Below are 1,137,171 nucleotides of genomic sequence, written 5' to 3'. Positions count from 1 at the left end.
CTGCCACGCGGCCACCCGCTGGGAACCCCGCTGGCAGGGACCTGCCGCCGCCGCCCCCCCCGCGGGGCCACCTCGAGAGGCGCAGCACGGTCACCCAGTAGCCCCGCCTGAGAAGACTACACCTCCCAGCATACCGTGCACGCGAGAAGGGCGGCCCGGAAGCCCAGTGCCGGAAGACTACTGCTCCCGGCATGCCATGCCAAGCAACATGGCCGCCCGGAAGCCCAGTGCCGGAAGACTACCGCTCCCAGCATGCCGCGCTCAGAACAAACATGCCCCACCGGAAGCCCAGTGCCGGAAGACTACTGCTCCCGGCATGCCGCGCCGAAAGCTACGGCTCCCCGCAGTCCCGCACCCCAACTCCCGCCCCCCACCCGCAGCGCTGGGGCACCTTTGACCCTCGGCACATTCCGTTCCTTTCCGTCCCGCCCCCCTTCCCCTTCCCCCCTGTCCCCCCGGAAACGGCCGCAGAGCCCCGAGCGCGGCCCCGCCGGCCCCACCACCGGCCCGGGGCTCCCCCGACACCCCCGCCACCGGCCCCGCCTCAGCTCCGACACTGCCCCCGCCCCTCCACGACCCTCCTCCCCCCGCTCCCCGACACGCTCCCGAGCTGACACAGGAGACCCCCCCCCCCCCCCCCGCGCTCCTCCGACCGCGCAGTAAACCGCACCACAGCCCCGGCGCACCCCCTTCCTCCCCCTGCCTCCGTGGCCCCGGGACGCTCCCAGCCGCCGGGACCCCCGGCACATGCGGGACCCGCAGCCTGCAGTGCGCCTCCCCCGGCCCCGCTCACCTCCTCCGCGGGGCGGCCGCCGGGCTGGTCCCGAAGGGCCGTGCTCCGTGGCAGCTCCACTGCCCAGCTCCTGCCCCAGCGCCAGCTCCCCCCAACTGCAGCCCCAGCCCCCAAATGTGGGCCTGCCCTTGCCATCAGCCCCACCTGGGGCCTGTCCTGCCACCCAGCTCCCCCTGGCATTCATCCCAGCCCCAGGGCCCGCAGCTGTGGGCCTGCAGGAACTGGCCAGGGGGCCTGGCCATCAGCCCCTTCTCAGGGACAGCTGGGGCTGCCAGGGCAGCAGAGGCACCCCCACTCTCCTGACAGCAGCTTGCTGAGAGCTGAAGGGAGAGCCCTGCCTGGGGTGTAGAGTGCGGAAAGGGGAGTATGCGGAGCACAAGAGAACAAATCGAGAGCTCTGGGTGCAACACAAGTCAAGAAAAAAAAAAAAAAAAAAAAAAAAGAACAACGATAGAGCAAACAGAGTGACTCGGGGGGCACCAAAAGGAGGGCCCTGGGGCACACCCAGAAGCACCCAGAAAACTCCAGGACAGGAGAAAAAGCTAAACAGAGACCTCTGCGGCGTGCCGCAAAACACACACGGGGCCACGGGGCGCACCGAAAGGCACGCAGAGGGCTCGGGGGCAACCCAGAATGTGAACTGAGGGGTCCTGAGGGCATCAGAGGGCAAGTGCAGGGCTCTGGGGCAGACCAAAATACAGAGGAAGGGCCTTGGCGCACACCAGAGGGGTCACCAGGCACGCCGCAGGGCTCAACGCGGCTGACAGGATGGCGCCTGCAGGCTGCCCCAGGCACACGAGCGACACTGCGGAGTGCCAAAAGCAAATCCGGGAGCGGTTCGGGGACCTCACGCAGCCCTGGAGGGGCTCTGGCAGCCCTCGCGATGAGGGGAAACACCCCCAAGAGCCCCGAGGGTCCAGGCAACGCAAGGGAAATTCCCCGCAGCTCTGGGAACAGCACCGGGCTCCCTGGCAAGCGCAGGCACTCCCAAGTACATTGGACTCGGGGACCAGCTCCCAGCCCCGGACACAATGCATAACCTCCTGCCTCAGGCATCGTGTTCAGGCAAACCGCCCCGGAGCTCGGCACCAGTGTGCCTCCCCTTACCTACGATATCCAAAGAGTCACCGCCGCACCAGCGTCTGTCCGTACGTCTGTCCGTCGGGGAAGGGTCAGCTCCTGCCCCTGCCCTCGACATGGCAGGTGTCCGAGTAGCCTCCCCCCAGTGCTTTTTCCTTCAGGGCTAGGATTCAGCTCGGAGAGCTGAGAGGAAAATGCCTGATCCCGCCTGCCTGCACTTCTGCCCCAACCCAGGCCAGAGCCCCTCAGGTTACTTAGTCCTCAGCGCTGCCTCGGGGAGGCCAAAATAACTGCTAACGGTCATTAGCCATACTTACCCTAGTTACCCGTGCCAGAACGCCTCCTCCTGTAGCAGTTCCTGGTGATATCGAGGGGCCGCTGCATTCTGGCTTCCTTGTTTCATCCCGTCCCTTCGGTATTAACCGCAAGAAAACGCTCGTCCGTCTCTTCTCTTCGTCAGCATTTGCTGTCCTTGGTTCCACCTCTGTAAGGAAGCGATAAACTCGCGTTTTACTTCCAGTGAAACGCTTAGGTTTATGCATGATCTTTTTCTCTTTACCCTGTTTTCTTTTTCCCCCTTTTTTTTCTTTTTTTCTTCTTCTTTTCCTTAAGGGAAAGGTCTTAATACGGCACTTTGCACCATACGTTGCAGGGTAAACGGTCTGGAAACGTTACACACAGCAATTAGGGCTAGGTTATTAGGCAGGCGGGCACGTCGCCTAATACCTTCCTAACGCCATCTTCCACGAAACCTTATTTTTATTCCGCTTCAGTGTTATTGTTACTGTTCGCAAACCCTCGTATGCATGCGCTTAACCGACAACTCTCTCGGTCTTTAACTACGTGGAGGAACGACAGCCCTCGATTTGCCTGTCTCCCTTTCAGACCTATTACCTTTTTGAGACTGCTCCTAGCTTCCTCTTACTCTTGCATGCTGGCCTCACAGGCGACGACCAAAACGAACAACTGCATCGCTAGGTCTAGCCCCCTCTCTTCAAGATGTGCCCCTTCGCGGCTTACGTTTCTTGGTCTCTTCAACTTCAGCCGTGGCAATTAATCTAAAAAAGTAAGTATGACATCTATTCCTTTCCGTAGCTGCGTGTACGATAACAAAACAAAAGAGAAACAGCCAAAGCAAAGCTAAGGCAGATACAGGGAACAGCAGCCACAGGGCAGGAACGGGTTACTCAGTCCTCAGCGCTGCCTCGGGGAGGCCGAAATAACTGCTAACGGTCATTAGCCATACTTACCCTAGTTACCCGTGCCAGAACGCCTCCTCCTGTAGCAGTTCCTGGTGATATCGAGGGGCCGCTGCATTCTGGCTTCCTTGTTTCATCCCGTCCCTTCGGTATTAACCGCAAGCAAACGCTCGTCCGTCTCTTCTCCTCGTCAGCATTTGCTGTCCTTGGTTCCACCTCTGTAAGGAAGCGATAAACTCGCGTTTTACTTCCAGTGAAACGCTTAGGTTTATGCATGATCTTTTTCTCTTTACCCTGTTTTCTTTTTCCCCCTTTTTTTTTCTTTTTTTCTTTTTCTTTTCCTTAAGGGAAAGGTCTTAATACGGCACTTTGCACCATACGTTGCAGGGTAAACGGTCTGGAAACGTTACACACAGCAATTAGGGCTAGGTTATTAGGCAGGCGGGCACGTCGCCTAATACCTTCCTAACGCCATCTTCCACGAAACCTTATTTTTATTCCGCTTCAGTGTTATTGTTACTGTTCGCAAACCCTCGTATGCATGCGCTTAACCGACAACTCTCTCGGTCTTTAACTACGTGGAGGAACGACAGCCCTCGATTTGCCTGTCTCCCTTTCAGACCTATTACCTTTTTGAGACTGCTCCTAGCTTCCTCTTACTCTTGCATGCTGGCCTCACAGGCGACGACCAAAACGAACAACTGCATCGCTAGGTCTAGCCCCCTCTCTTCAAGATGTGCCCCTTCGCGGCTTACGTTTCTTGGTCTCTTCAACTTCAGCCGTGGCAATTAATCTAAAAAAGTAAGTATGACATCTATTCCTTTCCGTAGCTGCGTGTACGATAACAAAACAAAAGAGAAACAGCCAAAGCAAAGCTAAGGCAGATACAGGGAACAGCAGCCACAGGGCAGGAACGGGTTACTCAGTCCTCAGCGCTGCCTCGGGGAGGCCGAAATAACTGCTAACGGTCATTAGCCATACTTACCCTAGTTACCCGTGCCAGAACGCCTCCTCCTGTAGCAGTTCCTGGTGATATCGAGGGGCCGCTGCATTCTGGCTTCCTTGTTTCATCCCGTCCCTTCGGTATTAACCGCAAGAAAACGCTCGTCCGTCTCTTCTCCTCGTCAGCATTTGCTGTCCTTGGTTCCACCTCTGTAAGGAAGCGATAAACTCGCGTTTTACTTCCAGTGAAACGCTTAGGTTTATGCATGATCTTTTTCTCTTTACCCTGTTTTCTCTTTCCCCCTTTTTTTTCTTTTTTTCTTCTTCTTTTCCTTAAGGGAAAGGTCTTAATACGGCACTTTGCACCATACGTTGCAGGGTAAACGGTCTGGAAACGTTACACACAGCAATTAGGGCTAGGTTATTAGGCAGGCGGGCACGTCGCCTAATACCTTCCTAACGCCATCTTCCACGAAACCTTATTTTTATTCCGCTTCAGTGTTATTGTTACTGTTCGCAAACCCTCGTATGCATGCGCTTAACCGACAACTCTCTCGGTCTTTAACTACGTGGAGGAACGACAGCCCTCGATTTGCCTGTCTCCCTTTCAGACCTATTACCTTTTTGAGACTGCTCCTAGCTTCCTCTTACTCTTGCATGCTGGCCTCACAGGCGACGACCAAAACGAACAACTGCATCGCTAGGTCTAGCCCCCTCTCTTCAAGATGTGCCCCTTCGCGGCTTACGTTTCTTGGTCTCTTCAACTTCAGCCGTGGCAATTAATCTAAAAAAGTAAGTATGACATCTATTCCTTTCCGTAGCTGCGTGTACGATAACAAAACAAAAGAGAAACAGCCAAAGCAAAGCTAAGGCAGATACAGGGAACAGCAGCCACAGGGCAGGAACGGGTTACTCAGTCCTCAGCGCTGCCTCGGGGAGGCCGAAATAACTGCTAACGGTCATTAGCCATACTTACCCTAGTTACCCGTGCCAGAACGCCTCCTCCTGTAGCAGTTCCTGGTGATATCGAGGGGCCGCTGCATTCTGGCTTCCTTGTTTCATCCCGTCCCTTCGGTATTAACCGCAAGCAAACGCTCGTCCGTCTCTTCTCCTCGTCAGCATTTGCTGTCCTTGGTTCCACCTCTGTAAGGAAGCGATAAACTCGCGTTTTACTTCCAGTGAAACGCTTAGGTTTATGCATGATCTTTTTCTCTTTACCCTGTTTTCTCTTTCCCCCTTTTTTTTCTTTTTTTCTTCTTCTTTTCCTTAAGGGAAAGGTCTTAATACGGCACTTTGCACCATACGTTGCAGGGTAAACGGTCTGGAAACGTTACACACAGCAATTAGGGCTAGGTTATTAGGCAGGCGGGCACGTCGCCTAATACCTTCCTAACGCCATCTTCCACGAAACCTTATTTTTATTCCGCTTCAGTGTTATTGTTACTGTTCGCAAACCCTCGTATGCATGCGCTTAACCGACAGCTCTCTCGGTCTTTAACTACGTGGAGGAACGACAGCCCTCGATTTGCCTGTCTCCCTTTCAGACCTATTACCTTTTTGAGACTGCTCCTAGCTTCCTCTTACTCTTGCATGCTGGCCTCACAGGCGACGACCAAAATGAACCACCGGATCCCCAGGTCTTGCTGCTTCTCTTCGAGATGTCCCCCTTCGGTGGGCTACCCTGCCAAACAAACCAAAAAGACTGCCGAGGCCGCGAGGGTACCAGATTTTCAGACCGCTTCTCCGAGGCTTTCGGGGTGACTGACGTCACCGCTTCGCTTCACGTTACTCACAGCTACCTTCGTCTATTACTTAGGGCTAAACCTGTTTCTGTTTGCAGAGGGGCTTGTTGCTTGTTTAAACTTGACATATAGTCCATAACCTGCTCTGCATGCTCCCTAGTCCCTTCTGCTTTTGCAACACTTGTGGTAATTCAAGGCGGTAATTAAGAGTCCCCATTGCCCCATAGGCTGGAGCGAGACATTGCTGCTGCTCTGAGGAGGTGCCTAAAAGCCACGCTGTTTTCGCTAGCATCACTGGGGCTTCCCAGAGCCCATCGGTGTTCTCTTTGGCTCTTCCCGAGCCTTTTAGGTTTTTTAGGCTATTCCTTAGCCCTCCATTTTAGGGCAATGTTCTCCTTAAGCACTGCGCACAGCACGATTATCCCAGATCAGCCACATCGTGCACACACAGAGGCTTCTGAGAGGCGGCTCAGAAGAAAAGAGAGAAAAGTCTCTTTGTCATCCGCACATTCACCCGTCAACACTCTTCACCAGGAAGTGCTGTAAGTTCCTGTTTCTCTAAAGCGGGACTGAGTCGAGGCGGAGACGCAGATCGCACCCCATCTTTGTTAGAACGCCTCACTGCTGCGGGCACTGGGTCTGGCAGCAGTTTGAGGAATGTTTGGGGCCTTGCACAGAGTGCAGGGGAAGGTCTGGAGTCAGTGACAACATTGCGGCAGGGCTCGGAGGCATTTTGGGGCCTGTGGGGGTGTTGGGGCAGGATTTGTGGGTGGTTTAATGGCTCTGGGGGGGCTGGTTGCAGGAAGGGTGGGACTCTGCGGGGCCCTCAGGGCAGGGGTGCCATCCCAGATGCGTAGTGAGCACACAGGGGTGCCCTACGTGGCTCTCAGCTCGGCGGGAGCAGCCACCGGTCTCCCACCCCACCAGACAGGGGAGCGGGGCGGGGGGGGGGGGGGGGGGAGAGGAGGTGGAGGGATCTATGAGCTCGCAGAGAACGCCAGAGGAGGCAGCAGGGAACTCCCCAAGGACCCCGCGTCCCAGACGAGAGGAGGCATCAGGCTGCCGTGCCGCTGCTAGAGACATCCAGACCCCCGCGCAGACACCCCCCACACACTCCTCCAGGCTGCGTCCGCAGGGGCGAGCGCACGCCCCGGCCCGCGCTGGGGAGGAACCGGGGCCCTACAGGCGACACACGCAAAAGGGAGAGTCAGAGCCGCGCTCCGGCAGACCCGGCGCCGCGCAGACCCGGCGCGGCCCCCGGCCCGACTCCCCCCCCCCGCCCCGCCGCCTCCACGCAGCGACGGCCCCGGCTGGCAGGACACAGCCCGACACCCGCGGCCACCCGAAGGCGCACGCTCGCCTCACCTCGCCTCACCGCGGCCCCCACATGCTCGACTCCAGCCCGCCTCTGCCCTCGCCCGCCGCCGTCCAGCCAAAACACCCGCCCTGCTCGCCGCCATCTTGCCCGCCGCCGCACCGCGCGTGCGCCGGCCGCCCAGGGCTCGCGCCGCCGCACCGCGCGTGCGCCGGCCGCCCAGGGCTCGCGCCGCCGCACCGCGCGTGCGCCGGCCGCCCAGGGCTCGCGCCGCCGCACCGCGCGTGCGCCGGCCGCCCAGGGCTCGCGCCGCCGCACCGCGCGTGCGCCGGCCGCCCAGGGCTCGCGCCGCCGCACCGCGCGTGCGCCGGCCGCCCAGGGCTCGCGCCGCCGCACCGCGCGTGCGCCGGCCGCCCAGGGCTCGCGCCGCCGCACCGCGCGTGCGCCGGCCCAGGACCGCGCGCGAGGGGCGGGGGGAGCGCGAGGGGCGGGGGGAGCGGAGCGCGAGGGGCGGGGGGAGCGCGAGGGGCGGGGGGAGCGGAGCGCGAGGGGCGGGGGGAGCGGAGCGCGAGGGGCGGGGGGAGCGGAGCGCGAGGGGCGGGGGGAGCGCAGCGCGAGGGGCGGGGGGAGCGCAGCGCGAGGGGCGGGGGGAGCGCAGCGCGAGGGGCGGGGGGAGCGCAGCGCGAGGGGCGGGGGGAGCGGAGCGCGAGGGGCGGGGGGAGCGCAGCGCGAGGGGCGGGGGGAGCGCAGCGCGAGGGGCGGGGGGAGCGCAGCGCGAGGGGCGGGGGGAGCGGAGCGCGAGGGGCGGGGGGAGCGGAGCGCGAGGGGCGGGGGGAGCGCAGCGCGAGGGGCGGGGGGAGCGCAGCGCGAGGGGCGGGGGGAGCGCAGCGCGAGGCAGCCCAGACCCGCAATGGCCCCACTCTCGCGTGGTCGCAGCGCCGCGCTGCAGCCGGCCGGCTCCCGCGCGCCAACCGCAGCCCGCCGCGCCACCCCGGCGCTCAGGCCGAGCAGCGAGCGCCCCGAGGCTGCTCTGCCCGCGCCCGAGAGAGCGGCGGGCTTCAGCGAGCAGGCGCTGGGGCTGCCCCGGGGAGAGAGCGCCGCGGAGCAGCTCCGAGACGGCACTGCCCGTCCCCGCGCCCCCAGGAAGCACCGAGAAGGAAAAGCCCTCTCGGGAAAAGCGCTCCCGGTCCGTGAGCACCGGGCAGGGGGCACGAGCGCGGCCCCTGCGCTTACCCGTCCCCGAGAGAGCGCAGAGTAGCGGCCAACGCGGCGACCGGCAGCGCGCACGTGTGCGCCGGCTGCCCGCAACGGTCTCCGTACGCAGCGGTGGCCGCCGGCGGCTGCAGTGCTGCCTTGTCGACACGCGAGGGCAGCCGTGAGCGCGCCGGAACGCAATGCGCATGCGCGCCCCCCCTCCCGCGTGCAGTGCCGCCTTTCAGACACGCGAGGGCAGCAAGGAGCAGGGCGCAGCGCTTTCCTGCCCCCCTTGCAAAATACTCGCTAGGCAAAAGTGGCTTGGGCTCCTCCCGAACGCTTACCTGGCTTCATTACTACAGCTATTAGGAACCGAAGTGCATAGCCTTCTAGCAAAGGGAACGACCGTCTTTTCAGAACTTCCCGCGACTCCCCAGAATTGTCACTGCCTTGCATCAGCAGCCAGCTTCTTCCAACCCAGCCGCAAGAAACATTTTGCCTTCCCGGCAGAACTTTCTGCTCCCCGGGGGGTCCAAAGGAAACCCGTCACTCACTACTGTCTGTCAAAACGTACCGGAAGCCCTCAAATACAGGACAAGACGCCTTCTCTAAGGAAGCTGACTACTAGGTCTGCTTCACGGCAGCTTCTCCCCAGTATCAGGGTCCACTCAATAAACAAAATAGGACGAGAAATGTCTTAATCTGCTCCAAGTGCTTTCGTAGAAGAGAACAACATCAAAACGAGGTATTATTGCATTTAGCCTCCACTACACGTGCTACCCCAGCGCCACGGACTTGCTTTAAAGCATCAGTGACGTACGCGGTCTGGCAGTAATTAATATTCACAGAATGAATACGCACTCGATCGAGTACGGGTGTTCATAAAAAGCTTTGCCAGTGCGTCGCTAGGTAACAAACCTAGACAAGCAGCTATTTGCCCTGATCCTTCGGCTTACATTTCTTCTGCCGGATGTAGTCAAACGTACCTGAACGCAGTGGCCTTGCGAGGCAGTGACACGGTGTCCGTGGGGTGGCTGTTCCAGGGTCTCTCAGGCTGTTCCAGGGTCCTCGGACAGCAACGGTGCTGGTCGACTTTCCCTTGCGCTGCACAGCAGGACAGCTCCGCACCGTGCCCTCCCAGCACCGCCACTCCTCCCAGCAGCTGCCTAACCGGCCCCAATCCTGAGCAAAGCTACGACCCCCAGGAGCCCGCAGCACCCCTCCTACTCTTCCCGCCCTCCCCATTTCCAAGAGGGACAGCCCCAGCCCCCGGGGACAACCCTGCCTGGTCACGCTGCTGTCCGAAAAGCGGATTCGTTGCCCGCTGTGCACTAAGCCAATAATGACACGCTCAGGAGAGACATTTGCTTATTTATTTCAGAGTTGTGCAAGCCTGGCTGCTCGGTGTTTTCCCCACAAATCAAGCGCAACTTCCCCCCCCCCCGCCCCGGCTTTCCAAGTAGCATTTATACAAGTTGCAAGGTTTGCAACTTTCCCTCTTACACCGGTTGGTTAGTGATTTACATACAATTCTAATATTGCTTACACACCATTTTAATACTACGCATGCTCAGGGGAGGGGTCTTCACCCGGGCACAGGTCTTTCTGACCTATGGGCGTGATTTTCTTGTATTATAATGAGGACAGTTCAGTTCGGGGATACCTCGAATTCCTTTGCTAAATCGGCAACGTCTACATAGAAAACAAAACATTTTGATTTACTATTTCTTTAAGGCTTTAGCACTTCTAGCATGGCCTTGATTAAAGAATTATTTCCTCCCAGGAAATGGGGGGGGGGGGGGTTCCTCCTCATCTGCCTAGTTTAAACAGCAGGAACACTCTTTCTGAGCTTCCAAGGTTGTCTTGCAACACCATCGGAGATGGAAAACACTTCCTGCCCTGTACCGGGGAAAAACAGGGGCATTCCACTGTCCCCCGTGACCTGTGGGGACTCAGGCGTGAGTGACACATGTCCAGTAAGGAACAGACCCAGCGGGCACTACAGCTCCTGGCCTGCCACGCGGCCACCCGCTGGGAACCCCGCTGGCAGGGACCTGCCGCCGCCGCCCCCCCCGCGGGGCCACCTCGAGAGGCGCAGCACGGTCACCCAGTAGCCCCGCCTGAGAAGACTACACCTCCCAGCATACCGTGCACGCGAGAAGGGCGGCCCGGAAGCCCAGTGCCGGAAGACTACTGCTCCCGGCATGCCATGCCAAGCAACATGGCCGCCCGGAAGCCCAGTGCCGGAAGACTACCGCTCCCAGCATGCCGCGCTCAGAACAAACATGCCCCACCGGAAGCCCAGTGCCGGAAGACTACTGCTCCCGGCATGCCGCGCCGAAAGCTACGGCTCCCCGCAGTCCCGCACCCCAACTCCCGCCCCCCACCCGCAGCGCTGGGGCACCTTTGACCCTCGGCACATTCCGTTCCTTTCCGTCCCGCCCCCCTTCCCCTTCCCCCCTGTCCCCCCGGAAACGGCCGCAGAGCCCCGAGCGCGGCCCCGCCGGCCCCACCACCGGCCCGGGGCTCCCCCGACACCCCCGCCACCGGCCCCGCCTCAGCTCCGACACTGCCCCCGCCCCTCCACGACCCTCCTCCCCCCGCTCCCCGACACGCTCCCGAGCTGACACAGGAGACCCCCCCCCCCCCCCCCCGCGCTCCTCCGACCGCGCAGTAAACCGCACCACAGCCCCGGCGCACCCCCTTCCTCCCCCTGCCTCCGTGGCCCCGGGACGCTCCCAGCCGCCGGGACCCCCGGCACATGCGGGACCCGCAGCCTGCAGTGCGCCTCCCCCGGCCCCGCTCACCTCCTCCGCGGGGCGGCCGCCGGGCTGGTCCCGAAGGGCCGTGCTCCGTGGCAGCTCCACTGCCCAGCTCCTGCCCCAGCGCCAGCTCCCCCCAACTGCAGCCCCAGCCCCCAAATGTGGGCCTGCCCTTGCCATCAGCCCCACCTGGGGCCTGTCCTGCCACCCAGCTCCCCCTGGCATTCATCCCAGCCCCAGGGCCCGCAGCTGTGGGCCTGCAGGAACTGGCCAGGGGGCCTGGCCATCAGCCCCTTCTCAGGGACAGCTGGGGCTGCCAGGGCAGCAGAGGCACCCCCACTCTCCTGACAGCAGCTTGCTGAGAGCTGAAGGGAGAGCCCTGCCTGGGGTGTAGAGTGCGGAAAGGGGAGTATGCGGAGCACAAGAGAACAAATCGAGAGCTCTGGGTGCAACACAAGTCAAGAAAAAAAAAAAAAAAAAAAAAAAAGAACAACGATAGAGCAAACAGAGTGACTCGGGGGGCACCAAAAGGAGGGCCCTGGGGCACACCCAGAAGCACCCAGAAAACTCCAGGACAGGAGAAAAAGCTAAACAGAGACCTCTGCGGCGTGCCGCAAAACACACACGGGGCCACGGGGCGCACCGAAAGGCACGCAGAGGGCTCGGGGGCAACCCAGAATGTGAACTGAGGGGTCCTGAGGGCATCAGAGGGCAAGTGCAGGGCTCTGGGGCAGACCAAAATACAGAGGAAGGGCCTTGGCGCACACCAGAGGGGTCACCAGGCACGCCGCAGGGCTCAACGCGGCTGACAGGATGGCGCCTGCAGGCTGCCCCAGGCACACGAGCGACACTGCGGAGTGCCAAAAGCAAATCCGGGAGCGGTTCGGGGACCTCACGCAGCCCTGGAGGGGCTCTGGCAGCCCTCGCGATGAGGGGAAACACCCCCAAGAGCCCCGAGGGTCCAGGCAACGCAAGGGAAATTCCCCGCAGCTCTGGGAACAGCACCGGGCTCCCTGGCAAGCGCAGGCACTCCCAAGTACATTGGACTCGGGGACCAGCTCCCAGCCCCGGACACAATGCATAACCTCCTGCCTCAGGCATCGTGTTCAGGCAAACCGCCCCGGAGCTCGGCACCAGTGTGCCTCCCCTTACCTACGATATCCAAAGAGTCACCGCCGCACCAGCGTCTGTCCGTACGTCTGTCCGTCGGGGAAGGGTCAGCTCCTGCCCCTGCCCTCGACATGGCAGGTGTCCGAGTAGCCTCCCCCCAGTGCTTTTTCCTTCAGGGCTAGGATTCAGCTCGGAGAGCTGAGAGGAAAATGCCTGATCCCGCCTGCCTGCACTTCTGCCCCAACCCAGGCCAGAGCCCCTCAGGTTACTTAGTCCTCAGCGCTGCCTCGGGGAGGCCAAAATAACTGCTAACGGTCATTAGCCATACTTACCCTAGTTACCCGTGCCAGAACGCCTCCTCCTGTAGCAGTTCCTGGTGATATCGAGGGGCCGCTGCATTCTGGCTTCCTTGTTTCATCCCGTCCCTTCGGTATTAACCGCAAGAAAACGCTCGTCCGTCTCTTCTCCTCGTCAGCATTTGCTGTCCTTGGTTCCACCTCTGTAAGGAAGCGATAAACTCGCGTTTTACTTCCAGTGAAACGCTTAGGTTTATGCATGATCTTTTTCTCTTTACCCTGTTTTCTTTTTCCCCCTTTTTTTTTCTTTTTTTCTTCTTCTTTTCCTTAAGGGAAAGGTCTTAATACGGCACTTTGCACCATACGTTGCAGGGTAAACGGTCTGGAAACGTTACACACAGCAATTAGGGCTAGGTTATTAGGCAGGCGGGCACGTCGCCTAATACCTTCCTAACGCCATCTTCCACGAAACCTTATTTTTATTCCGCTTCAGTGTTATTGTTACTGTTCGCAAACCCTCGTATGCATGCGCTTAACCGACAACTCTCTCGGTCTTTAACTACGTGGAGGAACGACAGCCCTCGATTTGCCTGTCTCCCTTTCAGACCTATTACCTTTTTGAGACTGCTCCTAGCTTCCTCTTACTCTTGCATGCTGGCCTCACAGGCGACGACCAAAACGAACAACTGCATCGCTAGGTCTAGCCCCCTCTCTTCAAGATGTGCCCCTTCGCGGCTTACGTTTCTTGGTCTCTTCAACTTCAGCCGTGGCAATTAATCTAAAAAAGTAAGTATGACATCTATTCCTTTCCGTAGCTGCGTGTACGATAACAAAACAAAAGAGAAACAGCCAAAGCAAAGCTAAGGCAGATACAGGGAACAGCAGCCACAGGGCAGGAACGGGTTACTCAGTCCTCAGCGCTGCCTCGGGGAGGCCGAAATAACTGCTAACGGTCATTAGCCATACTTACCCTAGTTACCCGTGCCAGAACGCCTCCTCCTGTAGCAGTTCCTGGTGATATCGAGGGGCCGCTGCATTCTGGCTTCCTTGTTTCATCCCGTCCCTTCGGTATTAACCGCAAGCAAACGCTCGTCCGTCTCTTCTCCTCGTCAGCATTTGCTGTCCTTGGTTCCACCTCTGTAAGGAAGCGATAAACTCGCGTTTTACTTCCAGTGAAACGCTTAGGTTTATGCATGATCTTTTTCTCTTTACCCTGTTTTCTCTTTCCCCCTTTTTTTTCTTTTTTTCTTCTTCTTTTCCTTAAGGGAAAGGTCTTAATACGGCACTTTGCACCATACGTTGCAGGGTAAACGGTCTGGAAACGTTACACACAGCAATTAGGGCTAGGTTATTAGGCAGGCGGGCACGTCGCCTAATACCTTCCTAACGCCATCTTCCACGAAACCTTATTTTTATTCCGCTTCAGTGTTATTGTTACTGTTCGCAAACCCTCGTATGCATGCGCTTAACCGACAACTCTCTCGGTCTTTAACTACGTGGAGGAACGACAGCCCTCGATTTGCCTGTCTCCCTTTCAGACCTATTACCTTTTTGAGACTGCTCCTAGCTTCCTCTTACTCTTGCATGCTGGCCTCACAGGCGACGACCAAAACGAACAACTGCATCGCTAGGTCTAGCCCCCTCTCTTCAAGATGTGCCCCTTCGCGGCTTACGTTTCTTGGTCTCTTCAACTTCAGCCGTGGCAATTAATCTAAAAAAGTAAGTATGACATCTATTCCTTTCCGTAGCTGCGTGTACGATAACAAAACAAAAGAGAAACAGCCAAAGCAAAGCTAAGGCAGATACAGGGAACAGCAGCCACAGGGCAGGAACGGGTTACTCAGTCCTCAGCGCTGCCTCGGGGAGGCCGAAATAACTGCTAACGGTCATTAGCCATACTTACCCTAGTTACCCGTGCCAGAACGCCTCCTCCTGTAGCAGTTCCTGGTGATATCGAGGGGCCGCTGCATTCTGGCTTCCTTGTTTCATCCCGTCCCTTCGGTATTAACCGCAAGCAAACGCTCGTCCGTCTCTTCTCCTCGTCAGCATTTGCTGTCCTTGGTTCCACCTCTGTAAGGAAGCGATAAACTCGCGTTTTACTTCCAGTGAAACGCTTAGGTTTATGCATGATCTTTTTCTCTTTACCCTGTTTTCTCTTTCCCCCTTTTTTTTCTTTTTTTCTTCTTCTTTTCCTTAAGGGAAAGGTCTTAATACGGCACTTTGCACCATACGTTGCAGGGTAAACGGTCTGGAAACGTTACACACAGCAATTAGGGCTAGGTTATTAGGCAGGCGGGCACGTCGCCTAATACCTTCCTAACGCCATCTTCCACGAAACCTTATTTTTATTCCGCTTCAGTGTTATTGTTACTGTTCGCAAACCCTCGTATGCATGCGCTTAACCGACAGCTCTCTCGGTCTTTAACTACGTGGAGGAACGACAGCCCTCGATTTGCCTGTCTCCCTTTCAGACCTATTACCTTTTTGAGACTGCTCCTAGCTTCCTCTTACTCTTGCATGCTGGCCTCACAGGCGACGACCAAAATGAACCACCGGATCCCCAGGTCTTGCTGCTTCTCTTCGAGATGTCCCCCTTCGGTGGGCTACCCTGCCAAACAAACCAAAAAGACTGCCGAGGCCGCGAGGGTACCAGATTTTCAGACCGCTTCTCCGAGGCTTTCGGGGTGACTGACGTCACCGCTTCGCTTCACGTTACTCACAGCTACCTTCGTCTATTACTTAGGGCTAAACCTGTTTCTGTTTGCAGAGGGGCTTGTTGCTTGTTTAAACTTGACATATAGTCCATAACCTGCTCTGCATGCTCCCTAGTCCCTTCTGCTTTTGCAACACTTGTGGTAATTCAAGGCGGTAATTAAGAGTCCCCATTGCCCCATAGGCTGGAGCGAGACATTGCTGCTGCTCTGAGGAGGTGCCTAAAAGCCACGCTGTTTTCGCTAGCATCACTGGGGCTTCCCAGAGCCCATCGGTGTTCTCTTTGGCTCTTCCCGAGCCTTTTAGGTTTTTTAGGCTATTCCTTAGCCCTCCATTTTAGGGCAATGTTCTCCTTAAGCACTGCGCACAGCACGATTATCCCAGATCAGCCACATCGTGCACACACAGAGGCTTCTGAGAGGCGGCTCAGAAGAAAAGAGAGAAAAGTCTCTTTGTCATCCGCACATTCACCCGTCAACACTCTTCACCAGGAAGTGCTGTAAGTTCCTGTTTCTCTAAAGCGGGACTGAGTCGAGGCGGAGACGCAGATCGCACCCCATCTTTGTTAGAACGCCTCACTGCTGCGGGCACTGGGTCTGGCAGCAGTTTGAGGAATGTTTGGGGCCTTGCACAGAGTGCAGGGGAAGGTCTGGAGTCAGTGACAACATTGCGGCAGGGCTCGGAGGCATTTTGGGGCCTGTGGGGGTGTTGGGGCAGGATTTGTGGGTGGTTTAATGGCTCTGGGGGGGCTGGTTGCAGGAAGGGTGGGACTCTGCGGGGCCCTCAGGGCAGGGGTGCCATCCCAGATGCGTAGTGAGCACACAGGGGTGCCCTACGTGGCTCTCAGCTCGGCGGGAGCAGCCACCGGTCTCCCACCCCACCAGACAGGGGAGCGGGGCGGGGGGGGGGGGGGGGGGGAGAGGAGGTGGAGGGATCTATGAGCTCGCAGAGAACGCCAGAGGAGGCAGCAGGGAACTCCCCAAGGACCCCGCGTCCCAGACGAGAGGAGGCATCAGGCTGCCGTGCCGCTGCTAGAGACATCCAGACCCCCGCGCAGACACCCCCCACACACTCCTCCAGGCTGCGTCCGCAGGGGCGAGCGCACGCCCCGGCCCGCGCTGGGGAGGAACCGGGGCCCTACAGGCGACACACGCAAAAGGGAGAGTCAGAGCCGCGCTCCGGCAGACCCGGCGCCGCGCAGACCCGGCGCGGCCCCCGGCCCGACTCCCCCCCCCCGCCCCGCCGCCTCCACGCAGCGACGGCCCCGGCTGGCAGGACACAGCCCGACACCCGCGGCCACCCGAAGGCGCACGCTCGCCTCACCTCGCCTCACCGCGGCCCCCACATGCTCGACTCCAGCCCGCCTCTGCCCTCGCCCGCCGCCGTCCAGCCAAAACACCCGCCCTGCTCGCCGCCATCTTGCCCGCCGCCGCACCGCGCGTGCGCCGGCCGCCCAGGGCTCGCGCCGCCGCACCGCGCGTGCGCCGGCCGCCCAGGGCTCGCGCCGCCGCACCGCGCGTGCGCCGGCCGCCCAGGGCTCGCGCCGCCGCACCGCGCGTGCGCCGGCCGCCCAGGGCTCGCGCCGCCGCACCGCGCGTGCGCCGGCCGCCCAGGGCTCGCGCCGCCGCACCGCGCGTGCGCCGGCCGCCCAGGGCTCGCGCCGCCGCACCGCGCGTGCGCCGGCCGCCCAGGGCTCGCGCCGCCGCACCGCGCGTGCGCCGGCCGCCCAGGGCTCGCGCCGCCGCACCGCGCGTGCGCCGGCCGCCCAGGGCTCGCGCCGCCGCACCGCGCGTGCGCCGGCCGCCCAGGGCTCGCGCCGCCGCACCGCGCGTGCGCCGGCCGCCCAGGGCTCGCGCCGCCGCACCGCGCGTGCGCCGGCCGCCCAGGGCTCGCGCCGCCGCACCGCGCGTGCGCCGGCCGCCCAGGGCTCGCGCCGCCGCACCGCGCGTGCGCCGGCCCAGGACCGCGCGCGAGGGGCGGGGGGAGCGCGAGGGGCGGGGGGAGCGCAGCGCGAGGGGCGGGGGGAGCGGAGCGCGAGGGGCGGGGGGAGCGGAGCGCGAGGGGCGGGGGGAGCGGAGCGCGAGGGGCGGGGGGAGCGGAGCGCGAGGGGCGGGGGGAGCGCAGCGCGAGCGGCGGGGGGAGCGCAGCGCGAGCGGCGGGGGGAGCGCAGCGCGAGGGGCGGGGGGAGCGCAGCGCGAGGGGCGGGGGGAGCGCAGCGCGAGGGGCGGGGGGAGCGCAGCGCGAGGGGCGGGGGGAGCGCAGCGCGAGGGGCGGGGGGAGCGCAGCGCGAGGGGCGGGGGGAGCGCAGCGCCAGGGGCGGGGGGAGCGCAGCGCCAGGGGCGGGGGGAGCGCAGCGCCAGGGGCGGGGGGAGCGCAGCGCCAGGGGCGGGGGGAGCGCAGCGCGAGGGGCGGGGGGAGCGCAGCGCGAGGGGCGGGGGGAGCGCAGCGCGAGGGGCGGGGGGAGCGCAGCGCGAGGGGCGGGGGGAGCGGAGCGCGAGGGGCGGGGGGAGCGCAGCGCGAGGGGCGGGGGGAGCGCAGCGCGAGGGGCGGGGGGAGCGCAGCGCGAGGGGCGGGGGGAGCGCAGCGCGAGGGGCGGGGGGAGCGCAGCGCGAGGGGCGGGGGGAGCGCAGCGCGAGGCAGCCCAGACCCGCAATGGCCCCACTCTCGCGTGGTCGCAGCGCCGCGCTGCAGCCGGCCGGCTCCCGCGCGCCAACCGCAGCCCGCCGCGCCACCCCGGCGCTCAGGCCGAGCAGCGAGCGCCCCGAGGCTGCTCTGCCCGCGCCCGAGAGAGCGGCGGGCTTCAGCGAGCAGGCGCTGGGGCTGCCCCGGGGAGAGAGCGCCGCGGAGCAGCTCCGAGACGGCACTGCCCGTCCCCGCGCCCCCAGGAAGCACCGAGAAGGAAAAGCCCTCTCGGGAAAAGCGCTCCCGGTCCGTGAGCACCGGGCAGGGGGCACGAGCGCGGCCCCTGCGCTTACCCGTCCCCGAGAGAGCGCAGAATAGCGGCCAACGCGGCGACCGGCAGCGCGCGCGTGTGCGCCGGCTGCCCGCAACGGTCTCCGTACGCAGCGGTGGCCGCCGGCGGCTGCAGTGCTGCCTTGTCGACACGCGAGGGCAGCCGTGAGCGCGCCGGAACGCAATGCGCATGCGCGCCCCCCCTCCCGCGTGCAGTGCCGCCTTTCAGACACGCGAGGGCAGCAAGGAGCAGGGCGCAGCGCTTTCCTGCCCCCCTTGCAAAATACTCGCTAGGCAAAAGTGGCTTGGGCTCCTCCCGAACGCTTACCTGGCTTCATTACTACAGCTATTAGGAACCGAAGTGCATAGCCTTCTAGCAAAGGGAACGACCGTCTTTTCAGAACTTCCCGCGACTCCCCAGAATTGTCACTGCCTTGCATCAGCAGCCAGCTTCTTCCAACCCAGCCGCAAGAAACATTTTGCCTTCCCGGCAGAACTTTCTGCTCCCCGGGGGGTCCAAAGGAAACCCGTCACTCACTACTGTCTGTCAAAACGTACCGGAAGCCCTCAAATACAGGACAAGACGCCTTCTCTAAGGAAGCTGACTACTAGGTCTGCTTCACGGCAGCTTCTCCCCAGTATCAGGGTCCACTCAATAAACAAAATAGGACGAGAAATGTCTTAATCTGCTCCAAGTGCTTTCGTAGAAGAGAACAACATCAAAACGAGGTATTATTGCATTTAGCCTCCACTACACGTGCTACCCCAGCGCCACGGACTTGCTTTAAAGCATCAGTGACGTACGCGGTCTGGCAGTAATTAATATTCACAGAATGAATACGCACTCGATCGAGTACGGGTGTTCATAAAAAGCTTTGCCAGTGCGTCGCTAGGTAACAAACCTAGACAAGCAGCTATTTGCCCTGATCCTTCGGCTTACATTTCTTCTGCCGGATGTAGTCAAACGTACCTGAACGCAGTGGCCTTGCGAGGCAGTGACACGGTGTCCGTGGGGTGGCTGTTCCAGGGTCTCTCGGGCTGTTCCAGGGTCCTCGGACAGCAACGGTGCTGGTCGACTTTCCCTTGCGCTGCACAGCAGGACAGCTCCGCACCGTGCCCTCCCAGCACCGCCACTCCTCCCAGCAGCTGCCTAACCGGCCCCAATCCTGAGCAAAGCTACGACCCCCAGGAGCCCGCAGCACCCCTCCTACTCTTCCCGCCCTCCCCATTTCCAAGAGGGACAGCCCCAGCCCCCGGGGACAACCCTGCCTGGTCACGCTGCTGTCCGAAAAGCGGATTCGTTGCCCGCTGTGCACTAAGCCAATAATGACACGCTCAGGAGAGACATTTGCTTATTTATTTCAGAGTTGTGCAAGCCTGGCTGCTCGGTGTTTTCCCCACAAATCAAGCGCAACTTCCCCCCCCCACCCCGGCTTTCCAAGTAGCATTTATACAAGTTGCAAGGTTTGCAACTTTCCCTCTTACACCGGTTGGTTAGTGATTTACATACAATTCTAATATTGCTTACACACCATTTTAAAACTACGCATGCTCAGGGGAGGGGTCTTCACCCGGGCACAGGTCTTTCTGACCTATGGGCGTGATTTTCTTGTATTATAATGAGGACAGTTCAGTTCGGGGATACCTCGAATTCCTTTGCTAAATCGGCAACGTCTACATAGAAAACAAAACATTTTGATTTACTATTTCTTTAAGGCTTTAGCACTTCTAGCATGGCCTTGATTAAAGAATTATTTCCTCCCAGGAAATGGGGGGGGGGGGGGGGGGTTCCTCCTCATCTGCCTAGTTTAAACAGCAGGAACACTCTTTCTGAGCTTCCAAGGTTGTCTTGCAACACCATCGGAGATGGAAAACACTTCCTGCCCTGTACCGGGGAAAAACAGGGGCATTCCACTGTCCCCCGTGACCTGTGGGGACTCAGGCGTGAGTGACACATGTCCAGTAAGGAACAGACCCAGCGGGCACTACAGCTCCTGGCCTGCCACGCGGCCACCCGCTGGGAACCCCGCTGGCAGGGACCTGCCGCCGCCGCCCCCCCCGCGGGGCCACCTCGAGAGGCGCAGCATGGTCACCCAGTAGCCCCGCCTGAGAAGACTACACCTCCCAGCATACCGTGCACGCGAGAAGGGCGGCCCGGAAGCCCAGTGCCGGAAGACTACTGCTCCCGGCATGCCATGCCAAGCAACATGGCCGCCCGGAAGCCCAGTGCCGGAAGACTACCGCTCCCAGCATGCCGCGCTCAGAACAAACATGCCCCACCGGAAGCCCAGTGCCGGAAGACTACTGCTCCCGGCATGCCGCGCCGAAAGCTACGGCTCCCCGCAGTCCCGCACCCCAACTCCCGCCCCCCACCCGCAGCGCTGGGGCACCTTTGACCCTCGGCACATTCCGTTCCTTTCCGTCCCGCCCCCCTTCCCCTTCCCCCCTGTCCCCCCGGAAACGGCCGCAGAGCCCCGAGCGCGGCCCCGCCGGCCCCACCACCGGCCCGGGGCTCCCCCGACACCCCCGCCACCGGCCCCGCCTCAGCTCCGACACTGCCCCCGCCCCTCCACGACCCTCCTCCCCCCGCTCCCCGACACGCTCCCGAGCTGACACAGGAGACCCCCCCCCGCGCTCCTCCGACCGCGCAGTAAACCGCACCACAGCCCCGGCGCACCCCCTTCCTCCCCCCGCCTCCGTGGCCCCGGGACGCTCCCAGCCGCCGGGACCCCCGGCACATGCGGGACCCGCAGCCTGCAGTGCGCCTCCCCCGGCCCCGCTCACCTCCTCCGCGGGGCGGCCGCCGGGCTGGTCCCGAAGGGCCGTGCTCCGTGGCAGCTCCGCTGCCCAGCTCCTGCCCCAGCGCCAGCTCCCCCCAACTGCAGCCCCAGCCCCCAAATGTGGGCCTGCCCTTGCCATCAGCCCCACCTGGGGCCTGTCCTGCCACCCAGCTCCCCCTGGCATTCATCCCAGCCCCAGGGCCCGCAGCTGTGGGCCTGCAGGAACTGGCCAGGGGGCCTGGCCATCAGCCCCTTCTCAGGGACAGCTGGGGCTGCCAGGGCAGCAGAGGCACCCCCACTCTCCTGACAGCAGCTTGCTGAGAGCTGAAGGGAGAGCCCTGCCTGGGGTGTAGAGTGCGGAAAGGGGAGTATGCGGAGCACAAGAGAACAAATCGAGAGCTCTGGGTGCAACACAAGTCAAGAAAAAAAAAAAAAAAAAAAAAAAAAAGAACAACGATAGAGCAAACAGAGTGACTCGGGGGGCACCAAAAGGAGGGCCCTGGGGCACACCCAGAAGCACCCAGAAAACTCCAGGACAGGAGAAAAAGCTAAACAGAGACCTCTGCGGCGTGCCGCAAAACACACACGGGGCCACGGGGCGCACCGAAAGGCACGCAGAGGGCTCGGGGGCAACCCAGAATGTGAACTGAGGGGTCCTGAGGGCATCAGAGGGCAAGTGCAGGGCTCTGGGGCAGACCAAAATACAGAGGAAGGGCCTTGGCGCACACCAGAGGGGTCACCAGGCACGCCGCAGGGCTCAACGCGGCTGACAGGATGGCGCCTGCAGGCTGCCCCAGGCACACGAGCGACACTGCGGAGTGCCAAAAGCAAATCCGGGAGCGGTTCGGGGACCTCACGCAGCCCTGGAGGGGCTCTGGCAGCCCTCGCGATGAGGGGAAACACCCCCAAGAGCCCCGAGGGTCCAGGCAACGCAAGGGAAATTCCCCGCAGCTCTGGGAACAGCACCGGGCTCCCTGGCAAGCGCAGGCACTCCCAAGTACATTGGACTCGGGGACCAGCTCCCAGCCCCGGACACAATGCATAACCTCCTGCCTCAGGCATCGTGTTCAGGCAAACCGCCCCGGAGCTCGGCACCAGCGTGCCTCCCCTTACCTACGATATCCAAAGAGTCACCGCCGCACCAGCGTCTGTCCGTACGTCTGTCCGTCGGGGAAGGGTCAGCTCCTGCCCCTGCCCTCGACATGGCAGGTGTCCGAGTAGCCTCCCCCCAGTGCTTTTTCCTTCAGGGCTAGGATTCAGCTCGGAGAGCTGAGAGGAAAATGCCTGATCCCGCCTGCCTGCACTTCTGCCCCAACCCAGGCCAGAGCCCCTCAGGTTACTTAGTCCTCAGCGCTGCCTCGGGGAGGCCGAAATAACTGCTAACGGTCATTAGCCATACTTACCCTAGTTACCCGTGCCAGAACGCCTCCTCCTGTAGCAGTTCCTGGTGATATCGAGGGGCCGCTGCATTCTGGCTTCCTTGTTTCATCCCGTCCCTTCGGTATTAACCGCAAGAAAACGCTCGTCCGTCTCTTCTCTTCGTCAGCATTTGCTGTCCTTGGTTCCACCTCTGTAAGGAAGCGATAAACTCGCGTTTTACTTCCAGTGAAACGCTTAGGTTTATGCATGATCTTTTTCTCTTTACCCTGTTTTCTCTTTCCCCCTTTTTTTTCTTTTTTTCTTCTTCTTTTCCTTAAGGGAAAGGTCTTAATACGGCACTTTGCACCATACGTTGCAGGGTAAACGGTCTGGAAACGTTACACACAGCAATTAGGGCTAGGTTATTAGGCAGGCGGGCACGTCGCCTAATACCTTCCTAACGCCATCTTCCACGAAACCTTATTTTTATTCCGCTTCAGTGTTATTGTTACTGTTCGCAAACCCTCGTATGCATGCGCTTAACCGACAACTCTCTCGGTCTTTAACTACGTGGAGGAACGACAGCCCTCGATTTGCCTGTCTCCCTTTCAGACCTATTACCTTTTTGAGACTGCTCCTAGCTTCCTCTTACTCTTGCATGCTGGCCTCACAGGCGACGACCAAAACGAACAACTGCATCGCTAGGTCTAGCCCCCTCTCTACAAGATGTGCCCCTTCGCGGCTTACGTTTCTTGGTCTCTTCAACTTCAGCCGTGGCAATTAATCTAAAAAAGTAAGTATGACATCTATTCCTTTCCGTAGCTGCGTGTACGATAACAAAACAAAAGAGAAACAGCCAAAGCAAAGCTAAGGCAGATACAGGCAACAGCAGCCACAGGGCAGGAACGGGTTACTCAGTCCTCAGCGCTGCCTCGGGGAGGCCGAAATAACTGCTAACGGTCATTAGCCATACTTACCCTAGTTACCCGTGCCAGAACGCCTCCTCCTGTAGCAGTTCCTGGTGATATCGAGGGGCCGCTGCATTCTGGCTTCCTTGTTTCATCCCGTCCCTTCGGTATTAACCGCAAGCAAACGCTCGTCCGTCTCTTCTCCTCGTCAGCATTTGCTGTCCTTGGTTCCACCTCTGTAAGGAAGCGATAAACTCGCGTTTTACTTCCAGTGAAACGCTTAGGTTTATGCATGATCTTTTTCTCTTTACCCTGTTTTCTTTTCCCCCCTTTTTTTTTCTTTTTTTCTTCTTCTTTTCCTTAAGGGAAAGGTCTTAATACGGCACTTTGCACCATACGTTGCAGGGTAAACGGTCTGGAAACGTTACACACAGCAATTAGGGCTAGGTTATTAGGCAGGCGGGCACGTCGCCTAATACCTTCCTAACGCCATCTTCCACGAAACCTTATTTTTATTCCGCTTCAGTGTTATTGTTACTGTTCACAAACCCTCGTATGCATGCGCTTAACCGACAACTCTCTCGGTCTTTAACTACGTGGAGGAACGACAGCCCTCGATTTGCCTGTCTCCCTTTCAGACCTATTACCTTTTTGAGACTGCTCCTAGCTTCCTCTTACTCTTGCATGCTGGCCTCACAGGCGACGACCAAAACGAACAACTGCATCGCTAGGTCTAGCCCCCTCTCTTCAAGATGTGCCCCTTCGCGGCTTACGTTTCTTGGTCTCTTCAACTTCAGCCGTGGCAATTAATCTAAAAAAGTAAGTATGACATCTATTCCTTTCCGTAGCTGCGTGTACGATAACAAAACAAAAGAGAAACAGCCAAAGCAAAGCTAAGGCAGATACAGGCAACAGCAGCCACAGGGCAGGAACGGGTTACTCAGTCCTCAGCGCTGCCTCGGGGAGGCCGAAATAACTGCTAACGGTCATTAGCCATACTTACCCTAGTTACCCGTGCCAGAACGCCTCCTCCTGTAGCAGTTCCTGGTGATATCGAGGGGCCGCTGCATTCTGGCTTCCTTGTTTCATCCCGTCCCTTCGGTATTAACCGCAAGCAAACGCTCGTCCGTCTCTTCTCCTTGTCAGCATTTGCTGTCCTTGGTTCCACCTCTGTAAGGAAGCGATAAACTCGCGTTTTACTTCCAGTGAAACGCTTAGGTTTATGCATGATCTTTTTCTCTTTACCCTGTTTTCTTTTTCCCCCTTTTTTTTCTTTTTTTCTTCTTCTTTTCCTTAAGGGAAAGGTCTTAATACGGCACTTTGCACCATACGTTGCAGGGTAAACGGTCTGGAAACGTTACACACAGCAATTAGGGCTAGGTTATTAGGCAGGCGGGCACGTCGCCTAATACCTTCCTAACGCCATCTTCCACGAAACCTTATTTTTATTCCGCTTCAGTGTTATTGTTACTGTTCGCAAACCCTCGTATGCATGCGCTTAACCGACAACTCTCTCGGTCTTTAACTACGTGGAGGAACGACAGCCCTCGATTTGCCTGTCTCCCTTTCAGACCTATTACCTTTTTGAGACTGCTCCTAGCTTCCTCTTACTCTTGCATGCTGGCCTCACAGGCGACGACCAAAATGAACCACCGGATCCCCAGGTCTTGCTGCTTCTCTTCGAGATGTCCCCCTTCGGTGGGCTACCCTGCCAAACAAACCAAAAAGACTGCCGAGGCCGCGAGGGTACCAGATTTTCAGTCCGCTTCTCCGAGGCTTTCGGGGTGACTGACGTCACCGCTTCGCTTCACGTTACTCACAGCTACCTTCGTCTATTACTTAGGGCTAAACCTGTTTCTGTTTGCAGAGGGGCTTGTTGCTTGTTTAAACTTGACATATAGTCCATAACCTGCTCTGCATGCTCCCTAGTCCCTTCTGCTTTTGCAACACTTGTGGTAATTCAAGGCGGTAATTAAGAGTCCCCATTGCCCCATAGGCTGGAGCGAGACATTGCTGCTGCTCTGAGGAGGTGCCTAAAAGCCACGCTGTTTTCACTAGCATCACTGGGGCTTCCCAGAGCCCATCGGTGTTCTCTTTGGCTCTTCCCGAGCCTTTTAGGTTTTTTAGGCTATTCCTTAGCCCTCCATTTTAGGGCAATGTTCTCCTTAAGCACTGCGCACAGCACAATTATCCCAGATCAGCCACATCGTGCACACACAGAGGCTTCTGAGAGGCGGCTCAGAAGAAAAGAGAGAAAAGTCTCTTTGTCATCCGCACATTCACCCGTCAACACTCTTCACCAGGAAGTGCTGTAAGTTCCTGTTTCTCTAAAGCGGGACTGAGTCGAGGCGGAGACGCAGATCGCACCCCATCTTTGTTAGAACGCCTCACTGCTGCGGGCACTGGGTCTGGCAGCAGTTTGAGGAATGTTTGGGGCCTTGCACAGAGTGCAGGGGAAGGTCTGGAGTCAGTGACAACATTGCGGCAGGGCTCGGAGGCATTTTGGGGCCTGTGGGGGTGTTGGGGCAGGATTTGTGGGTGGTTTAATGGCTCTGGGGGGGCTGGTTGCAGGAAGGGTGGGACTCTGCGGGGCCCTCAGGGCAGGGGTGCCATCCCAGATGCGTAGTGAGCACACAGGGGTGCCCTACGTGGCTCTCAGCTCGGCGGGAGCAGCCACCGGTCTCCCACCCCACCAGACAGGGGAGCGGGGCGGGGGGGGGGGGGGGGGGAGGAGGTGGAGGGATCTATGAGCTCGCAGAGAACGCCAGAGGAGGCAGCAGGGAACTCCCCAAGGACCCCGCGTCCCAGACGAGAGGAGGCATCAGGCTGCCGTGCCGCTGCTAGAGACATCCAGACCCCCGCGCAGACACCCCCCACACACTCCTCCAGGCTGCGTCCGCAGGGGCGAGCGCACGCCCCGGCCCGCGCTGGGGAGGAACCGGGGCCCTACAGGCGACACACGCAAAAGGGAGAGTCAGAGCCGCGCTCCGGCAGACCCGGCGCCGCGCAGACCCGGCGCGGCCCCCGGCCCGACTCCCCCCCCCCGCCCCGCCGCCTCCACGCAGCGACGGCCCCGGCTGGCAGGACACAGCCCGACACCCGCGGCCACCCGAAGGCGCACGCTCGCCTCACCTCGCCTCACCGCGGCCCCCACATGCTCGACTCCAGCCCGCCTCTGCCCTCGCCCGCCGCCGTCCAGCCAAAACACCCGCCCTGCTCGCCGCCATCTTGCCCGCCGCCGCACCGCGCGTGCGCCGGCCGCCCAGGGCTCGCGCCGCCGCACCGCGCGTGCGCCGGCCGCCCAGGGCTCGCGCCGCCGCACCGCGCGTGCGCCGGCCCAGGACCGCGCGCGAGGGGCGGGGGGAGCGCGAGGGGCGGGGGGAGCGCAGCGCGAGGGGCGGGGGGAGCGCAGCGCGAGGGGCGGGGGGAGCGCAGCGCCAGGGGCGGGGGGAGCGCAGCGCCAGGGGCGGGGGGAGCGCAGCGCCAGGGGCGGGGGGAGCGCAGCGCGAGGGGCGGGGGGAGCGCAGCGCGAGGCAGCCCAGACCCGCAATGGCCCCACTCTCGCGTGGTCGCAGCGCCGCGCTGCAGCCGGCCGGCTCCCGCGCGCCAACCGCAGCCCGCCGCGCCACCCCGGCGCTCAGGCCGAGCAGCGAGCGCCCCGAGGCTGCTCTGCCCGCGCCCGAGAGAGCGGCGGGCTTCAGCGAGCAGGCGCTGGGGCTGCCCCGGGGAGAGAGCGCCGCGGAGCAGCTCCGAGACGGCACTGCCCGTCCCCGCGCCCCCAGGAAGCACCGAGAAGGAAAAGCCCTCTCGGGAAAAGCGCTCCCGGTCCGTGAGCACCGGGCAGGGGGCACGAGCGCGGCCCCTGCGCTTACCCGTCCCCGAGAGAGCGCAGAGTAGCGGCCAACGCGGCGACCGGCAGCGCGCACGTGTGCGCCGGCTGCCCGCAACGGTCTCCGTACGCAGCGGTGGCCGCCGGCGGCTGCAGTGCTGCCTTGTCGACACGCGAGGGCAGCCGTGAGCGCGCCGGAACGCAATGCGCATGCGCGCCCCCCCTCCCGCGTGCAGTGCCGCCTTTCAGACACGCGAGGGCAGCAAGGAGCAGGGCGCAGCGCTTTCCTGCCCCCCTCGCAAAATACTCGCTAGGCAAAAGTGGCTTGGGCTCCTCCCGAACGCTTACCTGGCTTCATTACTACAGCTATTAGGAACCGAAGTGCATAGCCTTCTAGCAAAGGGAACGACCGTCTTTTCAGAACTTCCCGCGACTCCCCAGAATTGTCACTGCCTTGCATCAGCAGCCAGCTTCTTCCAACCCAGCCGCAAGAAACATTTTGCCTTCCCGGCAGAACTTTCTGCTCCCCGGGGGGTCCAAAGGAAACCCGTCACTCACTACTGTCTGTCAAAACGTACCGGAAGCCCTCAAATACAGGACAAGACGCCTTCTCTAAGGAAGCTGACTACTAGGTCTGCTTCACGGCAGCTTCTCCCCAGTATCAGGGCGCACTCAATAAACAAAATAGGACGAGAAATGTCTTAATCTGCTCCAAGTGCTTTCGTATAAGAGAACAACATCAAAACGAGGTATTATTGCATTTAGCCTCCACTACACGTGCTACCCCAGCGCCACGGACTTGCTTTAAAGCATCAGTGACGTACGCGGTCTGGCAGTAATTAATATTCACAGAATGAATACGCACTCGATCGAGTACGGGTGTTCATAAAAAGCTTTGCCAGTGCGTCGCTAGGTAACAAACCTAGACAAGCAGCTATTTGCCCTGATCCTTCGGCTTACATTTCTTCTGCCGGATGTAGTCAAACGTACCTGCATGCGGTGGCCTTGCAAGGCAGTGACACAGTGTCCGTGGGGTGGCTGTTCCAGGGTCTCTCGGGCTGTTCCAGGGTCCTCGGACAGCAACGGTGCTGGTCGACTTTCCCTTGCGCTGCACAGCAGGACAGCTCCGCACCGTGCCCTCCCAGCACCGCTACTCCTCCCAGCAGCTGCCTAACCGGCCCCAATCCTGAGCAAAGCTACGACCCCCAGGAGCCCGCAGCACCCCTCCTACTCTTCCCGCCCTCCCCATTTCCAAGAGGGACAGCCCCAGCCCCCGGGGACAACCCTGCCTGGTCACGCTGCTGTCCGAAAAGCGGATTCGTTGCCTGCTGTGCACTAAGCCAATAATGACACGCTCAGGAGAGACATTTGCTTATTTATTTCAGAGTTGTGCAAGCCTGGCTGCTCGGTGTTTTCCCCACAAATCAAGCGCAACTTCCCCCCCCCGTCCCCCCGGCCCCGGCTTTCCAAGTAGCATTTATACAAGTTGCAAGGTTTGCAACTTTCCCTCTTACACCGGTTGGTTAGTGATTTACATACAATTCTAATATTGCTTACACACCATTTTAAAACTACGCATGCTCAGGGGAGGGGTCTTCACCCGGGCACAGGTCTTTCTGACCTATGGGCGTGATTTTCTTGTATTATAATGAGGACAGTTCAGTTCGGGGATACCTCGAATTCCTTTGCTAAATCGGCAACGTCTACATAGAAAACAAAACATTTTGATTTACTATTTCTTTAAGGCTTTAGCACTTCTAGCATGGCCTTGATTAAAGAATTATTTCCTCCCAGGAAATGGGGGGGGGGGGGTTCTCCTCATCTGCCTAGTTTAAACAGCAGGAACACTCTTTCTGAGCTTCCAAGGTTGTCTTGCAACACCATTGGAGATGGAAAACACTTCCTGCCCTGTACCGGGGAAAAACAGGGGCATTCCACTGTCCCCCGTGACCTGTGGGGACTCAGGCGTGAGTGACACATGTCCAGTAAGGAACAGACCCAGCGGGCACTACAGCTCCTGGCCTGCCACGCGGCCACCCGCTGGGAACCCCGCTGGCAGGGACCTGCCGCCGCCGCCCCCCCCGCGGGGCCACCTCGAGAGGCGCAGCATGGTCACCCAGTAGCCCCGCCTGAGAAGACTACACCTCCCAGCATACCGTGCACGCGAAAAGGGCGGCCCGGAAGCCCAGTGCCGGAAGACTACTGCTCCCGGCATGCCATGCCAAGCAACATGGCCGCCCGGAAGCCCAGTGCCGGAAGACTACCGCTCCCGGCATGCCATTGTAGGCAACATGGCCGCCCGGAAGCCCAGTGCCGGAAGACTACCGCTCCCGGCATGCCATGCTAGGCAACATGGCCGCCCGGAAGCCCAGTGCCGGGAGACTACTGCTCCCGGCATGCCATGCTAGGCAACATGGCCGCCCGGAAGCCCAGTGCCGGGAGACTACTGCTCCCGGCATGCCATGCCAAGCAACATGGCCGCCCGGAAGCCCAGTGCCGGAAGACTTCCGCTCCCGGCATGCCATGCTAGGCAACATGGCCGCCCTGAAGCCCAGTGCCGGGAGACTACTGCTCCCGGCATGCCATGCCAGGCAACCTGGCCGCCCGGAAGCCCAGTGCCGGAAGATAGAAGCTTCCTCGACACTCGAATCGGGCAGATAGCGCGGCGGTACGCAATGCGCATGCGCTTCCGGGTTGAGGGGGCACTGTTGGTTTTCCGACACGCGAGCGCAGCAACGAGCGCAGTAGCGAGCGCAGCGGGACGCCGTGCGCATGCGCCTCCCCGTTTCGGGTGCAGCACTGCTTTTCCGACACGCGAGGGTCGGTGGGGGCGGCAGTTTCGCTTCTGCGCGCCCGCTCGCTGCTGCACTGCTTCGGTGACACGGCAGTGCCGCTGTGACCACGGTGAACACCGTGCGCGTGCGCGCTCTCACTGCGTGTAGGACCGCTTTTTGGACAGCCCGGGGAAGCAGTGAGCGCTGTGGCCCCACCACGCGTGAGCGCCTCCTTGGAGCAGTACCCCCATCTCCACACGCGAGTGCAGCAGTGAGCGCGGGGGCGGTGGTGCGGAGGGACCCGGTGCGCGTGCGTCCTCACTGGGTGCCGTTCTGCTCTTTCCGCGTCCGGCGACGGCAGAGCGCTCCGCTACGCCAGTGCGCATGCGCGGATCGCCATGCGCCGTGCTTACCTACTATCGCCTGAGGGCGGCAGTGAACTACTGCGCATGCGCGCGGCCCCTCCGTGGGCACCTAGGCGCGGGGGGGGGGGGCGCGCATGCGCTCTTCGGCCGGCTACCCGCCCCCTGCGCTGGCTCCCACGCGCAGCACCGCCACAGCAGCTGCCCCCGCGACTTCCCGTCCTGTCACCCCGGGCCAGCACGCGACGCCAGCACTGGCCTTTGGAGACATTTCACTGCCCCTGCCCAGTCTGATCTGCAGGTATTTACAGTGCCTGCTGCTAGGCACAGACTCTCTGTATTTCATACTCCAGCCGGTCAGTATTGTACTAGAGGCTTTATTAACAAAGCTTTCATTCTAACACTGCAAAATGCGCTATGGACAAAAAGTACTCAGAGGCTGCTGTTAAAAAAAAAAAAATACACACAAACCACACACACACACTACTTAACGGGACAATTTGCAACCATTAAACAAGCAATGGTTGTCTTTAGGACTTTCAACCTCTCACCTTCATCGATTATTAAGCAAAATAGCCAAAAGCAAGCTGCATTAGTGTCTCAACGGACCGCTCAGTTTTTATTATTAAACAGTAAGAGATGTTTGCACAGCGTATGTCTACCACATTAAAGCAGGAAAACATTAGTATTCTGATCACCTTTTGCGGTACTACAGGAAACAAGCTAACAAGGCTTGTTCAGTTTCTAAAATATCTGGGCTTTTTTTTTTTTTTTTTTTAATAAGAGCCATCACAGCCTAAAGGCTATTACTGTGTGAAAAAGACTAATGGGCTTGACCTCCTACGTATCACTTACGTGGCTTGATTACTACAGGGATCAGTAACGAAAGTGCATCGCCTTCCATAAAAGGTGACGACTCTTTTAAAAACTGCAGTGACTCCACAGAATTGTCATTACTTCTGACTGGTAGCCAGCTTCTTCAAAATCGCCAGAAGAAACATTTTGCCTCCCAGTCAGAACCTTCTGCTGCCCAGGGGTTCAAAGGAGACCGGTCATTCACTGCTGTCAAAATGTACAGGAAGCCCTAAAGTACAGGACAAGACACCTTCTCCAAGGAAGCTGAATACCGTGTCTCCTTCGCTGCAGGTTTTTCCGAGTCTCACGGTCCATTCAATAAACAAAACAGGACGATAAATGTTTTAATCTGCTCCAAGTGCTTTTGTTTAAGAGAACAGCATCAAATTGAGTTGCTCTTGGATTTAATCTTCAGAACACACGCTACCCTACCAGCGCCACAGACTCGCTTTAAAGGATCAGTAACGTACACACTCTTGCAGTAATATTCACGGAATGAATATGCACTTGATCGAGTATGATTGCTCATAAAAAAACTCTGACAATGTGTTGCTAGGTAACAGACCTAGACAAGCAGTCATTTACTCCGATCCTTCGGCCTACATTTCTTTGGCTGGATGCAGTCAAAAGGTGTCTTTTCCACATGCCGCGGTCAGGGCCTCCCCAGCAATTGCTGCAGCAACCCCCCACCCCACCCCGAAGAAACAACTGAAGGGCATCAATAACCTTGTTAAAAGAACGGGGAAACCAGCGCAGGCTGTGCATGGCGCTGAAAGACCCAAGCTCTAGGTCAAAAATAAAACTCTCTGAAGTAGATCTGGTGGGCCAAAGAGGCAACTTCTTTGTGCCTCAACATTCCTTGTGCATACGTAGGCTGCCTCTCTCTGCTATAATGGTATCCAATACCAGCAGGGACACAGTGGAAAATTTAGGAAACTACAGGACTTACCAGAAGCATTTCCAATCCCTTGGGAAAACAGTGGAAGGAGAGGATCACACGGGGCATGAGACTAGAAAGAATACTCTGCACAAAGGCCTAAAGTGACCGGCCCGGAGCATGGATCCCGTGGTCATCAATTACGGAGCCCGCTGCAGAGCAGGAGTTCTCATGTTCTCGTTGAATATATCGCTGCCTGTGAAATGCAATACACCACAGTGATACAGATTGTCGGAGGTAAGCCTGGAATAAGAGCGACAGAAAAGTATATGCTGAAGACAGATATGAAGTTACAAGCCACTTGGAATTCAGACACGCCTCTAGATTTACCGCCTATTTAAAGGCGCACCTTCGGGAACTCTGTACCATTTATTTTCCCAGAAGCCTGATACAAGGATGAAATGCATATCAAAGAACGGTACAGCATAACTGCGCTGGCCTACACATTACCGGTTTCAACCGCTGCATGGTTAAAGCGCTACCATTCCTGCTGAGAAACAACGTCAAAGCAGAATGATGAAGTAGGTCATAATTCTGAAACTGGACAGAAAGGAGCCTCTTTTGCAGTCATGAGTTGAAACGCAGCATTCTCATTCTCTCCGATAACCTGGTGTAGAGACTGGCAGCCGTGCAGTGGCTTCCACACGACACAAAGGAATTAGATACTTGGGCAAATGCCACGTTCCGAATGCGGAACTACAGATTTGAACGCACAGATCTAAACAAATTCCGGTGACGTACCAGAGGTCTAGGGCGTTTACATTTACCGTATATCAGTTCTCCTGTGTCAGCTCTCTCCTATGTGGATAGGCTGTTCCGTCTTCTTTATTTGTTAGCTGACAGATGGGCCCTATGAGAAAGCAAAGGAAGGAAGAGATTCAAAATGAAATTAAACAGAGCAGAGGTAGCCTCAAAGGGTTGGACCGATCTCCCCCCACCCAGCCAAACCACCTTTGGAAAGGCATCTCAAAATACACGTAGTTCTGTGCTCACTGCATTCCTGAGAGCCTAATAGTAGATGGTGCTTGTTAAACAGGAATGAAATGATAAAACAGATGTTTAACAGTCTCAAAGCGCTTCACGGCATGTACATATTATGATAAACCGAAAAGGAAAAAAAAGATACTTGGGGGGGGCGGGAGGAATCCCTAAAGCTTTCAACAATAGCATCTTAACATGGTTTATCTGCACCTTAATTCTGTCCCTTGGGCTGAGGGCAAGGCTGCATTTCGCAAGTTACTGAAATCACGCATTCATTGCTCACGATAACCATGTTAAGAAGAGTCCAGAGAAATACAGCTGTCCACCACCACATGCCCCCTGGCAGAGAGCGCTCTGCGACAGACAGAACCAAGAGCAGCAATTAATAACACCTTTAGTTTACACACACAAAAAACCTGTTTCAGAAACAGCAGGACCTGGAGACGCTGTGCGACAGATTACGGACAAGATACAAAACAAAAACCCACCCATAAAAGAGACAGTTCAGGCTTTTGTAAAAGGTGAACGTAGCTGTAAGTCATCTCAGATGAAATGGTTTCATCGGTCACAATTAAAGCTCAGAAAAAGTCCTCCAAAAATATAACCACCACTAGTGCCTTTTTAAACCGAGTTCCTTGTCTTTTTAAATTAAGTTCCAGGGATGGTGTAAGGATGTCAGAGGAGAGCAACTCAAAGAGAAGCTGCTAGACCTAGCGATAGTATTGTTGCTTGCGATTTTCACATGACCATGTAAGCATAGCTGGAATCTGGGAGGAGTGACTAACAAACAGTAAAATATTATGACTGCACTAGAATAAAAGTCACGTTGATGGAAGACTGCAGAGATGAGTACTGGAGAGCACTTAATACGTTTAACAGACAACGCTTAACCAGTGTGTTTAACGTTTCCAAAAAGTTAACCCTACAGCGCATGAATCTTACTCATGCGTTACACCCAGCACTTCTTTTAAAAGTAACAAAGAAAAAGAGGATAAAAAACCCCCCCAAAACTATGCCTACATGTAGCAATTCTTATTTAAGTTATTAAATCTGTCAGTTTCTTTTAAAGAATGGATGGAATCGATCAGCAATGCACACGCAGGGAGAACTGCCAAATTACTAAGAATAATGAGGTAAGTTGAAAAGCTAAAAAGAAAAGGAAAAATGCTACCAATTGGACCCTTGAAGTCAACAAAAATAGGAGGAGACGTTCTTGCAGGAATCCCAAAGTCACTGTTAATAGCAATTGCTTGTTATTTTTCCTCAGGAGTGGCACGGAAGTAATCCATTCCAACACCATTGACATTGTTAGCTGTTATCCTGCTTTGGCTTGCTTTTGTTGCGGTTTGTGCTATTTTGTCATCACAGATGCATATGTAGAAAGGGAAAGATGCAATACTTTCTCTTAAGATTAATTTCCCTAGCTGAAGTTAAAGAGAAGTGCAAAATGTAAGCAAACTGAGAGCAGAAGCAAGAAATGGATCCAATCTAAAGCCGTCTCCCCCTCCAAATAAGAGAAACTCCACTTCTCTCCCTAAGGACAGGTGTCCCTCCCATTATTGGCTACTGTGATGAACAGATCACCAACACACAAAGCGTGGAATGGAGAATCATATACACACACAGCGAGACAGAACTTATGAAACATCAGATTTCTGAGAGCTATGAGAAGCCCAGGTGAATCTCTCACGCCTAGGAAAGCTTCCCGCAGCACACTGTACTTTAACATAGCATATGCCATTAAAGGCAGCTTTACAACCCTGGGACCGGGAGGACTGCACCTGCATACAAGCCTTGCTCTGTGAGGAGCGGATTTGTTTACACACAGCTATAAATTACTAACGGCAGAAGCCGGGTTCCTTGATTACAGGCGCTGCAAAACCTGCCGAACACGCAGAGCTCTCTGCACGCCAGTGTGCCCAAAGTCCACTTCTGCACCCGCTTGCCTGTTTCCCTACGGCTCCAGGGCATCTGCAAGAGTGTGGCGGACAGATGAATGAATTTTTTGCCTTAAACATTTCTTGGTGCATGGGGTGCAGGCAGGCCATAACCCCGAACAAGCCATCTGTCCCTGGCGGAAACAGGACTGGGCTGCTGCAACCCCCGAGATGGTCTCCCTGCGACCACCCGGAACACACCGAGCCTGCACTGCACGAGACCACAGTCGGGCAGAGACTTTGGGATCCGTTTTTAGCACAACTTCTATAAAACTTGCTTGGCATGAGTGGCTAAATTTGCTGAAGCCTTAGGCCGCACTCCCTAGTTCGGTAAGAAAGGGCCCCAGAGCTGGTGCAGGCGGGAACGATAAGGGAGTTACCAGCAATTTGCATTCCTGTGCACTGCTGAAACAGTGCTAATTGCTGGAGTTACCACCTCTTTGTCAAGACCTTGAGAGATGATGGTGGGACCCAAGGAAGGAAGACACACCTGTCTGCAGAAACTGCAACAGAAAAGATAAGGGAGAAAAGAAACAGCCTGCCTAGGAACAACGATGAGATCCAATAAGGAGCAGGAGACCCCAGACTCAAAAATTACTATTGGTCTGAACTACCACGTGGGGGGGTGGGAAACTTAATTTGAAAAAGCTATAATTGCCCAGGGATCTCTTTGTTCAGGGTCCCTCTTTGGAGGTACCCAACTCGAGCTGTAACCACTGCACGCGTGTCATTCCGAGCTAACCTAGGGTCGGACCCAACTCGAGTTGTAATTACTGCACGCGCACCACCAAAACTTACACCCAGGGTGAAGAGGACCCACCTACCACCAGACGGGAGCCCCCCCCACTGCCGAGACTCCCAAAGGAAGAGGACCAACAGGACACTGCTGGATCCACAGGTGGTGATCTCTCTCTCTCTCTCTCTCTCTCTCTCTCTCTCTCTCTCTCTCTTTCGTTGAATGTTGGTAAGATCTGTTTTGTCTAGCTAGTTGCAGTATTCACCATTGAATTATCCTATTTGACCACATGCCTTATCTTTGTGTTAATAAATCTTAAAACCGGTTGGCTGGTGTCGTTTCACCTTAATTCAGTCCAAGGGCATCACGAACTTGGTCGTTTGGCCCCAAGGGGAGGGAGGTCGTCCTGAACAACTCCTTTCGGGCCGCGACAAAGAGCCAGGGTGCACGCACAGGCCCAGGCTGGGGAGGAACCCTGCGTTCGGTCACGGTATTTTCCTGTTCCTTGTGCATTAGCCCCTTTCAGATGCTTAACCCCAAATGCCCTTAACAACTTCAGTACCTGCGGCACCTAGTTTTTCCACGCTCTCAAATCTTCCTTGCTCTTTCCTGTCTTGTTTGAAAACCCTGCCAGACCCCTTCTGTACTTACGCGCTTCCTCAAAACAGTATCACCGAAACCAACAAAACGGGCTGAGCTGCTCCTCTTCGAGTTGCCGGCCCTCAGAACAGTAACCTGTAAATGAATCAAACCACCAAGGTCACCAGGAGATTCTCGTTTTAGAGCTTTCTTCCCCCAAAGCTTTACAATGGTTCCCTAACCTGGGCAAGTGCAGAGCCTCCCTTAAGTGCTGCAGCGGTTTTTATTCTGGGGTCCCAAACTGCCGTTATGACATTAAGCAGCAAAACAAGGCAAGGCAAAGACAGGTGGGCTCACAGCTTACCCATCTAGCCACGAAAATTCCTATTTTAGGCCTCACTGGTCATTCCAGGTAGACAGGCCAAAATAGGGCTCCAAATAGGCAGGGGAGGCTTCGCGCAGACCTCGTGGCCCTGCCAGCAACAGCAACGCCATAGTGACCAATGGCCAATGGCTATTCCCCCCCTCCTTTGCCATTCCATGAATTGCGGCTTATTACTCACAAGTCCGATAAGGACACGGCCAACCTTCCTACGGCCGAAGGCTCCTCGTCAAGACCAGGCAGAGAACCTTTCCGCCGCCGTTTGGATTCTCCTGGCCGCTCTTGACATGTGACAACTTACGAAGGTCCGAGGGCGGCGGTAGCCTGTAGTTCTTCACGGCAGCATGCAGTCGTTCCCCGAGGTCCTGAATGCCTAGGATTAACACAATTTATAAATACAAAAGTACTACCGCTATAGGGTGTAAAGCCAAGCTAAAATTTCTGCAACCAAAGAAAACCCCTTCACGTCTGACAGAACGAGCCACACACACCAGCGCCTACAGCTTGAGGCTAGCAACCTCTCCCGGGCGACGTTCTTCTGGCTGGCTGCGGATCTCAACTCCTCCATCTCGCCTAAGAGTCTCCATTGGGACACAACAACTTTGCCAGCCAGCGCTCGTTGATGGAGGCATAGTAAAATCCAACCCCCTACAAAAATATAGAGCAAAGAAAGAAAGAAAACAAGGAAAAGAGAGAAAAAAAATCAAAGCTCTGCAGAAAACCGTAAGAATCCAAAGTGGTTTATAAGCACAAAAGCGCATCTAATACGCACACAAGCAAGGTAAATGTGAATATGCGAGCCACAAATACCGCTTCCCCCAACCCCTGCTTTGGGAGCTACGACAACAGCTGGGCTTGCTGCAAAAGGGAAGTTAGACTAAGTAGCCGCTAGAGAGTAATCTTTCAGAAACCTTCTGCGTCTGCACTTTTGGCACAACCGTGCTCTGCCCCTCCATCAATTCAGACACACACAGGAAGATCTACTGCTTGTAACACTTGCACAGCAACCCCCCCCATGCCCCCTCCACTCGTTAAGGTTAGTGCCCACTGTGCCACTTGCTGTCTATTTATTTCCCTGACGTTACCCCTTTGGAGGGAATTGAGCAGATTGGACTGCCTCTGTGTTATCAAGGGTAGAAGTCTCAAAGACAGTGTCAGCCCAGATCACTGCTAAACAGTCTTTCTCACAGCCAGAGAATTTCTGTTCTGGCCCCAAAGGGGACGTAAGGATCACGCTACTGGCACCCACTTTCCCTTACCACCGCTGTTTTCTAACAGTGCTGCTGCCAGGCAGTCAGCAGATGTGGAAAGCAAAGGCTTGCCTTGTCCTGGGAATTTGAGGGCAGGAGGCGTTACAGCCACTTCTCCCGGTTTAGTGAAAGCAGCGTCACGTTCCTTGTTCCAGCTCCGTTCCCAACTGATACCGGCAAAGCCACGTTAACGCTCCTGGAGGAAATTAAATCCTCCTAAAATTGCTCCAAGATGGAACCGACAAGAAGGAGCCTTAATTCCACAAGGCTTTAACCTTTCTTCTATCCACCATCTTCTTGTTTCCCCAAATACCATTGCCAAGTAACTATACCGGCGGTTGCACTAATTGAGACATTCACAAATAATAATAAACAATAATAAATAATAATTATTATTATTGAGACACTTCAGACATTTCTCTCTCTCGTTCTCTCACTCTCACTTCCTCCTCAGTAACTCTGGTCGCCTGACCACCATTCCCCCAAGATAATAATTCGCTGTCTCGTAGCTCTTAAAGTACGATGCTTCACAGACACGTAAAGTCACATGCACAGAAATGAATGTACGCAGCATACTTTTTGTAACGTGTACAGACCTTCCCTTATATGTTGGTGATCTATCATTCGGATCACTATTAACAGCGATCCTTCCTCGGCAGGAGGAACGGGCTTTCCCTTTTGCTGGCAGAGGGAGACAGTTTTCACCCAGTTCCATTCAATTTTATTACTTCCGCTTGCTCACACTTTTTAGTCTCTTCAGCTTCAGCCACAGCAATCAATCTAAAAAAGTAAGCGTTATATCTTTCCCTTTCCACATATGCATGTACGGTAACAAAATAAAATAGCAACAACCAAAGCAAAATTAGGGCAGATACAGTTAACGATAGCCACGGGGTAGGAATGGGCTACTCAGTCCCCGGTGCTGCTTCTGGGAGGCTGAAATAACTAACTGCCCTGCCAAACAAACCAAAAAGACTGATGAGGCCGCGAGGGCATCAGAGTTTTGGACCGCTGCTCTGAGGCTTTCAGGGTGACTGACGTAACCGCTTCTCTCCACGTTACTCAAAGCTACCTTCATCTATTACTTAGGACTAACCTCTTTCTATTTTAAGAGGGGATGGTTGCTTGTTTAAACTTTACGTATAGCCCATGACACGCTACACATCCTCTCTCCCGTCCCTTCTGCTTTCACAACGCTTGTGGTAATTAAAGGTGTTAAACCAATAGTACCCGTTGTCCTGCAGGCTGGAGTAAGACATTTCTCCTGCTCCGAGGAGGTGCCTAAAAGCCATGCTGTTTTCTCTAGCATCACTGGGGCTTCCCAGAGCCCATTGGTGTTAACACTCTTAGGCTTTTCCTGAGCCTTTTATTTTCTTTAGGATAGCCTTTAGCCTGCCATTTTACGGTAACATTCTCCTTCGGCATAGCGCACAGCACGACTATCCCAGATCAGCCACATCGTGCACATACAGAGGCTCCCGAGAGGCGGCTCGGAAGAGAAAAAAATCTCTGTCATCTGTGCATCCACCCATCAACACTCTTCACCAGGAAGTGCTGTTAAGTTCCTGTTTCTCTAAAGCGGGACTGAGTCAAGGGGGAGACACAGATCACACCCCATCTTTATTAGAACACCTCACTGCTGTGGGGACCGCATCTGGGAGTGGTTTTAGGATTGTTTGGGGCTTTGGAACAGAGTCTAGGGGAAGGTCTAGAGTCAGTGACAATGTTGTGGCAGAGCTTAGAGGTGTTTTGGGGTCCGTGGGGGTGTTGGGGCAGGATTTGTGAGTGGCTTAATGGCTTGGGGGGGGGGGGGCCGCGTCGGCAGGAAGGTTGCCACTCTGCAGGGCCCTCAGGGCAGGGGGTGCCATCCCAGATGCACAGTAAGTGCACGGGGTGCCGCACGTGGCTGTCAGCTTTGTGCGGGGAGCCACTGGTCTCCCACCCCACCAGAGGGGAGCAGCAGGAGGAGGGATCTACAAACTCGCACGGAACGCCAGAGGAGGCAGCAAGGAACTCACCAAGGGACCTGCATCCCAGAAGAGCGGCGAAGGACCCTGTGTCCCAGACGAGAGGAGGCATCCGGCTGCTGTGCCGCTGCTGGGACATCCAGGCCCCTGCGCAGCATACGAGTGCCTGGGGAGACGTCAGAGGCAACGGAGGACCCATCGACACAGGCTGCACCAGGGAAGCCCATGGCTTTGGGGCAGCTGTACAGGAGAGAGCAGGGCTCAGCGAGGGGTTCAATCAGTTGGTGCCCGGGTCGGCTGGGGCCCGCAGTCTGTGCCCGGGGGTGGGGCAGGCGTCACATTGCCTGGGAGTGTCTGTCTTCTATCCATCTTCTTCCTCACCTAGCCGCAGTCCTCAAGTAAATAATTTGGGGCTGCACTAATCGTACCCGACTCAAGTTGACCTTAAACCTGTTTGCTCCAGAGATTTTAAATTTCCTCGTGACTTACCGGAACGCCCGAGCACGCCTGCCGCAACAGGAGCCGTCCCCCCGCCGACGCCGTGCCCCAATCCCGCTCCGCGGCCCGCCTGCCCCCCCTCCCTGCCCCGCTCCTCCAGGCTGCGTCCGCAGGGGCGAGCGCACGGCCCGGCCCGCGCTGGGGAGGAACCGGGGCCCTACAGGCGACACACGCAAAAGGGAGAGTCAGAGCCGCGCTCCGGCAGACCCTGCCCCGCACTCCCGGCGCGGCGCGGCGCCAGGCCCAAGCCCCCCTCTCCCCTCCCCGCCCCTCCCCTCGCCACGCAGCGACGGCCCCACCGGCCAGGACACAGCCCCACGCCCGCGGGCACCCGAAAGCACGCGCTCGCCTCACCGGGGGCCCCCCATGCTCCACTCCAGGCGGCCTCGGCCCTCACTCGCCGCTGCCGCTGCCGCCGAGCAAAAACGCCCTTCCCGCTCGCCGCCATCTTGCTCCCTGCCGCGCGCATGCGCCGCCCGCCAAGGGCGCTCGGCCGCAGCGGGGGGGCCGGCGCTCGAGCACCGCGCATGCGCTGCCCAGGACGGCGCGCGAGGGGCGGGGGCCGCAGGGGGAGCGGGAGCGAGGCGAGACCCGCAATGGCGCCCTCGCGTGGTCGCAGCGCCGCGCTGCAGCCGGCCGGCTCCCGCGCGCCAACCGCAGCCCGCCGCGCCACCCCGGCGCTCAGGCCGAGCAGCGAGCGCCCCGAGGCTGCTCTGCCCGCGCCCGAGAGAGCGGCGGGCTTCAGCGAGCAGGCGCTGGGGCTGCCCCGGGGAGAGAGCGCCGCGGAGCAGCTCCGAGACGGCACTGCCCGTCCCCGCGCCCCCAGGAAGCACCGAGAAGGAAAAGCCCTCTCGGGAAAAGCGCTCCCGGTCCGTGAGCACCGGGCAGGGGGCACGAGCGCGGCCCCTGCGCTTACCCGTCCCCGAGAGAGCGCAGAGTAGCGGCCAACGCGGCGACCGGCAGCGCGCACGTGTGCGCCGGCTGCCCGCAACGGTCTCCGTACGCAGCGGTGGCCGCCGGCGGCTGCAGTGCTGCCTTGTCGACACGCGAGGGCAGCCGTGAGCGCGCCGGAACGCAATGCGCATGCGCGTCTCTTTCGGGCGCAGCACTGCCTTTTGGACACCAAGCTGGCCTCCCGGAAGCCCAGTGCCGGAAGACTACCGCTCCCGGCATGCTGCGCGAAACATGATGGCCTCCCGGAAGCCGTGCCGGAAGACTACCGCTCCCGGCATGCCGCGCGAAACATGATGGCCTCCCGGAAGCCCAGTGCCGGAAGACTACCGCTCCCGGCATGCGAGCGCCCTCCCCTCCCCTCCACCCGCAGCGCTGGGGCAGCTTTGACCCTCTGGAGATTCCATTCCTTTCCGTCCCCCCCCGGAAACCGCCGCAGAGCCCCGAGCGCGGCCCCGCGAACCCCAGCACCGGCCCGCGGCTCCCCCGACACCCCCGCGATCGGCCCCGCTCACCTCCTCCGCGGAGCAGCCGCCGTGCCGGTCCCAGCGAGCGGTGCTCCGTGGCAGCTCCATTGTCCAGGACTGGCCCCAGCGCGAGCTTCCCCCAGACGCAGCCCCGGCCCTGGCACGTGCCCGCCCTTGCCATTAGCCCCACCTGGGGCTCGTCCCACCCCCTCAGCCCTAGCTGGGGCTCGTCCCAGCCGCGGGGTCCCACCTGGGGCCTGTCCTGCCACCCAGCTCCCCCTGGCATTCATCCCAGCCCCAGGGCCCGCAGCTGTGGGCCTGCAGGAACTGGGCAGGGGGCCTGGCCATCAGCCCCTTCAGGGACAGCTGGGGCTGCCAGGGCAGCAGAGGCACCCCCACTCTCCTGACAGCAGCTTGCTGAGAGCTGAAGGGAGAGCCCTGCCTGGGGTGTAGAGTGCGGAAAGGGGAGTATGCAGAGGACAAGAGAACAAATGGAGAGCTCTGGGTACAAGACAAGTCAAGAAAAAGGCAATGACAGAGCAAACAGAGTGACTCTGGGGGCACCACCAAGAAGCACCCAGAAAACTCTGGGACAGGAGAGAAAGCTAAACAGAGAACTTTGCAGTGTGCTGCAAAACAACCACAGGGCCCAACAAAAGACACACAGAGCCCTTGGGGGCAACCCAAAATGTGCATTGAGGGCTCCGGAGGGCATCAGAGGGCAAATGCAGGGCTCTGGGGCAAAGCAAAATACAAATGAAGGGGCTTAGGGCACACCAGAGGGGCCATAAGGCATGTCACAGGACTCAGTGCAGCTGACAGGATGGTGCCTGCAGGCTCCCCCCACCCCCATGGAAACTCTATCTCCCCACTCCAGGCACACAGGCCCTGGCACCAGACCCACAAGGGACACTGGGGAGTGCTGAAAGCAAATCCAGAAGCAGTCTGGTGACCTCACACAGCCCTGCAGGGGCCCTGGGTGCCCCCACAATGATGGGAAACACCCCCAAGAGCCCAGGCAATGCAAGGGAAATTCCCCACAGCTCTGTCAACAGCACTGGGTTCCCTGGGAAGCGCAGGCACTCCAAAGTACAAGGGACTCGGGGACCAGCTCCCAGCCCCGGACACAATGTGTAATCTCCTCCCCTGGGCATCATCTTCAGGCAAACCAACAGCAGGAACCACAGAAATGAGTGCAAAGAATAAAGCAACTGTTTATTGTTTTACTGCGCAGAAACAACAGCTGGAAGCAAGTCTGCCATGGAGCTCAGTGTCAGCATGTTTCCCCTTACCTGTGATGCCTGAAGAGTCATCACCACACCAGCGTCCATCCATCCATCAGGGAAGGGTCATCTCCTGCTGCTGCCCTTGATGTGGCAGGTGTCCGAGTAGCTGACAGCCTACTCCTCTGCTTTTTCCTTCAGGGATAGGATTCATCTCAGAGATGAGAGGAAAATGCCTGATCTTGCCTGTCTGCACTTCTGCCCTACCCCAGGCTAGAGCCCTGCAAGACACTTTCACAGCTCTCAGCTCACCCGTCACAGAGCTCCCAGCTGTGACACGGCTCCTTCGACTGCCCGACTGGGCTTCGGCACCTGCAAAGAGGCCAGAGCAGTTAGTTAGGGGCTGGGCAACTGCACGGCCCTCCTGCTAGAACTACTCCCTAGTCCAAGGCCCGTAATTGTTCCCACAGTTATGACTGACCCTCCGTGCTGCTTCAGTCACCCTCTCTGGCTCCATTTCATCACAAAGATGTCACAGCAGCTCTCACGGACAGGCAGGCTCGCTCAGGCACCCGGCCGCCTCCAGCCTTTGCTAGATGGTCCTCTGCAGGGAAACTCTGCCTCTGAGGGACACTCTCAGAAAGCACCGTCCAGCCAAGGCAGGATAAAAACTAAGGCCTCCAAAACCTCCAAACCCTGGAGAGATGGAGCTGATGGGAAACTGACTTGTGCTACCAGTACTGTAGATTACGGCTTTGCTGTGTACTACAGTGCTGTTGCTCATACACATGTAACCCCATTTCTCTGCTATAGCAAAGTTACTGTTGTAGCTGGCTCCTGAAAGAAACAGTAACTTGCGAAAACAAAAATCCCGGGTAAGACAGTTGCAAACTTAAGACATCAGTTGTGAAGGACCTTTACTCTCAAAGTACAAACAATACTGGAACCTCTGGACTTCAAAAAAGGAAGCTCTAGAAGGCTTATGGCCCAACACTAATAATACTAGAAAGAGAAATTGTTTGGATGGGGCCAGAACAGCAAAGAGGAAGGAGTTCCAAGGAAAGAAATGAGCTATGTAAATGAGTTTGCATAAAGGCAGACCTGACAGAAAAGTGGGCTCGATGCCAGCGTCGCGATCGCGAGTCAAGCTGCACCACGTGACAGCCCTGGCTGCGCGCGGGCAGACAAGAGGCCGTAACTGCAGACCGCGCTGACGAGTAGGACAGACAGCAGCAGCAGCTCCAGACCGCCCTACCGCGAGCGCCTGTCCTAACGCCTGAGGACTCGGAGCCTCTGCTGCTCTCTGCCTCCGCAACACCTTTCCCGGGAGCCTCTTCGCTGCCTACTACACACCCCACAGCATCTCTAGCCCACTAGTGCTCCCCCACTGCACACCCACAGCCCCGCGCCTCCACAGCCAGAGCCACCATGGAGGTGTCTGACGTGACCCAAACCAGGCCGACTGACGGCACTCTCTGGGCGCTGCTGATCACCAGCTCTGCTGAGCACCAACTGCCTCTCGACACCCGCCGCACCAGACAAAACACAAAGGAACGACAGACCTCCACCTGGACACGGGGACAGGGAGCAGAACAGAAGAAAAGAGGGGCAGAGAGCTTGGCAGAGGGATGGAGAAAGAAAGAGAAGGATAGAGACCTGGCCCCAGGGTCTGGGCGCTGGACAAAGGAACAGAAAGAGAGGGAGAGAGGGCCGCACAGATGGAGGAAGGGCTGCACAGAGGACCGGGGAGCAGAAGAGAGAAAAAGAGGGAAGGGGAGGCGGGCAGAAGACTAAAGAGAGGCAAGGAGGGAAGGGGAGGCAGGGAGAGGGACAGGGAGCAAAGGAGAAGGGGGGAGAACCGGACAGAGGAACGGGGACGGGAAGAGAGGGACAGGGAGCCGGTCGGAGCGATGGGAAGAGAATGAGAAGGATGACGAGCTGGCCAGAAAGGTGGGGAGAGATAAAGAGGGAGGGGCAGTCAGACAGAGAGATGGGACAGAACAGGGGGAAAGAGGGACAGGGAGGCGAAGAGACGGGTGAGGAGCTGAGCAGAGCTCAGCCCTGCCCTGCCCACCCCGCCATGCTCCCTCACGGAGCGGGCCAGGCCCCGGCCCCGGCCCCGGCCCCGTCCTCCTCGCTCCTCCGCCTCCTCGCCGAGACGGCCCCCGCGGGCAGGGGACACCGCGACGGCCGCAGCCTCCCGACGGGCCACGCCGGTCTCCCCGGCACCGCCGCGCCCGGCGGCCCCGGCCCTCACCCGCTGCCGCCGCCGGGGAAGGCGCCCGACCCGCCGCCATGCCGCTCCGGGCACGGCGCACGCGCGGCCGCCACGCCGCCGCCCCCCGACCACGCATGCGCGCTGCGGCCGGCCCGCTCGCGGCGCGGGGCTCGCCCGGGCCCGGGGGCTGCGGAGGCCCCCGCGGTGGCTCGGGGCGCAGGGGCGGCCTGTCCCTGCAGAACGGTCGGGCGTTGCCTCGTGTCTGAGCTAGCAGAACGTATCAAAGGGCCGCGAGCAAAGCAGGAGAGGGAAGGCATTCGGTGCAGGCCTTGGCGCCTGCTCGTCTGCTGCTACTTGCAGGGCGGGGCTGCTGTGTTTTCCTCTGGGCCCTTCCTGCCCGTCGCTCAGCAGGCGCGCGCCGGAGGAGGCTGCTCCGCAGGGCCGTGTCCAGCAGACCGGGCACAGCGAGAAGGGCCTGCTGAAGGCGAGGGGCAGAGCTCGCCCTGGCTGCAAAATGGGTCATTTCCTGGCTGACAGTGTCCAAGTCGGGTAGAGCGGGAAACGAGGGGGAGGGCAGCCCCTGTCACGCCGCGGTCTGTTAGCGACACGGTCTGGAGGCACTGAGAGGCACTGGGGGTGGGGGGAGGCGGAGAGGGCCAGATAAGGCAAGTGGTTTTACTGAACACAGTCATCATCCGCTTCTCCAGTTAATAAACAACATGAGTGGAAAAAAGGGGAAGCCAAACACATGCAAAATAAGGCCACGTGAAATAGTCTTCCCTTGAGCACCTCAGGTTCTTGGAAGCTCCTTAAACTGAAGTGCTGCATTTCAGTAGAGGGGTCCACAAGCCCACAAGGGAGGATGCTGCATGGGCATCCTCGGCATACCAGCCAACCCTGCCTAGCACGTGCTGGCCAGCGGCCTCCAGGGCTTGTGGGGGATGTGAAGGGGACAGAGCTGAACCAAGACATTTCCAGGAGCTCAGGCAAACCCGTGGCTTGGATCATGTTCTGGGTTGAAGCACGCAACCCCAGTTTATGGATTCAGCCACACAGTGGGAAATCATCACCTTGAAGTCTACACTGCCTGCAAACCAAACCCCTCAAATTCTTCAGTATCAGTGAAGTGCTTTATCACACTGAGGTCTTTCCCTGGGGTGCTGCTCCCAAGGCTGGCATCTGAGCTCAGGAACGTAACTCTGAGGAGCTACTAAATAGTATCTGCTCGTCTCAATCCACCATAGAAAGCTTTTCCTTCTCTGAGCCTCTCTGAGAGGCAAATCTTGCTCTGCTTCTCCACAACTCAGGTTAGGGTAAAAAAAATGGTGGGGATTTTGTGGACATTGTGCAGAGCTGCTCACAGAGAATGCATTCCAGCATTCCCTAAGAGTGGGATGCATTGGAGCAGGCTGTTGAATCTACTAACGTAGGGCCTTATTATGGTTAAAGTGGCTGCAAGGTGCTAGCTAGACACGGCCAAGCCATGAGGGACACCTCTTGGGAGTACTGCTTCGCATATGAACAGGTTTTATCTGTGAAGAGTTATGCTTTCCAAGCTTCTTGCATTTGCATGTAAAGCTTTGATAATCCTCTACACCATCTGTCCAAAGCAGGCACATTTAAAGACAAGACCCTTGTAGGAAATGCAAGCTTTTCCTTACGGGGGCCAGCAGTGTGTACAACTGGTGTTTGGGTAACTACAACATGTTCTCCAATGGCTAAAGCAGAGTCTAAACCCAAACCTAAATCACTGAGAGTCTTTTGAGACTATCCCTCTGTATTCAGTTGCGTGGCTGAACCACAAAGGACGGAGACAAGTCACAACCAAGATAAAGCAGTACATTAAATGAAAGAACAGACTCAAGCTAATAAAGGTAGAGGCAGTAGTAACTGGAAGTGTAAGGCAGCATGACCAAATGGTTAGGTCACCAGTGGGTGGCTCAGCCCTACGAGGGCAGCTGGGACTTCCTAAAGTGTTGGGCTTCCCGCGCTTGCCGTATGCGACAGACCCAAACACACGTGATCGAAAACATCTGCATGTCCTGAATGTACAGAAGCCAGGCTGAGTTCATGATAGAACCCTGCATTTTGGAAAACCTTAGGCAATTATAAAAGATTAAAAAAAAAAATCCCTTCAAATTCACCCAAACAAAATCTCTGAAAAAGGGTAGATGCCAAAGGAAAGTAGCAATCCTGTTTCCATGCATGCTTTCCAACAGAACACCAAACTCTGTGATCCCAAGAAGTGCATTCAGCATACACGAAGTGTTAACTAGGGCTGGTCAGTAGGGATGACTTAGTGATTATAAGAAAACCCTCTGTAGCACATATTACTCCTTTAGTGATGGCATGAGCATTCTGCATTTTTACAGGAATGTTTCTCTACTGGTCACAAACAGTTGCTCATTTCTCTGGTACTCTCTGTGCTGACATTATGGGGCAGGAGGGAACATTATTTGTCATGTGGCTGTGAAAGCATAGTGCAAATGTCCAGGGAAAGAGCTACCTCGTTTTCTTTTGCACATTAGGCTTTTTGCTATTGGACAGGATCTGGGGACTTCACTGTGTGCTGGAAGCTGTGGCCACATGCCGGATTGATAGCAAGGGAACTGAAACTTCCACTGCTGAGATCAAGTTTGCCTAAAGGGGCCCTTAGATTTTAGAAGAAAACTATACAGCACAGTATTTGAAACTGCACCACTGACAGGGGCTGCCTAAGAAATTGCAGTGCTTGGCTCACATATGCACTTTTCTCTCAGCATCAGAAATTCTGTGTGCAGAATGCTCTGCACCAGGTATATTACTCATTCCTTACTTCAAGAAAGGTTTTGTTTTGATTTCAGCAGATGTTTTCCTGAGGAAGGCCAGCAGAGTTAGGGAACGCTTTTTCTGATGAGTTACACCAGGATTGTTTTACTGTAAGATGTGTTCCACTTTCTTCCAAAGCACTCAGTAGTTGTCTTGTCTGGAGCAGTTTGTCATGTCTCCAGAAATATTTGGCCTAGTAAGTTTGTTTGAGTGTGGCAATTCTTATATTTGGATGAATTTAACACGGGAGAATCTATCGGTGTCTGCCTGGCCATACTGTTAAACTGAGAATCAGTTTGTAACCCTTGCAGGATAGGCATTTTACAAAATGTTCACGTAGGATGGGTCAACTTCTAACGGTCTAACACTGGATTGGGAATACCACGTCTAGCTCCAAACAAGCTACCATGCTTACACAGCACAGTGAAGTTGAGCGGAACTACATAAAATGGACTGAATTCCTGGAGAACGGTATGAGATAAATATCTTTCCCTATGCATCATGAAAAATCTTTCACCTCACTGGCAAGGCTGAACAAGAGAAAAAAGTTTGCAGAAAATTCGGTGAATAAAAAAGTAAAAAGATGTTATTTCCAGTGGGCCCAAATCTGTCACGTATTTGATCCTTGTCCTCCTCCATGACTCAGTGATTTCTGTCTGAGATGCTCGCATTCTTCGTGGGTTTTAAACTGATTTGGAAAGTAACTTCTTAGTGATTTAGTTGAGGACAAGGATGATGGCCTTCAAATATAGGCATGTGGATGGCCATGGGCTAGATAATATAGGCAAAATGAATTAAAAAACAGAGGAAGGACCTTTTCTGAACAGGAATTTATATTGGTATCCCTCACAGATCAAGGAAATACAGAACTATTGGGAGCTGTTGTGTTCAGGACAGGGAATAAAGGAGGCAATATTACTTTATTCCCAGCTCCATGGTTTTCCTTACAGCTCCAAAGGTCTGTAAAAATCTCTGTATTTCAGGATGCAGGCCCATAGGCTGGCCAGGTATATGTTGGTAAAAAAAGGTCTCAGTACAATAGGGAGGAGTTAGGAAACCATTTTACTTCCGCAGGGTACTTTTTGATTATGTTAAGCTTAGTCTGAATGTAGCTTGAAGGATAAGGCAGAGGTAAGGGGACAAGCCAGGGAGGACTGAACCAGGGTTGCAGGAGTTCATTCTCCCATCTGATTCTTCAAATGGTGAGGAAAAGAGTTGGGAGGATGTGATGTGACATGGCTCACCAGCTCTTGTTGTGGGAACAACACTTTGCTCACAAAATTGCCACTGACATTCAGCTGTTTGAGCATTCGCCATTCCTTTGGGTGGCCTGAAACAGTGGATCTAGCACACGAATGGCTTGAAAATGGAGGACAGCATTATTTTGGCTCGTCTTTGTAAGCCTAGCCTGCAGCATTTCACAAAGATTTCAGCAACAGCAAGACAATGACTCAGTGGAGAAAACTGCAGAGATGTCCAGATAGAAGGCACACAGCCTTGGACAAAGCTTTTATCATTCAGAACTGACAGGGAAGGAGAGGCTGCAGTGGAAGAATCTGAAGATCTGGGCAACAAACAAGGGGTATGAGGGAGATGGGGGTCAGGTTTGAGCCCAGCTAGTGATGGAGCCAGGTTTTGTGATGGAGAAAGGGGAGATATTAAAGATGTCATTTCAAGCTGTATCGAAATCGATGCATTTCAGTTTTTGGTGAGATGGCCCCACCAAGGACGGGTGACACAGGTCAGCCCAGAACGGGAGAGATCAGAATCATCATCCAAACACTGTAAATATGGAAATGTGTCTTGATATGGACAAGGCCAGAGTGGCAATCACTCTCTTCCCATCTGATGGAGGCTAGTACAGGGTATTTCAGAAACACAGAAGCCCTACCGCATTGCAAGGGGCAGGCGGTGAGTCAGAAATATGAAAGTCCAGCAGCTGTTTTCTCTTCTGTTCCTGCCATTGTGAGCAGTCATGGTGTGGAGGCAGGAAAGTGAGCAGATCACTTGTCCAATACGACGCATTTGACATAGAAAATGAATGCTGGAAAGTGGAAAAGAAAAAGGGAAATCTGTGAACTCCAAAGGTCAGTCAGTTAAACCTCAGCATTGAGCTTTCAGGAAAGACTGGAGGGGGCTAAACTCTTTCTGACATATTCAAATACTTGTCTTACTTACCCATATCAAATCCCTTCCCTCACAGTGATTTCAAAGTTCAGCATTCTTGTTGAGGGAAGACTCAACACAACAGCAATAAAGCAAGTACGGAGGTCCTTCTGAGAGCCTTAGGTTCCTGCTGTTTCTTAGTTCTGTATAAGCACTCTTGATTTCATTTTTGATTTAGTTGTACTAGTGCTGCAACAATATTTCTGCAATGGATGCATCACCGCCCAAGGGGCTGAAGAAAACAGCATGACCCTAAGTGTCTCATGCAACAAACAACCCCCTGCTTCAATTCCACTGGGACTAAGGAACAGGGTTATCCAGTTTATGTTTCAGGTAGTGATAGATTATGCTTTGCACATTTATTGTAAGAAAAATTCCCAAGTTTCTGCTGGTCTGCATAATCGGCCATACTAAATTACCAGAGTGCCAGGAGCCCCCAGCCCTAAACTGCATTAATGCCTGTGCAGTCTGTCAATGTCTCTGTCCATTGCTGTGAATAATTGAGTTTGGTGACAGGCTGGAACTTTGCTAATAGTTAAAATGCTTTTGAATTAAAGGAAGTAATGGGTAGAACAAGGAAAACTGTCTGTACATCATGTCTGTAAGCAAGATATTTTGGGCTTTGCACCTGCTTTTGGAAGTTTTTAAAAGCTCTCCATATATACTGGAGCGAAACTTTCTCTCCCCAGGATGGCTTATGCTTTTTAAAAGTGGTTGGTTAAATCCTGTGCTGATTTCATTGCAGCTTTGCTTTCCTTATGACATGCATTTTGGCACGGAGTTGCTTTCTGGTGACTCTATTCCTATACATTCCTGTATAAGGAAGGTCAGATGAACGAGGGCAGCCACAGAACGCTGATCGTTCAGGTTCTAATTTGGGGGAAATAGCGAAAAGCACTTCCTGCTGAAGAAAAGAGGTCATACATTCAAAACCTGGTGATCTGATCAACATAAGCCCACAGGAAACTCACTTAAAGGATTCCACTTGTAGGATTGCAGCCAACAAGCAAATTCCTGCTTGAACACCACAGGAGTCTGCAAGGGCACACAGTATTTCTCCAGAGATATATAAGGTCTTGCATTCAGAGCTCAGATTACTTTGCTCATCTGGGCAATCATCAGGACAATCCTCCTCCTTACAGGAAAGATGAAGCACGAGGATGTTATTAAATAGGGTTGGTCAACGTTTTTCTACTAAAGCAGGTTTTGAAAGAAAATGTGGTTCTTTGTGGGATTTTTTTTCATTAAAAGAATATCTGGAAGACACTTGGCCAAACATCAACATATTGCAAAAAGAGGTGGCCCTGATCTCCTCCAGGAGTCAAACTGGGATTTCATCTTCCATGACCCTTACATGAAGCCCTGGCTCTATTAGTCAAGAGCAGATTGCAGTTTGGTATGAGATCTGTACAGCAACGTGAGCCTGTGCTATTGACAAGATCGGGAGGATGAAATCATGAATCCCAACTCCCAGAAGCTGCAGCAGTGGCATTCCCAAATATAGTGGTTCAGATTTAAGCAGAAATATTTCAATTTTGTTTTTTCTAGAAGTCAGATTTTTCCTCCCAGTCAATTCTATTGATTTTCACAAGGCCAGATAGTGAGTTAGTGGGAATACTGAGTACAAAGATCCCCCATCTTTCAGTCCTTTAGCTTTCCCACCTCCAGCTTCTAAGCAAGGTGGCCATCACTTGAAGTAACACAGAAAAATAACATGAACAAATATCATTCATTGTTCCATACACTCTACCCTGTGGAAAAAAACTGTGTAAAATGCACCTGTCTGATCCTGATTGGTAGTTGCTGTCCTGTACTCAAAGAAAAGGGATGTAACCACTTTTCTGATGTATATGCAGATCAACTGATGCATTGACCTCTTCTTGTTTAGCCACATAAATCTTCTACAAACCTACTGAGTCACCCCAATACACAGTGTGATCACCTACATTTTGCAGTAAGCAAGAAATGCCTACTCTTGGAGTTAATATAAATTCTGTCATGAACAATAATACAACTGCAACTTGCATATACTGCTTCTGGGAAATTAAAATCTTACCTTGTGACGGCAATATGGAATATGCCCAACTTATACCATGCTTGAAAGAAAGACAGCAAAACCCTCAAAGATTCTTAGAATATGGCTTTGAAATTTCGTTTCCAGCTGCTAGCTTGGGGATAACTTTAGTTGTGGTGACAAGAATCACTATAGCTGAGCATCTCATTACATTACACCCAAGATACCATCAGTATCCACAGGGCATGTGGAATGCTGGAAATGGAACCCATTAGCTCTCAATTAGAAAAGGCAGCAGCTCCAAGGCACAGCTTTACCAGTTGGATGTCCAGATCTCCTCTGATAGCAGATATCTTTATTGTTAAAACTGCAGTTCCCTTTCTGGCTCTTTACATGAGAAATCTCACTTTGTTTTATTGGGATATTCTTAAGTAAAACAAAGAAGTGAAAAATAATGCCTAAGGCATTTCCACCTGTGAAATCCGAGATCTTCCAGCAAGCCTTGAATCTGCACAAACTGCCACAAAGCAATGTGCTAAAAATGCAAAGAAAAAGATGTTATCCACTAATGACATAGGTCTCAGCTGGTAGTTCCCCTGCTGGGTCAAGATGGAATATAGCCCAAACAGCATTTAGCTTGCAAAGGCTTCACTAAATGCTGAAACAAAGGTAGTAGTAGTCAGCAAACGCTTATACAAATCAGACCAAGCCCACGGCTGATCCAGGTGGCCTGTTTCAAATATGACATCAAATATTTGTTCATGTACAAGTGAGGGGAAAATGTGATTCTGAGTAATCTTGTCTTCTGTGAGAAAAGCTGAGAGAATAGCTGAGCACAGAAATCACAAAGAAAACAAACCAGCTGCTCTTGGTGAATGTATTGCTGAATTAATCAAACCTTAGTATTGTAACAGCTGTAGGACGGCTGAGTCACTAGAATGTAACAGGAGAGGAATTTCCAGCAAAGAAAGGAAAAGCGGCCACTGTACATGGTGCTAAGGAAACCTGGTCTGCAGCAGTGTGTACAGAGTGGTCAAGAAAGAGGAGCTACCACTAGAAGGGGTGGAGAGAAGAGCTAGACTGACCACAGTTAAACCGGAGTTACATGAGGCTGAGGTCAGAGATGATAAAACATGGTTGCCAGTGCTAGCAGAGAACTGCTGCAAATGTCACGAGAGGCTCCTCCTGACCTCGTGGCGAGGGAGCTTTCCCTATTATACTGCAGAGCCTCATGTCTGTAAAGAGCCTGTGACCAATGTAAAAGCACAGTAAGAGAAAATGAAAATCTCTCAGAGAACTGAAAAAAGATCCCAGAGGAAGTTACTTGGCCAAACAGCAAAACATCTACCATAAAAATGCCAGGGCAGACACGTGCATCCCTTGACTCTGCCAGCATGTGCTTTGCGATATTTAACCCGACATACCTTGGTGCTTTGGAGTGAATATTCACTTTCCCAATCTGAAAAGCAAGGTGATTAGCAAATATGAGTTACATCATTTGGTTGTAGGTTTTTTTTTTTTTTTTTTTTTTTTTTTTTTTTTACACTGGGTGATGAATCCTGAAGAGTACAGGCTGCAGAGAAGCACAAGGGAGAAAAACAAACAAGTAGAGATTCATCCACAGTGTTTCACCTTAGCCAGTGGGAAATGCCATTCTTGGTCAGCTCTGAAGGAAAGCGCATAGGCATGAAATGTGCAGGGTCTGAGTGAGCCTGGAACACAGAACAGGCTTTCAAAAAAAGGTGAAAGCAGCAAAGGAAAGAGAGGATAATAGCCTGTATAGATAATTCAATATCAGAGAGCATAACAGCATATTCAGTTCTGTGAGTGACAGGTCTCAGGGCCATAAAAAGGGACAGAAGGAAGCTGTGAGAAGAACATTTAAGAGCAATACAAGTGAAAGCTCCTAAACAAAGCTTCATGGCAGCCCTTATATACAGGGGGAGGGGGGCAAATGCCGATGGGGGTGTCAGCACACAAGCACAGCTGATTCTGTCCCCCCCTCCAAGCCTTCAGTGCTGGGTTGCTGCCATGACGATCTCTGAATAGGATTAAGAGGCCCTTCAGAGATGTCCTTAGCCCAGGTGGTGGCCTTTGCTAGTGCCACGATGTGTGTCATCTCCCTGTCTGAAAATGGGAAGAAGAATCTGGCCCACTGTCTCTGCCAAAAAAGGACAGAAAAGAAGCACTATCGGGGCAAAAAGGTGAAGCTTATTTAACTTAAACATAGAGAAAAGCCACACTTGCCATTAGTTTGAAAATGAGTTCCAAAAGTCACCAATTAATGAGATTGCATCTAGTATATTTTGCCAAACTCCCACTTTTAGAGGATGCAGCAGCCTCCAAGAGGCAAATTCAGAGCCACTGCTGGAGAATCACAAAAATCACGATAGCTCATGGGTTTTCTTTAGCCCTACTGACTGAATTTCAGCTTTACACACTCGTTAGAAACACCTGTCTATAATGTCAGCAATATGCTGTGGTTTCCATTCAACACCCCCTCCACACACACAGTCCACATCCTTAGCCTTCAACAGCTGGCTCGATAACAGCCATGCCCTTTCTGAGCTAATGTATATTCTCATGGGGCTTAATCTCTCTCTTCTACCCCCAGACTCACTCTATCAGACTTAGCTGTTAGTAATGGATCAGCACCAATTATACACAGTGAGATTTTCCTTTTCCAGCTGAGTGCCTCTTGGGGGATCCCGTGCACTGTCCATTCCTCTGAGGGGTGGAGGAGTGTTTCCTCGCGCAGCGAGAACATTTTGAAGGAAGTTTCTTTCCTGTGGCTGTCTGGAGGAGCTGAAATTCTCTATTTCTCTCTTTTGCTTCCATTTCGTGGCATACTTTTGGCTGCTGCTTTTAAATGGAGTCTAGCAAGAAGCGAAAGAGCACCATTTATTCTGATGGTTGAAGGCTGGCTGAAGCCAGATAAGATGTCTTTAACATTTAGTATTTTTTTAAATGTGGAGGGCTGGAAGTCAACCATCACCAACCCTGGACAGGAACTCTGTAGTGGCTGCTTTGAGAAAGGAGGAGCAGAGGAAATCAGCAGCCACCTTAGCAACTGAGTGACAAAGCAATTCAAACAATTCAAAAACAAATGTCAACTCCAAGATCTGGGTTTGGGTGCACAGGCTGAAAGTGGCAGGCATTACTACACAGCCAGTTAGCCTCAAATGGGAAACTGAGGCTAAAATGTGACCCGTGGCTCCACGAACACAATCCTGGCATCTGAACCACAGAGCTCTTTCAGACAGTGATAGCAGGCAGTCCCCCAGCTTTCTTTTGAGGCAGCCAGTGGTTTTTCACAAGGTATATTTTTGACCAGATCTGAGCACTGATCCAGCTGAAAACTAATGGGAATTTTAATCTTTTTTCTTGGTTTTGCCAGTTAAATTTGTAGCTCAGATGAGTCCTGTTCCATTTCAGACATGAGGGATGGTGCAAAGGTGGGAAGAGTGGGCAAGCTTGCTGGTTCCAGCTACAGTGCCAGGCTTATGCTGGCCTAAACTGTATGCGAAACAAAGGCATTTAATATAGCATTTTCTCTGGATGGAGAAGGAAATGGCTAAACTCAAGAATATGATTCAAGGGGACACTGATTTTTGAAAACACACACACACACACACGAGATATATACAACAGCCTCAAGTCTAAAACTTCAAAACGTCTTTAAAAAGCTATGTAAGTACTAAATAATATGACCTAGTTTAGTCTCAGAAACTCAGTCTGCTGAGGAAAGAATAATCCTGCTTCATGTAATCATTACCTAATAATGCTGGGAGTGAAGGGAACCCAGCATTGTCTTAGGACATCCGGGACACAGGACAGTGAAACTGTAACTGGGACGTTACACTGATCTATTTTGTTTCCTGTTCCAAGTTACACAAAGACTAAAAGAAAGGAAAATGCTATCAGTGGAGGAAAGGTACCAAGATTTTTTTTTTGTTTGCTCTGTTTACAGGATTCATTTTAAATGCTTCCTAGATTTTTTGCTTCAATCTGTAGGTATGGAATTTGTCCCAAATTACACCCCATCATGTTGTTACTTCTGTATTGACATTGTGCTTTTAATTTGTCCATTTAAAGGTCACTGAAAAAAAGTGAATGATTAGGAGTGGTATAAGTGCATTTCTAAAGAGCAGATGTGTGTGGGGTACAGAGAAGAGATGGCTAACCTGTACTTCCACGCAAGCCCCATCCTCGGGGATACTGACCTCCTCTGTAAAGGTGCTGAACGCTTTCAGTGGCCCAATGGAGACGCTGAGTGCTCAGGACCTTTCAGGAGATGCTCAGCAGAAGCCCTGTCCTAGTGTTTCTAGGAAACACTTCTTTGTTTCAGCAATTCAAGCAGGATACAGGGGCTGAAGCTACCACTGGCAGTTTGTGCCAATTTTATTCTTGGCTTCATCCGATTATTTCCCTGTCATGTGTTGTTAGTATTGGCAGTGCCATAAACTATCCATCAGACTACAAGTTGCACTCCAAGCCATAATTCCCAATTATTATCCAGCTGCTATATACATATCCTGTGTGGACTGACAATACAGATGGTTAAGGGAGTGCAATGTATTAAACCATGGTCTGAAATAGCCTTTTATCCTTTTGTTAATTTTTTCCCACTCTCTCCCCTTTTTAATTCTTTTTGGTCCTCAAGGAGTAAAACAGGGATCTTTAAATAGAGTGAAGGACGCACAAATAAACACCTGCCATGAGAAACATGCTTGTTGGAATGGCACGCATGTACAGCACAAGCTGTAGCAGTAGAGATCATGGATTTAAAGTGCTGACCTTTTAAATGATATTTGCCATCAGTATTGCATGATGGATAGCAGGGCTGTCAGGCCTGCCTCATCATGAAAACGTATTAGGTTATATATATTATTTTGCATTACTACAGTGCAGCTGAGAAAAATTATTAGCCCCATTTCACAGCTACAGAAAATAAACAAAACATTGGTTAAGGTATCACCAAGGTCAAAGTGGAGCCTCAAACCTTGGTTCAGTGGTGATGAGCAGGATGGCAATGCCACTCAAGCAGCACTGGATATGAGCGCTTACCAACGCAGAACCGTCCAAGAGCCTGGACCTCTTTCGTCCTATTTGTCTGCCTTTTGTCCGTCCCTGTCTGTTCGCAGTTCACTCTGAGGTCTCTTTTTCATTTCATCCCATTTGCTGCACTGCCTGACAGATATGCCTGTAAAAACCCTGTGTTTGGGAAAGCACAATGACTGCTTCCTCCACCACTTTCTTCTCCCTCTGTTTCCTGGTTGGGTTGCGACCTCAGGCCCAAGTGATGACAACCGTGCACACGATTGGTTTTTTTTTTTCCACACCTCCTCACACAGTTCCATAGACACAAAAAAGAAGAATCTCCCAGAGCAGTGTGGCCTTTAAGCTGGCAGAGTCTCATGAGCCGAGTGCAGGGGACGACAGAGAGGAATTTGCCGTAACAAATTTGCTGCCCACAAGCAAAGGCAGCTGTACAGCGAGACTCGTGGCTCACTGTAGGTCAGGAGGCACCGTGGTCAGTTTGGGCATTTCACTTGTCAGCATGTGGCACTCGTCTATTAAGCTATTAGTCCGGCTGAGACAGGGACAGGTTCCAGAGTCAGTTGTGCCTGATAAAATGCATCTTGCCTTTATCTGAGAACACCTCATCCTGCAGTGAGGACTGGCGAGCAGACTCCGGGCATGACGGCTGTGCCGGGAGACTGACAACCACACCGCTCAAGGAGAGGAATGCGGTCCAGGGAAATACTGGGCATATGGAGTGCCTATAGATCTTAATAGACATTAACTAGACCCTGAAAAATACACATTTTTTGCCCAAGAGAGGACACCTTAAATGGCCGGGAGCCAAAGTTATGCAGTTTATCCCACCTAGGGCTTGAGGCCATTGGAAAGGAGATCATCAGGCTGAGGTGGATAGCGGTGCCAGTCATCCATTGTATGGGTGGCAAGGATGCAGGCAAGGCTTCTGCCCCGGGCCTCTAGCACCATTGTAGGTCTGTGCTACCTGCACAGAAAAAAACCTTAAAACCCTTCAGCTGTGGAGCTTCCTCACTGTTATTTCCACAGGGGCCTCATTTCCATTTCCCTCAGTCTGGTGCACACAAGACCTTGGTTCCAAAGTGCACTGCCAAACATGTCACCAAGCTCCTACAGCCATGGCAGGGGAGGTGGAGGTGGCAGGGGCAGGAAGAGGGACGTGCTTTCGGAAAGAGGAATGACACCAAGGAAGTCTGAGTTCGCAAACAGAGAGAATGACAGTGAGCAAAGGTCTCTTCTTCAGTCTGCTCTATTCCTGCGCCATTGCAGGAAGTTGAAGGTCACAGAATAAATGATTTCTCAAGCCTTTTCCTATGGGCCAAATTCATCCTCTTGATGCTCCTAAGGGTGATCTCTAATGACTGTTCATACAGACTATTAGTTGTATTTAATACTGAATGTTCTTGGAGCACAGAGATCCTCAGAGAAAAGCCACTACAGAAAAGAAAGTAATCCTATATATATAATGTACATATTCAATAAAGGCAGCATGTCACCCAGATTGTGAGAACAATTATAGCATTCTTCTGCCTGCTCTGGGAGCCTTTTTACCCTTCACCTTTCAACAAAGCTGGCAAAGCATTTAACACGGTAGCTTCATAACAAAGTGCTCTCTGGAGAATGTGATAAATTAATATGGGCCAGAAAATTGCCATCATTAAAACAACATTTTATTGGTGTGGATGTCTAGTTATTCCCCATGCGGACTCATTCTCATTATCTAAGAGATGCTGCATGATTTTACTCAGCTGTATAAATCTGCAAAGGGGGGGGGGAGAAAGAAATCAGGAAGAGATCCTCATGGTCTTCTGAGATCAGGAGAGGACAATCTGTTTTTGTTTGCTAAGAACTTTTCCCCATGACAGCCGGGCACTACGATCACAGCAGGTCACAGAAAAACAACCTCTCTCCTTGCATTGTATATAAAATGCAGGATTTCTGTTAAGCAGCCCTAAGATCTGACCTTGTTAAAGCACTGACTGTGAAGTTAATAGGCCTGAATCCAGAAGTCACCTGTGAGGGAGTGAATAGCTGTAACCCCCGTGACATCAGGACGGTTCTGCAAGGGGAAAAGCCGGTGCAAGAGGACTGCCTCAGATCTGAGCACAACAGCACAAGTATTTATCAAAGGCCTGGTGTCCCAAGGGTAGAAATCTATCGGTTCCCTTTGCAAAGTCCAAGCAGCCAAAAGGAGTTGGTTCTTTGCAGCTCACGTAATTAAACCATGGAGTGCCTTGCCAAGGTGGATGGATGCTAAAAGCTTAAGCAGATCTCAAAGCGATTGGAATATAAATTTGAATAGAAAGAAAACACCTCTGACTTTGGGAAGTCATGCAGCCACACATCTCTGGAGAATGGGAAATTAGCCTGAGGAGTTATAACCACTTGCCTACATTCCTTAGACATCTGTTCTTAGCTACTGTGGGAAACAGGACGCTGGGCTGGCCAGACCTTCGGTCTGACCCGCATCGCACAGTTCCCTCTGTAGGACGAGAGTCTGGCAGACTCCAGGGAGTGACGTACACCAAGACGGAACCGTCCTGCAATGCCACAGGCAGCAACAGCCAGTACGGGCCTTCACCGTGGGAGCGTATTGGGCAGCCACAGCCCAGAGACGCCTCGAGCCTGACAGCCGCCCCAACGACCCCCACCGCTGGCTCATTCACAGAGGGCAGGGTGTCCTCTGGTGCACCACAGGGCATGGGGAAGCCCTCAGTGCACAGGCCACTGCCATGGGATCCAGAGTCTGTCGGTTTGTCGTCTTCGTTTTCCTCTGTTTAGAGGACAGTCCAGCTGGCGCTGGACCTGCTTCCAAGCAGGAAAACTAAACTAAAGGCATCTTTGGCAGCAGCAATGCTGTTCTGGAGAATCCTCTCTCCTGGTGAGAAAAGCTGCCTCTGCCTCTGTAGAGGCTGGTGACAGCATCCTGCAACGCACGGGCCAAAGCAAGGGAGCTCTTAGACCCGCCACAGGCTGCTGCGCAAAGGAATGGACCACGGCAGCTGCAGTGGAGACGCCCTTCACTGCCTCTCCCTAACAGAGATGCTGACAACCTCCGACTCAGGAGCACATTCCCATAGTGGGACCTGATTCCATTTGGAACAACTTACAACCTCAGGAGCCCAAACACACCTGGAACACTTCGTGGCCATATATTCTGCAGGCAGCATGGATTATTTATGCTGAAAATCTTTGCTGTGCAACACATTAAAGCCTCCATTTAGCACAGTGATGTGAAAGTCAATAATATCCTTGCAGAGCTTACTCCATGCCCTGGCAATACGGGAGAACTTGGGCCAGCAGGGTCTGCTGATTACAGCAAGAGATGATGCTCCAAGAGGGCTAAGCCTGGGCTTTCACCCCTGCACTCAGGGCAAACCCATGTGCAGTTACCACGACTGACCAGGAGCTGTACAACTGTGATCAAAAATAGCGCACACCCAGAGTGCTGAAGTGTGCGAGTCCTGGATTAAATCCTCCACCAACAGCACCCTGAGCCAGTCTTGCCAATCTGCCTGGGCCATGATTTCCTGATGAACAAACGGGGCAGGAGAAACCCTCTCTCTCCAGGGAGGCAGGATGAGGGGGCAGCTGCCGACACGGTCACTTCTTTTTCTGAGCACTGATGGCTGCAGATGAGAGGTACCATGAGGATGAAAAGCACCATTCTACTTCTTCTGCAGAGAAAAGCTCCTTTTGATCCAGTCCCCCTGGAGGGATGGCAACCTATGCTCTGCCCCAAGGACCAGGCGGGGTGGGGGGCGGGCAAAGCTCTGAACAGCTCCGGTCCTGAGTGCACGCTCTGTCTTCTTGCACCTATGACGCTCCCCTACCCGCTCTACAGGCCCCGGAGTTAGCGGGAGCGGGCATCCCTCCCAGCACTCCGCCTCTGCAGTGACGTCCGCGCTGTGATGCAGGACATCTCCCTGTGACCCAGTGGAGACTGTCCAAGTGCGCATTCACATGCAGCCTGCTTTGGACAGACATTCTCAGTCCCAGCAAGGCACAGGTTTCCCTAAACCTGCTACGGGTCCGGCCGCAGAGCTGCCTTGCTTCTGCAGGGTGCTCACGCAAAGCCCCAGGGGAGCCAACAGAATCCCAGCAGCCACTGCCACAACATAACAGAGGCTGCAGGAAGCCACCGGTAACAGTCTGGAGGGCAGCAGTGAGCAGGGAAAGGGTAGTGGGGTTTGTACAAGCCGGGATCCTACACAGCCGGAAAAGCTCTGTTAAGAGACCACTGTATGCATTTGCTGTTGAGAGGCTGACACACAGCCATTAAAACTGAGCGAATCTTAGTGTGCAGAACAAAGCAGCATCTTAGAGAGGACTGACCAAAGCCATTCACCTGCGCCGGAGAGAGAAGGGAAGGCTAACAGTAATTCAAGGACAACAGTGCTTAGAAATGTAATGAGCCAGATCTGAGACACGGATCCTGGAAGAGAATGGTGATATCTAGGGAGATTTATCTTGATTTGGAGAATCAGATAGCCAGTGAAAAGAAGGAAAAATAGATGGAAAAGGGAAAAGCAGGTTTACTTAGATACACCAATACAGCAGTAGCATAAAATGGGAAACCGGATTAAAAAAAAGTCCATCCAGATTTACTGGCTGTAATAAGGCTGGGAAAAAATTAATAATGGGCAGTTAAAGAAGATTCATTAATCACAGACACATAGTACACTCAGCAGCAGTGTAGGCAACTACCTATCAGAATTTATAGATCGTGACGTTACCCCAAAGGCCACCGTTGCAATCTGCAGCGTGCGCTTCAGCCGAGATGCCGAAGACCACCCAGGCCATGGAGATGAAACTTCCATTTCACCTTGAGAGGGGCTCTCAGGGAGGAGAGGGGAGGCAGATGGACAAGGGCAGAAGGGGTGGCGATAGGACCTCACTTCTCACCCGAACTAGTGTTCAGCTGCCTGTTAAACCTGAGCAGGATATAAGGCCTGAACTGGCAGGTGTAAAATGTAACGTGCAAACTGCAGCCACTGTCCTGCATATGTCATCCCGGGCCTCAGTGTGACAATACAGTAATGCGATTTTTAGACGCCCTCCCATCCCAGGGAACTGGATCAAAACCACTGCAGCCACATGCCCAGCATGCTGCTTCAACCTGAAACCATGTGCTCTGAACAGCCTTAATGCACCTTCCAGTACTGATTACCTACCAAACTGCAGCTGGAATAAACTCTATGTTGCCTACAAATGTTTCAGTCAATCAGTACCTAAAATCATTTCTCAAGTATACAACTAAAAAGAAATCAACTCTAACTCAAGACTGGGGAAAACACTGTATTCATGCTAATGAAAGCAATTTCAGAATTCTCAACACATGGAATTTTCTAATACTCAGTAAGTAAGGATATAAATCTAATGCAGCAGAAGCAGTTAAGCAGTTTCTTTTTCTTTTAAATTGAACCAAAATAGTTGCTTTTAAACCAGTGTTTATCATCCCTCACTCTGCCTGGACTCCACATTTTTCTGCACCGAGAATCTGAAAGTGAAATTGGCTATAAAGGAAAGTGAAGCTGGCTGCATTGCCTTCCCTTTGCGGAGGCGGGCAAAGAAAACAGCAGGCCCTCATTGTGAACACTAAATTAGATTTTCAAAATTTGTGCAGTTGGTTACATAGGGAAAGACATTTGTTATATGGCTTTTAAATTGACAGTGTTGCTTAAAAAAAAAGGTCAAAACTGAAAAAATAGAACATAAATCTGACATCCCATTTCTATAAACTCTTTAAAGTAATGATCCTGCTAATGAAGGCTGAATTACAGTGTAAATCTAATAGATCGACTCCTGGCACCTAGATTATGATGACAGGGCTTCATCAGGTATAATGAATACACCAGAAGAGTAAACAATGATTATCTCATTAAGTTAAAATGTTACCTATTTTTCTTTATTAAGGAAGCATTCATTTCATTTGTCTGCCCAACAAAACAAACACTTGAGGAGTTCCTTTTAGCTTCGTACAAAGGGGTCTGGGATTTTGGCAGTCACCTCCTCTGTGAGATATCTGAGGAGGTACAAGTTGTCTGACTGCTTATTGGTACAACAACAGCAGCAATGTATTCAAATGATCAAATATCTCATTAAGGAAGCGTTACTGGTTGTGCAGAATAAATTTCACTTTTCTGTTGTGCTTTCCATACCATATTCTTGGCTTTTTCCTCACTGATTTAGCACCGGTGTTTTCCAGGAATGTTGGAAAAAGGGGTTTTGCTGCTTTTTGGAGAGCAGGGACAGCAAAAGTGAGTCCTCGAGAGGTGGCTCTAGTGCACAAAGGAGGCATTTTACTCCTAGGAGGATGAAGGCCAGAACGGACAGGGCCGACTGCTCTGCCCCGGAAATGGGGGCAGCAGGGATGAAGGGCTGGAGTCTAACGGGCGGTCTGGGGAACCGGGCCTGTCTGTGCAGGGACAGAGAGGGTGGAGAAGGTGGCTACTGAGTCTTGAAGGAATGGAGATCTGGGAAGATCAAGGAGCCCAGGGCAGGTCTGACTGTGCTGGGGGGGCTGGGAGGTAGATGCAGCTTTGGAACTAGGCATCGCATTGACTCGTGTCTTCACCATCATGTGGATATGACTCAGTGGCAAGGCTGTGGCTGTGATTTGGAGCAACAGGGTCACCTCACCTGTAGAGACACCTGTATATCAACTAAAAACGTAGTTCTCAGACCCCAAAATAGTTTTTCCCAGAGAACTATTGGCAACTAAATGCTGACAAAGGAAGAGAATGAATGATTCTCCCAGCATGACAGAGGAACACACTGAATTCAATAAAAAAGACAAAAATAGGCTAAAATGGGAGAGATCTCTGGGACCGTTTTCCGTACTCAGTGGTGTGGGATGCGATCTTCATCTGTAATGTTTGGAATGGGAAACAGCCACAGGAAAAAGACCAGAAAGAGATCTCAAGGGCCAGCAATGGCACTACATCCTACTGTCCCTCTTAAACATTTTCCCTGCTCCATTTTAAAACAGTGTGGTGCAGAAAGGTGGAAAAAAGAAGGAGAGAGCAGGAGTCCCGAGGGCCAGGGATGAGACAGGAGCCTCACAAGAAAGAAGGAAGAGTGCTGACCAGGCTGCTGGATGGGTGCTGGTGTTCTTGGTCCATGCTGGAAAAAAACAGCTTGGTTGCTCTCGGTTCTTGCCTTGGTAACTGAGTGATTAATGAAATTTGTGGCTGTTGGCTTGGGTAAATGCACCCGGCAGAAATGTCAGCTCCACTCCCACCATGCTCACTCATGCTGCCATAGAAAAAATTGTCCCCAGAATCTACAGCTTAATCAATGACAACTTCGAGGGATGTATCAGCATCTCACATCCTCCCCCCCCCGGCTGTGGTGACCTGGGGCATTGCACAAAGTACCTGTGACTGGTGCTGCACTGTAAGCAACAACCCTAAACTTCAGGGAAGTGCAGAATACTGCGGCCACAAACTGTTCTGCTGTATTTTAGCAAGGCACAATTTTATCCTGGGAAAGCTTCTCCAGAAAGCTTGTAATTTTAATCTTGATTGCATACAAAGTGTCTGTAGGTACAGGGGTATAGCGTCACATCTGCATGCATAAACTCAGCAGTTTGCAGAGCGAACGCTACAACAACATATTTGTAAGAGATGGTGAGTTTAGAAGAAAGGGCTGGAGCAGCCACAAGTGGCATCTTCTTACTCCATGTTCTTCTCTCTTTTCCTGTCTCCCGGGAAGTTACAGATCATTGCTAAAGAAAAGGACTTGGTATCATTTCTGTGCAGCCAATGCCTTCAAAAGAGCAAATTAGATTTTTGCATTGCCAATAAGAAAGACAATTCAATTCCAACTAAGGAATATTTATTAGTAATTGCAAGGGAAGGACAAAGAGTCTTAGTAGGCTTTTGGGTCCCCTGTGGAGCTTGTGGCGATGACTAGCAGATTAAAATCAGATTTTGACTTGCTAGATAAGCAGTTTTGATCTAGGAAACACTGAGTAAAATATAGATTCTTTGAGTGCCAGGAGACACCGAGAGAGGTAGAGTTCTCCTTCACAGTGAGAAAACAAGTCACCTGTCGTCGCAAATACAAATGAGAACATTCATCTCTTTTCTACAGTTGAAATACTTTTTCTCTCTCTCCTGACTTAAAGTCTCAAATTTCAAACAGAACAAAATGAAATAGCTATATTTCCAGCAGTTAGATCAGCAGGCTCTAATCTCACCTCTGCAACTGCTTTTTTTTGTGTTGAAATGCATCCGATGTGCTACATAAGAGATTCGCAAAGCTTTGCCCATGGCGGGATAGCCAGCACCTGGGACCAGGGTGAGGGCTCTGTGACTAGCTTCACCTATCGTCCAATCCAGCAGTTCAGAAATCATTTCACCGGCTAGGTACAAGGCTACAAGGCCAACTTTAGGAACTGCTAATCTGGTGTTCACCCCAGGAGATTTCTAGTACAGTTTTGCAGATGCAAGTGAGGAAGAAAAACTTTTTTTGGAGAAAAACTTAATGCCTCCATGAGAACAGCGGTTATTCTTCAAAGGCTTTCCTGTCATTATGTCTGAGTTTTGTTTCCCTATGTTTTGACGAGAAGGAAAACCACTATCAGACTATTTTACTCCACTGTCTCCTGATGGCAACGATCCTGCAATACTTGCCTTGCACCCTTTGGGAAGGGGGCCAGCTTTGGACCTGCTCTGTTCTTTGTCTGGTCCATTAGCTGATGGCACAGCTCTCAGTCTGATGCTCACAGAAGTCCCTCCACGCCGTCCCCCACTGCCCGCATGACACTGCAGACTCACACTCACAGACCAGCCTCCGTGCCACCTGCTCTTGGCAGATCTCGAGCTAGCTGTCCCTCTGCTCCCTGAATTTTCCACCCCAGCCGTGGCCTGGCTTATCTGTTATCACAACGGAGACTGAAAGGTTAACTGGAGCCATCAGCTTCATCCCCAGCTATCACAAACAATTGCATTACATCCCTCTCCCAGCCCAGAAGACTTAGCTTCCTTACCCAACCCACCTAAGCATTCTCTTTGCTTTCTTACTCCTAGCAGCCTAACTTTTGCTAAATGTGCAGTCACCGATCCCATCACAAGATCTTTTCAGGTATGTTCAGCTGCATACTCAAGCAAGGGACCAGCTGAATGCAAATAAATTCTGTTCAGACAGACTGCAATGCAAAGAGTTAAAAAAAAGTTTACAGGAGATGAGGGATGGCACCTACAAGCTGTGCTGTTGTTGTGAGGAATTCTGAAAGCTGGTGACAGGCTCCATTTCCAGCTTTTTCTGACTGAGCTCCAGACTCAGCAATATTCCTGTTGCTGTGTGCTGCTCTTACACTGTAAAGCATAATGACAAAATCCATTGAATTGGCAAGTTAAACTGAGTTTATGGCTGGCTAGTGTCTCTGGAGAAGCACAGAAAGCTGGCAGAGCGTTCTGCTCTATCTTCACCATAATCCCTTAGGCATCATAAGGTATCTCCATTTGCCTGCTCTTATGTGTCCCTGCCACTAGCTTTCATGGTACAGAGCACCCACAGTTACTGAGTCTACATGCAAAAGATTTTTTCAGCTGATGAAGATACTGCTACCCAGTAGCTCTGAGTTCACTGAGCCACACGGCACTTAGCACCAAGATCAAAAGCCCTTTTTCTGTATTCCCCTAAGCCTAAAAGTTCTGAGGGCTGCTGTTAGCTAAAGCTAGCAAACACTCCTCAGCAAACCACACATTATAGATATTTCCTTCTAGGACCATCTGCAGCCTGATTCCCACTTGGAGCTGTTTTAAATCCAGCTATAGCTCACCCTGCCAATCATCTGTTAGTGATTAACTATTTCTCCACTCCTCCTCAATGGTACTTGAAAGAAGGTTAGGGTAAGTGTGGTCCTGAGCAGGAACTCAAGGAAATGGTGGTGCTGAGTGCTAGGTTTTATTGTCTGATCAAAGGCAGAGGAGTGGAAAGCAGCTGCAGTTCCACCCAGGTGGAAGGAAGAGGTACCTGTTGACACCACTTTGATTTTGGCTCAATATAGTTTTGTTTGCAGCATGGGCAACATACAAGGATCACCGTCACTTCACACACATCCATGATAAAGTTTCCTTGGACTTGATGGAAGTACAATTAGAGCCCGAAGCACATGCTTTGCTTGCAGTGTGAGCAGGAGACAGGGACCCAGCTGGGTAAGTAATAAATTGACTAAGCAGCATATTGTGCTCTTCTCCGCCTGAAGACATTGGGTGTATTGAAATGCCTTGACTTTCTTACCTAAAAAAAACCCTCAAAAATCTTTTGCATTTATCTCACGTACAAGAGAGTTCTCTTTCTCTGGACACCAGCTAACAGCAGCCAGCACAGCCGAGCTCCTATCCCACAGCCCCTCTACTGGGATGGGAACCTCCACTGTCCCAGGCTCAACAGCTCATGTTCAGTAGTTTGCTACTGGAGAAATTCTGTCATCAATATTGTTTCTTTTTTATTGGGATTTGCTTTAATTCTAAATTATTTATCTCACACAGTTGGAATCAAAACACTGCGAAGGAAACTAATATCTTCAGGGTTTTACTGCAGCACTAGGAGTAAATGCCTGCCATCACCCCCCCTCCCCAACCACATCTAATACAAGTTTTATAGCTCTTGCAAGCACGCTGACTATCTGAAGTGGTAACTCCAATAATCTTCCCTCTCAAGCCTTGGGGACGGTAGAGAAAGGCTAATAAATCTTGTTTTTTATTACAGACTTCACTTCATCCACACTCTGATGAGAGAAAGGCAACGTTTAAAGCCAAGTGAAATTTTACAGCTTGCGGGGGGGGGGGGGGGAGTTCAGTATAAAGAGAAAATTACAGGCTACAGAAACAAGGAGAACAGAATAACAGATGCAACATTTCTAGGTAGGGGGGTGTTGCGTGCTGCCTCCTTCATAAATGGCTGCTAAATGTTTGCATGCTAATATGGGTATCTGCTTTGGCCCAGTGACCACTGCGTTTTCTCCCAGAGAGCTATCACATCATTTCAGATTGAATACTTTAATCTCAAATAGACCAAAGAGCTGTAAAGAAAGCACGTAAAGTCTCCACTGTGTAAAGCTTGCACACATCCTTCATAACAGGCCACAACAGTTCTGTCTTTTGGAACGGCAGCTGTTCCTGCAGAAAGCAAAGCAGGTATATGGTTATTTAAATGTAAGCAGACAGGTAGGAGCATAACATGTGAATATACCTGCCTCCTATACTCATAAATGTTGACATATGCAGATTGGAGACCTATATCATGACATATATGTCATGACAGATATCATAAAATCTAGTCTGTTATTAGATCTAAGTGCTGCTTGGATTTGGGCCTGTTTCTGATTGATTTTTAATGATTCTCTAACTATGTCCATGCCAGAAATAACAGCAGATAGACAAGCATTGATACCAGAAAAACTATGACTCTTCCTCCAAACATCTACCTGATTTATTAATCCATATCTCTACTTATAAAATTTATCCTCCTTTCTTGTTCCTTGATGGGAAGGGCAGGATTTCCTAAGAGTTACACGGGAAGAGATCCGTTGCTGTTGAAATCTGTCGCTGCAAATGCTGCCACAGCCTGTTCTTTTGCTGGGGGAGGATTAGCTCAGCGTTTATGAGGTATTGGGGACCACAGGTCCTAAAACCAGGCCACCACGTGTTGCTCAGCAAATGTCAGCAACAAGCTTTCCCCTCAGTTTGCATCTCTTGTTTGCCTCCTCCCCAGCTCACTGAAATCTTTTAAGCAAAGTACCTCTATGTAGTTACCTATTTCAAGATATCCACTGTGCCTATAGCCTCAGTCAGAGATTATTTTTTTCACTCTACTAATGAAAATGAAGGGTCGCATCCTTTTGGGATTCGAGGACAGTGCAGCTTCTCATGGAGGGGGTGGGAGGCATTCCTGCGAGAAAGGCACATCCCTGCCCGGCGGGGACATGCCTCCTCTTCGGGGCAGGCCTTCTCATCCCCCAGAGCTTGTGTCGGGGACCCAGAGCCCTCTGTCCTCCACTCCCACATGTCTGCATGCTGACCGGGGAAACCGAACCTCACGTGAGCAACACACTTCACCTATTTGTAATTACAGGTTCAAAAACAACTTCAAAACTGCGCGTGACCAGTACAGATTGCTTGGAGATGCACGGGAGAAAGCAGGCTATAAAGGGAAACCAACATCACAAGCATTTCATACATTTAGACTACTCTTTACTACTGTGCCTTGACCTGTCAACCCAGAGTTTGAAAGCTCTGTGCTCCCAGCCAGGCCAGGACTAAGTCTGGAACTTGCAGTCGTCTTTGGTTATCACATTACTGCTACCGACTTCATCGGTTATTTCTGATATAGCCGTAGAAATAAACCATATTCAATTTGCTGGTCTGCTGTATGGATCCTGTAAATGACTGTGAAGCTCACGATCCCATGTGCAACCACTGATAATTTATCACCGTTATTCCTTCTCCGGCAGGAAATCAGTCTAAGTTCATTAAGCTTTCAGTTCATTCAAAACTGTCTTGCTAATGTTTGTAACAGCAAATCAATGGAATCCACGTTGCAATGCATTGTCTCACAGTTCTCCATACCAACAGGAACAGGAAAGTTTGAAACGGCTCTATCGTATTTCATTTTTACAGCCCGGTGGAGATTCATGTCTGGTTTCCAAAAACAATTAACCTTTGTAAGGGACTGCTACAACCCAAATAGTCTTCCTGAACCCAACCAAGCGCATGTAACTATATACACCTGTGGGTGACGGAGATACACATTGCTCAGCAAATAGATTGTACTGGTTGAGCATAAGCTTGAATATAAAGCAGAAATATATGCTGATAGGGGACTAGATGACTCAAGGGTCTGATAACGATATATGGTGCCTTTCACTAGGCTGAAATCCAGCCCAGATCAGGAGCAAGCAATGCCATTACTATCTAATGTCTGTTTGGCAGCCTACAGGATACACGGCATGTCATGAAAAGTGACCACTGTGAACGCATCTCTTCAGACAACAGAGCCATCAAGGACTGCATGGAGTTGGCTCCTCAGCCTCAGGAGAGGCCAAAGGCAGCTGACCTGAGACGCCTTGCCCTGACTACCCATATTGGCCACTGCTGTTAGCCTCGAGCCCTTCCACCAACACCAGGTCCACTAAACAAATGGAAAGGCCTCTGGCAAGTTTGTTTCTGTTGTCTGTGCATGCAGCAGGTGAGAGAAAAATCTGTCACACTTCTGGTTTTCAGATCTGAGTGCAATTTTGTCAGTCTCCTAGACCTGAACAAGAAATTGCTCTGTTTTGCTGCTGTTTATAACGTGCATCGAAGTTAAAAAAGGAAAAAAAAGCTAGGAAGAGAGGTTTTCTGTTACAGGAACCAAACATTCAAAGCACTTATATAAGCTTCATAATATATATTGCAGCCAATATTATTATTATAGCATCATTAAAAAAAAAATGAAAACAACATTAGTTTGAAGTCAGATTCTTTTATTGTGAGGCAGCATTAGTGGATGAAACAATTAATTGTTCCATCTGTCCAACGATAATCACATCAAAGCTCTTCTATTTTTTATCACCCATAAACATTGTAATAAAGGGTGTGGGTTCCTTCCAAGCCTCAGCCACTCTTCTTTCCTAGCAATGTTTTACAGCACATTTCAAAAATTCATACAGTATGTATGATGAGAGGGGAAATTAATCAGTGACACATCTCAGGTTTATGAGTCACTGTGGTTCCTCTCATCATATGGGAAATGTGGAAGAGAGGTGGGGTAGCTCAGATCTGACAAAAGCAATGGTTAATATTCATAACCATCTGGGCAAAATGTATGTTATCTGATTGCTCTGCAGGAAATAATCTTCACACTCTCATTCTTTGATCTGCACTTGGAGTCTTTTTTTCACCCCTCTCTTTTCCCCACCTAAATTACAATGACTATTTGAAAGAAACAGACACAGGCTCAGCTCCATCTTAGAGCATAAGTGCTGAGATCATCCACTACTTCTCCTCCCCTTGGTCTCAGGGAAAGACTATGGACCATCACTCAGACCAGTGCTGATCTGGACGTGTGTCAGGTGTGGAAATGTTAGGGATGATTCCAGCCACTATGTAATGTAAAAAAAAAGTCATCCATTAATGGCTGATTCTGAGTTTTAAGAGCAAAACCTCATCCTCTGTTGAGACTGAAAGCAAAACTGCTTAACAGCTTCAGAGCTTCTCCACATCCATGCGCTTTCCAACATCAAGCCTTGCGATCCTACTGCTTCTAGCGACTGAGACGTTCTTACGTCTATTTCATACATGTAGAAGCAAAAGCACGGAGGTCCAGCCAGTGATCAGGCAGAAAGACTAAGCAGTAAGCTTCAGGGGCTTAATCTCATATTATTCAGGTGAGTAATCTTATTGATAGCTCAGAGGAATTGATCAGAGTAATTGATTTGGTTGGTGATCCACTGCAGCTAAAGGATGCAGAATAGGGCTTCACATGTCCTGCAACTCATCCTTTCAAGGTGACTTGTGATCCTTCTTTCACCTCTCCTGAGCAAGAAATAGTCCTCTGTGAGATGAGCTACCCCCATCCATGATCACCCATGTCCAAGTCAGAGAGACATGTAATGGTGAATGCTGTCCTGCTTCACAGAGATTAGGGCTGCAGTGCCAGCAAGGTGAAAGCACGTCTGGGCAATACGAGAAAGGTTTTGCAATGTGGCTGGACATCTCCTCCGGGAGACCCTCCTTGGATACACCCAAATCTTACTGCCTCTGGCAGTGGAAGCCTTGAACAAAGATACTCATTTTCGGTTGAAGGACCACCATCCTCCTGCAGTCAGTGGATGAAGCTGTTGCAGTGACCGAACCTCCCTGTCTTTGCTTCTCTGAGCTGAGTCTCACAAAAACCTGGGCTAAATTTTTCAGGAAGTGGACTGCTCCCAAAACACAAAACCCGTATTTCCCAGCTATCTATCAGACTTGTGCTCTTTCTTCATAAATGTTGCTTGATTGGTTGGCTAGTTGTGGTGCATGGCAAACAAACACCATAAATATGTTATTTTATACTGGGAACACACCAAACTGTGGGCACAGTGCACTTAATATAAGGAACACTGCGAAGCATTTGGCCCTACAAAGCGCAGTCATCCATCTGCTTGGATAACCAATAAACAGGGTCTAGTGAGCCAAAAACTGGCTTTATCTATAGGGAAGGACGATGGATCATGGAACATTACACCCAGCAGTATCTGCTCATTGTCCTGCAGTCAGGGAATGGCTTATCAGAATTCCCTCGTCCACATGAAAATGGCTAATGGTTAACAGTTAACCTACTGCAATAGTTAATGATCAAACAACACCATTGTGAATTGTATCTGTCTGTGATGGTGGGGACAGCAGAAAGCCACACAGCATGGGTTTACCCACAGGCCAAGCCCACTTGAAAAGTGGATGCTAATTTATCATGTGGAGGAAATCAGGTGCAATTCAGAGCCTTCTTGATGGGAAAAAACCCAAGGTCATTCACCTTTCAAGGTTTAGTCCCTACAGGCTCCATATAGCCACCAGCATTTCAAAACTAACCCAACTGCTCTTCCATGTCCTCATGAGCGGCTTTATCGACTACATCTGTCTGTCATGGTGGCCAAAAACCAGCTCGAGGTAGTTGTGTATATTACCAACAAATGCTTCCCATCCCCCTTTTCAAATCCTGTTGATGCAGACTTTTGGTGCTGTGTCCCGCAGGTGCTAGCCTGAGGAGAAGGTGCAAAGTGATGCTTCGCTGTCTCCTGTCAAGAGAGACAGACAGTGAAATGACTTCCATCGTAGTACAGCCAGCTTCGGCAGTATGCCAAACTGGCAGCTCAGGATTGGATGTAGTCAGAGTCAGACATTTGGGGCTGGGAGACAAAGAGATCTTACAGCCAGGTGATGAAGACTTTGGTGCAGAGTGGAGGAACACAAGGTTGAAATCTTCAGCTAGTTTGAGGAGATTGCAGAAAAACCCCCAAACCCCCCTGTTCTGTATCACGGATTTTAAACTGAGTCTTCTTTCTTCACAGACAGCCTCCTAACGATCCAGCACTGTAGGAGCCCCTCAGCCTAGAACTGCTTGAAAAAATATTTGAAGGAGCTTGTGTTCAAGTGCAGGATGAACAGGCTGCCCACAAAAGACACGCAACTACAGACCCCAAACCATCCCACCCTCATTACACTTGCCAGCAGGCATGAAAAACATGTATTCATAATAAACCCAATATGGGAAAAGCAACAGAGAAAAATTGCCCATCCTTGCAACTAGTACAGAACAACGCTCAGAGAATACAAACTACACAGGGCTGAATTATCCTGTCCAATCTACCAGTACAAATCTATTGGTTTCAGAAGATTAACACCGACATAACAGGAGAGAATTTTAGTGACAGAGCTCCCAGGCAAGTCATTTTGGCTGCTCATTACAAGTTGGATGCACTGTATCAATTTGTTTTTCATGCTTTCTAGTGTGTGTTTTCTATAAACTGGCATCTCTCTCTCATGCACTTAGAGACATGCTGGAGCTTTCACCTTCCTAAACCAAAGATTATTTTGGGGATATTTGTATCGATGGGTATTTTTTTTCTTTTAACCAAGGAGTTTTCCTGAGAAATAAAAATGCCTTCCCAAGGGGATGTCTGTTAAAGCCAGAGAGAGATGAATCCCCTTTGCATACCTGGATAATGTCAATGCTACAATGAGGGGTTATTTCTTAAGGAATCACCATTTGTGGCTGCTTGTATTCACCTGATGCTTCTATGGGGAACAGATTTCTTGAAGCCACAATGTCTGTAAGGTCCCAAGTGTAACTAGAGCATATTGCTTCTCTCTTTGTAATACCTTTCTAGTGCATACACTTCTGATTAGGCAGTATTTCTCCCAGGGAGCGCTAGACAGCATTTTCTTGGGGGTTGTATCTAACCCTTCACCCTTTATAACCCTCATACTTCGCAAAATTACCTGCTATCAAAGACAGAGATGGAAAAGGTCTGTTAGATCACAACTCCTGGCCAAGGAGCATGGAGCTCCTAGTAAAAGATATCAGAGAGTCAAACTGAGTCTTTTAGAAATGAGAGTGACCTCATGATATGGCATCCTGTTTTTTACAGTCTCAAGGACTGGTTTAAATAAAGATGGAGCAGCCACCTGGCTTAGCTGTAAGAGCATGAGCTTGTCTGTGCTCTTTATTGATGTGCACATATGCCTGGGGGACATTCACCAACCCCACATTACATATGACTGAGTACTTCAGACTAGGAACCCTAATTTGTCAGCAGGTAAGGCAGAACATCCTAGTTGGATGAGTGAAGGTGACCATATAAATATGTAGATGCCTCATATGACACAGAGTAATTTCATATAAGCCAATTCTTCAGCAATTTCTGCTAGACAGAAATAAACCAGGTCTTGTATAAGGGATAGCTTGGGGGTTCACCATCTTCAGACTGCTTTGCTGCACAGATGCGACCTCTCTGTGCAGACAGCTCCTGCACCAGGAACACCAGCCCTGCTCCACTCGATGATGCTGAGTAAAGCTCTCATCTTCCTGCTTACTGGTGCCCACACCAGTGAAATGGGGATGGTGGCGTCTGCCCTCACGATGGCTGCAGAGGTTGTCAGATGTTAAAGAGGCGCATGCATGACATTGCTTCTCATTCCTGTCTTTTAGGATGATCAAGAAGCTGAAAGCTGCATCAGGGCAATGGTGGGAGCCATATAAGACTCTCACATAGTAATCCCAAGCTTTCTTTAGTTATACTGTGCCAATAGTTACTGCCATAATAGTTTGGCCACTGGTACAGATGAGGTGTCAAAGAGATTCGGCCTCTAACCCCAGCCAGCTTCTCTCAGCCACTAGTTTGCCCCATTTCTTACTTACAGTATCTTCTGGTACTACACACTACTTAGAAATATGAATGTACTCCATGTCTCAGAGAGTGTCTAAGGCAGATCTCATTTTTATGTGTTTTTTCCCCCTCAGATGAACAGTTCAAAAACACTGTCACAAACTTACAAGATGTTTTGGGAACACCTAACCATCACTTTTTACCAAAACAAATTTCCAACCACAGTATTGCCTTGGGGTTGCTCTGCAAACTTGGTTTCAGATCCCAGCTTGGCCCTAGGCCTGCCTTGCACGTTACATCAGAACATACCACTTCACCCTTGTCACTCTGGTTCCATCTCAGTAAAGTGCAAACAACGTTTATCTCCTTTGTAAAGTGCTTTGCGATCAATGGGTGAGAAGTGCTGTATGAAACTGGGGTATTGCTGCTAGCACCATGTGATTTCCTGGCTCTTGGCATCATCGTCAAGGGTTAGAGACCTCAGCCCTGACTGCAATACATCTGGAGCATTTAAAAAAAGCTAGGTGTCAGCACGTTTTTCTGTTGATAATCACTGCATCTCACCATAGATCAGGCAGTAGGAAATGAAACAGCAGCAGCATACATATAGATACACACACACACACACACACACACGTTGATGATTGAGACCACATGAAATAGCCTGTGAGGTGCCTGTGAGTTTTAATGACTCCTGGTCCTGCTCTCTTTGCACTCCACAAGGCCAAGGCTAGTCCTTTCCTCAGATCTTACTCTGGGACGGGTCTGAGTGGCAAATCATACTCAAATGCATCTTGGCATTGGATGGTTTTGCAGCTTATGAAGATAGCTGGGTGAAGTACGTTGTCAAACGGAATGTGTTACCAGGCTTGGACAATAGTTTAGGCAAGGGTAAAGTGCTTCTGTCTCCTCACCCTGCCTCCCTCTTCTGCCAAATGAGGAAAAAGGTTTTGCTGGGGCAGGGAGGTGCCTCCAGAGAGGATACAGCATGGGAGGGAGCAGGATCAGGCTATTTCCACTAATTTTTTTTGTCCTAGTTTTTCTCTTCCTCAACAATTCCTGCACGTGGTGAAGGGGATGGATCATCCCTCAGTGAGCACAGCTGCTGCATTATCCCCTTTAGGAACAGCAGCTCAGAAATGCTAAAAAAGCTCACAATAGTTGTGCTGAAATGAGAGCATCCTGCAAAGCTGAACAGCCCACAGCAGGGGCCAAAGAAAACATAACCAAGAAACAGAGAGATATAAAAGGTCCCTTAATATTCACAGTGTTTAGCAGGAGTTAGGTTTATCCTTAAGCATGCACAGGTCCAAAGGGTCCGGACTTTCTCTCTGATTCACTTCTGTTTCACACCTCAACTCTTCAGGGAGTGTGAGGACATTAGGTGGAACGCCTAAGGAAAGATGGCCCAAGGAGCAAAACCTGAGCCTCCACAGTGCCCGTCACAAGGCATTCACATGCCGCACAGTCAAGCACTGGAAGAAATACCTGCCTTCATGTAAACCTGCCCCTGATAATACTATCTGATGCCTTTTAATTCCCATAAATTTTTCAGCATCACTCAAGATAGAGCTCCTAAGTCTGAAACTGAGTCTTTTTGGGGTAAGTTGGACAGATTAAAATTGCTATCAATAGACAATTGTTTTGTACCTGCTGTTTGGGACATCTAGGCATCTAAGCTAGGCATCCTGAAGTGAATGTCCCCGTATATTAGGCATCCCATAGGACATAGATTGGGGATCCTAACCTGAAGATATTTCCCAAATAAATACGAATCCTGGGTGACTTTGGAGTTAGTCAGCCATGTCTGTAGAGTGCTGTAAGATCTTCAGTTGTATGGTTGCTGTTCATCTTGGTAGTTGTTATTAATCTGTGATCATAAAACATGTAGCACAGCATACATACAAAACACCTATGTTTTGAAACACTAGGAGAATGAGGACTGGACTGGAATTGCAGATCATCATCAGCATATTGAATTCCTGGGCATAACTGTATGCTTATGAATATGGAAGTCCAAGTAAGGGCAGGACCTTCATATAGTGGGTGAGAAGTCACAAGAGCCATTTTTTTTTAATGTGGACATTTCTACAGTTGTTAGTTAGCTCAGTGCAATTAGAGAAGCCTTCTGTGCCAATAATTTTTCCATATTCATTATCATACCTAAGATCACCACCCTAAGGTTAGAAGACTATTGATTTGAGATCCATTTCTCTGAAAGGCACATCTGCCGTGGCAAAGGCTACAGATAACAGGCAAGAGTGCCCTTGATGCATCATAGATCACCTTGGCAAGAAACAAGCCCTCCCCCAACAAGTTATCATTCCGCACATGTATTCAACACAACCACATTATTTATGCTGGTCCTTGAGAAGCAGTGAACTTAATTTGGCTTCAGGAAGGCATGGAGGGCACAGGACAGACCTGTGAACAGATCTGCAGGAGGAAGGGGGCTCTGTGGGTGTTACTTGATTGCCAGGTTGGATAAAATTTCACCACCCGCTTCCCAACTGCTACTCCTCTTCTGTCCTCTACTCTCTCTGCTGTCTGACTCCTCTCCACTGATCCATCTTCCGAGCATCAAGACATGAGCCGACAGGACGTGGTTCAGTGCCAGGCACCTCAGTGTAAGTTTTCCGTCCTGCCGGCCCGGCCTCCTGGGGAAGCCAAGGAAACTGCTTTCAGCAGCTTCTCCTGAAGTCGTTTTGCATATCTCTTTGTAAGCTTTATTGCTGGATCTCAAAGTTACTAACTAGGGTTGGGATGCACTGTGCTGGGCCTCCTGGAAGTACCAGGCAGGCAACTCATGGCATGTTAAGCAGATTGCTAGACTGTGTGGAAGGGAAGTGGACAACCCATACAGGGGTTGAAGCAGGCTCTTGAGGGTGCTTCAGCGTACTTTGGCGTGCATACTTCATTTAAAACACAGTCCAGAGAATGAGATCATTAGCTGATGCAAGTCAGTATAATTCCCCCAGCAGGCTATCAGCTAAAAAATAATCTCATCTATCCATTCCTCCTCCCTTGCAAGTGTGGTAATGCTGTCTTGGTGCCATGATTTCCCCCAAAGGGAAAATGTCCTCCCAGCCATCCTGCAGGATAGAGAACAGAGAATCCTCTCCATTTTCTATGGCAACACTCCTGAAAATCACTAGGGGTTCTGGCCATCACCTCCACAAAACCATAAATCAATATTCAGTCTTTCTACTCCAGGCCATCACATTTGCTATTTATTCATACTGATAACCTTCTTTCAGCCTGCTCAGGGTACACCATGGACAAAGGGGTAAAAGACACTATTTACCCTTGTCCCTGGGTATGTAGTAAGAAACCCTCATGATCCTAACCCTCTAACACGCGCAGTGTAGCATTTCCTAATCCCAGGCCAGTGGTTCTGGTAGATAGCTTAATGCGTGAACTTCTTCCCGGTCTGAAATCACAGAATCATTCCAATTTTAGCATATGTGCTGCTGAAGCAAACCTTACAATATACATATATCTATCAGCCAGTTTAGTAAATTACTCCTGCCACACTAGAAGATATTGGCCCAAAGACAGTGGCTCCCACTGTGCATGACACCTGTGAACCAGCATCCTCCACTCATGGAGAGACAGCACACACACTATTTATCCCAAGTTTTTAAAACCTTTTTAGAACATAGTATTTCTTACTCCTCCTTCTCTGCCTACAGGCTGACTGGTGCTGTCACAGCACAAGCCAGCTGAGCTGTATTGACATGTACATCTTCTGCTATGGCTGTGGAGGCCTGAATGCTGGGCTTGCCAGTAAACCTACGGCAGGGAGCAGCACTTCTGCATGATGCTAGACAAGTGGCTGCATCTTAGAGCTGATGCGTGCACAGCTGGGGAAGCACACGGAGGACACTGTGTGTTTCAGACTGTATGATGCACTGTTAAGGTCGGTACTGTTCCTGTAAATACGAATATTGAGCATAAGAGCAAGAGAAAGGGATAAGAGAGACAGAGGAAAAAGTGACGAAAGGGAAATGGATGGATGGAACGTCTCTCATCCATGCTCTGAGTCTTCCCCTAAGAGTCTGGATTTGAGTCATGTCCCACCTTGAGTCAAAGGCTCACCAAAATCATTACAGAAACACAGGAGAAATTAATTTAATATGACTCGTAGAACAGATGTCCTCAGGGACATCTCTTTGGCATGGGGAAATAGATCCTCTCCCAAACATCCACTCACCATCAGTATGACTAGGTTTCTTGCCGTCACTACCAGCATACAACTGCAGAACACAAAACAAAAGCAACACAATCAGGAGGGAGCATCCGAGTTTTCCCTCCCACATACACTCGCAGTGGTTCAGCTCATTAAAATTTCATAGGAGGCTTTACATGTTCTGGTTGAAGACAGCATCCTGTCAGCATGGATGTTAGTGGGTGACAAGTGAGGGCTGGTAAAGCACCAGAAGATCCAAAGAAATAAGCATCTATGAAGGAAATGACCTTTCTGGGTAAGGCTCAGAGGGCAGTTAACCAATTCAGCCACTGAATTTTTTTGTGCTTTGCACCAGTATCGGTATGAGGCAGGATTCAAACACAGCAACCCAGCAACAGCATCTAATACAGAAGCTGCCAGCATTCCCCAGGCCCCTTCCACCATGTCCCATCTTCTCCTGTCTTGGCCTAGGATTTGCTGAAATAGCCCCAGCAGGAGACCAGAGGTGGCACAGGGGGCTCCTTTTTCCTGCCTGATGCATTCCCTGAAACAGCACAACTCAATATTTAAAGATAATAATGCCATTTACCTGACGCTAATGTTCGTATCAGTTCTCCCTTCCTGTAAACAGCTCATTCAAACTATTTGTATCTGTTTTACCCTTTCATCACTCAAATATGGTACTTAAAATGCAGAGAAGCATAACATAAAGTATGTCATAAATCCAGCTGGACAGAGAGTTGAGACCGTGAAAAAATGGCTTTGGTAATGCATGAAATATCAACTGTAAAGGAGCTACTGTAGCTTAATGTCAGTACCAGCTTTTACATGGTTGAGGACACGGAAAAATGCCAATACTCTATGTCTCATGGCAGGGCTGGGTGGGCTGTTCTACACAGCAGTGTATTTTGGAAGAGGAATAGGCAGCTTCTGGGAAAAGGATATTACAGAGCCCTGAGTGATTTGGGAAAGTACAGAACTTCATTTCCAAATTAGCTGCTTGTTGTTTTTTAACTCTTGTGATTTACTTGCAGGTTAATCAGAGAGGAGTTGGTTTGAAAAAACAACCAGCGGGTCTATCAGCTCGAACGTCTGTTTTGTCAGATTTCATCATCTCCCTGCATAGACTCTTCTCCTGTTCACCAAAGCGGTCCTGCCACAACGGTAGGAAGCAATGTGCCCTCTCTTGACAGCCTTGCTAGGAAGGGAGCTCCTCTTCACCTGCCATGTGTTTCTAGGATAACAGTTTGTTTGCAATGGAGTAACAATCCCTAACTGGAACAAGGCCAAATTAAACAGTCTGAGAGGCTGGACTTGTACTAACAGTTCACACACAAAATCTACTGTACTCAAGCACATGTGCTGTCCAAAAAAAAAAAAAAAAAAAAAGGATTAGTAGCTGTATTTTAGAAATCCATCTTTATCTTTAGAATGGACCCAGCAACATTTGAGTATGTGGATACCCCACCGGAGTGAAGATTAGAGTTCAGAAGTTTCTAATCCCTGGTCCCATGTGTTGGTCACACCTAATTCAATACCCAACGGCAGAGAGACTTTGTTTTACAGCAAAAGTCAGCACCTGTCATAACAAACAGGATGGTGTTTCCTTTGAATTATGTCACAGCACTACAGAGCTTGTGCCTACCTTGTCTGTATAGTGCATGCCAGGTCAGTATCAAGAGCTATTGCTCCTGAAACCTATATTCTCGTAATGTTGTCACTTTCAAACCCTTGACGAATAATAATCAAATTTGGAGAGTATGTGGAGGGGTTAAAAATCTCATTTTTGTTTTACCGAACTATTACCTAGCAAAGAAAAACACCAGAGCGCTGCCTCCAGGACTACTGGAAACACAGCTCCTACAGTGCTCTTCCGCTGGAGTGACAGTCCAGAGCAATGGGAAACTTTGCTAAACCAGTTTTGACCACTTTGGGAATCTAGGAACCAGAGATCTGTTGCAAAACTTCCAGACACCATTTCCAAAATCACCACCAGCTCCCAGCCATGCCCAGTATTAGCATGCTAATTATTCATCTCTGTCTGACAGCAGAGAAGGTCCACTGAGTAAGATCTTCCATATCCAAATAGCCTTCAAATGTGGTTAGAGGTGACCTTGAAAGGCTGGGCGTTAGGGTGCAGGAGATGCAGAGACAGATCCACCAGCCTGTAGAGCAATCATGTGCAGCTCCTGCCCCTCACTCCTCTCTGATGGGCTCTGCAGCCCTGCTCATTCTAGTGAAGCCATTAGCTGGATCCACTTTTGGGGAATATACGGGGAAAAATATTTCCCCTGCAAACAGCCTGTGTTCGGTCTTGGAGTCCCTCAGTGCACGAAGTCTGTGGCCTCAGGAAGGTCCCAGGCAGCATCTGTGGTGTGTGAGATGTCTACCTTCTGCAAATGTAGGCTCACACACAGAGCCTGCACCCCGTCCACCTCCCTAGGCAGTATGTAACACTGCTTCAGTGCCTGTTCAGCTTATTTCTACTGACCTGCACGAGGGCAGGGCTCAGGACCTAACATAGACAGGTTTGGAGGCCGAACCTCTCTTTCCTCAATGCGTCTGTGCGTGCCATTCATGCCACAATTCACTAGGCACCACGAAGATAAAGCATGACTGGCCAATGCTCTGGGCCAACGCTAGTTTTACATCCAGAGACCTCCCGCTCGACTCCGGCAACACTGCCTATCTCTAGCTCTTAGCAGGACTACAAGAGAACAGGCTAATTAGGATTAAGGAATGTAATTGTTATTTCTAAGCATGAGAATTGCACAGTGATTAAACATTATCCATTCTAGGAAGGTTTCCTTAATAAATGCCAATTAATAGAATATACTGTCCTTCAATAATTTGCAAAGAAAAAAGAATTCATCTGTCCTGTTATGCAAAATGATAGTATTCAGGTGCCCTAACAGTCCTCCTAGAAACACCAAGCAACCTTTACAGCCTGAGTTATGGCAGAGTTTATTTATGATACACAGCGTATCAGACACTCCTCCACAAACTGACTTTGTTAAGTGTTTCTTACGGAAGAAACTGTCAATTAAGGAAGAGCTTTGGTTATTATAGACTGCAAAAAATCATGTGCATGTAGAAAGAAACTTTATGGAAGGAACTTAGCTTAACTGGGGATAATGGGAGAAAAACTGAGGACCAGGAGCACTAATGCTGGAAGGATCATCCGAATCCCCTGGGGTCAAGTGCAGCAGCTGTTTAATGGCAGAACGGTTTAAGACAGGAAGTCAAAAACACCATATCCAATAGGAACAGCCTGAGAAGGGAATTAAAATATAATTACACAGCTGGAAAGTTAGCCAAGAGACTGTGCTTAACATGTTTCTTTCTGCAAAACATGCTGCAAGATCTCCACGGGAATCAACCTGACTGAGCCACTGCTATCATCTTCTCTCATAGTTGGGTCTTCCAGCGATGTTGCTCCCCCTGTTCCAAGGTGTGTGGGGGCGGGTGGGGGGGGCAGTGCCCATTTTTCATTGATATAAAGGAATGTACATCCTTTATGAATCCATCCATACTATGCCAAAAAATTGAGCTCTGCACTGAAGAGGGTTTTTTAATTATTATTTCTGACTGTTTATTTCTTTATTACAGAATCACAGGATCCCAGGCACTCTTCTAGTCCGTTCCTATTGAAAGCTATTTGCCTAGCTGGCTCTCAGAGACCCAGAGTGACGGATACTGCATACTGCAGTACGCCCACTTAACCTACTCCAGCTTTTCCCTGCCCACAGTGATGGTTTTCCCCCATCTCTAAACTGAATCCTCCCATTGCCATTTAAACCCACCGCTTCCATTCCCAGCCACTATGGACACAAATACTAGATCGTTTGCTTATTCTTTGCTTGCTACATCCTTCCACTCTCACACTTCTCTTCCTCAGTTTGAATAACCTCAGCTCCACCAGCCTGCCTCTAGGCCGTACTTTCAAGATCTCTATTCATGCCACCACTCTCCTCCACTTCGGCCACATGTGAACTGTGGCACCCAGACTGAGCGTGGGCTTCCAGCAAAAACCTTGTCAGCAGTCAGAGTGGAAGTATTACTTCATATGTACTTTGCAGAATCAACTTCTGTTTAAACATCCCAGTATGTGTTCACCTTTTCTACAATATCACAACATTGTTGACTCACATTCACCTTGAATTCCACATACACGAGCACAATTTTAGACTGGTTTAGGATGGATTCATATAAAAACAGCTTTGTTACAAGGCCTTCCTTTTGAACCACAGCTCAGTTTTGGTACAGAAAACAGAAATCTTTATTTTACGGGCTCAAGAAACTCGCAGTAACATCCAGCTTTCTGGGCACTTAGTCAAACAGATCTGCTGAACTTCAGGTGGCTTGCCTGTCCCCAGTCTGACTACACAGTGTTGGAGGTATCATTCATAGGTAACAGCTCCTTGTCCCCCAGCATCAGACTGGACATTGAAGAGAATACTCAGGTTTAGATCTGCCATCACATATACAGGCTAGCCTGTCATCACACCTCCTAATTTGCCCTAAAGCCATACACAGAACAAAATCTTGTAGTTTTCCATCTTTTTCCTGTCTTAATTAGGAACTGAAGTAAAATCCTGGATGCAAAATGCCCCTGTCTTACAAGAACCATCAATACAAGGCTGGATTACAAAACTGCAGCTGCGCCTGAACATCCTTCTGCATCTTTAATTTGGGTTTGATTTTGTGTTGCAGAACAAAGCACGACATGAAGTAGTCTATTGAAGCTTGCATATTGCTGTGAATTTTATTAGAACTTTCCTGGTTTCTTTACAATGACCCTGACTAATGGTTGACCACATTTCCTGTTGACCTTTGTGGCTTTCAGTAATTACCTCAAGAACTAAACACAGTCATATGTCAATGCAAAGCCATTACACTATGAAAACAGAGGTCACTGAAAAGGGCGCAATCTGCTCCTGGTCTTGGCCATGACAGCTCTGCCGTTCATCAGTGAGTGTTCAGGGCAAAGTTAACTTTCTTCCCTTTGGAAGTCAGCTGTGAGACCTCTTTCATTCAAGGAAAGGCCAAATGCAAGAAGCTACTGATGAAGTACAGAAGATCCATATCTGTGTACAGAAGAAGCACTTTAAGTCACTGATGAAGAACCTGCAGAGATTTCTTGTGTTTGGAATGAAAAATGCTGTTTGTCTGGAACACTTTCTGAGCAGGGAGTGGGGGATGAGGGACAGGTAGCTTTTATTGACAGCCAGACAATTATTATTAACAGCCAGCCACACTGATCGCTCTCAGCTTGATCCTTAGTACTGAACTGGTGGGAATGAACCAAATTCTTTTGAACCTTGAAATGTTTGAAATCCAGATGCAAGCTCTGATCTGGTGTTTATCAAAGTCAATGGCATGGAAGAACACACTGGAAGCTAAATTCTTCCCACTTTTATACACATAGGCATTGTGCCCCATGCAGGTTAAACTGCTTAACGTGGTAAAGTTGATCCTTTGATAGCTCTTTTGAAAATACAGAGCTGTGTTCAATGCTTGCTATTCTGCTACAGAACAGACATACCTTGGCAGCGGTCAAAAGACGTATCAGTTGCTAGGAATGTTAGAAGAGGAAGAGACAATGAAGCAGAGATGAGTATTCCACCAGAAAAAAAAAAACAAAAAAACAGTGCTATGGTAACACCTTCAATACTATCTGGAGCTCTGGTCTCCCCATTCTGAGAAAGGCTAGAACAGATAAAGAGAAGAGTAAATGGGACAATTAAATCAGTGGAACAACTATGTTCATCTCAGCAATTCTTCTCCAGGCTGAGGAGCCCCGCTCTGTTAAATCATTTCTTAGATAATGTATTCAGCCCTCCTCTAATATCAGAACTGGAAACATCAAATGAAGCTAGGAAGTGTTAGATTTAAAACAGACAAACTTCTCGCAATGCACAATGAAGCCACAGTAGATGAAAATGTTCTATAGATTCAAAAATTGAGTAGGCACATCCATGGAAGAAAAAAATCCAGCAAGGGCTTTAAAACATAAAGATACTATCTCTGGCTACAAATGAACCAGAGGCTGCTGGAGGGTGGCAGTATTCTGGAGGAGGATCGCAACATACTCGTCATGTTCTCATACTCTTCTCATACTCATCCACTCTTGGCCGACCAGAGACAACACAGTGAGCCTTTAACCTGACGTAGTACATTAGCTATTTATCTTCTTACGATGCAAAGCGAACCTGCCCCTATACCTCCCTGGGTCATTACAAACATTCATTATCCTTACCAGGACTGCGAGAGAGAGAGAAAGAGGAAGGAGAGAGAAACCAGCCTGTAGTTTCATCCCACCTCTGGTCATTTCAAAGACCAGTTATGTACGAACTGGCAGTTTGGACTGAAAGGCTCCGAACTTCCTGCCTCTCCACTTTTCCTGCATCCATTGATACCTGCCTATCCAGATCACATGCTGCTCAGTTTCTGCCTTTCCTTTGCTAGTCTGTGTGAAAAACACATGACAGTCTGCAAGTTTAGCCTCACTATAGGCAAGCATTTAGTACAGGTGACTGTACAGCACAGTATAACTGAATAGCTACTCAAATGCCAGCTGTAAACAGTACAACAGCCACTCTTTAGTTTATCAGTTTTATTGGGTTACCCATGTTTGAGAATCAAAATAATCCTCCTCCCTCCCCAACACAGTTTAAAATGTCAACAGATTACGGCAAGTGTTATAGCAGCAAAAAAAAAAGAAAACAAGCTGCTGATAATTTTTATTGGCTCCTCTGTCACATCCGTGCCTAAAATAAATCACCCAAATACAGGCTTTAATTCCATATTAGTGCATGCAGCAGTTTATTGAGTTTATGGCCAATGGTTAAGCTTTACAACAGCTTGGTATTTTAGCACTACCTGGAAGGAAGTGCCGAGCGCAGACGTTTGAAAACAGTGATAATAGAATAATAAATTACTGCAAGGTAAAGACAAACTCTCAACACCATAGACTTATCGCTCTTATTTATGCAGCAAAAATATCTTAATACATTCAGTAATAAGTTGTCAGCAATGCCTGGCTGGTGCTGTGACAGGCAGAGATACAGTGCCTTAGTCGGGGAACTACGGGACGGTTTTGTCATCGTTGCAATCAGCCTGGTAGAGGCATTTCTCATATCTAGTTCTTTGAATTTTCCTTTGCTGACAGGCCCAAATGAAGTCTGCTGACAAAGAAACAAGCTTTGGAGATGGCAGAGGCTGGGACAGGGCTGAAGGAGCTGTGTTCCCTCTCTGAGGGCAGGGCAAAGCAGTTCTCATGTCCCTCCCAACCCGGGGGGGCAAAGGCAGGGAAATAAAAAGGGGAGTTTACAGAAATGGGATGGATGTGTTTAAGTCGAGCACAGGGTCTGAGCTCCTTGAGCTTAATCAGACCCAGAAAATAAATTTAGAGTGGGTCTGAGCCTAATTTTTCCTGCTCTTTCATTATACCACCTGTCCCCAGTGTGTGCTTGGTCTAGCGTATCACAACTAGACACTATGCATCTCCCGGCCCTTCAACAGCTTTTAAGCACCAGAAAATTAGCTGTGACTGTTTTGACATGAAGCAACAGCCAGCGGCACAGCAGTGCTGCTGACTTCAATTTCCAGCATTCACAGTTTTATTCAGAAGAGGTGCAGCTGCCCGATGGATGTGGAGGGGACGGGTGTTGGCTCCTGAAAGCCCTATTCCCTCCTGACAGGGGCTATCCCCCTCAGGGGAAGACTCAGGTCTTCCCTCTCACTGACCTACTCGTACCACGGGTCCGGGGAAGGAGCACGTGTGTGGAGGCTGCTTGCTTCTGCATCCCTTCCTGAGGCCTCGGAGCCTGCCACTGGGGATGTTCTTGGTGCGGAAAGCAGAGCTCTGAAAATTACTGCAAAGTTGGGATCTGATCCTGCCCTCCACCTACATCAATCAGATAAACCTGATGTGGTAGGGGAGCCAGCATCGCTGCCCAAGTCACTGCTTTCCCACAGTCTAGAGAAAATCCACTGAAGCCCACACAAGGGCACAAGGGTAATTAAACTGCCCCTTTCCCTTGGTGGCCTTCAATTCACGTCTCTATACAGCTGGTGGCAAGGCCGGAGGAGTGAGTGAAATATTTACAATGATGCTGGAAATGCTTTTGCTTCCAGTCTTATGAAATACTTTCTAGCATAGCAAAAATAGGCAGAAAGATTAAGAGTTTTCTGGCTCAAATCAGCACTATTTACAAATGAAAATGTGTTCATATCATAAGCCTACAATGCCATCTTAATTAAATTCTATTAATAATGCTGGTCTCCTATAGTAAAGGAGGAGAAAAACAGGAACTATATGCTGAAAAGAGTAGTCTGCATACCTTTGTTTCCCTCCTGCGATGAGGACGGATGAAAATGAGAGCAAATTAAATGCTAGCACAAGCATGAGGTGGTATGTTGCATGGCCGTGTGAACAGCATGCACATGCTGCATTTGAGCAGCACCCTGAGAGTATCGGCCTGAGCGGGACTGGTGTATCAAAAACTGGCGCAGTCCATTGCAGATTTTCCCTATGGTCACTCATCCTGATTTCAGAACTGAGGCTGCACGTCGCCTGCCCTGACAGCGTCTGAGCAACGACATCAGCTTAGGACTCAAGCAGGAGAGCGAAGCACGGCTCAAACCAAGACCAGGGAAAGGCTGAGCAAGCCAAAGGGAATCCTCCAGCTCCGCAGCCAGCTAGGAGCTGAGCAGCCACCAGGAAATAATGAACAGTCACTGCTACCTATTTTAACGGACATGGTCTTTCTCATGCTCAGGAGAGATACTGTCAACTCAGCATTTTGATGTTTCAGGTTTTTTAAGGAAGTTCCTAAGTGAAGTGTTTGTTTTGTGGAAAAGACAAAATTTTAATAATTTCCATCCTTTTCCCTCTTTCCCCAAAACCTCACAGGTTCAGTTAAACTGCCACTTTTCAATACAAACTCCTTTTAACCAAAGTGTCCTAAGCAGCTCTACCTGCGAATAGAGCCCTGAGATGTCAGGCCATAATTACACGAAGCCTTGGCTCAAAGGTGATTAAAATCTTGACTGGAGCTTAATGCCCATCTCAGGCATCAATGTGCAGATGCTGAAGTTGCGGCATTACCTCCCTCTTTAAGTAGTTCAGCTCTGGAACAGAGGTATCCAGGCAGAGCTATTTCTCAGAACATCTTATCAGCATCTTGTTGCAAAAGCAATTAAATAAGGGTCTTACCACTCCCTCTGCAGCTAAGATAATTCATATGTGGGCAATTATGTTCTGTGCATCTTGCAAATATATTGAGAGAAGCCTAAGTGTTCTCTTCAGTTGATACCTCCGTGGTCGAGAAAGAAAGGTTTAACAATGTCTCAGTTTTCACAGTCTAAATTTAATTTTCTTCCTTCCTCCTGGAGACTTTAAAGCCAAATGCATGATTACAGTTCTCCCATCAGGAAAATAATACAGCATCACTGGACTTACTCCCTGTCACAGCTATCAAGCCAGGCTGAATGTCTCATATCGAATACTCAGAGCTAACTCTTAATGGTAACCCATAGATGTTTTTAACATTTAAAAAATTGTTGAGCAGTTTGTAAACTGCTTACAGAGGCTGCTCCAACTTATCTATTTGTTCATTATTAATAGGTGTATAATACTCTCAGGCAGATTGTACATATAATCAAAGAAGCATAAAACAAAGGCAGGAATCAAATGCAATTCTCTTGGCTCTGGTTTACAACTAAAACCTGAAGACAGTTCCTCTGCTTCTGCTACACTCCTCATTATTTAGCTCATAAATGAATGATTTTCACTGTAATCTCACTGGGTCTTGGCACAGGAGTAGAAAAGGCTTGCGCTCAGGCTGGGCAGTAAATAAGTGAAATGGCAGTCATGAAAACTAATGTCAGCACCTCCATGGCCATTTCTTAGTGCTCTGTGTTGAACCAAAGCATGATGCCTCCATTCCTCTATTAGCCATTCTGAGAGCATGGGGGTTTTGAGGCATTGTTAATATTCATCTTCCTCTGATATGATTTGGTTTCAGAGGCTCCATGGGAACCAGTCAGATTAGAATAATAAAATAAGAGCAAATTGCCTGTGGCAGAATTTGTATATGAAGTCTCTCTAATATATCCAGTCTCTGGACAGCAACAAGAACATGATAACTGAATTATACTTTTAACAAGATTTCAACGATTGATGAAGCAAATACAACCTTTTTTAAAAAAAGTTCTCTCCTCCCAGCCACATCCGAGTTGTCAGCGGAGACATCTGGTCCACCCCCTTCATGAATTAGTCATTGTATTTATGTATTGCCTTTCTCAGCGTCCCCATTTGCCACAAAACAGGCCAACCCAGCTTATTTTTCTCTAGCATTATTAAAATCACTATTACCATTGCAAATGCTTCCAGGGGAGATAGTATTAATAAGAGTCTGTTCCATCAGATCCTGTCAGTTCCTGGGGTGATTAATATTCCCGTCTGCAAGAAGCTTTATATCATTTAGCGACAGCATATTGCTTGGCTCATAGGCTATTCTTCATGGGCTGCGATGAGTGCACTGTGATCTCCCGTTATTACACTGCTGTTTACACAGCTTGAGATGCCTCATAAAGCAGTTAGGAACAAGCCCGAGTGCAGACAGATTCAGATCTGGGAGATGAGAAAACCCATCACAAAGATCTTTGGGTGGCTTGGCCTCCCTCGTTCCCCACGTCACGTCCCCACCGAGCACTGCTGCCAGCCTTCCCCTTCCCAGGGTGTGGAAGGCAGCTGTGTTTCTATACGTACGGCCAGCGGACTCATTCTTGCAGGGGCAATCAGAGGCAGCCTGCCAGCTCCGGAGCACCGTGGGCTCCCCACAGTTGTTCTCTACATAAACACTGTGTCGGTGGGGAGCCACTGCTGTATCTTAAGACAAGTCACCCCCATTCAACTCTTTGGCAAGGACCGTCCACGAAGAGTCAAAATCAGTTTTTATTTTCAAGGGAAACAGCCATAATCTAGAATTCCCCAGGAAGCCTGTCAATCGCTCTCATTTGTATAATACAGACTAGACTTGAGCAATCTTTATTTTGAACATAAGGTCATAACTCCTGCACACTCTGTGAAAGGTGCACTTTAATGAAGCACTCAGGCTCCGCAGCAAGCTGCCAGGGCAAGTCTTGCTTACACAAAGTCTGATCTGTGCCATAAGTGATGGCTCTAAGTACCTGATTTTTTCCAATCTGGTCTAAAGCAAATCTCCAGGAACATTTGTCTTCTCAACAAATAACAACAGCTGATGGTTCCTATGCCTTTAGTGCTTAGGTTGTAGATTATGTAGATGGCCCTGCTTCTCAAGTGGTTGCCCTCAAAGATCCTTACGGAAGCAGTCAACCTTGCTGACTTCACGGGGTATAAGGCAAGTGTCCACAGCAGAAGAGAAAAGATAGCACCAGCGGGATGAATCAAATCTAAAGGACTAAAGAACCCGCTAACTGCCTCTCGGACGCATACCCCTGCAGACAAGTAGGAACGCACGTGAGACAACCTCCCCGCTAACCCTGGAGCAGAAAGCAAGCTGCGACCTCTGCGTCTGCAGAATATCCAGCAAAGGGGAGGTGGCAGGGAGGGTACGATGCGGTGTCAGAGAGCAACCGTGACAGAGGACAGGGCAGGTGGCTATGGAGATACTCTCCACAGCTAGGATGGCTGTACAAGGTACGCAGGAACGGCAAATCCACGTCAGACGTGGCTACAGGAGAGGTTTTCAAGCAACAGGCATTTGTTTATTTAGAGTGAGCGATCTCAGGTGTCATTCTCATTGCCAACAACTGGCGCTGGCCATTCATCTGAATTTAGTTTTTTTAACAAAAAGTAAATTCATTAAAAAATAAAGTGAAAGATGGACCAAACTTATTCAGGTCTGATAAATTATTTTCATTTTAAGCTAAATCTAAGAGAATACCTTTCTAAAAAACATGGAAAAATACTTTAACACATTTTAAATAAACCATTTCATCTGGAAAATACAAAAACGTTCCCTCTCAGTATCTCCCCTCCACAAAATCTTTCCAACTCCTCATTTTGAAGGAGCATTTTAATTTAAAATCTGCATTGAAAAAGGGAGGAAGATTTTTGAAAGAAAGATAATCACAGACAGAAAAAGACAAATGAAGCATTTCATTCATGTTAAAATAAACAGTTTGGGTAGATTTTGAGATGAAGTTTTCTGAGCTGGATTTCTGTCCTTGCCCAAATGGTCAGCTTTAGTTCAGCCTGGGCTAAACTGTTCCTCCTCACATCCTCATCCCAGGTTTTTGGATCAGACACTAAATTGAAAAATTAATATTTGCTCACTTTCACCAGCGATCTCACATGGTACCAAAGCTCTCAAATACATTAATTGTATGAATTTATCCAGTACAATCAGATCAAGATAAATGTTTCACCAGGACTGGGGTGGAAAAGATGGGATCCAATCTTGTCTGTCTCTCCAGGACAGCCAAGGTGACTTTCTGAACACACTTTATAGCTTTCCACAACTGAACTAGAAGCACATGGTCAAGCTTTCAGTCTGGAGCACATTTTTATAGCTCGATTGTAAACACTTGTAAAACCAGGTTTTATAACGGAAACACTGGCAGGCCCTAAATGCCCAGCGGATACAAGTCAACACTGTGAGAAGATCTCACTAGGGTCAGGAAATACATGGCCAACAGGTATGAGCTGGTCACAGGTGAAAGGCGTCTATCTTGGGGTGCACAGAGAGGACTTCAAGGGAAGCACCGCAGGAAACAGTCAATGGAGAAACTGCATACCTGGGCTGAGCCTAGAAGGACGCTGAAGGAGGAAAGACTGAGCTGGAGAAGGACCTAATAGCTGAAAGACACTGCGCCCACCTTCAGCTGCCTTACAGGAGATACTGGCTATAATACTTCCTTCGCTAAGTCATTCGGTGTTTTGCACCCCTGTACGGCTCATTTCCACAAACTGGCGTAGAGGAAGAGACCTCCTACCCCTTAGGGAGACCGCGATTAGTCCCGGACATGGAAATGCAGAGCCAGGAAGGTTCACACCCCTTTAATCACTCATGAGGGTTTACGTATAATCTAGCCCTGTCTGTTTGGACAAGTTTAGTCTTTACAGAGATGGTATGCGTGAGGGCTGGGTTTTTTGTCTCCTCTTTTTTTTTAATGGAGCCATGAATAGTTTAGATATTTCCCCAATAAATCATCTTGCTTGCATTCCTCAGGTCAGCTTGCTGATCAGCGCATGACCTGAACGTCTGAGTCAAGCTGGAATGGTCAGTTTTAGTTCAGCCTGAGCTAAATTGTTCCTCCTCACATCCTCATCCCAAGTTTTTGGATCAGACACTAAATTGAAAACAAAAAGGGCTGACAAGCCCTGTCTTCCGAATCAGTGCGAACCTGCAGGAATGACAAACATGTCTCTGGCCTCACTACCACAAAGAGCCTCACTCACAAGGATGTTCATTCACTGCTCCTTCAGGCTGCTAAAATAATGTAGAGCAACCCCCATCTTCAAAATATATATTCCATAATTTGGGAAACTGTTTCTCGCATGAATCCTTCGTTAAAAAAGATACGCGTCACCATCTACTCCAGGCAAAACTATGGGGACACTGAAAGGTGCCCTGTTTCAGCCCCACACCAGGTTTTTCCTTCACAGAGGGATGCAGACGTGGATTTCAGTTAGTGGCACTGCTGTCTCACCCTGCATGCAAGGTGCTCCTAGGGAAGCTAACTTCACCGGAGCCATATGTGAATTCCAACTCGATGGCCTTGCTGTGGCTGGAGCCCTCTCCCCGACAGGGTTGAAATGAGCTTAATCCAGTCGCTGAAAACAGATTCAGCAGCACTGCTCTGTGCCATGCCTGGCCTCAGGGTAGGAAGCAGGCCTTAAGCTCTCTGCCGCCGTTGTGGCTAAGCTCATCCTTCTGGCCATAAAGGCTGGCTATGTTCCTTCTTCAATCGCTGCAAGCTGTAGCTGGGGTACAGCTTTTTGCATCAGGCCCTATTTCCACGCTATGCAGCTAAATCAAAGCCATCAGTCTAAATATCCACACACTTGGGAGGTTCTATATTCTTTTTATATTGAGAGTAGCTGAAAGAGAGTTGTAAAAACATAGTAGTATTGACTTAGTAAATCTTAACTAGTCGTTAAGTTAATCCATGCTGCCAGTGTGTTCTGTTACGCTTCATATTAGCCAGTCCGGAGTGTAAAAGAAAAAAATCATGCAGCTCTGTTTATCCAGCAATCTGTACCTCTGACAGCGTACACTACAGTGGCGCATTGCTTCTCGTGAGAGAGGCATGAAAAACATATAGAAGTATATCTCCCTGAAGATCACCGTGAGCAAAGCACGTGAATAGAGAAGCAGATAGAAACACGAGTCACGCTATGGAAGCAGCAATATCTCAGGATGTGGCACTATGACAAGGTGACATTTAAGTTCTCAGTCACAGTTTAAACCCACTGGTTGTCACCTGGCAGTGCTCCCAGCTCCAGACAGAGAACAAAGGTGTTCCCTTTCACCCCTGAAGTAAAGGCAAAATGGCAAATACTCCCATTTTCCAGTGGGGGCACAGAAAGCAACAGGGGATATAGGATGACCCTTTCTCCTTCCTGAGGATAAGGAAAAGAATTTGATGAACTAGTGGGTACAAAGGGCAATTAGTGAATTTTTAATTCCTAGCTCCTTGGATATCAGTAACATCTACCAGGAAGTATGACATGAAGACTTTGCTTTTACTACAATAGAGACATTTAAATGTTTATATTTACCACTGAATCTATAGCATCACCAGTGCTTATAGTGATCCTCCACCATAAGACACTTCAGAGCTGCCAGCATAAATGTCAGGCACTTAAGAGTGCTCATGTCAGTGCTGTAAGATGGTACCATTCAGAAAAGTCAAATAAAGGGCTTCAGAATTTCTAGTCCGGCTCTGTTTCTGCAGCAGGGATATGTTCAGCCGTGCTTCATTGACTCAACAGAGCTTCACTGACTTCAGCAGAACTACTGCCACATATATTGAGGGACATCTCTCTCCACTATTTGTACATAAATTATCTCTTTGAAATGGATGACTCTAATCATTGGGTTTAACCCTGACCTTCTAGCCAGCATATATATAAACTCTGTACATCGCTTGGTAGTGTGCCTGCATGGGGGCTCATGACATTGAGCACATATTATCTCTTCTCCCCAAGGCACTCTGATGCTTTGAGATTGCTGTCCAGCAGAAAGGCAGATGGTTTGCCCTGCATCGCTGCCTTCGCAATGTCATAGCTGAGACTCTGTGGTTGCTAATATACTTTAATAATAACCTGCCTCATCCCTGGTTTAGGGAAGCAAACCTCCTTAAGGACTATTTGCACAGATTATCTAAGCACAGAGAACAAATAGGGTACAAGGTAGGCCAGCAATGCGGAGTCTTTGTGATTTTTAGAGTGATTCAAATTTTTCCTTGCAAATGTCCATAAAATAACTTTCTTTTTTTTGTTGTTGTTTTTTACAAGCACATTTCTGCAGCAGAGAACTGCTAAAACTGTATGCAATGCATCTACCATATGGAAGGCGGTCACAGAAGTTCCTTGGTTATTGTTAGTGCTAGGTTACTGCTTGTCAGCACTGCTCCCTTTCAGCTTCTTGGAGACCTCAGCACCCTCCGCTGGGTGATAATTATAAAAGCAGCTTTGGAGAAATCAACATGCTGGCTTAATGAGGGAAAAGGCAGAGAGTACAACCGCGATCTCCCTTGCTCCCAGCCAGCAGGAGTCATCAAGTCAACTGCTCACTTGCATCCCCTCAGAGGGTACCCAAGACAACAAAGTCTTGTTGGAAGAAGAAAGGCAAAAGAATCCAGAAAAGGATAAGATTAAACAATGTGAGCATGAACAAGCACAGAATGGACCCAGCTGGTTGCAGACCGAGGCAACAGACTTGCATAAAAGTCTGTATATTTATAAAGAAGGCATCTATACTCTAAGGTCAGCACTGACACCACTCTGCAGGGCCACTCATGGAGGCAGGTAACCCCACTCACCTGCAGTAAGAGTATTTGGCTGCTCTGGTGATCACCTGTGTAAACACTGGAGGGTTTTAGGGGATTCAGTGGTTGAGTTAAGCTTGCCATTGTGGTCTACTGGTGCTTGAAGGGGGAAAAAAAAATAAATAAATAAAAAAAGAACAAGAAGGAGGACCCAGGGAACTACGGGGCAGTCAGCCTCACCTCGATCCCTGGAACTGCTCATCCTGGACTCCACCTCTAAGCACGTGAAGGATAAGAAGGTGATCAGGAATAGTCAGCATGGATTCACGGAGGGAAAATCATGCTTAACCAATCTGATAGCCTTCTGTGATGGGATGACTGGCTGGGTAGATGAAGGGAGAGCAGTGGATGTTGTCTACCTTGACTTCAGCACAAGGCTTTTCACGCTGTCTCCCATAACACCCTCATAGGTAAGCTCAGGAGGTCTGGGTTAGATGAGTGGACAGTGAGGTGGACTGAGAACTGGCTGAACGGCTGAGCTCAGAGGGTTGTGACCAGCAGCGCAGAGTCTAGTTGGAGGCCAATAGCTAGCAGTGTCCCCCCGGGGTCAGTAAGTGGATCCAGTCTTGTTCAACTTCTTCATCAGTGACCTGGGTGAAGGGACAGAGTGCACCCTCCGCAAGTGTGCTGATGATACAAACCTGGGAGGAGCGGCTGACACACCAGAGGGCTGTGCTGCCATTCAGAGGGACCTCGACAGGCTGGAGAGATGGGCAGGGAGGAACCTCATGAAGGTCAACAAAGGCAAGTGCAGGGTCCTGCACCTCGGGAGGAACAGCTTCATGCACCAGCACAGGCTGGGGCTGACAAGCAGCTCCGTGGATAAGGACCTGGGAGTCCTGGTGGACAACAAGCTGACCATGAGCCAGCAATGTGCCCTTGTAGCCAAGAGGCCAATGGCATCCTGGGTTGCATTAGGAAGAGCATTGCCAGCAGGTCGAGGTTGGTGATCCTGCCCCTCTACTCATCCCTCGTGAGGCCGCATCTGGAGTACTGTGCCCAGTTCTGGGCTCCCCAATACAAGAGAGACATGGAGCGAGTCCAGCGAAGGGTTACTAAGGTGATGAAGGAACTGGAGCATGTCTCCATGAGGAAAGGCTGAGAGAGCTGGGATTGTTCAGCCTGGAGAGGAGAAGGCTGAGGGGGGATCTTATCAATGTGTCTAAGTATCTAAAGGGAGAGTGTAAAGATGATGGGGCCAGACTCTTCTCAGCGGTGCCCAGAGATAGGATGAGAGGCATCCGGCACAAATTGAAACACGGGAAGTTCCACCTGAACATAAGGAAAACAACTTTTCTGTGAGGGTGACAGAGCACGGGAGCAGGTTGCCCAGAGAGGTTGCGGAGTCTCCATCCTTGGAGATGTTCAAAAGCCGTCTGGACAGAGTCCTGGGTAATGTGCTCTAGGTGACCCTGCTTGAGCAGGGCTTTGGACTAGATGATCTCCAGAGCTCCCTTCCAGCCTCAACCACTCTGTGATTCTGCGAAAGTCTGTTTCCAAGGCCCCTATTTCTGATGTTCTGCCAAAGTGAATGTGGCTCAGGTATTTTACAGCCTAGCACTTTGAAATACAGAACATATCTAAATATCAGTATTTGTGTATCTAAAGTGCTGCATTTATCCACACAATATCTGACTACTTTGCACAAATCACCAAAAGCATGTCAACTCGTGCCTGAAATGAAAAAAGGCAGAGAAAAATTAGGTTGGAGATTATGATGTTAATTTCATCATCTTCATTATTATTTTTGAATAAAATACTGTGTCTGGTATATTAGTTGCACTTGGATTTCTCCTTAAAATGCTGCTTGTCCAATGATTGTAATGAGGAGGTCAATAAATACAAGCAGTACAGTAGCTGCTTGGTCCAAGACTTGATTTAACTAGCTCCACAGAGCCAGCTTGAGAGTGGAAGTGTAGCAAAATCCTATTCAGGCACTAGTTTGAATAAATCTTTCCAGCCATGGAAGATGAAGATGCCAAAGAATTCCCCACTGCACAATGGAAAATATACACTGTTCTGGTGTACGGAGGCAGTCGCTGTATGCTGAAAAAGCAGCTATTTGGATCACGCAACAGCCTGCATGAATCCTGATTTTACAAGCACTGCTGATCGCAAGCACAGATTTGCTCATTCTAGGTAGAAATCAGCTAACTTTAGCAACCCCCAAATTGTGGCTCTCATGAAAGACAGCTTCAAGAGAGACCAGTTCCTTTGCCACAAAATGTTACACTATGTTTCCAAAGGGTCATCAAAAGAAAAGAGGGTTCAGCAAGCTCAGCTTCCAGATGTAGTGACTAGCTTCGCCTAATGATCTGTTGGACACATGTATCCCACAGTCAAATTTGAGAAGCAAAATATCCACCTCCAGGATGTTTCACGATACTTCATTAGCAACAGCACAATATGGAAAGTCATTTCTGCTTAATTGGAAATAATTATACAGGAGAAAAATCTATTTCCACAAGGTCTTTTTTCTTTCCCTTCTGGTAGAGGCATGCAAACCTTGGCAGCCCTTCCACCAAACCTTCCAGTCTTCTCAGGAAGAACAACTTACGCGGTGAGGAAATCTCCTTCTCATGAAGTCCTCAAATAGTATTCAGAGAAGAGACAAGAAGGAAGAAATGAAAATCAAAAGGCAAAAGTGAGGCTGCACTGGAAGCCACTGAGATCTTTACTCAACCAGAAAAAGAGAGATTTGGTGGTCAGAGAAGACTTAGGAGAGAGGAGTGAACAGACTCCATACAAGGAGGAAAAAAAAAAGAGATTTGCACTACAGAAACTGCTGGGGTAAAAGGAAACCCTCACTGTTTGCAGAGATGGGTGGGAGGTTTGTTTAGCTCCATGGTATCAAACCCTAGAAAAACCTATTTTGCTATGATACTGTTTATCGGCTCGTACCTCATCTAGATGAAATCAGCAAATCCCACTGCTCAGCCTGCGCAGAGGATTTGATCGGCTGTGTTTATATTGATACCATTTCATATCGTGTAGATGAACCTGCTGTGTTTAGAGAGAGAAAAATGTACTCGACCATGCTAAGGAATTTTCAGTGCAGCTTGACAGCTCTGGTGCACAAACTGAAATAAACCAGTTCTCTGTAGAAAATTATACCTCCTTGTCTCCTGCACAACTTCATCTTGTGAAATAAGGTCCCTGTTTTATGACACAGGGCATCCAACTTCAGAACTCGTCTCACATCCAAGAGTTGCAAATGACTCTTCACAAAGGAGCTGGGCTGCGCAAGACTTATTCCAGGTCAAGACTAAAGCAAATTTGGAACTGGATTCTGAAAATGTCTTTGATTGGGAGCCTCATGTCCAGGCTTTGGGTTCAACCCTTCCCGGAGAGAGGGACCAGCTGCAAAATGCAAACCTCTCTACTTTCATTTGTATTAAGACTGAGGACATTTTCTTAGGAAAAGGGGGCATCAGTGTTGTGACAAATAAAATCACAACTATAACCCTGAAAGCTGATGAGAAATTTTCCAGCAAAGGAAGATTTCTGCACAGGAAAAAAAAAATCACAACAGAAGTGTGCAAGGTGCACATTAACAGGGAAAGAAGTCTAAGGAGGAAACTTTTCCAAAAGTTTCTCAGAGCATTTTCCCTGCTTCCTGATCAGCTGGCTCTAGCTTGTCCGTATTTATCTACCTCTCAACAGAGGGGTAGATATTGATCGTCTGGTTTTGCAGTAAGTAAATCCTGCATTTTGTCTGCTGTGTCATCAGCTTACATGTGTACCGTGAGGTTTGAACTATCCAGTGTCTGACTGAATAAACAGGACAGCAAAGGAAAAGAAAGAATAAAGCACGAAATGAGAGAAAAGGGAAAGAAAAGTGACAACAAAATAGGAGGAAATGAAGCAAATGCAAAACCAGACAATGATGTTTTTCTGCATTGGGTTCGGGGCGGAGAGAGAGAGGTGGAGAGACAGAGAGAGAGAGAGATTCATTCTTACGGGCATGTTTTAATCATCTCTTTCACTGGGTTTTGTATTAGCATACAATTTTCCCAAATCAGAGATGGGATCCCTTGACACTGTACACACACATGGCAGAGAGGGTCCATACCTCAAAAGGGCCTGAGTACAACAGAGGAAAAACAGTCTCATGCAGGGAGCCTCGTTCTTCAAAAGCCCGGTGTCCGCAGCACACTATCATGACACGTTGAACAGACATTTGGCAGTATCTGAAAGCTTATAGTGTTTGAAGCAATTTTTGAAGGGAAAATTTGAAACTTGTAGTAGAAAGCAGATATTCCCACAGGAATACTCCTTTTGCTGAAAATGCTTTTTTTCCAGCAAAAAGCTTTTTCAGTCAGTGGATTCTAAGCTGGATTCCATGTGAGGATTCTTGATGTTTTGTGAGGCCACAGAAATGATGCACAGTTATTGACTTTCTAGGGACTCACACTGCCTTCATAACTTTGCCATCACCAAATGATTTCACTAAGCAGTCTTTCTGTCAAAGCTTCAACTGGAAAAGAGGATCCAAAGGAGTTGGGGAATTGTGGGTCTAGAAGCATTTTGAAGCCTCTCAGATGTAGAGGAGCAATGATGTGGCAGTTACTACAATACACTATGAAACAGCAATTTCACCACTGGGAAAAATTCTCTATCCCTCTGCACATTTTGCACAAGAATAGTGCACACACACACACACACCCCGGAAGCCAGGAGAGACTGAATAACTTTTGTCTCTAGATTTAGCCCAGAGGTAGGTGTATGCTTTCCCTGAGTTGCTGGAGAATAAAAATGCATAATGTGAAATCTCTGATGGAAATTGCTAATAGCAAAACTTATTTTAATAAGAAGATGACTTAGAGCAGGAACCCACCCAAAACTATTAGAAATCAATATGGTACCTACACCTTACCAAGCTTGCTCTGAAAGGTCTCAAAGGAGCTAGAATTCCGAAGGCTTTCTTTTATTCTATGGCCTGGCTTAATGACCTCATTATGGAAAATAAGCACTGTTGCGGCCAGCAGCTCTCCTTCCATCCTCAGCCCCCATATTTATCTCCTTTGAAGCAGAGCAGAACGTAGCAATTCCCAGAGACAAGTGTGAGCATCCGGCGCTCTGCCCTGGCTAAACAGTGTGAAGGAGCAGCCTTCCTCCACGCATAACCCTAACCACAAGCCTCACAGCAGACTCCAGCAGCAGGCCACTGAGTCAGCCAAGAAATGCTTGCAACAGAGCAGTCAGGAAGCTAAGAGACCCCAAAACTACTGCTGGGAAAAATACTTTTCAGGCTTTCACATCTGGAACTTGCAGCTGATAGGGTCACCTCATGGGAAGCCAGAAATGCTACCAACATGCCTAGGAAGTTCACTGCTATCTTTAAAATCACACTGCATCCAGTGTGGCCAAATCAAAACAGAAAATACAACTGGAGAATAGTGGTGGAGCACATGGGGAAGAGTCATTACATCTCCTATGTTTACCTTGTCTTTGCAAGGTGTTAAGTTGGAAAGACAGTTCTGAATCTCAGCTGTAAACATTCATATCCCATTTGTGTGTTGTTTTTAAATGGTATTCCACAAAAACGTATGAGTCACATTCTTACATAATATGACAAAAAATATCAAAACATAGCAATATTTATTCCAGGAGAACATTTATGTTCATTTTCATTTTTAAAGTCTGTTTAGAACATTCCTTCCCTGCACATACACATTATTTTCTCTAATTCTTCTTAAAAATGTTATCAGTACATGCATGCACATATGTATGCATATATATATATAAAAATACAATAAACATATGCATTTATATGTGCACAACTATCAGTGCATGCATGTGTGTACATATATACATATATATGTATTTATACATATCTATAAACAATAAACGATTCTTGTATATTTAGGTGGCCAACAGTTTGACTGAGCTCAATGAAAACCTCAATCTTCAAAACTAGGCTGTCAACTAACAGAGCACGGGCAGCGTGAGGGTGTTAGGTGCTAGGTCGTAGCAATATGGTAATATACAACGCGTATCAAATACCATGATCAGTCACTTAAACTCATTTCACCAGTTATTCGTTTAACTGAGTCAACTACATGGCATTCAAAGCTGTACAACTATAGGAGCCCTTCTCTGGGAGGCGACTTGAAGACAAACACAGAGCCAAATTCTCTCCTGGCACAATCCCGGCGAAGCTGTTGGAGACGCACTGAGAATGACCACGTCCTGTTAGGGCACAAGAGTTGTCTACTTCCTTGGCTGCTGTCAGGGGCAGCCAGCCAGCCCTGTGGCGAGCACCAGGAGTTTAACCTCCTCATCTTTCCAGTGCATCCTACCAGTGAAACAGGAGGTTTATAGAAGGATTTCTGCAAAACTCAGAGCAGACATTAACCAATTGCTCAATTACTTCTGAACCCACAGTGGTGAGGGGCAGGTACCATGGCTTTATAACTGCTGTAGCAATCCTTGCATGACTACACAGTTCTGCTAAAGGTGGAGCAGTTCCCTCTCTGTCCCTGGATCCTATTGCAAAGGACACCTTTGGAAGTCAGGCTGCTACAAAGAGCAAGCAGCGTAATTCCCTCCAGGCCATCTTTTTGTTACTCTGCCTTTTAGGCAGAGAGTCCACACTCCAGGAAAGCTGTTCCCTCACACTGTTCAGCCAGGGCAGAACTCAGAGAGCCCCACTGTGTGAGGGTAGTGTGTGTGATACAAGGATGTGGATGGATAAACAGGGACACATTTTTCCATGGAATTGGATGCTCTGCAAAATGCTTTCCTAAATTCTCTTTCCTGTGGTTAAAGAAAATTATTAATTGATTAATCTGTATTTGGCCTCCAAGGATAAAGGAGGCAGTGGAACAGTTCCAGGAGCTTTCTCCTGGTATATGAGAGAGGATGGACGACAGAGCGTGCAAGGCTGGCAAGAAACTCAGCTGGGCAAGGGAGTTTTACAGGTCAATCATATAAAGCAGGAGACTTGCAAGCAGGAGGAGTCCACACCGCGAAGAACTGTGGAGACAGAGATACGAATGCTGAATCAATGAAGTGAAGCAGAAGACACTACATGAATTTGAAGATGACGAGAGGCAAGCAAGGAAGGCGATTAGCAGCTGTATTTTATGCAGAACAGGATGGGGAACATGAGTATCACTAAATCTAAAAGGGAGAAGGTTGCAGTAACCAGGAGAGAAGGTGCTAAACTTTGGAGAAGTTTTTGGATTGTCTGGAAAGAAAAAAATTATTCTGCAAAATCAAGTCATAATTCCCTCGTAGCATTCAGAAATAGCCTAAAGTTTTGTTTACACTTGTAATTTCTATTTGATGCAGTTACGGTCTAAAAGAATAGCAAGTCCTTTCAGTTCAGAGGCATTTAAATTTAGCAGCAGGAAAAAGAAGTTTGTTGAGTGTGGAATCCACCCCTGCTGCTCCAAAACAATCAGAAACAGGAAAAAGTAATCAAAAGGGAGTTTTAATGAGTTATAGAGCCATTGTTTACTGGGGAGGGCTGAAAGCCTGAAGCCCAAGCCTAGAGGACCTCTGTGACCCTGCACTGCCTCTTGGTGGCAAAATATTTGCTTGAAATTACGTCAAAACAACACAATGTGTGTGTTCGAAGGCCAAGGGGGGAAAACGTTGAGAAAAATAGTGGAAATTCCCTGAGTCTCTGAATGTATTGAAGGCTTTTCTAGAAAAACAAGGCGGTAAACAGCAGCTGTATTTACACGCTCAGTGGGCAGTGTCTCCCTCGACAGTGTGGAGGGGCAGGCTGTATCTGCCAGGCAGAGCAAGAAATAGCAACCTTTTGCTCCACAGCCAGGAAGCCCCAGGGAACCGCAGGGCCGGTCCCGGTGGGGCAGCGGCTGGGGGGGCCCGCCCGCGGGAGCGGGGGGCGGCGCAGGCAGCAGTGGCTGTGCGATGCCCACGGTCCTGCCTGGCCAGCGGTCCGGGGGTAAGAAGCCAACCCCGCTACCTGACGGGGCTGTCAAAGTGAAAGCTTCACAGGGGGGTGAGGAAGCTCTTCTGGAGAGGCACTGAGAACAGGAAACTCATTTTTCCAAGGAAATAATTATACAAAAGCTCTAGGTTTTTGTTGGGGGGGGGGGTTGTTGTTGCTTTCCCAGAACTTTCCCTGAGGTAGACAGGCATGACATTAAATCAGTGCTCATGAGCAACAGGACAATTTTACTGTGGTGCTCACCAGCAGCGATTTCATCAGGAACATGTACCTGAAAGCAGCCTCTGGCACCTGCCTGGGAAGGGTAAGACACCATTTCTCTCTGTCCCCCCGGTGACACTTTGGGTGGAAAAGTCTCTGCCAAACTGCTCACTGCATGACTTGCATTCATCCCAAAGAGTGAGGGCAGTTATTTTAGGGCTTAAATGCACAGCCTAGGTGCTTACTCAGGAATTTCCCCACGCCAGGAGTACTGTTAGCTGCCACATCTACTTCTCAAATTTGCTGAAAGGTTTGGCTTGACAATCTCCCGAAGCAGGCTAACAGTGTAATCCTTAGCGGCTGTTTTCTTACAAACTTTCAAACTACATTCTAGTATTAGCTGAGATAGGAACGATTCAATACAAAGCCCTTCCTATGACTTATTTTTTTAAGTTATGCTACTCTGCTTTTGAAGACAAAAAGGCAGATTAGTTCATGTTGATGTTGCTGAAGGACCTGATTCTGCAAGCTTCCTCAGAAGGGCACAGAATAGAAACAAAGGGAGTCACTGGCCCTCATCTTCATCACAGCTGCAAGCCTCCACACAGCTGCTCTGGGGCTCTGCGGAGATCACCCTGAGCTCAAAGAAAAGCTGGTGTCCCAGCTCTCCACTGCAATCTTCTAACTGCACAAAGTTTTCTGTAAAGCTAGGTGGGAGGAAGCAAATGATTCTTCCTCATCACACATTGCTGATGGAGCACAGCAGAGCAGCCGGTTGCACCATCCTGGGTGCCCGGTGCTACACCAGGCTTGCTCCTGGGTACATCATTGCTTCTAAGATACTTCTTTCCATCAGGTCCTTTCACAGATCCTTTTCATCCACCAGTGTAAGGGACGACTCAAGAGTGCATCTTTCTTTTCCTGAGAGGTGTGAGCTGCGCACCAGAGTCTTCCTCCTAAGACAACCCAGCTCTACTACCGCACTGACACTGACCCTGTACTAAGCCAAGTTAGGGTTTCGCTAGCTCAACAGGCTTGGAAGCTCAAATCCAGAAAGTGACAAACATCTATAGAAATGCTTTCTGATCAAAAATTCAAAGATGGGAAAGAACTAATGGATTTGTTGGTATTTGGTTAGTAAGTATGAAATAAACCTGCTGCCCCTGTTAGTCATGCCCAGTACGATGCCAGTTTCCCTCCCGTGTTTGTTGCAGACTTGCTACAAACTCCCTTCGCCCTTGCCTGGAGCACAAAGGTTTGCCAGGGCTGACCCACGCAGCAAAGGCTGCTACGGAGAGTGCACACAGACCCTGCCACACTTCCCGAGGGTGCACAAATATAAAGGCATCCGAGCGGAAGGAAGCGAACAGGTATAAAAATAAGCAAGAAGATGAATGCCTCCTCATGGAAAATGGGCAGGTTAAAAGCAACAGCAGACCTTCCCCTGGAGAAACAGCAGTGAGCTCTGTGGGTGGCACAGACAGCGGAGTCAGTGGTGACGGCGGTGCAACTGGTAGGGGTAAGTCACATAAAGTGACAGATGAGCTGCTCAGCCACACTCTCCATGACCCTGAGAATTCATCTGCTTGTCCATCAAAGCAATAGTCCCATCACACCCATCTCACTCGGGGAACAGCCAGGTCCTCAGCAAAGGTACAATAAATGAGGTGGTCCACAGCTAACTGGTCTCTGCAGGCATGCATTACCTTTCTTTACTCACGCTACTGATCATTGCATTCACTGCGGTTGGCAGCACCACACATGGCTTTGCAGTGCCCCAGCAGACCCCTCTGGCATCTGGGAAGGGACACGTTCTGCACATCGTAGATTTAGACAGGAATCAACTCAGCAGCTTCCAGGCTAACAGTCCTAAAATTCCCCAATCCAGTTTCCACGCAAATTTTGATTCTTTCAGTATCCAGCTAGAAAGCAAGCTTTCATTTTGCACATCACTCACTGGCCTGCATGATGTCACTAACAACCTCTAAATGCTGTCATTATTGCCACAAATAGAGAGTCAGCTGAACGAGACAGATCTTCAAGCTGTCTGTCCATTAAGAGCCTGGGTAAGGGGGGGAATGCATGTACGGGAAAGTCAGCCACCCCAGCGGTAACAGGAAATCCTATCTGACCAAGTACTTAAACATGAAACAAAATTGCTATTGCCTTGTGTATCTGCTTCATCAGACAAACTATCAAGCCAGACCAAATGTTTTTATTTCATCAACAATTATGACACTACTAACAGGTTTGTTAAGCCCTCAGATTTCATTTCATTTCTGCCTCTGTTAAACCTGCAGATACCCATATGTTTCATCTGTACAAGAAGATCACTTTATCAGGCATATAGTCTTCCAGGCAAACTTACATCAATAGTTTTATCCAAAGTGATGTAATTTTCTACGCACTCGTATCACTTCAAGAAGCCAGAAACATTTTAATTAGACAGAATGTGTAGATTCAGGCTGCACGTGAGAATTCAAAAGCCGAGAACACCCATAAAGAGAGTGGCCAAAGTGGTCACCAAAATTCACACTCTTCAGATTTTGGCAAGGCCACTTAGAGATTTTAAGCCAGTTTAACATCCACAGCTCCCGCAGCTGCCACTAGAGCTATAAGCAGTCATCATTTCTGCAGACCAAGTTCAAATGAGCTCAAAGTGCACTACACAAAATTAAAGAACTTGGACTGACTGCATCTAAAAGTTTCAAACCCGCTCAACTACTGCATGTCTGTACACTTGCGTGCACACACCTGATATCCTAGAACATGTGCAGTACTGCTATTCTCACCTCCTAATGCCTTCCACCACTATAATTAGCATCTGTACGTGCAGAACAGTAACAAATAAAGCCTACGTAGTTCCATTTAGTAAATCTATATCATATTAGGGAAAAGCACACCCAGATATCATATATGTGTCTAAATAAGAGCCAAGATGTTTGTTACAAGTACTCTGTTAGAAGTGTATCTGCCATATAAATAAGCTAATACTACACGGAGTCTCAGCTTCTGCATTGCTGGTAGCTTTAGGTCCTTCTCTGAATTTAGAATCAGATTATGGATTTGCAAGAACATACCAGTGCCTATAAGAACATCATGTTTATATATGTAAACAGAAGCCTAATTACAACCATTCTTAATATTTTTTGATACTTATTCTCCAACACCACAAGCCCTCACAAGCATCATTCAGCCTTCAATCTGGAAAATGCCAGCATGTTTCAAAATGTTAGTCGCAAACGAAATGTAGATCATCAAGTTAACCTCTGGAACAGAAGAATATATATTTTTTAAAGCTGGCAGAAAAAAATAGCTATAGTTTCCTTTCTTTATGAAAGAAAACATGTTTGCCTTGTCTTGTATCTGTAAGAAAAACTTGGAAAATCTCAGCAGGAAAAAAAAATACAGTTAAAGGCACAACTACCCCACGCCTTCCTCACCGTTCACTCTCTCTTACAATTGTGTAAAGCAAGGAAGTAAAAGGCTGGTAGAGACTGAAAAACATGTTTTTCTTTGAAGTCCATCCACAGGAATATTTATCAGCTAGTGGCAAAACACACAAAAAAATATTCTTTTTTAAAAAGCCAGGAACAAAAACGTCTCCCTTTTCACTGAAAACTGGAGCATGTTTCAAGTCCCTGCTGTGAAAAATGTATTTTTTATTTGCTGCTTTTAGTCTGTTGCTGCTCACCAGGGGTCATTGAGGTCTTGGGCCACTTACATCTGCAGTGCTATGCAGTGTACTTTTGCCTCCTGGTCAGAAACAGTCTTCCTTCTTCACGGATGAAGGTCACCAAAGCTATCCATGGAGAAGAGAAGAGAAAACCCCACCCATTACACCCTTTCTATAGGTACATGGCTGGTACCAATCAGCCAAGGACGGGTAGATGGGAAGAAACAGGCTGTGTCCACACTGTTCGTAATAGCTGGAGCCACACGGCCTCTGGCAGACTGCCTGCCCGGGAGCTCCTCGCAGGCAGGTGAAAACAGCCGCAAGTGCCTGAAGGTACAGGAGCACCAGTCATGTTAGGTCCCACCGATCCACTGCACGCCCTCCAGCTGGAGACAGGTCACCCTCAAAAGACGGTGCAGATGGGATCTGCACTGTGTGGACATTCAAGGACGGTACATTCACACTGAGCCAGAAGTACCCTGGGACGTGTGTGTGAGAGGCAAGACACGGGAAATAGAGATCACCCCAGCCTCTCCTCACTGCTCAACAAAGACGCTTTTCTCCACACTTGCCTCGGTGTTTTAGACTCCTACCCCAGAAGATACAGGGGCAAACCCTGAACCTACTAGAGCAGCGTGGATACAGAACAGAAGTAAAACCAGGAGCTATCGCTGGACCCTCTTCCTCCCTCCCACATGTAAGCGTCTGCCATACAAAAAAGGAAGAGAGGATTCCTGCTGGGTCACCACAGACCTCTTCCAAAGGCAGGAAATTATCTTGCACCAGCAGGAACATTTTCCAGGAACAACACAGCTGCATGCCTCAGCTGCACCCATGCGACATCTCAGCAGGGAGGAAACGTTGGCACTAGTGCAGGGGGGAGCTGCCTTCAGAAAGGTCCCCGGTTTGGAGGAGGAAGGAGCCACAATGACGTGGTCTCTGAGGAACACGTCAGGTTCACAGTCCAGCCAAAGCCAAAACCCAAACTCTCTCTAGTTAAACACAAGCAGCCTGGCAGCTCTCAGGGTTCAGGATGGTATTGCGGGGGTAGAAGGACATTACAAACTAAGAGCTTTATTCCTCTCACACCTCACAGTAAGAGTCCTACAAACAGCCCTCTTCTTCCCAGCCCTTCTGGCTCCCTTCTCCCTTCAGCTTGCGGCAGGGAAAGTTGCTCCCAAAGAAAATACACATGTAGTATTCTGAGTCCTTCCACACTAGTGCTCACCGGGATCTTCCAAAAACGGACTTAAACACTTCTCCTGAGAGCAGGTGCCTGAGGAAGAAAAAAAGCTTAGAACAAAGTTGTTTCTTTCTTTCTCATTTCCTAAGCATCTATTATGCAAAAATGACAGCAGTTCACAAAGCTTTGAGGAGTGCTTTGCTATGGCACGAAGAAGTACTCTTAGAAAATGAGGAGAGATGCAAAAAACCTCCCAGGGCTGACGTGCCTTGAATTCCAATGACTTCAATAAAGAGGTGTGCAGAGCACTGTAAGAAATAAAAAGAGGCCACTATATCTCTGCTGTAATGATCTGGAGATAATGGGCTAAAACCACTCTGATACACACCAGTTCCTTTGCTATTGCCTTAACTAAGGCACCAAAAAAAAGTTCACAGACTGACCATGAAAAGGCTCTGCTTCAGGGCATTCCCACTCCAGCAAACCGAAGGTGTTCTGCAGTGGTGGAAACCCAGGTAAAATACTGCCTGGCTTCCTGTAGACAAACTCAAAATATCCTGATTTTAGGAATGCAGAGTGCTTTTAATCACACTGAGAATGTATGAGCTAGTGGGTGCCCCACAGCTCTGAAAAACAGCCAATTAAAAGAGAAAAAGCAGTCTATAAAATGGTGGAGGGCAGGAACACTTGGGAACATACTGCTGCCTTCTGGTTACATGTGCTGAGAGGGAATAGGGACAATGATAATACTTTGCCATTATTAGAACCAATTAATTACATTAATGGATATGTGAGAAGAGGGAGTAGGGAGAGCCTGACTGCTTTGTAGGCACATCAATAATGAGGCATTAGTATGTCATATCTCTCCTTGTAGGTTGAAGCACTTAAGCAAATTAAATGGCTTCTAACAATGTCACTTGATTAAATGGTGTCCCTCTTTTTCTCTGCTTGGATCAGGTGTGTACTGCAGGATTTCTGACCCAGCTTTAGAGGGACCATAAATACTACCATCCAGCATAGACGAAGAAGTGCTCCAAAGCAAGCCCGTCAGATGCCTTCCAAGAAATTCTGGTGAAGACTGAACCCGACATAAGAATTAGGAATGAAAGAGGGAGCACGACTTTGCCTGCTGTGGCAGTATTTCTGGCTTTCACCTGGGAGGTGAATTGACCGAGCAGGCACCACGCGTCAGCAGTCCTCTGCGGATGTCCCAGGCTAATCCTGGGCAGCCTTGCCCGTCTCACCCTTTAGTTCACCATGCAAGACACTGATACAATTACTGATTGTAAAACTAAACCAAAGAAAAAAATTGTGTGATCAGTGAAGAAGTTAGGTAAACTTCTGTCAGATGGCTGAGCACAGGGGGATAGCTGGACTGAGCCCCTGGAGATCTTTCCAAGCCCTGTATGTCCCTGATCCTATCATTATTGAGAACAGCTCCTGAACTCCACCGAGAACAAGTGGAATCGTTTCAGCATTGAAGGGCAGAAATGCTTTGGAAAGGTTCTCCAGAGGCAAAGCCGTGCCAGGCAGAAGTGAGAGGTCTGTCTGTGCTGATGCTCCAGAGGAGGAGCGTACCAAGCACACGGCTCCATGAGACAGCTTTCATTCATCCTGCGCCACTGACCCAGCAAACTCCCCTCAGTGTTGGTGGGGCTTCATTACATATCAGTGTCCAAGAACACGCTGCAAAAGATAATTGTCTGCTGCAGTGAGGAGTGAGTCAGCACTGCAGGAATGCCTCACGCCCTTCCTCACATGTGCTTCCACTTGAAGTGCGCTGGCTTACACTGCAGCCAGGCCACATATTAACCCTCTGGCAGCTGGGAAGCACTAAACATGGGAGAACAGAACAAAAGGTCCTGGCAGCCTACAAGAGAGACTTAAGGAACAAGGACAGAGACTGCTCAAGACAAGAGCAACGTGAAATTTTTGGCATTTCAGAGCTTCTTCATCCCCATTTTGGGTCCCAGCAGAGCTGGCTCCAGGGAACAGATCTATCACGTGCAAAGCAGTTCTTCCCATAATTCAGGCCATTGTGAAGCATATTTCTAGAGTCTGTCCACACCACTTTTACATTACCTGTCCTGATGCAGAATGACCTCAACTTCAAGAGCTAGATTTGGGGGTTCCTCCCTAAGAACAAGTTACACAAACAGCGATGAACTGGAAACACGGGAGTAACTATTTAATGTTCCATTAGTTTTTCTTACACTTATAACTAGGTTAAAATAAGAACAAGTACATCCAGCTTGTATTGAGCGTGAAGTCCACTATTTCTTCATGAGAGCTGATGAGGGTACTGAAGGTGAGCTTGTCTGCTTTACCAACCAGATCAGCCAACCTATCAAAATAAATTGCTTCTCTCAGCAGACTTTGCTTCTCCCTTTAAAATAAAAGTCACTTGCAATGAAAGAACATGTTTGCTTCTGTGTGAATGAAAATCTCAGAAAATTTCATGAGAAATCCTTCTGTTGTAAGGCTTCTATCCACTACTGGCAAAGGCATTCAGGTGGTTTGGGTTATAGCAGACATAAGAAGACAGAAACCATGAGCCTTGCACAAGCGTGTAACAGTGATCAGTAACACACAGCAGATCACTGTGGGTTTAGACATACGTGGAACAATTATCCTAGACTGTGAAGGCAGCCATTCTAGGATCAAACACCATAGCTTGCTGGCAGGGAATAGGATAATATGAAGGGATCCTCCCCTGCAGCACTGTACTTTTAGGAATTATTTGGTGAGGAAGGAGCTGAGTGTGGAGGAAGGATTAACTTCTGAATTTTGCTGTATCCTACTGCTCTGTTTCCGTAAGCTTGTACACTGGGAAAAACATCCAGACTTTCAAAAGGCTCAGTTTTACGGGTGGAGCAGATGGACACAGCTCTGTGGTTCTGCATTTGCTGTGAAAAGGTGAGCTGGGAGGCAGACTTCACGTCCAAAACCAAAAACAAGAAAAAGGATTTCTCACTATTTACTGTTTTTACCTATTCCATTTCCTTTATTTCTGTCAGCTGCACTTTACCCCACTTTGAGATATAGCCAGCCTTCATGCTCTTTTAAAAGAACCCTCCAAACTTGAACTTTAAAGCCAAATTTGTGACTGGCTGTGTAAATACAGAATTACCGAAGTTAATATTCATTTCAACTATACTCCGCTAGCAATTGCCTAAATCCTTGGTTCTTCATGGACGCAAGCAATTGCCTAAATCCTTGGTTCTTCACGGACGCAAGCTCCCAATCACAAGCACGTGTGTAATTTTCTCCAGGACTGTAATGGGCAGTGTTTAAAGCTACAATTTTCTGAAAGCTCAACTTCAGACTTCTCAAGAAGGCCTCATCGTAAGAGGGAAACTACTGAATGAGCAAAGCACCTGATGTCAATATTATTTAGTCATGCAATGCTTGTGGGATACAAGAATTTGCCACACACAAAAAGAAAAAAACTAGACTACATAATATTATGATACATCATGCCAAAACATCAGAGGCCGACCATATTGCAATGTTTTGTCACACCTCCCACATGAAGATGGTGACACAGTATTACAAAATTATGTTCCAGAAGTTGCTGACACAGGATCAATATTTAGCCATGCAGCTGAAAAGCATTTGCAAATACTTCGAACAGTGAGGACTATCATCTTCTTATTAACCTCCAAACCATTTAATGGGGAGCAATGTGGGTGCAGAGGGGTGGGAGCAGCGGTGCAGCGAGGGGCACATTCCAGTCTTCGGGGCAGGACTGCGGCTTGAATTATGACCTACCACTTCATCCGTTATGGCACCCCAGTGGTAAACAGGAGCCCTCTTTGTCCAGGGGTTGCTGGGGAGACGGTTCCTGTACCTCAGGAAGCAGGGAGAAGAGAAGTTTCCTGTTTTGAAGAAGTTTTAAGGACTGTTTTCCTCCAATCAGGCAGCAGATGCCTGGGCAGGAAATGGAGAATGCAGCTGCCAGCCCCACTCTGGGTCAGTGACTGCACTAATCAATGCAGTCAAGGCTAACTGTAGTCAGAAAGGCCCCAGTGGTAAGTGGTTTGCAGAGTTAAGCGGAGGACTTGTGGTGGAAGGGGCCTCGATCAAGGCTGACACCGGAGCAAGACCAAAACAAATCCAAATACTAAGAGGAAGTGGGCATTCAGCTTCCTCCGTATACGTACCTCTCACACAGCATATCACACCCAGTATATGGCCCTGGAAAAAATTTCAAGGGAGCCATGAGATGTCTAGTAATTGTCATAGTTCAAAACAACGCTCTGAGATAGCAGCTGTCATCATTTCTGTAACTTTCTCTCTGGCTGATGCTTCACTGCTGAGGGAGACTTGCATATTGGAGACCTGCATATTGGAGACTTGTTGGGGGTCTCCAGTGCGCGGTCCTGCCAAATGCAGGAAACCAGTCAAAATTTCTCCACCTTGATTGTTTTTTCTTTTTTTCAGATCAAATTGAGTGAGAATGTTCACTGACCTCCAAGAGTGAAGTTTAGCTCTGGCCCCAGTGAAGCTAGAGCGCCTGTTGACTTTGTGCCAAGACTCTGCGTTTTTTAATCAGTGCCCAGTTTCTGTTTCACTGGCATCACTTTTACACCTGCCTAACATCTCACCCTCAGTGGCACAGCTCTTCACTTAGACTTGCTTGCTCCGAATGATGCTTGAGGTGCCCGTCTGCAGTCCCTCAGCTCCTAGCCCACAATCTCATTCCCCATGATGTTATTTCCTCTGGTGCTTTATGTAACAGACAGTTTCAGAGACAGGGTGAAAGACTGGAGGAAAACTGAAAGTACAAGGCTGACTGCAGTAGGAAAACCCATGAAGTGTATTATTATCTGCTTCTCAGTTTGTTGTCTGTAGAGCTCATGAGCGCTACTGACAATCTGGCAAATACAGGCACTGACTGCTTTGAAGTGCAGGATCATCACATCGCATCGAGTAAAAAAGCTAAGTGATGTCAAAGGAAGCTTTACCTGGGTGAGATGTTAGCGAAAACTGAGCAAGAACTTGAGAATTAGGCTGCTGGGGACTTGAGAAGGAAAGAAAACCTCTGTGGCACTGAAGAACATGGGAGGATCCAAACGTAGCACTGTGTAGGTTCTCAGACTTTGTGCCATTACCTACAAGTATTTGTTTGGTTTTTAATATTTATATTTTTTAAGAGAAAGCAACACACATCTCAGAAACTTAGTAAATAACCGGAACCTTGACGGCACTGTGAACCGGACTGGAAGCACATAAACATCCTTCCTGAGAGGACTGGTGCTCTCACTAGGGGCCCTTTGCTGAAAATGGCCAGTGAAATAATCAGTATGTGTACAATCAAGCTAGAGTCAGAGACACGTTTGGAGAGTTTCGCAGCTGTATTCCTTTGTAAGGAATACAGAGGTGGGACTGGTCTCCCAGGAACCAACTCTGCTCTCCTTCTAGCCTCCCCTAAAGGTTTACGGGGTCTGTACACATCAGACATCCTTCAAAATCTATCTCCTCCCACCTGTAATGAATACTCTTAAGCAGGTAATTGGCAGCATATTTTCAGTGTTATTCATGAATAACTGGAAATTGTAATGCCCTTTTTCTTTTTGCAAAAATATGTGCTAGAGAAAGATATGCTACAAAGCAAAGTGACAAACTGCCAGATACAGGAGAGAATATTTATCACCTCACAGCTATAACTCTCCTCTTCCTCTCTCCTCTCCTCTCCTCTCCACTCCATGTTTTTCTTCACTTTTCTCTTCTTGCCTTTGTTTAGGATATAAATTCTCCAGGGCCAAGACGGTGACTGATGCCTGTCAGGTTCTTTCCTATCAGTTTGATGTAAAGAAGAGTACATACACAGAGCAAAGGCAGCCAGCAAACTATCATAAAAGGCACACTTGTGCTCAAAAGTAAGAAGAAGGGATGTTTATATGCCAGGAAACATCGCACCAAACTGCCCTGAGCTGAGGGGATAATGCTGTCAACTTCAACACGAGCAAACATCAACTTAGGACTCTTTTGGTCCACTCCAGCTGGCTGGTCAGCTGGGTGCCTGCTGAGTGAAAGATTTCACCTCAGTCCCCAAAAGACTTAGAATAATTGTTTTGACAATATTTGAGTGAATTTCTTTCTCCCCAAGAGAGGTGCACCACTAAACCTGGAGATGACCCAGAGATGACCCTTCAGCCTCCTCCTCTACCCAGAACTCTCAAGGGAGCATTAAGTCCAAACCGCAGGATCCTGTCTAGTGCTGCAGGCCTAAGGCACTTTCCCACCAATGCACCTCAAACCCTAATCTAACGCCTTTCTGGCAATAGCTCTCCTGGCTCCCCAGGCACTTGGCCAGCGATGAGCTGTCATGACCAACAGCACTCCCTGCTTTCTGGCTCCGAGCCTCTCGGTGTTACGCAGGCTTTTGAGCAAAGAGGAAAAAGAAACAGAGGAAGTTACGGAGAGATGACACCAGTTACTGTAGGACAGACAAAATGCCACAGACACAGGAATTTGTCATCATGCAGCACTGACGTCAGTCTACAACTGCCCCAGTGCTACTCCATCACAGCAAAGATAAATATCCAAAAAGTATTTACCAACTGCTGTAGTCACAGATAGCTTTTACCATACCCAGCTCATCAAACCACCATATTTTACATTGTATTTTATCTGCCATTCCAAGGAATGCACCTGGTTATTAACTTGTATTCACTTTTTTCCATCCTACTTTAGTGAATGATTTGGCTTTTTGTGGCTTGCAGCTTACATGCAGCCAATTTATCCCTGAACAACTGCAATGCTCATGTACAAGAGCGTTAAGAAAGACCTGATCAGCATTAATCCATTCCAACATAACCAACTTTCCCCTATGTATTTTGCCTTTCAGATGTCCCAGGCGTCCTTTCAGAGAGGAACATGAGGGATTAGCTACCCTATGTATTCTGCCCTATGGATCTACAGACTTACTCAGGACCTCCTCCCCTGTCCCCCGAGATTTCTCAGGTGACAGATTACCAGCAAGAATGCCCCAGAAAATATCGAAATAGCAGGGAAAGAAGATGGTTTCTCAGGCAACTAAGACCAGATACACGTAAAGATACGTAAGGTGATGTCAGTTTCTGAAATTGTACCCAGAAGAAAGTAGGAAGTTTAGCTCAATGTCATTTGGGGGCAACCCCCTTCCCCCCCAAATAAAACCCACACTGCATTCTTAGTTCAATGCCAGAAGATTGTTTTAGTAAGGCTGTTGACAGCAAAACAGTAAAAATAGTTGGTGCTGCTGAGTATGACCAATGAAGAACAGGCAGCAGGGTGAAAGAATAAGAAAAATGCCCTGAAAGACTGCTCACAGTGAAGTAGACCTCGTCCTGAAGAACTCCCTCTGTAATAGCATAGAGAGGCTTGAAAATAACAATTAGGACGCATAGATAGCGCAGTATGATATACAGAGGCCACAGAATTTCATTAAAATGGCAAGCGGAGTGTTAGTTTAGGTTACAGTGACAAAAAACAAGATTCCAACATGCGACCCAGCTCTGATGTAATAGGGCACTTAAGTGTATGGAGTAGCTCTACTTGGAAAGGATTATCCACTTGCTTAGATCTAAGCAGGTACTTAAATAATCTGCTGGATGGAGACCTTTAAGCCTAGAATAGTCACTTGAGTTTTAAAATTCATTGAACTTATTAAATGGATAGTTGGATTATATTTTGAAGGAACCCGTTGTTAAAAATCATCTCATTATTAAGAGAGAGTAGGATTTAAAATATATGTATATATGCTTCATTCATTTCTGTTAATGAGTAATGGAAAGAGATTTGCTGGTTTCACTTCTAGTAAACTAAGTCATGGATTCTCCCTGAGCTGGACCCTGCCTGCTGCAAGGGGTGTTTTGTATCGTGTGGCCTCTGCCCTGCAACAGTCTTCTTTGCCACATATGTTCGCAAAAAGATATTGTAAAGGATAGTCCTCTTTTGGCTGCAAAAGCTTAATTCGACCCTTCAGAGTCTCCTGAATGCTTTCATGTTCCAATTCTTCCATTTATTTTTAATACAGATCATTCCTCATTATTTGCATTTTGAAGAGGGTCAGAGAATAAACTGACAAATTTCAAGCAAGTCTTTTATGGTTCTTATCTGCATTTAGCTATAAAGCTCCTAAAGCTTCTTCATAATTTCATGACAAGAAATTGTACCCCAGATTGCCTTTTACACTCACAGTAAAGAGACTAAGCCTTCTGCTTACTACATATACTCCATGTTTTTTAAGATAGTGAACACTATACAGATTAGTTTTGTTTTGTTTCGCATTGCACCCAAATTCTCGCTTAATTGCTCATCAAGCACAGTTCTCAGGGTCCAAAACTAGGCTGAACTGCTCAAGAATGTGTGTCTTGGTGAACACTGCAGTCTCTCTTGGCAGTGCAGGTGTTGCATTTTTAACGCAGTACACACCAATTGAAAGCTCACACCCATCAGATGTGACGCAAGAGAGGAGTCAGCGACTGCCGGGGGGACCCGCGCCCCCCGCCCTTCGCGGCAGGAGGCCAGCCAAGCTTCAAGCCACGGGTGCAAGGCCACGAACAGAGTTGTCCCCTCGTGTTAAGTCTAGCGTTGTGCTGGAGTGTTCAGCTCCTTCCGCAAAGCACAGGGGAGTGAGAAAGAGGAGTCTTTTCTTTGCTCCATCAAATTGTCCATGAACCAGTTGTTCAGATCAAAACCCACGAAATATCCTCGTTCTTTCCCCTACTGCAGACCACAAAGGATTCTGAGTGAGGCGAACATCAGAAATAGCTCAGCAGCCGTAAGACCACCTGGTCGAGTACTTGCAGAACTTTTTTTTCCAGTAAGCTTTGTGTTGTTAGTAACATACTTAACCAATATTTTTCCACTATGTATCTAGCTCTAGGTATGAGAAACTTTGCTACTTAGAATATGTTTTTCAGGTTCTTAGGAAAACCCCCCAAATTCTGGGGCCCACATTTTTAGTTCACCTATGAAACATTTTTCTGCCCTTGCTCCCCCCCCCCCCCCCAATCAAGGTGTTTTATTAATTTTAAGCTGTTTAACTGAAAAGCCATTCTCCTGGAAAATGTATTTAAGGGAATTCTTCCAAATCACCTGTATTAAGCTTGACTTAATTTTTAACTTGTGCTTTCTTTTCCACTGTTTCACATAAACTTTTTCCCAAACTTTGAGACACCCTGTATTTGTATTTCTGGAACTGCTCTAAATTATGCTATACTATCTGTTAACCTAAGAGATTCGTATTTACTGACGCAGGCATCAAGGCGGCAGGAGGCAGGGATAAATCAGGGCCAGTACCTGAAGTCAGAGAAGGCCACAGGCGGGCCGGGGAAACCCACTTCATTCCATGCGTCAGGGTACACACCAGGCACGCCGCGCTATCAGGTCATAAAGTCACAGCCCCTTCCATTCCCCATCTATCTCAACCAGGGTAGTGATGTAAGAGCCGTTACTGCGAATTTATGCACCTCTGAAACCACACAGAATCACTCATTCTTGCTTGCTTATGAGCCTAGTGACCCAGCCAGGGTTCCCCAAAGAGTCAGAGCCAGTCATTCCCGGATCGCAGCCTCACTGGGGAGAGACTCAAGCCCACAGAAAGAAGGGCTCCGTTCCCATTTCCCTCACTGCTTGGTCTCCCCGGGGTCTGTGCGCTAATGTGTAAAGCACTCTGTGCCCCATCAGTCACAGTGAGACAGTACTGAAGGAGACCAGAAAAGAGCTCTGGCTACACAAAAGGGCATCTGCCACCAGGATGATGTTAGTCATTAGGTACTTTATAAAAGTAGAGCAAACAGCATCTGAACTCAAGTTGCTCTCAGTGGTGTTAGCAATAGTCCTGGTTCCCGTGGGACCTGGGTGTCGAAGCAGGACGTGGCAGCTTCTCCCCCCCACACACCCCAGCTCGCACCCTCCGGGCAGGCAGAGACGCTCCTTCCTCCCCTGCCCAGCCTGCCCGCGGGCAGGGCTCTGAGATGGCCCCAGGCATCCCTCGGCCCTGGGGAGGAATGGCCCTTCCCCAGCTGCCAAGTGACCCTCTGAATCAGCTCAGCCCCAGGGAGGTTTCCCTACCCAGCGAGGGAAGCTGGAGAACAGATCTGCAAAGTTGCACTTGCTGGTGCGAGCAATGCCTGCTCCCCCGGGAAGGCAGCAGGGCTGCAGCACGCCTCCACTGAGAGCGGGGAGCAACGCAGCCCTGTCTGGGGGCTCCTGGCTGACGACAGCCCAAAACCAGGGAGAAGGACCGGCCACAGAGCGCCTTTTATCTTCACCAAGCCAGAAGCTGTCTTTTAGGCCAAGGGAGCGAGACAGCAGATCCGGGCGGCCTGAGACCGCTGGGAGCAAGCGTGGCTGGTGCGTGAGGGTCTGTCCCCGGCTCCTCGCGCGCAGACCCCGCTTCCAGCGGGAGGGGACATGGGCCCCGGGGATGCCCCTGGCCGGCGGCAAAACCCCCGGGCCGGCCGCGCTGGGGTCGCTTCCCTGAGGTTCCTCCCGGGGTGCACAGGTGGGGGGTCCTGTCTCACGGGGGGGGGGAGGGTGCACTGGGAGGGGGGTGGACGGGGGAGGTGAAGGAGGGGGGTGGATGGAGGGGGGAGAAGGACGGCGGGGTGACGGGGGAGGGGGGAGGCGGGGGGGGCGAAGCAGCGCGCAACCCGCCCGCGCCTCCAGCTCTCCCCGCGCCCCGGCCGAGACTCGCTGCGCGGCGCGGCGCGGGCTGCTGCCGCGCCCGGCCCGGCCCGGCCCGGCCCCGCGCTCCGCCAGCCGAGCGGGGCCCCGGCGCCGGCGGCCGCCGCCACCGCCCCCCCGACGGGCCGCGCGCGGGGCAGGGCGGAGGCGCGCCGCGGCGCTGACCGCCCCCGAGCCGGCACGGCCGCCTGCCCAGCCCCGCCGCGCCGCGCCGCGCCGCGCCGGCTGCCCCCGCCCGCGCTCCCGTGCCCCCAGCGGGGCTCCAGGGCCGGGCGCGTCCGGGAGGGGCGAGGGCGGCGGCGGCCCCGGGACCATGCGCTGAGCGCCCGGCGCAGCCAGCGAGCGAAGTTGCCGTGGAAGATGAACAACGCCGGTGAGTGCGCGGCTCCCCCGCGGCGGCTCTCGCGCGCGGGCATCTCTGCTCCGGGGTGGGCGCAGGCTGCCGGGGCATCTCTGCTCGGGGGTGGGCGAAGGCTGCCGGGGCAGCCCTGCTCCGGGGTGGGCGCAGGCTGCCGGGGCATCTCTGCTCCGGGGTGGGCGCAGGCTGCCGGGGCATCTCTGCTCCGGGGTGGGCGAAGGCTGCCGGGGCATCTCTGCTCCCGGGTGGGCGAAGGCTGCCGGGGCATCTGTGCTCCCGCGTGGGCGAAGGCTGCCGGGGCATCTGTGCTCCGGGGTGGGCGCAGGCTGCCGGGGCATCTGTGCTCCGGGACCGGCGAGGCTGCCGGGGCAGCCCTGCTCCGGGACCGGCGCCCCCCTGCCCCCGGCGCGGCACCGCGGCCGGGCACCTCGTCCCCGGGGCCGCTACCCCCGGCCGGCACCCCGCCGGGCAGCGTCCTCCCGGGCCGGCACCCCGTGGGGCAGCGGTCCGCCCGGGCCGGCACGCCCCGTCCGGGCTCCCCCGCAGGGCACCGCGCCCCGGAGCGGCCCGGGACGAGCAGCCTCCCCGGGGCGAGGCGGGGGCCCCGGGGACACCCGGGCTGGCAGGGCGGGGGGTGAAGGACGCGGCTCTGCACCCACTGGGACGCACTCAGCCCGACACAAAGCCCCTAGGAAATCGGCTGCGACTTCCTTTCGGAAAGTTTCTTTTGGGGGTGGCGGGTTTTGCAGAATTTTCTCTCCAAGGCAAACCCAAACCTTTCCTCTCTCCCCCTGTTAATTTCCCGTCCCGTCCGCCCCCCCCCCCCCCCACTGGAAAGCGGGAGGGGAAAGACACAGGGGGTGAGGAAGGCACAAGAAAGCCAAGGTTTTCAACAATTAAAAAATTTAGATGTCACTGGAAAACTGGGGCAAACTGCAAATTCTCTACCAACCGTATCTGATTTTCAGGGGTGAGGCACGTGTTTAAAAGGCATAATAATCCAGGAAACAATTGCTACTAACTCTGGAATTATTTAGAAAACCTAATGTTGCATCTGGAGGTAAAGAGGAAGCGAAACAGTCGGTCCCTTTGTGCTAGCCCTACGGTCTTCCACCACGTTTTGCTCTTCCATAGGGTGAACGTTGCTGGGCACCTCACTTGCATGGGTATACCCTGAAGCCCAGCGATTTCACTGCTAGCTACAACTGTCATGTGCTGGGAAACTGTGAATCATTGTTTGCCAAAACGCAGGAACATAGGATTGGAAGGATCTTCTGGGTCAAATCCAGCCCTCCGCTGCTGTATCAGGAAGCCATACCACCCCTCTGAGTTCAAAGTAAAAGCTTCTCTCTCCCCTTGGAGGGGCGAGCAGCACACCTTCCTCTCCCACCCAAGAAGTGGTGACATTTCCACTGTGTTTTCGGATCCTGTCCGGACTGGACTCTGTCCCTCCCAGGAGACAAACTCAACTGAAGGTCGAGTGAGCCAGCCAAAGGCTGCTGAAAGCCAAAAACTTTAGCCATGATGCTCCAATCTCTCTTTCTCCATCTCTCCATTATTTAAAACAGAGCAGTTCTAATCTGATCCTGATCTCAGTGGAAGTGCAGTGTAAGGAATATCAGATGCATCCATTCGTACAGTCTGAAACTATTAGCCGTCTTCGTTGTTCGGGAATGTAGGACTGAACGGGACAACTTTCATTACCAAAAGCAGTACCCATTGTCACAGGTCACAAGGTCATATTATACCTCCTATCAATTCATCAAATGGTATCTTAAAACAAAACTTTTTATGTAGCTCTCCTGCCAATCCTCTCAGGTGGCTGAGAACCGCTTACCCTTGCTAGCTCTTCTAGTTTCCAGACCAGATTCATGGCCATTTATTCTTTTGATTACATTGTCCTCTTGCTTAAAAATAGTTCTTTTCCTCTGCTGGTGTTTACCTCCAGGTTGTATTTATAGAGTGCTCATATCCCTTCTCAGCCTTTGTTTTGTACATTCACACAATGCAAGGAATTTCTCTCCCACCAGTGCAAAGCAGAGCTTCCCACTGAATCTGAAGGAGAGGGGCATTTACTAACTGGCACAATTCAGGGACCTGCATTAGTGATTTTTATATTACACTAAATATGTAGCACCACTGAACAGTCATGCGTATGAGACAGCCTCAGAAGTTAAAATACAGACAGAGAGAAAACAGTAAAGAAGATGTGGATTATTCTCAGAGATTCAGGACTGACGTGAAAAGCAAGATTAAGCAGTCCACCTAAGGTCCCAGGAAACCTGTGCTAGAGACAAGTGCCAGACAGCCATCTCCCAGCCTCTACGTACCGATTTGTTTCCCAGGTGCTGAAATGATGCTGGCCAAAGGAAAAATGTACAGCTGATAGACTCCAATTTGTTCAGAGGCGTAAACAGACTACCTATTCCTTCAGTTGCTATGGAAAGTACTATATGAAAAGTTACCATATGCCCCTGTCAAGGAATTTTAACCAACGTCTTCTTTGGCTCCCAGAAAGCAATGTATGAAAGAACAGGCGCATATAAGCTGTCTGCTGCAGTGAGAGCTTCCTGTTGTGAAATCACAGCCAATTTGGAAATATCACAAACATTTACAGTTATGTTAAAAAGAAATACATGCCAGTAGCTTAAAGAAAGGTTATTTAAAGTGTCATGCACATGTGCTTTTTTCTTAGACAACACCCCCAGCCCTTCAGACACCTGTACGCACAGTCCACTAGAGATGGTAAAACTGCTGGAGCATTTACAGCATCAAGATTTTGGTACTGAAATTCATCCGTTCCTTTCACACTAGATTTTCTATTCCTATGATTAGACTGTCTTTAGATTTTACCCTTTCAGCAGTGTTTCTCTGTGGGATGCTGTGCTATTGTATTGTATTTACAGACAGCTGCAATAAAGTTATATAGTAAGAGAAATTTGTAAGCTATTGATCTGACATATCAGAGTCATAGTGCATTGATCTAATCACAGAGGATGGATTCCAATAACTGTAAAGTACAGCATTTTATATCTGCAGAGCATGATGTGCTCTGACAGCCCAGCTGCTAATAATTCAGTTAAGATTTGTAAGGAGACAAAAATCCCACTGGATAGTTACTACTGACTATGGGTCTGACTCCACACCAGGGGAGCCTTCTTGCTGTATACAGAGGGCCTTTGATCACACATTGGAGCACATGCTCTGATAACAGAGGATAGATTTTTTTTTCCCAAAAGTATCAGAATGATGCAGAAGCTGAAGTCGCATCTTCACGAAGGACTGAGGCACTTAGGAGCCCACACCACGCTGGCCTGATCAGGACCTCAGCTCTGAAAAGCCTAAAGCCCCAACTCTCATATGATACTTAAGCATCTAGTTGCTGTTCAAGTCAATGTGGGAGCCGGTACCTAAATCTGGACTGAGGTCCCATTTGAAAGGGAGACTTACAAATACCTTTTCCATTTCAAGTGACTCCCCTGCAACTGTTTTCGTTTCTTATATAACTGCTGCTGCTTTAAACCTTTTAGTTCTCTCTGACAATTTGAAATACGTGATGGATCTACACGCTATAAAACATAAAGATTTTTGCAGTGAGTAGTGTGAAATTCATGACATCTCAGTTATTTACAATGGATCCTGGGGTCCTAGCAGTGACGGCACTGGTGTTATATGAGTAGAACCCCTTAAAGGGATTATACTTTCCTTGTAAATCATTCTACCCCATCTATTTCATCTCCAACATATTGAAGCAGGTTACACAGCATATGTTGTCTACTTACCACAATTCAGAATGGCATTAAAATGGCTTATCTACACAGGCTGATCAACCACTGCCTCACTGGCTGGCTTAGACAGCTGGCAGAATTGTAATTACAGGTTAGAACCTACAGTTCGTGCACTGGAAATGAAATAAATGAGTTTTAGGAAACTCCGTGCTTTGCTTGCTTTACAGTCCTGGCAGCACTGCTGTAGTGGTAGGTGCCACTGTTCTGCCCAGATCCAAAGCCACTTCATCTGCAAAGAGCTGTCTGTTTAATTTACACTGAAGCTCCACATGTTATTTTGATAGGAAGCTGTGTCTACCATTCACTCTCAGAAGAATTTCTTCTTCGAGTAGGCAAGCCATGGTCAAAACATAAAAGCATGTGTTAGCCAAGCTGAAACAGATACAGGTACAGAATTTCCTCTCTGTCCTGCTTTGTAAGAACCCTGAGTCGTTTTGGTAGCTGATATATGGAAACTCCTACCTCTGTACTGCAGTGCAGTCACACTGTTTCCATGTGTTCCCTTGTGCCTGTAGTTATTGTAGTTATTGTCCCTGGCCTAATGCTTCAACCTGTGAGCTCACCTGGGCAGGGAATATCTTTTTGTTCCGCGCTGGTGCAGCACCTAAGCCATGTGGCTTTTGTCCACAGTTGAAGCTCTTAGCACTGTCATTCTCTAATGTGAGAAACATCATGCACACGGAGGCTGTTGGTATAGGATTGGTTCTTTGTTGTTTCATGTTAGTGGCTAGTTGACAAAATAGAAATGCTTCCATGGAATAACTTTTATCATTTTTGGTCCAAATCTCACATGTTTCTACAGCTATAGTAGTGTCTGAGCCAAATGACATGTAAATAAATGAGTTCCCATTTAACTGCTACTCTTGAGGTTGCTTATTTTCATTTCCTCAGTAGTGGGATTTTGCTCACTTCCAAGCGTGGAATTTGATCCTAGTCTTTGGAGGAAGTTACAAATTTGCTTGACAAAGGCAACTGCACAGATGCAAAGACATACATTTATGTCTGTATGGTATTTTAGTACCACATTCTGATTTAAGAGAAAAGCATTTATATAAGAGCAATGAAGTCTGGGTTAATTAGATTGAGGACTGGCTAATTGGCAGTTCCCTGGAAGTAGTTATCTCTGTACACTCATCAAATGATGACATTTATAATGCGGGGACCAGGAACAGGTTGATGCTGTTCAACACTTTCATTGGTAGGCACGCAAATAGAAAAGTATCAGATGACAAAGTTCGTTTAATGATGCAAGGACTGGTAAAAGGGTAATTAATAATGTAGGCAGGGCAGTTATGTGAAGAGGTCTGGATCATTAAGTTGGATCCATTCAAACAAATTACATTTAATGCATAATATAAAGCTATCAGTTCAGAGACAAGGAATACAGAAAATGTAGCCTTGGAAACAGTTTGGAGGTCACAACGGACAAGCAAGTCAACCTGATGCAGTAACAAGCTAAGGGAGAACAGTGAGGACTGGCTCTAAGAGAGCACAGGGCTCTGTAGACAGCATCATCAGAACCACTCTGGAATGCTTCCTACAGGTCTGCCCTCTGTATTTTATAGGACCTATTGGAAAATTGGGGAAAGTTCAGAAAAAAATCCACAAGAGAAGATTTCAGGACAGGAGAAACTGTCCACCTGCAAAGATTGAAAGAGCTCATGCATTCAGTTTACCAAAAGAAGATTATGTAAAAATGTGGTTGTAAGGCAGTATATGTCTTCCCAGGAGAAATACTGAATACTAAAAAGGTCTTTAACCCAGGGGAAGAAATGGTAACAAATGCCAAAGGCTGGAGATAGAAGCCAGACTGCGCTAATCGGAAATAAGGGATTTATTTTATAAATGAGCGATTCATTATGGGAACAAGGTATGGAGGATACAAAGGCAGATTCTTGACTTCTTGCTGTCTTCAGACCAAAGCTCTCTGGAAGACAAGTTTTAACTTTATTCTGGTGCAGCAGATTGAAATTGCACAGCTCCTCATCAGAGATGAACGAGACTTTCTCATGCCCTTGCCTAGATATTCTCCCTCTGCCTCCTGTGTCTTAGGCATCTCCCATCTGTGGATCTGAAGCCCTTCTTCCTGGGCAGGAGCAGCGAGAAACAGGAATTGTGTGCATCTGTTTCCACTGGGCATCTCGGTTTGGTGCCCTCTCATCCCACTGTTGCAATGTGGTCCCTCCATCTGCATGGTCACTTCCATCTAAAAGCTCTGAAACGATGCAGTACATTTCTGTCCTCTGTTCTCAACGTCTCTCCAATTTTAACATATGTCTGAGCTGAATTAATGCCAAAGGAGTGAAGAAACCACAGTCCACCAAGTTCATCGGTCAGAAAAAGCCACTTTCAGCATCCTTAGAGATGCCTGAACTAGACTGTGGCACCATCCAAGGCTGAAACTAGTATCTGCACCACAGAGCCAAGTCATTCCTTGGGCCACCATCAAAGACTATGGGCCTGGGACATGTCTACAAATTTCTCTACAAGTGTGAAAATTCATTGTTCAATTAGGTCTTCAGGCCAAATCCAACTGCTCAGTGGTTTTGTTGTTGTTGTTGTTGATGATGATATGGTCCCTTATAAGCCTTAATCTAGACTAATTCCCAAGTTTGGAGAACATTTGAAAGCGGGTAATTGCCGTCTTTCAGGTGATATCGCATCGTATAATGCATATTATTTAAAAGAAACATTTGAACAGTTAAAGCTGTATGGGTGATTGCCATTTCAGGAGAGGAAACTTGGAGGTGGGGAGGGACAAGAGAAGGACTACAGTGTAATTTTGTGTGGGCCATGGCAGAAACGAAACCTTGTTGAAACACAGGTTTGCCCAGAGGAAGGTGGGTAAGGAGAGGAAGCTATCCTTGTCAGTACAAGGAAACATCGAACAATAAGGGGAGGAGCAGGCTAAAGAAATTCCTATTCCCCAAGAGTTTCCTTTTAAGCACAAGGTGGGTGTGTCTCCCTCCAACATAAAACACATCCTAAAATAAACATGCATATTATTTGTGAACATACACATTCCTTATGGCGCAATGTTAGTTTTGGCCATTCAGAAGTTACAGCCAGATCCTTTTAAATGGCTCACACACCAAAGGAAGCAGAAATTGAAGCAGAGTGGGATTGTCCTGATCAAAGGCAAATGGTAGTCCTTTGTGCTTGACAGATTTGCTTTCATTTCATTAATTGTTTAGGGTATTTTTTTTAAAGAAACACTTGTTTATTTACAAAAAACACAAAGAAGACCAAAAGACCAAAAAAAAAGAAAGAAAACTGTTTAAGGAGATAACTGACAAGCAGTTAGAAAGCAAGTAAGGAAGAAACCAGAAGTGGCCAATAGTTGGCACAGTGGAAAAGAGTAGGACACAATGCCCGTTGTTACCATACTACGAACAGGGTCCACTGCCCTAAGTTCTCTTCCGCTAGCAATGTTTCAGAAAGTAGCAGAAGGAAAAACTCAAGATTATTTGATTCCATTTTGCTGTGGAAGATTTATCACTGGAGGGAAAGCGGGTAACTGTCTTTAAGCTTTATCACTTCTTTTAAAGTGGATGTCTGCATCGTTATTTTATGCACAGGAAATGAGCTCATTAAATTATTTTAAGTCAGTCTTGCTTATGAGCCAGCTTGTGAGATCCAGGTATTCTCCACAGTTCCGATCTTCTTCTCCCTACTCAGTGTTTCAGTACAGAAACTCCCTCTGATGAAAATAAGGGTGAAAATGCAGACTGTGCTCAGGACTTGTCAGATCCCAGGAATGGAGTAGGTAATACTTGTGTCCCACTCTTGGATGGACATTTCTAGGAAAAGCCACACATTGCAGAAAGTGTTATCACACCTCTAGAGCCATGCTGGTTCCTTGGAGTTAGTCCTAGAAGCACCACATTACTCAGGATAAAAGATACTGACCAGTTAAATCACACTGAAGGAGAGTACAGATACTGAATGCTGAGCAACAACTGAGAAATCTGATTTTGCTTTTCTGCAACTGTTGAATATAAACACACTACTGATCTGTGGTGGGACAGATGTAAGGACTCAGTTACAGCTACTAAAATTCTCACACACTTTACTATGCATGAGGCCGATCTGGCAGAGGAGCCAGGGCTACAAGACAGTCAACCCATTTCTACTCCCTCCCTGTTTTTAACTGGCGACGCTTTTCAGCACTCTGCTGTTAGGACTGCTGCAGACTTGCTGCTGGCTGTAAAAGAAGCAACTGCACTTCAGCAACGGTGAAGTATTTGGCACATAACATTTCTCAGGTGATCTGGAGAGAAAGATCAGCTACCCATTCTGTGACTTCAGTAATTAGGGAGATGCCCTTGTCAAAGCAACAGTGGATAGCATGAAGCAAGAGCATACACTACAGTACTGTGGACTGGCAAGCATAAAGTTCTCCCTCCCTCCTTTTCCAAAAGCTTTTTTAAGCTTCCCATTTCTTCTTCTGCACATGAACCGTTCCATTCAAAGCCAGAAAGGCCACATACAACGTGCCAGTTCTGCAGGTTGGCTCAAATAGTGATATCTACAGGACTCGGCTCTGACTGCCACCTTTGAGGTGGCTTCCTTTGAGGAGCAGTCACCCCAAATACAGCAAGGAACTTCATTTATGTTTCTTTTCTTTATCTTGCATCATGATGTCTAGGTCAGCTAATGCTAACCTAGGAGGAAGAATCAAATGAGGAACAGTAGAACATCCTCTGCCTGCTGAGGGTTTGCAGAACACAAGGCCTTCTTTAGGGAACATGCTTCCCTGAAGTGACCTTGGACTAAAAAGGATGTTCTCTGAAAGTCCTTACAGAGCTACAGGTATAACCACGCACTGCAATTAGAAAAATTGGCTAGAATATTCCCAGAAATGAATTTATATTTTGAGTATACTTCTTTCCAGGTTAGAACTATGACGACTTTCATTTCTAGAGCCTAAAGTGGTTGATCAGTACACAGAGACCACAAGCGCTCACTACCAAGCTGAAGAGGGTGCTGAAGGTGTAAGTGGAAATACCAGATGCACAGCCCCCTTGTCCGCAACGCAACCTTGCTGTTTGATATCAATGGTTCTTAACAGATAACAGGTACAGTACTGGAAAATACAAATGGTTCAGCAAATTTCAGTAAAGAGGTCTCGGATTGCCATTTTATGTTGTTCCCACTTCAAAACCTCTTCTAACTCCTCTGTAGCATCTCCCAAGCCAGGCTGTATTTGATGAGTGCATAGTACACTCTTAACACCGGTTTGTCTCATGCTGTGAACAGGTGTTTTTTTATACTCAACAGTTGCAGGTAAACAAAATCAGATTTCTCAGTTGTTGCTTAACATTCAATATCTGTATTGTCCTTCACTGCGATTTAACCAGTCAGTATCTTTTATCTTTGCTCCTATTAAGGACATCGTGATGTGTCGAATGACCTTCCTCCAGCTACCCACTGATGTTTTCCATCTTTCTCTTACTTCATCACTGGAGATCTTTCCCCTCAGTCTGCGAGTCCCCCATCAAAAGTCATTACGAAGAGATGCCCTAGTAAGCTCTCTGCAGTACAACCACCACCACCACCACTAGTTTTATTCATCCTGTAGAAAAACTGTACACTAACAAATGACTGCAGATTGTGCTTTATCTGTTAAGTAAATGCCTGTACACGGGGTTAGCATGTTCCTCAAACACAGTCTACTAGCCAAAATTGATGGCTGTTTATATTCTTTTCTATACATCATCTTCTAGCTAGCATTAGTTAACCAGCATCCTGATTAATATGGTTGTATGGATATTAGTGGTCATATCTGTAGTTCTGTTTTTGCATATGGCACACATGAAACTAGATCTGATAAATCACCAGATACAGAATAATTCTGAATCAGTGTATGTGATAAGGGGCCTGATTAGAACAGCCTTCTCATCCCTTCTGGACTGACTGAGATCGTTCACTCGGTTTTTAACTCAACTGAAATTTCTCTGGTTTCTCGGAATTCTAGAAAGACTGTTTTCCGAGTAAATTACAGAATGTTGAATTGTCAGCATCATTCTGAGTATTGGAAGAAACTGCAGCAAGGGTAGGACATTCAGAGAAAACAGTCTCTTTTATCTCCCAAAGCCTAATAGCACTGATATGCCTTTATGGGTTCAATACAAATTACTTCAGCTGGGCCAAGATAACAGTAAGAAAAGTACCATGACACCAAATATTAGAACAATCGGAGAATCATTTTAAGCAGCCTGCATTCAATATTACTTCATTCTCGGTATGGTGCCCAGCTGAATTTTAACTGTCTTCACTTCCAGATGACAGAAGTCTTCATTCCAGAATACTCAAAAATATAACAGCACGGTAAACACATTTCCAGAAACTTATGCCATGATTTAGAATAGCATTTGGCCCCAGGGACCATGTCCCAAATGGTCTGTCTTGATATACCGTTCCCTTATTCCCCATATGTAGGGCATAAAGATTTTGCACAGAGAATGGTGAAATATCTTGTCCTGTGCTTTTCCTTAAAATGGAGAGCTCCTCTCTCTCCACTAGAATATGTATTAATTCAAAGTATGAGAAGAATAAGAGAGTTCTGACTGATTAACCATGTAATTACCTATTGATGACTAGAAAACATTAGTGAGAGCAAAACCCTTCTCTCTACTTATCACCATCTGCAAACGTTTGGTATTTGGCTCCTTTACACCACATATTTCATCTCATCTAAACTCCCATGAGGGAGGATCTCTATTGTTGCCTATTTATGCAGTCTTTCAGCATTTCATTTAGTTATTCAAAGAAAATTAATTTCAGGCCCAAGATAGCTTGAAATGTCTGTGCCATGTAAACTGTACTGTAAGTAAAATGTCCATAGATGAGTTTTAAGTCCGAAGAACAGTGAAGAAAAGCTAGCTTATTGTCAATCTGTTTAAATTCCCCTGTACAGTTGTCAGCACTTCCAGCATAAAAAGTTTAGAGACCCTGGCTGGCCTATGACCTAGGCCAGCCAGGCGGTCATAGACATAGCTCTTCATTTTGCAAGATCATTCGCTTTTTGAAATATATTTTGATGCTCACAAAATGTACTTGCAAGGGGTCCTGGCACTTACAGAGGGACAGAGTTTCTTTTGATCAGAGAAAGGACTGAAGTTAGGCTCTGAAAACTGAACTTAAATTGAAAACAGTAACTTTCTTCTTATTTTGGGTCATAACTATTTCATTCAGTGCATTATACCTCAGCTGCATAATCAATGTAAAGTATTAGCCAAGCTTTTAGCATACTGTCTTATCCATCGTGATTACTGCTGGTTGACAAATAAAATGTAACTCCATTTTTGTTTCCACAGTAAAGGCAGATGGGAAGATTGTGTGTCTGGCCACCAAGTGTTCATGTCAGTTTGGCTAGGGTGAATTAATTCTAGATCTGTTGATGGAACTAATTTTTTTGACTGTTGAGTAAATCCTGCAAACTACACATTGAGTTAAAAACCACTCCTATAAAATGTTTGTACTGTGTTACGAGAACAGCTACTATGGCTAAAAAGCAATTTTTTTCCTGCAGTAAACCACTTCAGCACTCTTGAATCAAAGTGTTTATACTTAGCCCAGGGTAAACAGATTTCTGGGGCAGGTTCAAAGGGGCTCTACTGCATTAGTCCTGCTGAGTGCCAGAGGTGCTACCCATATCATGTGATAGACCCTTGGCCCTTCAGCTGTACATCTTTATCTCCCCCAGAGTGCATGGGCTACATCTGCTTCAGTCCAATTATGACCTTAAACCATGTTCCCTGGATATAGCTACAGTGCCACAGGGAAGCACAGTGCATACGCTCTGTGCTCATCTCTCCATCAGTTCTCTTTTCAGAGCTGGATCTTCCACTGGCTGGACTCTTTCTGTATTAGATGTTATTGTTGTATGATAAAGTCAATTGTGCTGTATACTCTGGTATAAGAAACTGTGATGGCTAACATGGCTTTTCTCTCTTTTTTCCAGAAATCACAAAGCCACCACTAGCACCGAAACCAAAGATTATTGGTCATCTTTCTCCAGTAGCTGTCTCCAAATTTTCTCCTTCACTGCCAAGGTCTGATACTCTTCATAACCCAAATTCTACGTCTAGGGGTCCCAAACCACCTATTGCTCCCAAGCCAAAACTCTCAGCTGACACTGAGGGCAAATCCAGTGTTTATACCAACAACAACTTAAATAAATTCTCAAATGGGAAACTGGGATGTCCTGATGGAGAGCTGTATGAAGGAAATCAATATAATGATGAGTGCCCAGAATCTGAGGTGGATAATGAATACATTGTAGTTCCTGAAGCTCAGCTGACTAGCAAAGACTATAATGACTTGGAACATGAGCATGACCAGAGCCTAGACTCCTCTGCGGAAAATGTAGTCTTGGAAACTCCAGAAAAGGCGGGGGAGGAAGAGGATAACAACATTGCTAATGACAAGGACACTGGCAATCTAGAAATCGCCGAAGCTGAGCACCACGACCCTTCAGATATTGCTGAATTGATGGAACCAGACTCAGAAGAGTCAACCAGAGACTGTGAGCAGTCCAAAGCACTTTGTGAGGGGTCCCCAGATGCCTCTGATGGGGATAACGATGCTTCCAAGAATGCAGATGAAGATGAAGATGCTGTAAATGACTGCAGTGAAATCAAAAACAATTTGGAGGAAACTTTTAATAGTCTGCAACTTGTTAAGAATTGTAGTGATTGTAAGACTGACAGTGATAACATTTTGAATAGAGATGAGGATGAGGTGGGTGATACTTGTGAAGACATTCTAATGATAAAGTCTCTGCCTGAGACTTCAGAAGAGGGAGACAGGTGTCCAGCAGATGACGGTGATGACAGTGCGCAAGCAGAGCTTGATTTGAACATGGAAGAGGAGTTGGAAAATGATGGCTGTGAGGGCCCTAACGTGCTGCCCAATGAGGCCTATGAAGAAACAGCTCCCAGACTGGAACTGACTGAAAATGAACCCAGCACTGAAGATGGTTTGGGAGACTCCATCCAGCCAGCTGCAGCTGAAGAGGAGGAAGCAGACCCAGACGACCACACTGACACAAACACAGGAAATACTAGTGATGGCTGCCAGATCACTGAGAGGAGAGGCGAGGAGGAGACATCAGAGGCAGCCTGCAAAGCAAATGAAGACTCTGAGAAAGGAGAGGAAGACACTGTGAATGCAGAGAGTACGGATAATGGTTGTCAAATTACTCCTTTTGAGAATGAATGTGGTGAGGAAATACCCCAGGAACACTCAGATGAGAATCTACAAACGCAAGGGACCTCTCTGGACGAAGATGATCAGATCTCGGTTACTCTACCTAGTGGCCCAGGGACGGAGTCAGAGCTGGAAGACGTGCTCATTGAAGAGCACAGTGAAAGTGTTGTGGAAACCTCTGAGTCAGATGAGCTGCTCCTTGAAGACACCAAGGTGGAACCAAACAGCCCCAGCAAAAGTGTCCTAGGTCCACCTGAACAGGTCCCATTTGAGGAGGAGTTAGCAGTCTGTGAGCAAGGCAAAATGAATGCAGAATGTGAGAGCAAACACGTCTCACATGAAAATTTAGCAGTCCCTGAGGTGGTCATTGAGCCTGAACAATCAGAGGAAAGAGAAACAAGCAGTGATTCTCTAGATGACCCTTATGTGCTTCCTGCAGAGAATGAAACCCCTCGTGATGGAGAGACTGATTTAAGAGCTGATCCCAGTAAAAGGGATGACTTAAGTATGGATGGTGAAAACAACTCGCTGCCCATCGATCGGAAAAGCATTGTCACTAGAACCCGGTCGCTCTCTGGGAAAATGCCAGGCTATGTGCCAGAAACAGTTCCAGAAGAAACTGGGCCTGAAACTGATTTGCCGTCTTCCCACAATGGCTCTGGGACTAAAGATTTAAGCAATAACTTGTCAGTGGAAGGAAAACCAATGGAAGTTAATAGGGCACTACCAACCACATCAAGATGTTTTATTTTATATCCTCGGTCTTACTCTGTTGAGGGGAGAGAGATGCCTGTCTCCATTTACAAAGAAAGTGATGTCTGTGTACTGGATGACGGTAGAATAAAAAGGACAGAAGACAACTTGTCTTTGCCTTGTGTCATTGGCTCCTCAGGCAGTTTTTCCCAGAGAAATCACCTTTCTTCAAGCGGTGTATCTACTCCATCCTCAGTTGTCGATATACCACCTCCTTTTGAACTTGCCTGCATCACCAAAAAGCCAATCACTAAAAGTTCCCCTTCACTTTTGATAGAGAATGAGTCACCTGATAAGTATTCCAAGAAAAAGAAATCTTCCTTTAAGAGGTTCCTCACTCTAAAATTCAAGAAGAAAACTGAAAATAAAGTCCACGTGGATGTTAATGTTTCATCTTCAAGGTCCTCATCAGAGTCCAGCTATCACGGACCTTCAAGGCTGATGGAGCTGGACAGGAGGAGCCTGAGTAGCTCACCTCAGCTAAAATCACATGCAGGGAAGCTCCGCATGTCTGAGTCTCCCTCAGCTGTTCTTTTCTATAAGGACGGTAAGAGAAAAGGAACACCCAAGTCCTTCAGCAGGAGTGTGTCAAGAGTGGAGTCCTTCGAGGACCGATCCAGACCTCCTTTCATGCCACTCCCATTAACGAAACCTAGGTCCATTTCTTTCCCCAATGCTGACACTTCTGACTATGAAAACATTCCAGCTATGAGCTCTGACTATGAAAATATACAAATTCCTCCTCGAAGACCCACCAGAGCAGGAACTTTTACTGAGTTTTTTGAAGATCCCAGCAGGGCATTATCTGCTGCTAATGAGAATGATGGCTATGTGGATATGAGCAGCTTCACTGGCTTTGAGAACAAGCAGCAAACCACAGACCAGGAAACAGAAAGGTACTGTAATAAGTTATTATGTAAGACCTGCTAGCCTTGGCCAAACAGGCAAGGCCTCCCCCGCTAGGTATCACAGGCAGATCCTCCATGTTGCTTGGCTTATCCCCCTGTCAGAAAAGGCTTATGAGAAAGATTGGAAGAATATAAGATAAGCCTTTATCAGTGCAAAAAAAAAAAAAAAAAAAAAAAAAAAAAAAGACTCCAGATTAACATATAGAGAAACTCTTTACCTTATAAATGTATACTAACAAGTCCAGTGGAACTGGATCCTATGGTTAGCAGATAGAAGCCAAAGAGCATTTTAAAATATTTGGTTTACCCAAGGGATCTATTTTTTGTGGCTTTTTTTGTTTTCTTTGTTCTTCAGTAAGAAATGTTTCTGACTTTTTAACTGAATGAAAAGAGAGCCCATTTGCCTGAAGAGGTCCTAAAATCTCTGCTTCATTTCATTTCTGTCAATTTCTCTAAGCAACTATATACATATATATATATATATATAATTTTTCCTTCAAAGCACAGCAATTAAGTATAGACCAGAAAATCCCAAACCATGAACTAATCAGACTAGACAATTACTTTTAAAGCTTGCTTTAAAGCCTATCATTATGAACCCTTGACAGAGCTTCTGATTTCTGAATGAATTAAATAGCTCTGTCTGAAATCATATGCATTGCTAACATTAATAATATAATCTCTCATCCGCATTCTATTAGGGTATTCGCAAACAAGAAAATGTTCCAAAACTACTGCTTTTCATAGTTAAATTGGAGCAAGGCACTCAAGAATTTTAAATTAATATTCCATCATTACATTCCTATCGTTGGATTATAGCATACAATCAGTGGAGTGCAAAGATGCAAGTAAGAATGGTGTTTTCCACTAAGTTCATGTTAAACAGGTAATGGAAAAACAAGGTGCAAAGCAAACAAATGGAAAGGGATGTCTTTAATATAGTCAGGTTTTGTTAGAGTGGTGTGAGAGAGAAAAGTCTTCAAAGCAAGGTTTTCGTGTTAATTTTCATACATTCTTCTCCTTATGAAGATTTAACACTCCTGTTTCTTTGCAACATTTATTTTTTCTGGTCCTCTCCCCTGTCAATGTGAATGGAACAAACCATGGGCATTTCACACATCCCTCTTTCGATACTTCAGACTTGGGGAATGAAAGAGCTATTCTTTAATGCCTCTGAATGAGGCTCCAAACTGTCTCTAAGATAAAAGTGACATACAGTGCTCTGTCTTTCTGAGAGAAGCAGGAATCGGGGGCAGCGTGGGGAAAGATGTTGTGTCAGTGCTCAAGCTGTTTATCCGAACGTGCCTGAAACCGAGGTGTCCAGGACATGGGCCTGTGGTTTAGCTCTGTGGAGATGCTGGGCGGGCTGTGATGTTGGGAGCCTGAGTGGTGCTGATGCTGAGACGCGGCAGGTATAGTGCAGCTTCACAACATGCACATCTCCGGAGCAGTGCTCAGCAGAGGTTGTCTTAGTCACTGCTTTCAATGGCTCGCGTTGTGCCCAACACACTGACGTTTGCTCTTGGAAAAACTGGCCAGTTCTTTGTGTCCGTGAAACGCCGCCCATTTTGGGTCATTCTTGAAGAACCAAGTTAAAAATACTAAAACTACGTAAATTGCTGTGACTTGGGCCCATTTATGAACTTCCTGTGGAAGCCTGTTGTTTCAAGGGGAGAGCCAATCCAAACTGGTTCAGGAAGTCTCAAGGTCAAGGCGTGAACATAATTTTTCAGGCTGCTGCTTGTTATGCATGCAGTTCCTGCTGTCAGGGGAGAAATGGAGGCTAGGCTCCCCCGCACAGCCCCTTTACCAAGACAAACGGGGCAGAGGGGAACAGCAGGAGGCAGACAGCAATATACATATGTCTCTACTGAGATAGCTATTATTTGCAGTACTTGTCAGGATGTTTTGGACAAAGACCTGCCTGAAAAGCTTTGATGAAATATAAATGAGTAATACACATCCAATGGCATAATGTACTTAGAGAAATAGTATATGTTCTAATCCTAAAGCAAGCAAATCATACAAGTACGTGTGCATGAACCTATTTACACATACATAGATGATGTATGGACAAGGATGTTTTATTTCCTGTTAAAGCAGTTCTCCCTAAAATATCCCTCAATGGATTTACGCTTTATAATATGAATACATATCAAACACAGCTCTACCACAGCTGCATTGGAATAGTAATGGCTTTGAATTTCAGCCTACTTATATCCTGAGGCTTATTGCAACCATTTGAGAGTAGGAGTGTGTTGGATTAAACTCTTGTAATACATGAGTCTTGAGCCCGTGAACTTCTCTTTGGCACATTCACCTGCAGAGCACCAGTATTTAGCATCTGCTCATACCTCATGGAATTGCTACGTTTTTGATGTATGGCCCAGAATGTAATCTTTTATTACATTTCAGAAAACAGAATCAGAAAGTGCTATAAAAAATTATAATAATCCAGGAAATACCACCAGTATGTGTGACTGGGGAAAAGCATGGCAGGGGAGAGGGAAGGAAACTTACAGAAATTGACAGATGAGAAGATTCACTGTTTAATTTTCTTGCTTAAAAAGAAAGATCATGCGGAGTGGATTTAAACCAATAATTTCTAATTAGAAGCAATCACGTTTATAGAAAAAGTCCAATAATGAAAGTGTGCTAGAAATATATCTCAATTTACATTATCATCCTCAGGATAAAACTGGGAATATTGCCCCCTGAAGGGCAGTTATTGTATATCCCCAAAATTTAGCTATGTAGTATTAATAATTAAACTCTGATTCAGGTATACAACAATATAGGTCATCATTAGCCTTTCTGTACAGCGTAGAACAAATGGGACATAAGTGGAATTGGACAAAATGTCCCTGACCTTTCTCAGTCTAAATAGCCAGAGTCAGTCTTGGCTTTCATTTGCTTTTGAAAAGTCACTTTCTAGCCATTTTTCTCTGAAGAGCAGCACTTTGCTCTTCAAACAACATAAACCAATTGTTCAGGCTGAAAACAACAGGCAGCTGGTCCCCACCTCTTGGACAGTACACTGTAACCTATGGTATCACCTTGACCCTGAACAACTGTAAATCAGAGCAATTCAACCAAAGTTACTGGCTAGACTTTAACCAGATGAAAGTCAGTTAGAATTAATTAAAATATACTGGGATATGTCTCAAAGAATAGCCTTAGTAATCCAGCCCTGGACCTTCAGAGCACCAACTCACGATAGTGTGATAAACATCATGGGCATGGGAAAAGAGATACCTCAAACACACATTGTATTAGTCTACTGTGGTTCCACTCCCAGTGCTTTCAGAAGAGACAGAGAGTGTCTCTTATCAGAGTTCAGATAAGATGGCACAAGCTGTGTGTCTTAAGAATTGCATTTCCCCTTTTTGCTTTCTACTTGGAGCTCGTAATTTGGCTTTACTGTGTTTGCTAAGTCTGAATCCTTCTTTCTGCTAACGTGCGCAAAACTCAGAAAGGAAAGGAGCTAGGGAGAACAGAGGAATAAAAGGAGGATATCTGCAACTCCACAACTGATCCCACTGAGCTGAGCATTCATGAGAAATAGGCTGAAAGCCCATGTTACTGTCCACCCGTACATCCCTATGTGCTCCTTCATAAAATGGTCATCTACAGTAGAAGAATCTTGGTCTGATTACCAGACTTACCACCAACAGGGACTTGCTGCGACTTTTATTCCCAAACAAACTGGGGGCAGGAGTGGGGCAGTGTGCGGATCCTGGTGCTCTGTGCAATTACACCGAGGTTCATGGTACTTCCTAATAGCTCTCTAGGATTGCAATCTCATGCCTGTAATTTACTCCCGAGGCTCCTACTTTCCACTGCTCTTCAAGACATATGGCACCTATCAGATGCCTCTCAGCTTTAGTACAACCAGGAAAGCAGATCACCTTTTCAGTATCCTATTCGTCTGTAAATGTGCTTCATTCCCAAATACCCTCAAGGAAAGGAAGGAGAAAGTGTCCTTAGCAGAAAGCCAAGAAAGTAACATGGCTCATGTGTGCCAAGCAAGTGGAACCTTTCCTTTAATTTGGCCAGTTTCAAGTAGGAACACGCAGGTGCTCGGGGACTGATACAGCAGAGCTAGAATCTAAAGTGCTAGAATTGAAGAAGATGCTTCATGGGTCAGCAGCTACACTAGATGCTTTGCAAGCAAAGTTCTTTGCACACAGCCATAGTCATGCTGGGCTTGTGCCAGGCCTAGGCACAAGACTATGTCAGCTCAGACAGATTCCAAAATCTATTCCAAAATCAGATTATATTTACATAGCAGTACAGCCATAGCCTGCGGCTGATGGGCAGGAGGGAATGCAAACCCCCAACCTTAAAATGGATAAAAAGCAGAGGGTGAGCAGTCACTTCCTCCTCTGACAGGTATTTACCTGTCCCTCTGCCTCAGCACTGGATCCATCAACCTACATTTTATCAAATTATGCCACATAAGTGATTATATCCTCTCTGTTCTCTGCAGGTCATCAAACAGACACTAATTAGCTCCAAGACAGCATTCAGATGCAGCCTGTATGACTGCTTATTCCCTACCCTTCTGTAACAGACACAAAAAAAGCCTAACAAAAGCTGAGAGTAAGAAATATTTTAGAGCATTAATACCCTGCCTAAACAAAGGTCTGAATAACACGCTACTCAGAGCTTCAGATGCCCTTAAGCTTAAGGTGAAATTTAAACCATTAGAGTGAATTTTCCCCCAAATGGTACATGTTTTTAACCAATAAAATCAAGGCACCGTATCCCCGGCTTTCTCTGCCCCTTCAGATGGAAGCACATATGTTATATAAGATAAAATCACCTACTCTTCCGAGGCACAGTGTGGTATCTAAGCACAGCAGATGAAGGATAGGGTGAAAGTCTAGAGATAATAACACACGTAATGGAAGCCTCAGTATAAACAGTCCACACATCAGAATACTGAAGACCAAGAGTCCAAGAATGGATGATAATTTTTTTTCATATTTAAAATAGCATAAGAAATATGCAGGAATATTACAGATCTCTCATCTCATAATAGTGAATCACTTAAATTTATATAGACTCAAGAAAATTCACACTGCTTTAATATATGTAAAAGACTAGCAAGTTTCCAAAAACAAAGAAGGTTCTTAGTAAACCTTTTACAGCAATACCACTAGGATTGTCAAAGTGGCAGCATGTCAGAGTTGCTCAGATACTTTAGGAAGGGACAGACGGGCAAGTAAGCATATATGCTTATTTGGGGAGAAACACATAAGGTTAATAAAGGTATCCAAGATGATTTGAGGAAAAAATTAATGAAAGAATCTATCAGCTCTTTATCGAATGCTTACGCTGAATTCAGCTCTGTTCTTTATCTGCATCTCTAACGTTTAAAAATCAGACAAGTACTTGCTGAACTGAGTGCCAGTAAGGTGCTAATTAACCTACACGGCTCTTATTTAATGATCAGAGTAGGGTGGCACGACTTAGAAGCTTGATGTTTACAAGGGCAGATGCAAATGTTCAGGACTTTGCTTTTATTAATGTCCAGCAGAGTGAGTAAAAATTAATCCTGCATGGAACTGCACCCATTAAAGCAAGGTGAAACTGAGGATGCCTTCTCTGAATTCCTTTACATTAGCTGAATAAATCAGATTTTCTTCATCAGTTTCTTCTCACCACTCTCTCCTCCCTTTTCTTTTTTTCAGTTAGCAAAGACATTTGAAACAACTTCATTTAACTTTTAAAACAGGTCAAATACCCAGAGGACAGAGTTAATCCCCAAGCATGACAGGACTGAAGCCTATGAGAGTGTCTGCTTTCAAATGCATGCAATAGATCACAGGCTTTGTACATGTTCTTCATTGCTGAAAGCTTTCGAGAACAGTATTTGAAAGCTTGTGGCTTGCATGTTCAGTCTGTCATTCAAGAAAACGTAGCTGTAATTGTGGTTCAGAAAACAACTCTCTTCTTCGGTCAGAAAAGAAACCAAAACTGCTTCTAAGAGCATGGCCTGTTTTACTGCTACCTCAAATTCATACACTTAAACTCATTCCAAGAGCATAAGAGAGATGGAAAGATTTCTGTGAAGGATATTAGCAGAGTCTCTTTGTATAGGAAGTCTCTTTGTAATTGGTTAAAGATCCATTACTTTGAATATTAATCAGACAATCAACAGACTTTAAAGGAATTTACATGAGATGTCTGAGCTTATAGTCTGGTCTTGCTGGTCTCTCTTGCTTGTTACCAAAAAGCACTTTTTAATATGTATAATACAAGTCATTACAGTTCTTTTCCTTTAAAAACTTTCATCCTTTAATAAGAGAGTATGTAGGCAAATTTTTCCTTCCCGTAGTGATCACTGGCCTCTTGTGCTGTAGTCACAGATAGGTGTTTGTAAAAGCCTACATAAGAAAATGAGTGAGAAAGAAATAGTGCGTAGAGCAAAAGAGGAGATAGTTTGCATGCTAGGGAATTAACTGCATAGCTCCTGCCAGCCAATGTCTGTGGATGAACTGTGTGGCCATCAAAGTCTTTAAATACACAAGATGGTTTATTTGGGAGGTTTATTATCATTACAAGATGAACAGAGAGATGCTACATTCCCTGCTACACTGAATGCAGTTTTGAGGAGCTGAGCTCAGCCCTCTTGCCATCAAAACCCAATAGGATAAGTCACATGTCAAGGCTTACTCTGGTCATTGTTCCTCAGACACTTCAAGTAAGGACAGTCACTTGGAGCTGATGCTAAGGTGGATATTTTGTCTATGGCTCTGTCAGTGACATTGTGAGCAACTCTCCGGAGCACTGAATCAGTCTTTTTGCCAGGTTTCAGATAATGCATCTTCCCAACTGCAAGAGAACTTCCCTCTACCCTATGTGGTTTGTATTTCATCTTGCAGAGAAGCACAGCCCCAGTTTATGATCTGATTTAGGTAAGGCAAAGGGCAAGACATCTTAACAGCCAGATACAATGGTTTGGCAAAAGGTCAGTGGCCAAACTAGTACACTTGGTCCTAGTTCTCCCTGGCTCTTTTACAGTGGCTTTAGCCAGAGAGCAGGTGGATGTGTCCTCTCCAGGTGACCATGCTGCCTCCCCATGTAGTTCTGGGTGCAGGATGTGTGGAGACATTAACAGTGCGGACCCCAGCACACAACCAAATGCTTGGGGTGCTCGTGGGGGAAAGCGAACAAAGCCCTTCTAACACAGTACCTGTAGATGCACATCAGTTTTACTGCTATGCCTGAACTCCCAGCCCCACAGAAGGAGTAGCTCTTAAATTTATGCGCTCACTGGTCCCACATCACCACTGCCGCAGATCTGAAGCTCCCCAGGAGCAGCCCCTGAGGGCACAGTGCATTACTGTCTCTCGGGGCTTGTTTGCCCCCATTGCCTGCTTTCTGCAGCAGCTCTGCAGTGCAAACCAGCAGTTCTCTGGGACAAAAAAGAAGCAGGTAGGGTGGGTCCAATCATCACTTTGGCGAAGAATGTAATTGGTGATCAGAAAAGGAGCAGTGCTCCTTACTAAAGTCTGAGCAAGTAGCATAAGCAGGCAGAGTAGTGGTTTAGCATTTGAAGGGGATGGTGAGCAGCTGGCAGAAGAATCCTAACAGGAATGACACCATTTTGAGTAGCTACGAGAAACAGAGCTGGCGTAGTGCATCAGACGAGCACGGAGAACGGGCAATAGAAACACCCAGAGGCTTTCACTGCTTGGATAAATGCAACAGCAGCAGCAGTAGGTACATCTGAAGTGCCTAACTGTATTCATCACGGATGCAGCCCGGCCCCTCTGCAAGTAATTGATTCAGTTGAACCGTGGCCCCAAGGAAGCCACAAGGCTACATTTGTTTCTGCCTTGACAAAGAGCAAATGAAAAGGAAGAATTTTAGATGGAGGAGCAGAAGAGCCTCTTACACAAGGAGAACTTGCTAACAGGCAGCACCAAATTTCCAGTTATTTCTCATGTTTTCTAGGAGGTAGAGGCACAAGAAAGCCATGTGACTTACCCAAAGAGCAGTGCTTTGCCCTGTAATATGCTTGCCCCCATGCTGCACACATCAGTACTATTCTCATCCCAAAGAGCAGCCCAGTTACCATAATTTCTTGTTTATGATAAAACTCAATGAGAATTTTGTCAAAAAGACAAAACTGACTCATGCTTTGTTTCTTTTGCTTGTCCCAGCTGGAACACGGCTGCCAGAGGAAATCCAACACAGATCTCTATTTTCAACACTGTTCAAGTTGTCTTTGGGCCTACTGCTGTATATAGTAACAGCATTATTGCCCACATCAGTTCATGCTATTTTACCCCACATATGGAGTGAGAGCAAGTTAACCCCAAATTAGATCTGGAGACAAACTAACACTTAGGCAGAGGAGGTTCTCAAGCTTCTGGATTTGAGAGCAAGGTTAAGTCCTGAGCTATAGATTCAGCCTCAATTCAGGCAGCTGCTTTGGGAGAGAGGTTCCTGTATTTTCCACTTTTTGCTTTCTCAAAGAAACAAATTCTAGCTGCTGATTCTACCCATTTCCTAGTTCTGCACCCCCCAAATCCCTGCTATATGCTTACACCAAGCTAATATGCCCCCATAGTGCTGGTGAAAACCTTTAAAAGAGGAAGAATTCCTCTTCTTATAGGTCAAGCACCTCCCAGGGGTGATAATGATGTTAATTAGGGGCAGGGAGGCAGCACACATGGGGCCTACTAATGGGGCTCAGGCTCCTTGAAGAAAATAGCTTGTGTGGGATTCTGAAGACAGTTGTTAAGTCAAAGAGAAACATCTTGACCATAGGCACAGTTTTTCTTTTTTTCAAATATACGTAATTTTCAAAAATATAAACATAAATCTACATGCCACTTTTCTTCATTTCAATGTGCAGCACCCGTGTGCTGCACTCTGGATATTCTATTACTACAAAATGGCAAGATGTATTGAAGCCCACGCCCTTACAAAACGCAGTCAGGAAAGCTAGTGTAGAGCCTGCAAAGATCCTGCAAGCCTCTAAAGGCACTGCGGTCATCTCTGAAGCTGGAAACAGGAAGATGGGAGAAATCTCCATAAAAATGGGAGAACAGCTTCTGCCGTAACAGGCGGAAGGAGGATTAGGGATTGGGCCTACTGACAAAGGAGAGAGATATTTCCAGTTAGGAATATGATGAAAAAAGAAATCTCAGAAGCTTTCATCAGTTGCTGAACTTTCCAGTGAGAACCTGAAAAAGTTTTGGAGGCTCACTGCGGAATGAGGGCTCCCAATCCTATACCCTGACCCTGGGTTGTGCACAGTCTATTGAAATTCCTGACAATAGCCACAGCCAGCTCCGACATGAGTCATATCTTTATTTCTGTTTATTTTAGAACTGTCTGAATTGCCACAGGGAGTTAGAAGGTGATAGTGGTTAATGCAGGATTTCCAGCTGCTTTGAGACAGGGAACAGTCTGCAGGAGATAACCCCTCATGGCTCAGGTCTGAGCACAAGGCATGCTTCACCTTGTATTAGATGGGTGGGGAATTGTCCTTCAAAGACAGCAAGGACAAAAAGGCAGCTAGCTTTTAAAGGCTCTTGGATGCAGGAGCTTTGCAAGGACATTTGAAAACTCTCTCTGGACAGTGTCAGTAGTATCTTATTGTTACTGGGGGAGGAGAGGTTTTAACACACCATCCCGATTCAGCCATCGAGTTGACAGTAGCTCCGTGCTTCTCTCTTGCTTCTTCACACCCTCGGAGCTGTTTGTCCTGGTTCATGCTGGGATGCAGGTATGGGCGACAGCACATGCAGTCAGCAGGGGAGTGTGCTCCCCCAGCACAGCTTTGCATTGCACTCAGCATCCCGGACATGCAGCAGATGTGTCCCAGCACGGCCTCAGAGGACTACCATTGCTCAGCCACAGCATGCTGGATCCAGTCCCGGCTTTCTTTATGAGAGACTGCAGCCCCATATACCGCCCAGGAAATGGCCCCAAGTTCTCAGTAGTGTTGGTTTTGTTAGCAGCTGGACTTTTTTCTGATGGTTTCCTTTGTGATCAAACAACAGTGCAGAGAAGGAAGACTATGCACACGCGTGCCCTTCGTCTCCTGAGCGCTGACAGGCTTGGGTAGACTTCATGGTGCTCTCTCTTTTCATCATGCAGACCAGAAATCTATTTCAGTGCAGTTACACAAGAGGAGGAAAGAGTCTGCTGTCTACTGCAGATCTGCCCTGGATGATGTTCATAGCGCATAAAGGTGGAATTAGCGTGATTTAAGCCTTCTCAGCACCGCACAGAAAAAACATGTACTGTATACAGGGTGATGAGACTAGAAACTGGCAAGACATGGCCTGTTTGAAATGGTCAGGTCCTTTATTGTCAATGAATGTTCTAGGCACGCATTTCTTCCCTCTCTCCCAAGCCTTACTGAGGGCATTTACTGAATGAGAGACTGCACATTACAGCTCTGCAGCCTCTCCAGAATGCGCTGCTTAATGATACAGGGTATATCTCCTATAGCATTAAAAATGCAATAGTGCTCTGTTTTTGGTGTTACAAATCTAACCCAGTAGTTTATGGTTGTTGTGCAAATTATTTATAATGTACAGTGAATTTTTAATTATCCTGCAAGAACCCTGCTTTTACAGGACCCAAGGGGGTTTAATGTAAAGCTATCTTAATATTGGCTGTTCAGTGGCACACAACAATTAATTTTATCTTAATGGACCAATTAGAGTTAATGGATGGGCGAACATGTTCAAGACACATTGTCTGTTTTGCCAGGACGCCCCTAAAAGAGCTAATAAAAGGACTCTCTCACTTGAGTAATTGGCCGGATTAATTACAAGATACATCTTCAAAGCCCCAGAATAAGCAGATTGAGAACCACCATCGATGAACACTGTTGGGTGCTCTGTCAGTCTCATGCTACGCCAACTTTACCTTTGGGTTATCAGTAACACAGGGATGTCCTCAAACTGGTCCTCTTTCTCAAAAGAAAAACAGCTAGGTACTGAGGCACTGAGACAACTGCTAATTTCTTAGATCTTTGTTCAGCAGTCTTCATCCAACCATTTTCAGCTGTCTCAAAGAGGCCTCTTCAGTCTGTTGGAAGGTTGTCCTTGTGTCATGAATACATATAGCAAAGTTGGGCCCAAAACTCAGGTCTTACCCCACCGCATCTCCCTGATGGGCCCTCTAGGCAGGTGGGCCTATTCGAGAAAAGCTATTTTGGTATCTGTGCTTGAAGTTCCTCAGTCAGGCTTGTTGAACCTCATACATTTCATGTATCAGACTGTATTTTTAGATCTGAGAGTCGGACAGAAGAGCTCAGAAAGGTCTCTTCCTTAGCACACACGCATTCAAAAGTAAGGGACTGCATACAATATAATACATCCTTGAAGTCAGATCTTCTGATCCTTAAATAGGTACGGACAGTATGTGAGCTAGGTTGCAGAACTGAACACCTCAACATCTGTCCTTTAAACTTTCTGCCCTCATATTTTGCAGGCTTTAAGAAAAAACAGATAATGGCAGTGACAGCAGAGGTGAATAGTTCAGGGTGAAGAACAACAGTGAGTGACACATAGTGAGACAAAGAAGCAAAAAAATCTTTCAAGCTGAACTGGACAAACAACTTATCTTGCCATTTCATTGCTGCTCTAAGGAAAAACATTGCTTAGGAGGCTCCAGGTGAAACAGAAAATATATATGTGGCTAACTGAAAAGTCCAAGAAACTTTTTAGAAAGAATAAAGGAATTCTGTAGTTCCCAACATTTTTTCTGATTGTTTCATTTGCAAACTAAAGAAAAAGTTTAAAAGATTGAAGTAAATTTTGAACTAAAACATACTTTTGAATTGCAAAATCAAAATGGTTTCGATTTTTCAGAATTAATCTCAGCCAAATGTCCCAAATTTACAAAATTTTTAACCATGCCAAATATCCTTTTTTCAACTAGAAAAGCCTCAGCCAAGCAAAATTGCAGCCAGCTCTAATTTTAAGCTGAGAACTGAAACAGAGGTCTTAGGAGACAGAGTCACTGAGCCCTTCCATTCAGCCCTGCAGGTCAGCAGGTAGGCTTTGTTTCTCTCCTTCTGGAAACATTTTAGCTCTTCTGACCTAACACCCCTGTGAATCACTGCAGCATAAGAAAATTCATTTCACTTGATGTTTCCCTCAAAATTTCAGGAAAGAAAAGCCAGATGCAATGTTTCGGTTACTTCTGAATTCCATGAGCTCCGTTTGTTTTCTTGGTGAGGCTGCTGGGTAGTTATGTCTCAAGTCTGAGATGTGCTTTCAAGTCCAAAGGGAATCCCTGCTGAAAGGGCAACCATGAAGATAAGAGATTTCTAAGCAGTGCCAGTTCCTTTCACACATCCTCTGATCTCTCTGAAGGCCGATAGGAAAAGTTGCCAAACCTTCCCACCCTTCTGATAGGGAGATACTTTCAGTACACGCACACCCAGCTCGCAGGAGTTCAGGAACATTAAAACCCAAGATTGACATCGCTTGGCCCGGAGTGGCCTGTGTGAGAGGGAACAGGGGAGCATTCCCCACACAGCCTCCCCAACACTACCTGAGCTCACTGAACCGTGCAGCACCAGCACGAAGAAGCACTATCACGCGGATGCAAGAAAAACACAATTGCATTGTTCGATGTTTTCCCACCCCATGACCAAATGTCAGGGCAAACATATGCTGGTCTGAGAGCAATAGAAAGCTCAGTTTGCAGCTCATATTTCAAAGGATCTGCTACCTAAACCTCTTTGGACTCTTTCATAATAGTGAAATGATGGTGGGGATCCTAGCATGGGGCTAAGAAGCATTTAGCACTAACTGCCACTGCTTCAGAAAGTCTCGGTGGCAGCAGGGTGAGGCCAGGGCTGACCATTTACAAAAACAGCCCTAACGAGTGAAGGACGTTTCGGTCAGTAACAAGAAAGGGTGTATAATCTGTACAGGCTCCTTCATGGCTCTGGCAACACAAACAGCTGGAGCAATGTTGGCAGCGATAAGAGAGGAGCTTGCTAAGGTCTCACTCCAGTCAAAAATAGTTTCTTCAGTTTTTTTTAATAGTGAATATTACTGTTGTCATCCTGACAGGTCTCCTCCTGATCCCAGCTTCACTGCATTTTTCCCCGGTTCGTTCCCAGACCTGGCTGTACAGAGTTGATAAAACAGCTGACCCTGCTAGTACAGCGAAATGACAACTCCCCTTCAATCTTAGAGACCTCCAGGGCAGCATGGTATTGATTATGTTGAACTTGCTGTGAATATTTTCCATGGAAAGCATGGAATAAAGAACTGGCAATAAAACCAAAATAGAACATAAAAACTCTGTTCCAAGTTCTAGGGACTAGGTTGCATTGCCAAAAATAAACAAAGCAAGAATAATCAGGAACATGCTGCTGTCTCCCATCTACGATATGTGGCATGTCATCAGACAGTTGCTTTTTGTGGTATGTATCATCTTTTTGTTAATGGATCCACAGCCCATAGACAGAAAAAACACTGAGAAACGTGCCATAGTCATAAAAGTGACTATATACGTTGAATCTGGATGAGAAAATGATACTGTGCCAGATCCTCATCTGTGGTGCATTGGTATACTCTGTTGACCTGTACCTCTGAGGACCTCAACAGCTATTTATCACTTGACTGCCCTGATAATTCATGCTAGCACCTGAAAATAGAGCAAGCTGGAACATTTTCCACATGAGGAAATTCACAAAAGCATTCTGTGTGAACACATATCTGTTTTCACAAAGTTTAAGGGAGACTCCTACATGCTGTAGCCTAAGATATAGAAAACCCAGTCCCTGCTTTGCCCAGGTCTGGTTTTCATCCCAGATCACTTTGAATCAGTCAGCACTGAAAGTTAAATCTGACTTTCTCTCAAACCATTGCCTAAAACACCAGGCCATAGGGAGAAAGAGAAACACACACACATTTTGGTCTCGGGATGACCGAAAATGGACACAGTTCCTCTTTTTTTCTAAAATATCTGAAATAACTTATTTTAAGTTTTCTGAGGCTCAAAAATACATTTCTAAATTTTAGAGGTTGCAGCAAATAAAAACAGTTGTCTCCTGGTAAATTTCCTTAAAAAAACTGAACTAGCAACCCAGATTAGTAATAATCAGTTTACCATTTACCAGCAATAATCGGTTTACCATTCTACACACGGCAGATAAAATCTCTCTTTCAGCACTGCTTTAAGTTGTGAAGGAGTTCAGAGTGTTTGACTTTCATGGTCTCTATAAAATGATGCGTCTCAGATGAAAAGCTAGGTGAATGGAATTACAACTCACTCCAAAAAGCTTCAAGGCATAAAGAGAAACAACAGTGCAGCAGGATGCCATTTAAAAAGGTATCTGAAGACTTTTCCCATAGGTAAATATAGCATCACTTGAACCACAGAATCTGCGTGAAGAGCCAGTTATCAAACCAGGGACTGCAGAAAGCGGGACTCTGATGGGAAGCTGGGGGGATTTGCTGGAAATTCTCAGCACATTCCTAGCTTAAACGTACTGGTGTTCACTCAGTGATAACTAAACAGATGGCCTGGGGCAGAAACCGGTGCATCTGTGCAAAACTTCATGTCACACCATGTGGCAGAGGGACAGGCAAGATCTTTTCATGGTGGTTAGAGTTACTCCTTGACCTGTTGCAAACTTTTTCCCAGTGGCTTCACCACCACAGTTTGTAATTTAGTGCTGATCTGCCAAGGAGCTGTTGTGCAGATCAGCGATTTCCCCACGTCAGCCATGTAGCAAACCAGCTGGGAGTATCTGACTTCCTCATGCAATCGCATCTCTTATTACACTGATGTGCATTCACTCCCAGAGGAGGGAAAGAACTAACAGTCAGGGTTTGATGTGCAGGCAGAGGGCAAGTGCAGAGAACTGCCACATGGGATGGTACCATAGCATACATGGATACTTTCTGAGCTGTAACGAGAGTACGCAGCTTCAGCATATTTTCCAGGGCTCATCTGGATATCACCTTCCCCTGCACAGTTCTCCTTTCTGATCCACTGGATGCCACACTGGTCCGTCTGGCTGCCCACAGTGCGCTCTGAAAAGTCAACAGCACAAAGCGGTTGCAGAACACATTACAGAGATAAAAGCAGGACTGTAAACAGTGTGCACCCAGAACACACCAGCACGTGTAGCCAGCACAGCCCATGACCTTATGCGGCCCATGCTGAAGCCCAGACTGTGGTGCTAAAACAATTTAAGCTGATCTAATTCAACACTGCCTGGTACCATACTCCTCCCAGATGTTGGCCGTAGCCCCCTCCTTTACACTGACTGGTCCAGGGGCTTGTTTGACCCCATTCAGACAGCTAAATCAGAGAAGCCTATTCACTTTTCTGATGCTGAATTAGTTTTAAGTTCCTGACCATCTTGCTCTGGAACCAGACTAGTGACAGTGACAGGGCATGGGAATGGGAGAGGCACATGTGAAGCGCAGAGAGAAGGAATGACTCAGGCCACCTGCATGAGATTCATTTGCTAAACAGCAATGGAGGCACAGCCTGAGCCTCCGTATTACAGATATGCCTCCAGGCCTCTGACTGCAGTATACACATAAAGAGAGAGTTTTGCCCCCTGGAAAGTGAACCAGTAAATATGGAGCAACCTCCAAATCTGTCTGCACACAGATAGATAGAACCAAGGTTAAGCCACAGAAAATCCCTTGACGAGGGCTAGCCTCTTGTCTTTTGTATTTCTGCTTCAAGTAGTCATAACTGGGCCATGGCTTCTGGCCACATCATTGCACAAGCTCCCTGGGCTGACACTCCTGATGCTGCTTATACGGCTGGCTCCTGCTCACGCCCAGAGCAGAAGGCTGGGGCGATGCTTTCCACGCTAGCCTGTTTGCTGAGCTCTCTGCTAAGTCAATGAAGTCAATGAGGGTGTCACTTGAAGAATGACAACAAGAATTGGCACTTGTTGGGGCTGTGTGGGAGGTGTGAGCACAGGGTCATCTGATGTGGGCGACAGAGGAACACTCAAGCTCTCTCAAGGAATTAGCAGTCTGTATTTAAAATGCTTTAGAGGTTTGTTTCTCTTTCCTGCAAGAACCCTATTGCAAGGGACACTGTTTCCTATCACAGCTTGTTCCTCATCTTTGTAATCTACTTGCCATTTGAGTGGCATGAAAAATTCTTCTTCCACTTTCCAATAAAATCTAATGTCAAACAAGCATCCAAATTAAAGTAGGAAGTCTTTTCCTGACCTTCTCACATGGCTGTAAGAACTCTGATGTGCTTGGTTATTTTGTGCCAAATGCAGACTGCTGATCTTGGGACCTGAATTTGTAAGGAGTAAGTTGATAGGTTCCCAATATTTTGTTAAAATGAAAATGTTAAATGTCACTTTGGGGCCCCGTCCAAAACAAAATTCTCGAGTTTAAAACCTACACCTGAACTTTGTCCTACAAATACATTTCATTATGACTTTTTTCCCATAAAGTTTACCTCTGGGATCCATTAATGATTTGGAACCTTAAAATCATTCACTAAGCCTCAAAAACTCTAACAGAGGCTAACCAAATTCTTGTTTTGTTTCTCTGGCAGCAGAAACCAGGCCTGTACACATGTATGCAATCCTGCATGGGAGATGCTGCTTGGTACTTTCGTTTTCTGCAGTTTGACTCCTTATCAGCATCCACTACTCTTATACCTCTCCCTCAACTCCCCTCTAAGCTCTTGGAATCTGGTGCCAAGAATTCAGATTTCTATTAATAAGGAGGTCATTAAAAATTCTCGCTGCAGCAAATGAATTTTGCTTCCAGGTCAGTTTTCCATTTGCTTTCCACCAACACTGTTTCCAAGCTGGCATCCTTCTTGGAGTTTTTATTGTGTTATCTCTCAACAATTATGCCAAGTTGGATCATCTAGGAGGATTATGATAAGTTGGATACATTCCTGGCTTTAAGGATCATGTTTGCCTAATGGATACCTAATCTGTTTTCCCACATCTCAGTCCACACTAAACTCCAGAATCAATAGTTTCAGGACTAATGTACAGGGCATCTGCTGTATTTTACCACCTAAAGACACCAAGAAGTGGGATTTGTTAAGATACTCTAGATCTGTGTAGCTCAGTGCAAGCAAAATTCTCCTTCTGCAGACACCAAATAGATCTAGACCCAGATTCCTACTTATTTTAAACTTAAAAACTCTTTACTGTGCTTGTAAAGGAGTAGAATGTATTTTCAAAGCTGATACTACAAACACCGAGCATCTCCAGGAAAGCCCACTGTGTGCTATGGACATGCCTTTGTTCTGCCTAGTGTCATTTGTGAAGCTTCCACAGAATGATGTATGTATGCAGACCATGTTCTGAAATGTCTAGCTGCACTTTTTTTAATTGCAATTCTTTGAGCAATTAGCACTACCTAAATTTTCCATTGTTGGTGTTCTCCAATGTGTGACTCTGGAGAAATCATGCCAGCTTGCCGCTTGAAAGAAATAGTCTATAACTCACAAAACTCCGCCAGAAAAAGCAGGAACACTAGCAAACATGACTGTTAAATGCTTCCAGATAGACTTCTGCATCTCTGCTTGGCTGCAGGAATGCTATCATTACCCTATACATAATCTTAAATAAGCACGGATATGATCCTGGGGATACCAAGCACTCTGACTTAAGGACTGGACCATAATGGAGAAATCCCTTTTACCTTGCAGTCAACAGGAGGAACAGAAGCAACTCTATAACCCAAGGAAGATGGACAGAGCAGTTCTGTTTTAGATGCTGGTAGGGACCTACAGTGTCTAAACCCTTCAGTCTTGCCGGTATTATAAACACTCCACGGCTCTGGAATTAACCGCTTTATACAGATAACAGCCAAAGCAAAAAGTTGAGTAACATGCCAAAGAAGAATCTGTAGTGCAGCAGGGGTTTCAACCTTGCTCCACAGCTAGAGGTCTTCCCATGGAGGTTTACTTCTCATACTCTGAGATGACACTCAGGTGACTGGCTGAAGATTACTTCTTCCAAGAGATACCTTTCCCATTTCCTTATTAATGCAATTCTGGGTGGCTGGCTTATTCTGTCAATGACTTCTGAGAGGAGTAGGTCTTACAGAGCTGTCAGACTGAAATTGGACAGTCGTATTCTGCTCAAAGATCACAAGAATAAATATAAAGTGACTCTACTGAAGTCAGGGTAAATTCCCCCAAGTTTACACCAGTGTATCCAAGGTCAGACTGTCACCAAAATAAGTCATTTTATACAACAGCACAGGGTAAAAGTGCTGAGCGGTTTCATTGTCAGATGCCATCTATGCTGTGACTAGAAGATATTCAGCAGATTCAGATAAACCTGGCCTGATGATTAGCGGACATCTTCCTTTTTATCTTTTGTCACTTGAAAGACATGCAGGGTTTCAACATGATGCAGATAGATAGCTACACTGTCTGGGAAGGGAGAAAAGTTCCACAGCACGAAATGGAGAAGGCCGTCACTACCAAGCACTCAGGGCTTCATTTCACCCATCTCAGTTCAGGTGTTCAAACAGTGCAGGACTCAGTATAGCAAAAAGTAACTAGAGATGGAGAACAACACGGCATTGGGGAAGCAGAGTTGGGACTTAGCAAGGAAAGAAGAAAAAGAAAAGCATAGGAAGAGCTGCGCTGATACCTTAGAAAAAGCTTTGTCAGTGTTGCTGGGTGGAAAAGCTCTGAGTGCCTGTGGAGCTAATGATTTAATGAAAGTAAAAGCTCTGCAGTGGCTAACATTCAATGTACATAGGTTGCTCTGAGGAGTCTATAAAGGGCAGAGCTGCCTTTAATAACCTATTATGTATTATCGGCTGCACCATTGTACCTTCTGGCATCGTGGGCTGTTGGGTGTGGTGCAGCTGAGCGTCAGCCCTTGCTAGTTCATTGCCAGGTCATCTCTGGGGAGGAAGTGTTCCCTGTTTACAGGAAATGCGGGACAAGGGCCGGAGGGCCAGACCAAGCACAAGCCGAGGCTGCCGCACCTCACCGCCTCCCCAGCGTGCCTGGGAGAGTGGGGAGGGGGTGTGCCACTTGTCCGAGGCCCAAGGACGTAGTGTTTTGTTTTCAGACATGTCCAGCTTTACTGATGCTTTGTTTTCCCTAGTGGTTTGAAGCCCCAGGACCGGGGAGGGGAACAGTGCGTGCAGCTAGCAGTGCACCCCAGGGTCCCCGTGGCTGAGCTTGAAACGCAGCGCTAGCTGTGCAGGTTTCTGCCGGTGGCTCAAAGGAGGGGCAGACTGATGTGTACATCCATCTCAGCACATTCGGGACATGGCTGGTGAAACCTCACTGCCAGGTTTTCCTTTATCCCTCCTCTGCTTACAGTGCCCAAGCTGTGGCAGAAGACGTGCCCTGAGATGGAGCCCACGCCTGCCGCGTGCTCCTTGCTGCCTGCCCTCCCTTTCAGGACTAGAGCTGTACCAGCACTGTGTCTCCCTGAGCACCCCTGGGGGAGGTGTTGAAGGTGGAAGGGTTTTGTCCCTGAAGCCATCCACACCAGGACAAAAGCCCCACGTGCACCTGACCAAAAATGCCCTCTCCCTCTCATATCCTGCACCACACCAGGGCGAGAAAGCGCAAAATGCAACTGGAGAAGCTTGTGGCACGTGAAAAAGTCCTTCCTGACCTCTGCAGGGAAAGAGCTGAGGCCTCAGAGTATGAAATGTGATTATCTCAGTGTTGCCTTGCCTTGTCAGGCTACATAAGTTATTAGCAGGCATCGTTTTTTTCCTGCCCTTTTTAAACTTCAGGTGCAATATCTATTTTGATGGTCTGCCATAACAGGGAATTGACTGGCTAAGAACATGCTGCACTAATGGGCATTTCCTTTTATTGGCTTTAAATGCATTTGGACTTTAATTTCCTTCAGTAATGAGCCTTCCTTTTGCAGACTGTATTCCAAAAAACATTTACAAATAGGGTAAGAATAAGAAAGAAATAAACAGTTTTAATAGAACAGGGTCATTCTGCACCCCATCACCTCTTCTAATTACTGTTAGTGCATTGAGTTTATATCATTTTAATGTTTTGCAATAGAGAAGTCACTGTCTGAGAAAGACACATTTTGAACTAGCAGTACTAACTTCTGGGCACAGGACTTGAGAATAAAGTCAGGGATACTGCATGTAGAAAAGAGTTGAATTCAATCAGTTTGTATCAACGATAGAGGACCAACTGATTTTTTTTGTCACTGGGCTGAGAGAATTTTCTGTGTGCAGGCTTTGCAGAACCCAACTGTGTCCCAGTGAGATTCTGGTCTCCCTCCCACATCCAGAACCTTATTTCCAGTTAAGAGCTAGGACTGCTATGACAGAGCAGGCAGAAAGGGCACAGGCTGGATTTGTGGATATAAGGTTATGGGAGCAAACAATTTACTTGTCATTTGTAAACTGAGCATATCTGGTTCTCCGTTGATGGGTCAAAGCACCACTTGGCTGGTTTCAGGGTGGTTATATTCAGGGGGACTTACCCTAGAGTGAAAGAATAACCATTTGTACCTTCCCAAATAGTTCCACTGAAGTTGCTTTGCTAACTCAGGGCCAATAATTTCAAAGGCTGTCACCAGCAGATCCAGAAAAACATTTAGAGTCATAATTCACATTAAGTAAAGAGTTGTGACACTTTGGTATATCTGGACCTAACTGAACTCAACACCATTATCTCTCTTCAGCAAAGAACTGATGACATTTAGCAATCCAGAACCTTGGTTTGGCTGATGGACAGGTGAAACATGCTAGAATAAAAAGACGTTCTGTTCCCCACTAAAGGCAGAGCAGAAGTCAGCATTTACCCACAAAAATCCAAAGTGTGCACTCACTTCCCATTCTCACTAGGCAGAAAACAGTGGATATGGTGAGAGATGCATTGATAGCTACTGGCAAAATTAACTTTTTAATAGCAGTTATTCCACTGTAGGAATGAGACCAAGGATGCGGTTTCCAACCTCTTACACGACTTTCTTGGTCTTGTGGTGACATTCAAAGCCAAATACAGCTTTGATCTTTACTTCATTGCAGGCACCTTTGTAACCACACGAATTTTTCAGGAAATAAATCAATTTAATCAGGGAATAAATCGATCAAGGGTCAAAGCGTTCTTTGGCCCTTCAAGTATGTTGGCAGTAATAAAGTAGTATCATCCAACTTGCAGTTTTAACAGATTAAAAAAAAAAGAAGAAGAGAGGGATCTCTAGAAAAACAGGTTTTGTCTTTCTTTCTTTCTCTTGGAATCCTACTAAAGATAATGTCAAATAATCCTCTCTGTTTCTCTGCACTGGCAGCAACTAGTGATTTAGAGTGAAAGAGGGCAGGGGGGAATCTGCTGAAAGTTGTAATTAACTGAATGCAACCATAATGGTTAAAAACTGAGCATACCCTGTAGACTGTGTTTCTGGGAATCATTAAGCATGGTATCCTTTGGCTGACCTCTGAGTCTTATTAGCTAGGAGCGTCCCTTTCACTGTATAACCCTCTCAGAGACAAGTTACGGGTTTAGCCAAATACAAACAAAATAAAAGTTTCCTTAAGTGCTGCATCTCTTCACACTGGTCTTTAGACTGAGAGTACATTCAAAGCTACCTCCAAAAAGAACCAATTTACTTCAAAGAGGACAACTGACGCTGGCTGGTGGTGGGTGGTGTGTTATGCTCCTGTGAACCACCCACTCCCTTTCTCCAGAAACTGCCTTTTGTAACACTGAAATGTAATTTTAGGAGAAACCCACAGTCCCTCTGCTGCTGAAGGGGAGTCATGAAAGTGAAGGAGGCGCTCAGGAGCTGGGACGGGGGAGCCGGATGCTATCGCTCGCCATATCACACTCGCTTTGCCTTGGAGACGGGTCCAGTCACAGCAGTCTCCCCGCTCTGCTCCCTTCCATGTAGTTAATGTTGGGGGAACACTGGGCCTAAAACGGCAAAACATCTGAACCCTAGAGAAATGCTCACTGCTTCAGAGGGGTGCTGCATTTTTCTAGCCTGGCCAACAATTTCCAGCACACTTAGAGGGCAGGCTCATTTGCAAGGCAGAAATACACTGCAAATGTGTCCCGACGCACATGAGCACAGCTTGCAGACGCTGTCTGTCATGGACCTACCGCACGGGCATTTGACGGGGCGCTGTCTGCTCTGCACACTCTAACGGCCAGCGTTAACAAAGGTTTATAGATCTTTTCTGCCTTGATAACCAGATGCCTTAGAGATGTCTAAGGAGCCAGTTGATGGAAAAGATACATGCTCCACAGGTATCCTAAAGCGTAACTGAGAGCCCTAGAGATACATTTATATAAATACCTTATAGGAAAGAACACTCCCCTTCTCCCCTCATGATCACTACTGGAGCAAAGACCATGTAGCAGAAGGCAAGCGAGATGAATGAGCCTTTCTTTAGGATGCATCACTTGATGTAAAGATTCATTAAAAGCAAACTGTAGGCAACCTGATCCAGGCTGGTACAGAGAACTTACATCACCTAGTGGAAGTGGCAGGCCTGAAGCTTAGGAACTTAGGTTTCCATCAATTAGGCTCCCCCGCCCCGTGAGGCAGCTGGTGACTCTAAACGAGGAATCAGGGCATCACTTGTGTGTGTGGCCAAGAGATGAACCTATGGCCAGGGACATTTGTGTTGTGTATGCATATAAAAATAAGTGATCTTCCTAGAAGTTGAATCCTGGCCTTTATTATAACTATCTTGATGGGATTTGTTTGCTGCTCTTAAATCCCCCAGTTAAATTTTTACATCTCACTAATGCTGACTGAGTAAGTTTTAAAAATCCTAAAGAATTGATTTACCCATTGCTGAGGAAGGGGGAGGAATTTGCAAGGAGATCATTTAAAGGATAGGTGCAGAAATCATGAAAAAATGCAAGCATCTCTTTGAGAACTGCATGTTCAAGCTAGGCAAAATACAGTATTTGTCAGTCTGTGAACCACATCCTATGAGTTCTCACGCCTGCTGGGTATCTCCACAAGCTCCTTCACTTCCCATGCACACACCATGGGACTCGTTCCAACCTGCACTGTGGAGAGGCCATAGATGTCTCTTGACTTTCTTAGCAAAGTAGCCAGAGCTATTACAGTATCAGTTCAGCTTTCCCTCTGTTGATGGCTTCATCCTCCTCAAACCTGCTCAGTCCACAGATCCTTTTCCCCTGAGGTCAAATATAAACACTCTTATAGAAGCAAAGAAACAGAGACTCTGTAGACTCCAGGAAACTTTTCTCCAGAGGTACCAATACCTGTTCACAGGTGAAGGTACACAGGCAGCTAGTGAGACTGCACCTTCTCCCTACTCTGTAGCTATCAGCAGCCCTGCTAATTACGACCTAAGTGGTGCTAAATAAAATGTCTTTTGTTGCACTTCCTCCTCCCGCATTGATTCAGTCAGTTTAAGGTTAGACTGTCCCAGAAGGCCCATTGCTTCCTCTCCTGTGCTGGCTAACTCTTGGAATGATTACAGGCAATTGCTGGAGGAGCAGCAGAAAATGTGTCTGCAATCTGCTCTCATTCAGCCATATCATTGCTATTAGCAAGAGAATTAGTTGGGGATTACAGTATCTACTGAGACACTATCAGCTGTGAAACTCTCCTCTTCTTCTCCACACCCACACTTTTATTATCATTTTCCACTGCATTAAAGTTTATTGCTTGCAGTAAGTTTTACTTAGCAGTGCTTTTAATGAGCTAAAGCAAAGTATCATTTAGCAGAATAAAGAAGCGCATCTCCTTTTACAGAGGCTTTGATGTTTTATGACTGACATATATTGTTTTATATATATATATATAAAATTATATATGTGATATATATACTTATTATGGGTAACTTCCTAAAAAAATCTTAGCCTTGTGCCAGAGGTAGTTTAAGGTAATTAATTTGGCATAGTGTCATCTTACATGTACTTAGTGGAAATGCTCTGTAAGTCACACTAAGTGTCAGGGTCCATTTGAATTCTGAGAGAAGAGAAAACTGCCGTAGTTGATGAACAACCATGTTTCAACACACACTGATGTTACTGCAGCAGGACTTTAAAGATACTGGGCTTTGAGAAGGAATGACAAGGGAAAGTGAAGGTAAGACATCCTTTTGTGGCATATCTATTTATTTATTAACATTCCCAAACCCATTAGAGGGATATTTATTCCCAGGAGTCTGACAAAAGCTTAAGTGAGAGAATACATAAAACACTGCTGAGGGTTGTTGTGGGTTTTTTCCTTGCACTTCAGCACAAAAAAATAGTGGTCGCTGCTAAAAAATCATCTTACCATCTAGTTAACTTGTGTCCAATCCATGCTTATTATCCACAGCGGTCAGGAAGGATTTTTTATTCACTCTGTGCATTTTTGCTGCCCTCCAAAGTACTACAGTTTTTTTGTGGCACTGGGTTTTTAGGCTCAGTAGATTCACAGGTGAGCCTTACATCCCCATTGCTGTGGGGATGGCAATGCCAGGACAATATATGCCTTTCTTAATTGTGGCCTAGGGAACAATCAGATGGCAGCTGAGCTGAGAAACACTGCAGTGCTGGTAGCTCAAGCTACAGCAGTTTCCATGCAGCAGCTCATACCAGCTTTGAACAGACTGCTCCAGGAAAGACTGAAAGTCAGTTGCTAGTCAGCTGTGAAGTAGTGGCATCGTCCTGTTTGATCAAGATTCCAGGGAAAGAGCAAATGAAACAGGAAGTGACTGAGACAACATCTACCAATTCGTTGTGTTCCAGGTTTATGTAAGCAGCAGAATTTGTAATTCAAAGCACTGAGACTTGCTGGTAAGGTGCTTAACTGCAGTCTCCAGTCTGCAGCTCTAATGTGTTCACACTGCACTCCTCCCAAACTCTTTCACTCTTTCTTGCCCAGTCGAGGTGGGACTCGCTACTAAATCCGTCTTGGATCCCTGGCTGCAATAGCCCAATCAGGCATTCGGAGGTAATTTCCCCTAGTCATTCATGTCTGTGGGTTTTTTTGGTTTTGTTTTGTTTTTAATCCTTTCTAGACCAATTTCTAGACCAATATAAGGAATTGCTTGGGCTTTCTTACCAGGAACTGGTCAAACCTCCTCTATGGAAACCAAAGGGCACTCTCTCTGAAGCTCTGCTTCACTTTATAACTTACAGCTGTTAATGAGTTCTTGGCCTTAACCAGACTTCCTAATAATGACACTGCCCTTTGCAGAAGACACTTGATCATGAAGGTATTACACTGGAGGTATCTCATGGGGCCTGTCCAACTCTTTGACTGAGAGAATTTCACAATCAGCTCTGTCTACATGCCTTCCCAGCAAAGCTGCAGCCCTCACTGCTCACTCTTTCAAGGTGGGGGGAGTCAAGGAAGTGACAGGAGACAGGGGCCCTGAGGAAAGAAAAAAAACAAAACTGGATGCCTGGAAAAACCTACGCCCATTGGCACACAGGCTATATGTGCACTAGTATAGGTCACCCTCCCTTAAAAGCATGTTTAGATTCATGGTGTAATTAAGTGGTATATGATTAGAGGACTTGGGAGCTGTGGAAAAGCTGGTTTTCAGGCACCTGCAGGTCAAATGTTTGTCCACTCAGGCATTCCCCTCAGCTCCTGCCACTCAAACAGGACGTGGTACTTCCAACATTTCTACTGGAATAGCAGGAATGATCAGCTCTGATGTTCTTGAGGGTATTTTCTACTGCCCTACAGAGATCTTTCAAAGCATCTCTCTCGGCAAAGTGTATAGGGGACATAGAACATAGATGTTAATCACTGGGTTAGGGATATATGACCCAAATCCATTACTTTACTTCTCATGCAGAAGGAGGCAGGCCACATTTTGTGCTAAAGAGGTTACAAACACTGCAGTGAGGACAGAGACCTGGTGTAACAGCATGTCTTAACAGTTAAGCATGCTTAGCATCTGGGAATGTAACTACCTGATTCCCAAGTCTGTGAGCATCAGGAAGTGAAAGCCTGAACACAACCCCCTGCCTGTTACAGTCACTTCATGATGCTGTTATCTGATCGAGTTACAAGTAATTAAAGTGTGATGCTTAAACACAGCAAGATGTTTTTGCATCCCAAGGAAGGCTATTTTAAGTGTTTACACCAGCACGCTGGAAGACATCAAGGCAGGCTCCCAGCTGCTTTAGTAAGGTGCCTGAGAGATGTATACACAGATGAGCACGCACAGACAGCAGCAGCATTTGGGCAGTGCTGTCCGGGAGAGTGTTTGATGAGGAGAGCTGGCAGCAGGGAGAATGGACCATGCTAGTTATGTGGGTCTGATTGGGAGCCAGGCTGCAGAAACTTATCTAGGTCTTGATAATTGCAACTCATCAGTGCCGCCGTGTGTAACAAATCATGCGTTAATCCGAGGCTTCACCGATCGTCACAAAGAGCTCAGGGCTTTCATACTTGGGAGTGCAGCCAGACACTCAGTTTAACACCACAACTTTACACTAATGGACTCTAGCGGTGCACCAAAGGAAGTTTCCAGGAGACTGCAGCTACCCAGAGAACCCATGCTCTGCAGGTTCAACAGCTGCCTAAATGCCAATATTGTGAGTAGCGCAGAACTGTAATCAGATTGAGGAAGTGCTCCCTTATTCTACAGCACAGAAAAAACAGCACAGAACTCAAAACAAAGGAAATGCAGAGATATGCAGTATCTTCTCAGAGCGCCTAGGAATAAACAAGGAGTAACTCATTCAGTGCAACTACTTTGATGAAACATGCATGTAGATTGGAAGGAAATAATAAATGCAGAATAAATATTAACGACCTCTGGCTTTGGATGTAGTATTGTCAGTGTTCCCAAATTACGGTAACAAAACATGTAACTAAGAGACATCAGAAGACATTTGGATCCCAACGAAGGGAGATTCCTGCATACTTAAGATAGCTGAGTATTACACTGCATTCAGCTTGAAAAGCTGTGTGAGCCAAAGCTGTTTCAAGAGCAGTTTCAGAGCACAGATGGACAGATCTAGCTGAAGTGGTTTCCAAAGTTTCTGCACCTGAACAACACTAGGATAACATGGCTATCCTTAGCTACCTCTACTTTACACCATAACAGGTGAAATCTCATAACTAACCACAAGAATACTGCTGGGAATTGCAGTGCAAAACTAGCTAAAAACACCTTCAGCAGTAAGCTTGTGCTGCCAAGCATTTAAAGGAACTGGAATTCAACGGGATTTTAGTGCCTAGCTGCCTCAGATAACTTTATAGATCCCATCTGCACTTTGCTATTACCAGTACAGCAGTAGCATCAGCACTACAGTCTTTTGCATGTAGCTATCTTCCCTATTTCCCTGTAACATACTTTTGAAGAGCTGAACAAACTCTGGGAATTCTAACAGGATGTGCGTTGGGCTGACTGATGTTTTTCTAACTATTTAAGTGAGCTTACTTGATTTGCCTGAGAAGACACTGTCCAATTCAGTATGAGACAGACAGAACATAGCTTCTAGATACTTTTCTGGGGTAACTTCATTGAGCTCCGCAGAGAGCTGCCATGAGATAATATAATCTGACACCTCTGATTTCCATTCTTGGTTCATGAGATCATTTGCGCCCATCACTTCACTCTTCTTTCCTAGCCTGTAACATCTTACAGTTTCATAGTCTTTCACTCAAGAGCATGTCAGAAACTCCCAGGCATAGACCACACAATTCCTGAAATGGAGCTCCTTCCAGAATAGAATAGCTGCTGTTTTAATTTGGTGTCTCTGTATCCCTTTACAGAAAGTTGGTGCTTGTCTCAGTTTCTCTGCATTTTTAAGTTTGTGCACTAATAAAATATCAGCAGGAACCAGTGAGTGCCAGCCCTGACTGTGGGGTTTGTGATCTGGACACACATTCTGCAGAAAACAGGCTGACAATCCCTGTCCTGTCCGACAGAGCTCACTACTTCTGCTACCCTGGGTAACAGCTTGCAGTTTAACCCTGTGGATCTGCTGGGCTTTACTGCAGCTTTCCAACGCTGGTTAGTTTGTCCACAGAAGGGTTATTCTTTACAAAATCACACCACAAGGTTTTTCACAGACACCTAAGACCAAGGTGGCCAGAGGATCAACGGAGAGTGAACTGCTTTAGAAGAACTGCAGTGCATAAAGTTGGCTGTGACTAGTTCCTTAGAATTAGAGATGGACTCTTGTCATGATCAGTGATTACATCTCATTAATCTGAGTGACTTTCTTATTTTAATAAGGCAGCTTATTTTTCTGTCCTCAAATATCCAGTCAGAAAGTTCCTCCAGTAGTGGCAGTTTACCAATATCAACAGCAAGCTACGTAGTCTATTGGCAAGTGCTAAGACATGTCAACATGATTTTCAAAGGATGCACAGCAGCTTTTACTAAGATAAACCACTAACAGGCAGTTAAGGTAATTGTTTGGGCATATCAGAAAAGTTTAAGCACTGTGGGTAATACAGGGCACTTGCCCTAGATTAAAATTACTCTCTATACCTTCCCTTTATAAAACTTCCTCAAATCTGCTGTGCCTCAGAAGGCCTCTGCCATCCACCCCAGCATCCTTGGTGTTCTCCTCCCGGCACCTGGCACTGGTATTAGCAAAAACCAAGCTTCCCTGAGGGATTTTCCCATGGTGACCAGTTCCTGGGCACAGTACAAGGCTCCAGAAGAGAGAGCTTTTAGAGGAGCACAAAAGCATATAAGTATAAAACGGATGAAAAGATGTAAATTCAGCAAAGCAAAATGTATGCTAGTATCAGGAAAGCTGTACTACCCAGGCGTTCTACGGCAATACAGAACAGTCTCCCAAAAGTGAAGACCTGAGTGCTACTGGAGTGGCTGGAAAGGACCAGGACAGGATGAGTAGCAGAAACATGCCTGCATCCTTCCCAAGGGCAAATGAGGGAGCCGTATCATCTTGTCTGAGTACCAACTCTGGGCTTCTCTTTAAAAACAAGCCAGTGCCACAGGACTGCAGGCCTCGTGTAAATGAAGCCCATGCAACAGTTAGGCAATATTGCAAGGTTTGCTACTGTACCAGCCTTTAATAGTGCCATGCATAATGATTACCACACCAGTATACTGAGACATTCTTCCCAAATTATAATGTGTTCTTACATTAATGTAATGCAGTCATTCATCTCTGAGAGAGAGCGAGCAAGAAAGGGAAACTTAATTCTGCGTCTGCTGGGACAAACGATTACGAATTGCAGAAAGGCAGAGAGAGAAAGGAGACTGGCTAAGCTGTTAATAAGCCTCCGGGGCTGTTCTGTATCTGCCTTGCACTTGCTTTCACTCGTGCCGAGTTAGCGTCTGAGCCTGAAGCCATGCCACACCACTGGACTTCTGCTGCTTCTAGCTTATCTACATCGATGAGTTTTTAATGGGGAAAGATACTGACTTGCTAAAACGTCATCTGCAACTTAAGGGGGGGGGGGGGGGGAACCTACCAGAGCAACATGTTACTTTGTACCCACCCTCCTGTGCACTGGGGGAATTGTTCTCCTGCAGTCCTGTACTTCTGCCAAAAATGTTCTTTTTTAAGTTTTCTTTTTAAGATCAGTGCCATATTGTCCCAGCAGTCTGACAATGGTAGAAATGGTTCTGAGCTTGAACGGGGATATTAATGCAGATATATCTGTGATACAAGCCTCTTCCATAAACAGCTAGCTGCTAGACTCAAGTCTAAAGTTTGTCGTGTTCAGAGACAAAGGTATGGACTTAAACCTTGAAACCAAGTAACGCTGAATGAGTTTGTTGCCAATTCGATGTCTGCTTTGGCTTTATCAGGATTAGGAATATATTGACAAACTTGGGACTGCAGATCAAGTAAGTAAATTTCAGGTAGATCCAGAACACTTATGTCTTTGGAAGAAAGCAATAAAAAGAGTTTTTCATGATGTGGAGGTAAAATCTTTGATTTAATGTCTTGTAGATCTTAGATGTGGATACATGTGCAGAAAGCTGATGAAAAGCTATGCTTAAAACCTCTGTAGATTTTTACATATTCTGGTCATCTTTGTCCCGGTATATCCTTGAGCTCCTGTCTGATCAACCTTCTATTATAATGGCAATTGCATTTTCTACTGCAAACCAGCGTAACTACATGCCATCTTTATATGACAATTTATTTCATCACATTGACATGAAGACCAGAAGAATGACCACAGTCATCTCTCTATCAGTGTTCAATGCTCAGCTTTTCCAGAGAAAGGATAATGCAAGAAATCATTCATTAGGCAATGAGCACACCATGACTTCACACCACGGCAGCAGCATCCCTATCAAATACAAGATAACTTTAAGTCAGAAGGGAATGACTTAGTATGTGCGTATCTGTGCATATGTGAAAGAAAGAGTGTTGCATCAGACCTTTTATGTCCAGGAAAAAAAAAAAAGTCACTGCTCCTGATTTTCACATCAACTCTCTTACATGTCATATTGTGTATGGTCTAGGAAGCAAGAGACAAGATCCATTATGCAGACAGAAAAGTCCTTCAAAGGGAGATTATTCTCCGGGTCTTAAACCCATCTGTTGTCTGAGCTCTGCCAAATATTAAAAGCACTTATTTCTGTGTTACTGTCCTGTTATCCCCTTCTTTAGCCCAGTTCCTCGGCCTTTTTCATTGTTCTTTACAAGGTTCTTTCTGCTTAAAATTCTTGAGCTATAGCAAATAATCCATCGCAGAAGGAAGAGCTATTGACCATCATAAATAACCAGGGTCAAGTATGAATGGTTGCAGAAGGGATGCACTTGTAATTGTGCAGTTTATGTGCCCAGAATACCTACCAAAACCAGAAAATCATACCTTATCCACACCTCCCTCCCTCCCCATTCAGCAGGTAGTTCTAAATCACTTGTCATTTCAAAAATACATCAGGGAATGATGAGAAAGGGGCTTCATTATTACTTTAATTATACAATTATTGTTATTGTCAGCATCCACACCTTTCAGGAAGCTTCACATTTTCAAGCCTGTCCTCTCCTCAGGATCATTCCAAAATGAATGCACTAAATGGGCAAACCATGAATGCATTAAATGGGTAAATTAGAAACTGACACCGACAGAAGAAGCTGGGGTTTGAGAGACTTTTTCATACTTTATTTTTAACCTGCAGACATTTATAACCATAAATGGCCAAACCAGTTCAGCTAAAATACAGCTGTTCAGTCACAGTCAGATTGCTCTTTTTTGGAGAAGAGGGGGAAAGAAGGGAGTACCTAAAAAGAGGGGTTATCTTTTCATCTTTGCCTGGTGGCCTAGGTAAGCTGAGACCAGCAGCCAAAGCATCAAAATGATATGTCACCTCCACTGTAATAACATGATGTACCTTGGACAGCTGAGTTTGTCATCACAATCTCTTCTGAAGTCTGTGGAACAAGCACTCGACAGCCCTCAGGCCACTGCTTGGAGAGAACTAAGAAAAGCCTCTCTGTGGTCTGAGCCTTACAGTGGACAAACTTTGACAAAGGAAGAGATCTTAGATTTCTGTTTATCACCAGCATCAGGTAAATACAATGTCTGTGTGCTTCTGTCTAGTTGTGCAGTGTGCAGATAGTTCACATGAATTGCTGGTGAATTAAATAGGAACGTGCATCTAGACAACCATAAACCGAAGTATGTGGGATCTGCAAAGATCCTGCAGTACTTTCCCTTACAGTACATTGCATTGCCGTGCACAGTATTTTCTTTGATTCACGGTTTCCTACACCAAAGGAACCTACAAAACTAGAGGAAACGGCTAGAAAAACACCACATTTTGCAGGGATCTTTCCTTACATCTTTATCCTTACACAGGATAAAATTCCTTATCTCTATCCTTGCCACAGCTAATCGGGCAAAATAACTTGTAAGAGGCTCTAGTGCAGGTCATGCATTTTCTGTCATATATATTGTTTTTCCCATGGTCCGATTCCCTGTGTCAGTGGAATAAGACTCAGAGGATGCATACGGGAGGATGGAGAAGCTCGGCATCAGGCAGGCTGTGCTCTGAACGGTTTCTCTGGGAGCTGAGGAACAGTTCTGTTCTTAGTTTAGTCACCTGCGTCTGCCCTTACAGGCTTGTGGCCCCCATGCAGAATATGCCTGTTGACTGCAGATGACGTAGTAAACAGAGCAGGGTGCGCAAACAGGAAAAGCCATGTGTTCATCTGGGGTGGGAGGAAAAACTGCAAAACAGGAGTCACGTGCAGTTTGCTCATCACTCATGTGCCAGTGAGTGAGGGAGCTTTCGGCTACCGGTGTGCTGATACTACGCAAAAGACCCAGGCAGTTATTAGTTGCCATCACTTGCACGGCAGACACCACATACCATACTTCTGCATGCAATAGCGTGTCCGGAGAATAAGCAGGTGTTCTCACCACCATGCAGAGGTGGACCATACAATTACTAAGTCATATATGTAATTTCAGTTTTGGGCCAGTATTGCTCACCATTTCCTTGCTCTACTGACAGCTTACTTTCTTCAGCTCTTGGAGGGAGCAATCTAAAAGACTGCTTGTGATTTGCAAAGGGATTTTCTTTGGTAGACAGCTACAACACTTTCTTTCATCAGAAAAATTTCCACTAGCATTAAGGATCTTCGAGCCATAGAGGAGGGACTGAGGGTGGCTGAGAATAAGGACTAAGCAAAGAGGTCAAAAGAGCAATCAGGAAGAAGTTCAGATGAGTTTTAAGAAAAGTTCTGAAAAGTTCTGAAAGCAGAACTGGAGGAAGGGCTTGAGCTGGCCTGAACCAACGCCTGGTGAATCAGTGGTAATGCCCTCCTCCTACCCGATCTCTGCGAGTTTGGATCTATTAGTGAGGGAAAAGGTTACAAGGTGAAATTCAGGAGAATTATTCCAAAGGCTGGACACAGCCTGAGGACAGACCTGGATGTGGGTACCAGCTGGGAGCTGGTGATCCAATGGAGAACTGTCCCTTAAAGCAAAGCAGTTTTATCTAGATACACCTTCTAAAACAACTCTCTTCTGGAGCGTCTGTCCACAGTATCACCCACACGCACTGCTTTTAAAACGAGCAACCTGTGACACTCCATCATGAGGCTTTTGCTGGCCAATAGGCAGGTTGGCTTTAGAGCCACATATATTTCAGGGTTATGGGAGCAGGACAAGTATCCTCTTTGGGTCCAATAATAAAGTAATTAGCATCAATAAATGTGTGGAAGTGAGGGGTGGAGCTGATCCACAGAGGCCCCTTTGTTGTTGTAGCTAGGCAGGGTTTTGGATGTGCCGTGATGCCGCCCACACTGAAAAACTGTAGACGCTAATGACAAACAGGGGAAGACAACGGCAAGGAACAGCGCGGCCGCTTGGCCCCTTGCCCAGCCATGGCAGCCACGGTGGGTAGCTTGCAGGAGCTCCTCACCTCTGCGCACAAAAGCAAGGGTGGTGGCCACACCTGTGCAGAGACGAAGAGCCCTCTCTGTGGCTTGGAAGCAGAGATGTGGGGAGTTTCCTTTCCAAAAGGAAATGTGAGGCTGGTCACCCGCCTCAGGAGTCTCCGCCTTCACTGCCCTCCTGTTTACATTAACCCCTCTGTGCCCAGCCTCACGTCACTCTGGCATAGGCTTCGAGGCTCTGAATTTGTTGACATTTACGGTCCCCAAGAGGAAGGTTAAAGAAAAATAGAGAGATGAAGCAGAGCTGCAAAAGCAAATTAATAATGTTTCAGAGGAAATGAGGACTAAGGAAATTGTATAGACTGAGGAAGGCAGGTCAGTGTTACAGACCAACTTGGTCAGCCAAGCTGCACAGTGCAACACATGCAGATGTCAGGTTTTGTCTCTCAAAACAACAGACCTGCCTGGCTGGCCGAATGCAGGAACCTATTCCTAGAAATCTGCTAAAGCCTTGAGGCTACTGTCATGAATCAGCTTTATGTAAGTTCCCCGTACGATACTGTGTCTAAAAAAACTAATCTGATCCTTGAATGCAAAAGCAGAGTAAAATCAGGCAGAAATAGATGGGTGTTATCACCTGTGTATCTGGTCCCCCTTGACCAGTGCTGGAAAACTGAGTGTTGTGTTCCAGTACCAAACACAGTACTAAAATTGTTTGGTACTAAAGCTGGTACTAAAATGGTTGATAAACTGAATAATGCTTAGTTTAGAAATTTTTGAATGATTAAATTATAGGAAGCATGGCACATTGTAAGACTCCAAGACCTTGGAATAAGACTCCAAGATGGAGGGATAACCTGAATACAGCCTGTGAGTACCTGCACAGGAACAAAATTTGGAAGACCATCCCCGCTCCAGCAGACAAAAGTTTAACATGATCCAATCTCTGGAATTCGGAGTTAGGAAAATTCAGACCAGCAATAAGACACCTTTCTAACTCAAAAAGCAGCCACCACCTTCAGAACCTATCTCCAGTCAAACCTTGTGGATGATTTGCAATCACTGGCAATTTTAATTAAAAAATAGTTTTTTTCTAAAAGAAAATTAATTCTGTGAAGCCTCTGGCCTGTATCACATACCAGATCCACACCAGATATTATCATCACATTGGTCCCTCTGGCTATTTGGAAGTAAATTCTAATTCCCTAGAAACAATTCAAGAATTCTGAGATCTGGGTTTCTAGTGCTTTAATTGATGCCATTGGTATTATAATTATACTGTTCTCATCCTCCTGATTTTTCCTAGAAAACCCACAGTTAGAATATCTAAGTTGTGCTTTTAATGAACACTGAGATGTTAGTGTGATTTTATCATACTCATTTTGACGGGTTATCTTGGGAAAAACAAACCAGTTCTAGTTGCAACTAAGCATGATCTCAGTCAAACCTTTTGCTCCCAACTGAGCCAGAAGATTACGCTTTTAGGGGAACTTGAACTCTGGGGGAAGTTCAATTAACTTCCCACTGCTCCATTCAAAGCCCCCTTTTATGTTTTACCTAAAAACTTGGTTGCTGCTGAACTTTTGGTTGCCAGTGAACTTGGCAGCAAAAAACAAAGCTCAAGAAATCTTGCTTTCCAAGTCTAGCAGGCTTGCAAGGATCCCCTGCCCCAGACTAGTTATCTCTGGACAATGTGTGGATTTGTCACATCTGAGCAATGGCAAGTGTCAGGGAACGGTGCTCATGAGCTGGTCTCTTCTTTCTCTCTGCAGTGCCTACACTGAGCCCTACAAGGTGTGTCCGGTCTCTGTGATACCTGCGGAGGTCATCACATCAGATGAGGAACAGAAGAGTTCAGAAGATGAGGAGAGCAGCCAGGGCGATGCCAGCCTCATCAACAAGGTAAGAGCGCTGGAAACTGGGAATGTGCCAATCTCTTACAGGGAAGGACAAACAGTTTGCAGAAGAACCTGGAGTCTCAGCTCTGTTTTGAGCATGATGACCTTTTAGAAATGTCTGAGCCATCAGTCCTTGCACTAGCAGTAGTAGCGCAATTCAGTGCACTAGTAACAATTTACCCCAGTAGCATATGGCAGAGCCAAGGAGCTGCAGTCCTAAGAAGGGCAGTGGAGGCAACACAGCCAGCAGGACAGGACTGACTTGACCGTCAGGAAAAAATGTCTCGCTCAAAAGAGGGATCTGGCTCCCATCTTGAGAATTTTAAAACGACTCTATATAAAACATTCACAAGTGCACTATTGGGACCAGTTCTGCACTGGCTGGGAGATGGAGCAAATGTATGTGTGGGTTCATTTTACTGACTCCTGACAAACAAAACATCTCTTAAACAAATTATGCAAAATATCAGGGATATGTGACCACAGTTTAAGACCATACAAGACTATTTTAACCTTCAGTAAATAGTTCAGTTGTTAAAGAAATGGCATCAAGCAGTTTTAAGAATTCATTTAACTTTGTTTTTCACAGATTTGTTTTGGGTTCTTAAAACCTAATATGAGCACATTGTTGCTATATTGCTTTGCAAATTTGGTGGATTTGAGGTCTGACTACAAGCACCTACCAAGCAGCCTACTTGGTGCTCATGCAAGAAAAGGGTATGTTCTTCTGAAGCCTGCCATTTTGAGTTCCTGGAATTAACCTTGCACAGCAAACCTTGATTTTCTACACCTTTCTCTACCATTTCTTTCAGACTGGTCTATCTGGGTCAGCCCAGCCATGTGGCTTCCAGGCTGTACATGGCTTCTGTTTGGGCATGGGCATGGGCATGTGCCAGAGCCTGCAAGAGGCTGCACAGACACCCCTCTAGAACCAGGTCATGTTAGAGCAAGGGTCAACCTGTCAAGGACACACAAAGCATAAGTATATTCATTACAGTAAGATCCGATCAATTTGTGCATTTCCAGGGGGTGAAGCTTTTCTCAGGTGCAAGTATAAAGAAAGGGCTGCAGCATTTTCCCCTTACCAGGACACCAGTGCCTGAGAATCAGAAAAAGAACTCTTTGCTGACTTGAAACAAATGAAATGGTCACAAGCAATCTATTCTTTTTTCCTCTAAGCTGAACGAAATTTCCTTTTTTGGTTGTTTGTTTTGACACTGTTTTGGAAAAGGAAAAGCTTTTAAAGTTGTGACACCTGTTAAATGAAAAATATTTTTCCTTCCAGTTCAATTAGTTATGTAGCAAACCATTAGCATTTAAAGGGCAGACACTACTGTGTTATCTAAGCTGACTGTGTTTCTCTGCACCTCTTAGCTGTGATGCCAGTGAAGAAGTGGCAAGAAAACTGACGTGACTCCAAACAGGCAATACATGGAATTACCATGCACTTGAAAGCAAATTCAAGGCTGCTAAAACCAATTTTATTGCCATTGTTTAGGTTTTTACTGAAGACACTAGGAAATGATATTTTTCTAAATGCCTCCCTTACTGCATCTCATGCCTCTTAATTGCTCTGTTGTGCTGGGGTAACTGCACTGCGTAGCTATTGCAGTGGAAGGCAGCACTTAGAGAGCAAGCACATGTTTCAGAGTCTCACCAGAGGTCTCTCTCCCATCCAAAGGGCAAACACTAACCAAATCTCTGCACCTGCCTGGTACAGAACATCAACACTGCCTGGCCAAGCCAGGTCTGGTTGTCTGAACAATCTTTGCTTCTCAAGCTAATTGTCAGCAAGAATCATAAAACACAGGACCAGATTTCCACAAGCTTCTGGGGAGCTGTCTTAAAACAGCCCCATCTGAGTCTTGGCCATATTTCCAAGCTGGCTGATGAATAAATGCACATGGCTTTTTACCCTGACAAAAAGCAGGCCAGAAGAGTAAAAACATAACCTGATCTGGCTATAATTCTGGCTGAAGGAGGATTAGCGACTCTGAGATCTACTGGGCTCTAGCTATAGACTCTAAAAAAGGTTGGAGCATCAGCAGTTTCACCCTCAGCTAAGCCATTCATTTAGCAATCTAAGACAGGAGGCTTTGCTTGATGCAGGATCAAGAATAGATAGAGAGACGAGAAGCGGCACTGAGGCACCTTTGAGCTCCTTTGTTCTCGTAGTCTCACTAGGAGCCAAACATACTTCAGACCGCACTTGGGACAGACAACGGGGTCCCAGGGACTATCCTGTCTAACCCTGTGTCCCCCAGTTGTCCCCTGGGCCAAGTCTGCTAAAGGAGGCACCTGATCGGGGCAGTCAGAGACACCTTACGTCAGGGCTCTTTCGCCACTCCGTGAGAGCTGTAGCACCACTGCTGCAGGCTGCGTGAAGCGATAATCAAAAGGTGCCCAGGGAAGAACCCAGAACCCACTTCCTAGGGAAAACAGTCAATGCCTATGTCAGCCACAGGATAATCGTGATAAGGGAAACTTCCTAGGCTCCCACACAGCCAAGGTTGCAGAATCTCTGTAAGAAATGAGGGCTGCCGTATCTCTGAAATTAACAGGGAACGGGATAAATGCCATCTCTCCACAGCTCTTGCCTCAGAAAGCACTGGTATCTTTTCAGAGTACCGACAGAGGACTGCGTTTCCTACTCCACAGCTCCCGCCTCCTTTTGTTGTCTTCTCACGCAAATCTTCTGGTGCCAAGGGAACATTAGCTGCCCTGTCAAAAAGTGGCCCTACAGTGCTAAAGTGCAGAGAAGTTGTCTGGCCTCCCCCCACCCCGCCCCAGTGAAGTGATGGATCCCGTGGAGCAAAATCCTCAGGACAACACAGAGTGGCTGTAAAACATGAAAGATTTCAGAAGCACTGTCACTTGGGGAGAACTGGCAGAGGCCTGTTGGTCTGGATGCCAAAAATAGTACCAGAGATTTGGAAATGAGCTAATCTTGTTAAAACAACTGTTCTGGGCTGGCCTACTGAGCGTTGCATTTGGATTTAGAAAAAACACACACAAAAAAGGAACCCTCTGGGATTTGTTGTTTTGATTTCTAGTTTTCCTCTCCTCTGGGAAAACTTAAGTTTGAGTAAAGGTGTGAAATCACCTAGCTGATAAGATCTCCTCCCTGTTTTTAGACATGTGATTCCCATTTGTATCCAGCTGGATTCTACCTTTCACTGTCACCACTACTGAATTCCTGTACCAAAGTGCAGGCAGGATGCTTTGCTTTTTCTCGCCTGCTTTCTCCTAGCCTGCCTGCTGGAGAATCCCAAGACCTCCAGTTTGCAGCAGAATGTTTCCGCTGATGTTTCTTTTTTAAGGCTCATTTTTATAAGTAAAAATAGTTTAAAAGATCATCTTTGTACACACTTTTCCTGGAATTGTTTCAACAGCTCGTCTCCTTTGAATCCCTGCTCTCCTGCAGACCAGATTCACGCAAGTTTGGAGAAACATTTAGGGCCTGCTAGAACCCCTGTTCCATAAGCAACTTGAATCATAGCCAACAACACGTGGTGGGGGTATTTTTGACATTATCAGCTTTAATTTAAAAAGCAAACAAAGAGAGTCTTTCATCTCTACTGTATTACAAGAATTTTTATTAGTAAAAGCACTGGGACTGGTGTAAAAAAGTGAAAAGGGAAGTGAGTTTCCAATTCCTCATTTCACTGAGAGTACTTCAGACGCTGAGAAGCTAAACATTTGTCATCAGAAGTCACTTGGTGGTTTTGATTCTTCTATTTAAAACTAACGGTGAGAATCCACTCTTTCTAGTTAAATGAGCACTTTAATTCCTTCTCCTCAGTCCTTTGGCATGTGGTATCAGCCTAGAGAACTCCCAAGCAGGGAATGCTGCAAGTTTTCTTAACCTTTGTGATTCTGCTTGGTTATATTATAAAATGCAGTGCCCTTCACTTACATTAGTGGTGGAGATTCACTCTTTTTTTACCACCTGCTAAGCTAATTTAAAAGAGCTTCGAGGCCATCCCTCATTCATGTGTCTCTTATATATGCTCATTTAATTAAATCCCTCCCAATTTATCAGAAGGTGACACATGGCTTTTCTGTGCCAGGCTCCCAAGGTTGTTTGATGGGATCTGAGCTGCCTACAGAAAAAAAATCTGAAATTACGGATGCCAGTTAGAAACAAACCAGTTTTATCAAATAAAATAAGGACTTCCTCCATCTCTCCCACTTTGGAACCTTCACTCACTACTAGAAAAATGCTCAAGTTCTAGGATGTAAGACCCCAAATTTTCCCTCTCACCATTGAACTGGATTCACACCTGAACTCTGTGATTGATCTTTGTTGCTAAAAACAGATAAAACTGTCCTGGATCCACCTAGCTGATGAGCTTTAAGGGAATTAAAAAGAAAATGAGCTTAATTGTTCAGATTCCACTAGACACCAAATTCAAACCGAGCTCACTCTGGCTGACCTAAGTTTTTGTAGCCATCTCAGAATTTCCAGTTTTAAAAAGATTAGAAATAGAGACAATATAATCTTGAAAGTCTGCTCTTTCGAGAAACTCACTTCCATGATTTGAAATGGATTAAAATCAACACATGCTGGTAGGCTTCACCCATTGCTGGTTGTGATCTGAGTTTCTGAATTGCCTCGATAGCGTGAGGAGGATGCTGCACACATTGGATCATCAGCTACTCCTCCAGAGCTAGCTTCAGTGCCACCAAGAGCCTTCACGCATCTCCTCTCTTCCAGGTACTTTATAAGACTGGATCTTCTGCCCAGTTAATCCCCTTCCACACTAACCTCCTACATCCTTATTTGTCATGAAACTGAAGAGAGCCCAAAGACAAACCTTCTACCGCACATAAGCCCCCTTATGACTGAAGACAAGGACCCAGCAGGGAAGACTAACTTTTACGCTGGATCTAGAGAAGAGCAAAAAAAAGAGTCTGATGAAGAACAGAAATTACAACTGCTGGCAAAGCAGAAAACTAGATGCTACCTTTTAGGTTCACCATGGGAAAATCAAGCCTTTCAAGGGATTCACTGAGACGGTATTAGGAACCCACCTTCCTTCCTACTGCAGCCACCAGATTAACAGCTCTGCTTCAGCCAAACAGGGTCTTCAGGAAGGACAAACACCTTCAGGACAAACCACACTAGGGAGATGCAGCAGACGCCCCACAGCATTGTACCCAAAAATCCTGCTGAAGGATGTCTGAGGGAATACATAGGGATGCAGCACAGGATTTGGGCTGCGCATGGGAATGGGTAAAGGGCAGGAACCCAGCCACCAAATTAAGAGTTCGTTTCTCCAGCACCTTGCAGAAAAGACAGGCAGAAGGTCCTGTAATAGCACTGTGAAACATGCTGTCTTAGGCTGGGCTTCAAGAGCTATTTCTGTCACGCTTCTTAACCCAGACTGTATGTCACACACATGCTAATGGGATGTGGATCAGACAAAGAAACAGGCTTAAAAATATCCCCAATAGTCAATGGAAGGCATTTAGACTGAGATGGACAAGTTGCACCACAGTGATAAGGGGCTGAGTCTTCCTTTACAGGGTGCCTTTGGAAGGAGAAAACAGTAGCTGGGTAAACAGGGGAATGTTGGAAATATTGTAGCAGCATCAACTATTTTAAGAACTCTGTAATAGTTAAGAATGACATACAGCAAACCCTACATTAAGCCACCAGGCAAGGGAACAATTAAAAAGGCTCTCTTAAACCTGTCTATAAACACAGCAGGGAGTTTGACCTGAAGAATGAAGGGAATCTCAGAAGAAAAACAGGAAAAGAATGTGATTAATTTGGATACCTGTAAGAATTATAAACTATCAAGCACTCAGGAAATAAATTAATATAAATCCTAGTACTTACTAAAGCCATAGCTGGAATATAAAAGACATTTCTTTCATCCAGAACACAGATCTGCCTGACAGTTAACTGTATGGGAAATTTAAAAGTAAACCTGTCTGTATGCAAATACTGCCTAGTGTCAGCCTAGAAAAAAAAAGCCGATACGTTACAAGGAACTGTATTACAGCCACTGTACCAGGAACATGGTATTTTCTCACTCTGGCAGCAAATGAGAGGACCCCCGGTGAGATGAATAGCACACAACCACTGTAAAATAGCATAAAAGAAAGCGAATTCAGAGTAGGTGTGCCTGGATTTTATGGCACTAAAACCCACAGTATTTTGGCTAATCACTCAGGAGTTGAAGTTTATTACATCTAATCCTAGCCAGACTGGATGAGTGCTCATTACCATCATTTGGTGGTGTGTGCAGGGAGAGCTTCATAGAGAAGCAATCCCTAATGCTGGGCTTATAAGAAAGTAGCGCTGGAGGTGAGATGCTCTGCTCTTCTCCCATATACCAAAATAAAAGACAGCAGTAGAAAAAGGGGGCACTGACCCAGCACAGCACATGGAGGGGATCCATGTCATGCACAGAGGGAACACTAGGCTAAGCCATGAAGGTCTTACAAAGACAGCTACTGTCTCATGGCAGCAGCACATAAAACTGCCTTTGCCGCTCCTTATCTTTCCACCGGGTAGGCTTGGTTTCCAGGCTCCATTAATCACTCTGTTTTGCAAACCTTTAACCTTCACATATTAGAACACACACACACACACACACACACACACACACACACCCCAAACACAAGCTGGGGTTGGAAGTGGCAGATTTGTGAGCCTTGAGGAAGTGCCTAATTTAGATGCCTTTTGAGGGACAGATCTTGATTTATAATTGCACAGACTCCTCCGGATGGCTGCAATCTAGCCCTTCAAACAAGGGGACTGGGAGACTGGAGATGTGGGCTCCGTTTCCTGCTCCCTCACTGACTGCCAGAGCCAGCCTGAACAAGTCGCTTGTTCTTGCAATGCCTCAGTTCACTGTTGGCACCACTGTGACATCACTGAACTGCTCATACTCCACCAGAGTGACAAACGGGGCACTATGAAGGCCCCTCAGCTCGGAGGCTGCAGCTTGCAAACTGTCTTCAGCTTCTGAGAGCGGCAGTAACGCTCTTCTGCTGGGTGCCATCCAGCTACAACGTACATGTGCTGCGGAGTGTGAGAAATAAGATGCACTTACAGGAAAAGACACAAGGGATTTAAGTTTGTCTATATGTCAACATGGCCAGCCAGTGGCAGACCCAGGAATGGAGCCACTGCTGCTGTGTCTCGGCTAGCTTTTTGTGCTCTTGAAATGCAAAAGGTTACTCTGTGAGTACTTGAGACAAATGGCTTCCCCAGTGCCAACGCTTCAGTCTTAGAAAATGGTGCTTTGATCTGCCTGTGCTGCTCTGGAGACAACACAACCCTGCTCCAGCTCCGTGGAGGCAGAATCCCCCCCACCCCAGCCCCAGTTTTTTCCAAGCTGGATCAGGACAGTGATCTGGTTCTCAGCACGGTCCTGCAAACAGCTGGGTCAGCACAACTGAGGGGTGGCACTGGGCTCCGCAAGGAGTGACCAGCACTGTCACCAAAGCCCAATCTCATCAAAGCACGGCCTGTTACAGCCCATGTCTGATGCCTTGGCATTGCTCAGAGCAGGGCCAGAGTATATAAATGACTCTGTGTGGAGACCTTATCCCTGCACTAATGGGATCACTGCCACACTGCCAGAAAAGGGAAGCCTGAAAGAGCTGAGTGCCACAATAGTACAGTCAGAATGGACTGTTATCCACCCTTCTCCACAGAAGTACTCGTTCTTGTTTGTCCCTTCTCAACCCAAAGGCTTCTTCTATCAGTATCTAAGACTAGTACGTAACTTCCGCTGTGCTCACAGGTACAACTCTGTAAAGACCTAACCTTCAATGTGCTGACCAAGAGAGATGACCACCGGTTTGGGATCAAGGCCTTTCCAATGGCTTGGTCCATTCCCACTAGGTCTGTCTTGTAGGCCACGAGGGCTCTGAAACCCCTCTCCCCACAGACTCATTTCTAACCAAGTCTAATTTACGAGTATCTGGCTGCAAGTTATTGGGAGAGAAAACTGCACGCTTGGCCACACCAGGAGAACCATGATGGGCCAGGAGCATGTAAACAATAAGCTGCGCGTTGTGCATACCATAATCGTGTTAACACCTTATGAAAACAGAGGTATATTGCAAAGCATTAATGGGCTCTTGACAGACATTAGAGCTTCTGATAGTTTGCAATGCTGAGTGTTGGCCACTAGCCTTCTTTTCCGCGTTATTCATTGTGTTATTCAGCATCTTGGCAGTGATATAATATCAATAATACATGGACATTACACAGAAGGCAGTAAGTTGCTCCTTTTAGCACTGGTGTCTGTGACTCTCCCTGTGTTTATGTAATGCCCCTGGACACACATGTGCACTATCTTTATCAAGTTGAACTGCAGTTTGGGAAAAAAGAGGAAAATAACTAGGGGAAAATGATAAAGGAAAGCTTTTCTGGTGTTTTGGTGAGCTTAGCTAACATGTTCAACTTTGCCAGCCTTCCCATCAGCTTTTCTCTATTGTTCTAAGCCAAAGCTTTCTGCTGGTGTTGTGCCTCCTTACACACTCGGAAACAGACTGGCTGCTGGAAAAGAAGAAATCCTGAACAAATCATGACTCATTCTCTAGGTCTTAGTTTTCCACCAGTTAACTTAACATCCATTTGGAGGAGGGCTGCTGGGCTTAGTTCATTACCCTTTGGAGGGATGACTGCACAGCATCACCTTTGCTTAGCAAGTTATGCTGATCTGCTGTGCTGACTAAGCACAAGCTGTAACCTCATTAAAGTGCTTTTGCATAAGTCACCTTTCTGGTGACAGCATATTTTTCAGAGTGGAGAGGATGGGGAGATACTTCAGTTAGATATGACAGTTGTCTATTGTATATTGTATATTGCAAGCATTTTGTGAGCATTTGATTCTAGGGAGGATGAAGCGATAAGACAAGAAGCCTCACTGAGGCAGAGTCAGGGTCCCCACATGGCTGTATGGCCTCCATCTGCCAAGCAGAGGCATGCAGCAGGGCCCAGAGTGTGGCTCCTGAAGCAGGAGCTGTGAAGGAGCATACTGCAGCACTTGTTGCAGGGTAGGACACAGGGAGTAAAGATCACTAAAAAGGTGGCAGCTTGGCTGTGTTATAATAATCACTTGGGCTTTGTTTTAGAAACTTGATGGTTAAGGGACCTGCACCCCCTGTAGCCCCTATTCCCAGAAGTCTGTCTCCAGGCACTGTCGTCAATCTCAGAGTTCATTTCCTGGTTAAACAAACAGCAATTAAATAACACGAGACAGGCAACGCCTACAGACACTGTCTCAAACTTGCTCTAGACAGGCCATGTGACACTGGGGTCCCAGTGTTTTGTCTTTCAGCTAAGACATATTAATCACAAGAAGAATTACAGACTGTGACAATGTGTGTACGCGAAGGGAGAATGGGCCTGGACCGCTGGGGAAATGCACTCTGCTTCTTGGCAGCGCAGAGCAGGGCTTGCGCAGAGAGGACAGGCAGGGCAGCCAGCACTGGGCTGGGTGATCCAGAAAGACCTCCCCCGTCATTTGCTCTGCTATGCCTGCAAAGGGGAAAGGAGAGAGAACAGAAAACTCCGAGCCTCTGGTGTGCCCCCCCAGCAGTGGGGACAACCGGGAGAGACACACCATGACCTTCAAGAGGTATTCACAAAGTGGAACAGGGATAAGAGGATGATCAAATACTTGCTCCCAAGAGATGAGTGAAATTAAGGAAGAAATGTAAGATGCTTTTTAGGACAACAGATCTTTCTAGTGCACTCTATTGACTGTGGAGTAGTTCTCCAGAAGCAAGTAGTTCAAAGCATGTTCTTTGGCACATGTTAGGGAGAAGGAACAAAGCACTAGGGAACATATCCTCAGACTCCTGGTGCTGGAGGAGAGAGAGATCAGACAGCTGAGACTGATGAACAGTTCACTCCATTTCCTTTGCCTCTTGCAATCTTCAGTTGTGTCCCAGTAACAGTACACAAAAATAAACTAAAGATGAAAAGGTCACTGTGTCACTACATTCATCTTCTATACATGAAGCCTCATTCATCTAACTCATCATCATCAGGGTTCAGTGTCTTTTTTTCCTCCTATTCACCTTGATCTGTTCATAATCCATCTGGAGTTCCATCACCTCCTGGCTGAAAACCCATGGATTGGCAAGCCAAGGCTCCTTATTAGTCTTCTCACAGAAACAGAAGCATTTCCTTCGCTCATGTGTGCAGCCAGTAATGCCATTTATTTACATCGTATTTTGACTGGCCATTGGTTCTTCTGAAATAGGCAGCAGTGAATTCACTTGTTGATGATGAACATTAGGTTTAAATTCCTTGCTTTTTTAATAGATACCAAAAGTTACTAAAACCAGAAGAATCTTTAAAATATTCTTCTAAGCTTCTATTCCATCACATATTCCTTTTTTAATTTATGGATGTTGGACGATATAACTTTATGTTTCAGTTGTCCTTGCAACTGGGTTTTCATGCTCCAAGTATCCATATAGTTGAATCTCAACTTCCAGCACTTTCAGGGAACGTTTCATTCCTCCCCTAGCTATTTTCGGCTTAGGGCAGACAGAATAAACCAGAAGCTTTGGGAAGGGAAGACAATCCTGTAATCCACAAGCTGATCTCTCTGCAGATACGAGTGGTGGCAGAAGGGTTACAGCAGTGATGGGACCTAGAGGAACTCAGACACTGCTCTAGCATATGTCCCAGAGCACATGCATCCCAACGGAGTGTTAAGAGGGAGGAGGGACAGAGAAGAAAAAGTCTATAATGCCTTTAGCTTGAACTGGTTTAGGTATTTTTTACTGCTCAGATCTGCTATTACAATGTCAACCCTGTGTATCTGATCCATCAAGTGTAATTTGTGAAGTCAGCATTTCTTGGAAGCTAATACGTATTTGGGGCCCTATCAATGCCTTTTATGAGGGGCTTCGATTAAAGACTGCACTCCCTGGCTCGCGGCAGCCCCCCTCATGCAGAATTGGTGACAGGTATAGTCACAAACTTCCCATTTGCTGCATCACAGCTTGGCAAGTCCCAGTCTCTCCTTAGTAGCCTTTCGGAAACGTAATATATTAAGTGATGGGTTTCCAGCGTACCTGGTCTGGCACACAATGTCTCTGAGTCCCGCTGCCAAACACATTCCCCACTGTGCTCCCTCTAGATCACTGGAGCCTGCTTCCATTTACTACTGCTGAACTACTGTTTTACTTCCCTACTTACTACTGCTAAATAAGCCAAACTTCCCTCAGCAGATTTCTTTCCGTAAATATTTTCATTCTTTGTTCATTTCTTACGACAAGGCTGAGTCATGAAACAGGAGCAAAATCCCTAATTAGACATTTGTGCCTCAGAGCCATACATTTTGCTTCTTTTGCAGTTTTCTGTCTTCTGAGATGTCTGCCAATTAAGTAGATGCCACTGAGATCTCAAAGGATGCTATTTGCTGGAGTATTGAATAGTTTGGTTTCTGCAGATATTTACTGCAGTTTAATTTAGACATTTTGTTTAGCATGCAATAAAGTCCTCTGCCTCGTTTGCTTCCGCAGATCTCACAGCAGTCAGAAGGAGCTTGGAATATTACCATTTTGATAAAGAAACCCCTTTTCCATGTAATTAAGAGCACTAAACAAATGGTATAAGCCTGGAGAGCCATGAAGTTAGCCTATTCAAAGCTAATTGCTTTCTGCTTCTCTGCCAGATTTTGGCCCTGTGAAAATCAACAGGAATTTTCTCTCCATCTTCAGTAAGAATATGGTTTTCCAATCTTGAGATCTGCCTTAACAGCTGTTCTATTCTATTCTGTTACTAGTATTTGAATTGCTGAAGCACCCTCTGAAGGAAAGGATGCCAGAGGGCCAAACATTGAACAGCACAGAATAAAAAGCTGGTTCCTATCTTTACTAAAGGAATATGTCAGTTCAAAATGCTCTCTAACACTGTTTTTTCCTCCTGGCATGAAACGTCCCTTAATTGTCTCTGGTTTTGCTTTTGACAGAAAGAAGGCCAGTCCAGAGCTTACCTCATTGCCCAGGAGCTGATGTCTACAGAAAAAGTGTGAGTTAATTGTTACACTCTGGCTGTTGCTCTCCTGTAACTGAAGCTACACAATTCACCCTTATTTATTCAGCATTGGTTTGATGGCAATTAATAAAAGTTTGTCTCTTTCCCCAGATATGTGGAGATGCTCCAGCTGTTACAGACTGTAAGTAAATCATTTTCCTCACTGAAACCTAATTGCCCTCTTACTTAGCTGTAATTCAGGAGACAAAAAAGCACTGAAGGGACTAAGGTGAATTCGAGTAGGAATGGCTTACTGTGGAATAATGCTTTTTGAGGCATTGCAAAGGAATCTGTCTGCACATCTGCCCTTGCCACGGATCCAGAAATCTAGCATTTCTCATTCACAGGGAAAAGTGTTGACCAACAGCGCTTGCCAGGGGCTCTGAGACTGGTGTAATATGCAGAATAAGGCTAGTTCAGAGAAGGAGATGGTGATAACTAGGGGTAAAACCTCTTTCAGAAGGGAGCAGAGCTGTGAAGCATGGAGGCTGGGCTTGAATGGATTCATTCTGCTTCCCATTAAGCTTTCTTTTTTTGATAAAGCAAAACTAATAAAATCCAGCATGGCCTAGCCTACGGTAAGGCTGCTGTACAAGCTGGGGCCTGTACTGTGCCACAGGTAGTCACCATGGGCAAAGCTTGGGCTTTGTTCTCAGAAACTCGGGAGGGAACAGACAAAGAGAATCATTTCTGCCCAGTATAGAGCTCTTCCATGCTATAAACCTGCTGGTCTTTGTCCTGGCAGCCTTTGGGTCTCACTAGCAGAGCTGCCATTGCTTCCCTGGACACTGGTCCACAGCCTAGGTAGCCTTGCTCTGAATGTCTGTCTTGGCTCTCCAGTGGAAGGCAGTAGGGAATAATGGTCACCACACAGAGCACACCCACTGCTGTTAGGAAAGAAATTCCCTGACAAGGCAAAAAAATAGCCCCAGGTTGTCCTTGGAGTACTTCCCAAACCTCAGCAATGGGCAGGGTCTCTCAGGGAGGGAATAGTAAAAGTTGAGTAAGAAATGAGCCCAGAACTGCGTTGCTGCCTCCTCATTGCGTCTGTCAGGCAAGCTGCCAAAGCTGAGGAGCCTTCTCGGGCCTGGGCAGCACATGTAGAGGAGCAGCCTTAAATGTGACAAACACCTTGCAGACAATTGCATTTTAACAAATCAGAAACTGCTGAGCTGGTCACATGGGAGCCAAACACTACAAGGGACTTGGCTGCTTAGCAGAAGTCCACCATCATTTTCATAAATCAATGATAACCAGTCTAGCCATTTGCCTCATTGATCCTGGCTTTCCTCTGATTTCTGCACAGCCAAACACATTATCTGCAGAACTCCTGACAAAACTGAGACATTTGCATGCAGTTTCCACATTATTGCAGTTGGAGCTCCATGGTTTAGAAACAGCAGTTCTACAACATGGGCTGCAAAGGTGTTTTCAGGTGGCTTAGTTGACAAGGAGCGCTGTAGGAGGCTTGTTCAGCAGCAGGATGGTCTTCACTTCTCCAGAAGAGCTGTGCCTAGCTTAGACTATAGCTTGGTCCACATAAGATTTGAGGGAGAAGATGGTGAAGGCCTCTTCAGCTCCACTGTGCACTCCTAGGAAGGTGCCAGACACAAGTCCAGCCTTTCACTGGCTGCTCTGCTAAGTCCTTTACAGTGAACATCTAAGCGTGGGGTTGCACCAGAGTGTGCAGTAGACTGTATTTGGTGGAGGTGTCTAAGAGAAGCCTCTCCTTTGTATTATATCCTAGCAGTTTCCATATTAACTCCAGAAGAGAAAAGTGGCTCCCCAATATAGCCGGAAAAAAACTCAGGATATAGATTCAAATCTTGCAATGCACTTTGGTGCCTTCAGCCACAGCATGAGTGGCTGCCCACCCTCATGGCTGTTATAATATGGTACAGCAGCACAGTTGCCTTGCCTATGCTGTGTCTGAGCCAGGAATGGGATGCTTCTGGACTTTTCCAGCCCTCTTCTCCTTCCTCTAGTAAATCCATGCCTGGTGAATGTGGCTCTGGGCTATGCGTGTGCAAATGAATAACTTAGGCATTTTCACAGCAACACTATTTACTGCCTGTAAAAAACATTTGGAAAGAACAGGAAATGTCCGTTTTTGTTCTCACCTCCAAGCTGACAACTGGCACACAGGGCAAGGATTCTGGTTTATGCCTTTGCTAAAAAGTCTCAGTTTAGAAATGTTTACGGATGAGAGTGCATGCTGCTTCCCTCCAGCTGGACGGAGTCCAAACTGTTGGTAATCCCTAATAAAACGAATCCTCATAAAAATTACAGCTCATAGGTTAGTTATGGGAAAACTCTGCTTGAATGTTAATTTTATCTGCTGCAGTGCTATGGAGTTGGCTCAAAGACACAAGTGAATTAAAACAGGGGGTTTTCCTGACTTCATTCAAAAATTCAGCTATTCACTGCTATCCTGTTGGGGAACTCACACACTTTCTGAGCAGCAGTGTTCACTACAGAAAATAAGTAGCATTACCTGGAGCTTGGCCTGGCAATCCTGGAGTTATGATTTTAAGGCATAAGGGGAATTGGCACTGTTTTAGTAGGAGTTAATCATTAGGTTTGGATTGGCTGCTTAATTTACCGTACACTTTGGTAACAGAATAGATATAGATAACTGCAATAGCTCTGTTACAACTGGGCAAGTCCTACTGTTTCTGCTGGTCATTAATTTCATTTGAAAGCACTCGTCTGGGTTTTATATATGTTACAGGCCTGCAACTGACTGCTCCACTCAATCATCTTTTGCAGGGATTTCATTTCTCTGTTCTGCCAATCCCACTGGAGTAGAGGGATGAGTGTTTCGCCTTTGCTCGTTATTACCTTAACTATGAAAAGTCAGAGCACCAAAAGAAGAGTTGACATTTCAAACTAAACCAAACTCCTGCACCAATGCAGTGGTCTGCAAAGTCAAGCCACTCAGTGGTCGGGAAGTATCGAAACCAATGTAACCATGCACTCTTCACCTTCTCTATCCCAGTCTCCATCTGCCCCAGTTAGAAAGCTTAGAAAGATCAGCGTCAATTTCAGCATGAGATTCTGGGTGCGCAATTTGCGTTAATTAATTTTTTCTGCACCGGAAAAGTATCCTTCCTCCCCCATCCCAACTACATACACTGCTTTAGAGGCTACTGGAGACTCTTTCGGCAGAGTCAACAAGCAAGTTTCTCAAATAAGATTTGATTGTTTCTATGAATTGGCTTTCCCATTTGTGAGAATGTGTGAATGGCATCTCCTTGGTTAGAGACCGAGAGAGAAGGGAGAAATGCCTGCTAGTTCAGACACTCCTTACTTCTGAAGAGATCAAAACGCCTTTATGGAAATTAGTGGTTTCATTTCTGTGTTATTCTCAGGTGTCTATAACCCATCTCTACCTTTAGCTGGCATGTACATGACAGCTACCTACTGCAGTGACATTCGGAAATAACCCACAATTTGCTCTGCGGCAATCATGTCCAGTCTAGCAAGACCTAGTCACAGCACTGTTACCTTCCCCCACCAGCTACCATTGGATCTTTATATTCACCTGTTGTCCGACATCGCATTCAGCTGTAAGAACATCTAGAGAAGCCATTACTAATTTTACAACATGTAAATCCCTCAGACTACAGGATTGTTATTGCCTAACTAGGGCTTCCCAATTATCATCACAGTGCAAAAGGTTACAATGAACTAGTTACTCTTCTTTGCATATTTGAATAGCACTAGGAATTGTCACATCAGTATAAGTATCACTTTGCTGTGCACTCCCTGCGGGCACAGGTCTCATTGGCAGACATCACCAGCACCCCACCAGCGACCACAGACTCACCAAACTGCCCCTGAGACGCAGCATCCCATCCGTAGCCAGCGAGGAGCAAAGGCTTCCTCGACAGGAAATCTCACCCTGGGCAAAAATTTCTCTCTGTTCCCCATCACCACCTCTCCCAAGAAAACAGCTCCAGACTGCTCATCTTGAAGTCTCATCTTCCTTCATAAACCCACTTCTCAGTAAGGAAGTAAGAAAACCACACCCTACTTGCTTTGAGAAAGGAAAAAAGGCTTTTCTTATGCCTGCAGCAGGAACAGTTTTCCATCTCATTTCCAGGCTCAGCTGGAGCACCTATTCGTTCAGCGTAACAGAATCTGCTTGGCCTTTCAGCAGAGACTTTAATAGATTGATTGATTGCCAAAACGATGACATTTCCATACGCCCACTCTGCTATTGAACTGAAAGAGTGGAAACATTGTGTTAGCTCACAAACTCGGTATCAGTTGGCCTGGCAGCAGTGATAATAATCTACAGGGTTAGCTGTTATTTGCCCTGCTCAAAGGTAATGCAGTTCTCCGGAGAAGAGAGATAAGAATTCAGGCTGGACTGAGCAGACAGGACTGGCTGGGCCTTGCAGTCCAAAGATGCCCCTGATTCCTTGATACTCGGGCTTTAGTTTTCAGAAATTGATTAGCCTTCAGTTTTCTTCCAGGATCTTTTAATCCTCAAACTTTTTCCTTCTTTTCTCCCGTTCCTCTGCCCTAGGAACAGGAGAATGCACCTCTGCATCCAGAGTGCACTTCTCATCTTTTTCGTAGTGCTGTTCCTGAAACAGAAATGTCTTAGGTTGCATTCTCAGCCTGATGTTTCACCCATCAACCTGGAGGACCAGGAGCCTGATTTATTTGCTTCCCTTCAGTCAAACATCTGTTTCGAATGACTTTACTAAACACAGAGAAATCAAACTTACTGTGACTCAAACTGCCTCAGGTGGGATTAAGCATTTGCCTGATGGTGTGCCATGATGTAACCATGTCCAGATTTATTTTGTCTTTGGCTTTTGTACATAAAATCCTATTTTTTGTGCAGAAACCCTTTAAAAATCATTATCACTGCCCTCTGAGGTATTCAGTGAATTAAGGTACCAAAAGAACAGCTCTACACTGAAAAAAACACCAGCCCCAAACTCCTCACTGTTTAAGGAGAGCTGATCCTGTGTCCTGGTTTGCATTTTCCTCACAACAATGGGCCACGATTCTTACAAACATCACGAGCCAGATTTATGCTTCTTCAGCTTTTGGAGATAGTCTGGAATATGGGCATGAATAAATTTAACACATGCTCGTTCTCCAGCCTTTGGAGCAGTTTGGGGGCCAACCCTGCAGTGAGGCATCCCAAGGCTTCTGACAGCAAAATAACTCTTGGGAAACAAAGAATAAAATCATCTCAGTGCTCAAGTAACTAACTCAAAGGGACCTGAATGCAGATTATCATCAAGTCAGCCGCAGTGGTTAAACTTTACTTTCAGAGTTCTTGTGGGTAGCATATTCTCAAGCACAAAATCCAAACATTATCTGATTTAGGAGCTGTTACTATATATTAGACAAAACAAAACGCCATCTTTCTAAGTATTTACACTCCAATGAATGATTGGCTGTTTTTTTTTTACTGCTGTAAATTTCTTGGATGCTGTTCAAAGTTCTGCTGGACCAATCAAGTGATTATTTTCCTAATGAAATGCTTTAGTGAATGGAGCAGGCTGGCTAAATGAAGAGCTAGTTGGTTGTCAGACTGTCTGAAGCTCTCGATAAAAGCCCAAAAATGCAGTGTCAGAGAACAATAGCCTGCCCTCACTTGCAGTAGCCTGATTTTTTTTCCTCATTTATTTATTCATTAGTGTCTCCACAAACAGTGGGAAAATAACTTTGTATGGACCAGAGAGCTTCTGCAATGGGAATGCTGAGCCAAAATAGCTGTCAGACTGTTTTGTATATCTTTTAAAAGGGGGGGAAAATCACACTAACACACTCAGCATCAAGACAATTTCCTGATAACGAGCTCCACTGATACAGTATTCGAAACATGCACTCCACAGCTTGCCAGTTCTGAAACTCATTTGCAGTGTTTTGGATGAAAGTGTGTATTGGTCTGTGTGTGAGTATATGCTGAGGTCAGGGTCTCTGACTTAGATTGTGCCCTGCAATAGCAGGATAAGAGATTAATTGCATCTGCTGCAATAGTCAGAATTTTCTGCTATTCATCTGGCATTGTTTGTGCTGGGCTCAGTAATGAGAAATTTGGGAAGATCACTGCTCAATGCAGAGGATGGGTCACTCACCCTGCCACAGCAGATATGCCGCTTTTTATTTCAGGGGTGCCACTTTCCCTTTCATCATTAGGAGAGAGGCTGCTGGCAGTGATTAAGATACCTCCAAACGCCACCCATGAGGCAAACTTGGCTCACAGCACACTACACGACATCTCATGGCTGCTTTCAGCTTTAATATGGAGACTCTTTCCTGCCCCTTTGAACTCTTTCTCTTTCCCTCAAACATAATGCCTAGACATCCGAAAGACCCTCGGATCCTTGGATCTCTGTTGGTTACACCTCCATTTTAGAAGTTAGAGTGGCTATAAAAGTCTGATCCACTATATTCAATCAGTGTAGACTTCTACTGTATAAAGTCTGGGTGGCAATAAGATTTCCTATTGTCCTCTCCGGCTGACCCACAAGGGGTCAAATATACTTACTTCCCAATATTCGCAGTTCATTAAAACATCAGCTTGATTTGGGAAGCAATTAAATCTCTAGACAGATATGCAAAGTGATTTTTGGATGCATGTATGTGCCATTATTGATTGAAAAGTATAGAAATCTGGCTGCTAGATGGGAGTTCTGATGTAAGCAAGGTAAGTTGTGTGCAGACATGATTTCTCCTGCCAGTAGCCCCGCCTGGAGACTGAGGCAAAAAAAAGCTGTGGTTTTTCACTAATGTATCTGGTCTGTTCACTCCCTTTTAGAATTTTTTCCTCAGCTCTGTTCTGTTTATGGAAGTTCGCAGATCTCCTGAACCAGAATTCTCCTTGAAAACGGTAGAAATATCCTAGATGAATTTATTCACCCATTGGACCTTTCCAATCTCTCCTGTTCTTTACGGAAGAGGAGAAACAGAAGCAGGGAAGCTGATACGGTTACGATAGCACTAGAGGCCAGATCTTTGGTCGGTATGAATTTAGATAGCTTTCCTCTGGCCCGTGCTTGCAAAAACAGCGGATAATTTGCTTCTTCAGAGTGCTTATTTTGCGCTAAGATTTCCCTTCCTCATCAGCATCATGAAGATTACTTGAAAATCTGGGAAGCAGTTCAGCTCTTTTCTGCTTTGTGCATCACTGCAGGTAGTAGCTTCCTTGTAGCCCTGTTGTGGGGAATATCCTCACAGGTGTAAGTGAGCAGCAGGTGTCTCTGCAAATAGGGGATAGTTAAGAATGCTGCCAGTAGTATGGGAGCCAGGTCGTGCTGGTTCAGTGATGGGTACAACACAGAGGTACACAGTGCTTTGACTACAATGAACCGATGCAATGAGGAGCAGGCAGGGGCTTTGCTTCAGTCCCCAAGATCTGGGACACAGTGCTTAGATTGCTAGAGCTCAGACCTTTTCTAATCCAGCCACAGAGTCCAGCAGTCTAACCCATCTAGCTATAATGCACACTTTCTGGCCACAGAAATGCTTTTCCTTTCACTTAATTCTCTTGAACTATTAAACTGTGGCTTTGCTCTACAACCATCATCTTGTATTATAAATTCCCAATTTCTGGCCCAACGCAGGCCTCATGCTGGGAACACAGTACAGACAGCCTGTGAGAAGGAACCTCCATTCCTGCCTGCAGAGCAACTGGTGGTCAAACCGTAGGACTACTAACTACTATTGGCAAAGCCCCCATGTACTTGCAAGTGCAGGCATGGTGGCAAATTCCTTCTGCCTTGTCCATACTACAAATATCTAGACTATATTATGCAGAGTACTACATACTGCTGCCTTAGAGTGTCCTGTGGAACAGGTCCCACCAGCAAGTGTGTTAAACGTTGGGGAAAGTGGATATTTTATATCAATTTATATGCAAATGTAAAGATGGGTATTGAAAAAAAAAGTCCTGTTTTAATGTAGGCAGCAGGATGAATGAAGTGATCTCTTTTTGTCCCATTTTGCCTGGTTTCCTAAGAAAGACTTACTTAATTTCATTGTTTGTGTTTATTCATGTGTATCTGTCAGCTCAGCAAATAACTTTGAACCCTCTGGCTGATTTCAACCAAATTAGACAGATGGATATTAAGTTCTCACAAATCTGTGAAAATCCTAGGAAGAGAAGCGACTGTGTAATCTCCCCAGGGAAAGAAAAAGTACAACGTGAGCACCACAAACTTTAGACAGTAGAGCATCCACATGGAGGCTTGCGCATAAACTTCAAAACCCTGGGAACTGGGCTCTGTGGTTTCCTTGAGCATATAGCTACCTCTGTGACGCTGTCTCACCCCACTAAATGATTGGAATAGCATCTTATACATCGCTGCTTTAGATGAAAAATAAGTAACAACAGAAAAACAAGAAGGAGATCTAGTGACTGATCAGCATTCCTTGACCAGTTTTGGAAGCTTTTCTTTCAAAAGAAGCTATCTCCTTAGCTACAGCTTTAGGTCAAAATCTTGACTTTCTCTCCTCCAGTTTACTCACCTTTCTCATCTACATAGTTGCTTTCAGCTTCTTTCAGGTGGCAGACTCATCAATGTTTTACAGTGGAGACAGAGACTGATTTTCATCCTATCATTTCCTAGCTACCCGTACCAGACCTGTTGCAGTAGTCTGTGGGTCCCCAGGGATCCATGGACCCCTGGTTGAACATTACTGATCTGATCTGACCTGGCCTATTCTGTTGTACACAGAACAAGCAAACAGATATTCTGGACCCAGACTGAGTTACTGCACCCTGGATTATTTTCAAGTAGAAGTTAAAGGGAAATTATCCATTATAGTAAATAGAATTTACGGGCATATCCATGCAGCTTTGTCTCCATGATGCACTACTTGCCTGAAGCTGTGGTTTAGCTGACAAAAGATTAGTTTTGCTTGTTTTGATTGGGGTCTTGCAAGGTTAAATATTCTCAGTCTGATAAGGCTAACTGGGAGCAGGGCTGAAACACAGAAAGCACTACAAAATGTATGGGATGTATCCAGCTTGCAAAATGGCCTTTGACATGCATACAGGATTGCTACAATTGATTGCTTGCAGCGAGACTATGAAGCAATTCAGTCCATTACTGGAGGGATTTAACGTACAGTCTCACCATTTCTGCATCTGTTCACAAAATCCTGGAAGCAAAACCCAGAACTACCTCAGCTTCCCCTTTTGCCTTTGAATTAGAATATCAGATTTTCCCTCTGGATGTTGTAAAAGGCAGCTGCCAACATTTTTTGCTGACTGCTTTGAAAGAGTACCTGGAGGTATCTACCTTCTAGAAAGGTTCCCAGGTTGCTGAACTCAGGTACCTCAGGTTAACTTTCTGCAGCCCTGAGCCAGCTGCCTAAGTCCCAGAGTGAAGTGGCTTTTCCAAAACACTCCTGTACTCATTGTTTCCTCTTGGAACATCAGCAGACATGGCAGCATCTCTAAAGCATCTCATCTCCCAGCACCCTGTAAGCCTCACCACCTCACAGCGGGTACTGGATTCTTCTCCAAGAGCCAAGCATGCAGAGGTTGGGCAGTGCTCTACCTAAACCGTAAGATCTTGCTGGATAGAATGTTTCATTCCTCCCTGCCCCATGCCTGTTTAACAGGCTCTGGGATTTATTCAGCTTCCACTCCAAGAGAAAAATGGAAGTTCTTCAGAAGTATGCCTCAGAGGCATTCTTGGGGAAAAAAGTAACTGTTGAGTGTAAGTGATGGGTGCAGACAAAAGGGGAAAAACATTTGTTGCTAAGGGTTTTGATCCTCTTTGTTTCCTTTGATTATTTCTAGGGTTTATGCTCAGGGATGTTAGTGATTTGGTCACTGGATGGTTATAAAGGGCTTACTTATGGGTGCCCCAACTGCAAAGCAAAGTTGTTATGCTTCAAAACTGAATTTTTTAAAGCACTACTGCTAGCCGTCTGTATCACCTAGCCAACCTGGGTTGTGCTTTCACATGCACACAGAAGCACTGGTGCAGGGACAGGCACAAGATAGGCGTGAACTCTTTGGACTCACGTACCTCTGGATGAGACTGAGCTCTGTTGCCACTGTACTGGAGCCAGGAACTGAACTGCATCAGTTCATGTTTCTTTTTTAAGAAAGTTTGGCCGATCAGGAAGTTATATGAACTCAGGGTCTGGTGCCTTCTGTGTTTAGATGAGGTTTTCAGGCGACAAACTTGGAGACCTTCAGATGCTATGATTGATTAGAGTTAGTGAGACTGCAAAAGCACTTTGTGTTTGATGAACGGCTTCCCAGACACTCAACACTTTCAGCAGTGACATATTTTTTTGAGAGGGGTGTTTATAGCGATTATTGCTATGCTTCAGTTTTTTTATTAATCATTAGGAGGCTAGCTATCCAGGCAACTGGAATTAAATAATTTGCCTAAGAATTCATTATAATCAAAGGGGCAGGCAATTAATGACTAATTAAATTCACTGAGATGCTGTGGGAAAGGAGGCTTAATCTTGTTGCTCCTCTGTGATGGAAAGTGGACAGATACAGAGCTGTTTGATGTTAATTTGGAATGGATGACATTTCTATAACATAATAGGTTACTTAAGCAGATCGGTAGTGAACTTACTACAGCTATTCACTGCCCCAGGCACAATAAGTTGAAAGAACCCTTTGGATTCTTTCCCTTTCCCTAGTCTGGATTAATTATGATGACTGAGGACTCTGAAAGGTTAGTGGATTCCTTTGAGTTAGGAAAAGCACCCAGAAGAGAGAATGGCTGGCTTAGATGGTTGGAAAGCGTCTGAAATATGTAACTAGATAGGCTCGCTTGCACACCAGGAAAAACAGGAGCTAGAACAGCACAACAGTGGGATCATTGGCGGTACCAGGGCAGGACACCTTGCAGAAATCAGACCCAAACAATTAGGAAACATTCTAACACTCCTCTGGAAATTTTTCTGATCTTGTTTTATCCAGGATATAGTTAGTCAAAAAAAAAAAAAAAAAGGTTGTCATGGTATTTTTTACCTAGTTCCAGTGGCTTTTCAGAAGACAATGTCTGTCACAGAACACACTTCATCTGTCATAGCTGCCGTAAAACTGTAGCATATGTGCAACTTTCTTTTTTGTTAGTATCTACCAGATGAGTGTCATTCCAGCGAACTGGTGTGTGCACTGCAGCTGAGGGTGTTACAACAGAAAAGCCAGGAATGAATGTGAGAAGACTAAAAACTTCTATTGCCCAGAGTCAGCTGCTCTAGGGAAGAGGTCTGCAGCTCTCTGCCCACTCTGTACATGTTTTGCTGACAGACAGGATAGTCCAGGTTCTCCTGCTCTTTATAGCACCTTTCGCCGGGGCCACAGTCACTCCTACCACATCCCCACAATGTTGACATTAACAGAGCTGCCTTGATTTAATCAAACTAAACGAATCAAACTAAAGCAGATTATTTAATGTAAAATATAGATCTCCCGTGAAACATGCACAGAGCTTGTGAGCTGTTCATACCTGGACACTACAAGCTGTCATGGAAATCAAACATCAGACCTCCCTAATTATTCCATGTACTTCTAAGCTTCTTAACTAGACAGCAGTCAGACTCATAATCAATGCCATGATAAATCCCATTACAGCCCAGGGAAGCTCATAAGATTGTCTCTACAAGTTCAGGGGACAGAATCTGACTTTTTGGGAATAGGTTTCATGACCACTAGATCCTGACAGAGGAAGATACTCAACCTATCCCATCCTAGTTCAGGGCTGGACAGAAGAAACTTAGCATCTTTTAATGAGCTGTGAGACCTTAAAGGTTTCTTTTTATTGAGCGCCTGCTTCCTTTCACAGCACATTTGGCTGCACCACATACAGTGGGGCGGGAGGCCAGGAAATGGTCTCCAAGTGGAAAAGCCTAGCTGCCATTTCTACTAACTTACCCAGTAGAATCACCTTCCCAGCAATTGTTAAAACAGTTGCATTTTTTTCTGATGCATTCGCTTCTTTCGGCAGGCAGAGAATGTTTTTAATATACCTTTTAAAAAACGTTGGTTTTAGTAATAACACACTGTTTGTAGAGTAGCATGTGAAAAATACACTCACAGCATAGATCTGGCCAGACTGGTAGACACTGAAGCTTTCCTTCAGGCTAGCTTTCAGATTGAAGCAGAGTTCAGCTGTAAACCTGCTGGAATAACAATTTCTGATGTGATGGCCTTAGCCTGACCGGATGCCATTCATGGCTTTAACACTAGCACTGGCATGACTAGCTGCTTGGGCTTTTTTTGTGGTTATGAGCTACCTGACCCTGCATGCAATCACCAAAAGCCCCTTTTGGATCTTGTTTTTTTCTCAGCATGCAGTGTTATAGTATCCACAGCAAGATGTAGATTCTGTCTTAAATCAAAGTTGGTTTATCTCCTAGGAAAGTTATATTCTGCTAAGTCTTGTGGTCTGGACTACAGAATAGGTCACACTAGATCGTATCATATCAATATGGTCCCTACCGGCTTCAAATTCAGTGAATCTAAGTACATTCAGTTGCTACACCTCTGTTCAAGCTCTTTTAATGCTGAACTTAAACAGAAAATTGTCTGAGGTTTTTCCCTCAGTCTTCTAGAACATTTGTCTCTCTTTAACACAATATGACAGCAGTGCACCACTGATCACATGTTAAACAAAACAACTACAACGTTCTCCAAATAAACCATTTCTCCAAACTATGGCCAGAAAAGAACATTCACTTCAAAAGCCTGACATTAGCTGATACAGCTTGATCCTCAGCTGTCACTGAGAGTCAAAAAGCGCAGACATAGAGCAGTGATGTTAGAGTCTGTGCCTTCATAGGGCCTGATGGGCTGTGTTTCAACTCCCATGTCTGAGCATTTGAGTTCAAACCCTAAATCCAGATCATGGCAGTATCACCCTTGGCAGACCTCTCTTGTATCCAAAATGCACCTGTCGGCATTACATTCACTGCACAGAAGTTTAACACACATCAGAACTAGCAGAAAAATCTAACCAGCATCAGTAACAGAGCTTGGCTTCAGTCAGAAACCTTCAGATAGTTCAGGAGAGTTTTGGATGAAACCCACAGTAGCATATCTGGTGCTTTTTTAAGCATCTCTGTTAATCCTGTCCATGAGTTGATGGAGGGAGTCTTGTGCATAAAGCGTGTAGCAGTACTGACTCTGGTTGAAGAAATTATTTAGACAACATCATCCACTTAATCTAAAGCCGCTCTTATCCAAAGAGTGCCTTCTGGGATGACAAGTTAGCTGAGATGTGGCTGCAACTCCCAAAGTCACTGTGATGATTTCAGGTGACAAATAGCAAACCATCACGGAAAGCATCAACACCGTTAGACGGTTATATGGTTACATGCTGGTAGCATCTGTGGAAAGACACTAACCTGGCTTCTCCACTTGGCCCCCAAGGTTGGCCAGATTTGAGGTATTCACTGGAAAAAACTAGCCTGGGTAGGCCAGCACTGAGATGCTGCAACCTCCTAGCCTTACTGTCACACCCAAAGAGCAAAGGAAGGTCAGATAAGGACAAATAATCTCTTGATGAGGCAGGAAGTGTTGTATCTCAGTCTCTCAGTGACTCTGGTATCTCTATCTAGTATCTCTAGTGTCTCTCAGTCTGTAGCTGCTGCTCCAGAAAGAATCATCAGGAGCTTTCAAATCCTACGCGGCCTCTCTACTGAGCTGGCATTTTGATTATTTACTCTCCTTTCCTCTTTCTCTCTCACCTCTTTTCTCCTCTCCATGTGTAATAAAAACTCCAGACACTTCCTGGCTTTTGGGGATGCACAAAAAGATTGGAAAAGGAACTCAGAGAATGAGTTTCTAAGCAATTCTGTATGACTGTCCAGTTTCTGTTCTCATCACAAGTGAGATGCATCTAGGCTGCTCACTTATTTCCGTAGACAAACTCTGCCCATGAAGACCAGACTAGCAAAAATAGGAAATTCAATTGTAAGAGCCCTATCTGACTCTGTGAAGGAGAAACACATACTTGTCTGCCTCAGAGTCATCTCCTTAAGGGAAATAAAGAGCAGACTTTAAACCTCTAACAGTTCTGCAGAACCGTCCTCAGAGAAGATACAGGATATTATGCTAACACAGTTCTATTACTTGTACTTTGTAGCAGGTGCTGAAATTACAACTTTCTAATTTCACTGAAAGAAGGCTGCCGCTTTCTAACACCAGATAATGCTATGAAGATAAACCATCCAGTTACAGTGTCCTAGCTCCTGACAAAGGCACTCGGCATCCCTGGGTCAGGAACCCATCTCACCCCACTTAGCAGCAAACAGTTAGCTATTCCTCTACACAGCACCAGCGTTCCTGCCGTGCACTGGGCATGGCCTTGCAGCCCACTGCCACAGTTTGCATTCACACCTCCACAGAGCTGTAGCAAAGCCAGGCAGTCTGAAATGCCTGAGCAACTCTAGCTGCTGTCTGTGAAGACAGCATGTGTCTGGCGTGGCTAGCACAAATCCGGAAAAGGCCAGGGCACCAGAGGGGTCAAAGTCTCTTGAAATACTTCCAAGTGCCAGCAAGGCTCCTTCACCAGTCTGAAGCAGAGAAGATGGATTCTGAAGGAATCAGGGTATGACCTGGAAACATTTCAGTGTCCAGAGCTTTGGACGAAGGAGGCTTTAAACAATGTTTTGCACACACAAAAAATGATATCTGTGCTCTTGGGATGATCTTCTAATGACTGGGAATCTCATACAAATTACCTCTGCAGTTTCAGATGGGAGCTTTATTCCTCATTTCCAGGCCTGAGCTAGGGAATCATTTTCCTATGTGCTGTTAAACAGGTGCCCTATTATATACCAGAGGTGGCTACATTTTAATATTGAGGAAATTACTCTTGTGCACAGATAATTTATAAACCACTTCAGGATCAAAGGCATTCTAAAAGCATTTACTGTTGAGAAAAAAAGGTCTCAGATTTTATGTGGAAAATGATTTGTTCCATAGCTTAAATTTATAGCTTCTTCCTCTCCATAAGTTAGGATTTGGGGACTAGTGTTGCCAATTTTAACACAAGACATGCAGAAGTTGATCGTTTTCATATCAAGCTGTTGGACTCATGGGGTAATGGGAGAATCACATCCTTCATTTTCTTAGACTATATTTCTAGTTAAGAAACATTAGAAAAATGAGACCAGCTAAACCCAGAAAAGCAGGAAAAATGGAAGGTAAATAAAAAGATACCAAACTCACTGTGTATGAAAAGGTCTGATGGCTTGGTAAGACGAAATGCTCAAATTGGGGTTGGCAGCACTGTGGAATTCAGCCAAAAATGTGCGTGAAACCAGTGGATGGAGAAAACATACCCTATGTTCTCTTTGCTCTACTGAGCACAATCTACTACTACTGATGGCATATTTTATAATTCCTAGAAAATGTAGTTTAGGAGTTAAGAAAGTGTAATAAAACTTCAGAAAAGAGACTTTAAGACTGGTTGCCTAATTTCTGTGTTGCTGTTCACAGGATTTATATGAAGGTATCTTGAAAGTGCTTGGGGAAGAAGATGAGAATGAACAAGAAGAGGTTAAACTCAAGGAGGGCTTAAGTGAAATCCCTGAAATTTATGAATTACATCAAGAGATCCTGGGAGAACTGGAAGAAAGAGTCTTCAAATGGTAAGAAATGGCATTGTTTGATGGCCTTGACGTACCCTCCATAGCTCAGCATTCCCCTGACCCCACTAGCAGCGAGACTGGGATTCCAGCAAAGATGGAAGAAGAACCTGAACTACTTTGGCAGATTTTGTGTACAGGCAGGCAGGAAGTAAACATACAGACTATCAGGCTGAGAAACCAAATACTGAAACATTTGCACAGCGCTGGTTTATACCCCCACGTCTGAACACAGTACACGCTCCCAGCCTGATGAAGGCAAGCCAGTACGCACGGCCCATGGCTCCAAAGCGGCCCCACCAGCCAGTGTGAGAACAGCCTGCTTCATAGGCATTACCCTTTCTCACCTTTGCCTTGTATGTTCAGTGAAGCCAGTTCGTAATCATCACCAAGAGGCTAAGCATGGCCTGCAGGTCACAGATTCAAACATGAGAGACAGAGAAAAGTCTCAGACATCAGAATGGATCTTAAAAAAGATTCTCTGCTTACAAAAAATCTTCACAGCAACTGTGTAGCTCTCAGATAAGGGTCACCCCCTCACTTCAGTGTCGAGACAAGACTCTGCACAGGCTGAGCTTCCAAGCCAAACAGACACTGTCAGCTGGCTGAGGGACTCCACCTAAGCCAAACATCCTACTGGGGCGAAGACTTTCCATGAAAGAATAAGGCCCTGCCAAAGACAGACAAAGCTCCAAAGCTCTTTTTAATTAAAGAGACCTCTGACTTAATCCAGGCTGCTAGGTCTTAGTCTATCAAACTGTTGGAATATGACTAAGACAAATTACCTCTGCAGTACCAAGCTTACTAAACCTACAGCAGCCAGCACAGCCCATAGCCTAGGCTGAACTACTCTGGCTTGGATAGCTCATGACAGACTGTACAGCCTGGCCCTGCCACTCCACAGGGCTCCACCAAGCAGCTGTCACTGATTGTGGCTGCCTTATCCCAGTGCTTCCACTGAGCAATTAATGAAGTCAATTAAATCGGGAGAACTTTTCAGAAACAATCATAAATGCAGAGCACAGCTCTACTGATCAGCTCTGCAGTTTCAAATCAAAGCATGCAACAGGGAAAGGACAGATTAAAGGGAGCTGTCAATTGGTTTGTGTCCACCAAAGTAATGTTACCAATAGCAGAAAAGCTTAAAAAATTCCATCAGTGGTTGTGATAAATATGCTCTTAACACAAACAGAGTTGGTGTTTCCAGCTGCAGTAGCTGAAATGCAAAATGACTTGTGCTTAAAGAAGTCATAGCTATACTCTAATATAGCAGCATGCTCCCTGTTTCCTGAGGCAACACTGACCCACCTGGAATGCTCTAGGCCCGCTGTCCAGAACAGGGCCCCACAAACACTGCAGAAACAGGGAGGAAAGAGGGCTATACTGCAAACACTGTCTCAACACAACCGAATCACACACTGCATGGGGCAGCACTAATACAGGTTCAGTTCACTGCCACCCTCTGTCCTTCTACTAAGTCCTTCCCCATGCCTGCACTCCCCCAGATGCTCTGTTGCTCTGACATCCCCAGGAACTCAAGTTTCCCTGTTAAGTACAATTACTCTTCTGTAATCTCAGATTTTGTCCTGATCTCTCCTTTTATATGCTTCATAAATATTTGAATACTGTGCTACTTGGTGCTGAGACGGCTGATGGTTGGGCGGTGCTGAGCAGCAGGCAATGAAAGAGAAATTAAGACATATTATAACTGAAAACATAGTATTACCTCCCACAACCAGCACTCAAAGCCCTGCAGCAGCTGCAAGGTCTGTTTAGAGAAGTGGGAGCTGGGTGCACAAAGCAGACATCCTGCCTGCTACCTAGGCACTGCCGTGGCTAGGGATCAGTCAAAGGATCAGCCTCACACTGGGGCCTGTTCTACAGCAGCCTGGTTTGCTGACCAGTACATCAGTGAAGCATTGTTGCTTTCCTGCCATTAACGTAGACTTTAGCTGCACAGTGTCATTAGCCACTGTGGGTGTGATGAATAGAACTTCTGTAATGAGAAGGAATAGGGCTTTTCTTTTTTTCTTTTTTTAATTATTTCTTTGCTTGTTCTTTTTTTTCCGTGGCCTTAGGGAGGAACACCAGAAAGTTGCTGATGTTTTTCTCTCCAGAAAATCAAGATTCAACCACCACACTGCATACATTATGCAGTTTGATAGGAATTTGGCTTTGGTGGATGAAACTTGCCTTAAATACTCCCAACTGGCTACCATCATTCGGGAGTTTGAGGTAAGGCTCCCTTGGCTGTTTAACTGCATTAATATATAGTTGTGCCACATGGCTTACTCAAAGATACTCCTGTCTGCAGCTCCACCAGCATTCACACAGGGTAGAGCAGGAGAACAGCTCTCCTCACATTCTGGTGATAAAACTGAAGCATGATGTTCATGCGTGCACGATGTGTTTCTGGGTCTGTATCTGTTGCCCACACACCGCTATGTGTGTGCATGCAGAATGTATGTTTGTGAGTCTACAGCTCTGTGAGTATCCTTTGCTGAAATACATGCACGTAGTGGAGTAGTTTCCCATACACAAATTAATATATTAAGCTCTCTGAGCATGTATGAAATTCAGTATCTATTATTGTTAACATTTCTTCATATCTCCTTCTTACTGCATTTTCCATCTTTTCTTTACAATTGAATTTCTCTGAATTTTTAAATGGATGTTGTGACAGGCAACAAATCAAACTGCAAAGGGAGGCACAAACTTGACTGGCTAGATAAATACAGGGATCTGTTCATCTAGACTCCCTGAACGGTCTGTAACCGCTGGGTCTGTATCAATAAGAAAGAAATACATTTTCCAGCTGTGTTAGCTCACTCTTCCCTGTTGAATGACTGAAAGAAACCATCAGGATGCAAGTGACAGAAATTCAAGCCATGATGCTTGATTACATTTTGAAGTACCAGCAATGTAGCCAGGTCACATCACTTCATATATGCATATATTCCCATATGTTGATGGGAAGGTTCATCTGGGCTACATTAACTCTGTTGAGTTAAAATAGTTAAAAGTTGTGCTGCTTTGTTGTGGGTCTAGAACCCCTGTTTCTTTTTATCTTCATCTGATATGAGGAATAACAATGTTTACTCAAGTGGCAGAGGGGCTGTGCGGATGAATTAATGATTGCACTTTAAAGGTTATTTAGAATGCCAGCTCTATGGGGTATGGATTGTGTTTTTCTCTGCAACACATGTGAAATATTAATGATAATTCATTTCAAAAGCCATTTAGAGGTCAGCATTTACGAAAAGATACCTTGCAGCCACCACAGTTATTTCTTGTTGGAAACTAAGGAGAGCTCTCATGGCTCACATATCTCTGAACAGCAACTCGGTAAATGCAGGCTTTCTGCTGATGGCCAGTGGTCCCAGAATCCCTCCCAGCTATATGCCTACACACTCCCGGTCTTAACTATCAACCCTGAGGATTAGCTCCCATTTCTAAGTAGATGGAGCTTCTGCTAGGACAAGATCAGCCAGATTTTGCCCTAGAATCACTGAGTTCTGCCATTTTCTTCCCTCTTGCAATACATGCAAAAGCTGGTACATGTACACAAATGCAGGGGAAGCATCTCTCAGACCTTTCGTATTGTATTTTTAAAGCATGAGCACTATTAGCTTCCAAGTTCGTCAACCTAAAACTTAGGGATCCTATTTTGGCACCTTTGACTTGAGTATGGGGGGCTGGGAATGCTGAGTGCAACTGTGAACACACATTTGGTGAGTTCAGTCAGCCACTCACAGGAGTAATACAGTAACATGAAACACCTCTGCTGCCTTGGAAAATGCTGTCTCTTGCCAGCCTTCCTTTATAGAGTTAGCTTCCTAGTCTCCCTTTCACCCTGCCTCTCTTCAGAAGTGGCAAACACTGTGGAAATGTTGGCCAGTGAGCACTGAAGCCCTGTGAAACTCGACTGGGTTTTGGACTCAGACCTTGGAAGGAAGCAGTTGGGTTTTGTACCATTTCTCTCGGGTCCTGGAAGCTTCCGTTTCTCGGTGCCTCTGGACATGTGGAGACTTTTCAGGACTTTATTTTGTGGTTAGCTTTTGGTTTTGCAACAATGTCATGAAACTTAACAGTTACACTGCAAATTTCATATTTTAACTTAGCCCTTATGAGACCACCTGCAATGGGTTGAATCTAAGAGGGTAAAGCAAAGAGAAAACTGCTACTTCTTTTCCATGTGAGTGTTAAATTGGATCACAGCTTCCCTTTATTTTGTTGCAAACAGAGTCTGGACACTCAGTGCCAATTCCATCACAGGGATGCTTTGCTGTATTTTGCTCAGTTCTGTCTTGGAATAAGACACTAAATTGCAGACAGAAGAAAAGACAACAAGCTTCATTGAGATCTGCTCCCTGGCTCTTCAGACACCACCCTAAAATCTTTATCCAACCTTTAACTTCTAATTGGTATTCACTTTCCTTCCTTTTCCCTCCTTCCCTCTGAGTTCAAACTGTTTTGCAAATGATGCCATAGGAAATAAGCTGCCATCAGTAGGTCTTTTTAGTCACAAAGACTATACCCCTAAAGAGGTGGGTAAATTGGGAATGGCTCTGTGAAGTCTGTGCATGCAACTGGTAGCAAGCTTTCAGGGGACACATCAGGTGGAAGAGGGACAGTTTGGTCCTGAGCTCACACATCCCTGATCTTTGTTTCCTTTTCCCTCCCCTGAGGACAGCAGAACTCTGGTGACAGCCCACAGAGTGTGAAACACCAGCTTTTGAAAGTGGTGCAGCGTGTCTTCCAGTATCGTGTGCTGCTGACAGGTCAGTAAAACTAAACTGCTCTCAAAGGTACTACAGTTGAATTCCTCCTGTGATGTCCTGTGCTTCCTTTGTGCTACACGTTGATGCCAAGACAGCTAAAATAGGGCTGCAGAAATGAGATTTCCTGGGAACTTCAATCTGCTTAATACCAGATTCAGGAAATGTCAGGGAGTCTGGAAAGGAACAGGCACTCCTTCAGCATGATCATGCTGAAGGGTCACTGAAAAATGTTAAGTCAAGTGCTTTCAGCCCTTCCTTCCTGACTTTATCCTTCCATGAATTAGGAGAAGCAGAGTTCAGAAACCTCACTGCCAGCAGACAAGTTTGATTTTATTTATGTCAAGGGCAATTATCAGAGGCAGTAAGGGATTGTAGTTCCCAGCAAGGAGAGGGCCTCAAAACTGCATACACTGTCATGCAGTGGCAGAGCACTGTCTCCTCCCACTCTATCAACAAAGCACTTGTATCCAGCACTGCACCCTACACCCCACGTACACGACACCTAAGACTAGTGATGACTTTAAGGCAAAATCACAGACCAATTTCTCTGCAATCTAGGAAGGCCCAAGCAGAGATCCAGATTTGTATCTTGCCTTATAGTAACATCTCCCCTTTACATTCAGCATTGCATATATCACTCCCACCTGGAGTCTCTCCAAGTGTATCTTCTGGGATTTGTGTTCCTTCCTTCCTGTGGCTTATTCCCTCCAAGCCATGGCAAATCTAGCAAGTCTGACCCTGTGAACAGAGCAATCTTTTTGGAGAAGCATGGAGCCCCCAACAAGAATTGTGAAGCTTAGCTTTGTTGCTAATGAGCTGGTTGGAGAAGGAAGTGATGAAATTTAACAATGAACCCCAGTGTTGTCCAGTAAGTTCGGCAGACTGAAACACAAGAAACCAGGACTCCACAGACATAAAGATGGAGAACTGTCTTGGGAGTATGTATATGTGTGGGTAGAGAGAGATGCAAGATGAGTTATGCATGGGACAGTAAAAAGGAAGCCATAAACCATGCCCATATTCAACAGCTGATGAAAGGCACTGCATATTAGAAGCGAATCCTATAAATGCAGAAGAATAAAGGGACCATATGAATTTCTATTCACAGCACAAATTAGCGTCAGTTTCATCTTTCTCCAGACACTTTGATCAAGGATGCAACTCATTTTTCACAGCTGTTTTTGCTTTTTCAGTAACAGCAATACAAATGAACACCGGATGCCAGTAGTAAGATTTTTTTCTGTCTGACTTGCTTCCCTCTCTGGGTGTGTCTACATTAAGGGCAACTTTCCAGGCTGTCAGTTTGCAATACTTAGCTGTCTCACATGGTCCTTACAGTGTTTTTAGTGCACGCACAAAACCACAGCATCTGAGAAAATGGATGTGGCATGTCCCTGTCACAAATACCTCCAGCCACACTCCATTTGAGAGAGAGCCAGAAGAGTCTGCGTGCAGCCCCAGTGACTGGACATCCCCTCCATGCTTGAAGTAGCTTGAGCTACTCCTTGTCCCAGGTACAGGCACTAACCGGGAAGATGAATGCTTTCTAGTCCCCTGGAGTGGTTCTGTGTGCACAAAGGAAGAAGGGGTTGCGTCTGCTGGATCATGATATTCCAGAACTGCTGCTGCAGTTCTCTGTCTGAAAAAACCCCAGCCCTCTGTGGCTGTTAGGACAGGAATAGTGTAGTCCTTCACTTTCTCCAAGTACTATAAAATTATATACATACATGCATACATATACATATATACGTGCTCTTGTGTATTCATAACTGGCTGCTTCTACCAGATAAGGAAGGGTATTCTATCAGGATACTGGTTGCCAGTTACTGCACTATGGTCAAAAGGAGTTGCCTGCTCAGTTAAATGAACCAAGCCAAGGACAGAGCTCGCAGCTGTGAAAGGGAACACTAAATACTGCCTGACAACACCACACAACACCTCCCTGCCTGACTGGGTGCAGGCAGACTCTTTCCTGCACCCAGGTGAAAGGCAGGTAGAATTCAGGGCAGCAGGGGGGGGACAACACTGGAAAATTGCATGCATATGGATAGGACATTCAAAGGTCTCTGTGAGCAGCACCATGCACAGCACACAGGCCTGGTTCTTGGATGCAGAATTTAGGAGCTTGGATTCATGAGAGAGACGAGAATGAAGTATTTCAGGATTGGGCTTTAAACACGGTGGCACTCCCACTACAGTCATTAAAGGCATAAAAAGACCCAGGCAAAGAACAGACAGACAACCTGAGTGCAGTAGCCCAGGTAAGGCTGACAGGATAAAAGTTCATAGACAATGTAAATTAATTCCTATAAATGTAAGTCCTACCGTGTGTTGTTTACAGAACCTGTTTTCAAAATGTGATTGAGTTCTGTAGTAATCACTGAACTCTGCATTTACAGAACCAGAATCCCTTTCCTGTGTCTATACAATTCATTTTCTATTAATATAGAGATTCAGTCATTACTGCCAACACCGTTCATTCAGATGAGAAAACAGAATTCGTGAGAAGAGCAACTATTAGTAAAGTGGTGCTACTGAGCATTTCTCCTGACTGAAAAACAAGGAAATATTTTTGTCCCTCTGTTTGTTGGTTTATACCTGCCAAGTTATGTGATGAGTCCAGACCTGAATCAAAGCAAGATCTCAGAATGCAGTCAAAGATGAGTTTCAATTTGGAAAGAGACAATATATACTTAATTATTCAGATATAAAAGTGATAGGGGACATTCAGATTTTTTGTTTTTGATAATCCAACTACAGATTATGAGGATCTGCATTCTGATTACTGGATGTCTCTGATTATTTTCTACAGATTACTTGAATAATCTTTGCCCTGATTCTACAGAGTATGAAGCTACACAAGGTAAAATGAAATAGGTAGAACAGAAATTCTCCTTCACTAACTCTGCTTCTAACAAAGTGTGGGATCTATATCAAGAGTATATGGAAGAGGCTTATTTTCAAGATCTTGAGTTAACAGGCTAGATATAAGAACTGTAACAACTCATTACTAGTTTAGATAAATTATTTACAGCAGGAACCATATCTTTTTTCCAGTGAAATCTGTGGGCTTTAGTTTTGACATGATGAACATACAGAAGGAGCAATGATTATGCATACAAGCATGGTGCAGATATTGTAGTTCGGCCCCAGACACCGGGAAAATCCTAGTCCTCTTTGGCTCCATCCATACTTGGCCTGGTAACTGTAAAGCCAAGTGGGATGGCTCGATCTGCTTGTCTGTGTATCATTACCCAGGGTATGCCTGCTGCTCTCTGTACTGTTCAACTCTGGAGCCACCCTGGAGGTCTGAACCATGTATCTCTATTTCTGTATTCCTTAAGCTCATGTACACTGGAAAGACAGTGTTTTAAAACCAATTCTGCCTAATCAAGAACAAATCCAGATGTTCAGCTGCTAACACCATCCTTCCCACCACATCAGATGGGTAAAGCAGAAGTTGCTTACTCCCACTGAAGTCGAAGGTAGGATTAGCCTTGGCCTCAGTGAGAGTAGCTTCAGGCCAGGGTAAGCAGGAATAATGTTGTATTAGCAAAACCAGTCCACCTCTCTATTAGCCTGAGTGTGAATTCAAACCAACTCATAGCAAGGAGATCTGCAACTCCATACTCCGTTCTGACAGAGAGCAGAGGCTGGTGCAAAACCTAGTCCAGGCCCTAGTCACTGACAGTGGGATTACAGCTATACCAGTAAATTAAAGAGAGCTAGGGCAGAGGTTTGAGCCATGGGGCCACCCTTGCCCGCTCTGTTGTTAGCACACACCTGGCACATTTCTGCCCACTAAGCGTGCTCCCAGATGATGCCCAGGATGGGTAGGACACCTTGTTTCGCAGGCAGAGAGACTTCAGATAAGGACCTGAGCTGTCTTATACCATTGCCCTCAAGGCCAGTGAATGTGGCCTGGTCCATCTTATTTGCCAGTGGCGGCTCCAGATGTTCATTCATGTCATCACCTCACATACACTCCTGTCAGAAAGGAATGACCTGTCTTCTCCCTTGACAGCAAAAGACCACCATGCTTTTGGATGGCTAAAGCTGGACTACATGATATTTTCCCTGCCACAAACTCCAGCTGTCAAAAATCTGCAACCAGAAAATGGCACAAAATGATTTTGTGCCAATCTAGGCGCTTAAAAAGGACCTCACAAGCTCTCCTGGCCAGCACAATCATGACACAAGGCTTTGCACAAGAGAAGGATGAAGGAGAGGGGAGCAGAAAGCACTGTTTTGTGTCCTAAATTTGCCAGGCAGTTCCATCCTGAAGGTGCCAAAGGAATTTAAGGAGTGGCTTGGGAGTGTGGGGAGTTTAAAGATGTTCTTGTATACAGAAGGGATTGGGGTTATTGTTCCTAATCTCTTACGTGATTCGCGCTCTTTATTTTGCTTCATCCCTCAGCTGCCTTACTCATTGTCTCTGAAATCACGGACCGAGCCAATGACAGCATGCTCCAAGGGGTGAGTCCTACCATGTCATACTCTGTCCTGATCAACAGGGTTTTCTCTGCACATCTGCTGAAGTGAATAGGTAGTATGTCTGTTAAATTCTGAAGCCTCCTCGAGGTGACGCTCAAGGGTTTGTACAGCTCTGCTTTATAGTACTGCAGATACGGAGTAGGTCTAGGCCCATTAATGAAGCTGTACAAGATCTAAGTCACTGTAGCATGCAGCACAGCCTTTTTCCCTTCCAGGGTTGTTGAAATGGTATGTGGAGCAATGAAGCTAGAGATGGGCATTTTCATGGTTCTGTTTCTAGTCTGGGATGTTTTTAGATATGAAATCTTGAAGACATCACAGATGCACTATTAGAGATATATTCCAAGCTCATTCACATGACTTTTCCACAGTCTGGAATCCCATTTTACTTCAGAAGAATAGGTCCTGATTCATAGCCTTAAAGATCAGCTCACAACCAAATGGACTGGCCAAGACTTTCACAGGTTAGAGCTCTTATGTAAATTCAGATTTAGGCATCTAAATAAATTAAATACCTTTCCAAAATACTGAGCAGTTCCTTTAAGGTGAGTGTAACTTAATAATACCTCTCACATGATATTAGAGTCCTAATCAACTGGCAAAGGTAGTCTGCCCATACCTGTTCTTATGATCATGTTTCCAAGAATCTAGGTCCGATTTTTATCTAAGCTGGTAGAAGTTCTGCTACTGACAACAGTAAGAAGCAGTGTTAAGAAGCGCAGAAGGCAATAATCAGACTGTCAGACACTGGATCCAGCAAATTCCTCACAAATTCAACTTGGTGGGCCTCCATGTGATATTATATCTAGAGTCAGTGCCTTTCCTTATGTCATACCAGCCATCCAAACCTGCAGCTAAATTCTCTCCTTGGGTCCATGTTTGCAACACTTGCAGCTTTAGCTCTGCAGACACAGCATTCAGCTCAAGGAGTTCATAAGAAGTGTCTACAGTCCTCATAGCCTATTGAAATGTCAAGAAATGGTCACAGTACAGTCCAAAATCTGAAAAATGCCATTTTTAAAGCCTTCTTCTCAAGGCCTTTAGACCACCAAGGATAACATGCATTACTATGGGAGTTATTAGTGCAGTCGTGTTCTTGCTGATGTTGACCGTTATTGTGGTTTCTTCTCAGCCACATTTATGTCAGAGGACAAAGTACGTCATTCCAGGCATCCTGCATTTCACCCAATAATGAGTGCTTGCACTGAAGTGTTTCCTTCTCAAAAGCTGTCTAATCTCAATAATTTTATCCCTGCATTTAGATACAGTGATTCCAAGTGATGGGCAATGTATCATATCTCTTGGGAAGCGGATCACACTGTACTTCTCACTTGAACATTGGTGACTTTAACATCCTGCCTTGGGATTTGGCTGTGTCTGTGTCTGCTAAATTAAAGATCTGTTTGGCATTGCAAACCTCCCTCCCTATAGTTAATTACAGATGGCAGTCAAGACACTTCTTTATTATTTAATCTACTGAGGAGAGTGTTGCTAATAATCACTCAGCCATCAAAACATGAAATCCAAGAGACATAGCAGAAAAACACCTGGGCATTAATGTGGACAAGGGGAAGAAAGTGACAGGAAATATTAGCCCTTCTGAGTAAGAGTTTGTTTTCAGACAGGATTTTAAAGTTGCAAGAAGGAATGCACAGGAACTGATAGACAGAGAAAGACATCTGCTGGGGCCACCACAGCCACATACCAGCACCGCTAACCCAGCATGTTCCTTTTAACACCTCTGCTCACTGCCTGCAGGGGGGAATAAGGGTGCTTGATGAAGCAGTGAATTCAGACTGGCAAAACCATGTAGATCAGGCTAGATGAAGAATGTTCTTCACAACAGCTTGGGAGGTAAGAAAGAAAGAGTCTCAGAATCCAAGGTGCCCTTCATCTTTCAAAAATGAAGCTTTCGTGCTCTGTTCAGAGGAAAAGTAGAAGCAGCTGCTTTCAGCAGATGAACTTGAGAGCAAAGAACCTCAACTTTTGCTCACATCTGGAAATCTCTGTTGCTCAGGTTTAAAAGCCATGTCTCTGATATGTTTGCCAAGATTACAAACACAGCCTGTGTGTTCATGGGCTGCTTTGCAGCACGAGGTTCAGTGATTATCTCCTCATGGCCAGAGACAGACAAACTCCAAGTCTTTTAATATTTGTATCAGAAAGGGATAATTGGGTAGTTAAAACTATTTACTATTTCCTGAATAGGGAAACCTCTCTTTGCAGATCTGCCTCTTTCCCCTTTTGGTAGCACTAGAAACAAAGACTGAGGCTCTGCACCTGCTTTCCCTGAAGCCAGTGGCAAAATTGCTGCAGATGAATGTGAAGCCCAACTAGTACGTTTCTCTTTTCGTGCAGAGATGATCTCAAACCATAACAACATATCGAGATTTCAAACATCCTGAAGATCAAGGTTTTTAAGGCCAAAACTCAAAATTCAGATCTGCATTCTCACTCAGTGCAAACGCCAAAGAAGTCTGGACCTATTGCTTTTGTTTAAGTCCATCTCTGCTTTTCTGTTCCAAGCTTCTCCTCACTCCTCTGCATCTACTGCAAAACATGTTCCCCCTTTATGCAATAACATCAGCCCAATGGCAATGCTGATGTGGCCCGGTGACAATCTAAAACTTTCCAAAACTTCATCTTAGCCATGTGTAACCAAAGCAACACTCTGTGTTTCAGCAACTAGGCAGCCTGAACACCTTTGCTGAGTGGTGTAAGCTCTTGGCTACATTGATCTCCTTTGTTGTTTACTCTCAGCTTTATTTAAAGACACTTCAGTCTCAATATAAACTATTTCACTGTCAGCCATTAGAGTACATAGGATGCGGACAAAAGTTGGGAGGGAAGCTTTTGTAAAAGAATCAGTAGTTGCACAATGGACAAACACACAATGGTGAAGGAGAAGGAAAGGAGAGAGAAAGGAACATAAGAAGAAAGCAATGATGCATGGAAATCATGATGTTCATACAGACTAATTCTGAGTGATGTTCAGCATTGACAACAATAACCAGTAGTTAATTACTACATGTACTACTACTGTATTGTAACCTAGATGAAAGAATAGATGTAGACTGTGGGTAGGATGTGGTCTAACAAGCCTAGGGTTTTATCATATAAAGAAATGTAAACTGGCTCACCTACAGAATGACTCTGAAACCATGGCTTCATTGAGCAAGGGTTTTAACAGGTTTGATTCTGATTTTCTTTGTTCCCAAGCAAACAATTTATAATCCTACCTTTCCATTACTAAAACTTTCTTTGTGCCAAAATAATAGATATCTCATCATAAACCTGAGATCTCAGGAAAAGTTTCCAAAATAATCTCAGAGCTTTAGAGATACCCATATTAGAGGCTGAGAACTGCAAGAGCTCAGATCACAATCACGCACTTTTTTCTGGCATCTCTGCTTACTTAGATTTCACTCAGATATCTGGAAGATTTGTAGGAATACTTTTCCGAAGTTATAAGTATATATAAGTGGACGAGATCAGACTTCCACTGTATATTGTACTGAAGTCAAAGGAGTTACATTACTAATAAAAAACGATCATAAAAATTCAAACTAGGTCTTTGTTGCACTATAGATTTTGATATAAACCAAATAACTCACATTTGGATTTTACAATGACTGAGTTTTGTACGGTTTAGATTGTGCTGGGATATGAACACTAAATGCAATCCCAGGCTCTGCTTTTTACCTGTATTTTAGGCATCTCACAAACCACGTGTGAATGAAATCCAGACTCAGAATAGCAAGCAATAGTTGTCAAAGGGGCAAAAGGAGACTCCCTGATACCTCTTGCTAAGGAATGAGCAGCTTTTACGCAGCGCTGGCATAGCAATCTGTACAGCAGGACACAAGTAGACTTTCACAATTAGATCTAACCAGTTTGTCATCAAGCAGCTTGGCAGTGGGTAACTTGTAGCTCTTTCATATTTTGAAGGAAAGCTTTGTATTTGCTGTGTTGCATTACCATGCAATTGATTTTTATCTCCACTAAGCCATGCTTTAATTTGAAGAACACTAGCAGATCCTCTGAGTTTTACAGATGCAATAGACTGTATAATAATTGCTATTAACAGTGTCTGTCAAATTCCACATAGATTTTTACACTTCATTTTTTTATCATATCATCAGAGCACATCTGCTCTTTTTGAAATTGTGGCCAGGAAGAGATGAAATAAAATTTCCTTTTTTCCCATCTGCGTGAATGCTGTGGGTTCATGAAGGGGCAATTTTATGGGAATCAAAGTTCAATATGCTGCTAAATCAGAGGTTGTTTTCCTGAATTAATATCTCATTCACAAAACCCATAACCAGCAGTTCTTTTCTTGCTCTCAGAATTTCCATTCAAAGAATTTAACAAGTGACTCTAATTGCAGAACAAACCCAACAATGTCATTCAAGATGGAGAATTAATAACTTGGCATGTACCTGGATGAAGTTCTAAGCAATAATTTAGACTTGGCATGTACCTGGAGGGGGAAAGATTCCTGCTGCCAATTATTAACTCATCAAACTGCACTCCAAAAATCTGACAGGAACACTGAATTACGACCCACATTTTCTGCAGAATGTCAACAACTCATCATTAGGGTTTTTTTGTTTTATGATAATAACACTACAGCGGTTTTTCCCCTGGAAACTATTAGCCCAGGATTTTCAGACACATTATGATATCAACTATCTCCACAGTGTTCTTGTCAAGTAGGAAAATATTATTCACAATTTACAGATATGCAGAGGCACAAGGTATACCATCACCACACAGCATTAAGAGTATCTATAACTCTAGGAGACATTCACTACTTGAACTAAGCAGGGTTTGTACTACTCTGTGAACTTCTACAATCTGTTAGAGGCCCTGAGATGCTAAGAGCTATAAATCATTGCTGCTATTAACAGCTGGTGAATTCCTCAGGGAAGCAGTCCTCCTGCATATACAAAATGATATGTTCCTTGCCTAATGGAAGCTGCAGTTCACTGCTAAGCTGGCTACAGATGGCTTTTGGCCACCCCACATCTGCAATACTAATTGGGTGGAGCTTTGTTTTCATTTTTGAATTGTAGCTTGTAAAGGATTTTGGAAGGAGAATGATAAGAGTTTAAAGTAGAATGAAGAAAATTATATAAACAGGGAGTTTAAGGGAACTGTAGGGAAATTATACCCCCCTCAGCTGCCCACCACAATCCCTCACATCTGATGGCTGCCTGACTTCCTACAGGAAATGAGTCTGATACATCTCTGTCCGCTTCCTGGTGAACATGTGTCCATATTGCAAAGGTCAGCGTTACAACAGGCGCCTCTGCCAGCAGACCTAAGAGAAGCTGACGTGTATCTGAGTTGCAGCAACTGAATTCTTCTCTCACTCTTGGAGAAATCCCGATGACTAGCACTAACATTTGCCAGGAAGGTGCTCACAAGTGGGCACTGCCTTTTCTGCAAATGAAGAAGAGGCTTCTGTTGCAGAAGCTGTCAATTTGACAAGTTTCACTAGGGCTAAAATACCCTTTAGTGATGGAAAAGTCTTTTGCAAATGTCTTTTGCAAATGTCAGCTGTCCCATGATCCCTGGTATTTCCTGTGCTGTTTATACGTTCTGTTTCCATTTTGCTGGCCCACAGTATTTCAGAAGTGACCTGAAAAATTCCATTTGTTACTGACTGCAATGCAAAATAGATACTTGATGGCTGAAAAGGTCTTGAAAATGTGTCAACTGCCAGCTATATTGCAGCATCAAGGTGCAGCCCTGTGCTAGTAAAGCTTGTTGCCATTTCCATACATGTTTGATATGTGGTTACAGATTAGTGACTGAACTTAACAATTAAAGACCTCTTTCTTTGGCAGAATTAACAACAGGACACTAAACAAGTGTAATATTTCACTAAGGTAGTAACATTCAGAGATATTTCAGGCTTATCTTAAAAAGCAAGCAGAGATAGTAACTAATTAATTAATTGTGTTAGCTGAAATTCAGAGTAAATTAGCCTTGACAGACCATCATGCTAACATGGATACACTCTTCTGGTATCTGCGATAGCTTTCTTAATTAGCTGATTTTGCAGACAGCACTGATTTGTATCAGGCAGATATATCCTTGATTGCACTGTACAATCTAATGCTGTCTAACTAAGTCCAGAAATAGCTTAATGCCAGTAAGTGGAGAGCAGGAAAACAGACCATTATCTACCACAGCTGAAAACTGTAATCAAAGGCTGCCAGGTCACAAAGTTGTTTTCTTCTCTGCATCAATGTGGCCCTTAGTATGTAGTTTATCCAGGTGTGTAACTGAGAATTTAGGACAGAATGGCTAATTTGGACAAGAGAGTCCTAAGTTTTAATGTATTCCACTGATGTCTCAATGCTGCTTGTGCAGTCCATTCTGCTGTGCTGACCAGATAAAACCACAGCTGAATCCTACCTACAAACCTGGGTTTTAGCAAAATCATCTTCTATATGGAAGAAGAATTCAAATGATCCTACCGATGTTGTAAAGGTACAGATATCCCCTCTTCCTCCTCTGTATATTCCATCCAATATCATCTCTTTGCTGAGAGCACAGGCTTAGTTAGATTAATGTTTGATACCATCTTCAGGGTATTTTCAGAATCATATCACATGCCAGTGTTCACTGACTCTGCCTGTGCTCTCAGCCCAGGTAGGCAGTTAACAGTACCAGAGTTTGATAATGAGCTTCCTGATCTTTGCAAAGCATCAAAAGAGAGACCCAGCTTCATTGCCAGCTTACTAGTTAACCTTCTAAATCCCCTGGTGCAGAGCCATTAATCCATTAGAACAGGATATAAACCTCCAGATAATCCCAATAACGATCCTACTGTAACAAACATGCTCTAGATTACCTGTGTCATGTCACTAATGCACAGGCCTTTGGAGGAGATACTACACTTTCTCTTTGCTTCCAGTTTACTGGTTCCCAGAGCGAGAAAGTCAGCAAAGAGGCCAATGTCTAAATACTGCAGGAGTTTAGCATGGCCTTTCTGAAGGTGAATTGAGGTGTAAAGGAGGTATTAAAGAGGTATCAAAGATAACAGAGATGTTGAAGGTCACAACAGGTATGAATGCAGGTGATGATGCTTCACAAAACCTGCCAAGCTGGAAGAAGGTTTTCTAGACCTAAATTCCCTGGGCTCGGTTCTCTCTCTCTCTCTCTCTGAAACCTAACTCTATAGTATCACTATAATCTCCTAGTCAGAGAAATAAAATGGTGAGGAGGGATGAGGGAGGGTTTGCCCGCTTGTCTAAAGAACAATCACCATGCAGTCTCCTAAATGCTTTTTCTCTTCCTCAGGAAAACTTGCAGAAGCTGGTACACATTGAGCACAGTGTCAGGGGGCAGAGCAGCCTCCTCCAGCCAGGAAGGGTGAGTGCTGCAGGCAGACCTATGCTGATAAGGGCATTGTTTCTGGCCAGCTTTATTTCTGTCTGTGTGGATGGCGAGATTGCAGATGTCTACAGGTGTTTTTACTGAGTCACTGTGATAAGAGTTGTAGCCCTGGCTTGTGTAAAAAGCCATCACTCTGGCAGTGCTCAGAGAGATATGCCAAGAGTCTCGTGCTGGGAAAGACAAGCATTGCCCCTGCTTTCACACGGAGCAGCCATTTGGCTTTTCATCCAGCCGTCCTCAGACTGCCCCACTGCAGTGTGTTTTGGAGGAGTTGCTGCTTTGCTTTCTATATGTCCATGTTGAAAGGTTTGAAACACTCGAAGGCTGGAAAGGCTCAGTTGTATTTGGCTAGGCAGGAGCCTTAAATCAGGGGAAATTATTTGTTTTCAAATTGTTATTCTTATCATTCCCTAGTGCTGCTTTTAGTGCAAGACATCGTTTTTAAGCAATATATAAATAGAAATGTGGGAGCACGTACAGCTTTGTCTTGCTATCCACATCAAATGCAAACGTCTCCTGGCTATCAAGCCTGTCAGGCTTCCTCAGCTCCCACCTGCCGCTATGCTTCAAAAGATTTCTTCTTGAATTCTGCAACCCTAAATGTCCCCTCAGTCCAACAGTATCTTTAGCAAAATTCATGGAACAATTTTCAAGACATGCATACTCCTAGCATAAGAATCTTCATCAGCCAACAGTGCAGTCACCCTCTATTTTTTCTCTCACATCAGTATTCTCACTTGCCCTTGCCAGACAATGTTTTAATAACTTCCACAAACCCGAGCATGTAGAATTTGGAGGACTGGTCTCTTTGAGTATAAACTGCTCTGGCATGAAAAACTCTCCATCAGAGAAGAATTAATGACTGCAGATCCACTGCTGTAGTTCAGTTATTCTGGACTAATCACATACATAGTCATAATAGGGATGGACAAGGAAAGATACCTATTGTGTTTGCAGACATGTACAGGTTATGTACACAGACATGGTTATTTGGATGTAATATGCTGAAAACCGAGGTTTCAGCTTTTCTGTTCGTTCTTCCTAATTAGAGAATCTTTAAAAGACAAAATTTCTTGTCTGGATCCTATTAAATGTTAGTTTTGCAATCTGTGACAGTGGTGTCTGACAAGTGGGTTTCCAACCCACCTGGTACAGATACAAATGAAAGCCATGAAGAGCACTAGGGCTAACCCTGGCAAACACTAAGACAAACCATGAGGATTCAGGCTAGAAGCAAGTGTAAGGTATTCATCTCTTCCTGTGGTGGTGAAAGCAGTTAGAGTTCCTCTTTTCCTAGTAGGAATATTCTCTATTCTCAATAAACTTCAGAATGAAGCCTCAGGATTATGACCTACTGTTTTCTCCTTCAGATCTTTGTTAAAGAGGGAACGCTGATGAAAGTTTCCGGCAAAAACAGGCACCCTCGGCATTTGTTCTTGGTAAGATTTCTTTTATATGTTTATTGTCTTCCTCACACTTTCTGTTGGGCTTATGCAGCCCTGAACCATGGCAGAAACTTCAGGGTTGCAGGTTGTTTAACCATCAGCAGTGATGTGACAAGTTGGCTTCTGTTGCTAACAGTAGTCCATTTCACACATGTCCCCACTGGCCCTGTTTCCTGGCTACTTATAGCCCCAACTAGGCCATAATTCTGCAAAGGAGCAATACCTTCAGCTTGGCCCAAGCTTCCGAGGTGCTCAGGAGGATGGGAGCACCTGAATACTTTCAGCAATTACGCTGCACACTTGAAAATCTGTCCTAAGGCCTCAGGAGATCTGACTAGTAACAACAGAGAACATCCAACTGTTAAGGTTTATGAAAACAGCCTTTGGACTCAGTTGGGAGAGACTTCTATCCTTGGAGCTCAAGGACTAGGTTTTATTTCCCTTTGTCCGTGTCTGTGTAAATTACCTAGTAACTGTGCGCATTGCCTGGATATAGTCCTTCTGTCTGAACACACACCTCCAGCTCTGTTTTCAATGAGGGAGTGCAAAATACCTCTAAGATAATTAAGAGAAATGAACCATTCATTTCATTTTTCAGAGGTCTACAACCCTACCAAAAAATTGCAAGTATTTGCAAAACAAAACACACAGAAAACCACTGGTTTGGAGATATGCTATTAATGCTCATGTTTTTATGTTGCATGACACTGACTATACTGAGCAGTTAGAGAGGATCTGAGACTCCAGATTGAAGCTATATTCTCAACTTTGCAGGTGGCTTATTGTATAACCACAGGCATTTTTATGCACTTATCTGAATGAAGGGGAAAATAATACTTGCCCACCTCTTAGGAGTTTGTGATGCTTATCTGTTCATGTTGGACTAGTTCTTTAGAGCTCCTTTCCAGAAAACAGCCATAAAGTCCTGAGTGTTATTGCTGGTATTAATATTAAAGTACCCTGTCTGAAGAATTTTTTTTTAAATAAATGGGTTATTGGCCTAGAATATGTATTTTCTGTGGCCTCTGTAAGTCCTGATAGCTTTTCACTCTGGGACCAATGTAAGGAGGAGAGATGGCCGATCACAGAAGTCATACATTTTGCCATTAATTCTTCTTATTTTTCCCTCTGATTATTATTATTTCATACTCATGTATGAGTAGGACCTTCCTCGCTGCTGTTCAGCTTCTCTGTCTCCATGATCACATACTACAGTCATAATCAAAGGTCAGATGAGATGGGACACAGTGATGGCACTTCACTTTTTTGATGGCTTCATTCGTTTCTGTGAAAATCTGGACTTTCATGTACTGAAAGTGATGTATTTCATCAAAATCTTCTAAATATGGGATTGCTGCAGTGCAGTTTTTACTGAGTTTGCATCAATGGACTGTAACAATAGCAAAAATGTCAAAGCCGTGACTCTGTAGAAGGCAAGAGAAAGTGTTCATGCCAGAAACAGTCACTGTGGGACCAGGGGCTGATCCTAAGAAGAACAGAGAACTGTGTTCTCTGCAAGAGTAACACTGAAGCCTATTGATGACCACTTGATAACAGATGATATGTGCTTTCCTTGCTGATCTCTCCACATAAACATTTGCCTCTGCTAGGACTGTAAGAACATTCTGGAATTGAGGCTAAAACTGGGGCAAAATTCCAAAACGTTTTTACCACTTTGTCTTCCAGTGTGGTCATAACTGTCATCATAATCCATCACCATGGTAAATACTGCAATAGCACAAACTTGGCTATTATAACTGAGATACAAAACTTAAAAGGAGGATCAGAAATCAGATCTGTATTAAACATTGGGAGAAAAGTAAAATTCAAAGTAGGGTAAAAGATATACTGAGCTAAAATTCAAAGAATCTGAAATGGTTTTACCAGCTTGGAGGTCACAGAGGCAGAAAGTATTACTGGCATGAAGAAAGCAGAGAAATGAGTGTCTGGCACTTACTAGTCAGGGAACTATTTTTGGTTTCTAGGGAAAGTTCAGCTGCTCAAACCCGGATGTTAACTGCAAGGAGAGAAGTGTCTCTTGGCAGCTGTAGACATTACAGTAGCCAATGTCCAGTGGTTAATAGATGCTCTCAGTATTCAGAAACAGCTTTTTTTTTTATTTTCCTTTGGGTCAGAAAGGCAAATTGTGGCCAGACATGCGCTGTCATGCAAAACATGTGGTGGAGCTAGACTAAAGCACGGTGGTCACTTTCAAGAACCAGAGACACATGAAGCGAGCTTCTTTCCTGCTCTAGCACAGTGAAGCTGCAACTGCTTTAGGCTTCTTGTATTATGTCTCCTGCTGAGGGGGGTGACTGGATATTGGAAACAGTTTGAAACTCACTGGCAATGATCTGCCTTTGGATTCAGTTAACTTCTACTCAGTTTCCTTTACCCCAAGAGTCCCTTAGGTTGTAGAATAATGCTATGTGTGCTATAATTGTAGGATAGAGAATCACTGTGGAACGTGGTAATTCCCTGAATGGTTTTGCATTATCTGCTGCCACTAATACTGCAGAGTCTCTGTTACATCATCACCACTCTTAGGTTGTTTAATGGACTATTTAGCCTGTGAATACATTTAGACAACTCCTGCATAGCTTTACAACATGTTTCTGTCTGCGTAAATTACCTAGTAACTGTGCGCATTGCCTAGATATAGTCCTTCTGTCTGAACACACACCTCCAGCTCTGTTGATTAGAGCAGCCATTTGCAATGAAGGTGTGCAAAATACTTCTAAGATAATTAAGAAAAACGAACCATTCATTCATTCATCGGACCTTCACTGCAGCAGTCTTAAGTCCCTACCACCCATCGCTGGCAACACCCCTTTGCAACAGCCAAGACCTGCATGAATGTATCCTTCCCTCTGCCAGCACATTTAGCCCTGATCCACATGCTGTCTCTTGATTCTGACCTCTGGGACACTCTGTGTATGCCAGGCATGCTTGAAATTTGACTCTGTAGTATTCTATGGGAAAAGAGAAAACCGCAAAACTTGAATAACCTCCTAAATATTGTCTCTTCAAGCCTACACTCATTAAAGCCTTTATAGTCTAAGGACCATATTATAATCCTTTCAAAGCCATTGACAAAACTCCAGTAGTATAAGGATTTACCCTGATATGTTTATCAACAAAAACTTTCAGAACCGGATTTTTTCTATGATGCTTCACATGTCCATTGCTACCCAAAAAGGTCATTGAGAAGCTGATATGTATAGGTGTACTTTGTTTTGATTTTGGATGAAATGAGTAAGTTACCCAAAACAGAATTTTACATGACTAGGATTTTTCAAAGTTCTCTGTAGTGAACTTGCTCTGTCTGAAGCTGAATCAAGCCTAGGGCTTGGAGAAAGTCTCAGGGAAAGAGTATATGCCGAAGGTAAACCTCAGAATTTAACACCTACGCATCCCAGGAGATGAGTCCACCAAACCAAAGCTGTAGTTAGAATATGCTATAAAAGTTGGGCATGTGCCAGAATCTTACTCGGTCTGTGCATTCAGGGTGTGCTTTTGTGGTATGTGTGCACTTGTGCTCTGAGCGCAGACCCTTAAGGAATGTTTTATGTCTGTGCTCAGTTCCTGCAGGCATGAGTGTGTAGCACACACATTCAGGGATTCTCGGGGTACACGTGTTTCTGTGGGTGTATACTGTGTGTATCACAAAGCTACTTGAGCTGGCTGTCTTGTGCAGGCTGATGGTATTGTTGAATCTGGTGTTTCCTGGCAGGATGTTTGGCAAGTTTTGCTGGGCGCCTGTTTCCTGAGTCCAGTCTCTGTTTACAAGGATGTTGGAGCCTTTTTGCAGCACAGTATGGGCTGCTGACGCTGGAAGGCCCCCTAATCGCCCCTCAACTACAGGACTTTGCAACTCAGACACTATCTCTTATCTCACCCTTCCAAGAATTTCTCTACAAAGGCTGCTTGTGTTGGAAGTGGGGTGGGGGAAACTGCCATCAAATAGCAGACTTTGTTTAATGCTCTAACCATCAGGGCTGGAACACAGGAGAATTCTGAGTCTGGAGCCTGGAAAACGCAGCCCCAGTGCACATTCAAGTTGCTCCGCTGACACTCAGAGGATGTTTAGCACTGACTTGAACAACACAGGGTTCATAACAAACTACCCTTTAAAACACTCAAAAAACCAAACACATGGTAGGAGCTTTTAGACAAAATGGGCACTAAACATAGGTGCCAGCAATTCAGCTGGGCACAGATAAACTTACTTGAATCAAAAAATTTGGACAGTGTAGGTTGGAAAATTTGCTCTGACCTCTAACATTACTGGGTTCCCACCACAATAGAAGGGATTATAAAGAAAAGGGGGGGGAGCAGAAGTATCCCTCTCTTTCTCTGCATTATCAGCTGTTCTCTTGGGGACTGCATGTTTCTGTGCATGCAGCAGTGCAGAACAGGAATATCTGTTCCCTCATTGATACCCATGCAGTTTGGGGATCCCAACTATTCAGGAAGTTGTCTGGCAAACAGAAGTGTGTCTGAAACCCTAAGACTGCTGGGAGGTCCCCCAGGGGTTGTGGCAGTCTGAGTTCTTCTACCACAGATTTCTGAGGGTCTGCAAGATCAGCTTTTGTTATGGCTCAGACCTCACTGCTTCAGGAAACAATGTGCCTGTAGTGGTATACAGAAAAGCAGAGTGTAAAACAGGAGAATGCATGAAACCACTGGCACTGATGCTAGTTCTGTACAAACCATTCATATAGCCACCACTCAGTTCTCAAGTACAGATGTGGCTAAGGAGATAGTGGGGAATGCAGATCCTTTTTCTGTGTGCCTTGCTTAGCAAGCTTTGAAATATCTGTCATAATTTCACTGTGATGAGCTGTGGCTGATGGGACCTCAAAAGACATTAGAGTCACAGCCCTCCTCTATATACTGTGCAACAAAACAGAAGGAGGAAAAAAAAAACCTCTAATGGGCAATTATAAAACAAAACCATCATTAATGTTTAATAAAATCTTGGTATATTAATCAGAGCTGCCATGACAACGGAATGCACCAGGGTGTCTTCCTTAATCAACAGTAATAAAAGAATAAGCTGATTTTTAAAGAAATACATACCTTTTAAAATAAAATAAATGGGGTTTGCAGTTCAAGAAACCCAGGAGTGCATGCTGCCAAAATCCTGAAGACCTCTCTTAGGAGCACAATTTCTCTGGCTTAGTGCCCATAATTAGTCACTTTTTCTCATGTTTTGAAACAGGCTTCAAGTAGCGGCACTGATAACTGGCAGAATTACTGTTTTCTCCTATAATTCTTTGAACATTCAGTAGATAGCAGGATCACCAGGCAAACGCGAGAATTCATTAGGGAATCCAGAGCATTCTCTAATGTTAGTACGAAAGCCTGCTTTTCTTTATTTCCTTTTTCCTACCTGGCAGCTCCAGTCCTTGCTGCCACTGACTTAAAAAGAAACCTACACATCTAGTAATATCAAGTGAAAATAGCTTCCATCTGATTTTCACTGAAAGGTTTACATTCACGCAGATTTTCCTACCCAAGCCTCCTAGATGTTAAGCATGCCATTGGTCGTGATCAATTTTCTGGTTATGCACAGCCCTAGTTAAACTGGGAATAATCGTGTGGTCAGTACTGTGCAGGTGTCACTGTGCTGACTGGATTAATGTTAGCATGGAAAGTAATTTATGGAGCCATAAGTAAATGCCATAAAAACTCTGTGACAAGCCATTTGTCACCCTGTTCTATGGAAATTATATTGTGTTGCTGCAAAAGGAGTAAACACTTCACTGAGAAGAATCTAAGACTCTTCTTCTGACTTGGTAGTATGTTTTTATATACTCAGTTGAAAAGTGCTATATTAAAAGAGCTTTAAACTATGCATCAATTAAGACTCACTAGAAAGACTGTGAGAAATGCACAGCACAGTGGTCTATATAGGAGAGCTTACAAATCTTTTTGCTAAACTTAAAAATAATGGGGATAACTTGTCTCTGGCATTGCACTGTATTATCTGTGCCTTGTTTTTTACATTGCCTTGCACGTCTTTGTTCACAGTATCCCATCTTGGTAATCAAGGGGCTGACCGAGTTTATGTATCTCAGTATTGATGTGAGAGGACTAGGCGGAAAAAAAAAAAAAAACCACAGTACATGACCTGTTCTTATAAGCAAAACAGAGTCTGCATGCACACAGGCATCACTTTAGCAATACTGTGGCACACAGACATTGCTATTCCTTCTAGTAGTAAGGAAGCAGGGGCCAGCAAAGACCTACTAGGTCCAGTTCCACTGTTTCATTTACTTGTTTGTTGGCATGGAGGTAAAAGCCCACAGTAACATCTGTCATTAAGCTAAGCAAACTGCACCAGAGAAGATCTGGTCTCATTTTGTCTGAAGATGTTTTATAAACAAACGCATTCTGCAAGGAGCTCTAAGAACTAAGGAAAGATTTGGGGTGTTAAGTTACAGATGTTTTGTTCCTCATAAAATGAAAAAAGTTTCTCATTTTGCTCTCCTACGGGTCTCTGCTGCAGCCCACAGACCTAGCAAAGCTGTCATGTGTCTGGACAAATTCTGCTAGCAGTAAAGTCCAGTTACTCCTCTCAAATATCTAGACCTTGGCAGCTCTCACCTCTACTTCCTTTGTGCCCAGAAAATGGAAGTCCTTGAAGCCAAGACCTACCTGTGGCCTAACCACAGCTTCAGTGTCAGTGGGATCCTGAAAGAGCTAGAGTTGCTGCATTCCAGGCAGTTAGTCAGTATTGCCAGGCAGTAAATGTACAGGCTGCCTTCCCAGCTTGAACACTGCACTGCCCTTAAAACAAGCAGCTGCTTCACCCAAACCGGGGAGAAGGGGGGAACAACAAGTTATCTACTGACTTAGCCATTAGCAACAGTCAAAAATGAGATGGAATCAAAGTCCAGGATCCAAACTCCCTTGAGCTCCGTGGAAATGCAGGTCTTGATCTAACTTGTGTGGCTTAGGCCTGTCTTTAGTAACAGCCCTAGCAGTTCACCAGGTTACTGCTTGTTCTGGGCATCCCCCCAAAGAAATAATGGTCAGGCCGGCAAGCCCTACTGCAAATTATTGATTTTGTCTTTCTCTTCATATAGATGAATGATGTTCTGCTGTACACATATCCCCAGAAGGATGGCAAATACCGACTGAAAAACACCTTGGCTGTGTCAGGCATGAAGGTAATGCTTCATCTGTATTATAGCCAGGAATTCAAGTTGTATAGTGGGTTGTTAGTACTTTGCTGGTTTATGTCTCATTTCCAGCTAAGTGCAAGGGGACAGGGGAATGGTGCTGTTAGCAGGGGATTCCTTTGCCTCTTATAGGAGGTACAAAGAAAAATAATATAAAGTAAACAAATAACAACCTTATCTATAAGGTTGTGACTTAGTATTACAGCCTTATTCAGGCTGATCATGAATAATGCAAGCCAAAACCAGATTTACTATCTGATCATGAAACTGGAGACGGAAAAGATTTATTATCCCATTTTGTCCATTCGCCTCTGTCTCCAGCCCATGTATGATTGTTCCCTACAACATATTCACTAGGGCTTAGGCTGCATGGTTTTAAACTCCTGCCGCTCCGAATTTACATAAGCTTTCATTTGCCTATTTTTTATGTGCCCTTTGACTGTTTTCATCAAATTAATGGATGAAATGGCGTTAATGGATTCAAAAAGTGATTAGCCCACTTCATGGAAAAAGGTGCACTGGGTGCTATTACATGCAATAATATAGACATGGTCTCTTATTCAGTAAATCCCTAAACTGCAGATTGCCAGAAACTGGACACAGTTGCCTTGTTCTTACATTCTTTCCCTAAGCATTTACTGGCCTCTGTGCAACAGGAGGTATTGGGCTGCAGGGGTCTTTGCTTCTGACCCAGCCTGCCATTACATACCTCCCTCCAGGAACTTATTCGTAACTGTTCTACAGCCAATATAACAAGTTGTATTTATACGAAAGAGAACTTGAAGTGGCAAGTCAGAAGCTTGGGGATGTAAGAAATACACAAGATGAGAGTTACTAATTATTAATTCCAGTAGAATGACACAAGGGGCGTCGGTGTGTTATGAAAATGTGGGAGGCTAAGTTTGGACCACCCTGGAGACATCAGGGTCTATAACTATGGGTGCCCAGCTGGGGAAGGAATTGCCAAAATGTTCCACCACTAAGTGGAATGGAGATGCAGAACAGGTACCTGTTAGGGTACATTTGAAATATTGAGTCCTTGGCATGACAGATGCATGTTAATAACAACGTATCAGTACCATGAAGCTTTTTTTCTAAGTGGCTGCTGCTACTAGTAAGTGGCTGGTGCACTATATGGTAGAGAAAATGTTTTAGCTGAGCAGTAGCTCTTAAGTAAGTTTTCACTCTTAAAGAGCCTTGCTGCAGATAGGCAGGCATTCACCTAACCGAAGCATGTTGCTGCATATGGTCTACCTGTTAGGAAGAAAGTTATTTCCACTCCTTCCAGGAATAGCCAAAGCTTTTGCTTGCTTTACCAACATGCTCTGACACCTGTCAGACTAAACGTCCCTGAAGCTCATCATGTTCAAATTCAGCCCTGATTCATACTTTATCCTTATCTTTGCAGTAAGGCTAAATGGACATTTTTTTCCCTTTATTGAAACCCCATACTGAAATACAGAGCACTCCTCATTAAATCAGCAACACAACACCCTGCCTGCCCATCCCTTTGCTTTGAAGTATGAAACACACGGCTGGGATGTCATAGATCACTAGGGATTGAGATATTTATAATGTACTGGTTATAGACAGTTTAACCTATGTCCACCTTCATGTTCATGGTATTTGTTTCTAGGTCAGCCGCCCAGTGACAGAAAAAGCCCAGAACGTCTTGAAGATTGAAAATGATGAATATTGCCTGACCCTGTCAGCAAGGTACTGTCCATCTTAAGTCTCCCACTACAGCATGGCTGAAAACACAGCAGACTTCCCTGAATTACACTGTGCAACAGGTAGATAGGGAGGGCGCTTTCTTATTTGGTCACTGAATTTGGAGCTTTCATCTCTCCAAGAACATTTGCCATCTGTGTGCAGTGCTCAGCCACCTGCCAAAGCCTGTCTGGTTCCTTTTATAACCAGCAAATCAGAAAATATCTGAGGTTTTCCTAGAGCTGCACACTCCTTACAAACCCCAAAATATACACACAGTACTTCTGAATTACTCACTTTCAGTTAAAAAAAAGTTGGATGTGTACAGTACTTCTGTATTGTAGAGGGGAAACAACTGCTGTGCGTGTCCTTCATTCAATGCAATTGCAGTTGGCATCTCTCAGAAGCAGCTCGGGATGCTCTGACGGCATTTTTATATTGTTTCTTTGCCTTTCGTGCTCATATCAAGTCTGTGCTTAGTTAGCAAAGCATGTGAGGCCACTGGGAGCTGTGCTGCTTTGGTAATAGATAGAATCAGGGTCTAAAACTGAGACTGTACTTCTGATAACAGAGCCAGACTGAGCCTGACTCTTATCAGAGCACTGGGATAGAGCCTCCTTCTCTTCTTTGTGCTGCTCATTCTGGGACAACCTGCCACAAGTCACCCAGCAACACAGACCTCTTCTTCCTCTCCTTCCCTGTGCTGCCTAGCAGAACTGATGAGACACCAGTGGGACAGCATGCTCTCCTAACCACACTGCACAACACCCACAGCATATTACACTCTCCAAATGGAGAGCCAAGGACAGAAAAGCACCAGAAGGCTTCAAACTTCCCTAAAGACTATGTCTCGTATTGCTCATACTGAGGTTCTGCAAACCCGCACTGAAGGCCAGTTGTTGACAATCACAACCCAACCCTTAATGCCTTATGCTTGCACAAAATAAGGCGAATGCAGCAAGGAGATACAGCGTGAGTGCTGGGGACTAAAGGCAGTAAAATGAGGATGGCCAAAGCTCACAAATCAGCATGGCTGCATGAGCAAGTGGCACTATAAAGTCCTTACATCTGCCATTGAAAATGGCTTGCTTGCCCACAGAGCCATGTTCTTGGCTTGCAGTCAGCTGGTGATGGATCTGAGCACAGAGCCTTTACTGAGGGGGCCTGATGTTACTGTTACACCTTTATTTGCATTTCAAAATTGTTCTTCTCAGACACAGAGGTAACAGTGTGGTGCCCATATAAAATACCAGAGCACCATGAGAAAGCAGTCAGTGTTACCTCCCTAGCATGCTAATTGAGAGCAACAGTGATGATACTGTAACAAAATCCCATCTCAGTCCAGTTTCTGTGTTGCACAGGTGTCCCCTGCTGTCCAGGAGACTGCAGTGACAATTTGACCCTCTTTTTCTATTTGTCTAAGCACATTGCAAAAGTATATGAGCCAGCACAGGGATAAATAACAGCTCAACCCAGGGGTGCAAGCCCAGAAATCGCACAGGGACTGAATGTGGCAATGGTGAATTGAGGTCTGAGTTTCTCTGAGCCTCCAAAGTTCAGCAAAAATTCCTCTGAGCCTTCACACAACCAATGAAACAGCTAATAGAGAAGAGGCCAGTGACAACCGCTATCATTTATCTTACTCACCAGCAGCCAGGTGTTATTCCCACATTTAGGCACTCTAGTAACCTATGATTACTGCCTAGGGATGTTTAACGGAGTGGAGAAAAGGTTAAAGAGGCCAGTTAGATATCAGGGTTTTAATAGTGGATTGTCCCTGTTATCTGTCTTTGACAAAGTGGCTTTAATTTACATCACTATATAGGCCATGATTTTCTTTGTTTTTTTAAGACACATCTTAATTTTCAAGTGGAGAGAATTTCTAAGTAAGAATTAGCAAGAGGAAGGGTGAAGAACCACTTCAGTTAATGCTTTGCAGGCTGGGAATATGGTTTGACTGGAAGATACAGACATCTTTTTCAGATTTCTTTAGAAAGTAAAATTTGACAGATCTTTTACTAGTGATAAGGACTGACTAGTAGTGTCACTCTTGTCAGAGATAATCTCCTACATCATAGCCCCTTGCCATGCAGAGGTTAACCTCTATGCATTATATACACCTGCTCAGGAATCTCTTTGCTCCAACAGGCTTGTTGAATTTTACAGAGGCTGGTATTTTCCACAGACACAAGGCTTATGCTCAGGGCACAGAGGGATTCTAAGTCAGGGGTCACTGATTAATGCTGGCATTTCCTTTCTCCCTCCCCACTCCTCCTTAAGATCAGAAAGACGAGTTGTTCTCAGGTGTCTTGTTTGGTGGCCTTCCTGAGCTTGGTGTGAGAAAATCACAGCTGAAGAGCAGCTGGCAATGCTGCTGCTGCTAATTTTTACAAGTAAGCTTAGCAGGTAGCTTTAATGTGAATGGCTGGTATGACCTGGGGAGGGGAGACCACACTGAACTTCATTCCCTCCTGTGACTGATGCTGGGAGCAGCTAGAGCTTTGCAGAGTTTCAGATGGACAGTAAGAGCACCGTTTGGAGTCACGGCAGGAAAAACAAGTAACACAGGCAGAACAGCTAAAAGCCCTAACAGAGGGCTGTGTCTGGGAATTAACAGACATTAACAACCCCGCTCCTTTTCTTGGAGAGCTAGACTGGCAGAGAAGTGCATAAGCTCCCTGTTTTGTCTAGGGCAAAGGGGGCATCTAGGGGCCAGTTTGGGGAACTACTGGCCTCCATGCAAAACTGCAACTAGAAGAAATACTGAATTTCTTTCCCAAATTGCTGTCCTGGCCTCCTGCCAGAAGTTTGAAGATAATCTGTGATCCACCTAGAGAAAAACAAAAATACTGAAATCTCTACCTGTGGGCCAGACTTCTGCATGCCCCAACATGGAGATCATCTAAGCATTTCATTGAAGAGATGAGTGCAAACACACTCCGAGCAACCATGCCAATGCTGCATGCTCTAGAATGCCTAAGAGCTAGGACAGACGAGAGACAGAAGAGACATTTCACGTCACCCTATGTGATCTAGGACTGAACAACTTACAGTAAAGTCAGAGACTACCTTGAAATATTTGTGAGCACTTTGCTCATTCCCAGTCACAGTCCTAATCGTAGATCTAAACTAATCATCTCGCTGAATAGGTATGACAGTCAGTTTTGTTCCTGGTCAAAGAAATACCAGTTGCATATCAATGCACTGGTGGGGAAAAGCAAACATTCATAAAGCAAAGCTTTTCTCTTCTGATCCAGAAACTGCTTGGTTCAATCCCTGCTGTGCATGGCATTGACTGCACTGCTGTATTTCATTCCACAGCTCCTGTTCAGAAAGGGATGACTGGTACAGCTGCATCAGCAGACACATCCCAGATGACTGCAAAGCTCAAAACACTTCCACCTTCCACAGCAGCGTAGAGGTAAGAAGAGAATTTCAGAGGTTGAAAGGGGAAGGAAAAAAAAATGGAGAGAGAAAGGAAAGGAGGGGAGGGTATAAAAAAGCAGAGTTCCCAGTGGCAGAGCATTCTTACTATTTTCATTTAAATCAGTATTTCAAGCCTAAATGACAAAGCTCATTCACAGTTCCTGGTTACCACACAATTTTCATAGGCCACCTATGAAATGTTAATCATATGGTATTCTGAGGTCTTTGCCTAAATCTATAGGAGTTTTATTGGAGGAAGACTAGCAGAATTTGGTCCTACAGGGTTACTATCTCGGATGTTCTAAAAACAGCTACAAACTTTGCATGTGATCATAAGAAAACAAAACTACCCATTAGTTATGTTCATATCATATACATAATAAATTCACTGCCAGTGCAAACCCCACCAGCAATATTCTAATGGTACCTTCACAATTAATGTACACTATTGCTATTGCATTAATTTCAATTGTGCTACTCCCAGTTATAAAAGCAAATAACGGATTTGATAAAAAGTAAAAATGCTTTGTAAGGTTAAGCAGAACCCTAGGGTTTCACTAAATAATGCTAACTAGAAAAAAAAATGAGGGGCATTTTATGTTTAAAGACTGTAGGAAATAAAAAATGAAATCCAAAAACAAAGCAGGATACTCTTGCTGGCCTGAAGCTAATCTGCTTTCAAATTTTCAACAGGAAAAAAATAAAAATTCAGATGTATAGCAACATAAAATATACCCTTTTCCAACAAAAAAATATATAATTGCTTATGCAGCTCTGCTTCTGATTTAGATCTGAATGTGTGAAAGGAGAATGTAATTCTTCTGCATCTAAATCCTGTTTGTCTGCAGAGGTCTAATTTCCTCCTAGCAAAGCCTCCTAACAGTCTTTTAAAGGCACAAGAGCTTGCTTTACCTGTGCTAAGCACTAAGCTGCTGTGAACCGGAAGCAGGGTACCCATGATGTAATTTGATGCTGAGCCTGAGCTAATGCACTCAGCTTCTCAGCAAGGGATCATTAAATTGGGTTCAGTTCCACACTGACCACGGCTTCACGGGCTCAGAGCACAGGCAGAGAGGATCTGCACAACACTGCTGCCTGGTGCATGCCAACAAATGGGAACAGTAGATGTATTTGCTTAAAGCTACTTATGTATTCAGATCAGCAATGGAAAGCACGGATCAGATTTGGATTGTGTGGGGATAAATTCATCTCTGTGCAAATCATGGTTTGTATTAGAAGTGAAACAAGTTTTTATTGCTTTCTGTAGCATCTCTCCCCTGACCATAGAATTGCCCCAAGATGCAATGAAATAGTGAGCTCAGTCCTTTTTCAATTGAAAGTTGTGAAGTTTTTTATGGATATTATTTCAAAAGCCATTAATAAAAAGATGGTTTTAACTCATGTTTGTACATGCAACTTGCATATACAATGAATCAGAACCCTGTCTGATGTAGAAGAGTGTCAGTGGATGGAAATGAGAGAAGAACTGTATGTGAAGGAGTGGGGCTGACTGAGTGTACTTAGGAAGTGTGGATGCTTCTTGATTTGTTCTTGTTTGATTTTAAGCTAAGGGAAAGGCTTGGAATACCCTTGGGTGAGAGGCCTCCTACTTTGGTACCTGTGTCCCATGTCATGATGTGCATGAACTGTGGTTGTGACTTTACCCTCACCCTGAGACGCCATCATTGCCATGCTTGTGGGAAGGTAAGAGCTGAACAGGCTCCTGAGAAAGGCTTTAGTCACCCCTCTACTACACCAGCTGTTACTACTCTAACTTCTACAAACTTGTAGAAACATCAAGAACAAAATTTGACTTCTCAAAAAGATTTTTTTGCTTTGTAGGAGAGAAATAAGTATTCGAGTTACTAACAACTCTAGCAGGAAAAATGGTACCCTTCCCTTGAGGACCAAATTAACTCCCAGAGGTCAGAAGCTGGAAGGCCCACAGGATAATCATCGCTTAGCCCAGCTTCTGTATCTGATCTGCAGCTAGAACTAGAGACAATGAAACTATACACTAGAAATACAGGTTCTGTTTCAGACCAGAGCAGTGCATCTAGTCCAGTGTCCTGGCCCGAACAGCAGCTAGTAAAATTATCTTCCAAGAAAGGTGAAGAAACTCAGCAGAAGGGCACAGTTAGATCTGACAAAGGGAAAGCTTCCTCTGTATTTCATTAAAGAGCTGCTAGTATATGCCCTAAAGGCTGAGAGGATCTATAGCCTTTCCAGTGTTGTTGTTCCTTTACCAGTGCCTTCCGCTGACTCTAGAGACTTGCGTTATCCACATAAATCTAAAGTCCTGTTTTAAACCATGGTTACCTTCTTCCTCTGCCAGTCAGCTCAGAGAATTTGCTTTGTAAGTGTACATATATTAATGTAAAATGACATTTACATGTATCTCACCTTTCTGAAATAGATTGTGTGTCGAAATTGTTCGAGAAACAAGTACCCTATGAAGTACCTCAAAGATCAAGCAGCCAAAGTCTGTGATAGCTGCTACATGGAACTGAAAAAAAGGGGTAAGGTTCCTTCATTCTTGGCAAAATCACTGCTTGCCTGTGTAATGAGGAGGGCTTCAGGATCTCCCTGCCATGTTGTGTTTTGTTACAGAGGATTTCTCATTTCAGGCATGAGGCACACGTACTGAGTCCCAGGAGTGCCGGACTACATGGCAGCTAAAACTGTTTTAGCAAGCCAGATTCTCAGAGGGTTCCTTTGGCCTATTGATAAATAAGAATAACAGTAAGGACTGTGTGATGCAACCATTAGAGTTGATAGCTCTTCCCTGTCATTTCTAGCAAATTATCCATTAAAGGAATGGCTTCACTGCTCCTCACTCTGTCCTCATCCAATGCGATAGCTTTTACAACTAGAAATGCTGAGGTAAAATGCAGAGTCACTAAGAGCTTACAGGGAGTTAATCTGGTTACAGATTGATGCATGAATTCAAAGCAGGAGAGCTACTCCTAATGAGAGCTCTCTGTATTTTTTTTGCACAATATGAGTCCCTGTTCTGATTTAAATACATATCCAAATCAAAGATAATTTGGAAAAAAAATGTGTATATATATATTTTATTTGTTTGCTTTTGGAACAAAGAATGAATAGGAAGTAATATTCTGGCACAACTATTCATGTAGACAATCCCTGAAAGTCGGTGCATTCTACTATCAAGACTAAAAAGGTAGGGACAATGCTGTGCTTCAGTGAGAGCTTCCAGAGAACGTGTGTTGCCAGAAATGAGATCATGGAGAGACATACTCAGACAATAACACTGAAGCATTATCCACTGTTGCAGGGAGTAATGAAGCTTGACAGAAACAGTTAACTGTCTCACATGCACAGAGCTCAAAGAGAATGGTTCATATAGAAAGAATGTCCCATTAGTGAATTTATCCTACAGAGGTGGTACAGAACACAATCAAAGGGAATAGATGGCAAAGGCATTTGCTTAATACTGATTTTAAGTTAGAAGGAAACAAGTTGTGTTTTGTGCTTTGTCAGCTTTCTTGCAAGCTGCAGGATATTACCATTACCCTAGGGTGCTATGAAATCCACCAAGCTAACCAGACTTGAGAGAGAAAAGCTAAGATAAAAATTCACCAGCTATGCAGTAGGCACTGCATTTTCCTAGCAGTTTGCGTTAGTCCATCATGTCTCTTACCCTTAGTCTTATATGTACCAATTCATCCATTTCGCCCTTCCTCTTCTCAATTTTCTTAATCTTGCAGAGCGACCACTAAGTGTGAGCTTCCCTCCAACTTCATCCAGGTATTCGAGCAGTGCCTTCTCCTCTGTTTTCCACAATATTCATTATTCATCTTTCAAGAAGCAAAAGAAGATCCCTTCAGCTCTTATGGAGGTAGGACCAAGCTGCCTGAGAAAAGGCAAGGAACTTTAAGAGCTGTGTGCTGACACTACAGCAGCAATGTTTATCATTTATTCTGTGTGCAGCGGGTGCAGCCCATGCCCTAGTCTACTTTCATCAGGTAGTTATATTTCATACTTTTCATAGCAGTGTAGAAAGTTTCAAACACAAAATACTCCAACCTCTGAAGATTCCATAGAAACTTCAGTCTATCAAGAAACCCAGATTAGAGCAGTTTACTTTAATCTCCTCATCAACCCATAAAGTCTTTAGAAGACTAAGATGCCCTCAAGATACTAGGTAGTTCAACAAGGCAGGTCACATAGATGACAACTGTCAACAGAGAATGATTTGCTGTTGACCAGCAACTTTTTATGACAGGACCTTTGCCTTTCAGTTGGCCCTTCTGACTTCAAAAGAATTAAAACATCACTTATTTTGTTAGGGAATAGAATGTAGTCCTTTGCGAGCATTTCATGAATATATATGTTTAATCAGTCAGTCTCCCCACAGCTCAAACCAAACTGTCTAAAATAGGTAAAATCTTGATCTCACAAAGATAAACAAGCAAGTTTCTCATCAATTTCAGTGGGGCCAGGATTTCACCAGCTATATTAGTTTTCTTTCCAGGAACAAGATGCCAATCACGTTAATGTAGTCTAGCTAGCTAAGCTGCCTACTGAACCTGAACACAGCAAGGTGCTCCTGTGTCACTGAGACCAGCAGGCATTAATCACCGTGTTAATGAGAACAGGGTGCAGATGTTTTGCTGAGCTCTTTGTACAGCTGAGTCACGGGAATTCCTTGAGGTTTATTTGTGATGAGCTGAAACTGAGCCAAAGATGCAAGCATGTAGTACAAGGAAAGTATTATACAAATTCAGTACTTCTGCAAGAACTGGCAGAAAAGCAAAATTTCAGCACTGTTAGAAAAAAGGTATTGCCTTTCTATCCACAAGGAGGCAGCACACCTTTATTAATATGAACTGTTTCACAAAAGCCTTAATCCATGAGCTTTTTCTAATTGCTTTGGCTGGGTCCTGGAGCATCGCCTGCTCTGCTACAAAACTCTGCTATGATACCACTCAGTCCTCTATTGCATCAGTGTTATGAAGGCTGGATTTGAATCTCTTCCCTTTGTTTCTAATGCAATATCATCCCAGTTTACAACTGTAATTAATAATGTATACTGTATTATGTGTCTATGTATATATAGTTTCATCCACTCAAAGATCTGGATCTTCAAGATCATTAATGACTTGGATCTCAAAACACTTCTGTGAGAGGGGTAACTTTCTTCAGAAAGAATATTTCACAAATGAAGCCAAGTCGCAGTCAAGTGAATAGCATAAATATAAATCCATTTCAGATATGCCCACATCTTAAAGGTGTTCAGCCACAAGACTAACCTTCTCTTATGAAAGCATGTACTTCGGGGGGGGGGGGGGGGGGGGAAGGAAAAAAAGAAGAACACAGACCTGAAAAAAGGGACAAGTTCAGCTTCTTAGAGCACAACAGCAAACTTGCTCTCCTCAGTAACTTGGCTGCATATTTTCATCAGTGTCACTGAGAACTAAGTTTGGCCAAAAATACTCAAACAGTAAAAAAGAAGAACAGTAATCTAATGCTTATTTTTTTTCTGTCTTCATATTTTTAACTGTCTACTTATGGTTTCATGGGCATAGATCTGGTTTTCTAGTGTTACATGTACACACACATCTCAGAAGGAGAGAAGCCTCTGCCATCACAAATCCTGACTTCTTCCATTCTGCTCCAGGTGGCAGCCTCAGGAGAGGGAGCTACCATCAGTGGTTATCTCAGCAGATGTAAGAGAGGGAAAAGACACTGGAAGAAACGCTGGTTTGTTATCAAGGGCAAAGTCCTCTACACCTACACAGCAAATGAGGTATTACGCAATCTAACCTGGAATATTATTCTGACTGTATTGCTGAGTTCCCTCCTTTACTCCCTATAGGTAGCGCAAGTAAATGTGAGACGTATAAATGGCAGTTCTCATAGCCACCTGCCTCATACAGCGAGAGATACAAAAAAAAAGTCACAGGCTGAGTCCCCAGGGGCTGTCCTTAGCCAAGGGGCTCAGCCACATCCCCAGCTGGACCCTGGCAGCCCTCTTGCACAAAGGGCTCTTCATTACTTGACTTTCTGCAGTTCATGCTATTACATACTGCTAACCTTAGTGTATGTATTTACACATAAAGGCTTCAAGGACCTTTGGACTTCTCTGGTGTGCCAGAGAAAAATCTGCCAGATTTTTTTGTAGATAGATGGTGCTATGATCCATTTCTGGTGGGGGAGGAGAATATTCTAGTTTTGCAAGCACATATTTATCCTACAACTATGAACAGTCAAAGACAGTACACAGATATGATTTATTGGCCTGTAAGCTCCTCCTTACAACCAAGGAGGCTGGGTATCAATTAGAGAATTGTAGGTATTGTATTTCCTACGTTAGCTAGCAATGGTTCTGAGAGGGCTAGGAGATTTATTGAGCAAAAAACACTTCCACATTTGCTAGAAGTAGTTTTTGTCTCTTCCCTGGCCCTTTTCACATTTTAATTTCTTCTCCTGCGAATAGCTACAATGCCAACAGGTTTTAAGCAATTATAATGCAAAAATTGGTTATAATTGACGGATTTCATATGTAGAAGCATAAAATAACTGGTTTTGCTGAACAAAGGACACAGAATGCGAGACCTGTAGTAACAGCAATATTTGGGTTTTTTTGTTTTTTTTTTTTTAATCTTCAGAACACTTTGCAAGCATCAATTATTTAAACTTCTCATAACCACTGTGAGGCAGGGAGCATCATTATTCCCTTTAAATAGATGGGGAGATCAAGGCACAAGAGAATGCATGATTTGGCCATGATCACAAACCAACTTATTGATTGCTTCAGTAATGCTGCTGTATAATCACCTCTTCAATTTATTTTCCTGCTGATTTCCTTTACAGTTAAACCAAATTAACTTGAGCTTGATTTTTTTCCCAAAGTACTGCAGCCGCTGTTGATTTCAGCTGGAACTCAGCAGTTCAGGCCATTAACACCAAATCGTGCGTCCAATGCATTTACCTTATTCCTACTATCCTTGAAAGTCATCACTTCTGGTTCAACGATAGGTTAAAAAAAAAAAAAAAAAAAAAAAAAAAAAAAAAAAAAAAAAAAAAAAAAAAAAGGAAGGCTAATTACACTGTGCATTTCCAGTTTGCATCATAGCTTCTGAGAGCAGAGGCGAAGCCAACACACACATATAGAACACATTACCCAAACAGAGATAGTGACCAAAACTGCAGCTATCAGTAACAGCTAAACTGCAATTCCATTAAGGCTTATTGTTTTCTTTTACTTGTACAAAGCAGTGTCTGGTAAGCAAAATTCATGACTGTTTCTTGGGAATAAATTAACAATGAACTGCATTACCAGCTCATAATTTTTCAAGCTGCACCGTTGACAGCAAGTGTGCTGTTTGAGATGGTGCACATTTCTGAAAATGCTGCTAGGGCTATGAAAGAAAACGACAAAGTAAAAGAACACTACTGGCACTCAGTAAATAAATATGGTCCAAGGGAACATTACCGTGGCTCAAGCCTTCATAACTGCTGCTGTACTGTCCCACTCTCTCAGTAGCGTCTCTCTGGTTTGCCTCCTGGACTGTTACATCAAAGGTGGCCGCCAAAGCAATGGCTAATTTGACTTTGTGGACTGCCATGAAGAACAGGACTTTGAGAGGTGTTGTCCAAGTTCATGTCTAAGGTAGACTAGATAAACATGTGCGGTACACTGGCAGTGCCCCTGTCTAAGTTACATCCAAGTCATTAAGAACCACTGCAGAAGAGCCACTAGAGCAGCAGAAGATTCACATTACTGTTTTAGTGGCCCTACCAGACAGGGGGGTTGTGTCACAATAGGGCTTTCAAAAGAGCTCTCAAACTCTGTTACAAGCCTTCTCTCTAAACTGTTTCACTTCTTGACTACTTTCAGGACAAGGTTGCCACGGAAAGTTTGCCTTTGTTGGGTTTCACCATTGCCTCAGAAAAGGAGGAAGGAAGTATGGATGCAGTTTTCCATCTCTACCACAAGCAAACCCTGTTTTATAGCTTCCGAGCAGAGGATAACAATTCAGCACAGAGGTACGGGAGTAGACTTGCACATTAACAGATGAGTAGGTCAAAAGCTTATGCAGGGCTCTTCCCTCCCCTTCAGTTCAGAATGCCTTCCATTACAGAGGAAACAAACAGCCTTGAGAGTATTAAGCCCAATTAAATGTAACTGACCTGGGTGACATTACAAGTCTACCCGGTGCTTTTCAGCTCCTTCAGGAAGGAGAATTTGCTCCCTTGTATAGGTGAAAATAAGGAGGCTAAGTCTCAAGAGTCATGCCTAGAAGTCTCTCAAATGTGATTATTGTAGAGGAACTTCTCAAACCCATCCATACTATTTATCCATTTCTTTGTTTGCTCTTCAATGAGTAATTGTTTATTGTTATTGCTGCTGCATAATAAAATAATCATGAAATTAGTGAGAAAAATTCCAGAATCTCAAGACATACAGAAAAGTAAATGAGCGTTTTAAGCATACTTCAATGGTTTCATCTTTCCCATCCTAAGAAAGCACAAGTGCTCTCTTTGAGATTACACAATAAAGTACTGGCAAAGGTCACACTAGAATCCTAGAGTCCTACTGCCCAGGTACCTGCCTTAATCACAAAACTATGGTTCCTTATTAGAGCCAGGCTGGAGAATACAGTCCTGTTTAGGCTTTGTGTTCTTAAAAAGCATACTTTAGAAAGAACTGTATAATTTTGAACATACCACTTTTTCTTCCCTGCCCTTTTTTCAGGTGGATTGAAGCCATGGAAGAAGCATCCATATTATAGCAGCAATGGACTTGGAATAAATTCTCAGATTTCTATACATTCCCAGCAATCCTCTTCTGTCTTACAAAATTGACCAGTGTATTTCAGACAAACCAGCTATACACACTGGATCTGAACTGTTTCCAGGTTTCTCTTTTTGCTTCCTTCCTCTTTCATCCACATTTTTGCAAATGGAAGCTAAAATAGGGAATATTTATGGTCATCTTTGTCTGTGCAAGTTCAACTTGTGCTATAAGCATCTCCTCTGATCCCACAGTAAACTAAGTCTAATGCCAAGATGAGAAAATATATGGAAATACAGGCTAAAGTAAGTAAGAGGCTCAGTTTTACTTACCCTAGAGCACTATCATATTTCATTGTGTTGGTTTTCATGTCTACCGTGAAATGAGAAACAACGGAGTAAACAGCAAATACTCATTTAAAGCACTTTATTGGTTTACTGAACTACAGCTTCATATTTCATGTTTCCAAGGAGTTATGTGGACTGATTTACCATTCGTCCATTACCAAGTGCCAGCATGAAATTGTGCCCTGCATATGCTAAACTGCTTCCACAGAAAGGGAACGAACAAATCCATACACTCTACCATGGTCTACCACCACTCTACTGACTATGTTCCAGCATAACTACTTGCCAACAATTTCTAATTTTACACAGATCATTGTATAATTTATTTTAAAGGATTCAATTTCTTAACACTACAGTACTTTGAAACACACTATGGTAGCTTTGGCAATCCAGATGTTGAATATTATCGCGTCTCCCTAAACACTGCATCAGACTCAAACACAAAGTATATTTTTAATTTATTATAAACCTACAGACAGTTTTTATTTAATGCTAGTCTGCTTAGTAGTGTTAGACTTTTATCATCTATTTAAACAGTCTATCTTTATTTTCAAAGTTGCTGTTGTTTCTGCTGTTCTGGTTATGAAAAATATCATCAAAAGTTCAATCGATACAACCAGCATACAGTTTGAAATATGCTGGCAGGCTGAAAAGCACTTGTCTGAACCCACTCTGATAGACTGCTTTGGAACTCCTGGGGCTGAATGTACTTTACATCGGACTGCTGTTGTGCATTACACAGGGCTGGATTATCAGCAGCCAAGTGTCAGCACAGCATCTTTGAAGTCATACTGTTTTACACCAGATTAAGATTTAGCTCTCTGGAGTTTGGGGGTTTTATTTTTTTTAAATAAGGCTGAGAAGTACTAATGTTATAATCATTGCAATAAAATGATTTTGTGTCCTATATTTGTCATGATACTTGACCGAGGACTAGAATGGCATTTATGATTAAAATATATCTTTGTAAAAAATACCATGATCAAGAATTTACTTACATTAAAATACATTGCAGGGGGATTTTTTTTATTATTATTATTATTATTACTTTCGAGTTCCCTTTCTTCCATAAGTTGCATAGAAATCTGAATTTTTGGCTGCAACATGTATTCAAATATAGATAGTTTGTCACCTGGAAAACAAGTTAAAAAAAAAGAAGCCTATCACTAAATAAAAAGTTCTATTGTTTGGGGGTTTTTTTGATACATCTGAGTCTGACAGTTTCATAAAGCGCAGATTATCATACGCATAGAAAAATTAATCATGAGAAAAATAAAACTTTTGATTCTCTTGTTGATGGATGAACACCAATGTTAACTCTTTGTTTCATGTTAGAATTATGGCCTTGCTACCAATAGACTGTAAATGTTTTTTTCCCCTTAAAAATGTTTTGCACTGACAAAAAATAAGGGAATGTTAAACACAGAGTAAGATTTTTAACCATGGTCTCAAACAAAAACTGCACTACAGAACAACAGTATTATGAAGATTCAGGTGCTGACATTTAGTGACTGTTGTATGAAGTTTTGAGTAACAGGTGGGAAATGAATACATGAAAATATTTTGTTGTAAAAAATGAGACACACTGCTATTACACTTTGTTTTAAGTAATATGGAAAAATAAAAGATGAAAATACAACTGCAATTTTACAGGCTTTTCCTTTACATTATTTTTATCTTCTTTAATTTGAGCTCTTCGGTTCCAGTACTGCTATCTTTAACAGACACTCAACTGTTAATTGAGTCTGATACTCAACACAGATCTGTAAACTCAGCCACGCAAAAACCTTAATAATTCCTCAACATTACCAATTCTGAGGACAAGCAGGGGCAGGGGAAACCCAAGACGTTTCACTGATTATACAAGCCTAGAAATCAAGAGATATGAGATCAAGTCACTGAGGTACAGAGTTCCTTTTCTGATCACAGTTAAACCATGAACTCTGCAAATTCCCTATCAGTAACACACATGATAGGTTCCTGTTGCCTCATAGGAGCGCTACAAGGATAAACACAGTGAAAGGACTGAGGCACTCCATTAGCAAATTCTAAGAATCTTCATAAACACCTAAGAGAATAGCTCACTTTTCTGAAAACAATATGCCAAGGAACTAGAAAAGGAAGCCAGCAGCAGTCTTTGATTAAAACAAAATCCGAATTAACTGTCATTTTGGGAGACCCAGTAGAGGCACCATAGCAGCGACTGGTCTTCAAAGGACTCCCTACCTAACATAAAAGTGTCTGATTTCTAAAAATGTATTCTTTATAGAGCAGCATACTTTCAGTGTTATGAAGCAAAAGACAGCCAAGTAATGTTAACTAAAGAATACATCCACCACATTTTAACCATTTTACTACCACTAAGAGAGCTATGTACCTTATGATGCCCTAGTCCATAGACACAGTGTTTTTTCCTCAGATGTGGTGTATACTTCTAAAATGCTGTACCTTTAGGCCTGCTATCCCTTCATAAAGGAGAAAGCAATTGAACATTACTTGTCTCTCACTCTCCTTTCTACTCATTTGATCAAGGATGAAGAATAATCCCACATACTCCCATGTCTGTGTTACAAGGTGAGACCTGGACAAGGAAAAGATGCACATAAAAAAACACAGCAACAATTCAAGTTCCAAAAAGATCTGGTGTTGTGAGGAAATCTGACAGTTAAAAATGTTTCAGAAATGATCCAGAATTCATCTTCAAAATACATTTCAAAAGTCATTCAACCAATAATGCTAAACATTTGTTCTGTCAGATCTGCCAGATGTTACAATGGCTCATTCAAAATGCCTAGTACCACCAACATTAGAGGATGAAGCTGCATCAAACTGATAAAATTTAACATTGTTGGAGGCTGACAAACTAAGGAAGAACATCAAGTCAGAAGCTAGTAGCAGAAGCCTTGCAGTAGAAAGAGGATTTGGACTTAACTGCTGTGATCAAGTGCTTCAGACCACACTGCCTTTGTCCCTGTAGAACCAGCCTACCTGTCAACATCACCTCAGTCACAGGTATATATGGTCTCAATTCAGCACAAAGAGAAAAGAAACTGAAGATGTCCTCATAATTTCAGCCTGACTTTTAATCTAATTTGAGCATACCTAAGCACCAAAAGCAGAAGATATCTGAATTTCAGAGTTAATCCAGTAATCACCTTTTAGAAAGTTTCAACACCTTAGAATAAAGGCATTTAAACGTGCAGTTTTCTGTATGCCTTTTCCTTACAAACAGCTCAGTAACATTTCTTCCTAATCTGTAGCCTGTATTACTCTCTCAAAAATTTTTTTTCTAAATCTTCATAAATGTTTCAAAAAATTCTATAAGGCACAATGTGCTAGCCATTCAGTCAAGAGCTCAGACACAAATTGATCTGTTTTGTCATTCCAGGGGTATTCTATTTTGCTAACTGTTGAAAAGCATCAAAACGATTAACAGTTTTCGGCAACTAATCTTTAGATCTATGTTACAGTATACCTCTACTTAAAACATGATTTTTAAACAGTTCTTTTTATAATCTTTTTCCAAATCATATTATAAGTCATTTAGAGTTGGCGAGTGTTTAAAGATGACAAGATCCTATGCCATTGTACCCAAGCACTGCTGGTCTGGAGACCACTGGGACTACTACCTGTCCCAAGCTGATTCTGGGTTACCTTTATGAAGGAAGAGCAACACAGAGCTATGAACACCAACCTGTCTTTTCCAGTTTGTATGCTACTTTGGTGCAGCAACAGAGATAACTTTGGCTGTAAAACACTCAGTATCATTGCTTGTGAAAATAAAATAGTAAGAGTGCCAATATTCACTGACAGGAAAAGGCATGCCCTTGTCACTTTGTGAGCCTCCTATGCGCTATACTTAAAACACTAGTCTAACTGAACAAGTTGGGAACATTTCTGATAAACTTTTTTGTATTAAAAGAGTGAGATCCTTCAGTTTGGATGACACTGAGATACCTCTTTTGATCAAGGTTTGACTAGAAAGCTTCTAGACTCCAAGAGAGGTTCTATAGTCCTTTTCATGGAGATCCAAGTAAAATATTAAAAAAAAAATTTGATGTTTCCTAACACAATTCTGTTTCACAAGTATTCTGAAGGACTTCCTTTTGCACAGCATAAAAACAAACACCAAAAAATCTTTAAAGTTATTATGAAATAGCATTGTCATTCTTTGTCATGGTTTCCTTATAACATTATCACTAGATGACAGGAGGTGGGGGGGGGGGATTATTTCCAATAGCTTTTTTCCAGAAAAGTGTTGCAGCTTGTTTCTAACCTACACGCTTTGGAAAGGCATGGAATACATGTTAAATAAATATGCTCTGAATTTTTTCATCTTTTTACTTGTAATACTACATTTTTATGTCCTTTTCTCACTCTTCTGTAAGTTAAAAGAAACTACAAGGTCACTTTAAATCGACTAGTAATTGTCTATAAAGTTTTTCTTTTCACATACTTTATACCATCTTATTAATTGTCATACTTGCCAGCAGACAAATATCATTGGATGAAAAGCACCACAGGAACTGGAACTACTTTATAGATTTGTATTTTGGGGAAGGGTTAAGATCTTACACTGCTCTTGCTTTTTACAATCTTCAGTGTACAGTAGTTGCATACTGTTCTTAAAACTACTTTTTACAAGTATTAAATCTGTTAATAAAATGCAAGTTTCACTATTTAATAATTGAATAATAAAATGATAAACTGTATTTCTAGATTACTGTCTGTGGAATTTCACTTCAAAGTATAGTCACTGTATGATAAACACACGATTTCTTAGATCAAAGTTTCATTTCCAGTAATCAGAATAGAAGTCACATGGACAACAGAGAAAGCAACAACAAAGTTGGTAGAGCAAGACTGCATAAACACTAGACTACAGTTCAATCTGAAACACAAGTTTTGCAAGACCTCATTGAGGTGTCAGATACACAATATTTTCGATATTCCTGCATGACATCTAGAATTTCCTGCCTTTCTTCTGATGTCTTAAAAAAAAAAAAAAAAAAAGAAAGCAAGCATGCTGGCAGGCCTAACAGAACCACAGTCACCGTGGAACTTTGTTGCTGAGCATGATCTCAAAATAAATTATCTGTTTGTTATTATTAAACATCGGCAGAAATCAGCAACAATTCAATAGATAGCCTTCATATACAGACTGCTTAATCCATCAGCTTTGATAGCAGCTGGTTCAGATTCCTGACACTTCATTTCACTGCCCAACATTGTATTTTTCCCCACAGTGAAGAGAAAAAGCAATTCTGAAAGTGTTTAATCACTTTAAGGGAAACCTTACTTAAACTTCGGATTGTCAAGAATTTGTATTTTATTTCAGAAGTCATGGGGCGCTGTTCTGCATGTTCCTTAGAATAAAACAAGTTTTTGCTCTACCACATCATTGCCTTTCCTTGTCTCAAATATTTTTAGATGACAAACCTGCTTTAAAAAGGTCAGTCCCCTTGTGCTTTCAGAAAGCTGTAACCCAGTATCAAAGACCATGGGCAGGTATACATCTGAACAAGCACACGGTAAGTATCACCTATGCAACGACTTCAGTACCAAAATGAAGGCCATCAAATGTGGCATGCTGGTGCATGAGACAGCAGGTGAGCTCCGATACTGCCAGTTACATGGCGGAAAACAGAAGCAGCTACTCAAGCTCATGAAAAGTAGGTCTGATGGCACTATAAACATGCCAGTGGTTGCTCTGGCAACCTCCAGCACCAAGGTAGATCATTGTGTTCTCTTAAGGCTGCCTTGATCTCCTTATAGAGTACTCTCACAGTGGACAGTGTGTCCTCTTACTTCAAATTAAACTGGACTGTGCTTATGCTCATAGGTTCACTGGGGAGAAGTTTAGACCAAAGGCAAATGCCACAGACTGCACAGGAAATAGCTTAACTGCATAAGCATTTGTCCTTGCACACTCAGGAGATGAGAGTTAACAAACAGCATAAACATACAGTGCTTTTTTCTAGGATGCACCTGTTAATCACTGGAACAGTCCCACTACACAAGAGTACTTCAAATCAGACCAGCACATGAGTATTGTGAGCCCAAGGAATCACTCCTCCCACTTTCCATCATAAAACTGCATTTCCAAACAAACCAGTCAAACTATTCAAAACCCACATTCGAGTGAGATTTTGCTGCAGTCCACACAGCTCTGAGCAGACAGCAAGTTCACTTTTGCTAAGAGACAACTGAGGAGAAATGAGGGCATGAAAACATAGGATGGAAGTCATTAGCTTCCCCCAGTGCTGGCCAAATATACACAAACCCTATGAATACAAGGCACAAGCGCACGTACATTAAAAATCCTCTACTAACACTTAAAAGAGAAATTTAAATACTATGTGCCATTAACAAGACCAGCTTATGCTACTATAACCTTCTCAGTCATTTATAACTTTGCTGAATTTATATTTAGGCTGAAAACTTCCATGCTAGATATCTGCTGTTGTCACTATATTTTTCTAGAAAAGTTTCAGGATGATTGTGTAAGAATTTTAAGCACCTGAAATGACCATCCCAAATATTTAAGATGCATGAATAACCTTTAAGTCTGCTTTTATTTTGTAGCTTTGTAGTCTTCTCTGACTTCCGACCCCCCTCCTTGTCCATGATGTATTTTTACTGCCAAAGCCACCACCACTGCCGGGAAGAGGGTTTTTTGGCCTGTGGTCTTACAGCCCACATTTGCCCAGCAAGGGCTCTTCTCATCCAAAGCAATGCTTCCCCCCCTGTGGGTGTGCACATCTCCCACCTCACCTCCAGTCCTTGGCAGACCCATGCTCTTCTCTCAGGTGAGGGGCAGCTTCACAAGGTCTCTTCCATCTCCAGCTTGTATGGCATCTCTGAAGGGCTTTTTTTCTCCTGAGGAGGATGTCCTACAAAGCAGAGGCACAAAAGGGCCCTTGCTGTTAGCAGGGGAGCTTGAGGCAGGACACCGCCAAGCTGCCTTCTGCCCACAGCTGGGGATGAAAGGGAAAGGAGAGACCTGAGTGCTCCACAAGCAACCTGACCCTGGGGCAAGCAGCATGAGGTGGGTGCTCCAAAGCCCTCCCTGGCTGGGGCCAAGTAGCCTGGCACTCCGGGAGGCTTCAGCCCCCAGCCTGTACTGGACATAAATGGCGGGGTTCCGGCTGCAGCGGGCACCAGCAGGGAGGGGGCCGCGGACCGCCCTGAACCGGTCCCAGCCGGCTCCGCAAGGGCGGGAGCAGGCCCCCGCGCCGGGCCAGCAGCCCGCTGGGCATCGCTGCTAAAGCTAGTCTGAGAGGAGCGGTAGCCCCACAGCGGGGAAGACGAGGAGAAATAAGGAGGAGACGCAGGCAGAGACACGGAAGGGCACAGCACGTACCTCTGAGGGGGCCGCGCCGGGCGGGGAGAGGCCGGGAGCAGCGAGGAGAGGCCGGCGCGTGCGGCCCCAGCCCCTGCGCCGCTGGCCGCCTCAGCGCGGGGGGGGTAACGTGCGGCGAGTCCACGGGGCAGTGCACCTGGGGGGGGGGGGGTTATTGGGCCAAAGCTGATCCTGGAGGTGGGGAGGGGGGGGAGGCCTTTCCCTCAGTGTTTGTTTAATGTCTTGTTTCTTAATACCCAAATCAATAATTAAAAGTTTGTTAATGGGCAATAAATCAAGTTAATTCAAATTCCCTGAGTCAACGCCGTTCTGCCAGCGACGCGGGCCAAATAGCCTCCCCCACAAACAGTGAAAGGTGCCTTGACTCCCAAAGGTGAGATAGTATGCAAGGAGTTCACTTGTTCCCTGTGGAAATCCCATTCTCACAGTAATAGATGTAAAGGCATCTTAAAATACATGATACAATGAATAGACATAGAAAAAATCAAATTATGTGAGAAAGTTTTATGGTTTACACATAGCAACAATACAGAAGTTTATTACTGATTCATAACTGGTGGGAGAGAAGAAATAAGCATTTGCTTCTCAAGTTTCACTTTAATATGACTAATTATTATAAATTAACTATCATGGAAGAAATCTGAAAGCAGCTACAGAAAGTACAGCTTTCAGAAGCTATTTTAAAGGAGATCTTGTAGCTTGTAAAGATGGAGACCTCCACATTGACATGAGCAAAGAGAAGGAAGAAAATCATGTCAAGACAGTTCTCCTTTTATCACCTTACTTTTAATATGAAGCGCCTCATGTCCACTAAACCTGTCCCAGCCTGCCGAGTAGGAAACAGAGGCGGAAAGTGGCAATTCATCTCTGGCTCTGGCATTTTCCATTCTTCCTTTTAGTCAGTCAGATTTGCTGATAAGCGGAGCAAGGGGAATTTGAGAAAAGGGAGTGAAAGAAGATGGACACAACTAGAAGAGACACCAAAGAATATATAACCATTAGTCATCTTTAATTTGGTGTATCAGGTCAGGTTTTGAGTCACAATATTTTTCAGCTATTATTAACTTTAAATAAGCCTACAGGGAAAATGTCGAGCAGATACTATGTTTGTGTCAGCTACTTCTAGAGGCATCCCTAAATAGTAATGATAATATAAATACCAGCCTGTTACTACCACAACTGATTACTTGTGAGCTGCGGATTTAACGGTTCTGAAATTTCAAGTAATTATGTGGTTTTGCATTAATCTCCGTAACAGAATTCAGAAGGTGTTTACTATTAAAACACACACACACACAAAAAACAAATTAAGTAACACAAGTTATGAGATATATTTTATTTCCATGAAATCATAATGAAGCCCACTATGAAAGCACATACTCTTCAACTTTCCAATCACATTTTTCCTCAAGATCCTCACAACTATCAATGTATATGTGGGATAATACTCAGGAATGAGGATCTTAATATATATTGAAAAACTGAAAGCCTTGTACACTGAAGGCAGCAAGGGTTTATGGCAGTGGTGAGGGGGTGGGAACAGTAATAATCAAATAATTAACATCCAGAATGCATATGCACCATGAGACCAAATTAAATTTGCATCACAGCTGACTCCTGCTTTGTGGCTGTCTAGTAAGCTTACTAATGTGCCTACTAATTCATTATGAACTTCAGAAAGCATATCTTACAGATTTAAGATACCAAATATTTCAGCTAGTTTCAAATTACTAAATGACGTGTGATATATACTACTGAATCATACTGCCTAATTTTAAGCTAAAAATTTTGAAACGTAGCCCTATCTCCACAGAACAGCCAGAGGACAATCAGGGATTTCACATTACGTATAGAGTTCCTGCAAGACAATAATCTCTGCGTGTCTTGATTTATCTGTAATTTCAAATGATAGTACAAAACTGCCAACAGTCCAAAGAGAAACAATATACAGTTCTGGAAAGTATGGATCAGTTCTGACCAAAATAGAAAACTCTGTATTGCATGAGACATTCAACTGAGCAGTTACAGAAAGCCTGTTTTCAGGAGAAAACAGGATGTCCATATACACAGATCAGTCATGAAAATGTAAAATTGCTGTAATTAAGATTTATGAATCTTCCTAATGGTTGGCAACTTCTGAAAAGTTATTTATTCCAAGAAAGTTCCCTTACGTATTGTGTTAAATGGCCACAGATCATTATAAAGCATCCACTTATACAGTTACTTTTCTTTAACCCTTAAATTTTTATTTCAGGTTCAATGTGTTCTCTTCTTGCACACATTTAATTCTCTCTAATAAAAGCATACTTGCATAACTGCTTGAAATGGTCATGGTGGCAGGAGAAAGTGACATTAATGTTAATTTTAAAAAAAATCAGCATGTTGATTGAAGACAAAACTCAGTTCTGGAAGTATAGCCATCTCAGTATAAGAAATCTCCAATTTCACAAGCTCAGTCTGTATTCTTAACAAGTTTTATAATAGAAAATTAAAATTCTGCTTATCTGGAATAGTTTTGCAAGATAACATTAAGTAATTTCTATTTGGCTTATTTTCAAATTACTATGTAGAACATCCTATACAGTATTTGCAGGCCTTGCTTAATAGGGTATACAACTCTCATAACTGCACCTTCATTTCCAATACCACGGAGATATACAGAAGGGCTTTAAAGATGTGTTTTCATCTATGTTGCCTTCCAGCAATATCAGTAACTGATTTTCAGTCATTGTCAGCATTCAAAACTATATAGAATTTTGCTTTCACAGATTAGACAACTGGTGTAACTGCAGTATCTATCCTCAAAGTGTCTCAGACCGTCAGCTTTAACAAATAAATTAAACACATATGCTCAAAAGCACAATGAAGGAAACGGACCAAAAAAAAGAAAAAACCTTTCTCTTGACTACTGCATCGCTTCAGTCCCAAAGTAAGAAATCTTCAGTACAGCCTCCTTTCTCAAAGCAAATTCCTTAGGATGCACAAAACTCTAGAAGAGAGTTCTGCTTAAGCAGGCTGTACACTCAGGTACATATTCAACAGGGGGAAAAAATAACATGCTCAGAAACTACCATCAGTGGGCAGTTGCTTTATGGGCACAGCATCCCAGTGATTCACAGTCTTCTCTCCTCCCTCACAGCAATTCTTCCATAGCACACATGCATTTGGTTACCAATATATACTATATTATTAAGAATATAAATGCAACATTTTTATTTTATAGTATAATATAGTTACCTAAAATTTCAGAAGCACCTGAAGACCCATTACGGCATAGCAACATGTCAGCTGGTGTTGAAATACTCTTCAACTGAATGAAAAAAAAGTAAGGTATACTAGCTAAAAAGAAAAAAAATGTTTCTACCACGTATATCCTCTACTCTGTAAAGTCATATTCTGACTTTTTTTTTTTTTTTTTTTTAAGCTGAGAGACTTTTAAATGTATTACACACAAAGCTCTTCACTCATTCTCATACTAGGGGACACTATTTAGAGATGAGGGAACAAAAAGAGCCTCCATAATCTCCTGAATAGGTAATATTATACTAACACTTTCCAACACATTAAGAGCAATAGTTTTGGGGGGTTTTTTTCTCCTTTCATGTACCATGGCATGACAAAGAAATACTGTTCTTACTTACTTTACTTACTCACTGTACTTATTTTAATTAAACTTGTTCTCTTGTTTTTGTAAAATGTTTATGCTACTGTTCTGTAGCCTTTACTCATTAGCCATGAGCCTTATTAAAATATTACACACTTTGAACCAAGATATAAGGCTTGATAAAATTAATCAAATGCTTGCTTTTTTTTATTATTTTTTTTAACAGCCTTGCTTATTAGTTAAAAAAATTCTCTAGCGAAAATCAATTAGGAGTCTCATTAAAAGACAGTTTAACTATTAATAATGCAACACCAGAGTATTTTAGAAGTGCTACCCAATGTTCCTTCACTAATTATATTATGGTGATCCAAGAATATAGTTTTATTAAATGCTCTGACATGCTAAAGCAATTTTTGTAGCACACCCCCCTTTAGCACGGTCTATAATTGACAATAAATAATCATCACCACCTTCAAAATGGTCTTCAATTGCATTAAAAAGGTCATATTGGGTTTACTGAGAAATACTGAATCTATTTTACAGATACAAATAAAAATCCCTCAAAAACAGAAATATCAGTTTATGTAAGTAAGTGTTTTCATTTTCTCTTGAGTTACCAAAGATTAATACATACTGAAAGGATATTGCAGCTTTTTAATTGCCCCGTTTACATGAGAATCTGTGACAGGATTTGTAGGCCTTCAGAGACGCATGTTCATATTTCCAGCCTTTCCTCAGACAAATCTCAAATTTACTTCAATGAGAATTTTACTCATATCAAAAATGCAGTAACAAGTGAGAAATGCCTTCTTAATCAAAACACTAGGGGTGGAATGCTTTCAAAGGCCAATAGCTGTTATTATACACTTTTGATACAGACAAGAGACGCAATCTGCCTAACTAGGCTACCAGACTGTCATACAGCAAAAGAGCACAGGGCATATAAGGATATTACTGCAGCCCCTATGAGCTTGAGAGAGTTTGTTTTTTTGTACAGAAAAATAGAAGAGAAAGATAAACTGTGTCCAGAGAGGTTAAAACATGACAATAAGAGAGAATAGATAAAGGTGGGCAAATCAGTAAATTAGCTGGACGGTAGAGGCTATCCCTCCAACTTCTCAGTTCTAAGCCAATTATCTAAGATTAGTAAAACTCACTCATGCACTAAAACCACTGATAAAGCTTTATCATGATAGCTAATATAGCTTTGCCCAAGCCAAGTAGAAACAGACCACAAAACACCACTCTTGTACACTTCTGAACATGGAAGAATGAAAAGGGTGGAAAAGACTTGTGGAAAATTAATTTACCTGGTAAGCAATTATAGAACAACTACTACAGAAAAGTGAACAAATGCCAGGGCACATATAATATCTACACAAGTTGTTATAGGGAGGCCTTGAAAAGCCCTGCCAATCTCTCTATACATCAACTGAAAAGCTCAAAACTTCACTCCGAATACTGATCACCAAAGATCAGAAAAAACAGAAAGTAACGGGTTAGCAGTCCAAAGCTACAGAAACGCTGGGTCAGCCTTTTAAGGAATGTGGGCGAGAGGATTTGTTACTGAATAGAAACAAGTGAATTTAACATATGTAGTGTAATCAAGGAAAAATAACACTATTGCCCTGAAGAGTTCAAAATAATCATCACTACAGAAATTGCAACTGAAAGCATCCTTGTCTACTGCATTCCCACTCTATATATTTTGTTGTTGCTGCTTATAAAGATAAAATCAAAAGCTTCTTTATTTACAGTGGGCTTCTCCTCTCTGGTTTACTCAGAAAGTGACAATCCATCACTGAAGACAGAGTGCACAACTGAACATAACTACTGGCAGGAAAACCAGGCCTTGCCAGAAAATGCCCCGACCAGATGATTAGAATGCTTTTCCACCCAGCCATGAATACAGCTGGTGTGAAGAAAAATAAGATGAAAACCTGATTATGACTCTGATAAAAAAAAGAATTTTGCAAGCATCTGAATACTAATAACAAGTCTTTAAGGCTGTTTTTTTCACATTGATCTCAAGTGTCAATGTGGCATGTCTTAAAACCTTAAAGAATTTATACACTTAATCCAGAACTGAAAAAGTCAGCAGACCTCAATATTCCTGTGACTCCTAAAACTGTCAGTTACAAGCAATGAAAAGACGGTATGTTTTCCTGGCTCTGTTCTAAGGCCCTTTGTATTGTAACTGCACACATAATGATATGTATTTTTAAAAGACGTGCGTCTTTTTGCCTATTTCTCCTAAGCTCTGGAGCATGCAAGTTTTCAGAATTTTTGTGGCTTACACTAGACTGAATGCTACTGGCTGCTTAAAGGATACAAGGTCATAAAATCTGTCACATATCTGTGCTTATTATGAAATAGCTATCATAAAATGCAAACTAAAGATTCCTTTTAAATTTGCTTACAACCATGACCCAACACATGCACATTTCATAGTTTAAAGCACTGAAGTGCCAGACTAAGTGATTAAAGTTTCTCTTTAAAAACATTTTTCCATAATTTCATTTTAAAACAGAGACAAGTTCTGCTCATAGATGCTGCTCCATCAGTCACTATCCTTAATTTATAACAAGTGAACACATTCCTGCTCTAACATCTGAGTTCTATAGTAAGTTTACTGTGAGAATTTTGAAAAGTCTCTAAAAATTATAAGAAATATTTACCCTTTAAAGGTATATATTTATCAAAAAAAGCAGCAAATGTGTTTCCAATAACTTGCTTCCGTGTATTTCCAATCATCTGAACATACCTTCCATTTTTTGAGAATTTGAAAATTCTTCATATAGGATATTTAACATTTCAGTAGTGAATAAACATCCATGCCACTTTTGAAACATTTTCCTGTATTTATCTATTGCAAACATGTCTGTACATTGTCTGCCTTAATGTTACTAACTGACATTTTGTGCCATTAAGGGTATAATTCAGAGGCTTAGTTTTTCATTTCTCATATCCTTGCCCAAAATGGCTACCTCTAATCAAAAATATCAAGGCACTAATAGGGGAAGTGCTGGACTATAGCACCTTCCATTTAAGCTGGAGGCAATGCCTGCAGCTGCTCATCTCTTCCACACATTTCCTTACAGGGGTTACTATCACCTCACATCTTCCAGTTTCACTGTTCATCTGAGTATTCCTTAGTCAGCTTCTGTCAAAATGACCAGACTTAGAGGAAACTTATTAAAAGTGCTCTAATTGAACTATATCATTTTGATAGGAATAGATTAAGAAACAACTACACAGGCCAGCACACTGGGACTAGGGGGTGAACGTGCCATAGCCTCAGGATCTCTTAAACCACCTCAGCTGTGTATCCCAAACACGTCTCACCACACCTACGATCACACCTCCTTCATGTGCAGAACAACCCTAACCTAAGGCCAGTGCCAGGAGAGCCCTTACGAGTGAAAGCACCTTTACCAAACGGAACAGGTCAAAACAGTCCGGAGGACTCCTTTGTGGAAGTCAGCATCAGCTCCAAGAAGCCTACCTTTGACTGGTCATCCTTTTAGTAGGAACGAAGGTATATGAGGAACCCTGTCCCGGGGCTGGCTGGCTGGCCGGGCAGGGGCGCCCCCGGGCTGACCCCCCTCCCGCGCGCAGGGCGCCCCTCACGGCTGCGCTACTCCCCCTCCCTCCCGCGCGCAGGGCGCCCCTCACGGCTGCGCTACTCCCCCTCCCTCCCGCGCGCAGGGCGCCCCTCACGGCTGCGCTACTCCCCCTCCCTCCCGCGCGCAGGGCGCCCCTCACGGCTGCGCTACTCCCCCTCCCTCCCGCGCGCAGGGCGCCCCTCGCGGCTGCGCTACTCCCCCTCCCTCCCGCGCGCAGGGCGCCCCTCACGGCTGCGCTACTCCCCCTCCCTCCCGCGCGCAGGGCGCCCCTCACGGCTGCGCTACTCCCCCTCCCTCCCGCGCGCAGGGCGCCCCTCACGGCTGCGCTACTCCCCCTCCCTCCCGCGCGCAGGGCGCCCCTCACGGCTGCGCTACTCCCCCTCCCTCCCGCGCGCAGGGCGCCCCTCACGGCTGCGCTACTCCCCCTCCCTCCCGCGCGCAGGGCGCCCCTCGCGGCTGCGCTACTCCCCCTCCCTCCCGCGCGCAGGGCGCCCCTCACGGCCCGGCTGCCCGCCCCCCTCCCTCCCGCGCGCAGGGCGCCCCTCGCGGCTGCGCTACTCCCCCTCCCTCCCGCGCGCAGGGCGCCCCTCGCGGCCCGGCTGCCCGCCCCCCTCCCTCCCGCGCGCAGGGCGCCCCTCGCGGCCGGGCTGCTCCCGGCCCGGCCCGCCCAGGCCTTGGCGCGCGAACGTTCGGAGCGGCTCAGGTAGCCCCGCCCCCGGCCCCGCCCCGCCCCGCGAGGGGGATGGAGGGGGCCGCGGCCGCCGTGGTGCCGGGAAGAGGAAGCGGGGAAACGCTCGGAGGCGGCGGCAGCGGCGGGCGGGGTCACGAACTCTGACCTTTCATGGGGGCACGGCAAAGAAACAAAACAAAAGGCCCCCCACCCGCCCCCGAACGGCCCCGTAATACAGACCCGGCCCCCCTTTCCCCCCGCGGACCCCGTTAACCCCGTCACCGCCGCCGCCTTCACGGGGGGAGGGAGGGCTGCCGCCGGGCACCGTCGCCCAGCACCGGCCCGGCTGGGCCCGGGTCAGGGTCACCGCCAGGGCACGTTTGGCGCCAATTCCTGAGGTAAAAATCGTTTTTTAAAATTGAAACGGCCCGAAGGGGATTGTTTCGTTGGGGCCAGGAAGGGGGAGGGGGGCAGCAGGAGGTGGCATCGGGACCAGGTCTGGGACAGCACCGCGAGCGGTAAAGGGGAGGGGTAACGTTCCGCTGAAGGGGAGGGGGGATTGTAAGGCTCCGGTAAGTTGCTGGTAAGCGAGAGCCGGCCATAGTCTGGGCTGGCCTGCAGTTCCCGGAGAGAGGGTCGTTGTGAGGAGCTGGACCGATCCGGTGCGGGAGCCCCGTTGCGGAGCCGCTGGGCTGGGATGCGGGCCGCCTGAGGTCGGAACCGGTCCGGTCTCGGTGAGATTAGCTTGCTGTCCGGGGGGTCGCTGGGGGAGCAGGGATCCAGCGGCGGCGATGATGAACTCGGGACACAAACACAGAGAGGGAAGATGGAGTCTGAGCGGGCGGAGGCGGCGGCTTGAACCCGACCCTTTTACCTTTGCCACCGGGAGGGCGGAGGGGAGGGGGCGGCGGGTACTTTGCATACGGGGCTGAGACCGCCGCCATCTTACCGACCGCTTCCTCAATACCAAGCCCGGGCCTCTCAGAGCCTGACATAAGCGTATACCGGAGTGGAGGGGGGAGGGGGGCCTAATGGCGGCAGGAGCAGCCCCGCCTGGGACTTGGCCGCCCGCCAGCGCCGCCATCTTGTGCTTGGTCGCGTCCCTCGGGTGTTTTCCTCTTGCTCGAGAGGCGGAGCCACCGCCCGGATTGGCAGTCCGCTCGGCCAATCGATGGCGAGTGTGGGAGTCCTGCGTCTTCGATGAGGTCATTGGTTGGAACAGGAGGCGGGAAAGAGGGGCGTGGGGGCGCTCCAGTAACGGGCTGCGCGCGGTGTCCGTTGCGCCGAAGGGGCGCGCGAGCGCAGCAGCCAATGGGCGGCGGTGCGCGAGCGCGGCGGGAAGGAGGCTGTTGTGAGGGCGCAGTCGGGCCGGGCGGCGTGGGGCTTAGAGCAGGCCTGAGGTGCCGGCGCTGCTCTTGGAGCTCTGCCTTGTGATTTTCTGTCGTACCCATTGCTGCTGGGGTGTTCCTAGTTCCTTTACATATTTTATGGTTTTATGCATAAGTCTTGTTTCATCGGTGTGAAAACTATATAGGGTGCATCTGTGAATTGTTCAGTGCACTTTATGCTTATTGGAACCTTAAATGTATTTATTAAATTGAAAATATTTTCCTGGTGCTCCAGGCATTCTTATGAGCAAAATATCTCATATTCAGGGCTTCTTTCATCTTAAAGCACTGAGCAAACAATGTGTAATGAGCATACTGTAGTCTGTCTTGTTAACTTAGAAAAAGAGTTTAAAAACAAGAGGAAATAATAACAAGGTATTACTGAATGACTGACAAACTGTCCACAAGCTGCAATATTAAATGGGCCTGGTGGAAATGTTTCATAAACTTACTGGGCAAGTTGAATGCACTAAAGAAATGAAAATTATTGAGAAATTAGTATAAATATGATTTCCACAGAGAATGTGTCTCAACTTTTGTTACACATTATTACAGATAGTTTTCTAGTTTTCCATTGACTTACACAAAATCATTTTCACATTGCATTTACCACAATGTGATTTAAATTTTTTAACCTAATGAATTTGGACATTTTCAACAATGTTTGTTTTGTAAAAGTTGTCTGTGGAGATGGGGATTGGTGCTGGCGACATGCATGCATCTTTCTGATACTTGTTTTGCTGTTGCTGGTAGTATTTTTTTTAATTTGTGTGAAATGGTTGCTTTGTATGTATCAGCAGATTTTCAATGAAATATCAAGTGTACCAGCATTCAGGAATGCATTTTCAATACACGTGGGCCAGGAGCTGAACGCTAGCTCAGTAATGAGGAAGTCACAATTCAAAACTAATCTGCAAATTTGAAATTGTAATTAAGTTTACCCTAGACTTGGGGAAACACAGCCATAATAAGGACCACTAAAAAGATATCGGAAACGTTTCTTCCTGTTTCTTCTTTCTTTCTTTTCTTTACCTCTGAAGAGAGTAAAAAGCTAAAGGTGCAGACACTCATAATAGAAGAAATCAGTTCTGCAGTGTTTTCCCCTCAGAGTGATAATAATATCACATTATAATATAACAGATACTTCAGATAATAAAAAATAAATTTTATGTATGATAGTCTATTTCCCTTATCATGCAGGATTGATGTAAGAATATGAATGATCGTGGCAGCTTGACAAAATGACTCAAGAACTTGTTCAAACACCTTTCTCGGATAGTTATTTCCTTGTCAAGCACAAATTATAGAAGCAGTTTATCGGTAAGGTTTCTTTTCTCCTGAGTTAAGCAATCATCTTTGAAATCTGTGAATTCCAGAAACTGTATTAGTAGTTGAAATTCAAATTAGTCCTTTTTAATTTAGGAAATTCACAGCTCTTATTGCCAACTTTAAATAATAGTGTCAAAATATTAAATGGGAGGTTTTATAAAGAATAAGTACATGCCTGTAGTAGTAGAACTCAGTTTTTTGGAAACCATGCTTCCATATAGGCACATATGGTACATGTAGATGTGTGTATATATACATATATGTGTGTGTGCACAGTAACACATACATGGCTTATTTTCTTATTTGTCAGGTAGTCAAGCAGGATTGTAAATTCTCATAAGGTCATATCAAAGATTTCTTTAATAATAAGAAAAAAATAATTTTTGTGCCTGATGGAAGTTGCTGGCATCTTTTCAAACAGATTCTCTAATGATCTTGCTTCACCATGGCAACCAATATGGAGGTGCTGGCTCAGCAGGTAGTGGAGACACAGCAGGTGGCTGAGGTGAGTGACAGATGATGCCACAATGCTTGGCATACGAGCTTTTGAAAGGAAAAGTATACTGTTACATTCTTGCTGTTTACAATTAATCATAAACGGAGTAGAAAATCTTTATAGAACAGCAATTCCTTTACACTCAGGGAAATAAGAAACCAATGCAACCGATATATGGTTTGTTCACCATACTTCATTCTGGCGGCCTCCATATTAGGGATGTAAGCAGGAAATTCACCCATGAACTGCAAGGAAACTTGTCTGTATTATGGGTTGCTATAATATAAAAAAAACTCATATAACAAAATATCTGATCATTTGATCATTCATTTGATTATTTGGGTTATCAAAGGTTTCTGCTCTTCTCTCAAGTCGTCATGTAAATCCAGAACAATGTTTGAAGCTACCTGTGTTACTTATCAAATATATTGAATTTACAATAGGTTGATTAATTTAAATCAAATTTAATATCTTCTGCCTACACTTATGAGATAAAGAGCACAAAACGTACTTAAAGTGATGTTAAATGATATCTTGATGTATATTCACTGAAGCTTGGATGCTCAAGGCTAAAATGTCTAAATCAACTCATCAGCACTGAAACTGCAGATGATTTTGGCCATAGAAGGTAACCCATTTATCTCCTTCAGTTTGAAAGCGTTAGTCAAAAAAATAAGTTAGGATTTTTGTTTGTTTATTTTAAATTTATATTTCATGTAATATTCTTCAAAGTTGCTATGATTTACCATATGAACATGTGATTAAAGGATTTTTCTAAATGAAGGCCAAGTAGATTATGAGATCTCTGAAGACAATGCCAATTTTCAGACATCAGTTCATGCAATTTTTTGACCTATTTAACTGAGATTACACCTTGTTATCAAAAAATTTGTTGGGTTCATGAAAGAGTTGTATAAGTGAAGTAAATCTTTGTGTTGTTATATTTTCAGAAATGGATTACAAATTCTTTATTTACAGCAATTTATTAATAAAAATGCTAGTTTTAAAATCTATAATTACAATGATTGAACCATAATCTGGACAAATGGGCTACCAGATATGCTGGAAATAGCATCTAAGGAGTAGTTTCAAAAAATAATAACTAAAATTTCACACTGAAAACTGACAAGCAGATTTTCACTCTAATTTGCTAGTTGAGGTATCAATATGGCAAGTTGCATTCTTTTAAAAAACATTTCCAGGAAAGCTTGGAAATAAAAAAATAATAATAATAATGAAAATAGTGGCAGACCTTATACTATTTTGGTAGAACTTGAGTGCTATAATCACATTTAAGGCACATAAAATATGTGACGTTTGTAATTCCTCGTGCAGGAAATGCACCGTGCTAACATAGTGTGATGGTTGTATCTTGCCACTGGAGAGATCGCTCCATCCCAAGAGTGTATGAAGCTCTGTGATTTCTTCCTGGCCGGTGGGTAAATAGAGGGCTTCATCTCTTTATAGTATTCAACTGCTCCTTAAACTATATGCCTCTTTGCTGCATAACACCATGAGAACTTTGCTCATGGAAAAACAGTTGAAAGCAGCATTGTCTTACTAAGAATTAATTGATGTTGTGACAATGTTACCTTTAAACTTTGAACTCTTTCTTAATGAATGGCTGGATGCCTACTACTTGTATTTTTAGTCAGATACAGTTTTTAATACAGCTAGATACATGACTAATTTTCTTGAAGTATGCTAAAATTCTTTATTTGTACTCACTGTTTCTTGGAGAAAATGTAGCATAAAAACTTGTCATTGGCCTTGAAAATGAGAGAATTTTTCAAAATATTTTTCAGCAAGGGAAATTAAATGGAAGGAGAGAAGGAGTCATTAATCATATCCTGAATTTTAAGTTATGACTGTTGAGAGATCAGTTGCAAACAGGATCATTTCGTGTAAATACTGGCATGTTTAGCTACAGCTGCATCAATTTTTCAACATAATTGCCATGTTACGTTGTGCATGGGTTTATTGAGAGCTGCGATACCAAGCACGAACTCAGACTGTCATGCAAGTAGGCCATACATGGTTTTTCTTTCATAAGCAACAGTTTGTCAGGTTTGTTTTCCATGAATGTATCACAAGTGTTACTGAGCATTGTCCAGTGTTACTTTTCTTGTGCTTATTCTTTTTTTAAGGACTTCCTGAAGTTGTCCCTGTAATGGTTTCAGATGGCTTCACTGCTTTTGCTTTTCAGCAAATTTTTGTTGCCTTTCTCCAACTGTATCTTTCTGAGCAGACTGGGTGAGAGAGTTCCATTTTTAGTGTCTGCAGCTGACTTTACTTATGGTTCATGAGACTGGAGAACATATAGCAGCTAGTGGATTAAGAGGGAAGTTCAACAATTCCTCCTCATCCTGAGTAGCTTTCGGAAAGTATAAATAATATTTTAGTCTTCATGCAAAAATTACTGATGTTGCTTTTCTCAAGTATTTTTTTGGTACTATCAATATGCAATGTATCAGTGGTTCAGGTTCAGTTCCAGCACCGATTTAGATTTAATTTGCATATGGTTTAAGAAAGATATATTTGGTTATGAAGCGAAAATGTATTCCCTGTGCTGTGCCCTACAGTTTTTAAAACAAAGTTTTTTAAATAGAGCTGTCGCTATAAGGAGGAATAAAGGGTATTGTCTCCTACCCAGATCAGCTGTGATGTTAGTGGACTAGGAAGAACTTTCAGCAGTTGTTAGTTCCATCCCCTTTCTGTTCCGTGACAGCCACAGAATATTCCCAGTGCAGTCCTCCTCTTTCTCTGTCAGAGGCTACAGGGCGAGAGTCACGGGAGATGACTGTTAGCCCTATGCTTGCTGGGATCTCCCTTGTGCCAGCTGCACCCCTGAGGCATCTTAGTTGCTTTCAGTTCCCTCAGTGCTCTGAAAAGAACCTTGCAAAACCTTGGGCCTTTCTGAAAGTCTGTTTTGCCATGGGCAAAAATATTGGATATCTTTGCCACATACAGTATTTTCTTGACTCTTCAGATGTCTCTGACATGTTATGTCATCCATAAACTAGTACTTCAGGCTGGACAGATCAGCAATATAGGTGTAAGTTCTCATGAAGCACAGTGGGCTGAAAGATGAGAATAGAAACACTGCTGTTCTGACTGAATTAACAGTTTTCACTTTGGTGTAAGAATTAAAAGAAGGGGAAAACAAGGCCATTTATATTCTTCTATTATTATTATCAGTGGCCATTTTCTCATTTCTGGTTGAATTTCAAGATGGAATTTTGATGGTGAGCCTTCTCAAATTAATAATTATATTTGGAATAAAAATAATTAACTATGCTACCTATTGATTTATTCCTTTAATGTATATATTTCCTCAAATAATGCTTTCATATTCAATGTGGTAGTCTAGAAATAAAATATAGAAAATATTGAAGATTCAATTAATAAATACATTTGCTATTAGATATATACATACATTCATGCAAACACACACCTACATACATATAGATGTGTATGTAAATAAAACACTATGGGCAAGTCAGTTTCGTATGCATCTTGGCCATAGGACTATGAAGGAATCTTCTTTATTTTAAAGGATGTAACAATCATAAAGTGTCTAGAGACGATTGGTTTCAAACTACCCGCGTTACACAAGCACATGCACACATATGTATGAGAAACTTGTAACATCATTGTGACTAAAATGTAGAGTTACTTCACTGAAAAAATTGCAAAAAAAGTACAATCATATAATTAATATATATGTAATGATATAAATGAAACAGAAGAAGACAGGTTTAATTGTACCAGCCTTAAAAATGCACTTAATTGCCAACTGCTTATTTTTAGGTTACTGATGCAAAACACAGGCAGTGTTTTGGCAGTAGAGATGTACATTTCCAAGTACATTCATATAATTCCTGAGACTTGTGCAGCTCTTCTGTGACATTTACTGCAAATAATTATGAATGAATTATTCTTATTTTTTTAACTTCAGTGTATGAAATTACTGCTAGTGATAATTGTTGGTTTGAGAGTCCAGGTGAATGAAGTCCTCTGCTGACTGGTCCAAAGCAGGCAGTTTTCCATGCCATAGCATGCCAGTTGTCTTCAGCTTCAACACTATCTTCCAGTGGGATTCCAGAAGTACTTTTGGCATGCCTCATGAAATTGTTTTGTTCTCTCAATCTGCATATTTATAACTAGAGCTTGCACTGTTGGTCCTAAAATGAAAATATCACTTGTGTCCTCGTGGACTTTTAAGGGAATCACACCGTAGTTAAGCAGAAACAGTTTTTAATCAGAACTAGATTGGGTTGGTTATTTCTGTGGATCTAAAAATTACATTGAGAAATATCAGGTTTTCTTAAGTCCTAAAGTTACCTTTTAATATTGATTGCTTTTTCTTTCAGAAGAAAAGTTAATGTTGTCCCCCCACACCCTAGTTGATGCAGACTGAATTCCATAATCTCTATATACATTAGCAAAAATTTCAGTACCAGATATGATCGCAGTCTTCTGCAAAGACATGCAAGAGAGGTCACAGCCATTCTTAAAGTGACATTTTCAATAAGTAATACATACAATTAAAAAAAACATTCTAAGTAGAATAACTGCTTGAACCCATTTCTGAATAGTGTTTTCCTTTGAAAATTACTACAGCTCCAATAATTTCAAAATCTTCTCATTAAGAGGCCCTCTGTCATGTTTAATATAATATATATTCTTGCAAACATTGCTCCCTAAGAATGTTAATATTAGAATATCAGAAACTCTAAGGGTATAAAATGCTAATTCTGCTCCATTACATATGTGATAGTATGCTTGGTATCAAATAAAATTAAGAATGAAAGCCTTTGTAACTGTGCAGCATGTAGTGCTTGAGAAGGTTCCATCAAAAGGAAAATATCAGGACCTAAAAATCTAACATTTCGTTTAGTTAAAGATACATTTTGTATATTTTATATTTCTCACTCATGTATTTGAGATTTTTTTGTGGGAGCTAGGCAGTTGCGACCAAGCTGTTAACTACAATAGACAAGCTACAATATAGTTGATTGGTTTTGTATTTTATTTCAAATTTTGATTTGCAAACTCATCTTTTGGTTCAGAAAACAAGCAACTTCTGGTCTACTTTTTTCTTACTATGTGTCTTTATGTAATTTCTGCTTGAGTCTCCCAAGGACTCCACCTCGTCTTCGCAATACAGCTATTGTCAACTTTACAGGTGGCAAGTTTGCTTTTGAACAGAGGGTTATGTAGTGATAAAGTATTACTATACTCGGGATTCAATTTTTGTTCTGACAAAGACAGCTGGTAATCATATATCATAAACCTAGCTGAATAACTCTTTCCTGAACGAATTAGCCAAACAGAGGCCTAGTGTAGCAAGGTCGTTAATTGTGGTGTCAGATAATAAGCACAATGATAACCCAACTAAAAGTTCATTGGGTTTTCTCGCATGTTTAAGTTTTTAGTTATAATACTTTCCCCAGACTGGATCATAATTAGTTGACTTAACATTTACATTGTACCTGTGCTGTAAATACTCTGCTGTAAGTACAGTAATTATTAATAGATATTATTTTGGGATGGCTACAGAAGGTAATTTTCTTTTCTGTCATGAAAAGAGCTGTACTGCAATAGGGAGCAAACTTCAGTTCTAAGGCTGGGATTCCTTAAAGTTGAAATAAAAGACCAGTGCTCCTTAAAGATACCTAGGTCATGCATTTGTTGCATAAGGCCCACTGCATTCAAGTTCGCTATCTTAAAACTTTTCAAGGATATAGTTATTTTTCCCAAAACTTCAGGTAACGTAACTAAAAAATAACTCCCTCTTTCTAAATATTTCGAAATGTCTCTTGTGTAAAAATTCTGTGGTTTCATCCATTTATCAGCTTTCACTGCAGGCTCATCTGAATATTTTGTCAGGGAATTTAAACTAATGAATCACACATGCATCATGAACTTAATGTATTAATTCTTAAATGTAGTAAGACTGATTACACTACTTCACATGTGACAGGCCCATACTAGTTCAGAGAGGCCCATGTTCCTTTAAATACATTAGCTTAATGAACTGCAAGGCTAAAGATGCTCCACAGGGAACATGGTGGTTTTTCTTATCCATTTTACTGATAGGGAAATAATTCAAGATCTGGGCAAACTCTTTTCTCAGATTTCATTTTGCTGTTTTACAGTTCACAGAGAAAGAGCAGGCTGAGGGGCTTAACGGCAGAGAACAGGGGAAGGGGGGAGCTTTATAACCTAGGTACATCTTCCCCAGATGAAATTAATCATATTATTAGACAAACTCCTTCAGCAGCTGGCAAAACAGCAGGAACACGTCGATTCTGCTTCCTTGGTTACAGGGAATGATAGTGCACTTGACCTTCACAGGAGCAGGGTCACAGAGAGGGCATTTTGAAACAATTCTGGCTGCTTTCTGTGACTGGAATCCTCAGTAATGGAGACTGGATGCAGATATCTGTGATCTGACTAAAAGTGACCTCGACATTCCTCTTGGATTGTTTTGGCCTCAGAGGTTTTCTGAGGAAAAATGTAAATAAGGCCGCAGGAAGGATTTGACACTGTAAGTACTAGAGTCTGTGCAGTGTACAGCTAGGGAACTCAAGGAATCAAACAATGCTAAGTGTATTAAAGCAAATTATTTTTCCCCTCTCTCTTAAAATACGTGTATTTGTTATGTTTTGTGTAGGGAACTGGAGGGGGGATCTTTCTTTTGCATTACATATATTATTTTCTGAGTAACTCCAAGTCACAATATTAGTGGTTACTTTTAAATCATTGTTGATTAAATCTGTGTAAAATGTGGTCCACTGAAGTTTTCTGTGATTTAAGGCCTATTTTGTTTCTTTTATCATCTCTTGAAAGACTTGCAGTAAGTTGACTGATTAAAGTGTATCTGACTCTTTTTTTTTTTTTAATAATTTTTAGAATTGCATAAACTTACTGTAATTCACTTCAGAGGACTAGGTTTTTGCATATAGCATATACAGCTTCCATAGCAGTTGCTTTAAACATGTGATACAGTTTTCATGGTGTGCTGTTTCTTCTGTACAACAAATTAGAATAGTTAATGTTGTATGTAATCCTGTAAGTAAACCAAATATAAAGCTAAAGCGTATTGTCTTCCTGGAATGAGTACTTACAAACCATTTGAGTTCAGAATACTTTGATTCAGTTTATTTGGGAATCTAATTAAGATAGGTTAAATAAATGCTCTAGGAAAAATTAAGCTATCTGAAGTCAAACTGGTAAATCTCTGGTAGAACTTTTAAAAATCTAGTCAGTGTTGTATATTCTCAGACTACTATTTCTTTCCTTTCCTTTTTTTTAAAAAAAAAACTTAAATAGTCAAAATTGGTGCAATTGACTGGGGTAGGACCATAATAAAGCATCATAAGTTTATTCATTCTGATCCTTTGTGGTGTGTGACAGTGTTCGGGGTAGAAATTCAGCTGTAAAACAAAATTACAGCAGATTTTTTCCTCACTTCTGTAAATTGTATATTTCAAAAAAAATGTTTACCCTTTTGCATTTGATTTTCTACCATGCTTGTTATTCTGCCATCAACCAATGGGATGTATATTTTGTCTGGAAAATACACCTCAAATGTTCAGTAGCGGTCAGGAATTTAAAAGTGCTATTATTTCACAGAGTATTCAGTTGACAAGACTGAAAAATAAGGTAAGTCCTGCATTTCAGAATCCTTTGCCATCCTGAGTAAGTATGCATGTGTTAATAAGGGTGTAAAAATAAATTATATAAGATGCATACTGAAACATTCATTAAATAGTCAAAATATTATTTGTTGGTGCACCATATCCTCTTAGCCAAGATTTTTACTAAAATATTTTCTGTTTTTCAGTTTAAGTAATATATGTGCATGAATATTAGAACATGAAAATGACACATCATATATAATGGCAGCAGGTCTCAAACTTACCCAGCTTTCTAGAGTAATCACTGTTGGACTTAAAATAGCTGACTGGTCATATGGTGAGGATGAGAAATGACATGTATATTACAGGAGAATGGAGTTGATGAGTGGAAACAATCTTTATGTGATAATGTATGTCCATACTATAAAAACTGAGAAAACGTCTTACAGCATAAAACATTGGTATTTATATTAACATGGTATCTGGAACCCCAGTTGTACAACAAGACCCCTTTGCAATAGGTACTCCACAAACCCAGGAAAAATAAAAGGCTGTTCAGCCTCAAAATATTTACAGAAGCATTTTGGTGCAGTTACTATTTATATACTGGCATGATTTTTATGTGTTATGTAAATCCTTGAACGACAAGGGAAAGCAGATCTATTTCAAAGCTGTCCCCAGTGCTTTGTGATACAGGGTTTTAAGACACTTCACATAAAGGCCAAGGATTCTATAATTGAAGGGGGAAACAATTGGAAAGCAGTTTTCTAAGATCTTCTTGTTCTAATATAGGCCTTTGAATGGGTAAATAGCTTAGATAATGATTTTGCATTGAAAATAAGAAGGTCATTGTTCAGATGTGTCCTTTATGAAACTCATTGATCAAGTGTGTCCTTTAGGAGCCTCTTGATGTTACGAGTCTCTTTTTTGTTGCCTAGGTATCTTGTTTTCCACTACTGGAAGCCTTGTATCATCCAATAACTAGAAGATACTACTACTTCAATACCTCCGCTGTAAATTTGCCTCATTTATCAGTCCACTTTTGTTACATATGTGAAAGATAATTTCAGATAGCCTGTTGTTCTATTAAAATTTAGATTTTACTTTTACAGTATATGAGACTACTTATGGTACAGGCAATAGGAGCATAGAACAGTATGGCTTCATTAAAAGTGCTCTCTATTTTAACACCTTCACTTCCCCAAAGCTACTGTGCAGTAAGTTTTCCTTGCTATTCAAATTGCTTTTTTTTTCTTTACATCACATATTAACTTTTTTGTACATTAAAAAGAAATGGTTACAAAATTAAGATTTTTTTTTTTTGTGCAAGCTTAAATAATGACTAAATTGACACTAGCCTGTTTTCCAGCTAAACAAGTTTTGATAAATAAGTCATTCCATGACTGTTTGAAAGAAGAGGTTTTAGTAAAAACAACCTGTAAGCTTCATGGTTTGGGCCACATATCACTGCATATATTACAGACTGCATTGTTACTCTCAAGCATATAAAGTAAGTGTTTGACTTTCTTCTTTGAGGTTAATCAGGACAGGGAGTTCAAAGACAAGTTCCAAAACCTTAGAATTGTTATCTTGAGGATTTCCAGGGAGTGCATTTTCATGTAGAATGCAATTATTTTAATCGGTCAGTCACTACACGCAGTTCTGTATATACTGTGGGATGATATAAGTGTGTATTTAGGGCTTGCTTACGAAAACCCAAAGCTTGTATATTTTAATTAGTGCCATGGATTATTTACAATTCTGAACTCATCAAAATGTAAAATCTGTAAAAGAATGTAAATAGTATTCATTTAGCATTAGGCAGACTTGCATAAGAATCTAGGCTGGAATATTTTTTCAAAGAACAGAGTTCTGGCCTATTTGTGTCTTGCTGTTTTTAAGTATATAGTTATGTCTTAAACTGACTATAGAAGAAAATAATGGTACCATATTCTGTTCATTCTTTTTATAGAGTGCGTCATTGCAGTATTTTACTACCATTAAAATGGAATATCTGTACAAACTGGCTTTTTTATTATTGTAGCATTTTAAAATTTGCATATGTAAAATTTGCTGTCAGAAGGCTTCTAAATATTACTGTGTTTTTCCATCTTTTTGTATAATAACTGTCAATAAAAATGTGACTGAAGAAGTGTCCATGTTGCACTGCTGACTGCACGGTAATGTTGCCTCTGGAGTTGGTGCTGTCTAATGTATAAACATTTATTTACCAGTTAGAATTATATTATTTGTCCTTTGTCAGAGTCTGTCAAACTAAGATAGTAGTATCTTGTGTACATGAAACATTGTTCAAAGATTTTTTGACAGGGGAGAAGTATTGGTGAACATATGCAGTGTATGATTTTAGAACTAAATTATTTTTGTTTTGAAGTTTCTCATAAGAGTCAAAGCATGGAGCCATGTCATGGATTATTGACTTGTAAAATACACCAGAAATACAAGCTTTCCCTAAAGAGCCCTGCACAAATAAGTATATGTAATTTTTTCTAATAAGTTCCTGTATTAGAAGTAGCAGAATGGATTAGTTTTTTCCTCTACTTTATGGAAAAGAAAAAAGTTTTTGAACAAGCCATTGTTCTTCAAGCACTTCCACGATAATTCTGACATACCTTGTTTTTATTTTTGTTGGGTTAAATCCTAATTTCTGTGTGGTCAAGTTCAAAACTAAAGGGCAAAAACCCACATACCAATATGAAAAAAAATACACATACACATCTATATCTGCAGCTTTTTCTCCATGTTAAGCACTGACATAATATATTAGCTTCATTTCATGTTTATCTCTGAATAAACAAATAATACTAAATAAGGCACTTTTTGTAAGCATCAGTATATCCTAAGCTTAATAAAAACAGGTGGGGTGGCTGTGGGGAATGACAAGCAGTACCTTTTTACCAATGAGCTGATTGTGATGGCTAGAATACAGGTGTCCTCATCTAATACTGCATTTAAAGTTACTAAGAAGAAGCAATTAATACTAACAGTTGAACAATAAAGCTGAGGATGAACAAGCACAAAGTCTGAATATGCACAAGCACAATCTGTAGAGTTGTATGTATAAATTTAAATTGCCAATGCCATTTCCCTTCTGTAAACAGAAGATAAAGGCTGTCAAGCCAATAGTAACCTTGCATGTTTAATTTAAAATTTAACAGTTATTCTCTGAAAATGGCTATACAAGTGGCATTTTTTAAAGGTTTTCCAGGTATTCAGAACCAAATTTGCATTACAAGTTTGATGCTCTAGAAAGAGATAGAATAGAACAAAGAAACAACAATGGTATTCAGTTGCGGTGCCAAATTTTAGTCTCTGTTGTACTGGTGAAATCCTCACTGAGAATAACAGGGATTGACCACATATACCTGAATGTGTGCTGAATATATTGCCGATCTATTGAAGGATAGGTTCCAGAAAAAATCTGCAGCGTTGTCAGGTAGAAAATAAAACAACAAACATTACTAGTTTAAAAAAAAACTGGGGGGATATGAACACATTGAACAACTGGAATTCTAATTTTATTCTACTATCTAAAACACAAATATCCAGATAACCAGCCATCTTACCAATAACTTTTTACCTTAAGAGTATAATGCAGTTAAAATTGTTTTAACTATTGCTTGCAAAATGAAATTGCCATTTTCTCCAAATAAGCTGTAGAGACACCACACTTCAGGAAGACCTTATAGATCAAATTATGTACAAGACACACAAAGTGAATGCTGGTGTGGTCAGATATGAAAAAATCCGCTGAAAGGGTCCACATACTTCCTATCTCTCATCCCATAAGTGTTTCTGGGGTTAAGGACGTTTTTAGGGTCCTAGAGAAAGCTTAACTAAATTTGGGCCACCTGAAATTGGAAAAGTTGTTCATAAAATATTTTAAAATTAATAAAAGGTGAAATAGTTAACATGATGTGTCATTGTATAAACAGCCTGTTTTGTTTTTACAGAAGCAAAAATATTGAATATATAATTGAAAGTTGAAAAAAGTATATTTTTGCATTTCAATAAACTGAAAGATCGCACAGTTTAATTGCATGTTCTTTGTTTGGGACAAGTAATAATTATCTAGTGGGATTTTTTGCGTTGTTGTTGTCTATCAGATCCATTCTTTTCCTGAAGAAGCCAATGCTCTGATAATTCATTTAAAGTAGATCCCAGTTGGTTTAACAACTGAAATCTTTCCAATAACCTTAGATTCCACGCTAGGGCCATCTGATGTTTACATGTATTTTAAAGTGTGCTCGGATTGTGACAGCAAATCAAAATTCTTTGGGTTATTTACAGGTGCAGACTGTTCAGACTTCATTATCTGAATCTCCAGTGATGACCAGCCCTTCCCAGCATATCCAGATTATTTCCACAGATTCCTCTGTAGCTTCACCACAGCGCATTCAGGTAAAAATGCATTGACTAACTAGTACACTTTTATTTTTCTCTTCTCCTTCCACTTTTATATAAAGCATGCTAAAGTCAGTGGAAGATTTCCTTAAATTTTGTGAGAGCAGATCATTTCTTAGTGCAAGCTAAAATTCTTTTCCTCTCTGAGATTGTATTTGGTGATGACTACTTGGCTGTATATAACAATCATATTGACTATGGAGTCAGTGGGAAATATTCGCAAAAGTTAAACTTACCCTAGGTGTACAAGTCTCCCTTAGTTCTCCCATAGCAAATGGAGAGACACTGTCAACCAGCTCCGTTCTAAGATGGTCTCTAAAGGCATTGCTTTCCTTTGTATTTAGAAGGAGCCAGTGGGAGACTAGCCTACTTAAGCTAATACTAGCGTTTGGGATGCTACATAGTGGGTTGTTATTGCTGATAAATAATATACAGATACCATCAATATATGAGAGTTCTAAATCTTTGCAGTGCCAAATGATATAAAAATTTTCCAGGTATTAATGTTACCATGGTATTGCAGTACCTGCAATACTCATCTTTTGCCCTCCTTGACCTTGTTCTCCACCATCCTACTCTACTCTACTTCCACCAGAGATTGTGCTGGAGACCTTTTACTCCAGGGCATTTGGAACAATCCTTGCAATGCAGCTTCTACCACAGGATGAAGTCTCCCTGGGATACGTCTTGATCAGGTTGGGTTGTTACTTGGGTCATTGAGATAAAAGAGAACCCTGCCTCTATGAACAACCCTGGAAACACTTTTTCAATAATTTTGGTATTACCATTATACTTAATGGAATCATGATATAATTCTTTTCTGTAACATTATTATTAAAGATTCAAATTATAGCATTCATCATTAGTCTTTCTCACAAAGCTAAACATCATTCACTTACTATCCAGCCTTTTTTGTCTATCGTCAGTGTTTACATCTGATATATGAAACATTACAAAGAAGTCTCTGTGATTATTCTTTATAGACAGGACCCAAGGACATATTCTTCAGGTATCAACAACATTTAGCTATGTATTTCATCTAAGATGTATTCCTTTAAGATATCAACAAATGGTAAACTCTGACAGCTGTATTATTTCACTTGCTAATTCTCCAGATTCTGTTGGATGGAAGGTTTAGGTTCCCATTTTTGACTCAGTTGTCTGGTAGCACAATCTCTGTTTTGCTTGGTAGAGTAACTGTATCAATACATACCTGCTATTTCCGTGTAAGGTATTTGTTCTCACAAAATGGATAATTGAAGCTTACTGAGTATTTCAGTATTCATAAGGTAGGTGTTTCCATTGTAACTTTTGCTCAGTTGTGCAAAATAATCTACCTCCTTATAACATGGATGTTTCTGAAAAAAAAAATACCAATCCATGCTGAAGGAGAATATTAGGATGAGAAAAGAATATTCCTGCTTCCTTAAAACAAATGCAGACAATATCATAGTGGTGTCAGTCATAATCCAAGATTAGATTTCAGTGTGAATTATCCCATTAGCTAAGATCTTCCATATGAAACATGGTGGTGGCCAAGGAAGACTCCAGGGAAACCTTTGGGGAGCTTAGCAGCTCTGCATGGGACTGAGGTGAGGATTGTCTTTTAACCTTTGAGCTTCTTTGGAGTTATATGTTTGTAGAAGCAAGCTGCATTAGAATTCATGCACTTAAGTACTGAAACATTTATGCAGATGCAAGACTTTAAAGAATCCCTGGGAGCTGTGTCTTGTCCAAAATTTAGCAGTAGGCAGAAATTAATCTTCACAAGAAATCTGGCTTCATCCCCAGCTTTGAGTACCATTTTCTTCCTACAAGTTTCATGACGTTTGTAATCACAGCAGCTAAGATGAGCCTTTCCTGAGGAGTTTCTGTAGTCTACGAATATCATCATATCTATAATTTAATTCCTGCACCTCTTGAAGCTTGCTACTGTAGAAATATTATGATGCACACAGGATTTTCACAATTTTTAATTTTTGTGGCTAGTTCTAGTCCTTTTTAAGACATTCTGACTTAGTAAAATTATTGGCATACGGTTACACTTCCTATAAGACATGTTTTACAAAAAAACCCACATGACAATTAGATAAAAAGTCTAGGTAATCAAAATTAGGGAAACAAATATACTGTCATTGTGACATTTAGAACACTCAGTTTAACAGAAATACCAATGTGTGTTTAAGTTGACTTCACATTTTTTGTCAATAACGGTTTTAAGTCTTAACTGGTAAGCCAAATACATAAATATGATAATTGCGTATATTCAAAACAAATGCAATTCTCAAGAATCATATTTTAATTTGTGAAGGATGAATTTCCATGAACAAATATTCTCATAAATAAAACCCGTCTACTGAGATGGTAGTAGAATAATTATTCAAAATTCATTAATAGTCCTTTAATTTTTTTTAATCCCTCATTTTTAAAATGTCAGTGATAGTGATATGTATATTTTTGTTCAGGATTAGTCATTAACCTGCCAAATCTTACTTGTCAAGGAAATTTTGTACCAGCATTAACTAACATAACTTTAAATATTGCGCATTTGGTTTTGGCCAGTTACAATGCTCTCAGATGTATGTGGAATACTTTTTTTTTTTTTAAACAGAGATCAATTCATAGTGTGCTAATGTATTTTCAGCTTTTCAGAATGAGTAAGCTTGAGCTCATGAAATCTTTCCCAAGGTATATTTATTATTTTGTTTTTAATTCTTTGTGAGGAAATCTCTATTTTCATTAGATTAGACAGACTATACCTCGCGTATATGCCTGGCATTCATCATCAACTGCAGTATGTTATATATTCCTCATTTAGAGAATTGAGAGAATCAGTGGGGAATACAGGAGTCTTCAACATTATATTTCATTCTTACTTTGTTTTGGATCCACTATACATAACTCCTTTTGAAAGGTAAAATGAGATTACAATAGTTTTCTCCCCCATATCTCCTTATTTTTAACGATACCAGAGCTGCCCTTTTCACAAGCCTTTCTAGTACTTCCTTTCTATGCACTAAGTATGGATATACACATAAATATATACTTAGTTTGATTCTATTGTTTTGCACTTTATGTAGGCAGGTGTAATAACTTTGCACAGTCTAATAACTGTACAAGTAACAAAACAATAAATAACAAGGGCCATTATCAGAGAGTAGCATATAATTCTGAGGCAGAATCAAAGGTCTTAAAAAGTTAAGTTTACTGTGACATAAAAATCTTCAATATGTTTTACAGATTGTGACAGATCAGCAAACAGGGCAAAAAATCCAAATAGTGACAGCAGTGGACTCATCTGTATCTCCAAAGCAACAGTTTATTTTAGCCAGTCCAGATGGAACTGGTGCAGGAAAGGTGATACTGGCAGCACCTGAGACATCTAATGCGAAGCAGCTTATCTTTACCACCACAGACAACATTGTGCCAGGCAGAATTCAGGTAAATGTAATAATTAAGATAAACCATAGATCTTTTTTATTATTATTTCTGTTTTTGATTTATAGATTATTTAAGTATATAATTGCATTAAGACATTAGAAATTGTAATAGTTTTCTGAAGATCTAATGACATGGATTAGGGCATACCTATTAAAGATGTGTAAACCATGCAAATCATAGGCTTCATTATTCAATCTTAAATCCTGTCTTTCTTCTTGTTCCTCGTGCGTTCCTTTGCATTTATCACTCCCTGTTCTGTGTTCTCATTAAAATCCCACGTGTGCAAAGGCATAAATGTATACTTACACTGGTTCCATGAGAAGTGCCAGGATTTCAGATGGTCTGTTAGAGATTCACAGATGTGCAGAGATACAACTCACTGGGCAAGCTTATATTCACAATGCGGTATCAAGACATCCCAGTAGAAGCTCTTCAGAGAAGCAGCTGTGCTTTACTGTATTTCTTTATGGGTCTCGAGCATAATCCAGAACAATGGGAACACTGTGAAACAAATTATGTAAGACGATAATTCATTTCTAGAGAAATTTAAGATTTCTTCCCAGCATTCATGTCTTTTTAAAAAAGATGCCTAACTCCCATTGTTGCTGTTACAGTAGAGAATATTTTACAGGGAGAAGTATGATTTTTACAGAAATATTTGAAAAATTGTACTGACAGTCTTTTTAGAAGAAGTTTAAATTGACATTTTATTTTGCAATGCTAAGTAGTTTAACTGTTGTTAAAAGAGGTCTTTTCTGATTTGTACTTTTATTTGTCTGTGTTGAGTGGAATGTTTTGGACAGATAAAGACTTCAAAGGAAAAAATAATAAAATTTGGGGATCTAAGGCCTTGGGAAGCAGAACTGTTTCTATAACGGATCTCTGCTTCAGGCTATCCCCTCTAAACCTTATACCCCCATTAACAGGAGAAGGGTTAGATGGGAACAGTGTCTGAAATACAGTCCTCTGTGGCTAAAATGCGGTAGCTGCTTGACGGTAATTGCAAGAAGGGAAGGATACTGTTGACTGCACAAATGAGGAAAGTTATTTGTCCTGAACAAAGTTGGGAGTTTAACTTGGAATTCTTGTTTTCTGTGACTGCTTTAAGAATATATCACTGAAATGACTATCAAAAAAAATCTTTCAAAATGTGCATGGCATTTTAACAAAATACATGTATTTTTTAAATGCTATCTCTTTTCAGCCTTTGTTTTCTGAACTGTTCTTTTGTTGTTCTCTCGTAAGCTTGGCATTTAGCCAATCATATCATTCTAGTACCTGTTTAACACATTCTGGTGTGAATTTGGTATTCTTAAGCATGGTTGGTCAGAATTCTGCAGAATATTTATTTTAGATGTGATCTTACTAGTGCCTTATGTTAATAGCAGTAATATTTTTCCTCTCTTTAATGGAAACAACTCACCTGATACATCATTAGATGATGTTTACATATGCTGTGGCTCCTAACACCAGTGGCTTACAATTGTCCCCTGATCAATATGTTCATTTCCTCATTCTCTATCAGTTCTAAATGATGAACAGTAAAAAAGCTAAACAGTAAAAATCTAAACAGTAAAAAATTCTTGTTAACTTGCATTTTATACTACTAAATTTAATTTCACCTCTTTCATTCTTGTCCTCAAATTCAGCCACGTCTTCCCAGCTGATAAACCAATCTCGCTCTATAGGCAAAGCCTCTTACTTTTACGTCACCAGAATATATTGGCTAATTCCCTCTTTTTGGTTTTGAATTTTATTTTAGATAGTGACAGACACTGCTTCAGTGGAACGTTTGCTGGGAAAAGCTGATGTTCAGCGGCCCCAAGTAGTAGAATATTGTGTGGTCTGTGGGGATAAAGCATCAGGTAAGGAAGTATACAATGAAGTATACAAGAAACTTGATTGAAAGGATGGCTGGGATGAAGGGAGGAGATTGTTTATATTTTAACTAATATTAGTCATGCTTAAGCGAGAAATTACTTAAACACTGAACCTTTATGTTCTTATAATGTAACTTTTAGCATGTATACCCTTTGTGTATTTTATATCCTATCATCTGTAACAGCAGATAGAATTGCATCTGTACCTGGCCGGAATTGGAACTACCACTTTGTAGGCCCCTTATTGAAAAATAGACTTATCCTTCCTCCTCTCTTCTTTCACTCTTCCCTCCTGCCGAAATCCCTGACAGTAGGTAAACAAGAAGCATCCTGTAGGACTTTAACAATGCTTTCACAGTTCAAAATGATGACAAGAATAGAAAATAAATTTATACTGTGACTTCTACAGTATGTTTTATTGCCTAAGATAAACATTTTGATGTTAAAATGTAAGTAATAGCCATTTGATAACATAATATGTTTCCTTTCCATATAGGCCGTCACTATGGTGCTGTCAGTTGTGAGGGATGCAAAGGTTTCTTTAAAAGGAGTGTAAGGAAGAATTTGACCTACAGTTGTCGTAGCAACCAGGACTGTATCATCAATAAACATCATCGGAATCGCTGCCAGTTTTGTAGGCTTAAGAAGTGCCTAGAGATGGGCATGAAAATGGAATGTGAGTGTTCATACCCAGTGTCAGACTCTGCCTACCAAGTAATAAATATGTGGACTACCGCTGCTTTTTAGTGTACTTTAGATTCTTTCCATTTCAGTGTATGTTGCTTTGAAGATTAAGAGAAAAAAAACTTTGGCAGCCAAAGAATCTACCTCACCTTTCTTTCATCACCTTTTTATGTCTGAGGTGCAGCAGTGATTTGTTTTGAACTATGTGTTATATTAAGGTAGTACCTGGGGAGCCGAGTTAGAGCTTTACTTAAAATGCATGTTACAGATACAGCATATGTTTGTAATACAAAGTATTTTAACATGGATAGATGTAAATATGGCTCTAGTTTTCCATGTTCAGAATCTGATTTCTTTCTGATTTATTTTCGCTCCTTTTTTGCTCTGCTGATAGAAAGTGTTCGATGTCCTTTGTTTTTACTTTTTATATTAATTTGATCATTTATGAGCAGAATTATATTATAAGAGGCATTGTATAAACTGTCATATTAAACAATATACTTTCATCTTTGTATGCAGTGCTTCCTACAGTTCCAGCGCTAGGGTCCAAATACCTCTTCCAATATATTTTGATTCTGATTTATAGCACCCTCTGCTTCCCCAGTCCAGGACTTCATGAAGCCTATTACCTGGTTGTTGTGTGATGAATTTAAGGAGAATCTAAGATGAAGCAATAAATGCTTTTCTTCTTTTTCCACTCCGATGTAGGCAAGATGTATGCTACTGAGTTACAAAGGAGGCAGAACTTTAAGCTGTAACTATAGAGTTCTTTGTTGCATTTGCACTTCGGAACTCCAGACTTGTAGTGATCTGATTTTTCATGCTTCCACGTATTATGTTGAGTATAAAGGGCAACATTTGTGCAGGAGAAACTGCTGCATTTCTGGAAGTTCAACCTTTTTTAGTTGAAGATTAGTATGATATATGCTAACTAACTTTATTGGGCATTGGATCAAGTTTCTAATTAATGCTTCTGTATCCACCCAGCCAAGAAAATAGATATACCTTCTTACTGATCCCCTAAATTATGCTGCTTTGATCTAACAGTATTATCAAAAATAAAACCAAGAAATAAATAAGCCTTGCTGGTTGAGAGGATAGAGAGAAACATATACGTGTATCTTACTATTACATTCAAAAGGCCTATATGGTAGGATTTGATTATTTGTTTCTTGGGTAACAATGGATTGCATCTCCTCTAGGGCTGCTAACTGTTCGATGATTAATTGGTGTAATGAATGGCACAGTAATAGTCTCTGCATTTATACAATGCCTTACGTTTGCAAAGCGTTGTGAGAATTAATATTTTTACAACACTTTAAAAATTATTTGTATTATCCTCTTATTCTTTTATTCCTTAGTTTTGTTATCCTCATTTTCAGGTGAAAAATTGAGGCATTTGAATGGTGTGCCAAATCGTACAGGAGTCCTGTGCAGTTTAGTGACTTAGATTCCAGGGAGCTGTCTTTCTGTAATCTGTTCAATTATAATATCCTAATATTATAAAGATACACTTTTCACTCTATTTGAAATTACAAAGGCACTGTTTCTTACTATTTTTATTAAAAAATTTACTGCACCTGTTTGGCATATTGGAGACTAAGCTTATTTTCTTCAAGTTTTCAAGTGGAGATATTTTTAATTCTGAAAAGGTTAGTTTTGGAATGCTGCCCCCTTACTGGCTGGAATGAACGAATGAGTGAGTGAATTATGCATCATGCACAAACTCCTCTCACAGGGAATTAAGCTATATCTCTCACATAACAATATGGTCCTGGAACTACCTTGCATATCTTGACTTTCTCTGGGTTTGTATTATTTTGAATCATCCAAGATAAGATTGAGTCCAGCATTTAGATACCAGTTTACCTGTAAAATAAGATTTTGAAAATACATCTTACAGAATGTTCCATTTTATTAAATGCCAATGTAATAGCAGGCTTTGACTCCAGTTTAGCAAAACTTAAAGCAAGTGATCGATCTATTACTTAGTTAAAGTGTACTCAGTCATAGGCATAGTAAAGCTGGAGCAGGTATTTCTGCAATCTTCATGTTTAATTTCCAGTTTTGCACTGAACTGACCCATCACTACAGTTGTGCAAGCTGAACTACTGCGAGAATTTTACTTTCTTTTTGTAATTTTTGGTTGAATTATTTCCTTTCAAATCTGTGTGTTTCTATCTTTATGTAGCGGTTCAAAGTGAAAGAAAACCTTTTGATGTGCAACGTGAAAAACCAACAAACTGTGCAGCTTCCACTGAAAAAATCTATATCAGAAAAGACCTACGAAGTCCTCTAATAGCAACTCCAACATTTGTCGCAGATAAAGATGGGGCACGGTGAGTACCTCAGCATAAAACTGGTCTTGTTGAAGGGTACTTCTGCATGTTGGTTTGCAGGTACACGTATACTCCTTATCCCTGTGCTCTGAACCATTGGCCAGACAACAGCTACAATTCACAAGTCGTTTATTTTCATTATCAAGACCAACCTAGTATGTTCTGCCGTGCATCAGAATTTTTATGTCTGAGTACAGCTAGGTGGCTCCCAGTTCAGAGCTGACTCATGTCCAGCCAGGTCAAAGCATAGGCAGGGCAAATATATGATATGCAAGCAAAAAGCATGTGGACTTACCTTGTGATGCATTCAGGTTAGCACTTTTCTGAAATGAAATCCGCAAATAGCAGGCTCGGCCTTCCTCCTCCTAAAGAGAGTAGCAGAAGGGACTGTAGTGACTGCTGGTTCAGATCCCGAAAGACTGGTCTCAACAACAACTGCAAAGGTAGAGCTGCTTCCTTTTATGGAAGATATTCCTAGATGTTTCCCATGCTCTCTCTTGTCTCCATAGGCAGTGGTGTGGAAATGCATGAGTACTAAAGAGTATTACAATAGAGGCAGGGTTTCTCTTTTTCCAGATAGAATTAAATAGAACTCTAGACTAAATACCACATTTTGAAAACTGTAGGCCACAGTTATAACCACCATAAATAACCACATAAAGATACTGGATCTCAATATTCAGTGTGTATATATATATATTTTTTATACATACACACACGCATGCACACACTTTGAACAAATGACACTGCAGTTTTGAAGGTTGGGCTGGAGATTTCTAGAATTGGTTTTCAGTCTTTTCATTTATGAGTCAAATTGTTTAAAAAATACTGCTGTCTGACACATTTGCTTCATTGATAATTACTTGTGCTACTGCTTCCTTGCAGGCATATAAAAGATACTACGTTCATTAAGCATGACTGTATTATTTATGTAGGATTCAGGTTTGCATCATGCATGATAATTCGCTGCCTGTGGTAGCTGACAATCTGTGTCAGTCCCCTAAACTGTAAATTCCCTGAACTTGTTCATTACTCATTTGTCTTGGGTTGTGCAGACCTGGAGTGTTATAAAAGCAACAAATAATAGTTATATTTACTGACTGCAAAGACTTGCCACTATCTCCCTCAAAAAGTAGCAGAAGTAAAGGCAACAGAGAGTTTAAGCAGACTTGGTTACACAGCTGTTTATGCCTGTTTTATAATGTAAGACTTATTTTTCTTATGGTATTTCTTTTATTCAGTGTTGTCCATGTCTGTCTAATTTGGAATGCACAGTTATGACTTCCTCCAAAGTCTAATGTATAACTCTAGAGCTCTAAAGTGACTCATGAGGACATGAGAAGACAAAACTTTTCTTAAGACAGAAGAAACCAGAGTCAAAAGCAAATGATAGGAGTATCTATTGGGGATGTTGTTGCTGCTTTTGTACAAGAAAGGAAAACATATTGGATGACAGAATTTCCTGTCTTCCTGTCTTGGTGTTTCAGAAACTGTTTCAGAAAGACTAAGTCCAGAAGGATAAATTCTGAGCTTCATTGAATTGTAAATTTAAAAATTGATAATACCTTTTATTCAGACATAGGTTATTACATGTTCTTTTGATAATTGTAAAATATTATTAACCGTTATGCTTTTGAACAGGTCAGCAGGTCTTCTTGATCCAGGAATGCTTGTGAATATTCAGCAGCCTTTGATCAGGGATGATGGTACAGTCCTCCTAGCTGCTGACTCCAAGGTAGTATTTCTTTAAGTTAAGTTCTGAACCTATACTTTTTGCCAAATTACTTTAGCTATGTACATAGACACAAATCATTCTTGGTCTTGAGAAGACAAGGTTGGGGTAAGTCTGAAGATCTGTAAGAATGTCAGTAATAATCTGATCAACAGGGATATTTCTTTTCAAAGGTGTATTGATGCATAAGTTTAGCCATAGCTAGTTCTCTGCACAAAATGTCATTACGGCGAGGATTGATGGTTTCAGTAGAGTTTAGAGATCATCCTCAGACAGATGTGAGCCACTGGTGGTCTTGTAGATATCCAAGAGGAAGGGAAAAGTATGTAAGGGAAAAAGAATACAAAGATTAAAAACAGGAAAAACGTATTTAACCTATAATTTTGATCCACTAATCCAGTTCTTCCTTTTTAGGCTGAGACAAGCCAGGGTGCTTTAGGAACACTAGCAAATGTTGTAACATCTCTTGCTAATCTCAGTGAGTCACTAAATAATGGAGATACTTCTGAAATTCAACAAGAAGAGCAATCTGCAAGTGAGATTACACGGTATGCATTTACATTTGCAGGTTATGTAGCAGACTGTACTTTCTGTTACGTTCGCTTATGCTCATTCAGTGAAGCAATTTGGTGTTGTGCCACCAGCACTGTAGAGATTGCCCCTTACTTTGACACACATCAGTTCTTTAGAAATCCAGGTTTGGTTGTTCTTCTCAGCCTTCACTCCTCTTGTGAAGAGCTGTGTTTCATGTTACATCTGGTTATAAATGTAGTGTTCTAAAGCTGGACCAGATTGGCTTTTTTAAAGAACAAAACAAATTGGCAGTATAGTGAAACAGGAAAAATACTTGGTTTCAAAACTATCCAGTCCTTCTCAAGTAGCCAGCTTTATTAAATACCGTATCACTGACAATTGGTATGAAATAGGAGCATAAAGTTCTTCTCTAAGCTCTGTTTATCATAAGAAGGGAGTTTACGCTGCCTTATTTCTGCAATGGCCCAGCTACAGTTTGGGTATAGAGAAGTCCAGGGACCAGTTTCTCTTAGGTAACTGTCAGGAGTTGTCCAAGGCTCTGTCTATACTGTGAAATCAGGAGTGTCTGATCACACACCAGCTTGAGAGGAAGGCAATTTGGGCAGGTTGTCTCAAAGGGTATCACACTATCCTCTGTTATTCCCATGAACTAGATGTTGAGGACAGGGACTGCATGCTCTGCAGAGTGCACCTGCTCTGTAATCCTCACCTAATCTGTTATGAATTTCCAAGATGAGGAGGAGGGGACAGTGGATGGTAAGTGCAAGAGACCCCTTTACTAGCATAAATGAGAACAATCAAAGCAAGACGATAGTGAAAATTTTCCCCCTTACAGAGGAGTTCTTTTACCAGCCATGTATAGAACAGTAGAAAGGGGCCAGATGGTACTGAAAAATCTAGTCCTGCATAAACAGTTCCTGTACATTAACTTCTGAGTGGAATTGCTTTATAGGGTTTCATTTGACCACTACTATGAAACTTCGGAGGTTGTAAGGAAGCATTCTTTCATTGTTTATTATTCTTTTCTGCAGAGCATTTGATACTTTGGCTAAAGCACTTAATACCACAGATGGCTCAGCAGCTCAGAACTTGGCAGATGGGATGGACCCTACAGGAGGAGGGAATATTCATGTAATTAGCAGAGATCAGTCAACACCAATTATTGAAGTGGAAGGACCCCTACTTACAGATACACATGTCACATTTAAGGTATGTGCTTCTTGAAATATCTTGCTAAGCAAAGTAATTTTCAAGACATAGCCCCAAAATGAGTTTACTATGTTTTCTTTATTGTTATATTTAATTTTGAGAACATCATCTAGTATAACATCTACTGTTACAAAGTGTCTAAACAGTTTTCACTCTTGCATGCTGTATCTGGAAAGTGTAGATAGTATTTCACAGGACCATTTCATAGACAGAATGATGCTTTAAAAATTATTTTACTTTCCATTGCTTTCATTGTTGATAATTGATTTCCATATCAAATAGTATGATATGCATGCTTAATTCATTTATAAATGCATACAGTGTAAAACTTTAATCTAAAAGGCTCCTTCATATAAGGAGAGGTTCCAGTGCCTTTTTAGATGCTTACAGTTAGGCCACTGTAGAAGGTCTTACATTTCAAAGATGCTGCTGCTTCAAGTGAATACGAAGAAATACATGTTGATGAAAAGTGTGGGAGAAACAAAGAGAGCGTTCATATCGCTGTTATCAGATTTCATTGTTTCAAGATACATAAAAATCCTTACTGAGATAAGTAATACTTAATGTAGTCAAACCTTTATCATAACCTACATATTTCCATTAATTCCGTTTTGTGAGCGTAGATATTTATTGTATGATTTTCCTATTTTAGATATTTAGAGTTCAGATTTTATTTTACTTCTTTTTAAATGTTGCAAGAGAAGTCTTATAGTACTCTGACACTAAAAGCACTCTACAAAGCAATGAAATTACAGATTTAATTGTTATTAAATGAATATTTAAAACATTTTAAAAGGAAACATGAGCACCCACATTATTTCTAATTTCTCGTCTCTTACCCCCATTTTGCATTCCTTGCCAGTAGTTATGAAGTATTTACTTGAATTATACTTTGACAGTTTCTTATCAGACAGTTGGCTATGACTTATTATAAGAGTAGTTGGAAAGTTTTTGTTCGTTATTTGGTTGATAATAAACAGGGGTTTTTTTATGCCTGTATAGTACGTACTGTACTGTACTTTTCTTTTTTGCAGCTGACAATGCCCAGTCCAATGCCGGAGTACCTTAATGTTCACTATATCTGTGAGTCAGCGTCACGACTACTTTTCCTCTCTATGCACTGGGCAAGGTCCATACCTGCATTTCAAGCACTTGGGTAAACAGACATTTTTCTGTTGAACAGTTTGTTTTCTACTGAATTTAAGTACTGATCTGAACACTTTTCAACTGTTTTGAATTTTTAATTAATTAAATTGTTTAATTTTTAATTCTTTAAAATGTGTGAAGGCTAGGCAATATTCTTTTTAAAGAACAAAATCGGAGATGGCAGAGAAGGGGATAATTACAATATCTAGTGTTACTGTGTTTACAGGAGTAAAAGCTGAATCAATAGCATTTAATTTGTAGAAATAAATCTTGAAAAAGAACTGGTGAGCACCACTTAATAGATAGACTGATTATAGGAAACCATTTCAGGTTATCACTTCTTTTTGTTGTTTGTAATTCTTGTAATATGCTAATATATGACCTTTAGTAAAGTTGTTTGGAATACATTAATCCTTATTATTAATTTTTAAAATTAGCCTACTTAATGTAGGGTAATACCAACATGAACACTAGCTACAGTTGTTTGATTTTGTGTTGCTTATAGGCAGGACTGTAATACAAGCCTTGTGCGCGCCTGCTGGAACGAGCTGTTCACCTTAGGCCTGGCACAGTGTGCACAGGTGATGAGTTTGTCTACCATCCTAGCAGCTATTGTCAACCACCTCCAGAACAGCATACAGGAAGGTATGTGTTTGGTGTATGGCACTTATAGATGATCTGTCCTGTCAATGGTACAGGGCGAGAAACTGGAATTTAAATAACATTTCTCACAAGGTATTTTCTGATGGGTGACAGTATTGTTCCTCATGATCCAGGGGCAGGAGAATCCTTCACTTGCATGATTACCTCTCCCACGGGGGTCTCTGGACTTTGCACTGACCTCACAGACATCTCAGTGGGACAGAAGTGTCCACAGAAGAAATGGGGATAAGGTTGGAGAAGGCAGAAATTTTCCTCCTCTGTCATCTACACCTGACTAGCAATGTACCAAAAGACTAGTGCATCCTAAAGCCACGGTTCACTCATAGAGCTCTCCTCCTATCCAAATGTAAATTTTCCTTTTCCTGTTAGAATAGTGATGCCTATTTTTCCAAACCACACCTGTTTGTTTGTTTGGTTTTTTCCTCCCAAAACCTTCCTTCTCCGCTTCAAAGTGTAAAACTATAGCATTTGCTGAGTACCACAACAGGAATATTCTTGCGAGTTTAATGGCTTTGGATACTGCTGTATAATACAGTAATGATAACTGTATTTTGACATTTCATCCAAAGCATTAAACAATGTATTTTCCTGACATCCTTAAGAAGATTTAACTTTTTTTTTTTTAATTCAGTGTTGGCCGATTGATAATTATATCAAGAATGGATGATAATCTGTTACAGTTGGGGGTTTTGGTTTCTGTTTTTACTTCGATGCTCCAAATCAAGATGATTGATTAGGGTGAAAATAACATTCCACTTTTAATAGGAGAAAAAACAATTCTAGCAGCTTTGAAGTCCGCAAGCACAGCATATTTTCACTTGCGGAAGTAGAACAAACAAAATTTATACGTAACTGGAAAAGTTACAAGTTTGTGCAGGTAGCCAGAGTTCTCCTCCTAGGAAAAAAGGACTAAGATAAAAACATACTAAAATCTGCGTAAACTTGAGTGACTGTAGAAATGTGAAAATAAAGTATTATTCCAAGAGGAATATAGGAAATAGTCAATAGATGCAGCTAATGATTGATAACCCTCTTTTGACACATCCTTGTAAAATTGTAGTTTATCTTGGGAAACACTGCTGTGCAAGCACAAAGAGCCTTTCAGTACAACACAAATAATGCGACAGTGCTTTTTGTACTTATGTGAATGCAGCAGATAGGAATCAGGCAATCCAAAATAGCCCAGGATTCTGCAGGAATGATAGAGAAGTCGGACCACAGGTCTGATAGATGTCACAGAACAGTTATTTCCTTTCCCCTTTCTTAAATTAGGGAAGCTTAGGGAAGCTCCGAAATGCAGTTGCAAGTATGAAATACCCCTCTCTCTCTCAAGGTTTTATTCAAAGCTGTTCTGTGATGGTCTCATGTGATGTTGTGTACTAGCACTTTAAAATTCAAAACAAAGTGATGAAATTTGAGCACTTTATCCAGGAAACATATTAATGATCAGGCTATTTGGAAAGTCTGGAATTCAAGTTAACTTTTCCTGTGTATTTCTGCACTATCGTTTTCCATTTAATATCAAAATAAAAATCTTGTATCAATTCTCTGCTCAGAACAGTGCATCACTGGAATAACATTGGTGTTGCAGATTATGTTGTACTGGCAAAATTATGCAGAAGAGTTAACATTCTGTTTGCTAGCCTTGTGTCTGACTCAGCTTTATAAACCTTCACTCCCACAATCATTCCGCTGTCCTCATAGTATAGTTAAGTGGTTTTAAGACATCAAATGACATAAAATACTTTAAAATGTCGCTTGGCCTGTTTTATAAAAGATAGGATGTTGGTTAATGTATCAGATGTACTTGAGCTCACTTAAAAAGTAAGCAATGTCTCTTTTTTAGATAAGCTTTCTGGAGACAGAATAAAGCAAGTCATGGAACACATCTGGAAACTTCAGGAGTTCTGTAACAGCATGGCCAAGCTTGATATTGATGGATATGAATATGCATACCTTAAAGCTATAGTCCTCTTTAGCCCTGGTAAGGAATTTAGTAACTGTATCTTTTTAAATAATGAGCTACATATGTTAATTTTCTAGCATTTTTTTAAGAGACTATTACCCTGATATCAGACTATTCTGTTAATCTGTTGATAAAATACCTGATTGTTCCATAATGATTTATCATGAACAGTATGCGTTTTTTAAAAATAACTTTGGAGCAACATGTCCAGGCTGTGTATAGCTCGATTGTATCAGTTATTTTCTGTACACCTACTTTAGAAGACTAGATTCTCAGTCCTCTCCTTCCCTAGTTAGGCTTGCCTACTTAAGCAGCTGAGAAGCGATCAGTAATCAGTTACCAGGCATGTTTATTAGCACTGTTAGTGAATTAAATGGCAAGAAGGATTAGAGAAAATACAAAATACATCAAAGTGGCAAAAGGAAATTGGCTTCAATGTCAGTATTTTTAAAAGACTCGTAAGAGGAATAGAAGATGAAATACAAGCAGAAAATATACCGTATTTTATATAGAGCTTCCACAAAATCTCAAAAAGTAAATGTAAATAGGCTGTCTCCCATTTGTTAAAAAATGACAGCACATTAACCAAAACATAGTCAGCAGTGTTTGAGATATGAGGATTTACTCAAAAATGGGAGAAAAGAAATGGGAGGTAACAGTCTTTTGGGGCAAGGGAGGAGAAATGTTCCTGGAACACGGAAAGTTTACCTTAAAACTGCTGACAGATTGAATGAAAGGGAAGCTCTCATTCAGGAAGGTAAATTATTTACTTTAAGTCAAGTATGTTACCACTTTAACAAATTATCAAGAAAAGGAATATTTTGTAATCTGTTTCTTTTTGCATATATATTATTTTTCTTTATAATAAAACTTAATTTAATTAGAAGATTTTGGTGTCCTGAAACTGCTTTTGGAAATTTCTTGCAGATTGTATCACTAGATTTAGGTTTAACATGGGTTTTATTCTACTCTGCGGAGAGAGAAACTCCAAACTTGGGCTAGCTCCCTGCCCTTTCAAGGGAAGAGCTTCTTGAACAAAACAATGAAGATACTTCAGCATAGTCAGATACGTGGTATTTTCTGGTTTTTTTTCCTTGATTGTGTGACTATTTTTGAGGAGCTGAGTCAGTTAGAGTTAAAACATGGAACAGACCTGAGAAGGTCAGGAAGTTGACTTGTCAAGGGAAAGAAACCTGGAGACTGCTCAATCTGTATAGGTAGTCAAAATCACAGAGCGAAAAATTTGAATAAGCAGGTTTAGAAACATAAATTGGGAGTGTCATTGCCTGGTGTATACCTACAGGATTGATCTTTTCCCGCTTTCCTATGGATGCAGCCAGCCATCGAGAAAAAAGTGTGTATGTTAATTCTGAAGCCAGGAAGTAAATGTTCAATTTAATGGTTTGCTTTATGCAGCTAATGTGTTAAATATCATAACATAAGATAAACATTTAAATGAAAATAAATGTGAGAATCTTGTAACTACATATATTTCATGTATAGGGAAACAATCGATATACAGAAATGTTTTGTTTCTTTAGATCATCCTGGTCTGACCAGTTCAACCCAAATAGAAAAATTCCAGGAGAAGGCGCAGATGGAATTGCAGGACTATGTACAAAAAACCTATCCAGAAGATACTTATAGGTATTTATTGTCTATAGTACCCAAAATAATGTTATGGGCCATAACTGGCAAAAGTACAAAAGAACATCTTGACACGAAAATGTCCTTTTTGACGTCTGTTCTTTTTTGTCAGTTGAGGTAAAAGAACTAGAACCTTGTTCATAAAAGCAAGCAGGTTCATTTAAATAGAGCAAGAAACAAGAAGTTTAGCTTCTTCCATTTAAATTGTGTACTGTGTTCTTTTTTTTCCTTTGAGTTTCATTTCCATGTTTAGAAAAGCAGACGGACATAGTTTAATAGAAGTCTTAAGAATAACTGCCTCACACGTTTGTTTTAATTAAAATGATGCCTCCTTTTTCAAGTTAGAGTTGTCAAAAAGGTTCTGAGATAATAAAAGGCGACTTTAGTCCTTTTAATGTTTGTCAAGTTACATATGTAGAAAGGTATTAAAACTGCCAGTTTATAAACTATTGAAAACTAAGGATTACATGTGGGGAACAGTAACCAAGTCTCTTAAGTTTCTGTTTATAAGAAATTCTCACTTCCTGCCCCCCCCTTTTTTATTTCTAAGGATTTCCCTTTGGAGGTGTCTTAATTATTTCTGGCAAATAATAAACAAGAACAGATGAGAGCTGACCAAAAAAATTATCTCTTTTTTTCCTAATCTCCTCCATCAAAACTCATTATTTTATTTTTAAACTTCACCAATACAATGATTCTCAGTGCCGTGAGGGAAATTCTAACCACTTTATAGTAATCTACCCTTGCATTTATTTCTTTTCCTGTGAAAGTTACCCCCTTGTGGAAGAAGCATGCAATCCCTTACACTGAAACAACGGTTGAGGGTAGCGTAGCTTTTTTTAAGGGGGGGGGGGGGGGGAAGTCAACACTGGGTCAAGAGATGGGGCATCAGGATTCCCAGTTATGTAGCTACAGCCACTCGGGTAGATATGGTGCATCAATACTGTGATCACTTATCCAGTCTTTATACTGGAGTGGACATGGGAATCTCTGCTTCAGAAGTATCCTCAGATACCACATTCTTCTTCCATACGCAATTTAATTATTCTGGCTTTCTGCAAGACAGCAAGAAAATTTCTACCATAAAAAAAAATACAGGATTTGTTCGATATACTTACTGTTCTTAATAATGATTCAAGGAAGAAAATCAGAGTCACAGCCCAAACACTTCTATATTTTAATCAATATTGTTTATTCCCTTATGTTCCCCCATAGATGAATTAAGACTACAATTCTGATTATTTCTGAGCAACTGAATGCTGATGCAATTTGAGATTGAAGCAGAAGTGTTACAGCTTTCACAAAAATGGTGGCATGGCTTGAATCTTTTTGCAGTTTTCCCCTAATGTTTACCAAAGGTTGTATGTTAGCAGAAAGGGCTTACATACTTTCTCCATAGATGCTCAAGCATTCTTCAGAGGTCTGTGTTCAGCATTGCCTAAAGTTTGCTATTACTTGCCTCCAGTTGAGGAAATTCATTCATTTTGGCATTTGTGGTGTATATTTGCCATATAAACACAACAGATATATTTCCAAAATTGTTCTATATTTAAAATGCATTAAAAGCCAAGAAGTGCAATATGATCACTTCTTTATATTGCATGTCTGTTAACATCCTAATACATGAAAACCCACAGTATTTGGAAATGTATAAGAATAACAGCAGGTCCCTCCAAACTCCTTTTCTCATTAGCAGCAGATTCCCTTATTTCCTTTTATACGTACTCAGTCCCCTCTTGCTATCTGGTTTGTCATTAGGTTGCTAGGCAACTGAGAATTATACTTTTTATGATTGAAGTTCTAATTAAGAATTTTACTCTTAAAATTGTGTAAATGTACTTGTTGGTATGAATATTATTAGTCTCAACATGGTCCTGAACTATGAAGTTCTTCCAGAGCTGGGAATTTCAGAAGCAGGCCAGGAGAATTGTATGTTTGTACATACACATTGTTATGTTAATATGTCCTTTTCACTGGAGAGCCACTAAGAAAGATGGAGGCTTTTCATTTCACTTGCCGGATAGAAAATTAAGCATTCTTTTCGTAGTAGCTAAATTAACTTTAATTGCCTCTTTAGTCCCCTTCATGAGTTATGATAATAATAAATGCAGATCCAATTCTTTAGCCACACAGTATTTTAAACTTGTATTATATGTATTTATAATCCACTGAACTTCTTTTTGCAGGCTAGCCCGGATTCTAGTTCGCCTGCCAGCACTTAGGCTGATGAGCTCTAGCATTACTGAGGAACTATTTTTTACTGGTCTCATTGGAAATGTTCCAATTGACAGCATAATCCCCTACATTCTCAAAATGGAAACAGCAGAATATAATGGTCAAATAACTGGCACATCTGCATAGTGGGAACAATACAATTTGATGGATCAAAGTAATTTTCATAAAAACATACAATTAAGAGAGAGAAGTTAAAAGAATAACAGTTCGGTATGTACAGATATTTCCAACTTGTTACTTAGTTTCCTATCAGATTTCTTCTCATCTGTCTGCTGACTTTGACAAAATTTAAGCAGCTTTTAAATGACCTGCTATTAGGACCTTTTCTGCCACAAGGAATGTTTTTGATGCCTTTCATTCAAAAGGCTATAGATTACTGAAAATACTTTTAACACGCTTTGTATTTAGAAATTATCGGTGGTTAAAAATAGAGTTTTATAATATCAGAGATTAGTAATGAAATTACTTTAAAAGTAAAAAGAACAATATGTATATATTTAAAAATGTCCTTGGAATTAATATCTAATAATTGCCAGGGTATAATATTAGCACTTTGTAAGCACTTCTTGTCAAAGCGATAATGTCATCAACATCCTGCTTATGAGTAGGGAAAATGAAAAAATTGTGTATGTCCTTAGTAAAAATGCTAGTGATTTCTGTGAAAATGTAGAATGCTACAGGAGACAATCATTTATTCTGCAAAAAGTCACTTGTTCTTATGTTATGCATTAAATAATGTGGATTCTTAAATCAGATTTCCACATTATATGGCACTATGCTCTATTAAATTAGTGCAGCTGTGATTAAAAGCATGATATAAACATAGTGACTGTAACATGCTACAGAAATTACCCAAACTAGAAGACAGAATTTGAATTTCTTGCCACAGTTACGATGAAATACTCAGATTCCTTTAAGTTTCTACTCAGCCTGACACTGATGTTTACACAGTCCTGACAAATATTCTAATAGGATGCCTTTCAATTGTGGGGAAAATCGGTCATTAGCTGGAAGAACACTCATTTTCAAGTAGAGCTGTGTGATGCTCTTTGAGTACGCTTTGTGTGTTTCCAGATTTGCTGCTTCTCTCTGTACTCATCATCCAGCCAAAGTTACAATTTAAAACCAGAAATGTTTAGAACCTCTAGCTGTCAGCAAGAGTATGTTATAAAGCTTTCCCTCCCCTTCCTTCCCTGGGGACTGAGCACCCCTCCTTTTGCAAAGCTCTCAACCTTCCCATGACTCAGTTTGAAACTGAGGTATAGTCGTGATTTATATTCCGTCACGTACGATTGCAGATAGTGGCTGATATAGCATGGAGCTATAAAATGAACTTCTTTTTAAATCGTATTGAGTAGTGAGCCATCAACACGTTTTCTTTACTGACCATTACCTGCTAGCATTGCTTTCATTTTAGTATAATTTATTAATATTCAAATTAGTGTTTTAAACAATCTTTTTTTAAGTCACAACAATTATACCTTCATCAGATTCTGGCTTATTAGATACATTAATTATTTTAATGATATCTATGGCAGAGGCATTTTTTACTTGTATATTTTTACGTGACAAAGATCTAATGATAAATTCAGCACTTTTGATTTACTTCTGATATTAACATTGATTTAGAAGCACCAATGATGTTTGTATCTGTGTTTTTTAAAGGTCTGAATTGTAGCCAAAAGACCTTAAGCAACTTCTGAGGAGGCTCCTAATGTAGTAATGTCGTTCTCATTAGGAGGCTTACATTTGTAACGCTCATTGTGACATGGAAGGCTATGTAATTTTAGCTTCTGGATGCATTAAAATTTTTTATAATCACCATAGTTATAGCATTCAGAAATTTCTGTTCTCAAGAGGGTGTTACACAGAGTCGAATATAAATGCAGAGATCTGTAATGTTGCACTTTCTTTTCTCTGAGCTTTTGCTATAGCGAGTGAAATTGTCATATTTTTAATGTGAAAAAAAGGCCCGCACACTGAATGTTAAGTCAACTGGAATGCAGAATGTTGTACTAGCTGTTGTATTGCAGTGTCACTACTTGTGTGATTGTGTCAGCACCTCGTATGCAAAGTCCCTGTTTTAAGGGTAAATAACTTAATTGTGGCTTTAACAACAATGAAGTACCTACCTTGGAAAGAGTTGTGGCTGTTTTTGTTAAAAACAAAAATGACATCATGGGTTACATCATTGTTGTTCTAAAAATAGTATACATCAAACCATTGTGGTATTTTTAATTGCAAAAAGTGAGAAGATTATGTTAATTTTCTTTTACGATTTTGTAAAAAATTATTTAAGCAGCTAAGTAAGCGTTGTTAATGAGAAGTGAAGTATTCCTTAACACAAAATATACTAGTCATTGGAATCATTTTTTTCCAAATTTTATTATACCTGATGGCTATTACCTGATAGCTTTTCATGACAAACATCATTTGAGCTTAAATTTTTCAAGTAAAAGGGTCCCAGTTCCTGTGCAAAAAAATTTTCCTGAATTTTTCTTACTTGTGCTGTGAAAATAATTAAGAGAAACAAAGCCCACTGTATTTTGGGGAGGACTGAGGGATTGCATGAAATAAATCTTAACATGTATGCATTGTATTTGTAAATCAGAACGGTAAATTTCATGCAGCTCTGTCAACAAATAAACTGTGCTCCCTACAAATACAAGGCCACATGATAATAACCTTGATAGACATCTGCTAGTCCTTTACTCTGCAAATTGTTCCCTGGAATTCAACATTATTTTACCTAGGGTAAAATGTTACTTTTTGTAAATGAGGTATTGCAAGGCAAACCATATCTAGGATTTATTTTTTTAAATATCATGAATGCATTTAATAGATATGTGTTACCACCTGACATCTATAAAGCCTCTCTCTGTGTAGCATCTTCAGCAAGAATTTCTGGGTTACATTAGTCAGAGACAAGCTAATTTAGTCCTCATGCCAATAGCAAAACAGTACTATTTTGATTCAAAGAGTAACAGTTTGGATTGTAGAAATTTTGACAGCAGATGGTAGATGCCACAGCTTAAGAAACATTCAGAATCGAAAATGTTTTGAGTATTTGAATGTAAGCTACAAATAATAAGATGTGCAGATGTGAATAATAACCTAACACTTCTTTCTCACGTGCTGCTTGAGGGCTGCCATAAAACTGAGTCAAAGATTTGGCATGCTATTGAGAGACACTGAAATCACTTAAAACACTGCCATATTAACATTATAAACCGTATTCTCCAATGCAGTAGGGCTCCTTTGCACTAAATTTCAAGTGCAATCTAGCAGTGAAGCTATTTTAACTGTTTTAAAGAAATCTTTCTTCCTCTCCTCCACCTACCATTAATAAGAGATGGACATCCCAGAGACACAAAACTGATGTAGGGGTTCTTTCTGCCCTCAGTTTAAGTGTTGGTATGATAGCAATGGAAAAGGCATAGCTAAGGAAAATGGGCTTCAGCAAGTTGTTCTTGGCCTATGATGATCTTTGGCATTATTTTCAGCCACTTCTGGTGACTGGGCTTTCAGGCCATCCTAACATAATGAAGGTAGAATCGCCTACACAGTATGGCGGAGGCTCAAGTGAGTTTTAAACTATCTTTGCACACCATTTATCTAGTTTGCAATTTGGCTGCACCATAAATTCTGAATCCATGTGATCTGTCTGTGTTACTAAATAGAAGTGGTTATCATTACTGCAAAAAATACTACATGACTAATGTAGCTCATGTCATTTATGAAGTTCCCCCCACCCTCCGTGACTGGAAAATGGTAATAGACTAATCTCACTAATGTTTCTTTTTATGAGTTTCACTTTATTGCTTTTTTTGCAAGTGCAAAGTTCTGCTTCTGAGCATGGAACAGGATTATTTTTGTTTGTTCCAAAATGATTGAAACAGGTTTTTTTGGTTTTAAGTATGGAAAAAGCTTGTTTTCATAAAGGCCTGTCTTCAAGGCCAGACTTGTGTTTACAGAACTAGGAGCCAAAGAACCATAGTCTGAGGGTGATTCTAAGAAAAGTGACATCTCACTGAAGCTCTACTTAGTGCCTAAAACTTACACTCTCCAGCATTTTCTGTGTCCTGCTTCTGCTGCTCTTAGAATATTCTAACTTGGTAGAAAAATGACAAACCATCTGATAAGATCTACCTGAACTTGAGTACACATGTACATTGGTAATAATTCAAACCAGTGTTAGAATTCTCTACTGGCTGAAGCTGTGGCATGTAGGGGTTGATAATGAGCCAATAGAAGTGCATGATCCATTTGTTTTCCAACTCTTTTGAGAAGGAATTGGATTAGGATCTTGCAGATACGTAGGAATAATGATTGATAACTGTATAGGGGCATTTGGGCTTAGCTTTGTACTGATGCTTTTTATTGCATTTGTGTTGGGGCAAAAAGGCAAACACTTCCTTTAATTTACTCGCATGGGACTTGTAAGACACAGAACTAAGACTACGTGCAAAAGTCATGTTTTTTCTGCTCATTTACATCATTTGTAAGTAAGATCTAATGCTTTTGGTGATGGTGAAATTATTCTCGTGTGAAACTGGTAGGAAAGGAAAGAGAATCAACTCCAAAAGTTTTAAGAAAGCCTGAGAAGAGAACATACAAGCCCATATTTTAGCTGCCTCAAAATGTTAGCTCATTAAGGAGGTTTAGATTTCAGAGCACTCTGAGGCAGAAAACTATTGTTGGTCATGGTTTATTCCTTAGTATCACTTAGTAAAAGTCCATTTTCGCTATCATTTCTGAAACACGTGGGCCACAGAGCAGCCATAAGGTCTCCAGCGAACAGCACTGACTCAGGGAGATTCCTGTCCTGAGAACAGTCGGCCTCTGCGTTGTCTTTATAGCACCCTTTGACAAAGGGCATATTGAGAGGTGCCATAGGGAGAAAAAAAGTTGTAGCTGAGGCTTCCAGGCCAAACCAGTCTCCTGGGGGCTTATTCTAAAATGTATTTCTTCTTTGGCAGTGACTGTAAAACAGTTAAATGTTTTCATTGTTGTGTATAGTACACAGAATTTCTACAGGATTCCCGAATGACGTGCAAGACACTAAATATGTCAGTATATGCTCCTGCCCACTAAAAAGGAAGAGGGTAGTTAGGATCGTACCCTGATCACCTGTCATTTAATTAGTAAGGGATCATTTTAAAAAGCACCCCATAACGTGAGTGGCAATGGTATCAGGGTACAGTTTAGCCAAGAAAGAGGAACTTGGCAGGGTGAGGACACCACCAAACAAGCAGTGATCAGAGGAGCCTTCTGCGAAAACAGCAGCAGTGAGGGGCCCTATCTGAATGGGGTGATGAGAGCAGTAGAAGTGGCAAGTCAATCAAGCATACACTTCTAGCAAACATTTTAACAAGCTGGACTCTATGAGCTCTGGTAGTTTCATTGTCCGGTTCCACAGCGTGTAGTTACTGTGGCTCCAGCTGCTGCTGACTGTAGTTTCCTTGGGATGCCCATACGTTATGGAAGGAACCAGCTATTGGTGGTATGAATGCTGCTTGATGATGAAAGACCAGGTGCATCAGTGAATAGCTGCAGGATCATATCCCCCAGAAAAAAAAAAAACAGATTTTTTTTTATGTTCTTTGTTCTTTTATTTGAAATCCTTCCCCTCTCTTTCCCTTACTAAATAGAGAGCAGAAGCAGGGTAGGTTTCTGTCCCGTCCTGTCCACCCCAAGAAAAAAGCAGAAATGCTAGGAGGAGAGCAACAGGCAGGCTCCCATCTGTCCCAGTAGTTTGCAACACTTGCCATAAACAGCAGAACAGCTGCTGTGATGGTTTGCTCTGATAAACAGGGACCTGCTGTTCTGGCAGCACACAACATCTGCTGTCCCAATACCTCCAGAAGTATCCAGGTAGACTCAACAAAAGGAGGTCACATTCGCTCTACAGAGGAGATGAAGGGGCAGGGAAAGGACAAATTGTCAGCCTCTACTGGATCCTGATGGACAAAAAAGGATAAAAAACAGCTTTATGTGAAAGTTCCCAAGAGGGCATGACAAAAGGGAGCAAAATTAAAACAATTATTTTTTGCTCCTTTTAATTCTGAAGTTACTGGGTCATTTTAACAGTAAACTCCCTTGGTTTAAGTTCAGGCTTAGTGTTTGACTAAAGATGCCATAATTCCTGTTGTTAAATTATGATACAATCCTACTGCAGCTGCGGTTAATGATACCAACATTAAATCCAAAATCTGTGCAAAAAAAATATTATACTGAAGTCGCAAGTCACATTCCTCTTAAAGTTTAAATTCTCTAAGTCTAAACATATTAGACTTGGAAAACACCGAACCTCAGAGTTATCTTATTACAGAGCTTTTTGTTGTGAAGTCATGCTAAGTTTATCATAGATAATACGGTTAAAATGTTCCATAGCTCCCATAGTGTTTTATCATGCAAGTTACAGAAATGCTTTGAAAATATCTTATTATTAAAATCATGCCTTTCTTCCTCTCCTGTTTTTAAAGGCTTTGACAGATTTTTATACATCTTTATTTTGTGCCTCCCACCACTGTGCATTTCTGCGTGTTCAATACTAGAACTCACTTGAGCAGCTAATGCATATGTACATAGTTGTATGTATGTGTGTATGAATGTATATGTGTTTATATCTGTCTAAATATATTATGTACAGTGTATAGAAAGTGTGTAGTGTATGTATATATGTACAGATATGTAGCCATGTATTCATACCGTTCTACATGTTAAAGCTTTTCATTGCTAATCGAGAGCTTCCTAGTTTTCATTTCTTGGCCCAAATTAAGCCCTTGCTTAACAGGTGCATCCCCATGAACATCAGAGCTTTGCACCTTTTTCTAAACCCAACTTGAATTTGGTATTTTGTGTTCAGCACTGACAAATATATTCTAGGATATTTGAGGCTTTTAGGTTATTCCCTTTACCTTTTCTCATTTGATCTGTAGAAGTCAACTGGTGAAGAGCAAACGGAACCTATAATGCCAATGTTAAATAAATACATTTAATACAGTCCACATTCATAAATAGAATGTTACTTGCACATTCTCAATATACACTCATTCTCTTCCAGTCGTCTTAGGTAAGTTTTTTGTAAAGTTTTATTTCACAGTGAAATTTGGTAAGTGGATTGTTTTAAGTCTTCAGCAGTGGCTAATTAGAAGAACAAATTGCCCTGTATTGTTCAACTGTAGCACACAGGACAGAATGCAATGGATGCCATTTTAAAAATCACTAGTCATATTACCACAACAATAACATGAAACCAGACTGTTAATTAAACTAAGACTATATCCTCTGTTTAATGAAACAATTATATTCCTGCTAGAGTGGTAGTTAAATAAGAAGGAGATCATCTTCATAAATAGTTTAATTTATGAGCATCAAGACTTTCTTAGATTTTTCACAGTCCATTTCAATTGTATATTTATTTATCTGATTCAAGTTACATTTATTCTTTAGTTCAAACATCTGAATTTTCTCCCATCTTAAAAGGTTTTTTTCTTTTTTCCAAATTCAGTTTTTTATTTTGATGAAACATCTGAGCCGCTGATACCTATTTCTAATATTATTAAGGCTTCATCCTCTTCCCATTCTTTTTCCAGGTCTAGTTTTTATTTCCTAAATCATGTTATTCCTTTCTCATCAACTTGAAAATTTGCCAGTAGGATTCATTTCCCAAAGTTATCCTCTGTTCTGTAGCTTAAAGTAAACAAAGCTGATTAGTTTGTTCAGTTGTCAGGATAACATCCATTTTCACATTTTCTCCTTTCCTGAAACTGCAGTCTGTGCATGAAGCTTCCTGTATTCACAGTGGGAGCTAGGCACATGGAGCATTCATAAAATTAGACTTGCAGTAAGACAAATTTATACATAGGGAGTATTCAACATGTGAATTATCAAAATACAAGCAGCTTCTCTTCCTTTTCCCTTCTGACCACATGGAGTTACATAGGAAGCCTTCAGTAAAAGTAGTAATATTAACCTCAGAAAAAAAGTATTTTATGGGAGTAGTTCTGCATGTCTTTGTTTCTGTCACGTTAAGAAGGTGATACGGTGTTTTCTGAGCATTTATTTCCACCTGTTGGACTCAATGTGGCAAAGACTTGTGTATGTTTAACTAAGCAGATGAGCAGACATCAATTAAAATAATGTCAGCTTCTTGCATGCTTAAAGGAAGAGCAGAAGTGTCTTACAGAGTTAAGCCGTTTAGTTGTAAAGTCTTTGCTATGAAGAATGCTAAGAACATTCTCTGTTTCTTGCAATATTGTTTAGTAAGCATTTGTAAGCTTTCATTTTAAATACAGAACCTGTAAAACACCCATCTTTGACATCTCAAGCCTTATTTCTGAGATCTTCAGCAGGAAACTCCCTGATTAAATGAAGGGTAGGAATTCCTGGGACAGATGGTCCTTCATTGGTGTCATGACAATCAATACTGTTTGAATAATATTTGTTAAAAGCAGAGTGGAAACCCGAATGTCTTACAATGTTACTGTACTGCAGTAGCATTTTTTGATTGAGAAATGGACTGGGGTAAAGATCAGCATAGAATCTATTTAAAAATTCAACTGTGAACTTAGAAAATGAACATATTTTGAGATTGTGAACTTGTTTATATACACATTTAAATTATTTATATTTGAGTGCATTTTGTGCTTCACAGTACAAGTGGGAATAAAGAGCATGTTGTAATATTCTACAGCGAATGTGGAATGTGAAATCAGCTCTCTCTATTTGATCACAGAAAGATAAAGTCTAAGAACCACGCTTATTGTCAGGTATCTAAGACCTGTGAATAATTGGTTTCTTGTACTTTTTTTAATGATCTTAGATAAATGATAAAGCAGGTACAGGTCCATTTTAAAATGTTTCTGATGATTGTGTGTTAAAAGTAGGACTGAATAAAATTCAAATAAAATGGCTGTTCTTTAGGAAGAAAACATATTACTTGCATAACTTTAATTCCATGTATGATAAAATATATATGCAATATGTGGGAATATTTTTTATAATTCCTCTGTACTCCAAAATACATTGTAAGCCAGTGTTTAAACAGTTCTGTAACTGAAAAACTGCACATTGTGTGAGTGTTGTATGTATTTAGCATACCAGAAAGTTTTGAGCTCCTGCAAAAATATCCCATTTTTTATAAAAGGAATTATCAACCTTAATTCCTTGGGGTATTTTCTGGAAGTCTCTGTTCATCATCATTTAGAAAACTATTGTTTATGTAACTGTATTTTAATTTCAGGTTTAAAACCTCACAGAAGTTATTAATTTCTCACAGCTTCTTTTGTGAAATCAGCATTGTATGTGTGATAGCATTTAAAAATAATAGCATGTTCTTTTTTATCTGAATTTTATATCTAATCAGTGTCTTCAGTCATGAAGAGGAATTTGCATTGTTGTGTTTGTATATAGAGTATTGCAGTGCATGATTTAGCTTATGCATTTTATTAAATGCTGTTTAAATGTGGCATTATATTGTTGTGGCTTAATACTACTACCTAAATGAGGTTTATACTATTAAAGTGAATTACAAATATACATGCATTCTTGATTTTTATTTTTAAGTTCATTTCATTTCTTCTTGAACATTTGGTGTCAAAGCCAAACACATAATTTACTATCTTTCAGGGAGAAACAGTATTTTCCCTTCACTATATTATTAGTGATTTAACTAGCTCTAATAGAAGAAGATAAATCCTCTGAATCCTACTAATGCCAGGGAGCTACTTGTATAAACAGCTGGAGAAGGATTTTTTCCTAAAAGTTTTCACTTGTCTTTTTTAGCCTTCTGTTTTTCCCCTTAAATTTATTTGAGGAGATAGATAGCTCTTAATAAATAATACTTGATGTTTACTTACGTCAGGCAGCCCCTTTCTACCCCCCAGTCTGAAACTAAAGTGTTGCATTGGGTCTTTATTCCCTTTCCATACATGTAACAGAGAGAATGAACATGGACTCTGTATTCAAAACAGTAACTGCAACTTCCATTTTATATATAATGTGGTCGAGCTGAAATGCACTTGTTTATATAGAGAAGGTGGTTAACTTTATCTTTTGTTGCTATTAGAAATTCTACAGTTTAGAAAAGCTTCACTTAAGCAGAAATGAGAGATACAGTGAAGTGACTGCTTTCTCCCAGGAGAATCATGGTTATTCTTTCATGGAAAAGAAGGTAATTTAATTTAGGTGCTGACTCTAAGTTTATTTCTTGACACCCAAGTGCGAAAAGGTTGATCCTCTGCTAAATGAGATTGTGTCCACATAACAGAGCCTTCAGTCTGACTGTTAACAACCAATAAAGTCTCCGGGAAAGAAACAAGAACTGGGAGCTGTGAAGGGTATAACTAATCAAGATGAATGTGCATTGGCCACCGTTGTGAGGGAAACACTTCAGAGCACTTACTTGTCTGCCCGCTGCCGTGAATGCATGCAAGAAGTCAGGCTTTTCCTTCTTGAGCAGAAGATGGATTCTTATGTTTGTCAGAGCGGTATGGTTCATTACAAACAAAAACAGACATTTGTTCGTGTCATGCCAAATAATGCATTAAATTAAGGTGCTTTTTATAGTTCTACAGCAACTTAAATCAGTAGTGAAAAAGTAAAAAAACTGCCAATAGAGTAAAAAAAAATTAACTTTCATGAAAATATGAGGTTACTATAAAAGAAGACAACAAAAGTGAAATGGAAAAAAAAATGCATGCGATCATGTTTTTTTTGCAGGGAGGGGACTTGTTCCTTCTGCCATTAAATTACTAATACCGGTTATTTCTCCCTCTTAGGCTTTCACAATCTGATACCTGTTTGCATTTTTTTTTTTTAATTTCACCCTTTTTAAACTATCTTTGCCGCCAAAATGTAAAGGTTTTCTTTGTTTTGCCTTCCTTTAAAAGACGCATCAGGCACGCGGTCCCTGCAGCCCCATGTGCCGTGCCAGACAACAGCCGAGAGCGCAGGGACAGTGCAAGGACGGCCGTGGCGGTCTTGCAGTCGTGACAGGTTACAGCTTAGCGCCCGCCATAACGAAGGAATACCTCTGTGTGGTTATATGGTGTAACAAACTGTCAATAGACGGTTTTTCTTCCTCACAGAAAACAAACAAAAACAAACAAAAACAAACAAAAACAAAAAACCCTGTGCAGCCCACTGTTGAACAGGCCAACTTCTAATAGCCACCAACCTCGTGCCTCTCTGCAAGGCGCCGCCGCCGGCAGGTGGCGCAGTACCGCGAGCTCCGCGCCCGACGCGGGGCGGGGCCCGGGCTGGGGGGCGGGGCCGGGCGAGGGGCGGGGCTCGGGCTGGGGGGCGGGGCCGGGCTGGGGGCGGGGCCCGGGCTGAGGGAGCGGGGCCGGCGCGACGCCGGGCGGGGGGCGGTGAGCGGAGGGGCCGGCGCGGCGGCGGGAGCAGGGGCGCCTCTCCGTCCCGCGGGTTGCGGCTGCCGGGAGCCGCCCGGCCGCCCCCGCCCGCCGCGGCGGGAACTGCAGGTCCCGCGGCCCCGCGCGGGGCGGTGCCGGCCGCCATTTCCGCGGCGCGCGCGGCGGCCGCCATGCCGATGAAGGGCCGGTTCCCCGTCCGGCGGACGCTGCAGTACCTCAGCCAGGGCGACGTCATCTTCAAGAGCGCGGTGAAGGTGATGACGGTGAACTACAACACGGCGGGGGAGCTCAGCGAGGGGGCGAGGTGAGCGGCGCGGCGCCCGGCGGCGGCCCCGGCGGCCGGCAGCGGTCGCGCCTTGCTCAGCGTTTTCTTTTCCCCCCCCAGGAGGTTTGTGTTCTTCACCATCCCGCAGATCCAGTACAAGAACCCCTGGGTGCAGATCATGCTCTTCAGGAACATGACGCCCTCGCCCTTCCTCCGCTTCTACCTCGGTAGGTGCCGCCGGCCCGGCCCGGCCCGAGCGGCGCGGTCGGGCGGCGGCGTGGTTTGGGCCTCCCCCTCCCCGCGGCGCCGCCGGGGCCCCCGACCCTGTGGGCAGAGAAGCACCGTCCCCTTCGGGAGGCGTCTGTGCCCCCCCCCCGGAGCGCAGCCGGCGGGGAGCTGCGCTGGCCGGAGCCGTTCGGCCGCGCTCCAGCACAGAGGCGTCCTGGGGGATCACTCTGCCTCTGAGGGCTGCACGTTAACGTCAGTTGCGTGCCCCGTGCCCGAGAGCCCCCCCGGCTGCTGCAGAGCGGGAAGGGGCTGCCAGGCACTCACCCTTCCCACACACTGACACATTTTTCTGGCAGACACCGGAGAACAAGTTTTGGTCGACGTAGAAGATAAAACCAACAAGGAGATAACAGAGCACATTAAAAAAATCTTGGGGAAAAGCAAGTAAGTAACACAGTCGAGAGTATGTCATAATACAGGCATGGAGAAGAGAACCTGTAGCTAGCTAAAGTCCATCGTTCCGGTAAATTGGGAGCTGGCAGGAGAAGGACTGCTGCCATTCAGTCTTCTGATAGTAACGAATGGATCTCTTTTGTTTTTTGTTTTGTTTTTTAAAGAGACACACTCGAAAAAGAGGAAAAAGAAAGAAAAAAACTATCACATCCTGGAACTTTTGGTCCCAAGAAATACCATCTGCGCGAGTGTATGTGTGAAATAGAAGGGCAAGTTCCCTGCCCTGCTTTTGTACCACTGCCCAAAGAAATGAGGGGCAAATACAAAGCTGCTATGAAAAATGAAGCATCAGCCTGATACCTCAAGTCAGGCAGTTGTGTTCCTTCACGGTTGGATGATAAAGGTGCTTCAGTGAGAGACAGCAGTATCAGCTCCTGGAAGAAGGAAAAAGTAAGCTTATATAATATAGACATCCTTGCTTCATAATTCTTCACCCAGCTACAACTAGAATAATTCAAGTGAAAAATATTCTTAAATAAATCTAAGTTAAAAAAAATTATTTGTGCTAGTTTTAAAAAGCATTGCAGTCAACTGTGCTGAAAGCAAGAAGGAAAATGGTATGACCAGAGTCCTGTTTCCTACTCATGCCTACTTCCATATGGTCACATCACTTTATAAATTCAAAAACACTGTCATGTTTGCTATGAGATGGAGAAAATAAGCTAAAAAAGTTAATTTAGCCCTAGAATTCCAAAGATTTAAAGGCAGTCTAAACATGTTCCTGCTGCTCTGTCTTGTAATAAAGGAACACAGCTAAATCGTAACATAATCCCAGGCTGAAAGTAAGTGCTGAGTTTTCTTATTAAACTGATGTAGTTACCATGCACAAACAGTTAAAAGTCTCATTTTTAAAAACAGTAAAACCTTTGCAGTTCACACTGCAGCTTTGAGAGGCATTGATAAAATGAAGAATACTGTATCAGCAGTAAAGAGGAATTTTTAAATTTAGTATTTGAAACGTGTGCTCTATAGTTATCTTTATTATCCTCCCGAAATTTTGTTTTAAACTATTCTTTTAAAAATGAAGACAATCTCAGAAACAGACTGATTCTTCAACAATCATGCTTACGGAAACTGTATTTAGAGGTTTTATCAACTTAAGTAAATTCTAGCCAAGTCCATTATGCTTCAGACTCCAATGATGCTGTGTACCTTCCCTCAAATATCCTGCATGTGCGCACACACACACACACACACAGAAACCCCACACGCAAAACTTCAGATCATAACTTCTAAAGTTAGACTTCTACCTCACCAGACTTCTATGTCACCAATTAACCTATACTGATACAGTATAGAACTACTACAGACAGTATTATAGTGCTTGGAATTAGCCTGACTGGGTGGTTTGTGCAACTACCTTATATGCTTGAATTATAGTAAGAATGTTTCAGCATTTCTCAGCTAATAGTTGAATATAAGATTTTGCCCTGATCCAAGCCTGCTTTAAAAATGATCACTGACATAAACAGCACAAAATAAACATGTTATTTTATTTCGTCTCTTACAAAGTTTCCAGAGTAGTGCATGCAATTTTAACAAATGTCAATGCTAGTTACTTAGCTTTATAGTTAAGATGTCTTCATTTTATTGTGCCTTGTAAGTTCCACAGCAGTCCAAATACCAGCATAAGGTTTTCCCTTTGGAGTCTTATGACTTTAATGTTAGATGTCTAGTATATCACTTAACACTGACAAAGATCATGAGGTATGCTAGTCTTTTATCTGCTTGTAAAAATTATTACATATACAATAAGGATAATTTATTAGTGTATTAGACTGTAAAATATAAACAAGGCAGGATATTTGCAACAAGGGGAAAAAAAACAAACACTTTTTAATGTACAAGCTGAAGCCACTGAAATATTCGTTTCATGTTGAGACCAAAAGATGTTCTGAGATATAATGCAGGGAATAATTTTCTTGACTAGCAAACAGATCTGTCTTAAATAACTATTTTATAGTAGTTCTTTTAAAACAAAAAATTCCAGGGATTAAGATTAGCTTTGTTAACACATATTCCTGCTGCCTTCATAAACCTCGTGCCACCGTTCAGTAGTTGAGTTCTCTCTGTTTACAAATCAGAGTCCTCTGTTCTTCATTTCACTTAGTGCAAAATAACACTCAAGGGCTCACTGATCTGTAATTAAAGATATTTCAGTATAAAAGCGTTAGGAATTTGCCTTTAATCAAGACAACCAGTTCTGCATACCTTACAGCTTCAGACTTAGGCTACTAGTATGAAGGTCAGTTGTCCTTAAGTGTCTGCTCTAAGTTATTTTGATCAGTTATTAGTGTCACTAAGTGAGGATATGAATTTTTATGGAAATTCTAGAAGTCCCTACGTCCGCTTATTAACAACAAAATAAAACTACAGTTCCTACTGTTTAGGTAGTACAACTGTTTTGTGTCTAAAATCCTATCCAATGCTTGGACTATAGCTATGCTATTCATGTATTATCAGAGGCATAGTTAAAAGCAATGTCCCATTCCATAAGAGTTTGCACTCCTGAGTAAGCCTAATGGTATTAGTGCTATATAGTGTGATCTGCCCGATTTTCCTCTATTTCAACTTTAAATAAGTACACCCTTTAGGCTAACCCCTCCCCATCACCCTTTCAAACACTGATGTCTGATGATGGGGCTCTGACTTTCAAGGACAAAAATCAAAGCAGCTCAGGCTCAGTGTTTTGCAAAGATGCAGGCTCACCTGTCACTGAAGTGATCCTACATTTTTAGATACTAATCTTCAGATGCCCAGCTCTAAGCCCTTGTGCATCACAGGCACTGACCTTCACCCACAGTCATACCCTGGATCACAAACCATAAGCAAGGCTCTTGATTTGGAGCTGCTTATTTAAGACAGACATGCTTATAGTTTCTTCTAAGAGGAATTAAATATAAAATAGAACTGCCTTTTGGTACTATCACAGCCACAGACTTTGTCCTCCAACTTCCACAGAATTCCAGTTTAGTGGCACTTCAGCTTTCCCTTGTAAACAAGATTTCTTTTCCTTGAATGCTAAGCACAGAGGGTTCCAGTCTCACGGATACTGGAAACATGATCATTCTGTCACCCAGAGAATACGAAGGAATGTGCAGGTTCCATCAGATAACTAGGAATTGGAAGGTTACCCTTGATACTATGTTTTGAAGTGGTACTAGCCTGATGCTCTTTTTGCTGGAAATGAGTGTTTAAATACTCGTTCCCACACAAGCAGGTCTCTGACCATGGCATAGCTTGCTTTATTACCCTGTAACCTGTGCCCAGAGCATCTGGGAAGCTAGAAGCGATGAAAAGGCAGCCTCCAAAGTTTACCTGGGAATTTTTATAAACACAGAAGAGTTACTCATATGAGATCAGTTTTCAAGTTCTTTTTATAGTCTTGAAGTCCCTTTTATGTATTAGCATTGCACAGAATTCATCTGCAGCCTGTAATATCCTGCAGCTCAAAGAATCAGTAGCCTTTTAACGGCTTAACACATTAAGGCAATTAAGTTAGCCTGTAACACCTGCACTGTTGTTATCAGAGGATACCTGAGGCACAGAAACTTCAGAAAAGTTTTGGTCTCCTTTTGAAAGGCCAATACTACAACTACTACAATAATTCTGTGACAGAAAGGAGAAGGAAAGATGACAAGACAACCTTGCGACCATTTCCAAATTGTGATTCCCAATTAGCACTCAACCATTTTGACCGAAATAAGCACATGATAAGACCAGTCAGCATAAAAAAGACTGTAACAAATTATTTTAAAATAATTTCTTACTAAAAGTGTTCAAGACCAGCAGCATGCCAGCATTCCTCAATTTTCATTCCCCAAGACTGAGTAGTAGTGGAAATGCCTAAATGAAAGTGCGTAAAACTCAAGATTCTACAATTCCCTCTCATAACCTATATTCCTCTTTACAATTATCTGCTCCACCTTCACATGTTTAAACAGTGGACTTAAAACAATCATTACATGACCCTGTTGCTGCCTCAGCAGTTTGATTTCTCCTTCTGCTTTGCTAACGTGCGCTTCAATTCCTTCAAGTTCTCTGTCAATACCTCCACCTCATCCATTCGTCCACTATGTTTGGCATCAAATATATAAGCTTTGATATTATCTATCTGTTGGAGAAGCAGTTCTTCCTCAATAACCTCCTCTCCTGAGAGCTCATTGTCATCGTCCACTTCAAAGGGATTGGTAGAGGATCCCTCTTCAAATGGATTCCCAGAATTCCATCTGTCCCCAGGCTTTTGAAATGTATTTCCATCCTCTTCAAAGGGATTTGAAGTACTGACGGCTGCTCCATTAGTTTGTTCATCCTCCTCATCATTTTCAAATGGATTATATTCCTTTTTGTCACTCTGCAAAGCTGTGTTAGAAAAAGAAGCCATTTGAGAAGCGCCTTTGGCAAATAGATTAGCAGGGTCTTCCTCTAATTGAGGAGTATCTGCATCATCTTCAAAGGGGTTTAGAGATGCTGTCTGATTTTGGTCTTTGCCTCTATCACACCGTGGGACATTCTGGGGTCTGACCGGGACGATCAAGTGCTCTTTAGCTGGCAGCTCTTCAACAACAGGAGCTTTAAAACTTGGGTTCCTTTTGATCTGAGTAATATCCAAATCCAATGCATGTGCTATCAAGTTCTGATTCTCTTTTTCGGCTTCATGCTGATGCTGCTTGACTTCTCTGAAGTCTAAGGAGCGTGTCCTTGAGTGCTGAGACATGACTTTGTGGTGTTCTCTTTCCCACTCTTTTTCACGAAGAACCTGAAGTTCCTCCCTCTGCATTTCTTCCTCTTCTGCCTGTTTTTTAGAAAGCTCAATAGCTTTCTGAGTCTGCTGTTGATCATACTCATCCTGAAGCTGTCTCAGGTTCTCTTGCAACATATGGACTTCATCTATCCGATTAGCTGCCTTTGCTTGCTTAATAAAGGATGTGATATTGTCAATCTGCTGAAGAAGTGGGTCTGCTATCTCTCTCTCTCGAGATATGCTAGATGTGGGTAACCAGCCTTCGGATTTCCTTACTGTTCCTTTTTTCGGATGAGTTGCGTCACCATTAACTGCAGCTGCAGATCTGGAGATCAAATCTTTCTGCTTTTCCTCTTGTTTTCTGCACGTTTCAAGAGCCACCTAAGACAGTCAGCATTTAGAACACCATAAGCTTGAAAAATGCCACTTTTATATCTATAGCTACAAAAAGTTAGGATAGCTACATTAGACATTGCTGGCCCCCACTGAAAGGGATCGGTAGCATTTTTGGTTACTTTATGCATTTATGCTTTCCCCAGTCTTTAGAAGAGACCCTAGAGTCACAACAGGTATTTGCAAGGAATTCAGTTAAAGCGATTCTCTTAATTTCAGAAATACATCTCCCTGGTAAGTACCTTAGAGTACACTTCCAGGCCAACATGAAAAAGTGTGCCTCACAACACAAATATACTCAAAGAGAAGTGAGCATCACACTGCAGAAAATGCCTGTTTTCACAGTACTACCTAAATGCTTCTCTTCATTCATCTGTGAAGATACTTATCAAAATCCCATCACATATGCCTATACAAACTTCAGGCCAAGCAGAAGCAGTGATGGTACTGCACATAGAGCAAAAATTGCCTAGGCAACTGTGCCAAAAATGGTTTCAAATTGATTTGGATAGTAACCTAATCACATCTGACTATAGCAGACACTTCTGTAATGGAGCATCACACAATGTTAAAGGTCATTAATATGATTAGATTATGGAATGCAATATATCACCAAGTTTTAGAGAATATAAATGCATCCTGCCTCAAGAAACTGTACCAAAAAATTTAACAAGATTCTTATTTCTCAGCTTCTACCTTAAGATAAAGCTGATTTACTGTATAATTAATGATATCTTCCCTCCTAACTGAAAAACAAACAAAACCCCCACCCTCTCTCTGAAGAGGCATCCTCATTCTAGATGTGTGCTCTTTTATGACCTAATGAAGTCTCCAAACTCTACTTGTGCAAATGGGCTCCACAACACAAACTTCAAACCCACAAACTAACAGAATTGTGTATATAGTTACATCTTTGTAGGAGGCCCCCATAAAAGATGGCATAGATCTTAACTTTTCTTACCATATGCAATCTTTTCTTCTTCAACTCTTCATACTGGTCTTTGGTTGGCAGGGACATCAGACCAAGGAGTTTTTCCTGGCAAAAATTTAAGTATTTATAGTGTTGCTTGCAGGCATTCAGCCAATCTTCAAGTACTCAAAAACAAATACCACTGAGACAAAACCACAGGCAAACAAAACTTCAGTCACTGCTGCAAGTCTTTAGCTGTACCCAAGCACAGCTTTGCTGCCATAACTATATCGCTAGCTAGGTTAAGACCTCAGCAAGAGGCACAAAGCCAAGATGCGAAGCGTGCTTTCTCTTTCATCCCCAAACTTGATAATGCTCTGACTACATTATCTTTATTTGAGCTAGCTCATTTAAAGCTACCTTAAGTCCTTAGAGGACCTGCAGAAAATGTGTAGAGCTAAGCATCCTGTCAAATAGTTTCAAACCGTGGGGATACCTAGCAAAGAGAACACTATATAAAATTCATATTCAGCTCATAACATACGCTCCATTTACCTGAACAAAAAGCGTCGCTGAGTATCTTATCATTCTTTGAAGTTGCAGTATTTTAGGATGGGGTTGGGGCTCTTCATGCAAGCCCAGACTCAAAATCTTCTTACTGAATTAAGACAAACATGCAAGCTCATCAGTTCAAGAACACGCGCCAGGGAAAATTCAACAGAAAGGGGGAGGAATGGAGACAACTTCAGATGAAAATTTTCTGTTGTCCTTTTAGGTAAATCATTCTGAGTGTTACAAGTTCTAATGCTTTTTAGAACTATGCTTCTTTTTTAAAACTTTGCTTCCGCTGTGCTTAGTTATTTTCACTGCAGCGGAATGCAGGATTTTTAAGGCTGGAAAAGAAAGCAGAAAATGATGGCACATAGGAACAGTATCTCCCTTTCAACATTCTCTTTACAATTGAGCAGAAAAGTTCATTATCCTTATGAATAAGTAGGTAGATGCTATAAAAACATGGGGCCCCACAGCTAAGAAAAATTACAGAAGAGTCATAAGAGAAAGAGATACGGCCCAAGCTCTGCTGGAAGAGGAAATTTTCCAAATGTGCTTTATTGTTATGATACGTAGAGTGAGAAAGCGAGCAAGAAATCTTCCTTTACCTTAAAGCATCTATCAACTCATACACTTTTTGAATCTCCACCCTCAAGTCATTAGCATGTTCAAGATTATAGGTCATCTCCCCAGCACTGAGAAGGGAAAAAAAAAAAAAAAAAAAAAAAAAGCAACTTTATTATGTCATGCATCCAACTAACAATACATACCACACTAAAAGTTATCCCAAGACGACTAAAACACCACAGATATAAGAATAGCTAACCCTTTACAATGATTATTTTATTTCAAGCTCATTGTGTTAAAAAACCCTTTCTTTCTGACAGAATGGAAAATTACAAACAACTCGTGAACACTAACATTTCACAGAAGATGGTAAGATTTTATGATTTCATTATTTACAGTTATAGAAGAAACTATTTCAATACAAGAATCTCACCCTGTCAATAATCTAAAATATACACAACTTTACAATTGTATCTGTTTTGTGTGCATCTGTTTTGTGTGTTTGGGGGTTTTTTATTATTTTTTCCCTCCACGGAGAATGAGTGGGAAGGAAAACTGGTTGAATTAAGTAACTATACCATTACATAGTAAAATAGCTATCTCTACTTTTTGTCCGAAAACAAAAGCCTACAACCCTACATGACAACACAATAATACACAGTTTATGGGAATCTCGTATTTATTGATTACAAATTAGGATTTACTAGGGAAGACTCTACCAGCTTTTAATCCTCCCCCTCCTTTTTCATCACATATATACAAAATAATGATCATGCTCTCAAAAGTTACTTCTCTATCCGTATGATCCCAGGATTTCTGAGTACTAGTCAGGAATTTTAATTTTCACCAATAAGATGCTCATTTTGTCCGATACATACTTCCATCATCCAGGACATTTGTACTTTTATTTTGTTTCAGTTGTTAAGCTGCATAACACCAGCTGTCCTGAAGTCATTACAAAGAGCAACCACAGTTTAGCGTTTTTTTTTCCACATTCTAAACTTATTTCTTCCTTTTGGGAAGAGTGCTTAACAAAAAACAGTTTTTGTTAAGAAAAGTGACAGCATAGCAATTATGTAACCATCAGATCTGAAGAACTGGCACAGGAATATTGGTTAAAGTTCATTTCATGATGTCTCAGACCAATGCGTGTAGTTCTCTCCTCTGCAAGCCAGAAGTATAACCTGACATCATCTTGGAGATCTAGCTGGAGAGATTTAAGTTACCCCAGTTACAGAGTACTACCTCAAGAAACGACACACAGCATGTTGCGTGAGTGCTGCTTATCCACGGTAGCACAGCACAAACCAGCCAGATGTGAAACAACTGCCAGATGGAGGTGGCTTGCTTTAGAGAAGAACAGAGGAGAAACAGTCAAATAATCCTTTGCTGTGGCACTACTTGGAGCCACACCATCCAGCTAAGGGCAGTAATATCCTGCTACAGCCGTTTCTAAAAGGCTCATGTGATAATACGCCAAAAATTGTAGCATCATACTTTTTTGCAAAGATGACATGGCAAAGTAGGATGGTGACATCTCACCACGAAGAGGTTAAAACAAAACAAAAAACTTCTCTGCTACTGCTGCTATTAATAATCAATTCAGTATTACTTTGAAAAGCATCCAATAGACATTTCAAGTGCTACTAAACTGCAGTTTAGCAAACACAATCACCCATGTAAGAATAAACAAAGAAAGTGTCACACCAAGGATAGTGTGTTGCTATTTATCTCTTAATTTGCAAAACTAAAATCCATAATGGGTCTGCCTAGTCATCAGTGACCATACCTTATATTCAGTATGTGCCTCTATAGGAATAATATAGAGCTACATAGTAAATCCAACCACAAATACAAATAAGTAAAATCTAAATGAGAGAAGGAGCCCCTGAATTAATTCGTCTGACTTCTTTAATTTTGAAGGTGTGAAGTAGGGAAAACATGTAAGAACACTCGCATTTTTTGAAAGGCTGTACAGAAATGCAAGGTGTGATTGTTGTTACAATCCTTTCAAGAGCAGATTCTAGTGATCTTCATGAGGTGATCAAACACAGCAAGGTGGAGAGGAGTGATGATCTGAGTGATAAGTGCATCCACAATTCATTGACTTACACACACTACTTGTCTTCTGAAGTTTGAGATCATGTTTGAAAATATATTTTAAATACTAAGAATGCAAGACAAAAAGGAAAATTTTCCATAGTACCCTACTTTGCCTCTCCTTTGGAACAGTTTCCTCAAATCCATTCGCTATACAGCTTCTTCTCTGCCTTCAGAAACTCCTCAAAATCCGCCTATTTCAGCAACATCACAAATACTGACTATATATTTTTTTTTATAGCCAAGAAATGTATTACTTTTCTCTCTAGCCTTCATTACTTTTGTACAATTACATCTTTAATATTAGTGACATGTAGCAGGCTTATATTGCTTTTAACCAATATGGTAAGTCTTCTAGCAGGTGATTATAATACCTATGGTAATCACCTCCTAATAACATGCAGGTCTATAATGTGAAATTCTGACCACACTTAAATCAGAGGATGTATTTTTAACGACTGCTAAGACTCACATTTCTCCCACTCTAGAAACTTAGAGCATCACCTTTATCAGTTATCTCCACCTTTGTTACCTGTTTGTGAAAATAAAACATTGCTAATTCAGGCCCCCAAAATATGTACCAAAACTTTGGCATAATCAATTAATAATTCATCACCAGGATAATACTTGCAAGCTTTAAGACTTGCTTTAATGAACAAGGCCATTTATTAGTTTTTGGATAGGTACTTGGCTAGGTAAAAAACACAGAATCTAATACCAGTTTTTCTTATAACCTTGTAGCCTTATCACACTGCTTCCTTACTCCTTCCCCCACTTTGAGGGAGGAAAAGTGCATCATATTCATAAACACAATTAGCAAACGGGTCTTACTTTAGTGATTCTGCCATCCTTATGTATTCAGGGGCTTTCTGGTCAACCTTCTCCATGCACAGTCGGAGTTTCTTGTTTAAAAAAAGTATAAAAAAGAACTTGAATTAAAACACTAATGCAAGAACCTGCCGTCATAAACTTTTCATGTGCTGCCTGTGCACACTCAAAGTTAACAGTGATGAAAGCTGTCTTGCCATTCGAGATCACAAAGCCCTCCAGCTATCCTCAGAACACAAGGAGTCTCTGTACTCCTGCACGATGAACTTCGAATTCAGAAGCTGTTTTAATAGATGACTTGGGAATCTCTTGGTTTTCTGAAATTAAGACTAGAAGCTGTCCAGCAGTACTAGCTTGGGTGTTTTGCAGACTCTGCTGAAGATACCTGACAACTGACAGTAAGTGTTTTCAAAGTATATTTGTATACAAAGTGTTCAATGCTCTTAATTTAGATGGTTCAAAAAAGTATTTTGCCACCAGCATGTGGACAAACGGTACTAAAAACATCAAGTCCTCTATTTCCTGCAGCCCATTAACAAAGTGCACAGCATGCCATTGGTTTAAGTGTTCTGAACAATCTCAGTGAACAAAGTTCACAATTTTGAGAGGCATCTCAGAACTATTATCTCTAGATGATGAGAATGAAGACAGATCCTAAAATGAGGATTTAAGTTAATGGGGGATATAAATACTATATAGCAACTGGCTCCATCATTTCATATGTATCTTTATTAGATGGCATGAACATCCAATAGACTCCATTCTCACACAAATGAATAATAAACAAGCTATAAATTCAGAGGCTGGTATGAGAGGGCAAGCCAGAAGTCAAGTAATAACAACTACAGATGTATTCACCAAGGACGAAAAACAGCAAGGAGTTTGATTTACCTCATAGAGTTTCACAATCTCTGGGGTGTATTCTTTCTCATCAATCTGTTGTTCTCTTTTGAGCAGGGTGTCTTTGCAGTGCTGACAACAACGGATCCTGTCATCATCTTTCTCATCCAGAACTGAGCTCACGCTGCTTATGCTGCTAATGCTGCCACGGCGGGAGCCATGGACACTATTAGGTGAGGAGTTCGGGCTAGTATGAGAACCCAAGGCCTCTTTGCTGGCACTGGTGAGTTTGCCTGAAGGTCACATACAGGTAATTTTACAGTGACTGGAGAAGCCAACAGATTTTACGAACACTAATACAAATGAATTGCACTTTAACAGAAGCTTTACAGCCAGGTAATAGGCGAAAAACAAGTTGAAACAGTTTGCTGGAAGACATGCTGGGAATCTGGACTACAAGTCAGAACTTGGGTCTTTAAATCCTGCTGCAACCCAGAAGCAGCTGGGAACCTCCTACTTTGCTAATACCTAGAAGCAGTCTCATGTTGGAGCTTGCATGGCTATAGAATAAGGCATGAAAGAACAGAAGTAGTAACACTTTCCAGGTTTTGCGCTTCAACTCTCCAAAGAGCCCAATTAACAGCATTTATTTCCACAGAAAATAGTTTCCTCATTAATGCTCAAGAGGAGGAAATTAAAGTTGGTAGGGCTTCTTAAAGGTTTATGGCTGAATTTCCTTAATGTCAGCATTTAGACAACCATGGAAAAGATGGGAAATAGCCACAACAGCCTTAAATGAGAAGAACCTTGGCAGTTACGATTCCAAAAGATAACACCTTCATAGTTATGGTAATTAGTAGAATAAGACAAAGATTAATTATATATTGGATACTACTACTTCTACTGACTCTGTTATGTAACACTTCCAAAAATCTGAAGAAAGAACAAAGAATGGAGAAATCATTCCTCTTATTGTTAACAACATCTGTTGTGCAGACAAGTGCCTGCGTGGAATTAAACAAACCATTAAGGAGGAGTTTTCCACACAAGCAAAATATTTTCATCAGCTTGGTTCTAGTGGCAAAAAGCCAGGATACAGCTAGCATCCCAAGTGAGATAAGGAAAGTAGGAATTAACACCACCCACTGTACTTACTTGCCAAAGGAAGACTGACAAGTTCCATGCATTTCTTGCACATGATAGACCCACAAAGGCGGCAGTGGTGACGTCTGTTTCGAATACTGAACTTATTGCCACAGTCTGGGCAGAATGGAACATCCTGGTCACTGACCCAAGGCACAACAGACTTTTCTATAGCTGTGATCAGGTGGGGAGAGGGAAGACACACAATATAAGATATTCATCAAACGCATTCTTCAGCTGGCAAACGGTTCAGGTAAGCTCATACCTACCTCTTATTTTAGCTGACTCTGTGTTTGCTCTGTCAAACGATGTAAGCTAAAAGAAGATAAATAACACACATTCGAAGAAATTGTATTTTGGGAGGAAAAAAGGCATTTTTTTAAAGCTAGGACTCTCAACCTTGATAATGTCCTGTTAAGTACAATTAAAATAATCTGTGTTTTACATGAGATCCCTATAACTTTTTTTAATTTATTTCTAAAGCACTATTCATGTAAGTAGTGCTGAACAACGACTGCCAAACCTACACAAATCAGAGCATTTTGGACATAATTCTTACAGCATCCATCATTACTGCATCTGAGCAAAAAATCTAAGTAAAACAGATAAGTGGTAAATTAGGAAGAATAAGAAGCTGGAAGAATCATAAGGAAAACATTATAGAGAAACTTAAAGTAAAACAGAGAAAATATACAGAGAGCAGATGGTTCCTGAAGCACATGGAAGCACATCTTCAGCTTCAAAAGAGCGCAAACAAACAAAACCCATATCCCTGGTACAGGGTCAGACAAAGCACAGTGCACAAAGAAAAAAAGGGAAAAAAGTAATGTGTGAAAAGAGAGTCATAGGTCACTGTCCTTTATAAAAAGTGCGTAACTAGATAAATGATACTCCTTATACAAAAAGATGATTTTATACCTAGGAAACATTCAGAAGGCTGGACTGTCAAGAAGAAGCAAGTTTACCTTTTCTAACCTGATTATTAACTTATTAACTTCAACTACATAGTGATCAATCCTGGCTGCTCGGTGTTTCTTGAAATCAGAAAGATGGCTTCTCATAGCACCTGGAGAGGGAGGGAGCGGGAGAGGGAGAGAGAGACACAGTTTTCAGAGTCATCCAGGGGTTCTGTATGGGCATAAATGCACTTAAATGGTCCTTGAAAGACAGCATTCACTTCTTTTCACTGTTTATTTCTCATGTCCAAATGCAATTTTAAAAACACATTAGAATCCCGGTTTTTTGTGGTGCTGCTCTGAATACAAGATGCAGGCTAAAGCATTATCTCTTTGTTAGCAATAAACAGTGTTTTATTTCTATTACAGAACACAACAAGCACTATGTTAAAGAGAACACCTGCAACGAAGAAATTTCCCCCTTCATGCCTAAGTTACATTTGGCAAGCCGTTATCAACTAGTAGTATTTTCAAGACTAACTCCCTATAGTTTCTTGACCACAGCTGGAACAAAGGGAGAAAGCAGATCCAATAAATATTTAAGGACTCTACAACAGCAATTTTTCTTTCAGATTTCTGATCATCTTTCCACCTTTAGGGGCCTGCATCAAAGCCTAGCTGATGGTTCAGATTTACATAAATCTGATTACTGAGCACACAAAAGAACAATACAGAATTCAAAACAATGTTGAGGTAGAGTTTTGATCCTTTTCTGGATAACATGAGCCAGATACTAAAAATCAAAGTTGCAGACAAAATACAAAAATAATTTTTCCTCTGTAATTTGACAGGTAGGACAGAAAAATCAGACGTTACTGTTTGATACTAACTGTTTATAAGAATATAAGATGATCTCACTTCCTCATTCTAATGAAATGTGCAGAAAACCTCCAAAGCCAAATTCACAGGAATGGAGGGGCCCCTCTAGGTAACCGAGTTCACTCTGCTATTGCACACATCACAAGGTCCCTTTCACAAACCCACCAAATCTCATCCTAAAATCAGTAAGGTTCATCTTCCCCACTTCTATCAGGAAACAGTTTTCCTTTCTCTAATGTTTAGAAGCCTTCTGCTAGTTCACAGCCTAAATTTATTCTTAGCTAATATTCATAATTATGATTGCTGAATAGACTGCTGAAATAGTCAAAGTCAGAAGTACCATCACCTACAGAACTCAGACTCTGGCAGACCCACAGGACTAAGTCCCCATCTGGCAGCAGCACAAGGAAAACCTTCCCAGGACTCACCAGTAATGGTACTGCCTCCTCTTCTTCCTCTGCAAATAACTAATAGTTCAGTAATGGTAAAGTGCAATTTCTAGTAGCAGTATTTGTAATTACAGGCTCAGCCAACATATTCTTGAACACCTGCAAAGTTTAGATCTACATCCAGAGTTGAGTTTTTTATTGATTTTTTTAAAATTAATTTTTAATTAATTTTTTATTAAAGAAAACCTCTTTCTGATGAGAGATGATGTACACTTTAAATCCAAGCAAAAAAGTGAAAAAGTTAAAATGAAGGGACAAGCTTTCCATCAGGCACATAAACTAACATCTACTTTAAGTATAACCTAAAAGCCAGAGATTTTATATAGCTATAGTTTAATTACTGATTAGTGGATTATCTGTTTTGTAAAAAGCCAAATGATGGTTGCAGAACATTTCGACAAAGCTAGATCTACAGAAGTAAACACGTGTATCCAGCAGGTCTCAACAGCTCAGGCACAATGATATCACAAACATAGCTATCTTGCTGCAAATGTCAGCTGCGGTCCTTGTGTGGGTTTACGAGGTTTTTTTGCATTACCTGCAGTTTCCCAATCACCCTATATAACATAGGTAGGGTGCAAGAAACCATATCCAAACCATCACCCCATACTGTGGCATTCTTCATGCAGCTTCAGCAAAACTGTAGCATTTTCCCCAATTAAAATTAAAAGAAAAAAGTTATCCACACTGCGTATCACTCGCTAATTCTCTTACCTAGTTCTTGGGGCTCCCACATGTATGGATCTACTCCACCATAGCTAAATGACTCATATCGTTCCTGAGACCCCGAATCAGTTCGATCATCTTCTCGTTTCAGCAATTTCTTCTTTGCTCTTTTGGCCTTCTGGACTAGATCTGGAAAAGACAGACCTGCATATCAAGCACTAGGCAGTTAGTCACTGACTATTTGTCATTTGAAGCCAGTATAGAATACTCCTCTGATCTTTTAGTACAAGTCTTTTTCCTTGATGACAAGTTTATTGTTAACATTTTTGATTTTACACAAACATAACCTGGTCTGTTTGGAACCAGAGCATGGTTCAGAGCCGATATGAAACGCTGTTTGTTGTCTGTTATAAAGTAGCACTAAGCTCCTAATAACAAAGCTGTAGTTTTAGGCACACCATTCAGGGACTTTACTGAAAACCGTAAGCTGTTGACTAAAGCAGCATTAACTTACGGGACCCAAGCCATACCATGCTGGGACATCATACACAACAGCTCTTCATTCCTAATGATTTTCTGAGGATTCAAGGATGCTCAGCACTTTCTTTTCTCTATTTTTGCACTAACTGCAAACTAAGAATTTCAGTGTGCTTGTATATCTAGATAGTTTCCCAAGTACTAATGCAGCCCATTCCATTATCGCGTATGAATGCGAGTGAGAGGAGGACGGCCTACCGGGCCAAAAGAAAGATGGGGAATTGGAAGCTTTAGAGCTTTTATCCCCCTTGCAGCTATGTTCCTCTTTGGAAGCTAGCAGAAGTTGAGGGTGCTAATTTTCTTGCAAAAGACATTCAATATCTCCTAGAATTAAGTCTTTTACACATCAAGATTTCTGACGCGGTGCTGGGAACCATGAGTTATCAAGTCCCTTCAGATCTCTAATTTCCTTATTTAGTATCTAAAACACTAGAACTTCCACCTCAACCACATCAGCGTCTCTGTTCCAGAGTTTCAGTCACTACAGCTGTGCCAGCAGGATCCCCTCCTGCAAGCATCATACTTACTAACGAGTTTTTCGGCTGCCGAAATGATGCTTCCTCACAAAATGACACTCACTGAAATAAAACACTCTTCTCAATAAAGCTGTGTCCATCAGGCTGGCAAGGGCTTTGTCAGCATTGGAACATCATCTCAGAAATAGGATTTCTCCTCCCATCTCTCCCCAAAGTACTCCCAAGCCAACATGACAAATGCCAGCTGAACGCTGCCGTTTCTTTCTTAGGTGAGGCTTACACTATATAAACAGGAAATACATCTGCACTAAGGACTTTGGGAGTGAGACATACACAAAAAGAATTTGTGATGCCTCATGGCTTTGCCACAGACACAAAAGGTTTTCAAGCAGACTTCATAATGTCTTTTGTAACAAAAATCAAACACAAGTACCTCAGTATGAAATGACGAGAAATCACCTTATAGCTCCACAATCAGGATACTCTGAATTCGGCACAAAATCACGTAACTACTTGTGATAAACAGTTTGAACACTAGTCCCTTGTTTAAGGAAAATATATAGTTTTGTTGGCCTTCTGTGTAGGAGAGACTTTATTGGGTAGAGTTTGACACAAATAACTAGGACAGAAAGTAAGCAAATAAAAACAATATCCTTTATTCAAACACACAGAGCAAAGACAGCCTGAGAAGGCACAGTACACTACTTTAAACGAAAAGAACACCACAGAGAGAACAAAATCAAAATGCAGGTGTTCTGTGTTAAATAAGAGAAAGCATTTGGGAAATCTTACCAAGCCTAAGTTGTTGTTGTTTTCTTTCCTCTTAGTGCAATGAAAACCACATTGTTCTGGTTTAAACACTCCACTGAAGCATCTGTGATTCAGGTATTATAGCACTGTGCCCGTGATGAGAACACGCCTGCAGTACTGACCAGTCTACCTTCACCGTCCAAGAAGAGCACAGTGCTAAAAGCCAAGAAGTAGCCAGACTGATGGAAAGCAGCTTAAAGACTTATAAAATATTCAGTTGTGCTACTCTTAAGATAGGTTATTAAAAACAGGAACTTCACTTAGAAGAGAGCCCTTGGAAGTAATCACCATCAATCCCATAGGGAAAAAAGTAAAAATCGAAACTGCCAGGGCACTCTCTCTCTTATAAAGTAAAAATGAAAAGATTTTTGCAAGGAACACAGAAAACTACCCACTTCTCTGCACATTTTTCTCACCAGTTAAAGACACAGCGTAGGTAAAGGAAAAAAACAGGGAAGCAGTATTTTACTTGAAAAGAATCCAAAGGGATTTTCCAAACACCAGTGAAAGTTGCTCTGGGATACTCAGCATCTACTGCCCTCCCTCAGCCAGCACCTCCACCCATGTTCTCGTCCATGTTTTCCTACCACCAACCTTCCTTAACTTTACACTTTGCCTTACCGTCAAAAACAAGGGATTAATGAACTGGTACCTGGCAAGTACCAGAGATTACCCCTACTCTGCAAATTCTTCAGATAACACTTGGAATTTCATCTGGGTTAGAGTATAGATCTGAGAGGGTTCAGGTTAAAAACCAAACCAAGCCCAAAGAGGAGAAAAAAGAAGGCCAATAATAAGACCAGTGCACACAATCAGACATCTGAGAAGTCAGGCCTTTAGAGTGCCTGCTTTCAGCAAGTAAGTTCTAAAACATCAGTAAAGTCGGTGAGTCAAGAATAATGTAATAACTATGCCTTAGCTTAAGCGCTTTGACTAAGAAATGGAATCCTGAGCCTCGCTTGCAGCTCACTTCAGTTAATATTTTTTTATCATAAGACATTTTGAGAGAGTTTGCGGCACAAGCAGGAATTTTACATGGCAAAACAGAAGCACCAAAGCGGCCGTGAGGCCTCTTACTTTTGAGCTGCCCTTTGACGTCTCTGTCCTCACTGGAGTGCTCCTCTTCGTAGTGCGCCTGGAGCTGGTAGAAAGACTGAAGGTCCTTCAGGCACAGGGGGCACAGGAAGCCCTCCCTCATCTCCCCCGGGTCGCCGAAGGGAGGCGGGCAGCCGGATGCCATGACGCCTGGAGTCACTCGCGGGACAGCGGCTTCTTCCTGACCTCCAGCACGGGCCGGGCCGGGCAGCGGGGCGCGGACGAGCAGCGCGGAGGCGCCATGGCCCTTCGTGCGCGCAGCAACCTGGGAGAAACCGGGCGGCAGGCGCAGCTCAGCGAGCGGCTCCCCGGAGCCGCCGGGGCAGGGCCGCAGCACCCGGCGGGGGGGCGCTCTCCCGGCGGCCCGGGGAGGCCGCCCGCAGCAGCGGGAGCGCGCGGCCCTTGCCCGCGCCTCGGCTTGGCGGGGCCGGACAGCGCCGCGCCGGGAGAACCACGGCCCGAGCCGCAGCGCCCGGGCGGGGACGCGACGCCGCAAGGGCCGGGGGGGGGGGGGGGAGAAGGGGGGCGCGGGGCGGCGGCGCAGACGACTCCCCGCGCGGGGCGCGCCAGGGCGGGGCGGCGGCGCAGGCGCAGACGACTCCTCGCGCGGGGCGGGGCGCGCCGGGGCGGCGCAGGCGCAGACGACTCCTCGCGCGGGGCGGGGCGGCGCAGGCGCAGACGACTCCTCGCGCGGGGCGCGCAGGCTCGCGGCCCCCGGCGGCGCGGAGGGGCGGCCGGGAAGGGGCGGGGCGGGGCGGGGCTTCGCGCTGGCGCCGGGCGCGGGGGCGCCCCCTCACCGTAGGGCGCACAGGGGCGCTGCCAGCGCGGGGCGGGCCCAGCCCCGGCCGGGCGCGGCGTCGCCTCGGCTCGCGGACGCGCGTGTCTCCAGCGGCAGGGCGGCCGCCCGGAATCCCGCCTGCGGGAGCGGCGGAGCGCCGAGCTATCAATGGGCGGGGGCGGGGCTCATCCGGGACTGCGGGGAGGGCGGGGCCGCGCCAAGGCGCGTGCTGCCAAGCGCAGAGCTATCGATGGAGGCGGCGAGGGGCCGCGCGGCCTGGTCCGTCCTGTGGCGCGTCTGCCCCTCCCCGAGCGTCGCGGGGGGTCTGCGTGCCCGCCCGCCCGAGCCTCCGTGCCCACGGGCGGGGAGCTGCGGTCCCAGCTCCTCCACCGCGCGGAGGAAGTGAGTGTGCAGTGCTCCCCCTGCCTCCCCTGTCACAGCTACAGGCTGTGGAGGCGCAGACTGTCCCGCGCCGCAGACACCGCTCCTGGTGCCCAGGTCCCCGCCGCCAAGGGCGGAGCGTCCTTGTTGGTGCCCCGCAGCCTCAGGCCTGAAGTTCGGTCACTTAAAACCACCTCCGTTCCCAACGGGGATCACTGGGACTTTCCCAAGGCACAAGTTACCGGATACCCGGCTCCCGAGGTGTTCCCGTCCCAGCCGAAGGACGTTAAATAGCCCGTCTGAGACAGGCGGTTCCCCACGCGTGCGTCGTTAGCCGTCCCAGATTCTGGTCTCGCTCCTGCCGTCTCAGCTTTGCAGGCTGACTGTTGCGTGGCCGTTTTCAGCACCTTTCACATCGCCGGTGAATTTGAGCTGTTCTGCTGTTATCGTTTCATCATCATCCAGCAAAAGCGTAATGAGAAATTAAAGTCCTGTAACTGAGCTGATTTAACCAGAGGAGTAATTGAATGTTATAAATAGCCAAACTCTCTGAGTTTTTAAACATGCAGTTTCCTGCTGAGACCCATTTTGCTTTGCTTTTTAAAACAATCCAGTCTGGATTCAATTATGAACAGAGAAGAAGGCAGCTATGGAAATATGTAGAAAACAAGTTACAATCACCTTCCTGTTTAGCATGCAAAGCACAGACTCAATTCGTCTTTGAATTTAAAAGCTGAAAAGAGGTTTCATCATGCTGTAAAAGCTGCCTTGATCAAATACTCTCCCAGCAGTGCAGTCAGGTAAATTATAAGCTGTTAAGTTTTTTTGAAAGGTATGATTGATTATTACCTTTTTTCTTTAAGTTAAGGGGCTATAGTAACCCCTAGGTCTTAAAAACCTGAATATGTATTTGAAGTGTTACGATTTTCATTTTAAAACTTGCAAAATCCTTAACCTATAGGGATTGGAATTTAAAGGAGCAGTATATGTAAAGAAGGAAGGTACTTAAAGGATGAAAAGGGAAAAACAGAAGTAACCAGCTTACATTTATACTGCTATTGTTGTATAAAAATATATATTTCCGGCCTCTTCCAGCCTTAGTGAGAAGGGTTTAACCGTGTATGGAAGAGGCCTGCCAAGATGTGCTCAGTATACTTGGGTTTGGGCTGGCAAAGCCTTCTACCATACACATGGCGTCAAAGCTCCTGCGGTTTCTCATTGGATAGCCCTGTATTTGGAACTGGGGCTGCAGTTAATAAACATCTTCTCTCACTACTGTCATCCTTTACTCTCCTCTTTTTTTTCCTCTGATGCCTACTCTCTGATCTCTGTCGGTGTGTTCATACCCTAGATAAGCACCTTTTCTTACAAGTACGTGAGTCTTGAATCCAAGCAAGCTTAGTCTCCTGCGATCTGTATCAGTAGGGAATGGCTATCTGGATCACTTTTAGGACTAGGAATTTAAGTCTTGTCTAAGTAAACAGAGAAGACCCTGGAATAGTCATTGTGGAATAGCAGTTACTCTGCATTAGCTCCTGTGTAGACTCTTACCCTTCCTGAGAGCGTTACAGGCAGGCACCCATATCACAGAATAAAAGGAGCAGAGGGTGAACAAATTTGGAGCAGCTGTGGCACTGTGAATTTCTGGTCTCCCAGGTTCATATTGATTTCTGAGTGTGTTCCTTATGTTGACAAATCCTGAGGTGATAAACGTTGAGTACAGGAATTATAGTATTTACTTGTTTCTGTAACACACCTAGCAAATTTTGGGAACTTCAGGTATGTTTTTAATAGTAAATGCATGTGGTTAGGGCTGGAAAATTCTAATGATTATCTCTTTGATAAAGCCAGTGGAGTCATTTCATGCCATTCTTCGGGGCAGGGACACCCTTCCTTCAAGGAGAGTATTAAGGATGTGGATTATGCTCACAGCTTTGAAGTTGTCTTTAGTTCTGTACCCTGTGAGTTGTATTTTATAGTTCTCAGAGAAGTCAAAGGAAGGGCACTGCAGCCAAGCTTTAAGAGAATAGTTCTGTTAATTCCATTGTATTTCCCTTCAATTCGTCAGCTGTGTGTTTGGCCCTCAGCCCCGGTTTTTCCATCCCTTTATGTCAGTGGTGATGCTCACTTGCACAGAAGTATCTCTGTATTACCCGATGTACCTGTTGACATCTTTCAGACCAGAAGCTGAGCTAAGAATCGTGATTAGCTTGTCTGGAAGGCAACGTTTCTTTGCAAAACAGATCAGAAAATCCAGGGCTGAATTGATCTGCAGCGCCTCGAGCCCCAGCCCCTTACCTGGTGACTGGTGCGGCGGGCAGGGGCTGAGGGGCTGCGAGGGTACGATCAAGCGGTACAGAGGCTGCAGCTTCCCTCTTAGCTTAAATACAGAGCTGGGGCTAGGGCCGGAGCCCGTAGGAGGAATGGTCGCAGGTAGCACACCAGGCAGCCAGCCTGAGGAGTGGTGCGGGCGGCTTTGGGGCTACGCGCAGAAATGGGCTGTGGGGCTCTGTGTGTGTCAGCGGGGAGGGGTCTGCCTGTCTGTGCAGCGTTACGGAACAAGGGCGCTGAGGCCGTGCACTCGTCTGATAGCTTTGCAGGGAGCAGGGCGAGAAATGAGCCGCGGGGGAATGTGAAGGGTCCCCAGTGTCACGCTTGAGGGGGGCAGCTGTGGGACAGTGCAGGGGGCTGTTTTTCTCAGCTGTGTTTCTGTCCTTGGAGGAGGAGGGCAGGAACCAGCCTGGGGCTTGGTGGCACCCAGGATTCGCCTGCAGCGATGTGATCTGTCTGGATTTGCTGGAGCTCAGCCGTTTCCTAGCGCTGAGCCACGCTTGTGCTCGGGGCAAGCTGGGTGGAACCACGTTGCCGTCCCTTGGTTGTTACCCTGCTCCTTTTGGCCAGGCCTGTGCTGGGGCCGGTGGTCTGTGACACCCTGAGCCTGGGAAGGAATCCTCCCGCAGGACAAGTGTCTCTGGGGAGCTAGAGAGACTCAGAGATCCAGGTGGGCTGTGAGATCTGTGCTTGGGTGGGAGGAGAACAGTTCAGAAGGGCGGGAGTGGGAAGAAGCCCCCCAAAAGGCAGCCGCAGGGGCAGGCTGGCAGTGGGGGGCCTCCAGGCGTTCCGGTTGCCTGGCGCCTGTCGGGTGGGTGTGCTTGGTCGCTGTGCGTCGGAAGGGCGGCTTCCTGCGGCGGCTGTGCGCGAGGTGACAGGGAGCGGTGGCAGGGAGCGGTGACAGGGAGTGGTGACAGGGAGCGGTGACAGGGAACAGGTGACAGGGAACAGGTGACAGGGAGCAGTGACAGGGAGCAGGTGACAGGGAACAGGTGACAGGGAGCGGTGACAGGGAACAGGTGACAGGGAGCAGTGACAGGGAGCGGTGACAGGGAGCGGTGACAGGGAACAGGTGACAGGGAACAGGTGACAGGGAGCAGTGACAGGGAGCAGTGACAGGGAGCAGTGACAGGGAACAGGTGACAGGAGCAGTGACAGGGAACAGGTGACAGGGAGCAGTGACAGGGAGCAGTGACAGGGAACAGGTGACAGGAGCAGTGACAGGGAGCAGTGACAGGGAGCGGTGACAGGGAGCAGGTGACAGGGAGCAGGTGACAGGGAGCAGTGACAGGGAGCAGTGACAGGGAACAGGTGACAGGAGCAGTGACAGGGAACAGGTGACAGGAGCAGTGACAGGGAGCAGTGACAGGGAACAGGTGACAGGGAGCAGTGACAGGGAGCAGTGACAGGGAGCGGTGACAGGAGCAGTGACAGGGAGCAGTGACAGGGAGCAGTGACAGGGAGCGGTGACAGGGAACAGGTGACAGGGAGCAGTGACAGGGAGCGGTGACAGGGAGCAGTGACAGGGAACAGGTGACAGGGAGCGGTGACAGGGAGCGGTGACAGGGAACAGGTGACAGGGAGCAGTGACAGGGAGCGGTGACAGGGAGCGGTGACAGGGAACAGGTGACAGGGAGCAGTGACAGGGAGCAGTGACAGGGAGCAGTGACAGGGAACAGGTGACAGGAGCAGTGACAGGGAGCAGTGACAGGGAACAGTGACAGGGAACAGGTGACAGGGAGCAGTGACAGGGAGCGGTGACAGGGAGCAGTGACAGGGAACAGGTGACAGGAGCAGTGACAGGGAGCAGTGACAGGGAACAGGTGACAGGGAACAGGTGACAGGGAGCAGTGACAGGGAGCAGTGACAGGGAACAGGTGACAGGGAACAGGTGGCAGGGAGCAGTGACAGGGAGCAGTGACAGGGAACAGGTGACAGGGAGCAGTGACAGGGAACAGTGACAGGGAGCAGTGACAGGGAGCAGGTGACAGGGAGCGGTGGCAGGGAGCAGGTGACAGGGAGCAGTGACAGGGAACAGGTGACAGGGAACAGTGACAGGGAGCAGGTGACAGGGAGCAGTGACAGGGAGCAGTGACAGGGAGCAGTGACAGGGAACAGGTGACAGGGAGCGGTGGCAGGGAGCGGTGACAGGGAACAGGTGACAGGGAACAGGTGACAGGGAGCAGTGACAGGGAGCAGGTGACAGGGAGCGGTGGCAGGGAGCAGGTGACAGGAGCGGTGACAGGGAGCAGTGACAGGGAACAGGTGACAGGGAGCAGTGACAGGGAGCAGTGACAGGGAGCGGTGACAGGGAACAGGTGACAGGGAGCAGTGACAGGGAGCAGTGACAGGGAACAGGTGACAGGAGCAGTGACAGGGAGCGGTGACAGGGAGCAGTGACAGGGAACAGGTGACAGGGAGCAGTGACAGGGAGCAGTGACAGGGAGCAGTGACAGGGAACAGGTGACAGGAGCAGTGACAGGGAGCAGTGACAGGGAACAGGTGACAGGGAACAGGTGACAGGGAGCGGTGACAGGGAGCAGGTGACAGGGAGCAGTGACAGGGAGCAGGTGACAGGGAGCAGTGACAGGGAGCAGTGACAGGGAACAGGTGACAGGAGCAGTGACAGGGAGCAGTGACAGGGAACAGGTGACAGGGAACAGGTGACAGGGAGCGGTGACAGGGAGCAGTGACAGGGAGCAGGTGACAGGGAGCAGTGACAGGGAGCAGTGACAGGGAACAGGTGACAGGGAGCAGTGACAGGGAGCAGGTGACAGGGAGCGGTGGCAGGGAGCAGTGACAGGGAACAGGTGACAGGGAGCAGTGACAGGGAGCAGTGACAGGGAGCAGTGACAGGGAACAGGTGACAGGGAGCAGTGACAGGGAGCAGGTGACAGGGAGCGGTGGCAGGGAGCAGTGACAGGGAACAGGTGACAGGGAGCAGTGGCAGGGAGCAGTGACAGGAGCAGTGACAGGGAGCGGTGGCAGGGAGCAGTGACAGGGAGCAGTGACAGGGAACAGGTGACAGGGAACAGGTGACAGGGAGCAGTGACAGGGAGCAGTGACAGGGAGCAGTGACAGGGAGCGGTGACAGGGAGCAGTGACAGGGAGCAGTGACAGGGAACAGGTGACAGGGAACAGGTGACAGGGAGCGGTGACAGGGAACAGTGACAGGGAGCAGGTGACAGGGAGCAGTGACAGGGAGCAGTGACAGGGAACAGGTGACAGGGAACAGGTGACAGGGAGCAGTGACAGGGAGCAGTGACAGGGAGCAGTGACAGGGAGCGGTGACAGGGAGCAGTGACAGGGAGCAGTGACAGGGAACAGGTGACAGGGAGCAGTGACAGGGAGCAGTGACAGGGAACAGTGACAGGGAGCAGGTGACAGGGAGCAGTGACAGGGAGCAGTGACAGGGAGCAGTGACAGGGAACAGGTGACAGGGAGCGGTGGCAGGGAGCGGTGACAGGGAACAGGTGACAGGGAACAGGTGACAGGGAGCAGTGACAGGGAGCAGGTGACAGGGAGCGGTGGCAGGGAGCAGGTGACAGGAGCGGTGACAGGGAGCAGTGACAGGGAACAGGTGACAGGGAGCAGTGACAGGGAGCAGTGACAGGGAGCGGTGACAGGGAACAGGTGACAGGGAGCAGTGACAGGGAGCAGTGACAGGGAACAGGTGACAGGAGCAGTGACAGGGAGCGGTGACAGGGAGCAGTGACAGGGAACAGGTGACAGGGAGCAGTGACAGGGAGCAGTGACAGGGAGCAGTGACAGGGAACAGGTGACAGGAGCAGTGACAGGGAGCAGTGACAGGGAACAGGTGACAGGGAACAGGTGACAGGGAGCGGTGACAGGGAGCAGGTGACAGGGAGCAGTGACAGGGAGCAGGTGACAGGGAGCAGTGACAGGGAGCAGTGACAGGGAACAGGTGACAGGAGCAGTGACAGGGAGCAGTGACAGGGAACAGGTGACAGGGAACAGGTGACAGGGAGCGGTGACAGGGAGCAGTGACAGGGAGCAGGTGACAGGGAGCAGTGACAGGGAGCAGTGACAGGGAACAGGTGACAGGGAGCAGTGACAGGGAGCAGGTGACAGGGAGCGGTGGCAGGGAGCAGTGACAGGGAACAGGTGACAGGGAGCAGTGACAGGGAGCAGTGACAGGGAGCAGTGACAGGGAACAGGTGACAGGGAGCAGTGACAGGGAGCAGGTGACAGGGAGCGGTGGCAGGGAGCAGTGACAGGGAACAGGTGACAGGGAGCAGTGGCAGGGAGCAGTGACAGGAGCAGTGACAGGGAGCGGTGGCAGGGAGCAGTGACAGGGAGCAGTGACAGGGAACAGGTGACAGGGAACAGGTGACAGGGAGCAGTGACAGGGAGCAGTGACAGGGAGCAGTGACAGGGAGCGGTGACAGGGAGCAGTGACAGGGAGCAGTGACAGGGAGCGGTGACAGGGAGCAGTGACAGGGAACAGGGGGGAGCGGCTGCCGCTAGGCGGCACGACGGGCGCGTCGGAGAACCGCCGAGGCCCCGCGGGGAGGGCTGGGCTGCTGCGGGGGGGGCTCGGCTGCTGCGGGGGGGGGTTCGGCTGCTGCGGGGGCGGTTCGGCTGCTGCGGGGGGGGCTCGGTTGCTGCGGGGGGGGGCTCGGCTGCTGCGGGGGGGGGTTCGGCTGCTGCGGGGGGGGGTTCGGCTGCTGCGGGGGGGCTCGGCTGCTGCGGGGGGGTTCGGCTGCTGCGGGGGGGGGGCTGGGCTGCTGTGGGGGATTGCACGGCACCCGCGGCTGCTCGGGCGTTTGCTTGCTTTAACGGCTGTTCTCTTGCAGCGTGCGGCATCGTCCCCTGCCTAGCTGTGAGGCCGCGGTGACCCCGCAGCTTGCCCCTCTCCTGTACCTCCCTGGTATTTGGGGACCAACTAAACCTTGCAGAAGCGCTACTGATGCTGGGCGCTGGATTTGAATCGGTAATGGTTTGCCGTTGCGAATCAGAGCAAAAGAGGAGCAACGCACGAAAGGAGCGTGTCCCAACACACGAAAGGAGCGTGTCCCAACGCACAAAAGGAGCGTGTCCCAACGCACGAAAGGAGCGTGTCCCAGGGGCTTGCTGGAGTGGCGTGCGCAGGCACGTCTAGTGCCCCATGCCTGCCGTTGGGACGCGCACACTTGGCCTGCGAAACCCCGTTGCCCACATGTAACTCCTCCTGCTCCGCCGCAGGAGCAGTGCGAAAGGGTCCCGTGTGCGATGCTAGCTGACCTGCTTTCATTCAAGGACCTCAAAGCTCTGTGCAGACATTCAGTTAGCAAAGTCGTATAATATCTCGTGAGATGTTATAATACCTCTAACAGTGAATTCTAGGGCCTGGTCTGGTGCTAGCTTGGTCATTGCTGCTGATGTCCAAGATGAGATACTTTAGTGAGGATACGGCTGAGAAGAGGAGGACAGTCAGCTGTAACGCTGGCACGGTGCTCCAGAGAGTATTCCCGTTAGGTCCGCCTGTATTCCTTGCCTTCCTGTGAAAGCTTCAGTGGCATTTGGGATGATAGATAACAGACTCTGATCCCAGCACAGGAGGGGTAAATGCAGACTGGAAGTAGTTCTTGATAAGGCCTGTCTGCTTCTCAAGGAAAGCAGTGGAACATTTTTGCATAAATATGGATTACTCATTGAAAAAAAGTTTAAAATGTCTGAAAATTACCTGTGTTGAATTCATTATGTCCTTTGGGTGGGAGCAAAGACTGCAAAAATCAGAATGTTTTTCCTCGGTATTTTCTAAACTAAACAAATATTTCGTCTAAATGGATGCTGTGTTTTTGGAATTGGACTAAATTTCATGGTAAAATTTTAAAATGTAGTTTTAAACCTCAAAATGGGTTGTGTGAAATATTTCTAATGTTTCCAATAACCTAAAATGATATTTGATTTTCATTTATCTGAGAAAATGGATTTTTCTTTTTTTTTGCTTTGGGTAGATCTGAAACAACATTTTCTGTAATTTTGATTTTGCTCAGAGAACTAAAAAATTTGCATATCTCTGTACCTTTTAATGAAAACTCATATACTGAGTATACTCAGGCTGCCTATAGTAAACATTTTGCTACAAAGCAAACTTGTTTAATTAGTCTACATAGGGAGGATAAGAGAAGCTACATCTCCATGCCAAATCTGTGATTTTTCTGTGTTTGCAGACTCATCAATCAAAACCGACAGCATGATGACTTGGAAGAGCTGGTGCTGGCAACTTGTCGGGCCCTATTTCTGTGATTTGCCTGTTAACTGCTTCGGTGCTGTCTTAGTGCTGAGGTTCTGTGGAGTGAAACCGGGCTGTCTGGCAGGCCAGCCATCAACACAAGTCTGTCTGTTCCCTTGACACAACTGATGAAGCTGGCGTATTTGTCCTGAGTGCTACCGATGTCATGGAATGGCACCACTTTTAAATAGAGTAGGAATCATAAAGAGGAGGACAGGAATATTCAGAATCCCTCTGTGATCACATATTATTTAATGTTCTGACTGTAGGATCCATAGTGCCACAATGCCTAGATTGTGTTCAGGACTCATTTCAGATTTCGAATGCATCCATATTTGGGTGCTATCTCTAGTAGCCTCTCTTGTCTTCTGTTTCCCCTACAAATTTGTACAGCAACCGATTCCAATCTTGAAGGCAGCATGTCTAAAATCAATAAGCAGAATGGCCCCTAGATACTGCCTTGCTGCTTGACAGTAAATGATTTGTGGGTTTTTTGCAGGGCTGTTATTGCTGTCATCCTCAACACAACCCGCTTGTTCGAAGAGCTTGTTCTAATGATGTGCTTGCTTTTTGTCCTGACTGCTTCGTCTCTGAGAACCTTTCATAAAGTCTCATTATATTTTTAATTTCTCTTTGTTTTTCTCTTTCCTCCTCCTCTCTTCTTACAATAGCTTCTTCAGGCACACCACACATCGGTACTGGCTTCAGAATCAAGGGGGGACTGATGTTGGAAACATACGCTTCTGTGTGAAAAAACAGCAATCAGATTCTTCAAAGCAGGTCACTTTCCCTTGTTTCCCCAGTCATAACCTCACATTTTCCCTATAGCTATCAGCTCTTAAAGTGTCCACACTGAATCACATTCAGTTGCATTCAGTTAGTATATACATCCATTATAGAAAGAAGATGGCACTGGTTTACATCCAGTCCATCTTGCAGGAATATTTGCCTGTTTTAAGTCCATATTTTCCCTCTTTCCAGTCCACTTCAACATGAGGAAGGGGTACTCTATCTTGGATATGGGTAAAAGAGGAAGGTGTCCCTTGAGTGGCTACACATTGCCTGCGTCAGCGTGTCTGTGAGATACTGCTTTCTTGTCTGGATCCCTAGCTGTCAGTTCAGACCAAAATGATTGAAATAAACTCAAGAGTTGTCTGTGCCTTTTGGCTACTATCAGTCCATTCGACTAGTATCTGACATGTCCCATCTCTGTCAGGGACCTCTATGTTGCTCCAGCATGGCAGTATAATCTGTGGTCTTGTAATTGTTTTTTTTTTTAACTGCTTTACCCTTCTTCAGCCTGTGCTCCCTCATCTCATGTAAGCAGACAAAGTGAATCAGCAGATAGCTGACAAATGTCCTCTCTTTCATTTCTTTCCTAGGCTGTAGACTTTTAGGCTGTAGTTGTTTCATCATGGAAAACAAAACACAGATGTCTTCACGCAGCTCTAAAAGTAATCTCAAGACAGGTACATAACTCAGAGGAATCCCCCACTTTGTTTTTAGCAGAAGTCTCTGTTCAAACTGAATCCTTCCTCATTACCCTGCAAGTGTGGGGAATTCACACTGGTCTTGATAGGAGGGAAGCGGGACTTCTATGCTCCAGTACATCTCCCATTTCCTAAAAACAGAAGGATTTCCCTCTGTGCATCTTTCCTGTGTCTTGCCTCTGTTTAGACTAGACCTTATCCAGGCTTACCCCTTCTGCTGCGCTTCTCCTCCCCTTGACTGCTTTTAAACGGACAGTTGTGATTCATTGCAGTGTCCTGACTGATGCTTTAAGAGTGCAGCTGGCAGTTTAATGTTAACTGAGTGAGTCACCAGGCAGGCAGCAACTCTACTTCAGCTGTGGTGATGATGTTGTTTTCAAACTTTCACCAACTGATGAATCATTAAAAGTAATAATAAGGGGGGGGTGTTGGGGCCACGTGTCCCTTGGAAACCCTCAGGACATGCTCGTTATAATGGTTTAGCAAGGAGTCCAAGGCTGATGAGTTGTTTGGGGGGAGAGGGGAAGGCAGAGAACAGTAATGATGAGAGGGGTTGAAGATAGTTGTAGGAAATGTTAATTATGCAACTTGTTCACATTGGCTTCCTCCTCTCATTGAAAACAAAGCTCATTTTGAAGGTATTTGTAAAAGTTGCTCTTCAGGAATCAAACTCTTTTATGTCTCAGTAATGGGTAACATGCCAGAAATGTGAAACCTAAGTGGAGTAAACGAAGAGCTCATTTGTGCAGAGTTGTTTTAATCCCAATTAGAGCTGAAAATAAGAATTTGCATCACTGTGGTGCCAGGTTAGGGCCAGTGCACAGCTTTGCTTTGTGGAGCTAATGCAGATTCTGCAGAGGACAAGGGAGGTCTTTCCACGGACTCTAATAACCTTTGGACCAAATCTGTTACTGATTTTTTATCACTCCTCAAGAGCCACAGACTGGCCCACAGACAGACAAATAATGCGCTTCATGGGAGAGCTTTGCAACTTAAGAGCCTTGTTCTGCAGTTACCAGTATGTGTCTCCACATTTACACGTGTGACTGAGCAAAGCTATGAGCAAAGCCTGGAACATGCAAGTGTTTGCACAGATGTTAAATTCTGAGAAAAGATGACAGCAAGGGGGAGGTATACAATAAAAATAAGATGATACGAGAAGTGCAGCTAGCAAATTCTTACTTTAAAAGCAAACAGCATTTATCTGTTTAGTTCATATTGCTAAGGGATTTCACTGTATTTGCTGTTTGAAGAAGCAAAGGATTACAGCATAGAAACTGTCTCTTTTCTGGTTTGATCCTTCACCCAAACCCCAGAGTCAAAAAGCCTTTAAGATCTAGGTACATCTGACAGATGTTTAACTTCAGAAGTTGTGCTTATGTGTGTTTCATAGTCACAAAACCGTCAAATCGCCAATGGCAAGCAGTCTCCCAAGGATCGCCTCTGTATGAGGAAAGAATGCTGTACCTGGACAGCGATACGTGTCTGCAACACTGCAGAAGGCAGGGAGAAATTAGAGATTGGTGAAGTTTTGTGTAGATACTGATAGAGCTGTTATAGTTTCCTTCTGACAGACGTGCTGCCCCTGAGGTGGGGACATCTAGCCCGGGCCTCATCAGCTCTTGATCTGCTGTATACTGTTGCACAGAGTGTGAAGTATTAAACAAACCTGATTTTGCTGGGCTGAAAACTGGTAGATGAGGATTTGGTTCAAGGCAGGATCAGCTGCTATGCATTCGGGGTAGCAGCGTTCATCAGAGGGAAGAGCGCATGGCCAGCAGCGGCTACCACCGCTCAGTTTTAATCCGAAAGTCTCTTGGTAGGGGCTGTGTGCTTCAGCAATTGGGTAATTTACTCTAGGCCATTTGTGTGAAGTGGGTCGCTGGTGGATACTGAAAGGAACGAGAGTTGCCGTGTGGATCAGCCAGGGAAAATGTTCTGTGCAGAGAAGCACCATGGAAACAGTCTTGGAGAGCTGTGGTAGCTGAGCTGGGGTTGTTGGCAGACAGGAGCAGGAAGAAGGGTGACACAGGCAGGTGTTTTCCAGGTCTGCCAAGGGAACTGCTTGGTGCACGTGTAAGAGCTTGTCCCCAAGTAACTGTGAAGTTTTGGCAACGCTGATTGTTTAACCTGGAGCTACATCTATGAACTTTCTACCAGTTACTGAGTTTCTGTTTGTAAAGGCTGTCATTAGTGCATTTCTCCTCATTTTGTTTGTGCGTAAAAGTCCCATGTGGTTTTATTTTCTCTGGTGCCCTTCATACAGCTGCACCAGTTTTACGGACCCAAGCAGCTTTTGAGAACAGTGGAGGGAATAAAGGTTAGATTCCTCCAGGCTGTATCTTGCCCTCCTTGCTATTCCTAGTAATCTACCTCGCTTCCTTGTCGTTGTCCCCTGCCGGAGGTTACTGCTTTGTCAGATCTGTGGACAGATCTGTTCTTCTGCTTCCCAGCTGGGTGCAAGTGCTGGGAAATGTTCTAACCTTCCTGAAAAGCTGAATCTAGTGATTAGTGTTATTCTTTCCTAAGCTGCACTGCAGCGGTATCCTCAAGTCTTTTCAGTGAACCATGTTTAGCATAATCAAAAATAACCATGCAGGCGCGGGAACCCCGGGGTCAAAGAGAACTGCAGGTAGCCCTGATTAGACAAATGCCTGTGGAAGGATTAACAGCATCCTGCTTCTGCCTCCTAGGATCCCTGTCGGGGCTGTCGCTTTCCTGGCTACGTGGTGGTCGTGGTCCTGTCTCTTGCCTGCAGGCTTCAGGGACCGTGCGATTCAGTGATGCATTCTCAAAGGCAAGCCTGAGGACTGAAGTATGATGTTAGAAATTAATATGCAATATGGGGACTTTCCAGGATATAAAGATGTTTTCTATGTAGCTGGCTCTGTATGAATATGAGTTTTTCGGATGAAACTTGAAAAAACACCTCCATCTGCTATGGTTGATTATAAGCACAGGACTGCAGTTTCTCATGATTCTGATCATATATTTTCCATTTTTATGGTGCCTCTCCCCCCCGCCCTTTATCCCCAGGCACCTCGGTAGCAGGTTTGGTGGTTCCTCTGACTGCTATAGACATGGGAAATGTGACGCAGCCTGTGTGCTCCGTCCAGTTGTGTTTCAGATCCCAATCTCTTTGAGGTTCTAGGATTTTAAACCCGTGTCATTGACTGAAGCTCATGACCTTTGGTTCAAGTTTCAGTTTCCAAACTATCCTGCTTTCTGTCCGATGATGTGTCAGGCCAGCATCAGGATCAGCACGTGTGCTGCTTTGAACGGAAATCTGTGACTTGTCCTCCTTTGAACTGGCTACTGGCGCGCAGAACTGAAGGGGACCTTTCCCGTTGGGTCCCACCCCTGCCCGAGAGTCCTCCCCGGGTGCATTCCTCTCGCTTTCCGGAGACCTCCTGATGGAGTCACGAACTTCTGTTGAAAGTGATTGAAATGGGTTGGTATTAGTCTGAGCTCTCCCAGGATCTGCTTACGTTGTGCTTCTTCCAGTCAGGCAAGTGCATTTTCAGCAGCTCCAAACTGAGGCAAATTAAAAAAAAAAAATGCAGGCATGATAATGACATGTGGTAAATCTGATTTACTATAAAACAGTGTCAGCTCAGGCTTGCATTTTGGGAGGTGGGTGGGTGGGGGGGGGGAGCCATCCAAGACCAATAGAAATAATTTTTTACAAACGTTATAATAGTGATACTTTTTTTAAAAAAACAGATGACTAGCCCTTGACAAAACTTGTCGGCTCTCTAAATATTGGAGCACTGAGAATTTAAAATAGAGTTGATGAATAAATTAAAGACCTGCATAAAATCAACTGTGATCTTCTCTCAGTATGGCCAGTGAAAGCTGGCACACCCTTTCCTTTTTAATAAGTGATTGATTTATTGATAATACAGTGCGTCTGGGATTTGCTAAAGAGTGTAGATTTTACAGGCTGCAACCTCTTATCTTGAACCAGCCGTTCATCGTTGCGCATTAACAGCTGTAGCACATGGGGAGTTTCGCGGTAGCCCCATATTCAGAGAAGTGTGAGAACCAGTATTTTGGGCTTCTTGCACTTCCTTGCTTCTCTCCCTTCCCTGCCCTTGCTTTCTTGTAGTGATATTAGCAGGATCCCTGTCTTGCAGGAACTGTGATGCGTTTTTGCTGTTGCCCATATTTGCCCACTTAGGAAAAAACAGGATAAAAAAAGTGATTTACTTTGGACATTTAATGGTGATGGTCTTGTGTAGTACCATCAGGGTTCCCTGAGGTTTAAAAAGCATCATTTGTTAGCAGGAAATGGTATCTGAAATGGCAGGCTTTAGAGAAATCTTTTTTTCCCTTGTAAAATGAAAACTGCTCGTTTAAAAGGGCATCATATACAGAAGCAGAAAAAATGCTGAAGAAATTTGAAGTCTACAGAATGTTCCCAGCTGCCTCCTCTGAGAATTTATTCAGCACTTGTTAGTTAGAAAACCCCTGTCATTGGGAGAGGTCTGCCAGTTGTCATGTATATGAAATACTGCAAATTATCTTCAAAGTTACAAATTGCTTGATTTGATGTTGTGTGTTGATCAGCCCAGGAGCATCTAATATCTAACAAGTAAAACTTGCTGAGATGGTCATTTATTTTTCTCCAGGGTAACGGCAAAACTAACTTCTGTAGCTCAGGAAGTGCTCTGGGTCAGGGAGAGGGGAAACAATCATTTTTAAAAAGAACATTCAAGAAAGTGTCTTGATATTAAGAAAGATGTGATTGAAAAAATACTCACTTGGCTTTAAAAACCCACCATTCTAGCATACACACTGATGTAGCGTAACATGCTGACATGCTGTAACCACTCCGAGTGTATGAGAAGGGATATGAATAACTCCGTGCACTCAATAACTGCATTAATTGCAAAATTCAGTGAATCTAGTGTTTAGACATGTGAATAGGGAATCAGACTTGCAGTTTTTGTTTTGCAGTCTCCCGCTGGTGCGGTGCATGAGGTAAGTACCTCACGTAACGACAGCTGCTTTTTAAAACAGTAGAAACCTTGAACAAAGCACAACAAACACGTCTGTATTTGCAAACCATAGCATGAACACTACAAGCCCACACAGAAGTATTTTAATTTCATATAAATTATTGTTTATACAGTTCTAAGGGTATTTGTGTATGTGTGTGCAAACAGTAATCAGATCCAGTTAAGCTCACCTACAGGAAAGCTGCTTAGCAAGCATACAGCACAAAGATTCTCTGGTGAGATTTTTTGTTGCTCTTCAGTGATTTGTATCTATCTATGTTGCACAAGATTATGGAATTCAGAAGGTTTGGGCTGTATGGATTAATCAACCTTTCTTCTTCTGTGTGAGGCTAGCCTGCCTCAAACTATTTTTTACTCGGATCAGTCTCAGACAATTAAAGGTCCCTTTGAGCTGCGTGACAAGGTTGCTCTGAGTTTCGTCCAGATGCATGTTTTTATTGTATCATACTAGCAGATTTAAAAAGAGAATATCTCTGTGCAAATCACCCTTCCACTTCAGTAGCAAAACAGATTTATATATTTTGCTGACCATGGGCATGCAAGAAGCTTTTGCATTGAAAAATATGCTGTGATGTTGTATTAATTTTTATTTATCTTTGGATGGTTTTATGTTTTTCACTCTATTACATTATGTTTGCACAACCAGTAAGGACACCAAGAGTTGACTATTGATGTTTATTGAATCATTCATAGGAAATGAACACTTCTGGGAATCTGACCACGGAAAGGAAAAGCATTCATTTGAGAGGGGATAGATCAGAAATCTTTATCAGAGGAAAAGGATGTTTGCTTGTTGCAATTTTAAATACCTAAGAAGACAACAGCATGATTTCAGATAGAATGACTGAAATGTGCATGCACCAGGATGGGTGTATAGTAGGGAGCGTATGCCGTTGGGTTCCCAACTGGTGGTTTAGTTGTTCTGGGATGCATTAACCCTTTGTGCTCTGCAGCCTCCTAAGTGAAATGTGTTTTTGTGGCAGTTCCAGCTCAAAGTATGAAACCAAACGTGATCTCTTCAGGTTGGACAGAGTCCCTGTATCTGTTTAGTACTAGTTATCTGGACAGACTGTAGTGCACAGGGGTAGGTGTCTCGTTAATGTATCGTTTGGAAGTGAAAACCTGTTGAGTTTCATTTTGAAATCACTGGCATACGTTGTTCGTTTTTCTCCCTACTATTCATTGACTAATTTCACTGACATAAGGGGAAACCAGATAATTATCCTGCTTTAGTAGCATCTGCACAAATATTAAAGAGTCTGTTTTAGTCCTTTGGGAACAGAACCTTGGACACACATAGCGGGATCATCTCGAGGTCTGGTCCGAAAGTAACTGAGCACTCCTAACTTCCCAAAGCAGGGAAGAAGACCCTCAGCACTTGCCTGGCCCATTCAGATGGGACCTTCAGTTCCTTTCCTTTAAGCGTGTGACAAAGCCATTAACTTCAGTGGGAACACTCATACTTAAAGACAGGTGCAGCAGGTCAGGAGTGGGGAGCTGAAAGGGGGTGAATGGAATTTTTTAGTGCTCTGGCAGTTCACTTCACATGTGCTCAATTACTTTCTCATTCCTCTGCTTCACTCTCCCATGCTAATCTCCCTCCTGGGTGCTGATGTTTTTCTTCTACCCTGCCTTTGCTGACATTTTCTACTAAATCAAGCAATAAGCTGCCTTCGTTACAGCTGAAGGACTCCTGAAAGTCGCAGGGGGCTGCATAATCTGGGCTTCTAGAATCCCAGTACCTTTTCCCAGGGTGCTGGCGTTTCTGCGCATGCTGGTCCCTTAGGTCTCGCTCATCATTCCAGCCTCCGCTGCCAGGATGCTGAAGCTTGTATGTCAGATACCTTTTGCCTGGATGCTGTCTCTTGGATAACTCATTCAAGTAGGTTAGCGGTGCACTAGGAATGTCAGCATGCTGGTCCCACAGTGACCTTCTGCCAGGATGCTGTCGCTTTTTCAGCTCCAGGTAACTGTCAAGGTTGTCTTCTTCCTCTCTTTTCCCTGGATGCTGTCTCTTCTGAATGTCTCCATAAGACAATTCTTCCTCATCCTCTCTCTTCCCAGGATGTTGTCTCTTTTCCAGGTCACTTAGGTACCTCTTTCCAGGGTGTTGTCTTTTGGAAAGCCATTCTGGCAGAGGGGCGTTGGATTCTGTCCAAGGAAAAGAGTAATGTTAATGAACCCACATAATCCTCACTAAGGAAGCTGAAATGTGAATTTGTGGAGTTCTGTGGTGCAGGATCATGTTCTTTTGCTCATCACACCCATTTAATTGCACAACAACTGTGTGGTCTTGAATGTGGTCACTCTGGATATGGAAACAGCTGTGGTAGCCGTTCAGGTGCATTTACAGTAAGGATGGATTGATACATTAGGAACCAGCAGCAAACAAAATGGGAAGAAATCCAATGACAAAGCCTAATGTGGTCAAGCTGACCAACTCTCAGCATTCATGTGGAGGAGGAGGAAGGCTACTTCTACGGGGACTTTGGGGCCAGTTGTGCTTTCTACTCTGAAACTGAGGCTCCAAGGCTCCTGGCAGGCCCCTTTGCACGGCTTCTTACGATCGCCCAGTCTGGCTTGCCTCCACGGCTGTGACGGCGGGAGGAGAGCATGTGCAGGCAGCCAGGAGGGCCTGACACCAGAGCAGCCCCAGCGTTCCCAGCCGTGGCCAAGGCCACCCCTACCAGGGCGCAGGATCCCGTGGGGTGAGGTAGTGGGGCAGTGGGAGCGCTCCCGCCCCCAGTTAACAGTAGGGACAGGGTCCAGGGCTAGAGAATGTCTTCCCTGTGTCCTCTTACAGCTTCCCTAGGGAAGCGCTTTGCAGACAGGCAGGTTTTCTGTGATAGGCTTCTACCTTCTTTCTATGCAGCAGCTGCTCGGTGATGCCACAGCAGTCCCCAAGCTGGGAGGTCTTAGAGAAGAAAGTCCCTTTTGAGAATTATCTGTGATTGCATTACAGCAGACCTCGCACCTTTCCCCTTCCCTCAGTTAGAATAATAAATATATACACTAGAACCTGGGAACTAACTGCGCTGGATCTAATGATCCTCAGCCAAGTACTATTGCCAGCACCATCAGAGGGATGTCCCCAGTGTTATATGTACCTTTGTTGATCTTTTCTTCCTCAGACTTTTTGAGGACAGACTGAAGGATGAGGCTTCCTGCCTGCTGCAGGTTGTCATCCAAGGGGCTTCTTTCCGTGCTGTCGCTTCCCCCTGGAAGGGGCTGCCCCCGGGTGAGGCAGGCCCCACGTAAGGTGAGGCAGAGCAGCAGCAGTGGCAGCTGGACGCAGGGCATAGTGGTGCCGGGGCTGCTGCAGCTTCCCTGGGAGAGAGAAGGACGGTGGAGGCAGGTGGAGAAAACAAACCCAGTAATAACAGCAGTATTGCCAGATACTGAAAAAGCAACGCGGCGCTGCCTGTAGAGATCAAGCTCCCTTAGGAAAGTCCCTCCTGATTTCTGTCACAGTCCTCTCAGTTTATTTCATGTTCTTCGAAGAATCTGTAAATCCTTCCTAACTGAAACCAAGGACTTGTTCATTTTTCTGGTAGAATAATATGAACATTGTAAACACCTAACTTCATGACGTACATATAATTCTGAGAGCCAGTTATTTTGGTTTGCCTTTTACCAGAGGCAGAAATAATTTCCCTCTTGAACTCTGTGTAACCATTGCAGCACATGAGGTGCAAACACACATATACCTTTACAAACCATCTTCACCAGGTGATTCTGTTTGTTAAGGGTTCATATTAAAACTGTATCGGGATTTGCAACACTTTTGTTCCACCTTCAGTTAAAACCCAACTTTAATAAGCCATTAATTTTTAATTAGATGTGTATGCCAATTTAAAGTAGTTCTGTCTGTGTCTCTGTGTGTGTATGTATGTATTTGTCTGTATAATAAGACAGCTATGCTCTGTTGGTCAGGAAGCTTTCCTGCATTGGGAAAGCACCTCAAATTTCTTTTCAGAGACAAATAGTAATAACCATACCCTCTTTTACCATTTACCCAGGTAAAAAGTGGTTTTCAATTTCTTCTGGCTAGCGGTGGAATTTCTAAGTTACTTATCACTGATTTATTTTCCAGTAAGTGGAGTTTACTTCAGCAGAATGGAATACATCTTTAATATTAGTATAACAGTCATTTAGCTTAATTAGATCTCCAACATGTAAAAGAAATGTATGCTGTTATGAAGTTCTACCAATTTTTAAAATAGAGAATGAGTTTATTACCTCTCTTATTGGCAGGTTTCTGTCACCTCTGATAAAGTCCTTGGAAAACAGCCCTAAGAATATCACGCAGGCTATTCGGCTCAGAGCAATCTTTAGAAAAAAAGTTAGAGTAGTCAGCCAAAAAAGAAATGATTTGGTAAATTACCTGGTTTGTAGTTTCAGGTTTTTGCTTGATGCTTCTGCCGAGAGATTGTTCAGTCCTTTAAAGCTGTTTGCACATCTGAGCTTAAAAGTTGCCTTTCTTTGCTACAGACAAACGCAGTATCCAACAGAACCGTTGCTAAGTTCTCTTCGGATGGCTTCTGTCTCTGTACTTATACTGCGCTGCCTCTGGATCCTTCATGCAAATGGCTGTGAGGTAATTTGGGTGATGTGTTGCTTTGTGTGTGGCTTTTTTTTTCTATTGATGTCAGAGATCTGAGTTTTGAATGCACTTTAAAACTCTGGTAGTTATTTGCTGACCTCCTTGTATTCACGCTAGACTCCCAGAGACTGCTGTTTTTCCATTCTCTAAAGAGATTATGTTGAATTTTATGTAACACACAGCATAGAGAAAAGGAGGGTTTTTCTGCTTAAAGTAAGAAGCTCATGCATCTTCTGTTAAGCAAGCACTGTGGAGTAAAGGCAAAGGGATAGGTAATTTATCAAGCCAAAGGAGAAAAACAATGCCAAAAATTGCAATGGATTATATTTAAACAGATTTAGACCCTGGGTTCTCTTTCTGAATGATACTAGACAATTTTTGGTTTACAGTTCCATGTTTTCTTGGCATAGACTGCCATGAAAAATGTGCTGGAATACAGGGTGTGTAGCGTTAGATATTAAAAAGTTAGGTTGTTGCTATGAGCCTTGTAACTGGAAATAAGACTCCTTCTTTCTACCTGTCCATCTATTTAAGATATTCTTCCACACAGTGCTACTCGAAACAGATCACGCAGGGGGTACGGATAGAGGGCTAGTGATTCTTTGATAAGCTTAGTGATCCTGATGACAGTATAGAGGACTAAAACCCGAATAAGGATTGCTCACAGTAATGAAGTGATGCGGGATTCAGCTTATTTCTTTTATTGTTACTACATGGAGGATTTCAACCGAGTGAAGTCAACATTTTTCTGCTTTCCCTCTTACTAGCACATTGTCACAAACACAGACTCACCTGTGTGTGTCCTTCTCATCACTGCCATCAAAGTGTTCAAGTTAAAATTTGTCTTCAGCACTAAGTAGTGACAGATCAACCTGTCAGCATGGCTTGATAACACTTTCCTTGATGCAACGCTGGCGTGTACCTGCTCTCTTTGGTGCTGTGTCGCAGCCTGAGCCAGAAGGCATTTTGGAGATGCACTTAAAAGCATTGCACTTACAAGTGGGTCATTTGTGCTATGGGCCATGTGGATCCTCGTGTGGCCTACAAGATTGCATCTGCTGCTACTCAGTTGTAAATTGGCTCTTCTGCTGCCTTGGGGAGCAAATCCATGCAGGGCATTTTCTATGGTGCATAGAAAAGGAGTGAAAATCTCCAGTGTGATGTTTCCTTTGCTTGGCCCTGGTTTTGTAGCTCAGTTGTGCTATTTCAGCTAGTTTTGGGCGATCAGTGCTGGGCTTGGGTGAAGAGGGGCAGCGTTTTGCATCTGAATAGATGGTGGAAATTAAAAAGGGGTGAAGTCAGTTGTTGTCTATCAAAGTGATTTACTACCAGTTAGAATTTAACAGAAAATGGTCATCTTACAGAGCTTTCTTTTCTTTTTGCACCCCTATTCAACTTTATATGATGAATCAGAAAATCCACTGAAAAAATCCTGTTTTCAGTACTTTAGGAAAGAAAATCTGGCTTCTTTGGGGTGACTTCAGTGGAATCCAGCCTCTCCTCAGTGTTCTTCCTTGAGAGGGTGGTCATCTCTTGAATTTTATCTTAATGCTGCATAAAAGTTTATCGTAAATCATAGAAGTAAATTATGTAATTTATATATAAATTTTATATATTTTGATATTCATTACCCTGATACCACTTGAGACTAGTCATGAACATCAGTGCTCTTATTCCAGATTTGCACTGAGGGTAGAGATTAGGGCTTACTGCATTTGTAACTTTTTATATATATATATATATATATGTATATGTATGTATGTATATGTATATATATAAAATGGAATATATTTTCCTTTTTGTTGGGATTTCTGAGGGACTTTGAGACATCATGTAGCCTATGTGCAAACACATGTATGGCTTAATAAAGACGCTGTCTTTGCCAGTCCTTAGCAGGCAACAGGACTAAAGATCTGCAAGGATCAACAGACGTCTTGCTACAGCTGGCCAGTAAAGAATGAATGGGCAGCCAATAACAGTCCCTCATCCAAAGCAAGGATCCTTGTAAAGATAGTTCCTGTCTTTAGATGTTTTTCGTTTTAAGGAATACATTACAGCTTTTCAGGAATCTAAAGAATGCTGGAAAGTGTTTTAAGTCTTTTCACTAGTATCAGAGTTGCTTGTTTAACAGAGAAGTAGGTGTCTGTGGCTTGGCCCTGATTTTGCCCTAACAAAAGGCCTAATCCAAAATCCACTGAAATCAGTCAGATTTTTCTTTTGATTTAATTGGGGTTAGCCATAGAACTTGTCTCTCTCTGATTTGAAATCATCTGCATGTTGATTTGAAAATAATAATACCAAAAAAATTCTCACTCTTTGAAGCATGGCTCTTGAGAAAGATGAGAAAGAGAAAGCAGCTGAAACCCTTTCACATACACAAAATCATATAAGCCAATTAATATCAAATTCTTAGCTTTTTCTTGAGTTAAAAATAGCCTCCCCTATGAATGTATTTTATCTTAGCATTGAGTGAATGAATCAGATTTCGGTTGCAGTGCAGCAGTTGACATACTGAATTTCTTGGCTGTCTAGAAATGATAGGATAGTTGAGACTTAGCTTTGGAACTTCACAAGACAGCAGCTTAGCAAATCTGCATTTGCCACATATCTTCTATATGAAAATCCTCCTGATATCTAATTATAAGCTGGAAGTAATTCTTAGCACGTAGTTCTCCCTCCGGTCTGAAATTAATCTGGACAGCATAGAAGTCCTGCATGTGCAGCTACTGCTTAGATACAGCAGGAGCTGCTCCCCCTGGAAGCCTCTTGCTGAGTCTCTTAAAGCACATGCTGCAATAAAGCACATGCTGCAATAAAGCACATGCCGCAGTAGTCCAACGCATGAGACGTTTAGGTCCTCTGCACACAGCACTCAGTCTGCCACCTAACCCTAGGTTACTCTCTTTGAAAGAATCTCCACCCATCATTAACCAAACTGTGGCCACTAAATTTCTCTGTACAAACTAACAGGGCTTGTTTGCCATTAAACTATTTCTTGAATCGCCAAATACTAATGTCACAGGTTTGTAAACTGCTGTTGTGCCAGTCACAGTGATCCCTATAGTGGATTGCATTCACTTCACACCAGCTGCCTAGCATTTCCTGGACGTGGTAACTACTTAAGATCTCTTGTGGTACCACACCAGCGTTTAAAAAGTGATTTTACTGGGCTATAAATTAAAGTGGGCATTGATGAAAGGGGAAGGGGATTTGCACTTTTAAACATGACTTTAGAAAATGTCTTTACAAGAACAGTGAAGTCATTAAGAATTCTGTTGCTGGCTCCCTGCAAGGCTTTCTTGATAAGCCGCTGAAGCCAAGCATGCTTTCTAAATTAAAAAAACATGGATGTTTTCATCATGTGTTTGAAGGCTCCAGTAATTCTGAATGGTTTCTTAATCTCACTTTGTTACAGTTTTTCCTTCAGTTCATCACATTTTCTCTATCGTTTTATCCTTTTATATCATATTCTTTTTAACATAAAAGATTTGGAGTGTATTAAGCATCGTGACTAGCATCTGTCACAGAGAGTTTATTCTTTCTGCCTCTTACCCAAGGCGAGAAGTGTGTGAAGTGAGTTGACGTGTTTTGGCGGGACTGCTTTTTAAACTATAGGTTACTATCTGTGTGAAGAGACAAGGTCAAATAAATTTATCTTGCCCATAGAGCACAAGGTGGGGTTTGTGCAGATCCTTATTTTCCAGGGGAGATTATCCACTAATCTTGGGGCAGCTTTTTAATGCCATTTTCAAGTTTTCTCACCTGCACAGACCATCAGGCAACCAGGAGCAATTGGGAAGTTCTAGACTCTCCAGGTCTGAGCGATCTTCTTAATGCTTATGTTCTGGGCTCCTCAACAGCCTTACTAGGAAGCTGATCTCAAACTCTGTTGTTTTGGGCTTTTTTTTTTTTTTTTTTTTTTGTACCTAAAATGTGTTTACAAAACTTTTCAGTTTTCAAAAAGCGTTTTCCAACAGAAACTTGTTTCAATGGTACATCCCCAGTCAGCTCTTGCACATGGGATATTCTTATTAAACTGTCAGCTGCAGCCTTCTAAGTCACAAGCAGAAGCAAAGATTTGCAAGACAGGCAATACCTTCACTCCCGTGACCTGTGGTCAGTTGTACTGATTGTTTGACTTACCAGTATCTCCTTCCCAGGCACAGCTGGTGTCACTCTCTGGTTAAAATGTTGTCCAGCTTTCAGCTGTTCAATGTAGAATGCACATTTTATCAGAGACACATGAGGTGACCTGATTACTGCATTTATTTCCTTGCACATCAAGAAGATAACAAGAGGGTGTGTTCTGTCATGCTGGCAAAAGCATAAGAAGGACCAGTATGTGGAAGCTGAAGTTAAAAAATGTAGTTGAATTCACATTCCCAGCTATGAGGGTGATTAAACAGCCAGGTAACTTTTCATGTATAGCCTTGATGTTGCTTGGAGGTTTAGAAATGAGATTCATTTTCTTTTGGCAGGAGAAATGTTTTCATAAGACATTTGAGGAAAAATGTTTAGGCTGAGGTAAATGTTTTCCTCTGAAAATGCAAGGATCTTGGTGGCAGTGGACAGAGCTTCTGCTCAAACAGCCAGGATCATCAGGGATCTCACCAATCATTTCTCTGTCATTGCAGGGGTACCGAGATCGATGTTTCCTCAGCCTGTAGCAGATCTGAGCTCTAGGGACAGAAACACGTTAGTCTAACCAAAATTTTTGGACCTGATTTAAAGTATCTGGTTGAAACTTAATGACCCATGATTGGATTAAATTTAGCTAATGATCCTTTCTGGCCAAGGACTCTCTGAAGTAGAAAATGCCCAGCAATAAAGAGCTATGTTCTAAGACTGCAATGTAGTCTTATTCATAATACCTGTGCTTAGAAAGAGCAATATTACAGAGAATATTGAAATGGGTCCAGAGAGTGTCTTCTGCCTGCATATCTGGCTATAGCAGCAACTTGATTTCAGATTCGCAAATGAGGAGCCGGGCATCTCCAAAGAAGCCGTTCTTTTTGTCCGGGCAGGACCTCGGGCACCCAGTCAGAACAGGAGCAGTAGCTCCGAACTGGCTTCTGAACGTTCCAGATGAGCTCGTAGTTACTGGTGCAGATGTGTTACATAGCACAAAAATGCATCCCTCATTCCAGTATGTAGGGGCTAGGAATTCTCTTTTTCTTAGGAATACCCTCTGTGGCAGAATAAACACCCTCTGTGCCAGCCCGATGCTAGGACAGACGTCCTACGGTGTTCAGGGATTCCTTTTCCCCAGGAGACAACTCAAGGAGAAGGCTTTCTGGATGTTTTGGATACAAAAATCAGACTCAGTTGAATTCTGCAGGGTGAAATTTGAACCAGAATACAAGCCGGTGTTTGCATTTTATAATCTTAATTTCATAAAAGAAGCTCCCTTATCCATTGATTGAAACTGCATGTCAAAATTATTCAGGGAAGCACATGAAGAGAGGTCAGCTTGTTTTTATGGTTAAATTTATTATTAAAATTTGCTTCTTGACATCTTTTGAGCTGAGGACTCCCTTTAGAGAACACAGGTTTTGAAAAGGATGTGATCCCACATTTCAAGTCCACCCCCATGCAGACCTTCTCAGTAGGTGCAAAGTTAAATCTATAGTGCAAGGCCCAGGACTTCCAGCCAAGCACCTCCCCCTTGGCTCTAACCTTTTAGGTGATTTGTGTCATTTCTGAGTAGTTTAGGAGGCATAGTGAATTTAGCAGAGCTCTAATGCTCTAATACTGTTGTTCAAAGGAAAAAAGTTAAATACCTCAAAGAGTCCCTTGTTTCATGAACAAATGTCACAACTGGAAAACAGTCCCTTTTTAATATGCTATCTTTGTTTTTAGTGTTTTCTGTTGCTTTTTTGGCCAAATTTGTTCTGTTTCATTTTCCCTGCAGGTGATTTTTCTATTTAAAAGATTTCTGGAGGTTTATTTTATAAGTGCTAATGTCCTTTCTTCCCACTCACTGCAGAATTACTCATGATCTCTTTGATCGTGGGTAGGAGGGAGAGTTTCTTTTCTCAAACTCCAGAGCCATTTTCAAACCCGGGCTTTGCTCTCTGCCGTCCCACTGACAACCCAGACATCTGTGTCTGGGGCAAGAGTTGCACACAGATGCCCAGGTGCCACATTTCACACCTAAATACACCATTTCAGCAACGCGGAGATCCTCAAACCCCTTGTCCAATTGCTATCTGTTATCACAGCTACTTCAAGTCTCTTGAACTTCTGTATCCACTCTGTTGATGAAGTCCCTAATTTTTCTACTTACAAGTGCATTCAAAGGGGCACCAGCTTCTGAAGGGGCTTCTATATGGAGAAAACCAGAGACGGACAACTCGTTCAGAAAACCCAGTGTTAGATCCTAACATGCTAGCTGTGAGGGCTGAGGTTTGTGCCTCATCTCTCTCCAGATTGTTCGTTGCTCAGACTGTTTGGCTCAGCTCGCTTCCTCTGTGTGTGCAGGACCCTGGGTCCCCAACTTGTGCTGTGCACTTGCCCCGCTCAGTGTCAGTGTCCCTAACAGGCTTTAAACGTAGGTCTAGCACTTGGCACACAGTGGACTGTAGGTCCATGGAAAGATCTTGAAGGCGAATAATGAGAAAATCTGCTGCTACCTCAGCTCTGATCGCTACTTGAAAGAATATAAATCTAAATCCTCGTGTTTTGTGCTGTCAATCAACTATGACAGCCTAGAGTTAGGCAGAAAGTTCTCCTTGGCAGATTATTGCAAAATGTCTATTTTGGGCATTTTTACATCTTCCCTGGGACATCTTGCTCTGGTCACTATCAGAGATAGATTACTGAAGCAAGTTGGTCTTCTTTAGTATATCCATCCCTTTGGTGATCATGAAATGTAGAAGTTGCTATGGAAACTGCTCTTCTTTTATTGAACTACAGGATAAAAAAATATTGTTGCGTGAAATTAATGTGGAGCTTGCTGGTGTATTTATTACCAGTTTTACTGAGAGGTGCTGAATGTGTAAGTAGTTTGTCCTAGTTCACATAGCCATAGTGGCAAAGTCAGGAAAAGAGTCCGCTCACTTGCTCCAATCACTTAGAGAGCTTTCCCTTATTAAAACAGCATTGGTGGTTTAGATTTTTTTTCACAAGAGGCACATCTTTCTCATTTAAAAGGTTGCCTGCATGACATTACTTATGTGTGTAAATTGGAGAGAAATATCTCCACTGGTTATTTAAAGCACCCCATTAACTTGTATTAAGCGTACATTGTCACCAGGACTGTGGTTTCTAACTTCCCTTCTCTAAACAATTATATCCTCTCGTGTCTACTGAATTGCAGCTCTTGCAGTGACTGCAAGCCTGTGCTGTTTTGTCTGAATCTCCTCTTGTTAACAGCGTTGTAAATTAGGAATAACTTGATTGCTTGCAGAAATGAGAGGCAAATCAGCTCTTTTGTTTTCTCAGAAGAATCTGAAAGCACAACTTCTTTGTATCACTCCTCCCAGTTATTCTTTGAATGGAACTAATCGGGGAGAAAATGAAGGAGAGGGGTATCGGTAGTGGGCGGGCAGCTCTCCCTCTTCCTGTGTGGTTGTTTCTAAAACACAGCTTCTTATGCTTCGGAATATGGAAATGGTTTGTCCTGCAGGAGATCTGTAAGGATACTGTACTTTTGGGACAGACAGGTATAATTCCTGCTTCTCTTCGTCTTGATTTGTGTAACATCAGAATGCCAGGGTGGGTATAGCCACGGTTTCATATGGTCCCTTTTATTAGACCAAATAGTGGAGCTGGATGAGGCAGCCCAGCTTTCAGGAATACAGACCTTCCTTAGAGCTGAGGAAAGGCTTTTGCGTCTGAAGGTTTGTCTCCTTTCTTAGGACTGAAAAAGGGCTTATGATCCCCCAAATTGTCTGCTTTTTCCGACCACAGTAGTCACTATAATAGAAGGTATTACCTCTAACTTACAAATCTTGTATTAAGTATTAGTCATTTCTGGAGACAGGGTTCCAAACCAGGTATATCAATCTAGTCCTCAAAATTCATTTGCTAAATTAATGAGCCTAAGCAAATACTCAGTGGATTTAATGACATCTGAACTAAGTTTTAGAAATGCAGCCCAGGGTCGTCACAGCCAGCACTAACACAACTGAAGTTCTTTGTGGCAGACGTGCCCAGCTAGACAAGCCTCGCAGTGGTCAGCAGGAGAGCGTGTCACACCCCAGCTGCCTTTGCTGCAGACTGATCGAAAAAGAGAGTCAGGAACAATAACATTTTCATTTTCCACCTAAGTGTTGACACCTTTCCTTCTGAAGAAATCGGTCTCTGTTACGAACCTTGTAGAGTTCTTGGTCTCCCCACTCTTCAGGAGGGGCCAAACTAATGCCTTTCATTGCTGAACTCACAGGTTTTCCATTCATCTTCAGTAGCCGAGAGTTAAAGTCTAGGAGAGGAAATGAAGGCAACTCCTCTTCCATGGCCTTTCAGCGTTGAGCCCTGGCCTTGGTGCTGCTGCTCTTCTCAGTTCAAACGTGGGTGGTGGGAAGTGTTTGTTTCTGATGAGAGCTGTGAGGCCTTTTTTGGAGTGGCTGCTAGCTAAAGCTGGGCAGCTGAACTGGCCCAGAGGATCAGGTGAAATCCTTGCAAGCTCTGATGGCTAATGCTGAACGTCACTTGAAGTATGACTTGAGAATGGTGAGGAGCAAAAGTAAAGATCCTGCTTTGAAGCCTCTGGCACTTTCAGTTGCCACCCTCTTCTTCCAGAATCCCAGAAGTGGCAGAACCTTCTTCTCTAACTGTAAGCCCAAGATTTTTGTACTTTTGCAAACACTGGCGTGTTGATGCTTAATCTCTTGAATTCCTTGAAACTAATAGGAACTCCTTTAAGGAAACTTCATATTGGGAGAGATTAGGTATTCTGTCTTAAATAATGAACAGGCTGAGTACTGACTGAGATGAAGACATTAATTTCCATGCAGGGAAGCTCTTAATAGAATTACTGAGTAAATTCCACGTGGAATACACACAAGTCCCCTCACCTATTTAAATCCACAAAGGCCAGGAAGGCTATTATATTAGAGGGAAGGGGGTGTATCCCACATAGCATTAAAACGGTTGCTAAAAGGAGTATAAATAACATGCTGCTTATATCCGCTAAATCATTTTATGGTTTAATGAGGAAGCAAAACCAAAGCATTATGATGTTAATCCTACATATCATTTTACTGACAGACTTCTCAATGCTAAACAGCATATTATGGAGTCAGAACTTGACAGGCTTAATTGTATACTTAAGAGTCAGTCTAACTCACAGTTTGTTCCTTCTGGGATAGTGGCAGTTTGTAATTAAAGATCTCAATGGATTCACTGTAATGTTTCTTTATTTTGTAATTATCTCCGCAGTGTTTATGCAGGGTAATTTCTACAGCTTTCCAGTCAAATGGGAACCCTATTATTTAGGAAGAAAGTGGTCAGCTTCGGAAGAATGTCGCTGTGTCTTGTGTCTTATTCCAGCCACAGAATAAATAGTGTCACCTAATGAAAACAAGCAAGACAGAGCCCTATGGCAGCAAGTACCAAAACCAACAGCTGCCCAGCCTATTGTTTTGTCGCAGTTGCTAATGACAGCACTCAAGAGATCCTCGTTCAGTTCCAAGCAGGGAATTAGTGATTGGACAAAACAAACTTGCCAGAATATTGCCTCTAAGCTGGAGCTGAAGTTGTGATGTAGGAAGAAGAGGTTCAAGGGGATTTGATTTGGTATAATAGAAATGGTGGACATCCAGGTTGCTAATTCTGATTCACTTTGTCTAGCAACTTGTAAGGTCATTTGGAGGTTTCAAAGTAAGAGCTTACTATTTCCCATAAAAGAGTAACATGCTAGTTTGTTTCTTTTATGCTATTCCTTTATACTTGCTGCTAACACATCCTCATTATGTTAGAGGAACCATATTTGGGCATGAAAGGGAGCAAATTTGGGAGCTAGAGAAGAGAAAATAAGAGATTTCGTGTTCGGCATAAAGTATTTGAAAGTGCTGGTTTGGATTTAAAATCTCCCATCCTCAGCTTGCACCTACTTCTTCTTCTTTCAAATTCAACACAGAGCACATTTGAAAATCCCACCTGCCAGTTTCTGCGTGGTCAGATGTCAAAGATGCAAGGCTCAGAAGTTCCTGAAGATTTGACATATGTAATGTGTTCCCGTGATCAGGGATCAGATACCACAGTGAGAGCCCAAATAAGAAAAACACTGAGTAAAAGCAGCATGAAAAGTTGCAGAACTGGCCCTGCATAGCTGACTGCAGAACATCTTTCTCTTGAAATGCAGAGGTTTCTATAACAGCTTTTAAAATTTTATTTCTTGTTGCTGCTTTCAGTTGCTGTAAACAACAGCCATTAATTTGTATAGATTATTCAGTAAAGTGACCTCAAGTCTTGCTTTAAGGATGCAGTGCAAATGTGATTGACCCTCAAGCTGTCTGCGTTGATCTCATAAGAAAGGGAATTGGAGCCAGTGACAGGCCCACATGAGCAAGTCAGCTGCATGTGTACCTTAAAATACATAGCTCCCAGGAGCAGCTATTCTTAAGGGAGGTGCAACCTGAAATCAGAGGTAGAGAGGAGTTTTGAACAGGAAGCTGGTGCTACTAACAAAGTTAATTTCAGGTATCAGTCATGTCGGCTGAGCTGGCTGTACTGGGTAATGGTTCGTATAAGCACTGCCCCCTTCACCTCTATTGTTTCTGTGTGCTTGTGTGTACGTGGATGTATTACATGTATGTATGTTACTAATGGACTGTTTCTGACTTTTTTCAAATAGCTTTATTGTTTTAAGTAGTTACTAAGTTATTTGGTCTGCTCATTTTCTAATGGCTTTATTTTGCTCAGCATTTGTTACTCTTCCTGCAGTAAGACTGTTCCTTTTCTCTTTCAGATTACTGGCTGTTAACGGAATCCTGCAATGTAGCAGCACTGAAGATCAGAATCCCATTATGGTAATTACTATACAGAAGTAGAACTGAGATTGTAGATCCCAAGAGAGTTACAATGGTATGTTGTAGGTGTATGAAATGACTGAGCAAGTGAGAGGATGAAGTAATCAAGTCATCTGAGTTGGTCATAAGTATGATATTTCAAGGGTTTTGATAGTTGTAGATCATCATCAGCTAATCAAAGCTAGGTATAGTTGGTTTGTAAGCTTTCCTAAAGTGTGTCAAAAGGATTTGGAAGAAGGAAGACTGTCATTTTATTGATTATAGCAAGGAATTCTTCCCACTCATAAGGACAGTCATATGAGACAGTTGGTCACTTGGCATTACCAGCAGGATGAAGACATCTGGGTTTTTTTTGTCCTCTGATTCCAGCATGGAGCATTTGTGGGAGATTCTTAGATAGTCAGTGACACAGTTTCCAGTGTCTGTTACTGTCTGTTAGCTCCACTGTGTCTGCAAAGCCTGCAAGCAAAAAGAATAGTTAGGGCCTTTTCTGTTCTGTCAGTTGGACTCATCACTAATGGCATCAGTGAAACTGGAGGCTGTTATTTAAAATCCAAGCCTTTAATGTGCCAAGACTGTGAATTAGTGGCCAGGAAACAGTTGAGAAAAGCTACAGCTTTTACCTGGATAACCACAGAAGCCACCAGAGATCTAACACAGTGCTGAGATTTGCATGTTCCAAGTGCCTATTTAAGGATTGGTCAGAGCACAATAGGTCATTGAGTCCCTTCTTTGGAGGGCTGAGTGAATTTTCTGGTTAATATGAGGGAAGTTCATAGAGTACTTAATTTAGAAGTGTTCCCCTATCAGTCATTCCTAGTCGTTTGAATGAAGCTTGAAGCATATCAGAGAGGCTTGGGGACTTAAAAAACAAAACAAAACAAAACAACAGCAAGAAAAAAACCCACCCAGACTTATAAACCGATTGTTCAAGGAAGATGATTTTCATGTTATACTACTGGTTATGTAACAACAAAGACCTTTGTGCAATTTGTATCTTTATAATAACTTTCCAAGTCATTGTAATAACAACAAACTTCTCCACAGGTGCTTAATGGGTTTGTTTACAAGTAAACAGCATGAAGTGAGAAGTAGTGGGTATTCAGCTGCCATTTTGGGACAGAGATTATAATTAAAGCCCTTCTATAGACCAAATATTGGGCATCATGCTTTATGGGACAATAAAGGTGCATATGTGACCAGTGAGGTATGCTGCTGAGACCAGGAATAGTACTGGCTTTTAGAAATGACTCCTTTGACCTACTTGTGGCTTTCTTTTCACATCTGCCCGGCTGGAACACTCTGTGCATCCCAAGAGAAGGTGAGTGAACCTATAGCACTAGAGTAAAAATTCCTCAAGTCATTTTATCCCTACTTCTGCTTAGAAGTCTGTAAGAGACAAAGTCTATCTCTTTCTCAGCCCTTCTGAGGCCCCTGTCTCCCAGGCCTTTTGGGCTGAGCCCAGACATGGACAAAGATGCACTTAAAAGCAGTTAGAGGATGGCTTGTACATGCAAACTGCTGCGGCTGATACAGTTTTATAAAGCACCAAGCCGGGAGGCCACATGGTCATTTGGTTAGAATGGAGTTTGGGAATTGGGACAGATGTATTCTATTTCTGTCTCTCCCACTGAATTGCTCTGTGACTCTTAGTGATGCATTAAGGCAGAAATCCAATTGTAGTTAAAGTCAGAGTCAGTCTTTCCATTGATCTTAACTGAAACTAGGTTAGGCCCTTAAATCCCTGAGTTTTGTGCTCTCTGTCCTCAAACCAGGAGATAGTGGTACTAGGCAGTGACTCTTGATGCTTGTGACAGGCTTTGAAACTCTCAGATGGTAACAAGAGAAGTCAAAATCATTGTTAATAGTTATTTTTTAGGAAGCAAGTAGAATTCACCAAGCCCAGTGGGCCTGGGATGCAAGTTTAATTCAAGAAAGTGGTAAAGAAAAAAGTTAAATTTGATGGCACTTCAGTGAAGCTTCGGTGTGACCATTTGTGATAGGAACACTTTTCTTGGCCCAGAAATAATGATGTGAGATCCTGTTAGATGAGCAGTTCCACAGGATCTTTTTCTACAGACCAATGATGACTTTTCTCCTCCTTCAGATACTAGTACTCATTTCCACCTTTTCTTATCTATAGCTGCTATCAGATTTGAAATGTTCTGTGTTGGCACCTAAAATCTAGTATGAGGGAACTCTAGAAATGCACTCCTGCAATGGCCAGAAATGGTCTTCGTATCCTTCAGTGTAAAGAGATGGCTGAATTTTATCAGTGCTTTTCATCTGGTGGTACCAGACCGTTCAGTGTTTGGAATGATTTCTAAGGGATCAGTAAAAAGGTCATTAATAAAAGCAACCCTTTTGTTAGTAATTAAAAGTTTGCTTTGTGATGATCTGTACCTCCACTAGAAAATGCTTATACAAGTGTAACTAGAATATGCAACTATAGAATGCAGCTAGAAGTCAAATTTCCTTGAGATCCTTTTTAGACCTATATTTCAATGCCTGCATGATTCAGAGGCCATGAGAGAAGATGCAGAGTTAAAACTTTCATAATTTTACATTTTTGTAGCTATTATTGAAAAATGTGACCCAACAGTTCTGCATTTTGAGAGAAAATGCCTCATCAGGAACAGGAGGCTGATGAACTGTTTCTCAAATACCTTTTGGAAGATCTCAGCAATAATCTGTGATTATTTCTGAGCCTCCCCTGCTCATGTTGAATAAGCAGAGCTCAAATCTTATTGCTTGGAGAAATTATGGAAATACCAAGGATTACCTGATAAACAGGTGGTGCCATTGATCATTAACTCCGCTTTATAGCCATAGTATCTTTTTGTCATTTGAATAACAAATGATCTCTGAGCCAATACCAGAGTAAATCTTATTGACCTTTTACAAGTGCTTGTGCTTCTATCAAAAAACAGTAACTTTATCTTTATTAGAATCACTTTCAGTTCTGTATGGGGCCAGATACTGAGCAAAATCATTCTATATGCGTGTATTTGCATAGGAAGAAAGAAGGCATGTAGCAGTTCTCTGTACTTGAAGGTAAATACCCCTGGTCAATACAGGCTGTAATGGTGAATTGAGAAACACTACTACACTGATATTAAGCTCGTGCTACTGACATCTGTAAGTGTGTCACGTAGATCAGCTGAAATGGGTTAAATTAAGTGGTTCATATCTCCAGCTGAAGTTTGCTTCTATCAGTGGTGGTTCAGCTGCTCTTTAACATGGTTCTGTGCCAAGAAGCTGGAGATTTCAGCCCATCCTACTTTCCTGGCTTCAATTACATAAGCCTTTGTCACCTCTTAGTTGGACAGGAGTAACTCTGATGTAGCTAAGCGTGAGATGTTTACAGAATTCTGCAGGATAAAGAGTTCTGTACGTCCTTCATCATTTCTGCCTACAAGCCCATCACCTCAGATTCATGGTCTGCCAGGTCTTCCAAATCGTGAAAAGATTGTCTGAGACTCCTGGGTAAAGACCAGTATAAGACCCTGTCTAGACTTAAGTGCAGAGAAGAACTTGCAGGGAGCTGCTTAAAGACATCTAGATTTCGCATTTCTGTCTCCTGTCTGTAGTGTGAGATAGGTGCCTGACTTAGAAAAAATTCTTTGCAGGAGTCCCAAGAAAGAATTAAATTTTCCACTTAGACTGCTGGACCCCTCACTGTTGATGTCAGACCATGAGGTTTTTGCCTTTCAGAAACAAAGCTTAACATCCATCTTTTGGGGGGCTGGAGCCACTTAATCCTATCAACTTCTGTTACCCTGGAGAGTAGATCTTAGCTTGGTCTTGCACAGGGAGTTCCGTACAGCATAGATCTGTACATCAGACTTCAGCAAACCGAGGGAGAAGAGGAGTCTTGCATTCGGCACTTTCTGAGCACTTGGACATGGCAGACGGCTTGGTATTTGCATAGTAGATACAAGGGGAATTCCAAAATACTGGTAAAGCTGGCTCTGAGCTAACAGTCCCTTTTCCTGTATAAAGAGGCCAGTTTCAGCAATCAAGCCAGGCATAATATGCTCATTCTGTAGCCGATGTAAGTTGCAAGGTTATTAAATCCTTTCTCCCTCTGGTAACTGCAGACCATTTAATTACAAGGTCAGTGACATGTAACGGTATAGAGCTTAGGGAGTTTATGAGATAAACAGTGTTTGATTACACAGTAAATCATGACTTATTTTGACTTTTGCTTCAGAATACTGGTTACACAGTGTTTATTGTTTGGACCTTCCTAGCGTAGTAATTTAGCTGTCTGCAGGACTACCTCAGTTCCAGTACCACTAAATTCTGGTGTTCAGTTCCGAAGTGCTTGACAGATTGACAGCGTAAGGAATAAAAGATATGAGTGACTATGAATTGACAGTTACATGGTGAAACTTTAGAAGGTTCATCTTTCTCCCTTAGACCAAAATGAAGTAGCAATGTTTGCTGAAGTACTCATCACCTTGGGCACTTTCGTCTTTTGAAGAGCTGACAAGGCATGTAGCAAAGGCAGCTTAAAGGTGCCGAGTCTGTCTGGGAACTGTCACCTCCCTTTGGGTGTGAGAGAGAAAGCAGAGTTGTATTATAACACATGAATCAAATTCAGTCCTTGAAGCAGTGTGGATCTAGAATAAGTCGGTGATTTCAGCAGAACTTAGCTGCTGTCCGGAAACCCAACTGAAAAAAATGAGCCTTTATAACACCAAATCGTAATATTCTACTCCTAGTGAAGTGCCCCTGACCGAGTACTTATAAATTGACTGAAATGAGCAGTGTTATATCATCATGCTTGACATCACTAGAGGTTGCTAAAGGTCTTTGCTTATTTAATATTTTTCTGCTTTGAAATGCATGTTAATTTCCTTGATCGTGTCCGTGCTTCAGAGATACTGAGATAAACCAATGACTCATGAAGTGACTGCCTACATCATTTTAAACAGTATTTTTGCTGCAGTATGAGGGAAAAAAGCAAATGAAGTTCATGTCTAGTGTCAAGAGAAAGTTTCTATATAATGCTGGTAGAAGAAATGACATGTTTTTGTGAAGCTTAGAAGATTCTGCAATAAGTCTGCTCACAAAGAAATCTCACTTAGGCAAGTTCAGTGGAGCCCACAGCAGCTTTTAGCTGCTTCAGGATTTACTAGCTGGTAAATCCTCTCTATTTAAAATTGACACCGGCAGTATTTATTAGCTTAGCAGAATCAAATTTCTGCCTGTCAAAGTTCACTAGACTTCAGGTTCAAGACCGAATCAGGGTTGACATTTAGGCAGTAATTTTGATGGAGTTATATCAGGGATGAATTTACTAAAAAAAAAAATTTAATGTAAGGGCTGAATGGCATGAGTGGGTAATGAATGTGGGGCAGGCTGGAAGTATAGTGTTTTTCTTAAAATGAATATAAAATAGTCTATTAAAAATTTCCGGTCCAGTCAGGAGCAGATTCCCAGTCTGATACCTGACACAGAGCTCCTCTATCCCTCTGGTGGGATTTCTTTCCAGGATTCAGCCTGTGTCACCGCTATGGAGGTTGACAGAGCTGACCGGGTGCTTCTCAGGGGTTACACTTGCCAGTGCTGTCAGCCTGCTTAGAGCCCAGCGAAGCCGATGGCTGCTGTATCCACTGAAGCTGAGGTTTTGGATCGAATTTGGCTTGTGTTCCCTATGACGGGGAGAACACAGGTTTTAGGAGTAAGAGACCAGATCTTCAGCTAGTGTAAATCCGTATTGTCTTGTATCATTTAATTTGCACCTGCTGAAAACCTCTCGTCCAGATGTGCTTTTTCCTCTTGGGGAGCTGTTTTCTATCTCCTCTAAGCAAGACAAGTTTACAAGCTTGTAATAGTGCTTTGAGCTGCATGGAAATGGATGTTCCAGCTCTCCCTGTGAATCTGCTAATAGTCAGCATCTGAAAGAGCAGTAAAATAAACTTCTTTGTAAGAGCTGTAGCAAAAGAGAGGTTGACTAATTACCTTTGGGGATGTACGAGAAATAAAATGCATGCTCTCCAGTGGAACATCCCAAGAGGCAGCTGTGGGCTTCCAAGTGCCAGCAAATTCCACCAAAGCCATGGCTCCCCCCTTCTCTGCGTATCTCCTCCTGCTTCCCTCTTGCCTCCCCTCTCCTTGTATTCTAGCTCTAAACTGAAACTTTGACAGCAAAAGACAATACTCATGAACGACACTGACCTGAGAGCCCAGCTTCCGATCACCCATCTGAGCTCCTTGGGATGAGCGTGTGAACGGGTGCCTGACCCCTCCCCGTTTGCTGCCCCTGCCAGATGAGAGCCGCTCTCTGCCCTCCAGCTGCTGCGGTCGTCCAGCCTGTGCTGCCTGTGCGGGGAGCTGGAGGGCAGCGCGGGGAGTCTGGTTGTACCCAGGAGGACTGGATTTGTCACCCCCCGTCAAACTGCGGAGGAGGGATTCTCACCAGACGAAATACACGTTTACCTTGGTTTCAGTGGGCATCACAGTAATTCCTTGGGGAATGAGAACGCGAAGGCAAACAGGCAGTGCAGGCATGACCGGAGGGAGCATCCTCTCCGCTTAACGAGCTTCCTGGCCAGCAGAACGTGATCACTGGGCGGGCTGATGGGGGAACACACGTCTACGGTGTGAGACCCAGAGGTTTGCAGGTTAATCCCTTTGTAGGAAGGCCTGGTTCTAATTCAGTTGTAACATGAACATACAGAGTAGGCGGCAGGTCACGATCGTCAGGCAAGCCTAATCATTAAGCAGGCGTTAAAAACTAATAATTAAGTTCATCCAGATAGAATTAAATTTGAATCGATCTGTGAGCAATTAATGAAAGGCCAAATAATTAAAGTGGCAGTTAAATGTGAATTTAACCACATTTTGCCATTTAAAACATGTTTCTCACATAGATGTTAAAAGGGCATGAAACGATGCTATATTCTTAATGAGTGTGTGAAGTGTTACACAGTTCTTATTACCAAGCAGAGGGTTTTAGCAGTCCTGCATGGTAAAGTGTAATGCAACTCCTGTCTGGAAGAACAGAGTCAAGTCACACCTCCATTCACACAGGTTCATCCTGAGACTTGCAATGTGTATTTAATATTTGATCAGTGAGCACTTAACACAATATACCGCTTAACAAGTACTATCAAATAAATATATTTACTGTAGCTTTGGGAGTACTGAGACACTTTGCAGTCACTTACAGTTTATCATTTCAAAGTCTCAAAATTCTTTCTAGTCATGTAGAAAAGGAAGCTAAAGATTAATACTTGGTTTACAAATGAGAAGAAGAGGCACAGTAAAACTTCCCTAGGGAGCTTACTGCAGAGTCGAGACTAGACTCCCCATTCCAATGAAAACCGCTGCAGGTGAGTAGCTGGCTTTGCTCTGACACGGGAGCAGAGTGCACAGGTGACTGAAGCAGCAGGTTACGGGAGAAGCAGTAACTTTTAGGGAAGGCAGCAAGCAACTGGGCAGCAGTAACCTCTAACTGTCTGGGAGCATCACAGTCACTCAGGCTGGAAGGGTATTTTTCCATTACTCAAATATAAATAAACGAATTCAATTCCCAGTTTAATGGTAATGTGAAAACCACAGTCCATCTGATACGTGTCTCGAACTGAGCAATTTTGCTGTGTCACCTTTGTAACCCCAGTGAAAGTAATTTAAAACGAGCCACATTCTGGCACCATGTCTTGTCTGAAAGCATGGGTCTGTGACAAAAGGAGAAATCCGCTGGAATCATCTTGATCTCCTGGAAGTTTCAACTATGTGCTGGGATGTAGAGCCTACAAAGTGTAATAGATTATACCCATATGTGTAGTAAGTCTCTCTGCAGCACTATGAAATCAAAAAGTCTTTTTCTGCACCATGACAAACTCCTTTGTTTTCTTTTAAGACAAAAACAGATGCTCGTTATGTTGTTAAGTAACATGTATCGCTTGCTGTGCAATGAATACCTCACTTGTCACATGAATTGACTTACTGTGTGATTGAGTTAATTGACGTTTCATAGACAGCTGACTGCAGTGCATATGCACCTTGAGCTTCGTACTCTCCACTGCTGTTAGGAAGGAGGCTGTGCACGGGAGTAGGCAAAGGATGGGACAAGAATCCCATGAACGTTCAATCAAATAATAGCACATCATCAAATTCTGCTAATGAGCTATGTCTCTGAATTGCATATCAGTCTCCTCATTGGATTTTCACTGTAATTATCATTGCTCAGTGGACTTTTTTGCAACAGATAAGTGCAATGTAGTTTTAGAGAGAGATAAATTTAAACAGAGAGAATTCCCTATTCACTCAACCTTGAATCATCTACTTATTTTGCAAGGTCTTTGCTGCAGGGAGCATCTTTCTTTTACACATATAGAAAGCACAGTGTGCCAGCACTTTGTATGGTGTTGGCATACTTCAGTGTGTGCGTCTTAATAAAATTTAGCATTTAAATAGCTCTTTCCAGCTGTGATCAGATAGTACTTTTATTTTGTAGATGCGCAAACTGAAGCATAGGGAGCTTAATGGCATCCAGACTTCCACAGTAGGATAGGATACAGCCGAGCCAGCAGTAGATGCTGATGTGTTTAGAGCTAAAGTGTTTTATCTTACAACTGGAAAGATCTACAAGAATCTGTAACCATTCCCCAGTCATACTAATTTAATAGCAATCAGTCATGTTTTTGTGTCATACTATCAGACCAATGATCTGTGCTGCCTCATTCTGTCCTTGTAAAGAAATGTTCTCCTAAATTTTAAGTGGCAATGGAAGCAAGAGACCTATTTAGCTGCAACAAAGCATTTCTACCTCTGTATTTTAAGTCATTAGCTAACATTGCTCACAACATCCCACAGCAAGTTCACAAGTCAGTGGGAGAGACCTTTGCAAATTTGCCATTGTGAACCATCATTTTTAGATGGAAGAGCCTAGCGTAGAACTTGTCTGACAGCATTACTCTGTTAAAACAGGTGAAAGAGGGGCTTGGCCATCACTACTTGATTGTCTTAGTGAGAATGGCATGATCCAAATTACGTACCCGTGCGTCGTAGGTGGTGGTCACCTCCAGAAGCCTACCTGTTACCAAACCATGGCTCAGGGTATCTCCGGCAGTGCCCACGTGAGTGCCCATGAGGTGCCTAACTGGAGAAGGCTCAGGTTTGCCAAGGTGCCACTGCCTTCACTTGCTCGTCACCATTTAGCATTCAGGCTCAAGGCACGTAAACTTTTCTTTCTCTTTCCTTCTCCTTTCTTTTTTGTTCAGTGCTTCCTGCCCTTCTTCAAGAAAGAAACCCATGCTATTTCTGATGCATTTCATCTCCTACCTTGCAAGCAGAAGCAAGTGGTGAGAATTTCTTTGACACAATGTTCTTGTCTGCTGGGAACAGGTGACTGGAGTAGATCAGAAACAAGCAGCCTCATGTCCCTTCCCTGGTGATGCCTGACGATAGATGGGACTGGAGCTGTCTGCAGGATGAACTCCAGCTCACTTTGCTGAAGGATAACAGTTTTCAGTGACTTTTCTCCATTGCAGAGAGGAATACTAGGAAAAGGCCATATATAAGGCCCAAGTTTATTTTAACTCTAAAGAGAATAAACAAACTTTCTCCAGTCCCTGTCTTCCCAGAGAAGATGTTTATTAGGTACTCAGGGAAAAAAACTTTGGTATGTTATTAGAAATCAGTGGCTGTCTTGAGCTGTGTATGCCAAATGCTCTTCCAGGCTTATTATCGCACAGAGACAAGACAGGAGGGAACGAAGTAACATCTCCTCCATTTGCGTCAGCTGGAGCAGCAGTCCTCTCATCACCTTCTGAGGCCTGTTAACCCTTGCATGGAAAAGGTGCGATTTCTCAAAAAGTTATGCCTCCTCTTCCATGCAGCTTGTTCCGATTGTCTCTGCAGCAGACGGGGCAAGCAGAAAATCCAAGGGTCGGCTTTCAGCCGCACATGTAGTCTTTTGACCCTTTCTGCCACCCAGAAGTCTGGGTAATTGTATTGATTTGATTCTACTCCCTTGACTCAGGAAAAGGGGTTTGTGGTTTCTTGCAAAACTGTCTAAGCCAATTAGTGATTGCGTGCAGATTTTCTCCGTAATTCTTCCTGCTGGCAGCTTCCCCCCGTGTGGCTGTGCTTCCTATCTGGAGGAGGAGGCATTCGGGTACCGCAGCAATAAGATTCATGCCCCAGTCACCTGTAGTTGCTGAAGTCACCACAGAGGCTCTGGACATGCAGACATCATTCATCACTGTTTTAATCAGGTTAAAGTCGTAGGTTCATAAAGATGATTTAAAGCTGCATCTGCCCATGTAGTAAATTGCCCTAATGGGAGCTCTGGCATGTCACAAAGAATGTAACTTCTTTAGCTTGCTTATAGTTCTGTGCCAAGGAGAATGTAAATCTTCAATCTTATCATGCACTTAGTCTTTCCCTAGAACTAGCAGAGATGTTAGGTCCAAAATAAAAAACCCAGGAGGAAAATGCTTTTGTTTTCTCACAACTTTCCATGTTTGATTGCCCCTGCCTCCAGCCTACTTTGATGACCTGTTTATGGATAAGATCTGCAGGTGGTAGAAGCAAGAACTGTGAATTATCTTCTGCAGCTGAGACATAAGCTAGCTGAGCATGCTCCAACTTTGGTTATCCTGTTCTCCCTTCTCCAAACCGCCCTGACTGCTTTAAGCCTGCGGTGCCTCTTGTCATTAACTAGAGCCAAAGAGACAGTGATGTGAATACATTTCTGATCAGCGACTAACACAGTTGGACCTGGTTATGGCCGTTAGGCTCTGTTGCAGTTATAATTAATTTGATGAAATAATTACACTGAAGTCAGTGATGAAATGAATCCAGAAGCACAGAATTATTTAGCCATGTGCAGATGGAGAATTTGTCTGTAGCAATAATCACAAAATTTCTGGTGCTGCAAAATCAAGGCAACTTGACAAGCCTGTTTACTGAATTTTCTTATAATAATGTTAAACGTTAAAAAAATGTTAAATGTATTTTTAAAAAGTCCAAAACCAGTGCTCCCTAAGGGTAATTGCCTTTAGTTTTAACTTAAGATATGCCATAGATAAACATTTGAATTAAATAACACCTTCCATGTGATAAAGGTCTGAGGACAGATATCTTGTATTTGTATTTATCACTACCTGGTGTGGACCTACATTATACGGCCATGTTCTGATCCCTTTGCCCTACTCGGATAGGCTACTCCCAAAATAACATACTCCTCAATATGAGCAAAGATGGCAAAATTTCACAGACGTGACTTGGGCAGCAGTGGAAGCTGTGTCGCTTGGAGGCATGAATGCAACGCTCAGGGTGGTGCTGGGGAGCAATCTGCCTAAAATCCCAGGAGTGGGAGTAGCAGCTGTATTTAGACCACATGCTTCATTGTCTGAATTCAGGAAGGTAATATGTAATTCAAACCACCAACCATTTAGGACAGCCAGGACACTGACTCCTTTTAGGAGAGAGAAGGAGAAAAAATGGAGAGAAGTAGGTAGGAGTTCAGACTTCTGTTCTGGATTCCTCGCTGAGCTTTCATAGTTCTTCCCTCTTCGCTGGAGACACAGGGCCTCAGGGTCTGGGAGGCTAAGGGTAGTCTGAACAGCTTAACACTGTCTCCTGAAATTAGGCATATTTTTCCCTTAACTGCTCTAACTAACCATGTGCAGGAAGGAGAAGGCTTTTACAATGTCACCCACTGCTAAACGGGTGAGTGACATTTTGCCTACTGCTAAGATATAGCCTCTGGGAAAGCAAAAGCTGTAATTTATGATACTTTTAAACCTCTGGTTTTCCTCCAAGACAATTACCCACACTTTGGCAGTACCTCACAGCAACAGGCTCAGCTGGAGGGCAGGAAACAGATTACCAATTCTAACGCTCACAGGCAAGCAGTTTCTTTGGAAGAGTAGATGAGGACTGAGGAACACGCGCTCTGTTTGGCCTGAAAGCAAAGCCCAGGAGAGACATTCAGTCTGTTGAATTGGGGTTCAGGATATTGTTTGTGGGACCAAAAAGCAGCACGAGAAGTCCTGGCATGTGGATGATTAACGTAAGTCAGAAAAACACAATGATTCCTGCTCCAAAACACAGCAGAATGAGAACAATTCAAAACACATGAGCTGAGATCTTGGGCATGATTTCTGGGCATAAGCTGAGCACACAGGCAGTGGTCCTTGCAAGGCATTTAATCTGATAGCAGCTGTGGATTCAGTTAATGTGGTTTGTCCTGGCTCTCTCGTATGCCACGAAAGCAAGGCTTTTGAAGTGCACGAGGTTTAATTAAGAATGAAAATATGTACTGGAGAAATATTTATTCCCATCACTCTCTTTCTCCGTACTTGTTCTTACAAAAGTTTCTCCTTGTTCAGTACTATTTCTGCTATAACCCCAGCTGTTCAGTGTCCTTCTGTACTGCATGAGGTAGTTGGCAGACACGGAAGCAGCCCTAAGCATGATGCAGGCAAAATGTAGGCTAGTTCCCTAGCTCTGAAGAGGGAATACATTTCAGTGTTGGCTAGCACAGCCTCAGAGGGGACATGGATTGAGAGCAAGGGATTGTGTCCGTCCAGACAGCCAGCTGTTGTTCTGGGCTGTACCCATCCGAGCCAAGCCATCAGAAACACAAGAGCCCTGGGCTATCGCGCTGTCAGACATCTCCTGTGAGCTGGGCATCACTGATGTTGTTCTTTGTGTGAATCCAAATATGACTTGGACTTTGCCCCAGAAAGGATTTACATTCCTCTGTTCTAGTGCCAGATTCTCTAAGGCAGCAGTATCAGCAGACAAGTACAAATACGCACTCTCAGCTTTGCCCTGCCGTAAATCTCAGACTTCCCTAGGAAACGGATTTCAGTGGGCTTCTATTTAACACATGTAAATTGGGTAATTGTAAATGAGGGGATGTGTAAATACTACCTGTGCAAGCAATAGAGACAATCATAAAAAGTGTTCTTTACTATAACTCTAGGCTAGCATCTCATTTTAATATAATTAGAATATATTTCCATGAGCATGCATAGTTGGCTGACTCTGGCTAAATAGAGTTTCCCATTTTTATGGCAGAAGTGGGTTTCATCTCATAGTTACTATTTTAAACTACACCTTTATGAGCATTATTCATAACTTTATTCAAACAGCTCTCTTGCATTTCATTTAATTTAAATAAAGCACAAGTTTAAGAAAAAAAACTTTTTTTTTCTTAGTAACACAGAGTATCTTCATGTGAGTCCTGACATTTTCTGTCTGTTCTTCTTGGAACAATCTTGATTCATTGCAAAAAAGAAAGCAAAAAACAGAAGAAAGCTGGTTTTGCATTATTTCGCACGGTGGCTGATTTCCAGGCAGTCATTCCCAAATGCATAATGACTGTTCCATTTGCTCACGTGCCATTGTCACACTGTGAGAATCAGAATCATTTATTTGGAGAAGCAGAGCATGTAGCCCAAGTACAAGAAGTGCTATATAAAACTCATTTTGATTCTCTTTTTATAAACAGACCTGCATATTCATGACTTTTTTTTAATGTAAGAATAAAAGCAGAAAACATAAGATTTGAGCTAAAGACTGATGACTAGAAGTCCCCCTAATGCAGGGGACTGAACTAGACTGAGGTTGACTACTCTGAGAACAGCAAATCATCAAAACCTAGTGAGACTATTGCTTTCATAATATTAGAAAGCAAGCCAAACTATGGCCTTGAGCGTATACTGGGGATTTGAAGGTATTCAAACCCTGTATTTGATAATCCCCTAAAAGTGTATAGAGAATAATTTTTTTCCTTGAGATTGGTCATTAAGACCAGAAACTTCAGAACAGATTCCAGAGTTTTTAATAATAAGTGTATCACTTCTGAGATGGCCAGAAAGCAAGAACTTACTGAACTGACATAACTGAAAGTGGGTATTTGTCCCCTGGAGCCTCTAATATACTTCATGGATTAATGGATATGAACATTGTCAACCTTAAGGTGAGAGTTTGTGTAAACTACTGTCTCACTCCTGGGCCATGCAGTCAGTTGCAAATCAGCAGAATATTTCTAATATACCAAAAAAGCTGATGAGATGCCAGTCTGATCTCTATAATCAAAAGCTGTGGTTGTGAGAGTGACAGGAATGTTCTGACAGCTACAGGCAGTGCAACTGATGGAGACGTTCACATATGTGTCTTTTTGCAGTGAAGTAGGACGTGTCTTCTTAATAAAGCATATGTGCTTTCAAAGTGGAGGAAGAGGAAATTAAGTAGTGATGACAAGAGACAAGACAAAAGCATCAGGACACAACAGAAAAGGTTTCTCTATTGCCTGCCTCCTTCTCATAGCTTTGGATTCTAAAAACCGAATTATCCAAAAGCTGAGTGCTCTTAAAGGAGTCATGGCTTCCTCTGGAACTGCTTTGGCATTTGTAGCAAAGGTGAGCGCTTTGTACTGCAGGAACTTGAGAACATTTAGTGAGAAGGTTAAACACACCTCAGCGTCTCATGCTGTGTTAGCTGTGGGCTGCTGGCACTGCTTAGTATCGTGTGGGGCATCGCTGCTGAAACTGGAATTGCTCAGGGAATGGGCTGGAAAGGGCTAATCTGTAACTTACAGCAGGTGCTGACTCCCAAGTTGTGAAGTGTGTGAATAGAATTAGTACTTGCTCCCTACCCAGCAAACAGCAGAGATTGCACAAGACAGTATTTCAGTACAAGACAGTAAGATTCTGCCTCTGGCCTCTGCTGAGTTCCTGCTTTGGGGCTCAGGTTGGTTTTGTGTCTTTGGGAGGACTGTATGGTTGAACAGAGAAGCGATGGGAATCATCTGGGCATGCTAGGGAGATACACATGGCCAGGAGGCTGGTTCAGCTATGGACAGCTGTGAGTTACAACTGCTAGTATTATAGTTAGATATAGACAGCTTGAAATGTGCTCGCTAAAGCTTTAGCTTGGGGAAAAACCAAGGGAATCAAGGACTGAAGAAACATCGCATAGGGAGAGAGAAAGCCTTGAAGTAGTGATGATACGGACAGGTGGTGCTGGAATCGTCATCTGTTTCCTGAGGGGTCTTCAGGGCAAAGGGGCCCGGGAGAGTTGCCAGCCGATGTGTGCGACTGAAGGGTAAAAGCCTCCGTTACCAGCGTTCCTGTAAATCGAGCTCGCAGGCTCTGCTCTGCAGCGTTGGGAGTTGGGGGCCGCTGGGTTAAAAATGTTCTTTCTCACAGAGTCTCTTTCCAGGGCTAAGTGGTGTTTAGAAAAACAACCTGGAGTAGGAGTCTGCTGGGACACGTGGTCTGTACGCTGCACACCAACCCTCAGTCCGGGGAATTCAGCACAGCCGCGTGGCAGCAGTCACCTTGCTCTGTGCTCCCTGTCCCGGGGCACAGGGAAGGCTGGCAGCGAAGCGACGGGGAGTGCATTTATACAAACGCTTGTTAGGAATGGGAGGCACAGCTCTGACCCTCCTGTCCTGTTCAGATGGATAATACACTATATTTTAATGTTCTCTCATTTGAGGAGCTAATTACTTTTGTGTAATAAATTCATTTGAGGACTTAATGTGACTTTTAGATGGGAGCAACATTTCTGAAGGTAACTTCCAGAGCGATTTCGGTCTCAACCTTCCCAAGATGTTGGCGTGATTATCTTTTTTTGCCCATAAAAATGGAAGGGGCTTTAAGAGGTCTCTGCAGTTGATCTGTGCAGCTGTTGGGAGACATACATACAAGAGGGGGTGTTTTCTGGGGTGATTATTCCCCAGGGGCCGTGTGAAGGTGCTTCTAACCAAGCAAAGTGACCGGGCCTGAACTTCCTCTTATTTCCACATCTGGAGTCCGTGGCAATCGAGTGTGAGACTTTAGGTTTGACTTGTTCGAACTCATGTTTTTCTATTCCAGTAATGCTGACGCAAGCCCTGTAGCCTGTCTGACAACAGGGACAGAACAGAAATAACAAGCAGTTTCTGCTTTTAAAGAGACTCACACGTCCTACCAAGGAACAGCAATCAATGACCATTTAGATGCTTCTGAATGAACAAGATGTCTTTAAATTAGGTCCCTCTCCTTCTCTTACAGGACTTGAAAATAAGAACACTCCAATTCCCTAACTTAGCCGCTAAACAGACGTCAGGGAAAGGAGAGTTATTGGGTTGTTTGGCCAGGTGACAGACCCTACGCTGCTACCAGGGTCCTTGGTCAGGGAAGCCTTTTTCTTTGGGATATCTGTCACAGTGAACAAACTACCTTTAGGAGAGTCTAAGGACTGGTGAGAAATCTAAAATGCTGGATTGGTGACCTTGTAATTAGTTAGCAGTTGATTCTCAGACTATTATCTTGGTTCAGGGAACTGATTAGGCTGAGAACTAATTGGCGATACAAGGGACAGAGCACAGTCACACAGCTGGAGGCAGGCAGAGGGTGGAATTGGGGCAGCCTTGTTTTAGATCAGTGGCAGCTTGGTCACTGTTAAGCATAATCGGATCTAATTGCAAGTAATTGCTGAAAAAGACAGTCCTGTTCCTCTTTCTTCCCACCCCTACCATTCTTAGTGCCTCTCTTGCAGAAGATGTAGGAACTGCTCAGCTCCAGCTGATTTAATTCAGCATATTGATCATACGCATTGAGAAGGATCAGGACTTCTTGGCACAGAGCTAGACATGACCAGGAGAAAGACTGGGGGTAATAAAACCAGCCTCCCAGTGCAAATAATTCTAGGATTTCAAAAAATTGTACTTTTGCCCTTTGTTTATTTTATTAAGGGCAGGGGTTATTGTTATCTGCTCATTTTGAAAAGAAAGATCCCAAACATTTATTTAATTACTGATTGCCAGAGGTAATTCCAGGGCTTCTGGGAGTGCTCTGTGATATTGTTCTTCACAGGATGCCTCCAGTTAGAATTGGAACATAACTCAATTACATTTAACTATGGCGAGGTAGCGAAGTGTGTAGTAAATATTATTGTTTCATTAGCAGCTCTGCATTTAATTTAGCTAAGTATTTCTGCACAAATGTGAAAATGTTGCGCTCTTTCCTGATAGCACTACCCCATGTAAAAACTGTGGTTTGCACCCCAGGCGAGACACTGTGTGGGTGCAACCCTGCGAAGAACTCAACTCCTAAGCTGAGGAGGGGAGGACTGAATGGAACAGCAGTACAGGACAGTGCATCTCGGACACCCCGAGGTGTTTGCTGGGAGAAGGAAACGGTAAATGTCCTCATCCTTTCTGACTCTCTCTTGAGCGTGGGTCACAGCACCTGCAGGAAGTTTGGAGCCCAGGCTTCTACTGCTCTCCCTTCCTCCTCCTCGTCCACAGGCGACATGATGGCCACGTAAGGCCAGTGACAGTTGAGCCAGAAGTCCATACTGGAAAGAGAAAGCTTCATTTCAAACCGCAGTAGCTTTGCTTTCTTTGTTCTAGACCAGTCTGGGAACTGACTTTTCAGAGCTGATAAACTTCTCCCTTTCAGAGTTGTTGTATCAGACATCTGAAAACATCACCCCAGTCACCTGAGTGATCTATTTTTTTAACTGATCCTTTTATCAGAAGAAAAGCTAAATTCTTTTCATGCATTCTGCTCTCTTTGCTTTGATAACACCCCATTTGCAGTTGCAATATGGTTCAAACAAAGAATTTCTGAGTGCAGAAAGAAAGATTTTTACATACATTTTGTATCTTACAGAAGCTGGACAAAAGAAGCAGCCTAAATCCGTAAATGGGGCAGATCACAGTAATGAGAAATTATTTGTCATGTCATTGCTGCATCCCAGCTATTTCAATTCTGACAACTCCAAAGAACTATTTGTGTTGTTTTCAGGGATGGTCCTAGGATCCCGCAGCACAGCACAACATCAGGAGTAAACTTCATGATGTTTTTTGGGTGAGCTGGTTGGCTTTGAGCTTCCCTAGCGTTGGCATGGCTCCCTGGAAGTCACTGATCACCAGACAGCGCAGGAGGACAATTGCATTAACCACGTGTGGCCTGCTGTCTATCAGAAATGATGACCAGGACTGCCTGCTTAATTTCTCTCTCAGATGTAGCTGTGATTTTCGTTGTGTCTGATTCACGTCCTAGTTTACCAGCTTGTTCTTCTCTCAGTGATGGCTCTTGGACTCAGGAAGAGGAATGCCAGCTTCACAGTAACTGTCTTACATGAAAACCACCACTAAGCAATAAAACAGTATCTTCTGCTTTCTTGTCCAATGGGCCAAGTGCCTGTATCTTTCAGTGTTTAATTAAAAGTTCTCTTATCAATCAAACTGTTAATGTGTACTACTGTGGATAACTGTTGAGCAGAGGATGGTGTGCTTAGAAATTCGCTTGTGTGGAGGGAGATTACAAAACAATTTGTAGGGAAGCCACTGGCAATCTTGGCACCTCATAGCAGTTTGCTGTATAGTATTGTCTTAGACCAGTGGTCCATCAAATCCAATCTCTTTCCTCCAGCTCTGCGCAAGATGTTCTGCTGTACTTCATTTACTTTGTTTAAAAAAAATTAACATCGTTCAAGAAAAATGTCTTCCAAGAGTGAAATGGAAACAGCCATAGTGAAAACATGTGAGAACACATATTTTCTTCCCAATCAGATGGGACTCTCCAGTCAACAGACTTACTAAAAACTCCTGCTCATCCCAGTGTCTGTCCTTCTACCCGTTGTCTTCCCTTGAATGTCTGTTGAAACAGATGTGTCTTGGACCACATCCAGACAGATCGTCAGACTGTGGTCCCAAAGACTGAGCACGTTCCAAAGGTGAACACGCAGTGAATATCCTGTCAGTGGCTTCCCTCTTCCACTCTCCGTCCTGTGAGTGATAATACTTTTAGCAAAATAAGATAGGGAGAGAAGTGACTTCTTAAAGGGGATGGAAAGTGCACAGCAAGGTTGGTCTTCATATATCAAAGTCATAGTCTTACAATACTTCTGTACTCATACATTAAATTGGAAATGATAGGACCATACCCTCTCTACTTACACCACGCGGCGCACATTTTCAGCAGGGCTCCATCCAATCTTTCTTTGCTTGGATATATCTTTATACCTGCTGGGTCTGACCTGAAATGAACCATATGCACCAGTGCTGGGGATTAAAAGTCTATAAAAACCTCTTGGACTTGCTATCCATATGAACAACAAAGGGAAGCTGCAAAGTTATTCTCATAAATATCAACAAGGTAAGTCTTATATGGAAATAAGAAGCAGAGTGATTAAGAATCGATTTGCAAAGCAAGGATTACAAACTTGTTTGTTTTCTCACACCTGCGCTCCACTTTAGCAGTACAATAAAGGCATATCTAGTGTGCCTTTCCCCTAATTGTGTAATGCACTCAAGGGAATATGATCAGCAGCGGCTTTTAAGATCACACCACCATTTGCCAAATTATCATACCTAATGGCAACACGTTGTTCCTGCAACATGTGTCTTTATTCCCTGGTAGGTTACATTTCCTTTCAGCTTTTTACCTATTGATCCAGTCGTACCTCATGTGGAACAGAAACTTCTTTGTTGGCACGTCTTAATTATGGTACCAGAAAAATCTTTTATGTTATCTTTGCAATATGTGACCAGCTCAAGAGAGAAAAAGCTTGTTGTATGGAGCATGACAAATTTTAGCTGACTTTGTAAAACAAAGCAGGAAACAGCATGTCACTGCAGCTTGGGCTATACAGATAATTCGTATCTTGTGTTCACTAGTTCTCTGTACCTGCAGCTTTGATTTCATAAAGCATCTTCGGCAACGTGAAGAAGGTCCATGCACTACTTAGCACTTTGAGAAAGTGACAGTCTTAATCTTGGACTCCAAGTAGGAATATACTCACTCTGTTACAGAAAATGAAACATTTGCTGAGGAAAGCAGCAGCATTGTGAAGCTGGAGACATATTTACTTCCCTAGCGTTTTTTGTGGAGGTGGAAAGGCTTAAAGAAAGTTGCCAAGATGATGCATCCCTTAATCAAACATTTTCCTGTCTGTCTCCTCTGAGTACTCATGACTACAAGTACAAGCTGATGAGTAAGGGCAGTGTTAGATGCTAATTGCTCCCATACATCGTGTTCACTAAATATTTTTACTAGTTGTAAATTGCAACAGAAGAAATATTTTGTTATTGAGTCCAGAATCATCTCACAACGTTACAGTTGTCACACTCACGCTCACTACCACTCTTCAGCACTTTCCAGTGGGGTTATAGCCTGGACCCACTACTCTGGTCTCCAGACTCTTGCCTAAAGGAAAAAAATCAATCCTTGGTCTCTCCAGAAGTAATCCAGATTTTTGCATTTCTCCTGTACATCCGATTTTGTGCTCTTAGAAGTTCTTACAGTAAACTGACTTGAGAGAGTGTGCGCAGGCTTTGCATTTCCCTTGTGAGGCCTGGGAGCGTTGCGCCCCTGAGAAGCGTGACCGAGCGCTCTGTGCTCACCTGCTTGAATCCGTTTTGTCTCAGCACTTCATTTTCTGGGTGCCTCCTCAGAAGGAGGACAAACCTGGCAAATTTTACTTACACCGAAAAATGGAAACATGTTTTGTCTCCCCCAGAGTATGAGAACGGGGAGTTTGGCACACGTCGTCACAAGGGGACAAATCCATTATGCCACCGCATCACTCCTCCCCAGCCGCCCGTCCGAGTATTGATCCCTTGTTCCCGAAGAAGTAAACTCTGCGGTTGCTCGTCATTATTCTGGGACATCTCATTCCAGTGGCTGGATCAATACTGCCTTTCGTGGGCGCCTGCTGCGTGTTCCCGTCGTGCCTCGGCACCTTCCTGTCGCCTCGTTCGTCAAGAGCCCAGTGAGATGATTTGCGGCGGTGGTGAGAATGCTGCCAGCCGCTTCCTACTCATTTAGGTCTCAGCTGGGACCCGGTGTGCTGCGGATTCAGTCTTCATTTGTGATGAGAGTCAGTACTGACTTCACAGCGTCGCACACGCCGAGGCTGGAAGATTTTCCCTCGGTGCCACCCTTCGCCGGGTGTAACCCGGCGGCTGCTTGTCACGGAGCTCCCTTTGAGCGGAAGCAGAGGGGCCTTGGTGTCACCCAGCTTCTGCGACGAGGATAAATGTAGAAGTTCCCCTTTGTTATCCAGAGGTCAGAGTAAACCAAAAACCTAGTCCTCCTGGTTGTGCAGGCTTTGCACTCAGGTTTGTTCAGCGCTGGCAAGGCTTTCGCCCCTGTTCTGGGGTGGGAACGGGATTCTGATGCTGTGCCTGCACGGCAGGCTTCTGCGCGGCTCCGCTTGCGCGGGGCGCGAAGGAGGCTGATACCGGCCCGGCCTCGCGGCACCAGCAGAAACCCCTGGGCTCCAGCAACGTGCCTCGTTTTATTCAGGCCTAGGGTAGCTTTCTGTATAAACTCTAACAAACCAAACCACCAGAAGATTTGTGCCTATACAACAAGTGAGTAGTCTTCCTACAGCAGCAGTACTCCTGATGAAAACAGGGCAAAGAGAAACAGAGTTTCTCCCCCCTACAAGGATCACAAGAGAAGTGACTGGCGGTAAAAGCCATGCATTGCTTCTCATCCTTCAAGCACCTCAGCACCGGTGATTTAACAGTGTAGGTTAATTATCAATCAGGTCAATATGGTTTGATAAGGGGGAGTCCGCTAAGATGCCTCTGTCTGAAAACAGATAAATGCAAAGCCTGCATCTCAGAGCCGAGACCGGGTTGTGTTTACAGGGTGCTGGGCTCTTTTTGCATGCAGCAGATGGAGGGATGTGAGCTCTCAGGGCAGGCGCTGGCTGAGGGAACGAAGATGAGCTCAGGATGCAGAAGGTTTATGAAGCAGAACCAGGAAGGCAGTGCTTTGTACATCATCGCTGAAACCTGTGACTGTTTTTGGTAAGCCCAGCAAATCAGGATGAGCCCAGAAAGCAGCTGTGAAGTTGAGTTGGGGTCCAGGGAACGTGGCTTACAGTTAAACCACTGGATTCAACACTTCTCATCTGGCCAGAAAAATTACTCTCAAGACTCCACTGACCAGATATCCACTGAGTATAGTGGACACTTAGGGGTCCAACTCATATGTAGCCACATGTATTCAGACATGTTGGGTGTCTGTGTCTAAAGTCCAATCCCAGCTAAGCCTTTTCTTCTGCTACTTTTGAATCCAGTTCTCTGAGTTAGCATAAACATTATGCTGTGATTAATTGTTCTGGTATCTTATTCTTTTTTGGACCTTGGCCAAGTTTCTCAGATGTTTCAGTGATGAATCAATCACCATCAATTAGTGATTAATCAATCTAGAAACTGTAATCACAGGTTTTAAGATTTTTAGGTGTTAAGACATTGATAAAATTATAAGTGGATTTATGTTACATGGCTTACCTGTGAGTTGAGAATTAGACTTGACTCAACATGCTGTTTCCATCCTCATGAAGTTATTTTATTGCAAGTTCAGTTCCACAGTGGTAAGTTAATTGGAGCATGTCAAAGGGACTTTTAGGTTAGAGCACTGGGATTGAACTACCTAACGTTAATACCCTTGGTGTAGCAGTCTGAACAGCAGCCTATTAAGTGCTTTAAAACTTGGTGCATCCCTGGATGCTGTAAACTGAGTGAGATTGCAGATGGGCTGGATGGCTTTTTAAGACGAGGATTCTGGGCACTTCTTTATTTAGCCTGGAAGGGGAGCAGTCCCAGCCCTTTTTTATGTTGTTAGGAAGGCCACTGGAGCTTCTCTAAAGCCTGTGAGCATCTTGTTGTCTTTCACAGGAGCAAATTTTACTGTTGCCACCTGGAAACACAAAAACCTGAGTTACAGAAAGGTGCAGTGACCTCAGCCCTGTCTGCAGGCTCTAATTTTGGTTCTGGATTCAGATATCCCAGATTTGGATGTCTGCATCCAGATTTGAACTCTGCTGCCCAAATTCATCACTGATTCCAGTGTCAGTTGCTCCCCTCGGACCATCTCTTAGTTCAGCGATATTCTGTACTCCACGGCACGTTGTGCAGAGCTGCTCTCAAGCCACTCTCCTTGCCTTTCTCTCTCACACACACTTAAAATGGAAAACAGACTTCTTGCGTTCTTACACTTCTTTTTTTCCAGCCCGATTTGTGCTTCTAGGCAGATTCCGAATATTCAGCGCACGTAGCGCAGCCGAAGCAGAGGCCTGCATCTAGCAGTCTCCTGAACGCAAAGAGAACGTGCCCTGCGCAAGCCTGTACTTCACAGTCTGTTCCCTGAACCAGCTCATGTAGCCTGAATAACTCAAAGGCCTGCGGTGGTTGCTACATTTTAGTGGATGAAAGAGTCCTGAGGTATTTCAGCTGATGTTTTTAAAGAACTCTGTGGAGAAAAATGCTGCAGAAATGTATTCATGAATTAATAATAGTCAGTTTTGTTTATCGATTGCCAACTGACCTGAATCTCTCCCTGGTTCCTGAGTCTGTCTTAGCACAAGACGGGTTTGAGTAAGGCCCCATTTTTGCTAACTCAGTCCTGTCCCTGTTTGTAATTCCCAGTGTTACAAGCTCAGCTCCACGTATAGCTGTTTCTGCGCAGCGTTCCTGAAGCGTGAGGCAGGGAAAAGATGCTGTTTAGACGGCGAGAGCGGTAACGCAACGGTGCAAACAGGCAGTGACGCCTCTGTTGTCGCAGACAAGGACAAGCACAATCCGTCTGAATGATGCCGTGTTGTGGGAGGTGCTCGCAGGAGTTCAGACTGATGAGCTACGTGCTGACATTTGGTCAGTTGTCATGTCCCGGGTTGTGGTGTAGCTGAGTGTTGCATCCAAGGAGCAGTGCGAACTCGGGACAGAAGCACAAACAGGACAGAGGGAGGACAGAGAACAACTGTGTTTGCAGAGTGTTTCTGCTTACCGTCTTGATCTGACTGCCTTACCCAGTATTTTGCAGGAGTGGCTAATTTGTTCCCTTACTCCTCTTTCCCTTCTGCGTGAGATCGGTGAAGAACTGCTCCTGCTGCCTCACGCAGCAGGGATCCTGCGCACGTGCGTGGGTGCTGGATCGGATCGAGGAGGAAAACACACCAGCGCAAGGGTCTGGGCAGATCGCAGGTCCCTCTTGAGAGCTCTCGAGCCTCGAGCGGGGAAGCAGCTGACAGTGGAGGCAGTTGAGGGAAATGATGGTGCGTTGCAAACTGTGCAGCCCCCCTTACACACGTCTCACTGCTGATAGCTGCTGTGGCACGTGCAGGACAAGTGCCAAGCCATCGATACGGCCCGTTTGTTTTGCACCGCGGTGGCGGGGGCTTACGGCAGCTGTGACCGGTGCCAAGGAGCCGGAACACGGAGGTGATACTGGCCCAGACGCGTGTCGCAGAGCGGAGACGAAGGTTTGCTTTGCGACACGGAGTGAAATCCGCGATGTTGCTGCCCCCCGGTGCTGGCTGCGCGACTTTCCTCTCCGACTTGTGCCTAAAACTGTCCAGTGACGTTGTTGCCCTGAGGACCTAGTCCGATTGCTGCTGTTGCAACAAAACCGTCAGGCTTTCCTTCTACAAATCAGACTTAAAACTTGGATGTTTAGAGACTTGGATGTTTTTTCCCAGCTACCTTAGGTGATCTCGTAAAATATATAACAATAACCTTTGCCTACACACTCTGCCTTGTTTTCAGCCTAAATACAGCATGCAGCATACGCATGGGCCTATCTGCGCTCCTAATTTAATTATTGTGTGTGTTCTGGATTTATGTAGTAGAAAGGGATTAGGGGTATGCATCCATGCGCCATATGGACATTTTCAGGTCACTGTGACTGTGAGTTGCTGGGTTTGGAGCACCAGAGAGGCACTGGAGAGGTTCGATATTTTAGGAGCACGCACTGAGCTCGCTCTGCCCGAACGCCAGTGGTGTGGGACCAGAACCACAGCCGCGATACGGCGCTCCGAGCTTCCGCTTTCCCGCGTGCGCCGTGGGGCACGAGGAGCATTGGCTCCCGGAGCGCAGGAGCTGTGGACTCCTCCGCCACGGACCACGGCCTGGGGGTACCTCCGAGCCCGCCGCCCATCAGCTCCCGCTGCAGGAGACCCCCAGGCGCGTGAGGGCAGAGCGAGCTGCCGGGCAGCTGTTCTCCCGTGGGAACTGTTCTCCCGTGCGGCTCTCGGTGCTTGGCCAGCCCTCGCCCACCCCGGGCGTACTGGGGAGACCCCCGTGCTCCCGGCTTTTTAAAATCCCCTGCACTTTGGCTTCCCGCTGCTGCTGGGCTCGGTGCCCTTCCCGCAGCTTCCTCTTGTCTTTTCTGGTCACCACCATCTTCTCTGGCTCCCGCAGTGAAGCCCCATCCGGTTGATGTTGAGACTAGGGAAGTTTAGGCAATTCCACTTTTCTGATCTACCAAACATTTCTTCTCCTAAACGTTTCTTCCTCTCTCGTGCAGCCCTTCTGCAGGGCCTCCCGCACCACCCGCAGTGCCCGCGGCCTCGCTCCGCAGACCCGCCCTGCGTCCCACCTCCCCGAGGAAGCCCCGAGAGCCCCCGGCATGCAGCTGCGACCCCGGCACCCGCGGCGGGCCGCTTCCCAGAGCCCTGCCGCGGCCAGCGGCTGGGTCAGCCCGCGCCCGGCGGGGCGGCTGGGGGTCCCGGGGGCTGCAGGGGGGTCCCCGGGGAGCGGGGAGCGGCGGTGCTGCGGGCAGAGCGAGGCGCCCCGCGGTGCCTCCGCCGCGCTGGCCCTGCGCTGCAGCGGCTGCTCCTCACCCGGGGAGACGCGGACGTGGCTGGATGAAGGGCCTTTGAAAAATCAGGTCATCCTGAAATGGTGAGAAGTGTGTGAGATTCAGCGCAGTGTTGCAGGCAGAAGCAGAGCTGGTTAGCAGCGTGCGGGGTGCCCGCGGAGGCCAGCTGAGAGCTTTCACAATTTTAGGTGCAGAAAGAGTGTGATCCTGCGGAGTGCTGAGACTTTTCCGCTTCAACGAGCGGAGCTGGAGCTCCTCTAGAGCTAGACCCAGATCTAGAAAGAGATCTGTTCAGACTACAAAGGCATTTGCCCTGTTCAGCTGACTGTTGTCTGTTGTCAGCCTGTGCTTCGTGCGTGTCAGCCTGGGTCAGGTCAGAAAAAAGGCTCATGATCTCGAACAAAACAGGAGGCAGGACATATTTTTGCCTAGCCACTCAAGACTAACTTCTAATCTTATAGCAATACCATCTTTTGATTAATGTCTAGGAGCAACAGGCAAGATCTCTGTTTTGCAGTTTTAGTGTGAACTAAATGTACCAGCCCCATCTCAGTTTGAGGCAGACCCACCAGAGCTGGAAAAAGTGGTGCTGGCAGATTTGGATGTGTCGGACTTGTTACCTTATGACACCAGGCTGAAAAGGACGGCAAGGCGGGAGCTGTATTGCTTGCGGGTCAGCTGTCCTTGCCGCAGGGAACGAACCGCAGGAAAGGGTAGGCAGCGGTCACCTGTGTGCACTGTTAATGGTCTCAGTCACTCGCTGGGAAAGTCCAGCTACATTTAGCAGCTTCTGCTCTGCTGTGCAGAGACCGTGGCTGGATGCTAAGTGGAAAGTGCAGCATGAGCATTAATTATGCTCAGCTGCATTTTTCAGGCTGAACAGAGCTGATAGCAGCAGGGCTGGGGATTCCCGGTTGAGCAGGCTCCTTTATCTTCTGCCACTTGCTTGCAGGTGTGACGAATTCACCAGGAAGGAGAATTGCTAAGGTGCCAGCATTGCCTCCCCGACATGCCGGTCTGCACAGCTGCCATTGCTCCGGAACGCTGGAAAACGAGGTGATCCGTCTTTAACCAGGCTAAGTTAACAGAAAAACATTCTTGCCCTTTCCCGTGTAGCATCAGATGGAAGCGTGGAGCAGCCTTTCTCCTAGTGCTATCAGCAGAGCCTTCATCCAAAAAACAAAATCAGGAAGAGATATGGTCCATCCCATACGTGCCCTAGCCATCACTGGCTGTCAGGACTGCTAGAAACATGTTCTCTGGAAGTATGCAAGAGAAATACATTTGAGACCCCGTGTCTTAGAGGACATGGGATATTATTCACTTCCATTGTTTTTTATGACTGTAGATGTTAATTCCTTCAGAGCAGCCCTTCCTTGTCCCAGCCTGGCACCTGGGCCTTTCCTGCCTGTGCCCCCAGAGAAACAGCACTGCCTGGGTACTCCAGAGCTACTATCTCTTACCAGACGTGTTTCACTGTCCCCTTCCTTCCCCGTCCCTTGAAATGTGCCGACCCTGTTGCAGACTGCCTGAGCTCCGCTTTGTGGGAAGGTGGTTTGGGACATTTGCAAGCCATCGTTGCCTTGTCAAATGGCCACTCGCATGTCCCTTGTCCATACCTGGTTGATGCCAGTATCTGTGGGAGTTTTGCCTTTGCTTTCATTAGCGACAGAATCCCAAGATGGCCCCAGACAGGGACTTTTGGAGCGGCAAAAGGATTTTTTTTTTTTTAATTGATCAGTAGAGCTTGAGATTTTGCCATTCCAGAAGCAGGAAATTAGTGTTACTGGTGGTTTCATTTGCAGTAGCTACAACATTTGTTCGAAGAGCCTCAGATGCAGAGGGGAATCCATATTTTTAATCATTGATATTAATGATTTTACTTTCAGTGTAGCAACTTTAGTGTAGGTACTGAGTGTTCACAGGAGGCAGAGCACTCTGAAAATCAAAGTGCATTACTTTCATTATATTCTTACATTGCACTGTTATCTAGAGAATGAAGTGAGCCTTCGGAAAACTATTTGTAAAGCTACTGGCGTGACAAAGTTGTGTAGGACTTTATCAGGGTTAAGAAAAGGGGATAAGCATGCACACGTTAAAAGAAAGGTTCCTTTCTCTCCTTCCCTTCCTCTTTCCTCCTGATCTGGCAAAGAGTGTGGTAAGGCAGAAATGAACTGCCCTCCTCATTCTTTGGGGCCAGTAGTGATTCGAGCCTAACAGTCCGCTGGTCTGTTGTAGCTCTTCTGAAGCCGGGGAGACGCACCAGCAGAGAAACTAGTGCAGTGCTCTGCCAGACATCCTCTAATGAAATGGGCACAGAATAACTTTATTCAAAAATTCCACAAGCTTTCTGGGGTGCCTAGCTGGTTATTTGTTTTCCTCTCTGCCTCTTTAATGGATGGGAACTGGCCGATATTTTGCATAGCCATGAACCACAGGCATCAGTCTTTGTGAAAGACTCAGACTTTCCTTCAGCTCACCATCACATCACAACATTTTAACACAGCATCTCCATCCGCAGAGAGTGTTGGTCATGTTTCTGTAGCTCAGGAGCATTGGTGTGTGGCTGACTGCCTTGGAAATGCCAGGTGGAGAGGCCTGTCTTTTTGTTACAATTTGCGTTAACTACTTGTGTTTTATTAACTTCCTTGGCTGGTTTGGAGTGCTTGCACGAGGCAGAGCACTTTGCAAATGAAAGTACATTATTTTTCATCACGTTATTGCATGACACCATCATCTAGAGAGCAAAGTGCACCCTTCCAGGTATAACAAGCTGTAACTTCATTAAAGGCTCCCTAGGATTTCTGGACCACAAGAGCAAAGCTGCAGCAATTTAGTCGCAGGAGCCAGAGAGATCAAATTACAGCCTGTCTAATACCCAACTGGGGAAACGCTACTGCTCTGGAATTAGGTGTTTCTAATATACTGAAACTGGATGGAAACCGAAACTCTGCCTTTTAAAGGCATTTCAGGCCATAGTAGCCATTCAGAGTCATCCCCGGCATCACTGCCCTTTGCTGCTGCTTTGGCACAGAGGTCAGAGGCAGGACTCTGGCAATGAGAGCTGGCTGTTTTCTCCTGCCCCTTGGGGAGGCCGTGCCCTGCTGTGTGAGCCATGCGGAAAAAAGGTGAAGGAGAATCTAGAGAAAAGGTTTTCTGCAGCTTAAGGTGTCTGCTGACTTCGAGAGCTATGGAAGCAGGCCACTTGCTGGCAGGGTGTGTGGGAAGTCTTTTGCTTACAACGCGTTGAAAGAATCTCGCTGCGGTAAAATGAGAGCTTCACATTTCACAGCACAGCTCCGTGCTCTCCTGCGCGTGCTGTAGCTGGAGGCAGCTCGTCCTCACTGTGCTCTGAGGGTGACGTGCACTGGTGGGCGTGAGATGCGGTGCTCAGCCCGCTCCCAAAGGCAGAAGTGCGACAGCCAGAGCTTGGCCCAAACTCACTGCTGGAACATGAACAGCTGGCTCGCTGTGCAGCAATGTGGCGTGCCCTGTCTGAGCATCCGCGTCGGAACGGTTTCAGATCTGGGATTCTGTAAGATGGTCATACAAAACCCTGGTACCAGGGACTAAGGAAGTCCCTGGTCAGGAAACACAACCACGTTCTTGGACTTCTGGGATTTAGCCGGAAAAGATTCCCACTGAAGCACTCTACTGCCTGATGATTCTTCGCCTTAAAATCATTCTCGCCCTTCATGATTTAGAAGTTTTAATAAAATGACTCCATTGTGTTATAAGGGAAATTTCTCTCATTTCAACCACTGGCTTTTGAGAAAAACAAGCTTTAAATTTGACTCCTCTTAAATAGCTTCCGGGGCGACTGTTTTATTATGGCACTCTGTCTTTGGCTCCTGTCTCTGTTGCGCTGCAACTTCCAAGACTTTCATTTTGTTGCAAAGCAACATGACTTTACTGGGGTTTTGCTTAGCTGATGCCTTGCAGGCCTTTTCTGATGGTCCTACCTGGGGCTTTGCTTTCCATGACTGCTGGAGGTTAGCTGTTGCTAAACACGAGAGGGGAAAGAGGATGTGAATCTTTTAAACTGCTGTTTCTGGAAGAGACTTCCATTTGATCGTTAATTACTTTACCACACATGCGGTGCATTTTTCAGAAGTACAATTAACCTGTGATTTCTTCAGACTTCCGTAACCCTTCCTAGGTGAACAGTCTGATGTGACAGTTTCTATCTGGGCCGAACTGCCAGCCAGCATGGAAGGAGCCCCCAGCCTTCTCGTGCGGAGACGGGTCCACGTGGAATCAGTTGTGATGACCAGCTCCTCCCCGTCAACCCAGTATGTAACAGAGCAAGCAGGATACAGAGCGCTTGTTGGGGAGCTCCCATCTTCTTGTGCAGCAAGCTCTTAGTTGCATCTTTCACAAGATGGTTTGCATCTCTCTCAAGTTACTTCTGTTGAAGTAATGAGTGAAGGGTTTAATTGATATCTGTAAAATACCTTGGCTTCATGCTTTGCCAGCGTAAGGGTCTCCACAGCTGCAAAGGCATGGTAAATTGTGAAGGGTTCAGCTGGGTTTTGGGTGGTGAAGGGAGACTGCAGACAGACGCGATGCTCGTTTCGTCCTGGGTCCTGGGAGAGATGTTCCTCCCTGTTCGGCCTTGTTTTTTACTCCTCAGGGGAGGGTCTTCTCGTGAGGCAGTCTGTGCCTCAGAGTGAAATCTAATCGCTGTGTTGGCGATTTACAGGTTGTAAATCTGAGGGGTGATGAAGCAGCTGTCATTACCCACCACAGGGAGAGCATGCAGCACCTCCTAGCAGGACGGATTAGCCAGTGTTTGCAAAGCCTAAATGTTGCATGAAGCCACCCGGTTCAGGGGAATTGCCCTTCCTGGGGCATTCGCCTCTCCCCAGTGCCTTCCACGCATACAAAGACACATGGAAACTGGGCTTCATTTACAGCATTTGCAAGATGCCCTGTGATCTCTGGAGCATAAAAAGCACTTGATGCTGCCCAACTATGCTCCATTCTTTTCTGCAGGATTTCTGCTTCTTGGAGAAAAAGATCCAAAGATGCAAGAGTTCCTAAAGGCTGCCTCATACTGCAAACCCCCAAATGGAGCCATCCAGAATCACTAATGACATCTGGAATTATAGGCCACAAAGTACCTAGAGAAGCAGGTGGACTAACGTGACTCTTGGTGCAATCTAACTGGCACTGCATCCTTGAGAACAACCAAAGCTGCCTTCCCTGGGAGTTCGTGTTGCCTAAGTATGAACTAGAGGTATAAATACTAGCTGCAGAATTCAGACCTCGCTCAGTCTGTGTCCAGTTTGCCCCCAGCATTTGGTGTCTGACGTTTTGGACGAGTCCGCTGTGCAGGTACAAAGTCCACGTGTGAATTATAGTCCGAACGTCCTGGCATTGCCTTCTAGGATCTCGGGCTGCCCCGAACACTCACCTGAGATGACCCAGTCTCTGCGTGAACCGGCGTTTGGATTTTTCGCTGCGTCCTAGCTTCCAGCGCAGCAGTGTAAGAGGACTTGATCTCTTGTGTTATCCAGTCTTTCCAGATTTACCCGATTGACAGGTGTCATTTTGCCATGAAAGCACTGACATCACATGTGTTTGTGAAAATCCTCTTAGTGAACTCTGACCCCTGTCCTCCTGCTTTTTTACTTCCAAGTCAATGGCCTGTTTTCAGTGAAGCCCTGCAGAATAACTCTTTTTTTCCCTTCCTCTTTTTTTTTAATGGGGAACTTTGTAGCTCCGCACTGTTTATTCCTGCCCTGATAACAGAAGCAATGTTGTTATCACTGCTGACATTTTCGTCAGAGCATGCCGGTGGAAGGTTAAAAGACACATCAGAGCAGCTGGCGTCGTGTTTGCGAGCAAGGCTGGATGTTACGCTCTGTTTTCAAAGGCGGATACAGTCTCTTCCTTCTCTTGGGCAAGTGCTGCTGTGGAGAGGATCTGTCAGAGAGCGGTAACTTATTTATCCTGAACGACTTCAAAGCTACCGTCTTGTCTTTCAGTGTACCTTACCTCGCTGTGTATTTCAAATGTCCGTGCCTGATTTTGTGCCTGCGTATGTGAGTTACTGGAATTGTTCATCTCTGCGTGCAGTAGTATGCATGACACTGTATTCCTTGTGTGCATAAATGAGGTGTGTGCCCACCTAACAGTACATACCCACCCCTACGTGACTCCCTGGAGCACAGACACTGCCGTGTGACCAGTCACCTGCCTAATAGCAGAGAAGAAAAATACAAAGCCTGTGGAATCTAGAAAGCACAGTCCAATCAAAATTACAGCAGGAAAACCAGAGAAAAGAACATACCTAGGAGATTTTCAGTGCCTCTTTCTTATCTGTTAGCAAGAGAGACTTTGGTTTTCCTTCTCATGTGAAAGATAGGAATTCGAGCCATAAGTGCTCTCTCCTGCCGTTTGGGCAGGGCACCGAGTCAGAGCTGACCCACAGGGCAGCGTCGGATGCTCGCTCCTCCAGCATCCGTTTTCTCAGACATCTCCAGCCCGAGTTGCACTGCCGTTCCTTGCTCGGCACAGCTGGTGAGGCCACAGCCCAAAGTAGCCTGGCTGTGGAAAAGAAGCCGTTGAGGACATCAGGAGGTCATTTATTTTCTGAAGATAGCTGCCTTTGTAGGATTTTTCAGTGGCAGGTACCAAACAAGGGAATAACAGAGAGAAGAGTGAGAAAGAGATACTCGGATACTTGGGAGGGTTGCACTGGTTACTGCTACAGCGTATCAGTGTGGGCAGACTCTGCAAGAAGAGCCCTGCCAGCCCAGCCCCATTCATCCCCAGTTCAGCTGTGTTGTTTCTCCCAGGGCCCTCTCCTGGGACTTTTGTCATCCTCCGGCTGATGCTTCATCCTTTCTTCCAGGCTGTTCCCAACCTCACCCCCTGACAGGGCTGCCCAAGTCTCCTCCTGTGAGAGGGAACCTGGAATGAAATTTTGACTCAGGAGGGTGGTCACTCCTCCACCAGCTGAGTGGCGGGCAGGATGACCGGAACATGCCGGGGTGTATCCTCGGAAAGCCTGTCCCTGTCTGTCCCAGAGCATCGCTGGGGCTGCTGGGGTCTCCTGTCTGCTCCAGCCAAAGACAGAGGCGAGGACGGGGCCTCGGAGGGCAGCACAGCTGTAGCCCAGCCTTCTGCAAGGCCCTGGTTGCTGATGGAGAGCACCAGTGTCCTGGCCTGGGCTTGCTGTCCACACGGAGCCCTCCCTACGGAGCAGTGAGTTCATCGTTCTTTCCAAGAAAAATTACAAATACAGGTAGCCAGAGGACTGCAAGCCCAGCAGTTACTGGCCTTCCTCTCCACTTCACCTCTGGAAAGCCGGTTTTATTTGCCTGTGCCTGGTTATCCTGTCTCACTCTATGGCCCCAGCTGGTCTTCTCATATTCACCAGGGAAGCTGGTGCCTTCAGGGCAGTCCAGATCTTGCAGTTTTGGCCAAGGCTCATATTTAATGCTGATTATTTTCTGAGTTTTTGGCAAAGCCCCTCCCTTTACACAGGTGGCTGTGATGCTATTTCAGCGTGTGATCAGAGTTGTATGCTTCAGCGTAGAAGTCAGCTGGGACCAGTATGAAATTTTGAACGGGGAAAGAGATTGCTTCTGTGGCTTCCTCATGCAATAGGCATATAGAATGAGAGTGAGAGCACATCTTCCGGAGCATTAGAGCTCAGCCCACGAAGGACAGCAAACTGAATGGGTCTGTGCTTAGACAGAAGGTTACACCTAATCCTGTGTCCAAATTGCTGCCCTCACTGGAAAAAGCAACGTGATCTTTCGCTCCGCAAAATTTAGTATTAGTCATCTCTGTGTGAGCAGGGTTGCCTTTCGGCTAACTGATGAAGGCACGTCAGCTCTCACGCTGTTCGGCCCCCGAGGCTGTGATGTGGCTAACGTTTACGTGTAGCCCTGCTGCCTAGGGCCGTGGGGACTATACAGGGAGGGAAGCGCTGGGGCCTGGTGCATGAGCCCACAGTGCCAGAAGGAAGGTGCTTGGGGGCGTCCACACAAGGCTGAATGCTGCCCACCCACTTCGTGCTGCAAGGGCAGGTGGTAACGCACTAAATGGGTCCTACTCTGCCCGGCTCACCCGCGCTGCAGGGGATGCGGTCTGAGCTCTGAGATGCCAGGGTCACTCTCTACGAAACGGAGTCAAACCACCCGAAAGCCTCTTTGTCCAACACAGAAGCCAGACAGTTCGCTGAAAGTGAGGTCCAACCAGGCCCACGCTCAGCATGGGCTGAGCTGTCTGGCATCCAAACCTTGGGAGTTACCCCTATGCAGCACAATAGCCATCATTTGTAACTACTAAAAAAACCCCATTTTTTATCCTCTCTTTGCCTAATATCATTCCCAAACCCTACCCTGACAGCATCCTTTGGTACAGAGCATAGTAAAACTGTATTGCTCATAGATATAGGGAGACATATTGCACCTGTCTCTCCTGACACTATGCAGAAAGGAATTTAATTGGCATATGAATGTAAAGGGAGGCAGATTTCAGAGGGAGAGAGCCACTGAATGAACTCGCAGGTGTTGCTGTAAGTCCTCCCTAAGAGTTGATGCTGCATTAAAAGGAACATTTTTCTAGGTCAGATCAGAAAGCTTTTTTCACCATCCTAACCAGAACTGCCCCTCTGAGCTTGTGCTTCTCTCTGTAGCCAATTCCCAGGGTAGCTCATGCCCTTTGCTTACCGTCTCCAGCAGTACAGCCGATGTCTGCTGGAGCTCCTGAAATGATATCCCAGCAGTCAGGCAGGGCTGGTTTCTATAGTGACTGGAGATTAAAGAGCTAAGGTTTAATTTGAATGTGGTTTATCAGTCCATTGCATTCAATTCACCTGGTTATTTCATGTCCCCCTCTTCAAACCACTACTCAGGTTCTACCTAGCAGCTCTCTATGGAAAGAGGCACATGCAGAAATTATGCAAGGACAGGAAAATTAATGGATAACAAGAAAATATCTGGAGGCATAACAGTGCATATCTACAAGACTGGGGACTCTCATCTTACTGAAGGGCCTGGCTACCAAACCAAGGATGGCATCCTAAGAGCTGACCAGGATGGTGTAAGTAATATTTGGGTAAGCTATGGAAAAGTAAATCTAATCAGTCTGACAGCTTTTTCTTTTCTTTTCTTTTTTTTTTTCCTGGAGTAATCAATTAACAGAAACACAAAGAGACCCTCCTCAGTTTCAGCCCCGTGCAAGCTTTTCAGTCTGGTGATTTAGCCCAAACTTCCATCCTCCTACATCCCGTTCAGACCCACAGTCTGTCACAGGACTTTGCTGTACAGCTGAGTGGGCGTTAAGAGCAGTGCAGAATACCAGCAGCTCAAAAAAATCGCCACTGCACTCATTTTGCATTCGCTTTGCACTGCACAAGCCGCTGTGTTGAACAGAGTCGTGAGGCCCAAAATGCTTTCTCCTGAGTGAGGAGAGAGTGAACTGGTTTTGAGTTGACCCATCGATCACCTGAAACTCTGGAGCTTATTGCAGTGATAATTCAGGTAAGTATCCAAAACAGAGTCTCTGTAACAGGTATTGGCTCCTGCCCATAGATACTTGTAGCTGTGCGGATCTGAATTGTGCATGCACGGACGTATTGTGCTGCCTGGCTCTCAAAGATACTGAGCTCCTTTGGCTTTGTTTTTTTCTGAAAAAATAGAGAAGATGCTCCAGAGCTATGATATAAAAGCCTTTCCATGAATATCTTTTTGTATATTTGAAATTTGCCCCACTTGGAATTACTGAATATAAAATACTTTTTGAAAATGAATTACATGGTACAAGATAAAAGGTCCCATTAGAAAATACATAAAGAAGGAATGTAACTAATGGGCCAGATTATCACTATCCAGTTCCTGCAGATAGGGATAGTTGTACTCTAATTACTTCCTTGCCTGCCTGCTCATCACTTCTGCAAAGTGACGGAAACCACAGATCACCTATGGGCTTTTGAATCTGAGTCTTCTTAGTCACATTAGAGCTATTAGACTTGGGTGTTTAAAGCCAAATTTAATGCCTACTGAAGGCTAACACTAATAATTTGTTCCTGAATTGTGTATTTCTTATTAATAAACAATTCCATGTATGTTGTTTGTTTACACTTTTTGCTTTTCTGCTGTTAGGTAATGAAACCTGTGCAGTCAGGTTCATGCTCTGTGTTCGGTCGTTCTCACTTTCTGGTTCTTGTGTTGACATTTGGCTGTCTGTCTTTGACAAGGAGGAGAGGTGAAAACCTGTAGAAATGGCTTGAAGAGAAATTTTCGAAGTCCTCTTACTGGTGTCTAGTTCTGCACAGTGTTATCAGGAGACAGATAAGGAACAAAGTTCCTGTCATCTCTAAACAAAGTGACCTCCTCCCTAGACCCCGCGAATCGTGCAGCGCCCGGCCAGCCCTTAGGTGACCAGTTGTTGACGAAGGGGCTAATTAGACCCGTGAAGCACCAGCTCCGGCTGTCGGCGGTGCCCGTCTGCTCGGTAGGCCGCGATCCGCCCTCCCCGCGCGTCCTGCCGCGGGTTTCTCGGCGTGCCGGGGCGCGCGTGCTCCCGCGAGCGTGACGTCGAGCGGCAGCGCTCGGCCTCGGCCTCGGCACGCGGCTCCTGCTTCCCCGACGCCCCGACCCGGCTGGGCCCAGCTCCGCTGTGGCGTCGGGGCGGAGGGGAGCGCGACCGGGGCGGGGGCGCAGATGGCCGGAGGGGCGAGGAGTGGGCCTGGGCGGGAGGGACTTTGGCTTGTGCGCGTTAATTCTTGAGATTCGTGTGGAAAAACACAAGAGGCAGTGCGCGCCGCTTTGAAATAAACAGTCCTGCGTCACCAGTCCCGACTTTTTGCAGCTCGTACGCGAGCCGCGTCAGACAAACACCGATCGAGGCAACTTTCTTCCATGGAATCAGCTCCCAGACGAGGGTGCGGCCTCCCCGCACGACACCGGCCCCGCGCCCCGAGGGGCGACGGACGAGAAGCCCCGCAGTGACAGGGCCGCCGGCGGGGACCGACGTCACCGTCGCCGGGCGGGGGGGGGGGGAGGCCCCGCCCCCGCGGCCGCCGGCAGGTGCCGCGCGGGGGCCTCGCGCCCGCCTCGGGGGCGGGGCCTCGCGCGCCGCGGGGGTGGGCGGGGCCTCGGCGGCGCCGAAAGCCGGTGGCGCGCCCGGCCCCGCCTCCCGGCCGTGACGCCGCCGCGCTCCCGCCCGGCCCCGCGGCTGCGCGCTGACGTCGCGCGGCGGCGGCGGCGATGGAGCCGGGGCAGCGGCGGCGGCGGCGCAGGCGGGGCGGGGCGCCTCCCCTCCCCTCCCCTCCCCTCCCCTCCCCTCCCCTCCCCTCCCCTCCCCTCCTCCCTGCCCGCGGCCGGTGAGTGCCCCGCCGAGGAGCCGCCGCGCGCGGACCCGGCCCGGCCCCTGCCTCCGCGCCGCCCCTCCCCCCCCCCCGACCCGTTCGGCGGCGGCCGCGGGGCCCGGCCGGGCCGGGGCGGGGGCCGGGGCGGGCGGGCGGCGCTGTGCGCGGAGGCGCCGCCGCGCGCGGGCGGCCGGGGCCGGGGCTGGAGCGGGGCCTCCCCGCGGGGGCGGCGCTGCCGCGCGGCCCTTTGTTGGCGCTGCGGGGGGACGGGCGGGCCCCGGCGGCGGCGGCGGCGCGGGGCGGTGGGTGGGGGGCGGTGCGGCGGCGTCTGGCGGGCGGGCGGGGCGCGGGCCGAGCCCGCAGCCGCTGTCGGTGCGGCGCCTGTGCGCAGCTGCCGCCGTCGGGGGGGCCGGGAGCGCCGAGCGCCCGTTGGCAGCAGGTTTCCTGGCCGAAAAACCGGGCGGTGGTTGGGGGCAGCGCGTTCGCCGCCGGGCGCGGCTAGAGGGAAACTTCGGAGCCGGGGGAGCCTCCTCGAGGGGCTGCAAACCGGGGGCACCGAGCCCCGGGCGGAGGCGGAGGCGGAGGGGAGGAGGGGGGCGGTGCAGCTGCGCCCGCACCGGGACCCGCACCTGGTCGCCTGCGGGTTCAGCCGGGCGCTGCCGGGAGCCGGAGCCGGAGCCGGGCGTAGCAGGTGCCCGGGCCGCCGGTGTGCAGCGGTGTGACCCGTGCAGCCGGGCTGGGGCGCTTCCAGGCGTGCGAGCAAGCTGGGGGTGGAGGCAGATCGCCTTTATTTCAGAAGTCTCAGCTTGCCTGGGCGTCACATCAGATGTTCTTGCTGTTTAAAAACAAAGTTTGAGAGGTGTGTCTTGTTTTGTTTTGTTTTCCCCCTGAGGTGTGCCTCAGGCAGCCTCATAACAGTGTTTGTTTCTTTACGGGGGTGTTGAAGCTCTCTGGTATTGTCTGGGTTCTCTCATCTTATCTAACCATAACTTAACCACAAAACACTTGGGGTTGGCGGGGGCTGCTGGCGATCGTTGGGCCCAAGCCCCCTGCTCGAGCAGGCTGCCCAGGGCTGCCTCTGACTTTGCTGGAGTTCGGCAAAGCTCGTGTTAGCATCTTTTCTGGTCACCTAGCGAATGCTTTTTGCACTTCAAAAATAATCAGCATTGAGAATGTTTCTGTCTGTTTCTATGAATTTTTGCTTTGAGTTGTAGGAGAAAAATCTTTCTTCCCCCACTCCCTTCTCCCGGTGTGTTTTCCTGATATGGCATGTGCCTCTTCAGCTAGTTTAACAGTTGTCATCTTCTAACGAAATCTGGGCTTTGGGAGTTGGGGCCACTGAGTCTGAGCTATCACCCATCACTCCTGGTGAGCGTACGAGTTTCGTTAGAGCTAACGGGGGACTCATGTTAACTGTCTAGGGCATGAGAGATGATCCCATCTCCATGAAGCAGAGAGCAGTTGTTCATGATGTAGCTCTGTTTTTTAGGGCTTGGAAGGGACCTCCAACAGTCAGAAATCTGGAATGCTGCTTCAAATACACTGCTTAAAAGCTGTAGTTCACTTTTCTTCAGAAACATTTATTTCCAGTTCTGGTGTCAATATGAAGCCTGGCTTTAGGAAGCTCATTTTAGGAGAGCAACTCTTAGACCTACCTCTTATTTTCTGCCTTGGTGGGGCTTGTCAAGGTGGCTTGTTTGGTACCATTCTAGCAGCTTGGCACGAGGCTTAGTAGTGGTTAAACCAGCCTCTTGGGAAAAAGTGAAGGTGGGTGAATGAAATGCAATGCGAAAGGTAGATCACTAGAAGTGATTTAATCAGCACTGCTAGCATGCAAGTAGTCTGCCATGGTTTAAATACTTAATTTAGAATTGCTAAGGACCCTGAACAGTCGAGACAGTAGATGTTGTCTCAGCAGAGTGAACTCATTCTTAAATTCCTAAACTCGTTTCTCTGTCCAGGCATGTTAAAATGGTCAGTGAGCTTGTGTGTGGGGGAGAAATAGTGGGGATTGTATGGAGTTAGAATTTGTCCTTTGTGTAATGAAATTCCTGTGCACTTTTGGAAGCAGTTTATGGCAATACAAAACTAGCAACCTTTTTCATTATAAAGATTCCTACTGATGTACCAAAAATGCAAAAAGCTTGTATCATAATGCTTTTGAACACCTTCGATTGGCAGCCTAGATTCTGCTGTGCTATGTGAAATGCAAACACAGAGTAGGCAGTCTCAGCTGCAGATAGTTTATATTTTAATAACTTGCACTCAAATTAGAGAAGTTCAGAAGTAAAGCTGAAACTCTCAAATATTTGTGGAGTGCAGGAACTCCCCTAATATGTGCCTTATGTCTGTGCCGTGTCTGACTCCCATTGCTCTTTGGGTTGGTCTTCATTTTGGGCAGCAGCTTAATTCTTTAGTCTGTAACTGGTCACAGTTTAACTTGCTATTGCAGCCTGTTTACAGAAGGGTTTGCGGAGGCAGGATGTTGAAAGCTTATTTGGAAAGGTGAACTTAGATCCTGTATTCCTTACTCTTCGGAATATCCCTGTTCTCAGGAAATGTAGCGAGGCTTGGTTACTAGATGTGAGGTAGTGAGGGTGAACGTCACTAAAGCGTCCTTTCATGTGTCTAGGAAACTGCTTGTTTCTATAGCAAGCTGTGGGAATGAGCAATTTTTATTATATCTTAGTTCCTTTTATGTAATGACTGAACATAATGGTTGTTGTAACTGCTTAAGCTTTTTTGGTATGAAAATCCACACAAACATCAAGGCATCTGTTGAGCTAGGAAGCTTTGCCTCAAACAGTGAGCTCTGCCGTGTTACACTGTGTTGCATGGTCTGTGCGGTCAGACATAACCTGGATGCTTAAAGGACTTTCCTCCTTGAGCTGCTTTATTAGGTGAAAGTATTTAGAATATGAAGTAACTTCAGTGGCTGCTTCTGACTTTAAATACGTCAAAGCTGGGAGCAACCCAATGTTCTAAATAATAGTAACTCCTCTTCTCTGTGTAAGACTTAAAGTATCGATCTGTGGTGGTGTTTTGTTGCTGGTCAGATATTAATGGTGTTTCTTACTTTGCTTGTTACTTTTGGCAGGTTTTTCTCCTGTACAAGGAAGCTTTGTTGCCAAGATTTACTCTGAAAATGACCTACACTACTGACTACAGCTGTCTACAAATGTAGAAGACTACGAATTGCATCTCCCCCCTCCCTGACTGTCCCATTTCCTATGGAATTTATGGTTCTAAATATTTTTTAAGTTATATCTCTACTGAAGACATTTGGATTATAACTGTGAGCATATCTATGCAAAGAGACAAACTACCCTGAGTAACTGAGGTACGTATGTCCACTACCACTTACAACAAAGTGATAAATGAAGTATGTTGTTGAAATCGGGAATAAATGTGCTAGTTTGGGCAATGAAACTTTACTAAGTCTACCCAAGAGCGGCAAGTAATAAAGACTTATGAAACTGTGAAATCCGAACAGAGCACACGTTCTTGAAACCTAGGCTCCCCTTTTGCTTTAAGTAAGCTACATCTATTCTCACACATCGGGGAGGAAAGGCGGCAAGGTGGGAAGACATTATACGGGGGAGAGAACTCTCGGATGCGTTTTTTTAGATACAAATTGCTAAAACTATGAACAGTGTTGTAGATTAATGGGATATGCAAATGTGCAGTGAGATCTTATGAGCACCAGAATATTCAGCTTGCATTGTGTGAAAGTTGGCCTTGTTTGAACCTGCTCTAGGAATATTCAGAAGTTTTCTTTCAGAAGAGTAAATAACTTGTGTTGTATGACCTGAGCCTTCACCCCTCACCCATTCAGTCCTTAAATGCTGCCAAACTCTGTAGAACATTACTTCTTCCAAGGACTTGACTAACGTGAAGTTGTTGCTGAAATGCCCCTGTGAGGCAATGGTGATTTCTTTATTTGGTAGAGGAAGACATAAGCATTCAGATGAAACCAGAAGATCTGTGCCTTGAATTGGAGAGCATAACAAAGGCTAGAAGTGAAGCAGATCTTGCTTGTGTTCCTATGCACAAGTCATAGCACCGTGATCTTTTGCAGCAAATATCTTAATCTGCAGTTTATTTCAAACTCTTAAGCATTTGAGCTTCGAAATACCTACTTAGGAGACAGGAACGTACCAACTCGCAGGAAGCAGGAGCCTCACAGAGCAACCTGCCCATGACGTCCAAGACTACCAAACTGGGGCCTTGTTTTGTGACAGTCTGTGGAACTTTGTCCCACCCAGGTAACAGAAGATGGAGAATCTTTGCTCTTCAGGAGTCACAGAGCATCCAGTAGCTTGCCCAGTTATATTTTACCTTAAGGTTTTTAGTTGTATTTTCATATCAAATTGCAAACCTGGAATGAGGGGATCAGCTAATTTCCTCTCTATGGACTTGGAAGAAGCTGGTATGCATTGGTATTATCTGCTCTCTCTCCCTTCGTAAGCTTCTTAAACATGGCTCTCTCTTCTCTGATACATGTATTCGTGCTGACACTCACTGGCAGACAGTGTATCGGTTAGTACCAGGTTACAGGGGAAGGTAGCCAAATGCATCTCCCTTTCCTAGAAGACTCTGGCTATTCATTACCTTTTTTAATAAAGACAGAGAAAACTAATGTGCTGAAAGTAGATACTTGGTGGAAGCAGGCATCGCTGTATGCTGTGTGTTTAGTAGGCACACTTAGAGCTTTGGTTCGTGAGCTCTGGTGATTCAGGCTGCGATGCTGCTGGAGGACACTGGCCTTACCTGCCTGCTTTGGTAGTCCGACGCTATCACTCCTGCAACAGGAAGGGAAAACGAACAGCGTCTGCAGCGCTGGTGTGAATGATAACGGGCAGCCAAGTGCCGTTGCTGAGACGGGGACTGCTGCCTGTGCTGCAGTTACTCTCCTCCTCACGCTCCCCTACAAGCCGAGCTAGCATCAAGGGTGACAGCTCGTTAAATCAGTCAGCGCGGGCACTGATCTTTGGTTGTGGTGGTAGACAGACATAGCATTGGGCAGAAAAGTGTTTTCCTGGGAACCGAGGTTTCATGAAAACTGGAGAAACACACCAGAGCTTCAGGAGTGAAATAATTTGCTGAAATACTAAATAAAATCTTAGTCTGTGTTTTAGATAATCTACTAGGGACTTGGATTAGAGTTTTGTGTTTTGGAGTTTGTAATCAAACTAGGTGCCAGTTTTAGCCATATGTAAGTAAGTAATGATCTCTGGAATTTGATCAGTCAAAATCAGTGCATGTTCCCCCAAAAGGTATAGTTTTGCAAAAAACTTTAATTGAACAATTTATTGAGTAACTCTGTCTGAAAATTGGTAGCAATAACTAGATTACATTTGTCCTTGATTGCAAAGCATTTTTAAGGGCTTTATTTGCAATAACTGTAGCTTCTTTTTTTCAAACTCATGTGAGTAAAAGTGAATATTAATGTGTGGAACAGTAAAGATTTTGAGTATAAGATATAGTTTTCTTTGTAGTAAGAAATGATCTGAAAGGTGAATTGTCTGTACTGAAGAACTGTGGCTCTAAAACTGCTCTGAAAGCTAATAAAAGTTTTCAAAGAACATTACAGGGCGCTGAGATGTTGAGACAAATGGTAATGTCATTGGTTCAACTTGTGTGACCGGTCATGATAAGAATTTTGCAGGCATCTAGTTACATTATCTTCAGAGATAAATTTGTCAGTTTTCAGATTTGCATGAACTAGTTGATCTCCCTTAAATTCCTTATCGGCCTGTTTTTTTGTGCTAGCTGTGTTGGCTGTGATTTTCCTGGAAGTTAGTTGCCGTGGTGATTATCCTGTTGGCAAATAAATGTGTTTTTTATGATCTGCAGGTATACTGGTTTGGAATATTTGCAGAAGGAATGTAGTCTTTTCTGGGATCGGTAGAAGTACTAGAATTTAAAGCGTCGTAGCACTCCCATGTAGAGGTTTAATGTTTGTAAACTGCTGCCTGTGGGAGGGAAATGAACATGTATCTTAGCTTTGATGGGCAGTAGTAGTAAGGAATAGTATCACTTGTCCCGTTCGTCAGGATCAGTGAGTGCATTAGGCGGTCTGAGGTGGAATAACGGTTAAAATTGGAGAAATGAAAAAAGGGGCAACTTCTGGTCAGGACCTGTTGTGACTGGACTTACCTGGCTCGGCAACCTAAGCCCGTTCCTGCCGGGAAACAGCCCCCGGAGACGTGCGCCTGTCGCGTGCTCCCTCACGACGTGGGGTGTTAGTCGGGGGTAACCTCCAGCTCCAGTCTTCTGCTTCCCTGCTGCAGCCTGCGGGCTGTTGGTGTTGCATCCGAGCGCTCCCGCTTCTTTGCAGCCCCTGCAGCTGGCGGGGGGAGATGTGCTCGGCTGGGAGCGCGCCTGGGGCCGGTGCTGCGCGGGGGAGCAGAGGTGGGGGCTGCAGCTCTCTGAAACCCTGCGCGTTTGTGTTTGCACACCCACACACGAGCGCGGGGACTGCGCAAGTAGGCCTCCAAGGTGAGGTCCGCCTCTGTAGCTGCCGGGGAAAGTCCGGGTTGATGCGGCCCCGTGGACAGTGCCACCACTAAATTCCCTGCTGTGCGAGAGCGTGAGCTAGGTATGACAGCCTTTCTGGAGAGGAAGAATTGGACTGGAGTGTGCACTGAGCGTTTGTCTGCTAGGCCTGCAGAACGGTCCTGCGGTGCGTTTCGCACGTGGTAAGGGAGTAGAGAGGCTGTGACACTTTGCTGCTTGCTGGTCTGCAGGGACACAGTACGGCTTCCATGCTGACTGCCCATTGCTGGGGATGCTGGTTTTCAGACAGTTTCTTATTCTGAAAGAGTAGCTGGGTGTTAAATTTTGGTTCTAGTTTAACAGACTTTTAAATGCTTCAGGTGCAATTCCAGTTTATGGGAGAAGGAAAAAGTCTGAACTGGCTTTTGGTTTGGCCCTGGTTTGACCCCTTAATGAGTGTCTCAAGTTTTCATCTCTTAAATTCTGCTGTAGTCAAGACAGTCTAAGACAACTTTTTTTTCTTTTTTTTTCTTTTGAAAAGGCAAAGTCTGTATGCAAGTGTCACAGGTAATAGTCCTGGAGCAACACTTAAAGCCATCCAGTGGTTTCTAAGATCAGCTTGGATTTAACCCCTGTGGCACAAGAGATGCCACTTCCAAATGGTCGGCGCCGCTAGCTTCATGACCTCCATTATTTCCTGAAGAAACATGCCCCTTTAGGGTTCTTCTGTTCTGGACTCCGTCATTGCCAAGAGTGCATCCATTTTCATTATGCATTGCAATAACTACTGACTTTAATCCTCCACTACAGAAAACAGGCTTCCCATACCTCTCTCTGAAGGTGCCTTGTGTATTCTCAAATAACTTTACTTTTGAAGTTGAGAAATAATAGGAAAATCTAACATTCTTCTTTAGAGAAGAGTCAGGTGCACTTTTTGGTTGCTGCTAAACTGTTCAGTTTGCAAACTAAACTTTTTTCGTTGCTCCCTCTGCTGAAACTAGTTTGGTCCCTCTGGTCCTGAAACTAGTTTGTTTGTTTGTTTTTGGATGGGCGTTGTTTATTTTTTCTTTTAAACTTAGATCACTTTAAAGAGCTGAGTTAGGGAACTGAGAAAACAAACAAACAAAACAGAGGAAATGGCAACTTGCAAGGGAGGAGAAAAGGGAGCAGCAACCTTTTTCCTTGTTGGCTGCTGCCAGTTTGAGCTCATCTGACTGTGCCCCAAGTTACTCTCTATCTTGTAAATATTTTTAAAAAAAAGTTCTGGTACTAGGGAATCTGCAGGTAATTAATGGACAAGCATCTTTAATTCGGATTACACAGTTAACACTTGTCCTTATGGTTTAGAAATAAAACCTCACGACTGTGGGAATTCAAGCGCACAAGAAAATACTTGCATTAATTTTGCTGAAGGGTAAGCTTGTCATGAAGTATGCTTTTTATCAAGGAAGTAAAATCTTTCTCCAACCTTTTTTTGGGGGGGAGAGGGGCGTTACTGAAATAACAGAGCACAAACTTTCACCCAAAGGGAGAGAAACTCAGCTGGTTTGAGCTACATATGAAGCTGTACCAACTGAAGCTGTTTTGGCCTCATCTCATCAGGCAGTCTCTGCTGAATGCAAAATAAAACAATACGCTCACACAGAGAACGGCTATAGGTACCGGCAGGTATGGAACTTGGAGGGAGATCTCTGCCTCTCTTAAGTGGGCATGTAGCATTTTTTAAAACGCTTATGTTTTTAAACGCCAGTAGATTGCTCTGTGACTCACTCTTGCTATCTCTGACCTGCCTTTTTGGGCAAGGTTAAGGAAGTGCTGTTCTGTGGTCATCTTACGTGAGAGGCTCAAGAAAGATAAGCATGGGGTTCAAAAAAAGTCACTATTTCTAACCTCATCTCATTGCTTTCTGGGGGGCAGCTTGCCTCTGAGCCCCCACGCTTTGTTCAGGAGAATGCCCAACAGCTGTATGTTGGAATGAATCATGATTTGTGTCTGAACTCTTCTAGTTCAGCGATAGCTTCTTATTAGCTCTTGCAGATAACGGTAGGAGACAGGCTTATCGCTGGATGACCCTGGGTCTTGTGTTTGCAGAGTAATTTCATCTGCTGTATGACAGGTGATATAGTTGGACTGTTCCAATACCTGAGCTAGTGTGTACGGCTTCCTACATCAGTGTGGCCCATGGTGTGGGTATAGCATGCATGCCTGCGCTTTAGGCAGAACTAAAACAACAACAACAACAACAAAAACAACTTGATTTCCAAAATCATGACAAAGTTCCTATTTTCTTACATCCTGGAGTGTCTGTTTTCTTTTAGAAAAGATAAAAGGGAATAGCTGTTTGGAGTGAAGTTTCTCCGTTTGTGATGCTTTCCCGGGATGCAGATCTGGATTACTTATGAGATGGCTTAAGAAAATTCATGATTTGGAGGCATTCCTGTATTCTCATTTTTTCTTGTGAATCCATGTTGCTTCACTGGCTGAAGTGTGTTGTCTCCATGTTTTGCATCGGGGTTGTTATATAACTGTTGGTCCGGTTATCCTTGGCTAGATGATCTCAACGTTGGATAACTGCAGTGTTCAGTGGAGCTGTGCTTGGAAATAGCAGTTGATGTATTTCCATTAAGCAGCAGCATACACTACTGTGTGCCTTTGGTATTTAATGTCATGATGTGCCATGAGGTCTTGCTGATTTTAATGCCTGAAATGGCACCCGAAAAGGAATGTCAAATGTTCTGTGGTAAGGGTCACAATAAATTGCAGCTGAATTCGTGCAAGTCCTTTGGCAGCGGAGAGTAATTGATAGGCACTTGCCAACAATTTGGTGTGAAAAATGTCTGCTGAAACTGGAGCCTCCTAAATGAGTTTGATATTAAATGGGTTTGATGTTACGTTTCAAAACAACATTTTTCAAAATGAAAATGCCTGAGAAAGGGCCTATTATGCGATAAATATAAAGATTATTAATTTATTTTGTGACCAGATGCAAGAATCGAGGAAGGAAGCGCTACTGCTAGTACTAATATGCTGCTTCCCACTGGGAGACTTCTTTTGGATGCAGGGAGACTGGAGTAGCCTGCTCACTGATGGGTCTGTGGATTCCCCTAGGCAAACCCAATTTCCATACACCAAAATGTCTGAGTTAACTGCTGTCTTTGTGCAGTTGGGCGTGGAGGTGGATATTAAAGAGCTGGCATACTTGTGTATGTGACGTAGCTGTGCTGTGTTTGCAGTTTGGATGTTCTCTCCAGAAAGACTTCATTGGATCTATCGGAAGAAAGGGACTGTTGAGCATCAGTATCTTTATTGCATATGATTATGTAATCTGTAGCTTGTTTTTAGTCTCTGAGAAGCCCAAGTCCAAAAAGTATAGTCCTTTACTCCTTTTAAAAGTGTTTTCAAGACCAGTCAGCTGAAGTCGAATGTGTCTGACCTTGCAGTGAAATATTTAGTCTGCCCATGCCAAGAAAGGTGATTAAATATTGAACATGGATCATACTTCTGGTATATCGTAACTTGCACTTACAATATCTCAAATGAATGCACAAGAAACAAAATAAACTTTTGTGTACTGAGTGTTTGTTCGCGCTTAACGAACAAAGCGGGGAAGTCACGGCCCCTGTGCGATGGCAGTTGCGTTTGTGGCTAGCTCTGACCTCCGTTTCCAAACGCACGCTCTTTGCTCCAGTCGTGAGTCGTTGCTACTCTGGGTGCCATGGAGAATTTCTATGCAACGCTGAGTTCCTCTGCGCGGAAGAGCTGCGTAAACGCCTTGCAGAGGTAGGGCAGCGTGCCGGCGCGCGTCGGGGCCGGTGTCGGTGGCCCTGCCCGGGCCGTGGTCCCGGGGCACGGGTTGGCTCGCGCTGCTTCCGCCCAACGGAGTGCCTTAGCGCTCCGCTTCGTTCCTCGTCTCAGACTCTGCGTGAGCTACCCGAGACGGACGGAGACTCGGCTGCAGCGAGTGGACTTCAAAATGCGTTGTGCCTGCATGGTGTTTCTGCCAGCAGCTGGTGGCAGGCCGGCGTGGAGGGGTCGGGGGGGTGGTCCCTTTCTGGTGGGACCTTCCAGCCTCTGTCGGTTGCTGGCTGAAGGACTCCAGGCTGCCTCTGACGACAGCCGCACGTCAGCTTTGTGGCCCTGCGAGGAGGGACTCGTCTGTACCGAATTGGAATGACAGACGTTTAAACCAGTCCCAAATTAAGGCCGTTATTTTACAGTAATATAATTTAAGAGTTGTAGTTAATTAAAAGCTGCCTGGATCAGTTCACTTGAGGAAAGATCAGGAAGGAAAATTGTTCTCTGAAGGGAGAGGGCGAAGCTGCATTACCATGAGTACGAAAAACAGTTTGGAAGTTGTGAAGCAGTGTAAACCATCAGTTTGCTAATGGGTGCTGTTAACCTCTGATCCGAATTTGCCTGTCTTGCGTGCTTTACCTCGTGTTTTAAGTGATAGCAATGCAACGCGGTGTCGGGTTTTGCAGCCTGCGCGCTGGCTTTTGTATTGACAACGGTCTTCAGTCAAAGAGGGGCTTTTTGGGTGCCCGTCTCCGCAGAAGGAGGGGCAGCTATCGTGGGAGCTGCATGCTGTTTCTTTTGAGTCCAAGTTGAAGTCTTTAAAGAGTGGTTGAGGTATATTGTTTAGAGCAGATCTCTTTAAGATCTGGGGTGCAGTATGGGAATAATTACCATTGGATGGTAATTACCGTTGCATTAGTGCATTGATTTCCCCCCCCCATTTTGGCACTGAGTATGGCTAGGTTAGTTTTTGTAAATTGTTTAAAGCCAAAGCTTCTGCTTTTTAACTCACCTGATGCTAAATACGAGTGGAAAGCTTTCATGTACCTGATACCAACAGCGACAGAAAACAGTCGGAAAAGCATTGTGATTTTGCTGAGCCAAATGAAAACTACTTTTCTTCTATCTTTTAGTCTCAGTAAGTCAAGTCAACATTACTGAAAGATCAGAGAATGAGCGCTGGTTTTGAGTCATCAGGGGGAGTATTTTACCACTCTGTGCCAGGTTAGTTCTACTTTCCTCCTTTGCAAGTCACTGTAAATATAATACTTCTCAAAATTCAGGGCTAAAAGCACTTGTTAAAACCACATGTAGCGTGGGTTGCTGGTAGGTGATCTCGTTCTTTGCAAGCCTGTTCACGTAACTTGCTTTAACCCTCTCATGTAACTCCAAGTCTGGAATAAAGCTTTCTCTTAGAACTGGAGGTGCTGAATCTTGCCAGCGTCTGCCCTGGCACGGTCACACGGATGAATCTGCTAGGAGCTAACGCAAGGTGCGCTTTTGTTTGACTAGCGTGCCTGAAAGTCTCTCTGATCCCGTGTTCTCAAATAGCTGTAGTGCGACCTTTTGTCTTCTCTTGGGAAGTGGAATGAAAATACCCGTATTTCCACTCTTTGTGGTTCGCTTGTTCCTGACGTTTGAGTCAGCTTTGACACATTGGAAGTGGCAGCATCTCCTGGCAGACGGACAGTGAGGATAAGAGCGGCTTTGCGTGTGCATGCGCCTTCTCTCTCTCTCATGCTCTCCCTGTTTCTCTCCTGAGAAGATACTGCCAGAATCTCTGGCATGGCCTAATAATGTTGTATTTTTCCAGAGGCTGGAGCATCTGATCCAGATGATGCAAATATTAATAGCAAAAGTAGGTAGTAGAGCGCAACTCCTCTCAGTTGAAGGATTTGAGATGTTCCGGGGAATGGAATCTGTGCTGATTGACAATTTCTTGCAAGTGGGGGAAGCTAAAGAAACTGAATTATTCCTTTTCACCTTCGCATGTGTATAATTAATTTAGTCTTTCAAGGCAGACTTTTTTTTATTAGTGTACTACTCGGCTTCTGTCTGTGAGAGGAAATAATTCCACAGCTGGTCTCAACCGTGTAAATTAAACAGTTGCCTCTACAGCAGTGAAATTGGAGCATTTCTGTGCTGCTGTATGTCCCTGCGACAGTGACAACTGGCTAGAGCAATTTAAAGCAGTTTATTCAAGTGGTGAACTGTCGCTTGTTTTGAGAAATAGTACTCAGCACCTAAAGTTGGATTTTAGATGAAAGACATGAACATACAGTGTTGTAGCACGTTTTTCTTGTTATGGACCAAGTAAACTTGGAGCTTTCCTCATCTCTGAGTTGAGAGGAGCAGATTGTGCTGATTGCTGCATTTTCACAAATTATCACATCTTAAGTCAGCTTCACCCCCTTGCCTTCCTTGGGACTGTGGGGCTTTTAGCTCTCCTTTGATTTCCCCCCGCTTTATCCGTAGTTAGCATGCCTCTAGCCAGCCTGGATGGACCCAGCTATTGCTGCCTGCTTTGGAGCTGTGCAGCTGGGACTTGTTTTATCTGTCATTGTTTTCTCTTCACTCCTCAAGTCCTTGATGATCACTTTACAATTGCTTAGGATTTTACTGCTTGCCAGAATGTAGAGAGGTAAGTCACATAATATTAAAAAACCCCTAATATGCAGGTCTTTGTTGTTTGTCTTGTTGTGAGCTGTGACTTCAGTGGGTGTATGGAGGCATCCAATGAAAAACGTCATGTTGGCCAGTGTCTTATCACTGTCTCGGATGCTGGCCATTTGCTCCCTATTTCCCATATACAGAGCTCTTTTCTTTATGGAAGACCCGATATTTTGAATATTCTCCTAATATTTCTCCCCTCTTGTCCAAAATGCTTTAGGAAAGGTAGTTTCTCCAGCTCCAAAATGCAATATATGAACTGCAGACATGAAATTATTTTTGTTTGGGTGAGTCCTTGCTGAAGCTGATGTGAGCAGCTGTTTCTTCTGCTATTCTGGCCATAGCTTCAGATCTGAGGCTTTTGATAACACCATTTTGAAGTCATTATTCCCTGTTTCCACACTGCCTGTCGTCTTTCATCTCATCCCCAAGTTGCTATAACACAACTCTGGTAAGGTTCTTCCCCATTTTTTCAAAGCTGAGTTGATTTTCCTGTTTTGGTTCATATCACAGCCCCAGAAGCAGCTGTGTCTGGAACAACTAAAATGGTGGGGTGTCATGCCGTGGGGCTGGAAAGGAGCAACGGGGCAAAAGAGGATGGAAATTCTTTGATTTATTTCTGCCAAACACTTTGCGTTGTGGAGGACCAGCCCCAGGTCCCTGCCGGAGCTGCGGCCACTTGCTCTGGCTGCAGAGGCCCTGCAGTGACGGGCTGAATTCACAGCGTGCAGCCGAGGGGTTTGTAGGATACACAGATGTGGCTGTAACCCCCTTTTTTAGCAAAGAACAGAGCTGTGCCTGAGGAAGTACTGTAGTTTGGCTTTCTTTTCAGTGTGGTTTTGAGGAAGAGTGGGTGAGGATGTGGCTTTTTTGAAACAGGTCAGAAGACAGTGCAAGAGTCAGCTGTTGGTGATGTCTTGGCAAACTGCGCAGTTGTATATTGCAGCCTTGTGTAACTTCTAGCACAGTATTCATATTTTCGAATGAAATGTAAAACGATCTTTAATCCATCTTGTTAAAAAGAGACTTGCTAAAAGTCAAATTTTCTATCTAGTAAAACAGAAGGTCTTTAGAAGAGTTCTTTGTATATACAAAACCCCATCAAATTTGTTTTTATTCTAAAAGACCTGCAGGCTTCATTTTTAGTGTTGTCTCTGAACCTTTAGGTCTATTCACAGAAATTACAGAAAATGTATATATATGAGTGACTGAATACTGGCAAATTGTTGTAGTTAAATCTTCTTTGATCTAGCTTTAACTTTCCTGAGGCACTGGCTTTATAATGTGATGGAAAATAGCCTGTGGCTAGTCCTCCTCCTTGTATGCTATCTGCTCATAAGCAAATCCAAAGGAGGCAGCAGCGAAACAACCTGTCAAAATGGCATTCACCTTACAGGGATAAAGTTGAAGTTTGGCTTTCTGCTCCAAAAGCCTTATGTAACCTGAAGGCAGCTGCTTGACCTTTCTATGTTTGGTTCTTCATCTGAAACCTAAAGAAGTAATTGTAACTATAAAGTAGGAGCAGTCCAAGGGTAAATGCATAGATGTATTCACCTGCTGTGGTAATGCAAACCTGTAAGTACTTTATATAGCTAAGGAACTCATCAAGGTGAAAAATGTGCACTAAACTTAACTAGTGCTTTTTAAAAAGAGGAGCAAAAAAACCTGTTAAACCGAGGAACCAGTGACATTGCCCCACAGTGAGACTATACTAGCTCTAGGAGCAGCTGCAGAGTCTTGGAAATCTTGTAATACATTCGTCTCAAGCTATAGACCCTGAAATGCGTTGCTTTGTGCCAGTTTAACCTGAGATAGCCAGTCCCTCACCCTGCACTTCATTCGCCCAGCTGTGCTCCTGCTGAATCTGTGGTTTGAGAAGGGAGACGGAGGAGAGCACAGCCGGCAGCTGACTTCCCCCTCGACTTCCAGATCACGTCACGAGTAGGTTGGAGGGTTTAGGGAAATTGTTAGGCAGAAATCTGCAAAACCTGTTATTGTCTTAGTATCTTGTTTTTGTCCTGAAACACTGCACAGCTGGCTTAAAAACTGGGCTGTAGGTCTCTTGCTCTGCCTGTGTCCTCGTTGCTGTTGAAGCGGCGGTTTCTCTTCATCTGGTGCCTCCCGTCTTGCTGGACTGCGTGGTTTGGGCTCCCCTATCCAGAGCCCTGTGCATTAAATCAGTGAATTCCCTGGGGTGTGCCACCGGCCGCTCCTTCCCGGCTCATCAGGTGTAATTGCCTTCGGGCTGTTGCCCTTTTAGGAAAAAATGAGATGCAGAACCAGAACTGAGGTACGGCTCGCATTACACGCTCCGGGCAGGTGTTTCTCCTCTTTTGCCAACCGCACTGTGTAATTTGCTGAGTCTTCCTGTTTTGGTCCTTTCAGTTTGCTCTTTCAGCCATATTCCATTTATTTTCCTGCTCTGAGTAACTTCGTTAGGGTTGTGGCTAGATGAGGGGCAACCGTATAACTTCTGTCCCTTGTTTTTCCTTTGGGCTTCACTGGAATTCCAAGAAATCTCTTTTTGTATGGATTTTGGAGGAGTAGAGGGAGTTCTGTCCTGAAAACTGCAGGTATCCTTTCCGTTAAAGATAGTATTGGTTTTGGCCTTTAAGTCTTTTTCTCGGTGTTTTGCCACATCACTTTGTTTGTGTTTAATTATTTCTTATGTCTTTCTTCCATTCTTGCCTCAATTTTCCATTGTGACATTTTAAAAATTGTTCCATCGTAGCATAATAGCTATATATACCCGTTTCTCTAGGTGTACGTAGTCATACCACTGCCCAGTTGTTCTTTTGAGTCAAATTATTTATTCCATTACTATCTTCCTCTTTGAATGTTCTCCAAACCGCAACCGCCTAGAATTTTACGCCCGTTCTGTTTTTTCCCAAGTTCCTCTTTCTGACAAGATTACTTGTGAACACCCAGCGCTTCTCCTTATTTGCTCTGCTGCTTGTTGCTGCTGAACGATGATATTTTTGAAATGTCTTAATCCTTCTGTGGACTTAAACTGCTTGCTAGGATTCCCAGTTCCCGTAGTATGTTATTTTCCAATATGTGACTATTGCCTGTCCAGTCCTTTTTGCTAACCTCTTTGCCTTGATACAAATCCTTTTTGAGATGAATTTCTCAGAATAATCTGGGCTTTCTCAAGGCAAGCTGGGCTCCTAATAAAAAAAATCCTTCCTTTGAGGCAACTAAAAACCCCATGTTTTTTGTCAAACGGGAGAAATTGTAAGCATCTACATAAGATCTCTCCTAACTGTAGACTACAACTCCACGATGAGACATTAATCTGAGCTTTTCATGTAATAAAACAAATGTGAGAGTTCTTTAGATAATTGCACTTGAACATTACTGTTAAGAATTTGAAATTTTCAAATACTGAACAAATAAATATTGAAATAATCTGCAAAAAGGCAGAATCTTTTGTATTTTCTTTTATTGAAAATACATTTTTTCTGATCCCCGTTTCTACAGTTCTGTACAGTTTGTGTCTGTAACAAGTATTCCTGCTTCAAATGTCAGTCCTGAGCTGTTTCAATGGTGGTTTGAGCTTGTTTTACTTGCAAAAAATTGTATTTTTGAGGGGAGTTCATTTAGAGTCAACATTTACTTGAATACAGTTTAAAAAAATCTAATGGGCCAAGGTCTTTTTTGACTTCTAATCCTGGTCTTAAATACTTGACAAATTGCTGAAATTTTCATGTTATGTAGTGTTTGAGGGAAATGTTTATAAAGAAAGAATGGAAGGCAACTGTTTTTCCTTGTAGATGTTCCTGCTGTCTGGAGCAAAACAGTACCAGCAATCCTTGATTTTATTTCTGTCCTCCCTCCAAATTCTCTCTTATATGTATATGTAGCATTCACGCTAGTTAAATGGCTCTGCAATGGAGGTGTTACATTTGTAAAAACATAAGGCGGTGGCTAAGGTTTTGTCTGTTCTTCAGCAGTGCAGGAAAACGGAGAAACTTCAATCAGACCAGTACAGCAGTTTTCCAAAATTCAGAAGAAAAACGGAGTTTCTGGCATAAAATGAGAAATGGCTTACATTGATCAGTGAAGGCTCTGATTGACAAAGGGGGAAATGTGAGTAGTTGTCGTGCCCTTAGGTCTCGAAGCCGGTCCGGGGGCTCTGGGACGTGGACTGTGCGGTGTGAAGGCTGGGGATCGGACTGGGTCAGAAGCATCTGCTGGCCGACAGGATCTTACAGAGCCGTAGGACACCTCTGCGAAGACCTGCCTGGCAGGATCTGTTAGCGGTACCTCGCAGGTTAACACTGCTTGGCACACCGTGCCTAATTCTCTGCTCATCCTGGTGCAGAAATGTAGTTTCTTCTATGTCAAGACCTTTTTCAAAAATACCTTCATTCATCTTCCCTATATCGCTTTTTTCCTAATTTCTTCGTATTTGCTGTCATCACTTCCTTCATATTCTGGCATCCTACTTTAGTGTTTCTAGTTAACATTTTCTTTCTCTCCGCTGTCTTCCTGGAGATGGGAATCTGAGATGTGTAATAGTCAACATCTCCCCGTTGTGCAGTGTTTTGTAGTACTCCACTGAGCGCCAGTGTGTTCTGAAGCTCGCTTCGTTTTTATTCTGCAATAAAATGTAAGAAGTATGGGTAAGAGCCCTGAAATATAAAGTGCTTTAAAAAGAATAGATATGGTTTGGAGAAGAATGGTTCAAGTTATCCCATGCTTCTGTGCCCTGCACTGAAGGGAGGATTATCTCTGGTAAGATAGTGCTTCATACTGACCACTTCATTCTTTCAGCTTTGCTGCGACTGTCCAGAAGAGTTTGATTATGGTGGTTTTCCTTATATTTAAGGCTTTTCCTTTTGGAGGCTTTAACTGATTGCCAGATCCAGTTTTCATGGATGATCAAAGGTTTAGTTATGATCTTGGCTTCATCTCAGAGCTCAAATTACTATTAAAACCCTTATGCAAATTTTAAAGCATTAAGGTACTAGCTACTTCTGTAGTTCATTTCTAGATCGTTCCTGAAAATTCAGCCTTCAGAAAGGTTACCGAAGTGTTGTAGATCCTGGTTAGTTGTTGGTGAGTCATGTTTTTGTTTGCCTACAGATAAGTATTCCTTTACAAAAGAAGTACTACAGCGTTTATTTTGGCCTTGCCAGAGTAGCAAGGGTCAGATCATCCCCATCACGCAGCAGCGTTGCTGGTGTAGCCGAGGCAGCAGCAGCTTTTCGCCCTCCTGGCAGAAGGAGAAATTACGCACGATCGCAGCTCGGCCAAGGCGGCAGAGGCGCTTACACAAGCCTCGTTGTCCGACGAGCTGGAGGGTGGTTGTTTCAGAGTGCTCACAGCTCCTATGTCATGGTAGGTGAGCCCCAGGTAAACAAGAGCAAAGCTGCTTGACCTGTGCCCAGTATATTTGAATGAATAAATAGGAGAAAATAAACTTGCGCAGACCGGTCTGTCCTTGCAGGCTGCAGCCGGGAAGCTAGCTGTGCTTTTGGCACATACTGGTGGCCACGAATCCTAAGAGAAAACATTCTGTCACAAAACTTTGTGATTAATCCTATGAGATTCCATTTTGACTTCAACTATATTTGTGTTCCTCCAGGTATTTGAGAGTTCAAAATAGTCTAGCTTCCAGGCCAGTTACATTTAAATGAAAAAGGTAGAAGTTGGAACCATCCTCACTTTGTTGTTTGTGCTGTCTATGTACGTCTTCTTCCCCTTTCCAGGATTCGCATCTCACATCCAGTTTCTTTTGCAGTTTTGCTCAGCGGAGGGACCCCTGTGTGTCAGCCATGCTTAAGGCCAACTGATGGAGGCAAGTACTAGTTTATATATTCACACTTATCTAATACTGGTTTTGGCAGTTTCTCCTTTTGAACTGTTTTGTTTCTCAGTGCTGCTGTGAATTAATTGCAAAATGGAGGACTATATGAACACGTTCTGGGATGTAATAGTATTGGAGCATCTTCTGCTCAGTGTGACTGTGTGGAATTATTAATTTTGTCTCTGATGTACTGTCTCCTCATAGGAATCAGAAATGTGCGTTCCTGAGCTTTATGCTATAAGGCATTCTGCTTGATTTCCTCTCAAACAGAGAATGTAAAGGTTGTTATAAATGGAAAAACAAGCACAAAACTTGAATACTAATGCAAATAAATGTGCTAATTAGTTTTGCTGATTCATAGTTCTTATTTCTGTGTAAGGTTTTTTCCCTTAAAGTAGATACTAGGACAAATGAATAGTTTTAAGGAATTTCATACCAGAAATACAATCTGAAAAGCTCCTTTTCAGGCCCACAACAGATTTATCAAATGGAAATATGAAAGGACAGATGTTCACAAAGCTCTTGTAGGAGTCTTTTAAAGATGCAAATCAGTGTAACTTCAGAAATCAGTCACAAAAAACATGGGGATAATGACTTGTTTGTGAATTAACTGTAGCCTGATTTGTATCAGGCTGGTTTATAAATAAGAAGAGGGCTAATTGAAGCAGATTAATGGTTTCCACCAAAATAATACATGGAAGTCTAGCTAGACTGAAGTGATGTTCTTTGAGATCATCACTATTACCAGTGATAATCTGGATAGAAAAATACAGTTCAGAAAAATAAATACCAAAGGAATTGCTAAAATAAAGGCAGTCATAGGTCAGTTGTCAAGTTGTCTTTTATACACCAAATAATTCTGGGACTTTTGCTGTTTAACCAGTGAGACTTTTTCCCTGAACCATATTGTGGAGACCTATACTTCAGCTTTCTGGAAAGACTCTTACATTAGAAAAAGTAAAAGCAATATTAAAAATAAGAGAGCTTGAAAGTCCAAGGAAGGTACTAGCTATAAAGTCACTAACGTAATTTAAGGAAGTATGTTAAGTATATAAAAATAAAAGGTTGGCTGCTAAATATTTCTGGTTCTGCCACAGAACTTCTGCATGAATATGGGTAAATAACTTCATTTTTCTGGGCTGCAGTTATTACTTTGCTTTTAATGGGTTATTCATTAAACTGGCCAATACATTGAGACTCAATGCTTATAATATGTTTCCAAAGTACTCATATATGGAGGAATACACAAATACACATATTCCAGCATTTTACTTTCTATAAGTAGTGAATTTCATCTCGCCTCTGGCTGATAGCTAAGACACTTGGAAAAATGGGAGAGTGAGGCAGTTTTCTTGATATTTTTTGGATGCCAATTTGGACAGTGTTTTGGAATATCTGCTTCATCCGTTGTCAGGCTTCAGGTGCACGAAATTGAGCTCTCTGATTGTAACCTCAATGCATTATGCTTCTGCAGCTGTTTTAGGACAGAAATGAATGCGCTTGCATCCCAAACATATATGTTGCATTTTAAATAAAGTGGGTTTTTAAAGCTCAGGCCACCTTCTGCCAAGATTGAGGTGGACCTCTGTGATCTGGGTTCTATATTTATAGAAGCCTAATCAAAACTTTCTCCTGCAAGAAAACAAAGATCAGCTTCCGAGCATGTGATCTCATGGTGCAGATGTGAAACTCTTCCAGATACTGTGTCCTTCCTTCCTCTTTCCTTTGCTGCACTTCTCCAACAGTGTGTTGCTATGTAAGTGCTCAGCTGCAAGGTAGTTTAACCAGCTCCTGTCGGAGCCCAGACTGGTATGAGAGGTGAGGTTGAGATCTGGGGAAAAACTATGTGATTTCTCTCCATTAGAGGTTGAGCTACAGACACATGATGCTGCTACCACTCCCCTCTCAGGTCTGTCACTTAATCTACTTTTTAAAAGGTGTTCTTTATTTTCTCTGAGAATTGTGGACAAGATTATGCCTATTGAAACTTTTGCGCTTGCCTATTCTTGCTTGAAGACAGATTATCACATCTCATTGCCAGTGCCATCAGTAGATGCTGGAAGTAATTAGCCATTTCTTACTATTTGGAAAAGCATAACTGATCTGGAAATGTTCTGTTTTCTTGCATATATGACATACTGTGAAGTTAGGCATCCCACAGGAAAATCAGGTAGGTAGAGCAGACATCACATTTGAAGCACAAGATCAAATCTTTGATAAGAAACAAAATTAATTCTGCCAAAGAGTAATGTGGTATGCCTTAACTGATCGATAGAAGTTTAACGTCGTGTTCTCTTAGAGATTGTTATGGGCTCGGTTCTTAAAACTGTTTTTTCCTTGCTTCCCCTTTTTAGGCCAGCATTTTTACCTTTCTTGCTTCCCTATATACTTTGCGCTGGGCTTCTTTCCCTAGGCAGTAAATGAGTTGTCCCATGCAAGCTTTGGCCTCTGCATACAGCCTGGATGCAACTAATACCATGATTGAAGGATGCTTGGAAAACTGATGTATTTTGTGTTGTTAATGGCATGTTTTGCGCATTGGATTTTTTAACCCACTACTTTCTGCATGGATGTATAATAATGGCTCTTTTGTTTAACATTAGATAAGCATGAGATCACCGTGACACAGCTGCATGTGTAGTCACTGTTGAAGCAATTGCACACCTAATTGGCTGACAATCTTGGCATTTTTAAAACAAACACAAGCCTTTTAAAAGCAGGGGACCTATTTATATATGAATAGTCAAATAGACCTGTTGGGTGTCATCAATGGAGCCCTCTGGCAGTGAACAGATGTGTGATGACCCTGATCCTGGAGGCAAATCCCAAGATCAAGAGACCAAAAAGCAGCATGAATCAGAGCAAAAATTATCCAAAATAACGCATAATGCTTTGGAGAACATTAATGTGATTGGTCAAGGCTTGAAGCACCTCTTCCAGCACCAGCGCAGGAGATCCTCAGTCTCTCCCCATGATGTTCAGCAAGCTCAGGCTGATCTGGAGTCTGAAATGGATGTGGAAAGCCAAAGCGCCTGTGCTGAAATTGATGGTGTCTCCACCCACCCCACAGCTCTGAATCGAGTGCTTCAGCAGATCAGGGTGCCGCCCAAAATGAAGAGAGGCACGAGCCTGCACAGCAGGCGGGGCAAGATGGACCCTCCGAAAGGAAGCCCGCAGATCAACAGGAGGTCTGCCCAAGACGTTCAGTCGGGCCGGCCCAGGTCGTCGTCTACTACTGATGCTCCCACCAGCCTGTCGGTGATGGAGATAGCTGCTTCTGTCTGTGTAGGTGGAGAGGATGCCTCAGCAGCAGCAGTAAGTTACTTAGATTTACCTTTGGTCTTTATCACCTACTTGTATGTTTTCTTAAGCCTTGTGAATCTTGTTTCTAAAAGCAAGTTTCTTTCAGCAAACACTTATGCTATTGTGTTCAAAAGCTTCTTCAGGGGTGAAGCAAAGAGCTTAAAAAGGTGCCAGCATTAGCTGTTTTCTGACATGGCAGGTGGTTTATTTTGTATGTGTTCGATCACCGAAATGAGTGTTAGTCTGGAAGTGCGTTAGGCTGGTAGGATGGTGCACGACAGGCAAACAAGGAGTGAGGGAGAGAGCAGCAGCTGGAGCAGCCCTTGCTAGCAACTGCTGCAACAACACCTTGTATTTACTTAGATGGCTTTTTTCCCCTCTCATTTTATTGTGTATTTTATAAAAATGAGGACTTCTAGTTTGAGTGAATGGAGTTGTGGATATTTTAGGCTGTTGAGCAGCGACGATAACACTGAATCTAGCATGAGACTGAACTACAGTGCTTGGTTGACTGAATCTGATTTAGGTCAGCAAGGCTGCGGTTTGGATCTGGAATTACTGCTGTTTCTTTGAGTTTGTCTAGCCTGTGTGGAAAAAGCAGTCACTGAAATGACAGTCTGTGCTTCAGCATGTCACTGTACGCTCTTGCAAAGCTCGGCACGTTGGTTCCTTGGTGGTCCCCAAGAAGCAGTGTTTGTCTTACCTCTTTTCTTTCCCAGATCAATTTAGCTGAAGTGCTCCTTCTGAAAAACTAGCTTTCTGACTTCCCTCAAGTTATAACCAGTTTTTGCTAAAAAGCTTTGCAGGCTTGCATTTATCCCCCCTTTGCATTGGGGGATAAACTCTTTGATAAAGATAGGAAGCATTGTGAAACCGAGTTCTATTTTTGATGCTCTTTAATTAAAGAATGAAGTGCTAAACAAAGCAGATGCAGAATCGATTCAGTGTGACAATGTTGCACTCTGTAATTCTGGAAAATATCTCTTGTCCATAGCGAGGACCAGCTAATACATGAGAGGGTCGTGAGCTGGGGATGAGTTCACTGCTGAAAAATTCACCGGCATTTTTTGGCTGCATCATCACTTGTGATTCTTTGTGCTTTTTTTAACAGAGCTGAATCTTGAAAGCCATATTAAACAAGATTTTCAAATACTGAAAATCAGTGTAACAAATGATACCTGTTCTGCTTTCATAACTGGGAAACTTACCTCGAATGTTAGTGTTTCATTCTGTGCTTTTGCTTGTACACTTTGGTCACTGTGTATTCAGGTACTAGGCTGCACCATTACTGAATATGGAATTTGCTGGTCTGGAGAGGGGATTTCACGTTAAGTACAGTATTGAGTCCACTTGTACCTGTAGACTTAGAGTTAGAACCTGAGTATCACAGAGGTTATTAGTCACCTGACGTTGATTCCTTTGGAGAATGTGTTTAAGTTTTTTCTGAAGTTCAGATTTTGTGTCTGAAAAAACTTAAAATGTTGATGGAAATAAGGACTTTTGACCAAGCAGTCTTTGGTTTATGTGAGTGCACTCTGTGCCCTGCGGTGATATGCTGCTAAAGCAGGCTGTCAGCTAGTTTTGTCCTGCAGCACATTCATGTGCCTTTCAGTTAAGGTAAACTTGATGAGCTGCAACTGACTCTTTCGGAAAGAGTTTCCCTTGTGTAGCCCACCTACTCGAGCCAGATTTTTTTCTTTACTTCTGATTTGTACTACTAAATCTGGATGCTAAAAACATCCAGTGTGTTAAGGGCGTCGGAGACTGAACTTCTCAGCTAAGACACCCCAGACTTCTATCAGGCTACTCTTTAAATTAGGTGAAGATGTGAGAATGGAGTTCATTTGTTGCCTGGTCTTTAGCTTCTCCCTGGAGACCGCTGGTGTTGGTGTCCACTGCCAGCTGGTGTGTCAGTTGCTGGTAGCTTGGAGTGGCGGTGGTTGCATTTATCTGGTTATCAAAACTGATGCTGTGATCAATATTCCGAGATCGCGTATGAAGAAGTGTTTCGGCTGGCTGCCTCCTCCCTCCCAAAAGGAAAGGGTGCAGACTGTTCACGTTAGGATGTACCTTGTGTCTTAGCTGTCACGTGGAAAGGCTGACCTTTCGGCTGGACAGCCTGGGGTCTGAGCGGGAGTCTTAAAGGGACTGAGAAACGATCCTGCTAGTGTTTTATACTACTAAGGTGGTCGTGTTTCTAAAGCTTAAATAGATTTTTGTTGTGCAAGTTTGTTCTTTGTCATATATTACCTTCCATTTCTTTGGATGACAACAGATTAAATATGAGTAAGATCTCTCTAGGCTTCTGTAGGTTGTCCCAGCTCGCCTGCGCGGCAAGGTTGTTCCCTTGTTGCAGGTTGTTTTTCTCCCCCTTGCAGTCCACTTTGAAATATTTCAAATGAGAACTGCCACCACTTTTTTAGTATTTTACAGTTTGATATATTCTGCTTTCAATGCATTTCCCTGATATTCATCCAGAAATTAGCATATCTTGCAGTTATAGCTAGTAATTACAAAGTATTAGCATTAATTACAGTTCCATTGTAAGGAATGAGATCTATCAATTGAATGAAGATCCCTCTGGGAGGAGCGCTGAAAGTCTGCCTGGAGCTGTGTCTGAGGTCTTCATTTCCTGCCAGCAGTTAATAGAAATATTCATAAAGTAGATGTGACAAATGTCTTCTCCTAGGTTGGGTTAACTTTGCAGTTGAAGCATATCAAAAAGAAGCCTCTTACTAGCTTCATGTTTGTTTACTTACTGGCTGTCTTTTCATTGTGAGGGGACTCATGGTCTTTGTTTCAGGTGAATTTTGGGGGAAGTTAAGTTTTCGGAGTTTGTACCCAAAACTAGCAACTTGAGTTTATGAAGCATGACAGCCTGTCTTTCGTTTGGCAATGTAAAACTGTAGTTCCTTTATTTCATGCATGAGCAGGGAGATTCATTGGTCTTGAGAATATTAGGCAGACATCTGGGAAAAGACCCGAGGAAGAAGGCTGCCTTTCTCCCGACTGCATCAACTGGTCTAATAAAATACGTTGCCTTCACCTCGCTGACTTGGATTGCTTGGCAGGAATGACTGGAGAAATGTGGGGTTTTCTGGTTTTTTTTTCCCCCCCTCGATGCTAACTGTATTCTGCTGTAGCATCTGCTATGTGTAAAAACAAATTTAAGAGCCTGTTGTTGGTAGATCTGACCTTTGATTACTGAGAAGCAGCAACTGTGACTGCGCTTTCTATTGAGAAGCCGGCTGTAATGATGAGTAGTGCTCTCTATGCAAGGTGGCTTTCTGCCGCTTAACCAAGCGGTAGCCTTAACGAAAAGGTGGATGTGAGACTTGTTCCTGTTGCTTTCCTTGCCACGTCCTCGGCTGGTGTGGCCTGCGCCCTGGGAGGGGGTGCTGAGGCTTCCTCCCTGCGCCCTTGAGAGGCAAGGGGCAGCCTGGCATCCGATCAAGGGCTTCACGCAGGGAAAGCAGAGCACATGCTGCAAGTAGAACTGACAGTGACCCTGGAAAAATACCTGCATGTCATATTGCTGCCTGAAAGCTGTTGTTCCACACGCCTTGAACTGTATGTGACAGTAGTATTGTTATAGCACTCTTGATTGGATCAAAATATGTGTAAGAGTAGACAAAGCCATATTATAAGGAACCTGTATCTAGAATTATTTTCCTCTTTTTAGTGAGTCTGCTTCTCCCTTCCCGACCCTTAAGCAGCATTTTGTAATCCTTTTATGAATTTCTCCAAAACAGCATGATAAGTCCTGTTTTTCTAAATTAAGAAAGTGGCTTAGGCATTTTAGACGTTAGATGCTCTTCTCTTATAAGCTGGGTTTGTAGCTTGTAGTTTGTTTCAAGTTGTCCAGTCTTCCCCACTTTAACACTGTGTTTTCAAGTAGCTGTGACTTTGCAGAATTCTGACAATTTGGGCTGGTATTTTCTGGACTGCATGCATGTTTTTTAATTCAAGACAGAACAGATTTTTTTTCCTAGAATGGGATTAGGAAAATTTTTTTTTTCGTTGCTCAAGAATCTTTAGAAAATGCCCGGTTTTTGAAGTTGTGGTATGAACTTTATCAGGAGGATGATGGTCTCTGCTGGCGGTATTTGGGATACCGGCTGGGCGCAGGTCCCCTTCTGCCTCGGCTCGCGGTGGAGCCCCGGCCGTTCTGCCGCGTGGAGCCGGCTCCCGGGAGGAACCGAGCAGGGCTGGTGCCCGGGGGCCGGGCAGGGGCCCTGCGGCGCAGAGCAAAGCTGTCCCCTGCTCCGGGCCCTGCCTGCTGCCAGGTGGCAGCTGCAGAAGAAATGCGTTGGCTCACAGTATTGGGGATAGGCAGGACAGGGTCTAGGGCAGAGCGCGCTGGGAAGCTGCTTACTGTCACTTGGTGCCTGCATTACGTCTGGATGCTGTGCAGATGGAGGGAGCCTGTCTGTGATGGGAGATGAACTGCCCCATTAGAACAGCTCCTGCTTCTTCATTGCAGGGTCATGTATTAGATATTACGCATTTGAATGTGTTTTAACTGTTAGTTTTGTGTTCTCTTCCTTAGGCTTGAGAGCCTATTTTAAAGCTACCGCATACATAGTGGGTATGTTTTCTTCATCTGTCCAGAATAACCATTTGCTTGACTTATGCTATACCTAATAACACGGACAGTTAATTGAGCCTGGTGAAAACATCTCATTTTGAGACTTGCTGCTACGTTATCTTCCGTGTAGTACGTTGCCTCTCTTTCAGCACTACAGCTGTGTTAGCATGCTAATCTGTCTCTGTGGATTGCACCTTTAAAAGATAAGCACTATCTTGAAATGCAGGCTAGTTAAGCAAAATGAATCAGCATAAAAATGAAGGTTAGGGTGAATTCTGGGCATTTTGGTAGGTAATGGCTAGCAGAAATCAAAAACCATGCAGTTGCCTGGTGAGATGTGCAGGAAGCCCTTGGAGCAGCGTAGATTCTCTCCATGTTTAGGGCAATAAAAGAGCACAGTCACCACTTCTGAAGCTCAGGAATGAGCCTGGCCTTTGGGTTCCTGTGGGGTGGGCATACTGACGGCTAATTTAGAAAACAAACACAAGCCCTTAGGGATGCACGTTCCTGTGCTGAAACAGACTGTTCATCCAAGTAGAGTGAAGGTTATTATATATGGTTTTTTACTCCATGTGACTGTGGTAGCATCACTGAAACACATGTGAGGAAAAGGCCTTCTTTGGGGGCTAGGTCATCCAGAGACTTCCATGACCAGATGTCCTTCTGTAGAGTTTCCTGAGTTACCAGCTGTTTTTTATATTTGCATGTTGCACCATTTTTCTGCCGGACAGTATGAAAGATGTGTGCTACAGGTGCGAAGGGGCGTACCCGAGGCAATGCTGCATTGGCTCAGGTCACAGTTTGGGGAAGTACACCTTGTCTGACATCTAATTCGTGTATTTTGGTCTGTTGGAGAAGCCTTGTGCAGCATTTATAGTGTATCTGAGCTGACCCCAAATTTAGGTTTTGTCCACGAATTTTCCTTTGTAACAAACTGATGGATGTAATGGGGAGACCAAGGCAGACATGGAACTGTTGGAGCACCAGACTAACATTTCTGGCTTGTACCCGGAGCATAGGCCCATAGTCTATGACTATAAGCTTGGCTTTCAGCAAAGCAAGCATCAGAGATGGCTAAGGTTTCTGATGTACCTGGATATAAATGCCTCTTTCCAAAACTCTTTGGAACATCAAAGTGGAATAGCTGGTATATGAATGTAGCTTGCTTCCAAAGTCGCGTGCAAGAGTGGTTTGTAAGAGGCGGCTGCGATCTCCGCCGTGCGTGCGAGGAAGCGGGAGGTGTTCGGCTGTCCTGGCAGTAGCGGTGCGTGGGTCTGGCGTGTGCGCGCGGTGTGGGAGCCCTGTGTCGCGGGGCTGACGGGAGCTGTGGGGATGGGGTTAACGTGCTGTGGCGTAGCCCCTCCGCATGCCGTGATCCCGAGTGCACCTGCTGCTCCAGGACTTGCTGCCGCTCGTTCTTCCTCAACCCTTCTGAGCCCTGCAGCTCCTCTTCTCAAATTCGGGGTTGCTTCCTAAGGCACATTCTGGAAAACAGGGGTGGACCCTTCGGGTGTAATCCAGATAAACATTTCAGGAATGCAGCAGTGTTTTTATGGCTCTCAGTTCTGGCATATTTACTCTATTATTCCTGTCGTGCGTGCTTGTCAAAATCCTGCTGAATTCTCTTTCAGATCACCTGAAAACAAGGAGAACCGAAAAGCAGCTGCGCAGAGATCAGAAATATCTCCTGCTCTATAGAGTAGAATAAGTAAAATCTCACTTGCTCATTGATTCATTCCACAAAGGTGTTTCATTCCTGTAACGTGGGAGCGGGAGACTTGTCGGGAGTGCACTGGAGTCTGAGCTCTGCCAGAGTCACCATGTTTGTCCTTTGCTCACTCATAAACCTGTTCCCATTTGCAGCATAGATGGTACTTAAACTACTTGCCCTAGCTAGCAAGATCCTGCTCGGGCAGAGGTAAAAAGCCATCTAACAGCATGCAGCAGCTTCTCAGGATGCAAAATGAAGAATGCATTTCTTTAAGAATGGCAATGGTGGTAGAAGATTTAGGACTTGATATCCTTTCTTTGAGTAAAGAGTGATACTGTTTTTTGGCAGCCCATTCAGTCACTTCCAAAGATGCAGCTACAAACTGGGAGAGCCTTTGTGAAGGCCCTCAAAATCACAAAAGCAAAGAGCAAACACGATTTCAAACTGCCCCCAAAATGAATTTGTATTAGAGGTATTCTTATTTAAAATATTTCAAGTTGATGGGAAAGCCAGAGCAGCATGTGAGAAACAGGACAAAGCAAGTTGAGGTATCATGAAGACTCAAAACTTAATCTCTAACAATGACCTGCTTGTAGTGTAACCATGTTTCTCACTGCCTACAGAGAAAGTGTGAAGCAAATTATTTTAAATGCAGATGTCTTGGGATACTTCCTTCTACCTGCCTTTATTAGGGTTGCTGAGGGAGTCGAATGCTGTTCTGGATGAATTGAAGTGACTAAATGTATTTAAGGATTCAGTTACATGCTGAAACGTCATGATATATTAAAAATGTTGTCTTCTGTAGTTACCAGGCAAGTTACTGGTGAATATTAGTTACAGCATGCAATAGAAAGTTAACTGGAGGTGGGAACATCTGTGGTTTTTTTTTCCTTAAGTATTTTGTAGCTACATGTAAAGCTTAGCCATTCTTTTGACTGCTGTTAGTTTCACGATTTTGCTATTTCTCTTGCATATTTTTTTGAGTGGAAAAAGTCTATAAACAGAAGGGCGCAAACTTTTTTTAACAGAACCAAGTGAAAACCATAGCCAAAGCAGCTTTCCAGTTTGTTCTTAAATTAGTAAGCTGCTTAAAAGAAAAAGCTTGTTACTGCTGTTCCATTAGTGTTACTGTCATTTCAGTATTTCAGTGTTTTAACTTGATTATTGGCTTTGGTTAAATATAACGTTCTGCTCAGAATCTGACAGATCAGGGACTTTCTTGATTGTGTACAGTTTTACGTGGGCTCGGAAAACTTGACTGCCTTCACAATCATCAGTTTTTTCTAAGTAAGCTAAAGGCAACATCCTTGAGTCATACAAACTTCATTTTACTGTAGAGACTTGACGTGCTCGAGTGTGTATTCAAGCTGAGACAATACTGATTCTGGTTTTGCGCTTATTTACACAGGTAAAATTACCAGGTAAATATCAGTCTCCCCTGGTCTGTTGTTTAGCAGCATCAAATTACAGATGCAATTAGATGACTGGTGCTCACCTTCATCAGTGTTCCACAGTCGTGCTTTCACGTGCTGTGATATTTTTTTCTTTTACAAGAGGCCATGCAATTAAGTAATCTCAAATACATTCTTCCACGCTCCAAGCCTGAAACTTTCCCGGTTTCACAGAAGATGGGTGCATGTGTGCAGGTTGACCGTTGTAAACGTACGGCTAACCAGCTTCAGCTCGCTCTGACCGAAGCAGGTTGGTGTCTGGAGGAACGTCTGGTTCCTGTGTAGGGGGTAAGGAAAAACGAAGTGCTGCAGATTGCAAACAGTGACTTTCCGTAGTATGTAGAATATCCAAGCAAGAATCAGAGCACTGACTCCTGTTTTTACTGGACTGTGACGATGAGACTGGAGGAAATCATGGCTGCATCTCCCAGGCGCTGGTGACTGTAGTCAAGTGCAGCATCTCTTGTGCTTTGAAAAGTGCCGAAGTAAAAGCCATGACGACTGAAACTATTGGCAACACAGCTTTGCCATTTTATTTTTCCGTGAATGTCCGTCACAAGGGTCTTCATGCATTACATAAACCTTGAGCTGAAATAATTCACCGCTATGGAGCTTTTCTCTTGTTTTCCTCTCTGTGTCCTAAATGCCAAAGTCACTTCTTTGTGCTGGGTTCCCTGACAGGTAGATGGAAGTGCTTGTACGGTTCACTGAAGTCTCTGGAAAGCAGCAAGCCTTCTGGTCAAAAGACTTTGAACAAACTGCTGTGGTCAGCAGGGTATTTAGCATTTTATCTCTAATGTAAAGGAGATCATCTGCTGAGGGCTGCTGTTTTATTCAGATCAAGTTATTACACCTTTATCAATAACTAAGATTAGTACAATATCCCAGAGAAGCAGAATCAAGCGAACAGCCATGAAAGCCTGGAGGCCAGTTAAAGGCAGCTGGAGAGAGGTGTTTGCAACAGATAATCAGCAGCATCTCTGGGGCTAGCGGTATATAAGTATTTTTATACTCTTCCATTTTCCAAACTTCACTGAGACATGCATGGTTTTGTCAGTTTTGGTACAAGGCCAAGAAGTGGAAAGAGGCTGAAATACTGTAATCTGAATGGATCTGTGATGGACAACGTGTCCAGTGAGCTGGGCACTGCAGAGATGACAGCGCGACCTGACATGCCGCCAGCCCTAGGGAGCTGGCTGCGCGGCGGCACCCGCGTGCGTGCCTCAGGGCCTCAGCACCCACCCCGCTTCCAGGGGGGCGGCGAGCGCTGCGGAGGGAGCGGGGAGCGGCCTGGGCAAGGGGCTGCCGCTCCTCCCTGGGAGCTGCTTTTACACCGAGGCGCTCGTGCTCCCAGCTGATCCCGGGACTGACTTGCCGGACCGAGCCGGGACCTGCCCCGTCCCTGCGGGCTCTGGTGACCTGGGCTCTTGGCTGCAGCCGGTTACCAGCCCCGGGGCTGCTGCGCTCGCCGCGCGTGGGGGGCCCGGGCTGGGGCCCGTGCCGGTAGCACCGCTGCTTCTGCCCGTCTTCCCCGCACCCTTGGGCGCCCTTTCCCTGTGGGACAGCAAGTCCTCTGCTTCCACGTGAAGGCCGCTAAGGGAGCTTTGCCGGCTGCCGAAGGGCAGGTACGGTACCCTGGCCGACTTTCTCCGATGTGGATTTGCCGGTTCAGCTGCAGGGACTGCGGTGTCTTGACCTCCCAGGGCTGTTTCGGACTACTGCGGTGTTGCTGTGCAATCTGCACAACCTGGAGAGCTGCGTCAGTCACATGGCCTGCCCTTCATTCCGCTTGCATGGGAAGCAAAATACAAACTGGGAAAGACAAATGCTCTGCCTTTGCAAAGACAGGCAGAAGGCTGGCTGTTTCGCTGGCTGTTTTCTGGTGCATGCTGCAATATTAACAGAATATCTAGCATGGCTCACGTTGGAATAGCTGTGATCCTAGCTGTGCCATGTGACCGTAGATATTAGGCTGGAAGCGTGTTGATTCTGCTGGAAGTTATGAATTAATGGCAGTCAACTCCCAGGTTAAGTGCAGACGATTATACGGCTTTGATATTAGTGTCTTTTACTAACAGTGCATAAAGATGTAGTGCATTTAAAATCAACTACATGTAAATTTTAAATCACTGTTATGATTACTAGCAGAGGTTCTTGTTTAGGATTCAGTGAAATCAGGAAAGCATGGTTCAGCCATTTGTTAAATCAGCCTTACAAAAGGCATCAGTGTTTCTGGCGCTTGAGAAGCCAGCTTAGCATTCAGTGAGCCACGCTATGACCGCTTTCTACAAAACTCGTGCATTGGTGTATTGCCAAAACTAACTTTGTTCAGCAGTTTATATTGCAAAATTAGTTGCAACACAGTTCAAATTAAGCCAGTAAAGGGCTAGGTGAAATCTGAGTTATTAGAGCAAACTCAGATGGAACAGAGATGAAGTTGAGCATGAACTCAGACTTTAAAGGCTGTCGTCAAGTTATGACAAATCTGAAGTTGTTTTGCACAGTGTTATTTTAACCCTAAATTTTCATAGTGTATTTCATTTTATTGAGACTAAATTATTTATGAAGCTTAAAGTAAAACACTATGAATTTCACTTTTTGTTCTGGTGGTTGTTGAATGACAGTAAAGAAATGCACGCTCACTTTGCCTTAGGTAGGGAGTCATTCCTTTGAAACTCTTCAGTGATCCGTAAGTCCCACCGTAGAAAAACATCACTGAGATACAGCTTTGATCCATCTGTTGTGCACATATCTATATGGGCTAGACTAGCTACAAGGAGAAAGAAGAAATGTACACAATGAAAAAGTTGTGTGTTAGTGACAAAACTGTATAGCATAGGAATTGTAGTCAAACAACATAATTCTCATTTTTCTGATTACTGTTTTCTGTCCTTAGTTGAACTTCTGGCACTACAGTTGTCATGAGATGGTCTGTTTTTTTCTCTACAGTAAATGTCTGCCCTCTGCTAGGGACCTCTTCTCCTTCAGTCAGGTATATGATGGCAAATTTTACAAGGAAAACTACCTTGAATGCCTCCCTCCTCCCCCATAGCCCAAGCGTTCATATCTCTTGCTCTGATTTGGTGCTGCTGCTGCAGCAGAAATTTCTGCTCTGCTTTCCCTTTTTTTTCTTCTTCTCAGGGTTCAGATTTCTGTCATTTAGAAAAAATAATGGGCACTGTTTCTCTTTTAACTATTATTGCTGCACTGTGGTATGTTGAAATTAGTGGCAATGTGTTCTGTTAGCTAGTTCTGCATACTGTAGCTGCTAAGTAATGCTGTTCAGTGTCTGCTTATTGAAGTCTCAGATTTGCCTGTGGCTGCAAAAGATTTTGCTGCATGTAGATATAGGAAGACAATCAGCAATCTTGGACCACTGGGAAATTAGCTTTCAGTTATGTTTTATTAGAGCAGAGATCATTAAAATGCTTGTAAAAGCCTTTGCAGGCTGCTGTGAAATCGGTGCTTGTTCTTATCCATATGGCAGGAACTTCACCTGTTGCAAGTGTATTTGTGAAGCTTGGATGAGCAGGAGCCCAAGTGCTTCTGTGTGGAGTTTATTATTGAAGCTTAAAACCTGTTAAAGACACATCTGGAGTATTTCCATTTTGCAGAGTCGAGCCCTGGGTTTCATCCTCCTGTCTGCACCTGAGCTGCATGGTGACTGTTTGTGCTCGACTCTGCCTACATAAATGCTGTTCTGAGCCTTATTAATGTTTATGACTAATTAGCTTGCTCAGTTGGCTGTGCTGAAAGCTGTTACACTTGCTTTTTAACACCAGGTGCTGTATCTAAAATACATTTTGGAGGAGGAAGAAAACCTGTATGCATCTTGGCGTGGCCATGTTGAAGAGGTTAATGGCAAAAGTGAAAATTTTGTAAGTTTTTTGGTATGCTTAGAAACTGAGGCCACACCTGGAGGGTCCAACTCTGAAAGTCAAGACTCCTCAGACTAAGAAAGGCCTGAAGCAGGTCTTTGAACCTGCTCTTCAATGTCCCCTTGTAGAAGAAAAATGTTCTCATTCCTGCTTAATGCTTGAGTGTTCTGTGTGGAAGATCTTACCAGGAAAAAAAGGCTAAATAGAGACAGTACTAATAGTCTTGTCTCTTATCTATTCAGTAGCTCTCAATGTTTAAATTTCTGAAAGCCATCATCTACTAACATGCCCCTATCTCCTGCCTGCCTGTTTTTGGTGGTGTTTTTGTTACAGCTATATGAGCCAGCCTGAAATATCATCTTTGTTCAGGTGTCGGGCACAATTTTATAATTTAGGTTGCATTTTTAATATATCTGCAGTCTGAAGTCTTTCTTTCACTGAATTGCACCTGATTCAGAGTTTCTGGAGTGCTACAGACTCCTCATTTGGCTCCATTCCTCCTTTTCCAGGAGTCTCCTCTTTCTGCAGAGCTTTGATTTCCTGTGGCAGGGTCAGTTTTCAGCTGTCTCCTGGTTATCCGCACTGACACTTTCCTTTTTTTAATAACGCTATCACGTCCCCCATACAGACCACACTGCCAGGAGGCTCAGGAGCTTGATCTCCTCGAAGTATCCTTCATTAACTCAAGAGGGGGGTTAGTTTGTGTTTCATCTCCTGGTGCTTTGTATGTAGATACTGTGATGTTTTGGAGATGATCTTATTTCTTCTCTGTTCCACAAAGCCCTTAGCACACCATCAAGAGTCAGTGAAATAGTGTTCCTTGGATAACCAAGTCAGACTGAGATGTGGTTACTGTTATTTTCAAAGGCAATACAGCTACCTGTTTGACTTTGATACAGTTCAGAAGTTCTCTTACCATACCAACAAAACATAATAAAATCTTTTCTATATCTTTACAGCACTAATTTGTGGGAAGAACAGCGTTAATCTGGGGCAGCTCTTCAGATTGTATCAAAGGATGAAGTAGTCTGATATAGAAAAAAGCAGAAGTTGGAGAACTGTAGAACTGATTTAGCTTCATTTTAAAATAAATTGGTGTTGTAAGCATTAACTCCTGTCTGTGTGGTTCTCGAGAATACTGGCTGAGTCTGCTTCCGTGTGATGCTGAGCCCCTCTGCTCCCAGTGGGAATTCAGGACAGCGAGTACTTTGTGGCATGAGAGAGAGTAAATTCTTAGTAATCCTCTGCACACAAAATATTTTTAGTTTGTGATATTGTTCTGTTCTGTTCTCCCAGTTTGTTGTTGAAATGGAAGAGCAAAATGTCATCCCAAAACCACAGATTAGATTTGTTCTAATACCTCATTTACATACATTTGCATGCATAATAATTCTGCATGTTGTCAGCTTCTGTACAGAAATTGAGAAATGAGTTTTTCATAGCTTGGAAAATAATTAAAGTCTTATTGAGATATTTAGCTTTTTATATTTCAGTGAGGGCAGATTTAAATGTTTTTGCGTAAGCTTTTCTTGCAGAAGCATCCCGCTGACTGAGAAATCAGAGTGGCGGTGCCTCCGACGTGATGGGCTTGAAAGTGCATGCGTTTCGTCTCACGTCGCTGTACTTTCAGAGCATTTACAGGGTAACGAGTTGCACGTGAGGAGAGGGACCAACAGCTCAGGTACTCAGGTTTCAGAGGTGAAGTAGTACTAGTAGCGTGGTGAGAAATTACGTCCACTTGCAGTCTTAGCAGTGCCATGAAGGTAATGAGAGTGCCCGACTACTGCATCGCATTGCAAGCATTGCCCTTGGCGTTAGTTCTGGCGCTTGTTACGTGAAGGCCAAAGTTTTCTTTTATAAGACGCAAGACCATCCGAATGCTGCTGCTCTAGCTGCACAGTTTTCCTGCTGGCAGAAAAATGTATGGGAATTGAAGGATCAACAGTAAAGACAAAGTTTACCCTGAAGTTGAGGCGTTGCTAAGTGCTTCCTGCAGCTCCCGTGCCTTTAGGAGGAGCAGGAATGCCTCGGGCCCCTCTCGGCTCCCTGTACCTGCACTCCGGAGTGCTGCCTTGCGGAAGGTGCGGGGCGAGAAGCGGAGCAGGTCTTTCCCTCGGGACATGGGAGAGGGCGCTTGCTGGGTCCATTTCTCCTCCCCCACCGTGGGGAGTTGTTATCTCTCCCTGTTTGACCCTTGAAAACAGTATTAACGTAGTATATCTGGATAACAAAATACACTTAAACTGGCCCCTTTCTTTAGGTTAAATGAGCAGCGCGCAAGTGTGGCAAGCAGCCAGCAGATGCTCAAACAGGTCGCGGTGGGGTGGGGGAAGGACACGGCCAGGGTTGCCTCCAAAGGAAGAAAACCCCCCTCTGTTAAAGTCACCGAACAGAAGAGGGAGGAAACCACAGTCTTGTGAACTGAAAGAAGAGTAAAAGACCTGTACATGTCTAGATGAAGACTGGCATTTATATAGACTTCTGACCTGAGACAGTGAAGCCTGTAAAATGGTTAGGGTTATGGAAAAATACAGAGTAAAACTTCTTGAAACAAATTATTACAGACCTGCAACACCTTGTCTTTAACTGAGATCCTTATATGAAATCACTGTCATCTGGACTGACACCCCCGGCACTGGTGTTGCGGAGAGATGCCAGGGAGGCAAATTCCTTCATCTGGGAAACGAGGGTTTCTGCACAGTGAGGTTTTTGGAGGATTCGGCGGAAGCCCTTGGCCCACACCTTGCGGCACGGCTGAGGTAGACCAGCCCCAGGTAGCTCAGCGGCACGTTGTGCAGTGGGACTTGGGGCTTTTGCCTCTGCGGGCTCAGACGTTTCCAGATTGCCGTTTGATTGCCTCGTGTTTACTGGAATGGTGGGAAAGGTCGAACCTATTGCACGTGTCGTGCTTGGTCTTCTCCAAGTGAAACGTTAGAGGTGAGACTAGCAGTTAGCAGGGATTAAGGTCGCCGAATGTTTTGAACGGTTTGTCTTTAGACAGAGGAACTGCTATGGACATAAAATGATTTAAATGCAGAAAAAAATAACTTCAAAGGCTGCTGGTGCCTGTGCCAGTGCAGCTCGATTCCCTTTCCTGGAGGGAGGTCCCAGCCGGGCAGCTTTCCTGGGCACGTTCCCCTCCCTGCTGCCGCCTGCTTGGGGGGTGGCCCGTTCTAAACCCCTGTTCTCAGGTTTGGTCAGTTTTCATAAATATTTAAAATATCTTTGGGTTTTGGTTACCAACTTAAGATCAATATTCTGTTACTGTCTGCTTTACTTTTTAAGATGTTTACATATGCTCCTGCAATAATTTTCTAGTGATGGTGATGGCTCCGTGAGTATCAAATAAAAACCTGCTAACAGTAGGCATGCTTTTCTTAGTTACGTTTTAATGACCTCCTTTGAGTAGTCGCACCAGTCTACAAACCACATACTAATATAAAAAAGTAGCATATTCAACTGAACCACTCTTATAACCTGGGAGAGTAGCAAAAGAATACATAAACTTTTTCCCTACAACTGTAAATAATCTTTTGAAGCAGTAATTTATCTGCCAGAAGCACTTTGCACGCATTCGGCTGTCCTGAATGCTGTGCAGTGCTGCAGAGAGAGCCACCTCTGAAAAGACAGCAAAGGGGGCTTTTTATGTCACTAAAAGTGTGCAGAAAGGTTACTGTGGCTACTAACAATATGTCTTAAATCTGTGAAAGTTCACTTGGGCTTTAACCCATTTCCCAAAACAGCAGACAAGTCTTACGTGCTCAACATCAGTCTGCAATGTTTGCTGTCCCATTTCACTCATGTAGCTGTAGACATTTTCGGAATTTTACCGTAACTGACACTGAGTAAAAACAGTTTGTAGCGTTGGCCAGAAAGCACTGTTTTTATATGGAAAGCGATTTTCATCGTGTGAATTGAGCAGGTTAGTTGCAAGCTCTTCTGGAAGTGATGTGTGTGATGATACCTCCAGTGCCTGCAGCCGAGTGCTGTTCAAATGGCAGTAATCTAGCAGAGCTGCTGCAGCCCGTCGTGAGAAGGGAGCGCTTTAGTTCGTGTTGGGAGGGGGAGCGAGGTGAGCGTGTCTGCGTGCTGGCAGCAGGGCAGCGCGTGGGCCTGCATGGACTGTTGTGTGACGAGCGGTTCAGGACAGGAGGGATTAATGCTCTGAACTTAAAGCTGCAGACACCTGCAGCTGCAGATCTGGGCTCCAGCAAATCCGAATCAACCGCTGTGCGCAGCGCATAGAAACGTGACTGATGCAGCTCGAGCCCGGTGACGGCGAACGCTGTTCTGCCCCTCCGCCGGAGAAACATCCTCGGCCGGGCGTCTGCGCTTCGTACGGAGATAGGGTTGCGTTGTTTGCATCTTGCAACGAGATAAGATACTGGCCGATCACTGTAATGGCTTAATTGCGGATTGATAGGTCGGGAGTAGGCTGGGGATTGTTTCACAAGCTCAGAAATTAATCTCCAGTTCCTTAATTGCTCTGAAGGACCGTGGCTGTGCCAGGCACTGCTTTCCCCGCCCGACTACAGAGACCGTCGTGAAGCAGAACGGTGGCGTTGGGCCCCCGGTCTTGTTTACGGGCGGAGGAAGCACGCCCTGTGTGCGAGGAAGGCCAAGGGTTTGCTGGTGTTACTGAAGTCTTAAGGGTGGAATCGTTATTAGTACAGATCTAATTGTTGCAGAAAAGGGAGGATTAATGCTGCGGTTAAAACGTTATACACAGGCTTCCTAGTTTCTCCCCCTTTTCCTGGGGCTGCGCTGACCCGAATGCCGAGGCCGGGGGGCTCGTTCTGGGGGGGGGTGCACGGGGGGGTGTTTCAGCTGCTGTCGGCATCCGACACCGTTTGCTGGCAGGAGCGTGATGGTCGTGTGGGTGGTTTCGCCTTCCTCGCTCCAGGATGCACTTGGGCTCGTTTTTGTGCGCGTGCTAACTCGCGCTTACGCCTTTCTCTTTCTTCTCTGGTCTGCACCTCCGCACTGCATCCAAACTTGCTGTATGTGGTGCCTTTTACGTATGCTAGGTACTGCTTATTCATCCTGCTTTTATCCCCAAAGCCACTTTTGCCCAGCTCCAGTTCTGCGCTTCTCTAACTGACCGTTAGCGAGTTGTCTGCACGTGGGGGCTCCGGTGTCAGGCCTGTGCCCCTCTCCCGTCGCCCCGTGCCTGTGCTCCTCTGCCGCGCGGAGCCCAGTTAAGAAGATGTTATGTTAGGTGATGTGATGTGATGTGATGTTGCTAGCAGCACCTAAATTGTCTGGGACCAGACGCTGTATTCTTTGGGTTATCAAATAATTAAAACTTCATCTCAGAAGATGCAAAAATTATAGAAATCTAGTAAGTTTATTAATCTCCAGGTGTATGACTGTCTGTAACTTTGGGACGTGGCAGCTATTTCTGATTTTCTTCATGCGTTTTCTTCTGTGGCAGGGTGCAGCTCCGTGGGGGAGAACGCAGCTCCTGCGGGACTTTGGAAGGTCGCTGCCGTCCTCTCAAGGCGTTCATCCCTTTCTCTGTTGCTGGTTTTGCTGAGCGTGCTCTTTACTTTGAAGCTTTGCAAACCCTCCCCTTCTTCTTTTCTCTCTTTTTCAACTTACACTACTTTTTTGTGTCCTATGTGGGAAAAATCATTTTTTTTCAGCCGGGAACTGTAGGCGTGGTTTTTCTACGTAGCTTTTTGTCAAAGGCCCGCAGACGTTGTTGAGCCGGGGAGAGATAAGTCCCTTGCCTGCCCTTTCCGCGGCGGCCCAGCAGCCCGCGTCCGCGGGGCTCCTCGCTCCTGACGGCTCGGGGTGCCAAGGAGAGGAGGAGTTGTCCCCTGTGCAGGGGTGGTTCATGCGTCGGGAAGCTTAGTGGCACCGTAGTGGCAGATACCTTACCGTTGCAGCCCGCCGCTGCCTGTGCTGGTGCGCGGGAAGAGAGGAGGTGTTACTCGGGCTCGTTCCCAGCGGTGCGTCCCGACGGGCGACGCAGGCCGCTGCTCCGTTGCACCGGTGAGAAGTGGAGAGTTATCTTAACCGTGCAGCTGCCTGGTGCGAGCCGGGATGGAAACGTGGTCCTCGATAAAACCTTCTTTATCTCCAAGTGGTCGTGACATCCAACTGGGGAAAGATTTTTTCCTTAAACGTGAAGGGCTTTGGCAGGAGAAAATGCTTGAGATGATTGACGGTAGTCAAATAATTACTGGTAATGCCACCGCTTTTCCTCAGTACCTTTTCTGCTTTGTGCAGGAGGAGTCCTCCATCGTGTTACCTTGCAACCGTACGTGGACTCCTTAAATAAAGAAAAAAACCAAACAGCCGAACTGTTTGGGAGAGGTCTTCGGTGTCTATGGAGAGCAACTTCATGCGAGCAGCACTTCGGTCAATAGAGGGAGCAGTGATTCTTTTCTGAAAACCTGTGTACAAACAGTTCACTTAATCCATCACAAAAATAGGCTGATTTGAGCTCGGACGTTGGCCTTCAGAGAGCTCGCCTGTAGCACATGCAGTGCTTGAGGGAGAATTGTCTTAACACGCCAATGAAATTAAATATTTTCTGCCAAATACAAAAGTATTCTTTTAAGAAGTTAAACTACTTTAATAGCTAACACCTTTCTCGAATCTAATTTTCTTAAGGCAACTTATACCCTGTTATGTACAGAAGACTGTAGGCTGATAGTGAAAATTAGAATGTGTAGGTATCTTTAAAAATGTTCTTATTTTGTTTAGAAGTATACATAAGATAAAATGCAAAGGTTGATCCTGAGAATGTATGTTTGAATACATGACGCTTTTTATCTTCCTCCAAACTTTCTGCGTTAAGAAAACTTCTCTCATGTTGGCTATTCCAGCACACCCTCTGTAAAAGGTTTTCAGTAAGAAATCTAGTTATCTGTTTAAATTTTACAAAATATTGATTTGACTTTTATATATTAAACTTCTAACCTTATATAATGCTAAAAAACTGCGGAAAATTGTGAATACACATCAGTATCTGTAAGAAAAAATCAGTAGAAGGTCTCAACGAGAGGGAAATTAAACCAGAAAATCCAAGTCTTATGGAACCTTTTTGAAAAGAAAAGTGGTTGTAGGATATTTAGGACTAAAAGTAGGTTCACTCTAATTGCACTTCTGTGCTTGTGAAAGGAGATCGGGCAGAGGCACTGGCTCCTTAAGTCAGGTTTATTTTTAAAAAACTGAGAATCAGTGTTGGTAGTCTTTACTGAAATCTGAGTTTTCTCCATCCCGAGTGATGTAACGAGAGCTCGGTCTGCCCGGGCAGTGCCCGGCCGAGCGCGGGGGCCGTGCGGGAGTGAGGGCTGCTGCCCCGCGCTGCTGTTCTGGGGAACGTCCCGGGAATGGTTTTCGTGCGGCTGCCGGTTGCAGAGGGCAGAAAATGAGCAATGGGGAAGTCGTGACAAAATTGCCAGTAAAAGGGGAGGCTCCCTTAGCACTGCGTCGCCCGCGATCAGACTCTTGGGTTGGGAGGTTGGTGCTTTTCAGGGAGCAGCGTCAAGATCGACAACGTTTATGAATGTCTGGGCAGGTTTTCTGACTCTTACAAACTGTGACCAGAGATTGACACAAAGACAAGCGCTGCTGACGGGCTCCCGGACGACGGTGCCAACGCGCGCGGGACGCTGCCGGGCGCCGCGGTGCCGTCGGGAGCCGGGTATGGCACAGCCCTGCGCTGGCGTCGGAGGAGGCCGGTGGCACAGAGTCCTTTTCAGAGCCTCTTAGAGGATCTGCAAGTGCCAGTCTACAGACAATAGAGGCATTTGATCACTTTATTGTGTTAGGTTCTTTTTCTTAAGCTGACTGAAATCCTTCTGTTTTCTGGACTTTAAAACTCAGATTACTAAGGCGTTACTGAGTAAGATTGTCCTGACCACTTCTTGTAATTAAAAATCACGTGATGTTTTGTGCAGGCCGTCAGAAGTACCCGTGCTGATGACCTGGCCAAGGTCTTTATTCTGGCTTTTTTTAACATTCTCCTTACCTGAATCCCACGTGCGACGTTCTGATCACAAGAGGCGCAAACAGAGCTTTTGGCCTAAGTAACCGCGTAGCGGCGCTGCGCTGAACTGGCAGCCGCGGAGGTGGCTGTGCCTGCACGGTTTGGGAACGTGCCACCTAAATAACCTGAATGCAGGGTGTTTAACCAGCTCATGTCGGTTCCTCTTGTAACCCCTGTCCTTGGAATATGCCGTTCATTTGATTCAGGCTGTTAGAAGTCTTGCTCCGCAGCAGCGAGTTGCTGAGGACTTCCGAACATGCAAAGATTTAGGTGGAGCAGCTCTGATCCGGTAGCGCCGAGCGGAGCCTCCCGTTGGGTTACGGCAGCGGGATGCCTCCTTTGCTTCCCTTGGGACTGATCCCACGGCACGCATTGCCTGTGCTGTCCTTCGGGCTGGACGCCTTGGCGAAGCTTTTAGTACGGCCCCGAGTCCTGCTGCAAGGGCTCTGTGCAGGCTGGAAGCGGGGAAGGAGTTCGCCCTCGTGTACAGACTCTAGTTCCATAGCCCCCGCTTAGCACTGAAGTGCTGCTGCCAAAAATTAACTATGTCAGCATTTAACTACAGCAGGCTGTTTTGACAAAAGCCCCCAATTTATTAAACAAGAGGTCAGGGAGGAAAATCTGGTTTCCTCAGGTGGATGATGCGCTGGAAGTTTTGAAACGGTAAAGACAATACCTTGTGCAGAAATAGATCTAAACTACGGAAGTCTTGTGTTTGGATGTTATTTTGAATGACACTGAATCTGTACGCATAGCATAGATATAAAATTTTTCCTGATTTTTTTCTCATGTTTCCCTCCCTTAAATTTATACTACATTCTACTTGGTGTTTCTAATCAAATTTTGGGATCGGTTTCCATATAGAGTGCTTTCTGTTACTTCGCTACTAATTTTGGGTTTTAATATTTGCTTAATATGAAAATGCAATTGATTTTATATATATTTATATACACACACAAGGTTTAATTCAGATGCAGTCAGCAGTTTAGACTATCTATTTAGACGTTTGATATCAAAATCTTTTACATTTCTTCTTTAATTCTGTGGCTTTACAAGTAGTAATATTGTATGCAGCTTTGGAAGTGCTAGCATGTTGGGAGACTATTTTGAATGGTTTCAGCGTTTTATATTCCTGAACAGTGAGATAAGATTTCACCAGTTAGTATCTGTATCATACAGGATTGAATCACTGTAACAAGGTTATCTTAGGGAGAAAAAAAAGTTTTGATATCACAGCAAAAGAGGACTGAGGAAAAAACGTGCCTGTGTCTACCTACGTAAGAGTAGGAGGAATTCATTAACTTTGAAGATCATAAAAATCTGTTTGGACATGCTGAACGCGAGGCCTCAGGGAGGCAGAGGAGATTCTTGCCGTCATCGCTTTTGCTAATCCAGCAGTTTCATCTCAGTCTGACGTGGATTAAAGTGCAGCCAGCCGGCTCCTTCCCCTTAGCGATACCTCCGTCTCGCCTGAGCTCTGGGCCGTGCGACCGGGGGGACCGAGATGTGGATGCCCGGGAGCCGACAGCGCTGCGCGTCAAAGCCCTGCAGAGAGGAGGTGAAGGTCGTTCCTGGAGCCCGCGACACGCAGCCCCGCGGCTGGGAGAGATGGCCCAGGACCAGCCACGTTCACTCTGCGGCAGCCTGGAAACAGGGAAACGTGGATGCGGTGGATAAAAACGGCAGGCTCAGCCTCCCCTGAGCTGTCTTTGCTGTGACGTCTTGTCCCAACGCTGTCGCTGTGGGAGTTTCCCTCTAACGCGGGGCTATTAGCTGGTCGACCTCGCTTCCTTCACGAGCTGGTGGTTGGGTTTCCAGGTGGAATACAGAAGCACTAGCTGTATTTTCGAACGCGGACAGAAGACCGAGAGACGATGGTGAGAGAGCTCCTCGGAGAAGTTATTTCCAGCCGCGAGAGGAGGTTGTCGCAGGAATGCCGAAAAGCCCGGCAGTCTTAGCGGCACTAAGTGGGCGGCAGTGTTCCGGGCGGGGAGACTGCTGAGAAGGGCGCAGAGTGCGGGGGAGCGAATGGAGCGCGCGCGGGCTCTGGATGCAGCTGCGCTGCGGGACGGGAGGTGCCGCACCACATCCGGGCAGGAGAACGATGCGCCCGCCCGTGCAGCGTCCCGCGGGCGTCTGGTGGGTGCCCCCGAACCCCAGGAAGACCTGCCAGTGCTTCAGTCCCACAAGTTTTGTTGGCTGTGGGCTCTACGTGATCGTTTTACAATAGAGGCCTGGCAACTGGCTAATGTTCAATATGTGTTTTTTCCAGGAAAAGTGAGTTTTTTGAAGAGAAGTCCGAGTTCTGGCAGAAGATACTTCTGCGCTGAACACATTCTGTATTCTGAAACCTCTGCGTTACCACTGGACGGGGTGGACTGCTACCAAAAAATGCGCTGAGCTGCTCTATCCCAGCTGTGCTTTTCACTGCTGAAATATGAATCTGTACATATTAATTTTAGATGGCAGTCATAAAATAAACACCTTTGTTTAATCTTTTTCTAACTTTCCCTTCAAGTTCCATATAGAGAGCTGTACTGACCTTCTCATAATCCTTCACGGCCCAACCGCAAATGTCTCCTCTATCCCCGCCCTGCAAGTCACTTGATGACTTAAAAAATAGGCTAAAAACATTTTTGCTTGAAAAGGCAAATACTCCAGCCTAAAAGCCACCTTTATTTTTCTAGAAGAGTATGCAATCATGTATGGGAATGAAGGTTACTTTCCCAGTGCGTGCAGGACAGAGTAATTTTGTGTGAACTCGGTGTACAGCTCCCCATACCAGCCAGGTGCAGGCCCTAGCATCCCGTGGGATCTTGGTCCTTGGTTTGTCATAGCTGAGTATGTCATGGGATCCTTCTGGCCTTCATGCCAGGGTCTCCTCCTCACTCAAACCGGGCTCTGAGGAGAGTGCTGATGAGCACGGGAGTGCTGAATATTCCGGTCTTGCCCTGTTACGGAGTCGAAACACAGCTGGGGAGTGCTCCAGCTCCAAAAGTTGGTAGCTATTCCTGATTGCAGTAATTTTGATTATAGTCTAGAGTTATTCAGAAAATGTTTTTCTGTGTCGCTCAGTCCATATCCTGACGGGATCGATGCTGTGGTCATTTAAATGTGGTGCAGAAAGGAGCCCCCCTTTTGGGTTCATGTTGCAATTCTGTCTGCGTTTGGTTTGCACTGTGGAAATGGCACCTGACCTGCAAGTTCCCAGAGGGGATGCTGGGGATGCACAGGTAGGCCGCCCAGGTTTGTGCCCCCAGTCATCCAGCAGCGGATGGATAAGTGAGTAGAAGGGAAACAGACCTGTGGAGTTTTGGAGGCGTTAAACATCAAAACAGAGATTTCCTGACTTCTTAGGCAGCAGCTGGAAGCTGCTCTGCGGGGTGGGGTGCATCTCCCGTCTCGCGTCTGACGCGCGGTGGAGTTCAGGCGTTGCCCCGTCTGCCCGGGCGTCTGCGGAGAGCTGGGTGCGCGGTGCGGCTGAGCAGGCTGTGTTCCGCGCTCACCCACGCGAGCAGGCCGCAGCGAGCGTGCGGGTGACCTCGCTGGTCTGCCGCTCACCTCGCGCCTGCCCGTAATTTTCCGCTATACGCGCAGAAAACCGCCAGCGCTTCCCCGCGACCGAGTGCTAGCGTGGATCTGTCCTCTGCAGCGTGAGACGCCGAGATACGTGCCGCCGGGTCCCGGCCCGACGCCGCGCGCGATGCCCTGGTCACGCGGCTGTACGTTTGCACCGTGGCTGCTCGGGCTCTGATTAGACTGACTCCGAATCTGTGGGCTGAGTCTGCAACAACCATGCAGGCACGAAATTTGTTTGGATTTTATTTTTTCTTCCGTTTTCAAATCCTTGTGAATTTCCTGCTGTTTTAACGTTTCAGAGTTTGCCCAAGTTGTGTAAGGAAACACAGCAAACTGACAGTTGACATATTGATTTTATTTGCCTTTTTAAGCCTAAGAATACCCACACATTCATTTAGGTAGCGTACTTGTGGCCGAAAGTGAAAGGTACTGGTTTGCGTTGGTCTGCAAGATAGGGATTATAACCGTAGTCAGGATAGAGAATTACTGTAATTGCAATTAGTATACATCCACAGAGGATTCGGGTGGTGGGTCTGGTGGTGATGCAGAGTATGCTTTGCGGGTGAAGCGGTAATAGTCGGTTGTGAGTACTCGGTTAATCTGCCCAGTAGTATAACCACCCCAAGCAGGCTTTCTGGCCCAATTCCAGGCGCTTGCTTCATGATCTTTGAGTTGCATAATCACAGCCTATGTAAGGTTTAAGTTTTACTAGCAAATCAGGCTGTGTGGTTGGCACTGAGTAACTGCAGCTGTTGTAGATGACTGGGGGACAGTAGCTCAACGCTGTCGGAACAGTAAGTTTTTGTTTAATTAGATATGGAGAATCAGATCTTTAGCGGCAGGTGGTTGGTTTAATCTCTGTCATCCTACACCATCATGCGTACTGGCAACACGTCGTCTGGATGTCCGGAGTCAAATAGCATATGCACAGGGAGAAGTCATTTATGCGGTTTTAAAACTGACAGAGGTGAATAACATACAGGCAGTCAAGTAGAGGGAAGTTTTAGTATTCATAATTTGAATGAATTCCTGTTTTTTGTAGTGAAATATATTTGCCTACGTATGGGCAAGATATATCTATAACTTTGTCTCCAACATGGAAGGAACTTCTGAATAGCATGTCAAATCCACCGAGATATGGTTTATTTTTTTCATTTTATTTTGACTGATTGTAGTTGAAAAACTGGAATTGAACTCTATCTGCCATATTAAAATGTCAGTCTCGCACTGAAGCAACTCTACGATGTCCATGGCCAGTGTTGCAAGAACTGGGCAAGAAGAAAGGTACAATGTTGTTTGCATCCTCTGTGGGAATCTGGCCTGTGCCAGTAGTGTTTTACTTCAGATGAAGCCAAAAAAGCCTGCACTGTTCTTTCCGCCTCGGTACAGAAGACGTCGCAGCAGAGGAGTAGCGGTACTGAAGATAAAGCGCAGATGCTTTGCCTTCGGACAGAGCAGGGGCTGCGCCAGCCGCTGGGGTCCGAGTGCTCGGTGTCCCTTCGTCCTGTGGCACCAGCAGCGTGAATGGGGCAGAACTGCTAGGAATGGGGTCACGCTGCTCAGAAATGCAGTTTTCTCTCCTGATCGGGGCCACGTCCGTTTCCAGCGTTTCACAGCTGTGGCGAGAGGCTCTTAGCACCCGGTGGTCCCCCGTGCCGGGCAGGGCTTTGCTCGCAGGGTGGTCCCCTGGCAGAGACCACCTCAGCCCTGAAGCCGAAACCTGCTGTTTAACATTGCGTGTAAACACAGACGGGGACTGAGAACCGTGAGGATCGCAAAACAAATGTTTTGTAAGTCAGTTAATGAATTGTATTAGCATTAACAGAAATGTAAGACATACAAAGAGAAGCGCAACAGAAACTGCTCCTGGTCTGTCCGAAGCCGGCTGGCTCGAGCCGCGTGCGGGTCGCGTGGTCGCTCTTGCAGGAGCTTCGTGGCGGTGGCTGCCGGGAGGAAGGCTCGCCGCGCTCTTCGGCCGCGGTCGCGTGCCCTACAGCAGCGTGCGCCCGGCCCCGTGCGGGAGGCTGAAACGCGTAGCGCAGCGGGATAGTTTGGTTGGGGGCTGGTGGTCTCAACTCCGAACTGTTTCCTTGTATGCTAATTTAATGCAGACACAAGCGTGGAAACTCTTGTTACTTAAATCGCATGCTGTTAAACTATTTAGATGTGTTTGGTTAACACAGGTGGCCTCGTGGCCTCATTTCTGTTGCTCTTGCCTTTCCTCTTGCCTGCTGCGTTCACTTGTGTTGTGTTTCGTATCCGCGGGACGGTCCGTGAACGTCCGTGAAGGTCTAGCTCACCTGTTCGTAGTGTCTGTAACGATCGTCGTTCCAGTAGCGAACTACGTGTCCCTCCCTTGTGAGACAGGTACTTCCAGCACAAATCAAGTAGGCTGGCACATCGCATTTTATACCTCAGAATAGGTTTATTTCCTGCTGTTAGCAGTCTTACTAGAACACAGAGATAAGTAATTTTATCTTCAGACCTCTGGGAATGAGTCCAAGGGTCCCCGGAAGTCTGTGGGACCCCAGTTTGAGAGCCAGCTCTGACTGACGAATCTGATTGACTCCCGTTACAAATCCTGCCTCAGGTCAGCTTCCTTGGGGTGGGGGCACTCATACGTCAGCAGTATTGCGGATGCAGATGGTGAGGAGTGTGGTTTCTTTAACTTCTTAAATTTATTTGTTTTATGTATATAAAAAGTAAGGCAGCGTTCCTGTTGGACTTTGTTTTGTAGAATTTTAAATCCCTTTGAAATAGTGTTAGTTTCTGTTCAATGTTTTCTGTGTTTCTGTGTTCAATGTGTTCTGATGTTTTCACGTTAAATATTGCCGTTCTGCTACAGCGGGTCGCGGTGGGGAAGCCGCTGCCCTCGGTGCCGTAATTGTGGCGAGCTCGTGGACGGGGCGAGCGCTCCGGGTGGGAGCGTTCCCGGAGGGCGTCGCGGCATCCAGAGCAGCGCGGTGCAGAGGTCCGAAGCTGGGGGAGCAGAAGGAAATGGGAGTGAACTTGCAGGCACGAGGCAATTGCAAAAAGGCTCAGAAATAAAGTGCTACAGAGCCCAACATCAGAAGTGCTGAGACAGGGCTGTATGAGGAGTTCAGTTACTGCCAGAACATTGTGAGATCTTGGTTGTATTTGGGGTTCTTGGTTGTTCCTGTTCCCGCCTCCTCTCGCCAGCCTCCTGGCAGATGCCTGACCGGATCCATTAAATCTGCGTTTAGGTCCAGATGGCCCAAACTGGAAGCGCACGTGGATGGCACGTGTCCTTGCTGCGGGTTTCCGCAGACCGCGCGGAGCGTCGCCGCGGTGTCGTGGGGAACCGGGGGAGTCCCACCCCTTTTCCGCACCAAGGTGGGGCCGTGCCCGTCGCCTGCGGACCCTGCAGGGGGGAAAGGACGAATTGGACGTTCAGAGCCACTGTTAGCAGGACGCTTGTAGAGATGGCGGCGTCCCTGGCTGTTCCCCAAAGATCTCCCTTGCGTATTTGTGGTGGGAAGCGAGAAATACTCTTCTCAGGTGTTTTCTTGGGATGGCAACAGGGTAATCTGTGTGGATCTCAGGGGAAGAGCTAAGCCCCAAGTGCTGGAGCACGCGAAAGCAGGTAGGGGCGGTGCTGGTGGGGGGGGGGACGCTGGGCTCGGTGCCGTTTTGCCCTGGGTCCTGTCTGGCCTCTTCGACGCCGGTGCCCGTGCTAACGTGGACGTTTCTTTTTTTAAGAAAAAACGGCGGGCGGGTGCCGCGGTGCAGTTGCTGGAACACGCGGTGTCCGACGGGTCCTGCCCCCCCGCCCCCGCGGCGCCTGCGGGTCCCGGGCGGGGCGGGGCGGGGCGGGGCGGGGCGGGGCGGGGGCGGCTGGCGCGCGGGGGCGGCGGACCATGGTGCAGCGGTTCAGCCTGCGGCGGCAGCTCTCCAAGGTGGGCGGCGGCGGGGGGGGGCGGGGGGGGGTTGGGGGGCTCCTTCCCGGCGGGTCCCGGGGCGGCCGGGGCCGGGCCGGGCCGGGGGGAGCCGCCGCCACCCGCGAACGCGCCCGCCCCGCTCGGCACCTGCGCCCGGGCGGCCCCCCGTCCCCGCGGGCTGCGGCGTTTGGTTACGCGCGTGAGCAGCCAGCCGGGCTCTCGCCTCGCGTTTGAACTCTGTCTTTTCCCCTAAGACTACGTGCGTGAAGGCTTCAGATTTTAAAACGCTGCTCTCGGTATTTAAAATAGGTCAGAATTCGCTTCCTGCGGGCTGCGTTGGGAAAGGCTGTGGTTTTGCAGCAAACCAGTGTTTTATTTATTCCCTTGCGTATCTCCTCGCCTTGGAGACGCTGAAGGGAGCGTTTCGGGGGGTGCGAGCAGGGGGACCTGTCCCGTCCCGTCCCGTCCCGTCCCACGCCAGGAGCCGTGCCCGCGAGCAGAGCCGGCCTCCGCGGGCGGCGGGGCTCAGTCTGCCCCCAAAGCGACCTCCCCTGGCGAGGGATGAACCTCACGCCTAGGCCCTGCCCGTGCGGGGCAGCTGGAGTCGTCTCAAATGAGCCGCTCTGGAAACTGCCTGTTAAGCCTGCTTGACGGAGGCAGGCAGCGTGAATTTGGAGGTTGCTTAAACTGCTTTTTACCGTGGGAAAACGGTTTCCAGTTTGTTTTTCTATCGCTCTCTGCTTTTCCACGTTGTCTGACAAAATTGTGTTTTGCAGTGAATTAACTCTGATCACGTCGAACCTGCTTCAAACAATTGCTCGGCCTCAGCAGCTCGTTAGCTGCTTAGTTTTACTTGAAAACGGCAAATAACTTTTACAGTACGTTGAACTGAAGGAAAAAAAGGGAGATTGGAATTGCTTTTCTTGCATAGGAAGTTGCGTAGAGGTTGGGCTGGCGTTGGTTGTTCTGGCGGCTGAGCTTGGCGCGAGCGTGGCTGCGTGGAGGCACGGTCCAGGCATCGCCCTTGTCTGGGCGCGGGTGCCAGCTCAGGGCTCCGTCTTCGGGGCGGGACGGGGAAAGCCGCTTCCTCTTGGGAGCTCTTCGCAGGGGAGGAGAGAGGTGGCAGATGGCCTCGGAAAGAACTCCATGGTCCGGTGGCTGGAAATAGCAGAAAAGACATAGAATTTTATTAATATGTTTTTCAGCCAAAACATATTGACTACTAGAATGTATAAGGTGAGGCAGTATGTTATGAATGTTTCTGAGGCAGGAACCGGGACTCTTTCGTGGTCCAGCGTTGAGGGTCCAAAGCTGGCAAGTGCTTATGTAAGACCTGGAGCAGCTGCTGCTGCCGAGATGTGCCCTCTTCTCGGATAAAATGGGACGTTATTAAATGGTGTGGGTTTGCGTTACGCGGTTTCCAGCTGAATGTAATGGTGACGGTTTCACAGTGGATGTAACTGTGCAGGTTTAGGGGTTACAGGCTGGAAGGTGCTGTCTGCAGCGCCTGCGACACGCTGGCAGGGAAAGCGTGGGGCTCCGTGGTGCAGGGCTGCGTGGCGGGGAGCTGCTCTCCTTGCCGGCAGGGCCGTTGCGCTGCGCGGCCTTGGCCCAATCCCTCAAGCTCTGAGCCTCCCGCTGCCTTCTGTGCGTGGGGTTAACGCCTTTCTCGTATTTGCAAAATGGCTCTCAACCTTTGCAACGCTCTTCTAGGGAGAGCTGCTGTAGGTGCTTAACCTTGTACTGAACTGTAAAACGTTTGCATTTGGGAAAAGCCATTTGTATCGGGAATTTCAGGGAGTTTTTTTTCAGAAAGTGACACAGCTGTATCTTCAGTGTTGTTGCTTATTTTGCATAAACCGAATCAGCGTTTGGTATTTGTGTGTGACTGCTTGGATATTAGTTTCCCAATTTAAATGCCCATAACTGTTAAAAATTGGAGCTATAAATTATTGCATTTTTACTGTTAAAACTTAAGGCAAAATACTTGATGGCTTTCAGTTTGGTTCAACACATATCTTCCCCGGGCCGAACTCGGATTATTCACTTTACGTTTGTTTCCCCCCCTTTTCTTTTCCCTCAGTGTGCAGGGTGTTTTCCAAGTGCTCTCCGACTTCTCCTGCTTGGGAATCCCTGGAGGGCTGCAGTCCTGTCCCGGAGCCCTCCCGCAGTGCTGCTGCGGTGTTGTGTGTAGCTGGGAATTCCCTCGCTCTTGCAGGGACAGTACGAGGCTGCATCCGGCTGATGCTCAGCTTGATTTTGTCCTGGTGTTTTAGCTGAGTTTATGAAAGTGAAATAACGGAGGTATATATGAACTATATTCAAAGAAAGCTTTTCTCAGTTAAAATCCATACTAGTGGCCTTTTAAAGGTCAGCTTTCCCGTAAAAGGTTTAGGCGATCTGGATAGTGCTTTCATGTATGGCTGGACTTTTGACTAGAAAAGGCCGGGTCTGAATTAAAGAAAGAATGAAAGAAAAAAGGACAAAAAAGTATTTTTTGTGAAATGGAATGACAGTTCATTTAACCAGCATGATAAATGCTGTTAAAAAGCTGTGAACTGGACTATTTTGCTCTTATGTACTAAATGGGTTTTCTTAGGCACTAAATCGGTTTATAAACACCTGAAGCGTGTGTGTGCATGAGCTGAGTTTACTTGTGGGAGAGACTTCACTGATTGTGCCAGAACAGACCCGGCACGTTCTTATTTGGCCTATAAGATATTCCATGCATTCCCTGAAGGAAGCTCCGTTAGTGTTGCTATTTTTGTTTACGTATGAATTTGGTCGTACTGCTAGCCCAGCCTGCCCCCCTCTTTGGCCACTCCTATAAGCAAAGGTTGTTTTCTCCCACCAGTGCCTCCTTGGCTTTTTCTGGGTTATCCTTCTCTTGCACCAGGTTTGGTCTTGGGCAGATACGACCCAACGCTTGATCTCATACCCCACGTGGGCTGCTCTTCTCCCAGCTCCGTTTGCTGCCCAGCGAGGACCGATCCTTTCCTTTACTCCTGATGCTGCTGCCCTCTTATTTTTGTGGGTACGGAGGCATCGGTGGGAGTCTCTGTCCTTGGGTAGAAATGTTTTTGTAAAGATGAGTAAAACAAGTATAAACACGTTTTTCAGCAGTTAAAGCTTGTTCTAAACAGATGGAGTTCGTTGGGTTCCCGGAGTCCAGCACTTGCGTTCCTTGAGTCCGTATCCCTTTTCGTGTCTGCCTCTGGCTTGAGGAGGGGAAGTCTCTGAAGTTTGTAACTTGAAAGTAAATTGCTTGGTCCTTTCTCAGGTCAGTAAAACCGTTACCCGGGAAGTTAATGGTGGAGTGACTCCATGCTCCTGGGCTCAGGAGCCAGTCGTTGTGTGGCTGTTTCCCATCTATCGCTGTTCTAGATTAAGAAATGCGTTTATTGATAAGATCCATTTTTGGAGATTCTCAGCTCTTAAGACGAGCTTCTTTCAAATAGGAAAAAAATTCATTTTTACAGCAGCACCTCTTACTAACGCCTTCGTGAGTGCCGTGGCAGTGTGCCAGTAAAAGAGGCGTGGAGCATCTCCATACATCATGGCATTGGTAATTAGCAGTGAGCGTAAGCTCATACCTGCAGAGAGATTAGAGGTTTGAGCAGGCATTTTTCTTCATGAAGAATGACATTGCAGATAACTCCAGGAATCTCCGTTACCCCTGTGCGTGCCAGCTGGGGCTGGGGAACTGCTCGGGGTGGTTCATTGCCAGACGGGCTCGTGACCTGGTTGCACGTAAGCACAGGCTGCAAGTGGAATGCAGCTTACATGAATGCGTCTTTTATTTTTATAATGAAATTCCACAGCTCGTGGCTGTTTGCTTTCCAGAACGTCATCATACTTTGTAGTGGGTGCTCGTGTGGAGCTGGATAGCAATAACAACTGGAATTTCCTACCAGCAGTGATCAAAGGAAGCGTTAGGAGCTGCTTCTTCAGCCTGTGTTTCTTCAGAGGCAAAAAATAGTTTGCTTTCCTTTTGCAAATCTTTCCATTTTGGATGAGGCATCCCATGATGAAAATGTGTATGTGAGCTAGCCCTTGTCTGAAAGGGTGCAAAAGCATTTACATTGGTAAAAGGCTTTGGAGGTTCAGGGAAAATGAAATAATAGGAGCAAGAGACCCTGAGTTAGTTTTAACACGGCCTGACGTCCAGCTTTGGACTGCGTAACTTGACGAAGGACGTGTGGTTAAGGACGTGACGGTGGCCTCCAGGATGATTCTTCCTTTTATTGTAAGATTTATTGTAAACACTTGTGTTTGGTGAGCAGAGAAAAGGATAGTAAAGGTTTCATTCAGAGGATTTTGGTGTCTCAGAGAGAGAAGGCAAGATTTGCCCATTCTGTAAGTTAAATCTGCTCCTTTTTTCCGAAGTTGCTTCTCTGAGATGACTGTGGCCGCACAAGGTGAGTTGATTATTGTGGTCCTGTTGCCACCGGACCACAGCTGTGTCACAATATGCTTCTGTAATTGATAGATCAACACCTGACTTGAACAGTAAAAGTTCAAGCATCTTTTCACACCATGATTTTCATATTTTGGGCTGTGTTTAGGATAAATTGGCAGGATGGTAGGGTTCCTCCTTGAGTTTTCTCTCTGTTAAATTGACTTCTGTCTTCAGGGCTATTCCAGCGTTTCCTCAAACTGAACGTGGTCTTTCCTTCAAGAAGAGAAGGCTGCTCGGCGCAGGTGCAGTTTTGACTCGACGCAGGGTCTGCGGTGCCGCGGGGCTCTGAAGCAGCGGTGCGGTCTGCTCGTGCCCCCTCCCCACGTCCCGCTGACCCGGGGCTCGAGGCGGCCGCGGGAGGCCAAGGGGGCCCCAGGCCGGCCGGCCCGTCCCATCACCAGCTTTGTGCGAGAAAACACGTTGATACCGAGTCGTAAGTAGGTTGACATCTGAAAGGTTTCCGAGCAAAAATAAATTCAAAAGCTTTCATAGCTCAGAATAAATAACATGCCAAAGTTTGTTCTGTTTGACAAACCAAAGGGAGTTCTCAGAAAGCCAGAGCTTTCAGAAACCCTTCTTCAAGCCTTCAAAACACTGTGCTCCCTAAGAAGTGGGGGGTGTTTCTCTCTAACAAACATCTTCTGAGCTGTAGGCTCTGTGGCAAACAACCGTCCGGCAGCGCGGCGTTGCTTCTGAGTCGGTCAAATATTAATTTTGGTGCTATACACTTGCGGTTTAACCTTTCTCGTGTTCGGGTGGATTCCTTCCCCGACATCCTTAACAAGTCGCCCAGGTTCCAGAATTGGTCTCCCTGCAAAACCCATGGCAGGAGGAAATTGGGGACTAATCACATCAAATAACTCGGTGCTGAGGGTCACTAAGTTTTAAAACAATGGATTTTTTTGTTACTGTGCAGTAAACAAAGTTGTACACACAGTTCAGGCTGTCACTTCAGATGTGGGGAGTCTGAATATCCCATCTTTTGAAGACAGAAATTAGTTCATTTTAAAATGTATTCTGAAGATGCAGTTCAGAGACCACTGAAATCAACTGGTATTTGAATCGGGAATTCAAATTACCAGGATTTTGGAAGGGAATATTTTGTTATATACTTGAATTGTGAGCTTTGGGAATATTTAAAATAAGCATGAAAAACTGCTGAGGAAATGAAACAAGATTTTAATCCTTCAAAGAATATCTATGAAAATATTAGTATACGTTAAAATATATATAATTGTAACTAGATTTGAAATCAAAGTAATAAAATGTTTCAGCCAAGACCACATGAATAGAAACTAATTTTTTTTCTTGAGCACTGTTGGTAAACGCTCAACTACAGAAGTTTTTTGTCTGCGTACGTTGTGCTTACCTCTTAGAAGCCAGCTAGCACCGATGTTGTCATCTTTGGAACATACGTAACGAGTAAAAGGCTAATTTCCAGAATTACAAACTGCTGCCAAAGAAAATGAAATTTGAAGGCGTGTTTACATAAGCCTGGGATAACCTTTATGTTGGGGTCTAACCAGCAAAAACCTGCCCTGAAATCAGTCGTCAGTGCTGTAGCCTGTATCGGATTGCAGCATATCAGTGGATTTGCCAAGAGGAGCGAGGTCGTAAATCAATCTGTCAGAAAGGAGCTGAAGCGTTTTTAAGCCTAGATGCAACGTCTTCTGGGATCAGCAAAACTGCCGAATGCTTGTGTGTGAGTAGGGGCGGTACGTAGGCATGCCTGAGCCGTGTCAGTCTGTGATCTGGAAATGCTGCATCGTTAAATACAGCTTTCACGTTTGTGTAGATTAGTGGTTATGCTGAGGATGAAAAGTGGTTGGATATCGTCACTCTGCTTGTAGCTTAGTGCCAGTGGAGTACCTGCGGTCCAGCTGTACCCGTAATACTTACAGTCCACCTCCCCTATGATATCTTTATGGTAACGATTGCAGGCCATACGTGGTTGAAGTGTTTTTACGTGACCTCTCTGCCCTAGACATAAAGATCAGAAAGATGGTGCCGTTTTTCCTTTACCACTGGAAGAATACTCTCAGCTATGTATATGCCATTAAATAAGGTCAAAGCACTAAAATAAAATGAAGGATTTAATGATTTGCCCCCAAGTAAGTGCTGTTCAACCACCTTGGGATCTTCATATTGGCAAACAAAAAGAAAAGAATAATCAAGCTAACAAATGTATCAGTAAGTGCAAGGAAAGAGAAAGGAAACTTTGATTTTCTTTTTTTTTTGAGATTGCCTATTTGTGAATGTTTTGTTTGTAATGTTGCCTATTTTAAACATCTGTTGTGAGCACATGGGTTAACACGCTGAAATGCTCCAGGTAAGCGGGTAGTTGTTCCAGCTGCCAGGCTAACCTTGGAGGGAAAAGGAGAGGGCGAGTGTTGTAGAGAGTAAGGATTTGGTGTACTGATATATGACAGGCTCATAAAGAGGAATTTTAAAGCAGCCTGGATAATGCAAAATAGTATATTATACTAATATTTAAAATATTGCTGGTATGTATGTTGGAAACTCTTCTGTGTAATGAAACTGGAATGTGTAATATTCAAAAGTTTCCTCGTGTTTCCAAGCTCTTTTTTTTTTCCAGACGTGTTTCTCAGAGACTAAAAGCACAGCACCTCTAGGTGAATGCTATGTTCAGAGGCCTGAATGTGCCTGCTGTCTTCTGGTTTTTCAGCTTTTCAGCTGGGAAGGTGTCGGAGAGTCCATCACTCCTTTTTTGCTTGCTCAAGCAGGTCTGCCTGCGGGGCACACCGCAACCCGCTGCCTGCGCCGCGGATGGGAAAGGCCCCGAGTCCTGTTGGTGGTGAACAGAAGCTTCACAGGGGAAAGAAGTATTTCCTCCATCAGAAATAGATTATTTCAGCCCGATCACATGGGCAGGGAGACAAAAGGAGCAGAGGAAATGAAAAGCTTTGGGTCGGTGTTTCCCTCGAGGGCGGATTGCAAAGCACGTGAAACGTTAGTGCAGAGCTGTTGCCCACCGGTCCTCAGCGTTCAGAGCTGCTGTTTTGGGTCGGGACTAAAGTTTACTGTCGTTTTTCTCTATTTAAATAAGCTTTAGTTTATGTGTGTTTCTTCTTTCAGTGAAATGTAGGTTGCCTTTCTTTTTAAGTTAAAGATTAAAAAGCACTCCTCTGCTTTGTATGCACAAAGCATTAATTTCGGTAAGAGCCTGGCATACCTTGGGGTCAGGCCCATTAATCTCAGCAGGGATGCTTACTGCCTTGCAGAGGTGCGCAGTCCTGGAATCGAGCAGAGGAATCGTCTCTTAGTCATAGCTATTACGTGGTAGATAAAGCGCTGTAAATTTAAATGCCTGTCAGATTTGGAGCTCTCTTTGCATTTGTGTTTGGTGCTTTCAAAATTAATGGTCCAAATGGAATAGTTGTTTAATTAAGGTAATGTATTGGCAATAATCTGATAACTTGATCTGTTCCCTCCGTCTGCCTTTTCATTGGATTACATATGAGCTCATTTAACCTGAGATTTTTTATTTTTTTTTCTAAATGCTGTACAGATCCTCTGCAGAGGTTCAGAGATGTGCTGTAGCCTCCAAACATTATGTAAAATTATCCTTTTTGTACTGTAATGGAGCTGAAGGGAGAACAGCGTTTGTACACAGAGTGTTAGAAAAAGATGGTTGCATTAAATGTGAGATCTTAAATATTCAAAATGAGACATCTCAAAAATGAGATAATCCACTGAACAGGTAGAAGAAGTTGTGCATTATGCAAACTATTTAAATAATCGGTAGTGAGGAAAGAATTACTCACTTGACAAATGAGAGCCTTACTGCGTGCTCTTTCACCTACGCGTTGCTTCGGCTGCCGAGGGGACTGTCCCGGCCGGGAATGCCACTGAACTGCAGGGGAGATCCGAATCTCTGGGTTCTGCTGCACCGAGGGGCGACAGCTCTTTGCGAACACCTGGTTAATTTTGCGAGAGAGGAGCCTGTGTTCCAGCTATTCCTGCCGTTTCGTACTGCCATGTCTCTAGCTAATTGGATGTACCTCAGATACCATCTGTAGCCAACAGAGAGAGATACCGTAAGTTTTGAGCAACTGGCACATTACCCAGCTGAATACGGCATTTCATTGCCTTTGATGTAATTTTCATCTCGACATCCAGATCTGACCGCGAGAACTGGTAGCAAAGAGCAAATAAGTAACCTCTTACACATAACTAAAGAATTTTAAAAAATAATAAGCTGGACCACAAAGGCCTCCTAGTTCTCTAAGACCATTCAAACCATTTCTTCAAGGGTTTTAAGTAGGTTTTAAGTAAGCACTACACACTTGAAAGACTCTTCTATTTTGTTGTTGGACCTGAAACATCAAAGCTTTGAATGCTTAACTTGACATTCACGAAATGTGTGTATTACTCATCAGCTTTAACCTTGCTTTTCTGATCTCTGATTCTGATCGCTGATTTTTGATCAGTGAATATATGAATGTTAACCTGTGTGATTAGATGCTCTCTGCACAAGCTTCAGCGCCTGGGCTGTAGATTGAAAACTGTTTGAGAGGAACAGGAGTCTGCGGCAAACAAACGGGTTCAGGTCTACTTGGGTCGGAAGTCTTGGCTCTGAAGGACGGTTTTTGATGCATGCTGATTGCTTTGGCAGTGTGAAGGGAGGAACGCAAAACATGGGGGAAGCGAGTGTGTGTAATGATGTACGGAGGGCTGCTTCTCACGTCCGAGGTAACTGTGCAGCTGTAACACTGGTTAACTCGCTGACTGAAAAGCCGGTGATTGCGTGGTGTTTCCCTGTTCTTGCGCTGAACCTTGGATAGCTAGGCTTCAGTATAAAATCTGACGTGGAAGGAAGTTCAAGCTTTTTTAATCATTTTCGAGTCTTTGCTATCTTGCAGATTTCAAAGGCAGCTTGTCATTTAGATTGGCATTTTGACCTATGTCATACATTAAAAAAATCAATCTATCACTAAATGTTGCAACCACAGATAGCCTCTAGGCAGTCTAATTAAAACTCTAGTGTTCGTTACCATAAAGCCCTACGCGCTCCTTACTATGATCTTAGATTAGGAAAGGGTTTGAAAAGCTGTGTAATAACTTGCCCTATTGAGTGTAATAGTTATCTACAAGAATTCCACACATTTCTTTTAAATCCAGACACAGAAATTGCACAGAATGGAATCCCTGCAGGACAACCCACTGTTTTCATAAACCTTATTTTCTGCCATAAAGGTACATACTAATGGTTTGTTGCATCACGTGTGGAGACTGAGCACTTTCAGAGCCCAACTGAAGTCCGGCGATAGCGTTTGGAGAAAGAAAATTAGTTGTTTCAATATAATGCATAGATTTGGAAATGAAGTTAGTGTGGTGGACTGGTGCCTTTCTGCATCTACACTGGTGCAGAGAACTTGCTGCAGGTCGCAGCACCCTTTGCAGCGACGCGGCTGCCCGCTGGTACGTGGCTGCCAGGCAGAAAATTGAGAAGAAGTGTTCTCCTGCCAGCCGGCATCGCTGCGAAGCAGCAGCGTTAGCAAGAGGTCTTGCAAAGGGAGCTCTGCCGCTCCTTGCATAAAGGTGGGGTGAGACTTAAGTTGATCTCCAGGAAGATCGTTAACATGTTTCTATTACTAAAGATCACTTGTGAAAAGCATTGCAATCCCCAAGCAGGGGTGAAGTCTGCAGTGCCCTGAGCTGTGTACGAGCTGCTCCCTGCCCAGACACGGCGCAGGCAGAGTCCGTGTAGCGCTGCCGGCGAGCAGAGAGCGGGGGGTCCTGGTGCCTCCCTGCCCGGCGGGGGACGCGTTGCCCGGCTCGGTGTCGTAGCGACCCTCACTTACGCAGAGATCTTGGGGTGCTTGCAGAGCTTGTTGGAGTAGGAGAGTTTAAGTCCATTTATAGCACCCTCTATTTTATAAAAGCAGTGAGAAAAAAGTTTCTAACTGCATTAAGAGGCTCAGGAAAAGTCAGCTTTTGAGTCACTTATGAACCTGTAGCATAGGAATTAAAAACCTGTTGATGTCTCGGTTATAGTTTGGGCTATTGATGGGGAAGGGTTTCCCTACAAAGACAGGAAGAAGACATGTTTTTTTTCATGTTCCTCCAGTGTTACTCATTCAGAGAAGGTGAATAAAACATAAAATAATTCAGGTTGGAATGGCTCTTTGGAAAGCATCTAGTCCAGCAACCTGCTCAGAAGAGGACTGTGTTCAGTGTTGGATCCTATTCTCTTATGGATGGTGTTAGAATCTGCGACAAGGCAAATAACCTCCCACATCCGCTAATGAGCTGCGAAACTCCAGGCGAGACCAGGGCTGGAGACATCTCTGCTCTGTGAGTCGGAGGTTCCACGCGCTTGGGTGAAACTCCGTGTTCATACTCGTTTTTGAAGAATTTCCTGTTTCTGGAATGGATTCGCGTGCATACGTTTTGTGCTTCGGCTGCGGTGGTAGTTGTGTGCTGGTGTGGGAGTACGTGGCGATACAGCCGCGGGCAGTTTCTTCAGTAGTTAGTTTTTCAAGGGGGATCCGCGTGGCCCAGCGCCTTCCTGTTCCGTTGCCCCTCTCGGAGGAGAAGGGCAGGAGCTCCTGCCGCGTCTTCGTGAGTAGGGCTCTCTTCCTGAAGCAGAGGAGGGGAACAGAAAGCCTCGTTCCTAGAAGTAACAGCTATCTGTGAAGTCGTTGTGGGGCTGACTGCAGCACGCCGCTGGGGTACTCGGCTCGGTCTGCGTTGCGCGAGGAGGGAGTGCTCCCTTACGGCACGGCTCGCGTGTCGCCTTCGGTCGCTCTTGCGCTGAGCGCGTTCCTCCCTCGCTGCCTGGAAGCTGCCGCGCTCCTGAGAAAAGGGCTTTCCACCGCCGGCTGCCCTCCTGCGGCCCAGCGCTGCTCTCCGTAGAGAAGTGCGGAGCAGGGGTTGCGCAGCCTTTATGCGTGTTTCACCCGTGCCCATCGGGCACGTCGCGGGTGGCTCCCCTGCGGTTCGGCGGTGCGGCACCTGCGCTGGAACTTGATCAGAGCAAGCGATGAATTATTGAGTGCTCTGATGCAATCAGACGGGAGAAAGATGAAATGCTGTTTTCTTTGGCATTAGATTTAACCCAGTTTCTTATTGGGAGATATGAATTTATATTGGAGTGTTTTCTTATAAACACAATCTAGAACACAATGATGATTTAGTCCTTCAGATCAATACAGTTTTCCTTAAGATCTAATTTAAACACATTTAAATTTTGCTTTTAAAGCTAGGAAGAAAGCTTCCTATATATTTTGACACATTATAATCCTTGGGAGATAATGTTGTATTCAGATTCTTATTCTGTGCTGCATTAAATATCCCAACTAGATCTCTTATGGTTCAAGAGAGTGGTGAAAAATCACAAGCCTTTTTAACTTGCAGGTCACTTACTCAAAACAGGTCCAGTTCACGGTGGACTGGAAGTCTTTTGCAACCTAGTCACTACTTAAATGTATGCATAAAAAGGTATGAAAAGTTATCAAAAGTCAGAGATTTAGTCCAGCTGATTCCAACTGTGTTTTCTTTGATGATACTTTTCAAAATCTTAATTTCATTAAGGAGTTCTGTGCATACTCTGAATGATCAGGAGCCCTGTAGTCCGCAGGTGAAGAAGCCAAACCTGAGGAGGCCAGAGGACATCTGATAACAGACCTTGCAGCCAGCACTGGAATCAGCTGCATCCTGTTAAAAAAAAAAAAAAAAAGAAAGAAAGAAAAAGAAAGAAAGAAGAAACACAGTTGGAAGGGGAGAAGTAATGCTGAGTCTAATCATGTTGATTTTTAACCTAACCAAGTGCACACTTAAGCCTGCTTTCTTTAGTGAGCCTTGATACTCAGAGTAGCAGACGATAAAGGTCAAGGAGCATCTTCTCTGTTGACGTAGCTCCTTGACTGTTAGGAAGCAGCACAGAATCGGGGGGATCTGAGCTAGTGTTTCTGTCAAAGTCCTCTGAGCTTTTCTGGCCACCAAAATGAAGATGGGATTTTAAGTAATCAGCCTGTAACAAGCAAAATGAGTTAGTAAAGGGACTGCCAAACACATAGTTATACAAGACTTGGTCTATTCTAGCACATCCTGATTTCTGTTTGAACCTGGGCAATTTAAACTAAACCCAGAGTAGATATGATATTCCGCTCTGTATTTCCATCTTCACCACGCTGTGTAGACAAACTCATGAAAAATTTGGGCTTATGTATCTGCAGCTGCACCAGAATTTTGCTGTGTAGGTACACCCTGCACATCTGTCCTGCCCACAACTCTTTTCACTTTCACCAGAATTCCAACTGTTTTCTAAAGTTCTGCCAAATTTTATTCCTGGCTGCTGCTGTTCCTCTCTGAAAGCCCTGAGACTTGGGCCAAATGCTCTTCCAGGTGTTTGAGGTAGCACAGAAAACACATGCTCCACTTTGTTCCGTATACCTGTTCATAAAGCTCCTGGAAGCCCACTTTCTGTTCTTTGGGGAATTTCAATGTTATGCTCATGGGCCTCTGGTTTATGTTCAGTGTTACAGTGCATTGCTTCAGGCATCACATGAGCTGGCAAATCAGTTGGCATGTGTGTATGTACCTTTGTGCATATATATGTGTATATATATATATGTATGTATGTATACATGTGTACATTAATGAATGTGTAATGCTCATTCCAAACTTTTTTTTTAAAGTAGCTTCATCATAATCTAATACAGTAATCATATGGAAAATAACACAACAGTGTGGCTTCATAAATATCCATACATGCTTTCTGTGTTCTAGGAAATTAAAATATATGAGTTTCTGGCCCAAACCACAACATCTGGTGCATGTCTGTTTTAATCTGAGTAGTTGCTATGGAGGGTTTTGGGGTGCAGCTCCGTACTGGAGCAGTCCCCCTCTGCCCCTCGCTCAAACCCGCATGCTGTTCCCTTGGGTTAGGTCGAGCACTCGTGCAGCTGCGTCAGCTGGTTTATCCGGTGGAGAACCAACCACGCCAGAAGACGGAGAAGGGAGGGCAGTCCGCCTTTGGGTCGGCCGCCTGGGCCAGCTCGGCAGGCAGCTGGCCCCGGCGCAGGAGCGGGCAGGAGCAGGCGAAGGCGGGGCGTGCGGAGGCGGCGAGCGGGAGCAGCCTTCCGTGGCAGCCGTCTGTTAGCCCTGCTTAGCTGTGGCGCGGAACAGCACCTTCAGAGGCCGGGAGCGGAGGCTCCTTTGCAGCCGGGGAGGGGGAAGCGCGCTGCTGCGCCTGATGTTTCTCGTTTGCTTGCAGAGCACTGTCCAGCGGACGCTGGGCTGGGCTCTTAGTTTGCATGGGTCAGCCAAACTGACCTTACTGGAATTTTTTAATCACTTACTTCTTTAAATTAGGTTGTGATTATTATCAAAACGTTGATCTTTTGTAATACTCAGCGACTCTTGTATCATACATACGTGATAGGCTTTTGAGTTTGTTGTTCTTTGCTGAAAGATGAAGAAGATGCTTTTCATGCCAGCAGTGAGTGAAGAAAAATAAAGACTATGCAAAGAAATCATTGTGCCATTTTAGACTTGAAATAACTTTCAGTTGGGCCTAAAAAGGCCAGGCAAGGCATTCTCATTAACAGTTGCAATTCAGTCACAGTTTACACAATATAACTGTATCTCCCATTTTCTCATAGCTAGATAAAGACTCACTATAAACATGTTTTTTCTCCATGCAAATGATAAAGCAGTTGTGGTTAGCAGGATAAGGGAGGAGCTCAGATACTCAGAACTGGAATTTTGTGACTTCAAATGTTATAGGATGTTTCAAGACAAATATCTGCTATTTGGTTGTCTGTGGCAAAAACAGAAGGCTGGTTGCTGCTGGTACGTTGTTTCAGAAATCCTATCATTGCACTGTTTTCCACACTGAACATGTTATAAATATCTGCTTTAAAAAAAATGAGCTTCCTACCTGAGGAGTATGGTTACAGATCTGTTTTGGAGAGGTACTAGTTCTTCCTTTACAAACGGCTCAAAGCTGTTGAGATATGTTGATCTTTTCCAGGTCTTCACTAACTACTAAATTTTTGACATATTCTCCCAGAATTTCTTTTTATGTAAAATATCATGTAGAGGTCTTCGTTCGTGGTGTGGAAAAAGATCTGTGGTGAACTCTGAGGGACAGTAGGTCAACTTTTAATGAGCCTTGACTCAAGCATTTGTCAGATATGTAAAATTCAGGACTGTACTGCGTTGCATTTCATGTCATCTTGCTTAACGGAAAATTCAGTGTGCTGCACTTTCCTCATGCATATGGAATAAACGGTCTCTTCTTTGAAGAGATGTAGTATTAGGCTGGGCAAATCCAGCAATAGCGTGAATGGTGGCCCCCAAAAAGGGAAAATGATACTAAATGATTGCCTGAATAGGAGATTTTGGTTTTTGTATATCTGAAACATTTAATGCAGGATTACAGGCATAGATCGTCTTGTTCCCTCAAGAAGCACAAGGTCTGGTACGGTTGCTCATTAATGTAGGAAAAGGACCTTTCTCCAGGTGTCACTGGAGGTTCTGTAGATATTGGTCAAACAGGGATGTTTATCCCACTTACTAAATTCTGAAATTTTATCATTTGAGAATCTTTTTGCTTGGCAAAATAAATATACCTTCGTTAAGTAAAAAGTAGATCTCAGATGGATGGAATCGGTGCCCTAAAAGCAGACTTGTAGTTCCAGTGTAGAAACCAGAGGACAACCATTTGCAGGGGCTCCCCGGCCTTGTCTTTCTCTGATGATTCTGCTGTTACAGGTTCATGCTACAAGTAGTTTTCTGTGGTGTTTGGTTCTCTTTGCCACCTTGAGAAGTCATCTCGGTCTGCGTGAACGCGGACCCGAGGAGCACGCTGTTGAGCGTCCCGGAGCAGCTGCTTGGAACCGCTTCTCGGGCGAGTCCTGCGGCCGCGGTCGCTCGTCGCTTCAGATCCCACATTCGCTGCAGAGCCCGCTGCCGTCATGCAGTTCTCATCAGCTGAGCTGGAAATCTTCCCTCCTTCGTGCTGCAATTGCTAAAAAGCATTGGATGGGTGGGGAGAGCCTGAATAAGATTCCTTAATTATCCACTTCAGGAGTGTGTTTTCCTGCCCCTCACATAGAGAGTGGCCTTACCTCTTCTCACCTTGTTTTGGTGTTTCTCCCTGTAGCTCTTGGGCTCTGCTGCCTCCCAGAGTAGTTCACCGGACGCATCAGCCTCTGGTGTGTTTTGGAGTGATGTAGCTGTTTGTTTATTTTTCTTCATCTTCTCCATCCCAAACGCCCTTCCTGCCTCTGCTCTCCCCAAAACATAGCAATATTTTGAGGTAGGATTCCTTTTTTGGTGCTGTTTGTTTACATATTCCTGATATTATTTAATAGAGCCTTGTGCCAGTTAAACACGTATTTCATTTTCCAGTTAAAAGAAAAAAAATCCTTCAGTTCTGTCCCTTTCTTATTTGTCAGTAATAAAGCTTCTCTGAAATGTTTAGAAGGAGAGATTTTAAAATTAGAAAGTCCGAAATTAGAACTGTTTGCAAGCCGTGAGGGAGAAGCACGTGAGGTCCTTTCACTGTTCTGCTCTGAACAGGCTGGAGTTGCGTCTAGTAACGTTTGTTTTCGTCTGCCACTAACGTGATCTATTTAGAGAGAGACTCAGAACTCTGCTGTGGCCGCTTGGAAGATGCACTAACCTGGCGTTTAATTTCCGAAAAGACCCGTATTTTCAGACGTGCTGGTCCGTGGCGGTGTGCCGGGTCTCCTGCCAGCGCCTGCTTTAGCCTCTGCCCCCTCAGCGCTGCAATTGCGGGCAGGGGACGGGGAGGCCCGCACCGATTTGCCTTGGTCAGAGCTTCCCGCAAGTGGGCAAAATGGCTGTAACCGTTTCTAGGTGTGAAGAGTGATGTGAAAGTTCAACTTTAAAGTAACGTACTCTTTTGCGTGCTGTGTTTCCAGAGCGGGGGTTAGGTTCGCTCTCCCGAGAAGAGTTGCGCTTGCTCACGTTGACAGTCGTGTTGCTAGCTGGCACGGGCTGCATCGTTTTCTAAAGTGTCCGTGTAAGCTGGGTTAAAACATATATAGGGACGGAAATACGGTAGCAGAAAGGAATGAACGTTAATGCTGTTGTAGGTGTTTTTAGCTAGAGAAGCCCTTGTGTTCGGTCACGCGGACAGACTGGTTTGTAAGCCCTTTTCTGCTGATGGTTCTGATTTCTGCATCCGTGCTGTTTGCCGAGTTGCGGGTACACCTCGCCCTGCGTCGCGGGGCCGGGTTCCGGCCGACGGCCGTGGCGGGTGGATCCCCGGAGCTGGGGCAGCCCCTCCGCCGCCCCTCGCAGGCCCCGCTGCCCGCTCCTGGGGGGAAGGTGCTCCTCCTCCTGGAGCAGCCCAGAAAGGCAGCGGTGCATAGCGAGCCCGGGCGAAAGCAGGCGGGAAGGCTGGAGACCAGAGCACCAGCTCATTCGCGCCCGTGTGGCCTGTGTGTGCAAAGCAAGCAGCTCTCACCAGTCTGGAGTATGAGGAAACATTGGTTAAATTGGGGCAGCTCTGTAGCACCAGTGCCTTATTTAGCAAGCTTGCACTTTGCTGACTGTGGTGCATTAAGCCTGAATGTTCAAGCTGTCACATAGTCTCTAGCTATTATTTCTGATTTTTCTGTTTCGGGTCATATTTCATCTAATGGTCCTTTTTTTTTTCTTTTTTTTCTTTTTTTTTTCCTTCTTCTCTTGAGCATTTCTCATGGATCATCCTGCTCTTACCTCCTCATGTCCAGGCCCTTCGTTATCAGGTTTCATTGGTAGCATTTGTTTCAAGATGATGTTGTTTATTCAACCACCTGAAACGTGACCTTCCTCTTTTTTTTTTTTTTTTTTTTAATAGCACATAGTTAACTGTTATAGCAAGGTAAAGGGAAATTTGACATTGCTTAGCTTGAAAGCTTGGAGTGCAAAAGTATAAAAAATGTTGAGATTTGTTGAAGTGCCTGTATGTATGCTCCGTGTTCTGAGGATTGTATACGTTTGGATGGTTCAATCTTACCAGTCAGTGTAAGCACCCGATCCTGGCTCCGTGACCTCCTCCTCCGCTGACGGGACGTCTCCGCGGTGGAAGTGCCGTGCTGCACGCGTTGGGAAGAGGCCGAGCGAGGCCACTGCCCTGGGTGCGGCTGGAGTAGTAGCCCCTTGGCACCGGGATGACGTAAAGGTGGCATTTAGCTATTACAGCAGCATTTGCCGCCTGAGCAGTCATGCCCTGTCTCTGTTCTGTACAGCCGAAACATTGCCGTGCAATCGAATGTCGTGAAAACTCGCCACAGGGAACTGGCCAGTACTGTCTTCTAATACGATGTTAACGTGCAAGCACTGTTCTTCTGTTTTGTAAGACTGTTTCCTTCACAGTTAACGATGCTGCGTGTAGACGTTAATTTTGCAAAATCAGTACAATTCACTGTTGATGAATGACGATCTGGTGGCTGGGTTCATTTGGCAGGAGATCCAACATTACGTATATGGAAGAATTCAAAACGCATTTTGAAAGTCACAGAACGACGGAATCATTGGGGTTGGGGGGGACCTCTGGAGAGGTCCAACCTCCCTGCCTAAAGCAGGGTCAGCTAGAGCAGGCTGCCCAGGACCATATCCAGCAAGGTTTTGAATATCTCCAAGGATGGAGACTCCACAGCCTCTCTGGGCAACCTGCTCCCGTGTTTGATCACCTGTATACTAAACAAAGTCTCTCCAGCCAGCTGGTCTGCGGCATGTGTGGGTGCGTGGGGCTGTTCCTCCCCAGGTGCAGGACTTTGTACTTCCCTTTGCTAAACTTCATGAGGTTCCTTTCTGCCTGTTTCTCCAGCCTGTTGAGGTCCCCCTGAATGACAGCAGACCCGCCTGGGGCATCGGCCGCTTCTCCCAGTTTTGTGTCATCCGCAGCCTTGCTGAAGTGCGCTCCGTTCCGTTGTCCGGGTCCCTAACGAAGAACCCCTGGGGTACTCCACCAGCGACTGGCCTGCAGCTGGGTTTGGTGCCGCTGGTCACAACCCTCCAGTTACCTAGCCCGTACTTCATCAGTTTGTCTGTGAGGGTGTTGTGGGAGATAGCGATGAAAGCCTTGCTGAAGTCACGGTGAACAACACGCGTTGCTCTCCCGTTGTCCACCACCCAGTCATCTGATCGTAGAGGGCCATCAGGGTGCTCAGGTGTGATCTCCCTGTTCTGAATCCATGCTGGCTGCTCCCAGTCACCTTCTTGTCCTTGATGTGTCTGGAGATGTTTTCCAAGAGAATTTGCTCCATCACCTTCCCTACAGTCAGGGTGGGGCTGACCGGCCGGTGGTTCCTCAGATCCCCATTCTTGCCCTTCTTGAAGACAGGAGAGACATTTGCTTTCTTCAGTAAGAAGTCAGTAATTTGCAGGCAGTCCCATTATTTGTGTACCATCCTTCTGACCTTTACTAGATTTAATGTATTCCTGGTCTCTATTATTCAGACTCTTCTTATGGTTATTTTTGGTTCTGTTAGATGATTCCATTAAATGGCTGCAGTCATATATATGTGACGCTTGGGCAATCACACGTTAAGGCAAGATCTGCAAGTGGGAAGGAGATTGTTACGGACCAGCAGAGTCCTTTGCACAGCGGCTGGGTTCATGCGGTAAATGGCATCCTTCCGCTGCTAGTGCTGAAGGAACTCCGAGTTACTGCTGGGGAGGCTTCATGCCAGGGGAAGCTGTGCTGCACAAATCAGGATAGGAATTTAGGAGTCAGTAGTGTGGCACAATTTTCAGCGATAGTTTCTCTTTCTTCCCCTCCTTTCTAATCCACAAAAAGAAAAAAAAAAACAACCTTTTCCCCCCTTTACCAGCAAAAGCCTGGAGGCTTTTTGTGGTTTTGTTTGGTTTGCTTTCCCGGTGGTGCCTTCTCCTTCTTGTGGCTATTTTCAACCCCGGTTGCTTGCACCTCGGTGTTTTCGAAGATCCTGGACAAGCATCTGTTCACACTCTGCTTTGGGTATAGCAGAGCTGTGTGTGAACCTCTTTCTTGTTGGCTCCCTGTTAAATCTGTCAGGAGAACTGGAACGGAGTTTTTGGTGTGGCATGGTCCAGTGCTTTTTCCTTCTGTCTCTCCCTCCTCCTTCCCCCCGAGGTGATGGCGAGCGGGGACGGGGGCAGGAGCTTGCACCCCCCCAGGCTGGTTGTTTCCGTGCTGGGCAGGACAGCTCCGGAGGGACGGCCCTGTGAAGCCTCTCTGGGACACAGACCGTGGCACTGCTTGGTCTTCTGGTTTGGGTTTGCAAAATACCTTTTGTTCCGTCACCAGGGCAATGCAATCTTGCATTTCCTTGTGCAGTACAGCCCTGTTTCAGGATTTCTTTCACTTTTTAGTTTGTGCAGTGGCAGTGAGACACTCCAGCTGTTGCAGCCTTTCCTTCCACCTTGTTTTTTCACAGACTTGACAAAGAAGTTAACTGTAACTGCTGGAAGGTGCAGAGGAGGGAATTTCAGTAGGCGGTACGGCCTGGGGGACTTGGATGTCCTTTGGTAACTGCTGCCTGAACGAAGCAGTCGCAGTAAACAGCTACGTTATAAAATGACCTGTGTTTGAGTTGGCGGCGGCTGCACAAACCTTCGTAGTCCTTAATGATGATCTGCTCAGCCCTGAATTTGGCTGGTAGGTGGACAGAGCCTAACGTGACTCTCACATTTATTTAGCATTTGTTAGCAGTGTTTTAAACATTAATGACATCTCTCCTCCTGTTTCCCCGCTCCCTGTTCTCTCCCCTGAAGAATGTGGATGTTAATTGAAAAAATAATGCCGGCTAAATAGGTGCAGTCTTACTGCCGTCTTTGCTTGCTTACAGCAGCGTAACCCTGCTTGCAGCAGGGAAGTAAAACAGCAGCAAGCAGGGAGCCCGCAGCCCCCGGGAGCGGCCGGCCCGGCCCCAGGCGCGCGTCCCCCTTGGCAGAAAGTTCCCCACCCCGCAGTCGCGCCGCCGGGGAGGGAGGAGGTGGGTCGGCCTCTCGCCGGGTCTCGCGTGGGGCAGTCTGCACGGCGAGGGCCCCGGCGCTGCCGCCCGTGCGTGACGCAGCACTGCGCCGCGAGTTGTCACCGATGGGCGAGGATGAGGGGAGCGGGAGGAGGGAGGTGGCAAGGGGCTGCTGCCAGGCGCTGCTCGGCCTGGAGCTGCACAGAGCGCGGCCAGGTCCGTCTGCAAGCCGTGTGTGCGTCTGGTAGGCGTTGCTGCGTCTGCATCCTGGGCTCTGCTTCCCTCCGACCACCTGCATACGAGCTGCTGAGACTTCTGAGCGTTTCCAGCACTGTCTCATATCCAAAGTACGTTGCGCGCTTGTTTTTTGGAGTATTGTGTAGTGGTGGTGCTGCTAGAATTTTTCTAGGATACAAAAAGTGTATAGTTTAGAGTAAGCCCTGCACAACATGGGGACTGCGTTTCTGAAAGTGGAAAAATTGATGGCCAGAATCTAAAGGACTCGGTGCTTGTGCCAACAAGACCAAGGGTTCCCAGTGCGTCTCCGCAGGAGTTACTGCGGGAGGGACGGTACCTGTGATAACGCAGCTGCATGGAGGCCTCTCCAGAGCAGGGACCAGTGTGACCATGGAAGTGTTTTGCTTGTCGTCCTGCCTCCGATGTGCAGGAGCCATGGGCAACGATGAAAAAGTTCACAGAAAGGAAATATTTTGATCTGTTTTGGATTGTTACTGTGCTTGGGTCCTGCAGTCGTGGACTTTAATTAGGTGGGAACTTAAATATCACTTCTGAAATTTTGAACAAGTTCCCTCTGATGGTAACGAAGAAGTTGTGTGGTTTTTGCTTTGGAGGCTTCAGGTCCTAAGCAAAAAGAATTTTTCTTCAGCTGCCGCTCCTGTAACCTTACCCTCAGCTCTGAAAGCACACTGGCCTCCTGATGGTGCTCACATAGCTGTGTAATCTGAATCTTGCATTTAGCTCATGGGGACGCGCAGTATCCGCACAGTTTGCTTCACTCGCCTCTAGCTGCAGTAGCCTGTACAGCTCCAGCGAGAGTGAGACGGGTCTGAATCGTGGAACTGTTGGAAAGTTTTCTCAGAGAACACAAAAGGGGTTTTTTTCGTCCTTCCTACCTGTCTGGTCCTCAGATCATTCCAGCAGTTTAAATACTAGTGTCCTGTGTGCATCTTTCGTAACTTCAGCTTCAGCACAGGCAAATGTCTGAAGATACTTGTTCCCGTTGTTGGACTTCACCTTTTTTTTTTTTTTGAAAATAGGAGTTGATTTAATGCTGTAACCCAGGAATCCAATGGAATGAGAGAGTTTAAGGAAGAGAATTTTGATGGTAACATGGGCTTTAGGGAAGATGCGGAGTCCTTCGTGCCCTTACAGACTGAAAATGGTTGTTGAGATAGGAGGGGAATAGGAGCAAATACTTAAAATGAAGACGCCCATAACCGTTTCTCTTAGAGGGCTGCAATAAAAGTAAATAACCGTTCAGTGCTTCGCATGGTGTGCTCCAGTTAGTGTGTAAAAGAGGGCAGTTTTTTGAAGCCTGTCTAAATATAGATGAAATGCCGAGAAGATTTGAAAAGGAAAGCTTCATGCAGCTCTCTAAAAGCCAAGGGGTGTGTGTAACGCGCAGGGACTGCGTCACCGCAAAAACACAGCAATTTGCACGTCGCTCTTTTAAGTGAAAATCACCTGTATGTATTTTCTAATCTCACTGTGCACTGACTGCTGTCTGCCGCTGCCTAGCCACATGTCTCAGGTTGCCGAGGATTACCGCTCTAGAATTTCTTTTGCTTCCTTGTGAGTAAACCTGATTTCTAGATCAAAGCACTGCTCTGCTCCAGGAGGTAATTACCTGACGGATTAAATAGCTCGCGTGTAGGGAGCATCGTCCATGTCTTGGCAGCCTTGGTAGCATTTCAGCCGCAGGCTTGCTGCAGCGTTTCAAAGTGCTGTAAACATCTTATTTCTATTAATTTCATTCCTGAATAATTAGCAAATAGTGTTTATATCACATTTTGTAAACAGGACAGTAAATTGCATTAGATTTTATTCATTATGCCGTGCAAAAGAACTCTTAATTTTCAAGTGGGCTCAGTGGATATTTTGACTGAAACTCCATCTGCCAGTGTAGAAATTAGTTCTATTTTTGACAGCATGAGACACTCTCCTGCAGTTATGCAGCAGAGTTGCTTCTCAGAGCGTATTTTCATGCACCACTTTTGCCTGTCTCCTGGGTGAGGCTTGTGTGCGATCTTCCATGTATGCTCTTTGTTGTCTTACAACAAAGCTGAGCTGTCCTCAGCTAAATCAAAGGAGAGCTTTCATTAAAAACCTGTGAAAACAGCCCAATCACAAAGCAGAAAGCAACTAGGTACTTTCAGAAAAGTTTCATTGTCTGCTCTGAGGGGGCAGTTCTGAACAGGGAGAGCAGTTAAGCAATTAGAGTTGGTATGATGAGGAGGCAGGACTTGCAGTTCTGTTCTTTGGTTTTGTTACTGTTTTGTTTTATAGCCTTCCATGGGATGGATGCCTCAGTTTACACTGCTGGAAAATGGAGATAATGCATTTGATGGAAACTGCTGTGTAAACTCAGCTGTTGTCCTCTTTTGACTCCCAAACATCAGTCAAAATTAACTAGGTTAAAGAAAAATATTCTGCTTTAACTGTTTACCGGGGTAATTTTTACTGGAAAACGAGGCGAGTGACTCGGGGAGCAGTTGTGAGCAGGATGAAGTCAAGGAGCGGAGAGGGACAGGCTCTTCGGCTGGCACAGGTGCTGCCGGGAGAGGATGAGGATGCATGCCCACTGGCTGAGGAAGATGCTGTCTTCACCGTTTAGTTTCTAAGCTATTGATTAAAAATAATGGAAGTTAAGAATTTCTCTGTGAGCTAATTCCCGTATTGGCAAACTTGCTTTAGTGCCAACTCAGTTTTTTTTCTTGTTCGCAGCATTGCCGCGTAGCCGCAAAACCTTTTGGAGCAGCGTGTGCTGAAAGCATTTGCGTGCGTATGCAGCAGTCGTGGACCCGAGTGGGGTTTTAGAAGGGCTCTGCAACAAGGCCTGGGCAGGCCGGTGTTGCCCTGGCATGTCTCTGTGCTACGGCAAACACTGCTTAACCAGCTGTTTGGAGACGTGACCTTATCTGTGTGGGCTTGTTGTCACCCAGGTGGTCAGCAATACTGAATACCATGCAGAGCCTGTAAGGTAAAATAAGAGGAAGAATGCATTAACGTGTATTGGAATCGATGCGTTATTTCAGTAAGCCCTAGATGTACCGACGTGAGTTAGATCAAAGCTTCCTTAATTCACTGTGACCAACTCTTAGAACATGCTTTCAACTCACCCAGACTGAGACATCTGGAGTTTTCTAATTAAAAAAAGAAAGGCACGAGGAAAGACTTGCTTTCCAAATATTCATCAGTATAAAACTTAAACCAGTGTGAGAGAAGGGAATAGCATGATAATTTTGGAGTATTGTAGAAAGATCAACAATCTCACCATTACTGTGGCGTCTGCAAAAATTCACTCTCTCAGTATGGATTTAGAGCATGCTTGTCCTTAAAAGCGCCTGTGCCACCACTGAGCAATGAGATGGGGCAAGAGTCCCGTGGAAATCCACCTCGGTTGTTGCTCTACTGGCAGGGGCTGCCGATAAAACAGAAGTTGTGCTCGCTGGCTAAACTTGAAGTGTGTCTTTTATTTCCCAAAACTAAACCCAAGAGAGGTAACAGTTAATCAGAAAACCAAGCTTGTGTTTTGACACTGAGAGGAGGGGAAGGAAGAACAAGACACTTAGGTTTTCAAGCCCAGCTTTTGTTGTTGTGGTTTTGTCTTAATATTTCTGCAGTTCATGCACCTATTAATATTTTGTTTTTGTTTCAGGTCACTTTTCTCTCTTTAAACAAATGCCATTGCTAATGTTGCAATTTAGCAGGACTGCTCAGCAAATGCAGAAATCAGGTCGGTGGGAATAATTAGGAGATTGGCATCTGAGGCTGAATCCTAATGTGCCGCACTCAGAACGGGTTGTAATAGAGCAGAATTTCCACTAAAATAAGGGTGTCGTAAATTTGTCAGACTACTACTAAGTAGACAACTACTACAGATTCGAAGGACATCCTAATGTAGATCATCTGTGTTTGTGACCTGAAAAATTACAAGAGAAATATATGGCACGTTATTTTCCAGGTTTGATATCCACCTCTGCTGTCCTTGACTGAACATACTGCAGACGACCAAGCTGATTAGCAATTAACAGAACATAATCCTTGTGAAAACATGCCTGGTGAATAAATTAACATCTCTTAAGAATAACTTTCTTTTTTTAGGGCAAATCCGTTTTGAATAGATTGTTTGGGAACGTGGCAGTAAGCTATGAGAGAACTTCTCTCATTTCTCCTTCTCCAGAAGAACATTTCCTCACCATGTAACAGTCTCCCAAAACATACAGGTTGTGCTTAGTGTGCTTTTCAGGGGAAAAAAGCCTTATTGTGGTATGTTTCCCCAAGGGGTTATTCACACTCTTGTCGGAAATCTCTGGGGTGTTCTCTGCCCCTGGTGCCTCGTGGAAATACCCTTGGCTGGGAGGACCAGGGAGGGGATCTTGCCAGGCTCTGTGCCTTTCAGAAGTACTTTACCTTTTGTCCAGCTGCAGAAGGACTGAAACCAAATGTATCATGTATTTTAGCCGTGTTTCCCATCAGTCAGGTCCTTCCACTTTTCCCTGATCACGCTAACTGTAATAGGAAATCTTAAAAAAAATATTTGCAAGTTGCAGCAGGGAAGCGATAGGTGTTTCTTTTGTCCCATCTGGGACCATACAGTCCACGAGGCTTCCACGCTGTCTTCGGCAGCACCGGTTTGGCATCTGCTTGCGTTTAGCCGCTTAGCTTGTAATAGCAATCCGCGAAGATGCTCATGTTGCAGGCTGCAGGGGACGGCGAGGTGAGGTTACAGCTGGCCACGAGTTCTGGGAGAAAGGCAGAGTGCCGTTCAGCCTCGTTGTCTTATGCTTAGAGGAAATAGGAGGTGTTTTCAGCACTGCTTTTTTCCAAAACGTTTTCATTTTCAGCTCGACAGAAAATATTTTCCCCTTTGGCGTTGCTGTTTTTCGGAGAACAAAAAGCTCGCTTGAGGTGCGTTCCTGGCCGGGTCAGGCTGAGTATTTTTAGCAGACGGCAGCTCTTCGGCAGCGCGTCCATGTGACGAGGGAGTTGCCGCTGCTCCGGGGGCCCTGCCAGCCCGCCCGGGTGCTGGTGCTCCGTGTCGCGGGCGCCCGCCTCGCCGGGGCGGCACCGCGCAGCGGGAGCGGGTCTCGGCCGGGGCCGGGGCCGGGGCCGGGGCCGGGGCCGGCATGGAGGGCTCGCCGCCTGCCTCCGAAACCGTACGTCGCGGCGGCTTCTCTCTCCGGTGCTGCGGTGGCGAATACGGCCAGTTTGCTGGGTAGAGACGTGAATAACCAGGAAACGCCTCGGCTCTGCGGTCTCGTTAGCTGCTGCTGCTAGCGCTTGCTTTTCCAAACCCATTTCCCCGTGCTGCCTATTGCGTCGTGTAACTTCAGTCCTCCTCTCTGAGACTGTATCAGGTTTCTTCACCTGCTGTTGCTCTGCAATAAGCAGTGTTCATTGCCTGGCTTGGGCTCTGGTTAAAATACGGAAAACTGGTTGCACTGCTGGCATGCTGCTTATGTTTTAAGTATTTGCTGTTTTACTGTGTGGGCAACTCTTCTATGTTCCCTGTGTATGGGACAAAGCTGCGTTTTGAATAATGTAGTGATTAGGCAAGATTTTTAATATGAGAGGTCCGCGTCTGTTGGGCTTAGAGCTTTTCCCATAATGGGAAGTGAATTCTCCCGGGGGTTTGAGGTCGGGCTTCCCCGTGGGAGCCCCTGGCCGAGCGCTCCCGAATCCCTCGCTGACAGCGCAGAGCATGGAGTTTGTGGGAAGGGGCAGCGTGCAGATTTAGCAATAGCGAGTGCAGGGGAAATGCGTCTGATGTGTACGATGGCTTACATCAACTTTTCATGTTACGTAAACTCTCCCTAGCACTAAATGATTGTGTTTTATCAGCTAATTAGGGTAGTTTATTTCTGAACTCCGCAGCAGTGATAACAGTAGTGGATCGCGTAGCAGTTCTCCGCCCTCAGCTAGAAGCAATTTCATGAGTCTTCAGGCCGCTGGCGGCAGCAGCAGCAGCACTTTTTACCCCCCGGTTTGTGTTGCGGCGCTGTGTCCCGTAGCCACGTAAGGGTTTTTCGGTGGGAGCCGAGTCCGCCCTGCGTGCTGTGCTCAACCTTTGAGCGCCGGCCGCGCGGGACAGCCCCGGTTGGCCATGGGCGCTTGGCGGGGCCGGCGCGGGCGCGGGGTTACGGCCGGGCACCCCGCGTGGGGAGGGGGCGGAGGGGGCGGCCGGGGGCCGACGCCGCTCCGCGGGAAGGGCAGCGGGAGAATGACAGGCCGTGCTTGGCCCGCGCGCGCTCCTTCCCGGAGCACAGAGCGGCATTGTTGGGACAGAGAGAAGAGAAAATACCAAAAGCGTTTAAAATATTTTCTTTTTACTCGGGGAGCTTTTTTCTCTTACGGAGCTCTGATTAGTTGCCAGACCAGAATGCAGAGCCACGTAGAAAACTTAAAGGTGAGCTGAAAGTGGGAAGCAAGCCCTGGCTTGTGAGGTTTTTGCTTTTCGCAGCTTACGAGGAAGACTTTTTATGTTTTTGTACGAGGCAGATTATCAAAGCTAGGCTAAGATGCCTGGAGAACTAGTATAAAAGATAAGTGACAGCTGAGCTATTAAAAGGAGAAATTTTTTTTAGTCAGTCTGTTTTCAGCTTTTTTGTGATACATATTCAATTTCAATGAATAATACTTTGGGTTTTAAAAATTCGGCTTTCTTGTGTCTTTGGTTTAGTTGCAAGTATTTGGGTCTTCAGTATTTCTGCAACAAAAATGGAAAAGGTCAAATTTTCTGATGTGTGTATTCTTACAGGTTAAATGCGGGTTAAAGGGAAAAATTTGTGTGGTGGGAAGGATGTGTTACGTGAGCTCTTTCATGAATTGTGAATGAAAAATGGCACAGGGCTACATTAAAAGAAATCTTTTTGTGGATCATCTACAAGGAGGCATTACGTATTTCTTGTTGAAAACAGTTTTGAGTTGTGGGATTTGGGTTTTTTTTTCTAGAACAGGCTAGTGTTTGCCTCTTTTTCATACCACTTTGGTGTTCCAGTTTCAGCAAGGCCACCAAGATGTCCCAGCGCAGGACAGGGGTTATTGTTCACTAGGATTTGTCATTGCTATTCAAAATACTGCAGCTTCCTCACGTTGACCCAAGCTATTAAATTAGCAGGGTATTGTCGATTGGAAGCTGCATTATTATCCCTGACCCTGAGAAAATAGCTGTTACGTAGTCAGGGCAAACAGCGGTTCATTTTTCACAGAACGGGGGTCGTATCCTGAGCAATTTATTAGTTGCTGGTCAGATTTCCCTGTACTGTGAAGCAGTCTTAGGATACGGTCATAGCCCAGATGAAAGTGGAATCTTGAAGAACCGTTTCAGAACGGGCGGGCGGCAGAGGAAGACCGCTGCAGAGCGACAGAAGAGCCCGGGTAAGCCCACGTGCTCGAGGAGGGGAGGTGAAATGTGGGAGAAAAGAGGTGACAGGAATCCAAAGGGGAGCGTCAGGAGCTTGTGGCTACCGTGTCGGGAGGCGGAGCGATGCCTCCCGGGAGGGACCGGCTTCGGACGCTGGCGGCAGGAGCGTTTGGGGCGTTAGCGCGAGCCCTGCTCCCCGGGGGCTGGTCGCCAGGCTGGGACACGCCGAGGATGCTCGGGAGCGGGGCTGAGCACGTGGGCAGAAGCGTGCGGAGGAGCGGCAGGGAGGTGGTGCGCAGACCGAGCGTGCAGAGGAGGCAAAGCTGAGCTGAGGGTAGTCTCTCGATGAGGAAATGACACAGTAGGTTCAAGGGATGTTTGCCATGATTTTTGACTGTAGAGTGAAGGTAAAGGCGCTAGCTGTCAAGGCTGACGCTAGACGAGGGAGCTTCTGGAAGAAGAGTGTTGTCTGAAAGGGCAGAGCTAGAAGCAACACGTTCTTCGGGTGTCCAAGTGCATGAAGCAACACCGAAAGCCAGTACTGGCAATGGGAGTAACGTGGGATTCAAACTGGTGAAAAAAGGCTAAAGACAGTGGTGTCTTGCTGAGTAGTCCGTAGTTTTGAAAGTTTAATCGCATAGATTAAAGTGAGAAATGCAAAAGCTAATGCTTCCTGCTTTATCAAGAACTCGATTCCAAAGATATCCTCCATTTAGCAGTTTCTGTTCTGTCAATAATGCATCTACTTTGGATTTAAAGCCATGTAGGCTATAACCTGTAGAACAACATTTGGAAGGAAGCAGATGCTAATTTGGGGAAGTGCAGTGGAGAAGACGGAAATAACCTGAAAAGAAACAAACAAAAATGTTAGTTTCTGCGACAGCCAATTGCCTTTATAGGCCGTGGGAAGGGATGGCGTTTCCTGCTCGCTCTCAGTGAACGGGGCTGAACACATCTTGAGAACATTTGATCGTTACGTGGCTTTCTGCCCATATACTCTGGGCTAGTAAGATGTAATTTCATAAACTTCTGGATAGGATCACCACGAGCAAAGTTTATCAGAGCTTGTGACTTTCGGAATTAACTGATCAATGAATGTCTTTCAAATTATTATTATTTTCTCTTTTTAAGAAGAGAATAAATAGGATTGTTGTGTGCCAGTCACCGACTTCGGCAGCCTCTTTCACATCGTGAACCCTGAGCACACAAAGAAACTGAATCCGGTTTGTTCAGGACTTGCTCTGAAACTTGCAAGAGCAACAGCATTTTCTTTTGTCTGAATTCCTCCATGTAATCATTGTCCCTGTGCATAGCTCTCCTTCACATCTCGGTTTTGTGCTCTGGCATAATGGAGCCTTCTCCGTGCTGTGTTCGCGTCCGGGCGGTGGCTCACCGGGAATCCGCTTTCCTCTGCGCCCAGGCTGCTGTGGCATCCTTGGTTCTGGCTACGTACCTTAATCAAGAGTTTACTTCATAAATCGTATTATGCAAACCTGGCAGATGGGCTTGCTGAGTTTTGTGTGCTGATAACAGCGGAAAAGCTAATGAAACTCGCTGATAGGATTTCTGTAGAAGTTTTGAAAGTACCAAATATGTCAGTAGCTTCAGATTTTCAGTTATACAGTGACCCTGGTCTACTTCCATGGCAGAAGAGCATCCAGGAAAGGTACTGCTTTCCCTAGGAATTACAGCTGTAAATAACCATGGGCCCCAAGCTCCTTTAGAAACCATGAAATGTGCTCTGAGATTATCTTTTACTTCTGAGCTGGGAGGAGAGCCACCAAATTCAACGTACCCAGGCCATTTTAATGAACGTAGGACCTCGGACGTATTCCTGAGTTAACAAATTATCCCGCGCCAGCTGAGCTGTGGTCGCCCGTCCTGCCGGGTGCCCGTAAAGCTCGCTGCAAGCCAGGAGCACAACGCGTCGCCTTAAATCCGGGTCTGCAGACCGGGGTGCAGGCGTCCGCGCGCTGCCTGGCCCGCAGCAGCTCGCACGGCGCCCGGGGTCTCCGCTGCGCTTGGAGGAGCGTCCGCTGCCACGTGGTGGAAGCTGTGAGGCCATCGGGGAGCGTACCGATGGCTTCACTTTTTCCTTTTCTAAATCTTCTAATAGGAACAAAGCGTGAGAGGGTGAGGTTTGCTAGTTTGGAAATCCAAACAGTGCGATAGCCAGAAATAATCAATTTGATACATGGAAACCAATAAAACTGAAAGCTGACAAGTGAAGTTTTGTTGAAAGGAACTGAAAGTGCATCGAAGCACCGCTGCCTGCCACTCCGTCTCGTTGCTAGCGGCGTTAAGGCTAAAAAGTTCGGGGAGCATCATCTGCGCCGGTCGGCCCTGCGCTGGACGCTGCGGTGATTTGCACGCCGGAACGAGGAGCCGAGGAGCGAGCCCCGAGCCGGCTTGGCAGTTTTCCGTTTCCTAACTGTGCAGTGTTCAGGTTGCAGCCTTATTGGTAACCCTGCTGCTTTGCGCAGCCCGGGCGCTCTGCCCTGGCCGCGGTTTCTGCTGCCCCGCGGCAGCGTCACGCCGGGTGCTAAAGGCCGCGCGGGGCGGGGGGGGGGCGGGGGCGGCGTTTGGGGCGGGGGCACGAGGCCGGCGGGGGCGGCGTGCGAGGGGGCGGGGAGGCCGTTGGGGTGGGTGCGAGGTGGCAGGGCAGCCGGTGGGGCGGGGTGCGAGGCGGCCGTTGGGGTGGCCATTTTGGGTGGGGTGCGAGGGGGCAGGGCAGCCGTTGGGGCGGGGTGCGAGGCGGCCGTTGGGGCGGCTGTTGGGGCGGGGTGCGAGGTGTTGGGGTGCGAGGCGGCCGTTGGGGCGGCTGTTGGGGCGGGGTGCGAGGTGTTGGGGTGCGAGGCGGCTGTTGGGGCGGCTGTTGGGGCGGGGTGCGAGGTGTTGGGGTGCGAGGCGGCCGTTGGGGTGGCCGTTGGGGTGGGTGCGAGGTGTTGGGGTGCGAGGTGGTTCAGTGGCCGTTGTGGTGGCCGTTGGGGCGGCCGTTTGGGGCGGGGTGCGAGGCGGCCGTTGGGGTGGCCGTTGGGGTGGGTGCGAGGTGTTGGGGTGCGAGGCGGCCGTTGGGGTGGCCGTTGGGGTGGGTGCGAGGTGGCGGGGTGCGAGGTGGTTCAGTGGCCGTTGTGGTGGCCGTTGGGGCGGCCGTTTGGGGCGGGGTGCGAGGTGGCGGGGTGCGAGGTGGTTCAGTGGCCGTTGGGGCGGCCGTTTGGGGCGGGGTGCGAGGTGGCGGGGTGGGAGGGAGCAGGGCGGCCATTTGGGGCGGGGGCACCATCCCGGCGGGGCTCTGGAAGCTCGCCGGTGCCCGGGAGGCAGCCGGGCGGCTGAGCGCGGGGATGCTCGCTCCCGGGCTGGCCCCTGCGGACATCGCCGGCCCGCGCGCCGCCGCCGCTCCGGGGAAGGCAAAGGTAACGTGGGGCCTGGGCTCTGCCGGCTGGGATTGTGCTTCGGGAGAGGGGCGGCGGATGGCTGTGCTGGTAGCGGTGGCTGCCCCGAGGGGGGCTGTTGTCAGCCGCGAGATCACGGCAGAGGTAAAAAAGAGTGGCTGAGCAGCACGTGGTGTCAGGACAGCTGAAAGTGTCTTCATTCAGCTCTAATGTCCTTGTTGGAGGGGCACCTGGTCCTTTCCTTCCATCCTCGCTCCAAGGGTCTGTTTGTCACCTCTCTCCGACCACCCCAGGGTCTGCCCAGCACCTGGAGGGGAAAGCGCTCGCGTCCCAGCGTGGCCCCTTCTTGCTGTAGGTTACAGGTCTGCCATGTTTTAACTTTGTTTTCTCCTTGCTGTCCCTCCTGGCTATATCCAGTATGGCCACAAAGAAGGAGCAGCCCATGAATCCCCACTGCTCATTTGGGGTTTAGGTGCAGATGGTCATCCTAGATCTCTCCAACCAAGGCCAGTATCTGGAAAAATCAAAGGGAGTGGAGACTGAGGGTTAGTGAACCTATCTTCCCCTTCCAGAGAGACCTCCCAGCTTGTCCCCGTCGTGCCTTTGCTCAGAGAGCTGTAGCTGTAAGGGCAGCCACTGGGGAGGGATTCGTGCCAGCGTCGGACGCGCCAGTCTGTGCCACCAAGGGCTGACGGCCTCGGAGGTGCCTTAACCTCGTCTGCATTCGTGGTGCTTGGCCAAGATCACCTCTGAGCTTCCCATGGTACTCCGTTGCTCTTTATTATTTCTGTGTGGTCCGTGTTATCCATAGGATAGTATGGAGGGAGTGTGTTGGATACCCTGGGAAGTGACACGAGGGGATCTGAGTTTGGGGGAGCTGCCGCAGTCATGTCAGAGGGCTGACCCAGGCGGAGACCTCCGGACCTGAGCCGGGCCAGTGCTAAACTAATGTGGCCCCAGCTCTCCAGATGCTTTTCCCAGGGCACTGTTTGTCTTTCTGCACAAGGCAGCTCAGGAATGCACTAACAGGCATGTCGAGGGGGCAGCGGGGCAGCACAGCCTGCAAGTAAGCAGGATCCAGCCGCACTGGTAGCAGGGTGGACGATCTGTTTCTTGTGAGGAGGAAAAAGAAAATAAACAAGTGCTTTCCATGCAAAACCAGCAAACTTCTGACTTGATCTTATAGCTCCAAACCAAAATTTTCTTTTGCACCAATACCTCCTTTAATGAATTGAATACAGTTTTGCATGTAGTTTTGCATGTACATTTATGTGTGTCCTTTGGATTGAAGTCTTTAAAGTCCTGTTTTGTGTCTGAAAGTGGTGTTTCAGCAGCACTAACAAATTTGTGTAAAGTGTATTGAACCATCACGTGAACAGGTGGAATATACAATTTTAGCAAGGACAGCAACAATTTTTTAAATCTCCACACTAGGTTATAAATATTGAGAAGCCCTTTTCTAAATGGTTGTCGTAATTTTAAGTGCGCGGACAAATCTGGTCATAGTAGCACTTTGGCAGGTGGCTACAAGAGTTCTCCCATCCTTAATGTGGGATTTGATGCAGCAGTGATGAGGATTCCTTGGAAAATGTCCTTAATGTTGATAGTCTCCTAAAGGACGATCTGCCTGTTCACACACAGGTTTGCTAAGCTAGTTCATGGAGCCATCTGCCGGCTAATTTTAACTTTGACCATAGCTTGGCATTTAGAAGGACTTTTTAGTTTTTGAATGCATCATTAAACCTCTTTCTCAAGAGTCAGAGTATGTGGTATTGTGTGCTAAACGAGCTATAAAAAGTGCAACCAAGACTCCCACACTTCACATCAGCTCTACACAGTAAACAGCCAGGCATGCTAGAGGAGGTAAGATTTGGACTAACCTTCTCTTTTTTTTTTTTTTTTTTTTCTTATATTAAGTGCTGGTAGAAAAATTTTGAAAACTTCTGGAAAGGTGTGTGTGAAAGGGAAGGCTTGGGTATTTTATGACCATTAAAACTGGAAGCTGCAAATAGGAACAAGGAAAGCAAATCCTGCTCGGAGCATCTTTTGAGTGAAATCTATAAAAGGCGGACAGAGTCAAAACTAACTTTATCCCAGTGAATATGTACAGAGGAGGGGAACTCCAGTTCTGTGCAGTGACTTTGAGGTCTAGGAGCTTAAATTAGAAGGTAAATGTTAAATAATGCATTAGATAAAAGTGCTTCTGATCCAAATGGTACCCCACACCATTATGTTATTGCAGTTTTTATGATCACACACTGTTTTGTGATTTGTATTTGCTAGCAAGGAAGTTAAGGGGACTTCAGCCCTTGTCTCTGGGCAGTGAGCATGAGAACAGACTGTCAGCTCTCGGTTCGGGGGTTATTAGGGGTCAAGCCCAGACATCTGTGATTAGATCCTCTTGCAGCAGTGCAGAAATTTACTAATCACCTCATGATTAACCAGAAAGCATTATGCAAGATTTCTCATATCACTGAGTTTATTGATCCTGCGAGTAACCATGTTTGATTATTAACTCTTCATTGGCTATACCAAGTTCTAGTCAATAAAGGCAAATCATGTGCTTTTAGCTTTCAGTAAACCCGTGTTCATTTGAATGCTTAGTGGTAACAAGCTGTTAAACTTTTTCACTTGTATACTTACTTGCGCCAAATTTCTTAAATTAATTTACTGTGTAGATGCTCTTACATCCTTCTAGTATGCACTGGTAAGTTCAGATATAAATTTTTAGGAGTTTTGTAGAAATTCAGTGAAACTATCAATTTAAAGTAAACTATAATCAATTTCTCTATCTGGAAAAAACTTAGAAGTGAACATCTAATTCTCTGAGAGCTCTTAAATATTTAATACTCCATATTGCTGAAACAGATGCAAAGATTCAAGTAGGCTTTTGAATAACATTCTTTCGAAACTCCATTTGTTCCCTCCACTACTTGCCAAAGCCTGATTTCATGGTCTCCATCTGCACTGAGACACTGAAAGACATCAATACCTCCACGAGAGAGAGAAACTTCCTTGTTCAGCTGAAAGTGCTTATAAAATTGTCAGCAGCTAAATAAGGGTACAAAACCTGGACTGAAATGGCTTATCAGATCATATTTTCAAAATTAGCTGTCATTACCTACTTGATAGGCAGATTTTGAGATCTTTAGGCTTACATGAAGGCTTATTGCTTTACCGACTGTGAAGAGGAATAGTAGATAGTATGCCCCATTTTAAACCGTCACTGCAAACTCTGATTTTATCATCTTGTTGTGTCATTTTATACTGAAGATATCTCTTTTATTTGTCCAACAAATAAGTTTTTAAAGTTAGGGGTTTTGAAGGTGGTCATGCTTTGCACTACAGCCCTCATGCTTCAAAAGCAGTAACAGTAGCTTGTAAAAGACTTAGGGAAAAAGATTTCCTGAATCATGAGAGAGAATACCCAGTTGTAGGTCCAAAAGTTTTGTTGAATACAAGAAACAAAGGGTCTCTATCTTTCCTGTTTTTATTTCCTCTCACGTATTTTATCAAAGTGTTATTTGCAACAGACTGGCTAATATCCCTTTGCCCCTTTGTGCAAGGAAAACTGCACTAAGAAAATTAGGACCTGCAACTAATCAGTGATGCAGCCCCAATCAATAATAGCAGTTGTAGCGGCTGTAAGATAGGAAAACATTACTGTTCATCATCATATCACATAACACTTCCCAAACCAAGGTGAAAGACTTTAAAGAGACGAGCCATGTGTCTAGCACAGCTCCCAAGGTTAAGGATCCCAATTACCCGACTGAGAAGAGGCTACAGAACTGAGCAGTCCTTCAGGAATGAGCCAGTCAAAAGGGAAAAAGATGACAGTTTTTGATGATGGCTTCAAGTCCTATAACAAGAATAATTTGTAGCATTACTCAGAGGTGTAGGATAGCTTCTGAAGATCAGTGTTTCTGGGGAATACATGCTTTGGATGAGAAGTTAAACTGCATGAGGATCTTCCTGTCTGTCGCTGTCTGTCTCAACAGTCTTTTGGAACTGAAATGTTTTGTAATGCATGGTAATGCCCATGTCTTGTACTCCTTGTGTAAGAATACAGTAATTTTGGATTTGTCTGGGGGGATATCCTAGTTTAGTTAGAAGAAAGCTGAGCCTCTTATGTTTCAAGCAGATCAGTAGAATCACGAATTCTTTGGACTTTAACAAGAATGTTTTCTTTCTGAAGTCCTCAAAATGAGTTGACTTATGTTAAGCTTGCTGTCCCAGTTGAAATCTCGCAATGTGTTTGCCGATTTTGGAGAGCTTTGTTTTTAGTGTGTGCACTCCATTCTTAGTTGCAGACACGTGCCTCTTTGGCTGAACGCACAGAAAAGCCAAACCAGAAAATACAAATTATTAATTGAGAATTATGACAAAATTTGCAGTAATTCTGCTATTTTATGACTGCAAGAGAATAAGACTAACATATGCACTATACAGGTCACACGTATCTGGTAAACACTCAAATATTTTTTGGCTTAGATAGGAATAAATATTAACACTGTACAACCACAATTTTAGCTAGGCACAAAAAGTAGATGATGGTGAAGAAACTGAGTTAACTTAAAAACCGATCACTCCTGTGAGTATATCATTTAAGAAAATAAAAACCTAACATATGCATCCATGCATAAGCTCCTGGAGGAAATGTACTTGTTTAAAAAACGTTGGCTGCCTAGCAAGTCCTTTTGATTTCAAAAATCAATTGTTCTCTTGCTTCCCTCCTCCCTTCCTTCCCCTCACATACGCACTTGTGTGCACAAACTTCTCTCCCTTCATCAGTAAGTACATATATATGCACTCTGCTTTCCGCTTAGTGGTCTCCTTTCAGGCCTGCCTGCTGCTGCTGAGTTAGTTCTCTGGAACTGGCCGTACACGAGGCAGTCGGGCAGCCTTTCCCTGAGGACTGTGCTTCCTCCCCTGGCCGGCTTTCCTTCGTCATGTGCGCCTGGTTTCGCCCTATGTAATTGTCCACAGTTCACAGAACGGTTGAGGTTGGAAGGGACCTTTGGGATCATGGGTCCAGTCCCCCTTCTCAGGCAGGGTCACCAAGAGCAGGTTGCCCAGGACAGTGTCCAGACAGCTTTTGAGTATCTCCAAGGATGGAGATTGCACCACATCTGTGAGCAAAAACTTGTGTAACTTAACTTTCTTTGGGGACAGGAGGGCTGAAGTGGCATCATCAGTGCTCACATTTAGAAGAGATCCTCTTTTTGAAGTAATGATCTTGCGACTAATGGAAGTGATGTAGTGGCAGAAGCAGGTTCCTCAGCTGGATTTCCACAATTAAAATTGAGAATTTGTGAGCTGTGTTCCTGTTAAAATGCCCCGTTTGAGGACAATCACAGGTGAAATTTTTTCCCTGATGTAACTCTAACTCAAAGTTTTCCCTTTTATAACTGCATTTTGAAGTGTGAAAAATTTCTTGACATGTAGAGAATTGTTGGAATCTTTGTGTACCTGGAAGGTGACGAGTGTCTATTGGTCTAGCCTAATTTTTAGTAAGACTTGTCATATGTGTGCGTTTTTGCATGAGTGTGTTTGTCCTGCACTTGTGTCTGTATATGGAGTTGAATGAGTCCATTACCTCTGAGAGTCTTTTAGCTTTTATAATGTTTGTGATTGGTTTTTTCTGCTCTTAATGCAGAAGAACAGATCGAATGACTTTGGCATGAGAGTAGGCTGAGTCTGAAATTATTTTACCTATTATATTGGGCCATGTGATGCTTCTGGAAGTATACTCTAATATTGGTAATTTGGTGTGCTGATACCAAGTACCCATTTGCTACCACCTTGTTACTTGGCTCATACTACTCACTTGACTTTCCAGCTCTGCTCTCTCTCATCTGCCATCCTTCCTGTACAGAACCTGATGCAGAAGATTCAAAGCTGATCATGGTTTACAAACCTTGCAGCTTTTCTGAACCCAGGAGGAGAGAGTTAACAGGAGCGATACTCCACCTCATTCCTCTTTTGTTGAAGTGCTACGTGCAAACACTAGTTTGGCGCCTCAATAATCTTTCCTGAATCACTAAGAAGGGGACCTGTACACATATAAAACCTATGTCCAAGCAAGTATTACAAAACCAGGGGCCTAATCAACTGATGACTGGCTTCAGTCCTGGATTAAAAAAAAAAAAAAAGGCCGTGCATTTACTTTGCCACAGATTACTGAGACTTGTGGTTTGCTCTTGAAGAATTCAGAGCCCAGCCCCCGTTTCTCTAACTATTCCTTTTCTATTTGATCAGAATGTAGCTTTGAATTAAATGGAATAAGCCAATTTCTCCTGCACAAGGTGCCTGAGCCATGGTGAGTTCGGATAAGGATATTGTTTTAGCACTAATACGCAGGTTTTCAGCGTGTGCCTTTTTTTCCTCACTTGCCTCCTGCAGTTTGTCAGTTAGACCTGGAATTCCTGCGTCTTTACATGCACTGCTGTCATAACTGAGCAATAAAGGTTTAGAAACCTGAACCGACAAGCTTTACAAACAGCAGCGTCCCGAGCTTGCCTTTAATTAGGACAAAGACGATAACGAATTAGTAAACTGTGGATCGGATTTTCTCTTAAACTTGCCCAAAGCATTGTGGGCTTCGACTCACTTGAAATCCTGCTTAGCACGCCTGGCACATCTGCAGTACAGACATCCGCTTGCACTTTCCTCAAACGCTTGGCTTCGGATTGCCTTCAGCAGGGAGCGGGTTAATCCCCTCTTCTCCCCTCGGCTCCCAAGGCTTGCGGTTATCTGTGTTCGTGCAGTTGCGGGACGTCTCTGCGGACGAGCGAGTGCTGGCGGGAGGGAAGGGGGTGGCGAAGGGCGCGGGGCGGCACCGCGGGGGCGAGCGGGGACGGCTCAGAGGTGCAGCCGCCTCGGCCCGCGTCTGCGCCCGTGTCTGCGCCCGCCCGGCGCTGCCTTCGGCGTGAGACGGTCCCCGGGTCTTCGCTGTTTGCGTCGGTGAAGACGTGGAGCCGGAATTGAGGATGGCCTGCTGGGGTGCTGGCCCCGTTCTCTTTTGTTAGTTGTATTTTGCCTCTTTAAACTTCTCTGCTGCTTCTGGTTTTTTTCCTTCCCTATTACTGTTACTGTAACTTAATTTTCCCAATTTTACAGAGGCAGAGTGTACTGTTAAATTGTTGCTATGATGAGCTGGCTAATGTTGCTTCTTTTCCTGTCCATTAAGTGTGCACCTGGGGTGTTCTAGAAAGATATTTCACATACCTTACATACTCTGGGTTGGGGAGAGTGGGAAGTGGAAGTCGCCTTTTCTCCACAGTCCAAGCACCATTTTAGGCAACAGCACAGCAAAGGTAGGATCAAAAATCAATTTGCAAGTTTCCCACCAATTTCTTTCTCTCTTGCTTCATATTTTTCATTATTTAATTTTTGGCAGCATTCAGATTTCACCAAATACTTGGATCTAGCCTCTAACTTATTTTTTCCCCAAAACTTCTTGGTTTTGAGTAGTCTTGGAAAGAGTTCCCTTCTTGTTACAGCGGTCATATGAGCATCTAATCGCCAGAAGTTTTTAAGCCGCATCAAAACTCATGTGCCTTCTTTTTTTTCATCCCTCCTCCCTCCAGTTTCAGTCTCACTAAGTAACTTCAGGAAAGAAATGCTGCAGTAAGCAAGTGAGCTCGCCTTCACTGCATCTCCTTCGCTGCTAATACAGTTAGGACTCACTGGCTGGAGCCGAGGGAAGGAGCAGACAGACCGTTTTGGAGCCCGTGGGCTTGGACGTTTAGTGCTCCCATCACCTTCCACCTTCCGAGTGAGCCCCTCTCTAGCGTTCCCAGTGATGCCTCTCGAGTTATTAGGCTTTTCTGTTCTTGGCTTGAACGCATGGGAGCATTTGCGTCCCCCCACATTAGCGAGAGGCTTGATCCGGTCATCTGGCTTCTGCTGCGGTAGTTAAGTTGCTGCGGGCCATGTTCTTCCCTGCGCGAGGCTTATGGAGAGGCACGGTGAGGGAGGCAGCGTGACCGCCTGTAGGGAAGCAGAACCGAAATCACTGCTGCCGTGAGCTCATGGGTACTGGCTGCCAGGTTACAGCTTGCCAGGACTGTTTAAATTACGTTTGCGTGGAAGAAGAACTGTTGGTGTTCGTTTTAAGATGCTTCCATTTGTTTGTGGGTACTGAACTCTACTTTTAATAGTATTGAACATCACTGCGTTGTGACTGCCTTTGGGGAATCTAAGTAACAAAACTTAAAGAAGAAAACATGCGTTCCTCTTCGATGAGGAGCGAAACTGATTTCTCTTAATGGAGGTGATATTCAGCCTGGTAGGTTGATATTTGTTTTTATTGTTCTGTAAAGCTTGTGAGGGCTCTCTGCTTATATTAGGTAGCATAATGAATGTCTTTTCGTGTGCTTTCCAGAATTGTTTATTGCTTTATAAGCTGAAATGATCTATCTGAATAGCAGTAGAATTCCTGTGAATCAGGCTTGGTTTTACCTGACATAAATTGTTTCCTAAATATGGCTAATGACATTGTTTCTGCACAGAGAATTCCACCTCCTCTCCTTTTCACCCCTGTTAGATGGGATCCTCTGTCATTCATAGAAAAAAAACTGTTAAAAATCTGGAGGTTTCTCAGTAGCGATACAGTTTCTCTGGAATGAAATCTGCCCCAGGAATGTAAAATGGTTCCTTGAAAAAGTAAGTCATAACATTTCTTCTTAATTTCTTGTAGTTGCATAGGTTGGGGTTCAAGATCTATTACATGCTCCGAACTTGCACAAGTAGAAAAAAATGTTTTAGTCTTTGTATTTAGCCTGGACAGGCTTTTTTTAGCTGAGATTTCTCACAGGACTCTTGCAACAGAGTGGATGCCTTTTGGTCTGGCTTTTACTTCTAGCTGGTCTGAAACACAGCTAATAAAGTTTAAAAAGTTTCTGGCAGACCAGTGTGGAATACAGTGTTGTAAAACTCCTCTGTATGCCCTGTATGGCTGTTTTTAAAGATTTTGCAGATGTGGGATGGGATCCTGATTTGGTCAAGGTAAGCGAGTAATAAAGCCTTTTTTTTTTTTTTTAATGAAAAGCTTTCTTTACAACACCTCTGCTGTATTGAATTCTGTATGTCATTTATTACAGCTGTGCTTTCTAGTGATCATAGACTCCCTATGTCTAATATTCCAAATAAAGTAAATGCATTTTTAGAGACTCTCTTACCATTCAAACTGACTGAGAATATGGTAATATAAATGTCAGTTGAATTAAGTTTCTTGTAATTTCTGTGTTTGCAATCATTTTCATGGCAGCCCATTGTGGTTTTGATTGTATGTTAATGAGATTAATGGTGTTGGTTTCGTTTTCATTGAAGTTCTGTGCACATTTCTGCCCAGTTATTGCACCGCTGCTTCTTGGGATCCCTTTACCTAATGTGCAGACCTGCTGCACAAGGAATGGCTTTCAGGCAACTTCTCTTGCAGCAATGCATTGCAGAATGGGATTAGGAGCAGACATCACTGCTGCAGCAGCACTAGCGCTTGTTGCTGCGAGCTCGTACTAGGCAAAATGATCGTAAACTCTCTGCTGCAGCACCTGGGTCTGTACCGAAGACCTGTTCCACATATTACAGTTCAGTGGCTGTGTGCAGCTCAGTCCAAGAAAATTGCACCACACATTGTTTTGATTGCCAGCTTCTTTTTTCCTTTTCCCTCGTCCTTTGCCCTTAATGTCCTTTATTCTCTGTTTCAGAATGAAGTCTGTATGCTAACAGTATGATCTTAGGTTGAAAGCTTCCTAATGTGACAGAAATGTCAACAAAACGCTTTTGTGGAAATAATCTTTTAGTATCTCCGCACCAACATAGTTTGTCTTCTGCGTGAATCAGGCTTTACTACTCTTTTCCCATATCATGTTTTCACTTTCAATTCCTTTTCTGACTCCCCTACAATATACTTGCTCTTTCAGTTTAATGCTTTTCCAGAAATGCCATCTGAGATACCAGTAGAATTTAAGAGGATGCTTTTTAGATATTTCTCCTCTGATTCTGCATCCTGCAGAACACGTTTTCAGGTTTTAATTCCTCTTTCTTTCCAACGAAAATTAAATTTTGCTTTTGGGAATATTTTCCTCCATGTTGCCCATGTTTTGGATCAGCCAAGAGTCTACTCCTCAGCTATATTATTGAAACTTGTATTTTACGAATTAGCGTTTCAGTGCAGAATTTCTTCACAGCAGAAGGGATTGGACTTTGCAAAGCAATACAAGGAAGTCGGAATTGTACGTATCTGTGCATTACCACAAAGAAAATATTTAGAAAACCCAAACCACCACACCCAACCACTATAATGTCTGTCAGAGGCTCTAAGAGTGATCTGGCCCAAAGGGCCAGCACACATGCTGCATGACTAAAGCGGTAGGGAACTTTTAAAAGCCCATTTGTTTCTGACGTTTTTGGTGGTTCCTATGATTTTAGCCTTGGGAGCTCCTTGTATGGAGAAGTTTTCTGAATTAATGGTTCTGAAGATCTCAAGCTTAGATTGCATATAGCTCAGATTTGGGATTGTATATCTCTGTCCTAGGTGACTAATAATATAAGTCTGCTGCTACAAACAGGAAACATCAGTGAGGAGGAGGAGAACAGGTCAAGAAAGGGTGAGGATGATGTTTGAAAAAAAAGAAAAAAAAAAAGAGTCTGAGAGTCCAGGGCTTGGAGCAAGGCTTGGTGGGAGAGGATCCGTGTTTCCAACTGTGCCTAACAGGGCAGTAATGAACACGTGTTTTGCGTCTTCTAAATATGATAGTAGGATACTTTGACAAGAATGTTGAGGGTAATGGTTAAGAGGTGGTGAGGTTACTTCTTGCACCAATGAAAGCCGTGCTTAAAATGCTGTTCCTGGCTGTCAGTTCTGTGCTTGAGTCCTTACATGACAATTACTATTTAATTTGAGCCTCAGAGGAGATCACATTAATCTTTTTGAAATTTTTATTTAGTGATTTTTAAATAGCAGAGTTTCCGTGGTGATGTAAAGTATATGTCTTTACATATATGTCTTTACATATAAAGTATACGTACTTTATATGTGGGTATACTTTATATGTGGGTATACTTTATATGTGGATGTATATCCTGCTGTGCATCTCTGAATCTCCATTTTCAGTTCTGTTTGAATCTTGCTCCCAAGTCTGGTGTTTTGTGTGTGCTCGGGAGCGCATATGTCGTCTCATTTCTGTTGACGTGCTACTGCTTTGTCTGTTCTCCTGTCCAATTTTTTGGCTCAAAGTTACAGCTTAAAGTGCCGAACGTGGGACAGAAAGCCTTGCAGCTTTACCGGTAGCAGTGCCGACCCCTTTTTGTGCCTAACCCCGGTGCTGGCAGCTGAAGGAGCGGTGCGCAGCCCGAGAGCGCTCTGCGCGCGACTGCTCGCTCGCGTCGGCAGCGCGGGAGCTCTGCACACAGCGATGCTTGTTCTGGCAGAGGCGCTGTGTTTGTGCAGCGAGTGCCCAGAGCCCTGCCCGCCTCGCAGATGCATGGAGCGGCGTAGGCAGTGCGGGAGGCCGTCCGAGCGGTTCCCAGCCCCGGGCGAGGGCTGCAGATGGCCATGCGGCGATGTTTATGTGGTGCTGCTGTACCTGCGTGTGCTGCGAAAGGGACTTCTGCGAGCCCGTGAAGGTGAGGAGCTGGTGCAGCACCACCGGGACTGCATCAGTGCGTCTTCCTTGGCTGTTTTATTTAAATCTCCGGTAGCACTTGACCTCATTTTATAGCGTTAGTCTGGGAAATGCGGCATTCTCCTCCAGGCGCTGCTGTGGCTGTGGTCATTTCTGTACAGCTTTTCTTCACTTTGGAAGGTGGGAAGTGTGAAAAGGGCTCCCGTCTGAGTGAGTGCTGCAGTTTATACCAGATCAGATGTGGTGGTGGTGGTGGTGGTGGTCTAGGTTTTGTTGTTTTTGTTGTTTTGGGGGTTGGTTTGTATAATACACTGGAGGATCAAAGAAGGGCTAGTAAAAGCAGCCCCAATGTTAGAGAGAGATATTTGGATCAGTAGCTTTTTAAATGTGGGCTCTTGTTTTGCTATTTCAGCTGTGCAACGTGTATTGCTAGGAAGGAGTAAACAAACTGCAGGGTCATATTTTGCTCCAGGTGAAAAAAGGAGTGAGAGCGTACAGCTTCCTATGGAGTCAGTGACCTTCAGAAAGGAATAAGTAGTTTTCTTTGGTTTGTTAGCAATGTAGCTAGGCATCGCCCTTTTGCAAGTCTGTGTTAACAGTAAGCTGTATTTTCCCCACATTCATTAAATATTGAAGAGAGACAATAAGGCTTTGAGACTTGATGTTGTATGCAAAATAGGAGATATTTCTCTTCAAGTTCTTGCAGTTGGGTGTCCAGTGCAATGCGACTCCAATGTCCAGGAAAAAAAGAAATACAGGTCCAGACGTTTTGCTTTTGCCATAGAGGGATGTTTGTCTAGGGTATGTCATCATCTGCAGAAGATATGGGTGAGAAATTGCACAGTGTTACTGTCGTGTTTGAAGCACATATATCTAATCCAGTTTATTTAATAGACTCATTATTTTTCCTAGGGCAAATCTGGGCCCCCTGTCCTGGGCGGTGTACTTCCACTCACTGCGTTCATCCGTCTCCATAATGAAAGTGACGCCCAGGTGGCTCCTGGGAGCAGCTCTGTTAGAAATGGAGAGCTGAAGTGGTGCAGACAGCAGGGAAAGGGGAGAACAGTGAGAAAGAGGGGGTTTTATTTGTATTCCACACTCCAGTTTGATACATCTACATGCATTGCATCTTGGCATGTATAACATCAGGTTAATAGATCAGCTCCTCAGAGCTGAGAAGGGAAATGGTGAGAGTATGATAGCCTGTGCTGTGCTCTCTAGGCTGGATGTGGGCAGCGTTGCCATGAGCGAAGCTTTTAGAAGCTTTTCGCGTTGTGCTATACAGATGCTGCTGCAACCGGTTCCTCTTGCAGCGTCAGCAGTAAGATTTGTCTGTAGATGGAGTTCCGGATCAAACTTTTCGGTTGTTGCAAGAAGACTGAAAGCAGTGTCTTGATTTCAGTATTTAGTTCATACAGTGTTTGCTATGAATTTCTGGACAGGTGCAGTGTTCCCTTACTCTGATGACTATTTCTCGTCCCTTGAGTCCAACTTTTTCTTGGTTGCCTCATCGCTTACAATTTTCTTCTCTCCGCTTGCCGAAGGCACGTGTGCCACGCAGGTGCGGGTCGGCGGGGCCTGCCCAGCCAGCTTGTCCTTTGCGCTGTAGTGACTGCCCTTGCCTGCACCAGTCCTCAGTCGTCCTTGACAAGCGGAGTTAAGTCTTCCCTTTGCCACTTTGAGCGATCTTACGATCCTCGCTGGTGCTAACACGGGAGTGCCCTGCAGCGTTTAGAGCTAAACAGCAAACCCGAGCTAAAACTACATCCCAGCAGGAAAGGAGTCTCTGAGGCCAACTCTGTTGCGCTGCTTTCCGGCAAATGGAGTGTTAGCTGATGCCCTTGGAGTATGTTATATTAGAAAGGCTTTAAATGAGGGAACAGTATATCAAGAAATGATGTATAGGAATGGCAAAGAAATATGTTCACAGGAAACATGAATCCTACTGTTTTGAAATATTTATCTTTTAGTATAAACTGTTGATTACATTAACTCTGAAATGGTGTTTCAGGATGGATTTTGGTTGTACTCTGTGAGAGACTTGCAAAAATATTATTCCTAAAAATAAATAAAAGGAAGTGTAGAAATGTAGTTGAGCTCATGTACATGAGTTCTTTAAACTACATGGAGATACTAAATTTCAGTGGAGAAAAATCCTCTGAAAAAGGAAGGGACTCTTTCCTTTCAAGCGTGGTTATTCTGTGCAGAGGGTGATGTAGAAACATTCTCGTGAAGGTGAATATTGTTCTCTCAGATTCCAGATCTAGTTTGTTCAGTCACTTTGCAAGTCAAACTTAACTTGCTATCTGAACGTTAAACTCTCTTCTTTACTAATGAATATGTAAAATGAAATAATAATCTGTTTTTATCAGATAGCAGCTTGAAGCATGATGAAAATGAACTGTACTCTCTGGGAAGTGTTAACGATCTTTTTTTCTGTAACTTAATGAGATGTGATTTGGACATACTGGGAAAACCAGAATGAGTAAAAAAACCCTGTTACTTTACATAGTCACTTTCTGAAAAAACCTTGTATAAACCTGTTTCCGGATCCACGCTCTCCTCCCAATCCCTGTACTTAAATTTTATTCAGCTTTACCTCATTTCCTATCCTTATTTTTGTAATTTCTGGCCTGATTGGCAATCCTCCCTGATTAAAAATCTGCAGCTGCTAAAATAAGCATCCATGAGTGTACTCCGGCCATATCTTTTACTGTGTCATCCTCTTTCACCTGAAAAATCAGGTTCCTGCAGGCCCTCGCATATAATTCAGTTCCTTCCTGTTTCTCCATTCAGATCATCTGATTCATTCCCTCGGATGTGCCTTACCCAGAATGCTGGCATTGCTGTCGCATTCATTCAGCTTGCGCAGCTGATTTTCTTCTCGACTGTGTGTCTTTGGAGAACCATTACCGGATTGGACCACTAAGCCTTACTCTTTTGCCTTCAGGGTCCTTTCTTAGGCTTTCAGAAGCAGTGTGTTTGAGACCAAGGAGGTAAGGTCTTTGGAAATAACTGGATTTTAAAAAGAATTAAAAGATCCACAGACATTATCTTCAGGGACATATTCTACTATGTTATGCCATATTCCCTTCTTCCTTTAGGGTGTAAATACTCGAGGGCAGGGTTGATACCTGATCCTGTGTGTCTCCATCCTGTTCGAGGGTACATCTCACATAATATCTTTTGTCTCAGCCCACTCACTCCTGACCGATGGACAGTCAGGGATGCATGTGCATTAACTACAGCTGGGAAAGCCATAACTCAAATTTGTAGCTTCAGTTACCTCTTAACCAGTTAATAAGTGATAGCGTTTGCTTCCTGAGATGCACAGGGCCCCAGGCAGGTAGATTCAAAAAGTGGGAAAATCTAGAGTCAAGCTCTGTAAGGACTGGAAATGCTATGCTCCAGGGAGTACCCATGATCAATGATTATATTATTATACTAATAGAGATTTTCTGAAGTTTCACTGTGGAATGAGTTAAGTTGGCTGTGACGGACACCACACACAATTGCTTCTGATACAGCAAGCCAGATGTCACACAGCAGCCGCTGTCTTCAGCAGCCTCTCCCTCCCCTCCAGCAGTTTGTAAAATTGAATTATCGGTCCGTTTCTGGGATTTTTGCAGTTGGCCAATACAAGGGAAGTGCAACTGGTTGCTTTATAGCTGAACGATTCCTACCGCTTAAACCAGCAAGTGAAGTCACGTCTTCATTTCGTAGTGAATTAGGTGCTGAGCCCGTGGGAGAGCCGCGCTGCAGCTGGCTTTGCCAGACACAAAGCCGTAGGATCAGTGTACTTGTGCTTCAGGCCTCCGCTCTGTGTGCGTTTCTGTTGGCACCAGAGCCAACTCGAGCAGCCCCGATCGTTTTTTTCCTCCTGCGGTGTTCCTGCCGTCCTGCTGGTATGCTGCTTGTGGAGCCTTATGGTAAACCAGGTGTGGGAGCTTATTCAGAACAAAAATATCTCCAAGTTCTGTATTTCTGAGTTATTCTTAAAACAGATCAGTGCCCCGGTTAGTTTACCACTCAGCCCCACAAGCAGTTATTTTTTTCCCCAGTCGAGCCAGTGCAAAGTTGAGCAAGGAGCTGCTTGACTCGGCACTGCCACTGAAAGAAGTGAACATTAAATCATGCGCAGGTCTCAAGCATATTGAAAAATGTTGCTCTGTTGCCCAGTAGCCTTTCTGTCCCTTGTTATTTATCTGCCATCTCTTCCCCTTTCTACAGAGTGAGGATGTTGCTGGTCACGCAGGAATGTTGAGAAACGCCTGGCTGGCTTTTGCTTGGGAGAGGTAACGTGCCAGCACAAAGGTTTTAGCAATCATCGCTTAGGGTTGTTTAATTTCTGTGAGTAAGCTGCAAAGACATTTCCTCTTGGTGTTACCAGTGTTGGTGCCTCGCTCCAGCTCTTATCTTAGGCAGGCAAAAGAATCGTACTGGAAGTAGTTTTTTTCAGGATCGTTTTTCATTTCTGTTTTCTCACTGTGTTTTTTTCATAGCAAGGATGATCTTCCCTCCATCTTGAGGGTCAGTTACCCACAGGCAAAGATTGTTTCTCTCTTTTAGAAGCTCCAATTAAAGTCTTTCTGACTAGCTGCAGTATTAAAAATACCCAGTAATGCTTTCTTGGGCTCTCCATCTGTTCATACGTTTTACTTGGCCGGTTTTGCTTTTGGTCTGGGTTGAGGAGTATAGTGGGGACTGCCCAAAAGAGCTGCTGGGCGGCGATGACCAGCAGGTTTCCATGGCTCAGGGGAGCGGAGCTTGTTAAAATGCAAAGCCGGTATAGCTTCAGACGGTTCAATCAGGCAATAAAATCTTGCAGGATAACTGTGCAGAGGGTGTCATGAGTAATCACAGTGGACCTGTTCTCCTCTGTTTTTATTTTGTATTCCTCTTGGCAGTAAAGCCACGGCAGATGCTGCCCTGGCCGACGTTACACAGTGGAGGAGCGCGTAGGCTGCCCTGGGCGTTCGCCGAGGGAAGGTGGAAGGGTGCAGTCCCTCCCCAGTCCTCCGCACCTCAATGCACTGTTGTGGTTTTAGGAGTGGTTCAGGGCAGCAGTATTTGGATCTTCAGTCTGTATTTAGTTTAGAGGTGAATGAACAGAGATCGTCTCCCTTACATCTGCTGTTGTATCTGGATTATGAGGCCTTCGGGACCAGGATTTGCAATGATATAAATGTGCATTTCGGAATGAATAGAGAACCAAAGGGTTGGTGATATCGCATATATGGCAGTGTTGTAGCAGACAGACTAAAAGGGTTACAGGTCAAAGTTTTTACCTTTATTCATGTACCTAGAAATGTATTATTCTTCAAGAAGCAAAGTATATTAAAATAGCAATCTAAACTATAGGTCGTGAATAGCTTATTATACTACCAAAGTGGATGAGGCAGAGTATTTTGTATAATATTTTTTTGCTTTTTTTGGGACCCACAGTTATTTTTGCAATATACTGTGTTTTTATCATATCCAGTGAGGGCGTTAGGTATTGTCCATTCATGTGACAGTAGGGTTGCTAAACCCTTGATTCAGACATTATTTAAAGAATCATGTGCTGCAAGTTTCATGCTGGGTGACGACTTCTGTCTGTTGATTACCAATTACATTTAATTGTGTGTGTTGACCTCATAGTAATTCCTGATGTTTAAATACCTCCTTGCTGTACCTCACAAGCATTCTGTGCATGGCTCCATATGAACATGTGCAGTTAGATGATTTAATGCAGATGCACAGTCATACTGAGGTCATTTCTGCATCGTGCAAATACTGAGGTAGAAATGAGGAGTAGGAAGTGAGGAAGAACACAGGGGAAAATGAGAAATTACAGTGTAGTTACCTGAAATGGATTTAGTGCAAGACACTGAGGTTAGCTCCTCTGTCCCTGCACGCAGGGCTGTGGTTTGTCTACGGCCATAGGTTGTCAGGCTTTCCGTTTCATACCTCCTTTGAGAGATGGCTCTTCTCGAAGTGCAGGACTCCTGGAACTAATGCGAATTTCGGGTTCAGTACTAATTCAGTGGCAACTGTAGCCTCCCAGATAGCTACACAGATAACTACAGGTCTCGTGCCGATGGACTGGCTGCCTCGTGCCTGTCGGTGGAGACCGCGAGGCTCGAGCTCGCTCCCGCCTGCCCGAGGCCAGGGACCGTCCGTCTCCCTGAGGGGCGGCTGCTCCCGGTGCCCTTGGTCGTCGCTGCCCCGTGGCGGGGAGCGGCCGGCCCTGCCTGCCCACCTCCAGCACCCGCCAAGGACGCGGTAACGGGGTGCTTTCAGACGGGACGCGTAAAACGGGCGGCTTCTGCGAGTCCCCAAGATCCTTCCGACCTCGGTACAGCGGGCAGAAAAGTAAACCAGCTTCTCTTCCTGAATGCTTCAGTGATTAGTTTTCAGCACCGCTTGGAGAGTGCCCAGTTGCTGGGAAGTACGGTTAATGCAGTCATCCTGGTAACCGGTTATCCCCTTCCCAAGCTCCTCTCCATAGCTCTCATTCTCAGTTCCACTTTCTCACCTTGCCCTATATATTTTTAATCCAAGTAACACAACACTTTGCAGTCACATTTTTAAAGCTCCAGATAAGGGAGGAGGAAACAGGAGCTGAGAGGCCTCCTAAAACTAGACTTGACCTGAGTTCTGCTGCTGTTTGCTTAACCAGCTGCCCTGCTCATTTAAAAAAAAATCTTATTTGTGAATGGCTTTTTAATATGTTTGTTTACCAAAGTAGTTTTTGAAGAAGGTGAAAGACATTTAAATGAATACTTCTGTTTATATAGTCTTCAGCAAAACCAAAAGGCTCAGGTTCTTAATGGGCTTTGTATTGCAAAATAGATACATAAAAAAAACATTTTACTAGACAATTAGAAAAAAATTGACAATTTTGTAAGTGTTAGGAATTTGACAACAAGCAAAACTCATTAGGGCATCCAAAGATGTTGGAGAGGACAAAGAGGAAAGATCCTCACGTGATGCCATCTGGATCATGGGAGAATGCCAAAGCAGTTTTCAGTATGCTTCTGGTAGGAGGTCAGTGCGGGTCTCCGTTTAGACTGACTCAATATGCTGGAAAATTGTGTTGCAAGAGAGAGTTGACTAATTGAATTGTAATTCCTATTTTTATGCACACATTGAGCATTGCATTTATTTTTCATTTACCAGCATCTCTTCGGGACAGGTTGCCAGTCATCTTAAATCAATGATGTGTCACCAGCATTCCCCAGTGTTCTGAGGGACCCAGGTTGTGCTGCGTCCGTCCTTTCTGAGGCCTGTCACTACAGAGAAATTACTTAAATTATGTTAGTTTCTGTTCCAGAATAGCACTCTGTGCAATCATTCTCTTTTTAATTAGAAAAAAACCCTTCACGTCATTCCAGAATAATGTCCATGCAGCTGCTAATTCTAAAATGATTATCCCAAGACGGCTTATTCTGCTAGAGCTATTCTGGTTCACTTTCTCTCAGACGGAGGAAGATAACCTGGGGAGCTTTGTGAAGGCAACTGACTTTAAAAGGGGAAAAGAGGAAGCAAACCTCTCTCTTCGCATTTCACCGTTAGGTTCCACAAAATTTTTCCCTGACAAAACTCAACTGGTGTGTAAGAGAAATGTTCATTAGTATAATTTATGGTAACCATCCCTCATCCCCAATTAAACCCAACTTGCAGTAAATTAAGCCCACAGAAACTTTTTTTCCCAAAGTAATGTTGAAGTCGCATTTTGTTCCACGGCACTGCAAGGTGCGGATTTCAGCTGGGAGCGAAGCGGTGCTGCGGAAGCGCGCGGAGCCCGGCAGGGGCGGCCCTCTGGCTCTGGGACGCGGGACCCCGACCTCTGTCAGGTACAAAGGTATTTATTTATGGAAAAAATGCAGTTATTTCACATTACTTTCTGAAAAATTTACGATCAGATCGTGGGTTCTTTCTATTTTTTCATCTGCCATTAATACTAAAACTTCTTTCTCCTCCAGTAAGATATAAATCTTTACAAATGGATCGATAGAGTGTGTTTTGAGAAGCCAGCTTGTTTTGTAAGCAATTAAGAGACACAGTAAGATCGTATCAGTGCGCTGGATAGACAAGAGTCTGTACCCTGTGCTGCGTTACGGATTATGCCAAACTGCAGGAGTGCAGATTGGGCTGTGCGTTATTGCAGGTAAAGGATCTGTCGACGCGTGGCTGAGCACTCGCGCGTGGGGAATTGGCTGACGCTGTAGCTCCGGCATGTCCTGTGAACGCAGGATCTTTGTTTCCTTCTAGACCATGTGAGGAAATTGGATCTGTGACAATCCTAGGGAAACCTTAATGAAATTACAAATTCCAGGAAGCAATATCTGACTGATTGTATACAAGTCTCAAATACGCATATCCCTAGCTCTCAGAGACAGAATATTCTCCGGACAGTACTAGTGTCCGGTTTATTGTCAGTCCCGCTGATTAATATGAGTTCTCAGCGCTGTTTTTCCATTAATTATCCAGAGATCCAGAGTTTCTACAATTAAAGCTGCTTCAGAGAGTAGCTGATATTTCTGCAGTCGTTACAAACTGAAAACTGATATTCAACGGTTTCCAGCAACCAGACTCCTCTAGAAAAACAAAGCAGTTGTTTTCCACGTGTCCGGCAGGTTTTTCTTTCGATGCAGCGGCAGGCGGAGAACCTCGGAGCTCGGCTCCTCGCAAGCAGCCGTGCTGACCCCGCCGGTGCTGCTGCAGGGTATTGATCGTGTTGGAACGAATCATGAACGGCGTATTGAAACCAGAGAGAGGGAAACAGTTAATTCTAATGGTAACTTCTGCTTAGTGAAGTGTGTATTTGTAAGACAAACACGGAAATGTATTCTGCATTTGGAGAGTAAGCTATGAATTGGCTGATAATTGTTAAGATAGAATAGTGTGGGATGCTTTCCAGTGTTTAAATGAAGCAGCTGGTCCCAGGGAGAGAAAGAAACGCGTACCCTAATAACGTATTTGCTAAATGCGCAGGGCATGAATTGCAGCCTGCCCATCCAGCATTCGGTAGGACTGTTCTCTGCTTCTGCCAGAGCCAAAGTGGACTTCTGGCTTTGCATGGGTTTAAACCAGTTGAAACAGGGGTTTTTTTTTGTTTTTTTTTTTTTTTTAATGTAAATGTAATTGGTATCAAGTATCATTTTTAACTTTACCTTTCAAAACATTGCTGAAGCACTGTAAACAGCAGTATTGTGCATGAGAAGCTGGTGGTGACAGGATTTGGAAACAAAAGCGAAATGGGCTTTTCAGTGACCAAGTCGTAAAAATAAACAGGGAAGAGAAAATCAGCCACCCCCCTCCAAGTCTGGGGAAATGGTGACAAGGATGGGTGCCTCCCGCTGCGGAGCCTGGGCGGCAGGGCGCCGTGTTGGGGGCGGGGGCGGCTGCCGAGCGGAGCCGAGCGGCGGGCGGTGCTGCGGGGCCGGGCGGTGCTGCGGGGCCGGGCGGTGCTCTGGGGCCGGGCCGGGCGGCGCTCCGCCCCCGGGGCCGGGCGGCGCTGCGGGGCGGGCGGGGCCGGGCCGGGCCGGGCCGGGCCGGGCGGCGTTGGGCCCAGGTGGGGCGGCGGCGCCATGCGCGCGGCGGGGAGCCATGCACTGGGAGCGGGCGCGACTGCCCCGCCGGGACAAGGTACGCGGGGCCGGTGTCCCCCGGCCGGGAGCTGCCCCCCTCGGCGAGCAGACGCCCTTTCAACGGTCGCCTCTCGCGTCGCGCCCTTGCCTGCGCGCCGGGAGCAGCCGTCCCGCTTTGCGCTTCCCGTGGGTTTCGCTCTCACTGAAGCGGGGGTGCTCTGCTCGGGGGGCTGGAGATGAGTCTGCGCTGAGAGGTATCGCGGTCAGCTGAATGCGCGCAGTTCCTTTCTTCTCACTGAATGAAAACTTCAAGGTTTATTTTGGTTACTAAAAAAGGAGCGTTTCTAGCGAGCTGGAGTGGGTCTTTTGGCTGTTCGTTTGTTTGTTTGTTTGTTGCTAAAATGGGCTCTCTCCTCCGAAACGTGCATCTGTGTTCCCTGCACGCGGAGGCTCCTGCTCCGGCCGTCGGGAGCCGGCAGCACGCGCTGCAGGCCCGGGAACCCGCCGTGGGGCTTGTTTCCAGGGTTCTGCTATTTCCCTTGTAGTCACTGGCCTGACCGGTTGTTTTCTGGTAAGTTTCATCCTTTTGTCGCTTTCGCATAAGTAAACAAAACACTGGGAGTTACTTCAGTTTGTTGTAGGATACTTGGTTTGCGTGAGTTTTTGCTTTCACAGCCATCTTTTCTTTACCTTTTTACTCCACTGCTGTTTGAGCTCGTGGTCATGTATCAAAACTTCCCAGAACTTGGACTCCCAAACCCGGGCTTCCTTCTTCCTCTCTGCTCGAGTTTTTGCTTGTTTAAGGCCAGTACATTGGCTTACTTGCTTGGGATTTTGTTTTTTTCTTAGCTTTTACTAGATGCCTGTGAAGCATATGAAGCTCAATCTTTTCGCGTTGAGGGTAAGAGTTTATTGATGCCGTACCCTGAGCAGCCGAGCAAAGGTGTACTTCTGCAGATTTATATCCACTTGGCAAGTTGGTCGGTACAAGAAAGGACTAGCAGAACTGGTGGTTTGTGCTTATGTTTGTCTCTCTCTGCCTAGATCGAGCGGTTGGAAGTCAGCAGCCTAGCCCAGACCTCCAGCGCAGTCGCCTCGAGCACTGATGGCAGCATCAACGCAGACTCAATCGATGGGACCCCAGATCCTCAGCGTACAAAAGTGGCCATCACTCACCTGCAGCAGAAGATACTGAAGTTGACCGAGCAGATCAAAATCGAACAAACAGCCCGTGATAACAACGTGGCAGAGTATCTGAAACTGGCTAACAATGCCGACAAGCAGCAGAGCGCCCGCATCAAGCAAGTGTTTGAGAAGAAAAATCAGAAGTCAGCCCAGACCATCCTGCAGCTGCAGAAGAAACTAGAGCATTACCATCGAAAGCTGCGAGAGATTGAACAGAATGGGATCCCTCGGCAACCAAAGGATGTCTTCAGGGATATGCACCAGGGTTTGAAGGATGTTGGAGCAAAAGTCACTGGCTTCAGTGAGGGCGTGGTAGACAGTGTTAAAGGTGGGCTTTCCAGTTTCTCCCAAGCCACGCATTCAGCAGCAGGAGCTGTGGTTTCCAAACCTCGGGAGATCGCTTCCCTCATAAGGAACAAGTTTGGCAGTGCAGACAATATTGCTAATCTGAAAGATTCTTTGGAAGAAGGCCAGGAAGATGGGACAGGAGGCAAGGCTCTAGGTGTTATTCAGAACTTTCAGTCAAGCCCAAAATATGGCAGTGAAGAGGATTGCTCCAGTGCCACGTCGGGCTCAGTGGGAGCCAACAGCACCACAGGAGGCCCTGTGGGAGCTTCCAGCTCCAAAACAAACACTCTGGATATGCAGAGCTCAGGGTTTGATGCAATACTACATGAGATTCAAGAAATTCGAGAGACACAGGCAAGACTGGAAGAATCATTTGAGGACCTTAAGGTTCGTTATCAGAGGGATTACTCATTAATAATGCAGACTCTGCAAGAGGAGCGGTACAGGTAAATACTTTTTTACTTAGTTGCCTTATTAAACACTGCGAGTTGTAGAGCACCAGAGCTCTTGATAGTGCTCAGCACGCTGTTGCCAGCAGCCTGATTCAGATGTGAAGCTCCTTAGTGTTCTCAGCATTTCACCTTCCTAACTTTGTCTTTGCAAATACTGTTATCCCACTGCTCATCTCCCCTTCCGCAGAGGAAAGAAGTTATTTCATAGCCCTTCCTAGGTAAAAGGGCAAGCCAGAGAGCTTTAGAAAGATGTCCCAAAGGACCAGGAGTACATTGATGCAGTTACTGTTTCCCACACCCTGCTTTTCCCGGGAAAAAAGCCTTCAAGGGTCTGGGGTACGGCAGGAGGCAGCAGGGTACATGCAGACAGTATCTTGTCTCTGCCTTCTCTGACCCTCAGATCCATATCTAGCAGGGAAAGAAATATCCCACTTTCTCAGGGCTTTCCCCAAAGATATGCTCTTGCCATTGAACCAAAAGCAGGATGTGCGCTGCCCTTCTCGCTGTCCCAGTGTGACAGAGTTTAATGAAATTAAATTAAATGCTAGCTACTAGTAGTGTTCTTGTAATGCTAGCTACTAGTGGTGTCCTTGTCATGGAGGAAACGCGGCTCTGGACGTGGATAACCCTGTGTTTTGGTCAGCCTTCCCCTCACTGGAAGGGATGGAAAAGTGGTGGAGCTGCTGCAGCGCTACCAGTCCCTCGTCTGGTCACAGGGAAGAGTCTGGTGGTCTGTGAGCTTCAGACACGCGATCGAGCAGACTGGCAGCCATCTCCTGCCACCAACCAGCGGTTACACCCTCCCCCCCCCCCGGCCCGGCCAAAAAAAAGAGGAAAGTCCTCAGGGGACCCCTTTTCTCTCCCGTTCCGTTTTGGTTATGAGAGCTCTCAGCACACCACCCATCAGAGCCGAGCAGCAGCCCCGCAGAACACACTACGTCTTACCCATCGAACGCTGGGAGCAAGGGCTGGTCCCCTGCTCGCCTCGCGGGGGAGTGGTACAGGACTGGCCTCTGCCAGCTGTTCAGGACACCACAGTCCAAATTCAATGCGATTCTTAAACTGCATGTTCAGAACTTCAAGTAAAAAATACAAGGGACCCATCTCCTCATTCTGGTGGAGGACAGCGGGCTTTTGTGAAGAGTTTGATTATGGCCTTTAGCACTTAGAGGAGGCTGTGCAGCACAGCCCGTGAGGTGCTGGGGACAGGCGTTGCGATGTACCGCCTGCCACGTGCTCTGCTGGCTTGCACAGTACTATGCAGAGTGGCCCCACAGCTTTTTAGACATGCTGGTGCCAGATTACTGAAAAAAATATTTGAAAAGGCTTAGCCTACAAGGATCTTGTAGAGACAGCAAGCTTTCCGTGTGTTTTGCAAACCTGGGTTGAGAAAGCCAGACCAACATCATTTTCTAACCCCGCTTTGCAACAGTCAGCGGTTTGACTGACACCGGAGCCTGCACCACAGCTTTGGTGTCTCGCACTTCGTCGCCATGAGGTCACATAGCGAAGCAACGCGGAATTGATCCTCCGCTCCCCAGCAGAGAGGGATGCTGCTGTTTGCTGCTGTGTCGGTTGTTGTTTGACACGCGGCACGCTGAGTGCGTGCACACTCATAAAGGAGTGCTGTGTGCTAACACAATACCACTGAAGACCTGGAAGTACGATGGAAGACCGTGGGGGCTGGTATGTGCTGTCAGCTAAACTGGCTAGTTGTTCCCTGAAAGCGCTTAGCGAGGTTCATGCGGGTCCTCACCCTCGTCCGATGCAAAGGCTTACGACACGCGTCATTAACCCTGCAGGCAAGCGCGGAGCCTCACCACTGCTCAAGGCAGCCTGGAGTGAAAAGCTCCCCGGAGAATCTGTATTCGAGCTATAAAAGTGTAAAAAAGATAGTGACTTAGACTTGCTGTTTGGAAAGTTGATGTAAATTAATAAAGGTGTGACCTTTAAAGAAGACTAGCTAAACCGCGCGGCGTGCCCTTGCCTCTGCAGGTTTTCAGACGGGAGCAGGTAACTGCACGATGCACCGGGAGCTCGTGGATTAATCGCAGTGAGGCAAATACCTCGCTGTGGAAATCCAGAGTCTTGTTTGTTACCTTTTGTATTTTAAAGCATCAGGAAGATAAAAGCTAGCGTCATCCTGAGGTCTGGATACCAAAGCAGAGAGGTTAAGTGATAAGTCCAAGGCCACAGAGGAGGCCGCTGCCCTGGCCGGGCGGGCTGGCACCTCTTCCTCTGACCAGTGACCTGGTCTCCTTCTCTACTTCTCCTCGCAGGAAAACAAAAAGATGGGAATGGAGGTTGTGGTTTGAAGCTGGGAGGCTTGGGATTCAAATTAATCATAACTGGCCTTTAAAAGCTATAAATACCTCATAACCGTGTTCTATTTCTGGGAAGCTTTCAAAAATGAGCACTGTGTGCAGTTAGAGTTTAAAAAAGGAGGTATTTTAGAGAAACCTTTGCTTGCAAGGCAGCACTGAGTATTTGTGTTGTACCTGGCAGCTAGAAGAAAGCAGGATCCGTAATGTTTTCTCACTCTGTCTTTGTCCGCTTCCTCTTTCTTAGATTTTCTACTTCTTGCAGGTTCTAGTATTTTTTCCTTGTACGTTGACTTAGTTTCTGTTTATCCGCCATGACTTGCCCTGCAGGTTTTCCGTGACCTACTCGGTCTCCTCCCTCCCTTCCCCTGTTTCCAGATCTCGCCTATCAGTCAGCGTAGCTGCTCTGTTGTTGGCCGGCTCTGGGGCAGGGAGCTGCTGGTGCCGTCCTGCCCGTTCTGGTCTCCGGCCCCGCCGGGCCGCAGGGTGCCGGGCCGGCCCGGGGGCACCTGGCGAGGCCGCGGAGCGCTGGCCTCGGAGCACCTCGCCGCTCCTCTGGGCCGAGGCATCGGGAGGGAAGAGCCCGGCCCCGGCCGTCGCGGTCTTGGGCTGCTTCTGCGCTTGGAGCAGGCTGGAATAGCCCCCTGCTCATCTCATCTCTTGGAAGGTGGCAGTTGTTTACTGCTAGGAGCAGGGGCTTTCTGTGCTGTTGAGATCTAAAGTTCCTGCTGAGTATTTTCATGTTTCTTGTCCCTTTAGGAACCTGTTTGTACACAGTGAAAACATGAGCTCACATATTTGAAATGCCGCCAGTCTGAGGGTTTGTTTTTTCCCCAAATGCAGCATCCTTGGAAAGTGCAATTAGATCTCCCACGTTCCTGTCAGGAGAAATCCGTCAGCCAACATGCTAGAAGCTCGTGCTTTCATTCAACTGGTTTTTGCTGTAGTCTAATTGTTGAGCTTCATTCTGTCCTCTTTTTTTTTTAGTAGATTAAACACACTAAACGTTTAAGGTCTGGAATGATCAAACAAGCCTTTCTACAGTATGCCAGGGCAATGAAAGCTGCACGTTTAGTCAGAAGGATCCTCACCGAGGTGTGAAAGCACCGAGACATTCCTGCAAAGCTGTTTCCTTTCACCAGGGAAGGCTTTGGAGCTAAAAGTACGACATAAATATTGGCACAGAGAGCAAGCTCTGTCCTTTGCGTACCATCTAGATAGAAGACTTGGAGTATGTTGCAAATAGGTACTGCTTTTAGCTGTTGGTCCACTATTGAAAGCAGTGTGTTCAGTAGCTTAAAAACATATTTGGTAACAGAAGTAAAAACAAGATGACATTCTATGTGAAGTAGTTAAAAAAAAAAAAAAAAAAGAAGAAGAAGAAGAGGTCCATCTTGGGAGGCGTGTTTGGAGAGAGAGGTATTAAACTCAGTTCACCGTGTAGTGTAAAGATCTTTTAGCATCAGTTTGCACTGTTTCTTCGCTTGCCAGAGCACTCACTGAGTGCAGGTAAAATGGCTTCATTGTCATGTCTCCCTTACATATGCTGCATTAGCTTTGCATTTTGCAGCTCTTACTTTAAAATGCCCCAGAGCTCTTAAGAAATGATATTGTCATTATTGTTTTTCTTGGCCTTTTCCAAGTCAGTTCCCTGACTCCCAAACAGTGAGCCCAAATGGGTGAAAATCTAACATGGCTTTTCTCAATTAAGTGTTTCCATATCCCGTGACTTCAGGCAAGCACCCCAGTAGCGTACGAGGTGTCTTCCGTTTCCCGTGTCATGAACACCTCTGATGGTGAGATACTTGTGGCAGTTGTCACTAGCCCATTACACAGAAAAGTTTCTGTGCTATAGCTTGTTGATCTAGACCCTAGTAATTTTAAGGGGAAATTTCACATTTTAGCTAGTGAAAAGATATCTTGGACTCTGATGAGGAATTTCAGTACCTGAAATAGAGGGGGATTTGCTCAGTTGAGGCACTGCTGTTTTCACAGGTAGTTTTAGTCTGTTGCATAGATGCCGCCAATCGTATGGTGGAGAGGGAAGTGTGAGTTAAGTCTTAACCCTCTTGACAAGTGTCTTACCCCTTTCCTTTTTGTAACGCCTCTGAATTAAATCTGAACCCTCTTTCCTTCGGAAAATCCTGCTGCTTGGCCTGTAAGCCACATGAACCCATCTTATTAGAACAGCAGTACAAAGCAGCAGGGGGGAAAAAAGTGTTCTCTAAATTGTGGATAATATGACAAGGAGTGAAAAGGAGATGAACAGAGGAGTGTAATTTCAAAAAATAAGTTTGATTTCTTTTAAGTAACCCAACTCAGCATTTGCCTAATGTACCAGGTCACCGGCGACGCTTGGCTGTGAAGGGAGGAGGTGTCCGAGGCGAGCGGGTTGGCTCCTTAGGAGTGAGGAGCAGGGATGGGACAAGCCAGCAGCCCCGCATTCGGGACAGGGAGGATTGCAGCCAACTTTCTGCTAATCGTGTTATGCTTAAACTGTTAACTGTACGGATTTGGAAGGTTTCCTTATGTTTCCTGTAGATTGAGGTGGCATTGCAGTTATTAAAATATAATTGTTTGTTGTTAGAGAACAGGATTTAAGCTGCCTGGCAACAGCCACTTTATGAAATGTGTTTATGTGGGAGGAGGGCAAAAGACATAATCAAGATATTTTCTGAAATGTTTAAGTTCCTTTTTTGTTTAATAAACCCACTGGGGAAATTTGAAATATATTAACAAACTGAATATATTTCATGTAATTTATGCTGCCCTTGGGACTTGGAGTGAGTTTGTTTCTGATTTCTTGGTGGTTGGCAAGGTATTTTTTAAATAGGGTGGGAACAAACGGCACTATTAATTATCTGGGCTCCTTCTTCATTAGCCAGTCTTCACATTGCTATTCCCATGTTTGCAGCCTGTTGTTCTTGGGAAAACAGTTTCTTTGCGCGTCCTGTCCTGTCTCGGTTTCCCCAGCTATGTCGGCACCTTTCCCGGCTGAGCTGCGTCAGCCCGTCGTTGGCTTAGGCTCGCTACTGGTGACCGCACGCGTTTGTCGTTGTTGGAAGTTGTCATACGATGTCTGACTCCTCCTCGATACTTTAAAGGAATACTGCACAGTGACTGTGAACGGAAAGTCTCTTCTGAATCTTCATTTAAAAACAACCCCCCCAGCCCATTTCTGAAGGCTAGCCTGTGCCTAGAGAGTCTGAGTGTTTAGCTGGTGAAGCACCAAAAACCTTGGAAAAAAACAGAAGTAGGATTCTTGTCTTTGCTAGTTTCAGAACTTTTAATTAAACTCTTCTTGATAGATAAGTATTGTTTATGCATTTTATGCATGTGTATACCTGTATATATTAAATTCATATGGAGGTAGAGGGGAACTGAATTTAAAACAAGAAATTGCCTCTACATGCGGAATTCCCTATAAATTTCTCATTTATTAGTATTAAGGGTCAGATGATAAGGGCAATACTGTAGGTTTTTTCCATGCTGTTATCATGAGCAGACAGTTGAGTAGTAAAACCCCAACGTCCACAATAGCTGTACCTGTACTTAAATCACCGTCAGAGCTATCGCTCATAACGAACCAAGAATGAGAAACTAGTGGGGAGACTTTAGGGAAGAGGCTGGTATCGACTGTACCTAACTCAGCGTTTCTGACCCTTGAACTAGTTGCTTAATCCATATGTGTGTGTTTACCTTTCAGAAGCAGTATATATACTTGCCTGATTTTAAAAGGGTATTCAAACATGCTTTGCTTGTAAAGCACTTAAAATTCCAAAAATTAAGAGCTGCATACAAATGGAAAATATCCCAAGTGCATTTTGAAATTGCTAAAATAGCATTATGGATCTATCGCTGAAGTTAATTTAAAACTCTGTCAGTAGAGAAGCACCTTTATCTCCCCTGGAACTATCACAGCTCAGATGTTTGTGTGACCTCCTTCCTCAGGACTGCTCCCAATCCGTTCACCACTAGTAAAGTCTTAGTGTGATTTGTGTGCCCTTCTTTTAAATAATATGGTAATCTTTGCTAGTTAAGCTGAATCGTTCACAGGAGATAAAGAAATCACAGTCATCCATGTGGCCTCGCCTGTAAAGACCAGACAAGACCATCCCGCTCTCAGAGGTGTCATTTGCATTTAATTGCAGGTGTCATTTTCCTGCCTGCTACTGTTGGGAGTGAAGGTGTTAGATGGGAGCTTAGTGTGGTTAAAATAAAGGTCTTGAGAATAAATAATTCTATTCCTAATTCTGTCCTTGATTCCTTACATCACTTGAGGCATGTCATTTAACCTCTCTGTGTGTTTTTCCCCTGATTTAGAATAGAATTAACTGTTCTACCTGGTAGAAAGGATTTTCCTATTACCTCGTGAGGAGACCTCACGTTGCTCGTAAAGCATACTGTCATAAAGTTTGCGGTAGCCACACTAGTTTTCAGAAAAAACAAAGCAAACAAAAAGGCTCTGCTATTCATTGCTCTGTTGTTACCAGTGTAATTTTACCTGCCTCTTCTCATTAAAGCTATTATCCCATTTCTAGATGTGAAAGACTAGAAGAGCAGCTAAATGACCTGACTGAGCTCCATCAGAATGAGATCCTAAATTTAAAGCAGGAGCTGGCCAGCATGGAGGAGAAAATTGCCTATCAGTCTTACGAGCGAGCCCGGGACATCCAGGTGGGTTACAGAAGCGAGGGCTCGTGTCGTGTCTTCCACATGCTCTTTCAATAACTACTCCTTTGCTTTTGAAATACTTCTTTGATTCAGTATTTGTTTTTAATCCCTGTGGCTTTATTGCTAATCTGTATTATTAAGGAGTCCTGAGAGCCCTCTGTGCAATCCCTGACTCGGGTATCCCTCCGGGGAACGGCCTTTGCGAAGGAGGGCTGTGTGCATTCGTCAGCAGGCCAGTTCACGGGAGAGGGGACCTGCCACTGGCTCCAGAGTAGGATTTGTAAATATACTACAGCAAAGTGGGAGCCTACATCCACCTTTGGTACTGGCTGTATTTGAAGGTTTTTGTTTGGGTATTGGGAGCTAATGGGTTGTGACATTAAAAACATTTTTTTACAGTAGTGTTCCCAGTAAACTGATCTAGGGTGTGTTTGTATGTCACTAATTTTAGAGCAGTCACCACAGATGCCTAAGGAAAAATGGTAGTTGGCTCCACTGAGTTGAGTCAGGAAACAATTCATTCTGTTGGTTTTGCCCAAATAAGGAGCTATTTTTAAGAGTGAAGTTTCCCTTAGTGTGTGAAAGACCAAGGCTATGGATTAAGGGTTATAAAGTTGGAGGGGCCTCCATAGACCGAAAAGGAGACAGAGCAAAACACCTGGGAAATGATCTGAGCAGTAGCTAAACCCTATAAAGGCCAGTTCAGAAAGATATCTATCTTTTATTTTAAATTCTTGTCATTGTGAGTTTTAGGAGGCATCTCAGTTTTGATAGCTGACTTGATGTATTTATAGCATGAGCTGAGAGCTGTAGGTCAAAGTTCTCTCTTTCCTCTCCCCCGAAGGAGTTGCAGCCAGGTGATTTCCTCTGGAGACAGAGCAGGCTTTGCTTTTGGCATACTTATGGATCCAGCTGCAAGTTGAGCTGAGTCAATGTCCTTTCAGGTTCCTTGCTGCTAGAACAGGCTCATCAATTTTACCCATTTTTTTCAAGTAATGTAGCTAAAGAGAAGCCCTCATGTTCATTGACCTCCACAGACATTATGTGGTGGCAGGGAAACGTAACAGGTGACAGTGACCTTTAAGCTAAGGTTAAAATAAATCAGTGTCTGGGGACGGTGGTGCCACGGCCTCTGGCAGAGTAAACAGCAGGCTCTCGCTTTGGGGAGTGTTGCAATATTCGAGTTTTGTTCTCCTTTCTAACTTAACAGGGCAGTAAGAAGTAAGGTAGAAAACTTAAATTGAAGTGGGGTTTCTCAGTAGATTTTTTTTTTAAATCTTCATTTTATGATTCAGCACTTTTAATGTAACCTTGCAAATTGAGACAGACTGTTCCTCAGTGCTGCTGAGGGAAAGGTAAGTGTTAAGTTTCCTTGCATGAAACACTAGTTAAGAGCCTGGGCTGAGCTCTCAGAACAGTGGCAGAAATAAGTCTGTAGGCAAAGAATCCTGATTCCTGTTTCAGCGGTCAGTCTGTGAGGCACTGCTGCTTTCTGCAGCCTGCTAGCTGTGATCCGAAGTTGGCCTGTGTGTCCTGAGAAGAGCAGCTCTGAGGAAGGGTTAATGGGGAAATTGTAAATTTATACCCCGAGAACAGCAATCTCCCCTTGCCAATCACAAATTGCCTTGGAGCCCGTCCTCCTCCTGGTCTGCAGCCCAGGCCCTGCCTGTTGCTTGTGTTTTGCTGAAGGGAGGGTTGCTCCCCTTGACGTTCATCGGGGTGAAGAGATGTCTGAAAACAGGTCACCCCTAAGTCAACAGTGCTTTAGGGTTGTCTGGTACAGGGTGAAGCGTTCTCCTGTCACATGCTTTTGCTTTGCTCTTCCTAGAGGCAGTTTCGGGAATCTCGTGCTTCTTGCCCTTCTCTTGGACTTCTCCTTCCTCCCACCCGTTCAGGCGGCTGAGCCCGCCTGGCACTGTGCCGGCATCACGGCTCGCTGCGGTTTGGAGGAGGAGGAGGTGGTCTTCCTGCGGCCCCCGCCGTGCTGTCCCAGCCCTGGTGATCTTCAGACCTTTCCCTGAGCTCATTCAGCTCGCTAAGCAGAAGGCAGCACAGCCTTTTTGTTTAGTTATTTTTGCTGGATCCATTTTCCGCCAGGCCGGAGAGAGAGCTGCATGGGCTCACGGAGGGGTCAGACAAGCACCGGCCGGGGGGAGGCAGGTGATGGAAGCGCGAGGTTCTGGGATCCTGCCGAGCGGAAGAGGAGGAGGAGGCGAGGGTGGACACGGTGCCTTTGCCCGCTCACTGGTCTCCTGGAAGCGAAGCTGAAGCGAGTGGCGTGTTGGGCAGCCTCCCCTTTCCCGGCCGGTGCAGGCTGGCTGGTTGCCAAGGGGTGTCGGTGTCCTTGTCGCCCAGGTCCCACCAAAAGACGGGACGGGTGGTGAGATCTCAGGTGATCCTTACCACGTGCACGGACAGGCACCTGCCGGTGCAGCGGGGCCGTCAAAACGTGTGTTGAAGTCTGACTTCCTGCCGCCCAACCTGTCAGACGAGCTCACAGGCTCCGTGACAGACCGTCCCACCTGACCGGGGGGCTTCTCGGTAGCGTGAGGTGGCACAGCGGCCCTGCGCCTGCTGCGGGACGTGCCGTCGGCCTGGGGACGGGAGGGGGCGGCGCTTGGGGGGCCGCTGGCCAGGCCCGTGTGCTGTCGCCCGCAGGAGGCCCTGGAGGCCTGCCAGACCCGGATCTCCAAGATGGAGCTGCAGCAGCAGCAGCAGCAGGTGGTGCAGCTGGAGGGGCTGGAGAACGCCACGGCCAGGAACCTCCTGGGGAAGCTCATCAACATCCTGCTGGCCGTCATGGCCGTCCTCCTGGTCTTCGTCTCCACCGTGGCCAACTGCGTCGTGCCCCTCATGAAGACTCGCAATAGGACGTTCAGCACTTTACTCGTGGTGGTTTTCATTGCCTTTCTGTGGAAGCACTGGGACGCCATCGCCGGCTACTTGGAACGGTTCCTGTCCCCCCCCAGATGATGGCGCGAGGAATCGGCCGCGTCGTCGCCCCCCCGGCGCGCGCGAGCGCGGCAAAGATTGGTCGGCAACTATTCCGCTGAAGTTTTAAAGTGTCCGAGTGAATTTGTTTACATTTAGAATAACGTTTTTTCTCTGCGAGACGCATTGCAATAGTATTTTTTAGATTTTATTCAAGAACTCTTTTTGGCGAGAATCCTGGATAATTTTTATGTAGCATGGTTCTCTTTGGATGCAAATCTTAAGATTCTTTAAAGTGTACAAAAGAAATAAATAAAATACACAAATTTGGAGCATACCAATGGGCAATTTAAATTGTGGCTTGAACTACTGTACTAAACCTGTCAGGAGGAGGAGAACGTGGTTAGCTTAAAATGAGCAAAGCTAAATCTAGCGCACAGCCTTGAACGATGGTACCACAGCAAACCTGTAACACTAAACTTTTACTGTGAAGTCTGCTCACATTCCATGCCCAAACGTATGGGTTCAGAGTGGTTTCTTTCCTTAACGAGAGAAAAAGCAACGTGTGGATCTCTCTCCCACCTCAGCATCTGGGTTTGCCATGTGTGCTAACCTGACTTACAATAATTTTCTATAAGGCTGGTTAACTTTGCTGAGCGTATGAAATGGAAGCCTCATGCCATGCACAGTAACTGCACAGTTGTGCTACAGTATTTTGAAGTAGTCCTTTAAATACTTATCTTTAAGCAGAAGCCCTTGGTCGCACTTTTGAGGTTTTTTTTATATATGTATATTCACAGTTTAAAAAAAAAAATCCGAACAGCATACTTGAAGAGTGTAATACTCAAACTCTCAGTGCTTCCTTATTGTTTCTAATAGGATTTTTTATTATAATTATTATTATTATTATTGGGGTTTTTTTTTTGGAAGGGGTTGGGAGGGTCATTACTTTTTTTTTCCTTTTAAATAAAGAAGTGATGTTTTTAAATGAAGAAATGCGTGAATAATTGTGAGCCGTCTTGTCCTGAAACAGTTTTGAGGAGGGCAGAGAGTAGTTTCTAGCGCCAGCCCGTCTGGAGTGCAGTGCTGTTCATATGCCATTTTTCTGTCCTCCCGTGCATGCAGATGCAGCATCATGAAAAACATCTATCTTCTCTACACATTTTTGTCATGCAGGTTTTTTTTATCCTTTTTTCCAGATGTGAAGGAGAATATGTTTATATTTCTCATTTCCAAATCTCTCATTCTTGGCCTTGGGATGAGAACAAGGAATTTCTCTTCATCCCTTCTTAGGGAAGAGACAGATTCTTTTAAAGAAAGAAATACTGAATTGACGGTCCATTTTAAGGAAGGATTCTCTCAGAAATATCCCTGATTTAATTTTTAAATGAACTCCTAGAAAGTGAAGCCAAAGTTTTCCTCCTGTCGGACTCTGGTAAGATCATTTGTGGTAAGATCACGTTGTGCACCGTGTCCTCGTAGTGTGCCGGAGGGAGCACCCTTGTCTTCAGCCGTGGAGGCAAGTGCTTGGCACAGGCACCCTGTCAAAGCACTAAAGGCAACGTCAGCCTAGAGTGCAACGCTCAAGTCCCAGCAACATGCTGTTGCCGGTGACTTCTTGGTACTGGCAAGCAGGCTTCGTGTCTAAGGAGCCTGGGTTCTCTCTAGTTTTTTTAACTGGTGGAACATCCCTTTCCACTCTAGCAAAGTCAAGTTCAATTTCCATCTCGATGAAATCCTAAAAGACTCCTGGATTCTTTTTTTCACACCGTTTGTGGTGTTTAGTTAGATCCTGTTGTTTTCCTTCCCTCCAGGCTTAAGTTCCATCTAGGAGCCAAATGTTCCCCAAGTGACCTAAAACAGTTGAGATTATACACATATGTATATAATGCATATGTTCCAGGGGTATAGATGGAAGCCTGGGACTTTATGCTATGATGCAAACTCTGGGCCCGGAGCAATTCCCCCCAAATAGGTTAATGCCCTTGAGGGTCTTCTGATTGCTGGCAGAGACAAGCCCTCCACTGCCCAACCATCCTTCTTCCTTCAAAGATTCTGTGTATTGTTTTCATCGTCACGGCTCTGTCTTTAAACTCAGGTACCCCATCTCGCCAGGGATCTCGGCACACCTCCCTTTGCCACCCTATGCACTAATCTGCTCCTGTCCTCGTTACAACATGAATTGCCAATTGCAACTGACTAAGCCAAAAATAATCACTCCTCTTTCTACAGGGTTGCAGACGGAGCAAGGATTGCATAAACCTTCCCTCCCTAGACCATACTCCCGCTCCAGTGAAACTCCGTTCTGTTTGCTCCCCTCCTCTGGCCCAGACTGACTATATAAATAATTTTCACTTTCCCGTTATGTAGGTTTTGTCAGAAACAAAGGTGGGGATAACAGTAAGGACTGACTTGGTATGTAACCGAGAAGCTTTGTTGCCTTTGTTTCTGATATCTGGCCTTTGCACGTCTGTTTTTCTTTGTTCTGATCGCGCTAGAAGAGCTCGTGGTAGGTTTCGTATGTGGTCAAAGCATGAAGGAGTTGACAGCCAGTGAATCTGGACGCTCAGTACCACATACTCGTCCTATCTGGAGGAAGTATTTGTCCCTCTTCTTTCCATCCTAATTTCATTTAGTCTCTCAACTCTTGTCCTCTTTAAGGAACACTGTTTGCTAACTTGCCAGAAGGCGTAGGCTTAATAGAAACTTTTCACCTCAAAACTGTTTGGTGAAGGCCATTTATATATGGCTCTGGACAATGTCTGTCTGTCTGTCTCTTTCTCTCTCGACAGTTTTTCCATTCCAGAAAGTTGTCTGCAGTAATGCCATATATGATGCTGCATCCACTTTTCATATCCCAACACTACTGCCATGTGTTTTGCCTTTTCTATTAGCAGAACGCTTTGGGTTTTTCTCCCTCTTCAATTTGAAGGTCTGTGATGATTTCTGATAGCTTAACAATGGTTCTATTGTTGGAAATGTGATTCTAGCTTTAAAGCTCCCTTTCCTTGTAAGTGGTTGTGTTTGCTTTCTTGATGAAGCATTCCCGGACGACTCGTAGAAGAGCGTTTCCGTCACGGATGTGAGTGCGCGTGTGTGAGTACCTTTTATTAGCCTTTCTTATGAACGTGAACTTTTTTGTGACCACCTCTGAGTTGCAGAGTGTTTCCCAAAACATTTCATATTCAGAGTTGAAAGAATTCTGAAATTGCTTAGATACATTTAGCACATATCAACTTGGCATATGAAAAGGGAAGAATATAATGGGCTCTGTTAGTTCGAAAAAGCAGCAGCTCTTCAGTGAAATTCCACGGTTCAAATGAAGTGCATCTGTTTCCCCATCTGCTTTCTCAATGAAAAAAAATTCCTGAAGCAAAAAACCTACCATTTCTAGTTTTATAAAGTTCTCTTTCCTCTCAGCCTCATTAGTTTAGTTTAATGATACTGAGCATGCTCACAGCAATTATTTCATTGGCTTATTCCAATCTCGTGAGTTCTTAGGGTCTGATCAGATTAAATGTTGAGTTCTGTACATGTTGCACTGGGACAGAAAAGACACTGTCTTTCAGCTTTGAAAAATATGCATTTTTTAAGTAAACAAAAAGCAGCATTATAACAAAAGAAGCCAAGCTACAAAGGGTTCGAGATTGGGTAGTTTTGCCAGTTTTTAAGTGAATTCTGAATGTGGCTAAAGAGTTAAAAACCCTGTGTGTCTGTGTTGTGTATGCCAGGTGGTATAGTAGTAGGCAATTGACTTAGCTGTAAGTGTGTTTTTAAAGTGTAAAAAATAAGCAGAAAAACTCACTTGCACGGGTTGAAAAGTACAGAAATGACACTTGTGAACGTAACACTGTAGTTTATAGATCTTAAGCTGCTAATTGTTGAGAGAGATTTACATTTGTCTTGTCTGATTGTCACAGATTTATCTGCGACACTTTTACTGTATATAAAAAAAAATTTAAATAAAGACCTCTGCTATTAACACTGGCCTAGTTTGGATGTTTCCAAAGGGACTGTGGGGGTTCGAGGAGGAGGAGCGGTGTGTGCGGAGTGGGCTGAGCCTCTTCCTAATAGCTTCAGATTTGAGCAAGCTCTCCATAAATCTTGTCATCAAGCTTCACCCTGTAATCGGCCCCACGTCACGTGGGCATGGTGAGCATAAATTACCTTTATTGCTCAGTCTCCCTGGGCAGAGGAGGGAGGAAGAGCATCGCTGTAGTCTTTGTCATCCACTTGCTGCCCATCCGCCTGGGTTCCTAGATGCTGGGGCAGTCTCCGCAGTGCTCTCTGCCGTTCCCTACGGATACCAAGCCTTTCTGTGGGGCTCACACACCGCTGTTCACTTACCCTCCCTACCTGGAGTGCAGGGCAGGGGCGTCAGCTTCAGCTGGAGATAACAAATAGCTGCCACGACTTGCCCAAGAAGTCTGTGTAGCACTGGGAGCTGGTCCTGCATTTTCTGACGGAGCAGGTCTGTAATCCAGGCTGCCCCATCGAGAAGGGGGGGCTGGCTCTCACTTCTTTGGACTTCTTCCTTACTGGGTTGTCAGGGTCAGCTCTGCGCTGAGCTGCACACGCAGGCGGTGGTGCTTCTAGCCTCACCCGTTCTTGTCACGGGGATCTCGTGGAGGAGCAGATCCTGGCCCCCGGTCAGGCCTCAGCAAGGAAGAACTCAGCTGGTGGGATGGCATCCACTGACCGAGCACCTGCCCTAAGCTCTGCTCTGTCTCTAGGAAAGAGAGTCCATGGGATGTCCATTGCGTCACCACTCTACACATAAATACTTTGTCTGCCAAGGTTCATTGAAGAATTTCTGACCTCTTTAGTATTTGTACAAGCTGGGAATGGGCAGGTTTCCTGCTGATGTGGAGAAGATACTCTTTCCTCTTGCTTTGGGTGGGCTGGCCTGGAGAACACCTAAGTGAAAAGGGAATAGCAACAGCTCTAAGGAGAAAGAGATTGGATCATTTTCTCTGTTTTCAGAGAAAGATACAAATGCTGTAAAACCAGCAACCAAAAAAGAGATCAAAAAGCAAAAGCAGCTGTTTCCAGTTATTTTCTCCCCAAAATCTTGGTGCAACTAGAATGTAAATTCCAGCAGATCATGGATGAAGCAAATATTTCCGTGCTGCTTTTGCTGGAAGTGGCAGATTCAAGATGGGACCTGGGTGTTGGTTGCGAAGTTCAATGCATTCCTGGGAGGGGGGGGGGGGGGGGTCATCTGGTAGGTACCGGTTGGAGTAAGTGTGGTGGTTGCATGTGGCTCCGGACTAGAAAACAGCAGAGGGGCAGGATGAGGAAGGGTGTGAGCAGTGGCCTTTACTCTCAAGTCAACAATTTTAATCCCATCATTAAGAAGATTAGGAGTCATTACTCAGTTATCTTTTTGGTTAGGGAAGTGGGAAGGGATGTGGTATCCACCTATGTCCTGGGGGACAAACAGGGATGTAGCAAGGATATGGCTGTGCTGGATTGCCGCAGCGGAGGTGTGGCATCGTCTGATCTTTCAAAACACAGGCACTTTCTTCCAGATCGAATTGAAACATGTTGATGTGTTGATGGGGGAAGTTTGGGCAAGGAGACAGCTATGCACCACAAGACTTCTGTCTCCAAGCTGTATCTTAACATGCACTAAATCCACTTACTCCTTTAAATGACAAAGTTGGTTAGTAGCTTGTTGGCCTGAATGAGCCTCCCCTACTAAGTTTGGAGGTTAAAAAAAAAAAAAAAAAAAAGGAAGTTGATTCTCTACTGTCTGAGTTACTATGAACATGAAACGTCCTTGGTCAAACCTGCTTTGCCGAGCAGTTAATTCCCTAAGCAGATCTCTTCTGAATTTAGGAATGAGTAAGAAGCATCAGGCACGCGCATGCTGCCTTTCGCTGCTTGTACACGCGCTGGCCCGAAGGACTTCACTTCGCGAAGCAGGGAATGCTGGCTGCAAAGCAAGGCCGGGGCCGGAGGGAAGGCTGCACTGTGTCAGCCTCCCGCCCCGGTGCGAGCTTGCCATAGCCCTGCCTGTGCGCAGCTGACGGTCAGCTGCCTCGCAAGGAAGAGACCTGAAGGACTTCCGATGTTCCTTCACTCCACACACTAAGGCACTTAAATCAAAGAAATATCAGCTATCCGAAGTTATGGCCTCAAGGACATTCGTGTCTCCAATTTCTCTAGTCAAAGAAAGAACTTTTATGCTTAATGCTAGCTATGATAACTAGGGCGTGCAGTAAGAAGTGCCCGTGGGCCTGTGCAGCCAGCTCAGAGAAGCGGCCGAGGGTGAGACCACACCAGCTCCGTCACCCAGCACCTTGTTTCCAGCTGGTTCCGCGCTCCACAGGGCGGTTTGGAAACGAACATCCTGCTCATGTGGGAGAGAGATCACTGCAAGGGGATGGGGATCATATGGGGAGCACGTCGCATTGCGCTGGTGGAGCTCTCCTCGGCAGAACTCCTCCTCCTCAAGGAAATAACGTCCCTTTGATCGTCCCACTAATTGTCCTGAGCATTATGGAGCAATTATGGTGGGTAGCATGGGGATAACAGCAGTCCTCGTCATTTCCTTTCTCACACACGACAGGAACAGGCTTTTGCCCCAAATACCAGAATTCTCAGGAACTTTGGTTGATGTTGCTTCCAAGATGCTCTTGTGAAAGAGCTTTTCCCTGACATATTTCAGACCAGCTGTACGCCAGCACTGTTCACATCTCTGTAGTTTTTACCCTCTTTGGAAATGTAAGGTAATGTAAGTATTGGCTGGAGTTTCATCTGTCCCATGCACCCCCTTCTCAGCTGGGAGCTCCTGCTGACTGCCGCAAAGAGCTGCTCTGTGCGTGTACGGGCTCATTCCCCGATGCGGCGAGGTCTGAAAATCCAGCGCGGGGCGGACGCTGGGTGTGAGCGCTCAGCACCCGGGCGCTGGGCTTGCAGCTACCGCGGGGCAGTCCGGGGAGGGCACGCGCGGCGATTGCAAGCCTACGGGAACCTGCAGAAGGAGCAAATGGCCCTTTCGAACTGTGAGAGGCCGCTTTTGCTGCAGACAGCCTGGGGCGTGGGGAGACCAGCACCGGGCCAGGGCCGTCGCCGTGCAGGACACTTTCCCGAGGGCTTTTGGGGACGCAGCGCGCGGTCTCTGCCGCCACGCGGCGGCCGCAGCCGGGACTGCGCCGGGCCGGGACCAGCTGGGCCGGGACTAGCCGGGACCAGCTGGGCCGGGACCAGCCAGGCCGGGACCAGCCGGGACCAGCTGGGCCAGGACCAGCCAGGCCGGGACTAGCCGGGACCAGCTGGGACGGGACCAGCCAGGCCGGGACCAGCCGGGACCAGCCGCCCGCGGTGCCGCCCCGTCGGCCCCCTGCCCTGAACACCGGGTTTACCGTGCGCGTCCGGGCGACTCCGACGGGCGAGTGCCAGGACCGGCCGCCCGGCCACAAACCCGCCCTGGCTCGGCTGGTTCCCCCAGTGTGTAGCAGCCGCTTCCTCCTGGCGTGGCCCTGGGAATGGGGACAGGGCGGCCTGTGCCCACGCCGCTGTCCGAACGCCCTGCGGATGTTCCCGTGGCCTCTGCAGCGTCCGGGCCCACACGAACGTCCCCCGCCCCAGGGGAGCTGCCCCAGGGATGGTTGTGCCCAGCGCGTGCTGATGCCTCGCGAACCCGCTGTCACGTAAGGCTGACGGCTCTGCTGCGGGTGCCAGGCTTGGCTGGGTCAGCGACTGCACCGACAACTGCTCATCCGCCTGATCCGGAGCTTTCCTCGCCTCCCCTCAAGGTGGGACTGGGGTCTACAAGCCATGGCCACGTGCTCCTCCCAGCTTCACCCAGCCTCGGTCACATGCCGAACAGGCTCTGCTGGGCTCCAGCTCCTGCCGCGCCGCTCTCGGGCCTCCGACGCTGTGAGCTGCTGTGGTGGTGACTGCTGCTCCCACCAGCTTTGCAGGCGTTTCCTGACAGTTCGGCTGTTGCAGCATCAGACCACCAGCTCCCGGCCAGTGCACTGGTCCCGCTGTCCGCCAGCAGCAGAGGGAACCACGCTGACCAGGGCTCTGCGAGCGCCCGCCGCGGCCTGGGTCCGGTGGGGCTGCAAGTCTGGCCGCGGCAGCACACAAAGGTAGCTTATCTCCGATGCAGGAGCGTTTCCCAACGAAAAAAGACAAAAAAAACCCTGTGAGATTTAGAGGTTCTCTGGGGACAGGCCAAGAGCGATCTTGGGAAAAACGACCACACTGATAAATCCCCGGTTCCCAGTGCCTGCCGGGGAGGGGGGGTGGGAGGAGGGACCTCTACAGTCACAGTACTGCAGAGCCGTGGGGACCAGAGGTGCCACCGTGCCATCTCCATCAGGACACAGCCCCACACCGTCGCCCCTTGCCATCTCCATCAGGGCACAGCCCTGTGACATCGCCATCAGGACATGGCCCCGTGCCATCTCCCCATGCCATCTCCACTGGGAGACGGCCCCGTGCGATGTCCATCAGGAGATGGTCCCACCCTGTCCGCATGGGCAGATGGTCCCAGCCCCTCTGTGGGGACGGGTGACCAGGCACGTGGCAGTCGTGGCGGCCGAAAGGGCCGAGCTGCAGGCAGCCCGGGCGCTGGGAGGGCCCGGCCAGCACGGCCTCGGCCGGCAGGGATGGGGACTGGCCCCGTGTCCCGCCGTGGGCGTCTGGGACCTGCTCGCGAAGGGCTGCGTTAGCTCAGCCACGCGGTTTCTGCCGCCATGGGTCCTGCTGGGACGGGAGGTGGAAGGAGCCACCGGCACACAGCACGGGAAGGGTCTCATTTGTGATGGCCGTCAGGGATTTCCACCCACTCTCCCTTGGGGCTGTTGCTATTCCCGGTGCCCCTCCGCACCACGTTGTCCCCACCTCCGGCAGGAGCCCCGGCGCAGGGGACGTGGCACCAGGACGTCCCCGCAGAGCCACCGGGACCGGCCACCGGCATGGCTCAGCCCTGCAACCGGCAAGCTTGAACCGGGGAGATGCTTGCTCTTCTTTGCAAAACACCCACCATCTTTCTGCCCTCTCCCCAGTCTCTATTTAGAGCTGGTACCTTTTGCCAAGTGGTAACAGAGCTGCTAATTAATTACTTGCAGGGGCCGGGGAGTGCACAGCCGTGCTGGGGCTGCAGGGCAGCAAGGGCTGCGTGTGGGGCGAGCGCAGGGCACAGCTGGGGGCTGCAAAGCAAGAGCAAAAGCAGGCCTAGGCAGTGCGGTGCAGGTGATACGTGTGTTAACCGGCTGCTAAAGGTCCTTCCCTCTCCCCTGTCGGCAGAGGGAAATCTGGAGCTTCGCTCTCCCGTTGGTGTCGTTCCTGTGCGGCGACGGCTGCAGCAGCTGCCGGCAGAGCCCCACGCGGGGACGGACCGGCTCAGCGCCCCGGCGGAGCAGGATGTCCCTGTGTGCTGGGAGCCACCAGCCTCCCGCAGGGCCCCGGGCTGAGGATGGCGGCTGCCGACCTGCACGGGACGCTTTTGCAGAGCATCACCGGCCCCGACTCGAGGCCTCGCGGGGGCTGGAGCCAGCCAGGGCGGGGAGGTGATGCCGGGAGTGCCGGTGTTTGCACCGTGCCCGCTGGTGACACAGGGACGAGAAGGAAAGATGAGTCGCTGCGTTCGATACAGAAGCGTAGGCAGGACACCAGCCATGTGCAGGTGGAGCTTGTGCTTGCGAGGCCAAGCTGGACGTGTTGCCTGCGTGCCGGCGCAGCAGTGCGCAGCAACGGCGATGGCAGCCGGGTGTGGAGGGGGTGCTGCTGCCTGGGCTACAAAAGGCCTTTTAGTCAGTTATGCTCAATTTCCATCCTCCGCGATTCCTGGACTCCTGTGCTGCAGCTGCAGGGGCGGCGGCACTCGCCTGGGGGTGGGGAAGGCCACGGTGCCCATGCCGCGATGCCCATTGCACGGTGCCCATGCCGTGATGCCCATGCCGTGATGCCCATGCTGCAGTGCCCATCCCACGGTGCCCATCCCACGGTGCCCAAGCCGTGGTGGCCAGCCCAGCGAGGGATGCGCCAGCGCAGTCACAGCTGCCCCGGGCAGCGCGGAGAGCAGTGCCGCTCCCGCGGGTGCAGGCGGCGAGACGATGGAGCCCGTCACCGCCTGCGCTGGCACCGGGCCGGGGGCCGCACAAGCTGCCGAGCCGCACGGGTGCAAGGGCTCCTGGTGTCCCCATGGGCTCGTGGTGTCCCCATGGCACGTGCAGGGCTCCTGGTGTCCCCATGGGCTCGTGGTGTCCCCAGGGCAGGTGCAGGGCTCGTGGTGTCCCCATGGGCTCATGGTGTCCCCAGGGCAGGTGCAGGGCTCGTGGTGTCCCCATGGGCTCGTGGTGTCCCCACGGCACGTGCAGGGCTCGTGGTGTCCCCATGGGCTCGTGGTGTCCCCAGGGCAGGTGCAGGGCTCGTGGTGTCCCCATGGGCTCGTGGTGTCCCCAGGGCAGGTGCAGGGCTCGTGGTGTCCCCATGGGCTCGTGGTGTCCCCATGGCAGGTGCAGGGCTCGTGGCGTCCCCATGGGCTCGTGGTGTCCCCATGGCAGGTGCAGGGCTCGTGGCGTCCCCATGGGCTCACGGCATCCCCCAGCCGTGTGGGGGCCTGCAGCGTCCCTCCCGCGGCAGGGGCTGGTCCCCCGGGCAGGTCTTGTCCTGCCCCAGACAGGATCGCACGGAGCCTGGCTGCTTTTCCGCCTTGGTTTAGTACCGGCTTTGACAAGCGCTGGCTCCTCCAACACCGCCGGCTGTGGCTGATGCTGCTGATTTGATAACACGTCCAGCCCGGCTTTCTCGGAGCTGCTGCCCGCCCCGAGCCACCCCCTCCTGGCGCGACGGGGCCGATCTGCCCGGGAAGCAGCCCAGCGCTCCCGTCAGACGGGAGCAGATCCCGGCTCTGTTCCCTTCATCTCCTCTGGAGCCTTCCCCATCCCCGTCCCCGTCCCCGTCCCCGCGGGTGCCATGGGGATGGCGGGGATGAGGCCCCGGGGCAGAGCCGGGGCCGGACACCGGAGGGGACGCGCGGCCCGGCCGGCTGGGCCGTCCTCAACGCGGTGGTGGTGAAGGGGAGATGCCGCCGAGGTGCCCAGCTGAGGGACCACCGCGTTGATTAGCCGGTGCTGATAAGCGGCAGCTGGGAGCCGTGCTGCTGGTTTGTCTGCGTGCTCCCTGCTGCGGTGCGTGGGCCTGGCAGCAGAGCCACAAATCACGCACAAAGGTGAGGCTGGAGGTGCGGGTGGTGTCTCGGGAACTGGATTTATTGGGGAAAACGCCCATATGGCCACTGCCGCGGCTCCCGGAGAGCAGGGTGCCGTCCGCCACAGCCTGCGTCTTGCCGAAGGGTCTCTGGTCGCTCCGGAGTGCGACAGCGAAGGATGCTGTTTCCCGCGTCCTGCCAAGGAAAATACAGGCTGCCGGGACGAGAGGAGCCCTTTCGCGGCGGAAGCCGAAGGTGCCGCCTTCTTCCTTCGCCTCTTCGTCCTGCCGGCCGCGGGACCGCCGGGGCCTCGGGGGAAACGCCCCAGGAAGCACCTGAAACACTGCCCTGGAAACCGCCCAGACGCCGTATTGTCTCCTTCGTCCTTCACCTGGACCGTCTTGGGGAAAACCGTTATTTGCTTTTCCCTGTTCTGTATTTACTCAGTAGCTATGAATAACGGAACCAAGATGCTGCCCCTGAGCGAGCGCCCTGGGCGCTTGGCTAAAGCCCACGGTTAGGGGAAGCAGCCGTGCCATGCCGTGCCGTGCCGTGCCGTGCCGTCCCGAGCTGCGGCCGCCGAGCCAGCCCCGCGCCCCGCTGCAGAGCCGCGTCCCCGGAGGAGCCGTGGGGCACGGGCGCTTGCTGGTCCGAGGGCACCATGAGCCTTGCAGCTGGGGGGGATTCGCTGCTCGGGGGCTCTGCAGTGAAGGAAATGGGGGGAGATAAGAGGTGGGTTTGTTTCTTCCTAAGTGGAAGAGGTCCCACGCTGCGCTGCTCCAGTGAAACGCCCTGCTTTCTCCCTGTCCCGCGTGGGGAAGGCGCTCGCTTGGGCGTCTGACTTGAAGCTCCCAATCAGCCCTGATGAAATCAAGAGAATTGCCTGTTTTCTTAAATATAGCTGCATTGTCAGATAGCTTGCAAGAAAAACTTAAACCTTTGCTTTCTGAAATAGGGGCTGCAGGGGTGAGACCGGGCGGAGAAGCCCCTGCGCAGCCGGGGGCCGGGACGGGTGATGCTCCCGCACCCCGGCCGGTGTCTGCACGGAGCAGAACAAGCTCTGAAAGGTGGTTTTGGTTACTTAGGCTGTTTACGGTGTCTTTTCCCTCTCCCCAGCCACATCAGCAGGCTGCTCTGTCTCTCCTTGCTTTGCCGCTGCCTCCGCTCAGTTTCGGGGGCTCCTGCTGCCGGATGCTGAAGCGCTTTTGGGTGCCTATTCTGCTGCAAAATCCGGGTATTCCACAGAAAAAGCTGTTTTCACTTGCATAGAGACTTATGCAGATGTTTCCATTAGTACTCGGTGTTTTGTAACATCTGCATTAAGTGCACACGTTCCATGATGTTATTTTTGTGGTGAGTTCAGGCACAAGCACGTGTGCACGCACGCAACGTGCTGTCCAAGCTGCTCACGGGCAGCATCTCTGCCGCCTCGACGGCCCGGCGGCTCTCCTGGTTAGTCCTTCTCTGCTGCAGGCTCTGAAAGACCGCAGACCAATCAGGTGTAGGGCTGGCTGACATTTTAAGTGTGTGTGTGTGTGTGTGTGTGTGTGTGTGTGTGTGTGTGTGTGTCTTTTTTATAAATATGTATGTGTGACTTTTAAGTCTTGGCTCATCTTTAAGATTAATGAGTGTGTTGACTGCTCGTGAGAAATGCATGAGCCTTTAAGACTGCTTGGGTCACCGGGGAAGTGTCAAGATCAAGATCTCACTGTTTACAATATGTCCAAAAACGCACAGTGCCAGATGACACCCTGCAAGCCACATTACGAGGAGAGATGGCTGTTAGAGGCAGTGTGAATCACATGCTGCCGGCCGCCGAAGGTCAGGGATCCACGCTGAAGCTGCAGATAACAGATTATTGCGGGAGAGAGGTACGACGGCGTCTCAGCTTCCCTAGCAGGAGGCTGCGGCACCGCACCGGGAGCACCGCGGGCGCCGATGTCCGGACGGGGGACGCGGGGCGAGGACCACGGGAGCGGCCGGGTGGGAGAGGGCTCCCCGTCCCCGTCCCCGTCCCCGTCCCCGCGCTGGGCCCAGGTGGGTTGGGGGCGGGCAGGGACCCCCGGCGGGAGCCGAGGCGGGGCGGGGGGTCGGCAGGGCAGCACCAACAGCCGGGCCGGGGCCCCGCGGGGCAGTGCGTGGGGCCGGGACCGAGGCCGGCGCTGGAGGTGCCGCCCCGGTTCTCGGGCAGGTTTCGAGACGGTGCCGTCGAGGCCCATCTGGGAACGGCCTGGGGCCGGGTGACGTCAGAGAGCGGCGAGCCAGCGTCACGGCTGCGTGCAGAAGCCCCTGGGCTTGGTTCAGGAGGGGTCTGGGAAGGACTCGGTTGCCTGGCCTGGGGTTACGGCAATGAAAATGATCCCGAGTGACCCGAAGGTTGATCCGCGCTCGTGAGACCCCCGGGAGCCAGCACGGGCTGGGGGCCGGCAGCGTCCTCTGGGCCGGGTTGGGGCGGGGGCGGCAATGGTCCCCCAGCCCCAGGGCTGGGTCTGCCGGAGACGACGGAGGAGGAGGGACCAGAGCCCGAAGATGACGCCTGGGTTATTTTCGGGTTTTTGGTGGCAGGACCTGACCTCCTAAGGACACGTCGGGCTGGTGGTGGGTCTGCTGCTTCTCGAGGCAGAGGCCAGAGGTGCTTAACGCCCACGGAGGGTTGAATCAGAGCCCAGTGCAACACGGTATGTTTTTAAAGCAACTTGAAATTTTAATCAAAATGCTTAAGTTTATAGTGAGAAGTGCAAAGCAAATGATATACAACTAACCACACTTAACCCTTTCACTCCAAAGCGCACAGTGAGCATCAGCACCGAAGCCTCGGCAAGCCCTGCAAACCCGGGAGAAATAAGGCTGGGGCCGCTGAAGTACGGTCTGCCTTAACAAGGGCAGTGCGGAGCAGCGATGTGCTCACAGCCCGGCGACTGCGCTGGGAAGGAGGGAAGGGCATTAAATCCGTTTAGTTTCAGCAGCGTTTTTGGTGCAGCCAGTCTTTCAGCAGGATATGGTTAAAACCGCAGCCTGTCCAGGCCCACCGGCACACTTTGGCAGATCTCCTGCTCTCCGCTCGGCGCTGCGGCAGCGGCCGTGCTACAAGCGGGCGAGGCCTCTGCAGCCGGGCGAGCTTCCCCCGCCTGCCCCCGGCCCCCGACCCGCCGCACGCTGCCGGAGCCGCAGGGCCCTGCCCGCGAGCCCCAGGCCCGGGAAGCCCCGCCGTCCCCTGCGCCTGGCCCTTCGCCCGCGCGGGCTCTCGTGAACGCAGCCGGTGGTTCCCGGCAGAGCGACGGAGGCTGCCAGGAGCGGCGAGCGTTGCCCGCGATGCAGCGCGCTTCACGGCTACCCGGCGGACAAACCGCGCTAAACAAGCAGGTGTTTGTGCTCCCTGTGTCAACGCGATTAGGTCCCGCTTCTTGACAGCGTTGAGCCAATACAACCTGCGCAATTGCACGAGTAACTCATGCTTCCCCTAAAGGGAAACTGCTCTCGTGTAAATACATTTATTAATAATTAAGGTGTGTTTGAGTTCTTAGGCGCAGCCCCTCTCCCCCCGGCGAGGCCTGGGCCGCCGTCGTCCTCGACCCCGCGGAGGCGGCGAGCGGGGAGGCTCTGGGCAGGGGCGACTGTCTGCCGCGGCAGGCGTGCGGTTGAACAGCGACCTTTTCTCCTTCCTCGACACAAAATAATGGTGAGATCTCGGCGCTAGAGACTTAAAAACCTCTGCTGCTCCATTAGGAACATTATTATCCTCAGAGATTCACTGGGGCTTCGAACAGCCTGGATAATAGGGGTGGGGAACCGTTTCTGGAAAACATTCCCCTCAAAGCATCTTACCAGAGGATTGTTTCCTAACAAAAACAACAATAATAAAATCTTTGTCAAATAATCCTTCAATACCACAAATATCTTGGCGTTAATTGTATCAGTGCAGAAAACCGCTCAGCGCTAGGAAATGGGCGTCGGGGCTCCCGGGGGAATGTTCTGACAAAGCCAGCACTGGATACCTTCGGGTAAGTCGCACATTTCTCTGTATTCTTTGGCCTAATTTTTTTTAACTGACTGTAATCTGGAACTTAATTTGATATGCCTTAAAAGGCTGATTTCACATGGAAGATGCTCTACTATCAGGATAAGCAGCCATAAGAAATCCTAAAATAGGCAGATTAAGGGTTTGGGATCATGAGGGTTTATTTCTGCGCAATTAAAGACGTGATCACATTTAAAAATTGCTAACTTGTAGTTAAAAAAAAAAAAAAAAAAAAGACTAGGAGCCCCACATTTAAGAGCAGCTAATATCTCTATTAATTAGGGATATGATTAGCAGAGACAATGAGCGGGACAGCACAAAGCACAACATTGAATTCCGCGCACGCTGCCCGTGCACACGGCGTGGCCCAGGCGGTCACGTAGTAATTAGCGCCGTGGGGAGGGCGAGGAGGACGGGGGGGCGGGGGGGGGGGGCAGAACTGGCAGGAGTAGCCATGAGATTAGACAACAACAGAGGATTTTTCCTCGTCTCGTGTGACTGGAAACAGCCGCACGAGCGGGGCAGGGCCGGTTCCCCCCGCGCCGGTTCCCACGCTCGGGCCCGCCCGGCCACGCACCGCCGCCCCGGGACGCGCCGCTGCACGAGCCCCGGCCGTGGGGGGGGGGGGGGACCCGCTGCGCGCCCCTCCCGCGCCAGCGCAGCCCCGGGCAGAGCGCGCCGGTCCCCGCGGGAGCGCAGCGGCTTCCCCGCCCCGGGCGCCGGGCAGCGCGGAGGCTCCGCGGGGGGCACCGACACCCTCCTGCGCGGCGGCGCTTCCCCACGGCGGTGCGGGGGGGGGGGGGGGGGATCCCGGGCCGCGGGGGGGCTTTTCCCTCCGCGGCGGGCGGAATTTCGGAATTCCGGCGCTCCTCTGCCGTTTCCCTCCCTCGCTGTCAAAAGGAGCCGATGGAGGGCGGAGGAGACGCGCGACGCCGCCGCGAGCTCCGCTTTTGGCAGGCGGTGCGGGCAGGGCCGGCGCTGGGGTGGAGCCCGCGCTGCCGCCGCGCCGCAGCCCCCGGCCCCGGGGGGGCTGCTCTGGCCCCGGGGGGGCTCCCCGGCCCCGGGCCCTGTCCGCTCGGCCCGGCGGGGCGCTCCCCCCCCCCCCCTCCCCGGGGCCAGCGGCCGTGCGGCCGGACCGAAGCGCCGCGGCGAGCCGCCCGCCTGGAACATCTGTCCACATCTGCCCACATCTGTCCGCCTGCATCGCCCCCCCCCCCCGCGGCCGCCTCCACGCGGGAGCCCCCGGGCAGCGGGACGGGGGGGGGGGGCTGCCGCGCAGCTGGGGAGCAGGGGGCCTCTCCCCCCCCCCCCCAGCCCCGCTCTGCTCAGGGGAGGAGGAGAGGGGGGAGAGGCGCAGCCCCCCCCCCCCCCCCCGAGCAGCCGCGCTCAGGGAACGAGGCGCCGCCGCTTTTGTGCGTCCGCGCGGTGCGGTGCGGGGCGGCGCGGCGGCTGGGGGATCTCCGCAACTTCATCACATTCACATGACAACCCCTAAGGAAGGAGGGATGAGCGGCGGCGGGGCGGGGGGCGCGGCGGGCCGGGCCGGGCGGGCGGAGGCGCGGCCGCCCCGGACGTGAGCGCGCCCCGCCGCCCCCCGCAGCGCCGCCTTCTCCTGCGCCGCGCTCCGCTGCTCGGCTCCGCGGCGGCCGGCTCCGCGCGCGCTCCTCGGCCGCCCCATGGCTCCGGCTCCGGCGGCGGCGGGCGCGGGGGCGCGGGGCCCCGCCGCGCTGCCGCTGCCGCTGCCGCTGCTGCCGCTGCTGCTGCTGCTGCTGCCGCTGCCGCTGCCGGGCGCCGGGCTGGAGGTGCAGCGCAAGTTCCTCTCGGCCACCCCCACCAACAACTTCGCGCTGGACGGCGCGGGCACCCGCGTCTACCTGGCGGCCGTCAACCGGCTGTACCAGCTGTCGGGGCCCAACCTGACGCTGGAGGTGGAGGAGGCGGTGGGGCCGGTGCTGGACAACCCGCTGTGCCACGCGCCGCAGCTGCCGCAGGCCTCCTGCGAGCACCCCAAGGTGCTCACCAACAACTACAACAAGCTGCTGCAGCCCGACCCGGCGCAGGGCGTGCTGGTGGTCTGCGGCTCCATCTACCAGGGCTTCTGCCAGCTGCGCAGCATGGCCAACATCTCCGCCGTGGCCGTGCGCTTCCCGCCGGGCGGCGGCGGCGGCGGCGAGCCGGTCGCCGTCTTCCCCAGCATGCTCAACGTGGCGGCCAACCACCCCAACGCCTCCACCGTGGGGCTGCTGCTGCGGCGCGGCGGCGACACGCGGCTGCTGGTGGCCGCCACCTACACGGGCTTCGGCAGCCCCTTCTTCCCCCGCAACCAGAGCCTGGAGGACCACCGCTTCGAGAACACGCCCGAGATCGCCATCCGCGCCCTCAACGCGCGCGGCGACCTGGCGCGGCTCTTCACCTTCGACATCAACCCCTCCGACGACAACGTCTTCAAGATCAAGCAGGGCGCCAAGGCGCGCCACAAGCTCAGCTTCGTGCGCGCCTTCCTGCACGGCCGCGCCGCGCCCGCCCGCCGCCCCTACGCCTACCTGGCGCTCAACAGCGAGGCCAACGCGGGCGACAAGGAGAGCCCGGCGCACGGGCTGCTGGCGCGCATCTGCCTGGGCGACGCCGCCGAGCCGCCGCTCAACGGCAGCGCCGAGCCCCGCAAGCTCACCGAGTCCTACGTGCAGCTGGGGCTGCGCTGCGGCGCCTTCGCGCGCCTCGTGGCCGTGAGCCCGGCGCGGGCGGCCGGCGGCTCCGAGCGCCTCTTCGGCGTCTTCGCGCGGGCGGGCGGCGGGCGGCCGCGCTCGGCGCTCTGCGCCTTCCGCTTCGCCGACATCGAGGCGGCGATCCGCGCGGCCCGCAGCGCCTGCTTCGGCAGCCCCGGCGCCGGCGCCGTGGCCGTGCTCGACAGCGTGGTGCAGGGCACCGGCCCGGCCTGCGAGAAGAGGAACATCCAGGTAGGGCGCGGCGCGGCGCGGCGGGACGCGGCGGGGCGGGACGCGGCGGGGCCGGGGCCGGGGTCGGGGCCGCGCTGCTCCCCCCGGGGCGCCCGCGCGGGACCGGGCGCTGCTGCGGTGCTCCGCGTCCCCCCCCCTCGAGCAAGCGCCGTCCCCATCCCCGTCCCCCGGGAGCTCGCCGCGACCGCGCGTTGCTCTGCCTGCGCTCCCCGGCGGCTGTCCCCCCCCCCGCCCCCCCCCCGGCAGCGGGCCCCGCACCCAGGCCGCCTCGTCTGGCCGCCTCGTCTGGCCGCCTTGGGGGGGAAAGTTTGCCGTTGCCACAGTTTGTCGCCAAGCGGGCGTACGTGTTAATGCCGGGAAAAGACGCCTGCTTTCCCTTTCGCCAAAGACCTGCACGGTTAAACAGAAAGGAAAAGGAAAAGGAGCTGCTCTAACGCTGCGTTTTTCCCCTCCTCTGGGAAGGATGCGTAACTCAGCTCCACCAAAGATCGTAAAAACATCTGTTTGATCTCGGAGGCCAGGCTCAGCGCTTGGGCTTCCCTGCGCCGTGCCGGTGGCACGGGAAAGGTTTGCCATGGTAACCGAGGTGTTTAGCGTGGCATCGCCACGCTGCCTTGGAAGATGTGGTCTTAGTGCGCTGGTTCCAGACCTGCTCCAGCAAAGTGGAACGGCTTTGCCCTGGTGGCAGAGTACGGGCTGCCTGACAGCCAGGAAATCTGGTCGTTGTCCTGGCTTTCGAGTTAATTCCACAAAGACTCAGTGCATTAAACACCGGGAGCCCAGCGCTGAAGTCTTGGCACGGCCGCAGCTCGCGGAGGAGTCGCTGGGAGTCGGGAATCGTGTTCACAGGGCTGGAAAACACCTGCAGTTCTTGTTGACATTGCCCGAGGCTCAGCGTCCCTGAGAGCCCGACCCTCAGCACCTCGCAGGATCGTAGCTTCCCCCAAGAGCCGTCGTTGCGGCTGAGGTTTCTGCGGGTATTTAGGGAGTTAACGGTCCAATTTTAATTGGAAGTCGGTGGCAGACAGGCACCTGGTTCCCCTGGGCTCCTTCAGTGCTCCTAGGGCGTTTGAAAAATGCAGGGTGTTTTTCTGACTTTTGTTCAGTGGGGAAAATAACAGCTCTGGTGTACTAATATTTGAAATACCAAGTGTGATATCCAGTGAGATGTTTAGAAACCGAATTCCCCAGTTTCCCAGCACGTAACTCGGCGCACACATCGCTCAGCACAGAAACGAGCGTTTCCCTGCGCCTCTGGGTCTGGCCCGTAACGTTGCTCTGCCGCGCGGCGTCCTCCAAGACCCCAACCACCCCCCACCACCACCCCCACCACCCCCACCAGCACCAGCACCCCCCGGGTGCCGCGGCGGGTGGGACGGGCGGCGGAAAGCAGCGTGGCTGAGGCCGGACGAGCCCGGAGCCGGTGTTGGAGCGCGCGAGGAGCAGGTTTTACAGCACAGAGCAATTACCGACAGGAAACAACAAAATCAGTAAATGTTTTGGAGAACTGCGCTTCTAATTAGCTTAATTCTGACATAAATGCCACACTCAGGGACTTCCCTGCGCGTGGAGGGGACGAGGAATAGACTCGCTGTTAATTCGCAAAGGAAGGCTGCGTTCGGGAGAGCGGCTAAATTTCAGGGCGGTGCGTGACATTCGGAGGGGCGAGCGACGAAGTGCCGGGGCTCCGCCGGGCCTGCCGAAGCCAGCGGGGCTCCTCTGCGTCCAGCACGGGGCAAGGTCAGGCCGCAGGAAAGCTCACGCCGAAACAGCAGCACAGTTAGTGGCTGCGGGGCCGGACGGGCGTCGCGCCGATGGGTGCGGGCGCGGGTGCGGGTGCGGGCGCTGGCCGTTCAGCCCTCGGGTGCCTCGGTTTCCCAAGCCGCAGCGTGTGCTGCCTGTGTTGGTTATCTTTATTCCGAAGCCCAGCTCACGTGCGGTGAGGGATTACGTTTGTAAAGCTGCTCGGAGAGCCTTTGATGTCGAGTACAGCAGGGTATAAGTGAAGCATACTATTAGTATTCGTTCGTGCTTAGTATTTCTACATTTCCCATTTATTTGAGGCATATTTCTCTAAAAACACTGACTGAGCCTGCTGGGAAGCCTCCTTACCAGGCAGAAGGAGAGCTTTTCATGGCTTCTTTTTCCCTTTCCTTAATCTTCGGAATTGCCAACAAGTCAACAAGCTGTTTTCGTTTTCAAGTCCCCGAGCGGCTGTGTCGAGAGAAGAGTTGCAGCGTTGTGCTGCTTTGTGCTGCAGAAATCTAAGTCGCTCTCCACCTTCGAGACAAGGAAATACTCTGATACGTTCTGTGTCCCGGCCTGGGAACGCAGCAGGAAAACGTGCTGCCGCAGCAGCTGCCGTGGCGGTGCGGATAAGCGTCGAGCCGCTTTCCCGTTGTAAGAGCCGCTTTTCCAACCTGTTGGTGGGTTCCCCAGTTTTCTCTTGCCTACGCGCCGCTTCGAGCTGCTCGAGCGTTTCCAAGATTGCGGCTCGTTAGTCCTTGCTGTGGACGAGGCTGCCGGCTGTCAGGCCCCTCCTGGCAGAAAGCCTCTAGCGGTTGCCCGGCTCCCTCCAGACGCGCGTCGGGCTGAAGCGGTCGCAGCACGGCACGCGCTGCTGGGCGTCACGCCGCGCGGAAGGGGAGCCGCTGCCTCCTCGCGTGCCGCGCTCGCTGGTTGAGCGCTCAGCCCGGGACGAACCCCCCGGCGCGGAGGAGCGGTGCGGGCGGTGGGGCCGGGGCTGCACGGGGGATGCCCCGCTCCGACGGCGGTCCGGGCAGGCGGGTGCTGCCGCGCGGGGAGAGCTGCACTGAGGCGGGATTTAGTCCCATCTTTTTCTTTTTTTTTTTTCCTTCCTCTTTTTTTCCTTTTGGACTGCGAGTTGAGTGGGTGAGCTCTAGCACTGCTTTCTCTCACCAGAAAGAGCTCTTTACAGTAAGTTTTGTGCCAAACAGCGGGCCGTTCCTGTGACACGTGCGGTGCAGACGGAGTGCCCTGTGGAGTCGAGGCTGCACGCTCCCCGCGAAAAGCCTGGGCAGAACTCGAACCCAGGCCCCCGGGAGAGACAGGGGGGTCAGGGCTCCGGTAGACTGTCAGGGCTCACCAGCGCCTGTGGACACCGACTGCATTTCTTCAGGTTTAGGCTGTTCCGCCCAGCCGGCTCGCGGCCCGGTTGACCCGAAGGTCTCGCAGGTGGCGTAGCGGGGACGCGGCGCGGCAGCCGAAAGCCAGCGTGCTCGCGCAGAGCGGCTCGGTGAGCCGAGTCTTCCCGCGGGCGAGCATCCCGCCCCGAGCATCCCGCGCGTCCCGGCGGAGGAGCAGCCGCGGGGCCGCTCTGCCGGCAGCGGGGCAGGGTGCATGGGGGGCTGCCGGGCTGGCCCAGCTCCCTGCCCTCGGCTGTACCACGGCGTGAAGGCAAGCAAGCGCCAGTTTTCAGTCCCCTCTACAGCCCTTCCCCGTCTGTGCCCACGTGTTGGCTGATGTGAGGATCTGGGTTTAACACAAAATAAAATACCACGAACAGGGAACACACAGAGGAGCAGCGGAGCTGGTGACCCCATCCCGGAGTCCCCAGTGACGCCTGAATCCCTTGGTGTTTTCCCACCTAGAGCCCCGTGCTCTCCTTCTAAAAAGAAAAAAAAATCCCTGGAGAGTAACTGGAGAAAGCAGATGTGTTGTCATTAGGTTTAAATTTGCTATCCAGGGATCCACATGTCCCCTGAGAAATGTTTTGGGGTCTACATCTCAAAAAATGGTGAAAATCCTGCTTGTTTTGTATGCTGGAAAGCGTAGGCGCAGCGGCGTGGGATAACGATGCAACTCAGCATTCATTCTCGGGTTTCTGGCTCTTGTGGCTTTGTGTCAGATCCTGCCTGCTCATCGGACGCTGCGTTTTGTGGCGCGGTGACGAGATCGCCACCAGCGAGCTTTGCTACAGTTAAACAAAATGAACTCCTTGGGTAGATTATATAAACAGTTTCAGAGTATGTATGCTTGGGCATGGAAATATGGTTTGAAACCAGCTAGAAAATGTTCCCAAAATAAAAACTTGTATACACATGGGAATATGACAAAGCATCTACTTACTGTCCAAACACGCCGTGGCGTCTCTGTGGGGCTGGGCTTTATAGGAGCCGAGTTACTTTGAAGTGCTGGTTTATACTGATTTAGAAATACTAAACATGAAAATAAATGTGCTCCAACCTTACATCTACTCGAATAAATCCGGAGGATTAGCCACAGAAAGGAAACTGGGAATTTGCACTTAATTCATTTGTGCATGAAACATAAAGCAAAAGTTCTTGCAGCAGACTTAATTTCTGCTGTTCGCAGCACGTGTTGCATTTGGAGTTTGCTGGCATTCGTGTGAAGATGAAAATACCCTATTATTGCAAAGTTGTTGTTGTGTCGTCATAGTCCGCTTTGCTTCTGGGTGTTGCGCACAGGCGAATCAGCAGCCGGTGCCCCGTGCCTGGGGCTTTGCCCCCGGCGCCCCGCCGCACCCCCGGCACCGCCAGCGCAGCCGTGCTGCAGGGACGCCACAGCTCTGCTCCGAGGGGCGTCTTTAGTTCCTATTTCATAGCGACTGCGAGATCAGATTTATGGAGCCGAGGGCAAAGGTGACTGAAGCACCTAGAGCTGAGGGTGGGCGCCTGGGGGATGCTCTGAAAACCCCTCGCTGGGCCCCTCTGCAAATCCCAGCAGGCATCTGTTAAGCTTGGAGGCAACTACAAGCTTTTGCCGTTCTGGTCTGGTGACACCTTCCAGCAAGCTGGGGAACACAGGAGGCCTGAGCCCGGCCGTGGTGATTCAGTGCAAACGGGGCAGGCCAGGCCCGGCCGCGGTTGGGAACAGCCGGCGGTGGGTACCTGAGCACGGCTGTGGTGCCGGCCCCGCTTCGGCAGCCGCGTTGCAGCCGGGGGCCTTGGCCGATGCGGCCGCAGTCGTTGCACGCACGAGCAAGCGGGTGCAAAACCGGCCACTCGCACGTGCTGCTGCGGCACCGAGGTGACGCTGCACCACGGCAGAAATTCCCGACCGGGAGGGAGAGTTGCTCCACCGTGAGGAGCCCACGGCTCGTGTCCGCATGGCTTTGCGCTCTGCTGCGGCGTGGCAAACACGGCGGCGAGCCCCTGTTCTCCGCAGCGTGGGGAGCCGGCGCCTCGCGGCAGACCGCCTGCATCAGCCTCCCGCCCAGGAGGGACCGGCAGCATTTACTGACTTTTTTGAGCAGAAAGAGCAGGATTATTTCCAACATCTGGGTAGCAGCTCTGCTGGCAGCTGCCGTGGTGCCGGGCGCGCTCCGGGAGCCGGAGGGGACAATTAGCCCGTGCTAATGAGTCGGTCCCGCGTGGCCCGCGGCCTGCGTGGAGAGCTCACCGCATGGGGCGCGACCTCCCCGCGTCCTGGCCGCGTCCGTGTTTCCCTTGGGGATCCTTTGGGCGTACAGGTGGACCAAAGGATGGAGACCAACGTGGATATTCCGGCTTTTTTTCCCGTTTCGTCTTGCTGGGGTCCCTTTTGGTTGTCCTCCTTCGAGCACCCTTCCCTGGCGGGACCGCAGGCGGGAAGGTCTCCGGCGCCTGGAGGGACCCCTCGGAGCTGTGATGGTACCGGTCCAGTTCAGGCCACGAATCTGAACGAGGCTTTCAGGCCTTAGCAAAGCTACAGGCTCAGATTTGGGTCTGCAGCCACCAAAACCGCCCCGGCAGTCGTGACAGCAGCGTGGTCCAAGTCATGGATAGTCCATGAGCTCAGTTCACTTTCGCACAGCAGCCGTCTCGTGAGACCGGTCCACTTGCTGGAACGAAACTGCCGGCTCTTTGGCCCCAAACCGTCTAAGGGTAGCTGTTCTCACAAGATTTCAGCAGCTTATGCATTGTACATGGTGCTGGGATATAAATCTTTCAGTTCTAACCCAGAAGCAAAGTTGCCTGAAAGTCTGGATTTATAAAACCCCCAAAACATACCTCACTATTCTTTGAAGGAAATTTGGAATTTGTGCTCCTGTTCCGGTCTCATCTCTGTTTAAAATATTAAGCTGTTTCATACTTCTTGCTTCTGGAGCAAAAACGCTTTAGCTATTAGATTTTATCCCAGTTTCTGCTGACCGCTGCCAACATTTAGCCGGTTTGGAGCTACTAGTGGCCAAAAGTCATTTCTGGTGGATAGCCTAATTAAAACGAGCCATCGAAAACCTGGTGTATTCTAGAAAGTATCTGTGTGTAGAGAGTATCTTTTGGGGAAGAGTTGGGATGAGTTATAGCATACTGATAGCGCTTGATGAAGAAGGGGAGATGCTAAGGATTCTTTTTTTTTTGTGGCAGAAAACGTAAGTTTCCAAAGGCGTTTGGCCTGGTGAAGCCCTGTCGTCCCTCGGTATTTCTCATGGGTCGTTCAGCGCCCCGGCGAGTGTGATGTTAGCTGAGCGCGGTACAAAGGCCCCGCAGATCCTGTGCTCCGTGGAGCAGCTGTGGGCACTTACCCCAGTTTGGGAATCAGCTGACGGAGAGCGTGGGCTCGGGTTGGGCTTTCAGCTGTGCTGTGGAAAGTCATTAAATGGGGGGGAAATGTTGGCCAGCTCTCAGCCCGGGAGGAGAGACGCCCCAGCCCTGGGGAGCAGCCCATGCAGGTAGTGCCTTCTGCTAACTTCTTCTTGCGGCTTGAGCCGCGCGTCCCGGGGGGGCTCTGCCCGTGGCAGGAGGCTGCTCGGCCAGTGCCGAGTGGCTGGAGAAAGTCCCCAAGTTCTGGGGAGGAACTGCGATTGTAAGGTTGCATCCCTGCAATCTCCTGACTTACAGCCTAATTTCTTGCTGAGACTTGGTGCCACAGTAAACTGCAAAATCCACTGGATTTTGGTGTATTTACTAGGTCTTTCCAAGCAGTCCTGGAAACTGTTTTTACAAATGTTGGAGGCAGCAGAGAAAAATCTGCAGCGGTACGGAGGAGAGAAAGCCTTGCGTGCTGTGAGAGGTACTCTGCTGCTGAATGCAGTAGGACCGTTCCTTTTAACAAGCTTTAAGTTTATTCTGTTGATCTTGGTTTCCTAATTGCTAAGAAACAGGACCTCCGGAGAAGAAGCTGAAGAGGGTACTTGCAGTACAAGCAAGTAAATCACCGTAGCGTTTGACAGCCTGGAGAGCGTCCCTTGCCTTTCGCGGATGCCGTCTGTAAGAGGAGACAAAGTGTGTGTGCGTGGAAGCTGGTCCGCAGGTCAGAGGAACCTGAGCTAGATCTTGATTCTGTCTCGCTATCGGAATCAGCCGTTTATAACGTGCGTGCTTGGATCCTGCCGAGGGCAGAGGCGTCTGTCCCAGGTGCGTTCAAGCGGAGCAAAGGTGTATTTGCGGGCTAACGAAGCAGTTTGCGTCCCTTGCAGCATGGTTTTGTACCTCGGTCATTTGTGTATTTGGAGTGCTCAGTTCATGAGTAAAAAACCTTCTTTTTACTCTCTGCATGCCACGCGGCCCACCTCGGCTGCGATGGAGGGTGTATGGAGCTGTTCCGCGCCGCAGGGGCAGCACCCGCGCGGCTGACCACACCACGGGCCCAGCACCCCGCGCCGGACTCCCTGTCGCTGCGCTGGTGTGGGAGTGAGCGCTGCGATCCGGAGCAGCAGGTTTGTGAGAACGCGTAAAAGAAGAACAGAACTCTGCTCACTGTCTCCCAGCTTAATTGATTCTGCAGAACTAATGAGGAAAATGCAGGAAAACGTTTCCTATAAACTATTGCTAAATGAAGCCGATTTGAACTGACACATGCAAAAGACCAGTTGTGTTAGGTAAGAAGTTGCTACTTTAATGGATGCTTTTTTCAGCACAGGATCACACAGATAGGCCTTCAGAGCACTCTGAAGATGTAAAGTGCTAAGTGTTAGTAGTAGCAATAATAAAAAAAATAACCTCTGAAGACTGAGGAGCCAAATTTACTGTCCATCCAGAACTCCTTCCTGTGGGAAGGAGTCTGAATATTTTGAAATTGGTTACTGAAGCCAAAGCTAAACATAAATGAGAAACACAGCTTGAGTGGTTGGGGGGGGGAGGACTCTCCTGAGGAAAGAGCAGCTAAGAAAATACCGTCTGAATAAATCAGACTTCTTATCCCAAACAATTTCAACGGGGACGTTTTAGTTCAGCTTTCAAAACTAGTGAGAACGTCCTTGGAGTGAGGCACTCTTGGACTGATAAATTCTTCTTTTTGTCCCTGAAGAACTGGGCAGAAGAAAGCATTTCCAAGAGGGGTGATTTTAAAGGACATACCAACTCTCACAGCCTAAAAACAGGCTATTTTGACTCTGACAACCCCTCTGGAGCCTGTTGTTCGCTAATCCTTCTGCCTGCCCGTTCCCGGGGGATTTGGTTGTATAATCTGAAGTATTGTATTTAATGCAGGATGAAGACTGACATAATAAGCTTGACCAGTCTTCCTGGCAGCATGAAGGATGTGCGATTTCACTTGAAAGACTGGTGTTTTTTATGTTTCCCTGCTTGAGGCAGTTTCCCGTTTAATGGCGCGTGCCGGCCGTGGCTTCGGCTGAGCGCGATGCCCGCGTGCGCGGGAGCCCCGGACCCCGCCGCGTTGGGACGGGAAGCCCTCGGGAGAGGTCTCTCAGCTCCCAGCGGGCTCGTTCGCCTTCCTTTCAACTGCCTTGGCCGTTAGTTCAGTCTCCGGGTCGCTTTTCCCTCCTTACTTAAGGGAGCAGTGGGAGAGGCGCTCCAAAAACCGCGGGATGGAGCAGGGGTTGGTTTCCATGCGCGGCCTTTGAGCTCGCAGCCGTGTCGTCCTGCTCCGTAGCTGCATCTCCCGAGCTTGGGCTGGGCTGGGACTGCGTGATTTCCTTGGCCTTTAACGGGGCCGGTTGGATAAATCCTTTTGTCCTGGGGTGCCGGGCCGCGTCTGGCTGATGGTGGCTGGGATTCTGGCTGGTTCCTGTAAGAGGAGATGGTGGAGGGATTCCCCAGAGCGGGTAATCGCACCATCTAACCAGGCATCCAACCGGGGTGCCGCTGGTAGGAGCCGGAGCCTCCGGGGACGCTTCCAAGCCCTTACGTGCTCCTTAACACCCCGAGGAAGGCTCCGCTTACTAGACGCCCGAAGTCAGACACCCCCCACCCTTCCCTCCTGTATCTTAAGTTACAGACGTAGTGGAAGATTGATGGCTGTAGGAAGCCGTTGTTTGCTTAAGCAATTGCCGGGCCTTGCTCGTCCTGTGACCGGCTCGCCAGCTTTGCCTGCAGCTCGGCTGCTGCGCCTGTGCTTCGCCGGTCACCTGCTTTTCCGGGAGATCGGTTCGTGCATGCAAGCGCTATGAACAGGAGTACGTGCGATCTACCCCGGACTGCTGCTTGCCAAAGCAGCAAGAGGAGCTCCATGTTTTAGCCCTCCGTGATAAGGCAAAGTGCTGAGAGCATCTTCTGGCTTTTCAGAATCACTTTGACATCGGCGGTTTGAGGTCCGAGTCCGCAGTGACGGCGAACATGCCTCCGCTGAAGTTTAGATGCAGCAGTTCAACCTCGCCGAGGTTTGGCCTTGAGAACTGATTGAAGATCTTGATCTTTTTGTCTTTGCAGTCTCACTTCCAGTTTCCCGTTTATTTTGGGGGAGTGCGTGGGCTCAGCTCCTTAGGTCAGTTCCCATTCCGAGTCTGGCTTCAGAAATGCAGACTTCTTAGCCTGTCGCTTTATAGTAGATGAGCACCTCGCAGTCTCTGCTGAAAACCCCAGGAATCAGAGAAAGGCAAAACTACTGATACGGGTAGCTTTCTGGTGCAGAGCTGACAGTGACAGGGCTTTCAGGAATCTCTTGCCTCTGATTGTACAGAGATTCTTGAGTAATTGCAGAAATGGTTTGAGCAGATGAAAAGTCCCAGGAGAATCACTTGTCTGCAAAGTGTTTGCCTCACCCTGCCTTTCCTAATGGAGATTGTTACTGTGCTTGCTTGGTTTTACTTGTTATTTGCTCTGCTCACTTAATTTGAGAGAGACAAGCCTGAATTCCTTACTCATTTTAATCAGGTGAATTTCCCATGTGAAGCTGCTAAGAGTGAATGTCAGGAGTTGGCAGGAAAGAAAAGGGTTTGAGTCAAAAGTAGAGGGAAGAAAGAATTAGTTTTATATGACAAGGAAAAAAAAAAGCTTTCCTGTAAAATGAAAATTAAGAGGCTGAAAAGCTCCCAGGAATCAGGAACTCTGCAGAAGCCAAAGAAACACTTTTCAGCATTGGGATGACATTCATCTGTTGTAGAAGGGAGAAGCTAGTGAATTGATTCAGTCATTATTCTTTCTGCGCAACTAATGCATCTATTCTGCTGGATGCCATTGGCTTTGGTACAGTGAATGCTCATTTGTCAAGGGAATGATGATTCATGGGGATTTGACAGAGGAAATCTGTTGATCATTTTTTATAAGCAATTACTTCTATTCAGCAAGCCATTAACTTTCCTGATTCAGGCCTAGAAAACTCCCACTAGGAATGAGTGGTTCTGGTGCTCTGGGTTATGAATAGAGGGTCCAGTGTAAGTCTAGGAATTGGAGAAGACATCCTTTTCCGTACAGAGTGGTGGCCAGCCCAGCATGCTGTTGTGTTTCCATGAAACTGGCTGGAAATGTAACAGAACAAGTGACATTCCTGGTAAAATCCGTGACGAAGGTGTCGCTTCATCTAGTTTTTTGGTCTAGTTCCTTTGACCATGGTAAAGGGAGGGCAGCAACCTCTTGGAACAGTTGGGTGGGGGGCCGTGAGGTGGTTCAGGCTGGCGTGACCTGTGCCATTCGCCCGTCCCCGTGCACGCGGACCGTCTCGTGGTCCCTGGCCGGGAGCATCCTGCCGAGAGCCATCAGCAGCCAGCCTGGGTTAAGTGATTTGGCCCGCGGTGCTGCCGGGCCTGGTAGAGCAGAAACTACGCTGTGACCCACTCGCTGCCTTTTGCCTCTCCTTCAGTCTTGCTGCGAGCTGATGCCGAGGGTTTAAGCAGAGCTGGCACAAAGGCTCATGGGATCTTCCAGCCTAGAAAGGCAAGATACTCTAGACTTATTTGGTCAAAACCCCAAACAGTAATCCATGGAGGAGCACAGTGCTGCAGGGAACGAGACCGATCCAGACTTGCTGTCCATCCAGGTCAAACAGGAGCCGCTGCACTGAGGTTGGTGTGTCGGCATGAAACCTGCGTGCCCGAGGCTGGGCTGGGACCCAGGGAATGCGGTGTGGAGCCCTGGGAGCAGCTCCGCTCCGGCGCCTGCGCCAGAGCCAAAACCTCGCAAGAGGAGCCAAGGACAGCAATGAAGTCCGGATTAACCGCTGCCGTGAGCGGCATCGGGGCAGCGCGGTGGTGATGCCGCCTGCCTCGCCCTGCGCTGCCTTTGCAGCCGCTCGGAACCTCCCACCGCCCCGTAGGGAAGCGTTGGGGCGGTTTGCCCAAGTCGCTGTTTTGGCCAGTGCAAGCCCTTTTTCTCCTCTCTGCCGCACTGTGGTAACAAGGGCAGGTCCCTTTGCAGAGAAGAATGAGAAACGGTAGGATTTTTATGCCCTGGGCAGGATTTGCGTCCGGAGGCCCTGCAGCAGCTTTGCGGAGAGGTCGGAGCCCGCTGCGGTGAGCCAGGGACTTCCCACCGCTCGTGCCGCGGGACCTGGCTGCCAGGCAGCCCCTGCGAGTCCCCCCGCTCCGGGCAGCGCGCAAGACGCACGGAAAGACAAGACTGCGATGTGCGACTGCACAGCGATGTGCAGATAATCATTGTTTTCCAAGGCATAAATAAACAGAGGTCTATAGAATTGATCCTAAGAGCTTTTTCTAAGTGGCCTCTCGCATGCACTTCAGACCCTTCGGGATAACATGTGAGAGATCCCAGCAGATGTGAACCGGCAGCGTCCCCGACACGGGTCAGGCTGTGCCGATTTGCACCAGTGAGAACTGGCCCTATTGCTGTGTCTAGACACAGGCGTAGGAAAAAGCCACTGGCGGGACTGCGAAGTGACCCATGGCTCCCCGCGGACAGGAGGTGAACCAGGTTGCAATTGCGAGTCGGCGGATATTTATTTTGATAGCTGCTTATTTGAGTTACGCTAGGGCTAGCAGCGCACCATGGGCGAAGGCTGGCCCGCGCTGGCGTTGTGCAAACAGGCAAAACACACAAAAAAGCCAGTTCCTAGCCCGAGGACCTTATAGTCTAAGTAAACAGTGAAGCAGGGTGCGAATTTCATTTCAAGTCTTTTTCTTTTAAAGACATGTGCTGTGCTCTTGGGGTCCTGATTGTTTAATGTGGATGATTGTCGAGGAAGAATTCAGCAGGATTCATTTTATCCGCGCTTCTCGGCCCGAGTGCCTCAACTGGTCAAGAGTGCAGAGCCGTTTGTCTCCCAGTGCCTGAAGAACACGATGGGAAGTCGCAGGAGCTTCCTGCTAACGCCTGCCTTTGCAGCAGCACTGCAATTAGAGACCGCTTACGCATCAAGTGCCCTAACAGTAGAGTCCTCTTCTGAGGATGACATTTTCCTCCAGGCATCTTAAAAAGCCTGTTTTTGACAGTTCTGGTTGCAACACTCCAGCAGATAAACGCATGATTGTGTGTACAAACTGCTGGCAATGCTGGGAGGGCTCCGTAATGAATAGCCTGTGCCTGGGGAGGGATTTTGTGGCTGAGTCTGGGTTTTGCCGGACACAGAGGAGGGCTTGTACTTTCTGTTTTCATAATGCAACCAAGTCTGCTTGCCACCGTCTCACTCTGCCCATGCTGTTGTGGTATCCGTGGAACGCTTCCACAGCGGTTTTTAGTCTCTCTGTATTGTTCAGTGGTGAATTCATGCCCTGCTATTGTCTTCGGACAATGTCCAAATTATTTTGCATATTCTGTCTGCAGTCAGAGATTTCCTGAGTCATACCTAAATGTTAATAAAAGCCTAATGGTTTATGTTAAGAAAGGCAAGAGATAAAACGAGAATCCTTTTATCACAGAATTTAATGGCCTGAAAATGTCAGTTGTGTGGGAGCAACTGCCAAATTTTGAGCCTATGAAGAAGATTGCTAAGTCCCACAAATCAACAAGTTTGGAGTGGATTATCGGATGCTAGCTATGTCATTTTCCCAGGACTCCAGGCATGTTAGAAGCCAACAGTTTAATCCACTCTGATATGATGCATGAAAGGGGCTGGATTCACTTTCCACTTACTGTTGCACTATAAAGCTTTCAGACTTTCTGTAGTAAAGTCAGAAAGAGCCTTGCTGAAAGCAAAAACTTCAGGGCTTTTTTTGAACTGCAGCCTGGTTTTGATTGAGAATAAACTCCATCTTTGCTTAAGAACTATTTTTAAGGTCACAAACACAGGATACGAAAATCAGTACATTTCATGGTTTTCCTGAGCGCTCCCTCACCACTCCTCTTCCTCCTTCTGTTTCCAGCAGACTTCCTTCCGAAGCTGACATCCTGCAGTCTTGCTTCTCAGGCAGACTGCTTAAGGGCGAAAGAGTTGTAATGGAAATTCTGTTAAATCGCTTCTTCAGCTTATGTTCATTTTAGGCCTGAGATAAAGACCTGAGCTTGCACCATAAAAATAGCTGAACGTTTGAGCTCTGATGCGACTGGAAATCTTTTATCTCTTACTTTGTTTTCGTGATCGTGCTAAGGGGTTAATCTGACTAAGCCTTGCTCTTCCGTTTGAATTATTTGGCACCACTTGTGAGATTTCGTAAGAGCACAAGGGCCTGCTTGGGAGCGAGTGGGGATGGCAGCGATGCTGCTCAGCCCCGTGCACATCGTAGTTTCCCTCCGGCTTGCATCCAGAGGTGACTTTTCTTTACCGTGAGAGCGGCAGAATCCAATGTTTTGGGTGGAGAATGATCCGAATCCATACCCCCGGTATTTCTGTGAGTTTCCGAATATCCATAGCGTGCCGCAGAAAACTGGTGCCAATATAGTAAATGCCCACAGGGTTGTTTTAAAAGGCAGAATCTTAAGAGATACTGGGTTTGGAAGAAAACTTCTGTTTATGCTTTGCCCACTTCGGGGAAGGTCGGTTTGATTTCAGATGGAGATTGAGCCCGTTCTGTGTCAAGAATCCTGTTAGCGCTAGTTTCGAGGGAGATTTCCCAAGCTGCAGTGCTGGTCTGGAATGATTGTCTGGTGCCTGCAGAAGGATGTGACTTGGTCATATCCTGTTTACCATAAAATGACAGAGTTAAAATATCTTCTTGGTACTGTAGTTTACAGACAGGAGCGGCATATTGTGTCACTCCACCCTGGAACCCCAGTGAAGGAAACGCCATATGTCTCCTTTTGCCTGTCCTTTGGAGCAGCCGATGTAATTTAAAGAAAGGTGTTTTAGAGGAAGGATGCTTGCAACCAAAATAAGGCTTGCTCTGCGCTAGAACAGTTGCATCCTGTTTACCATAAAAAACACTTTGTGCTTGTATTGGGTCTGTACTGCGTGATTTATAAACAGGCAGACGCAAGATGGGGAACTTCCGCTGCCTTCGGCCACGTGTGAGGAGGAGGCCTGGATGCGGGCTCGGGAGGAGGTGAAATCTGCAGGCAGGAACGCCTGCGCTCCCGGGAAGCTGCCCGGGAGGAGCAGGGCTGGCCGTCCCTCGGTGACCCCGGCAGCCCGGAGCGGCTCTGGGCGCCCGCTGCCCGCCGCCGAGGACTGCCGCAGCAAAGCACTGCGGGGCGGCTGGGGATGGTTATCCCCAAGGCAGATGAGAGCAGGGACACTTGTAAAGGTTTGGCTGTGACTGGAAGGGACTGTGAGCCACTAGCCGTACCCTGTGTGTAGTCTGGGGAAGCTGTGTTGCCCGGTTACTGGGAAACATTAACACTTAAGAATTTGGGCTGCAGTTCTGTTTTTTAATAGAACAAGATGGTATAAAACTGCAAAATACATTTAGCAAAGTCACTTGCATTCACAACACTCGACCCTTTTGTCTCCGTCCCACACAAACCAAGCTGTAACTCCGAGTATGTTACCTCCTTCTTGGCGCTGGCTTCAGCAGAGAGTTTTTTGAATCGGTCTTTGTTACTTCATGTCTGATGCCAGCAACAACGGCAGTGAACTTAGGGGTCTTGTGACTGCTGGAATGGAGGAGACCAAGTATTATGTTGGTTTTCTTGGAGAGAACTCAGTCTGCAGTTTGTGGCAGTAAATTTACACTTGAACAGCAGTAGGGAAATGACTTCTAGAAACTGTTTGCAGCAATCTACTCTGTCTAGGCAGTGAAAGAAGAGCTGTTCTTCAGAACAGGAGAATGTTCTGCTGTGTGTGTCATAGGCATGGAGGATGCTATGACTCTCCTCCCCAGTAGCTGCTAAAAATACCTCCTCAGTAATGTCCGTGAAGGCTCTAAGTATTCAGGAAGCAGCAGTGTTTTGTTTCCTGAACAGTTATTACGGCAGATCAAGAGCTGGCTGGCCCCAAAAACTCAGGCCCGCTCCCCACGCTTGATCCATCCCCCTGGGGACCTGCCCGGGGCTGAACCCGAGGGGCCGCTGCAGAGGGGCCATCAGCGCTGCCACGGTCCGGGGGGGGGGGTTTAACTTCTCCGCCTGCGTGGGGATGGGTTCCCTCAGACCGGCCGACGCACCCCGGTTGCTGAGCGTAGGGTTTGGCTTTAGCAGGTTCCTTCCGCCGTTCCCTCCGCCGCGCGCGTGTCGCGGTGTGCCCCAAACCAGCAACGGCGGGGCAGGAGGGCGCGCGGAGCTGCCCTGCGTGGGGACCCCGCCTGCCCCCGAACTGGGGGGGCCGGGACGGGACGGGCACGAGGCAGGAGCCGGTGAGTACGTGGTGGGAGGGTCTCTGGCCCTTCCTGTAAGGCCTCACACGTTTGCCTAATCTTCTGAACTCGTTAGCAGCAAATTCAAGGCTGGGAATTTTAACATGACTAAAGCGAGGAAAGAGCTAAACACTTAGTCTGACTCCGTAATAATAATATACTGATAATTTAGGAATTAAAATACAAAGCCTAGTACTCTCAACCCAGGGAGGAGTATGCTGAAGAGGCTGGCTGTGAACATGTGTGTGGTGGAAGCACAGAGCTCCAGCATCTTAAAAAAGCAACGATACAGCCTCAAATCCCTGCATTTGGCCGCTTAAGTTAGCTCTCCCGGTTGTTATTTTGGAAGAGACCTGTGTTACAGCTGGAGTCTGAGGTGTAAAATGTGCTTAGTTCTGAGGACGTAGGCTGAAGCCTGTCGAGAGCGTTCCCCTGCTTCGAGCCGTGTGCAAGTACAACCAGGGCCTTAATTTCCTGGGCTTTTAGGCTAGCCTGCAGTCTGCAGGTACCAGCGGTCGTTAGCATGTCAGTCCTACAGCTGCACACCAGCACCCAGCACGGGGGACAGCAAAATCGCTGCTTGTTTTCGCGCCTCGGGGCCCTCGACGGGCAGCTCGTGCCGTGCGAGCGGTATGGTGCGCGACGCGCTGCTATGGGGGCACGTCTGCGTGACGTGACGTGGCTGAGCGTGCCCGCGTCCGGCCTTCCAGGGCCGTGGGGGTGTTGCTGTTGGCCGCGCTGGCAGCGAGATCAGGCCCGGGCTTGGTCCGCAGCATCTGCGCTGAGGGCGGTGACCCCAGCTCTGTTCTCGCTTGTCCCCTCGCTCACTCGCAAGGAGGTAACATTTTGGGATTTTATTTGGAAAGCTTTTTGCCCACCGCTTGCCTTGGAGGGACAGAGGCGGATGGGGCCGGGTCAGCACGCGGCACGGCGCGGCGCAGCTCCGGCGTCCCAGGGTGCCCAGCACGGGCCTGGCAAGAGCGACCTGCCCGCAGCTGGGAGCTGGGACCAGCTCGCGGTCCGTCCCAGAGGCAGGAATCGCCTTTCTGAAGGTCAGTCTTCACTCAAAAAAGCCTCACTTGCAGGGCGTTGAGTTCTAGTCAAAGTCACAGAGCTTCTAGACTCCTTCCAGAGCAGAGGCTGCTCTTGGCTTTGGGCGTTGCTGGTGGTCACGCCGGGATCTTTGCTGGTGGATGGCAGCACAGGCTCCAGCGGGAATCCGTCGCTCCAGCCAGACGTCTCCCGTGTCTTTGCCGCCGCACGAGCGGCTCTGGCTCCTGTCGCGCGCGCGCGTGTTTTGCCGCAGCCCTTTGACGTGCGTGTGTCTCTGCAGCTACAGCCGGAGCAGCTGGACTGCGGAGCAGCACATCTGCAGCACCCCTTAGCCGTCATAAACCCTGTCACAGCTACGCCGGTGTTCACCTACAACGGCCTCACGTCCGTGGCGGTTGCCAGTGTCAATAATTACACCGTCGTGTTCCTGGGCACGGCGAATGGAGGACTCCTGAAGGTAAACGGAGCCGGGAGCGAGCAGCACCAAGCGCACCGGGGAAGGAGGGCTGGTGGGGAGCGGGGCGGCAGTCGGACCTTTCCCGGACTTCTGACTTGTGTAGAGGAAAACAGCTGTCGGGTTTAGCTTAGTACCAGCTTTCATTTGGCAGTAAGCGATTGGAGGCTGCGGAGTAGCTGTGCGTGCTGCCAGGTGATCTGTGCCTGTTAATTACTGTTCAAGGCTGCTCTGCGAGCAGGATGTACTTGATGAAACCTGTGCTGGAAATGTTATTGTACAGCATTTAATTATTAACAGCTCTTCTAATAAACTCTCCCTTTGAGCCGATGGCTTTTCAGGGCTCCGCGTAGACAGGGGACTCACCAAGTGATGCTCCATCGATGCCGAGTCGAAACGGAGTGTGGATCCCTGCATCTGGTGGAGCTGAAGCGTCTATTTAAATGAAGTGCCAAAGGCAGTGTAGGGCAGTGCCGTCCCCTTGCTCTAGAGCCAGCATGCAAGGCCGGGGTTTCCGTAACCCTAGTGCTTGAGCTCTACCAGAGAAGGTTTAGATTCCAGCCAGTCACAAGAGTTTGGCGTAGTCTCAGCGTCAAAAGTCCGCAGAGGAGAGGGGAGGGGAGGAAAAAACCCTGGAGGAGAAACATGGCTGATACCTGTTCTGAGCGCAGAGTTAATAGTGCATAATGTGGAATATTGGATCAAAATGCTCGAAGAAAAGAAAACCGGTCCAATCTCTTCCCTGGCTTCCCAGAGCTGCTAGCGGACAAGTGCGAGCTCAGGGCTTTCGTTTTTGCCCGAAGGGGCAGGTCGCGCACGAAGGCGGGGGGAAAGTCGCGTCGCGGCCAGGTGCAGCGGCCCTGGAGAGGGGCACATCCCACACGCAGCGCAGCCCGCGCTCACGCTGTGTTAACAGCTCTGCTGCCATTATCGTTTCGGAGAAAGCAGCCTTATCTGCTGAAGCTCCATTAGAGAGAGGCTCCTGGCTACCCTTTGCTGGGATAATTTGCTCAGATAGCTCTAATCTAATTCTGCGACACAGCTGCATAACCAGAAGCCCTTTTACCTTCGGGGCTCCTGGTTATTTGGCACGGGATGCAAGATACTCTGTGTGAGTTATCGTTCAGATTTGCTGCCTGAGAAAAGACAGCAAAGGGGCAGAAACAGTGTTTGACCAGCTCCTGCCAGCAGCAATTATGGCTGCCAAGTGTACGGGGAGTTAATCAGAGGCTGCAGACGGGCGTTGCGTGAGGGCCCTTATCTCAGCCAGGTCCAGCAAAGTCGTTAAAGGAAGAACAGTGCCTGGAAGGCAGTGGCCCGTGTGAAGGTGTGGCGGGGTGCAATCTCCTTTAGAGAGACAGGCGTGTACGAGGGATGGAGTCGCCCCATACCAAGTTCTGAAGGTCTGTAGAAAGAGCCGCTGTGGTGGGATTATTCCGAATTTCACCCATTTTAGTTCCAGCCTGAGTGTGACACGTCTTGCAGGCTCTCTCTGCTCTTTCCCCACGTTCCCGCTAGCACCGAGGTAGCCAAGACGGGGGATGCAGCTGCTCAGGCGGCCTTGGGCACGTTACCCGGCCGCGCTCTGCGGCGGGGGTGAGCGGTCTCCGTCTGTGCTGCTGCCGCTCCTTGTGCCGGGGAGAGCTGCACTGCTGTGCAGGTACAGTGCAAAGCGTGGGAGGATTAAAAGCAAGTATAAACAAGGCCCACGAGGCAGAGGGACCTGGGGCAGATGCCTAGAAGAAGCCAAGCGTTAGAAAAAAACTCAGCAAGAAGAGAGAAAGGACGATCGTAAAGCTAAAATGAAAGGCTTCAGGGCTCCTTTTTCAGACATCTTGGGTGATCTCAGGCCAGTTTTTTAGTTTCCTGATAGCTAGTTTTCAAAATGGGGATAATGATAGTTCCCTTTTTGCATGTATTAGCTTACAGTGTTTGCATGCACGAGGAAGCCCTGTGCTTTGAGTGTGTGCTAGCTATCCTAGGGCATGCGGATGCTCGTCTAATGTGATAATTAATTCAATATTAATTAATACAGACTTTAGAGAGAAGAGGCATATTGCTCCTTAAAATTATTGCCTTCCCTTGCTAGAAAGCAGGTAGGCATTTTCCTGACTCCCTTTCTGTTTTAAGCTGAAAAGTGACTGTCATGCAAAATCGTGCAGCTCTATTGTTATTTCCTCTCAGCAATGCCACATTTAATTTGCTGAGTTTAAGTCAAATGCCAAGACATTCTGGGATCTGAAAGGCAGGCTGAGTCTTTGCTGCCTCTTCCATCACTGCCAGCGGTTTAGCTGGTGATTCATGAGGCAAGGTAGAACTCAGCTCTTCCCACAGCTGTCATGGTCTTCTGGAGTTAGCAGGGATACGAGCTTCTTTCAGGCAGAAATGACAGCACATATTTTTCAAGTATGCAGAGAGTAGGGGATGCCATCTTATACAGCCACATTGCTGATTTTCACTGTTTTCATTAAGCTTTGGGAATAAAATGTTCTTTGTAACAGTAATGAGCATTATATAACGAGGGCTAAAAGCTGATGCTGTTTACGTTAGGGTAACAAGAGTAACGCTGCTGTGGCATGCTGATGTTGTGCTAACTTGAAAACAGTCATCTAGTCAAGTCATGCCATGGATAGGGCCTTAGACTAGAAGTTTTCCAGGCAATCTGTTAAATAGAGGCTTTTGAACCAAAAAGACCAAGGGACATGGGGTTTGTTCATCACTAGACAGTGCACCTGGCCATTGCATCTGCTTTCTGGACCGCTTAGTGGCCTCCCTGTACCATGGCACTGGCTTTTCAGTAAGGTTCTGTGTGCGGAGCTTAAAAAGCATTAAGAGATTTACAATGCTTTGAACAGAGCGTTGTTAGATACCATTTTGATTCTTGTTAGTGACAGAGAAAACATCATCTCCTCCCGTAGTGCTTGAAATATGCTCTCAGTGAATGGCTTCTTTTCACTATAGATTAATCTGGACAGTTCCATGAAGATCATTAGCAGGAGATCCATTTCCGTGGCTTATGGAGAGCCTGTTCATCCCATCATGCAGTTTGATCCTTCTGATTCCACCTACCTCTATCTGATGACGTCCTATCAGGTGAGATCTTTATTCTTCAGGAAAACAGTCCTTTGAGCAAAACGCATTTGATTTAGTGTTCAGCATTAATTTGAGGGCGGAGAGGAGCAATAATATTTGCTTTAATATTAATGGGCAGACCTGAAAAGTTTAGAGGTTCGATTGTGATGCCCAAGTTTGGCTCAGACCTTTCCAGAAGGTATACCTGGTACCTTTTGGTTCTCCTACCTGGAGTGGAGGTCATACAGAACAGACTGTTTCCTTGAACTGTTTAATTTCTGCAAATTAGTAACATTCTGAGACCAGCCATTCCTCTGGTCTGCGTGCTGGTACTTGCATTTCTGCGCAGAACCTGGTAACACAGCGGGGGCCCATGTTTCAAAACCTGTTATAAAAGGTTGCAGGTGTCCTGCTTTTGCAGTTGCTTTGGACTGTTTCAGTGTCCAGACTGGGATGTAATTTGGATCTTTGTCTTCAAACTGGTGAACGTGTTGGGGAATTAAATTATGATTAGCCTTATTCCTGGTGCAAAATGTATTAAAAAGTGCATAGATTTTTTTTTCCTGCCTTGCAGTGGTTCACTGGAGTTTGGGCAGGATTTAGTGAAGATTCCTGTTAGCTGCTTTGGCTTTCTTATCTCTGTTTTGGTAAGATAAAAGGAAAAGTGAAAGATATGTTAGCCAGTCACACTTACAGGACTGCAGAAATGAGCAGAGGTTGGTCCTTTGTAGAAAACCAAAAATGTTGTACGCTGTCTTTAAGGAGGCTTTTAAAATTCCTACAAACAAAAATCTGCCTGTCAGAAGTGGTGCTTAGGGCAGGTTTCTGTATAAGCTAACTCGTGGAGGGCTGGGGCGGGCAGGAGGGATCTCTTCAGAGACCCGTGAATGCCACGGCGGGTGGAAACAGCCTCGTTTCGGTCAGGTGGGCAGAGGAGGAAGGCAGGGTCAGTGCTTCAAGCTCTGGTGGCTTGCCCTGAATTATGTTTTAATCTGTCAAAACAGATGCACAGCCGCAAATGTTACATGTTGCATTCATATTTTCCGAGCCCTGATTCCCTGCAGACTGGCCATCGTCATTTCACGGAGCTCTCCCAGGACGCCTCTTCAGCTGAAATTTCAGACCTCCTCTTTTCGAACTCTCAAAACCCAGACCATACTGTGGACCTCGTTCCTGGCCTGATGAAACCCTGAGTGCCGCACTGGCGGTGCTCTCATCTCCCTGTTTCTTTTCCAGTAGATCAGATGAGTTAGTTTTTTTCCCCAAAGGAATTTGCGTTTAGGAAGCAGCCTGGGAACTTGGCAGGCTTGTGTGCAGGAGGCCCAACGCGATACGTGTGCGGGAGCAGGAAACCGTGGCGGGCAATGAGAGAATCGGGCCGGGGAGCCAACTGTGTGAGGTGCCCATGTCTGCTGGGAGCTCGGGGCGCTCAGCAAATCAGGTTGTCGGTCCCTAAATTATCAAATTACTTGTTTTTCCTTCCCAAATGCTTAGAAATGGAGAAGGAAAAATCAGAAATTAATACATGCTTTCTCTCTAAATGTTCTTGCAGTGCAAGTCAGAAGAGTTACTTGGATTTCCTTATAAGTTAAGGTTTCCTAAATGGTTTTGCTTTCTGGTCATTTTATAAATAGCCAGATACTGTCCTGAAGGGATCTCTCTAAGCCTGAACAAGAACTTTTCACAATGAGAGATAAGTTGCGAAATTGTGACCCAAACCATCTCTATCTGAATCAGCAAACGGGTGTTGGTGTCGCTTTCTGCAACCTTACCATCATGCATCTAGTTCAGAGGTGCTGGTTAGAAAGGAGCAGCTCAGCTCAAAGCTGCACGTGTGCCTTGCTGAGCTCCTGCACTGGCGAGTCCCGTCTCCCGGCTGTGCTTCCCAGCCTGGCGCTGGTGGCCTGTCCCTTTGGGTGCACGGTCTCCAGACGCGGGTAAGCGTGTGCCCGGGGCACCGTCAGCAGCATGCAACTACCCGTGCCAATCCTCTGCGCGTGGCGTGCACCTAATGCACCACCTCGGACAGAGGTCTAGGAGTTTTGCTCCTTGGTGTATGTCCTCTAACGCTTGGTCTGGGTTAACTGGAACCGCAATCTGACGCTCTTTCTGGTGTCTCGTTACGAGCTATGCTTGGCCTTGTCAGCACATCCCAGTCAGTTTGCCTGTTTCTGTGGTGTCTTGAAATGTGTTGAAGAAACAGTGCTGTTGTCGCGCAGATGACGCGGGTGAAGGTGGCTACCTGCGACCAGTATGGGACGTGCGCGGAGTGCCTGGCCGCCGCTGACGCTTACTGTGGGTGGTGCACCATGGAGACCAGGTAGGACTTGCTGAGTCTCAGCGCATTTTGGTGTGTTCCTTGGCCCGCTAGTCCAGCCAGGAATTCTTGGTGCTTTCTGTATTTCCCCGCAATCACATTACTGTTAGTCTTTGTCCATTTTGTACCAAATACATGCAGCGCTTTTAAAAACAATTAAATCTGGTCTCAAACTGCTGGGATGCTCTTCTGAGCCAGGATTTGACTGTAACCGCATTGTTACGCCTGCACTCGGTTGCCAGTGCAAAGAATAGCTTGCAGGCATCCAACCATGGGACTGCGAGAGCCAACACCTAGTTAAAGACCGTATTTTACCTCTGCGATTACTTGTGAGTAGGAGACAAGCCACACTCTCAGAAAGCAGTTAGCAGATTTAGACTCCACATCTGCAAGTGAAACAGACAAAATGCAGAGAAAATGTCACCTTTTCCTTTTCTGTTTTATATTCAGCGTGGCCTGCTCTCTTCCATACTGCAGCCAGGTGCTGTGCCGATGCTAACGGGAGTACACACTCCTCTCGTGGCAACCAGACACTTTAAATACAGCAGCAAAGCTTTAGTCTTAACTGTGTGGATGGAGGAGAAAGATGTGAGCGCAGGCTTTTCTTGGGATCTCTTCTTGTAACGATTACAACGTCTTTATCAACTATCTTAAAAACAACCAGCCGTGAATTGTTCTGTTTCAGGTGCTCGCTGCAGCACGAGTGCGCAAATTTCAGTGAGGCCGATTTCTGGACGAGTGCAAGTGAAGGAGTGCAGCAGTGTCCTTCCATGACCATCTTGGAATCCGAAATTAATATCGACAAAGATAACCCGGTACATTTGATATGGATACTGAATTAATTATACGCAGCATCCCATAGAGTCATTACCCGCGCTCGGGGCTCGTAAATACCCGGCATTGCAGCACCCCTCCGTGGAGCTCTGAGACGGCCCGTGGGACGTGCTGGGCTCGGCTCTGTGTTACAGCATCAGGGCAGGGTTTGCAGAAGCGCCCGAAAGTGGCTTCCTGTACTTAAACACCCTGGAAATCAGCAGGATGTCAGCTGCTAAAGGTGTACATAAACAGAACTTTTAAAGTTGTGAAACTAGTTAGACCCGCTGGAATGACTTACCATGATCAAAATACAGATGACCAGCTGCAAGCAGCTGAATCAGCTCATTTTTGTTTTTGTATTGTTACTATTTTTAACGGTAATTTAATTATATTTATTTAAAGTTTTCATCAAAACACTTTATCTACCAAAAATAAGATTTAATATGCAAAAATGTTTAATAAAAATGCCCATAATTTCAGTGATTTTTGTTTAGAGACAGACCTTCCTCCAGTGACAAAAATCTTTTTGTGCCAAAGTCCTTGACAAGCCCTAGCACGGGGAAATGGCTTATAAACAGGCAACATTAGGGGCCAGAGCCCAGGAACAGAGCTGCAGAGAAGGAACTTGGTTCAGCAGTCCGCAAGACCTTGAGCACCAGTTTGGTTTCCGCTTTTAACGCGTAACAACGCGGTTGGGGGTCCGCGAGGAAACGCTGGCGGAGGCAGTAGGGGCGTGCCAGCCGAGAACGTGATCCTCTACGAAGGGATTCCTTTTCTGCCAGGCTTCCAGTTCCTTCACCTTGGGCACTGGCAGCAAAAAGAAACCGCCTGAAGCCCGCTCAGTCGCTGCGCAGCAGGGAAGGATGCAGTTAGTGTCCTTGCTGCCTGCTAGCAGCAGCCCTGCCGCCAGGACTGTGTCCTCTCCGCCGGGCAGGGGCAGCTCCTTGCCGACGGCCCCTTAGCAGGCCGATAGGAGCTGGAAGGGTTCGACACTTGAAAGCAGGGATTATTTTCTGTTTTCTTTCCTGCTCTTCCTCCTGCTCCTCCGTTTCATGAGCCGATCCTCCCTGGGGTTCCCCCGGGAGCGGCTGCAGCGCCCGAGTGGCTCTCCCAGGCGCCGGGGGAGCTGAGCAAGGAGGGACGTGTCCGGGCAGAGACGGCTGGGGACAACTTGGGCAGATGGGAAGGGTTCGGCCTTTACTTTCTTTTTGTCTTTGATCATCCAATAAAGTCCTTGGCTAGTTTTTAACGCCAGCTGATAACATACCAGCTGCATTTGCTGGAATTTGTAGTGACAGAGACTTTACTACTAAAGCAAATTTTTGTATGCATATGGCTTTTCGGAGTTCAAAATGCATAAAAAGGAAGAAAATAGTTACCGGTAGACTTGTGCTGGAGTTGCTAGCCTATAAAAAGCTTGCGACTCATTCTCAAATCTTCTATATACATGTTTACAATAATAACAGATTTTTTTTGTCCAAATATAGGCCCTGATAATACAAATAAATGGGACAATCCCGAACCTGAATGGAACAAACATATCGTGCGATTATGGGAATAATATCCACACAGTGGCAAGAGTTGCTGGAGATTATGTAAACCAATTCATTTATTGCAGTTTACTTCCACGAGAAAAATATCCAGCATTTCCAGATAACCAAGGTACGTAGAGGAAAACAAACATTCTAACCACTTTTTTAGGAAATAATTTTTCATGGTTTTTGTTTTTTAATTGGATGTGCAAATAATGCATACAGCAGGGGGGAGGTTGCTTCTATTTTATAAATCATGTCATTTTAAAGTGTGAGAGTCCCACCATCGTAACGTGAATTGACAGTATTTTCAAATCTATCCATTTTTGTTTCAAATAGCAGAATTCAAAAGCCAGTTAATGTACTTATCAAGATTTATCTTTTGTTGTCTGGCTAAAAGCTTCTGCTTTAAATAAAGTAAATATTAAAATAAATAAGTTTTAGCCTGGTGGAAATAATATTGCCATTTTCAGTTGTTCCTGTTTAATTTCTCTTCCAAATACGCACTACCCTTCAGGAGAAGTTCCAGAAGAAAAGCAAATAACTACAGACAGCTCAGAAACTGTAATCTCATTTGTGTAATCAAAAGTCAGATTGAGATCTGCTACTATTCCCCCCAGTTTTAGATGCTGCCAGGACTGAATGCCCATCTTGAGGCTACTTGGAAGCTGTGTTCTGGAGGTGATGAGCACCTGCAGTTCTGGTTGAAGTCAACTGAGACTTGAAAATCAAGCTTACAAGATCTGGTACTGGCTAGATAGAGATTGAGACACCCAGTTCTGTAACTCCTTCTGAAAAGTTTGATACTTCATTCCGGACTTGAGTGCTTACTAAATCTTTATCTTTCAAGACCGGAGTGAATGCTGTATTGAGGATGGTTGACTTCAGTTGGAGAGGAATTAGCTAGTCATTTTGAAAATCCCACTTTTTATAGGCGAGTTTGTAAAGCTACATTGTTTTTCTCCCTAGCTATCTAAAGAATGGAAGATCATTAACTGTTTTGTATTGTTTGTTACAGCAATGTCCAAATGAATTTCTGGAATCCAATGCACTGATTTATTGTACGTCCCCTGAAAGAGGCATTGTCTCTTGTCCCTTGTGCTTTTATGGCAAAATTGAGGGGGAAAAAAAAAGTCGGGGGGGGAGGAGGGCTAGTATAGTAATGTTAAAATAGTATAGCAATAGTCAAAAAGGATTTCCACTCTGCAGGTTTGTTACCATGGGGAAAATGAGTGGGGTTTTAAAACATGTTAACTAACATGTTTTAATTACCTTTTTTTTGAAGTATCATTTAGCACCTACTGTAAGCTAAGACAATAATTAACTCTGCTAATTAACACTTGCACAAGACTTGGGAATTTTCTGCTGAAAGTCACAATGTTCTTTTCTGGTGAGGGTGATGTAAAATGTTGATTTAAGAGTGAAGAGTTTCAAGTCAGAGGGCAAGAGATGAGTGGTCCAAGCTCTGAAATGCAACTCTGAGGAAGCCCTAGAGAAAACAAATCAGATTTAGATGTTGTTTTCCCAGGGGTATGTCTTGTCTTCTAAGACAGAGCACAAATGAGAGAGACTCTTGCAATCCAGTGTTTCTTGGCTTGATTTTTTTCAGACCATGTGATCGTCGAAACTGCTCTCCGGGTCAACAACAAAAATATTATCTGGGCCAATTTCACCATCTACGATTGCAAAAGAACTGGAAACATTTACCCAAAGAGAGCGTAAGTGATCTCAATTTACATACAGCAGAGCCACCAAAGGAGCTTGCTGGGGAGGGCAGGGGAGGGGACAGCGCACTGGCAGGCAGTAGGTGACCCTGCAGTGGCTCGGGCTGGAATGGGTGGTTGTATCTCCTGCTCCTTTCCACCGGGGTAAATTGAGCAATTCAGAACCAAGGAGGTGCATGTGCACGGTCTGAGGACCCTCACTGCGCGGGGTTAATTGAGCGAGAACAGTCTCCCTGCCAGCGGGACAGTTTGAGGCCTGGGCAGGATTTGGCAGGAATGTGGTTGTTGCACTGCCAGGGATTTACAAAGGAAGGGTCCTAGCAGCGTCTCAAGCCATCTGGACATTTTGGCTTTTTTTTCCCCCTAGTGCGAATAATATTTTTATATGAAACTTGTTCTGTTAACCCTTAGGACGCTGAACTAATCTCCCTAATGAATCCCTTGTGGGAATCTGCAGGGCAGTATGAGAGAGAGGGTGATGGAGAAGAGTGCATTCGCATTTAAGCTAATGTGGATTATTTGTAGTGTAGGCATTGCCAGCAGGTCATAAGAATATGGAAACGTCCTTGGGGCACCGGGCAGGGCCTGAGGCTTTTGTGGGAGCGTGCAGGTTGCGCTGTGCCAAGGGGAGGGAGGGTTTCTGGCTGCAGAAAGGGTAGGCAAGACCCAAACTCATGCCTTCTGATTGCCGAGCGGCTCCATCCATCTCCACCCACCTCTAGAAAGCGTCTCATCATCTGCAGTTGCCCTCTGACATACTCCAAGAGCAGTTTCTGACCGATCCCTCGGACTGGAAACCAGCAAGCACAAGGGGAGTTAGCAGGAGGCAGAGTCTGGGGGCACCGGGCATGTGGCACAGAGCCCGAAGCAGCTAACGGGCTGGGAGCACGTGGCTCTTGGGCTGCTGGAAGGAGGAGGAGGTTGGAGTGCTTGTTGAATGGTCTGGGAAGGGTGAGCTGAGGAAGGCCACGCTGCACAGGGAGAAGGAGTCGAAGCAGAAAGAAGTGGGCGTCAAGGTAGAGGGGAGAGGACAAAGACACAGCGGATATCCTTGGCGCTGCTTAAAACTGGAAAAGTCTGTCTGTCCTCTGGCTTGCAAGACAAGTCAGGCGAACAAGCCAGGCGCGTGCCGTGCTGAGTCCTCTCCCCAGCTCCGGGGCTCTGTGGGAGCAGCCACGTGCCCCTCCTCGGGCGGGACGGGATGGGGCGAGGTGGAGGGTCTGGCTTCCACCCGCAGAAGTCTGTGCATGTTTCACGGGTACAGCAAGGCAGTCTGATCATCGCGATCCCCGTGGTCCTGCCAGCGTGAGACCCCACACCCTGCATAAACCATGGGGAAGAGCTTTTGTAAGGAATTAGCATGACTGACTCTGTGCAGAATCTGACAAAGGATAAAAGCGTATTTCTTTTATTAAATAGGGAAGGAGACCAAAGCTGGTAGCTCCGACTCTCCCTGTGATCTAGGACCAGGGTGGTGATGCCCCAGGCACTGTCACCTCGCCTGCCCCGTAGGGTTGGCCATCCTGATACTGTGCTGGGGAACATCATCAGGGTGCGAGTGGCCGACCTTATCCCCGGTCACAGCTCACGGTGAGAGGAAGAGAGAAAATGCCAGCACCTTCAATAGATGGGTTTTTCCTAGGCACCATTAAAGACTGAACACCATGTGTGAAAGTTTCTAATTTGGCTGAGGTTTGGCTCCACTGAGCAGCCTGAAATCTGCCCTGTTTCACTGCACCTTTGGCATTTCAGATGCACCAGCTGCCTCTCAACGCGGTGGAAGTGTTACTGGTGCCCCTCGAAGTACGTGTGTGTCTCCAACCACTCGCAATGCGAGGATGCGCTGCAGATCAAAGTAAGGCCCGTCAAACTGCTATTTTACGAGATCTTCCCACTTTGCTATGTTGTTGTTATCGTTTTCCTTCTTTTCCTGGGGGAATGGAAACAGATGGCCTTGGCTCTGCCGCTCTGCCCCGTACGCTACGGTTACGGGTGGGGGCAGCTCGGGGAGCTGCGGTTCTGTGTCCCTGACTTGCTGTGTGGCCTTGGGTAGGTTTCTGCAGTTTGTAATGTAATAACACACATAGCATTTCTAAAGTGCTTAGCAGACGGAGGGCTGCTAGGGCCCCTCTGAAGTGTTGTTCTGCCTGTTCATGTTTGCACCGTTCTCCAAAAACACGGGTAAGCACCGGGCTGGAGGCAGGGCACAGACCATCTCGTGTCACGGTCCCCGGTTTGAACTTCGCTTTATTTAGCGTGTGCTGAGCACGTAGTTTTTAGAACGGCGTGTGGTACGTTCTGATCCCCTTTTAGCAGATGGGGAAGCTGACGTGGAAGGAGGTGGACAGACTCCTCGGTGCACGGGAAGAGTGCTGGCGGGGCGGGCTGGGGGAGCCCGGCTGCGCGTGTGCTGCGGGTCGCGCAGCCCGGCGACGGGAGGGTCCCCTCCGGGAGGGCTCTGCGGGCGTTATTGCACGGCAGTCTCGGCCACGCTCCTCCTGGCAAGGTGCAGCTGTCCTCATCCCTGGGGCCCCTTTGCGGGCTGCCGCAGCGGCCGAGGCCTGTGCTGTGATGGAGTCCGTGCATCCCCTCGTCCCCGTAACGCTGCGGAGCAGGGACGTGGGCAGGGCAGGCAAGCGTCGGCTATGCCGTGCCTCGGGCTGCGGCTCCCCTTTCCGGCCTTCGAGCCCAGCACCGTCCCTTGGCTCTGAGCGCTGACCCGGTGCGTGTGCGTGTGGGCGATGAGGCTCACAAGGCTGCGAGCAGTCGCTCATGTGTGAGGAGTTCCCACTGAAAGCATTAAGCTTTTCTGGTCACGTCAGCAGGCTGTTTCCCTTGGCTCTTCAGTACCTCTCAGGTCTGGAGTAATGCCTTTATTCCTGCGCATCCTCGGGATGCCTGGATTTAAGTAATAAAATAAATGTAGCAATACTTTACAATTCGTTTAGCTTTTACTAGGTTGTTGTGGTATGTTAGTAATTTGCTAGAGCAACACTGGCAGTGCTCATCTAAAGGAGAAAATCGCCCCTTTCCAAATTATAGCTTCTAATAACCCAGAGGCTCAGCATGTTCCTGCTTCTGAAATTTAAATTGAAGTTAATTTAAATAAAATTGGCTTTTTAGCAATCAATCTGCTGTAGATCCAAGCCAAGCTTTTACACTTTAGATTGAATATTCTTTGGCATTGGTGCTCTGAACTTCATCTGAGCTTTTTCAGCGATTCCCCATGCTTGTCACCTTTATGTACTTGGGCGCCTGTGTCAGACTTCGCATTCTCACCTTGCAGACTTGACCCCCGAGTCCCGGTAGCTTTGCGGCTCCTGCCCCTTTGCGGCTCCTGCCCCTTTGCGGCTCCTGCCCCTTTGCATCCTGCCTCCTTCACGGGGAAATAGGCAGAGCGGTCCAGACGCGCTAAACGGGGGAGGCAGATACGGACAACACACCGCAACTTCATACATTATTGTCTAATATAAGAACAATAAGAAATGTTTCCTGTCACTGCTGGGCTGCAGCTGCTTGATTGTTCTCTGAGAATTCAGGACAGATTTAGCCGCCTTTCTGTTTTGTCAATTGTTTCTGAATGGATTGTGCTGCTTTATGAATGTCTTAACCGTTTGTAATGAACAGTTTAAAAAAGCACCCTTCGCTTCGCAAATTGTTGAAGTTTCAAAAAATATCTGGGTATTTACTGTGTTGTCTACATGGGAGCTGAGCACTTGAAAACCGTAGTTATTTGTTATTCACTGTGTGGGAGTGATCCACTGAAATTATGTGAGGCTGTTTCTGCTCCCCACCTAGACAAGAGGGGAGGACTGGATAAAAACCTCTGAGGATATGTGTGAGAGCATCCAAAGGCTGCTTGGCTTGCAGCGTGAGCGGGTGGCGTCGGTCAGCAGGGCGGCTGCGCGGCCGTCGGGGCTGCGGCCCGTCCCGTCCCGTCCCCGTGGCGCGGGGGCCGATCGCGTGCTCCGCGGAGGCCCGCTTCCAGCCGGCACCCGGACGGCAGCTCGGCCTGGCCGGACGGCCGCGAACCTGCTCGCGGGGCAGCTCGTGCTGGGGGTGGTGAGGGCGGGCGGGCGGCAGCCTGTCCAAACGCCGGTTTCCCCGCGTCGGCTCTGAGGCCCGTCGGTTCTGTTTTGTTTTCTCCTGAGGGGCGGATTTGCCAGGGAGGCTGCGAGTCTCGGACGTGCTGGCGACGGATGACCTCGCAGTACCGCAGACAGACCGACCGAGCGGTGCTGAAAATAACCCTCTGGCAGGTTGGGCCGCACGTCCCGCTGCCTGGAGGGGTCCGCAGGCCCTTCCCACGACGGCGCGTCGTTACGCCGTGCCGGTCACGTGCGGCGTCCCGCGGAAGGTGTCCCGGGGTCACAGCGGGCGATGGGCACGGAAGGAGGCCGGAGCTGGGGCAGACGGGATGAGTACTCCGCCGCCGCTCTCCCCCCTTCGCGGGGACGTTCTCCCCGCTCCCGCTCCGCGATGCGAACGCGGGAGTTGACGGGAGCTGCCGCTCCTGGGACCAGCCGGGAGCTGCCGCGGGGGACGGCGGCGGCGGCATCCTCGCGCCTCCGGGGCTTGGCTGACAAACCCGCGCGTCTCTTGGGTCTGCGGCTGTTCCCGAGTGACAGCGCTTCGGGGCAGCCCAGCCTCTTCGTGTTCCGGAAGGGGCAAATCAACGCCCAAACCGTGTGCCAGCGCGTACGTGCGTCGGGGTGGGCCGCTACTGCGGCGGTTCACGCGCCTCGGGCCCCGCGAAAGCATGGCCTCGGGGCTGCAGAGGCGCTCCCGAGCGCCGTGCCCGTTTCCGAGCGTTGTCTCCGGACGCAGCTGCCCGCTCTTGCTGCCGAGCGGGAGGCGAGGCGTGGCCTTTGTTAGAGAGAAGCCAAGACGCTGGATCGGAGAAGAGGAGACAGGTCGGCGGTGGAGAAGTCGATGTGCAGGTTCCCACTCTCAGGAGAGCGGCTGAGTGGCAGCGGGACTGCGGGGGGGTGCCCGAGAGCCACAGCAAACGAATCCTTAATCAGGGTTTGTAGTCACTGCTGGTATACAGGGCTTCTCACCACATCTAAGGGCAAAGCTTGGACGATAAGAGGACTTTTTAAAAGGCCTCACGTTACTGGATTGACTTTGTTCTGGGGAAGTCGCTGTGCAACCTGCGACTTTGGCAAATGCAAAATTGTCCAAAATAACTTGTGTCCTTTGACTTGCATGTGGCTGCTTCCTGAAACACCTGGGCAAGAGCTGTTATTTAGCGGAGGAAGGGGAAGTGCGTTTTGCGTGGCCCAGCCCAGGTGTGCCCGCAGAGCCGCGTCCAGGGCGATGCTGCTGCTGTTTCAGAACTGGAGCCACGCCGAAAGGCCTGCGCTGGATGCGGGATCTCGTGTGCAGACGGGGAGCTCCGGTGCATCTGCACGCGGTGAGCCAGGAAAATGCCACTCAGTGCGGGAGTAAGAGCAGAAAAGGGGGTAAATCTGAGCTGGCAGTCCCAAGAGCATTGCGGGCAAGGGTGAGCGCCTTGGGTAGGAGAGGCAGAGAGGGGCCCACCTCTGTGATCGCTGAGAGCTGAGTCGTGCGGGCTGAGGCTGCCAGAGCCCTGCCCTGCCTGTGCTCGCTCCCGCTGCGGTGCCAGGGAGCGCGGGAGCGCGTGGCTGGGGGCAGGCTGGGTCCTGGCAGCCCGGCAGCGGATCCGCTGCACCGGCTGGGGCTGCACCCCGGGACCGCATGGGCAGCGCGGGCCCTGGGAGCCAGGCGTTGGCACCAGCAGCACTGCTCTGGGTGAAGGGAGCAAACCGGGATCGTGGACGGAGGTCTCCGGGAGCCTGGCACAGCACAGTGACAGCTTCACTAAGCCTTTCCACATGCTGCTTCCATCCGCCCTTGTGTGGTGTGAAAACCAAAGGGTGAAAGCCAGAGCTGCCTATCGTGGCAAAGGTAACTGTGTGCTTTTCCTTACTTTCTCTCCTCTGATCGCTTACTCCAGAGCTGAAGTTCAGCTGGATATTGCACCTGGCTCAGGCACATTCCTGCTTTATCTCTGTGGGCCTTTTTAATACTCTTCCCACTGATTTGGGTAGAACGACTTGCAGGATAAGGTGCTGTGTAGTCCTGTAAACATGGTTATTCATACCCCAGTCTGAACTTTAAGGAAAAAAAATGTTGCTGGTGTTTTCAGGGTGCTCCTGAAAGCTGGTTTGCTGGGAAGGCAGCATCATGCTGGCTTCATCTGTAGCATTTTAAACATTCAGACCCTTCTCCCTGATCCAGGCCTGAACGATATAATCAGCTGGAAAGCTCTATTTCTAGCTGCTGATGAACAGCAGGAGAAAGGACTGCAAGACGACAAGTTAATCAGTCCTCTAAAGTGTATTTATCTAGCAAGCTATGCTGGCTGCTGTGACATGCAAGGACACCCCAGGCCATAGGAGCTTTTGCATGAATTTGCAGTCGTACCCCTGCTGGTTTTATTTTAACTCTTCTGATTCTCGTAGAGGAGACGTGGGACTGAAATCTCTCACCATTGCTTTGCTTTGTTGTTTTACTTCCCTTATCGTGTGCATCTCTCTGTTATTTAATCTCCTTGTTCAGGCAGCACCAACTGTGCTTGGTTAAGATCAATGTCTCGATAAGAAATGAAGCATGTTTTCCACAGTCAAACAAGCACTTCCAGATAGTTCCCTGACTCTAGCTGAGCTTAGGGAAGGCAAGAGGAACGTCACGCTTGCTGCGTGTTCAGCGCTGGGGATGTGGTCTGCTGCGCACCTCGGCTTTAGGCCAGACTCAGCTCTCGTGAGCCCAGATCCGGGACAACAGCACTGTCGTCAGCAGAGTCACGGTGGGGTAGCCTTCAGCGCAAGTGAGAAAAAAATCTTGCCTGCTGTAAATTATTCTGCATAATGGGCCAAATATTTTCTTGCCGTTTACCCCAGTGGCTCCACTGTCAAAGGCGTTGATCTGGTTGTACCCTGGGGCAATGCAGAGCCTGGCTGCGTTTTTCCTGTAGTTCTGCAGGGTAATTTACATCTCACGAGTGAACAGGATGGACTTGTCATACAGATTTGGATTGTGAGTCAGCTCCAGTATCTGAGCCATCAATTTAAAGTGAGAACAAAAGTAGGGGGACAGCTGACCTTTTAAAATCATTTTTCAGCTTCATTTAGACCTTTCATTTCAGCTGTCCTACTGCTGCAGTCCCCTTCCTGAAGCCCCTGCGGCTCATTATACGCTTTCTTCCATGCACATTGCATACACACAACCCCCCCCCCCGCTTCTGAAATCGTAACGTGCGGAAGGGAGACCACCGGGAAGCGAGATCTCTGCAGGGGCTTGCGGAAATGCGCACTGCGACGCGTGAGACTTTGCTCCCCGCTGGGAAGAGGGGTCACCCCGGCAGATCTGCCGCTGTACAGAGCAGCACATGCTGTCGGTGTCACTCGGCCCCTTCTTCTAACACTTAGGTGGGTGTAATAAGGGAGCCGGCCCAGAGTGGCAGCTGAGGCGTGCATGGGGACTTGCCTTTTATCTGGGAGTACATCTATTCCAGTGTAGAAGGGTGAAAAGTCCAAGACTGATGGCACCATCGCTCAGAGAGCCAAGACCTTCTGTCATCCAGGTACTGGCAGAGGAGCCCTCTTAGGAGCGAGGGCAGTGCTTATTTCATTCCTCCCGTGTCCTAGACTGCCTGCCAGCGAGGGCACCAGTCCAGGATGGCTGTGGATAAGCCATCTTGGGAAGCAGGCCACCGTTTCATGGTTATCTAACAGCCAGCAGAGGCTACGGATCGTGAATCGGTACGTCTTGGTCTGGACTTAAAGCTGGTGACTCAGGGGAGGAAGGCTCCACGCTGAGCTACTTGTCTCTCTGCATCACAGTGCCTGTTTGGTATTTCGCTTTCATGGGTTGCAGTGTGAAATAGATGTTATCATTAGTCCCCCTGTTTCTTCGTGTGTCTTCACTGCAGAAGCTGAGCGTGCACCCTGCTAACCTCTCTTTATTTTCCTTGTTTTGTAAATAACAGGAGAAAATTGACTGTCCGCAGATTGTCCCTGCGCCTTTAGACCCAATGCCCACGGGAGCTGCTCAAGACATTATAATCTCACTGGCTAATGCGACTTTCTCTAAGGTAAATGAGTTTCTGGAAAGAGCGGAAAGGTAACCGTGAGCTAACCTAAGCTCCTGAGCTGGTGTGCAGCTTAGGAGGCCAGGAACCCGCTGAAGGGTTTTAAGTACAAGCTAACTTCTGCCTCAGAAATGAGGTGATGGGTCTAGTCCCACTTTATACTGGCAGCTGAAATAGCCGCATTAACAAAAGACGTTGGTGGAAAGTAGCCACCCCAATGGCAAGTGAGCTTTCATGGCAAAGCCAAAGGGAAATGCAGTTTGTGTACAGACATTTTCCAGGGCGCTCCTGCAATTAATGACAGGCCTTTTGCATCCTGTGGAAAAAGGAGGTTTATGCACCATGTAAATAGTCACTAGAACAAAATGTTTGGGGGAAATACAATTCTCATTTTCCTTGTGGATATTTGTTTCCAGCTAGAGAGTGTGCGGGTGCCGAGCTCTTGCAGAGCTGCATGTAAGCCCATCCCCATGGCCCTCCAGAAAACCTCTAGAAAATCAAGAGAGAGTCTCAGACATGAAAGTGCAAGCAGAGGCAGAGCCGAGAACTGCAGCAGAGTGCCCTGTGCTAGCTGAGCAGCTGGTTGGAATACAGCAAGGAAATATGTTTTAACTTTCGGTAGTCACTGCGGAGCTGCTTTTTTTTTTTTTTTTTTTTTTTTTTGAAAAAGTCCTTTCTGTGACATTTTCTGGCGTATGAATTGTCACAGGGCAAACAGCGGGAGTGGACCTCAAACGCTGTGTTCTGAGATGCATTTCACACCAGAAGAAACCAGAGGAATTTAGTGTAGGGGATCTGGGCACTGGGAAAATATTTGACTAAGCTCTGGTATTTGTAGCAAGCTGCCCTGTGTCGCTTTGGGTCAAGCCTGCAACTAGGCCCTGGGAGGCCTGGTGTGCAGTGTCCCTGTGGAGGATATCCACACACTGGGCAGCCAGGTAATGCTGCCTTTTTTAGGGCGATGAGGTGACCTGGGAAAGCTTGTGCAGTGACAAAGCTGGCGTCCCTGGAGGGCGGCAGGAAGGAGCTGCAAGACGTCGCGTTAGCAGCGCTTCCGCCAGGCCTCGTCCTCCTCGGTGCAGCAGCAAGAAGGGCTCTCCCGTGCTCTGGCTTGGGCTCCCATTTCCTGCAGAAGGCCTGGCCTTTGTAAACAAGGATGTGCCCCTCTAATCAGCAAAAAAGGGCGAGAAATTGCTCTTCCTCTGTGGATGTTTGAGGTGGCTAAAGAGGAAGCAATACCGCATGTAACCTGATAGGAAATGAAGTCAACAGGAAAGCGAGCGAGGCACCTCCATTCCCACAGCGTGGCTGGAGACTCTCCTGCAGTCCGACTTCCCCCTTCCCACCGCCTGCAACTGTCCCGCAGCCCCTGGGCAGCGGTAGTTCCCCTTTGCTCCCTGGAGGATCAGCAGAGCAGTGCCCCCGCACCTTCGTTAGCATCCTGGAAGCTGTTAGTGCGCTGGCAAAGAGAGAGGGGCGTGGATTTATTTTAAAAGTGGAAGTTACATGGGTGCAAATGATTCATAGCAAAAGATTCCAGCTTCTGTCTTAGTGCCACATGTGTGTTCTGTGAGTCAGCAGCTCCATGCCAGCAATCTGATGTTTTCTTTCTTTTTCTTTCTTTTTTTTATCAGATCTGTCAGGTTTTAAAGTGTAGTTAGAGCTCAGTAATGGTGAAGCACTGACTTGCTTGGAGATGGGATTTTTTCCTGCGGAGTGGGAGCACAACAGTAACCAGGCAGGATGTCATCCCTTGCGTTACGAGTGAAACAGTACAGAAAACTCGTGTTTGAACATCCTCCCAGCTAGAACCTCAGCAGCAGCAGAGATTTGCTCAGTACAGCTGTTAGGAGAAGAGAGGTAGCCTTGAGCCCAAATCACTGACTGGTTTACAATCCAGTTTAGGCAGGACTGGGACCAGCGTGGCTCCCAGTGTAAGCTGCAGCCCGGGCTCTGAGCTCCGCCTGTTTACAGGAACACCCCTCTGCCCCCAGAATACTGTGCTGACGAGGGGTTACCAGCCTATAACCCCCGGCCACGCGCGTCTCCTGTTCTGTTCGTGCCGTGGATCCCCGACTCCAAAGGAACTGTCGGGTGTCTGGCCGTTCAGCTTTCTAGCAAAAAACGCGCTTGCACACTGGGCAAGAGCGAGAGGGAGGGTTTGGGTCCATTTGTGAGGTTCATCCTGAAGTAGCTGAAAGCTCAGTGTGTAACAGCAGGATGGATTTGGAGGAGGTCCCCGTGCCCGTTTCCAGTGTTGGGCTCTGGTCTCATATTTGTACTTGAACCATAGTTCAGATAGTCGTAGGACAGACAAGGCAAGATGCAGCACCAGTTGCATCTGTTGGCTGAATGGAAAAATGCAAGAAACGGTTGTCTGTACCTGTTCTGCCCCGTTTCCTCTCCAGGAGACGGCTCTGGAATGCCATTTTGGGACCGAGCGGACGTTCGAAGCCCGGTGGCTGAACTCCTCCGCCGTCCGGTGCAGCCACGTGCTGGTGAGTGCTGCGACGGCGGGGGGGCCCGCGGCACGGCGGGGGGTCGGCCCGCCCCAGGGAGGGCCCCGGCGCTGCCCCGGCCCTGCCGTCCTCCCCGGCAGCGCGGCTCCGGCCTCCCCGGCAAGGCCTTCCGCGGGGCTCGCGCCGGCTCTCGCGCAGCCGCTGGTTCCCCTTCGTCTCTTCCGCGGACTGCTCTGGTGGCTCCAGCCTCTGCTCTGCTGGGGTTTGGGGACAGAGCTGCTTGTTCAGCCTTTTAAATGGGAACGGTTCAGTAAAACAAACAAAAGAACTGTCACCTTTTAGTATTACACATTCTGTAGCCTTTTTTCCTGAAAAAGGTCTTGGCCTGAGAAAGTGCCCAGGCGCTCACCAAAGAGTGGTATGTGGTTACTGGAGAACAAATTACACCCCTGAAATGCAAGCAAATGCTTGGGCTTCTGCTGGTGGGAATATTTAAAATAGAAGTTGGAGAGGAACGCTTTCCTGTTGCACGGCCTGAGAAATTGTGTATCGCGACCAATCCCTAAAAAGTCGCAGACTGTCCAGTCTGTTAATTTTTCTTTTCATTTCTACTAAAATATCAGCAAACCAGGGCTCTGTTCTCACTAATGTGTGTACAGTGCCTTGTTCTGCTTTTGCTGAGACCTGGCAGAACAGTTAAGGACAGAAAATAACTTTCTCTCCCTTTCTCTCTGCTGAAGCTCGGAGCCTCCTGTGCTGAGGAAGTGGGAGGAGGAGTGCTATGAGGAGTGTTAATCAGCTTTGTGTGCATATGTAACCTAGTATTTTAGTTAACTTCATTAGTGTTTTTTCATTTGTGTTTTCCTGCAGCTCCACACGTCAGAAAAAAGCCATCTCTTCCCAGTAAGCCTTCAGCTGAAGGATAAACCAGACAGATTTATTGACAGTCCAGAGATGATGACAGGTTTGAGTTGAAAATATTTTTATTCTGCTCTCATTTGGTCAGCCTGAAAGATTTTAGAAGCCTAGCAAAGTTTATAGATTCGGGAGAGAGATCACGCCACGGCTCAGACGTGCACAACTCTGTTCTTTGTCTCACGCATACACAAAAAATATATTTACACAGACTCACGTGCATGTGAATGTGTGCACAGAAACCAGGCAGAGTCACACACCCACAGACATCCATTTTACACCCAGGCAAATTCAAATCCCATCCTTGAGCACGCACAACAGTTGAGATTTTTTGTCTGCCAATAGCGTATAGAACAGAGTGTTCTGAAATACTCAATCACAGCAGAAATGTGAAGTGTCTCCCAGGGTCAGCAAAGGAATTCTTCTCAAAGGAGATAAGGAGCGGGATGGGGGAAGGGCTCCAGCATAAGCTTTCACAGGAGCATGGCCTCAAGGTTCAGCACTAGGTAAAAACTGAGTCTTTTTTTTCTTCTTGTGCCGAGAAAGAATAAAATGTGCAAACACGATTCACCCCTGGCCCACTCCCTATCTCTGGGAAGAACACATGGGTTTCTAAAAAAGCCCCTGCTACATCAGCAGACTAAGCAGTGAAGGGGAAACAGTGAGATTAAAAGTGCATCCGAAGCAAGGCATGTAGCTGAGGCCAAGCCCCGCCAGCCAGGCAGCTGGGCCGGTGCTCTCACAACCACCTCTGCTCCCCGCGTTGGCCGGGAACTTTGTGGTTTAGCTAGCTGTGTGCTGCTGCTGTGTGGAGCATCTTCAGGGTTGGTTTCCCTCTCAGTGGTGTCGGCAGTTTTAATAGAAGGCGCTGATTTATATTAGATGCAAGTGAGGACTAGATCGTTAAAGTGAGCTTTTCTTGGGAGGAAAGCTGTAATAGGTGGAGAGACATTAGCACTATCAGTCACTGACCCAGGATGAAAAGGTTTCCCCATAGGAAATTCCAGTGTGGAAAGGAGACACATCTTGCAAAGCATTCCACACTGGTGAAATAACCTTTGAAATATCAGCATGGGGAAGCAACTTCCTTGCCTAAGGAAAAGAGTATCAGGAGTATTTTTGAGCTGCTAGAGGTAACCGCTGGAAGAGAGGTAGGGCTTTGAACTAAGATTGTTTTGGTATGCAACAAATGACTTGTAATTTTCAATGTGAGTTTTCCTGGAAGCAGAAAAGACAGTGCAGAGAACATGGAATCCACATCTCTTCCTGCACCCAGGAGGAGTTAGTTTATGCAGCCTATGTTTGCATCAGTTTGAATTTGCCAGCATATTTTGAGATCCTGTGGGACCGTTATACATCTCTGGCTCCTCTTTGCCTTGGTCAGATTGGTACAAGCACAATTACAGAGAGGCTCGCAGAACAATGACAAGTAGAGACAGATCTGCTGGTCCAGTCATATAAATGTGTATATCTTTTATACTGTCTTTAATGGAATTACTGTTATTTTCTGTTGATTGTTTTATCAGTATTTATCAGCTTTTACTGTAAACTGCATTTCTGTAGTTCACCAAAGGGAATCTCAGCTCATTGTCCTGGGGTAGAAAGACAGCCAGCGTTACTCACTGAGCAGACTCAAAAAGAGGTGAAATAAGCTCACTTTTTTCAATGCAGAATGAGAGATTTCCTTGAGTGCCAGTGAAGTTTCATTAGCATGAGCACAGACAGAGTGTTGAAGACCAAAAGATTCATTAGTTGTTTATGAAGTGCTTTGAGACCCTCCCATGAACAGAAGTGCAAAATATGACTGTTTCTTTATTTTATGTTCTCCTGCAAAATATCCTCTGGGGAAAAGGGTGTGAAAGGAATGTTTCCTGAGTATTTCTAGCTGTTGACCTCAGCGGATACCCACACTCCAGTGGTAGAAGGCTTTGGGCTGGAAAGGAAATGTAACCTAGGGCACCAGCTAATAAAGAGGTGAGAGCACTGTAGGAAAATCATTTGGAAGCTGAGCTGAGCAGATCTGAAGGGAGAAGCCAATGAAGAGAGACCACGGTCACTGGAGGGAAGGAAGGGGAATGTAAACACTGTACAAAGCATTGTTACAATCAGGTTTTTGTCGCAGAATATGGAAGCAATGTGATTGCTTTACTAACAGGATGGAGCCAGCTTTGCTAAGGAGCTTCCCGTGTGGATGCTGAGAATTGGAAACGTAGCATAAATTGACAAAAGGTTTTGAGTTTGGGTTGTTGTTTGTTTTTCAAAAGGGAGGGGAAAAAAAGGAAAGAAAGTGCTAAATTATATTGCAGTGAGAACAAGCACCCAGTCCTTCTGGGAAATCTTCGGGATGGGTGCCAGCGCTGCCTTGTCGTGCCGTATGTGCGAGCTCTTCCACTCATCCACTGGATTTCAGATGTTGTTTGGTTTAGTATAGCTATGGAAGGGGTCGTTGTTTGACTGTGTAAAGCTAAGCAAAGCCGTGAAAGTCTCAGGTCCAGGATCTGATGTTTTCTGTGGTCTGTTATGGTTTAGTGGAGGTCTATAACTGTGCAACTGGAAGCGCTGACTGTTCTCAGTGTCTGGGGAGAGAGGACCTGGGACACCGGTGCATCTGGAGTGAGACCAGCTCCAGCTGCAGACTAAACACCGAATCCACCCAGACCTCAGATGTGTGCCCAGCTCCTGAGATTAGGAAGGTAAGATATGCACACAACCTGGAAAGTGTGTGTGTGTGGGGGGGGTGACGAGCAGCGCAGAGGACTGAAATTGTCGGGGTGGTCACGGACCTGGCGGCAACTGGGAAATCCTGCCTTCTCCCTGACGTGAGATAAGGGCAAGACCAGCACTGAATTATTCACTGATATTTTTTAATGGTTTTGGGTCACCTGAAAATAGAAAACAACATGCCAAAGACATCTTGGTATTTACAAGATCCCATCTTAATCATGCTAGTGGGAAAAACAACACCTGCGCAATCGAAATGTGCCAGAGTTCCTGGGGTGGGTAAAAGGAAGAAAGAGCTGTAGAATTAGTCGAAGGGCTCCTATCGAGAAATAGTGATGAGCTGGGTATAGCTAGAAGATGAACGTGAACCCTATCTCCAGACATGCGTTCTCTGACGTTTTGCTGAGATCTGTAGTGATAGAGGGGCCTTTTGGCATCATGTATTTTGAGACAAGTTTTGTTTAGACCATCATTTTTTGAAAGTTTGGGGGGATATTCAGATGCAGGGTTCTGCTTACAGTTGTGATATGAGCAACCAGATTTGTCTCCCAAGGTGTAGCAAAGAAAATGCATTGAACAAATGAGCTCCATGGGAAAAGAGAAGAAACTGGAAAGGAAAAACGGCTAATGTGGCCATCAAAATTGGCAAGGATATGGCATTTCTGTTTTTAGGGAGGCGTGTAGTGATACCTGCTCATAATCTGAGTGCTCTAACATTGCATAGATGGGCTGTGCAATTCCCATTGCCTGCCGTTTCCTCTTGTCGTTATCGCTAGCCCAGCAGTGGTGGGAAGGGGATGTTCCCAGATGAGACTGTCCTTCTCCAATACATATAAAATATCATCAGTACCTTGCCAGAAAATAATGGAAGCAACCCACAAGAATTCAGGTTGCAGAACGTCTCAGGACTGCGGTGCTGTTTTCTTAGCAAATAATAGATGGTAAATTAAAACCCCCCAGAATGACACAAATGCACAAGCTCTGCATTAGCACTGGTGGAGCTGTCCTGGAGAGGAAGAGGGCATGGAGCAGGCTGGGGAGGAGGGCACCCAGCTTAGCGATAGAGCATTAGGAGCCTGAACGGCTGGCGGAAGAAGGAGCCTCCCCGCGTGACCTGCGGCCCCGGCCGACGTGGCGGTGCGCTGGCAACCGCTGCCGCGGGCCTCACGCCGCAGCCTCACCGCGAGGCAGGCGAGCGTTACCAGGCACTTCGCACGAGCTTTGCTTGTCATTGTGTGTGTTAGAGGAAGAAGCTATTTCCACATTGGAGGGATTTAACTAACCCTCTGAATAAGGAAATCAAACCGACTGGGAAAGCCAGTTGTGCAGTAAAACATCATTACGTCCATCAGGCATTTCCCTATCCCAGTCCTATCCCTCTCCCAGGGGGATTAGTAGTTGCCAGATGAGAAACCAGCTGGCAGTAAGGGATCAGTGGGGAACAACCGCCCCTTCCCAAGTCATTGGACCAGTCCTATATTCCAGGATACCAGAGCGGTGGTACCTTGGCCATGGTCCCATTCACAGAACATTTTTCTTGTTCTTGTCCTCAAAAGCCCTGCTGCGTTCAGGACAGACCTCAAAATGCGATGACAGGACCGTGTCTTCACAGTGCGCTAATGCCCCTCCTCCAGTTTTCCACGTCTCCAGGTTGGTTTCTGCCCCATCCCCGTTCGAAGCTGCTGCGTGGAGAGGAGTGATGTTTCATCCCAGATGTGCTTGCCTTTTGCCTGGGAGCTGAAGTAATACCCAAATCAGCACAGAAGTAACTGCTTTTCGTTTGCAGCACAGAAGTAACTGCTTTTTGTTTGCAAAGCTCCGGCACGGGGAACATGGTGGAGGCTTTGTGGAGCTGAGCTGGAGTCTGAGAAGCAATTTCTTCTTCTTCACTGAAGTATAAGTGGAAAACACACACTGACACAGGAACAGAAACTCATTTAGGAATCAAAGCAAGTTTTTTTCCTCACGGTTCTCTTTTAACGCGCAACCCTTTTCCTTTGGTCCCCTGGCAGATTGAGCCCCTGAGCGGGCCCCTGGATGGAGGAACTCTGCTCACAATACGAGGAAGGAACCTGGGCCGCAGGTTCAGCGATGTCATTAACGCTGTCAGGATCGGGGGTGTGAAATGTGTGCCACTCGAGGACAGATACGTGGTTTCTGAGACGTGAGTATCTTGGACAGTGCCGCTGGGAAGCAGGGGACGTGCCTCGGAACGAGTTGTTCTTCCCTTTTTCGGCTGGCTGGCTCCCTCAGCACCCTTGTGACAGAGGAAATGGATGGCTTAGGATAAGAGCTGTTAGGCTAATCACCTCTCCGCGGCCAGCTGTGATTCCTAGTGGGTGCTTTTCTGCCCTGGCAGGACGAATCTGTTGAGCTGTTTCCCCCACATCCCAAATAAAGGCCCTTTTCCCTTCACGTCCAGCAGTATCTCCAGCACAGCACTTACGCATCCCTGCGTTAGGCACTAGTGCCTCGTTTCTACCCGGCAAAGGTCGGGACAGGCTCGCGCGCCTGGACAGAACCTGCAGCTGCCAGAGAGGGGCTGAGGCCGGCGGTGGGGCTGGGCCAGGAGAGCTAGCACAGCTGCTGCGCCGGGGCCCTGCTCAGAGGCGAGCAGGACGCTTCCCTCTGCAAAGCTCTCCGCCTTTCGCCGGCGTTCGAGTCACTTCATTATTTTTCAAGACCTCTCCCTTATCGTTGCCAGATGAGTCTGAGAGAAGAGCTGAGATGATGGTCCCAGGCTCCCCAGGAGCAAAGTCACCCACCGAAGCCGGAGGAAGCCCTCCGCCCCCCCCCTCCAGCCGCGCTTCCGCAGGGACGGCAGTGGCAGCCCGGGACACCACGGCCCTCCGCGGCAGCGGGCTGGGCTGCCAGGTGTGCTCCGCTCCTGGGCAGTGCAGCAGCACTACAGACAGGCCTGACTTACCATAAATTACATTTTGCCCCCGTCCTAGAGCAGAGCGGTGAAAATAGCTCAACGCTGATGTTAAGAAGCTTAGCCCGTATTCTGCTGTGCAGCTGAGTGCAGCAGCAGGTGCTGAATGGATCCATGTATTCTAGAGATCACCGGAGCTGCTGCATGTTTAAGAGCTTGTCAGAGACTAAGATTTTTCTAATACTGCCTTTGGGTTGCGTCTTCAGCATACTTTTTCCTTAAACAGTCCCTCGGTGGCACTAACATGGGCCTGACTTTATACAGTTCACGCATGGATATATCTTTTTTTTCCACTGTGCTGCTTGCCCTCCTCGAAGGACATGTGGATAACCTGGTGTCAGAAATACAGGTCGGTACTTCCCAGTCTGTGTGCGCAGCGGTCAGAACACAGCTAGAGGATTAGAAGAAAAAGCTAAGGTTTCTTCCTAGCCCTGCAGTCCCTGTCTTGTAAGATGGTCTCTCTTTGGGCCTGGCCTGCGCATGTGAACTTTGTCCGTCTTTTCTGCAGGATCGTATGCCAGACTGGAGAAGCTCAGGAGGTGCTTTCTGATGTGGTAACAGTTAATGTGAGCCGGGAAGGCAAGTCCAGGGAGCGATACTCCTATGTGGTAAGTAGCTGCCTCATAGATGTTTCTGGTGATCCTCACGTTTATTCTCCTTTTATCCCTTAAGAAAAAAGCCTGCGGCCCCTCTACACCCCAGTTGGCTTGGAAAACAGGATCCATGATGAGTCCCAACAAAGCAGTTGAAATGTTTTTTTCACCTTTAATTACCTGAACGATGTCTAGCAAGTCCAAGCTTGAGCACTAGAAGGACTGCAGCCAAGGTGTCATAATTTACTTTGCATCAAGAAATCTGGCTTGTAATCTCAAGTCTTGCCATGACTTCTCACTTATCTTGGTTATGTCTCTGTTTCTGCTGCTGTAACAAGGAGTTTGTTTTACTTGTTCTTCTTTTCCTAAAGTGCCATTATAGCCTGTGAGATTTTATGTGAATTGCCAAGTCTCTCCTTGCTACGTCAAGTTATATACCACGAACCTACATTGTTTAGACATTTTGTGCTCTGGAGATTGCTCAGTTTTTGCATGAGGATACGCTGTAGGAATTAGGCTTGAGCTAACCCCATGTCATATATAGAAAGAAGAGCCCTTCATAGCTTTGTACTGTACCATCTCCCAGAGAATGACTTTCATCTCTGTCAACCTGAAAAAATCCATGCGGCTCTTCTTTCCCACGAACACCCTCATCTCAGGCTAGAGTGTATTCCTGAGTAGCCCCATGCATCCAGGACAAACACAACAGCGTGGATGCCAGTGGCGTGCTGTGAACTCAAACTCTTTGTGCTTATGCCATTGCTTTAGCTGGAGAATGGATTATACTGGAGTCTAGTGCCTTGAAAGAAGACTTGAACCCTAGGAAATGACATTTGATTCCTAGTAGCTATTGTGAGTAATTTAGTTCAGGATCATTGTGTGTAGTCCCCCACCCTTGTAACCAGTTGTGTGTTCGGTATTTAGTTCAGAGAGGTTTGCACAGCACCCCGTCAGCACAAGCGCAGCACTCCCAGCATCCTGTAGCAGAGCCGAGACTGGCAGTGCGCGTGGCAGCACACCGCGCGGACGGAACTGGCGAGGTCGAGGGCATTGCCAGTTTGGTTCAGCACCAGTTCCTTGGAGGACGTTCCCTTTGGGACCCCTTCCCGTAGTTTCCAGGCATTCAGATTCTCAGCTGAAACATCTCAGAACCTGCAGTGTGGAGTGGAGCAGGGTACAAATGTGCGTATAACCGGTAATAGATCTGGGTTTTGAGATTTCTAGTGCATTAGTCGTCAGGATATGTGCGCTGTCTCCAAAAAAGGAGACCTGCCATCACATCGGCTGGAGAGTGAATTGTGTTGTTGACAAAGAGGAGAAGGGCCCTAAGAATGGGAAAGGGCTGGGCTTCTAAGCCTGCTTTCAGAGCACAAGGAAAAGCCCTCTCAGGAAACACCTGCACCAGCACTAAACAACACAAGAAAAGCCGAAGGCAGTCACTGAGTTGGAACCAGTGTTTCTGACAGCTCTGTGCTCGCGGCTCCCGGGCAGGCTTGTGATGAAGGCTGCCCTCTCCGAGGAGCGGGGACAGAGGGGCCCTTTTCTGCCCTGGTGGCACGGTGGAAAGCTGTCTTGCATCTGTTTATCTCAGCCTGGTCAGTCTTTTTCCCAACAAAGTTTGGAAAAAAAAGTGAGGTAATTCCCTGCCCCCTGAGTGTCTTGGGTGTGCTGGGGGAGTGAAGTTGCGCAGTGTTTAGCTGCTGTTAGGCTTCACACCACAAATGGCTGCTTTTGCAAACTGAGCAATGCAGTTTGGTTTTCTTGATTATCATCCTACACGCAGTGACATAAAGATGGAGTGAATTATACCGTACAAAGCTGATCGCAGTGAGACCTGAACGTGAGCATCAATAACGCTTTGCCTGATAGTGTCTGAAAGTTCCAGAACAGCCTGTCCAAATCAAATATTGTTTGTGTGTTAAGTGCCTCAAAGTCCCCGTTAGACATATCTAGAAGAGGCAAATATCAGCTGCAGCTGTGCTAAGGAGAAGGAAATGTGGTCCAGAGACTTCTGCAGGACATTATAGTAGGCTACAGATAAGCTGAATTTGCAGAAGCTGCAGTGGAAGCAGTCAGTGCTGGCTCTATACTCAAAGCAGTAGCCACTGGCTGTTGCAGACGAGAAGAGCTGGAGGGCTTTGCGGGGCATGAATAATCCTTTCTGTTGCTGCTGTTGCAGCAAATTTGAATATGTGACTTAGGGGCCAAGGGCAGGAGACAGCTGCCTACAACTCTATTTCTTGGACTCCGAGAAATATAAATTAACAAAATGAATCCTATAGAAATGGGTAGTGATCAGATACAACAAGGGAAATGGCTGTAGAGGAATCGAATCGGTCTCAGTGTAGGGCAAGGGCAAGGATAGCTATTAATAAGCATGTTTGTATGGCTGGGGTTGACAGGAAGGGATATTAGCACCAGGAGATATGAAGCAGCTTAGCCGTATCTACTTCAGTCGGCCTCAGTGTAGTTTTTTTCGCTGCAGCTGCAGCGAGAGGCAGGGAGCGTAGCAGTGAGCAAGCTTCTGCCACACTGCAGCCCTGCAGGTCTTGTTCCTGCAGGGTTTTGTGGTGTTTAGGGAATTACCAAATGCTTTATGGAAGGGCCCTGAAATAATTATTTGCTGTGCCCTCAGCGTCCTGTTCAAACCAGAGCAGGAAGGCTGCCCAGCAGACTCCCTTGGGGCAGACGTGAGGGCTCGGGACTGCATGAGTTATCAAAGCCTCAAGCTCACGAATCCCAGGAAGATTTCCAGGGGCTGCAAATGTAGATAACATACATGTTAATTTTAGCTGAAAATGGTGAGAGGCAAAGCAACTTCCCCCTTAGTTTCTGTCACCTCAAGAGATTTGGATTTGAATCTTCCTTAAGGAACAATGAGTTTGATGTCTCATTAAGTAGACCCCGGTGGATATTTTCACAGATCTCAAAGCCATCATCCCGCACAGCTTTGGCATGGCTTCACATTCAGGAGGGAACAAATGTGGAAGAGCAGAGATGGTGGGAGCTGGAATGATTCAGAAGCTTTCCTTTTTGATGGAGCTTGAACTGTTGCCTTCCAGCTCTGGCTCCGCAGTTGGAAAACTCAAGGGCCTGGGATCCTGGGCTCCAGTTCAGACCCGTGTGCCACTTGTAAGACAGGATTTAGGGACTGCTGAGACTCAGAGGTTTATATGGTCTCACTCCTCATACCTTGTACCTCTCTCCTTGTTCAGAAAACAAGTCAGTAAATACTTCTGCTGTGCTGCTGTTTCAGAGCCTGGCAGTACTGAATGCTTAAATTTACGACAGCAATTCCCATGCGCAGTCTGGAGTGTTCAGTTGTGAATTTACCAGGCTAGAAAACTATTGACAGATCTCCCTTTGGTGTTTTAGCTTCCCATGGTGCAATCCATAGCTCCCCCGAACGGCCCGAAAGCCGGAGGAACGAGAGTAACCATCAAAGGAAGCAGGCTGGATGTCGGCTCTGAGCTCCGGGTCCTCGTCAACAGCTCCAAGCAGTGCGCGGACCTCAGGTGAGCTTTGGTCCGGGGGCTGGCGCTGGGAGCTGCTTGTCGTTGAACCGGGGAGAAAGAACCTAACGTTAGGAAAGACCATGTTGTCCCGCAGCAGATCAAGAAGAGTTGGATTTTGGGTGGAGGGGCCTGCTGCATACCGCTGCCAGCCCCGGAGCCGGTGTTAGCATCCAGGCAGGCCCGTTTGGCTGCCACCGTTTCCGTTTCCAGCCTCCCCGGCAATCCGAGGCTCCCCGGAGCGGCGACGCAGAGCCGTGGTGCAGGTGCCTGACGCAAGGCCATGGTGCTTGTCTGGCAGCGCGACTGCGCTGGTGTTACCACGACGTGGCGGCTGCGTTCCAGCTGCAAACGAAGTGATTCTCACAGTTCGTGACGCACTTCCAGGCTTCTTGGGTGGCCTGGGACTGGATTCAAAACCCTGGCAACAAAGCAGACATGGATATATTTTTTTTTTATTATTATTTTTTGTTCCCAGACCTGCTACAGACGCTCAGTGAGCTCACCTGCTTTGGGCAGTGTAGGTCAGCCTAGTACAGAGGCCCCTGAAGTGACCCCGCTGCACAGAGCCGTTCCTGAAAGCACCTTCAGGAGGGCACTGCACCTGGGGCAGCCGACCTTGCCCTGTAGTGGTTGGTTAAGCCCATTTCCCCCCTCACCGACACTTGAGGTTCTGCCTCTGCGTCATACATGGGCTCCGTGAACGTCGGGATCCCTCCACCACGCTCCAGTCACCTCACCGTATCCCCTAGGGACTTTTATTTTTTATTCTCTGGTCGCTACCTGTATTGTAAAGTCAAAATGATCACGTTCAGCTGTGCTATACTGACCTCCTCGGAGAGAAACCACATCACCTTTGGGCAAAGGGTGCCTATTTTTTTGTAGGATGATAACACGCTGGAGGCAGGAAGCCACCCTGAAGGTCTGTGATGGTCCATCTGGGAGCCGTAAAAGAATTATCTCAAAGCAACAGTCACGTTGGAGATTGTTGGCTTGATTTTTCCCATCCTTCCTTCCCTCGTCTGTAAAACACTGTTGATGCTCCATGGCATCACGCTGCTGCAAGTGAGTGTGGAGGTCTCCCAGCGAAGGCAGCCAGGCATGCAGATCCGCAGCGTCTCTGCTGAAGGTGCTCCCTGCACGCGGAGGGTGCTACCCCGAGTAACGCCCGTGGCGGCTCCCTGGTCAAAGGAGACCCCTTTTTGTCTTCGTTCCTGTATTGTCAATGGGAAGAAGCAGGAGCCTCCCCTCTTCCGTTGGCTATAGAGGAAATCAGTCTGGCAGCCTGGGACAACATACTGTCGGAACTGCTCGTTCCTAGGTTATGCAAATATTAAGTAATTGGCATGTGACTCATAACTCATCCTTACAGGCATGAGGCAGCTGCCCGTCTTTGCCGTTTGCCTCCTCTGAGGGAGCTCTCAGGTCCGTGCCGCATTGCTCCTGTGCTCTTTGGCGGTCGCTTTCTCTGGCTTACTGCGTCTTTCCCCTTCCAGTCGCAACGATACCGCTATCACGTGCACCATGCCATCTGTGGACCTCCCCATGGCCGTGCGAGTCTGCGTCCAGTTTGAGAACAAGTCTTGTGCCAGCTACAACATCACGTTCAAGTATGAGAAGAACCCGGTTGTAACAGACGTCAACCCTAAGAAGAGTCATATCAGGTGAGACCTTTCCTCCAGTGGAGAAAGCGAAGTCTGTCAGGATTTTGACCTTCCTTTTGTGGCCTTTGTTGAAACTGGCTGCTTAATTTTGCGAAGTGGAAATGTGAACACTGCTCTCGTGCAAGCGGAGAGCTAACTGGAGGATCCCCGTGTGGCCCGTTGCGGGCAGCGCGAGTGTGCTCTGTCTGTGCTTCAAGCCATCCAGGTGCAGACCGGCTCCTGAGTAAAAGCCGTGTCGGTAAGCCCGAGCTCAAGTTATTAAGGCACAGCTAGAAGGCAGGGTATGTCATCTGGGCCCAGTGCCACGTTATTGCAGCTTCATGACTTCCAGTTCGGAGCTGGCTCAGGCCTGTGTCTGCCTACGGAAGGGGGGTGAATTTCAGACTGGGAGGAGGGGGTCCTGGAGGAAGAAGGGGGCTTTCTCAGCCCTGCCATTAGATGTATTTTCTCGCATGCAGCTAATCGAAGGGGCATCACAGAGCACTGTCAGGGTGCTTCAGAGTACCCCAGCACTGGAGTGGAAGTCTTGCACACCAGGACTGGCTGTAGCTCGTTTCAGTGCATTTAGGACATGGAAAAAAGTCAGTCGTGATAATTGTACTGTCTGTCTACACCTGGTAGGTGCTTTAGGGAGGTTCAGAGAGGGGGCCTCTATGAGACCCTGAGGACTTTTCTTGGCAATAAAACTGCTGGAGGATAAGCTGAGATTTGTAATTTTGGATTTCAGCAGGCCCTGAGGCCACCACATTTCATTTTTAAAGCGTGTTGCTTTTAATTTCATTTCTCTCCATGGAGCTTGCAGGCTCCTTTTCCTTTGGATATCTTGGTGAAAACCCACCTTCCTCGGCTGTGGAGTCTGGAAAACCCAAGACTGACGAGGAAATCTGAGAATCCAGTGCCTTTGCCTCCAGGATTGCTGTGAAAGCAGCCCACTCGGGGAGTGAGCGTACAGCAGGCTCTGACAGCCTGATCCCATTGAAGCAAAGCTGCGTCTCAGCATTCCCAAATGCAAAGCCAAAGATACAGGCTGTGGGAAAGCTAATACCAAACACAACAGTCATCCAGTCAATCTCAGCTTCTAGCAGGCTTGCAAACTATGCTGAATGTCAAGAGTGATACCTAAATACAAAAAGACAGTGGCATAATGTCACTACCCATATCCACAAGGGAAACCAGCAGGGTATTTCTCAGTCACCTTAATCTGCTTTCTTAATATTTATATCACTTTCCAAATTTCAGACCACTGAGAATGACAGCAGTCTCTTTCTTCAAGCTGCTTGCCTGTGTTGTGTACACTGGATTTGTTATCATGGGGCTGCTTGTGTTTTCTGTCTGCTCCAGCATGTTGCTGCAGTGTTGACCATGGAGAGTCAACAGCTCGTTTAAAAAATCAGCTGGTGCTGATTTGTCTTATGATACTGCTAAAATGATCAGTGTAAGTAAGAATATAGTTTAAAACAGAAGTTCTAAACTATTCTGCAGATGTGACAAGTTCTTACTTGGAAACTTGGATCACAACAACATAATAAGAGCTATGGCGCTGTAAGAGGTTTCAGAGAACCTGACTCTTAGGGCCTTGGACCCAAAGTCATTGAGTATAATGTGGTCTTTAGAAAATAGGATTTATAAATCTTGACTGTTCCCTGAAAAATACTCCTGAAACAGGTAGAACATGAAATGGGGGAAGGGGAAAGTAAATGCAGGGTGTAGCTTTTGCTGTCCAGAGCAGACAGGCTGTTTCTGTTCTCCGCCCCTTGCTCTCCCCAGCAGCACTGCGTTCATCAGGGCCCTTTCGTTACTGTCTTTGATTGCACATTGAGAGGCCCATATTTCAAATTCCCCAGGCAACAGATCCAAAACAAAACAACTTCCTCATCTTGGTCTAAATCAGAAGTGTCTGGGAGGTGCAGGATCCATGTCAACTTCACAGGGTCTTTTCTCTTTCCGAGACTCGAAGCTCTTGGCCGTTCCCTGTGGGGCAGAGGAAGGGAACTTATCTCCTTGCCCTTGCTTTGCCTGGTTGAAAAGTAATGTGTTAGGCTGGCAGAGGCCTGGGCAGCCTGCTCTGCTCACCCTCCTGCCCCAGCCCAGAGGCAGGCACTGCTCTGGGGAGAGGGAGCAAGGCGGATGCTTTCCCTAGCACCTCAGCAGCATTACGGATGCTCGTGGCAAGTAAGAGGAAGCCTTTGGCTGTTGGGTTATATTTGCTGCTTGAACATCTCGGAAACTGTCCTGGGAAGAAGCAGGCCAGACCCAGCCCTTGCGCTTCACCGTTCTGTGAGGAGGTGTTAAGGCACCTCCGCTCCAACCACCTCTTTTGTCTTCCCTTCTGTTTAAAGTGGGGGCAGAATCATCACCCTGGAGGGACGAGGCTTTGAACTGGTACAGAATGTGTCGATGGTGGTACGTGGCATCGGCAGAGAGCAAACGGTGAGTGACCCTGCTTGATACCGCTCCATAGCTTAAGAGCAGGGCCGCGTGCCCGATACCTGAGGACGTTTGGAGGGTAAAAGCTGAGGCCTTAGCCTGTGTTGCAGATGGGGCTGGGAGCAGGGATGAAAGTGTTGTGATCCCGAGCCCAGCAGAGTGACAGGCCTAATCTATTCCCACGCAGTAATGATGTTTTTAGTGCTATCAGTGTGCCTGATGCTTAATGGTGCCTGGCTGGGTGATCAGCACACCAGATGCCTATCAATCACAGAGGAAGCAAAGCCACCCTATCTGAGGCTGATCAAAGCCTTGGGGTTGCTCAGGCAGTTTGTTGATGCACAGATGAGACTTGGGTTCATCTTTTTTGATGTGCATGCTCTCTCCTGCTTTCAGAGTTGTAAGGTTCACACCGACACTGTGATTACCTGCCCTTCTCCAGCTGCCTCCAACATCACTACGGGGAGCAAGCCGGCGCCTGTGGACTTCTATCTCAATGGTCGCCTCTACGCGGATGACCGTCCGGCTCTTGATGAGGAGATGTACCCGGAGGAGGCCCCGCACATCAGCAAGTTCAGCCTGGAGTACTATGCCGACCCCCAGTTCTTCACAGCCAAGAAGGAGAAATGGATCAAGCACCATCCTGGCGAGCCCTTAACTCTGGTTATACATGTAAGAGGTTGACATTCACAGCTGTGCTAAGCTTCCGGGGTGTTACCTGGTCCTTCCTGGGATGCTTTTCAGTCCTAAATAGTCATACAGTGGCTGTCTCATAAACGCAGTAGAGGGAAAGGAGACAGTCTGGATGGGAGGACCAGAGCTCTCACAAGGGCAGAGAGCTTGTTCTCTTGCTCTGCTGCACCTCGTGCCTTCGATCGGGGGATACAGCTTGACCTAATGTTGCCCTGTGAGGCATGAGGACAGAGGGCTATATTTGAAGGATGTAATAGCAAGGAGCTGGATAAAATATAGGACATGTGATAAAGAATGATAATGCACTGGCCTGAAATCAAGCAGGTAAGCCAGGAGGTCCCAACAATAGATATTTATTCCAGCAGAGAAAAGTCATGCATTCTTTTCTTTTGGCTACCGATTCAGTTCAGTTAACAAGGAAGTCGAGGTACAGCAGTTCAGACAATGCACAAGGCTAATTCAAAGGTTATTGTTCATTGCAGGATATCCTTGCTGGTTGCAATGTGCCTCAGAAACACACTCCCCCTTTCTCAGGCTCTGCAGTCCCAACCTCTACCTATCCCTTCTGCTGTACATCCTTCCTCACTCCCAGGTGGGCTCTCAGATCCTTATCGGTGGTGCACAGCCAAGGCAGATCAAAAACAGATTTTTACAGGTTCCATGAGGGGCTTGTTTCTTCTATGCCCCATGCTGAGTGAGGAATGGGTAACAGGAAAATGGGGACTGACCCAATTCTGGGTTTCCTGTGGAAGGCTGGAAAAATGTTCTTGCAGATGGAGAGTGTTCCCAGATCTGAAAGACAGCAGGGGATATGGAAAATAAAGCAGGAAAATCCAGTGTGAATCAGATAGCTACTTTAAAGACTGACATCCTGATTTTATTTTTGTCATTAGAAAGAGCCTGACAACCTAGGCCTGGAAAGCAATGAGTACCAAGTGAAAATTGGCCTTATCTCGTGCGAGATCCAGATTGTTTCCGATAAAGTCATTCACTGTTCGGTCAACGAGTCGCTGAGCACCTCGGAAAGACAGTTACCTGTGACGGTAAGTCCTGGAAGCCTTCAGGCTCCAAGTTTGCAGGGCAGAAGGGATTCTTGTTGCAAACCTGGCATGCAAAGGAGTCAGTTGTATGCACAAGCAGGGCCGTGGAGTCATGAGCTGCCAGGGAGACACAGCCTTACAGACAGAGGGGCGGACAAAATATGCTGTGCTTACAGCCGTCCCCAAGGCTGCTGCATGAGTGAGATGTGGCTGTAGTCACCACCAAGGCTGTCCTAAGCTGGGGAGAGGGGCTGCCGCGCTCTGAATCATGAGGCACAGGCAGCTGAATGCTGAGTTGTTCCTGCTGAGTTAACTTGAGAACTGGTTGGCTTTGTAAGTTGTGAGGGGGAGATTTTGTCAGTTCTAGTAAGGCAGTGTAAAATCCCAGGCATGTGATTTTTCATCACTTGCAGTAATTTTCTTTCTGGCCCTTGTGAGATGAGTGTGGGGATTTCCACCACTTTTCAGCCAGTCAGTCCTCTTGTTGTCAGCAGAAGAGCTACAAGTAGACATGAAGACACAAACCTTAATAAGCCTTAATAAATGACTAGAGGAGGGTCCCTGCAATATGGGGAGACTAAGAGGACGACAGAGGACTGGAAAGTTCATACTGTTGCTTCCCAGCGGCTACCATTCTGCCACTGTGAAGAATTTAGTCTTCCGGGCTGTCGTGCTTGGCCTCACAACTACTTTCATCTTTATGCATTTGCAAAATTCACAGTATTCTGTTACTGTGCCGTGTCCATCCCACCCCCCGAAAGCTTGACGTACTGTTTTTCTTGCCCTCAATTTCTTTCATATGCAGCCCATTGCTACTTAGGGATGTGGTCATGGCTCTTCATACTTGGAGAGAAAATGCTTCCGTCTCCATGGTCTGAGAACTTGCAGCCTCCATCCCAGCTGAGTTTTCTTCCAGGAGATGTGTTAATACTGAATTAGCAGGAGTCTGTGGCTTGGGCAGGGAGGAGAAGGGGTGCAGAGGGATTTGAAGAATCTGTGGACTCACGCTGCCTAGAAAGAAAGCACAAAGATGTGCCATCAGTTCCACCAACAGAGTTGTCCAGTTTACTGGTTGTGGTCTGTTGTGCATGAAATTCTGTTGCAAACTGCAAACAAGGAAATGCAGAAGTAGCAGAATTTCCCAAGTAATTTTAATGGAAATTTTAAACAGGGTAATTTTGGTTTCAGTGGGAACTGAAAAACAGGGAAATCCCTTTGGGGGGAAAAAAAGAATTTATGAGTTTGCTAGTTTGGATTTGATATAAAACATTCAGGGTAATGCCCTAGTAGTTCCCTAGAAAACAAGAGGTTGATGCACAGCACTAAGGTAACACGTAGGTATTGGGAGTGTAGCTAAATAATCAACTTGCATTCATATGTGTATGCACTTATTAACCTTCATATGCGGTTTGAGTTATTGCCTGCTGGCTGTTTCATAGGCAACAGCTGTCTTTGGAATATACTCTTAATAGCTTTTGTAACATTGGGCCAGACTTATGCAATGGGCACTAACTAATTTCCGTTACTAACAGTTATTGGGGCCTGCAGAAATCACATCTGTTCTGTCACTTGTGTGACTTCTTCCTTTCGGATAGCTGAACTGTTTGTTGTTGCGACTGCCCAGTTTGTTGTTTAAATGGTAGAGCTTAGGTCTGCGGTGAGGAGAGCAAAGGAAAATACCCCTTTAAAACGTGTCCCACCGTAGATCTTAATTCTGACAGTGATTCTGAGTGTGTCTGCTCTGTAAAGCTGTCGTGGACTACGTCTCCATTAGCAAGTAGCGCGGTGCGGTAGGAGCCAGTCGGTAGAGCGAAACAAGCGGTGCTGAAGATCTCACTTCTGTGTGTGTGTGTCCTGGGGATTACTCCATAGTGGCTCCTGTGGGAGTACATTAGTTGAGTTGGAGCTTAATTTTGGTGTAGTTTAATCCCAGCAGAATCCAGTTAGCATCCTGGGAGACGCCATGACCGCTCCATCCTGTAACCCAGGCTGCGGGAAGCAGGCGGATCAGGACTGCGCCGGGGATCCAAGCTGGGGTGCTGGCATAGACACCGCCTTCGTCCGTCCCCGTGGGAGGACGGGTCTTCCCAGAAGTGGAGGTCTGTCCTCCCGCCCTGTCCAGTCCCTGCATCCCCACCACGTGGCGGAGCCGGGAAGTGTTGCCGTTTAACCCAGAGCCTAATCAATTCTGCTGGTAAAAGCTGTGCTGAATAGATCTGTCCAAATGAAAAAGAGAGGTTTCCCAAGGCCTTCAAACCATTTTTGTTCATGACCAAGTCATTTAAACACTGCATTAAACAGTGATCATGCGATTTCTCTTCTGGAAAATGGGAAGGGTTGAGTTAGTCAAGAAAGTATGACCCAAAACACAGCCAGGACTTGCCTCATGATGGCTTTTCAGAGAAAATGCACAAAAATCTTGAGGTTAGGTAGGATGGTTTATACTGAGTGCAAAATTAACGTCCGCAGATATTCACATGGAAGCGAATCTCCACGCAGCTGGGTGTGGAAGTTTTGCACACGTGTCTTTGGGTGTCCTGGCCTCTGCCTCCATCCTGGCTTGCAGGACCAGCTGGCCGTTCCCTGCCAGCCCAGCAGGGATTAGCCGATTCTGCAGCCCACAGCGCGGTGCCAAAGCTCCTGCCATGGGGTACTGCTTGCAGATACCACCAGAGACATTGCCAGTGCCAGGGGCCATTTAAAGGGCAGGTAAAAGGCCAAATTATGGATTACAGGAGTGGAAGCCTAATTGTGTAGTCCAGCATTGATGGTTAGAGGCACTGAAGGTTTTCATGACCGCTAATTAAAGCCCTCTGAATTGTCCCCTGGAAGGGCAGTCCTCCCTGTCACCTACGGAGAGAATAGTATAGAAAGAATACCATCCGCACTTATTTAGATGCTTTAAGTCAGGCACGGTGAGTACCCTCACCAGTTGCTCTGCAGTGTAGGAATTACGTTTCCCCAAGGTCATGGAGCTGTGCGCGACGTGATGTTTCGTGCCGTGGGTAAGGTGGGAAGGCACTGCTTGTGCCATTCCTCTTGCTGGCTTATGTGGTGTGGAATGACGATGGCCTCCGTGCATGATAGCAGGCAGTCACAGGCAGTACGGGAAGGAAGCTTGTGCCCTCCAGCCCATCTTTTCTCTTTAGATGCCTGAACGAATGCCGCTCACTGCTACTTTAGCCCAGCTGCTTGGAATTATCTGTAATTTAATGCATAATTTGTATCTCTCCTGGAGACATTACATGATACAGATGGATTCATAAGATTATTCCCTTTCTTCCCAACCTCATTTCATTTTTTTGTTCAAGTTTCTCTTGCTTCTCATTCCTTTAGAGAAGTAAAACTCACATTTCCAGAAGTGAAAGATTTAGGTGTGGTCATGCGTTTTCCTTATCAGATGATGTTATTGAACCCTTTCATCTCAGAGGCGTAGAGAGCCTTTTATAAACAGTGATGAGTAAACTTATCAACCTGCCTGTGATGTGTGTTTGCCTCCTCCTCCATGGTGATCAGGAGACTGGAACACTGAGTTCAAGCGGTTTGTGCTTGGTGTCACAAGAAGTACGAGTGGGGAGCAGAGCCAGCACCTCCTGACACCCAGTCCAGTGCTTTAACCACAAGATAATAATGTGCCCAGAGACGAGCAATTATTTATTTTTATTCCCTTACTTTATTTTTATTTCAAAGTCTTTCAAGTTTATTTACCCTTCTTTCCCTGAATGGTGGTAGTTCTGCTTTTGGAGAAGAAAAGAGAGTGAAGCCAGGATTAAAAAGCCATTAAAAGGCCTGTCCAAGTTGGATGATTAGCAGAAGTGGTTTTCTAGTAAGAGCAGTACAGGCAGTTCAGTGCTTTACGGTGTGTTCTTTAAGACAGGGTTTGAGGCTGGCTCGGTGGATTCTGCCCCCATACGCAATTAGCACAGCGCTTGAGCATGCTTGGGGCTGCTTTTTCATTCTGAAGGGAGCTGATTTGCATACCTCTGCTCCGAGAGCTGCAGCGGAGAAAACTGAGCAGTTCTGAGCAGCTAGAAAGTCTCCTGTGACGTCTTTGGGAGGTCATGAGAGTCCTGGGCGTCCATCGTGTTATTTTAGGCTGTTGTGACTCCACTGCACTTGCTTCTGTTTTCCATGAATATATACAAGAAGGGAATTGGGCCATTTCGACACAGTCCCCCCAGGCCTGGCAGTGATAAGCACAGTCTGACCTCCCCTCCTGAAGCCTGAAGGTGCCGAGCCAGCGCGGTCAGCCTGCATCTCGGGCGCAGGACCCCATGGCTGCCGAGCACTTCCCCTTTGTCCCTTTCTGCTCAGGTGCCACGCTGTTCGATAACTAGCTGCTGAGCTGTTGGTTTTCCTCCTCCCTTGTCCTCCTCTAGATCCAGGTTGGAAAGTTCAACCACACAATCGCCATGCTGCACCTCGGGGGAGGAGAGACTGCAATCATCGTCTCCATTGTCATCTGCAGCATCTTGCTGGTCCTCTCTGTTGTAGGTAAGGGAATAGAAAGCTGAGTTCCCAGGTCTTGCTGAGACTCTTCTCACTGCATGTGGAGAGATGCAGATCCAACGGTCCCTCTAGCCCAAGGCCCTGTCTTCAGCAGTAGCCAGTGGCAGGCGCCTAGCAAAGAGCTTAAAGAACAGAATAAGCGTCCGTTGTTACGGATTTGGACCAGACACCGCAGGAGTTTGCTAACCTCATTAGATGCTGTACAGCACACCTGTATCCTCTGGCTAGTGTGTCTTTTCATCACGTGCCCAGAATCACTGTGCAGCAAGACGACCATCCGTTCACAGCAAATGAGGTGTTTCTAATAAGGATTTAATTTATTTTTAATAAAAGTTATTATGCGTACTATTTCTTAAATGCCCCACTGGTCATCAGAAACATATTTCTGGAGGTGTGGAAAGGCTATCAGACATGGACACCGTAACACAGGTGGTAAACCTCTTTAAATCTGTATTCATTAATCAGCTGGAATGTATCAATATACAGTTGAGTTGAGTATTTTACAGCCCAGACCTAAATTGAAGATGACAGTTACAATATGATCATTAAATTCCAGCTGGTTTGACTTATGTACAGATAGTCCACAGCTGCCTGGTCAGATACCAGTGTTGTCATAGGTGTTAAACCAACACTGAATTTAGCTTTCTGTACCCGTGTCAGCAGTTCCACCCAGATGAGCGCTGTGATCCGAGCTTCAGCTGCTCCAAATGATCTGCTCCGAAAGGCTTGATCTGTCTCTCTTTTCCAGCACTCTTTGTGTTTTGCACAAAGAGCCGTAGAGCAGAGCGTTACTGGCAGAAAACTTTGCTCCAGATGGAAGAAATGGAGTCCCAGATCCGAGAGGAGATCCGCAAAGGTAAGTCACTGTGCTGCTGACAGAGCCAGGATTACGAGGGAGATGTCAGAATAACAGGATTGAAGCAGTTTGCCTCCTGCTTTATAGGAGTGTTTAAAGGAACGGGAGCTTAGCCTGGGTTTTTGTCATTGCCTTTGTGTTTCAGCAGGGTCTGTGAATGAGGCTCAGCGGCTGGACGTGTGGCTCTGCCACTGTCTTGCTGCCTGACCTGGGCAAGCCACTTATCTTCAGTGCCACTGGTTTCCCTGTCCTGGAGTTAATGACTCTTGGCTGAGACAAAGGATTGCTCGAAAGCCACGCTGATTTATAACATGCTTTGTTAATGGGTGCAACAAAAATTGCAATGCACTCCTGCTAGAACAACTGGAGAAGCATTTCAAGCATCCACATTTGCTGTCGTCTTAGTACGTGAATCTCTGCAATATACGCTGAAGTTCTCCTCCTCCAGAGCCAGGCTCTGCAGGACTGGTATCCTGGCGGCAATGAAGATTTTTTCTCTGTAAGAGCTACAGGATGTGATGTATAGTGCTGGCAGTTAAACCCTGAATGTAATCTGCTGCTCCTTGAGAAAACTGTGCTTCAGCTCACTCAAGGGAAAAGGCTGGAGGAGGCAGAGACGAGACATCCAATATTTTTCAGTGCCAGCCTGCCTGCTGACTGACTCAGCTGGTAGATTATCAGAGCTTTTACCATCTGTGGGTCTCTTTGCCTAAGGTTTTGCTGAGCTGCAGACAGACATGACAGACCTGACCAAGGAGCTAAACCGCAGCCAAGGGATCCCGTTCCTGGAATACAAGCACTTTGTCACCCGGACATTCTTCCCCAAAGTAAGACAATAAGGCATTTCACAGGCACCTAATCACTCCCAATCCCTTCCTAACCAAATCAGGTCTCTACTTTCCCTCTTCTAAAGGGTCATTACAGTGTAACAAAATCATTCCCCTGTTATATATCTGGTTGTCATGTATTTCAGTCTTAATTATCATCAGTACTGGAGCCACAGCTCTTCGGGTGTGAAATAAGGTCGGGCTTGGTTAGAATGTGATAGGAGCTTTGCAGAGGGAAAAAAACAAATGAGACTCCATTTGTGGGGTCAGACTCGTACTAGCTCCCTGGTTCGATGCCTTTGGATACCCCCTTCTAAAGGTGCTGTCTCTCACATAGGAAGAAAATGCTAGGGAAATCCAGTTCTCCCCTGCTAGGGAATTCCACTTCTCCCCTAGCGTTCCAGTCGTACCCAGCGGTCTGTTTGGACGAAGCTGAGGCTGTAAGATGGTACCTCCCACCAGTGCTCAGGGAAAGGTGGCTTTTTGGTGTAAGTCAGCATGCTCCCTAGGTTTTCCAGCTGCATCGCCAGTTCTCACTCAGCTCTGGGTCTTCTCGTCTTTGCTGCCTGTCCAAGATTGGGTCCACGGTGTCACCAGTGAGAGGCTCTAGGACGCAGAGTCCCGGCGTGTCTGCCCAGAGCCCTCCTCCAGGACTGCCCTAGACATGACAGTTCCATAATTCGCGTCAGCACGGCTCTGCCGTGGTGCCGTGCACTGTTAACAGCAGCTATATTTCACCCCTGAGGCAGTTGCATTTCAGTGGTGAGGAGTGAGATGATGATTTATGACTGCAGAGTGTTTCATTAGTAATTATTACCCAGATTTTTAAGTTATCCGATCTCCATATATCTGCAAACTAGACTCTTTAAGATTCAGGCTGCTATATGAATGTTAGAGATTTAAACATTTTTCCCATCTGTTCCAAAAGTTACATATGTTAAAACACCCAGTAGTCCTCTATTTTGACTTACTCTTCTTTAATGCCTTCTCTTCTAGGATCTTCTAACTGTCAAATTAGTCTATTTGCAGTCTCCTACTCTAACAGCCTTGTGTCTGCTAAGGCATCTGGCTCCCCCCATTCCTGTGGTGTTTGTTCATTCAAGAGGCTCTTGCAAAGTGTTTAAAGGCTTCATAAAGCATTCCAATGCATTTCTTCATAATGGGTGGTCGTCAGTCCTGATGACACTTCTCTCCATCTTACTCCCTTGCGGTGTACGGCAAATGAGAAGGGCTCTGGTCTCGCTCACCCGCTCTCTCCTGATGCCTCGCTCTTGTTGCAGTGTTCCTCGCTCTACGAGGAGTGCTACGTTCTGCCTTCCCAGCAGCTCAGCTCCCAGGTGGGGTCCCAGGTCCAAGAAACTCATCCGCTCCTGGTGGGGGAATGGAAAGTGAGTAATCTATTAACAAAACAAATGTTCTTTAACAGTTACTAACCATACTCTTACGTGTTGACAGTGTCATGTATTTCCTTGTGGTGCATGGGGAATGCTTGATCACGTGAAACATTTAACTCATACCAGCACTAGATCAGCTTTTGCTGACGAGAGAAGATAGATCTGTGAAATTCTGCTCTCACTTGAAGGATCTCTGCCATGAGATCCTCCCCAGTTTCACTGTGGTTTTTTCTTTGTAGGTGTACCACACTGTATGTCATTTCAGTCCCATATGCAGCTCATCATAAATAAGCTTGACAGAGATTCCTCCCAAGCAGGAGTTCAGTAAAAGCTCTTACTGTCCCAGAGCTAGGTTTCATGTGGACAGGGAGGTGGGAATCATAGAGTCAAAGAGTAATTTAGGTTGGAGTGGAGCTCTGGAGTTCATCTAGTCCAACCCCTTGCCTAAAGCAGTTCCAACTGTAATCAGGCCCTTGTCCAGTGGAGTTTCAAGTATCTCCAAGAATGGAAATGCCACAGCCTCTCTGGGGAGACTGCAATAAGATCTCCCCTTCACCACCTCTTTTTCAGGCTGAACAAGCCCAGCTTTCTCAGGTTCTCCTGGTACGTCAAGTTCTCCAGCCCCCTAATTGTTTTAGCAGCCCTCCGGTGCACTTGCTCCAGTTTGTCAGTGTCCATCTTGTACTGGGGAGCCCAAAACTGGACACAGTACCCCACATGGAGTCTCGCAAGTGCCAAATGGAGAGGAATAATCTCCTCCATTGACCTGCTGGCTCTGCTGACTCTAATACAGCTCAGTATGCAGTTGGCATCTTTGCCGCAAAAGCACACTGCTGACTCGTTTCAAATAGGAGGGAGTAAGGGGATCTTCAGGACTGTATCTGTGTTCAGTGGGAACATCCTTACAGTCAGGTGGGATGAAGGCTGGGGGAAAGCAACAAACAGTGCTTTTCTCACTCTGCTTTCCAAATTTTTCTGTAGATTCCTGAAAGCTGCAGACCCAACATGGAAGAAGGAATCTCGCTGTTCTCCACCTTGCTCAACAACAAGCACTTTCTCATTGTGTTTGTCCATGCTCTTGAGCAACAGAAAGACTTTGCTGTTAGAGACAGGTAGGAGCTTCCGAAGACCATATACACAGCAGCACTGGCAACCAGCCCTTCTGCGTGGTGTGCACGTGGGCCATGGCAGACGTCCGTGCCAGCCTGACGGCAGCTCAGACTGCCGCTGCCACTTGATCATGTGGGGAGACGGCCCCGAGCCCACGTGCTTCCCACTGCTTGCTGAGGCTGCCGACCAGGGAGCTACTGAGCGTATCGCCTGTCCTACCCAGCACGTTAACTGAGACCTGCCAACACATTTTCCATAGGCCTGTGGCTGTAAGCTGTTGTTCACCTAGGCTAAACTTGAGCCAAAGACCTGGCAGCTGGAAGAGACTCTGATTTATTCCTAACCACTGAGCAATCCAGTCCATCTCTGGGGTCATGCGTTTTTGTTGAAGGCTGAGTTACACTGGCCTCCCGCTTCCCTATTAGAAGTGGATTGCCTGAAAACCTTTTCCATTATCCTGAAGAGCTCCAAAAAGTACAATAGATAATTCCCTCTTGCAGTGTTTGTGTCCCTAAACTGTTTACCAGTACAAGCCAACTGCAGTCCAGCAGCTGGACTGAAAGACGGTTTGAAATTTAACTCCATTGAGAAGGCTCATGAAAATTGTCTGAAATACTGCCCTTGTGTTAATATTTTTTGTGCCAGTTGGTGGCTTAGTCTTGGGATCAGTCCTCGAGTCATGCACTTTCTTTTTCAGGTGTAACCTGGCCTCCCTGCTTACTATTGCATTGCATGGGAAACTGGAGTATTACACCAGCATCATGAAGGACCTCTTGGTGGATCTAATAGATGCTTCAGCTTCCAAAAACCCCAAGCTGATGCTGAGGAGAACTGAATCAGTAGTGGAGAAGATGCTCACCAACTGGATGTCCATCTGCATGTACAGCTATCTCAGAGTAAGAGAACCAGATCAGTGCTATTCTAGGTGTGAGTTCTAGACCGCATTCAAGTGTAATGAGGGACTCATGGGTCAGCTGAGGACCAAAATATCTGCGAGCGTTGCCGGTTGCCTTTTAACTAACGATCGACAAACTCCAACAGATTGAAATGTTCAAGTGTGAAAGAGCAACCTTAAGTTTGGTTGCTTTTCCACTTCTGTGTGGGGATTTGGTGAGATCAGAGTTTACCACAGGCTTTCTGGTATGGCTTGCATTTTATAAGGCCAGAGCATTAACAGAACTATATTCTTTCCATTTGTTACCATGTTTGAGAAGAGAGCCATCAGGGAATTAAAAAACGATAACTAAAGTGGTTTGAGGTTTTGGAAAGCGTTCCAGTTATTTGTTGTTTTCCCTGACAAGCTTGCATAGCCTTACTGATGGTTGTCAGACAGTTCAGCTTTTTCTGTTTTGAATGCAAGAGCACAGGCTATTAAGACGGAATCACAGTGCACAGGGTAGGAGCACTATTCTGTTGTCCTTGTTCATTTGTATGTGGGGATTCTCGCACCGAAAGTGTCTTTATGGTTCCAAGCCGATCAGACAAGTCTTAGCAAGAGAGGCAGGGACTTTATCTCGGAAGCCTGACTATCTTCCTACTCTAACCTAAACAGAATATATTTGGCATCTCAGAGCACATCAGCAGTCCATCTGCTCAGTCCTTTATCTCCAGCATTTGCCAATTCTGGTTGGAATTTCCCAGAAGAATTGAGCAATAACATAATTGATTCCACAACAGTTAATTGGAGAACACCCTATTATACCCGTAGAGGAGTGCCTAGAAAAGGCTTTTTAAAAAATCTTTTTGCAAAGTATTTGTTACAGCCACAGAAGCAATACTGTATTGTCCCCATACATATCATAATGTTTTCTGATCCCAGCTGATGATCACTTTTGTCCTAAGCCCTGTGGTTTTATAGTTCTTAATCCTTTATTTTAGCTCGTATAATTAGCTAGTGGAATGAAAGGAAAGTCGCAGGGAAGAATAAGGATGGCTGTGCCAGTAGAGCACAGCTATCCAGTTGTAAGAGCAGAAGCGAGTGAATTACTGAATTTTTTTTTAATCTCTAGATTTTGTGCCTGTAGTTAAACCATTAGGGAGAAAAAGTGCTGATCTCTCCTTCTGGAGAGAGGAGACCACATGTGAGGCATCTGATCCAACTTCATTTTCTGCTAAAAATGGACATTGTGCAAGAAGGCTTTCTCAGAGGGGAAAAAAAAAAAAAAGAGGAAAGTTTTATCACGTGGGCCTTTAGCTTTGTCAAACGTCCAAGTTTGTTAACAGTGGCCGTAGCGCTCAAATAGCTCCCGAGCTCCAGCGCTCCTCCTGTCCGCCGGCATCGCGCCCGCGGGCCGGGCGGGGAGAGGGCTGCTGCGCGGCGGCTGGCCGGGCTGGCGGTGCTGCTCACGTAGCCCCCCGGCCTGCGCCCGAGGCCGGCGGCGAAGCGACGGCTCCGTCCCGCGTCCCGCGTCGAGGAGCTGCCTTGGGCAGTCGGGGAAAGCGAGCCGCAGCTTGTGATTCATAAACGCTAATGTAAACCGTGGAGCTGGTTTGTTTGTTCCCCTCTCTCCTGGCCTCGTTCCGCCAGAGGGGAAGATAAAAGACAGATGTTATAAATAGAAGCTGGCTCCGAAGGAGGACTGCGATAGCGCTTTAATGCTGCGAGCCCCGGGGAGTGGGCCAGCGGCAGCAGCTTGGAACAGGCCTGCAGGTAGAGGGGAGCTGAGGCGGGAGGGCTCAGGCTGGACGGCAGCGACACCGTCTCCCCAGCCGGCTCTGCGCCTTCCCTCCCCACGGCCTGGGACGTTTCGTGGAGAGGAGGCAGAGCACGACGCACCGCTGGTGCCATCAGGCCTCCTCGTTTTTATGTACGAGCAAAGGTGCCCGGCGGCCCCCCGCCTTCGGCTGAGCTCTGACCGCCGGGCAGCGGGGACCTTGCCTCCAGCCGCCCTGCCCTGGCCGCTTGCTCCTGCCCTGGCCGCTTGCTCCTGCCCTTAGTCCGGAGCGGCTGGGACCCCAGTGCCGAATCTCGCGCGGGACGCAGCGGTGCTGGCCGCGGAGCCCCCCAGCTCGGCATCTTTCTGAAACGCCTCGGATGCCTCGGCCGAGAGCGGTCTTGCTCCAGTTGCAGCCTCACCCACCTGAGCAACTGTGGATCCTGTCCCTTTCTCAGAGCCCCTTTGTGCTGTGGTTTTGATCAATTTTTAAAAATTAATACTATTTTTATAATAAAGCCATCTCCCAGACTGAATGGCCCCGCTAAGGGTAGGCACCGGCTGTGAGCAAAATCTGTCATCTCTGTCGTCCCCTCGCAGCCCCCCCATGCCCGGGCTGCGGCTCTAGACCCGGGGGTGGCCGGGCAGGGCTCCCCGCTCACCCTCGCTGGCCCCGGTGCAGCGCTGCTCAGCTCAGAACAGACCGAAAACACTTTTGAGAGGTAGATGGATTTTCAGGACAGGCTAACGTCGTTCGCTTGGGTATTCGTTCCACTGCTTGCGTTGTGTGGTCAGCCTGAAGCTATGAAAATAAAGACCATTGTTCTGCTTTCCACCACAGCCTACTTCCCGTCTCTGAAAAGCAAACATCCATCAATAGAGTGCAATAAAGTTTTGATTTCCCAGACACTTTCACATCACCCTTTCCTAATATGCTTTGCAATGAAGGTAGGAGACATAATCAGAGGAGAAACTGTTGCCTGCTGCAATATGAAGGAAGAAGAGAATGGATAAGACAGAAATATCCGGAGAGGTCTTTTTGACCGTCAGTGGAGAAGAGGGCTCCAAACAGACGTTAGCCTCAATTGTGCAAAAGGACAGGGGGGTCTCCGTGCCCCATAAGCAGCCCGAGCATAGCCGCAATGCTCCCGGCATTGCATTTTGGTATGAATGGATGCAAAGCAAACTTGAAGTCAAACAAACAGCACCTCCTTACACACAGGCTGATTTTAGCTCGGGGCTGTGATTTAAATACTAGTGATAGTCAAATGGCTCCCATGTGCCTTTTTTTCCTTTGGATCAAACCCTGTTGCCTTCAGAGAGGCATTTCTTGGTTAAAAAAAAGAGGTTACCCGCCTGCCTGTAGCACTGGGCTGTCAGACGTGTGACGATGGGTCTGGTTTTCGTTCTTGAATTATCCCCATTAATCACAATGTCTATTTGAAACAGCTGCTACAAAGGTCCCTGCCGTTGTGCAGTGGAAAAATTCCAAGTGCTTGTATTTTCCCTTGTAAGTCAGCGCTACATGCTTGAAACATTTGTTTCGTATTAATACTCTGCCTAACAGTCCTTCCATTTGTGTTTTGGGGGAAAATGATTTGAAGGAGCTGTCTTCAACTGGAAGAGAGTGGCAGGCCACAGTCACCCGTGGTCTGAACACGTGCAGGGCACCTGAAGGCAACGGGGTTACCGCTCTGACGGGGCGAGGTTTGGCGCTGGGTTTTCAGGAGACAGGATGAAGAAACTTCAGGAAGCTTTCTGTTTGGGGTTGGAATCAGGGAAGTATTTGAAAATATGCAGCATTCACACAAATGATGCAAACCTCTGTTTCTGCAGAGCAGAGTAGGAATCATAGATGAAACGATCCATATCAGTACTTTCTGCTACTGCTTAGACTGGAAACGCTGGGGAAAAAAAAAAGCCTTCCCTGTATGATGTCTTAGTACCATTGTGCCCAAGCCCTAACTGGATGGAGGGGCTGATAATTAAATGAAAATAAAGAAAGGCAAACAAAATGGATCTGCAATACAGCATTTAGATCTGGGTGCAAACTTCCCAAAGTTTTGCAAGGGAGATGGAGCTAAGTCTTGGTTCTTCACATTAGGCAAATAGAAGCTCATCCCAAAATTAGCAGGCGCTTGGGATAAGCAGCTGCTTTCTGTTCCTTTCCCTCCCCAGCCTCACCAAGTCATTCTGGAAATGGCTCTAACGTGCTCCTGGGAGAACATCGCTAATGACTTGTCAGCCTTGTTAATAGGGCAGCAACATGTGAATCCAGTCTGTGCTCTAAATCTTTTTTTTCCCAAGCATATAAAAATCAAACCCTCCCACACTCCTCATACATGAAGCAGTTCAAATGATGCCAGCCTGAACTGTGCTTTCCATTACTTTAAAGTTATTTCAGTGCCCTGCGTAGCTTTAAGAGCCCATAACAGTTCAGTCAAAAATTAAAATGAAGTCTCGTTAAAATACACTCACAATTGGCGGAAAATAGGCCCCAGAATGTGTTTTTTTTAAGTAATTTTTCTCCTGAATCAGCACTAATCTCTTCGAGTTAAACTTCCTTTCTCCCATCTAGCCAAGTCCAAAGACAGTTTTGATTTGTTTCCAGATGAGTTTTCTGAACAATACTTGAGGTCTCCAAGTTTACCATTTTATCTGTAGTCCCTGCTTGCCAGCCCTCCTTTCCTCTCTTTGAAATTCACTGTCTGATTAGCACTTTTGCAGATTTCCACAACATCCCACGGTTTCTGAATTTGAAAGCCAGAAAGACAAACAAAAATAGTATCTAGCAGGCTGAGCACTGTGGTTTATTTCCTGTGCAGCAATTCTTGAGGATAGATCGTGTTCATTTACACTGCAGCAGGGTAGGAAATACCCATTTCACTGGTTTCTGCCCCTTTGCCTTTCCCGCTGTATGTTCACATGCACGGGAAGGTGCCACGTGATCAGTCTCGGCCCGTACGGTACGTGTTGGCTTCAAGCAATAAAGAGCTCCTGTATCAGCAGGACTCACTGAGGCTTTTAGTGTTCCTTTGGGGCAGCTTTGTCACAGGTCACAGTCCACCAGCTTCTTCCTGCCGGTCGAATCCATATCCAGGATCCAGGCAGCATCAGAACTTTCGAATGAGGGACGGGACGGCAGGTTTCCAAATCTGGTGCTGAATTTAGCAGTTGGATTTGTCCCTGCTATATGTTTGAATGCGTGCAGCATGAAGTTTCCGTTCACAGCAGAGTCATAATTAGGATTTGTAAGCCCTCCTTGCATAGGATTAACTTGGCAATGCTCCACAATTCGCATCACGTTGCAGTGAAAGCAGGTAGTGCAATCTGGGCATGTCTTGGTGTCAGTGTAATCCCTTGCCTGATCTCTCCTAGTCTTGCCTTTCTCAGAAACCAACTTTTCTTTATGTCTCTGACTTTTTCTCAGCTCTCATGATCCTCAGCTTCTAATCCCCAGAGCACGCCTTCACTTGTTTCTCCGCTTTCTGGAAATTAGGCCTTTTTCCATTTCCAGTACCAACCGTTCTGCTGTTGAGCCTATTTTATGTTGCTTGCTCAGAAGGAACATTGCAGGAAGTCATTAAACTCCAGCAGAAGGCCCAAATAACATTCTTATATTTCTTTCTATTTCTTGTGTTCGTAAGGAAAGTTGCCCTTGGAAGATTAAACATGTGCACCACGGTGCAGATGGTACATGCCCACCTACAGCCGTGCTTTAGTGTCTTAATGTCAATTGCGCTGAATGCAGCCGGATCAAAACTGACATCAAACTAATTGCTTTAGCAATTATAAGGCAATTAGAATAAAAGAATCACCAAGTCTTAATTAAGAAGCAGATTGAACAGGATTTAGCAGCTCCTAGCTGAGAAATATCAAAATCATTCGATATCTGTTGTCTTGAGTAGGATTTCAGATGGCAGAGATGTTTGTGCAGGGATGTGTGTGATGCTCAAAAAATACATAAATGTGCAATAACTTACACTTGCCTCATTTGAAGGAAATTACACATGAACGTTAGGGAGAATGGAATGTACTTCAGTACTGAAAAGTTTCTTAAGAAAATAGCTTAATGTTTTACTAGCAATCAGCGCAGCAGATATAAGTGAATCAGAAATCTGGTGTAGCTCCACGTAGCTGAACTGCATCACAAATAGCTGGTCTCTGTTATTTTATTTTTATTACAGTAGTGTCACAATTCACCTCCCTGCTATAAGACGCAGCTTGATAAATACAAGGAGTTAAATGGTGTGCTTGCCGTTGCTTGGGAACGGCTTGGTTGGTCCTTTCTGCTTTGCTGTGATCAGGACTCCAGTGTGGTATGAGAAGTGTGACTGCTAGGACCCAGATCCACGGCCGTGCCCAGCAGCCTCGCTTCCATGGATTTCGGCGGTACACCAGGCAGCAGAAAGAGAAGTTCAGCTGATACCTTCATTAGAAAGTTAGGCACCCAAATACCTCTGTAGACCTGGGTGTTTGTGCAAGTTAGTCTCGTTCCTGTCCTGCTGAATGCAGTATATTATACAGTATATGCTCTGCCAAACTGCAAGAAACATCTCTGCATTGGAGGATGCCAGATTCTCCCTGACGTTCATGTATAACTTCATGTGTAAATTAATGCACATTTACATTTTGCTGAGCATCATGCGTGCACCCACGCAGCACAGCGACGCATATGTCCCTACCTGCTGAGGCTGTGCCCAAGCACTCTGCCGTGAGGAAACGCCGGTGTAACCTGCTCGTGGTAATTCATGCTCCTGCAGTACTTGCTACAGGGATTGGGCAGGTTTTGATGATGCCAACAAGCGCAGCTCACCCTCCCCAAAAATCGCCCGTGGTCATTGCCACATAGAGTGGCCTCTTCCCTTTCTTGTCTGAACTGTCACGTTGCCGTGAGTCTAAACGTGTCCGAGCAGCCTCAGGGAGGTGCTGAGGGGAGTTTGGGGAGCCGATGGCACTAAGCACTCCCCAGAGGTTTCCAGCGCCCGGCGCGGGTCGGTCCTGCTCCGCAGGGTGGAGGGGCACATTGCAGCTTTCATTTGCCCCCTGTATTTCTGCAAAGTCTGCCGCAGCCACGCAGCTGGAAGGCATTGCCAGCACCGATCCCTGTTTACTTACTTGATTTTCTTTCCTCCTCCCCAGGAGACGGTTGGAGAGCCGTTCTTCCTGTTGATCTGTGCTATCAAACAGCAAATCAACAAAGGCTCCATCGATGCCATCACCGGGAAAGCCAGGTACACCCTCAACGAGGAGTGGCTCCTGAGGGAGAACATCGAGGCAAAGCCGCGGGTGAGTGATGCTTCTGCCCCAGGGCGCTGACCGTTACCATAAGCCAGGCGCGGTGGCTCTGCGAGCAGATGATTTGGTGCCTCTGCAGTTGTGATAACCACATAAATTAAACAAGCACCTGTGCAGGCACCTTGCCAACACCTACACTCGCGACGTCTTCCAACAAAGCTGCTAATGACTGCGCTTGTTACCGCAGCCGTCCTTTGGTGCGTCACCTAAGCAGCTCGGTTTAGGAGTAGAGGGAGATAAGTAAGTTCGTTGTGCAATACTGAGTGAGTTAAAGCAACAGGTTTACAATTCCTGGCAAATCTGCGTCTTCGTTATGAGTGAAAACCTGGAGTTCTGGTGTGAAGGCTTTGTACAGGGTGTCACAGGAATGGTGCTGAAAAGCCAGTCTGCAAAATGCCGCCTGTGGGAATAGGACAGACTAAGGTTGTACATGGGAAGGACTTTGTTCCCTTCAGGGTCTGGCACAGAATTCAGCAGACACCTTTCCAGAGCTTGGGTCAAATTCTGCTTTCAATTACCTGGCATTAATCTGGAGCAGCTTCATTGAAATCAGCGGGCTGCCCCAGATGTGCATCCTGGTAACTCAGAGCAGGTTCGAGCTCCACATCCTCTGCATATTCCTGTTACCAACTGACCTGTAAATTCACAGCACAGACCAAGGGGGGTTAGCAGCAGGGCGCAAAGTGTTAGCTTTCTTGGCAGAAATGGTAACTTCATAAGTCCGAGTAGGGGAAGTGCAGCTGCTTCCTACTTCTTTGCAAGAAGAGAAGTAGAAGCGTGTACAGGGTATGTTGCAGGAAGGAGAGCAACTGCAGGGTTAGTGCTAACTCACCAGCAATTCCCCAAGTTGCTGGTGACTGAACCTCTGCTTTAAAAAACCATCTGCACATTGTACTCTGTGAAAAATCACCTTCATTTAATGCTATGAAGAAAATTAGACTTCGTGTCTGCATTGACATAGTTCTTGTTACCAGGGATGCTGGTTGTGTATCCTTCTTGCTGATACTTAAAAGTGGTATTTGCAAAGGACCCTATGGGCTCCCAGGGGTCAATCGCACATTCACCAGGTTTCCTTCTAAGAGGCAACTGTGTTTATGCAGAAGCGATGGTCGGAATCTGCACAGTTTCCTGATCTGGGCTTGCAAGTCAGGTAGTTTGATGATTTCAGGATCCCAGTTTCACTCACAAATAAATGAAGGCGCAAAGTCTTACCCTGAGATTCGTTGCACCCAAGGAAGGGGAGGACAAATGCAGGAGGCAGAGTTTGGGCTGTTTCAGAATGAAGACCCCGGGGGTGGGAGGGAAAAGCTGTGCTTGTGGCATTTGGGTCTGCGCAGCTGGTGAGAGGAGGAGATACCTGGGCCCTGCATTGCTCCTCACCTGACTGATGGGGTAGCAGCTCCCAGAGGAGTGGAGGAGGCTCTTGGTAGGAATGGAGTCGCTCTTACTGCCCTGCAGCTCTCTGCTGTGACTGCAGTAAAAATTGGGCATCGCTGAGGTTTGAACTGCAGCTGTCTGCTCGTGGCAGCCTGAAGCCTCCCGCAGCTAACTGCCCAGCCGGTTAGTTACCTCCCGTATTGCACCAGGTCTGATACGCGGTGTGTTTAAAGCTCGTTTAAACAAAGGAATTCAGCCTGTTGCACCAGGGAAAGGCAAAGCAATGAGCACCGACTATCGCATTAGTCACCAGTTGGAGCCAAGGAGGTGAGGACATGACTGGGTCACGGAGACTGAACTTTCCCCCGCCCTCGGAGGTGGTCTCTGCACGTCAGGGCTAAGGCCCATTAGCAAGGCAGCATGAGAGAAGGTTGCAGCGTTGCTCCCTGCGCTCTCCTAGCTCTGTGAATAAACGGGGGCCTTCAGTCTCCAAGGGCTATAAATCAGTGCCTTTCCCTAGCAATAAAACTCAGATGAACGCATTTGTTCAGCATGATTTCCAGCAGCACAAGGCCTAGAACGTACCAATGAGAGCTGTGCATGCCCTTCAGCCGCTGCCCGTCCCTGGGAGCCAGCAGACCGTGGCAAATCATTCCCACCTTGTGCTTAACTCAGCCTCTCCCCACAGAACCTCAACGTCTCTTTCCAAGGCTGTGGGATGGATTCCTTGAGCGTTAGGGCCATGGACACAGACACGCTCAGTCAAGTGAAAGAGAAGATTCTGGAGGCCTTTTGCAAGAACGTCCCGTATTCCCAGTGGCCAAGGGTAGAAGACGTCGATCTTGGTAAGGACCGGATTCGTTAGATAGGCAGGTTCTTGTATCTGAGGTGAAGCAGTGCACGCTGCACGGTAGCTCTTCGTGGGTGTCAGAGGGCACTGGGTGAAGCAGCCCTGGTGAGAGGGCAGGCCCCAGGACAGCCTTTTCCTGGGAATGGTCTCTGGGAAGGAGGGACAGGACCAGATCCTGATGGGCAGGGTGCTGTAGGGAACCACGTTACTGGAAGGAAACCTTTGGAAAGTCCAGCTTAAGCAGAGAGATGCTTGGGTTTACACCCTTCAAAGCCTGTGATACTAACCCCCAAAGAGGATGTCATCCTCTGAAATACCCTTGAGCCTGCATATGGCAAGTTAATGCATATCCCTCAATAAGTAGTTCTGAAAGAGCCCATGGACTTCTCTCTGGCTATGGATTCAGAGTTGTCATTTATTTACCCGGAAGCCAGCTCTTTCTCCTAAAAGTTAAGAAGACTCCAAGCCCCATGCTGGGAAGAGAAAATCGCCTTCAGACTGCCTCTCTAGGCTCTACCTTGTTTCTGTGGCCGCCTCATCGGCTCCGTGTACCGCCCTGGCAGAGCTTGGAGGTGCCCCTTGTGTCGGGCCGGGGGATGCCCGAGGGTGCCGGTGCCCGCGCTGACGGCTGCTCCTCCGTGGTCCTTGGTGGGCCGTGGAGACACGCCCCGGCTGGCGGAGGTAGTCCCCAGGGATGAAAATCAATATAATCGGTGCCAGAAGGTGTTTCCACAGGAAAATACAGGCAGCAAGCGGCAGCGCCGTGCCCCTGCCGAGCCGGTGCCCACGCGGTGCCTTCGCGTCGCAGGCGCGCCACGGGCCCTTCCCCGCTCGGCAGCAGGCAGTGGCCTTTGGCGGTTCCTCGCGTTGCCGCTCGGTTGCCTCGCCCACAGCAGTCCCTGGTGCTCTGCCGGGGCGGGTCAGACAGCCCGCAGCACAGAGGCAAGGTGGGAGAGGGATGAAGCGAGACGTGTGCTCCTGCCGTGTCCCTCTGAGCAGAGACCGTCGTCACCTCTTCCAGCTCCATCCAGTCCAGCCCTAGTCCAGGAAACCCCTGCTTCTAGCGTTAACCCTGGAAGTGTTTCTACTGCAGGCCGTTGGAAAGCATCTGCTTCAGCTTCCCGGCACGCAGAGCCCCAGGGGCCTGCGAAGGAGGGCTCTGCAGCCCGGTGAGCTGTGCGGCGTGGGGCCTCCAGAACAAGAGGCCTCAGGCCCAACTGCACGTGCCTTATTCAGGCTGGATTTTCACTTTCTCCCTTCTCTTGTGTTTAGAGTGGTTTGCCACAAGCACCAATAGCTACATCCTCCGGGACCTGGATGATACCTCGGTGGTGGAGGACGGCAGGAAGAAACTCAACACACTAGCCCATTACAAGGTAAACCTGCAAGCGCGGCAGGAAAACTTTGCTTCCTTGGACCCCACCTGGCCTCGGGGTGAGCCGCAATTCCCCTTCCAAAAACAGGATTCTCAGAAACAAGCGGGGAGGTTGCCATAGCTCCGTGAGAGCTTCTGGGGAATAGACATCTGCCCTGGCGAGAAGCTCGTTAATATTGCAACACAGTGAAACTAATTAAACACTCTTCATGCAAAACAAGTTATTCCTGACAACAGCAAGAGGGGGGAAAAAAGGCTCCTATTCCCCGTGGCCACCAGCTTGGCTGATTAGTATCACACTGCTCTTGATCCCCACTCCTGCTAAAAGCACTGACGAAGTTGTCATTGACTGCCCTGAGAGCAGCCGCTGGGGATGCTGTCAAGGAGCTGAGGCCAAAGACGTGGGCCAAATGTGGGGAGTCAGATTGTTTCCTTGTCTGATTTTTGTTTAAAATTAAATAAAACCAGAAGTTTTTATTTGATTTCCACATTCCCTGGTAGTCATGAGAGTGTAATCCTCACTGCTCTGTGACAGTGCATGGACAACCAAAAATGGAGCTGAGTACTTACTGATATTATTATTTGTATAAAGCAGTGCCTCAGAGCCCTTTCGTTGGCACAGTGCCCTGTTGTCCTGAGAGCCAGATATGCAGAATAAAAAGACGGTACCTATCCCAGTTAGTTTTTGGGCTACATTTAGCTTCTTTCTTCCTTTTCAATAAAAGGCAAAACAGCATCTATACAGCATAACTATTGGTTTTCTTTCGATACTCTAGTGTCAACCTACCACAAATTTCTCTGCAATCCTTGCCTGATTCCCATAGTATTTGAGAATCTCACAATCTCGTATTTGCACCCAAAAGCCCCTTTCCAAGCAGGCCAGTGCTATTATTAGCAGTTTGCAAGCCGGGGAACAGAGGCAGAGCATGGCAGTCGCACAGGGTGTGGGCGGCAGGGTAAGCAATGGCACTGCAGTCTCTGGGGTCCCAGGCTCTTCCTCCTGGTGCCCCTGCCCGGGACGTCCCTCTGGAAGTCGCCATGAGGTCCCTCACATGAGGAACCACACTCAGCGGGCCCTGAGCAGCAAGCTGGTCTAAGCTGTGCCTTTCTTTAAGCCGGTGGTGTTACCCGCTCTCCCAGGGACTAGGGAGAGATGACTAGCACATCCCGCCCTGTCTTTGTGGTCCCTGGCGCTGGGCATACCTCCTTGCGAGACAGGTCACCGTCTGGGCCGTGGCAGCTTGTCCGGCCTAGCTAGACCCGACCGCACAGTCACGGGGCTGCTGCTGCAGCGACAGAGCCGCTTCTGCTCCCTGTACGCCCAGTCCGTCATTGACGTCGCCATGTTTTACTGTTCCCTTCATCTGCAGATCCCTGAAGGGGCATCACTGGCTATGAGCTTGTTGGATAAGAAGGATACCACACTGAGCAGAGGTAATAACTCGCTTCGCTTTCCCTGTTGCTGGTGGCCAGGCAGAAACACTTATTTCAGCAGGGGTTGGGGAGACTCAGGGTCACCTCTGTGTGGTGGGGGGTGGCATGGACCTGCTGCCAGCCCCTTGCTTGAATAGGCAGGTGTGGAGTTGTCCCTTGCACGGTTGGCCATAGTGGTCATCAGCACTCTTAGAGCACCATTTTTTAGTGGCACTTTTTGGCAGAGCTTGGCGTCGGTCAAGCCACCTTTGTGCCTGGGAAGAAAGTGAGTGCATGGCACTGCTGAGGAAAAGCAGATATTTTTGGCCATGTCTGCAAGATCCTCTACATCCATGCCTTTCATCGTGCTGTGAGGCATGGCGAGGTGTTTGATGCAAGCCTGTGCTGAGAACCAGATCCAGACCCCACTGAAGGAGGAGCAACAAATAAGGAAGCAGTCTGCCCTTGCCTTTTTGCATTACAGGCTCCTCGCATGGAAAACGTCACAGTGGCAACCTTTTCCTTGGGCCTTGGACCCCCATAGCAAGAGCCCTAAGCCAAGATAATAGACGCGGAGGGTCACGGTGAAGCGTTGCTCTGTCATGCATGCCCCGTGCCACCAGCCGAGCCGGGAACGCCGCCTCCACCTGAGCGGCAAGCCAGGAGCCAGCCCTATGCTGGGGAGGCCCTTCCCGTTCTGCGAGGCCTCGGCTGTCCTCCCAGCGAGCCCCGGTTGCCCACTGAACCCTTGCCCATGTTGTGGCTTATGTTTGGGGCAGCGAGAATTGTGGAGCCGCAGGAAACTTATCTAGCACGAACAGTCAGCTCTTACGTGCTCTCCCCTTTCTGCTGGGTTCTTTAGTTCCGAGACTGAGCAAGCCCCAGATGTCTGCGACGGGTCACAAAATGCCCATGCTCCGGACGCTCGCAGGCCCGAATCCTGCCCTTCAGATACAAGTGGTGCAGCGTTCCCGGGCAGGCTTGATGGCTAGACGGAAAAGCAGAGTGGAGACACTTAGTGCTTTATTGACTGCAATGCGTGGCATTCCCTGAAAGGCAGCCAACACCCCGGAGGGAAAAACATTGCTGCGAAGAGCTGCGAGCAGTGGTTCTGCAGGATTCTGGCAGAATAGGGAGGGCTGGCCTAGAGACTGCCGGGATTAGGATAATTTGGTCAGCAGGCTGGCCGACACGAGGTCACTGGAATCGGCGCTGCTGAATAGCCCCGTTTGTCACCAATTGCGGGTGCGCGGCGGCCGTTCCCTCTCGCTGGCGAGCGTGCCCCGTCGCGCACAGGGCAGCAACCGCCTGTGCGGGCTGGTGGGAGACGGGTGGCAGACCGCCTGTTTCGATGGCCAGTCCTCCTGGGTCTGGGGCTGACCCTTGTGAGCGGGTGGCTTTTCTGTAAGGCTTTTCTGCCTCGCTTGCAAAAAGGGAAAAACGATTTGGTTTTTCTGCCCGCACTTGCTTCTGTAGGAGAAATCAAGGCGGTCTGGGAAGTGCACGTTTTTGATGCGCTCATTGGAGCAGACGGAAGTGTCATGTTTGTGCTCTTACTTTAAAAACCTGCTATCCGGTATCCTCCTCTCTCCATTTGCTGAAGCGCTGAGTGCTTTCCCAGTCCTGAAGCTAGAGGTGTTTGAGACATTCACAAGAATGGTTTTTTTTTTTTCCCCTCACATGCTTATTAGCGGCTTGCATTCAGTCTGTGCTAACAAAGGGGAAGGAACGGAGAACTCAGAAACTGCTCCATTGGAAATGCCTTTCCCTCCCAATTACACATGTTCATGTCTTGTCAGCATACTTCTAGATTTCAGACTGTGCAGGGAGTCAACACGAGCCAAGGTAGACAAAAACTCACATTTAAAACATGTTCCACACCCCCGTCTCCCAGCCCTTCCTCACAGCTGGTGGAACGGGAAACGGGGCTCTGTCGAGCACGGGAGTCCAGCAGCAGAACTAGCTGTGCGTAGGCAGGCAGCTACCACGGCTTCTGCCCGGTGGGATTGGGCTGAGCGTAGCGGTCAGGTCCCTGTTCCAAGAACGGACGGTGCGAGTCCGTCCCTGAGCTTGGAGCCCTTCGCCCGCCGGGGTCAGGCGATGCTGCGCGGCTGCCCGGGATGGGTGACGGTGAAGGGCCGGGGGACGGGCACGGGCAGGGTGTGGGGCAGCACGGCAGAGTGCCTCCGCGCTGTCCTGGGTGCCACTGAAAACACCCCTTTGATAGTCAGAACACGCCTTAATCCGCTTCCCGAGGTGTTCAGCACACCGCCTAAAAAGGGGTAAGCACCACCAAAACAAAGGAAAATGCCGAAATCGCGTGGACCGCAAGTGGGTGTTTGGGTTTCTTAGCGAAAGCAGAGCACGTCGGCTCGCGTGGGTGGGGTCTGTGGAGGGTCGCTGTCTGTCCGATGCCTCGGACCAAGCTCTTTCTCTTTACAGTGAAGGATCTGGATACCGAAAAATACTTCCATTTGGTGAGTGTCCCGCTTGAACGCTCTCGGGGTTGGTGACCGGCCCGGGGGGGTGGTGGCCTCGGGGAGGGTCCTCGCGCAGGGCTCCTGCCAGCCCCTCCGCCCGCACCGCTCCCTCCGTAGGAGAGAGCTGCTTGGGAGCAGGGCCTTCGCTCCAGGAACCGCCTTAGCAGCGAGGCGCACAGCTGATCGCACGGAGGGAGAGGGAGCCGCGCGCCCAGGTCACAGCCACGGCGGTGCTTCCCCAGCCCTCCCTTGCGGCTGCAGCCGTCATGACTTGCGCAGGGGTGTTTGGTGGGCGGGAAGGCATTCCCTAGGGAACTGGCCACGCACGCTTGTCCTGCAGCGAGCGTTCCTTGCAGCAGCGGAGCAGTGTGCAAGCCAAGGGCAAAGACGCTGCACTTAGGCATGGCTGGGAACGGGCTCCGTGTGCGCGGTGCGTGCAGACAGATGGGTCTGCCCAGCAGCCAGCTTGTTGGCCCGTGGTCAGAACTGCCCTCGAGGCTGGGGGGGCTGAAACCCCGTGGTTATGCATTGTTCGGCTAGTAGGATAATAACTGAACACATGTTACTTTTGGCAGCAGTATGGAGAGGATAAAGTTTTTAATCTTAATTCCTAAGGTGTGTACGTCTATGTATTTCACCTTTACGATGGCTGCCTGTTCACAGACAAAGGAAGATGCTAGTTACGCTTCTGGAAACTGATGCTGTTGCAAACCATATAAGCTTAGTCTCGCTAGTAGCAGTCAGGCCCTGCTGTGCTGCAGGACGCGAGCCCCCTCCGTCTCCGTGTGCGGGTGAAGCCTGAGCCGAGGCAGAGGCACCAGCCTGCCGACCGAAACTGGGGGCACGTCACCGACTGTGACAGGGGTGTAATGATTTGTGCTAAAATCGGGCTCCCGGAGAGTCACTTTTCTGACGGGAATGGGGCGGGCGGACGAGCCGGAGCCGCTGCCGCGCTGGCAGCCGGGAGCCGTCCCTCCCTGGAGGCCAGCAGTGCGGAAGCGCTGGGAGCCGAGGAGGAGGCCGGCAGCTGCCCGTGTGCAGGGAGCTCTTTCTCACCTCCATTTATATCTCCGGGCTCCTGGTTTTTTCAGTATCTGTGATGGATGAGGACAAAATCTTTTCAGCTTTGCTGATATTAACTTAATTCATCTCCATGGGCTGAAATGTCAGGTGTGTGAACATGCAGGATCAGTGCGCGGTAGTTTTCTTCAAAGAGGCCCAAAGAGAAGTGGAAAGGTTATCTGTCAAAGAGCGTCAGTACTAGGGGACATAATAAACATCACCAAGATGGCAAAATGATTGTTATGTCCCGATTGAGCTTTCAGCAGCCGCAGGGAGTTCAGAAATGTTGCCTGGCCTTGCAGGCTGATCACGGAGCAGCTCAGCCAGTAACATCCTTGGTCAAGTCACCTAATAGGACTAGCTGGCATGCTGCCCGCTTCCCAGGACTGTGGGAGATTTATTAGTTCCTGCTTGGGCACCACTCCGAAAGTACAAAGTGCTAAATGTTGCTAAAAGCTGTTAGGAATAAATGTGTTATGGACAACAGCAATATTTTACAGCTTTTTTTTTTTCTATGCTAAAGTTTCCATGCTGAAGTAGAGTACATATACACACAGTGCGTGCACGCACATGTGCATGCACACATGTGCACATACACACACACACACACACACACACAAAAACACACACACACACACACACACACACACACAGAGCAAGGAGGAGCAGGGCCAGGAAGCTGAATGTGAAACAATGCCAAGATGTACTTAAATGGCTTGCTAGATCGTTATAGCGTGGTAATTAACTGACCTGACCAATGGAATATTTATTTTTGGTTTTAAAAAGGCCAGGGTAGGAATACTGGCTGATTGTTCTTGCACTTTTTCCAAATTTAAGAAAAGTTGCTTTCTGTGGAAGCCTTGTACTTTTGGCTTCTGGGAACCTGAACTGCAGCCGCACTGGAGTACTTCGCAGAGATCAGAAAGGCAAGCAGGCTGAAATGCAAAATGAGATTGATCGTTTCATTTTCTTTGCCTAGATTGAGAGAAGCAATAAAGAGAGCAAGAGAAACAAATGTCATAAAAAATGAGTACTATAAATTACATTTTAAAGCCATATAAGGCTGCATTTATAACACAGTAACTGCTTTTTAATTGAATTGTGTATGCAACTGAAATTCAGTAGCTAAAGGAAAATCCAGTGTGACACTTCCAGGGACAAGCATTCTCAGTATATGTTTTGCATCGGTCCAGGTTCTCCCAACTGACGAATCAACTGAACACAAGAAGTCCCACAGACAGAGCCATAGGAAGAAGGTCCTGCCGGAGATCTACCTGACCAGGCTGCTCTCCACAAAGGTGAGGGAGGACCCCCACGAAGGCGTTTGGGACACTTTCATTTATGGCAAGTGGGGCTGTTGTTTGCACTCTGCGGCAAGAAGGGTTAATGCAGGAAAGGGGCACTCTGGAAGGGCAGTGGGACGCCTCTGTCGTGGGGCATGGAGGAGTCTTCGGTGAGGCCCCTGGGCACCGCTGGCTCTCTGGGCTCCCTCCAGCCGTCTAACTCTTAATTTGACCGGCGGAGTTGTGTACTAAGCCCCACATGATCTCCCCGAGTGTTAGTCTGGCTGCTGCACACATGAAAGGGACGCTGACAGCTTCAAGGCTCACGATGCACAACTCAAATCTGAGGCTGACTTTCCCCAGTGAGAGAGCCTGCTGGGACAGGAGATGGAGATGCTCATCTCTGGGAGTAGGAAGAATATCTCTTCCATCTTAATTCAGATTTGAACTTCCCCATTCTCTGAGAGTGTTCACATCCAACTGTTGGGCTCCAAGCCCAGCTTTAATCCCAGCGTGATGTCTCACTGGAGCAGAGATCACAAGAATGGCCAGCAGTCTCCAGGCTTCTTTGTATTTACTGTGCAGAACAGTCACAGATGTGAGATCCTAGCAGTAGGAAAGAAAAACCTCAGTGCCAAAAGAAATTAAATCCAAATGCAAGCTAATTATATCACTACGCACAAACAAACCTTTCCCTCCCTGCTTCAGCATCCCCTTCCTCTTCCCCTCCTGCTGGCAGCCAAGCTCTTCCCCTTGTGCGTGGCCGTCCCAGCCCCCTTCAGCGATTTCTCTGGGCTCAGGTGCTGCTGCTTTCCCCAGGCTACTTTGTGTGCGCTCGTCCCACAGGGCACGCTGCAGAAGTTCCTGGACGACTTGTTCAAAGCCATTCTCAGTATCCGGGACGATAAGCCGCCTGTGGCTGTGAAGTATTTCTTCGACTTCCTAGAGGAGCAAGCAGAGAAGAGAGGGATCACAGACCCGGACACTATGCACATCTGGAAGACCAACAGGTTTGGAAGCGAAGACGTCTTACTTCTTTCTTTCCAGCTCTCAGGACCAGCAGCTGCAAAGCCTTGGTGGCCTGGATTAATCATGAGCTTGCTAAAAGTGGAATGGGGGGGTTGGGGGGGCAAAAGATGAGTCAAAAATATAGGTTTGGCGAGCTTCGAACAAACACAGAGCTTAGAGGGCTCAGGGGAGCAGAGAGCTGGAAGAAGCGGCCTAGACAGATAAAGGACAGAACAAAGAGGCAGGCTAATATAAATGATTAAAGGAGGAACAGAAGAGGGAAGGGATGACAGGAGACAGCAGTACCGTTAGCTCCAAGCGCTGAAGAATCTCAGACAGATTCCAAAATCATGTCAGGCCTTGAAACATCACAGAGATTTTAAAATCAGCCTATCTGGTTCCTTTTCATTTGCTTTCTGGTTTTTCGGCCATTGGGGGCACTTTTTCAGGCTTATCTCCAGCCAAGCGAAGACTCCAGGGTATTCACGGCACTCCAGGAGTCGATACTGTAATAAGGTCACGACGGCCGGTAGCGCAGCGTGGGGCCGGGCCGGGAGTTGTACCGAGGGATGGTCTGAACAGCAGGAAGGGGCCGGGGCGGGGGGTGAAGAGGAGAAATAGAGACGGGAAGAAGCCAGGAGATGCCACAGAGGGAGAGCAGGGAGGCTGGCAGGAGCATGGAGGAGACGCTCAGCTCTTCTGAGGCTGCGGGGACGGTAACTGGTTCCAGCCCAACATGTGGAGAGTGAAAACAGATTTGTCTGGGACAGCATGTGGATATGACACGTGACCTACAGCTTTGCCTAACCTTAGTTGTCTTTAACTGCCAGTAGCAGGGACCTATAGGCGCTTTCATTCATCGGCTTCTGAGGGAGGATGGTAAGAAGGGCAAGCACTATACTGAAAGTGTGTTGTGGCCGAATGTGCGCTGAAATAACTGGAGGAGAAAATGATGCAAGAGAGCAGAAAAGATGACACACAAAACGTGGTTAATGGGGCCAGGTTCAGCCAGCAGAACTGGGTGACCGCTAACAACAGGGAAAATGCAAAAAGAAGCTAGCATCGTGCCTATAAAACAAGAAAACAAACAAAAGAAAGCAACTGAGGAAACCTGATTCAAAAGCCACATGCAGGCAAAAGTGCCAGTTGCTCTGCTGGCACACAGGCAGCTCAGCGAGTTACGGAAGGAGCAGGGCGATAAGCTCTCATAGATAAGGCGGCACATGAGGGATGCAGTCTGTGCCTCATGCCCAAGACTGAAGAGATGTCTCTGCAGGGTTGAAGTGTGCGCCTGCCCCTTTAGCTAGACAGAGTAGCTTGCACTACCAGGATGGGATTAAATACCACACCTTGGCTCAACCTTTTTCCATCTCTTTTATTCACTTTCTATCAATATCTTTCCTGCATGTCTTTTCCTCTCCTCTCCCCTCCCTGCGGAGTGCAACAATTCACCTGGTGCGTGTTCCTGGCTCGGTTCCTTTGCAGCCTACCTCTGAGGTTTTGGGTCAACATCCTGAAGAACCCCCAGTTCGTCTTTGACATTGACAAGACAGACCATATAGACGCCTGTCTCTCTGTGATAGCCCAGGCCTTCATTGACGCCTGCTCCCTATCTGATCTGCAGCTGGGCAAGGTACAGTATACAGAGGACATCTCATTCCTGCTAAGGACGTCACAGACAGAGAGGAATGTAGCTGGGAGGGACTTCTGGAGGGCCTCTGGTCCAACACCCCACCCCAAAGCAGGGCTGACTGTGATCCAGTTGCTCAGTCTCATTTGGTCAAGTTCTGACTTGATGAGTCCTTCCCCCTCTAATTGTTCAGGCTTCATCTTAAAATTTGCGCCTGCTCTGTCACAAATAGCACTCAGAGTGGGCCCACGTAGTCACGAGTGCGATGGACAAAGAGCAGAAGCCTGTAGCCTGCAACGCTCTGAGGATGGAGACCTAGTTGGTGACTTATGTCACCATCTTGTTGTCCCATCGTTACAGAAGAGCTGCACCCAGCACAACTTCTGTAGCGCTTCCCTGGCAGGGGAGACCCATCGCCATCAGGAGTTAGGCTGCTTTGTTAGCAGACAAGGAGTCGTCTTCACTGTTGGCTGGGGCAAGGGGATAACACACTAAACAGTGCGCGGATGGGTCTTAGCTCTGTAGCTGGACATGTTCACAGCAAGCGGGCAGACTCCAGGCTGGGGCTCAGCTCCCTTAGTCAGGGCTCTTTTCCTGGGACAGCATTAATCTAGGAATCCTGTAGGAGAAGCAAAGAAATGGTGTAAACTCCCAGTGGCAGAATGGAAAACCATGACATACTGTTGACAGAAAGAATTAAACGTCCCCTTGGAGTTTTCTGCACAACTTCTCACGGACGTCTGACGTGAGAAACCTCCACGGGGTGACCCCTGCCCACCCCCACGGCCCGCGGGAGGTGAACCAAGCCTTCGCGAATGACGGTTTTGGTCTGCTCTCGACTGGGCAGCACAGACCCAACCTAACGCATGCTTGGAGGTTGGGGGACCATCCTGTAGACAGCACGTAGCAGCGCCCTGGAAGTAGCTTCTGTAACCTGCCGATGGAGCGCTCCCGAGCGCGGCAGCTGCACCCCGTGATGGCCACTTCTCCATCACACTTTGGTAACCCTCCGGGGCTCAGCTGGAGCCCTCAGGGACTCGGCACACCCACTTAGGAAGCTCGGCACAGCCCTAGCGAACCTCTAGCGCGCTGGGCCGGCTCTCCTGCCCTGCGCATCCGCGTCCCGTGCAGCCCGCCCCGCGGCAGAAAGGCAGCAAGGTTTGCAGTGTGCCTGTTTCACGGCTCTCCCTCTGGCGTGGCGGAGGGTGGTGTTGACATTTGAAACTTCCCGACATAAATAAGTTTTATTAGCAAATGCTGTAAATCATCCGCTGCCGTCCCCCCCGCCCCAGCGGCTGGCGGGCGTGCGGTGCGTGACGTGGAGGTGACCCCAGGGAGAGGCGGGCGATGGCCCCGCTTCGTGCATTCCTCCCCGGCCGAGAGCAACAGGAAGCCTTTACTGGGAGGGATGCATACTAGAGGAAGAGCTAATGAGCCCTTGATTTTTGTTTGTTTGGGTTTTGGATGGGTTTTTTTGCATCTGTTACGAAACACCTACAATTTGTCCTTGTCGAGCTGTGGATGAGGGGAAGAGGGGGTCAGCTGGAGTCAGACAACAGATGGAAACATTTCTCAGGAATACAATGGCACAAGTGAAGGAATTGTTGAGTAATGTGGGAAGAATAAATCCGCAGCACAAAACTCAGTTTGCATATACACGCAGTATATCATCGAATGTTTTCCAGGCCTGATTCTTCCCCGAGTTTCGGCGCGTTCAGTAGTGTTACTCCTGATGCTACAAACGAGGCAGCAGAGTCGGACTCTATACATTTAGAGTGCGTAAGCAGTTAAAACACCCCCCCATGTCTTTATAATACAGAGTGGACAACTCAGATACACATTGAAAAAAAAAATAACCTGCTTAAGAAGAGAGGCAGGACTGGTTTCTTTTGCGTTTCCAGAGAGAAGCGGTGTAACGGGCTCCGTGAGCTGGCTGTGCTCCTGGACCGCCTTGTCGCTGCTGCGGCAGGGAGCTGCTGTGGGGCCTGGGGCTGCGGCCCGGTGCCCGCTCCCCCCCCGGCACCGGCCCTGCCATCCCCTGCAGCGGCGGTTGCCGTTACCGCCGGGGCCCTGCCGCGCTGCCCGCACAGCCGGCGACGCTCTGGCCGTGGTTGGAGCCCTGCCTGGCTCGTGCTGCCCGAAGGGTCTTTCCTCGCCCTCTCCAGCTGTCCTGGCATCAGGGAGCAGGCGCTGCGTCCGAGTGCCTGAGCCGTGGCACAAGTTGATCCGGTCTTTGTCCCAGGAGCCCGAGGCTGCTGCCCCGCAGGGTACAACGCAAGGCCAGTAAGCCGAGTTCATTCCCAGGGTAATGACATCAAAGGGGCAGAATTACCCCGAGGTTAGAATCACTCATGCTCACGTTTGCAAGGCGTGCAAGAAGGGCTGTGCCTCCACTGGTATAACCTGATAGCGTGGCAGGGAGGTTAAAACTGCTTTGTCCAAGTTGACATTAATCAAGAGAACTCGGTATTTTCCCTTAATTACTTTGCATGCACTGAATATAGGCCAGACAGGCTGCATTAGCCAATGCAAAATAAATCAAAGCTACATTAAAAATCCAAGACCAACATTTCAACTGACAAAGTTCAGGTTGTCTCCGTTAAAGAGCTTTGTTCTTCAGTTTAAATCAAGCCGGCTGTTCAAGAGACTTGAGTAAACGCATGCAAAAGCCCATCACTTACCGATTTCCGCGCAGCCCTGGAGCACAAGTGTGTTACCAGAGTTGTGTTATGCTCATCGAGGGGGTGTCACCTGGCAACAAGCTACTTCGCCTGACCCAGTGCACATTTCTAGTCTGCCCTTGCTGCAAATTAAAACATATTCATTTAAACAACCTTCACTCGCATTTAAGCTAACAGATCTTTTTACCTCGTACTAGGGGGAAAGACAGTGGACATCACGTGCAGACGGACACTATACTGTGGTAACTGTCAGCAGCACCTTGAATTTGTGCAAGCGCCTGTGTCATTGGCAGCTTTGTGCCTCGGTGCCATTTCGTCACACGCTTGTCCGTGTAAAGCCAGGCTCAAAGATTTTGGCTGAACCCGGCTGTAGCTGACGTCTGTGTTTGACGGCCAACGCTTCAGTCAAACAGGTTAAAAAGTTTTCAGGCAGAAACAATACAACATCTAATTTCAGTTTTGCATCCTCGCTCCAGGACTCCCCAACCAATAAACTACTGTATGCCAAGGAGATCCCGGAGTACAGGAAGATAGTGCAGCGCTACTACAAGCAGATCCACGACATGCCCCCGCTCAGCGAGCAGGAAATGAACGCACACCTTGCCGAGGAGTCGCGGGTAAGCGGCACGCGGGGCCGGCGGGCTGCCGCGGGGGACGGGGCAGGCGGCACGCTCGGACCCCGCCGGAGCGAGAGCGTTTCCTGCTCCAGCTGAGGGTCAGTAGCGGCTGGGGGACTTGCAGGGAACGGAGAGAGGCCGTGATCAGCTACTGCGCTGATGGACTTGGGAAGAAAGAAACAAGAAAGGGTGTTTTGCCTCAAACTGGCAGGCATAAACTTCGTCTGACCTAATTCCAAGCATCTTTAATTACTGCTGGAGCTGCAGTAAACAGCCAGGAGTTAGCTTGGAACTAACTAGCGCTGGCACCAGTGGGAGCTTAATGGAAATTCAGTGCCAGACAGCCAGGAAATTTGGAAAAGGATCTCTGCAGCCCTCCGCTTGCTGGCCCCGGGCTGCCCAACTGCGAGGTCCCCGAGTCCCCGGCAGCCCGTGGGCAGCCAGCACCGGCGCGGGGAGCCGGGCTCCGCGGAGCCTGCCAGCTGCCTGCTGCGGCACCAGCGACAGGAGCTGGCGGCAGCTCCCGGGTCCAAACCCTGCCGGGCTTCGGCCACGGCTTCGTCAAGATCAAACCGCCTCCCCCCGCGTTCTCGCCCCGCCACCAGGCAGGTTTCCTCCCTCAGCGGTCCTCCACCCTGCTCCGAAGCTGCCCCGTGCTTGTAAACGGCTCTGAGGACTGATGGGCGAACAGGGCTAGCAAGTGCGGGCATTGAAGGCTGACTTGAAAAAGATTAACACCGTTTGTGGTATAAGTAAATGCAGCTTCCTTACAGGAGTAACCCAAAAGTCCAGCTGCATCAGTCCAGCAGTAACAAAAACCCCCAGTCTAAATCTTCTCTTAATCTAGTTCTAATCTATGCCTGCTGATTGGGCTTGAACTCACTTGCTGCATCAGGTTAACATGCCTCCCCTCTGTGTTTTGTCTTCTCTAAAGAAATACCGGAACGAGTTCAACACCAACGTCGCCATGGCTGAGATATACAAATACGCCAAGAGATACCGCTCCCAGGTAAGCGGGCTCTGCTGTACTCAGGCCTCGGATTGCCTACGGAGGGAGTAGTAAGCGGTGTTTTGTGAGTGAGTAATCAGATGCCTGCATCCAGTCCCACAAAAAAAGGGGTTTTTTTGGTCTAATCTCGTGTACATACATAATACATGCACGCACACACAACATACTCTGCTGTTCCTTGGTTGATGACTTGTTAGAAGATAAGGTCAGCTATTCCCAGCCGATTTTAACGCCGCTTCGCTGCGCTAGTTTGAAGTCGGTCTGACCAAGGTGTAGATCCCCAGATGCTTTTAGGAAGGCAGAGAACCCTGATGCAGTTCACACCCAAAATAATTTGCCACCCACCGCTTCCAGCTGAGGCACCAGCCCCAGCTAGTTCCTAACCCCATTGCACCCCTGCAACACAGGGCTAGCTCAGTACTGCGAGGAGCAGGTTTATTACCGTGATTTTCCGTTGTATTTGCCCCATCCAGCTCGGTGTCAGCACAGTAACTCGGCTGTGCCCTAGGGAGCCGAACAGGGCACTGTGCTGCAGGTCGGGCTTTCCCTGTCCGGAGGGCACCAGAGCTGGCCCTAGGTCCGGTGGGACTCGGGCTTAGCAGGGCTGGGGGGGGCTGGGCGGAGGGACACGGCCTCACGTACCCCGTCTCCTGCAGATAGTGACCGCGCTGGACTCCAACGCCACCACCAAGCGCACCCAGCTCCAGCACAAGTTTGAGCAAGTGATCGCGCTCATGGAAGACAACATCTACGAGTGCTGCAGCGAAGCCTAGGCTGGCTGCAGCCCTGGAAGTGACCTCCTGTAGAGCGCGCTGCCTTTGACTGCGGATACACCCTGGATGACGCCCCGTCAGGGCCCTTCTGAAACCAGCCTGGTGGGGGGCGGCCCCGGCCCCTGGCTGAAGGGCCCCCTCGCGTAACAAGAAGCCACGAGACACCTTTGTGAGCAGCTCGAAAACCCTCTCATCTGCACTGTGGCATCCATAATTTATTTGCTGTTTCAAGCCAGAAATGGAGGCATGACACTTGTGGCAAACTCAGTTAACCACTTCTTTCCAGTCAGCTCCTGAGCAGTCAGCTCCCGCATTCCTGTTTCCCGAGGAGGCTCCTCGCGGACGAGACCAGGCTGCAGAAGCTGCGACGATAGCTGCAAAGCAGAAGGGCAGCCGCAGGGAGTAGCGAGCAAGGATGGCCACGGCTGTCGGAGCAACGGCAGAGCTCCCTTCCACACCATCCCTCCGATATCTGCGCGTTTCCAACACCAGGGACTCTCAGCTGTTCACTGTCTGCTGCATTCTGTGTATTTTTGTGCCTTTTATTTTTGTACTGTATCTGTAAACGTAACCACTCCTCCATCTGAGACGGGCAACACAGGGAACGTGGGGCTGAGACAGAGCAGTTGCTTCCTGGGGAGCTAAGGGATGTTGAAGGCACTTTATCCCCCAATGGCAGCAGCTGTTACCTAGCTGGAGGGAGTGCGTTAGGTGTTCAGTGTTGGAAAGGCAGTTCCCCCTTCCCTGGGGTTCCCCGATCCGTGTGCGCACTGGGCTGGAGTTTGCAGTGGAGTTGGCAAACACCCTGTAACGCAGCACCTTTCAGCCAGCCGCTCACGGGCCCCGCTTCTGCCCAGGAGCAGGAGACCAGACCTGAGCGGGAGAGGGAGAAGACCTCTAACGGTGGGTGGTGTCCCTGCCTCGCCAGCTGCACGCGCACACACACATGCACACACACACGCACACACACACGCACACACACACGCACACACACGGCCTGGGTACCACAAGTCACATCCGCAGGAGTCAGCTCCTACTCGCACCACTCGGACAGAGCAGAAGGGAGCCGCGGGCAGGGCAGGGCAGCAGCATCTCCCGGTGCCCACCGGTGCCTGGGAACGGGGCGGCCAGCAGCAGCGGCAGCCGCGGCCCGGAGGAACGAGAGCGAGGACGGTGCTATAGGGGTCTGTTTCTAAACCAGCTGGTTTGCGCGCTCTGCCCCCGCACACCGTGGTTAGTTATCACCTGTCTAGCCTGAGCGCAAAGGGAACGTGCCCTCACTCGCTGTCGCAGCACGGTGCTCGCGCACGCAGGCCAGCGGAATAGCTCCAGCATCACAAGTTACAAGCAAAGGTAGAAAGCGAGACACTTGCTCCTCGTTAAGCGGGTACCAGCACGCAGCCCCGCTGCAGCAGGGCTCCCCCGAGCCCCGGACCCGCGCTGCCGCCCGCCGCGGTTGCTCCCCCCCCAGCTGCTGTGGCCCATTTCCCTGCCTTCCCGCAGCCGGGGCGGCCGCGACTCCTCCGATCTTTCCGGTGTCATGTGAGCCCCTCTTTACGTGCAGGACCGCAGCTAACACCACGTGCTTGAAGCCAGAGTTCACATGCAGGCCGAGGCAATCTGCCACGAAAGCTAAACCTGTAGGCAGCCACATTTTCAAACTGCCAAAAACAAAAAGAAAAGAAAAGACAAACAAAAAAAAACCTGTTACTACCTCACTCCAGGCAGGGTCTTAAGGGGAGCCTCCGTTACTCGTCCAGCTGGCAAGGATGCAACCTGGTATCAGATGACTGTGGTCCACCAAAGCTCCTCCCGGGTGACTCGTTGCTGCAGAGAGGTGACCTCCATCCCGTGGTTTCCAGTAACGCCACAAGCACTTGTCAGAAATCGGAACATCAGAGTTGTGTGTGTATATAGATATCTATTTTAAAACAAATGATAGACTTTATCCAGTACATTAAGGGGGGGGGGGGGGATAAGGGAGAGGAGGGGAAGGGGGAGAACAGATTTTTTTCTTTTTTTCTTTAAATGGAGCTACAGAAGAAGTGCATACACTGTGGAGGTTTCAATGTCTTTGTGGAGGGTGTAGCATCAGAATAGAAATTTTAAGGATGTAGCTGGGCTACATATTATTTTGAAACTAATTTCAAAAAAAAAAATTCTTGAATTTTTTTTCCTTTAGAAACTGTGAATAGCTGCCAGAGATATAGGCAGGCCCAGTACAGGGAAGGCGAGATGGATTAAGGTTGTAGAGAAAGTGGAGCTTGGCTGGAGGTCGTGGACAGGGCCATGGGGCAACAGCCCCGTGTTGTTACAAGGGGAGGATATGGGTGAGCTGGCAGCAAGGGCAACTTGCCTCCAGATGATGGGACCGGGCCATGTATTGGAGCCTATTTCTTTATTATTTAATTTTTTCCAAAGCAAAAACAAAAATAAAATAAGAAGTAGTTGCTACAGCCATTTCAAAGGAACACCGTTAAAGGAACAGCAGCTTGAGGGTTGGTAGCGCTGCCTTGAACCCCCGAGCCCTTTGTACCATGTTTCTGAACTTTGGCACGTGTTGTGGGTGTAGTGCCCTTACCTGCTGTGTCGTGGAAGTGGCAGACTCTCGGAAAAACCTATCTTTGTAATAAAACAAGGTGCTGAAGCCACGTGCAGCGAGGTTCCTGCGGGCGCGCGGGTGGGCGGAGGGCGCGCGCGGCTGCGCGAGATGCTCCGAGCTGTGCGGCCCCTGCGAGGTTGGGCTGCCCCGCGGCAGGGCACCGCCGCTCTGGGATGCCGGCACCGCTGCTCCGGGATGCCGGCACCGCCCTCGCGAGCCACCGCGCTCGGCCAGCAGCCGCCTCCCTCCCCTACGAGCTGCTCTGTCCGGACAGAGCGGGGTTTACTCCATTTTGTCTTTTGTGTGCTTTCCCCTCCATCAGAAGTTGATTCTTGGTAAAGCTAAATCTAGCCATTTAATGGTTTGGCCTCCTCAAAGCTAGAGGACCTCCCGTTTTCACACAAAAAACTTCTATGTACAGCTAGCAAGAGGGCACGGCTCCTACCTTGGTCCGTTGCACGACACGTCCATGCTAGTAAGCACTGGTTAACCCTCAGAGCATCAAAGGGTTGGCTGAACTCCACTCGGCTACTACTGCGGTCCACGTCCCGGCCCCAGAGGGACACAAGTTTCGGTCCCATTAAAGATGCACCAACAAGGCCAAGGCCAAAGTTAAACAAGAAGTTAAGTTTGCTCAGCTGTTGCTTAAGCCCAGAAACAAGGCCAGGAGCCTTGGAGGGCATCAGCAAGGCCAGCTGAAGATTAGCACAATCCTCTTTAGGCAGAGAGTTTTGCCTCCCCGTATTTTCTCCGGCCCGGGAGGACTGTAACCCCTTGCATTACCTGGCTGACCTTCAGAAGGGCTCTGTTCTGCCAAAACCAGGAGAAATTCAGGTATTTGAAACTATTACATGAAAACATTCACGTGTTGACCTATAGACACTACCAAGGCAGGTTTAGCAGTGGGCGATCGGCATGGAGAAGTAACAGCAGCACCAGCACTACCGAGGTCTGCAAACACCCCAAACTCTCTCTCCAGCCCCGAGGGCACCTCCGTCCCCACCACGCCCCGGTCGGGGCAGAGGCAGCCCCGGCCCTGGGCACCCCGGCCCACGGCACAGCGCTGCGCCCCGACCTGCTGTCCCAGCACGGCCGTAATCCGGCTCAGCCCGGCATTAGCCCAAGGACGGCGCGGAGGGCGGCGGGCCGGGGCCGGCCGTGGGGCCGAGGCCGGTGGGAGCGGGGCCGGGGGCGGCAGCCACCGCAGCTCACGGTGAGAGTGAAGCAACTTTATTGGTAAAAGGTGAGCACACAGTTAAAACCTGTCCCAGGGACTAAAAGCGACCCAGACCAACGGGGCCGGGGCGCAGCAGGCCGCGTGCCGGCACCCCTAGGCTGCCTTCTTGCCGGCCCTGGGGGCGGGCGCCTGCCCCGGCCCTTCCTCTGCCCTGCCGGCGCCGGCCGGCTTCTTCGCCTTGGCCTTGGCCCCCTTCTTGGGGGCGGCTCCGCGCGCCCCGCCAGGCGCCTGGCCCTCGCCCGCCGCCCCGGCCGGGCCCCTCCGCGCCGCCGCCTTGGCCCCGGGGCCGGCTCCTGGGGCGCTGCCGGGCGCCGCTGCCCCCTCGCCAGCAGCACGCGGGGCCCGGCGGCCTCGGCCAGCGCCCGGCGGCTTCGCTCCGTCGCTCCGGGGCTTCGCGGGAGCCGGCGGCCGGGGCTGGAAGGGAAGCGAAGCGAAGCAGCGTCTCAGGGCACCGCAGCGGGTTGAGCCATCGCGGCCGGGCTGCGGCACCGCCATCGCCGCGGCGGGCACGCGCGGCACCCGCCCGGCAGTGCTCACCTCCACGGTCTTTGCCCGGGACTTTGGCCGTGCTGCTCCCGGCGGTCCCGCCACGGTGCCTGCGGGAGGCAGGCGGACATCAGCCCGGCTACGTGTGGGTCCCCCGGCCCAGCCCAGGGCCCTGCGGCAGGGGCTGCCCCAACGGCCTCCCCGCACAGGCACGGCGCCCCTCACCAGGGCGTCGGGGCTGCCCGCCACCCAGCCGGGCCACCACCAGCCCTCACCTTCCTTCCCGGCATCCCCCGCCGTGGGGCCCTGGAGGGCTTTCGTGGTCCTTTTGCGCGCCGGTTTGGGAGCCTTCCCGCCGGCCGGGTCCGCCTGGCCCGGCGCCTTGCCCTGCCGCGGCTTCTCGGGCGCCAGCTGGAAGGGGAGAGGGGCGGCTGCGCGGGGCCCGCCGAGGCCGGGGCCGCGCCCGGGGCGAGCGCCCGGCACCAGCACCTCACCTTGAACCTGCCGGTGGCCCCCAGGGCGGAGGAGTTGCGGGGCCGCACCAGGAGGCCGCGGCTCAGCCCCTTGGTCAGCGCCTGCTTCAGCAGGTACTTGAGGCGGACGGCGTCCACCGCCGGGTACTTGGCCAGGATGTAGCGCCTGATGGCGACGACCGAGGTGCCCCTCTTCTCGTTGCGGGCCCGCAGCGCCTCCACCACCATGGCGAGCGTGGGCGGGCGCGCGGGCCGCCGCCGCCACCCCAGCAGGGCCCCGAGCCTGGCCACGCTCCCGCCGTCGGCTGCGGGCGACACGGAGAGGCCGCGGCTCAGCGCCGAGCACCGGCACCGAGCTCCTGCCGGGAGCGCGGGCAGGAGGCACCAGCCCCACGGCTGCGAGACCCCAGGCGTGGAGGGGACCGGCCACCGCCATCCCACCACCCCCGGGAGCAGCCGCTCAGCGCAGCCCCTCACCCGGCCGAGGCTCCATCACCCCCAGCTCAGAGCCGCACAGCCCCAGGCAGCAGCAGCCCCGGGGCCGCCCACGGCCTTTATGCACCAGCTGGGCCCCATCTGCGGCCGATTGCCCCGGTTAGCACCTGGGCACCGCAGCAGCTGGGCGCCAGGCTGGGGCTGGGGTGGGAGCGGGCTGGGGACGTGCGGCGGCAGCGCCCATCCGCGGCACCTGCGGCTGCACCGGCGAGCGAGCGAAACCCGCCCGGGAAGGCGCCGCGGACCGCGAGCAAACACCCGGTCCTTCCTCCCTCCCCTCCAAAGCCGGCTCCGGAGTTGCAGTACATGAATCAGACATCAGCCTAAACACTGAATTATTCATAAACCGCTAATCTTTAGATTTCACTGAATATGCAGAAGTATCGATAAAAAAATAATGAGAGAATTGTACTTGCAAATTGCTCTTTATTAAAGGCTTAACTCGCGTGGTTTCTATACGTTCCCTATCAGACCTCGCAAAGCTGCATAGGATTAGAAATCAGAGAGGATAATAATGTACAAAAATAGTTTCAAATGTTGATAACACTGAACAGCGAGAAAAACATCTTATTTGTATAGCTGAGCTAAAAATAAAAATGAAGAACGCTGCTACAATTGCAATATGCCATCTTGTAGTGCGTGGAGCATATGTCGATGTCTCCAGGCCATCTGCTCCCGTCCTGCTCGCTCCCGAGCAGGGGGAGGCTTCGCGGTGCACCACCCGTCCTCAAAAGCACAAGCGTGGCCAAAACCTCCTACTCGGGCGGACGCCAGGCCGAATTGCGCTGGGAGGGGGCGGCGCGGGGCTCGGTGGGGCGGGGGGACGGGGGTGCTCCGGGGTGGCGGGTGCCGCCGTGGGACCGGGATGCGGCGCCGCGCGGAGGGCCGCGGTGCCCCGGGGCGGCGTGGGGGCTCGCGGCGGCCCGGCACCCCGCGCGTGGGGCCGGTGTGCCCCGCGGGGGGACGTGGGACGGCGGGCGGCCCCGGCGCAGGCGCGCTCAGCGAGTCGACAAGAAGCACTGCTTTACGCCGGCGGAGGAGCTAACCCTTTGCGTTTAATTAGAAAACGTGTGTACACATTGACAGCCTGGTTGCTACCGTCAGGAGAGCGACGTCCGCCGCGCGGGCCGCGGTGAGGCGGCGGTGACGCTGGGCCCGGGCTCGCGCTCCCGGGGCGCAGGGGCCGATGGCGGCGTGCGGAGCCCCGGGACCGGCCGCGCCGGCGGCCTACGCAGGGGACACCTGGCTGGTGGAGACCGAGGACGTCTCTGTCTTGCCGGCGGACGTGTCCTCGTCGCCCAGCGGGTTCTTGCCGCAGCAGAGGGTCGTGATCATGCAGTTGCGGAACTGGAAGAGAGCGGGACGGCGGCGGGGGCTGAGCGGGGGCCGTGGCAGAGCGGCCTCCACGCCAGGAGCAGGCCCGAGCGCCCTTCCCCACCCCCTGGCACCGGCTGCCTCCCCGGTGCCGGGCTGGGGCAGGTGCAGCCCCAACCACGGTCAACGTCTAGGTCATGTTGGATGGGAGAAGTCTGCGTTTAGGAGGCTTGTGCACGGCCGGGGAGGGGGGAGCACCCTCGCCCTTCTGCACGCAGGGGCAAACCGTCCGGGGACGGCCCCCTCCCGGCCCCCGGGCCCGCCAGGCCGCGCGGAGGTGCTGCTCCGCAGGGGGCACGGACGGGGGGAGCCGCCGGCGCTGCGCCCCTCCCTTACCTGTTTGTTCATGACGATGTAGATCACGGGGTTGTAGATGGCAGAGCTCTTGGCAAAGAAGGCTGGGATGGTCATGAAGATGGGCCCGAAGTCGGAGCCCTGGTTGGTGAAGATGTAGAACGCGACGCTGGCGTAGGGCAGCCAACAGATGAGGAAGGCGATGACCATGATGACGACCATGCGGGTCACTTCCTTCTCTGCCTTCTGGGTGGTGGCGGACTCCTGCTGCTGAGCGGCTGCCTGCAGGGGCAGGGGGACGGTGATGGCGCGTGGGCCACGCGGCCGCCAGCGCTTGGGGGGACGCCGCGCCGCGCAGCTGCCGCCCCCCGTCCCCCCCGCGGCGTTGGGGCCGGCCCCGACGCGGCCCTCGCTGCCGCCGGCCTGGGCCCGGTGCGGCCGGCCGGCCCCTTCCCGGCCCCGCGAGCGGGGGGACCCCCGGCCCGGCGCCACGAGCGGGCACCCACCTCCTTCACGGTGCAGACCAGGTTCCCGTAGCAGAAGAAAATGACCATCAGCGGGATCGTGAAGTGAACCACGAACATGTAGATGACGAAGGATTCGTTGTTGACCTCTGGTTTCAGGGTGTAGTAGTCGATCCCGCACGAGCACTGCATGCCCTCGGGGATGTACCTGCGAGGGGAGGACGGCCCGCAGCTCAGCGCCTGCAGGCGACCCGCCGGAAAGCCGTGGCCGGGCCGTGGCCAGGCTCCCGCCGCGCCCGCCGTACCTGGACCAGCCGAACAGAGGGGGGGCCGCGCACGCCAAGGCCATGACCCAGGTTAACGCGAGGCCCATGATGGCGTGGTTCTCCCCGAAGCGGAAGTTGCTCACGGGCTTGCAGACCACGACATATCTTTCAATGGCCAGGACGACCAGTGACCAGAGGGCAATTTCACCTGCACGAAGGAAGACAGAGAGATGGGGATACAGGGACCTCGAGAGGCAGGAGGAGAAATACGTGCTGATGCCAACACAAGGCCTCCTTGGGCTGCCGTCCCTAAGGAAGACCCATAACGACAGGTGAATCTCAGTCGAGAGTTCGGGAAAGATAAATGAACAAAGCTGGAGTGCGGGTGGGATAGAAAGGCATGAGAACTCACCTCCTCGCTACACCAGTGACCCCCCCCCATAGTAACCCCTTTGCTGCTGCACTTCGAGATCCACAGCTGAATCCCACCACTCGTCCGAGGCGAGTCCCTCCCCTCCGGGACACCTGCACCTGGAGGCCTCCAGGTCCCGCTCGGGAGGCAGCGCGTGCCGACCGTCCCGGATGTCCGCTCGCCGCCCACGAGCTGCCCGGGAGACTCATGCAACGAGGACCACGGGAGCCTTTCTTCTCCCGTAAGGACAGCAGTAACAAGGTCACTGCTACTGTGGCAGGATCTTTCTCCCTGCTTGCTCATCCACCTTGGCAGGCTCTGGCGATTAAGAGACCAGCAAACGGGTTGCCTTGCACGTGGCTGAAGGCAGAACCGCACAGCGGCAGGCGTTTTTAGACATGCAGTTTTTGTTTTACATCTGTGTCGTCTAAAGCCTGGCTGGCAGAGGCAGGAGAGACAGCGCTGCTAGCCTGCCCCACCACGCACCGCATCACGCAGACACAACCCCGCCAAGCGGGAAGGGCAAATTTGTCGTCTCTTAAGTTAGAAAGCAAGCCAAAAAGATGTGCAAAATCTAACAAGTGAAAAATCTGCTACTTTTCATTGCTAAACTGTTGTTCTTGGGACACTCAGGAGGTGGGTACCAAAACAGGGGCAAAGAAAAGAAAAGGCATTTCTTTTGTCACCTCATTCACCTCCCGCCCTGACAGACCGTAACTGCCTCAGCCCAAACCAGCCACAGACCAGGCACCTTCCAGACACTGCACGCTTTTCCGGGGGCTTCTGGACTTCCTACCCCCCTTCTCCCTCTCTTGAAATCCAGGGCAGCTCCTGGCAGAAGAAAATTTTTGTGCATTTGGAGAACTCACCACCCAGGGTAGCGAAGAAGCCTTCGATGTAGCAGCCCGTTACTCCAAAGACAAAGTACCCGTGCATCGACGTGTACAGGGTGGTGGTGAAGCCACCGAAGACCATGAAGAGGTTGGCCACCGCCAGGTTCAGCAGGATGTAGTTGAGCGGCGTCCGGAGCTTCTTGTGCTGGATGGTGACGTAGAGCGTGAGGAAGTTGATGGGGAAGCCCAGCAGGATCAGCATGAACATGTAGGCGGCCAGCGCCGAGAACTTCCAGGGCTCAGCCAGGTAGTACTGGGGGTACTCGAAGGGGCTCCGCACCACCCCCGTCTTGTTGGACATGGGCACGTAGAAATTTTGGCCTTCCGTCCCGTTCATGGCTGCGGCTCGTGAGGTGTCTTCGGGTCCTACTCAGCTTTTCTCTGCGGACGGGCGATCGCTGCTGAAGCCGGCCTCGTGCCGCTCTCCGGCTGTGCCGTACCCCGAGCAGAAGTGGCTCCGGGGCGCCGGCTGTTGCGTGACGCCCTTTATAACGTGCCTTTGAGGGTAAGCTTAAGGCGCTGGGTCAGCTCGATTAGGGCTTACAGAGTTATTAATCATAATCATCTGGGGTAATTGGCTTTCCCGGGGGTTTTAAGGTGACACCTGTTTCTGGCCCGCGCCGTTGCTGTTGGCACCCATGGCGCGCGGTCATATATAGGGGGATTGCTCCGCGCCACGTCCTCTGTTTGCAGGGCCAAAAGCAGCGGCAGGCGGGCACTGGCCCTACGGGGCCCGTCGGGCTGACGTGCCTCAGTTTCCCCCCGGCGGTTTGGGGGATGTGCGCACCGGGGGGCTGGGGGAGGCGCGAGGGAAGGACGAAGCGCACCCGGGCCATCGCTCGAGGCGCCCCGGCTGGGCTCGTCCCTGTCCCTGCTCGGAGGAACGGGGGCTCGTGATGACGCCTCCGCGGCCATGGGGCAGGCGGCGGGCGGCCATGGGGCAGCCCCAGGGCTGCCGGGACGGGGCGGCTGAGGCCTGAGCTCCCTGCAGCTACAGCCCCTCCACCACACGCTCTCAGCCCCCCGCTTGCCCTGCTACAAGTTCTGAAATGGGGACGGGGGGCTCAACAGCACAGTGGAACAGTGGTGCTGCGGGCAGGTTTCTGGTGTATCGTCTCCTCTGTACCTGCCTTTATCTGTGATTTGGGTCATGCCAATGACATGCGCAGCATCTAATAAACAACCTGGTGCCGCTGCCTTGGACAGGTACCGTTCTTCGTCGGTGTCATGGGGCCTGGTGGACAGGGCACCGCCGGAAAGCTCTGCGCTGGAGCTGGTGGTTGACTTCCTATTCTGGAAGGCCAAGTCTGCAGGCTCCAAGAGCTGCTCCACGCCTTTGCAGAAGCATCAGACGCAACGCGGGTAGGCAGCCACAGCTGCAGGGAAGCCACTCTTGGAGGCTCCCGTATCCTCCCTCTCTCTGCCTCCAACTGTGCTCGAAGTGTTCTTCACACCAGCCAGCAACCGAGTTAGACTTTATCTGGTTTTAATTTGTCAGAGACAAGGGGACAGCAGGGACAGCAGTGTGAGCACGATGAAGCCAGCCACCGAGGCTCCCTCTTCTGCAGAAGGTGATCGCTTACGATTCACACCACCATGATTAATCTCTTTGGCTCCAAAGCTATTTCTCCCCCCTCTCCTCTTTTTCTATCCACTTTTTGTTACTCTTCTCAACAGCAGTCAGTAACATTCTAGTCAGTGGGCAAATAGCAGTTAGCTGCCCCAAAAAAGAGAGGTGAGAATTGTCTGCTCTGCCTTTGGGTAGGGTACCAAGGCCAAGAAGGGGCCTGAACTTTCCTCCCAACCAGGAACAGAGGAGTGGGCAATTGTGAATGCCTTGGGTAACACTGGAGAATGGGCCAGACCAGCTGGAGTTCACGGCTTGAGATGAGCAAAAGCTCCTGTCCCATTGGCCTTAATAAACTTGCTTCAGTCCTGGCCTAGTTTTTAACCAGTGTTCCCTCTGGGTTAGGATAACACATGCAAAACTGCTTAAAGAAGAAGTACAAAGCTGTATATTTTCTTTTAAGGGGAGACGAAGCAGGGAAAGCTTCACACTAAGTGGGGAATCTCTTCTAGAAATGTCTGTAGACATAAGTGCAGGTACAACAAAGAAAGACCTGACTGTCCACAGCCCCAGAAAGCCACAATGCCTCTGGCCATCCATAAAGGTCTTCCTTCACGTTAATGTGCAGATACCATCTCCTCACACATACACGTGAAAAGTTAATTGAGTGTGAGCAGAGTATTGCCGGGCCACTACCTAATGGCAAATGCAGCTGTTCATACTTGTACCTGGGCGTAGAAGAGGGATTAAAGCTTTATCTTCCAGATACACAAATATGCTGCATTAAGCTTTGATGTAATAAGCCACTGCTGAGGTTAGCAACTGTTGTCCAGAGCTCAGAGCCTGGAGTGCGTCATTGCTGGAGTACAGCAGCAGCAAAGGCAAGCAGTAAGGAGGTAGAAGTACAGGACAAATTGAAGAGCAGTTGATGAAACCACTCACACCACCTTCAAACAAAAGCTCCATGGTGGTACTTCTTGTACATTCGGGGACTTCTTATCACAAAGTTACCCGAGGGTTTCACTGGCACAAGGCTTTCTGGAACTACACCATCTTTAAAATTCACAAGATGTGTAGCCTATATTTCTACCTGAAAAAGCCCAATAAGCTTTTCAAACCTAGCTCGTAGTCACGGAAAAATTAAAGAAAAGAAAACCTTCCTTTCTTGATCCATTTTGTCTCTGTGTCACTGTAAACCCTATCTATTTATTTTGACAATTTTTCATTCCTGCTGGCTTTCTAAAGCCAGGACAGTTCTGGGAGAATGAGCTGAATTTCTATTTTGGCTCACATATCAAACAGAATTGTTTATCAGTGTCAATCGCAGAGTCTTTATTGCAAACAGTGATATGTGAGTCAGAAAGCAGATGAGTGGTAATTAGAACAGAATGTTTTTAAAGTTGTAAATTAAGCAAACTTGATCAGAAATCACTGAAGGACTCAGAAATCCTGTCATGCCATTTTGGAGCATCACTTTCAAGAACAACTCAGGCAGACACAGAGGCATCACTTCACATGAGAAGTGCCACTGTTTACATGGTAGCTGTTCTAGCAGCACCCAGCAACCTCAGCCAACAGTTTCAGACAGTAAAGAAATATAATTTCCCACTGAAAACAAAGAGAGGCTTGTGATAGACAGGATGTCATAACAACAATAAAATTTGTGGTAACATGGGCACAATTTATACTGGATTGAAGTCTAACAGTCTATCATTTGTCAATTCAAATATAGCCCACCTGGTTACCTGCACTAATTCTCATGTTGTCTGACAACTACTCAGTGACCACTCTCAGGAAAGCGCAATCATCCAGGAGAACTTTGATCGAGTGGCTGCATCATTAAAATACCCTCAGTTTTGACACTCAGTTGGCAAAATTAGAGGGGGAGGTGGGATGCAAGAGGCTGAATTGGAAGGCAGATCCATCACCTCCCCTCTCACCTGTTTTGCTTCCCATGGCTCTGGGTTGCAGCAAAGCTGGTGCTCAAATACTTCTTTGGGTATGTCACCTCTGCTGACCAGCACTGTGGTCCATGGATCTGCACTACTTCAGCCAGGCCTGAGTGCCCACACCACAGAAGTACACTCAGATCACAAAAGCCACATGAGAACTCCATGATATCAGACAAGATGCTAGGATTCCTGGGAAGTATCCCATGATTTTCGTACTACAGCAAGTTGCATCATTTATGACTTTCTTTTCAGCAGACTATGAAGAACTCTATTTTGGGCACAGAAGAACTACTGTTGGAAAGCACTGGCTGACTATCAGCCCTCGGATGCTTTAGTCTTCACGCCTGGTAACCTGGCATATTTTACAAGTATGCAAATATATTCAGCTTAGCCCATTAGATCAATGGCTTTTCTCTTACTAGTAGTAAACGTGCCAAAAATCAAATGTTAGTAGGACTACATAAGTGGCAGTGGACTGATGAGGTATTTATGTCTGAGTATCTTGGTTTACATGAAATGTACTTAAATGCACAACCTGTCATTTTGGATTTTAACAGGTGTTAAGTCTACACAGGTTAGAAACTTGCCTTTGACTCCCAACTCTGTATGGCTTTTGGAGACAGACAGTCCTTGATGCCAAAAACAGTGCAGCTCTTAAGATCACTCTTTAAGAGCTCTTAACTTTAATGCAGCTCCTCCTTAGATGACCCAGAAATGAAATAAAAGCTCAGAATAATTATATCAAGTTTCCAGAGACACAAACAGTAATGAAAAATAGCCTTGTTTATTTGAAATTCTGTCAATAACAAGTACATATTAAAGACCAAATCCAGCCCTAACACAAGTTGGAGTAAAAGCAATGACTACTTCAGGACTGAACTTGACCCTAAAAACATTCCTGTAAAGTCTGTGGCACTTCAGCTGCTTTCCTGGAAAATGTAGAGGACATTCATAAACAGACATTTTCCTTTAAAAAAAAATAGTTACATTTCTTCAACTCAGTTGCACTGTTATGTACAAAATGGAATAAGATGACTTAACTAGTTGTTAGGAAAACACTAAGACTAACAAGCGTATCGCCAAGCCAATACCAAAGTCTCTCAGTTGAGGTATAAAATTGTTTGTCTTCATTGATTTGATTCATCTATTCTCCTTCGACAGAATGGACAACAATTATGCTGAAGTACTAGAAGCTCATAGTCTTCTGAGTGAAACATCTGTGAATTAGAAACAGATTTAGAGACAAGTTACCCTGTGACGAGCTCAAAGAAAATGCAAACCACCTCTTTTCCAGGATACAGATATTCTGAGGCTACTGCTATAAGAGAATTGGCCCTCTTATTATCAATTGTTTGTAAGAGCTACAACCTGGAATAGAGCAGCAAGTATTTCACAGACCACTGTCCACATTGCAGAAGAGGCATAAACCAATTACTTTTGCAGAAGGAAGGACAAAAATTAGATGGTTTCTGTGTAACCAAATGTAACCAGACTCTGATTTTTCAGAAAGTCATTCCTGAGAGGTGAAGGAGAGGCAGAGGGACTGAACCATAGACCAGTGTTGTTCACTGACTGATTTCCCCTGCTAGACCAGACCAAAAGTCAGAGAGGCAGCACAAAAAGGAATAAATATAAATCATTATTTCTGTCATTCTTCTGAGGTTTGCTTGAGTGGGTCTAACTCTTGCTATCAGTGAAACTTCATGAAGTACTCCTTTCAACCTCAGCTACCTCAAACTTTTCAGAAAGCAGCTGTTCCTCTGTATGTCTCACAGCTTACTTTTTGTTTTTACTTGCCTTCTCCCTCTCTACATCTTTCAGGGATTTAGTGAATACATTTTAAAGTTTGTGATAACAATGCTTAGAATTGTTCTTAACTAATTTCTCTTGTTTTTGTTTGGTTTTTTTTGTTTGCTCCCCATGAAAACATTACCTGAAAACATGATGGACACATGGTAATGGAGGCATCTGGTAGCAGGGAACGGTAGTACTGCCACCGTAATGGCTTTGGCCAGCGTTTAATCAGGACGTCCCTCCTGCTCATTGACTGGAGAACAGCACGATTCACAACCACTGGAACAAATTCTGACCCTCCTTGCTGCAGGAGAACAGATTTGAAAAGAATTAGTTACCAACTGAGAAGTCCTTTGAGGATTAACAAGATTTCTGTAAAAAGCTAGTACAATTCAGTAGAAAAACGTTAAAACAGAATTGGCCCGAGTCTGGTCCCACCAAAGTCACTGGCAGTTTTATCAACACCTTCAGTGGAAGCAGCAGTCAGCCACATCTCTAACTTGTTTTCACCGAGCTTCAATTATTCATGTTAACACAATTCCTTGTAAGTAACAACCATGCCTACAGGCATTTATTAAAACTTCATAGTAATGACTGTTTTATAGTTATACTGCCCAGACACAGAAACACCCAAGGAGACAGACGTGTTGCATCACGATACCACCTTGTTCGAGAGCATTTACTTTAAGATACCTGTTTTTTTTCAGGTTTTCCTAGCAGACCAGTCACTTTAACAAGAGTTGTCTGGTAAATCCCCCTTTTTCCTCAAGTTTCATCCCTCTCTTCCAGTCCCTTGCTCTGTATCTTTCTTGTAGTGGTCTGCATAACACATTCGCACCAGGTGGGTGCAGTGCAGCTTGTAAGTCAAAATTTTCTACTGATTTCTCTAAGTGGAAGGATAAAAAACCACTGGAAAAGACATATAAGGCTCTCACCTCAAAGCTCAGTTTTGCTGTAAAGGGATCATCATCTTCAGTAACATCTGTCTCGTCATCAAGCCTCAAACTCTGTGCATCTAGATGCATTTCTTAAGGAAGAATAATTCCCACAAAATTAACTGTCCTCACGGTAACACTTACAGAATAAATATGAAAGCATACTAGCGGAATGGGTATCCTTATTGCTCCAGAGGATCAGAGTACTGTCAAACTGCTACAGTGCCTAGATTACCATAAAAACTACTAGAGAAAGGGTTGCACCGATTCACAGTGACCAGGGAACCATATCACAGCAGCTGCTGTAGAACAGCAAAACTGACCACAATCAAGTGTGATATCAGCTCTGCCTTCTTCTCCCGTCTCCCCCTCCTGCCCTTCAACAGGTTGCAAAAAGCAAATGAAGCAACTTTTTAAAATTACATTTTGAGCAGTTTTGGTCAGAGATTATGTTTTCTTGTGCATCACTCTGCACTTCACATAACAATGCCTCTACAGCAGGCTCTGGGTGCCAAAACTTCACAAAATAGATTCCAACAGGGACAGTTATGGAGAAAATCCGTGCTGGTTTCTCTTGCCTAGGAAGAAGGCAGCCTCTAAAGCAGGCACGTGAGTGGAAGCAAGTAACACACTTCAAATTCTCTCATTCTTTATAGAAAACAGGGAAGTTACAACAGAATAGGTAAAGTATGTCATACCATTGTTAAGAAGAAATATTTGGCATGATTAAAAAACAATTTTCCTGAACAAAAAGCTTTACAAGAATATTAGGTTTAAAGACCACTCTTGTTATTATAGTAGCTTTAAAAGGAAATGCAATGTAGTCTTACTTAAATTAGTCATATGACAAAAAAAAATTAAACCTAAGGAAAAAAAATTAGAAGTTATTTATTTTTTTTTAAGAGACTAGAAACAATTTTGATTCAAAAGGATACTGTCACTCATCATCTCTTGCCATTTATTTGCTCTTTTATTCAACCTTGGAGCTTCAAGATCAATGAGAGCTACAGCTTCTTCATCTGTGATGCCATCTTCCAAATAGAACTCAACCAGATGCAGTACTTCTACAGGGGTGTGAAAAGCAAGATGCAGTTGACCTGCAAGAACTCAAAAAAGGCCTACTAGAAGACACCATGCATTTAAAGAAGTGAACATCCTCAGGCTTCTGTAATGGTGTTCTGCCCACATGTTCTCATGAATCACGTTAAATAAATAAATAAATAACCCTCCGCATCTCCAAGGATGGCATCTATGTTAACAAAACACTGTTGCTGCAATTTCGCAATGAAATTCAACTATTCATGTGACCAGAAGCAGCACAAGTCAAGTTTAACAACATTAAAACTAAAGATCTGTTTGTCCAAACAACATTGCAGAGGGAACAAGGTACCAACCTATTCTGTTCAGTTAACATGTTTTATTCTGTTCGGTTAACATGTTTATCTGCTTGAAAAGCACAACCAAATGTGATATTCCAACGCACCGTAAGAAGAAGCAGAGAAGACAAAAGGTTGTCTGCAGTTAATGCAGACATTCCCCAAGTTATTTAGCAAAGGGTTGTTGGTAGAGCACCTGTAACACAAGGGCACAAGCTCCTGCAAAGACACATACAGAGCACAGTAATCGCAAACAGATCAGCACATCCTAAACTCTTTGGTTCTAATTAAATATGGGCTCCTTAGGTTTACACCACTGACATTGCACCAGCCTTAACCTGGAGAAATATTGCTGTGAAATAAGACCTTTTAACATCTGAAAATGCTTTTTTAATAAAACAGCAAGTTTTCACATTAAAAATAGCCATCTTCACCACTCTAACAACGAAATTTTCACCTTGCCTTGGCTGTAACAGAAGCAGAATTCTATATCAAATACATAGTGCCAAAAGAAGGTGAGGAGAATGATACTGAAGCAAATTTTTTTTGCTCAAAGATCTGGTCAAATGCAAGTCCTCAGATTAAATCATCTCTGTTCTTTTCAAGAGCACAGTTATTTTAGGCAGTTCTTAAGATTGTGTTTCTATTATTTCAGGTGGCCAGGTGCATATGTTCATTTGCACAATACAATTTATTTTTAGTAAGTACTCCATCAGACATGGTTTTATAGAGCACTGCAGAAAGTCAGACTTCAGTTAAAGAAGAAAAGGTGTTAAAATAAAACTTAAGGAAGAAAGGTCATTCAAGGGATAGGGGGAGGAGGGAAGGAGCACTAGTAGCTGGGACAAATGAAAGCGACCTCCAGCTGGAGACAGACACAAAGACTGTGGAATAATTGTGTGTGGATCAGAGAGGGAAAGGCTTGAAGGAATTAATAGGCAGAGAGGAAGGTAGACGCAAGACGGGAGAGGGAGGATAGCAGTTGCCCACAGAGAAAGGACTGATTTTAATTTGTTCTCAGGAGCAAGAGGAAGTCTGACCTGAAGAACAGCAATAAATGGGCTTTGTTTCCTGCAGAAACATAATCATATCACAGACCTGTGCATAATGTATTTCAGACTTCTTTGTGCATATGGCAATACAGACTCTTGGATTAAGCCATATATTAATGATTAACATGAAAGACATTACAACTTACTTCACTGTCATGGAATGGCTTGGACCGGATTGTCAGGCTGCCCAGCTCAATTGATTTCTGGAACCTAGCTGGGATCTGGAGTCCCTGTAACTTGTCATAGGCATGACGAGCTAGTTTATATGCACCAAGAGCTTTGCTCTGTTTTGCCAGAGCAAATAACGTATTGCTATAATTAGATTAAGGAATAAACATACATATGGCATTTAAGAAAAACCACAACACTTTTTCTAATCAGAGAAGTTGTTCAATGAAGCATATCCAACACTGGTGCTTTAAACAGGCCTTAACTGAAGAAATCTGTTTACATAACTCCATTTAAATAAACAAATGTGGAAGGACTGTCAAAATGTCTGTGGCTGATTATTAGGGGGGTGAGGAATTGCCCCCACATTAATATTGCTTTGGTTAAATATTCTGACTCCTTTTACATACTTTGATTTACAGTGAATGGCTTTTTTCCCAGCCAAGGAGGAAAAAAAAAAAAAGAAAGAAAAAAGAAAAAAACAACTTAGAATACCAGCAACCCACTGACACCTATTGAGTACATACAATCTCCTTGGAAATAACTCAACATATGCCCTGTGTCATCCATGAAGAGTAGTCCTTCCCTTTCATCAGCGTATAACAGTAAGCACTGTTTAGAAAGTTACCAGTCACACAGCACTTTATGAAAGACTACATGTTTATAAGTGAGAAAGTTATTAAAAGGAAAGTAAGCATCCTATACAAAACCATCAATGAAGTGAAAACAAGAGAAGCAGGCCTCCCTGGCATCCGCTGACCCCTCTTGTTATCTTCAACACACAGGTGCATTTCTACAGGGCTCATGTAGACCTTTCATGAAGTACTTCCAAAAGATGCAACATGTGCTAACAAAGCTGTGCAAACACGTTGGCCTGATAGACACTACACAGCTATAGCAGCCTTATCGGAAGCAAAAGCTCCTATTTTTTTCCCCTCCTGTCTCAGATCAGAGCGATTTGTATCTAAGCCTATGCAAAAATGGCTAGTGCAGTTAAACACACAATAGTTTGAAGGTGCCAATTATTACCTTAGGGACAAGAGTCAGTTTTCATTAACTTTAATCAACAGCTGAAACGAAATATACCCTACAGTAGATCTTTGCATTGTGGATCAACATCAGTTACTCTTTTCATGTATCTCAGAAAATAACTTCTGGATTCTGTACTGCTTTGGAAGGATACACTTTTGAGATCCCCAAAGGAGTCTCTTTAGTTAGGCTGTGAAGCAGAAACCTGGAAATATTGAAGAGTGTTTCAGGCAAGTGGAAACTGAAAGGCTCCTCCTGCAGTATGAAAAATATAGATATACATTTCTAAGCTAAAGAAGCAACAGTTCACATCACTGAGCATCATGGCACTAAACATCTCAAGTACATCATTGTGCTTCTTCCATACAGTTGCAAAAACAAGAGGTGCTGGCAGGACATAGCAAGCGGATTTTACATGCCTTTATCACCAAAGCTCATGCCTGCTACGTACAGACAAGAGAGAAAGAGATCCATGTAGTTAAAACAGTTTTCTAACAGGCTATTAGACACCAGGACAGACTGGCCAGGAAAGGTGTGGAGTCTCTACCACTGTATGGTCTAAAAATAGTCTCACCAGCAAAGATCACCATAGCACAGAGTCTTCTTTTGGGCAAGGGCAGGGATCTAGAGTTCTCAAACCTCAGGGCAAGAGTCCTATAATTGCTGGAAGGGGCAGGAGCTCCCCACTCATGACTCCATTTTTAAGTAGCTTACATGCATCACTGCTGATACACATACTACGTTATGGGAATCCCTAAATTCAGGGGCTTTCTTCTGTTCAAACCTGTCTTCCATGACTAAACGAAAAATCCTGCCACAGCCTGGATAGGACCAGAGGCCCAGGTCACTGTGGAACCAATCCAATTTAGCTAGCGAAAAGGGCTTGGGATGGAAATTCAGCCATCGTCATATCCTCCACCCACACTGAGACAAGAAGCACAGATCTACTGAGGTTTTCTCCACACTGCAGTTTTTAGAAATGAAAACAGAAGTTCTAGCACAGGACATCAGAAGGCAAAGAAATAAATTAAGTTACTATACAGTACCACTGATCTATGCTCAATATTTAATTGCCTGAAAAGTCATTAATTATTCCTAGTTATTTCTGGACTCCGTAAAGAAAAATGCTCATGAAGCATAAAAACAGCTTCTGAGGTAAGTATCTTACGGTGTATCTTTGAATAGAGTGATAGACGTGGTAAACTTCTGCCAAATGCTGGAAGTGATGAAATTTTTGTAACATTTCAGTCTTCTGTTGTTCACTCTCTGTGGGAGGTAAAGGCATTAGTCTAAGTCTCCAAGATACTCAATGATAAGAAAAGAGTATACTATGATTCTAGTGCAGCCACTTTCAAAAGACTAACGTACCAGTCCAAGTATGTCCCATCTACCTGTGCAAGCCACAGCTGTACAGTCTTGCCATTTTTATGAGCAAGTTTCTGCTTCAGAATGAGCATGTTAAAATGCAGAATGGTTAAGGCAATGGTTTTAACATAGCCAGAGGCTATAGCTTAGTTAAAGGCAGAAAATAATAGCCATCCATCACTGTAAACCTCATCTGTAACTTTAGAGTTTGCAGACAAAATGAGTTTAGAAACATTTGTTTCATAAATATTAAATACACTACCGAACAATTTGGAACAATTTGCATCTCTGTACAATACCTGAGGGATAATAAGTCAACACTGTTGTGCATGGCTAAACTAAAAAAAGGAGCTTACAGTACCAGGCAAAAGGCAGTATTACAATCTTTTGTATTTGTTATTACTAAATTACACCTCCTAACTACTGGCTCCACCTCTCTCCCAGTGAAATACATTTAGAAGACAAGATAATAGCTAATGAACTATCAGTTTCCTCTTTGTTACAGAAATAATTTATGAAATATCTCCCCAACCCACCTTCTAATACTAGATGCATCTTACACTTCCAATCATCTTTTATTTACTAGTACTTTAACCCTCCAAAAGCTTCTTTAGTTCAAGTGTGTTGAGAGAAAGTACGTGAGGATATGTGGCCCCAGGAGACATGAATTTGATTGTAGCCAGATTTCAAAATGAAGCCTACACATGCTGATGATGTCGGTTTGTTCATTTGTTTTAATAAACACATGGGAAAGCCAAGGGGAATACAAAAACAGCAGAGATATGCACAGCAGAAAAGTAGTTGCAATAATGCTACTGCAATTCAGTAACTGTCTACCCGCGCAAGAAGGTAACGAATGTGAACTTGCTTTCAGTTACTTACCTTGGGCTATATCTAAACACTGCATGGAGAGCATCCAGTAATAATAGGCTGCATCGTTAAATCTGCTTTCTACAACAGCATTATGAGTTAGCTGCTCCAGCACTCTTACAGCTTCGCTTTGCCTGCCAGCCTTGTGGAATGCTACAAAGAAGGCCAAAACAAAGGATTTTTACAGTGCGATTATATCAATTAACTGAAATTAATGTTTTTAAATTAAGAACAATCTATTCAGCCAATATCAAACAGTCTATGCAGGGCAGGATGAAAAGGGATTATACACTGGTATTTTTCTCCTTGAAAGCAGCAACGCTAATGGAACATGAGAAGCATCTGTAGGTATTTTGTGGCTTTTGCACTGTCTCAGGGGGTTCCTGAGGCAGAAACATTACTGCAGCAGACAGATGTTGTACGAAGCTGGTTGCTTTTTTAAAAGCTAGAAAATAGCAATAATACAGTCCTGATTAGATCTCTGTACAAACAATGGCAATTCTGAACACTGCAATATCATACCTGTATTCAAAACTACTATAAGGTAAGGTCTGACGCTAGCACTCTGGCTTGTATTGGTGAGTATTTTAAAATATTACAGCATTTACTATATCTTATCATTTATTAACAGCATGTCTTTAACTGATGCTCAGAAACCAATGTAAAGTTAAATCCTGAATTCCCACTTGGTAAATACACATTTGACAAACAGTCTGCATATAGGGTATAAAGGAAAATAAAATAAAATAAAATATAGACAGCACGATTGCCTCCTGACATCAGCTAGCTCAGTTGTAACCAAATTCTCACACACCTACACAATGATCTCTAGCTCACCCAACAGCACCGAGCTGTGTAGAACAAACTCGGACCTGGGAACAGCATACCTATATCCACGCTGTTCTGTGTGCAAACTACTAAGCTGCCCTAAAACCAGATGCTCAAAGGTTTGGCATAGAGACACACAAACTAGTTTTGTATGGAGATAGCTCACGTCTGGCATGCTTACTGCCTTGGCCGTTATAAGCAAATGCAGTTATACTCTTAGATCTGAGCTGGCTCTGGAAACAGCAGATGCAACCGTCACATGGAGCCGCACCTGAGAAAAATATCCGTACTGGGAACGTGCTGGCTCTGCACGGAGTTTGCTTCAACCTTTCCACAACCCTGGAACAGTTTATGAATAAAACTGGGAAGCCTGTCCACATGATGGAAAGTTGACGGTCCTCTTTATAGGTAATTTTATGAGACTAACAAAATCCACGGAAATTCTTAAACAAAGGTGAAAATTTTACTTGTACAAACCCAACATTACCTAAATACAAGGGAAAACGTGCTTTCTACTCAGGTTTGCAAGGTGCCTGCTGTTTTGAATCCTATTGTGATGAAAATATTAGTAAAAAAACAGTTCATATAATATGCCAAACAGCTGTTGCCACTTGTGTCATACTCAGATATGCAGTGGGACAGAAAATCTGAAATTATATTTAGACAGCATAATTTTTAATAAATCTATCGCATTTTCTTATCAAGCAAGGAGCCCTCCATATACTTTCTTAACACTGGCATGAAAATACATATTCCATTTATTTCTTTTTGTATCTCACAAATTCAAAACTCTGCAGGGCAGAGACTGCATATTCTGTTTCAGAAAAGTACTGAGCACATTTGATTGTACAGTGATCTCTGGCAGGTGCACTCCTACCTTTTTGTGCTTCTTCAAATCTATCGTTCTCCGCTAGCCACTGAGCATAAGGGACGTAGACTTCATCTTTGAATTCAGGATGTTTTTCAGTCAATGCAAAGGCCTGAAATACAGAATAAATATGTTTCTAGAATACTGCACCGTTTAAACAGTTAAAGGATTTAGCATATTCCACAGGATCAATCCTTTAAGCCCTAAATAAATTCACAATAAAAATACTTAAGCAGAATAAAGATTGTAATTCATATTTTCTCCAATAAATATGAAACTAATGTCTTAAAATGATAAGCAATCAACAAAAGAAAAAAGCTAAGCCTAGTAACTGTCCAGTTTCTGAATCAGAGAAACCTGAAAGTGATTATCTAGGCAATTTAGTGGATTTCACAGCAAGAGACAAAAAATATTTTTTCTAAACCTATCGTCTAAAGAAACTGAAGTAATACTACAAATGCAGTCTAGAATAGTTTCCTGTACTCACTACCTAGTCAATAAAGGACTAAATCTATAATTTTCTGAAGCACCCACATAACTTGAGGTAGGGGAGTCTCAACTCCAGCGGCACTTTGAAAATGCTAAGAGACTTAAGAGACTACACTCAGCAAAAATTTAACATGAAGAAACAAGAACAAAACTAACAGTGACCTCATCTGTGAAATGGAATGGTACTGGCAGACCCATGTGTACACACACACACACACACACACACACACACACACACACACACACACAGTGAAGTGAAGTAAGCAGAGCTTTGCCTAATCATAAGCCCAAATCCAATTATACAGAGGAGTCCACGCTAACACAACACACACTCATCAAATCTAAATTGTGCATAGGGTATTCTCACTCAGGCAACTTATCCAAATTATAAAAATAATGCAGTTCATAACAAGTTCCCATGATATAATTATTATTTATTGTTTCTTATGGGCTAGAAGCATCCCATCAATTTTCATAGGTACCAGGCAACCATAACTCAAGAGTGAATACAGGTGCTCAGAAGTGAGACCAAGACATATTCAACCAGGATACAAAAAAAAAAAAAAAAAACAAGAAAAAAACCACAAACACACCTCAAACAAAACGAACTCAAGCACTCTGAATCACATTCCAGAGAAGCCTCTCTCCCTGCTTCTCCATTCCCTACAGGAGAAGCATGGGCAGATTAGCTTCACTAAACCTCAAAACCTTGACTAGTAGTAGTGAAGAGCTAGACATTTGTCTCCCTTTCTCACAGCCACAGACAACAGTAGCAATCTTAAACACAAGTTTGCAACCAAAGGCATGCTTACTTCTTCCCAGCGATGAGTCTCCACATGGAGATGGATCAATGCTTTCAGGTCACCAACCTTCATGTAGGTTTCTGCTGCATAGCCAGGGTTATCAAGTTTCTTAAAATAGAAGGCACATTTTGACAGAGGCTCACGCTCAGCTTTATCCAGTTTTCGAGCAATTTCAATTAACCTAGACACACACACACACACAAAAGGTGTTTTAGGTTCTGCCTTTTTGCTTTGCCTTTAGTTTAATTATCGTAACAACTTTTCACTTTTGAACAGTTATTATTTAATAATTATCATAATATAGTACCATACTACACACTTTAAGCAGCTTTCAGTAAACATTCAAAGGACTTTTTACAAACTCAAGTCCTGTTCCTACAATTGTGTGCCATTCCATACTTCGGCAAGCAGTAACTTCAATAGGTTTGCTCAGCCATGAAGACGGAGAGAGGAAGCAGGTCCTACATGACCAAGTCACATGTACCACACCTTCTCAACCCTAACCTAAAAAAGATTCTTGAATAAACATTACCCTATTTGGCAAATGGCAAAACTGAGGCAAGGGAACTTTGTGTGATCTGTCCAAGCTTTTACAGCAACTTAGCAAAAGACTCAAAGCACGAATTATGGTTAAGTCAAGGAGAATTTGACCAGTGACAGGAATGGCCCCAGAAAATTTTTCTAGGAGTTCTGTGTCCCAGTCATCTTCTCTACCTGCTCAATTAATATCCTTTAACAGCTTAAAACAACAGAAATAGACTGCCACGTATAAACAGCGGTGTGATGATTACTCTGAGAAGCTTAAGATTTGCATATTTTAGAAGACAGTCTCAAACTACAGATAAACCCATTCATATCTGTTACTGTTTTGTTTGTTTTTGTAGTATATTTACGATCCTACCCTTTAAACATGTAACTTTTAAAAATATTTTTAATTGTAGAAGTGCTTCAACTACCACTATACTCAATCTCACACAAATGAAGCAGCATATCAGGCAAGGTTTTTCTTACTTTAAAATTATGCAGAATTCACTGGAGTTTTTATGATGTATTATATGATCTCTGAGATAGAACTAACACCTACATATCAACCCAGCCATGGTCCCCACTGATTTCTATGGCCTTCATGTGTTCGCCAGCAGAGAGGTACATCTCCACTGCTGCTTTCGGTTCATTGATATTCTTGGCCCAATCCGCTTGTTTTTTGATTAGCATCTTTGTATCTTTAGGGTCTCCGGATCCCAGAAAATCCTGAAATAGCGCAAGAGAAAATTTTGCATTACCTTCTGGTCACAAACACTATTACATTCCAAACTGTAAAGTACATAAAGGTGTTTTGTTTTGTTTATGAATACTGTCATGTCTCCCAAAGCTAAGAAATACTGCATACAGAGCAAAGTGAACTGACCCAGCCTTCAGCAACTAATTATCAAGGAGCAGCATGTTTTGTATGTGGCAGTGGCAAATCTCCAATCTGGATCATTTTCAATTAAAAAAGATGGGGGATTCTAGGAAGGCCAGGAGAAGAATAATACAGATGCCTCAGAGGTAATACATATGTCCCCATTTGATAACCTGGAAAACTCACACTGTTGATCCTGTTTACTTTAAGCAGATAGAAGCCATGATTTGTGCATGCTTTTCAGGAATACGCCTTTCCAAAACAAAATAGTACCACTCGAAAACTTTAATAGACCAATTCCAATGTTCAAATTTTATTTTGCAAGCCAAGAAGGCACTGTTTCACTCTTAAAGATAACCCTGCCCTTTGCTGAGTTAAAAACATTACATCCACTTAATCGCATGCTAGCATCAGGATACCCAGATCCAAATCCATTAAAGGCTGAAATCTCATTTTCTGCAAATACATTTTATGATTATATTATGATATATCAAGGAAGTTGTTACATAAAGACAAAACGACAGCTGCTCAAAGGTGAGCAGGACCCTGAACTACAGATCTTGGTCAAGCTTCTGCATAGTAATACAAACACCGAGTCCGGATGTTGTGATGACGACCATTTTGGAAATACTTATGATAGTTTGTTCAGCTTCCTCTGCCAATACTGAAGCCTTGGCACCATATGGTTCACATATGTTGACATCATGAGCCAGATAAAAAGTACTTCAACACTGAAAGATGGATTAAGGGCAATTTTGGCTGTTAACAGAACAGACCAGTGTCCATTAAAATATCCTCTATGAAATGAAAAACAGCTTAATATCTTTTGAGACCACAAAAAAAATGAGGATAGGGAAGAAACAAAAGGTGAGAAAAGAAAGGGGGGGGGGAAGAATACCCCATCTTCAACACTTCTGGCAAATTTTGATTCAGATTACAAAAATGAAGACAAAAAAAAAACTAGCAAGCCCCCACAAAACAATTGTGTCACTACCACAATCACAATTCACCACTTCCCCTGATGTAACCACTCAATAGGTACAGAACCATACATAGAACTTTGCACTAGTATTATCTACTCCAGCACAGCCGCAATTCAGCTAAATAACTATAAAGATGACTTGATCTTCTTTGAATGTGAAAAGCTGAAGCTAGAGAATTGAGTCAAACAATACCTTTGATACAACTTTTGTTTTCCAGCTCAGGTCATCAAAAACAAGTTTGAAATCAAAAGCTCAGCTTCTTAAACCATAAAGGCTTTTTTTGGTAGATTCTGAGTAGTTTCTGATCTGGCACAGTGATGAGAAGTCTGTGGCCACATATCAAAGGACTTCCTGACCTCTGCCTCTAGTCTGGACTCTCTAGTTGGAGGCAATCAAAGTCAAGCTCAACCACAAGATACGAGATTCTGAAAGAGTCCCTTTGTTTAATTCTGACAGCATTAAAAATAATAATAAAAAAAAAAACTTGCCTTGGAAGAATACCTGGCAAGCAAGGGAGTTTCATATTCACATCCCTCCTCCATGTACTGTGTAATCCCTGCACAAGAAGCTTCCTTCATATGCTATTAAGCACCTTTAATTTCCTCTGCATGAAGTTACTTTCAAGAATAGAAGCCACAAGACCTTTTACTCTCTGCTAGTTAAATATAGATACGACTACTGCCAAGAATCAAAAGATTCTTATGAAGACGGATGGGATTTTATCTATGAATTAAATTTATGTTCAAGAAAAATCAAAACGCTGAAGCTAACCAAGACTCATCAGACAAAAATAGTGAAAGTCAGACTTACATGAGGAAAGTTCTAAAGTATTTATATTATGGGCTTGGAAGAAAAAGATTTATCCGTAGCACGATTTGTGGAATCTATGCTAAAACAGTTTATATGCATGTTATGGTAAAGGCTTTGTCCTATATTGCACAGAATGAGGCTCTGATGCGTGATGAGTGAGACTGAACAGTGCATTCATTCTCAGAGATTTTGATAAGAAAACACTATAGAAGAGTTAAAAGCCAAATAATCCTCTTATCACCATATAAAAATGCCACTTTTAAAAACTGTATTCAATTTATTTCTACATGGGAATAGTTTAAAAAATGTCAAAACAGATCTAATCTTTGGAAGCAAACTCTGATAATATACTAACCTAGTATATTTTTATACGCTTCATACAACACATTAATATGGAATGACTCAAACACTTGTTTAAGTTCAAACTCTGAGAGAAAATGATTTTTTTATAATACAAGAGTGAATTAAACACATGGCACACTCACCTCCACTTTGCATATGTACTAACTCATTATTTTTGGAAGACAAAAATAAAGGGCACTCTTGAGCAAGATAACGAGAAAGAAACAGCCACAAAACCTAGACTTATCTTTTTTAATAAGGAAAATGATCATAGATAATACCATATAATCACAATGAAAAAGTCAGCCTTGGTGGTATCCACCAAAAAATAAAACCACTGAAAAGCTATGAACTCCACAGATATGTTTGAGAAGATACAAAGCACAATCCGCTACCTCAGTAACAGACTCTGAAGGAAACAGCTACCATTGCATATAGACGCAGAAGATGCTCATTTTTTCCCCACTTATAAGCTGAATGAACCTGAGGCTATTCACGGAGAAAACAGTCGTAATTCCAAACACACGTTTTATCCAACCTTTTGTAGAATCATACTTTGAAAACATTTACAGGTACGCTGTTATTACTTTAATATTTGTGTTTCAATACTAAGTTGAGAACAATTACCTTTGCATAGTCAAACATGCGTAAATCAGAGTACATATCAAGAGCCAGGTTTTCATGTCCACTCTTTTTGTACAATTTAGCTGCTTCATGGAATTTTCCCTGGTAGGCATAAACATCTGCTAGGAACAATTCATTGTTGTTCTCGCCATGCTTCTTCCGCTCCTAGAGGAAAAGAAAGGGGTAGGGGGGGAGATATTCTAGATGAGCAGGATACAGTTTAGAAATAGCTGTTGAAAAGTTAGATTTTTCAGGCTTATATTTTAACTATTAATAAAAACCTGTTAATAAGATATGATAATTATGCCTCTCCTGTATTTCTGGTGAATTTATAATTAAAGGATTAAATCCCTTCTTAATTGAAATTAGGAAGAGCAAAATTAAATGTCACTATGAAACTGAAGTGATAAAAATGACTTCTCTTGATTTCATACGGAAAAATCAACACATGCTATCATTATGCTATGCTATTTTAAAAAAAGGCATCTGATGGGTTCCTTATTTTCTCCTGCAGAAACTCAGTAGCATGTAATTTGGCTAAATTAACAATGTGTGGGTGGGAACGGCAGAAAACAGGCATGGAAAAATTGCTACCAATAAGCAGATTCAAGAGTATGGTAATCTGCCACTGAATCAAAACAGTGTCACCACCCATTGTCCCCACATACAAGAGCTCATGATTCCTGGCAGGTAGCAGCCGCTCCCAGACCGCCTGCACATATTGTCCTGCTAATTGGAGTTGCAGTTGTAGGACATTTAAGCCGGTGCCCAAGTATGTAATCATTAAACAGTCATCTTGAAAGAGTTTGCACTACCAAATCAGAAACAGTTTCTGTTGACCGTAAAGAATTTTTGGCAAATCAATGGAGGTTTGCCTACAATTTATTGTTTTTTGGTGCTCCCAACTGTAATATTCCACTATTAAATATTATAATTTCTTAATTAAAAGATTCAGTTCCTGCATTATGGGAATTACCTTCACAAGCACCATAAAAAATGCATATATATTGAAACTGCATCAAGTCTGGCCCAGTGTATTTCATTAAATACATGGTATCAAATCACACTAGGCAAAAGCAAAGGAGAGAAAAATTCCAAAGAACTAACAAAGAATTGGGACACACAAGCAAATTACTGTAAGACAAGTTCAGTAGTGAGTCTACAGAACTCCAGCAACTCGGGGACAACTGCCCTGCTGCTCGCTCTGCATGCGTGTTAGCTCCCACACAATCAGAGTGTGCAGTGTCACAGAGAAACCCTTTTCATGGATCACATCTACAGAAGTACGCCGACTTCAAGAAACCAAGGCTGCATTTAAAAACAAAACAAAACAAACAAAAAAAACCAAAAAAACCCAACACACTCCATATGTGTACAAATGTAACTTGCTGCTACCAGAGGAGATTCAGCCATTATCCTTTCTGGCCACAGCTACTGATTAGGCTGATTCTTATCAGGCTAATATTAAAAGTTCCTTCTTTAAAAACTTGGTTAAAAGAATTCTCAGAGGAATTTTTATACTACTTTTGAAAGATTTCACAGAAATTTGGCAGATTTAGAGACCTAAAAGTCATGCTTCTACTGTCATCAGTTAAAGAAATGTGTCATTACTGGGAAGGATCTGTCATATTAATGGCATATGTGCGCTTAGTTACACCCTTACAAGTCTAAAAAAGAATCCAATATACCACAAGAAAGGGTAAGCAGTGATGTAGACCCCTCACTTCAGAAGGAGCTTTTTCAAGAAGTCTGAAAGTAAGTTCATGTTCATTTAGAAAGGGAATGAATCTTCCTAATTAAACAGAATATAATATGAAAATATCAGAATATCCTCAGTAGAGCCAGATCTGGAAAACCATGTGTAGAAAAGAAAAGTTACCGCTGGAGAGAGAATTCTCTTATATATGTATCTACCTTTATAAAAATGGTTCCTACTGCAGAGCTTCATCCCGTGTTAGACACCAAGAAAAGTTAACTGCAACCAATAGATGGCTGGCATTTTGACAGAACCAGAACAGCTCTGCAAAAATGGAAGACGCGGATTGTATTTTTTAGGGGTGGTGTAAACCTAATTAGCATGTGAAAGAGGAATTCCCTTTATGCCATCTCAACACAGATCTTCAAACTAAGTATGACCATGTAGTCTTTGTAAAAGTACAAGAGTGATGGCATGTCTTTTAATGTACTTATGACAGACAGTATAGTCTAGTGAAATTTTAATCAAGTGCGAAAAGAATGAGAACTAGTGATTAGAGCACAGCATGGAAGTAAGGAAACCCAAATTCTGTTTCCACTTGTCACTGACTTGTCATGAGACCTTGAATTTGTCATTTTATTTCTCTAGGCCTGTTTCTCTCTCTGCAAAAAGAAGATAATAGTAATTACCTACCTCCAGGGGGTAGGGAAAGGCTTAATTAACTCATGTTTATAAAGTATTCTGTACTAAGCTGCATTAGCACAGTAGTATTTTACCAATTATTAATTAAATACTGAAGGTTCTTCCATTTTTCCTAAAGGTTTAAGTTCTCATACAGTGCGCTGCCCCCCATACCCAGTTTACTTTCCCCCATAAAGTTTCAGATACAAGGCTAGAATCTGATGCATCTCTACTAATCAGGACTTTTCACTCTACACATATCCAACAGTCAGAAGCACTGCCTCTGCAAAACTCTCTCCAAAATAAAAAGTACTGATTTTGCCATAATGTATGCTCTTAGACTTCATGCCATCTCCAATATTCTCTTACCTCAATGCTGCTGATCAATTCTAAGTATCTAAGGTCTCGTACTCTGGTAAATGCCTATTGAAAAGAAAAACAATAAAAGGAATTAACTTGAAAAGCCAGGAAATCAACAGAACTTCGTTATGCATCAGTCAAGCTGTAGAAGGATGACGGAGATAAACAAGCAAACAATACATTTATCTTCATGCAAGTAGGACAGACAGAAATATGCTGTTTTTAATGTTTGTGCAGTCCCTAACCCAATGAGCTCTGACTACAATTGGGGTCCTCAAGCATTCCAATAAATAACACAGGGGTACAATCCAAACAGTTTATTACTGAAAACAAACAGCAAACACAGAAACTAGCAGGCGTATGTATGTCAGTCCCCCAAGGAATACAAAACTCCATTTAAAATATTATATACTTTCATTCTGGCTATTTTATAGCCTTTCCATTTTAACCGTGAGGCATGACACACTTAAGCAAATTTAAGGAAACCATTACAAGGCAGAACATATAAATGAGTGTATTGCTAAAGCATACTGCATATGCTTATAGTTTTAATGCCATTCTGAAAATTTATCATAGAATTAGTCCAGACAGAAGAAAGGAAGTAAGGAGATAAGGTAGAAGTACAGTGAGACAGTGTAATATTTTGCAAATGGAGATAAACTGCCACTTGGGACTTTGGGTTGCACAAGTCATGTGCGAGTTAGCGCAGCTTTGCACTCATTCTTGATATGTATCAAAAAAAAAAAATTAACTCTTTAGACAGCATGTTCAAGATTCTAACCAAACTAATGCTCAGGAGGGCACAGAATATTCTGCTTACACCAGATCAGACTAGGAACTACGAGAGCCTTTAATGTCAAGAAGCTGCTTTTGTTCAAATTAATCCGCTCTAATTCTAAGAGGACACTACTTAAAAATTCCAAGGAGGCACTGAAAACTTCTTTAACAGTATCTATTTGCATAAAGCCATCTATGAAACTGGAGAGAATTTTTCTGAGGCCTCCATTTAAGAAAAAAAAATAAAAGCATTTAATTTCCTTAAAAAAAAAAAAGTCTTGTAAAAGATGCCTCTCATTACAGGCCATTCCCTGAACATTTTTAGATCGTTTTGTCTTTCATACAATATTCATGATGCTGAACTTTATTTGACCTCTCTTATTTGAGGAAAGGTGGTGAAAGGAAACGGGGAAGTACTGTACACCAGAGAAACCCGTGTTCATCAGTACGTGCCCATTTAGAGGCCACTCCCCAAAACAAGGCACTCCGGATAGAAAATGACTAAAACGATGACGTGCCATCACCATTGTCCACAAAGAAAATTAACGTGCAGGTAACAAAGAATTTGAAACTTCCACATTTAGACTGAGGTTATCTTAAAGAGTGAGGGAAAAACAGAAATATAAATAGACAGCATGGGGCGGGCGGGGGGGGGGTGGCTAGGACATTCTTTGCTGCCACCTGGTGGCGAGCAGCACTGCTGAACACCTCTGCAGCTGTATTTTACTCAAACTCCTTAACTCATTTTCCAGCAGACAAAAGAAACTTCTCCTTTATATTTAACACTTTGATTTAGAACATGGTATTTATCGAGAAGGAGAAATCCTATTTCTGTCTAAAGTTTCACCTCAGGTTCTTGTGTATATCAAAGATCAACATTTTCCTTGGTATTTAGAATAATGTACATGCTCAAGATGAGCAAGACCTTAGCGCAAGAACATCACTTTGTATTCCAGCCATCAAAAAAAAAAAAAAAAAAAAAAAAGCCAAATTACAAGTTTTCTGCTAAATAAGTGAAAGAATGCTTTACCTTTTTAGCAGTTTCAAACTCCAGCCCTTCTAAAGCTTCCATAGCCAGCTCTCTCCAGTCAGTATCGGTTACTCCTAAACACGCAATTTGATAGGCTTCTTTAAACATTTTCCGTTCCAGATATTGATACATTGGTGCAGACTGAGGATTTCCATTAAAAAAAAAAAAATGTTTATCAGAAAGCATAATACCGAGATATATTAGTGAAATTCTTTAGTTATATTAGAAAAAAAAAAAGTTCTAATCACAACCATTACAAGGCCCAGAGAACATGTATTTTAGTATAACAGACAGAATACTGTTCTGGGGAAACGACCATTGTAGCTTTATACAGGCTGGGTTAATTAAGATTCCAAACTCAACATCTTAACGTCTTCAGTCGCTAGCATGAGTATTAGGAACAGGAATTCTCCTGAGCACGGTACATGCTGCATGCACACACAATGAGCTTTTTTCACTGCAGAGCAGAGCGAAGGAGGGGGTTGGTTGTTTCTGAAGGCTCCAAGTAGAAGCGGCACAAGGGCCCACGACAAAGCATCCCAGGCGGTATGCAGACACAACAGCTAGGTGTGTCGTGAAGAAGTTAACTCCTCTGTGCTAACTCTGACGACAAGGCTGTTTTACCAAGACTGAGACTATTAAGCCCCAAAACCACTGACCTCTTAAGGATCCATATGCCCTAAAGGGTATTAGGGAGAGGGACTGTCAGCTGCTGCAGGCTGGCGGCCTGACTGAGGCTCAGGGATGTGCCACTTTAGCATGGACCCTTGAAAGAACAGGGAACACTGCTGCCAGATGCCCTTTAATTCTGGGCTTGCAATCAAGAGAGTATGTACATTGACTGATTTTTTTTTAATCAATTTCTTTGAAAGTTGTATACTCTTTGGTACTCCCTCCCCACCAAAAGGTAGAGTTTGGAAAAGCTGCCCCTGCTATTTTACAGCAATTTTGTGGCTACAGCATGCCAAAGCCAGATAAAAAGTGTACTAGGCCTAGAAGATACCATAGCTCTCAACCACTGTGGACAACCCAGAGCCTAATTAAAGGATCAGCATAGCGTCTCAGAGGAACAGTTAAGAGTCTGTAATATGGGTACCCATCAATTTAATACAAGCACATGGCACTTCCAACTTCTTCATCAACTTTCAGCTTCAAATTCTGCCCACTTTTCGGTGCGTAAATGAGTCAGAATTTTTTTTTTTTTTTTTAAGTTTTGTTTTTTGGACTGTTTTAGCCTCTTCCATTTCCATCCACAAAATATTCCTTTCTGTATTATGGAAAGGACTTCGAGCAGTCTCTAAATCATAATATAAAGACTATACATGCACTAGACAGACTAAAACATATTGCTTAAATGTTGCCCAAACACGTCTAGAGAAAGCAATAACACAACCATGTTTGATGTACTCATAGGAAAAGTGAAATGACAACTTGAGGAAGGTGCACAGAAAAACTACAACAAAAATACAGGAAGAGGTAACACAGGAACCGTAGCTTCAGCTTTGCTTTTAAATTGAAGGCATTTGCAAGTAAAGAGGGAGAATGAGAAACAACAATTATCAGCAGCATAAATGAAGTTACATTCATTAACGCCAAAAAAAAAAAAAAAAAAAAAAACCCACAAGATAACTCCAATAACGATGAGGGAAGTCTGAATTGCAATCACTGGTTAATGGAATACTGGTAACTTTCAGAAAAGCTTCTTCACTACTTAAACATTGATGTTTATTAAATGTAAAGCATGACTTAATGAGATTAAAGGATTACCTGTGGAACTTCAACAGCTGACATAGAAAAAACATGAAGACAGAAGATTTTGGAGCCGTTGTATCCCACAACAAAGCCTTGAAGTTTTTGCTGATGGACAGGGAAGTTACTAGCTTTGATATTGAGGTAACCCCCTCCAGAAAAGCAGAGCATATCCTCACACTGCGCATTCCAAGCCACACTATTAGCATTGGGTTCCTAACAAGCAAAATAACGGATGACTACAACAGATACAATCATGTATTTTTTCCTAAGAAATATGTCTTTCAGCTGGAAGATCTGACACATTATAGCCTGAGTACACATGCAAACAGACACACACACACACTCATTATTGCACACACACACTCGCTTACATTTGCAATATTCTAAAGACTAGTATATTCCTAAGCAGATCTACAGGACGTATTTTTACATTTCAATAAACAGCTTAACTGTCTTTCCTTTGTTGTGTATTCTGCTAATGATCTGTACTCTCAGACTATAGGATATATAATATTCCACAATAATACACTGCTTGCCAGTCGTGACGTTTAATTGATAATTTTTCTGCCTGTCACAGAAAGTTACAGATCCTATCTTTGTAGCACTTCATACTTTCTATCCCATGTTCTCTGAAAATGTTTCATCAACATTAAGGGTCAAACCCTTAGAGCAACTGTTAAACTTCCAGTAAGCAGAGAATTATTATTGTTCATTTTATAGTCTGGGAATAATTGAGGAATAAAGCTTAAACTTCTTTAATTCTGTTCTTACTGATGATAAAGCCAAAATACTCACTAAACTTTAATACTTCAAAGGGAAGTGGGACAGGGCTCTAAATTAACCTGAAAAGGTCACATTTTTAAGTGCTTTTTATGCAGCTGTTGCTCACACACACCTCCTGTATAATTCATTGTCTGCTTTCTCCAGAAGGGTAGTTTTGATGGAGAAATAGATCACAACTAAATCCTGCATCATCTGATTAAGGGCAACTGTATGAATTTCTGCATGCCAACATTTCTTGGCATATTCTGCGTTCCTTGTTTCTCTCACTTTTTTTTTTTAAATAAAAAAAAGACTTTGAATTTTACCTGAAATAACAACTCTTTGGTATGAATATCATATACTAAGCAGGTATCATTTTCATCAACCACCGCCAGCTTATTTCGGGATGCACTCATATCCAGACAACGCACAGCTGTGGATTGCTTCAATAGGACGATTGCAAATACATTATCAACAAATATCTTCAGGATCTGGACATATTTGAAATCAAAGTCAGTCCATGAAAATTTCCTAAAACCAGAAATAGCATAGCAGGTACCAACTCTAGTGCTGTACAAAGTATATGATTGCAACCTTTTCGCCCAAAGATAAACTGGGCATTAAAATTAGAGGGAATGCTTTCAGTTTGAGGTATCTTCAAAAAGTTTGTTTCCACAACATATTCTAGGTTTCAAGCCCATACAAATAAAACATGCCATACATACTGGATTTTGTAATGTTCCATTTGCTGAACAATCATAAATAGAATACGTCAGAAATGCATACTATAGATGCAGGAGGGATTTCTCAAATTCTTTCCTCATCCTGTTTTCTATATCACTTACCTCTGGGCTTCAGTTTGTAATTTCCAGCTAATTGACTCATTTAATAGACAAATGTCACTTCTAAAACATCCAAGCCTTCACAAGTGGTCACCAAGTACACACACACACACACACACACACACACACACACACACACACACCCCAAGATGAAAAAGGTTCTCTTAGTTCACTGACAACTCCATTTCTGTCAGCTGTTCCTAAGAAGGTATAGACTTAGGACAAAGCCAAATGTACTTGTATGAATTTTGTAACCATAGAATATGACAGATGGAAGTAACTAGTTTTTAAACACATGATAAGACTCTGCCAAATAATATTCTAGGTGGTAAATGAACGTGCTGCTTTTAAGTTTTCCTCCAAAGAGCATAAACCAGATTCTATTCGCATTGAAAAAAAACATACCAGACATAATGCATTACCTGACCATTCTTTAGACCAACTAAGAGGCCTTCTCTTCCTGGAGGTCCTCCAATCACTTTAATGTAACGAATAAGAGATTCCATCAGCCATTCTCGTTCTTTAATGCCACTAAATGAGAGGCATTGTAATCTTTTCTCCTGAAGACATAATAACATACAACATACTGCACGGAGGTAAAGAGAAAACTGTTGTTCCTCTGATATGCTGTATTTATATCTATGCTAATGAGTCCGCCTACTTTTTCACATAACAATGAGAAAGTCAAAAGTCTTAGCTATCCAATACTATGAACTAAAAAATGCAAACGCTTTTTCTAGTGGTCCCCCTCCCCAAAAAAAGATTCTCTAGATTGCGTACAAATTTATGAAATTCTCTACAGAGATTGTTTCACTGAGATATAGCCACTTGCGACACGCCACAGACATTGCTTAAAAGCATGTCAGCACTGCAGATTACAACACGCTACACATCATATTGCCTAACAGTATCATCCATTACAGTTTTTTTTTTCCAAGGTACTAATCTTATTTTACCAGCTACTTGGGCAATTGTCTTCAAGTCACATTAATTGTCTTTAAGGTACATACCTGGCATAAAATAATGTGAGCTGAACATACAACCAGCAAGTTGCATGCAAATTTTTTTACTATTTTTTCCTTCACCCGATAATACATGTCTGAAGAATCATCTGAGTATAACTCATAAATCAAGATTTTCTCTGGCATCTGGATTGCTAATCTGTTTTTGTAGATTGCAATTTTCTTTACAAGCTCTCTGCCTTTTATTCTAACTAGAGAGAAAGAAAACAAAAACATAATATAGTGCTCGCTAAAATTAAAACAACAGATACAAAAATCAAAAACTTGCTTATTATACTAAAATCAAATCCTTCTAAAGCACTTCTAAATTTAAAAGCAGATTCCTGCTAGGATATGTTTGTTGTTTTGAATCACTGTGATCTCCTATCCATACAGTTAAACACAACTTATCATCCTCCTTTATTTGTCAACAGCACTTTCTGGAGCAATACTTTGATTCCTCGCCATAAAAAGCCAGTAAATATGAAGAAACAAAAGTAGCACAAACCCTTGAGGCTGTTAAGTAAGAAAAAAAATCCTAGATATGATGTACGGTATTTTTATCTTATACTCTCAGAGATTAAAACCTTATCTTAAAAGCCGCTGCCCCTCCCAATGTCCTTTCAAATCCCCACACCTTTCATTAAGCTTGTCAGTGCTGATCCTCCAGAATCCAAGTCTGCATTCTCATCCTGCAAACAGCATTCCTCAATTTTACCATCAGTGTGACAGCAATCTGTCTGTTAAATACAACATATATTCCAAATGTTCTGATGGATATTAATTAAAAAAAAGAACACACGCTAATGAGACTGAAGCTTTGACTTGATCAAAAGCGCAAAATTACCTTTTTGTTCAGTGATGAGGTGTTGGACAATAACATCCGTCATGTTGTCTCTGTAAGCATATCGATCTTTATAAAGGCCATGAACTGTGCTGAAAATCAGTTGATAAAAGGATATTGTTCCATCTTGGCATCCCACTGCCTGAACAGAAGGAGAAAATACTTTTAGTTAATCGATACACATAGGTGAGAACTGACAAAATGTATAATATTTATACGAGCATTATGTTCCTTATCCTTGCATAATGTATAGGTTGATACCACGACAGCCTACATGCACTACATCAGTGGTAAAACTGCTGTTGAACTTAGCAGTGCAAAATGAGGACTGATCTTATCATAGACCGTGTAGACCCCCCCCCCCCCCCAAAAAAAAAATTATCTTTTAACATTTGTACCATGGCACAGACATACAGGATACATTACAGTTGCATCATACACACTTTCCCACTCTCCACAAGGTGTAATGCTAGAAACTCAAACAGATATGAACATTTTCGTCCCATCATAGAGTTATACATGGTCAACCGATTACAAATTATTAAAATGCAGCAGGTGACTTGCCATCTGAAAGCAGCTGTTGCATTCATTTATTGCCTTCTTCCAGCCTAGGTTCTACTTCCCCAGGATGTGTGTGATTTCAGGGGAAGCTTTAGGGGCTCACTAAACAATCCTTAGATTTTGCTGCTTCAGTAAGGATGCCTAGATTAGGTAACTGAGCTTGAAATTTATAAACTTACCTTACATGACAAATTCTCTGTGAAAAAGTCAATAAAATGTACCTACTCACCACATAGTTGGAGTCTGGTTTAACTTTGCATGTCCACACCCAACTGCTTTGCTCTCCTATGGTACCAAGACGCACACCATCCTTTGTGAAGAGGGAAACTTGTTTATCTGAACCTCCCAGTAAAATATATTCTCCTTTAGTGAAATAGCTGACACAGCAAGGATCAAAATTGAGCATTCTGTCCTTTCCAATCTACAAGGGAAAATAAAAAGATCAAAAACAACAACAAAAAGATCATTTCATATTTTCCAAGGCAACAATAACAGGTGGAAAAAACACAAGTATCTCCTGAGTGGCACAATGCTGTCTCTGATACCATCCTCCTTATGCCTCCAGCCATGCACAGCTTTTCAATACCCCAGAACCACTGGCTATATTAAGATCCCAAAAGCTGTTCTCATTACACCCAAGTATCCTTCCAGTCCCAAATCAACCTACTCAGAATGAAACCAATTCACAGTTTATTGTGAATTAAATGTGAATTAAACCAATTAAATGACTGAAAGAAATATACGGAAGTTCTGCACAGGCCAGTAAACCATGCTACAAAAGTCTGCAAAGTCGTAAGTTTAATACAAGAACTGGAAGACAGCAGCTCTGTTGCCATGAAAGAAACAAGAGCTGGAGGAAAAGACAATTAGAAAACAGACTCAGAAAAGGTCTGGAAGTCAGAAAATATTTCATGTAGCTAATATAGCATTAATATACAGATGCATTGCATGGAAAAGACAGAACAGAATCAGAAATACCCTGCCATTCCAAAACATACCTGCTTGCCACTAAGCTGATAAAAGGAAAGTTTTTGACCCCAGTCAGCCACAGCTAAAATATCATTGTGTTCATCTCTAAGAAAAAAAAAGTTATACAGTAATTTTACAGCAAATTATTCATAAGTCTCTTAGAGTAATAGAACTAAGTAATAAGACAGCAGAATATATTTCACATTGCTTTTAAGAAGCCCATAAACTGAAAGGAAAGCACATATACCTCATCATTTAAAGCCAGAGAACAGTTTGGGGCACAAAATAAAAATCAATCTCCTCCACAGGAATAACTGCGAAGCGTGATACATTGCTTCACATACAGCTATGTAACAGTGGGTATACTAAAGCTAATGATCCCTTAAACAAATGAAGCATCTGGGCCCAGCTTCTGATCTTAGTTACACTGATATAAAGCCACCATAACAAAGTCAATACAGCTGAACAAGAGTGAACTGTAATTGTAATACTGTAAGAGAACAAAATCTGCTCCTGGGAGAGCAGCAGCAGACTGAGGAAAGGCCCCAGGTCTCACATTTGTTAACTTTGGTACTCTGACACAATCTGTTCAGCTTGGGGCATAACACAGGAGTCACATTCTCCACAGCTTTTTACCCAGGAAGAGGGAAGACTAATCTGAACATTCGGCTGTAAATAATGCTTCAAGCCACAAGCTGAACAAAAAGGAAAAGGATGGAAAAAAACCTAATGAAAAGCTAATCATTTAACAAGCACCTTCTCTTTGCTCAATGAATGATGTATGCACCTGTGGGAAAAAAAAATAATGTGCAATCACATACTTAAGAATTATCCCATAATGAACACATGAGCAGAATAAATTAAGATTGTACAGGCAACGGTTAATCCAGATTTTCCTAACTTCTGAATACCTGATTTTGTAAACTGGATAATACCCTTTCACTTCCGTCCTTTTTATAAATTACTATTCTACATAATACAGATAGATAGGTTCCTTTGAAATTTCACTCACAAGTTGGAATCCCTAGGGCTCTCTTCTTCCTTATGCTTTTCTTCCTCTGTATCACTATACTGACTACTGCCAGGCTTGGATTTCAGTACTGGTAACTCCTCTAAATAGCTGTGAACTGACTCCTCTTCATCCTCATTTGTTCTACTCCAAAAATTCTCCCACCTACTGCAATATCAATTGTTCATTCGCATATTAGTTTGGGGCAAAATTCCCTGTGAAATGAAGTACAAACTGCCGCCCGCTGCCCCCTGTAACTCCCAGTCCAAACAGAAACCCAAGAAGAAAAAGAACAAAACAAAAGACATAAATGAAGTGTTTCTTGAGATCTAAGTAGAATTTATTCCCAGTTTTTACATTAATTGAAGACTGGCAGCAAAGCCAAACCCCAATATATAATGGCTAGACAAACGTAACATAGTTGCCATTAATCTGTTTCAGTAGGGATAAAAGTCAAGCCTTTCTACAATCAATAAGCCAAGGATTATCTATTCAGCATGAAAGGGAAGGATGAGATTATTTACCTGGATGGATTCCAACAAATTGACCATATTGGAGAAGAAGCACCCCCTGTACGCTCTATTTTAACTTTCTCTTCACCATTTTTATTTCTTATGCTGACAACGCCGTTGAACATCCCCAAAGCAAGGTATTGGCCATCATTTGTCCAGCTGATAAAACACACACATATTGAAGAGCAAACTACTAAAAACAAGCAGCAGGACTGTAGGATGGTACAGCCTACTCATACAGGGATGATAGATTGAAATATATTTTTAAGAGGGAGTTCTGGGATATAGCCAGTAATCCTACAGTTTGTTTATGCATCTAAGTCCACATTTATGGCAACAGCATGCACTATAGCAAGAACATTTTATTATATACACACAAACAAAAAATGTAGAAATAAAAAAAATACTAAAGCTATCATCTGCTTGCAATACTTGTATCATGTGCTAAGTAACACATACATTTTTTGATGACAGTGTTGGCAGTAGACCAAACTGTTTTAAAAAACACATTTAGAACAGTGCTCAGAAAAATGCATCAGGCTGGGACAGAGGAGACCTGCTTTCTATTCTTGTCTCTACTGTAGTTAGCAGGGTGACTTTACACAGACCACTGTACCCTTGCCTCAGGTTCCCCATAACATCTGCTTCTCCTGCAAAAACCACCAAGATGAAAGACAAAAAGCACTATAGCCAGAAAGCATAACTGCTTTTCCTTCTAACTTACTTTTATTGTTATAGCACAAGATGGCTAAACACACACACACACACACACACATCGATCAAGTCACTTGCTCAAGACTAGAACACCTCTCTGACAAACACTACCAAATCAAAACCAAAAGCCATTACTGTAAACAAAATTTTCCATCTGAGAAGACAATACAAGAAAGAACAAATTGTTCTTGATAAATAATAGCTATATTGCTACTGGACCATCATAATTGCTATTCAAGCATTACAAAGATGAGAATGGCAAGGCAGCATTAAGCACATAATGCTACTGAACAGCAAGTTAGGAGAGCCTACCTCATATACTGGTAACTGTCTCTGCATCTGCTTAACTATTTTATTTGAAGTTGTTCCTCTTTAAGCTTGCATATTAGGGTTTGTAATGAAACTTAAATGACACAGGAAATCCTTAACACTTACCTACAGCAAGTAATCTTACTGCTAGTTTTATGTTTGGAGACTGACTTCTGTTCAGGAGACCACAAACCTTCATCAAAACAAACAAGGAAACACAGTAAACTACAAGCAAGCATAGTTCAGCATTCAGATTAGAAACAGACATTGACAGAAAACTCATTTTGGATTTCAGAGGGACCAAAATCTCACTCACTGCTATAAGGATTATATAGATAGTATTTATCAATTAATTGAAAAAAATCCATCTGAATGTCACAGAACAAGCATCTCTGGAAAAGTCATGGTGAAATAAAGCATTGTGTTTTAATCTATGGCCTCTCACTACATAGTCCTTTTCAACTGTGTCCAAGTGAGTTAAATAAATATCTAATGCTACTTTCTTAGGTAGCAGTATCTTTACACCTCATCTCTTCTGCATAAGAACTGTATTCACCTGCAGTTAGCTTCACTCTTCTATTTAATAGAATTTACTGGTTTAATGGAAAAGTAAGAAGGAAAAGACATACCAAAATCACTGGAAGAGCAGGATGCCAACTGATGAGTAAGAGGATTGTATGAAACGCACTGTATAGAGTCATTATGCCTAGAATAAAGTTACAATCACATTTCAATAAATCATTCTTAAATGCCTCATTTTCTAACTTTCAGCAAGATAGCTGAAAGGCTTACCAGATGCCAGAAATAATTGGATCAGCTTATATTACATCAAATTAATCTGCAATTACTGTAAACTAGATCAATAATAAAAAAACTGTCTTTAATTGGAGGGTTTTGGTGTGTTTCATCAAAATTAGCTAAAAATATAGGTAGAAAGCAGTTTGTGAAACATTGCGAAACGTCATTAAAGGCTATAGCCAAATTCTAAAATATGTATGATTGTGTATACTCCTAACTTCAAAAATAATTGTACACACACAGTCAGAAACAAAATTTGAAGACATAGCTTGAGAGATGACATATAAAACAAAGCCAACAGGAAAGTCTCAATCCTTATCTTTAGCTTGGTCTTTGAACTAGAATTATATTAATTTGGTTTACTACACAAGATCAGAATCATATTCTGTTTCATTCCCTCTCAACCTATACAGACATTCTCCAGTTCTCTGCCAGTCCTCTAAATTCATTAGACCTTTATCTAGACCTTGCACCCTCTTTCATGCCTTTAATTACTTTTGCTACTTTTCAGATACTTTGTTCTTCTCCTCTTCCCTCTCCCTATTCCCTGCTTGCCTTTTCTCTGACCCTAGTTGACCTTCTTCCACTTCTAACATCACTTATTCTTTGACAGCAGAAATTCATAACCAAAGTCTATATATGAGACACAAAATTGAAAGGGATCACTTACGTGTATTTCAGAATTCCTTCCAACTTTGAAGTCCAAATTATCACACTTTTATCTGCTGAGCCAGATGCAAACCGTTTGCCTAGGAATTAAATATAATTTAAATCTCACACATTTAAGAATCACTTTCATTTCATATACTCAACCAAAGAGGGAGCAAGAAGTTCTTGAACTTCACAAGGCTCAAGTAATAAAGGGCCTAACACTGCAAGCGTCTTCACGTGGCCGTGCTTCTCCAACTACATGAAACTCCAACAGCCTTATTTTGTTATTCCCTCAGAGAACTCATTGTTAAACCAACAATGCAAGTAGCCAGTCTGCCCAATGTTGTCATTCACACGTTGAAGACTTACATTACTAGTACTGAGGAAAATGGTAAATTTTCACAAGTATAATGTAAATATACTTGCACCTTTTGAAAGCACAGTATCTGACAGGAAGTCCTTACAATCCACACAGAATGAAAGTCAGAGGCAATGAAAGATTTAGAAGCAGAGTGAGCTCTGTAGTGAGTCTAGATGAACGATGAGACAATCGGGAAGCTCTGTCAGAGAGGAGAGGCAGGAAGACTGCTAAAAAGAGGGACTTCTAAGGTAAGTCTTATCCTCACACTACCCCCACAAATACAAATTTAACTGCAGCCAAAGCAGAAGGGGTAGGGAAGCAGGGACTATAGTTCTTGGATTAACATAACAGGTAACCTTAAATTATAGATGTGAAAACGCAGTACTTCCTTTTGTGTGTAGCATTTGTAACACATTTCAAAATCCAATAATAAAAGATCATACATGTTCAAAATACGATCAATAAAACCACCTTGATTACTTTATCAATTTTCAATAACAAAGGGAAGAGATTATGTGCTCTACAAAGTAGAATAACAAAGACCCCCAAAATGATGTTTACCATCTTTAGCATAAGCCACACAGTACACAGTGTCCTTATGTCCTTTCAAAGGCTGGATTAAGGTTCCATCAGAAGTATCATATACCTATACAAACAAAAATGAATACAAAACCTCAATCTTCCAATGAGTTACACAGGACTAAGGCCTAAAATTACACAAAAAAAAATCAACAAGATTATGCACTTCTTTTGTTCTTGCTTTTTTGCATATAATCCATGTCATTATTCAGTTAGGACAGGACAAGAGAAAACATTTTAAAATGTAAGGAGCACCCTTCCTTGAAGTAACACTTCTCTTTCAACACTCAAAAGGAACAAATACTGAACACTAGTAAATTACACATACAAGAGACATGTAAAATAAGCAGGCCAAATGTGCTGTTTGGACATCATCCCATTCTTTCCCTATCTGAGAATTATTTTTAAGCCTAACAAATTACTGGAAAGGGCCGTCACTAAATACACCATGCAGGGAGAAGTGAAGCTAATAAAGCCTGCTTTCCTGTGACTCTAAATTACATCCCTGAAATTGTGCCATCCACCCACCCCCCAGCCTGCCCCACACGAGAGCTTTGCAAGAGACCATCTGAGAACCTTGGTCCTTAGCAGTCCACAAGCAGACTGGGGTGCTGGATAAAGCTCTAGTTGAATCTTCTCCCAACACAGAGACATTAAGTGGGGTTTCCTCCCTCTTTTCAGAGGGATTTCCACAAAATCTGTAACAACGCAGGATTTGTATAACATTGCCGCTGCAGGAAGTTTGGCTGAGTGTTAATTGGTTCAAAACCTCTGGGTAAGGTAAGGAGGGACAAGATGACACAAGTAGCATAAAGCTTGCTACCCTTGGAAATAAAGTTTAAAAAAAATTGGTAAGAAACATCAAATAGCTTTGAAACACTTTACAGTTAGACCACATGAAAATACACATGTATTAGGCTGAAGCCATAGAGGCAAGAGGATTTTTGATATGTTCATGCATTCAAAAATTAATGCAGAAGAAATCAGACCCCTACAGCTGTGACTGCAAGAGGAAAAAAAGGTGTCCTACCAGGAGTCTATTTCCAGCAGCAATTATCAACTGAGTCCCATCCGGCTTGAATGCAAGATCATAAATACTGAAGGAAACAAACAAAAAAAAACCCACCCAAGTGAGTAGGCAGACATTTAAATATTTGAAGTACCGAAGTTTTACTTCCCAAGTACCAAAAATACACTCCTGACTTTAAAGATTTCACACAAGAAGACCCCTAACTGCGAACTGGGGGTACACCCGACTTCCGAGCAGCCTCCCCAAGGCACACAACCGGTGGCGGCCTCCCCGCGGGCCGGGGCCGGGGCCGGGGCCGGGGCCGGGCGCGGGGAGGGAAGGGAAGGGGACCGGGCCGCGGGCTCTTACCACTGCTCGGCCTTGTCGCGCCAGGTGAGCGCGGCCCGCATCGCCCCCCGCCACCAGCGCCGCCGCCTGTTTACACCGGCCGCCACGGGCGCCCCTGGCAACGCGCATGCGCACGGGCTGCCGCTGCCGCCGCCGCCGTGGGGCGCGCATGCGCGGGGCGTAGCCGCGCGACGGGGCGGCACTGCGCCCGCGCCCACTCAGGAGCGTGGCCGCCTGTGCGCGTGGGGGGGGAGGAGCTGGGGGTCGTCACGTGGCCGGAGGCGCCTGCGGAATGGCGGCACCGGAAGTGGGGGAGCGGGCGGGCCCTGCGCTCCTCCCCGCGCTCCGGTGGCGGCGGGACGTCGCCGGGGGTGGTGATGTCACCAGGCGGTGACGTCACGCGGGTGGCGGCGGGAACGCGGCAGGAGCCGCGATGGAGGCGGCGCGCCCCGGCCCCGGCGCCGAGCGGGGCCCCTCGAGCGAAGCCGCGGCTGCGGCGGGCGGCGGCGCCCCGCGCGGGTGGGAGAGGCTCGTGAAGCAGCGGCGGTCCGGAAAAACAGCGGGGAAATACGATGTTTATTTTGTCAGGTAACGCTGAGAGTGTGTCCCGTCAGGCAGGGCCCACCGGCGGTGAGGTCCCTCCCGCAGGCTGCTGCTGTGCCCGCTGAAGTCAGCGCTGAGCTCTTCTCAAGTTCAGGCAAAACACCTCTTTGATCCCCCTTCGTATTAATAAATGTATATGCTCGTAAATAAAAACGTGTGTGTGCTATATACAGAGCTCATGAAATGCTTAATATGTATAATATAGCTGTAAATTATTCGCATAAACTTTTGATCAAGTCTCAGAAAGTTGTCCAGACGTCGTCCTGTCAACTGTTTCATGTTGTGGTTTTTTAAATACAAGGTAGTTTGTAAATGAAGAGTAAGAGGGTGAAAAAGCCATTACTAATCATTTACTTTTCTTTCATACTACAGTCCTGAAGGACATAAACTAAGATCAAAAAGTGCACTCGTGGATTATTTTCGTAAAACTGGGGAGACAACTCTAAAAGCAGAAGATTTTGATTTTACTGCACCGTCTCAGAGCAGTAGCCGTTCAAGGGCCAAAAGATGCAGCACAAAAGCTGTGAGAACTGTTTTAGAGAAAGAGGATGGTCAGAGTCAAGTGCAAGACCTTAGCGTACAAAATGATGAAGAAGATAAAATTCATAAGGTTCAAACTGGAAATGAACAACTGGAAGATGTTTCTGGTACAACCACCTGCAGTAGTAAAGATTTGATCGTGAAAGAAATAACACCAGAGGACTGTTTGAAAGGCAAAAAAAAGGGGGCAGTTGAGAAAAATGTTCAGAGTAAGAGAACGAGAAAGAGCTCAGAAAAGAAAAATCCAGATAATACCCAAACCAAAAGACAGAGAAAAGTATGTAATAAACAGGAAACTGAGTGCATTCAAAACAAGAAATTCTGTAGAAAGAAGGCCGTATGTGTCTCTAACGGTCAAGGGATAGATGACCAGAACACAGACCCTGTGGATGCAGAAAAAAGAAAAACTCTTTTAACAGAGGAATTACTGATTTCTGGATCACAGTCAGAAATACAGCTAGGATCAGTCACAGCTCACTTGGAAAAGGAGTTGAAGAGCGTAGCTGAGCTGGAGTGTGTAGAGAAAGGTTTTAACGAAGCATCTTCTGCAAAATCTGAGGAGAAGACTGATGAATTTGAAATAAAGAAAGAGACAGATCAAGTAAATCCAGATAACCAGAATTTTGAATCCAGCACTGAAACAGATGCTAACATTTTGCAGCCTTGTGACAAGAAAATCTTCACAGAAGTTAAAATGCTGCAAGGTATATATGTATTTTTGAGTAGAGTGTTATTCTAACTCTCTGCCAGGGGTTTTCCTGAGCTTTAGCAGAAAAAGTGTTCTGTTTCAGATCGAGCTGCTTTGTGCTTGGACATACTTCATCCATCCAAATGAAGAAGATCTGTATGTGCTCCTATGGGAATCTCATTTCTTTATCCTGCAGCATTTAACTTCATGTAGATTTATTCGCAACTGGAACTTACTCTGTTGGTCTCTTCAGCTTTATGATATAATAATGATCATGACCTTCCTTGCATTAGGTCTTCTAATGCTGCTGCACCATCGCTCAGTTTCTGATTCATGAAACAGCCTAGTTTTAGCTTGTTTCTTATGGGAGTTTGTGGAGAACATTTAAACCTTGACTGTAGCTGAACATGTTTCCTCAGGCTGTTGCAAAGTAATGGTTTCTCTTACAAAGATACTTCGTAGCACTGAAATACAGGAGTACTGGGGTGAATCCAAAGTGTATTTACATTCTACCCACCTACTAAAAATCCTTGTATTCCCATCACAACATAAAGAGAAAATAGTATATGAAACCTAAAAGCAAAATATTTTGGTTTTTTTTCTTTTTAATTGTGACAGAAATAATGCTAAAGTATTATTTCTTTACAGAAGAATCTATTCCACGAACACAGGTGGAAAGGAGGAAAACGAGTCCGTATTTTTCAAGTAAATACTGTAAAGAAGGTATAATATTCTTTAGGGAAAGAAATTCTGTTTTATGCAGGGAGGAATATGATGGCTCAAGACCAAGTAATGTTACAGCAAATTTCTTGCAGTTTTAGGCTGGCTCAAGTATAGCCATGCTCTGTGACATCAGAGAGCTAGGCTTAGTGCACAAGTGCTGATCTTGTCCCATTTTAGACCATGGTGGTTTGTATCTTGCAAACAGCCATTATGTCTAATATAAATGAATCGGCAGCTCTTTCAGCAACTGTAAGAGGATGGATTAAGTGGGCTTTGGGAAGGTTCTTCACAGACCACTGAGGTGGTTTTCTGTCAAGGGGAAACCCTATACTCTGTGGCAACTGCTCTGTACTTCAAAAAGAAGGTGAAGATAGCTGTGAAGGGGCCCCCTTCTCTGAAAATATGTATACCATTGAAACACAGTGCCACAGATATAGGCAGCCTTCACTCTTACTGTAGACTGTGCCAGGGACACACAGTCCCTTGCAGTTTTGTAAAAGAGAGCGAGTGAATTGTCAATGCTGCATCCACATACAGTGCCCCCAGAAAGATGAATCTGCTCTGAAAGTTCTTCTTTTTTCTAATTATTTTCTTTTAAATAGATTAATCCATCCTTTACTGCCCAATAACTTTTCCCACATTGCCTTTGTGTACAGCTCCAAGCCCACCTAGAAGGAAGGCCTTCAGAAAATGGACTCCTCCACGTTCTCCTTTTAACTTGGTCCAAGAAACTCTTTTCCATGATCCATGGAAACTCCTCATTGCAACCATATTTCTCAATAAGACTTCAGGTAAACAGTAATACAATTTTGTGTTGTGTAAATGTTGGGGTGCTGTTGTCATAAGGTCAGAACAGCTGCCAAAATTTTTATGGCATTAATGAAAGATGAAATGCATTTTAGCTTGTGTTAATGTAAAAAAAAAATAATAATTTGTAAATCCTAAGTCAGCAAAAGTTCACTTCCAAAAACACACATAGATAATCACAAAAGAGGATTACCTGCACAGTCTTCTGTTCACAGTGATTTCTTTGGCTAGGTAAGATGGCAATTCCTGTGCTCTGGGAGTTCCTTAAGAAATATCCTTCTCCTGAAATAACAAGAACTGCAGACTGGAAAGAAATGTCAGAGCTGCTCAGACCTCTCGGCCTCTATGAACTCAGAGCGAAAACTATAATCAAGTTTTCAGGTAGATTTTCCTTAGTACGGTCGTAGAATGGTCTAAATTATATTAGCGAAGAAACAGCATTTTTTTAAAAAAGTGCTTTGTGGCCTTTTCCTTCAGTTTGGCAAATATTGGTGTTTTATTTCATGCAGCTTTGGGATACATTGGTCTTATGTGTGTAAAGCTGTCCATACTATTGCCTTAACTGAGAATAAAATAACAAACAGTTCTGCAAGAGACTTTCATTTAGGAGAATTCTTTGAGTGGAAAAAGTTAATTAATGTCTCCAAGACTGGTTTAGCATTTTCTAACACTATGGTAGGATGGCTCTGCGTTGGTTCATGTCAGATGACCTCTGGAAGTCCCTTCCAGTGTAAATTTTTCTATGAGTCTATGATACTTTCTGTACTTCATACTTAAAATAAAAGCATTAAAGCATTGCTCTGGGGATTCTGAGGAGAGAGATTTATTTAAAATTCACCCACAGTGATTTGTTTGAAAGATGTTTTGTGACTCCACAGGGATTCTTCACCTACTTCAGCTAGGAAATATCTAAAACTTGCACTGTTTTTCCTTTAAAATGTTCAAAAATAGAGGTTTGGGACAATAACAGAGAATCGGGATTTTGTCTAGACTTGCTTTCTGTGGTCCACTTGTCTGTACGTAGTGAAGTATGTGACTATATGTTCTAGATGAGTATCTGACCAAGCAGTGGAGGTACCCCATTGAGCTGCATGGAATTGGAAAATACGGAAACGACTCTTACAGAATCTTCTGTGTCAATGAATGGAAAGAGGTATGTGATGCTGCCATTCTTGCAGGGCTTGATCCAGAACATGCTCAAAGCAGTGGCAGTCTGTCCTTCGGCTTTGTTGGACTTCTACAGACGTAATCACTTGGATTAAACAAAATTATAGCAAATTTTTGTCTTCAATTAATTGAATTTACAGAATGTGCCTTTTAAGAGTCTGATCCTGTAAATCAAGGCTCACATCACCTTGATTTTTCTGTAATTTTCTATTTTTCACTGTTTTTTTAATTATTTCCTTAATGTGGGGGTGAGATGTTCTTCCCTACTCTAGCTAAGAATTGGGTTCCTTATATTTAATGTCAGCAAGAGCCTGTCATTCCCTCTGAGATCTGATTTCACTGGATCCTCACTATGCATCGTTCCTTTCATTGCAGAAAGGAAGCATCATTGCTAGTTGATGAAGGCTGTCCAAACATTATATTCTTTAGTTTATGTATGCAGAGACTTACCAGTGTAATGTGTTGCATCATATTTCGCTAATACCTGTGAGGTTTAAAAAGATTCTGAGCTGGGAGGGGAAATGTCTTAGGTATATGCTTTAGAACTGTAAAGTATTTTAAGTGAAGACATTTTAGTAAATGTTAAATGCTTTAATTATGTTTTAGGTGCAGCCACAGGATCACAAGTTAAACATATATCATTCATGGCTCTGGGAAAATCATGAGAAATTAAGTATAGATTGAAAGAAAACAGATAATACAACCTCATCTTGTAGTATTTACCAATTTGCTATCTGTATGAAGTGGATATTCTTAAAGTGTTGTTCTGATCATCAAGTTCTTAATCTAATTATTTGTGTATCATCAAACTCAGGTAATCATTGTAATAAAATGACTCTTCAAAGCTTTGCATTTTAAATAAATGTATCTAAATTTTTGTAGTGTCTGTTCTTTTAAAGCTGTACACACTTAACTCTGAATCTTGTCACAGTTATAATGGATTATAGGCAACATCACACTTCCTAGCCAAAGAAAGAACTTTAAGTGTTTATTTTGTATTTGTTTTGTTAAAAACAAGTTGCTTTATCACACACAATTTATTGTTCTGTTTTCCATTGTGAAATGTGACAGATTTTTGGTTCCTTCTGATTGAGTTGTGACTACATGACTCCATTGGAATAAAAATGAGAAAGCAGGCCCTGTGTTTATGCTGCAGTGAGTCAAAATGACGGTTGCCGTCTTTTTTCAAAGATGTCTTTTGTAGTAATCATCTCTCTGAACCTCTGGTGTGCTTTAAGGTCAGTGTTTCTGAAAGCACCTTTACCATTATATACAGTGATCAGCAAGCGTGAAGAGAGCGTGCAAATGTTGCACACAGAGTGGATCAGGGCCGTGTGGGTGAACGCAGGGAAGCTAGGATCGAGCGTATACATCAGCTGCTGTATTAAAAAAGATCACTCCTGCTTTAATCTGTCTCAGGTGAGCACTGAAGCCGTTTTAGAGAGAAATAAATGACTAGGGTTTAACGCTGCTCTCCCGAGCTGGCTGTGGATGCTTTGGACAGCCCCCCGTTAGCACGGTTCCCCACGCGCGGCCGGGTGTGGTGACCCCCGGCTGCGACTCGCACCGCCTTTGCGGGTGTACGTGAAGGTGGGCGCCTCTGGCAGCAGCTGGCGGGCAGCAGCACCAGCGCGGACGCACGGCGGCTGCCATCAGCCCCCAGCAGCGCCCGCTCCGCCCTCAGCGGCGGCAACCCAAGCAAATGGCGACGCCAGCGCCCGCCGCGCCCGCCAGCGCCGCGCTGCGCCCAATCAGCGCCGCGTTGCCATGGCTCCCGCGGCAACGCGGCCCGCGCGCCGCGACAGGTGCCATGTTGGGGCAGGGGCAGGGGCAGGGGTATTGGCAGGGATATTGGTATTAGTACTAGTACTAGTACTAGTATTAGTATTGGTATTGGCAGGGGCCGGGCCATCAGGCTGGTCCCCCCCCGCCTGGTTTCCTTGTGGGCTGAGCAAGGGGAAGGAAGCAGCTGAGGGAGGCCGTGTGCTGCACAGGGAAGGGGGGCTGTTAATGTAGCGTGCCCCCGTATGGGGGGACCCCCCTTTATGGGGGTTTTGCCTCCGCAGTGAAAAGAAGGCAGGAGACCGTGCTAAAATGGCGTTGTTCTCAGAGGAAACCTGCTGAGGGGATCGCTTACTTGTCTGCAAATATTCCACAGCTGCTGGCACCTCTGTTAATCCTTGTAAAATAATGAGACGAGGAAAAAGTCATTTTATCTCAGCTGGCTGTTAGCAGCAGCTTATGTCAGCAGGATACTCTTCTTTGTGCTGCCTTGAGACGTGCTTTCAGGTCCAAGCCGGCGATGTTAACTGCAAAGAGGCATTAGTCACACTCCTGTCAAAACACTGCTAACTCCTTTTTATTGCTTCGTGGATTATTTCGCTTTAGCTTAGACAGATCTTATGAAATTTTAGTCTACTTTTTTTTCTCCTCTAGGATCAAAGTCAGATCTGCAGAGAAATCGATCCAGCTGAGCTTGATGCTAGATCTTGTAATAAGTGCATCTGTTGTCACTTAAAGTACCAGCATGATGAGCAAGGATTTAATTGACGATTTGACTGATGTCAGGCCAGAACTGGTCTTGGGGCACTGTTTCAAACACCACCGGCTGAGAAATATGTATCCACGTTTTTTCTTTAAGTTGAAAGCAAGTAGGTTTGGGCCACCCAAATCCAGACGTCGCATTATTTTTGCTCCACCTATGGCAGGACCGGCTTCTCCCTTTTCCCAGCCAACTCCGATCCCGGATTTCTGTCACTCAGCCGTCTCGCAGCCGCCCCAGGAGAGAGAAGATAGCCTCTGGCCTCCAAAGATCACCTCCGATACAGAAGAAGATCTGCAAAAGCTGGAGGCTTGGATTACAGAAAGGAAGCAATTCCGATCTCAGCTGGAAAGCCTTGTGGATGTGGAAAGATGGCTGATGCAAAAACCTTCCCACAGTGATCAAGAAGAAAGAGTCTGGGAAAGAATAAAGGCATGCAGAGCAGACAGGAAGGCTAGAAGCAAGTTAGCTCTGAGCTGCAGCCCGGAGGTCAGTGTATGTTGCACTATTCTGCCCTGGGGTTAGTGCACCGCTGCAGACGTGCCCAGTGCATGAGGCACTGCGGCACGTTCACTGGACATGCATGGAAAATATCAGCTGGTGTCGAAGCAGCAGAGTTACGCTGCTTTACCCAGCTGATGTCAGAGCTACTGGCATGGTCATTCTGGACAGTGGTGATGTCACGGTTACTTTCCAATCTTTTTCAGGGCTCGCCACCGGAGAGCAGACGGCTGTGGCACAGGGGTAGCGCTCCCCTTATTCATGCGCCATACCCTCAGGCCCTTTTCACGCTGCACAACCTCCTGCACAAACACAATCTCAAGATGGTGGAGGTATTCAGGAAGGCTGGTATGGATAGGAAGAAAATCATGAGAGAAGACTTCATTAAAGTCATCAAGGAGGTATGTAGGGAACAGAAAAGTAATGAACGGCTGCAATTCTGTCTTATTTTCCTGTATGTAAACCCAGAGTGGTTTCAGCAGAGCAGATAGCAGAGCTTTGGCAAGGGGTATTTTCTCAGGGAATTGCTCCCACAGCCTGTGAAAAGCTTACCGGGAAAGGTGCCGGGAAACTGGATGTAACCTAGAGCGAGTCCCAGGAGGGAGGGAAACCCGCTGCCTCCAGGTCTAAGGACAGTCACTGCTCAGCCGTGCGGCTGACTGGATCCTGCCGTGCACCCCGAGCTGCCATCAGGTGTCCCAGTGTTGACACTTTGCACTGAGCTTGCCCTCTCCAGTCTCAAATATTTCCCATCGGACTGTGTTTTGGCACGCGTTTGCACAGCACCGCTCATGCAGAGCCTTGCTTCCCAGGGGCACAGCAGTGCAGAGCTGTGAGATCTGTCAGGATTTAGCGGTTCAGCTGTAGTCTGGTATGATAGTCTGCCCCGAAGGTCTTCTCAAAACCCAGAGGGCTAGGAATATTGGCATGTTAACAGCTGAGACCTCTGCAGAAAGCAGCAAAGGCCCAATAATGTTAATAATCTGGATAGGCCCAAGTAAACCTCACCAGGTTGTCTTTGTGCCCTGCCTACCTGCAAGCACAGCTGGAATAACAGCAAAGCTCATCCCTCCTGACTCTGTGGCAAGCCTCAGACTTTTTGTGATCACTATGTCATTTTGGCTTCTGTTACCAGACCAAAGTTCCCATAAGTGACAAGGATTTGGAAGATGTGATCATCTTCTTGACTTCTTCAAAACGGAGGAATTTCATAAGCAATGATGATCTGATTGAGTGTCAAGATCGGTGGCTGGAAATGATGCAAGGGAAATGCAGAGAGACCAAAACAGGTGAGAGGAAAACACTATGCTGGGAAAGCACCTCTATATCCTTACCAAAGTGTATGTAGAATATGGTTCCTCTAGATCACTGCCCTGTAGCAGAGTGGCCAGAAGGAGACTTCTGGGGAAAGGCTGAGGAATCCAGCAGATGTGCAATACTGTAGTCAGCCCAATTGCAGGAGAGAGATTATCTAATCTTTTGGGTTTGGCTTAAAATCAGAAGCCTGAGGTTTAACATCCTGTACAGGATTCTCTTAGTTAGCATTGATCATCCAGTTGATCAAAAACAGACCTTTCTCCAGCTGTCAGTGGCAGCTGGAAAACACAGATTCAGAAGAGCTGTTTTTTAAAACCTAGCCTAGACCTGAAGGCTTGTCACAGTACCTGTGTCATTTTAAGCTACAGTTTTCACATCTATGAGATAAGTGGCATTTTGCTGCCCTTGTATTGTACTCACTGTTTTGCAGATTAAAAATGTGTTGTAAGCAAACAAAACACTTCAGGAAACTGTAAACTAGAGATGGGGATAGTCTGTTATATTCACGTCAGGATCAAAAGCTGAAGGATGTTTCCATTCAAAGATCTGAGTCTGGGAGTTCCAGCTTGCATGAAAAGGCAAAACCCCTTTGTCTTGAATATTGATCAGTCCAGATGTTTCTCTCTGCTACTTTGTAACACAGTTTCTGAGCTTTTTGTTTGTTTTTGTAATGTATCATAGGTGTACAAGGTCAGTTCCCAAAAGCCACTTACAGAACTGCCACATGTTCAACTTCTGCTGGGGGCAAAGCCAAAGCAGTGAAGCCTCTTGTTCCTACCAAGCCTGAAACACAGCTAATACTGTTAGAAGTTCCCCCGATCAACATCGAGCCAGAACGCAGATATCTAACCTACGATGAAATGGAAGAGATTGGAAAGCAATTCAGAGACAGGAGGCGAAGGGAGAAGGTACTGTGTATGTGACAAGAGAACAGGCACACCTGTGCGTGCTGGCAAGTGCGGCATGCTTTAGAGGACAGTACAGCAGTAAAGAAAGGAGCAGGGGCCTTATTGTGAATATGAACTTTTTAACAGTCCCTTGACAACATAGTGCCTTGCAGCTGAGGTACTACAAACCCTCTGCAACAAAAGGTTTGGCTTCTGTACACTTTGGTGAGATAAATACTTTCTATGGGTAAATGGCAGAAAAAAGAAGGTGTTTGGTTGATGATGCAATTTTTATGTCTGGTGATGGAAGGTCTTTTTCTGATTGTCTAGTCTACCTGTCCACCCTACCATGATTTGCCCCTCAAGATGCTGATGGGCACTCTGTCCTGTTTAGTGTCAGTGTAAGATGGTCAAATGGAAATATAAAACTGATTCATTCACCCCAACATATTTTACATGGAGCATCTAGGTTTGGATGAGCTCTGGCAGAATCCAAGGCGACCTCCGCTTGCCTGGATGCCAGCATGCTGCCCCGCACTCACTGACAGCTGGCTTGCCAGAGCCTGTGGCTCCTGGACATGGTCAGAAAATAGAAGGTGACTGCAAGATTTGATTCATCTGAGGCACCTCCGTGCAGTGTGCTGCTCCTCTGATAGATACTCCAGGGAGTACCTGTCTGAGGAGCCAGCTTTGGAAGGGAGCTGCACCCACAGGTGGGTGCACCACAGAAGGTGCCTGGTCCCGTGGCAGGCTGCAGGGTCCTGTTTGCCTGCCCCTTGGAGATGTAGCCTTGCCTGTGGCTCCTCTGAAAGGAGTGCCTCACTGAGCCACCGTGGCGCAAACACACTTGCCCAGCAATGCTGATCAGGACCTCTCCTTTACTTGCAGTGCAAAGACACCCCGATAGAATGGAAAGAAAAATGTCGGCTGGTCAGATCTGGGGATAAATGTGTTGATGAGCACTGCCTGCCGTCGACTCTAGAGGGTGACGTGGGAGAACTGGTTGACCAGTATCGCAGGAATTGCTTCATGACCTATCTGAAGACTTTCAAGCTGTGCAAAGACTATAAAATTTGTCTCACCAAGCCAGTGCTGCAAAAAGGTAAAGCAGAGACCAACAGCTTGATGTGAATGCCCTAAATCTGACAGACTTGCATCTCTTCCTGAGCCGAGAAGCACAGCTCATGTATAAGGGCTGCTGGTGAGGCATGTCTGCAGACCGAGGCGGGCGGTGGGATGCTGCTGGTTAGGATCAGGAATACAGTCAGCAGGCCCAGGGCAGGGCCTGGGTTTCGGGAGCTAGGCTGCCACTGGGCTTCCTGGAGGATGGGGCAGAGGCAGAGGGCTCTAGTGTCTCCGTTAATTTGTCTTCCACTGCTATTGTACTGGTAAATCCCCGTTCCCAGAGCAGCCCCCGCTGCTGAGGAGACAGTCACCCTCAAAGCACAACCTGCCATGAGGTTGGGACACTGTTCTCCCCTCCCGTCACGGCGCAGCGAGGGCTGGCTGCTCCCTGAGGGCTGGGGAGCCGGGAGCCGTGCGTGGTACCACGGCCAGCAGGGCAGGGGCCTCACTGGCCAGTGCCCAGCCCCACAGCGCCCGAGCTGGCAGCCAGGCTCAGCCAGGAGTCCAGATCATCCAGCAAATTCATGGTGACAAGGCAGGTCCAATCTCAGGCCGGGCCGTCAGCCCATGGGTGAGGATCAGTGGGTCCATGGCCAGGCACAGGCAGGGCTGGAGACCAGCATCCCTGCGATGCAGCTCGGCCGGGACTGCGACCCCAGGCTGAGCTGAAACGGGGTCCTGGGGCCTGGCAGGGTGTCGGGGGCCCAGGTAAGGCTGAGCAGGGCCAAAAAGGGCTGTTGGTGCCCTCCGGGCCCTGACACCTTCCCCCTTCACATCATGGCTGTATCACCGCCTGGACAGAATTGAGACTGAAACGGAGATGACCTGGACCATGTGGGGAGGGACAACAGGCCTACAGTCCTGGGGCAGCTGGAGAATTTAAGTGGTCTTGGGTAAATGTATTCAGTGTTTGCTGCCCTTACACCATCGCTGTGTGGGACAAGCCATGACTCTTCTCTTTTCATTCTGCGCTTTGCCAACAGCCCTGCTGCACCCAGGAGACAAGATCATAAAAGAGGGAGAAGACATGCGGAAAATCAGGCAGCCTGGAGGGCCCTACACAGCACCTGCCCACGCGCTGTCAGCCGCGAGAGTGTGCAGGTCAAGAACTGCATCCAGAAAGCAGGCCAAAGAGACGCAGAACAGGTTTGTTCAAAGAGAGTTTAAGATCAGTCCGCTCCTGCTGCCCTGTTGTGTATCACTCCGCTGTGCTTGTTCCCCGCCGCATCTGAGGTGGTACCAATGTGTTGGAGTGAAATACCAGGATGCTGCAAGGGAGCAGCCAGTGACAATAATAAAGGGGAAGATTCTCTTCTCAGCTACACGGACACTTCCATATTTTAGCAAAGCCATCAGGTGCAGTGGCACTAGTGATGCCTGGCAGGAGCATTAAAGACTAGTTGGGTCTAGTTCTGTACTTCGAACCTGCAGAGAGCTGCAGAGGTGACAAAACTGCTTTCCTAAGAAGGTCCTTCTCAGAGTAACCCAACACTGAAATCCACTCAAAGAATATGTACTGTGAGAGAAAGAATCAAGCTTTACTGTCAGATCCTGAGTGAGCTTGCTCCTATTATACTGAAAACACTGGATTTCGATTGTTAAACCTAAACTGTTTGGATTGGTGAAGTTTTTAGAGAGAAAAAGCATAGCAAAGTAGAGCACAATCTTCTGTGTTTATCTCAGTTAAAGAGGGTTTAAAGAGCATTGAAGAGTTAAAGAGTGTAGAGGTACTATGGTGATGGGCAATGTAACAGCTCTTAAGATAGTTTTAGAAGTTGGCATTTCTTATGTAAATAATGTACAATAAGGACAGATATATCCGACTATGCAGCAAATATTTGGGTCTAAGACAAGGAAAGCTGAATTACAATTCCCTCTAAAAGGTCAAAGTCAAGTCTTGACTTGTGAAATGTAGGCAGGTTGAACATGCCGTTGAGAAAATACTTGGGATCAGCATCTCAATCTTTTCAAACAAAAGCATTCATCGCTCTAATCTCAGAAATATCAGAAAAGGGCATAGGCCTGGCAGAGCTTCCTGGAGCCTGGAAGCCCTGCTAGCTGGTTCCTGGCAGTCTCACTTTTGTCATTACTAGAAGGAGCAGTGAAACTACCCAGAAATTAATCTCTGTAAAACATATTATTATTCTCTCATCTTTTTTTTTCTTTTTCCAGGCAGCTCCAAAGGAATAAAATGCAGAAGTTTGCCCATGTGAGCAAGTCAAATGACAATAACTTCTGGCCAGGTCACCTTCTGGACAAGATACGCCTCTACCTACCTGCCGTGGAGCCTGGCAGAGCACACGCCTTGTTTAGCTACATTCGCTCAACCAAGCCTGTCTACCGCGGCATCTACAACCCCGACCGCAGCTGGCTCCTCAGCGAGCAGGGATACTTGACCTACGGAGATACTGCGTTCAGAAAGACCCGTTTCATCTGAGACTGCTCACACAGCAGCATGCGCTGTGAGCGCAGCTTTGTGAGCCGTCAGTCATCTCCGTGGTTCTGGGCTGTGCCCATGGAGGAAATAAAGGCATCAAACAGTATATATTGAAGCGAGGGGAGCTGGACTGGCAACAAAAGATGCTTCTCGACTGGGAGCTGTTCTGCTCATCCAGTAACAGGAGGCCGTTTTGTAAAGGGTGATGAGTTCCTGCTTCCTGGGCATAAATTAAGCGTAAGGGCTGTAGTTAAAGTGTGTGTGGGGAGCGGGTGGCGAAGGCCACCCCGTGTGACACCCAGCTGCCGTCCCTACCCATCCCTCGGGTGCCAGTTCCCGAGGTCGGGCCTGTCCAGCATGTGCGAGACGCATGGCACGGCTTGTCTGCGCGTCCCTGGCCTGGGTGGAGGCGGCTGCCGTGTCACTAACCCTCTATTTCAGTGGCAGGAGAGAAAACCAAGCTGATTCTTGCAACAAAGTGAAACTTAGATTTCCCCAAAGGTTAGGACGGGGGCATGTCTTTGGAGGTCCCCATGTCCCCAGGGGGACGTCTAGTGTCCTCAGAGAAGGTCCGGGGGGGGGGAAGGTCCCAGTGTCCTGTGTCCCTGGGGGGAGGTCCCAGTGTCCCAGGGGGGTCCCGTGTCCCCGCGGCTCCCGCTGTGGGCCGTGATGGCCCCATGGCCAGGCCGCCGCTGAGGCCGCCTGCGGCGCTACTAGCACCACCCCCACGGTCCCACAATGCCCCGCGCGGCCCTCCTAGCCGTGCCCTCCGCGGTCCCACAATGCCCCGCGCGGCCCTGCTAGCACCACCCCCGCGGTCCCACAATGCCCCGCGCGGCCCCAGAGTGCCTCGCGCGGCGCGGCCCCTCCTTCTCTCGGCGCGGCCTGCCGCGGACGGCGCCATCGCGGACCCGGTGAGTCGCCATCCGCCGCCATCCGCGCCCGGGGGCTGCCCCCGCCCCTCCGCGGGCACCAGCCCGCAGCCGGGGGCCTTCCTGGCGGCGGCGCCGGGCCGGGGCGGCAGAGGGGGCTTCGCGGGGGCCGGGCCTTCCCTTCCCCCGGGAGGAGACCGCGGGGAGCCGGCGCGCGGTGCCGCGGCGGGAGGGAAGGGGGGGGCGCGGAGGCGGCTGGGTGAGGCCGCGGCCCTCGGAGAGCTGCTCCGGACGGGGAGGGCGCGGCCGGGCGCTGCGGACCCGCCGCCGGTGGAGCGAAGCGGACCTGGAGAGCGTGGTTTAACGCCGAGGCGAGGCGCCGCGCTGCGAGCAGCCCCGGCGGCGACACCCGGGCGGTAAGGTCGCCTTTCGTCTCGAACGGGGGGTGCGGTTGCTGCCGGCCCGGCTGGCGGTGCTTTACCGGTCCGGTTATTCAGGACTGGAGCGGCTCTTGGGTTATTGCAGCAGGACAATAATGAGAATAAATGTATAAGAACATTGTTGTTGAACTTACGTGACTAACGTGTGACCTCCCAGGATCGCATCTGGAGAGCTGTCAGTACTCTTCCAGCTTCGGAAGCGGGAGGGAAAGGCACTGCAGAGGAATACCCATTCCCTTGCTAGCTTTAAAAGTGGCTAGTGAGTGGAAGATAGTCTGCTACAGGTATGATCGGAGTAACAGATCACCCTTTTGTTGTATTTCGCTTCTCACACTTGTTCTCTTTTTCTTAGACACCATGCCTGCCCTCAGACCTCTCGTGAAACCTAAAATTGTCAAAAAGAGGACCAAAAAGTTTATCCGTCATCAGTCTGATCGCTATGTCAAGATCAAGGTAAAAAGTCCTTTGAAATTAATCAGAAAATGAAAGGTGGTTGCTTTCAGGGTTTATATGATGAATTAGGGCATAAAGATCAAGCATTTGAAATGGGGGACCATGTTACAACAGCACGGCATGATGGATCTTTTGCGGGGATCTGGTTTGGGCTGGAGCTGTTACCTCAGTGCGGGCTTTCAGATGGGCTTGTTTTTATAACCGGCTATTAAAAACTTCTTGTATTTCTTCAGCGCAACTGGCGTAAACCAAGAGGTATCGACAACAGAGTTCGCAGGAGGTTCAAGGGTCAGATCTTGATGCCAAATATCGGTTATGGGAGCAATAAGAAGACAAAGCACATGCTGCCCACAGGATTCAGAAAGTTTCTGGTCCACAACGTCAAAGAACTTGAGGTGCTTATGATGAGTAACAAGTGAGTTCACAGATCTCTTGCATATTCCACTTACTCTCTGGGACCATTGCAGGGGGGGGGCCTGCCCCCGGCTTTGCCGCTGCGCTGCCATGGCTAGTGGACTAGTTCCCGTTTTAGTGGGATGGAAGAGGCAGTGTGGAGTCTTGAGGGGGCAGAAGACAGGGGTGGGGGGTGTTTGCTCTTAAGAACGGGAAGGTTTTGTGGTTTCCTTAGTGCTGCTGTGCTGCAGGGAGTGATGATCGGAGGCAGCGCAGTTGATGGGAAGCATACAAGTGACTTCCCGGGGGCTGGCAAACTCGGACATTTGGCTAACATGCTACGTTAAAATGGTGGTAACAGCAGTGTACATCTGTCTCGCTAAAATAGCGGTCAGAACTGTCGTTTCATATCTGTTAACACACAGGCCTAAATCTACTTGTAGCACTTGTTTCTTTCAAATGAAAGTGGTAAGAGCAGTAATTTGGGGGGGGGGGGGGAACCTTAAAAACCTTTTTTCATTTGCAAGAAAATGAGCAGAGGCGTAGAGCTGTTCTAAAGGCAAGTTGCTGCCTTCAAGTCAGAAAGGGTCAGGTATTAGAATACAAAGTGTGTGGCGTCTTTTCTGTGCAGTAAAACTTGCATGTTCTGCCGCTTCCGAGTACTGACACTAGGGCAGCTCCTGAGTGACTTGTCTGCTCTGCTGTCGGAGTCCTGCTTTGAGATAAGCTTGACGCTCTGTTTCTGGCAGGTCATACTGCGCGGAGATTGCTCACAACGTGTCTTCCAAGAACCGGAAGATAATTGTGGAGAGAGCAGCTCAGCTTGCTATCAAGATCACCAATCCAAATGCCAGATTACGCAGTGAGGAAAATGAATAAATGCCTTCTGCAGCTGGGATGTATTTAATAAAGAATAAAAATGAACTGCAGTGAATTGTTTTGAATCGCCAAAGGCAAAGACTGCTTTTGTGCCTGTTCTCAAAAGCAGGCTGCTACCCTGGTTGGGTACTTCTGTGCTGAAGAGGTCTGCAGGCAGCAGTACACCTCCAGCTGCAACCTCTCTTTTGTGCTGTCTAGCACTGGACTTAAAGCAGTGTACTTTGTTCCGTATCTCTTGCTCTGAGTCAGGTGTTTGTTTCCTTTTAGATACTCCTCCAAGTAACCTTAAGAAAGTAGGACTAGGGCTATAATCCCATGGTTGAGCCAACCTCAGAGACCGAAGTCTTAATAGAGCGTAAGAAAAAGTCAGCTCATCTGCTTTTCCCTTGTTCTGTAGGCCACTGGCAGCAATTTATAATTTCAGTGTGATCATTAATGAATTCAGAAATGCATACGGCCTTATAAGTACACTTTTATTTTTTTGGATACCACTCAAACAGAATGGATGTTCTTTCACACTGCACTATAAATAGTTTTCACATCAACCACTCTGTCAAAAATGGAGAAAAATGAAAGCTTATTACAAATCCATGGCTACAAGAAGGGTGTCATGGTGGCCTCATTCTCTAATTTGCTATTACATTCTCATGTCTCTTAAAAGGCTCTTTTCCTGTGCAAAGCAGAATTTGAACAAGGCAGCCACTTGAGGGTAAGTTTTCAAATTCTAAAAGCATTAGCATGGAGTGCTTATATACGTACAATGCTAATTAATGACCTTTGCCTGCTTTAGGGCACGGGTATACTGAATACCAGCTTTCCTGAAAAAGCATGTGTTTTTAATGACTAGAGTTCAGAATCAGTGCTTTGGTATGTGACTTGTGTGCAGGTGGCTGGTCACATAACAGAAGGACTGAGCTGCTCAGAGGGGAACAGCTCTGCCCTTTGATGGAAAGAAATGCTCATTGGCAGATGAGTTCCTGTAACGCAATCAAGTAGATCTCTTTTGGAAGACAGCTGATTGAGGTATTTTGAACAGTTAAAACTGTAGTAATGGCAGTCAAGCATGATCGATATTTTGTATCACCCAAACACCACAGAAGTACTAAAATACCAGTGTCACACATTCTGTGAATTTAGGCCTACATTGAAAGGCAGGGAGTCTGGGTGATAAGTGTTTAAGTGTAGCTCATGCAGCTTAAGTAGTTCTTTAACACAGTCTCCTCTTTTTTTAAAATAGGGACAATATGCTTATGATGCTCATCACCAATTAAACAAGGACCTGACTTATAATTTTTAGCAATATTATTTAGTGAAACAATAGAAACACATTCTTCAGATGATTTGGGGTAGAAAGTGCATGTGCAGTGTTTAAAAAAAAAAAAAAAAGGAAAAAACCCCACACCTTTATAACTACTTCTCTTTGTACTGCAGTAGGGAAGCATTCCAGGAAGTGGTCTCCATTTTCCATGGAGCCATACTAAATTTAGATTGCCTTGTATGCCCTTTAGTAAGTTGCTGACAAATTAGTGTAATTGTATTTTTCATTCCATTCCCTACGTAAGGGCACATTTTCCTAGACTCATGTATCTTGCTACAGTTCAGTGAGACGTCCGACTCCTGCACATGCAGCTGGAACCCGGCATTTTCTCCTATCAGCACACGGTGACTTGCAGGGGCTGTTGCAGTTGAGACCAGCTCGATGACATTCTTCCTTAGCCCGTCGATGAAGGATCTGTTACGTTAATGCATTACGAGGACAGGAAGGCGATGGGAGTAAACAGAATCTTAACTCATGTCCATTGATTCTGTGGTGGATAAGGAGGCAGAATCCTTCTGAATGCTTTCAAAAAGTGATGCCATTTCAGGATTGGATCTGATTTGAGAGGAAAATTCAGCCATCACCGGACTTTTTTCTACTTCAGGGATTGTTAGGAGAGCAGCTACCGCTCTCATTGCTGATCGCTTCAGTTCATCCTGCTTTTCAAACTCCTGTTTCACGGAACCAGCTTTTACCTAAAAATCCAAAGCAGCACTTTCAGCTGGGATTCAGAAAAGGCCGTACAGGCACAAAGCGCAGAGACAGAGACAAGCAGGTTACTTTCTAACCAGAAGGATTTGGGGAGAGGACTGCTCAGAAGCAATACCCAGAGCAAAGGCCGACAGCGCAGGTGACTTTTTTGGCAGACTCTACCCCTAACATGTCACGTTTTCCGTGTGATCTTACCTTTGTAGAGCAGGTTGCCCGGAGGGGCTCGATCAGTCGCTCCAGCCTTTGCAGCACTGCGTTAGGACAGAGTGTAGACAGGCGAGCCAACATGATGAAAGTCAGCATCTAGACAGACAAGGAAAAATAAAGCAGGCCTTGCTTCGCAACACCCTCCAGTCCTGAGGCTGAGCACTGACACTGTCTACTGCAGCCCCTGCGCTTGTTCTCCCTGTGTTTCCATGCTGCTCGTATGGTGCTTGGTTCACAACATCTGTACTGGAATGGTTTTCTTTCCTTTGCACTTGGGGTTTTATAACAGTTTTGGTATTATTAGAAATGTACCTGTTTAGAAACTGATACACCCGTTGCCTGTTTGGACTCCGGTCCCAGGTGTGTATGTCATCCTCCAAAGTGTCCATAAAATCTGACACTTTGTGAGAGAAATGGCTGCATTCACCATAGGGATTGTGCCACTGTTGTACCCGTTTCTAAGTGGATATCAAGCAGTGTGAAAAGGATGGAGTGCTTCCCATTAAGCCATGAGACCATCAACAACGCTGATCTTTTTTTAAGATAGTATTGCTGACCACACAGGGCAAGTGACAATGCACTGGTATTTTAGAGGTAGGTAAACCTCCTGTAAAAGTGACTACACCAGCATTGTACTTTCAAGGCTATCAAAGTCAAACTACAGCTGGAAAGTGTTTTGGTGAGAGGCTGCAGCAGTTGCAGAGAACAGGAAAGCCGCGTGACAGGGAGACTCTGCCCTGTGGCTGCACATCAGCCCAGTTCAAGCCCAGGTCCCCAGAGAAGTAACATCAGTTACTTCCACTACCCTCTAGCAGTTAAGGCAAAAGCATCTACCCGAATGTCGTAATGATCCTTCAGTCCATCCTCCACGTGATTCAGGTACTCATAGATATCCAGCCGGTCAAGACAGCTTTCCAAGAGCGTATACATGCATTCAAAAGCAGCTTTCCTCACATCAAGGCCATCATCCACTGTGTGCTTGAATGGCCCCATTTCTACCTTAAACAAGAAAAAAAAATGCAGCTGGTCACCTAAGAGCAGACAGGGTAACCACTTCATGCCTCACGTGCTTCTGCCCACCCCGCTGAGCCCAGCCAGTTGCAACCCCTGCACACGAAGGCATCACATACATCCACCTCCGCTCACGCGCACTGAGCCGCTGCCGTACTGCGCTCCAGCCGAACTAACGACATACCTCCCGGATGAGTTCCCGTCTGACCTTCGTCTCATTATACAAGCTGGGCAGAACTGCATTTAGCAAATCTCGGATTAAAGAAGGTTTGTTGTGAGCAGCCGAATTAAACATAGCTAAAGCCACACGTCGAACATTCAGGTCTGGGTCCTGAAGAGTTTTTAAAAAGTCACCTTTTGGATAAGAACACACAAATCAGTCCTGTTGCGGTGTTTTAACAGTTCTCCAAGAAGCACTTGCTGATGAACCAAGAACACCACAACGTATTCCAGGGAGCCTGGATAAGAAACCGTCTATGGCCAAGTAACTCTAGGGGCATAGTCCTATAGAGCCATTAGAGATGCTTTCCCTCCCTTCATCTGGGACATAGGAATTGGAAGAAACGTGACCTTTCTGCATTTGGGCATGGAACAAACAGCACGATTCTGGCTACCATGGACCTCTTCCTAAAGTCCGATCAGAAGCCTCAGTATTCAAGGAAGTCTTTTTCCTAATTGCTCTGATTACACTTCTCTGAAGCAGGAGGGTCAGTTTTGTACAACAGATCCAAGATGCAGGCTCCATAGGCATCAGGCTGTTTTAACATAGCATGTATTTTTCAAGATCCTTGTCTGTGTGATGCTTGACTCATAAGCTGAAAAGCAGGGGGAATTTATGCTCTCTAAAAAACTCTGTCACCAGTGGAACATGCCAGAGAGCAAAGTATCAGACCATTTAACAAGGACTCACATGACAATGTTGGTCTTTAATCCCAAAAGCAGAGAAACGGGAATGAAAACTAACTGGATTGGATTAGGTTCACATAGGTGTGAAATATCCCTAGAGATCTGCTAATGCCTGATGCCTAACGTTCCCAGCTCACACCGCTGTTTCTATTAGCCCACCTATGCAGCCTTTCAGGAGAGCATCAATAGGCTGAGGCTGGTCTGCAATTGTGAATTTGATTGCAGTTACAACCGTGCTCCGGGCATGCGGAGAGCCTGCAACGGAGATGGAGGAAAAAAAAGTGAAAGGTCAGAAGACAAAATCATTGCTATAGCTTTAAAGTACCTAATCTGCTCTCGTTTATACTAGACATGTAATGAAGAAATAAGAGAACGGAGGACTTCTTGTTTAAATCCTGCCCCAGCACAGTCTGCATGCAGTACCTGTTTCCAACACCCTCCTCCACCCCATGCAAACTAGTAGTCCTTTGAAACCCCTTCTCAAAGACCCCTCTTGCTTCCTTTGCACCTCTGCAAACTGGCTTTGCTCCCTGTTGTACCCACCAGCAGTCTACAAGTGGATTTTCCAGCAAAACAAGGCATTTCTAGGGCACTTTCACCACTGCCCTTCCCATTACCTGATGACAGCTGCTTTTTCAGTCGAGGCAGTAACTCGGAAGGGTTCACCAAAGTCAGTTTCCCTAAGCATTCGGCCACCACATTGCGTGTCCCTTCCTCCGTGCACTCACAGTGCTTAAAAAGCAAAGCCCAAATATCCTCGACATAAGGTTTGAGGGCGTCTGCCGGGGAAGAGCTGATGACTTCTTTCAGAGAGTGCAGCAGGAGGTACTGCCTCTTGGGCTGGCTTCCAATCTCCTTCAGCATGAAGGGAAGATACTCCTTAAGGTTCCCAACGCTGACGTTCCCCAAGGCATAGGAAGCAGCAGATTTTACCTCTTCACTGGGGGAAGAGAACGCTTCCAGGATGACTGTTTTGAGCTCTTTCTGTGCACTGAGGTTCATGGTGCGCCCCATCTCTGCCAGGGAAAGGAAGGCTAGCACTTTAACAGCAGAGCTGGATTTGGGGCTTTTTACATCCTGGATAAACTGGTTCACTACCCCAGGGGCTTCTTTTGGGCAGGCTGAGGAAAGGGCCGCCACGCACTTTGCGACAGAGTAATAAGCCTGTTTGTGTAACGTCACCGATGCCCCAGCTGAACTCGAGGAGTATATAGGTGCAGTGAGGTGCTTCATCAGCTCCGAGTAACCCATGGTGGCTGTCTTTGTCAAAACCAGAGCCTGGAAGAAATCTATGATAGCGTTCAGCGCCCCTCCCTGCAGCAAAGGTGAGTGGACAAGCTGAAAGATTTCAGCAAGAATCGAACCGCCGATCTTAGAGATGGAGGATGGATAAACCTTAGCTAAAGTAGTAAGGAACATGATAGCCACCTGGGAAACATGCATGTCATTCTCACTAATTAAAGCAGGGAGCTCCGTTAGGACTGACTCTATCATGGCAGGCTTGAGGCTGTCACTGTAGTTCTTCACCAGGATATCTAGAGCAGTCAGAGTGCTCAGTTTCAAGGCACGTTGATTCTTTCTCAGGAAGGAAGCTAAAATGGGGAAACCTTCCCCTAGAATGGGTCTTAAGTCTATTTTAAGTGGAGAACTAGCAACTAAAGTTAATGCTTTGACTGTTGTTAATCTGGTGATTTCGTTTTTGAGCCTCTCCAGAAATATCTTCAAGGTTGGCTGGAGATCAGTGCTTAAATAGTCTCCCAGATTGCAAATGATTTGTCCCATGCATGAGATAGCTCGTTCTTTCACTTCCTGATCAATATCAGCTGCTTTCAGTCGCTTCAGAGTACCAGGGAAAAGGTCTTTCACATAGGGCTTGGCGTCAAAAGTGCAAGATTTATCCAAGGGCCTGATAACTTTCACAAGCTGCTGAGTGACCAGTAGAGCTTCTGAAGTGATCTTATAAAAGGGGTCTCCAATACAGGTCACAACTGGAGGTAGCAGGGTTTTGATATGAGGATGAAATACCTCTGGCTGGTGGTTGCAAAGAAGGACGTGAAGGAAAGACAGTGTATCAATCCTCATGTTGGAGGAGCTGGATTTATCAGCCAGGGAGAAAACAATACCTGTGCAAAGGAGACAAGAAAGATTGCTGTCTTATTTCTTCAAGGGGCTTTATAATAAAAGCATCCCGCCCCCCGCCCCCCCAAATCTTAAATAGCTCGACATGATTGGAAACTCCTTTTCCTCCCCCATCCAAAAGATACACACCACTGAACAGAGTTACTACCCTTGCAGTCTTTCTCCTTTCAAGGAATTGGCAATTCAGACATAACTGTTCTTCGTAGCAGCCCTGGATGGCTGGCTACGAAAACTTTTTAAGAAGGTTGATTAGAAAAGTCATTTTGGACTGAGACGAGAAGGAATCATTAGTAAAGTGCAAATAGCATGACAAAAGGGCATGAAATTAAGATGGGGAAAATCTAGTCTGAACACAAGGCACTCCAGGCAGCAGGAATGTCTCTTCATGAGTTTATTTGTCTGCGAGAAATCTTAAAAAAAAGCAGCCAAGGCTCTAATGTTTATCTAGCTTTAGAAAGCCTCTTAGTACTGTTAGGAACATAACTGTGGACCATTAAAGATGGGCTACCTTTATAGAAGAGACGTACTTCCAAACCCAATTTCTATGGACATATTTATGTGTCTTGGAAGACTGATCAGAAACATTTATAACAATCCTGCTTGCCACTCCCAAAGTCATGTGCTGACTGGTTTGAATACATTGGTTTGGCTGTTTTTTGCAATCTATTAACACATAAGAGGGAGGTGCACAGATTGGGCCCAGTGACAATCACAGGAGACTTTTTATATATTTACTATATATTCATATCAAGAACCAAGGCAGGACCTTAGCATTACTAGTTGCTCAGCAGTCTGGGATGCTTCATGAACCTCCAGGCAGGGGAAGCTCATCAAACAATGGGGGAATGTATCAGCCAATACAAGTAATTTTTAAAATGCCACTACATTTTATAAGACAAAAACATAACTAATGTGTTCCTGATCTCAGCAGGTTAGAAGCATAATTCCAGCCACTTTCAATGAAAGCAGGAGCAGGCCCGCCTAAATGCATCTTGGCGGGGAACTGTGGAAATGAACTTGAAATACTTATCCTGGCTTTCAGTGAGACAAATAGATCTGGGTAAAACCAGGACATGCAGGGAAGGAGCATACACATCACCAGTGACAAGAATGAATGAAGCCAACCCCACTCCTTCATCCCCAGCCCACAGACAAGCTTTACCAGGCACTAGCACAGGGATGTGATCTGCCAGGCAACCAGGAAGAACATTGGCCAGTTCTGTCAGGAGGCTGAAACAGCCTTGTCTTGATTTGATGCTCTTTTCTTTGAGCTGCTTGTGCAAGGCCTTGACAATGTTGGGAACCTGCAGTTTGAAAAAGCGAATGAGAAAGAAACACATCAGTCATCCCAGTCTCTTGGGCACAGAGCAGCGTGTTCAGCTGAGCCAGAGGCACTAACGGTACAGCAAGAGAACTGAATGGGAGCCAGCAAGAAACAGTCCAATTGTTCATTAGAGCACAGATTAGGGATACATTACAGGAGATTGCACATTAAGATTTTTCTTCTCTTTGAAATTCTACAGACTCCTGTGCAACCCTTTCTGAAGTCAGTATGATCTTCTAATAAGGAAGCTTAAAGAAGTGCATCAAATCAAAAAAAAAATCTAATTTAGGGCTGAGGTGCAAGTTATTTAAATAAATATATCTCAAACACATAGAAGATATATCAGTCATGCAATTACATTTTGGACAGGATTTTAAACCTCCAGCTTCAAGGCACTGACCAGCCACTGGTAGCATTAGCCAGAAAAAGCTTCTCTCACAGGCCTAGTATTCTAATAGTAACACCGTTATTTCCAGTATTGCTTTCATCTTCTTCTAAAGTGTCTTCTATGGACCATGACTGTAGCGAGGATCCTGGACAGAGCCCTGATCAGCACATGTGGCTAAAACATCCTGACTGTATCCCTCCAGCATATTTCTGAATTAAAACGGTGCGCCAGGAAAAAAAAAAAAAAAACCACCACACTTCCAACATTTGCTTTAGTTTGATCACCAGTGTTGTGCAGTCTCTATACACAGCCACAGCAAGCTGTCCTGGAACCAACTGGCTGTTCTCCCATAACGAACGGAGTTGCACGCCCTGATATCTCTGCTGGTTGGATCCAACCCTTAATGAGCTTCCAGTGGTTCAACCCTGATACATTTATACCACGATTTATTCAATGAGTTCCCAAGCAGCAGCTGAAGCAACTGTCAGGCAGCAGACTGGAATTATACCCAAAGACTAACGTCCTTCACACACAGGCTACAAACACATTTCAGAGACTGACCCAGGGGCCAGTGCAGATTATACCTCAGGGCTCTCTCCAAGGGAATGGTGGGAGGAAGAGTGGTCACCTGTTACCCCAGGGGATTCAGTCCTCACTGGTTGTGTGTCCAGTGGCTCCTTTAAGCCGCTGTGTTCTCAGGCTTAGCTACTAGCCACATTCATTGGTGGCATGATATCTATTTCTTATCATTGCTCTCTGATTTAATCCAGTCCACCATCTGCTCACGCACCTGGTTCTGAAGCATTGTGAGGGGAACATCATCTTTGCCAGTGGCATCTGAGGCATGCAGCCAGCTCTGGATGGGCAGCGTTTGCTTCAGCAGAGAGATATAAGCACTGAAGATGTCAGCTTTGACATTCTCCTCCCTCTCCTTGAATCTGCTTATCAAAACCGGGGAAAGGGTTTTGTAGAAGTCCTGGAGGAGGTCGTGCCTGGTGCTGACAATGGCCTCCAGGCACTTCGCTGCCGACCTGCGGACTTTCCAACTGATGTCATCATCATCGCTGTACTCATCATCGCTTTCTGGAAAGGAGTTAAGGGAAAGCGAGATACGCTGTTACAAGACGACCAGAGCTAGAGCATCACTCAGTGCCTCAGAGTTTCCCTCTCCAGCTACTGACCCTTTCTTTTCAAGGAATACCATTTTGTCAGGATCCCAATAAGGAGCCTCCTCACTCGTATATGCCAGATGGACTAGAGCTAAATTATTCGGACAGACAGGAATCTGGGTTACAGCTGCATTCAAACCACTGGTTCTACCAGCAGAAGTCCAGACCAGCCAAAGAGCAAAAAGGAATGACACAGCCCCCACCATAGAGGGGCTGCTGCCCGTGCATAAAAAATATAAAATCAACTACTTGGAGCAGGGGTCTGAGGTCTGCCCGGCAGGCTGCAAGCAGCACGGGCATCTTTGGGAGCACGAGGGAACGTTTCCAACAATCAAGATGGCAAAGCGGCTGCTTCTCAGGATTGCCAGGCATTAAGCCTGGCTGGTCGCTGGATGTGCTCTAAGAGACACCTGCAGTCAGCACAGACAGGAAAGGCAATGCTTTCTCGCTCTAGCTCTCTGCTAAGCTAGTTCATAGTGTGAGTTTCAGTGCTTCCCCCACTGCCTTAGGCAAGCGGAGATCTGAAAAGCTTGACAGAAAAAAGTAAAACTAACAAAATCAGAATCATTGTTGGAACTTTTGCACATACAGCCGTGTTATTACCGTTGTGAAATTAAAATAACTCATTTAAGAGAATTAACTGTCTTAACATGGATCTGAATGGGGACAGGTAAACGTAACACTATGGATGCAGAGAGAGAGCAGGAATGGGAGAAGCGTTAACCCAGCGTTCTGCTGAGCACAATCAACCTCACAAGCAGGCACCTTGCTCTTCATCCTCTCCATTTTCAGTTTCCATCATCTCTTCCTCTTCTTCCTCCTCGTTATCATAGTTGTAGTTTGGGTCAAAGGTGATGTACTTCAAGCACAACCCCATCACATTAGGGATGTGAGGGTCAATTTCCTTTGGGCACCTATCAAGACAAATAAAAATCATAAGAGTTAATAAATCCAAGAATAAGCAATTTCAAATATCCAAACAACATAATTCATCTCAAAAGGATCCCAAAACACTTCACAAAATTTTTAAACATTTTGCTAACGAGTTAAACCAGAGCTTCTCCTTCACACAGTGCAAGAAGTAAGATCATATCCCTGTGGAGAGGATGCAATAATTTCTATGGGGGGTGGGGAGGAGGAGTTCACCATCTAATTCAACCCTTCCCCCACCATGGAAGAAAACCTCAGCAGCTCTGTAGGGCTCCTTCCCCAAGGCAAGCACTGAAATTCTGACCAAATAATGACTGGAGAGCTGCAGCTCAGCAACTCCTGTGCCTGAGCCACCTTTCTCCCGCTCCCTCCAGGCACCAGGAGCAAGACAGTTTCCTCTTGCTGAGGGATCCTCCAAAGACAAGAAGAACTTCCACTCCTGCAAAACCAATATAGAAACATACGCGCACATGCTGAGCTAAAACAGCTCATGCACTCGAGCCCAACTCTGCATGTAAAAAAGGGATTTAATTCCTGGGCTGTCTTTTTCCCACAGAAATACATGCAAGAAAAATTCAACTCTGGATGCTGAACGCATAGATATTTACAACAGAAGGACACGGAGGCACAGGAAAGTGCACAAGTGTTTCTCTAGGGCACACACCTTCTCACAAAAGACTCAAAGGCCTGAAAGCAGTACTCTCTCAGCTCGTCATCTTCCACACTACAGTACTGAACAATCAGCGGAATTATCTTCTCCAGATGTTCTCCTGCGAAGGACAAAGTAAGCAGCAGTGAAAATCATTCCAGCTTTCACTTATCGAAGCAGCTAACAGCTTAGCCATCTGCCACTTTCTTCTTGTGCCCTGCAGTGCACTCCCTCCCTGGACCTTACAGGCAAGGAGCCAGCAGCCCACCAAACACAAGCCTAGCAAGGATTTTCAGCATTCAGCCTCTGCCCACTGCCCCCAGCACCTTGTTGTCATTCCAGTCACAGAAAGAAAACGGTGACTGGAAATCTTCTAGGATCTAATCTCAGCTCCAGCAGATCTTTTAGGCAAGTAACACAATATGCTGCCTCTCCATTTCTCCTCTCATTTAAAATGGGCTGAATCTGCTGACCTGTTTCACAGAGACGTTAAGATCTGGGGAGTGCTGCAAGACCTTGAGATAAAAGGCACTGCAGAACGGCAGCCAGAGAGAATCACAAAGCACAAGCCATTGACACATCAGGAACAGAGTGAACACACTTCTTTTACCACTAAAAATGAGCTGATTTAAAACGTGTGTACATTTGCCAGCGTCATTTCAAGCTACTCATCCTACCTATGCGGTGCCCAGCCTGCCTGCTGATGCCAGCAATACACTGGATGTAAGTCCTGGTGGTAGAAGTGGACTCATTCCTCTTCAGCTCAGCAAGCAGATGCTCTGTGAGCTCCGAGAAGATGTTCCCACTGCAGGTCAAGACAAGATGACCCAAGGCAATGATGGCCCTTTTACGCACTGCCAGCCTGGGGCTTGTCAGCTGAGGAAGGAGGCAGTTCAGGATGGAGGAATGGAAAGAGTAGAGCGTCCCCCCTAGTCTGCAATCAACAGAAAAAGACAGAAATTGAAAGTCAGATCCTCAGGGAGAAAGCCTCCATTGCCAGCAAAAGGGAAATGAAAAAATCCCTCAGCTATGAAGACTTCATGCATTTGCAGGGGAAAAAGAGCCCCCAAACCAAAAAAAGGGTATTTTGGTTTTAACACTAACTTGCTATGTACAACACAGGGAAAGGTTACTTGTCTTCATCATGGAAGAGTTTGATTATGACTGTGTCCTTCTGGATGAGCTGGGGTTTTGCTGATAAGGTCCTGCGTGCAGTTGACATATGATACTGTCACTCTTGACTTATGTAATAAGAGAAACAGGCAGCCAGGGGAAAAAAATGCATATGTGACCAGATCACAGGGCTAAAATAAACTTCCCTTCTCTTCCCTCTCCTTTCTGCCTGCATTTACTTGAACTGAGCTTCTGCGGGATACTTCACCGCTGTTACTGTTATTCTCAAGCACAAAAGGGCTTGACATGTCATCTCTCACCCCTGCTGGGGAATCTGCTCTGCCAAGATATTTCCCCAGTAGCAGTCAGCATGAATTCTCTATTTCTGAGTCCTCATAGTAAGATTAGGGAAATACAGAAATCAAAAGCAAACCCACACAGTGCAGTCCCCTGCAGTACACAGCTGCCAGAAGAAAATCCTTTGGTACCTGCTCAACATATCTGACAGGATGTCAAGTGCCTCCAGCTGCACAGATACATCCTCCTGCTTGCCAATGGCTCCTGTCAGCTGGGCTGTGATCTTCTTGCACACATTTGCTGTCATGGTAGAGCCTACAAGAGAGACATTTTTCCTTGCTGTCAGTTAAGAAAAAATCTTTTTATTGCTAAGTACCATTCAATCCCTCCTATATTAAAGAAAGAAATCATCGCAGGGACAGCTGACAAGAAAAGTAGTCAACTAGTGTTTGTTTGAGATAGGGGACAGACACTGGAAGCGGCAAGGTATTCCCCCTGGGGTATGATGCATTAACTCTACGGAAGAAGCTTCTGCTCTTGGAGAGTGCCTTTTACCGCCAAACAGCCTGGCTGTTACAGACAGCTCCCCGGCCCATGCAATGCAGAGAGCAGAGCTGGGTGGGAAGGTGTTTTTTTGTTTTTTCCCTTCATTTTTAATGCAAAAACATTCAGTTTCGACAAATCAAGGTTTCCTCCATGGGAACAGTAGTTCTGATAGAAACTGTTTCTCAGTTTCACAATGAGATTTAGGGGTAAAACCAGACAGATCTGTCCCGGAACAATATATAACCCAGTTTCAAGGATGTGCTGAGATTACAATCACAGTCTTGAACTTCAATCTCCTACAGTCCAGATGAATGCCCAGATACAAGTTTAGTCTTCCTACTGGGGTGGGCCTGCCCCAACATTGTTTTTTTTTTCCCCTGTGGGCTCAGTGGAAAGCATGAGCGGCTTCAGATTCCACAGAACTTTCAACAGAAGGGACAACTGCTTCCCGCACCTTTCTGAGCACTGCCTTCCTGACAGGACAGAGACGCAGCAGAAGTGCAGCATCCTAGGAGTATCACTAACTGCCGTACTAGCACTGAGAAAGGAGCCCATCTCAGACACACGCTGTTGGGTTGTTATTTCAAACTTCCCCTTTGCTCCGGCCAGCACCACAGCAAGAGTGAGCACATGGAGCAGGGTAAGGGAGAAGGAAGAACACAAGGAGATGCTCAACCTCTCCATTTTGCAACAAACTCACACCATTTTTGCTGCCTTCCACCCACACAGAGTGTCAATCCCAACCGCTAAGGAAATCTATTCTGTTGCTACCCTAAAACAGTTTCAGCTCACATAATGTATGTTAAATAAAGACTTCTGAAAGGATGGCTTTCCAGAGCTTAACATTTTGCAGAAACTGAGAGAGGAATTCAGCAAGTATTTGCATACTAATCCCAGTTCTCCTCTGAGGCTAAAATCCATGCTGATATCACTGCCATGGCCACCTGCCATGAATGAACGAAAGAGGTATGAGATGCCTGCAGAGGCAGCTAGCTTAAATCTCTGGGTACTTCAGTTATCTACCGAAGAGCTGCTGTTGCATTTTTGGGATACCTAGTTCTGCACGCAGCAGAAGCAGCCAGGGCAGCCCTGGAAAGCCCGATGACCTCATCAGGGCTGCAGAGGGGAGACGGTGCGGTGCTGGCACTGCTGAAATCACATAGCCAGTGGCACTGCTGATGGGGAGACCACCAGCCCTGCCAGGCTGCCTCAGCAGCAGTATCTGAACCCAAGCTGGATGCATTGGGATCACTACATACAAAAAGGACTTCTGCAAGAATTCAGATGCAGTTTCAGACCAAAGCATCCTCAGGGTGACCAAGTCAAGGGTTTTCATTCCGTCTCATCTTTAATCACACTGGTATCACAGCTTCTGCATATCTTCCCTCCTTATTCCATTACTTGCAATCTAGCAGGGGAAGGAGGAATCTGTAACTCTTAGGCTCTGAACTACACTTTTTTCCCCTGTTTCCCAAAGGCTGTGACTCCCTATGGCTTTAGTCTGACAAACAGGGACAGACGTTTTACCTGTAGAAGCTGGTGGCAGCTCCGAGATAACAGTTTTCAGCCCAATGCTGGAGATGTCCCTCAGCTGTTCCTTGTCTGACAACATGTTTGTACACAGCGTATCCACAATGGTTTCCACCTGGTACTCCTTCACTTTGCCAAACAGTGGGCCCAGACTGTAAGAGGAGAAGTCAGTGAGACTGAACAGAAAGAGGGGTGCTTTACACCATCAGAAAGGACAGATCAGACTCACTCCTCCTTAAAGAGCAGCTCAGTCCCAAGTGCAAATATTATCAAAACATCTGTATGGAATACTGATACCCAGGAACACGTCGTGCCCCTGGGCTCGCGTACTCTGTACTCGTGCTTCAGTTAGCTCTACATCAGACTTTGAGAAGCCTTAGATCAGATGTGCAGGAAGATGCTTCACTTAACCTACTGCAAACATGAGGCCCATTAAGATCTTAGTGGAAGGGGCAGCTCAGAAATCATGACACAATGACTTAGAGTGAGACTGACCAAGTTAAGGGAGTAATGGTAAAAATTTACAGTCAGGTTTCAAAAATTACAAAAGCTGACTTATAAGAGCAAATGCCAAATGGTTTTGCACATGTAATTAACCACCTACTGCCCTCTGCCACCTGTCTGAAAACCTCTGCTTGAGCCAGGCTCAGAATTTTAACAAAGGAAAGACTGGATTTGAGTAACAGCTTCATTTCCCTGCATTTTTTCTTCTTGTTAGAAAAATTTTTCCTTAACAACCTTTATTTCCTGCTGGTGAGCTTGTATTCAAAATTGTGCACAGAGTGTTTGTCAGTATTCACTTGCAACTATTTATTTTTATTTGCACTTATTTACAAGGTAACTACTTAAACTGTGAAGTTTAAACTGTATTTCAACAAGTCACACGTTACAGCTTTCCTCTCCTAATCAGCTGGACTTAAATCTTTGAATTACGCTAACGAATTCAAAATGTATTTGTTTCCCATGAATATTCTGTACCCCTGAGAAATTGCTATTTCTTTCACAAACAGCAAATCTGGTTGCTAGAATATTCATAAGAAACAAACACAGATGAGTGGAAACATCACACTGCATGGGAAATTCAATCCTTCTGTTTTAATAAACATCCATGGAAAGCACTTTGAGCCCAATTCCAATTCTGACGACATGTCGCTATTCAACAGGGGAAATGACCTTGTCCATCACTCCACAACCCATGAGTGACAGAGATCCATACCCTCCTCTCCCACCAAGGGTCTGCCTAGCTGGAGAACTGAGGCCCTAGCTTGTAGATTACCACCAACGGGTAATTCCTCATGCTCAAATCAGGAAATTATTTTGGTAAGATTTAGGCCTGAACAGAGATTCCTAACAGGTGCTAGAGGTATTTTTCTATTTCCCATGGGCTGAGACCACCTTGCAGAGCAGTAGCTACCTGCTGTAGCAGTGAGCTGGCTGCACTTTAAGCCCCAGGTGAGACATGGGATGTTAATCACTGCTTGCTCCCTTCCTCGTGGGGACTAGTCAAAACTAAGTGGTTGAACTGAATATTGCAGATCTTGTCCTTTGCATTCAGAAAACTGATAAGAACTGAACGTCTGGATTCATGTGTAGCATATCCATTTTTTCCTCAACAGCATTCTGAAATTTAAAAAATACCATTATGCTGCAGTTTCAGAGCAAAATTATATTCAAATAACAAGTTCCAAAAGGTTTCACAGTTCTTTTTTTCCTTCTCTCAGCATGTTATGCACATAGCCAGGTAAAAACAGAGTGAAGGAAAAGACTAATCTGTCTTTTTTCAGCTTGGGGATTTTTTTAAGCTTGTTATCCAGAAAAGACAACTGTGACCAGAGGGTTTTTTTGGCTGGGTATACTGCATAATACTAGGGCAAAGCCACTGTTTCCCGGGGACTATCATCAACGCTAAATGCCCATACAGCCTGTAAAGAAAGGATACCAGTTGTTCTAGAGAGTCTAAAAAGAGACAGAGACATGTAGGACTCCCAACATACCCTACACACAAGAGACACCCATACCTTACACACAAGAGAGGTTCTGCTCCCAGAGTCAGTTGTAAAAATCCCAAACTTCAGTGAGAGCTGAATGGGACTGTCAAAACACAGGCCTTGATGATTTGTATTTTGTTAGAGCTTGTATGAGAAGACATGGTGCTACCAATTTACAGCGTTTACTTCTAGCCACAGTGTAAAAAATCTTAGAACAAAAGTGCATTTTTTTCCTTCTTTTTCCCTCTTCTTTTTTGGCATAACTCCAGTAATGCAAACTGTATGGAACATCTATGGATGGGCACAAGCCTCCTTGCTGGTACGCCACAACTACTCCTAACAGCATGCTTAGCAAGCACTATATGCACGGTATTTCCTAGAGTTCACAAACCAAACTCACACAGAGCCTGTTCTGTACAAGATTATTCTTAAATTCAACAATCAGGACAATAACAGCTATTTACAGTCAGAGTACCTTCTCTGAAATATGAGAGTTACAAAAATACAAAATAGTAAGATTTTATGCAAGTAAAAATGGTTTTCAATCCTACATCTGAAAGTACAGAACAGAAGAGAACTGATTGTTATCCCTATTTTACAGGCAGGGAGACTGAGGCATAGAGAAGATGAAGAACTTGTCTAAATTGGGAAGGGGGGAACCAAAACACAGGACCAGAAACAGGACAGGTTTGCACCTGGATTTCAAATTTGGGAGGCTTTTGGGGTGCAAAGTGTGATTTCAGCTTTCCTCTGAAGAAATAAGATCATGATGATAAAAATCAACTGCGAGACCTTTCAGTAGCTTCCTAACTTACTCCTCAATCCTTATGTGGGCTGCACAGATCCACGCTTGGGCCTAATTCAACCGTCAGTGTCCTTCAAAGTGTCACACCTCCACCTTCTTAGAGATACTTGCCACCTGATTGGGAATAACTGACCAGATGTTAGCTGTTATCAGTACTTCCTAAGTTATGGAAAGAAAACGTTACTGGTTTCACTTTGAAGCTTACTTTCTAGTTATCACATTATGGATGAATTAGAGATTGTAATGAGTATAGACTTATAGTTGATGCAGCCGTAGATAAATAAGCAGAGAAATTTCTCTTTGTTTCAATGCCCAACAGTTTTTCTTTAAAAAATAGAAGAAACAAACCCAAACTAGATAGAGACAAGAACAGGGCCAAAACAGCTGGGGGAAAAAATCAGGGTAGTGGAAATCAAAAAGAAAGAGCCAGAGGTCACAGGGAAAAGTACAGGGATAGAAGCAGTACAAGATTAAAAAGAAGGGAAGAGGAATAAGATCCACAGTAGGAAAGAATACAGGAACCCAAAGTTGTCTTTAAATGGCCCACCTTTCTGGAGCCCTGTGCGTGAACTGACCCATTCAATTTCATTTCTAGAATGAACACTCCCATTTAGACATGCTGGGGGAAAGAGACAGGAAACAACATGTCAGCAGTAGGATCACTTAATCAGAGGATTCAGTAATAAAGGGACCTTCTGCCTTTTTCATTTGGGTTAAAAAATATTAAAATGGTCAAAAGCGAAGCAATGGCACAGACTAAGCTTGAAGACGAAGTAGAAAAACAAGTGCATTATAAGCTTTAATGGAAATGCCCTTGAAAAGCAGGATTCAGGACACCTGGAATTCAAATGCCATTTTTCAAGGGGTATATATGTCACCAATTTAACACCATCTCTAACAAAGACAGGACCACCGGGAAATTCAGCACTGGGTTTCAAAGCCCTCCAAAACAGAGGAGCTTGGTGTCCAAAATTTTCATCTTGCCTACTCTCTGAAGAAATAAAATCTTAGGAATGTTATCTGCAATATGGTAGGATTCATAATATAAACACTGAAATGCTTCCAAAGTCACCTACTGCTTCTACAAAGCTACCTGCACATTCACCCTTTCTGAGCAGCAACAGAGAAAGAGACTGCTGTGCTCTGCACAAGAAGGAAAGCTCCTACATAGCGAGGTTTGAGGAAGGTGCCAACACTGCAGGGCCAGGCTCCACTCTAATGCACTCTCTGGAGCCCGTGACAGTTTCCTCACCGCCAAGAAATACAGTAACTACTGCCGAGGCTCTTACCACTTGACAGCGAGGTTCTGTACTTCCCCATTTTTGTCCTCCAGCAATTTCAAAAGCATTTTCACAACTTTTTTCTCGCTGTCTTCATCTAGCTTTATAGAATCTTTCTGCAGTTCCATCATCAGGTCATTGGTAGCCATAAATCTGAAACAACATAGAGCAGCAGTGGATTGGCTGATATACAGACACAAATGCATTTCCTAGAGATTAGTTTGGAGGATTAAATTGGATGAATAGCGCATGTATTAAAAAACACTCCCAAGCAGTAACATACAGCCCTTTGCATTATGCTGAAAAATAAGGTACAAATAATCATTACTATCTTACAAGTGGAAAACTCAGAGGTAACAGCTGAAAAGGACTTAGCTAAGGAAGCTAAAAAAATAAGAAACACACATTATTTCCTATTCTCTCCTCTCCTCAAAACACTTAGCATGGATGGGGTAAACTAAGACTCTAAAATTATCCACGTGGGATCTCACTTGTATATTTTGTCTCAGTGACTCCAAATCAAAAGGGTTAACGATGCCAGAAAAACATTTATTTTTTCTCCCCAATTGCCCAATTCCTATGAAAATGGGCCTAGAGTCTAAGAACACATCTAGCTGTGTTCTTTCTGGCTTATACATCGCCAACAGATTCTTTGTTACTAGCAACCAAATCCAGCAGTTTAGACCACTACAACAGGGAGCAGCAAGCAGTTCTGAAACTTGGCTACTAATTCCGAGGGTAACGTGCACACCAAAACAAGATTTAGCCTATCCTTTTCTGGGACTGATGTTTATATCACTAAAACAAATAAATGCTCAGAACAGCTAAGATGTAGTTGATCTTTCCATGCAAGAGAGGGATGGGATCATGAACTCTGGGCTTCCTCTCCAATCCCATTTTCTACAATTGCATGATCCCATACATGGAGATGGCTTATCAAGCTAAAAAAATGAAAAACAAAGTCATGCCTCCAAGCAAACTACACTTTAAAACTTACTTAGGCTATATTTAGCTTTTCATTGTTCAGCTCAGTCATAGTTTGTTTATATCCTTCTGCTCCTCAGAGCCTTTCCTAACGCAAACAGTGGTGTCATCCATACACTCAACCTCTTTTCTTGCTTAGTTCCCTTTCAGAGGTTTCTTTCTATTCCAAAGAGATACTAAACAACTTGCTGCACTGAGGCACTGCTAGTGAAGGACACAATACCGTGAACAGTGTGCAGGCTTTTTTATCATTTGGGTCCAAGACAAATAACAGATGCTGTATCTGTGCTGCAGCTTCTATTGCTGAAAAGACCAGTAAAAAAGCTACCTTCATCCAGGATACGTGCAGCCTCGACCATCTCATTTCCCCCTTCATATTCTTTGGTGTCTCTTTACTAAGAAGCACTCACCTGCTCTTTACTCCCTATCCACAATCCAATTAATTATATTCAGACATGATTAATAACATAAGGTAATATTTGGCAGCAAGGACCATTTCTGACTGCACTTTTTTCTCCCATGAGCAAAATCAAGCACTGTATTTATTATCCAGCTTAGGAAAAAAAAAATCCTAGCTCACTGTTAGTCAATATTATTTTATAATAGGGACAATGTCAAAATCGATATTGGGAAGTTCTAGAAAGCATCTATTTTCCTGGGAGCAGAATTATAAAAGGTGCTAGTATATAAGTCTGAAGTTCTGAAAAATGTATGGTTACCATATATTAGCTCTGTCCCAATATTAGCCCCAGCACAGGGATGAATGTCTAAAAGGAAGCACAGAGAAGCTGCTCTATTTCATTTACCAGATGACACCTCCATTTTAAATTAGGCTCTGATGTAATTCATTCAGCAGTTAAAAGCCCTAATGTGCCAGGGCAACATTTGTATCTTCAATGTGCAAGCTCCTTCTCCAGTAGTAACTAGGTACATGGGGAACTAGGGACTGCTGTGGTGTTAGATAACCAGCCAGAAATTCAAAACGAGAAAAACAGAGGAATTCTGACCCATAATTTTAACAATACACAGTCTATTTTTGATTCAACAAGAGCTATTAAGCTGTGCTTTCCATTCACCATCTGCGTAGAACAAGCATGACCAATTATGGCCACAGACTGAGCAGAATCTGCCACAGCAACACATCCAGCCTTCCATTCGCTACCTGCTGCCATCCTGCCCACAGGTCCCTCAGAAACCGGTATACAGATCTATTTATGGGACAGAAGCACATGAAACCCAGTCTTGTAGCTGAAATACATCTGGCCATGCAACAGAAGATAAGAGGCCCACGTTTGATCACAGGCTGAGGAGAAACGTCTCTGGAATAACCCTACAAAGTGACACATGCCATGTTGTGCACATCTCGTGTGGCATATTAACTGCAAATTTCTTGAACAAACTGTCAGTGCAACTACTCCATCATCGACTTCCTTAAAAAGTATCTATTTAGAACCAGAAAAATATCAGCAGCCCTTGTAGAAGTCATTCTACATTTAGGATATCAAGTCTGCCACAACTGTTATCTTCCAGGCTGACACAGTGAAAAGCACCAACTCGTGGGCAAAATCTTTCACATTTGTTAGTTTCGATATATTTTTTATTTATAGAGCGCCTTTAACATCAAGCCACTGACCCCAACCCTATCTCTTTTTTTTTCTACTGACATGAAAAAAAGCAATAAAATCATCTTTCTCCTGTTAGGGAGGCATTTTGGCAAGTATTTTCCTGTGGCACAGAAATAGTTCCTAAAGCAGACCAAACACAGTATCTGCAGCATCCATCTTCTGGGTGACACAGCTGTCCAGACTACTGTCTGCCAGCCTTTTTAATATACTGATCATCTAAATTTTAGGGGAAAAAACAAACCTAAAAACTATTTCACCATTTTTGCTATGATATTCTTCATTTGCAAACAAATATGCATTTAAAGCTTAAGCTACTTGTTACTACTTTTGTTCCCCTCCCCGCTCTGCCTGCTTGTTCACTTGCATTATGCTGCGATATACACAAGGGAGGGGGAAATCACTGATGTCTCTGCGTCCCTCCTCCCAGTCCTGAAGAAAGTGCTTGGCTCAAAATATTGCAAATAAAATAGATGAACTCCTTTGAGAAGAAAACACCATCCATGCCTGCAGTTAGATTTTAAGTGCCACTTCACAGCGCAAGAGTCCTTCAGGGCAGGGTGTACCGCATGCAAAGGGCCCCCTGATGCAAACAGGACCCCCCCCCAGTGCACAGAGCACCTCCCAGTGCGGAGGGGATGCCCCAGTGCAGGTGCTCCCCCCCGGAGCAGGGTATTCCCCAGTGCAAAAGGGACCATCCCAGAGCAGGGCATATCCCAACGAAGAGGGGTCTCCACCATGCAGGGCATACCCCAATACAGAGAAGACCCCTCAAGGCAGATCCTGCCTGTCCCGGGTCAGAGGGTGCCCCCAATGCAGGTCCTCACCCCCCCCCCCAGCAGAGGGAGCCCCCAATGCAGGTCCTGAACCCCTAGAGCAGAGTGGATCCCCAGAGCAGAGCCCCCTCCCCCAATACAGGTCCTGACCCCCCAGAGCAGAGGGGACTCTCCATGCAGGACAAACACCAAAGCAGAGGGGACCCCAGAGCAGGTCCTACCTCCCCCAGAGCAGAGGGGGGCCCCCAATACAGGCCCTGACCCCCCCCGAGCAGAAGGGACCCCCAATGCAGGTCCTAACCCCCCCCCGAGCAGGTCCTGAACCCCCAGAGCAGAGGGGACCAGCAATGCAGGTCCTGATCCTCCCCCCTAGAGCACATCCTGAACCCCTTGAGTAGAGACCCCCCCCAATACAGGCCCTGACCCCCCAGAGCAGAAGAGATCCCCAATGCAGGTCCTAACCCCCTTAACCCCCCCCCCCAGAGCAGGTCCTGAACCCCTAGAGCAGAGGGGACCCCCAGAGCAGAGCCCCCCCCCAATACAGGCCCTGACCCCCAGAGCAGAGGGGGCCCCCGTGCAGAACAACCCCCAAAGCAGAGGGGCCCCCAGAGCAGGCCCTGCCCCCCCGCCCCAGGGCAGAAGGGGCCCCCAGAGCAGCCCCTGCCCCCCCGCCCCAAAGCAGAGGGGCCCCCAGAGCAGGCCCTGCCCCCCCGCCCCAGGGCAGAAGGGGCTCCCAGGCGGCTCCGGCAGCCGGGCCGGGTGCTTGGCTCGGAGCGCCGACCCCGTCCCTCGGTGCTGCCCCTCCGGGGCGACCCCGCGCGGCGGCGGCACCTGAAGTCCTTGTCGGTGGAGGTCATCTTCTCCAGGAGGTTGGAGATGTGGTAGGAGACGCTACTCATGATGATGGTGGCGATAGCGGCAGCGGCGGCGACAGCAACAGCAGCAGCAGCAACGGCGGCGGCGGCGCGCCAAGATGGCGGCGGCGGGGGGGCGGGGGTGCCGCCGGGGGCGGGGCCAGGGTTGTCGGGGCGGGGGCGGGGCCAGGCCGGTCAGGGGCGGGGAGAGGGCGGGGCCAGGCCGAGGCCGATCAGGGGCGGGGCGGGGCCAGGCCGGTCGGGGGCGGGGCCAGGCCGGTCGGGGGCGGGGCCCGGCGGGCGAGGGCGGGTGACCGCCTGGCGACGCCGTGGCTTCCCGGCCCGGCGTCTCCCCCCGGGTCCGCTCGCCCGCCCCCACCACGGCTGCCGCTGAGCACAAGCCCTGGCGCTGAAGCGCCCACGTCCCGCAGTGCGACGCGGGGGCCAAGGGCGGGCTCGCTCCGGCGGAGACTCCTGCCTGCACGCCCGTAGCGCTAAGGCGCGGCGGTCCAGTACCGCTGCCGGGGCCAGCCGCGCCCCGCTGAGGGCTGTGCGTGCCGCGGGGCCCCGGCGCGCTGCAGGCGGGCCGGAACGGGGGGCGGAACCTTGTCGCGGAGGCGGCGGGCGGCGCCCGGAACCTTGGTGGCAGGCGCGCGGCCGGCCGGGCCCGTTTGTGCGGCGGACCGCCGTGCCACGTCCCAGGGAGCGGGCGGCGGTTGCGAGGGAGCCGCGCCGCGTCTCGACTCGTCTCGCTACGCCGCCGTCATGGTAGGGCCGGGCCGGGAGGCGCCGCGCTGCCTTGCGGGGTCCCGCCGCGCCGTCCGCGGGCCCTGGGCCGCCCCGGCGGCGGGGAGCGCGCTGGGCCCCGCTCGCGGCCCGCGGCGGGCTCGGGCGCAGCGAGGAGCGGGGCCCGCGGGGCGCTGCCTAGCTGAGGGCTCGCAGGCCCGTGCGGCCGGGCTTCGGAGCTCCGGGGGCTCCCTGCTTGCCTGCCCCTCGGTTTAGGGTGCCGCGCGATTTGTGACCCTTTTCTTGTCCCTTGTTTTCCTGCTTTTGTCGAAGTGTATCACTCTAGTCGCTAAGATCTGATGCGGGATGTATTTGTTCTCGTCTCTGCTTCTCCCTGCAGGTTTCGGTAATTAACACCGTGGACACCTCTCATGAGGACATGATAGTAAGTGCGTGGTGTTTAACAAAAACCGCAGCGGGGGAACTAAACACGGTTCAGCTTTGCTATCTGTGCTCTCTTATAAGACTAACTTTACAGTATTTTCTTAGGAAGGGTGAAGAATGTAATGTGTATACTCTGTATACAAGATGTGTGTGGGATATTAGCTGGAGAAAGCATAACACTGTTAGAAAATGTAATAGTGCCATTTCATCCCATGTAGACCAGAACATGGAGCTACCTTGGGAAGGAGAAATAATTTTAAAATTTAATTTTGATGTCCAGACTTGCTTCTGTGAAACAAAATACATATATACACTAAATGGTGCAGAACTTGGACAAAGGAAATTAGTTTTCCTTTATGTGGATGTTTCTGGGAGCAGAGGTGTAGGCACACATAAGAAGAAAGATTTTAAGTGATTTGTAAAAACAGTGAGTTATAGTTAAATAATGCTATTTCAAGCATAAATAAGAGATATCAGTAACTTATTCACATTTTACTTATTCAGAAACAAAAATACTTAACTTTGTCAAGACTTTACAGCTGGTGACACTGATTTCCTGCCCTCTCCTGAAAATATTGTGTATTACTACTCTGAGTTCCCTAGATTACTTCTGCACTAACTTTTGCACTATTAGTGAAAATGGTAATTGCAGCGGGGGGGGGGGGGGATGATTTGTGTGGATTGTCTAGATTGCTTTAAAACTGTACTCTTTATCCTGCCATCCTGGGACTCAGTCATCTGTTCACAGTTCTTAGAGCTACTTTTAAAGTGTAATAATTGTTAACAAAGCAAAACTTACACAGCAGCTTTTCCATTGCCTTATAGCACGATGCTCAGATGGATTATTATGGCACTCGGTTAGCAACCTGTTCTTCAGACAGATCTGTGAAAATCTTTGATGTTCGGAATGGAGGGCAAATCCTCATAGCAGACCTAAGAGGGTAAAGTGCATTAATCAGAAGAATTTACTCTGTGGAAAGCTTTAATATTTCCTCATTTTGCCTTTTGGTAATGTAAGAAGCATAGTAAATTTCTCCCAGATAGTATTTACTATGTCCGGTTGTTGCTAAACAACCCTTTAGAGGTGTGAGAGGGGACAGAGAGCCAGTTAGAAATAACAGTGTGGCTTTTTAACTCATCAAATGCCTGGCACTTATAACTTCCTAGAAGTAAACTCAGTCTTATTTGTTAATATGTGGAAAAATGTTTGAATTGTTTTCAATGGTAACTGCTCTAACAGTTGTATGTGCCACTTTTCATCTTGGCATTACTGATATATTCTTTATATCACTGCATTAATTACTTACAGAACACCAGTTTACAATATGATGGCTGTGAAACAGCCAAGACTGTAATGGGTTTCTCTGATCTTTTCCAACTAACATTGTTTCTTGCAGGCATGAAGGTCCGGTGTGGCAAGTTGCCTGGGCTCATCCTATGTATGGAAATATCCTAGCTTCCTGTTCCTATGACAGGAAGGTTATTATTTGGAAAGAAGAAAATGGCACTTGGGAAAAGACATATGAGTACACAGGGCATGATTCCTCAGGTATGGGATATTTGGAGCTGGGAAGTGAAACTGGGGATAAAAGAGGATTCAGATAAGATTGGAATAAATCCTTCAGTGTTAAGGAAAAAAAGCCTTTATCAAACAGAAAAGGGTAAGTTAATGGAGAGACAGTAAGTCTGTTCAACAGAAGGAGGATGTTTATATAAAGGCATACTGCTTGATAGCCTGCTGTTTCAATTCATACAATGTTTGCATTGGAGTTGTTGTACAAATAAATCAGCTTTCAAATAAATAAGATGGTAGGATACTGTATCATGAATTCTGTATCTTATATGTCCACTGTAGGAAGAAAGAAACAGTTGGATTTTAGCATGCTATGTTTTGTTCTACAATGGCAGCTGCTTTGTCCAGATGACTGGACCTTCTACAGGGAAATCTGAGAAGTCTCCAGAGTTCTAAGTACACCAAAGCCCTAAGATGATGCTAGTGGCCTCCTGAGAAAGGAAAGACAGTGGCAAGTCTTGCCATTCAGTGTTATTCTCAAAGGGATCAACTAAACTGCTCTTGATCGATGTCCCGGAGACTAAGCCTGCATTGAAAATGAGAGTAGGGCTACTAGTTTGATACACAGTTTTGTTTTCTTACTTGTGCAGACCTCTAAATACTATGCCTGTCATCTGGCTTTGGTTCTAGAGTCAGTGATATTCTTTGCTGTTTTAAGGGATAGTCAGAGTTTTTTACTCTCATTAAAAGCACTCTTTTGATGTTCTCTTTGTAAAAGGTTGCTAAAAATGCAGGCAGCTTTCCATCGTTCAGTGAAGTAGGTTAACTGACTGGCTTTGAAATTTAAGAATGCCAAGACTCACATTCTTAGTTTTCAAAGTTGTTCACTTTTAGTGACTATTTGCTAATATTAGTCAGTCAATTTTAGCTAGTTGCTGTGTTGTAATCCAGTCTTTCTCATTTTTCACAGTGAATTCTGTCTGCTGGGCACCACATGACTACGGATTGATACTGGCCTGCGGGAGCTCTGATGGGGCCATTTCGTTATTGAGCTACACGGGTGATGGGCAGTGGGAAGTCAAAAAGATCAGCAATGCACATACTGTAAGTCTGTTCTTTTGGAGTAATACAGAGTTCTTGGAGCTACAGATAAATGCCTCAAAGAACTTGTAGAGTAGATCAATACCGAAATGCAATGAAGTGACCCAAAACATTTTCCAGAATCAGAAATAACTTCTGTTTTAAGTAAATCCAGCATGGGAAGGTATACTTTGTAATCAGTGAAATAAAATAGAAACAACAGGTAACAGACAGTGCTGTTCAATGACTTTTAAGAATTATTATTAAACACAGTGCTGAAAGCTAAATGGTAAGAGATGGCCTTAGTATTAAGAACAATTGTTACAAACTGGCTGTGAATAAACTGAGAGTGGAAAAACTGCAGGACTGACATTTTGCCTGAAATAGTAGCGATTTTTGCTTACGCAGAACTTGATAAGCATCTAAGCAGTTTATAGCAGTGGCATGCAATAAAAGGAAAGTGGGCTCTGGCCCAACAGGTCCCTTTAGTCCTGCATTCTTAAATCTTAGCAACTGCATACATCTTATCTTTTCAGTTTATATCTCTTTCTTCACTGTTTACATATTCGAGATGAGCTTTGCCCATAAAACAGTTACTTAGCTACCTAAGACCTTCTGAATAAATACCCTATTGAGGCTAGACCATATTGTAGAAGAATCTCAGTTTCCTAAGTTGGACTTATTCCCACTCCCTCTGTCCCGCTACAGAGTATGCTAGGTGTCCTTTGCTACCTCAGCAGCTTTTGATTTATTTAAAGTAAGAAACTTTAATAATGAAACTATTCCGTTAAACAGATTGGATGTAATGCTGTTAGCTGGGCTCCTGCTGTTGTACCAGGAAGCCTTATAGAACAGCCATCTGGTCAAAAACCAAACTACATCAAAAGATTTGCATCTGGTGGCTGTGACAACCTTGTCAAGATCTGGAAGTAAGTGTTCTTGTTGCCTGAATTAAGAACTCAAAAACTGATATCTTTTATAGTCTTTGAATGCCACTGTTAATATCTCAAGTAATATTTTAGACATCTATACCTGCATCTTTGAATAGCATTTTAGAGAAATGCTTTAGAGAATCAAAACAACTCAGTGACTTAGTCTCTCACATGGTTCTTGCAATTCGTGTCTACTGTGCTTAACTGTATCTTGGAAAGCAGCTTTTTAATTTCGATTACATTTGTCCCTTGGAGGATAACAGATCTCTGTACGGTTACTGGAGATCAAATATTCTTCTCTTATGCTGTATTCTGTCCCCTTGAAGAGATTTTGCCAGTTTAAGCTATAGAGCTTTTTAGAGAAGTGGGGAACGCTTGTGCTTCATATCATCTGGATAAACCAGGACTGCAAAAGCTACAAAAACCATCTTCCAGAGTAGAAGGTGGCTGCTGTCACCCTTCTGACAGTATGAATGTGTTTTCAGAGAAGAAGATGGCCAGTGGAAAGAAGAGCAGAAGCTGGAGGCTCATAGTGACTGGGTTCGAGATGTAGCCTGGGCTCCATCCATAGGTTTGCCAACAAGTACCATTGCTAGCTGCTCACAGGTGAGGCTTTTGTTGGAGTGAGGTGGGCAGGCTCTAAATGCCCAGAGCTGCTGTGTGGAAGTGCAACCATAATACAGAGATTGTTCTTTTTCTGTATTATAATTTCTGGTCCAACCGACTTGCTCTGCTTGCTTCTGTAGGATGGCAGAGTGTTTATCTGGACGTGTGATGATGCCTCTGGAAATTCATGGTCACCAAAACTGCTGCACAAGTTCACTGATGTTGTCTGGCACGTGAGCTGGTCCATCACTGCAAATATTCTTGCAGTGTCTGGAGGAGACAATAAAGTGAGTGCTACAGCCTTGGCTTTTATTCTTGCATACCATATTTCCAGAAGAGTTGAGATGACACAGGGTACTGTCATTTCTGTTGCTTGCATGAAGACTGTTGCAGATTCGTATTTGATTGCTGTGGTGGTACAAATTTTTTTTTGACTTATCAAAGGGGGAAGGGAAGAAGAACCTAACCCTTGGTAAACTGTTTGCACTGCATTTTGTTTTAGTTCTTACTGGTGATTGGAAATGCAAACAAATCTTATTTTGTAGGATAGTCATATCAGTATTCATATCCTGTTTTCTTACTGCTGGATAGTTCTTTAGTATACAGCAACAAATAACTTGATGCAGAAGTCAAGTGCTGCAGCATTGTTTTAAATAACTGTAGACCATCACCAAACTAGCGATGAGGTGATAGTTGCAAGGAAATGGGAATGGGAAACTGAGAATAATGTATTAAGGCCAAAATTTCTTCCTGATCTGTTTTTGAGGTCACGCTATGGAAGGAATCAGTAGATGGACTGTGGGCATGCATCAGCGATGTCAACAAGGGCCAAGGAGGAGTGTCTGCCGTTACAGAGGGGCAGCAGAATGAGCAGTGATGTGTGGTTGAACAGTCCAGCTGCATCAAGTGATCATTATCCCTGATTTGTAATGTCTTGAACCAGACGAGAACTGCTTTTATCTAAACTGGACATGAATATTTGGAAATAAATATTCAATTTTATGATCACTCTATAACCATTAATGGGAAGCTACAATGTGTTGATGATAGCCTTAATTGACATTCCCTTAAATTAAAGGTCAAGAGCATAGCAAAGCACTGTGTCTTATACTACTCCTTGATGCTGTAAAAACTGCAGCCTGCCTTCTGGTTTAGAAATCAGATTCAATTAGATATGCTTCAGTCAGACTTCAAGCACTTGAGTAGGAACAGGAAGAAGCCAAAGTGCTGATGTGTGAACACTTTTTCCAAGGGGACAAAAACCTAGCTCTTTTAAAGGCTGAAGTTTCCTTTCCACTGAGAGGGAGGGCTGTGGGAGTTTTCAGCATTAAGATGAAAAGAATTGCTATTGTCCACTCATCCAAGTGGATGGCCTCTGTGCTTTCCTTAATTTGAAAAGGAGTAGTGGAATACATGTCTTTTGCTTTACAATTATCTCAAACTTGGTTATTTAAACAACAAATCATCAAAACTTAATTTGAAAGTTTTTTAGCCACTCTTCTGTACTGTACCTCAGGTTGTTTTTTTTTTTTTTTTTTAAGATACCAACAGAATAAAGTCTTATTGGTTAAAGGCTGGTGTGCTGTATTATTAGATAATGCTTCTACAGGGGCCTTGTCAAGACTGTCTGCGGTGTCCCTTTAGACATTCCACTGTGCTCTTCTGCTCTCATCTGCAATATTATTTTTCTGAAGCATTTCATTATACTGGTAGTCATTAGTGGACTAATAGCTTCCCAGCTACTTAGCATTAAAAAAGAAAATGAAAACAAGTGCCTGAATACAGCAGAAGGCAGTATCTCCCCCTCCTGGAATGGGTCTTACAGAGACTAAGACAACACAAACTGAAGCTTTGCCTTCAGAGAAACTGCTACATGCTATTGCAGTTCAGGCAAGACTCCTATACTCAACCCACATTTCAGTATGCCTTCACCTGAAGGGCAGCTTTCAGGTAGCTTTCCTCACCTCCCACAACAGGTAAAGCACTTAACTAAAAGGTCACATCTCCTATCCGCTTTCCAGTTGCACTGGAACAGCAAATGAACAACTCACAGCCTTCTTTTTTCTCCAAGGTAATTGTTCCTATGCATGTTCTTGTTTTTGGTACACTTCAGATAACATACCCCATTCTTTTCCAGAAAGCTACCTTCATTTTATGATAGTTATGTATACTAACCAAATAACATCCTAGCTTACCTCACAAAAACACTTACATGATTTATCTTTTACATGCCAACAAGAGTATTTACATTCCTATTCCTGTTTAAATGCTCTATATCCTTACCCCCCAAAACAAATTAACTTACCCCAAAATCAACATAATTACATTCACACAGTTCCTTTTCAAAATACACAGCAAATAAGTATTTCTTTAACAAGGTGATGATGACATATCAAGGTGACTAAACAGCTTCTGAGTGCCTATGTCCTTAAATTTTATGAATTTTAATACTTAATAGTTTATATTTATTCAGCAGCAAGGTTCAATTCAGCAAATAGTTTATCTGTTGCAAATTTAAGCACTAGGTGAGAGGTTCTGAATTGCTCTTAAGGTTTTTGGATCTTTAATCCCCTCTCTTCCACCTACTTGGGCATGGGGTTAGAGAAAGAAATCCTCACCACAAGTTTCATCTGTGCTCAGCTGTATAACACTTTCTCCTCACAGTGCACCACAGTTTCTTTTTCATTAGCTGAGGACAACAAGGTTTGCATCTTATTTATGAGGACTGAAAGGAGTTCCTACATGAGAAATGATGTTCTAACATTCAATCTGCATTGTTAAGTTTACGAAGTTTCTAGCATAAGAAGTATCACACTGATACACTGAAAATTACACTGTCTTTAATGGTAACTGTGGTCACTATATATATATATATTTTTTTTTTTTTTTAAATTACAATCCATGGGAGTTACCACCCTAATTTAGATAGGTTGTTGCATGGATCGATACCTTACATTTCGGTTTTCTTCACTAATTTGGAGTGCTGACAGCCTTAATAAAGCAGAAGATGCTGAGCCAAAGACAAGCTCCTTAAAGCTACCAGGGACTGGTCTCCCAATCACATTAATTCAGGAACTATCTAATGCTAGGGCCAGACCAGATCAAAACACAGTGCGCTACAAAAATGCAAGGGGCTTCTGCTTCCTCATCTCTGTTTCAGATGGGATCCAGAAGCTCTCCAAGTATGGTATCATCACCAGTTTTCCCTGTGCTGTTGGGAGTTTTTGCTTAGAAGACAACATGGAGATCTAACTGTATCAGAATTTCTTGAACTAGGTTTGTTGCTAGAGGGATTTGTGACCTGACACCTCTATTTGTTCTCAGCTCGCTTGTCACAGATACAAGCTCTCCTAGTTTTACCAGCTCAACTGGTAAATGTGTTGACATGTCTGACTGTATACATGTTGACTGGTAAACATGTATAGACAGGTTTCTGAAGTGCTAAAAAAATTTGTATCATGTCACAGATCTGATTTACAACATGACTGCCTAATATTTGAAACAGTCCACCTAGAAAGCAACAACATGAGACAGGGAAGGAGGGAACCTCTTAAATGATGTTTGCAAAAGAAATCAAAGTGGAACTGCATCCCAGATAATACTTATTTTCCAACTCAACAGATGTGCTAAAGAGACAATCTTCTTTGGCCAGAGTGCAGTTACGATGGTTATAGCAAAGCTCCCTATTGCATTTTATCAAACATCAAAGCTACTTTAATTAAAGTCCTCCTCCTTTTTCCATCTCTGAATATTTCCCATTTTCCCTTCTCCCAGTTATACCAGTGCAAGTTTGTGGGGCTGCAAATGTGAAAGGGATCCTACAGAGAAGCCACGTCATTCAAGTCTAGCTAGAAAACAAGTAACAGAAGTTTCTAATTTGCCTTCCTTCACCATATATTCCTTCTTTATTCCTCTAAAGCAAAAATCACAGTATTGCCAATTTCTCTCTCATGAGATATTTTCTAGACTGTGAGCCATTGCTGTTAATCATCAGTGAAGTTCTTTAAACTTAATTAATATTTCATTTTTACAATAATGAAAGTAATGCTTACTAGGTATCCTTTTCAGTTTGAGTCCTCCAGCAAAAGATGACAAAATCTGATAAAACAGAACGTGGGAGAGAATACAGTAGGGAGGAGATGCACTTACGGGCAAAAAAAGAGAAACAACTTTCACCACAGGTCGGGAATAAAGCTTAACTTCTCCATTTCTGTTACACCACCTCAAATAACAATAATGTTATTTTCGCCTCTTTGAAAAAATATACCTTATGGTCATTAACTTATTTTAAAAAGGAAATGTTAACACAGCAAAAGGAAGGGAAAACTTCCACTTCACCGCCTACACAATTTCATTGTATGTAAAAGTAAATGCAGCAACAGATCTATGCACTATTTTCACTTTTTGTTGATTTTGTTATCGTATAAGCAGGCCAAGTTTCCAAGGAATTCAAATACATATCAGATTGCATTTCCAGTTATATTGTAGCACAGAACAAATATTCCACTTGGTATATAAAGAAGTACTTAAAAAAGCAGCCATTTGGTGAAACCATAAAACTAGGCAGGTAAAGTTTCAGACAGCTTTTGTCTATTTTCCTGTACAAGGCCTCTCTGCTAGCCCATCTGCTTCAGTTGTAATATCTTGGTTACAGAAGAAAACACGGTAAGCGACAGTCTTCGGACACGGTATTTTTACTTTTAACATATAAAAATTGTGTTTGTTTTATACATCCAACTTCATAAACAAGTATTTCAGGACAAATTTTGTAACTGGATCTGGATTCAATTAAATAAAGAGAAATATTGCAAAATATGTTTTATTTTTCAACCTATGTTTTCAGGTTTGCCACACCGCTTACTGAAGATAATCATGTTTCTCAGAGGTGCTCTGCTTGTAATTCTCCTCTTCAGTGTTCTTTGGACAGAAACTACTCTGGCTGGCTCTAGTTTTTTAAGCCCTGACTATAAGAAAATACAGGTAAAAGATTCAGAAAAATATTTCTTCAAAGCTGTCCTCCCCTAAGAGACCTTTAAACCAAGATTCTTTACAATGTTCAGAGAAGCCTTTAGAAGTTACAGTTTCTGGAAAAGGAAAGAATTATGCCAGAGAACTTCTGTAACAAACCATTAGCACTGTATATGTGCTTGAGAATTAAGATCTAATCTCACTCACTAAGAATTAATAATCTAAAAAGGAACGATTAGAGAGAAAGTAGCCATTTAAGTAATTTGTTGGCAACTTCTGGTTTTTTTGGAAACGAAATGGAAAGTGGCTCTTCTCTAAGGAACTCAAACCAAATTCCTGTAAGAACGAACGCAGTAATAGCAGTACAATCATTATAGACCTGTGGATCTACATAGCCTTAAAAGAAGTCTGTGATGCCTTCCATTACCTTGCTGCATCTATTTTAATTTTGGATTCTAATTTCTCTGCTAATTTGATTATGGAAAGAATATATAGATGTTATTTTGCTTGCTTTCCAGCAACGAAAGGATCCAAGAAAGCCAACAACAAAATTACACCGTCGAGGCGTGGAAGGTTTTTCGGATACAGATGAAGCATGGGCAGAAGATGACAATAACAGTATTGAAATTAAGGTTTGCATTTTTCCCTCTGGATCACACAAAAGTTTAAGAGGTGGGGCTGGCGGCAAGGGGAAGTATATTTTGCATCACATGAAGTAGTACAAGTGAAAACTACTTTCATATTCAATTTGAAAGGCAAGTAGGAAAAGGCACATGAAAACTGCATGCACTGATGGCATGAAATAATTTAAAACTGACTGCAGTAAATCAGATCATAAACTCCTACTAATGATTTACTTAAGTTTTGAAACTCGCATATAATAGAGTTTCTCCTAAAGCTTTCTTTTCTCCAGTTTATTGTGCAGTTTGGTCTGCAGTAGCTATACGCCCCATTTCTCAGATTTCGATTTCATGTCTCAATACTTATAAATGGATAGAACAACTTTCACATATTTTGCTTGTCACTGTTCCCATGAATAAGATTAATTTGCAATGTCCTTGTCCAGAAACTTGTCCACTAAACTGTTGTCTTTTAATGTTTTTTTTACAGTTTAATGTTCCCTTTGAAATTGGTGTCAAGATAACAGAAGAGCAGTATCAGGAATATGGACAAATGCTGGAGAAGGTGCTAGGGGACATTCTTGAAGAGAACACTAAAGGTACTTTCAACCAAGTCTCCAAAGCAGAGACTTCAAAACAAAAATCAAAACCTTTTGCCACCTAATCAATCACATAAAACATCCAAAACAGTATTTCAGAAGTGATTGTGAGTAACTGACCACTGGGTGAACCACTAAAATAACTGATGTTCAGAAACTTGGTTGAACTTTGAAGTATCACATAAAAATATATTTTAAAAGGAGGTGGGAGGCTTCCTTTCCTTCTACTACCAATCTTTTTTTCCCCACCCTCCCTCAACTCTCAGCATTTCCCTGTGTTCTCAGCTGAATAAGACCTTCACACTTTTCATGGCGAAGTTTGTTAGTTAAGTTGCTGTAACTAAGCTAATTCTAGCCGATTCATGGAAAGCTAGCGTTCTAATGACTAAATCCCACCCCATAAACTGCCAGGCTTTTGCCTTCAGAGTCTTTCGTACTTTATTTGCACTCACTCTCATTATGCTGACCTTTCCAAATATCTCATTTTAACAGTTATGTCAGTCTTGATATCTATACTATACATTGCAACTACAAATCACTTCATGCTTCTGCTTTCACCCTGCTTTTCAAGCTCCCAGCGCTCTGCCCCAAGCTCTTTGCTCTGTCCACCTTCAGACTCCTGCCGTGCTGCTCCTCCTGTGGCTCTTACACAGCTCAGTGACGTTCTGTTGGGGCAAGCACGCATAAAACGATTGGAAAGCCACCTTCTCTTCTGCCTTCGTTTGAGTGCTCGTGTCGGACAGATTAACAAAACAAGACTTTCAAAAAAGTACTAAAACTATCAATTCCTATCAAAAACTATCAATTATCAAATATTAAAACTAACAATAAGCTTTCCCTTTTGCATTTTTAGAAACTCAGATGAAAAACTGAGGCAAGCTGAAGGACAAAGACATCACCAACACTATTCTGCCTGGAATGTTTCAAGTTTTACTTTAAAATGAAACTATTACCGATTTCACAACTGTAAGGAAGGAAGATGTACATGAGCCTGAATAGACTGCTCTGATAAAAAGATGCTAACAGATGATCTTTTATGGAATACAAACAAGAATAGCAAAGGGCAAGATTAATGACAGGCTGACACGTAGACTTGTTTTATCTCTTTCTTGGGAAAAATTGTGATTATTCTAAACTTGAAAGCTGTATGAATCCATTCTAAAACTGATGGAAACTTTTCTTACTCTTCTATATGCATCCGAAATATAATAAAGCTTATGTTGAAACTGCATTTACTTGTTATAATTTCTAAGAACAGATCAAACTAGATATTTCATGTAAGAATAGAGAATAAACTATGCAAACACACACATGGAATGAGCTTTCAGTTGCCAAATTAGCTAAATTGCCAAGGGATGTGTCAACATACGTTAAGATAAAGGAAATCATCCAATACCTCTTCAAGTTAGAAAAACAATTTTCCAGTTAACTTACTTGAATTCAGAATCATATCGATATTGGTGCTAGACATCAGAGACCAACAAGGTAATTTTTCATGCTTTCAAATGCATAAACCAGTATGTTCCACTGTAGTACATAGTCTTTTCTGTACCTCAGCAATTAAATACTTCTGAAAGCCAAAAATAATGCCCCCATGGAGATCTGTTAATCCATGAACATTTGCTAGACTGTACTCACAAAAACACTCTATAAAGTACTCCTGGACAGGCTAGTGTAACAAAAGTGAATCCAGCTGCCACATTTCCCAGGCAGGTTCTCTCTTACCATCACAAAATTAATCACCTAAATGAAATCATCGCTTTGACGCCACTAGCACCATCTTTTGTCACACTGCACCAGAAAGCAAACAAGAACTGGAGGTGTACGGACGTGGATTGAAAAGAAGCGTGCAAGATGCAAAGATACTTGCGACTCTTATCACCAGTTCAGAAAACCACAATGTTTACATGCCACATGAAGAAGAAATAATGCAATGGTTTTCCTCCACATTATATAACGTTTCCAGGCACAGATCTTACCAGCATTTCCTAGACAATTCCTGTAAGCCGTGCATGTGCCTGGTGTTCTCCTGTAGAGCAGCCAGCACCAGGGAAAGCAGCAGGGTTTTCAGACGTGCAGCAGGGTTTTCAGACGCGCAGGTCTCTTTCACAGCGTGCAAAGCCAGTCCAGAGTGAGAGTGCTGACACGTACTTTTCAAAACCCGCAGAAGTGTCATGAGAGGGAAGAGTCAGAGCACTGAAGTTGCATCTATTTTCTTTAATGCTGAACTCTAATTACTTTCACTGCACATCTACAGCTCATGTTTAAACGTTACTTCTGAGAAAATAACTAATGTTTTCAAAGCATAATTCCTAGAAACATCAATCAACCAATAACCTGCCCAACAGTACAGAAAGGAAACCATCGGCCAGAGATACTGTATAAATCCTTCCTTAAAAAGGAGCACTGCAGGTAGAACCTCTCTTTCTAGAATTCTGACAGAATTGTACAGGATTCAGTCACCGTGAAGAAAGAGTGGCTGAATTACGAAATCAAAATCGAGGCATAGGCTATTAAGCACATCAGTCTGCAGCACAGCATATTAAGAGGACCATTGTAACACTGCCTTTAGATCAGTGTTTCCTGGTGATTTAGAAAAAAACCCTTAGACCTATAAACGTGTGTAATATTTCCTCCTTTGCAAATATACCATCAGCCTCAAGAGGGTAGCATGACCTAATAACGCAGGGACCAACCAGACCCCAAGTGCTTTCTTACCTGCCGAGGAAAGGGATAAGCATCAGTTTCTACAAGTTTCCCATTCAAAGAGATTTTTCTTACAGTCTCTCTTGCTTTGGAGGCAGAAGAATAAGTAAGCAAGGCAGCGAATCCTGGCATTAAGGGGAAGAAAAAAAAAAAAAACCCTAACACATAAACTAGATATTTGAGTCTTCAGTAAAACTGGTTGTTCTAATCCAGAAATTACATAAAAAGAATGCTAAGAAGGTGATCTAGCCAAGATCCAAGAATTATTTCATCAAACTCAATCAAAGCAAAAGCATGTCTTTTCTCTGCCAACTCAGGTCTAGACTTGTCAGAACCCAAACAATTCTGTTCGGTCGCAGAAACAGGAGTTTGATGATGTTGTTCTTGCTGTTCTTTACTTGCTTGGACACATTATTGCCAAGTAAAGAGAGTCTATATGCACTATGTAACAACATGCCAAAACACTCCTACATGACCTGGAACCTCCCACAAGGTTACACACACGTTTTATTATGTCCGTAAGTACTTCTGGAGGGGAGGGAGGCAAGGAAGAAAGAAAGAGAGGGAAAACAGAAAAGGACGTTCTAAGTCATATTCCTGCAGACTTCCCTAACCAGGGAGCTGTTTTTGGCACCGGTCACCATTTCTGGGTTACTTAGTGCCAACAGGTCAGGATTTTTCATGCGGCAGCTGAGTATGTTTATTTCTTTGTGATTAGTCCTTACTAATAAGTTGAGATAATTGAAATAATGAATGAAAGATAAAAACCACACTAGGGAAAGGCAAATGCAGCCATCACAGGACTCTCATCTTCAGCTGTAATCACTCTCTAAACTGAAGAGGATGCAGTACTGCTTACACTGCATTTTCTTCCAACACCCTTAAGAATTAAAGTACAAGCTGTCTTCTTGCACTAATTAGACATCATTATCCAGTTGTGTAAAAGAAATAAGGTAACTTGTTAAACGCCAAACAACCTAGTTTACATGCAAGGAAGACTGATAGCAATATACCACATCAAAGAAAAAAAAAATCAGAGTCCCCCCAAAATAGCAGTTAATATTGAATGCTCTTAAGTGCCTAGTTCTTTATAGATCTGGGAAGTGGAGAACATCCAATCATTTTTAATGTAATAGTTCTCTTATCTAGTAGATACCTATTCTTTTTTCTGTAACGGTGTATTACTAGACTTGGCTTTACAAAACCAGGAACTCAAAAAGTAAGAAACGGAGAAAAAAATGTTTTACTTTCTTCATTTAAATATTCTCCTTAAAATTCTAATCATTAAGATCCCAAATGCATTTCAACAGATCTCGTTCAAGACAGCCATTCGTCTGGACTCACCACCCGTTCTTCCGAGCTCAGACTTGACTCGTCCGCACACGCAGACTTTGGGGAGGTCCCTTCAACAGTCCTCTTCGACGCGTCACGGAGCGCTCTTTGGGGTCATTCCGAGCGATATCAGGACTGCCACACGGTCTTTTCCAGGGAAGGGAGACAGTGCTACAAAGCTCTGCGTCCCAGGCCATCAGGGTCCCACAGCAGAAAAGCAAAGCAAAGCATCCCGAGGTCTTTGCAGAGCTGCAGGCTACAACGCCTATTTCAAAGCAGTGGTCACAAACTGTTCCTTTGGGTGGGGTGGGTGGGGGGAAATAAATAGTTGTGCCTCATGAGTTCCCTGCTGGCGGACAAGACAAGCAGAGTTGGAAGATGTCTGTACACTACGGAAAAGAGACAGTTTGTCGTTACAATCACTCCATACGCAACAACCTTTTTGTAGCTGTATTATCCCGGAAAACATTTTGGTAAGTAAATAACAGTCACTTTCCCCTACAAAGCTTTTCACCTCTTTGGACCACTGTCTGATTTATGCTGCGCTGAGGATCGGTCCGTCCAGCAGCCTCCGCTCCCAGCCCCCGGACAGGGCCGCTCGGGGCGTCTGTGGGGCGGTTTCACCAGGAACGGGAAAACCGCAGGCCCCGCGGTTCTGCTCTCGCCCCGACAGCAGGGCGTATCGCAGGATGTTCAGTGAGACTCACCCTGTTACCAAAGAGCGCCGATAACCGGGTAAGTAGGCTAAAGAGAACGTGACTATTTCTGGCCAACACAAAACAGAAAGGCAGCCTGCGTTGTGGTTTCACAGCTCCATGTGTATCTACCTGCAACATGCAAGTTCAGACAAAGTTCTGCCTTTTAGAAAGCCTGGAGGTCTCTAGAAAGAAGCCACTTACAGTAAGCGCAACAAAAGAGAAAGCAGCGCTGTGGAAACATCGGACTTTTTAGGACAGCACTGTAAGCAGCGCGCTTCCTCACCGCACCGAGTTCTGGGAGCTCGTTGCGAGAACAGGCAGCGCGGGCGTGACAGGCCTCCGCGGCTGGAAGCTACTTCGCGGCTGGCAGCAAGAGCGCCGGAACAGCCCTGGGAGGCTTTACAACACGTGAGCGAATGACGTCAGAGAGCGCGTCCAGAATTCACCAGGGGAAGGAAACGATGACCGAAACCCGCAAGCTGCCCTGGCACAGGCGTCTGTGAGCTCGCGTGCAGGAGCCGAGCTCAGCCGCGCAGGCTGCCGCCGCGGACGGCGCCTCACGGCGGGAAGGGCGGGAACGGCCGGGGGGGGGGGGCGGGGCGCTGTGGCAGCACCGCCTCGGCGCTGAGGGGCAGGCGGGGGGGGGGGGCGGCGCGGCGGCCCCCAGTAGCTCTCGTCCTGGGCTTTGTTAATTACGTACGGGCTTTATTAATTAAAGGACCCAGTGAGAGGGAAAGCGGCGATTCCCTTCAGCCGGGGATGCGGCGGGAGCCCCGCGGTTATGCTGTAGGTCGCGCGTAGGCGAGGGTGGTGCACAGGGCAGCACCGAAAAGGTGGTGCAGGGGGAGGTGCGGGGCCTCCCGAAGAATCGCCTTGTGTTCGTATTTCTTGTTACTTATTTATTAATATTTTTTATTATTTATTCTTTATTATGTATGTATAGCTTGTATTATAGGTATGCGTTGCATCGTATAGCTCGTAGGCCGCTGGGTCAGGGCTCCTCAGCAGCGCGCGAGCAGGCGAGAAGCACGCAGTAACGTACCCTCAGATCCGTTACCGTCCGCCAGCGACACAGGGCGACCTTCAGTCTCCAGGGTCTAACTGCGCCTCTCCACATTAACTTTATTTACACGGTTCTACAGATAACAGCTTTTTTTCATTCATATACTGTGCCCTTACTCCAGTGTTCACGCCAAAAGAGCATCTGAGTAGAGATGTCCTTCATTTCTGAGAAAGAGCTACGATGTCTTGCATAAATATAATACATCTTTATACGATGTACAAAGCGTATTACACAGACAGTGCATCTAACCGACAGTAACGGTCATTGCTAGTTTTAGAGTGAAATCTCTCTTTAGGGATGCCTCAAGAGATCAACAGAAATCAACTATTTAACAGTGAATTAATACATGTATGTTTATACTACTATTATAATTACTAATAATTAAGAATGTGCAAAGAGACCTTGAACCGCTTCCTTAAGAACACAGGTTACTTTAATAGGCTGGATGAGACACATTTTGCTGTACCATGTATCATGCAAAAACAGGACATACAGAAAGGGCTTTTTCAGTATTTTATTCACAAATATATTAATGAATTATAAAGTTGCCAAGTTGAGATTAAAACATACGTTACACTGAACAGCCAACAGTTAGGTCACAGAGCACCATTATTGTAGACTATGCTATATCTTATATATGGTACATTATGTAACCTACAAAACCATGTATACTCCCTCAAGATACTTTAAAATTAACATGGGAATAGGCAAAGAATAACAATTTCAGCTTCAGTATTTTTGCTCTGTGTTGGAATGAGAACAAGACCTTTAAAGTATTTTTGTGAAACAGAACTGTGTCTAAATTATGTTTTTGGAAAACAAAAAAAAAAAGTCGGGTTTTTCATTCAGCTCTGTAGGTGCATCTATATGCATTTCTTCCTGGAAGAGACCTGAGGTATCAACCACGGATCTCCCAAAACACATACATCAAAACAAATGAATATTAAAATTTCAGCACCATAAGGTATCTCAATGAAATCTTTAAAAAACTAAGCAACTTTTGGATAATCTGAATATACTCTTAATGTTCTTTATGTTAGTACCATTTTTTTCTTTTTTTGAATCTGCTAAAATAAAACAACCTGACACTGGAGAAATACATTGACAGTATCCAAGGCACTTATATTTAAGGAATTCTATCAGTTTTTAGTGTAAAAATCCACTTGATAAATGTATAGATTATTATAATACTCAGATCTTAAGTTAAAATACTCTTACATGTGCATAATACTACTCACAATGAACTAGGTTCTATACAAATATAGAAGCTATGAGGCCTTACTCAGCAATCTCAATGTAAAGCTTGGAAAGTTATACCATTACACAATTCCAGTGAGAAGAATTATGTATAAATTCGTATGCTTTTTCAAATATTCCATGAACTTCGGTGGGAATTTTGCCCATTTCCATACATCGGGCCTGATTACCATGCTACTGAGGCAGCAGTCACCTTTGTCAGTATGCTGAGCTACAGGGTCTTTTTGCTCATCATAAACCTGTGTTTCCTTAGACTGCACAGGAGTGGAAAATGCAAACAGTAAGACAAATATTAAATACTCATAACAATAAAACTGACACTCACTTTCTTGAGGGGTTTTCACTTAATAAATAGGACAGCATACAAGTTTCTTTTTTTTTTTTCCTTTTTTTTTCAGAGTGATCACAGAGAGTCACCCCAGGTCTACTACTGTTGCTGGGTAAGCTACAAGACACACAGAAAATTCCTTCTCAAGGAATGCTCAGTGAGTGGGGCTCCACAAACAGGTCCATTTACTAGCTTATCTTTTACTAATTAATTTACCCATTGCCAAGAGAAATTTAACAAATCAAATTTCAAATGACCCAGGAAAAAATTAACTAGTTTTTAAATTAAAATCTTGCCCCTAATCCAAAATATATAATAGTTACCACGTGAAACAAAACGAGACCCCTTAATAACATGTAAAGAACACAGAAATTAACTTCCAAAAATATCCTTACCAAGTACTAAACACTCTTTTAGAGCTGTTGACAGTGAAACTTAAAAGTTAGACTTAAGACAGTATCATATACATACAGCTAGTAGAGTAGGTCATACAGTAGACTAACATGGCTTAAATTATTCACTTACAACAATTTCAGTGCAATTCACATTGAAAAAGAGTCAAATGGAATTCATCTGAGAACTTGCATAAAAATTCTCTCTCTGATAGGGAGTGTTTTCCAAGTACGTAGAATAAGATTATATGAAATATTTCTTTTGGAAATTGAAACTATTTCCAGTCTGTTCAGAGATTTCTGTCTACTTGTGTACAATGTGATAACAATAAAGAGTATTGCTAACTAGTTGCTGATCAATGCTTGCCTTATAACTTCTAGGACTGTGATTTAAAATAAGAGACATTATATGCAGATGCTTTCTGAAGTGCATTGCAAAAGAACCTTGAAAATTACTTTGGTAGCTATTGGTATTTGCCATATTTTAAGTTGCAGATGAGAAGAACAAAGGCATTTAAGTTTATAGAGTTGCATTTTGTTTTGATCTGCTTAGAACAGATATTTTCTGGTTCATCTCAAATGTGATCACTTTTGTTTTCTTCAGAGAGGGTTAATGTTTCTGGTCAAAACCTGCCACTTAACCTTATATGAAAGGTGTACTTTTACCATCTTTCTAATGAGGAGACAGTCCTTATTTCTTCTTCTGAGCTGGTCACTGCTAATAAATCCATCCAATTTAAGATTCAAAAAGTTCAGAACTGTTTAATTTGTCTTCTTCATATAGTAAAATATTTTCCATAAGCTTCTTTTTTTGATCATTTATCTTTATTTTCCAAGATGTCTCTCTGGCTAATGCTGAAAAACAAAAAAGATAAAATATTGAGAAAAAAAATCCATCTTTGTCTAAGGAATAGACAACAATTAAAAAAATAGGGCGTATGAAAAAAAATCTGATAGAAAACCAGAGAATATTTTGTAGGTTTGCTGATAATATCAAACCAAGAATACAAGATTTACTGAAACGTGTTTCTAGATAGGAAGAAGAACTTTAAAAAATTTGGAGAAAAGAGTATTTCGTCTGTACTATTATAATATTAGAACACTTTTCACAAAGACTGTGGTCATCAGAACAGGATCATAAGCAGTTTTGCCATAGCACCTGGAAGACCGTATGCCTGAATGTTCTGTGTTCACCCTCCAGAATTATCGAGATTTACCTTGTGAAGAACATGAAGCATCAAGGTCTGCATTTTTTCGTTGAAAGGTGCTCTGTGCGGTAGACGTTGTTTCCAAGTTCTCATCACTTTCAATGGATGCCATGTTTCTTTCCTGGAGTCCATTCACAGGTCTTTCCTCCCTTTTCCTGTACTCAGAGGTTGTGGTATTTTCTGAATTGTAACAACTGTTGCTAGACAGCTCATCTGTAGCCCCTTCTGCAGAATTCTGTATAAAACTGCTTGATTCATCTGATTCACAAGGGACCCTTGACATTTGTCCACAGTAAATGTCAGGTGACACAACTCCTGTTAAAGGTGTGCAAGGATTGGCACCTGTCACGGTCTTTGTCTGTGTGCTGTCCTCTTTATTCTCCTGTGAAGAACCACCATCCACGCTGAGGCTAGTTGTCTCATCATCTGTTTCTTCTGGAGTGTTCACGGAAAATCCAGAAGAAGTGCTGTATCCACAAATGTTATGCTCTCTTAACTTATTTTCAGCCATTTCCATAATTTCAAGCACCTGTTTTTAACAATGAAATCTGTGAATGAGGAATAATCCCTGTATCCCTACTTACACATATTCCTATGTAAAACATACTCATAAAATAGCTAAGGCATGAATGTTGTAGCTTTAGACCTTGGTGTCAAGGAGACTAAACTCCTGCTCCTATATTTAAAATATTTACCTCTGCTATGTTAGGATTCTTTCTTCTCAGACAAAAGCAGACGGCCAATGCAAAATCAACAGCAATCTCTTCCAGCAAGTGTCCTGCTTTCTTGTCTAGATATTTACAGCATATTTCCTTGGCAGCTAGCTTTTCAAAATTTTTGACCTTGGAGCATGAGTTTTCTTTCACTATTTGAATTTCATCAGCAATCATATCTTTCTGTTCAAGGGAAAGAGATACATTAGTGAAGACAAAATTAACGCAAACATTTATTTCTATCTGTACCACTGAGAAGATAAGAGTCTTCCTATATATTTGTTATATTGCTCCTTAGTGGCAGGTTTACAGACGTAAAAGCTTTAGGAATCTCCCTTAGTTCAAGTGACAGAAATATTTGTTTTCACAGGAGGAAAAAAGCCCAAAGCTTTTCTTTGCACGTGTCTAATGTCACATTCACTAAAGCAGATCCAGCTGTTTGAGGCAGGCCTTACAGACTTATGCCTGTGATTTGACCATTTAAAGAAAGAAAAAATAATCAACACTGTATGTAATGGCATTCTTGCACAGGACTTTTTCAAATACTTGTTAAAAAATCAGAAACCTCAGATCCTTTATTTTCTGAATCCATTTGAACACTGCTGATGTGTTTGGAAATAGTAAGTGAGAATATAGTCCTTCTTCCCTCAAGGCTTCAACAAGATAGCAAACCAGGAGTACATCCCGTAAGCGGAGTCTGTTTTCATTAACATGGTGTTAGTGGCATTCATTGAGCCTGGCCAGTTCTGGTTGTTTGTGAAAGTAGTTTGGGTAGTTCTAATTACAGCTTGGGAAAATCAGCCAGGATACAAATTCCAGTCACTGGTATAATACATAAACGTCTGACAAACATCATAAAGAGCAGCTGCAGTTATCTCCTACCCAGGTTTCCCCATTCACTCTGGCTCATAACATGCATCTTTTCTGGCACATAAAAAACATGCAGCAGAATTTCAACACAAAGCCTTTTTTCTTAAATAAGAACGTATTTAAACACCAGTGATTCTGGAGCACCTCCTATATAATTAGGGCCAGCACTGATAAGTCTGATGTGTGAAATGGGAATATACGTTCTGCTCCTATCTTAGGGCTGGTAGACTATTGACGTTAGTGGAACTAGGATATGGCTTCTAAACATCGCTTCTTTCGGACCTGCAAGCAGATTGCAAATAAAAAACTGTATTTATGTAAAATGTAGATTCAATTTATGACAACAACCCCATTCACTCAGGTTAGTGTTCATTATTTCTGCTTTTCCTTACCAGATAAATAGGGTGTCTTCCTTCATCTAGTGCCTTAGCCCCTGTCAGTATCTCTGCTAAGACCTAGAAAATATATTTGACAGATAAAACAATTTAAATTCTGTTTTTAAAAATGAGTTTTGTAACTAAAGAAATATTGAACTACTGCAGCATTTTGAAATTATTTTCCTACATCACATGGCTAAATAATACCAGATTTGGGCAATCTTCTTGACAGTTTAAATCCACCTCTAGAACCAAGTCTAAATTTTGTAATGAGACACAAGAGATAACATTAAACCAACGGATAAGAAGAAAGCTATTCTAAATCTAGATAAGAAACCACACTGAATTCAGTAACTTCCTATTAAAATGGAAATTTTGAGACAGGTGATGTAGTAAACTGTCCTACTTATTCAATTACTCTAGTTAAAATTCCACATTAACAGGTGATGTTTGTTAGCATTTGATGTGGCAAATTTGCAAGAGTTCTGAGAACCTAACTGCAGTCTTTCTGCTGCTCTGTTTTTTCTAAACTATCAGCAGTAATAAAATTTTTTGGAACCAGAAAGAATTTTGCTTCTGTTGCTCAAAAGATTCCCCTTACTCTGCCACAAGTTGAAGCATATTAGTAGGATGAACATAATTAAACACAGAATTTTAACGCATCACACAGTCAGAAACTATGATGTGAAATTACAGGCAAAATGAGTATATGGAGAGGATGAGAGGATGTTCATATATCCTTTTTCCTGTCTATAATTATCATACAATGCAACAGAATATGGAAAAAAAGCAACTTACCACACCACAGCCAAATATATCAACTTTTTCTGTTAACTGCCCATGCCTGATAAAATCTTCTGGCAGATAAGTAAGAGAAGTTTGTAGGACTTTGGTTTTCATCATAGCATACTCTGATTTCTTATCAACAGAATACAATCGCAGACCTGAATGTCCGAGCTTTGGTGTAAAGTTTTCATCCAACAAGACATTTGAACTATGATAATGAAAGGCAAATAGCATTAATGGTTGAGTAATTACTTTAACTTGAGGTGCAGAATTACAGTTTTACAGTAAAGGCAAGCCCTGAAGGACACAACTTCTAGTATTTGGCCTGGTATGTAAGAATGAAAGGATAAAGAATGGGGAGAAAGGGAGAGGGGGAAGAGGAAGCACTCAAAAAATTACTGTAAGAATACACTTCCATTATGCTGAAGAGAGAGGCAAATGAAACGTACGGGTATGTATTAGGGTAAACACCCTACAGAACAAGAGATTACAGAAGGCAGAAAGATACTGCAAATGGATTTCAAAATTATATAAGCTTTCAACCATTAGTATTAAAGAAATCCTGGAATTAACAGGTGAACAAGGAAGTGCCAAACCCCTCACCTTTTGATATTACCATGAAGAATTCCAAAATTATGTAGGTACTGTACAGCTCGGATTAGTCCTGTGGAAATGCTAATGCGTGTCTCCCATGTCAGTGGAGCAGAATCATCCTGCAAGAAAGTGAGAAAGAAGATTGGTATTTTTATTTTTACAGAATAAAAACTGTAAGGCATTAGTAGTTTTGCAAGCCAAAGGCTTAGTTTTATTCCCACTGCAAAACTCCTGATGACGTAAATCAAGAGTTTGGTCCATGGCAGGAAGCTGATGATTTCAAGGCCCAGGAAGGAACCTCTTCTTATGTACTGTACTGGACGTTTTGCCTGGCATAGGATACAGTGAGGTAAAGATACAGCAGGGATCATGCTTCTCCAAAGCATCAAGAATTGGCCATTACTGAGACATAATACTGTTTCTGATGGATCACTCTTCTGATGTTTCTGTCATATGATTTCTTCTGCAAATGCTCTTTCAGTAGGTGTGAAGTTCTCATAAACTGTTCTCTCTTAAGCCCTTAAAGGCTTGTGACACAGCTGAATATGATGATGGATTCTACAGTAACATATTCCCAAATCCAATAAAATATTACAATATGAACAGATACATTTTGCAGATTTCTTATTATTTAAAAATTCCCAGGGCTGCAAAGCAGAATCTTCTTGCTGACCTGATCTGCTTTGCAGTAGAAAAACTGAAAAAGCATTGCAACCTTTTCCAATACATACAGTCAACATATTTGGGCACCTTCTTTTACTGTTTCTCAGAATTCCAGGAGACATAATTGCTTTTCATGCAGTATCCTTACAGGGCAGGTGGATAATGGACCCATATTATTTACTTACGTGACAATGAAGTTTGTTTTGTAGTGATCCCTCAGGCAGGTATGGATATATCAAACAGTGTAATCCAGTTTCTACTGAGAAACCCAGTAGCTGCAAAATGTTAACATGGCAACACCTGCGAACATAAGATCAATAATGTTTTGCAAATGAAATGACAGCAGTGCAGGAAAGTACTTTCCCGAGCTGGAATAAATTCCTAAATTCAAGGCAACTGGAAATCATGCTGTGTCCTGCAGCTGGAAGCACAGAATGTTCCTAAGCAGGACTGCGCAAGGCTAATCTGGTTGCAGAGGAGAGAGAGGTTTATAGCTCAGCCCCATTCTGAGCAACTAGAAGGGATACAAGGCTCTGGAAAGCACCACTCCCTCACCCCCTCCGGAACTGGCACAGTGCCTGCGTCTGCTGAGGAAGAACCGCGGCGGCACTGGGAGGCTTGCTGCTTCCCCGGGCTCCTGCAAAGGCAGTGCAAAACCCCACTGTCCCCAGCACAGTACAGTGCCTGGGAGATGATACACGTCAGTCTTACACTAAACGCACCAGCAACATGCCACACGTAGGATGTGAACAGACTACACTTAAAAGTCAACCGCTCACCGAAAGCAAATCTGTACTTCTGTATGAAAGAATCTTTGAGTTGAATTTGGGCTTGTACATTCCATCTGAAAAATGAAAATATGAAATATAATGTCAATAGTAATTATTAAGACACTGCTTCTATACAAAGGTTTTACTTTCTAGAGGAAAAACCACTTTAGAAAAAAGGAAAGTATCACTAATGACAATTGTGTGTCACAAACACCAATTAACTGTAAAATTAAAAGCCAGCATAAAGCCACCTCTGATCCAATTCTCAGTGCAGCTAGTTTGCTTGGGCTACTCCCATAGATAAAGTTAATAGAACTACTTGTGTGAGTAAGATCTCTCTCATACATGTTTGTGGAATCTAGGCTTACTTATTACTCATCATTTCCCTTTTCCCCTGTCATCTTGCGTAGCAGCTCTGTTTCCTAGCCCACATAATATTAAATGACACCTGCTAATGTTCAAGAGGTGCTAATAAAATATTTCCCTTCAGAAAGAAAAAAAGAAAAGCTGGAGTACTTGCCTCTTTCAGTCTTTTGATGACATACACTGTGTTGTGCCTCTGACCTTTGTAGACATCTGCAAAAGTACCTTCACAAATTCTGCCCTCCTCACTGAAACCATTTGTGGCATTAATAACTTCCCTCTGGGTCCACAAAAGACTCCCGCTGGGGAGATCAGTCATTGTCTCCTGCTGAGGAGTAGAAGAGCTGCAGGGCTACACATTTGAAGAAAAAACAAATTTATCTCATGAAAATTCATATGCCTTTTCCTTCCCTTTCAAACGTCCTCCTGTCTTTTCCATGATCTAAGAAGCGAGAGCAGTGATTGTTGAAATAAATTGTGAAATGTACTGTGCAATCACCCATTGTGCTTTCCTTTTGTAATACTGGTCCTAACCTGTTTGATGTAAAAATTTTGCATAGTAGAAGAGACTGGAAAACAGTTACCAATTTGCATTACCACCTTTCCCAGAAAACAAACTTGGTTTTGCTTAAAAGTCCATATATTTATTTGAAGTGATGTTAGTGTATGTTACAAGAACCATTAATTCTTATGGCTGGGGCATACATTAAGCAACCACTGGAGCAGAAGGGAGTGTCCCCCATGCAGTGATACATCTATTTCTGAAGCATGTAGCATTGCTTGCAAAATAATTTGTTGCTTCCAGTATGGCAAGTCCTAATGCCATTTGGTATTACAGTTCCCGTATAGCCGTAACAAATAATCGTGCAGCTTCCACAACTTTGATGTGCTCCAGACATGGGACAAAAACCCATTAACTCCCTCTCCAGAAACTCGAACTACTGTATTCTTTGTAACAGTCTTCTCTCCTGCCTGGTACTCTTGTACCATGTTATTTTAGAGAGTTAAGAGTTTTAAAATACAATCTTCAAAAAAACAAACAAAACAAAATATGCCAACACAGAGCCAAAGGGGACCAGAATGCGCACACCCTCTGGGACCCCACAGCACAGATCTAGCCAGGCTGTCTCAAAGACAAGAGAGCTATAGGGAGGAGGAGGAGGAGGCCATGTGGTGAAATCATGGAGAACACAAGAAAAACCTTTCACAGTGAGATGGTCAAGCCCTGCAACAGGGGCCCAGAGAGAGAGGTGGTGGCACCTCCGTCTTTGGAGATTTTCAAAACTCAGCTGGACAAGGCTCTGAGCAACCTGACCTAACTTTGACATTAGCCCAGGTTTGAGCAGGAGGTTGGACTGCAGACCTCCAGAGGTCCCTTCCACCCTTCCAACATAAATGATGATACTATAAAACCACTAACCCACCACATTTTAAGTACAAATTTAAAGCAAAAGAAATATGCCATTCTGAAGAGTCAGTGCTTTCATTCTGCATTGTCATCACACAAGAAATGTTAAGTCTCCTACAAAAGCTGTACTTGAAAATGAATTGCCATTTGTGTGCACATTTTCCATGCTCAGTTTTGCAGTATGCAGTATAGTTAATTCCTCACTTACCCTTCACTGGCAAGAAAAGTGATGTAAATCATAAGTAATCTTAAAGCGTTATGATTATATTGAACCTAAATACATCGTAATCAAGGCGCACTTTTTCAGTAGTCTATATTTTATACGAGTAGATGGAAGTCTGCACATGATCTTTAATTGAAGAAACACAAAATGGCATAAATACCATCTACATTGTTATAATCAACCAGTATGAAAGGGATTTACCTTCACACTTGATGAGACAGGAGGATTTGACTGTAAGGATTTCAAGAGGTGTCCTGGGGGAGTTGGTGGTGAAGGGAGTGAACACAAAACTCCTGCAGAAATAGGGTCTGAAACGGAATTAACAGCATTGAAAACACACCTTACTCATTGTAATATCACAGCCCGGATGACTAATTATGAGGGTCTGAGTTATTTGGTCAAATTTCCTAAATGGTATAATCTGCAACAAGCTGTCAAAATGTGAGGTACTATGTGAAGATATAGAGCTGTTTTTTGGTTCGTCCTTGTGAGACAACTCTGCAGATCTCTAGTCCCGTCTGAGGTCATGGAGCTCCCAGACCTTACCGGGCACTGTCGGTCAGGTGCTCCTGCCCGTGTCCGGGGCGCCGGTCCCTGCCTTTCCCAGGCAGAGGGGCCGTGGACGCCTACCTGGCTCTCTTCTGGGCCAGAGGTATTTTGCATGGAAAAAGGACAAGGGGCGGGACAGCGTATGCATGGATCTAGTCTCAGCACGGAGCCAGGATGGGACCAGGGTTTCCCGTGGAACTGGGAAATATACTCCAAGACCCCACGGGATAGTTATAGCCAGCATCTCTCAAAGCCAAGAGAGCCACAGGCAGGAAAAATAAGAAGCCTTGTGGTAAAGTTAGGAAGAAACGGGTCAGGAGACAACAGTGCTAGGAAAAAGGCAACTTCTCAAACGTGACCATTTTGAACTGTAATGTATCATTTATACTATATGGAAAGTGAACGGGAACCGGTCTCATCTGTATGGCCATGCCAACTTCAAAGCAAATACAGAACTATCATTTTACTTACTACCTGCTGGTGATATTCCCAAATGTGAAGAGTCTGGTGATGGCAACAGGCTTATCTCATTTTCTCTCTCTTTATTTTTATTTTCTGTAGGAGTTAAAGATATAGTCTCCTCTTTAGGTGGCTCTACCAGCTCTTTTTTTTCAGAATTGGCAATATTAGAGGCTGATTTCCCTGCAAAAGAGAACAACAGAAAGATGAAGATCGCCAGGGAAAACAGAGTCTGATTCTAATCAGCTGTGCAGGAAAAATAAGCTGTAAATTTAAATGAACACTACAAGTGTGTTATGTTTATTGTTTGAATACTATTTGAATATTATTGATATTTAAATTCACTTCATATGCATGATATTAACTACTATGAAAAAATAAAGTGATAACTTGAAACACATATCACTCATGACTATGCAAAAGATACATAGTCTCTAATAATAAGAAATTAACAATAATTATTTATTAACATCTTGCAACTGATGATCTCAAACCACGAATATCTCGCAGCCTAGAGAAGGCATCTAATTCTTTATTAATTGTCATGGAACTGAGAAGAAGTTTGACAGAATTCTATTGTTTTAGTCAGCTAAATACTTTCAGGCTATTTTGGACTGCGTGGTTTTAGTGTCATGACCATGCTCATTCCCAGAAAACACTTTCCTATATAGAACTAGCTTCAATAAAGAATCATATTTTCACTTCTTAACAGAAAGAAACAAATGGAAAGAATCAAAGAAGAACACATTATTATGTTGTTATATTATGCATATATTATATATATTATACATAATATATATATATACACATATACATATATTATATTATGTGTATATATATTATATATATTATGTGTACATATCATATATATAATATATTATGTGTATATTTTTTTTATATATATAATGTTATATTATTATAAACAAATTAAAACTCAGAAAAATCAGTTATGTTTCTTTAGTACTGTGCCTGAATGCTATGAAATCATAAACTTTATGGATTTTTGGCCAGAAATTGTTTTAGGTATCAACTGACTACAGGCCTTCAGACAAAACTGACTGTTCTGCTGTTAGTGGGTTTTTTTTCTCCTTGTACTTTAACCTAGAAGCCTCTAAAATTAGAATCATTTCCTCCTTTCAACCCATCTTTCAGGGCTTTTCGTGAATTTTGCAACTTCCTGCACATAAGACAGAGGTCACCACTGAAGCTACAGAATTAATATATGCATCAACGAGTTCAAAAAAAAAAATTATCCCAGACATGCAGAAGTCAGACTGAGCTACGGTGATGCAAAGACAGTCAGAGTTGGGACCACTTAGTTTTATAAAGAGCATGCCCAGCAGAACAAGCAGTGTGTACTCCAGCGTATCTGCTTGAGAAACATCAGCCGAGTAAGCATATTCAGATAGAAAAACAGAAGTAAAAGGTAAAGACTGAAAAGATTTGTTTAAACCTAAAGCCAGACTGCTAGAAAGCACTGCTGTTTATGACCAAGCACACACTCGAATGCCTGAACTCAGTTAATTCCAGAAAATGTTAACTACTGCACATGGAAGGATGACAAAATAATCCACGCTTTCTGCCACTGAAATTAATATTACATTTTGCTGTGGAGTTCAATATAAAAGAAGACTGTAAGAAGTTAAGGGGAAAAATTCATTTCATTTTTATAATTCATTGCATTTGAATTGATTTGGGGCAAAAATGATTATTGATCAGCCAGAAACATAACTAAAAATTGATTGGTCCACAGGATTTGTGTCTCCCATCCTCTTTTAAATCCTCTTTATCTCGTCTTCATATTGCCCTGCAGAATTCAGAGAGAACTCCTCATACTGCTCTGCACGGAGCAGGAACGAAGGGCTCCTAGACATCAGTTCAAGGTCTTAAGGAGCTGAATTGAGTATGTTCTTTTCTTGCCATGTTTTCTTAATATTTACTTTCCTGCAGCCTGATCTATCCCATCAGAAGTCATTACAAAGACCCATTTACTTGCACTAGCCAGTGTGATTTTTTAGAGACCAAGCTGTTCTGTAAAAGTCACAAAGTGTACTTCTCCAGCCTGGAAGAAGCTGACTGGCTTTTATTTTTAAAAGGGGAAACACCTCAGTTATTGCTGCTGGTGGCAAGTGAAGTCCAAAAAGTCTCAGAAATACTTCTGTGAAAGCTGAAAATATTAAAATAAGGGGTGAATCACAGAAGCACGAGAGAAAGCAGGCAATCCCCTCTTGTACCGGAGGCTGAAGTCAGGTGCATGTTGTGCAAGCTGCAGAAATGTTTGCATATTGCTCCAACCAGGCAGACAAACAGGAGGATGATGCCTGCTTCTGGCTGCGACGGCGACGATTTTTGTGTCTGTGGTGCATCTTTATAGGTGACGTGGCTGGAAGTGGCGCTTGGCTTGGAGGCTGGATTCTGTGCATTGTGTGTGACTCGAGAGGCGAGTCTTACTTGGTCCTTGGGTAAGCAATGTCGTTGGGGCTTTAATACAGGCTTTAAATCCTGCCTGTTAGGATTTTATGCTGTGTCACGTTCTGGCTGTTGCGCACAGGAGCAAGCCTAACGATCAGAAACCCACTGTGCAGCCTCTGCACTTCCTGGGGTAGCTGTCCCGACTGGGCTGTGCATCAGCTCGAGTCCAGCAACGCTGTTGTTTGCAAGCAATAGCTATCCGAAATTAAATAAAGCTCCTCTTGAAGCTGCAGTGTGAGTCACCACTGCAATGTGCTGAACTAATCTCAATTTGAAATCTATTTACGGCCTTTTGTTAAAGGCCTGTTAGAGGAGAGAAAACTACCACCTTGGGGTAAAAGCAGCAGCATTTCATTTCTTATTACAAGCCATACTTCCAACATCACTGAACACAGCTCTCGCAAAAATGCAAAACTGACCCACACACAAAAGAAGCCATCATACCTAGATGAACAAAACCATACTTTTCTGTGAGAGATACACATTTTTTGAAAATTGTTACAGCTTTTATGTAGCTGTAAAAAAGTATTCAGTATTTTTTCACTTTCAGCTTTTACATTTCTCAGAAGGAAAATGCAGGAAATTTTTTTGATTAAATGACAATGTGTAAAGTGGGACGACAGAAATGCCAAAGGAAGGAATGTGTAAGGAATGCACCGAAATAAGCCAGCAGCAAACAAAGGTGGGCCCCTGCGTGTTTTCTGAAAGGGAAACAGGGCAGCCGCCGGAACTAATTCGAGCTTAAGGTGTGGTAGGTTATTCTGTGCACTATCAGAGCACACAGAAATTCTCTTTATGGCCTAGGAATATACTGTGCTAAATACTGAACAGACAGAGCAAGTCACTGTCTACTTTTAAGCATCCACAAAATATAATTTTGAGGGAGCCAGGCTTGCTGCACTGGTGATATCTAGGTCAAATGTATTCAGTGTATAGATAAAAAAAATTTGTTTTCCATCCTGTCCACTCAGACCGGACCCTCAAAGTCACAGTCACTGTGACTAAACTAACAATACCGACATACAAAGTAAAACAGGACTAAGTTAACTTTCCTGTAGCTCCGTTCGCTCAGCAGGAACTAGGGAAAAGAAGTGTGACCGTCTCCTAAACTGATAGGACTGAACGTTAAAGAATTTTTTTGCCATTCCAAAATGAAGGTTAAAAGTGATACTAACACTAGAACCCTACGGGAAAATAAACAGTGCTATTTAAGGAAACGCTGTGGCAAGAAAACAACGATGAGTTATTGGAATTTCCACGAGAAAAGCCTCCAGCTGCTCCGCAGCGAGTGCCAGACGGCTGCCGGCCGCCCTGCCCTGCCCTGCGGTGGCGGCTCCCCTTTCGCAACGGGGCTCACGCTGCAACCAGCACCGTCCCCTCTCGGAGCCGCCGTCCCCTCTCGTGGGACGCGAGAAGCAGGAGGTGCCCCGGCACATGTTCAGCCTTGTGAAAGTCTGCGCCCTCATCATCTCCGCCCTTTTCCCACGCGTGCCTGGGAAAACCTTAGAGTTTCTCTAAGCACTTCTGGCCACATGACAAGAATCTGTAATTTTCCTTCCTAGTAATTCTCTATGGAGAGCAGGCGAAATTCACGCCAGCATCTGTTTGCCAAGTAAGAGGGTTTTGGGTGGAAATATAAGTGAAAAGGGGAATGTAGACCAGTCCTAACTTGTCAGGGCAACTCAAAACAGAAAGACTAAGCTCATTATTCAGGGTCCAACAGATTTAGCAGTAGAACAGGATCAAGGTACAATTTGCTTTATGAAAGTGGACAGCTGTAAATAAAACAGAGTTCTCAACACACAGAAATGGAAAGTAAAATTATATTTAAAAAGCCTTGTGATTTTGATAACGCTGTGGTTTACTTTAACAAGGCACATCTGTGTTCAAACTCCAGTCATCCTACCTCAAAAAAGATAAGTCTGAAATACGGCAAACTGGAGACAGGAGAGAAGAATCACATACAAAGAGTTAGAAAAGACTAAGGTTGTTTAATTTATGGAAGGAACTAGGAGCACATAGGATAGGAGCAGAGAAAACATGAATGGGATGAAGGAATAGTAGGTTAGGTAGTCAGGTAAGCCATTTCTCTTTTTCCATAAGCTTTTTCTGACGGGGCAGGAAAGCAGGCTGCATAGTCAAAACTGTTCATACGTTTTTCCACCCTGAGTTTGTTGCTCACTAGAGCCTAATGGTGAAACTTCACTGAGAACAAGAACATATGAACAAGGAAAGCATTCACAGTTAAAGCCCATCTGTTTTAAAACCACCCGACGCATTAGAGAGGCTCCTGCTTCGGACCCAATCTGCCTTTAAGCTCGGCTATGTCATTTCCTGCTTTCCCCTCACCAATTTTATTTATGAGGGCAGAAAACCAGAACCAGTGGAAAAATCTCCCGAGCAGGAAGTTCCCAACCAAAAGCATCTAGAGGTGACACGGGCGATCGGCGGGGCCGGTGTGGGCGCGGGGACACCCGCGCGGGTCCCGCGGAGGCGGGGGGCCCCTACTCACAGTCCAGGATGACCTGGGCCGCCCGGTAGAGCTGCAGCCCCTGCAGCAGGTCCAGCAGCTGCTGCACCGTCGCCAGCCTCACGCCCCACCACCACATGAGCTCTCTGGTCACGCTGATCCCCGTCTTCTCCAGGCACTTGATCTTCCGCAGCTCGGTCTGGTCCGTTATCACGTAGGAGGCTGGCAGGACACAACGGGTATCGCTGTTAAAACTTAAAGCGAGCAAGCGGGGAAGGGTAACGCGTGAGGCATGCACATGCTGCTGCTTATCTGCACATTTTTAAAGAGTAGGGTCACAATAAATCAGCTACGCAGACACGAGGAAAATTCAGTTCCTGAGAGTATGACATCCCTTTCATTCTTTTGAGAGAAAAATAATTTTGGAAAAAAACATGCATTTTTTGTTATACTGCAGACCCTAAGGGAAAACCCAACCACACTTTTCGGCACAGTTTCCCCCCAGTCTCCCCCAGGGGAGGCGCAGACCCCCCTCCCGGTGCTGCTTCCCCGGAGAGGCGGCGCAGGCCCGCGGTGACCGTGCGCCCCGCGCGCGCTGGCGGGACCGGACCGGATCGGACCGGACCGGACCGGCGGGCGGCTGCGGCCAGAGCAACCGACCGGCGACCCGGGGCCACTCCTCGGAGCCCGCCGCCTCACCGAAGCGCATCCAGTCGGGGTCGCTGAGGCAGTCCATCTTCTGGCAGAAGTCCTCCAGCACCCAGGCGGGCAGGCTGTGCAGGTAGGGCGACGGCGACGGCGACAGCGACAGCGGCGCCCGCCCCGGCAGCGTCATGGCCGCACCGCACCGCACCGCACCGCACCGCACCGCCGTCCTCGCCGGGAAGCCGCGGCCGCCGCGGGGCGGGGCTTTCCCGCGCTGACGTCACGCGGGGGCGGGGCCTGGGGCGGCGCGGCCGTCCGCGGGCAGCGTGCGCGGCGACGGGCTTTAGGACCGCGCGGGTGCCGCGTCCAGTCTTGCCACTCAGCAGTTAGCTCTAACCTTGGTTTAAAGCCGCGGACGGTTTTCCCAAATTTTTAATCTTTTTGTATTTCGTACTTGATCTGCCTTTGCTACAGTTGCATACTTAAAGCGTTTATAATTAATTAATGTACATGTTACAAATACCGATGGCAAAATGGTCTGCTCGAGGAGAGCCCCCAGCTGTGCTCTGCCACCCCGGGGGCAGCCCCTGCAATATGTAGCTTTAACTCCTTCCTCTTCGCCAAGTCTGAGAGCTTTTAATTCGTCTTTCCTTTATAATTTGCATATATTTTGTAATATAGCTAATTCCCATGATTACAGTATGAAACTTTCGAACTTTGGAAGATACCTATGCTTCTTAGCCACGCGTCGTCCTCAGAAATCACGAACCCTTCAGGGCCCTTAAGTAACAATTCATTTCTTGCCCCATTGTGGCAAGGAAAAGCCGAAAAATATGGTATTAATGTCGGTGTAAGGTTAAAAGACAGACAACAACAACAAAAGTCCAAAATGTGTTATTATTTAAACGCCTCATGACGTAGGTGCTTTGGGAGTATTATGATGATAATAGTTAAAGCTATTTTATTCTGCTCCCTTTTCCCTGCTCGCTTTCCCTCTCACGCACCGAAACTCTCAGCCCCAGAGAGATGAGCAGGGCTCCTTCTAAAGCACATAAAATGGAGAGAGAAATCGGGGCTGCGAAGCACTGGACAAAGGCTGGAAATGACGGACCGCTTCCCCTGGGTCCTGGATAAACAGTGTGAGGCCTTTTAGACTCTCTGTCTCACGGGAAAATGAGAAAAAAAAGGTAAAGGGTTTGTCTACTATTGCCTAAAAATGCCTCTGACTGTGAGCAGGGCTTCAGTTCGGCACTAACCATTTTACGCAATAAGGGGTTTTACAAGGGAACTGAAAATTACCTTTTCACACTGGAACTAGAATTATCCCATATATTTATGTTCTGTAGCCTTCACCTCCAAATCTAGACCAGACTGTGCACTGCCGTGTGCTCTCGAGCTCTTGAACAGTTAGTATAAGGAATTTGTCAGAATAATTTGACATTTCTCCGGCGTTTTTCTCCCTCACCTGTGATGCCGCCGCTTCCTGCAGATGCCACAGCGTCTCGTTCCCATCGCACCGCGTTCGCTGGTGGCCTTAAGCCTGAACTGTCAGTTCTGGTCCTCACTTCTCTCACCCAAATTAGCGCTTCTCTGGCGACTGTCATGAAGTTTCGGCTGGATTTTAGTGAGGCAGAGCTATGATTTGGACTGAAAACTACCCACATTTTGAATGTAGCAGACACAACTAAATTACAGCTTTCACTCATTACTAATCTGGCTGAATAACTGAAAGATGGGAGGCTCCACTTCTAGATATTCATGTGTTAGAGCTAGCTGGGGTTTTCTCTACTCTTTTTATTCTAATGTAGAGATTCTAATGTAATTCTAATTCTTCTTCAAAACAGAAGAAAAAATACTTTCCTGTATATGTCAATCATTTCTCCTAAAGTTTGCCTGTCTTTTCAAAACACCATTATAACTCTACATAGAGTTTGGTTTTTTTAAATCAGATTTTATCATTAGGGGTTGTTTAATGACCAGAAATTCCCAGTTTAGCATTTATGCACCTGCTCTGAAAGATAACACTTCGATGGAACCGGCTTTTCTGTCAATTGCTTCCTTATGTCTGTCAATGCCTTTCACGTTGAATAAATACTCAGGCCAAGTGTTTAGCAGAAGAATGAAAAACAAATGGTATGAGAAATACTGTGAACTATCACATTGGCAATTCCAATGACAATGTGTAATCAAACTGTTCTTATGCCAGGATGCCTCTAAATAACAAAAAATGAAATACAGAGCTAGTGTTATAACTCACTGAACTAGTCCATGGTGGGGTCTTGTGGAGCACTGGGTGGTTGGACTTTTATGACTAGCCCATGTAAAGGATGGTGTTACTTAACAGACTCAAAATCACTGCCATCTTGGTTAAAATGATAGACAGAACCAGCAAGACCTATGACAATACCGTCAGACTCTGGCAAGTAGTTCAAGTATGAAATTAGGTGTGACTCACTGGTCTGCAAAAACAAAACCTTGCCAATTATATGTGAGACATACTTCTACTTGTTTGTCATCTTGCAGAGGAAGTTGCTATTTTTTTTAAACCTAGCATGGGGGGGAAAAAAATTCCATGGTTTCTCAACATAAAAATTGACTCTTCAGATGAACGAACAGGTGAGAGCTATAAAGCTAAGTTCTTACAGAATTCCTATCACATGAAAATGTATGCACATTACAAGAAAAGCAAGCAGCTGTGGTAGGAAGAGAAAAGACTGCTGTGGGATAGGACTCCACACTGGACTTCATATACGTGTTCAGTCCCTTCCCTCCCATAGACTTCTTCTATGACTTTGGAAAACTCAATTTCCTCTGCAAAATGGAAATAGAATTTTCTTTATTATCTTGTCTACAGAAAATATAAATTGCAGACATGAATTGTCTCTCGCTATAAGTATATATTAATTATTCACCAGAAGATTTGTTATTCTACAAAATGAAGTATGTTCTTCTCATATTGGCTTCACCAAAAGTAGTCAGAGGTTTGCAGGGTGAAATGGTAGTATAAAGTTCTTAAACTAGATCCAAATAAAGGACTTTGGTTGCTAGAAATTAGATGCTACCATGGCTAACTTTGAGACAGCTGGCTGTTGGGAAACCTGAAGGTAGGTGTCCAGCCTCTCTTTGTTGTGAAGGAGGCATTCGCCACATCAGAAGGGCACCTAGAAGGATGGGATGAAATAATGAAACTAAAGAAATGAAATAGTTTTTTGAATTCCTCTCTTGGGACTTACATTCCTCAAAGATTCAAGGAAAATATGCCTTCTACTTGGGATTCTGTGGGTAAATGTACAAAGTCTTCCAAAGAATTAAATCAGTTTCACTTTTAAAACATGAACTGGTGGGAGAAACAAGATAGAGAGATCATGTAGGTATGTTACTGCAGCTTACAGCACGCAGCTGAGGAAGGGTCTCTACCCTGACAACTGCTTCTGCATTTTACTCAATGACTGTTTAATTTTAACCGTGTAAACAACGCAGCACTCCCTGCCTTGGGTGTGCCCTCATCAGTCAGGTGGATCTTTGGTTCATTTCTACACAGCAACATACCTATTGTCAAGTCCATCTTCAACAGAATGGACAGAAAACTTTCCTTATAAACTGGGCCGAACCACAGCAAATTAACATGAGGCATCCACAACTAATCACCGCCTAGCAGGAGCTGCCCTTCAGCCAAGTACTTGAGCTGCCTTGGAATTCAGCAGACCTATCTAAAAGTTAAGCAAAGACAGGACACTATGATCCCTATGAGTAAGGAGATCATGAGGGAGTTTTCACAATTGTTTTTCGCAAGTCACAGATGCAGCAGTATATTTTTCTGCTCTCTAGCATTCAGGAATCCAAGGAATCTGATGCATTGGTGGTGACCAATGTACTGAAGTATTGCTGACTGGCTATATGCTGGAAGAAGTCACAGACTAATGAGTAAATTAAAATAATTCTAATCGGCTACAAAAGAGATCACAGACCCATCTAAATTACAAACATAAAGATTGTTTGTGATATGTACAAGTGTGTTAAAACCTAAGACCAAATAGTTGCTAGATTAAAAGAAAAGCTACCGGAGGCAAGGAGGCCAGTTTTGTGTAACTGGATGACAAAACCAAAACATTAATCAGAAAGCACAGTATCACAAGGACATTGGGAGAGAAATGCCTCCCTCAAGTATTTGTAGGACTGCACCTGTATGGGCACAGCTCAGCACACTCTGATGAAAGGACTCCCTAGGAGCTGGATGACTTGCTGACCTCTACTCCCGAGTCCTGCAACCTCTCGCTTGTCGCTGAAGCAGATCTGCAAAAGGTGACAACAGTGGAAATTCTTATGTAGCTACATTTAAGCACAGACGCTACCTCAACTGTGGTAACAATTTAGTGTCAGCTGCGTGCAGTCCTGCAGCAACAAGATGCTAAATGACTAAAATGACTTTTAAGGGGACTTCAGGAAAACAAGCACAGTTACAAGTACTGAGAAGTTCTTGGCAGAATTACAGAAGAGAGTCAAAAAGTTAGCATGGATTTACATTTTATGACAAACAACAAAGATCAGTTCATACATTTCATGTTAAGAAAAACAAGTGTACAAAAAGTGGAGACAATTCATACTTAACAGAATAGGTTGATAGTCAGTCATTTAGTTTCACAGCTGCATTCTCAGAATGTTTAAGTGTAACTGGAAAGAAACGTATGCCACAAATGATCTGCTATAATCTTGTATCAATCTGCTTCTAACATGGCACAGCACTACATCTTTTGCTTGGTAGACAATTCACACATCTGCTAAAAACAATGCTGCTTTGAATTACATGTGTACCTTCAAATACACATTCTTGTTAAGGAATGAGGGGAACAGGATATAGTCAAAGAAACAACTTCTTTGCTCATCCAGCCTGCCTGAAATAAAGCGCAGATCGATTTGTGAGCTGGATCTAGCAATAGGCTCAGATGAGCTGATGCAGCCTCCTGTCTATTCCTTAAGAGGCATCAGCAACTTAAGTGGCTCATGCTCCCTAAAAAAGCCTCCCCTTAGGACTTGAACCATGGCTACTGCATTGCTACGGGGGCAGAGGTAGGGCCCAAAGCATCTACCCTCTGCGAATGCTACCGTGTACAGCTGTGTGGGAAGAAGGAGGAGCAGGCATGGAGGTGCAGAGGGGAAAGGTGCCCCAAAACCAGGATACAGCCAATGTGGCTGACCAGGTTGAATCACCCTGATATAAACCAGTGAAGAATCCAAAAATGAAGGACAAATAAGGCATTAAAAGTATGATCTGGGTAAAAATCTGTCAACCTCGAAGTGTTACTAGGACATGGGTTTGTAAGGCAGAAAACCCCAAGCTTTTACACACTTCATCTTTCCGCCAACGCAAAGTTTCAGGTCAGGCCCTCAGAAGAAGGTGGTGCGAGCTCTCACCTACATAAGCAAACACCCCTCACACTTTCTGAATCACAGGCAAATTTAGCCTAAGTGTGAGAAAGTGCAATTCCACCAAAATCAAACTGTTTGACCAAAACTGCTGTTATTCTGCCACTTATAATTGTTAGAGTCTGGATTAAATTAATCCTTGGTGTAATTTACTTTCTAAAACAGACAGAGTTGATCTGTATGTATATTCTCTAAATAGATGACCTGATCTTAAATCAGTATGGCATGTTCTGAAATAGACCAAACTGAGTTCCACGCATGCAAGGCCTCTAGAGCCGCAGGTCTGCAACATGCATAACTAGGAGCAGAACTGAACCACCATGAACTTGGCGTATGTTTACATGGTGTTCAGTCTTCTGATTCCCACTTACCATCATAACAAGTTTTGTATACCTTAACTAACTGAGCGTATGTTTCAGAACACGAAATACAGACATCAGCTCTTGGCCTGTTTCAGGGTGGTTTCCCCCGCTTAAGCTCAGTGGTTTGCCACTTGAAGAGTCCGGAATGAACAAAGTTTTATTCTGAAACTCCATTCCTTAGTGTTTCACTTCTCTCCAGAGAAAGCCGCAGAATATCCTTCCTGATATCAGGATGATCTTCCAGCTCTTCATATAATGATCGAACAATGTCCAGTTTCCTGTAGTCCATTGGTTTGACCAGACTGCGAACAACCTGCAGACATCTCTCTTTCAGGGTGAACACTGAGATAACAAAACAAAACAAAACACCCCCTGAGACTGGCACCAGGCTCTTCAGTGTTACCTGAAAGACTCTGTGGCACAGATGTTACTTTTTCCAGTACACGAGGAGAGAAAATGATGTGTAGCAGAGCTTTTTGCATCACACTAGGGTTATCAGAAAGAGATGAAAGAAATATCCTATTCACTGCCATGAGACATCCACTGAAACCCATCAGAAATGAGAGGAAATCTTGAAAATGAAAGACCTATCAATGACCTATCAATAGCTCTATCAAAAGAAAGCAGTGACAGGGTCCTAGAAATCCTCATGATCTGTTCCTGTTTCACAGACAGGTTTGTTAAGCATCTGAATACCCGATTCACCCCCGGACCCCTGCGCTGAAGTGGCAGAAGACCTGACGATGAATCAGTTTGGTTCCTTCTCGCCTCACCTGGCAGCGTGATGTCCGCCTTGCTCACGTCGGGGGCGGCCACGAACAGCTCCTGCCGGTTGACGAGGAGCCCGTCGTTGGTCCCCGCGTCCCGGAACAGCCACAGGTGGCCTGCGGCAGGGGAAGAGGAGACACACGGGATGTAACCGACGGCGCACAGAGGCCTCCCCGGGCCGGGCCTCGCCGCGGCCTCCGCGCCGCCTCAGGGGCCGCCTCCCCCCTCCCCCCCGCACCCACCGCGGTAGCTGTGCATGAGGCGGCCGGTGCGCGGCTGCAGCACCGGGTAGAAGCGCGGCCGGCCCTCGAAGTCCAGCCACACGGGCAGCACGGCGCGCGGGCTGCGGTTGTTGAACACCACCTCGGAGAGCTCCCGCGTGTTGGCGGAGCGCAGCCCGCCCGCGCCGCCCGCCTCCCCCGGCGCCCGCGGCATCGCGCCCCGCCGCGCCCGCTCCCAGCGCCCCGCGCGCGCCGAGCCCCAACGGCGCGCATGCGCGGGGCGGGGCGGGGCCGCGAGTGCGCACGCGCCGCCAACGGCCGCCGGCCTGTGGGGGGGGGGAGGGGGGGAGGGGCGCGGCTTCCGCCCCCGCGCTGAGGCACCGCGGCCGGGGCCGGGGGTTTTCCAGGCCTTTCCGAAACTTTCCCCTTGCGGTTTTTCTCTCCTGCGTCCGTGGCTGCCGGGCGGCAGCCTGCGGAACCGTCCCGCGCGGCGGCTGTGGTGCTCCGCCGCGGTGCGGGACCCGAGCGCCTCACAGGAGGGCAGGGCGGCACAGCGGGACCCCCCAGGGACGGCCGAAAGGGACCTAAAACGAAACACCGGACACGCCTGCTTTTGTCAAAAGTAGTCTGTCTTAATAATAATTTATACTGCGTCTGGAAAACATTTTTTCAGAGTATGGGAAAGGCCATGAAATTCCCCCCCCACCCCCCCAAAAAAAAATCAGCTGAATGTGTATTACTTTGGTCATAAAATCCAGTCCTCAAGAGGGAGGACGTGAAGATAACCATCCTCTGCACCAAGTCCACGTACTTTAGTGGTGTTTTTCCTCCAGGACCCCCACTGGAGGCCCTGTCAGCCTCCTGCAGTCCTGAGCTGATCCTTAACGTGCCTGGACGCAGCTTTGTTTTACTTGCAAAGGCAAGTCTTTTATTATTTAAATGTGCTAAAGCTGTACTGACAAACTTAAGTACACACTAGCTTTTATGGTCAAAATGCAAGAGGCTAAATTCCAAATTAATTTTCGAGTTTAGCTCTTAACTTGAACACCCTTCTCATGAGGCTGGTGGCAGCTTAAGGAAGCTGCTGAGAACTAAAGCCCAATGCAAAAGAATCTTCTGCTTTAGTTTGATGTTATTAAACATCAGTCTTGTCTACAGTTTTGCTTAAAAACTGAACTACCATATAGTATTGTAATAGGAGAGTTTCTTCTCCATAAAAGAAAACAGAGGTGTGCTTGTATCATCTAAGTTATATCCAAAAAATTCTTATTAATCTGATCTTTCTTTCACGGGACCATTCCTCTCCCCATGATACAGGGCTGAAGGAAAAACGAGGGCAGGAGATGCACTAACAGATTTTTTGCAAAACAGCTTTAAAAATAAAATTGAACAGACTGAGCTGAGGCAATAATGGCTTTAAGTTTTCTATACAAACAAAGGATTTTTGCCTTTCTGGAAAAAGGCTAAGCTTCCTCAGAAGAAGTTTTGCATTTTCAAGTACATGACAAATGGTATCCCTCAAAACAGCATTTTATGCCTGCAAGCAGTTTAATATTTCTTGCTTTCATAGTCGTTGCAGGCTACAGCACTGAAGCTGTCAACATAATGCTTTTTTCCTGTATGTCTCAGCATTCTATTAGCACTTTCTTTTATATTAAATACTTAACATGTTGTAGAGAGTCTTCAATGACGGACGCTTGCATACATTCATTCCTGTACTGTCTCTCTAGCAACCTGTGAGAAGTGTGTAAATTGGTTAAAAAATGACATAGTAGAAACTATTACCTAGCAGTTGTATTTTTTCCAGTATACTTGAATGTGTAAGACCTGTTGGGTAGGCTTGATCACTGCCTCTTGTTCAAAAGCTGTCATTTCTCAAGTTTTCTTTCTATGATAGAAAAAACATTAAGAACTCCCAGTAGCATGGAAGGGGCATGTATTTCAGAGACTTACTGAACTGAAAGAACCAGTATACAGCATTGTGGGGATTAGACAGCACATAAACAAACAATGAGGCTGATTGTCTTAATTGAAAATATCTGTTATCCTCAGTGTCTGGTACCAATCTTTCATGAAAACAAAGGTGTAATCTTTATATTGTACAACTTTATATTGTACAACTACAGCACTCTCACATTTATGAGAGCAGATACCCATCACTGCACATCTTACTGTTCCCGAGTTCTTTAATATTTTCAAGCAAACCGTTTCTTATGAAGCACACCACAATCATGAGAGACTGTGCATTTTAGTGTGATTACTATTAATAATCCAGTATAAATTCACAGCAGTGGCCTGTAATGTTAGCATCCATATCCTGATATGAGTTAAAGCCTAATTTGCTAGGTCACATCTATCCGATTTGAATCTGTTTAAGGTTAGCTGTGGTTTAAAAACAAAACACAACTATCATCTTTCAGGCCAAAAGAGATGATTAAACTTATCCTAATCTTTAACACAGGAGAAACAATATTTCAAATTGCACAATTTAAGGTCTTAAGATATTACAGTGCTTGTTTTTCCTTTTAAGAAATAACAGTAGCAACCCACCAAGGCATTAATGCATTTTAAGAACCTAATATATCCAGGTTAAGTTGTAAAGTTCACTGTAACATATTCAGATAAGCCACCTCATGCTGTGGTTTGGTGGATAGCCACCAAAACTGTGGCTATTAGCTTGACAGGGTCATATAAATGATGAAGAGCAGGAATGAATTAAAAGGGCACTGTTGGCATTGTTTCATCCAGAGACAGCTATGTAGTAAATAAAGGATTGCATTATCTTTTACTGAACACAGGCCAGAGAAAGAATGCAATTAAGACTTATCTCCTATGCAAAACATCTAAAGCTTTAATACTTGTTATTCCACCTTTAAACACTTACACATAGTTAGCATGAACGCACCTTAATGAAAATGACAAACTGGTAAAGAAAACTAGTGTTTTCAGTCCCTGATGAGAAAAGAATAGGAGGCTTGAGAAATCACAGTACATTTATAGAAGAAGTCATATTTGCAACTTCAATTTATTCAACAGGAAATAACATTTTTGGAAAGATGGTGGCATAACTACAGCAGTTTAAGTTACCTAATGAATTTAAACATACTGCCACCTTGATCTGTCTACAGTAGACATTGAAAATACAAACTTTTTAATAACTGCTAAAAGTATCTCCATTATTCACATAGTAACTACAGACAGTGCTAAGGCTGTGTTGCTACCCCACCTCACCTATGGCAGCGGTACATTAAAACATGAATTAAACATTTACTAGTAATTAGCGCTAAGTTGAGGTAACAGGTAAGGAAAACAGCAGCATCAATATACTGTTAAAGAATTGGCATTTGCTTATGAGAGTATAAAAAAAACCAGATACTAGTTTATTATACTGTTTTACATTTCAGCAATGGTATAAATTAGAAAACACCAGTCTGGAAAAATGTTACACTAAAGAGATACTGCCTCTAAACCCTGCAAGATGACAATGTTAGTAGTCTTGTTAGTCATTTCAGGATATATGTACAATTTCTACAGTCTGGGGAAAAAAGTTAACTGTTACCTCCAAAGATGTGTGAATATGTTTTCTACTGTAAGCAAAGGACATATACATTTATCTGAAAAATAAAATGGACATGGTAGAGAAGACTCAGGCAAAGGAAAGCATTACTAATTCCAGTAACGAATTTCAGTTTGGGAGGCAGAGGAGAGAGGCGATTTAAATAAGGTTTCAGAACACAAAGTACAACTGACAGTTCCCAAGCTGATCCCTGGTTCAATATTCATGTTACACAATTTCTGCAAACTTTTTTTTTTTTCCCTCCCTTAGGAATTGACAGACCTACAGTCTCAGGTGTCAGCTTTACCAAACTGCTATTCAAGAAATTCTGGAGGTGTCTGCTATTTTCTTCCATGTTGGTTACCAGAAAGATCTTTTTTCTTCTGCTCTTTCCCAGGTGCGTTTCAGAAGATACACTGCAGCATGAAGTCCCCCTACATTCACCCATACTGTTTGACCTTTACGCCATATGTGTCCCATTCTTGACAAGGCCTACAATCACAAAAAAGCAAACAGAAAAACAGACACTGGTGGTGGCTTCAAAATAAGTTAATAAGGATAAATTTGCTTTAGATATTTATCATGATTTTTTGGTTATCCCAAATCATCTCTGAAGGCAAAGTCAAAGGAGCCTTCAGGTCTAAAACTGTATTAAAATAAGTTGATACTGCTAATTATTTCTCTAAAAATAGATCATCATCTGTAATAAAATCAGCCTGCAATTTCTTTCTAAATATATTTTTATGTGTAAAAATAGGTTTGATTTGCTTGTAAAGTTTTTTCTCAGGTAACCTACCTTGGCAAAGCATTTCTTGTCTTGTGTAAGCAGCACAGCTCTGCCTGTCCCGGGTCTGCAGATCCGGCCCATCTCCATAAGGCAGGCTGGATAGAGATCCCAATTCTTCTTCTTAGACCCTATCCTATAAAATAAATTAAAACCTCTTTGTGACTGTTGAAAAACAGTTAACTGCAGTTGGCCTTGCGGACATGACCACTTTTACTGTTCATTTCAACCTGCATTTTTAATAAAGAGTACATCAGTACTTCTTCATTAGGACCAATCGACTAGCCAGAAAGAATGCTGGCCATGCAAACACATACAGCAGTGGAAGTTAAGCACAGCAGCTTGAAAAAATGATACCTCACCTCTTTCCAAATGGCATGTCTGTCACAATGACATCCACAGAACCAGTCCGCAAAGGGAGATTGCAGATATCCCACTGAATGATATCTAAGGGGATGCCCAAGGAGGTACTGCTGCAAGTGCAAAGATGTTTATCTCAGACATGGCTTACTGAGGAATACTTTTAAATTAAGAGGTCTGTAACATCAGCAAAAGAATACATAGGAAAATGTGAACAACGTATTCAAGTAAATGCAGGCAAAATGGATTTCTTTACATACAATACTCTATGAAAAGAAAGTCACTTGTACTCTTTTCACCTTTCCTTGTTCTCATTCTTCTTTAGTAAAGAGCAGATATTGTTTGCTGCTCTCTTTACAGCTTGTGGGTTGTTATCACCAGCAATATGGTAGCAACTAGGCCATTCCGCAGCTCCCTAGGGAATAATATGATAATAAGCATCATTAGCATTAACAGTGCTTAATTAAAAAAAAAAAAGAAAAGAACAAATTACTCAGTATGACAGAATACAACAAAGAAATTGGAAGTAGACTTCAACCATTGTAAAATTCTCTAACAGATACTTGTTACAGGTAGTATGTGCCTTAAAAGCTCAAAATACTTTTAGATTTAGTTTCTTCCTGCTTTAGCTTGGGGAAGGAAAATGAAGTAATTTACAAAAAAAGTATTTGTAGCTGTTTAAAATTCAGCAAGATACCTTTGGCATTGACTATTCAGTTTTTACCAAGAAAACTTACACATATTATTCAGTTGCAGATACTGTTGCAAGTTTTATTAAGTTAAAAAAAAAATAAAAGAATCACCTCTATTGGTATTGCACCTGTTCCACACATTGGATCAATTATGATATCTGTTGGCTGTGGATCACAGAGTCTGAGAAACACAAAGAAGATAACATGAAAAGAGCCATAGTGAAAGCATAAATTTCTGTAAGGAAGGAAAACTAGAGAACTCTAATTCTGCCCTTCCAACAAAATAACTTTTTTGTAATTATTATTTCCATTTGTTAATTAGCATTTTATATGTATAATATTTTCAAAAATGTCAGACAGTATTTTGAAGAGTGTCTAATGGATCAAAGCAAACTTTTATTTTTCTAAGTTGGAAAACATCCAGTGATTATTAGTAATTGCAAAACACTGTTTCAGCAACTGCTTTTTTTTTTTTTTAGAAAAAAGAATGAATAGAAATGGCTTTTCAGGAAGGGGTGGAGGGATACGGGTTCTAACTTCTGAAACAAAGTTACTTGTTTATTGAAAATAATATATAATTATGCAAGTACACTGACCTAAGCATGCCATAAGCAAGAGTTGATCGAAGAGTTGTCGGTCCAAAATGTGTAATGTTTCTTCTGTGAAGACTCTCTTCAGTTAACGCAATGCCCACAACTACTTCATTATTGTGAATATTCAGGAGGACCTAAAGAAAAACTTGAACTAAATTTCAGAAGTAACCTAAGTTTCCCCTACTACAACTGGTCAATGTTTGCATGAAACATAGATGGCAATTTAAAAATAGGAAATACATATAAAAGGGGCTGAGCGTTCTTGGAAGAAAAGCAATGCACAGTTTGTAATGAGGACAAAGGACAAAATTAAGGACAGCATAGCTTTTCGCATTCACACAGATTCTTTTACATAAGATTTCAGAAAGCTCTGTAAACGTTATGCTAACTTTTTAAAAGTTCTGCTTTATAAGTATTCAGTGGAAGTGGGATAAGTCTTGCAAGCCACAGGGCAGCATTCACAAAGCAGCAATAAAAATCATATTCCTAGTTCCCTTTACCATTGATTTGAAAGGTGAAAGCATTATTCAAGCCAGGCCTTAACAGACTTGCAAGAAAAACCTTCGTTTTTCTGCCCTTCAAAAGAACATTGATAGACCACATCTGTTGGACCTCATCAAATCTCTACTTTCGCTATGGTAAGAAATAAACACTTGATAGCTAATGTTAACCATTTTTTAAACCCCCTTCAATCATAAAACTACTGTTTCTAGATGGAATATCATATGTTAATTTATACTGATACAAAACAATGAATTAATCAAAAAATAAAAATAAAGCAGAAGGCCACCTACATTATATTTAAATATGAATGAAACCAAAGTCTATAGGAGAAGATAATACTTAGTATTAGACCACTTGTTATACTTGAGGGGGAGGGGAAAGCTTTTGAGCACCAACTCGACTGTCACCTGACGTTAATTAGTTAACCTGAGGAGAAAAAGACAGTGTTTGCAGAGTAAGGAGAGCTTGAGGAAGAGAAGTGCCCACTGTGGGACACAAAAGAGAGAATTATTATGAATAATTAAGGCATTAGCAAGTGGGATGTGAGGAAACACAACAATGTACCAATATGGCACAATCATGCTTGCCATGATTTCAGCCTTAACTATTTTTAGTTCCAGGTTCATCTTTTGAAGGTATTTTAGAGATCTCTAAGGATCAGGATTAAGAAAGAATAATTTAAAATGACACACGTAGTTATTTCTAAGGCACAATGCTATACCTCTACATCAAAGTTAGTCATGTCAGCTTTCCACTGGAAATGCTCCTGTACAGCTCCACCGAAGTCTCTTGCAGCATCATTTGACGTAAAGCTGTGCTTGTCCCCTGCTCTGTTGCACGTAACACGGAACTTCAACACGTTCACGTCTCCTTCACTTTTCTTTCCATCACTAGCTTTGGTTTCATTCCCAGGACTGGCGTGCGATTCATCTTTAGCATCTGATTGTTCGTTATCATCCTCATTGCCATCCTGTGGTATCCCTTCCTGCGTGTTTTCTGTATCCTGACCACTAGCAGATTCTATACCTGCAGCATTTTGGGCACAGTCCTGCAACTGTTTACTGGCATCTTTTTGATCTGTTCTTTCTTCTTCTCCATCTTCATTCAACTTCTCTTTGCTTGTAGTACTCTGTAGATTATGCTTTTTGCGTTTTGTCTTTTTCTTTTTTAAGCTGTTGTTCAGCTCCCATACTTTCAAAGGTTCAGTCCAAGGCAGTTTTTTAACCAGATCTTCCAAATCCTTTAGAGCATCTTCCTTTAAGAGACACAAAAGAATGTTTTGGGTTTTTTTTGGAAGTCATTTGAGTTAGTTTTCTAAACATGTAGCTCACTACATATTTAAGGAACACTAACAGCTTTTTGTGCTATTTTTACCATAACTAAACAGAGCTGCATTTTAAAACTCACAACATTCCACAGTATTTCATAATTATCTTGTCAAATAAACAGCTAACGCTAAATTAAGAGATTAAGGTGATACTTGACTGTCTTGCACCTGAGCGTGCCCTACAAACACTGTATTTGCTCTCATCCTAGATTTTGCCTATGGAACATTCTGAAGAAATTATGCTAGACAACGTGACTGAACTTCGATTTTACAAGCCAGCAAAGAGGAAGCTGCATAACACATCACAAATAAAGTAAGAAACACTTGTCACAAAACACAAAATTCTCTGAATGTAGCCTTAAATTAAAAATCCTACCCCAAAACACAAAACTGACTGAAAAAGATATGAGAATAACTCACCTTATTTTCTTTGAATTGGTAGTCTTTGAACTCCTGAACAACAACAAACAGATTATCCACTGATCTTAGACGATGGACCTAGAGGAAACAAGAAACAATCGTGGTATGTTTCTAGCCATATATGCATATATATACATGTGAGAGTTTGTGTTTGTTTATGATTAAGATTTCATCAGCCTTTATCTAGATTTAAGATACCTCTGTGTAACAGTTCACAGCTGGAATATTTAATTGCAAAGCTATTGCTAAAATCACTTTTTTCCACTGTTATTGTTTAAATGTGGGCCATCACTCTATATGTAAATATAGAGGAAAAGGAAGACTTCCTTGCACTAACTTAAGTTCTCCATGTTTTACTTTATCTATCTTTTAAAAAAGAAAACTAAATTTAGTTACCGAAAACAAGCTAGCTGAAGCAGAGTTTTCAAGTGTTGTTCATATAGATTGATTGCCTTTAAAACAAAAATACTGTGCTGACGGTAGGATATTATAACTGTCACTTGCACTAAAAATGCCTTAAATGTTGTCCCAACTATCAGAGGAAGCAAAATAATTTGATGCCGACAGAACATTACATTATAAACGGAAAGGTTTCTGTAAAGTCGGGTGTCAGGGTCAGCTGCAGAACTGATGGATTCCAGGACGTACAGATGAAGCGTAAAGAGGGCCCGGGAGGAGGGGAGTCCGCGCGCGGGGTCGCCGCTCTGCAGCCCGGCTGCGGAGCTGCTCCCTGCTAGCGCGGGCCGAGGCCCAGCCGGTCCGCGGGGGCGCAGACCTGCGAGAGGTTCTCCGCGGCGATCTCGAAGTAGATCTTGCCCCTGTCCTTGCTGACGGCGCACTGCGAGCCCAGCTTCTCCCGCACCTCCTCCGCGGCCGTCAGCTCGAAGCCCGTGGGCACCGTGGCGCCGATGACCACGGCGGCGCCGCCGCTCTCCGCGCCGGGCGGGGGCGGCCCGCCGGCCTCATCACCGCCGCCCTCCGCGAGCGCGCTGCCAACCGCCTCCGACATGCTGCGGCCGCCGTCACGGCGCTACGCGCACGGGCCACGCGCTCCCGCCTCCCGGCGCCGCCCGCGCCACTTCCGCTTCCGGCGCCGGGCCGCGCGCCTTCCGCTTCCGGGGCCGCGCCCGCCCCGGGACAGCGGCAGCCCGTGCTGCAGCTGCGGCGCGGCCCTTGTCACGCGTGGGGCGGTTTTACCGCTTTTGCCCAGTCCAGCAAAAACGTGAAGTCTCTGAGCCCAGCTGTTGAAACGATCGCCTTAACGCAGTGCAGTGATACAGATACAAAGAGCACGTGATGTCTCAGCTCTGTCTGAAAATACTGCAGATGTTTATTCTGCGTAACAGGGAAAAGCTTTACTGCGTGCAGGTTGCTGGGATACACAGCAGTAATAAACCGTGGGTCCTGTGTGATCAGCCCAGGGTGAGGCGTTCTCCATGAGGCAGCGCTTCACAGGCCCTTTGCAGTGGTACCGATGAGTTTCAGTAGGTTCAAATCCTCATAAACCCACTGGATTTCAAATAGTTTCCAAAACATCTAGTATTCACGGCCTCTCCCCCCTCAAAACGGCTGTGTTCTCTTTTTTGATCATAAATGATACGCATGAGAGTTTTGTACATGCCTGTTTGCCTTGTGAGCAGAATCCTAAGGCACCTGAAGGTAAATCCACATGTCAGACCAAAGGAGGGACAGCAGGCCATAGAGAACAACTTGTTTTAATGTGAAACAAACACAGAGGAAAAAAATGAAGCAAACGAAAATGACATGCAGAGAGAAAAGCAGAGAACTGCAGGCAGTATCCATTGCACTGAGAAGTACAAGGAATAAGCAGATACAATTTAAGGCTGCTCAGGGCAAAAGTTTGCAGGATGAAAGCAGCACAAAGTAGTCGTACATTTGATCAGCATCCACTGCCTCTGCAGTACTTGCTGTTTCTGAATTAATAGGTACTGCTGGGAGGGGATTTGAGGGTAAGAACTATGGTTTCATGGGGATAGAGTGTCCATGAAGATGCAAGAAAAGTGTAACCAGAACCTTAGCAGGTAACTTTTGAGGAGCCTAATTTACATCTGATTTCAACCCAATAAAGTAAAAGTAGGTGTGTCCTATGCTTCGTCTTTTGTTACAAAAGGTACAATTGTGCAGAGACTCAGAAAACAACTGCAACAACACAGCTGTCCTCACAGCTCCATAAATAATATGGCAGAATAAATTATTTAATGTCCTGAAGCATTCAGATGCTATAATGACACATACTGCAGCAATGCTCACAGGGAAAATTATGATTTTCTCTTCAGAGCAGAGTTTGAATGGAGAGCTGTAAATAAGACAAAAGGTCGTGCATTTAACAGTGAAGGAAACAGGGCTGCATGCGCCTATGAGGCTATAAAGACTCAATTGGCCATTGAGTGTACTGAATAAATTGGTGTCCTGTAGAAAAATAGTATGGTCAGGTAATTCGGATTGCATTATTTTGCATATCAGATTCAATTATGAGTGCTCAGGCAATCTTAATTTTGGCTAGCCCTAAATTTTGCAGCAATTGTAACATATTTAATGTACTTCAGTGTAGTTTCTCAGTAGATTAAATCTCAGCTAGAAATTTTAAGTCACCATACATCTTCAGGACACTATATAATGGTGTCAGAGTTGTTATTAACTGATTTTGACCACACAAATAACTTATCCTGGCATGCAAGCTTGGCAGCCATAGACGTTTGGGCTGGCACCAATTACAACAAGCTATAGTGCTTTAAAAAATAAATTGGGACCAGACACCAAAATGCTTTGCCTTTCCTGACCTAACTGAGAGTTCAGGTTACAGTAACGTAGTACACATTTATTTCATACATTGTTTTGGGACAATTTATCTCATTATAAGTGAGATACTATGATAGATGTACAAGTCAAAGAGGAGCCTGATTTCCTTGGCCTCTAGTCCTCCTATTTACTTGTTATTGTTTTTATTTCTACCTAGCATTGGTTAATTAATTAGTTTTCATGTATATCTGTAGATACTGAGGAAGAACTATCTCTACTGGAAGAACAGCATTCATTTTTTACACTTAGCTATGAGAAAATAAAAAGGTAGATTTTCGTCATAACAGATAGTTAATAGGTAAATCGTTGTAACAGATAAAAATCCAAGGGAAAGAAAAAAAAATCCAGGAAGGTAGTGAATCTATTCACATTTCTACTCTTTCTATATAAAATTGATCATTTATATTTTCTTTATTTTTTTGCATGAAACTTCTGATGCAGTTCTCTCTGCATCTGAAGTAATATATAGGATTCCAAGTTTTGATTATCAGATCTTCCTCTGATTTGATGTGCAACCCTGGTCATGGTATGTAACCTTGTGCATATGTAGGTGAGGAACATCCAACAAAATGGACCTGTGCACCTCTGGGAAACAGCGAGACACAAATCTTGGCTACATCGGTTCCCATGCATACAGTGGCTAACTCACACGTGTGTCCTCGGTATTATGAGCTTTTTTAGGTGTTTGTGAAGTATTCTGTTGATCCTTAGATGGAGTGCACTGTCCAAAAATAAACTCTTGTTATGTGAGTTTGACTGAACAGTTTTTTGGCTTCACAGTGTGCAGGGTTTGCCAGCTAAGCTTATATACGTGGTACATGAATTGTGATTGGTGCAAGAATTCATTTTCCAATACTATGGGTGGCCATTTTCTTATTTCTTCCTTATTATAAAAATTACTGAATTTCCTTGGTCTTTTGGTTATTGCCTTTGGAATGTTTCCAGCACTAGACGAGATTTTTAAATCCAAGAAGGTTTAGCTGCTAAATGTTATTTCAGGAGAAATGTATTTAAAGAGATACAGGCCACCCTAAATATCTTTCAGTGACCATGACTCCGTCAGTACGAGAAAGCACTGCATGAAACAAAGAGGCACCTGTTTTTCCTCCTCTCCTTCGAGTCCTTTCGTCTTTACCTTTCCCCAGCATTGGATTTATAGATGTAAACAAAACTTGTCCCTGCAGCTCGTTCTTCAGCAGCTGTAGAGCATACTGACAACAGCTCTGTTTGCTTTCCTTTTCCTGCATACATTCTGATTCTGCTGTGACATTTTAATAATGAGCAGGATGCCTGAAGCACCCCTCTTGCCATTAAAGCCCTCTGAAGTATCATTTTCCTTTTACATAAGAAGTATGTGTGTGAGAACGTGTCAAAGAGAGGGGAGAGATGGGGTTTATTCCATCAGTTTATTTTTAACTTCTGATTCAAGTCTGAAAACAAGAGAATTGAAACCTTGGAATTCAGGTCATAGACATACTAGAGAAAGTTTCTGTAAAATGGCTTATTTGATGAGAATTTAAAAATGAGCTATAGCAGACAGAACCACACAGACACCTCTGCATCTTCTGAACTATCCTGTACTAGCTGGGAGGTGACTGCGGCACTGCCAGGCAAACCCCCGCTACCTAAATCCAGGCGGTCTGCTTTTCAATGCGGTGATGATACAGTGACATGGGATGCAGTGGTGGTTGTACAAACTTCATATCCCCATGCACTATCTCCCTGACAACTTCTGAAGTGGCCCGTGACACTTCATCTTTACTGCACTATTTTCTAAGTTAGACAAAGTCAGTATGGATTGCGTATAGTACACTAAATGTAGAGCATTATGTTTATGTTGTAGTCACTGCTAAGACTGCGGTGCAGTGTAGACGTACTGCACACAGCACTGACGCAGCTAGCACAATTCCTGGTAGCAATCTAGAATTTTCATCATACTTTGTGAAGGTGTTTGCCAGATACGTAAATTAATTCCGTATGTCTGACCTGTCAGCAGCGGCTCTGACCTTTCCCAATTGGTCTCAGATGGAAAGGTTAGAACTAGTAATCAGCCTGCTATGCTTCAACTTTTGAAATCTGTCCAGACACCACTCACAGAATTATTTGCTGCAAATGGCCAGGTTCTACAGTAGCTGAGGAGACCTGTTTGTCTTCAGAATACTCCTGCAAGACTATTTCTTAGAATAATACCACACTTTAGTTTGCATCTTTCATCCTAAAGACTGCTCCAGTGAAATTACTCCTGCAAGACTATTTCTTAGAATAATACCACACTTTAGTTTGCATCTTTCATCCTAAAAACTGCTCCAGTGAAATTAACTGGAGTCTCCCAGTGAGCTGGGGTGGCTGACAGACTGACTTGCCCTGCAGGACAGAGACATTTTCTATGTTGCAAGAAAGGGCTAATCACAGAAAATAATAGTTTCGGTTTGTCATCCAGATGACCACCTACATTGACGACAAGTGTGTCTGTATAATACGTGGGGGTAAGGATTGAAATGAGAGGACAGGGAGCTGGGGGGCATTGATCCTGTCCCCGTTTCTGTCACTGATTCACTGGAACGCTGGACAAATTATTTATTCATTTTTTCTTCTGTTTAGGCTTCTGTAAAAGTAAAAATGGAAGTATCTGCCTTAGTCTGTGGAGGCTTGAGTGATTAGTTTGAAAACTACTTTTATATGCTCTCCTAAAATAATTCACAGACTTGAACATTTGGAGTCCCATCCATTCAAAAAATTAACAACCTCCACTAATTAATAATCATTTCTAATATCTTGCTGATAAGATAGCAGGTAGACATGTCCCACATTATTCTAAAACAGGGACTGATTTGTTTTGTTGATGAAGGAGGGAAAGATGACCACGTGAATGCACACAGCAGCTATATTCTTAGTTTTTCAGTGCACTGACTTGCTGTGTGACTTTGGAAGAGTCACAAGCATAATTTGCATTTTTTTCCAAAGAAAAGGAGCACGATTTGGATCTCTATATAATGGATTGGGGATTAAAAAAAATTACTAGCTTTCCACATGAGAAAATGCTGGGTGTCTAGGTTTTTGGGGGGTTGAGGTTTTTTTTGAAGGTGACCTGTTAGATACCTGAACAAGTTGTTTAAATTCATACCTTAAATAAGGCAACAGGGATGACAAATCTTTCAAAAATGTATAATTTTTGCAAAATATTATTTTAGCATAGATCATGGAGCAAGCAAATAAATAAAAACCAAAGAACTTTAAACAGCTCATTTTTGACTGGTTTTGTACAACCATTGCCTTATTTTGCAGTGATCAGAGAGCTTTTTCTGGAAGGTCTCTGGAGTCCTTTCATAAATAGTCTTGAATTTCAAAAGTGAAAAACAAGCAAAAAGAATCCTTTGTTGGCTCTAGGACAATGTGAGAAGGATGCACTACGTTGTGAAAAGATGCACTGTAATAAGCCAAATATTAGCAAAAAGCATTGGACTGAAGTAGTTGTTTTTAGTAAAGATTGTGACTGTTTGATTCAAATGACTGTGTGTTTGCAAACTGTTGTCAGTCACACAGCTTGCAGGAGAAGACTCCTCTCCGTGCCGTTGGAGAGGGGCTGGCATGGTTCAGTGCGCCCTTGGAGCAGCTCTAAGCTGTGGTGCCAGCCTTCCAGTGTGCCAGAGCAAAAGGCAGCCCTCGGGGACGAGATTATTAGGCAGTACAGCAGGCAAAGTGAGCAGCTGGGCTATTGAAACCTCGTAGCTTTTCTTTCTGTTCAAGTGAGCCTAGCAGTCAGAGTAGTGGGCTGGGAGACAGAATCCTTAAGCCTCTGAGCAGCTGTATTCTTCACTGAGTTAGTTAATATTTCTTGAGTTTTAGCATTTCCATCTGGAAGAGAAAGATAATATATTTAGTTGTTTGTGTAGTGTTTGGTAATCTCTAGCTGAAGTACAGAGTTGGTATAAAGTAGTATTATTTTGAAACCAAGAGATCAGACAAAGAGTGATTTTGCAACTTAATAGTTACTAGATGGGGGAGAATTTGTCAGTTTTCTAGTGTTACTCATTTATTGTAACACTGGTGAGCTCTACGCCTTCATCAGAAAAAAGGTGTGAACTGAAGCTAGTAGCTGATAAGCCAAGACAAATACTTAACACCTTAAAGTGAGAAATGATATAGCAAGCCCTTATAACTAGACGTGTTTTTTTTAACGGTGGGACCATTCTGCCTTTCTTGCCCTCTAGTAGACTTTGCATGCAGACAAATAAGCCAGTTAGCGACTTCCGGATGGGTAGCATGTACGGAAGGTGCTGCAGAGCTGTGTTCTCTGGAAACTCAAATGATTGATAAGGTGATAATAGAATGAGAAGTTCATGTTATAGAATATAAAAGATGTGCTTAAAATATCAGAGTGATCAAGCCGTTCAGTACTGTGTTGTGTACACCTCTGCACAGAGTAACTCAGGTTTATCATCTGTAAAGTTTGTGATCAGAAAACTCTGCTGGTAGAGCCTAAAGTAGCAAGATACTTAACGCATGCACAGAACTTTACACCACTAATAGTTGATGAAAGCAATGAAAATTATTCAAAGATCTTGCTTAATTTGGACCATAGTAATTGAAATTAACTTCTTGGATTGGTTTGGTTAATTTGGCTGGGCATGAACAAATTTAGAGAGGGCACTGGATTTCCAGTGAAGAATTGCAAAGTTATGTCTGCACCTGCCTTGCCTGGAGAAACTGCTTATATAGAGTTCACTTCAGAGCTGAAGAATTAATTTGGTGTGAGCAAGTATGGTTTGTCTATGTTAACTGTGATACAACTGTGTTGTATAAATCCCATCTAGTGCTTGGTATTGCTAGGGTGTTACAAATTCAGCAATGGATGAAGAAATCTGTCTACAATAATCACTAGCACTTGGTGCTTCTCTTTTGCCTTTCATTCGAACAGCTCGGTGGGCTTCACGTCACAGCAGCACTGTGTGATGTGGTCCGCCAGAGCAACCCGGGTGTTGCTCAGGTTTCGTGTTCTCTGAGCTCAGGTTGCTGGATTCACACTATATTCCTAGAAGCTGTTTGAAGCTGACGGGGATTACAGGCTGCTGCCCAAGGGCTCTTCAAGGACAGCTCGAAGTGCCTGGTAGAAAAAATGACCATCCTGAGTTCTGGACATATTATACCTAACTTCCATATTAAAGGACCTCACATCTTCACTCATTTAATTGAGGTAGTTTGTGGAGACTTTATGAATAAAGTTTCAGAGCAAACTGAGTTGATAAACTGAAATTTCCTTGAATGAAAAACACTTCAATCATTATAGAAATGATTCTTTGGCAGAATCATTGAAAAGAAGCTGTAATAACAATGTAAACTAGATAGTGAGAAGGGAAAACATAAACAGATTAGAAGTACTAACTTGAGTTAGGATCAGAACTCTCAAAACACTGCTGGCACTCTTGTCTTTCTGGGAATTACCAGATAATTGCAAAAGAGTCTTTTATATCCTGTAGAAAAAGCATGTGAATCAGCACTATTGCCACAGCACCACGCTGTTGCATTTACCCAGTGCTATAGCGGAAGCTGTGTATGTTCTGGGTCACACCTGGATTCAGATCTGTTGTGTGTGGCTGGTTTCCTCTAACTCGGTGCTGCATGAGACCTTTTTTGTATCTGAGAAGTCACAAATACATAACATTTTCCATCTGTCTCTATCCTTATACCAGCATGTCACACTGCAGGACAGAGCAGGATTATCTCTTGGTTGCTATTAAAAATCATTTTAGATCCAAATTCATGGACAGCAAAAGCACAATTTCACACATTTTGCTGTGGGCATGAAGAAAATCACATATTTATGTCAGAATGACCACCTTCCTCTGTTCTGCTTATTTAGCAGTATTTCTTTTTACTATATACAACTAGTAGAATGAATGAATTCCTAGGATTACTCCATTGGTTTAACTAGATAACTTTGAAGCCATGTTCATCTCAAGGTAATCCTGGGTTCACTATACTAATCAAAATCAGAAAAAATCCTTAAGAAACCTTAAGAAATAGTAGTCTTTTGCTCTTTTTACATCTCTTTCCACATTCATAAAGCATTCTGCCTCTGGTGAGCTGTCTTAGATCTCCATGTCAGAGATCATATCAGTTTATTGTTAATGAAAGCTAATGCACAGCAGACCACCACTGAAGCCCAGTATAAGGAACTTGCACATGGACAGGAAATTACTGCATTGTGTGCATGGCTGTTAAGAGAAATGCCAACAGAATGAATACTAATATAATGCTGAATGTTATTAAAAATGGATTCCCAAGGTATTCTAGGCTGATGTAGATTTTTAGAAACCATAGTTCTATTCAGCAGCTAGAATGCAAAGAGGAGGAGGGAAGGCTGAAAAGCTGGGGTGACAAGCAGCATAAGCCTGGAAGGTTATTCAATGATAAGGGAGCAAGATCCCATTATTATGAAGTCTTGTATGGCTTTGAATGAATATTTATTTTGGAGAACTAAAGTCTTTAAAAAGTGTGCTCAGCAAAAGAGTTGCCTGTTGTATTTATTTGGCTAATACAGATTTAGATCATGTTCTTCACTTCTGGCAAATAGATTGGGTTGGTCTTTTGTTTAGAGAGGGATCACAGGGCAGCGGTAACTCCCAGTTTCAGAGGCCGGATCTCAAATTCTTGATCTACTGTTTTCCTTCTCTGTGATTGTGTGCAAGTCAGTTGTTACACGTCCGTATCCAGTCGTTAGGTACCTCCAGCGCCTGAAAAGTCTTGCCTAATCTTGTAAGTACCAAGAATCCAGAGACATCTAAATTTCTGCTACCAGACGCAAACACAGTTGCTGAATTCCTGAAGCTGCTCACAAGTTCATGCCCAAGGACTGGGAGGATTCTCAGACGACATTCTCTTTCTCCAACTTGTCCATGGAGACTGATCCAAGGATATAAATCTCTTGCTTAATTCAAAGCATATGTCCCCTCTACCCTCTACCCTGACACTTCCCAAAAGAAAGGTATCCAGACCTTTTGTGGTTAGCTTTATGTGCTGTTTTGTGTCTTGACAATCCAGTGGCACTTATTTGAGATGAAGGAAGGGGTGTGTCAAAGCTCCTCTTCCACATGCCTTAGAGAATAAGTCTTATATCTGGGTGTCCTAACTTTTTCAGCATGTGTGTGTGGGTTCTACATGTCCTCTATTAAGGTTATTTCTCTTGATTTAAATATTCCTTGGCCATGAAAGTTGACTGTATTGTCCAGTAGCTAAGGTACTTGAGATAAATCAATCTGGATTCTAGCTCTACCTATAAACCTGGCAGAGTAGGGCTGTGTATCCCGATCAGTGGGGTATGAGGAAAGCCATTTTTCTGGAGGAAAACCTTATTTGTCTTACATGGTACAGGCCAGGAGAGGAATTGCAAGTGAAAAATCTCAGAGAGAAGCATTTAATTGCTTTAGGCCTTGAACCATACCTCTCTTCTCTGCATTTCCTGCTGGTTAGCTTAGGTTCACATAGTTGGCTTTCTAGAAACCCTTTCTTGAGTATTCTTGAGCCTAATATCTTAAGCCATTTAGGCATATTTGAAAATATTATCCTTTCTGTTGTAATGCTCCACCTCTAAAATGGCTCAAATAGCACTTCTATACCTCAGAAGAGTTTTGAGAAGAAATGCACTGAAACTATAAGTCATTCAAATGCTGTGGTAGAGATAAATATCCAGTGAGAGAACTAGCAAAAAGGTGTTTGAACTATTGCTAGCAGCTCTTATGTATTTGAACCCAGAGAAACCCAGAGATGCCAGTCAGCTTAATGAAACTCAGCAGGCGAGTGAGTGGCCGCCCCAGCTGGCATTTAGAGCAAAGCAGCTGTAGGTCTCTCCTGTAAGCATCTATGATTGCTACATATTCTGCCTTTCCGTACAATCTGAAACCAAAAGCGAATCATTGGCACCTCACTTGAACAACACTTAGAGCATTTAAGTGAGCTTGTGCTCTTGCAGAGCCTCTTGTTAAACACAGATGAGGACTGAAGTCCTCTCCGCAGGAGAGGTATGTCCTGAGGGGAGACACCCTGGATCATCAATGTGCCATTACAGTGGTTTGAGGTCTCCGGAGGTGCTACAGTCTTTATGGATGCTGATCCCTGGGGTTTACACTGGAAGAGCTGAGAGTGGCACTTTCCTGTGCTTAGCAACCTGTTCATCTAGAGTTTGGTTAAGACTCAGCAATTACTCTAATGTACTGAACAGCCATCAGACGATAATTACTTCACTTATTCATCACTAGAGGTCTGGTGATTAGCAGGTGAAAGGCCCACTGAGGTGAATTCAGCCTTGACACAAGGAAGGGTACTTGCTACTTAATTTAGGGGAAATTATACTCACTGGTAATAGGACTGAATTTAATTGGATCATGCCTGTTCTGTTAGAAATGGAAAGCAAAGTAACATCAGTTGCAGAAACAATTTCAGAAATGAAGTTGGGTTTGACCAGTGGTTTCAGGTGTAATTTAATAGATGTCTCTTTCTAGAAGCACGTCAAACATTGATTGTATTCCAGTTCCCAGCAATCTTTCCTTTCTTCCTACTGTAATGCAGCTTACATGCACCATAAACCTGTCACCTTAAGAAGGATCTGAGCTGCTCTGTTTGTTGGTTTATGGGTGCAGTGCTCAACGAGCACTAGAAGTACTTGGGGAAGGTGGGTTTAATTTCCAGAGCTACCAAATGCTTCTCTGAGGACTTGCAACCATTGGCCTCAGAGGACTAATTTTCAGAAATATGAAGAGTAGGTTGCCTGTGGCTTCAAACTTGTTCTTATGAAGCCATATGTGATGCCTCGAAAGGGCTGTTTCCTGGCTCCAGAAGGATTTTTAAAAAATATTTATGTTTTAACAGCTTGAAGCTATTAAGTAAGTGGTGTAAGCTGGGCTTTTCATTGTTTCAAAACAACACCTACGTTGGCCTGTTACTGATGTCAGAAATTGGCACAGTGTGCTCCTTGTCAAAATGCCTAATTGGGGCTCTTCCTAGCTAGCTGGAAAGTAGGTTTTGACTTGATCAGTCTAGTGCTGGAAGGAGAATTCATGGCATGTTTGTAAGAGACTAAGTTCTTCCAGTTTGTATTCTGATAAAATAGATCACTTGGCCATTTATTTTTATTGGGAGCCTTAGTGACACTGCAAATGAGAACCACATGGGATATTTTTATCAAAAATCATTATACTTTCTTCACTGTTGAGATGAGATGTTGATATATTTTACAACTGTGTGGGTTTGGTATACTATGTTAAAAACAATGTAAAATTCTTTGAACTTCAGTTTTAAGGACAGGGCCATTATAGTGATTTCTGGTCAGGTCTGTTACATGAAGCTTCACTCGATAATTCTTGCATCCAGCCTGTATCTTCTGTTTGCCTATGGCATAGCTTTGAAAAAATGACCTTTACATAAAGCCATCAACTGGTAGAGAATCCTTCATGTGCTTGTTAAATTGCTCCAGTGATTAATTATTCTCACCTTCTTTTACGATAATTTGAACCAGGATCCAGTATTTTATAGGTCTGTTAAATAAAGTGTAGCCTGTTACTTTCCAAAGCTTTAGCGCAAAATTCTCTCCCATATCTCGTTGGATAGAGTCCAAGTTGTCTACTTGAGGAATGGTATGTAAAACAGAGAATGTTCTAGCCAGAAAAGTCACCACCCAGACAGAATTCTTGATACTGGATGAGGTTATTGGTCCAGACAAGTCAGATCTTTCATACAGAGGAGCATCTGATACAACGGAATGTTTGTCTCTGCTTTGACACGTGGCAGAGAGACTTCTTTCTTCCAGCGCCTGCAGTTGATCAGATTACAAGTTTAAACATGAGGTTTAACTCTATTATTGTTTCACATCCACAGATATTTCTAGTACTTGGGAAAACTGCTAGACCTATTTTGGAGTAAGGACCTTCTGGATTTATCGAACTCTAGTTCCTTATTGTTCCTCTAACCTTCCATTCCTTTCTACCCTTTCCTTGATGAAAAGCTGCCTTGCTGTGCATTCAGTCATTGCTATCAGTAATTTTCATGTACCTATTTATTTGGAACAGAGAGGTTCTCTGCAAGAGCAACAACTACAACAATAGTATTAATAATACCCACAGTGAGGCAAATAGAGCTGTGAGTGTGTAAGGAAATACAGAAGGGGACATTCTGCAAAGTGAGAAAGTCTGACAGAGATAGTACTAATTAGGACATGAGAGAGCAGACATAACAAATTGGCAGACAGTTGGAGCGGAGGACTACTGAACCTCTTAAAGGACAATCAACAAACAATTTCTGTGATTTATGTTCTGTGTATTCCTGTGCCAGGGATAGAATAGTGCCTTGCCAGTGTAGTGTTTGCACTACACGTGACGCAGAAGGAATTAGAGAACTTAGGTTTTAAGAGTGACAGCCAGTGACTCAGTGGGTAGTTACTTAACTGCCCTTGTGTTTGTAAAATGGGAATGATGCATTCAACAAGAATATAAGTGAGGCTTGATAAACAGATAGTAAAGCATGCCAGGCATCTACGATAAAAGGGACAATGATATTATCTTCATTACTAGACAGAAGAGGGGGCAATAGCAAAGAAGCCCACAAACCATCCTCTGCTGAGATGAAGTTGCAATTTCCCTGGTTTTCTTGTTGAACTAAGACCTGTTTTTCTGAGCTGGAAGAGTGTGTGAAAGGAAACCAAAAGCTAAGATTTAGCTATAGTTTCCTGTACAAGCTAGCAGCTAAATCAAAATTTGCCTTTATTGTCATTATAATATTGATTTATTGATGTAGTAAGCCAGAAATCAATCTTCTTCCATCCCTTGTCATCTTCTCATCTGTATTTTCCAGGACTGCACTGATTTCCTAACAGTATAGTGCTCCACAGTAAAATTAAACACTAGGTTGGAGACCCAATCAGAAGTCTGAGCAGAGATTCTCACCAAGCCTCCAGAATGAATTCCAATTAGACTAATCATAGCTTGGAAATATGTAGTGACCTTGACTATCCAAAGGGCATGAGGTACTGAGTTGCTTTTGCAGCTGGAAAATGTTGAGCTAAACCAATGGAAAACAGGACTTGGGATCTGGATTTATCTGCTTTTCTGTCCAGTATTGTTTAGATACCACATTTGGTCTACATTTAACATAATTTGGGAGGTTAATAGCTAAAATGTCTCAAACATGCAACCAAAGCCTTTGGATTGTTCTAGGTCCCTTGATAGAAACTGCCTGGCCAGTATCTGCATGGTGATGAATCAGAGTTGCTCCTAGGTCTTGACCAAGGGCTTGACTGACTGGTGACCTGCTGAAGGTCATACAACACGTCAGGGACAGGGCTGAGAAAAGAGCTCTGGACTCAGACTTTCTCAATTTCCTTGCCTGAATCACTTCAAATCCTCACATTTGTATTCCTTCTGCAGTCTCTTTATGATAACATTTTCATCACTGACTGGCAAAAAATAAGGATTTTATCAAGTTTGGTTTTTTGTAATAGTTTAAAATGAGAAGAATTGGTGAAAGCTGTTTTAGATATTGTGATGGACCAGAAGAGAAAAGCTTTTTATGATCTTCACGGATCATATCAGAGTCTCCTGTTTTAATGGTAGTCAGCCCTCGCTTTTCTTTTTGTTTTGGTTTCTCTCTGTGCAAGGTATTTGTGGCAAGGGATTACTGTATAGCAAATGGAGCTCTTTCAGTTTTATCTTATTGATTGCTTTTCTTGCCAACTGCCTTTAAACTGAATTCAGAGTTCTCTAACTTGATGACAGATAACCACAACACTGAGATTTTTTTTGAAAGGTGAATCTTCTGTCCCCACCTATGTTTTACTGCCTCATCGAACAGCTTTTTGGTGCTATGCCAGCATGGTATTACTTACAGTGTGTGTGTGTGTGTGTGTGTGTGTGTGTGTGTGTGTACATACGTATATGTGGATATATACACACACACAAACTTGGGCCTGATGACATTGTTCATGTTCCCTACTTATGGAGGTAGGAAAACTAATGAATGACAGAGTTTTCCATACTTTTTGTGATTTCATATCTTATAATTGGCATTATTTTTTAAATCAGTTGAACTGGCTTACATTAGTTTGAAAAACTTTCTCCTGTGAAAACCAAATATACTCCTTTGTTCAATGAGAAGCACTTACTGTTAGATGCTCAGCCTATCTCAGGAGCAATTGCTGTATTAGTTCATAGCACAGATCCAGAAAGAAAAGGAGCTCAGCCATGGAGCTGTTCCTCAAAATGTTTTTGCTAGTACTTTGGTTCAAAATGTCTTTCGCCTGGAGATCTCAAAGAATTTTATATCCAACAAATTAGCTAACCCTTGTGTAGACAGGACCAATACCATGTTTTTGTGAAGGAGTCTCATATGCACAGACAGTCAGGGAGTTTACAGACAGCTTAAGGTCTAACTTTCAAAAGCAGCTACTGGTTTCAAGTATCAGCCTAAGTGATGATGAGGGCATCGTCATGATAATCATCGTGAGGGCATTCATGATGATCAACCTAAGACCTGATCAGGGCATGGGTTTAGGGTGGGGGGACAGGAAGGGAAAGCTAAATATCAGTTTAGTCTTATTTGGGACCCAGTTCCTAACATTTTAATTGCATGGCTCATGCATAGTGTAGAGACAAAGATTTTTGAGGTGTTGTAAGCATTCATTATGTACATTAATGTTAAGCCTCAAGAAATCTAAACATGAACTTTGCATTTCCATATGTGACAGTTTTGAGGAAACTGTCTATGGCCTTGTCACTTTTAGTTGGATTTTCTTACGGACTGTATACGAATACATCCCTGATTAGTTCTTTCACTTCATGTATCTGTCACGTTGTGTTTCGCTGACATTCTTGCATCCAAAATCTGGTGTCCAGGTCTATAATTCTGCATGGGAGGATCACCAAGGAGCATTCTTCTGGACCCCAAAGACAGCTATCTCCTTAATGTCACTTGTTAACTGCACTAGCTCCCTTGAGCCAAGAGGGATCCATCATAAAAACCCTACTGTTTCTGTGCAGCTAAGTTGCATATAAGCCCTCAGAACCTGCATATATTGAACAGGAGAGGTGTTTGCATGTGTGGGGGAGTAATGGGCCCTGAAGACGCCGGAAAGTTGAATTCATATATAATTCAATTTGTTTTACTCCTTTGCCTCGATCTGTAACTCTTCTGCTCTGTGTAAGAGACCTAGGCGTTCCTTACTTTAACTGTTGCAAAACCATCAAAGAGTTAAATGGAAAGTGAGTACCTGTGGAGGGGGAGGAATGTTGAGGAGGAGGTATGCCCCTTGGTGGGGCACGGAAAAGGAGGAAGGGCCAAGGCACGGGGGACCTTGTGGTCCAATTGATGCACATCAGAGGAACGGGTACCACACAGGGTCGTGTCTCAGGCACATTCCTGGAGCACAAGCCAGACACACTGTCTCAATACTGCTCACATCCAGGAGGACTGAAAATGACAGGAATGCAAAGACTGGATCCAGCAGAGCAGCCTTGTATTTGAGTAAAGGAGGAACCCAGCTTGGGCAGTGGCAGCTTCATTTATACTTAGTTTCGCAGCTTCTTTCTGAAATATTCTCCACTCTGAATTACTGGTATACGTATTGATGTGGACTCCATTCACACACGGCACATGGGGCTCAGGCTGCTGGGGTGTTCTGGCTGTACACACTGCTTCTCTGTAGACATGCTACATACTCCATAGTGAACCAAACTTTCTGTGATGGGAGAATGCGGTGGGAGGAGCGTTGCTTCTTCAGTGTATTTCAGTCGGTAAACCTTCACTTTCTCTGCTACTTTTGACAGCTCGCTTAGCCTCTCTTCTTTGTAGTACTCATTCTAAAATTGGGGAAACAACAATGCTCATTTGCACCTAGAAGGTTTTGGAGGCCTTTTGGAGTGTTATTAATGCTGATACTCCTACCAGAACTGCCCAAAGGTGCAGATGTGTGTATTGCTTTGATGGGAAACTGTTCACCTAGAAAGGAGACCTTGGGCCTTGCAGATTAGTTTACCCAGGTGTGGTGATTACAAACCTCTTTGTTATGACAGCACAAGAACTCCATAAGAAAACTTAACACGATCATTTTCTAACCTCCAGATCATTTTTTTGCTCTGATTGTTGCTTTTGGGGTATCCTGAGTGATTGTCTCAAACTAGAGTAGAATTAAATCCTGTTTTTAAGTTTCTCTGACCACTAAAATCACTGTTAATGTACATCTCCAATGGAACTTGAATAATTACTCTGTTGTGGTCTGCATTAACAAATGCCTTTAGAAACAAGCTGAACAAACAACACTAACTGATGTGCTTATTTTTTTTGCTTTGATTCCTTCCAGAATAATAGCAAACTTGCCAGGTATCCAGATTCGTATTTAAACAAACGCATTGAGAAATGAAATCAAAAGTTTGTTCATCCGATATAAAAAGCTTATAAGCAGTATAGAAAACATTTCAGTGAAAAATGCATATGAGGGTGTCAGACTCATGTTCTGCAACCGTTTTAAGAAAGTACAGCTTTCAGAGGACTTTGGGTGATAGTTTTACCACTTCCTCTTCAAATGTCTTTGTTGTATGCTTTCTGGTACTACTTTTAATCCCTCTTCTGCTATACTTCACTGCTGCACAGAAAGTTTCCATGGATTTACCATGGAAGTGAGGGCTAAGTACCGGTATTTTTTTAGATAACCTTTTAACCTACAAGCATCTGTTTACTAACTGACACTCATGTTTACTTTGAGATACCTTAGTAAGGAGAAGATTCCTACAGCCATATATAAATAAAAAAAAAAAAAAAAACAAAGATGGAGAGAGTAGTTTACAATTCTGTTTTTTTAATGGGATTTTCAGCTCAAGTGGCACTGGTAACATGTCTGAGCAGAGTGTAGTGAGCCTGTGGTGTAAGCTGCAAATTAGTCAGACTGGTCTAATGGGCTGCAGTCTGTTTGCCTTGTCTGTGGCCTGTGTGGGGAAAAGAGGTCATACAGTTCAGGAGTTCTTGCTGTTGCAGTTTAGGATACATCTTTGTCGTCTTGAAACCTCTTTGAACAGCCAGAAAATGTGCATTTGTCAAAGACCTTGTTGTGCTAGTATAAAGTTTAAAGATTTATCCAGAGCCAGAACTTGTTATTAAATTATCCTTTCCATTGCACAGTCAGCAAGATCAACTACAGAGCTGATGCTTCCCCCAAAATACAAACTGAATTTGTCAATTATATTTGCTGGGAAGACTGTGATATGCATAACTCATATGGAAGATTGAGCTTGGTCTAAAAACTGGGGGAAGATGGTAGAGGCCTGTGTTCCATAAGGGTACGTGTGTGATTTCTTCTCATAGCACTTATTTCAGCATCCTTAGCATTTTCAAGTTTTTGCCCTATTTTGGTAAATAACAAGGAACAGGAAAACTAATGTTCTCTAAACTTATTTTTAACAGATTTGGAAGGAAAATGTCAACCTATTTTTATCATTAAGATATTCTCTCTTTGTACCTGGGCTAACTTTCCTTGGGGAAGGGAAAGGGAGTGGTGTACACGAACACGTTTGTTTCTTGTGATAGGACACCCTGTGATGGGATCCTTGAGTGAGCAGCATCATTCATATACTATCTCTCCAAACCTAAGGCAGGTTTCTGCAGTGTTCAGTCTATCTGTTATTGAAAGTGTCCTCACTGGACAACAGCTGTGATGTCTTCCCTTCATGTGTGATGCAGAATGAAAGTCTCTCTGCATAAATCATCATAAAGCATACCCTGGCTCCACTGTAATGAAGATCACTGAATTACTGCAGTGGATCTGCCCTGTCACTGTCAGGACTTGCCTGTATTTGCAAAATGCTCCTCATTAACAATGGAAGTTTGTCTCCTGAGGAATTTTAAATGGAAAAGGCAAAGCAGCATCTGGTGGCTGCTAATAGAAGCAGCTCCTAGTTTAGTTTGGTTGTCAGACCCTTCCATCGTCGCTCAAAACTTCCCCACGCAGCCCGTTTACATACCTGGGAAGAATGACTATTTGAGCTTAGTGCATTTCTGTAAATGGAGTTATGCTAGCTGCAGTATTAGCAGCAGTAGTCAAAATTTATTAAACGCTCTATGTGAATTTATTGATTCTTTCATTAAGAGACCATTTACATCTCCTGTTGATGATGGGGTTGCAGTGAAGCCCCAGCTTTCTGAGCGGACCATATGCAGAGTACCAGCACTTCTTGATGCAGAAGCGAATGTGCTGTGCTGGCGAGTGCTTCTGTGTGGCCATGGTCTGAGGTTCAGTCCGAAGTGCAAGACCTGGTGCATAGTTCGTATGGGCTGTGGGTAATGGTACGTTTCACATTTTCTAAATGGAACCAAACGGGGCTGTTGCGGAGCCAGCGCTCCACCTCACAAGAAGGGAAGGAGCTCCAGCCAAACCCTGGTCTCCATGAAGGAGCTCTGTGAAGCATGTGCTGCAGGGCTCTTGCTTCATGAAGCCTACAGATTCAGACTCTTCCAAACCCAAAGAGGTTTTCGTAGTAGGATGGAGTCCCTCTACACCATCTCTGGATACAAGCCCCCCAAATGTGGTGAGTTACAGTGGCTGTCTTCTTCACTAGCTTGCCAGCTTGAGTGGGAACGCAGGTTATGCTTTAGTATCCCGTCATGCTGATTTGGAGGCTTCAGGAAACATCGCTTAGGTGAAACTCTTTCTCTTAGCATGCTGCTTTTGCTTCTACCAAAATATAATTTGGCCATTATCAGCTAGTGGATTTTCATTTTCATGTGTGGGAGTACATCTGTATAACAAAACGTTGTCTCCTACTGAGAGGCCTCAGTCAGAACTATTTTTCAAATCCTTCCTGTGGCTGAGGGTTTTTCATGTGTTTCAGCTTCAGTCAGCATTTAAAACCAAATAGGCTGTATTCATATGTTTTAAATAATGCAGCTTGATCAGGGAGACCACACACAAGAGAAGAGCTGCAGAATCAGACCATTAACACGGACTGATGGACAATGTAAAAGAAGCAAATCTTCTTTTTTCTCTGTGCTCCTTTGAGAAAGTTATTTAATTGAAAGGAAATAGTAATAATGGGAATCCAAAATGGAGCTTTGCTTGTGTCCCAATTAATGCTGTTCAAATTGTAGCCTCTGGCTGTTTTGATGAATGCACTATCATATGATATGTACATTTCTGAAGCTGAAATCTGTTTAATCCTTTTATGAGGCAAAGTTTGGAAAAAAGAATTATCAGTTCATCTAATCAGACCTGTGGCAGGAGGAGGGGGAAGTAAAGCCCATGGAAACTTTTTGTGTTTTAAATTTTATTGTTCCCAACTTCTGTCCTCTAATAAAAGAAATTCTGCTACTATCTTTAGAGCTCCATATTTCCATCAACTTTACTGCTAAATCTTTTGTGGCTTTCTGCAGTTCCAGTAAGGATATGGTATTTTGGCTGTTCGAAATTGTGGTTTCCTAGGTCATTAAAGGTGTTGTGTCAGGAGTGCTGCTGGGACTACAAGGAGATAAATAAGGTGCCATGCAACCGTGGTCAAGTTATAGGCCTTGTATTTAGCTACTGTACCTCAGTCCCGTCTGGAAAAACAGTAACGCTGGAAGTTTTTCTTTCAATAGATTAAGGATCTATCTGCCTTTCCAAGGGTTTTCTGATACAGCGAAGGCAGTGCAGTTGAATTGCCAAGTTCTCCCAGGGAAGAATATTGTGTATTTTTAGGACAGAAATAAAAAAAAAAAAAAAACAAAACAGTTCCTTGAACATAGTAGCAAAGGCCTTTTTATTGATATAAATGTTTTGTATCCATGGTGGGTTAGCTATGCCTATTGCCTTTCTCTATCTTTACTGAAATATCCATGTTAACCTTATTTAAGTGCAGGCCATACCTAGATAATTCTTCCTCACTGAAGCAATCTAGTCTTACATGAAATTTCTGAATCTCCAAGTCACTACTGCTCCTTCTTCAGGACCACAATTGGATGGTTCAGTAGCAGGCCAGGAAACATCACCATTGTTACTAATTAGGTTGATTTAAGCCATGAAGCATGGCGGTTAATATCTCTTCTAAAACTTTTAGCATCCACTGTTATATTTCTTCCTGCTCTTTTTATCCAAATAAATTATTTTGAGTTTTGCTGAGATTTTATCTTCTCTGATGTTCTTTGACAATACATTTCCCAATCTGACTGCATATTAAGTGGATGGAAAACCCATCTTAAATGACTGTTGGAATTTGCCACTATTTTGATTTTGTTTTTTTCGTTGCTAACATCATGAGCTTCCATTCTGCCCATCTGTTGTCTCTGGAATGTTTATTTTATATATTTTTATCACATATCTTCTTCATTTGCTGCTATGGACAAACTCCTTATTTTTTTCTGTTCTTCTAATCTCTCTTCGCCCTCCTCTGAATCTCTCTACCCCTACAACACTTCAAGGAATGAGCTCGTCAGCACATGTATGTTACACTAAGTTTGCGTTCCTAACCTGTGGCCCGTAGGCTAGATCTGCCCTCCAGAACAAATTATTTTGGCCCAAAGCCTGCTCCTGGTTGTCCCATTCAAAGGCTCCTCTGCTGTTACATGATCCAAATGCGGACATCCTGTGTTATGTGATAGGATGTGTGAGTTTTAGATCATACAGCAGAGAGGGCTCTGTATGTTCTTGTGGTGGTGTACCCTAACCATGGCATGAGAACGCTTTCCTCTTCTGTCACACGCTAGACATGTGACGATGACATGGGAGGGGACGAGTTGTGTTGTACTGACATCACATTCCTCTAAAAGAGGCTATAATATGACCCAGCCACTCTGCAAGGTAGGGCTGCACAGACCAGCTTGCACTGTCAGTTTGAGTAATGACGAAGTGTGGTCTGCATGATTCTCCATCCCTCTCCTAATGCATGTTTTGACCACAGCTACACATTATGTGGCATCCCACAATCATACCTTGCTGCCTTTCTAGCTCAATTCAATATTATCATTAAGGATTTGGATGATGGACTAGAGAAAAGGCTATTTAGGTTTCCAGATAACACTAAGCTTGAAGGAACCCCAAGAGCATTGGAGGAGAGAGTTAGAATTTGAAATAAACCGAGAAAGCAGAATTCTGGTGAATGGTGGTGAGTCGAGGTGTGCTGTTCTTGAGCAAGAATACGCTGCTGCACCAGGATGGGGTGAAACGGAAGGCGAGTACTGTGGTGGCTCTGCTTGGCAGCACCCAGGGGTTACCGTGGATCACAAGCTGCATGTGAGTCAGCAGGGTCATGTTGCGAGAAAAGGCAGCTCTCCTGCGGAGATGTATGCACAGGCGAGGGCGACCTGGAAGGCAGATGATGTAATCTGCCTGCTCTTACAGACCGACAAGGCCTCAGCTCTTCCGAGATTTAGGCATTGCACTTCAAAAAGAAATGAGGGTTTGGGGTTTCATTTTTTAAAATCCAATAAGTTCATTTACTAGTAAAAATTCATTTCATATTTTAAGAATAGCTGCTTTTAACTGGGAAGCCTGCTCTGTTTTTAAAATGTGAAACATAAAGTTCAGCTGCCCACTGCATTCTGTTTTGCACATAAATGTTCCTTTGGAGTCGTACGCCTGTACTTTTGATTGCACGTAGCGGAAGCATTGCTTTCAAGTGACTGCAAGCAGGAGCTCATGTGGACAGAAAGCTGGTCTTACGGAGGGTCACTCTGAAAGGGAGCTTCCATGAACAAAATGGCTGAGGCTTACTTATCCTTTATGAGTCTATATAACTTATATAAAGAAACTGGACGTAACGTTTTTGGGGCAAGCTCTCTCCAAATTCATGTATGCCTTTTAATGGGATGTGATAATTACTCAGTTCAGCCCAGTGAACTATGTTCATCTGCTAACACAGTTCTTTTCACATCTAGAAACATTGGCATGTACAAATGAGAAATCTAATTTAGAAAGGTGCATTTCAAGAGCAAATACCATCTGGAAAGTGAGTGTGAGAGAGACAGAGATCTAAATGCTACAAATGTATGAAAGAAAACAAAACCGAGGCGAAAGCAGCATGGGATGAGAAGACTTGCATGAGAATCACGTCACAGCTACATTATCTTGGAGCCACTATTTCTTTGTGCCTTGAGACTGCTGGATGAAGAAGATTCATGTCTTTACAAATATTTTTCTGGGTATATGGATATGAGGAACAGTGAAAGCTATATCATGATTTAGGTGTTTTTCCATCTGCACTTCACTCTTTCTTAAAAAGAAATTATGTGGAGGGAACACATGACTCTTGAACATGAAAAAGGCACTTGGAAGATGGTAAGAAATGGACAAACATTTTTGCGCTGCCACCTCTTTAGGAAAGGTGAGATGGAAGAGGAAGAGAGCCTGGGGAGTTCTGTGTACGCAAATTAGTAATATTACAAGGAATTTTTATTCTACATTTAGGCAGGATAAAAAGAGGAGCTGATAAGAGATTTAGGTACCTTCAAGGCTGTCACCAGATGGGAAGAGCGCACATACCAGCATGTACAATTTCTGTGTTTTGGTTGGTTGAATGTGAGTGCATCCATAGGCAACAAACTTCTACTGCCCAAGAGAAGAATGAAGAGTGGGGATTCAGGTTAGGTGTCAGGAGGGACTGAGTTCACTTTGGTACAGACAGCTAAGAAATGCAGTTGTAAAGCAAATTGTTCTCTAATGTTGCCTGTTCATTAGATCCAATAACAACATTTCCCTCTTCTGAACAATTCCCAAAGCATTATAAAGGCATTTAGTACTTTCACCCCCATTTTACAAATAGAGAGAACTAGAGAAAATACCATTTTAAATATAAAAATGCTGTGAAACCTTTCTTGCTTTTTTACCTCCCCCCCCCCAAAAAAAAAAAGAAAAAGAAACTAAAAGATGTTGGAGTCTGGCTATCTTTGTTCCGAGTTTGAACATGTCTATTATAATGGGATTCCTGTTCTTGACCATTGCTTCTACAGAAAAACAAGAACTATGCTCTCTGCTCGTATTTTATATTAACAGCTTTGAATTTCCACTATGTGAATTCTGCCCTAAAACAATTAAAAACCCAAACGACATGATCGGACTTCTTGGTTTTCTCCTCTTGAGTGCTTGACAGGAGATTGAAAAGCGGGGCATCTGAGCAAACTGCACCCAGGCTAGTCACTGCCGAACCTCCTTAACGCAGCTCGGGAGGAGGCAGGATCTGGCCCTTGCTCCAGCGTGTGATCGCAATCTGCCTGCCAGATGGGAGCTGCCTGCAAGGCCCAGCTGGAAAGCTTTTGGAGCAGGAGAGGAAAATCTGCGACGTTTTTTCTCTCCCATTCCCTCTCAGTTGTGTTTATTCTAAATTCTGGCAATTGCTGCTTGAATCTGTGGCTCGATTCCTTGCACGTGCCCTGCCACTTGACTCCCCTCCCTCCCCGGCAGCCTGAGCAGCCTTTTCTTCAACCTCGTTTGTTTCTAACACTGGTATCAGGAAGGTGCCTGCTTTCAGTGTGGTTTCCTTCTGTTTGGGAAGTGCTGTGCACAGAGCATCATGGTGAGAAACAGCAATGTGTAAATGCTGCATTTTCTACTGTTTGTTCTTTGCCAAATACAGCAGCTCCTCAGGCCCTTGGTACTTGCACGTTTCCCATGGTAAGTTGTAGAGAGGTAATGTGGCTTCATAGACCTGTGGGTAGACATGCCTTCCTCTTCTAGGAAAAGAAATAATCCAGAATAAGCCATATGTTTACTACTAGATCTTCATATCCTTAATCATTTTTTAAAAGATGGTATCATTAAGTGAATAAGATGAAAAATCAAAATTAATAATTAAGACTCCATTCCAAGCCTACAGTCACCATTGGAGCTCAAAATATTGCTCATGAAGTAACACTGATCTGAACGAATTTTCTACACATTTACGTGCTTTTTTTAGGCTGGAATCAAACTCTTTGTGTGTTCTGGTTACAACCATTCCTGTATTATTGTGCTGTGAATTATTGTGTGGATGCTCTTTTTAAGGAGATACCTGAATGATTACATAACAAATCCTACAATGCTGCATTTCTAAAGAGATTAAGGGGAGATGCTTCCTGAACTAGATACTGTTGAATTTACTTGGTGAAATTAACTGTAGGGAATCTGGTTTTCACTTGAGACCCAGCTATTTGGCATTAAATTAGGAAGGTATTTGAAAGTGAAGCTGGGAGAGTTATATAACTCCACAGGGAGTGGTTGCTAGAACTAACTCCAGATTTAAATTTTCTCACTGTGTTTCTCCAATTTAGTAATTTGTTTGTTCTATATCCATGACTACATGGCTGTGAGAAGCACACATTTTTCATCAAATCTGGCTCGTATGAAATATTTGCAGTCTTCCCAGTAATTCCTCATTTGCTGGTTTCCAGGACTGTCTGTATCAATCCTCTAGCAAGGCCCCACCAACATGCCTCGCTCTTTACTTGAAGGAATTTCTGAAGTGGTTTGTCTCTAGCTACAAAACAACGAAGCTGTCGGTACTGGTCTTGCCTTTCTCGGTCTGTGAGAAGGGTTGCCTGTGAATCAAAGACTTGTTATTCTGGAGTTATGAAACTTGCTAGGTCTTCAGACTCGCTTCATGCAGTCAGTTACCCTTTTGGAGTAAGGAACTCAATTTCCTGCTGATACAGGTCATTTGTCCCAATTCATATCTGTAAGATTTTGTTTGGGACAGTGTAAAATCGCCCCACAGAGTTATACCTATGTGTTTTTATAGCTTTTGCTCTTTGCCTTGGTAGCTAGTTAAGCTTCTAATGAATGCTTTTTTATTTTTGGCAGAATTGGTCAAATGCTAATGAAAAGGCTGCATTCATCACTTTGTGATCGCTGTGTCTTTCCTTTTCCCCACATCGCTTGTATGAAAGGATGGACCTTACAGCTCAGGAGTAATTTATTTTCCTATTAGGCAGGTTGTTGCTATTATGTTGTCACTACTGCCCATCTACTGATCTCCTTAGAGCTAATTAATATTTGTAAAGCAGTTTGAGATTTTGGATGGAAGAAGTGCAAATGGTGACAGTGATCTATGTTTTAACAGTAAATGCTGAACCAGTTCACTGTAAGAAAATTTCTTGTCATAATTGATTTAACTTGATAAGCTCAGTGAAGAAAACACTATTTAAATAGTAGCAAGTAGAAATGCTTCCTAAGAGCTTGTCTGTGTTGTGCTTTTCACACTTGGTGGTAATCATCTTTTTAACACCGACAGGAAGTGCCTTGTCTCTCTCTAGCTTTCTGATCCTGTTATGCTAGTCACGTACAATAAAAAATACCTGTGTTCTAAGTTCTTCTGCAATTCAAGTACATCCTACAACTACGTGGCTCTCCAGCAAGAGATCCATTCTTTTCCTATATGAAAAATAATAACATATCAAAAAATTTATGAATAATTCTGTCAGCCATTAAATTAAATAAAAACTAGTTCTTGTAAGGATTTCTTAACTTGATGTACAGATAGTTACTGATGTCACGAAGGGAAAAAGATGTGCTTCTTTTAAAAGTGAGTTTAAGGCATCTTGATTTTTGTGCTACAGATTGGATTATTATACTTCTGAGGGTTTGGGGTGGCACCGCTATTGAGAAGAGATAAAAACTTTGCTAAAGAAACTCTTGGTATTAAAGTGTAATAGGAAGTAGGAGAAAAGAGGAAACGACTGTTAACCCTGTTAAAAGTAGTGACCAAGCTTTGTAAGTGAACATACTTTTGGAGAGTTTAAATCTCAGAAGTTTTATTTAATAGTTTTTCTTTTGTTTGCTTGGTCAGTTCTGGTATGTGTGATACACCTGTGTTTTTAGGGGACTAACTTCCCTGCATTCTGGTGACGAGCGCAGCGAAGAACTACCTGCTGGGTTGTGCTGCAGTCCGTCACATATAGCTTCTATCGGCTGTCAGTTAGTTCATGGGGTAAGTCACATTTTAGGAAGTCAAATTTTGGGAAGTCACTAGTCTTCCTGAATTTGCAGCTTTCCTTGCTCAGGGATCCCTTACTGCTTTCACTTCATAGCAATGTATGGGGGGTATCAGTCACTATTTCTGCTGACCTGGTTCGTTTTTAACCTGAATACTTTGTGAACTGGAACTGTTTTGCATGAGACGTGACAGCTGGGGGAATAAGGATCAACAACTATTCCTCACACAGAAAATTTAACTTAAGTTAAACCTGAACTGCGCATGCATAACAAGTCATTTGTGGATTAGTGGTACCTAATTTTGCACAGAATATCTTAGAGCAAAAATGCTGCAGTGTTGAGGCAGAGCTTTTATAAAATGTTTTAAACATTTCCAGTTGAATGGCTGCAGTGTTTTGCCTGCTGTTCTTATGTGGCCTGGCTCAGGTTTGCCAGTTACAAAACTAGCGATATTGCTGAGTGATTTTTTTCTCAGGATATAGTGCTCCCTCTGCTCTGGCCCAGGTCCATGCTCATACAGCATTTTCTCTATTAGGCTGCAGCAAGTGCTGAGGCTGGTGTCAGCTCAATTTCCTCCTCTTAAGCGTATGCCAAGGGCTAGATGCCAAAAGCTGGCAGTGAAACAGCACTGAGAAGAACCTAGACCAGGAATGAAAGGGGATGTGGGAAGGATGCCAGGGCTTAAAGAAATGGGATAAAGCAGCTGCCATGATGGTGACTGAGAAAGAACTGCATCTCCCAACACTGTTTTCCTTAGCCTGTTAGAAAGGAGAGGAACTGTTAAAGCTAGATACAACTTTTTGTCTTTTTCTGTGACTATTTCTGGCCTATATGCATGTCTGCTTAGGGAAAAACTAACCAAAATACTGAACAAAACCTCTGTGAAAACACTCTGTTCCACACACACATTGTGCACTGAGAAGAGGGCAAGAAGATGATGAATAATAGATGACAGGATTGGTGATATTGTTTAGTGACTGTAGAGGGGTCTGCCTATGCGGCGATGGAGATACTGTAAGAACCTGCGTAGATCAGTACTGCTGCCTGGAAATAGGAGTCTTCAAGCTCGACTGTAAACAAGGGAGAGGGGATTGGGTCTGTTCTTTGGCCTGTGACATGAAAACAGCTGTATGAGTAGTCCATATAGTTTCATACTTTTTTTGATGTGACTAATGCCTGCTTGAAATGCATTTCCTTCTCCTGAGCTGGTGCCTCTTCTGAACTGCTGTCAGATACTGTGTCCACATTGCATTGCATCTAAGGGCCTCCTTCTTCGAGGATGCACTTTAATTATTTTAAAAAGCTGATTTTGAACCTTCTTAGAACAACCACAATTAAAAGACTGAGAGGTCAGGACCCTCACACCCATGTCCTGCACCCTCTTCAGAAAGATGCTGTTGCTTCTCTTCCCCTTCCTTTCCCCCTTGCGACGGGGAGAAGAAACAAGGCATTGCAGGTGGACTAGGGGAGCCTGCTTCACACCGCCTGCTCACGTTTGTTCTGCTGAAAAGGCAGAGAGGATTTCTGCTGAAGTCTGGTAGTTTCTTGCTGTAAATACAAACTGATACGGAATTCGCAATAGCACAGCTATGTAAACCTGGGAAAAGCAGAAGAATTCCTATAAAAACAGTCAACAGTACTGAAAACCTATGTGGATGATTTACTTGCATAACAGGCTATGCCCCCCTATGTTTATTACCCTTTTGAATGAATTTATAAGCACCTTTGTATATTTAGTTCTATCTGATTGGTGATTTTAATTCAGCAAACAGTATATGAAGGACTCCTTTTAATAATATCTAAGTAAGGTGAATTGATTTCTCTGGAGTGAGAGGAAGGTAGCATTTTTCTGGAATGCTATGGAAGCTTATGTGTATTTTAAAACAGATGCACACACAGGTCTGGAAAGCAGCTTAAATCATAAATTGGCATGCAGCAACTGAAGTGGAGAATGGAGCTGGAGACATGAAAAGGAGTATAGCAAAACCCTCTTGCACACAGAATGGGCTGTAGGGCTAACCAGCATTAGTGCCGATACATAGCACAGGGTTTCCTCCCTCTACTGAGAGAGAAATCCTTAGGTTACGAATAATAGTTATAACAGAGGCTGAAAAATATTTGTGTGACTAGTGGTTTGATTGTGAAAATCACCGTACTTTCATGTTCCTTGGATGTGCCCATCCCCATGTGGAAAATTCACTTTGGCCCCTCGGAGCAGGAGTGGCTCGGTTTAGCATTAGGAGAGGTGCAGGCTATGGGAGATGAAATCCACCCCGTGAGAACGTGGCCGAGGCACGCGGTGAGACTTTCCCCGGCTCCGATCCCGGGGGGCTGCGGCTCTCCTCGTGTACCGGTCCGGCTGGCACCGCCGTGAGCCCGGCAGCCTGTGGTGCCGTGCGGGGCACGAGGGGCCGGGCCGCTGGTCCGAAGGTGGCCCTGGTGGCTGCACCCCTCGCAAGCTGGACGCCAGCAAAGTCCTGGGGCAGAGGACGCGTCGAGCCTCGCGTCCCCGTGAGCAAACAGGCTGTGTTGTCCTCGGCACCGCTGCTGACGCCGCGGGTTAGACGTGAGCACAGCCTTTGCACGGCCTCTGGGCGAGTGTGCACGCAGATGGCAGAGCACGGGCTTGCACGTGTTTCCCACTACTCTGCGGCCTTTGGTGGTGTTGCATCTAATGTACGTTCCTTAAATGTTTTGGAGTACTTGCCCCGTAATGTAGGATGATGTGTTTACTGAAAAGAGAGATGTTTTTACAGAGATAGCTAATTTGATGTCACACCTCTGCAGTGCTGTGAAATACCAGCGGAAACAAGACATAGTTCTCAAACTTCATGCACGTAGTCAAGGTCACTGCCGTGTTTTCTACTGGTAAGATGAATAAAGAAATCCATTTGCTGTCTGTGAGGCTGAAAACTAAAATATGTGTGCTGTGTCTCTGCTTGGACTTTGGAGATAGCTAATCCATCTTTTGTTCTTGATTTTTAGAGAGGTCGGTGCCTCGATTTCTGGGCCACATTTTTGGAGGGCCCAAACTAAATGGAGCTTTTTAAAGTACTGTAGTCCTGGGGTCACTGCTGTGCCTTGGGATTGCACTGCCATTGCTTTACGTAGCCTGTTACTTTACACTGCAGAGGTTTTTAAAATTCAGATGAATTAAAAAGACGAATAAAAAAATAGCAGCACTTCTAAGGAGAATTTTTCAAAATGTTCAATGTTTGGTCTAAGTCATGGTACCTAAAGGGAAGACTCGCACCGAACAAGGAAATCCCTGCCGAGTGCTTTGGCAGGAACGCCCTCCGCATGCTCGTGCGAGTACCGAGCAGGGAGCTGCCCTGGCGGGTGCGAGCAGCCCAGAGCTCGCTGCGGCGCGGCCGTCCCGGGGCAGAGGCACGGGGATGGCCCAGCAGAGCTGCTGGCGCTGGGAGAGAGGATTCAGCTTGGGGCTGGGTGCCGGTTTGGTCCGGGGCTGGGCTGGGCTGATCTCTGGAGCACCGCACGAGGCTGGGGTGGCCTGGGGTCTGGGGACGCGGGGCGTCCCGGAGCTCGGGCGTCCCGGCACGGTGCTGTGTTTCCCCGGGCGATGCCGCACGCGGCCCGCGCTCAGCCGTCGCGGCGAGGACCAGCAACGCGTGCGGCCGTGGCGGCACGGGGCGCCTGGGCAGCGCGACACGAGGGAGCTGCTCGACCTGAGCTGGTTGCTGTTTCAGTGGGTTTGGTGCCTGGGCGGACCTGCGCCTGGCTGGGCGCTGTGCCGTGAGCAGAGCCGGCAGGGCAGGGGAGCGGAGAGGAGGATGGGGAGGAAGCAGGGCAGCGCTCCCCTCCCGGCAGGGCTGTGCTGCAGCCCGCTGCAGAGCCTGCTGTAAGGCTGCTGACGGCAGCGACTCTGCTCCGAGGAGGCACCGGCTCCTGGACGCTTCTTGTGAAGTAACGAGCACCTTCGCTATAAGCCATTCCCCCAGCAATGCAAAGTCTGGCATCCTTGTGCTCCTGCGCCCGGCCGTTCAAACCACGGCACCTCTGACTCGGCCTTTCCTTCTAAGGCTGCTACTCCGAGCATCGCGTTGCTCACTTTGTGAGGGTGGTCTTTTCTCTTAAGCCTGAAAAACACAGATACCAAAAGTCCACAGTAATTTTTTTATTCTAGCATTATTTAACTGGTAGCTTTTCTCCTACTGTGTACAGTCTGCTATTTTGTGACAAAATATCTTTTGTCCTCTTTCTCTTTTCCTCCTTGAGGCATTTGAACTTCTGTATGTTTAGGCATCTGTGAATCTATATGCGTTTAATAGCTAACATGTATACCACTGTTACTGTGAAACAGATTTTTCTTACTGCATTGATTAGAGGGAGGGGAGGAGAAGGGATATACCATAATGTTGGGCACATGAGAAATTAGTCTTCAGTGCCAACACAAATTAGTGCAGCTTTATCTGAAGAGCTGTTGTGGCCGTACCTAGAACGTGCTGGGACGTTCCTGACGTCGTTCGAGCCCCATCAAAGGCCATCGCAGGAGGAACTGGTCTGTCGTGGGTGGCAGAGGCGCGATGCCCACAGCTCTGTTTGGGGCAACACGCGGCTCGTTGCAGGTGACTTACGTGACTTACGCTACTGTAGTAAAATGCCCCTTCCTCTATGGTGAACTGTATACCCAAAGGGGCATCTTTATCAGAACGACTCCATCGATTTTAGGCCCTCCTTCAGCACTGCCGTGCTGCTCTAGGATCGAGACTCTTTCACCTCACACTGGCAGAGCTATCTGGCAGAAGTGCATAGTGCAGATCAACCCTGACTCTCTTTAAAGAGGAACGATCAGCTGTTCTAGCCCCAAAGCAGCAGCTTTATTAGGACAACTGAAAAAAACCTGTGCTTTATCAGGCCCCCGTATCCGTGATGCGTTTTTGCTGAAGAGGCACAGCAGTGGTACTTTTAGCGTAGGTTATGACTTGCCGTTAGAGAGAAACGCCAAGAATACCTGCAGTAAGTTTTACGAGTTGGAAGACAGCCTAGCTTTTCTTCAGCCAAATCAAATACTTTTGGGTTGTAAGAGCATATTAGATTCTCAAAGGCCTTCCTCAATATACGTCTGAAACTGACCCAAAGCCGACTGAAGTCAGTGGGAGATGATCTGTTGACTTCGTGTGGCTTTTGATCCAGACTCCAGTGGTGCCCTGAAACGCGGCTGTCTGTAGCATCGCCCGGCTGCAGCTGCTGAGGAAGCATTAAGCTGCACAGCTTGGTGCTGGCTGCAGCTCTCGGTTCTCTCTGAGCTTTTAACCAGTCCTCCTCTCTCAGGCATCCTCGTGTATTTTCCAGTGCAGTTTTGCAGCTGCTGACCCAGAAATGGGTAGCTGCATAAGGAACAGACCGGCCCTCTCAGGACTCGCATAGATTTGGGTTTTGGGGTGACCAATCAACAGCTGCCGTTGATCAAGTGATCTAATTAGTCTTGCCCAGCCTTTGGGTTCTGATCAGGTTTCCTCTGTACTTTTTCACTACTTCCGTAGGGGAGTTTCACCCTCCTTGCATCTTGTCTTTGAAAGCAGCTGTGTTACCTAGTCAGACCATCAGCTTTAATTCTGTTTAGTTCTAAAGAAAACCTATGTTCAGACAACAGGAAGGAGGGGAGGGATGAGGGAATGCTACTGAGGATTGTGCCATCCTGTAGCTGTTTTTTTCTGCCTAATTGTGGCACAAACTTGGAATGGAAGCAGTTGTCACTGCAGAGGCATTTGCTTGTTTGGAGGGAGGCTCTCAGTGGGTATTAACTACAAATGTTGTTTACAGTGAATGAGCAGGGAAAGCCGAGAAGTTTGCAGCTCTGTATTACACTCAGAAAACATTCCCCAGCTCCTCAGTTTAATTTTTTCCCCTTGCAGGTTTTGTCATGCTGACTTTCATAACACCCCGGTTATACCTTAAGAATTTGAAGATGCTGATGTGTCAGAGTAGGTCTGGTTTTGCTCCCCAAATGGGATCATATCCAAGCAGAAGAATTTAAAAAATGTGTCAAATTGGCCCTGTGTGGGAGTTTATTGTGAAATGCAAAATTAAGGTTCTGGTACACACCTGTGTTACTCCAGCTCCATGAAGGTGTAGTTTCCAGTGAGCTGAGTTACATCTGTATGAAAATAGAGTATAGCACGATGTCAAACTGTGGCATAGACTGGGGCAGTTTGCATTTCACTCTAAATGGGACCTGTGCTGCGCTGGGGGCCAAGGGCCTTTGCTGCAGGTAGTTGGTTGTTTTCAACTTCACCTCTGCAGCTCTTTTCTTCTTTTTCTTGCATTACCTCTCTCATCTGTCATTCCATGTCCTTCTTTTCCTCTTTCCTTCTGTTTAGCTTTCTCTCTTTTTCTCACCCTTATTAAGCCAATCAATCACAGTGGGGTTCATTTGTGGACCTCACCATGTAATAGTGGTAATAATTACAAGTATTTTCCTTCTCTCTCTCTCTCTCTCTCTCTCTCTTTCTTTTTTTTTTTAAACCATGTGAAAATACAAATATACAGGCCTATTACATTTATGGCTTGCACAAAGGGTTCGCTTTGCTCTACAAGGAAGTCTGGGTGTCATCTGTGCCCTAGCAGAAGGCAATGTTTTAGGGGGAGAAAAATTAACAGATATTGCTTGTTGTGATGGTGCAGACTGAACAATCTTCAGTCAGCCTGTGCAGTAAACCCCTGGAGAGCCAGCCCTTGAATGTGCAGGCTGCTTCCCTCTTCACACTGGCTCTTCAGCTCATATAGCTGTGATTATCCTAAGCTACTTTGCATTCAAGTGAGCTGATGGAGGAAATCAGTAAATCCCTGTCTGATAAATTAATTCTGAAGCCAAGAACTTTAGAAGCAACTTCTAATTGGGAGTGCTGCTGTTTTCCTGTGTGCACCGGGTAGCATATAATCCATAGGATGAAACATTCATGAATAATGCACTGAATCCATTTCTTTTTGTTCAGCCTGAGTTCCTAAAAGCTCATTCCTCTAGTCAAGCAACTACTAAACTTGTGGTACCTCGGATATTATAACCAAACCTTTCAAGCTCTTGGAGCTGCTGAAGTGCACGGCCGGATCCCGAGGTCTCCGTGATGCCGCTGTTCCCATCGGACGGGTGTCAGCGGCCGCTGTAGGTGCCTGGCCGCGCGTGCAGCCAGTTTGCCTGTTGTCACCGACTGAGCAGAGCGGGGCAGGGGAGGAGGGAGCCTTTGCCGTACAAAGTCACATGTATCACCCGTGATTATTTGATTGTGGAGCGTTAGGAGCTTGTGTGCCTTAATTTGCTTCTAACTATGAAAAGAGTATTCCTCTGATCACTACGCTTGGGATATATCCACACCGCGGAGTGGTATAGCTGGGCTGCCTCAGATACTGTTAGTTTGGCTGCAGCACCAGGGACATCGGCATGGGCTGTAAACACTGCGTAGGACTTGGCCACACTTACTGGGGGTGGGGGAACAAAGCTGTGGCTTATTCCAGGACGGATTTGGGGAATGATGGGAAGGCTCTTGCACAACCCTGCCCCAGACGCGCCTTTCGGCAGCGTGCAGCTTGCTGAGCTGGCTGCAGTCGCTGCCAAGCGGCTCGGCGCCCCGGGAGCGCAGTGCTGCACTGCGAGTCGCTGCGCATCAGAGCTGTGCCGCCGCGTCCTTTGCTGTTCGGCACAGCTTGCTGCCAGCCCTTCTGAGCAACCGGAGGCTTCCCAGTTTGCAATTGCTCTTGGATTCTGCTAACACGTACTTTTCTGCAAAAACTCGTATTTGTACAAACGTATCTGTTAACATAGTGCTGTTTGCCACAAGGAGAAGAAAGGAGTGAACGCCGAAGCAGCCAACGCTTGCGTTCTGTAGTCTCGGTGTGCAACTGGCGGGTTGTTTTAGATGATGACGCTTGGTAAAGACATTTCCTTCCTGATTCAAGACGGGAGGAGGAAACATCATGCAGGTGGAAGCCACCAAAGCCTCGCTGCACAGCGAGGGGGCCTTTAACCTCGCCCTGCCTGGCCCCCGGCTCGGGAGGCGGCTGTTTCACGCGACGTCAGGGCGGCCGGGCCGCTAGAGGGGGATGCTGCATGCGTTTTGCTCGCGGAGCTCACGGCTCTTGACCCGCTGGGGAAGTGTTGGGGGCCGGGGGTGAGCCCCAGAGAGCCTCGCTGCCTGCTGCGCCTTTGCCCTCGTCCCCGCTTCTGCCGGACGGGACCGTGCGCTCCCGCACGGCGGCTGGGCGCTGAGCCTCCCTCGCAGAGGCAGGCGCGTGTGTCATTTCACGCCACCAAGCTCGGGTACCGCTAGCGGTCTTGCCATCGTGCAGACAGACCCTGAGTTTTTACTTGGGCTGAGGACGGTTGCCTGCCTCCTTGTTGATTAATATTAATTACCGTGCAGCTGCTCTGTGTTGCTTTAACAACCACGGCTTTGAGACTGAGAGATGTGTTTGCGGGGAAGGAAGGTATTTGGTCTGCAGAAGTGATGCGAGGGGACAGGAGTGCACACCGGAGAAGAGTGTGCTGGGGGCCTGGGTAGAGCCCAGGCAGAGAAGTGGGCATGGGAGGTGAGAGGATCACACGGAGCTCCTGCCATCGACTGCCTCAACACGAGCATGCTTACCCAGCCCTCTATGGTGTTTATGTGGATGATAATGCTGAAATTTCTCTGTTTGATCCCCTTCTCCTCTTTCCTGGACCTTTCTCATGTTCTCTCCTTTATTGACACCCCTTACTGTCCTAACCAGTCTGTCCTAACAGAAAACCATAAAAAGAAGGTAGTCTCCTGCATTTTAACAGAGATGAAACTTAGTTTACGCAAACGAGCAGGATCCTCTGTGATGTCTCAAAAAGGGGACTGACCATTTTCCTTCCACCCCTTTTGGAGAGCTGTATGGCTGGGCTGCGAGAGGAAGAGCTTCCTACCCCAGCGTGTCTTACTGGGAAGGGGTGCTTAAAAAAAGCCTTCCACGCTGTGATTCAGGAAATGACACTGTCGTGCTGGAATTCACAATGAAGCTGTGAATGCAGTCGGAGCCCGAGGCTTCGCCATGAGAAGGCCCCTTTGGCCAGCTTTATTCAGCCCTAATGAGAGGGCTGAACTCTCCGTGAAAAGCGTGCTTTCCATTTGGCCCCCTTCCTTCATCAGCTGCTGTCACTTTGAACAGAAGGCCCTGAATGCCGCTTCCCTCCGGCCTCTGCGCCTCTCCGGGGCTGCGCTCAGCAAAGGACACTCTGGCCTGCTAAACCGAGTCTCTGAGCCCCCGAACAATGGCGCTTTGTGTGAGCAGAACAGTGAAGTCACAGTTTCCCAGGCTCGCTCTTTCTTCCTCTCTCTCCTCTGCCCCTCTGCTGCCTGGAGATGCCTAGCAATGAGGGGAGCGGCCGCGGGGGCTGAGCGGTGAACAAAAGAGGCGAGGGGCTCGGGAGTCCCTGCGCTGCACAGCGTTCCCTCTCCCCGAGCGTCTGCGTCCAGCTGCAGGTACTTGCAGTAAATTGTCTCAAATGCAACAGGATTGAGTAATTCCGGTGAGAAATGCAAACCCTGATGAAAGCAGGGCTCCGGTGGTAACTTGAAAAGCTTCACAGGCGTGCCTGGCTGTTACAAACCTCAGGGCGGAGGGTGGGAACAGCTTGCAGTCGGTGCTGTGAAGGCGGGGTGATGCAGCGCGTGGAGCTCTGCTGCTCCGAGATGCTCCGCGTGTCCTGCGCCGTGCCGGGCACTCTCGCAGCTTGGCAGCCTGCTGGTTTGGGCCTCCGGTTCCCAGTGCCAGCCGTGCCCCCGGTAGCGGGGTCGGTACTCCGCAGCACTGTTCGGGGCGGTTCGAGGACCTGGAGCGAGGAGCAGCGCAGTGAAACTGAAAAACGGAGAGCGTAGGCTGGATCCCTGCAGACAGTCCGTGGGGATCTATTCTGCTGTGTAATGGTCTCGCGAATGAAGGAGCGCAAGCTCAGTTAATACAGGCACGACGGTTGTGATACCCAGTGAGTTAATACAGGCACGACGATAGTGATACCTCACACAAAGCTTTTCATCGATAGACGTGAAAGTGCTCCACAGACGACAGCGGAAACGTTAAGTCCATTTGGACATGAGGAAACAAGGGTATGCCCAAGATCTCGGTGGCCCAGATCAGATCCCAGCGCGGCCCATCCGCTACCACGCACTCCTCCCCGTGCCTCTCGCTGTGGTCAGACAGCAGGAGCTGCTGCTGGAGATGTGTGGCCCTGGTGAGGCACGGGCTAGCGGAGGAGTAGGTCTTCATCAACTCTTATTTCCATGCGTTGTTGGCAAATAAAATTAAGCATCATGTAAATTACGTGCACAAGGTAATGTAGTCTAGGGGTGGTTAATTTTGTTGCATACAATGGGAATGTGTGCAGTGACCATCAAAACCAGGTCCTAGGTGTACTGCTGCAGCTGGCCTAAGGGGGAGGTGGTGAAACTGGATGGAAGGGGGATGGAGAAACGGAGACCAGGTGTGATCTAAATTAATTGCAGACAATAAGTAGTAGTGACCCAAATGTCAGAAAAACAAGTTAGTGCCCAACAGCCACTGACATGTTAGAGTGTTTCTCTGATTTCGGTTGGACTCCAATTCATACAGTTTTGAAAGGTTTGCTTTATGGAATTAGCCCAGAAAATACTGTCTGCTTTCCCATGTCCTGTCTTCATGAGCTACTGTGCTGTCTGTATCATCTGGAAAGAAAGTGGTAGGAAAAGCTGCTTTTTATTTATAGGATGCATAGTCACAAGCAGTCCTAATCTGCAAGGTGTAGAGCCACCAGTGATATAAATGGAGCAAGAAATAGCTGCATCTTGCAAGTGACAAAAATGGGCTTCATCCTACAAAAGAAAACTGCTATCACATAACCTACAGATGGGAGTTGAAAACATATGGTTCTTTGTATGATAGGCTTAATATCTGCAGGATCTGGCCTTGTATCTGTAGCCATTGATATTGCTAAGATCTGATTGATTGTTCATAAACAGTAATTCAGCGATGATAAAAAGACATTGTTAAAAGAGCAGCGAGCTCCTCCTCTAGTGCAAGTTCTTTTTTTGGTCTGTTGCTACAGCAACTCTGTACTAAGAACAAAGATGACAGCAAGATATTAAATTCTGCACAACTCAATTGACTCTAGATTTGCCTTCTTTTTTCCCTTCAGTAACTGAATCCTACTCCACTAATTGCGTTAGATTTTAGACAGAAATCATGCCTTTCTGTAGCAAGAATTCCTATATTGCTTTTCCCCCCTTCACCTTAGAACCTAATTAAATCATATTAACTTACTTAAATCCAGTGGGTGATTATAAATGTTGGATTTCTTGGATTTATTTCTTTTAAATGTCAACATTGTGTATTTTAAGCCACAGCTAGTATTCTGTACCAAAATCCCCAAAGCCTTAATATTCTTTAAGAAAGAAACAAACAGTTTTTGGCAAATTCATTTTTGGCAAAGTTCAATCAATGCCAATGGCATAAATCAAAAATGTGTAATCAAAATTACTGTAATAGAGGTCATCTGAATTTATGAATGTTAAAATTGTTTTTTAAAGGAATACTGCATTTTGGTTCTGTTTTCTCCCCCCAATCTTGAACTGTTGTAGAGTGGGCTGCTAGCAGGCTATTGCATCTGTATCTCTGGCTTCGCTTGTGCACGTGCAAGAGTACCACCTTACAGTAGAATACAATTCGAGAAATGACCCATATAGTCTTTGATGGAACTGTCATCTTCATAGTCCCCAAACTTGACTGTCTGAGGCAAAGAACTTCTACATGGAGACAGCTAAAGTTGAAACTTTGGAGCAAACGTGTTCTGTCACCCTCAACTTGAGTCCCTGTTGTCTGTGTGCACATCTCGCAGAGGACTCTTCTCAGGCCAGGGTTAATTGTCTGCTCTTCACCGTGGCAAATGGGTGCAAAGAAAGAAAAGGACGAGACAAAATTTACCGTGCTACCAAAACTGTGATGGACTCCTGGGAGCTGGTAAGCAGCAGAGAGCAGCAGTCCCTGGGCTAGGCAAGGCCAGGTTACATCAGTTTGTACCCAGGCCTTGAACACCGCGGGAGGCCAGGCCAGCACGTGGAGCATCTGTGCCACGCGGCAGGCGAGTGGATGGCTCCAGCCAGCGCAGGACCGCTCTGCCGGGCCGACCTCTTTCGCTTGGGAATGCAGGGTGCAGGAAATCTTCACTCCTTGGAAAGTGGGAGAAGAGGGGAAAATGGAGATGAAGAACAATGACATAAGGAGGGAGGAGTTTGGCTGTAGCACGTTAAATATAACATATTTAGCTTTCCTTTTAAATAGCTGGAATACAAATAACAGTACAGCCTTGTCAGCTTCAGACTCAGCACGGCTTGTATAGCAGTGACAAGCCAGTGTCACTGCGGTTTCAGTACAAGATTGCATCTAAGGAAGAAGAGCAGCAGAAGGAACTAGAAACAAAGTTCCTGCTATCTCTTGTCCCTGAAAGGTGTTGTGCAAAAGCATGTAGTAGGAGGGTGAAGTGGTATAGGGCAAAGGGCTGCAACCTGTCCTATGGATAGGACTTAAGTAGCTACTTGGATTTCAGATGCACACCTTGGATATTAATATGCAAATAATTATACAGATGATGCGTCCTTCCTAAAAAGCCTGGGAAAATAGACCCTCTCCTCTTTTTTAGGGGCAGCTGTAAATATTCCACCCAGTGAGGAAGGATGTAGATTGTTTTGAATGTTTCCATGCTGAAGAAACATATCTTCAGTCACCTTTTGTTATTCTCCCAACTCCTCTATACTCAATGCAATCAAAATTGGCATTGGTGTATCCATTTCTTTGAAGAACAAACTATGCAGGCACAAACAGAATCTGCAGATCACAGCACAGGAATGAAAGTGTACCTCTGATCGTATGGCCTTTTTATCTCCCTAAGGAAATAAGATGTAACAGATCTTTAACAGGAAGCTGTTAGCAAGAGGCATTTCACAATTGCTTAAGCAACATGCGGTGCAACCTTGGCCTTGTATAGTTACGCCGAATTCTGAATAGATTGTGACCCAAATGCCTTTTACAGGAGAATTACAATTCTCCTGTATATCATAATTCTGCTACTGGAAAGAATTACAATTGCTAAGTTGTTTACCAAATGCCTTATGTTTTTAGTATAAAGTAAAAATTCTCCCTTACTTGTACTGACTTGAATTATTGGCCAATGTGATGCTAAATTCTACCGTTACTCTACAAAGGTCTGAAAATGATATCCGTGAAAAGGAAAGGTACTCAGATGGACTCATATTTTTAAAATTCCGTTTTTCTTCTCTGAACATTAATGTTTTCAAAGATACTACTCTCATATTTTTGAAGATATTATTCTACTTATGGTTGAGCTGTTGGAAATGCGAAGGGAAAAAAAAAAACTTCTGGGATGCTTTACCTGAAGATCACCACACTGGCTCCCAAACTGCATCCTCCTAAGCAAACTCTGAGGCAAAGAAGCCTTTCCAAAGAGTTCCCAGCAAGAACATGCTTTTTGCTGGCAGACATTAATGGAGGTAGAACACAACCTGGAGAAGAAATGGTGGAACCTGTTTATAGCAGGTTTGTTATTGTAGAAATGTTGTTTGGTGTTGTCTTTAGCAGATCACTTTTCAAAAGATTCCCATCACTGCTAATATGTTGGCTCAGGGCCACCATCCTGGGACCCATGGAGGACCCTGGCACAAACAGACTTTGACTCCACCACCAGTTTCACTGCTATGCCTAGTGCTGAACACTGCTCCCACGACAGCTAAAGGTCAGCTCATTTTATTTTCCTGGAACTGTATTGGCAAACTGCTTAGTGTAAAGAAAGCTGAAGATACAAGTGATAGCAACTTACTAGTTTGGCTTCTGGTTCCTTTTTTCCCCCCCTTAAAATTGCAGCTTTTCTTTAATTATCGCTCCATGGGGGCTGCGCTCTACCATGCCGCCAGCCAGGGACTGTAATGCAGCAGTTACCATCACTCAGACAGGTTTGGAGTGTTGTGCTGCTGTTTGTGGGATGGCTGGAAAGGGCTAGTTCCAGTTTCCTGGAGGGAATGGGAAAGAGAAGCTATGTCTAGAGTCAGAGTTTTAGCCAGCGATGCAAATCCGAAGTGTAGTAGCCAGAGTATCGAGATCCTGCTGCAGTTGCAATATGAAACATAAGGAGAAAGGGGGCTGCCTTTTTTTTAATCTGCTCCCTAGTTTGTTATTCCCGCTCTACATCCCCAGACACTGGAGTCATTGCAAAAAACTGTATCAGTACAGTGCTAGAGAAATCCAACACACTTTTCATCTGGGCATCTCAAATGGCTCAAGAATGTCTTAAGCCTTGCAGCCTCTGAGAGTTTTCACATAGAGAACTTGAGACATAAAGAAATCAGGAGTTTGTCTGAATTTTACTTATGCTTGTAGTTACTTTGGGCACGAAGGCAGGATAGGTCGATATAGCTGTGCAAGTGTCGAGTTGCAAAGGCACTTCACTGCACGCACGAAGGGCACAGAAAGAGAACTAGGTCTTTTACTCGTTAAGGGAACTAGATAACAGAACTCTGCTGGCAGAAAAGAACGTGCAGTGTCCACAAAACACTGTAAACAACTGCCATATTACAGATCTCCAACCAGTTTGTTTTTACGTTGGGAAATGTGTATGTGAAAGTCTTTTCCCAGCAGTTCAGCTCTGTTAGGGCCCTGCAAATACACCCAGGGTAGACGTGCCGTTAGGGCTGGGTTCTTACTCCCTTGTTCAGAGTTCGTGGGTTTTATTCCACAGATGATCCCACGGAAGCTGAGGGCTCTTTCCTGCATTAGCAGCAGAATCCAAGTCTGCTGTTCTCAGCAGCTTGTGGCAGGTGACATGAGCCCCCCAGCTCTGTTAAACCAAGGGGTGGAGTAGGGAGGTCTCAGTCTCGAAGGTCTCACCAAGGCAGAAAGCGCAAGGAGGATTTGGGGTCACTCCGTGTGAACTGCCTTTCTCTGGGACAGGTAACTGGCAGCAATGCTACAAATGTTGGAGTTTGCCTGAAGAAGTGAGGGGTTTTAACAAGTCGCTCCATGTCTGTGTCAGCTGAGGCTCGACGTGCCCATCCAACCCGTCTCGGAGCCTCACCGCCGCCGGAGCTGGTACGAGCAGGGGTCTGCCCGGCTTGGAGCAGCGGTACGTGTGTATCTCTGTGAACAGCGTTTGCACGCTGTTCTGAGGCAACTCTATGTGTGTTAAGCGTTTCATGAAACACTTACAGTCTGGAGCTGGGAACAAAGAGTGCAAGACAGCTTCTGCCTAAAGAATTTTCCTTAATTTAGGAACTGCTTTAAGCAAACATTACCTCTGCTCCCTGAGCACACACAAGGCTACTGCCCTGGAAATAATCTGCATTAGCCTTACTGGAGTGACCACGTTGCCATAGTTACTGTTGGTTTCTCCGTACCTCAAGCTTGAAGTATTTATTATGATTAAATCCCATCCCATCCCATGCTTCATTTAAAAATTCCGTGTTGAAAGCAAATTATAATGTAATCCTTCCTTTAAAAAACTGTTTTAAGCAGAAATTGCACAAATGATCTTAGACTCTGATATTTAGTAAAGATCATTAATTTGTGATGGGATTATTTTTCTTCAGACATTGCTGCTTCTTTATTTTTAGTGATATCTGAATAGCGGAAAATCTTGATGCTATTATATAATTTTGTTTGCTTTCCTTTTTTTTCTTTCTCAACATTGTAGCACAGACTATTTTGATCAAGGATGTTTAACATCCTCAGATACCAAATTTTGACCGCAGAGAGCACCATGCGTGTTTGAACTAATCTGGCAAGAAAATCCAAACCTGTCCTGTGACACAGCTTGTTATCAGAGGATTTTGGTACTTACCCTCCTCATATCTCTGAATGTTCAAAGGAAAAGTAACTGCAACTGGGATGAATCTATTTAAAAAAATGGCCCTTCTTTTTGTTTTTTAGAGGAGAGATAGTTGACTCTTTTTGCCTGTAAATCCAGTTTTCCAAGGAATGATTGACTGATTGATATCAGTTCTGCCCCCTTAAAGGATCCGGCCACTTTTGCTCTCAGATACCGGTAAATATCGTTCTTGTTCATGTGGCAGCTGTGTGCAGCAGTAATGATGTAGCAAGAGAAAAGGTTTCAGGTTTGATTACCAGTCCTCTAGGAGCAGGTGTGCAAAAACCTACGACTGAAGTTTTGGGGCAGAGATCTGGGAAAGAGTGGCTGTTCCACAGAGGAAGCATAATACAGCCGTTTACTTCTACAGAGTTATTATGCACACGGTTGTGTGAGGAGGTGGTGCCATATTAAGATGCTGCTAGCCTGATTTTTGAATGAAGAGGCCAGGAGCTGCGAGCAGAGCAGTGCACCCGTGAGTTAGGTCATCCCAAGTGCTAGTAAACTCCTCCTATCATATCACTCCATTATCGGTTAAGATATATACCACGCCTACAAGTGAAAAAACGCCCCAAACAAACCCTAGTTTGACATGTGCTAGAGCATTCTTAATTTATTCATTTTTCCAGAACTATTTATGTTATCTCTCTGCCAGACTCCAGTGGCATTAAGGACCCAACCACACCGGCCTTCGTTTCAAAGGAAGCCAGAAATGGAAATCTCTGTATTTTAAAAGCCTGTAATTGTTGTGCAATGTTATGCAGCTTTCCTTGCTTTGGGAAATTAAAAACCATTGCTTTGTACAACAGATCTTCTTTCACTTCCTAAGGGCACTTTGTCCAGAGCCTTCATATCCCTGGAAGGGGGATTCGTTGACACCCCACAGTCTCTTTCGGCATCCCCTTTCCAACCCCGCTCCAAGCAAAACTCTGGGCTTTCTGTTTCTCGCCACAACCCTAAGCCTGGGTGGACTTACGTGAGGCACCTCAGGCTTCCTTGGCAGGTAATGCAGCAGTTTGTTGCTCACGAAAAGCCAGGTTTCTGCTCGTCCTTGGGTAACATCAAAGCCAACCTTGTGCGCTGGTGCATGGCGGGGGGGAGTGGGGCAGGAGGGGTCTCCGTCCCCGCACGTGCCGCTCTGCACGCGGTCAGGCGGGTCGTGGGCTGAACCGCTGACGGATCTCGTGTAGCCTGAACTGCAGGGGACCGCGGCAGGGCTGCCACCCGCCTGGCAAAATGGGGGTGGTTGTTCTGCTTTCTCACCACAGTCCCTCTGCCAAAAGCTGAGTTTTTATGCAGAGCAAGATTTACTCCCTAATTTGTGCTTTTGGAGCAGTAGCTAATGCTCAGTCTGAACGGTGCAGCGAAGCACTGTATTAATGGAGAGGTTCTCTGTAACAGACTGAGGTTTATCCCCAGAACTTTTTGTTTGATAGGTGATTTATTATGGTCTGTAGAATGCCTGAGACACTCTCATTTCTTCCTTTCTTCAATTACAATATCTTAGTATTTTTTCTCTTTGTATCTGCATCTTAACACCTTGGAATCAGCTCTTGACTCTGCTCATCTTTCTCTTCTCTTAAGGTCCCTTCCACCTCTGAGTTTATGGACAGAATCCCTCTAGGAAAAAGAAAAAGAAGCTTTCCATGTTCCCATTTTGTACAAGCTTGTGCTATCTGTCTAGTTTCATTTATCACAATCACTATGAACTTACCAGACCTCTGACCTCTTCCATTTCCCTCATGTCAGCTCTTACACCACCCCTCAAGAGTCCCTCACCTGACCTAAGCAAAATGCTGGGCGAGTTCCTCTTCCAGCCACCTCTCTGCACGCAGCATTTTGGCTCATTCCTATCTGGCTTCTGCATCTTCCATAACCGTGAGTCCGTCCTATTAAATGATAATGTGTCTTACTGCCAGTTGGCTTATTTTTCCGTTTCCACTCTGCTCAAGGCTGTGAAACTGCTCAAACCAAGCTGACTTTTGTGTCAAACCAAGCTAGATTTTATGTCGAAATGTCCTTGACACGCGATGTCAGGGATATCGATGACTAACGCAGATCCAACGGAGAGAGGCAGGGCCAGCACGCTCCCTGCACTGCCGACGGTTTACAGCCAGTGGATGGACCATTTAGAGCGGGCTTAACTCCCTGGCTCCCCCATCCCAAATTAATAGCTGGTTTTCCCTTTTTCTTTAATCTCAGTTCAGTGATTGCTGTTTTTCCTTCTAGATGTCTCAGCTGTCCTTAGGACTTCACTGGTGCTTTCCAGATCTCCCCTCACCTTCCTCGCCAGGGCAAGGGTGTAGGTCCTGAGTCTCCTGTGCATCCTTGCAGCACTTCCCCAGGATTATTCCCAGCCTCCTCCTTTCTTCACTTACTTCCTCCTGCCTCCTCTGTGCTGACAGCACCCAGCTTTCCCCTTTCCAGATCCTTCACTCCCACCCTTCTCCCCCATTGCCTTCCTCAGTTCATCCAGCGCTCGCTGGAGCCAGGGGAGACCGTGGCAGCTCGGGCATCGGCCCGTGCTCGGCAGGCCGCCCCTTCCCTCGGCAGCGCTCTGTCTGCCGCGCTTTGGGCCTCAGCGCGGCCCTGCAAGTCCGGAGCGCTCCTCTGTGCCGCCCGCTAGGGCTAGGTAAATTATTTGTTTAATAATAAGGCTTCACTTATTTTTTGTAAGCTGGCAGAATAACTGTGAATCATCAAATCTCCCTGAATTCGCTCCACACAAGACACCAACAAAAGGGTCCATTGTGCGGAGTGGTAACCCGAGTTCAGCTGGGGCTGGACAGAGATGGCACAGCGGGTCCGGCTGCATACGCAGGCACTGCAGCACGAGCAACGGCGTGCGCAATTCTGAAAACTCGCTGCTGGCAAAAGTGTGACACAGCGTGCAACTACTCCTTCTTGCTTAAACGGAAAACCCCTAAAAAAGAGCCTTAAATAGAACTGGTTTGGTTTGCAGTCTTGCTCTCTGGACCCCCACACTTTTGAACCACCAGAAGGGAAAATATAATGCTAGAGAGCAAGGTTTTGAGTGGGAGGCTCTAAGAAAATCACAGGCAGCGTACTGGCACTTGGGAAGGCCGGCCCAAACAGCAGGGCTTTAACAGTGCAGCCTTGTCTGTCATGCATTTGCAAAATGTGGTTTGCCTAAAAAAGATGCATTTCAGCACACACCAAGGAAACGGGGCAAGGGGCTAATTTTATGGTGGTTTAACAGAAGGGAGAACAAACTTAGACTTCCACCAGTTGCCCTGCAGGTGCACTGTGCTGTGCTGCTCTGTCGTGACTATCAAACACAGTTTCTCTCCCGGAAAGGCGCCTTTAGGTGCGCCCGCCACTGCAGAACTGGAGTGCTGACCTCACTGCCAGGCTTAGCAGAGCAGGTGCTTTTCTGGTTTGTTGCTCTGAAGAAAAGGATTTGCTGCGTTTGGGGACCTGGAACATCCTTGACGCAGTTTTAAAAGAGCAGGTAGAAGATACTACGGCTGGAGCTGAACAGCCTTTGCATTAAAGTATCTAGCAAACCTCTTTTATTCTGCTAATTTTTATTATTGCTTGCCGCGCGGATACAGCTCAGGCGTGCCGTACGGGTGAGCGGGAGCGTGGCGGGCCGTGGGGACGCTGATCCGCGCCGCGGAGCTTCGGACGTGACCGCACGCGCTGGCTTCAGCGGTGCCACCCGGCAAGTCACCTAACCTGGAGGCCTCCGCTGCCAGCTATTTATTTTTAATCCCGTGACATTTAACACCTTTGCCCTGGAGGAACGGCCTGTGCACCCGCGTGCTTCCGTGACGGTGGAAGCTTGCTAGTTTTACGCCTTTAGGCGTTCAGCCTCCGTAGCTGTGAAACGCAGCTCCCGGGAAGCTGAGGAACACGGGCACGACCCCAAACGCAGTGTGTGGGGAGGCCGGTGGTTTCCGAGCGGCTCGGGGTGGCGGTGCTCCGCCTGCGCCGGGGGGAACCGCCGCGCCCGGGGCCGGGGCGGGGGGGGGGGGCAGAGGGCTCTGGCGCTCGTTAGTTAAGGAACGCAGCTGGCCCAGGCGCCGGCCGCCCCGGGGCCTGCGCAGCAGACGGGCCGCGGGCGAGGCTGCGGGCGGAGAGGGCGGCGGGGCAGCCACAGGCCGCGGCCCCGCCCTGGCGGCTCGGCGGGCCGCGCGGGTTCCGGGTCCTCCCGGCGCGGGGGCGGGGGCGGGGGCGGCGCAGGTGCGGCCGGGCCGCGCGGGGAGGAGGGCGGGGAGGGCGGGGAGGGCGCGGGGAGGAGGGCGGGGAGGCGCGGCAGCCCCCGCCCCCGGCAGCGCAGCGCGGCGCAGCGCGGCAGCCCGTCAGGGACGGCGGGGGGAGGGGAGGGGAGCGGGCGGCCCCGCCCCTCCCCGCAACCTGAGGCGGGAGCGCCGCCAGCAGCGCGGCTCCTCTGCGCTCCTCTCCGCTCCTCCGCTCCGCTCCGCTCCGCTCCTCTCGGCTCCGCTCCCGCCGAGGCCGGGCGCGGCTGGCCCGCGGCTGCGCGGCGCGGCGGCCCCGGCGCCGCCAATGACGGGAGCGGCTGCGGCGAGCGGGGCTGCGGGGCCGGGGGCGGCGGCGGCGGCGCGGCGCTGAGCGGCGGCGGCGGAAGATGTCCTCCCAGGGCAGGTTCAAGAAGGACAAGGAGATCATCGCCGAGTACGAGGCGCAGGTGAAGGGTGAGTGAGCGGCGCGGCGCGGCGGGCGCTGCATTGCGGCGCGGGGCCGCTTTGTGCGCGGGGCTCTGCCCGCCGCCCCCCGCCCGGGCGCCGCGGAGCCCCCTCGCAACGAGCCCCCTCGCAACGAGCCCCCTCGCAACGAGCCCCCTCGCGCAGCTTCCGAGCCGCGGCCGCGCTGCAGCGGCACCCGCGCCGGGGCCACCCCGGTTCCTCCCGTCCGGGGCTGCTCGTGCAGGCGCCGCAGGAAGGGCAAATCGGGGGAAAAATTGCCGCGTTTGCCTGGCTCCGCACAAAGTTCTGCTGCGTTGGGTCCCCGCGCGGCGAGGCCTCGGTCACCTCACGCAAGGGTCTTGGCCGCGCGTGGAGCCCGGCGGCTTCGGGGGCAAGGACCGCTCCTGCGGGGCCCTCGAAAGCAAGCCCCTTTACTTCCGAGCGTCACAGTAAAACGTGGTTAAAGGCTACGTCTGTTGAGGCTGCTGAGTGTCAAATGCCTGGCTCCAGATTCGTTTTCATTGCGACCAGACTTGCTGTGGAAAAGCTGATACCCTCTGAAACATCGTTGCTGGTCCTGTTGCCTAGTTAAAGCAGCTATGTTAATGTGTGCGCAATCAGACACCAAAAACTGATGTGCCTGTAGCTTTATCCCTGTTGCAAAAAGTGTTTTTTAGCATCGGTATCAAACGGTTTTAACCAGTATTTTTGGATGGCCCATAATTTTGTAGGTAGCTTCTCAATTTGTAAACGCTGCACCTTATCGGAAGGATTTGTAGTTCGGTTAGTTGGTGGCAAACAATTCCTTTACCCCCTTCCTAATTTAAGTTGCGTGACTGGTACTTAATGCCTTTTCATTAACTTGCCCCTTCTTTCCCCCACAACTGCATACAACTGCCTTCCCTCTCCCTTCATGGCTGTTTGGCTTATACAGGTGCGCATTCACCGTTTTGTTGTGTAAATCTCTGGTTAAAGCAGACTTTTCTGTAACGGAGCTGTGAACACACAGACTGAACAACTTTCTGTTCCCCAGAGGTCACTTCGTGTGCCGAACCTCGAGCCCCGCTCAGCCCCGTCTCCTCTTCCCGTACGTCACTTTGGAGAACTGGCTGCCCAAACGCCACGGTGCGATGCCAGACGGGAGGATTTTGGGGAAGGGGCCGTCGCTTGGTTTGGTGCCATTGTTTACTTCCTTGCGTCTCCGTCTTTTGTAGCTGGCTTTGAGGAATGATGCAACAGTCACAACATATTCCGCTCGGTGCCAATTACCTTTCTTCTCGTGTGTAATTTGGGCAAATTGATGTTATTGCACCCTGCAGTTAAGCGGATGAAATATTCTTTTAGCCGGCAGGATTGCTCTGTTTTGCGGAGGGGGCTGCGTTTATTCTGGGTCGTCTCTGAAGACGACCTGGGCCGGACGTGGTTGCTACTTCTCACACCCTCTGGGCTGTGGGAGGGCCGCCGAAGGGGAGGACTGGGTCTGATCTGCTCCAAAGAGCTTTGCTGCAGGCGTCTCCAGTAGTTTTTGTTGTTGTTGTTTGTGACTGTTTGGAAATACTCGCTTGCCGTGATCATTCTTGGCCTGGCTTCTGCAGCCTCATGGTTTCCGTATGCTGGATCGCTCACGCTGTGTTGCGAGGGTGGTTCGTTTCCAAGCAGCTATCGCGTTTTGGGCCGCTCTCCTGGACAGCAGCAGCGCAGAGCTCGCTCGTGGAACCGTGATGATTTTCCTGGTGCTGTTCCCTGCCGAGTTGCATCTCCAGAAGTACCCGCTCTGATTTCGGGGTACCGGGTCTGTATTTTAATCCGACTGAAGGTTACTTCAGATCTGGCTGAAGGCTGCCAGTGGGAAAGGGGAAGGAGGCTGTTGAGGAGAGCGCCCAAGGGCACCGGAGAGCAGCGCTGTGAAGTCCGGGGGGGAGGAACGGGAGCGCTACTGAAGATGCGGCGTAGTCTCGCGTTAGCCTCCGCTTGGCAGATGGGCCGCGGCGCTCGTGGGCTCTCGCCTTGACAGCCGTGACCTCGCGTTGTCACCTCCCTGCAGGGATCGGCGGTTCTGCCCTCGTCACGTCGCTAAGCTGTCAGATTGGAGATAAAAATCTAACTCTGCAGAAATCGATGCAGAGTTCTGTTGCAGCCAGCGTTGTCTCGTTAAGCGGAGTGGAAGCCGCTGTAGCTGGGCGGGAGCGTTTAGTTAGGTGCCTTTGGCCGGTTCTTGGGCACCGGGGCCCGGGAGGGACCGGCTGCTGGAAGGAGCCGTGCGGGGAGGGAGCTGGGGTCCTGCTTGGACAAGAGCATCCTCCGTGCTGGCTCGTGTGCCTTGCACGCAAGCGTAACGCAACGGTGTGTTCTTGATGTCAGCAAAAGGTGACCTGTGGAGAAGGCTTGTCATCGTCCAGATCCTCTACCGAGGCTGCGGTGGCAACCCAAAACACCCAGTTCCGCTTCTGCTTTCCTTGTTGTAACGTCTGCTGTCTTTTGCCTCGATTGAGGTACTTCATGTCGGCCGCCTCATTACCACGGATACCCTTTTTGTTCTCTTCGTGGGTTTAATCATTATTCTATTCTTATCTAAACCCATGCTACGCTAGTGAAGGATTTGGATCCCCAAATCTCCAGAGAATGACTAAAATGGAAAAGAAATAACGAGAGAAAAAAGGAGGAGTGAGGGTGAAAGAGACTAATGGAAACAAAATGTTGGCGCAGAGCAGCTGACATATGAGGATGATAAAAGATGAAAATTAGAAGAAGTGAGGTCTGGGTGGAGGCTGGGGCTGGCTCTGAGGGCAGCTCGGCAGAGCGTTCCCCCGACGCGGTCAAGGAAAAGCAGGGAAACCCCGCGTGCTAATTCCAGGTGACACATCGACGTGGTAGAGATGGAGGTAGTTCACAGCGGAGGCTTGTTTAAAATTCTGCCCCTACAATTTCTGTTGCTTTTAGCACGGAGAGAGTGAGGACTGACATGTACTGCTTCAGTCTCTTGCAGAGGAAGTTTTTAAGACATGTGATGCTATGTTAAGTGATAACCTCCTTGTTCGATGCGTCAGGTCCAGGATAAAGAGCACCTAGATTCTGTCTCTTAATCCATTAGGAAGATGGGGGCAACTAAACTGAAAAAAGGCACGTCCATGGGGTTGAAGAAACCATCACTTCATTGCATCTGATATCAAAAATGAGAACCACTTATTTCTGCAACAGTGTGTGTGATTTCAGGTAGATCCCGGGTGAGTAGATACATCTTTTAATACAGTAGCTGTTTCAGTGGTTTGTATGCAAAAAACGAAAGTTGCAATTATCTGGGAAAGGAAAAAGGGGTCAATGTGAAAATACTGAAGGTACCTTGATGGGACAGATATTATTCCAATATAACAAATCACGGGAGAGCTAAGAGAAGTAAAGTGAGAATATTTATCAGGAAAAAACCCCCACGCTTGCTGAAAAGGAAGAGTGGCAAGAGGAAGAAAGTGAAATTTAGCAAGAACTTTAGTTAGAGTTTAAACTCAACCCAAAACTACACACTTCTATTATTGAAGCTGCCGGGGAATTTTCCGCAGGATCCAGCCCAGACGGCGGCGTGCGGGAAGCTGAAGAAGAACCGAAACTGCGGGGCTGCGGCGGCGGTGCCCAGGGCCCGGGAGGAGGTCGCGGCGGTCGGAGATGCTCGCGGTGGTGGCCGGCCTGGTCACTGGGGACGCGGAGGGGCGTCGCGCTGCACGGGGATCGCGCAGCAGTGCCCGAAGCGCGTGAAAACCGGAGTCGTGCAAGCATCACAAGTGGAGCCTGGGAGCCAGCTAAGGGATAACGGCGCGAAAAAAAAGTGTTATTTAGACTAACTATTAGGGAAGTCTTGCTAAAAACCTGCTTGCTCAGGCTACTGAAGAGCATAGCGAAGGCCCCGGGTACTTGGGAGACGGCGTGCCAGTGACAGGAGTGCAAGACCTGAGCCCTGTCGCCGACCTCGTGTGCCTTGGGCACATCGGTGCCCGTGAAAGTCCATGTGTTCACAGTTCGCATGGGGATTGTATGTCTGGTGTAAGGTGAATTAACCAGTGAGTAACCTCTATGCACAGGGGTGATTTATCAGCCCTCTCTGGAGAACGGCATCTGCTGTGCTCGTGGTGGGAAGGAGTCATCCTGGAAGTGCTCAGGGAAGATAAGGGTGTATGCAGGGTGTGTGTGTGTGTGTGTGTGTGCACGGCTGTGCTCGTGGTGGGAAGGAGTCATCCTGGAAGTGCTCAGGGAAGATAAGGGTGTGTGCAGGGCGTGTGTGTGTGTGTGTGTGCACGCACGGCTGTGCTCGTGGTGGGAAGGAGTCATCCTGGAAGTGCTCAGGGAAGATAAGGGTGTGTGCAGGGCGTGTGTGTGTGCGTGCACGGCGTGCGCGTGACGCTCGTGCGGTACGGCGGCCGTCGCGTGAAGGGGCTCCAGCTGGGTGCCGTCGAGAGGAGGCCTGGGACGGGGCTGATAGCGCAGGGTGCTGCTACGTGGTGGTGGTGCGGTGCCCGAGGCTTTGGACTGGTGCCTCCTCATTTTTAAGCGTGGAAGTATCTAACCGTCGCTGTCTGGGCGGCTGCTGCAGGCTGCCCGTCCTTGCAGCTGGCTGTCCGCAGCGTTTGCCATCCGTCTGCTCACGAGGACCGTTCTCGTTCGCCTCTCCCGATGCCCTTGCTGCTGGCGGGCGTGTTCCCGCGGTGCGGCCTCTCCCGTCACTCATCGTGTCGGGGGTCCTTCCTTCCCCTTCTGCTGCTGACCTGCGTCCTTCTCCGGCTGTCCGAGGACAGGGCTGGCAACAGAGGCTTGCTTGATGGCACCAAAAATATACCTTTCAGAAGGCAGGTTTTCTTTTTGTCTGTGTTAATTAGCAGATAGGAATGGCTGCGTTAAAAATAGATGCCCAGAAAGATGTAGTCACACATTTACACCTGCTACCTTAGAGCCGCTTGTAGCGTATGGTAGATCCTTGGACGCACAGTTTAAAGCCAGTGTTTTCAGACATACGACCTTAATTGGTATTTGGCCAGAAAGATGGATAAATCTTTTTTTTCCTCATTACTGTCAAGTGCCTGATTTGTTGTTTTAAATGCAGCAAAACTAGCCAGTTCTAATTATGTAGAGGCAACCATTTGTGAGCATTATAAATCTTGGAGAAAATTGGGCATCCTGCTGATTGGCTGTTTAATTTCATATCGCTTCCCGAAGCTTTTGTTAACCCTGGCAAAACTCAGGTCGCTGTACGATTCCTGTAGTTACTGTTGGCGTGACGGCTGCTGCGAGTCCGTAGCACCTTGTCGTGTCGCGCGGCCGGCCGGGGAAAGCGTCCCTCGCGGTGCGGTGGGCAGGGGTCTTTCACTGCTGCATAGTGTCAAAGGCAGGATCTCTTCCACTTTAAGGACTCTTAGTTGCTGTATGAATTGGGAATAAAACTAGAGTTTTGGTGGCTTTAGTGCATGAAAATGTCTTCCCATTTTCATGGGGGGTCAGGTTAATTTATCAGTTAGTTTCATTCTACTTTCTCTGTCGTAGCGGCTGCATCCTTTCCTAGGTATCTATTCCTGTTCCCTGCTGATTGCCCTCTCCCCACTTTGGGAGGGAGAAATTTTAGGAATATTCCCATAGCAAACTATTTTCTGGGATTAGTGGTCTTCCGGAAGGAAAGCTCGGTTGCCCCTTGGAGGCATCTAGCCCTGAAACTTGACAGCCCATTTAATAAAATGAATCTGTGCAAAGGAGAGGAAAGTTTACCCCTGTGGGCAGGCCGATAGGTAATTGCTAAATACTTATCACAGAAACGGATATAAAATTTCCATTGGCTTGATTGTCTTGTTTTATAAATTCTGGGGAAGTCGGATCTGAGGGCCAGCTGGTGCCTTTGGCACAGCTCCTGGGCTGCGGAGGAGCCTTGCTGGTGGAGCTGTCTGCGGATAGCGGGACAGCAGAGCCCAGTGAATCTGGTACGGTGTCTAATGCTGGACTGCAGAATAAACACTCGATGTTGTTCGCTGTTCTGCTGATTCCTGTATAGATTTGTTTTTTTCGTTACCTGCCATTTATTCTGCATGTTTGTGTGTCTTTCTCACTGAGGTCTGATAGCACGGTCCTGACAGACGTATTTCACCCGAAGAGCCACGCTCGGGGACTGGGAGGGCCATGTGCGGAGAGGAGCAGAAAGAGGAGGACATACAAAGATTAATTGATACTCTCTAATGGAAACAAATTGAATCCATCAGAGAGGTTTCCTGTTAAGCTCACATGCGGAGCGCTTCTGCAGAGAGGCCAGGACGGTTCAGCCAAATCCGCAGGGCCTGGGAAGCAGCCGCCGTCAGCAGCCGCGTGCATTCGCTGGCGGGACGGGGCCGCAGGTGAGCACGGACGCGCCTCGGGACAGGCGAGAAGCGCGGCGCGCGTGCGTCCTCGGAAGCCTTGTGTCGGGATGCAAGCCTGCGCGTGCCTCCGGAACGGCGTGTGCACCCCACGGAGCAGCCTGGGCGGGAGCAGCGACGTGACACCTGGTTCTGCGGTAGGCACGGCTGTCCTCTGCCTGTGGCATCCTGTAATACGGACCGTAGAAGTTAACTTTGCGGAATCACCGTAGCTGAGGCTTCTTTTTAAAAGACTGCTAAATCCAAAGACTCTCTAAGCGTATGGCCTGATTTAAAAAAATGAGCTGAACGGAGGCCTAAAAGCCAGTGTACTGGCTTTCTAACAGAACATGGTTTAATCTAAGAAGAAAATAATGGCAATTGACACCATTAACGCATTTCTTCCTCGTAATACTCATCTTTGGTACTTGCTGTTTGAAGGTCTTAGAACAGACACACCACAGAGCGGAGGTGTCTGGTGGTGTGAAACAGAAAAACGCTGCTTTAGTTTTAGAGATGGAGAAACAGTCAGAAGAGCGGTTAGGTGACAAATAATGAACCTTCTGCAGAGCTCGCTGAGTCCAAGTCCTCGGCTTCTGCTCTCGGGCTGTGCTTCCTCTCCCTGCACCTTGTGACTTATTCGTAGAGCTCGGTTATGCGTGTGGACTCCGAGGTTGTGTTTCTCCTCCTTACCACGCGGGGAGGGAGGGAGGGAGGGGGATGCTGAAACACTGAGTTCAAAGCTGGTTAGCGCAACCTGACCGGCCAGAACGGGGCAGAAGCTGCGTTTAACAGAGCCGCGTTTTAAACCCTTGGGTTCACATGGAAGCATCTGTTAAAACAGGAGCGAGCAGCTACTCCCCGGGCTGCTGACCCTGGGGCAGAGCATGCACTTCAGACGAAAAGGCTGCAGACTCAGCAGCCGCCTCTTCCTTTCTCTCGATGCTCCTTGCCAGCCCAAGCGGAGGGGGACGCAGGGTTCCCCTTTCTGTATTTCTCAGCTTGTGCACCGCAGATGCGAGACAAACGGGCCTTTTCACACGTCATTTGGCTCCTCTTTTTTTTTTTTTTTTCCCCTTCACCTCAGGTTAAAGGAGAAAGCTCTTGTACTTACTTGGGGGTGCAGTTTAAATCATCACTGGCATTTCTCTTGGCCCTTTAAACTGGGGTTTGCTGACTTTTCTTTTGCTTGAGATCCCCGAGTTTGTGGTTTTGTGCTCCAGAATCGTTACCTGCGCAGGGAAATGCATTTATTGCTGTCAGGGTCGCTGCAGGCCCTGTTCTTCAGTACTAGAGATTTTTAGGGGGAATTAACCTGAGTTCTGGCCCGGCTGATAAAATGACTGTTGGCAGTACCAGGGAAGGCGACAGAGCTTCCCAGAAGAAGTGCAGCGCTGCGTTGAGATTGCCCTCCTCTGCCCTCTGGTCTTGAGGGGAAAAAACCCAGACTGCTCTCGTTCCTCTTCCGGCCCGAAGCGTTGCAGATCGTGAGATCCGTCCTAATAAGGTTTGCTGGAAATCCACCAAGCTTTCCCCAGCTTGCAGTTTTATATAAGCCCTCCCGCCCCTTTGCGCTGGGAGAGGCTGACCATGAAGCACCTGAGCGATCTGCCCCGTTGCGACGTGTCGGCGATGGACCTTTGGTGATGGGAGCTTGCTCCCACGTTGCAGTTCAGGCTGCCGGAGGGGCCCAAGGAGAAGGCTTCTGCTGCGCCCCTGGTCGCGGGGCTGGGGGGGGCTGCGGGATCGCACGGAGTTTGTGCACGGAAACCTTTTTTTTGGTCATCCAGCTGCCGCCGCTGCTGGGTGCGGATAGGAGGGACCTATTTCAAGGCAGGGAGCCTCGGAGGGGCTCTGGTCCCGGCACAGGGCCGTGCTGGTGACGCTAAGGTCTGGGATCGGATCGCCCTGCTGATCAGTTTCGGTTCAGGTTTTTCTCGTTCCGGTGACTAGTGCTGTTGTCTGACACATTTAAAAAAGATGAGATTCAGCTGTGTTTGGAGCTGCTGTGGTGAAGAGGTCTCCCTTGGGCTTTGCTCTGCTTGGAGGCCTGCTTTGTGTCCTCGAAGTCCTGCCTCTCACTGAAGCCCAGGGTGGGAGCGAGGAGGAGGGAGCGTGCACGCGCACGTGCCAAGCGCCCTGCCCTGAGCTGGGTCACCGGCTGCCGGCAGGTCACCGCAGCTCCGCTGCTTCTGCGCCAGCCACGCGCGGGGCCCCGCTCGCTCGGCCGTCCCTGACGGAAGGGCCTGGGCCGCAAGCGGCTGGATCGGGAGTGCTGTGCGCCGCTGCTGAGCGCAGCTGCCGGGAGCGGGTTGTCCTCGGGGAAGGTGCGTGACGTGGGAAGCTGCTGCTCTGGTTGCTTGCAGGAGCTGGAGTTCTGCAGCCTGCAGCGCTGCGAGGCCTCTACTTGGAGCCAGTGGCTGTTTCAAGAGGAAAAAAGGATATTTGACCTTTGCAAATCTAGCTGTTTTCTTGTTTAACAGCTATCGGGTGCTTCAGTGCAGTGGGCATTATTTATCAGTCTATCCATCTTCCTAATAATAGTGGAAACCTCTGACAACATTTATTCGTGGCCTGTAGCTAGTCCTGGTTCCAGGTGAGGAATTTTAGGGGCTGTAAGCGTCCAACCCCCAATACGCTTCATGTGCTTAACTGGTATTTATAAGCTCCGGCAAGGTGCAGTATTTTAAGTCCTGTGTGCAGAGTTTCAGCATCTGCCAGGAGCAGGATTTACTCCCCCATTCTGCTGGTCCACCGACGGTGGCAACCTCCCTCCCCCACCAGCCGAGCCGTTGTTTTTTTTCTTTCTTCTTTCCTTGCCTGCATTTGGCTTTGTTTCAATAGCTGTTTGTCAGGCTACCACCCACCGCAGCAACAGCAACCACCTCCTGAAATGCATTTACCAAGCTTTAGAGGCATTTATGCTCCTGACATGTGGCCAGTGACTGGGAGCTGGAATAAGTAGCACATGGCTTCGGTTCAGGGCTGGAGAAAGGAGTCATTACGTGTGGATGCACGTCGCGCGTTGCCGGTCTCTTGCAAACGCGGCATAAAATAATTTCCCCTTTCTTACAACCTGGGTGGCTATTGAATCCCAGAAGGGTTCTGCTGAGCTGCCGGCACATCTTCCTGTTTAAAAAAAAGGAGTATTTCTTACTAATAACGGTTGTGTGTGTTCGTCCCACCTCTGTGTGTTTTGCTGGTAGGCATCATAGCAGCGGGGAAGGGCACGGAGACGGGTAAACAGCGCTAGCCCACGCGGTAACGGTGGTGATAATCGCTTATACCTGCCGTTGACCCCCTTTAGCTCCCGTCTTTACCCCGTGCTCCCTCTCCGTGCCTGCACTTGTTGGGTGTAATTTAAGCTGTTCGCATCTCCGAGGACCTGACTTATAAACCGGTCTCTGAAAAACCAGCTGAGGATGGCTTTGGTGTCCCTCTTCTCACCTCCGAAAGCAGCTGCTGTGGCTGCCGCGCAGCACGTGACAACGTACGGCTTTGGGACGGGACGTGAAGAAGAGTGTCTGAATAAAGCTGCCGAGGGAGTTTACGTGGCCGTAGCGTTGTTCCCCCCCGGAAAGCTGCCGGCAGGATGCGGCTGGTGTGTTTCTCCGTGCCACGGTGCCGGGGGATCCCCAGCGACTGGGTGGTCAGCAGCTCGGTTTGGGAGTCCGCAGGAAAACCGGCACAGCAGCAGCGCGGCAGCCCGCGCGCCGTGCCGGGGAACGTGCAGCCTCTCGTTATCCGTGCCGGTCTCGACACCGTCCGAGTGTCGAGGAGGCAGCTGCTAGGATCCCCTCCCCGGCAGGGGCCGAGATGCTTTAAATCATCCTCTTTGGCTTAAATCATCCCCTTTGTTTTGGAAGCGAAGGTGTGCAGAAGGAGATGGTGTTAGCGTTCCAGTGCTGCAATTGCCGCTTGCGTCCTTGCGTTGCCTGGAAGGTGGGTCCAGTCGTGCGGGCGCAGCCTGGTCCGAGGTGGGAGCAGCGGCCGTGCCCCCGAGCCGCCGGCTCGCGCGGGAGGCGGCACTCGCGTGTGTGCTTGGGTGTCGCGTGTATTCCTTCTAGGATAGCTGACGGCAGGCTGGCGTTGGGGGAGATCCTCCATGACGGCGTTGGGCCCGGCAGGCTGTTAGTCTGGGGCTGGAGAGCCTGCGAAACCCACAGGACATCTCTGCGTCCAGCAGTCTCGGAAAAGAATTTGCATCTGAGCCCGTTGCTCTTCTTTCTTTCAGAGTTGAGGAATAGCTTTGAAGAAAAAAGAGGTTTCTTCTTTTCCGTTTCCTCCTAGGCCTTTGGGAGGAGCAGTGGTGTGTATCGCAGGGGATTGCAATCACTAATGCGTCTTGTTTTGCAGAATAGCTCTGCGAAATACTGCTCCGTCTTGTAGCATGGCAGGTGCTCAGGAAAGCTCAGTAAGGTCTGTTTAACTAACAAGAACTGATTTTTATGGTCAGACTCCTTAGGTAAGCAGCTTTTCTTTTTAAGTTAACTTTGCTGTGTTGCTTGTATTGTAAGATTAGATCTTTAAAAAGAAACCAGAGCACAAAACCATGTAAATGGTCAGAGCTGGAGGTCTGGCTTTAATGATGCCCATTAAGAGAAAGGGAGGGAGCCCTGTTTTCCACCGCCTTTCTCCATCGGTTGGACCAGCTTCGCCCTTTGATGCACGGTTTTATGGACCGTTGTCCAGCGCTTTGTGGATCAGAGGCTCGAAGGTTTGTCTGCTTCTCTCTCAAAGGCAGGAGCCAGGTGTTTGGGCAGAGCAGAAGTCCCTGCCGTGGACCTGAAGGGAGGATATCTTCCCCTGCACCAGCAGATTGTCGTGTGTGTTTTTTAAGATATTGTGGCACTGATTAGTTCTGAAGCGTTGCAGTGCTGTTTGAAGAGCTGGTCACAGTCCCGAGGCTATTCTGTGTCTGTTGGGAGCCTGAGATGCTCTCTGCTGCCTAGGCGGGGTGGTTTGTTCAGTGCAGATGTCCTGAGGATCGGATTCTTAGGTCGAGATTACTGGTTAGATATTTTTAGGTTGCTGGCCTTTATTTTATATACATAAAATACACACACACATTTATATATATGGGAATGTTCTTCACTCTGTCAAATGCATTGCTTAGTCAAGAAGTGGTCTATAACTAATGGGAATAAAAGTCTGCTTTTTCAGTAATAAACCTTGCAACATATTTAAAATACTGTTTTTTGCTAAGGCGAATAGGATTTCCCATTACCGTACGTTGAAAGTTGAGGTACTAAAATGCTACTAAACTAACTGCTTTTCGGAAAGGCCTCTGTGCGTGTAAGCCTCGCCTGCCAGCAGCGGAGATCTGCGGTGGGTTAGTGCCGCGCTCGGGGCGATGCACGGAGCCTCGGACCGGGACCTGCGCGAGGGTGCCCCGCACCAGCAAGGTGCTGGCTGTCCGACAGCGGTGATTTAATGGTTCCAAACGAGCTGGCTTTGGGAAGAAGTCTGCATTCAAATCTCCATTTTTTAATGAAAATTGAAGTGTGATGACGCTGTGATGTTGTCACTGAGATTACAGAAAACCCACGAAGGAGGGAGGGCTGCAGAGCAAACTCCTGGTGAGGCAGTCGAAACCCTTTGTGTTGGCAAAGGCTCTAGAGAGAATTAAAGATTTCCTCTGCGTGAAAAAAGTTTAACTGGTATTTGGAAAGACCCTAAATGATGTTTTATACAAGACAGCCTGCTAACTTTTGAAATTTTCAAGCTATAGACTTCCACCTGATCTGGAGAGGAGAAAGTCCAGCCTTCGTTTTGCAAAGCTGTCAGCGTAGTAGGGTTAAAACTGGAGGAGAGCTTGATGGCTGGAGGAGCACTGCTGGTCGGTGACGGCGGGGAGAGGAAACCCCGGGCCGACTGCTGATGGTTGGGGACCGCGGCTGAGGAACGCCGCGTGAGACGGGGCCGTTGCTTGGCGCGACGTGGGAGCGGAGCTGTCGACCTTCTTTGCAGACCGTTTTGCGTCCTCGTGGAAGGGGATACTCTAGAGCTGTGTGACACTGTGGGGAGACACCGTGTTACCTGGTCAGTCGGTGAGGGAAGAAACACTATCTGCAGAGTTTCTATGCCAAGAGTAGGGAACATATTTAGCTCTTTCTCTCAAGTTCTCCATGTCGTGTCTTGTTTGCCCTCGGAAGGCGGTCAGTTATTCCGGATTCATGCTGTTACCGCGGAGTTTGACCCGTGACCGTGGTGGAATCGCATCTCGGGGCGCTGCAGGCGGGACGCGGGGCTCTGCTCGGCGCTGGAGAAGGTGCCCCGCGTCGCCCGGGAGGGCACTGACCTCCGCTGCGAGCAGACGCGCAGGGAGTTGGTGCCGGCGTGTTGGGCCTTCTAAGCAAGCATCGTTTTGGGCAGCTGTCCATGCTGTCCATGCTGTTTTGGGGAGATGAGCAGGTTCGTCCGGAGGGAGAGCGTGCTCTAAATGACAGTGAAAGGGTGGTGAGTCCCGCTCGGCCAAAGGATTATGGAGTTTTGTTTGAAAATACAACTTGGCCGCTGATGAGCGCAGCATCGTTCTCTGAGGGTTTGAAGCAGTCCCCTTGAATCGGTGGGACGCTTCCTGTTGACTCTGGCTTGTGGGGCTTCGTGCCTTAAGACCATGTGCCAAAGTCCTTGCCTGCGCTAGGGACTGTACAACGTGTATTGCAAGATTAGAGAACAGTCGCAGCGAATTCTTCGTCTTGTTTCTCGTACTGCTGCGACTGACGGTTTTATTTGGTGGTGTTGCCCAATGACTGCTGCTTCTTGGAGACGGGCGTATTTTTTAAAAGGGCTGAGTGGTTTTGCAGGCAATGCTATGTACAGTTAAATATGCTGAGGTCAGCGTGATCAAGCACCATGCTTCAGGATTTAATATGATTGCCAGAGAGATCAGAAAATATTTCTGTCCCCATGTAGAGGATTACACAACTGGCCAGATACATGTAGTTTCCCCTCCGGCACCAAAGCAATCCTCTGGGAGAGGATGCTGGGTTAAATAACACTTGCATTTCTGTAAATATCCATGTAGCAGCTTCAAAATGTTTAAGAGTATTAATGATTTTACTTTCCCAGTGCTTCCAGAAGGCAGGCAGGGGTGTTACCACCAAACAGCTGATGGGGACACGCGGGGGTACGGAGACTCGGAGAAGAGGAAGGTGGTTAGACGCAGGAGCAGAAGTCAGGTCCTCGAGCGCTGCGTCTTGCACAGGAATCAGAAACTGCCTGTGCGCCCATGGCTTGCTCTGGTGAGACACATCTGCGGCACCGCCGCGGCCGTTGTGTAGCCTGTGCACCGCGTTATTCTCCTTCAACCATCCGCTTGGAGCCCGGCTGCTTGCGAGGCCCGGGCAAGCTCCGAGAGGCTGATCCGGGTGCTGAATCGCGCTGAAGTCCCTGGGCTCCTCTCGCCTCTCGCTCTGTTCAACCGTCGTTTCCTGTTTTCAAGCGAGACTGTAGGCTCTTCAGGGCAGAGACGAAACCCTCCTCTCTCTGCGGTGCAGGAATAAGTGGATCTTCCTCACCGTGGTGCAAATAATACATAATTTCTCGTTCTGGAGATTTACCGCAGCTCCAGGGAAGAGCAAGCTGTAACACAAGATTGGCTCCATCGTGGGTAGGAAAATGTGGGTTATTTAACAGTATCGTACCGAAATGCTGATATTTCAGGATGACTAGCCCTGCTCCGTGATGGAAACCAGTTCACTTCACACTTGAGGAGAGCTGAAGCGGGTTTCGTGGCTAGCGCTGAGTTTGTACGTTGCCCAGAGAGAGGGAGATGGGGAAGAGGGCTTGTAGTATAGGTTCTCTTGCAGCCAACGGCTTGTAAGTGCCCTGTGGAGATATATGTATGTTTAATGTCTTGCCCAGAGAAGCTGTAAGGCTGGTGATGTCCTGGTCTCACAGTGTCTCCATGTTCGGGAGCTCTTTGAAATGACTGTAATGGTCAGGTGCAGAGGTTTTGCAAGATTGAGCTTATATTTAGCTAGATTTTCCTTTAGCCACTCTTTATTTTGCTTTCCACTGAGCACAGCCAGTGTTTTGTAGGGACTTTCATACTGTCCTATTCTTCTTTTACCATTACAGTGGATGGGACTTACTGCTGTTGTGCTGAATGAAACTGGAATCAGGATCTCCACTCTAATTTTATTTTTTGGGGTAGTTTGGGAAAAACCTGAGGAGGTATGGCAAAAGCTGAACAAAAGTAAAACAGCAGCGATGAACCTATTTTAACTTACAGTATTACAGTACAGCATATATTCAGTGAATTAGAAAACAGGCTGTCAGCAGCAGGTTTTTACAAAGCATTTTTTGTTTCCTTTAGAGCTTCTTGTTTGATGGCGTTCCGAGTGATTCACATTTTAAAAATCTGTTTTTCCTGCACAGTGCTTCTATGTTCTTGACCTAGTCTTGCTAAAATCCCTAAAGAAACAATGAGCAAACACACTGTAAGTGAAAATGTCATATTATAAACCCCTGAAAGTGAAACCATAACAAAAAGAGTACTTATGTAGTCATTGCTCTTGCGGGATGGCAGTTGGAGATACGCTCTTGGAATAACAATAATCCGTTTCATGTAAGAGGTCAGTTCAAAACTAAGGGTGACCAAGAAGAAGGGGAAAAACAAATGCATACTGTTTGCCCTCCCTCCTAAGCGTGTGGCAGATTCTCGTACATCTCATGGGTTGTGCTGCTGATGCAGTTCCCTACGACCGCTGCAGAGAGGCGCGTACTCGTTGCTGCTTTGCAGATGCTTTCCGAATGCTTTGAGATGACATCCAGGCAGATGCGAGAGGAGCGTTTAATGGGTAGCTTACCTCTCCCAAGGTGGGGGGGGGGAAGGAGATAACTTTGCAGGTCACAAAATCAGGGAATAACTTCTTCAGCATTAAAACAACTTCTTCGTTGTCTTTTATATTCAAGAACGTTTCTTAGAGGTTACTTCACACAAATACATAGATAAGAGTGTTTGCCTGCAGTTTTTCGTTTCCAGACTCGCGCGTACTCCCAGTGGCCTCCAAAGACGCAGTCCAGGCTTGTGACAAACATCCTCTGTTACTTCAGAACGGGGATAATTATATCCAGCTAGCTGTGAATCTTACTGTTTCCAAACTGTGGTGTTTTCAAACACCTCATCCTTCTGGACATCGTGGGAATGTGCAGAGCAAGGGATCCGCTTGGGACGTATCTTCGATGGTGGAAAGCGTGGACAGGAACCCAAATCTACACTCATGATGTCTGTGCCGGGCTTGACAACCCGCTTGTGCCACAGCTCTGAGTCATACGGCTTCCTTGCACCACCGTTTCTTCGCCTGAGCAGTGGGGTTGATGATCCTATCTGTCTTGAGGAAAGGGTAACACAGGAGGCTTCGTGAAGAGTGGTGGCATTTTGAGGATTTAAGATGTAACATCTTAAAGATGAGGCACACCAGTAGAACTGGTTCTTCAGTACGAACGTGGTGGAACTGGGCTGCTTTTCGCAGCCCCAGGATACTCTCATCGTGGAGGTAATCTGGCTGCTCTGACCGCTGGCTTTCACAAAACTGCAGTGAAGAGCTCCAGGAGAGCAGCTATATTTTATGGGAGCATTCACACAGGAACATCCTTCTCTTCAGATGTCCCACATGTCTGGGTTTTATAAAGAAGCAGGTGGGAACTCAACTTATCACGTTTGTTCCCAGGGCATTTAGTCTCATCAGCGTGCCAAAAACTTGCTTGGAGGCTGAACCCCGTTGTCACTGGTGAGGATGTTTGCTGCAATGTCCTCATATATGTTGTAGCTCACAGTGACAATTAAAGTCTTTTGTGAACACCAAGCTAAATGCTCAGCCAGCAGAAATTCATGCTGACAATGTGTCTTCAGAAGAAATGAAAGTCTTCAGTGAGCTTTCCCTAGCTCTTCCTTAGCTCTTTTTAGGGGCTTTATCATCCTGCACGTGTCCAGAACTTGCTAGAAAGAACTTACCATCCCCAGTGACATCTTTGTGTGGATGCTCTCTTAAATTTCCCAGTAGCTTATTTATTGCTCGTGAGCTTGCCATCCACATGACGTGGTGCTTGCAAACCTGGAAGGACAGCTCTTCTTTGCAGGGTCGGAATCGCTGAAGTGTTTTCTATGACTCCAGTTGCAGCTTTAATGGGCATCAGGCATCTAGCAAGTGGGAGAGGTGGTGCTTGCTTCTGGGATCACTCTGATACTGCTCCTTGGTGATCTTTTTTTAAATTTTTTTCCTTCAACTAGATGGTATCTTAGGTCTGTCTCAAAATGACACTATTTGTGTATCCCTGGTAAGACTTTCATTACTCTCTTCTGCTTTGGCCTTCTTGTGAAACCCGTGCAGAATTGCACATTGTGGAAGCTCTGTTCTCTCTTAATTGTTGTTTGTCATCATGGGAATTGCTTGTTCTAAAACCAATTATAACCTGACAGAACTGATCTGTCTTATTTACAAATACATCCATCTGGTTGCGGACTGCCTGATATCATTGCCAGAATAATATCAGGCCTGTTTTACTACTGCTGAGTTACTGAAGAGTTCCTGAGCTGGCACCATGCAGGGTTGCGCAGCGGCTTGCAATGTGTGTTTTTGCGTGTGTGTGTTCTGTATAGGAAAGAGCTGATTTTTAAAGTAACAAGTTCTGTGTAAAACCAAAAGAGAGAAAACATCATTTAGAGTTTCGGATCTCTGTGTCAGCCAGCACAGAGCCTCGCGGCACTTCCAGAGCATGCGATACGCTAGAGCGCGTTAACCTGGCTGCTGAAGAGATGCTCCTCTGGGCATTGGTATCTGGTATTTCAGACCTCCCCACAAGCGACGAAGCTTTCCTGGCCCTTCCCGGGCTGCAGATGGCCGCTGGAGCGTAGCGGTAGCCTTTGGTTTTGGAAGCAGCGTGTGCATGTATGTGTGTGAGAGGCAGGAATTTGGGAAGCCTGAATTATCTGGAAAGGACTGGGGTTAAATATACTTTTAGTACAGATTCGGTGCCTTTTGGCTGTTGTTGCAGCAGCTCCTGGAGCTAGGATTGCTGGCCACGAGAGGAAGATTCAGCTCGATTCCTCATTTTCAAGGGACAATGTTAGATAACTGAGATAGGACTCAATTCCTACATGGAAGCCACAGTCTCCTGGTAAGTTTAATGCAGAAAATAGGCAAGAGTAGGAGGCAAATGTGTGAGGAGCAAAGCTCCTATTTCTGTGCGCGTTCCTGGGAATCAATTTTGTGAAGGCTCAAAAAAGGAGGAAAAATGGATGACTGGTGTCAGAGCACTGGAATTTAAAAACCATCACAATCGGTAGCCAGAACTATTTCAGACTAAAATAGTCTCAAAAGTTTTTCCGTGAACGTTCAGTTGCACTTATAAAAGGTCGGAGATGTTATGAATCAGTACTGATTTCACCCTCAGGCCAGCAATTCAGAGCTGAATACGGTGGATAGAAGCATTCACTAAAAGCATCTATTTCTTGCCGGCTCTGTGTATTATCCACAAAGAGCAGAAAACTGAGACGTATGTATGTAAACAGATCCCTCAGGAGGGAAGGAGAGAAGGTTGGTTCCCAGATGAAGTAATTAAAATCAGCATGACTAGGTTTGATATATAACTGGAGATGAGTGAATTAGTGTGAATAATGTATGTGACAAATTTGGGCCTATTTTTGTTTGTGATTTTTGTAGGAATGAATTTTAACTTTTTTGCTTAGAATCACTTTTCACTGCCTGGCTGGATAACTGCAGCTTTATAAATAGGTACGAACTGGAAATACAGGATGCTGAAATCTGCATATAAAATCCTGCGTCTACGTGAGTCTTTATATCTAAGTTTGCTATTTCCCCATCACCATAGTAACCGAGCATCTTATGTAGTGGTGCATTAATCTTGCAATGCGAGTCTGAGGCAGGACACTTCCATTTCACTTGTGGGGAGCTGGGATGATGGACCAGGCTGTCAGCAGCGTTTGCTACGTGCAGTTTCCTTGACTTCGGCTGCGGAAATCAGGTGTGCACAAAAGGAGGGCTTGGCAGCACTGCGGCGAGCTCAGCCTGCATCACCCTGGTCAAGGGCTGGTGCCTGGGCGTTCCCAGCACAGCCTCCCTGGACGCCGGCTGCCCCTCAGCCCGGTTCCAGCAACAGTGATGCTTTTCTGTGAATCTTGTGTTTTACCTCAGGCCTTTAGTATCACATGGACATGGACTTCTTGCTGTTGGGCTTTTCTGAGGTGTTAGGTGCTGTGATGCCGAAGCTAGTGTTTCCGTTGTAACCAGTGTTCCCGTGGTTCTCTCGAGCAGCGCCTGTTTCCTGCCGCTTGCGGGATTGTTAACACGTTTTTAATGATTTTCAGAGGAAGTTTCTCATTAGAAACAACCCTTTGATTCCCCCCGCCCCGTTTATCAGACTGTAGCTTGTTGTTGAAAGATGCAGATGTAGTGCTCCATGGAAAATACATGTATTTTTTTTGACCACATGATTAATGTAAATATACATGGTTTACAATTCAGAGTGATTTTGCTACTTGTCTGCTATCAGGAGTATGTTTTCTGGTCTCCCCATCTCTCCTTTGGTCCTTTATGAATATGAAACAAGTAATGGCTTATTGCTGAGTGCAGTGGACTGCCGAAGGCACATGGTGAAACGCAGCGAGGAAAGAAAGCGTGGTGGCAAAACGAGAGGAGAACTGGAACCGTCTCCGGTAACACCAGCACTCAGTATGCGTCAGGGCTGGGCTGCTGTGGCCATAGCAGCTGCAGGCTGATGCTGTATTTTCTGCTACTTCTCTATTACAAGGATCATCGAGTCCGAAGCGGGTATTTACCGCCGGGTGAATACTGCTGTAGGGTGTTCACCCCGCGAGCGTCCCGTTGCTCAGCGTGCCTTAGCTTTGGCTGACTCGCTGCAGCCCTGCAAACGAGGGTATTTGTGCTTCTCATCTGGAAGTGGGGCAGAAACGTAGACGTAGTCAAAATAAGACCAAGATTATACGTTGTTTTTAGCATCAGAGATTAATTTTGTTCACTAGTTTTAAATCTGAATAGAAAATCATACTTCCATGATGATGATGTCTTAAAGAAAAGATAATTATATCTTTGTATAATACAGCTGTTTTTCATTCAGGAGTTAATGAAATACCCTAGCTGGAGGCAACACAATGGACATAAATTATGTGAGAAGGGATCTTCTGATATTTTGGGGGGAGAGAGGGGGAGAATAAATAAACCACTGACACTTACAGTGAAATTGTTGGGATAAAAACCATGTATTTAAAAAGAAATGCTCCCTTGCTTATAACTGTTAATAAAATCTGTGGTTAAATTTAGTTTTACGTTTGCATATCCCTTTGGACAACAAAAAAAGACTGAATGATTTCCCCACCTTGGTTTCTGGTTGAAATCACAAGGTTTGGTTCAAAGGCTGCTGAAGTTGCAGGGAGATTTTTCATCGAATTCAGGGGTTTGGAATTAACTTCTGGTAAGATATAGTCATGTAGCGTTTAGATTTCCATTATTTTGGGGAAATAGGAATATCTAACCATCCTTTCACTGAAACAGTGGCTATTTTTATTCATAATTTACTTTTGAAAAAACTTTCAAGAAAAGCATAAACCTGAGTTTTGATCCTAAAATTACTTTACCAGCGTTCTCGGAAGAACCGGGCTGTTTGGGAAGGTCTCAGATGTTTCCTTTCATGCGTTTTGCCTCCCCCGGTTTATCTGTCCCTAGCCTGCTGCCTTCCCTGCTTCAGCATATTTTGCTTAATTAGCTCCCCAAAGGCCATTATGCGTGATTTCTCCCCAAAAGGGAAGGAGTGCAAGGCCATCAAAATGATAAAGACCTGGAGAGCGCTCTGCTGCTTGTTTTGCATTAGCATACGAATGAGAGGCCTCCTCCCCCCTTCTTTTCCCTGAGAAACAGAATTCAGCTCTTGGGAGAAGTTTCATGTTTATTCTCCTGCAATATCCGTAGCTTTACCTCTTTGGCACCGATAACTGTTATTTCAGAATACTTCGGGTCGGCTGGGCGTTGGCGGTTCCCGGGTCCCCCGGTGCCGCGGGTGGGGAGCGCCTCGGCCCCCGAAGGCTTCCCAGCGCTTTCTTTCCCCCTGCCAGCGTCTGTCTTTTTTCTGATCCCCCCTCCAGACTGGCATTTTATCAGTTGGCTTAATAAACTGCGTGTTATTTACCCAACAAACCCTCTCCCCTCTGTATCCTTCAAACTTCCTGACAGCTTCGACGTCCCTGGCAGATGTTCCCCTAATCTGTTTATAAAAACCTGCGGTGATGGGAGATCCCGCGCCGTCCCTGGCTAGTCTGTTAACTGGTTCTGATTAGGCTGTTTTTCTCAGTATTTAAGCTAAATTTTATCTTGTGAAAATAAAGCTGATTTCTTTCTGCTTCCCTCAGGGCTCGTGAAAACCATTTGATCACCATCCCGGGTGCAACATCGCTTTATGCAGTGGAAGACTTAACGCGTCTTCCCTCGGTTCTGTCTTTTCCAGGCTGAACAAAACTCTCCTTTTAGACTATATTTTCTGTTTTTCTTGCCTTTTTTGGTTCTCTCGCTTGGATCGTCTCTGGTTTGTGTAAAGCCTTATTGGATGTGATGTTCCAAGCTAGGCGTTGCCAGTGCCAACCAGAGGAGAGCAGTCGTCCTCCCGTCCTACGCGTTATCCTCCTGTTTCCCCTTCCCCTTGCGGAGTGGGAGATGCCCTTTGCGGAGCAGCTGCTCTGCTCGCGGCTCCGCGGCCGGGTCCTTCTGCAGCCCCGCGCTCTGCTCCGGTGCTGCCTGGCCACTTGCTCCGAGTCAAACTTCTGAGCTTGATTTTTGCATTTTTTGGATGTTTAGTGTCTTTTATTTGGCCTCCTTCAATTTCTGTTACTGATTTTTTTAATTTTTTTTTTTTTTCTTCTAAGAGGGGTTGGAGGGGGGAAGCCAGAGGTCTGTGAGGATCCTAAGCTCCTTTCGGGTCCCCTTAGTTCGTGGCAGCCGTGGGTGGGAGGTGCGCTCGGTACCGTCGTTCAGAAACGCGGCGCGTAGCCGGCCCTGGGACGGGCTCTGGGTCCCCCCACTTCAAACGCTCCCTGCGCTGGGTAGCAAACAGCCCTGCTCTGTTTGCAGGACCGGGCGGCTTTGGGATTCTCTCTCTGTTGCTTGTGCTCATCCCATACCTCTGCACAATTCAAGCTTCTGGTTTTTATTTTTATTCTGTTGTAAAGCTGCAGCCAATAGTTCAATGAAGCTGGTGCACTGAAGACGGTCACCACTGCAGTATTGTACTAGACTGCTGATTTGGCTGGCTAGTGAGATAGACGTTCAGGTTGGCTTTATCGACGCTGAACCCTGCCAAACTTAGATGAGTTGGTATCTCTCCCTTGTTTCGGAACTACTCACCCGTTTTTATTTCCCTGCCTATTATATCGTGTGTTGGACCGGCTGGCTTCTCTTCAGTGGTCCCGTTTCTCGTGTGGGCTGTTGTGGAATGAGCACTGGAGTTGCACTTCTGCACGCTTTGCTTTTAGCAGGCAGGTACGGGGTGGACCTCAGCCAGACTTGCTTTAATTCTCTTGTAAATCAGGTTGGCGTCTGTCGTGTGCTAACCAGAGTAGAAACGCTGTGCTGTTTTTCTTGTTTTTGTTTTTTGTTTAATCAGGTTTCAGTGTGAGTGATGCTTTCACACGTGTCTTCTGGCCTACTTCACTTCACCATTTTAGGTGAGACAGGCCAAAATTATCTTAATAAGTGGTTGTGAGTTGTTTTAATGCAGCTTGGAGAAGGACTCATGCATTAAAAATATCATCAGCCAAGAATATCTTTTACCATTATAAGACCAGAAGAATTAAATCTCTGAGTGAGTATGGCTTAAGCTACAAAATTGCATAAATAAATGTGCATGACTATAGGTGTATCTTCCTGTGTAGCAAAAAGATTGATTTGTGCCCATCACTAGTAAGCAGTTGTTCTTTCCTTATGGAAATAACTACAGATTTCACATGCAAAACATACCGAAATACTAAAATCGATTTCTTGCTTGTGGATGTAAATCACTATTGAAGTTATCAGTTTAAATCAGTTCTTTCTGATCCAGACCACTACTCTCACATTTGCGGTTTTCTAGCTGGAAGCTCGTTTTCAGGAGATGGCTTGGAAATGGGAGCTTCAGGGGAGTGCGAGGTCTGGACAGCTCCTGAACTGCGGATCTTGGTTTGCAGGTGTTGTGGGTGAAGCGTGCAGGGAAAGGGGACTGTTTATACACCTGGGTAGGAGAGACACAGCAAAACAGGGAGCACCATCTAGGAGTGTTTCAGCCTCTAATAAATTTAGTAATTATTATCTGATAAAAATTTCTAGACAAACTTTATTTCTCCACTCTGCCTCTGGCCAGTTTACCTTATTGAGCCTTCATGTATAATTCCCTTTGTTAGGAAGATATGAATACAAAGTACAAATATGAAGGTGTTTTTTTTACAAAAGAAAGGCAGGAGAGCAATAGTCTTAGATTCATTGTATGTTAAACATTTAGAAAGTGTGCTTATAGAATAATGGGCTGGGCTCCAACTGAACCAAAAACGTTTCATGTAATTCACTAATGTCTTTCCTATTATGATGCCAGGATGTTTGTCATGACTTTGAGGAAGTAGCAAATGCAATTTGGAGAGAGTTTTATCTACTTATTTATTTATTTTACTTTTAAAGCAGGCCCCCCAGATTTATGCATTGAATGAATCCTGCTTGTGGAGCTTCCTGCTATTGCTAAGAAGGCACTTAAATGTTTCTTCTTGTGCTTGTGTTTCATTTAATCCAATTAGCGTGCTGCAGGTTCCTCCAAATAGTGCTACGTGAAGCTATTCGGTTTAATAAAACTTAATGGAAATTACAGATGTTAAACGCTCGGCTCGCGCTGCAGTGTGATGGTGGGAGTGGGGGTGCGTGGACCGTAGCCTGTGGTCCCACGTTTGGTGGCAGCACCTAAACTAATTAAAGTATTTCCTCCTTCTGGCCGCTTGCCCCGTGTTTGCTGGCACTGAGGTCCGGGTGGCCACAAGCAGAGCAGGACCAGGGAAGCTCCTCCGTGACTTTCTTCTCCTCGCCCGGCTGGCGCAGGAGGTGGTTGGTGCCTCCGCGCAGCTCGGGATGTGCAGTTCGGAGGTGACCCCTACGAAAAGCGGGCTGGTGCCAGAAATCCCAGCGTCTCAGCAGCAGTGGGAAGCTCGTTTCGCTGCGGTGCAGTTCGTGCTTGGAAATGGTAATCCCGTGTTCGGATGGAAGGGCTGAAAGACGCGGTCCCCTTCCCAGCCGGCTCCCACCGTCGGGGCCCCCAGCGAGGGCCCGGGGTGACTCCCCTCCCCGGGACGCGCTGCCTCCGGGGCGGCCGCGCGCTGACCGGCCGGTGGGCGGATGGGGCCCTGCCAGCGTGACTGCATAGGAAAAAACGTTCACGGCTTTGCTTCACAGAACTTGTCCCTGCTCTTCGTCTGGAGAGCACGCTACAGGGAGCTTCCTCGTCTCTCCTCGCTACGCTGGGGTCTGATGACGCCGACTGCATACATACGTACAGCTATGAGTGACTGAATATGAGGTGCTTGGGCCAGTGTTAGTCACGTATAGATATGTGAGTAGGTCCTTCCTCCTTCTTAGTAATACCTTCTTCCTCTTCCTGTTAGTATTTTCTTCCTCTTCTTAGTAGTATCCTCTTCCTCTTAGTAATATCATGTATTTTTAATAACACACATTTTCATGGGACTCTACGAAGTATAAGACGACCATTCTCGGACCCTCCTAAGATCATGCTTTACACAAAAGCGGGGCCTGACTCTGCCTCCGTCTCTCTTTGCCATATGGTGCAGCTCCCTACTCTGCAGCGAGGACACCTCCATCCTCTGCGCTTCTCCGTCAGCGTTCAGTAGATGCCATTTTACCGGGGAGGGTGTCATGAACAAGACCTATTAGTGATGGTAAAACTTAGCATTTTGTCCTATTTGCATTTATTAGCATGCACTAATTATTCATAGAGATAATTACCCTTTACCAATTCACATTAATTTAGAATACTTTGAAAAGCAATCAAGAGGAGCAGGGAACGATAATTCATCAAAGTGAATAACGATATGTCACAAGAGAAATATGATGCATTTTTATGTAACAAACCATGTCAAGTAACAGCCAGCCTTTTCCTCCAAACTGTAATTACGTGAACTCAGTTTGATGGCTGGTGCTAAAGGCCATCAGTCAAAAGCGTTCCCCATCTTCAAGTCCAATCATACGTAACGTTCGGTTATGTATCCCTTACAGTAAGGAAAAAAGTCGTCTTACGAGGTGACAATATGCACAAAAAGAAGTGATAACAATCATTCTGCCGTTCACCGTATGACCGCAACGTACATCTCTACGGTGCTGTTAAACGTTACTGTCTTCAGATCACTACTAGTCTTCCCTGGGTTTGAACTAGGCACATGAAGGTGAAAAACCCAATGTCACAAGAAACGTGTGGCCTACAAATAAATGTTTACTAGATTTTTGGTCTGGCTTACAGCGGGTAGATGCTGATCTGAAAGCTGGATGGAATGAGATGAAAGATGAGAGAGTCTCAGGAGACAAAAAAGTGAATAGTCCTTAGCAAAGCACAGGAAATAGCACGATTCTGTTTAAGTCAAAGGACAGAGTGAGCAACAGAGTGTAGATTTAGGGTTTCAGTGGTCATATGCGTATTGGAAGAGAATAAAAATGCCCTTACGATGGGATAGTGCTCAATATGCTTCAGCAGTTAAAAACTTGGTTTCTCAATTCAGTGAGATAAATCTCCTGTTTTTCCAGTGGGCTTGAAACCATCTCTCTGAAGGGTCTGGCAGCGTTTGGTCAGCGGGAGCTGCTGCACAAGAGCAGCCTAATACCTATGTAACACCAATCAATGTCGACTACTCATGGACAGCACAAATTATCTTTTATTCCGAGTGCCTGACAGAAGGAATCGTTCTTGCACAGACAGCAGTGTGTGCTGATGTATCATATGCAATCCCTGGATTTTTTGCTGGCATTGACAAAACTTTAATAACTGAAAAGAAATTCCGTTTAGGAGGATTTGTAAGTTTATTGGTTTTACTCTTCACATGCAGGGAAGTCTTTGAGCATCAGTTTGATTAGTCTCGGCTAACATGGTGTGTCGGTAGGCAGGGCTGGGACGTTGCTCAGGTTGGTTTAGCGTGTTGTGCTGCAAATGCGGTAGCACATTCCCCATTCATTATTGCTGCTAAATAGGTAAATCGCCCCAAGTTTATTTGTTCAGTGCTTCATCTTTGTGCTGTCAAATGCAAGTAAGGAAGCTCTCTGAAACGGTATGCTGTGTCGGAGATATGCTACTCATTCTACCACAGTGGCTTATGTTAAAAGAAAATCAGTAGTTATTGTGTGACTGTAGTCTTCTGTTTAATCCTAGCACTGAGCAAAGGATATAGCCATAAGATTATGAACTTGCATGAGGAACAGTCAGAGCGTCTTGTTGCCTTTGTATAAAATCTTATGTTTAAAACGATCTATATTCAGCATAAGGATATGAGAAAATACAGATCTCTACCAAGAGTGTTTCAAATTTTAATTTGATTTTTAAATGATTTGGTGAGCATTTGTGGGCAGTAGCAAAGCATCAACGGAAACTAAAAGATTCTGAATATTTTTCTTTATTTTGGAATCCAAAATCATGAAATCTGTTGCTGTGTCTGAGCTGCCTGGGGCCGGAGGGATTCCCTGGACCGTGCCGTGCTGCGTTTTGCCTTTTCAAGAGTCGGTGCAGCTCGGTGGAGTGGTTTCAGTCTATAAGTGCTGCGTGCTCAGACTGTGCCGTGCACCACCAGTCAGGAACTAGGATGCTCTTTAAAAGAAATCTAGCATCGGACAAAAAGGGCTTGTCATCGCTGCTCTGTGGCTTCGGGTTTTGACCACGCTTCTCCTGCAGCAGCTGAGAGGAGTCGGGGCTTTTCGGCTTGCCTCTGGCTCGGGCTGCAGGGACGGGGAGCGGGGCGCTCGCCGGAGGGATCCCGGGGTCCGGGGCATGGCGTGGCCCCGTTCCGGCCGTCTCCAACTGCAGAGCGGCGGCACGACCCGCTGCCCTTGTCAGGAGCGGTGTCACTGGTCTTTTGAACCTTTGCAGTAAAGGGATCACAATACTGCCTTGGATTTCTTCGGGAGGCGTTGGGGAAGGGGCGTGACGTGACCACCACCGCTCCGCAGAGCCGTGTGTGCGGGCGGCGTGGGATACGCGGCAGGCAGGACTTCCCGGGGTGCCTGGGCGCTGGAACGGCGATGCGTTTAGAAGCTGGTAAAGCAAGGGCCCTGCTGAGCTCTGCCTGTATCGCAGCTGCTGGTTCATAAACACGCGATGTTCCTGGGGGCCGCCGGAGTCGTCACTGGAGCGTCGCTGCTGTCGCAGGCGGTGGTGGGTTCCTCTGCCTTGCGTTTATGTGGCTTGTATCTCGGTGTGTTATATTTCAAGCGAATGAAACACCGTGATGGCATGAAGATCCAAAATTCCCGTCTGTGTCTGAGTTTCAGACACCTTGGAGGTGTGTTGGTTTATTACTGCTGCGGTTCACAAAAGCCTTGTTGTGGTGTTGAGCAAATAGAAGGGGGTTTTTACGCGCACATTTGGATCAAAGACCTGGACAAAGCATTTGTTTCCGGAGTCGATGATTTCCATCTCTGATTAATAGACCCAAGATACTTGGTAATTTGGAAATCCTTGGTCTTCAGGCTGCCTCACCCAAGGCGAGTTTCCCGTTCCGTAGGATTTGCCCATCAGTAGGTGAGGTGCCTGTCCGCAACCGCGGGAGAGAGGGGGAGTCCTGCTCCGTTGTCTTTCGGCGCGCCGGGGAAAGCAGTTGCAAGCGTCGGCGGGAGATGGGTTCAGAGCAAGTGATCGGTAAGAGCAGCCCCCAGAGAGCGGCTGGACGCTGGATCAGCCAGCACGGCTTGTTGGCGGCAGCGTCCGACGCACGGAGCCAGGGGGTCACGGTAAGAGCTCGTGGTAGTGACCAGCGATTTCGGGTGCCGTCGCCGCTGTTAGGTGCGCGTGTTGCATCCCGAGATGTCGGTGCCCTTTGGCATGAAGCGTGATGGAGGCTGACAGCCCACGGCGGAGCAGCCCTCTCTGGCTGAGGCTGATCGCGGGCAGAACCGAGGAGGTCATTTCTGCCTTAGGAGGAGGTCGTTTCTGCCTCGCCCTCTCCGGTGTGGTCAGGAGGAGGATCCCTGCCTTGCCCAGGCTGTGGTATAACCCGTATTCCTCTCGCTCCTGCCTGCTGGGTTATAGTGTACTCACTAATCGGGAGAAACCTCAGATCAACAGAAACGGGTGCAAAGCAGTTGGGCCTAAAGGGGTAGGTGGCTGCTGATACGGAGAACATCTCCCAGGCTCTCCCGAACTTGGCCCCTCGGTCCTGACGCGGAGTCCCCGGTGCCCACCTTCATGGCAGCGCTTCAGTCGCTTACAGCTTGGGGTAATTAAAAGCTTTTATTCCCCTGGGCCGATTTGAAATGGAGATTTTTGTCTTCAGTATCTGAGAGCCCATTAGGGACATTTAGGGATCAGAATATGCAGGGCTGAACTCTAAAAGCAGTGCTGATTAGAGGTGGGGTTGTTAAGCGTTACCATGCTGGGGGCTGTTGTAGGACCAGCAGAATAAGGTGCCGCGTGCTTTAGCTGACCGTCCTCCCTCTCCTGCTGAAACTTTAAGATGTCTGCTTTTTTCCTGGTCTTAGTCTGGGAGGTACCCGTCAGATCAGAAGTGTGTGCCTGCTCCTTCCACACGGGATCTTGTGTGTCTTGCTTCCCAGGAATACTGGGAATACTTGGGATCCGTCGGCAGTGAGTGGTACGGGAGGTGCTCTGCCTGTCAGACTGCGCCCAGGTCTGGAGCAGAGGGCTGAGGTCGGTGAATACATCACGAAACTCCGCTGAACGGTTATGCAAACCGCAAGAAGACGGAGGCGGCGGAGGGAGGAGAACGCGCTCCCCGCGCCGGGAGCTCGTGGTTTGCAGAGACGGAACAGATGGGTTGGGGTAGGGAGGAAGCGTCCCCAGTTTGTGCGCTAGAAATAAATCCCTGCGGATCGGGATTCTGACCTGAATTCGAACACACTCGGTGCCGGGTAGCAGGCTGCTCCGGAGAGCTGCCTCCGCGCGCGCGCGTGTGTGTGTGTGTGTGTGTGTGTGTGTGTGCACGCAGGGGAAGGGGAGCAGGGTGCCGGGCGCGCACGAGGAGGCAGGACGGGAAGCGGAAGGGCCGCATCCAGCCCTCCGCGCCGCGTCTCATCCGCCCGGGTGCCTGGTCTAGAGTCCGTCAGAGGAGGTATCTGTGCAATGCCCACTGCATTGTATCTTGAGCTAATGAGATTTAGGCTTTAATTTAGGTCTAGCTGGAGAGATGGTGTTAAATTTCAGAATCAAGTGAATTTGGGTGACTTGATGCAAGGGACAGAGCAAGGATAGTGCATGGAGCCGAGTAAGGGAACGATGGCCTTGCGCAGAGCCAGGAGGATACCCGTTTATTAAGGAAATTAATCGAAGTGGAGGTTGATTAGTATCTCGAGGGCAGAGGTCAAAGGTGCCGCCAAGCGAGGTTGCCGTGAGAACTGGGACGAAGCCTTTCGTCACTGTGTGCCCTGGAATAAACGGTGATAAAGCGATGCGCTGCGGGAGCCCGGCCCCGAGGAGAGACGTGCGACGGGACGCGGTGTGCTGGTGAGCTGCTGCTCTTTGGTGAAGAGGAGCGTTCACAAAGCGGCTCTCCTGGAGAATTCACGTTTAGTTACTCTGCGGTTTTAATCCTGCTGAAATACTGGCTGACGCCTTCCGAGCAAAGACCAGCTAAAGCAGAAAAGATAACCTGCATCTGGAACACTGCCAAAGTATAACGCATTGCACGTGTGTCGTATGGGCTCAAGGAATTAAATTTGCAATAGCTGTGCCCGTAAGCTCCTTGGACAAAGGAAATACCAAGGGGAAAAACAGTTGTTTTCTTGCAAAGCTTGACTTGCTGTAATTATGACGGTCACTTTGTTGCATATTTGGACAACCATGAGTTACTCGTTTAACAACTTTGTACTTCAAAACAATTTTTACTGTAGGGGAAAATACTGTGCCAGATTCCTGTCTAGCTATCAGTGGGGGTTTCCTACATGTAGGAACAATGAATAAACACTTCCCAAAGTCGTTTTTCACTCAGACTGACAAATCTGGAGAAGAAGCTTTTTCCTGTCATGCATATCAGCTAGAGAGAGCGATTAATCTTCATAGGGACCACGAATGTGCTGCGCTGTTAAATGAAGCGAGAGCCTCCGGTTAGATCCGCTGCTGGGAGCGGACGGGGAGGTGTTTTGTTTTTCCTTTTAGGAGGTTGCCCCAGAGTTGGTCCAGTATCAAAACCTGTTCTGAAAGGTGCCACTGGAGGCTGCCTGAGGACGCTGGCCTTGGAGATGGGACCCCCGGGAAGTGCGAGATGCCTGTGCCGACAGCGAGCATTCCTTGTCGTTATTGAGGGCTTCTAGAACAACTTTGGTAAAAGTCCTTCAGGTGGAATCCAGAATCATGCAATAGCAATGCATAAAAAAGATAATGCCCGTAATGCAGTGCCTCTACCTAAAGCCCCTGTTTTAAAGGAAGCATTAATACACCGTATGTTGTAAACTCTGAGTTCCTGGGAGTTTCTCAGTGGGTGCTAGTCTGTTCAGCAAAGATCTCTAAGATCCAGAGGTTGTGTTCCAAAAAAAGGTGGGAAGTTGTCCGGACTTGATTGCTGAAGAAACATCGTTTCTGAACAGGCCCTTTTGTGTTATCACAAATACACGGGGGGTATATATATCAATATTTGGTGTTTGTCAATCAGGTGGTTGGCCTACCTGTGGAAAATCCCTTCTCATCTCTCTTTATAACGTATTTCCAGTTATGATTCCTTCCTTGATTCTCTTTCCGATTAGCTTAAGTTAGCACTGGCAATGTTAGCGTAGCTTGAATAGGCATCCAAGAGACCACGTAAGATCCGAGAGGAGAAGGCTGAAAAGAAGCTGCCTGTTAGTTTAAAGCAGACAACAGTAACTTAGTGGGTTTTGCATCTCTGCTTAAAGCTGCCTCCTGCCTCGGCTGGGGCATGCTCCAGGCTGGCTGCCCCAGGTGATCCTGGGTCCCTTGCCAAGCTGCTGTTCCCAGCAGGTTTAGCCAGGTTTGGTTTCTTTGAACTTTGGGAGGGGAGGAGGGGGAAGGAAGAAAGTGCACCACAGGGAGTATCTAGATCCCCAAAAATGAAAGTTTTGTCTCTTCTGTATCGGTTTTGGAAGGGTGAAGTGTTAGAACTGCGTGTTTGAATGGTAAATGTGGTATTTTCAAAAGCAAATACAGTTAAACAATTCCTACAAAGGCAAGGGAGGATAGTGAATCAGCAGAGCGGGAGGATATAAATATTGTAGCTGATGCTGCAGACGCAGCTGGGATAAGGTGTAAGAGCATAAGGGAGCTGGGAGATTTTAGGATGTACTGGCAGATCTGCAGGATATTTTGAGAAGTTGTTGGGAAAAAAACCATGAAAATAACAAGGTGCTCTCAAGATGCATATTATGAGAGTTAAATGGTTGATTTCCTTTGCTCCTCGGTTAGATTAGCGAGAAGAACTGAGATGGTGGATCAGGCTCGGACTGCAGCTGTCGAGGCTCAGACTCGCTCCCCGTTCCCAGGCGCTGCTGCAGTGATGCTGCTGCTTTCGTGTTCGCCTTTCCAGCCAAATGCTGCGGAGGGAGAGCTCGGAGCAGTGAATATGCCCTTAATTTAACACAGTTTTAAAGCAGAAAATCTACAGTAACTGGCTGTGCGTGCTGTTTTTAATAGAGATGCAGAACGCCGGGTCTGATCGTCTTCAGGAGGCGGTCGGTGCCCTCGCGGTCGCTCCGTGCTGGCCGAGGAGGCCGCTGGCGGCCTTGGGCGAGGCAAGTGCACACGTGGAAAGCAAGCAGAAGCCTTAAAAAATAGCAGTACTTAAGTAGGGGAGAGGGCTGGGAGATCCCTGACGGCAATCTTCAAAGTAAAACACAGAGCAAAACCAGGAGCTATACTGAGCATAGATAAATGGGAATATTTTGACTAATCCCTAAGGCCTGGAATTTGCGTTGGCACCGAGGAGGAGCGGGGGAGAGGGGAAAGAGCTGACTGGAGGCCCGGAAACACCGGTAAAGGTAGCCGGGGGCTGGGGTACGGCGTGGTGCTGCTGCGAGGTGCTTTGCAGCTGTCCTGGAGGTCGGAGCGCTGCCGTCGGGGACCGCTCGGTTTGCTGCCCTAGCTGGAGAGGCACGCGAATGCCGAAATGGCTTTTGAAAGCGTTGCATGGCTTTAGAGAGTAACGCACAGGGTCCCAACAGCAGCAGACTCCCTAGTGCTTGCCAAGGTGAGGGCAGCGGCGGTTGCAATGTCGCTTGTTCCGCTTGGGAGATCTGGGCTGGCAAAGGCACACTTAATAGCCTGCTTTTCTCCCCTGTGCACTCAATCTCTTCATTTCTCAGAGCTTGTTGTCTGGAGGAAACACCGGCTCTTTTTACCCCTGCTTTGCCGTAGAGCGCTTTTTCTGCGTTGTTTGTTCTTTTGTTGTTCGCTAACTTAAAAGTAAGTAGCCGGGAGCTGCAGGTAGCGATGCCGTGCCGTTGTGGAGGGCCAGGGGAGGGACCCGGCGGCAGTGGCACGCGGGGCCGGCCGGGCACCGCCGTTAGGGCACGGCAGGGGGGTGGCTCGTGTGTCTGCTTGAGTGCCCGTTTACGCGTCCATCGTGCCCTTGCTGTGCCTGTGCAGCGAGAGGATATCTGCAAGTGTGGGACCCCGTTTTATGTATGCAGCCACCCTAAGGGAAGGCTTGGGTGCAGATGTGGCTGTGCGTGCCTCTTCTGAGTGGGAGGTGACTTGGAAACGAGAGGCTCGCAGGCTTCCTCTGCGGAGTTTAGCCGGTGGGTGCAGAGCGTTTCGATCCTCCGATGGAGGAGAAAAGGGAGGAATTAGCGGAAGTCTCACGTGGAAGCGAAGTCGAAGCAGAGTCGTCTGGGAGAAGCTTTGGAGCAGCGGTAAGCGGCGGGTGTGCACTGAGGTTCCCACAACCACAGCTGACTGTTTAGAAAGATAAATGGAAAACAGTGTTTTGATATACTTTGCCTTTGAAGACACTCTGTCTCTAAAGTCATAAAATGTGGTATATGAGATGTGTATTTGCGAGGAGATTTATTTGCTCCTTGTAGCGGCCATCTGCAGCCGTATTTCTGAAATAAATCATTTAAACCATTTAAACCAGAGACTGACGGGTTTAATTCGGCCCCCAACTAGAGCAGGACTGTGCCTACAAGCACACTTTCCTGTGCTTTCCCCAGTCTCATTTTTGTGATACAGGGATGTGGTTTCTAGCACTTCCTCTCGGTCTTCGTTTTTAGTACTTAGTTTAGGTAAAAATGCACTGTTTTATTTGGAGCAACTGCCATGTGTTCCCACTGCTCTGCTCCTCGCCTTCTCCCCTGCTGGTTTATCCAGTTACAGATATTGCTGAAATTGGTGAAATCCGGGCCTCGCACGAGCAACTGGACTCTGCTCCCGGCAAGGCCTGACCCAGCGGCTGCACCGAGTCAGCTGCTGCCCCTTGAGCTTCCGCAGGCTGAGTCTTACCAAGCCGGAGGCAACAGCAGACAGCTGCATGGATGCTCTGAGACCCCCGGCTTTGACAGGCAGCGGATGACAACCAGGCTCTGATAGCAGCTGATGTGTTCTGCTGGCATGCAAAAATCTGCTAATTTTGACGTCCGTATGGGGTCCTCCCCTTGCTCCGTGCTGTGCTAGCAGGTCCTGGGCGCTTCCCTGGATCTCCGCGTGGGACGGTATTTTAGGGCTGGGTAGGTGACCTCGCTGGGTCGTTGCTCCTGGGCGGCCGTGGGTAGCAGGGGTTGCTGGTGGCTGATAGCGCGTCTTCCTTCTGTGTGTTTTGTTAAAGTCTGAATTTCGGGTGGGTGTGCAATTAATTAGTCCTTCTGCAACATCTGTGCAGGCTGCAGTATGAGCTTATTTTAGAAGAGTGAAAATCAGGAGTAATTAGCAATCTGCTTCAGGAGGAGGTTGCAGAAGAGAGATAGGAGCTGTGTTGCACGCAGGGGACTGGGCTCTCCGCCGACTTTCAGCCCGTATATCCCCACCGTAGCCCGTGGGGTTGTGCGAGCGTGCGTCGGTGTGACATTAAGCGCAAGCATCTGCAATGGCAAATAACCAGCATGGGAGTTCCCGGGCTGGCTTGCTTCTGCTGTATTTTAGGTGTAAGGTGTAATGTCACCATCCGTACGGCACGAGAAAGGAAATTTGGCAGCGGGACTGTGCGGGAAGGGAGGACTTGTCTGTAGCCTGAGGTTCGAACAAGACTGAAAACCCGTGGAGGAAGGGCTGCCGGAGGTTTTGCCCCGCGCCTCGCTGCCTGTTTTAGGCAGGGTGACGCTACCCGGGGTGTGCCGTGCCGGTGCACGTGGTGCGTCAGGCGGCGGCAATTCCAGCTGACGCTGTGCGAGGTTCCCGAACCAAGGTTAGACCTGCTGTTAGGTAGTTGGAAGTTCAAATAAACAAACAAATGGAAACCTTTATTTGCTTCAGCCTGCTGGGACGATACGTTACTGATTTTTTTTTTTTTTTTAAACTGAGCGTTTGTATTTGATGGGTATCGCTGTAGACCTCAGTAAACCTGAAAGCTCCGTTGTTTTTAGCTTGAAGCTACGGATGAAACGAATCCAAGAGCTCTCCACCCCAGACCACGCCTGGACCGTAGGGGAAGTGTCTCCTTCCTCAGCAGCAGGAACGCCTGTGTCCGCGTCTCCTCTTCCTCGTCTTCCTCGCGCGTGACGGGGAAGGCGCGGCGGGAGCGGGCTGCGGAGGAAGCGCTGCAGGGGTCCTGGCCGTGTGCGTACCGAGTGAGTAGAGTGGAATATTTGGGGGATTGCTTTCCAGAAGCGGTGGACGCCTGCGGGGACTGCACCTGCTTCATAGTCATCGTTTTTAATAGTCAGTTCAAAGCGAATTTGGCTCAGGGCAGGTCCGTGCTTGAAGTCGGATGTTTCCAGGGTGCCTTGCACGCGGTCCGGAGGCGAACGAGCTCCTTGGACCCCGGGAGCCGCGTGCGCGTTGCGGCCCCGCGTTGGGTGCTCTCGTGTGCCCCGGGTCTCGGCCAGGCCGCCCGCCCTGCGAGGAGGCAGCCGGCTGCAGCCGCTCCGGGGCCGCGGCGTGGTGGTGCAGGGTGCCGGTACCTTCCTTTGGGCAGGGAACCCGCGTTCCGCCTTTGGCAAATCGTTTCTGGTGGAAAGCGTGGGCGGTGGGAACATCCTGGGGAGTCATTTCACGCTTGCCGTGGGCATTGCCCTGCGGGACAGAGAGGTGGAAGCGGGAGATGCTGAGCAGGTTTAGGGGGATGGAGGTTGCGTCGCAGGCGCCTTCCTTCCCGCCGTGCTGCTGAGCGAGGGTCGGGTTTGCTGCCCTTGGGAGAGGATGGAAGACGTGAAGCAGGGGAAGCCTTTTTTTTAAACAAACAAACAAACCCTGAGCGTGGTGTTATCATAACTTTCCATGTAGGAAAGCAGCAGGACATTGCATGGATGTTCATTTTAACTGGAAATGTTACAGAACCAGTGTTCATGCATGCCTCAGTTTCTTACATTTCATTTAAAAATACCTTTTTTTCCCTAACGAGGGGCCATGCCCTTCGACCAGTCTTGCAGCAGTTACCCCAGGAGGCACGTGGAGCGTGTGCAGAGTTCTGCCGCGGTGACAACCATGCAACGGAGGGGAAATGTTTTTAGTTACGTGATTATTTTTGCCAAAGGACTTTTCAAACGAGGGGTCCGTCGGGGACCTTGTACAACCAGCAGCGTTGGCCAAGGTGGGTGGAGGTGGAGGAGGCAGTGTACGTCGCTGGGCTGAGCCGTCCTTCCCGTGCACTGGGTACCCCTTGAGTACTTACGAGGTAATATTACTGTATCAATTAGGCTATTGGTTTTAAAGAACAAATTGGTAGCGGACTAGATAAAGAAGATAGACTGGAGCATTGTGTACCCGGGAAAAAAACCAATTCATCTGATATTCCTGAGGATCCCTTCCTTGTAAGGAAAGGGAGCAGAGCCCAATATGCCTTTCCCCTATTTTTTCTCATGTTATTTTCACGTTCTTGTTTTTCTCTGCCACATATGGGAGCTGTGATGGCTGTTGCACGTAGAAGTGAAAGAATGTGCTAGGAAAAGAAAATGTCAGTGAACATTAAGTACAGAAGAAACAACGTTATTTCATCGTGAGAAAAAATATATTGTGCATCTGCGGCATCTTTCTGGCAAGGAAGAAGTAACCAGGATCCCTCAGAGCTCTCTGTCGGGACGTACAGGGCTCTGAAGGGGCTGATCGCGGCCTTGCCCGCTGGCAGTGGTAAAACACAGCGGGATGTGTTGACCGGTTCTAGATCAGATGAGTTAATTGAGCGGAGTAAATTTTGTCCTGGTGAACGTCAAAACTTTCAGCGGGCACCTTTTCTCCTTGCTCCTGAGGATGCCTTGTCTGGCGTTGGGAAGAGCCGCCGTACCGCGATAGGGTATTTTTGTATGTGATCTTGTCTTCATTTGAGCTGTTTATCTATAACCATCTGGTTCTGTGCCCGCTAGTAAAGAAAGCCTGGGACGCTGGGGAAGGCGGTGAGAGGAGACTGTTTTACACTGACTTTCAGCTTAGAAGGGAGCAATGTGATCGCTTCATGCCGTAGGGTGGGCGACTCTCGCAGAAGGGCAGCAGGTAGGGGTGGTCCTCCCTGTGTTTGCGGGTGGCAGCTGCTCGCTCCGCACCGGTGAGACGCGTGTTATTAGCCTCGGGTTTAGCCGTCTGCGTGCTCAGCGCCTGCGTCCATGGCGATTCGTGATGGCTTTGAAGCATTTGCCTGGGGTCCCGTGTGGCGTGGAAAGCCCTTCTGGGACCTTCCCTCCACGCCTGTGGCTTTGTCCATCGCACGTTCTTCACAGCCCGAACGTTTGTGCCTCCCCTCTGGGATACAACAGCGCATAAGATACAATAGGGCTTTTTTCCCCCTAAAACTGACTTCACTTAAAAACAGACCGGCGTGAAAGAGTGGGTAGCCAAACTTGACCCAGTTTTGAGAACAAAAATTTCTCATCAGACAAACATTAAACTACTGTTTAATACAGCACTGCAACCTGCACTGACTGTGCTTTCGGCAAGGAAGTAATTTCTCTTCATTTAAAAGGTCTGCTGACTTGGATCAAGAAGCCCATAGCTGCCCAGTAACTGCATCTCCGTACCAGAGAGTGCTCTGAGGGCCCGTGGCTGTGCTTGGCCTGCGAGAGAGATGTACTTTGGCTGCCCCTGCAACGAGTGATCGTCCAGGACCGTAGCCATGGATAGAAGGTGTCTCCGCTTTCATGTGACAGTGCAAGAAAGCAACCGTGGGCTCTGGCAAAGAGCGGAATAGGCTGTCATCAACTTGATTAAAGTCTAGTGTCTGTGTTTGGCATTTGGGCAGTCCAGGGAATGAGCACTCCGTAGAGATTGGGGCCCCAGGTCGAAACCATATTTCATTCTGTTTTACGAAGCCAAAAGTGTGTCTGTCTTCCCCCCCCCTTTCCTTCCTTCGCCAGAGCTGTCTGCTCCCATCTATTCTGCAGCCGAGTTTGCGGACGTTGGAGGAGTCTGAGCTGGAGCTCTCCCCTTTCAGAACGGCACTGAATGGTGCAATTCCTCCTTATCTTTAGGCTTCCTTTCTTTAGTTTCCAAGCTGGCCGGATCTGAGGACAGAGAATATTCTTTTATTGGTCGCTGCATATTTTTCCCTTACTATGCCAATATTATGTTTTTTCCTGGAAAGGAGGAGGAGTGAAGAGGGGTGTTGGCTCTGTGCCGCATTTGGCTGGTTTCTTCTGAGGTGGCAACTTCAGGGGTGGAAACCCCATTGCTTCTGCGGCAGTCGGTTAGACTTCTTAGTCGTGTGCTGGAGGAAGGCCTGAAGGGCAGTTGCTGATCAAGACCGTATGCAGAGCACACTTTACCCTTCCCATCGATATGTTTATTGCTAGGACTGCAAATGCGCAGTGGGGATAATTAACCAAGAGGACATGAAAGAAGAGTGTCTCTAGGTGATGAGGACATGCCTCGCGTGAAGTGCAGTAGTCTCCTGGAGATGCACAGGCCCCCTCGGTTCGGAGGCATGGTTTGCTTAAGTGGGTCGCTCAGCACCGTCTCTGGCTTTCTCTGCTGGGGTCTGTGCTCAGCAGCTACGCTTCTGGTCGGTTTGGTGTAACCCTTTTCCTGAAAGATGTGCCTGCTGCCCTCGTTTCTAATGAGTCTATGTTACAGGGCCACCAGCTCAGTTGTTTCCACTGGAGATTTCACAATTTTGTCTTAATTGCATTTCGTATGGAGAAAACGCGCGCGCTGCCACAACAGCTCGCAGTACTCAGAGCTGCGATGGGCTGTCGGGTCGCTTCAAGGCAATCCCGCGGCTCAGCCAGGGGCTGGGGAAGGTGCTCGCTGGGATCCCAGCCTACCAGAGCCAGCCTACCAGAGCCAGCTCAGCCGGCTGCAGCAGGGAGGTCAGAAAGGGGCGAGTATCGCCTTTGCATTCAAAGTTATGGCTCTTACCGCTGCTCCCGTTTGTGTTGCAGTAGGAGGTCACAGCTGGAATCCGTTTCCAGAGCGATCTGGAGAGCTGCTGAGATCGGGCCGGTCTCCTCCTTGGCATCGCTTTCGTTCGTCTTCCCTGGTGCGTGCAAACCAGGTCCCAGATTCAGAATAAAAACTGAGCTGGATGCACGTCTCCTTTAGCCCTTCGTAGGTCGTGAGATGTTGAAACTGCAAATGGGGAAACACTTTTGTGCCGTAAGGAAAAGTCGTAACGATCCTTGGGATTCGGACCGGCTGTGAGCTAAGGCGTAAGGCATTCCTGCTTGCCACGGACTCAAACAATTGGTTTCTTGTGCAATTTGGTCGGTATTTGGGGAGAGTGTGTACGTGGGATGTTTATACGTACTCTCATTCATTCTTTCACTTGTAGTGGGAGGTGCTGGGCAACCTTAAGTGCAGGTGGTGCTTAATCCCCTCTGAGAAAGAGCGGTTATAGGGAGAGGTGAGTGTTACAGGAGGTGTAAGTAATCTTCCTTGGAGTTTCTGCGGCTGAGAACCCGGAGTCCTCTGGAGGTCCGTTATGCGGCCGGACGATTGGCTTTCTCCCCGGCAGCTTCTCTCAGACCTCTTTCTACGCCTCTGGCTTGAACCTGCCCTCCAACGTGGTTTGCATGTTTACTTTTCTTGCTTTTCACCTCCTTATTGTGTAGTGCACTGCACTTGGCTCAGGCTCTGCGAGTGGATCTTCACGTCAGCACGGAGCAGTCGTCCCAAAGCATTGCTGCTTGTCTCTGTTGCGCTGCAGCACGCGCTCTCGTATGCACAACTCCGGGGCTGTTGTCTGCGACTATTTTCCTTTAAACCTCGTAAACCTCTGCCCTTCCCAGTAAAAGCACTGGTGTCCTGCCAGACCGGCTGGTCCCTGAGCAGACGCGTGGGCCGCGGTCCCTGCGGAGCGGCTGCGGCGTGGCGGGCAGCGCGGCGCTCCTCCCGCCCGGGGCATCCCCGCCGGCTCCGGGGACCTTCGCTCGCAGCTCCCGGCGCTCCGCTGGGCCGCGTGAGCAGGGCTCTGGCCAGCAGAGCCGGGCTGGGGGGGTGGAAGGGCCCCCTCCATGCTGGGGGCGGCGGGTGGTCCCTTCTCCCTGCGGCCGGGCTGGTGGCACCGCGCTGTCCATGCTTGAGGTGGTCTCCAAGGAGCTCGTGCCTGTGTTATTTTTAGGAACATAAATCAAGCAAATATATAAGAAATAGGGCAAGTGCTGTTGTCAGATGTGCCAGTTTCTGTGCGCTCTTAAATTTGAGTCTACTGATTTGTAATGCGTTTTTAATTGTCGTTATCTGTGTCCTTCGTAGATGGTGAGCAGTTCGGCCTCAGTGCAAAGTACAGGCTCATTTCAATTGCAGTGTGGCAAGGCTGGGGACGGAGAACGGTGGCAGAGGAGACAGAGGAAAGACTTATTTTTCTATATGTATATGTATGTGTGTGTGTGTGTATATATCTGTAAAGTTGGTGCAATAATCCTTCCTTCTTAGAGATTCTGTGAGGTTATATTATTGCAATTTATAGGATGCTTTGAGATGCTAGATGAAAGGCTCTTTGAAGAATTATTTTATGTAATATATAATTATATTTATAGGATATATATATAATTTCATATTTATATGCTATATATATAATTTTATATTTATAGTTTTATATATATTATATATATAACTTTAGACACACACACTGCCACTGGATGCAAGTAGGGGTGTAAAGCAATAGCCTAGAAGAGAATTGTTTCAGAGGATTCCTAGATGCACACATTTTTAAGGCCAGAAGATGCTATTAGATGATCTGATCTGACTTCTGGGTATAATATTTTACCCTGTTATTCCTTTATTAAAAAGTCCAGCAGCTCATATTAATGTGGATACCCAACGTTCGTGCTAGTAACCTGATTCTAAAGCTCTGCTGTTTTTAATAATCTGTAAAGTCTTTCTATGTCTGGATTAAGGAATGTAAGGTGCTTGAATGAACCATTTAATGGTCTTCTCCTTTATTTCATTGTAGTGACTCAGGGTGTGATTCACATTCTTGTACAACTCTCTCTTTCTCTAAGTTTAGATAAACTCTCCTTTGCATTTTAATAGCCCCAAAACACAAAGCTCCAGTTACGTCACTTAGGAACGTTCAGTGTATAAAAGACTTTCTCCATCCCATCCTAAGGGAGACGTGCCCCTGAGCTGAATGCACTGCGGTTTTCCTTCTGGAACAAGTGGGCAGGTAATGCCTTTGGATCTGGTGCAACCGGCAAAGTCTGTAGCACCTGAGGGCAGCCAAGATATCCCTTCTCTAGGGAAAAAAAAGCCACCATCTGCTTCTGTGAAACTTCCTTTTGTTCTTCTTAAATCTTGAACAAACACAGCAGAAATCTGTTTGGCTCTTTCTTTTTGATGCTTTAACCAGTTCTAGTGGATCTCTTGCTTCTTCCTTGTATTCCTAACTGGAAAAAGTAGAGGAGAATCGAAACCAGAGCCAGCTTTTCAGCTCTCCCCACTCTCCCCATGCTGCTTTTGCTTTTCTCACATGAGTAAAGCGCTTGATTTTGCAACCTGGCATTTTCCTGTGCAACAAACTAGGGAATTAACGTTCTCTAGAAATTAGAGGGTCTCTGGATTATCCCTGGATTATCTTCTATCGATTTCTGAGGGCAACACAGCAGCACGAGAACTTTCACTAAGAGGCTGTGGGTAGATAGATCTGTCCTACCAAGCAGATTTAGGATTATCCTTTGCAGTGCCGTGTTTCTCCTTCTCACAGTTCAGCCTAGTTCAGTCTGCCCTGCTTTGACTAATCCTTGCCCAAGCATGAACTCGACCACTTTTTCCTAGGGGGTCAGAGAAGCTATTTCCTGTAGCTTGGCCAGATCCGAATCAACGCCTAAAACGTTCCTGCTGCTGATACCTTTGTGTTCTCCTTCTGGGCTCTCCTTAATAAAGGATTGACCTAATCTAGTCTATAAAGTGTTCCCACGCCTTCTTTTTTTTGTGCTTATTTCGTTCTGTTTGTGCAGATTTGTGTTGTGCTAATGTGCTGTTGTTGTTACTACATCCACACATAAAAAAACATTGGGAGCACACCAAGAAAAAAAGGTTTCCTGAAAGGTTGGATTGATTGCAGCTGTTCCACCAGAGTAAAACTTACTGAGGAAATAATTAGGGCTGATTAATTTAGATGGAATTCCTGACTGCCGTGCACAAGGTGCTGATGTAGGCTGGAATCCCCCCAGAAAAGTGGCCAATATGAGATTTTTCAGGAAATTAAATAAAAGAAGGAAGTATAAAAGTCAAAACCAGGGATGAGAGGTTGTTGGATCAGTGGTGGCCTCACTTCATGATCGCTGAAATACTCACCCAAATCTGATCCACACGGCTGGTGTCCGTAACTAGGTATGGATGCCCACGGATGCAATTTGCAAAGACTTCAGGACTATCTTAGGTACGAGAGTCTACTGCATTGGGGTGAATTGCTGCTCTCGATCATAAAGGAAGCCCTGCAACGCTTAGGCTTTGCCTTGGTGCTTTATTTTGACAGCTGCTGACTTCTCTTCCTCTTCTGGGACTCTCACTGAGCAATTTCTTCTATGCGATTGCACCATGTTAATCTTCCTTTTTGCAGTGAATGCCGGTTGCATAACCAGCGGTATCATAGTTTTGTGGAGAGCGTGACCTCTGTTGGAGATCTGACTGCTGCTTCTTGGAGGACTTTCTTTATTTTGCATTCAGAGTTGAATTTTAGGTTGTGAAATGGAAAGGTAGGATAAGGGAGTCTTCTTCCTTCCCTCCCCCCCGCTGTACCATTTTGAGCATCTCTTTTTTGGGAGGGTGTTGTGGCAAGTGGTATTGTTGGAGCTGGTAGATGACTCCCAGCTGTGATTGGCATGTGAAAACGTGTTGGTGGAACTGTGAAAGCAATTGATGGAAAGGAGTCAGGGATAATCCAGAAACCTAAAAGTTTCACAGCTCAAATCGCTGGAGATGTGAAAGGACTGTTAGAAATGGTGAGGGCAAATCTGGGTGGATTCAGTCCTTTCCTTCCCTCATGAGACTATCCAGAAGAAAGGAATCATCCACTGTAAGATTAAGCCTTATTTGGAGGGCAAAATGATAAAGTTTCTTCCAACTATCCGTGCTTGCCTAAAGCTTTTTCAGCTCCATGCAATGGCAAAGTCTAGGAAGAGAGAGGCAGGGAAACGCGTTGAAAACCCTGGGCAGAAACTGGGTGCTCTCCGGGTCAGGTCTTTAAGAAAGGTAGTGGTGGCATCAGTTTGCACAAGTACCGAGCACACCTCGCTTTTTATTTACTCACTGGAAAAATAACGTAGTACTATCAAGGTTGGACTGACTGCTTAACTTGATGCTCTTACAAAGTTTGACGAAAAAGCCTCAGATTGCAGGACATAAGAACTTGAGGCATTTTAGTTTTCTAAACTCCAGCTTAAACCCAGTGAAACACTTTTCACTGCACTAGGTATTTTCTCTCCTCCACAGAAGACAGAAGATCTTTGGGAATTGCTTTGCAGAGTTAGAAGATTGGACATACCATGCAGTAGCTGAAAGACCAACCTGGAGACGCTGTGCAGCAATACAGTGAGACTTGGCAGGTGGAAAAATTGTGTATAGGTGAAGGCATTGCTTTGGACAGAATTTTTCCATTGCTTTATCCTGTGGACCAAATCATGTAATTCTAACACTTAAAAGTTCTCCCATTGTCCCCAGAAAATCTTTACGTTTCAGCTGAAACAAAGGATGGTGTAAGTTAAAAATAGGAGACACTGATGGGAATAAATGTGGAGGCTTTCACCGGGTCCTCCCCTGGGGTGCCTGACCCTGCTGGTTTTCCCATTTGCTGTGTTTACTTTTAGTGGTTTTCCATTGTATGTTTTCTTAAAATATCCTGTGAAGTACTCCGTAAAGAACAAATTTATTCTTTATAACAGTAATAAGAATCGAGCTAGTTAACTACAACTAGAAATGCTTTCAAGAAAAACAGTGATACTAGAATTTAGGATTAATGATGGCAGCTTTTGTTTCAGTTGTAACCCGAAATGTCTACATGCTACTCGTATAGAAAAAACGGTCAGTGAAGGCTTTGACTCCTGATTCTGAGAACGGCTTTTTGTACAGACAGGAGTGGCCGGAGGGAAAGTCAATAGCAAATAAAATGTGATTACGCTTTCTTTGTGCATTTCCCTCGTTAGAGCACTTCTCGTGACGCTGATGTTTTTTCTTTGATGACCTATTGTCTGCAGCCCCTACTCGGGAACCGCTCCTTTAGCTTGTTCACCTCTTCACGGCTTTTCATTGCTGCCCAGTGCAGTCGTATGTCCGTATGTCCGTGCTGCCTGATTGCGGGTGATGCTCTTGGGAGGAAGGGCACGGAGGGAGTCGCGTACTCACACGAGGCCCCTCAAGCACGACAGTATCTCAGAGGGTTTTGTTCCGGGTCTCTTCCTTTGTACAGGACTTAGAGCTGGAGGAGACCTCCGAGGAGGCAGGAGGATCACGTTTTGTGTGGTTTTAACCTGACCTGCAGCTGGGCTTCTCCTGCTCTGTGCGGATCAGGGTGGTTATTGGTAAAGGCTAAGTTTGTGTCCGTATGTCCTGAGTAGAAAGTCTGTGTTAATGCTTTTTGCTGCCTCAGCAGATGCAAGCGTAGCCAAATGGCTTCTGCAGACTTCTGCTTCTGGATCTTGTGGGAGACCTATCCCTTCCACAGAGAAGGGCAGAAACGGGCTGGAAGTGCGTTGGCATAGTCCGTATTTTTAAAGTGCCTGACGTGACTGGTCTCCGCTCCTCTGCGAGTGCTGCCTTGCTGGCTGACAGCATGGGGTACCTTTCTCACAAACGCTGGTGTGCTTATTGATGACTTTGCTCTTGTGTTAGAGGAAGTGCAGGCGAAGACGGGGGAGAGCATCTTCGGGTAAGTGCCACGCTCGGCTCTGGGCCTCTACAAGGCTTAGTTAATCCCCCAATACGTGAATTCAAGAAGAGTTTCCCCGTGTATCTGCTGGGAGCAGGGCACAGGCGGCTGGGACCGGGACGCTGCCACGAGCCTGCCTTCGCGGTGCAGACGTGGGGAGGACGCTGCCGCTCGGCACGAGAGGCCCCGCCGACGGGGTGGTTTCTAGTCGTAACGCGCTTCCCTGTGCGCCTTCCTTCTCCGCTCTGAGGAGCACTTATCCTGCCTCTGGCTCTTCCCCCTACAAAAAGCAGGAGAAGTCATGAGAATATGTGTTTCTGCTGCCTAAATTTAGCCCCCAGAGCTCGTCTGGTCCCAGCAGCATCTCCTGTGGCAGACCGCAGTTTGGAGGTAAGGGTCAGCCACGTCTTCAAAATATCTCCGACAGAGACATCAATAAATACCCGCTGAGGGCTCTGGTTGCACACATGCCTCTCTTCCTGCAGAGAGTGTTTTCCCCTCCCTAAAAAAAGTTGAGGTTCGTTTGTTTTGTTTTTTGCGGGCACAGACTGAAACGAATCGGATGCCGCGCCGAGCGCGAGGCAGCGGCTGGAGTCGCCTCAGCTGGGTTTGAGAGCACGAAATCTGGGGCCCTTATTAAACAGCACGAAAAGCTTAATGCTCTGGTGAAAAATCTCGCTATGGAAACAGGTTCTCCTCTGTTGCTGCAGATATTTTTGTTGGCCGGTTTAGGCTCGCTGGACCCGCATCCGCTCTGAATTCGGGCGAAGGCTGGCCCGGTGCCTCCTGGCCGCGGAACGGCTTGCGCTGGCCAGAGTTTGGTTTCCATCAGGGCTGAGATCCTCGCAGACTCCCTGTGTTTTCTCGGGCTTTTGCATGTCAGCGCTGATTTTACTTTGTGTTTGGTTCTTCCTTCCTTGTGTCCGTTTCCATTTACACGTTTGTGTCTGCACTGCTGTCTGCTCCATGTGTGAAGAGCGTGTGTGCGTTAAGACGCTGGCTTGTTCTCCTGTGGCCCCGCTGGGCCCGGCTCTAGCTTTAGCAGTAGTGCTGCAATTTGGGAGTGACTCTGAAACCCGACGATTCACCCCGTCAGAGGCAGTCAGCGTGCGCCCCGTCGTTACCGCAGCACGGGGTTTAGCGCGGGGGGCGTTGGGCAGCGCGTGTCCTACCGGGTGCAGAGATGCTTGGAGGGATGGTGCTGCCTCACAGGCTGGACGTTGAAATGGCCTCTCTCTCTGAAAGAATGCGTAAGGAGGAATGCTGCACGGTCATGCTTGGAGGACGGTTCTTGTGATGGATTTGTGTACTACACTGAATTTTTCCTTACTCCAAATGGTAGAGTCTGGCTAGTTGAGGTAATGAGTAAGAGACTCAGGGCATTCGGTTACTTCCTATATTGTATTGTGGTTTTACTGTCATTTCTATTTTAAAATCTCTTTAAAATCTCTAGTACTTATGGTGCCTGTCAAGTTTGTTATTTGGGTCCAGTATTTTCCTTGCTTCAGTGCATTGCTGGCTGCTTCGTCCACTGTCACCACTGCTCCGCTGTGCGATCCTGCGCATCGCATGTATTTCAGCCCAAACAGCTGTCGACATCTCCGTTAGCCTCTGGATGAGGGAGCTTCTGGGCAGCAGCAGTTGTCCCTGCTTTCCCCTTCCTTTGCTGCTGGCAATCCCGTACTTCAGTTCCCGACACCATCTGGAAGAACAGGCGTCCCAGACTGTCCCCGGTATCCAGGGAGTATGCTTCTGTCAGGTCATCGGCTATGGCCATTTTTGCAAAATCCGGAGGACCGTCCTTTCCCATTTCATGGGACAGCTTTTTCCCAGCAGGTTTAACAAATCACTGCTCGTGCTGATGTCGTTAATCTGTTCCGTGTGCTCCGTAGGAGTCGGATGTTTTGGCTCCTCGTTCCCACTGTTCAGAGGAGGCATGTGCATAGGTGCATGTCCACGTGTGCACGTGCACTAACTCTTTCTCTCTCCTACTTACTGCATTAAATCTGGTTTTGAGGCTTGCTGTGCCAGAACTTTGTTGCAAAATCCTGAGTCAGTCCTGGCTAACTGACATGGCAGTTACTGTTAAGGAAGGACCTTCCACCAAAAAGGAGGAAAGTTATTCTGCTTGTGTAGTCAGGAGTCCTGACCTCTGTTTTGAGGTGTCATGCAGTTGGCTTTTCCATACTCTTCATGGGGCTTTGGGCTGAGGACAGCTAGAAGGAGGCTGAAAGTGAAGAAGAGACTTTTTTTTGTGGTGAAGACACACTCATGCCATCATTAAGGTTTCAACTGCTCCATTGCTGAAATTTGGTCAATAGCAGTTGAACCACGAAGCAGAAGTTCTGCTATCAGCCCTGGTTTGGAAGAGACTGAATTTGGTGCAGTCTGGGTCTGCACCTCTGTGCTGAAGTATCCTTCTGCCTTTGTTTCCGTTTCTGCAGCATTGATGAAAAACTGGTCCTGGGAAAAGGTGGCTGGGATGGATTCTGGACAGTCACTGCCCCTTTCCGTTGCAGAGGAGCAGGCAGCAAGCCAAAGGCTGGAGGTAGCAGGGCTCCGGGTGGAAAAGCGTGCGTGCCCCAGCCGAGCTGGAAAGCAGCCCTGGAATAACCTCCTTCAGATCAGAGCTGAGTCTTTGAGTAGCCTAGGGAAACTGCAGACCTAGTTTCCGTGAAAGGAAACGAAATGTCAGAACGCACTGGCGGTTTCGGTAATCCCAGCGTAAGATCCTGTATCGAGTGGAAGGACAGAACTGCTGACTGGCGGTTTTTCCAGATGAGGTAGGTTCAGTTGGTGAGGTGGCGATTTTGGGTGCGTAAAGTGTTGTTAGCACTAGAAGTTTACATGTTTCAGAAAGTGATTGGGCAGACTAATGAAGAAATAACCTGTCAAGACTTACTGAGCTGATGCAGGTCTATATAAAAGATGCCCGAATAGAGACGAGTGTGAAAGGTGAAACCCCATGGCTCCTAAATTTTGTGAGGTCATTTTCAAACCTGCACTTCGGTGTCAGCATCACTGCTCACCTGAAGCTGCCTGGCTTTAGGGATGTGCTTCTGAACAATAACTGAGGCTTTGGAGAGGGAGGGAGATATTTTTTCTTGAGAGATTAGTAAAAACTGAGAGATCTAGCACATTCCTCTCAAAAACAACTCTTATCTCCAAATGTTTCTGATGGGAAGTTTGGATCCAAATGTGTGGGTTTGGCAGTTCTTCACATCAGGCCTTCCTACGTGATGCTTTTGCTTCACGTGGAAATGTTTCTTTACTTATCTTGATAGACCGTAGATGCTTCCTAAGTTATTGGAAGAAAGCACATTAAATGACTAAATTCTGCTTTATGTTTTTCCCTTCTTCGCTAATAATGCTAAACATCTTGCCAAGTTCTTTAGAAAACAGTGCAGTCATCAGCGGACTGAATTCATTAGGGGTTGGCATTTAGACTGTGTTCGAGCGCTGCTGACGCCCCATGGAAAAATCTGCAATGCATTCACTTGAGGACCGATTTTGCTTTTGTGATTATCTGGGTGTTTTTCTTGTCCATCCTTGAAATTGTTTTTCTTATTAAGAAAATGTATTTGGACTCTGGACTTTTTTTTTTTTAATTATTTCCGAGCCTCTTGACCAGCGTGCGGGGACTACTGGGAGCTCCGCTTTAAGGGTGCAACGTTAGTGCAAAGCAGCCTGATATTGTGAGCTTTATTGTTCCCTGATTTTTTATTTTTATTTTTTCCTGCCCCCAACCTGCATCCGCAGCATGGCAAAACTTCCTGGCCTGATGTGGAACAATAATTCACAAGCAAAAGCTAGTTTTTTCTCCTAGAAGCTGGTTTGTGTTTTCCTTGGTCTCAAAAAGGAAAGACCATGTAATGCCCGTAATAACGTGGTGTTTCACGATGAAGGCTCGTGGGAAGGCTGCTTGCTGGCCTTCCCAAACGCCGGGGAAGCTGCAGCTGGCAACGGGCTCGCTTTCTGCCGCGCTCGGGTTGCTCCGTTGGCCGTCTCGGACGGCAGGTTTGCGCTCTCCATCTGGCACGCGTATATGTGGTTTGAAATCCTGTTTCTGTTTTTAAATTTCACATAATTGCAACACACCATTATATTTGTTGTCAGACAGTCGTTATCCGTGGAAAGTTTTGGTCTTGAGACTAGGCTGACGTTAAGAATAAACACTATTTTTTCCCCTTTGCTGGCCGAGGAAAGCAGGCCTTCCTAGCAGGGCAGAGTTGTCTCCGAGCTTGGAAACACTGTGTGCACATGGAAGAAAACTGGGTGCTCCGCTTCCTTCGAAACGCTTTTCTTGTGCTGTGTGCCTCTTCAGCAGGAGCAAGTCTGGTGTCTCCAGGTGTGGATTCAGAGCCCGTTTTTGAGGGAAACATTACCATACTGTCAATAACTTTTGCAGATTTGGTTACAAAAGCTTTGGACCAACCCCTCCTCTGCTTCAGTGACCACTGTCGCTTCCATCGTTCACAGCTAAACAAAACCAGCATCTCTAAAGAGCAAAGGGCAAAATCTTCTACTTCCGTGACTCTCGGGGGAGAATTTTGTCTGGCTTGTTCTTAGGTGCTTGTCCAGTTTATTTTTACTTATTTCAAGACTTTATTGCCACCATCTCAGTTTTGATCTTTGTTCTCAGAGAGCTACGTCTAGAAGTTGCCCTGGTTTTTCCTCCACTCTTTATATAAAACAAGGGAGTGTTTTGTGGCTAGTCCGATGATGAAGGTCTCTCCAGTAAAAACTGGACCAAACATCAACACATTTCACACAGGCCAAAAAAGAGGTATCGGTCTCGCCGCTGTTACTGGTAGAGCGCTCTGTGATGGGGGATAGGCTGATGGAAGCGATTATGTCGGTTTTGAAGATTTCTTTCATCCTACTAAGTGGAGGTGAGCGAGTCTTGGTAAACCAGTTCGAGAGTCTTGGTAAACCAGTTCGAGAGGCTTGGACGAGCCCACGGGCAGCTTCCGATGAGCGCCAAGCGAAGCGGCACAGCCTTGAGCATGCTGCAGCTCTGTCCTAGGGCGCGTTGTTTTGAGGAAAAACTTGCTTTTTCAGGGACTGCTTCTGGTTTCGAAGTTATAATGATCCAAGTGAATTAGGCCAGTTCTGCTATCAGTTATTGCTTCTTTAATTCTGTCAAAATCATGATTTTCTTTAGGTCCTGACGGAGGCTTTACGGAAGGGAACTTCTCCAGCTCAGGCTCGGCTTTCACTCCAGCTTCACCTTGTCGGAGGCGCTTGGGATGATGCCGAATCGTCTTGTCCTTGCGCAGCTGCGCTGATACCTGCCCTTGGTGGAGCTGCATCGGTGTCTTGTAGTCGACGTCTTCATTCTTGTTTTACTTGTTTAATCAGAGATTTCGATAAAGCTGTTTCTCGGCGCCAGCGCTTGCCTTGCGCTCTGGTGAGCGCCTTGGTTTGAAGCAAGGAGCGGCTGCAGACCCAGTGTGATGCTTTTTGGCGTGTACGAAGCATTTGAAGTAGGAAAACGGTGACTCTCCTTTTTGCCCTGCCTCCAGGATGCTCTCTCGCTTGGCAGCCTTTGCGGCAGGCCCAGCCAAACTCTCGTTCCTGAAGTAACGCCACAAAGTGGAAAGGGCATTTGTCCTTCTAATGCTTTGCTGCCTTTTGTCTTATTAGACCTGGTCACTTATAATCAACAACTTTGCAACGCTTCTGCTGTGCGAGGAGTAATGTTTGCTAGAAGGTTGACTCATTTGGTGTGTTTCAGAAGCGGGAAGGACATCGGTCGTGTTGGCACTGCCGCATTAGAGGTACTTACTGCCAGAGGTGTTGCAGGCGAGGCAACTGTTCATCATTCATCCTGCAGCTGTAAAGCATGCTGTAATTCCTTTTTGGCCTATCAAGGTTACTGCAAGTTTGGAAAGTGCTCTGAGATCCTTTGAAGGAAGGAACAGAAGAAGGGAAAACCTGTATGTTTTTAAAAGATAAGGTAAATGTGAAGTTTCTTTTACCCAGAAAGAAACGAACTTGGTTTTCTGCAAGCCGCTTCTACCACAGCAGTGAGACTCCGCTTTGGTGTCTACAGAAGCAGTATTGATCACAGGTGGCTTTTTTGAAAGAATTCACTTGTTGCCCCAGTTTTATTCCCACCAACGTTGCTTTTTCATGGAGTGCTCTTGAAGCCTGTGTCTGGCTTCACATGTGTGTGCAGACATCCCTCATGAAATTCCCTAGAGTCCTGTCCTGTCCTGTCCTGTCGTGCCCTACCATCAGTTTAAAACGTGTGCAGAAGCTCTGCTGTAGAAGCTCTGTCTTCGAAGCAGCAGCCTGGAGCTCCTGGAGCCTTGAAAGTGTGAGAGAGTACAGAGGAGGAGTGCTGCATCTGCCCCTCCATGTTGCTGAAATGTGCAGCAACCCTCAGAAGAAGTCTTACCTCCTTCTGTAACTGTGTGCTGCCCTTCATTGCACTTTTGATTTTCACTTCAGACATGGTAGTCTTCCACTGACGTGCTCGCACTTGCGTTGGGTAGAAACACCTAGTTTGGTTCATGCAACATTTCTTAAACAAATTAATTCTTTTCACTGAAGAAAGATTCGTTTCTGCCTTCTGTGAACATAAAGTTTGCTGTCCTCAGGGGAAGAGACAGTCCATGCTGATGGACATTGCTAGCACGAATGAAGAAATCGGCCCTTTTGGGCTGTGTGAGCTTCCAGCGGTGGTGAGACATCTCGTTGCTGGTGGGAAGCAGGGATGAGATCATGGCTTAAATCGTTGTGTTGCAGCAGGCAAGGCACGCTTTGCGGGGACCTCCCTTGTCCGGTCTAACTCGACGTGGGATTAGCGTGTGGGTTTTTGGAGTGCGGCTCAGCGTCACGCTCTGCGCTGCACGGAGATGCACGAGACAGCGGTGCCGAGCGCGCTGCTGCTGCTGCCTTGGGCTCTGTCTTGGCTCCGAAAAGTTCCGGCTCTGTCAAAGCCTTCTGCCACGGGTTTATTTACAGCACCTTCTGGCCCTGGGAAGTGGAAATGAGCGAAGTCTTAGGTCAGATTTAGCCCTCTTGTAAGCATGGTGTCTGCTTACTCCAGAATTAACTTGATTTGTGAGGTTTCTTGGGGAAAAAGTCAATACCACAAAATTTTCAATGTATGCTGTGGGTCAGAGGAAAGTCCTCACTGCATCCATGTTTCGTCTTTCCTTTGCTCACTGTGCCATCGACTAATTTAAAAGCAGTTGGCTTTGATGCAGGTCCTACATATAAACAAATAGCTGCGTGAGGCAGCTGTCGTGTACATACTGTCTTGCCTGCAGCGGGAACCTGTGCTGTCCTGTCCTAGCGTTTGCAATTTTATCTGTTGTTCTTTTGTGAGAGTGTGCCTGTGTTGTAGTCTCGGACGGTATTTTATGACCCAGGAAGAGATCTGAATTCTTGTATAGCATTTCTAGTGGGAAGGAATTCCCCTTTCTAATACGCTGGGAAACAGTAAAATGGAAATAGTTCTATACTAGTTCTAACCGTGTAGTGTCTGAGAATTATGAACTATTTCTCATCAGGTTTATTCTATTCCTCCATTTGCCTTTCTCATGAAAGATGCCTTCCTAATTTTTCCTCTGAAAATAGAAAAGCAAAAATTGGTCCAGTTTCTTTGTTAATGAAATTTCATGACTTTTCTCATTTGCATTTTGAGTATCAATGTGAGGAAAACAAATTATCGGTGTTTTCCTAAGTCTGGCCTAACCTGTTGCCCTGGCTACGGTGGTTTGCTGAGAAGTGGTGGGTGCTATAGGCTTATTTTGTACACCTCATCTAAAAAAGAGCGGAGCAGCCAGAGGAGTGCTGTGCTGGGAGAGGGCTGACTCGCTCCTCCTGGCTTCGGCGCGAGCAGAGAGAGGCCCCGGCTCAGGTTATCCTCCCGCGTCCGCTGCTGTTCCCTGACTCCCTTTGACATGAGCATTGCAAGGAGTCCCTGGCTCGGGTGGTCGGACCAATTTAGGATCAAATACACCTCAGTGGAAGGTCTTCTCTGTTAGATCCCATTTATGCGTTAATTGATGCGTTAGGGCCTTGTGTGCTGCACTGCATGGCTCGCACTGGGTGGACTTTCCCCGCAGGAGAGCTGCACAGTGCTGCTGGAGAAGAGGGGACGAGGCAGCCCTTCTGCTCCAGCGTTTGCCTCCCCGTCCCTCCCCTTTCCCCGTGGCCGCTTTCTGCCGCGAGCCGCAGCGCGGACCCCGCGGCCTGGAGAGGAGAGCAGGGATGGTGATCACGGTGAGCTTCCTCCAGCCCGGGGTGTTTCTCCAAGCCGCTGTTGATCTCAGGACTCTTGGTCTCGGTTTGAAAGGCTTGCAGAAGGTTGCAGGAAAGAGAGGCTGACTTTAGGTTAGCAGCTCTTTCTCCGGGTGTTTCATGCTATGCAGCAGCTGCCTGGGGAAGATGGAGTGTCCCAGAGGTGCCCGGCTTTGGCTTGCGTTGCTTGGCAGAAGGTTGCTGCTTGCCGTCCCCATGCACAGCCCTTTGCTTCTCCGTTGGGGAAGCACCGATGCCCCGCTGAATCTTTCTGACCAGGCGTTTCTTACGGTGCTGAAAAACTGGTCATGTCGAGATAAAGGATTAAATACGGATTCCATGATGCTATTTACTGCCCCTGCCCTGGCTTTCGTAGATCTGGCTGAGTTCTCGGGTAGTTAGAGACCCCTGGTCTGCAGGGATTGCACTGGATCTCTGTTTGGGGAATGCAGTGCGATAGACTGAATTTACGCTCCACAGAAAACACTTCCTAAAAAGTCACCCTGAACTCATTTTTACCCATACCGCTTGGGCTCACAAAGATGATACGTGCAGAGATGATTCTTATAGTCACCGATATGACGGGGGCTGACAGCTATATAGAAATGTTAATGGAAAAAGCTTAACGAAGGACAATACAGCACTAAATAGCGTAACCTGATATATGTGCCCGTTTACCCTTAAGTCTGTGCATTTCTGTAGGGGTTTGGGGCAGCTGCTTGGTGCTGGAAATGTGGCCAACATAAAACACTCAGAGTGGGTTTTTTTACCTGCTTATTTTTCTGCAGATGAACTGAGTTTTCAGAGGAGTTTCATTAGGAACAAAATATGTAGGTAACCGGAGAGAGCAGGAGGGAGAAAAGTGCTGTGAGTGGTGGTTAGAGTATCACAGTTGAGCTGCTGCCAAAGCAAGCAGGAGAATTCAATAAACTCCTGTCTGGCGGATGAATTGCTGGGAGACGGTTCTGCACAGGTTTGACATTGCCCTCCCGATGCCGCGGTAGCTGCTGCTGCGCGTGAGGTTGTCTGGGTGATGGCTGTTTTAGGTAATGCACCGCTGGGATTATCAAGCGCATCTGATGGTGCACCGGGTTGTGGGCACTGCGGCTCTGGTGACCGTGCCCTGCTTTCGGGAGAACCAGCACAGCCGGTTTGTTTGTATCGTGCCGTTTAGGTTGCGGTTAACTTTGAAGGGAAGGATTACTTACTTCCATCGCTTTTGTCGTTTTGCAGGAGAACCTTGTGACGTTGTGAAATGACCGAGGGTGGTGCGAGCAATCAGATTGCGTATTTTAAAGTCATTTACACTGAGATGCTTGCAGAAATGGAGTTTGTGTTTGTGCTTTGGCTACGCTTTGCCTGCAGATGTGGTAGAAAGCCCGCTGCGCACTGCAGTATTTGGGCCAGGCTTGCAGAAGACTCAGAGCATCCTGCGCTACGTAGAAGTGCTGCCGCTTCCTCTCGGTGCTGATCAGATTATTGGGATGTGTTTCGGTGCAGAAATGAGTGATCAGTGAGTACAGGCTTGGGGCAGGGTTTCAGAAACCGGCTTGGTTAGCAGCAAAATGAAGCTGGTATTTTCTTAACCCCGGTTCCTCTGAAGTGCTGGTCTGTGTTTCCAGACCACGCAGCTGAGTTTCTTCTTCCAGGCTTCCCCCCCCGCCTGACGCTCAGCCCGAAGGGCAGAGGGTTTTCTGGGAGGAAAAACCGGCTCAGATGAAGATCCGATTTCCTATGTTTTCACTTCCTTTTGTAGTAGTTACAAACTGAGGGATTACCTGGCAGTCCAGGGCAGCGTGATGTAGAAGCGCAGCGTGGGTAGGAGGGCAGAAACGTGGCTGCTGTACGGAGCAGCCCTTGGCTTGGTGATGGATCCGGGAGCAGGCCCGTCTCCGTGGTACCCGCAGCTAAACCGGGGTTAAAGAATCCTATGAAAAAGTTGGAGTATATGAAAAAAGCCAGTGCCACGTGAGCTGTTTTCAGACTTGAGAGACTATTTTTTAAATTTAATCTGAAACTTCTAGTTTCAGATAAAAGGCTTGTCTGGCTCTTTGTTTTACTGAGAGCCAAATCTCCTGTCGTTTTCTAGACAGGAGCGTTAATAACGGCACGTACAGGGAAAGGAGAGAGACTCGTTTGCTTGCTTTGAGCTATTTGTTCTGTTCCTTCCCTGAAGCTTTTCAGATGTATTTACTACCAAGGGTATTTTCAGATTGATGGCTGGGAGATCTGTGCGGCAGAAAGGAGAGAGCACAACTGGAAGCTCTTCGAGATGCTCCCGTTTGTGGTCTCTGCAGCTCCTCGGCTTTTTAAGTTGAATAGTGTCACTGTTCAGGTCTGCCTAAGCCTTGGCCTGGATTCAGCCACCGCAAGAGAGATGTCCTTTTCCCCGCACGGCCTTAGATGCGCTGTGTGACTGCAGCTGAACCCCTTAGCCCCGGCTCTGTCCCGGCACCCCGAGGGCGCTGGTTGGAGGGGGGGGCTTGAGCTGCGCTGCCGAAGAGCAGCGTCCGCCCTGGGTGCCGGGGAGCGGGAGCATCGGGCAGCAGGTCCGTAATGCCGGGGCTCCCGGGCGCTCCGCTCCTCCCCGCCTGAGCGTGCCCATTTCCCGCGGCACGTCACCCGCGGCGTGGCTTTAGCCCTCTGCCTGCGCCGCGCTTGCAGCTGGGTCACCCGGGGGGACGGGGTCTTGTGTGGTGACAGCCCTCCTGGGATCGTGGCTCTGAGTCGAGGCTGCCAGCGCGTTGCATGGACCAAGGGAGCTGGTCAAACCACTGAAAAACGGGGTGGCAGAGCACTAGAAGATACCTAAGTAGGGCTGTGCTGGGGAGGGTCGGTCTGTTAGCGAAGGAAAAGCATGCATCTTCTGCAGGGGGAACAGGAGGGCTCTGGAGTCAGGTGGCCCTCGTCGTCTGTTCCATACTTGCAGAAGAACCGGATTTTCCTTCGAGTCCAACTTGCCATGTTATATTTGCAATAAACTATTGGGTCTAATCGCAGCTGTAAGGAAAATAATGTTTTTTTTGATGCCAAGCGTGTTTTCTCACCCCTCACAAATCAGAGGGGTGAAACATATGTTAGAGGAACGGCTGCCCTAGACTGCCCATTTTGGAGATAAGTAGAAGACATCGTTTTCCTGGACAGATAATCCAGCATCTTCACAAGCACTAAATTCGCTTCAAAATCCAACGTGCTCTTCATATCTCCCAGAGCAGTAAATGTTGCAGTTCTTAAAGATTGCTGAGTCTTAGAGGTTTTTTTTTTTTGGTGGTTGACAAGGATACCTGCGATACTGAATACTTTTATCTGTTTCTGAGCTTGTTTGAAAGTAACCCAGTTGTCTTTTAGCTGTAAGAAAAAAAGAGAAGTCAGAACCTCCCCCGCCCCGCTTTCCCCATGCCTGTTTGGTAGCAGAGCACCAGCTGGAAGTTCAGCATTTGTGAATTCAGCTGGGTCCCTGTTCAAGCGCGGGGACCCCTCGGGGATCGCGCCGCAGAGCCGCGAGCGTTGACCCGCTGCCGCAGCCGAGCGTGGCCCCACGCGCTGCCGCAGCCCTTCGTTAGCGCGGCGAGCCGCTGCTCCCCCAGGCCCTCCTTCGCTCCCAGCTCCAGCTCGGTTTGTGCCAGAATACGCAGTTCTTTCCACCCGTTTGAGCCGTCCTGTCGCCTCTGCAGCCCTCTCCTCGTCCCTGGCACCCCCGGAGACGCCTGCGTGCGTAGAGGCAGAGCCGGGAGGAGGAGGAGGAGGAGGAGGCAAGCGGGGATGGAAGGGATGGGCTGGGCAGAACAGGGGCTCCAAGGGGAGGTTTCACGCCATCCTGGATAAAACCTGTAGGTTCCCCCGCTTTGGGCGGCGGGACGGGATATGGGCTGTGCGTCCCCCTTGCAGTGGTGACGGTGGAGAAAGGAGCGTGTCCATAAAGCAGGAGGTGAAGGGTGCTGCTGGAGCAGGGGCTTCCTCTGCAGAGGATGCTGCTTCACACCTGCTCTGTCTTAACTCTGCAGAGCCTGGGGAAGGACTGGCCCGTGCCCCAGGGCTGGGCGGGCTCCAGGGGCTGCGTGCGCGTCCTGCACAGCACCTTCCGCCGCAGAACTTTTCCCGGTGAAAACCACTGTTGCTGCTGCTGTTTCGTCGCTGCTGCAGTAGCTTTCACCGATTTCTCTCCAGGATTGGGGTAATCTTTTGCTGGGTCAGAGCGAAGTCCACCGGCTGTCTCGAGGCGTTTCAACCTCTTTCATGTTTTTGTTCCGCTCAAACGTATTTTGGGTTTCGAAGGAAACCTGAGCAAACCCAGCCGGCTGCTCCGGTGCCCGAGGGCCCTGCCGGCTGGGCCGGGAGGCGCGTGGCTTCGCCGGGGAGACCTGCCGGGGCTCGGGGCGGCCCTGCCTGCGTCCCGCTCCGCGCGCTGCGGGAAGGGCGTCGCTGGAGCCGTGGGAGCGGGGGGGAAAGGGGAGGGTGGGAGGGAGGATGCAGCCCCCGGCCTCTCCGGCGCTCGGCCTCCGCTTTGAACTTCCCGGGGAGGATGCTGCGGTCGGGGTCGGGCTGCGAGCGCGTCTGCCCCGAGCCCCTTGAGGGACGGGCTGGGGCCTCGCTGCGCCGGGCTCCGCGGCAGCTGTGCGAACGTGGGGCCGAGAGCAGGGCCGAGCGGGGAGGAGGCGTCTGCGCTTTCATCGCGGCCCGTTGCTGGAGAAACCCCTTCTTTTGTCTGTGCACGCTGGGAGCAGCTGCCTCGCTCGGAGCCGGCGGGCAGGGCGGCACGCCGGGAATGAAATAACCCTGGGGAGTTTAGAGGGGCTCACGTGTGGCTGTTGCGGCCTCTCCCCCTCCAGTTCAGGCCATTTACCTTGGTAACTTTTAATTCTCGAGGTTTTTGCGGTGCATATTGCTGCCCAGTTTTCCCCACGTAGGTTCTCCTTAATAAGCCCATCCTAAAAGTATCGTATGATGCATTGCCCATATGCAAATTTTGCGGCAGAACTATTTTATTTCAGGTGGAATTCAGAGTTTTTGTTGAGTCAAGCGCCTCGTTAGAAATTCTGCTCCAATAGTTTGTGAGAAATGCCTGTTTTACAGGATTTCTGAGGCAGTGAGTGCTCTTCAGCAAAGACAAACTGACTGGGTCTGGGGGCTCCTGCGAAACATGGAGCGTTTCTAAAGGCCGGGTTGGGAGTCTCCCGCTTGCGTTGGCTGAGGTCCTTTCAGCTCCGTCTCGAGAGGCGAGGCGGAGGGTTTTCGGGTGAATCTGCTCGGCAGCGGGAGCTCGGCGGGAGGGCGAAGCCCCCCGTTCGGCAGGACGCCCAGCGAGTCGCCGTGGCGTTGGGGAGCCCTGGCAGAACCGCTGCACGTAGGCAACGTACGCGTCGGCAGCCGGAAAAACCTGCGTAAATCCTTTTGCTTCTCAGTGTGGGAATTACGGGCCGGATGCACGGGAGCGTTTAAACGGCTCGTTCTTACTTGGGGGGAGAATCTCACTGAAACCGAGCAGCCCAGGCCAAGCTTAAGCAGTGCCTCCTGGCCCCGGGAGGGGTTGCATGGCCCGGGGAGGGGTTGCATGGCCCGGGGAGGGATTTCCCGGCCCGATTGCAGCGTCCGGGACAGGGGCTAGTGCTCGTGCCGCGGTGCCAGCGGTGCTGGAGCCCCCTCAGCCCCTGGGCACGGCGGCGGGCGGCTCTGCTTCGCGGCAGCCGGTCGCTTGGCGCGGGCGGTCGTGCTGCGTTGCGTGTGGCACCCGCCAGCAGCTTCGGTGGCCGAAATTGGGTTCCTGCATCTATCTCACGTACTGGATGCGCACGATGAGATACGGCTGGGGAGAGACGGGAGGTCTTCTGAGCTCCTCTGCTGATTAGCATCAGGCAGATCTACCCTGTAGCTCCCTCCTCGTTAGATAACGGAGAACGCACAGGGGAGGGAGGGAGTTTTTGAAGGCCCCAGCCGCAGTCAGAGCTCGCACCTTTTTGCACCAGGAGTTCAGCGAGGAAGCGCCTTTCTGCAGGCAGCCAGGCCTCGTTGCTCGCACGGCTCCCTGAGCCCTGGGTTCGAGGGATGCTGCTGCAGAGGGACCGGAGAGCTGTCTGGGTCCTGCATTGCATCGAGCCTCCTTGGCAACAGGCTCAGCCAGCATCCCAGTGACTTTTGCTTATGTGTAGATTGGTGTAAAGCTGTGTTTTATGACTGTGAGTTTCGTATTGAAGATACAGCAATAAAAAAATCCTATGATTCGTGTTACGTAGTGGTTTGCCCTGAGATGAGACGAGCCAAAGTGAGTGCAAGGGGAAAATAATGCCTTCTGCTCTTCGGCTTGCAGCTGCTTCACTCAAACTTACTTTGATTGTTGTTTAAAGTGTTTCAGTGTTTATGAAGAAAGTGATTTCTAGAGTAAAAGCATACCGCTGGTCATCACCGTGACCAGCTATGTGTTCGTTCCTCTGTGGCTCATGCCAGTTAAGAAGTTTGGCCCTTATCAGTGTCTGAGGTACCGAGTACCAGAGCCAGAGGTTACTGGAAGAGGGGAAGATTTACAAAACAACGTCTGGAGAACAAGATTGTCTCACTTGCTCCATTTGCTGCCAAAGGGTGAAATCCTCGCTCCCTTGAAGGCAGTGGAGTTTTGCCATCGCCTCAGCCGGGGCCAGGATTTCAACATGGTTTTTGTAAATGCCCGAAATTCAGAGATTCTCCTGCCCAGGCATCTAAATATGCGAGGACGCAAGTAATCAGCGGTATCCCTGCTGGTGTATTCACTTGTAAAAGCTGCACTGATCTGGTGGCATTAAGGTTTCATTGTTATATTTTAAAAGATGAGACCATATGGAAAATATCCTTCAGCAAACTGTGGGTGGACCCAGTTGAAGTAGCTGCTTGCTAATAATGAGTTGGAACCGAGCGTGCTGCGCTCATTTGGGCCTCTCCCCTTGAGCAAGTTACTTCTAATACCAGTGTTCCAGCTGGCCACAGTTTGTCCCAAAGTATTTTGTTCTTTATGAAATGCTGCATCATCCGTACTGTCAGAGGTATGTTATTCGAAGGGGTGTGATCATGCTCTGGCTCTGTGCATCACTGCCAGCGTTGTCCTCGCTAGAGAATGGACCGGATGAACAGTCTAGGAAAAAATGAGATTTAGGCCTGATCTACCGGCCAAAATGTCAAATTAAACCAAACAAAAACTTTTCAGAAGTCTTAACGTGAAGGCACGTTCCCAAACTTTACATTTTCATTAGCACACCTGCGAATATGAATTTCCAGCCCAAATGCAGAACTCTAAGATATGAGTCTGTCTTGTCATGATGTCAATCACATGGATTCCAGTATTTCTGAAGATCCATGTTTTTGGAAGTTAAATAGAAGTGCTTCCCAGATTCAGCTTGTTCGGCTGCCCTGCGTTAGCTTTTCTCGCTCATGTGCTGCTTGCAGCAGGTGTGGAAGTCGGTCATCCTTCCCCCGAAATTCCGCCTTGCCCCATGGAGGGACGAGGTTCCGCTGCCGCCGTGGGGTCACGCGGGGGGGAGTGGGGCCTCCGCGGAGCATCCCCACCTCCGGCTGGTCGGACAGTGCAGGCGTTCAGCGCCCGTGGTGATCAGACCACTTTAGAGACGAGATTTGTGTTAAGAAAGCAACAGAAACGCTTTTCCCGGGAGATCTTCCTGCCGCTTTGTGCAGCAGACTTCCCTCCGTGTCGACATGGAGCGCTGCCTTTCGCAACTGGCATCACGGAGCTTGTTATTCTGCTGGAAACGCTGTCTGAGTGCCTGTACATCTTCTTGTTGTATCAGGAGGAGCAGTGCCTAATGTAGTAAAAGCCCTGATGGGAAGGATTGCTTTCCCCGCGCAGCCCCGGGGTGCTCTGCAGAGGCACGCTGCTCGCTGCAGGTCGTACGCAGAGAATTTCAGTCACGTTCAGTTCTTGTAATTGGGCTGTAATAACCATAATGTCAAAATATGCCGCGTCTGAGCTACCTGCCTCCTCCCGTGGCCACGTAGGACTGTTAAGGACCTGCTGCCGGGTCATCAAACGCAGCCTTCGGCCCTGAGCAGCACCGTGTCCTGCTCGTGTTAGTTTTCACCCGTGTCTCCAGTCGGCTGACCCAGAATCTGACGGATTTTCTGCTTTCTCACCTAAGTGGCCAATTTGTATCTATCTGTCTTATCCTAATAATCTTTCTTTAGGTTTAAATTGCCTTCCCATCGTTATATTTGTAAACAGCAATTGTATCTCAGCTCAGCTCTCATTTTCTTGAATTAGCTTTTGAATAGTTTTGTCAAGCTTTTTTTTTTTTTTTTTTTTTTTTCTTTACATTTTCTCAGGGCTGTGATTCATTTACAAACCTGCCAAAGCTTGAATGTAGAACGCTTTCCTCATCTCTTTGCTGGCTGTGCAGTGCTCTCACGGCGCTTCGCTGCTCGCGTTCGGGGGCCGTTGCAGCGGTGTTTTTCCCTGCTCGGGGGTGTTCGCTCGCACACAGTGCGGTGTGTCGTGGGGTTCTCAGCAGCGCTGGCCGAGGCAATCACGGTCTCCGTCTCCTTCTCCCTTACCTCACCCTGAAGCCTTTCTTTGGGGTTGGCTCTCGGGGAAGTGCAGGTATTCTCGGGGATCTTTGGCTAGGGAGGGATTTGCCATGTGTGGGGTCTGGGTAGTCTTGGTTTGAGCGTAGGACCTGTCCTTCAGGCTTTGCCAGGGCCACGTTCTCCCGTGCTGGGCAATTTTAGGAATAGTCTTGGGGATTGAGATCTTTGTCTAACTGCAAAACGGGTGAAACAACGCAAGCTTTCCTGGCTCGTGGGAGAGATGATCTGTGGCAGTTCATTCTTCGTTCCCAGTCAAGGCCGAAGCTTCTCTGCTGCGAGTGCATCTCGTACCGAAGAGCTGCTCGCTGGCCTGCCCTGCCCCTGCACCGCCAAAGTGTGACTGGGAAAGCTGGTTTCCAGGCGAACAACTCGCAGGTTGCAGTCAGCAGTACCCTGAACTCCGTGGTGCGTCGCCTCTGAGAATTTGACCACTGCTAACGTGTCAAGCGCTGAAGTACGTGGCTGAAGAACAACGAACAGTCATCAGCTGCGACATGGGCTAGGTGACTGTAAAATATTTACAAAGCCACATTGCCAGATCTTGTGATTGCAGATGCTCCAGGGCTCAGTTGGATTAGTAGTTCTGCAGTCCGCCTTAGACATTGCTCGTCTGCCTCTGCTTGCCAGGGAATTCTTTCTCCAATATCACTGCCATGGTAATTCAGAAGAGCTGAGGAAATAACTTTTCTTGCATTTTCTGCTACTGACTGTGCATTTTAAATAACATAATTGCTCACACTGGAAACTACTTTCTTGTAAACAGAACCAAACAAACTGGGGGGAGAAAAGCAGCAAAGGCCGTTTGTGCAGGAGAGTTCAAGGGACCTGAGCTCTTTAGCACCCTTACTTGCAGAATGGCTCATTTCGTTGTTCTTGCTTGGCCCTGTTTGTGATTTCATGTATTGTAAATTAAATCGTGGGAGCATTTCAGACAAACTACTGTGGAAACATGACCGGCTACACAGTTTTATTTAATGTTTTGCTTTCTGCTTTTTGGCAAATGCCTTCAAGTCCTTCTAAAGCAGTTCAGTAGTTTTTTGTTTGTTGATCTCTACTAAATGTTCCCACAAATCTCAAATTCAGTAACGCAAATTGCGAGGTGGTTGTTTTCCCCGTGCAGACCTGTGGCATTTGTGGTTATGTCCAAATGGCGTTGGATAAAACCCAGAGCCGGAGAGTTTTCCTAGGGAGATTTGCTGTTCGTGGCAAGGAGCTTATTTTTATTCTCGTGAGGAAAGCTCCTCATGTGGGTACTAAAGGTTGTGTGTCAGCTGGACCAGGGAAGGTTCTGAGCCCGGTTAGGGCCAGTTCTTAGGGGAACATTTAGCTTTTATAGCAGCATTTCGGAATAGCTTGTTACTGGTGTTCCCAGAGCCATCCCATTTCCTTGTCGTTTGACAAATTATTCTTATTCAGTGCAAATAAGGACACGCCGTCGTTACGTTTATGTGACTTCTAGGAGATGGGAACCTGCCACCATGTAATAGTGTTTCTGGTACGTGTTTCTCCTACTGTGAGTAGAAATAAGTCTTTTACTACTTCAACCTTTTACTACCAGTTACGAGGAAGAAGTGGGAGTGAGCGACGATGGAGCCTGGGCTTTGGGCTCGTCTCGCTCCGGTCTCTTCTAAAACCCAGTTCTTCCATGAGGCAGATAAACCAAATGCATGAAAACCAAGTGCGATGCTCACTTCTGTCCAGCTGCTAAAGCAGAACCGGTGGTTTCTTCCTGCAAGCGTCCTGGTCTTCCTAGCTCTGTCTGCCAAAGCTTAACGGTTTGGGGCCAGGCACTGAGGAATGCTTTCGCTAAGAGTGAAAATGCAACTGCATGCAATTGGAGATTGTATTTAAAGGTTTATTAACACCCCCGACAGACCAGGCAGATGAAGCTCGTGCTGCTGCTGGCCGTGAAGTTGTTCCCAGCATCCCTGGTGGAGACGGGGCACGTTGTGGTCCGGATCCCCGGCGGGTGTCCGTCGCGGGAGCACCCTTGGCTCTGGCGGATGCGCGTGTGGTTTATGGTCACTGAGCACACGGTGTTGCTGTCTCTGGGAGCTTCAGCAGGTCGCTGACGAGGGGAGGACGGAGGGTGGCTGGAATCGAGCAGGAAACGGTGGTCGCTCGTGGGGGGAGACCGATCTCCAGCCCCCCCACGCGAGGGCGGGGGGAAATGGATGCCCGCCGAATGCTCCCGCCTGTTCCCTAGCAGCAGGCGTGAAGGGAGGAAAAAGGCTTTTCTGCCTGCCTGTATTTTTTCATTATTATGTGGAGAGGCTACTTAAGAGCAAGTTCATTTTAATTGAAAAGAGGGCGCCTCGCAAATGCGGCAGAAAAGTAACTATGGAAGCGGGAGAGCAACAATGAAGGCTCTGTCGGATGCCGTGGTTTTGAGTGACAGACTCATGGAAACCTCTGGAGCCCTGAAGAATGCCTTTTCCTACGTTATTGCTTCTGTCTTCTGCATTAGTGATGCCAGTAACCCTTAATGTTATTTTCTGCTGCGAACCTTTTCCATTCAGGACGCAGCACCAGCTCCGGGGGTCAGCGGCCGTGTCCGCTTATCGTGTGGCCGCTCGGAGCCGAGTGGCTTTGGGGTCACGGTGAACTGGCCGCTCGTGCCTGCTGGGACGGCCCTCGGCCTCTGCCTGCTTCGCTGGGGCCGGCCGGGGTGGGCTTGGGAGCCTGAAAACGCCAAAGCAACGCGTTACGGGAGCGGGGGAAAGGAGGAGCTTCCGCGACGGAGGTCAAAACGCGCCCGTCTGCCTGAGCTGGCCACGAGTGTCCTTACCCCCTTGGCAGGACCGAAGTGCCGCCACCGAGGCCCCTTTAGGACGAGGACTCTCAGGCGAGTCCGCGGGAAGATGGGGCCACGGGGCAGAGGGACCGGCGTCCCGCCCCGCGCGCGGGCGAGGAGGCGATCCGTCCCCGCGGCGTCTCCCGGCAGAGCCTGCCCGTTGCCGGCGGCGAGGGGCACAGGCCGCAAATGCCCCTTGCTTAGAGCAGGGGGTGGCGAAAGCTGCTGGCAGCCTCGGTAGTTCCCTGCAAGCACTGCCGGCGCCTGGCAGGATCCCCGCGGGAGTGGAGGAGGGATCTGTGTGCCAGATACGAAGATCAAGCGAGCAGCGGGAGCTCGGATCCTGGAAGAAATAAGAAGTAGGAAATTGAAAAGATCGGAGAAGCAGTATCAATATTCCCTGCATTTCTGAGCATTGTCGCTGTTGTTAAGGACTATTCTAGAAAACTCCTCAGGTTGTAATCTGCTGTGAAAAGAGAGCTGGAGATCAAATTCGTGTTTAAAAAAAGAAAATCTATTTCCAACTCGCTCAGTAAAGCGGAGAGCTGTAAAGCAAGTCCTGTGCTGGCACTGGCAGGGGTGGGAATGTAAAATCCATATGGGATGTAATGAAATTTCCACTGACCTTGTGTGGGAAGGAAGCAGTTGTCAGCAGGGGAACGTGAAGGCTTTAAAAATGTTTTGTCGTGAAGCTGGTGCCTTTGAATCCCGCAGGAATGCAGCAGTGGGTTTTGGGAGGCTTGATTCAAAGGCGGCCAGTGCTCGGCTCCGGGGGATGCTGCTGCCGCTAACTGCGCTGCCCACGTGTGTGCGTGGTCTTTCTGGGAAGCCTGGGCTGTTTTCCAGCAAAAGCCGGAGTTCCAGCTCCCCAGGTCTGCTCTCAGGTGTGAGGGCTGAATCCTGCATTCCTGGTGTCCTCCCAGCTTTTCCACGCGGTACGGTGCACCTTTGCAGCAAAGGCGATGCGAATGGTGCTGCGCGGTGTGAGAGCAGCCTCACTCCCCTCCGGTCCCCCGTTGCAAGGGGACCAAACGCATCTTCTGGGTACGGGTGCAGGTGGGAAGACGACGGGATGGAAAACAGAGCTGTTTGTAAGGTGTGGAGCTCTGTGTTTCTGCGCAATACTGAATACCGTAGAAATAGGATCCTGTTTGTTTTGGCTCTGGAGTAAGGACTAGGGCACTCTGACACCAGCAGCTTTGAGTGCTTGTTTGCAATGAGCATTGAATTTCTTCTTTTCTGTTCTTTTAGCATCCATAATTTAAAAAAGGGTGTTTCTGACACTGCTTATATGGCTTGAAGTGATTTGTTTTCCGTGGTGCGTTTGAGGAGCTCTGCAGCTCAGCCGTGAGCGAGGGCCGGGGTTTCGGTGTGCAGCAGATGCTGGAAGCCTCGGGGGAGTCCTGGCGACGCAGCTCCTGGGCAGGGGCAGCAGTTGTGCTGAGCTTCTCTGCCACCCGATGCGCTTCATCTGCTGCCCTGGGGGCCCATTCCTCTTTTCAGCGAAAACCTGGTGTTTGCAGATCAAACTGAAATTGGTCGGGACCGAGTTAGTGCCTTGGCTAGCGTGGGCAGGGGATGCACGGGGTGAGAGGCTTTTGGAACTGAAAATGGCTTTGCTACGTGCCTGCGTGAGGTATGTTGAATCCCTGACCAAGATTAGCCTCATGCATTTTTATGAACAATTTTGCTATCTTCTCATAGAAAATTAGGAGCATACAGGAAACAACTGAAAAGCAGTGTTCGTTTCCCTGCGGTGTCTGAATTGCTGCTCTGTCTTCCCGCACATCTGGGTTTGAACTGCTGCAGACCTAGGCTTGGCTTGGCCTTCTTGCCAGAACTCAACACCTGACCAGATCTGGATTTCCCCCCGAACTCCAGGCTCTTCTGATTTCACTTTTGGCCACAGCCCAGGTGCCACCTCTATTCCCTTTGATGCTCGGTCTTGTTAACTTCCACGGTAGGTCCTATAGTGATTTTGCCATGATGTTTAATTCATGGAAAAGAGTTAAAGGGTGATATTTTTTGAGGCAGGGTAAGACCAGCACAGCCCCAGTTGGCTTGGGGAAGTTTCTCTGTGCATAACACACTGCTGCTGTTCAGATAGTCCAGTTTTTGGTGTTTGACCCAGCTGTGATTGCGGTAGCAGGCAGGATGCACACGCATCGAGCACTGCCGTGAGGCTGGTGGCTGCTCAGGAGCTGAGCTGGTATTTTGGGTATTTTGATAGAAGGAAAAAAACCATTTTATAGTAGCTCTCTGTGGACCAAAGGCGAGACTTTAAATCAAGCAGACATCCACACCCAAGTGATACTGCAGCCTGCTCTGGATCACACCTGCCTTAAGCTCGTGCTGTGCTGTCTCAGGCCAGTGCCGAGGTGCGGCCGAAGGAAGGGGCCAAGTCAAAGTGGCTTTAAAGAAACTATTTAGCGGCCACCATGCTGTTACTATAGAAGAAATCTGCCGTAGTAAAAATAATACCTGTGCCGGGTTGTGGAACGAATCTGAAAGCAGAGAGCCAGTGACTGGTGTGGCCTGATGGGCTGACTCTTGTTTCGGCCCAAGGAGGATCCCGCATAGGGGGGTGGCTGATTAACTTTGGAGTTACCTTTTACTTTTCAGCATGTTCATTATTTTCAAGGAGCTTCTGCTTTTTATGTGACCTTCGCGCAGCCTGCAGCCTCCGCGTCCATTGCTGCAATCATTAAATTAACGAGTAACGAGACTGCTGCAGGCGTCCGTGCTCCTGCGGCTCGCCCGGTTCACCCGTCGGGCTCCGAGCGGCTCAGGCTCACGAGGCATTTGTTATCCGAAGGAATGTTGGGAAATGTCAGGTTCTTACAACATCGGTTTTAACCTCCTCAACACTGAATCCTTGCAATCTCAAGGGCTTGAAGTTGCCCATGGAGCTGGGAGCAGAGCTCATCTCTGAGCAGCTTGCAAGTGCGGGAACCATTTGTGATTTCAGACAGCGCTTTGCAGCGTTGTTACTTGGTAATTCCTCAGTTCGTTGTCCGGTGTGGACTGACGATCATCTGGACAGGACTTGGCTGTGGCGGCAGCGTTGGAGCACAGCCTGGTGCTGCCGAGAGCCCCGCGGGGCTCCCCTGCCCGACCTACGTACGCGTACTCGGGACCATTTCATGCATCGCAGCAATGCTGCTGCGTTATCTTGGTTCAGGTCATTGAGCTTCCTAATTATAATGCAGCGATTTCATGCTTGTGTGCTTAGGCGGTACAGATATTTTTAGTTTGCTGTGGCTCTTGCAGGCAAGTTATCATTTGTCATCTTACTGTGCTGAACAGGAAAGAAGGAACCGGGGGGGAAAACTAGTCCTCTGGCCAATGAGTTTTGCAAACATTAGGATTTTCTTCTTGGTTCAGTCTGGATCTTTCTATCACGCAGACAGTGACATTTCAGTATGTTGCAACCTTGCACCAGAGGGTTAGGAAAGTCCAATCTCCTGTTATTGCAGAAAAATCCGGGCAGAAAATCACCAGAGACTCGTATTTGCAGTCTGATTCTTGTGGTCCTTGTGAGTGGCCGAGTGCTCTCCCCGTTCTGCCCCGTGAAACAGGGCAGAGCAGGACTCTGCAGCTCTTGCAGAAGGTGCCTGCGGTCCCGTGGGGTTGGTCCTGCTGCTCAGGGTGGCAGCGCTGGGGTTTCCCCGCTGCGATCCCTTCTCCAGCCCGAGGAGCCTGCTGAGCGACCTTCTCCTTCGTCTGTCGGGTCCTCGCCGTCCTGCGGAGAACCGGAGCCAGCAGCGCTGCGCCACGACAAAATCTGTGAGCTGCGCGGCAGAGCTTTTAAACTAAACAAGAATCCACAAATACCTGTCGTCTGTCTTTCCCCTCTCTTGCTGACGTGCCGCTCGGCTGATGATGGACCCAGCGAGATGCGCTGGAGGAATGAAATCTGAGGCTGCCCGTTGCAGCGGGCCTCGGTGCAGGACCTCTCCCGTAAGGACAAGCTGCATTTCTCCTGCTCGTATGCGTGCACATACGTGGCAGCGTGCGTGCGTTTGATCTTGCTCGGTGACGCACTGAGTGTGGGAGCTAAATATTAATAAGTTTTAAGCCCATAAAGTGAAGGAAGGAAAGCTGTGGCCTATCTTCTGGATGTTGTGCCCAAGGAGGTTTGATGTTAGTTGAGGGGATCAGCTTTGGTGGCATCAGAGTTGTGCTCTTCCTCCCCTTTCTCTCTCTCTCCTGTCCTCTACCACCACCTCACCCCCCCCCCCCAAAAAAAGAGGAAATTTAGGCATTCGTGAATCAAGGAAACTGGATGTTAGCGGATTTATCTGATTCTTGTGGGATGCCTGTTTTTGGGAGGGTCAGACGGCTCCTGAGACCCCGCAGCGGTACCGCGGCACGCGCCGGCTGCCCCAGCTCGCTTGCGCTCGCCCTCTCCCGCGCACAAGCACCTTCACCTCCTCCTCCTCCTCCTCCTCCTCCTCCCCCAGCATCCCTGTTCCCTCGAGGTTGTGGGGTGATGTCGTTGTACCTGTCACAGCCTTTGAAGATCCTTATCAAAATGCAAAACAACATGGAACAAATTTTATGGGATTTTATGAACGCAAGTTTAGGGGTCTGAAAGACTTCTTAAACCTTTTGGTGAAAGGCAAGCTTGATTTGTCATTAACCCGGCAGCATCTTGGGAAGTGAATGAAAAGGAATAGGCGTTTATAATGGCAGCGTTTTAAAGATCGTTGTCAGCTTTTCTAGCAGGTCTTAAAATGATCATTTATCAACAGACAACATGTTAGTTTATGTGCAAAGAATAAAAAATTCCAAGTAATACCAGACAAATTGAAGTAGTGTTTTTTTAGTTTCAAAAAAGCAATTGAAGAGCTCTAGGGGTTAGTTTCTGTTTACTTACGCAACTGTTTATTTTGACAAAGAGCGAATATTTAGTATGAGACTAGTGAATGAAATTCTTCAGCGCTCGCTTGAAAAAAATTTGCGTTGACTTTAATAAGCTCTGAGTTAGATTTGAGGCTCGCGAGGGAGCTGGGCTCTAGCGATGCCGGTGAGGTTCGCTGCGAGACGATGAGAGACGGTTCTCGTGGCGTTCGCCGCTCACGCTGTGTTTTCTTCCTCTTTCATGTGCTTCCAGAGATCCGTACGCAGCTGGTGGAGCAGTTCAAATGCCTGGAGCAGCAGTCGGAGTCGCGCCTGCAGCTCTTGCAGGACCTGCAGGAGTTCTTCCGCCGGAAAGCGGAGATCGAGCTGGAGTACTCCCGCAGCCTGGAGAAGCTGGCCGAGCGCTTCTCCTCCAAGCTGCGCGGCTCCAGGGAGCACCAGTTCAAGTAAGCAGGCGTTTCCGGGGGCGAGAGCACGCACCGTGGTGGGCCAGAAACTGCTCAAAAAGCTAGATATTTTTTTAGTGGGGTGGGGTGGGGGGTTAGCTGCAAAGTGAAAAATGATTAAAATGGATAGCAGCACTGGTGGCCTTTCCTGTGCTATCACTGTGCAGTGTTCACAAGGGGTCAGAACTGGAAACCTGTTTTTCAGAGAGAGATTTTCACCACAACATTATTTGGTTGTGCTGCCTGAATTAGGCTTATGTGCTTCTTCAGGCAGTACAATAAAAATATGAATTAGGGACTGGGAATAAATCAAGCCCCTTGATTTTTTTTTTTTTTTATTGTATTTTATTTTTTTTAAGGGACTTGAATTCAGCCACTGCTTTGATAGTGCAAATAATTGTGAGCCCATTTTGTGAAACTGGATTTATGTGCCTAGTCCAATCTTTGGATGTTGCAATACTTCAAATTGCCCACAGATCTGTTTGCTGGCTCAGACTTGGAGGCAGCTTCTGGAAATCTAATTTATTAAAGTCTTTTAAATAAAATATGTATGCTTTATATGCACACGCTCATACAGTGTTGAAGATAGGCAAATTCACAGTGGAAATATATTTTAAAACAAGCCTTTGAAATGGGAGGTATGAAGTGGATGCTGGAATTGCTGTGTGAAGCTCAAACCAAGATCAACCCTGTAAAATCCGTGAATACGTGCAGGTTGTCGAGAGCAGCCTGTCTTCGCTGTACCACCCTGCACGCGCTTCGTGCAGCGACTCGCGGGGCGGCGGGGGCCGCAGGGCCGTCCGTGCCGTGTCCCGGCCGTCGCTGAGCGCGCGGTGCGGAAGGGATGCTCGTAGCACGTGCTCCCACCGCGGCGCTTCGGCCGACGTCCCCACCGCGCTCCCTCGGACAGCTGCCTCCGTGAAGTAGGAGGTGCTCCCAGGTGAGATGTGCTCGAGGTGAATCAGCGGTCCAGAGACGGCAGCTGCTGTGCAGCTCCTTTCCCAGAGGTTCTGCCTGTCCGGTGCACGTCACCTCGCTAGCCCCGGCTCTGCACAGCCTCCTCCTTTCTCTAGCCCCTTGTGACTTCTTGCCATTTCAGCGGCAAAAGCAGCAATTTCTGCTGCTACGTTACTAAATCCTGTTTATTCCATATTACTAAATCCTGTTTAATCTGTTTAGTCGGTCTCTCTAGTGAGAGGTTTTGCTGTTGTCTTATGCAAAAGTCTGCTTGAAATGAATTGCTGTTCAAATGCTGTTTGCTCTTTTTGCAACTGACTGTTAGTTTTAATTTGTTTGGTTAAACAAATTAAAACTACAGGTCTTTGTGAAACACCTAGACACAAGTGCTAGCGTTTGGGGATGGGGCTGACAGCGTTACTAGGATCAGCTTGCTCTCGGTACACACCCCTGCCAAGTCCTCGATGTCCCACTCCGTTTTGAGAGAGAACCAACTTTACTTAGTATTTTTTTTCCAGACTGCTTTGTGCCTACCCCATGCAGACTCCTCTGGACCGCTTCCCCTTGCCATTATTTTGAGGAGGCTTTTGATACCCTTAAGAAGTACGGTGTCTCCAGCTTGTGCTTTGTCCCTGTGCAGTCGGGTGCGGCAGGCTGCGGTGGTTGTGCAGGGCTGCTCTTGTGCCGTTCACGACGACTCCGGGTTGACGGGCCCCTTCACGCCTGTATATGCAATTATTGTTCCGCACACGGTAGTAAAGGGAGGTTTCCTGGAGTCACCCTGCCTTCCTCTCCGTCGATTCGGTGGTGGCAGGTGGGATGCAGACTCCGGCCCCGGCGCCGTCTGACTCGAACGTCTCCGATAACCAGGAACGAGTGCTGCAAGGCTCCGGCTGCACAGCGTAGCCGGGTTAGGCGTGGGCTGACCTTCTCTGGAGGACTTCGTGGTGAGGACAGTCCTGCTGAGCTCCAAGCCCAGGAGCCTGTGAACGCGTCGCCGGCACAGACGGCACCATCAAGGACAACTCTGCGAGCTCGCGGTGCGCAGCGAGCCCGGCGCTCGTCTCACGCGCGCGGAGGCTGAGCAGCGGCAGCCTCCACGGCGGCTCAGACGCGTTCTTGGCGTTGGGGGAAGCCACTGGGATTTGAATACGTGATCAGCTGCAGCCGTCGGAGCGTCGCAGGCTGAAGCACAAGCATGAGGCTGGATGGGGCACGCGGAGCTCGGCGAGGCGAGAACCTCTGGAGGAGCAGCTCCGGCTGTTGTTGATGCTTTTGCTTTAAGGCGGTGGGGAGTTCTGGGTTCGAATTCCATGTTTCTTTTCCCTGTTTATCCGTAGCGTGAAAACCTGCTCTTGCACAAGGAGCAAATCCGAGTCTGAGGTTACACAGGCTCCACCGTGACCTGTGCCCCCGGGAGCCCCCGGCCAAACCCGTCCTCGGCTCGGGGCGGTGGGGGTGGCCGCAGACCCTCCCGGGACAGGACCGGCCCAGGCTCGCGCACGTTCCTGGCAGGAAAAGTGTCCGCTGGAAAAGGCAGTTTCTCTGAAATTGGTATGTTTTATGGGAATTAAAAAAAAAAAAAAAAAAAAGGCATAGGTGAAACATCTGAGACGGACCGTTTTGGCTTCCTCGTTTAGAAGATCTCAAAATGTTTCAGTTGGACAGCGTAAAATAGTTTGTTTCAGTTGTATATTTTTTTTTAATTTTGATTCATTTTTGATCAATTTGCTTTTAACGTTAAATCTAATACATGGAAGAACAGTGCACAATTGTTTCAGTGCTGTCAAAATGGAACACGTCAGAATAACGAATTGCTCCAATTAGGTGGGAAATATTCATTGAAATTTCCCCTGAAAGAACATTTTTCTCACCGCCTCTGACTTTGGGTGAGTTGGGGCGTGAGGCTGAAACGGGGATGCCCTTCGGCATGGCCTCACCCAGCCAGGCCAGGTGCCGGCACGCTCTCTGCGGTGGCACTGGGCGGCTCCGGGGACTTTTCCGATTACCGAACCGGCCACGCGCTGCGGTTTGTGGAAATCTTTGTCGTCTGAGGAGTGAGATGGATTAAGACCACAGTAGATATTCAGCATATGTGAATATATTCACGTTATGCCTAGACATTTCATGTTCGCCTTGGAGACATTTGAACCATTTTAGCAAGCAGGTTTCCTCTGGTGCAGTTTAGTGGACAAAACGCAGAATAACAGCCTGCATGGCAAACGGCTCTTTTCTGAAATGACAGTGTCAGCGGTGTTAATAGAATGAAATGGGGGAAAAACTAGATTTCCTCTCCCTTGTAAGGCATTCAGAGGATCGCCAGGGATGTCCCATTCCCCTTGACGTCTTCCGAAGCATCCCGTTTGGGAAGGACCAGGCTCGGGCTCCCGCAGAGCTTGCCCGTGTGTTGCGGGATGTCCCCGCGTGGAAGCGCTCCAGCAGCCGCGCGGGATTTCCGAGAGCCCGCAGGAGCCTGGCAGCGGGTCCTGGGAAGCGGAGCAGAGCCGCGCTCGGCGCGGGGTTCCGTGAAAACCTGCAGCTCGTTTGGGCCTTTCCCTGGAGGGCCCTTGCTGCCCGGGTGAGCGTGACGCGATTGGGGAAGAAACTTAACCCGGGGTTATTTGTGTTAGGTTTGGTTCATAGCCCAGCGCTAGCTCTAGCGCGGCTCTTTCCATTGCTCCTGCAGCTCTTCGCAGTGGGGAAACTTATTGGGGAGGCCCAAGGAAACGGCAGGGTCCTCAGGAGGCTGCGAATAGAGGCCGTGCTTCCGAAGTCCCGGTCTAGTGGGTTGCTGTATATTTTCTATGAGAACGTGTCTAGCAAGGGCGGTGGCGTAGTCCGGACCCGCCGTACAGCGTTCGCATCGTCTTTGATGCTGCTTCCCGCCATGGCGGTGACCTGCTCGGTAGAAATCTTCCTGGAGGACGGGTGCAGGTGCAGCCTCAGATTTGTCTTCCTTCCTAGAGGATTTATAGCAGTATCTTCTAAGTCATTTAAAAAATGCAGGTAGAGGCGGGTGAGGAGGCCCCGCGCCCGGTCTGTGCTCCGCGCGTAGCTCACGGGACCGGCGCGCCGGGCGGAGCAACGATGCTGGTGGCTTTGCGAGCTGTGTCTCGGGGCGATGCCCGCGCCGATGGGGACAGCGAGTGTCAGACACCGCTGGAGGGAGGCGACCGGCGTAGAACAAGGATGGGGTTGACTGAAAGCTGATTCTTTTCTCTGCTTTAGCGGACGAAGCCGTCCAGCCTCCGCTTTGCTCAGAGGGCTCAGCTGTGCTGTGCCGAGCGGGATGCAGTGGAGCAAATCAGCCGGTGCAGGGAGCCCAGCTGAAACCTTCCCTCGTGTGTTATGGGAAATAGGAGCAGGAGCAACAGATCTGGGCTGGATAAAAAAAAATTAAAGCAGCCAATCTGTAAGGCGCAGTGCCAGTGCTAGCAGAAGCTGGACATCAGGCTCATCTTCCCCCGTGGACCGAGGGCCGTGGGATGCCGGCGGTACCCGAGAGGTGGTGGAGGACCGTAACCAGCCTGCTGGGAAGGCGGTGGTGGGGCAGGGACAGGCGGGAGGGACACCTGGGCCTCCCCCGTCCGCGTGGCAGCACCGGTCTCCTGCCTTCGTTTGGCTCCGTCCTCACCCTGTGAGCGGGGGGATTTGCGGCTCCGTTCAGGGACCAAGAGGCTGCTTTGGACGCTGGCTTGTACCTCGGCGAGCAGCGAACCTGGTCGTGATCATGCACCTCTGGGAGCTGCCGGGGTGTCTGTTCTCATCTGCAATTGCATCCCTTTATTATTTCAAATCTTTGTTTAAACCTTAGTCTATTGAGCTGATTTTAGCCTTTGCTTAAACTGCTGATGGAACGTGCTTGGCCGGTCGTGCAGCGCAGTCCCGGTTTGTTGCGCTCAGCTGCCCAAGCCGGGGCTACCTGGAAGCGGCACGTGAGCGGGACTTGATGCAGACGTGATGCGTCTCGGAGCCCTTCTCCGCGCCGTTTCCTCCAGCGTTACGCGCTGGTTTGGTTGAGCAGGGATCTGGCGTTTGCTTTCTCCCGAGGAATTTTCCCCGGCCCGGTTGATTCCCTGGCAATGGTCTCGTTTCCGGGCTCTCGGCCGACCTTCGCGTCGTGGCTCCCAGCTGGGTTTGCCCTTTCTCTCCGCTGTCCTTGGTTGCGGTAGCCAAACTCAGCAAAGCAACGGAGTGTGACAGCTGCTTCGGAGCGCCGACGTGCTGGCTGCAGTTCTGCTTTTCCTTTGGATTTTGTTTTAGCGGTTGGATGAGAATGTACGTAGGATTTTTTCCTGATGGATCCGGGAGGCTGAGTTTGGGCTAATGCAGCTAGGTCAGCATTGAAGCTCCCAAGGATGTTCATCAGTTTTTAAATGGACATATTATTGTATTAATTGCAGTAATATATTATTAAATATGAGGAATCCTCAGAGAGGATGGAAAATGAGCATTACAAAATCAGGCTGTTTATTTTCTTTGTGTTATTTATCTAGTTTACTGCTGTTTCTTTCTCCCTTTCCTGACTTCAGCAATTTGTCTTGGGGAAGAGGAATGTTTCCCTTCTCATCCTGAGCGGTGGATGGTGAGGAAAGGTGCAGGCCTGAATAACTGACTGGTTCTCTTCAGCTTTGGCTGCTCTTCTAATAGCTTTTTCTCTTCCAGTAGCCACTAAATTGCTCACTGTTTTGTCTCCCAACTGTGAGACAGATGCCAATGCCAGAAGTAATTTACTGGAGTGCTCATTCTGTTTTTTCTGTATTTATCTTTCATGCTACATCCTAAAACTCTAACTTCAGGGACTATAAATCTGCTTTAACTGAGAAGGCAAGTCCAAACAAACATCTGAGGCCCTAGAGGCCAGAAGCTCCTATGAACACATGCTGCAAGAATCTGGCAAAAATGCCCTCTTTTTATCAAGGAAAATGCTCTGGTGTATGCTTTAGCCTTGCCTCCGCCCTGCTTTGAGCACCTCCAAAATCTCGTTTCCTACCTCACCTGTTGCCCCCCTCCTTGGTTGATGGGCTTTTTGTGCTTGCAGTCTCAAGACCCACGAGAGGTTTACCGCAGTGCATCGATAGCCCCTGCCTAGGAATTAAAGCTTTTTGGGAAGTCCAGATAGTGTTTTGATTCTATTAATTGCTTTAATCCAAAGATTTTAGCTAAAACCACATCTCGGAAGGTTGCATTGGTCCATGTCCAGCTGTTTTGAGTTGGGTCTCTCCTGCCAGAATCCCCCCAGGCCACGTCACCTTGCGTGATCTCCTTTGCTGATGGTTACAGGAATGGATCGGCACCAGGTGACAGCGGGGCGCGGGGAGCTGAACTGCTGCTTATCTGTATCTGGCCTCTGTAACCCCGGCTAACGACGGCTCTTTCTCACAGTTGGCCTCCCAGAGGGTTTCTTTCCCGGACTCCCAAGCCAGCTGTGCCGGGGGTTTTCTTTCTCCCCGCAGGGGTCTTGCTTTGCATGGGCTGTGGGATTTTCCCATCCGACTGCACACCGCGGGCTTCGCAGAGGTCCGTGCTGGGCTCCGTGACCGCTGCTCGGTTCTACTTGGTATAAACGCAGATGCCAGCAGCTTGCCCTCTGGGCCAGGATAATGAAGTTTGGAAAGGAGCAGGCTGCCTGCTCCTGGACGGACTTTCAGAAACTTTTTTGTGTTTATTTTGTCCCTCCTGCAGGGGCAGGTTCTCCGTGGAGGTCCACCTGCGACCAGCCTCTGGAGCTGGTTGTGTGCAGAGCCGCAAAGCGGCACACGCCTGTGCACACGCATGCACACGCTTCCTCTGCGTGCAAAACCCCGAGACCGGCTGGACTGTTGTTTAAATGAGAGCTCCTAAGATCCCTCTCTAGAGGTATGGACTGGTGAGCTCCGACCGCAGGGAAGGAGGAATCTGTTGTAGGTGCAGGCTGCCGAGGAGCTGCCTTCGGTCGCGTTGCCGTCAGGCTCCTGCACAATTTGCACTTACTATAGCTGCTGTCGTGGCTGGTTAAGTAGGGGCTGAACTCTGGACCGCGAGAGAGCTGGAAGCATGGAGTGCTGCACCTCGAAAGAGAAGGAAAAAGTGCACGCAGTGCGGGCGAGCGCAGAGGATGCGTGCAAAAACATTTCCTTCGGCCTCTTACCCAAAACTGGGAGCAGTTGCAGGTAAAGCTGTCTGGGGTGCATTGCCCCAAGTTGGAGTTCGGGTAATCGGATGCAGAAGTGATCGAGTGACGTGAGTTTGAGTTACGGGGTCGCTCAGCGGAACAACAGCTGTTGTGCCGGGGTAGTTCACCTCCACCTGGTGCCATCTCTGCGTCTCGATTGGGATGATTCCCGTTTCCAGAGCAGAACAAGCATTCCTGGTGAGTGGTGTGGATGTGGTTGTGCCTGTCCGAGACTTCAGAGCTTGCAGGAACTGTGGGAACTTCTCAAGGACTTAGCTTGCTTCTTCCAAGCATCTACAACAGCATTTACCCACCTTAAAAAGGCCTTGTGCAGATCTAGCTTGGGTTTACGAAGCATTTTAAAATCGTTCTCTTCTGGGATAATATATGGTGTAAAAATATTGTATGTATTCAGTTACTCAGAAGGCAGTATACCGGAAAATATATTGCTGGATCTTTTTCTCCCTTTCACTTTTGGTGTAAATCTGCAGTTCAAGTTGTGGTTAATCGTGACTTTTGCGTTACTAGTCAAGTGGAGCGTGAAACTTGGAAAAGGTTTAGACACACAAATTACTAGTTTGTCTCCCCGGCTAACTGGGATTTTGCCAACTGGGGGTGTGTACGAGGAGAGGAGAGGGATCCGAGTGCCAGGCGCGCGTAGCTGGAAACCCTCCCGGCAGAGCCGTGGGTCCCGGCGTCCTGCACAGCTGGGTGCCGGGCGGTGCCGAAGCTCCGTGGTGCACGGCTTCTGGACGCAGCTGCCGGGAAGCGCGGCACGGGACCTGCGTCCCCCTTGGCTTGCGTGCCCACAGCAGCTGGATTAGGGAGGAAACCCATGGCTGCTTAGCGCAGGCTGTATAGAAAGGTGCTTATACATTGGCTGAAGTGCCAGTTTGTGCTTGGGGTCAGCATCAGAGCGTCTTCCTTCCGCAGAAAAACATTTATTTTGCCGGCGACGGAAAGCTGTAGGAGGCTGGTAAATAAGGACAAAGCCGTGGGAGGAGGAAGCTTAGAGCAAAGAATGGGAAATCCTTGGCTCGCTTGAAACCTTTGCGTCTAGTATTTAGACTGAGAGCTGCTGTGTTGACGGAGGTGTTTAAGGCACCTTTCCCGCAGGAGCGAGGGCCGGAGGAGGAGCGCAGCGTCCGGCCGGGGGGACGTGGCGCTGGGCTCGTAGATGCTCCGCGTGCGCCGGTCGTTCCTCGCTCCGTACCCCGGCACGGCCCCTCGGGGATGCCCCGCACCGTGCCCGCTGCACGGCTGCTGCTCGCCGGCGGCAGAGCCGAGTCCCTGAGCGAGCCGCGGCGATGCTGCGCTTGCAAACTGGGCATCTCGCCTCGACCTGCAGCTGTCGGCAGGGGTTTCTCGACAGGGGTTCAAACCTGAGCACGTCCAAGACCTCAAAGTAAAAGAGAGAAAACACCGTTGTTATGCTCTGAGCAAGCCGTTTACCTATCTCTATAAAGTAAGAAGTAACGGGATGCACAAACACTGCTTTCTGCCCTGGTTGTGTCCTGTGTATCCGGATTGGAAGCGGCGAGGCTGCACCTTGCAACAGAAGTCAGATGCTCTCTCTTTTGGTGCCTGAGGTTTCCCAGTGCTCTGGAGTTGCATCTTCAAGCTTGCCCCACAGTGATGAAGATCAGATTTTTTGTTGTTGTTTCATAAAAACTGATTCTGTGCAGGATGTTTCTCTAGGAGATGGAGCTTAAAGAAAAACACTGGTTATCCCACGACTGGCAGTATAATTGATGGCTGGTAACACGGTGTGGGATATCGCCAGTGATGCTGCAGTATTTAAGATGGATCACTTCTAATCTGAATAAACACAAAGAGACTTCTTCTTTTCCCATTACGTGTTTACTGTGCTGTGACATTAAACCTCTGAACCCTGATGAAGACCCCATATGGATACCGAGGAATTAATTAGTAATGGGTTCAGTGATTCAAAATATCTGTGTCTAATGCAAACAGCTATGCAAACGTTTTCTTGTGAAATTGGAAGGCTACCTGAAATGCTTGCACCACAGCACAAGCAGAAGAGTGTTGGAAGGGAAAAGACCTATTAAATACCCTGTTCCACCTTTCTGCTAACAGAGCAGTATTGGTTACAGTGTGCAGCCTGGTATCCTGGCTCTGCAGCTGTGCTTCTCATTTGATTATGGCTCCCGTCGCTGTGGCCGACTCCGCAGGCTTCCTGAGATTTCTTGACGGCAGACAGTCGGCCTGACACGCTGTTTCTCCTGCGGAACGGTGCTCTTTGGCACTGCCCTTGTCCGCCTTCCAGGCTTTGCTGTTCCACGCCGCTGGAGTTTCTGCTCCGCTGCAGCCAGCAATCGCAGGCCTGGGCGGGAGGAGGTCGGGGATGTTAGCAGCGCAGGATGCTGCGAGCAGATGTCCGTCCTGCAGATCAGCAGGCTGGAGAAGCAGGCTGGGGTTGTATCGGCTGTCGTGAGTGGCAGTCGGGAATTTGACCAGATGTTGCAGTGGTTTCTGAGGAGGGGAAGGAGCAAGGAGGAGCTCGCGCTCCTCTCCGAGGGCAGGATGAACTGCGCGTAGCAGATTTATGCTCTGGAGGAAGGCGATGTTAATATGTTAATGGTATTCATTTGAAAATTAATTGCCTTTCTGAATTGTTCATTTGGCCTTTTGATTTTTTTTCACATTTCCCTAGGAAAGATCAGCACCTGCTTTCCCCTGTGAACTGCTGGTATCTGGTTCTGACGCAGACCCGGCGTGAGAGCAGAGATCATGCTACCCTGAACGACATTTTCATGAACAATGTCATCGTCCGACTGTCACAGATCAGTGAGGATGTCATCAGACTTTTTAAAAAGGTAACCAAAGCAGTGATGTAGTTCTGTTCAGTCAGGATCCATCCTTACACTTTCCTCCAAAAAAAAAAGGAATTTTCTGTGGCTTTCTGCACAAACTGGAGGCTATTTGAAGATGGAAGATGAATCTGCTTACTGGGCATTTATATTTTCGACACTGAATTTAGCCATATTTTTGTCATGGGAATGTTTAGAATGATAAAACTATTTAAAGTGTCTTGGTGAAAATGCAGACTTTAAGACAATTAGAGAATATTGTGATCCTGGTCCAACAAGGCAGTGGGAATTTTGGCAATGAAAGTGGAGCCAAAGTTGCACCCAGAGCTGCAGTCAGCCATTTCAGCGTCTCAGGCATGCCCATATCCCCCCAGAACAATGAAAATGTAAATAAGTATTAAAAAAGCCAAGATGGTTAAACAGCAGAGAAAAGTAACAGGACTTTCTAAGAAGTACATGTCGTGTCTGAATGAGCAACATAGAGAATAGCTTAAACTCTGAAAAGTGAAAATGTTCAAAGCAATATAAGTCAGGCCAAATGAGATTTTCAGAGACAGCTTACTAAAAGCATAAAAGCTAACGAAAACTTCTCCAAAATCACAAGGAGGAAGCCTGCCATGCAGTGTGAAGGGGGTGTAGGTTACTGAAGTGCAAAAAAGAACAAGAGGTAATAGCAAAAAGCTGACTGAATTCTTTATCCTGATATTTGTTATGGAAAAGCTTAGACTAGAGATTTTCTTTGTGGGGGAACCAGTCTGAAGAATCTTCTCCAGTTGAACTGTCAGTAGATGTTTTAGAGCAAATCCACACAAGGGATTATCATTTATCATTCTTTCCAGATAATACTTACTCAGCAGTGTTAAAGACACTGAGATATGAAATGGTCAAATGACTAGCCGTGATGCGTAACATAATGCTTAATTTGCCATCAGTGCCAGAGAAATGGAAGGTGGAAAATGTGTGTGTGTGGTTTTTTTTCATATTATTTTTTTAAGAGTCCTGAAGGGCTTTTCAGAGAAGAGATCAGCACATCTGACTTTAAAAACAGGCTGTTGGGTGAAACTTTATTAAGAGCAGAATTAAGAGACATTCAGGCAGATACAATGGAAGAATCAGTGCAGCTTTCTAAAGAGAAAAATCATGCCTCAGAAATCGGCTGGACTTTTTAAGGGAGTCAGTGATCATGTGGGCAGGTTGGCCCTGTATCTTCAGTGTCTTAAAGGCTTTGGAAAAGGTGCCTGAAGTTCTTAGAGAAAAGAAGCTGTTGAAGAATAAGGAGTAGTTTTTTGGCATTAATGACTGGTTAAAAGGCAGGAAACAAAACAAAGGAGATTTTCAGTGGAGTCCTTAATAGGTCGTTTGGAAAAGGGATGAATAATAAGCTGACAAAGTCCGCTGATGATACAGAATTGTTGGTGATAACCAAATTCAAAGTGAGCATCAGAGACTTGCAGGGGTCTCACAGTAGTGGGTGAAGTAGACCTCACGGTGAGGTAGGCTAGGATTCTTCAGTAGAAAAAGACAACAGAATTACATAAGACAGTAAGACTATAAAAGGTCATAAGCAGTTTGTAGAAAGTGAATAGAAATCAGAACTTGATTTTTCCTGATAATGTAAGTTGTGGATGGTCACCAGGCTCCAGACAGAAAGAAAAAGTAAAAAGGAAAGTACTTTTTTTTTAAAAAAATATTATTAATATTATATATATTGTATTATACCTGGAATAGTGTGGATTGTTGGTTTTTATCCCAGGATGATTTCGAATGCCAAATGTGTAACTTGGGTTTTGAAGCAGTTGGACAAACGTGTGAAGGAGTTACCTATCCGCAGCTATAAAACCAGGGTCCAGGTGCTGCAACTTCAGGCTCGAGACTTCTGCCTGCTGGAAGTCATCCGCATGCGCGGTGGCACATCGCTTGCCCTTTCCTTCCCTCCTCTCCTAGGCAGCTGTTAGCAGCTGCCCCCGGCGATACTGGCCTGGGCTAGAAGGACCTTTTGTCTGGCTATGTTGTTGTTCTTGTATTTATCCCAATTTTTGTAGCTTCTTTCCCAGAGGGGTGGCTGGACAGTTGTAGTGAAGTGAGCAGGGCGAGTTCTGTGGCATGTCTGACTTCCAAGTAGTAGAAATGTGCTAAAAACAGTTGTTATCTAAAAATTTTAGCCAACTAGAGAGTAAACTTAATGTGATATTTCATGGGCAGAGTCCTCTAGTTTGTAGATTTGACCTAGAAATTAAGCCATAAGAGCAGGTTTGGGTGGCTGATCTGGTAGGGGATATCATCCCTTTTCCTGTCTCTGTGGCCTCCAGCAATTGGACAGATTTGGGATTTATTGGTTAAGTCAGTTCTAAAGCAGTCTCAAAATCTCCCTCCCATTTGCATTTTACTGTGAAACGTGTTTTGAGATGCGAATTAAGACTTTCTGCGTACCCTTCCTAAATCCGTGAATGGTGTATCTCATTTTGAACTACAGTAGGACACATCCAGCCGACATTCAAGCAAGGGCATAAATACGGTGTTTGAAGAATTTTCCCCATGGTAAGTCAGTCCACCAGGACAAGATGATGAAATATTTCATGCATTCGGCAGAATTATTTCTTCGTTTGCTTTCGCTCCCTTCCTCCCTCTTCCTTTCTGAATTTAAATTTTAGCTGTAAGACAAAATGCTTGTATTTTACGGAAATCGTTCCTCCTCGTTTCTCCCTCCCCCGTGCGCTGCCGCAGAGGTGAAGCGGTATCGGCTCCGTCTGCAGCCTGCCACAGCCAGCACCGGCCTTTAATCAGGAGGAGGCTGCACGGTTGGGCTGGGGAGATCTGCGATTTCACTTGCATTTGTCCCTCGAGGTTTGAATTGTGGTAGGACTCACGTGTCCGTGGAAATAATGATCAGCTAAATCACCAAAAAGGCTTGTTTTGTGTCATCATTGGCCCTTAATGTGGGTAGGGCGGCTGACACTTCTGGGGAGAGGCTGGTCGTTTCTTTAACCTCTTGTGTGCTGTGCCCAGAAGAGGACCTGGGGCTGCATTTCTCCTTTTCCAGCAATGTTTTGGTGAGAAGATTTAGGCGTGTGTATGGGAGTAAGAGCATCTTGGTAAAAGGCTTGTTAAGACGTGCAGTCTAGTCCTGCAACTGGTACTAGATGGTTCGGGGATGAATCTTTCAGTGTTTTATCTGCTCTGGGTTTGAATACAGCGAGCGGAGTGCTGCAAGCTCTTCTCCTGGAGGGACTGTGCTTTGGAGGACTGCTAGGCAAATCATCCGGCTCCGGAAGGGTTAAGGGCGTCTGCAGTGGTGGTTCAGCTGTTTGGTTTTGTTGTAGATTGCTCTTTGATGGTAAATTAGAGTAACGTTTTTTTCCAGAGATGTCACTTTTAATTCCTCCCATCTAGAATTTACTAATGGGTTGTGACATGCTGTGGGTACACAGAGGAGCTGGAAGGTTTTGTGCTTTGCACTTTCATTATGTAAATGCAAACAATTGCAGCAAAGACACGGCTGCGCAGTGTCTGGGGTACGAGGATGTGCATAACCGAGAAGCAGTTGATCAGGAGGGGGGTAATTCGCCAGCAAAGATGCCGAGCGCTGAGCTGCCGCTCCCCGTGCCTTGCCTGGACGCGCGTAGCACCGCTGTGGGTCGTTCGGCAGTAAACTGGGGCTGTGCATTTTGTTCATCTCCACTGAAGTGTTTTACCCTCCCAGTGACCCGCAGCATGTGGTCTGCTCCGCTCGTCCTGACGTTCAGCCAGTCGCCGGTTAGACCCCCGTTTCACCGTGGCCGGCTGGAAAGCCTTTTGGCCTTCCCCAGACCCAGAAAAGAGGGAAAAGTTTGAGGCTCTGAGCTAGCGGGGATTAAGTTTTTAGTGTTTTGAGTTGGAGAGATTTAGCTGAGCCAGCGGCAGGCCTGATCTGCCTCCAGCTGAGGCCAGTATGATGGCTCGCGTTGGCCTCAGCAGGACTTATGGAAGGTATAAAAGGGATCATCAAATGATGGAGGAGGAGAAGTTATATTACATTTCTCAAATCGTTGGCAAATTTGGTTTTGCAGGCTATAAACCACCTCGGAGCTGGAGCCCGGAGCTGGGTGGCCTCTGCTGCGGCTGCGTTTGGAGCAGGACAGCTTCGCACGTTGTTCGGCAGTGCTTGTGCAAGCCGCAGTTGCACCTCTGCGTTGCAACGATGCCGTGAGGTTGCTTGCTTTAATCTTAAAGGAAGCAGTGTTTTCTCCAAAGCTGAGGGAGGAATTCACGTCTCACTGCTGCTGGATGAACTGCAGGATGATGTGTTTTCTTCTGCAGAATTCAGTTAGTGCTGGTAACAGTCGGGTCGGGGTGTTTCTGTCTTATGTGTCCGTTTTCCGTTTTCCACTTCAGAATCGGTTCTTTTTTGGCTTGGTAGGTGACAACTTTGCTGCGTTGAAAGCAGGCCTTCTAAGGAAAAAGGCCCCCGTCCCCTCCTTGTCCGTTTCTGTTTCATGTCACTGAGCACCGTGCAGTAGGAAAAAAGCAGACTGCAGCCCCCGGGGAGGCGAGTTACGCTGCAAGTTGTAGAAACCTGCAAAGGATTCAGCAAGGGCTAGGTTTTCGGGACAGTGATGATAGCCTTTAGGTTTTTGATGAGGTTTGGGGAAGAAAACGAGAGATTTGCTGCAGCCAGTGTTTGAAACTCCTTCTCCATGAGAATTTGAATACAGAATCAGAGAGAGTTTATGAAGATGTGAAGTTGGTGAATTAGTGTACCTCCCTGAAATCGGTGGACCCACTGCGATTTTTTTCCCTAGGCACCATAGGCAGTATATATCCAGGATGCCAGCTGACCTTTTGGCTCAGCATACCCAGAAAGGAGAAGACTGTTTTTTAGAGAAACAGCAGGAGAGAGGAAAAAAAAAATCTTGAAGTACTGTTTTTAAGGGAGGAAAAAAGGCGTTATTAGTAAGGTGGTCCTGATAAGTGGAAACAGCTGGGAATCCCAGGAGAAGAGAAAGCTGGAAGATGTTGAAGAAAACTACTGAAAATAAAAATGAAACTCTAGGCCCTAAGTCACAGTTAGAAAAAAACAGCAGAGCCAGGAAAGGAAATGGGTGAAGCTTATAGTGAAAACAGAAAAATTGTTGGAGATTCAATTCCTAAAATTGGCAGAGGGAGGAATTAGATACAGAGACAACAATTTTTAGATAAGAAGTATGTATTTGTACAGAACACATGCAAGTGTGCACTTAATTCACACGTACATACCTGCATATTGCATGTAGTTGTGTGCCTGTGTGTGTGCTATTAAGCGACTGGGTAATAAAATGCTGCAGAGAGTGAAATGTAGAGGAATGTTAAGTGATGCACACAAAGAGAAGCAACTTCCTAACTTGGATGCATAAGACCGGGCTCTGCCGGAGCTTCGTGACGGAGCTTTGTTCCCCCTGCTCCGTTGTTTTTGCTGCCGAGGGGCAGAGCATCGTCATCGCGGGACTCCTGCAGCCATCCTTGCTGCGGCACGCTCGTCTGGGGCGGTGCCGGCTAGCAGCAGGGTCGCCGTGCAAGGAGGGAGGGTTACGGTCCCGTGGCGGGTGGTGCGTGAGGGGCTCTGGCTGGCGAGTCATAGCTCTTCGGGCACGGAAGGGGGACACAAGCTGAATGGGGACACAAGCTGAATGGGGACGCATCGTCGGGGACACAAGCCGCACGGGGATTGCTTTGGTCGGTGACGATGCCACGTCTCCTGGAATGGGCACGAATGGCTCAGATCTGGGAACAGACGTTTGGAGAACTCTTCAGGGAAGAAATCTGCCCGTCTGCAAGAGGCTGTGTAGACTTGTAGTCCTGGTGTCATTCATGCATAAGCACAATGATACATGTCACTTACTGATCCATAGGCCTTTTATTGGCCTTTTAGGTATTTTTGAAATCCATCCAAATATATCCCAATTTTAACTGCGGCAACCTTTTCCTTGAATATCTGAAAATAGAATTCATTGAATTATGCAGTTCATCCAAATGTGGTCTCAAGGCAGAGCTTGGAGATGCTTGTAACTGATATTGTAAAATGTGAGTCAGGTCTGGATTTGGGCTTTGATTGTTGCCTTGTTGCAAAATGGGGAATTGTTCCCCTCCAGTGATTTGTTTTCTTTCTTCCCCTTGCTCTCTGCTTTTCCCAGGTGTGGAAGGTAGGAATTCCTCTCTTGGGTGATCTGGACAGGAGAGGGCATGATTGGGCTCAGCCTCTGAGCTCACGTTGTTGCCTGAACCCCTGCAAACCCCTGCAAACTGAAGCCATTGAAACGTTCACACAGCTACAATCCAAACCCCTACATTTGGATTTTATCCCAGCCGTTAAATGAACTGCCCATCTTTCTTCTCCCAGTAATGCTTCAGAATTTGGTATTTAATGTATTGCTGCAACTGAGAGTGCCAGCTGCATTGCATCTCAGTGTGGATGGTGTGGGGGCACAAGCAACGATATATTGGGTGTTTTTCTGACACGTGGCCTTGCTTCTGTGACCCCGTGATCTGAAGCCGTGACATGTGTTACAGTTTTCATAGCAAGAGTTTGTTGGAGTCCAGAGACCTGAGACTAACGTCTTTCATTAGTGGTACTGAGGCTAGGTAGTGTTCTGCGGGTTTATACTGAAGGAAAAGCCCAAAGGGATGTTAAACGGGTCTCAGGGTTTTTATAAAAGGACCTGGTAATGACATCATTTACTTGTTGCGTTGGCTGGTTAAAGTTCCAGCGACAAAGGGCAACTGTCTTCCAGTGGATGTGGTTTCTCGTTACCCAGCAGGGTAACAGGTTTCCTCGGAGAGATTTTAGTCGAGCACAATGTCACCTGGAGACGAGGAACTGCTCATCCGGGCTCAAAGAAACACAAATGTTAGCCACAGAGGTGCCTTGGTGTCGCTGGCACATGCCTTACCTCTGGGACGAATGCTCGGTTTGGCTGAAAATGGGCCTGGAATTTCTCATGTCTCCTATTTTCAATCTCCCGGTACAAGATAGGAAAGAGGGGATACATCTTCTTCAGCCTCAGACTTCTGCAGCGTAGGCATCTTGCGCTGCAATCCTGCAGAGAGAGAGGCCTGTGCGAAATGCCACGTGGTCCATTTCAGTGTCCGTCTTTGAGAGGAGCTGCAGCTGGCCTGGTCCTCTCCACCGTGTCCGTATGGCCAGCCCGGCGGCAGACGTGACGCTCTAGGTACCCTGCTTGGTCAGGCGAGGGCTCCTGGAAACCTTTGCTGTTTTCTCTTTGCTTTCACCTCAGCGCGCCAGGTCTCTTGGTTGATGCCCAAGGTATTTTCTCTAAGAAGAGCCTTCGCAAGGACCAGCATGGCAGACCGGAGCTGAACCCAAGGAGGTTTTCTGCGTTGCCGTTCCCTTGGAGAGCCCAGGGGCTGAACGGGCTGTGCCCTGCCCTGAGCTGGCTTCGTTTCGGCGGTGGCCGGGCCTCCTGCTCAGCCCGGCAGCCTCCCTCGGTGTCAGCGCTTGGTTTGGAGGTGGTGGGTGCCTTGGGCGTGGGTTACAGAGCTGCAGCAACTCAACAGAGAAAATTGGTTTTGGCTGTTCAGCACTTCCCGAACGGTTTTAAGGCCTCCATAAATTGCTGTCTTTGGGAGGCCTTTCCGTTGTTTGCTTCTGTGCTTTTTTGTCTGCATTTTCTGGGGCCGCAGGCCTGGCTGCAACTCCTTCCGAATCCTCCTTCCCCTTTGGAGCTGGGCTGAAAATACCGTGAGGAGGTTTTACCTGATTGTGCTTTAGTTGATCGAGTCCCTAAGGGAGCCAGAAGTGCAGAGGCACGTAGTGGAGGTGAAGAGTCATACGAGGCAGGGGAAGGCGTTAATGGAACGTACCAGGTTCTTCAGCACGGCTGCCTCGGGGACTGGTTCTGGAGGTGGGCTGGGGTTTGAAGGACTTCTCAACTGTAGGATTTCCTCTGCCCGTTAACAGTCCTCGACACAGAGAGGACATGCAGATGGGGTAAGGTGAACTTCGGCTGCAAATGCAGAGCTCAGGGAGTGTGTTGCCTGGGTGATATCTTCTCTTTCCCAGCAAAAACCTTCCTGGGAAACGTAGGGCCTGGAGAAAGCGTGCTGGTCGCTTGCGGCGTGAGAAGCAATCTCCCATCACGAGTCCGACCGAGCTGCGCGGTCACTGGAGCGCATCGCGGAGCTCCTGCCAGGGTGTTTCGGAGGAGGACCTCCAGGCAGGCTGGGGAGCCCCGAGGCAGCGCAGAGGACCGGAGTCCAGTGTTCAGGCACCTCCGGGCTGTAGCTTAGCCGAATGGTTGAAACGGAGAGACAGCCTCCCCGCCTGCTCTGAGACAGGCAAACCCTGCTGATGGGGAAAGCAGAGCAAGGAAACTCAACTGGGCAAGTTTCCCTGGAGCTTCAGGTCTCCAAATCACGTTTCTGGCTCAGCAGGAGATTATCAAGGCAAGTGTTAGTGGTGCTAATAGGCAGGCAGCAAATGGAGATGCTGAGAAATGTCACTGCAGAGATCTCATCTGATCTCTTGTCAGACCGAATCTCCTCCGCTGCTTAAATCTCGCAGCACGTTCTCTTGGCAGATGCAAATTCTGAGCAAGGCAAGTGCTGCAGGTCCTCTCAGGCAGGTGTTTTCTCCCTTTTTCACCTCCTGCTGTGGTAGAGGGAAAGATATTTGCTGCTCCTTCCAAGTATGGAATAATATGTTTGAGGCAGAGCATTGCTGTGGCTGAAATAACTGTGCTGCATTATTCCCTGACCTGGGATTTAATTATGTGCCATGACAGTGAATTTAATTATGTCCTGTACTGCAGTGCTCTGGGTGGAGACGTAATGAAGAAGTGGTGTCCGTCTGGAAGGAAGTTTTTTTCTTTAAAAAAAGCATTCTTTGTGAATAGTCTGTGTTGCCTCTTTCCATTACTTTTTCTTTGTCTGCAGCAGCAGGAATTTTAATAAAACCTGCTGAGCTGAACCCACCGCTATCCCGCCAAGCAACTGTGTTTCCTGAATAGGGATGGAGGGCAGAAAGCAGGCAGCTGAATTAGGGTTTGGGTTTTGCAGATGGTGCCGGTGAATTGGGATCTGCTGCATGACGTTTTGGCTTTGTCTCCCATAAACACACAAATGTAATTTTTCTGTTATGAGAAGGGAAGGTGGCAAACTCGGAAGAGAGATGAGAGTCCTTCAGCTTCTGTCCTGCCTGGATTTGGCACAGGCTGCAGCACCACGAAGCTGCTGCCGTCTTGGGTGTCTGGTCTCTCTACAGCAGCCGCCGGGAGATGATCCGGCCCGTGGAGATCGTTGACGTGGTTCGGTGCTGGTAGATCACCCGCTGGGGAGGGACTGGGGCCGGCGGGGAGGAAGTTGCTTACAGGGAATCAAGAGAACGTGACACAACAGTTAAAATTAGATCACCCTCTGGGAGGCTTTCGATGATGCTGAGGAGTACTGTGGTCTTCATCAACAGCATCTAGGGCATTTGGATTATAGTGTCCGTAAGCAAATAGGTCTTTAAATGTCGTACACACCTACGGTCCCTGAGTGTCAGTGTGACTCACGAGAACGACATGCTTTTGACAACAGATCCATTTTCTGTTGCTCTATTTAAAAGTCTAAATTTAGGTTTGAAAATTACGGCTTTGTTGCCTTCCCTTCGGTCGCGCAGGAGATCTGGGGCAGCGGCAGACGCTGCGGCTGACTTTGGGCTCTTGCCCTCGCCACAAGCCCGTCCTCCTCCGTTCCCTTGGGACAGGCTCGGTGCTGGGCCCGGGCTTTGGCTCATGCAAAGCCGAGGTCAGCCGGGAGGGTCGGATGCGGATGGGGACCGCTGCCGGCTTAGGGGCTGTGGGGTCGGAGACTGTCGCTTTCGACTAAGGCCTAAATAACTCCGGGGCTGGATGTCGCCCTTTTGTCTTCGAGAGATGCGTATTTTCAATAGCTCGGTTGCTTATTAGCCAGCTACAGCTGGGATTTCCAAGGCCAGCTAGCGCATGCCTGTCTCCGTGGGGAGGGGGCACCGGGGTTTCCTAGCAGACCAGGCTTCCAGATGGCCGCGGCTATTAGCACGTTCTGCTAATTGGCATCTTTTTGGCATCTCATGCGTGTAGGAACGGCAGCAGCATGAATCACTCTGATTTCTGAAAATTTGACTCTTTGAAATATTCTGATACTAATTCAGAGATAAACTATAATTACTATTTATTCACTGAAAGCATAGTGCTTTTATTCCTTAGATTCCTTGCTTAGTGCTTTGCATTAAACTCTAACCTTTAATAATCCAAGCCTAAACTTTTCACGTAGGTAGGTTGCCCAGGTAGCTTTAAGAAGACCTCTCTGTGTCGTGGGCATCTTTAGTCACCCAACCAATAAGCCCACGGGATGTTGTTTTCCCACATTCAGTTATTTGAGGAAATCTAAAAGAAACTGCTCAGGTTTTCTGGGGGGTGGAGGGGGCGAAGCGGGGAGACTATTCTATACTTAGTTTAAACACATCTTCAAATTATAATAAGTGTTTCCTAGCCAAGAAAATTCCACAGAGAGATTTGGGGTGTAATTACAAGGGAAGCAGGAAGGCAGTGAATGCACATCTGCAGTAGCATCCAACCGCTGGATTTTTGAGTAGGAGTTGACTTGATTTGCAGCCAAGCTTAAATGATTAGCAAACAAATGGCCTCTCTCCTGAAATATCTTGTTCATATTGTAGGAGACAGGCGACTAGATCTGCTTCATCTTGCTTGGCAAAAAAAGAAAATACAAATTGATAATAGGATTTCAGCAGAAAGGGGAGACGAGGGGGGAGGATGCCATGAATTTTTACATTCACAGTGGGTTTCCTCCTAAGCTCGCTAAACATTGGCTGTTGCTGCTGCGAAATTGGAAACTTTATTATGTAACTGGTGCAGTTATTTTGTGGTATATATCCTTTCTGAGAGATGCTTTGATTCATTCAGGTCAAAATAGTGAGAGCGAGCTACAGAAGACAGAGGAAACAGGGAAGATGGGTCATGGTCGAGGTGAAAGCAGAAGTTGGAGCGCTCGATCTCGGAAGCCCTGATCTTCATTCTGGAATATCAAAGTTGCATGCGAAATTGCAAGTCTGGCAGCAACTGTCTTGAATAAATCCATCAAATGGGGAATGATACTGCATGGCTGGGAAATGCAAATATAGGTGATTCATGTAGCCCCAAATGTTCGTTGTGTAAAGGTTATAGTTATACAGGGGAGCATTAACGCGTAGCCAGCTCTGAGAGGAAAATGCAACAGCCACTTATCCACGTGCAATATTGCTGCTGCCGTTGAAAATCTAAGAAGTCAAGCTATGAAAATCACTGCTGGCTGTGGAGCAGACCCTGCTCTCGTGCAGCCTGCCAGTCTCAATATGGAGCACGAGCCCGAAATGGAGAGGTGTGGAAAATACTAGATCCACAGAGCTGACTGTGGGCTGGAAATGGATTTTGCCAGTGGAAGAGCAAAACAGCAATGTCTGTCCAGATTTGCAAGATAGATAAATTATATGGGATGTTCCTCCTCATGCTCTCTGAAACCCGGGTTGGGTGTCCATGGGCAAACACAGACCTGAAACAAAAATGCAGCAATTCTGAAACAGCCTGTGGATTTGCTTTACCATATGTGTTCCTGTTTATATAGGATGCATTGTGTTTTGATATGGATTTATGGAAAATAAATGGCAATGAAAATGGTGGTTAACTTTTAAACTTCCCAGTGCCACTGTCCTAGGCAGACTGGGAGAGGAGACCATCTCTATTTTGGTTTTAATGTTTATAAATGGAAAAAGCAGAGCCCAGATGTGGGTTGGCAGCCCTATCGATGCTGTCTTTTCAGTTTCTGCAGCAGGAAGGATATTAGACAGGATTTGTGAAGTGTTGTAAATAAGGCCCCTGAGGCACTTATCATGCTGCGGGGCGGTTTCATTTATAAAATGGCATCTATAATTAAAATGTACACAGTTTTGCTACCTCCAGCACGGGGCAATGTATGGAAAATCTGGCGTGTGGCAGGGGGGAGCCACCCGAGGGCAAATCTCCGAGGGGGCAGGCGGTATTTAAGAAAGGCATTACCAGAAACCGGCAGCGCTGCCAGGATCCACCCACTCCGCTGCAAACCGAAAGAAGGGAAGAAAAACCCTACAGGCACAAAAGCAATGTGAAAAATGCAGCTAGATTGCGGCAGCATAAATAAGCTGCTGTGTTTTTGTTCTCTGTGGGATGGGTGTGAATGCATTTGCTAGGGATTACCAGGATTCGCTTGGACGCGAGAGCTGGAAGGGTTTGGAGCGGATACATCTCGCTTCCCAGTGATTCAGATCTTGGTTCAGTTCCTAAAAGAAGGGGAGGACGATTCCTTTCTCTGCTGTTTGACCGGATCACCAGCCTTTCCAGAGTCTGTCCCTTCTGCCCGTGTCCTGGTGTCCCCCACCAGTGCGCCGGCATCACCGAAAACCCGCCGAGTCCCTCTGATGCGCTAGATCTGCCGCCTCCTTGCTCCAAGTGCTGGGGTGGCCCCAGAGCACCCAGACCGCTCTCGTGAATTCGGGCTGGAAAATGGATTTATATGTGCATGGAATATTTGGAAGTCACATAGTTTGACTTTCCTCCTTCAAAACGTGTTTTCCTGTTAAAAATGCACATTGTGAGCGTAACAGCATCTCACTTACTCTTTTTGCCTTCCAGAGCAAGGAAATCGGCTTGCAGATGCATGAAGAACTCCTGAAAGTCACCAATGAGCTTTACACAGTAAGTAACGAGCTGTCCCTGTTCACGTCCAACCCGTGCAGCGAGGGAAGCGCAGGCAATTTAATTTGTTAGACCAAAACGTCAGTTCAACATCACAGTTGCTTTTGGAGTCTCTCCCTCGTGCCATCTCGTGGTGCAGCGGTTCTTTTCTCAGCAGTTAGGAACATTTCACTCTTCGCTGGCTTTGACTGAAGCGGAGGAGAGTTTTCCAGCTCTCCTGCGGTGAGACCTTCCACGTTTTTGTCAGACAGCGGATCACGTCGTCTAATCGTTCTGCTTGAGCGTAAAGGGGAATGTCTGGGGCGTGCTCCAGTGCCCTATCTGGTGTCCGTGATGTTCGTGCCTCCCGCGGCTTCGACGCCGTGTTGCCTTCGGGCCCCTTCCAGTTTTCACGGGGTTGGTACTTCCACCGGGCGCTGATGCTCCAGTAAGTTGTGCTCTGCCCTGGCGGCACTAACTTGACGTGTGCTTGTGAATCTGGTGGCCTGTTGGCCATGGCTGAATGAGACCCTCTGCTAAAGAGTCCATGGAACTTCAACTTCTGCCTGTGCTCAGCTGAATCTCCCGGTTCAGCCCCCGAGGAGCAGCTTCCTTGCAGGTGTCGTGCAGGCAGAGGACTCGGGTGAAAGCACAGCCCTGCCACCAGGACAGCTCTCTCCAAGGAGGTTCTCATGAGCGGGGCAGTAAAAATCCTTGTGTTGCTTCTGTCCCTTGCCCCTTAGGAAGTGTTGCATTTTATTTTACTTCATTTATTTGGGTTTAGGAAGCACCGCGAAGGCCGTCTTGGGTAGCAAAGTTCAGACAGTACATTTTCTTTCCTCAACTGTATGTTACCTGTACATAAATTGTACTGCAGTAGGTTTATTCCTAAACACTCATTTTATTTCATCATCCTGAAAAAGTAGGCCTAAATAACATAATAACCATGAATGATGATATTTGAAATTTCTACCGTAAATCTTCCCTTAACAGGTCTGTTTCTGCGCTGGTTGTTGAACGGGTTCAGTTTTTGTGAGAGCTGCAGCGAGGGTGGACAGTCGGACTGGATTAAAAAGCCTGTGAGAGGTTGAGAAGTGCATTGCTGATGGTTGAATATCACAAGTTGTGTTAGCAGTAGAAATGACTGACTTTCTGAAATACAAGCGCTCATGAACAGTTTTACACAGAAATAATTAAGTTGTGAATTAAAATCAATTTCATTATTTTGATTCCTGCCTATAGATTCTGGTAGACATTGTCAGATTTCAGTCTGTAAAGATTCAAGGTTCTTTCATGCCTTTGCTCACAGGTCATTTTCTGTATTGTATGCATTCGTGTTTGAAGAAGTCAGGCTAAAATTGGAATAAGAAAAAACTAACCCCAGAGCAATGTTCTGGTAATGTTTTCTGTAAGCTGTGTGTAATGATGTGCTCTTTGATGTATGGAACTAATGATGTGCTGTTTGATGTATGGAGCTCTGTTTGCTGTAGTGCGGAGACGAGGCTATAGCTGAAGGCAGCGTGTTGAAATTCATGGAAGTGCTGTGATATTAACCTGGGCGATTCTTTGTCACAAGGTATTAGTCAAGAGGATTATTAAGTGTGAAATGGTTTGAATTAATTAGAATAATGTCTACCGATATATCACCCAGGTTAAAAATGGTAATAGTCATCAGTCCTTGTATGGCAGGGCAGAAATTGTCTGGAGGAAATTTTCTCCTCCCGTAATGAGTGCTGCGATGGGGGGTCGTACCTCCTTGCTTAGCGTATGTCTTCTGCAAGTATCGGTGAAATTGTCGGTGTTTTAGAAAAGGCCATTTTTTCTTTCATGCTTTCTTAAAGGACCGGTGTGTTGCTAGTATCACTGACATGGGAGACCGAGGTCAAATTCTGTCGGTCCGAAAGGTCTGGACGTTGCCGCGTGGAGCTGCGTTAGGCCGTGCCAGGGGCTCCGAGGGGCTGAGGGCCGGGGGTCTCCAGCGTGCTCCGATGGCTGTGCCCTTCCCCGCTTCCCCGTGCGCTTGTGCCTTGATCTCCTTGACCTCAGCAGGGCCTAAGTACGTGCTTAAGGCTGGCCATGCGGTTAAGTCCTTCACTGAGTCAGAGCCTTAGCGATGAGCTATTTAGAAATACAAATTACACTTCTAGCTGAAGACAGCAAACAGTACCATTACGGCCGATATTTTGGAAGTGGCCTCTATCCAGAACGCGTTATTAATATTGGAAAACACAACTTGTGTTGTTAAATAACTAATGAACATTGGAACATATTTTTCTCCCTCCACTGCAGCTAATTAACTTATTTGCAGAAAGATCCCAGGGACGCAGCTGTGGCAGCTTTTCTTTATGGCACAGTGGCGTAGGACAGGGACAGCGTGACTTTATTCCGAACACCGAGGAGGCGTGAGGGATTTGCAGATCAAAGGGCTGATTGCTGCAGTATGGGTAGTCCCCGTTCAAAATCAAGGTAGATTTTAAAAGAGACAAAATAGCCCCCGAATTTCCAAATGCAGGCTGTGTTGCACAGCACCCGACGAGGTGCATGGTTTGCACAGCGAGCTGATACCGACCTTCATTTCAGCTGCATGAATGCTGAAGTCGGGGGGGGGGGGGGGAAATGTTTGAATTGATGATCGTGTTAAGTCCTTTATGCTTCCTTACGGAGGCTTTCAGAGAAATTTTAAACCTGGTTCCCGTGTTATCTTTTCAGGTTCAAGCAGGGATGAAATATGGAGGAGGTGAAAGGGCCTTTGTTAGGGAAAGTTCCTCTCATCATTAGCAAATAAGTCAGTAACATCTGTGCAAAGCTACCAGATTGTGTGGGATTCGGGCAGCTCTCATCCACTCTGCATCATGGAGTCTCGTCTTTTATTCTGGGTGCTTGATGTTCTGTGCAGTAACCAAAGCAGTTGAAGTTAATAGGAAAAAGGATTATAACGGCATGTGGATCAGGCGTGTGACTGAGCTGAGGTCGGCTTGGATGAACAAAGACAGCTGATTAAATAATTGTGCTGAGATGTTTCTGGCTAGGTAATCATGTCATAATCTTTAGATTTCACAAAAATCATGCAAATTGGGCCGTCGTTTAATTGTCGGGCTGCTCCATTGCAGCAACGTGGTCTCGTTGTGCTGGGGCCTCTCACGGAGCTGGAGAAACCTTTGTGCTGAGGTTCGGGACTTCTGTCTTGCTTCTCTTGGGGCTTTTCACAAAAAGATGGAGGCAGTGAAGAGGAGGAGGGCTCAGCAAAGCCCCTCTTGGCCTTTCCCTTTAGGAAAACCCAGAGTATCTGTTGCGTGTGTTCTGCGACGTTGCCTGCAGAAACGGCACTTGGAAGCGGGCGGCTCGACCCTGGAGTGGAATTTGCAGGATGTTGAAATTAAGCAGCCCAGAAACAAGACTCAAGTCTCTGCTTACTACTTCTTGCAGTTGCCTAAAATTATAAATCTCAGAGATGGCACATTTCTGCAGACTTCGATAAGGCATTTGGAGCCCATTTACCACGGCTGTTTGTGCTTGGCAAGAAGAGAGATCATATGTTTCGGCCGAACCTATTCCAAGTGAAACACTCTTAGGTTCTTTCTGACAACCGCAGCTGTGGAAAACTCTGCATTTTCTTCATTAGGGCTTGTGCAGACTTGCTCCGCTCTTGTGGGTTCGTGTTCCCTTGTATCTTGTGGGCCTCGCTTTTGCCTCAACAGTGCAGCGTTTCAGGGCGTTTCCGTGCAGAAACAGAAGCCAGTTCGGCCGTGTCAGAATGCAGCTTGCCGTCCCGCTTTGCAGCGAGGCTGGCGCGGTTTGGGACCAGAGGGACCTGCCCCAGGCTGCCCGCTGAGTCGGGGCAAAATGAGCGAATTTAGGGCTGAAACACAGGTGAGAACGGAGCCTGTGGGGGGTTATCTGACCTCAACCTCTGTGGCAGGGTCCTGGGGCCGCTTTATTTTGAAAGCTCGGGAAAGATTCGCCTAGCAGCATTGGCAGCTCAGCTGACATTTGCAAGGAGCTTTTGCTGAGTTAGGAGGACATCGCTTTAGTTCAGCTCTATTTGCCTTTAATTCAGGAGAACCTGTTTGCCAGCAGGTATCTGTAATACTTGACTTACACTATGTTCCTACAAAAGCTCTTTTTTTCCCTCCCCCTCTAGCTGATGTTGTTTCTGCCCATGTGAAAAATTTTATCCATTTCTTTCCGACATGGCAGCATTTCTCTTGCAAAAGATTGGCGTTATCTTAGATACGGTTATAGATGGAGCTCTGGAAAGAGCTTGCATTCAAGGAGCGTGTTGCTTGGAGAGGAACGAAGCAGCTATTTGTGCAGGCAAGGAAGATGGTCGGTTGGAAGTGCGTCGCCGCGAGCTGAGCTGAGCTGAGCTGAGCCGCCGGCCGGTTTATGGCTGCGCCTGGGCCGGGCGCTGCGGTGGCCGGGCCGGGCGGTGTCGAGCCCAGCGCGTGCCCCGGGGCTGCGGCTGGATTTCGGCAGCCGCGGGCAGAGCCTGGCTGTGCAGCAAGGTGTGCACGAGGCCGGAGTGGTCCCTCTGCAGCTTTTTCCCTGCCCACGGATGCGGAGCCATTAGTCTCTGGACAGTCAGTAACTCAAAGTCCTTGTAAATTTATTTTGTTTCGCGTTGCTGAAGGGATGGAGACAGGACAGGAGCTTGCTGTCTTCACATCTGTGTCAGGCTGCGGTTCAGCATCATCGTCCTTCCCTCCCCGTCGCCACGACGGACGTTTGCAGCGGTCCCTCCGAGCGCAGAGGGGGCTGGCGAAGGCGGTCCGTCGTCTTCTCCCTCTGTTGCTCCCTGTTCACCTTCGTTCTGCGTTCAGGGCTTGCTAAATAAAATCCTTGGCACGAGGAACCTGAGCTAAGCCAGTTCCTCCGTGGGGGCGGCCGGTGCTCTTGGAACGAGCGCCTGGAAAGAGAGCAGAAACAGCAGTGAATCAGACCAAGCTTTCAAAAGCATCAGTGGTTTCAATATCTCCCTTTTGGGACACCAGATCTGAGTTGCCACAGACAGGCTTTGCTTTCCTGAGCACCAGGTACTCGGCATGCAGAAGTCGTCGGTTGCGATCGTAGCCGGTATCCGCTGCGCGGGCAGTGTGCCGCTGAGCACGGACTCGGCAGCGGCTGATGTCCCCGCGCCTGCACCCGCCGCAGCATCGCAGCCCTCCGGCGCGAGCCACGGCGCTCCTCTCCACCGTCGTCCGGTTGCCTTGAGTACGTTCATGTCAAGATCGTGTTGGCGTCTTGGTAATTGGTAAAGACAGCTTGAAAGACACAGTTTTGTAGTGGTTCGAGTGGTCCGATGGGGTTAAAGCTTTTATGCAGTGGGACAGAAAGGGGATGGAATCACGATATTTGCCTGTGGGGCTACAGTCCCTCCATAAGCCTCACAGCAGCAGAAATTATTTCTGTGTCAGTCCCATATTCAGTCTTCTTCCCAAAGCCATTCTGCTGGCAAAGCAGTTTGGGGGCTTTCGTTGCTTTGCGCTGCCAGCGCTCGTTGGTGGAGGTAAACGGCAGGTCTCTGCATTACCGTCAGTGCGCGAATGCCTATCTGACCGGAGGAGTTTTGGACAGCTCTTCTCCAGAAAGGCTTTGGAAGACTCTCTAATCCTCTCGGAAGAAGGCCGTCAGCTGGGCAGCTGCCCATCGGGTTGCCTGGCTCCCCGGCGATACCTCCTTGCTGTCCTGTCTGATGCGTGGAGTGGCTCTTCACAGACCCCATTTATCTTAATTTTTTTTAAATCCCAGGCCATTTCAGGGGAATTAGGTTGTAAGATAGTGTGGTCTGCGGGGCTTTTCCGGTCAGCTGGATCTCTGTGCGGTATGGACGCCGTGGAGAAAGGGCTGGAGCGTCTTCAGCAAGCCCAAGCCTGCTGAAGTGTCATTAGTGTTTCAGACCTAACGGCAGGGACCCACACGCAGCTGTGCGGGCGGCAGGGCTGAGCCACCTGCACGCGCTGGGCAGTGCCGTGTCGTCCTGCCTCGTGGTTTATATGTAATGGGACCGGCAGGGACTTCGGCGCTGCGGCTGCTGCAACCCCCCTCTTCTCAGTCGGAGACCCGTCAGAAGGAAGGAGGCAGAGCCACGTCCACCTTCAGCCGGCCTGTGCGTCTCGGTCCGGGGCCGGCGGTGCCCCGGCACGCGAAGCTCTGATCCGCAGAGCCAGGTCAGGCATCTCCAGCCTTGTCAAGGCAACGCGGAATAAAACATCCCAACGCTGAAGGGAGCTGATGAAAGGGGACAATGTGACTAAAGGCATAAAGCAAGAAGAGCAGATGTGTCCTTCTTGCCAACGCTATTAAAATGATCACGATGTGCCCTTTGGGCTTTTATTTTTAAAAGTAAATGCTGTAGTAGAGCTTGTGCCGTGAGGAGTTTTCCCTGCAATAGAGCAGCTACGTGTATCCAGTCACTGAGTGTTGCTGCAGTCCAGCATGGCACTGATCCTCCTTACTGGCAGTAGTAAAACCAGAATTAAGTGGTCATAGTAGACGAGCTCCATTTTTGCTTGGAAATTGCGGCTCTTCCACCCTAAGGATGAGGTCCAATGTCAGGGTGGTAGAAGAGGAATTTACTCTGTCATGTTGGTGGGCTGGCTTAGCAAGTTCAACTGTAGGAAGAGAAAGGTTGGGTCAAAAGTGACTTAAGATTGATTTTGGGCTCTCCACGGGCTCGGTCATGGAGAAGCCCGTCTGCCTGTCCCAGCTGCAAAGCACTAAGTTATTTCCCATTTCTCCGTGGTAGGAGAAATAGTGCAATGGGAATAGCAGGTAAGTGCTGGAAGGCATGTCCTGGCCTGTCCACTGAGCAGGGAATAACTTCTTATGCCAGGTCTATACCTTCTGGAAGTAGGACTAGTGCTAGGGTTAATTTTAGGGGCTTTTTCTTCCCACCATGATGTTCCTTATAAACGCCATAGTGGCCTCAAACAGCCTTGGCGCAGCTGAGGCTCTGCCCCACGCTGTTTACAGCCATCATTTTGGCCTCATGCCCCAATACTGGTGCTTCTCGTGTTTGCAGAAGAGACTCACAAATTCCTGTTTCCTTAGGTGATGAAAACTTACCACATGTATCATGCAGAAAGCATCAGCGCCGAGAGCAAGCTGAAAGAGGCAGAGAAGCAGGAAGAAAAACAGTTCAACAAGTCGGGGGACATCAGCGTGAACCTGCTGCGGCACGAGGACAGGCCTCAGCGGCGGAGCTCCGTCAAGAAGATTGAGAAGATGAAGGAAAAGGTGGGTGAGTGGGAAGGAAGGAAGGAAGGAAGAGGAAAAGGATGGTGGAAGCCAGGCTGGAGTCAGGGGTGCTGCCCGAAGGCTCCCTAAGTGGCAAAACATTTTGGCTCCAGACCTTTTTGCTTTCCTGCAGTCGTTTCTAACGTCTAACTCGGCCCGGTAACGCCCCGTCGTCCAGACAGACGACACTGCTGCAGCGGGTTGTGGTTGCTCATGGACCGTACTTGATGTTTCACATTTTATTGCTAGAAACGGTGCTTTTAACAGTGAACGATAGCTGTCCTGGGATTCGTTCAGTCGGAGACTTGGCGGGGGGCTGGATATATAAAAAACCAAAAAACCCATGTGCCTTCCTCCACAAACTGGCCTGGGAGGTGAAGAGCAGCATTCGGTTGGCTTCCCTAGTCAAAACACTTAACTCCGTCCCAGCTTCAGCAAATCCCCCTGGTTCTCAGCAGCTCCAAAATTGTTCAACTCTTCTGTTAATTTTTTTTCTTCTCTTAATTTCTGAGAACGATCAACAGCTTCCCCAGAAAGGAAACATCTGTTTGCATGCGTGTTCACCCAGTACTGGAATATTGTCTGTCAGAAAGCCTCTTTGAAGGGTTAATTTTTTGCGCTGAGCCTTTAGACTAGCGATCTTCCTGAACAAATGCCCCGGATCCAAGCACATCTGCATTTGTGCAGTTTTCAGTTCTGGATCCTGTTCTAAAATTTGTAGCTCGAGCCTCTGGGCCAGATTCCACTTTGATACAGCTGCATAAATCTGGAGTAAATCCAGATGTATGTCAGCATATCTGGGAGGGAAATTTGGCCCAATAATTGTGATCGATGCCAAAACCTCTATGAATCTATGAGCAGATAAAAGGACGGCAGCTGTGCTCTGTACATACTGGGCACAGCTGAGCAGGACGCGCTTGTTGTGCATGGGCTGAATGAAGCACAGATGTTCAGATGGATTCTCCTCCATCCTGGCAGAGGTACCTGCTTTTGTGCCTGATACCAAGTATTACTAATTAACATGTCACACCCAGGCTCCAGGGTGCTCTGGGGCCCTGCAGCAAGAGCAGCTGTGAAAGGAGCGTCCTCTTTGGGCTCTGACACTCTGTTTTGCTTTTTCAGAGACAAGCCAAATATTCTGAAAACAAGCTGAAGTGTACTAAAGCCAGGAATGACTACCTGCTGAACCTGGCAGCCACCAACGCGGCTGTCAGTAAATACTACATCCACGATGTCTCCGACCTCATCGACGTAAGTGCTCTGTGTGTGTGTGTGTGTGTCCTGACAAGTGCACAGCTGAATCGTCGGCATGGTTTGGTCCTTTGATGCACTCTTATGCACATGTGATGGTAATGAAGGGGGATTTGTTGGGACTTTAAAATACATTTTCAAGCTCCAGTTCAGTGTATTGTTAGCGTGGATTTCTTTTTTCCTGTGTTGCTTTTTTTTCCCAGCCGCCCACACGGATTTTACTCTCCCTTCAGCTGTTACAGGTGTGCATGGCAGAACTGGAGCTGCCACTCCATGGGAGTTGGCCTTCGCTGAATTTTATGGTGGCCACATGAACAGCAAAAGAATTCATATTTATGCTACATATAAATTTCTTCTTTCATCAGTATCTGGGGAAAAATGGAGTTTTTCATTGTAAATGAAGGTTATGAGCCAGCCTGAACCGACACAAACATACCTTCACGAGTACATAAGCACAGGAGTCCAGATTTGGATTCAGCCTCCCCGCTTTGTGGTTCAGGACATCTCGTATAAATTTACAAATGAGAAATTATTTGAATATTTTCTGCCTCTTTCATGTCATTTCATAAGCAGGTTAATATTTTGTTTTCAATGCATATTGGTTTTGGCTTCAGAACCATGGAGAAATGGCGTTTTCCTTCATCGTAAAGCGATGGCTTCATCTTACTATGGCTGCAACACACTGTGATTTCCTGCAGCTGGAGCTTTCCAAAGTCCAAGGCATTTGGCATAGAATTTGCCTTGGGACAAGCCAGGTGATCCAAAAGCTACCTCCTGTCCCATCGATTATTCTGTATTTGAAATAGATAAACTCTCATGAGGGTCAGGTGCCTCCTCACTTTTGTGGCTGAAAGCAGAAAATTTTTCTGCGTGCGGTTTCCATCACCTCTGCGTGGTGCTTCCCTCTCCTTGACTTTGGTAGCTAAGCACGTGCTGGCGGTCCAGCACGTGTGGAAGTGCTTTCTTGGCGAGGGAAGGCACTTGCTGATTTTTATCCTAAGTGTTCATTGCATTAAATCGCCTCAGGGCAGTGACTGCTGGAAGCAGGTTTTGTAGTGATGGTAGGAACTGAACCCGTGTGTGTATTAGTGACTCCGGTGAGCTGCTTTTAAATGATTCAGGAGATGGGATTTCCATCTCTTCCTTTAAGAGGTGTCTGCACAGTGTTACAGATCGCACTATGCAGAATTTCTTTCTGCTTAAGTTGCTTCAATGATCACATAAATAACTCCAATCTATAAGTGTCAAGTTTTTGTTCTGGCTTCATCATTACCTGAATGCATAATTTAAACATGTGCTTTGATGTTTCTCTCTATTTACCCACTAACGTACATTTATTGATCCAAGTGTTAATTAAAATAAGTCAGATGCAAAACCCTTAAGGATGTCAGGATTTTTAGATCAGATAAAGTATATACTTAGTATGTCCTTTCTGTTCTCTCTATTATTTAAGACATGCTTAGCCATATTAAAAAAAAACACAATAACTTGAAATTGGAACCATTTGAACAGAAAGATATGGCAACATCTTATTGGTTTGTCCCGGGGGTTTCTGGTTTTTGTTTTCTGCTTTGTGGAGGGGGTTTTTTGGTTGTTTTTTTGTTTGTTTGTTTTTAAGAGAGTGACTTATTTTCTCGAAGTACTCGAGACTTTGGTTTCCTGGAGAGCTGCCGAGTTCCAGTGTAGCGCTGGCTGTTTGTATTATCCCTCCCAACTTTATTTCCTCGCTGACACTTCCACTGGAGTCAGCAGATGGCTTTTCTTCCTCGCTCCAGAAATCCCTTCAGGGGACTTGAACTAAAGCATCTTCAATGCTGTGCAGCTAAATTTCCCTAATTACATATTCTGTTCGCCAAAGAAAACAAAATATTGCTGTGGATGCGTGAGCCGTATTGGGTGTCCTAATTTTAAACCTCCCCCTCCCCAAAAGGAGAGCAGTTTGTTTGAATGGACTCCTGTACAGATGCAGTGTATTTTACCAAAGCCTTTCTCCTCATCTCCCGCTCTGGTGAGAAACGAGGTCTCAGCTGCCCTGGGAGAAGGTGGAGAGCTCTCCTGGGGCCTCTGGTTTAAGGAGGAATGTGAAACGCCACCGACGCGGCCGTGCAGCGGCACAGAGCGCATCCTCCCTGCTTCCGTCTCCGTGACGTTCCTGTCCCTTGGAAGGGGAGAGAGGAACGCAGGGACCAGGTCAGGCTCGGGTTTGGAGTACACCGTCATGCCCCTTCCCTCCAGAGAGACGTGTTCCTAGGAAAACGCCTGGTTCCTCTCTCATTTCTGTCATTAACTCGCCGTGTGAGCAAGCTCATCTCCTTGGCCATGTATGTAAAATGGAGATAATGCTGCTCGTCTGCCCCCCTGGAGCTGTGCGCGAAATAGCTGTAAAACCTTTTGAAGTGGCCAGATGAAAGATACCACTGAATTTAGCAGGGTGAAATGCAGCACTCAGAGCGTTGATGCATGCTTGCTGATCCACCAGACTCACTCAGCCTCCTTTAAATGGCTTCGGACTCTCTCAGCCTCCTTTAAATGGCTTCGGACTCTCTCAGCCTCCTTTAAATGGCTTCGGACTCGCTCAGCCTCCTTTAAATGGCTTTGAGACGGCAGCTTGCTGCTGCAGGGGTTGGTGTGTTGCCACATCTAAGAGAAACAAGTAAAGGAGACAGAAGCAACGATTGAAATCGTAGTGCTAAAAGTCTCCTTCAAGTGGATTAGTTTTATCACAGTAATGTTGCAGGTCTTGCAGAAAAGTCAAGAGAGTAGAAGCCAGGAGGAGAAACAGAAGATGTATGTCTGTTAAAAAATAAAAATAAATAAATAAAGGAAAGAAAATGAGGAAAAAAGGGAGCTGAGTAGAGTAACTCAGTCCCAGGCCGTGGTGATGGCCCGCTTGGCAGAGAGCAGCCACCGGGCTGTAATTGGGTTTTAGACATCACTGCTGTATTTCGTGTACCTGGGCTAGACTGCTTTGTTTAAAAACAAAACAAAACAAAAAAACCCCACAACAAAAGTGGTGATGCCACAGGCCGTTTTATTAGGATCTATTTTTAGGCATCTTTTACAGCTCAAATCGTCCTCGTTTCCATCTGCAGTTAATTGCCTGGGCATATTTGTGCTTGCAAAGCCGAAGCTGGGCAGAAGCTTGACTTCTTGTGCCGTGTTTTCCGCATGTGATTGCACGGGGATGTTGTCTCCCTCCCATTCCTCTGGACAGCTCAGCATGGCTCGGTTGGCTTTAATGGAGAGACACTGATTTGTACAAGCGGAGAGGCTCTTTCTGGGGGATTCGTACTGTTATTTGAAGCAATTTTTCCTACATAAAAAGCCTCCCAGATCCACAAAGCGCAGAAGTTCCTCCTGCTCCGTTGTCCTTTGCGTGGGCTTTCTGCCAGGTGTCGGACCCCTGCCAGCGAACAGAGCCAGGTGGGTTTTCTCCCGGGAAGCCCTCGCGGAGCGCAGCCTTCCAGCACCGTCGCGCGGAGCAGCGACCGCGGCGCAGAACCAGCCCCGAGTTAGGAGCGCCTGTGCTCCCGCTCCTTCTACGGTACAGCTCTGGCTAAGGTCTGGCGTCGGGGCATTGCAGATAAAGCCAGCAGTACGGCAATAAGCAGAACAAACAGCTTCCATCGGCAGGAGTTAGTCCCTCTCGGGGGCTCGGTGCAGCTGCTGTGCTGCTGCTCAGCTTCCCGGTGCTGCCGCCAGCCGCCCGGGCCCGTCCGCCTCCCGCCCGGGAGCAAAGTCCCTGGGAAAGAGCAAATCCGCCTTTTCAGGAAGTGCCGTCACTGCGGAGCTTTGCAGGGAGCTGGGAGGGGAGGGAGTGGAGATGCCGCGCAGCCACCCGGGTGCAAGCGCTCGGCTCCGGGAGGCTGAAGCGAAGGATGCCAAGAGTCCGCGATGCGCACCGCGGGCAAAGGGCTCGCTGCGGGGCGGCCGCTCTCCTGTGATGCTGCAAGTCGGGGTCGAGAACGCCAGGCTCCAGCTGTTGTAGCTGCAGAGCTACCTTTGCGTTTCAGCAGCGCGGCAAAACGTGCCCGGGATTTTAGGCAGCTGGGAGCAGCCGCCCTGGAGCGTGAAGTGCCCGGTCAACGCACAGGTTATCAGTGTAGACGAGAGCGATGCAGCCGGGGCTATCTATGCCATTAAGAGCTGCATTCATTTTCACAGAATAAATAGAAGAAAAAAAAGGATTAGATTGGTATGATCTCTTTCAGCACAGAGCTTGTGTGGATGAAGAAAGGTGGGGAAAGGAATGCATTTGTTTGCTGCTTTTCAGAAATTTGATGCCGTTTTTTTCGTATAACAGTACCCTGGTTCAGTCAGCTTTCCCTGGCGTCTCTAGAGGTTCTTGTATGTAGGTTGTTAGTAACAGCCGCTCCTTTGTCGGTGGGAGCTGCAACTCATGATACCACGATGCTCTAATCTACAGTTTTTACTAAGCTGCTCTTAGAGCGCTGTGTTAAACTAAAAAAATACCCAACCAATACAGATCTCTCAAATTTTGCCAGTCCTGGTTTAATAATATGGCAAAACCACGTTTTTGCCAAAGATTGCACCCAGTAAATAGTTTCTTCCTTGCTTGGACACCACAGGCATTGGAGCAGGCTTGCTACGTTAATTAAGCACATTGCTGATAGTTTTGGCTCAGAAGTGTCACACAGTCTGTAGATTGTATTGCATGAAGAGCACGATCGATCTTGGTCTGATAGACCTTGTTTGCTTGGGGCAGAAAAGCAACAGTACTTTCCTTCAGAAAAAAAGCATTCCTTCTTGGCAGTTCCTGCTGCTTTTCCCAGTAGCTTGGAAGAATAGCCTCAAGGTCCTACAGTCCTTTAGGAGATGAATTTACCGATTAATTCATCTTAAAAAAAGAAAACAAAACAAAAAAACCCCAAACACACACCCACACCCCAAAAACCCCAACAGACACATACAGAAAAGCCCTAAGAAAATATGCATAGGTTCGGGAGTGCTATACAGAGATTAAGGAACAAAATAAAATGTAGGTTAAAAATCCTCCAGAAAAAAACCTACTCCGGGGACCATAGAGTTAATTAACTGTAGCTGGATTTTGAAAAGGACGACATGATTTTAGGCTTGGTAATATTTGTAGTTAAGCAACCTTTGATTAGCAGTAATCAAATCTCATGCTTCAGGGCATGGGCTGATTGCTGCAAGGGTCAGGAAGGATCCTCCCCTTCCCCTGCTCCCTACCGTACACACATGTTGTTCCGTATTTGGTTAAAAATAAATTGGTTATTCAATTTTTTTTTTTTAAATTTAGTTTCCTCTGAAGTTTCTGTCTCGGTCGCTGCATCAGGTGACACGGTAAACTGGAAGGACCAAGCGTTTGTTCCTCTGGAAGAGGTTTATGATAAATATTGAGCATCACAAGTCAGGACGTGGCTGATATCTGGGGACATGAAACAGTTTAGAAAAACACACTTGTCCGTGAGCTGCAGCGGAAAGCTGGCTGGTAGCGTATCCGTCGCACCTACCCGGCGGCGCGGCACGGGCTTCCTCCTCCTCAGCCGCGAGCCACGAAAATCTGCAAGTGCTGCCTAACGTGTAGGGGCAGCTTGCGTATCCTATTGCGGTGACGGGAGCAGTTTTGATATATGTCAGAAACATGCGAGATCTTAGCGGGAATCCGCTGTGGTCAAGCCCTGAGCTGCAGCAGGGATGCCGCTCCCACCCTCGCCGTGGGCAGCCGTTCCCTTGCGATGCCAAAGCGTTCCCGATGTCCGGACACGAGCCGAAGGGGAAGTGCCCCTGCGCTTTGGGGTCCCCGGGAGCGCCCAGCTCTACCTCTGGTTGTGCTGGCAGGGATTTTGCCGGGTGCCCGCAGCCGGGCAGCTCGACGTGCGGCATCCCGCAGCGCTCCTCCGCGTGCTCCGGTCGCCTGCGTTTGAGCCGGTTCGGGGGTCTTCGGCCCCCTGCTCGTGTGCGGGAGGCACCGGCACGGTTTCGGGGACTGCGCTCGCAGCAGACTGCCCGGCCCTCGCCTGGGCTCTCCGCGGGGCCGAGGAGCACGCGTGAGCCCCTCGAGCTGTTTCCTGGCCCTGGCGACCCTGCTTGGCCATCCCCGATGCCTGAAACCCTGCTCTGCTCCGCGTGCGGTTACGCACATCACGCCGCGATCGCCCGCTCCCTCTTCATATCACGCTGGCCAGCCAACATCAGGGATAACGTTCATCCGAGAGCGACAGCCCGGTTGCTTGTTTGCTCCTTCTCATCGTTTCTGAGCAATTATTTGTGGCTGCTGATGCGTCTCAGGGCTCTCTGCCTTCTCCTGGTGCAGTTTAATTTCCTTTGCTGTCTGGGTCCATTTACAGCACGCAAAACCTGTTTCTTGTGGTCGAGTGTTTCTTGACAAGCGTTTGTCGTCTCTGGACCAGCATACCTTTGGTAACTGCTTTGTTTCGATGCTCTGCTTTGCTTTAAGGGCAAGGCGGTAACTGTAGGCTGCAGAGATGCTACTGTTTTGTTTTCTGCATTAAATACATGATGAATAAATGTTCTCCAGAAAAATAAATGCAAACAGTAACAGTTTCTGTTCTCTTTCAACATTCCTCCGATGGTCTGAAAACACTTTCAGGTATGAGCTGAGGCACTTACATAGTACCCAGCGTTATGATGGCCAAATGCAGATATTATCTCGATAAACGCTATTTTATGTTTTGCAACAGGCAGGTTAAATATCTTTCAATTATTTAACAGATGAAAAAATTGAGATAGATGAATCAGTAACTTAGAAAGCATTTCATTTTCTCCTGAATCCTGTAGTGCTTTAGCCTTGGTTATATATATTTCTGCAGCATTTCTATAAAACTGTAGAATTCATAATGAATTGCATCAGGTTCAGCCAAAAAAGCCCCGTCACCTTCCTTAAGTGCTGTCACTCTTTCTTTTGTGAAGACAATGTCTCGTTCGTTTTGCTTGAAGCAACCTGTTTGATGCATCAGGTGAAGCTGCGGTTAAGGTGCCCAGATGTGCGGAGAGGGCGCAGGCAGCAGCAGGGCTGCGCGGGGGTTTCTGCCCGGCCTGCAGCAGCGGCTCCTCGCGCGCCGGCTGCAAACGCCTTAAGGTCACTGTCCGCTTGCAAAGTGGTTCAGGCTCATGCAATTTCTACCTGCTGAAAGTCCGTTTGTTCTTAAAACTTTACTTCTTTGCCCGTGTTAGTGCAGTTTGCATTTCTCCGTTGTGATCAGTGGTGAGTTTGGTTATGGCCCCACCGCTTTGAGCCATCCCGGCCCGGTTTTCGAAAGCGCTGCCGTGGAGCGCGGAAAGCAGGCCGTGCCGTCGGGAGCCGCCGAGTCCCTGGGAAAGTCTGGCTCTCATTTAGTCGCCTAGTTGTGGTCGTCCGGGGGAGGATGGTTAAGATGCTTATCCAGGACTGGAGACGCGCGTTGGGTTCCCTGCTTCTCGCCAGGCTTCCCTATGGCTTTGGGCAAACCATCTAGTTTCTGTCTTTTTCCACCGCTGCGTCTGAAATGGGAGTAATGGCACTTTCTCGCCTCGTGGCTGCGTTGGGAGAATGAGTATTTTAAAGGCGATGGGGTATTTGCACACTATGGTAACGAGGGCGAGAGGAGAGGGAACCGTACAAATACGTAACATAGCTGGAGGTGGGATTCGAACCCCTCCCGGGGCTGCCCAGGCGGTAGGATCTGAGCACTGGGAAGCGGTGCGGCCCCTGGAAGCCCTCCGAGCCCCCCGCGGGGAGGACGGAGGGGTGGGACCGGCGCTCGGCGGCTGGGAAGGGTCTGCTGCGCCCGGCCGGTCCGTCCCCGTCCTCCGGCGTCGACGCCGAGCAGAGGAGCGGCGGGACGGGGACGCGGCTGGGAGCAGCCGGCTCTGCGGCCCTTCGGCCAAAGCCTCCTGGGTCCCGGCTTATTTCTCCGGTTGAAAACGGTGACGTTTCCACCCCTTGCCAGGGGTGTTGGGAGACCTAGTGAGTTAACGTGCGGAGAGCTTTGAGCTCTGCAGGTGAAAGGCGCTGCAGAGCGCTGGGCGTTGCTGTTTGTGGTTCTCGTTTATTCCCCATCAAAGGGATGAGAGGGGTGAGAAAATGCCACTTGTTCTGGAGCAGGAGTTTGAGGTCTGCCTTCTCCTTTGCGCGTTTCTTTGAGGATCTTTCGGAAGTCCGTGCTCTGTCCGTCTTTCCCGGCAGCAGCGTGTGGAGTGGTGCTGATCCCCGAGGCCTCGCGGGCCGTGGGACGGTGGTGGTGGAGCTCAGCGGCGGCCTGGGCGTTGCAGAAGCTGCTGGCTTTGGCGTGAATTCAGCGGTCAAAACAGCGGGGAGTCCTCACGTGTTCCTGAGCCATCTCTCTGCAGATTCGGTGGCTTTCGGTGATTTTCCTTTGCAGTAACTCTGCCAGTTTTGGACGCTTTGGAAATTTCCCTCCCTTGGACGTAGGCAGGTGTTTTCTCCTGGTGTTACGTTTTTCTAGCCAAGTAGCGACAGTTTTCAAGGGATGGGGGGACGACCACGACGCTGTTTTGGAGGTATTTTGGAAAACTCGGGGAATCCTTTTTTGAGAGCGCAGAGCTGTGACGAGCCGGTTGCCACGGGGGAGCAGACCCCTCTCCGGTCGGTACCCCGCTCCGGTGCGTGGAAATTTTCCCCAGTTCTCCAAGATTTACTTTTGCACGCTGCTCGATGCTTTCTGAAGCAGGCCGTATACCAGCTCTTTTCAGCTAATAAGGGCAGAAGCTACATGGAAGCAGGATAGATGAGGCCTAGGACCGTTTGGCTGCTCATGCAGAAATCCTCGTTACTGCACATACGGTTTTGGCTGCTTTAAAAGACGAGAGCAGGGCAGGCAGAGTGTATCCGAGAGTGGAAACCGGCTCATCATGCTGCTGCTGCTTATTTTATCACAGACCAGAACAAATACCTCCCTGACTTGATCTGAACTGAGGGTTGTCTCTTCGGATCAGCAGGACGGGTGAGATGGCTTTTTCGGCTGGAGTTTTTTGTGGCAGCAACCGAGTTTTCGTATTTCACTTCAAGTTTATCAACAGTAATGTTTTGATGCAGAGTCACTTTTTATGCGTTTCTACATTGTGATTAATTTCTGCAGATCCTGTAGAGCTGGGAAAGGTGCTTTGAACTGGCAGCTCGGAACAGGGAGTGCTGTAGCTCTGGGAAAGTCGGTCTGTGTTTTGGTTCATTCAGATTACAGCAGCATCGCATAAGCATGCTGGGGACGGATGATTATGAAACTCCTAAAAATAGACGAAGCCATAATTATGCAACTTTGTCCTGCGTCGGGAACCTCGGCCCTCCCTCCCGTCCCCGGCGTCGCTGGCCGTGGGTCGCAGGCCCTCCTTCGCTGCAGCGTGCTCGCAGCTCCGGACGCGATGCATCGCCCTCCTCTTGCTTCCAGCCCTCCCGTCCCTCCCGCGTGTCCCCAGCTGTCCCCGCGGAAGGACGTCGCTGGCCTCCGCGCCCCGGGCGCTGCTTTGGCGCCCGTCCTTGCCACGCTCTTCGCAGCGGCAGCCGCGGGGCCCGAGCCGCGGGGCTCTGCGCGGTGGCCCACGCTCCTTTGGGGACTGGGAAGGGAGCGGCCAAGAGCTGCTCTTTGCTCGGCTGTGATTAAGCGCTCACAGCAGCAAATCCCCGTGCTGTTGCTGTGCTTAACATGCCAACCTCAATTATATCGAAAAGAGAGTTTAAAACCAGGCTTTTGTCTAACGTACAGTATTTTGGCAGCGATCAGCTGCGAGTTTTACCCTTTTCCCCAAGGCGAAGGTGAGAGTGGTCAGTTGTGCATGGGAGCTGCTCTGTCCTGGGAGAGGAAGGCGGCTTCCCGGCGCGGATAGAGGGGTTCGCGCCCGGAGCTGGCAGGGCGTCTTTCAGTGCCGCCTTGCTTTAGCATTCAGCCGTGTCTGATAATTTTGGGAAATGGTTTCTGTGCGTAAAAAGCCCTCGCGGGAACGTTCGCAGGGTGAGGAGGGGAGCGCTGGGAACGACCAGCAGAACAGCCCTGCGGCCGCCGCTTTGCTGGGAGGCCCTGGGAGCGGGCGGGGGTTGCCCTGGGACAACCCGCGGTCACGCCGGCCCCGCGTCTGAGCTGAGCAGCTCGCCGGGAAGGACAGAGGGCTTTGGGTGATTATTTTCCTGCTCTCTTGTCTGAGAAGATCCCTGTTAAATACACCCCAGTACAATGGGGGTGATGTTTCACTGGGCCATGTAATGCTTTTCAGGGGGGTTCAATATACACGTGACCCTCCAGAACAAAGGTTAATATGTGTGTGATACGTGTATTTAATGCTGACCTTTCTCTGGTATTTCTCAGTGCTGTGATCTGGGATTCCACGCCAGTCTAGCCCGAACCTTCAGGACATACCTGTCTGCTGAGTATAACCTAGAAACCTCACGTCACGAGGGCCTGGACATCATCGAGAACGCTGTGGACAACTTAGACGCACGAAGCGACAAGCACACGATCATGGACATGTGCAACCAGGTCTTCTGCCCGCCTCTGAAGTTCGAATTCCAGCCCCACATGGGGGACGAGGTACTGTGCTCACGGACGGGAGACGTTCCTCAGAGCCAGGTCTCGGCTGGCTGCCTCTCGTGCTTAAGCATAATCGTTAAATTATTTCTGATTCCTTGTCCCTTTGCTCTGTCTTCACATGCTGCTGTTCATGTTTCCTTTCTTAATGAGACACTTGGCTCATTAAGGCTCCTCCTTTTAGTCCGCCTCTTCCTCAGTATCTCTCCCAATGAGGCAGCCTGTGATTTGATCCTCAGCTGAACTGCCCAGCAGATTTGTAGAACTGGAACTTTGTTTTACCTGCTGTAATTGAAAGACTTCAGGGTGCAGCTTTAAAATGCTGGGTAGAAAACGCTTTGTGCTGGCCCAGACACAGGGCACGGCTGATTAGGAACGGGGCCACCCAGCCCCTCTAGAGCCTGTGAGGAGCTTCTGGGTGCTGGAAGGAGCTATTTAGGGTTTTAACTGTGTGTGTCTGGTCGATGTGTGACCCGCTGCGTTCCCTCCTGTCTCCTTCTGGTGCCACTGCTGTCTCAGGTGTGCCAAGTGAGCGCCCAGCAGCCTGTGCAGACCGAACTGCTGATGCGGTACCACCAGCTGCAGTCTCGGCTGGCCACCCTCAAGATAGAGAACGAAGAGGTAAGGAAGCAGGTCCGCGCCTGCTGCCTGCGCTCCCTTCCCCTCGGCCGCGTGGCTTTACCCGAGACGCCGAGCGTTCCCTGTTGCGGCTGCTCTGCTCTGGGTCGGAGCCCTTCCGCCGGCAGCGCCGGGCGCTCCTGTTGCCGCAGTTGCCGCAGGAGCAAGCCCGCTGCTCGCGAGCTGCTTGTTGGCCAACCGTGGTGGCTCAAGACGCCGTTGACCAGACCGCCTTCAAACCACGCTGCCTTCTGTGTCTGATAGGTACGAAAAACTCTGGATGCTACGATGCAGACTTTGCAAGACATGCTGACGGTGGAAGACTTTGATGTTTCAGATGCCTTCCAGCATAGCCGCTCCACTGAGTCGGTCAAATCAGCTGCTTCAGAGACCTACATGAGCAAAATAAACATTGCCAAGAGGAGAGCCAACCAGCAGGAAACGGAAATGTTCTATTTTACAGTGAGTCTCCTCTCATGCGGTATGGGGGACAGAGCATTAATTTCTAGGACTGAGTCCCAATTTAAATGCTCATTAGTGAAGAGCAAGAACCAACTGAGTTTCTTTAAGTATTTGTCTCCAATTCCAAGATTTGCATTTCTCAGTGGCATGGCAATGCATGGGGAATGGCAATCTTTTCTGCTATTATTTTGGAAGGAACAACTGTAGAAACCAGTTGTGACCCAAAACTTAAAGAAATCAGTAGGAGTAGCTCACAGCTGGGCAGCAGAGCCCAGCCGGGCTTGGAGTTTGTCACCGTTTGGTGGCTGTTCCTGAAGGACTTTACTATTTTGAACTATCAGTCCAACCTTCCTCTTCTGGCCTACACAGATGTAGTCTGCCCTTGACTCTGGGGATGAATTAAACAGTCGTTCGCACCTCGTGTAGGGTGTTGCAGGAGGCTGCCGTAGCCGGGCTGTGTAACACCTCTCTGTTGTGTGCGTGACCGAGTAGATGGAGATTGTTGTGTGTCCCCTGCAGCCTTGGGCTCGTACTTTACTTCTGTGCAGATCTTTAGGTTTTCTGTTAAAATACTTGACATACAACCAAGAAGACATCAATTCAGTAGAAGTACCCCTCGTTTAAACATGGTTAATTGGGTAACTAGGCTAAAGTTAGTAGCATCTTGTGGTACTCAGATTTGCATAGAAAAGTTTCTAATTTCTCTGTAACACTGTTGTTGTTTCAATTCAGGAAAAAGAAAACAGGAAAAAAAAAGCATTGCAGTTTTGATTCTGCATTGTGTTGGATATTTTTTTTAATGCTTTTTGCAAGTATTTGTGATCTTTCTCATTCACTGATTTTCATTTCCCACCTCTCTCTTCCTTACTCCTCACATCTGTAAAATTATTTGCTCTTGAGTGTTACTGGGTGTAAACCAATCTCACAATAAAACGAGAAGCTATGCTGCACGGTGGCTGTCATTCAGTGCGTAAAGCATCCGATCGTCTGAGCTGGGAAGATCTCGTGCACTGGGAATTCTCCCTGCTTCCTCGCTCGTTTGCACAGAGGCCGCGTGCCTGTGAGCGAAGGAAAACCTCTGCTCGTTCAGGCCCTTCCCAGAAGCCTGACAAAAGCAGGCTTTTTTGGGGCTCTTTCCTCTGGAGCTCCTTGCGTCCCCAGGCGCAGGGTGCAACCCCGAGGAGACCGGGCCGGCGAGACCGACGGGGCTGTCGCGTGAGCGGGCTGCTCGGCTCCGTCCCGCTGGGCCGCTGAAGCCGGGTTTGTCCGAGCCTGCCAGAGCCCCGCCAGCAGCCCCCGGGCAGAAGCGTGCATCAGTTACGAACTGTTTTTGCCAGGAGTCCTAACTTTGTTTGTTTCATTTTTAATTCCAGAAATTTAAGGAGTATTTGAACGGCAGTAACCTTATCACCAAGCTCCAGGCTAAACACGACTTGCTGAAGCAGACCCTGGGAGAAGGTGAGTCGCAGGGTTAGGTCCAGGGAGAAACCTCCCCTCACACAAGGCGGTTTTAAGCCAGGCCTTTGGCTTTGAATCTTACCTGCTGTTTGTGTTTTCCCGAGTGACTGATCGTCTCTGTGCTTGGCGTAGAATACCGAGTTTAACCAGTGACACAAAAAAACATTTCCCTGGCTTGGTCTTTTTCACCTTTTTGTGGCGTGTGTATATTTGTTTGAAACTCATGCTTTGAATCTTATTCTTTGAATTTGTTTGAGTCTTATACTGTCTGCAGAAGTGCTGTATGACTTCTGCAGCAGCAAAGCGGTTCCCACCCGCCCCTGTGCCATTTTCTTTTTCTTTTCTCTCACCCTTCTTCCCAGCTCAGGGCAGCCCTAAACAGACATATTTTCTTGCCATTGATGCTATGCTTCTGTGCTAATTTGTCAGCAGCCTTGCTAATTCAAGAGGCCCTTTGTCCCCTTGGCCATAGGTTACTGTCCTGATTTATATAGGACTTGCTCTAAAGTGATCCTTGTTTTTAGAACTAACTATTTTATCGCAAGCTTTTATTACCCCAAATAATTTCGCAAGTTTGGTTTAGAGCACAGGCACGCCAAGAGCAGGCTTGGTGCACCCGAGAGGGCAGTCGCTTCTGGGGGAGGCAGGAGCACCCAGCTCAGGTGGGGACCTCTTCGATGGGATCCATCACTGGCGGTCGCGGTGTGCAACCACGGCCCCAGAGAGGGGGGTTTAGCTCTTTTAAAGGGTTGTAAAAAAATTATGTTCTTTGCAGCATGAAGCACCTGGAGTTAGAATCCTGCTTCTCCAACAGGAGAGAATATATTTAAATTAAAATACCTCTATCTGTATTTTAAAGATAAACAGTCTGTGGTCTTGTTTTAACAATACAAAAAGTGGACTCCTCATCTCAAAGTAAAAAAAAAAAAAAAAAAAAAAAAAAAAAAAAGTTTGTTAGCTATTACGCCAAACATATTTCTCTGCCAAATTCATTTAGCCTTAAAATCCACCTTCTACTCAGATCCTGTGATATGTTCCACGCAGTGAACACTGAGCCGTGTCTAGAGGCAAAAAAATGTAAATATAAAGAAAGCTGCACGGGCAGATACATAGGGCCTCGTTAACGTATTTCTTTCCCCAGAAGTCTGGGTACGCTGCGTAGCTACCCCAGCCCCTCAGTAGCCTGCACGGCGGGTGAAGAGCAACCGCTCTGCGCCGGGCTGGGGCAGTCCCGGGTCACTCCGGTGCGGGGTGGATCCCGTTAGCTGCCGTCCCTCGTCGCGTGCCGCCCGGCAGATCTCCCGGCCGAGGTTTCCGAGCTCGGGCTTTGACAGGCACGAGGTGGAGGAAGCGGGCGGTTAGCAGAAACCGGAGCTGTGCGAGCTCTTCCCAGGGATCGCAGACGTTAGTGCAGGCAGCAGGTCTGCGTAACGGAGACAGTGCCAAGACTCTTCTGTAGATCAGTGCAGAAAGCGGTTAATCTCTTGAAGATACCGCTCTGCTACGCAAAAGCGCTGCTGCCGTGCTCGGGAGGGAAAGCGCAGCGTCAGTCACGTTAATTCGCTGAGAGCAGCCTGAAAGCAGCCGTGGAACGTTTTCACATGAAAACTTTCAGCATTTTCTTCCAGGTCATGGGATCGTGCTGCTGTGTAGCCATTCAGCAAATGCTGAGCCCAGAAGTGTAGAAGGCTGTGTTTCAGCATGGACTGATTCTGGTTAGAATGAAGTCTGGATTGGCAAAACATTTGCTCTGGAATTCTTTGCTTTTTCAGTGGGGAATTGGCTGCACGCTTGGTTTCTGCAGGTGCCAAGGGAGAGCAGGAAGGAGGAATGCGTAGCCAAATGGTTCCTTTTATGTGCCTTAAAAAAGGAAGAATAAATCAGCTTTCCTGGCCTTGGGAGAAAGGCACAAACAGCATGTGAAATTAGTTTACACTTTTTTCAGTGGATTGACAAATACTTTAAAAAATGAACAGATCTTATCGTTGGTGATTTCCTGCTGTTTATATAAATCCAGGCACTAAAAATACACGAAGGGAATGAGAAAATTGACAGCCGGAATAGTCTGCCTGATTATGATTAGATGGACTGTTATCTCGTAGGAGAAGCTAAGGAGCTGAATACTCCACTGCATTCAGATGCTATTAGTGGTCCTCCATGAGGCAGTTGGATAATCTCAGCTTCCTCCCCGGGGGCCTCAGTCCTTATCAAACTACCCCTTTCCAATTTGGGTTTGGCCAACCTCCAGCTAGTGTAAATGAGCACTTGCTGCAGAGGCCCTGCAGTGCATCTGCTTATTTTATACAAGATGGGCTTCATATTGCAAATAAGCCTTTAATGTCAGTGGGAATCAGAGGCGCTTTCCCTCTCTTGTGACCAAGCCTTGGACCTCTAAGATGCCTTTTAGGGCCAGTGGCCTTGCTTAACAACCGGCTTCACGTCTTCTGTCGCCTGCAGGAGCTTCAGGCACTTTGTCTTTTGCCACAAACAATTAACTTATTGCTTAAAGAACCAGAAGTATGTGTGTGAGTGTGTGTGTGTGTGTGTGTGTTTTGTGATTTTCTGGTAACTGGTGGGGAGACATGATAGAAACGTATGTGTGTTTTTCTTTCTAGGTGAAAGAGCTGAGTGCGGAACAACCAGGTGAGACATTTCTTCACTTTCATCTGCTTTTGGGAAGGGTCTTTGGCTCCCTTTGGCAAAAGAAGGGTGGCTGCGGGAAGGGTAGTTTGCTTTGCTATCAGTTGATGCAGCTTGGGGAGGTCAGGACTGAGCCATCTCCCAGCTGCCTTGTGCTGGGAAGCCGGAGGCAAACCCAAGCTCCTGCTTCTTGGCTGCGTTGTTTTAAGTGGATTAATTAGGCTGATGACAAACAGGCTCTTGTTCTTGCTGCAGTGTGATTTCCAGCTGAGTGGCTCTGGGGTGCCCGGCGGTGCCGTGTCAGCACGGTGCACTGCAGCAGACGCAGCTGAGGTCGAGCCGTGTTCGGGCAACGCACGCGCGTCTACCTGCTCCCTGCCGTCCTAGCTCCTCTAAGGACTTTGGCAGGCCACCCAAAAGCCTCTCCCAGCTCTGGCTCCTTTGCCTAGGAGCACGGAGAGTGCTTATATTCCTGGGCTTTTATCCCTCTGCAGCAGGAGCTAGTGTGAGGGGTGAGTGTCGCAGGGGGAGCCTTTGGTCTGTGTCCGGTCCCTGGAGCATTCGCACAGAGCTCTAGTCGCTTGCTGTGACTGTGTTGGCTTCGTAACAGCAAGACGTGGGCCAGCAGAGCCTCTAAACATGTCTCCAGAACTTGTAGAAGCTCTGCGTTATCTTTTTACAGCCCTATTTTAGTGCTTAATGAATTTGCAATGCCAGCAAGTAAACCCCATCGTGCAGCGAGCGGGAGCTGCACGGCAGCAAATGTCCCGGCCCAGCAAATGTCCCAGGCATCGAAATAGCCAGAGGCAGAGGACAGATTAGAACTTGGTTATAGAATTTACCATTTATGCTATTTTTCTCCCTCTTATAGATCTAGGTACTTTGTTCTCACTTTGTTTTCTTCTTCTGACAATTAAAGATGTAAGATAATGTTAGTGATAAGTGGCCTTCCAAAATCCTGACCACTGCACTAAAATAAGCTCACGTTTTCGTGGCCTTATTTGCAGAAGCAATGGGCATCTGTAACCCTTGCCGAAGTCCGTCGGGTCGTCAAGATCTGTTGCCACTGCTAATGAGGTCCTCGGTCACTAGCTAGCAGGGGTAGGGTCGCACCACGTTCTGGTGCGGGTGCCTGCTCTGGTGTTCTGCGGAGCTGCGGTGGGTTTCGTGCTGCGCGCCTTGCCTTGAAATTGCGGGCTTGCTTGTGTGTGGACTGGCTCGCTTTTTGTTGGGTTTAGTTCTGGTTTTCTTTTTTTCTTTTTCTTTTAATCTTGGGATGCTGGATTTTGCAGGAAATAGAGTGGCTACTTTGCGAGTGCCAGGAAGGTTGAAGGCCACGTCCCTGTGAATGTCTCCCAAACAAGTTGGGTACAGAGGGGTGGAGGTGCCCCAGTTCCCTCCTTGCTGCCTCAGAGTAGGATGAGGGCTGTTTAGGAGTAAAGAGGATTTTCGCTGTGTTTTCCTGAGGCTAACTGTGGCTTGTTTTGGTTCTGTCGAGGAACCGGTTGAACTTGTTAGCTGTTCTTAGTGCTTGTTCAGGATGAGGGTGCTGAGCTGGCGCAAGCAGCAGGCGAATGTCAGCATCCCTGCTCAGCACCAGCGCCCATCGCTTTACTCCCGAAACGTCCTCCCTGGTGCTGGCACGACCGCGGAGCGGCAGCTGAGACCCACGGCGTCTCGGAGAGGGAGGGCCGGGTCTGCGGACCGCGGGTGCCACGCGGTTGTGACCGGCAGTGCTTAGCTGCTTCGTTATTCTCTGGCTTGAGCGGAGCAAGTTCTGCATGAAGCAAAGCCCTGGTCATGATTCGTTCGTTGAGGCTGGTTGTTGGCGTCCTTATTGCTGTGTCCCTGACCGATCCCTGGAGGTGACTGCTTTTTTGGTAAGGACTAGGGCTCTTCAAGAAGCCTGTAGCTACAGCTAGTCGGGTTGCTGTACGTAGCTGTAACTGAGGTTAGTGTCTGATAGCGAAATACTGGGAGATTATGGGGATGGAAAGTAACGGGCAGGTTGGCTTGTTGTTAAGTGTTTCCATTAGCAGGATTCATTTGAATTTATAATTTATAAAGAGTCTTGACATTGACTGGAAGTCAAGTGTGCCGCTTACGGCGAGCAGCCCCGATCCTGCTCCCAGCTGCCTGCGGATTAGCTCCGCTCCCCGTTCAGATGCTTCCCAGCTGCCTCCGAGCCCAGCCAGCTCGTTGGGACCTGCAGCGCGTGGAGCAAGGTCGTCGTGGGACGGGGGCCAGGACGGGTCAGCCAAGTTAGCGCAAGGCCGGCCCGCTCCAGGCTGCTGGACGGGGCTCGGGAATAAGCACGTAGCTTGGCCCGGGAGCCCCGGCCGTGAAACCCGAGGCGGTGGGAGCTCCTGGGCGACGCGGAGGTGAGGAGCGGCTCTCGGCCAGCCCCGCCGGCTCTGGTTTGAGCAACGCCGGCGAGGAGGGACGCGGCCCCGGGGAAGAGCTCTCGCGTGGACGGGTGCGGAGCGTGCCGGGGGCCAAGCGTCTGCTCCTCACAGAGGGATCTCTGTGTGATTTGTGTTTTATTTTCAGTCGTAACCTTGAAGATCTCGCCCTGTCATTGTATTTATGTTGGTGTTTTGTTGATTTCTTTTGTTCCATTTTCTCCCAGGCCCCCATGTCTTCCCCCTAAACCACAGAAAATGAGGAGACCTAGGCCTCTCTCAGTCTATAATCATAAACTCTTTAACGGCAATATGGAAACGTTCATTAAGGTACTTGCTGACTAACAGTAAGAGTTCGTGAACGCTACAAATGTAATGGTGGCTTGTCTTTCCCCATTGCTGCCTCTTTCCTTTCTCCAGCGTGGTCCTTCTTGCCCATCCGCACACGCGTAGCGCGGCCGGTCTGCTCTGTGCCTCAGCGAAGACGTCGCTCCGTAGCTGGGAGCTCCAGCTTTGAGGAGCAGCAGCAAATCAGGCTTCTCCTGAAATACGGTGTACCTGGGTGGCTGCGTGGGGGAGAAAACGTTCTAGTCTGCTCCCTAAAAATTAGTAAAATAAGAATCAGCCCAGTCAGTTCATCTTGGAGCCAACCAAGTGGACCGAGGACCCTTTAGTACAACTGAGTACTTACTGGCAGTCTTGAAAAGCTGCCTTCCCCTGCCATCGCAGAGGGAGTTAATTTGCATGGGAAATAAGAATCGTATGTCATTCCAGAGTCAGCGGGCCTCTCCTTCGAGAGTAAGTTACCTTTTAATACTCTAGAAAATGAGATACTAGTTGTAAGAAGCTTACACGCTGACTTAGGCCCAAGTCAGCAGTCCGTCCTCACTCCACAAAATACGTAATCTGGGTGCTTAACTCCAGTCCTGTGCTTAAGCACTTGGCTGCGGGCCGTCCGGAGGGAGGGAAGTGCAGGGATGCTGCCTTCGCATTCAGCTGCCAACACCGGAGCAAAGTGATTCCCGAATGGCTGCTGAGCGGTTTCCTCCGAGCCGTCCGTGACCGCTGCTCTTTGATGATGTACGGCAGCAGCTTTGGGAAAGCTGGACCAAAAGATGTTCTTTACCTAAATTAGGATGAACTGGGAATAACTCAGCTGACCCAGAAGAATCCCAGGGGAGGAAGGCCTTCGGTCACGTTAGTCCCAGGAAATTACCCAGGAGAGCAATGATGAGATTTGGACGTGGGGTTTGTCCCAAAGGATACCTCCAGTGGTCTAACTCTGTCCTCCAGAATCCAGCCTTTATTATTGCCTGGTTGCCGGAAGGCTTTTCGGAGAAAGGGATGCATTTCCGATTGCTCAGGCTTTAAGCCTGTACTGAAGAAAGCTCTAGTGAAAATACTGTAAGAAAAAGCAGCGAGAAAATGTTGGTTAGGTCAACTAATAGGCACAGTCCGGCTCTGATTTATTCCCTTATGCTCTTTTAGTGCAACCATAAGCCCTAACGGGGTATTTATAAACAGCGCACTGTCTCGAGCAGTAAGCAGGCCAGACTGACCGAGCCACTATAATACTTGTAATTATTCTTTACTTAAACTGATTTATAAAAAACTGATACTCGTTGAAGTCCAGCCTGTTAAACACCGCTGAGGAGTTGTTAGCTGTGCCGGGAACGCCTCGGAGCGGCACCGCGGAGGGTCCCCGGAGGAGGTGCCCGGTCTGTCCCTGAGGCTCAGAGGCAGCACGCCGCGGAGGGAGGGAGGGAGGGAGGGTGGGCAACCCGAGAGCCTGCAGCCGTCCTTGCTAAGCTGCCCTTGCATTTGAGCGTTCACGGCCTCCGGAAGATGTACTTACCTTTAACTGAACTTATCCTTGCTTAATCTTTTCTTTTTCTCCCGCTCCGCTGCTTTTTTGTGTTCTCAGAGGAAGGAGGAATGCGCGAACGAGAAATCAGGTACTTGCTAGAGGCCGTCTCTGAGACGGGGTAAATTAACCAGAGAGGGTCCGGTGCCCTGCTGGAAAGGCCAACAGCAGACCAAGCCCCTAAGGAAGATAGGCATCCACTTACAAAGTCAAACACATCTGCAGATTTTTCCCCAGCTCCCTCCAAGGGGGCCTGGAGCAAAGTGGCTTCGAGACAGCAGCCAGAACTCATTGCAGGGGCAGGCGGTTCGGCTCTCCTGCCGTTCCCGCGGTACCGGCTGCACCGGCCCGTTCTTCGGGGCAGTGCTGTTGTACCTCTGCACCTGAACCTCGGTCCATCGCGCAGGCGTAGCGCAGGTTCGGTTTTGGCCAAAAACCAAATAGCTGTGATCACGGAGTAGCTGTGATCCGGTTGCACCAGCCCCGTCTCGACCAGATAACGAGCAAGAGCGTTGAACGCGCTCGGCGGAAGCTTTGCTGTGGGTAGCCAGCTGAGCCCAGCGTCGTCGGCATCGTTTGATGGCTCTGTGCGTAGCGCCTCCTTTTCCTGCCTGTCCTCTCACTAAACTCAATGGCACTGATTTTCAAACCTGAGTTTTTGCAATCTTTAAGACATTGCCAGTGCGGTGTTATCAATAAACCAGGAAGATTTTACTTTCTTTTTTTCTTTCTTGAAGGATTCAGGACAGGCTATCCCGCTTGTGGTAGAAAGCTGCATTCGTTACATCAATTTGTACGGTAAGTGAGCTCAGTCATGTGAGCAGAAACTTTCTGCTAAAGAAATTAAGTATTTGCAGTTAGCAGTGAAATGTAATAGAGATGCCCTCAGCCCTGGCTCCCCGGGCTCAGGCTATAATTACAATAGCATCGGCTATGATGTAATGTTGGATGAGGGACAAGTATTTAGGTCCTGTTACTACTTATTCAGGTTAATTTGTTTGCTGAGGCCCCAGGCCAGTAGGAGCTCTTCCAGCGCTTTGATCTGGGGGGCCCTGGTTGGAGATTACGGGTAGAAATGAATTTTATATACTGTATACTGTTCCTTTCTTCTCCCTTACATGTGTGGAGAAGGCGATATTCCTGTTCATGAAGCGTGAGCTCTGGGGAGCACGAGCAGTTGGTTCTCTGAGCCTTTCTTTTCATACGCATCTACTTTCAGTTTCCACTGTTCTCTACCAAAAAGTAGTGTATTGTGTTGTGTGTCACGCATTAAATCTCCCCAGGTTTCAGTAAAACTAAACAATAGACTTACTAAGGCTTGAAGTTATTTCCAACACTGTTATACAGATCTGTTCAAAAAAATTTATTCTTTTCCAGGCCTTCAGCAACAGGGTATTTTTAGAGTTCCTGGCTCTCAGGTTGAAGTCAATGACATCAAGAATTCGTTCGAAAGAGGTATGCTGCCGTGGTGCGCAGACAGCAGCCGGGACGGCAATTCCCGACCCTTCCCTTCGGGGCCTCCGGGGAGCAAAGACTGTCGGTGGGAGTTTCCGTGTGTGCTGGGTGCGGGTGGGGTTCGTTACGCTCTGCATGTCCCACGCTAAAGGCCGATCTGTTACAGGGAACTAGGAGAATTTTCTCCCCTCCTGGGTGTCCTAGCGCTGTGCCTCCAGCAATAGTGGAGAGTAGCCACTTAGGGAAAGAATACCAAAACAGGGATAGAAGTAGAGATCCTTTCCACAGTCATTAACTAAGAGCATGAGAGCCATAAAATAGTCAGAGGATCCATTTTCAAGGAGCTTTTATCAGTTCTCAGTACAACAAGAGCGGTAGGAAAGGTCAGCACGTTACTTCTGTGCTTTGCGTGGCGTGATGGTATTCACGCGAAATAATCGCGCTGGCTGGTGGAGTGCAGTAACCACGCGGGGGGTGCGTGGATTCGCCGCCTTCCCACGGATGCTCGTCGAGGAGGAAGCAGCGTTACCGTGGCTCTGGTGACGGTGCTGGTTGTGGAGGTGCTACCGGTGCTGCTGCGAAGGCCGCGCCGAGGTGGTGGGGCCGGCAGGACGGGCAGAGCACTGCTGCTTTCACCGGGTGAAGCTGGAGCTGTGAAAGGGACAGTGCAAATGAGGGCAACGGCCTTTTCGTGGCGTTAGTCTTGGAACAGCATGGGAAGGGTCGGGGCGAGGGTGGCCGGGACAACAAAGAAGGTTATGATTGGATTTTCACAGACCAATGATTTGCACATCCAATTTAAGAGGAATCAGTATCCAATCCCTTAGGTTTTGAAAAGCTTTTTAGGGATTTAAGCCAATACACTCCTATCCAGAACCACTCTGTCTGTTCCAGGGGCATAACTGCATCCCCCCGCCAACCCTGTCTTTTCAGGCTGGCACCTACCAGTGTTTAGATCTGCTCAGGTCTCTGAGCTGTTGTCCTAAATGCAAAACTGCAATGGTCTGGATACTGCGAAGAACTGATTAATAACATCTTCATCTTCAGGAAAGGTTTAAAATCTGCACAATAAACCGCGTGCCCATGGTCTCAGCGTGACGCCGTGTAACAAAATACTTTATTAAACTCTTCTCTTGCTGAGGAAATGCGTAGCATTACCATTCCACACATGGGAGGGTTTTCTGAGCTGTGGGAAATTCTAGTTTTCCACTGTGAGTTAGGGAGAAGGACTTACTGTGTTGGTCCAACTTGGCAATAATGCTGGAAATAAAACTCTTCTCTGGGCAGGTGAAGATCCCCTTGCTGATGATCAAAACGAACGTGACATTAATTCAGTGGCTGGAGTCTTGAAGCTGTATTTCCGAGGACTGGAAAACCCTCTCTTTCCTAAGGAAAGGTTTCAAGATTTGATATCTACTATAAGTAAGTATATGTGATGGGTATTCTTGGAGAATGGGGTGGGACAAGAGAAGCATTAAATAAGGTGCAAATAAACCTGAGCTTTGCAGACAGCAGCTTATGCTGTGAGAAGGGCTGTAGGGCTGCAATGGAGGTTGTTGGGGAAGGATGTCAAGGGTGTTGTATGTTGTCCAGGATAAGAAGCAGCTGGAGGTGCAGAAGAGGTAAAACATCTTGCTGTGACTGTTTGTAATGTCTTGGCATCACGAGTGTTGCTGAAGAGTCATCCTCAAGCTGAGACTCATGGGCTGCACGTAGAGCAAGCTCGTGTGTGTTTGGTGGTTGCAGGAGGGGACGCTGGTTACTTGAACGTGGTGGGTAACTCTCTTGCCTGCACAGTTTCTCTCTACGCGTCATGGATATTCCAGCGTATGCCTCTCAAATGCCACGCAGGCATAGCTTCTGGGACCAAAGGGGTTTTGCTGCTATAACTCACTGTCTTCCACGAGACATAAAGTAGTGGTCAGTAACTCTTAGGTATTCAAAAAGCTTCTTTGAACCATGAACCATCTGCAAAATTGGGTTCAACCTTGCCCAGTCTGCCTTTCTCACAGTATTCGCTATTTGCATTTCCTGTCCCAAACAAGACCAGAAGCTGCTTTGTGACATGAGCAGAGGCAGAGGCTGGGGCTTTTAACCACGGCAAGTCTGGGGCTGCTTCCAGGGGAAGAGTCTGGTTGCTTCCTACTCTGTTGTGAATTCTCCTCCCAGTTCTGCTTAGTCCTCTGCAACTCAAGAAACGGATATCCCAGCTGGGGTTTATTTCTCTCAGTACCTCGTCGTGATGACATACATTTATTGGCAAGTCATGGAAATTACTCCCCTGGGGAAAAGGAAGAAGGCAGAATGAATTTGATGCTTCAGAGATCATGGGGTGTGTGGTACCTTTGGCTTAGGGGTGACTTTATTTTACAAGAGAGATGTCCAGCATGCTTTGTTTTGGGGCTCCAGAGCATGTAAGCACGTGTCTCTGTGTGAGAGCTGCGGTGGGACCGACTGGTGAGCGTATCCTGAAGTCCTTCCCTTGCTTTAAGCGCACGGCTCCTTCCCCTCTTCTCGCTGTTGATATGCCTCACTGCTAGAGATCAAGCGATGTCAAGGAAGACAGATGATAGCTGGTGGGGGTGACATGGGAATGGGCCTGTTCCAGAAGGAGAAGAAGGTGCTCTCGTTTTTCAAGAACAGTTGTTTTATATTGTGGCTTCAGGAAATTTGCTCTTGCTTCCCATTTGGACGTGTGAAGCGGTGCTGTGCGCCTGTCCCGCGGCAAGCAGAGGAGGCTCTTTCTGCACCAGCCCGAGCTCTGGACAGGGTGTTTCAGCTCGGCTTGCAGAGCTCGCCCCGGCCGCCTTCCCCGAGGTCGTCTGGAGCAGGCGGAGAAGGGGGAGAGCGAGGGGGGCACGTCCCGCCTGCAGCCTCCGGGCCAGGGAACGTGCTCGGTGCCGGGCGATGCCACTGCGTGCGCTTGCAGCCAGGCCTGTGCTTTGGAAACATCCCAAATTAAGGCCAATTTGCGCAATTATTAAGCTTTTGGGATCTTTTTGTTGCAAACATCATCTGTTAATTTTCTGCATGGTTTTCTCTCCTCTCTTTCTACGTTTTTGTGTTTCAGTAAGAACCTTCCTTTTCCTCATCCTTCCTTTCTTTTTCTGCTCCTCTTGGTATCTTTGAATTAAGGACAGATTTTAAATGAAGTCAGGTGTCTAATTTCCATAAAAATCTGGCCTTAAATGGCTTCTGATTTTCCATCACATAAATGTAGGCTGTGTAATAGGTGTCCCAGCCTAAACAGATGGAAGAAACCTCCTTCCTTTGAGACGCGCTGCTCAGTGAAATGCTGTCCTTGCTGTAGGATGTCCTGTCCCGCTTTGTTATTGGGGCGGGAAGGTTAAACTGGTCTGAGCGGTCCGGCTGGGCTCGCCGCTTTGATCCCCCGTGTCAGCGGCATCCTGAGCAGCAGCCTTCGCCGCGGGGTCTGCGCCGGCCGCGGGGCCTTCGGATGCCCCCGGAGGGCTGCAGGACCACGTAACTCTGCCGTGGGACAAGGGAGCCGGGCTCACGGGTGACAAACGACAGGCTGCTTTTTCCTGCTGCTTTATGGCGATCTGAGCGTTTACGTGGAAACATTTCGCAAATGCACATGAGAGAGATGGATAGAAAAGGCACTTTGTTTGCAGAGGTTCATTCAGGGGTGTGCCTGCATTATGAAGTGATCGATGATTGCTCCATTAATTCCTCTGAATTACAGCCAGCTGAAACATTTTGCTAAGTGAAAAAATTTAAGTGCACCGAGACAATTTGTTCCTCTGGGTTTCGGAGCAGATATCTATTGATGTTGCAATCTTTCTTTATCCAGTTCTTATTTATTTGATTCTTTTATAAATCGCCTTCTCTTAAGTAAGACCAACCTGAAAAGCTGGAGAACCCAGTGAGCAGTAACAGGGGATAAATACGTTCCTCAAAAGGAAAAAGTCTGCAGAATCAAAATAAATAATAGAAAAATTTACATTTTTGAACTGCAGCCAAATTTTGCTCAGAATTTTAGAACAAATGACGCCCCAGCTACATGTCGTCAGTGAATTTTGTCATGATTAGCAAATGTCAAAGTCTGAGCCAGCATAATAAAGCAAGCAGCTCTCCACTGATGGTGGTTCATTCCCTGGATCTAAGGCTGGCTGGTCTCAGGAGAGCTTCGGTACTTTCTCTGCTTTTGCGTAGAATAAAAGCCACAGGATTAACCATTTGTACAGCATACTCTGCAGATAATAGCTTAAAAAAAAAGGCATCCTTGGGGGTTGGCACGTGCTGGCAGCTGCGGCAGGAGCTGTGCTGAGCCCATCGCTGGGCCGGCGGCAGAGCAGGGCTCTTGCAGCACTGGGCGAAGGGGCTGGTGCCGACCCGGCCGAAGGCAAAATAGCTCTAAATCCTATTTTCTCCTACAGAAATAGGGCATTTTTTGATACTGGGTCTGGGCTTTGTGTGCTGTTACGGAGGGGAGAAGTAAATCTTAAGGTGCTGACTCAGAATTGGTTCAGATTCGCATCCCGACCTGTGGGAATTTACCTCGAGCAGAAGGACTGTGGAAGACCTGATGGGTTAAACCCATAAAAGAGTAATGTTAATAAAAAGCTCATTTTAACATCTGCACGAAACCCAGCAGTGCTCTGTTTTCCAGCGGCTGTATTGACTAAGGCGTTGGAGAAATAGAGTAGTTGTTGAGGAATGAACTAAATAATGCATCAACTGTCATTTTAAAAATAAAACAATGGAAATCTCTTCATTTGTTGTTTTTGCTGAATCTGAATGTATGTATGACTTCAGCTGTGGAAGAGCACTATGCCCGATGATCGGTTTGATCCCTTAATGCCAAGTGATGGATCAAATCTGGAAACATGCTATTGTTTTTCTTGGGCAGTGGGCTCCGCGATCTGGAACAAGTCCCTCTGGTGCTGTGTTGTCTGGTCCTGACACGCTTTAAAGATCTGCTTTCTCTCCATGTGTTCCAGAAATCGAGAACCCCACGGAGAGAGTGCACCAGATCCAGCAAATCATCGTCACTCTGCCCCGGGCTGTCATCGTTGTCATGAGATATCTTTTTGCTTTCCTTAATCAGTGAGTCTTTTTTTTCTCTTTCACCGAGTTGCTTCGCGCTCTCCTTTTCTTTCAGGGCTTCCCTGTCTTTGTTACAGGAGTCATTTTTGGTGTCGTTATGGAGAGCTGTATTTTGCTTTTTCCTCTGCCTTGCCTAGCCGTGGCTCTGTTTTGGGGAAGACGCACAGCTCTGTGATGTTTGGTTTTTGAAAGAGCTTTGGGAGGGCTTTTGGTGGTGGGGGCTTCTCTGAGCCGGCAGGGCGAGTCGGGACCGTGCCCCTCTAACGCCTGTGCTTGCAGCTTGTCGCAGTACAGCGACGAGAACATGATGGATCCCTACAACCTGGCCATCTGCTTTGGGCCGACCTTGATGCACATCCCAGATGGGCAGGATCCGGTGTCCTGCCAAGCCCATGTCAATGAGGTCATCAAAACCATCATCATTAATCACGAGGGCATCTTCCCCAGCCACAGGGAGCTGGAAGGACCTGTCTACGAGAAGTGCATGACTGGAGGCGAGGAGTACTGGTAAGGAACGGGCGGCAGGAGCAAGTGACTTCATTGTTTTTGCAACTTAACAAAGCCAGATCCCCTCCTTAGCGTTATCTTCTTCCGTCGTAAGTTAAGAGCGAAGCCATGACAAAATGCGGGACTCTGGCTTGGTATCTGGTAAACAGGGAGTTGACTTCAGCTCAAGGGAGTGTAGGAAAAGGGCTCCCAAGAGCCGGTCCTTGTGAGGCTGGGGTGTAAAGAGAGCTTTGGGGAAGTTCAGGATTGATCTCCAGGAAATCTGGGCTTAGGCTGAGCACAGTTCTGGGATGAGTTAGCCCCTCTGCAGAGGGGACATGCCCTTTTGCACTTACTTCTGTTAAACATTATGAATTAGGTGTGCAAGTGGTATACATTTGATATCATTAAGTTGTTTTACACTAGCTAAATACCCGATTCCATACCAGGCTGTCTTCACGGTTCTTAGTTGTAAATATCTTCATAAAACTGGGAGAATTTTACAAACCTAACTAATTAGTCTATGCTTATATCTTAGTTTTGCGTTTAATTTTAGCCTTGCCAATGAAATTAGACTGGACAGTTTCACTGAATTTTTCTTTTCATCTCTCTTATGCTGATTCAGCATTAAAATCTTGATAAAAACTTTAGAAGAAACATTTTTCTTTTTTCTTAAATAGGAGTATTTATAAAAATTGTTTTAGCTGCAGATTCACAGAAGTGTGTTCATAGAGAAATAAAATTTTAGGTCAATTGTAACCAAATTCTCCCTGGACTGGGAGTTCTGAGTAAAGTTCTGTAGTTCCATAATAATTTGGTTGGACAAAATTCTTTAACCTGAAGTCTGGTTTGATGCTTTCTCTGTGTCCTTCTAGGTCCTTTTGTTTTGTCAAAGTTAGATGAGTATGTTTGCACTGGTGAACTGTGGACTGGAACAGCTGTGCGCAACTTTATTGCACAGCTTTTTTTCTAGTATATCATTCCCCCTACTTGTATCCACAGATTACAAAAACTCTGTTTAAAAAAAAAAAAAAAGCAAGAAAACCCTCCTCAAATTAGAGCACTAAATGATAATACGTATTTATCTTGAGGATGCTGGAATTCTAAACTGGCATTCGGATCTGAGTTTTAACAAACCAGGATTTATAATAGGCTTGACCTGATTTATCTGGAAGTTTTATACATCTCGGAGACCTAATCTTCCCTGATACAGATCACACGTCACCATCGTTACTGGTGCAAACAGAGGATAAAATGTTAAAATTCATTGTGAATGAGGGAGTGGAAAATTTTAATTTGATATCATTTTATACTTGTTTTGCCAAATATGAGTAAGACACAGGAACAACAGAACGTACAGTTCTGGACCTGAGGATCAGAGTGTTTCCAGTTCTCAAAGCAAGTGCCGTGATTTAAAATGAGCAGAGGGCCCCATCTCTGTCCTGCGAAAATGAAAAGCATAACTCCTTCAAGTATCGCTGGGGCCAGATTTCCCCCCAGTAAATTATTTTTGCTAGGTATCTTGGGATCAGAATCTCATTCTTCTTTTTTTAAAGCACCGTATACTTTATTTTAGTGACAGCCCCCACAGTGAGCCCGGCACCATCGACGAGGTTGACCATGACAACGGCACAGAGCCGCACACCAGTGATGACGGTGAGCATAGGCATGAGCAGCGGAGAACTGGGACGGTGTTAGAAGAGTCATGCATGCAAGAAAGCAACGTGCATTTGCTCCTAATCAAATTAGGCTGGATTACTGTACGGCACTTTACTGGGGAAGGTGTTTCTGTGTGTTTGATAACGCATGTGCACATAAACAAACATTCCCTATAGATTTTCATCGTAGGGTGTGCACAGACCTTCACGGCAGTCTCATTCCCTGGCAGGATACGAAGGGTTTTGTCTTTGGAATTGCTCCATGAGATCCCATTTTTCTTTTTCTTTTTCCTTTGTTCTCCCTGTCATCTGTGTTTACGTGCAGCCGTGCGATGGCAGCGACCTGGGGAAACGTGGCAAGGACTTGCTGTGTGAACGGGCTCACGAGAACAGAAGGGGAGGTTGGGGAACGACCGTGTGAATGTGGGACCAGCTCTCCATTCACTCTAGGCCCTCCAATGTGTTGTGGGGAAAGAGGGAATTTCAGTTTGGAGCCCGCTGAAATGCGGGAGTCTCGGCTGCTTTCTCTGGGCTGTGGATCACATCCTTTCAAGCAGCCGTCCTCTTTGCAAAACTGGAGCACATCTTTGTTTAAGATAGCTGCATCCTGGTTTTGCCCACGGTCCGCTCTGTTTCCTTTGATGGCAAAATACGTCCGTGCTGTTTTCTTGCTTGTTAAACCCGCGGAGCTGCCCTGGCTTTGGAGGGTGAACCAGGACGTGTTGTTTGCTAAGACGCATGGACAGGTGCAGCCAGAGGTGAATTCCTCGCTAAATTATCAATATTTCATTAATACTGTGGATGAGGCTCATGTCCAGCTTTCTATAAGCTCGTGGCTGACGCTTTCCTGGTGCTCGCAGGGAAGGGGTCTGGGTCAGACAGCTGAAGACCTGCTCTTAGCGTAAAACGCGCTCCACATTTTCCAACGCGAGCAGCAAACGGGAGCCGACATGACTGGAAGCTGGAGGAGAGCAAGCCACCATTTAGCCAATTTTATGCTTGGACGGTCACATTAATAGTTCTGATTGGAGTTTCCGGCTGATTAACTGTAGTGCAAGAGTGGAAGAGAAGAGCGGCATTATTTTATGAATTTACATATTCCTCCTTCCCATCTCCCTCACCCCACGCACCCTCCCTGCTGAGAAACTCAGTATTTTACCACGCATCTGAAAGCCTTCTGATAGCCTCTCCTATTACGCTTCCCCAGAGAGCGTTCCCTATTGATCCTGCTGTAATAGTCCCAAGCACCATGTCGTTCACATTAGTGCGGATATGTATTTTACACTGGTGGAAATCTGTCTGGCGTGAGATGGAGAAGGGCAGGGCTCTGATTCCGTAGCTCACAGGTTCTCCTCCAGTTTCGCTCCCTCCATGTGGATTTTGTCGCTAAGCAGAAAGGCAGGTCGCATCCAGATCACTGCTGATGCTGGGCCCACGATTCGGTGACATGGCAGATGGAGCAGAGCGAGTTACCATATTTTAATGAGAATGTGACAGATATGAAAGAACTAGGCTAATTTGCTGTATTTAGCTTTGCCATCAGCCCTGTCAGTCCCCATTTTCCCGTGCTGTCAGTCTCCGGGTAGGGTTTTAAACGATTGGGTGTCTTGGATAATCAGGCTACGTTAACTGTTTTCTTGCTGGCCCCCGAAAGCAGCTAGAGCTCGCTGGTGACAGCCTGCTTTTCATTTTCATCTCAGGCTGAAGGGAGGCGGGGTGCAGCTTCGGGAGGTCCCGGTTCCTCCCAGTCCTGGGAGAAGCTCTGCCCCTGCCCTCTGATGGCTGAGGCAGGTTGTCCCGGCTGGAAGCAGGTTTGCAGCAGAGCCCTGCTCCTCCTAAACGCAAACCAGGCTCCTGCGTGGGAGCTCCCGGCAGCTCCTGCGCGATGCCCTTGGCCGGGCGGTGTGCTGGCTGCAGGCTGCTCAGCAGCTGCCCTCATCCTCGGCCCTCTTGAAATCCAGGCCCTGAGCTCCCCGTTTGTAAATCCCTGATGTCCGGTGGAGCTCAAATTAGGAAAAGGGGGGGAGCTGTGAGGCAGAGGTCTGGGAAGGGCCTGCAGCTGTGGCTTGTGTGTGGTGCTGAATAGCCGCGTGGCCGGAGCTCGTATCATCCTTTCCGTGGGATTCCCCAAAGGGGCATTGGTTACTCATCAATAATTCAGGCCAAACTGTCTCCGGGATAAGGGAAGGAACCAAAGAGAAGGTAAGTCGGGCTTTAATTGCAGTATCTGACACAGCTTAACAAGGCTCCAATCTAGAAAATAATGGGGGTCTGTAACCGAAGAAGTCACTTTAAAATAAATATAGGTAGAAGAATGTATGTGCAGGCGAAGATGCCGTATGCACGCAGAGAAATTCCAACTGCTCCCTCTCTGGCTTGTAACTTTTTGTAATTGCTGATAGCTTGTGAGTCTGTAAGAAATCCCAGGAAGGCTGGAAGAACAAAAAGAACTGCTCAGTCTAAAAATAAGATGGTTTGCACTCAGTATAAGATGCTCTCGGGAAGCTGGGGCAGCAGCGTTAGTGCTGTTGAGGTGAGATGCCTCTTCCTAGGGTTTGGGTGCCCACACGACTTGAACTGAGCTTTCCTCTCTTTTGTGCTTCTCTCCTTTGCAGAAGTGGAGCAGATTGAAGCCATAGCCAAGTTTGACTACATTGGACGGTCCCCGCGAGAGCTCTCCTTCAAGAAAGGGGCCTCGCTCCTCCTGTACCATCGGGCTTCGGAGGACTGGTGGGAAGGGAGGCACAACGGCGTGGACGGCCTCATACCCCACCAGTACATTGTGGTGCAAGACATGTGAGTACTGGCAGAGTCTGTTAAGCCAGGATGTTAAAATAATGTGCCTACACTAGGGTCGTCTTTAGCCACCTAGACAGGTGGCCTGGTTTTCCAAGGTTTGATGACTTTACTGATTAATCCTGATCTGATCACTTGTGCTTCTCCATTTATTGGTGCAGATTGTTTCTTGTTCAGGCTTTTAAAGCCAAACACTAAGGACTATACTTGAGAGTGCTTGAACCCCATCTATCATTGGCCTCCAGAATAACTTGGCATGATCCAGACTTAATATTGGCTCTACCCCACGTGTAGGTTGACACAGCAACGTTCACTGCTCACTTTGCCTGTAGCAGATCCCAGGGTCCTTTACAGGTGCCACTTCTGTTGTAAGTACTGTGCCCAGGATGCATTAAGATGGCAACTGCAGCACAGGGGATGTGGGGATGTGATGTTCACGTTCGTGTTTTCCCAAGCTCTGGGTAGAGTCCGAAGCTGTGGCCTTGGTCTGGCCCTGTGTTAAGTCTGGATCTGGAGTGGTAACATTCGGATGTGAGTTTTGCTTGGATCCTAGCCTTTCCCTGAGGTAAAGAGCCCTGTGATGTTTCAGCCTGATACGGAGTCTCGTTTTTCATAGGGATGATGCCTTCTCCGACAGCTTGAGTCAGAAGGCGGACAGCGAGGCAAGCAGCGGACCGCTGCTGGATGATAAAGCCTCGTCCAAGAATGACATCCAGTCTCCGACAGATCATATTCCAGACTACGGATTTGGGGGAGTAATGGGCCGGTAGGGAAACTCTCTCATTTTCCTGTGAACACAGAGGTGATGACTGTTGTGTTCAGGGAAAGCCAGCATGTCGTGTAGGGCAAGATAGACGGCAAACTGCTAGCAAGTGCTACAGAAGGATATGAAATGTAGTTTGTTTAATGTAGATCCTAACAACTAAAAAAAAATAAAATGCTTTCCCTTTCTTGGTACTCTCTAAAATATGTATCTCCCCTCTTGGCTTAGTCTTTGGAAGCCGAAAGGCTTGAATTTGGTTTGATCTGAATTTTCAGAGCTGATAGATTATCTTGCAGCATGCAACCCGGTGCTTTTGCTCTGTTGGACGGTGACCTAGTCTTGTAATGAATTCTTTGCAGAGTGAGATTGAGGTCTGACGGTGCAGCTATCCCTCGCCGTCGAAGCGGGGGGGACACCCACAGCCCCCCCCGAGGGCTGGGTCCTGGCATAGACACTCCTCCTCGAGCGGCGGCCTGTCCTAGCAGCCCCCACAAAATACCACTAAACAGAGGCAGGATTGAGAGTCCCGAAAAGCGCAGAATGGCGACATTCGGCAGTGCAGGGAGCATCAATTACCCAGACAGGAAGGCCTTGTCTGATGGCCACCCGCTGAGATCGACCTGTGGATCGACTAGACACAGTAGTCTTGGAGATCAGAAATCCCTAGAAGCAGAAGCGCTTGCCGAGGTAAGAGGGTTGTGAAGGGACTCTTGGTGCCCAGGGATCTAGAGGCTAAAATAAAATTCACTTGGATAACAGTACAGAGCCTCTTTCATCTCAAAGCACTTCAAAATTATAGTACTGTTGTTGTAGCTGTGATGGCTTAAGGATCAAAATGAAAAGCCGCAGGCTTGCCTGCTTTTCCAACTGTATCGGTTGGTCTAATAAAAGATACTGCCTCTTCCTGCAAACCTTATTTCTTCAAAATGATAGACAGAAATGTTCGATCCACCACTGAAATGCGGCTGGCAGCTCTTAGCTCTTGCAGGAAGAGAAGTACATTATCTTCATTTGAAACTCTATACGAAACTTAGAAGGAGAAAACTGGATTTGCCAAATTAACATTTGGTTGGTACATCCTGACTGGTGCTCAGTACTGGGAGAAAAGTGCTTCAGGTCTGTTAATGGCTATTTGTAGCTAGGACCTCAAAATGCAGGTCTAATCAAAATACCATAGCAGCGGTCGTGCAATGTCTTCTGCATCACCTTAGGCCATCGGTTCCATGGTTCTCATTAAATTCCCGTTACTTGCAGCATAGCCCACAGGTCTCCTCGTTGCAGATATCAGCCACGTTCTACTAAGCCTGTTGAAATCTTAGACTATGATCCTGTCGTGGCACAGGCTGCAAAATCCTTCAATGTCTCGGGGACGGTTTAGTTCAGGCACAGTCCCACGTTAGCGTGTCCAGCCGGCGACGGGTTGGGCCCAGCTCGGTGCCCGTGGCTGGAGCCAGGCAGGGACCTCTCCGAGGAGGTGGAGGGTGATGGACCTCCGTGTTCTCCGTTTCAGCATCGCGTGGTTGGTTTGCGGACGGCGGCGAGGACCGCGCGGAGGGGCCTCAGTAAGAAATCTGAGGGCAGCAGGCAGCAGCTTGGAGGTGACGACTGCCGTGGCGAGCCCCCGTGACCGAGCAGTTAGGTCTTGGGCTTCATCCGCTCTTCAAGTGGATGAGCTGTTGGAGATGACAGTGCGCTAGGGCTCTGCCGTACCCCCGCAGGCCTCGGTCCACCTCCCACTGAACTCGGCAGGAATCTTCCCAACGCTTTTAGCGATACTAGGCTTTCGCTGAAAGCAGAGAGCTTTGCAGGCCTTTGAGGCTTGCCATGAGAAAGCGGTGGTGGGCCCGGGGTTTTTGAGCAGAGTGTTCGTGCACAGCAAACAAGTAATGATGATAACAGTTATACAGCAGAATTTGTTTGTGGGGAAACAAGGGAGCGCCTGTTATTTTTCCAAATGCAGCTGGAATTTGATTTACACTTGTCTCCACATGGACACAGACTAAAATCAAAGCCATAATGGATAGTCTGGTCGCAGCTCCTGTAGTTAAGAGGATACCTCTGCACTGGACAAGTGTCAGAAGCAGCCGCTGGCTGTCAAGCTAGTCTTCAAACCCTAATGAGTCGTTCTCATTAAGAAGTCTCCCTCCTGCCTTTCCCAGCTGGCCACAGAGCAGGTCTCGTGTGCCCAAGCTCAGGAGAAGGCCTGGGCGGGAGGGGAGATGGCAGGGTCACAGGGCAGCGTGGCTGCTCTGTCTAACGGGATAATTAAGACCAGTTGCAGAAAGGAAGGACTTCTACTGTCCTGTTCGTTTTCCCACCATTCGTGGTCTTTGTTCACGCCCTTTGCAGCATAGCACGCGGTTTCTCTGTTTCTCTAGAGCTTATGTTTGATGCGAACAAACCACAAAATGATGGTCCTAGTCTTAGTTTTAGCTAAGGCGCTGCCTCAGTGCCGGGAGGGGATAAACGCACGCGAGCAGACGGCTGCCGTGGCTCGGCCGGGGCAGCAGCGCGTGGGAAAGACTATCAGCTGATAGAAACAAGTGCTTGCCTTGGGGTCAGGAGAGCGACCCAGCTCAGTAGTCCCAGTGCCCAGCTCCGGAGAACATTTTCACTTGTTTCTGAGCAGTTCACTTGGGGCTGACCTGACAATCAATTCCCTTCTGCTGATGCTTTCAGCAGTGTCTGAGGGTCACCAAGCGCGTTGTGCACATTAGAAAATTAAGGACTCGTCTACACAAGGACGGTGAGGAAAGTTAACCAGAGTTACTTTTTAAACAGGATTGAGTTGCCTTAAATCACTTTGCAGATGCTTGCTTTCTGCCTTAAAGTGGCCTTAATTCCGTTAAGACTGATTTAAGTGAAGCCAAATTAGGGCCTCTCTCTTTCTGAACGAGAAGATCAGTGCTACAATTGAAGGCAATTTAACTAATTTACTTTAAATTGACATTTTTAGTTAGCTATGGTTGCTTGGTGGCTGTCCCCGAGTGAGATAAACCCCCGCAGAGAGGATGCACGCGGTTTACATGTTTTACCCAGGCTTGCTGCGAGGTCTTGCGCTGTTTCAGCACAGCGGCTATGCTGTCACTTATTTAGTATTTTTCCCTCTTTCTTGGTGCAGGGCCTTGTGTCTGGCTCTGTTTTATTTCTGGCAAGTTGCCATTTTGCTGCTCACTCTATGCATTCCTGTGCATTTCTAGCCCTCCACGTGCCATTCCCTTATAGACATAGCATATCAGAGGATGCATTTATCTAACGGGGCAGCAACGTGGCTGCTTTTGAAAAATGTGCTACGGTGCTTGGGGACAGCATGAACGTGTTTTGTCTCGTTGAAACTATGGACAAAATAGTTCTCCAGATAGGATACTTGGGCTGGTATTCCGGTGCCACTCACGGTTGGCTTGCTGGGAAATGAGAGACCAAACTCCTGTCGCCTTCAGAGGCGCAGGGCGCGTTTGCGTGGTCGGAGCTTGGGCCTCGCGTCTTCCCTTAAAGCTGCTGCTTTGCCCGGGGGCTGGTCCTGGCGGACATCATCTTGGGCAGGGAGATGCCTCCCCCCGGGCATGGATGCACACGCACACGCACGCGCTGTGTTCCAGAGCAGAGGCCGGGAGGAACCAGAAAACAAGTGCTCCGTGTCGGGGCCGCCGGGGCACTGCCGGGGGGACGCTGCCTTGGGGCACTGCTGCCGGCACGGCAAGGGGCATTGCCGCGGGGCGCTGCTGCCGGCGTAGCCAGCCGTGCCGGTGGGGCACTGCAGCTGACGTGGCCGGGGCACTGCAGCCGGCGCAGCGGGGACGTTGCAGCGGGGACGTTTGCCGCCGATGCGGCAAAGCCGTTGCAGCGCAGGCATTGCTGCCTGTGTGCCAGGGGCATTGCAGCGGGGACATTTGCCACTGGTGTGGCAAAGCCATTGCAGCGGAGGGTGTTGCTGCTGGCACAGCAGGGACATTGCAGTGGGGCATTGCTGCTGGGGTGGCGGGGGCTTTGCAGCGGGCATTGCAGCTGGGGTGGTGGGGCATTGCAGCGGGCATTGCTGCCGGGCGGTGGGGCATTGCAGCGGGCATTGCTGCCGGGGTGGCGGGGGCTTTGCAGCTGCGGTGGTGGGGCGTTGCAGTGGGCATTGCAGCGGGCATTGCAGCCGGGGCGGTGGGGGCTTTGCAGCTGCGGTGGTGGGGCGTTGCAGCGGGCATTGCTGGCAGCATGGCGGGGCAGGGCGCAGGAGGGCTGGGGCAGCGCTGCGGCGCGGGGTGCTGACGTCCCTTTGTCGGTGGCCTTGGCAGGACATCGAGAAGACCATGAGCACGGCGCTGAACGAGCTGCGGGAGCTGGAGAGGCAGAACACGGCGAAGCAGGCCCCGGACGTGGTGCTCGACACGCTGGAGCCGCTGAAGAACCCGCCGATGGGCTCCGTGAGCTCGGAGCCCGCCAGCCCGCTCCACACCATCATGATCCGCGACCCCGACGCGGCCATGCGACGCAGCAGCAGCTCCACGGCGGAGATGATGACCACCTTCAAGCCGGCGCTGTCGGCGCGGCTGGCCGGGGCCCAGCTGCGGCCCCCGCCCCTGCGCCCGGCGCGGCCCGCGGTGCAGCACCGCTCCAGCAGCAGCAGCAGCTCCGGCGTGGGCAGCCCGGCCGTCACCCCCACCGAGAAGCTCTTCCCCAACAGCTCCGCCGACAAGTCCGGCACCATGTAGGAGTCGCGGCCGAGGGACCGCCGCTCTGCCGCGTCCCGCCCGGTGCCGCGGGAACTCCGAGTCGTGCTCGGAAGGAAACTCTGGGAGGAAAACCACGGCGTGGCCCGGGGCCCCGTGATTCGGTTATGCCTATATATATATATGTACACGCCTCCGTGCAGAAACATTTACCGAGATTGCAGTTAAACTGTGCGGCAGAGTGAGATGGCAGTTCTGCGTAGTGTCACTGGAGAACACACGTTATATGTAGAAGTATATAAAGAAATAGTGTACAGAGTTCAGTAACTTTTTTTTTCAAGTAGATTTACCTCAGAAGCTGGCTCTGAAACGTCCTCTCTAGCGATGTTTGGTTGATTTTGTTTCTCGGGATATCCGTGTGTGCGCGCGCGTACGTGTGTGGAGGTGCATAGCGACCGTGCATCGAGCAATACAGGGCCGATCCTGGAATTCGTATTCTGCACCTGTCGGTATTTGGAAACAAACAATAAAGTGAAGGGAACGTGCGTTGGGGTCTGTGCAGTGCTTGGCCCGCAGCGGAGGGGTCACGTGCACGAGGGACGGTGCTCGTCAGGCCGACGGAGTCTTCTCAAAGCGAGTCCCAATATTCCTCCGTTTGCACCCCAAATTCCCGGGGTAACAGGCTCCCGCTGGGAGCGTGTGCAGCGTGCGGATGAATCCGTTTCTGTCCCTCGCGTTTCTGCGCAGGGATAAAACGGGCAGCGGTGCAGCACGGCGTAGCACCGCGCTGCGTGTGCAGGCGGGACCCACAGCTCTGCTGTTCTTGAGGGTTTCAAGACGAGCGAGGACTCGCGGGAAACCTGCGGTAAAGCAGAAACAGGTTAACTTACACAGTTTTGAAGGTGTCTCATTTCCCTTTCCCCACACGCGTTTTGTTTTTTCACTAGTGCTGTCTCGACAGATGGGGCCGAGCAGGCCCGGAGGCTCGGGTGCAGTCACGTTCCTCCCTTCGGAGTCGCGCAGCAGCACGTGAGGGTCTGGATTCGGATTGTGTCTTCTTGCATGAAAAGCATGAGCCATATTTGACCATATCAGACGCATAACCGATCTGATGGGGTGATATTTTGCACTTTCTGTACTGTACTATGTATTACAACAGTTTGAGTTTATGCAAAAGAAAATACATTTTGTTTTTCCCTCTGAACAGTTAACCCAGAGAAAAAATATGCAGAACGACCTGGGGATTGCATGGTACTTGGGTGGTCAAGTCTCTCCGGTGGTTGCTGAATGCAAGACCCCCGCGCTTCTCCCCTAGTCCCTTATTTTCCTGCTTGTACAGACGTCCCCGCAGATGGCCGTGGCTTGGTCCGGTCGCTCCCGCGGCGTCTCGGCTGGCCCGAGCACGAGACGGGCCGCGACGGGTCTCTTCCAGCCAAGCCGTGGGAGCGGCTCCGGGAAGGTCGCCCGCTCGGTACCTCCCATTTCTGCCGCGGCATCAGTCCCTGAGCAGAAGCCAGCGAGCCGTCCTGCCTCCCTCGCCGTCCCACGGCCTTTTTTCCCCCCGTTTTTTGCTTTTCTCTCCGACACCTCCCCACCGCTGCAGCCCACGGAGCTCCTGGCACCTCCGGACCGGCGGCAGGGCCGTGCGTCCCGACGGAGTCTCCCAGCACCGACGTGCGTCCGTCCCGCCCGCTCCGGCCTCTCCGCGCTGCTCTGCTCGCTTGCGTGCCGGAAAGTAGCCGTGCACACGCAAACTGTACAAAAGTAGGCTGAAGTTAGATGAAAGCCAGTGCCACTCACCAAATCTTTGCACTTGGTAGGTAGCTCAATGTTTAAAAAAAAGAAAAAAAGAAAAAAAAAGAAAAGAAAAAAGAAAAAAAGAAGACCCCCACAAACCCTAACCTTTCAGTGTACAGCGTGGGGGGGTACTGTATGTAGTGGTTCTGTTATCGTTCCTCAATATACTGCTGTACGGGGAAAAGGTGTTTACGTACTCGTCTATTCACATTGTCGACATCTGTAATTACCACGATTAGTTCATGCGGATGTTTATTTTTCTTCATGGTTTCCCCCCCTTTCCTAGACTTAGGCTAACCCCGAGGTCGGTGCCTCTGATCCAGGGCGGCAGATGTCCAGGCTCTGCCGGTCTGCGCTCGCGATGGACCAGCCAACGTGCTTTCGGGGGAGGGAGGAAACCCGTTTGGCACGATGGTCGTGTCTTCGTTGCCAGCGATTTTTTTTTCCATTTAGTTCCTGGAGAACATTCACTTCGCCAGTCTTCTGGGTTTTTATGTACTTTAAGATGACTTGATAGTAAAACCATTTTTATTAGTTTTTTTTCCTCCCTTCTTTCGTTCAAAGATACGGTACAAATTCCAGTGTCTTTCTATTAAATTATTGCCTTTCGTTTTCCTTTGTTTTGTTCTGTTGTGGTTTTTAATACAGTTGTTTTCTTATCTTTAAGTGCCTTTTTGAGCACCAGAACAAATGCTTGGAATTGATGTACTAGGAGCTGTACACATCATGGTTTCAGTTGTACAGTTACGTTCTGCTGTGGGTGATTGCTTTGAAAGTCCTTTTTAATTTTTTTAAAGAAAACAAAACCAGGACGTTTCGTTGAAGAATGAACTACCCCTTTTTAATATGGAATTTGAATTGTAGTTTTAACTACTGTAAATTTAAGGAAAAAATGTATTTTTCTGTAATTTAACTTGACACAAAATTTAACCACTTATGTTGTAGAAGTACCATAACTGGAACCTGCTCATGTTGTATGGGTAACTTTATCCTGATCTTTGATACCTCTTTAAAGACGTAGACTGTAGGCTTCAGAGTGTTCAGAGTTGTTCACTTAGACTGTGAAAATTTACAGTTTAACAATTGATTTTAGAGAGTGCTGGGAGCAGCCGGCCGGCTGGGTCGTTCCCGGTGTCCCACCAGACTCGCTGGGAGCAACTCTGCCGCTCGGCGGGGCCAACCGGGTTGTCCTCATGGACATGTCCATGGTGGTGTAGGAAGTGATTCACCTGATTTTCTGCAGCCCCGTCCTCATGGACATGTCCACGGTGGTGGAGGAGGTGATTCACCTGATTTTCTGCAGCCCCGTCCTCATGGACATGTCCACGGTGGTGGAGGAGGTGACTCGCATGGTTCTCTGTGGCTCTGTCCTCATGGACATGTCCATGGTGGTGGAGGAGGTGACTCGCATGGTTCTCTGTGGCTCTGTCCTCATGGACATGTCCATGGTGGTGGAGGAGGTGGCCCGTGTGGTTCTCTGTGGCCCTCTCCTTGTGGACATGTCCATGGTGGTGGAGGAGATGACTCACATGGTTCTCTGTGGCTCTGTCCTTGTGGACATGTCCATGGTGGTGGAGGAGATGACTCACATGGTTCTCTGTGGCTCTGTCCTCATGGACATGTCCATGGCGGTGGAGGAGGTGACTCACGTGGTTCTCTGTGGCTCTGTCCTTGTGGACATGTCCATGGTGGTGGAGGAGGTGGCCCATGTGGTTCTCTGTGGCCCTATGTTCATGGACATGTCCATGGCAGTGGAGGAGGTGGCCTACGTGGTTCTCCGTGGCCCTATGTTCATGGACATGTCCATGGTGATGGAGGAGGTGGCCCATGTGGTTCTCCGTGGCCCTGTGTTCGTGGACACGTCCACGGCGGTGGAGGAGGTGGCCCACGCAGAGGTCAGTTCTCTGCTGTGCAGAGCGAGCGCAGACGTCCCGGACCGGCTCCTGCAGAAACCCTTCACCCACCTCCCCCCGGACGAAGCCGCTCCGCTGGTCCCAGCGGTTGCTGGTTTCCGATGGACCTTTCCCTTTGCCCGTTTCACGGCGACTCGGCGGAGCGGGCCGCTCTCGACTCGGCGATGCGTTTAATGGTGCTGACTTTAAAGCAATCGCACCCACTCCGATCTCTTCTCTGTACAGACTCTTAAGCGACTCGTGTAAATGTGTCAGTCCCTCAATGATAACGGCAGTGCACTTTTCTTCCGTAGCCTGGAGTAGCCCTGGTAGATTCTTTTTGTAAATCCTGGACCGTGTTATTTAACTAGCAGTGTTGTGGTTTTCACAGTGCGACAGTAGATACCGATGCTGATCTGCTTCTGAGTGGCTGGGTGGTGTAGTCTGTCTGGGGGTTGGCGATGCCAGGACACCGTAGGAACCTGCTGGCTGGCTGCCCTTCGTAACGCGTCGTCCTCCCCGTGGGTGTTGTGTCTGTAACGTACGATAAACGCCGTTCGGCTAGAGTGTCCGAGTGGGTCCTGTCATGTGTGCTGATGATGCCGTGTAGATGAAGCCACCGGTTGGGTGTGGACTCATCCCGTTGAATAAAACAGCTTAACTTTTCTCAAAGGCATTAGTCGTGGTTTCAGAACGTCTGCGGTTTCGGCGCCGAGCTGGGGAACCGGCCGTCCCCCCGTCCCCTTTCCTGCTTTCCCACCATCCGTCGCCTGCCGTGAGCATCGCGCGAGCCCGGGCACGGTGGGCATGGAAATCTGGGGGAGCCGAGGACGGCGTGAGCGTGGGGAGGAGGGGAGGCAGCCAAAAGGGGGTTTGGGGGGAGACGGAGGCGACGCCGTGGCCGCCTCGCCCGCCCCGGGGTTTGGTGGGGCACGTGCCCGATCCTGCCTGTTCCGGCAGCGGTGGGAGCTGGACCTGCTGCGGGAGAAGAGCCCCTGGGTGTAAGGAGGGTCCGCGGGGAGGGGGGGCCGTCGCGGGCGGCGTGCTGCCGGGCCGGGTCGCAGCTAGCGGCAGCTAAATTCGGCTAACGCTTCTCCTGCTCGCGGCTCTCCGCAGCGGCTGAGCTTGGCCTGCTGTGGTCCGGGATGACTTGGTTTATTTAGCGCGCGTTTCTTCGGGCTGCCCGCGGAGCGCCCAGAGGGACGCTTTCCGCTCGGTCCCGCACATCGGCGGAGATGCCCGGGCAGAGGGACGCGGGCCAGCGAGGGGCGGCACGGGGCCGTCGGTGCGGGAGGAGGTCCTGGGCCTCCAGACCCTCGTTTGCTCCCTTCAAATTGTATTTGCAACGCATCTATATCCACCAGAAAGGGAGAGTTCTTCCTGCTACTGCCAGCAAATCTTGTATTGAAGTTCACTGCACTGAAACTGCAGTAATCAGGTCAGCGCGAGTGGAAGAAAATTGAGGGGGGGGAAAGAAAAAAGATCTGTGGTGGTTTGATACCTCGCTTCGCCCTGCTGCATCGGCCGCGACGTCCAGCCCCCTGCTCCTGCGGGGCAGCAGCGCCCGGCCGAAGCTCGGCCTCCGGCCGCGGGTCCGCGGGGCACCGGGCTGGGATCCCGCAGCGCTGCCCTGCTCCCCCCGGCCCCCGGGAAGGGTCGCGCCTCGGCATCGGGGTTGTCCCGATCCGCGCGGTCCCCACCCGAACTCAAACTGTGATTTCATCCTGCTGCCGCTGATACAGACAACTGCACGTGATGCGGATACGGATCTCCCTAAGGAGACGGACGGATGGTGAGAGGCAAGTGGCTGCAGGTGCTATAAAACACTGTGGTACCTAAGAGGGGTCGGATCTGCGCTGAGCTGGATTTTGCACCGCCCCTCGGCACCCAGCTCCGCAGCCCCGTCCCCGGCCGGGCGCCGGTGGGATCTTCCCGCAGCCTCGCCGCGTCCCTGCCCAGAAACCCGCCCCGGCGAAGCGGGCTGGACGCCGCGACGAGGCAGCGCTGCGCTGCAGACGGTTCAGCGGCGCTTGGTCCCCCGGGAAGGGGAGGACGGAGCCGGGATCCGGGTGCTGCACGACCCGGGATGCCCGGGAGGAGCCGTGGGGGGATCCCGGTCCCTGCTTCGCTGTTTATCCCCAATTCTCCTGCCAGCCAGCATCTTGGTGCCATAGCGGGATGTCGCATTAGATGGGAAACTGGGAGCTGCGTGTGCATCACCGCTCCGGCTCTCCCGAAGGGGCTGTGCTTAAATCTCACCCGAGGCTGCGGAAAAGCCCCAAGCCGGGGCGCGGGCTGCCCCATGCCAAGCGCTTCGGGGCCGCACGGGACCGACCGCAGCGGGGAGCAGCAGATCGCTGGTGGAAAGCACAGGGCGACGTCCCCGAGCGTAGGTCAGGAGAGATCCAGTGTGGTAGGACAAGGCTCCTCCTCCTACCTCCCAGGTGGGAGGTCATCTCAGATGACCCCGTTCTGGCTCTACTTTGATTAGAAATGACCATAAATCAGGGGAGCAGGTGCCCTCCGAATCCCAAGTCACTTCCCAGACGTGCCGGGCTCTGCCCATGGATGTGCCAGGATCAGCAGGAGCTTGTTTATCCATGCAGTGGGGAGAAGAGTTTGGGAAGCTCTTATGTTATGCACTCTGCACGTGTGTGCATATATATATACACATATATATATCTATGTAGTATATACACAGATGCACAGTCACATGCGGTATATAGTGTTAATGCAGTACAAAACCTTTTTGCATCTACCGAAAATGTTGTCCGAAGGCACGTTTTGGGGTGTTTTTGGCAAAGCCCCCATGCCGAGGCGCGGTGGCCAGCGAGCCGTCCGTGCTGGGCGCGCGGGGCCGGATCCGGCCCCCTCCCGCGGTGCTGCCCGGAGCAGAGGGCCCCCGCACCCCCGTGCCTCCCCCTGGACGGGGAGCGCAGGAAAACGCCCGGCGGGAGAGGCCCAGGTCTGGGGTTTCGGCTCCGGGAGCGGGGTCCGGCGGCGGGTCGGTGCCTCCCGTGAGCCGGCTGGTCCGGGGGGGCCCTCGGTGCCGCTGCGGGTGCCGGTGCCGCGTCCCCAGCCCCGCCCTGCCGTCCCCCAGCCCGGCCCTTCGCCGCAGCCCTCGCCCAGCGCTGCGAGGAGTCCTTAGCGGTGAGCGGCGGTTTGCACCCGCTCTTCCACTCTCCGTGCAGCGATAAGACGAGCAGGTACAAAGTAACGGAGCGTTTTGTGAAAATCCTCCTTAACGACGGCGTTTTGAGGCTGTTCTTGCCTGTTTAGCTGCTGCATTTCACCAGCCCGTGGCCGAGCACTGGAAAACGACCTCTGCTCCGAGCAGGAGCCCAACGTTGCCGGCCTGAAGCGTTAAATACTCAAGCTGGTCACAAGGTAAGAAAGGGGTTTAAATAACTTTTTTTTAATTTCTTTCTTTGAAATGACACGCAGTGAGCTCCGGATGTGCATAAAGCCCTTGGGACGTTCAACGAGCACGCGAGGCAAAGCGAAAGCAGAACTTCCTTCCCCGTGACCTCCCGGGAGCCGAAGGACCCCCCGGGCGCGACAAGGCCGGCGGCAGGAGCTGCCGAGGGTGAAATGCAGCAGCTCCTGGTGATCAAGGGTGGCCTTAAAGCCACGTTAATGCCATGGGGCAGGTGGAGCACTGAAAAGCCGCACCAGTAACCACGCAGCCACTGGTGGGGGTCAGGAGGGTGCTGGGGGTGTCCGTGTGCCCTCTCCCACCTTGGGGTTTTAAGTGTAATTTTATTGCTGATTTTCCTTGGTTTATACCCTGCTTTTGAGGTAGGTGTGACAACCCGGCACACGCTCAGCCCGGCGCGTCCCCGTCCCCAGATGCGGGCCAGGAGCACCGCGGTGGGGGGGGGGGGGGGGGGGCAGCGGTGCTCCCCTTGGAGACCCCACCGAAACGCGGCCCCGCGCTGCGTCCAGCTGCTGCACAGCTGGAGCGGGTCGGCGAGCTCCTGCAGCCGCCGCGCTGCGGCCGAGCCCCTCGGAGGAGCAGGGTGACGCCGGCGAGAGCCCCGAAGGGGGAACGGCTGCTCTGCCATTTGTGGTCTTGGCCATTCGTGGTCTTGGCCATTCGTGGCCAATTGTGCTTGGGTCGATCAGACGCCTGTAAAATACCAAAATGTTGTATGTGGCTGCAAAGGTCCCCGGGCTCCGCAGCCCGGGCCAGCGCAGCCCCACGGAAAGCTGCTGCTTCCTTTCGCAGCTACCTGCCGCAGACCCGGCGCGTTTCCCCGTTCAGGTTTCACCCTCTGTGCCGGCCTTGCTGCCTTTTGCCAGCAGATGGCAACAAACACAAATTTTTCGAGTTTAATAGTGGGATGAGACGCAAAGTCCATCCCTTCAGCAGCTCTCCGTAAGGGTTATATCCCCACTGAATTTTCCACGCAGGCTTTGCGTTTGGATTAGGGACGTCTTACAGTGCGACCCAGTCAATAAGGAGACTGCTCTCTGCCTTAGTTTAAGGGATTTCTGCAGTTCCCCTCTCCCGTTGTCTGCGCCGTGACGGCTCTGGCTGTATAAACTGGCCCGTTTTGTGCAGTTTCCTTCTACTTCACTGTCTGCAGTAAGTACCGGCTGCTTCAGAGGAAGGCGCTGGGGTAGGTGTTGGTGATTGACGGTTACGGAGCAGTGCACCTCCAGGAAAGGGCCATGACTTTCTGTATAACGGTGGGTAGATGATGCTCCAGAGCATGCAGGTCTACACGCCTCATCCTCGCAGGGCACCTGTGCTCATTCCCTTCGGTAATCCCGGTGTGATGCTCGGTGCCTTCTAGGCGACGTGCTGCTCCGTCTGGGCCACGGGCTCTGTCCCGGCCGGGCAGCGTGCGGAGACGGCTCGTCTGGAGCCGCAATATAGGGCTGGCATCTCAGCGTCACCATCGCTCGTAACCCCAGCACGAACGCTGCCGAACGCTGGGTTTTTCGACAGGGCGATGCCCGACCTCTCGGGTGCGTCTTGCTCGTGTCTCTGCCCGCGGCCAGCCCACGCGGGCACCGCTGTGTGAGCGGGCGTTTGCACGGGGACGCTTTTAGCTAAGGCAGGCAGGACTTTGGATAAAGATTTCACAGCATTTTACAAACAGGAATTGAAACCGGGGTATTTTTGTCTGCATTGTATTGTGGAGCTATTTAGAGGCTCCCATTACTAAGAAAACTGTACAAATTTCATTAAAAAAAAAAAAGGAATTACCCTGGAGCCGAGGACTTCACGAGAACAGGGGCGGAAGCGCAGCGGGTCGGCCAGCGTGTCCTGCGAGCCAGCGCCAGGAAAATTAACGCAATTAAAATCCGAAAACTGAAAATGAGCAGAGGAGCGAAGGAGAAATTGGCTCCCGGCCCCTGGGTGGGAGAGGGCTGAGAGCTCTGTGGCCGGGGCGGGAGAGCTGCCGGGCCCCGCGCTGGTGACCCCTCCTGCCCGGGGGGGGAGAAGGGGGGGTTAATGCACACCGGCGGCACAGGAGCGGGACGGCTGCAGGTGCAGGAGCCACAGAGCAGAAAGCTTCTGTGGGGAGAAAAAAGACCGGGAAGCAAAGATTTCCACGAGCAGTTGATGTAATCGCTCTATAGAGATTTTCCTCCACCAAGATTTTTGCAAGAAAGAAAGAAAAAGATGGGGAAGCAGAGGCAAGCTCGCTGTTTGAATATTCAATACCACCTGAGTGCTGGAATTTAGAGTCCCACGTGTGCCTTTAACTTGCTTTACTACTCTGCTAGTTACCAAAAGAGACATTAAAATACATATTTATGGTTTGTACAGCCTATACATTGCGCTCTAATTATTTCCCAGGCCCGCTTGAGCGCTGCCTTATGAATCTCGCAGCGTATGCAAATCGAAGCAGAGGGGATTTGCACGCTGATTTGCACGCTGATTTGCATGCGCGCACACCCTTCCTTGTCCTCGCGCAGCTCGCTTGAGACGAGGACGGATGGGATTTGCACGGCCTGGCCGGCGCCGCGGCTGCCGAGCTGCAGCGGAGCAAACACCAGGGCTGGCTCGGCCGCTCCGGCATCGCCGCTCTCCGCCCCGAGGCTCCTCTCCCGGGGACGAGCTGCGGTGGGGCGGGGAGGAGGAAGCCCTGGCTGCCCGGCTGCTCCGAAGGGCTCAGCACGCGCTCGGGCACCTTGCTGGCGAGCGTGACGAGCAGGGTCACGTTTTCGTTACCCGGTTCGTAGGGGTCGGCGGTGCATCTCGCTGCCGTGAGGATGCGTTGCAGGGGATGGCGTGGCCAGGCCCGGGGGCAGGACAGAGCCTCACCGCCGTGCCTCCCCTCTCCCCAGCTGGCCAACGCCTGGCCGTGGGCTTCCTCGCGGGCCCCAGCTCGGGGCGCGTTTGCGGCCCCTCCAACCCCGACCCGGCCTGAGCAAGGCCTCAGGGGCGGCACCTCGCCGGCCTTCGCGCCCAGGCTGGCCGTCGGCATCCCGCGTGCCGGCTGAGCGCCGCGGGCAGGATCGCGGGAGGGAAGCGGAGCCGTGGCACGGTCGGTGCACGAGGTCGGTCCAGCCTTCGCGGCACGGCTAGTGCCGCGTTGCAAAAGCGGCAGGGACCGCGTAAGACCTGCCTGAGGCTTTTACATACAAAATAACTGTACTCTGAAAAGCACATCCAGTTTGGTCATTCCCGGGTGTTTTGCAGTGCATTTTCTGCGGCGTCGGGGTCGCTGGAACGGCGGCGCGGCGCAGCCGGGGTTTATGCCGCCGTTCCCCCGGGCTGGCCGGGACACTGCGCTGCCGAGTGAGATCATCTTCCTGCCGGTTCTCCTTATCGGAGCAAGGGCAGCGCCTGGGCGAAGACCAAGCCATGCTCTTTTACTTGCAAGCAAACAAGAGCTCGGCATCCAGCTGGTAATCCTCCCGCTTCCCCTGCTGAGCAACAGCCGCTCGGTCTTCATGTCAACGATAACTATTGCATTGCTCAAGAAGCACATTTTCCCTGGAAATTTTCTTCTGTGTTAAGCATTTCTTAATCCTGAGACTCATGGAAATATATTAGGAGAGAAAAATCAGCAAAGAAGATATGAGTCTCATGATAAAGAACAAATGACTATGAAATAAATCTTCCTCAAGATCGACTTTAAATCTTGTTCGAGATGCTTTTTGCAGCTAAACTAGCGTTCCCCGTCCGCCAGGTCAGACGTGAGCCCGTTTCAGCAGCCCTGACAGATGCAGTGGGGTCACCGCGGGAGCGATGCTGACTCGGGACTGGAAGGGATGTGATGTGGTTTTCTCTTCTTTGATTAGGTCACTAACCGAAGCAGCCTGTCTGCTGTGAAATACGCGTATTGGAGAATGTCGTCTCCCCAGTATATTTCTTTCCGTAGGAGACTTGATAACGGCGTTGCTCTTAAGTGATAATGTGAAAAGGAGCCGGGGTTTCCTGCCTGAACGAGCAGGAATAAATGCAGCAGGTCACGGGCGCACAGGCCGCAGCGCCTTTGCCTCCCCGATAGACCCCGTCTGGGTTTTCGGCAATATTGACCGTGGAAGCAGCTTCCGTCGATTCCCTGCTGGGGAGTCTCTCTTTTCCATCGTTTCCATAGCAGATGCTTTCCTTGCCACGGACTGACCTGCTCCGAGGTAAAACAGACGCACTGCAAGGCGCACGACGACGTTTGCCTGCCGCTGCGAGGCGGCGATGGGGCAGTGAGCCGCTTCGCTGGCTTTAAGGCCTCGGGAAGGGCAGGACGGCTGCAAAACCTGAGCACCGCGGAGGCTGCTCGCTGCTCTGCTCCGTCCTTCTGGTGTTTGAATGTCTTTTATGCCGATCCTGCTGTTACGTGCTTAAATTCCTGTTGCTTACCATGAATAACGGTCTCGGAAAATGCAAGTGTGATGGGAGGACCCGGAGCTCCCACCGTGCGGTACCATGATTGCAAAGCAGCTGCCTTGGCGCTGGGTTATTCGCGCTCCTGGTACCTGCAGGACCACCCGCACGGTGCTGGGACGTGCGAGTCCTGCATCGCCCCTGCGCTGGGTGTTTTGGAGGATTAGCTGTTGGGCTGATAAATTAGCGATACACGGCGACTATATGCTTACCGTGGTACGTAAGCAAGTACTGGGCTGCAGCCAGGTGACGCGTTTGGGCAGGGCCCAGCGTCTCGGGCACAGATAATTTCTTTTAATGGAAATTTAAGTGGAAACCCAAAAGAAAAACAGGGGATGGTTGCATGGAAAAGGCTGAGATAACTGCCCGGTTCTTCGCTGGTGAAGAGGAGCAGCACAGCGCTCGTTTTTAACGAGGCTGCAGCTCCTGGGAGGACTGTGCTGGTGCCGGGGCCGTGCCGTCCGCTCCGGCCCTCGGGCTTGCGACGGGCTCCGCGGATGCGGCTGGCTCTGAAAGGAAACCTCGGCCACTGCCAGCGCCCGTTTGGACTCCTGACTGGTGGGAGATGCTGCGAGGGAGACCTGCCCTGAGGCTCGCACGTGCCTTGAAGCTGCACCTGAGGGGGTCTGTCGCTTGTAACGCTCATAAATGGGAAAAATGACCTGGAAATGAAATGCAAAAGGAACGGCGGCAGGATTTAAGCGATTAATGCTCCGAGCCCGGGCTGGGAGCGCAGCGAGCGCTCTGCCGGCCTTGCCCCGGGACGCTGCGGCCTTTCCTTCGACGAGGGGCTGCATTAACTGCACCCTTATTGCTCGCACCCTTGTCGCTTCGGCCGGACCGTGTCCGTCCCGGGCCCTTTGCTGCGTGCTTTCCCCGGTGCTCTGCCTGTGGAGGCGGCTGCGTCTCCGAGGACGGGGCCCCTCGCCCGCGCGTTATTTACGTCCCCGGGCAGAGCGGCAGGAGCAAGTGCAGGGATTTTCAGGGAGTGACGTGGGGAAGCCTTTCCTCAGCGGATGAGCACGCGTTTTGGAGCTGTTCCCGGGAGCGCACGTTTGATTTATTGCGGCGGGGGGAAAGGGTTTGCCAGATGAGGTTGACCCTCGAAAGCGGCAACACGACTCTTTAAAAGCTCCATGAGCCCCACGAGCGGCACGGTGGCCAGTCGGTGCGGGGGGGCCACCAGCTACCGGCAGCAGCTCTCGAGGGTGATATTGCTATATACAACATATATATACATCTATTTTATATATATATATGTATATAGCTACAAGCAGTATGGATGCTGCCTTCCTCCCCTCCATGGAAATATGGAAATGCCCAAGTGCCCTCGGCTCGGAGTAGCCGCTGTGTCAAAGCAACGGCCCTGAGGTGCCTGGGGGCTTTGCTGGAGCGAGTTTCATCCCAGACCTTTAAAACTAACCATGCACATTGCCCGCTGCCAAAGGCCCGGTGCCCTCCACACCGCTCCCAGTACTGCCCGGAGCAGGTGGGAGTGTGAATGGGATACAACTGTGGAAGCACAGATTTACTCAGTTCTGTTTAACGAGGATAAACAATTAAGGTAATGGCCCAGGGAGTTTTGAAAAGGATGTGCACCAGCTTGGCAGTGGGGTCCTGTTCCTGCGGGTGGCTGTGCTGGGATGTGCAGCTCGGGAAGGTCTCGGGAATCACGTCCAGGTGCTGGATGCGTTGCAGCTGCGTTGGTGGATCCAGCATCGGGGAAGCGCCGGCAGGACCAACCCCTGCAGAGCAGTCGCTGCCGCGGGGCCTGGACGTGCCGCGGCTCCCGGGGGGTGCAGAGGGCTTGGGCACCGGGCAGCCCCTCCCAGCAGGGAGGCTGCGGGTGAGCGGATGCTGCGAAGGGGCTTTCTGAGGGCTCCTCCGAGCCGTGGGAGCTGGGGGAAGGAGAGGGAGAACAGAGCACGGGCTGCTGGCTTTTGGGGCTATTTCAGCACATTTTGGTGGTGACACCAGTGAGCGGGGGGGGTCTGACAAGGCAGGAGTCGGAGGGTATCTGGGAGGGCTTAGCTGTGTCCCTGGGAGATGGGTCAGGGTTCAGGGATGGTGGTCGGGGTAAGACTGCAGAACCGGAGGCAGATAAGGATGCAGAGCAGGGTTAGGGATGCAGAAGAGGAGGTGGCAGTTTGATTAAAGAAAAAGAGGTGACACAGCCAGAAGGGCTGCAGGGCTGCGTGTGTGCCTGCCCGTGCACGAGGCCAGGCCCGAGCCGGCGGCGGTGGAGGCGTCTCCGTGCGCCCCAGCCTCCAGGGAAAGAGACCCGGGTTGAGGTGCAACCAGTGCTGCCAGCTGGAAACTCAAATGCACTTTGCAAAAACGTGGTTTGTGCACTGAGCAGCCCTGGCTGGATGCCACCCATGTCCCAACGTGTCCCTTAGCTCCCGGTCCAAGCGGAGGCTGGGCCTCGTCCCCGAGGCGTGCTCGTTGGGGAGCAGCTCGCCCGGGTGCCCGGAGCCAGGCAGGGTCCTTCCCTACAGCGGGGGTGCCGGGGGTGCATCCCCCGAGGGTTATCGGGGCGGCGGGCCCTGCTCCCGCCCTCCGTCGCGGCGGGCTGTGCTGCTCCGAACAGCTATTCCTGGCGGGAGGAGACCCCGGTCGGCCGCTCTCCTGCTGCGGCTTCGCTGCCGGTGGCAGAAATGACTGCAAGAAGCCCCCGGGGTGAGAAGTAGCTCTCCCAAAACAAGGTCTTGCATAAGTCAGAACATCTGCTCGGGCAGGACGAACGCGCTCCCCCAGGGCCGGGCAGATGTTCATGGGAATTATGTGAGTGCCCGTTTCCTGTAAGAAGTTATACACTGCTCACGGGTCCTTCGGGGACAGACCGAGCGTTCGGCAGCCCGCAAGCTCACGCTGTTCGCTGATGGTGCTGGATCCGGACGATTAACGCGCCCTGAGCAGAGCTCAACAAAGCCGAAACCTGTTGCTCCCGATGTGGCTCAGCACCACTTCGCTGTGCTGGGAGGGTCGTTTCATTCCTGCCAGCGTCAGGTTAGCTGGGACACTTGCATATATATGTATTTTCAAAGCAAAGCTCATTGATTTAAGCTGCAGGCTGGGCTCAGCCCAAGAGCAGCTGTGCTGCGCCCAGGCCCTACCCGGTGCCGCAGCCCGAAGGAGATGCGGATTCCCGTCTCTTCAGCCCTGCCCAGCCTTAACCAGTGTGAGCAGGGCTTTACTTCCCATAGCGCCTTCTCCGCAGCTCTGAAACGCATCTGGCAGTTTGGTGCAAATGCATTTCTTAGCGTGGAGAGAGCTGGCCGGGGGGAGTGGGGTTTTTGCAGACCGTGCCCCAGAAAAATAAGGCGGTAGAGAACGAAAACGATAAAAGCCTGCCTGACTTGTGATGCTTATTGGCAATAAGGAAAATGACGTAAGTGAGGATCTGCATTTTTGGGGGTTTAAGGATGTGTGTTGGCAAGTTCCTGGCAAATTATGTTACGGTTCATTTCTCTTTTGGAAAGTGCAAGGAAATGATTTAAAGAGCTGTCAGCTAAAACAGCCATGAGGCACTTTCATTCAGGCTGCACTTTCCCATTCCTGCAGTGTTTCTGGGCAAATATCTTTCTAAATTCCTTGTTTACTTGCTTGTCTCCGTAAACCCGTAGCAGGTCGTGCTGGGCCAGCGTGAGGGGGGAACCAGGAGCGAGGGGGGAGCTCTGGCTTTCGATCCGGGTAAGCAGCTGACATGTCACAGCACCCCGGGAGCGAAGAATGGAGATCTAGCAAACCGCAGCTACGCGGTTGCTGCAAGATGCGATGCCACGATTTTGCAACGGGCTCGCAGAGCTCCTGCGTCGCTCGCCGCTGTGGCCGTCTCGTGCACGTACCCAGGTCAGCGGTGATTTGTGCCCGCTGTGATCCACAGCACGGAGGCTCCCCAGCCGCTTCCCCTGCAAAACCCATTCTGTGCAAACCAGCACAAGACCTTCGGCAGCTTCAGCATCTCGTCGCGGGGCTCCCGTTAGCACCCCACGCCGCGGCAGAGCGTGAGACGGCAGCAGGCTTGGGGGCAACGTGTTGGGCCCACTTTGGGGCGAATCACCCGAGTTTGACCACGTTCTGCAGAGAGGCTTTTCCGCCCTGCCCGTGGCCTGGCCCTCGCGTCGGACGTGCCGGACGGAGACGAGCGCGAGGGCACGAGCCGGCTCTCCCCGCCGGCTGCACGGCGTGCTCGTGGCGATCGCGGTCGGCGCGCGGGGGCTTTTACTGCAGCGCTTTTTAAAGCGTCTCCTCTTTCGGAGGAGAGAAATGATCCCCGGAGCATCCCGCTGCTCCTGCAGCCGCGGCTGGCGTTGGGCAGCTCCCCTCCGCGTGCCGGAGCTGCAAGACACGGACAGCTTTGGGAGATGGTTTCATATCTCCTGGAAGAGCGGTAGCTAGCGAATACGGCCTCCTCGATCCCTGGGGTTTCCTGCAAAATGAGAGTTTGTGAAAGCTCGGTGGGGTCGGTGTGTTGAAACGGTCCCAGGAGCAGCTGCGTGTTTTAGGGAGCGAGGGAAGCATCCCGCGAACCGGCGGGTGCTGGGCGTCCGCCTGACAACTGACCGCGCAGAAGTTGCTTTCTGGCCATTTTAGTAAAGTGCACATTACGCTGCAGCTTCAGTAGCTGAAACTGGAGCAAACGCAAAGTTTGGGTCGCCCGGAGCGGTGTGTGCTGCTCGTGCCCTGGGGGCGGGTGGAAAGCGTGTTTTAGGCTGTCGTTATTTGGAAGTTTTACGTTTGCTCATTGAAGCTTTGTGGCTAAACACAGCAACGCGCCATAGCATCCCGCTCGCTGCGTGGCTGCTTGTTAAAGCTTTTTTTCCCCTGCCCGTTAGTGGGTAAAGCGGCAGCCTGGTCGCTTCGCCGCTGCGGGCAGTGTCGGGGGAGAGACGCGGCTCTGCTCGGTTCATCCTGCAAACGCGACTCCGCCGCTCCATCCACACGCGTGCCCATGGCATGATGTGCTCCTTGCTAGTGCTGTCCCCTTGCACACGCGTGTGCACACGTGCATGTGCCTCAACCCACCAGCGCTGCGGCTGCCCAGTGCCACATCCCAAATCGGGCAAAAGCTGCTGGACTGCAGACCTGTGAGTTAGCTTCAGATACTGCGGGCTGCGGCTGCAAAACTGCACCTGGATCTTCCTTTCCTTTTTTTGGGAGCTCGTTACAGCTCATTGCGAGCACGAAAATCCAGCCCACTTCATTATAAAAGGTGCTGCGGACTGGGAATTTGCCTGAAGATGGCTGTACTTTTCCGATGGGAAATTCAGGCTTGCGGCTGCGAGACCTGCGAGTGCAGTACTGAAATCCGGACGCGTCCTCCAAACGCAGCCGTCTCCGTAGTGCGAAGCTGAGCGGGTCCAGCGTGGCTCCGGGGACGGCAGGGACGTCCTGCTGCAGGGTGTTACATGGAAATCTTCCATATTCTGTTCATAATTTTTCTCCTCTGCAGCTGGGGCTAAGGGGCGGGTTGAAGGCGCCTTTTGTGCCCTCGTTTCTCTGGGTCGGGCACAGGCAGTGACCCTGGTTTGACGGAGAGCCAGCGCTCAAAGCACTCGCTGGAGACGGATCGGGAAAGTCACACGTGGGCGTTCCGGCGTTGTGTCCTTTCAGCATCTAATTGCTTCACTCAGAAACAGTTTTATCCACCCCAAATCAGTCGTGCATTCGTTTCAAATGACCCAAACAGCTTGGGTTGGGAAAATATATCACGAAAGGGTCGGGGACCGTGGCCTCCCGGTCCTGCTCCCGCCTGCAGCCGAAGAGCCAAGCGCCCTCGCCGGCACCCTCGTACGCCGGTTTTTAAGCAATTACTTTATTTCCCCTCGGAGTCAGCGGGGTGAAGGATGATGCCTGTATGAAGTTTTCACATCCATTTGCGTTCGGCAAGGAAGCGACCGTACGGATGTGGCTCGCATGCAGCAGCAGCGCAGGAGCTGTGCGCCCGAGGGAAGGAGCCGCGCGGTCCTCGGATGCTGGTGCAGCTTTCTGTTGTGGAGCCATCGCGGAAACAGCTTTTCCTTTCGGTGAGAAGCTCTAAGCAGCATGTAGAAAACTGGCTCAAGTGAAAAATGCACATTTTCTTACCCTATAGGCGTGCAGGGAAGGAAACACAGTTTAGCCGGTACGTATTTATGGTGAAATTATTTGCAGAACAAGAAAATTTGGGCAAGCTCTCTACAGCCACCTGCCACATTGAAATTCCACTGATTTAATAGATTTTCTTTCTAATTTATCCTTTTTTTGCAGTACGCCTTCCCCCTCCTTTCCAGGATGCGATATCCCCATGCCTCGTTCAGTCCGACGGGAAGAATCCCACCGACCGAGGTCTGCTCCCGTGCCTGCTGCGGCTTCATCCACCTGCAGAGTAGGAACTCGGGCGCTGAAAATTTCTTACTTTGGTTAAAAACTAAGAGCAGAAATATTTTTGTCCTCTAGGCTACTGGTCTTTATTAAAGCAAACGTGTAGTGATCTATTAAGTGAGCTGATGTGTGGCTGTGCTGGGAGCACTTGGGCGCTGCAGGTGAAATCGGGGCACGCGGCGGGCGGGTAAGCGAGGTTGGGCTCCAGCTGCGGGCTCGTGCGCAGAGCGGTTTCACTGCCGCTCGTAACGCCGGTTTCTTTCTACTTTAGTGCATCTTTGCGTTTTATTCCCGTTAACGAAACGTGTCGCCCAGGCCGCCCATCTCCAGAAGTCAGCTCCCCGCAGCCGGTCCCGTTCGGGCGGTCTGTGTTTCCAGAGCTCCCTCGCTGCTGCCGACGCACCGCAGCATCCGCGCCGTGCGGCTCGGGTCGGCCCCCAAATCCGCGCCTGCTCCTCCCCGGCGGGACCAGCCCGTCCGACCGAGCCCGCTGCAGCCCGGGGGCTTGCTGGTGTCGGCGCCGCGGGTTTGTCCTCCGGGTCGGGTTGCTGAGCCCGTCGGCAGCTCTCTGGCCTTCTTCTGCATGGCCATAACTCACAAAATCCTGTTTTTTCTGAAGGCTTCCTGGAGTAAGCAGCTCTGCGGGGTGCGCGGTGCAGACCCGCTGGCACTGCAACGCTTTGCAATAAACACCTTCATGAGAGTCAGACTCTAACAGCTGTGCTCTTTGCAGCACTTAGTTATTTATAAAGTAGGAAGACTGTTACTCTGCCACTTCGAGCAAGAGACTCATCTTTGAAAGCTGGGATTTATTTCAGTATTAAGCCTGCTGCCACTTAAATAATACTCCCGGCCGCGGTGTACTACAGCCTCATTTCTCTCGCAGGGCGTGGGGATGGCTGCGATCTGTTGCACTGAGGGATTTACCCGAAGCCACGAAGGAAGCTCAGGATGGAGATAAATCCAGCGCGGATCCCACAGGGAGACAGCGAATCTAACCAGCCCATCGCTCCCCAAGCTGGGAAATGTGTCTGCTGCCGTTAATGGAAGAAACCTCGTCAGTGCCAGGGACTCGGGCATGAACGAGACTTTTATCACGGTGTCTAAAGCGGTGGTTTGAGAAGCGGATGAAGACGGATGGCTGAGCTAAAGCTGTTGTAAGGTGGGTGCAAAACTACCGGGAGATCTGTATTTGGAGGGTGGCTGCCGACAGCTCTCTGCCGTCCTGGGGTAGGGCACGAAGCGGACTTCTGCTGGGTCTCCCGTGTCCAGAGCTGTCCCCATTTCCAGGTGACTCAGGTGGTGAAACAGCGTGTCCCCAGGAGGACCGCAGGGAGCCACGAACGGGAGGGATCCTGTGCTTTTCAGCAGGACTGCGGGAAGGCAGGGACGTGCCCTACCCAGAGGGACAGAGCTAGGGGCAGTGCGGGAAAGGCTCGTTAGATCCTCTGCTGGAAAAGGCCGGGGGGTTACCGGGGATCAGAAGCTGAATTTAACGAGGGATGTCACGGTGCTGTGAAAAGGGCAAACGCAAGGGCGGGCTGTGAAAAGGGACCTGTCGCACGTGAGGGATGAAGGTGCCCGTCTTCACCGCGTGTCGGCGAGGCTGCAGAGGGAGCGTTTTGGCTGCTGTGCTTGAAGCAAGCTGCGTATTCCCCAAGGAAAAGGTGACCTCCAAGGCCGGGTGGAGAGACTTAGGGACGTGTAGCTAAGGAAAGGAGACTTCAGTCTTCAAGTACGTAAACAGGTAGATACGGAGGAGAAGGAACCAGAAGTAGTGGGTTTAAATTGCAGTTAGAGATGTAGGCTGGGCGCTAGGAACAACTGCTCAGGACAAAGACAGTGGAGCTCTAGAAGTGCTCGTTTAAGGGCAGTGAGGGATCTTTAAGAGCAGATTGGACAACCCCCTGGTTCAGGTGCTGCAGATCTTGTTTTGGAAACAACCACAACAGACCATACACGGTCCCTTCCAAGCCTATTTTGCTCTTATTTCACACGAGTCTGACTGATGGTATTACTTTATCCTGTAGTCCGTGTTTCACTGCATGTCCCCAGGCACGTCTCTCCTCTTTCAGGGCCTCGGTTTCTCCACCTTTAACGTGTACTAGCTAACAACAGCTCCCTCGCCCACAGCAGCCCTGTGGTCACGAGCACATTTGCACAGTGCTTCAAAAGCAGGAACTGCTGCAGAGGTACAGATGCAAAGTGGTATTTTTTTTCCCTCTGTTAGCTTTCTATCGTAAGAAAACAGTATTTCCAAGAAAGTGCAAGCAGGAGAACTGAAAGGTGGAACATCCAGCCATGGGGCACTGCTGAATATGCCTGGTTTTAGCTCATTGCTGTAGCTGCAGGGTCTCTCGTGTCCCACAAGTATTTTAACGCTGGTGGTGGGAGGTTTTTCAGGAGGGCAGCAAGCGAGAAGGTGCTTCCACTTGTTAGAAACTGCTTTTTTGTGTTTCCCTTCTGGTGTTTCAGACAAGAACATCAGCCTCTGAAAGCCTCCAAAGCCCCCCAGGCATCCCTCCCCCTCCCAGGCAGAAGGGAAGTGAAGGCTAACCAAACCCAAACCCAAAATCAAACCAAAGGAAGGGCTGCAGGGTCTTCCCCTGGCTCGGGGGGGATTTGTGGATTTACACACGTGAGTTCATCCCCCTCCCAGACTTTCAATGCTCCTGTGCATTTGCTTCCCTTCACCCCGCTCCATTAGTTTTCACTTAAGAGTGGCAATGACCTCTGATGTTTACACTCAACCATAAAAGTCTTTTATTCAGGCCAAGTTTTATGAAGGCGGCAGATGAGTGCAATCTCATAAAGACTATTTTAATGACTAATAAACCCCAGAATACCTGGATGCTTTCTATTACTGAGGTTTTGATTATTTAGGGATTTATCAGGCAGAGCGTGGGAGTCCCATGGCCTTTAGGGCAGGCGAAATGAACGCTTTGACGCTGGGTGGGGAGAAGTCCGGACCTCTCTGCAACCCGCGTTCCGGTGCGCCGGGGGATGCACAGCCGTGCACGGGCTAAATGCACGATAAAAGGGGCACACCAGGGCTTGCATCCCGCGCCGCTGGAGTCATCCCAGGAGCAAACCGAGAGGCCTTCAACCTTCTTCCTCCCTCTCCGGTGGCTGTGCTGGGGTGGTAATTCGCCCTGATGGAAGGGGGAAAGCACTCAGGGACATCACACACCTTATATATTATAGAGCAAACTTACCTCTTAGCACTGAGTAATTGCGTGCATAAGATATATGTAGCCTAAGGATTCTGAAGTTCATTCTTTTTAGCTTTTGGAAGCTGACTTCCCGAATATTTTCTTTAAAAAAAACCTGAATGCTTCACTATACTTGCTGTGTGGCTGATTAATGGTTTCACTGGTGTAAATTCTGCTCGTTTTAAAAGCGTTTCTAACCTGAGAATCTCTCCCTATCACCTGCGGGTACGTCTAGGTCCGGAGGGGCAGTGACCGACGGACTAGCTAACTCCTCCCGAAACGCCTTCCCGGCTCCTCAGGCGCGTCCCTTCCCAGCCCTATTCCCTACGGATACGTAAGTGCAATACTTGGCTCTTAGTCCAGGTCCGTATCTATTTTAAGTATCTCTTCCGCAAAGAACAAGTCCATCTGCATGGTAGGGAAAAGACTTTTAAATTAATTGCTGCAGCTGGATATGCAGTGACTGCTTTAAAGACTGTTTCTTTCTGCTTCAATTTATCAAAATGAAAAGTGCTCGCTTTTCATCGCAAGATCATTACTTGGAAGCCTGAACTACAGGAAGGGAGAAAGGCAAAACAGAGCAGTGGCAGTAGTGGAAGTGGTTTTTTTAATTCTTGTAGCAATGTCCAGTTAATCAAAACCAACCCTTTTCAAACACTTTCCAAACTAGATTTTTCTCCATTCCCTTTCTTCCATTTCGGTACCGTTGTACCTGGGCCCGGAACCGGTCCCGGAGCCTCGGCCGTGCCCGGGGCCGGGGAATGGCTTTCCGCGCGGCCGGAGCCGCTGCTCTTCGCATCCAGGTGTCCGGTACGGTCGCACGCCGCGGGGGCTGCGGCAGCGCTCGGGCTGAGCACAGCGTAACCCTCTACGTTCCTTCGGGAAGGAGTTTTCTGTAGTGAAAGAAAAAAGTCCTCGTGATGAGCAGACGTATGGGACAACAGGCCAGGAATAACTCAGAATTATACTCATAAATTCTTCAGCTGAAAATGGCTAAATCTGTGGAGGAGAGCTGCAGTATCAAGTGAGAAAGATTTAAATTTATATAAATGTTTTTGTCTATGCATTTTACCTCTTTTACCCATTTTGCCGCTGGGTGGGCATGCGACATGTTGTTTCCTATCTGGTAGCTACTGTCTGTTATCTCAGCTGCAGCTGCAGCGGGGGGTGAATGCAGACCCTTGCATGTGTCATGCACACCCAGAGACGTGTAACAACTGCTTGTGAAATCACTAAAAGAAATTTAGCACTGGAAAATTAAGTAATCTCATGGTGAGAAGCAAAGGTCTTAGCTCTGCCTTTCCTGGTGCTGGGATGCTAATCGTGGGGTCTTTTGCCTGTACGACTTCTCAGCAATGTGCAGTAAGCCTTGCTTTGCAACAGGCAGCTGAAGCAATTTTTTTCAGCTTTTTTGGGGGGATGAAAGGAACTGCACTGAGTCTCGGAACCAAGCAGCCAAATCTGAGCTCCAAAACAAAAAAACTGGCAAAGGAATGAGCTGCTGGACACGATCGGCTAAAAGGAGCCTCGCAGTGCCTGTAGCGAGGTGCACAGCTTATCAGCTCTGTGCTTTTGTGCCGGAATAACTCCGTGAGATCAGCCACGGTTTTAACAGCCTTTCTTGGAGCAGAATCGGTGCCTAAATGGGGGGAGTCTGCGTGCGCCAGAGCAGCAGGTCTCCGCTGCGAGCAAGCATCTGCCGCGGAAGAAGCCCAACATCCGCACGGGCTAATTTGTGCAGGGTTTAATTATTTGCATTTGTGAATTCCTTGGAGTCGGAGCTGTGGTGGGCTAAGCCGCTGCTCCCTGCGCGTCCGTCCGGCGCTCGCCCGGCCTCGCACGCCGCCCGTGCTCGGGTCCAGCCCCATCGGCCTGGCACGAAACGCCCGGAGTGATTTTGCTCACCGTGTCCATCTCGTAGCAGCTCGAGAGAAAGTGTAAATATTGTTCCTGGCTCGGTCGGATGCTAACTCCAACGGTTTTGGATGCAAGTTTCCATGCTGCTCTGCAGAACAGTCAGATTTTTTTTCCCTCCACTGGTTTACATTGGCCTAAAATTACAGAAGTAGATGGGGGTGGGAAAAACAGAGAGGGGGAAAAAAAAAAAAAGGCTTTTGTTTATGCTTTCAAGGCACTTGTGCGTGCGACACGACCAGACCCGTGGCACTGGCAAGCAGCAGCTCAAGGAGATGGTGTGGTGTGGTGGCACCTGCCAGGGTGACCTCCACGGAGGGCGATAAATGCCTTTTGGCTAGTGGAAGGTTATTGGCATCTCCCTGCTGCCTTTTGTGCTTGAAATGAAGGGGCTGAAGCTCGCAGTATCCGTTCCCCCTGCGCGGCTGGGTGCGAGGCTGGTGCAGGTTCCTTGCCAAGAAAAGGGTAGTGAGAACTGGCACTAAAATGGAGGCTTTTAGCCAAGAGTTAAAGAGGCAAAGAAGAAAACAGCTTCTGAGTCAGGCTCTGCTCCTCTCTGTTGTCTTTGAATCTCAACGTACTTTATTCTTAATTGGGGGTGGGGTGCCCCCCCCCCGCACCGCCTCCCTGCCCAGCGCACGTGAGCTTGCCCTGACGGCACAATTAGCGCAATTGCAGAGACTGATGAAGACGTAAAAGTTAAGGCCAGGCTTTGAACAGAAGGTACTCCTCGTCTCATGAAAGCTCACTCCATGGCTGCTGACGTCTATTTTTTTAATAGCTCCTTGAGTAGCTACTGTTTTCCTGTTCCGCAGATGCCGACTTGGCTTTTCCATGGAAGCCGAGTTATGCTGCGAGCATCGGAGCCGGATCACCGGCGCGTTTAAGCCGCACCTGAGGCCGGGTGCCTTGGCTGCTGAAGCTCGGGGAGGCTGGTGCCGCGCTGCAGCGGGCGGGCGCGTCCCGAGCTGGAGACCAGGGGATGGAGGAGCTCGGGATCCCGCCGGAGGGAGCGGGGCCGGGAGCAAGTCGCAGCCTGGGCTCCGGCCCTGCCGGGAAGCTGCCCGGATGACGGAGGGGTCGGCCCGCAGGGATGGCTTAACCTCGGGAAGGGAAGGATCCGTCAATGAACATGTGATGAGAAACCTCCATTTATATCTTCTGGTATGTGGCTGTCTGAATGGTCTTCTTGTACCAATCCTTCCTGGTTTTTGCATCTCGTTCTCCCCAGCACTCCCATCAACCTGAACTCTGCTCCAGTTCCTACCACACTTACAATTTCTCGTGTTTGGTAGCACTGAAGAATATCCAGTGAGCAAAACAATACCAAGTATCTCCTATGGCTAATAAAATTTGGAGATTCGTTAAAGGCATGGTGTATCTGTGAGAGGTTTTTTTTGTTTGTTTGTTTTTGGTGTCAGACTTGGGTAGACTTGCTTTTAGGAAGGCATTCATTGGTGTAAATATTAATTGCCATTTTTTTCCCCCTAAAAGGCACTATCAGGGAACCTGTTACAAATGACAGGCAGAGCATTGGTCCTTCCAGTGAAAAGGCACAAATTCCTACTGTTGCTGACATTTTCTAAGTACAGATTTTGTAACGTAGTGTTATTATGCAGGTAGCCAGGCACATGGCCACGTTGTGTTGAGGTTTGGTGGCCGATGATGTCAGGAATGTCTGTCCAAATGAATGTCTGTCCAAAGGAGCCTTCTGGTTTGTGTGCAGCCGACAGTATTCTGCCATTTTCTAGGCACAGATCCTGGAGAAGGCAGTCCAAGGGGGTAGGGAAGTGCAGGGAATGATATACTTCCAATGTAGCTTACAACAAATCCAAACTGCCAATTGCAAGGTTTCAATTTCTTCATTTTTCTGTACAAAATCTAAATCTTAACACTTGTTTTTCACTGGTGAAAAGGATGCTGTGGCTGGCGTCTTTATCTAAGGAAAGATACTGTTTGTTTTTGTTGTAGCTGAGCAGTCTCCTTAAATGATCTTGTGGGCTGATGTGTCCCCGCAGATGCTAATGGAAACCTTGCTGCGGGAAGGGGCCGGCGCCCTGGGAGAGACGCATCGATCGCTACCGCTCGCGACCTTTGCAAAATCCCATCACCGCCGTCTGCTCCCCTCCCCGACTTCCCACGCTAACGACGTTAGGGCAGTCTGAACACGCTGCCTGCTGTTCCACACCGGCCAAAAATGAGCGAATTTGTCATGGCAGCGTGAATCAATTTGTTTGTTTGTCTTGCCCAGAAAAGGTGAGTTATGGTTAAAAAGAGCTTTCCTGGGATACGGGCTTCCGCATCCCACGCGCAGAACGGGTCCAGCGGCTTGTGTGCTCGGCGTGAAGGGCATGTGATGTGGATAATAATCCATATACCTAACTTGCTGGGCAAGGTGCGGGTCTAGGACTGCCCCGCGCGCTTTGGCCGCGTGGGAACGCCGGCACGTGCTCGTGCTCCAGGGAACATCGGCATGCCGAGACGCTGCGTGGAGTCGGCAGCTGGCACGAGCCGTGGAGAGGGCGATGCCTATCAAGGGCAGCATGGAAACGCTGCAGAAGGGAGACGGCTGTGAAGTGCAAAAGTTTCTTACAGGATCCCAGTGTCAGGCAGAAATGCTGCTCATCGATCGGTAAGCTGCCACTGAAGATGAATTGCAGTTTAAATTGGATTTTGTAAAAGCAGACATAAAGCATCTTGGCGCACGATCCCATCTCCTTTATAGAGCACCTTATTGCGCAAAACGGCGATTCTGCGCCGGTGGTGGCTGGCAAGGCTCCGGTCTGCCCCTTCGCAGCTCTCCAGCGAAGCAATGGGGAGGTTTCTCACCTCCTCGGTGGTCCAGCGTGCTTTTTGGCAAGAGGGGAAGGCTGCTGTGGCTGGAATCAGCTCTTTCTTCAGCACCCTGTGGGCACAGGCCTGGCTGAGAAGGTGCCGACCCGCTACTGCTCTAAAACTGGATAACGTTCTCCTCTACCAGGGATGCCCAGACCTCACTAAGAGGTCTCCTCTGAACAGGAAGCATACGAAGCACACAAAAAACAGTGATTTTTGGCCAGGTCAGTCTGCTAAGCTGAATATTATCAAAGATGTGGGACATGCATATTTCCTGATAGCCATTGCAAGGAAACAAGTAAGTATCGTGCACAAAGTTTAAGTTTCCATTCTGCCCATTGCATCAGACGCATGCATCGGATCAATGGCAGGAAAAGGCCACGGAATGAGCTTGCCCAGCAGAACAGCCCCTTCTCCGTCTCTGCCATGCCAAACTGCTTGTTTGGTCAATATTCCCTTGGCCAAGGTGAGGGTATAGGAAGAACATTTAATCAACGGCTACAGGCTTTAAACATTTAATGAAAGTGCTCGTAAATTTAGTCAAATATATTATCCCATTACAAGCCTTCTATTAATTTCAGGAGGCTTATGGCTGCTTGTTAAAAAGGAAGGCCTTCACATTTGAGAGATGGTTGCCTTAAAAAAAAAAAAAGAAAAGAAAAGAAAAAAGAAAAAACAATAGTGAATGAAAGTTGGCAAAATCTAAAATCCTAATATGTCCTTCCAAAACATATCCCTGCACTGCCTTCTTCTCTAGGAATGTTCTTCTGTAGGGCTTGAGGCCTTTCTATGTTTAGTTCGTGCCATTGCCTGGTCCTTTTCTGCTGCTAGAAATGTAGTTAACTGAAAATTTTTCCTGGCCTCATGTCCAGTGCAATTGAATTCTTCTGAGAGGAACTTTTACCACTGCAAATCTGATTCTCCCACTCAGTTTAGTCATGCCTGAATTCGACCCTTCTGGTACCAAAAGAGCCCAAGGTAACCGGGTCCCTTCAGACCGCCTTCTTGGCGGCTCACAGGGCTCTTCCCGTGGGAGCCCTCGGCCCCTTCTGCCTCCTCTTCGCTCCCTCGCACCCAGCGGAGGTGAGCAGCCCACAGCACCCGGTCCGGTCTTCCCAAACAGGGTTCGTGCTTCTGCAAGGGAAATGGGGAGGAAGGAGGACAGATACTGCTAATAACTTCTTGGTCATGTTAGAGGATCACACGTGTGTAAGTTCACGTTGTTGCACACACCAAGGTCACTCATGATGACCATGACATGGATATTTTTTGTTTATATGTGAGCTGCAAACCACTATTCTTTCCTTGGTAAAAAGCACTATATGAACGCCTTTTCCATTTGCTAAGGACAAGGCACTCAAATTTGCAGTGATACAGGTCAACCTTCAGTTTTGCCGTACGTAGTTACTTATGTTTTTATTTGCATTTGCTTTCTTTAAATTGAAAGGATTGAGCGAGTCTTTCACACCACTGTAAGCACATCTTTATCATGCGCTGCTCTTTATTACATACTGTTCTCAACTGAAACGTGTGATAATTCGATGGAACGCACACTGGCGAGCGAGGCCTCTTCGGCAAGCCAGAGGCTGTAGCCAAATATCTGTCATGACGTCCCCCTCCCAGCCTGGCCGGTCTCACTCGTGTTGTGTGGGCGAGAGCTGGCCCGCGCGGTCAGCCAGATCGTGCGAGGTGCTAATAGCCGAGCGGCGTTTACCATTGCGACTGACAAAGTTCATTCCAAGTACTAAAAACGCATCCTTTCCTTGCAGTGAGAAGTCCTTGGAGCAGAAACGATAAACTTCCTCAGTGTCTCGTCTCTGAAAAGGGTATGATTGAAAACAATTTTGCATAATGTCGTTTGACCAATGCTATTATTTTTAACAAACCATTTCAGATTGCGCCTCGAAGTAAGAAGGGAGCAAAGGAGAAAGTATTTTTCACTTTCCTGCATTCGATAACTCTGTCTCAAAAAAGAGAAATTTGGCAAAAGTACTAGACACTTGCTCAGAATTAGATCTTGACAGTGAGTATAGAAATAGCCCAGTTTTCCTGCCTGTAAAAACGGGAAACGCTGTGTCTGTTGTAGGACTATTAAGAGGACAGATACATCAGTATTAGTGTAGTTCTTTAAATATTTATGTCCTGGTCTGACAAGGCGTGAAACAACTTGTGGTCTTAAACAGACCCTGCAAAGGTGGCAGAAAAGTATTTGTTCCCCTCGAGGGACTGCGGATGACGAATCAAGCACGTCCAGGCTGGTGGGAGTTAAGTTCTAGGTGCATCACAGGCCAGACCCTAAATTTTAAGTCCTAAGACTGAGTACCCTGTTGGGGTATGTAAAAGAGGAGATAGAGAAAGACTTAGCTTTGGCAAATAATACCACATTTCCAGAGTGAACTTTTTAATAAAGTAATTTATAGGGCTCCTCTAAATGCTTTTCTTCAGCTTCATGCCTGAAAAGTCTGTCTGCCTATTTTTTTTTTTTTTTTTTAATGGTCAGTGGAAGTCCTCAGATGATCATCTGGGTGATTCTGACTATTATTAGAAGATTAAGGCAGCCTAACTAAGTACACTCTAGAGAGACTATCAGTCCCAACTTCATGCACTTCTCCTTTCCACATGAACTTTGCCAGCAGATGTTTTGACAAGCGCTGGTACCGTGCGTCTAACAACCTGAAACACCAATGCACTTCTCACCACCCGAGCTTTTCTGCTGGTTCCTTCCGATTCTGACATTGCAGGATGAATAGACAGGTACTGCCTATACATCATTAAAAATTAGAAGATAAGCAATGGTAGGTGTCTGCTAAAGACAGTGAAATTGCAAGCAGTGATTTATCACAAAAACAAGCTGTCAGATCACGTGAGGGCTATCACATAACGAAGTGTTGTCAGGAAGGCATACGCTCATGCCGTGGTGCTGAGCCTCACGGAAGGCCCCCGCGGCCACACCGCGCGTCCTGCCCGGACGGAGCAGCCTTTGGAGCAAGGCCCGGGAAAGCGCCTGCGATGAGTGCTGGGTCTTGGCTGTATTTCCGTGCCAAACCTTGTCCTGGCTAACTTGCGCTGGTCTGACGAGATCCCAGACTATCTGCATTGGCAGAGGTTAGGTCTGAAACGCTGCTGTTTTGGTTGGCGCAACAAGCGTTCAATTCCGATTGCTGCTGTAAGGATTGCTCTGACACGGACTTAGTACAGTTCCTTCTCCAGAGTCACTACTTCATGGTGGGATTTTTTTTTCTAACATGGTCAACATCAGGCCAAACTCAATCATTTAGAAATCAATAAATTACTGCCAACTTTAGCACAAGGGCAGAGTTAGGTCAATGCTAAATGTTTTTGAAAACCTAACTCATGGTATTCAGGCTCTTATCCTCTGTAGTTGGGACTGACACGAGGAGAAACTTTCCATGGCTTTAAATGTTAAGGAATCTCTGAAAGTATTTAGCAACAGACAATTCAAAATGTTCTATGGTTTGGGGGATTTTTTTTTTTTTTTTTGAAGTACAGCCTGTTCCTCTACAGATTTCCATCCAATCTCCATGCTCTTGTCCCAGAAGTTTGTTTTCATGGTGCATTTGTATTTCTATCATAAAATATGTCAAGTAACATACACATATGAAAGGCAGGTCTTAGTGGAATATTTCATTTTAAGAGCAATCTATTAAAGGCAGCTGAACATAAGCTGTTTGCCCATCGGAGTACTGAGAAAAACTAGTTCAGTAAGCAACATGGAAGCTGGGACATGACTGAAAACAAGTGCTTTGTAAATAATTGTTGTGCGTGTGCAGCCTGAAACTCTATAAAACGACACTTAAATGTTGTCTTTGTCTCAAATGGTACATAAAAATAAGTAGCTTTTGAAGATTTGCTCTGTGTCAGTCTCCCCTGTCTCTTATTAAGCTTCTCCAAAAATTTCCCTCTGCTAACAGAACAGGGCAATAAGCTTGCAGAAATGCGCAGTTGGGTACCTGCTGGTATTTTAATTCAGAGGAATATTTTGGAGGGTTGTAAAGCCAGTATATATTTTCTGTTTTGCTCTTCTGTGTATAATAATATCTTGTCACTTAGCAGTCCAGCAATATAACCCAGCTCAGGACCGCTACCCGAAGGACCGAAGCGCCGATGAACAGGAGGACGTGTCCCGACGGGGAGCATCACCGGCTGCACGCGTAACGGCCCCGGGGCCATGGGGCTCAGCACCATCGGGCAGGAACCAACCAAACCGGCTGGAGCGTTTTGGCCGGCTGAGAGCTCGGGAGGAAATCGCTACATGTCAGGATAACTCTGCATGGCCGTGAGGAGTGTGGTAGGTGTGCTAGTAAAGCTGGGACACCTGAGGCTTGATGCCCTGCCCGTGGTGGGAGCAGGGACCGTGCCGGTGCTCCCCTCCCGCTCTGTCCCCGTCCCACAGCTGCCTGACCTGCCTCTCCGGGGAAATGCAGCTCACGTGTCGCTGGGATTGCCCATCCCCTCTTGCCATGAACCCTTGGCCACTTCTAACAATATTTTACAGAATTGCAGGGGTTCGGGGGCAACGCGGTTCATAAGCTTTTCATGCAACGAGGCAGAGGAAAAGCGCTAATGAACACCCCAGCCGAGGGGGCTCCTCAGCTCGCGCCCCACTTTTTCTAGGTTGTTTCATAAGGTGCTTTTACCATGGAAATATTCTGAGTTCCTTTCAATTCAGTAGCAGCGTGCATAGATGTGGCTCGGCAATAAACACATTGCCCTTTGCTATTCATCAGTCTACCAAAGCACAGAATAAACATGTCACTGTGCTAATGAAACCCTCATGCCGATTCCTGGGCAGGATCAGCTAATCGCTAGCCAGCACGCTTGTCTCATAAGGTATGTGCAACTGGAACGAGAGTGTGAGAGGGAAGAGGAAGAACAGAAAACTAAAACAGAACCGCAAGAAATTGATATATGAATTTCTCGCAGCTTAGAGAAAGCAGACAAAATGGATTCCTTAAGATGTTAAGAATGGGCACTTAAACTGCAATGAAATTATCCTGTAAATTCAACATATTTTTAGCAACTCTCAGGGAGTAATTATTTCCATTCATATATACAAATTCAGAGATTCATAATGCATAAGGCCAGCAGAGACGATTATGATAACTTGTTCTGACCTCCTTCATCATGCAGTCACAGTGTATCTTATGTGTGTGTTTGTCTGTGTGTGTGTATAAATATATATAAATATACATATACATATATATATATATATATAAATAAAAATATATAAAAGAATTATTGAGTGCCAGTTCATGGAGCTTGACTTTATGTTACCAAAAAATCAGACTAGTGTGAATCAGGAGCAAGTCCATTGAGCTTACACGACTACAAAAACTTGTCTTATCAGAAAAAATCAGGCACTCGTGTCAATGGTTTTCAGAAAACAGCACAACTGAGTCACCAGCAGCTGCAAAACTGAAGTGCTCAAAACCAACCTGTGAGTTGAAGGAGGCAAGGAGTGAGATTACTGTTCTGCAGATTAATATACAAATGTTAAACCTACATGTGTGTGTGGAAAACCCTTGCTCCTACAAATTTAATAAATAATATTCATAACCGTGCAGCGTGCAGGGATCTCTATCAGTGGGTTACGCTGGACTGTCTGCTGGGGGCCTGGCAGCTGCTCCTCTTCATCGAGCACGTTGTGCATCAGGGACTCTTTGAGCAGCGACTGGCCTGGCCTTGCTATAGGCCTCAGCGTTGGATATTTGGATTGCATGAAGACAGTAATAGCTTTGTCACTTTTAAAGTAAAGAATGGTTTTGCTCTGGAAAACTGCAGGTATGATGAGAAGCGGAATTTCATCTTCTGAACTCTGTCTCGCATTGCAAATGTTTACTGGAAACAGCAAGAAGAGGGCGGCCCCTCCAGGGACGTTTTTATAAGACTGCAGATACTCCAGTGTGACTGTTTCCAAGATAAAGTCATTCCTTTCATCGAGCCATATTTATGTAACCTGCTACTGAAAATGTCAGTGTGTTTCCAAGCTAACTTAAAGGAGATGATAAATACTAATGAATTGCACTGCAGGAAGAGAGCACGGTGACGGCACAGTCCCAAACAAGTGTATTGAAGCAGAAGCTTTCTGTGCAAAAAAAAAAAAAAAAAAAAAAAAAAAAAAATCTGTTTTGACATAATTGGTATTTACAGCAGGAAAGCAGACTCTGGCAGCAAATGCATGTATTTTTCCAACACAGACAGCTATTAATCACACCAGCAAACAGCATCACGTTGAAATATGTAGAAAAACTTCCATAAAATCAGATTTTAAGTTTAAAAGGAAATAGAGCTGAGGAAGCACAGGTACTACTGTGCTAACTGTTGTCAACTGTATCACATTTTTATTTTATTACTGTATGGAGAGTATTTTCCAAAGCACATAGGTCTGACTATTCGAAGTCGTTTAGACTTGCTTTGCCATTTTATCTTATGCTACTTTGGCAATGCACTAAACTCCTGGGCAACTTTTAAACCTTCTGCAATAGCATCAGTAGTGCTCAGCCATGATCACTGCTACCTGCCCCTTTTTGTTTGTTTTCCATCCATGCAGCTGCGTATTTTTAGCCTGGGTTTTGCGGTGCCACTTTGTGCAAGTCAGGGAGCTGATCTCGGCCTTAGCGGATAACAGAAGTGATGGTGATAAGGCACATTACCATAGCGACCCATCACAGCATCGGGTACGCGCAAACGGCGGGTTGTTCCCATAGCAAAGGTCTGACGTACACCTGCACAGAGAAATGTAAACAGACGGTAAGGTTGCCTGTGCTGAGATGAAGCAGGTTAACTGCAGAAGAGAAGTTAAGTACGAGACCATTTCCCAAAATCTTTTGGACACAGTGTCTTAGTTGTCTTCTAAATGAACATACTCTGGAAGACACAGATGAAGACTGTCACACCCAGGTAATGGCATCCCTCAGTGACACATCTCATTCTTCACCTGAGTAAACAGCTTATGACAGTGGTCACCCACTCACTATCCATACAAGTCCAATGAGGAGGACAAATGTGTAGAAATGAGCGCCATGATTTTAGTTCTTGCATGTGTCCCCTGTCCTACTGTCACTTGTCTTTCCGCAGTTATTATATCACATTGTTCCTGCAATATTAGACAGCAAAACAAATCAGCTCACAAGCCTGACTTCTTGTTGTTATTAACTCTACCGCTGCAACGCTTGCCTTTAAATAGCGCAGTTGAAATAGTGCTGAAAAGGGGGTAGCGTGAGTTTCATTGCTGAAGAAACAAGCTCATGTCTGGCAGACTCAGCACTCTCGTACGAACCTGCAGAGCAAACAGATCCTCACCGTAGTGCTGCTGAGGCCAGCGAAGTAAACCAGCTGCACAAGCAGCTCGCTCTCCCAGGCTCCCCGCGACCGCACTGAACCGCCTGGTATCCTCCTCACGTACGTCGTTATCTGTTTGACAGAGAGAAGGTCCAAATTCGGTGTTAGCCTTTACCCCAGTGAACGTATTTTTCTCTCCAGCTGGGAGGAAAAGTTGGATATTTCATTGGTTAGTGTCGCTGCGAAGGGGCGAAGGAGAGACGTGCTGGGTAACCACCTTCTACCTGAGCTACTGCAGACACCACCGCCGCCATCAGCACTCCTGACGCCCTGTGCTACCCGGCACAGTCTGGTTTTGTTGTTCAACGTGGCCTGTCCTTTGGGCTGCCCCGTCCTGCCGTCAGCGGCATCTCTAAGTCTAGTGCTTCATGATGCAGTATGTCTGTATGATCCGGACTCTCCTCTCTCTACACACAGCCACAGCATTCACTAACAGTTTATCTAGTGCTTTGAGCACTGCACCCATTCTTCATTTTCAGCCAAAACACCTTATATCTGTCCGAAATGCTGTTGCAAACATTATTTTTGGCTCTCTTCACTTCTCTCTGAACACAAAATGGTGTTAGTGATGAAAGCTGAATGGTAAATTGAGTATTTGTACAAAGCAAAATGTCACATGGAGGCTCTATTATAAAAATAATGTGAATTAATGATCAGCATAGGATCTTGGTCTGTACCTTGCATAAAAGCACCAAGCTCTCCAGCAGCAGCTAATGGATGGTTTTAGAGGGAGTCTGGGAACGGGGCAGAAGGGAACACACTAGCGCTGTCTGCAGAAACAAGCTCCATCCTGAAACAGACCAGGCCGCGAGTCCCCAGAGGCACAAATTGCTCTGTCTTATTTTAAAAGATTCTCGAACTCTTCCACGGCCTTTAGCAAGGCCGTAGTGAAATGCAACCGTGTGCTGGCTCTGCCCCCGCCGGCCCAAGCCCCAGCAGCGGTGCCGGCGCATCTCCCCGCATTGTGTCACGCCGCCTGACCGCAGTCCTCCTGGGGACCCACCAGCTCCGCGCACCCCACTGCGCCTGGAAACGCCCGGGGATGCGTCTGGTGCTTAATGACTGCCCCAGATAAGGGTCATCCAGGGGGTTTCAACGTCCCCTGAGCAGGTATTTAATGAAATAGCATTAGAAAATGAAAAACTGGGTGAAAACACACTCTAGCTGTGACACTAAAAACTTTTACAGCCTTAAAAAGCATTCAGTGTTGAATGCTGGAGGTGTCGCTGGGTCGGCCCCGCCGCTGCGCGACGGTTACACGCTGCGGCCGCAATGGCCGCCGGGCCGGGCCGCGGCACCGGGCGCGGAGCGAGCCCACCCCCACACTGCGCCTGCGCAGCGGAGGCCTGCGGACTACAGCTCCCAGCAGCCCGCGCGGCGGATGCCCGTGGACTACAGCTCCCGGCAGGCTGCGCGGCGGCGGACCGTGGAGGCGGGCTACGGGGCGGTCGGGCCCGCCCCCGCGGACTACAGCTCCCAGCAGCCTGCGCGGCGGCGGAAGCGCGCGGCCGCCCCGGGGCGCGGAGCGCGGAGCGCGGGGGATTTGGACTCGGCGGCGGCCGCGCCGCCCGCGGCGGAGTCTGGGCCGAGCCGGGTCGGGCCGCTCCGCGCCGTCATGGCCGCCGCGGTGCTGGCGCTGCCGCTGCCCGAGCCGCCGTGGCCGCCCAGCCTGGCCCCTCTGAAGGTGCGTGAGGGCGGAGCGGCGCCGGGCCTGCGCCCCGCGGGGAGGGTGACATGGCGGCCGAGGGGGGCAGCCAAAATGGCCGGGGGGAGCCCGGGGGGGCGTCGGGGCGGGGGGGCGCCGCCGGCCGGTGTCGCGGCTGACGGCGCAGGTCGGCGAAGCAGCCCGGCGGTGCCAGCGTGCTGGGCGCGGGGGCGGGCCCGGTCCCCTGCCGGCCCCGGCGGGGCCTCGCTGCTCCCTGTGCTCGGCGGGACTTCGCAAGAATCTGCCGTTTTATCTGTTTTCAGCATAAATAATAACCCCCAGCCATTGCATTCCGTGCTGCAGCTGATGTGTTTTGATCTGTGTTACTTAAGAATGTAGTGCGCAAGTCTTTAAGCGGTTGGAAGTGGGTGTCTGCTGGTTTGCAGTTCCCAAGAAATCTTGCAGTGACCCTTTAAGTGACCTCTGTTTTCCCGTTTCAGGCGGTGGATGACTTGTTGCGCTGTGGGATATGTTTTGATTACTTCAATATTGCAATGATCATTCCGCAGTGTTCGCATAACTGTAAGTACGGTTTGGGGAAGCATGATTACTTCTCGTACCGAAAGCGCTATGTAAATTTGTTGCTGTTGCTTGACTCATTTCATCCTACTATCTCTTGTAGTTGCCTATTATTTTTTGTTCATAGAAGTGAATGAGGAACTGTTACTTCCTTTTCATTGTAAATCTGTGCTTGCTGTCCCGTGATTCACATTGTATTTTATGGAAGATCACCCAAAACATTTGTGTTGACTTGGGTGGTTGCAACTGAGTTTTAGTAAAAGTTAGACTTTCAAGTGGCTCTAGAATAGGAGTCAAGATAATCATTTTGTGGCAAGTCACCAAATGGATAATGAATTCATTTTTCCCGCTGTCTTTGTGAAATGTAGAATTAAGGTTGTATTCATTTAGTTTGCACCTTCCCATTTATTCCAAGGAGTTCAGGAGTGGCTGTGATAATAGTGTATCTTGGCCTTATGACTCCAGTTTTGCCTAATTTGTCATTCAGTTGACAGATTAGGGCAAAAAGGGAAGGCCAAAGAAGGTGTATAGACTATTGATTGGATAGTTCTGTCCTCATATATCTTTCCCAGAAAACATAGGACTGGAGAATGACCTTGTGGTTTTTATTATGGGTTAACAAAATCCCCTTGCACCTTGTCTGTGTGACAGAAAGCCACTGAAGAATGTCTTTGTAAATTTTCTCCTTTACGTTTCATAGACAAGTCATCATTTGACCATTTATTATTTACTGGAGTGTAGTGCAGAGGCTATTGACCCTTAATTTCCTTTACAATTTAGTCAGCAAAGAAGTTTGCCTGTGAGATGTTGCAGAGGACCTCTTTTGGATGAGAGCTGTGAAGTGGCCACCAACTTTTTCACTTGCAATTTGGATGCAACCTCTGTTCTTCTGATGATACAAACACATATTGTCTGGATTAATTTAAATCCCATCTGTTCCTAGAATCCTTCATTTAAATGTCTTTCATAAAATCTTGAGGTAGAAGCACAACTTAAAGCTGTATGGCAGAGAGCAGTGAGTATTATGAGCTGGAATTTTCCAAGCCACACTGTCTGCTTCAGGCTGAAATCTATTGGAAGGTGGTAACACAGTGGTTTACTGGAAGTCAGATTAAGGGAAAGTATATTGCCTTTTCTCACATTAAAATAAATGCTTGTGATTGTTTCATTCAGAAACTGTGATACTGTCTTACATTTAGTTTGGCAATGAGATTTAGTTTAGCTTGGCAAAACTACAAGGAATTGGAAACAGTGGAAGAAGCACTGGAAATTATTTACAGTACCTGGTGTTACTAGCCTGCCTGTGACACAGCTCAATTCAAAGGCCCTTAAATGTATAAGAATTTGTCTCCCTTATTGTATTTCACAGATTATATATTTGATTTCTTTTCCTCCCTGTTTGCAGCAAGCCTAAGTTTTCTACTAGAAATCAGGATTTCTTTAAGTATTTCCTACTCTGTTATATCTGTGTAATCTCTTCAATACATTGAAATTGAACAACTGCAGGGAAGAAAAACTCTCTTCTATTAAATAAGTGGTTACTTACACATAGGTGAAGATGAAATACATTTGCATTTGCTTGCAGGATTTTTTCCTGTTTTTGTTTTTCGTTTTTTTAGTGATCTATTGCAGTCCTTCTAGCCATCTCTGTAATCTGTTTGCATCCACAGCATTTAAAATTCCTCTCCCTTTGCTTGTTCTTGGATGACTGGTAGTATTTAATAGTTCTGTTGACAGCAGCTGATGAATTTTTGCAGTGCTTCAGATTGTTTCTTTAGTGATGCCATTCTTATTTCTTTCACATAACAAAAGCATCTGAAGATGAATGTCTTTTATAATATGGATATCTGTCCAGGGTGAAGGTGAATTTTGACCCAGAGACTTCATATACTTTCAGTCAGATGTGACTGACTGATTCATTAATGTGGCATGGACTGAGGCAGTCAGACCTGAATTTCTGTCCTGGCACTAAATGGCTGCTTCACACCTGTAAAGCTAAGTTGTCTGGCCCCTTGCATGAGCTGGTATGCTCTGCCTTTCTGGTTTTTATCCTAGAACTCATCTCACAAGTGGAACCAATTTACATTGAAGTGGTTTAAGAGATGATTACCACCAGATGTGCTTTTCATTGCCTGGTGGTCATTACCACTTGTAGTGGGAGTATTAAAATGTGCTGTCTCTCCTGAGGAATCTGAACAGCTTAAACGAACCAGTGACTGTGGCATGCAGTTGCTGAGGGATAGCTCTGATCCACGCGCTGCTGCTACCGGGATGGTAACCTCCAGCAAGGGGCTGAGCTGGGCCCTGGGAAGAGTTACCGACCGCATCAGCCCCCTGCGAATCAGCAGCGTTCCCAAGTCGGAGCCTTCATCCAAGCACAGCTCAGCGCGAGTGCCGCTGTGCGGTCCTTACCTGTGTCCACGGCAGCTTGGAAAGTGGGCAGAGGAACGTCGGTCTGTTTGACTTACTCATGCAGAAACATCTGTAGCTCTTGTGGGGAGCTATTTTCTGTCATTCAGGATTTCTCTTTCTTTAAATCTTTGTTGAACTTACTAGTTTGTTTCTAGCTAAACAGGTTTCGGAGCTACCTGTACACTTAGAGGTCTCGCTGTGTGCTGTGTAAGTTGTGGCACTGCTGGCTCTTCTCGCTCCTTGCAGAGGTTTGTAATGTCCTGGGGCCAAGCCTGTCTTACTCCTCTTTGTTCTCTCAGCCTTGCTCCTTCAAGTATAAACTTGGAGTGGATTTTTTGCTGGCGATGCTTTGTTTATTTCTACTCAGTCACTTTCATTTAAGCATCCAGTGGTGTTTCTCAGATTAGATTAATATTTTGGGATTCTCTTCCTTTCTGTGTATACTGAAATACAGTGGCTGCAGCCAAGCGTTATAATTAGTTTCATGGATTCAATTTTACAGATGGTTTTGGTCTGTCAGTGCAGATGAAAGTGAGCTTTGTGGCACCACTTAATTCCTCATGTACGCACAGAGTCTGTAGTAGACAGAAATTTATTTTGTTGCCTCAAGAGTGCAGGCTGAGACCTGGCTGTGGCTGGGCTGTTTCTCCCATAGGAAGAAGAGTTGAGTGGGAAAGAAGGGAGCTGGGACAGGGAAGTGTGAGGCCTTTGTCTACTCTCCACATGCCCAGAAGAAGCCTTATACGCAAACGTTAAGACTAAGAGCTTATGTGATTTATTATCCCTGACTGTGCTCACACCTACGTGTGAGTAGTGATGGCTGCAAAGGTAAATCAATCCCCCTGCTTACTGAAGATGAGTGATTTTCAAACGTTGGCAGCCCAGATCCATTATGTTGATTCATATTCATACAGTTAAAGATTATTTCTTTTTATATGGATTTCCCCCATATCACAACATATTTTATAATGCAGTTCTTGAGCATTTGGATGTGTTTGCAGGTGTAACTGTTGAATTACTGTATTAAAGCTCCTGCTGCTTCTCAGACATCTTCAGGGAGGGTTTTTGAAATATATCTGGCTAGGTGACCGTTGATTAGTTGTGGTATTGGTGCATAAGTGCTGAAACTGAGCAGTAGAGAACTAGTAAGGGAATGTCTGTTTTGCTGCAGGGTACTGAAACTTTCATTTCTTAATATCTTGAAGTGGTTATGAAAGCTCATAAATAAGTACAGAAAGTAAAACAAGGAATTCTCAGGAATTTCCTGAGACAAAATGAAACTTAGGGTATATCTCAACAAAGAAGCTATGGAAGCCTCCTGTGATGATGATATGATTTGCTTTTACTGGGAAGCATTTGAGCCTTATCTGCATTAGCATTCCAGTGCTGTTGTCCATCTTCCTTAGCCTTTTTCCTCAGTAATAGGTTGATATTTTCGGAAAGGGAAAGAAACATCTGGGATAAAGTGGGGATGGAGAGTTTGCCTGGGGCTGTGCGGGAAAATGAAAGTGATCTGACAAGGTTAGTCAATATTAATAAAAGGAAGGGGGGCCAGGGCAGTGAACTCCACTGCCGTAGACCAGTGCACCTCTTCCACTTTCAGTGGTAGTAGCAGGCTAAGAGCTTCTAGCCTTGGATTAATGAAAGAAAAATGAGCGTCTGCCTTTCTCAGAGAGACTGAGATCAGATGTTGAAAAATGCTTGTATAAGATACATTATTACTGTCTCCTACAAGACTGATCTTAATTCTGTGGGAAAATGGTATGTTTTCAGTATTCATGTATTGTGGAATAGTTTGCGTGTATTGTAGAAAGAGAAAATATGCTAACAAGCATTGCGTTGAATTGCATTTGGAAGAATGCCTGTTGAAAACCATATATTTCCTTTTTCCAGATTGTTCACTTTGTATACGCAAGTTTTTGTCCTACAAAACTCAGTGTCCAACATGCTGTGTGGTAAGTGTGGTGTCTGTCCCATATTTGTTTGTTTTTGGCAAATTTCAAGACCCTTTCCTTTTGGACTATGCTAAATAATTAATTTTTGTCATACCTTACTACGTTTCCTTTTCAGCGGGGAAAAAAGTCTGTTTGCACAAGGTGTGATGCTCTTACAATTGAAATTCTCCTCTCTCAGAGCTACTGTTCTGTCACCATAGGCAGAGGAAGTAGATAGAGAATCAAAATTGGGTTTTGGCTCAGAGCTGTGTGTAAAATCTGACTCTAAACATGTAGAATTGCCTCTTGTTTTGTTTATATAAGCCAGCATTTAAAACATTTACTGCTAAAATGTAAGCACTTAAATTTTCCATGATTGAATGGCCTGAGTTTTCAAAGGCACATAATAGCAACCGTTTCTGAAATCAAATGACATTGTAGACACCTAATTAGTGAAAATTTCACGGGAGGGCACATCAGCACTCAAATTATGGCTGTTTTTCAAACACTTGCCATTGGGTTGAATTTGGTTTAGAGTTTAAGATCAGTGAAAAAGCTTTTGAGAAAATATATGTGGCCAATACAAACTTGTGTGTTGCCCCCTCACCTGTGTATTTGGAATTGAATGGATGAGATGGAAGAGAATTTGGAAAAGTTTGTTTTGAAAGAAATCAGTTGTGAACATAATGTAATGAAAGAGTGATAACCCTAATGTTTTTAACTGCCTATGATCTGACTTGAAGGCCTTTGCAGTTTGTTCTAGGCCCTGATCTAGCTCTTCATTGTAAGCCAATTGGGTTTTATTGAACTTGCGAAAATGGTAGGCTGCCTAAAAACAGTGGACAATACTTCAAAAGTATTGGCAAAATGGAACTAATTTTCTTCCATATTTCTAAAGCATGGATCAGAGTAGCTCGGAAGACTGGAGAACAGATCTATTTTTAAACATTTAGACAAATGCAGGCTTCTTGGTGTACATTTCTGGAGAGTACACTTTGCTACTGCCTTCTCAGAAATCCCAGGGATTGATGGAGTAAGAAGGAAGAATGGAGCGAGAGTAATAAGAGCTTTGGAATGACAAAAGAAGAGGAAAGAGAAACAGCAAGAGAGAGAAAAATCAGGAATTCTGTTAACAAAAAATAAATTGAATGCAAAAAGCCACCTTATAATTCATGCTTTTATTCTATAAGCATTCAAAAAATAACACTTCCCTTCATGTGTTTTCATTCCTTGTTGCTTAAAGTTCTTACCACATTCATGGTATTCTTGTTTCAGCTTTCAAAATGGTTCGAAGTAGGCTACAAAAAGGCATTGCTAGACACTAGGTATACTGGATTTTGTAGCTTTAGCTTTATGCTTTGTTTTATATCTATTGCCTATGAGTCAGCAGGCAGGTGTTTTAGTGTGACACATTTTTTTCAGGGAAAAAATGCTTAAACTTTATGCATCTTCATTCAACTATCAATTCAGGGTGGTGGAGGCTGAAGTACATATCCAAGAAACAAATATCTGTTTGCTTACCGTTTTGCTGTGTCTTACTTATTTTTTGCCTCTTTTTTTTTTAATAGGCAGTCTCGGAATCTGACCTGAAAAATAACCGGACATTAGATGAACTAGTTAAAAGCTTTAATTCTGCAAGGTATACTGTGCTTTTATGAATACTACATCTGGTTTGGCAGTTAGAAGGGAGGGTGTAATGTAATTTGTATTCATATTTTGTGCAATATCCAGTGTTAGTGTTTCGTGCTTAAAAACTTACACTCAGTGTTAGCGAAGATAAAAAAATATTGACTCTGTTAACATCTGTATTTTAATAATAAATGATATGATGAAGACAGTTTATTTGCCAAAGCCTAAATGCCATGAGAATATGCTAATTGTAGGGTGCATGGAATATCTGACCAGGTAATGTGTTTTGAAAACTTAATTGTATAATTAAAAATCAGTGAAATAATCATAAAGGTGTTATCTTAAGATTTGTTACTGGAATTTTTTCATAGTAACCCTACTGTTATAGTTATTGGGTACAAAAAGTGGCCCTAAAGACAGGAATGACAAAATGAGCATAACTTGATAAATGCTTACTGCAGTAGTGGTATGAGATTTCTTGTATTAATGGTATGTTTACTTTTGGTTAGAAGCAGCTCTGTGATTTGCTGGGTATTTTATAGGTATTCCTGTGGTTGTGGGAGACATACACTCTTATCTTTTCTTCTGAAATGAGCTTGGAGCTTGAAATCAATGAAATTCTTGGCTTCATAAATGATAGGAAGCCTAGTTCATTTTATGGCTTTGTTTCTTGACAGAGTATTTCTGTGATGAAGAGCTAATCTTCTATATGACTGCTACTAGATTTAATTGATTTTGTTTGAAGAATTGAAATTCTACAATTCCAGTATTTTAGCTTGCACTGTCTTTAGTGCTTCTTAATGATAAATGGATTACTATTTTTTTTGGTAGCATCTAATTTTTTAGGGAACAAGTACTGCTGACTCGGATCCATTATGATATTGAACCTTAAATGTTAATATTTTTTGACTGCTTTAATGGATCAGTATAAATCTTACCAGTCAGGGTAGTTTAATCTTTCCTCTTGTGACTTGGAGTTCAATCAATTTCTCAGCATAGATTTAGATCAATAAACCTAAAACTGTAGTGTCCTCAGTTAACCTGGTAAACATTTGAACAGCTTTGAAAATGTGTTTGTGTCTTAAGCATCCACGGAGGGCAAAAAAGAGACTCCTTTGTTTTGAGAAAGTAATTACTTGTGGAATATGTGTATTAAATACTGTTCTTGGCTGATCAACAGCTTCAGTGAATTCCTCATATTTTCTGTGATATGAGTGTTTCTCTATGAAGACTCACTTTATGGTTTCTTATGGCATAAAGTATGCAAATAGACTTCTGAAAGTATTTTAATTGAAAAGGGATAAACAACCTCTAGGTAAGAGAGAGACAGAATTTCTGTTCAAGATTTTATTTGGAAGAACACTTAGATTGCCCAAAGAATTTTTTAATATAATTTTTAATGAAGTAAAATGCCATCAGATTGTTTAGAGATAAGTGTATTAAAATGGTAAAAACTGAAGCCAGTAGAAGCGATTGACTTTGCTATCTTTGTTCCGTGATGTGACCATGCTCCTATAAAAAGTATCAGCTCTTTCTTTGAGTATCTAATTTTTCAAAGCCTTGGAAAGCCTTTTTCTGCTTGGTGTTTTCCAGCTCCATCATCTATATGAAAATAACTTCTCCTCTTCTATTTTTTATTTAACTTTTTTAATGTTCAGCTCTTTGAATTCTGGTGAAGATGGATGGAGGCTGTGCTGTTCAATGCCACTAAAGTTTCCCCTCATTTTTCACAGCTTCAGTTCTGAGGTGGTAGGAAAATAGAGTTTTTGTAAATGTGCATTTTTTTACAGATGTAACTTTAAATAGTAACTCAAGTGTATGGAATTTAAGTTGGTGCTATGCCAAGCTCTTGGAGATGTGCGTTGAGAGCAAGAATGAAAGCTGCTCTGCCTCAAGATTTGCCGTTTCGTGAATGTTTTTATGGACCTAGAAGAGATGTGCTTTATTTTCCCAACTTGAGATGGGGCTTAATAATTCCTCTTGTGTAACCTTTCAGTTGGATACACTGCCACAGCCGCTGAAATTGAGCGGAGGAGCTGGGAGACTGCTTGTGAGGCGAGTGCTGTTGCAAAAGTACCTTCAGTTGTTGATCTCTTCTAGCCTGATGTTGCATTTACTGTGCAGGTGCCCCTGTGTTCAGAGGGGGTATTACCTGCCTGGGGAGTGTTTTGGGTGTCCTTAAACTCTAAGGTGTTAGTGGGTTCTGGACTAGAGAAGCTAGTAGAGGACAGACCTTCTGTCCCATCCCCTCACGTCCTCCTCTTCTGCGTTTCCTTTTGGACCTCCCCAAAACAAACCCAAACGGCAGGGTTTGATTTTTGAAATGTGCTGAGCTCCTCAAGTCCTTGCTCCCTTGATTATGAGCCTCAGATGGTTTAGCATTTATGAAAATTAGGCCTTAAATCTTTTCAGCGTGTAACAAAATGCAAACATGTTTCTTAAATCAGGCCTGTAGGGAAAGAAAATGTTAATGTTGCCAGTACAGTTAGCAAAATAAAAACTGTGCACCAAGGTCAGTGTGTGCAGGGGAGTGGAAATCCTTCTGAATAGTCCTGAATGCTCCTGCCATGTATGCTTACGTTCAGTGTTTGGCTTGTGCTGTGTTTGCAGAATCGGAGCCTTCATGATAATTCATGCTCCGTTTAGCTCAGTGGCTGTTGCATTGTGAATCCTGCTTTTCTTCCAGTGGAAGTTGCAGACTCCAAGCTTTCCCAGCAACAGTGAAGATGCCTGTGGCATTCATTATGGAGCTGTGCCTGTTAATGTTGTATTCTGCGTGAAAAGGTAGAGGGAGCAGTTTCAAATAGGCTTGAACAGGCCTGGATTTACCTTGGCCTGTGTTGTGTTCAAGTACACACCAACATACTGAGCAACGAATGTGCTAAGGACACGCGTTGCCTTGTTGGGCCAGTTGTAGCCCATCGGCTCCTGTAAGGGGAGCAGAGCAATCTTTCCTCGGGTCATGAGAGTAAGTTGTGGAGTGCATGAGCAATACTGAGTTTTGCCAGCTGCCATAAGAACAGTGGCTTCCAAAATAGTATGAAGTGTAAACTTTTGGGGTTGTTCTGAAATTAATTTTGTTGTCTATAAATAAAGAAATTATTATGGTGAAAATTGTCAGTTTCTGCATCACATAATCACAAAAATGTAGAAATGGAAGTTAGAATTCTAGTTACATAAATAGAAAACTGGTTGCTGCCGAAAATGATCCGTTTGGTTTTTTGTTTTTCTTACTATACACAGGGAAGAAAAACATGTTTTTACTTTCAAGGTTATATCTTAGTTTCCTGATCGGGGTTACTTGTCAGCTACTTGTCAGCTAGTGAGTCGTAGGAAGAAATATATCTACTCTTACAGCACTCTGAGAGCAGGTAGTGTCATTTCTAATACACTGATAAACTTCCAGGAGAACTGTAGGAGGAATTTCCAGGGGGGAACTTGTCCTTCAGTACGTTTACAACTGTCCTGTGTGAGCTTTTCCCAGGAAGAATGGCATCTACCCTCCTTTCCCCTAAATGTATTTATGCAGAAGCATTACATTCCTGCCTACTTTCTCTACTTCACAGCTCCTTGGGCAAGGGAGATGTGAACTTACCATAAAATGAGAACCAGGATCTTGACAATAAGTACATTGAAAAGTTCTTTGCAAGTCTTGCGGATCTGAAGAAGAAAGCTTTCAAAATGTTCATGCCTTTATTAAAGCATGCCTGGTAGAGAAAGTGTGCCATATAGAGTACCAAAATGACTGTCCATTTATAGTCAAACTAAAAGAGCAGTAACTCCCTGCCCTAAGCCAGGCTAGCCTTTAAAGAGGATGGGTCAGAAGGGAAGAACTGGGCAGCTGTTATGATGATGGATGTTAGGGCTTACTGACATCTTGTTGGTTCCCCTTTCAGTCTTTAAAGGGCACTCATGTGCTTAAACTGGGCTTCCTGAGCTATGAGGCGATTGTCACTTCTGTGCCAGTAAGGTAAAACTGTCTGCTAAAACCTTTCCGAGTGGATAGTACTTTGTGTTAACTTCATAAAGGCATGTAATAGGTGATCTGGGTAAAAGTTAATTGTTCAAAAGTTGCATGCAAAATGCAGAGTCTTTCAAAATATTTTGTCCTCAGGTCTACCAGCAGAATTAGTTTCTAAGTAAGCCTTATAATTTAGTGATGGTAGACAGTGAATTTCTCCATTAATTGCATGCTTTCTCTTGGCTTTTCTGTCTTTGTCTCTGGAATGACGAATGAATCTTCAAGTGTACTTGAATAGCGACTACCAGAATTCCCGTGGGCAGTAAGAAATCTGAGTAGCTCAGGTTTGGTATGCGGGCAGGGAAGTGGCAGTTAGTAAGGGGAACATCAGGCAGCCTGAGGTAAGGTAGATGGGACTGTCCTACGTTCGCCAGACCTGCTAGGGCCTTTGCTCAGGGTGACAGCCCGGGCTCCGGCTGGGTGCAGCCGCTAGATGTCATCGCGAGCAGGGCCAAGCCGCGGCCTCTCCTCCCGACACACCGGCTTCTGGGAAAAGCCCGTCTGTGACTGTTCTTTCCTCTTTTGAATTTAGCAGTAGCTTTTTCTGCATTTTCCCACCAAAAAAACATAGAGAGATTTAAAGTGTGTTTGTGTTCTGGCAAACAAGTGAACATGTGCTTGTCCTGGAGTTCTTTCCATTGATGCTGTTCCAAACTCAAGTCTCTTCAGAAAGTCTCTTCGTAAGTCTTTATCCTCCAGTGTGAGAAATAACTCTGTAAGATTATCTATAGACTGGTGGTGTGATTACAACACCCTTTATTAGTAGTTTATTGTTAGGATAGGTTTTGTTTTGTTTTTGTTTTTGTTTTTCCAGTTTGTGTGTCTCTGTAACACCAGAACACATTTTATTGCGATAATTGTTACGGGAAGAGAAATTTACTAAATGGAAATTTCAGTATTTTGGCTGCCTTTGTACAAATATTAACTATGAAGCAGGATGGTCTTATATTTGGGTAGTCCACCTTGTAACCTCCGTAACTACCCTCCCCGAGTTCAAAAGTTTATCCTTTCATACTGGATTAAATTTTGCCTAAGCATTTTAGGAATAAGAGGCAACTAACTGATTTGCTTTGGAACCCCACTGCAAAGTACAGCCATCTGTGATGTGACAAATCTTCTGAGACTGTAGCACGTTACACTGTTCTTCTGCTTAAAGGTATTTGTCTAATAAAATTGGGTACTTCTACATGCCAGTTATTGCTGCTGAGGGCCGTGCACAGGGCTATTCTGTCAGAACTTTCTGATACTTTAGGATGAAATATACCCCTTGTAAACAGCAAACAAGAAGCAGAACTGGGACATGTCTGCATAAAGACACTGTTTATGTTCCCATTCAATAAAATCTTTAATTTCCCGTGAAGTTGATCCTATGACAACAGTAGCTAGACCACTCTGTATTTGTGTCAGTCATGGAATTAACCTCCTTAAAAACTTCCAGTCCTTATCTAGGCATGAGCAGACAAGAACACATAGTTTTCAGCTAATTGCTGTTTGAACTGTAGAAATTCAGAGCGTCTTGGGACTAATATAACTTGCCACTGACAAATATCAGTTTTTTCCTGTAATCCAGTAAAATCAAATTCTAAATTGGGCTTCTGAATCCAGTTTGAATATAGCCACAGCAAAATGTTAAGTGTGCTGAGCTGATAGTTCTGTTTATCCACCATGAGCCCATTATAAACTAGTATAATTGTCGGGGTATGCTGTGACAGATCTAGCTTTTAAAAGCAAATACATATATACAGAAAGTTCTTAATTAGGACTTTTTTTCCAGACACGACAAATCTTTATCTTAAAAGATCGATAGGTTTTCTCAGTAGTCACCCAACACTGGAATGTCTTCAACTGTAAATCTTAGAGCATAGCTACACTTCAGACTTATCATGGGCTTTGTGTCTTCGTGAAAGTGCTGTAAGAAATAATTTTGTGGCACTCTGCATGTTATGTAAATGCGTCACCCACAGTCTCCTGTTGTTTTTTTTGCAGAAAATGAATAGTAATTGAAATTATTTCAACCAGTATTTCCTCTTTCTGAGTTAAAAACTGTGGAAACACTTTTTTTTTCCTGCTAGGAGCTTTCCCATCCCCTCTGCATGGAGCAATGCAGCCATTTATGCTGGCATCCCCAACCAACTGCTGAACTGTACTTCAAACTTTCCAGCCCTTCTTCTCCCCCTTCTTGTGCTCTTCTCCTGAAGTTGGCTCACAGCTTAGCTTTACTCTGTTTAGTGCCCAGCTGATCGGTATTTGCTCTCCCCTTTGTGGCGGCTCCTCTTGTGAACACCCTTGCATTCGTACAGGGACCCAGTTCGGGAAATGGGATGACTGGCCCTGAGCTGTCACTGCGTCTTGGGGGCAGTCCTTTCTATTGCATGAATGTTGTGGGACTGGTGCATTCTCACTGTGCTTTAATGTAGCATTTAAGCCACGTTCTCTTCAACTCATTGCATTTGTGAAGCACGGGGATGTCTTAAAACAAGTAACTGATGTTCTCATCAGGCATCTTGTGCCGTGCTGTATGCACAGTAGAGCAGGGAGGTCATACTGTCATATATTGGGAAGTCATATGGTTTGGGGGCTTGAAGGAGGGGCAGAAGTGAAACAAATCCCATGGCTGTTCTTGTTTCGCATGCTTTGTCACCACAGATGGAGTGAATGGCATCATAATCAAAACAGTAAAGTCAAGGCTTTAACATAGTCTGCACTTATTAAACAGTGGGAGTAAAAAGGTATTGAAGGTATCCAGTGCTTGAAAAAGTTGAAGTACTATGAACTGGAAGAATAAGGATTTTGCAGTGTTAGCAGTGTCAGGTATGTCTGAGGGATGCCCAAGGTTTTGCGCGGCTGTAAGCAGCAGTACGAGGAGGGGCTTGCCTCTCAGAAGTTAGCATCGCCGTTATCGCTCTCTGCTTTGAGTGTCCAGCTTTGGGCCTGCTGCTTTGGAGCTGCTGCTGTGTGAGTCGCACAATATGGACTTGCGGAGTGGAGGCACAGAGAGACGTGTGCGAGGTGTAGCATGTCTCTTGGTGTGGAGGCTCTCGGACTCTCCAGCATCCTCAGAAGCTATCCTTGTTCTTGCCCCCCTCTCTCCTCTTATCCCGCTGTAAAGAGAGCGAGGGGGAGACCCCCCCACCCCTCTTGGCATGGGGAGACAGAACATCTCAAGAGGTGAACCCCTTTCCTCCATTTGTTATTGTTAGTGCTTTTCCTTTAAAATGTTCCGTTTTTTGTAAGCTATTCCAGTTTGTCAGAGCTTGTACATGGTAGAACTTTTTCACAATTGCTTTTTTTTTTTTTTTTTGATGGGATTTCTGACCATGCAGCAGGCTAGTGCTTGGCAGGTGGTGGTTATGGGAACTGTAACAAGCCAGGGACAAAGTTAATAAAACAGCTGGGCGAGCTCTGCATGTTTGGAGAGCTTGACAGGTGATGAGAAGGTAAGAGAAGTGTATGCAGGTTGCCAAGGGATGGTAGAGCAGTGAATTAAAGGGGAGCAGTTTAATGCCTGCATGTGTACTTCTGCTGGCTGATATGAACTCGAATGTGCCCCTCAGGATGTTGAGGATTCTTGTCAAAGAAGTAGTGGATAAGCTTGGAAGACATGTGGTTTGTCCATCATTGACACTGGTTGGGAAAACCTTCCCTCTGCCCATGATGATACAGGAGTGAAAGTGAACCACAAGGTATGCGGACAGTCTAGACAGCTGCCTTGCTATGCAGTCTCCGTGCCAAGACTGCAGTCTTTGGCTTACTTTATTTTAGATGGATTTGTATAAAATATGTGGCAAAATAAACAAGACTCTGCAAAAACCCATAAGGAGGGTAGGAATAAAACATCTTTAAAATCTGTAGGTTCTTCGGTAACTTTCAGTTGCCTGAGCAGGACAACGGACTTCATAATTCTACATGTTGGCTCAAAGCTAAAAGCACTAATAAAAGTGAGACAGAAGAATGAGCCTTCTGCTTCCACCAAATTCCTGCTGATAAAATAAAAGTTTATTTCTTTGGAAAGAGACTTCTGTCTAACTCTCATCTACTTGCCATTTGCTGGCCATGAGGAGGGTGGGAAGTGCAAGGGGAGGGAAGAGCATGTGTGCGTAAGCAGTATGCGTTCTGCTAGAGGCTGAAGTGGGCTGTTCAAAGGGGTGGTTATGTTTTCCCATAATTTATATGAGAAAAAAAAAATGGAGAGCTTGCACTACTTGGCATGACCATCATTCTGAAGTACTAAAATTAGGGGGAGGCAGATAGAAGATAGGTTAACAAGCTTCTTCCATGTTTTAAATTCCCCAGTATATTTAAAGATGTTGATGAGCTGCTTTTACTGCAGTGTGTTTGCAATTTGCTGTGTGGAAATTCACCCTATATCTAAGACCATCTATTTTTCAGGTGTGTTTGATGATGTGTATTGAAAGACCAGCTGATCATCAATGAAACATGTAACACAAATAGTCCAGGTTGACTGACACCAAATTTCAGGAGTCGACAAGCATTCAGCTATTGTTTTAGAGGGATTTCTTTCAGCTGGGTGGGCAGTGAGCAGCTGTACTAAGGAGACCAACAGTAAGGAAGGACAGAAAGAATATGGAAATATTTTCTGCGGACCTCTGTTTTTTAGGAGTGTGTATGACAGCTTATACCTTGCTTGCAGTACTCTGTCTTGAAACTTGATCTACGGTCTTCAAGTAGGGGCGAAAAACTCCTGTTCCTTACTGTGTGCCATGTGTTGATGCTCGTTTTATTACAGTTGTACAATGTAATTTATTTTGTTTGAAAATCAGGAAAATAATTCTTAGATTCTGTAGAGTATGGTGACACTGAGCTGGTGTGCTCATGGTTTCTGTGCACTAGGCAATTCACAAGTCCTGCCTGCTAGCAAGGAGGAGAATGAGGAAGGATTGGAGTGAAAGCCTAATTCCAGCTGTTTTCTCTTCCCAAAGTAAAGGTTAATGCTATTAGGTGTAGCTAACTGCATGTTGCCTTCTGAACACTTCTAGACAGCAGCTGTTCCAGTTGGTCGTGGATACTCCAGTGATTTCTTCTCCATTGGCCTGCAGCAGACGATCAACTGGCAAAAGCCATGTTAGGAGTCCTGTGGCTTGGCCAGTTAAAACTGGCCAAAAAGAAGAGGTACCAGTGATTGACAGTTTCTTGAGAAAGGAGGATGTTCGCACCCCCACAAAGACAGATGGACTTGCAGGAACAGATGGGAAGGTTTGCAAAACTGAGAACCACGGTAACCTTTGTAGCAGTTCTCCAGAGGCTCGTGGTAAAGACAATGAAGTGGGATCAGGAAAGAGTTCTGAATGTGCTAAAAATCATGAAGAACCTTCTACATCTGTGGCAAAATTAGTTAAGAAAGGTGAGATGCTTAATTTTTGGTTTTGTCCTGGTCTTTTCCCTGGGTCCTTGGTAGTGGTTGGCTGTATGCATTAGAGAACCATCAATACATGGCATTCATCTCATTTTTCTGTAATATTCTGATCTGCCAGTTAAAGTATTGACATGTTCAGGTGCATTCTGTTTAACTAGGCGGTGCTTTGTTCACCTGGCTGAATGCTTGTGTGAAATTACTGCTTACGTTGGACAGACAACTATGCTACAAGCATGTTCTTGATGAGGAAGTTTGGGCTGATGCCAAGCAAAGAAGTGGAGTTCAACTGTTACAGATTCCTTTGTTTTTAGTAACAACTCTAGAAAAAACAATGGTTACACAATAGATTTACTCAGTGGAAAATGAAGTCATTTTCTCTTCTCCTTCCCCTTAACGGCTAGACAGACATCGTTGTTCACTCTGCTCTCATATCCACAAGTAATCAAAAGCAAGTTATTTTGTAGTGTGCTTGTTATTTGAGGGGTATGTACACAATCAAAACCATCGTGGTTTCAGTTTTGTTCTTGTTCATACACTCTCCAGAAGAAAGTAATCTGCTTTATTCTTCCATAATTGTACAGTGTTAAGATTAGTTTAAATGGATATTCTCGTGTTTCAAAATAAATTAATCAACTATAATAAAATGACAGAATCCTCATTCTTCTGACATCATCCTATTGAGTCAATTAAAAACCTAAATTAATATAAAATAGTGGACCGCACAGGAGTAAAACATTGATTGCTCTTAGTTCATATTTATCTATTCTTTAAAGTTTTTATTTAACAACTTGGTAGACTGGAACTCTGAAGTTCGTATCTATTCATTAGCTGGGTAAATATTGCTTAAGAATGTAATACAGCCAGGAAAGTAGATGTATGAAAATAGCACCAGCTTAGCCAAAAGATCTGTTCTCTAGTTCTATGCAGACTTGCTCACATCAGTAATTTAAAACCAATATGAAATTTTACCTCACTTACTCTGAGCACTTGATCACATTTTATGACCTTATTAGATCCTCTAGCATGTATTACACTGAAGTTATTTCAACAAATGAAAAAATTGGTCAAACACTGTAGGCCAGAGTCTCAAAGTGAGGCAGTGCTGAAGGTTTTTCTAGCAAGTATTATATGCTACTGCATTAAGTATTGAAATGTAAACTTCAAATACAACAATAGACTGCAGAGAGCTATTTGTATTAATATTATTGTCCCAGTTATTTATTTTTTTAATTTCTTACTGGAATGTGATGTTTTGGGAATCAGGAATTCCAAATCAGTGTCATGAGTGTATATTAGTCTCAAATTAGTCTCTCCAGCTCCCACATTTCACAAGTTTTTCCCTGTTTTTGTTTTTTTTTTTTTTAATTAAAATTGACTTCATATTAATATAGAAGATGCTGGTTAAATGATCTCTTAATCTCATATTGTTCATTTAAAGTTAGACCTTTTTTGTCAGAACGTAATTGCAAGAGACAGAGTTTAAAACTGTTTTTTGATGGTCTTTGCAGGTGGCATTATACTTGCTGCTCGAAAATGTGATGCAAGAAGAATTCTGATTTGGGTGGGACCATGTTATAGGACACTTTTGAGCCTCTGAGACCAAGTCACAAAATCTAGTTAGCTATTCTGAAAAATGAGTGTGAGGCATGGTTGGATCACCATATTCCTGTGAGGTTTTGTTAACTGACTCATACTGACAGTCCTTTTGAGAGCCATAAACTGGGAACATTATGTTAAAATGAATAAAGTTTGTGCTATACTGTCTCATTAGAATAAAACAACTTCCTTTATTTAGGAGTGAAGTACTATAAAAGCGAGATAAGTTGTCACAGAAATATACTTATTTCTATGTAATATGTTTGTTATTCTACATTTGTGTTAGAGATTTCTTTCCATCTGACTATGCACAGAAGAAAAGATGCATTCTAATATAACGTAAAAAGGGGAGTAAATGTTCCGGAGTAAAAATAACTTCTAAGAGTGAAGATTCTGGTTAGATGTGCCAGATCTTTAAAAAAAGAAATCTGGAAGTCTGGGTTTTCATTTTCTTCAATCAACAATTAATACTTTTCATGTGAAAACGCTTGATTTTGCTTTAACATACATGTTAGTAAAATTATTCTCCTTTGCTTTCAGTGGATTGCCCTGTTTGTGGGGTTGCTATTCCAGAGCAATATATAAACAAACATCTAGATAGCTGCTTGACAAGAGAAGAGAAGAAGGACAGCCTCAGAAGGTAAGACGCTTAACTCTAAAAACTTTTAAGTGCGTCTGGACATTTTTCTGTACCTCTGAAATAAGAAATACTAGTTGATGAGTTCTAATACAGTGGATTGTGTTTGTTTGTTGGTTACCTGCTATATAAATCACTTTAAGATCACTGTATAAATATTATAGTGGTGATCTTCCTCTCTCAAAAGATATGTGCATCACCAAAAGGATTACTTTTTGGCTTTTAGTGGCAAGAAAACTGCATAATGTTTTGAAGTGTTTGATGTTAAATAGGTAACCAAACCTAGTCTGTACATTATTGTCATCATATTTCTGCTCACTAGCATTAAAATTCTATTCAGGTAACATTTATTCCTGCTTTTCACTTGGTGAGAAGGGATCTGTAGTCTGGTCTTTCCATAAAATGTGTTTTAAAGCTATAGAAGCCAAGATTAGCCACTTAAAAAAAAAAAAAAAAAGGGGGGGGGGAGGGAGGAGGGCATTCCTCTGATTCAGGTGGGTCAAAGGAAAATTCCTTCACTAGGTGCCAAGTTAAAAGATAGAAATTGCACCTTACTCTGCTTGCCGTGGTTCTTTCTAAGCTCCCCCAGGAAAGCTTGTTTCTTTGAGGTCTCAGTTTTTGTAAGATTAATGCATGCCATTGACTTTACGCCTCCCGCTTTGGAATTTGTTAGCGTTGCCCCATTCACAGCAGAACTGTGGACTCTTGTCTTTCACTTACTAGTGTAAACTTAGACCATTGTTATTTCTAACTGATCAGACTTCGATGGTGAAGGACTTTTGCTGCATGCAGTTTTACTGCATGCTTGCATTTCTAAGTCCTCTGAACCTTGAATTGGGTAGTAATTTTATGCTAAAGGTCTTATTTTGCCCAGTCATGCTTAGAATGAAATCTATATGTTAAAGGATTTTGAAGATTAATAAGTGGTATATTAATAAGGAAGTCTTATGCTACATTTTAATCTTGGGGTTGTTTTTAGTGTTTCCTCTATTCTTAATTAATAGAAATGAAAGGCAGATCTTTGTTATCAAGATCATGTCCCTAATAGAATTTAAAATTTTGCTTATTTAGCTGGACTGCTTGGATCTTAAGATAGTATCATGCAAATACTTCTCCTGAGGGATTGGCTGCTGTGCATTAAATGTGGCTTTGGCAGTGTGTTTATTTTATGACAGTGTTGTTTGGGTTTTGGTAATGGCACATCTATAGTTCTTCTCTGGGGAATTTTAACTCTGCTTAGTCTCAAATCAGGAGCATGTGGCATGCTATGTTAGCAGTTGAGCAGTAATTCAGTGGAACTGATTGTTTAGTTCCCCTGATCGCCACCGGATGAGTTATAACAGGTAAGCGTATGTTTACAGAGAAGTCTGTATTTTCATTCATCCTAGAGAAATGCGAAGATTCAAAACTGTTGTGAATGGTCTTCATGTAGCTGTCTGCTCCCAGAGCTGTCACCAGTCTTCCAGGTCATGCTGCTGATGAATTCCAATAAATGTAATGTTTATTCCAATAAACTTCTTCAGACTTTCAAAAGATTTAATTATTCAATGAGATTTTTATATTTCCCCAAAGAATCTGAAAAGGCTCTTTTCCTAAAAAGAGTATTGTGGAAAAGCAACTTTTTTTGCCGCCTGTGCATACAGAGGCCATGGGGAGTAAACTAATTAAAATAATGACCACTTTTGCTTAAGTCTTTTTTTTAACTTTGAAGTTATTTCCACCATGATAAGCTAAAAGTGCTGAAGACAATTTTCAACTCTCTTGCCCTCACAATAGGAAGCTGTTAACGTCTTTGTAATTCAGAGCAGTGCAGCTTAATTGCAGTTTGCTTCAGGAAGAAAAGTGTCTCTACCGAAGTGCTGCTCTTCTGTAACTAATAAGAGATTATTTAAGTTGAAGGTGAATGAGGGAGTAGATGGATTTTGGTACCTTGTTGACTACTTTGGTTGTATTTCACCAGAAGAGGTAGGGAAGGCTGAGATAAAGAAACTGTTCTGCTTGTTTTAGATGGCAAAAGTTATACTATGACTTGAGTTTTCTATGGCAGTTTCCTGTAATTAAGAAATTTTCCCTCACTGTGCCGGGAAAGTTGACTGCTTCTGACATAAGGCAGTGTGAGGGAGTAAATTTTGGTTTTAGATGCTGAGCACTGTTAATTCTCTTTAATGTCACTTTCTGCGTTACCAAACTGTCCTTCTGCTAGAGGGGAGCTACAGATGTGCTCTCAGGTACGTGACTATCTTCCTCAGTCATCTGTCCAGAAAGCTGGAAAATTTTCTAATTCACGTTCTGGGTTGCAGTTTAACAACTTCTAAAACCTCATCAACTAGTTCAGGTAAGGTATAGCCAGTATTTAGGTGGAAAACCCATGTGCCTCAGGCATCTGTGAATGCAGCACGCTTCTTTCTGAATTCAGACTGAGCGTAGGTTTGATCCTAACAAAGCTGAATAGTGTGTTTGATGCGATTCTGAAGGCTTCGCTGGAGCTGTTTAAAAACTGCCACAGTACTAGTTACATGAGCAGTAATTTTCACATAGTGTTCCAAAGAAAATCAGACTTGACTGATTGTTTTCTACACACTTTAAAATGTTCTTTGTGTTAGATGGAAAAAATGTCCTAGACCTGTTGCATGTGTCCTGCACCATGTAATTTGTTGCGTGTGTCTCATGACTGATCTGATTCTTGAAATATTTCTTATCTGAAGTGGAAGAAATACCCTGTAAAAATAAAAGTCAATGTTTGGGTTCTTGCTAAAAGTATTAGTTAAAAATCCCTACCAAAATACGCTGTTTGTTTCCTCTGGCTTTTGCAGCTCCGGTCACAAAAGGAGGCCTATGTCTAAAGTTGTCTACAACTTGCTCTCCGAGCGTGACTTGAGGAAGAAGCTGAAGGAGCAGGGGCTGTCCACCCACGGCACCCGGCAGCAGCTCGTCCGACGGCACCAGGAGTTTGTGCACATGTATAACGCGCAGTGCGATTCTCTCAGTCCCAAATCGGGTAGGTTATAAATTCTAGGAAAGTAATCATCATCATCATCGCTGTTTGTATGTGTTTATTCCTTCTGTTATTCTTAGACTAGGAGAAAGGTTGGCTTGAATATCTGGGAATAACTTATCTTCAGAGCTATATAAATCATGATTAATGTGAAAAAGGAAATCTAATGAAAGCCAGAAGTGTATTGCTGTACGCTGGAAGTATCTGGCATACATGTATGTTTAAAAATATATACATGTTTTATTTTATTATTAAATTTTTATTATAAAATTTTATATTATTATAAAATACTGTTATAAATATATAATATATATATATCTAATAAATAAAAAATTTTATAATATTTATACATTTTAATTTTATAAATATATATATATTTAATTAACACATGTTTCCTCCTCCACTGTATTAAAATACTCTCTGGCTTATTAAGCCTATTCCAAAAAATGTGTTATGGTTTTATTGACTTTGCATTTTAATGGGTACCTCCAAATTAAGCTTCAAGGTGCACAGTTTAAAATATATATATATATATATATACACACACACACCCCTGAGGTTCTTAGTAAGTGAATTGATTATTAATTTATTTTTGTTTTTGCATTTGTCTTCCTTCTGTACACTGGGGCTTTTATATATTTTTATTGGATTTAATTTGAAAATTAGATTTTTTTTGGAGCCGATAGTTAAGTGTAAAATAAATAAGAAAATGTTTTGCTGCATAGACTATTTTATGTCAATTTAGGTGTTTGGCAGCAATTTTTTATAATTAAACTCAGACTATATATAGCACTAAACAGTTTGTTATATGTGAAAAGTGGATTGTGTTTTAGTGTCTAACGCGGCTGCAGTATAAAGGTCCTTCGAGCAGCAGCCTGTGGTTTGCGTGCGCTCAGGTGTAATTCTGGGAAATGCCAGGGCTGGTTCACGGAGGATGAAGTCAGAGTGGGATGTTTGGGCTGCCTGGATTTGCAGGTGATGTGGCCGTTCGTAAATTCTGAATAGCATGTGTGCTCGAGGGAGAACTGGCCCAGTTAATCTCATTATATTCCGTTTTATGCAAGCTGAATACATGCATCTTTAAAAAGATGTGTCTTTTGCCATCTTTCAATTCAGTTCTACAAGTAACAGAAATAACACAAATACATATGCGTGTGTGTGAGAGAGAGACGCATCAGATTTATGGCTACATTACTTTGAGCATATATATATATATTTTTAAACATATATTTTAAACTTTCTTTGAGCAGGCTTCCAGATTTAAACACAGTACCAACCACTTGGGCTAGTCGATTACTGCTTCACAAATAGGACAGTATAGGAGACTTTTTTAAGTGAATGTCGAAGTTCAGGTGCTAACTCCATGCTTATATGGTCTGTGTGATCAGATGTTCACAAATGCTGAATATCCACAGCTGCTACTGTGGTGTTAGAAAAGTAAATTTCTGGTGTTCAGCTGCTTTATGAAGCAGGCAAAGCCACCAGATGCAGTGCTCTTTTAAAGATAAGTCCGTGACGGAGGAATATAAATATGAATTTAGCAGTCAAACTCTAGGCTCCTGATTTTTCAAATCTTGACCTTGCTTGCCAGCTCTGGGCTTGACTCGTGGGCCCGAGTGTATGAGAAAAGCGAGTTTGTAACCAAAACTATTTGCTTTTTCATTTTGCTCCTATTTTAAGAACTTGGACAGGGACTAAAAAGGGCTGCATGCCTAAGTGATTTAGGTACCAAGTGCAGCTGCTTAGTTTGTGTCCTGATCGCTTTTGAAAGTAAACAGATGGCTTAAAAATTGTTTTGTGGGACTTCAGGAGGACTGTGATGAGAACCAGGATACGCAGCTAGCACTGTAGTTGATTTCAGCAGGTTTCCTGCAGCGACAAACTTAGCAAATCCATTGTGTGTGTGCAAGAGCAGCACTTGCATCCGGATTTCAGTCCTGGTATTATTTAGGTTAAACTTGGAAATGAATTAAACGCCGTAAGGAGCGGGCCTCTCCCAGCCCCTCGGAGGCTGGAGGAGACGGCACGGAGGAGCGCGGTGGTCCTGCCGCGGGGAGCGGGCTGGTCCCCCCGCAGCCGTCGCCTGTTCCGCCGGCTACGGCTGCAGCTCCGTTAGTCTCTTATCGTGCTGGGTGCTACTCTTTTCTGGAAATGATTCTTCCCTTAATGCTTGTAATAAAGTAGCACAACATCCCCGTCTGCCTAGGTCGTCCAAGCTAGCTAAATGAGTGGATTCGCAGCAGTACAGCGTGCTTGAGCTAGTGTCCCATAAATGATGCAAAGCGTTATTAAGCTCTGGCTCAATACCTTTTTGTAAAGGATGAGTTATTGGGCTAGGGCTTGCAATGGAGACATACATTTTCAATGGTAGCAGTGAACCTGAGGTGACTATAAAATAAGAATAGCTGAGCTTCTGAAGCAGCTTAAGTGCCACATTCCTGGATTTTGCTTAAACCAATTTTGAATAGGTTTTATTCCTTCTCAGCGTAAGAGGCTTTTTTTCCTCCCGCACTCTGGTTACTTCACTCTATAGTGAAAGTATTTGTTTTAATAAATACACATAGCTGTGTAGTGGTTCTGTAAAAATGATTAAGGGTAGAAACATATTAGTAAGTAAATGTCAAAGTAAACCAAGCGGAGTCCAGCATAGCTGTAGTTTTATTTAAAATGTTAACAAACGCAGTTACCTCTGAGGTGTCTGACTGAACTGTTACAGTAGGTTGTAATTCCTCTTTGGACTATGAGTTTTGGACAGAAGCCTGCAGACGGTTTTGTTTTGCCTTGGAATGTGGTCCTTGGCGGTAAGAAACGAGATAAACATCAGGGTGTTATTTTATCTCCCGTTTAAGTATGCATTGTAAAATGGAAACTTTATAAAAGACATGCCCGTAGGTCACAGAATCACTATAATATGTTAGCATGAGATTTGGAGGAAATAAGACTGTTTTTCCATGGGTTTAATACAGAGGAAAAGCAAGAGTAACGGCGCAGGGGTGGCCGAGCTCCAGCCGCAGGCAGGCACCGCGCGGCTCCCGCAGGCACCGCTGCCAAGGCCAGGCCTCCCCACCTCGCCTGCCGCGCCCGAGTCTCGTGGGCTACCGCTGCGCTAATTCTTGCAAATTAAAGTGGTTTTTCTGTGTTAGCAAAGGTCCACTAGGTATTAGAGCATCAATTTGTGCTGGCTTGCAATGTGAGCCTGGGTTTTGGCTGCTGGAAAGCTAATGCGGTTTGTCCCTTTGTGATTTAAACCCATGGTAGTTTCATTCAGTGCTGTTATCCTTTTATCCAACCACTCCTGCTTTAGTGATCTGTTTCTCGTGTTTTCGAACAGTTGCAGAGATTGTTAAAGAGCTGGAAAAGAATGAGAAGATTCGAGTTCAGCTTGAATTTAATAAACCTGGTGAAAATGTAAGCTATTTCACTTTGTTTCTAAAGTGAGGGGGAGAAATTGCGGAGCGGGCACTGAGCATGTTTACCTATCATTTTATTATGGGAATTCGTAGAGTCCCAGATTGCATGTTGGAACTGATATAGCATCTTACAGTCAACATGGTTTTCTCGTGCTGCTCATTTGTCATGGGCAGCTCTTAGCATACTGCTGCTGTTTCTGTGTCTGAACCGTTTAAGTAGGAGCATTTATTTGATTTCAGTGAGAATTTTTGAGAAATGTTCTTCTTGGTCATATTGGAGGATTTTGACCCTCCATGGTAGCGTGGGGAATATTTTGCTTCCTAGAATTCTCTAGGATTTATCTAACAATTTCCTTGCTTGGGTATTAGCAGTAGCTCCTGTTCGTTCCCATGACACATGCTACTTTTGTCTCTTGTTGCATGTTTGCTGCATGGTGTTAGGCAGTATTTTATGGTACACATGTGCTGGGTGTAACGTGAAGTGGCTAGGCTTACTCCGGATGTCTTTGTGAAAGCAAAGCAAGGCAGCATACGTGTGTACTTTAAATATATATTGTCTGTGGGGGAGACATAGCTGTTAGGAAAAATGGACAGCTGATCCTTCTTCCAATTTTAAGTCTTTTGTTTTAAAATATGCAGCTTTATCATCTTTGTCCCTCTGTAAATAAACATTTGTGTGATTTCTCTAGAGCTTGACTTTTACAAAAGACCAGACGGAGAAAGAAATAGATGAGATCCATGCTGATTATCGTAAGTAATATACAAGTATTCACTTCATTATCCTTATAAATTCACCTCCTCTTTACTTTGTACTAAAATACTTGGATTCTTTTTTTGTGTGTGTGTTTTCTCATTTAATGAATGAAAGTGGAGGTACTCTTGTTTGGCCTGAAACTTCCTCTTTGAAACCCAATCTCTGTTAAGTACTGACTTTTGATAAAACTCACTGCCAGGGCTGGGTAGGATTGAGAAGGAAGTTGATTGCTTCCTGAACACATCTCTGTTCATGCACTTGTCTCCTTAATGGTCCTCCTCTACGCTAGTTGGATATAAGGAACAGGAAAGTAGAGTTTCTCTGTCCTCCGCATCGTGTATGTAATACACGGTTATACAGCTTTATCTGAAATCCTCTGGCGAAAGTAAGGAGCAGAACTTTTCTGAAGGGACTCGCTGTGACTCAACCGATGTTTTACATCCAGGCCAGTGGTATCAGCTCTAGCTAGCTGGGCTGTTGGCTGTCACTTGGAGAAACGCTGTTCCCGTTTCCCACTCTGTGTAAGACTCTCCACGTGATTCTTACAATGCAACTTTTGAAGTACAGAGGAGTGGTTGTGACTGCAGTGAAAGCTGATCTTGTTCTGCTTGTGCGATTTCACCCTTGTTTGCCCCAGATTTTTCAGCATATCCTCTGAGCGTAACCTGAGTTACTTGAAGAGGTTTATGTGAGTTGGTTGATTATTTTGCCAGTTCTACTTTGTTAGAATTCTGTCCTTGCAGCAGGTGAATATCTATATGAATTAAGTCACTCAACTGATGATAAAAAAGAAGCATCTTTCCTGCTGTCATATCCCTGTGAACAATGGCATGTACTTCAGAGGTTTTTTTATATGCATAGAAGTTTTTCAGCTTCAGGTTTTATATTGTTTTTCTCTCTTGAGCTTCTGGGCATTATATGATTTCTGCTTGGCAGGCAGTTTTTCAGATTCGGAGAATGGCTGCGAACTAGGGAGAGAGAGACTGGAGTTGGCTAATAAACCCTCAAGACATGCTAGAGTGGTTCAGATACAGCTGAGTTGCTCCGGAGGGAGCGTCTTGGGGCTGGCAAGGCTTGTGCTGCGGTGGAGCTGATGAGCTCCGGTGAATGCTAGCTGTCTCGGCCTTGGAGTCCCCAGTATACCCATCAACATGGATATTGGGTTTTTCCACTAATCAGGATATTCCCTCCTCTCCTTTGTTGTTAATGATCGAACACAGGTTTTATTTAAAATTCCCCTATATTCTGGGTGGTGCTTGGTCTTCCTGACCTCTCTGACTCATCCTGTACCAGATATGTTTGTATAAATTTAATCTTTCTTTCCCTCGTTTGTCTAGGTTTGCCTTATAGTGCAGAGTAATATTAACTGACAAGTGATGTATCCAAAGTAGCTTGTATTTAATATGGCTCTTCTAAAGTACTTCAGGACTGCATTAGTTTCCTCAGTTGTATGTTTTTACATTTCTGCAGTTGTCAAAATGGCCCTTATTGCTAAAAGGTATATTTTAAAATGCCAAAAATGCTTTTTCTGTATATTATGTGTATACTGCTATTCTCAAATCATCCAGTGATTCACAGCACTCCTCCCACTCCTTCTGTCCATATGAACTCACATGTTTTTCTCTCCTTCCTACATCCCCTTCTACTTTCCCTTCTCATCTGGCTCTTTGATTTGAAAGTGATCTTTCTTTTTTTTTTAAAAAAAAAAAAAAAAAAAAAGCTCTGCTCATTCTGTTGCTGTTTCTCCCTCTGTCCTGGGCAGGCAGTTGAGATTCAGTGTAAACCCTGTGTGATTTTTCTGCTGTTTCTTTTATTTCTTTACCTTGAGTCTTCTCTGTCCTGGGGCCCAGTGTCTGTGCTGGTTATTAAACCTGCTTCTGCCATTACGGAATAACAGTTAATATTTGTTCCAAGAAGTCTAACCGGAATGGATGATTTGGGGTGGGGGGGAGAAACATAAAATAAATACTGCCGAGGGAGCTATGGTTCAATGATACAGTTTTTTGTTTTACAACATAGAACTGACTCCTGCTTAACTTGACCCTGGGAAAGCATAATACTTTAAGTTATCTTTCTCCTTACCTTGTACTTAAACTCAAGAATAGTTTTCTCTCCCCGTATGGAAGACCAGTGCTTTATGGTTAGTATAGAGGCAAAGATTCTTGTGGGAGTTGAAGACTGCAAGACTTGCATCCTTTTTAAGTAATTTAGTGAAGAAATTGCTAATTGTAGTGTAAACTCTTTTTACAGCTGATTTTCTTAACCCTCCGTGTGTGTTTGTGACCCAGGTTTAAAAGCCGGATAGCATTAATCCACACTTAGCTCTCTAGGATTGCTTTTCATTCACAACTCCTTTCCTGTTGTTCCCCGGTCATTTCGCTTCTCTGCTCAAACATGCTAATCGGCCAGGTAGTACTAAAACAATATTCAATGAACATAAACTCTTCTGCTTTAAACCGTGGAGGAGCAAAGCAATGAAGGGACAACTTGTTCGGATTTTTAGGGATGTTTGCTTCTGTGGGGCAGAAGTTAGTATTATTTTATCTCTTCCCCCCCTTCCCCGTCACCGTGGTAGGACGTAGATCCCTGGCCAGATGTGCGCCCGCGCCGTGGGAACGCGCTGCGGCGGGAGGCGGCGGTGTCACCGCGGGCATCAGCCACGGGGACGAGCTTCGAGGATGCATCCCGCGTCCGGGCTGGGAGCGTGGGGAGAGGAGCCGACGGAGGTGGAGGCTTTTGGGGCACGTGGAGGGCAGAGCGGGGCTGAGAAGGAGCTTGGCTTTGAAACCCCGCGAGCGCCAGCGTGAGGGTGCACGGGCTGAAGGGTGGGCGTGGAATTCGTGTTTGCGTCTGCAGAGGGAATGGCCGTGAGCTCTGGTACCCAGGTGCCGCGGTGCAAGCAGGCGAATGGGTCAGCGCCGCGGCTCTGCTGATCTCTGGCCCGTGGTTCTCGTTTGCTCTGCTCATTCCCCTTCATTCGTTTGCCCTTCCTCTGTGCAGGGACCTGCGTTAGCCCTTCGGTAAGGATCATCAGGGCAGCGTGTACATGGCTTGTGCAAAGCAGAGGCTTTAAGCAATATTCAGTTGTATGAGTGTAATAAAAGGTGTACTTTTTTCAGGCATTTTTCGTCAAGAGCTGTATAACTTAATCCATCACTATGTGTCACCACTGCATTGCACATTGTGAGAAGTTATTGCCTTGCAATTTGTGCGCGTTCTCCTGAGCCGTTTGCTGTCTTTGCTGGTGGGAGAGAGCGTTATTCTCTTACGACTCCCCAGAACCCTGTTTTGTCAAATGAGCTACTGGAAAATATTCAGCTTCTTGGATTTGGGATTTTACAGTCTGTCGGAATTTGGAAGTCTCCATGGGCTTGTTGTTTGGACACGGTCCCAGGAAGCACTAGAGAATATAGAGGAAGAGTTATATGTATTTCACCTCCTTGTGTCATTAAAAACAGTCTCATTGCCACAGGAACATTTCAGATGTACATCAGCCCTTATTGCCTTTTATATGGAAAATATTTTGAGTGCTTTTGCAATAGGCTGAAAATTAGTCTAAATGATTTAGCTGAATTTATATGTTTTCTCAAAAGGTCAAATCTATTTGTCAGAATCATTTATTTGAAAGGATTTTCAACAAAAAGTCAAACTTTTATTTTCTGCCTTAGTTTTATATTGATATACTAAAAATCATCTGTATGGACTGATAAACTTTCATGCTTTACTAGCGGTGAGTAATTACAGTCAAATATGCTGTTTTACTAAAAGTTGTTGCTCTCTGTAGGAAAAACAATGTGTTCTCTTTGTACCCAGTATTAGGTAATCTATGTGATTTGTCCAGGGAGACCTCTTACTTTCCCAGCCTCTAAGTAAAGAATTTAAAGTATCTAGATAAGAAACAATATTGCTTTTACTGAGTACCAGAGGATTGCTTAAAACATACTAAATGATTGCAAGTGCAAAGAATATACAAAAGAACAATGTTAAGTGTGATTAGACCATCTGAATCAAAAAAGCATAGGTGTGATGCAAAGACTTTAGAAATTGCTTTATTGCAAAAATGGGGGAAAAATCCAATGCTACTTTCAAGCAAGTAACAGGATAGTCATGACATTTTACTCTTGCTCTCTGATTGGAAGAATATACTCTAGTATTATGGGATTAAAACATAAGATATGGCAGCCAGGTTAGCAGGGTGTGTGTGTGTGGGGGGTAACATCTTCTTTTATTTACTTTTATTGGATTATTTGGGAAAGTGTGTTTTGGGGCACACATGCTTTCCCTTGGGCTTATTTTTAATTAGATCAGTCACATACTCAAAAGTTTCTCAAAAAGCAAAGAACTGGGATTTTGGATTTCACGAATTACAACTATAAGATAAATCAGTACAAAATAAATTTCTCTCTTCCATGAAGAGAAATTTCATTATTTAATAAAGCTAGTTAACCACACTTTCTACTGAGATATATCAGGTATTGGGATTTCAGACATGGATAACTTCCAAAAGAGAAATTTTGTAAACTCTGTTTTCCTTGTTAAACTTTTCCATTGCCTGTTAGAATGGACAAAAAGAACGATGTTGACAAAGAACAGTATTCATATACGTGTGTTATCGTGTCTGCTGCACCGTGGTCCACTGAGGCCTGTGTGCTTTTTTTTCCCCTTGTTCTCACATGGATTAACTTAAGACAAAAGGTGCTGCTATATAAAATACGGATATGTCCGAACACCTTGTGTGTATTACAGTTCTCCAAGTATGTGCATTATATATATCTGTACGTGTGTGTACTGTAACTTAAAGTTGTACACTTGCTGAATTCTCCCTTCCATGAGAAATACACAGCTCTTTCCATTTCTTAGCACTGAAGAGCAGATTTTGGCATTGGAAAACTCTCCTGCATCCTACTTCAAAGGCACCCGCTTTTGAAAGTTGATGAAACGTTTCCCCTGTGAAGCACTGAGCAGTCTTGCTTCCCTGCAGCATCCCCATGGGAAGCATTGAGCAGCCTTGCTTCCCTGCAAAATTCCCTTTATTTTTTAGTCTTGGGTAACCTTTTTGTCTTCATTCACAGATCAAAGGAATCTTTGCAGTTGTTCTTTGTAATACTTAATAGTGTGTGTCTCTACAGTCATGGTTTTATTCAGAAAATAGGATAGTGGAAGGTAACAGTCTGAGATTGTCACTTTTGTGAAGTACGCTGTTGGAATCCTGGCATGGCTGTAATTTTCAAAGCCCTAAAGGAGAAATGTGATATATGAAGTTAAATTGGTAAATGTGCAATTGTAGGAGGAAAAAAACCAAACTTTGTTATTGTGGTGGTTAACTTGGGACACTTGCTGTTCTGGTTGACAGTAAGTCTGTCAGGTCTATGGGCTATTAAGGTGATATGGTATTGAAATGTTACTATGAAGTTGTTATTTGTGTATTTAGGCTGAAAATCCATTGTTTTAATTTTCCTAGTGATAATTTTCTTTTATTATAAAAAGCAGTTCTGCTGGTAGTTCAGTCTGGCTGGTCAAGGGGGTATTTTGAATGCTTTGAGAGCACCTGTGGAAGTGTGTTCTTTGACTGTGTGAAAGATAGCAAGTCAGTTCAAGGTCACCTGCAATTCTTTTCTGCCTTTTTCCAATGGAAAAGCTTGTCTGCAAGGGGTGGGAGAGAGAAGCCAGTTCCCGTAGGCGCTTCCCCCCCATCCCCAGGTTGCACTAGGATACAGCTGAATAGCTTGCCGTTTTGGAATATGCACTTATCTTTCCTCTGCAAAACATTTTGCTAATTGCTAATATTGCTTCCACAAGCCTCTGACAATCCAATGCTGCTGATGAGTTTTCCTAAGTTATTTGCCCATTTGGATTCGGATGAGTGACACAGAAGTGAAAAATTTGCTCTTATTGCTAATCATTCCACTAAGCTGTCTGGACTGTATCCTGAGTCAGACAGGTGTCATCAATTAAGGCCTATATTTTTCCTACATGGTGTTTATTATGTTGCGAATCTTTAAAATATGCTAATTGGCAATTTGATTGTGCTAGATGCTGTGCAGAAGTTAAGTTTCCCTCTGCACAAGTGTTCTTGACTCTTGGGTAGCTTTGTAAAACCACAGAGTCACATTTGTGTGTTTAGCAGAACACTTAACAAATTGCGCTGATAAGCCTCCCCCCGCCACCTCCTAACAAATATTTTAAATTCATATACTTTTAGGAGTTCTGTGGTGTTGATCAGTTTGTTTTTTGTACAGTAATGCACTGTTATGTTTCAGGGAACAAACACAGAAGTGAATTTCAATTTTTAGTGAATCAAGTAAATAATCGGTGGAAGAAAAGTGGTAAGAGGAAAACGGAAAGTGCTCAAAATGGGGAAGAAGCTACAGCTGAAAAACTGCCAGCAGACACAGGTTGGTAACGTTGTTTAATGTAATCCACCCATCCCTGCACACTAATAAGCGGATATCCCTAAGAAACATTCTTTTCTCCTGTCATTCTGTTACCACAGTCTTTAAGGGAAAAATCCATAAAAATCACAAACCCTGAACAGATTGACTGGCATTGATTTAACATGATATATAAGCACAACATATAATAAATGTGAATGGTTTGATTTTAAGGGATATATATAGATAGACTTTACTTCTGGTGTATATTTCAATTAGCTGGTTGAAATGATATCACAGGTTCTCGTCCAAATCTCAAATCACTGAGAGCAGGCACATGACAATTTGCATCTTTGAAATGAAAGTGATAATGATTATTGCCTGCTAGTTTCAGCTTTTCTGTGCCATAAATGTGATGGGGTCAGGGTACTGGGATCTGCAAGGATGTTTGTGTGGATTGGGATGAGTATTTATTTGTCCTGAGACTAAAGGAGTAGAACACTTCGGTTTCCTTTAGAACGTTTATACAGCATGCTGCTGCTGCTGTTTTTAATTCAGTTCATTTTGTGTTTATATCTTTCAACACATGGAAAAGTGAAAATTTACAACTTGCATATTCAGTTAGGCAGATATGCTTTATGAGCTGGGAACAAAATCCAGCATATGTTTGTTATCCTCACTACCCACAGCATCAGATAAAAACCCCTGTGTGCCACTGATTTGTTCCCTGTAGGCTTGTCCACTCTTATTTGTTTTATGCTATTGGTTGTTGTGGCAATGTGCACATATCTTTGCATGATTTCCTCAGTGTTCTTTATTAATGACAATTAGTCTTTTACTAAACTGGAAATAGGATAGTTGCAAGGAAGAAAAAGAACAGTGGTCTGATGACTTGCCATTTGAAAACATCACTCCTGAGAAGAGAAATAGCTTTATATGCATTCCTTACTACTTTATTTGGTTTCTCATAGATGTAGGTAGTGCAATAGTATAGAATTAAAACACATTTTTAAACCTTACTCAACTCCCATTGCCTCCTACTGCAGTACTAGTTGTTTTAATTAAATCCCTCTCAAAATCTGTTTTTGATGGTGCTTTGAAGGTGACTATCTCTTACTGCCTCATGTGCTCTTGCTTTGCATCTTTAAACTTCTAACATTCCTGCTGTTATATATGTTTATAATTTTTATAATTTTTAAACATAGGGTTTTGCTTTGACCAAGGAGAAGCACCGTGAGAATTTGATAAATATTTTTGATACATCTGTTTTTGGTTGCATTGTAGCACATGGCCTTTGTTCTCTTAAATCTGCTCATTTCAGTGGAGCTATGATGCATTACCCTAGCTGGGCAACTGGCTCGCTGTCATCTGCTGTGTTTGCAGCTGACCGAAATTTGCTCCTGACACTGAATTACAGCACACCTTTGGGGGAAAGGGACAGGGAAACCCTGGCTGGATTCAAGGTGGATAAAGCCCCTCCGCGCTGTAGCCACAACGCTGTTTGACCATCTCTGTCAAAATCGTTTCCGCAGAGGCAGACGAGCTGAAGTGGTTCGAGTGGGGGAATATAGTTTGATTCATGAGGATGCTCAGAGCACTTGTGTGAACTGCCATAACTAGGATTATCAATAAGTTGAATCTCAGCATGGCTTTCATATTTGTTGCAACTTTCTAGTTAAATAACTTTCATTTGAAAAGATTTGTGGAGAGGGTGTAAGAGCAATTTGTCTTTACATACAATACTTTCTAGTCTGTATTTGCTGTCTCTGGAACAGTAGAAGGTTGTCTTCTGGGAGAACCATTTATCTCTTAAAAGGTGAAAGCATCTGATACAAAAATAATAGAATGGCTTTACCGTTTCTGTTTATGTATTGTAAATTGTAGAATTTTTTTCTATTAAAATAAATAAAAATCTGCCAGATTGACACTTTATCTTTCTTAGATGCATTAGGAAATAAATCATAATATTTCTCCTATTGAAAACAAGTCTCTTAGCTTGAAGGTTTTACAGATCAAGTTATCAAGGTTTCTCATCCAGTGGATAAAGTGAGTTGGTATCAAGAAGCAGAGAACAGAGCTGTCACATAAGTGTTTGCTGACTTTTGAAATATAGTCACATCTTATGAACAATGATAAATAGCCTTATCCTTTATTTCTCTCCCTGTCTATGTTTGAAATGCAACAAGGGAGTGTTTCTGTGGCAGTGTCTGGTTTGTGGAGTGGTGGGGATTTGTTTGTTTGTTTTACTGTGGCAGGAAAAGAAATCAAATCCTTTGAAATTGTGAGAGTTTTGGAAAGCAAGCAAAGTGGGAATGAGGAAATGGTATTTAAATATTTTAAAGATTTGTTTTTCTTAAATTTCCTTCCAGGCAATAAAAATTTAAACATTAATATTTTGCTTTGCCATTTTTGTTAATCTCTGCCTTTCTTCTTGGAAGGACAAGACATTCAAAAGCAACATACAGATTTAGCTATTGGAACAGACCAGATACCCAAACCAGAAATTCCTGACTGCAAAAGTGAATCTCATTCCCTGGAGGAAGGCCAGAGATCAGTCTCTCCTGCATGCTCACAGTCATCAGGATCTACAAGCAGGTTAGTGAAGAAGAGTCTATTCTCCTTGATTTGTACTGAATTAGTTAATTTGTGCTAAATTAGACTAAATATGGACAACTTGGTGTCAGTAACCTTGGGCAGTATATATTCTACTTCATAGGAGGAGTTCCTAAACTGTGGTTACCGATTCTTTCTCCTCCATATTTCTGGCTGTTCAATTGCTTGAGAGATGGAGCTGGAATACATTCAGAATTTGCTAAGTAGTTATGTAATCACTTGGTAGAGGGATGATAATATAAACATTCCTTTTGTTACAGAAATAGTGAGTGGAAGATCTGTGGAGCCATAAGAAAAGTGTTTTATGTTTTACTTCCACTGTATTTTCTTTCCATTTGAGTTTTAATTTAAAGAGCTCCAAATATTCGTATAACCTAAGTCTTTTAACATATACATATATATCGAGTTGAGTCTAGCTGCAAGAAATAGAGTTTAAATGACATAATTACTTGCGATCAGTGGTAGAGCATCACTGAACCTTGAAGTCCTGACACCAATTCACTTTTCTTCCGTCAAGCATTTAGTTTTATTTCTTGAAATTCCTCTGCTTGGTGTCAGGAGATGAAGGGTCAAGGAAAGCTTTATAAATAATGCAACAAGGTTTTATGCTTTTGATAGTGCAGTGATAATTTTATTGGAAAGAGTCTCAGCTTCTTTCTTTACTAGCAAGAATTACTTTGTTAATGGGAAGCTGTTATTACTGATAAGACCCTTCTAGTTTTTGAAGAGAGGTTCATATCTGCTTAAGATACTTAGTTGATTATAGTTTGCTGTCTACTTACTGTATTCATTGACAAAGATGAAGATGATCTGTGCTTAGGTAAACGTCCTTTTGCAATACTGGACTCTGTGGCCCCAGTTTCTGGTAGAAAGGGGAAAAATCATCAAAAACAATTCTAAAATAACTTTTTTGCTATGTTTCTAAAAGCAAGAGAGCTATTTCTGTTCTCTAGCTATGACAATAATCTTGCTATCTTGTTGACAGCAGAAATGAGAGCAGAAGGCCTTTGCAGGTCTGCATTATTATAAAGAAAAAGGTTTCTTATGTCTAGAAGTGGATGATAATCACAGGAAGTAGCTGAAGGTCAGGTAGCAGATTAACAGCTGAGCTAGGAATAACATTTCTTTATTTCCCATCCATTACACTGTAGTATGTGCCTCTTCCTCCTTCTTCTGCAAGTGTTCAAAAGAATAAACTGTGATGAACTAAGCATTATATTAAAAGAACAATGTAGTCATTGAAAGATTGAATAGCAACACATTTTTCTGCAGTCATTTTTCTTCATAAAGAGGTTTTAAAAGTCAGCATGGGGGTGAAGGATGTTGCCTTTTACTAAGGTAAATATTAAAGAAACTGTGAATGAAATTCCAGGAAAATACAGGAAAGAAGAGATCATCTCAGGGGATTAGAGAACATTAAGGATTAAATTTCTTTGTTTTACCTGATTAGTTTTTGCTGCCTGTTTCCATTTATTTGAACTAAATGGCAGCATATAATAACTTGGCTGTAAAAGGCAATATGCTGCCTAGTAGATCAGTTAGAGCAGCGTGCAGGCGGCTAGCTTGCAAGCATTGCCTTGTGATTCACAGCTGGTGCTCTGCTGATTTTTAAGCACCTAAGGCCTTTCAGCAATGGATCAAGAATCAACTCCTACCCTGGAGCAGAAGCACCCTCAGAAAGGATCTCACAGGCTTTGACTGTTCTGTGTTGTGACGGTCTCTTGATGCTGTTCCACTTGGGATCTGCTGCTCAGAGATGAAGTGGGCCGGGGAAAGGGACTGTCTGGCACTCGCTCGGAGAAGAAACTGGCCATGATACTTGTTCCACAGGCTGTTGTTGCATGCTTGAAGCCTCAGCTTTCCAATTTGCAGCTTGGGCCATGGCTGCTGTCTGGTTGACAGAGCTGTGGGGAAGCGTGTGGCACAAATATATCAAATCTCCTTCACGTAGCAATTGCTACAGGACCCCGGATAGGAGCCCATTCACAGGGCTTGAGCTACGCCAACTCCTGCAAATTCGTACGAGATGCCAAGCTTGACGGGTGCACAGCCGATGGGTGAAGCTGCTTCATCCCCTCTGCAGCTGCAGTTGTAAACGCCCTACAGCTCTGGTGGTTATTCTGGTTCCACAAAATAAATGCCTTTAGCTTGGCTTTTCATCCAGAATCTAAACAAGTTGTTCTGCTCTTCCCTGTTTTACTTGATTTATTTTCTTGATTGCAAGCTAACCTTCAGGCATAAAAGACCTTGGAAAACCTGGAATTTTAATCTTATAGGGTGAAAAACTTTTTCTTGAGAGGTAGAAAGGGCTTGTATTATCTCTTCCAGGATATCATTAAACTTTTGTTTCACTGCAATATGTTGGTGTATGACTTACATTATAAATGACCCTGTCCATGGCCCTTGACGTTAAAGGTAAACTACTTCTGTCTGCAGTCTTATGTTTATTAACTTAGTCTGGATGAAAGAGTGTCTAAGAGACTGTAAGCAAGTTTGCTAAAGGGTTTTTAACATCTGGCTGTTACTCATAGATTGAATATGCTTTCTTGAAACATGTTGGCAGATTTTTGGGGGAAGTGTGCATTTGTTTGAATTATGTCTGGCTAAAGACAGTTGTTTATTCCTTTTATGTATTCCCTCTCTTCAAATGAAATATTTCCATAAATTTTTTGAAGCAAACAAAATCTCATGGTTATAAAGACCAGTGGGTATGTATTACAGCTATTTGGACCTTTTTTTAAAAAAAAAAAACAAAACAAAACACACATTTAATAGCTTTCTGTGGTTTATTGAATTCAACTCATGTTGAATAGGGGCAGAATTACTAGAGGCTGCAAAGAATTGTTTTTCCAGAATCTCTCTGGGATTTTCTCTTCACTTTTCTGCTGTATACATATCCCCTGTTTTGTGTGTGTGTTGTGGTTTTTATTTATTTTTATTTAAATTCAGGGCAGTTTGCTTAACCTTAAGAACCAGCTAGTGCACTAATCAAGAAGCTGACCAAATTTTGTTTTTCCTGTTATATCATGCATTAAACTCAGTTGATTCACCGCTGGGCGATGGAGTGTGCCTTAGGGCCTTACACACTGTAGTTGTTCTTTTACATTCAAAAACCTGACTTTGTGCTCTGTTCAAAGAGAGGTGAAAACAGCATTAGTAAGACAATAAAGGCTTAGATAAAGTGCCGTATGATATCTTACGGTGTGGTGGTGTGGTGCACGCAGGTCGGCTCTCCTGCCAGCTGTGAGCTCCTTGTAGCAAGCCACGCTCTTCTGAAGAGCCCTCCAGTGTGGTTTTCTGCCCTTTCAGGGGAGGAACAGAGGTTACAGGGATCTCCCCCTCTCCTTATACTGATGTGGGGAAATGCTTATGTGAGATGACTTTTGAAGGTACTTTTTCCTGCATTTGACCTAGAGACAAGCTAGCAAAACAAACACTTGTGTTGCAGCAGCTATTTTTATTTGTAGTGCTTTAGATGCAGCCAAGGTAATAACTTGATTAAGCTGGGGGGGGGGAACCAGCTGCTACATTTGTTGTAGGCTTCTACCTGTCCCCAGAATTTCCTTTTAGAGTAAAATGGCTATGGATACTGGAATGCTTACTTTCCCACAGTGTATAAATATAGTTTAATATTATTTTCTTTCGGATTGTGAGGATTCTGATAAGTATAAAAACACTGGGTGTATTTTAAACTTGTACCCCTAGTACACTTTGTTCATATGTCTAGTAATTAAAATATATCTGAATTATGTCTTAAGAATTTTGGGGAGCATAAAAGGTAGGTGTAATCACATAAACTGCATGAAGGAATTAAATCTATTTTGTCCCTCTCTGGTTACCATGGGGTTAATGTTTTATTAAGTGTAGTGAAAATAAATATAGCACAAATTTAAAAACAAAAAGAATGATTTAGATTTTGGGGTTTAAGTAGCATTGTGCTATTGTAGTAAGTCATGATTTTCTGAGGCTTGCATTTTCTTTCTGATAATAAGAGGATATCCTTTGACAAGGGTGAACTTTTTTGTCACATTGAAATGTCAAAACTTGAAATATATTTGGAAGTCCAAATCTTCATGCTACGCCTCTTGTGAGAGAGCTTCTAAATGTAGGGCTGGTGTTATGGAGTAAAAGAAAATTAGGCCTTTGAGCAGCATATAGAATATAGCAAAACAATCTCCAGGGAGAGAGTTGAAATGCTTGCTTTTGTAAAAAGATGCTGCAAGTAAATTGATAATTCTTGTGTTCTCTCCTTCCTAAGAATTTCTGCTTTTTGTCAAAGTAACATGAGTATTTGAATTTCTGTGTGTTCTTTTTTTTTTGAGGGAGGGGGGATACAGCTAGAGGAGCCGTTTGCCAATATTAGAAATGCATATGTTGTATAGTAATCACTGACATGCCAAAATTATGCACAAGTCAATACTTTAATTGACAAATTGAAAATTTGGAACTTGCTGGAAACAAGATACAGGGCTTGCATACAGATTGCAACACTGACCCAAATGTGTTTGGTCTCTTCATCAGCTGATGATGATCCCACCAAGAGAACAAAATGTAACATATCAAATAAACAGCAAAACAAAGTCGTGACTTTTAAAGGATAATTTTTCAAAGCTATGAAGTCATATATAAAGCTCTCACAGAACTTGAGCTCCATATAAATAGTCCTACTGCATTCTTTTGTTTTCTGGGACTGAAGCCAAGTTTTATGCAACTACTTACACAATAGGAAAATTAGAAAAGAAACTAGGTGGGACAATAATAAGCCAGTTAATGAGCTCTGTAGGGAAAATATTCTGTAAAAAATATTTTAGATAATAGTGACACTATTCACTCATTTAAATAAATTGTCTCGCAAATTTTGGCGTATCAAGAAAATGTCACTTTATGATGACTTGTGCAGAAAACTTGCAAGGAGAGATGCTATATAACTTTGGCCTCATCTGAAGTTATTTAGGTGTATATTGAAACACACAGACTTAGTTCTGAAATCCTATCTGAAAAGTGCTATATTCTCAGCTTGTATAAATCTGTCTTCCATAGGAATATGTGGAGCAACAGCAGCTTCCTCCGGGTGAGTTTCTTGCCCAAGTAAGGGGCCTCATTTGCTATCAGTAGGGTTTTTTGGCTTTAAATTTTTAGCAGCCAGAATTTAAGATCTGGATTTAGCTAGTCACTTATTATTGCATTTATGGGGCTTGCTGAATTTGGGCTTTATTTCATCAGCTGAAGAAGAGGTAGAAATAGTGGGCTGTGCTTCAGTTAAAGAATCTGGAGTTCACTGGATGGCAGCAGTCCTCTGCAGACCTCTGGATGGACATCAGCTTGTTGAAGAGAAAGCTGTTCTCCTGAACAGCTGAAAAAGCTTTACAGCTTCCTTACCTGGAAGCGGTTCAGTTTGAGCTTAAACCGAGCGTTGCCCTCATTCCCATGCTGGCCCTCACTGCCGCATGGCAGCAGTAGATCAATACCGTTTTGATCAGGACTAGCTATCTTTTTTAGTGCTTTAGTACATTTCAGATGAATCTTTGAGCTGATAATCTCAGATTTGTGTGGAGGACAGTGATTATATATAGCATGTACCCAGAAGAACATCAGTCCCAGGTCTAGAGCTATGTTTTTTTGAAATCTCTGAACCTTGAAAACAGAAGTGATGGTACTGGTATCTAGAGCTTTAGCCTGCACGATGTCCCAGCTGCAGACAGCATCTTAAAGAAAAGTAGTTAAGATAGGTCCAGCAGATCTCTTCTTTTTCTGAAGGCAAAACCTCAAAGGGGTGCTCTCGAGCCGCAGAGGCCACTGAAGGCCAAGAAAGCCTGGAAAGATTTGAGGAAAATGAAGATACAGTGGAACCTATATAAGGTTTGTATAGAGCAGACCGCTCCGCCGGACATCCCATCAAGTGCCAAGGCTAGCAGACTTGATGTGTTTTGAAGACGGAGGCGAAACAGTGTTGGGTGGTGTCTGGGGTACGTGGTTTGAAGAAGAGGTTCAGGGAAGCCAAGGAAGACGTCCTGGTAAGCAGTTGCTCCCGGCTGTTGCGCAAGACTTGCGGCCGCTCCAGTGACAAGCTAATACTATTTATCGCAAGGAGATTACAGTCTTGGAAGGGGGATGCTGGAGGCAGGATAGGGAGGTGGAGAAAAAGTTTCCTTCATTCCTTGCTGCTGGGCATTCACCTTCAAATGACATTGGCAAAGTGAAACAGCCGGTGATTCATTTCTCATGCCAGCATCAAGAGAAAATGTGCACCGCACGTGCCAGAGCCAAGTACATGATACACAGCGAGATGGACATTGGCAGCTCACCATGAAGCCAAGAGGGAACTTAATCTGCCTTAAAATAAGCAAATTCGAAGAGGCATTATCTCCTTTCAGTTTTAGAACGAGACATGTTATTCACACTTGCATCAGTGTGCTTCTATTTTAAGGTAGTATGTTTTCTTTAATTAAAAAAAAAGTGAAATATGAATTATGGTCATGAAAGGAATGGTTTACTGTTAGTTCATTGTCTGTCTAACTAATCTTGCCAACTAATCCTGAAGAAAACAGAAGCAGAAGATTTTTTTTGTTTGTTTGTTTCCCTAGGACTTCAGTGGTATTGCTATGAAAACTTACTCATCTGGAATTTTATATGTAAAATCCTAAGAGAGAATAACCATTTTTAACAAAAGGACAGAAAACCTCCTATGGGAAACTGTCTTGGATTTGGAATCTGAATAAGATCTGAAAACATGGTTTGCCTTGTCTGCCTCGGTATAGGTAGACGTGTATGTAGTATTGAAAAGGCAGAAAATACTGCAGAAATGAGCAAAACTGTATTCTAAGTTTTGTGATTTGTTTGGGCCCATTGGGCTAAAACTTACAGAAATGACCTGTATGAGGTAGCTGTTTCTTATTAGTTTTATTTATTTACTTCACCTGAAGGACTAATCATTCAATGATAAGGAAAAGATTAGGAGATTTTTTTCCCAAGGAAAAGAACTGAAAATACTTTCATTTAAACCTTGAAGGATATTCCTTTAAAAAAAAAAAAAAAAAACACAATTGGTTGTCAAGAGTGTTTCCTTTGCTTAATAAACCAATTAGAAATGTGTTTTCATCTTTGCATTTCCTCTATCCAGCATTTTTATTTCCTTTAAACAATTCTTTTATTAACAAAGAATTTTGGAATGCTGCTTCTGTACATTTTAAAAATCATAACTTCTTTCTGTTGTCACTACTGTAAGATTAATCACAGTAGATAGAAACAGTGCACGTCCTATTTCTTAACATAATGAGAAGGTATTTACTGAGAAACTAAATATTATGTTGTGTCACTGCTTAAATAAACATGTGGCCTATCACTCCTGAATGATCTCCGGTTATATTTGGTGCATAACAAGACTCGCTGACTTGAGTCCACATGTGCAATGATGCTCAGGCGATGTCGTGGTCCCTGCGTCCTTACGGAAATAGTTAGTTCTTAGCTTTTGTAGCGTGGCTGTTTCCTTGCTGTGTCTGTTTAGTTCTGTTAGATAGGCTTTAACTGTTGATTTATCTGTTACTCTTGTTTTTTTGGTAAGTTCTTAAACTGTGGATTTCTAACTTAAGACAATTGGTTTTCACATAGGTTGGCACAGTAATCCTTTCCTGTTTTTCTACGAGGCTGAATAAGTCCTGTTGGATATTATGTGACAACTTAAACTGAGTAAAAAAAAATTTAAAAGTCAAATCCAGGGATTTCTCAGGTGAAGCATACTCCTTTTTCATCGGTGAGGTCTGTGTGCATCTGTGCCAAGTGCTCAATTTCAAATTTGTGCCATTTTTACTTTAGCTCTCTCAGTAAAAAATGTAGGGTTTTTTCCCCTGTGTATGTGGGGCAACAGGTATGTAATTCCTTCAACTCAAACTCAAGCAATTACTCAATCTGTGTAAAAGAAATTGATGTTTAACAGAGGCTGGATGCAGAAAACTATTTCAGTGAGAGATTGGTTTGGAACGCTGAAACGACGTGAAGACATTCTGCGCCGAAGGGCCTGGGCAGCTGGCGAGCCCCTCGCCCTGCAGCTGTTTGTGTGCAGCTGTGTACATATATCTTCAGTGTCTCCATTGCATTGATTTAGTTTACCAGGGGATTTAGGTACCGGGGGTGCTCTGGTTACTCCTTGAATTGATAGCCCATTCATATTCACAAAGATATGTACACCAAGATATATTCTCTGGCTGTAACTCACTCTAGTGCATTCTGTGCTCAGTTTCAGAATAGCCTGGCAGGTATAAACTGTGATAAACACATGCAAATTATGGGCTTGCATTATTGTTCTGGGCGATTGGCAAATCTTTTCACTTTTATTTTTTGCTTGTGACAGTTGCAGTTGGTGATAAATGATAGTAACACTAAATTTTTCAAGGCAAGGAAGTACCTCATGTTCCAGCATCAAACCTGTTCTTTTTCTATTTTAGGGGACTAAAAGTGCTAAAAACAGCCCCTTAAAATTTTTTTTAATGTGACTGGAGCATCAGGATATAGGATTTAGTTACATGACAGTGACTCATTCCTTGGACTTCCAGTTTGTGGGCAGATTTTTAAACTTTAGAGAGTAAAAAATGCTGGACATCAAAACTTTTCACGTCCAACATTGTTTTTACAATGCTTTTTTTACAACATTTTGCATTTGAATGTTTTATATTTGATTTGGTGATGAAACAAGAAATCTAAACCGTTGCCTGAGTGCAGGTTGTGGAAAGAGGCAAGCTGGGCAGTCTAACTGCAGAGGCACAGTAATAGCAACAGGTCCAGCGGAAGATTGCAGGGGTGACGTTATCAAGATGTATCCTGATTTAGCTAATACCTTGAGGTGAAATTGGGAAGATGCAGTGCTCCTTTTCTTCATGTTAGCTGCAGCTGGCATAGCACATCTGGTCCGATTTTCTGGATGAGGCCCTGGAAGTGGTTCTGGGCCAGCTTCCCAATGGCTGGAAGTCCCAGCGGATGGTCACTGGAAGTGCTGGGCTGTTGCTGGAGTTGGGGCGTGTGGTTGTCCTACACACGTGCAGTAAAAGTGAAGGGCGTGCTGATTCCGGTGTGTCCCGGGGCTTCCAGGTGATCTACCATGCTCTTGAACGTGGGGTTGGAATTTGGGTTGTGTTTGCTGCTCTTTAGGTTAATGTAAGTGGTGGTATTGATAATAGTGCTACTAGATGCTGAATAAAGAGAGACAGTGAGAAATTAGGATCACTGTTTTCAGAACTACTAGTACTCTTGCTTGCATAGCAATGATTCTCTGGTATGCATATATATGTATTTATGGCTAAATTAAAGTTTTTATCCTTTTGTTAACTGGGCGTGTGTTTGTGGGGTGTTTTTTAAGGTGTTGAGATATGGGGCTGACCCAACCTCATGAATGCCATTACTGAGGTGTCTTGATTCTTCTGAAAAACCAGTGAAATGTCAGTTATCTAAGAACTAAGGACATGTTTTTAGAGTTTTGTTGCTTTGGCCACAAACTTTGTTTCTTGAAAGCTGTTCTTTTTTCCTAGCTGCTGTTTGTAGAGCTCAACTCGAAGAGTGAATGCCTCTGAGGTGTGGTAACTGTGCAACTCTTTGAAGTCAGTCACTTATTTACTCTATAAATCAAATTAATTCTCCTACTCAGAAGCCAGTCATGCTTCAGCTGTGATTAGCTGGTTTGGGACATTAGCCAGGAAGTGCTAATTCTGCTCCTGAGTGTGTATCTACAATTGCAAGACTTTTAGACATGATAAATGTTTTCCTGATGTTTCTTAAGTACTAAGTGAATACATCTAAGTATGTGGTTTTTAAAACAGCCTTGATTACATGGAGCCATGTAGTGTTGCTGTGCATCTGGCAGGTAGTTCATAGTCATAAGCTCTTACGTTTACAGCAGTATTCATTAATCACCAGATGACTTTTTTTTTCTAGTGAAAGAATGGAAAAACATCTGAAAACCTGTCCCTATTGCATGTTTTTATTTAACATTGGAAATTATTTCTACTTAACGTGTTCATCACGGCATGCAGTGTGGCCAGCACAAAGTGCTGTGCAGCAGGTGGGAGAGAAGTGAAGTGGCAGGCGGTGGTCTTGCACCAGAGGGCTTGTTGTGAAACCCTTAAAATAAAACCAAGAGAAGTGGCTTCCAATTGCTGTCCCATGGTTTACACTAAAATCTCCCAACTTCTGTGTAACGCACTTTGTCATGTAACTTCTGAAATAAAATACAGGCTGTTTGAGCTGCTGGGAGTCTTTTTAAAAGATAGTTTTCAGAGCTAAAATAAAATAACGTTTCTAGCTAGTTAAGTTGATTTCTGCAACCCTGCTATATGGCATGTACTTGACAGCTTTACGGTTGTTTGTATCCTCGAAACTGAGCACACAATAAAAGGTAGTTTTAGATTAAAAGTCAGAATATTTTGTCAAATTAATCGAGATATTATTCAAATTTGAGAATATTTCCTGGATATTTAAAATACAAGATTAAAACCTGAAAACATCTCTGTGCATGTTTAACTTCGAGCTTGTGATGATGTCCAACTGTCTTCACTGGGTTGATTCTTATAGATAATTAAATGTGTGTGCTTTTTTGGTATTGAAGCAATAGTGAATAGTTGAATTTAGTAATGCTTAGATTAGGCAGTCTCTACAACTGCCATAAAATGAGTACAGGTGTAGCAGATGAGGTTCTGCTCTGTCTTTGTTTAGGACACTGCTGGGAAGCAGCCTTTTCACGTTAGTCTCTTGAGTGGATTCATAAGACGGGCTCTCCTAGGAGTGACGTAAAACCATAATTTCTGTGCCTGGAGCAGGAACTAAGCCAGCTGTTTCTTATCCTTCCAAATGGTTATTTAAACGCTATTCTGGAGAGTGTTAAATAACTATTCTGGAGAGTGTTAAATAACTCTTTGCTATTAGAAAAGCTTCATAAATACACTTAGATTTTATATAGGCCTAGGTGTTTGAAGCAAACCAATTAACCGTCAAGGTTTTATACATTTATGTGCATGCTCTTGCAAAACTATTCTGGGATGACGTTTTCAGTTCTTATTAGTGTGACAGCTTGAAGAATTGCTGAGCACTGACAGTAGTTGGTTGATCTCCTTTCTAGAGGTGTAGCTTAGTGAGATTGGTAGAGTTAAGCTTCTTGCCATAGAATTATGATTTAGTGGTGTGTGATTGTTTGTTGTTGTTTTTTGTGGCTTTTTTTATTTTTAAAGTTATCACTATTACTTTGGGTTACCATCTTAAATCCTTATATCACACTGAAATTTCTCACCTGTCTAGCACTGACAATAGTCTGGCGATTTTTTGTTTAATGTGCATATAAAAATTGATTTTAGAAAAGAAATAGTTTGTTTTACCATGTTACATTAGAATGTAAAACTATATATGAAGATGAAAAATCAAATGATCTCTTCAAGCAGGTAAAAAGGTCGTGAAGAAAAATGTTTTGACTTGTTCTGAAATACCACTAAATTGTCTTGTTTGATTCAGTCTTCATTCACCTCAATTTGCAGTATGTAAGGCACCAAGACTGTCTTTCCCTTTGACTAATAAAAACATCCAGTAAACTTTTAAATCAGTTACTTAACTGAAAAATAAATAGCTTTATGAAATACGTCTTTCCGTGATATTCCTTTAGGAGTACGGGAGCAAAATGCACAGACAAAGAATTTTACTTTGGGGCAGGCAGCTGCTGAAAATTGTTCTGACGTTGTGTAGCATATGCTTTCCTCTCTCTTCAGGCTTGAGTCTTTTTTCTGAAGATAGGTTTGTCAAAGAAAACTTGCTTTAAGCCGCTCAAAATGAGCTGCCTCTGTTTGTGTGATGAGTTACTGAGGTGGCTGACAAAAAACATTTCACTTGGCTTTTTATCTTGACGTGCTATCGGGGTCTTGACAGTTTGGCTTTTTGTCACTAACAAATGTTTATGGGCTTCTTAAATTTTTTAATTATTTTTTGTTAATAAAATGTTAATTTTTTAAGTGGTCAAAATGTAAGCTTACCCCCAAAAGCCCTGAGTTCAGAGAGTGAGAGAGGCTGAAAGGACCTTGGTCTCATAAATTTTACACTTTACCCACAAAAGTATCTTAAAAATTCTCTCCAGAGAATGTCTGGTGTCTGCAAATATAAAGATATTATACCAGCAAGCAGACATGAACAGAAGGAATTTTCAAGCGTGTTAAATAATGAAAATGAGAGCTAGTAATAACTCTGAAAGTTTTGTGATGCAGAGACAGAACTTCCTGAGCTGTGCGACTGGTTGAAAATGGCTTTCCATTGCCAGTGCTTTGTAGAATGTTTTTTTTCTGATCTTCATACTGTACTGTCTTTGCTCCTAGGGAATTTTTTTTTTAAGAGTCCCACTTTGGTATAGGTGTTGCTAAAAGAATTCGCCTATGTTTGATTTGTTTGTTTGTTTGTTTTCCTTTCTTTTCAGCTCCAGCTCAGACATTTTGAGAGATCTGCAAGGGACTGAGATGTATTCACAGTCCTCTGATAAGTAAGTAAAACACATGGATGGAAAAGATAAGTCCTTGAGAGTAGGTGAGTGGTTTTCAGCCTTTTCCAGTTTGTGGAACTGGACACATTTTCTGCAGGAGAGGCCAATACCTTTAACAAGTCAGAGTCTTGGGACCTTCCACACGCACAGGGGAGACATAACATGTGTTTGAAGCTTCTTTGGTCAGTGGTTTTGGACTCTTGGAAAATAATGCATGGGTGTTCGAAGCATCTCCTGATGAATAGCTGAAAATCATTGTACAGTGTAAGCTGTATTTGAGTATAAATATATAAAAGAAAGGATGAGGGGAATGGCTTTTATGGAAAAGTTAATAGAGTCTAATCTTCTATTGTATTTAAAGTTATATCATTGTCAGTCTCTCCTACATGTCTTTATCTACTTGAACATGCTGGAATTACAGCATTCATTTTGATTTACTTCTGTCTGAAGAAGAGCACTTTCTCTTTTTAAAATCTTAACATTTAATTTCTTGAAGACAACTCTCCCCTTCTATTATATAGTGGTAATATTTGAAAATTGGTTCTAGCTGCAAGAAACTATCCAGGGATGTCTGACACAATCTGATGAAATGCGTGAAGATGGAGGGGAGATAAGTACATATGGGGGTGCTAAAGGTATCCAGGAATTGTGAAATTTAGAATATTGTAGTGCTAGATCAACTGAAAAGCTTTGTAATCATTATACAAAGAAGTTGGAAACAAGGCTGATGGAGCTTGCGATAGTAGTAGTTTGCCCTTACAGCTGAAACTTGCCTGATTTGGAATCTCTCTTTGCATGTCGTGTTCACTTTAGTAGTTTATCTTAGGAGAGCAATGAGAATCATATTGCATTTGATACTCTTAGTTTGCTTTTTTTAAAAAAAATTGTGACTCAACTTCTTTATCTGTTACATCTGTGATCAATAGCCTGACAGCTCTTAAAACTCATAGTTAATGAGAGAAGTAACATCTGAAACTTTTAGAATATGTATTTAAATAGTCTGTTGGATAATAGGGAGCTTTAATGGACTCGCTGGTAAGGCCTTGATTACAGTGGTGTCAGAGGTCAATGGTAAAATGCATCAGTGGAAAAATAGAAAGTAATCATTAAACCTTTATTGTAGAAGTAGCCATAACTTGGGTAAGGAATGAGCAATATTTATGGGAAGGACATTTATAAGCATGCTTTGTTGTAGTACCTGAAAGTGACTCATGGAGACCGGCATTAGAGTATAACATACTTGGTTGTATGTATTTTTTTAATGCTAGTCTGCAGTTTCTCTTGTGATGATAAATGGCAGCAGCATCAAAAGATCAAAGAGTAAGAACCACATCTGTCACTTATGTAGGTGATGTTAGGCCTGCTACGAATTAGGATAAAAATGTTTGATGTTTTCTGAAAAATCCTCATTTCTGTGCCCCTTACATGATTACACATGCTTCTAATAAACAGGGGTTGGGGGTCCAAATTCACTGGGAGGGTCTGTAACCCTTGAGGTACTACCCATTACCTCATTATGTAATTAGGAGTTGCCCATGTAGTATTATTTCTCGGTTACTTGAAACAGTAGGAATGGGGCTCCTGAATGAAAGCCACTTCATAGTGGTGTGTGGCTCTGAACGGTGATTAAAATCAACTGTGGCAGTCAGAGGTAGAGGGCTCACGAGCTAGGGAGCCAGCCAGTAGCCTGGGGCTCCCTGCACTGTTTTGATTAGCTGCTTGAGGCATGAAAATGCACCTGCAAGAGATGGAGATGAGATGTCTGTCCCTTTGGGCGCATATTCTGTTTGAAGAGAAGTGAAAGACGTGAAGAAGCCAAGGCACCCTGACAAGGTGAGCTTGCCAGCTGCAGAAGAGAAAGCGACTCTCAGTTGTATCTCTGTCTGGGGTAACTTGGCAGATTCATGTGATGAAACTTCTGTTGCTGCTGCCAGAGCTGCCTCTGCCTGGTGGTCTGTCGTGGTGGGAACCAGGCTGGGAGGGAGGTGGCTGGACAGGAGTGAGGAAATAAGGATGGGGATAGAAGAAGTTAGAAGAAGCTTTTCCTCTCTAGGTTGTAGCTTGGAACTTAAGGAATTTATGGAGCTTGGTTTATGTCCATTCCTCTTGGTCTGATTCATGCAGCCAAGGCTTGTTGTGAATGCATTTGAGCCCATTCCTTATCTCCCATACCACTCCGAGGCTATATTAAATATGTGCATCTTTTTAAAAATCGTAATTCAACCTGTGCTTTCTGATGGTCTCCGTCTGCTTGATTATCTGTTCTGATGCCTAGTCTTTGGAAAAAATCCACCAGCTCAGGCCTCAGGGAACTTTTGTTAAAGTCAATTTGAAACTAAAAATGAAGGAAGCAGGACTATGAAGTTCCTGAGTTTTAATTTTAGGGCCCCAGGCAAAGAAACAAACAATTATTGTGATGAAATTTTAGATCACTGGTCTAAGTAGTAAGGCCTTTGAGGAACACAGGTCTTTGTTAGATGCATGGGGACAAAACAGTGCATCGGTATCATCGATATCCGGTAATAGACCTGCTTCATCCTGGAGGAGAGAGGAGGAATAGAGGAGGAATAAGAGCAGAAGTTTAGAGACTGACAAAAGCGACAAGTGGTCCCGTTGTCAGTACTGGGGCCCTTACCAGGAGTGCTGGAAACCTTAGGTATGGAGGAAAATGCTTTGGGGGATAGTCTGGTGAACAAACTGGTTCATGCTTGGGCTTGCAGGTGGAAGGTCAAAATTACCTTTTTCTGGTTATTTGGAAGAATGGCATGTGACACAGACTGCCAGAAACAGTTTTGTTAGCACTTAGCACGGAAAAGTTTTCTGTCCTGCAGTAACCTGAAGCAAGGAGAGGAAATTTGCAAGACTGAAGCCACGTCACCATATCGATGTCTACATCTCCATGGGTTATGTAGCAAACTTCCTGCGTTATCCGTAATAAACTGGGATTTCATAGCAAGATAAAAATTTTTGGTTGAAACATCTTCCAGTTTTTCAAAATATTTCTTTTAAACCTGTTAAAATTATTTCACCCTATTTAAGCAAAGATGCAAGAATATCGAAAGCTGGTTGGCGTGACTAGCTCGACTGCTTTTGCTGTTAAAGCTAGTTACCAGGAGTGCAGGGTGCAAACAGTGACAGAAATTGTACCCAGTCAAGTGAGCTTTTGAGCACATGGAGTGACTCCTCAGACATGGCAGTGGAGGATGGAGCTGGGAGCTTGCACCCAATGGATGTTCTGGAGCTAGAGACCATCAGGGCTCCGCTGGGCTGGGAGAGGGCTCAGACGCGGGCCAGGAGATAACAGCCACGTAGTGAATTGTTCTGCAGCTGCATCAAGATGAAGAAAGATAGCAAAAGGTACATATTTTTAACACAAACTTGCACTTACTAGTAGAACTGTAATTTATTATCATGGGGAACTGTATACTTTCTCAGTATTTTATAGAAGAATTCACTGAAGCCTCTTTTAGTAAGAAAAACCTAGTATTTGGTGATTCTGTGCTTCCTGTGGAAGGATATTTAACATATTTTAATTGTCCGTGTAATGCTTTTATTTATTTATTTATTACTGTTAGCCATAATTTTGTAGCAGTATCCAACCTATCATCCAATTAAAAACACCCCGTTTGCAAGTATTTCTGGGAAATTTTGTAAAAGTGAATGGCAAGGCTAACAATCTTCCCCTTATGAGTCATATTTTCCATATCTTACTGCCATCCCCGAAGTTGCAGATGGTAGGCTATAGTTTATGTTTTGCCAGACAGTGACTTACTCTTTGCTGAGTGATGGTACAATCAAATTATTGCATGTTCCTTTTTGCTCTCCCTGAATTCCGGTCTAGAGATGGCAGTTGACAGAGGTTTTTTGGCAGTGCGTTTTAGGTAATAATGCTATGGCTTAGGGGCTTGGCATCTATGGCTTCTTGCATGGGTTGGAAAAACATGTCCCTTAGTGGAAGAAGGAATAGGAACATCAAGAATTGAAAACAATATTACTGCTCCATAATGAAATATGTCTAGCTAGCTGTATTGGATGTTATTATTAGTGATATGTGTTCACAGTAAAATTATTTGTTACTTTAATAATTTCATTTACCCAGGAAAATTCTCAATTGTTCGGTAGGTTGGTTTAAACTGGAAATAAAACTTGACCGGGTTGATCTGTGCAGAAGAATGTCAAGTAAAGCAGATCTACAACTTTAATGAAAGTTATTGGTCTTTCTGTTAATTAAAAAACTGTAACCTGCAGGAAGCCTATCCTAAGTGGTACAATAGACACACAGTCAAATGAGGGCTTTGTTTTGGCAAGCTTAATGTATAAACGCACAGCCAGCACATCGAAGAACAGATAGATAGTATGTGTATTTTGTAAGCAGCCTGGATTTTTTTAAAAATAGAGTTATGCTGGAAAGATAATCTAATTGAAGTTTTTTGCAGAGCAAAAACAAGAGTCTTAACTGAGATACAGTTGTCATCAGGGAGAGTACATTACTTTTTCTGTATTTAAGGTACAAATTATTATTATTATTGATCTTACTTTTATCTGTGGCAACGTAATATTGTTCAACAGTATGATCTTAAAAGCAGGGTGGTTTTGTTAACTGAAATTGTGAAAACTATTTTTGTCGGATCTAGAGTAGTCATTTATCTAATGACTACTGTTTTTGTCAAATGTCATTTTGACATTCTTTAAAAAAAAAAAATCTTCTGTTTGATATTTTTTCACCATTGGGATTTTGAGTTTCCTACGACTCCTAAAGAATTAAATTCAGGATTAAATTCAAGACTTATCTACCTCCTCCTTTCCCCCCTTGGCTTAGTCAAAGGTTTATCAAACCTGGGTGGCAAGGGCAGGAATGAATCTTTCCGCTAGCCATTTCATGACGATTTTTTTTTTCACATTTGCTGCTGTTCTTAATATGAGAGTTGCAGGGTTTCTTAGGAATTTCAGAGTGAAGCTCCCAAAGAGAACTGGACGCTGTAAAGGGTCCTTAAAACTTGTGCCGACACGTCGTTATTTTCCCTGGCAGACAGAAAAATGGCAGAACTGAGATGGGATTTTTGGATCTTAATTGAAATACACAGCCTGGTTTTCCAGAAGAAGCATTCTTATCTGTTAAAATGTTAGGCTACAGTTGGTCTGACCTTGCCAACTTTTTTAGTTAAAGTATGTTTAAGTAGACTGGGAAAGACACATTCGAACAGCCTTTTTCAGTAGAAACAGTGACTTGTTGAACATCGTAATTTACAGGATGTATCTAATAAAGAAGATACTAACATTGATACTCTGCTTTTAGAATAACTGGCTATTTTATGAAGCTTTTAATGAATATTGATCCATTACATAAATCCTCTAGCACCTTCTCTCATTTCTACTAATTGTCTTATTTTGACACAAAGAGATTAGAAGTTAATATTCAAAAAGTGAATTATCTGTGAAAGTGCACAAATGGGCAGCTTAAGAATATTTTAGGGGCGGTTTGGACCATATTTTAGCCAAAACTTGGCACCATTCCTAAAACTTACTGAAGCTCAATTATAATGTTTTCTGAGCTTTTAAAATGATTTTTTTTTTCTTTTTCTCATCCTCTGTTAAATAAAAAAAAATACAGTTGCTGTGGTTTTAAGTTTACAGAAGTGATTTAAGAATGAAGTTATTGGGACTACAGAAATTTGTATTACTTTATATTGATTAAATCAAGGCAGCATTTCAGGTTCTCAGTAACCTGATGGTGACTAGTTCTGTGATATGGATGTGAACTAGTAGTACATGATTGCCAACCTAGTTGCAGGTTTTGGTCAGCTTCTGGGGCAATATCAGATTTGAATGCCTAGAAATTGGTTTTGGCTTTGATAAAAGCTTTCTATAGTGACCATTTAGTTACAGCTCTGTTTCACTCCCAAATGCAGTTGCAGTTTTTCTGTAGCTCTTTTAATGAAATTCTTAAAAACAAAACAAAACAAAAAAGGTTGGTGGATATATTTGCCATTTAATTTTCTTGCATGGAGAAATAAAAAAAGAAGACTCAGTAATTAAATGTGCATTCTTGCAAATTTCTGCCTCCCTGAAAATGAACGTTGGTGTGAGAAAGAGGTTCATTTCGTCCCTAAGGTAAGAGTGGCAGCTCTCCTTTTTTTGGTCATTGTTTTTGTTTGTTTGTTTAAGTGTTGGGTGCTAGAAATGTCATTTCAAAATGTCTCTACCTGACTTGACCTGAGATGGGGATAAATGACTGTGTAGTGTGCAGTCAGGATATTTTTGTCCTTGCTTTCTGCTTGTTTTGCAGCTGGCCAAGCCAAATACATTATTGCAAAACGCCCCAAAAGATGTGGGAAGGGATCTGATGGTCCAGAGTAACGTCCCAGGTTCTCTGCAGAAGGTCCCAAGTCCCCCTCAGAATCTTTCTGCACTTGTAGATGCTGAGATCTTTTGAAAAACCTAACAGTGCCCTGCAGAGTTTGGAGAGCTTCTGAATACCTTCTGAATTCCTGAAAAGAAAACTCTAAGATGGGGGAAGCGTGTCAAAGATCAGAACGTGTTCGTTTGTGTCCCAGTTCAGTTTGTCGTCTTTTCAAGCTATGTAGTGGAGAGATGTTTTTTTCACACCCTTTAGAAATGTTTCTGCTGTAAGAATTTAAAGCAACTGGAGTTAAATGATCCTTGCTCTTCTGTAGTTACAATTATTTCCTTTTTCTTAGGGCAAAGAACATACCCCGCTTTAACTCTTACCTTCCTGGAGAATATATGCAGTAGCCCCACATCACAAAGATGCTGTGTATTAACCAAGTTCATTTTAAGATGTTTGATCTGCGACTCTGACAATTGAATCACTGCTTTGAGATGAATGCACATTTGCTTAATCACTGTCTGGCTCCACAAAGTGCTCTAGGCATTTCAACAAAGTCTCTCTCTCCCTCTCTCTCTGTTTTTCTGTGGTTCCTGCCTCCCTTTCCCTGAGTTGACTTGGTATATCTGAACCATTGTCAGGTTTTTTTTTCCATGAACTTCCTATATTGCTAGAGACCATCTGTAACAGTTTTTATTAGTCTATGCTGTTGGCAATTTAACTTTTTTGTAGCTTCACTGACAGACAAATGATTTTAAATGGCAGTTGAGAAAGGGTGTGAAGTTTTAATCCTTCAGATATAAATTCCATTCCTGATCCTCGCCAAGCATCTTTGTGCTGATGAGTGTTAATAGCTGAGACATAAAACTTCAGGTCACGTGTGACTTGCTTCTGAAAACAGCTATATCTCTGCATAGCCCTGTTGACCTCAGTGGTTTTGCTCGCATATAAGAGTATGTGAATGCCAAAGACTTTGCAGGATCATGGCTTGATAAGCAGTTAGTATTATACTGACACAGACCCTGCCTTCAGCAATTACCCTATTTAAACAAAACCTCCAGGCAGCAATTGCTTGTTTACAAAGTTGAATCCATTTTTTTTGCCTCCAGCTGAGAGTAATCGGCCTGTTTTCAGGAGAAATAAGGATTTCTGAATCATATTATTGTGAACATATTTTGCAATCAATCAAGAGAGATTTTTAGTGAATGTTACTCTTGTTGTCCTACACTTTACAGTTCAGGAGAGTAAGTTGAGTCCATACTGTGGGTTCCAAAACTTGCTCCTCCCTGGGAAGGGACATCTACCCGGTGCCGAGCAGGGAGGCTGGCGGCAGGCGCAGGCAGGGACCCAGCAGCAGAATGGGCGCGTGTCCGTGCAGCCATCGCGCCTGCTCCTGCAGTGGAGACTGTGTAGGGAAAACTAGCTGCGGAGGCATCTTATAAGACAAAAATGGAATTAATTTTCATGCAGTATTTGGGACCATTACTCCTTTGTTTTGGGGGCTTGCTTTTCCCCCCCCCCCCCAAGACCTCCAGGATAGGGGTGTTCCTGTCGAGAAGGTGTGAGCTAACACCTGAAGCGCTTAGTTTCTAGTCGAGACAAACCCACAGAGGTCTCAGATGAATAATAAATTATTTTTCTCTCCGAAGTTTTGCAGGTGCAATCATCTGTGTTCCCTGTAACCGCAGTAAGTAAAAATAGTATCAGACTGTTCAGAAACTCAGATGGGTCTTTGATAAATCACTAAGCTTTACCTCTGTGAAGCTGGATCTTGATTCTACAAAGCTGACCACGGGGCTGACCTGAGTATAGGGATATTGCTGTGAAAGCAGGACCAGGGACCGCAGGAAAGACCGGCACTTGTATATATTTTAGTAATAGCAATATTCACTGAGTTCTCTCAGAAACATTGTGAATTGTTCTAGTATCTGAGGGCTTTGAACTAGAGGTGTCATGGATCAAACTAAATGAAAATACCTTGGCTTTGGAGATATTATTAGGAATTGAATCTTGTTTCTGTAAATGTTGTGGGGTGTTCCTGTAGTGCCATCATAGTACAGTTCCTGTGCATGTTGCCTATTTTTTTACCCTCAAAGTGAATATGGCTACATTTCCTTTACAGTCTTTTTATTTCTAACTCTTTCCATTGAATAATCACTGGAGAACTTGTAAAGCTAACCAACTTTTTTGTTTATAAACTAAACTAAAAATTTGCAGAAGCTGTCATCAGTCTTAAATTTTTTTTTAGATTTCTTAGATTTTCTTACATTTCTTTAGATTTTTGCGATAGATGTTTTCCTAATACACAAGATGTAGTCAAGAATATTGTTTACAAAAGCAGGTTCATATTTTTGCTAGCTAATGCATTGAAAAGTTACTCAGCTTCACATTTTATAGCATCCCTAATAGAGATTCTCTATACTAATATATTCTGCACTGCTGATGAATTACAGCCCAAATCCTCTTTTGGCAGTGAGAGACAAACCTAAGGTCAGGACCCTTTTGAGTTCGGTGTCTTTGCACTGGCTAATCATTGTGATTATTTTTCTTTTGCTCTGGTTTTAGAATCCTTTGGAAACATTGAGTCCCCTGTGCTGGTCTCAGATTCTGTCTCTTTGCTTATCTTAATGCTATTTATGAAGACTTAGTTCTCTTCTTTATTTTGAAAGGCTTGGTAAGTATGATAACTATAATTGAGATGCATAACGACAGTGAAGCTGGGATGTCCTCGTGGCAACGGCACAGCGCTGTGTAGCACTTGGGCGTTGCAGCAGATCGTGACGGCGTTGCTGTCTCTCTGCTCTGCCGAGTCTGTGTCTCGGCATTCTCGGGGCTCCGGAGTTACATAAGCAACTATAATTCATGTGAGCAGTCCCAGTTAAGACAAAAGGCATAGGATTTGCAGGGTGGGTCTTTAGACTGATTTTAATCAGTTATTTCCTAGAATAGGTTTCTGTGACCAGTATCTTTTCTGGCTTAGTGGTAGTTGTAAAGCTTTAGTTTACTCAGAGTTGTAATTACCTTTTCCCCATCTTGGCAGTTTCTGGTTTTTAATTTGCATGGAAAATGAGTGAATAGATTCCTTATTGTTGATAGTTAATTTTATTTTCTAATGCTTGTGTTCTATGTTAAATTTAGTAAAACAGAAGTAGAAAATATTATGAGATATTTGCTTATATAACAAAATGTAGATTTAATAAAAGGACAGTACAGGCAGTGATGTCTGTAAGGTCATCTATAAGGTGGTTGAGATACTTCTAAATTAGAGGCAGGATAATATATGTACAGGAATAAAACTAAAAATCGGTTGTCCTCAAACACTTTAAACTTGAATTGATCTGCCAGTGCGATATTTGGTAAGAGATGAAGGCTGCTACGGAGAGTTTACCCTGCCGTCGTAAGCTGCGGGGACATATGGAAACACTTCGAGGTAATATTCCCCAGATTTAAGGAGGTAATCAAGCTTAGGTTTTCACTTACTGGAAGAGGGACAATGCTGATTCAGGGCAGAGGCTGCTATAGCATACTGCATCATTCGTTCGAGGTGTTTGGCTGCGTTTGACGCCCCAGGGCTGTTGGATGCCTTGCTGACCTGCTGTGCTGGTGCAAGCACTGACGCTGCTCGCTGCCTGGGTTCGTTGCTGTCCCGTGTGCCTGTGCGCGCGCTCCTTCCTCGCGGTATGCATCCTGGGGAGATTATTATGTTAGTGCCTGCCTAGTATGAGATAGCTGTTAGTAGAGTTTGGAAGACCATAATTTAGTATGCTTTTCTGTGGCAAAACTGATGTCTTGTGAAGGCCATACTGCATAGTGTCGTGGGCAGCGTATCATAGAGTTGGATTTATCATAGAATCTGTAAGATGACAGTAATCTGAAATGCATGCAAAACCAGTATGAAGAAAATGGGAAACAATACTGAGAGGCTCGAATAGCAAATTAGCTGAGCTTTTGTATTAGAAAATAAAATAACTTGGCTGTCTGTGCTGCCATTTTGCTTGTCAGAAATGCTCAATAATACAGCAGGGAGGGAGTCACCTAGTCAGCTCTTCTGTGGCCTGGAATACTGCGCTTATTTCTGGCCAAGCATTAAGAAATCTTCGGAAATTGTTAGAATCTGCAGAAAGATCAGTAAATATAGGAAGATGTGGAATTGACAAGCAAGTATTAAAAATGTTTGATTTGGAAAAAATAATTTGCTAAATAACTGAAAAGAAACAAAGTTGTTCACAAAACTTCTAAGAGTTTACATTTAATCTTGCCCTGTCAAATGTTCTTTCTCTATGATAATTATATAATAATATTAGAATTAGTTTACTGAATATCAGAAATTACTACTTAGCAGTTTTATGTCAACCAATACAGAGGACATTTCAAACTAGGCTCCACAATTCATGAGTAAATAGGCAAGGCCATTGTTCCCAAACTTCTCCAGTGGGACAATTGTATTTGATAAGAATATCTCAAATATTAAAAAAAAAAAACAACTGATGATAAACTCCCCTTTTCTTCAACCATGCCTTTGTGCCATTTCTGTGCATTTATAACCAAATAATGTCTCTGGGAAATGACAGCAATTAGTTTTAGGGAAAGAAACATTAAGAAAGTGTTTAATGTATTTCTAGCTCCTCTTAATGCAATTAGTCACTGGAGGAAAGCTATTTGCATTGTTTTGTCAGGCTGGTTTTGCCATCAGTAGCTGGTCTGGACCATCAGGAGTTAATGATTTTTTTCGTACATTCCTTCATTTGCCAGTGACTGCTGCTAGGATTTGATATCTTCTGATGTGGTTGGATCAGACCGTTGTTCTCATTTGTGAGAGATGCAGTGTCAAGGCCGTAGCCTTTTGGCACCAAAGGTCTGTAGCTGAAGTGCTTCATTTGGCTTGGAGAAACTGTAAGGTTGCTGTCATGCCACTGAGTTAGCAAAGCATCCCCAGGGTGGGAAAAGCAAATATGATTAGCAAAGTGATATGCTGAATCAGGCAAGTCGTCCACTCAGCTCAGGATCCTGTGTTCATTAGTGGCCAAAACCATACGCTATAGAGAAAGATGAGTACATCTCCCTTAGGGACTGTTTAACTCCTGGAGAACATGCTTCTCCAGTGCCATTCACCAGCAGCTCAGTAGTGTCCTAAAACCATGGAGGTTGGTTCTCCTCTGTCATACAAGTGCAGATTTGAAAGGAGATGGCAAATTCTTCTTGATCAAGAACTAAAGAGATGTCTCGCATGAAGGAGTCAGCTACAATGGATACAAACAGCAATAACTCCCTCGGGTCTGATGGATAATATCTGCCTTGGAGCTTGATTTAAAAGAAAAGAATTGTTTGGATCATGGCATTCGTAAAACATATGTGCATCCATTTATGCCTATTTTCATAGCTTAGCTTGTGCATTTTAGTTTGGTGTGGGACTGCCTTTGGCAATGCATTACTGTAATGAGATATTTTACAAAACTCAGCCTTAGCATTTACATTGAATTTAAATGAGGCAGATTTCTGAACTGTAGCGGAGAAAGAGGTAGCACATATACAAAGTTTCTGTTAACACCTAATTTCAGTAGTTTTAAAGCCTTAGCTGCTTCTAGACTAAGATGAGTGGTCCTTTCCACGATATGAGTGCAGGTGGTTGAAAGCAGGGAAGGGAGAGTAAAGCTGGAAGAGGAAGACTTTCAGCTTTGGTCTCGATACATTATAGAAATCACACTTGTAGCATCTGTAGCTTTGAGGGTTGGATATAGGGTTATGCATATGCATAACCTGTTTCTTCTGAGCTCTGCAGGTGTGTGAAATCTGATGGTACTGCTGTCTCCAAAGGTACAGTCTAACTCCTGTTGCTTTAGGACTCGTGCTGGTCCTCCTTGACACGGTTAATGATTTCATAGATGCTGGAGTTCTGTTCTCATTCTGATGCTGACTTGGGCTCTGAAATACAAGCTGTTCCTGTTGATATGCTCTGGTGTACATCTTTCAGCAGTCAACAGAGACACTGCCTTTGGCACTTGAGAGTTTATGTTGTTGTTTTCAGTGAATTCTCAGTTGAAGCCAAACAAATGATCCCTGCAAGATGGATTCATCCTAGCTTGGTAGGAATGGTAAAAACAGAATGTATTTTTAATGAATTTTTAATTAGTAATAGCAATGGATGAGCAATATCTTTCATGTCAACACTACATGGAATTTCAAGCTCTGGGGCCAAATAGTGGAAATTAGCTGCTTAATTTAAACGTGGCTAGTTTAACAACTTTTTTTCTTCTTAGCCATAGAGTTAATTTTAAAAGAAAAACACTCCTCTGAGTTTCCAGTGGAAAATTCCTTGTCCATAAATAAGAAGAGCCTCTGGCAAAGAGATCCTGTTTAAAGATGGAAGTCCTGCATATTTGCCTTGTTGGGTAGCTGACCAAAATCACTTGTCCTTTTTCTTAGTGGCTGTACTGTTGATGATGACTGTTTTTCAAGTAGATGTTTTCTGATAAAATATCTTGGTTTTGTCAATGGTAATTACTATTGTAGGACCCAAAATAGGCCTGGAAATTACTTAGTGTATTACAGTACACTATTATATAATAGTGATTATATAATTATGTAATTATGTTAGGTAGTAACAGATTCAACCTTCAGTGCAGACTAATTTTGTGCAAGAAATAGGAAATGTATGAAAATGATGTCTCTTTCTGTGCCTGTTGCTGCTATTCCTTAGTCTTCCAAATTGGTCCCTGGTGACAGGAGGAAGGGAAACTAGACTCTACTGTCTCTTTTCTACCTGTGCCTGAAGGGCACGCCATGGTCAGCAGTGAGTGGTGAGTGAACCCCTGGTTGCCCCAAGACTATATGTTGAGCTAATCTGTGACAGGCTGTGCCTCCAGTACCTGTGGAGCAGGAGCTAGTATGTGTATTTGGGCTAGGTAAATATTTCTTAGAACTGAATCGGTTTCTGTTACAGCTGGTATTTGCCTCAGTTCATCCTGACACTTAATTCCCAAATCTTCATTTTCAGTCACTGTTGACATCTCCTTACCCTTTTCTTGTATGTAATATGCCATCACCTGAGCGGTAACTTTGAATTGGAGCTTGAGTGTACCGAAAATTGGCTTTCAGTATAACAGTAACTAAAGCTGCAGAACTAGCTTTCAGGTTAGAATTGCATGTTCTGCAGTGCGATGTGTCTTCCAGATATCTATGGTAGACATCACTAATCCTTGCAGTAACCCTTTGAAGCATTAATCCTGTTTTACTGCTAGTGACACTCAGGTTTAGAAGACAGGAAACTCGCAAGTTCTAGAGCTCAGTTCTCTGTCATACTGGTTATTTTGTCCCCAGTCTATTCTAGTTCCATATTTATCAGTACCTTTTAAAAATTGAAGCTTTCTGCTGCCAACATCATGGTATTGTCTAGACTAAGCAGTTACCAAGTTATAGAGTTGATCAGGGATTTTGGGGTAAAACATTTTTAATTTCATGGAAAATGCCACCTTGGGAAACCAGAAGTTTGTTCTGAGAATAAGGTTTGGATTCTCTGGAAATATATATCGACTTCTGGATTTCTGCTGCTAACCAGGGAAATGCCTTTCTTGGAAAACAGGAGAGTGGTGGAGAGCAGGACATGGCAGTCTCCTGCCATGCTGGAGACCCAGACTGAAACTGTAGAGAAATACCATTGCATTTTTAAATCAACAGGGGTTGGTGTAGCAGTGGGTCTTCCTAGCACTGACATGAGGATAATACTTTAAATGTAGGATCACTTGGCAGAAGTGAGAAATGGAGAATGCCCTCCCTCCTTAGCTGGGTGGTGGGGGGATGTACCTGTGGCGTGGGAGGACCCCACTTGAAGTCCAGCCTAGGTTCTGAGAAGAACAAAAGCTTTTCCCTGTCTGCCTTCCAAGGTCCTAAAATGCTGGCATATTTTTCTCCTTCCCTGTCTCTTTCTGTCCTGCAAATTTCCAAGAGAGTACATTCATCTCAGTATAGGGGAGGAAATATTAGAAATTTAAGATGTATTCATGGGCTGAGTAACAAGACTAGTATGTTGGCAGAACTCCATTAAATGCAATGTTTAAGCCAGGGCAGGAATGATCACTGCCTCACTGGAGTACGTTTGTGTTTCAAGCATGCATTTGAGCCTCTTGCTGAACTGTGGACCTAGCGTTATCTATACCCCTTGTATTGCAACTTTTCATGCAAATGACTTTTTTTTCCTAATTGAAAGCTTTTAGGCATGCCAATGAATGTAACGATATAGTCAGACTTAAGTTCTGTATAGGAGAAATTTGGCTTAACCAATTTGATGTCAGTGTCTCAGGCATTGGTGTTGTCCACTCAAATTAAAATAATGAGTAGAAAGCAAACTTAAAGACCAGGGGAAAACACCTCAAGGATTAAGCCAAATGGCTGCTGTTCAGTCCTTTGTGTTAAGCAGAGCTAATCTGGCATTGCTGACCTTGAATACTGCATAACCAGAGCCATGGTAATGGCCACTGGGAGACTGGTTCCAGACAGGAAAGCTAAAATATTGGTTAAATTTTTTAAATAAACACATAAAACCATACATTTCCTGGTGTTTTCTTTAATCTAGGAAAAAACATGTTTGTTGTTACAGATGGAGGTACTTATTTCGTGTACCTATCAAAATGAGTGAAGAGATTGTTCTGATAGCTGATATTTCCAGGAATTTATACCTATAAAGAGAAATGAGGTGTAAGGTGATCTGTTTTCCAACTTCTTTTCATGCCCAGGAAGCAGATGAGAAGATAGAGCAATATTTCTTTTCATCACCGCCAGTAACACATACGTGTTAAATGTATTTGTATTTGTGTGTATGCCTGCATAATTCTTACAGTGCTTTAATACAGCCTTCAATATGAGCCACAATTCGAGCATCTTTAAAACCATATTTTTTTTTTCTTTGCAGCAGTGTTCCCAGCCTGCGAGTTAACAAAAGGAAGTTACGCCGGTCCAGAATGCCCGAAAACGACCAACCACTTCCTAAGAGCAAGCGGAAGAAGAGCTAGCGTCGCAGTGGTGCGAAGTGTAAAACTGTGCCGAAGGCTTAAAGCTGCGCAGTACTACTTATTTGTTGCCTCTTTCCAATGTATCCGAGCACTTAATAAAGCGCTGAAACTCTGCACAGTTGTCATTCAAACTGCCTCGAAATAACTGGATTAGTGCACTGACATGTTTTGTTTACAGCACTATGGACCAGTTAAGTTTAAGGTTGGGCATGGAATACTGGAATTCTGCAGACGTTTGGCTGGCTCTTCTCCCCGTGCGTCTGCGTCGCGGCAGAAGGACATGGTTCCCCGCTTCGTGCCTGTTCCTGCGCGTATCGGCAGAAGCTTGCTCTGCCCGTGTGAGTGAGTCGGGGGCGAGCGCTTTGCTGGTAGGGCGGATGGGCCCCTCCTGTCCCGCGGCCCCGCGGGCGGTGGGAGAGCCGAGCTGGCCCGGGCGGTGGGTCCTGCCCCACGTGCTGGGGACCAGTGCGGCCCCTCGGGCTGTGACCGTTGGGGCCCGCTGCTCCCTGCGCAGAACTGCTCGTGGCACCCACGAGGAAACGGGCTGGCATGTTTTTTTGAGACCGATCGTCCCGCTGCAGTAGAGCAGAAATCCAGGGAAGTTCCTACTTTTGTCGTCGCTTTCCGATACGGCAGCTGGGCTCTGCCTAGTTCCCCAGTTCAATTTGGAAGCCTAATTTCCTACCGATTTCAAAGGAAAGTTAGGTGCATAAATACTTCTGGCTGTATGCGACTATGCAAATCCTTGCTTTTTTGAAATAAGCCTGTGTATCTGAGGAGCGATATATTTGATTCAGAGTAACTTGACTTTTGCAAGTGGAATAATCATATTTCAAATTATTTCAGTTCTACAGAAATATGCTGGTTTTGAATATTATTGTGGACTTATTAGTATGTGAAAGAGAATAAATACTGACTTCCATTTTTAGGTTTACAGTGTAGTTCACAGCAGTTAACACCAGACAGATTTTTATTTTGTGCAGTTGGCCAGAGAATAAAAATATCTGTGTGTAACATTCAGTATGTCTGAACTTCATTGTAAGTAAGGCAGTTTATGTCAGCTGTTGAGCATCTTCCTTTGGAGGCTTTTATCGATGTGCTTTAAATTTAAATTAGCAAGACTTCATTTTCTTAAATAAGGTAGTAATAGTCACTGTCATATGCAGAAAATAGCCTCAGAAAACTCTATAAATACTATTAGGACTTAAAAAATGAGATCTAACTATAAGTAGGAATGTGAATATACCTTTAATAAAATTTGGAGAGGCAGAGTTTTTTGTCCTAAGTTTTGCTCAGTTGATTTGCCACCGATTGTGCTTATGTGAAGCTCTGAATCTGATGAAAGGCTAGTGTATTATAGCTGAGGATTAGTCACAAATATTGCTCATTTTTTAACACTGGTGCTGTAGCAAGTGTCTGAAATCACAGATTTGCGGTTTTGGTCTTAAAGTGCAGTTACAAACTTGGGCACTGTGGAGCGTGAGGCAGAGAGCCCTCAGCACAACTTACTCATTACGTAATGACCAACTCAGTGAAGGTCAAATCAGAAGTGACGATCTAGTTGCTGCCAAGCATATGAGGTCTTTAACTCTGCTGAATCAGCAGGGAAAATTAGGATGCTGCAATACTTAATTAACCAGGTGCTTTCTTTTTTATTACCAGTGAATGGATTATGAATATAACTTTATCAATAGCAGATACTTTTTGCTTAGCTTTGGAACCAAATGCCACTCACAAAGCTAAACTTGTAGTTAATGGCAATAAATGCTGATGTAAGTGAGATGAAAACATATTTCAATAGCCAGTGAGAATAAATAGTCTAATGCATTAAGTTTGGGCTAGGATGTACTTAGAAAAATTGACACGGAAGGTGAATAAAAAAAGGCATAAAATGTCAAGTGATGAAAGGGCTGGTGCAAGGCTTTGTGAACTTTTTCACAGGGTGGCTGGAGGCTGGCTGCTCAAATTTGTCATTTCCATTTGAGAACTCATGAAGGACGGGTGAGGTATTAGAAGTCTGCAAAAGGTAATTATGGTGTCTGTGGTTAAAAAGCAAAGAGATTTTGGAAAATTCTAGTGGTATTAGCTTAACATCAACTATTTAAAAAAAGCCACACTAGAAGAGATAATCAACTGTTTGTAATCCTCCAGAACAGAACAAGATGAGAAATGGCTTGTGTGGATTTGTCAGGAGCTAAACCATGTTAAATCATGTAAAGATAAGGCAAGGAGCAAGGAAGAGGAGAGCTAAGAAGCCTGAGTTTGGGAGGGAGGATTGAATGATCTAGGGTTATTTTTGCTAAGGAGGAGAAGACCAAGCAGGCCTGGTAAGTTTCCAGAAAAGAGAAATAATCTGTTTGGTTTGACTTGGACAGAAAGGAAGTAGTTACATTACAGTAAGGAAAACTCAGTTTCCTTAAGGACAAGGAAGCACTGGAATAGATTGCTTTTGGAATATCTGTTGTGAGAGGTATTTAAGAGAAGCACCTCTTAAGAATGACGTGTTTTGGATGTTCTCACATTGGGACAAACCGACCTGGTGAGTTCCTTTCCAGTTCTGTGGTTCTTCACTTCTGTGTTAATGCAGCTGGCTCAGTTTTGGTTCTCAGCTGACAGTCCTTGATGTTAAGCTGTCCCCTCCTGCCAAATTATAGACAATATTGTAATCATAGATACAGAAAAGTCTTGTTCTGTTGCAATGTGTTTTATGCCTCAATAAAAGACAATTGCTTAGTAATAAAGGAGCATTAACTTAGCTTCATTCTCTTTTTCCTAGGCCTGTCGGTACAGGGTATTAATTCTAGAATGACTGTCCTGTGGGAGGAACCTAGCAAACCAACAGGTGTTGAACAGCCCAACAGATCTCGGTCTAATCTGGCGTTCGACACTGGTAGTCACTCAGGTAGTTGTTCTGATGTTTGAGCAGTTGAGGTCTCAGTCTACTTTTGGGTCATAAATAGCAATTGTATAATTCTGAAACTCATGCTGACTTCAAAATATCTCACATTCAAAAAGCGCAAGAAAAGCTATTTCTCTTGAAGCTATAATCTTGAATGTATAAAGCCTTAAGCTTTGGATATTTGTTTTTCTTCTGTTTATTCAGTCAAATTGTTATTTCTCTAAGAGAAAAGGCATTTGATCCTTCTTTTGGTGTTTGTTTCTGAGGATTCTCTTTCTGTGAGCCTGGGCACGATGTGAAGAAACAGTAACCTTTATAACCATTTTTAATCTTTTGCAGATGTTCTGAATTTAAACCCTTCTGTTAGTTGCAGTAAATCGCAATAAAGTGGTATCTTGGATCTGTGGCTGACTTTCCCCAAAGAGCTCTTTTCAGATCAAATGCAAAACAAAATGTTTATTTCGTATATGTATCTACTTCATTGTCTGCAAATATAAGCCTCAGATGTTTACTTTTTATATTGATTTTGGCATTTGAAGCTGATGTTGCTTGCATCACCAGTATAGCTATTGGGCTGATACCCGTGGTGTGCTTCATAATGCTGGGCTCCAAATCTGAAAATTGCATCTACAACTGCGTACAAGGCAATTGGAGATGACCTTTAGGGATTCTCAAAGATGTGATGAAGCAAGTCTCTTTGACTTTGGTTTTGTTGCCTTAAGAGCATTTTGGTTACATCATGGGCCAAGGCAGCAACTGAGCCCAGCGATCCACTGTTAGTAACTGTTTTTCCAGGATAATAATGCATTCTAGGCTGTGTTGAAATAAAGATGCTTTGAGGTCAAGGTGCAGAAGAATCTAAAGAAATGACTGTCAAGGCTGTGTTGGCCATACTATTCTTATACTTTGTTTTTCTTCTGATAGCTACCATGCAATTAAGTGGTAGAGTTAAGGGTAATGGTCTCGTCCCTTTCTGCCGCAGGGTTCAGCACGTTCTCGTCTATGCTGTGTATCAGGAAGTATAAGTAGAGAAGAAGAATTCAGAGGATGCATCCACTCATTTACTAGTGGATCAAAAACCCTTGAGGGGAACAGACAGCACCAGGAATGAATGCTAGCCTCTTCATCTTCCCCACAAAGGTCTTAAACTTTCATGTGAAAAGTAAGCCAAAGAGCCAAGGGTATAAGGGCCTCACAGGATAGGTATGATTTTGGAAAGGATTTAGCACTGACTTGGCTGTTTTTCTGAAATCATTTTTGGGCAAAATGAGAATAATGGTGGGTATTTCTGAATATGTAATGCTCTCTCTTCTGAAGAAGATGCCGCAGAATCTCTGTGATACTGAAAAATATGGCATGTTTCAGGTGAGTGAGCTGAGGGGCCTTGAGATCTGGAGCAGATCCCTGTTCCTGTGCAGTGAGAGAAGCCTAGGTGAGATTTCCGTTCTGTCTTTAAGAGCTGCATGACTTAATAAACTGAATGAAACTAACCCACGCAGTCTCTTGCTTGCAATAATAAGATTTTAATTCAGACTTCACTTTCTTCTCCTTTAACCATTTTATTTATCAAGATACATTATTTATGAAGAATGCTGCAATACAATATACCTTTCCCTAAGAAAATTCTTAACTCTGCAGTGTAGGCAGTTTTAAATCAATGAAATTAATTCAATTATCAAATGGAATACAATATCATATAAATTCTAGGACATTAACTTTTTAATGTGGGAAGGGCTCCATTTTCATAGAATGATCATCCTCATAGTCTGATTTTTTTGTCCCTGAATTCTGTTATTTTTGGTGTGAACTGTGACCCTAAAGGAAGGAGAACCATTTCTGGTTTTCTGCTGAACCATTCACCTACAGAAATAAGCTGTAATCTTTTTTGTCTAGAGTTAGTTTGTCCTTGTTTGCATTTACAGCTGAAATGTGCTAGTTCCAGTTTGACACCTCTTGGTCTTCCTTTCTAGTTCATAAAACACCTTCCAGTAATGAAGATCAGGATTACAATATGGATGAAATGCCAGTTTGCTAACACTGAAAATTAGATTAGAATGTGCTGCCAACATTTCCTTTGGAAGTAATCTCATGCAGCTCCCCTGAAGGACTGCCACGAGTTTGGTAGGTTTTGGATTGGTCTGATAAATAACAGAACCAGCTCTGGGGCTGTTTCAGAGGGACATTACTTCATGTGCATAACGAACAGAAGACATCTGCAACATGGTGTTTGGCTATGCGTAGTGCAGCCTAATGTCAGCATTCTCATCTTTTGCTTCTTTGACTAGTTTTACAGCCGCAAATGTATAGTAGTGTTGACTATCCACGTTTGTGGGGTTATGATCACTGTCTGTAATGAGGTACTAATGTGCAATAATCTGATTCTTGCCTAGATTTAGTGAAACACCAAATACTCATATGTTGGTGTATTTAACTGTTCTACTTGCAAAAAGTCATTATTAATTTCAATCTGTGGTTTAGTAAATTACAACCAATGGTTTGCACTATATAATGGAATGATGTAGAACCATATTCTGCCACCTTTTATTTTCTGAAAGGTGACCTTTTCATACATCTATTAGAAAATGCTTGGATTTTCACTATGATTTTTTTTTACCTACAGTGCTACAGTGAAAAGGAAACCTTGAAATCCAACCTCCTTCCAAGCCAGATCAAAAGCTACATTTAAAGAAAAACTTTTGCCTGAAATGTTTCTCAAAATGTTTGACATTTCAATAACTCCCTGATAATTTTTTTTGAGTCTAAATGCCAGCCATGATACCAGATGTTATAGGCAGAAACACCATAAAGTATAGATTAGCTGTGGCTTTTGTTTTTCCTCCAGCACTGCTATTAACTATTTACCTTTTCTTTTGGCTAGTGACAAGAAACTATTAATGCTAAGTGACTGGTGAAGAAGGAGATGGCTGTTGCATTTGCTGGCAGGTCTTGCCTTTGCCTGTTCTGAAAGGCATTGCAGCAGCGTCTTGCTCTGCTGGAGACTTGCGGTAAGCACGCAGAGCTGGTCTTGCTCCTTATGTCGTGACAATGCTGAATCTTCTCACGCTCCATGGAAATGTTCCACCCAGATGTCAGCAGCTTGTCTGAAATCGTTTGTGAGAATTATTTCCAATCTCTGCCGTGACAACGATGACACTGAACGACGTCTCAACTGTCTGTACCCAAAGATGCTGAATAAGCCTCTTGTTTGGAAGGTATTTACAATTCTGCCCTTAAAAACAGATGTACAGCCAGGAACATTCAGATGTATTTGGTACTCAAGTAATTGCTTAGTGGCTGACTAAATATGGTATTGTACCGGAGCTATTTGCATGGGCATCAGATTTTCTCCTAACCCTGTAATTTCTCTAAGGCAAGTACAGGTTTATGCAAGAATGGCATAAATGAGCTGAAAACTCTACCCTCTTTTTAGAGAGCAGATTAAAAGGTAAGAGTAGATAACTCTTAGTGAAAAACAGATTTGTGATTCCCATACTATTTGTTCTGTCTGTTTCTTTATCCAGACAGAGCTGGGGTTAGCATCATCAGCTAGCGCTGGAAAAGGGACTGACTGCTGCAGAAAAGCTGCAACTCTCAGAGCCTTGGTTAAATTCCTGAAATCATTAAAATGGTACCTTTAGATGAAGATTTGGATACCTTCTCTTCTCTGCTGCCAACCTCGTTTAAAATGTTTTACTGTTCGCTTCCCTTTATCTCCCATCAAACATACAATTTTTCAAGATAACTTTGTTTCCAAAGCTCAGCCCAGTCTTGGGCATAGCAAAATGATTTGCTAATGCGTACATCGTGTTCTAAATAGAAGCTCTTGGGAACTTGTTTGCCTGTTGATAACAAAGACTTCTGGCTCATGTGCGCCATGAAAGTTTTCAATTGACAATTCTTAATGTTCAGAACTGATATTTCTTATTAACAATTTGTCTGCTCTATTCAAACAGAAAATTCCATCTTGAATTGATACTGCAGCTCAAAGACCTCATCAAATCTAGCTGCTGCTCCCTTTCAAGGAGTATTTGTACAGTTCCAATTCACTGCAGTGGATTTTATTTGCTTACAGCTCAGGCATATGGCCCTGTATCGTGGCTTATCAAGTTACCGCGTATCAGCTGGACTGTGGTAACTGCTCGCCTGTCAGCTTTCACTTGCGGAAGGTAATGCAGCTTAGTTTGTCCTGTAATAAGAGAGGTTAATGCAGGATCACACTTGTCTTGCGTGAGACTGGACCATGCAGCTGGTCTGTTACTGCTACTCAGCTGACTCAGTAAGTTGTTAAGCTGGGGAAACTTGTTTGTCTGAGCAGTAAATATTTCAAATGTATGTGAAATCTCTCTTTTTTTGAAAGCATCTTTAGATTTAAGGTACTGATTTAAGTGTCTTTGGAAAATCTCTGCACCTTTCATTGTGCTGTTCCTAAGCCTTCCCGTTTGCGGAGGGGCTACAGACGTACCAAACAAAGAAAACCATCTGCGGCATCCTGGAGGGGGGTTGTCAAAGCAGGAGGTACCATTCCTCAAGTACCGTTTTCTGTGACATCAGTTAATCAATCTTCCTGAGCTCTGATTTGTCAATTGTACCATCTTCCTAGTAGGAATGGCAGAAGGTCTTGGTTCATAAGTGACTGCAAAGAGCTCAGATCTCATAAGGATAAGGCCCATAGAAATATCTTTTGTGTCTGCAAATATGTATCCATAAAGATTTTTTTTCCTCTTTTACTGAAAGTATTCCTTCTACTTATATATCCGCAAAAAAGGGCTGCCTAGATGAGGAAGAAAAGCTTGATATTAAAATATTTTTCTGGCGAAAGTTATTGCATTGAAAATCCTCTGCTGCCAGAAATTTGTCAAATGAAAAACAACAAGCCAAAAGATTTGTCATTGCAAATTTCAAATGCCAGAATTTTATTACTGATAATTTAAAAAGTTGAAACTTGCAGCAAATAATAGTGCATCAGTGGCAAAGATAGCTAAGAAGAAAAATCCTTTGCAGAAAATTTTATGTGCAGATGTGTGCAGAAAGCTGAGCTACAGAACAAAGCATCATCAGGTAGGTTTAAAGTAGTTAAATTCGATTTTCAGATTGTAGGAAGAAAGTGATATTTCCGTCAAATCATTAGGTTATTACAGTGGTCTCTATCTACAGCACAGTGTGCTTCATTTAATATAAAAGTAAATAAAAATATTTTTTCTATCAGAAATTTCTACTCTAGTTCAATCCAATAATATATAAGAAATTAGATAGAGTTTTGCATTTATACACACATGGAAGACAGTTGTGAAAAGCTGAATTAACAATGGCATCTGGTGTCTTAGTGATTAAGCCTTCATAGCTACATAGAGCTAAAGAGAATTTTTACTTTGAAATGTGAATTCATAAAAATATCATGAGATTCAACTCTCGAAGATTTAAATTCAGATATATGTCCTCATTAAGAAAAGTATGCTTGCTTAAACTAGCAAATGAACAAGAAATGTTGATGTTCAGATCCAATGCTCTCTGGCTTGTGGGTAGCTAACGAGAGAAAATGTCAGTATGCAATAAAATAACTTTGACTACACGTTTGATTGTAATCCAACATGACTGGAAGCCTTTTTGTATAAACCTCATTTCAGGAAAGTTCTCCAACAAGAAATTCTATGAAAGGAAAATACTGATGTGTTTACTGAAAATGAGAAATGAGACTATTTAGAGAAGAATGACTTAATTGGCTGGTTAGTATCCACCCAAATATGCAGAGATCCACTAAGTATTATGGTAGTATAGTATCTACCCCTCGGGGAGAGGGCTTTTTGAGCTCTAAGGAAATGCATGAGAAGGTGTGTATTTGTCCAAGAATAAATTTATAGTGGAGGTTGGCAACAGGCTTCAGAATAGTGAGGTTCTGCTACAGCCCACAAGAAGTGGTCAGGGTGCATTGGGTTTTAATGTTGAATGGGTCCAATGCGGAAATAAAGGGGGTTAGACTGCCTCGCTTCAAAATTTTCTTCCAAACATATGCTTAGAACAGAATAGAGCATCGTAAGAACGTCTTTGAAAACGTAACAAGTCGTATGTGTGATTTCCATCCGAAGGAAACCATCTGAAGGATAGTTGGGCAGTTGAGCTTCTCTGGCTGTTGTGGAATCTGGTTGTTGCCTGGTGAGTTCATTAAGCAGCTACAGGTTAACCCTGTATTGCTCATCTCAGTTAATCAAATAAACTAACCTTTAATATCATTTTATTGCCAAGTGTCAGCCCTTTTTGTAATGTATTTGATGTTGCATGTTAAGGGAAACTGCTATGAAATAATCACATTTGGGATTTAAGAGACTCAGTAGTCCGTATCTTCATAAATACGGACTTGTTCTCGTATCTGCTCATGAGATAATCCTCTGTGTATATTAGTTATTTTTCTCTGTAATGTTATTTTAGCCAACAGTGATATTTACAGATAAGACCAACCAAATTTAGCTACAAATATAACAAGATAACATTTTTCGTATTTCATATTGAGAACATTTCATTAGAAAACAAAATAGCTAAGAATCTCTGCTGTTTTCTTGCTCCGTTTTGTCACCATGAAAACAAAATTACTTTTTCTGTGTCAGAGAACAAAGACAACTGAGAAGGGTAGATTTCTCCACCTTTCTTGGTATGAAGCTGTTGTGAAGGACAAACGACCCCAAAAGGTTGTGAGAAATAGAATGGAAAATAACTGGGAGTTCAGCTCTGAACAGTCTGGAGCAGATGGAGTGGGATCAGGCCTAAAGTATACTGAGATAATACTGCTCAAGTGTGTTGCTATCACCCACGTTCACCAATCAGTATTCCAAACCTGGGGCTATGAGACATGATTTGGACCCACCTCAATGGGCTTTTCTTTCAGTTATGTTCCCCATTTAAATTCAATAGTTCTGGTTCTGATATTTCAAGAATCAAAATTAATTCGAATTACTTTGAAAGCAATGCAGGAAGGCATATTTGGAGAATATTTTGTGTGTTTTTAAGGTCAAGGTAGTAGTGCATCGCTGGCTCTGTTTTGACACCTAAAACACACTTGGATGTCTGAGGTTGGAGGCTTTTGTTTTGTGCCTTAGAGAATTTATATTTGTTTGAAGTTGGAATTGAAACACTTTTTAAAATGGAAATGTGATCAAAACTTTGCTTTAAATGTGATAAAAGATTTTAAAAAATGCATCTTTCTGGAAGATAAAGTTCAACTATGTGCTATGCGGTAGTATTTATGAGAGAATTTGCATCATATGCTCCCTATTATTTGAGGTAAAACAATTTTGAGTCCCTAGAAGTCCCATATACCTGTCTGCTGTGTACAATACACAGTGCCCAGAAGACACAACGATAGTGCTATCATTTCTTTCTTGTATGGGGCGGTGTGCTTCTTGAGGAAAAAAGAACTTCACCAATAGGCTTCTGAAGGAAAGCCTCTAGCAGTAAATAAGCCTTTTGTAATTATCTTTTAAATCATTATTTTAATCTTTTGTGCACCCAGTTGGAGATCATTTGTAAAATGCAAATAAGCAGGTTGTGCATCTACAAAACAAGCTAGGAGCTTTGTCATTTTCAGCAAATCTTGAGTACTGCTTCCTTTCAAAATCCGCTCCACCGTGTCGTTTGTTTAAAAGATGAAGGTTTGACAGTCATTACTTCTGAGCCTTAATTAATAAATTGCATTACAAGCCAGAAGGGAGGAACTTTAAAATCGCGGGACTGTTTTGTTCTCTCTAGCTCTGTTATCTGCTGTGCACAGATCTTTCCTGGATATGTGCTGCCAGTTTCTCAACAGCAAGTCATATCTGAAACGTTTGACTTGTGAAATGTGCTCTCAGTATCTTAGCAGAGTGGTGCTGCCTGTATGTTCTGATCCCGCTTTCCTCTGTAGGCGAGTCTGTCTGATTGCAATCTCAGTCATGCACCGTGGGCTCCCTCCGAGGTGGCAGCTGTTCCTTGCAGCAGCTGTGGTGACTTGAAAGAGAGATTTGGCTACTGAATCTGGTCTACAGCGTAAAGTGTGAGTATCAGGTTCGGCAGCTACAGTTCCCATAATGTACTCTTGCAGAATTTTAGTTATGAAAACACTTATGTTCCCAAGCAGTCAGGCGTTCGTATGACACCAGTTTTTGAAGAAAAGTGAGTACGTTCTGCTAGCTTTTGTGACGTTCTCTCGTAATGCTAGGTGCTGGGTTTGGGCAGCTCCCTAAACTTCTCTGTGCCACAGTTTATGGAACTGTAAAAGTGTTAATGACCTTTAACAGAAGTGTTAAGCTTTACGTGGTGATGTCTGGGAGAGTCTGAGAACACAGAATATTTCAGAATATTTGGAAAATACCTTTGAACTCAAGGAACCACTGTGCAAATTTTTTTTTTTAAAGCCATATGCCTGCAGGGTTGCACTGCAGAATTGGAGATTCAGTGTCAACTGATAGCTAGAGGACAGCAAATGTTCTTGACTTTCAACATTTCAAAACTTGCTTTCACTTCAGATGGGCAGGAAAACAGAATTGGGCCCTTTGTCTACTCTACTTTTTAGTGACATGAAGTTGTGTTAAAGCATCTGTTTGCAGATAAAAGAAAGCCAGTCTCTCTAAGCGATGCAAATCCTAAGCAGACTGCTAAAGCCTGCAGCATCCAGGTGCTGCAAGCTCCTCTGACTCGCGGAGGTGTGGAAGTATGTGACATAGAGAGGTACTGGGGCAACTGCTGAAATGGTGTTAATTAGCTGGGTGCCCAGCGCCCTGGTCGTGGAGTGCCGTGCCGTGCGGGCTCTGCTGGCCCCGCAGCCTGCCAGCTCCGTCATCTGACTCCTGCTGTTCAGCATGATGCAGTACGTAAATATAACGACGGCTTTATTCTAAGGGTCTGTAATATGTCCAGGAGCTTAGATCATATCCCAGCCTGTGTTCTGAGACACACCCATAGCAAACAGATCTGGAGTGGCCCAAGTGTAATGACAGGATGTGCTATTCCTGTTCTTTTGGAGTTCTTCAGGAAAAAAAGCCAACTTTCCCACAGATCTGTGCTGAAAGCATTCGAAGAGTTTCTAGTATGCCTGATGGGTCAAACTCTGATGAAATGAGCTATTGGTCTAATTCAATGTGTCTGCAACTGGGAGTAATTTACCCTGGTGATTTTCTTTCTTTAGCTCATTTTTTTTTGTTGAAAGCATCATTTTGTAGAGGCTGTAGTTTTGCTCTTGACTTCTTTTTGAAAGAGTAGCAGATGATGTATTTTGAGCTAGCCAGCAAAGAATTCTCATGCTTTATTCAACTGAGAAGGCACCATTATGGTTGAGGAGCTAAAGGAATTGTTAGTCCATTTTCCAAAATAGATAGATATTTCTGGTTTTGTAGATCCTTAGAACAAGGGAGGTGCAGTAAAAGAAGGTATTTCGTTGGTTTAAAAAGGGTTTTCATCCTTAATAGGAGAAACCAGGGAGAAGAGTAAAGACAATGCAAAGTGCTTTTGAAAGTCCCATGCTTTTATTTTTACTAGATTATTGCAATAACTAGAAAATACGTAGGCATTTAGTCTTTAGGATCTTGTGCCATCTCGTGATTTTTTGTTTTATTTCATTTTTTAATGACAGTAATGGTATCGTTCCATGTAGATCCCCCTTCCTTCTTTCTTTTTGCTTGTTCTTAGTTGCCAAGCCTTGCTCTGAAATCATTCTTAATGCAGCAGGTTTCAGCAAGGGACGCTTCCCAGTTTGCATTTGCAGTTTGGAGGACAAGCTGAAGCTGCAGATGGGTGGCACAAACAGGAGACTCCAGCAAGGAGGTGCCTCCGAGGATGGGCAGCGACTAGGCAGCCCTGGTAGACTGAGCACCGCAGCCACCTTGGTGCAAGTCCAGCAGCGTCAGTGGATCTGCACGCGATGCAGTCACTGGTGTCACAGCAGCTGGTACGACACAGGTCAGAGTTTCTTTGTGTCATTCCTCAGGTGCTTTCTGCTGCAGCGCACACAAAAGATGAATGAAGAGAGTTTCTCTCCAAGATCATCTTATCACACCTCATCTCGGGAATGGCGCACAGAAAGCCTGCTGCTGGGGACTCGAACCACGGAGGAATAAATGTGATTAGCTCAGTTGTCAGAAGCAGCCTGTCCATGCTGAGAAGTCACAGAACAGGGGTGTTTGGGACTCCTGGGCTTAATTGAACTGTCTGGCAATTTTGGGGTGCTCTCTAGTTGTCAGTTTCCCTTGGCAGCATGGATATTCTCACAGGATGAAGGTTCGAAGAATGATTATAAGGACTTCATCCTGCACGTCTTTTGTCTTCCAGCCTTTTTTCATTTCTGTACCTTCTCACGTTGGGTGCAATCATACCAATACAAAGATGCCTCATACCGTTAAACTGCTCTAATATTGCCAGAAGAGTTTATTCCCCTTCCCAAGCACTCTCACTCATGGGATGCTGTACTGCAGAAACTAAATTGGTGTAGTTAAGCAGATATACCTCCTGCATGTCGATAAGGGTTGATGTTGTTTTAATGCAGCCGTTCGTATGTGAAAGGCAATACAAACTGGGCTGCTTCAGACCTGCTGTCAGAGCTGGCTCTTGCTATTGATCTTACTGTCTCGGCTTCCCCGTGGCCAGCCTTTTCCTCCTCTTGCAGCTGAAACAGGGAGCTCTCCTGATTAATCTGTCTTTCTCAATATGTTCACTTGGAAAAGTTTCTCCTTGTACTAGGTATTGCTGGAGAAAAAAGAAAGAGAAAAGAAAAAAGAGGAACAAAAAGCAATCGTTGGTACTTGGTGTATGGCTGTGAAGGAGTTTAGCATGGGTGATTCTTGTGCAAAGCTAAATTGGAATACAGTAACTGGGGACTTGTGACTACAGATATAAGTTCATATCAGAAAAGAAGGTGTGCTGGAGAAGTGGAGCAGCTTCTCAAAGATATAAATAAAACAGTGCCCCTCCAGTGACATTGCACTGGGCTATAGGGGAGGCTGTTCAACATATGCCCCTCATGGCTTGCTTTCTTCCTTCTTTTCACCAGATGAAAGTTCTTTCTGGGCAAAATTATTAATTTGTCTCTAGAAATTTTTCTCCAGTTTCCTCCTCACTAGCTGTGTCCTGAAATTTTAACTTCTCTTTGACATTGTTATTCATTTTTGTATTTATAAATAAAATCAAACAGGCTGGTAGTAAGCTACTCTGCATCTGAGCAAACATCATGCTTGCAGAGAGCGTACGTACGGTTTCCTGGGGACGACTTGGTGTACTTGTCTCCAATGAGCATTGAACAGTTCAGCTCAAATTTGTCTCAGCTGTGCAAGCCTATGCTGGCCAGTTTTCTCGGCTTCTTGTGAGTCCCTGAGCTTTTGTTCCCCAGCCCTAATAGCCCTTGCAAGATCCTCCTCTTCAATCATCTGTGTTTTGTTTTGTCTACAGGTTATCATGAAGCTCTCAAACACCATGTGTCTGCAAAAAACTATTTTCTGTTAGAACATATCTCCATATGGCTTTGATATGCTGTGAGACTCTATTGAAGTGCTTATATGTAAATGGTGGTTGTTTAGCAGTTTGTTTGGAAGTTGGGTGAGCTAAAACAGGAACCTGGTATAAAAAAGAACAAGAACAAATCACTAAACATCAGTGAGCCCCATTGCCTTATGGTACTGAGACACTGCCTGTTTCTGTACTGGGAATTATTTCTTTGGAGTTCGGGCACCCAGATCTGCTTTCTCTCTCTCTTGCTCTCTCTTCTTTGGTTCTGTTTTTCTCTTGTTATGCAGGCAGCCCACAAGTGGCTGGCTATGGTCAGCAGAAATGTGTGCCACTCCTCAGCGTTGCTATTTTTGCTTGACACTCGATGGCTGATGGCTAGCCATAATGATAGCGGTGAACACTGACTGCAAGGATATTTATAACATCTTCCTTGATTCTCACCCCTTCAGGCTATGGCTGGACTGAAACACACCTTCGAGGCATGAAAGTGGAGTAAAGACTCGTGATGCCCATCGCAGTGGAGCTGTTGGTAACCTCTTTGCTCATCCATCTGCTTCCCTGCTAGAACCGATTCCTTTGGCAGCAGGCTGGGTGCATAGCAAAGGAAGGATAAGGTACAGAGACAAAATCCGTGTGAATAATGGAAACAGCGGTATCTAGATGTCAGCATTTGCTTACAGGGATAAATCAGCTCATTGCTATGTTGCTTATTCTGGAGGTTAAAGCCCCAGGAATAGATAGATTTGAGTGCAGAGACCGGGGCAAGGCATTCACATGCTGGCAGAAGTCGCACTTGCACCTACTTAAAATGTGTCTAGCCAGAATATTGACCCTAGTTAATGGACCCTGAAATGCCTCACATTAATAGCACAGTAAAGGTCCTGAGGCTGGCAGGACAGAACGAGCAGTGAGATACCTGTTTGTCTGAAGTGACTTTACACATGCTGACACTATCCAAACATGGCAAATATTTCATGCTCTATAGACAAAAATAAGACATTCCTCTTCTCTTGCCAGAAAGCTCACTCGTGCCATGGAGGAAGGTGTTTTGTGGACATCTGAAAGAATAACTTTATTCACAGATACTGTATAGTTCCACAGCAGGTTCTTATCTCTGTCTTATTTTCAGGGATTGTCAAGCTTGCCAAAGTTTTCGGAATGAATTACTCTGTCCAGCCCTGGCAAGTAGCTGATTCCAAGGAGACAGGTGATAACTGCTTGGCAGCACATACAAGCAAATACCCTCTCATATGTTCAAAAGGGCGAGTGAAAAATGCCAGGAGACAGAAGAAAGGAGAAATTTCAGGTAGGAAATACTCAGCTAAGTATTCAATGGCTAGGGAGCTGATGTGCTATGCTCCTCTGAAAAATTCTGTGCAATCTTACAGGACTCTATGTGATCAGGTTTTCATTACTGAAAAAAATTAAAAGAAATTAGCCATTTAGAGGATGCATACCTGTGATCAGGCACTGTACAGTATTTTAAGGCTATAGAGTCAAAATTCTCAACAGTACAAGTGATTGAACGTTCCAATTTTGCTTCACATTTTAAAGCAAAATTTTTACTATTTCCAGTGCTTCATCAGTAGGCAATAAGCAGTTGACCATTAGTAATTTGTTGGCTTAGCAAAGCGTTAAATTAGTGAAATAGTCTTTTGCTAATTTATAACACTTGCATTTCATATTTTTCCACTTTGAATCCTGCTCTTGTCTGTGTCATGTAGTCTTGAGTATTACATCGTCTTCAGCAGGAGATGCTTTTGGACATATAGCCAACAATGTGCAATAGTCTTGGAATATGCATTTACCAGCTGTTGGTGCAACGTTTAGTACAGCAGGACCCCCAGTCCTGCTGGCCATCAAGTACTGCCAAAATTTAATTGTTAAATAGTTTGATAAGACTATTATGCATGAATGCTTATGTGTATATGGATAATGCAAGTAATAGGATTTAATATCACTAAAGGTGGGTGAATACAGGTTTATTTGATGCAAAGATGTATTTTATGCCACTGCTTTGACTGCAGGCAAAGTGCATTAGAACAAGGGAATCGCAAAGCCTTCATGAAATTGTACTCCCCGAGATCCCTGTGTGTGTGTGTGCAAGGACAGATAACCGGAGCCATTTTCTTCAGGGCCGTTGCATTATTAACTATGTTTTTAATTGCTTGGGTTTTTTTGGCATTATTGAGGAGATGTGGGAACAAATAAATAAAGATTTTGTATGTTACAACTGCAGTGGTGTCATAGTATGTGGCCAGCTTTTTCCACTGTCTCACTGCGGAAGGGTTGGTTAAGAAACAGAGGTGATGGCGCGTGGAGTGTGTTGGTCACACAGCAGAAAATCCAGGAAAATCCACATCATTTTAGAATGATTAGGGCCTTCTGTTCGTTGTGGTACAGTAAGACAATCAGCAGTGTCTCCACCAGGCTTATAGGCATTTTGGAAGTCATTTCACAGTGCAGGCACTTTAGAAATAAAAGAAAATATTTCACTTTCCTAGAGGTTTTTATTACTGGCATGAACTGCATCGGAGGCCCTCTTTATAATATAATGGAGAGAACTGCAGTAATAAAGCAACTTCATTAAAAATAATGTTTCTCTCAAATAGTGGAAGTGCTGTGGTCCACCCTCTTCCTTTACTCCTGGAATCCTTTAAGTGGTAAATCTTTACCAAAGCCTTTCAAAAGCTTTTTCAAATAATTGCATTATTAAATACTCAGTGAACCTTCTGACTGTGGCTGAGCAACTAATTCGCAATGAATATTTTCTTTAGGGAGGTTTAACTATGTTTTTTCTCATAGAACTTCCACTAAAAGCTTGTAAGTAATTAACAGTTATTGGTTATTCATATTGGTTTAATGGATTTCTAAATTTTATGTTAGCTTTTGCTCTAATGATCAGTGCTTCAACGGGTCCTTAGAACTAATGTACTGTGATACTGAAAGTCGAGCTCTGCTCCTGGGCTCTGAGTAAGAAGCTCTTCCAGCTGTAAATACCATCAATAGCAAATTTACAGTTTCCTTTTTGGAAATATTTGTTTGCTCTCCATGAATGTTATCTGGTGTTATCCCTCTTGTGCCCTCAGCAAGTAAAAATGAAAGACCGTGATTATAGCTAAAGGGATTTCGATGAAGCCTGAGATGTAAAAGGGAGTCTGAAGAAAATGACTTGCAGGTTTTCGCGTCTCCTCTCCGGTACGGGTGTCCATCAGTAACAGACTAGCAGGTGCAGTTAAAGTTGTTTTCACTGCAGCTGTGAAATATCATCTGCTCAGCACGGTGGAGAAAATGCATATGGAAGAAGCAACCTAACACTTCCGAGAATCTTTATTTTGGAAGGCTGGCGGGGGACCCCCATGACCAGTGCTGATGGTTGTTCCTTTCAAATGCTCTGACGGCCTCCGAGTCGTCAGAATAGTTGCATCCCAGTTTCACAGCTACAGAAAGGGCTGCTGTACAGAAAAGCACAGTACAAAGTACTGAAAATTACAGAAGAAAGGACAATTTGCAGTAGCTGGACATTGACCACGGGGTTGAAACCACAGCAGATAATTTCTACTACAAATAATTTAAGCCCTTCAAAGCTGCCAAGGCTGTAGATATTATTCCCGGGTGCCCTACTGCCAGAGCGTCTGGTTATTGCAAGAACCAAACACAGCAGGAGTGGCTTGTTGTCACGTTGATAACTGTGCGTTCCTGTAGCTGGTGTTCAGGTACACAACCTTCAGGACAGCTCTTCCTAGCAGAGTTGGTCATCTCGGTTCCTAGTTGTGCCCTGTAGCTTTGGAGCGGGGGAGAGAGGAGGAGCCGGTTTAGTGCTGGTCTCGGAGAGCCTGTGCTGAAACACAGCTAACACTCTGAAATCCCTGAGTGAAGACTGATCTGGCAGCAGTAGGAAGATATATAGAGGTATAGGAATATGTGAGGTCGGTATCGTGCCCGAGATAGTTACTGACTGCATTCAGTTTTTCTGCTTGTGACGAGATTACATTTGGAGGGATGCGTATTCTGTTATCTCTGAGGTTAAAATTACAAATATGTATGGACTTACAGATTTATTCTCTTTACACTATAGCCAACATAAATGATATAAAGTTGTATAGATTTTTTTTTTTCCAGCCAACTGGGTATAACCTCTTTTTCATAGTTCAATCTGTTTTTGTAAGCGAATGCAGACTGAAGTGTCTGGAGTTCATTTGCTGGGGTGTACGGGCACTTTCCCAGCTGCCCTTTTCGAAGGGAATGAATAACAGGCCGGGAGGCTCATATCCACCAGCGTTTTCTCTCGGTTTTTGCAGCATATTTCTCTAATTCCTGAAACAGAGCCTTTAGGCGATTTAGAAGATTTAAAGTCTTGTGATGTTCAGATAACTTTTTCTGCTCTGTGTGAGGCTCCGCTGAGGAGGCTGCTCTAGCAGAAACTAGCGCTACGTGAAAAGGGCCCAGAAAGAGGAGGGAATCGGCGTTATTTCCCTCCAGGACAGAACCGGACCGAGCTGCTGAGTTCAGTCTGGCTTGTGCCTGCTCCTGGCTGGAAATGAGCCCGTGCGATGGGCACCCGGGCAGATGTCGTCCTCCTGCTGCTGCCGGGACTCAGGCCCCGCGATTGGGCTCCGGACTCCTTTGCCTGATCTACCGATGAGCCTAGCAAAAAAGTTCAGGGTCAAGGATGTGACTGCCCAGTTTTACTGGCTGCAAAAGGCAGCGACTGGCTGTAGCTGCAGCGTGTTTTGACATGCGAGAGCAGTGGTCGAAGGTGTGCTTCCAGACTCGGTCCAGACATCACGTCTGTTGTTGCTCTTTGTGGGAGCGATTAGCTGATACCTCCGGCTTGGGGTTGGGTGAAAAGTGGCTTTTCTCAGGCTTTCCTGAGAAGGAGGAGTCTGTTAAATGAGGTCATTGTGGTGTTTGTGTAAATCTTGTTTTATGGGGAGAGAAAATTTGATTAGAAAAATCCCGTTCCCCTGAATATGACTGGAAGAGGAGTGGAGGCCGTTTCCCTGCTCAGAAGTCTCGGGCTTGCTTCAGGGTTGTTCACGTGATGCCGTGTCTCCTTCCCCCTCGGCCAGGCTTCCAGGTGGTCCCCCTGTCTCTCTGCTGGCTTCTCTGCTGCAAGCAGGTGCTGAACAGCAAACCGAGACCTGCCCCTGCATTTCAGGCATGGCTAACCTTCCAGCCGCGTAGCTTAACCTGACCTGCCACTTCCCTTGGCCCATCAGCTCCGTGTTCGCAACCGCTTCGGTCACGCGGGTGGGCTCCCTCCGGTTTTAACGTGACTGCCACTTGTCCCTGGAGCAAATGCTCACCTTTTGGCATCCGTCGTTATCCGCCAAGGCAGCTTCTATGCCTTACTCAGAGGCGAAAATGGCAGGGACCAGGAATCAGGTTGCACCTTCACTGTGCACTAGAGGAAAACATCCTTCCCGGTCTATGCAGGCAGCTGACTTTAGACTAGTAGCTTAAGACGTATCTTTGGTTTAACAGTTAAGGTGATTTATCTTAAGGCAGATCCACAGGGGTAATAGCATATTGAAGGCCATGCAGAACCTCCTGTTCTTTCTCTGTAGCCCATGAAAGGGAAGAATAAAATGGGACAATTCATAAAATCTGTTCCTGAAGCTTGTCCAGCAGGGCCTAACTCAGGAGTGTCATTCCTACCTGGGCAAAGAGAAGTGGTTTCCCTGCTGAGCAGCTGTAACAGTACTCCAGGCTGGGATATTTCTTCACCTCACTCAGGATTACAAGGCAAATGCAAAGACACTGTACCCATGAGATGTGCAGGAGCCGGATGGTACTTGAATGAGAGCAAAGGACAGTTTGATGTAAGACAATAAAGATTAAGAAAATTTGCTGGTTTAGAGGAGGAATAAAGAAATCAGTACTTTGTCACTTAATTTGGGTCTTCGAAAAGTTCCCCTGTGCTGTGCCCCCTTCAGCTGATGTTTGTTCAAGCATTGTTCAAATGCCCATTGAAAAGTGGCACCTGATCTCCAAAGTACTATTTTATAGCCTGATCCCCAGCTCCCCTCATGCAAGTCTGTCTTTTGAGTTTCAGGGATATGGAAGGTGGTGGAACCTCTGAACTTCAGCATCTCCGAATGGCATCCCTGCAGTCTCACTCATTCCTGCTGTTTTTTGTGGCCTGATCTTACCTGCTCTGGCATTTCATGTGCAAAGAACTACTGATTCACCAGGGCAGGCTCTCAGAGGCAGCACTGATGAAGGCTGTATGACTGCCCAGGTAACAGGACGACGTTAGGTCTCTTTTCAGGTTTTCGATCTGTGTCTGGAGTCTCTGGACTTGCCCCTATCTCACTGGCAGCCCTTTGTGGCTAGCTTGTCCCCTCCAAGCTTGTAAAAAGGACATGAGATATCTAAATGGTCACGAGCTAGTTTCCATCCTCCAGTTGGGAAGAAGAAATGGGCTCTTGGAAAGTGTGCGTGGAGGTGAGGGGTGTTTCTATTACTGCTGCTTGCTAAATATCACCTCACCTACTTGCTTTCTGCATTTCCATTGCTGTCTGCCAAGACATTGCAGCTCTATGACAACAGCCTTCCTGTGTAAGCAAAATGATCATAAATAGCAATCGCTGTTTATTTTGATATCCAAAAAAGAAAGGCTTAAATATGATTTTTGAGGGAGGCTTTTTGTGTTATATAAACTTGGTTTATGGAATACCACATAATGTGCTTTTTGTCTTGTTATGTCACTTGTGAGCCTTGTTTATTTTTCAACTCTTGTTTTACTCCCCAACAAAAATAATTGCCATCTAGGCCTGAGTCTAGTAAAGGTTTGGGCATCCTCAGCTTCCCCTAAAATCCATAGGGAAGGAGGACACTTGGTATTTCTTCAGTCTAGGTCTGCTATTTCTATGCTTTGTTCAAGCTGTGCTTTTTCTTACATCCTCTTGTCCAGGCAATTGCGATGCAAGCTGGTGCACTCGCTCCTAATGGAAACTGTTCAGTCCTGGGCCGCCTACAAGGCTGTATGCAGGGAATTCAATCTTCATCTTTATCCCTGGGGCTGTGACAGCTAAAAGCAGAGGCAGCCTTTTCTAGGGCTGACATTCTTTCTATAACCAGAAGTAAATCTAGGTAATGCCTATGTTCTGCTTTCTGCTGTGAGAGCTGCCCTTACTCCCCAAGTCTCATTATTCTGTTGACTCAAGGTGAAAGGAAGATGGATTTGTAAAGAACCTGACCCTTCCAACAATGCTATCCTGCTTGCTTTAACAAAACGCAACTCTTTGGGGTGTCCCTCTCTTCTGCTGGAGCAGGAGTACGTTGCTTACTGGTATCCCAGAGCAGCTCATGACAAATGTATTACATCTCTGGCAGGGTAACACCCTGAGTTTGGAACAGATTGAAAATGAGCTACAGAGAAATAATTTTGGACAAAGTGTGGCTTCTACTTGCGTGAGAAGAAATCCGTCATAAATGAATTTGGTCCTGAAGAAATATTCCTGGCACTTGAGTGTATGCGCTGAAAAGATTTGTCTTGTGTACAGTGAGAAATGTGCTCTCAGAAGGACGGGGAGGTAGATGTTTGTGGGGAATCTGTGCTGTGCTACAGCAGTTAAGGACTGGAATTTATAGAAGACCTAAAATGATCAGACTGACTTGCTATTGTTATGATTTGTATTAAAAAGGGCTCTTCCTACGGTGAGATAGAAAGGCACCATCTCTCTAGCTGCCAGGATACCAGACTGCAGGTTTCCTTACTCAGAGGTAAATGTCTCTGCACTGCAGAGATTTAGCTACTGAGAGTGCTGAATTTTGGCGTCTGTTTGCTCCAAGTTTGTGTATAAGGAACTTAACAGATATTTCTGTCTTTGCAGCTTTCTGGTGACAGAGATGTCCAGCGATAACAGTCCCCTGGCAAAGTGATACCCATTACTCTTGTATGACTGGCTTGCTAAAGCTATGTTTCATTGGAATAACAAACACTAAACTAGAAAATAGAGTGAATTCAGGTCTGCTGGAGGAGACCGATTAGAAGAAATGGTCTGAAGACAAATCTCCTGGCCTACTGTGTCCTTCCAGGTAAGGGTGTCTTTTGCTTGCGCCTCCTGTGTAGCAGCTCTCAGCAGATTCATGTCTTGCAGCAAACCCCACAGCTAGCTCTGTGTTTTGGAAACTCCTTTTCACTTCTACCCACGTAAGTTTCCCAGTCCCTACTCCTGCTGCAACCCCTTCTCTCTTCTTCCTCCATCATACCAGCTCTTCCAAAAGACACTGTTTTTCTCCCTTCCTCCAGAAAGCTTCACCTCACCCAGGGGCCTGCAGCTAAGCCAAGGCAAGCAATTGGTCTCTGCCCCGCAGCAGCACTTAAAGCACGCATAAATCACTTTAGGTGACACTTAGCCACCTAAGCCAGGGATGCAAGAGCTCCCAGTGCTCTGCGTTCCTCAGGATTCAGTTCTCTGCTATCCCAGGGCTCAGTACAGCTCACCTGAAAGCACAAGAAGTGTTCTGCATGAATGCCCGAGCCTGCTCTCAGCAACAAAGGAGCCTTTCATCACAGGTTTACAAGCCCAAGGAGTAGCCAAGTGTGCTCGCTCTTAGCCCGGCTTTCATGTCCCGAGCCACAGCTGCTCGCTTGAATTGCTATCGATCTGGCTGTGTTGTGTTATTGATCTAGTGCTGTGACTCATTTTAGAAGCTATGTCATGAAAGGCTCTTGGTTTAGATTCTGCCACCTCTGTTTATATTAATGGGCCTGTTCCTCAGACATGACTCGGAGGGAGCTGAGGGCATGCAGTACCTGTGTAAGCCCAAGTCCAAGCTCTGCAGCTGGGTTCAGAGATGGTGTCTGTGAATCTGCGGTCCCAGTCCTGTGACATGCCATATCTCTGCAGCTCATGCTTTAATTAGAGTAAATCGCAAATGATCAAGGAGTGCCCAGCCTAGGAGGACTGCATTGGCACAGTGGCCTAAACTGTTTGAGGCCCTGGGCCTCAAAGCTAGCTGGACCTATATATGGCATGGTGAGAGGAGCTGAAAAGATTGGGTTTCATCACCACCTTCTCTAAACTTTCTAGAAGTTAGTCAAAGAAGCCTATTTTCTCTTGGACTGCATTAAGCAAATTTTTAACTAGTTCCTTTTGAGTGGCCTTAATGAAAGGAACTTTTCCTTCCTCACATATCCAGAATGCTGCTGACAAGATCATTTTACAAGGTAATTGCTCTGAAAATCCCTTTTTTGTATCTGTTTCCTGGCTCCTTCTCCTCTGTCATAATATTTGTCCCCTCAGTCAACTCTTTGTGTGATATATATTGTTATCAATATATTGAGATTGATATTTATCTTCTCTTGCCCTGTCATCTTGCAGCCGCTGTTGGGAGGGTGACTCTTGCCTCCAGCTGGCTCGGATGCCCCTGCATAGTCTCCTTGGCAGCATCATGCTCTGAGTGAGCTCCATCTTCGTCTCCAGCCAGCTCAAGGGGCTCTCAGTTCTCATGTAAATTCTTTCATGATGTCCACAAAAGAGGCTTTGATGATTGCTGGGCTGCTGGCGTATTGAGACCACTTCCTACCTTGCTGGGCAGTGTTGTCCCGTTCCTGGTGTCCCCGCTGTTGTCTTGACTGTCCTCTCGTCTTGCACTTGGATGGTTTGCTCTTTGAGGTAGTGACCATTTTTGATTTATGTGATTTTTTTTTTCTTTTGTGCATCACTCTTTCCTCATGCAATGTCTAGCATAAAGAACTGCGGTGCCCAAAGTGCTACAGTAATTTAAATAATAATAATAGTAGTGAGGACTAATATAATGGAACTGCTGTTGCCATGCCAGTAGGCATGGCACAAAATGACCTGAGTGTCGAATACTCACCACAGCTAAGACATCAGCAAGAGAGGAACATCCTTGCCTGCTTTCAGACGTTGCCATTTGTCTTTGTATCTGAGTTAGCAGAGTGGCCCGTTGTCCTGGCATGGAGCTCTTCTCTAGTAATGTTCTTTAAGGCTTTGAATTGCTGCTTTGTAAACAGTTTAGGATGTGTACTGGACTTGGCACTTACTTTGATTTAACAGTGTCTCTGTGATAGAACTGTGATTAATTTCCTGTGATTTATTCTCTATAACACCTTTCACATGCTTCTGAGGACACTGCAGCGCTCAGACGAGGCATAATAGCACATCTAATAAATGACAACACAACAGCTATTAAAAATACAAACAAGGAAAGCAAGCAATATAGTGATCATGAAAATATTTGTATTACACATATGATTTAAAGTAACGGAGTTGGCTGTCTTGTTTTGTTGGGTGAAGGGAACTTCAGTACAGGGAGTAGTGAACCACTAAAATCCCATGTACACCTAATTTTGAATGCACTACTGGGACTTTTATTGCAGTAAACTTTTATTGAGCATCTTCACAGGTCTGGTTTTCCATGTCAAAAGCAAAAACTTTAGCAAAAATAGGGAATTACAGGGTGAGAGATTGACCAGAAATCAAACACAGAACTCAAATGAAGCTCCATAAACATCTATGGCCAGAATGGAGGGGCTGAAATAAAAGCAGCAAGACGTGAAACCCGAGTATGCCAACAGAAATGTCACTGAGGTGTTGTGGTGACGAATGGATCGGCTGTTCTTTAGGAACCGAGTTTCTTACACCTGCCTCTAACTGGGTTCTGTTTGTTGTCGCTAGAATTTGAGCAGTAACGTGAACATACTCGGCACCAATTTGGGGTTGTTTTTTTTTTGGTGGCTCTTTTTTTTAATACTGCTGGAAAAAATGACTGACTACTCTGTTTGGTACCATTCATAACAAGAGGTGAAAGAAGGTTATTTCAGTGAAGCTCTTAATGACTGAAAAGGAAATGACTTGCAAGTAATTTCAGATGGCTGTAAAATTAAATAGGTTGCGTGGGTTCATTCCCTGCTCAGACACAGCAGTCGCTCATGAAGATGTTATCCTGTTGCACAGAAAACTTCCCTGAAACGCGCTGTCAGTCAGAAGGCATGCTGTGCCTCTAAGTACCACTTCTGCTGTTTGTTTTAGTAAACTCTGGTAAATCAAATGGTATTACAGAGGCTGAAGTGGGATTTGGGAGCATAACCATGGTTCTGCCTTCATGGGAATTCATTTCACACTTGATCCGAGCTTGACTTCAGTTGAAAGCCAACGCAAAACTCTTTGGCATGAGAAGGAGTTAAGGTCCTGGGTGTTTGGGGGATGGTTACTACGGAGGAAGTAATTTATTAACAAATCTGCTCGTAAACGAGCCACACTTACAAAACAGCCAAGTTTTATTTTCCGCTGAAGGAAGCAGAATGGCAGTGACTCACTCGTATTTGGTGGCAGATACGAGCCATCAAGAGCTCGTAAAATCGTCGTCAAGCGGTTCAGTGCCCTTGCATGGCTGGTGCTTGTGCGGTCCCCAGCGCTGCTGCAGCCGCTGCCCCGTGCGTCCTTGCGCAACCGAGCCCCGCGAGCCAGCAGCTTAGGCAACGACTGCGACGAAACCTTTTCTGCTCCTTGTGGCGAATTCTTAGAAATTCGGCTGGTAAACAAGGAAACAGTGCAGAACTAGAGAGAGGTTTTTTTTTCCTTGCAGTGTCTGCTTTCATGTTTCTGTAACAAACTGGAGCTTTCTAGGAATGATGCTGACCTTGCCAACTGGACAAAGTCGCACATTTTTGTTTAGCATTGTGTTTTGTTTTCAGCAGAGCGTTAAGTGCTGCATCCCTGGGACACTTTGTGGCTAAGTAGGGAAATCTCTCAAGTTCAAATGGAGAAGTCAGACTCTCACCTGGCTTGGTGTGAATGGGCAGATACTGGTTTGTGCCAGACCAGTCTACCTTATTCCATGTGAATAACCTCATCAGCAGTCACTGGTCTCTGGGGAAAAAGCTGGAAGTATATTTTTCAGTAAGAAGTGAGTTATAGCAGAGAGGAATTAACATTCTTTCTCAGAAGCAGTGGTTTCCATTACCAAAGGCCAGCCCTTTGCAGACTGGGATCATCTAAGGGATCTGAAGGGAAGAATGAGGAGCCAGTGCCTCCCCCTGCAGTCTAATCCCTCTCCTCGATGTCCTATAGTTTGCTTGCTGTGATGAGACACAGAGGATCTGCCTGAGAAAAGCTTTTTTTAAAGTGTTTTTTAGAATATCTAATTTATATAAACTTAGGCAAGGCTGTTTTGAATGGCTTTCACAGACCTAAGTGAAGTTTTAACATACCAGTGAAATTAGGAGAATATTTCTGGCCATATTTATAGATCCAGCATACCTTTGTGCCTATGAAATAATGACTGATGATAAGAAATGTTATTCTATTTGAAAAGGATACTATTGCATTATGTTTAGCTTAAAATTTAAATTAACTAAAATTCTTAAAAAATCAAGTTTCTTTGTTTCTAAAATCTCACACGCTCTTCTCCATGTGCTTCCAAATTAAATAAGTCAACAACGGGATTTCTGTTAAAAACCCTTGAATGTGGTAAATTGAGTACTCAGATTGTGCACACAAGCTGAGGGAAAGACAATGCATGAGTGCGTTGCAGTACATGGCAATGCATGAATGCAACGCATTTCTACATTTATGGCAGCAAGTAATTTTGATTATTAATATTATTTTGCATTCAGTAATCCAAAACCTTACTTTCTTACCTAAAATAATGTCAACTTGGTAGCTGTGTGTTTACAAGGGAGCTGTTTTTAACAACAGCATTGTTTTTCTAAATGCATGCAGGTATCGAGGAATGTTCTTTTGTCATGATGTTACTAAAGTCCATTTTACCAAATCAAAGATGAAAACAGACTGAAAGTACCCAGAAACCTGATTTGCAAGAGTGAGACCAACAGTTTCTGCAGGTGAGATCTTGCTAAGTTGTCTGAATCTGAATGTCCAAAATCATGTCATCTTCAAAATTTAGGTAATCTTTTTTTCTTTACATCCGCATCTCACGTTTGAGTTGGTGTTTTCCCTTTCACCATATAACTTATTTTTCCTTAGCTTTGTCAAAAAAGCTTGCTATGTGGTTTGTAGAGGGAAAGTTAATATCATGCTTCTAAGATAAAGCACTGGGCAGCAACAGAAATGCTGAGCAGACATCCACTGCGGTAGATGTTGAGGAGGACGGTACTTGGTGCCTCCAGAGAAACCGCGAGTGTCTTCCAGATAAACTCCTAGGCTGCAAACGGTACTCTTGGTTGTCATGAGGAACATGAGAATTATGGATGTTAGCAACAATCATCATTATCGTACGGTGATAATACACAGATTAGAAATCTGTTGATCGCAGGCCAAGTTCTGTCCCAGGCTGGTATCAGGCTGGCTGTGCACCGCTGACGTACCACTACCACAAAGGCAGATGTGCGTTGCGGGCAGTCGTACCACATTAGGCTCTGCAGCATTTCTTTCAGCCACTTCTTGAGTGGAACCTAGCAGATGTTTAACAGTGGACAATGACGTTTTGAGTAGTTAGACAGTGAGGAGAGTTGAATGCTCTATGGTAGACACGACAGACAAAATCTAGTTTGGCAGAATGCAATCACTCAGACTGGAATTTGGCAAGGACATTCGGGTTTGCTTTTGCTTGAAGAGCCGTGGGAACTGCAGCGATAGCCACAATAGGTCAGGACCTCCTCTTTATGTCTTCTCCAAAAATTCGAGGAACTGAGAAAATTAAAGGCAACAATAGGGTATGTGATGTAAACAACTGTTTTCTTTCAAGAACAAGTGTCTTAAGAAACAGAATGGATGAGAGCAAATATAAAAATGCAACAAATGAAAGGAAGCAAAATGAAATGGAGTGAAAAACCAAATAAATGGAGAAATGCACAAGGAAAAAAATTGGAAAGCATGAAAAGATAAGCTAGATGGCTGAAAGGAGCACCATGTGAGGACTAAGAACAATGAAGTTTCCCTTTCAGGAGACGTTTTTCAAGAACAATGAATTGGTCTGCTGATACAGAGCTGCGACTCCCTGTTGAAATACGTAGGGCTATGACAGTTTCTGGTGCCTGGCTGCCGAAATTCTTTAAACGGTTTCAGTCTTTTGTGTGTGTGTGTATCTGATGTGGTGTCAATCTAGCTCTGAAGGTCCAGGTTAAGGAGCACTTGGAATATTTTGCTGTAGAGGCACATTTCTGTACAGATACTTCCTTTGGGTTACATCCCAAATGTGGGCCCACTTATTTTTCCTTTTTTTTTGTGGAAGCATTTAAGAGGGTATCTTCTAATTGGATACAGTTAATCATACAAATCCAGCATAGAAATAAATGTCTAGAAAACACACTTGACAGTACCTAAAAGGCAAATAGTTAGGTTTTTAAACAAATCTCAGCAAGTGAGAAGTGTTGTGTTTGTTCCTCCTTCCTCTGCAGGAATCAGGTGGTTTCTTCTGCATGGCAAGGCACTTCCTTTTTTCTTCTGTTCACCCCCAGAGGACTGGGAAATGCACAAATTCACCTTTCTCTAAGTATACTGTGTTATGATCGGGCTTAATGGAAGCTCCAGAAAATCTGGTTTTCAGCCATACTCTTCATCTTGCATTGCGTTTCAGTTAGAATAACAAACAACATTTAATTCGAGCACATAAAGCAGAGAGTCGCTAGGCCTGTGGTTTGCTATTCTGGGCAGGGGTTGGTATTTTGGCTCCAAAGAGACAAAAGCGAAGATTACCGTGGGAATCGGCTCATAAAATTGACGAAGCATTTTCGATCTCAGGCCCTGAATATTGCACCTTGAGGACCTGCTGTTGCAAGGTTCTGAGCATCTCCTGAGAGTACTCAGCGTTCCCAGGGTCCTCCAGAGGCTCCTGCAGAAGTAGGCCTGAGGTTGATTTTTTTTGCTTGCTCTTTGCCCTTCCCCAGTGATCAGCAGTGCTGGCCAGGCAGCTGTGGAGTCTCTCTGCAAGGAAGGAGCAGCAACAGCAGAGGAATGCTTCTCCATCGCCCTCTGTCAGGGCTCCTTTGCTCAACTCATCAGGCAGAGGAGGAGTTCAGGTACCCTTAGTCAAGGTGACTGTACTTTCAAAAAAAATGAAGACACATTTTTAAGCATTTTGCAATGACCTGAGGTCTGCTTGGGCAGGGCTGGTAAAGTGAGATGGCAGACCTGCTGGTAGGGGAAAGGCTGAGATCTGGTCCTTTCTGTTGCTTTTGGACTGTAACTCAGGTGCAACGGCACTGAAGACTGAGCTTGCTGCAGGGGTGCCCAATGCCTCGGACACCTTCCAGCACCAGGAGCATAGGTCGGCTTAGATCTGAATGCTGCACCTTGGTTAGGGACTCGGCTGCATGGATAAGCCTTGCTCCTGGGCTGCTCTTTGCTTTGTATTTTGCTCTGGGGTTAGATCAGACAGCAGAAAATCGGGGAAAACCCAAAGAGTTAGAACAACACCTGAGTTTGGAGCATGAGCTTTTAAAATCCCAGGTTTGTGTTTCCCAGACCCAGGCGTGTTAATATTTCAGTACTGGTGGGTTTAAAAATAGTGAGGAGGGATCACAGTCCCAAAGTTTGAGATTTTTTTATAAACTTCAAGAATTCTGTCCGTCTTTGTTATCTGCATAGTTATTTAGGTCTTTAAAAAGTGTTATTTATCTTCCTACTTACTATAAAAACAAGAGAGGATGGGATTAATTATAAGCAGCTCCATCAGATCTTCCATAACAACGGCGTGAGTCCCAAGGTGGGATTGCTCTTTGGTACAACAGTAATGAAACTTGCAGCAATTTTGCTACTGCAGGCAGGTGGTTTGCCTGAGATTCCCCAAGGTTTCAGTTCTAATTGGTGCTGACACTGTAGATTTACTGCTTTGAAAATGGTTTGATTGCGCCTAGAAAAATGTCACTACCTGTATTGGCTGGATAAAGGGAAATTAAAATTGTATGAAGAAACGGCAGTGGGGAATTGGCTGCTGTCAGAGACATCCATTACAATCACCTTTTCTTTGGTACTAGCATGATTTCGAGGCACGCGATGACTCCAGTCCAGTGAGCTCTTGCTAAAGCTAGACTAGCCAACGTACCATTGCGTGTTCCTATCAGCCAGTCGGGCACTGCTGTAGCTGGTGCTCGGTGAGTCTGGGAAGTCCGACCCTCACTCTGCGCTAGCAACAGCAGCAGCGGAAGAGAAGAGTGAGGAGTGTGAGGAGATTTCACACTGGGAGCACATTTGCTTTTAATCTCTTGGAGCTCAGCACAATAGAGACATTGTCCCTGTCCAAGTCCCTGGCCCAAGATTTAGATGAGTATCGCTTTTTTGGATTGGAGTTTGATGTAGAGTCACTTGACATTGGCTACCACTGCTTTGTAAATCCCTTTTTAAGTAGCTTGATGATGTGTGGTTCTTGCACACACTTTCCCAATAAAGATGGGTGACCGTGAAGTAGGCGGTTATAAATTGGAAAAGAACTCAGCTCCCTAGCTGCAGCTGACTACGTGACGTTTCCAAGCAGGCTTCCTTCTCATCAAAACAGAGTTTTCCTGGCATTTTTCTCTTTGCTCTGCTCTTCTTACCTTGTGCCTTTGTATATTCCTTTTTTGCCTGGAGGACAGCTAGGAGCTTTTTCTTCTAATGCTAAAATAAACAGCTATGAGCTTGTAAATAGGAAAATCCTTTGTGGATTTTTTTTCCATTGCTGCATAACTTTGTGCTTGAATGAGAGGAGAATTGTTAGGACACGGGGTGAATCTTCCCATGTAGACACATCAGTGCCTCATTAAGTGTGCAGTGATTTCCAGTTTTTTTTTTTCATGTGCCCCAGGGAGATGCTTCATGGTAATGGTTTAGTGACCTTTAAATCTCTCCACAAGCCTAGCATTAATACAAAGATGTGAACGCGGGCTTTATCACTCAAACTAGGACAGAAACCCTTTCAGCCTTGCAATTAGTGGTTTATAGTCTCTCTGTTGACCTCTAGCCTTGTGTAACATAAACTTTGGTTATTCAGTGAGGTATGTCAGGACATTTGGGTTCTCTGTATGTTAAGTAATGTTCTTTCTTCATGGAAAATAGGTCATGAGTGTCTTCTCTCTAGTGGTATATTTTTCTTTTTTGATTTCCTTCAAGGGCAGAGCGGTGACACTTTGGCATGAGTAATTTATGTGGTTGTTGATATGCTGTGACAGAGTCTTCACCCACAACTCCGTATGTAGCCTTTGCAGCTCGGATCTGCCTCTGGGAAGAGCAACTCACCTCGGCAGTGTGAACAGCAAAATGGGTAGTAGCTGCTCTTGTCACACGGGTCCCTTCCAGAGCTTCAGGTCACAGGTTTGTTTCTCTCTACTAGCTTTCTGTAGCTAGTGTGACCTGTGCTGTATTTAAAGTACAGAATTAGTTTTTAAAGCTGTGCTAGTATCAAGGAGTTCTTGCAAACACCCAAAATGTTTCCCATGCTTACATCAGTGTAGCTTTGCCCTCCCCAGAACTGCAGGGTAGCTGACATGCTGTGTTGCCCAAAGACCTGGAGGTGACTTGAAATGTTCCCAAATGGCCTGATGCTAAACAGTTTAGGGGTACAATTCTCCTGAGCCTCTTCATCCCAGGTAACTACTCTGCATTTTTCTGAAATCGCAATGTTCATCTCTCCTCCTAGGAACGGAGCGGGCTGATCCGTGATCCAAAACCCAGTGAGGGCAATGCAAGCTGCCCCGTGGCATCAGCGCAGCGACCTGGTGTCAGGGTGACAGCTGGCACTTACGGGGTGCCCTAAAGGCAGGGCGATGCTGTGGGACAGGGACCTCGAGCTCTGGGAATGTCCTGACATGGGCAGTGGTTGTCTCTAGGCTAGAAAGGTTGTGGCAGTTGTAAATTACAATAACTGATGAAACAACTTGATTTCTTCTCTTCTGCTAAGGTCCTCTCAGCTGGTAATGATTTTTAGCATGCTTTTGTTTTCCAGCAAGGAGGACATTCTTTCCTCTCTAGGTATGATCAAAATCAATTCAACTACCATTTTTCTGATCTCTGGATGAAGTTTGGGGGGTTTTTTGTTTTTGTTTTTTTAATACCTTGCTGGAATAGCACTGCAATCAACGATTTGTTTGCAATTCGCATTGAATCTTGACTTACAAATGCAAATGATTTATCTGAAGCACGGCTTCTGAACTGTGCTAGTTGAAATAAAAACAGAAGTCTCATTGCAGCATGTTTAATCTAAACACATAGCTTCCCAAAGTAAAATGATTCTGCATTCTAGGAGCATTTCCCAGAAGAATAAACTATTTCTCTGTAGTATAGTTATGTTGGATAGGTGACTCATATATATTGGCTCCGCTTTGAACAAAATTTTGAACTTATAACCCAATGCATAAATTCCCCAGTCTCTGGTTTTAGGAACTGCTGCATCCAAGTACTCACGATCCAGAATTGTAATGTTTATGTCACTTCAGTTTTTGCAGACTAGGGAAGCAGACATTTAAAAAAATCTCTCTGCAGACATGCATGTCAAGCCTGTGGGTCCTCAAGAGATGTGCTCCTCAGAGCATTATCTTTTCATTCATGAAGTTAGAGTTTTGAAATTATATTAATTTGTATTTTCATCCTCACTGTGGCAAAAACAATCTTGATCATAGCTGTATCATAGACTACCTTTTTGTCATTCTTTAAGACCTTTTGTTCTGTTTCTGCTCAAGATACTATTTTGCCTGCAGTGCTGGCCATCACTAGTGACAGCACATCCTAAGGCGCTGCTTTTTTTCTTCAAGGCTTGCTGAGATGTCGTCCCCAGTCTGTCCTCTCAAGGTTTTCAGACGAGGCTGGTAATGTGGTGCCAGTGCCCCTGCAGCACACGGGCACCTTTTTGGGTGTTTTGCCTTGCACTTAGAGCTAAGCAGAGAGTCCGGGGACCTGGATCACTGCAAATAGGAGTGTGGCTGGGATCGCTGCAGTTTTGGTCTCGGTGGTTCGTGCTCAGCTCAGCAGACACTGCTGTCAGGGAAGATGCAGTGGGTGTCCCAGGAGAAGAGACTGTGGATGGCAGTTGATGGATTGCAAGGAAACAGAGGAGCAAAAAGTGCTAGTCAGAAAAGCAAGCAGTCAGCTCCAGGCACGGTCTCTGCACATCTCAGTGTTACTCTGGTTTCCTTGCAGGGTGGGAGAAGCTCTTTCCACCTGGATTTTTCGGCTTCCCTCTCCTCCCATCGTTCTGCCCTGCGGAGCTGGTGAGTCCTGTGTTTGAGACGTGGACCTGAGACGTGACCAACGCCGCTCCTGCCCTTCCGTGGCAGCGGGTCTTGCACCAGGCTCTCAGCCCCACGCAGAACCTCTCGAAGCGCAGGCTCGTTCCGGAGGAATACAGGCAGCTCTGTGCAGCACCTGGATTTGGGGCACTTCCCTTCCCTTCACGAAGGTACAGCCCATAATTCAGACTCTCAGGGCCGGCTGTCGTTCTGGGGCTTTGACCCTCTCTGTGACGTGCACTCTGTGTGGGAGATATTCCCACCTGACATCATCTGTTTTAACTCACATCTCAATTTCTCATCAGCTGACTGCTGCTCTCAATAGTAAATTGTGCCCTAGAGAGTTGATAAATTTTTGTTGTGTCGCTCCTATCCATAACAGCTAATTCCAGTTAACCATTTGGGGTCCTTTCAAAAAGCTTATTTACTGTCCTTCCTCTTGTTTTCCTTAGGCAAGGAACATTTTTAGGAAGGATCTCATTTCTTCCATAGACCGAAGGAGGCGGCAGCGTATTTTGAAATGGCCAGCGCTGTCCCAGGAGCTGAAGCTCTCCTGCCCTGGCGGCACGTAGGCAATGAGGGCTCGCGGCGTAGCCGCCGGCATGGCGTGACCTGCTGCGGCCGCTCTGCGAGGAAGTGCTTCCCGCTCCAGGGAGGATGGGAGGCTGTAGGCAGACAGCAGTTTTTTGGCTGGCTCCTGTGCACTCGCTGGGTTTCATCCTGTGCAGCACGGAGGGGAGAGCGCCGGACCTGGGTACGAGCAAAGCAAAGCCCCCTGGTCAGAAGCAAAGCGCTCCCCAGAAAGCCCAGCTTGCAGCAATGAGCCTGGGGCTGCTCCTGCAAGAAACAGAGAAGGGAGCATGAATCTTGCAGGTTGAGGGCCAACCTTAGACCGTTATGAGACAGACGGCCATTACCAAGTGAATTTTTACCAGGAGTTTTTGAGGGTGGCAGGGGTTATGCAGTGGCCATCAATACATCCCAGTGCAAGAAACTGCTGTCCATTTCTCTGCCTTGCCCTGCCCTGCTTTGCACAGCCCTCCTCTCTCCAAGTGGGATGGGATGCTCCTCGTTCTGCTGATGGCAGATGAAGGCTTTTCAGAGATCCAGTATCAGCCCCCTCCCAGGTGCAGTGGTGAGGCAGATGCTGATGTTCATGTGCAGGTGCTCTGTGGATCGAGCTGGGTCCCCATCACCCCAGACAGAAGGCTGAAGACCTGCAGAGTAACAAAGTGGTCCAGGTTTGGAGCACAGCATTGTGGAATAATCTGTCACAGTGCAGGAAAGAAAGATGCATGTTGTGTTAGTTCATTTCAAGCGGAATCAATGACAACTGTTGGAAAATAAAATCACTCAGATGCTGTGTTACAAATTACATTGTCAGGATGCAGAAGACAAGATCCTGTGTTCTGCCTTCATAAGGGCAAATGCTGAAGAAACTCGAGACTCTTTGCTGTGTGCCTGGAAACCTGCCTGTCTTGGGTGAGTCTCTCTTTGGTTTCAGAAAAGAGAAGACACTGGAGGAGGAAAGCAAATGAGGGGAATGTGGATGAGATCAGCAACAGCAATAAAGAGGTACAAACAGTAATTCTTCAAGTAAGTTTTTTGTTTGTCTTAATTCTTACCTGCTTTTCCACTTTCCTGTGCATATTGACACTGTCGTGATTAGTCGATTAGTCCCGTTGATACTAATAACCTTTGCCACAGGGCAGTTACCCTTTTTATTCCTTTTATGGTAGTTCTTTGTCAGCCATCAGTACATATTGTCAGTATTTTTGTCATCCAGTGAGTAAAAGATTTGGGGACCTGAAGTGGGAGAGCTCGTTTCAAAATGTTTGTGGGGTTATCGAGCAGAACTGTAACCACATGTTCCCTCTGACTTGGCAAGGTGCCGCCAGGTTTTCCCTGCCAAAATTCTTGCGTTTTGGATGCCAGGACCCCAGCTGGGCGCCTGTGACCTTGAGCATAGTCCCGCCTTAAGTAGGGAATTCCTTCAAGCTTGATGTGCTAATTAAGCAGGGTCTTTTGGGGCAAACCTATCACTGTAGATCTTACAGCAAGTGATAAACTGGGATGTTTTTGCTTCCACTTCTGGCTTAGGATGCAGGTTTCCATCGCATTGCTCTGTGTGTGTCAGGGAACTGCTCAGCATCTTTAATGTAGTTAATAACATATGCAAAGGAGAGCTATGTTCTGTACAAATGATTAATTGCTAGCTCCCTCCACTCATGTTCAAAGCAAATGAGGGTAGGAAACTAGGCAGGCCAAATCTGGCTTCTCAAAATTCTGCAGATATTGTACGTTTTGGTTATGCAGAGCTTTGGGGCATGTTGCATATTCTGTGATTCCTCCTATTTCTGTCTTTTTCTCTGTTTTTCCATCTTCCTTTCTTGAAGCTCCCTGCGGTCTATCAGAGAGGAGTTTGAAGAAGGAGCATATCCAGTGAACTGCTGCCTGTACAATTCCTCTGATTTCTCTTTCTTGTGGAAAGAGTTGTGGGGGTTATGAGAAAAATGGGGGGGGGGGGGGTTAACAGTAGGGGAAACACTGAGCGTCCGTGTGGTGCCTTCTAAGCAGAGCCACAGAGAAATCCCACCCGATGGTTGAGGTGTTCCTACTAAATAAAGCAGAAGTATCTGATTTGGAGTGAATTTCCGGAGCCATGAATGAGCTCCTGGGATGTGGATGGTTACCGGTGTTCTGTATGTACCAGATAACTCCTGCCAGTCAGATTCCTCCTCCGGGCTCAACAGCCAGAGACCTCTAAAGCATGGGTGAATTTAATTCAGCGCTCTGCGGAGAGGTGGGACTGTGAATCAGTGGCAGCTGCTATGTGTTCTTAGCAGGCCATGATGCATAGCTACCAACAGACTGTTTAATCAAAAATACTATGAAGTCACTCAATCTTTTTTTTTTTTTTAGTGTTGTCTTGTGGAACAGCAGCAGAGCATTTGCAGTAACTTACAGAGACCCTGATTTCAGAGCTGCTGAACTAAAGAACTCGGAGCATAGATCTGAAACTCAAAAAACCTGAATTTTATTCCTGGCTCTGCTGTTGCCTTGGTAAGTGACCTTAGACAAGTGATGCCTCTCTGTGCCTCAGCTTCCCTGCCAGTAACAAAGATGTAATTCTGTCTCTTTGCATTGCAGTTCCCTGCGAGAGCGATGGAGGAAAGGCCTTCTCTGATACTATAGCTGAAGAGGTTTAGCATAAAAAAGAAATCTTTCACTTCTGACACTGACATTCTGCAATACGCTAGGATTGATACGTACGCGCTGTCGTTCAAATCCACCGATTTCTGCCATCTTACTACCAACCCAGGATCCTTGCGCTGCCTGTTCCTCAGGTGTGGCCAGGCTGTTTTTCTTGCCACTGCAGTCGTTAGTGATCTTGATGTTTTTGATGTCACTGATGGAAGACACAGCACATGATACATCCACATCTTTGCCAGACAAAAAGCTAGGAACTCAAAGCAAGATTTTGGAAGGAAATCCAGGTATGGGATGCTGAGTTCCCAAGTTTTTGAGGTAGCAGGAAAGCATGCAGAAGGTTTCAGGGAAGAAGATTTTGTTTTTGGAAAACAGAGATTCCCTCCCCCCAGTGCTATGGTGCATGTGCTAAAACTGCAGTCATTATCAAAATGCTTGATTTTCCACTAAATTTCATGTGACATGTTTAATCGGCTGTACAGAACTTGAGGTCTCTGGAAGCTTGATTGCTCCTGGTGACTCAGCTCCCCAGAAGTGTCTTGTCCCAGTTTGAACCAAGTCTCACATAAAATGGGTGAAAGCGTTCTATGAAGAGTGATTTTCACTTTTATTGCTGCAAAGTTCGAGTTAACAACAGAAAGAGGAAGCTTTCAACTACATGAGTCAGTTTTCCTCTCAAATATCTAGTCAATTAAAGAGCTTGGTGAAGTGACATGCGCGCACTGGGGAAAAGGCAGCTTTTATAGCAGCATAAGCCGTGCATTTCGGTAAGAAGAATGGTGTCTGCCCTTTCCAAACCGTGTTGCAATCATTTTATGGTGGTCTTGCAGCAGTTTGTTTAAGCTGGGGCTCCCACTTTCAAATGTTCATTTTGTTTTTTTTCTGTTAGGATTATCTCAGATCTGGACAGTGTCTTTCACATTTCCATTTTCCCGAATAGCTTAAAAATGTATCTAACAGGATTTTTTCAGGGGTTTGGAAAGCAGTTGCCAGTAAATCCCTTCTCCAAGGGTTTCAGAGGTCCCTGTGGCGTCCGTGCAGGAAATCATGTCCTTTTTCCTCCCACGTGTAGTTTCTTCGGCAGGTAGTTCTTCATTTGCGTTTGATAGCTCAGTTGCCCAAGGGAGGACCCGGTGGTGCTCGCTAGGAAGAGGAAGGGTGGATGGGTGGGGAGATCTGAGACCCGCAGCCTTTCTAAGCTTGCGTTTGGGGCAGGGAAGGGAGAGCCAAGCCGCAAGCGGAGCTGCCAGCCGTGAGAAGGCTTGGGAGTCTGGTGCAGAAAAACCTGTTCAGGGCCCTCATAAGCCTTAATCTATTCCTTGGCTTACTGTCAGGGGAGGATTTGTAGAGTTTGCTACCTCGTTGAAGGTCAGTTCCCTGCTGCTGGCAGCATAGGTTGTTAGGTGTTAAAGATTTATGCAAATGAAACAAGGCCTGTCCCAAAAGCTGATTTTAAATCTTTTGGAATGCCCTTGAATCCCTTCAATGAGAGATGGACGTGTTTCTGCCAAAAGCTGCTCTGACCACCAAATTACAGGCTGAAGTATTTGTAGTTTGTGTAAATAGAGAGACGAAGTGCAGAGAACAGCAGAAGCTTTTGGAAAGATCTGTAGCACACGGGGATATAATTGGTATTCTCAGGTTTAAATGTACACAGAGTGGCAGGCTATAAAATCTTGCACTTGCTCCAACTGTTTTCACTGCGCTAGGTCGGACCTGCCAACGCCGGCTGGTCTGGGCGCTGTCGGTCTCGTGCCTGCTCCTCCGCTTGGACCACGGCATCGGAGCGACTGGGCTGCCCGTGCACGGCCGCCCCGGCACCGCCTTCGCTGCACGGACGCAGACGGGTCGCGCGTGTCTGGGGCTGCCATGTGGCCAGCAGTTTGCGGTTCGACATCCAGAAATACGTAGGTTACCCTTTGAAAAGGGTTAACAAGTAGAGAACCACAGAAGAAGGTAATTTACTTTTCAAAGAGGTGACGTTTTCCTGTCCTGCTTAGTTACTTGGCTGTGCTCTTGTGGCAAGCAGGCCTGGAGAGGTCCCGATGGGTTTCCCCATGGGGGATGGCAGGACAAGACCTCCTTTCCATCTTGACAGCTGGTCCATCAGTCTCTTCACCTCCACCGCTGTCCTTTTCCCTCAGACAGTGCCAGCGTTCGGCTGCCCTCCTGCAGCACGACCGGCCGGACCTCTCTGGCAGCTCGGGGGCCTCTGGACTCGCGTTCTGCCCTCAAGCAGCAAACACCTCCGAGGCTCCAGATCTATTTGGTTACTCCGTAGGCCTTTCTCCAGTCTTCCCATCAGGCTGTCCATCTTTGTACTGATCTTTCCCAGTCCCACGGACCAAATTGTCCACCTTTGCTTCTCTGCTTTTTAAAGCTGGCTCTAGCTCATGCCCATCACAAACCTTGGCAGGTTGTTCTGGAGTTACCACCAAAAGAGTAATTTCATCCTTTCCTTTGTTGGCTGGATCTCTGTGATATTATCTACCGTCCATGCTGTTCATGTCAGTTAAGTGGGTCCCTTCAGGGAAATGTTGCATGTTCCCTTTTTATTTTGGTCAGACCAGTTAACCTGGCAACCCTGAAGGCAGCATTTCCTACCTGGGGGTGGAGAGCGGAAACACAACCAATTGCAAGGTCAGCAGAAGTGCAAAAGATCGTGATTTCAAATAAATGCAGGTAACGTTTTTTTTCTAGATATGGGAAAAAAAGAATAGTGAAGATGGTGAAAGACAGCTGGTGTGAACTCAGAAAATAAGGAGTTGTTTTTAATTCTGCAAAACTTTCACATACTTTTCAAAGTAAAAGGTGGAGGCTCTGCTAGTAGAAGAGCTGAAAAGGGCACAGTCGCTTAGTACATTTGTCACAACTGTCATTTGTGCTGGCCAAGCCTCATTCTGGGGTGGGGAGATGGTAAATAAGCCTCAAAAGAGGATACAGGTGGTTGTACTGAGTCATCAGAGACCAGGAGATTGCATCAGTGCTCTGTGTGGAGGTCACAGCGAGTTGCTATTGCTGGTAGAGAACATTTTCTCTTCCCAAAGGAGAAAAGATTAGTCCAGTACTGAAGAAAATTAGAGGAGTCTAAGTCTAGGTCTTCAAGAAAAGAAGCACACCAATTTTTCAAAGATTTAAAATTGTATTAAGGTGCTATGGAGCTAGGTTATAGTGTTTGCAAGGGCCTGAATGACCATCTTATTTCAGACTCTGAAGATGAAGCTCTTAGACCCAGACTCGTCCTGTCTAACTTCAGACCTCTTAGTGAAAGGCCTAAATTAGATTTTCGGTCTTGCTGGACTCCTAAATTCAGTTATTCATTTAAATCCCTGAGGTTAGGGGAGATGAATCGGTGACTTAACGTCTTTGGAATGCATTCATAAATAAACATCACTTTCCTGTCTGAGCCCATTACGAGTGCTTCCTAAGTGTAAATGCCACCCAGCACGATAATGTCCCATAAATAACACCGAGCTGCTATGAAAACGGCAGTGTCTGACAGGTGTGAAGATGTATATGAAAAGGAGACTAAAACACTGTGAAGTAACGTTATTGTTTTTATTTTCCAAGTGGAACAAATTTAAATAATTCCACTAAGGCGATATTGAGTTACTCTGATTTTTATCAAGTAGGGATCTGGATCATTGTCTTCAGTGGTGAAATGATGGAAAATGCAACTAATCTGAACATTCAGAATAATTACTTGAAAAGAAGAATTGGCTAATAATTACTGCAGAACTTAGGGCTGTTTTGTACACGTACGTCCCGTAACCCTTTAGCTTCCAAGCCTTACCCAGCAAAATTTGAGAATATTTTTCAAATGTCAGTCTGGAATAAAATCGGTCTTTTCCCCTTTCTCTTTTAAAAGAAGTTTGCTGATGCAGGTTAAGTGAAACCACTGAGGTTCCCAGCGTTTTCTGTGCCATGGCATCTTCCAAGCGGCGTGCCGAAACGGACCGCATCAGTGCTGTGCATCGGGGGAAACCGTGGTTTCCCTCTTTCATCCCCACAGCGCGGGAAACTCGCTCGCCTCCTGCAGCCCCGAGCTGTCAGCAGAGCCAGCAGCTTTGGAACAGGGCTCAGGCCAGTTTAACCAGTCCTGTAGCAGCTGCTGGTGCTGACGGAGGGTGCCGGGTCCCCAAATACTGGCATTTTTGAGACCATGAGTGGAGGAAAGGCCCAGTCCTCCCACGTGTCAGTGACTGCTGCGGGAGACGGGGGCAGCTCGGGTGAGCGCTGCTGGGTTGCCCCCAGGGATGAAAAGCGGTTGCCGTGCCAGAACCCTTCTGCGTCCACCTTCATCTCCCTGCACCGTGCAAAAGGTTGAGTCTCCCCAGAAGGATGCTGTTTCTCGGAGCGGTTTTTAGGCATGTGTTGGTTGCCTGTGGGTGCTCAGGGAGGACAGTGGGGCAGTGCTTCGCCGGCGCGCTCGAAAGCCGGGAGGCCTGCTGTGCTCTCCCGACGTGAGCTGCCATCCGTCTTAATTTGACTACTGGTCTGGGGACAAACGAGAGAGTTTTCAGGGCAGGAACTGGCTGTCTTGGCTGCATCGATGTGCTCCATCAGGCTGCTGGTGCTGCCGGTGCGCTGACTCTCGACATGGATGTTAAACCGGTGCCACGGGGCGAACTCAGCGTTAGCAGATGCTTCGGTGCTCCGTTGGCAGGGTTGGTTCAGCTGGTTTTTGGTTCGTCGCTGTATTTTTTCCTGAGACCCTGGTCCCAAACCAATGTTTTTTCAGTCTGAACAACTTCTCTTTAAAAGGAGTCGGGGAAGCCGGTCCTGGGAGTGTCTGTGTGCTGCAGCCGTAAGGATCCTCGCCGGTGTGCAGGGAGCACCATCTCCATCGCAGCAGCCAGGCCCTCACCGTGCAAATTCCAGCGTGCGAAAGCAGATCTCACCGTTCAGCAGCACGGAGCAAACCAGAGCTGGCAGCTTCAGCGGTGCGTGGTGCCGGCGTTTCTGTCTCTGACCTTGCACGTTTGTTCATGCGTCCTGCCTTGGGGCACCACATCTTCAAGCCCTTTCCATGCCCAGTGTCAACCATGCCTTCCCCCTTTGTGCTTTTTACTTTGCTTCTAATGCAATGGGCTATTTGCCCTGTTAGGAGAAATGCTTGGGTGGGTGTTGTATCTAAGGTTAAACTTGCACTGTTAAGTTAGAGGGTCTCTGTACCCTACATTTACTTTTTATGCTGACACCTGCAGCCTTCTCTAAAGGGGAATTTGAGTAAAAGAGCTGGTCAGCCTATTTTCTTCAGAAGCAGAAATCCCCGTCTCTGATTTAGACCCTGACATCCAGGTGTCTGAATATTGAGGGGTTAAGAAGGGAGCATTAGAAATCAGCTCTAATATGAGCTTTCAATCTTCCCTCAGAGCCAACTGACCCTGAACTGTTTTGTGTTTTAAAATGATACAGTAAAGATTAACATAAATAAATCTTTTGCTTCCTGATGTAATTTTGACTCAAAGCAGAAATCCCAGAGAGTACATCTTGTCTTGTTTCAGACCTAAATGAAGCATCGGAGCCATTAGGAACTACATGGAAAATTGAAGCTGCTACTGCGTGCCCAGTTCTCAAGCCACAATTTGGGGAAGCATCAGGACAAAGACGCAGAGGCCTCTCCCACTGCCCTCTCCTTCCAGAGCTGTATTAAGGCAAGAGGCACCAGGGGGTGGATCTGTTCAGACAGGCTTATGCTGCTGCTCAAACAGCAGCCTGCAAATCTGGTGCCCGGGTTTCTGTCCTACTCTGTGACACTTCTCACTGCAGCACCTTTGGGCAGCTGCTTTTTGCCATGGGAAGGGGTTCTCAGCCTACTTCTTTGGCTCATTAAAATACTTGTTAAAATAAAATGATGACATCCTGAATTAAAGGGGCTATGTTCATTTTGGGATGATCACTATTGGTAATTGTGGTTTAGCTCATCAGCCTGGCGTTTCGTTTCTGCTAACCGCGTTTCCAGCAAAGCGTGTGATGAAAACGTTCATTGTTTTTCTGAAGGTCACAGTTCCTGTCCTGTCCCAAACAAGCCCTGCCTTTCTCGATGCACGCATTTATAACTAGCTAAACAATGAGAGTTTTAACAGCCTTGGGAAGTATCCTCTTGACCTGGTTCCTCCTATTGCTGTCGTGAGGAGATACACCAAAAACTCACACTGTGGGAATTTCTCAGCAGGGCAGCGATCGTTTCTGGGGTTTGCAGTCTTCTGATGGTGAGAAACTGAGGGCTCGCGATCAAGTTAATATGCCTTAAAATGTCGTGCACGCGCCTGTGCATGTGCTTCGTTCAATGCCAATATTAGGCAATTAAACAAGCCTACAAAACAAGATGATTGCATTTGTTTCAGGGTAAGATCATGTGCCTGGATAGTGATTGCAGCTCATTTGAAGTTCAAAAATGTAATGATGAGCCTAAGCTTTAAGGAAGCATCCTACCAGCTGGAAAATTCCCGGTGCACTCGCTCTGTGAACATGGGCAGACCTGTGGCCACCGGCTACCGCTACCAAGTTACCTGGAAAGGGATGTTTCCTCCTCAGGGAATTTTTCCCTGCTGTCTAGTAAAACATGGACTTGCAGGCTTCAGGTGCTAGCATGATATGAGTGATCCTTTAATGCAGACTGAAATGTTGCTGATGCCTCTCACCAGGCACCATTCAGTAAACTCTTAAGCCTTTTGCGTTAGAGAATCAATAATGTTCCGCAGGATTTTCCCCAAGCAACGGCAAACAAGCTAGGTTGCTGCTGGCTGCTGGACCTTGAGACACATTTGCATGCAAGGATGAGCAGGTTATCAATTCTGTGACTTCTTTGATGGAGGAACTGGCTTGGATGCAGATAATTATGTCTTCATTGAAAAGAAGCTCAAGAGCCATGCTACCACAATAACTGGAGCTTTGAGCTAATGAAGCAATTACCTGGTGTAATTGAATAGAGGTGGAATAACTATGACATATTAAATAGAGACATAAATCAAGCTTTTTGCTAACAACCTGTTAAGGTTCATTTTTTATATCATATGTTATTGAAATCACCATTTAAAGTTTAAAATGTTGTAAATGTTATCTTTGCTGAAGACAGAGATTTTGGCTTTGTTTAATGTATCTGCTGTAAGCATCTTCACTAACATGCTTGGAGATCTCTGAGCTTAAGAAACAGCTGTGGCAACTTTCCAGCCCGGGATCCTTCCAGCCTGCAGAGGGATCGTGACCGTGATTCAGCTTAGTGTCCTTGGGGGCTTTTTTAACGGATCTGCACCAGTTTCAGAGGTCGTTTTGTGCACAGTCCAGACTGATGGTTGATGCACCGCCTCCTCCTGTGGCTCTAAAGGAAACGAGAAACCACGTAAGACCTTTGCTGAGGAATCGGCGCCCGCTGAAGACGTGCGGCACAGGGACAGCCACGTGCCGAAAGCAGAGCTGTTGAATGCGGCTCTTCGTCCCAGGTGAGCATCCAGAGTGGAGATCAGCGTGAACATTGGCTTAGGAAAAACCAGTGGGTTTGGTGGTCTGGTGCATCCCCTTCCACCCCGCACCTGAGCAAGGTGCATGTGCAGTCCCTGCCTCCCGCACGGGCTCCAGCGGGGGCTCGCGGGGTGCACGGCTCACCCCCGGCATCTGCGTTGCTCCGGGAGCCGCTCCGGCGAGCGCTGCCTGGCACGGCTTCTGCGGAGGGCATCCTGGTCGTCTCCCGGGTGGCATAAACAGCTCCTCCGGGGCTCTTAACCGGACATCTTTCAGCAGCCCCAGATGTGCATAAAAGGAATAACGTAAAGGAAAAACAGCAACGCAGGACAAGATGCGGCGTGCTGCTGGCGCCGTCCCTTTGCAGCTCCCGGGGGTGAGGAGCCCGCGCGGTTCAGCGTCCGCCCGACCCAGGCAATGGGCGGTTGGAGGAGCAGCGAGGGGCTTGGGACAAAATCACAACAAAGACAAGCAAAGACGACACTTAGGGGCGGTTGTGTTCAGCAAAATGCTGATATGCTTGCTCGTGTCCGATGAGCACTGCCTTTGCTTTCCGTGGAGCACGTCCGTGCCGCAGGCAGGCTGACTGAAGGTGGGAAACATAGCAACCACAATTACATTTTTTTGAGCTGATTCATCATAAAATGGTTTACCTCATTCCCTTCTCTCTGGCATCTTTTTATTACGCTGTTTTTTAACAGTTAGTCCTATTTGATAGTCACCCATTACGAATCCCTCGTGCTGGCCTCGTTAGCACAGGCGGATGCAACGTTCCCGGCACCATTTATCCCCTGCCCGCTGGTTTCCCATCCTGTACCTGCTGCAGTCCTTTCCCTTGATCAGACCCTCTTCAAACGTTCCCGTTATGTTTTTCCCACCAAAAAGTGGTTCCCAGGCGAGGCGGCAGGGTTGCTGGGGCTTGCTGGAGTTACGGGGGAATTGCAAGCAGGGCAGAAACTCCCTGTAGCCCTGTGCTTGTGCTCGCGGTGGGGACAAAGACGGGGGGTCACAACCGGAAAACTTGGGGAATGGTTGCTTTAGGCAGAAAAATCCATTCGTGAGGAAATTAATTTAGTCATGGATTGGTCCTTCAGGAAATGGCATGAGGGCAAAAATTGAAACAAAATAATCTCATGCACAATAAAAACGTACCCCTCCCTCAAAACCGTAGCTGGGAGTCGTGTGAAAAGGCAGCGCTGGCCTGGGAATAAGGGAACATTAATAACAGCAGTTGTGTCCGATGGGGCACATGCTTTCCACTTGTCCCCACTAAATGTCACTCTGTGAAATGCAATATCCCGGCATTTTTAAACAGAGCTTTGGAGGGTGGGGGTTATTAATTTGCTCTGTTTTGTGGGTGATGGGGAATTTCTATCCAATTGTTTTTCTGCAGGCAAGAATGTCACTGGAAACAAAAGGAATTGCCGCAAATCGTGGGACAGCTGCAGCTATTATAAAAACACATTTCTATGCCATTGCTGACTGCTAGTGGGAAAGCAGTGGGCCAGGCGTCCCAGAAAAGTGGGTTAAAATGTTCTAACGCTGCCTGACTTGGGGAACATGCGATGCTGCAGCCGATGTACTCGACATGCTTAAGAGTGGTGGGATTATTCTCATATTGCTTTTGGCCTCCAGGAATGTTAGTGTTTTGGAGGAAATAACAAGGAATTCACTTCTGTTTTGCCCCAGCGTGCTCCTTTTTCCAGAGTGGAACATATGCTTGCAATTGAATGGATGTGTTAAAGTTACAATTGTTTTTCTGAAAGGTCTTATTCTAAAACAGAATTGCACTGACTGTCAAATTTTTCCTGTCTTTGTTTTGATGTTCTGTGTCAGAAATAATAGAGTAGCAGCTGTGCTTTGTAGATACTTTAAAGTCTGAACAAGATGAAAAATGGTTTCATTTTCCGAAAAATCGGCGTAGGGTCGGGTGATTTGAAAATTTTCCATCTCAACTTTTATCACTGGCAAAATTGGTTTTCCAGTTAATAGAAACTTTTCCAGAAAGTATTTGTTTTCTTTAACTCGTTTTCATTTTTTCCTTGCCTTTTCAACTCTAATGTCTGGTTGAACATTTTACATTTTGGTGATTCACATTTTTTTAAGACAGAAAGGCAATATTTTCTGTGGCAAAAGTGTATTTATTCACCGGCGTTAAAATGGGCCTTTCAGCAAATCGAATTACAGCACAGATTTGCCATGCGGCTGAATTACAGTTTAGTCGCAACAAGGCGTCTCTCCGCGCCGCGGGGGCCGTTCGAGGGCCGGTTCTCCTCGGCTGCGGAGCCAGACCGGGCTGCGTTTGCCCCGTCCCCAGCTGCACGCGGGGGGGTTTACAGCCGCTCTCAGCCAGACGATGGATCAGGATACAGCTGCAAGTTCATCTGTAAAATTTTGGCTTAATCTACACTGATATTGGTAGCCTGGCGTTGGAGATGATGTTGGTGTGGTGAAGGATAAGTGTCTGTGAGGAAGGGATTTGTCATCACCTTGATGTTTTAGGATGGTATTTGTAGCAACTGCTAATGCTGCTTTAATGGCAGGCTTATCCGGAGGGAAAAGTCTGACATCCCTTTTAGGTTGCTCGGGGCAGAGACACGGGCTGCGCGTCCTGTCCCGCGACCCAGCGACTGAGATTGCCGTGGAGTCTCCACCCCGGCTGCCTCTTCCCACCTTCAGCACCGTAGTCTTCCCTGCGGGATGAAGGAAGTGCAGTAGTTAGCCGAATACCCTGACCTGATGGAAAAAAGAGGCGATCCATCTTCATGACTGTCTAATCGGTACAGAGTTGCTTTAAAATGCATGAGAGCAGCGTTCGCTCCGGTGGAAATGCTGGAATGCCCCAAGGCTGGAGTTTGTGCCGGCTGAAGTCGCTATTAAAGTTGTCCTTGAGCTCAGCGGACCATGGCCGCTGGCACTGGCGTATGCCATTTCCTAGCAACGCTGCAGACAACGCGCTGCTTTGGATGGCAAAGGCCGCTCAAGAAATGCTCGGCTCCCCTTGGCAGTTTGGTAATCCTCCGGTTGTGCTGTGCCACAGAGCACGTTGCTGAGATGATCGGGGGGAAAAGTAGCTCTTTTCCGCAGAAAAGGCGAGGCCGTTGCCTTTCTGACGCGGGCAAGACACCGCTGCGGGTCGTTTACTCGCCAGGCAGGAGATACCCTTCCCCCTTGGCTTCAAACTCCAGCAGCAAACTGGGGATTTGGGACTGCCGAGGGCTGTGGTAGTGGAAGGAGACGTGGCGGGACACCCAGGCACCTCCAGGTGCAGGAGATGGAGAGGTGGTTTCCTTACGGTGAGGGAACGCACGTTCAAATCAGCAAAACTTCCTCCTTATTCTTTACAACGCTCCCCAGATGTTCTGCACGTGTAGGAGAGGAGGTGCCGTCCACTACTGCTCTCGCTCGTTTGAGTGTAGCCGTTGGGGATTTAACGTACTAACTCATGAAATACAGGGCGAAAGCTGGAGGTCTGGGGTTATTGTGCGGATGTCCTGCTGAGGTGCGGCTGGTAGGGGAGCCGGAGACAGTCGGCACTGCTTTCTGATTGATCCCTGGGCAAAACGCTCCCGGGAGACCGTGATGGAGGTCCCTGGAGCTGGAGACCCCCAGAGCAGCCGTTCTGTCCATCGGCAAGTCCAAGGACCGGCCTCTGCGTCCGGCCGCCCGTCCCGCAGCACTGAGGTGCTAACGGTGCGTGGGCCTTGGCTGCGCAGGGGCCAAGGAGTGCCGGGAGGGGACCAAAGTGCTCCTTGGCCTCCAACACGGCCCGAGGGAGATGGTGCCCTACGGTACGTGCCAAGGCTGGATTTACAAGCGTGCGAATGACATGCCGGCTCTTGGCTACTGCAACCGATCTGCGTGGAGGGAAAGGACACGTGGACGTGTGAGAGAGAACCAGTAATGGTGATATCAGCTCCATGGAGAGCATCCACAGGTGTGTCCCTCCGCCACGGCAACCAAGGAGGAGTTTAAGATCGTAAATCCGTCTTTCATTGAGGATGTTTTCAAAGCGCTCAGCTCCTCGTGTTATTGCCTTGGTACTGAGAGGGAAGGAGAACGCACGGTCGTTCTGGAGAGCCTCGAGGGCCTGTTCCTGGAGGGGCAGAGCACTTGCTCCCCAGAGACCTTCCTGGGGCGGCAGCAGCTGCCGCGAGGGTGACGAGGCCGCCAGAGGCTGGTGGAAGCCGGGGCTTGCAACGCCGGAGAGCAGCACCCCGCTCGCACTGCTAGCGCGTCCGGCTGGGGCCAGCTGCCAGCCGGGGGGTTACGCTCAGCTCCCTGTAGGGATTGCCAAGAAAACCTTGGCAAAGGGAAGGGTGAGCCAAAGGACAGACGCATCCTTGCCTAGGATGCAGCACGGGTCAGCGCAAAGACTTGGCCAGTGAGTCGGGCAGTGTGTGCCTGTCCCCAACTCTGCTTATGCTGAAGTCGCTTCACGTTTTGGTGCTGAAGTTTCCTCCTCCGGAAGCAAGGCCTTCGCCTTGGTAAAGCACACCGACACGTGAGAATAAAAGCGTTGTATGACTTCAGGTGTTATTTGGTTTTCTTGCTTATAAAGCGTTTCAGCTTTGTTCCCCGAGTTTCTAAAGCGCAACATCACTTGCCCTGGCTGCGTTTCATAACGGCACCCTGAGGCAGCGTACATGTATTTCCTAAGCGCTTCGTTGAACTCGTGAGGTTTTGGAAAATGCTGCTGCTGCTTTTAAATGACGTTTCCTCTCCTTTTGCTGTTCGAAAGCTTCCCAGGCTCCCTGAGCACAAGCGCTCTTGCAGTCTTGTCCCTGGCGTCCCAGCCTCTGCTCTGGCCGGCCCTTCCCGGCAAGGGGAAGCGTGGGGTTTGCGTCCAACTGCTTTGCTCCTGTCCGCGGCCGTCTCCCCCCTCCGCTTGGTGCTTGCTCGGTAGCAGCAGTGCTGCGGTGGCTGGACGCGTTTCTCCCTTGCAAATTTGGCGGATTGATGCTCCTGCACCTTTCCGGAGGGAGGGACGGTGGAGCGGGGCGGCTCCCGGTCAGTCATCCCCGGACGGGTGCCGGTGTCCCTGCGGCCTCGCTGCTGCAATCCGGCGGGGTCGGTGCCGCCGGACGGGCGCTGCCCCCGTTTCCACCGCGCAGCCCTTCGGAGTCGCGCTTCCCGCTGCCTGAAATGCTTTTGCTGCTGCATGTTCTCCGTGTTTTTCTCAACTGGCTCATGGTCAAGGCCTGGATTAAATGGTTCTTTAGTTTTTAGTAATCAAACACAAGGCTGAAAATCCAAAACATTCAGTTTTTTTATGGAAAAGAGAAATCTGCAAATGAGAGAAAAGCAGTTTACTTGCAGGGAAAGTGGACAAGCTGTACGCACGGAAGGGAAGACGGGATGGATTGCAAAAAGGCAAAGGGTGTGTCTACATACGTGCATGTGTCTCCTCTCTCCCATCTCAGACCCGGCTCAAATAGCTGAAAGAGGCAAGATTACATTAAGATGCTAACAAATAAATCATTTCAACATCATTTCAAAGCATTCAATAAAATATAGCTCGCATTAAATTGAAATCCAAGGAACAAAACAAACCTTAAAAAAAAAAAGAAAAACCCAAAGAACAGCCCCCAGTTTTCTGAATCAGCATGTTGTATCGTTCTGCCCTGGTCCGAGCTGCGGGCGATCTCCTTTTCCCACCTCGCAGGAACTTCCCTGGAGATAGAAGCCCTAAAACGTCTGTCACGTCTGCGACTCCCCAGAGCAAATCTGCCTGATGTGTTAGGCTTCCTATTCCCGCAGACGCGTTTCGGTGAGCTGGTGTCCTCCAGAGGACGGTAATTAATCGTGTTTGAGCTGGCATCCTCCAGAGGATGGTAACGAATAGTAATGGCTGCTTCGTTTTCTCGGTGTCGTACACCAAGTCCTGCAAGCAGTGACGGACGCTTCCCCTTGCAGCAAAGCCTGGTGCTGCAGCTGGTGGTGGGTTTTGCCCTGGTCGTGAGCGCGGGGGCTTGTTTTCTTCTTGCTCCGAATTTCACGGCTGTGCCCTTCTGGAAGGTGGGCAGCACCTTAGTCACCCAAAAGATGCTGTGTGCTTAGAGAAATACCACGTGTAGGAAGCACATTAAGCCAACAGGGAATTTTTGGTGCTGGCAGCAGAAGGGAACGTTCCCACAGAGCACCTCAAAGTTCAGCATCTCTGGCAGATGCAACTCGTCTTCACCTGCTGATCCCAAGCCACGGCTGCCAGCGGGCCGGCCTCCCCGCTCGGCCGAGCGGGACCCTCGGACCTGGGGCCGTCCCAGAGCTGCCTCTGCGGTTATTCCATGCTCAAGATGTAACATTAACCCTAATAATCGTGCATTCTGCCCCAAAATTCAGAAAGGTTTCGAATCAGATTTATTCTAACCTTTTAAAACTGGCATCTAATTTCTACCTTTGGCTTCACTTGCTTTGGGTTATTTGGACTCACAGTTAGATGATAAAGCAATGCAAAGGGTGAAGCTGTATATGTAGGAAATGTTTTGGTGGAAAACTTTGGTTCCCTAAGCAATGTAAACAGAGAAAAGGCACCAGCTGAGCAGGAGTTTTGAGCGTCTGGATTTGGGATTTAAACACCCGTTGTCCTTTTGTCCCTGGTTCATGTCCTGCATCTCATTGCTCTGGGCCACTTCCCTTGGGCTGTACATGTTAGCTGTTTACTTTTATGCATATAAGGTGACTTGATGAAGTTTCATTAGGCATCCTTGCTAGTAAGCCTTTTTCCATTAAAAATAGCAGCAACAAAAATCTTTTTCAGGGTGAGAATTTCATCTTTGTGTCTGAGGCCTAAAGTTTTTGTAAAAAAACTGTTTATTGACCTGGACAGAAAGAGAAATAGAGAAGTAGATATTTCCAGGTGGGGCGTGGAAGTTAAGGCTCAGGGACTTCCTTTAAGACAAACCGTCACTGGGGAATTGGATTTGAGTTCAAACGCGCAGGAGTGAGTTTGAATCCAGTCTCTGAGGCCCCAGGCGACCCTCTCATGCCCAAACTCGGCTGAATTTTCTGCAGGTTTCTCTCGCGGACCCTCCGCAGGTGCTGCCGCGGGGATGGTGCAGCTGCAAAACCTGGTGAGCCAAAGCAGCCTGGCACCGAGCAGCAGTAAGCGGCTTTGCACCGGCTTTGGGGCAGATGGGACAAACGTACCTCTCTCAGGCGATGGAGGAGAGATGCTCGGCGACGGTGGTAACGAACACGTGGGCCTCTCTGTAACGGGTTGTCATGCCAATAGATGCAGCTCGCTACGGGCAGGTCCGGGCCCTCAGGTGGAAGAGGGAGTTTGACCGCACTGTGCTAGAGGCTGTGAGTTTCCCAAAGGCGTTCGGAGCCGTGCTGGGATTCTGGCAGGAACCCAGAAAGCCAATTTGAGATGATGATCCCCTCTCATCTTGTTGGCAGGATGGATCTGAAGATGTTCTGGTCGTGTTGCGTGAGCTCAGAAGGCGAGATGTGGCTGGAGGTGCCACCCGAACGACGTCTCCCGTTGAAGGTAGGCAGTTGCATTGCTCCCGTTGCAGCTTGCAGCCCCAGCGCGGTGCCTGCTCGGGTTAACGGCGCGAGGGAACGGGCTTTGCTCCTTTCCCAGGGAAGCGGCTGCTCTCCTGGGGACGCTCCTCGCGCTGCCCGTGTTGTGCCACGTGAATTTTGTGAGCAGCTTTCTCTGCCGGCTGGCGATGTATTCTTGACTCCTCGGTCTGTACCAGGCACACGCGGTAACTCGAACCACCGCTGCTTGTCCCCGCGATGTGCAACAGCGGGAACACGCTGCCTCCGCCCAGGGCAGGCTGGATCTGCCCCGGAGATGCCTGGGAACAGGCTGCAGAACAGCTGTTGAACCGCTGCGTCTTCTGGGATCGCTCCCGGACCACTGTACAACATCCTTCGAAGTTTAGGAAAATCAAACCAAGGCTTAGGCTGGGTTTTAAAGGACCTGTTACCCTATTGAGCTGCTGCAGGGCTTTGTTAACATTCCTGTCACTTGGGTATGCTTGTGAAATCCATGCAGAGAAGGGTAATCACAGATTTGTGCGTGTGTCTGTGAAAAGAACTCAAAAATTTCGGATACCTGGGGGACTCTGACACCTGCCTCTCCCTCAGGTTTTCATATCGCTGTTGGAGCTCCCAGTTTTCTTTGCTTCGTGGATGACTGAGGGTGCTCCATCACCTGTGCCCTCGAGAGCCTTTGCAGGAGACCGTGCAGCACAGTGTTCGCACCTGGCGGCATTCATTAATGAACGAGCTGATCATTTTCCCTTTACCTTGATAATGGATGACAAATCACAGCTTGATTTTCTGATTTGCTCATTCGTTCCTACTTTTGCTTGTTTAGTTTTGGCTCACATCTATTAAGAGCTCGTCGTCTGCTAGGTCCTTTTATGAGTAATGGGCCAGATTGATCTGAGGACCATCTCACCACTGAGGCTTATGTAAAAGCCTGATTTAAAACCAAGCTGAATGTGTCTAGGTGCATAACAAATAATCAGTATTTAAAAAGGTTTTATTTCATTTGGACTTTTTTTGCATAAGTGAAAATTGCAGTACATCTGCAAAGTCCTCTGCTTCAGGGCTTTTTAGAAGAACTGCTGTTATCTTGTACTCTATTACTTGCGTTGACTTTTAAAGTAATGGACATAGATGAGAACCCCTAGTCTGAAGTTTTATAACGCTCCCCCCACAGAACAGAGTGAGAAAATTAGGGCTACGGGGCTTGGTTTATTTCAAGGAAGGTGGCAACTGGACCCATTTTTTAGTATAGGCTGTTGCAGCTCTGCTGAAATCCCTGACGAGAACCGCACCAGCCAGATTTGGGCACCGCGAACTGTTGCATAACTGATGCCCTGTGTCAGCACATTTTTTTAAATAGAAATATTTGATTAGCAGAAATGCTAAATGTGAGATTAGGATTATTTCTAGTCACTCCCCCTCTTTATAAAGCTGCTGTTTAACCTTTGGTTTTAAAACAGGCTGAGTAAAAAGTAATCCATGCTGGCAGGTTGTTCAGTGGGGTCTTTCCATTTTGCCATATTCGGTGCAATTAATTGAATCAAACACCCAAAGGTGCCTGCGGGTGCTGATATTTTAATAGGCAAATTTCAGTACATGCAGCCTTGCGAAGCAGGATAAATTCGTAACAGATCCACTCTTATCTGTTCCCAAATCTGTTTCAACCAAATGATTAATTTTCTTATGTCCGTAAAACACCAATGATTAAGCTGAAAGGAATTCACCCGAAATACTGTGAAAAAGCAGCTCAGTGGTTTCGCAGGCACAGGACGGACGGTTTCCGAGAAGCGCATTTCCCACAGATGCCAGCTTGGGCCGGCAGAGGCTTTGTGAAGAGGAAGGATAATAAAGGCAAAGACTCAGAACCCAAAATTTGAACTACCTTGGTAACACCGAGGCCTGAAGACATCAGCTCAAAGTCACCTTACGTTACGCTCCAGTGCAAGGAGGAGACTCGGGAATGAAAACATGGTAAGGAAAGATGAGTTAGCAAGGTCTGAGGGAACTGCATAATCTAAACACTGTTTATGCGGTGTGTTTTCAGGCATCCAGCGCAGTCTGGGGAATTCCTGTGCAGTCAGCAGGAAGGTCCTCCTGGTGCACGTGGGTGAGGGTTTTGCCTCCAGCGTCGTGGCCAGCCGTGGTCAACGTTGATGTGCAGCTCACCCCCGTGGCACCTACGCTGCCTGCACAAAAACGGGTTCGAGTTTGGGCCCGTCTCTCCGTGCTTTGTTTTTCCTCCCGGTTCTTCGGTTCTCCTCCCCTGTGGGGCAGGTGGCCACCGGGGTCCAGGGCCGGCTGGTGCTCCGGCTACCACGGCCGGCCGGAGCCCTCCGTCTGCTCTGCCGGGCGGGCGGCCTCATCCCTTGCGGTAGCTCCTGCTGAAGAAGACGGGACCAGCTCCAGGCTGTGCTTGAAGGTGCTGCTGGGCTCTGTTAAGACGAGATGAGTCCGTGTTCTCTCCACGATGTTTCTTTGCCTTCATCCCCCAGGGGTGACCGCGGATGTGCGTGTGCCCGTTAGGAACTCGGCCAGCGTCCTTCTGTCGCTAACGGACGTGAGACTCGTGGCATTAACTCTAACAGAGGACGCAAAATGTGCAAGCCTGCCGTGTTAACGCTAATGGCCTTTTTCAACACCCGGTGGAGCTGGTAGAATGATGGGTTTTTGCTGTTGATAACAACGCTGATAAATGAAAACATTTTCATTTCAGGTTGAATGAAAGCCAGCTTTTTAATATACGTTCTTGGCAAATGACAAAATTAATTTCCTTTTCTTTGGCTTTGGGTTGAGTGAAGATATTTTGTTCAAATCTAAATATTGTATTTCATTTTTATGCCAAGCATTTTTAATATCTTTTTTTTAAGCAAAGAGAATGTCAAAACAGAAAGGAAATCACAGCGTTGTGTACTGAGGATGCCGAACAAAGCGTTTCTGCATTCCTCTCTCCTCGTTTGCACGTCTTCACGCGGCATTTCCTTAGCCTGTGAGTGCAGCCAACGGGGTGGCCGTGGATCACGTCGGAGCGCAGCGTAACTTCCTCTGTGTGCAGCGCGCATCCCGCTCTCCCGAAGGAGCCGGGCTGTTCCGTGCTTGCCTGCAGTTCAGCAGGAGAAGGGAAGAGGCTGAGGAGTATCGATGTAACCGTGTGTAGGATGAGAAAATGGAGTGAACGTACAGAGCACGAAGCACGGAATGGTTGGGTGGAAAAATCCGTATCTTTTTGAAAATTTGATGCAATAATGCTGAAAAACATCTTTAAATCTGTCTGTTTAGCACACGCTGTGTTAGAGAGAAAGGCAAAGAGGATTCTGTATCTCTCTGTGAATTTCATGTTTCTTAATGCAAGGTGTCGGTTGAGAAAAAGTTTCATGATAAATTGCTCTCTGCTGGCTAGCTTGTACGTGGCGATCGTGTCGACTAGTACGTGGGTGCAGTAAACACGGAGGAGAGCGATCCCCCAATTCTGTGATTATTTCCAGCAGTTCTGAGCTGTGTCTGAGTCTCACGCCTGCTGCCCCTCTGGTTTTTCTTGCTTCCCCTGGAGCTGCCAGCTCTTTCACTGCAGTGGAGCCGCCGACCATGGTTGTGCGAAGCAGGTGCAGAGCGACTTTCCCCGCCTGGCCGGAACGCATCACGTTCCTGGCAGATGTGTCCGGACACATCTGGAGAGCTTGCACCGAGCAGGGACGTGTGCGAGCCTTGCACCGGCGCGGAGGGGACCGGGTTCCCATCTCGGCCTGAGCCGTAGGGAGGAGGTGCGTGTTTTCCTTGAAAGTAGTTTCATAATAGACTGCCATAAAACGTCCAGCCAAGAAGCAGCCGCCAGCAAGCTCTGCTGCATGTATAAAACAGATGTTACTTTATTCCCTGAAAGCTGTATACAAGAAATTCAGTGTACCTGAGACTTATGGAACGCCGCCGCTCGCCTTGGCAGGTAGAACAGTCCGCGGCCAGATGTTGGCTGTGGTTCTGGCCAAACTCTGCTTTGCGTCTGACATGTCTCCGTTGCTGCCACGGCCGGAGCAGCTTTCCGGGGCCTGGCGCACAGCTGGCGGACAGGCCGAGCTGGCCACATCTGTCGTGCAGTCCCGTAACGCCCGGGAGAGCGGAGATGCCTTGGAGAAGCGGGTGGGAAACGGTCGTCACGAGGGGAAGGGTTTGCTTTAGAGGAACTGGAGTTGAACCTGGAGAACCGGACTGGTGATCTGTGGCTCAGGAAGGAAAAAGGGAGATGTTCGAGCTGGCTGGGAGTACTGAATGGCTGTCGCGTACCCAGCAAGTCCTCCCAAAGCAAAGACAAGGCTAGAGGTGAAAGGGGAAGCACCGTGATGCCCCACGAGCAGGAGGGCGGAGGGGTGGCTGTGACGGGTGCGGAGCTCTGGAGGACGTTGGCTCTCGGTCTAGCGGAAAAGGCAGTCGCATCCGCAGCACGGCCTGAATTTCGTAGCTGGTTTGAAGTCTAGCTGGATTCAAACGCAAGGTGAGGCGGGGGGAGTTAAGAAGGCCAAGGGAACGGGCGCAAGCGTGGAGTTAACGTTTCTCAGCCAACCTGAACCAAGGCGGCAAAGGCGAGGAGGTGTCTCAGTTGCTCACGTGCCGATCGCCCTCCGCTCAGGCAGCTCTTCCCCATGGAACCAGGCTGAACCAAGCCCGTATGCGACGAGTTACCGCTCCGGGTAACAGGTCTGCGTGCTGACCACCGCCGCAGCTGCTGCTGCGCGCCGGGCCGTGTCACCGGCACCGAGGGCTGGGGACGGCCTGAGCGGGAGGACAGCAGCCGCCGCGGGTGCCCGAGGCAGGCAGGGCGGTCGGTGGGGTCGCCGAGGCTTTGAAGCCGTTTCCGAGGATTTTGCAGGTTTCTCGCAGGAGCCGTTCCTGAGCGATCCTCCGGCCTACGGAGGGTGGTTTCACGTGGCGCTGGGAGCAGCAGCGCTCACCCTGCTCGCGGCGGGTGTTGTGCAAGGGAAGCCGGGGAGCGAGGACCCGCGGGGCTGTGACACGAGGGTCCCGGGCGGCTCCTGGCGCTGCCGCCAGCCCGCGGATGGGGAGCGGCGGGGAGGGTCCTGCCGAGCCTGCTGCGGCTGGGAAGCAAAGACAGATGTGCAACATCTGCCCTGAAACGCCTTCTCACCTTTCAGGCAATGATAAACTCTGTCGATAAAACAGAATTGCACAATGGGGTAATAACTGCGTAACGAGAGAGATAATACTAATAATATATTTATATTTATATAAATTTATATGAAGGAAAAACAGATATTTTGGAATTTTAATCTCTTACCCCTGTGCAGGAATTTAAGCTAAATCATCGCTATTGCCTGTTGGACAAGTTTAAAGGCAGTCAGTCTCCGTTCAAAAGAAAGTAAATAAAATAAAGTAAATAATGGCGTTTTCTTTGCAGCATTGCGCTCCTCCCGTCCTCACCTGGCAGCGTGGCGGGGTCGTCGCAGGCGCGCGGAGGGACAGGACCAGAATTCGAAATGATTCCAGCACATTGGTGAGTTGGCTCAGGATCAACCACCTGAAATTCAGTGAAGAGAAGGACAAATTACTAACTTGAGGGAGGAGAAAGTAAACACATTACTGCAAATGCGGAGTAATTGGTGAGGCAGAAAAGCTTGTACCTATGTGACCGGGCTTCATTTTCCCAGGAAAAGCTTGCTTCTCTGTTTATTTGGCCCCACATATAAACACACGCACACATAAATACACCTGTATAGGCATATCTAGACATACACATACTTATATACATATATGCATAAATATATACATACACACATATATACTTAATTATCCTGAGGACTGCAGTCCCCCTCGTATCAGTCAGTATATTGGAGCAATTTATTGAAGCAATTATGCAGCAACATAATTGATTTAGTTTCCTTTACACATATATATACATATATAAATACCTATACATATGTATATTTAATAAATGCATGTACATCTATATTTCATTGTGTTCTGGGTCTTCGGTCCTCCCTGAGACCAGGTAAGACGCTGTGCTCGAACAGCAGCGTGGCTCATTTTCACGGGCGGAAGGGTCCTTCTGTGGCTATTTGTATGCCCAGGTTCAAGCCTGCAGTCAGGGGCCAGCGCCCGCACGTCAGGTACTGGGTGTTACAGGAGTGATTCATACCTATGTACGCAGAAATACTTAGTTAATAACTGAAGTGCCCGTGGATGATGCTGAAGAATATATCACTTTGTACCGTGGTTTTGCAAGCGCCATAAAACTTGTCATTACTGCAAATGCCTTTTTCTGATTGCTCTTCATCGGGTCTTAACAGCTTTTGTCCTTTTCCTCTGTTCTAAACGCTTTCTACGTTTTGCAGCATATTTTTCAGATTTTATTATTTATGCAGCAGCTTCGAGTAACAGGCGGTTCGATTTGGTTACAGGAGTTATTGTTAAAGCTGTATTTATTTTGCACGCCTGAATGTACATCCGCTGCTGTGTCAACGAGTTCAGGTGACAAAAAACAAATTGGCATTAAAAAGAAAAAGACAAAAGGGAAGGTTTCTAACGTGTGAGCTCAGGAAGGACTGTTCTGGGCGGCTCAGCCGCGCCGTGCAGCCCGCCGCTCCTCCGTGCCGCCCCGCTGCCGGCAGACGCCCGGGCTCGGTAGCGGCACGGGGGCCGGGGACCGGCTGCTCCCGCCGCTTGCTTGGTTTGAGCGCGTTGGTTTGAGTGGAGGTCGTGGAGAAACTGGCCCGGAGGAGGAGGCTGCACCGTTCTGCGTTTCTTGACGTCAAGGAAAAAACAAGGAGCGCATCCTTCCTTCAAGACTTTCTCTGCAAAAGGTGAATGAGCGTTATTCGGACTTCTGCATTGGCGTAAGGTGGGCGCCACGTGACCCGAGGCTGAGGAAATGGTTTGAATCCCATAAAACTTGTGGTCACACGATGCGAAAGGATCTTAACGCTGAATTCTTTGGGTAGGTTGTTCAAACTCAGCGTTCCTAGGTAAATAAGAGGGAGGGAAGAGAAGAAATGGTCTTGACACATGGGATGAACTCATGCGAACTCTCTTTTTCTGCTGAGAATGCTTTCGAAAGCTTGAGATGGCAATATCTGACTTGCTCTTCCCTTCTTCGTCTATGTGCAGGCCAGTTTTTCGGCTTTTTTTTTCCCCCCCCAAAGCACTGCTTTGATGATATAGTTTCTAAAACAAAGCAACAGCTATCAGAACATTTCTGATGAAGAGCCCTGCAATAACAAGCCGGTTTGTATGCTGACGGAGAAGGAATGTTAGAGATGGTGATGGGGTTCAACCGTGTTTCTGCATGTGTTTATTTACCATAGTCAATGAGAGGACTGTGTTTTTGTTTTTTTGTTTTTGTTTAACTAGTGAAAAGAAAGAGCATGTCCAAGAGCATTTTTAGGCAGTCAGAAGGTGTAACTGGTGGTAAGGTAGCTTACCTGTATTTTTACATACATCTTTAAAACTGTGCATAGCACTACTACTAGTTATCAGTGAACTCACTAACACAACAAATTTTGAATAAATGTTCTGGACCAAATAATTTTGTGCATCACTTCTATTTCCATGTTTCATCTCCAAACACTTGTTGACCTAAGTATGGTGCATTTTACAGTATTTCTCTCAGTGTGTCATTCTGTAAAAATCAGTATACCAAATGGACAGCTATGTAGGACTTTTCTATAATACTTAGATGTGGACATGGGTAAATTCCTAAGAGACACACGGATACATATACAGATTTCTCTGTCCTTAGTATATTCCCAAAAGCTTTCTCTAAGCCATGACATTCAGCAGCCTTTTACTGAAGCAATAACATGCCTTTTCGAGGGAGGTGTGCACGCTGGATTGTACATCTTTCTGCATTTTTGGTGGGTTTACCAAAGTTGGGCCTTTTGCAACTCAATGCAAGGGGTGAGGATGAAGAATAAATTCTAGGATAAAGCAAATTTCCCATGCAAAAGCAGCCAGACAAAATATTCTGGCTTTCTTGCTTGCAATGCCTGCTACGGGCCCCATCCATGTGCAAGAGTTCACAGGCAGCAGCGATTCCTTCTGCAAATTAGTGGCCTGGACTTGAAGTTTTGCCAGACCTCTTGTATCATGGGGGCCATAAAATTGCGATTCAAGATAGCTATTGGAAAAAAGCTATTTCAGATGCAGCAGTAAACCAAAATGGAATTAAATTTAGCTTTATGAAGCTTTTGCGCTTTTGATTATTCCGAAGTATGTATTTTTAAAACAAAAATATTTCCAACTCTGTGGCACCATAGAATTTTTAAAGCTGGAAGGAGCCGAGGGTGACTCAGAAAATCCTTCGATTCTCGCAAGATTCTTGTCTTTAAAACCACCCGCGTGTGTGTTTGCAGTCGTGGGGCAGCCGCGGTCGACGGGGGTCCGCCCGTGCGAGGACCGCGGAGCCGGGATGGCCGGCGAGCATCTGCGGCCCCCCTGGCGCAGGACGGGTGTTTTGCTGCTGCCCTTTCCTCTGTTTTCATCCCGTTTCGGGGGAGCTGCCCAGGCTGGGGTGCTGCTCGGAGGCGGGGGGTGCTCCAGCCCCACCAGCCAGCGCCCCGACGGGAGCCCGGCCTCGGCTGCGTTACCTGCCTGCCCGGCGTCATCGCTTTTCCTGCCGTCTTTACTCACGCAGATTAGCTTTTATTTCCGCTGCGCTGGGTGGCTTTGCAAAGCGGTTGGAAATGTTCCTTTAGCAGATGCTGCAGACGAGGAAGCAGGGAGGGGAAGGCTCAAACGCCCGCGTTGGCGTAGATGCCTGCGAGCCTGCTGCAGCCCGGGGAGGACGGCGGCACGCGCTCGTGCTCCCGCTCGGTCGCGCTTTTTATGTTTTAGCGAAGGGTCAGTGCTGCGTCGGCCTTGGCGCCTGCAGGGTCGGGTGAGGGGCGCGTGGGTGTCCAAATGCCGACTCAAGCCTTGGAGCGTGGGAGGAGAGCGGGGCGGCTGCAGCCTTCGACCGTCACGGCCGGCGCAGACATGCCGAGGGGCTGCAAGGCACCAAGGTGCTGCCGCCCAGAAACCGGGTGGAAGGCCCGTTCTGTCCTGCAGACGGTGTTCCCTGCTCCCAGCCTCCGCGCAGGAGCAGCACGGCTCTGCCCCTGCCTCGTCTCGCCTCGCGTGAGTGCTGGCGGCGGCGGGCGCGAGGCTTTGCTCGCGGCGCAGGAGGGCTGCGAGCCGGCGCAGCGATTTCTTTTCGTATTTCCTCTTCGGTAGACCTGTCTGAATCTTTTCTGTTTACTAAAACAAACGTGTTAACTGCCAGAGCATGACAGCCAAAACCCAGGGCTATAGAGGGGAAAACACGTGGACGAGCTGCATGTTGCATAATGGTGAGGCCGATGCCAAAACCCAGCGAACAACTTCTGTCTCCAAGTGGCTCAGGAGAGGAAAGAACCTTCTTCTGTGGATGGAGATGCTGAAGGTCTTGATTTCCTTGGGTACGTCTTCACGCCCAAGGAGAACTGCAGCACTTCAGCTTTCTTCTTAACTGGTAAACCACTTGGCAATGCTCTCGCTGAAGTTACCCATCCACAAACCCTAGGAAAACGTGCCTATCCGTAAACCCCAGGAACGTGACTTCAAGGGGAGGTCAGACCTCTTGCGCACAAGCAGAGCGTCCCTGTCCTGGCCCACCGGCCCAGGTGGTCCCTGCCGTGGTGGATCTGCACTGGCATCGCGGCCAAGCAGGGGCACTGCCAGAAGCATCAGCGGCGAGCGTGCAGAAAAGCAGCGTGCTTAAGGGAAACCCTCGGCGCTGGCTAGCTTTCTGGGCAGACCTTAGAAGTCTTTAGACAGCAGAAATGTTTGCTTTCACCCTTAAGCTTTGCTGTATTGTAGCACAGAGATGAATGTTCAAGAAGACCCCAATTATTTCCTCCACCGAGGAGAGAGTTTGTTTATATAATGTTCCCAGGTGTGTCCTTCAAAGCTGCCGAGGAGATGGGCGCAGGGGGATCTCCAGATCTGCTTCTGCATGCGCTTTTCCCAAACGCCCTAAGGAGGCCACTTTCCCCTCCGTCTTGTCTTGGCTCTTCCCACCCTTTGCCTGTCCGTAAGCGTTTGGGTGGTTCACCCTTTGGGACGCTTGCTGTTGGCTTATGCAGCGCTGGGCAAGAAAGTCAGGGTGCAAAGAGAGCAGGAATGGCCAGCTCGGTCTGGTGTTGTGTCCAGGATTATGTCTTGCTCCACTGCATCGGTGGAGGACCTCTCTTACAGCGATGGACAAACTGATTTGCTTTCACTTTATCTCATCCACCTTGTGTGAATTTCTCTTGATCTCTCGAATCTTCTCACCATCCGGTTCCTTTATGTCTCTTTCCAGTTTGGATTATCTGACCAGTTTTGCCAAGGGGAGGGATAAAATTGTGCATCTGTTCACGAGAAAGCAGAGCCCCTCCTGACCGCTGCTCGTGACGGGAGCTGCGGCTTTGCTGTGGTCTCCCTGTGACACCTCTGCCTCGCGATGGCCTGCGGTCTCCTGTCCAGAGCCACCACCACCCAGCAAGGCAGGAGAGGACCTAGTTTTGCTAAGCGGGACGTAAGTCAAGAGCCTAAACTGCATGCAAAAAGCTTAAAGCTAACGAAAGCCTTCCATGACGTAGTGTTTTAAAGCCTCGTTTTGCTCCTCGTGGAGCATGATCCTTCACCTAAACAGCCAGCGATTCGATGAGCTGCTCATGCACTTCTAAACCAGACCAGACGGAGCATCAGAAAAATGCAGCACTGGGAACTGGCAAGGGGACAAGCAGGACGAGTCCTCGGAGATCTCTTTCACAGTTTAACATTTATGATTCACTGCTGAAATAAAATGTGCTCTACAACTACATCTGACTGCTCGAGGCGGTTAGTTGCAAGCACTTTTAAGAAATTCTGTTAACATAAGACTCTTCCCTGCTTTAAAAGCTGTTCGGTTACAGTCTCTGAAGAAACCGGTGTCTGTAATTCTGCTATGGACCATCCCGTGTCTTACAGCACGGAGGGACGGCTCTGTTTCGGGATACTCGCCGTAGCCGCGGTGCGACGGCGGCACGAGTCCAGCCGGGTCCTGGCCTGACCCCGGTGCCGTTGCAGGGGTGCATTTACCCTCGCTCCGTGCCCTGTGCTAAGCCAGAGAAGCACCACGGATACGATGGAGCTGTAGCCCAGTGAACCCGGTGGCAGATCTCTCTTTGACTTTGCGGAGCCAACATTTCTCCCAAGGTCATTTCTTCCTAGGGAACGCTCCCGAAAAAGGCAGAACAATGAAAAAAAAGCATTGCACATGGTGAGCTGTTATCCTCAGCGATTCCCACAGCCGTTTTATTGCCTAAAGGAAGAAGAACATGAACCCTGGAGGGAAGAACTTGCCAAAGTATTTAACATTTCTACATCTTGCATAGAGCGAAAGGTTCCCAAAAATCTTTATTTTTAAAAATAACTGCAGAAATGTTTACTCAAGGCCTAATGCGAGGCTAAGCAGAGTCTGAGATGTGGCTATCAGGGAAAAGCAGCGCAGTGGGATGAGTACCAGAGCGCTGGGTTCTGCTCGGAGTTGAGAGAGGGCAGAAGTTAGAGCAGGCTGGTCCGTGCTGAAGCCGCCGTTTGGGTTAAGGGGCTGGGACCGGCTCTCGGGGGCTGCGGCGGAGTTCAGCAGCGGGTCAGCTCAAATGTCAAGCTGCCCAAAAGCTGCCCTGCAAACCCCTCTTAGGTGCCTGAACCCCTTGTCCCGGGCCCGAGTCTTGGGGAAAACCGTCCTCCTCTCTCCGAAACGTGCGTGCTGAGTTAGCAGCACAATGGCAAACTACATAAAGCAACCGCATTCTTTTTCTTTTATACAAAATATTTAATAACGCTCTAAAGCAAATCTTCCCAAAAGAAAAAAAGAATCTGTTTGTCGCGGTTTTAATGGCCAGACAACCCGAGCGTGAGCCTCGGTCGGAGCCTGGGTTCGGCAGGGACTTGGAAGCGGCCCGCGAGCAGCAGCTGCGGCAGCCGAGGTCGAGCCTGCTCGAAACCCCCGGGGCCGGAGCAGCTATTTACCTCTCAGTGAGTGAGTCTGCTCGCACAGAGGCATTGCTCAATATCGTCTGACATTCTTTTATATTGCCTGATCGTCAGACAAGATGAGTAATTAATCCGCGGCTCCAGACGGCCTGAGCAGATGGGGCTCTTCCCCCGGCTCCTCGCTGCCGTGCTGAGAAAATAACCTCTCATCTGTTCCCTCCGTGTTTCCCCGAATGGTTTTGCTTTTCCCCACTACCTGGGCTGGGTGAGTCTGACTGGAGTCGCTAAAATCGTCAGGGCTTTTTTTGGAAAGAAATGACTTAAATCAATCAATTTGAGCCGCGTGGCAGTGGCAGCATCGCCTTTAAGTGCTAACATCGTTTGTCATTTCACACGCTTGCACCTGTGTCTATAAAATGGAGATAACGTGATGCCCTCGTAGCGCAGGGCTTTGGGGAAACTGCACTGCCAGAGCAGCTTGGGTTAAAAGCGAGTGCCCAGGGCAGCCGGGATCTCCCCCCGCGCCCGGCCCTGCAGACCCGCGCAGAGCACGGCCCGGCCTTTCGCACCCTCTCGTGGCTGCGGCTCCGAGTGCAGCCGTGCAGCGCATCCGTCCGCGCCGCCTCCGCTCCGGCTCCTTCCCGGCGGGATCTGCCGGGCGGCAGCAGAGGGAGGCCGGCAGCTTCCAGGGCAGCGTCTGGGCAGGTAGGGAAGGGACCGCTGCGGTTTGCCGTGCGCGGCTGGGGATGCGCCCGGTGCATCCCCGTCCCGCCGGCACCGCTTTTTTCCCTATTGCTGCTTCTTTCCCTAACGCTCCTTTTTTCCCTAGTGCTTCTCCTTTCCCTAACGCCCCTTCTGCGTTTTGTGTTTGGGGGCAGGAGCCTGCGGAGACGTCAAGTGCCCTGGGAGGGGACAGGGTGGAGTTGCTGGCCGAGAGCATTTCTGCCCCAGAGGACGGATCCCGGAGGCTCATCCGGAGGGAGGAAGGACGGGCTCCCGCCGGGCAACGAGGACGCGCCGCCGGAGAGGTGACAGCCGGGAGGGGGACGCCGTAAAGGAGCCACAGCCGCTTCGCGTGGGGACACGTCCACGGAGGAGCTTCGCCCGACCCCTCTCTGCTACAACGCTCTATATGGGAAGGAGCCGGCCATGGATAAGCCGTACCTTGCAGGGAGCAACTTATGGACGATCAACAGCTCGCTGGGGAACAGCAGTCTCGTCCCGGAGAACCAGACGTCCGGGAGGAACAGCACCACCGACCCCTTGAAGCGGAACGAGGACATGGCCAAAGTGGAGGTGACGGTCCTCTGCCTCATCCTCTTCCTGGCCCTGACCGGCAATCTGTGCGTGCTGCTGGCCATCCGCACCACCCGGCAGAAGCACTCCCGCATGTACTTCTTCATGAAGCACCTGAGCATCGCTGACCTGGTGGTGGCCATCTTCCAGGTGCTGCCCCAGCTTATCTGGGACATCACCTTCAGGTTTTACGGGCCAGATTTCCTCTGCCGGTTGATCAAGTACTTGCAGGTGGTGGGGATGTTTGCTTCCACCTACATGCTCCTGCTGATGTCCCTGGACCGGTGCTTGGCCATCTGCCAGCCGCTGAGGTCTCTGCACAGGAGGGCCGATCGGGTCTCTGTCCTCCTCACCTGGCTGCTGTGCCTGCTGGTCAGCATCCCTCAGATCCACATATTTTCCCTGAAGGATGTGGGCAACGGGGTCTATGACTGCTGGGCAGATTTCATCCAGCCCTGGGGACCTAAAGCTTACGTCACCTGGATCACCCTCATGGTCTACATCATCCCCGTGCTGATGCTCAGCATCTGCTACGGCTTGATCAGTTTCAAAATCTGGCAAAACGTGAAGCTCAAGACAGCTCATGGGCCAAACCTGGGCCTGAGCTCCACCTCCCGCGGTGGGACAGCCTTTGCCAGGGTCAGCAGCACCAGGCTCATCTCCAAAGCCAAGATCCGGACGGTCAAAATGACCTTCATCATAGTGCTGGCTTTCATAGTGTGCTGGACTCCCTTTTTCTTTGTGCAAATGTGGTCCGTGTGGGACACGAACGCGCCCCAGGAAGGTACGTCCTCTCTTGCTGTACCCGCAGCTCTGCCTGCGTTGCTTGGTCTGGACCACCAAAGTGACACCCATAGCCCACCCGGCCCCCGGGCACCGAGAAACTCCGCTTGGAGTCAGGTCCCGTCGGGGCTGGGAGGGAGAAAGGAACAAGTCCTGAACCTGGAAAAGGTCTGGGATGCAGTAGCGCGCGTCCCCGGGGCCCCGGGCGGGCTGCCGCGTCGGCAGCTGGGCTGGCGAGGCCCCTGCCGCTCCGCGTCCGCGTGGGCGCCCGGGCAGAGCTCTTCCCGGGACCGCCTGGGGCGTCCGAGGCGGAGACCGCCCAGCTCCCGTCCCGCTCGGCATCGGCGCGGCAGCGCTCGGAGCTGGGGGCGCAGACCAGACCTTCCTGCGGTGCCTGACATCGCTGCTTCCGCACTTTGCCCCCCCGCTTGCTCCTCCTTCACCTTCCTTTCCCTCGCTCCGGTCTCCTGCTGCTGTCGCTTGCTCCACGGCCCCGCTGCGCTTGTTTCATCGCTGCCGGTCGCGCCGCTCCTTCGGAGACCTGCTGATTTATGGGAAAGGCTTTTCCCGAAGGACCTGGTGTCACCGGTTTGCCGGTTTTTGTGCTTGGCTCTGGCTGCTCCTGCCATTAAGGCTGCAAACAGGGTATAACATCTCACCCTGCTCGGTTACACGTGCTCGCGGCTGGACCGGTCTGCGCTGGGGCGGAGGTGCCCCGCGGTCCCCCCGCGCCGCCCGGGAACCGACCGGGCAGGGCCGACGGGAAAACCGCGCGGCTTTGGGGGGTGGGAGAAAGGGAGAAGAAAGTGCATGTGGGGGGCAACGGCTCCTTGCACAGACGGACCAGAGCGCGACAGCGATGCTGCATTTGGGATGTGGAAGAAACGTGGCCGCAGAACAGCCGCGACTCCCCGGGACCCTCTGCCGCAGCAGGGGCTCCGCCAGCACCGGCACAGCCCCTTCGCTCCAGATATTCTCGTCTCTTCTTTAACCGGCCCTGGCTCGGTTATAAATTGCTCCGGGGAAAGCCTGACGCTTTCCAGCGCGCATCTGCCCTCGGATGAAAGAAAGCAGCTGCGCTGCCTGCCGTGACCCCTCCTCACTCCTCCTCTGCTGTCTCTCTCCGCTCCTTTTATTGCAGGGCAGGATTAAACCACAGCCTTTTACACCTGCCCACATGCGCTAAGCATTTATCCCGTGGTTTTCCACCTGCTTTAGGCTGGTCAAAACTCCTAGTTTTCGGCTGCATCCCGAGATGAAGCAGGGCCTCCCCCCCTCGCTGTGATCTAGATGTGCAGCTGGGGGGGGGGTCCGGCCGTGCCGGGCTCCTGCCGCTGGGAGCCGGCGGCTGCGGCGGTGGGAATGGTGCCGGAGCGCTCGCTGGGGATCTCCTGGCAGGGGAGGAAAAGCCCTCGGGCGCGTTGCTACGGACAGCAGGTGCCGGAGACCTCAGCCAGGGCGCACCGAGGTGCCAGCGGGGCCAGCGACGCCGGCCGAGCCCGGGGGGGAGCACGGCACCGCGCGCGCGGCCGCCCGCCTGGTTTTCTCCGTGCGGGACGTGAGAAAGAGCATCCCTGCCGGGGACGTCTGTTCGGGCTTCGCTGGGGGCTCGTTAACCCTGACGAGCGCCCTGCACGCCGAGCCCTGCGTCACGGCCCGGGGGGAGCAGAGGGGGCACCCACAATCCACACCCCAGAGAGGAGGTTTTGCGCATCGCCCGTCTCAGACAAAAGGCAGCTCCTTGGTGTTGCACAGCCCCGTTAATGGAACGGCGTTTTTCCGAAACCCAGTGCCCGCGTCCTGGCGGTGGGCTGTAGCCAGCTGGGCCAGGCGGGGGTGATCCCCCCCCACGCTGCTCTTGGAAACCTGCAGTCGCAAGTAGAGCCGGAGCTGCAGCTTCAGGCTCAGGCATTGCCCTAAGCAACGAGGAGCGTTCGCAGAAGGCAGCTTTCAGCGGGATTTCGGCCACGGGTGCCCTGCGGGTGATTTGCATCACACGTGCCGTGTGGGGCTTTAAATGCAAGCTGGCTTGGAGCAGCTGCAAAGATCAGACCGAGCATATGGAGCAGCATAGCTCAACGCACACAAGTATATAGGTCACTTAGTACCGGCAGCCGCACGGGCCGTGTCCAGCAGTACTGATCTGTATACAGAAATCGGTGAACGAGCATTGCTCACTTCTTTTCAGCAGCAGCTTTTGCAGCCAGGCCCCAAAGCCTCCTGCCCGGGGCCGCGGCCGAGCCGAGCGGGGGGAGCTCCCCGGGTGCTCCCGCGGCTCTCCGCGAGCCTGCCGCCAGGGCAAGCACCGTGTTTAAGGTCAGCCCCGCGGTAAGTGCCGTGAAATTCAATTTGACCAACTCGGAGAGCGAAGAGCTGAGTCAGCAATGCTTGATTTTTTTTTTTTTTTTAAAGTGGGTTGAAAAGCCGTGGTGCATTTCGGGCCTTGTGCTGGCAATTTGTAAGCAAATCATCTTGGCTTTCTCCTGATGCATGCCTGAAGTTAAGAGCAGTTGGGCTAGAGGTCACTCGAGCAGGGATTACGCATGAGCTGGTAAAAGGTGAATTTGGGAACTAGTGGTCACCATTCACACGTCTTCTCTAGTTTAGAAAGTTTAGGTGGGTTTCTGCAGCGCGGCAGGGCCGGGCGCGGGGGCTAACGCGGCGTGCTCTCTGCCTTGCAGCGTCGCCCTTCATCATCGCCATGCTGCTGGCCAGCCTCAACAGCTGCTGCAACCCCTGGATCTACATGCTGTACACGGGCCACCTCTTCCACGACCTGGCGCGCCGCTGCCTCTGCTGCTCCGCGCGCTACCTGAAGGCCCGGCCCGCCTGCGAGCTGCCCGGCAGCCGCCGCAGCAACTCCTCCTCCTTCGTGCTCGGCTGCAGGAGCAGCAGCCAGCGCAGCGGTGCCCAGCCCGCTGCCCGCTGAGCACCGCCGCCCGCGGAGGCTGCGACCGCCCGCGGAGGCTGCGACTGTCCGTGGAGGCTGCGACTGTCCGCGGATGCTGCAACCACCTGCAGATGCTGCAACCGTCCGCGGATGCTGCAACCGTCCGTGGATGCTGCAACCATTTGCGGATGCTGCTGCCACCCGCGGATGCTGCTGCCACCCGCGGATGCTGCTGCCACCCACGGATGCTGCAACAGTCCGCGGATGCTGCAACCATTCGCGGATGCTGCTGCCACCCGCGGATGCTGCAACCGTCCGCGGATGCTGCAACCGTCCGCGGATGCTGCAACCGTCCGCGGATGCTGCAACCGCCGGCTGCACCCGGGCTGCTGGGCGATGCCTCCTCCGGGGCACGTGCTCCGGAGCGGAGCCGCGGGCCGGCGGGCGGGAAGGCCCCGGATCCCGCGGGATGGGGAGGGGAAGCCCGGGCACCTCCCCGCCGCGGCCGAGCTTTCGCTTCGGGCTGCCCGCAGACCGCATTTAGCCTCTCACGCCGACGCAACGCGCTCGCTCTGCAACACACAAAGCCGTGCCAGCGGCGTGGGTTTTTACTGTCAAGACACATCTGCAATAAAGTTTTCTGACTCTGGTTTGAAGGAAAGCGGGACGGGAGGGTGTGGAGGGAGCACTGTGCAAAAAAAAATGCAGGAAACCTGGATGGGAGACGACACTTTTAGCACTGGCCCTGCATGTGTTCGCTGCAGCGATGCTCCGGCACCGCACGGCACCAGCTGAGAGCAGCGAGGTGCCGCGTGCGCGAGCCAAGGAGGGGGCAAGCCCTGCCGGAGCGTGCCAACCCGCTCCCGTGTCCCCATCCCCAGACCACCGCCGCGGGGGGGCTGCGCTTTGCAGCTCTCTTGGTTCAGGCTGCAAAGTTCTAGAGCTAATAATAATAATAATAATAATAATATAATCCCCGTATTGCTTTTATTCCCACAAAAACCTTTAAAAACACTCATGATGAGTATTTCCTATGAATATTTTTCCCCTCTTGCATCGCCCCCTTCGAAGGCCGGTGCTGCTCGGGCTTTCGCACCGTGTCACTACGGAGCAATTAAAGCCCCCAGTCGATCGCGGCTCATGGGAGCCGCCGGTTCCTCCTCATCCTGGGCACGGCACCGCGAGGGGCTTTGGCTCCGGGCTGCCAGGCGGAAAAGCCCACGAGTGCCGCGGAGGAGACCGGCCGCCGAGCCAGGAGCCCACCTGGGCCCTGATGCAGCAAAGGCTGAAGGCTGGAGCCAATAAAGCATTTAAGAGCCTTGAAATTAAAGTAAGGCTTAATTAAAGATGGGCTAAATGAGTTAATTGATAACTCAGGGGAGGAAACAGCTCTGAATTTGGCTTTTTTCCTCCCACCTGTGTTTCTGCGGGAGCCAGAGCCGCCGGGAACAGGCAGCTCCTGCGAGTGCGAGCAAGGGCCAGCGCCGCAGAGCAGCGCGGGGACGGGGTGAGCCCCGCGGCAGGGTCAGGCCCCCGAGCCAAGCGTTTGGGTGCCAACCCCTGCGAGTCTGCGCGGTGCTGCGGGCACGGGCACGTGCGTGGTCCCGCTCCCGCAGTGGGACGAAACCCTCGCAGGCAGCGGGTGCGCGGGAAACGTGGGTGCTGCTGCCGCCGGCCCCAGCCCAGAGCCCTCGCCGAGGAGCAGACGCAGCGTTTACGCGCAGGTGAGACCCGGGTGAAGAGCGTTGCTCGCATGCAGGCACACGCGGTGCACACCTTTATTCTTTGCAATCGCCCCGCACACGCGCTGCGGCCTCGCGCGGGGGCTGCCGCGACAGCAGCTCCTCGGGGCAGACGGGGACGGGGAGCGGAGGGGCCCGGGGTGGCGGGGGGCGGCGGTGGCCCCCCGGCCCGGCACTAGGGCTCCTTGCGCAGGGACACCTTTATTCCGCCGCAGACGCGGGCGAGGGCCTCGAAGAGCGGGTCGCAGAAGGTGTGGATGCAGAGGGAGTAGATCCTGCCCACGCACTGGATCTCGATCAGGTAGCTCTTGATGCAGGGCACCACGGCCCAGATGTGGCAGAAGGAGATGAGGGCGAAGAGGAAGCCCCAGAGCACGGCCAGGGGGACGCCCAGGGCGGCCGAGAGCAGCCGGTAGCACCAGTACTTGCTCACGGTGAAGGTGGTGTAGCTGGCTTTCCAGACGCCGTCGAAGCTGAACGTCCCCGCCGGCTCGGCGATGACGTCCTCGAAGTCCACCTGGGGGGAGCGCGGGGGTCGGGGGCAGCCACACGTGTGCCGAGCGGCAGCGTGCTCTGCCCGCGCTCACCCGCGGCAGCCGCGGCCCTTCCCACCCCGTGCAGCGGCCGGTGCTCGCGCGAACGCAGCCGTCCTCCTGATTTATATATTTATATGTTATTTATACATTCGGAGGCAGGCTCTGCGTTCGGCGTGCTGCCTGGAGAGGGGGGAGGCGGCGGCTCGGCCGCGTCCTCGCGGGGCATCGCTGCGCCGGCACCGTCTCTGCATTGCAAACGCTCTCGAGAGCCGCAGAGCGGGAAGCTGCTCGTGGTGCAGCCCGGTTTTGGGGCACGCGTGAGCCAAACTGGCCGTCTTGCGGGGAAGCGGGGCGTTTCGGGTGCAGTGACACCGAGCTGCCCAAAACGCCCGTTTGGTGCAATCGGCGGGCAGCTGTTTGCTCCGCGCCGGGACGGGAGCGGGCGGGCGGGCGATGCGCCCCGGCTGCCGAGCCCGGGCAACCGGGACCTTGTTTCCCCGAGGTCCCCTTTAAGTCAGGGACGCGGGCTGAGCCGCTTTTATTTTTGGCCGCGGCCCGCTGGCACGCGCCGGGCGTCCGCGCGCCGGCCCCCACCTTCACCACGTCCTCGTTGATGCGCCGCGGGTCGCGGTTCACCAGGTCGATCTCCTTGGTGTGCTGGTCCTTGGCCAGGATCCGCTCCTCCAGGTCGCCGCGCTGCTCGGCCATGGCTGCGCCGCCGGGCTCGGGGCGGCCGCGCCCGGACGCCGGGGCCCCCGCCGCAGCTGCCGCGCATAGCTGCGCCCCCGCCCGTGGCGCCGCGCCAGGCTAAAATTACCGCGGCGCTGAGAGCACGAGCCGGGTAAGAGCCCGGCTGCAAACCGCCCCGGCGTGGGGACGCCTGGGGAGGCCAAACCCCCCGTGCAAAAACCCCCGTGCAGCAAAGCCGCCAACGCCGCAGCCCGACCGCGGGCGAGGGTGTCTGTCTGTAAACAACCAGGCACGGAGGCGTCAAATGTATTAATGCAAAATTATTTAAGCTGAGATGCATTTTGGCGTTCCTCCCCATCCCTCTCCAGCGCTCTGCTGGGTGACTGAGATTTGAAGTTAATGGCTGCTTTAAAAAATCCAAGTTTCAGTTAAAAGTCAGCTCTTTGTGAACGATTTCATCCGGAGCGGGGCACAGCCCGCTGCTGTCCTCCGTCGCGCGTGTCCCTGGAAAAAGCAGGGCCGGGGCAGCGTGGCAGCAGCACCCGGAGCCCTTTGCAGGACTGGGTTTTTTATTATTATTACTTTTTTTATTGGTAAGGGAGCCCCTCAATGTAGAAAAGGGAGGGGAAGCTCAGCTGTGCCTGAGCACAACTGAAAAACCATATTTCATCCTTAATTCTGCCACGGCTGTGTCTGCTCATCGAGCAGGGGCTGCATTGGGTCCTGGCTGTGTTTTCAGCTGGCGTTTCAGGCACAGCTGGGATCAGACCCCGGCAGCCGCCCCATACCCGCGTCTGGCACCGGCACCGTGGGACACGCGGCTGTGGCTGCATCCCTCCCGGCGTGGCAGCAGCATCGGCTCCTGCACGGGGCCACGATGCACCGGTGCTGCCTTCCCGCGGCAGAGCGGCTGCTGCTGGGTGGCCACGCTGCCGGCAGAAAAAGCATGCAATTCTCCTCTTTTTTTCTTTTCTTCTTTCCTTTGATGCCGTTCTTTACCCACTGGAGACAGGTTTTGGAGCAGCCCCCTTTCAGCTTGTATTCATATGTCGTTTTCATCTCAGCTCTTTTCTCTCTTGCACCAGCACGCGCTAAATCCCTTTGGATTTTCACCTTGCACCAGCCTCACTCGGCTTTTCCTTACCAAGCGAGAGCCTTTTCTCGATTTGTCAGTGTGACACAGGCGGCTGGTAGTCCTGCAGCCAGGTTTAACTAGTCTGCGTGCTGCTGAGTGCAACTAGGCTCCAAAGCTGCCTTCGCTAATTACTTATCCAGGGGTCCAGGGCCTTATTAGGTTTTTTTTAATTGCCACGTCCCGCTTTGCAGCCCCAGCAGCGACGCGGGAGGAGGATCCACCCCCGGGTGCGGAGGGGGTTGGTGTCTCCCTGCTCGGCAGCTGCGCGCGGGGCCGCGGCAGGAGCACGTTTTACAGGAGCGGGTCGGGCCTTGCGCAAGCGCAGCGTTGCACGAAGCCTTCGCAGGGGGAACAGAGCTGCAACGCAGGCGGCGAGGCCGGTCGCCGCTCACAAATACGGAGGGATATTGCTGCTTGGGTGATGTCACCGCCAAGACGCGCGGAGCGGTTTTTGCAGCGTTAATTGACAGTGCCGGGCTGCGGCACGTCCCCGGGCTCCTGCGGCCTGCACAGGACCGTCCTCTCCGGGGGCGGACGCGGGGCCGTGCTCCCGGCGCGGTGCAGCTGCCCGGGCAGTGCCGGCGGCCGTGTCCCCCCCGGCTGCAGCTGCTCCTGCCGGCTGCAAAGGGCCGCCTGGCCGCCAAGTGCCGGGGCGGATCCGGGCTCCGATCCCACTGCGGAGTTTCCCCCCAAAACGGCGATTCAGAGCCTCCTTTGGAGGAGCAAGTACCCCAGACCCATGTGTTGACAACCACCAAAAAGAGAGCAGGGCTGGAGAGAGGGGCCAGCGTGGTACCCGGGGAAGAGCGTTTCCGCCGCCCTCTCCTCCAGGCAAACGCTTGGTCTGTAGCTCCAGGCAAGTCCGTGGCCAACCAGAAAAACACTGTCACCTCGGATGAAATGTATACAAAAACCACGGCCCAATTCAGTGAACCCGGCGTCTCGACCCTTCCAGTCTTTGTGAAACTCGGCCGAGTTTTTTCTTCTGCTCCGTGGAAAACCAGACTGTCGGGAGTGGGTTGCCTTTCGGTGGAGCTCCGGCTCGGGTCGCTTTGCTGGTTTTTCCGGGTTTTGGCGAGTAACGCATACCCTGGGTTTCCCCAGCATCCAAGCGTGCGTCCTCGGCATCCTCGCTGCGTCCCGGGCGGCTGCGCGGAGGAGGGAGCCGGTGCCGCGCTCCGCTGGGCATCGCGTGGGCTTCCTTCCCCCCGCCAGCGCCCCGGGGGCCAGGCGCCCGCGTCCGCCAGCAGCTAGCGACACGGAGAGGAAACGTTACCGCCTTCACTTCTTTATTTATCTGCGGCCAAGCCCCGGCTAATAAAAATAAAATAAACCACGTGCCTTGGACAAATATTATGACGTTCCGTCATTCACACCAGGCCTGATAAGGGAGCTGTTTCGGGGACCGTGGTGCCTGGTTTATTTAGCTTGGATGCGGGGACCCGCCCGGTCTCGGGAGCAGCGCTGTCGCTGCGTGAGAACGCGGATGCTCCCGTGTCCGCTGGAGCGCAGCCAGCGCCCAGCGCCCGGTTTGGGCCGTTTCAGGGCAAACGGGGCACGCGGGGCCCGTCGCAACGCGTCGTGGAAAGCAGGTGGCTGTGCCGGGGTCTGTTCTGTAAAAGCTGGAAGTGGAAGAACTATCGGAGATCGTGTCTGGTGCTGAATTTCTTTAAACGGGAGAGGGAAATTCCAGTTTTAAGACAAACATTTCTTCGGTGCCTAAAATTATTTTATTGATTACTACTTTCATGATAAAAGGGAGAAACAGAAGAAACACTCCTCTTTATTCTTCCGTTGTTTTCCTCCTGTGGACAGACGGGAAGCATCCTGGGGGCAGGACCATCTCCCTGGTTTGTAGTTTGTTTTCGTCCTGTTTTGCTCGGTTTTCCCACGTGAACGACTGACGTTCTGGGCTGCGCTAGCGGAAGGCTGCTCGGACGTGCTGGGTGCTGGTTTGGGTTGCTATGGGTCGTTTAGTGCAATATGTTCAATCCTACGGATGCTCCTGTTGCTCTCCTTGATTTCAGCTCGGACTATCTGCGGTGTAAAACGAGACATGCACGGAGGTGTCTGCAGCCTTAGGGGTTATCACAAACGTGCAACTGGAAAATAAGAGAAATCTCTTATTTTTGCAAATCCTGATCTGCTCCAGGGAGGGCCCTGTGCAGGCACCGGGGCTCCCCGCAGCTCAGGCCCCGCGGCTCAGGCTGTGCCAGGGGTTTCCGTGCGTCCTGCCGCCGCCGGGCACCTTCACGGCCCGACACGCGCCGGCTGGATGTGCCTGGGCTTCCAGTGCGGCCGTAGCTCCTGGAGCGGCTGCTGCTTCTATGACTTGTTTTTCCATGTCGAGGTTTTAGTTTTCGCTTGGGAGCCCGCGATGCTCTCCTGGCTCCGAGATGGAGAGCCGCTCTGCGAGCCAAGCCGTGCTCCGCCGCAAGAAGCACTCAGGCTGCTAGACGGGATGGTGACGGCTGCAGAAACTAACAGCTTTTCCTTGCCGTTAAGTGTCGGAGCACCAGCCCTGCGAGCTGCTGATGCATTCGTCACGGTCAAAGCTCCTGCAGGCAGCAGCTCCGGTCGGGGCTTGGCCTGAGCTGGGAGCACGCGTTTCGGTTCTGCGCTGGCGTTTTCCAAGAGTTAACACCAGGCTATTTGCATTTATATGGGTGTTGGCTGTCTAGGCCTATTTACGACGGCAGAGCCAAATGAATAAATATTCATGGAGCTCTTCCTGCCTGTGCAATATAAATTGCGAGCGGTTCTCGGCATGGCCTTACTCAAACCACTGCGTGGCCGTTGCTCAGGCTTAGCCGGACGGTCCGTGGGCACAGACGTGAGATGTCCTGCGGGACCGCGTCTGGTGCAGCACAGGCTCGAACCCCTCGATAATTACATTGAACCTTCATCGCCTGAGCTGTCGGGGCAGCTGGGGCTGGGGGACGCACTCACGGGCAGGAGACCTCTGGGCTGTGGGATCCAGACCTGGATCTAAGCAAGCTTCCAGATGTCGGGGCGGCTTTGCAGGTCGCTTCCCGGGCACGAGGGACATCCTGGGAATGGCAGGAACGTGCATCGGCGTGTGCTGGCACGTGATGCCACGGAGAGCCCAATACGGCAGCCAGCACCTGAGCGGTAAGAGGCCGGTGGGAAGAGGTGAGGCAGAGTCTTGGAGGCGATGACAGGGCTGTGTTTTTGAGGAAATAAAGAAAAAGGATTCAGTGAAAATGCTGGAAGCCGTGAAAGCAAAGGACTGTGGGTTTTGCTACTTTTTCTTTCACTTCAGTGCCCATTTCTGTCCTTTAATCTCCTCGCAGGAAAGCGAGACGCAGCTCCTTGCGTGGGGCCGAAGGCTGAAAGCTTTGCTTTAGCCGTGCTGCGGTTGAGCCCCTGGGTGAAGGATAACACGGGGCCTCGTGAGGACAAACAGCCAAAATAATTAAGAGTGAAAGAAAATCAACAACCGTATAGATGGAAGAAAAGACAGAAGAGGGTCTAGCGGGGTCCCAGGTGTGCTAGAATAGGACGGGATTACACTCGGTGTGTGCAAATCCCTCTCCGACACCGGTATCTGTATGTGGGAGGAAGCATGTGGAAGGAGACAAGCAGCATCGCTATTTTGGGTGCTCTCGTGAACCATGCCCAAGGCTCGCTGGTATTTCATGAAGAAAACACTCGGTCTGCGGGGAAAGCAGTGCCAGAGTCCAGAAAAATAGATATTTTAATAGCCACGCGATTGAATAAATGTTATTCTTTCCCTTGTTTTTACAGTAAGAAAAGAATTTTGTGAGAAAGCTTTGTCACTTTTAGAGTCTGGCATCTTCCCTCGTCTAAACCTTGCTGCTAAAACATGGGGAGGGGAGGGGGAAAAGCCTTCGCGCCCGTGCCAAAACGAGCGGCTGGGTGCATCGACGTCGCAGGAACGCTGCAGCGCGGAGGCAACGCTGCCGAGCGGGCCGGGGAGCAGCCGGGAATCCGCCCTCCCGTCTCTCTCCAAGAAACAGGCGCTAAAAGTAAAGTAAAGGCTGGAGTGGGAAGCATGAGTTACCCGGTGGAGCAGCCGGAGGACGATGCTGGTTTTTGGAAGAGCCGTGCTCCCACGCGGTTCTGCGGGGACGCGGTGCAGCGGCTGGTGCCTTCCCCCAGCTGGGATGCATTCGGAAATGCCGGGGTGCCGCAGGGTAAGTGGGTACCTGCAGCACGTTTCGCAGTTGGCAAGTTGGGAATTTTCCTGGAAATGGTCTTCCCGCGGGCGTGAGAGCTTGCTGGGCAAGTTCCCCGGTGCCTCAGTTTACCCGTGTTACCCCGCAGTGGTGACGCCTCTCCTTGTGCCGAGGAACGACGGGGGTCCGGGTGTCTCCGTTAGGGGAAGAAGCGGGTGTGACACGGCCGCAGCGCAGGGTATCCTCATCCGACGGATTTGCACGTGCTCCCTCGGGAAGGAGAACCGGAGCCTGCCGGCCGAGGCCAGCGCGTAGCTCCGGGGACCAAGCTGCCGCGAGCCCCGGTGCGTGCTCCGTGCCTGCAGCCCCACCGCGCTGCCCGTGCCCGCCGTGGACGTGGGACGATGTCCCGGTGCCTCGCTGCCCTCCCCGGGAGCACCCAAAGCCGCTCGGCACCGCGGGGCCGGGAGCAGCACCCCGGGAGCCGTGCATCTCCGTGCACCTCCCCACCGGCGCCGAGACTTGCTTCCACAGACGGAGGCTTGGAGTTAGGCCCCTGCCCTTCTGTCCCATGCTTCTTGTTTACATGGGTTATCGGGCACCCGCAGGTGAGGCCCCGCTTTGGCAGCGACCCGTCTCGTGGCTCCAGCTGCTGCCAGGATTTAGCTGCTTGGTCCCAGCTGCAGACGTGTGCACGGGCGACCTGCCCTTTCTGGAGAATAAGTGGCCTGGACGTGTCCGCTGGTCATGAGAAGTAGCCTGGAGCCCTGCTATTATTGTTGATTTGGAGCCCTTTCTTGGAAAAAGCCAAAATTATGCATCCTCAGGACACAGTGGGTCTATGCAGAAGGGTAATATTTTCCAACAATTCTTTCCCAGGCAAATATAAATACAAATGTGAGTATTTCGTGTGCTCATGTCTGCTTTGCCATGCTGTTGGTTGCAGATGCCCTTCCCCCACCTAGGCTGAGCAATCAGAGATGCCATTTTGACATTTTCAGCTCGATATATACGTATATTTTTCCCAATGGTGTTCTGCAAACGCTTCCCGGACTGCTGCACAGGGGAGGGCAGCGCTTTGTTCGCTCTGTCCCGCGCGAGCACAACAAAAGGCGACGGGCTCAAGTGCACCGGGAAGACCTGGCTGTTCGGCAGAACCTGTCTGGAGGTGACAGGGAAGGTGGCGAAGGGCCACGCTGGCCCAGGGCAGACTCGCAGGGACGGAGACGCAGCCACCTCTGCTTCAGGGCAGGGCGACGGCGTGGACGACCTCCCAGGGTCGTTCCACCCATGATCCCGTGGTGGGTCGTCAGCCCAAGCCGCCTCGCAGGACTGATACCCGGTTACACGCAGCCGCTTCTGCAGGGAGGGGGGACGCGCTGGCCCTCATGGGCTCCATCTCCCGCGCGAGGACAGCTCGCTTTTGGCTGTCGCTTTAGAAGTGTCTCTTATTGGGGCTTAAAAATAGCGAACGTGCAGCGTCGTAACGAAATACTGCAGTTAGGACAGAAATAGTTGTGTGGATCCAAAGGCTTTTTTGGAATTGCCCCGGAGCCAAAAGTGCATCGAGCCTTTCGCTGGGCTCTTTGGAGGGGGCGATGCGGACGGGGTCCCTTGGGGTGATCCCGCTGCCGTGCACCTCCGTCTCGCTCCGCTCGGTTTCTCACCATGCGCCGAAACTGTTTGTCTTTGACAACAGAGGCAACTTCTGGGCTGGCCAAGGGAGCAGCGTCTGCTCCACCTGCGAAGGACAAGGACCGCTGCTGAGTCACATGGAGCTGCAAGCAAACTGGCAGGTCTAATAAAAAGTGTTAAATCTCAGGTGGGTCTTCCGCAGGCAGGAAAACCCTTCTCGTGCTAAATATGCTGCCAAGTACTCTGGGCAGAGCAGGACCGGGAGCTGCTGGTGTGCCCTAGGGACTGGGTAAGCTTTCTAAAGTGCCGTCACTGCACAGCGGCAAACTCACGTTTCCACGTTTTGCTATAACTTGTAGCAGCAGACAGGGCTGTACATGGCTGCTGAGGGCAAACTTGCTTCTGAAAATGCTCATTTTTTAGAAATGCCTGTTTTTAGAAACAAGGACACTTGGTTACTCGCCTTGCCACTGGAGATGGGGAAGATGTCCACCACAGGCAACGCAGGAGCCGTGGAGGGAGTCCTTAGCTCGGCCTCCTGGGATCTGCGATGCCCTTGGAGCACCGGGACGGTGAAGAACATCCTTCTTCGGTCCCTGCTGGATTTCCTCTCCCAAGCTGATGTGTCAACGAGCAGTGTGTATTTGTTCTTTCAGGACGAATAACGTTTTTGAACACGTGGAAGGCTAAAGAGACTGGTTTCCCGACCAGCTCTTCGATGCAGTCGGTGGATTGCAGATGCTGCGTGATGGGCCATGCCTGGTAAGGAAACTCTTCTTACTAGCTCTTAAAATAGCACAGCTGCAGGTTTGGAAACCGAGCAACTCGTGTAGCCTGAGGTGAAGTCTAAAAGGAATTTGAACTGTCAAAAGCAGAAAAGGACGTTCGAAAACATAGCACTCTGTTTTCCCAGTTACTTGTGTAACTAAATCAGCTCACCCATGTGTCATCTGCGGCACGGTTCTCCTTTTATAGTAAAAACAAATATTGAAAGGACTCGGGGCCAAATGCTGCTTTTTTTTGTCAATCCACATCGCTGGCACGATTTCCAGAGCTGCTGAGCTGTCGGAGCTCCGCCGAGGTCAGGGGCAGCGAGGACGGTCGCACCTTTCCGGGCTGGCCGCGTCGCTGCCGGGCTGCGGGGAAGCCTCGTCGCGTGCTGGGCACCGGCATCGCCCGCTCCTTCCCTGCGGATACGGGCCAGACCTTGTGTAACACGGTCTGCGTGTCCGTACGTAGAGCCGGGTTCGTTATTGCCTGCTCTCTCCCTCAGCGGAGGCAAACCACTGAGCAGATTCCTCGTGGAAAAGTGGAGCAGGACACGGTAAGTCCACCTCAGGTACGGGCAGGAGAGCGAGGTGTGTGACAGCCACCCCCAGAAGTGCTGTTGCTCCGCCCGGGGCTGACGCGTGTCCCCGGTGCCACAGGAGCGCTTCCACCGCCAAGGCAAGAAGTAGGGCATTCTGGTGCTATCCGAGCTGTCTGCCAGCAAAGGCCACTGCCCCACGCAAATCCAGCTGCGAAGCCTGGAAGGAACAGCAAACCGGGCAGGTTTGTCAAGCCGATCGCCAGACCTCAGGACTGGGGTTTGAACGACGGTCACGAACCTTTATCCGTCCCCGGGGGATTTGCTCTACGAGTCTCTGTCCCAGCCCCGTCACTGGTGGAAAAAGTAGATTTAGCCCTGAAGAACAGTGTCACTTAATTTTTTTCCCCAATAGCTTTTGCCATTACAAAATGCTGTTATTAGGGGGAGTAAATCTTAGCTTAATATCTTGGGTATTTGGGAGTGAAGGAACATGGGGATGCAGGTCCTTAAGCTGTCTTCCCATGGCAATAGTAGTGCAAAAAATATGTGATCCTACGAGCCAGAATCGGCCTGGCCTTGTACCAGGACCCAGCCGGCTCCAGCAGGGCTGGATCAGCGCAAACGAAACCGCGCTTTGGACCTAGGTATTCGCAGGGGATCAAAAGCAGTCCCACTCAGGCGGTGGCCGCTCGCCAGTGGGGAGGACTGCAGATTTCCTCTTGTTCGTGGACTCTTTCGTGGCTTTGTACCCTGCGAGGCTGGATGACAAAACACCACCGAGCGTTAGCTCTTGCCTTGATCTTTCAGAGCAGATTAGAGACATTGCTCTGCGATGGTTTGTGGTGGTCCCGGTGCTCCGCTTGCTGACTCACTGACCAAGCACGACCAAGTCGTGTTGCAGACCAGCTGAGGTGGACTCCAGTGTAATAGTCCTCCTAAAACTAATGATACGGAGATCTCCTATTTGCATTAAGAGTTGGTTCATCAGAGGCAACAACGCCATGCCTTTGCTTTAGTTGGTTTAAATGCCATGGCAGTTGGGCAAGAGCTCTAGAAAAATCTCTTTATGAACATATGCAGAGCAGGGACTGAGCTTAAACTTTCACCCGTGGCTGGGCTGGCGTGGGCAGGTCTGGTGTCGGGGCCGGGCGGGGGGCCGGGTAGTGCCGTCAGCTCGGGTGGCTGGTGCTCCTTCCCGTGGGCTCTGCTCAGGACCTGCGGAGCACCGTGGGCCTTGCGCGGGATGCTGCGTCGGTGCTGCATGACGGTGTGTTGTGCCAGGCCGTGCTGCCTGGTTTTGCTCACTTGGGCACAAAAGACCCTGAAAGCTTGTCTGAGATGAGAAACCCCTTGGTGGGGAGCAAGGGCCAGCTGGAGTCCAGCAGAACTGGTGGCCTCGGGGAAGACCGTTCTTTGCACCTCGCTCCCTTTTGCTCGGCAGACGTACCCTTGCCTGTTCCTGAAAGTTTTACCCTACGTTACACAGCAGGGACTTACTGCATAGTTCCCCGAGCAAAAACAACTTGCAGCTTGGCTTAATGTTGCAGTGTCACCTCTGTGACGGGAGCAGTGGTGCTGGCCTTTCCCGAGGCTGATGGGAAAATCATGGAAAAGCCGTGTGCTCCAGGATGCTCAAGGCACCGTGCTAAGCGCCGTGCAAGGGACGGGAGCTTTCCTTGGCCCATCAGAGAACTGAAGTTGGAAGAGGCAACTGGGCACTGGTTTTTGCTGCTCAGACAGCTTGGGACAGAGATGCTTTTTTTGGGTGCAAGCAACCAGGGTTTTCGGTGGGGTGTAAGGAAGTTGTTGGCCACCCAGATTTTGCAAGGGTTCCTCTGAATTCACTGATATTTAGTTGGAATTAAAATTGATCCTGGGACCTCGGAAAAAAGTCATGCTTTATCCAAAGCTTCAATTTTGCGGAAGAAATGTGACAGGCTGAGTAATCTTTAAAGATGGAGCTAAGCATTTATCCTTGTAATATTCTTATAAAATGGTCTTTATTTTTAAAAAGCTTTAAACAGGCTCTTTGAAGAAAGTAAAAGGGAGCCTTTTATAAAGCACCTACATGATGAGAACAGATGTGTTCGTAGGAGCTTTGAATGAAAAATAAGATGTTGGATAACCCAGATGTGCCAGCCTTAAATATTTTATTAAACTGGGCTGACTCAACTGGAATTTTGCTTTGGATTAATAAAGTGTGGGGGAGAGAGCAGGGGCCAGATGTAGTGGATTTTAGTACTATCAAAATATTTCAGTCTTTTTTTTGGAAATGATTTTCTACATCAAAGTACAGCTTTTTGCGCTTTATGTACCGAATAACACAAAACTAAAAGCCTCAATATTCCTTCTGGAATCGAGAGGGCTTGTTTTGGTTCAGAAAGAAGCCGAATTTTCAAATCCTTCAACACACTTTTCAAAACAGACGTAGTGGCTCGGGGTCCCAGCTTGCCCCGGAGGTCGGCAGCACTCAGCATCCTCTCTCCGTGTGTCAGGCAGCTCTTCCCAAATTGCGAGGCAACACTTAAAATGCTACCTAAACTCCCTTCAGCAAGACGGCTTCGACGTGCTGATGGGCAAGCACTGCAAAAACTTTTAAAGCAAGAAGCGTTTCTGTATCGCTCTTTGAAGCTCAGGACAGATTTATGCCCCTCGTTACTTTTTCCATGATTATTTCATGGCATTGAGATTGCGCTGTACGGAGACAAACAGCTCGGAGGAGCTAAGAGCGATGTTCAGGGCATATCTGCAAAAAGCGAAGAGGATTATATTTAGTTTACTATAATAAACACATTCGTGAACAGAACTCAGAGCTGCGCTGGCTTCCAGCGATAACTCGGCGTCGCGGGGCGGCTGCGGGCGTTTCGCGGTCCAGCAGCACCATCTAGCGCGCGGCCCCGTCGGGCACCGCCGTCCGGTTTTCTCACCATCTTCCATGATTTCTTCCACTCGGTCGCCCCAGTTTTTGGCTGGCGGGACCCCGACAAGGGCCCCCGGTGCGGCCCGTGAGCAAAATGCAAAATACCTTTCGGTGAGACCAGAATCTGGGTGGAAAGAGCGGATCTGGGGAGTTTTTCCTGAAGCAGTAAAAGCCCAACTTGTGCTGTGTCTTTCTCCCCTCATGCTTTCTGCACGCTGCTCGGATGCCCGGGCCGTGGTCCTGCGTGCTGGTGCGTGGTCCCCTCTGACACGGGGGGGGATTTGCATTTGGGTCCCCCAGAAGGACCGTCCTCAAAGTCGATATCCTGGAGAAACTGCGTTTTCAGAGAAAAATGATGGGCCCCCCGACGGGCCTGGAGCTGCCATGGAGGAGGAGGAGCTGGTCGGGTGGGCTCGGGCCGGGGACGGTCTCCCTTGAGACCTCGGGGCTGGAAATACCGCGGAGATACCTGGGCAGCGCTAATCCAGGAGCATGGGCTCCTTTTTGTCTAATCGGCAATCGAGAGCTTCATTTCAATAAAGCACTTAGTTTGTTCATACTTCACAGTGGGAGATTCAGTGTGGTGATAGCAAAAAATGGAGGAAACTGTTTTCTGATCATTTCTGAAAAGCCTGCTGGGCTGGATGTTAACGAGGAATGTTGATAAAATTGCTCATTTGTGATGCTTAAAGATGCTTTCATTCTGCACTGTGCCCTTATGAGTCGCTTAGAATTTGTTGTCACCAAAACCTCCTATTTTCATAGATTTTTGTTGCTTGGGAAAATAAAATGCATTTTGGGTGGAATATGACGGATTTATTTTCTCTAACTTTTTGAGAACAAAGTACCTCTGTAAAGCGGCGGCCAATAGCTTCATGTATGGTAGTTACAGAGGACGGCTGTAAAATACTTTTGGGGAAGGCTGACTTTTTGCACTTGAGTGAAAGCATCCCCCCAATTTTCCATACTGAACCCACAAAACAGTGACTGCTGGAAGAAGGGATTAACTGTGTTGTATGACATCCAAGTGCATCAAAAAGGAATTGCAAAATGTAGTTCATATAAAAGCTGCATCTCGTGCCCTTGTTATGGAAAGAGGTTGCTCTTTGGGGATGCTGAAACTCCGTGTGAACACAGCTGCCTTTGCATGCTGGATAACGTAATCGCAATAAAGCTTTAAGTCCCTTTGCTTAATAAAATAGTTTTGAATTTCTTTGACAGGTAGAATCAGTGCATTTATACCCGTAGAGCTGATTTATTATTTATTTAGCATCCCAGTATAATAGCTCCAAAAGAATGTCATGTTTTTTTCTCAGCCGCAGGTGGATATTTTATGAAATGATGTAAATTGGTGGATCGCTGTTGAAGTCTGCATTGACTTGATCCTAATCCAGGTTAATGCTTCTTCTGTCCCTTAAAAGCAGTTTATCTTGGATCTCTTTGACCAGGTTGGTGATCCAAGTCTTTTTTTTTTTCCCCCTGGTTAATCAAAATTAAATGCAACTTCTTTCCCCAATTATCTCTTGGTCTTTGCACACTTCTGTTTTTCCTGCCTCTGCTGGGATGTGCCTAAGGAATGTTTTTGCAGTATTGCCCTGCCGGGAGCGTGAAGACCTAGACGTGCTAGAGAATTATTTCACAGCATTTTTAGCGATTCGGGTAAACACGTTCCCGTTCACTCACATCATTGCTCCAGCAAGAGGAGGTTCCCTCTCTCCTCCGCCGACTTTGGCAGGGAGGAGCCGGGAGTTGGTCCCGCTCGGCCCGGCAGCACCACGGCCGCGTCGCGCGTCGCGCTCTGCCTGCTCTCCCGGGCTTCCCTCGCCCGCCGGGCCGCCAACCCCGCATCCGGCACCAGCCCAAACCGGGCTTAAGTCTCGGACCCGACATACGTCAAAACTTCAGCTGCAGCCTCTAGATTTGCCAAGTTTGGGTTATGATACTTTTGTTTTGATATAGCCTTTTTTTTTTTTTTTAGACAAAATTCATTTTAAGGTTCCTCATTTCGCAGCTGCTGCAGCACGTCCTGGTGCCGGCATGGGCTGCTTTTGCCGCTTTACGGGTCCTTTACGGACCCTTCACGGAGTGTTTTTAGCTCGCTGCATTAGTGGAGGATATTTTATGTAGCTGTTTATTCTGCATGTCCTGGCCACTAATTTTTGGCCCTGTCACTCTAATTCAAACAGACTAAACAGATCCATAGAGACCTAAACAGTAATGACACTTTCCCAAGCCGGATCAGAAGAGGCAGATGAGGACGGGACCGAACATCTCTGAGTTTGTGCCTAACAACTTCTGAAACTTTCCTGCAGTTAAACATGCCACGCTGCGTATCAGCTGTCTCAATACGCTCTGCGATGAGCGGGTTTGTGAGCAGGAAAGAGATGAATTATACATCTATGCACAGAGAGCAGAGAATCCGGGCACAGTTTTGTCAGGCTTCATCGCCACGAGACAGATCTGAGGGAAACCAAACCTCATTAGTCCCGCCGTTCCCCGAAATGCGTCTGCTCGCCTTCGTTCTCCCGACGTCGCAGAACAGATAACTCCCCTAATTTCCTTCGCAGAGATTCACTGCTCCCCGGCTGCCGCCGTCGCCCTGACGGAGACTGATCTGAAGCTCCCCAGCCCGGCCGCGCGCCTCCGCTCCCTCCGGAGGAGATTCGATTTGTGACGTTTCGCGTCTGCACTTCTCAAAGCAGGAGCAAAGCCGCCGTGAGCTATGGGAGCCAGGGTCCCCCTCCTCCGTGCAGCGGGCAAGGTGCGGAGGGCGTCTGCAAGCCAAGCCCCGCCGTGCAGCGAGACCGCCCGGGTCGCAGCCCCGCTGGGCGCCTGCCGCCTGGTTTGCAGTACGAAGCGGGGTGAAGTGCGGGTGCACCGGGGCTCCCGCCTGACTCCGTGCGGCTGGAGGTAACGCGGTGAGACGGGGGGTTCCCGGCAGGAGCCAGCGTCGGAGGTCTCGTCCCTTACGCCGGGCGCCTGCCGGGAGCTGCAGCTTCAGGGCCACGCTCAGCCGGCGGCTTCCTCCGTGCAGCTGTGCCAGATGTGCTGCACGGCAGCCCTTGGCGACCGGCCCGCGTCCGCTTAGAGCCTTTTGGGGTGAAATGGGGTTGATCCCACTTTATGGCGGGCAGTGGTTTGGCGCTGTGTCGAGGGGGACGAGGGACAGGTTGGGGTCAAGGCAGGGGGCTGGACGGCTGCAGATTTGGGAACTGAAAAGCTCTCCAGTGTCCAAAGCACGATCCGCAGAGGAGTGAAATACCACCGGTTGGAAGCTGCGTGTTTATCTAGCGTTTCTATTCCAATCGATCAGAAAAGAGCGGCATTATTCACAACGGGCTCTGCTGGTTTCTGAGGGAGTTTGAAATCGCTGAGGAAGCTGTTCACCACCAAAATCACTTTGGTTTTGATAAAAGGGCACCAAGATGGGCAAATCCTCCAAAATGAGATCCCCTGGAAGCGCACGGCTTAGATCCCCTGCTTTTCTTCCCCTAGCCGACATTTCAAAGCGGGGGATGCGGTTACGCGGCCGCGGGGGGAGGCGGCTGGGGACGTGCCCTTGCTCTCTTCCCTGGCCCTGCATCGCTTCCGCGCCGCCCTCTCGCCGGTTCCACCCTGCCCGGGGGCTCCAGCGGCTGCAGACCCTCCCCGCGGTCCCGCCGTGGGCGGCTGCTGCTGCTCGCACGTGCCGCTGCTTAGCAGGCTTTTGTGGCCCAGAAAGCAGCAGCCTTCATCTACGCGACCTGCTGCGTTTTTTGCAATGCAGCTGAACGCTGTTCACCAGGAGTTCAGGCGTTTTGGCGCTGCTGTTTCCCCCCATCCTCTGCGCTGTATCGCTGCTGCGTCTCTGCTCTTTCTCGGGCAGACCTCGTGCTCCGTGGTTTAAATACTGTGCTCAGACTCTGCCCCTGGCCCATGCGCAGCCGAGGCAAAGCGTCCTCCGGCCAGCACCTCCCTCACAGGCCCTCCGTTGTTACGCAAATGTTGGAAAAGTTCTCCCTCCGTCACGTGGGAGATGAACTGCTCCGTTAGATGCGGCACGTGCCATCTGCAAGGCTCCTCGCGACTTTCCTCTTGCAAATCAGTGGCGCCTTTCTGCGCACTTGTGCGGGTGTTTCCAGAGTTGCCGGCCCCTCTCTGGTGCAGGCGCGGCTGCAGGTCCTGGTGCGGAGCCCCCCGCACCCCCTGGAGCTGGGCGACGCCGGGGCCCGAGCGGGAGGCAGCGGGGCGGGTATCCGCGGCCGGCGTGACACTGCGCCGGGCACCAGCTGCAGCGCCGAGCGGGACTGGACGGGGCGGGAAGGCGAGCGGAGAGGGAGGGGGCAAGGGACAAGGTGGCTGACGGAGCTGCCCGTAGCGACGTCGACCCGCGGCACTGCAAGTCAGGGGACGCGAGCGGGTAATCCAGTCCTGCTGCTCTCTCTTCCCAGGAAACAGGAACTTTCCTGCTCCGTTGCTGCCTCCAAACCCCGAAACGTTTCAAGCAGAGGGGAGGTAATGTGTCTTTTTGATCTGTTGCTTTTGGCAATGTAAAGGTGTGTGTGTGTATATATATATATATATGTGTATATAAAGGTAAGTATGTTCAAAGATAAGACAAGGTGTTTTCTTCCCCCTGTGGACAGCACAGTTGCGGCCGTAGGGAACGGATGGGTTTGAACCGAAGCGTGAACCTTGATCCAAGGCAGCCGTCCGGGCGGCTCGCCCGGCTATCGACCCCGTCGCTGGAGCACCACGAGCCGAGCAGCTGGAGTTTCGGGTGGAGGGAGGGATTCGGGCGTCCGGGCGCTGGTGGGACCCGGCCCCGCGTGCGATGCAGGGCCCCTGGGGCTGCTCGCGGGGCTGGTGCAGGAGGGGCCCGGGAGGACTCGGCCTCCCAAGGCGTTATCTCCACATCTGCGACCCGGGGCCAAATCAGGATTCATTAGCAATCTCCATGCTTCGTTTAATCCAGCTGGGATTTCCTTTATAGGCTCCAGCTCCGGAGGGATCCAGGGAGGAGCAGCTGCAGCACCTTGGTGGAGCACCTGCAGCCTGTTCAGGACCTTGTGCCTTTTTTTAGGACTTTCTTGTTAAAAACAAACTGTGAGATTAGTCGCAATTACATAAAAGGTTGTGAAGCGTGATGACAAGCAAACGTGAGTTCAAGCAGGCCGAATCCGCGTTGCTTAGTGACAAACCTCTGAGCAACCAGACCTTTCCCAAGACGGGGCTCAGCTCCCGGGGAAAATCAGAGTGATTTAGCCTCTAAAGGAGATCTCCGCCTGGGCAAACTTAAATGAAGCATGCGAATTGCTAATGAATCTTGACTGGTGCTTTAATTTCTTTTTTTTTGTGTGTGATTACAAAACTTCAGGAGAGCATGTCAGCTATACATTCTTGAACTACCTGTTTTTGTTCTTTTTCCAGCATCTTATATATTTCTGAGGAAGAAGCCAAAGCCGCCTTTGTACAGTACGCAGCCAGCAAATGCTGCTATAGGACTGCCCCAGCAAAGCACGTGGGAATCCAGCACTTGACAGCGTTAAACACATACAGGGTAAGAGGATGTTAATAGGCGCAACTGTATGATAGGTTTATACCTAACCCCACGGTAATGAGGAATTGTTTCAGATATACAGTATATTTTCAAGGTGCGCGATATAGCATGGTCAAAAATTCTCGAACTTCCAGTTTGTGTTATGTTGCCTCTGTAAAAACAGTTGCACATCGCTATTTTTCACATATAATTGTTTTGTGCCCAAAACGGGGCAGTTTTTCCCGGTTGTGTGGGAGGTCATTGCCGCGCACCCAGGGAGGAGCTTTGCCCATGTGTGGCCAGTGGGTGAAGCCGCGGGGTCCCGTGGAGAGTAATTAAATGCAGCTTCCCTAATTGCGTGTGAGGGCTCTCTGCAGCGGTGCCGCCCAGCAGCCCGTCTTGCCGCGCAGCCCTCGCTCTTGCAGGGGTGCTGGGGGCTGCTGCACCCCCAGACCCGCTCTGGTCCCCCGCCGCGCGGAGCGGGGTGAAGCCCAGGGCCGTCCCCTCCCGGCAGGGCACCGCTGGCCCCTCTCTGGTCCCACCAGTACCGGCTGCACGCGTTCACGGAGAGCAGGAGCACGCTGCCGGCCCGCGAGCCCTACCGCGGTAAGCAGGCGGCGGCCCGAGCCAGCGCCGCGACGGGGTGGAGCGGAGGCTGCCGTCCGCCGCCGCCGGGGCCCTGGGGAAGCCTTCCTCCCCAAAGCTGCGCGAGAAGCATGCACGAGCTGGGCTGCCCCTTCCCCAGGGGCCGGGAGGGACCCGGGGCACTTCTTCCAGTCTGGGTCCGCTGAATTCCGGTTCCCGCAGCAAGCGAGGCCCTGGAGGCACCTCGCGTTGGTGGGAACGGGGAGCTCGAGCTCAGCTTCGTAAAGACCGACACGAACAAGGCGGCCAAAGCAGAGTCTGCTGGCTAGCTTGGTGCTATGGGAATAGCGTGGACCTAATCACGTGCGTTTAGCACCTGGCCTCTCGCATACGCGTATATGGCACGGTCACGTGCCATCTGTGGCCTTTGGCATGACGGATGCTGAGTCTCTGGCCGCCGGTGGATGATGTCTAAGCCGGCCCTTCACATGCAAAACAGCCGGTTTAATACCGGCCCAGGTCAAACAGTGAAAATTAGGGGTATAAATACAAAACCGCGGTGTTACGGACGTGCTTTGCCAGCGCAGCGGGGTCGCTGGCGGAGCCCGGCACCTCCTGCCCTTGGGACCCTCTGCCCTAGGGGGGCCGGTGGGCGCCGCGGCCGCCCCGCCGGGGCCCTGGGAAGTGGCCGTGGACCCGTTGCCGCTGCCGTTGGTCGCCTGCGAGACACGGCTGCCCGTGCCGCGCTCCTGCACGGTGCAGGTGAGCCCCATCCCGCCGCACCCGGCGAGGCGGCTTCGCTCCCTGCAGCCGCCCTTGGGCGATGCACTTGCAGTTATCGCCCCTTCCTTTCACGGCTCAGGGTGAGAAAAGACCACCGGTTGTGGCAGGAAGCATTGTTTTTCTGCTGGAACTAACGATCGTGTGTTAATAGCTTTAGATAAAGGATTAGCACTTGCTTTTTTGGCAAAGAATTGCTTTTACTGCCTGAAATAGTCAGGAGGGTTGCACTTTGAATGGGCAAGTTGCCACGAAAAATGACTGCTACCACCCAAAAGAACAAAGCCCAACTATTTTTACTGCCAGGATAAAAAAACCCCCAAGATGGGGCAGGAACGCCTGTCCGGCCGTGTTTCGGGCGAGCACGGCTAGGCGGTGACCCAAGGGCCGGCCCTCGTCGCCGCTGCTCGGCCTCCCGCTCCCCGTTGTCCGAGCGGGAGCTGTGGCCGAAGGCCCAGACGAGGTGGGATCACCGGGTGAGCAGCGTTAGCAGACGTCCTGCGCGTTTCTCCGTGAACCCGTGGTGTCCGAGCGGTGAATGGCCGCGTGGCTTGCGTCTTTCAGGGTTGTCCTGATTGCTCCAGCTCCGGCCTCGCTCCGTGCAGCTCTTGCAGAGGGTCCGGAACGGTACGTGGTCTCCAGAGCCACCGGGGATCGCTCTTGGGCATCGCTTCCTCTGCGCAAAAGCACAAAACGTGTGTTTTAAATACTGGAAAAGGGCACAAAACCAGCTAACCGCCCTTTTCCTCAGCTTTCGCTCCTTGAGCTCTGAGACCAGCAAGAAGTTGATCTGGAAACAGGCGGTACCCGAGGCATGGTCTCGCTCCGAGGTCTCGCTCCGAGGTCTCGCTCCGCGGTCTCGCTCCCAGGTCTCCTGGACGCTGTGCTGGCAGCTGCTGCTCCAGGCCGCGGGAACGGGCAGAACCGGGAGTTTGTTGCATGGCGGGGAAACGCGTTTCCCCTGCTGCCTGCAAGGGGAAAGCTGCTGGAAACCGCTGGCAGGCTTCTCGGACAGAGGAGGAAGATGCGAGGAAAGGGACATAAATCACTGTACGGCGGTTTAAGAACCAAAGATTATGGGGCTGACTCAAAACCCGTAAATCTCTGGAAATCTTTCTGTCAGCAAGCGTTAAATCAGGCCCTGTCTTATTTGAGGAAAACAAGATCCAATTTACACTGAATTGGGTCAACACTATTAAAGTCCTAGATTGAAAACCCGGTCATGCAGTAAACCCGTTTCACCTGACCGCTCCAGGAAACAGAGCAAATTAGCAACCATCAAAAAAAAAAACCAGGCACCTGGATAAAGTTAGAAACGGAGCCGGAATTCCCGGGAGGCTTCGGGACGGAGGTGGATGGTGCTGGAGGTGGCCTTTAATGCAGGTTTCGCTGTCTGTCCGGGCAGATGGAGCAGAAGATGAAGCAGCAATGCCAACACCACGTTGCTGCTGCTGCCTGGAGCAGACATTATCAGGACTTAGCTCTAATTCCCAACGGGAACGTGCCGCCGGGGCGGTGGTGAGGGCTGACGCGGAGCAGAGCCCCGCCAAAAGCGCTCCTTTATCTGCACGTACTGCCTTAGCTAGCTGTCCAGCCGTGGTCAGCACCGATCTTAGTGTTCTGGTATAAAGGAGGCTCCCAAGGGGTCACAGCGGACTCCTCAGCGCCAGGTTTGGGCGAGAAGCGGTTCCCGAGGGGCCGTGGAGCAGCAGCTCTGCGTGGCGGCAGGGGCGAGTGCGGGGACCACAGCCCACTGCTGGGCAGGGACCTGGTGGCAGACGGCTCTGGCCGTACCCCACCGCGGGGGAACCCCGCTCCGGGGAAATTCAGCGCAAACTGCCTCTTCCTGCTGACAGAGGGAGCTGGTGGATCTCCTCTGGAGCAAATTCCACGGCGTTTGGGACTGTGCTGCTGAGCGCAGGGAGCGCGCGGCTTTCCCTCTGCAGTGGTTAAATCCTCTGCTGGATGCAGGAACCTTCCTTTGAAGGGGAAATTCAGGCACAAAACCTTTGCGGAGCAGAGGACCAGCAGGGGAAGCTTACGAAAGACCTAAATGCAATCCGAAAATACGATGCATGGTCTCTGCACAGCAGTAAATAATTGTCCATAGTGTTCTGCATATGTATGTATCATCATAAATAGTTTTAAATGAAAGAATGCCCTGTTCAGCACATCTGCCTTTTTTTTGTGGTTCTACAAATGAGTATTATTAAGAAAATGGATCTCAGCAATTGCAAATGAGAAAATTAATATTTTGAATTCTTTGTTTTCTTTCTACATGTAGAGAACCTGTTTTTTCTGTGGGGGAAGTGGCAAGTATACTGCTGGTAATGAACTTTATAGTGACTGTCCACACTGTAGCGGTTCAGGATGGATGAGGTAAGAAAAACCAAAATACCAGACCGAAAGGCAGTTTGCTTTTCTGTAGTTTCGGTTTGCTAGGATCTCTTTTCCTCTCTGGTAGGGGAGGTAAATAGACGCTATCTGCAAACCCAGCTAAGTGGAGGAGACACCCCAGTAACCCTGAGGGGCCAAAAGGCAGGTTTCTAAAAGAAAGTGCACGTATGCAAAGCTTGCAAAGTGCTTTACATAGGAGGATAAAGCCACAAGGTGCTGTGACGTGGTGGTAGGCAGCGATGAGCGCACGAGATGGTGTCTACACCCACTTCATGCAGATTCTTGTTAATGAACTGCACCATTTTAATGCCTGGTTTTCCCCATTCAAGAGCACTTGTAGACCTGCTGTGCTTCCCTCTGTGTTAATAAATGAGAGGTGGGTTTTTGCCCTGCCGAGCTGCTGGCGGAAGGCTTGGCTGACGGCTGTCTTGGTTGCTCGAAGGCCCGTCGCAACAGGCGGCTGAGCTGGTGCCGCTTCCCCCCGCGGGTGCTTCTCAGGCCGGGGCCGGGGCTGCTGCTCTGCCGCGTGCAGCTGGCCGGGGCCTGGCGAGTCGCAGCCGCGGCACGGCGCGATGGGCTGCCCCGGCGATGCTGCACGGCGGCCGCGAGCCTGGTGGCATCGCCGAGCCGGGGCTGTGGTCCGCACCCCTCAGCCGGAGCGAGCCGGCGGCCCCGGGTTCATCCCCGCTGGGCTGTGCGGCACCGGCGGGGTGTCCGTGCTGCTGCCGGGGGGCCGTGTTCAAGGAAACAGCGAAGCTCTCAAAATTTAGAGGAGAAAAAAGAAGAAAGGCACCGTGAGCCAGGCTGCCCTGTCGGGCACTGGGGATGTCTACGCCTACGTATGTCTATGCACAGGTAACACGAAATGACAGTATTTACAGCACAGGCTTTCAAAACATTCAGAGGATGGGAACGTGCAACCAGAGCTACTAGAATTAGGAAAAAAATAGCGCTCAGACCTGAGCACTTGCATTTACTAAAAATAACCAAGGATGCTAAGCCGTCTCTGTCCTCGGGGGCAGGTCCGTGTGTCCTGGGGGTGTTCGGGTGCTGCACGCTGTGCTCGGCTGCCCTGGTCGTGCTGCTGCTCCTCCTCCGTTTGGTGCAGTTAGGGCGTTTGTGGGTGCATACACAAATCTCTGCTTTGAACAGTGGCTTTTTGTGAAATTATTAATAACATAAATAGAAGAGAATTGTTGAGCTTATCCAATTAATTAAATGGTCAGAAATCACGGGCAGTGTAAGTCACTGCTCTCGGGAAGGAGCTCGCGCAGCGGCCGATGCCCACAGCTTGATGCCCGGGGGAAGACGTCCTTCTCCGGGGGGTTTGCGGTCGGCATCGCGGAAAAGCAGAGGTTAAGCGCTCAAAGGAAACTTTGAAGTGCAGCCGGCTCCTCCATAGCGGGGGGTGAAGGGGAACGTGTGAAGCCTGAACGCTGGTGCGTGCGGTGTCCTGGCCGCGGATCGGCCGTGCGATGGAGCACGTGAAGCGCCCGGGGCAGCCGAGAGCCTCCTCCGGCCTCCTGCGGTTGCTCGCTTCCCGGGGCGGGTGCCGAGACCGTCCCTGTGCCCGACCACCTAACAGATGGGCCGCACGTGCAGACAAGCCATTCCCCGACCAACCCGGTGCATCGCACTTGGCTTTCCCCGTCCGCCTGGGACTGTTGCCAGTAAGCCAAGGCCTGATCCTGGTCCAAAGGCACCGAATGCTTCAAGACTAGGGGTGTAGCTAATATCCAACGCAATATTCAATGCACTGTTTAGTATAAAGCTAATATTTCTAAATGGGAGAAGTGAAGAGCACGCTGTTTCAGCCGCCTTCCCTCTTTTCCCCGCAGGAAGACCAGCACCACCGAGTACGTGGCCGAGGAGAACCACGGGTTTCCCGCCTCCCGCTTCCCGGAGGTCACCGGGAGGGAGCTCTTCAGCGATGAAGGTCACTTGGTAAACTGTAAGTTATCACAGCAGCGCTGATATTTGTCTAGAAACTGCAGAACGCGCGGATGTAGTTACGAACTTCTGTCTAACCATAAAGCCACTTTCGGAGAGACCGAAACCAGACAGACACAGACAGTGGAATGTCTCCAGGAGAATCCTGCTGCTTGTTGGCCAGGAAAAGTCACGGCCGTTCCCAGGGGCTGCGTGACATGGAGCTGCTAACGGGCCTCGCTGTATCCTCGTGGGTGGCAGCCCGGAGGTGGATTAAATTTTAGAGATATCTACAAGTACACTGGGATGAACGTAATGGGGACAAACCAAAGCCGCGAGCCGGAGTTATGAATCACAACACCAGGAACCCCAGCAACTCGGACATGAGTGAAGCGGTTGTCTCTAGAGCAGAGCTTATTAAAAATAGCTGCAAAGTATATGCCAAAGAGGACGTGGACAGTGAGTATTTGCACCTTGCTGTGGACTGAAATTAAAGTGCATGCATTGCAGGTCCATGAGCATTTCCCTTTAACTTGGTTAGGAAGCCATTTAATACGTTCTCTGCAACGTTGCGATTTTCCAGGTGAGTCCTCCGCGCTTCCCGGCGTCGGTCGTGCGGGGCGCGGAGTCCTGCATCGCGCTGCGTCGGATGCAAGTGTCGGCAGAGACGCGGATATTGAGGCAGGTGGGTAAAAACGCCCCAGAGATGCAGCTTCACGCGGATGGACCCCCTGGGGCATCAAAATAAGAGGAGAAGACCTCTTCTCCCCTAAATGTGTGCATGGAACAGAAAGCGGTTGCTGCCCCATCGTATCAGGGCTGGAGCCCTGCGCGGTGGAGCTGGCGCCTGGGCTTGCACCTCCTATCAGAGGTCGTTAAAATAGCCCTTTTTATTTATTCTATTCTATTTATTTATTTTGCAGAAGCATGCTGTTGAGCTAATTCCCCTCACTAAGATCGAGTACGAATGGAAAGGGAAGGCATATTCCTTCTACGCCTTCGGGAAGGAGAGGAAAGTGCACGCGGAGGAGTACCCGGGCAGGTGCTGCTGCTCCCTCCTGTGACCCCGGCAGGTCCCGCGGTGGGAAACCGTCCTGCCCCATCATCGCCGCCCGCGCCGGGGGAGGGAACCGGCTCCCACCCGGCGAACGGCGTCGAGTTGAAAGCTGATAGAAGAGGAGGACTCGGGGCTCTCATCCCGAGCCTCATTTCTCCATCAAAAATGCACCTAGAGTTAAAGCTGAAAAGGAAATGCTTTACAAAGGGAGAAAACTGTCTGAAAAGGAACAGCATTTGCCTCAGATTAAGAAAAAAAAATTGGAGAGGTGACCTTGAACAAAGGTCTTTCCTTTAAAAATTAATTTTTGGTGAAATTTATACTGTTTTTTTTTCCTCTTATTTGTTTGATGGAGGAGGGAAGAGAATTAGGAGAAATCCATTATCTATCTCTATGCAGAACTCCAACTTTCTTGTTAGGCAGCACAGCAGATCAGTAATTATTTACTCTGCTTAGATTAACCACATTCTTTTCCTAATTTTTCCTGCTATACATACAGAAAATGTCACCTACTAGTAAAGCGTAAAGACTCTGCTTTGACGAGTGCAATAGCAAACCGAGGAGCGTTTCCTTAGGCTGTTATTCTCCACTTGTATTAATTCTGTGGAGAAGGAAAAATGGCTTAGTACAAAGCAGCTTGGAATTGGCAGTGGAAGATAGATAAAAATTTAAAACCTTCTATTTTTCCTTTAAGGCTTTGCATTAAAATATTGTATTCAGTTTTTCAGCTTGCTAATTTATTTTTTTTAATCCCAAGTGTGAAATGCCCACGCTAAACCGATGGGACCGTCAGCGTCGTCAGGCAGCTTCACGGGATATGAGAGAGCGGAGGATCGTGCCGCGTGGTTTCTAAATGCACTTGTTTTACAGCTGTGTCCCGGGATGTGCGTGGTGTGAGCAGGGGAACGAGGCAGGTCTGGGGGATCTGGGCGTCCTGAGGACAGGACGCGACAACACGCATCTCCCGCGAAGAGCAGGGTCTGCGTCCCTGTGTGGCGGATCCGGATGAAACCCCCAGATTTTCTCGGATAAGAGCACTGGTTTTTAGCTCTGCAGCACCTGAACCCAGACGGCGGCTGTCGACCGCCAAGGCTTCCTGGGACCGTGCCGGGCCAGCGGCAGGACCCGGCGCAGGCACCTTCCCGCTCTTCCGTGCAGCTTTCGCTGATGGTCCGCTTACAGCGGCACAAGGACTCGGAATTAATCTGCGGATCCGGCAACATCATCCTGCTTGACCTTTCTTACCGGGACTGAAACTGCGGCAAAGGCGAAGCCCCAGGCTGGATCCTCGGCGAGGGAACGCTTCCTGCGGAGAGGCCGTTGCATCCTCATCCGTCCCTCCCTGGAGGGAACTGTCTTTCCTTGAACCAAGGGCTTTAGGATTACGACTTCAGAAAGGTGAAATTAAAACATGAGCGTAGCAAGGCCGCTCAAAACAGGTGGAAGTGAGGTACAGGGCAGCTTTAGGTTCCTTTCAGTGGATGCCAAAGCTACCTGTGAGCTCCTGACAGCGGAGGTTCAGTAAGTGGCTCCATTGACGTTTTCTTGAGGCTGTAAATTAAGATTTTTGCTAAATATTTCCTTGTTTTTTGCAAAAACATTAACTTTCAAGAGCTGCTTTTTTAAAATCAAAATTCATCTATCAAACCGTAGCTTTTCAGATCACAGGAACTTTAGGGCTTTGAGCATTTGGTCTTGCTCCCCTGGGCCTCGTTCACCTCCCGTGGCTGAAGACGGAGGGGAGAAACGAACCAGCAAATCGCTGTGGCTTCAAGTGCGCGGTGCGAGTTGTCGCTGCCAAAGCACAGGTGAGGACGCAGCTAGACGGTAAGAGACCTAGGGAGCAAATCTGCACGTCCGAGGCACAAAATGTCCGCTAACAGCATCTGGTAATGCTTTTCCTGAAAGAAATCTCTGCCTTCCTAAGGCCGGGTGTGAGCTGGAGCACCGCTCCTCTGCTCCGGGATGTGACACGCGATGGAGAGGAACGAGCTCGTTAAGTCCCCGCCGACCCCACCTCCCCCAGACTAACGAGCCGGGCTCAGCGTCACAGGATCAGTGAGTTTGGGGTTTATTCCAGGGGTCTGAAATTCCTCCGTTTGCCCTCCGGTTCCTGAACCCGGAGAAGGCGTCTGGGTCGCGTTCCGGGGCGGCGTTGCAGCCCCGAGAACACAAAACGCATTCGGTTGCAGGGCTCGAGATGGAACCGCAGCTTCCTGGGAGGAAAACCCGGTGGAGACAGCAGGTCTGCAATGAAACGCGAGACCAGGCGCTGCTGCGCGGGGGTCCGTCGCGCCTCTCCCTCCCTTTGGCACCATCCGCCCTGGGCGCGGCGGACGGGAGATGCTCGGGCTGTCGGCTGGGAGGCAGCGACCGCGGCTGCTCCGCTCGGCGTCAGCCTTTTCGGGAACACCAGGCATCAGCAGCTGGGGAGCTGCTTTGGAAGGGCGTGCAGGAGGACGTTGGCCGTCTCTGCCGATGGTTTTTGTTGACCGAAGTGCTGCACGCTGCCGGCAGCCGTAACGCGCCAGCCTCGTAGCCTGAAGCCCTGCGCTCCGCTTGCTCCCAGGCCCTGATCCTCCCTGCGCCTTGACAACGCGCTCGAAACTTCCCGTATCCTCCCGTAAGCGAGGCTGACCCGCCTTTAGAAAGCAATGCCGGCACGTACCCTCCGCCCTCGTCCTCTGCGGTGAGCGCTGGGAGAGGTCGGCTTGCTCGCGCGCAGCTGCGACTGCTTCACCTTTCTAACTGTATATGATCGTCCAGAAAGCCTGTTGTTTAATGCTTTTAAGCATAAACCATTATCCTGTTCCATGGAATCTAGGTTTTTGTTTGCCAATTTTTTTTTTTAGCAATTTGTCTTTTTTCGGTGAAAGGGGACAGTTCGGGAACAATGTTATCACGGTGCAGCAGGCCCTTTGCTGCAGCTTTGTTTGTGTCGCGCTATTCGCATGCGTTTCAGCGTGTGAACGCTGCCGAGCAGCTGTGGTTTTGAGCCGTGTTTTTAAAACAGCACAAAAGAATTTGACTCCTGATAGATTTCAGTCTCCAATATAATACACAGAAATGAAAAAGGCAGTTTCTAAAAGTGTCTCTTCAGAAAAGCATGCAAGCAAACAGTAAACATCTAAAATATGTATAAATACTGCTTTATAGCTGCAAATTCAATGCAGTGATTATAAGGATATTTCTCAAATGTTCTACTAACGTTCAGCTCTTACTTGCAAAGTGCAGCCCCTGCCTAGGATACGCAGCTGTACTTGCAGATATATAGTACGTCCTGTGCTATGTAGTTGTCAGAAGTTCAGACAACGATGTCTGGAAGTTGGAGGAAGCGGAGCTCATTAACGCAGCAAACCTCAGGGAAGCTGACAGCAGCGCAGCTCCCCGGTGGCTCGTTTACTCCGCGTTACTTCCGTACGCTCCCTTTCCAGAGGGAATTCCATCTTTCCCTTTGCTCGGGTGCTCCTGTTTCCCCCACGAGGCCTCGGTGCGTGGAGGGGTTCTGCCAACAGACAGCCGTCAGCCGACGTTTTCTGCTAATGGGCCCAGTTCTGAGATGGTTAATGTGAATATTTATGTCTTTGCTCCTCTACCTCGGCATCAAAGCCTTATTAAGCGGAATGATGAATTTCCGCTCTCTGGTGTCGTTCCCGCTATTAAACGTGACTGTGGTGGAGGCTGGAGCTGCACAGACTTTCTGGCTATAATTAAAACCAGCTTGTGTTTGCAGTGCTGGTAGGCTTAGCTGTGTTAATTATATCTCCAAAGCAAGCTGCTCCTCTTCGCTGTCCAAGTTTGCAGCACGCCACAGCCCACGAGAAAGCAAACCCGGGCTGGCTGTCTCTGCAAAAGGCTCTGGTGTTTGGGACGTGCAGCTCGTGCCGTACGAGAGCTGCCCAGAGGGACGACTGCAGCTCCCGCGCTCAGAAGCGCTCGGGTGGTTGATGCTGCCGGAGGCCGGGTGCCACCGAGGACCCGGGGCTACGCGGGGAGCCTCTGCAGGACAGCTCTTCCCCCGCCTTTCCAGCTGCCTTGTCCCTGTTTTTGAGAGCCGATGCACGCCGAAGGATGTCTCCTACCTCCGGCCCCGTGCTGGGCGGGCTGCAGCAGCCCTCGGCAGGACGCTGTTGATCTGATTAACTCCGGCCGCGATACGGCGCGGGCGCGGGCGCAGAGCAGAACCCCCCGGGACGCGTGTGGCTAGCAGGCTGCATTAACACACACTCCAATTAGGCGTTTATTAAGATGGGCTTGGGCTTGGATGGGAAAGAGCAGTCTGGTGTTAATGACTCTGGACAGGCCCTGACCTGCTTGTTTCCCCTGTGCCAGGGCAGGAGGAGCAAGTGGGCACGTTGCTAGACTTCATTTCTTCATCCTGCTCTCCCCCGGCAGACGCTGAAGCTCCGGTAACTGCAACAAGGATCTACACTTACAAGTAGCATTTGGAGCCCATGAATGCATTCAGGATGATACAGCCATTGATTTATGTTTAAAAAAAAAATAGGAAGAATTACTCTCAACAGCTGTACGACTTGATTTAGCAGGGCCTGGAAGGATGGTGCCGGCCGGGCTGCAGCGGTGACGGAGCAGCGATGCACTTTGCAAGGCGACGGCACCCGGCACCGCGGGAGAGGGGCTTAGTGCTGCCGGCACTGCTGGCTTTGCCCCTGCCAAAGCAGCGCTCTGTGATTTGCTCAGTGTTTTCCACTAGTGCCCCACAGGGCTTAGCGTTTTCCGTTCTCTTTAAATTGCAAAGTACCAGGAAAAACCCCACATGCAGCTCCAGAAAGTTTAATGGTTAAGTATACATGTGGCAGCAGCAATTTTGCTGCGCTACGATCTTTATTAGACAGAAAGTTGTATATGCAGCTGCTTGAAAAGCTATACAAGGGAATATTTTTCATTAGATCAATTTTGTCCAAATTCAACCTGTTCCTTCCTTTCTTTTTTTGTCCAGGTGGTTTGAGAGGGATCAAACTCTTTCATTCAAATATAGTCACTTGGAAACAAACCCCCCAACATTAAAAATCACGGGAATATTTGTTGCCCAGAGATTCTTCCTTGAGATGTTGGGTTTGAGTTGAACCTTTTGATGGAAAAAAGCAGGAGGATCTAAAGAAAACAGCTGCATTCTCCTAGACACTTGCGTGGCACTCCTGCATGTTGGGGGGGGGTAATTTTTTTCCCCCCCCTGCTTATTCAGGTGGATAGGAGCCTTTTGACTACAAGAACAGCTATGGATGTCTCCTGAGGCCTGGTGAGTAAGAGCAGCTCTTAAAAAAGAAGCTTTTCTGCATAATTCATCAGCTAACTGCCAAAGCATCTCGTTAGCTCTTTCTCGGGCAGCAGTCACCAGCTCGCGAGCCTTAACCGCATGGCGAGCCTTAACCGCATGGCGAGCCTTAACCGCATGGCGAGCCTTAACCGCATGGCGAGCCTTAACCGCATGGCGAGCCTTAGACGAGTCGCGCTGCTCCCGCTCGGCCTCCTCGCAGGACGGCGGGTGCTTTAGGGCAAGTGCCGCGCACCGAAGAATTGCCCCCGAGCACGAGGCAGCGCGCTGTGGCTCGCGGGAGGTTACAGAAGGGTATTGAGGATGCGTGCGGCTGAAAGCAAAGGTAAGATGCCCGAGAGGACGTTGGGAAAGCTGGGAACAGCTGGGCCGACATGTAGTCGTTAGCTCACTTGTGTAGCTGTTCCCTGGGGCTGCACTGAGGGCTCACGTGTGCACACACCTACGTGCACGCACACACCTACGTGCACGCACACACCTACGTGCACGCACACACACACGTGCACGCACACACCTACGTGCACGCACACACCTACGTGCACGCACACACGTGCACGCACACACGCACGGTGGCAAAAGAAAAGGCAGTGCACGAAGCATTGCTTAGGTCTTCTGTGTCCCTGCTCTCAAGGTAGCACCTATTTAATAGCTACAACAGCTGCTGGAGAACGGCGCACCTCAAGAGCTTTAACCAGGTGGAAGGCTCCTGAGATGTCCCCCAGCGCGGGGCACTCGGCTGTGGGTCGGGGCCCGGGACGGTCCCTCTCGGCAGCTCCAACGGCGCCTGGAGCCCGCGCTCGCGGGCTGAGCCCAGGCTGCAGAGGTCTCGTGCCTCGTGTACTGGCTTTAAACCACACTGGGCAGAGGGATCTTGTGGTGTTTCTTCACCGCTCCAGCCGTAATCCGGTCCCATGCGCAGCCAGGGCGGTGCGCGGGGGTGGCTGGCGCTGTCTTTCCCGACACGCTTCTGCTTCTTCCAGCTTTGACGTTAATTCATTAATTCCCCACATCTGCATTGTTTGCCAGGGGGAGTGGCTCCAGGGGGCTGGGTTTCGTTTCTGTGAACGCAGAATTTGCAGAAAACACTGTAGTCCATGGGGCTGCTGGGACGAGATCATCTTTGCTCCTTCCCTTGGAAACATGGAACAAGCAACGAAAGCAGACAGTAAGTAACACTGGAAGAAATGTATTGCATGCCACACCGACAAGTTTCTGTGATTTTACTCAATTGCACTTCTTGATTAATGCATTCAAAAACTGAGTTTTCAAGTTATATGTTAAAAACTAACTGTTTCCAGAACTGAATGAACTCTTCTTCTATCAAATGTCAGTATGTGCATGCTCCATCAGTCTTTGCAGGAGGAGTTGAAAGGGTCGGCGGGTGCTTTATGCCACATCGATGGGGCTAAAGATACCGACACATGGTCGGGTCCCGTGGAAAGTCCACTGATTGCAGTGGAACAGGTACTTAATCCTTAATCCTTAAAAGTGTTTAACTTAACCCTGAGCCGCTGCTCCTGGGATGCTTCCCTGTTTTGTCTTTAAGGTAGGATCCTTGGAGTCCAATACAAGCTGCATGATGTGGGTTAGAGATTAACCTGGGGTTTATCTTTCAACAAAGTGCTGCTTAATCGAAATACCTGTCATAGCGCATCTTTGATCTTATGCCTTTGGCTATATCTTTTCTATTAGACATTAATATGCTGCATGAAGAAACTCTAATTATATGAAATATTGCTGTCACTGATACTACTGAAAAGTAATTGAGTTCTGAGGTTCCTTAATTTATGAATGATAGAAGCCTTGATTAGGTTTAGAAGAAGTAATGATGCCACAGGAAGCTGCTGTTCAGTCAAATGCAGGGAAGGAGCCGCTGGTTGCTGCGGAAGGCTGAATGCCAGCTCCGCCAGCCAAGTCGTTACGGACCAGGCAAAGTCGTACGAGGTGACAAAACGTTGCACGTTGTCTGCTCGGTTTTGCCAAGGATGGAGGCTTTCCAGAGCTTTGGGCTGAGGGCCTGATCCTCAACCCACCGAAGGCGGGAGCGTTTCCACTGGCATGGGTAGGCTCTTGCTCAGTTGTGGCTGGCCAGCTGCGGCGTTGCTACCCCTACGGCCTGCCCGGAGGTGCGCGGGGCAGAGCTTGGCGTGGTGCTTCGCGGCTGCCTGTTGCTTGTCCCCCTCGCGCACAGCCGGGAACAGGCGCTGCCGGGAGGGTGTGACGCGGGGTCTGCCTTGGGCACCGCTGGGAACAGCCATGCACGTCAGCCACCGGCGAGGGAAGGGATGGGGCGTCGTTGAGCCGAGCGTGCTGACCAGCAGGTCCGGCTTGCACGCGACTGCCCGGTCTGACCTGCTGCAAAAGCCCAGCTTTAGACACCCGAGGAACTTGAATGCTAGGAGCAGCTGTGCCAGACGGATCCGGGACAGCTCGGAAAGTGAACGGAGGTTTATCCCAGGTAAGTCTCTGGCTCACGGCCCCCATGGCAGCGCTGCGGCTGTTTGGCCACGACGGCAGAAGAAGAAGAATTTCTGTCGGTTACTGGAGAAAGGGGACTCCGTCCAGGGACGAAGCTCAGAGCTGTTGGTGCACAGGCGGTGCAGGACCACAGCAGCCTGCGGTACGGCCTCCAAAAGGTCGGTCATGTTTCCACAACCGCCTACAATTGCCCCGTTTGCCTAAAAAAAAAGGCCAGACCTCTTGCAACCCGACTTTCAACCAAAAGCCGCATGGCACCTTGTCGCTGGGTGGGTGCAGGTCCGACGCAGGGAGCTTCGGGGCCTGGGCTGAGCCGCTCCTGCCCCGCGGGAACTTGGCCAGTTTCTTCTGGAGGCCCGGGATGGGATCCCTGGTGCCCAGAGCCAGACCTGAAATATCTGATGAGTAACAGCCCCAGCTCCGAATTTCCTGGCTTTGGTCAAAGTGCATCTCGGACTCATTGTTATTTTAAAATGGAGCTATGCGTTCGTGTTTGTGCACTATTGTGATTTCCAACAGCATCGCCATAGCAACTAGCCTGGTGTTGATCTGATTGCTCCAAATTTGGGATATTTATAACCTGGTCATTTAAACCATTTCCACCGGACTGGAATTTGGGACTCATGCTCTTATCTCCAGTTTTTGTTGAGAAAAGGTTATTGCTTAACATTTGCACATTAAAAATAGGTGTTTGGGTTCTCTTGGTCATGCGCATAGAAATCTAGTTCAATGTAGAAACAAAAGAATTTAATCTTTTTGTGTGGTATAATAGTCAAAATAGGAACCTGGGAGTTCAAGCTTCTAGAATATTTGTCTGCAAAAAAAGCTCAGAAAACCACCCCTCCTGCCTCTTGGTCCTTTTCCCACGTGCGTATTGAGGACGGCGCTCGCTATCCTTCCCCGGGCAGCGCAGGTCTCGACGAACTAGCGGAAAGGAGCCCTCCATGAGGTGTGCAAGGTCCTTCCAACAACCAACACTTTGCAAAAGCTGTGTTTTCCGAATGAGGAATCGCAGCATTTCCATGATACCCGCATTTCCTTCCCTTCCTTGGTAGACGAACGCGTGTGGACACACCGAACGCCATGCCGAGCCCACGTCCCCCCGTCTTGTCTGGGTCGGTTTCTCGGAGAAGCGGGAGCGAGCCCCGGCCCCCACCCAGCTAGCGCAGGGACGGAGCCGGAGGCGGTCCGGTTCCCGGGCTCCCCGGCTGGCCCCGGCTCTGCAGACTCCCGCAGCGGGGATCCAACCCAACGCAAGGGACTAGAAACTGCAGCCCGAGGGGGTTATCCAGCGCGTTTCCCCCCTGGGAGCCTCCTCACTGCTCCGAAGCCACAGCAGACACGTGGTCTGCAAGCGCGTTGCCCGGTGACTCCACCGCTCTTTGAGGGCTTCACCCATCCCTTCAGGAAGTTGTTCCTGTATTTGCTCAAGATGCAAACAAAATAATCACCCCAAAGGTTTCTTACTGACCTATTTTCCCCCGGGAAAGCCCACTGCAGCGCTCCTCCCTCAGCCCTGAGCCGGGCTCCCTGCTCCGCCGGCGCAAGGATGGCCTCGTCTCCCGCCGAGGAACGCGGCGTTTCCAGCGGAGCGCGGGGCTCCCGATGTTCATAAGCAGAAATAACGGCGCGATTGCCGTAGCCTCCTGGAAGAGCGGGGCAGGGGCTCGGGAGACGGTCCGGCGCACGGGGGCTGGGGGCGCGGGACTGCGCCTTGGTGCCAGCCCGGCAACTCCTGCCTCCTGCCCGGGGTCCCTGCTCCTTGGACCGAATTTGTGTAATCGGCTGCCGGGACAGGAAAGGTCGCTGGACAAGAGGCTCCTCAGTAAAAGGGCTCGTTTCTTTATTAGGAATCAGGAGCACCCGTTGTTACCACCGGCTATTTTTGGTGCGGTGCCATAGGGAACAACTGATGTCCCGCAAACAGAACTAAAATAAGTGGGGAACTTCTAGAAAAGGCGGTTGCTTAATGACCGCAGAGTCGTTGCTGCGCAAGATAAAGACTGATGTGTCAAAGACAGCTGAGAGGTTCTGGCATTCGACTCTTAGGTGTTTAACGGGACCTGGACACACAAGTTTTGGCAGTTTTGAGCTCTGCAGCTGTATCTTCTTATTGCTACCAAACAGCCCGTCTGGACGGTGGAAGGCGAAGTAGAGGGAAAGGGCAGCGTGTCCTCCTGCGCACGGGCTGCTGCAGCTCCCCGGCCTCGGCGGGCCCCTCCCCTCCGTAACCCCCTCCCCGCGCTGTCGTTGGTGCTGCAGGTGCCCCGGAGCTGCACGCGGAGCCCGGACGTCCCCCAGCCCCTCCGGCCCCCGGGGATGCCTGGGCCCGGCCCGGCCCGGGCAGAGGTATCTGCACGGCACCGGCTTCTTGTCCTTGCGTGAAGCCCGTCCCTGAGCTGTCCGAGCACAGAGCACCCGCCCAGCCCGGGGGGGACCTCCTCGGGCCGGGCCGGGTCTGGTCACCTCCCTCTGCTGTCCTTCCTCCCAGGGGCGGAGGGGCCACCGCCGTCCCCCTCGGACGCACGGCGACGGCCGGCCGAGCGCGGCCGCGGGAGCCTGGCCGCCCAGCCGAGGTGAGCAGCAGCGCTCCGCGCAGCCCTGCCTGCCCTCCTCGGGCCTCTCCCGGTTCAACCGGGAATTCGGGGGGGGAAACAACAACAAAAATCCCTTTAGTGCACACGGGAGAAAAAGCAATGCTTTACCAGACCCGGCGGCGGGGCGGGAGGCTCTTCCCACCCGTTTTCCGCACCTGCACAAAGCTCTGGATGGGATATCCAGGGGCATTAAGTTTCTCAACCTTAATGAGAGGGGGAAAAAATGATCGCAGGACATGGTGACCTGCCCCAAAAGCTCAGAAACAGTCTCGAAATGACAGAAAAGCAAATAAACACAGGAGCTCTGAATTCGATAGATGCCTGATAAATTAACTGATCCATCCGATCCGAGAAAAAGGCTCAGGAATATTTGTTGAAAGTGAGTGTGTTTTACCTTAACCTGCCTTAACACGCTGCCCAAAGCTGCTCTAAATCGGGGAGAGGGAAAAAACCCGCCGAGGGCCGAGGTGCTGCAGCGAGGGCAGCGGGACCCGGGTCCACCCTGGGGAACCGGCCCGGCTTTGGTCCCGCTTGCAGAGAAAGCTGGGAGGGTTTGGAGCAGCGGCTTTCAGGCTCGCTTTTTCCCGTTTGCAAGATTGCTGTCGTCTCGCACGAGCAGGAAGCTGCTGATTTGCAGCTTGCCCAGTCCTGCGGCTTTTCGCACTCATCTTTCGGGGTGGCTCTCCTTTACCCCACCTGCCAAAGTGAGCGTTCGCACACACGCGGGTTTGTTTCAGGCCCTTCTTTAATAATGACCTGGTTGATGTTGCATGGGGATGGGATAGTTTTAAGGATGCCAATCTCTTTCTTCTGTTATAAAAAATGATGCTGGTAGTGATTAGTGTAAAAGAAGTGGGTGCTCCCAAATGAGCTCCACTGCTTTTTGTTGTTTTTGCAGCAGGTTAAACGTATTGAATGTTTCTAGCTAATTCTTTAAAAAAAAAAAAAAAGGGGTAGGAGCTGAAAACGTGCCGTGTTTCTGCTAACGCTCAGCGTGCCCCCGATGACGGAGGCGGCGGCCAGGACGGCCCTGCTCCGCTTCGCCAGCGCCAAGTGCTGCTACGGGACGAAGGCCGCGGGCGAGCTGGTCATCCAGGAGCTGAAGCCGCTGGCCGTCTACCGCGTGAGTCCGTCCCCGTCCGCCGCGCGCCCGGCGTGGTCCCCACCGCACAGCGACGCTGGGCCGCGAGGAAACGGCTTTGGGGCTGTTCTAGACGTGGTCGGGCAGCTGCTTTCCAAGAAAAATCTGCCTAGGAGTTAACTACGGGCTTTTGTAAGAGAGAAGTCCCTCTTCCTACGTAGGGAAGCATCGCCTGATGCAACCCCGGGACGCTCCTCTGGCAGCCTAGCTCTGCCCAAAGTGGCCGTTTCCTTAGGGGAACCGGAGGTACCTGCTGCGCAGCCGGAGAGTTCGGTCGCGTGTGAGCAGAGGGGAGCCGTGACCCCCCCGCGTCCCCCCTGGCAGCAAACGTCGTCTTGCAGCGTTTAACCCCCCCGGAGACCCGCGGAGCTCCGTCCTTCCGCCTCCTCCCTCCCGCCGCAGGCTTGGCGCTCCCCGGGGTCACCGGCCGCCCTTGGAGCAGCCTCGGTTTTGGCACAGCTCTGCCCCCCGACCTGCTCCCCGCCGGCGCTCCCAGAACGTCCTACGTCGGCGGAGGAGGGGGCGCGGCGGAGGGGGCAAGCACAGCCTCCCCGCCAGCTGCCGAGATCAGGCAGCTTCCCGAAGGCCCTTCCCAAAAAATAAGCCAGGGGATGCTCTAAATAACGGGAAAATGTGCTTTGGCTGTGAAAACGCCCACCAGTTTTTCCTAAGCGAGTACTGCTTGGAGGAAGGTCTCGGCAATATTATAAATAATAATGTAATAAAATCTTATATATATTATATTATATATATATTATATTTATATTATATTGTATTATATTAATATTATATATATATTATAATATATATTATATTATATATATTATATTATATATATAATAATATAATAAAAAATCTGCTGCTAGCAAGCCACGGTTCAAATTTAAGCGCCTGCTTTGCACGGTTTCTCTTCGCAATGAGTGACCGCGTGGTTTTTCTCTCCTAGTACCGGCTGGAGACCTTCAACGAATCCCGGCTGAGCGAGTGGGCGTTCGAGCCCGTCCCCGGTGAGTGGCCGCCGCGGGGACGGGGACGGGGACGGGGACGGGGCGGCTGGCGCCGGGGCGAGCTCGCGGGCTGCCGCGCGGCCGTGCCCACGCCGCTCTCCTCCCCTTGCAGCGGGGCGGCCCCGGGGAGCAGCGGCAGCACCGCCCGGGACCCCCCGGCTCCCGGAGCCCCCGCCGTTCCGGGAGCGCACCAGGAGGCTCCGGCTGCCCCGCGCCGCCCTCGTCAAGGTAATGATGGGCGTGATGGGTGCACTGGGCATGCTGGGTGCACTGGGCGCACTGGGCACACTGGGGGCTGTCCACTGCAGCTGGCGACCTGCTGCACAGAGCTGTTTTCTTTATTTTTCCCCAACATCAGCAGCACACCTGCCTGCACGACAATCCCCGTTTAGCTTTTGACGGCTGTACAGCAGGCCAACTTGTTTTACTTTTTAAGCAAAATTCTGCATAAAGAAAAAGCCTTTCTATTGACAGCACGAGATAGACGTTTGCTTTTGTTCAACAATTGCTAGTTATAATTCACTGCTTCTCTGGTTGCAGGAGTGCCACGGATGCCGCGGGCACGGCCGGTCCAAGTGCAGCGTGTGCCACGGTGCCGGCTGGGTACGGAGCCGGGACGACTTTCTGCCAGGCGCTTCCCGCTTTTCCCGTTCCTTCCACGTCCGGGTGTCGTCTGCAGAATTGCAGCGTGTGCCGCCGTTTTACTGTGCTTGTGGCGCGGGTCGGAAGCCCGAGGGGAAACTCTGCTGGATCCCGAATTCCCCACGCCAAACCCGAGCATAGGGCTTGCTCGGCCCGGCCCGGCCCCAGCCGGGGTCTCCGGGGTCTCCAGGCGGAGATGGTGACATCCTGCCCCGTTAGCAGAGACCCGCAGCAACTCGCCCCTTTTTTGACCGATAACCTACGCGTTATAACGAGGAGAGGAAAAGAAGAATTTGCTTCTGTGCTATTGAAACGAATCTTAGGCGTAAAGTAGAGTAAATTGTTTGCTGTCTGTCCAACGCTCAGTTCCGTATTCGGGAGCCCTGAGCGGAGGAGCAGCCCCAGCCCAGGTGCAAGCGCAGCTCTGGGTCCGGCCTTGGGGTTGTTCTGCACAGGTATCCCCAGAAACTGCCAAACCACGCCGTGTTATTGCAGACAAGATTAAGAGTGCTGCTTAATTAATCTGAGTAAACACAAATACTTAAATAAAAATACACTAATTACATGCATAAATAAAGGTAGAAAAGTATATATCCAAGAAAAAAGGCATTTCATCTTAGAGCATGTCCTGTTGATATCACTAGTGAATTTGACCGAAACACCTAATTAATCCAGAGTTGCAATTCCTGAGCTATTTCATATACCCATTTGCAATGAACCTACTTGGCGTGATGTTGTTCTCTGCAAGGCTGAATTAGCAAATATGCTGATTACGTGCATAAAAGCTTTTGGTTTAAAACCTGACACCTCTTTATTCCAGCAGCCGCAACCTGTTCTAATGCGTGGGTGTACTTGCAGACGCGGTGCGTAACGTGCAAGGGGTCTCGGCGGCGACTCAAGCAGCAGAAGAGGTGCCAGCTCTGTTCGGGTACAGGCCGCAGGAGGTACGATGGGCTCCTCCGCTTTTTATTTATTCGGGCTCTGTTTAGATGACATTTCTTCCCTTATTCTACGTTGGTTCGCACAAAGGTATGGTTATTGGAAATCAGGCATGCAAGCTGGCTTCAGTGGAGGGTAACACGAGAAAGCTGGTAATGGGGAGAAAAAGGCCTTAATCCGGTCGGTTCAAACCAAAATGCCTCCCCTGTGCGCTGCTGGCAGGCAGACGGGCCAGGCCAGGGGCAGGCATTACGTGGCCCTATGGCTTTTTTTATTTTGCTACCATGAGGATCACCTAAAAGAAAGCAATAGCTTTATTCTGCAGGAAAGTTGGTTAGAAAGAGCCTTGCTTTTCACTCTGATTTTGAAACGATCTTATTATTCATGTTGCATGTCCCACTTCCAGCAGTCAGGAACCAAGCTGGTGTCCCAAACTCGTGAGATGTATTGAACCTTTGGAAAATAATTTTTTTGGCTCCCTTTTTTCCTTTTTTTTTTCTTTTTTTCTTTTTTTACCTTTCTGCTACAACACTGTCACATTTCCTGTTTTTCTTGCAAACTGGAGAAGCTTTGGGTTTTTTAATGAGAGCAGAGCTGCTCAGCGCTGCGGGAGCCGAGGCAGGAAAAAGGCTCCGACGCTCAAGGCTCGCACTAAGCCGGCCGTGCTGCTCGGGTTTTGCTAGGCGCAGCGTGGGGTGGCCCGGCAAGAGGCGGAGGGAAGGAGCGGCCCCTCGTCAGCCCTCCCCGGCCCCTCGACGCAGCAGGAGCCCTCGCGCTGATCTTCGCCGGCTGCTCCTCTCCGCAGAGCATCACTGCCCGGGGCTCGGGGGGGTTTCGGAGCGGGTGCAGCCTGGAGAATCACCCCCCTATTGTTTTTCCAAGCGTGAAGGCTAATGGGCTTAAAATTATCCTTAAGTGACCAAAAAAAAAAAAAAAAAAAAAGGGTGCTGTTTTAAAACTGTTTTGTTTATGCGGCTCCATTAAGTTTAAAACAACAGGGATGCTATGGTGCATAATCGCTGCAGTCACTTTAAAGCACGAATCCGCTGGGGGTAATGACGGCTTGAAGAGCCTTAATGAACCAGTCGTTAACTGCGGCTGATCTGCGCTGCACTGATGCAGCGAGGTGCCCCATGCACAACACGTGCCTCCCGCCTCTGCTCGGCAGCGCGCGCTGTCTGCAAAGCGATGCTCGGCCTCCCGCCGCGGTGCGGGGAAATTGCGATTACCCTTAATTAGATGTGCTAATGCATTCTTTGACTAATCCCGCATTTGCAAATAGATTTGAGGCTGGCGTTAGTCATTTGTTTTTCCCGGCCAATATGCTGTATCCCTGGAGTCGCAGCCCGGGGAAGACGTGATGCGCCGTGCACGCGGCACTATTAACCCCTGCAGCAGCTGGCACAGCGGGGCGGGAGGAGTAGCCTCAAAATCGCCTCCAGCTGCTCAGGCCTCTGAAGGCAGCACCTCGGATACTGCTTACGATCTTTGCTGTTGCCTCCGAAGGTGCAATACCTGCTCCGGCCGCGGCAGCAAGACTTGCACCACGTGCCAGGGAGAGAAAAAGCTGCAGCACTTCGAGCAGCTGGTGATAACCTGGTGAGTGGGTCATAGCTGGCGTTTCTATTCCTCACCTGCCCCAACGGACAAGTCCCAAGAGCTTTCCCACCTTTGGGCAAAATGCCTCCCGCCAGCCTTTCCGAAAGCCCTCACTTTTCCAAGTCCGGAGTCCGCCCGGCCTCGCGCTGGGGAACAGCTCGCGGCACTGCCGGGCTTCGGAGGCCACCGCGCGGGAAGGTGTCACGGACCCAGGTGGCACCAAACGCGATGCCGCCGGCAAGCGGGGAGCACCCGGACGCCCCGTCCGCTGCATCGCCCCGGGAAGGACCTCGGCACCGGCAGCCCCGCGTGCCACCGCGGCCCCGTTGCTCTCCAGGCACGCGCGGCTCTGCAGCGGAGACGTTCGGCTGCCTCTTGAGCCCCTCACCAACTGCTAGCCCTGCCTTTATCTCGCAATTAATAGAGAAAATCGCTAATTACAATCGGATCTGTGGCTTTAAAATGAGAAAGTACGCCCTCTCCTGCAGTTAAGAGCTAATAAGTCTAGAAGTTGTCCTGAAAGCCAATCACCACGAAAATCTAATTTCTGGATTATTTATGCAAGAATCAGCCGTGGTCGTTGAATACACAAGGTTATTAAGAAACTAATGCAGGAGAGCGCAAAGGTTAGGACGACGTTGTTACGGTCCTCGGAAATCCGGGAGCACCGAGCGTTACTCGAGCATTTGGGAGCGGTTTGGTATAAACGAGCGCTGAGCATTTTTCCCCCTCCCTTGCAGGAGGAACAACGTCTTTGAATTTGTTTCCGAGCATCAGCTGGACTTCCCGGGAGAGCTGCTCAGCAGAGTCAACGGGGAGAACGTGTTCAGGGACGAAAACGTCCAGGTGAGCGTGTGTGCCGTCCCGCAGACGCAGCCCTCCTCCCTCCAGCCGCCCGGCGAGCTCGTCCCGCCGACCAGGACTTGTCCAGCCAGTTTTGGGCCTGGGATTCAGCTCCTGGGAGCTGCTGTCTGGGCTGCTGCAGGGATGAAAATCCACGGAGCCCTTCAGGCAAAACGCTAACCACGTGCAGGGCATTTGCGCTTTCGCCCCGCTAAACGTGGGGCTTCCAGAGGGCATCTCCCTCCCGAGGCCACCAAGAGCGCGGGGAAACGGTCTGGAAATGGCTGAAATGCAGCGTTTCCTCCACTTACAGCCACTTGCATATTTGTGCAGTTCTCGGTCCAGTTTTTGTTTACAGCAGTGTAAACGAGGGAGGATTTAACTGTGCCTTTTTGTTATTTATTAGTTGTTTTGCAGTAGCCTGCAGAGACTTTAGTCATGCCCCGCGGCTCTGAGCTAGGCGCCACGCGAGCGCGGCCCGAACGGCCCCGCTCCCCGGAGAGCTGTTACTCGGTGCCGTGCCTCTCCAGCAAGGATTTTGCAACTGGAGCTGCAGCATCCCGCTGGGATTTGTGTGAGGCTTTCGAGTCTGAGTCGCTCTGCAGCACACGTTCCAGGGCTGCAGGCCTGTGGGCACTGAAACCGGTGGGACCTTCACGTGCATGGCGGTGGCTCACGACTAATCCTGACAGGTTTTGCCCCCAAGCCCAGTATTTCTTCTGTGAATTGCCCACATGCTGGGGAAAACGGAGAGGCTTTGCACAAACCCTTTCAAGTTTGACTTGAAACTCTGGGAACAGGGCGAGACCTGGTGTCCCCAGCCGCCCAGCGGCACGCTCCAGTCCGAGCCGTCCTTCTGCACGGGGGAGCGCTAGCCCGGTCCCTGTTTTGGACACTCCCGCGCTGTCCTGACTGGTACCGTGGTGGGATGGACGTGTCTTTGGAGCCTTGGTCTTAGCACGTCGCCTGCATTTTCCATCATGTGCCCAGGCCCTTCCTTGTGCACTCGACGAGGGGTGAAGTGAACATGTTTGTGCCAGACGAACGTGGTCTTCCTTTCACGCGGCTGGTTCTCCTGCTTCTCCCCGCTCCAGGTGTTCCCCATCGTCGACTTCCCCGAGCCGGAGATCTCGCTGGCCTCGCAGCGCGCCGTGGCCGAGCACCGCGCCGCGCTCGCCGCCTCCTCCCGCATCCTGCAGCAGGTGAGCGGAGCCGGGCGAAACCCGCGGGAAACCGCCCCGAAAAATTCCTGCTTGAGCTAATTGTGGCTGCTTAGTGAGCTCGATTAGGCACAGTACCATGCTGAGGTTAATCACCAGCTTGTTGTTTATTTAGAGGTGTTTTTTGGCAGAGAGAAAAGAAAGTCTTTAGTGAAATACCAGGGAAATCATGTTTCAGGAATGGATTGAACGATGAAGGAGATGGTGGTTATTACTGTGCCTTTGACCGTCTCAAAGCTCTGGCAAACATTATTTATGATCACTATTTATATCTGAGGATATAAACAGATTCCCTTCAATCTAATTCTTGCTAGAATATGGCAATCTCCGTTGCTTCTATCAGAAAAGTAATTGTAAACGTAAAAGTTCAGCTAGAACATGCTGTCTCCTCACCCCCAGGAAAGATGAGGTTTCACATTGAAAGTACAGGTAAATTCAAAGACCAAAGTAAGCCTAAAGGGGGGTGATTTGCATTTCCACGTGGTCTCTCGGAGCCAGCTCTTGGGCTGGAGTTTCGGATACCCTGGCGTTTCTGCCGATGCGGATCAGCACCCTCACTTGCTGCCGTTGCTGCCCGCTTGCCTATTGTGTTTTGCGAAGCAAGTCCCCAAGCCGAGCACCTGGCAGTGCTTGTCTGATCAGGAGCGAAAAATTCACCAAAACTTGCGTTGGGTTCCTATTAGGAAAAGGCGAGAATTGCTAAACTCGTTTTGCACAGAAAAGACGTGAGCAAAACGGGGCCCTGCCACGGTCACCGCGATGTGGAGCAGGCTCTGCTCGCTCACGTTGACCTCGTCGTGACGTTTCCTTTGCGCAGCGCCAGACCATCGAGCTCATCCCGGTCACCGAGGTTCGCTGCCGGCACGCGGGGAAGCCCTACGTCTACTACGTGTACGGGCTGGAGGAGGAGGTGTACGCGCGGGACTACCCGGCCCGCTGCTGCTGCTGCTGCCCCTGCGCCCTGCTCTGAGCCCCGGCTGCTCCCGGGACGCCCCAGGGACCCCGGCTGCGCCCAGCCCCAGCGCCGTGCGCCCGGCTGCACCGGGAGGCTGCAAACCGCACCGAGGAGGGGGCAAAACCCCGACGTCCCTCCTGTGAGCCGCCGGGGCACGGGAGAGCCCCTTGCACGGCCGCGTCCTCCCGGCACGGGTCCCCCTCGCTGCAGCGCTATCGACAAGGACGTCCTCGCTCCAGCTGTGCGGTTTATGGCAGGGGCCTTTCTTTCCCTGTTTTATTTATCCTTTTTTTTTTTTTCCCAGTTACTACACAATCTGTAGCGATGTATTATAAAAATCTATTAAATTATCGAGCCTGACTTAAGCACTGGATTTCAGCATAGCCCTGGCCGGTGCCGATGCCCGCGCGAGCCCTGGCAGAGCGGACGGGGCGGCTGCGGCGCGGGTCTGGGCTGCCTGGGCTGCTCGGCCCGAAGCCGGTCTGGGATGAAGGCGGGAGCATCGAAGGGCTGGGCTGGTCTCCCTCCTCTATCCCCAGCGCTGCTGGCTGGGGGCCTGATGCAGAAAATGGGGACTGGCATAAAAGCCTGGCGAAGGCTTTTCTGCCAGGGCTTTTTTTTTTTTTTTTTTTTTTTTTTCTTCCTCCTTTTCTTTCTTCTCACCCATCTTGCAACATGTCTCTTAGAAAATGCTGGAAACAAAAGCTTGCATAAACCTCACGTCACGCTGGGTTTAAGGCTAATTCCAGCACTTGGGTTTGCTGTGTGAAGCCTGAGGGGCTGAAGCAAACAGGCCCTAAAAAGTTCAGAAAGGTGCAAGCACACAGACATCAGCACTCATACTGAAACACAGACAAAAGCTCTTCTCCTCCCCAGGAGATGACATATATATATATGTATGTATATATATATATATATATATATTTTAATGCAGTCCTCATGCATTTGGGGCCTAGCAGAGGGTTTTGGCGTGGGTGGGAACAGCCACGGGCTGCGGGGTGACCTCGGGCGGCAGCTGGCACGGAAAGGGGACCAGGCACCTGGCTTAGTAAAACCCGTATTTATTAAAACCCATATTTAATATTTCTTTATTAAAACCCATATCTAATTTTTCTTAAAGACATGGGCGCGTGCCCCCAGCGCGGTGCCGGCTCTCCTCCGGCCGCGGCGGATGGAGCAGCACCCATTCCCGGCCCTCGGGGCCGGCAGCCGCCCCTGCGCTGGTGACGGAAACCGGGCCGTTCCCGGCGGCGTTTTTTTAGTAGAATTTCAACTATATTTAGCTCAAAAATAAATAAATTCTTGGCTCGGATGCGCTTTTTCATGCCTGATGAATTAGCAGCCCTTCTTTCACAGGAAGCTATAAAATTCCCGGGGCGATAGCGTGCCTCCTTCCCGGCTGAGGCAGCGGAGCTGGGCGCTCCGCACCGCCCGCCGCCTCCGCGCTCCCGGCCGTGCAAGCGAGCGAGCGGCTCGTTAGCGGCATTAATAATGACGCCGCTGTGTTTAGCATTAACATGGCATGAGCCTGAGGAAAGACGCGAGCAGAAAGCAAGCACCGCGGGTGCTGCTGGGCGATGCCAGTCCCAGGGCTGCGGGAGCGACGCGGGGGCAGGAGCAGGGCTTTTCCCGCACCCGCTCGGCCGAGCACCCCCGAAAGCACCAAGCAGCCGTCGGGCGCGGGCTCACTGTCCCCAAAAGGGACGTCGAAGATGCACCTTCTGCTCGCGGGTGGCTGGCTCTCAGCTGCAGCGGCAACGTCCCCATCGCTGCGGGCAGCCAGCCGGTCTGTGCCACCCGTGGGAAAACCAGAGCGAATGAATAATTGCAGCGGATAAGTGAATGCATCGCTTGGTTCAGGTGCAGAGGTGCTTTTCAGTCATTGCCCCCGCCCAAGCACCACGGGGCCCCCGCGGCCTTCGCAGCCCCCTCCCGCTGCAGCCCCCGCTGCCCCGCAGAGCCGCAGCCGAGCGTCTCCTTGCAGGAATTGGGCTGGTGTCACAGCCCTGGCTGAGAGCTGCTGTGCAGCCAAGCTGAGCGGGTGGAAGGACCGCTGGCAAGCGTGCCCCGCGGGGCCAGGAGACGGGGCTTCAGCTGCGAGGTGCTGCTGCAACCCTTCCCCTGCGCTGCAGGAAAAAAGAAAAAAAAAAAAAAAAAGAAAAAGAAAAAAAAGAAAAAAAGGAAAAAAAAAGAAAAAAAAAGAAAAAAAGGGAAAAAGTGCCCATTTGTAAGAACATAGGGTGACGGGCTGCTGGCCGAGAGGGCCCATCTCCAGCAGCAGGCCTGGGCTCGGCCCTTCTCAGCGCTTCGTGGACTTGCTGGGCGTGAACGCGCCCGGGCCGCTCTGCCAGGCTGCCTCTGCTGGGAAACCCCACAAGCTGTGGAGCTGCTTAAATGGCCTTGCTGGAAAGGCAGGAGGAGCTCCGAGTTTTGCAGCAGAGGACGGCGAGCTGTGCGAGGCAGCAGCGCCCGGGCTGGGGTTGACAAGCTGGCCGCGGAAGAAGGGACTGGCGCTGGGCACCTGCCCGGCGATGCTTTCCACGCGTTTTACCCAAAGCTCCCGGGCCCGGGGTGCGCGTGGCCCCGGGACAAGGCAGGAGCCGCTGCTGCCTCTGAGGAAGAGGAGTCCTGTGTCGCCCTTCCAGCCTGCCGCCTTCGTCGACCCGCTCGAGGTTCCTCCACGTGCTTCTGCATCCAGTACGTCTGAAATAACGGCTTCCGTCTGCTGGAGCACGTTCGTTGCTGCGAGCTGAAAAGCCAAAAGCATGCTGAAGAAATTCTTCGACAAACAGGATCTTCACGGGGGGGGGGGGGAAAAAAACCCCAAAAAACAAAAAAAAACCCAAAACCCTCCCCAGTGCATTGCTGTATCTCTCAGCACCGAAATTCCTCGCATGCCGCCCTCCCGACACGGCTCGCTACTGCAGGGAATCAGGCCGGTTTCCTCCCATCTTCCAGGTCCCGGAGGGTTTTCCGGCAGCCTGACCGGGAGCCCAGGCTCTTGCTGTCTCAACATGGTAATATCATATCTGTGTTTTGCTCGTGCTGATCATCCGTCAGACTCCCATTTTAGTACATATTTTCACTAAAATGCTGCCATATTTGGCCGCTTCCTCCTCGCGATTCCGGTGACATCAGGCCCAAAGCAGCCGATTCACACGACCACTGCATGGGCCAGCTGTGGTCCAGCATTTGGGGGGGGAGGGGGGGGGGCAGCTGTGGTCCAGCATTGGGGGCGGGGGGGGCCAGCTGTGGTCCAGCATGGGGGGGGGGCCAGCTGTGGTCCAGCATGGGGGGGCCAGCCGCGGCCCGGCGTGGGGGCTGCGCAGCCACGGGACAGCCCGGCTGACCGCCCTGCTCCGGCCCCTCCTGCTCCCCTCGTCAGAAACCCACAGCCCGGCTCCCTGAATCTCCCTTTGGCCAAAAACCCCACTGCAAAAATAAATCCTGTGCCAAGAGCTCATTAAAAAAAAAAAAAAAGAGGGATAATCCCGAAAAGCCAGATGAAGTGGGGTCTGTCTGGCTTGGGGATGCTG

At 46.9% G+C, this 1,137,171-nt stretch overlaps 24 protein-coding genes, 4 long non-coding RNA genes and 1 other non-coding gene across 84 annotated transcripts; 18 read left to right on the top strand and 11 right to left on the bottom strand.

Annotated features, from left to right (window-relative positions):
• Window positions 1-30,701: 30,701 nt before the first annotated feature.
• On the bottom strand, window positions 30,702-41,261 carry LOC112997506 (uncharacterized). 10 transcript variants are annotated; one of them, XR_010391326.1, is made up of 7 exons: window positions 40,586-40,740; window positions 39,785-39,973; window positions 37,008-38,546; window positions 36,698-36,889; window positions 36,207-36,290; window positions 32,669-32,751; window positions 30,702-32,097 (listed from the first exon to the last, which is right to left on the bottom strand). It is a non-coding gene; the product is annotated as an uncharacterized LOC112997506 (long non-coding RNA). The 10 variants fall into 10 exon arrangements; XR_010391322.1 differs by having other exon boundaries at window positions 30,702-32,751; window positions 37,008-38,109; window positions 38,363-38,546; XR_010391323.1 differs by having other exon boundaries at window positions 30,702-32,751; window positions 37,008-37,962; window positions 38,363-38,546.
• Window positions 41,262-42,843: 1,582 nt separating this feature from the next.
• LOC135329721 (uncharacterized) lies at window positions 42,844-45,117 on the bottom strand. The gene is made up of 2 exons (XR_010391319.1): window positions 43,354-45,117; window positions 42,844-43,244 (listed from the first exon to the last, which is right to left on the bottom strand). It is a non-coding gene; the product is annotated as an uncharacterized LOC135329721 (long non-coding RNA).
• A 73,999-nt stretch (window positions 45,118-119,116) lies between these two features.
• On the top strand, window positions 119,117-237,903 carry FGD5 (FYVE, RhoGEF and PH domain containing 5). Of its 2 annotated transcripts, none has more exons than XM_064519283.1 (21): window positions 119,117-119,269; window positions 131,009-133,904; window positions 168,941-169,070; window positions 181,027-181,085; window positions 181,203-181,233; window positions 196,549-196,700; window positions 198,776-198,932; window positions 201,394-201,478; window positions 204,291-204,341; window positions 205,896-205,954; window positions 213,287-213,358; window positions 214,753-214,821; window positions 221,922-222,005; window positions 223,654-223,733; window positions 227,049-227,148; window positions 228,720-228,857; window positions 229,570-229,672; window positions 230,885-231,015; window positions 232,798-232,926; window positions 235,021-235,169; window positions 235,879-237,903. In XM_064519283.1, the coding sequence occupies exons 1-21, from the start codon at window positions 119,257-119,259 to the stop codon at window positions 235,913-235,915; spliced, it is 4,725 nt and encodes a 1,574-aa protein (XP_064375353.1). In that variant the 5' UTR covers window positions 119,117-119,256; the 3' UTR covers window positions 235,916-237,903. The 2 variants fall into 2 exon arrangements, with proteins under 2 accessions (XP_064375353.1, XP_064375352.1); XM_064519282.1 differs by having other exon boundaries at window positions 201,391-201,478.
• A 13,661-nt stretch (window positions 237,904-251,564) lies between these two features.
• Window positions 251,565-295,827, top strand: NR2C2 (nuclear receptor subfamily 2 group C member 2). 9 transcript variants are annotated; one of them, XM_064519280.1, is made up of 17 exons: window positions 251,565-251,925; window positions 254,116-254,235; window positions 254,666-254,749; window positions 256,076-256,175; window positions 266,695-266,805; window positions 270,049-270,249; window positions 272,012-272,114; window positions 272,626-272,805; window positions 275,005-275,152; window positions 276,794-276,887; window positions 277,299-277,432; window positions 278,450-278,627; window positions 279,662-279,783; window positions 280,279-280,418; window positions 282,283-282,420; window positions 283,944-284,049; window positions 286,236-295,827. In XM_064519280.1, exons 5-17 carry the CDS (start codon window positions 266,734-266,736, stop codon window positions 286,408-286,410), a joined length of 1,791 nt encoding a protein of 596 aa, XP_064375350.1. In that variant the 5' UTR covers window positions 251,565-251,925; window positions 254,116-254,235; window positions 254,666-254,749; window positions 256,076-256,175; window positions 266,695-266,733; the 3' UTR covers window positions 286,411-295,827. The 9 variants fall into 9 exon arrangements, with proteins under 9 accessions (XP_064375350.1, XP_025955460.2, XP_025955455.2 ...); XM_026099675.2 differs by lacking the exon at window positions 254,116-254,235; XM_026099670.2 differs by lacking the exon at window positions 256,076-256,175.
• Window positions 295,828-297,600: 1,773 nt separating this feature from the next.
• Window positions 297,601-304,844, top strand: MRPS25 (mitochondrial ribosomal protein S25). Its single transcript, XM_026099678.2, has 4 exons — window positions 297,601-297,966; window positions 298,048-298,154; window positions 298,512-298,599; window positions 298,773-304,844. Exons 1-4 carry the CDS (start codon window positions 297,833-297,835, stop codon window positions 298,963-298,965), a joined length of 522 nt encoding a protein of 173 aa, XP_025955463.1. The 5' UTR covers window positions 297,601-297,832; the 3' UTR covers window positions 298,966-304,844.
• On the bottom strand, window positions 300,143-317,508 carry RBSN (rabenosyn, RAB effector). The gene is made up of 12 exons (XM_064519278.1): window positions 317,351-317,508; window positions 316,536-316,818; window positions 313,684-313,824; window positions 311,711-311,811; window positions 311,015-311,060; window positions 310,758-310,919; window positions 309,654-309,895; window positions 308,766-308,836; window positions 305,876-305,962; window positions 305,271-305,373; window positions 304,767-304,841; window positions 300,143-303,793 (listed from the first exon to the last, which is right to left on the bottom strand). Exons 2-12 carry the CDS (start codon window positions 316,696-316,698, stop codon window positions 302,651-302,653), a joined length of 2,334 nt encoding a protein of 777 aa, XP_064375348.1. The 5' UTR covers window positions 316,699-316,818; window positions 317,351-317,508; the 3' UTR covers window positions 300,143-302,650.
• A 154-nt stretch (window positions 317,509-317,662) lies between these two features.
• LOC112982906 (uncharacterized) lies at window positions 317,663-383,998 on the top strand. Its single transcript, XR_010391318.1, has 5 exons — window positions 317,663-318,512; window positions 337,284-337,389; window positions 348,308-348,368; window positions 374,904-375,007; window positions 382,824-383,998. It is a non-coding gene; the product is annotated as an uncharacterized LOC112982906 (long non-coding RNA).
• On the bottom strand, window positions 333,505-336,092 carry TRH (thyrotropin releasing hormone). Its single transcript, XM_026099641.2, has 2 exons — window positions 335,900-336,092; window positions 333,505-334,943 (listed from the first exon to the last, which is right to left on the bottom strand). The coding sequence occupies exons 1-2, from the start codon at window positions 336,090-336,092 to the stop codon at window positions 334,357-334,359; spliced, it is 780 nt and encodes a 259-aa protein (XP_025955426.2). The 3' UTR covers window positions 333,505-334,356.
• A 1,114-nt stretch (window positions 383,999-385,112) lies between the features above and the next one.
• Window positions 385,113-502,965, top strand: TMCC1 (transmembrane and coiled-coil domain family 1). 22 transcript variants are annotated; one of them, XM_064519265.1, is made up of 8 exons: window positions 385,113-385,295; window positions 388,378-388,620; window positions 403,990-404,046; window positions 406,206-406,225; window positions 406,799-407,370; window positions 488,117-489,051; window positions 495,920-496,055; window positions 498,711-502,965. In XM_064519265.1, exons 5-8 carry the CDS (start codon window positions 406,825-406,827, stop codon window positions 499,023-499,025), a joined length of 1,932 nt encoding a protein of 643 aa, XP_064375335.1. In that variant the 5' UTR covers window positions 385,113-385,295; window positions 388,378-388,620; window positions 403,990-404,046; window positions 406,206-406,225; window positions 406,799-406,824; the 3' UTR covers window positions 499,026-502,965. The 22 variants fall into 22 exon arrangements, with proteins under 22 accessions (XP_064375335.1, XP_064375332.1, XP_064375330.1 ...); XM_064519262.1 differs by having other exon boundaries at window positions 406,776-407,370; XM_064519260.1 differs by having other exon boundaries at window positions 406,659-407,370.
• Window positions 502,966-515,832: 12,867 nt separating this feature from the next.
• On the top strand, window positions 515,833-606,824 carry PLXND1 (plexin D1). The gene is made up of 36 exons (XM_064519257.1): window positions 515,833-517,128; window positions 534,222-534,398; window positions 537,357-537,488; window positions 539,687-539,787; window positions 540,470-540,599; window positions 542,088-542,262; window positions 543,742-543,850; window positions 545,609-545,711; window positions 551,871-551,975; window positions 554,381-554,470; window positions 555,302-555,395; window positions 557,876-558,039; window positions 560,080-560,231; window positions 561,511-561,610; window positions 564,971-565,110; window positions 566,604-566,771; window positions 569,111-569,201; window positions 569,595-569,870; window positions 570,785-570,934; window positions 575,311-575,425; window positions 576,189-576,296; window positions 577,011-577,123; window positions 578,404-578,511; window positions 579,499-579,629; window positions 580,325-580,523; window positions 587,424-587,570; window positions 589,645-589,801; window positions 591,079-591,182; window positions 592,552-592,615; window positions 595,037-595,071; window positions 597,330-597,434; window positions 598,266-598,429; window positions 599,913-600,060; window positions 603,215-603,355; window positions 604,290-604,364; window positions 605,021-606,824. The coding sequence occupies exons 1-36, from the start codon at window positions 515,848-515,850 to the stop codon at window positions 605,135-605,137; spliced, it is 5,769 nt and encodes a 1,922-aa protein (XP_064375327.1). The 5' UTR covers window positions 515,833-515,847; the 3' UTR covers window positions 605,138-606,824.
• A 4,833-nt stretch (window positions 606,825-611,657) lies between these two features.
• Window positions 611,658-614,476, bottom strand: RHO (rhodopsin). The gene is made up of 5 exons (XM_026099679.2): window positions 614,110-614,476; window positions 612,868-613,036; window positions 612,605-612,770; window positions 612,141-612,380; window positions 611,658-611,777 (listed from the first exon to the last, which is right to left on the bottom strand). The coding sequence occupies exons 1-5, from the start codon at window positions 614,468-614,470 to the stop codon at window positions 611,658-611,660; spliced, it is 1,056 nt and encodes a 351-aa protein (XP_025955464.1). The 5' UTR covers window positions 614,471-614,476.
• A 3,940-nt stretch (window positions 614,477-618,416) lies between these two features.
• Window positions 618,417-651,215, bottom strand: IFT122 (intraflagellar transport 122). 2 transcript variants are annotated; one of them, XM_026099686.2, is made up of 29 exons: window positions 650,977-651,214; window positions 650,629-650,695; window positions 649,581-649,665; window positions 648,678-648,756; window positions 647,839-647,915; window positions 647,336-647,402; window positions 646,199-646,345; window positions 644,695-644,770; window positions 643,926-644,117; window positions 643,139-643,277; window positions 642,301-642,503; window positions 641,713-641,850; window positions 640,775-640,939; window positions 639,702-639,899; window positions 637,935-638,075; window positions 636,137-636,190; window positions 633,394-633,555; window positions 630,314-630,480; window positions 629,239-629,410; window positions 627,947-628,049; window positions 626,254-626,394; window positions 625,175-625,272; window positions 624,161-624,261; window positions 622,956-623,121; window positions 621,865-621,976; window positions 621,317-621,445; window positions 620,382-620,461; window positions 619,586-619,750; window positions 618,417-618,869 (listed from the first exon to the last, which is right to left on the bottom strand). In XM_026099686.2, exons 1-29 carry the CDS (start codon window positions 651,015-651,017, stop codon window positions 618,780-618,782), a joined length of 3,555 nt encoding a protein of 1,184 aa, XP_025955471.1. In that variant the 5' UTR covers window positions 651,018-651,214; the 3' UTR covers window positions 618,417-618,779. The 2 variants fall into 2 exon arrangements, 1 of the variants encoding a protein (XP_025955471.1); XR_010391317.1 differs by lacking the exons at window positions 618,417-618,869; window positions 619,586-619,750; window positions 621,865-621,976 and having other exon boundaries at window positions 650,977-651,215.
• Window positions 651,216-651,251: 36 nt separating this feature from the next.
• On the top strand, window positions 651,252-656,360 carry MBD4 (methyl-CpG binding domain 4, DNA glycosylase). Of its 4 annotated transcripts, none has more exons than XM_064519256.1 (7): window positions 651,254-651,543; window positions 651,931-652,802; window positions 653,435-653,491; window positions 654,166-654,300; window positions 654,548-654,697; window positions 655,366-655,469; window positions 656,090-656,360. In XM_064519256.1, exons 1-7 carry the CDS (start codon window positions 651,389-651,391, stop codon window positions 656,165-656,167), a joined length of 1,551 nt encoding a protein of 516 aa, XP_064375326.1. In that variant the 5' UTR covers window positions 651,254-651,388; the 3' UTR covers window positions 656,168-656,360. The 4 variants fall into 4 exon arrangements, with proteins under 4 accessions (XP_025955440.2, XP_064375326.1, XP_025955437.2 ...); XM_026099652.2 differs by having other exon boundaries at window positions 653,435-653,509; XM_026099655.2 differs by lacking the exon at window positions 654,548-654,697 and having other exon boundaries at window positions 651,252-651,543; window positions 653,435-653,509.
• Window positions 656,361-656,504: 144 nt separating this feature from the next.
• Window positions 656,505-664,495, top strand: EFCAB12 (EF-hand calcium binding domain 12). 3 transcript variants are annotated; one of them, XM_064519255.1, is made up of 8 exons: window positions 656,505-656,721; window positions 657,920-658,514; window positions 658,733-658,927; window positions 659,662-659,815; window positions 660,525-660,751; window positions 661,619-661,832; window positions 662,839-663,001; window positions 664,028-664,495. In XM_064519255.1, exons 2-8 carry the CDS (start codon window positions 658,011-658,013, stop codon window positions 664,290-664,292), a joined length of 1,722 nt encoding a protein of 573 aa, XP_064375325.1. In that variant the 5' UTR covers window positions 656,505-656,721; window positions 657,920-658,010; the 3' UTR covers window positions 664,293-664,495. The 3 variants fall into 3 exon arrangements, with proteins under 3 accessions (XP_064375325.1, XP_064375324.1, XP_025955436.2); XM_064519254.1 differs by lacking the exon at window positions 656,505-656,721 and adding an exon at window positions 657,165-657,288; XM_026099651.2 differs by lacking the exon at window positions 656,505-656,721 and having other exon boundaries at window positions 657,300-658,514.
• Window positions 664,496-665,061: 566 nt separating this feature from the next.
• RPL32 (ribosomal protein L32) lies at window positions 665,062-667,374 on the top strand. Of its 2 annotated transcripts, none has more exons than XM_064519252.1 (4): window positions 665,062-665,206; window positions 665,957-666,057; window positions 666,291-666,472; window positions 667,200-667,374. In XM_064519252.1, exons 2-4 carry the CDS (start codon window positions 665,962-665,964, stop codon window positions 667,327-667,329), a joined length of 408 nt encoding a protein of 135 aa, XP_064375322.1. In that variant the 5' UTR covers window positions 665,062-665,206; window positions 665,957-665,961; the 3' UTR covers window positions 667,330-667,374. The 2 variants fall into 2 exon arrangements, with proteins under 2 accessions (XP_064375322.1, XP_025955442.1); XM_026099657.2 differs by lacking the exon at window positions 665,062-665,206 and adding an exon at window positions 665,448-665,580.
• Window positions 665,752-665,890, top strand: LOC112982937 (small nucleolar RNA SNORA7). The gene has a single exon (XR_003259110.1). It is a non-coding gene; the product is annotated as a small nucleolar RNA SNORA7 (small nucleolar RNA).
• A 407-nt stretch (window positions 667,375-667,781) lies between the features above and the next one.
• Window positions 667,782-690,096, bottom strand: LOC112982910 (cullin-associated NEDD8-dissociated protein 1-like). Of its 4 annotated transcripts, none has more exons than XM_064519251.1 (15): window positions 689,854-690,054; window positions 685,650-685,793; window positions 681,565-681,719; window positions 679,683-679,806; window positions 678,759-679,015; window positions 678,097-678,202; window positions 677,268-677,416; window positions 676,124-676,416; window positions 674,784-674,925; window positions 672,100-673,605; window positions 671,642-671,737; window positions 670,761-670,930; window positions 670,400-670,564; window positions 669,554-669,661; window positions 667,782-669,342 (listed from the first exon to the last, which is right to left on the bottom strand). In XM_064519251.1, exons 1-15 carry the CDS (start codon window positions 689,919-689,921, stop codon window positions 669,115-669,117), a joined length of 3,711 nt encoding a protein of 1,236 aa, XP_064375321.1. In that variant the 5' UTR covers window positions 689,922-690,054; the 3' UTR covers window positions 667,782-669,114. The 4 variants fall into 4 exon arrangements, 3 of the variants coding, with proteins under 3 accessions (XP_064375321.1, XP_025955432.2, XP_025955434.2); XM_026099647.2 differs by lacking the exon at window positions 689,854-690,054 and adding an exon at window positions 684,908-684,979 and having other exon boundaries at window positions 685,650-689,023; XM_026099649.2 differs by lacking the exons at window positions 685,650-685,793; window positions 689,854-690,054 and adding an exon at window positions 684,371-684,901.
• A 370-nt stretch (window positions 690,097-690,466) lies between these two features.
• Window positions 690,467-696,749, top strand: SEC13 (SEC13 homolog, nuclear pore and COPII coat complex component). The gene is made up of 9 exons (XM_026099656.2): window positions 690,467-690,644; window positions 691,003-691,047; window positions 691,872-691,987; window positions 692,444-692,595; window positions 693,530-693,663; window positions 694,435-694,568; window positions 695,057-695,177; window positions 695,318-695,464; window positions 695,944-696,749. The coding sequence occupies exons 1-9, from the start codon at window positions 690,642-690,644 to the stop codon at window positions 696,052-696,054; spliced, it is 963 nt and encodes a 320-aa protein (XP_025955441.1). The 5' UTR covers window positions 690,467-690,641; the 3' UTR covers window positions 696,055-696,749.
• Window positions 696,750-698,221: 1,472 nt separating this feature from the next.
• Window positions 698,222-702,595, top strand: GHRL (ghrelin and obestatin prepropeptide). The gene is made up of 5 exons (XM_026099658.2): window positions 698,222-699,842; window positions 700,021-700,157; window positions 700,664-700,777; window positions 701,256-701,364; window positions 702,218-702,595. Exons 2-5 carry the CDS (start codon window positions 700,050-700,052, stop codon window positions 702,235-702,237), a joined length of 351 nt encoding a protein of 116 aa, XP_025955443.2. The 5' UTR covers window positions 698,222-699,842; window positions 700,021-700,049; the 3' UTR covers window positions 702,238-702,595.
• A 5,068-nt stretch (window positions 702,596-707,663) lies between these two features.
• IRAK2 (interleukin 1 receptor associated kinase 2) lies at window positions 707,664-723,988 on the bottom strand. 2 transcript variants are annotated; one of them, XM_026099661.2, is made up of 13 exons: window positions 723,765-723,988; window positions 723,108-723,287; window positions 718,136-718,306; window positions 717,317-717,423; window positions 715,642-715,836; window positions 715,131-715,195; window positions 714,537-714,651; window positions 713,698-713,807; window positions 713,107-713,302; window positions 712,324-712,386; window positions 711,044-711,244; window positions 710,358-710,877; window positions 707,664-709,995 (listed from the first exon to the last, which is right to left on the bottom strand). In XM_026099661.2, exons 1-13 carry the CDS (start codon window positions 723,898-723,900, stop codon window positions 709,877-709,879), a joined length of 2,178 nt encoding a protein of 725 aa, XP_025955446.2. In that variant the 5' UTR covers window positions 723,901-723,988; the 3' UTR covers window positions 707,664-709,876. The 2 variants fall into 2 exon arrangements, with proteins under 2 accessions (XP_025955446.2, XP_025955447.2); XM_026099662.2 differs by having other exon boundaries at window positions 718,139-718,306.
• A 4,229-nt stretch (window positions 723,989-728,217) lies between these two features.
• On the bottom strand, window positions 728,218-730,766 carry VHL (von Hippel-Lindau tumor suppressor). The gene is made up of 3 exons (XM_026099664.2): window positions 730,507-730,766; window positions 730,270-730,380; window positions 728,218-729,838 (listed from the first exon to the last, which is right to left on the bottom strand). Exons 1-3 carry the CDS (start codon window positions 730,697-730,699, stop codon window positions 729,654-729,656), a joined length of 489 nt encoding a protein of 162 aa, XP_025955449.2. The 5' UTR covers window positions 730,700-730,766; the 3' UTR covers window positions 728,218-729,653.
• A 2,725-nt stretch (window positions 730,767-733,491) lies between these two features.
• Window positions 733,492-739,833, bottom strand: THUMPD3 (THUMP domain containing 3). 2 transcript variants are annotated; one of them, XM_026099688.2, is made up of 9 exons: window positions 739,497-739,833; window positions 738,722-738,799; window positions 737,696-738,229; window positions 736,474-736,604; window positions 735,989-736,058; window positions 735,485-735,600; window positions 735,188-735,298; window positions 734,838-734,961; window positions 733,492-734,533 (listed from the first exon to the last, which is right to left on the bottom strand). In XM_026099688.2, exons 1-9 carry the CDS (start codon window positions 739,728-739,730, stop codon window positions 734,402-734,404), a joined length of 1,530 nt encoding a protein of 509 aa, XP_025955473.1. In that variant the 5' UTR covers window positions 739,731-739,833; the 3' UTR covers window positions 733,492-734,401. The 2 variants fall into 2 exon arrangements, with proteins under 2 accessions (XP_025955473.1, XP_025955474.1); XM_026099689.2 differs by having other exon boundaries at window positions 735,188-735,295.
• A 45,818-nt stretch (window positions 739,834-785,651) lies between these two features.
• On the top strand, window positions 785,652-923,401 carry SRGAP3 (SLIT-ROBO Rho GTPase activating protein 3). 4 transcript variants are annotated; one of them, XM_064519249.1, is made up of 22 exons: window positions 785,652-786,005; window positions 854,687-854,879; window positions 864,665-864,827; window positions 877,478-877,540; window positions 884,570-884,755; window positions 885,878-886,006; window positions 896,308-896,529; window positions 897,046-897,147; window positions 897,409-897,606; window positions 898,980-899,064; window positions 901,680-901,707; window positions 906,031-906,061; window positions 906,708-906,768; window positions 907,348-907,425; window positions 908,713-908,847; window positions 912,390-912,495; window positions 912,775-913,002; window positions 914,558-914,637; window positions 917,255-917,435; window positions 918,052-918,201; window positions 918,558-918,885; window positions 922,482-923,401. In XM_064519249.1, the coding sequence occupies exons 1-22, from the start codon at window positions 785,939-785,941 to the stop codon at window positions 922,896-922,898; spliced, it is 3,231 nt and encodes a 1,076-aa protein (XP_064375319.1). In that variant the 5' UTR covers window positions 785,652-785,938; the 3' UTR covers window positions 922,899-923,401. The 4 variants fall into 4 exon arrangements, with proteins under 4 accessions (XP_064375319.1, XP_064375317.1, XP_064375320.1 ...); XM_064519247.1 differs by lacking the exon at window positions 906,031-906,061 and adding an exon at window positions 904,334-904,436 and having other exon boundaries at window positions 785,654-786,005; XM_064519248.1 differs by lacking the exons at window positions 785,652-786,005; window positions 906,031-906,061 and adding exons at window positions 817,688-817,763; window positions 904,334-904,436.
• Window positions 923,402-957,540: 34,139 nt separating this feature from the next.
• On the top strand, window positions 957,541-1,020,011 carry RAD18 (RAD18 E3 ubiquitin protein ligase). 2 transcript variants are annotated; one of them, XM_026099643.2, is made up of 13 exons: window positions 957,541-957,764; window positions 958,226-958,307; window positions 962,610-962,671; window positions 964,219-964,289; window positions 973,298-973,662; window positions 975,811-975,910; window positions 978,721-978,905; window positions 982,234-982,310; window positions 983,002-983,062; window positions 989,327-989,461; window positions 991,876-992,032; window positions 1,004,484-1,004,546; window positions 1,019,801-1,020,011. In XM_026099643.2, the coding sequence occupies exons 1-13, from the start codon at window positions 957,696-957,698 to the stop codon at window positions 1,019,895-1,019,897; spliced, it is 1,524 nt and encodes a 507-aa protein (XP_025955428.2). In that variant the 5' UTR covers window positions 957,541-957,695; the 3' UTR covers window positions 1,019,898-1,020,011. The 2 variants fall into 2 exon arrangements, with proteins under 2 accessions (XP_025955428.2, XP_025955427.2); XM_026099642.2 differs by having other exon boundaries at window positions 957,542-957,764; window positions 1,019,798-1,020,011.
• Window positions 1,020,012-1,041,291: 21,280 nt separating this feature from the next.
• Window positions 1,041,292-1,066,075, top strand: LOC112982909 (uncharacterized). The gene is made up of 10 exons (XR_003259101.2): window positions 1,041,292-1,041,987; window positions 1,042,098-1,042,302; window positions 1,043,592-1,043,885; window positions 1,046,958-1,047,079; window positions 1,051,284-1,051,484; window positions 1,053,306-1,053,564; window positions 1,053,847-1,054,969; window positions 1,056,317-1,056,457; window positions 1,056,545-1,061,547; window positions 1,062,112-1,066,075. It is a non-coding gene; the product is annotated as an uncharacterized LOC112982909 (long non-coding RNA).
• An 18,076-nt stretch (window positions 1,066,076-1,084,151) lies between these two features.
• Window positions 1,084,152-1,089,175, top strand: OXTR (oxytocin receptor). The gene is made up of 3 exons (XM_064519246.1): window positions 1,084,152-1,084,261; window positions 1,084,435-1,085,636; window positions 1,088,317-1,089,175. The coding sequence occupies exons 2-3, from the start codon at window positions 1,084,706-1,084,708 to the stop codon at window positions 1,088,562-1,088,564; spliced, it is 1,179 nt and encodes a 392-aa protein (XP_064375316.1). The 5' UTR covers window positions 1,084,152-1,084,261; window positions 1,084,435-1,084,705; the 3' UTR covers window positions 1,088,565-1,089,175.
• Window positions 1,089,176-1,090,274: 1,099 nt separating this feature from the next.
• CAV3 (caveolin 3) lies at window positions 1,090,275-1,091,518 on the bottom strand. Its single transcript, XM_026099692.2, has 2 exons — window positions 1,091,398-1,091,518; window positions 1,090,275-1,090,784 (listed from the first exon to the last, which is right to left on the bottom strand). Exons 1-2 carry the CDS (start codon window positions 1,091,509-1,091,511, stop codon window positions 1,090,443-1,090,445), a joined length of 456 nt encoding a protein of 151 aa, XP_025955477.2. The 5' UTR covers window positions 1,091,512-1,091,518; the 3' UTR covers window positions 1,090,275-1,090,442.
• A 22,256-nt stretch (window positions 1,091,519-1,113,774) lies between these two features.
• Window positions 1,113,775-1,119,002, top strand: LOC135329720 (protein SSUH2 homolog). Its single transcript, XM_064519245.1, has 4 exons — window positions 1,113,775-1,114,320; window positions 1,114,445-1,114,546; window positions 1,114,785-1,116,976; window positions 1,117,111-1,119,002. Exons 1-3 carry the CDS (start codon window positions 1,114,300-1,114,302, stop codon window positions 1,114,923-1,114,925), a joined length of 264 nt encoding a protein of 87 aa, XP_064375315.1. The 5' UTR covers window positions 1,113,775-1,114,299; the 3' UTR covers window positions 1,114,926-1,116,976; window positions 1,117,111-1,119,002.
• A 6,189-nt stretch (window positions 1,119,003-1,125,191) lies between these two features.
• LOC112982935 (ssu-2 homolog) lies at window positions 1,125,192-1,134,008 on the top strand. The gene is made up of 10 exons (XM_026099690.2): window positions 1,125,192-1,125,268; window positions 1,126,283-1,126,412; window positions 1,127,377-1,127,437; window positions 1,127,550-1,127,665; window positions 1,127,978-1,128,040; window positions 1,128,938-1,129,023; window positions 1,130,525-1,130,617; window positions 1,131,358-1,131,463; window positions 1,132,555-1,132,662; window positions 1,133,498-1,134,008. The coding sequence occupies exons 2-10, from the start codon at window positions 1,126,293-1,126,295 to the stop codon at window positions 1,133,648-1,133,650; spliced, it is 906 nt and encodes a 301-aa protein (XP_025955475.1). The 5' UTR covers window positions 1,125,192-1,125,268; window positions 1,126,283-1,126,292; the 3' UTR covers window positions 1,133,651-1,134,008.
• The last annotated feature ends 3,163 nt before the right edge of the window (window positions 1,134,009-1,137,171 follow it).

This window comes from Dromaius novaehollandiae, chromosome 12 (genome assembly GCF_036370855.1).
Source record: "Dromaius novaehollandiae isolate bDroNov1 chromosome 12, bDroNov1.hap1, whole genome shotgun sequence".
Taxonomy (NCBI): Eukaryota; Metazoa; Chordata; class Aves; order Casuariiformes; family Dromaiidae; genus Dromaius; species Dromaius novaehollandiae.
Note: the sequence above shows the minus strand (reverse complement) of the source record. Positions and strands in the feature narration are given on the sequence as shown.

What these genes read in the sequence shown, in the direction of transcription:
- FGD5 (XM_064519282.1), top strand. An exon ending in TGCCTGACCCTGTCAGCAAG is followed by an intron (nt 223,734 to 227,048) that starts GTACTGTCCATC and finishes TTCATTCCACAG; the next exon opens with CTCCTGTTCAGAAAGGGATG. An exon ending in TCCCTTCAGCTCTTATGGAG is followed by an intron (nt 231,016 to 232,797) that starts GTAGGACCAAGC and finishes ATTCTGCTCCAG; the next exon opens with GTGGCAGCCTCAGGAGAGGG.
- NR2C2 (XM_026099671.2), top strand. Translation starts at nt 254,690, where the DNA reads ATGGCAACCAATATGGAGGTGCTGGCTCAGCAGGTAGTGGAGACACAG. An exon ending in AGACACAGCAGGTGGCTGAG is followed by an intron (nt 254,750 to 266,694) that starts GTGAGTGACAGA and finishes GGTTATTTACAG; the next exon opens with GTGCAGACTGTTCAGACTTC. An exon ending in GCAGATAAAGATGGGGCACG is followed by an intron (nt 275,153 to 276,793) that starts GTGAGTACCTCA and finishes GCTTTTGAACAG; the next exon opens with GTCAGCAGGTCTTCTTGATC.
- MRPS25 (XM_026099678.2), top strand. Translation starts at nt 297,833, where the DNA reads ATGCCGATGAAGGGCCGGTTCCCCGTCCGGCGGACGCTGCAGTACCTC. An exon ending in GAGCTCAGCGAGGGGGCGAG is followed by an intron (nt 297,967 to 298,047) that starts GTGAGCGGCGCG and finishes TTCCCCCCCCAG; the next exon opens with GAGGTTTGTGTTCTTCACCA. An exon ending in CTTCCTCCGCTTCTACCTCG is followed by an intron (nt 298,155 to 298,511) that starts GTAGGTGCCGCC and finishes TTTTTCTGGCAG; the next exon opens with ACACCGGAGAACAAGTTTTG.
- RBSN (XM_064519278.1), bottom strand. Translation starts at nt 316,698, where the DNA reads ATGGCATCCGGCTGCCCGCCTCCCTTCGGCGACCCGGGGGAGATGAGG. An exon ending in CAGCGACGCTTTTTGTTCAG is followed by an intron (nt 304,842 to 305,270) that starts GTAAATGGAGCG and finishes AATTTTTGCCAG; the next exon opens with GAAAAACTCCTTGGTCTGAT. An exon ending in AGAAGAAAAGATTGCATATG is followed by an intron (nt 303,794 to 304,766) that starts GTAAGAAAAGTT and finishes TGACTGTCTTAG; the next exon opens with GTGGCTCTTGAAACGTGCAG.
- TRH (XM_026099641.2), bottom strand. Translation starts at nt 336,092, where the DNA reads ATGCCCTGCGTCCAGCTGCCACTGCTGCTGCTCTGCCTCACCTTACGT. An exon ending in GGAAGAAAAGATCAACAAAG is followed by an intron (nt 334,944 to 335,899) that starts GTACATATAACA and finishes TTCCTTGGACAG; the next exon opens with AATCCAACGCCCCTCTGCCA.
- TMCC1 (XM_064519259.1), top strand. Translation starts at nt 406,825, where the DNA reads ATGGAGCCCTCTGGCAGTGAACAGATGTGTGATGACCCTGATCCTGGA. An exon ending in AGGATGCCTCAGCAGCAGCA is followed by an intron (nt 407,371 to 488,116) that starts GTAAGTTACTTA and finishes CTCTCTGCCTAG; the next exon opens with ATCGAGCGGTTGGAAGTCAG. An exon ending in CTGCAAGAGGAGCGGTACAG is followed by an intron (nt 489,052 to 495,919) that starts GTAAATACTTTT and finishes TCCCATTTCTAG; the next exon opens with ATGTGAAAGACTAGAAGAGC.
- PLXND1 (XM_064519257.1), top strand. Translation starts at nt 515,848, where the DNA reads ATGGCTCCGGCTCCGGCGGCGGCGGGCGCGGGGGCGCGGGGCCCCGCC. An exon ending in AACATTTACCCAAAGAGAGC is followed by an intron (nt 543,851 to 545,608) that starts GTAAGTGATCTC and finishes TTGGCATTTCAG; the next exon opens with ATGCACCAGCTGCCTCTCAA. An exon ending in CAGTCCAGAGATGATGACAG is followed by an intron (nt 555,396 to 557,875) that starts GTTTGAGTTGAA and finishes GTTATGGTTTAG; the next exon opens with TGGAGGTCTATAACTGTGCA.
- RHO (XM_026099679.2), bottom strand. Translation starts at nt 614,470, where the DNA reads ATGAACGGGACGGAAGGCCAAAATTTCTACGTGCCCATGTCCAACAAG. An exon ending in CCTCTGTTCGGCTGGTCCAG is followed by an intron (nt 612,771 to 612,867) that starts GTACGGCGGGCG and finishes CTCCCCTCGCAG; the next exon opens with GTACATCCCCGAGGGCATGC. An exon ending in TGGTCTGCACCGTGAAGGAG is followed by an intron (nt 612,381 to 612,604) that starts GTGGGTGCCCGC and finishes CTGCCCCTGCAG; the next exon opens with GCAGCCGCTCAGCAGCAGGA.
- IFT122 (XM_026099686.2), bottom strand. Translation starts at nt 651,017, where the DNA reads ATGCGGGCCGCGCTCACCTGGCGCGACAAGGCCGAGCAGTG. An exon ending in AATTGATCAGCAGCATTGAG is followed by an intron (nt 633,556 to 636,136) that starts GTAAGAGAATAT and finishes CTTTTCCTCTAG; the next exon opens with GAGCGGAAGAAGCATGGCGA. An exon ending in GCATGTTTGACTATGCAAAG is followed by an intron (nt 630,481 to 633,393) that starts GTAATTGTTCTC and finishes GCGCTATTTCAG; the next exon opens with GATTTTCTGGGATCCGGAGA.
- MBD4 (XM_026099652.2), top strand. Translation starts at nt 651,389, where the DNA reads ATGGAGGCGGCGCGCCCCGGCCCCGGCGCCGAGCGGGGCCCCTCGAGC. An exon ending in TACGATGTTTATTTTGTCAG is followed by an intron (nt 651,544 to 651,930) that starts GTAACGCTGAGA and finishes TTCATACTACAG; the next exon opens with TCCTGAAGGACATAAACTAA. An exon ending in AAGTAAATACTGTAAAGAAG is followed by an intron (nt 653,510 to 654,165) that starts GTATAATATTCT and finishes CTTTGTGTACAG; the next exon opens with CTCCAAGCCCACCTAGAAGG.
- EFCAB12 (XM_064519255.1), top strand. Translation starts at nt 658,011, where the DNA reads ATGATGAGCAAGGATTTAATTGACGATTTGACTGATGTCAGGCCAGAA. An exon ending in CAAGCCAGTGCTGCAAAAAG is followed by an intron (nt 661,833 to 662,838) that starts GTAAAGCAGAGA and finishes CTTTGCCAACAG; the next exon opens with CCCTGCTGCACCCAGGAGAC. An exon ending in GCCAAAGAGACGCAGAACAG is followed by an intron (nt 663,002 to 664,027) that starts GTTTGTTCAAAG and finishes TTCTTTTTCCAG; the next exon opens with GCAGCTCCAAAGGAATAAAA.
- RPL32 (XM_064519252.1), top strand. Translation starts at nt 665,962, where the DNA reads ATGCCTGCCCTCAGACCTCTCGTGAAACCTAAAATTGTCAAAAAGAGG. An exon ending in ATCGCTATGTCAAGATCAAG is followed by an intron (nt 666,058 to 666,290) that starts GTAAAAAGTCCT and finishes GTATTTCTTCAG; the next exon opens with CGCAACTGGCGTAAACCAAG. An exon ending in GTGCTTATGATGAGTAACAA is followed by an intron (nt 666,473 to 667,199) that starts GTGAGTTCACAG and finishes TGTTTCTGGCAG; the next exon opens with GTCATACTGCGCGGAGATTG.
- LOC112982910 (XM_064519251.1), bottom strand. Translation starts at nt 689,921, where the DNA reads ATGAGTAGCGTCTCCTACCACATCTCCAACCTCCTGGAGAAGATGACC. An exon ending in GCAGGCTGGGCACCGCATAG is followed by an intron (nt 678,203 to 678,758) that starts GTAGGATGAGTA and finishes TGTCCTTCGCAG; the next exon opens with GAGAACATCTGGAGAAGATA. An exon ending in TGGAGAGGATGAAGAGCAAG is followed by an intron (nt 676,417 to 677,267) that starts GTGCCTGCTTGT and finishes ACTCCTTTCCAG; the next exon opens with AAAGCGATGATGAGTACAGC.
- SEC13 (XM_026099656.2), top strand. An exon ending in CACAGGGCATGATTCCTCAG is followed by an intron (nt 692,596 to 693,529) that starts GTATGGGATATT and finishes CATTTTTCACAG; the next exon opens with TGAATTCTGTCTGCTGGGCA. An exon ending in AACCTTGTCAAGATCTGGAA is followed by an intron (nt 694,569 to 695,056) that starts GTAAGTGTTCTT and finishes ATGTGTTTTCAG; the next exon opens with AGAAGAAGATGGCCAGTGGA.
- GHRL (XM_026099658.2), top strand. Translation starts at nt 700,050, where the DNA reads ATGTTTCTCAGAGGTGCTCTGCTTGTAATTCTCCTCTTCAGTGTTCTT. An exon ending in CTGACTATAAGAAAATACAG is followed by an intron (nt 700,158 to 700,663) that starts GTAAAAGATTCA and finishes CTTGCTTTCCAG; the next exon opens with CAACGAAAGGATCCAAGAAA. An exon ending in ATAACAGTATTGAAATTAAG is followed by an intron (nt 700,778 to 701,255) that starts GTTTGCATTTTT and finishes TTTTTTTTACAG; the next exon opens with TTTAATGTTCCCTTTGAAAT.
- IRAK2 (XM_026099661.2), bottom strand. Translation starts at nt 723,900, where the DNA reads ATGACGCTGCCGGGGCGGGCGCCGCTGTCGCTGTCGCCGTCGCCGTCG. An exon ending in CCCCGACTGGATGCGCTTCG is followed by an intron (nt 723,288 to 723,764) that starts GTGAGGCGGCGG and finishes GTGTCCTGCCAG; the next exon opens with CCTCCTACGTGATAACGGAC. An exon ending in TGCTTCATGTTCTTCACAAG is followed by an intron (nt 709,996 to 710,357) that starts GTAAATCTCGAT and finishes TTTGTTTTTCAG; the next exon opens with CATTAGCCAGAGAGACATCT.
- VHL (XM_026099664.2), bottom strand. Translation starts at nt 730,699, where the DNA reads ATGCCGCGGGCGCCGGGGGAGGCGGGCGGCGCGGGCGGGCTGCGCTCC. An exon ending in CCTCATGCACAGCTACCGCG is followed by an intron (nt 730,381 to 730,506) that starts GTGGGTGCGGGG and finishes CCCCTGCCGCAG; the next exon opens with GCCACCTGTGGCTGTTCCGG. An exon ending in GGCGGACATCACGCTGCCAG is followed by an intron (nt 729,839 to 730,269) that starts GTGAGGCGAGAA and finishes TTGTTATCTCAG; the next exon opens with TGTTCACCCTGAAAGAGAGA.
- THUMPD3 (XM_026099688.2), bottom strand. Translation starts at nt 739,730, where the DNA reads ATGTCGGAGGCGGTTGGCAGCGCGCTCGCGGAGGGCGGCGGTGATGAG. An exon ending in ACCAATTCAAAGAAAATAAG is followed by an intron (nt 738,230 to 738,721) that starts GTGAGTTATTCT and finishes TGTCTCTTAAAG; the next exon opens with GAAGATGCTCTAAAGGATTT. An exon ending in CAGGTGCAATACCAATAGAG is followed by an intron (nt 735,601 to 735,988) that starts GTGATTCTTTTA and finishes ATTATTCCCTAG; the next exon opens with GGAGCTGCGGAATGGCCTAG.
- SRGAP3 (XM_064519247.1), top strand. Translation starts at nt 785,939, where the DNA reads ATGTCCTCCCAGGGCAGGTTCAAGAAGGACAAGGAGATCATCGCCGAG. An exon ending in TCATCAGACTTTTTAAAAAG is followed by an intron (nt 864,828 to 877,477) that starts GTAACCAAAGCA and finishes TTTGCCTTCCAG; the next exon opens with AGCAAGGAAATCGGCTTGCA. An exon ending in CTTTTTGCTTTCCTTAATCA is followed by an intron (nt 912,496 to 912,774) that starts GTGAGTCTTTTT and finishes CTGTGCTTGCAG; the next exon opens with CTTGTCGCAGTACAGCGACG.
- RAD18 (XM_026099642.2), top strand. Translation starts at nt 957,696, where the DNA reads ATGGCCGCCGCGGTGCTGGCGCTGCCGCTGCCCGAGCCGCCGTGGCCG. An exon ending in TTAATAAACCTGGTGAAAAT is followed by an intron (nt 982,311 to 983,001) that starts GTAAGCTATTTC and finishes TGATTTCTCTAG; the next exon opens with AGCTTGACTTTTACAAAAGA. An exon ending in TATTCACAGTCCTCTGATAA is followed by an intron (nt 1,004,547 to 1,019,797) that starts GTAAGTAAAACA and finishes TTTTCTTTGCAG; the next exon opens with CAGTGTTCCCAGCCTGCGAG.
- OXTR (XM_064519246.1), top strand. Translation starts at nt 1,084,706, where the DNA reads ATGGATAAGCCGTACCTTGCAGGGAGCAACTTATGGACGATCAACAGC. An exon ending in CACGAACGCGCCCCAGGAAG is followed by an intron (nt 1,085,637 to 1,088,316) that starts GTACGTCCTCTC and finishes TCTGCCTTGCAG; the next exon opens with CGTCGCCCTTCATCATCGCC.
- CAV3 (XM_026099692.2), bottom strand. Translation starts at nt 1,091,511, where the DNA reads ATGGCCGAGCAGCGCGGCGACCTGGAGGAGCGGATCCTGGCCAAGGAC. An exon ending in TCAACGAGGACGTGGTGAAG is followed by an intron (nt 1,090,785 to 1,091,397) that starts GTGGGGGCCGGC and finishes CGCTCCCCCCAG; the next exon opens with GTGGACTTCGAGGACGTCAT.
- LOC135329720 (XM_064519245.1), top strand. Translation starts at nt 1,114,300, where the DNA reads ATGCCAAAGAGGACGTGGACA. An exon ending in TGCCAAAGAGGACGTGGACA is followed by an intron (nt 1,114,321 to 1,114,444) that starts GTGAGTATTTGC and finishes GCGATTTTCCAG; the next exon opens with GTGAGTCCTCCGCGCTTCCC. An exon ending in AGACGCGGATATTGAGGCAG is followed by an intron (nt 1,114,547 to 1,114,784) that starts GTGGGTAAAAAC and finishes TTTATTTTGCAG; the next exon opens with AAGCATGCTGTTGAGCTAAT.
- LOC112982935 (XM_026099690.2), top strand. Translation starts at nt 1,126,293, where the DNA reads ATGACGGAGGCGGCGGCCAGGACGGCCCTGCTCCGCTTCGCCAGCGCC. An exon ending in GGCGTTCGAGCCCGTCCCCG is followed by an intron (nt 1,127,438 to 1,127,549) that starts GTGAGTGGCCGC and finishes CTCCCCTTGCAG; the next exon opens with CGGGGCGGCCCCGGGGAGCA. An exon ending in TGTGCCACGGTGCCGGCTGG is followed by an intron (nt 1,128,041 to 1,128,937) that starts GTACGGAGCCGG and finishes GTGTACTTGCAG; the next exon opens with ACGCGGTGCGTAACGTGCAA.